General features: G+C 41.4%; 2 protein-coding genes and 1 pseudogene across 4 annotated transcripts; all 3 read left to right on the top strand.

Moving 5' to 3' along the window:
• Nucleotides 1-206,597: 206,597 nt before the first annotated feature.
• Nucleotides 206,598-207,875, top strand: LOC308267342 (eukaryotic translation initiation factor 5-like; the record flags this gene model as incomplete). The annotated part of the gene is given in 3 exon segments (XM_080702002.1): nucleotides 206,598-207,204; nucleotides 207,207-207,636; nucleotides 207,638-207,875. Coding segments are annotated over 3 exon segments (1,275 nt in total).
• Nucleotides 207,876-381,055: 173,180 nt separating this feature from the next.
• On the top strand, nucleotides 381,056-944,131 carry ELMO1 (engulfment and cell motility 1; the record flags this gene model as incomplete). Of its 2 annotated transcripts, XM_080701947.1 has the most annotated exons (22): nucleotides 381,056-381,148; nucleotides 403,357-403,397; nucleotides 404,993-405,065; nucleotides 442,749-442,799; nucleotides 453,356-453,525; nucleotides 466,029-466,064; nucleotides 477,055-477,154; nucleotides 485,282-485,433; nucleotides 488,430-488,508; nucleotides 493,774-493,818; nucleotides 494,818-494,868; nucleotides 500,213-500,335; nucleotides 502,113-502,244; nucleotides 579,787-579,891; nucleotides 612,810-612,918; nucleotides 714,808-714,944; nucleotides 880,446-880,609; nucleotides 889,054-889,166; nucleotides 899,767-899,874; nucleotides 915,784-915,866; nucleotides 935,124-935,201; nucleotides 943,931-944,131. In XM_080701947.1, 22 exons carry the CDS (start codon nucleotides 381,071-381,073, stop codon nucleotides 944,129-944,131), a joined length of 2,229 nt encoding a protein of 742 aa, XP_080558073.1. The 2 variants fall into 2 exon arrangements, with proteins under 2 accessions (XP_080558073.1, XP_080558074.1); XM_080701948.1 differs by lacking the exon at nucleotides 493,774-493,818 and having other exon boundaries at nucleotides 381,071-381,148.
• Nucleotides 944,132-949,888: 5,757 nt separating this feature from the next.
• LOC308266696 (large ribosomal subunit protein uL11-like) lies at nucleotides 949,889-950,561 on the top strand (annotated as a pseudogene). Its single transcript has one exon. The product of its transcript is annotated as a large ribosomal subunit protein uL11-like (transcript).
• Nucleotides 950,562-1,153,433: the final 202,872 nt, after the last annotated feature.

The following is a 1,153,433-nucleotide window of genomic DNA, read 5'->3' as shown; positions in this document are numbered from 1 at the left end:
GGGGCTATTTCTCCTTAGTATTGAGTACTGAAAATTATAATTAAGTCATGTAACTTGTAGTAGAATATAGTATGTGTAGATCTCAGCTCACAGTAGGAAGTACCTTAAAATATCAGTAAAATTTTTAAGTGTGTGTGTGTGTGTGTGTGTGTGTGTGTGTGTGTGTGTGTGTGTTTCTGGGATTGAACCAGAGCTTTGTGAATGCTAGGCAAGTCCTCTACCACTAATCAATATTCCTAGTCCATAAACATCCTTTTAAAATTCATGGATGAATTCTAATAAATAGAAAGCCTTAGTTTGATGAAATAATTTTATAAAGCATAAATCCAGAAAGGTGAGCTGGTAAGTACATACCAAAAGCAGTGGCTGCCTTGCAGTTCCTTATCAATCCTGGGAACCTCAAGCTTTCATGTAAATAGGCCAAGGCACACAGGACACAGCAGGCAAAGCCCGAGCTCCATACAAGCTGCAAATCAGATTGGACTCAACCACACAAAACTGTGACCTAAAAAAAATATCTTGGAAACAATCTCAGGCCCAAGTAAGACACAGTATACTTGCTTATCTCAGATTTGGCTTTTTGTGGCAGGGAAATAAATTCCCCCCAAAACAATTTGTAACTACAAGTCAATGCCCTCACAGTTTAAAAAAGGAATCTACTCCAGGCGTGGTAGCGCACGCTTGTAATCCCCGCGCTTGGGAGGAGGAGACAGGAGGATCGCGCAGGTTCTAAGCATGCGGGAGACCCTGTTTCCAAATAAAAAAGTATAAAAAATAGGTCTGGGAGTGTAGCCCGGAGGTAGAAGGGCTTTCCAGGAACCCCAGTACCACCATAAATAAATAAATAAATAAATAAATAAATAAATAAATAAATAAATAAATAAATAAGAAAGGAATCTACACTATTGTGGCCACTCAAATTCCATGTTGAAAATTTAGTTTGACATGACCCAGGACTTCTATACATTTGGCAGAAGTAAATGCTAATATAGATGCAAATACATAAAGAAGAGATTTTTTAATGACTAGGCATTTTGGAAAATAACCAAAAAGTTACTTTTGGAAAATTGCACTTTTGAAAATGAAAAATATACCATCAGAACTAGAATCTCAGCTGGCCATGGTGGCACATGCTTCTAATCCCAGTACCTCCCTGAGATAGGAGAATCGCAGGATCTTGGCCAGCCTCAGCTACTTAGTGAGGCCCTGTTTCAAAATAAAGAATAAAAATAGGGCTGGGGAGGTAGCTTAGAGGTATAATGTCCCTGGGTTCAATCCTGAGTACTGCAAAAAACAAAGTAATAAAATCTCAAAGGACATATTAGACAAAGAAAATAAAAATGAATGAACAATACAAAAGTTGAAAAAAATTCAGAATGGGGCACAGATGGAAAAGTAGAAACAAACATGTCGTTCAAGCTCCTTAGCACGGTTGATATGCTGCATCTTCTCTTTTAATTCCCATAATTCTCCTATAAAATAGACAACGTCCCTTTCCTGTCACAGATTTGAGGACACTCAGACACAGAGAGATTAAGTAACTTGCCCAAATTCATATACCTACTAAAAGATGAAGCCATTATTTCAAACCAGAGAGTTTGTCTTCTTAACAAATATGCCAACTTCCTGCCAAGAAAATAGAAATCACAAAAGGGCAGTCACATGGAGGTTAAACTTGTCTCAGAACAAATGATAGACAGAGCAAGATAAAAACAATTTTTTGAGAGATGATGGCTGAGAATTTCCTAGCATTGATGAAAAGCATCAATCATCAGATTCAATAAGGTCAAAACATCATAAGCAGATTGAATAAAAAGAAATCATACCCAGACAGAGAACAATGAAAACGCAGAATCCTGAAGAAAAGAAATGCTGATAGTAAAGACAGCCCATTAAAGGAGACACATCACTAAAAAGAAAATCCTTTACAGAGACAGGTGACTTCTTAAAAGCAGCTGTGGAGGCCAGGAGACAGAAGGCTATTAACTTAAAAATCATAAACCTAGAATGTGTACTGGCAGGATTATCTTTTAAGAATGTGGGCAAATAAAGGTATTTTACATAAACAAAAATCAAAGAATAATACCAATCAGCCCTTACTACAGGAACATATAAAGATACATTTAAAAATAAAGTTATACAAGAAGAAAAATCTAAATTATAAAGGGAAAATGTTAATCAAAAAAATTTAATATATAGATTTTGTATAAATCAACTTTAATACCATCTAACTTATAAGGTTAAAATATAAGACAATACTAAAATACTTGGCAACAATATCATATAATTTGAGAGGGGGGTTACCTGTCAATCAATATGTTATAAGATATGTGTCTTGTTGAGGAAAGTAAGATAATTCTTAACTTCAGTTTCTTTAAATTAATATGAAAATTTATATTTCTTTGGTAGCACTAAAGAAATTATATATATGTATATATATATATAATCTTCTTAGATAATAAGGACAAAAATAAAGAAAAATAAGGTCAATTAATTTAAAAGGAAGGAAAATGAAGAGAAGATAGAATAAGAAAGAGAGGTAAAAGAGGAGCAGAAAGGAAGGAAGAGAAGGAAAATGAACCCTGGAAAAATGTATAAAAATAGACAGAAAAAAATAAAAGATATTAATAAGTGCAAATTTTTATCAATAAATAATTTGTGGACCAAATCAATTTTTTGAATGATTTTCAGACTTTACATCTGAAACTCATTTAAAAGTCTATTGTTTGGGATTATCTTAAATACAAAGACCTAGAAAGTTTAAAAGAAATATAAACATATATTTCTTTTTTAAAAGAAATATATATAATTTTTAAAAGTGTATATACATTAAAAGATATGCCTGGCAAATACTAACAATAAGAAGTTTATATATTTATACTGTCATTATTACAAAACAGGCCTTAAACCACATATTATAATTTTAGTTATAAAAAAGAACAAAATTACATCGTTTACAGGAAAATGGATGGGGCTGGAGAACATTATACTAAATGAGATTAGTCACAAAAAGTAAGAAATTGGATGCTCTCCCTAATATTTGGAAGCTAGGGGGAAAATGGGTGATAGGATGAATTCTAGATGAAAAAGGAAAACCTATACATGAGCAAACAAGGTGACCTAACTGAGAGGGATGTGAGGGGGAAGAATGTACTTTCCTAAAGTACATTCACAAGCATATCAAAGTCAACACTAAGCCAAACATGAGAAGGAGGGAGGGGGGAGAGAATGGGGTGGGAATTGAGGAAGGAGTAATGTGCACATGTGTGCTTCTATTGTCTTGTACTCCATTAATATGTATGACTAAAATATACCAATAAAAATTTTTAAGAAAAGAAATAGGTACAGCTTGTTGTCAGGGAAACAGAAGCAACAATTAATTAATCTTGGAAAGGTCAGGAATGAATTGAAAGAAATTGCAGGAAGAAAATTTGGCCAATGTCTTCTTAGTATCTGTCTATTCCTGGCCCTAATCTAGGGGATTTATTTGCATTCTCTCCTTTTAATCCTTATGACAACTCTACAATATTAACTATTACCTCCAGGTTAAATAGTTTGTCTAAATCTTTAGATGCAGCTGCTCAGGAAACTGAGTGCGATTCTGTCAAACTAGAAAATACAATTCAAAAACTCAGAGCCTTAAAGGTCTGTCTGTAGGTTTGACAGAATGCAGGACACAAAATTGAATTTGAAATATAGATACAAAAATAATTATTTTATATAGGCATTTCGTGCCATGTTTGGAATATACTCATATTAAAATATAAATATTTACTTACCAATTATCTGAAATTCAAATTTTACTGAAGTCTTTTGGTTTTATTTTTCAAATTAGGTAACTCTAGGTAAGGAAAAGCAGATTTGAGCTGAGATATAATAGTACTTTTCAAAAATCTCCTGTTGACTCATGAAGTAAGTTTTCTCTCCATCCCTCTCTCAATGAAACAGATACACACACACACACACACACACACACACACACATATATATATAATACATATAAGTACCTACTTATGTGTAAAATTTATATACAGCCATTTTCCTCTTGTTATTTACATTAATTCGTACTATTATTTGATATTACCTTTATGTCATAAATTAACAAATAATAAGGTGTTAGAGAAGAAAAGAGAAAAACTTTCATACATTCTCTTTCTCCAAAATTCCAGTTGCAGAACTTTGAAGACTTTATTCTTTGCTAAATCATAATGAAGCATGATACTTATTGCCCCAAAGTTTGTAAATGGGAATTTTATGAGAATATTCACTATAACAATGTCCTACCACAATGACAGTTCCATGCACTATATTTGCTTTGCAACATAAGACAAAGACTCAAATCCTGCCTGGACTGGAAATATGAAACAGTCCTGGTTGAGAAAAATTAGAGATTTCCTGGAGAAATGAGTTTTATACTAGGCTTGGTGATAGGAGAAAAAGATAGATTCGTTTTTTAATTTTATTTATTTATTTATTTATTTATTTATTTATTTATTTATTTATTTTTGGTGGTACTGGGGTTCCTGGAAATCCTTCTACCTCAGGGATACACTCCCAGACCTATTTTATATTTTTATTTGGAAACAGGGTCTCTTAAGCTAGCAAGGCTGGCTTCGAACCATCGCGATCCTCCTGTCTCCTCCTCCCAAGCGCGGGGATTATAAGCATGTGCCACCACGCCCGGCCCAAGTTTTTAAAATAGAAAACAATGCTGATAATAATTTCAATATTAACTGGCTTCAAAACTCATCTTGTGTAGGTAAATATTTGTGGTATCATTGGAGTAGCTTCTTCATCTATGTGTAGAAACACATAGAATTTGGGCATATAGATAGTATAAGTTAATGCATAAATTATAAGACTGGGAGGGTTTTTAATTAACTTGCGTGAAAAATATCATTGTGCAATATTCAACTGTATATCATAAAAATACACACTACCAATACATGCTTGTATTTGTTTTCCACATCTTCAAAAAAGGAAATTCTGATAGAAAACTGCCTTTGGCTGAGAGCAGTGGTGTATGTAGCTCATGGTTAGAGAGGTTCAGAGACAACATCACCCATGGTATACCTCACCTGTTACTTATACCCTTGAGTTACTGGGTAGACAATCTAATATGGTCATGGTAAACAGTCGTTGATTTCATTTGGGACTTTTTTTTTTTTTTTTTTTTGGTGGTGGTAATGGGGTTCCTGGAAGCCCTTCCACCTCCGGGCTACACTCCCAGACTTATTTTATGCTTTTTATTTGGAAACAGGGTCTCTTAAGCCAGCACGGCTGGCTTCAAACCTGCGCGATCCTCCTGTCTCCACCTCCAAAGCGCGGGGATTACAAGCGTGCGCCACCGCGCCCGGCCATTTGGGACTTTATGTTATGCTTTGTGAAGAGAAACCTATAAAAATGGAGTTGGCTGGACATGGAATATGCCTCCAGTGCCAGGTTTTTGTTTTGTTTTGTTTTGTTTGGCGAGTCTGGGGATGGAACCCAGGGGCATTCAACCTCTGAGATACACCCCCTGCCCTATTTTTTTTATTCTTTATTTTAAAACAGGCTCTTACTAAGTTGCAGAGGGCCTCACTGTCTCAGATCCTCCTGTCTCGCGAACCTCCTGTCTCAGATCCTCACGGTCTCACAATCCTCCTGTCTCAGCCTCCTGAACGCTGGGATTACAATGTGTGCCATCACTCCCCGCAAATGCTATGTTTTTGAATGTTGACTTCTACATCCAACATCTTATTTTAGCGTTTTTCAAAAAGTTGAAATGTAATAAAATTCACTCTCTTCTAAATTTGTTATGATCATGTAATCTTACTTTGAGGGTTCAGAAGACAATTCAAAGATCTTCTTATACCCCTAGGCCATCCATCTGGTCAATAATCTACTAAAACTGAGGCCTAAGGAGTACTGGAAAGGATGTGGGGCCTAACTCACAGTATGGGAGGAGCTGAGGGCAAGTTGCTCAAGCTTGCAGAGCTTCAGTTTAGCTAATAAGGTTTGTCTTTTAAGGAATAGAAGAGGCAGAAAATCGTGCCTGACATGCAGAAACACAGAAGAACCATTACATAGTTACTCCGTCCTCCTCAGCTCCAGTCATCATCACTTAGAACTAGAGAAGCAAACGGCATGATTTTCTGCCATGCTTGGAAATAGGAAGTTTCTTTAAAATAAGTAGATCCCTGACCAAATAAAGGCATTTAAGATTCATATTTATACATCTGTTATTCATATTTATATTATACACATATTTAATTATTTGAAGCAACTTTGAATGTGTAAAATACATTTTTAAAATCCTTGTTGACTTGGGATTTCTGCTTACTTAAGATCTAGATCAAGAGTTTTCAAACTAAAGCCTAAGGCCTAATCCCTCTGCAACCTGATTTTATAAATACAATTTTTTTGGCACACAGCCACACTCATTTGTTTACATATAATATATGACTTCCTTATGCTGGCAGTTGAGTTGTTGAGACTGTATGCTCCAGAAAGCCAAATATCTTTTCAACCTGACTCTTTAAAGAAAAAAATAGTTAATAAATAATGTCCATCCTTGACCCTAGATAGATCTAAGTATTTTTTCCTGTTGTAAGGTGCAGTCCATTTCTCATGAGGTATAAGGACTTGTTCACACACTCCAATAGTGCCAAAGTCACAGCTCCATAAGTCAGCATCATGGCAGACTGGAAGCTTTTGTTAATGTTAGCAAGATCTGGTTTCAAGTCCCACCTATGTAGGTAATATGCTTGTGAGATTGTTGGATTAGAGTTTAGCTTGATATTGGACACAGTATGTGCTCAATAAATGTTCTGATTTTCCAATACATATAGCTTGATTTGGGGAGGATAAAAGGTTCTGAAAACAAATAGATGATAATGGTGGTTACACAGCAAAATGAATGCACTTAGGCATGCAAAAATGTTTAAAATGGTAAATTTTACACAATTTACAATAATAACAAAAGAAAAAAGGAGGGACAGAACCTTTATTTATTTATTTATTTATTTATTTATTTATTTATTTATTTACTTGGTGGTACTGGGGGTGGAACCCAGAGGCTTTCTACCTCCACGCTATACTCCCAGACCTTTTTTACATTTTATTTGGAAACAGGGTCTCACTAAGTTGCTGAAAGCCTCATTAAGTAGCTGAGGCTGACTTCGAACCCATATGATCCTCCTGTCTCAGCCTCCCAAGCGCGGGGATTACAAGCGTGTGCCACCACGCCCAGTGGAGAACCTCTCTTTAGAGAAGAAAGAATGATTGGGGTGAGCCTTTTGGTGAAGCAAATGAAAAGTAAGTGCTGCTTGTCTTATTGGAGCTGCTTTGGACCTCGAAAGCATGCAACTCTGTTCAGTGGGCAGCCTTCTTGCCAGACCTGGGTATGTACGAGTGTTTTTCAATATCCTCTGAGGCCTCACATGTGATGGGGGTTGGGAAACTAAATCTGTAGAAGTGAAGGAAAGGAGGAGTGAGAACTTCTGACAAGGAATGGTGAGTAGCTCCCAGCAGTGTGGCCTCAGGTCAGGGCCAAAAGGAGAGATGGGGACCTGAGGGAAAAGAAGTGTTGATGTCTTTAGAAAGCATTGTCTATTTTGTGCTTTATATTTTCTTCTACTACTTTGTATTTCTTCCCAGTTGTCATCAAGCCTTCACTATAGTTTAGGAGCCAGGAAACTCCAGTCCATGGGTGCCACTTGTTTTTGTAAATGAAGGTTTTAGCTGACTATAGCCATGGCTATTTATTTATATATTGTCTGGCTATTTTCCCACTGCCATTATGGAACTGTTTGCAAAAGAAATTGTGTTTCTAATAAAAACTAAAATATTTACTAATACCATCCTTTAGTAAAAAGTTTCCCCCCCCCAAAAAAGGATTCATCATAAATTTAAGTTGGTTGTGTTTGTGAGGACATGCAAGAGGCTTTGTCCATAGTTTAGAGAACTCACCTGTGGAGAGATGCAGTCACCTAGAGGGAGACAAGGCTCAGGGAAGAAGCCAAAGTGAGAGAGACACCTGTTACCCAGTTTGGATCTGTAGACGTAAACTCGCCTCCAGACCTCCTGCATCCTTGGGGAGGAGACTAACCTTTTGTCATCACCTAAATGAGACCCTGATCATAAGATATATTTGTGTTATATATTTGCAGTGCTGAAGATTGAACACAGAGGCATCTACCTGTGAGCTGCTCCCAGCCCTTTTCTTTTGTTTTTTATTTTTGAAACAGGATCTCACTAAGCTCTGGGCCTCACTATGAATTTTATAACTGGTTTCTGCTACTCTCACCCCAATGTTTTTGTTTTGAAACAGGATCTCACTAAGTTACAGAGGGCCTCACTATGAATTTTATAACTGGTTTCTCTAGGTCTATAAAAGTTATGATGGTATGATGGTATTTTGATAGAGATTATGTTGAATATGTAGAAATATGAATATTTAACTATATTTTTCTGCCTATCCTTTAGCCAACCTAACAAAAAGAAAGAACAGACCCAATCAAGGATAAGAGATAAAATGGAGATATCACCACAGATAATGTGGAAACCCCCAAAATTATTAGAAAGTGACTTAATCCCCAGGAATTGCAAATTTTGGTTAACCAAGTATTTTGAAATAATAGTTACATCCCAGTTTGAAGAGAGAAGCAATCTTTGGACTTAGCAACTATTATTTTTAAAGCATCAGAGGCTCCAAGCCTTCAGTATATACAACACATAATCTCAGTGATACTGTCTTTATCTTTTCATTCAATCATTTACATATCTATTTTAGAAATGTTGTGTATTTACTGTGTTCCATACACTGTTCTAGAATACAAAAGTAGGAAAGATATCATTACTGTTCTTCATCAAATCATATTTTTCTGAAACATAGTCTGCTTAAAGTTTAACTATGACTGTCAGGAATAATAACATTGACATGCCAAATAAGATGGGATGATAGGAAAATCAGAAATAATTTGGCATAACTTCTGAACTAGCTTTGAAGATACTTGGCAGAGTAACATTTTAGAAATGTTTGGCCAGTGGTCGAATTTTTCTTAAGGTTACTTGATGAATATCATTGATTTGCACATAGTCTGATAGTCTTCCAAGTATTTCTAACACATTAATCATAACATGCTATATTTATTGTAGTGGCACAGTACTTCCACATAGTAGATGCCAGTAAACATTCCATAGGTTCATTCAATTATAGATATGATAAGTCCTTGTAGACATCAACTAGTCTTGTAGTCTTTTGCCTTAATTGGATTTTTAAAATATGCTTTTATTGGTGCATTATAGTCTTACATCATAATGTAAATGTTTACAGTGACATACATAAACACAGCACTTTGAACCACTAAAATTTGTTTAAATATACATAATTTTCTTCCCATTTAAAAAACTCGCATATTTAAATACACACATTTTTGTGTACAATGTAAGGAGATCACTGGATCGCCTCAAAAGCATTCATAAACCCCATTAGCATCTTATAATCTCAAGTGGAGCTTTCATTTGGAATTCTTGGAAATCATTGTCTTGCATACAGGATTTAGAAAAAACAGTCCCCAAAAAAGTTTACCCCATTTCTCATTTTTGTACAATCTGTGAACCAAGAATGTTTTTTATGGTTTTAAATTTTTATATAAGTAAATTAATTTTTATCCCCAATTTACCTCTTGGCCTGAAAAGCCTAAAATACTTACTATCTAGCCCTTTATAGAAAAAAATTGCCCAACTAATGGTTAGATAACAATTCCAAGATTATTCAGTCAATTATAAGAAATCAATTAGAAGACAGAAGGCTCTAATTCATAACATCTGGTTCCCATGCATTTATCTTCCCGTTATGCCTGTTGATTCACTAAAATACTAATTGCTTGACTCAAACACAATGACAAGGAAAACTAGGAATTGTAAAGCTGAACTACGTAAGTAATGTCTCATAATTATGCAGTTCAATAAGAAGCTGAACTCCAGTGGCTTTAGTGAATCATCAAAAATAATAGTAGAAAGAAGCAAAACTAAACTATTATTTAAATTCAGTTCATGTGTTACTGACTTCATTTTTAAAACTTTGCATTATATTTTATCCATTCCACATATTTGAAAAACACCGCTTGCTGTGCATATGAAATAACAGCATAAAAGAAATTTTACTTTAAGTAAAATTATTTGAAGGATATTTTTCTTAATTTTATATTTATGTGATTTAAATATCGTTTTCAGATTCCTCCTACCATGTAGTATTTAAAATGGAATAAAAAGAATTACAATAACCATTAATTCATATGTTATTTTGAATATACTTCATATTCAAAATATTCCTAATAACTTAATTGCTATTATTTCTTTGTGTTGATTGGGATTGCAGAATAGTTTCAAACTATATATAATAATGTTGCCAGTATTAGAGTTAACATTTTGATAATGAAAAAATAACTAATAAACATCTGAATAACTATGTAAATATAATAATATGCCTCCTATGGTTTTTTTCACCATTTTTTGGTCAGATTCTGAAGTTATTTTGCCCATATTTAACCATTAATAAAAACTAGGTTGACTTCAGAGTTTGTGTCCCACAAGGAAAGAATAGATCCATTCTTTTTAAAATGGAGGAGCTGTTCTTACAGTCACTAAGGTCACTTTTCATGACAAGTGCTTCTGACGATTGTGAATTAGAACCACAATGACAAGTCCAGCGTACCTCCGTATGCATCATTGCCACTCATGTAGCTCTGCCCCAGGTCCCCTGCACGTACCTTGAAAAGCCAGATGTCTCAAAGTGAGGTGTTGAGATGGGCTACACATCTGGCTTGCCCATTTGTCTTTCTCTAAGAGAAGGGCTGCTGTGGCACCTCCATGCCCTGTCTGACTCACAGCCCTGGACTGCTCACTCACCAGAAGGAAGCTAAAGTGTTCTAAGTTCCTTAGGGTGTCAACAGACTTCAAAACCTCAAAACAGTTTTGAGCACACTAACAATGAAAAACCAAGCTCTGAAAGATGAACAACCCACACTGCAAAATGACAGAAAGGTCAACACTCCAGAAATATCTAATTTTTATTGTGTATTATATATGTAATATTTATGGAATTACTCTGTGCCCCTTGGGTACTTATAGTTTCTCCTCTTATAATTTTGGTGACTATCTCTTGTATTATTTTTTATTTAATATGAAACATTGGCTAAAATAAAATACTGTAATCATCTTAATTAGGATTAAGAGAGGACATCTATTATTATTATTTTATTTATTTTTTTTTTTTGGTGGTACTGGGGTTCCTAGAAGCCCTTCTACCTCTGGGCTACACTCCCAGACCTATTTTTATATTTTTATTTGGAAACAGGGTCTCTTAAGCCAGCGAGGCTGGCTCCGAACCAGCATGATTCTCCTGTCTCAGCCTCCCAGGCACGGGGAAAGCGTGCGCCACCACGACCAGCTAAGAGAGGACATTTTAGTCTTAAGATTTATATTTAGGTCTTTTATATATTTTGAGTTAATATTTGTATATGGGATTAGGTAAGGGTCCAATTTTATTCTTTTCCATGTAATTATTATTTTTCAACAATATTTAGTTAAAAGATTATTATTTCTACCACCAAATGTTTGAGGAAACCTTGTCAAAAATAACTTGACAATATAGGGAAGAATTAAGCTCTAGGCTTTTATTTAACTCCAATGGTTTATATATCTGCCTTTAGAACAGCACTACACTATTTCAATTATTGTAGTTTTATATGGTTTGAAATCAGAAAATATATATCTTCTAGCTTTGTTCTTTTTCAAGATTGTTTTGGGTATCTAGAGTCTATATTCCATATTAGGATAGATTTTTTCTGAAAAATAAATATATAAATATATGATAGTTCCACCTAAAAAAAATAGAAAAAAAATATTCTCTGGTAAGAAAGAAAGCAAAAAGAAATATTGAAATGTTATCTTTAAGTCATCAAAAGCTTGGTATCAGACAAATGAAACTGTTATGTGAAATTATCATTTTTAATTTTGGATAAATTGCTATAATACTAGATGTCAACCACTAAGCCAAGCATGGGAAGGAGGGATAGGGAGAGAATGGGGTGGGGATCGGGTGGGGGCTGACTGGGCGATGTGTGCATGTATGTCTACAAAAGTTTGTATCCCACTAAGATGTATGAATACAGTGCACCAATAAAAAAATAATAAGAAAAATAAATAAATAAAAATAAATAAAACTAATACATTAGAGTACCAGGGGAGGGAAGTACCTATGTCTACAGCTTCACTGTTCACATTCAACAAAATCTCTAAAAGAAGTTCTACACATAGCTATAAGAGACCCTGCAAGCATTAAAAATATATTGCTCAAATGGCCCTCACTTGCCTACCATGTTACATCAACAGTATAAATTGATATTTAATAAATATTTAATATTTTATAAATATGTTATCATTTAAAATATATTGTGAATTACATAATAATGTTGTATAGATAATTGAAGAAAATATTCAAACATAAAATATTAGCATTTTTGGACATACCCTCATTTTTTAAGTGTATTTGAATATTTCTGCATTTTTAGAAGGAAATTAAGGACACAAATATTGTCACTGGCCTTGAGTTCTTAATTATAATTACAATTATTATATTATGTAACTAGAATTACATTAAGGGCCTTAATTAGTATTATGTATTTGGTAACTTCTGATGATTTCTGATTTCACAGTGCTAGAACACTAATACTTTTTTTTTTATTGGTGCATTGTAGTCATACATCTTAATGGCATAAAAGACTTGTGTAGACATATGTGCACAAAATCTCATCTTAAACTGTGCTTTTTGACTCAAAACTCTGCTAATTTGTAACTGGACATTTGAGAGATAGAGAAATGAAACAGAAAGGGACAATGAAGCTGCTCAGAAGTGAATGATATCAGGCTCAATGGGCAGAATGAGAGATGTCCTAGGAAAATGGTGTCCTCAAGCTTTCAGTTGGAATTCTGAAAGAGATTCACCCTAGGTGAAGGCATGAACAAAAATATAATATCATAAAATTGAAGCCATTTGGGCACAGTGGTAAACCCAGCATTTGGAAGGTTGAGACAGGTGGATTGCAGGTTTGAGCAATCAAATAGCAACTTAACAAGACCCTCAGCCACATAAATGAGACCATTTCAAAATTAAAAATAAATTTAAAGGGCTCAGGGTATATAGTTCAGATGTAGAAGGCCCCTGGGTTTATTCCATAGTACCTCCTTCAACACACACACATTGAAGCCCTATTTCTAGTGAACAAAATGAGGTATTTAACTGAATAACCACTGAATAGATTAGGGAAATTGCCATCAATATAACAACCTCACCCACCTACTACATAAAAATCAATACTCTCTGGAGAATGACAACTCTATCCTGACCAGCATATTGGCTCTCAAACTTTTGGTACACAATGTCCAAATTTCACAGCTATTAAAAGTCATGATCAGAAGATGAGACTAGGACTTTGGGGAAGATGGCGACCGAGAAAAGCGGGGCTTAAGAGCCCCGCTAACAACCAATCTCTATTACAACAAAATCAGCACCTTTCATAGCCAGAAAACACCATCACCAGAGAAACAAAAAAAAATCACCAGCCCCAGAGAGGAGGGGGTCTCAGAATGGAGCTCAGAGCCACAGAGGAGATACGCCGACCTCACGGCCGAGGACGCAGCAGCAGCGTCTTACTGCCAGCGGCAGCGGCGAGTTCACCAGACGGCTACGGCTACAGACCAACACACTCAACAGCCCACCAGGCTCCAGAGAGGAGCGGCGAACAGCGAGCCGAGGTGAGCTGCTGCGGATCAGCCCGGCGGGATTCGGCAGATTTTTCGGCACAGGGAGCGTCTAAAGCTCCCAGTGGCTGGGCTCAGCACATGTTGCAGGGACTCAGAGCAGAGCTCAAAACCAGAGAAGAAATAAGACAGCCTCACGCCATATTGACACCAGCGGCAGCAGCAGTGAATTCACCGAGTCCACTACAGCTCCATCTGCGTACTCAACAACAGTGAGTCAAATTGCGGGCCCCAGAGGAGAAATCCCAGTACTGCACTCCCAGGGAAGTGGCGGTGGCAGAGATATTACACCATAGGAGAACGCGCAACCTGGCACCCCCCATGGTATAAGCAGCCTCTATTGACTCCCTGGGTCTGAGACTCTGCGATACAACCTAGTAAAGGAGTAGTGGGGTCTGAGATACCACAGACTCGAGATCCAGAGCACCTTAAGTAAAGTCGTAGTGACCCAAGGGAAGAACCCAGAGAAGGCACAAACTTCCAAAATCATGGGAAAGAGGAATAACAATGGAGCAATGAATGCCCACAACCCCACAACATCAGAACCCGATAAAACAGAAACAACTTCCAGCCAAAAATTTCCTACCCAGAAAAACTTTCTATCAAATTAGATGGAGAAATAAGAAGCTTCCATGACAAACAGAAACTGAAGGAATTGATGTCTTCAAAACCAGCACTAGAGAAAATACTCAAAGAGATTAACTACAAAGAAGAAATAGGTAACACACACCAGAACCAGAGAAACAAGATTTTCCATCCAACAGACAACTAAGATTAGTTATCTTTGGAGATTCATTATTTATGTTAATCTTATACCTATCTCTAAATTGTATTGTTTGCTTTTATTGTTGTTGATTTTTAGGATTTCTAGTTAGAATATTAATATACCTTCAGATATAGCATTTGGAAATATTTTATCCCATTCTATCAGTAACTTTTAACTCTGTTTACACTGTCTTTGGATATACAATATTTTATTTTTTAGGGAGTTTGTATACCCTTCTGTTGCCTGTGCCATTGAAATCATATCCAAGAAATCACTGCCAATTTCAATGTTGTGAGGTTTTATGACCCAGATTTTCTTCTAAAAGTTTATAGTCTTAAGATTTATATTTAGGTCTTTTATCTATTTTGAGTTAATATTTGTATATGGGATTAGGTAAGGATCCAATTTTATTCTTTTTCATGTAATTATTATTTTTTAACAATGTTTAGTTAAAAGATTATTATTTCCTCCACCAAATGTTCGTGGAAACCTTGTCAAAAATAACTTGACAATATATGGAAGAATGTATCTCTAGGCTTTTATTTAACTCCAATGGTTTATATATCTGCCTTTATAACAGTATCACACTGTTTCAATTATTGTAGCTTTATATGGTTTGAAATCAGAAAATATATATCTTCTAGCTTTGTTCCTTTTCAAGATCATTTTGGGTATCTAGAGTCCATATTCCATATTAGGATAGATTTTTTTCTGAAAAATAAATACATAAATATATGAAAGTTTCACCTAAAAAAAAAAGAAAAAAATATTCTCTGGTAAGAAAGAAAGCAAAAAGAAATATTGAAATGTTATCTTTAAGTTATCAAAAGCTTGGTATCAGACAAATGAAACTGTTATGTGAGATTATCATTTTTAATTTTGGATAAATTGCTATAATACTAGATGTCAACCACTAAGCCAAGCATGGGAAGGAGGGATTGGGAGGGAATGGGGTGGGGATCAGGTGGGGGCTGATTGGGTGATGTGTGCATGTATGTCTACAAAAGTTTTTTTGTATCCCACTATGATGCATGAATATAGTGCACCAATAAAAAAAAAGATGAGACTAACAAAACCATAAAAATAAATAGAAAAGAGAAACAAATCCACAAATAACTACAACTAATAGTTTGAAGAAAACAGATGAAATATAATTTTATAACAAATTATTTTTAAAAAACAAATGGAAATTCTAGAACTAAAAAATAAAGTAAAAAATTAAACACTTTATTAGGTGAACTAATAGAAGGTTAGATGCAGAATATGAGAGAACTAGAGTATAAATCAGTAGAAAATATATTGAAGAACAGAGACATAAAAGGGACAAAAATTATGCAAAATGATACAAAAGACATAAAAGACACAGGGAAAAGCCTACCATCACCACACCAAAGTTACTGGAAATCAAAAATGAAGAAAAAGATCTTACAATGAATCCAAAGGGAGAAAAAAATCTTTGTTTTCATGTGTGTGTGGTACTGGGGTTCCTGGAAGCCCTTCTACCTCTGGGCTACACTCCCAGACCTATTTTTTGTATTTTTCTTTGGAAACAGGGTCTCTTAAGCCAGCACGGCTGGCTTCAACCCTGGGCGATCCTCCTGTCTCAGCCTCCCAAGTGTGGTGATTACAAGCGTGCGCCACCACGCCCAGCAGAAAAAAATCTTTTAATCAGAACAGTGAGGGTCAAAATAATAACATTTTAACAAATTAAATAAATTAAATAAAAAATAAATTAAATAATTTTTTGCAGTATTGGGGCTTTTGCAGGCTGATAGGGTATAGCTGAAGAATGTGAGTTCCTGGAGGTGTGGCCTTGGGATTATATACGGTTTCTCTTCCCCCTGTGAATCTTTTTCTTGCTACTCCAGGGGCTTCTATCTTTGAGCTATATGCCCAGCTCTATTTAATCTATTCTATCTTTTATATTTTGAAACAAAGTCTAAGTTGGGGAAGGCCTCAATAATCTATCTGCTAACCTGAAATTCTAGTGTCTTGGCCTCCCAAGTACTGAGATTACAAACATGTGCCACTATGCCTGTCTTAAATAATTTAATTAATATTAAATTTTTAATTAATATTTAATTTTCAATTAAATACAAATTAAATAAATTTGTATCCTGCAGGCATGAAGTAAGGAGCATGCTAAAAACAACAATTTGGAGAAAAACAAAGGACAGAAATTCAAGGCAAAAGCCAAAAATACATGTAGAACTGAACAGCAATATGAAGAGGAAGTATGTGAGTAAACCTTTGTAATGGTTTGGATTTGAGGTGTCCCTCAGCCCTCACAGAAACAGGATCGCAATGTTGGAAGCAGGGCTTAGTTGTAATCTCAGCAGTGAATAAATTCATTGTAATGAATTTATTTGGGTATAGCCCAGGCAAGTAGGGTACGGCTGGAGAATGTGAGTCCCTGGGGGTGTGGCCTTGGGATTATATGTGGTTCCTTCTCCCCCTATGAATCTCTCTTGCTACTGGCCTCCACGATAGGAGAACACAGCCATGAGCTCTCCATTTCTATGCTTCCTGCTGCCATGCCTTGAGATCCAGGCACCACCTCACATGCCCCAAAACATGAGCAAATAAATCTTCCTTCCTCTAAGCTATATTGTCAAGTCTTTTTTTTTTTTATTATAGCTGTGAGAATGTTGACTGGAACAGTCTAAATGCATAAGATAATAATAAATATAATAATAATAATAATAGTAATAATTAATAATAATAATAATAATGCCTAAAGAAGTGGGTGTGGTGGTGCACTCTTATAATCCCAGTACTTGGGAGGCTGAGACAGGAGGATCACAAGTTCAAAGTCAGCCTTGGCAATGTAGTGAGGCTCTCAGAAAACAGTGAGACCCTGTTTCCAAATAAAGGAATAAAAATAGTGTCTAAGAGAGTTTTAAATCTAGGTATCAAAATACATAATACTAATAAGATAATGTATGGGACAGAGGTAAATTGAATTTAAGTGCCCTAAAGTTCCTGTATCTTCCCAGAGGTGTTTAAAGTACTAATTTATAATAAATAAGCAAGAATGCCAATTGTAATTACTGGGATAGTTATGGAAAAAAAATTGCGTATATTTAGCAAGAACAACAAAAAATAAGAATGTATTATTAATAAAAAACTGTCGCCGGGCTTGGTGGTGCAGGCTTTTAATCCCCGTGCTTGGGAGGCAGAGACAGAAGGATCGCGCAGGTTCAAAGCCAGCCACGCTGGCTTAAGAAACCCTGTTTCCAAATAAAAATATGAAAAAAAAAATAGGTATGGGAGTATAGCCCCGGGGTAGAAGGGTTTCCAGGAACCCCAGTACCACAAAAAAAAACTGTCAAAAGTAATCAAAAGATATGAGATTAAATAGACAAGTAGAAAGCAAACGAACACTAAAAAAACAATGAGAAATATATGTTATAAAAAACTGTTAGGCATACATGTGTATTTGTGTGTGCATGAGTGTGTGTGTGTGTGTGTGTGTGTGTGTGTGTGTGTGTGTGTATAGCAAACAAATTGAACTTTATAGCAAAAAGATATTGGTGACATACAGGCGATATACAGAAGAAAAAGAGAAAGAATAGAAAGAAAAGGGAAGGGAAGGAACAGAAAAGAACAAAGAAAAAGAAAATGATGACAGTCAGTAAATGGTGTTGAGTCAAATAGACATGTAGGTGTTACATACAACCTCATTATTAAAAAGAAATTTGAGAGATGATAGAGATGATTAAATTTGTTAACTTATAAAATTTTCAGGTTTTAGAACTAGTATATTACACTTATTTTATGAGTTTTATCATTTTCTATTAAATGAAATATAAAAGAAACTAATAAAATGTCCTTCTTTTGTGTATATAAAGTATATTTCTACTAAGTGCTTTTAAATGACCATAATATGTTTGTGTATAAAACATTTATTTTTATAGTTTTATTAGTGGGTTGTAATTATATAAGTTCAGAGTGGTACAAATGTTCATCTACATAGCACTTGATATGTTTCCCTCCTGATCCCAACCTGCTCTCCCCTTCTCCCCATAACATTATTTGAACAGTTTTTTCATCAATTCTTTTTCCTCTCCCCTCCTACATCCCCCAATCCACTTTGACTATTCTACTGATCTCTTTTCTCATTTATCTAAAGTTCCCTTTGTTTTCTGTTTTCTCTCTAGCTTCAACATATGGGAGCAAACATATGGTCCTTAACTTTCTGAGACTGGACAATCTCACTTAGCATAATATTCTCTATTTCTTCTATTTTTCTGCAAATGATCTAATTTTGTTTTTCTTAATGGCTAAGTTAAATATCTCTCACTTTGCACAAAATTCATCTCAAGGTAAATCAGACATAGATCACAAAGTTTACTAAAATATTCAAAGGACTGAATCTCCAAATTTAGGTGCTGGTGGATACTTCCTCAGTAAGACCCCCCCCAAAGCTCATGAAATAAAATCATGAATTAATAAGTGGGATGGGATCAAATTGAAAATCTGTACAACAAAGGAAACAAACCATCAAGAGTCTGAAGGGACCCTAAATACTGAGAGAAAATCTTTACCAGTTGCTCCTCTAATATAGGACTAATATCTAGAATAAATAAAGAACTTTAAAAACAACACTAATTAAACAAATAATCCAATCAAAATGGACAATTTAACTGAAAACTCTTAAAAGTAAATATTTAGATGAGTGAAGAGTGACATCCAGGAAGATGAGAACTAAGGGAAGCAGCACATCTGAATTGTGCTGACACCTGATCTCTCTCTACTTGAAAGTAGTCTCTTTACAAGAGAAAAAAAAAATAAGCAAAAAATAAAAAATCAACAAAAAACTGAAAGACAGCAGAAACAAAGCCAGAAGACAAACAGAGGACATCGAAGTACCCTGTGTGCCTCCCCTAGGGAATGGCTGTGGCCACAGGGGCTTCAGTGGCACCATCTTGCCTAACTGCACTGGGGCTGCTGGCATGAGCCCACCAGAGACTCCCAGCACAAAGCCAAGGACTTAATGCAAAGTAGGTGGCTCATCAGAATGTAAGTGATTGGAGAGGAGAAAATGGCAACTGTGGGACACAGCACATTTCAGTAGCTGTAGCAAATGAAAATCAACTACTGAAAAGACAGCTTCCTGTCAAGAAAAACAAAGCAGCAAAGATACATACAAACCAAAACACAAGAAAGAGAACCATGGCAGAATAAAATCTAATAGAAAGTGGGCTAGCAAAGAGCCCAAGTGCATGACCAACCTGGTGTGGAGGCCCATGCCATCTTGGGCCACCCAACTGAACCACTTCTGCTGGCTTTATAGCCCCAAGAAATCGCTGGCAAGAAAGTCAAGGACTTGAGGTGAAGTAAGGGGTGGCAGAACTCCAGTGTCTTAAGTGACCAGCATCATGCTTCAGGGACAGAGAAAATTTTTTTAAAAATCCAAAAGCCCATGTAGTGACCAGAATCTTGCACCTGCAGCAGCACACTGTGCCCTCCAGAGACTTGGGCCTTCAGGACAGTAAGGTAACTGTGTTTCTCAGTAGATGACCACCCAGAGCAGCCTCAGGGACCTTAGTGGGCTATTTGGCAGTCCACCCCTGAGGTGGTCAGGTTATAACCTACACAGACACAGGAAAGGCCCATAGTGCCCAGGGCACAGTATCCACACAGGGTCACAGGTGGTCACTCTGAAATTACACTGGACAACTTCCACCAGTGCGGGTAGGGAGGCGCAGGCCCAGGGCCAGAAAGAGCAGAACACTGCAATTACACAAAACCCATTTACAGTGACACCTACAACCCCAAGACCTGAGCACAGAGCAGTGAGAGGAAAGAGAGGGGTGCAGACACTTAAAAAGTGGGTCCAAAAACTGCAGTAGGTTACTGAGCAAATAAGAAACATTGGAACATGATCCAAAATCTAGTACAGTAAAAAGACATTAAATAGCTAAAAGTATCTCTGTAGAGGTCAAATGGACCCTTTATGTGTAAATTTGCAGAATTGTTTCTTTTTCACGGTCATTAGGGTTTATTGTGGGGGGAGGTGGTTTTGCCATTGATTTGCTGTTATTATTGTTATTTGGTTTGTAGTTTTATTATGTTATTTTCTGCATGATTGTTTGCTTCCTCCCCCATTCCTTTTACAAGCTTCCTCCCTCTATCCTATCTACTCTCTTCTCCCAAAACTTTTTTTCCTCTTTCTGTATCTCCTTGTTTTATATTCAAGCTGTTTCATATCTCCATACCTAAATACACTGACTACAAAATCATACTATATATTCACTCTTTCATCTCAACCAGATACTACCTTATCACACTTAAACTCTTACTCGACTTGATCATATCCTCTACTTTACCCTATTCCTGCACCCATACCCCAGCTCTTCTCCCCTCACAGAACTTTCACCATTGAATACAACACTATTTTCTCATGCATGAACCTGCTGTTGCCTTTAAATCCCTATGGCTAAGATTGGATCAGAGAGGTGATCCACAGAAAAGGACAACCAGATAATAAAGATAAACTAACCACAGCCAATAGAAGAAAATGCACATTAAAAATTATAAGTGGCTGGCACCTCACTCCACACTCCATAGAGATCCTACTGCCAAAACTCCCATCTAGACCTGGAGTAGCAATGGCTGATGCCACCTCATCCTCCAGAGATCTAGAGTGTTACTCAACAACACCCATAAGTAAACTAGTCATCCCCATGGAAAACTGAGTGTGCACTTGTTTGTTTGCTCTCTTCCCACCCCTTTAACAAGCTTCTTCCCTCAATATCTACTCTCTTCTCTTGTCCCTTTTTTCTTTTCTTTGCCTTGTATTAAATCCATTTAATATCTCTATATGTAAATACTCCACACTGGTTACTAGAATCTTCCTATATATTCACTATCTTTATTCTTCACTATATATTACCTTACCTTACTACATTCAAATTCCCATTCTATTTATCTTATCTGCTACTTAACCCTATTCTTGGATCCCATCCTCCAGCTCATTCCTCCTCATTCATTCTTTACCATTGAATAAAACATAATGTGCCCTTGTATATACCAGTTGACACCTACTGAGTGAGGAAAAGCTATCTAAAGCAACAAAGATATAAAGTTAATAAACATGAACTATTTGAATTTCTTTGATATTCTCTTGTCTTATTGCTCTGGCAAGAGTCTTGAGGACTATATTGAAAAGGAATGGTGACAGTGGGCATCCTTGTCTTGTTCCTGATTTTAGAGGGAATTCTTACAGTTTTTCTCCACTCAATACGATATTGGCTTTGGGTTTATTGCATATTGCCTCAGTGATGTTGAGATACATTCCTTCTATTCCAATTTTCTGCAGTGTTTTTAACATGAATGGATGTTGGATTTTGTCAAAGGCTTTTCCGAATCTATTGACATGATCGTGTAGTTTTTGTTCTCACTTCTATTTAAGGTGAATAACATACTTTGACTTGCTTATGCTGAACCAGCCTTGCTTTTCTGGGATGAATCCAACTTGGTCATGATGTACAATTCTCTTGATATGGTTTTGAATGTGCATAGATAGTATTTGTTTAGATTTTTGCATGTATGTTCATCAAGATATTGGTCTGCAATTTTCTTTTATTGAGATATCTTTATTTGGTTTTGCTATTAATGTGATACTGACCTGATAAAAAGAGGTTAGAAGAATTACATCTCTTTCATTTTTCCAGAACAAATTGTGGAGTACTGCGTTTAGTTCTTCTCTGAAAGTTTTGTAGAATTCAGCTGGAAGCTGGGCGTGGTGACACACACTTGTAATCCTTGCATTTGGGAGGCTGAGACAGGTGGATCATGGTTCTTGGACAGCCTCAGTTATTTAGTGAGGCCCTTTGCAACTCCATGAGACCCTGTTTCAAAATAAAAAATAAAAATAAAAAATAGAGCTGGAGGTGAAGCTTGGACGTGAAAGTAGAATGTAGAACTCCCCTGGATTTCATTTCAGTACCACAAGAAAAAAAAAGAAAGAATTCAGCTGGAAACCTGGAAAAACCTGGGCTTTTCTTTGATGGTAAGATTTTTATTGCTGTTTTTATTTCTTTGCTTGCTATTGGTTGGTTTGGCTATACCACTCCTGGGTATCTTTCCAAAGGGGATGAAATCAGAAAACTACAGTAACATATGCATACCCATGTTCATAGCAGCACAATTTGCAATAGCCAAAATATGGAACCAACCTAGGTGAATGGATTACAAAATTGTGGGAAATAATTTGTACAAAATAGAATTATACTCAGTAATAAAGAACAAATTATGTCATTTGTAAGAAGACAGAAAGGCCTGGATAATATTATGTTAAGTGAGATTAGCCAAGCACAGAAAGAGAAGGGAACATATATTTTCTCTACTATGCTCAAGCTAGGAAGTATTTGAGTGCAGAGGGACTCCAAATGATAGAGGAGAAACCTCATCAACGCCAGGAAGGAAGGGTAGGTGAGGAAGAAGCCTGAGATTCATTAATGGAAATGCTACATGCAACTATATGTATGCATGTGAATATAACATTGTTAATCTGGACACTCATATCAGAAGGGAGGAAAATGGGGAAGTGGAGGGGGGAGGGCACCCAGTACTGTCTGAATATATGCCATTGTCAACATGATCTACATTATGATATGAGACTATATTGCAGCAATAAATAAATATATATTTTTTTCTTTATATTCATACATGTAATATATAGAGAAAAAATGAAGTAAAATAAAAAAGGTTAAAAAAAACTAAGCAAAGAAGAACAAATACTACCTCAAGCAGATAAAAGTAATTAAAAGACATAAGATGGTAAAATGGATTCAAAACCAGAATCTATCTATATGCTGCCCACAAAAAAAAAAAAACATACCTTTCAAGTAAAGATACTCACAAACTAAAGGTGAAGGACAGGAGCAAGAAAATTCATGCTAATAGAAATAAAAAAACAAGCAGGAGTAGCAACTATAATATCAGACAAATTAGACTTCAAGCCTAGACCTATCAGAAGAGACAAATAGGTACATTTTTCTGCCTATATGATATACTTAAGTAACAAAAGTTTAGTTTTTAAAATGATCCACAATGAAATTTCAGTTCAATAAGTGATTTAACTTATAATATTCACAGTCCATTTCTCCTATATAATGGTTCAGCCAACATTCTCTTGAAGTTTCAGATTGATTGCCTTCCTTTCCCATGTTACATGCATGTTACTGTTCATTTTCCTGTGTATAATGCTAAAACATCCTTTTCCTCATTTTGAAATCTCCTTTGGTGATACTTCATATCCACTGAGATAAGTGCCAGAACAATTAGCTCCAAATCCATATTTAATTTTCACTTGGAATAAATTTGCATATGGCATTTGTGAGCTTCCAGATCTCACCTGTTAAGTCAGTATGAAAAATAAACTCAGGTTGAACTCTGCTGCAGATCATCAAAACCATTGGAATCACATAAAAGGGATAGTTTCCGAGAGTGAGACCCCATGTGAAAATGAGGGCAGTGTTGATGACATGCTGACTATTTAAAGAACAAGGGAGGGATTTGTGATGTGCAAAGTTGCAGTGTTGGAAGATACTCCCTGATACTGGAAACACCTTGCCAAATAATCATCCAGTTTCTACTTCCTCATCTTCTGACAGGCCTGGCATCTGAAGTCCTTCATTACATACAAGCTCCCTGTGCCATCTACTTTATTGTTAACTCTGTGTGTAGCCACATAAGAAAAATGAATCTCTTCTCTACATGACAGGTCTGTGATCCTGGTGACATTTGCCTGGCCTGGCCTGAGTCTTCTTTTATTCAAATCTGGACCTGTTGCACGCTTGTAATCTCTGCACTTGGGAGGCAGAGACAGGAGGATAGCGCAGGTTCAAAGCCAGCAGTGCTGGCTTAAGAGACCCTGTTTCCAAATAAAAAAGTATAAAAATAGGTCTGGGAGTGTAACCCGGAGGTAGAAGGGTTTCCAGGAACCCAAGTACCACCAAAACAAAAAACAAACAAACAAACAAATCTGGACCTGTAATCTGTTCAAACCAGTGTGAAATGGTCTTACGCTCCTCTATCCTCCCAGTCACTGTTTTCAGTATCTTTCAGTCTAAGTTTTTCTTTCTTAAAAGTTCACTCAGAACATCACCAAATGCCTTCAGGGTATTCTTGTCTGGGAAATGAAGTTTCTCTTGTGTGGTGCTCTCTTTGAGAACCACCTATGAGCACACCTTTTACCTTTCTGTGTTTGGAGACCTAAAATAAGGCCATTTCATTGATCTTTACTAAGTTTCATTTTGCTCTAGACCTTCTCAGAATTTTTGGATTGTAAATATGACCACTTTAGTTTCATTCAATGTGAAAAAATGTTCAATAGATCAGAACCCAGGTTTGAGTCTTTCACCAGCCCCCAAAACCTTTCAGTGGGCATCAGCCTGTTCATGAAGGTCCTTTCCCTGGAGCTATACTTCAAATATCATGAAGTCTTGTTTCCATAGGAGCAACATGGCCAGCAGTGACCCTGAAAAGCCCTGACATGCACACCATGTGACATATGACTAAAGAATATTACCATCTTTAATCTTGTAACCTGTCCAGATAACGTAGTTGCTAAATAACTTTCCAGACTTATGAATTAGAAGTGGGCTTTGCACACATGGAAGCATGAGGAGATTTGGAAGTTCATGTGCACTCAAGTTCTTTCCCACCCAGTAGCCTAGCTACACTTGATTTTGAGCTTCATTGTGCTAATTAAGAAAATAAGGTAATTGCCCAGGCCCCTATTGCGTGTGTGTGTGTGTGTGTGTGTGTGTGTGTGTGTGTGTGTGTGTTTTAATTCATCCATTTTACAATTTGTGTGACTTTTGTCTTGTCTAAAGCAACATTTTTCCTTTAAGATACTCTATGAATTTCAAAACCACATACATATGATCTTATCCCAACCAGTACAGAGACATAAGGGTTTTTACCATCTAATGTACTCAGACACTATTTTTATTTTTATTAATCTTTTATGGGTGCTTTGTAATTGTTTATCATAATGAGAGTCATAGTGATACATTCATATACGCTAACATTATTTGGTCAGACACTATATTTAAGGGTCTTTATTGCTTGTAAAGAAATTTTGCTTCTAGGGAATAAAAAAGGAGGAGGAGGTGAAAGAGGAGCAGGAGGTGGAAAAGGAGGAAGAGGAGGAGAAAAGGAGAAGCCACCCAGATATTCAAATGGAAGCTTCAAATTTGAATCTATATTCAGAATGCTTCTGCTATTAGACTAACTGATGTCCCCCACCTGGCTTCTTAGAGTATGCATTCTCTTTATATTCATGTTAGAATATTGTAAGGAGTTGTAGGGAAGTTGCTGGGTGACAATTTTTTTTTTGTTGGTGGTGGTACTGGGGTTCCTGGACGCCCTTCTACCTCCGGGCTCCACTCCCAGAGCTATTTTTTATATTTTTGAAACAGGGTCTCTTATGCCAGTGCGGCTGGTTTCGAACCTGCACGATCCTCCTGTCTCAGCCTCCCATGCGCGGGGATTACAAGCATGCGCCACCATGCCCGGCTGCTGGGTGACAATTTTATGGGTGGGATGAAGGCAACTCAAATCTAAACTCTCAGCAAAGGAAGGACTACATTCAAGAACTATTGTAATTCTCAGGAAACAAATTTTCATGGTGCCATTTTTTTAAAGAACATGTTTTTCTTGAAGCATAGCAGCAGCTCTTGCACTGTGGGAAACTACAGTCCTCTGTGTTTAGAGAAGAAATCTACTGATACGTTGACTTGGGCAGAAGTCAATATGAAGACAGAATTATAATTGTTATGCATTTCCTCATCAATAAGATTCGAACACACACACACACACACACACACACACACACAAAACGTGGTCACAAAATCATCAAATAAAAACCTTTATTCTAGGCTAAGCCAGGTCAGAGCCCAGTCATAAACTTCAGACATCTGATTATTGAAGTAGACTTAGATCTTTTCTTTCTTTACCTTCACCTTAACTTCCTGCCTTACTCCCAATTCTACATCCTTCCTGCTCTTGACCATTTGGCTGTGTCTCCCTTTAGTGGCCCTGTGTTTGCTACTGAAACCTGAAGGTAGATTTGGTTTCTTCAATCCCAGGCAGCCTCCCCACCTGATCTCCCCCCACCACCTCCGGCTGCCTGGAACTCAGGATCATTCATGATTCCTCTGGGTACCTAACATACTTCCAAATGAGAGGTTCAGAGAGCTCCACAGAGAACTGTCAGCTCTTGTTAAGAAAAATAAGACACAGTTACAAAAGGCCTTTTCTTTAGTAACCCCCAACAAAGTTTTATTCTCTCTTTTTTTAATTCCTTAGTTTCCGATTTACTCAAACTTCTATTTTGATGGCTGAATTTCCAGAGTGCATTTCTCTCAAGAATAAATTTATTATTCATTCAATGGATGCTTTTTGCACTAGACATGTGTTTTACAGCCTAGGTCTAAAGCTCCCTGTGAGTTTGGTTCTGTCATTGCTGGGGAACTTGCCATCTCCTTGTGCAACATCTTTCCTAGGCCTCATTGTGCAGGCCCACTGCTAGCCAGAGTCCCTTTGTCTTTGAATTACCTAACCTTTGTATACTAGTCTTCCTACTCACACACTCTGTCATTTTCTATCATTTCAAACTTGAACACAAAATTGTAATTTATGTACCATAACAAATTCATTTGTTTATATTCAATAACCATATTTTATATATGATTCAACAGAAAGGGTCTATGGAATTAAAGACTGTCATTCATATACAACTGATTCACTAATACTTAGCACAATAGCACACAAACACATATCATATGCTCAATAAATGTTTGTTTAGTGGGTAGATGCAAAGTTTGTGCTAGGGAGACATGAAAAATTTCATATTTTTATATTATCCACACAATAATTTTATTCTTGGTTTATAGATGGGGAAGAAAACTAGAAGTATTGTGATACTTTTCTCATGATATTGTTAGAAAATACTATTTTTACTTTGTATTATATTAGTGAGAGTTGCATTAATGATATTTATAATCTTATTATCTAGCATAACTTCATAAGTATTTTCTTCACATTGTCTAAATGGCACTTTTACTGTGTCCATTATATGTGTTCTTCAGTTTCACATTCAAAAGCATCATTTAAGAGCATGTCAAGGTAAATAAGAGATATTAAATGTTATCTTTTCATTTATTCACACTTCTGTCTCCATAGCCAACTGAGGAAGCAAAGTATACAAAGAAAGCTTTTGTTTTCCTGGAAACAGTATTACCAAAATATAATCTGCTTATATCTACATAGTCACAGTTGTTCCTCTATCTAGTTCCTCATTACCAGAAATAGAGTCCTATGAATCATTAAATTGTCATCATTAAGTCAATTAGAAACTTCACATCTCATTAGTAACAGGACCAGAATGGGACCATGAAGTGTTGATAACTATAATGGTTCTAAATACATATGCTATTTTCATTTCTCTTACATGTCATCTTAGATAATTAAATAGCTAAAATGAATTGGTTTATAATAGAAGAACACAACTATGATTGGATTTATCAAACTTAGTCATTCCTGATTTAAGTGTACTTTACCACCCAAATCAGTATATTCATCAATGGTTTTCAGGGATTGAAATTTGGTATTTCATTTCTTCGTATTCATCTGCAGAAACTAAAAATATGTACCAAGAAATATGAACTGAAAGTAGTTGACACAAAGATGATATTTTCTGTGTATCAATATTTATGGCAAACACTGCTATCACCTAGCCAGGAATTTCTCTACTTCCTTTCAAAAGGTATGTCAATTTTGTTTGGTTGTCAAAGGACCCAGCTCTCTTGAGCACAATCTTAGTAAATTCTTAGCAAGTTTGATGACATATGTCCTCTTTGCTAGTGATTGATTGGTCTAAAGACAGAAAATGAGCCTGCCACAGCCATTGGAGATCCCTGAGAAAGACTTTCTTTTCTCTTTGAAATAAAAAGAAAGAAAAAAAGAAAGAAGAGAACTGTTCTTTTCTCTTGAAAACCAAGTAGAAAGAAAATGTTCTTTTCACTTGAAAACCAAGTTGAAAGAAAATAAGTATCATAACTTTAACCATGCAGAACCAACGCTCAGAACAAGTAGCCAACATGCTAAGGTTGGTACATCAGGTTATAAAGAGTTGATCTCAGATGTCAGTAACACAGGAGTGGCAACTGCACAAAACTCCTATTCCACCACAACGCCTGTCTCAAGAATTCTTCCAATCCTGGCCTCGCTGGCCCCAGCACAGGTCTAGCCACTCGCCAGCCTCGCAGCATGGCAGGCTTCAGTCCTTTCTGGCAGCCAGGATTGGAGTCTTCCCTGCAGTGAGGATGGATCAGGACCTGTTTCACAGCAAAGGGCCAGTGGGTCCATGCAACCTTGTGGTCAGGAAGTACTTGAAGTTGCCACTGCCTCGCCCCATCTCTCAGTAGATCTCCAGATCCAAGTGACCTCTATTAAAAAATTGGGTGTGAGTGGATCATCTCATCAAAGTCACTCACCTTCTGGTTGTCATGATTTCAGCAAATGGGAAATAGTGTGGAAAATAAAAGAAGGACTTCCGAGGAAGAGATAAACTGTAATTTATCAGATGTGGAGAAGTAGAAACTCTAATACATTATTGGTGGGATGGAAAATTAATGCAACCACTTTGAAAAACAGTATGGAAGATCCTCAGAAAAATGAAAACAAACTTACTATTTGACCCAGCAATACCACCTATGAGTATCTACCCAAAAAATTGAAAACCAAACTACCAAACCAATACACAAGTGTCTATATTTACAGATGCACAATTCATCATTCCCAAACTATGGAACCAGCCAAGATATCCATCAACAGATGAGTGGATTACAAAACTATGGGATATGTACACAATGGAATTTTACCCAGCCATAAAGGAGAACAAATTATGGCATCTACAGGGAAATGTCACAACAAATAAGAAATTAGATGCTTTCCATAATATGTGAAAACTAGGGAGAAATTGGTAATAGAAGAAACTCTAGTTGAAGAAAGGACCCTATAGAGTAGTAATTAAGGTGACCTATCTAAGGGGATAGGAGAAAGATGGGAACTCTTTAAAGTCAATCTCTAAATCAAGCATGGGAATGAGGGAGGGTGAGGGAATGGAATGGGGATTGGATAAAGGCTAATGGGGTGATGTATGCATGTATATCTCCACAAGTTTTTTATTCCATTAAGATGTTTTACTACAATGCACCAATAAAAATATATTAAAAAAAACTTCTTTCTGTGTGTGATAATTCAACTCCGTTTCTTTAAGTCCAAAATAACCCCTGATTTCATCAATGCAGCTGTCTAGGTGCAACTGAAGACAATTAGGTAGAGTTTGCATCCTTACCAGGCAGCTGAAATCAAGTCTCTGCCTACAAACAGGGCAACCCTCATCAAAGCTGACGTTTACCATCAGTCCACCCAGACCAGTTCCTAGGCCTCCCTGGCCTACAGGACTTTCTGTATAAAACAAGAATATAATTCTTACTTCACTTATCTTCACAAGATTATTGTGTAAATTAAATATACATAATATGCAGCTGATATATAACTGGTACTGGGTAACTGATAAAAGTTTCCTTAATTTCCTTAGAATTATCTTCCACAGAAGGTGTGTAAAGTATTTCCTGGTTAACTGGCTGTTCTTATTCCATTTAACTGAATTTTTGTGTATAACAAAGGCAATATGAAAGGCAGGAAAATTATATTTCTTCATGTTTCCAGAAACTTCTCAGAAGAACTTTTGTTATATTATACACAATGACTTTTCCACTTGCTATTACTACATTTATTGTCTTAATTCATTATCATTGTCTTACTACCTATGAAGAAAAGTAAAAACAAGTTTTCAAAACTTACATCATCAAGATATCAGGATAATTCTTTTTTTGTTGTTTTGTTTGTCTTTTTTTTTATAACTAAGGATTGAACCCAGGGGAATTCTACCTCCATGCTATAGCTCCAAGGCTTTGTGTGTGTGTGTGTGTGTGTGTGTGTGTGTGTGTGTGTGTGGTGGTACTGGGGTTCCTGGAAGCCCTTCTACCTCCGGGCTACATTTGCAGATCTATTTTTTATATTTTTTTGGAAACAGGGTTTCTTAAGCCAGGGCAGCTGGCTTCGAACCTGCACAATCCTCCTGTCTCAGCCTCCCAAGCACAGGGATTACAAGCGTGCGCCACCACACTGGGCTGCTCCAAGGCCTTTTTATTTTTATTTTAAAACAGGATCTTGCTACATTGTTAAGGCTGGACTGCAACTTGCAATCCTCCTTTCTTAGCCTCCCAAATACTGGAATTACAAGTGTGCACCAGCATGCCTGGCTTCTTCAGGCTAATTCTACTAGAAAAGTAAAATAAATCAACAGGAATGTAATGTAAGTGTTGGTGCCATTTCCTGTTTCTCATCTTTCTTTCCCTATTTCTTGGGATTTCAGAATTATCTACAGAACATTGGATCAAAAACATAAATTCATTTCTGATAATATTTTTTATTACCTTTATGTCTGTTCAATTTTCAATACAGATAAACAGTCACACCAGCACTGCAGAAACACATAACTAGCAACTATGTAAGTCAAATGTCCTCTTTCTTCTCCAGTACTTGGTCTGATGTTAGATAGGGTACTTTCTAGGCAAATATTTTCCCTAAGGTAAATTTGGGGATCCTAAGTGTCATTCATGTGAGGGGCAGTGTAGTGACTTAAAAAAAAATAAGGTACTCAATAACTTGGCATCAAACTAATAAGTTTGAAGTAACTCTATTCTTCAAGGTTCAAGACTACAAAAACAAAAAAGAAAACACAAGCAAGCAAACAAGCAAACAAATCCACCAATTGGTATCAAAAATCCAATACAACTGACATTGAATATATTGATAGCTGATAAGTCTGGAACTTTAGCTTCTTTTAACTTTTTCAGAGCCAAGTGAATTGAATTTCACTCTTTCATTTGATCTTTGTGTTTGGATATAATTTTCAAGGAAACTTAAATCTTTGAATTAATTTTTCTACCAGGGGATATCATAATAGAAAAGACATTCCAGCCAGAGGTGATGCTTATAATCCCAATACTTGGGATGCTGAGGCCAGAGGATCGCAGATTCACAGCCAGATTCAGCTACTTAGTGAGGCCCTTTACAACTTGATGAGACCCTGTTTCAAAATAAAGAATAAAAAATAGGGCTGAGGGTATGGCTTGTGGGTAGAATGCCCCTGGATTCAGGTTAAATCACCAGTACTGCAAAAGAAAGAGAAAGAAGAAAGAAAGAAAGAAAGAAAGAAAGAAAGAAAGAAAGAAAGAAAGAAAGAAAGAAAGAAAGAAAGAAAGAAGATTCCAAACTGGAACATCCTTCTAAATCTTAATATTATCATTTTATCTCAATTCAGAAATTTGCATTGAATAGTGTACCTATATAATATCAGTTTGGGAATAATATAAGATATGAAATGTAGGCTTTGGGAACAGATTGGCAATGGAGTAAAATTATTTAATATTTTGTTCTGAACATTTCCAGAACCTTCAGGAAGAAAATATTATAGTAACAGTCCTATAAGGATCTTCAAAGAAAGTGGTTGATATCAAAGGACCCAGCTCTTAGAAGTAGAGGCATGACTGTGCTAATAAACCTCTAATATCCTCTTCTGAAGGGGGAATACCATCCGTAGTTTAGGGCAAGTGTGATGGCTGGTCCCACCGAGTTAAGAAATGAAGCAGCAGCTGAGGAATCTTAGAGGGTTTCCAGTGGAGGAGTGTTATCTTATGTTCTTTTGTTCACCTCTTACTCCTTCCCACAGAGGTGAGGCCAATCACCTTGCTAGGGAGCAATAGCAGCTCCACATTTCCATATTGGGTGTAGCGAATATACCAAGATCCGTAGACACATAAGATTATGTTTTCCTTCTTGCTCTTCTACCCTGGCCCATGGAAACCTGTTCCTCAGAGTTTTCTTTGTATAGGCTGTGCCCAGTGGGCATAAAATTGGCAACCATTTGTCTCTCACAAAATATTCAGTATCAGCTTTATATTATTGATGATCTTTATTCTGTCTCCCTTGATCCTTTGTCTTACAGCTCTAGTCACGGGAGCCTAACATAAGGAAATGAGATCTATTAGCCGTCCCTTCAGTTCCAACATATGGCATGCCAGCCAGTTTCTCTTTTCTTTCTGTCTGTAGCTCTTAACATATCATCTTTCATTTTCTTGTCTGTTCTTGATAACATGCAGCTAACGCTTCCAAAGTCTTTGTTCTACCAGAAATCGTCAGCAGGAGGCTGCTCCTAGGCTGCTTGAATTTAGAACCTCCAGCCTTCCATATGTTTCATATATTTTCATGAACCTCATGATCCTGTTGATGCCTCTCTTACTCAAAAAAGATTGAAATACTCTGAGTGAGAGTGGAGCTGTCTTGATAAAATGACTGGGAAAAAGAAAATGAGAGAGGCAAGAAGAAAGAGGTGGAAGGGGGAAGAAGGCAGGGAATCCTGGCTGCTTCACAAAGGAGTCCAAACAGAAGTTGAAAGTTCCCTAGTTCTTCCAGTGGAATCTGCCAAAGATTGTTTTCTCTTATCTGGCTCTATAGTTCAGTTTCAAAATAATAATCAGTGGCAACCAGTAGTGAAAGCTCCAGATGAGACCACCCATGTTGTACACAGAGGTAATTCCTCATAGAGTTGACAAATCATTTAATATCTGAGGTTTTTTTAGATGTAATTTTTAAACAAAAATGCTCAAGAAAGGAAAAGTCCTATATAAATGGCATGATTCAGACCACAAATTAGAACACAAGAAATGTTCATCCTTACTCTATTTTAGTTATGGCCTTGCTCCAAGACCCCATTCCAACAGGCAGGCTGGTAAGAAAACAGTGCAGTTCTTTCTGGAAAACCCTTCTCTATCCTGTGTCTCATTTCCACAGTTTAAATGCTGCCAAGTCTCAGCATGGGAAGAGGAAGCAGTCATCAGACTTTGATTGCTTGTTTAGTTTCTCTACTAAATGGCTTTAGTAGGATATTCAGAGTTCTGCCACTCCAGCCTGACTTGGAACACACAATGTTAGCAGGGCACTGCGGTCCCATCTGCCTGGAATCACCAGGCAGTCTTCCTTTGTACCCTACACCTCTGTGGTGGTGCCACCATTGAAACACCATAGAATCCCTCTTCTCTCACACTTACCTACCCTCTCTTATCTACTCTTGCCCCCAGTCTGCAAAAACATAAGGTAAGAGAATCTTTACTCCTTGAGTTCTCTTGAAACCATTTTCTCTTCACACAGATAAATTCAGGACATGGGGACGTGAGGATAAACAAACCCCACATTTACTTTCTTATCCTGTGACAAATTCTTGCTGTGCATGCTTCAATACGAGGAACAAAAGAGGAACCAGCAAAAGAAAACATTACAAAATGTTACCCAGCCACCCACCGTCCTGACCACCACGGAAACTCTCCTTTTATCTTTGCCTGACCATCTGCCCAACCACTTTGTTGTTAATTTTATGCAAAATCAATTGCAAATCTCCACAATTGTTAATTTGTTAAAATGGATGGATAAATTAAGTGTAAACTTTTAAAATAATAATTGGGTTTTTTTCTAATAATGATACATATTCACTTGGGACACTTTGATAAAATATTTAAAATTATTCTGAAACAAACAGTGACCCAGAATGCCACCACCCAGAAATAAACAGCGGAGGTGTTGGCATGCATACTTTGGGTAATTTTAAGAGTTTCATGTGGCAGAAGAGCTGAGTTGGGAATTTGTTTTCTTCGGCTATAAGGAATAGTATAGTCAACATATATTTAATTATGCATCATATACTTCAATACTTAAATTGGAGCCTAATGTCTCATAAATCTATTTTTATTATGGAATGTTCAGTTCACTAATATAACATGATATAAAATTGTCTTCTTTATTCTTTTAATATTTGTCTTGAATATGCCTCTAAAATTACTATGTCTTCTTGGCTGTGTGTGTGTGGGGGGATGTTTCTAATATCATAACTTTACTTTAAAACTTAGTTCTGGAATATTTCATTGAAAATCTCCCTTAGTTTAAAAGTCTTTGTTTGAAGTAGATCACTTTTATACTTGATAGGTATTGTCACAATCTCATTTGGGTCTTCCACTAGTTCTAGGTTAGGTTCTGATAATATAATAAGAGAATAAAGTTCATGAACTCATAAAACATTCTAAATAAATAGTGCACAATGGAATAAAATATTTCAAAATATTCAATATTTTAGATTATGCTACTATAAAAATTACATAACTGACTTTAAATATAATTTGTAATTTTGTTTATTTCTGATATGATTTGTGTGAGAAGTCATTCCATTGGGATGCTATTAATTGCTATTTTTCCCTGGATTGAAATGACAATAATATTTTTCTGTATTAAAAAATACAACACTTTTTTTTTATTACAACATAATGAATCTGGAGTGATGAATTCCTCCATTATAGGATGCAGAAAGCAAACATGGAGACATCACTAAAACTTGAAACTCCCCTGGGTTCAGTAGGTGATCTTGACACAGAGAGCTCACTGAGTGTTAAATGAGGAGCGAGTGAATGTATTCATGGAACAATGCTAGTGAGACAGATATTGGGAAAGTGTAAGTAATAAGTATATTCTAGTTTTTGAAATATATATATGATTTCTACCTATATGATTTCTGAATACATGATTCTATATACATTATTTTTCAGATGTTTAAATTTTGTGTTTGTAACAAGATAGATCTACCTATTTGAAAAGATTATATTTCACGTGAAATAAAGGAATGAACTTATACCATTAGTTATATCAACTGCACATTAGTTTCTGAACATTGAAAAAGAGAGAAAACATTGAGTGTATTTGAAATAGAATGTAAAAGGTAAAAGAATGCAGTAGGAAGTTTTTGTTTTGTTTTGGTTTTTGAAACTGGGGATTAAACAGGACCTCATGCATGTTAGATAAGTGCGGTACGACTGAATACACCCTCAGCCCAGCAAGAAGTTTTAATACTGGGGTCTTACAAATTACACATGTCAAAAGAAGCCACTTAAAATTGCAGAGGTGATGTATTGCTTTAAAATGTGGACTGGTATGCTATATGTGGCATTGATGAGGTTCATCATGCAGTGAATTATCAGCCTGTCAAATTGAAGTGATTTTAGAAAATGGTATGAAAAAAAACTTCTGTTTTAATTTTGTAGCGCTTTTGTATTTTTGAAGATATATATTTTTTCTTCTTTTGGTATTAAAGAAGACACTTTAAATGGTTAAGACATTGTGTAACTCTTATTTTAAGAGCCCCTGTATTTAAAAACTTCTAGTTGTCACTTTTATAGCTGAATAGTTCAATAAATAAATAAATACACCTCTATATAAAAAACTATACTTTGTAGCTCTAAAGTTTCATTGTTAGGTAGTATGAACTCATAATTCAGAGCTCAAAACATAAAAGTAAGAGAAGCTGACAACTTCCCTCTCATCCCTCTCTTTTCTCTTCCCCAAAAGCCAACAATTATATCTGTTTCCTACTTGAGTATTTTTCTCTCCTCCTCCTCACTTTGTCCTCCTCTTCTTTCTCATTTTTCACCTTCTCCTCTCTCCTTCTTTGCCTCTCTCCCTCCTTTCCTTTCTTTCCACACTTGATATAGAAAAATCATACTATATGTAAGGTCTTGCACTTCCTTTTCCTCACTTAATCTTGGATATTGTTCACTACTAAGATATAAAATAGTTCTCACATCTTTTCTTATAGTTACATCATTTTGCATCATATTGGTGTGTCATGAATTATTAAAATAGACCATTAATAGGCACTTATGTTTCCAACCTATGCTTTTGCAAATTCTTATTAAAATTCTCCAATAAAAACTTTTCTATCATTTTGCCTGTATATTCATACATCTCTGGATATATTCCTGCAAGTGAGACAGTGTATGTCTTGGCTATTTGCTAAACATTGCCATCATCACTCTAGACAATTTCTATTTATCTCCTATCCACCATGTAAAAGAGAAGGCTGTTTATCCATACTTTTGTCAAAACAGATGCTATAATACTCATTGTTTTTTCCAGTATGATAGGAGAAAAATACTTCAATGAAGTGTTATTTTACATTTTATTACCATGAATGCTATTGAGCCTCCTTAATGTGTTTAAAAGCCATTTGTACTGTTTACTATGAACTATCATTTATTCCTAAACCTTCTTCTCTATTATATTGTTAGATTTCTCTTATTGATTTATTACATTTTTTCTACATTAAGGAAAATTACCTTTGTTTCCTGAGTTGAAAATAATTTTCTTATTTTGCTATATAACATTTGACTTTGTTTATAGTATTTTTTACTGTAGAGAAACTTTACGTTTTTTTCCTTTTCAGTGAATTCAGGGCCTTGCACTACAAGGCAAGAAATACACTACTGAGCTATAGTCCTGGCCTAGAAACTTTGATTTTTAGGCATTTACTTCATATATCTTTTACTCTAAGGTTTCATGGTTTTATGTCTTACCTTAAAAGACCATTTCTACTTCTCACATAGCCCTTTCTAAATCTTACAGGTTTGTTCAATTTCAAATATTGTAGTTTTAAAATGAAAGTACAAATTCAACAAAATTATTTATAGAAGTCTACCATTTATTCTCACATTGTGAATAATTTATATTTTCTCAATGGATTTGTTAACTCATTCTATTCATGTATCTATTTTATATATGTTTCATTCTATTTTGTTCTATTTATCTACCTATCCATGTTGACTATACATGACTATTTTAATCGGCCAATTAGTTATTATAGCTTTAATATATGTTTAGTTGTTTGATAAGTATAATTTGCCTTCATTTTACACTTTTTAAAATTTATTGGTGCATTGTAATCATACATCCTAATGAGGTAGAGGATGATAGAGATATACATGCATACATAACTCATTTAGCCCTTCTCCAATTCCCACCCTTCCCCCGCCTTTCCCTCCTTCTCATGTTTGGCTTAGTGACTGACTGATATGTCTGTGAATGTACACTATGCGCGTTAGGGTGCTTCCCTCTCCCCCATCTCCCTCAGTTAGCTCACCTTCTTTACTAATCTCAGGTTTCTGCTTTGTCTGGAGTCCTTTCTATACATTTTCTTCCTAGTTTCCCCATATTAGGGAGAGCATTCGACTTTTCACTGTTTGTGACTGGATAATCTCACTTAGTATAATGTCCTCTAGTTTCATACATTTCCCTGCAAATGACATACTTGTGTTCTTCTTATGGCTGAGGAAAATTCCATTGTGTCCATATCCCATAGTTTTGTGAACTATTCATATGTTGATCGACATCTTGGCTGGCTCCATAGTTTGGCAATTGTCAATTGTGCAGCTATGAACACATGCATTTTTCTGGTAGTTTAGTTTCCATTCTTTTGGGTAGATACCCAGAAGTGGTATTGCTGAGACATGTGATATCCTCTGAGGATGCTCCATAGAGTTTTCCAAAGTGGTTGCACTAATTTGCAATCCAACCAGCAATATATTAGAGTTTCTACCTCTTCTCACCCTCCTCAGCATTTGGTGATATTGTTTGTGTGGTTTTCTGTGTGTGTGTGTGTGTGTGTGTGTGTGTGTGTGTGTGTGTGTATGGTGCTGGAGATGGAACACAGATGCTTTCTACCTTTGGGCTACACTCCCAGACCGATTTTGTATTTTATTTGGAAACAGGGTCTCATTAAGTTCCTGAGAGCCTCACTAAGTAGCTGAGGATGACTTAGAACCTGTGTGATCCTCCTGTCTTAGCCTCCCAGGTACTGAGATTACAAGCACGTGCCACCACACCCAGCATTGTTTGTGTTTTGAATGACTGCCATTCTAGTTTGAGTTAGGTGAAATCTCAAGGTAGTTTTGATTTGCATCTCTCTGATTGCTAATGATGTTGAATATTTTTATACATTTATTGGCCATTTGTATATCTTCTTTTGTGAAGTGTCTATTTAATTCACTTGCCTATTTTTTGAATGGGTTATTTGTTTTCTTAGGAGTGAGTTTCTTGAGTTCTCTGTATATTCTAGATATGAGTCCTCTATTGGAGGAGTAGCTGGGAAAAATATTCTCCCATTCTGTCAATTCTATGTTGAAGTGCTTGATAGTTTCCTTTGCTGAATAGAAGCTCCTCAGTTTAATGCAATCCCAAGTATTGATCCTCCTTTTAATTTCTCTGGGGTCTTGTTGAGAAATTTTAATTTTCTTTTAATTTCTTGATGCCTCTGGGGTCTTGTTGAGAAAATTTTTATCTGTGCCTATGTGTTTCAGTGTTGAGTCTATGTTGTCTTTGAGTAGCTGCAAGCTCTCTGGTCTAATTTCCAGATTTATTTAAGATGCCCCCATAAAAACATATTTAGGAGTAGGGTGAGTTAACATTGGGCTTCCACCACAAAAATAGTGTGTCCCAACTGCATAACTCCTGCCTGGGGACTAGCTAAAATAGATTTCCTGATTTTTACAGAACTTCTAGAAAAAAATTGTGATTAATCTACCAAATATTCTATATTCTTCAGCAATAATCAGATTTTTAAAAAAATGTTTGCAGGCAACAGACCATCAAAAATTGGAATGTTGAATTAACTGACTTAGTTTTGTTCAAAGGGTTGGTATTAATGCCTACAACACAAAATTCCATTAACTAAAGTGATAAAATATTTTCTAAAGGATCATATTTGGGAAACAAATTGGCAACTTTTTGATAGACTTTCTCAAAATAACATTAGGTATATAAGGACAATGAATGAAATGCATCCTCAAAAGACACTGGAAGCTTTTTTTTTTTTTTTAAAAAAAAAAAAGGACTGCAAGTGTGTTAGGTTTTCATTGTTGTAATAAAAATACCTGACAACAACAGCTATGACAAAAAAAAATATTCTGGCTCATGGTTTCAGAGCATCCAGTCCATGGCTCGCCAACTCCCAAGCAGAAACATCACAGTGGCTGAGAAATGCTGCAAAGCTCATGGTAGCCAGGAAGCAGAGAAAGAGGAAGGGGTTGGGAAAAAGTTAAACTCTTCAAGGGCATTCCACTAGTGATCTACTTTTTTCAACTAGGTCCCATCTTCCAGTAGTTCATCTGGTAATGAGGTCGGAGCCTTAGGATCCAATCACTGGGGACACATGGGACTTTGGGGGAACCTTACAGATACAAACCATGTCACCATTTTTATATTTTGAGGTCAAGACATAATTAGATTTAACTCCTAACCATAAATTCCAAGTGATTAGGTAATTTTTTTAGAGTCATACTGGTATTATGCTGAGCCTGCCAAGCTGCATCCAACCACAAGAGAGAGCAATACCTACAAGACTGAATGCAAAGATGTCCTTAAGGTACACGTAAGTTGATTAAACAGGCAGAAAATAATTCTACTGTATCTATTCTTGCTGTACTGCCTCTTCAACCTCCAGCCATATCTAAAACCCCATAGTAAATTTATTAAAAATCTCTTGACTGAGGACAAGAAACTTAAATGCTACATATATGCTGCTCCCAGTGAGCTGCTGAAGAATTCTGAGGATCATCCTACAGGAGAGCTAGGCTAAGAAGCCTCACAATGACCAGACCTCCAAGTAGTTTATCTCCTAGAAGTCTTTCCATTCTTTGTCTCCTTCTCCAAGTGTACCATGGACCATGATGAGTTAAGGAAGAGATGGCTAGTGGTGGCAGAAAAGGATATTCCCTGTCAATTCACAGCACAGATTTCTCACAAAGCGGCCCAGTGGCCATCAGTGAAGACCAACACTAACTCTCAGATATAGCCTCCTAACCCAGGGAGAGAAAGTGCATTTAATAACAGAGCAGCTCATTTGGACACCTTTCCTTATGCAATGGGCAGCAACATATCACATTCAATTTAGATATATATGGAAGGCTGAAACAGGAGGTGGCAGATTTGTGGCCAGCCTCAGGTAATTAGTGAGGCCTTCCACAACTTAGTGAGACCCTGGTTCAAAATAAAGAATTAAAAATATAGGGCTGAGGGTGTAGCTCAGAGGTAGCATACCCCTTGGTTCAGTCCCCAGTACTAAAAAAAATTAGATATATAGAATATGGTCTTTTCTTCCTTTCTATATTCTAGATCATACCTGGGAAGATAACTGATCTCTGTGCACTAAATTTTGAAACCATCCAATTTATATATTTAACACATATTTTATAATACTTTTATAGTGGATCCTTGGAGATATAATCATATTACCTATACATGATAAAAATTTACAGATTCTTTTCAGTATTTAGGTTTCAGTAATACAGTACAATACATTAGATGAACAAAATATTTATTTATTTATTTATTTATTTATTTATTTATTTATTTATTTTGCAGGTCTTGGGATGGAACCCAGAGGCGTTTGACCTTCGAGCTACACTCGCTGCCCCATTTTTTATTCTTTATTTTGAAACAGGGTCTCACTAAGTTATGGAAGGCCTCACTAAGTAGCTGAGGCTGCCTGCAAACCATGATCCCCTTGTCTCAGCCTTCCAAATTCTCAGATTACAGGTGTGTGCCACCACACCTGGGAAAAACATTTTGTCTTTCATTGACAGTAGCTTTAACTTTTAATTTTTAAAATTTTATTAATATGTGGAATATATTGAAAATGGTATACATTTAGACTCTGCTTGGTGCCCTCTCCCCCACACTCCCTTTCCCCCTTCCCACCAATAAGTGTCCAGGTTAAGCATATTCATATTCATACTTTTACACATGTTCAGATATAGCTCCTCCATTAATTAACCTCAGCCTTCTTCCACTCCTATACTTTTATTCTAGCTTTGCTGAGATTTCCCCTCCATTATCTGGGGTCCTTTTGGTATTCCTAATGCTCCCTAGTTTGGGCATATTAGAGAAAACATATGTACCCTCTCTTTCTGTGCCTGGCTGATATCACTTAACATAATGTTCTCCAGATTTTCCATCTTCTTGCAAATGGCATGATTTTGTTCTTCTTTATAGCTGAATAGAATTCCATCATGTGTATTTCCCATAATTTGTAATCCATTCATCTGTTGATAGATACTTTAAGCATTTGGTTTTTTTTGAAATTTGGGAGGCTTGAAGTCCAGGATCGAGGTGTTGGCAAGCTAGATTTCTTCTGAGTTATTTCTCCTTACCTTATAGATGGCTACCTTCTCTGGACATCTTCATTTGTCTTCCTTCTGTGCCTCTCACTGTACTAATTTCTTCTAATAAGGACACAAGTCATATTAGATAAGGACCCCATCTCATTATCTAATTTTAACTTAATTATCTCTAAATACAAATCACTTTCTGAGGTCCTGCGGGTTAGGAGTTCAACACATAAGTTTTGGTAGGACCCCAAACCATCTAATACATAGCTCCTGTTTCATTTCTTTGGCAATGTACTTTGACAAAATAATAGAAGTGATTATTGATAATATTTACTTGTTCCTTATGTAAAAGGAAAGATCCCATTGTTTCTATGTCAAGCATGATTCAGGACTGTGGCGAAAAATCAGTATATTTTATCACATTAAGAAAGAACCCACCTGATCCAATAATTTCACTTGTGGGTATTTATCAGATTGAATTGAAATCAGGATCTCAAAAAGATGCCTATACTCCACATTTACTGCAGCATTGTTCACAATATCCAAGACATGGATGCACCCTAAGTCTCCATCCACAGGTAAATGGAACATGATACTATGGCATATACTTACAGCAGAATATTGTTCAGTATATGAAAAGAAAGATTTTCTGTCCTTTGTGACCACATGGATAAACCTGAAGGACACCATGCTGTGTGAATAAGCCATATACAGAAGGGGAAATACTTTATGATACCATTTATGTGAGTAATCTCAATTAGTTAAACTTAAATATAGAGAGTGAAATGGTTGCTCCTAGGGGTTGGGGGATTAAAAATGGAAGATTTTACTTAAAGGCCACAAAGTTTCAGTTATGGATAACAAATAAATCTTAGAGGTCTTCTCTGAATAGTAGTTTTCCTGGATGTAGTAGTTTTGGTTGGAAGTTATTTTCTTCCAGGGTCTGATTCACATCGTACCAGTCTCTCCTAGCATTTGTGACATGGGTTGTATAGTCTGGGGTGATTCTTATTGTTTTGCCTCTATATGTCACCCATCCTTTTGTTCTCACTGCTTTTAAAATTCCTTCCTTGTCCTCTGTGTTGGTCATTTTGACTATTATGTGGCATGGGGAGGTCCTTCTTTGATCTTGTCTCAATTGTGTTCTGTATGTCTCCTGGACATGAAGATCCAAGTCTCTTTGCATGTTTGGAAAATTCTCTGAAGAGATTATGGATGCCCTTGGTCTGTACCTCTATCCCTTCTTCAATGCCTTTTATCCCTAAGTTATCCCTATCACTTCATGTTGTCCCAAATTTATTGTATGTTTAAGTTTTGTTGCTGTAATGACTTCTGTATACTGTTGATTGTGTTTTCAGTTTTAGATGAACTGTCTTCTAACAGTAATATTCTACTTTCCATTTCATCTAATCTTCCAGAATTTCTTTCTATTGCTGTTTTCATTTCATTTATTGACTCTTTCATTTCATTCCAGACCTCTTTCTGATTCTTTCTTAGTGATTCTAATTCATCTTTCATCTCCTCTAGACTTGTTTTAAATCCTTTCATCATATTGTAGATCAAGATTCCGAACTTCCCTTCTTGCATTTCTTGTAGGTCAGTATTGTGACTTCTGTCACTTCTCCACTATTCCTGTTTCTAATATTTTCAAAGATCTCAGGCCTATTTTTCTGATGTCTTCTCACTGTTTGTGGGTATTATGTTTAGAAGAATCAACAGGTAAGCAGCACTTTTTCGAGTAGTGAGAGTTGGGTGATGGTGGAGTAGCTAGGGTGATGGGTGCAGGAGTCAGGTAAGGTAAATGATATAATTAGACTGTGGAAGAATTTAAGTATAATAAGGTTGAATCAGGTTGAGAATGGGAGAAAGTTAGATAGTAGGGCTCTTGCATTTATTAGAATATTTAAGTATGAGGATGTGAGAAACTTTGTGTATTAAACAAAGAGATACAGTTAGGGGACAAAGAGAAAGTTTTGAGGGAAGATAGTAGATAGTCTAAATTGCAGATTTTTTTAGAAGGAATGGGGGGAAAGGAGCAAACACAAATGGATAAAGTAACAAAATAAGGTAGAAAGACTACACATCAAACATACACAACTTCTACAAAACAAAAATAGGCCACCAAGAGAGAACAAAAAGGGTTAAAAGAATAAACAGGATAAACATAAAATAAAGTAAAACAAACTAACAATCATGTGATATGAAGTGAAAGATCCAAACAAACAAGAAACCAAATAAAAGTAATAAAAAGAAGAAAAAATCCCCCCAAAAAACCCAAAACCAAAAATACCTCAAAACCAAAAAAAAAAAAAAGAAACCCGCAAAAAAAGAAAAAAAAGAAAGAAAAAGAAAAAGAAACAGTCCTACTATTTTACTGATATAGGGTGTATATGCCAATGTCTTGTATTTGCTTGGAGCGACCCCTTCTGGCCCTGTGCAGGTATCAAGCCTTAAGCGCCCTTGCTGTGTCAATGGAGGTGCCCCCTGGGTGCACACTGGTGCCCTCAGTTATTGCCAAGTCTGTAAGCACTCACTGTGAGCCCACTGGCTCCCGTGGCTCATCTGAGCTCATGCTGTTACCTAACAGCCCAATCTGGAGCTCTGAAGGTCTAGCAGCTCTTCCATATAACGCTGGTTCTCAGGAGGCATGCAGGTCTGGTTCTGGTTCCCTGAAGGTCTCCCAGTGCCTTTTCAGGTTCCTACTCTGGTGCGCAAACTGTGCCGCTCAGGTGCTCAGGTGAACTCGCAGCTTAAGATGTTAGAGCTCTATGGCCTGCCAGGACTGCAGTGCCCAAAAAATCCTTCTTGGGCTGGTGATTAAATATGCTGCAGCTGGCCTGTGTTTCTTTTGTGTGTGTTGAGATGACTCTCGCAGGTCAGAGTTACTGGATTTCTTCCACCAAATTCCGGAGTCTATTTTGGCTCATAAGCTGGGCTGGGCCGCGCTCTCTCATGGCTGGGCCTCTGGCCGCCTGGGTTTCAGACTCGGGTTCGGGTGCAGGCTCGGGTCTGAGGTGGCAGCCAGGGTGGCCCCGGGCAGAGGGGAGCTGAAGCCTCCTCGGCCCAGGGGGCTGAGCAGTGGCGGGCAGCCTGGCGCCAGGGTGGCTCCTTCTAGTATAGTTTCTAATGTTGAACTCTTCTTGCATAATTGGAAGAATCCCATTTAGCCATTGTCTATTTTTCTTTATAATATGTTATTGAAATCTATATGCTAAATATTTTGTGTGCTTCTTTGGTATCAGCATTCCCAAGTAAGGTTCAATTTTAAGCAATTATTGTTAATATAGGTATTAATTATGCTCACTTCTTCAAAGAAATTTGGAAACTTGCCTTTCTTTTCTATGTTTAAAGAATCAAAATTATCTAATTATAAAGGATTGGTATTAATTGCCTCAGTTTACTTTGTTTTCTGTTTTTGCTTGTTTGTTTTTGCGGGGAGTTGGGCATTCTCAGACAATTTTTTCTGTTGAAGATAAGTAGTCTGTTTAGATTGTCATATTGTTAATTTTAATAGTATCATGTGGTGATACTATTGTTTAAGGCTTTTTGCCCTAAGGTCAATTTGATCATTAACATAATGATCCTTGCTGATTTTAGTTCTCATTTCACTAGCATATAACTTTTTATATTTTATTTTTAACTTTATGAATCACTTTATGTTGAAAAATCTCAAATATGTCATTAGAATTGACTTTTATTTGGTAATTCTATCAAAATGTCTTTTAAAGGATGAGTTTGGCTTACTTACATTCATTGGTATGATGGTTACGTTAGAAGTTAGTTCTCTTTTGTGAAATGCTTTCTACTTTGTGGCTTTTTTTAATTATAGACTATGGCTCTATTTAGTTTGAGAGTATATGCTTCTTGTGACACCTGGGAAGCCTTTATTTTTTTCCAATTGTTATTTTGTGACTTTTTATAATATTATGAACCTTCTATTTTATAGTAATAATATAATAATATCAGGAATATTATATTGGTTGGCTGATAATTCTCTGTTCTGATCAATAATGAATGCATATCTTTTTTCTCTTCACTTACCAAGTATTTTTGTTAACTATTCATATCTCGCTAGTACTTGATTTCTTAATCTTAAGTGATGCCTTGTGACTCCTGGTAATGAAATATAAGAGCATCAAGAAACTTAGAATACCATCTCCCCTTCCCAATTCTTATTAGTAATACCATATTAATATTTTCAAAATTTTTGACATTTACTTTCATTTTTTTAACCATACTGTTTTGTATATTATTTGCTCACAGTTAACCACAGTTATGTCTTTAAACAGGGTTTGTAAAAGGGCTGAGGGACTGTTCTATATATTGATTTTGTAAAATGGTTGAAGAGTTAGGAGTATTAGCTCAGTTGTACAGGCCCAAGGCCGAGGGTTTCCTCCCCAGCACTATGAAGGAAAAAAATAAAGAAGGTTTCATAGGGACAGTGTTCCCAGAAGACATATGTACTTAAGCACATATTTGTCTCAACTTTTATAGATATGGAAATTTGGCTTGGCTTTAAAAAGTCTTTTCAGCCAGGCGTGGTGGTGCATGCTTGTAATGCCAGCATTCAGGAGGCTGAGACAGGAAGACTGCTTTACGGACAACTTCAGCTACTTAGGCCCCCTGCAACTCAGTGAGACCCTGTTTCAAAATAAAGAATAAAAAATAAGGCAGGGGGTGTAGCTTGGAGGTTGAATGCCCCTGGGTTCCATCCCCAGACCCCCCCAAAAATAAATAAATAAATAAATAAATAAATAATAAAAAATGTTTTCATAAGAACTGTACACATTTTGCCTAATTTTGAACACTCTGGTGGAGATATCTGAGGCCAAACTGAAATTTAAATTGTAAATTAAATTATGAAACCTATATATGTACATATAATATAATTTATTCACACATTAAGAATAATGAAATTATATCATTTGCAGAAAAAACAGATGGAACTGAACAGTGTCATGTTCAAGCATCATGTGAGTTAAGCCAGACTCAGAAAGTCAAAGGTTATATGCTTCATCTCACATGCAGAAGACAGAAGAAAAGGGGATAACCTCATGAAAATGAAAGGGAGACCGGTAGGATAAATACAAGGTCAGAAGGAGAGAAAAGGAGTGATGGAGAATGGAACTAATCAAAGTACACCACATGCAGGTTAGAATATGCACAATAAAACCAACCATTTTGTATAATCATCATTGATCATTAAAAAATCATCCTTTAGTTTGGCTTTTCTAAAGATTCTTTTTCTTTGAAATCTTATAACTTTACTGAAATACTTCTTCATTTTGACACATCTCTATTTTTCCAAGGTTGTATTTAATATTTTTATTAAGCACAGATTCAAATTACATTTTACATTTTGCGATATTATCTTGCAACATATTTTAGAATATCTAAACACTTCTGTTCCTTCCCTCTGAAATTCTGGCCTTTTAAGTATTAAATTTCCTTTGCCATCCTCTATGTTAGGTGTTAATTCATTCTATCACCTATCTTTGTAAGTAGATTTTTATTGGAATATTAGGTATTTCCTATGCTAACTTTCATACTACAATGATTGTGACAGAATATATGGCCCTGAAATCTGAAGATATAGTCATGCCATTTGCAGGATAATTTTGTCATACCCTGCTTTATATTGATCATTTTTAATCCCTTTTAACTCATTTTCATCCTGTTGCTGGGGTTTCTTGTTATTGTCCTTTATGTCCTGTATTCTTTCATTTGACAATATATTTCTCCATAGACTCATTTCCAATTTTATTGCTTTATTCCCATATAGTTTTTATTCTAGTCCTCTACATATTTCTTATTTTTACCAGAAAATATTTTCTCTCTTTCAGTCTCTATTTTCCTTGGTTTCAACACCTCTAATCACTAACCATAGACTCTGTTTTATACAGGCCCTTTTTTAAATAATTATTTTAAATTCATGGCTACACAATAGGTTATAGTTTCAAATCTTCTCCATGGCAGAGGTTTTCAGGAAACTGTTTTCTATTTGGCACTTATCTTCCCCCCATACCCACACACACCCATACACACCCTATTTTTTTAATATTTTATTTTATTTTTTATTGGTGCAATGTATTCATACATCATAATGGTATAAATAAAATACTTTTGTAGACATACATGCACACATCTCCCAGTTAGCCCCTACCCGATCCCCACCCTATTCCCTCCCCATCCCTCCTTCCCATGCTTGGCTTAGTGGTTGACATCTAGTTTTATAGAAATTTATCCAATATTAATGATGATAATCTCACATAACAGTTTCATTTGTCTGATACCAAGCTTTTGATGACTAAAAGATAACAGTTCAATATTTCTTTTTGCTTTCTTTCTTACCAGAGAATATTTTTTTCATTTCTTTTTTTTTTAGGTGAAGCTATCATACATTTATTTATTTATTTTTCAGAAAAAAATTATCCTGATATGGAATATGGACTCTAGATACTCAAAACAATCTCGAAGAAGAACAAAGCTAGAAGATGTATATTTTCTGATTTCAAACCATATAAAGCTACAATAATTGAAACAGTGTAGTACTGTTCTAGAGGCAGATATATAAACCATTGGAGTTAAATTAAAGCCTAGAGATAAATTCTTCCATATATTGTCAAGTTATTTTTGACAAGGTTTCCACAAACATTTAGTGGAGGAAATAATAATCTTATAACTAAATATCGTTGAAAAATAATAATTACATGAAAAAGAATAAAATTGGACCCTTACCTAACACCATATACAAATATTAACTCTTAGCCGCGGGAGCCGCCGCCGCCGCCGCCGCCGCCGCTGCAAACCCCAGCGCTGCCGCCAAGAGCTCCCAGCCCCACTCGCGGGCTGCAGCGGCCTAGCGGGGTGGCCCGGCGCCCGCGCCCGCCCCCCCCCCTCCGCGTGCCAGCCCCGCTGCCACCGCTCACGTAGAGACAGGCCGCGGCCCGGCCCTGGCCCCGCGCTCCCCGGGCTGGAGACACGAACATGCGGCCCCAGAGGTTCTTCAGAAGACAATGAGGTCATTCAAGCAGGTTTCATCAGCCCCAGGCGGGGCAAGCAAAGGTGGTGGAGAAGAGCCTGGGAAGCTGCCAGACCAGGCAGAGGAGGAATCCCAGGTTTTGCACGGAACTGGCCACTGATAGTCTACAGTCCTGCTTACTCAAAACAAGCCAAATAACTTAGACCTTTATGTAAGTACATGTACTCGATCTTAGTAACTACCTCTGAGTTTGACATAGATCAAAATCCTAAATATCAGATACATTTTTTTTATTTCATGTGAAAAGTCCTCTAAAGCAGAATTCCCCAACTTCATACAGATGTGTATATCACCTATGTGAGTACATTGTTCATTTACATGAGCAAAATATTCTGTTTACAGCAAAAGGTGTAAGGTCTGAGTCGCCCCTGCCCCACAGGGGGCAGGGCCCGAAGCTAGGAGGTGGAGCTCTGCGATTCCGGGAGGGAACCAGGCCTCCCGGGTCCGGAAGAAGTGGGTGCAGAGTTCAGAGAGGAGCCTGAGAGAGAGGGACGCACTCTCTCCCCCGCCACCAGCCCCCCACGCAGGGGGCTGGAGGCCGATCTCCCACGAATAAAGGCATTCATATATCTGCTATGGATTCTCCGCGTGTCTCTATGCGACTGGGGGACACACACGCTCATCAATCATTCATTTGGTGCCGACCCGTGTCAAATTGGACCTTAATCCACTGAGCCCCAAGGACCCGCGGCCCCACAGAGCCCGGCCAGCGCTGCTGGACCCTCCATCGGCCGATAAACCCGTATCGGACTTAAGGGACTTGATTTGGATCTCAGCTTATTTAACTACATGCGCGGCCTCTGCGCGCCCACCCGCCCAGCCCGCGGTCTTCTGAAAGAAGACTGGACCTCACCGCCCCCGCCCTCTCCGCGCCCCAGCCTGAGCACCCACCGCCGCTGCCTAAAGGCACTGGACCGCGCCCCGCTGCCTGGACAAGACTGCGCCAGCCCGTGCCCCGCCGCTGCTCCAGCCACCTCTGCTAGAATGGGCACCCGCGGCGCCTCCAGGACGAGTCCGCGCCGCCCCACCTCTGCTGAAATGCGCCGCACCCGCCCACGCCACGCCTGCAGCCCGAGCTGCCCGCCGCCATCCAGGCCGATGCTTTCTCTGTACCTGGCACCGCGCCCGCGGACCGTGCCGTGCTGGACTGTGCCGTGCGCCTATGCTTTCTCTGCGCCTGCCGCTCCCATCACCGGGACAGGCCCACGGTCCCACGGACTGCCGCACCCACCCCGCGGACCCCGCGGCGCCAGATTGTGCTGCTTAGCGCCGCCGCCCGCCCGCCTGCCCCGGGCGGCTGCCTCTCTGCTAAACAGCCCCCGGCCTGCCAAGTCCAGCCTGCATTCCTGCTGATCCCTCCATCTGTACTCGCGCCATGGCGCCCTTCACCCTCTGCCTGCCCACCCCCGCTGCCCGGCCCGGCCATTCCGGTAAGCACCCACATGGGATCACTGTGGGGGGGAGGCCGCAAGCTTTGGCCCACCATCTTTGCCCACGTGTAATCACTGGTAATCCGTCATCTTTAACCCCTCCCAACTCATGGCCTCACTGGAGGCCTCGCCATCTTTAACCCCTCCCACTTTACACTCCTAACCAATCCTAGGAGTTGGCGGCCATTTTTAAAAAAACTTTTCGCAGCCATCTTCAGGCCAGATCTCCACAGCAGCCTCTCTCAGCGGTAAGCTTCCTCTTAAGGGAGTAAGTGGGTTTTGCCTTACTCGGAGGATTCTGACTGACTGACTGACTGACTGCTATTAAACCCGGTATACCAGTATCCTCCAGTTCTCCAATCGTTCAGGACGATTGCGAGGTGTGTACAGTGACAAGAGACGTCTTCTCTCTGGCACACCTAATCTGTATTACCGAACTAGGCAAGGCCCTGGGATGCTGGGGATACCTGCCTTTGTTCTTGCCCACTTACAAGTCATGGGGGGAAGTCAGCCATCAAAGATTGAGATTGATGCTCAATCTCCGCTGGGCCGTGTTTTATCTAATCTGCAGGATCTGGGATTCTCTGGGGAACTGTCCCCTCAAAAACTCGTATCTCTTTGCACTAAGGTCTGGCCGACATATGATTTAGCCAATAATAGTCGATGGCCTGCCATGGGCACGCTAGATCCTAGGACGCTGATGGCTCTCAGTGAATTTTGCACGCAGTCAGCAAAATGGTGTGACCTCGAGTATGTACAGCCCTTCTGGCGGCTGCATTTTCTGTTTTCTCCCTCTACTGGCTCTAGTGCTGCCCAGGGCATGCTGGCTGGAGTATCCCGTCAGCCACAGCCGCCATCTTGGACACCACGTGGCAACTCACAGGCGCCACCTGGTGGCCCTTCTGGGTCACAGGCTTACAATTCTGTGGACCCACAGCCGCCATCTTGCGATAAAACGTGGGGGCCGGGGTCTGACCCAGCTGGGTTACAAGCCCCATCTTCCTCTCTCCTGGCCCCACTTCGCGAAGTGGCTGGGGCAGAAGGGGTGGTCCGGGTCCATGTCCCCTTTTTCCTTCCTGACCTCACTCAACTGGAAAAGAGACTGGGGTCCTTTTCTGCCAATCCTTATGGTTTTATCAAGGAATTCCAACATATTGTGCAGGCATATGACTTAACGTGGTGAGATTTGCATGTCATTCTAACCTCTTCTCTAAATCCAGACGAACGTGATCGGATCCTGAAGGCAGCCAGAGAGAGGGCTGACCAGACTCATTTAACAGATCCAGGGCTTCCTATCGGTGCAGCTGCAGTTCCATCTGAGGAGCCCCACTGGAATTATAATGTAAAGGAGGGAATAGAAATGAGAAATTATATGATACAATGTCTTCTTGATGGTATGCGAGATGCTTCTCATAAGGCGGTTAATTATGATAAGCTTAGGGAAATCACCCAGGGTCCAAATGAAAACCCAGCAGTTTTTCTTAACCGGTTGCGAGAGGCCCTTACGTGCTATACCCGTCTAGATCCATCCTCTGAGGCAGGCTCGATCATATTGGCCACCTATTTCATTGGGCAAACGGCTCCTGATATAAGAAAAAAGCTAAAGAAAGCTGAGGATGGCCCGCAGACTCCTGTTCGAGATTTGATGAACATGGCATTTAAAGTCTTTAATTCCAGAGAGGAACAGGCCGAAGTGGAGCGTACTCTCCATCTTCGTCAGATGGCGGACTTACAGTCCCAGGCCCTGATAGCAGCCTTGAGGCCGGAGGAGGAAGGGCAGCTTTCCAGGTGGCAAGCGCCACCCAGGAGAGGACGACAGTAAAGACAACCACCTCCAGGAGCCTGTTTCAGGTGTGGAGTAAATGGCCATTGGAAAGGCGAATGTCCTTTAAAAAGCGGTGGACCTCAGGTACCTCACTACAGGGGGTCTATCCTTCTGGACAAGGACCCGCCGCTGGCCCTATTTGGTCTAACCAAGGACTGACAGCTCCTGGAATCCCTCTTCCTCCTTCCTCCATCTTCCTTGCTGGCCCAGGGTAACTGCAGATACAGGGTAAGCCAGTTACTTCTTTGGTGGCCTGCTTGATCTTTCAGGCCTTAGTCTCCTTCTCAAATCTCGGTTCAGGGTGATGACGGCAGGGACAAATTCTCTTGCACAGTGTTGGGACCCACTAAACTTTGTTTCTCTCGACACAACTCTCTTTCATGTTTATATTTTAGCAGGTCCACTTGTTTACATACTATGGTGCTCTCCCTCCTCGGATGCCAAATTGCCTAAGTATTAAACTTCTAAAATGGGTAACTGATATTCCTAATGCAGTAACAGGTGTTTGACCAGACAAATCCATACTCACTCAATGCTGAAAAAGAGTGGTGTGGGGTCAGCTTCGGGAGTTGCTGCTATTAATAACTCTGGTCTAATGAAAAACTGCTAAAGGGGCAGTAGACGTTCTCCTCAGGAAAATGTTGCTATTTAAGTTAGTAGATCTAGTGACTGCCTTGCGTCTAAAAGGGCTTCTGCCCAGCCTGGGTTCCGCTCTCATGATTTTCTTTTTCTTTAATAGCACCTTGCCTGTTAGTCTCCTCAAAACAAACCAGTCACCGAGCTCTCCAGGGTAACCTCCAACTCTCGCTGTGACCACAGCCACCGGCTCCCTCTTCCAGCGGCTCAGATCCCTGTTTCTCCCGACCTGGGGCCCTGACTGACTGACTGACTGATGGCGTCCCTTCCCAGCAGGAAGTCGCTAGATGAACAAAAACTCCGCCCTTCTGCACCCCTTAGTCAAAGAGGTCGGAATGTAAGGTCTGAGTCGCCCCTGCCCCACAGGGGGCAGGGCCGGAAGCTAGGAGGTGGAGCTCTGCGATTCCGGGAGGGAACCAGGCCTCCCGGGTCCGGAAGAAGTGGGTGCAGAGTTCAGAGAGGAGCCTGAGAGAGAGGGACGCACTCTCTCCCCCGCCACCAGCCCCCCACGCAGGGGGCTGGAGGCCGATCTCCCACGAATAAAGGCATTCATATATCTGCTATGGATTCTCTGCGTGTCTCTATGCGACTGGGGGACACACACGCTCATCAATCATTCAAAAGGCTACCTCATAGTTGATACATAGCACAACTTTATGCTGCTCCAGCCTTACAGGTGGCTGATAATTCTCTGGTACAGAATCGTTTTATCTATTTTATAGATAGCATTCACAGCTGCATGTTTCTGACAAACACTTGTGAATAACGAAGCATTTCATTTTAGTTAGCAAAGTTTCCAAGCATTTCCTTGAAGTTATCATGTATTTTAAAGAATGATGGGCACTCTTCAATTTAAACAAAACACAACACAGAAGCAATTTTGGAATTAGCTGCTTTGCCCAGAGGTGAAGGACAAGAAGGGGTAGCTCCTGGAGGAGTTGGTGTATGAGTGTATTCATGCTGGGCAGTTATCAAAGATGCTAATCTCCTTCACTTACATGTCTCTGCTGCCCTGAAGCCCCAAAGCATATTGCAGCCCCAGGCATGTAACTAACTAGCACTGGCTTGCCAAACAGTGAACTTGAAAGTGCAATGCCATTCCTAGCCACTGAGGGAAAAGGGTCTATGTGAAACATCACTTTGCAGGGGTTACTAATGGCGGAGCAGTAGGCTCATGAATTCAGCTATCTCTGGAACTCACCCTCATGTTGACGCAAATGTAATTCCTAAACAAGATGCAAAATAAGTCTCTAATCCCTGTGAGCTGTTCATTTGCTACATGTCAGATTATAATGGAAACATTTTTCTACTTACATTTCTAGTCTTTGAATGTATTTTTACAATTAAAAGATTTAGAAAGAATTTTACCTGCTTTTAACTTGGAAGTTTGGCGTGCAGTGTGAAGAAAAAAAAATCGAGAAATACCATGTTGTCAGCATCATTCCACCTCTAAATACAGGATGTTTTTATTGCCAATAATTGTTTGTATTCTGGCTTAGTTTTATTTTGCACCAGTGCAGCCCACATTACTGCTGGTTGTATTTAGTTTGTGAATAGGAGCCCGTAAGTGTTAATAGACTTTGTAACATTCACTGTAAGAATTATACAGGACATGGGAAATCTCATTAAGTCTTAAAGTTAATTTAAATTAATTTATCTGTTTTCTCTAAGAAATGTTTATCATAAAGTATATATGTGTATCCCCCTTTTGGTTATAAAATCTGGGAAAGTATGTACCAATACAGCCACACTAATTTTCTAAGATGTCTTAATGAGATTTATTTGTTTTAAGAAGGAACAGCTTGTTGAAAGCGTCAAATTCTGTCTTGTGTAACTGTCCACAGCCTCTTTAAGTGTGGTGATTGTGTGATCTGTGTTAGCTGTTGAATTCGAGTGAGAGGTTGACCTGTGATTGTTGTTAACTTTATGTTTGGAACAAGCTGCAAAGTCATGATAAAGTATTATACATCTGTGGCTTAACCCTTGAGTTACCAGCTTGAAAACAGCAGTGTTGACTACCTCTTCAGTCACTTACCTCTCCCAGCCACTGGCACCTACCCCCAAGCTGGCTTTAATCAGTATGTGTTGCTTTTTTTTTTTTTTTTTTTTGGTATTAACAACATACTAGAGACCAAAGTGAACCCTGATTTCTATATGTCTTTAATACAGTGTTTTATCTAGCATTTTAAAATTACCCTGTGTAGTATTTAGATTACTTCATGTCCATTTTGACTCGTGTTGTTTACAAGCGAAAAAATCCAAACACTTGGGACTATTTGTTTTTAAGGACAAAAAGGAGTCGGACTAAAGTGCTGTTTGTTTTTCTGTAGACATGGGTTTTTATATGCTCGTTTCATGCTTAATGTCTTATCCTGTCAATTATGGATATTTTGAGGCTTAAAAATACTTGATTAAAAATAAAACATATAACGTTGGCAAAAAAAACCAAATATTAACTCAAAATAGATAAAAGACCTAAATATAAATCTTAAGACTATAAACTTTTAGAAGAAAATCTGGGTCATAAAACTTCACAACATTGAAATTGGCAGTGATTTTTTGGATATGATTTCAATGGCACAGGCAACAAAAGGGTAAATAAACTCCCTAAAAAATAAAAAAAATTGTATATCCAAAGACAATGTAAACAGAGTTAAAAGTTACTGATAGAATGGGATAAAATATTTCCAAATGCTATATCTGAAGGTATATTAATATTCCAACTAGAAATCCTAAAAATTAGCAACAATAAAAGCAAACAATACAATTTAGAGATAGGTAAAAGACTAACATAAATAATGAATCTCCACAGATAACCAATCTTAGTTGTCTATTGGATGGAAACTCTTGTTTCTCTGGTTTTGGTGTGTGTTACCTATTTCTTCTTTGTAGTTAATCTCTTTGAGTTTTTTCTCTAGCGCTGGTTTTGAAGACATAAATTCCTTCAGTTTCTGTTTGTTGTGGAAGCTTCTTATTTCCCCATCTAATTTGATAGAAAGTTTTTCTGGGTAGGAAATTTTTGGCTGGAAGTTGTTTTCTTTCAGAGTTTGGAATATGTTACTCCAAGCCCTTCTGGCTCTCATGACTTGGTTTGGGAAGTCTGGAGTAATTCTAATTGGTTTGCCTCTGAATGTCACTTGGCCCTTTGTTTTTGTTGCCTTTAAGATTCTCTGCTTGGCTTCCACATTGGTCATTTTGACAATTATGTGGCGTGGGGATCCTCTTCTCTGATCCTCTCTAACGGGAGTTCTATAAGTTTCCTGGACCTGTGTATCGACCTCTTGCTCTATGTTTGGAAATTTTTCTGCTATTATTTCCTTGAAAAGATTGTTAATCCCTTTGGTTTCACCTTCTTTTCTCTCCTCTATTCCAATTATTCTTAGGTTAGCTCTCTTAAAATGGGCCCATATTTCTTCAATGTCAGATTCCTGCTGTCGGATATTTTTTTCTAGATTAGAAACTATGCGTTCATTTTTGGAATGATCATCTTCTAGGAGCGAGATTCTATTCTCCATGTGGTCTAATCAGTTGTTTGTACTTTGAACTGAGGCCTTTAGTTCATTAATTGCATCCTTTATTTCTCTTTGGCTCTCTCTGAATTCTTTTTGAAATACCTCTATTATTTCTACAGTTATTTTCCTGATTTGATCTTCTATAAATCTCTGAATTTCTGTTTTATCAGGTTCTGATGTTGTGGGGTTGTGGGCATTCATTGCTCCATTGTTATTCCTCTTTCCCATGATTTCAGAAGTTTGTGCCTTCTCTGGGTTCTTCTCTGGGTCACTACAACTTCACTTAAGGTGCTGTGGATCTCGAGTCTGTGGTATCTCAGTCACCACTACTCCTTTACTGGGTTGTATCACAGAGTCTCAGACCCTGGGAATCAGTCGAGGCTGCTTTCGACCATGGGGGTGCCAGGTTGGGTGTTCTCCTATGGTGTAATATCTCTGCCACCACCACTCCCCCACTGGGTCAAGTCCCTGGGAGTGCAGTACTGGGATTTCTCCTCTAGGGGCCCCAATTTGACTCACTGTTGAGTGCGCATATGGAGCTGTTGTGGACTCGGTGAATTCACTGCTGCTGCCGCCGGTAGCAATATGGCACTGCTGCCGCACCCTCGGCCGTGTGGCTGCCGTATTTCTTTTCTGTTTTTGAACTCCACTCTGAGTCCCTGCAGGTTGCACTGAGCCCAGCCCCTGAGAGCTTTAGCTGCTCTGCGCTGAGAAATCTGCCGAATCCTGCCTGGCTGTTCCACAGCGGCTCACCTCGGCTCGCTGTCCGCCGCTCCTCTCTGGACCTTGGTGGGCTGGCTGTTGAGTGCGTTGGTCTGGTGCCGTCTGGTGAACTCGCCGCTGCCTTCAGCAGTAAGGCGCTGCTGCTGCGTTCTCGGGAGTGAGGCCGGCCTCTCTCCTCTCTGGTTTCTGAGCTCTGTTATGAGTTACCTTCCTCTCTGGAGCCTGGTGCTGCAAGGCAAAATGGCGCCCGCCCCTTCACGCCGCGGCTCCGGCTGCAGCACTGCGGTCTGGTTTCTGGTGTCTCGTTTTTCCAGCCCTCTTTTTCTCTGTCCCTTAAAATTACATTCTTTGTTTCTCTGCTGATGGTGTTTTATGGCTATGAAAGGCGCTGATTTTGTGGTAATAGAGATTGGTTGTTAGCCGGGCTCGTAAGCCCTGTTTTGCTCCGTCGCCATCTTCCCGGAAGTCTCAATCCACACCCTAATTTTATGTAGTATCTTTTTTATTGATATGATTTGACATCTTTCCAAAACCAGCTGTTTTCAAAATGTAGGGAATGTGGAAAGTGCCAGCCCTTGTATTAGGAAATATTTCTCATGACTTGAGGATATTGTATTAAATCTTTTTCCTTTCTTCTCCCCAGAAAATGGAACTAGAAAACTGTGCAGTGGTCTCCAAAGCAGCCTTTCCATGTCCCCATCACATGCACACCATTGCTTCAGTGGCTATGGCCTGCTTCAGAGTTCCCACTCTGTCCTGACAACATCCTCATTTAAGCTTCAGAATATCTCCCTCCCCACTGTGGCTGCTGGAGCTGTTTTTCCCAATTCCTCCCCATCTTTATTCTTCTAGGACCTGTTAAACCTGTTTTGTGGTTTAGTATTTCATCTAGTTCTGTTTTTTTGTTATTGTGGTTTCTGATTTTTTTTAATATTTATGTTTCTTTTTGTTGGTTTTCTTGAAAGGATGGTTAAAATGTTGACTTAGTACTGATATATCACACTTTCTGTCCTGAAAAGATGGTTGTTGTGGTACTTGTTTTGTTTTGTTGTACTGAGGATTTTTTAATTCAGGTACATTCTATCCCTGAGCTATACCTCCAGTCCTATTTAATTTAATTTTTTTTATTTTTTATAGGTGCATTGTAATCATATATCACATTGGAATACAAGACTTGAGAAGATATACAAGCACACATCATCCAATTAGCCCTCATCCAGCCCCCATCCATTTCTTCCCCCTCCCTCGATCCCATGCTTGTTTGGTGATTAACTCTGATACATTTGTTTATGTACCTCCTGCCCTTTAAAGAGGCTCCATCCTCCCCTATTCCATATCCTCTGATTGGTCACCTTAGTTGCTTCACTATAGGGCCTTTTCTATAGCTCGACCTCTTCCTGTTGCCCCTTTCCTCCTAGTTTTTGCTGCTTAGGGGAAGCATCTGATTTTTATTTTCTACGATATTTCTCTGTGCATGCCACGTTGCAAGTACTGATCTCACTCTTGACAGCGCCAGTAGTGGCCTGGTACCCGGGGGACTGATCCAAACCTCACTGACTCAAGCAGCGGACTTGATTCATGGGAGGCCCCAATTCTGGTCTTGCTGGCCCCGACACCAGCCTAACCCCTCAGCAGGCTCTGATCCCAGCCTTGACGGCCTCAGTAGCAGCCTTGCCTCACGGAAGGCTCTGATGTCGGCCGCTGGCCCCTGCACCAGCCTAACCCCTCGGCAGGCTCTGATCCTGACCTCAGTGGCCCCAGCTCTGGCCTTGCCTCACGGCAGGCTCCAATGCCAGCCATTGGCCCCGGCACTGGCCTAAGCCCTCGGCAGGCTCCGATCCCGACCTCGGAGGCCCCAGCACCGACCTAGCCTCATGGTAGGCTCCAATCCCGGCCTTGCTGGCCCTGGTACCAGCCTAACCCCTCGGCAAGCACTGATCCTGGCCTCGGAGGCCCCAGCACTGGCCTTGCCTCACAGCAGGCTCCGATGCCGGCCTCACTGGCCTCAGCACCGGTCTAACCCCTTGGCAGGTTCTGATCTGGCCTCAGAGGCCTCAGTAGCGGCCTTGCCTCACGGAAGGCTCCGATGCCAGCCGCTGGCCCCGGCACCAGCCTAACCCCTCAGCAGGCTCCAATCCTGGCCTCAGAGGCCTCAATAGCGGCCTTACCTCACGGCAGGCTCCAATGCCGGCCAATGGCCCCGGCACCGGCCTAACCCCTTGGCAGGCTCTTATCCTGGCCTCGGAGGCCCCAGCACCGGCCTTGCCTCATGGCAGGCTCCAATGCCGGCCTCGCTGGCCCCAGCACTGGCCTAACCCCTCAGCAGACTCTTATCCCGGCCTCAGAGGCCCCAGCACTGGCCTTGCCTTACAGCAGGCTCCAATGCTGGCCACTGGCCCCGGCATTGGCCTAACCCCTTGGCAGGCTCCAATCCCAGCCTTGGAGGCCCCAGTAGCAGCCTTGCCTCATGGCAGGCTCTTTTCCTGGCCTTGGATGCCCCAGCACCGGCCTTGCCTCACGGCAGGCTCTGATGCTGGCCACTGGCCCCAGCATCGGCCTAACCCCTTGGCAGGCTCTTATCCTGGCCTCGGAGGCCCCAGCATCGGCCTTGCCTCACGGAAGACTCCGATGCCAGCCGCTGGCTCCAGCACTGGCCTAACCCCCGGCAGGCTCTTATCCCAGCCTCGGAGGCCCCAGCATTGGCCTTGCCTCACGGCAGGCTCCAATGCTGGCCTCACTTGCCCCAGCACCGGTCTAACCCCTCGGCAGGCTCCGATCCCGGCCTCGGAGGCTTTTTTTAAATTTTAAAACAGGATCTCACGGCCGGGCGTGGTGGCGCACGTTTGTAATCCTCGCGCTTGGAAGGCAGAGACAGGAGGATCGCGTAGGTTTGAAGCCAGCCACGCGTGCTGGCTTAGGAGACCTTGTTTCCAAGTAAAAATGTAAAAATAGGTCTGGGAGTGTAGCCTGGAGGTAGAAGGGCTTCCAGGAACCCCAGTACCACAAAAAAAAAAAAAAAAAACAGGTTCTCACTAAGTTTCTGAGGGCCTTTTTGAGTTGATGGGTCTGGCCGTGAACTTGTGATCCTTTTATCTCAAATCCCAGTACTGGGATTACAAATTTGTGCCACCTGGCTGTCCTTAATAATTTTTAAGTTTCAGTTTCTTAATGTGTTAAATGTGCTATCATCTGCTCTGAGGGGTAGCTAAAAATGTACTAAGCCATCAATGTAGATTTCTTAGCACACGTTTCTATCTTATCCTGAAGATTTTCTCTGAAAAGCATAAAAGGTTAATCCATTGATTTTTTGTCTTTTTTATTATGTTTGATTTGAAAATTGTGCTACAAATATAAAGTCATAATCATGTTTTCTGGTTATCCTGGGAACTTCACTTTTATTTAAATTACATTATATATGTCACATCTCGAGATCTGTCTTTGCCAAGAATGGTGGTGCATGCTTGTAATCCCAGCATTCGGGAAACTGAGACAGGAAGATCTCAGTTCACAGCTAGTCTCAGCTATTTAGTGAGGCCCTTTGCAACTCAGTGAGAATCTGTTTCAAAATATAAAGAATAAAAAATAGGGCTGGTGGTTTAGCTTGGTGGTAGAATGCCCCTGGGTTTCACCCGCAGTACCACACACAAAAAAGAATTATCTGCCGGGCGAGGTGGCGCACACTTGTAATCACTACATTTGGGAGGCAGAAACAGGAGGATCCCGCTGGCTCGAAGCCAGCCTCTCTGGCTTAAGAGACCCTGTTTCAAAATAAAAATATAAAATAGGTCTGGGAGTGTAGCCCTGGAGGTAGAAGGGTTTCCAGGAACCCCAGAACCACAAAAAAAAAAAAAAAGATTTATCCTCAAGGTATTAGATAATAGAGTAAAATAATTGGGCCACAATTTGAAGTTCAAAGTAGTTTTCCAGGTGAAAAGTATGCAGAAGAAATTGTTACAAGCAAGAGAACAGAATGTGTATAGATGAACTATTAGTGATAAGGGAAGGTTTGATATCATAGAAAAGTTTAGCAGTGGTGTAAGACTGGAGTCTGGAGAACATCATGCAGGGATAATTGTAAGTCCTGAGGGTGAGAGGTTGCTCTTCTGAATTCATAAATTATTCAGTCTCTTTTTGGATTTATCCAGGCTGACAGACTATAGCTAATGAATTAGATATACATCTTGGATATTTTCAACATCTCCTTGAGTGATCTAGCACCTGAATTTTAAATTATGATACCCTTATTTGAAGAAGAGGAAAAAAACTGCTTTACTTAATAGTTCACTGATGAAAAATATTTATTTTTCTGTTTAAAAATAGTGTTAAAATAATGTACATCATTTGTGTGTTAGTGTGTGTTTTTGTGTTTTCAGAAGTGATACTTGCAAACTCATAGTGGATGATCTGGGAGAGGGAGGAAAGAGACTAGAACTAGAAAAATTAATAGATATGACTCCAACTCCACCTAAAATCTTATGTATTTTAAAACATACTTAGAAAAAAAGAATTTTGAAAGAGTCTCAGTGAGACATAAGTGATTCTTTAAAAAAGAATTTTAAAATAAAATTCTTTTATTGTGCTCTGGATCTCTAGGGGGTGTGGTTATCTCCACTGCCACTGTTCCTTCTGAGGTCACTGGCCTGGGGGCTTTCCTTCAGGGAACTATGATTAGGGTGTAGTGATTTCTGCCATCCCTATTCCTGCACTGCCTTGAAACACAAGAACTCAGTCTTAGAGAATTTATCAAAGCTGGTTGAGTCCCTGCAGATCCAATGCTGGGATTTTTCCTGTAGGGGCTGCCATTTCACTTTTGATGTAGTGGTGCTCCACTAGCACTTTCGCTGGCACTTTTTTGGGTGTGGTTAACTCACCAGCTTGCTGGCAATATGGCGTCACTGCCACACCCTCGGCAGGAAGGCTGGAGTATATCCCTTCTGGTTTGAGCTCTGCTATAAATCCCTGGAGACAGTGGTGAGTTTGGCCACTGAAACTTTTAGCATCTTTGTGCTGAAAGAACTGCTGTATTACATCTGCCTGGACTGCATCTGGTCACTTCAGCTCCTTTTCTTATCCTCCCTGAAGTCGGATTCTGTGAGTCACAGTGGCGTTGGGCGGCCCTCGCCATAATGGGCCGCTTTCCTTTCTGCTTCTCAGGTTATTCTATTCTTCCTTTTATCTGTCTCTTGTATTTATAGCTTCTATTTCTCTGTTGATAATAGTTTCTGACCCTGCAAGTCATTATTTTTGCCACTATGGAGATCAAGTGAAGTCCTGGTAAACTGGAGAAGAAGCTGGAGAAAAACCCAGAGAAGGTGGGAATGGGATCTGCTGTTGATCATATCAGAAGCCCAGACTGACTCAGGCTCAGACCAGTGGAAAGTGTAGGGGGAATCTTATGCTTAACTCTAAACCCAATGATCAAGATTGCTGGGGACACCACAGACATTCCAATCGTGGGGAACAAGGAGAAGTCAGAATAGCCCAGCCCTAGCTGTGTAGAACTGAGACCCCTACATTGAGTTTGGTCTCAGTGGCATATACTTCCAACAGAAGAAGGGAAAGACCTAGGCTCCAAGTCTGTGAAAAGTGTAGAGGGTGACCTTCACTCATTATTAATTCCAACCCCATTGATATCATCCATCTAAATAGACTGAAAAGACTCAGAGAACCATACTCACAGAGGAAAAGGTCACTATAGCAATCAGTATCTACATAGAGAGAGACTGCTGAAATTGTAGTGTCGCATCAATTCATTAGTGGGATTGTTTGGGTTTTTTCAGTGTGTGTGTGTGTGTGTGTGTGTGTGTGTGTGTGTGTGTGTATGTGTGTGTGTGTGCCTGATTACTTTTTTGCTTTTTTTTTTGAAAGGGTTTGTGGGTCTTTTGTTCTGCTTTTTTTTTATGATTTTTGTTTTGCTTTGTTTGTTTTTGTTGTTTTTTAACCCTCATACCAAACCTCTCCCAAGCTTCTTCCCTTGTACAAATCTACTCTCTCCTCTCTCTCATCTATCTTTTCTCTTCTTTTTATCACTCCTTAGTCCTTTATTGAATCCAATTCATATCACTATACCAGAAACTATACATTGGTTACTAGAATTCTACTACATTCGTACTATCTCTAATCTCTAGTATATACTACTTTAACAAACTCATATACTATTTGGCCCTATCTTACCTTACCCTATTCTTCCATTTGCTCTGTCTCTTCCCTCCTTACTCAACCTTCACCATTGATCATAACTTGCACTTAAATATACCTGCTGACACCTAGAGACTGAAAGAAATCTACCAAAAACAACAGGTACAAACTTCTGAAATCATGGGAAAGAGAAACAACAACAGAGCAATGAGCTCCCACAACTCCACAATAACAGAATCTGATAACACAGAAACACAGAGATTTCCAGAAGATCAAACCAAGAATGTAACTGTAGAAATAATTCAAGATTTTAGAAAAGAATTTAGAGTGAGTCTGAAAGAAATAAAGGATGCAATCATTGAAGTAAAGGCATCAGTTCAAACTATAAAAAATTGATTAGGCCACATGGAGAATAGAATCTCGCTCCTAGAAGATAATCATTCAAAAAATGAACACATAGTTTATAACATAGAAAAAATAATTTGTCAACAGGAATTGGACATTAAAGAAATATGGGCCTATCTTAAGAGAGCTAACCTAAGAATTATTGGCACAGAGGAAGGAAAAGAAGGTGAAACCAAAGGAATCAACAATCTCTTTAAAGAAGTAATAGCAGAAAATTTTCCAAACATAGAGCATGACGTTGTTACACAGGTTCAGGAAATGTATAGAACTCCCTTTAGACAAGATCTGAGAAAAGGTTCCCCATGCCACATAATAGTCAAAATGACCAATATAGAAACCAAAGAGAGAATCTTAAAGGCAATAAAAAGAAAAGGCAAAGTGACATTCAGAGGCAAACCAATTAGAATTACTCCAGACTTCCCAAACCAAGTCATGAAAGCCAGAAGGGCCTGTAGCAACACATTCCAAACACTGAAAGAAAACAACTTCCAGCCAGAAATCTCCTACCCAGCAAAACTATCTTTCAAATTATATGGGGAAATAAGAAGCTTGCATGACAAACAGAAGCTGAAGGAATTTATGTCTTCAAAACCAGCACTAGAGAAAATACTCAAAGAGATTAATTACAAAGAAAAAATAAGTAATACATGCCAGAACCAGAGAAACAAGAACTTCCATCCAGCAGACAACTAAGCAAAAAAAGAACTAACAGTACTTCAAAAAGATATAAAATCTCAACATGTTAGGAATTAAAAATCATCTCTTAATAACCACACTGAATGTAAATGGCCTCAACTCCCCAATAAAAAGACATAAAGTGACAAAATGGATTAAAAAACAGACCCATCTATCTGATGCTTGTAAGAAATACACGTTACAAGTAAAAATAGAAACAAACTGAAGGTAAAGGGCTGGAGCAATGTAATCCATGCCAACGGAACTCGAAGACAAGCAGGAGTAGCAACTATAATATCAGACAAGTTAGACTTCAAGTCCAAGCTTATTAGAAGAGACAAAGAAGGTCATTTTTTACTAGTAAAAGGCACAATACAACAAGAAGAAATAACGATAATCAACATTTATGCCCCAAACATGGGCGCAGCTACTTTTATAAAACAAACTTTCTGTAACATGAAACCACACATAAATCCCAATACAATAATACTGGGAGACTTCAACACCCCTCTCACACCATTAGACAGATCATCTAGACAAAAGGTCAGTAAAGATGCCTCAGAACTAAAGAACACCATTAATCAAATGGACCTGTTGGACACATATAGAATATTTCACCCAACTACAGCAAAGTACATATTTTTCTCAGATGCTCACAGAACCTTCTCCAAAATCAATCACATCCTGGGACAGAAAATTAGCACTAGCAAATTCAAAAAATGTGACATACTTCCCTGTGTCTTTTCAGACCATAATGGAATGAAGTTAGAAATCAACTATAAAAAGACCCAAACTAACCATATGAACATGTGGAGGCTGAACACCACACTTCTGAATGGAGAATGGGTAATAGAAGATGTAAGAGGTAAAATCAAGACATTTCTAGAAACAAACAAAAATAAAGACACAACATATCAAAACCTCTGGGACACTTTGAAGGCAGCATTAAGAGGAAAATTTGTAGCACTGAGTGCTCAAATAAGAAAAACAGAAAATCATCAAATAAATATCCTAATGACACACCTCAGAGCCCTTGAGAAACAGGAACAATCTAATCCCAAAGCCAGTAGAAGACATAAAATTATTAAAATCACAACAGAAATTAACAAAGTAGAAAATAAAAAAACAATACAGAAAATCAACAAAACCAAAGCCTGGTTTCTCAAAAAAAATGAACAAGATCGATAAACCACTAGACAACATAACTAAAAAGAGAGAATCAGTCCAAATTATGAAGATAAGAGATGAAAAAGAGATATTACTACTGACAGTGTAGAAATCCAGAGGATTATCAGAAACTACTTTGAAAAACTATACTCCAACAAAATGGAAAATCTGGAGGAAACTGACAATTTTCTAGATAAATACAACCTTCCTAAACTGACTCAAGAAGATATATAACACTTAAAACAACCAATAACAATCAAAGAGATTGAAACAGCAATAAAGAGCCAACCATCAAAGAAAAGCCCAGGACCAGATGGTTTACCAAGTGAATTCTATAAAACCTTTATAGAAGAGCTAATACCAATACTCCTCAATCTATTTCATGAAATAGAAAAAAATGGAATTCTCTCAAATACATTCAATGAAGCCAACATCACATTAATACCAAAACAAAACAAAGACAGTTCAAGGAAGGAGAACTATAGGCCTATATCTTTGATGAATTTGGATGCAAAAGTGCTAAACAAAATATTAGCAACATATATTCAAAAACACATAAAGAAAAGCATACATCATGACCAGGTAGGGTTCATCCCAGGGATACAAGGCTGGCTCAACATATGAAAATCAATACATGTTATTCATCATATAAACAGAACCAAAGACAAAAATCACATGATCATTTCAATAGACACTGAAAAAGCATTTGACAAAATCCAACATCCACTTATGATAAAAGCTGCAGAGAATCAGAATAGAAGGAACATATCTCAACATCATAAAGGCAATCTACAATAAGCCCACTGCCAACATCATAATAAATGGGGGAAAACTTCATGAATTCCCCCTAAAAACAGGAACAAGACAAGGATGTCCATTATCACCACTTCTCTTCAATATAGTACATGAGACTCTAGCTCCAAGCAATAAGGCAAGAAAAGGAAATCAAAGGAGTACAAATAGGAAAAGAAGAACTCAAACTTTTTTGAGATCTTCTATTTGCAGATGACATGATACTTTTTTTTAGAAAACCCAATAAACACAACCAAAAGACTTATAGAACTGATCAACAAATTCAGCAAAGTGTCTGAATACAAAATCAATCTTAAAAAATCAGAAGCTTTTCTGTACACCAACCATAAATCCACTGAAAAAGAAATTTAGAAAACACTTCCACTCAAGATCACCCACAAAAAATAAGATACTTAAGAATAAACTTAACCAAGGAGGTGAAATATCTCTAAAAAGAAAATTATAAGACATTGAAAACAGAAATCAAAGATCTTAAAAGATGGAAAGATCTTCCATGTTCATAGATAGGCAGAATAAATATTATCAAAATGGCCATCATTCCAAAAGTGATCTACAGATTCAATGCAATGCCCATTAAACTACCAAGATCATTCCTAACAGACATAGAAAAATTAGTCCTTAAATTTATTTGGAATAACAAAAGCCCAGAATAGCCAAAGTAGTGCTCAGCAACAAAAACCATGCAGGAAGAATCACAATACCTGACTTTAAACTCTACTACAAAGCCATTGTAATAAAAACAGCATGGTACTGGCACAAACACAGATACATAGACCAATGGAGCAGAATAGAAGACCCAGAAACAAGTCCACACACTTTCAGGCAATTGATTTTTAACAAAGAGGCCAAAAACATATGCTGGAAAAAAGATAGCCTGTTCAACAATTGGTGTTGGCAAAACTGGTTAATGATATGCAGAAAATTGGAAATTGTACCCACTTTCTCACCCTTCACAAGAGTCAATTCAAGACGGATCAAAGACTTGGAAATTAGATCAGAGAGCTTAAGTCTCCTCGAAGAGGGCATAGGTCCAACACTGCAACACATAGGCACAGATAAACACTTTCTCAACAAGACCTCAAAGGCACAACAAACCAAAAGGCAAATCAATGCATGGGATTGCATGAAACTGAAGAACTTCTGTTCAGCAAAGGAAACTGTCAAGAACCTCAATTGAGAGCTAACAAAATGGGAGAAGATTTTTGCCACCTACCCCGCCAATAGAGGACTAATATCTAGAATATACAGAGAACACAAGAAACTCAACACTAAAAAAACAAATCATCCAACAACAAAATGGGCAAGTGAACTAAATAGACACTTCACAAAAGAAGAAATTTAAATGGCCAATAAATGCATGAAAAAATGCTCAACATCATTGGCATTCAGAGAGATGCAAATCAAAACTACCTTAAGATTTCACCCAACTCCAACTAGAATGGCAATCATTCAAAACATAAACAATAACAAATGCTAGCGAGGATGTAGAGAATTGAGAACTCTAAAACATTGTTCATGGGATTGCAAATTAGTGCAACCACTTTGGAAAACAGTATGGAGAATCCTCAGAAGAATGGGAACAAATCTACCATTTGATCCAGCAACACCACTTCTGGATATCTACCCAAAAGAAAGGAAACCAAACTACCAAACTAATGCGTGTGTATCTTTGTTCATAGCTGCACTATTCACCATAGCCAAACTATGGAACCAGCCAAGATGTCCATCAACAGATGAATGGATTACAAAACTGTGTGATATATACACAATGGAATTTTACTCAGCCATAAAAAAATAATATTGCAGTATTTTCAGGGAAATAGATGGATCTTGAGGACATTATGCTAAGTGAGATTAGTCAGTCACAAAAAGTAAGGAATCAGATGTTTTCCCTAATATGTGAAAGCTAGGGTGAATGGGGTCATAGGAAGAACTCCAGGTGAAAAAAGAGATCCTATAGAGGAGCAAATAAGGCAACATAACTGTGGGGATGGGAGGTGGGGAGAGTAAAACTCTTTAAAGTACATGATGTACTTATTCATATCAAAGTTAATCACTAAACCAAGCATGGGAGGGAGGGATGGGGAGGAAATGAGGTGGGGACTAGGTGGGGACTGGCTGGGTGATGTGTGTAAATGCACACATAAATATGCCTACACAAGTTTTTTACCCCATTATGATGTATAAATACAATGCACCAATAAAAAATTAAACCTAAAAAAATAAAATAAATAAAATTCTTTTATTTAAAAAAAACTTAGAAAATATTAACTATTAATTCTGTCAAGCAATCAAGTATCCAGATGGCCAATTTGGTCACAGGACAAACTAAGTTACAGTCTAGCCCTTATTTGCTTATTGACACAGTGCAAGAAAGAGACAATATGGAGTTTCAACTCCCAGGTGTTCCACTTTTTCCCATGGAGAGACTTAGGTGGGTGAGTTCAATTTTATAAAAGGATAATTATTGGGCATCTGAACCATCTCATAAATAGAAATCAACAAGTGTATTCAGTTTCCTTGCCATAAAGGCATGTTTAGCATGCACCCTAACTGGATTTAAATGAAGTTGTGTTTTAATATAAAAATATATTTTTTCTGATGAAGTGCTCTTATGAACAATGATAATGAAGAAAAGTGTGTTATTGAGAGCTTTTTTCCCCAATGTCCATGTATAGAATCGCATTATTTTTTCAAAGATGTCAGTGCTTTTAATATAATTAAGCAATTCTTTCAATTAGATATTGCATTGCTAATAAGCTGAAAATTTTAGAAGTAGCATTAAAAATTTAAGAAGCAATTATGATTTTTATGCTGCCATTGCTATTTTGACATTGTACTCACTGAAATAACACAATCATTGGTTTTCTCTTCTTAAGACCTTTGAACAACTTCAGGTTTTACCATATTGTTGAAATAGAACAATTCAGAATATTTTATTTTATGTTGCTTAATTATTTCTTAATAAATATATTTATCCATTACTATAATTATTTTAAAAATCCTTGGCCATATGATTTCCTTGTAATACAATATCTTAAATTCTATCTAGTTGGAATAAATTCATTCATTTTTCTAGCTAATTCAAATGAAGAAATACTTGGCAAAAATTGTTTTCAGAACATTATTTTTGTACTAAGAATTGTGATATAATGCCATCTACTTGCTACTTTGTAAAATTACTTGTTCAAAAAGTCACAAGTTTATTCATTTGTCTTAGTATTTTCCGTGCTGAAATTTAATTTTAACTCCTCCAAATTCCTTAGCCATGCTTGCATCCTTGAAAAGTATGGTACATGAATGATTTATTAAGCTAGTTTTGATAGTATAAATTTCTAATGGTATATAGTCTTGTGGGTTATATAAGAAATAGGCTTAACCCCTCAAATTTTATAATAAACACAAAAAGTATTTTCTTCCTTGTCTTTCAAAAAAAAATTAACTATGAAATAAATTTTTATTTATTTCTTCATCAAACTACATTACCTAGGAACATTTTAGCTGAGCTACAAGCTAGGTTTGCAGAGACAGATGAGGCATGATCTCTCCTAATAAAGTTGTATGTTTAATGTTTACTAATGAATTTGTAACATACAATTAACATACCATTTATAAATATTGAGTTAACCAATTGTGCAACTGGAACTCTGAATATACAATTCATATTAAAACATGTATTCTTTCTGGTTTGTCAGTACAAAAGTTTCCTTATTTATTTATATTTAATTTTTAACTGCAAGTGTGCCTCACTCATCTTCTCCTGTAAGGCCCATTGAATGACTGCTTGGGCACACCTGCTGCATTCATGTAGCTGTGGTGGTAGTGGCTAGTGTACATCATGCTTCCATGAGGGTTTGGCAGCATAGGCTACCTAATATAAGCCTGATTCCCCATCATCCCCATCTCTATCTGCATAGGATACTGCACTGTCTGGTTCATGTAGGCAGGGTTACTATAACTGCTGTGTATCATGGGCTATGTCACTTAATAGCTGTTCATGACATTTAAGGTTCATGGAGTTGACATTATAGGTGGGAGTTAGCATTAAGTTAACCTTCATGTTGATGCCATGAATACATATTCTTCTATATGTGCTTATTTCAGTTAGTCCAATGTCACTTTAAAAATAATTTAATAGTCTTCTACCCTACTTGTAAATATGTAAAGCATTTGCAAATAACTCATTTTCTAGTGTTTCAATTTTTCTTTTAAATAAAAAGTCATGATAAAACCAAAATAATACAAAATTGTTTTGTACATGATTAGAGATTAAGTTTTTAAATGCTATATATGTTATGTATGTAACTTATTCCAATAAAAATGCAACAGTGATTTGAAGTAATGAATGTTTTAACAAAATTAACTAAAGGTTTAAGAGAAAAACAGAATGCATCAATAATCATAGAGAAAATATAAAATATAGGCAGAATGTTTCCTCAAAATGAAAATAGGTTCAGATATGTTTGTAGCATGTTTATTAAGCCTTCAGCATACATATCTTATTACCTATCCTGTTCTTGAGCAAGGCAAAGAAGATAGAAAATTGACACTTCATTACTAGGAGGACAGCAAATCTATTATAATCCCAGCCCCCAAATAAGATGATAGCAGTTTTCACACCATTCCTGTCTAGCAGATACTCACAGCAATCTTATTAATAAGCTTAAATGCATTCTTTTTATGTTGAATATAGTAGTTTACTAAAAGAATAATACACATGACCAGTATGTTCTTATATAAGAAATCAAGGATATTTCAACATTTAGTATTGTATTTTTATAGTTGATATTTATAAATTACTAGATTAAGAAAAATATGATTGTATGGATAAATTCTGAAAAGAAATGTTCAACATATTCCTAGTGAAAATTCCTACTAAATAAGAGATTTAAATTTTTAACTTGAAAAAGAACTGGTGATTAGTCACAATGATGAAAAATTAGAAGTATCTGCAAAAACATCAGAAAATTTGAGGATACCTGTTATTGTGATGTTTGGCAGTAAAATAGGAAAAAATATTTACAAACAGAAATAAGTGGTATAAGAATTGAAAAATAACTTTTAAATGTTACTATTTTGGGGCCAGGTGTGGTAGCACAGGCTTGTAATCCCAGCATTTCAGAGACTGAGACCAGAGGATCACGGTTTGTGGACAGCCTCAGCTACTTAGTGAGGCCCTTTGCAACTCAGTGAAACCTTGTTTCAAAATAAAGTATTTAAAATAGATGGCTGAGGCTGTATCTTGGAGGTGGAATGCCCTTGGATTCCATTCACAGTACTGCAAAAAAAAAGGCTACTATTTTTGGGATCATATGGTAAGTTCCATACTGTTTTCCAAAGTAGTTGCACTAATTTTCAATCCCACCAACAATGTATTAGAGTTTCTACTTCTCCACATCCTTACTAGAATTTGATGTTGTTTGTGTTTTGAATGATTGTCATTCTAATTGGAGTTAGATGAACTTCAGGGTAATTTTGATTTGCATCTTTCTGATTGCTAATGATGTTGAGCATTTTTTATGCATTTATTGGCCATTTGAATTTCTTCTTTTGTGAAGTGTCTATTTAATTCACTTGCCCATTTTTGATTGGGTTATTTGTTTTCTTAGTGCTGAGTTTCTTGAGTTCTCTGTATATTCTAGACATTAGTCCTCTATTGGAGAGTAGGTGACAAAAATCTTCTCCCATTATGTTGGCTCTCGATTGAGGTTCTTGAAAGTTTCCTTTGTTGAACAGAAACTCTTCAGTATAATTGAATCCCACATATTGATCTGCCTTTTAGTTTCTTGTGTCCTTGGGGTCTTGGCGAGAAAGTTTTTACCTGTGACTATGTGTTGCAGTGTTGGAATTATGCCCTCTTCAAAGAGCTGCAAGGTCTCGGGTATAATTTCCAAGTCTTTGATCTGTCTTGAATTGACTCTCGTGCAGGGTGAGAAAGTGGGGTTTATTTCCATTTTTCTGCATATGGTTAACCAGTTTTGCTAACACCATTTGTTGAAGAGGCTATCTTTTTTCCAGTGTATGTTTTTGCTCCCTTTGTCAAAAATCAATTGGCTGTATGTGGATTTGTTTCTGAGTCCTACATTCTGCTCCATTAGTCTATGTATCTGTTTTTGTGCCAGTACCATGCTGTTTCTATTACTATGGCTTTGTAGTATAGTTTAAAGTCAGGTATTGTGATGCCTCCTGCATATTTTTTTTATTTGAAACAACCTTTTAAATAAATCTGAGGTAATGTGATTGTGCATGAAAAGACTGGATATTTTTTCCAAATAACTATAAATTTAAAGCAATTCTAATAAAATAGCCAAAGTTTTTCACTTGGAATTTGCCAGATGAATTAGAAATTCTACCTGGTAAAAATGTATTGCTGCACTATTAAAAGACTGTAGTGTGAGACAGTATAGCCTCACATCATAATGTGGATCAGGTTGACAATGGCATATATTCACACAGTAGTTGGTACCCTCCTCCCCTCCATTTTTCCTTTTTCCTCCCAATACTGAGTGTCCAGGTTAATGATGTTATTATCACATGTATGCATATAGTCAAATGTAGCTTTTCCATTAATAAATCTCAATCTTCTACCTCCCCTACCCTTCCTTCCTGGCTTTGCTGAGGTTTCCTCTCTATTATCTGGAGTCCTTCTGGTATCCCTAATACTCCCTAGCTTGAGAATATTAGAGAAAATATATGTCCCTTCTTCTTCTGTGCTCGGCTAATCTTAATTAGCATAATGTTTTCCAGGTCTTTTCATCTTCTTACGAATGACATGAATTTGGTCTTTTTTATTGCTAAGTAGAATTTCATTGTGTATATTTCCCATAATTTTGTAATCCATTCATCTGTTAATGGACACCTGGGTTGGTTCCATATTTTGGCTATTGTGAATTGTGCTGCTATGAACATGGGAAATGTTCTCACTGCCACTCTTGTGTGATAACTATGTTTATTATATTATACCATACCATATTATATTATGTTTTTCCATTATCATTACTTTCTTTTTCAAGGGTGAATTTGGACCATGAAAAATATGTGCATGTGTTTTAATATGGGTTCTCTGCAATTCAGTTTATTGTAAAAAAAAAAAAATAACAACAACTGCATTCTTCTTTGACATCTGCATAGCCACATCTATAATGTCATGGCCACAGTTGTCTATTATGTTAATACAAGAAAATCTATGATGAACATGCAGCACCAGAACTGGCCACCACTACGTGAAGTGCTAATGCCAAAAGCTTGTGTGTCCTTGGCATTTACATTGTTAAATGTGACATTAAGTATAAAGCATTATATTGCAATCTAAGTTGTATGATATAGAAAACAAAACTAAACCAAATAAAGCACACACCCTTAAATCACAGTAGGGTAACACTACAGATTTATGTCAGCTTTAAAGAATATAACTCTCAACTTACAGAATCAAAATAGAGGTGAAAAACTGATAGTATTCAAATTAGAGCAAGACTTTTAATGACAATGTGTTAGTATATACCCAGAAGGAGAAATATCAAGCCCTGCACAGGCTGTGGTCAAACTCCTATGACATCGGACATTCAACAACTGTAGGGAGGGAGGAGTTTTGATTTCCACCTCCAACCTCACCATTTCCAACCCTGAAATTCCACTTTAGGACTGAGAGAGACTACAGAACAAATGAATCACTGAGCCACCCTGTAGCTGGAGCACAGGCTTCTAATAGTCTCACTGTACACCAGCTCCCCAAAAAACAGTCCCTCAGAGCCTCCAAAAACAGAGAAAAGGGTTCTGAAGTCACTGAGAGAAGACAGATTATGATTAAGTAACAAAGGGGAGGTCAACCGTGAAAGAATACCAAGATATGTTAGACAGGTTGAAAATTTTGAATGTTGCAATAAATAAAGAGGTTTGCTTTATAAACTCACCCAGGATATTATCATTTCTAGTAGCCATAGAAGTGATTAAGTGGAGATTCATTTGAATTTCATGGGTAATATTTTGACAGATATGTCACTAAAAAAGTTTCTTTTTATTTTTTTGTAGTACTGGGGAGTGGAACCCAGGATCTTTCTGCCTCCGGGCCATACCTCCAGCTCTATTTTATAATTTATTTGGAAACAGGGTCTCATTAAGTTGCTGAGAGCTTCACTAAGTAGTTGAGGCTGGCTTTGAACCTGTGCAATCCTCCTGTCTCAGGCTCCCAAGCGCTCGAAACTAAAAAGTTTTTAAACAACCCTCCTTTTCTATATGACAAAGACTTGTGAGCTTTGGAATTTCTAGCCACTTTTGCTAATGTAATACAGAACAATATGGAATTTATTTGTGTTGAGTTCTTAACGTTAAAAGTGGCAACAGTTGGGGCTTTGTGGGGAGTGAAGGAAGAAAGTTTCATCTGAAGAGCCAGTGCCATTTTGTCAACTGGAATATCTAGATTGTAGCAACCAATAGTTTATCTGGATAATTCATATGCAGTATTAATTTTCTGAACTTCTGTAGTTTCACAGTATCCTTGTTAAAAGATAAAATGCAGTCAGAGTTAATTCCCCAAAGAGAAATGTTTTAAGAGGGCCTTTGGTTTTTCCATTTGGAAAATTATACAACTGAATACTGTCTGTATTTAAAGGCTATAATCACCTCATGTAATAAACATGGTGAGTGCTCTCATCTTTTTATATGCATTTCTCAGCTTACAAGGGGGCAAATGGTTTATGTGCTGTTATGCAGTATGGTTTTTTTTATGTGTTTATGTATGACCTTTAAGTGATGATTCCATCTGTGACCAGTGCTACAATATTTATGGACACATTCTCAAGAATTGCGCTTAGTCACTGCTAGGTGAAAATACAAAACCTATCACTGGCTGCTCCCAGTCTGAGACCTTACTTTTCTCCAAATGCTTAAAATGGCAGAAAGTGAAAGCTACCTGTATGGAAATAAAGAGAAGATTTTCCACTGTGTTTCAGGGTTTTCTATCCCCAGAGAAATTAAAGTGAAGCTTTTCATTTCTAAAGAATATGATTTAAAATGTGATAAATATCTATTTTCTAGAACCTGTGGGTTGGAAATTTTAATCTCCCCAAGGATTACAGTGTATGTGATATTGTCTGTATGCCAGACACCAAAACAGTCAAACTACACATACACTGCACACTTGTTCAAGACAAAATGCAAGTGGGAATTCGGGCCTGTAGGTTGTGTGTTGTGGGTTGTATGTGACTGCGACTTTCTGCTGCCTTCATTCATCACCCATTATTTAGTGACAGGTACTGGGTGATTGAAAAGATGCTCCCAAATCTTATGATCCATATCGGAAGCTTATATTCAGAGATTAAAATATTTGATATCATTCTTTATATTTTATGTAATTCTGATTTCTACCTTTGAAGCTAAGTAAAATTTTATAAGCCATAAAATTTCTTGGAAGGAAAAAATTCTCCATCTTTTAACATGAATTAAAATCAAATTGTGTGAATCTACTGTTGATTCTACAGAATATGACTGTCATCGTATGATACTATGAAGAGAGAAGAATGTACAAATGGCGAAAAAGAAAAAACAGCAAGTATTTAGTCTATGAAGAGTTATGGCATTCCCTTCGGGTAGGCAGTCAGGTATGAAAGAAAGTCTTAAAAAGCTTGTCAGCAGCCGGGCATGGTGGCCCACGCTTGTAATCCCCGCGCTTGGGAGGTGGCGACAAGAGGATCGCACAGGTTGAAAGCCAGCCGCGCTGGCTTAAGAGACCCTGTTTCCAAATTTTAAAAGTATAAATATAGGTCTGGGAGTGTATCCTGGAGGTAGATGGGTTTCCAGGAACCCCAGTACCACAAAAAAAAAAAAAAAAAAGCTTGTCAGTATGGCCTCAGTGCTAAGCTCTAAGCTCTAGGTATACAGGACAGGACATTGCCACTCCTTTCACAGCACACACACTGAGGCTGGTAACCCAATCATGGCATATGATTTAGTGCAATGGGAATCCATATATTATGATTTTACTTTATTTGAGAAGGTAGCAGTGCTTCAGGCTGTATTTCAAGAATGATTATGCTAATTTTGTGTGCGTGAGTGCGCGCGCGCGCGTGTGTGTGTGTGTGTGTGTGTGTGTGTGTGTGTGTGTGTGTGGTACTGGGGTTCCTGGAAGCCCTTCTACCTCCAGGCTACACTCCCAGTCCTATTTTTTTATATTTTTATTTGGAAACAGGGTCTCTTAAGACAGCGCGGCTGGCTTTCAACCTGCGCAATCCTCCTGTCGCCGCTTCCCAAGCACGGGATTACAAGTGTGCGCCACCACACCCCGCAATTATGTTAATTTTTTAAGTTTCAAGGATGTAATGTTTGAAGTTGTTGTCCATATGCTTTAATGATTTGATTCTCAGAGCTTCTACATTAAAGTGGGTGCTATCTGGAAGACCCACTCTTGCTTTTAGAGCCTACTTTTGGGTACTTTGAGGGGAGCAAACAATATCTGTTTATAATATGTTTAAAAATATGGGAATAAGTTATACTAGCTTGTCTTTTTGTACTTAAGCCCAAGAAATACCAGTAAGGCAGATACAAACAAATTCTGTTGATTTGTAAGATTTTCAGAAATCCCATTTGGGGGTTTGTTTAGTTGTGTTTTAGTTTTGTTTTTGTTTTTAATTTTCCATTGGTGCATTGTATTCACACATCATAATGGGATAAAAAAAAACTTTTGTAGACATATATACACATATCACCCAGTTAGCCCCTACCCAATCCCCACCCCATTCCCTCCCCAACCTTCCTTCCCATGCTTAGCTTAGTGGTTGACATCTATATTTTTGTTTAAGTACATCGTGTGCTTTAGAGTGTTTCCTTCTTCCCCCCTCCCATCCCTTCATTTAGGTTGCCTGATTTGCTCCTCTATAGGATCTCCTTTTTCACCTAGAGTTCCTCCTATGTCCTATTTCTTCTTAGCTTTCACATATTAGGGAAAGCATCCAATTTCTTATTTTTTGTGACTGACTAATCTCGCTTAGCATAATGTTGTCCAGTTCCATCCATTTCCCTGAAAATGATGTAACTTTGTTTTTCTTTATGGCTGAGTAAAGTTCCATATGATCCAGCAATAGTACTTCTGGGTATCTACCCAAAAGAAAGAAAACAAAACTACCAAATGAATGCATACATATTCATAGTGGCGGGCAGGGATTTTTCTCTCTGGTCAGTCTTCTAGTCTTTTTCTCTGTCCCTTGTGTTTATCTTTTTTCTTCCTCTACTGGTAGTATTATCTGGTTTTGTAGAACGCTGTTTTTGAGACAATGAAGATCGAGTGTTAGCAGGACTCTTACGCACTGCTAGTCTCGGTCAGCATCTTCCCCTTTCCTCTCCAAGAAAGACCCCATTTGGTGTTATTAAAGTGAAATTGTACCCTAGGTGTTATGGCTGTTGTTTTTTCCATCCTGCACTCCAGAGTAGGAGGAAATCATTCTTCCACTTTGCTGCACCTATGGTGAGGTCCTTAGCAGAACAAGTATAACTGTAAGAACAAGGAGCCCTGCTCAGGAGAACCCTGATGCTGAGCAGAACTGAATGTGGTGCTGAGATTTGGAAAGTTTGGCATTAAAAAAAAAAATCCGGAGAACTCTTTGGTGATCTTCATGACCATGCCTACCTAAGCCATACACAATAGGCTTCAGTTTCCCCAGATGTATGAAACTCTAAGCCAAAAGCACAAATATTCTGAGGATTGTCACTCTATAGGGAATTTGTTTTGAATCTCCAACAGATGGATAAGAAACCACATGAGGCTGTTTGCTAAGTTATTTCTTATTTCATTGGGTTGTAAATTTGCCTGACAGTTAAATCTTTCCATTATCTCTAGAGTGAGGATGTCTGCAGATCTTGACAACTTCCTGTTTTCTTTTTCTTATGTTGAGTCCTGGTGCCAATTCACCGATGACTGTACTATTATGATTTGTTAGGAGGGTAATTTTTATTTTAATTTCCAATGAAACAGAGAAGAGTGCTTCAACTGGCATTATTACTTGAATTCAGCACACATCTACAAAGAAGCATAACCTATTTGATTGCTTAAATTAATGTGCTCAATCATTAGTAAAAGATTTCATTGTTTTTAGCAGTGAAGAAAGAGACTGAACCCATTCTGGAGCTGATTAGCTGGGTGGACTGACTGATGGGCTGGTGCCAGGAGAACATTACAGAGACTGATTCAGGCGCCCTGATCCATCCAAGGTAAAATCCATCAAGGATAACATTCTGCCCAGGCTCTGAGCATTTCACAAATATGATGACAGCCCAAAATCAATGTTGATGGCAAAAAAAATCATGCTTGCTTACTTTCCCAAATGGTCAAATAAATCTAAAGATTTATGAAAAAGAGCAGACCACTGTTTGTGTTTAAATGCTATGACAAATTGAGACAAACCATACGGGAAAGAAATCAGTGAGTGAGTTGTCTGCTACAAATACAGTTTGTATTTGTAGCCAACATATCTACTGACAAGGAATTATAACCTGATTTCCTGGATGTATGCTTTCTGAGAGATCATCTTTTAGTACTTGATGATGAATCCCTGCCTGTTTGAGCAATGCACATTGTGATTCTCAATGTTCAAGTCAACAGAGTTCATGAAAACAATGAAATGTTTTAAAAAAAATCTCACCAATGATGTCATTCCTGAATTTTGGCCTTCTTTTCATTGCTCAAAATGTACTTTTCCAGAGTAAGGGAAACTCTTCTATCAATGAGAAGAAAAGTTCATGGTTCATTTTCAAAGTCCTTGGTACTGGTTAAGCGTGTACTGGCCCACAAATCCATAAGCCAAGCACTTTTCTTTTTGTAGCCCTCACATAATATCACCAGAGCCATCAAGGATACTCCTCAACAGATGTATTTGTTTCCTAATGATAACATGCCATAATAAATTGCTACCAACTGGATGCCTTAAAAGAGCAGAAACACATCATACTCTCTTATATTTCTAGAAGCCAGGAATCTAAATCCACAATATCAGAAGGACTGTCAGTCTCTGAAGTCTCTGGAGGCAAATTCTTCCTTGTCTTTTCCAGCTTTGAAGGGACTCAGGGATTCCCTGGAGTGTGGTGTCTTCATGTGGCCTTCTCTGTGTGTCTTCTCCTTTTGTCTCAAATAAGGATACTGTTATTGAATTTAAGAGGCATTCTAGTCCAGGATGGCCTTATTTTCAAAGTCCTTACCTTAAATACATCTGCATACACTTTCATTTCAAAACAGGTCACATTCTGAGGCTCTGGGAGAACATGTCTTTTGGTGGCTACCATTTGGCCCACTGGAATAGACCTAAACATAGTTCTATGAACACAAGCTATGCAGCAACTAAAAACTGACTTATTTTCACTTTCCCTTTGAGCCATGAATGTCTTCCTTTTGAGAAGATTTTAATAGAGTACACCCCCACAGGGACCCACTGCATCTTGCTACCTTGTGAAAATCCTGGAACATTTAAATTAATTCTGCAAACATCCAAAAGCAGAAAAAATAGCATACTGATTATCTATTTTTTATAACACTTGAGACTGCCCTCAACACTTTAAATGGAAACAATCCCTAAGCTTTACAATGGGCTCAGATTTCTAAACAAAGACAAGAATGATCAAAGAGTTGGGTGATATCAGGACCCCTTAAAACCAAAGGAATGTTAAGTCATATCTCTGGTGAGTTTCAGCCTAACTCAGTGTCTCTTCCAATTCCTGACCAGTGATAGTAGCATAGAACGCTGTTCTTAAGGAAAAACTGGAGAATACAACTACGAAGGAAAGTGGGGTACCACTGCTACGATATAAATATAAGCATACAATATACTCTGATTGTTTAAAAAAGAAAACTATTTTGGAAACACACAATGTCATGAAACTGCTTCACTGAGACTTTCTATCCAAATAAGATAAAGAAGAAAAGAGAAAATAAAAAAGAGAGAGATGTCTACACTTTTTAATTGAAAGGATAATCCTGTTTTAATTAATCTACCATAAATCAGCCATATGAAAATACAGAACTGATTATTGACAATATGGAGCAAGTGTAGAGGTAACTATAGGACTATAGGATTAGAAAATAGGACATCAAACTTCTATGCCTAACAACAGAAACTTAGTTTTTGTTTGGCAGGGTTGAGCACAGCTAAGTAACACCCTTAAGGGTAGGAAACGTTTATGAGAATCTTATCAGAACTCAACTTTCCATCTTTTATCTTCAGGAAACATATTTAGAGATAATTGGAGCAGATAGGATGTAAATCACCAGGCAACACTCTTCTTAATTGAAATTCCCAGTGTAGTAGTTTTGAAAACATTTGATTTAAGCCTCTTTAGAGGGAAAAATTACTGAGAGAGAGTTGTGGGGGAGGAGGAGAAAGAACCATTCACAAGCAGGACTAATGGATGATAGATGCAGGGGGTGATGTTAAGATAATCCTCAAAGTTAAGTGTTAATTGTATTCAGACAGAGGAAACTTGATCTGACCATGATGTTTAGAAGCAGGAACTTTGGCAAGTGTTTAGATTATCTTAGGTCATTAGGGTGGAGTCCCCAGGCTTGAATTCTAATGATTTTATGAAAAAGAGAAGATACCACACAGACACAAAGTTACACACATACTCCTGCCAGAATGTGAGACACACAAAGGAGACGTTTGCCAGAGCCTGTGTCTTGCTGTTCAGACTTCAGCCTCCAGCATTGTGAGCCAAAATAAATCTATTTTCTTTTTAAGACAGCCTGTCTCAGGTATTTTTTATAGCAATGAAAAATTACCTAATACAGGGTAATATTGGAAAATGATGTGGGGTTATGCTCATGGTAGGTATAGGAAAGGTATCATTCTTTTTTCCATTAAGAAACAGATAATAAATATTTTAGGCTTTGTAGGGCCAATTTATATTGCAGCTACTCAATAATATCATTGAATGTTGGAAGTAGTCAAAAGCAATATGTAAACATATGGATATGGCTGTGTTTCAACAAAATTTTATTTACACAAACATGATATGGCATTTTGAGGAAGGATAATAAAATTATTCACAGTTTAAAAGATGTAATTGGTAATTATAACATTAACAATTGAAATGTACATATTTATAGATGACCAAGCACTTCACTGGTCCATCTCTCAGTGTAAAGTGCATGGAGAAAATGCTTAAAATGTTGCCTCAGATGACTTTGGGCCCCAGGCGGGATCATGCGGAGAGCACCAGACCCCTGGAGAAACCGGGCCCAGTCGCAAGGCCCTGGGCCCCGGGTGGGGGTCAGGCGGGGCACACCGGACCCCCGAAGAGCCAGGAACTGGGTCGCAGGACTCTGGGCCCCGGGCAGGATTGCGCAGAGCATGCCAGACCCCTGGAGAAGCTGGGGCCCGGTCGCAAGGCCCTGGGCCCCGGGCAGGGTCAGGCAGGGCTCGCCAGACCTCTGGAAGAGCCAGGGCCGGGATTCAGGACTCTGGGCCCTGGGCAGAGTTCTGCGGAGCACACTGGACACCCAGGGAAACCAGGCCTGGGTCACAGTGCTACGGAGTGCCTGATCCCACAACCTCCTCAAACCACACATACTGTTTTCTCTTATTAAAAAAAAAAAAAAAAAGGAAAAGGAAAAGAAAAAAGAAAAATGTCAGAGAGGGGTCAAGAAGGCCATGGCGGATGCCAGGATACTAGAGATGCGGACAAAACTTATCCAAATGAACTGGAACTTTTGGAAAAATTCCCCGCGAAGAAGGACTGCTTCTTCTCTACATTCTTAAGAATCTTGGACATCACCTGTAAGGAGAGAGTTTAGCAGAGACCTAGGAGGAAGGCAGTGTTGGAAGCGGTCTCCGCAATGGTGGTGGAGACTTGTATTCAGGAGAGGCAGAAATCTGATCCTACCAACCTTATTTTTTGGAGAAATTACACCAAACGTCAAATGCTACCACCGCGCATGCTTAGGAACACTGGACAACATTCAGAGTGGAAAGAGCTTGGGAAAGATTTGAAATGGTGGAGGCAGTGGCAATGGCAGTGGCCAGTACTCAGGGGAGGCAGAGATCTGATGCATTACACCTGGTGCTTTTGAAGTAATAACCCCAGAGGCAGAATACTACCACCACGCACCCTCAAGAATGTGGGATAAATGGCTAGGCGAAGAGGGTGCTCCTACTGGAGCCTGCCGAGGGGTGAAGCCAGCGACAGAGACAGCAAAGCTGGGATTGGAGCCTGTCGTGAGGCAAGGCAGGTGCTGGGGCCTCCGAGGCCAGGATCGGAGCCTGTCGAGGGGTTAGGCTGGTGCCGGGGCCAGTGGCCGGCATCAGAGCCTGCCGTGAGGCAAGGCCAGTGCTGGGGCCTCTGAGGCCAGGATCGGAGCTTGCCATGAGGCAAGGCTGGGCTGGGACCTCCGAGGCCAGGATAGGAGCCTGCCGAGGGGTTAGGCTGGTACCGGGGCCAGCAGCCAGCATCAGAGCCTGCCGTGAGGCAAGGCCGGTGCTGGGGCCTCCGAGGACAGGATCAGAGCCTGCTGAGGGGTTAGGCCAGTGCCTGGGCCAGCAAGGCCGGGATCGGAGCCTGCTGTGAGGCACAGCTGGTGCTGGGGCCTCCGAGGCCGTGAACAGAGCCTGCCAAGGGGTTAGGCCAGTGCTGGGGCCAGCAGCCAACATCGGAGGCTGCCGTGAGGCAAGGCCAATGCTGGGGCCTCCGAGGCCAGGAACGGAGCCTGTCATAAGGCAAGGCTGGGCTGGGGCCTCTGAGACTGGGATCGGAGCCTGCCGAAGGGTTAGGCCGGTACCGGGGCCAGCGGCCAGTATCCAAACCTGCCGTGAGGCAAGGCCCGTGCTGGGGCCTCCGAGGACAGAATCGGAGCTTGCCGAGGGGTTAGGCCGGTGCTGGGACCAGCAAGGCCGGGATCAGAGCCTGCTGTGAGGCAAGGCCAGTGCTGGGGCCTCCAGGGCCGGGATCAGAGCTTGCCGAGGGGTTAGGCCGGTGCCAGGGCCAATGTCCAGCATTGGAGCCTGCCATGAGGCAAGGCCGGAGCTGGGGCGGCCAAGGTCGGGATCAGAGCCTGCCCAGGGGTTAGGCTGGTGCAGGGGCCAGCGGCCGACATCGGAGCCTTCTGTGAGGCAAGGCCGCTACTGAGGCCACCAAGGCCGGGATCGGAGCCTGCTGAGGGGTTAGGCCAGTGCTGGGGCTAGCGAGGCCAGAATCGGGGCCTCCCATGAGGCAAGGCCGCTGCTTGAGCCAGCGAGGTCTGGATCAGTCCTCCGGGTAGCCAGGCCACTACTGGGGCCATCAAGAGTGGGATCGGTACTTACAACGTGGCATGCACAGAGAAATATCGCAGAAAATAAAAACCAGATGCTTCCCCTAATCAGCAATAACTAGGAGGAAAGGGGCAACAGGAAAGTGGTCGAGCTATAGAAAGGGCCCTATAGTGAAGCAATTAAGGTGACCAATCAGAGGGTATGGAATAGGGGAGGATGGAGGCTCTTTGAAACGCAGGAGGTACATAAACAAATGTATCAAAATTAATAACCGAACAAGCATGGGATCGAGGGAGGGGGAGGGAATGGAATGGGGAGGGGATGAGGGCTAATTGGATGATGTGTGCTTGTATATCCTCTCAAGTCTTGTATTCCAATGTGACATATGATTACAATGCACCAATAAAAATAAATTTAAAAAATAAATAAAATACATTATGCTCACAAAAAACATGTTGCCTTAAGTCTGAGGGGTTTAAATTGCATTGTGCTGAAATGTAATTAATGAAATAATATATTTCATTTATGGGTGATATTTATGATAGCATCCAAAACACTATAGATGACCATTTAAACACTGTTAACAAAAGCTCTGGCAAACCATATCTCTGTCCTTAGATGTCCACTTTAAACCCAAGGTCATGTTCTGGACAGATGAGACAGTCCGATGGAAAAATAAACAGTCCGATGGCAAAAATATAGTCTTAGTTTTACAATTTATAATTCACAGAGAACACCTGTCTGTTCCTTTACAAGGAGTCCTACAACCTGCATGGGAGTCACCTGATTCAGTTCCTGGGTTCCCTACCTGCATCCAGAGCCTTAAAGTCAACATCATATGTTTAAAGTTAAGAAGATTTTTATAATAATCCCTACTAGTAGCATCATTATCCACAGAGCCCCACATAAATTCTATTAGCCACTGTTCCTGGAACAGATTTTCCTGTTTACATACTTAGCTCCCCCTGGGGTAAACTAAACACCTTCCTGCCTTTGAAGTTCACCAGGTGCACAGCACAGATGAGTAGAGAACTCTGGCAAGACTCAGCAGGTCCTCTTAACCGACAGAAAGTGAAAAAGGTGAGCAGTTTATAGAGATTTCTGATGGAACCTGGACTACTTAGCATGATTTTCAGTCAGTGCAGAAGGTCAAAAAAGGTCTAGCAGTCACATGTGAGCGCTTCTTTTCTATTCAAAAATGGTAATTTATTTTTCTTTAACATACAGTGGTAAGTATATTGGGAATCTTCAATTTTTAAAAATTTTTTGGGCCAAGCATGGCACCATATGCTTTTAATCTTGGTACTTGGGAGGTGGAGACAGGAGAATCACAGGTTCAAAGTCAGCCTTGGCAATGTAGCAAGGTTCTCAGAAACCTAGTAAGACCCTATTTCCAAATAAAGAAATAAAATCAAGCTGAGGGTGTAACTTGGAGATAGAATGCCTCTAGGTTCAATCCCCAATACCAAAAAGAAAACAGAAAAATTTCTGGGCTCCATATTACAATACTAATATACTAATATAAACTCTTAATTTCTTCAGTTTCAAATTAGGAAAAGAATACAATTGATACTTGCTAGCAGATTGGCTGAGAATGGACATAAAAATCCCATAATACGCTAAAAATATAAAGTTTTTATTCAAATGTATATAAAAGTTTTGGAAAAAATAACACTGCCTGTTCCAGAGGACAGACACTTTCAATTTTAAAAAAGCTCCAGACAAGGGATAGCATAACACTGAGTCACAATACTTTCAATAAAGCTTAACAGTATTTAATCAGACTTTGTGGTTGAGATTTTTTAAATCTCAAAAAAAAGATAAACCAGTAGCCAGGGAACTGCACAAGCAAGAAAAATTAAAATCATATAAAACATTCCACCACTATGTAAATTCCAAATTTAAACAACAGTAAAAGCAAACAAAACTAAGCAACATAGTATTACAATTTATTCTATTTAAAATAACAGCATTGTTGGTTCCTTTTTCCATGAATTTATATATAAACAAACTATATACTGGGCTTTCAGATAAATATTCATTTGGTCTATTATTCTGTTCAGGTTCATACTAATGCTCTCATTGTCTTTGGAGGATACACAGCTCCCTCCTGACATGATAGCAGTTGCCCTTTTGCTGCATAACAAACTTCTAAAAACTTGTTGGCTTTAAACAATCAATATTATTTGTCAGGACTAGGTCAGCCATTTAGGTGACTTAACTTGTTTGGACTAGCTTGGCTCATTATTGTAGTCAACTGGTAGCTCAGCTGGGACTGGATGGTCACAAATTGTCTTGCTCACATGCTGACAGTTGGCGTGCTGGTTGGTACAGAGGGCTCTCCTGGAATAAATGGAAGGGCAGTGTGATGGAGGGGTTTCTCCTTGTGGTCATCTGTGCTGTAAGAATCCAGGCTGGGCTTGTCCATGTTGCCCCAGTTTTTTATGAGTGGACAGCCAGAGCATTTTTCAACTTCAGATCATTTTCACCAATTTTTTTTTTGTTGTTGTTGTTTTTTTGTTTTTGTTTTGGTGGTACTGGGGTTCCTGGAAGCCCTTCTACATCCGGGCTACACTTCTAGACCTATTTTTTATATTTATTTATTTGGAAACAGGGTCTCTTAAGTCAGCGCGGCTGGCTTTGAACCTGCGCGATCCTCCTGTCTCTGCCTCCCAAGCACGGGGATTACAAGCATGCGCCACCATGCCTGGCTCATTTTCACCATTTTTAAAAACATAAAATTCACTGGGCATGGTGGCACATGCTTGTAATCCCCAGGCTTGGGAGGCGGAGGTAGGAGGATCACACTGTTTCAAAGCCAGCTTTGCTGCCTTAAGAGACCCTGTTTCCAAATAAAAATATAAAAATAGGTTTGGGAGTGTAGCCTGGAGGTAGAAGGGTTTCCAGGAACTCCAGTACCACCAAAAAAAAAAAAAACAAAAACAAAAACAAAACCATAAAATTCAAACTATTTCCAATCATGACCATATAAGTTGTATCTTTAAGAGGTTCAAACCCAACTTAGTTCTTTTTAATTTTTATGTTCGCATTTTAATTTATGTTATTAAAAATAAATGAGCTTGGCATGGTGGTGCACGCTTATAATCCCAGCATTTGGGAGGCTGAGACCAGAGGATCACGGTTCTCAGACAACCTCAGCTACTTAATGAGGCCCTTTGCAACTCAGTGAGACCCTGTTTCAAAATTTTAAAAAAAGTAGGCCTGAGAGTATAGCTTGGAGATAGAATGCCCCTGGGTTTCATCCCAGTACCACAGAAATAAATAAATAAATAAATAAATAAATAAATAAATAAATAAATATTTTTAAAAGAAAATAAATGAAACCTGTTGCTATGTGTCTCACCACACTGAAATTTATCTGTTGAAGCCTTAACCCTCAATGTGATGGTATTTGGAGGTAATTAGATGGCCACTCGAGCTCTGAGGAGTCCCAGGTCTAATGACCTCGTAGTGGGATGAGTGCCTTGAAAAGAAGAGACACCAGAGAGCTCAGTCTAGAGTACTTTTTATGACTGGCCAGTGTGAATAGAGCATCTCTCTGGAAACCGTCTTGGGGTCTTGTATCTCAGTCCTGATCAATCTTTAACCATGACAATAATTATGCAGAAAGAAGGGTTGCTTATCAGCTATATTCTGGGACTTATGAAAAGTGAGGCTGTCCCCATGTCATAGATCCACTAGCAAGTCACGACCTATCTCATCAGTGGCTCAGGATGGTCTCCATTTAGCTGACAATGCGCCATTACCATGTGGATATATGGAGGATTATACCTCCTTACCTATGGTGCCAATAGACTCAGTATTTATAGGGACATCCCATAGCTGGTCTTGAGTGTTCCAGGCGGTCATGATGGTGGTCCCAGCAGGCTTTAGGCTCTCCACTTGGTGGAATCACAACAAAATTTAACCTATTTGAGTTGAGTTGAGTTGTCTTAACCACGCTAATTCATATTCTGTACCAAATTGTTATTTGTCATTCCTGTACTCTACTTTGAAACAGTGTCTTTAAGGAGCATGTACCACATTCAGGATTGCCTAGGCAGGGGCCAGAAACTGTTTTTGTAAATAACCAGGTAGTTACTATGTTAGGCTTTACAGGCCAGCTGGGCTTGTCAACTCTGCCATTGTAAAGCAAAAGCAACCATAAACAATACAGAAATGAATGGGTATGGCTGTATTTTCATAAAACTTTATAGAATATGGGCTACTGCTAGATGTGGCTCTAGCAAAACAGTTGGTATTAGATGGTACCTAGAAAACAAGTATGAAGCATTTCTGGGGAGTGTAATACAAAATCCAGTCTTGTCCAAGTTCAGACATCTAAAACACTGGAGTGACTAAAATCTTAATCTAATTAATAAACTATTTGGGCCACCCCCAGCAATTCACTAAGACATTGCTATTCTACTTCTCATCCAGGAAATTGTGGGAGAGTGGGTAGAGATCTTCTAAACTTTGAGAGTACCCTCTGTACTTCTTTGTCAGAATTAGCCCCTTTTGAATGTTGCTCCTCGTACTTTTCAAAGGTCTCTTTTAAGCTAAAGATGTGCATTTGTTCTTTTAGTACATAATGGGCTTCATAATTGTTCTGCTGCTTGCTGCAATGCATGAAATCTATGATTCTTTTCCTGAGGACATCTTGGGGCCTTCTCCAGTGCCTAGGAGGATGAGTATCTGCAGGCAGTCATAAAATCTCAAAGGACACTCAAACAGACTCATTTTAAATTTCAGGGTCTTGTCTAACCTTTCAGCAATTCCAACCTGAACCAAATCATTATGAACACAAATGGTATCATTATAAAAATATTTTTTAAATCAACATTTTTTGAGGTTTTAAAACATTATCTGATCAATTTCCCATTCCTTTCCTCAAAATATCTCAAAATAAAAGTGAACCCCATCTTGGTTACCAGTGATTCTCCTAAAACAGTCTACTTTGTTTCAAAAATGTCTATGCCACAGTCATTTTAGAGAGCTTAATCATAAGAACAATCTCATTTATTCACATTTCCAATTTCTGGGAGTATGCACCTTTTTGTCGCATCAGAGGAAGTTCTTTGAAACAAGAACTATTTGGGGACAGGTCTGAGTAAACTTTAACACAGCTGTTTTTGGCAGGTGGCTTCCTGGGACATACACTTCCACCCAGCGCTGCTTCAACATTTTGCATAACATCTGCCAAAGCATCAAATTGAAGTGTGAAACTGTTGCAAGCTCTTCTATTAATTTTTAATCTTATAAACAGTCTAGAGTTGTTATCATAAAATTAAAAGTTTCTCTAGTAAGCACAAAATCTGCATTTTATATCCAAAATTATCCCCAGGAGATTAGGTACTTTTTGCTTTCCCCTCCTCAACTGGCACTAAGTAAAGGAAAACTAGTCTGTATCCCAGATTGTATGGGTTACAAACCATCTTCCAGAAGACTTAGAAATAACCCATCTCAGGAGGCCTTTTCCATCTATCTCATAAGTTGCCTAGCTGATCGGGGGAAAAACGGTGGGCAATAGTGAAGGCAGATGGTCAATTTATAATGGAAAATACCTCTATGCCCTCATTTTCTTGGTCAGCCATAAGACCTGAACATAGAAAAGGAGTAACATAAATTCAGATGAATTCCTGTGAAATACAAAGTTAAGCCAGACCTATTAATACATAAAATCCATCTCTGCTATAGTTCCTATTTCTCCTTCATTCACAGCTTCCTAAATATATAACACATACTAACTGTGCTGATGGTAGCAATGCCTTAGGAAATAAATATTTTGCTGCTATGGTTTTGATAAGTTCCCTCAAAGGCCCATGTGTTAAAGGCTTGGCCTCTAGGCCAAGGCACTACTAGGAGACCATAGAACCTTTAAGAGTGGGCCTGGTAGAAGAAAGTTAGGTCACATTGAGACTCAGCCCTCCTCTTTCTCTTTTCTTTGCTTCCTGGTTGTCATGAGAGAAGCATCTTCCTCTGTCATGTACTCTTGCCATGATGTTCTGCCTAGCCAGAGGCCCCAAAGTAATGGAACCAATGGACTAAAGCCACTGAAATTATGAATGAAATGAACCTTTTTTCTTATGAATTTATTATCTCAGTTATTTTGTTGCAGTAACAGAAAGCTGATCAACTCAAAAAGAAAACATGTATAAACAGCTTCAGCCTATTTTTCCTTCTATGGTAAATTCTGGGAGACTCTTCCTTTTGTTTTTTAAGAACTAAAACTTTATTTTCAGTAATGCTAATTTCACAATTGAATTCATGTATTATTTTCTTTTTAATACTTTTAGTTAGTGACTCGTATTTATAATCAGTTGATTTTTGATAAAACTGCCCAATGCATTTGCTGGAGAAGACAGCCTCTTCAAAGTGTGGTATTGGGAAAACTGGACATCCATGTGTACAAGAGTGGAATTAAACCCAACCTCTTACCCTGCACAAGAGTCAACTCAAGATGGATCAAAGACCTCCTATAAATTAGACCAGAAACTTTGAAACTGCTAGAAGAGGACATAAAACCAACACTCCAACATATAAGCACTGATAGAAACTTTGTAAACAAGACTCCAAAAGTTCAGAATATTAAAATAAGAATAAATAAATAGGATGGTATTAAATTAAAATGCTTCTGTTCCACAAAGTAAACCATCAAGAGTTTATAGAGAAAGCCTATTGCTTTCTTTTAATTTCCAAGAACTGTCTTGTTTTTATAAGAGTTATGAATTGTTTGGTGCATTGCAGTCATACATCTTCATGGAGTAAAATATGGTAGAGATATACATGCACACATCACTCATTTAGCCTTTCCCCAGTTCCTACCCCATTTTCTCCCCCTCCATTCTCCTCATATTTGACTTAGTGATTGACTTTGATATGTTTGTGAATGTACATTATAGACATGGAATTTCCCTTTTCCCCCTCCCATCCGTCTCACCTAACCTTAATTGTTCATATATGGTTTCTTCTTCCTCATTTAACGTTTTTTCTATGACCCTTTTCCTCCCTAGCTTCCACATCTTGGGGAAGCATTTGATATTTTTTACTTTTTGTGACTAACTAATCTCAGCATAATGTTCTCCAGTTCTATTCATTTCCTGCAAATGACGTAATTTTGTTCTTTATGGCTGAGTAAAATTTCAAATATGCCATGGTTTTGTAATCCATTCATTTGTTGTTGGACATATTTGCTGATTCCATAGATTTGCAATTGTGAATGTGGCTATGAACATAGATACACATGCATTATTTTGGTAGTTTTGTTTCCATTCTTTTGGGTAGATACCCAGAAGTAGTATTGCTGGATCATATGGTAGTTTATTTTCATTCTTCTGAGAATCCTCCATCAGCATCTATTGGTTCTGATTATGTAGTGAATTACATAGATTGTTTTTGTATGTTGAACCAGCCTGGCATTGCATCCCTAAGATAAAACCTACTTGTTCATGGTGTATGATTTTATTGATGTGGTTTTGAATGTGCATTCCTAGTATTTTGTTTAGCAGTTTTGTGTCTAAGTTCATCAACAATATAGGCCTGTAGTTTTCTTTTCTTGAGCTGTCTTTATTTTGGTATTAATGTGATGTTGGCTTTTTCTAACATTTTCCGTTGTGTTTCTATTAACATTGTTTCCTCACATAGTTCTTGTTTTATTGTAACATTGGTGCCTCTGTTTCACACTGGCAGTTTTTATAAGATTTTGAAAATTTAGAAATCCATGTTCCTATTTTAAGTCAATGGTTTAGATTAGAATGCTGTTGGTCACAAATCTATTTTTATTATCCAAAAAAGAATTAATTTCACCTCCTTGTAATTGGAAGTTTTGACAATGGACAGATGGTATTTTTTTTAGGGGGGGCAGGGATGAGCTGGGTAGAACAAGCAGATTGCTATATGCATAGTGCATGATTCTCCATTCTTGCTGACAACCAAACGCTTCTTGGGAGTCTCTGTATCAGAACTTTCTCTGCAGGAACTTACACAGTGGCTCTCATCTGGAGGCTAAGGCTGGCTGATATCTGTTGCTCCTCTTGCAATTCTAATTTCCAGCTTCCCCTGCAGGTTCAGGCTTGTCTGAATAACTTCTTCCCTGCTTCTTTGTGCAGGCTACACTCTCCCCAGGGCTTCCCCTGATGCACAGTGGACATGGCTGAACAGAAGTGCTGCCTAGATCAACTGTTTCCAAGGAAGCTCTTTAACTTATTACCCTGATGGCTTTTTTTTTATTTATTGACTAACTTTAAGATTTCTCTGGAGCTCTTTAGGAAAGAAAGTTTCCCATGTGAAATACATATTCTCCAACCTGTATTTTATGTTGTATTATTTTAGTTCAGATGCCTTCAGAATTGCAGTGTCTCAATATTTCTGCTCCAATGATTTCAGCAGCTCACATCTTTCCATAAGTGTTAGGATTGATTTCTTCTAAAATACATTTTTCAGATCTGTCATAAAGTTCCAACAGAAGGGAGAGAGATACAAATGCTTCATCCTCCAACTTAAAGTAGAAATTTTAAGAGATTACTTAATCTTGTTAACAGAAGACAGCTCTTGGTATAGACATGGTTTTGCTTCATTTTTGCTCTCTCTATATATAAAATATATGCATGCATATACATATACCTATTTAAACTTTGAAATAATCTTTTAACATATTATGATGGTCTATTTTATTTTATTTATTTTTTGAGGGTTTTTTTTATTGGTGCACTGTATTCATACATCATAGTAGGATACATACTTTTGTAGACATACATGCACTTTTCCCAGTCAGCCCCCACCCAATCCCCACCCCATTCTCTCCCCATCCCTCCCTCCCATGCTTGGCTTAGTGGTTGACATCTAGTATTATGGCAATTTATCTAAAATTAAAAATGATAATCTCATATAAGAGTTTCATTTGTCTGATACCAAGCTTTTGGTGACTTAAAGATAACATTTCAATATTTCTTTTTGCTTTCTTTCTTACCAGATAATATTTTTTTTCTATTTTTTAGGTGAAACTATCATATATTAATATATTTATTTTTCAGAAAAAAATCTATCCTAATATGGAATATGGACTCTAGGTACCCAAAACGATCTTGAAAAAGAACAAAGCTAGAAGATATATATTTTCTGATTTCAAACCATATAAAGCTACAATAATTGAAACAGTGTAGTACTATTCTAAAGGCAGATATATAAACCATTGGAGTTAAATGCAAGCCTAGAGCTAAATTCTTCCCTATATTGTCAAGTTATTTTCTACAAGGTTTCCACGAACATTTGGTGGTAGAAATAATAATCTTTTAACTAAATATTGTTAAAAAATAATAATTACATGGAAAAGAATAAAATTGGACCCTTACCTAATCCCATATACAGATATTAACTCAAAATAGATAATAGACCTAAATATAAATCTTAAGACTATAAACTTTTAGGAGAAAATCTGGGTCATAAAACCTCACAACATTGAAATTGGCAGTGATTTCTTGGTTATGATTTCAATGGCACAGGCAACAGAGGAGTATACAAACTCCCTAAAAAATAAAAAAATATATATTGTATATCCAAAGACAATGTAAACAGAGTTAAAAGTTACTAATAGAATGGGATAAAATATTTCCAAATGCTATATCTGAAGGTATATTAATATTCCAACTAGAAATCCTAGAAATTAACAACAATAAAGGCAAACAATACCCTTTAGAGATAGGTAAAAGACTAACATAAATAATGAATCTCCACAGATAACCAATCTTAGTTGTCTGTTGGATGGAAACTTGTTTCTCTAGTTCTGGAGTGTGTTACCTATTTCTTCTTTGTAGTTAATCTCTTTGAGTATTTTCAGTAGTGCTGGTTTTGAAGACATAAATTCCTTCAGTTTCTGTTTGTCATGGAAGCTTCTTATTTCTCCATCTATTTTAATAGAAAGTTTTGCTGGGTAGGAAATTTTTGGCTAGAAGTTGTTTTCTTTCAGAGATTGGAATATGTTACTCCAAGCCCTTCTGGCTCTCATGACTTGGTTTGGGAAGTCTGGAGTGATTCTAATTGGTTTGCCTCTGAATGTCACTTGGCCCTGTGTTTTCGTTGCCTTTAATATTCTCTGCTTGGCTTCCACATTGGTCATTTTGACAATTATGTGGCGTGGGGATCCTCTTCTCCGATCCTGTCTAAAGGGAGTTCTATAAGTTTCCTGGACCTGCGTATCAACCTCTTGCTCTATGTTTGGAAAATTTTCTGCTATTACTTCCTTGAAGAGATTGTTGATCCCTTTGGTTTCACTTTCTTTTCCCTCCTCTATTCCAATTATTCTTAGGTTAGCTCTCTTAAAATGGGCCCATATTTCTTCAATATCAGATTCCTGCTGTCGGATATTTTTTCCTAGATTAGAAACTATGCGTTTATTTTTGGTTTGCTCATCTTCTAAGAGTGAGATTCTGTTCTCCATGTGGTCTAATCGGTTGTTTGTGCTTTGAATTGAGGCCTTTACGTCATTAATTGCATCCTTTATCTCTTTTTGGCTCTCTCTGAGTTCTTTTTGAAGCACCTCTATTATTTCTACAGTTATTTTCCTGATTTGATCTTCTAGAAATCTCTGATTTTCTGTTTTATCGGGTTCTGATGTTGTGGAGTTGTGGGCATTTATTGCTCTGGTATTATTCCTCTTTCCCATGGTTTCGGAAGTTTGTGCCTTCTCTGGGTTCTTCCCTTGGGTCACTATGACTTCACTTAAGGTGTTCTGGATCTCGAGTCAGTAGTATCTCAGACCCCACTACTCCTTTACTGGGTTTTATCACAGAGTCTCTGACCCAGAGAGTTGATAGAGGCTGCTTTAGACTGTGGGGGGTGCCAGGTTGCACGTTCTCCTATGGTGTGATATCTTTGCCACCGCCCCTCCCCCTTGGGTCAAGTCCCAGGGAGTACAGTACTGGGATTTCTCCTCTGTGGCCCGCAATTTGACTCACTGTTCTTGAGTACGCAGATGTAGCTGTACTGGCCTCGCTGAATTCGGTGCTGCTGCCGCCAGTGGCAATATGGCGCCGCTGCTACGCCCTCGGCTGTGGGGCTGGTGTTTTTTTTATTTTGATTTCCACTCTGAATCCCTGCAGCGTGTGCTGAGCTCGGTCACTGGGAGCTTTAGATGCTCTCTGCGCAGAGAAATCCTGCCTGGCTGTTCCGCAGTGGCTCACCTCGGCTTGCTGTAGCCGTCCCGTGAATTCGCTGGTGCTGCCAGCAGTATGGCACTGCTGCCGTGTCTGCCGCGTCCTCAGGTGTGAGGCCGGTTATCTCCTCTGTGGCTCTGTTCTCAGTCTGCTTTCTCTCTGGAGCCTGGTGATTTTTTGTTTCACTGGTGATGGTGTTTTCTGGCTATGAAAGGTGCTGATTTTGTGGTAATGGAGATTTGTTGTTAGCGGGGCTCTTAAGCCCCGCTTTTCTCGGTCGCCATCTTCCCGGAAGTCTATTTTAGAAATAAAGAACATATATTGAGGTTTCAGGACTTTTAATTAACTTAATCTAGTTTCAAATGATTAGAAAACTTTGTACTATGCCTTTTCTAATGTTTGCCATTTGTGTACTTTAAAATTGTTTTAACTAGACTTGAAGTCTACTTTTTTGAGGAAATAGCTTATTCATCTCTATTATTGCTGCCTAACAATAGCTTGCTTACACAGTAGACACTCAATGTATTTGCTGAATTCAGTTGAAATGAGAGAAACAGGATTAGAAATCAAGTATGTCTGGCTTCAGACCTTGCAGCTTTCACCGCACTCTGCCATCAGAGTGACAGAGTATTTCTTTTTTTTCTTAGACTTAAAACCCCAAACTTTCCCAATGAAATGTAAGGAAACTACATTTCTTATTCAGTCCTCTTTCTATAGGCTGGAAATTTCCCCAGATGATAATTTGCACATTCTAAAATTGATGTAAACAACTATCTCCAACAGCAAGTTCTAGAGCCTAGAACCCTAGGGTCAGCAAGCAGTATGGCACAGGTTTGTTCTTTGCTTTTTCTAATTGACTCCCTACGTGCTCTGCAAACTTTATATATGAGTTTGAGATATTAACTAGATATGAGGATAGAATGTAATGTCAGGAGCAGCAGCTATGAAGACAAACAGCGGCAACTGGTTTTAGCTGAGTTTACACAAAAGCTGAAATACAACTGCTTTTCTTAAAAGGCACCAGTTTATATAAGTCAACATATTCTAAGATTTTTTTTCCTGGGCAAGAGGAGAAAGGAGACTGTATGTGCAGGTTTACATCAATTCATAAAGACCTAAAATGGACTAATAGAATATAGCTTCAAATACATTGTCAAGACAGAGTCTATGGGCCTAGTTCTAAATCCCATAGAGATGATAATCTTTTTGCAAAGAATACTCTAAGACCTGTGTATGAGCAGAGTAGCTTGGCTTCCCAGTGGTGGGTAAAGTGTAGCATAGAGTGAGTGTCATAATCATTGTTCATAGCATCAATTAATCACTGTGATTCTAGTGTGACAGGGGCTATGAAAGAGCGGAAGAGTTGGGCCTTGATGCCCAAAAAGTATGGCAGGAGCCCGATGGACCTTTGTGCAGAAAAAAGCAGAAATCAGTACACACTGAAGTCAAAGTAATTTAAGAATACTAATATAATCTTACTTTTAACCCCAGCTATTGGGGGTCTATTAAAATTCTAATTTTCTGTTAATTTTAAACCATTTCCTTTATTCCTAAAATAAAGTCTGTTTAGGCATAATGTCAAAGCTTACTTAAGGAGTAGGCTCTGAAATCTAACAGCTCAGCCTAGATGCACAATCTTGCCTTTTGCTAGTTCTGAGGCTGCCCTGAGTTTGCTTGTCTAGCCTTTCTGTATACACTAGAGCATTTTTAAAATCCTGCAGCAAAGGATTATACATCCAAAAATTCAAACAAAATACAAATAAAATTATTTTTAAAACCATATCTGTACTTTTTCCTTGTCATTATTATTCTCTACCATAGATTCCCAAACTTACTGGCTTATCACACTTGTTTCAGGAAAAAGAAAAAACTCAGCATTTCCTGGAGACTTCCACAACCTGCTTATTTGTATTTAATTGTTCAGTGCACCCTCAGTTGTATTGGAGACTGCTTCAATCCCCATCCCACCCCTGGATCTTTTCATTACCTTCCTTTTGCAGGGTAGTATCATTGACTTTGGAGATGTATTTGTATGGTATAATAACTAGTTATATAACATATACATTGCATAATGTATGTAATCTACAGATAATTTAAAGTTTGTGAAAGGATGAGTGTAGATGGTATGAAAATAGTATTCCATTTTACATAAGGGCTTTGAGCAGCTATGAATTTTGGTAAGCACAGAGGTTCTGGAAACAATCCCCCATGGGCACACAGGAACAACTGTACCTACCTGAAATCATCATTTTATTAAATTGAATAATGGATCCAAACATTGCCCAGAGCTCAGCCTACCATAAGCACTAAATTAATATTTACTGTTTTCATTACTAGTATCATCGTCATAATTATCATTGAGTTTATCTTCATTTTGGGTCGTATATTCACTCATTCGCTCATGTTTCATTTCCTCAACAATGTTATTTAGTGACTTATTTAGAAAAGTTTCTAGAAGAATCATGTGAATCCCAAGACTAGATTATAACTCTGATTTTTCTCTTTTTTATAGATGGTGGTATTCACTGTCAGATCAATGTAAGTGCTAGGATGGAAAATAAAGCTGAGCAAATGTAGAGTGACAAGAGATGTTTGTTTAAATAGAGAAATAAGAAACGGCACCTCTGTTTGTAATAGAGCTTAGGGACATTCAAGCCCAGGGCATTGAGGAAAGCAGTAGAATTTTTGGCAGTAAAAAAATTAAGAAAAGGCTCCTTGATAGTGTTAAGAAATATAGAAGAGTGACTAGAAGTTTAACTGAATGAACCAGGGAACAAGTTAACTAAGCAGAGCCCTCGTGGATCAAAGTAAAACAAAAAAATTACCACCAAAGAGAGACTCCATTGTAGTATTGTAGTTGAACCAGACTGTTAGCAATTGATAGCTTGAGGTACTGTCAAAGATAATAATGATCAGGCTTTGGAAAGGAGATAAGAGGGATTATGCACATGTCCAGTGCTACAGTTTCTAAGGATTAACATCAGAACATACACATTCAAGGGAAAATAGTCTTCACTGAAGTAGTATATGTCACTAAACAATCAAGCAAGCAAGCAAACAAACAAGAATCCTCCAGGATGTGGGGGAGGAAACATATCAATGTGATAGTATTCATAGCTGCTATAATAGATTATCAAAATATCCAATTTTAGCAAAAAAGAATAATTAGACATCGAAATGAACAGAAAAGTGTTGTCAATAAGCAGAGAAAAAGTAGGCAACAAAAACTCCCTTTGGATACACAGAAGTTGGGCATAATAAACAATGACTGCAAAGTAGCTACTATAATATAAAAAATCAATGTGAAAAACGTAAAGAAGTAAGGGAAGACTTGATGACAAGGCCTCACCAAAGAGAATGTCAATAGATAGAAATTACTAGAAAGAACCAAATAAAAATTCTGGAGTTGAGAATTGAAATAACTGAAATCAGAACTTTATTTAGAGGTTCAGTAGTGCAGTTGGACCTAGAAAAGAAAGAATTTGAAAACATAATGATAGTTCAGTAGAGAGTATGAGGGGGGGGGAAGCTACATGACCATCTCAAAAGACACTAGCAAAGAGTACTTAATAACTTCGTCATTCTTCTATTAAAAAATAAACACTCAACAAACTAGAAGAAAAAAAGAATTTCTTCTATCTGATAAGAGGCCACTACAAATAGAAATCCCAACCTAATATCCAATGAAATGGTTAATGGTCAAAAGCTTAAAGCTTTCCACTAAGATCAGGAACTAGCAAAGAACAACCTCCCTCATCACTTCCTTTTAAACACTCTTCTGGAGGTTCTGGCCATAAAGTTAGATAATAAAAATAAATGAGACATCCAGGCTTGTTGTGGTGGTATTTGTCTGTAATCCAGCACTTGAGAAACTGAGACAGGAAGATTGTGGGTCTGTTCAACAGCCTCTGCAAATTAGAAAGACCCTCAGCAACTTAGCTAGACACTAAGCAAGTTCCAAAATAAAAAATAAAATAGGATTGGGGTATAGCTCGTCCCTATGCTCAAGGTTCAATCGTGTGTGTGTGTGTGTGTGTGTGTGTGTGTGTGTGTGTGTGTGTGGAGAGAGAGAGAGAGAGAGAGAGAGAGAGAGAGAGAGAGAGAGAGAAGAGAGATCCCAATTACAAAAAAGAAGTAAAGGTATCCCTAGTTTCAAATTAAATGCTATTCTCTGTGGAAATTCGTAAGGAATCCAATGATAAATGAACAAACTGATATTGCAGGATATAAGATTAATCTACTAAAATTCATGATATTTATATACAGCAGCAATAAATATTTGAAAATGAAATTAAGACAATTCTGCTTACAGTGGCATTGAAATAAATAAAAATAAGGGCATTTAAAAAAATACAAAGCTCTTATTGCAAAGTTTAAAGAAGTGCCAAAAATGTCACTGAAAGCAACAAAATTATAAAACTATTAAGTATCTTTGAGAGAAATTAGAAAAGGCCTAAATCAGTGGGAAAACACCTAACTCAGGATGAGATACTTAATACTGTTAAGGTGCCAATATTCCTGAAATTGATAGACCAATTTGATGAAATCTTTTTATGAATCCCAGTTGGCCTCTTCAAAGAAGTTGCTAAGTTCATCTTAAAATTCATATGAGAAAAACAAGGATGTACATTATCACCACTTCTTTTCATTACAGTATTTGAGACTCTAGCCAAAGCAATTAGGCAAGAGAAGAAAGTCAAAGAAGTACAAATCAAAAAAGAATTGATCAACAAATTCAGCAAAGTGTCTGGATACAAAATCAATCTTAAAAAATTAAAAGCTTTCCTGTATGCCAAACATAAATCCACTGAAAAAGAAATCCAAAAAAAATTTTTCATTCACAATATCCCACAAAAATTAAATACCTAGGAATAAACATAACCAAGGAGGTAAAAGACCTCTACAGAAAAAATTATAAAACATTGAAAAAAGAAATTGAGTATCTTAGAAGATGGAAAGGTCTTCTATGCTCTTGGATAGGCAGAATAAATATCAATAAAATGGCCTTTCTTCCAAGAGTGATCTACAGATTCAATGCAATAACCAAGGTATTGCATTAAATTAAATTACCAAGATTATTCCTCACAGACATAGAAAGTCAGTTCTTAAATTCATTTGAAACAACAAAAAGCCCAGAATAGCCAAAATAGTTCTTGGCAACAAGAACCAGGCAAGAAAGTTTTTATCTGTGCCTATGTGTTGCAGTGTTGGATCTCTGCCCTCTTCAAGGAGCCTCAAGGTCTCTGGTCTAATTTCCAAGTCTGATCCATCTTTAATTGACTCTTGTGCAGAATGAGAAATTGGGAGTTATTTCCATTTTTCTGCATATAATTAACTAGTTTTGCCAACACCACTTTTTAACAGAATATCTTTTTTCCAGTGTATGTTTTTGGCCCCTTTTCAAAAATCAATTGGCTATAAGTGTGCAGATTTGCACACAAGAAACTAAAAGGCAAATCAATATGTGAGATTGTATGAAACTGAAGAGCTTCTGTACAGTAAACTGTCAAGAACCTCAATCAGGAGCCAACAGAATAGAAGATTTTTGCCACCTACTCCTCTGATAGAGGACTAGTATCTAGAATATACAAAGAACTCAAGAAACTCAGCACTAAGAAAGCAACCCAATCAAAAATGGGCAAATGAATTAAATATACACTTCATAAAGGAAGAAATTCAAATAACAAAAAAAATACATGAAAAAATCCTCAACATCACTGGCAATTAGAAAGATGCAAATCAAAACTACCCTGAGATTTTACCTTACCCCAACTAGATGGCAATCATTCAAAACACAAACAACAACAAATGCTGGTGAGGATGTGGAGAATTGAGAACTCTAAAACATTGTTGGTGGGATTGCATATTAGTGCAACCACTTTGGAAAACAGCATGGAGAATCCTCAGAAGAACAGGAACAAATTTACCATTTGATCCAGCAATACCACTTCTGGATATCTACCCAAAAGAAAGGAAACCAAACTACCAAACTAATGCATGTGTATCTATGTTCATAGCTGCACAATTTCACCATAGCCAAACTATGGAACCAGCCAAGATGTCTAGCAACAGACGAATAGATTACAAAACTGTGGTATATGTACACAATGGAAGTTTACTCATCCATAAAGAAAAACACAATTACATCATTTACAGGGAAATGGATGGAACTGGAGGACATTATACTAAGTGAGATTAGTTCTCACACACACACAAAAAAAGAAACCGGATGTGAAATATGCGAAAGTTAAGGAGAAATGGGTTACAGGAGGAATTCTAGATGAAGAAGGAGATCCTATAGAGGAGCAAATAAGGCAACCTAACTGAGAGGATGGTGGGGAGAGGGAAACTCTCTAAAGCACATGATGTACATTCACAAACATATAAAAGTCAATCACTAAGCCAAGCATGGGAAGGAAGGATGGGGAGGGAAAAGGGTGGGGACCGGGTAAAAGCTAATTGGGTGATGTGTGCATGTATGTCTCCACAAGTCTTTTATCCCATTAAGATGTATGACTACAATGCACCAATAAATTTTTTTAAAAAGAAATCAACAGTAAAAAAAAGCAAAATAAAGGTGACTTTTACTCTTTTCAAATTTTTTATTGGTGCATTTTATTTATACATATAAAATATTGGTGATTATTTATATCATAATGGGGTAAAAAACTTGTGAGGACATAAATGCACACATCACCCAGCCAGCCCCCACCCAGTCCCCACCTCACTCTCTCCCCATTCCTCCCTCCCTTGCTTGGCTTAGTGGTTGACTACAATATAAATAAGTACACCGTGTGCTTTAAAGAGTGTCCTTCTTCCCCCTCCCAACCCCAAAGTTAGGTTGCTTTATTTGCTCCTCTACAGGATCTCCTTTTTCACCTGGAGTTCCTCCTATGACTCATTTCACCTTAGCTTTCACATATTAGGGAATGCATCCGATTTCTTAATTTTAGTGACTGATTAATCTTGCTTAGCATAATGTCCTCCAGTTCCACCTATTTCCCTCTAAATGCAAAAGAACCATACAAGAGGCACCACATACCTGACTTCAAACTATACTACAAAGCCATAGTAATAAAAAAAAACAGCCATAGTATTAGCACAAAAAAAAAAAACACATACACCAGTGGAGCAGAATAGAAGACTCAGAAACAAATCTACACATTTACAGTGAATTGATTTTTGACCAAAAAAAAAAAATCCCAAAACATACACTAGAAAAAATATAACCTCTTCAATAATGGTGATGGCAAAACTGTTTAACCATATGCAGAAAAATGGAAACAAACCCTATTTTCTCACCCTGCACAAGAGTCAACTCAAGATGGATCAAAGACTTGGAAATCAAACCAGAGATTTTGCAGCTCTTTGTAGAGGCTCTAATGCTTCAACAAGTGAACACAAGTCAAAATATTCTCAACAAGAACACAAAGGCACAAAAAATTAAAAGGAGGATCAATACCTAGGATTCCATTAAACTGAAGAGCTTCTGTACAGCAAAAGAAACTATCAAGAACCTCAGAGACACCTGCCCACAGGCTGGTGAAAACGCCATCCCCGTGATTCCCGATGGCCTCACAACACAGATGTTCCCGTCTCTACCAGCTTGCACGCAGGAAGATTGCTTTGAGCATATTTTCAAGTGTTTATCTGTACTGGGGGTGGAACCCAGGGGCTTTCTACCAGACCTATTTATACTTTATTTGGAAACAAAGTCTCACTAAGTTGCTGAGAACCTTACTGGGTAGCTGAGGCTGGCTTCAAACCTGTGTGATCCTCCTGTCTCAGCCTCCCAAGTCTATCTGTAATTTTAAAAATCATTCCATGTTTAGCCTTCCAGAAAGCAGTGGTTTTCAAAATCAAGTTTTCTTTCTTATTTTTTCTTTTGTTTAATATTTTTGCTTCTGTCTAATAAAGCACCAGGCCCTCCTTTTCGGGGAAAAAAAAAAAAAAACCTCAACAGAGTGCTGACAGAATGGAGGAATTTTGTCAATTATTCCTCCAATAGAGGAGTTAAATCTAGAATATATGAGAACTCCAGAAACACACAGCCAAGGAAACAAATAACCTAATCAAAATGGGCATGTAAGCAAAATAGACACTTCACAAAAGAATAAATAAAAATAGCCATAAATGTATGGAAAAAAACATTCAACATCATTACATTTAGAGAGATGCAAATCAAAACTACCCTGCAATTTCACCTAACTCTGATTAGAAATGCAATAATTAAAAACACAAACAACAAATACTGGCAAGGGTGTGGAAAAGTGGGAACACTAATGCATTGTTGGTGGGATTGCAAATGAGTGCAACCATTTTGGAAAAAAGTATGGGATCCTCAGAAGAATGGGAATGAACCTACCATATGATTCAGCAATACCACTTCTGGGTATCTACCCAAAAGAATGGAAATATGTTCATAACCACACAATTTACAATTGCCAAACTATGGAACCAGCCAAGATGTTCATCAACAGATGAATGGATTACAAAACTTTGGTATATGTATACAATGGAATTTTATTTAGCCATTAAAAAAATAAAATTATGTCATTTGCAGGGAAATGGATGCTGGAAAACAATATGCTAAATGAGATTAGTCAGTCACAAGAAGTAAAAAAAAAAATCAGATGCTATCCCTAATATGTGGAAGCTAGGGAGGAAAAGAGTCCTAGGAGAAACTCTGGATGAGAAAGAAGTAAACCATAGATGAGCAAATAAGGTGACCAAATAAGGTGACTGAGGAGGGTGGGGGGGGGAGAAAATTCCCTGATGTACATCATGTACATTCACAAACATATCAAAGTTAATCAGTAAGCTAAATATAAGAAGAATGGAGGGAGGAAGGAATGGGATGGGAATTGGGGAAGGGCTAAATGAGTGATGTGTGCATGTATGATTCTACCATCCTGTTCTTCACTAAGATGTATGACTATAATGCACCAATTAAATTTTTAATATAGACATATAAATAATAAATAAAATATAGCCCAATCAGAGAAAACTAAATTAAGTTCATCAATAAAAAGGTGTGGTGGCAGAAGCTTGTAATCCCAGTACTTGGGAGACTGAAACAGGATGATCACAGGTTACTTAGTGAGTCCCTCTGCAACTTATTGCAGTGCACCAATAGAAATAAAATAAAATAAATATGGAAATGTAAGCAATCAATAATATTCAAAACAACACTGAAATAGAAAGCGTTGGATGACTTGTACTTCTCATTTTTAGAACTAACCATAAAGCTAGAATAATTAAGAAAGTATGGTACTTTCATAAGGACAGAAATATAGATCAGTTAAATAAAATTGAGAATTCAGAATTAAATTCTTATGTTTACAGTCAATTCATTTTTCAAAAGATACTGTGACACCCAATGGGGAAAGAATGTTGAGATGAGATCATTGGATATTTATGTACAGCAGAAGGAAGTTGGACCTCTACCCTCACACCATATACAAATAATTCAAAATGGATCTAAGACCAAAATGTACAAATTAAACCCTTAAAACTTATAGAAGGAAATATATGTGTAAATCTTTGTTACTGAATTAAGTAATGATATCTTAATGCACCAAAGCATAACAAACAAAATCTAAAATTATTAATTATGTTTTGCCAAAGTAAGCATTTTGCTTGTCAAAAGACACTATCATAGAAGTAAAAGGAAGAAATTAAAACTTTGGTATATTGCTGGTGGAAATATAAAATGGTATAACTCTGGAGAAAAGTTTAGTAGTTATTCAATATATCCGCATTGAGTTACTGTACAATCTAGCAATTCCTCTCCTAGTATATACCCAAGAGAACTAAAAACATGTTCACACGAAAATGTATTTATGAAAGCATGTATCAGTATTATTAATAATAGTGATAATGAGATTAGATAAAATATAATCTATCCATAAAACAGCATTATTTAACCATTAAAAGGAATTAAGTATTGATATAACAACATGGATGAGACTTCAAAATTTTATGTAAAATGAACTTAGACAAAAAGGTCACATATATTCCATGATTCCTTGTATGTGAGATGGGACAGAGGAAGCAAAAGATTAGTGGCTGCCAATGGTTGGAGGAAGATAGTAACTGAGATTGACTGCCAGCTGATAGGGCACTTCTTTTTGTATTGATGAAAGTGTTCTGGAAATAGGTAGTCGCAATAGTTTCACAACATTATGAATATGCTAAAAATCACTTGTAAAAGTTTTAAATGGTGAACTTTTAAGTTTTAAAAACTTGTTCAGAGCCAGGCTTGGTGGCACATGCTGGTAATCCCAGCATTAGAAAGGTTGAGAACGGAGGATCGCGGTTTCTGGACAGCCTCAGCTACTTAATGAGGCCCTCTGCAACTTACTGAGAACGTGTTTAAAAATAATAATAAAGAATAATAAATAGGGTAAGGGGTGGAGATCGGAGGTAGAATGTTCCTGGGTTCCATCCTCAGAACCGCAAAAAAACAAACAAACAAAAAAAAATGTTCAGCTGGATGTGGTGGTACACGCTTGTAATCCCAGTACTTGGGAAGCTGAGACAGGAGGATCATGGGTTCGAGGCCAGCTTCAGCTACTTAGTGAGACCCTCCACAACTTAGTGAGACCCTGTTTCAAAATAAGAATAAAAAGTAGTGCTGGGGTTGTGGCTTGGAAGTAGAATGTCCCCGGGTTCAATCCGCAGTCCTACAAAAAGAAAAACTTGTTCAGAGCTTTGGGTTAGAAAAATATTTCTTAGCTACAACACCAAAAGACAAGTGACACATACAAAAATAGAAGTAAATTGAAGATAATCAAAATTTTACTTGAAGGATTATAAAAATGTTCTAAACTTAGAGAGTGGTGATAGGTGGCTGTAAAATACAAGGAACTATTGAATTATTTGGTGTATTAATTATATCTCAATAAAGTTGCTAAAACAGAAAGCAGCATGGAGACTGTGGAACAGAGGACAGATACAGAAAGCAAGAGAGAAGGTGAGAAACCCAGTCCACAGGCAGCCCCAGCCCTTCATGGGACCACGCTGAGTTCCTGGGCAGGCAAGCAGATGCAATCACATGCAAAAGATGTGTAGGGAAAAATATCTGTAGAAATATTAAAATAAACACGGGGAAAATAACATGAATCTGTAAATGAACATGGAATTGGAGTAATTTACTCTAATGAGCTCTTCAGAGAATAACTGTCTAATAATATATATAATGAGAATCTGTTCTTTTGACTAAGATGCAAAGCTATTCAGTGAGCATTCTGCATAAAAACCTACATCTTTCCTGACTGCTCTTAGCAACTTTTCATAAATTATCAATTGTTTTATTAGAAAGTAGGAAGTTTTCCATATCTTCTAAAACTTCGAATTGGGGTTGGGGGGAGAATCAACACAGGTGCCTAGGATTCCTAATAACGAATTGAAAGCCATTTATTTCAGAATAGATGTTTAAGGCTATTACATTGTTCACTGAAATGATTTAATAAATGGAAATTTGAACTTTGAAGTAATTTTTTGCTCTCATTGTCTGTGTACTACAAATAGATGGCAAAAAGAAAAAGGATAAATCACTGAGTTTTGTTCTATAGTTATGAATTCATTCTTAGGTTGCTAAATCAAGTCTGCTGAAGTACATTTAAATACATAGGTAATTTTACTTTTATAAAATTTTACTTTTTAGTATATTTTACTTTTAACCTAATACTTCAAGTGTCAACTGTAATTCCACCAGCAAAATTTAGTCTTTTAACTTATGATTTTTTCTCCCAATTATTTATTTCTTTGCACAATGCTCTAAACTCCATTTCTATACCTGAGATTGTCTCATTTGAAATTCATTTTTATCAAATACCATTTTAACATTTTTGGTGTGTTTATAGAATTAGCTAGCCTAAAGCTAAAATGCTTTGCTGAGTTAACAATAAAAGCATTACTTTAAAAAATCCTATACTATCAAGTGCAGTTGATATAGGTTATTAAAGTTATTGTTGACTGGTTGTTCCTGGATTTCATATGCATTGAAGCCAAAGCCCATGTTCTATTTATTTTGTCACTACTAGGTAGTGCTTACTTTGTTTTGTTTTGTATTCACAAAATAAAATTGCTAAATTGGTCCTCCATTAAATGCTATTATCAAAACTAATGCATTTTTATAATTAACACTGATGCTATAGCAGCATTAGAATGTAAGAGGTTTTTAAATATAAGTTCTGCAAAGTGTTTATAGAAATCTTAGGATCTGAAAAATAAGATATGTTCAGGACAAATAGCTTTTTGTTCCAATAAGAATTTAATATAGCATATAAAAATACAATATAGCAGATTAAATTAAATTCTAGGTAGGTAAAAAAAAATCAGGGAGAGGGCTGACTAATAAGTTAAGAAAGAATTGGTCCTCACAAGAAACCTTATGTGGAAAAAATTTTAATCAAGTACACTTTACATCATTGCAGTACATATTCATTTAATTAGAATTCAAATATAACTGGGTATTATATTGACTGGAGGAAGACTCCACATATTTGGACAATAATACTTTGGAATAAGTCACTCTACATCTCTTCCCTTGGCATCAAATTTTAGTTAGAGGACAGAGAGCATTAGCATTACTTTATGCTTATGCTAGGGCTTGATCCCAGATTCATAATTTATTTCAGATGTTTAGGACACCAGAAAGTCCAAAGTGTTTTTTAAGTAGTCATGTCAGTAATATTAATAACATTAATATCAACACAGTTAACTTCACATGCCAAGTCATTACCACAAATAAAAAATAAAACATCCAGATATACAGTAAAGAGCTGAAACAGTACAAAAATAGAGGTGGAATTTTTTATAAATATGCACAAAATATTACTAATAACAAGCACTCCAGAAAACCATGTATGTACAAAACCTTTTATTTTTCAGTCTGGCAGTGTTTTAAGCAGGAGCAGAGGTGTTTTGTTGCATATTCTCATCTTAATATCTTTATTGGCAAAAGTATTAAACTCAGAATGCAGTTCTATGAATTCAGTAGGTTAATATTTCCAGTAATATAGTCTCAGAGAAGCAAGCATTAAAAGACATGATAAACTACAGGTTTATCCATGCATACAAATACATGATGCATGGGTAGGCAGATGGATATTTAAGTAGATTAAGTCCACTACTTCTTGGGTGTATACTTCAATTATATCAGACATTGAATCTGGTGCTTTGCATAATTTATTCCTCATAGTAGAACTATTTCTCCCATTCAATTTTTTTTCAAATAACAAGATTATTGTATCAAGGTCAAATGTTGCAGACTAGGAATTTGACTCAGGCTTGTCTATCTCTAAACCATGTACTTTTAAAGCATTATTACATCATGCTCCATTTATAATATTAACAACTATAAAGGAATAGTGTACTGGGTGCCAGTGTGTTTACTCTTTGATAACATCATATGAGATTCAAACACATAATCTTATTCAAGCTAAATATTATTTGATATATGAGGGCCTAAAAGGTCAAAATTAGTTTCACTACTGACAGGTCTTTTGGAGTTCCTAAGAACCTTCCAAATTCAATCATTGGAAAATAATGTCTTTACCCTTAAGAATTTTAATAATAATGCATAGAAAGGAAAAGGCAATTCTTTTTTTTTTAACTTCTAGGAATAAGCAACAGAATCACAAATAATTCAAAATAATTTAGTGATTTTGAAGGTCTCCTCAGGATCCAGTGGTAAAACCAAAACTGTAACTCTCTGGTCTTCTTCATACTATTTCTCTGGAATTCTCTTCACCTGAAGAAGCTACAACCAGTCTTTGTTATTCCACTGCCCATCAAACCTCCATGACAGATACCATATTTTCTGCTCCTGATAGTCTCCAAGGAGACCATGGGGATGCTGCTTGGTAGAAAAAGTGTCTCTCTTCTAATGTGGTAAGATAATGATTGCTCTGTCAGCAGTATGCATTTCGTGTGTGTGTGTGTGTGTGTGTGTGTGTGTGTGTGTGTGTGTGTGTGTGTGTAAAAACAAAATTTTAATAAGAGACACCTGTGGAGGGTAATATGCTGCTGCTTGGTCTCTGACTTAAAAATGGCATAGTTTAAGGCGATCCCCTCCCCACCCGGAAGGACCCTGTGGTCCGGGCCCCTGGCCCCAACCCTGGGCGGGAGGGCAGGCGCTGGCAGGGCACTCTTCGGTGACCCCCTCCCCACACAGAAGGACCCTGTGGTCTGGGCCCCTGGCCCCGACCCTGGGCGGGTGGGCAGGTGCTGGTGGGGCATCCTTTGGCGACTGCCTCCCCACCCGGAAGGACTCTGTGGTCTGGGCCCCTGGCCCCGACTCTGGGCGGGTGGGCAGGCGCTGGTGGGGCACCCTTAGGTGATCCTCTACCCACCTGGAAGGGCCCTGTGGTCTGGGCCCCTGGCCCCAACCCTGGGCGGGTGGGCAGGCACTGGCGGGGCACCCTTCAGCGACCCCCTCTCCACCCAGAAGGACCCTGTGGTCCAGGACCCTGGCCCCGACCCTGAGCAGGTGGGCAGGCATTGGTGGGGCACCCCTAGGCGAACCCCTTTCCACCGGGAATGACCCTGTAAAAAAGGAAAAGAAAAAAAAAAAGAAAAATATCAGAGAGGGGTCAAGGAGGTGGTGGATGCCAGGATACTGGAGATACAGACAAAACTTATCCAAATGAACTGGAATTATTGGAAAAATTCCCCACTAAGGAGGACTGCTTCTTCTCTACATTGTTAAGAATCTTGGAAATCACCTGTAAGGAGACTTTAGCGGAGACTAAGGAGAAAGGCGGTGCTGAAAGTGGTTTCCGTGTTGGCGGTGGAGACTTGTATTCAGGAGAAGCAGAAATCGGAGCCTACCAACCTTATTTTTTTGGGGGGGGAGAAATTATACCAAAGATTGAATGCTACCGCTGCGCATGCTTAGGAACACTGGACAACATTCAGAGTGGAAAAAGAGCTTGGGAAAGATTTGGAATGGTGGCAGCAGTGGCAATGGCAGTGGCCAGTACTCAGAGGAGGCAGAGATCTGATGCATTACACCTGGAACCTTTGAAGTAATGACCCCAGAGGCAGAATGCTACCACCACGCACCCTCAAGAACGTGGGACAAATGGTTGGGCAAAGAGGGTGCTCGGATTAGAGCCTGACGAGGGGTGAGGCCGGCGATGGACACAGCAAAGCTAGGATTGGAGCCTGTCGTGAGGCAAGGCTGGTGCTGGAGCCTCCGAGGCTGGGATCTGAGCTTGCCGAGTGGTTAGGCTGGTGCTGGGGCCAGTGAGGCCGGGATTGGAACCTGCCATGAGGCAAGGCCGGTGTTGGGGACTTTGAGGCCGGGATCGGAGCCTGCCAAGGGGTTAGGCCAGTGCCGGGGCCAACAGGGCCGGGATTGGAGCCTGCTGTGAGGCAAGACTGGTGCTGGGGCCTCCAAGGCTGGGATCGGAGCCTGCCGAGGAGTTAGGCCGGTACCAGGGCCAATGGCCACCATTGGAGCCAGCTGTGAGGCAAGGCTGCTACTCGGGCCTCCGAGGACAGAATCAGAGCCTGCCGAGGGGTTAGGCTGGGGCCGGGGCCAAAGGCCGGCATTGGAGCCTTCCATGAGGCAAGACCGCTATTGAGGCCTCTGAGGCCGGGATCAGAGCCTGCCGAGGGGTTAGGCCGGTGCCTGGGACAGTGAGGCCGGGATCGGAGCCTGCCGTGAAGTAAGGCCACTATTGAGGCCTCCGAGGCCGGGATCAGAGCCTGCCGAGAGGTTAGGCCGGTGCTGGGGCCAGCAAGGCTGGGATCGGAGCCTGCCACAAGGCAAGGCCAGTGCTGGGGCCTCCAAGGCCAGGATCAGAGCCTGCTGAGGGGTTAGGCCGGTGCCAGGGCCACTGGTTGGCATTGGAGTCTTCCGTGAGGCAAGGCCACTATTGAGGCCTCTGAGGCCGGGATCGGAGCCTGCCGAGGGGTTAGGCGAGTGCCAGGGCCATCGGCTAGCATCGGAGCCTGCCGTGAGGAAGGCCGGTGCTGGGGCCTCCAAGGCTGGGATCGGAGCCAGCTGAGGGGTTAGGCCAGTGTCGGGGCCAGCCGAGACCAGAATCGGGGCCTCCCACGAGGCAAGGCCGCTGCTTGAGCCAGCAAGGTCTGGATCAGTCCACCGGGTAGCCAGGCCACAACTGGGGCCATCAAGAGTGGGATCGGTATTTGCAACGCGGCATGCACAGCGAAATATCTCAGAAAATTAAAACCAGATGCTTCCCCTAATCAGCAATAAGTAGGAGGAAAGGGGCAACAGGAAGTGGTCGAGCTACAGAAAGGGCCTTATAGTGAAGCAATTAAGGTGACCAATCAGGGGGTGTGGAATAAGGGAGGATGAAACCTCTTTAAAAAGCAGAAGGCACATAAACATATGTATCAAAGTTAATCACCAAACAAGCATGGGATCAAGGGAGGGGGAGGGAATGGGATGGGGACTGGATGAGGGCTAATTGGATGATGTGTGCTTGTATATCCTCTCAAGTGTTGTATTCCAATGTGATGTATGATTACAATGCACCAATAAAAATAAATTTTAAAAATGGCTTAGTTTTTCAATTTGTAATTTAAACGACTCTTTAAAGATGTGGGAACCTGTTTAAAAGCCAGGACAAAGAATGCACAAACATAGCTGTGTTGCACATATATGTGAGTCCCCAAGAGGAAAACAGAAGTGCTCTGCAAAGCAGAATCTGTAGAAAATCCAGCCTTTTAATCTGAAAGCATATACATACCAGAACACAAAGCCTGGTAGCTTTGACTCTCATTACCCTGAGGGGGCTAACACCAGCTGTTAGAGGACAGCAAAAGAGGACCAGTCCCTCTGCTGAACCCACTGACAATACTGGACAGAATAACTGAGGACATTTACACAATCCATGTGCTATGTGGCTTAGCAAAAACAGAACACACTGAACCAGACAAACTGAATTAATTCTTGATTAGTAAAATAATATAAAAAACAATGACAAGTATTATCTTACAAACCTATCTGTAAGACTAAGAGAAGATATATGTGTATATGTACACTAAATTTATATACTATATATTATAAGCTTATATACTATGCATAGCATAAGTTAACATACCATATATAAGTTCATTTATTATATTCTATAAACTCATATGTACATGCTATTTATACAAATATAAACTATACAATATATATTATATCAGGTATCCTATACTATATCATATGTATTTTATAGTATATAACATATTTAGCATAAATTTATATACTATATAATATATGCTTATCACATATACTATGTTACATAATATATATGATGAATTAATTATATGTAGTGTGATTGTATGTATATATAGACATGTATTTATACATATTTATTTACTTTCTCTAATTTTGATCTTGAATGTCTACAAAGGCAAATGTGTTAAGAGTGTGGACTCTAGCCTGTGGCACTAGTCCGAGGTGGTGGAACCTTTCAGGAGGGGGGTGTTGGAACTGTGCTCCTGAAGGGAATATTGCAATCTCAGTTCTCCCTCTCCCCTCTCCCTCTCCCTCTCCCTCTCTCCCTCCCTCCCCCTCCCCCTTCTCTCTCTCTCTCTCTCTCTCTCTCTCTCTCTCTCTCTCTCTCTCTCTCTCTCTCTCTTCTCCACAGTCACAAAGCGAGCAGGTCTCCTCCATCATGTTCTCTCACCTTTATACAATCAACAGGGCAGGTGTGAAGACTTGAATTTTCAGTTACAGACTAAAAACTGAAAACTGGGATGGCAATCGAGAAAAGCGGGGCTTAAGAGCCCCGCTAACAACCAATCTCCATTACCACAAAATCAGCGCCTTTCATAGCTAGAAAACACCATCACCAGAAAAACAAAAAAATCACCAGGCTCCAGAGAGAAAGCGGATTGAGAACAGAGCTCAGAGCCACAGAGGAGATACACCGAGGATGCGGCAGCAGCGCCATACTGCCGGCGGCAGTGGAAAATTCACCAGACGGCTACAGCAAGCCGAGGTGAGCCGCTGCGGAACAGCCAGGCGGGATCTTTCGGCTCAGGGAGCATCTAAAGCTCCCAGTGGCTGAGCTCAGCACACGCTGCAGGGATTCAGAGTGGAAATCAAAACCAACAAGAAATACGCAAGCCTCACGGCCGAGGGCGTAGCAGCGGCGCCATATTGCCACCGGCGGCAGCAGCAGAAAATTCACCGAATCCAGTACAGCTACATCTGCGTACTCAAGAACAGTGAGTCAAATTGTGGGCCCCAGAGGAGAAATCCCAGTACTGTACTCCCTGGGACTTGACCCAGTGGGGGAGGGGCGGTGGCAGAGATATCACACCATAGGAGAATGTGCAACCTGGCACCCACCATAGACTCTGTGATACAACCCAGTAAAGGAGTAGTGGGGTCTGAGATACTACAGACTCGAGATCTAGAGCACCTTAAGTGAAGTCATAGTGACCCAAGGGAAGAACCCAGAGAAGGCACAAACATCCGAAATCATGGGAAAGAGGAATAACAATGGAGCAATGAATGCCCACAACCCCACAACATCAGAACCCAATAAAACAGAAAATCAGAGATTTCTAGAAGATCAAATCAGGAAAATAACTGTAGAAATAATAGAGGTGCTTCGAAAAGAACTCAGAGAGAGCAAAAAAGAGATAAAGGATGCAATTAATGAAGTAAAGGCCTCAATTCAAAGCACAAACAACCGATTAGACCACATGGAGAACAGAATCTCACTCTTAGAAGATGATCATTCCAAAAATGAACGCATAGTTTCTAATCTAGGAAAAAATATCCGACAGCAGGAATCTGACATTGAAGAAATATGGGCCCATTTTAAGAGAGCTAACCTAAGAATAATTGGAATAGAGGAGGGAAAAGAAAGTGAAACCAAAGGGATCAACAATCTCTTCAAGGAAGTAATAGCAGAAAATTTTCCAAACATAGAGCAAGAGGTTGATACGCAGGTCCTGGAAACTTATAGAACTCCCTTTAGACAGGATCGGAGAAGAGGATCCCCACGCCACATAATTGTCAAAATGACCAATGTGGAAGCCAAGCAGAGAATCTTAAAGGCAACAAAAACAAAGGGCCAAGTGACATTCAGAGGCAAACCAATTAGAATCACTCCAGACTTCCCAAACCAAGTCATGAGAGCCAGAAGGCCTTGGAGTAACATATTCCAAACTCTGAAAGAAAACAACTTCCAGCCAAAAATTTCCTACCCAGCAAAACTTTCTATCAAATTAGATGGAGAAATAAGAAGCTTCCATGACAAACAGAAACTGAAGGAATTTATGTCTTCAAAACCAGCACTAGAGAAAATACTCAAAGAGATTAACTACAAAGAAGAAATAGGTAACACACACCAAAACCAGAGAAACAAGAGTTTCCATCCAACAGTCAACTAAGATTGGTTATCTGTGGAGATTCATTACTTATGTTAGTCTTTTACCTATCTCTAAATGGTATTGTTTGCCTTTATTGTTGTTAATTTTTAGGATTTCTAGTTGGAGTATTAATATACCTTCAGATATAGCATTTGGAAATATTTTATCCCATTCTATTAGTAACTGTTAGCTCTGTTTACATTGTCTTTGGATATACAATATTTTTTTTTATTTTTTAGGGAGTTTTTATACTCTTCTGTTGCCTGTGCCATTGAAATCATATCCAAGAAATCATTGCCAATTTCAATGTTGTCTGGTTTTATGACCCAGATTTTCTCCTAAAAGTTTATAGTCTTAAGATTTATATTTAGGTCTTTTATCTATTTTGAGTTAATATTTGTATATGGGATTAGGTAAGGGTCCAATTTTATTCTTTTCCATGTAAGTATTATGTTTCAACAATATTTAGTTAAAAGATTATTATTTCCACCACCAAATGTTCGTGGAAACCTTGTCAAAAATAACTTGACATTATAGGGAAGAATTTAGCTCTAGGCTTTTATTTAACTCCAATGGTTTATATATCTGCCTTTAGAATAGTACTACACTGTTTCAATTATTGTAGCTTTATATGGTTTGAAATCAGAAAATATATATCTTCTAGCTTTGTTCTTTTTCAAGATCATTTTGGGTATCTATAGTCCATATTCCATATTAGGATAGATTTTTTTCTGAAAAATAAATATATAAATATATGATAGTTTCACCTAAAAAAATAGAAAAAAAAATTCTCTGGTAAGAAAGAAAGTAAAAAGAAATATTAAAATGTTATCTTTAAGTCATCAAAAGCTTGGTATCAGACAAATGAAATTGTTATGTGAGATTATCATTTTTAATTTTGGATAAATTGCTATAATACTAGATGTCAACCACTAAGCCAAGTATGGGAGGGAGGGATGGGGAGAGAATGGGGTGGGGATTGGGTGGGGGCTGACTGGGCGATGTGTGCATGTATGTCTACAAAAGTTTGTATCCCACTATGATGTATGAATACAGTGCACCAATAAAAAATATATATATATACAAAATAAAAAATAAAATAAAAAATAAAAACTGAAAACTGTGAGCCAAAAACAACCTTCCCTCCTTATAAGTTGTTTATCTTGGGTGTTTTGTCACAGTGGCAGAAAGCTAACAGATGTAGGATCTGTATTGTACAGATAGTCTCTAGTTTACATACATGCACTGTATACATCCTGTATCTATAAAAAGCACGGTATTTGTGCATGCACTCCCTTATTCAAACACTAAATGCTGTTTTTCTAGGTTTTATTTTGCTCTCCTCTCTCCTTTCCTAACTCAAATTGATCTTTGTCCAAATGCTTGGGATAGCTCTGAAATTCTTATATTCTGTTTTGATTTGGATTTAAAGCACATTTTGACAGTTTAAAGAAATCATCATCTCCTGTCTGCTGTGAGAGATGATGACTTAGATGCTTTGTGTCAACTCTGTACCCTGCATCTCAAACTTAAAACAGCTGGTATCAGAGGGTTGCACAGGTTCATTACCTTACCTGGTGAATCACAGACACAAAAGAAAAAAAAAAACACAAAATGAACAAGGCAACTTTCCCTGACTGCATGCTGTTTCTGAAAATTCAGTCTTTTCCTCCTGCAACTACATTTCATATCAGCCCATGACATTGCCTCATTCTAAGCATATTTACTAGCCAAGTTCAGCTATTGTTACCTTTGTGTTGGGATTGGATCATGTTTCATAGAAGATTAGTGTGTCTATAACTTGCTTCTCAAAATGCCTGAAACAGCCTCACCAGGCAGGCACTCTCCCCTTGTTCTCTGCCTCAATGTCTTTTCAGACTTTTTGGTATCCACTCTCAGGAGTGACACCCATCCTGGAGACCACAGCAATCCTGGTCAGCCTTCAATCTCAGACAGTTGCTTAGGGAAGTTGGGTCTCTTTGTTATACATTCTCAAAATACAATTTTTTCCTCAAAGCACTTGTTAAAGGTTGCAATTTTGTGTGTGCATGTGTGTGTGCACCAATAAATTTGAAGAAGAATGAGTGTTAATGATTAAGATATGTTTTTAGTTAGCTGCATAAAAGAAAGGTAACCAAACTTCAATGAGTCGACACGAAGGGGTATTTGTTATCTGGTGCCTCTCAAAACATCTCCTAGAGCCAGGCATGGTGATGCAGTTTATAATCCCAGCATCTGGGAAATTGAGACAGGAGGATTACGGTTCGAGGACAGCCTTAGCTGCTTAGTGAGGTCCTTTGTAATTCAGTGAGACCCTGTTTCAAAATAAAGAATAAAAAATAGGGTTGGGGTGTAGTTCGGAGATAGAATGCCCCTGGGTTCCATACCCAGTACTGGAAAAAAAAAATCTCTTAGGCAGTCTCCTTGGTTACAGCATAGGAAAGCTCCTAGATTCTGTTTTTGGTGACTATTTACACTGAAAAATTCCAAACAAGTACAAAAATATAAACAATGCAATGAATAGTGGATATCCATCACTCAAGTTTCAATGATTTTAAATATGAGGCACATTCTCTTATTTCTACCTTCATCATTTCTCCTTCTAAAATTAGATTATCTTTAAGAAAATCACAGATATTACAGCACTTCATTCATAAATGTGTCATTCCTAAAATATGTGAACTTTTTAACAAAAACATTACCATAATACCTGTATTCTACCAGAAATTATTATTTTTCTTAGTATCTTCAGTTTTCCCAAAATGTCACATAAATGTTTTTTCTTGTTATTAGTTGCTTGGTTGGTTAGTTTTGTTTATTTTTACAGTCTTTTTGTTTTGATCAACACCCAAACAAGGTCCATGTCTTACACTGACATATGTAATTATAACATAATATATATAATTAATCAATAGACTCCCATCTTGGTATTTTGATTTGCAATTTATCTTTTGAAAAAATGGATCATTTATTCTGTAGTGTCTTCTGCATACTGAATTTCAATTTTTTTGCATTAGAGGCTAGATAGGATTCAGATTTCATATTTGGTAAGAATAATTCATAGCTGGAATTTTTGCATCACACTAGAAGGCATATAATATCTATTTTCTACTTTATTATGATAAAATTGGTCAATAAATTTATCCAGGCCAGGCCATTTTCAACATTTGCTACCCATTATAAAGTTTATCATTTGCTTTTTACCAATGCTCTGAAGTCATGGATATTCAACACCTAGAGTACTTCTATAACGAACAATTTTCATCACCAGAATATGAAAATGTGTGTATACACATGTATGCCTATATATATGTATAGATGCAAAAATAAGTATTTGGTTACTGTTACTTAAAGTTTGTAGATGAATTGCAGAAAAAAAAATTTCTTTTGTATACCCATTGTTAGAATGATTGGTTCTCTAAGGATCTTACAATGGTATTCACTGAGTTTGGGGCTTCTTTTTTTTTCATAACATTGTTATGAAATTAAAATATTTGATATGTTTCAGTGCAATTATTATCCTTATTAACAGTTCAGCTATCCATTTTTAAGATAAGTGGAAGCCAATTCAGTTGCAGTTCTTTAGATATGACTTCAGTAATTTTCAAGACTTTCTTACTTCTAACTTTCAGGATTGAACCTGGAATCAGCAATTCCTCCAAAGAGCTCTGATTCCTTTTCTGAGAATTGGGATTTATGGAATATAGTCTGGATGCTTGAGATGATCATCTTCCCTGAGATAGAAATTTTACTAAACCTTTGAGAAAACATACAGAAAATATGTCACTTTTAAAAGAGAAAAATGCATCAATTATCGATAAGAGTTCACAGTGATAAAAGTGAAATTTGAGATTATGGAATATTATGCAATTTCTTCAACTTTATATTTTTATCTCATTACCTTATAATTAAAATACTTAATTCTAGTAGAACTAACATAATGGTATAATTTCCATTATTAGAATACAAATATGTGTGTAAGCATATACACCTAAATATACACATAATGGTTTAAAATAACAATCTCAACAATATTAACACTGTGATTAACAAAAACAGTTTAAAATTTCTCTATCAGTTTTTCACAATAAGTATGCTATCAAGTTATTATGTTTTAAAGTCGATTGAAATAATTTTCTCCTTGATAAAATCAACTCACTTCAGAGTTAGGTTCATACATGCCATTTTGCCTTTTATTACTTAGATTTTATCATGTTTATAATTATATAAAGAGTGCATATGATTCCAAAGTCAAATCTACTAAATAAAATACATGTTAAGAAGCCCCTTTCGATCAAAGACTTGGAAATTAAACCAGAGACCTTGAAGCCCCTTGAAGAGAGCATAGGTCCAAAACCGCAACACATAGGCACAGATAAACATTTCCTCAACAAGACCCCAAAGGCACAACAAATTAAAAGGAAAATCAATACATGGGATTGCATGAAACTGAAGAGCTTCTGTTCAGCAAAGGAAACTGTCAAGAACCTCAATCGAGAGCCAAAAGAATGGGAGATTTTTTCCACCTACACCACTGATAGAGGACTAATATCTAGAATATACAGAGAACACAAGAAACTCAACACTGAGAAAACAAAGCATCCAATAACAAAATGGGCAAACGAACTAAATAGACACTTCACAAAAGAAGAAATTCAAATAGCCAATAAATGCATGAAAAATGTTCAACATCACTGGCAATCAGAGAGATGCAAATCAAAACTACCCTGAGATTTCACCTAACTCCAACTAGAATGGCCATCATTCAAAACACAAACAACAACAGATGTTGGCGAGGATGTGGAGAAGTGGGAACTCTAAGACATTGTTGGTGGGATTGCAAATTAGTGCAACCACTTTGGAAAACAGTATGGAGAATCCTCAGAAGAATGGGAACAAACCTACCATTTGATCCAGCAATACCACTGTTGTGTATCTACCCAAAAGAAAAGAAACCAAACTACCAAACTAATGCATGTGTATCTATGTTCATAGCTGCACAATTCATCATAGCCAAACTATGGAACCAGCCAAGATGTCCATCAACAGATGAATGGATTACAAAACTGTGGGATATGTACACAATGGAATTTTACTCATCCATCAAAAAAAACCTCAATTACATCATTTTCAGGGAAATGGATGGAACTGGAGGACATTATGCTAAGTGAGATTAGTCAGTCACAAAAAATAAGAAATCAGATGCTTTCCCTAATATGTGAGAGTTAGGGAGAAATGGGTCATAGGAGGAATTCTTGAAAAAAGGAAATCCTATAGAGGTGCAAACAAGACAACCTAAAGGAGGAGAAAGGAGGGGGGAAGAGGAAAATCTCTAAAATACACAATGTACTTAATCATATCAAAGTCAATCACTAAGCCAAGCAAGGGAAGGAGGGACAGGGAGGGAATGGGGTGGGAATTGGGTAGGGGTTAAATCAGCGATATGTACATGTTTGTACACACAAGTTTTTTATGTCAGAATGTTTGAATATAATGCACCAATAAAAACTTTAAAAAAAGAAGCCTCTTTCATCTTTATGCCTTCTATTGTATCCCCCCAACTCCCTAGTGAAAACCATTCTTATTAGTGTTAGCTTTATCCCTCCATTGGTCCTTATATATAAACAAATATACATATATACATATATACATATACATATATATACATATATACATATATATACATATACATATATACATATGCATATATACACATATATATATATATATATATATACATGTTTATTTTTTTCTAGTCAAAATGTACCATAGTTTGTATATTTCAAAATTATTACTTTAGAGGGGTCTGGCGTGCTACGCATGGTTTAGCCCGGGGCCCAGAGTCTTGCATGGTTTAAATAGCAAAGAATAAAGATTGCTGAATCACCAGAAGGGTCTCTTAAGCCAGTGAGGGTGGCTTCAAACCTGCGTGATCCTCCTGTCTCTACCTCCCAAGCGCGGGGATTACAAGCATGCACCACTATGCCCGGTTTATCTTCTGAATCTTGCTCAGCTTAAGAACCATCAATTTATATCTTCTGAATCCAAGTTCTTCCTAGGTTTCTCAAAGTCTCAGTATGTTGCTAAGGATGTCCTTAAACCTAGGATCCTCAGCTTCCCAAGCACTAGGATTACAGGCACATGATGCAATGCTTGGTCATATATTTTAAAATGACTAGAAGAGGATTTTTCCAAGATGGCAACGGAGAGACACAGCATCCCTCACTAGCTGAAGCAAACTAAGTTCAACTACTGAGACAGAAGTGTCTTAATAAAGAAAAAATTATATGTACAATCCAAAACAGACTTGGGAAGTATGGCAGAAAAAAATCCAGCAACTGAACTGCAAGATTCACCACAACACACAAAGAAAGCAGATAGTGAGCCGAAGAATCAGAGGCCGGCGGAGTGCAGGTGCAGGCGCAGTGGCCTCAGGGCTGCTGGCCCAAACGGGACTTTTGGGTCTTTAACATTCCCAGAGAAGCTCTAAAGTCTGAAAGTGACCAGAGAGTTCCAATACCTGAAGTTGCTAGCTAACTGGAGATCCTGAGCGGCACCCAACAAAGGCAGCCCCGCAGACACGCCCGGAGATCGGCAGGGACCGAAAAGTGGACCTGCTCACCGCAGGAGCGAAAAATCAGCAGGATACGGGAGAGCTGCCAGAGCTTCAGAGCCACAGATTGGACTGCCAGCGTGAATTCAGAGGAGCCACGGACCTGGCAAGCACACAGTGACTACGATATATGTGAGTGCCAGTGTGCGCAAAGTGGGCCAATTCAACTCTGGGACCAAAGAAGAGCGCTTAAGGCGCGATACCTGCACGGGGCCACAAGGGGACATTCCAAGCAAATACAAGATTCACCATATATCAACAACATAGTAGGACTGTTATCTCTTTTATTTATTTATTTTTTTACTATTTTTTTATCCTTTTATATTTTATTTTTTACTATTGCGGTTTGGTATTGTTTGTTTTACTTTTTGGGTCTTTGGGTTTGTTTTGGTTTTTGGTTTTCTGGGGGCATAAGTTTTTTTTTTTTTTCTGGGGGGGGATAAGTCTTTTCTAAAGTCCTAATACAAAGACTGGATTAAAAATAATATCCACTAACGATGGGAAGACAGCAGAAAACCAGACCTGAGAACTCTGAAAATATGAGAACTAGGAACACTGGAGAAATGACAGAAATCACGAATACTGACCTACAAGAAATGCAGGAAGGGGAGTTCCGAATCTTGATCTACAATATGATGAAAGGATTTAAAACAAGTTTAGAGGAGTTGAAAGATGAGTTAGAAACACTAAAAAAGAATCAGAAAGAGGCTTGGAATGAAATGAAAGAGTCAATAAATGAAATGAAGTCAGCAATAGAAAGAAATTCTGGAAGATTAGAGGAAATGGAAAGCAGAATATCACTGTTAGAAGACAGTTCATCCAACACCAAAAACACAGTCAATAGTATGCAGAAGTCATTACAGCAACAAAACCTAAACATCCAACAAATTTGGGACAACATGAAACACCCTAACTTACGGATAAAAGGCATTGAAGAAGGGATAAAGGTACAGACCAGGGGCATCCGTAATCTCTTCACAGAAATAATTTTGGAGAACTTCCCAAACATGGAATGAGAGATAGATCTTCATGTTCAAGAGACATACAGAACACCATTAAGACAAGATCAAAAAAGAACCTCCCCACGCAACATAATAGTCAAAATGACTAACAGAGGCCAAGGAAAAGATCTTAAAAGCAGTGAGAACAAAAGGTCGGGTGACATACAGAGGCAAAATAATAAGAATCACCCCAGACTATACAACTCAGGTCATGAATGCCAGAAGAGACTGGTATGATGTGATCCAGACCTTGGAAGAAAATAACTTCCAACCAAAGCTGCTTTATCCAGCAAAACTACTATTCAAAGTCGACGGTGAAATAAAAGTATTTCAGGATAAACAAAATCTCAAAAAATTTACGAATTCAAAGCCAACACTAGAGAAAATACTTAAAGAAATAAACCATAAAGAAGAAAAAAGAAGCAGACTTCAGAACCAGAGAAGAGAGGAAAGTGATCAGAGGGGCTTCTAAGTAAGGAAGAAAGAAAAAGCTATCAAACAGATGACAGAACACAAAATGACAGAAAACAAAAATCATATTTCAATAATAACTCTTAACGTCAGAGGACTTAACTCACCAATCAAAAGACATAGATTGGAAATGTGGATGAAAAAACATAATCCAAATATATGCTGTTTGCAAGAAACTCACCTAACAGCCAAAGACACTCACAGACTAAAAGTGAAAGGATAGAAAAAGATATACCATGCTACTGGAGAACAAAAAAGAGCAGGGGTAGCAATCCTGATATCCAACAAAACAGACTTTAAGACACATCAGAAGAGATAAATCAGGGCACTTCCTTTTATTAAAAGGAACAATACACCAAGATGATATAATGATAGTAAACGTTTATGCTCCAAATGTGAATGCAACCACATTTGTAAAACAAACCCTTCAGGACATCAGATCTCAAATAGACCCAAATACAATAATTCTGGGAGACTTCAATATGCCTCTCACACCACTGGATTGATCTTCAAGGCAAAAGTTGACTAAAGACTCTTTAGAACTAAAGAAAACTATAAACCAAATGGACCTAATAGACATATACAGAACATTTCATCCAGAAACTACAGAATACACATTCTTCTCATCAGCCCACGGAACCTTCTCCAAAATAGATCACATCCTGGTACACAAAGAAAGCACCAGCAAATTCAAAAGATGTAATATAATTCCTTGCATCTTTTCAGATCATAATGGGATTAAAGTAGAAATCAACAACAGGAAACTCAAAAGAAACTATGCAAATACATGGAGACTGAATGATACACTATTGAATGATGAATGGGTAAGAGCAGAAATTAGGGAAGAAGTAAAGAAATTTTTGGAAATAAATGAAAACAGAGACACAACTTACCAAAATCTCTGGGACACTATGAAGGCAGTATTAAGAGGAAAGTTTATTGCATTGAGTGCTCACATAAGAAGGACTCAGAATCACCAGGTTCAGACTCTATTGGCACAACTCAAGGATCTAGAAAGACTGCAACAGTCCAACCCCAAAGCCAGCAAAGACAGGAAATTATTAAAATTCGAGCAGAAATAAATGAAATAGAGGACAAAATAACAATTCAAAGAATCAACAAAACAAAAAGCTGGTTCTTTGAAAAGGTTAATAGAATTGATAAACCCCTGGCCAATCTAACCAAAAAAAAAAAAAAAGGAGAATCAATGCAAATTACTAAAATCAGAAATGAAAAAGGAGACATCACCACAGATAGTGAAGAAATTCAAAGGATTATCAGAAACTACTTTAAAAATTTATACTCCAGTAGACAAGAAAACATGGAAGAAATTGATAGATTCCTAAACACAGTTAACCTACCTAAACTGAACCAAGAGGACATAGCAAGCCTAAACCAACCAATAGCAAACAATGAAATAGAAATGGCAATAAAAATTCTTCCATCAAAGAAAAGCCCAGGCCCAGATGGGTTTCCAGCTGAATTCTACAAAGCCTTCAATAAAGAACTAATACCAATACTTCATAACTTATTCCAGGAAATTGAAAGAGATGGGACTCTCCCAAATTCCTTCTACGAGGCCAGTATCACATTAATCCCCAAACCAAATAAAGATACCTCAAGAAAGGAAAAATACAGACCAATATCTTTAATTAACATAGATGCAAAAATTCTAAACAAAATACTAGCCATACGCATTCAAAAACATATCAAGAGAATAATACACCATGATCAAGTTGGTTTCATCCCGGAATAACAAGGTTGGTTCAACATACGCAAATCAATACATGTCATCCACCACATGAATAGAATCAAGAATAAAAACCACATCATCATAGCAATAGATGCTGAAAAAGCCTTCAACAAAATCCAACACCCATTCATGTTAAAAAAAAAAAACACTACAGAAAATTGGAATAAAAGGAACATACCTCAACATCATTAAGGCAATATACAACAAACCCAAAGCCAACATTATACTGAATGGGGAAAAACTGCAAGAATTCCCCCTAAAATCGGGAACAAGACAAGGATGTCCACTATCACCACTCCTCTTCAATATAGTCCTTGAGATACTTGCCACAGCAATAAGACAAGAGAAGGAAATCAAAGGAATTCAAATAGGAAGAGAGGAATTAAAATTATCCTTATTTGCAGATGACATGATCCTTTACCTAGAAGACCCTAAGAACTCAACCAAAAGACTTCTGGAGTTAATTAAGAAATTCAGCAAAGTTGCAGGATACAAAAGCAACCTAAAGAAATCAGAGGCTTTTCTTTATACCAACAATGAATCCACAATGAAAGAAATAAAACAATCAATTCTTTCACTATAACCTCAAAACTAATAAAATACCTAGGAATAAACCTAACCAAAGATGTAAAAGACCTCTACAACAAAAACTATAAAACATTAAAGAAAGAAATTGAAGAAGACCTTGGAAGATGGAAAGACCTCCCGTGCCTATGGATAGGCAGAATAAATATCATCAAAATGGCCATTCTGCCAAAAATGATTTATAGATTCAATGCAATTCCCATCAAAATACCAACTACATTCTTCACAGACCTAGAAAAAGCAATCATGAACTTTATATGGAGAAAGAAAAGACCCAGAATAGCCAAAGCAATTCTCAGCAACAAGAATCACGCAGGAGGCATCACAATCCCAGACTTCAAACTATACTATAGATCAATAGTAGTAAAAACAGCATGGTACTGGCACAATAACAGGTACACTGACCAGTGGAACAAAATAGAAGATACAGAAACAAATCCACACACCTACAGTCAATTAGTCTTTGACAAAGGGGCCAAACTCATACGCTGGAGAAAAGACAGCCTTTTCAACAAATGGTGCTGGGAGAACTGGCTATCCATTTGTAGAAAGATGGAACTAAACCCCTATATCTCACCATGCACAGGAATCAACTCAAGATGGATCAAAGACTTAGAAATCAGACCAGAGACTGTGAAGTTATTAGAGGAGAATATAGGCTCATCACTACAACATATAGGCACAGGCAGTAACTTTCTCAACAAAACCTCCAAAGCTCAGGAAATTAAAGCAAGAATCAACAAGTTGGATGTGGAATAGCATCAAACTAAAAAGTTTCTTCTCATCAAAGGAAACCATCAATAACCTAAAGAGGAAGCCTACAGAATGGGAGAAGATCTTTACCAGTCACCACTCCAATAGGGGCTAATATCGAGAATTTACACAGAGCTCAAAAGACTCTGCACTAGCAAAACAAACAACTCAATCAAGAAATGGGCAACTGAAATGAATAGACAGTTTACAAAAGAGGAGATACAAATGGCCAATAGATTCATGAAAAGATGTTCTTCATCATTAGCCATCAGGGAGATGCAAATCAAAACTACACTGAGATTCCATCTAACCCCAGTCATATTGGCAAGCATAAAGAAATCAAATAATAATAAATGCTGGCGAGAAAGTGGGGAAAGAGGAACTCTTTTACATTGTTGGTGGGAGTGCAAACTAGTTCAGCCACTATGGAGATCTGTGTGGAGATTCCTTAGAAAACTGGGAATAGATCCACCATACGATCCAGCTTTACCACTCCTGGGTATTTTTCCAAAGGGGTTGAAAACAGAGAACTACAGCAACATATGCATACCTATGTTCATAGCAGCACAATTTGTAATAGCCAAAATTTGGAAACAACCCAGATCTCCATCAACAGATGAATGGATAGCAAAACTTTGGGAAATACACACAATGGAATTCAGCTATAAAGAAGAACAAAATCACATCATTTGTAAGAAGATGGAAAGGGCTGGAAAGCATTATGTTAAGTGAGATCAGCCAAACACAGAAAGAGAAGGGACATATATCTCCTCTAATATGCCCAAATGAGTGAGCATTGGGGATACCAGAGGGACTCCAGATAATGGAAGGGAAATCTCAGCAAAGTTTGAATGGAAAACTAAAAGAGGAAGGAGGCTGAACTTGACTGATGAGCGGCTATTGCCAAATAGGTGTAAAAGTACGAATATAGCAAGGTTAGCCTGGGTATTAAGTATCGGGAGGTGGGAAGGGAAATGAGGGAGGGGGAGAGGGCACCAAATACAGATTAAATGTATAACATTTACTTTCAATAAAATAAATTTTAAAAAATTATCACTTTAGATTTTTTGTGTGTCTTGTGATTAAGTATCTATATTATCTTTTTATACAATTGGACATTCAATGTTTGTAATAATAAAAAGTCAATATAATATACAATTTTAATCATGAATAAAATACCACCAAAATAGCAGTGGTTACTTCTAGATGAAAGAGCCATGAAGATTTTAATTTACTTTCACAGGCTTCTCATCATCTCCCTATAATATAAAGGTAAAACTTTTTTTAAAAAGTTTTAAAATTCTGAATAAAACTGCTATTTTTAAAAACAGCATTGAGACTCTCTCTGTTACCGTCATAATAGAGTCCAATGTTTATTAGAAGATAATATAATTTTCTTCAGTGCTTTGCCCTTGCACACCACAAACCAATTTTCTTGGCATCCTCTCTTGTAGCCCAAACCTGGACAGAACCATTCTCTGTTCTCTGAAAAGAGTGAAGCTCCCTCTCTCTCCCCCTGGGAATCTGCTCCAGCCTCCTTGTACCTTTGCAACTTTTCCCCAGGCATTCTGGTGAACCAACCGTCTTCCCTTTTCTCCATGCAGCTCAGGGGGCCAGGTACCCTGAGTGTAGCCATGTCATTACATAAGTCACAACCTATTCTGTTTTCTGTTTGCTTGTATTTTTTCTTCCTGGACACTAGTTCCTACAGGGCAGCACCTAGGGAGTGTTCAAAAAAATGTATTATTATTATTAGTGAAGGTAACCAATGAATAAGACAAAATAGGACCATTTCTTTGTGGACCTTATATATCCCATTTACGTATCTCATTGAATCCTAACCAAGATTACTAATGTCTTTTCCAGATAAGAGCAACAAGATCCAAAGGGTTTAGGAATTTGAATCGCCCTCAACAGCCTCCAACACATAGTATGTATAATTATGGGTCAAAAGTGAACATATAGTCCATGGCCATTTCTCTAAAGAAAAAGCTAGGTTGAAGCCAAGTACAGTGGGGCATGCCAGTAATCCTAATATGTGAGAAGCTGAGACAGGAGTATCACAATTTGGATGCCAGTGTGGGCAATGTAGTGAGACCCTATCTCAAATATTTTTAAACATAAAAATAGAAAGGTCTGGGGGTGTAATTCCACTGAATTACTGAATTATATCACTGTATACCACTGTAGAGCACGCTAAGCTTCAATCCCCAGAAATACACACACACACACACACACACACACACACACACACACATAAAATCTAGGTGAATAACTGAGCTAAATATTTGGATGATTAAAACAAAAATTACCTGGCTAGGAGGATGGGATTTGGGAGTGGAAATGGGAATAGAATGTTTATTTTACCACTTTCATTGTGCCCTCAATTATTTCAGATGGCTACATACATTGATTTCATTCATCTACATTGAAACCCTTTGGGATTTTTTTATAGGTAGAACCAAAATAGAATAATGGAGTGAACCCTCCTAGGCAGGAAGGCAGAAGCCGACATCAAAGATGATTTTTCTGTGTTATGTGGCCTTTCTAGAATGAACCATGATGAGCTTCTAGAAAATGCATTATTGATATGATGTAATAAGGCGAGCTTTCTTTCCCTTTTCAAATGATGTTTTATTTCATATTGACTGTGCTATGGAACATTGCTACCTATGGCTGTTTTTCAGCAAGTAGATTTTATTCGATTCTATACCTGGCTTTTCCATCTCTTGAATAGCCTTCTTGTTCTGTCAACGAGGCTTTATTCTTGTCGATATTAGATTTCTCATTCAGCCTGGATTCAATGGATTCAAGATGTTTTTCTTTCCCCAGTCGAACTTTTGTTACCTACCTTTAGTTTTCTTTAATTTCCAAGTGACTTCTGGCAAATTCATGCTTGCCTTCATATTTTATTCATTTTCTTTTACAAAAACTAATAGCCATTAATTGTACTGCAGTTGAGAAAATAGAAATGTTTCATAATAATTGAATATTTTGTTTTTTAAAAAGGGCAGGATATACCTAGTGTCTTTAAGAATATTAAAATTTGCAGCCCTATTCTTTTATTGTGTATGCAAATTCCAATTACATGCCAGATTGTTACCAGAGTACCAGGACAAACAAACTCAAAATCCAAATGAAAGGGTTGCTTTTAGAATACCAATTAGATCAGAAAAGTTAATTAAGGTTTGATATAAAATTTATGTCTCCAAATTATACAATTATTAGTAATGTTTTCTCTAGCTATATTTGATAATGATTTTTTCTATTTAGCATTCAGATGGCACTCACTTATAAATATACACTGGTAAATGCATGTCGCTTTCCTTCCTTATTACAAGGAAAGTCTCTGTGTGCCAGGCAGTGTGTTAGACATGGTCCCTGATTTCACGGTGCTGTGGTGGAAGGAGGAAGAAGATGAAACCAAAGTCATGAATGTATAAATACCAACCAAACAAGCACAGGAGCTGCTCAGGGCCGGAACTGCCAGTGGAGGCATAAAGATGAAATGGATTTAGCAGGTCTTCCTTCCAGAATCTCACATAGAGGTTAACTCCCTAATCTCAGGCACATTTTCCTTTAAACCCTTAAACTGAGGTATCAAGCCAGTCTGTGGGATTACTGCCGTGCCTGCAATCATATCTAAGCATTTTCCCTATTAAATGCTTAATATAAAAACTTTACTCAACCTTACTTGGCCTGAATTTTAAAACGCAGCTCTATGTCCACTTAGAAAGTATTTATTCTCCCATTGACACCGCTGTACAGTGTCAAATATTTGCAAATTTGAAGATAAAATTTCATGCTGGAAGTGACTGCCTACCTAAAAATGTTTCATTTAAAATTTGTTGGGTAAGGACTAATTGGGTGATGTGTGCATGTATGCCTCCACCATCTTGTACTCCATTAAGATGTATGGCTACAATGTAACAATAATTAAAAAAAAAAGCCATGCCTGGTGGCACACTCTTGCAATCCCCACGCTTGGGAGACGGTGACAGGAGGATTGCGCAGGAGACCCTGTTTCCAAATTTAAAAAAAAGTATAAATAGGTCTTGGAGTATAGCCTGAAGGTAGAAAGGTTTCAGGAACCCCAGTACCACCAAAATAAATTTTTTAAATAAATTTAAAAAATAAAATTTGTTGTCCAATGTGTAAATGCATCCACAGGCTCGGAAGGGTGTGGGACAATACAAGTCAATATAAGTGTCAGAGGTTTACAAGCAATAGCAGGTGCTCCTGGAAAACTCCACCCTTTTCACACACACACACACACACACACACACACACACACACACACACCCCTCTGTCACAGACAGTACATATGCTTAATTAGAAGTATTAGAGAAAGTGATACAAAGTGAGGTCCCAGTATTTGCGAGGCTGAGACAGAAGATCACAGGTTTGCAGCCAGCCTCAGATACTCAGTGAGGCCGTCTGCAACTTAGTGAAATCCTATTTAACAATGAAAAATAAAAAATAGTTTCTCTATGTGGAAAGCTGAGACAGGAGTATCATAGGTTGATGACCATCCTCAGCTACTTAGTGAGGCCCTGTGCAACTCAGTGAGTTGCTATTTCAAAATAAAGAATAAAAAAATAGACTAGGGGTACAATTCAGAGGTAGAATACCCTGGGTTCAATCCCCAGTACCTGGAACATCATTTGTGGTGGACTTAAATAATTTGGCTTAAAAAAGTGTTTTCCCTAGAAGTTTCTCTCCTGGAAGACAAGAAAAATCATGATGTAATACCCTAACACTGAATTCAGATGCTGCAAATCTACATATATTTTAAATTTTTTATTGGTGTCATTTAGTCAGACATCTTAATAGAGTACAAGATGTTAGAGGCATATATACACATATCACTTTAGCTCTTACACATGTTTTCATATGTTTTAGCCTCTAGATATGTTTTAAATTTTTATTGCTAGGCCAGGTGTGGTGGCGCACGCTTGTAATCCCTGCGCTTGGGAGGCGGAGACAGGAGGATCGCGCTGGTTTGGAACCAGCCTCACTGGCTTAAGAGACCCTGTTTCCAAATAAAAAATATAAAATAGGTCTGGAAGTGTAGCCCAGAGGAGGTAGAAGGGCTTCCAGGAACCCCAGTACCACCAAAAAAATTTTTATTGCTTATTTTATTACATATTACATATTACATCATGGCTGTCGTATAAGTTGTTACTATAAATCCTATACCTGCCTAAGAGTGGCCTACCCAACCCAATATGTGTTTCTTTTAGACTCTAGAAGGAAATGATACATTAAAAGAAAGAAAAAGTCCCATTGGTCTTGCTGCGACCTTGTGATCTTCACACACCTCAGTTCATTTGTGGTGGCTTCCTGCCAGCCAGATACAAGAATCAGGCTCCTAAGGTTTGGAGAGGTTTTTTTTTTTATACTGGAAAGTTGAACCCAGGGGTATTCCACCTCTGAGCTATACCCCCAGACCTACTTTATTTTGAAACGGGGCCCCATTGAGTCTTGTCTAGAACCTATAACCTCCTGTCTCAGCTTCCCAAATACTGAGAAAACAGGGGTGTACTATCATGCCCAGAAAACTCCCAAGTGTTTAAGGTGAGGCCTGGGAGTGGATGGGCATATTACAGAAGGATTGATGATTGCTCTAAGAGATGTGCATGGATCATGGTACTGGAGTCTGTACTTTCTTGGCCAAAGTCCTTTTTGTACTGGAAGAAAACACAATCCCAACAGACAACAGGGCCCTCCAGTTCATGGATAACAAACCTGCTCAGCAGTACTCTAGAAGTAGCACCTGTCTCTCTTGATGCTTTATTTTTTTTTTAATTTTTTAATTATTTTATTGGTACATTATAATTATACATCATAAGATTCAAAGTGATACATTCATACATGCACATGCCGCTTGGTGTATTTCCTGCTTACTCCACACCTTCCCTGTACATTTTAGTGCAATTGGTACATATACCGTTATATATGAACATAATATTATTTGATCTGTTGTCATTCACAAGCCTCATTTTCCCCTTCTGACCTCCTTCCCTCAATCTTAATCTACTATTCTACTGTTTTTCATCTCATTTAACTGAAATACCTTATACTTCCTATTTTTTTATTAATTTATTTTTTAAATTGGTGCATTGTAGTCATATATCAATCACATTGGAGTACAAGACTTAAGAGGATATACAAGCACACATCATCCAATTAGCCCTCCTCCAGCCCCCATCCCATTCCCTCCCCCTCCCTCCATCCCACGCTTCTTTGGTGATTTACTTTGATACATTTGTTTATGTACCTCCTGAGTTTTAAAGAGGCTCCGTCCTCCAGTATTACATACCCTCTGATTGGTCACATTAGTTGCTTCACTATAGGGCCCTTTCTATAGCTCAACCTCTTCCTGTTGCCCTTTTCCTCCTAGTTATTGCTGATTAAGAGAAGCGTCTGATTTATATTTTCTGCGATATTTCTCTGTGCATGCTGCGTTGCAAGTACCGATCCCACTCTTGATGGTCCCAGTAGTGGCCTGGCTACTCAGTGGACTGATCCAGACCTCGCTGGCTCAAGCAGCAGCCTTGCCTCATGGGAGGCCCCAGTTCTGGTCTCGCTGGCCCCTGCACCGGTCTAACCCCTAAGCTGTCTTTGGTCCCGGCCTTGGAGGCCGCAGGAGTGAACTTGCCTCATGCCAGGCTCCGATGCTGGCCATTGGCCCCTGCACCGGCCTAACCCCTTGGCAGGATTCCAATCCCGGCCTCGGAGGCCCCAGCAATGGCCTAGCCTCACGGCAGGCTCCAATGCCAGCCTCGTTGGCCCCAGCACCGGCCTAACCCCTCAGCAGGTTCCGTTCCCTGGTTAGGAGGCCCCAGCACTGGCCATGTCTCACGGCAGGCTCTGATGCCGGCCTTGCTGGCCCCAGCACCGGTCTAGCCCTTCGGCAGGTTGTTATCCTGGCCTCACTGGCCCCAGCACCGGCCTAACCCCTCGACAGACTCTTATCCCAGCCTCGGAGGTCACAGTACCGGCCTTGCCTCACGGCAGGCTCCAATGCCTGCCTCGCTGGCCCCAGCATCGGCCTCACCCCTCGGCAGGCTCCAATCCCGGCCTCGGAGGCCCCAGTACTGGCCTTGCCTTATGGCAGGCTCCGGTGCCGGCCTCGCTGGCCCCAGCACCGGCCTAACCCCTCGGCCGGCTCCGATACTGGCCTCGGAGGTCCCAGCACCAGCCATGCCTCACAGCAGGCTATGATGCCGGCCTCACTGGCTCCAGCACCGGCCTAACCCCTCAGCAGGCTCTTATCCTGGCCTAGGAGGCCCCAGTACCGGCCTTGCCTCAAGGCCGGCTCCGATGCTGGCCTCACTGGCCCCAGCACCGGCCTAACCCCTTGGCAGGCTCCGATCCCAGCCTCGGTCTCTTGATGCTTTAATTGGTACAGAAAGGACTCTGTCCTCCTGAGAAGTCCACATGGAAATAGAGAAGTGAAATGGTAAGTAATGTGTCTTACCAATTTAAGTATCAACCTTTTATTTGGTGAAAACTTAGGCCCAAATGGAAGCATCCATAATATTGCAGAGTGGTTCATGTCCTCTTCCTTAATCATTATTGACAACATTCCTCAGAAACAAACACTGCCGTTTTTTTTAAAGGTCCCAAAGTGCGCATTATAGTTACTTGAACACAAACACTGCTAAGGAACAAGCAGATACTGCTGAGCGGTGGATCTTGCTCTTACTTTAACAGGCTTTGCAGAGGTCAGCATCATTTGAACTTGAGGAAGGAAAACTGTAAAGAAGAATGTAGGCTGGAAAGACAGAAAGAGAGGAAGAGATAAAGGGGACAGAGAGGGCCCAGAAGAAAGACAATGAAATAGATAGAAACAGAAAGGAAAAGAAATGAGAGTTGGAGACATAAATAGGGACAGAATGCTGTGCAGAACAAGCTGTCCAAAACAGCCCCCATCCAAGCCTGTCTTTGAAATACTCTGAGTTAAATGGCATCTAAGACCTTTCTTCCTCTAAATCAAGCCCCCTGGTGCCCTGATGCTCTTCCTTCCCTGATCCCTCTGGCGAAACACAGCAGCCCTTCAAGGAATGGTACCCAGCCTGTGATGAGAGGAGCAAGGAGATGCTTCTCAGAGTGACAGTAAGAACTAGACACTACAAAAGATAACACCAGGGAGAGCCTTGGGGAAAGATGGGGAATGGCTGTGGCAGGAAGGGCTATCTCTGAGAGGCCATTTTCACATTGCTGAGTAAACCTGGTGGGAGTGGGTATGGTTCTTGGCTTCTCATGCACAGCAGCCAGACCTCCTGAGAGGTGAGGTGGGAGCCTTTCCTACTCCTTTTGGTGGCTCTTTTGGTGCCAGCCAGACTGAGAGCTCTGATCCCTCAGGTTTCCAGCTGATATTTCCTTTTTTTTTTTTCTTGGTGGTCCTGGAGTTCCTGGAAACCCTTCTACCTCCGGGCTACACTCCCAGACCCATTTTTATATTTTTATTTGGAAACAGGGTCTCTTAAGCCAGCAAGGCTGGCTTCGAACCTGCAGGATCCTCCAGTCTCTTCCTCCCAAGCGCAGGGATTACAAGCATGTGCCACCACGCCCAGCTGATACTTCCTTTTAATATTCAAGGAATTTGGGCTTATAGTTAATAAATAGATGTTTAAATCAAGAAATTCTGCAATTACATTCATAGAGCTTCATGAAACAATATGTAATAAAATAAGTAATAAAATTTAAAACATATCTAGAGGCTAAAACATATGAAAACATATGTAAGAGCTAAAATGATGTGTGCATATATGCCTCTCTAACATCTTGTAGTCTATTAAGATGTCTGACTAAATGGCACCAATAAACAATTTAAAATATATGTAGAGAAATTGAAATCAAGCAAATATGACAACATACTAATCATTTATGACTATGTAGTGGGCATACAGGAAGTCAGAGAGATATTCTTTCAATATTTCAGAATGTTTAAGTTTTCAGTGATCACACAAAAGTTAGAATACAATGACCATATGATCCACTGATTCCACTTCCAGATATATATCCAAAGACAAGAAAATTGGTATGTCAAAAAGACATCTGCATGTCCATGTTCACCCCCATCACACTGCTCACTGGTTCTCTTTCATCCTCCACCCTTATCCACTCCTTCTGAATTCAACTCATTTTCTTATGCAGAGCCACTCAATTCTCTCTATACTCTGCCCTCTGCTTCCAAATCATGTGTGTGTGCATTAGAAGGGTGGGCAGCCCCTATAGAGCTACATATCTATTAATTCATTTGGTTAGGTGAAAATTCATTCACTCCCTGAGAGCAATTATACTAGCAGAGGTCAGAGCCTTGTTGGCGTGTTTGTTTTAAACAGCAATTTAAAAAAAAAAAAACCCATAAATTTATCTTGCTACTCAGACTGCAGCATCACCAAAGAATCCTATTTAAAATGTGGCAAACAGTCAGGAGCAATTTGATTGGAACTTTGTCTGGGAAGCCTGCCACAGGAAAGCTGTCCTCTATTTTATATGAGCTATAAGGATGCTACTGTCATTGTATTTTCCTGGGTCACTGACCCGAGAGAGGACAATTGATAAAATGTGAAGAAGTCTACCTCCGCCCCATTTCCCCAACCCAGTTATCTGCCCAATCATCATTTGTATTCTTGACTCATCCTCCTGCTGACAGCTGTATTCAGTCTCTTTGGACCTAAATCTCGCAGCCCCCACACATTTCTTGTTCTTTCTTTTGCCAGGATTCAGTACCTATTCTGGGTCTACACTGCACTGGAAATCTCTGCTTTCTGTGCATTATCCTCAGTGTTTGGTCTCCTTTGAATAGGACTTGGTGACCTCTGTCCCTCAAATAATTTTTACCATTCTAAACCTTCACAGCTACATGCAGGATCAGAGTCCTTTCCCTGTCATTTCTTCCTTCACCATCACAAATTCTCACTAATGTTTCTTGCCAGTCTAACTTCAATTCTTCGCTTTGGGGGAAATTTATGTCCTTTCTTCTATACTTGCTTCTCAAAATTTTGGCAACTACAAAGAACCACCAAAATGTAAATGGCTTAAAACCAACCAAAGGCCTCCTCATTCTGAGTAATAGTATCTTGCAGTCTTTCATTTACAATGAAATAGAAACTTCAGGACAATAGAAATAGAAATCTGGTCAAGGGTCTCACTTCATGCCCTGTTGATTTAAGCACTAGGCAGTGTCTACATAGCACCTGCATACATGCTCCCCTGGATAAAGACAGCATCTTTAGCCACAGAGCCATCTGACCCCATTGCTGCATGTAGCAATGATCAATGGGCAGAGCCACTAAGCCTCTATGAGCAGCCAGTGGACTCATACCAGAGCAAGACAGCTGTCTCCACCCCCTGATTGTTTCATCTCAGCCAAAAGTTACTATCATAAACTTAACCTAACCAAGTTTGGGATACTATGAAATGAATCTCAACCTAGTTTTGGTAGAAATGAGAAAGCAGGAACAAAGGCACCATCCTCTGAAGAAGCATCCTCCAGCTGGTGCTTTTACAATACACCCCTGTAGGTGGTCTCATGGCTGGTCCCAGGTTGGCAACTTCATCATAGAGCAGTTGGGACCTTGCCTTGGATTAGTATAAACATGAGCTCAGGAGAGAAAGATCTTTCCTTTCCGGAGATAAGATTTGAAAACTGCAGATACAATGCCACCAGCCACCCTGGGATCACTGCATGTCCCCAACCTACCTGCAGGAAGAGGGAGTTAACCCAACACAAACAAGAGATGCAGAGGAGAGTGATGCTGAGCTGCTGAGGTCCCTGCATCACAAGTCCTAAGAAAAATCCTGGTTATGGGCTTTCCTTCCAGATGTTCTGCTTCTGGGTTGTGTTTTCCTTTTCTGATATTGGTTGTGCTTTTCTTTTTATCCTTTGATAGAATCAAGCTGGTTTTCTATTGCCTGGACCTCAAAGAAGCCTAATAAACCAATGGTCTATCATTTCTTTATCTTGGTCATTTATATCATTACTAGGTTCCAGGAATTATGTCAACCTTTGAGGAAATGTGAATAATCAGGATGGTTTCCACCCTTAATGTGTTTAGAATCCTTGTGACTTCCTACCTGTATGCCAGAGACCTGTGCCCAGATGAGCCATTCCACTCTATCCTGTGGGGGACATACTTGCCTTGCCCTCTTCAAATCCCTACTTTCTAATATGATCATAAAAGCCCTATGGAATAAGTGACATGCAGTAATAACAAAATAGTACTACTTTAGACTGTCAAAATTCTATCAGATAAACTGTCTAAAATGTTGAGACTATCCAAAAAGGATCTTTCTTTCTTTCTTTCTTTCTTTTGGTGGTACTGGGGTTCCTGGAAACCCTTCTACCTCACGGATACACTCCCAGACCTATGTTTACACTTTTTTATTTGGAAACAGGGTCTCCTAAGCCAGCACACCTGGCTTTGAACCTGCGCGATCCTCCTGTCACCACCTCCCAAGCACGGGGATTACAAGCGTGCGCCACCACACCCAGCTCTCCAAGAAGGATCTTTATAATAGAAAGTTGATATTTATCAGGCATCACAACTAAGTAAAAATATCCTATGAAGCCCTCATTTTCCTTTGCTTTCATCTAATCTTAATTTGGCTTTATAAATAGGTTTCCTTACAAGGAAAAGAATGAGCTCTCTTGTGAGAACTAGAGAGGAAAACAGGTAGAAAAAGCACCTGGCTAAATTGGTTGTATTTCTTGAAAAACAAATTTATTTCTACTGAAGGAACATCTCAGGACCTCAGGTACCCAAGAACCTGATTCTCCGATAATGAGTTGACAATCAAAGTTCAGGATGTGCAAAGCTGAGGCCTCGTCTGTTCATTCTACTATCTCTATCACAGGCCAATGGTGTACCTTACAAGCATTGCTGTTAAGTCATGACTGACCCCACTCTCAGAGTTTTACAGCCTAGTATAGTCATTCTCAAATTGATTTATACCTTAAAATCACCCAAAGAACTTTAAAAATACTGGTTACTTGATACCAGTCCTAGGTCATTCTTGTGTACGGCCGAAGTTGAGAGCAACTGGTCCAGCTGAAGAGGAGAATGAATGAGCAGAGAATTACTAGGAAAGGTTTAAACACATGGTGGACTGTGGTCTCTCTGCCAGGCTTCAGAGACGCAAGAGGCTTCCCAGAGGAGGCACATATCAACTGAGACCTGATGTTAGATAATGTAGTAAAGATGGGAAAAGGCAAAATTCTGGCCAAAAATAACAGCAAGTAAATGCCACATGTAAGTGCTCTGAAAGGAGAGAGAGCCCAGTGTGAGGAGAACATAAAAAAAGACTTATAGCAAGGATGAGATTGGAGGTGATGAAAACTGAGCCTTGGAGAGGCAGGCAACAAAACATAAAAATTGAAAATTTGAGAAGCAATTCTGAAGGCAGTGGGGAGGCATTAGGAGGTCTACATCAGGAGAATGGAAATGGCCAGCTATGTTGTAGATAGATAAATCATTAGCACAATCACCCTCTTTCTACTCTCCATTACTGGAATGACTCTTAAGGCCAAGCCTATAAATAGCAATGGCTAGTAACAGCATGGTTAATGTGCTGATAATGATTTATCAGCTTACTTTTTAAAGTCTTATCTAGCTCCCGTCGTTGTGTTTGGTGCTTCTTTTTCTCCCCAGGAGATTGAAGCAACTGCATCATCTCATTAACCTTCATTCACCATTCCTGGAGGAGAGAGCAAGGTAAATTATATTAGAAAAATTTGAAACGCTTAAAATTTGAAAGACCTGCCAAAAACTCAGTGTGATAAGCTGAGAAAATGCCAAGTCTGGGGATGTTTCCACACCCCCTGATTCCTAAGCTTTGATCCATCTGGAGAATGACGTTGTCAAGCGGACCAGGTCAGCATGGAGCATCTCTGTAGAGCAGGGCAGCTCTGAGCTTCAAGCTGACCTGCACACAGAAAAAAAATCAGAGGAAAATGAAATTGCTTTTTCCCAGGGAAACTTTTCCAATTTCAGTTCCAGGAGAAGTAGCTAATTCATGAACTGAGCTGTGAGAGAAATGATTGCATTGGTCTCAAGGGGAAAAGCTCTGGCCAACTCTTCCCACTGCTAATAAAAATCTTAGATATTTTATATTTGTCCTCATGGAGAGCATCTAGATATTGCTTATCAAAATCTAAAACACTCTGAATTTGATTGACCTGGTAGATAGATTTTTGCCAACTCAGCAATTGTGCACTGAGTTTAGTTCATGTATTCAGTTTTGAATCAGTCAACTGTATTTCCCAACAAGCTGCCAACTCTTATCTGCCCAGATCTGATTTTCAGCTTCCCTTACCTAAAGTTACTTCTTACCTGCTCACTTATAAAAGAAAGTTCAGCCAGGTATATGTCTATAATCCTAGTACTCTGGAAGCTAAAACAGGAGGATCGTAGGTTTAAAGCCAGCCTCAGCAACTTAGCAAGGTACTCAGAAACATAGTGTGACCCTGTTTAAAAATAAAAATAAAAAATAGAGCTAGGCATGGTGGTTCAAGCTTTTAATCCCAGGATTTGAGAGGCTGAGACAGGAGGATTAAGATTTGCAGCCAACCTCAACAGCTTAGTAAGACCCTCTACAACTTAGTGAGACCCTGTTTCATAATAAAAACAAAATAAAATATGGCTGGGGATATAGCTCAGAGAAAAAATTCCCCTGAGTTAAATCCCAGTACTACAAAAATTAAAAAAAGTCAAGAAAGGGCAAGAGTGTAGCTTGAGCCCTTGGTTTCAATCCCCAGTACCAATGAAAAAGAAAACTAAAATGGAAATTCAAGTTCACCTTTCATTTCCATTAGTGAGCTCAACCCATTGCCTGAGTTTGGAAAAGGGAGTCTATGTGTGGGACAGTGGTGCATCCTTAAATCACCTGTGGATCTCAGCATCTAGACTCTGTGTCTGGGGGAATCCCTAAGTTCTGCATTCCCGACAAGTTCCCAGATGATACCAACCTTGCCAGACCATTAACCATCCTTTTTTTCTAACCTAACCTTAAGCTCTGAGATAATCCTTCCTCTCAAAACTATCTCCCATCACTGTGCTTCCAGTTCCATTATTAGAAAAGCAATCATCTAGGTCTGAAAGGCCTTGCCCTTTCAGAGTCTCCTTTAAAAATCACTTTGCATGGAGGGTCAATATGTGATACTTTCTCTCAAATAACAGTGCTGGGGATTAAGTCCCAAAAGTTAAAATCAAAATCAAAATGAAAAAAGTTAGCACTGTGAATACTAAAGAGAAAATGTCAACAGAGGACAGAGGGACCCATTGGTAACAGTATCCTCTCTGATGCAAGGGAGTAAACAAACAGATAGCAAACTCAAGATGTAAAGAGAAATTTCAAATCAGAGGATGCCACCCACAGCACACTGGAGAGCTACAGCTTTGGAGCTAAATCCCACTTCTGTCCCAACACTGGAGCCAAATTATGTAACCTTCTGCATCTGTTTCTCACCCTAAGTTATTATAAGGTTTCAAAATGAGACATAAAATCTTAGATATGGCCAAATACCTAGAATAATACTCTACTCATTACTCAAAATGTATTAAAAAAGTATTTAATGCTTGTAAAGTTATTCAGGTAAGCAAGAGTTTAAAGAGAAGATAATATGGTCTATCACACAATTTTCTAACTCTTTCACTGCTATTTGCTCTCTTATATCTCCTATATCTTGTGTTCCAGAATCATCTTTCTCTACTCCTTTCATGATGTTTGGTCCCATCAAATTTACTTGTAAGGTTTTCTCCAAGAGAAGAAAAAAAACACCAGCAATTATTATGGATCCTGTTGTGCAACTTGCCAAGGCTAGAAAGATGCATATTCCATCTGATCCATCTGAAGAAGCTAGGAGCCCAGGTGAGGTGAGACATGCATTTATTTCATTTGCATCAAGCTGAACAAAAGAGGCATCTGCCTCTATACTCAGTAGATGCAGACAGAGAACATGCAAACTCTGCATGGAGACTTCTGCATGGGGCTTCCACATAGAAGATCTGCTCACTGGATAGTCTCTATCCAGTTTATGTATAAAATCAGAACAATGGCTGGGCATATTGGTGCACACCTATAATCTCAGTAAATGAGAAGCTGAAACAGGAGGATCATAGATTTTCAAGGAGACTTACCAATTTAGGGAGGCTTTTGTCAACTTTATGATACCCTATTTCAAAACAAAACTACAACAAAAAACACATTAAAATAGGCTTGGGGGTGTAGCTCAGCAGTAGAATGTTATTGGGTTCAATCCCCAGTACCAAAACAAACAAACAAAAAAATCTGCACTAAGTTGGTAGCTAGCCAGGGCACAGTTACATAAGGCAATAAGGTACATTCAAGACATGCTTATTTGTTTTTCATACAGCAGTGGCCTTCACCAGAAGGAGGAAAGGAAACCTAACACACACCATGAGATTTTTTTTGCTCTGAAATATATATATATATTTTTGCAAATGGAGTTGCATTTTTTTTATTTTTTTTATTGGTGAATTATATTCATACAAATTATTGGGGTAAAAAACTTGTGTGTACAAACATAAACTCATCGCTGATTTAACCCCTACCCAAATCCCACCCCATTCTCTCCCCATCCCTCCCTCCCTTGCTTGGCTTAGTGATTGACTTCAATATGTTTAAGTACATTGTGTGCTTTACAGATTTTCCTCTTATCCCCTCCTTTCTCCTCCTTTAGGTTGTCTTGTTTGCTCCTCTTTTCTCCATAACTCTCACATATTAGGGAAAGCATCTGATTTCTTATTTTTTGTGACTGACTAATCTCACTTAGCATAATGTCCTCCAGTTCCATCCATTTCCCTGAAAATGATGTAATTGAGGTTTTTTTTTTGATGGATGAGTAAAATTCCATTGTGTACATATCCCACAGTTTTGTAATCCATTCATCTGTTGATGGACATCCTGGCTGGTTCCATAGTTTGGCTATGGTGAATTGTGCATCTATGAACATAGATACACATGCATTAGTTTGGTAGTTTGGTTTCTTTTCTTTTGGGTAGATACCCAACAGTGGTATTGCTGGATCAAATGGAAGATTTGTTCCCATTCTTCTGAGGATTCTCCATACTGTTTTCCAAAGTGGTTGCACTAATTTGCAATCCCACCAACAATGTCTTAGAGTTCCCACTTCTCCACATCCTCGCCAACATCTGTTGTTTGTGTTTTGAATGATGGCCATTCTAGTTGGAGTTAGGTGAAATCTCAGGGTAGTTTTGATTTGCATCTCTCTGATTGCCAGTGATGTTGAACATTTTTCATGCATTTATTGGCCATTTGAATTTCTTCTTTTGTGAAGTGTCTATTTAGTTTGTTTGCCCATTTTGTTATTGGATGCTTTGTTTTCTCAGTGTTGAGTTTCTTGTGTTCTCTGTATATTCTAGATATTAGTCCTCTATCAGTGGTGTAGGTGGAAAAAATCTTCTCCCATTCTGTTGGCTCTCGATTGAGGTTCTTGATAGTTTCCTTTGCTGAACAGAAGCTCTTCAGTTTCATGCAATCCCATGTATTGATTCTCCTTTTAATTTGTTGTGCCTTTGGGGTCTTGTTGAGGAAATGTTTGTCTGTACCTGTGTGTTGTAGTGTTGGACCTATGCCCTCTTCAAGGAGCTTCAAAGTCTCTGGTTTAATTTCCAAGTCTTTGATCCATCGTGAGTTGACTTTTGTACAGGGTGAAAAAGTGGGATTAACATCCAATTTTCTGCATATGGTTAACCAGTTTTGCCAACACCATTTTTTGAAGAGGCTATCTTTTTTCCAGTGTATGTTTTTGGCCCCTTTGTCAAAAATCAATTGGCTGAAAGTGTGTGGACTTGTTTCTGGATCTTCTATTCTGCTCCATTGGTCTATATATCTGTTCTTTTGCCAGTACCATGCTGTTTTTATTACAATGGCTTTGTAGTATAGTTTAAAGTCAGGTATTGTGATTCCTCCTGCGTGGTTTTTGTTGCTGAGAACTACCTTGGCTATTCTGGGCTTTTTGTTATTCCAGATAAATTTAAGGACTGATTTTTCTATGTCTGTGAGGAATGATCTTGGTAGTTTAATGGGCATTGCATTAAATCTGTAGATCACTTTTGGGAGGATGGCTATTTTAATGATATATATTCTGCCAATCCATGAACATGGAAGCTCTTTCCATCTTCCAAGATCTTCTTCTATTTCTTTTTTCAGTGTTTTATAATTTTCTTTGTGGAGATCTTTTACCTCCTTGGTCAAGTTTATTCCTAGGTATTTTATTTTTTGTGGGAGATCGTGAGGGGAAGTGTATTCTGAATTTCTTTTTCAGTGGATTTATGGTTGGTGTACAGGAAAGCTTCTGATTTTTTAAGATTGATTTTGTATCCAGATACTTTGCTGAATTTGTTGATCAGTTCTATAAGCCTTTTGGTTGAGTTTGTTGGGTTTTCTAAATATAGTATCATGTCATCTGCAAATAGTGAAAGCTTAAGTTCTTCTTTTCCTATTTGTACTCCTTTGATTTCCTTTTCTTGCCTTATTGCTCTGGCTAGAGTCTCTAGTACTATATTGAACAGAAGTGATGATAGTGGACATCCTTGTCTCGTTCCAGTTTTTAGGGGGGATTCTTGAAGTTTTTCCCCATTTAATATGATGTTGGCAGTGGGCTTATTGTAGATTGCCTTAATAATGTTGAGATATGTTCCTTCTATTCCAATTCTCTGCAGTGTTTTTTTCATAAATGGATGTTGAATTTTATCAAATGCTTTTTCAGCATCTATTGAGATGATCATGTGGTTTTTGTCTTTGATCCTGTTTATATGATGAATTACATGGATTGATTTTCATATATTGACCAGCCTTGCATCCCTGGGATGAACCCTACTTGGTCATGGTGAATGATTTTCTTGATGTGGTTTTGAATGCGTGTTGCTAGTATTTTGTTTAATAGTTTTGCATCCAGTTCATCAGAGATATAGGCCTGTAGTTTTCCTTCCTTGACCTGTCTTTATTCGGTTTGGGTATTAGTGTGATGTTGGCTTCATAGAATGTATTTGGGAGAGTCACGGTTTTTTCTATTTCCCGAAATACTTTGCGTAGTATTGGGATTAGCTCTTCTATAAAGGTTTTATAGAATTCACTTGGGAAACCATCTGGTCCTGGGCTTTTCTTTGATGGTAAGCTCTTTCTATGCTGTCAGTAGTAATTTCTATGCTGTCAGTAGTAATGTCTCCTTTTTCATCCCCTATCCTCATAATTTGGGTTGATTCTCTCTTTTTTTTTAGTTAGGTTGGCTAGTGGTTTATCAATCTTGTTAATTTTTTCAAGAAACCAGCTTTTGGTTTTGTTGATTTTCTGTATTGTTTTTTTATTCTCTATTTCATTAATTTCTGCTCTAATTTTAATAATTTCACGTCTTCTGCTGGCTTTGGGGTTCAATTGCTCCTGCTTTTCAAGGGCTTTGAGGTGTGTTGTAAGGCTATGTATTTGAAGATTTTCTGTTTTTCTTATGTGAGGACTCAGTGCTATAAATTTTCCTCTTAATACTGCCTTCATAGTGTCCCAGAGGTTTTGATATGTTGTTTCTTTATTTTCATTTGTTTCTAGAAATTTCTTGATTTCACCTCTTATATCTTCTATGACCCATTCTTCATTCAGAAGTGTGGTGTTCAGTCTCCACATGTTTATGTTGTTTCTCTGGGTCTTCTTATAGTTGATTTCTGGTTTATTCCATTATGGTCTGAATTGACACAGGGAAGTATGTAACATTTTTTAAATTTGCTAGTGCTCATTTTGTGTCCTAGGATGTGATCTATTTTGGAGAAGGTTCTGTGAGCAGCTGAGAAAAATGTAAACTCTGCTGTAGTTGGGTGAAATATTCTATATGTGTCCAACAGGTCCATTTGGTTAATGGTGTTCTTTAGTTCTGAGACATCTTTACTGACCCTTTGTCTGGAAGATTGGTCTAGTATTGTGAGAGGTGTGTTGAAGTCTCCCAATATTATTGTGTTGGGATTTATGTGTGACTTCATGTCACAAAGAGTTTGATTTATGAAAGTAGCTGCCCCTATGTTTGGGGCATAGATGTTGATTATTGTTATTTCCTCTTGCTGGACTATTCCTTTTACCAGTAAAATGCGACCTTCTTTGTCTCTTCTAATAAGTTTGGGTTTGAAGTCTAACTTGTCTGATATCATAGTTGCTACTCCTGCTTGTCTTCGAGTACCATTAGCATGGATTACCTTGCTCCAGCCCTTTACCTTGAGTTTGTTCCTATCTTTACTTGTAAGGTGTGTTTCTTGTAAGCAGCAGATGGATGGATTCTGGCTTTTAATCCATTTTGCCACTTTATGTCTTTTTATTGGGGAGTTGAGGCCGTTTACATTCAGTGTGATTATAGAGAGATAATTTTTAATTCCCAACATGTTAAGATCTTATTTCTGTTTGAGATACTGTTTATTCTTCTTTGCTTAGTTGTCTGCTGGATGGGAATTCTTGTTTCTTTGGTTCTGGCGTGTATTACCCATTTCCTCTTTGCAGTTAATCACCTTGAGTATTTTCTCTAGCGCTGGTTTTTTTTTTTTTCCTGAACATGCATATTTACATATTTATTTCCTTAGGATTCTAGCGCTGGTTTTGAAGACATAAATTCCTTCAGTTGCTGTTTGTCATGGAAGCTTATTTCCCCATCTAATTTGATGGATAGTTTTGCTGGGTAGGAAATTTTTGGCTGGAAGTTGTTTTCTTTCAGAGTTTGGAATATGTTACTCCATGTCCTTCTGGCTTTTATAACTTGATTTGGAAAGTCTGGGGTGATTGTAATTGGTTTGCCTCTGTATGTCACGTGGCCTTTTGTTTTTGTTGCCTTTAAGATTCTCTCCTTGGCGTCCACATTGGTCATTTTGACAATTAAGTGGAGTGGGGATCCTCTTCTCTGATCCTGTCTAAAGGGAGTTCTATAAGTTTCCTGGACCTGTGTATCGACCTCTTGCTCTATGTTTGGAAAATTTTCTGCTATTACTTCCTTGAAGAGATTGTTGATCCCTTTGGTTTCACTTTCTTTTCCCTCCTCTATTCCAATTATTCTTAGGTTAGCTCTCTTAAAATGGGCCCATATTTCTTCAATGTCAGATTCCTGCTGTCGGGTTTTTTTTTTTTTTCTAAATTAGAAACTGTGCGTTCATTTTTGGAGTGATCATCTTCAAGAAGCGAGATTCTGTTCTCCATGTGGTCTAATCTGTTGTTTATACTTTGAATTGAGGCCTTTACTTCATTAATTGCATCCTTTATCTCTTTTTGACTCTCTCTAAATTCTTTTCGAAAGTCCTCTATTATTTCTAAAGTTATTTTCCTAATTTGATCTTCTAGAGATCTTTGGATTTCTGTGTTATCAGATTCTGATGTTATGGGGTTGTGGGCATTCACTGCTCCATTGTGACTATGGTATGATATCTCTGCCACTGCCACTCCCCCACTGGGCTGCACTGCTAAAATCTCCTACCCAGGGAGACTATCTGCATAAGTCCCTGGGAGTGCAGTACTGGGATTTCTCCCCTAGGGGCCACAATTTGACTCACGGTTATTGAGTGCGCTGATGGAGCTGTAGTGAACTCGGTGGATTCACTGCTGCCATCACTGGAAATATGGCACCACTGCCACGCCCTCGGCCGTGATGTGGCGTATTTCTTCTCTGGTTTTGAGCTCCGCTCTGAGTCCCTGCCAGGTGTGCTGTGCCCGGCCCTTGGGAGCTTTAGATGTTCCCTGCACCAACAAAACTGTTGACTGCCGACCAGCTGTTCAGCACCTGTTCACCTCTGCTCGCTGTCCACCCCTCCTCTCTGGAGCCTGGTGGCTGGTTGAGTGAGTTGGTCTTCAGCCGTCCAGTGAACTCGCCGTTGCTGCTGGCAGTAAGATGCTGCTCTCACATCCTTGGCTGTGAGGTTGGTGTAGTTCTTCTCCGGTTTTGAGCTCCGCTGAGTCCCTGCGGGGTGTGCTGATCCCGGACCTTGGGAGCTTTAGACGCTCCTTGCACTGGAGAAACTACTGACTTCTGGCCGCTCTGCACTCGGCTCCGGCCGCTCTGCATCACGGCTCCGCACCGCGGGTCTGGCCACTCAGGCCGCTCCGGCCTTTCCGCGATGCGGCTCTGGCTGCTCCGGCTGTTCTGGCCACTCTGCTCCGGCTGCTCTGGCCACTCCGCTCGGCTGCTCTGGCTACTCCGCTCTGGCTGCTCTGGCCACTCCGCGCTGCGGCTCCGGCCAATCCATGCTGCGGCTCCGACTCTGAAATATTTTTAATATTATTTATTTTCTAGAAATTATCTCAACAAATTTCAGAGACCATTAGAAAAATTTTGTACAACAATCACATATATGTACCTGAAATATACAGAGAAATACTAAATATACAATGTTTTGATTGTCCCCAAAGATCCCATTTGTGATACCTTCCTTAGTCAGAAGGCAACATCAGAAATTGATCACTTCACTTGCCCTTTACCAGCTGACTTTGGGCAAGCTTCAATGGAATTTCACATATGCCCCCTCCCTCTGGAATCATGAGTCATGGTTTCTCTTTGCATCAAAATCCCTATCAATGTCCCTTTTCTAATTGACATGTTCCTAAGAAGCAAATATATCAAAACAAAAGTTGATTCTAGTCTTATTTTCTTATTCTTTCCCAAACTTGAAATGCTCACCCTTTCAATCTTTGTCCAGATTAATGTTGTCAATTGTTCCCAAACTGCAATAGTCCGAAAATGGGGGGGGGGGGGTTCTAATATTGAAGACACTGAGTTGACTAGGAAGTTTTAGAATTGTTCTTTTTAAACAGTAGATTTAAATAGAGTCAATTCACATCTCTAAGGATGCCAGCATTTCAACTACTCAGGCTCAAATGGGAGCTTTTCTCAAAAACACTCTGGCAAGAGTGTAATAAGATCTGAAGAGGGGCTTCCCCTTCCCCCAGAATTTTAATAGCCCCAAGTCAAAATAAAAATTGTAAACATATGCTTGTTTCCCACAAAACGATGTTCAATTTAGACCATAATGATGTTTCTAAAATTTCATTTAATATAAATTTTGTTTTATATGAGCTAACAGATGGGGACTGAATGCTACAGAGCAGAATGGTTGTACAGTATATTAAAAGTTACACCAGTAGGATGACAACTTCCATGTGTCTGTGTAGTTTGGGGAGCTATTAGAATATATAAAGAAATCCAGGTTAATACTTAGAAGGTGAATCCAACATTCATCCATATATTGTTTAAGGTGAAAAAAATCATAACTTGGAAATCTAGGATCTGTTAATCTGATGTTATTTTGAGTGGAAATAAAATGTTGAGATATCACTTGAATAGAGAACCCTATTTCAATTATCTCATTCTTAGAGCCCCAGTTTCCTTATTCATAAAATGGGGCTTATTTTCTGTAAAAGATGAAAAAAAAAGATTTCATTTCACGTGCTTTCTCAACTCATGGAAGTTCCTTCTGTGAGTACTAGACTAAATCCAAGGCTCCATCTTAGTCAGGTTTCTTCAGATAAATAGAACCAAAAAGCCAGGCATGGTGGCGCACGCTTGTAATCCCCGTGCTAGGGAGGCGGAGACAGGAGGATCGCGCAGGTTCAAAGTCAGCCACGCTGGCTTAAGAGACCCTGTTTCCAAATTTTTAAAAATATAAAAAATAGGTCTACGAGTGTAGCCCGGAGGTAGAAGGGCTTCCACAAACCCCAGTACTACCAAAAAAAAAAAAAAAAAGAAAAGAAAAAAAAGAAAAGAAAAGAAAAGAAAGAAAGAAAGAAAGAAGAAAAAAACCAAAAAGGTGTGTGTGCGTGCGTGTGTGTATGTGTGTGTGTATTATAAGGTATTGGTTCACATGATGATGGAGTCTGAGAAGTCCCATGATCTGTCATCTGAAAGACCTCCAGAAAAGCCAGCATTGTACTTTGAAGACCTGGGAGCTGGTGAGCTGATGGTGTAGATTCCACTGTGAGTCTGAGGTCTGAAACCCAGAATCTCCAAGGGCAAGAGATTCATGCACGACTTAAGTTGACAGATAGAGAGCAGGTGAATCCAACATTCATCCACATTTTGTTCTATTCAGACCCTCTGCAGATTAGATAAAACCCTACTCACATTGTGGGAAGACACCTGCTTTGTTTAGTTCACTGATTCAAATTATTTTATTACTTTTATTAGTACATTATAGTCTCACATCAAATTCTAATCTCTTCAGAAACATACCCCCAGAAAAACTAGAAATTATATTTAATCAGACATCTGAGCATCCTGTGACCTAGTCAAGTTGACACATAAAATTAAAGAGTATACTCCTGTATCTGAACTGATCCCACAATAGATAATTAATGTAGTCATATGTCAGTTAACAACATTGATATATCCTGAGATATATCCTGAGAAATGCACTACTGATTGTGCTATTGTGTGAATATCATAGTGTGTACTTATAAAACTAATATGGTCATAATGTCACTAGGCAGTGTAATAACTATAAGCCCACTGTCATATGATCTCCGCTGTTGACTGAAATTTTTTTTTTGTAGCACATGATTCTGTCATGAATCTAGGGTGGAGTCCACTAGAGTTGTAGTCAAATTCTTGCAACTAGTGTGAATTACATGGTCATTGCAATTCCTTGAGCCTTCTTTCTCTGGGTTCTTTTGTTTTTTCATACTGGGGATTAAACCCAGGGCCATTCTACCTCCGAGCTATACCACCAGCTGGCATTTTACTTTATTTTATTGTTTTGAAATTGGGTTTTGCTAGGCTGCTGAGTTACTGAGGCTGATCTCAAACCTATAATTAGCTTCCCAAGACCAAGATTATAGGCATGTGCCACTAGGCCTAGCCCCTCCACAAGATGATAGATAGAAGAACAGGTTGAGGGGAAGCCCAGGACAGAGCAGAGACATCTAGTATAGCTTTGGCTAATAGACTTCCTAAACCTTGGGTTGGCTTGCCACTAAATACCACATGTAAATTCAAGCCCATCCTATACATGTAACATACAGATAAGTTTTGGGGGGGTGCTGAGACAGGAGGATCACAGGTTCAAGATCACCTTCAGCAACTTAATAAGATCCTCTGCAACTTAGTGAGATTCTGTCTCAAAATAAAAAATAAAGGACAGGGGATGTATCTCAGAGGTAGAATGCCCCTGGGTTCAATCCTAGGAACAAAAAATTAAAAATTTAAAAAATTTAAAAAATTAAATAATACAAATATTTAGGTCCTCACAATTATCTGATTCCATCAGCAACTAAAATGAGCCAAACAGTCATTCTAAAGAAATAGCATTTCCATTCCCTAAGTCCCAGAACTTATGAATGTGATGTAATTTTTTTTTTAAATGTCTATGAGCTGGGCATGGTGGCGCACGCTTGTAATCCTAGCATTCGGGAAGTTGAGACCGAAGGATTGCGGTTCGTGGATAGCCTCAGCTACCTAAGTGAGGCCCTCTGCAACTTAGTGAGACCCAGTTTCAAAATAAATATAAAAAATAGAGCAGGAGGTGTAGCTTGGAGGTCTAATGTCCCTGGGTTCCATCCCCAAACCCATAAAAAAAAGATGTCTATGTCTCTACTATCTTGTACTCCATTAAGATGTATGACTACAGCTTCCAGCCAAGATGGCAGTGGCCATGGCTGCAGCAGCAATGGTTGGCAGTGGACGAATAGGACATGTATTCCTCTGTGAAACCGTGGACAACAGATTTTGGTTTAATACCTGATTGGGACAATACACAGAGACATTTCCAGTCAGTACTTCCATCTAAAATATAAGAGAGAGAGTGTAAAATGGAAGAATTAGAGGCAAGATGGCAGTGTGGTGCCCATCACCACAAGAAAAGTGATTTTTGGAAGAACATCCCAGAAGAGATCAGAAAGTAGACTGCTCCTGCCACACATGCTCAGGAATTCTTACCAACATACTCTGTAATAAAAGTGTTCAGGGTGTGTTGAAGGGAGCCCAGCAGGCTGGGCTGGGATGCCCAACCATGTATCCCGGGGAGCTCATCACTCCTGGCCCACTGTGCTCCTCTATGTCGCTCTGTGGGGAATGTTACGCTCGGAGCAACAGATCCTGCTCTCCATGGTGAAGCTGTGGGCCTCCACTCTTGGTGGAAAGATAAAAATCCATTCCTGCTAAGTACTCGGGCTCCCAACTTCTGCAAAAGACATGTACTGTTTTCATTTACTAAAAATTATTGAAGAAGAGAGACCAAGATGGTGGTGGCGGCAGCAGCCAGTATTCAGGAGAGGCAGACAGATCCAATCCAATTCACCTTGAATTTTTGAACAAAATCTCTCCGAAGGTAGACTGCTTCTGCTGCACATGCTCAGGAATTCTGGACAACATACTATGTAAGAAAAATGTTCGGGGCACGATGGGGGGAGCCCCGCATGGCCTGGCCGGACTTGCCATGCTGCATGTCCCAGGAGGCCTCAGATCTCATGGCTGCCACACTGGACATGCTGGACTTGGAGCAGCAGATCCCACTCTCTGGTGAAGCTGTAGGCCTCTGCTTTCAGTGGGGAGATAAAATCCATTGCTGCTAGGTATTCAGGCTCTCATCTTCTGCAAAAGACACGTACTATTTTCTCCTACTTAAAAAAAAAAAAGGAAGAAAAAATGGGAACCTCTGAAGTTGTCCTGCCCACGATGATAGGGACTGGAGCCTGCTGCACAACAAGCCTGACACCGGACCCAGCAAGGCCAGGACTGGAGCCTGCCATGAAGCAAGGGTGGGACCAGAGCCAGTGAGGACAGAACCAGAGCCTACCACACAGCGAGGCCTGGATCAGAGCCAGCAAGGCTGGGACCGAAGCCTGCCATGCAGTGAGGGTGGACCTGAGCCTGTCACTTGGTGAGGTCGGCACCAGAGCCAGCGAGGCCAGGACCCGGGCCCGCTCCACAGCAAAAGGCCAGCGGGTCCCTGCAACTACAGTCAGGAAACACTTGAAGCTGCTGCTGCTTCACCTCATCTCTCAGCAGATTCCCAGATCCAAGTGACCTCTATTAAAAAAAATTGGTGGTGAGTGGATCATCTCATCAAAGTTACTCACCTTCTGGCTTTCAGGATTTCAGTAAGTGGGAATCAGTGTGAAAAATAAAAGAAGGACTTCTAAGGAAGAAAGAAACTGTAATTGATCAGATGTAGAAAATTGGAATTCTAATATATTATTGGTAGGATTACAAATTAATGCAACCACTTTGGAAAACAGTATGGAAGATACTCAGAAGAATTAAAACAAACCATATGATCCAGCAATACTACTTCTGGGTATCTACCCAAAAGAATGAAAATCAAACTACCAAACTAATGTATGAGTATCTATGGTCATAGCTTCACAACTCATCATTGCCAAACTATGGAACCAGACAAGATGTCCTTCAACAGATGGGTGGATTACAAAACTATGGGATATGTACACAATGGAATTTTACCCAGCCATAAAGGAGAACAAAATTATGGCTTTTACAGGGAAATGTCACAAAAAATAAGAAATCAAATGCTTTCCCTAATATGCGAAAACTAGGGAGAAATGGGTAACAGGAGGAACTCTAGATGAAGAAGGGATTTTATAGAGGAGCAATTAAGGTGACCTATCTGAGGGGGTGGAAGGGAGGAAGAGGGAAACTCTTTGAAGCACATGATGTAAGCCAGGCGTGGTGGCGCACGCTTGTAATCCCAGCATTCAGGAGGCTGAGACTTGGAGGATCACGGTTCGCAGACAGCCTCAGCTATTTAGTGAGGCCCTCTGCAACTCAGTGAGATCCGGTTTCAAAATAAATAATAAAAAGTAGGGCAGGGGTTGGAGCTCGGAGGCCAAATACCCCTTGGTTCCATCCCCAGACCCGAAAAAAAAAAAAAAAGGGCATGATGTACTTAAACAAACATAGCAGAGTCAATCATGAAACCAAACATGGGAAGGAGGGAGGGGGAAGGAAGGGGATAGGGATTGGGTAAGGGCTAATTGGGTGATGTGTGCATGTATATCTCCACAAGTTTCTTATTGCATTAAGATGTATGACTACAATGCACCAATAAAAATTTATTTTAAAAAGATGTATGACTACAATGCATCAATAAAAACATAAATTTATTGTACCTAAATAATAGGGTTTGTATAAAAGACGAAATGGTACAAAATGAGTCAAAGATAGTAAAGCAGATTGGGATCTGGTTATAATGTGCTTTGTGTAGTGCCTTGTCTAAACTTGGGAGACATCCAGAAGAAGCTTCAGGGAGCCCCAAGAATGAGTTTATGGCTATATACTTCAATGAGTCCCACCTACCATGTTGCAACCCCAATGACATGTCCTGCAGGACCTGGATAATAATCAAAACACCCTGAATCATCTTGTGACTACTAAACTGATGTCCTCCTCACGCACCTCCTCCTATCCACTCCTCACAAAAGTCTCCTATGAAAGAGGAGTTATGAACTTCCAAACACGTACCTCACTCTGTGGCCTGCATTGTTCCTTGATTATGTATTTCCTGCTTACCTAAATAAAACTGTGTGTTGCTCTAAAAAAAAAAAAAAAGGTCTTTGCAGAAGTAGTTAGAGAGATTTGGTCACTCTGGGTTATCTAGGTGGTAGATAAATAAATCCAATAGCAAATGTTCTAATAAGAGACATAAAAGAAAACAGAAAGTGGAGGTGGGACAGGACCATGGAGGGAGATTGGAGTGATGATGCAGCCAGAAAGCCCATTATCATGACAGTCATGGGAGGCTGGGACAGGCAAGAAAGGATTCTCCTCTAGAGCAGTAGGAGGGAGTACAACCCTGCCAACAACTTTGACTTTGGACATCTGGCTTCCAAAACTGTGAGAAAATAAATTTCTATTGTTTTAAAACATCAGATCTTAGATGATTTTTATGACAACTACAGGAAACTAATCCAGCTACCTCCAGAGTAATGGTGCCAGAGTGGCTCAAGCTGGCCGCAGGAGGGATCAGGCTTTGTGAGGAGCTCACTGCCACAGATCCCCACCTTCCTTCCCTCTCCTTTGCCCTTCAGGCTCCCTCGTCACTCAGGGTCACTGCTGTAGTCCCCAGTAATGAACCCTGGCCGGAATCCCTCTGAACCTGGTCATCACCTGTGCCATCGTGGCCCCGTGGCTTCACCCACACGTGCCCCTAGAGCCTCCCTAATCATTCATTATAACTCTATTTGCACAAAATGGCCATGTCCATGTTGAATAACATACTGCCAAGCCAAATTTCCTCCCCTTTATCACCCAAATGACAACATAAACTACACACAAAAGTCTGCCAGCATTTGGCAGCTGAGCAATGGAGGCAGGGAGGAAGTGCAGCAGCATAAGAGCTCCCTATGAAGGGGTCTCATAAAGAATCTTTCCTCTTTAATTTGTAATAAAGAATGGGCAAAAGTATCAGTTCTGTAATTTCATCTTCATGGCCTCAGAATTTCAATCTCCAGGAACTTCAAGTCACAGTAAGAATAAGCAGTTCAAACTATTTTTGTTGTTGTTATTTCCCTTGCCCTCTCTTTTTCTAACGATAAGTATCACTAGCACAAACCAAGGAAATCTAAACATCACCACATAGCAACCCTCCCACCACTGGAAACCTGCCCATTCCACCTGCTCTTCTCATTTCTTTCCCTGGCCACTTATTTACAGAAGAGTACACTGGGGAAAAAAAAAAAAAAAAACAGAGAAAGCTGCCTTGTGAGCCCTGCCTCCCCAGGAGTCTACCTTCCCACACTGCCACAAAACTCATCAAGAGAGTAAGAAGCTATCTGGCTCAAACTTCTTGCTCTATGATGGGAAATTTGAGAGGGTAAAAATACTAAAAAAAAAAAAAAAAACCTAGGCCATGTATTCTAGTTTCTATATATTACTCTTTAATACCATACATTATTCTAGTCTACTCTTTGCCATCTATGTAATATAGACTTCCTACTTAAAATCTGGAAGATATTGACTTCTTATAAGAAAATAATAATTATAGCTTTATTTTACAACTATAGTTCAGGACTCACACATATAAAATCCTCAGTATTATCCTCTATAAGTATAGGTAAATATTAGTTACTTTGAAATATTAGCTATTATGGGTGTTGTTATAACCACCCTCCCCCAAAGGTATCTAAGAGTTTGTTTCCCTACTTTCCATGTCTCCCTTCACCATGTCTGCTTCCTTCCACGTTCACTCATATAATGACTGAGGGAGGAAGTAAGATGCTAAAGGAAATATAAGTAAAATTTTATTCCTCCTGGGTCAGAGGAAGGGCCTTAAGCAATTCATAGACTAAGAAGAGCATCTGTCTGTCAATTATATTACTTAACTCTGCTTCATATTTTGTACACAGGGTCACCATTAGACACTTTTGTTTCAGAAAAAAATTGCAGCCACCAGATATTTCAGCAGCCTAAGTGGTACTTGTTCTTATCTCTAAAACTGCCAATCTGATGCAAAATATGCCTCGTCATTGGAAGTCATCTTGCTTTATAAGTGATCAAACACATGACTCCAAAATTTCCCACTGCAGAAAGCTCACACTGCTAATTCCTCTCCTCTAAGTGGGGTGGCATGGCCAGTTTTTGGCCAACTGCAGAAGAAAGGTTTCTGTGCCTGCCTCCACCAGCCTCAGTGGTGTCCACTGAAAGCCCCAGCCTGGCTCCCCTTGGGATGCTGGCTCCAGGCAGTGCTTCAGACCCTAATACTTCTACTGAATGTCCTTCAGTCCTCAACTCTGATCTGCTCATCTTTACATTCAGCCCCCCTCCACCTGACCACTGCTGTCCTTGTCTTTCTATTTAGCCTTGTCCTCCTGTGTCTTCTAGACCTGGCTCACAGCAAAATGCAGGTGATTAGCTTTGCTCTCAAACCTCCTTAGACAACCTTCAGCCCTTCTCATTGTTCCCAAAAACTTACCCTTGCCTGACTCTAAGCAAGAGCCAGGTGCTGGGCAGTACGCCTGGTCATCAGGGCAATGCTCCAAGTTGTCTCTGCAATTTCATCAACCCAATCAAAGTCCTCACTCCCCAGCATCAAGGCAGCCAGGCTCTTAAAAATTCATCTGATGAACTAATAGCACTGCCATTGTAATGACTAATGAGAAAGCAAGATTTCCTCTCAGGACCAGTAACTAGAGGCATGAGTATTCCCTCCCCTAAAGAGGCATTCCTTGTTGTCTCCTATTGGCCAAAATCTTAATACCATCTCTGTATTCTCAAAAACAAGTTATTTCAAATTGGGTCAGTCACTTAGCATGTCAGATGGCTAGGACTGTCACAACAAAGTGTCAATCACTGGGTGGAATAAACAACAGAAATGTACTGTCCTACAGGCCTGAAAGCTAGAAGTCTGCAAACAAGATGCCAGTGGGTGGAGCTGGTTCCCTCAAGGGCACTGAGAGACCATCTCTCCCATGCCTCCCACCCAGCTCCCCGTAGCCTCAGGCAATCCCTGGCTTGTAGGTGACTCTCCTGTGTTCTCACACTGCTTTCCTCTGTATATATCTGCCTCTGTGTCCAAATTTCTTCTTTATATAAGGATATCAGTCATATCAGAATAGAGCCCATCTTAATGGCCTCATCTTGTATACTTTTTTTGGCGCATTATAATTATACATCACCGTAAGATTCAAAAAGATACAGTATTCACACAGATCTTGGTGTGTCTCCCTTCATCCCACTATTCACCCCTCCCCAGACATAATTGTTAGATTGGTAGTGATACCTTCCTACATGAGTGTGATGCAATTTGAAGTTATCTGAACTGTTTCTTTCAGTGGTTCTTCCTTTTCTCCTCCCCAGCTCTCTTTCCCTATCCCTCTCCAATAGTGTGTGTGTGTGTGTGTGTGTGTGTGTGTGTGTGTGTGTGTGTAAAGCACTGGGGATTGAACCCCAGGGCATCCTACCTCTGAGCAACATCCCCCCCCCAGATCTATTTTTTATTTTTTATTTTGAAACAGGGTGTCACTAAGTTGCAGAGGGCCTAAGTAGCTGAGGCTGGCCTCAAACCTGTGATCCTCTCGTCTCAGCCTCCCAAGTATTGGGATCACAAGCATGTGTCACCACACCCAGCTCCCTCTCCACTATTTAGCTGATCTTTCTCCTCATTTATCTAAGGTCCTATTTGTTTCCTATTTTCTCATCAAGTTTCCATATATGAGAGAAAAAAAATAGACCTTTGACTTTATGAAACTGGCTGATCTCACTTAGCATATTCTCTAGTTCCATCCATTTTCCTGCAGATGACACAATTTTATTCTTCTTTAGGACTGAATAGAATTCCACTGTTTCCACACTATCATGCCTTTTGTTCACTAGTCTGTTGATAGACAGACTATTGGTTCCATATTGGTTCCATAATTTGGCTATTGTGAATTGTGTTGTTATTAAACATGGATATGTATTTATGTCATAGTACTTTGACTAATTTTTGGAAAGATACCAAGGAGTGGCAAAGCTGGGTCATAGGTGGTACAACTCCTAGTCTTTTGAGGAACCTCTATACTGATCTTCAAAGTGGTTGTACTACTTTTCAGTCTCATCACCAGTATTATAAGAGTTCCTACTTCCCCACATCTATGCCAGCTTTTATGATTGTTTGTACCCTTGATGATTTCCATTCTAACTGGAGGTAGATTCAATCTCATTGTAGTTTTGATTTTTATTTCCCTGATTGCCCATGATGCTGAACTGTTTTATATATTTAATACATGATCATTTGCAAAGACTCTATTTCCAATATGTTACTTTCACAATTACTGGGGCAAGGATTGTAATACCTTTTGGGAGGATACAATTCCACCTCTAATACTTAGGTACAGCATATTCTTATTTGCATCAAAATACATTCCTGAAGACTGCATGTAATTTGACACACTTAATACAAAATAAATTTATCAAAAAGAAAAATAGTAGTTGATGGCAAGGTGGAAGGACTCTCAAAATATATTTATTCACAATCATGTTGCATTTTTTGTCTTTTAGTATTTTTTTCTTTTCTATTCTAGGTATTTTCTCTAAAATTTTCCTTAGGAATGCACTCAGATTTGCTACCTGGCATATCACAGTGGTGTTTTGGCTCATGCAATGGCTTTTTATGTAACTTCCATTATAAAGTTACTGTTAGTAAGTTTTTCAGACGTAATTTTCAGCACAAGCACAAGCAATCTGATCTAATGAAATCCTGAATTATACTATGTGATATAAAAAGTTTAAAATGTTTAAATACCAATGAATATTAAAGTAGCAGAAAAGTGATCAAAATCCCTTTCAGTGATTCTGATGCATGTCAGCATGAGGGTGGTCCACAAGCCACCAACAACTAGAGTGTTTTCATCCACCTACTAAAATGGTCACAGGCATCTGAGAAAAGTGTGAGCAGTCTATAATCACATGGGACCCGTACCTGGAAATTGGATCATTTGTTAATTTTTTTTAATTTGGAAGATTTATGTTTTTGTTCTAAATTTGAGCAACCAATTAAATGCTTGTTATGACCAGCTCATTGTTGGGGTGCTTGTCTATCATGCATGAAACCCTGGATTTTCTCCCCAGTACTGGAAAAATAAATTAATAGTTCGTTAATATTTTAGGCCATATTATTTCAAATCCACAAAGTTCAAATTGGCATTAAGTGCCACTGCACTGTATAACCTTCAGCAGGAAGAGCCATAGTTTTAACTACCCAAAGAAAACCAGGTAGAGTAGATAGCAGCTCTATGTGTATTTGCAGCTTTGTGTTGATTAGGATACAAATGGATTTTAGGCCTTTCCCTAGTTTTTGGTCTTTATGTTATTAATTACCTGGCCTCTCTCTGCCTATCTCTAAAGGCTATTAGCAAAAGAAATGTCATTTTGATTGGCTGTTCTTTTAGCCTTTTTTCCTTAATCCACCAAAATAGACCTTCCTCTGTGTAAGAGTTCTCAGCTCCCGAGACAAAGTGACAAAAGAGCAACACAGACAGCAAATACTGATCAGTGGAGGGTTGTGGGAAATCAGGGATGGGGAGTCCGGAGACCTGGCTTTTAGTCTTGGGTCTACCATGCATCAGGTATCTCAGGTATACTTCCCAGAATAATTTGTTTAACTTCTTGAGCTTCTATTTTCCCATAGTAAATGTTTCTGCACTTTTTTTCACTACATTGGATGAAATGCCTAAGGCAATACACTCAATGCTAACTAATCTTTTTTTTTTTTTTTTTTTTTTCAGGTCTAGGGATGGAACCCAGGGGCATTTGACCTCCAAGCTACATTCCCTGCCCTATTGTTTATTCTTGAAGACGGGAAGTTGGAGTTCTTCCAACAGGGCATTGCCTTTGTAAGGTACATCAGGGATGAGTATCTTTCCGAGAAATGAAAGAGATCTTGTAGGCATGACTGTCATTGTGCCCATTTTCTTATGGAAACACTGCTCAAAAGAAAGCTGGCAAAGAGGTCAGAATTCATGGTGATTTTTGAGCCATTTGGTAACATTTTCTGTACTCAACCAAAAAGGTCATTCAAATTGCAAATATCTGATATTGCTTGCCAACTTGTTTGCAGAAACCACTTATCAGAAAGTAATCCCTCTTGTCTCAGAGTAGTTTACTCACCTGCTTGCTTTTTGAAAACAGAAAGAAGCAGCACTTTTGGTGTTCTGACATCACCTTTCCTCCAATGGCCCCTCCCCTCCAGCAGCACAGATTTTCTAAACTAAAGTCAAACTGGCACCCAGGGGCCTTCTGGGACCTGATTCAGCCACTCCCTGCCTATCAAACCAAACCAATACTTAAGAGGAGTTAGATGTTGTCTATGTTGTTTCCTTTGTTTAAAACAGATAGTGCCTTTTGAAAATATCCTAGGGCCATAAGGCTAGGGCTCAAAGTGAACTTGGACTACCAAGCGATAGTTTTAGACTGTGACCTGCCAGCTTGAGTGACAATCTGCTTACAGTTATTAGGAGCTAGAGAATTGAAGTTTTTTTTTTTGATATTTAAAAATAGTCTGTCTTTTTTGTTTGTTTGTTTGTTTTATTGGTGCACTGTATTCATACATCATAGTGGGATACAAACTTTTGTAGACATACATGCACACATCGCCCAGTCAGCCCCCACCCAATCCCCACCCCATTCTCTCCCCATCCCTCCTTCCCATGCTTGGCTTAGTGGTTGACATCTAGTATTATAGCAATATATCCAAAATTAAAAATGTTAATCTCACATAACAGTTTCATTTGTCTGATACCAAGCTTTTGATGACTTAAAGATAACATTTCAATATTTCTTTTTGCTTTCTTTCCTACCAGAGGATTTTTTTTGTTTTTTTAGGTGAAACTATCATATATTTATATATTTATTTTTCAGAAAAAAAATCTATCCTAATATGGAATATGGATCTAGATACCCAAAACAATCTTGAAAAAGAACAAAGCTAGCAGATATATATTTTCTGATTTCAAACCATATAAAGCTACAATAATTGAAACAGTGTAGTACTGTTCTAAAGGCAGATATATAAACCATTGGAGTTAAATAAAAGCCTAGAGCTAAATTCTTCCCTATATTGCCAAGTTATTTTTGACAAGGTTTCCATGAACATTTGGTGGTGGAAATAATAATCTTTTAATTAAATATTGTTGAAATATAATAATTACATGGAAAAGAATAAAATTGGACCCTTACCTAATCCCACATACAAGTATTAACTCAAAATAGATAAAAGACCTAAATATATATCTTAAGACTATAAACTTTTAGAAGAAAATCTGGGTCATAAAACCTCACAACATTGAAATTGGCAGTGATTTCTTGGATATGATTTCAATGGCACAGGTAACAGAAGAATATACAAACTCTCTAAAAAATAATAAAAAAATATTGTATATCCAAAGACAATGTAAACAGAGTTAAAAGTTACTAATAGAATTGGATAAAATATTTCCAAATGCTATATCTGAAGGTATATTAATATTCCAACTAGAAATCCTAAAAATTAACAACAATAAAGGCAAACAATACAATTTAGAGATAGGTAAAAGACTAACATAAATAATGAATCTCCACAGATAACCAATCTTAGTTGTCTGTTGGATGTAAAGTCTTGTTTCTCTGGTTCTGGTGAGTGTTACCTATTTCTTCTTTGTAGTTAATCTCTTTGAGTATTTTCAGTAGTGCTGGTTTTGAAGACATAAATTCCTTCAGTTTCTGTTTGTCATGGAAGCTTCTTATTTCTCCATCTAATTTGATAGAAAGTTTTGCTGGGTAGGACATTTTTGGCTGGAAGTTGTTTTCTTTCAGAGTTTGGAATATGTTACTCCAAGCCCTTCTGGCTCTCATGATTTGGTTTGGGAAGTCTGGAGTGATTCTAATTTGTTTGCCTCTGAATATCACTTGGCCCTTTGTTTTTGTTGCCTTTAAGATTCTCTGCTTGGCTTCCACATTGGTCATTTTGACAATTATATGGCGTGGGGATCCTCTTCTCCGATCCTGTCTAAAGGGAGTTCTATAAGTTTCCTGGACCTGTGTATCGACCTCTTGCTCTAAGTTTGGAAAATTTTCTGCTATTACTTCCTTGAAGAGATTGTTGATCCCTTTGGTTTCACTTTCTTTTCCCTCCTCTATTCCAATTATTCTTAGGTTAGCTCTCTTAAGATGGGCCCATATTTCTTCAATGTCAGATTCCTGCTGTTGGATATTTTTTTCTAGATTAGAAACTATGCGTTCATTTTTGGATTGCTCATCTTCTAAGAGCGAGATTCTGTTCTCCATGTGGTCTAATCGGTTGTTTGTGCTTTGAATTGAGGCCTTTACTTCATTAATTGCATCCTTTATCTCTTTTTGGCTCTCTCTGAGTTCTTTTCGAAGCACCTCTATTATTTCTATAGTTATTTTCCTGATTTGATCTTCTAGAAATCTCTGATTTTCTGTTTTATCAGGTTCTGATGTTGTGGGGTTGTGGGCATTCATTGCCCCAGTGTTATTCCTCTTTCCCATGATTTCGGAGGTTTGTGCCTTCTCTGGGTTCTTCCCTTGGGTCACTATGACTTCACTTAAGGTGCTCTGGATCTCGAGTCTGTAGTATCTCAGACCCCACTACTCCTTTACTGGGTTGTATCACAGAGTCTCCGACCCAGGGAGTCGATAGAGGCTGCTTTAAACTATGGGGGGTGCCAGGTTGCACGTTCTCCTATGGTGTGATATCTCTGCCACCCCCACTCCCTCACTGGGTCAAGTCCCAGGGGGTACAGTACTGGGATTTCTCCTCTGTGGCCCACAATTTGACTCACTGTTCTTGAGTACGCAGATGTAGCTGTACTGGACTCGGTGAATTCACTGCTGCTGCCGCTGGTGGCAATATGGCGCCGCTGCCACGCCCTCGGCCGTGAGGCTGGCGTATTTTTTCTTCTCTGGTTTTGAGTTCCACTTTGAGTTCCTGCAGCGTGTGCTGAGCTCAGCCACTGGGAGCTCTAAATGCTCTTTGCGCCAAAAGATCCCGCCTGGCTGTTCCGCAGCGGCTCACCTTGACTTGCTGTAGCCGTCCGGTGAGTTTGCCGCTACCGCCGGCAGTATGGCGCTGCTGCCGCGTCCTCAGGCGCGTGTATCTCCTCTGTGGCTCTGAGCTTTGTTCTCAGTCCGCTTTCTCTCTGGAGCCTGGTGGTTTTTTTGTTTTTCTGGTGATGGTGTTTTCTGGCTATGAAAGGCGCTGGTTTTGTGGTAATGGAGATTGGTTGTTAGCGGGGCTCTTAAGCCCCGCTTTTCTCGGTCGCCATCTTCCCGGAAGTCAAAAATAGTCTGTCTTAAGGCATCATTCAGGAATCACTGAACTATCTTATGCCTCCTAATTTGTACACAGCAGGGCCCCCTTGCCCTGGATTCCAATCCATGATTTTAACCAACTATGGATTAAATTTGGAAAAAATTATTTGTATTGATCATGCTTTTTGGGTAATTATCCACTAAACAATATAGCATAATAACTATTTCTATTGCATCTGCATCATATTATGTATTATAAGTAATCTAGATATTATTTAAAATATATGGGAGGATGTGTGCAGGTGCAGGTATGATATCATGTGGTTTTGTATAAAAATCCTGAGCATTCGGCCGGGCGTGGTGGCGCATGCTTGTAATCCCCGCGCTTGGGAAGCAGAGACAGGAGGATCGCGCAGATTCGAAGCCAGCCGCGCGCTGGCTTAGGAGACCCTGTTTCCAAATAAAATAATATAAAATAGGTCTGGGAGTGTAGCCCAGAGGTAGAAGGGCTTCCAGGAACCCCAGTACCACCAAAAAAAAAATCCTGAGCATTCTTGGGGTTGGGTATCCACAAGGCAGGGTTGAGGATACAGGAAACAATCCCCACAAACACAGAAGAGCAACTCTATTTAATTTCTATGTAGTTTATCAATACAGCAGAGATACTACTAACAATTAATAGTGAGGAACCATAAAGATTCAGAACATGTAGTTATTTAGACTGTTAACTCAGCACAACTCTGGAACCAGCCTACCTATTTAGCCCTTACTGTGTAACCATGAACAAATGACTTAATCTCTCTGAGCCTCAGTTCCCCCAACCCCCACAAGAAAACTGGCAAAAGAAAAAGATTTCTCTGCTTGACTATAATGAGGACTGGGATAGTGCTATATAGATGAAAGGTCAGCATTTAGATTTTCTGAGGCACAAATTTAAATGATGTGTGCTATGAGACTGGTTTTCAATATCCCATCAGCTGACCATAGAGATGAACTATTACAGAGACTAAAAGGAAGGATGAATCGATTAATAATGGTTCTGGGATGGCTGTCATCCTTATGGAGAAAGAATGGAAATAGATGCTTACTTTAAGATACACAGAAAATCAACTATAAGTCCAGGGTGTCATTTAGCATGCTCAAGGACCTGAGTTCAATTCCCAGTATCTATATATATATCAACTATAGACAGAAATAAATCATAATATTATGGTCTCAGGATTGGAAAGAATAACTTTTTTGTGTGATAAGGACTGAAATTAGGGCCTTGTGCATGCTAGGCCAGTACTCTTGCTACTGAGCTACATCTCCAACCCTTTTCATTTTAATTATTTTAATTTATTTTGAAATGAGGTCTCACTAGGTGGCCCAGGCTGGCCTCAAACTTGATATTCTGCCTTAGCTTCCCAAGTAGCAGGGAATGCAGGCATGCATCACTGCCCCATCAAGAATTTTTATTTTAAAAAAGATAAAAATAGCCATACTATTTTAAAAGCTTTTAATAAAGACAACTATATTAATAGAACTTCCACTCATAAAAAATTAGAAAGATGCATAAGTTGGGTAAAGATATTTGTAACATGGTTTTTTTTGTTTTGTTTTGTTTTGCTTTTTTGTTTTGTTTTGTTTTGCTTTGTTTTGTTTGTGGTACTGGAGATGGAACCCAGAGGCATTCTATCTCCGAGCTGCACCTCCAGCCCTATTTTTTATTATTTTGAAATCATGTCTCACTGAGTTGCAAAGGGCCCCACTAAGTAGCTGAGGCTGTTCACGAACCACAATCCTCCAGTCTCAGCATCCCAAATGCTAGGATTACAAACACGCACCACCACGCCCGGCTGTAACATGTGTAAGTGGCAACAGATTAATAATCAGATTAAAGGGTGCCTATGAATTGATGAAGAAAGAAAGCAACCCCCAAAACCAAAGGAAAATGCCTGAATAAGTATTTCATAGATGTTTTTCAAGAAAAGATAGAAAAAGTTAATAAATATATAAAAATATGTTCAATGTCCTTATCACAGTGAGCTATCACCTCACAAACATCAAGTTGAAATAAGGAGCATACAAGGATGGAAATTGATGAAAAGGGACTCAGATGCACTACAGGTTCATAGATGCAATCACTTTGTAAAACAATTAGGTATCGCCATGCAGAGTTAACCCAGAAAGTCTTCTAAGCATGTATCCCAAGCTTTGCTATACATCACAATCACTGGGCATGTTTTTAGAAATCCTGATGTCCATTTTGCATCCAGACTAATAAAATAAGAATCTCTAGGTATCAGATCCAGGCATCAATATTTCTTAATACATCCAAAATAAATCTAATGTAAAGTCAAGCTTTTAGCCAATGACATGCCCTGGCAGTGAATGTTGCCTTAGTGAATGTTGAAGTGGAGGAGGCTCAGAGTTAATGGGACATCCAGAAAACCAGAAGCTTGTTGAACAAAATCCTGCACATACTTTTTGTTTATATCACACTGCATGCAGAAGAGAGGTCCTCTCTATTCTGGATGTCTACCATTTTTGACACATAAAAAAGAAAGTCTTCAAGCAGCTCCTTGGCCCATGGAAAATTCATGATCTTTTTTCAAGCACCAATTCGACATCCTGGCACAATAGTAAGAATCTGCCTTTCTGGACTCTAGGGCCAAGCACTAGGGAAGTCAGGCAGAACATCCTGGAGAGGCAACTTTAGTCAGAGATCTGAACTGAATACTTCCAGCACTTTGTAGCTGATGTTACTTTTATGACATCCATTTATCTGCAGGGTGACTGTTCCAGCTGTGTAAACCTACTCAGCAAATAAGAGCTTTCTTATTATTTTGAAATTCTTGATATAAAATTGTTGTAGACTTTGAAATAAAAACTGCATTATTAAGATATTTTCAACCTACCACTCATCAATGAAATGAAGAAAGAGAGCTATTTGCTTTTTAAGTATCATTTTTAAATTGCTATTAAATGGCTCTAAAATTTTTATTACCTATCTTGCCTTGGAGCAATGGTTTTCACCAGCAATGTCTATGAAGAATTGAAAGAGATCATCACTTAAAATCTTGTCCAGAAATGGCATCTAGTCATTTCATGCATAAAATCTGATTTTTCAAAAAGTATGTTCAAAAAAGAAAGCTCAAGTTACTTGTTTTGTTTTTTGATTTTGTTTTGGTTTGGTTTGGTTTGGGGGGGGGGGGGTTTGGTGGTAATGGAGTTCCTGGAAACCCTTCTACCTCCGGGCTACACTCCCAGACCGATTTTTATACTTTTTTTTTTTTTTTTTTTTTTTTTTTTGGAAACAGGGTCTCTTAAGCCAGCGCGGCTGGCTTCAAACCTGAGCAATCCTCCTGTCTCCGCCTCCCAAGTGCAGGGATTACAAGCATGCACCACCATGCCCAGCATCAAGTTACTTGTTTTAAAAACGTGAAAAGATTCTATATGGAAGTTGTATACAAATTCATTTGAGGGGGATACTGGGAATTGAAACCAGGAGTGTTCTACCTCCAAGGTATACTCCAACCCTTTTTACTTTTTATTTTGTAACAGAGACTGGTCTGCAACGTGCAATCCTCCTATCTCACCTTTCCAAGTACTGGGATTCATAGGTGTGTGCCTGCCTGTACAAATTCAATATTACGTTGTAACATTAAAGTATATTTTTATGAACTCTCATGGAAATACTCTCAAATCTCTTCCACCTTGCCCATATGTACTAATCAAGTGCCATGTGTGTACCATGACAAGTCAGGAAAATAACATTTAGAAGAATTTTGCATGAAAACATGTGCAAAATGTTTCAAGAAGCATTGTCCTTAATCGCGAACCACACTAAAAATCACCCAAAAGCCCATGGACAATGAATAAATGGCAGACTGTTCATTCAATGGAATAGCATGCATGAGGAGAAACCAATGAACTAGAGACATGTTAACATGAATGAAAGAGCTTCCTATAAAACAAGGAAAAAAGCAAGCCACTAAAAAGAAACATGCAAAACTCAAAAATGCAAAACTAATCAATAAATTTGGAGATTCATGATATATTTACAGTAAAATAAAAGCATTCAATCATTCATTCATTTGTTCTTTCATTCATTAATGCAAGTATGTTCAAGCCTCAGAGAGATTTTTGCATTTCTTTCTTTTTCCCTGCCTGGAATAATTTTTCCCCAGAGTCATTTGACTTTTCTTTTACAACAATTATGTCTCTTTCAAAATTCTGTTCTATTGAGGTTTTCTAGATCAACTAATGTTAAATCATACAAGAGAACATGCAATGTACACACACTTCACCGACACACACCATGTACATATTCCCTCATCCTCTTCATTAGACTTTCCTTCATGGAACTGAGAGAAATTATTTATACTCTTTCCCTCCCAGGCAAGAAGGCAGTAGCTTTTGTTCACTGATGTCTCTCTAGCACCGAGAACAATCGCTGTCATATACTAGCAGTTCAGTAAATGTTTATCAGCTCCAGATAGACATGTATTTAGCACTGTATTCTAGTCTACCAAATTCTAGTACAGTGGGGAAAAATGTAGTCATCAACGAGGATAAAATAAAATGTATAAAAATTAAACTTTGTTTTGATATTATTGTATTTTATTTTGTTTTCAAACTCCAATGTTCTCTGGTTGAGAAAATCTAAAATTTCTCATTTCTAACTACCTTATCAGAGTACATGATCCTGTACATTATCCTATCCAGGTTTTCCTCTGGCTCTCTTTTGAGTAAATGGTCAAGATGCCAGCCTACTCCACATTTGCCCCTTTTTTTACTCCTTTTGGAGGTAAGCATTGTTTCTGGGGCATGTGCTTCCTCTGTCTTTCTAAGGACGAGCTTGCAGTTCATTGTGAGGTCCCCCGTCTCCTCCTCCATCTGTGACAGTACCACTAACTCTGTCAGATCTTCCTTTACTAGCCTGTCCCTACTGCAGCCACTGCTGAAATATTCTAATTTCACATCCACCCTCTGTTCATTGGAGCCATCTACATAGCTGATTATTTTCATTTTTCCTGCAAAGCAAGTCTATCAGCCTTGAGTTCTTCATAGGGGTTTAAACAACTTTCAGATAACTACCTATACCACTCTAGGATCTCAAGAGACCCAGGAAGGGGTATGCAAAGCTTTTTGTTCTCTGCACAATGCCCCAAAACCCTCTGACTCTACTGCACATTCCCCATTTTGGTCTCTGCGTCTGCTGCCTCTTTAGACTATACCCAGAAGAAAGATACTTTCAGTGTCTCTAAATTCATCTGAAATTTCTTTCCATGAACCCAGGGCACAGTCTAGTGGTAATGAGAACCTGTTCCTTCCTTCCTTCCTCCTTTCTTTCTTTCTTTCTTGCTTGCTTTCTTTTATTTTTTAATTTTTTATTGGTGCATTGTAGTCGTATATTTTAATGAAGTACAAGATGGTGGAGACATACATGCACATATCACTCATTTATCCCTTCCTCATTTCCTCCCCAATCCCTCCCCCTCCCTCCTTTTCATGTTTGGCATAGTAATTGACTTTAATATGTTTGTGAATGCACATCATGTACATTAGGGAATTTCCTTCTTTTCCCCTTCCATCCCCCCACTTAGGTCATTTATTTGCTTATCTATGGTTTCTCCTTCTTTGTCTAGAGTTCTTCCTATGATCCTTTTTCTCCCTAGCTTCAGTATATTATGGAGAGCATCTGATTTCTGTTGCTTTCTGAAGTCTTCCCTGAGGTCTAAGCATACATGTACTTTCTGAGCATCCTCGTTCTAACCACTGAATTGAACTTAATCTAATATTTTATGAGCTCTTCCAGTTTGAATTTGTCCCCATTCTCTTAGTACTCAAAAAACTTTTTCTCAAAAATCCTGGCTCTGGCCCTATTGCCAGTGATTTTCAAAATAGTTGACTTTCTTCAGAATCTCCACTGTTTGTGAATGCACCAACTCTGAGAACAAGAGATAACTGAATGGGAGGAAAGTTGGGGCAATAAGCAAACTAGGGAACAGATAAACATCTGTTGTTTTCTTGGATAAGATTCCAAGCAGAATTTTCCACCATAGCACTGCAAAATCTTGTGAAATCATTTTGTAAGTTTATTTATTGCTTTATTTACTTAATCCTTTGAGACATAAACATAAAATTTTTTTTCTCTTTAACAGATGTTCATTACCTGAATCTCCCACTCTTTATTTTAACTTAACAACTCTTGATAGAAATATTTCTGCCCCATAAAACACATTTTCCTAACTTGTCCAACATAACAGACAGAACACAATGACCCTTCCCCAAATAAGGTGTCAGCTTTTCCCTGATGTAACCAAAACACCTGCCAAGCACAGCTCAGAGAAGAAAGATTTGCTTAGGGCTTATGGTTCTAGAGTTTTTGGAGATTTGGTCCATAGTTGGCCAGCTCCAAAGCAGACATGTGGAAACAGGGCATGTGGTAAAGAAAAGCTATTCTCAATCATGGCATCCAGAAGCCAAGAGAGTGAGAAGGAGGGCCAGGACATATATGGTCCCCCAGGCCCTTCCTTCAGGGACCCACCTCCCCCAGCCATGCCACAACCCAGAACCTTTCCACAATGGGTATCAAGCTTTCAACACATGAGCTTTGGGGGGAATTCTAGACCCAAACTATAACAGAAGGTTGCCTTACTTATTACCAGTTATTATCCCATGCCATCCAATCACTCTGGGAACAAGTTTGGCCTAGGGAAATGGGGCAGGAAAACTTGACTTTAACTCATTTCTATCCTTACATCAACTTCTCTCACAACTCCTTGCTCATTGGTCAGTGGTACTTGGCACCTCTTCTATCTGTATCAAGTTTTCCATACTTCTCTGGGTGTGTTCTGCGAATAGAGAGCATCAGCATCAGCTAGGAGCTTCCTGAAATGCAGAATCTTGGACCCCTCTTCAGACCCACTAGGTCTCTACTTTGTCACAATCCCAAGGTGATATTAAAGTTAGCAAAGCCCTTCTCAGAACTCTGTGATTCCCAAACCAGACTGAGCCTTATTCTAATCCCCCACAAAATATCTATTTGAACCAGACTGAGGCCTGAAAGCCTACCTATGTTACTCTGATTGGGATGGCCTATGGGGCCAGCATATGGGCAGACATTCCTCCATACAAAATAATTCCCATATATTTGGAAAACTGGGATAAGAAGATCACAGGTTCAAGACCAGCCTCCATAACTTAGCAAGACCCTCAGCAATTTAGTGAGATCCTTTTTCAAAATTAAAAACAAAAAGGGCTTGGAATGTGGCTCAAAGGTAGAATACCCTTGGGTCCAATCCACAGTACCGAAGTAAAGAAAATAAAAGAGAAGGAAAAGAAAAGAAAGAAAACCACTTGCCTTATAGTGGAGTGAGAAAATATAAAATAAGGAGACTTTAAGGGTACCTAGTTAGGTGCTTTATCTCATTTGCTTTAAAAATGAATAATCAATATTACCTAAGTAATATTTATTTTATTCCCACATTCAAGATGTGAGTCACCAATAATTTGTTGTTATTCTTCAGGATCCAGCTGAATGTCATTCCTCCTTCAGTATTGTCCCCCATTCTCCCTCTGGGCCCCCATAACTCTATTCTTAACCTCCTATTAAAGCACTTAGAGTTAGACATCATTTTATTTATATCTATGTTCCAGCATCCCATGCAGGGCCTGACACAGAGTATTGAGTTGCAGGATGAATGGGTGATTCAGTGAGTGGGTGGGGAAGGATGGGTGGGTGGGTGTCTCGGGAGCACCAGAGCCCTCTTGCTGTGGACCTGGAGATAGCTATTTCCCATTTAACCTCTATAATTTTACTGTTGTGTTGGATGACTTGAGCAGAACATTAATGGGGAAATGTTGCATTACTCTATTACATTGTGAATAATGAACCCTTTCCCTTTTGGTGCATGCACAGACAGAATATAGAAACAAGTGCCTAGAGCTTTATTCAACGTTTACCCAAAATCTCAGGATCATGTCCTAAGTCCTCTCTGATCTGGTCCCAGCCTCCATCCTCAATTTTACTTTTTCTCTACCAGAACTGAGCAGTCCAGGAACACTTTGCAGATTCCCCATTAAAGTCAATCACCTCCCTCCTTCACATCCTCAGATCACTGCTGTAATTTTGACTTTGCATTATTAGTTATCCATTCTGTAGATAAGAAAAATGGAGATTAGAGAGATGAAGTAATTTAAGTAATTTTCATAAACCCACATAGCTACTAAGTAGAAGAAGCACAAATTGAACCCCGTTTGACTCCAGAGAAAATGCTCGTGACTACTACACGCATAGAGACAACACTAACCTGTTGCAGCAGGCCTGTCAACATGTTCTGAAAGTATTGATGTATGAGACAAGCACAAACTATTAAAAACAAAAAGGAAGAGTGATTTCCACAAATTATTATTCTGTTATTTCAGTGACCAATTCTTTTTCAGATTATTGTCATGGGAGTATGATTTGTAAAATGCAAACACAATGATACAGACATAGATATTATTGGTTTCATATTTATAATCCATATTTCTTTTATTACTTCTTTTTCCCATTTGCTATTATAGAAATTACAACTCCCTGTCAAGTCTTTCCTCAATCTGCTTATTTTAGAGCATCCTTTGGAATATCATACGTGTTAAGACCATGTTGGACACTAGCACATGGTACTGATATTCTCTTTGCTCATGTTACTGTTGCATCAGATGAGGCCTGCTAAGCCTCCTCAGCTACTAACATGACAACACTGTATTCTATCAATTCACCAAAACCATCACACAGTCCAGATATAAGGCAAGAGAACACTTGTGTATTTTTATATTTCCCTTAGGATGTCATAAATTCCAACATAGTTTTATATTGTCCCAGTGGTACCAAAGTTTTAGCAAAACCAGCCCTTTCTTTTTTTTACCTAGAGACCACCGACAAGTCCCCAGTATGGACAGTTCACTCCTGCTCTCCAGAGCCCTGCCTTTTCCGGCACACCCTGTCCTTCTTATGCTTCAGGGACCAGACTCAAAATTTGTATTTGACCTTGAAATCCTCCTGAATTTTGGCATTTCTTATAAATTTCTTAAGGTAATATCACCACTCTTCAGTTGTATAGATCTTTTGCAAATAAAGTATCTCCTTGTATGTTTATGAAGAGTGAGTACCTAGAACTGTGCCGCTGATGAAAGGAAATCCTATCTAAGAAAAAGCATTTATTTACAGAGCTGTGTCACACCATCCTTTGGGCCCTCTGCTGAAAACATAGAATCAAGTCTTAAATAATGCCTTTTTAATTGTATCCTCTAGTATCCTAGCTGTAGGACAGTACTGTATCATACCTCTGTGAGCCTAAGCTATCTCTTACCGCTTTATGACACGTAGTAGCACCTGTGATTCCCAGAGCTGTCTGTAAGGATGTTACTCTAGAGTGTTTTCTTTCCAGATGATGATTGAGAGCTAATAAAACATGGTGCCAGGTCTCACAACATTAACAGAACTTTGCTGTTTTCTGGGGGTTTGCTTTTACCTTTTTTTGCTTTTTTTAATGGAGTGTGCTAGATTCTCTACAGTTTTGTTCAGATGACTGCAGAACCTGAAAAAGCTGTTGCTGCTATTGATGCATAACATACTGCCATTATTGGCCTTTTTATATAAATATAAATATATATACATATATATATATATATATATATATATATATATATATATATATATATAATTTGAGTTTTTAGAAACTTTAGCTGTGCCGTCAACTTTGAATGAAAAGGTATCCCAGTTTACCGTGTTGAGTTGGCGTTGTACAGACATTAACAGCCATATTGGTCTAGAAACGGTAAACTTACTTTTCTTTTCCATTTGTACAGGGGTAACACACTGTATTAAATATGTAAGGTCTTATCTACATGGGTTTGATTGCAGAAACTAATATTCTCTAAATAATAAAAAATAATAAAAATCTCCTTGCACACACTCTCATATTAACCTTTGTCAGAAACCTTGGAGATAGGCATGGCTGGTATTACTAACTACTCAAATCTGTAGATGAAGAAATATAAAAAGATATTAGGGGAAATATAAACAGAAATAAAAATTATCCATGAAGAAAGGCCTTGTTTAGCATAGGTGGAGAAACTGTGGTAGCCACTCACATAGTTTCCAACTTAAGATACATTAAAGTCTCTCAACCATTAGCTTGAGGGGGACCAAATATTTCTTTTCTAAATGTAGAACAAAACTAAAAGAAATGCTTTCAATGACTATGTTCCTGAGGACTTAGAGTCAATGTGCAGTAGAGGGTTCTGATGAAGACATGAAATCAGGATAAAGTGCAATTTCAGACAGCACTAAAAATAAGGCTAGGTGTTAATCTTCTGGGATTCCTTAAAGGCTTTCCTGGTGGGACACAGTCCAGAGGCATTGCCTCAAGATCTGTGACTTTATTTTTTTGTTTATTTTAAAATTCTCAGTAATTTCTAACATGATCAGATTGAGGACAAGAGCAAAATTTTCAAAAGAAGGTTTTACTTCTTAAAATTGGAGTGGCTTTAGGAAATCTTTAAATCAAGCAAAATTAATCAAGTTTTATTTTGTCTTTTTTTTGTAATATTTCTCAAAATTTTTGCTCTTAGGAAATATGAATCTTTATAAATAGCATTTTTTTCCATACTGGGGTTCCTGGAAAACCCTTCTACCTCCGGGCTACACTCCCAAACCTATTTTTATTTATTTATTTATTTATTTATTTATTTATTTATTTGCGGGTCTGGGGATGGAACCCAGGGGCATTTGACCTCCAAGCTACACCCCCTGCCCTATTTTTTTATTCTTTATTTTGAAACTGGGTCTCACTGAGTTGCAGAGGGCCTCACTAAGTAGCTGAGGCTGTCCGAGAACCGCAGTCCTCCAGGTCTCAGCCTCCCGAATGCTGGGATTACAAGCGTGCACCACCACGCCCGGCTCCTATTGTATATTTTATATGTTTATTTGGAAACAGGGCCTCTCAAGCCAGTGTGGCTGGCTTCAAACCTGCACGATCCTCCTGTCTCTGCCTCCCAAGCACGGGAATTATGAGCATGAGCCACTTTACCCGGCTAAAATAGTATTTTCTATTTTCTTAGTTAATGTCCCATGAAATACCTTTTTCCTCAATTTTTTTTTGAGGGTCTAGGGATGAAACCCAGGGGCATTAGACCTCCAAGCTACACCCCCTGCCCTATTTTGTATTCTTTATTTTGAAACAGGTTCCACTAAGTTGCAGAGAGCCTCACTAAGTAGCTGAGGTTGTCTGCAAACCATGATCCTCCAGTCTCAGCCACCCAAATGCTGGGATTACAAGCATGTGCCCCCACGCCCAGCTCCTCGATATGTTATAGAATTCACTTTCACAAAATACACTTTGGAAAACCTTGCCCTTGACTCAGTGTGTTAGTTTTCTATAGAAATGAAATGCATGTGCTCCCCTACCACCACAGCCAACAGAAAAAGAAAGAAGGAAGGAAGAAAAGAAGGACAGGAGGTAGGGAGGGAAAGAGGCCTTTTAATCAAAGGTTGAGAAGAACTCTATCAGGTATTTGAAATGTTTTAACATTTTCCTTGAAAATTTCACTGTATAACAAAATGCAAAAATCTCTCTACCCCATAAAGCAATGGAAAGCAGAAATGAAAGCAAGCCATCTCAGAAGGCCATTTATAGTTCATGGAAAAAGTTAAAAACCAAAGAGCAGGAGAAAGGTAAAGAGGTGAAGATAGCTGTGCTGAGCTGTAAGAGTGACAAGCTTTGCCCAAGCAGCCTCCATTTTCAAAATCCTAATTACAGAGCAGGGAATAATGACTCTTGTCTGTAATACCAATACTAGGAAAGCTGAGACAGGATTATAGGTTTGAGGCCAGCCCCAGAAATTAGCACGACCCAGTTTCAAATTAGAAAAGGCCTGGGGACCTAGCTCAAAGATAGAATGCCCTTGGTTCAATCCCCAGTAAACAAACAAACAAACAAACATTTCTATTTACTTTAGTGTGGAGTTCTTTGCTCAGGACACACACCTGTTTTGGGGGGATTTTTGTTTGTTTGTTTGTTTGTTTGGTTGGTTGGTTGGTTGGTTGGTTGGTTGGTTGGTTTTGGTTTTTTGCAGTACTGTGGATGGAACTCAGGGGCATTTTACTTCCAAGAGACAATCCCAGCACTATTTTTTATTCATTATTTTGAAACAGGGTCTCACTGAGTTGCAAAGGACCTCACTAGGTAGCTGAGGCTGTACAAAAATCACGATCCTCCTGTCTCAACCTCCCAAATGCTGGGATTACAAGTGTGTGCCACAATGCTCAGCCACAAACCTCTATTCTAAGCAATACTTCCTTTTAGCCCTGCCAAAAACTAACAGGTAATTCTCTCCTAGGCAAAAAAAAAAAAAAAAAAAAGTATATTCTGCCTTTGAGTCTGATGCAGCAGAATTCCCAAGAATCCAGTTACTCTAAAGTCAAAGCTCAAATTCCAAGTTCTTGACCTTCTTGACCTTCATACTCTTTTCATTTTCCTGATCAGGCCATTCTATGAACTAAATTATATCTCTACCCCTGCCCCCAAAAATGTATATGTTGGAGCTCTAAATCCTGATATGATTGTATTTGGAGATATATTCTTTAGGGAGATAATTTATATTAAGTGAAGGAATAGGGGTTCTCATTCAAGAAAAAAAAATGTTCTTATAAGAAGAGGAAAAGACACCAGAATGCTCTCTTCTCTTGCTCTCCCCTTCTCTCTCTCTCGCTCTCTCTCTGTCTCTTAGCATCACAAAAATAATAATTATCAACAAAATAAATATTTCTAAAATCAAAGACATAAGGATTCCTGAGGGGACAAAGGAATGCCAGCAGATAATTTCATTTTCCTGGTGTCTCTGCTTCTGGGCAAAGAGGGATTGATGGAGATAGGAGTCACCCAACCTGAAAAAATTGCCGTAACATAATTAAGGACTTTCCAATGGCTACTGTTCAATACACAGCACCTGCAGTGACCTGACATAGCACAAACCCTAACATTTTCACAGCAGTTACTTGTCTTATACAAATTATCCCATGTTCATAGGCAACTGGAGCTGCCAAAAGGCTCCATGAGCAGACAGCCTGGCAGGTGCTACAGGATAGGGCCCTGGAAAGCAAAATGACAGGCTCACACACCTCCAAGTCCCAGCAGGTAACAGACACAAACCAAGCTGCATGTTAATGCCTCCAAAGTGTGGTGAACAGAACATGGAAGACACCAGAGGAGAAAGACACCAGAGGAGAAAGTGCTTGACAGTGAAGCATAATATTTCTTACCATCAAGTAGATTTTCAGGTAGTTTGAAGGGAAAAAGTGGTCTTATAAACAAGATAGGACCAAAATAATAGGTTTGTAACTGTAAAAAAGCAATCCAAGGGTATTTTAAGTTCTTCATATAGTAAAACAATTTATTTTTATGGAGGAAGAAAAATAATTTTTGTACTGGAATAAACCCATGGACATTTTACATCTAAGCTATACCCCCAATTATTTATTTATTTATTTATATTTTATTTTTTGTGGTACTGGGGTTCCTGGAAGCCCTTCTACCTCCAGGCTACACTCCCAGACCTATTATTTTATATTTTTATTTGGAAACAGGGTCTCTTAAGCCAACGCGGCTGGCTTCAAACCTGCACAATCCTCCTGTCTCTGCCTCCCAAGCTCGGGGATTGCAAGGGTGTGCCACCATGCCCGGTGCCGCTATTTATTTATTTAGAAACAGAGTCTGGCTAAGTTTCTGAGGCTATCCTCAAATTTACAATCTTTCTGTCTTAGACTCTCAAGTACTGGAATTACAGTCATGCACCACAGTGCTTGGCTAATTGAATTATTTTAATAAAGGTCCTTTAAAGCATATTTTTACAATACAAACCTTTCAGACATTTGATGGTTCAACTTAAAATATTTAGACTTCATTACGATGCAAAACATACACAACAACTGTTTTTTATTTTCATTGGTAGGACCTACAAGCCTCTTCATGGTGATCTGCCTGCCTCTCTGTCTTCACCTCCTGGACCTTGTGTGTGATGACCAATCTAAATTGTCAACTTAATTTGACTTAGAGACTTCTTGGTATGCCTGTGAGAGTGTTTCCAGGGATGATTGTCATATGGGACAAAAAAACTGTGGGAGAAGTCCTCTCTTTAATGTGGGCAGTCCTATTCAATAAGCTGGGGACACTGAAGGAACCAGAGGTGATAGAAGGAAGAAGCTTAAAAAGGCAAACTTGATTCTTTTTGAGGGAGTCTATCTACTGCTGCTGCAATTGTTCAAAGACATGGGGCTCCAGTTCCTTCACTTTTCTAAAGTGGGCTGTCATCAATACTTCTTCAGGGAATGTCCAGGTCGTTCCGTCTTGGAATGAGCTATATCATTGGGCTCTCATGTTCTGAGGCTCCAGCTTCTTGAACTGAGCAGTTGCTGGCTCCTTTGGTTTTCCAGTATGCATACAGCCATCTAGCTTCTGATCATGTAACCAACCTAATAAATTCTCTTTTATAACCATACCTATATATAACCTGTTGGTTCCATTCCTATAGAAAAGTCTGACTAAAACACCAACCTACTCTCTCCCTAATCCTAACTGCTCACCCCGGGGCAATCTTTGTCTCCACAACTTTGTACATGCTGTTTCATTATCTACTCTATTGAGTGAATTATGATCCATTCTTCAAGATTCGAGTTGAATCTATCCTTCTCCCCAAGGTGTGTCTAATACCTCCATTTAGTGAATCCCCACTCATCTTCTAGGGTCTTATAATGTGAATCCCTCTCCCTTAAGGTTGGCATTTGGTACAGTGACTATTTGTCAGAATATCTTCTTAACATATGTGAAGATAGTAGGCTCAGGAGGAAAGTATCTTTGGGAGGGGGGGGGGTGCTGGGGCTTTCTACCTCTGAGCTACACCTCCAGCCCTATTTTTATTCTTTCTTTTGAAACAGGGTCTCACTGAGTTGCAAAAGGCCTCACTAAGTAGATGAGGCTGGCCTTGAACCGTGATCCTTCTGTCTCAATTTCCCAAATGCTAGGATTACAAGCATGCACCACCATGCCTGGCTCTTTCTTGTTTTTCTTTGAATCTCCTTGATACTTTTTAAGCCAGGGATATTATCTGTTGGTCTAGAAAGAGCTTTTCCTATTCAAGAATTGAGAAACAGACAAAGAAATGAAAAACATGAGGTGATTCAGAAAATATCCTAAAGCATATGGGAAAGATAGTGTTTCCTGAAAACTTAGAAAAGCATATATCTAGAAATGCTTTTCAACAACAGAGGAGAAGGAAGGAAGGAAGGAAGGAAGGAAGGAAGGAAGGAAGGAAGGAAAGCAAGCTTACTATGCATTTGTCAAAAAGGCATAGAATAGAGAACATGACCTCAAAAAAATAGGATGAGGAAACCACAAGGACAGAAAAGGTTGAGATGATCAAAGAGATGTGAAAGGAGCTTGTGGATTTTTAAACAATAATTAAAATGCAAGTGCAAAATCACAACTAAATCGGTGCCATAAAAGCTATTTCTCGAAGTTTGATCACCTTTCCACACCTTGTACAGCACGTCCTGGCTTCTCCTGTCCACTCAGTCTATGCTGTAGCTGACCCTAAAGGCCTTCAAACTCAGCTCTCTCTAGTTTTAACACCTCCAATTTTTAATTCTTTTTCTCTGGAAAACTCTCAGCTGAGGAAATTGGTGAGAAGATGGTGTGTAACTTGTTTTCCTGGGAAGATAATCTGCTATATCTTGGTGACTAGATGTCAAAAAAAGTTGAAGAAAATAAATCAGTAAATCATCAAAGTGAAAGAAAAGAAAACAAAAATAAAAAACAGTAGAGATAGGAACAGAGGCAAAAATTCATCTTCTTTATAAAATACACATTTTACTTTTCTAAGGCAGTAAAAGTTATGTGTTTGTGACAAATATTAAAACATTTAGAAAGTACCCAATTCCAGAAGTCAAGAGGCTGAGGCCAGAGGATCGCAGTTCATGAACAGCCTCAGCTACTTAGTGAGGCTTTCCGCAACTTAGCGAGGTTCACGGACAGCCTCAGCTACTTAGTGAGGCGCTCCACAACTTAGTGAGATCCTGTTTCAAAACAAAGAATAATAAAAAGGGCAAGGGGTATAACTTGGAGCCCCTGGGTTCTATCCGCAGGCCCACAAAAATATACCCCCAAACAAATATTTAAATGATTTTAACACTATCCCCAAATTGTCGCTGCTAACAATGTGATGTGTGTATTTCAAAATCTTTTACATGCTAACCCAAAAAAGTTGTATAGTTACCATATACTCACACACTTACCCTATGTCACTTCTTTAAGTCCTTGTTGGAAAAATTCTATTGGAATAAATAAATCTAAGTACTATAAAATATAAGTTCAGAAATTTTCATCTTAAAATGATGAGAGTGTGAGAGTTTCTCAGACCACAGAGCACTACCATCAACAAAGAGAATCCACTTGTCACTCCACAGCCTCTGCCAGTGTGTGATGCTAGGTGCTTGGAGGTAACATCTGCATCATGTTCCCAATGTCACCATGATACAAAAGGAAGAAAGGAAAGAAAAAAGAAAAAGGAAAGAAAGAGAAAGAAAGAAAGAAAGAAAGAAAGAAAGAAAGAAAGAAAGAAAGGAAGGAGGAAAGAAAGGAAGGAAGAGAAAGAGAGAGGTAAAGAAAGAAAAAGAGAAAGAAAGAGATGTCAACATGGGTTTTTTGTGGCCAGGCCTTTTGCATATGTTTAATTTACTCAGTTTAAATCACAACGTTCCATCTAATCAAAAAAGGCTAAGATATAAAAATAACTTTATTTAGCCCTGAGTAACAGAAAACAAATTGATATTGATAAACATTACCAGTCTTTGGTATGTGTGTTAGTTTTTAAAAAATATCTACAAATTATCTGATAGACTTTCCTTCAAAAAGTGGAGTCTAGCTGGGCATAGTGGCACACACTTGTAATCCCCGCACTTGGGAGACTGGGGCAGGAGGATCGCGCAGGTTCGAAGCCAGCCTCAGCTGGCTTAAGTGACCCTGTTTCCAAATAAAATATAAAATAGGTCTGGGAGTGTAGCCCAGAGGTAGAAGGCCCCTGAGTTCCATCCGCAGTACCACCAAAAAAAAAAAAAAAAAAAAAAGTGAAGTCTAATTCTCCTCTCACTGAGTGTGCGTTCAAATTCTAATGTGGCTCTATTTTAACTAATAGACTGCAATAGAAGTAATTATTTGTGATTTCTGAGGTTACATAATTCATTTAGTCTGTCTTCTGTTTCTATTGTGAAATATCTAAGGCTTAGTGACTTATAAGAAAAGAGGTTTATTTTGATTACAAGTTTAGAGGTTCAAGAGCATACTGGCAACATCTTCTTGGCTGTATTGTAACATGGCAGATAGCATCATGGATGAAGCATGTGTGAGAGGGAGTCAGGAACATGGGAGGGGCCAACTTTTCTCTTTTATCATAACTCACTCTCACAAAAACTAATTGGGTGCCACAAGAACTACAGTAATCCCTTCAAAGGACAGCTCCCACAATCTAAATACTTCCTACATGGCCCTACCTTTTAAAGGTTCCATCGCCTCTTAATACTTGAGACTAAGATACCAGCACAGAATCCTTGGGAGACATCCCATTCAAACCACAGCAGACAACATAGGTATTACAGCCTCTTCATTGCCCTCTCAGTTTTAACCTGGATCACTTATTCTGGGAGAATGCCAGCTGCCATATCATGAAGATATTCAGCCTTATAAAGAGACAAAGATGATGTGGAGTTTAAGACTTATTCCAATGTCCAGAAACACACTGACACAGAATTCCTGCTCATAGTCTTGTGAGAAGGCCAGCTTGGAAACATCTCCCAGCCCCAATTTAGCCTTCATATGACCAATGCCCCTAACAACATTATAATTGCAACCTTATGAGAGAGTCAGGCCAGAAATACCCAGATAAGCCACTCAGAGTCTGACATACAAACCCTGTGTAAAAGAATACTCAGCTGGCTGTCATTCCAGTACTCCAGAGGCTGAGAGGATGATAGCAGGTCCCAGGACAGCTCAAGAAACTTAGCAATAACCTCAGCAACCTATCAAGGCCCTGTCATAAAATTAAAAAAACAAAAGCTAAAAAGGGCAGGGTGTAGTTTAGGGGTAGAAGACTCCTGGATTCAATCTCCAGTATAAAAAAAAGACACTCATTTTGAGCCATTAATATGAGGTAAGGGGAATTTGTGATATACTAACAGATTATTAATACAACCTAAAACATATAGTATAAGACTAAGCTACTATTACCTAATCACAAAGTAGGACTTTGCATCCAGATCCCAAATGGAACCTTTAATGGAGGATCAATGACTCTCTTCCTTAAATGTGGCAGCTATGAAACTCAGAGGCAAAGCCAGCAGAGAGGCTTTCTTCAGTTCCAGACTCCTCTCCTAGCTCCTCTTACTGGCTTAAATGGCCAGGCAAAGCCAGACCACGAAAACAGGTCAAGGAAAAGCAAGCAAGAAAAAGAAAGCCTGAGTCTGACTAGGCCCCTGGGAGCAGGAGGAGGGAGAGAGAAAGCAGCCTGTAGGGGTCGTCCTCACTCCTGGAGAGGAAAAGTCCTGAGGCAAAGGAGAGCAAATTTGCAGAAAGGGAACCTAAAAGAAAAATACTTTTCCTACTGACCTAGAATTAGAACCTCTTGCTGGTTCCTCATAATTCTCACTTCATAAGTGTCCTTTCCCATGAGAGTTCCTCCGACCCAGGATGGGTGGGTTAAAGCAGAGGGGCTTGAGCTCCCCATGTTCCCTTCTTAGAGGCCAAGTGGTGTCATTTCCTAGCATCCCAGGATTGTCTTTCTCTGCTTTCTCATAAGGACTTAAATGTGCTTTATCATTTCTAATAATAGCCTATCTTTTAAAGTTCATTTGCACTTAATAATGCCATTCTTTATCCAAACACAGAGTGTTTCTCAAATGAATAACCAACAGTGTTTCCAAATTAAGATCCTCCTAAACTGGCATTAATAGAAATAATATTTAGTACATTAATTGTTCATGTACAGCAACAAACAGTAATTGTGTGAGCTCATCAGTATCTGAAGTCCTTAAATGATTTGGCTTTTTTAGTAAATTAAAACTGTCTTTTTATTGAATTCTCACTAATTATTTTTATCTCATTGATAGCTCATCTTATTCTCTGAATTTATCTAGCTCAAATTAAAAGAGAAAAAAACTGTTTCTAGCAAGGCCTGGTGGTGCACACTTGTAACTCCAGTTCTTGGGAGGCTGAGACAGGGGATTACAAGTTTACTGACAGCCTCTGCAACTTAGTGAAGACTGTTTCAAAAGAAAAAAGAAAAAGAAACAAGAAAAATAGACTGGGGATGTAGCTCAGAAGTAGAATTCCCCTGGAGTTAAATCTCCAGTACAAAAAAAAAAAAAAAAAAAAAAAAAAAAAAAAAAACACCTCTGTTTCACCAGTAATAGTTATTTGGCTATTTTTCAGCACTCAGCTTTTTCTTTGTTTAAAAGACTGATTTGGATGGTGGGCCTGTTCCTTCATGAATGCACAGATGATGGATCGATGATAGATGATAGATAGAGATAGAAAGATGTTACAAAGAACGGGAAGGAGAGAGAGGGGACGAAAGCTCTTTAGAGAAATGAAAATTCTGGGTTGAAACACACATGTGGCAAAAAGTCATCATAACTTGACAGAAAGAACAACTGACAGGATCTCGGCCTGGTTCTGAGTGCTGGTTTGGTCTTACAACTTCTCCATCAAATACCTAGAACCATTCTACAGGTCTACTTCTGTGCCTCTCTGCTGCTGCCCTAACAAAGGTGTTGAAATACTTAAATGCTGTAATATTTATAATGTATTTTATGTGTAATATATATTATATTTAGCTATAATAAAACTGTCTTAAACTGATTGCTTTAAAAAATTTATTTTTTATAGTTCTAAAGGCAGGAAGGCTGAGATGAAGGAACCAGCAGACCCAGTGTCTGGTGAGAATCTCCTGGTGTTGTTGACAGCTGACTTATTTCTGTTTCTTCACATGGCAAAGGGTGGAGATGGATTTCTTATGTCTTTTGTTTTTGTTGTTATTCCTTTTGTTTTGGGAGTTTTCTTGTTGTTTTGTTGGTACTAAGGATTGAACCCAGGGACATTTTGTCACTGAGTTACATCTCCATCTCTTTCAATTTTTATTTCAAAAAAGGGTCTCACTAAGTTCCTGCACGCTGGCCTCAAACCTGCAATCCTCCTGTCTCAGCCAAGTACTGAGATTACAGATGTGTATCACCACACCTGGCTCTCGTGCCTTTTATTATAAGAGCACTAATTCTGTCACAGAGGCTCCACCCTTATGATCTAATTATGGTCCAAAGTCCCCATTTCTGAATAGCATCACTTTGGGGATTAGGGTTTCAACATTTGAATTTGGGTCGAGGAGAAAACATTTGGTCCATAGCACTAAATCTCTATTAGCCAGGCTTCTCTAGAGAAATAGAACCAATAGGAGGAAGGTAAATGATAGATATATAGAAATAAAGATAAACAGATGCAAGAGGAGTTGGCTTACACAGTTACAGAGGCTGAAAAGTACCACAATTTGTCATCTGTAGGTTGGAGATGAAAGAAAACCAGTGGCAGAATTCAATCAGTCTGAAGTCAGAGAATCAGGGGAGCTGATGTCATAAATCTCAGTCACAGGACCAGAAAAGACTGATGTTCCAGCTCCCCTCTAGTCAGAGAGAATGGGTGCTGTCTCCCTTCCCTTACCTTGTCAGACCCTCAACAGTTGCACAACGTCCACCATGCTGAGGAAAGCATTCCATTTGAGTGCTGGTCTCATCCAGAAAAGATGCTACAGACACACCAGAAACCAAATATTTAGTCAAACCTCAAATCACCCTGCGCTCCAGTAGATCACAATAAAATCAACCACCTCAATAGGTGATGTAGATGAGCAATCAAGAGGGCAAGCGATGGGAGGAATGGCCTCACATGGCTGTCATCTTCAGTTCCTTCCTCTTCTTTCCAAAATTACTCTCGCTGTTGGGGGGGATGGTTGTATCCTTGAAGCCCTTTGTCAAAGATTATGAAGTGAATACCTAAAAGATAAGCCAAAAATATTGCATAAACTCCTCAGCCAGACGTGGTGGCGCATGCTTGTAATCTCAGCATTTGGGAGGCTGAGACAAGAAGATTTAGTTTCACAGCCAGCCTCAGCTACTACTTAGCCTTCTGCAACTCAGTGAGACCCTGTTTCAAAATAAAGGATAAAAATAGGTCTGGGGGTGTAACTCGAAGGTAAAATGCCCCTGGGTTCCACCCCCAGTATCACAAAACACACACACACACACACACACACACACACACACACACACACTTCTGTTTGTGTCTTACTCCAGACTTTCGTCCTTGCCTACCCCAAACCTACAATTCCAGAATGTGCCCAAATATCAGTTAAATAAAATAACAAAGAAAGTGACCTTAATGTTTCTGGAAACATGAATGATAGCCAAGACCCTAACTGTTACTAGTTACCCTATGATGCTTGGCTATGGACAAACAGAAACAGCACAAACGTGTTCACTTTCTCTTCTCCCTTCTCCTTTTTAGGGTAGTGAAGTAACCTTTACCTCTAGGGCCTGAGAATTTTAATTATGGCATCCTAAGCCCTTATTCAAGGCCAAAAATATCTCATCATTTTACGAATCCCACCATGAGCCATGAAGAATAACACATGTTCTTTCCTAGAATGCCCCACTCCCGCCTCTCCAAAGGCGTCACTGTTGACAGAGCACTCTCCTGCCTCTTCTCCCCATCTATCCTCCGCTCACCTGTGACATGGCATTTTGGTCAAAATATCATTGAATGAATCACAAACACGAAGAGAGTTTCTACTTCATAGTTGTCAGTGTGGGTGGTACCTTGGGTTAGTGGATTTGTCAACTGCTTTTTCAGGCTTGGGAATCACAGCAACTTTGCAGCATAAAGCTCCAGAACAATTAACCAAGAAACCCATTAATGTGCCTTAAAACTACAAATGTGCTCTGGGTAGACAAAAGAGGAGGCAGATGTATAATGCTGGAAAAGTGATTCATACTGGGAAAGCTTAAAAGCTCAAAACCCAGAATTCTTGAGGGTTTTTCCCACTTTTTGTAGCACTGGATACTGAACCATATTCTTGGAGGTAGAATGCCCCCTCTAAGCTATATCTCCAGTCTTTAAAAAAGAAAAATTGTCTCTTTTAATTTTTGCTTAGGCTGGCCTCAAACCTTCAATCCTCCTGTCTCGGCCTCACAAATACTGGGATTATGGGTACAAACCATCACACACAGCACAGATCCTTATTGCAACTGTTTGTATCAACAGAATTAATTTTTCATTGACCAACAATAAAATGTTCAAAACTGACTTATAAATTATATCATTCCAGTCTGGATTTGGGAGATCCAAAGAAGAATTTCAGGGGAATATAGGTTTCCATCTCTTCTATGTGACTGAATGAGCACAATACTTACTCTAAGATCCTTTTCCACGGCTCAGGAAGCATGGGCTTTGGTGTTATCTTCTTGGATGTCCAGTGCCATCAGAAAAATCTACCATCCATGCCAGCTTGTCCAAATGATCTTCACTTCTCTACCTCCCTCAGTGGCCACTAGAGAAGTATTTATTCAAAGTTATGGGAGTCTGATATTCTCTCATGGCTACCAGGACTTTCATGGATTTTACTGCAATTTCCACTACTGCCACCATAGATAATGATTAGGAAAGACCACATATGTCATCATCCTACCAAATGGAGGAACCAGTTAAGTCTAAGAGCTCTAGCAAGGTGAGTATACCCTGTTTTAGAGTTGAGATGTGAGTGGGTTTTAGACAAATTCTCAACTGCTGGGCTCCAGCTCAAATCAATGTTCAAAGACTTGGGCTTTGCCTCCTCACAGCCTTCTCCACCTCCACTCCTCTCTTCCAGGCCATGTTACATGGATGCTCATGTCTGCAGTGGATGCTATGATGTGGCCTGACTTCCCCTCAGGATTGAAGGACTCATTTCCCTAACTGCCCTGTGGACTATGCTATAACCCATTTATTGCATACCTCATACAGTATTTTTTTCTAATCTTTATAAGACTAGTATAGTTAACAATATTTCCCTTTTCTAGATGGCAATACTGAAGTTCAGAAAAGTCACTCAAGGTCACATAACTAGAACAGGGAAGTTTCAGAACTGAAACTCTGAATTGACCTCCATTACCTGGGGAAGAGAAAGTCTTAGGCCTTTCTTGATTCCCAGAAAGGAATCACTGTGTGCTCTGTGTGTCTTTAGCAAGAACTGCCCTGGGACAGCCTCTTGAGTGAGCTTGCTCCCTGGCAAAGACAAAGCAATCAGATGACCAGATGACTGAGCACCTGTCACATGAATCTTGGTGCCTAGAAAAAGCTCAGGCAGCAGCACATTCAGGTAGAATGAGGGTGTCTACAAAATAAGAGGCTGATCCTCACACTCTTACAAGACTTAAAGTCTAATGAATTTTCAAACATGAATATTTGATGATTTGATTACGCTGTCAGAAGAATCCAGGAGCAGAAGGACACAAGTCCTCCATACCTCTGTATGCTACACATTTTCTGTAGCTCACACTGATCTTTGGTTGAATATTAATCTGCTCCATGTTTTCCTTGCTTGCCTTTTGTGAGAATCCAACAATATAGTGCATATGAAGAACTCAGTCACCAGAAAAGAGCACCAGTGAGTGTTGCATGAATTCTAAGCAAGGCCACCCATTTGTCTGTTGAGTCCTCACAGGGTGAGAAGCTCATTTATAAACTATATTATCATCACCACCAGAAGCACAAACAGCCTGAAATATTTGTTGAACCTTATATCTTACCAATTACCATGACTAATACCCTCAAGTTGAATGCTATCTAATTTTCTAAACAAGCCTATTAAGTAGTATTATTATCTCCAGTTTATAGAAGACAATGTTAGGGATTTAGTGAATAAATAAGATACCTTAGATGAAGGAATTGTCATGGTCAGGTATCTAGAATTCAGTATCAGAAATGATCTGTCAAGCAATTCTTTCTTGGCCAAACTACATCCTTCAATGGATTAGAAGCAAAAGAGGGAGGAGAGGTGCTTCTTTTTTATTGGTGCATTATAGTCATACTCTTAATGGGGTACAACACTTAGCTTCTTAAGAGGTCAAGTGTCTAACAAGGGCCCCCTAGCTAAGTCTCCAGAAGCCATAAAACCTTCCGATATACCGTTATCATCATAATTTTAGAATGTTCCTAGAAGGGTTGTCTGAAAGGGCATGTACAGCCCATTCAGGCTTCAAAGTAGAAGAGAACCAGGCTGATATCTGAGTGTATTAGGTCCAGGCTGAGGACCACCAAGATAAAAACAACATATGTCACCCCCTAATGCACCAGAGTCTATTCAGTCCCTCCACAGAAACTAATGCATTTCTACTCCTTTCCCTGCCTTCTCTCCCTCAGTCCATTCTGCATCTCCCACATAACACACAAATCGCTCTAATACTGGAACTATGAACTAAGAAAGGGCATTGATAAGAGTAGTGTTCAATTACTAAGCTAGGTACTGTTCTAAGTAACACATTATACATTTGGTTGTTAAATTCTACACATATCTATGAAACCCATCTCTTAGTAGTAGTAGGTCCATTTCATAGAGAAGAAAGTTAAACATACTGAAGAGATTCTCCTGAGCTCACCCAGACATTGAAAGACAGAGCTAGGTGGGAATTCATACAGTCAAATTCTGCTGCTGAACAGAATATTTCAGTTATTTTGAAATATCACTGTGTTCTGGAAAACCTCAAGCATTCAAGAAGTTAATACCTGAAAATGTATTAATAAGCTAAAATGTCTCCACCAAGTCACATCATTGTTGAGCCTAGAATTGAATTACAAAGGAAAACAGTGGCAGGTTCTCATCATACACATGCTGCTTTAAAAAGAAAAGCAAAAACAAAAATTAAGAACAAAACCAAAGATCAGAACCCAACCTACACATCCAGATTCCCTTAATAGTATAAGGCCAGCTGGGCGTGGTGGTGCACACTTGTAATCCCAGCATTTGGGAGGCTGAGACTGGAGGATGGCAGTTCGCGGACAGCCTCAGCTACTTAGTGAGGCCCTCTGGTCTCAGGGAGACCCAATTTTAAAATAAAGAATAAAAACTAGGGCAGGGGGTGTAGCTCAAAGGTCAAATGCCCCTGGGTTCCATCCCCAAACCCACACACACACAAAAAAAAAACATAGTATAGGGCCACTCTGTATAAACTGAGAATTATTCATGAGATACTGAGACTTGTCTTTAGAGCATGCCTTTTTTGAGTGCTCCCAACACTTCTGAGTGGAGGGATATTACCAGTAATATTTTTGCCAATGAGAAAATATCATAGTTTGGATCTTGAATGTCCCCCAAAGGCCCATTTTAAGGCTTGGTACCTAGGCTGGCACTACTGGGATATGATGGAACCTTTAGGAGGTGGGTCTAGAAAGAGGTCCAAGGATATTGAGGGCTTGTTCTTGAAGGAAATATGGGACCCGGTTATTTCCTCTTCCTCTATTTTTTTTCCTAACCATGAAATAAGCAGTTTTCCCCTACCATACACTCCCACCATGGTGTACTTGCCTTGTCACAGGCCCAAGCAAATGGCCAAACCCATTATGTACTAGAAGCTCTAAACTGTGACCAAAATCAACCTCTTCTGTTTATAAGTTGATTACCTTAAGCATTTTTGCTATAGTACGCTAACATGGGAAATTAGAACCATGAAGTAGGGCCATTGCCTAGCTATACCTGAGCCGATGTGGAGAAGCTTTGAAATCGTTTATGTAAGGAGTTTTGGAAAAGTTCAGAGGAGCAGGCTACACAAAGTATATAATTCTGTAAGTGGAGCTAAATAGTGAGAGCTAAGAGGACCCAAATTCTATTTTTTTTTTTTTTGGTGCATTGTAGTCATACATCTTAATGCAGTACAAGATGGTAGAGGCAGACATGCACACATCACTCATTTAGCCCTTACCCAGTTCCCACCTCACTCCCTCCCTCCACCCTACTTCCCATGTTGGGCTTAGTGATTAACTTTGATATGCTTGTTAATGTACAGCATGTAGATTAGGGAACTTTCCTTTCCTCCCAACCCCCCTCAGTTAGGTCACCTTATTTGCTCATCTATAGTTTCTCCTTTTTCTCTAGAGTTCCTCCTATGACCCATTTTCTCCCTTGCTTCCACATAGTAGGAAGAGCATTCAATTTCTTTCTTTTTGTGACTAACTAATCTCACTTAGCATACTGTTTTCTAGTTCCATACATTTCCCTGTAAATGACATAATTTTGTTCTCCTTTATGGCTGAGTAAAATTCCATTGTGTACATATCCCATAGTTTTGTAATCCACTCATCTGTTGATGGACATCTTGGCTGGTTCTAAAGTTTGGCAGTGATGAATTGTGCAGCTATGAACATAGATATTCATGCATTAGTTTGGTAGTTTGGTTTTCATTCTTTTGGGTAGATGCTAAGAAGTAGTATTGCTAGATCATATGGTAAGTTTGTATTCATTCTTCTAAGAATCCTCCATACTGTTTTCCAAAGTAGTTGCACTAATTTGCAATCCTGCCAACAATGTAGTAGAGTTTCTACTTCACATTCGATCAATTATAATTTATTTATGTCTTAGAAGTCCTTCTTTTATTTTCAGCATTGATTCCCACTTACTGTAATCCTGAAAACCAGAAGATGAGTAACTTTGATTAGATGACCACTCACAACCAATTTTTTAAATAGAGGTCACTTGGATCTTGGAATCTGCTGAGAGATGAGGTGAAGCAGTGGCAGCTTCAAGTGCTTCCTGACCGCACGATTGCAGAGACCCGCTGGCCCTTTGCTGTGGAGCGGGCCCCAGTCCTGACCTCACTAGAATTCTAATAGGATTGTAGACAGTAAATGTGGCACTGATGATATTTAGGATGAAAATGAAGACTCTAGTGGGAATTACCTTCTTAGAACAGGGCAAATATTTGGCTGAATTTTTTCCATGCTCTGTGACTTTGTGGCACACTAAGCTTAAAAGTGATGAATTAGTATATCCAATAGAGAAAGTTTCAAGGTAACAAAGCAGTCAGGATGTAGCATGTGTATTACTAGCTGGTTTTAGGTAGTTTCACAGTGACAATTGGGAAAAAAGATGTAGGGGAAAAGATGAGAGCATAAAGGTTTGGAAAATCTGCATCTCGACCAGAAGAGGAGTTGGTGCAGTTTTAGCCTAGGAGAGTGCAGTCATTAGTGACAAGAAATGAAGTGCTTTTCACAGAGATAAAAGGAAGGATGCCACAAGGGCATCTTGGAAATCTGAAAGGTCATCCCACTTCTCCATAGCCTTCAAGGTTGTAGAATGCAAGATGAGGCCACATGGACTGCGTGGAGCAATGCTGAGGAGGTGGGTTTGCTGCTGTTTTGGGATCCCTCCTCCAGCCACAGTGTCCCTGGAGGCCAGGTGCTGAGATTCCAACTAACATTTGCATTCCTGAGTTCCTGATCAGTTCAGACTGATCCCACTTTGTTATTTGCCTAGTCCTTCCTTCTGGAATAGGAATGTTTCTTCTGCCCCAGCATTGTATCTTGGAAGTATGTACCTATCTTTCTTCCTTTCTCTCATTTTTCTTTCTTCCTTTCTTTATCTCTTTCCCATTTCTCCACCACCATGGTACTAGGGATTGAAGCCAGGGGAATTCTCCCTCTGAGAAGGATCCCCTGGCTCCTTAAGTTTTTGTTATTATTATTTTAAAATAGGATCTCCCTAAATGACCACATTCTAGCTTCAAACAGCATGTGCTACTGTGCTTGGTGAAGTACCTAATTTTTTTAAATAATGGTTTACAACTGAGTGTCCTTTGAGTTTCATAGAAAACTTTGGACTTGGGCTTTTGAGCAATTCAGGGATACTTAAAATTGGGGGGACTCTTGGACACATTTTACCTTGTGAAATGGACATGAACCTATGGGGACCCATATCAGAACACTATAATTTAGATCTTTCATGTTCTCCAAAGATTTTCACATTCCATGTATTAAAATTGTGGTCCCTAATAGTCACTACTGGGAAGTGGTAGACTTTTAGGAGGTGGAATGTTGTGAAAAGTTTTCAGATCATTGAATTCATGCCCTTGAAGGGGACTGTGGGATCCCAGTCTCTTCCTCCTACTCTTTTTGCCTTCTGACCATAAGATGACTAGTTTTGCTCTGTCACATTACTCACACCATGATATGCTGCCTCATCAAAGGCTTAAGCAACAGGGACAACTGGAAGCTCCAAAACTGTAAGGCAAAATAAACCTTTCTCTTTGTAAGTTTATTGTTTCAGGTATTTTGTTATAGAGATGAAAAGATTACTAACTCAAAAGGAAAACTGGGATATGAAGGCTTTTCTGTGGGAAGCCAGGACTTGAAATGCATTTTAGTTTGAGATGGAAAGTCGGTTGTAGCTGGGTAGAAGCCATACCAATGAAGCCAGGGTTGACAGCTAGGGATCATGCTAATGGAGCCCAGGATACAAGCTTCACTCCCTCCTCCCTCCTCACCCTCCCCAGAAAGTATAAACAAGTGAGGGCCAGCACTATAGGGACTAGTATAAACTTATCTCCATCCCAGGAAGACTACTGCAGGTGGAAATCTTACCAAGACCAAATAAACTCACATCTGGGTTTATATGAAGTAGTTCACTGTTGTAATTACAATAAATTATCTAGATTCAGTATATGAGAGAAATATTATGCATTAAGTGTTGTGCCTAAAAATCTATTTTAAAGAACAACGTCTGTTCTTACTTTAATTTCATTTTTTTTGTGTGTGTGTGTGGGGGGGGGGGGGGTCTAGGGATGGAACCCAGGGGCATTCAGCCTCCAAGCTACATCCCCTGTCCTACTTTTTTTATTCTTTATTTTGAAACATGGTCTCATTTAGTTGTGGAGAGCCTCACTGAGTAGCTGAAGCTGTCCGTGAACCATGATCCTCTGGTCTCAGCCTCCTGAATGCTGGGATTACAAGCATGTGCCACCATGCCCAGCTCACTTTGATTTCTATGAGCTAGCTCATTGTCATATAAAAAGATGAGAGTTGAGCTGGGCATGGTGGTGCACACTTGTAATCCCAGTACTTGGGAGGCTGAGACAGGAGGATCACAGGTTCGTGGCCAGCCTCAGCTACTTAGTGAGGTCCTCTGCAACTTAGTGAGACCCTGATTCAAAATAAAGGATACAAAATTGGCTTGGGTGTGTAGCTCAGAAGTAGAATGCCCCTGGATTCAATTCCAAGCACCACACACACACACAAAGATGAGACTTGTAGAGCATGGTAGTATATGCCTGTAATTCTAGAATTTGGAAAACCAAGATCAGCGAATCATGGGCTCAAGGCGAGCCTCAGCAACTTAGTGAGAACCTACTTCAAAATAAAAAATAAAATAGGGTTGTGGGCATACTTAAGAATGAGAATGCCCCTGGGCTTAATTCCCAGTACCAAAAAGAGAATGTGTGTGTGTGTGTGTGTGTGTGTGTGTGTGTGTGTGTGTGTACCATGTTTTAAGAAGTTTTGCCTTGAATTAATAAAACTAAAATCATCTTTTCTAGTTATTCAGCCACTAAGATTGATTAAGTAACTATAACTTAATCACAAATGCCATAATAAGACATTTTAATACTAAGGAGGCATAAAACTGTTAAATAGCAAAATAAAATCTCATAAAAGCAGCAAATGGACCCTCGTAAGCCTAGTTGCTTTGGGGTTGGGGGTGACAGTCTAGTTTAGGAAGCAACCCAAATAAGGACCCTCCAGGGAAAAGGACTGAGAAGTGAATTTTTCAGTCCAGAACTTTTTGTCTTCCCACTAAAGTGTGGTAGAACTCTAAAGCCCTAGCCCCCCCCCCACCATGCACACATACTGCCAGCATCAACAATAAGAAGGATATTCTGTTCCTTTGCACATTGTGAATAAGCAGCTGGTGATTTACAGATTATAGAGACTTGCCAAGAGTGAACGGGAGCAGCGAGAGCTATAGCATTAGAAACGCTGCACATAATTAAGGCTCTGTGACTTTAAGTGTGAACATGAAGCCCACTTAAGGAGGCAAATACTGTCCATCAGTCTCAACACCAGGAGTCCCACATGGCGGGCCCTGCTGTGTGGGGGACATCAGACCAGAATGAGGTGGCAGAATCCATAAGCACTTTTCACTGCTCAGTCGCTGGTGAGCTGCTCCCTGCAAAGCACACCAGAATTAATTTGTGTTCTTTTTGTTATAGACTATACCTATGCTTAGTAAAAGGAGCACAGTATGTTTTCAGTTTGTCTCAACTAATCCTTTTGCTGATTCTCTGAGTCTCCCCTGAGAAAGCTCCTGAGAAGTGCTTTTCAACAATCTTGCCTAAAAGAAGTAGAACTGAGTGACAATTACTGTCATAATCCCAGGGCTTCAAGTGGACCCACCTCTAGGAAAGCAGGAACTCAAGTTATACTGTTTCAGACAAAGCTTAGAAAAATGGCAGATAATGTGGGCTCAGGATTTGAAGGGTCAGCGTATTAAAATTAATTGGTAGATACTCACAATATGCATGAAATGGTAAGTGAGCTGGAAACATGATCTTTATCCCTGGAGAGTTCCTTAATGTAAAAAGTAGGTAACGGCACTGTAGGAAACTGATTAGTATGTAAGGATATAGGTGCACAAGAATTTTGGATCCAGGAAGAGTAGATTTACATAGAGTTCTACCATACAATAATAGATAATAACAACTGACTTATTTTGTTTTATTGGGACCATAGATTTTATCAGGCAAACACATCACCAATACTTCTCATACTGCTTCTCTTTCTCTTATACCTTATTTGTGTTAACTCTCTGCCTCCTTCATATGCTTGTCTCCAAGTTATTATATACTCCTTAAGTCTACCCCCCTTATTGTTGTCTATATATTCTTGTAATATTTCGTTATATTTTTTATTTTTTTATTGGTGCACTGTATTCATACATCATAGTGGGATACAAAAAAAACTTTGTAGACATACATGCACACATTCATTATATTTTTAAAAATGAATACTTGATCACAAAAGAAAAAAATACTGTACAATTCCTCCAATGCAATGTACTTAGAGTCCTTAATTTCAGAAAGACAGAAGATAAAATGGGTGGAGAAGGCAATGGGGAGTTATTGTTTAATGGGTACAGTTTCAGTTGTCAGATGAAAAATCTGGGCATGGATGCTGGTGGTGTGTGAGTGGACTTAACAGCACTAAACTGTGTACTTAATGATGGTTAAAATGGTAAATTCTGCATTATGTGTATTTAATCTCAAAAACTTGACTCACTCGTACCATATTTACCCACAAGAGTCACCATAATAAGATACCTAATCCACCAAGTGCTCTGAACATGTATGTTCCTATCATGCTGAACTTCATGATGGTGTGTGGTCACAACAATGCACTAATAAAAGTCTGTATTTTTACATGTAGGCAAATACACATTTTGTGTGGGACTTGAAGGATATTTAAACAAAATCCAGCAGAGGGCAGAAGAGAGTCAAGGTGGCATTTTCCTCTGAATCCAGTTTTAGGGTTCTTTTCTTTAATTTGCTATCTTAATTTACTGTTGTTGGACTTCAAAAATGTGGGTCTTTCCAAGACAGCCACTTAAGAAGACAGAAGATACATGTTTCTCATGGAGTATGTTGGTTAAATTATTGCATAATCCATTGCATAAAAGCTGTTTCCCAGTGGAAATGGGTTTCTGGTCATAATAGAGTTCCAACTTAGGTAGTCTTTTGTTTTGGATGTACATTGTTTACTCTGATAATTTTGAAAAGTATCCCAGAAATAACTTTACTGGTATTCCCACACAAATGGACACTAAGAACTGTGCTTTATATCAGTTGATAACCTATTGAAGTGCTATAGTAAAATTAATGGGATTGAGGTTTCTAGGTATTCTTTCTCCCAGAAGAGCAATGTTGCCATAACCAAACACCATAAAAATGCCATCATTCACATCAACATTAACTGAGGAAATGTCTTTTTCTTCCTGCTTTATCATGATTTCCTAAAACATATTTGTAAGTTAGTCTTGATGCATTATAGTTACCTCAAGCACATTGCTTCTTGACTTTAAAGAATATTGAAATTTTATTGTTTTAGGATGCCCAAATAGTCATACTCAAGGAAGAGAGCAGCATTTTAATAACAGGGGCTTTCTCTCTTGGAGGCAGCTCAGCCCTTTGCTGTCTCATTTAAGATTTGGAATTGTTTTCTGACTTCTCACTTCAAATAGCCTGTGAGTCATGCAGGTAGCATATGGACATATGTAGAAGATTTTGTTCAATGGAAATGAATATTAGGTCTCTTGACTGCCACTGAGCATCAAGTTTAGTGGCAGTGGTGGCAGCTGCAGCAGTGTCTGCCCAGGCAACTCTGCTTCTTCCATTTATTTCAGTAAATTGGATGCAAATAGCCTTTCTCTTTCACATGTCAAATATGATGCAAATTCCCAAAATCCATTACTATTTCTCCTGCTGGAAATGGGAAGCATAAGCACTGTGATAAATGATTGGAAAGACTGTCTCATATCTTTAAGTACCTCTATATGCTGTTAACATGCAATTTTATAACACTGAAAATGTTCTGAAGTCCCTCTGTGCAGGTTCTTGAGTGAGTGAGTTTATATTGATATGTCTCCTACATCAATATCAGAGAGAGAGAGAGGCCCCAGCACTGGTCATGCCTCACGGCAGGCTCCGATGCCGACCTCGCTGGCCCCAGCACCGGCCTAACCCCTTAACAGGCTCTTATCCTGGCCTCGAGGCCCCAGTACCGGCCTTGCCTCAAGGCAGGCTCCGATGCCGGCCTCGCTGGCCCCAGCATCGGCCTAACCCCTCGGCAGGCTCCGATCCCGGCCTCCGAGACCCCAGCACTGGTCATGCCTCACGGCAGGCTCCGATGCCGGCCTCACTGGCCCCAGCACCAGCCTAACCCCTCGGCAGGCTCCGATCCCGGCCTCCGAGACCCCAGCACTGGTCATGCCTCACGGCAGGCTCCGATGCCGGCCTCACTGGCCCCAGCACCGGCCTAACCCCTCGGCAGGCTCCGATCCCGGCCTCGGAGGCCCCAGCACTGGTCATGCCTCACGGCAGGCTCCGATGCCGGCCTCGCTGGCCCCAGTACCAGCCTAACCCTTCAGCAGGCTCTTATCCTGGCCTCGAGGCCCCAGTACTGGCCTTGCCTCAAGGCAGGCTCCAATGCTGGCCTCACTGGCCCCAGCACCGGCCTAACCCCTCGGCAGGCTCCGATCCCGGCCTCGGAGGCCCCAGCACTGGTCATGCCTCATGGCAGGCTCCGATGCCGGCCTCGCTGGCCCCAGCACCGGCCTAACCCCTCGGCAGGCTCTTATCCTGGCCACGGAGGCCTCAGTACCGGCCTTGCCTCAAGGCAGGCTCCGATGCCGGCCTCGCTGGCCCCAGCTCCGGCCTAACCCCTCGTCAGGCTCATATCCTGGCCTCGGAGGCCCCAGTACCAGCCTTGCCTCACAGCAGGCTCCGATGCCGGCCTTGCTGACCCCAGCACTGGCCTAACCCCTCAGCAAGTTCCGGACCCGACCTCGGAGGCCCTAGCACAAGCCTTGCCTCATGGCAGGCTCCAATGCTGGCCTCACTGGCCCCAGCATCGGTCTAACCCCTCTGCAGGTTCCAATCTCGGCCACGGAGGCCTCAGTAGTGGCCTTGCCTCACAGCAAGCTCCGATGTCGGCCACTGGCCCCGGTGCCCGCCTAACCCCTCAGCAGGTTCCGATCACTGTCTCTGTGGTTATTATTTCAAAGGTTCCAGGTGTAATGTATCAGATCTCTGCCTCCCCTGAGTATTGGCCACTGGCATTGCCACTGCCTCCACCGTTTCAAATCCTTCCCAGGCTCTTTTTCCACTCTGAATGTTGTCCAGTGTTCCTAAGCATGCGTGATGGTAGCATTCGCTATTTGGTGTAATTTCTCCAAAAAAATAAAGTTGGTAAGATCCGGTTTCTGCTTCTCCTGAATACAAGTCTCCACCACCATCGCGGAGAACTCTTTCAACACCGCATTTCTCCTTGGTCTCCGCTAAACTCTGTCCTTATATGTGATGTCTGAGATTCTTACCAATATAGAGAAATAGCAGTCCTCTTTCACGGCGAATTTTTCCATAAGTTCCAGTGCATTTAGATAAGTTTTGTCTGCATCTCCAGTGTCCTGGCATCCATAACGGCTTTCTTACCTCCTCTCCGATGTTTTTCTTTATCTTTTTCTGTTCTGGGCCCGGTTTCTCCAGGGGTCTGGCGTGCTACTCGCAGTTCGGCCCAGGGCCCAGAGTCCCGCGACCCGGGCCCCAGCTGGCGTGCCCCGCGCGCGACCCCCGCCCAGAACCCAGCATCTTACTGGGCCCGGTTTCTCCAGGGCTCTGGCGTGCTACTCGCAGTTTGGCCCGGGGCCCAGAGTCCCGCGACCCGGGCCCCAGCTGGCGTGCCCCGTGCGCGACCCCCGCCCAGAACCCAGCATCTTACTGGGCCTGGTTTCTCCAGGGCTCTGGCATGCTACGCGCAGTTTGGCCCGGGGCCCAGAGTCCCGCGACCCGGGCCCCAGCTGGCGTGCCCCGCGCGCGACCCCCGCCCAGAACCCAGCATCTTACTGGGCCCGGTTTCTCCAGGGCTCTGGCGTGCTACGCGCAGTTTGGCCCGGGGCCCAGAGTCCCGCGACCCGGGCCCCAGCTGGCGTGCCCGCGCGCGACCCCCGCCCAGAACCCAGCATCTTACTGGGCCTGGTTTCTCCAGGGGTCTCAAAAGGATTCAATTAATGAAGTAAAGGCCTCAATTCAAAGCATGAACAACCAAGTAGAAAACATGGAGAAGAGAAAATCGCTCTTAGAAGATGAGCAATCCAAAAATGAACGCATAGTTTCTAATCTAGAAAAAAATATCCGACAGCAGGAATCTGATATTGAAGAAATATGGGCCCATTTTAAGAGAGCTAACCTAAGAATAATTGGAATAGAGGAGGGAAAAGAAAGTGAAACCAAAGGGATCAACAATCTCTTCAAGGAAGTAATAGCAGAAAATTTTCCAGACATAGAGCAAGAGGTCGATACACAGGTCCAGGAAACTTATAGAACTCCCTTTAGACAGGATCGGAGAAGAGGATCCCCACGCCACATAATTGTCAAAATGACCAATGTAGAAGCCAAGCAGAGAATCTTAAAGGCAACAAAAGCAAAGGGCCAAGTGACATTCAGAGGCAAACCAATTAGAATCACTCCAGACTTCCCAAACCAAGTTATGAGAGCCAGAAGGGCTTGTAGTAACATATTCCAAACTCTGAAAGAAAACAACTTCCAGCCAAAAATGTCCTACCCAGCAAAACTTTCTATCAAATTAGATGGAGAAATAAGAAGCTTCCATGACAAACAGAAACTGAAGGAATTTATGTCTTCAAAACCAGCACTAGAGAAAATACTCAAAGAGATTAACTACAAAGAAGAAATAGGTAAAACACTCCAGAACTAGAGAAACAAGATTTTCCATCCAACAGACAACTAAGACTGGTTATCTGTGGAGATTCATTATTTATGTTAGCCTTTTACCTATCTCTAAAGGGTATTGTTTGCCTTTATTGTTGTTAATTTCTAGGATTTCTAGTTGGAATATTAATATACCTTCAGATATAGCATTTGGAAATATTTTATCCCATTCTATTAGTAACTGTTAATTCTGTTTACATTGTCTTTGGATATACAATATTTTTTTTATTTTTTAGGGAGTTTGTATACTCCTCTGTTGCCTGTGCCATTGAAATCATAACCAAGAAATCACTGCCAATTTCAATGTTGTGAGGTTTAATGACCCAGATTTTCTCCTAAAAGTTTATAGTCTTAAGATTTATGTTTAGGTCTATTATCTATTTTGAGTTAATATTTGTATATGGGATTAGGTAAGGGTCCAATTTTATTCTTTTCCATGTAAGTATTATCTTTCAACAATATTTAGTTAAAAGATTAATATTTCCACCACCAAATGTTCGTGGAAACCTTGTCAAAAATAACTTGACAATATAGGGAAGAATTTAGCTCTAGGCTTTTATTTAACTCCAATGGTTTATATATCTGCCTTTAGAATAGTACTACACTGTTTCAATTATTGTAGCTTTATATGGTTTGAAATCAGAAAATATACATCTTCTAGCTTTGTTCTTTTTCAAGATCGTTGTGGGTACCTAGAGTCCATATTCCATATTAGGATAGATTTTTTTCTGAAAAATAAATATATAAATATATGATAGTTTCACGTAAAAAATAGAAAAAAAATATTCTCTGGTAAGAAAGAAAGCAAAAAGAAATATTGAAATGTTATCTTTAAGTCATCAAAAGCTTGGTATCAGACAAATGAAACTGTTATGTGAGATTATCATTTTTAATTTTAGATAAATTGCCATAATACTAGATGTCAACTACTAAGCCAAGCATGGGAGGGAGGGATAGGGAGAGAATGGGGTGGGGATCGGGTGGGGGCTGACTGGGAAAAGTGTGCATGTATGTCTACAAAAGTATGTATCCTACTATGATGTATGAATACAGTGCACCAATAAAAAAATAATAATAAAAAATAAAAATAAAAATAAAAAATAAAATAAATTTTTCAGTTAAAAAAAAGAAAGATCAATATCTTGATGAATATATATGCAAAAATTTAAAAAATACTAGTTATATGCATTCAAAATCTTATCAAGAGAATTGTATACCATGACCAAGTTGATTTCATTCCAGGAAAGCAGGCTGGTTCAACATACGCAAATTAATACATGTTATTCTCCACATAAATGTAACTGAGAACAAACATCACATGATCATGTCAATAGATGCTGAAAAAGCATTTAACAAAATCCAACACCCATTCATGTTAAAAACACTGCAAAAAATTGGAATAGAAGGAATATATCTTAACATAATTAAGGCAATATACAATAAGTCCAAAGCCAATATATAATTTTTTTGTTTTTCTATTTAAAGGCACTTTATTTAATATATAACTGTTGCTTCATTAACACTTAACTCCTGATCAATAGCACTATAATTCATGCATTAATGAAGCTTTCCTAACACAGCATTTTCTGCATCAGGCATATCATAACCTTCTTTTTTATCTTTATTTTAATTATTTTAATTTTTTTATTGGTGCATTGTATTCATACATCTTAATGGGATGCAAGATAGTGGAGACATACATGCACACATCACCCAATTAGCCCTTTTTATGTTCCCACCCATTTTCTCCCCCTCCTTCCTTCTCATGTTTGGTTTAGTGATTGACATTGATATGTCTCTAATGCACATGATGTACTTTAACAAACAAAGCCAATATATTGAATAAGGAAAATTTACAAGAATTCCCTCTAAAATCAGGAACAAGACAAGGATTTCCCGCTATCACCACTCCTTTTCAATATAATCCTTGAGACTCTTGCCACAGCAATCAGAGAAGAGAAGAATACCAAAGGAATTCAAATAAGAAAAGAGGAATTTAAATTATCCTTGTTTTCTGGGCATTGTGGCGCATGCTTGTAATCCCAGCACTTGGGAGACTGAGACAGGAGGATCACTTAGGTTTAAAACCAGCCTCAGCTACTTAGTGAGGCTCTCAGCGACTTAGTGAGACCCTGTTTCCAAATAAAGTATAAAATGGGTCTGGGAGTATGGCCTGGAGGTAGAAAGCCCCTGGATTCCACCCTCAGTACCACCAAAAAAAAAAAAAAAAAAATTATCCTTGTTTGCATACAACATAATTCTATATCTGGAAGACCCAAAGAACTTAACCAAAAGACTACCGGAGCTGATAAACCAATTCAGCAAAGTAGGGGGATACAAAACCATCCTAAAGAAATCAGTTGCTTCTCTATATGCCAAGATGAATCCATGAAAAAAGAAATAAAGGAAACAATCCCATCCACAATATCCTCAAAACCAATAAAATACCTAGGAATAAACCTCACAAAGATGTAAAAGACTTCTACAATGAGAAATATAAAACATTAAAGAAAGAAATTGAAGACGACCTTGCTCATGGTAGGCAGAATAAATATCAGAATAAATGTTATCAAAATGGCCATACTGCCAAAAGTGGTCTACAGATTTAATGCAATTCCTATCAAGATACCAATGACATTTTTCATAGATATAGAAAAATCAGTCATGAATATAATATGGAGAAACAAAAAACCCAGAATAGCCAAAACAATTCTCAGCAATAAGAACCATGCAGGAAGCATACAGTCCTGACTTCAAATTATACTACAGAACAATAGTAGTTAAAGGAAGTCTTATCCAGTCCAAGAAGGAAAGTCCTAGCTCACTCTAAATTCAGAGACCATTGTTATGAAGAAAGCAGCCTCAAACAAGGAGCCCCAAGACACCTCTGATCACCTCACCATGGAAATGGTATTTGCATCCTGTGTTTCACTGCCCAAGGGCTGGGCCTCAGTTTCCTGACTAGTAAAATGAAGGTGCTAATAATGTCTAATTTACCGATTTCTTAAGAACTGAATAACATCCATGTAAGTTGCAAAATCATTTGGTTTATAAAGGTTTGTTTATGTTAGATAAAACCATTTTAAAACATTATGTTCTTATTAATAAGGGCATTTTATTCATTCAAATCAAGAGAAAAGAATGGTGATTAAACTTGAAAATTTGGAAAAAAAAAAAAAAAACACCCATGTACTCACCCCCAGGGAATGCTAAGCTGACATTCATCCACTGGCTACAGCTTACGTCAATACTGTCATTATAGAGGCAAACCTGTTTTTAAAACTGGAGTCAGGTAAAAGCCAAAAAGAAAACCTTACTGACATAAAACAACAGCTACTTAAGGATGCAGTTGAGCATGATGATCTTCACAAATGGAATGTTAGAACATTATGTGCTCAATATTTTGGCCAGGTTACTGTCATAGCTTAAACCAGAAATGCCAACTTCTCCAACTTAGAGCCCCATTTCAGGTATGAACAGAAATTAACAAACAATGGACTCATCTGGGGTCAGGTGATATTCAGTCAGATATGATTTTATCTGCTAATTTACCCAGGATTTCCTAAAATGCCTACCCACCATTTGTGCACTTGTATGTGGAAAAACACACCCATGTGTGTGCCTACATGCACACACACACACACACACACACACACACACACACACATTACTACCTTTTGTAGAGAATTATCTCCAATCTTCTTACCAAGGAGGGAAAAAATAAAGCAATTATCAATGTAGCTACTAACTTGAAAATTGTTGTAACAAGGTCCATGTGAATATAAACATTGGAATAAAGTATTCTATGCACAAAGATTCTTTTATAACATGCTTCTTGGTGGTACTTGGAGTGGAACCCAGAGGCTTTCTACCTCTGGGCTATACTCCCAGACCTTTTTTTTTTTTTTTAAATTTGGAAACAGTGTCTCGCTAAGTTGCTGAAAGCCTCACTAAGTAGCTGAGGCTGGCTTCGAACCCATGCGATCCTCCTGTCTCAGCCTCCCAAGCGCGGGGATTACAAGCGTGCGCCACCATGCCCGGCTATAACATGCTTCTAAAAATGAAGCATTTATGTGGAAATTGTCAAGCAACTAGCTGTGCTCGTTTATATGGAGTAAAATAGCTACGAAATTTCATTATATGTTACAAATTTTCTTCAAAAGAATTTGTGTAAAATCCCATCTGGCTATCAGTGCTTGATATTATTTCACACTAAAATATACATTTAGAAAAAAAAAGGTCTGGATTCAAAATGGTGACTGGGGGACATAGCACTTCTCAGTAGCTGAAACAAATAAAGTTCAACTACTTAGAAAGCAGTGTCTTAATCAACAAAATAAATACATCCCAGGAACCAAAACAGATCCAGGTACCTCAGCGGAAACCCTGAACTCGAAGAAGAAGAACAAAGATCAGTCACCAGACCTGCTGCAGATACAATTGGGATGTCCGCCGGTGGGCTGCTGGTGCGGGCTGCCTGCCCGCCCAATCTGCACTCCCAAGCCCTGACTGAAATCTCCTTGGCAAGATATTCCGAGACTGAAAACAGACATAGAGCCTCATCTTAAGCAGCGAGCAGCACCCACGTCAGAATTCTGTGTGCTCACCAGTGACTGGATCACAACAGCACAGGGACTCCCACGGACGGCTGGACCAAGGAAGCCAGGTACCTGAGTGCATCCAGGGAAAGTGTGGATCCTAGCATGCGCCCCAGACCCAGCACTGGCCCGGGGCATCTGTCCCACGCCTCAGAACCCAGCACTGTCCTCGCGCACCCTGTCTGCACCCTGGACCCTCGCTAGAAGTCATTGTCTGCGTCATCCCCACCCCTAAAATCGGAGCCTACCTTGTGTGCCTAGCCCCCATCCCCCAATGGAGCCCAGACACCCACCTTGCCGGAGGCCTGCTTTCCAGGCGGCAAAAGCTCTGTGCGCCGTGTGATTTCCTCGGGCCCCCAGCTTCTACGCCCTGCAGGAAGCAGAGATTACTTGTGCACATACCCCGCGCCCCTGGCCCACTGCTGGGAGTTCCCGCCCACCCAGCAGCCTGATACTCAGTTCTAGTCTAGAGCACAGTCCAATGCACCTTGGAGGAACATAGCAGCAGGCACTAGGCATCTGCACCCACTCACACCTGGGTCCAGTAATAGCAGTGCACCCAGCCTGCACTCTTGGAACTGGAAGAGCTCTGGCAGTAAGTGTGGGTATCCAGGAACCAGCAACCCTTTGCCCAGGGCACATCTTGGGACCACACCGGCTAGCCCAGTTAGAATTTCCAGAGACACAGGAAAATCCATCGACACACACTATCTACACAGGACCTCAGGGGGAGGTCCCAAGTCTACTTTGGACATCCTCCACTCCTTCTGTAGGGAAGTACAGGCTGGAGTCTAGGGTGGTGAGTGTAGAGGTGCTAACTACAGGTTGGAATTACACAGAACCTGGGAATTGTACAGAATCTAATAACAGTGACACCAGACATCCTGACACATAAACCCAAAGCAGTTAAAGGAAAGAAAGGTGTCTAAACACCCAGAGTGACCTAAGAAGATAAAAAGAGTACAAAGAAAACTAAGAGACATTGGATTATATTCTGAAAGCTACCAAAGCAATCAGATATGCAAATATTATATGGATCTGACCCCATATTCGTAAATAAGTAGGACTGTTGTTTTTTTTTTTTTTACTCTTATTGTGGATGTTTTGTTTTGTTTTGCTTTTACAATGTTTTTGTTTTGTTATGGTTATTGCTGTTTTATTTTTTTCCACATCCTTCTTTTACTTTAACTTGTTATATATATATATATATATATATATATATATATATATATATATATATTTGATAGTTTGCCTTATTTTCTGATTTCACACAGCTGATAGTTCCTTTTATTTTATTCTTGTCCTTTTTTCCTCTTTCTTCCTCTTTCCTTCCTTTTTTCGTTCTCCTTTGATTGGTTTTCCTTTCTTTTTCTTGAATTACATAATAGTCTTGGTATTTTGTGTGGATTTTTTTTATGCTTGTCTGCGCCTTCCATTACCCCTCTTACAAACATCCCCACACTAACCTATATAATCTTCTCCCCCCAAACTTTTCCCCATAATATACCTCCTTGATTAATACTCAAAGTATTTCATATTTCCTTACTTACTCTACTAATGACAAGAGTCCTACTAATTAACTCTCTCTCATTCTCAGCAAGATATTACCTTATCATACTTAAAGTCTTTCTCAACCTAAACATATCCTCTACCTAATCCGACTCCTTTACCCATCACCCCAGCTCCTCCCACATCACCCACCCTCAAAACTGGAAAAGCTCTGCTGACTTGCCAATACCCCTAAACTCCTAATATTAAGATTGGACTAAGCATAATACTCACAAACGATGTGTAGAAATCATAAAAACAGGACAGAGAACGCTATAAATATGAGAACCAGGAATAATGAAGAGACAGCAGAAATCACGAATACTGACCTACTAGAAATGCAAGAAGGGGAGTTCAGAATCTTGATGTACAATATGATGAAAGGATTTAAAACAAGTCTAGAGGAGATGAAAGGTGAGTTAGAAACACTAAGAAAGAATCAGAAAGAGGTCTGGAATGAAATTAAAGAAGCAATAAGTTAAATGAAGACAGCAATAGAAAGAATTTCCGCTAAAGTCAGGAACAAGATAAGGATGACGACTATCACCACTCCTTTTCAATATAGTCCTTGAGACTCTTGCTGCAGCAATCAGACAAGAGAAGGAAATCAAAGGAATTCACATAGGAAGAGAGGAATTAAAATTATTCTTATTCACAGATGACATGATCCTTTATCTGGAAGACCCAAAGAACTCAACCAAAAGACTTCTGGAGCTGATTGACAAATTCAGCAAAGTCGCAGGATACAAAATCAACCTAAAGAAATCAGTGGCTTTTCTTTATGCCAACAATGAATCCACAATGAAAGAAACAAAGAAAACAATTCCATTCACTATAACTTCAAAACCAATAAAATACCTAGGAATAAACCTAACCCAAGACGTAAAAGACCTCTACAACAAAAACTATAAAACATTAAAGAAAGAAATTGAAGAAGACCTTGGAAGATGGAAAGATCTCCCGTGCTCATGGATAGGCAGAATAAATATCAAAATGGCCATTCTGCTAAAACTGATCTATAGATTCAATGCAATTCCCATTAAAATACCAGGGACATTCTTCAGAGACCTAGAAAAATCAATCATGAACTTCATATGGAGAAAGAAAAGACGTCGAATAGCCAAAGCAATTCTCAACAATAAGAAACATGCAGGAGGCATTACAATCCCAGACTTCAAACTATACCATAGAGCAATAGTAGTAAAAACAGCATGGTACTGGCACAATAACAGATATACTGACCAGTGGATTAGAATAGAAGATACAGAAACAAACCCACACATCTTTAGTCAATTAATCTTTGACAAAGGGTCCAAACACATATGCTGGAGAAAAGACAGCCTTTTCAACAAGTGGTGCTGGAAGAACTGGCTAACCATTTGTAAAAAGATGAATCTAAACCCCTATATCTCACCAAACACAGGAATCAACTCAAGATAGATCAAAGACCTAGAAATTAGACCTGAGACTGTGAAGTTAGTAGAGGAGAGCATAGGTTCAACACTACAACATATTGGCACAGGCAGTAGCTTTCTCAACAAAACCTCCAAAGCTCAGGAAATTAAAGCAAGAATAAACAAGTGGGATAGCATCAAACTAAAAAGTTTCTTCCCATCAAAGGAAACTATCAATAACCTAAAGAGGAAGCCTACAGAATGGGAAAGGATCTTTACCAGCCACCATACTGATAGGGGGCTAATATCCAGAATATACAAAGAGTTCAAAAGACTCTACACTAGCAAAACAAACAACCCAATCAAGAAATGGGCAAGTGAACTAAATAGACACTTCACAAAAGAAGAGATACAAAGGGCCAATATATACATGAAAAGATGTTCTTCATCACTGGCCATCAGGGAGATGCAAATCAAAACTACACTGAGATTCCATCTAACCCCAGTCAGAGTGGCAAGCATAAAGAAATCAAACAACAACAAATGCTGGCGAGGATGTGGGAAAACAGGAACTCTTTTACACTGTTGGTGGGAATGTAAACTAGTTCAGCCATTATGGAGATCTGTGTTAAGATTCCTAAGAAAGGTGGGAATAGATCCACCATATGATCCAGCTATACCATTCCTGGGTATCTTTCCAAAGAGGTTGAATTCAGAGAAATACAGCAACCTATGCATACCTATGTTCATAGCAGCACAATTTGTAATAGCCAAAATATGGAACCAACCCAGATCCCCATCAACAGATGAATGGATAGCAAAACTTTGGGAAATACACACAATGGAATTCTATTCAGCCATAAAGAAGAACAAAATTACATCATTTGCAAGAAGATGGAAAGCCCTGGAGAACATTATGTTAATTGAGATCAGCCAAGCACAGAAGGAGAAGGTACATATGTTTCCTCTAATATGCCCAAAGTAGGAAACACAGAGGATACCAGTGGGACTCCAGATAATGGAGGGGAAATATCAGCAAAGTTTGAATGGAAAGATAGGAGAGGAGGAAGGCTGATCTTGATTAATGAGGGTCTACATCTGAATATGTTTAAATTATGAATATGACATGGTTAACCTGGACAACCATTGGTGGGAGGGGGAAGGGAAAACGGGGGCAGGGGGAGAGGGCACCCAATATAAATGTATACTATTTATGTTCAATAAAAAAATTGTTAAAAGAAAAAAAATTAAATATACATTTAAAAATGTTAATGAGAGCGAGAATATTCCAGAGGTCGCCAGGCTCGGCGCTGCCGGTGTGGACGCGGACGTCGCTGGGACAGCCCCTCCCGCTGCTCGGCGGCGGCACCTGCCCGGCCGCCCTCCGCTGGCCGCCCTCCCTGCCGCTCCGGATCCGGTTTGCAGCGCCTCTTCCTCCCAGTCCCGGGCGAGCCGCGTGGGGTTTATGTCTTTATTTGACGAAAACGAGCTGTTGCGCAGCCATTGGTACCTGTATTGGGGAAACATAGCGTACAAGCAAGAAGCTTACAGCCTCAGTGGTGAAAATTTTTTCATGTCAGAGACCGAGAACTCTTGCAGTCGTTTATGTCATCCCTTCTTCTCCAGACAGAAGATACCAAAAAGTTGCAATCAAAGATCTCTTCATCTTATTGATAAAGCCACTAATAAGCCAAAATGTTTGTCAACGTCAACCGCAGCGTGTCAGACCAGTTCTATCGCTACAAGATGCCCGGTCTGATTGCCAAGATTGAGGGCAAAGGAAATGGAATCAAGACAGTTATAGTCAACATGGTTGACGTTGCAAAGGCGCTTAATGGGCCTCCAACGTATCCCACCAAATATTTTGGTTGTGAGCTGGGAGCACAGACCCAGTTTGATGTTAAGAATGACCGTTACATTGTCAATGGATCTCATGAGGCGAATAAGCTGCAAGACATGTTGGATGGATTCATTAAAAAATGTGTTCTCTGTCCTGAGTGTGAGAATCCTGAAACAGATCTGCATGTCAATCCAAAGAAACAAACAATAGGTAATTCTTGTAAAGCCTGTGGCTATCGAGGCATGCTTGACACACATCATAAACTCTGCACATTCATTCTCAAAAACCCACCTGAGAATAGTGATAGTGGTACAGGAAAGAAAGAAAAGGAAAAGAAAAATAGAAAGGGCAAAGACAAGGAAAATGGTTCTGTATCCAGCGGAGAGACACCACCGCCACCACCACCAAATGAGATCAGTCCTCCTCCACATGCTGTGGAAGAAGAGGAGGATGATGATTGGGGGAGGACACCACGGAGGAAGCTCAGAGGCGCAGAATGGATGAAATCAGTGACCACGCAAAAGTCCTGATCCTCAGTGACAATTTGGAAAGAACTGTAGAGGAGCGTGTCAATATCCTATTTGATTTTGTTAAGAAAAAGAAGGAAGAGGGTATCATTGACTCATCTGACAAAGAAATTGTAGCAGAAGCAGAGAGACTGGATGTAAAAGCCATGGGTCCTCTTGTTCTGACTGAGGTTCTATTTAATGAGAAGATTAGGGAACAAATTAAGAAATACAGGCGCCATTTCTTAAGATTTTGTCACAATAATAAAAAAGCTCAGAGATACCTTCTTCATTGTTTGGAGTGTGTGGTGGCAATGCATCAAGCTCAGCTCATCTCCAAGATCCCGCATATCTTGAAGGAGATGTATGACGCAGACCTTTTAGAAGAGCTGGTCGGAAAAGGCGTCCAAGAAATATGCCTCAAAAGAACTTGCCAAAGAGATTCGTGTCAAAGCAGAACCGTTTATAAAATGGTTGAAGGAAGCAGAGGAAGAATCCTCAGGCGGTGAAGAAAAAGATGAAGATGAGAACATTGAGGTGGTGTATTCCAAGACTGCCAGTGTACCGAAAGTTGAAACTGTGAAGTCTGAAAACAAGGATGATGACATCGATATTGATGCTATTTAAAGAATGGATGCCACCTGGCTTAACAGTGCAATGCTGCAAATTTCTCTCCATTTTCAGCCAGAAGTGCAACATGTATGTGCAAAAGCTAAAACAGGCTTAGCATCATGCTACACTTTACACTAAAAATCTATTACTGTGATTGGTCTGTAATTAAGCCCAATGAAAAATCTAAGACGTCCATTCACACACATCAGTGAGCAGATGTAGTTTGCTTATTTAAAGCATGTTTCTTTCGGGAAAAATTAGTGGTGGACACATTTGGATTACTTTTATAGAATTATAAAAAATAAAAGATTTGGTTTTGGGCATTCTTCAGATTTTGGGCTCTGAGTGACTGATGTTGAAGTAATTGGCTCCTTTTTGAAATGTATCGTCTCTTGACCAGAGTCCTTGGAGCCTGTTAGAAATTGTTAGGTGCTGAGACTGTACACAGGGGTCCTCAGCAGATTGCAAAGGCACAATTATAATGAGTCAACCACTAAGGATCTAGTACCTTTAAAATTGTATCTCTAGACCCTCAATTTGGCATTTGATAATTCTTGTGCTGAGATACACTGATAAATTTTGCTGAGAAGTACAATTGGCCTGAGTGTCCTGTAAGTAATGTTAAGAACTAGTTTTGAAAACTTGAAATTGTGCTTTTTCAGTTTATGGACATTTACCCAAATTGTAGTCTTTGAGTCATGTGCATTGCACGTTGGATGAGCCAGGGAAATTATTACATTAACAAATGAGTATTTTATGTGTATGTAGTGGTTGCTTTGTACTGAGAGAAAACTCAAACTTTGAGGTGTGATTAATAAATAATGATTTTATTTGGGGGAAACAGGAGAAGGTGCACTTAATCTAGCAGAAACTGAGCATAGTTTTTTAGCATTTACCTTTAATGCTTAAATTATAATTTCAAAATGTTTAGACATGCTGTATCTTGTGTTCAGTGTGTTCCCCCCCCCATCCTGATAGTTTATTCTTTAATGCCTTTTACATTTGGGCACTTACGCTTTTAGATTTTGGTTGCTAGATTGCCAACTAAGTGTTAATATTTCAAGCTTGATTTTATTTCTCCTCTGCCCCCATGTCTTATTTAAAGAGAAATGAAGGCTTCTAAGTCAGCCTATATCTTGGTGTGAGACTTGGGGTACTTTTTGCTTCTCCTTGAGTATAGCTGGCCATCCAAGAAGTCTGAATGGTGGCTGATGGGTTCCGGTGACCAGGGCCCAGCCTGGCCTCTCTAGAACCTTGGGTTTGGACATACACAAGTGAATTCCTTACCCAGTCAACTGATAAAAACTCACTTGATAAGGGTTCGGACTATATTTGAGTTATCCACAAGGTAAAAACTTTGCATATATTCCTTTCCATAAAAAGTGCCCTCTCGGCATCAAAAGTCCATGTAGTTAATTTTGTGTGGAGCACTGGCTCACTCACATTCTTCGCCTCTTATTTGTGACCCATTTCACAGATACTGAGACTTTAATAACAAATGTATGTAAAGTTTTTCACATTGAAATTATACAAACATTTGATAAAATAAAACCTCGTTAGCTTGATATTTTGAGGAATTAAAATTTAGTGGTCTTTCCGGAGAGAGGATTCCATCTCCATCTGCCTTTTGATAGACTGGTGAACAAGGAAGCAGGAGCCATATAGAGGGGAAGTGTTGTGTCACACCAAAGGGAAGGGTTTTTTTTGCCAATTCACCAGTCAAATCTAGGTTTTGACATCTCTTGCCGGGCCCATGTGTTGTGGTAAACCAGGCTCTCCAGGTGCTGGTGACCACTGTCGACTCCACTTAGTACCCAGTAAGTCAAGCTGGTGAGGTTCTGTCCTAGAGGTACTGCTTTCTCTGATGGGAAACACATTCCAGGCTTTTAACACTAAGAAGAGTGTTTGGGCTTAGACTAGTGTTCAGTCTGGTGCCAAACTTGAGTGAATTAAAACTCACGATCTGGGACTTCCTCACAGAGGTGGTCATAATAGAGTGATCCTTCACTTTGCTCTGTTGAATTGTCTTAAATTTTCCTGTTTCAGAAAGCTACACTACTTGATTAAAACAATGTTAAAGTTAAAAAAAATAAAAATAAAAAATAAAAATGTTAATGAGCCGGGTGTGGTGGCACACGCTTGTAATCCCCATGTTTGGTAGGCGGAGAATGGAGGATCACGCAGGCTCGAAGCCAGCCTTGCTGGCTTCAGAGACCCTGTTTCCAAATAAAAAAATATATATAAAAAAATAGGTCTGGGAGTGTAGCCCGGAGGTTGAAGGGTTTCCAGGAACCCCAGTACCACCAAAAAAAAAATGTTAATGATAGAATACAAATTTTGTTTATTGAAAAGAAAAGATGTATGTCAGAACCTGGAAGAATTTCTTTTAACTCTTAACTCCAAAGTCAACCAGGTGACAAAAAAAGAAATGATTGACTAATTAATTTTTTGTGAAAGTGATGGAGGTATCTGTTTTAAAATATGGGTGAATGTCCTTCCTCTTCCAACCTCTACCTCCTAATCCAGGTACTTCAATTCTGCTACTCATCTGAGATAGAGGTTTTTAAGACACCAGAATTTTATTAGTCGCTTTCCAAGTTATCTCTTTTAGTTCAGCTAACCAGAAAGGGCAAAATCCAAGCAACTTGCTCTTTTACCCAAGTGTTACTGTTCACTGAAATACTTAGAGAGAGAAGAGTGCAGAGGACCCATGTTGATCACATGATCACAGGGATTCCTGCATTTGCTCAGAGTATCAGGGGATCGCAAAGTAGCAGAAATGCCCTAAACGAAGCCCATCTAAAGCCTAAGAAGTCTTCTATAAACCAGTATAAAATGTGAGGAAGAACCATATAGATACAGAACAGGAAAATGGGTGTTTTATATAGAGTATTGAATTTAAATAGTAATATTATGCATGTTTAATATTAAAAACTGTCAGGGCTCTCTGTATTTGATGATGAAAAAGTGAAAGAAAATGGGATGGGGCTCTTCTGAAAAACTAATACAGATAGAGAAAAGGAAATATCTTGAATGTGCAAAGAAATCACAAATTCCTAAAATGGTTTACTGAAAGAACCAGTAAAAATCATTTTAATACTCTGTTACTTTGTCATCTTCATTAAAATGCAAGAATTCCTGGGTACAAGTTCTGCTTACTGCATTACTGAGGGCAAATTTGTTTTCTTTCTTTCTGTTGTGTGTGCATCTGTTATCGGGGATTGAACCCAGGAGCATTCTACCTGTGAGCTACGCATACAGTCCTTTTATTTGCTTATTTCCTTATTCTATTTTGAAATAGCATGTCCCTAAGTTGCTGAGGTTCTCACTAAGTTGCTGAGGCTGACTTTGAACCTGCAATCCTCCTGTCTCAGCCTTCCAAATACTGGGATTACAGGCAGGTGCCACCACACCCAGATGAAAAGTTTCTCATTTAGACAGATCTTCATTCCTCTTCAGGTGAAAAATGTAGGGGGGAGGGGACCAATCTACTCTAACAGAATTGTATTAAGAATATACATGTATTAAAACCATCTAAAGAAATGCTGAGTATATACTATTCCTAGGAAATGGAAGAGTAGAAATGGTACTAAGAGGAATAGTGGAGTGTTGATGGTGAGGACATTTTCAGTGGAATGGATGGACAACCAGATGAACAACCTTTTATTGTTCCTTGTGCTGAGAAGTATACCCAAATAAGAAGACTGGATACTAACTCACTCTCCAAAACTATCATTCTTTTTTTTTTTTTTTTTTACCAACAGAAACAAGTAAGAGTCAACTTACCAACAACCAAACACCCTTAAGATATGGGGAAATAATACTTTTCATCTTTTGTAAACAAATATAGAATCCTGTTGTTTTAATCTGCATCATCTCTTTATCAGTACATGCTTACTAATGGTATTTTCCTTTATAAAATCTCTTTTCCCATTTTTAACCTATTTTTCTCCTGAACTCTTGCTCATTTCCATCATTAAGCATTCTAACATATTAAATATAGTATCTTTTTAGTAGAAGTTGAAAATGTTTCCTAAGTGTATCATTTGTTTTTACTTTCCTTTATTGTTCTTCTAAAAGTACACGTTTGCTAGGTGTGGTGGTGCGCATTTGTAACCCCCCATGCCTGGGAGGCAAAGACAGGAGGATTGGGCAGGTTCAAAGCCAGCCTTGCTGGCTTAAGAGACCAAATGAAATATAAAATAGGCCTGGGAGTGTAGCTTGGAGCCCAGAGTTAGAAGGGTTCCATCCCCAATACCACCCCCAAAAAGTACACATTTTTTAAAATGTTTTATATATACTATCCTTCAACCATAAATTTTATATGGAATGTATTTATTTGTTCACTTATTTATATATTATTTATTTTGAGGTGCTGGAAATTGAACCCTGAAGCATTCTACCTCCAAGCTACACTCCCAGTTCTATTTTACTTTTATTATTTTTAAACAGGGTCTCACTAAATTGCTGAGAGCCTCACTAAGTTGCTAAGACTAAGTTTCAATCCTTCTGCCTCAGCCTCCAATGTACTAAGTAGGACTTTAGAATGTGCCACCACATGCAGCTGGAAATTTTTATTTTTTATTTTATTTTTATTTTTTATTTTTTAGTACTGGGGGTGGAACCCAGGGGCTTTCTACCTCCAGGATATACTCTCAGACCTATTTTATACTTTATTTGAAAACAGGGTCTCACTAAGTTGCTGAGAGCCTCAGTAAGTAGCTGAGGCTGGCTTTGAATCTAAGCGATCCTCCTCCCATGCACGGGGATTGCAAGCATGCACCACCACGCCTGGCTGGAATTTATTTTTAAATAAGTTGTGTGCCACTTTTTGGGAAATAGCTATCAAATTTTCAACTCTACTCACTCACAGTTTGTTCTCTCCATCCTCTTTCCAATGTGAAATGCTTTTCTATCAAATGTATGCCTACAGATGCGCGCGCGTACACACACACACGCACACACACACACACACACACACACACACACACACACACACTTACTGATTCCAGTACTTGGGAGGCTGAGACAAGAGGATAGCAAATTTGAGCGAGATCCTGTTTAAAAATAAAAATTAAAATGGGCTAGGGGTATAGCTCAGAGGTAGAATGCCCTTGGGTTCAATCCCCAGTATCGCCAAAAATAAATAAATACATTAATTAATTAATTAATTAACAAGTTTAAAAAGAAAACTTTCTAGAAGACAACTTGGCAAAAAGCATCAAAATATTCTATGAGCATTTTTTTTTCTTGTAATACTGGGGATTGAACTCAGGGGCATTCTATGTTTGAGGTATACTCCCAGCCCTTTTTTTATTTATTATTTTGAAACAAGGTTTTGCTAAATTGCTGAGGGCCTTGCCAAATTGTTGAAGTTGGCCTTGAATGTGATAACCTCCTGTTTCAGCCTTCCAAGTACTGGGATTACCACCCTGCACCATCACACCCAGCTGAGCACTTTTGAGACATGTCAGTCAATTCAAGTTCTGAGACTATAAGATAAAAGAGCTTCATTGAGATCTTAAGAATAGCAATGCAGGAGACCCAGAGTCACATGGCACTGAAGGAATATCCAAAACAGATAGGAAAAGTGGTAGCTTTATAGGCAAAAATTTCTTAAGTCATCGAAAGTTAATTAAAACTATTTACAGAAAATGTCCTTTTGAAGTTGAAATTAGGATGGCTAGATGACTGTTAAAAGAGGAAATATGTTTATACATAGTAAAATTTCTGTAAAGCAAGAGTCAAATACATCTTGAGCTGCCCAAATGTCTGCAGTCCAAGGGTGAATGTCACCAACAGCTCCAGATGGGCCCAAGTGCTGCTTCCTGAACGGTCTCCGGACTCCATTTTATATAGGGCTTTCTTTGAGCAATATTATTCCTGGTGACAGTTTCTGTTACAGTTTGCATTTAAAATGTTCCTAAGATGAACCCTACCTGGTCATGGTATATGATTTTCTTGATGTGGTTTTGAATGAGTGTTGCTAGTATTTTGTTTAATAGTTTTGCATCCAAGTTCATCAGAAAAATAGGCCTGTAGTTTTCCTTCCTTGAACTGTCTTTATTTGGTTTGGGTATTAGTGTGATTTGGGCTTCACAGAATGTATTTGGGAGAGTCCTAGTTTTATCTATTTCATGAAATAGTTTGAGGAGTATTGGGGTTAGCTCTTCTATAAAGGTTTTATAGAATTCCCTTGGGAAACCATCTGGTCCTGGGCTTTTCTTTGATGATAAGCTCTTTATTGCTGTTTTAGTCTCTTTGATTGTTATTGGTTGGTTGGTGGGACTGCAAATTACTGAAACCACTTTGGAAAAGAGTATGGAAAATCCTCAGAAGAATGGGAACAAATCTACCATTTGATCCAGCAATATCACTTCTGGGTATCTACCTAAAAGAAAGGAAACCAAACTCCCAAACTAATGCATGTGTTTCTATGTCCATAGCTGCACAATTCACCATAGCCAAACTATGGAACCAGCCAAGATGTCCATCAACAAATGAATAAATTACAAAACTGTGGGATATGTACATAATGGAATGTTACTCAGCCATTAAAAAAAAAAAAACTCAATTCTCAATTACATCATTTTCAGGGAAATGGATGGAACTGGAGGACATTATGCTAAGTGAGATTAGTCAGTCACAAAAAAATAAGAGAAAAGGGTCATAGGAAGTACTCTAGATGAAAAAGAAAATCCTATAGAGGAGCAAACAAGACAACCTAAAGGAGGAGAAAGGAGGGGGGGAGGAAAATCTCTAAAACACACAATGTAGTTAAACATATCGAAGTCAACCACTAAACCAAGCAAGGAAGGGAGGGATGGGGAGGGAATGGGGTGGGAATGGGGTAGGGGTTAAATCAGTGATGTGTACATGTATGTACACACAAGGTTTTTACCCCAATATGATGTATGAATATAATGCACCAATAAAAAATTAAATAAATAAATAAAATAAAATGTTCCTAAGACCTCAGCTGTCGGGGCCCACTCGGCTGGACCGAGATGGCGCCTAGGCTTGTTGCCAGCGTTGCCTCAAGATGGCGCCTAGGCTTGCTGCCAAGTCATAAGACTCACAAGATTGACGTCTTCTTGAGCATGCGCAGAGTGTCATATTACGTGCCTGCAGGATGATCAGTGATGCAGCGCCTCGTGCTACCACCAGCCTGCCTATGAGAGGGTTAGAAATGTGCATGCCCTAGCTGTGAGAAGTTTGGGGTTGGTAGGGTAAAGAGGGAGGGGTTATGATGCTGATATATATTTGCTTGCTGTACTCATTAAAGGAAGCATTAAAGAAGAAGAAGCATCATCAACAGACTCGGCATTTGTGTGTTCTTTCCCAGGGCTCTGCAGGACGGAGCCTTAGGGATGCGACACTCAGCTGCTGGAGGCAGCCATGTTGGAGGCAGGACTTGGATGCTGGGAAAGAAGCTGGCTAGAGACCATATTTTCCCAAGCCAGGTACTACAGCTTCCTGCTCCTCTCTCCCCTCCCTCCATGAGGTGACACAAGTTCTCATCCCCTCTCCCTTTCTGCTCCCCACCATGATCCCCTGAGGATATGTATCCCTGGCAGAAGCCAGTGTAACATGCACCAAAGCCTCCAGAACCCTGAGTAAAGAACATTTACTACTGTGTTGTGTGTCATGTGTGTTGGGTCACAATGAACGCTGTCTGAAAAAGCCTCCCTTCACATACCTTCATAGGCCAAGTATGTGAGAATGCCCATCAAAGATGTGTGTTCCATTGGCAACAGTGAACAACAACCTCTTTACCTGGCAAGATGGACTTCCACCCAGAAGATGGTTCAACCACATGCAGGAGTTCTGTGCAACCATTAAGAATTATGAAGGCCTATGTTTAATATTAATAATGCCCATGATATACCGTTATCTTCTAAGCAAATTATTAAGCACAACTACATTACATTTGTTTCTTTACATGTCTTTAGATGTGTTTTTGTTTTTACAAATGGTAAGACAAAATCATTTGGATTATGTATGCCAATATTAACAGTAGTAGAATTGTGAACTGCAAATGGAAGAATAAGTTTCCTCACAATACTTCAAAAGGGGCCTGCTCCAGCTAGTCCAGAGCTCAGGATTCAGAATGGAGAAGTGGATGGGGGAGAAGAATGTACGGGGGTGGGGAGACACTGAACTAGTAATGGGCAAATTTCCTTAAAGGACAGTGGAAAATCACAAAGCAGACATTCAGAGGTTTCTCTTAGGCAAGAGCAGGGACTCTGTCAAAGCAGAAGGCAGTCAGGAGTGCAGGACCCCTTTAAGACCAAAAGGCCTGAGTGTTCATGTCCTAGGCTTGGAATATTCCCACTGTGTTGAAGTTTTAATTATTTACTTTATGTTTTACAACTCTCCCTAATCCCACTCACCCTTCATACAGTTTTATGAGAAGTCACTTCTCCCATTTTCTAAAACAACCTGTCTGTCTCCCATCAGATACTTAAGAAGAAGGGGCAATACACATGTGCCTTCCAGGCCAGGATGAACAATCCGTTGAAAGTTCACTCTCTATGGAAGGAAGAGGCACCACAGAGAATCAGGATCAAGTGGAAGACTCAGTAGTAGATTGGAGACAGTCCCTGCCACCTCCCCAAATATGAGATGGAGAGGATTTTAATGTCCTGGGAGACGGTTTCATGTGGAGATAGGAGTGATGCAGAGACTGGCTCCATGGTCTGTAGTCCTGGCTTTGCTACTTATCAGCTATATGATGTTGGACTTTTATTACTCTCTGCTGTCTCATCCAAAATTAAGGATAAAAATAACCTATTTTGTAGAGCTGTTATGAGGATGAAATATACTAATATTTGTAGAACCTCAGTAAAATATTTGGAGTCAAGTACATGTATTTACATACTTGCTTTCAATAATTTTGGGTTATATATATATATATATATATATATATATATATATATATGAGTAAAATTGATGTATTATATGATAGTCTATCTTTAATTTATCAAGGATGCAAAGTATATGTTAACCAAATAAATTAATTTCATACTAATATGAGAAGCAGTAGAAAGTAATAAAGGCAGATAGCAGGGATTTAAATCCTAGATTCACCACTTGCTAGTTATGAAACCTTAGGAAATTCACCACTCTATGCCACCATATCCCCATCTGTTCATTAAAAGTAACAATAAAAGCCGGGCGTGGTGGCGCACGCTTGTAATCTCTGCGCTTGGGAGGCGGAGACAGGAGGATCGCGCTGGTTCGGAGCCAGCCTCGTTGGCTTAAGAGACCCTGTTTCCAAATAAAAAAAAATAAAAATAGGTCTGGGAGTGTAGCCCAGAGGTAGAAGGGCTTCCAGGAACCCCAGTACCACCAAAAAAAAAAGTAACAATAAGCCACATATGGCAACCTATGCTTGCAGTCCCAGTACTTAGGAGGCTGAGACAGGAGGATCACAGGTTTGAAGCCAGCCTCAGAAAATAGTGAGACTCCAAGCAACCTACTGAGACCCTGTTTCAAAACAAAATATAAAAAGAGCTGAAGGTATAGTTCAGAGATAGAATGCCCCTGAGTTCGACCCTCAGTACCAACAAAAAAAGTAACAATAATCTTTATCAAATTGTCATGAAAATTAAGTAGCATAATTAGAACAGAACTAGGCACATGGTGGCTCCTAGTCTTATTTTGGCTTGGTTCCATTTGCATGCATGTATATAGATTATATACAAAATTGTTTGCAATCAAACAATGATCCAGTGATCCTGTAGCAATTGTTCTTAAAAGCCTTCGTGATGACTGGCCCTATCACATCACTTGAAGAGCAGTCTCCAAATACAGTTTCTCCTGAATTAAGCTGGCCCTATTGAAGCACAAGTCCTGGTTGGTTCTATTATGTCAAGATACTTGACAACAACTGTACCCAAACTTTTTCCATGACTTGACCTTGCTTCTCCCTATCTTGCATTTACATCTTCCTCTTCCTCCAAACAAAACGCATCTTTTCATCTATTACCTGATTTCCTCTTTAGTGCTGAAGGCTGTCTGTTCCTTTTCCTAGAACACCAGCCCCATCTAGATCTAGTGTATGATCACTAATGCCTGTTTCTTCTTCAAATCCTAACTCAAATACAGTTTCCTCCTAAATCTACTGTCTAACACATGAAGTATGTCCAACAGACAAACTATGTCAAATGTCTGTAAAGTAAATATCTCCTCTTTTGGTCTCCCAGATCATTATGTAGCAGTAGGTCAAAAATATCTTCTCCATATTCTATTGAAAGTATTTCTTCCCATTAATTAAGATTTCACCATGAAATAAACGTTTCAATTTTATAATGAGTATGTGTGTATATGTACATATATATGTAATTTTTCTCAAATTAACAGGAAAGTATGTAGTAAATTACAAAGCACAAAGAACACTGATTCGGTTTTTTCCAAATAGATGTTTATAGATGCATGCACATCTTATGTATACATGTATATAAAATTCTTCCAAGTTAAAATAACCCAGCCGGGCATGGTGGCAAATGTTTGTAATCCCAGTATTTTAGAGAGACAGAAAGATTACAGGTTGGGGACAGCCTTGGCAACCTAGTGAGGCCCTTCACTACTTAGTGAGATCCTGTTTTAAAATAAAAAATAAAAAATAGGACTGGTGTGTAAGTCAAAGGTAGAATGTCCCTGGATTCAACCCCAGTTCCATTAAGTAAGTAAGTAAATATGTAAGTAAGTAAGTAAGTAACCATGAAGCAAACATTCCCTGAAATGAGTGACCAGAAACCTCAGTGTCAGGAGCTGCTCATTGAGAAGGGGGATTTCAGTGGGGTGGCTCAGAAGCAGAATGTTTGCCTAGTATATGGAATGCCCTAGGTTCAAACCCCAGCATTAGAAACAAAGGAAAAAAGGTGCATTCCATGGATAATACAATTGAATACCCCGAGATATTCTTTTTCTAGGAGCATTGCTGATATTGTTGAACACAATGTTTCCAACAACAGGTATTTGACCATGACATGATTTTGTCATATTCACCTGTGAGCTTTCAGAGTAAGTAGAGATCTGAGGACACACATTTTGAGAAATGCTGAATAATATATTCCAACCTGACCCTTCCTAAGGTGGCAGACAAATCACCCTTAGATGCCATGACAAGATGAGAGATGCTTTCTATTGGAATGAATCACAACCTTGCTATGTCATGACCGGAAGTGACTGGCTTTCCAAGTGGTATTCTATCAGGGGATTATCCATCTTATCTTTTCCACCAGGAAGCCATATGCTTTTACAAGAATCCTTTTAATCCAATGAATAATGTTTTCTCCTTTGGGACATGAGTTAATTAATTGCTAGCTGTTTTGAATAGCACCCATCTGTGACAACAGTCAAATGTATGGGTGGCAGTTAATTAAGACAATTTGTAAGAGATGATGATGTCTCTGGAACAGGAGAAAAGAAAAGAGGGCTTCTTTTTCTTTATAGCATCAAATTAATTTATAATACCACACTGATCATGTGTATTTTTGCATAGTGTCATATTTACCACTTATTTCACTTAAGCTTTTTTAAAAAATTGAGCCATAGTTTTAAGAATGTATATCAAAATGCATTCCTAATTTAGAGTTTGGGGTGGAACAAAGACAGAATGTAGCTTCTATTTTATTCATAAAACAAACCTTAGCGAAGGAAATGCTACACTATCTATTTATACTTTTAGCTTCATATCCAGCATAAGATTAAGTTTTTACCTGGTGTCATTTGTCAAGTAAGCTTTAAAATCAGCCATTTCTCCGACGAGTCTCTTACAAAGGCAGTCTGTCCTTAAAATGACAGTGTGCTACATCACTATTCTAGTCATCACTAAAAAGAAGAGTATGATAGCCAAGACTTATAATATTGAGCAGGCACAGAGCAAACCATCTCATGGCTCAACATCTCATCACAAATACAAAAGACTCAGATGCAAATCATGCTGATAATTCAGAATATTAGCTCTCTGTTCTATCTCCCACAAAATAAGCACAACTTTATTGTACATAAAATTATGTATGTGTTAAACATATTAACTCTAAAAGGTGCCCAATGTACTATAAAATATATACATATCATATCTAAAGGGATTCCAGTCTAAGAAAATTCCCTAAATAAAATATTTATATATTTATTTATAAATATTTATTGTATATATTTTATTTATAATATTTATTTCATCTATTTTTTTGCTTATTAGTTCCAGAAACAAGTGATTTTAAGTATTTGATTAAATATATTTTTGCTAAATGTTTAGAATTTAAGGGGTCTTGAAGTTATAAGATAGTGTATATCTTTCCAAATGGTAAACAAAAAAAATCTGATTGCCAAATCTCCAAAGAACTGTAAAAGTATTCAATTATTTTAAACTTTCAAAGGAACCTGCAGTTATCTCTCTTTATGCTAGGTGGTATACTCAAGTTCAAGAAAGCTATCAAGTAGATGAATGCATGCATTTTCTCCAGGTCAAAAGAGCAAGAGAGCATAATTTTAAACTTGAAAATAAAATAGTGTTTTATACCGGGATTCCAATGTGGTTGATAAAGAAAATAGGCTGTGAGAGGTTGAGAGAAGGAAAAGCCTGACCAACTAGCCAGGGCTTCTTGAAGAGAGAGTCACCCACCACCAGGAGTGCCAATTAAAGCAAGGCCACACCCTGCAGCACTGGAGGTCAGAGCAGCAGGGTGGGGAGGAAGGCCAATCTGTCTCCCTAACATACACTCAACTTGATTTTTATGCCAAACTCAGAACTATATTCAGATTGCTCTAAATCTTACCATTGCTCCAAATCTATTAATAAGAAACTCCAGTTCATGGGTAAGTTCTTTATATTCAGAAGCTTTTTTCCCCCCAGCTTTCTATAGCCTGTATCTCGAAAGACAAGGGTCATAGGTTTCCTTGGGAAAGAAAAAATTCTCCTGACAAATATTTGCAAAGGTATTATCAGTCCAAGAAAATTCAGAGTAGCAGATTCAACCCTCTCTTTAATATAATATTTGGAAAGTGGTTCCAGCCTTGCAGAATGGAAAAAAATTATTTTATAGGATGTAATGAAAATTAATCTATTTTGGGAGGAATGGGTGGTATTTATGTTAGATATTTAAAAGTTAGCCACATCGATCTGTCTTTTGAAGCAATTACATTGATCTCTACAGTTTCGAGAAATGTATTGTTCATTCCCTATGGATGTTGTCAAGAATTTTTTTTAGAGTAAAGCAGCTTATTTTCATCTAGTTTGATTCACAAAATATAACCATCATTTTGAAGTGCAGCTAAGTACTGTATGGATGTGTATATGTGTGTGTGCACATGTGAATACTCTCTAAAATTCACATTTTTATGGCTTTTAACCAGATTTTCTTGTAGTCAAAACTTGCTTCTTCAAACTTACTAGTTTTAAAATATTTTAGTAGGCAGTGTTAGAGTTAAATGATGTTATGGTGAAAGACAAATGTTATCGTTTGGGGGTGACCATTACCGTTTAGGGGAACAGTCCCCGGGGACCTTTGTTAGATCCCTGGAAACAACTCCCCTCAAACACAAACCACAGGTGGTTGTCCTGAGCTAAGGATAAATATGTAATAGCCCGGATTCTGGCTGAAGATTTAAAGGAGTTTATTAAAAAGATAGAAATACAGAAGACAGTCACAGCCCCAAGCCATTCAGAAGTGACATGGGAGGGGTGGTTCAAACGAATTCACAAGAATTCACAAAAGATCCCTGGACACAGAGTATTCTTATAGCCAGCCTAACCAGATCTATGGCAGGTCGTTTGATATGTAAATGTCCTGCCCTATCTCTAATCCAGGTATCCTGCTCTGTCTTCAAACCAACCAGATCCACCCACTCTGAGGGGGGGTGTGGGGGGTGTAGCTCTGTCTCAGGCACAGACCCCCACACTTTTTGTTACACTCCAAAATGTGTTAAATTGCCTATTCCGAAATCTGGGATTTCATCACATCCTTGAGGAAGTTTGCCTCTCTTCAGAAATGTAAAAAGGCCCTAGGCTTCTTCTATTCCTTTGCTAATTAACCATGGTGAAATCTGCAGCCCTCTCCCCACAGCTCCTGGTTTTCTTCACTCCAAAGATATATTTAAAATTGGAAATCTTTCCCAATACCGGTACATTAATACATTTTGAAATCTCTTCCCAATACTGGTACAGGCAGTATCAAATGTACTAAATATTAAAATGTGTTTCCCATACTCTAATTACAACTGAATGGAGGAGAAATTTAACTATTTTATTTAGACTTGGCACAATCAGTGTGAAAATGTGTTCTCATCTATGGTCTGACCACAGTAGCTCTTTAGGGCCCACCAGGGAGCTACAGGACTCTTTGTGTCTACATAAACCCAGGAAACTTTGCTCTTTGAATTGTTCCACCTACATTTTATTGTTCTTTTGTTGTTTGTTTCCAACGGTTATTTCAGATTGCTTTCATTCACCAATGCAGTAGGGAAGGGCTTCTTCTATTTCTAATCTGCAGAGACCTTGGAAGGCCACTGACTTTTGCTAGAAATGAATGTAGAAGAAGGAGCACAGGGCCAGTGGATGGAGAGCTCATCTCTCAGTACAGTGGCACCTGATTTGCAATGTCCCAACTGGCTCTGCTTTTTAATTTTCTCACTCTTGATTGTTTTCTCAAAAGGTGAACTTGCATGTGGTTGGACTGTGGGTAGTTGAACTGTTGTTCAAAAAAAATTTCTAATCTATTTTGACTTGTGGCTATAATTGTAACATTTATAGAAAAGCTTTGTGGGCCCCTCAAGTTATATAAATCTTCTTAAGTATTTTACTTTTCATAAGTACTTTATTTCTCAGCATAGTGTATTTCTCTTCTTAACAAAAATTCCTCAATATGATTTATAAAATTGCATTATTGTATTATTGTATGCATGTACATTAACATCTTTTTTATTGTATGCATATATAGTAGTCCATCCTTATCCACAAAGATGCATTCCAAGACCCCCATATAAGCTATATTTTTTTGCTACACATACCCATGATAAATGTTATGGTTTAGACTGTTATGATTTGGGAAACTGACCCCAGGGACCTTTGTTAGACCCCTGGGAATAATTCCCCTCAAACACAAAAATCGCAGGTTCTTGTCCTGAGCTAAGGATAAATATTTAATAGCCCAGACTCTTGCTGAAGATTTAAAGAAGTTTATTAAAAAGATAGGCATACAGAAGATAGTTACAGGGTAACACGAGGGGGTGCTTCAAACGAAATCACAGAAGTACAAAACACAGAACAGACTTTTTATACATATGACATCCCCCATCTTGTTTCATGTAATTCTGACATAGTAAAAGTCCCTGTAAAGTTCCTCCCCTTACTTTTCCCACCAAAGTGTCTCCTTTCATTACCCCCTCCTCCCATCCTAGCTAGATTATCCAATTATTATGTAAACCTGCCTTTAGAATGAGAAAGTCATAGTTCTCCTCTCCTATAGACTTGTTAATTACCTTTAGCTAGGTTAATTTACATCGAAATAGTTGCCTGCTTCTTGACAGAAACCAAGTCCTTTTATAGATCTGCCCCTCACCCAATTTTTGAAATACATTTATTAATAATCAGAGCTTTCTCAAATCTTCTTAGGCCATTCCCAATACTGGTACAATAAAGTTCATTATAAATTAGGCACAGCAAGAGACTAACAATCATAACCAAAAATAAAGTAGAAAAAATATAGCGATATCCTGCAATAAAAGATACTTAAAACTTAAAATTGCTTATTTCTGGAATTTTTATTCAGATCACAGCAAGTAAAAGCTCAGAAAGTGAAACAGCAGATAATGGAGACCAGCGTGTACGTGTGTGTGTGTAAAAGTATACACATGAAAGTGTATTTGTTTGTGGAACAGAATGAGGAAAAGGCTCATCCTTCCAAAAAATCGTTACTATATTTGAATCTGTTGAGTTACTTTTATTCCTTAATTATCTTTATCAAGGTCATTAAATGATAGAACTGTTAAAACAAAATGATGCTACTTTACAAAGAAACAGCCCCCAGAACTGTAACTGTTTGTCTGCTCTCTGGGACAGGGTGGAGGAGTTGGTGAACAAAAGCAACAGTCTCTAAGAACAAACAATGGCCTTCTCTGTGACCTGCAGCACAGCTGGCCTCACTGGGTTACCAAACAGCACCCCCTGCTAAAGCCTGTGCCGAGTACCTCCTTCATCCACGTTTACAATGCCATCATCTCACACTCAGAAAGTCAGGGTTTTTGTTTTTTATTCTGGAAAACATTCCTTCCAATGAACACAAACCAAAATAATAGCATTTTATATTTTTAAAATTGAACAATGACTGCAGTAAATTTACAATTTCTTTTTTTTTCTTTTTTTTTCTTTTTTTTTTTTTTTGGTAGTGGTACTGGAGTTCCTGGAAACCCTTCTATCTCCAGGTTACACTCCCAGACCTATTTTATATTTTCATTTATAAACAGGGTCTCTTAAGCCAGCAAGGCTGGCTTTGAACCAGCGCGATCCTCCTATCTCTACCTCCCAAGCGGGGATTACAAGTGTGTGCCACCACGCCCGGTTTACAATTTCTAAATACAAGGAGACCCAAGTCAGTTTGTTGAAACTGCTTTTATCTGGAATTTACTAAATATTCTCCAGACTGTAAACTCCATGGGAATCTTTCTAACATGGCCTCCTGCCTAGCACAAAATAGACCTACCAACAATACACATTCCTGATGAACCAAGGAACTAGAATCACAAATAGAAACTCTCTTGTGGATGGGGATTAAGATAAGCACATAGAAGGATAAATCAGATTAAGATAGTTTTTTTTTCCACAGATAGTCTTCTGCAGATTTCTCCATTCCTGTGTCCTTCATGTATCTTTGAAAACATATTTTAAATTTTTATGAGGAGCAAACCAGTACATTATTCTTTCTCAAAATTTTTCACGAATTTGAATTCCATCTGAATTGTAGAAAAATACGACAGGTTCACTATTAAAAAACTAAACACAAAGAAGTATTTTTTTAATTCCCATAATCTCACTGCCTAGTATAAATAATAGCTACTAAAATATTAGTTGTTTTCTCATATTTTTCTATACTTATGCCCTTAATCTATATATATCTTCACATAATTGAGATATACATATACTTTTACATTCTGCTCTTTAAATTCAATGCTATTTAAGTGTATACTATGTCATTAAAAACTCTTTAAAAACATAATTTTAATAGCCATGTCACATTCTATCAGAGATAAGCCCCATAATCAATTAACTTAAATTCATGTAGTTATTGTTGGACATTTTTAAAGTTTGGAATAATTAATCTTCATGATCATCTTTACACATCATGTTTGTGAACATAATGTTTCTGACTCTTTTGGAATAATTTTATAGACTTCATTTTTAAGGCTTTGGATTAAATATTACTATATTGTCTTCTAGTTTTATCACAGTTTGTAGATTGTTTGTTCTACCAGAAGTATATGATGCTATAATAGTAGCAGCTACTTTTTTAAATGACCTAATATATGCCAGGCATTGTGCTAAATGTTTTATGTAAGCTATCTCATTTAACTAAATCTATAGTGATACAAAGTAGGTACGCTTTCACGTCCATCTTACAGAAACTTCAGCAGAATCAAGTCGCATAACTTTCACCCAAAGTCAGAGAACCAGGCCATGTCCCCAGACAACCTACCTCCAAGAACTAGGCCCTTGTCAGAATACCAAAGCCTTTGCCTGCTTCGAAAAGTAAACAGTATAGCCAGGCGTGGTGGCGCACACTTGTAATCTCAGCATTTAGGAGGCTGAGACAGGAGGATTATGGTTCATGGAAAGCCTCAGCTACTTAGTGAGGCCCTTCGCAACTCAGTGAGAACCTGTTTCAAAATAAAAAACAAAAAAATAGGGCTGGGGTGTAGCTTGGAAGTAGAATGCCCCTGGGTTCCATCACAAGTACAAAAAAGTAAGGAAGGAAGAAAGGAAGGAAGTGTTACAGTGAAATATGTTGTGGTGTGTGAGGGGAGAAATAATTCCCCCAATACAACCACACAAACAGAAAAACCGCAGGTTCTTGTCCTGAGCTAAGGATAAGTATACATAGCTCGGACACTTGCTAAAGATTTAAAGAAGTTTATTAAAAAGATAGAAATACAGAAGACAGTTAAAGCCCCATGCCACTCAGAATGGCACAGGGGCACAATTCGAAGGAATTCTCCAAAAGATCCCTGCATGCTGAGTGTTTTTATCCTGACCAAGTCTGTGGCAGATCCTTTGATATGTAGATATGCTGCACTAGCCCAGGTATCTGCTCTGAGGCAGGAGGGGCAGCTCTGTATCTGGCACAGACCTCACACCTTTTGTTATACTTCCAAAATGTGTTAAGTTGCTTATTCAGGATCTGAGATTTCCTCCCATCCTTGAGGAAGTTTGTCTCTGTAAAGAGGCCCTTTTCCCTGGCGCTCCCGGCTTTCTTTACTTCCAAAGATATATTTTTAAAATTTGAAATCCTTCCCAATACTGGAACATTAATACATTTTGAAACCTTTTCCCAATACTGGTACAGGAAGGAAGGAAGGAAGGAAGGAAGGAAGGAAGGAAGGAAGGAAGGAAGGAAGGAAGGAAGGAAGGAGAGAAATGTATACAGCTTACTCAGTATTTAAATTTTTGCTAATTTGATATAAGAAAAATGGTGCTTTGTTTTTACTTCATTATTTTTATATTAATTACTCTCTCGGTTTTCCTTATAGAGTTACTAGCCTACTGTATTTTTTCCAAAGTAAAACATCTATTCCCATCATTTGCTTTTTAGAGACTTAATTTGTTAACTACTAAAAACATTCATCCTTTGTACCTATTGATGGCTAAATACTGTTCCTGTTTGGCATTTAGCTGCATTTATGTTTTCAACATCATTCTTTATCCCTATGCAATAAAATATATTGATATTTCACTTTGGGATTCCCTTCCATTCTTTTCATGTTCACAAAGTTATTCCATATCTAAAGATCAAATAAATATTAACTTAAATAATTACCTCCTAAAACTTATGACCTTTTCCTTTATTGATCAGCCAATTCGCTTTCATCAGAAAGTCTGGCTGTCAGCCATAACTCTCTCTTATTTGTCTGACAATGTGTTATGATGATCAACAGAGAATCAAATATTTTCCGATGGTTCTGGTACTCTGAAAAACCCAACTCATAGAAATCTCAAATTAGCAACTTTGTCCTCCCCCAGCAATCCCCTAGCAAAAAAATGCCCAGATACATTGTCAATGACAAGTAGACCTAAGGTTTGGATCTGGACCCTGGGTCTTCATTGGTGTCACCAAGCCAAGTCCTTTAGGCATGTGATTCACTTGGTTGGATCTCAGTGTAAGAAACTAAGAGAGTTGTTCATGGGACGCTACCTTTCAAATTTCACCCCTTACAGAACATGTTTATGTTAGGTTCTGGTCCCCCCCCCCCACGGGGCAGGGGCGGGGCTGGAAGCCAGGAGGCAGGAAGACCCGCCTCCTTACCCTGCAAGGTCCAGGGTTTTTCCCACGGAAAGCCACTCCCCTTTGATAAAAAGGGGGACGGAGTGATCCAGAAGAAGAAGAAGCTTGCGAGACAGAGAGATTCCTACACTCCTGGAAGGCTCTCTTCCACACATCTCCCCCACCCCCACCCCGCACCCGCGGCACGGGGGTGGGGGAGGGAGCTGCCCGGGACAAGTGGGCTGAACTAATAAAGACTTATGGCACCTGCATGGATGATCTCGCGTGTCTGTGGGACTTGCAAACCTTATAGTTTCCAGTCAGAGACGTCTTTCTTATGTGCAAGGTCACAGCACAGTAGTCTGTTTGCAAAGCTCTAGCATTATCTGATTATTTGAAAACAAAACTCCTAAATGCCTCAGTTAGGGCTCCTTTCATTTTTTTCAATTCTATTTGCTGATAACTCTTCATATAAAAGCTTCAAGAAAAAACATTTTTATTCTAATAATTTTCATCATAATTGGGAGTATAATAAGCAAGAACATGTTTTAGAAAGACAGTTGCAAAGCTTCTCCATCTACTCTAAACTTTAGCCCGAAATTATTTAAATTCAGTGTCAGAGATTTGATAATTAATTATTAGCTCAAGTAGAACTGATGTTGAAAAGGGTTCATTTGACATTGGTTATTAAACCAGTCTTTAACTTCTGGGAAAAGACAACCTGCAATTATGAACAAGACACTAGCAACCATGGTAACAGATAGATGCACATTTTACAACAAACAAAATTTTCCAAAACCAATGAATGTCCTTTTACATTGTACGCTTGATTCTGTGTTTCAAGTTCTTCCAATGGTCTGTTACCATTTTGAAGACATTACTGTCCAGTTGACAAAGAAACTACCTATATTAACTTTGGACTAATTAGCCTGGGTCATATTAACATTATACTTTAAAATTCTGCCACAGTGTTTTATTCAATTTTATGCTGTTTTATGTTGCACAAGTAACTTCTCAGAAAACAGTTAATAATCTGAAAGTTACACAATGATTTAGAATGTATTATGGGATATTAAGCAATTTCTATTTAAAAATAATGACTATTGGCAACTCAAATAATTTTCCAAGTATAATGAGAGGTCACTGTGTTTCAACTCCGTTTTATACCATAAGAAAATATTTTTAAATTATATGGATCAGAATTAAAATATGTCTAAGAAACTTAATGGGATGACAATTATTTCCCAGAATACTTTAATCAGAGTTAATTGTTTATAACAATAGCTAACACTCATTGGGCACTTACTCTCTGCCTTGACATGCATTTCTAGATGCCATTGTCATTCCCATATCATAGATAAGAAATTATCCATACACTAGTCAAGTAACTTGATCAAGGTTAAAATTCTGATAAGTAACAAGGCTGAGACAAATTTGTCCTGTCTGAATTCAGCACCCATGCCATTAACTCTTACGGGATGAATAAAGGTTACCACATTTTGCTAACAAACTTAAGTATACAACTATTAGTATGGCTGGCTTTTCCATTCTTCCTCAACTTCATTCAGTCAATATAATGTTCAAAATATCTGGGGGGCTATATCCTGCAAAAAGATGAAAGCAATGTCCTCATTACAAGAGCATCTATTTTAGATAACTAAGATTATTTGAAGGTGACATATAATTTTAATTACTCAAATAAAATTTTAATGATTTCAATTCAATACACCTGAAAACGTAGTGTCATTAAACAGCATTTTCTGCTAAAGATGGTATATTTTTAAAGTCCTTCTTCCTGAATAACCCACCACCTTTTGTGCAGAAGCTTTTGTTATATGAGAATAGAGCTCATCACGATTTAGAAGGGCTATTACTGGAGCCCTTCCTTTTTGTGAAGCACAGAGGGTCTGTGCTTGCAAATAGCAGATCAAAATTCCAATTCCTAAGCACACATTTGACTTGTTGATACTATTTTTCCTGACATAAAATGTTACCAATTTCAAGCCAGGCACAGTGGTGCATGCCTGTAGTACCAGTGCTTGAGAGGCTCACAGGTTTTTTTGCCAGCTTCAGCAATTTAGAGAGGCTCTTTGCAACTTATTGAGACTGTGTTTAAAAAAATTAAAAATGGCTAGAGGTGTAGCTCAGAGGTAGAATGCCCCTGAGTTCAATCCCTAGTAACACACACACACACACACACACACACACACACATATGCATGTGTGTGTCCTTTGTTACTTGTGTCATAAGAATGTTCATCTCACATGAGCCCTTCTTCAAATTGATGGCAAATTCCCCAAAGGGAATTCGATAGATTAACTCAGAAGTCAATTTTATAATTTTATAATATATATGTGTCAATTTCCTGATCATGTTAATATACTATATTATATAAACTATTATCATTGGAGAAAGCTCAGTAATTTGAATATGTGATTTCTCTGTGCTGTTTTTACCATTTCTCATAAGTTTATAATTATTTAAAAATACAAAGTTTAAAACTATTTTCAAATTTCATCTTGTAAGGAAAATGAACTTCTGAGTTTTGCATTTGGTGGCTTACAATCGATGGAGTTTCCTTTTGGGGGATTTGCCATCAATTTGAAGAAGTGTTCATGTGAGACAAGCACTATTTGTGACGACACAAGGAAAATGGCCCCCCACACAAACCTGTGTCAGAGGTTCAGTCACCTGGCTCCCTCCAGGAATCTTGAGTCAGGCTGCCTCTGAAGAGTCTTACTAAGAATCAAAGTGGCACTAGATCTTCTGAACGAGACGAACTCTCCAGGTGACAAAGTGGGAGCTTCAACAGGTGGGAAGGAAGTATGTCAGTGGCAAACCCTGACAGGGACAAATTACAGCAACGTTGGGTTCCAGGAAGGATGCAGTGGAGGTTTTAAGCAAAGCAACCTTGCGCTGCTGAGCAAGGCCAGCCCAGAGCAGAGCCCCAAGAGTACACAGGTGCCACGTGATCAGGCAGAATGTTCACATGGTCACCAAAAAAATCTACTTTCTGTAAAACACCTTAGCAACTAGGGTCCATTCCTGAAATAAGACACTAATCTGAAACACTGGTAGTGGTACAAGGAAAACATTTAAAGATTAATTCTGAAGGCACCTACCTGAAATTCAGTCTTCACATTTGATTTCCACTGCAGAGTGGAGCAGAACTCAGTTACTTCTCCTCATTGATGAAGCTGATGCTGGAAGTTTCTAGAACTGAATCCAGTCCAAAGTGACCAGAAATGCTATGTGAAATAAAGGATGCTGATTCCTGGTCTCCATTAAGAGAAATCTATTAAAGTTAGTATTAGGAGAAAGAAAAAAAATAGAGCCACACACATAGCATGAATTCAGAGGTAGAAGATTTGTGAACAGAATTAATAAAGAAAAATAAAGGAACAGGGAATACAATAAACTATTGCACAAGTCATTTTATAGCCTGCCCTGAATCAACCTATTTGTCTTCAGCTGAAACCCTGGAAAAGGCCTGTTGGCAACATTGAAAATAGATGGCTAAGTAAGACTAAGCTTTCTTTGGTTTGTAGAATGGTGAATGAAAAGGGCAAAAGATTTATCTCATGCCTCTAAAGATTATTTACAACATGCTTAAGTGGCCTGAGATAAAACTACAATCAAGGTGATTCATGCAGGAAGCCCAGTCTGCAGAGATGGAGAGGAAAATGCACTGTTGAATCAGTCTGTTCCATGCTCCAGAGAACTGGAGGGAGCCAGACCTATGGATTCACAGGCGCGCTGAAGGCTGGATACAATTGTTCTTGGAAATGAGGAAATGAGACTCCTTCAAAGTGAATACGGGGGGTGGGGTGTTCAGAAAGCAGGGGCCCTGCTGAAAGGATGAGCAGCAGTGACTGGGTCCATATCCCCAGATGGCAGCCAGCCGGGGAATCTACTCAATTACTGTGAGTTTCTTGCCAGAAGGTTTTCACCAATTCCACTATTTATCAAGACAATTGGAGCTAGTACAAAAACCACCTTTTGCAAACTGCCGCTAGTGGAGCTGACTGAGCTGGGGATGTCTGCTGCCTGTTGGTATCTGAGCTCATCTGAACAGCTCTGCATTTTCTTCTGGCTGCATAAGGTGGAATATCTTCTCACTTGCCCAGAGAATGATGTAAAGACAGGAGCAAGCCCCTTGAACAATGGCTTATGAACCTATTGTTTTGCACAGGACCTAATTTTCCTGACATTAATGTGCTCTCAGATTATTTCTCTTCTTTCAGGTGGCACTTTTTTCTTCTTCTGATATTTATCAATCCCAACTCTATAAACCAAAGTTTGGACTCTGGATGTTGGTAATAACAAATGAAATGCTTTCAAAGACTAAATCTTCACATCTTATCACTTTTCAGTGATAGGTTAACTAATACTGTATCAAAAAAAGCATTTATTTATTTATTTATTTATTTTCACTGGGGATTGAAACCAGGTGGATTGGATTCTTGAGCCAAATCTCCAGCCCTATTTTATTTATTATTTTGAAACAGGGTCTAAGTTACCTCATTCTGGCCTCCAACCTATGATCATTCTGTCTTAGCCTCCCAAGTACTGGGATTACAGGCATGTGCCACCACACCCATCAGAATTTTTCAAATTTTATTGTAAATTAGCCCAAACTCAAGCTGGATCTTAAGTGGTGCATGCCTGTAACCTGTAATCCTGACACAGGAGGATCACAGAAACAAGAACAGTATTCTCAAGTAGCAATACTCTCAGGAACCTAGTGAGACCCTATTTCAAAACAAAACAAACAAACAAACAAAAAAAAAAACAAAATTTAAAAAGGGGATAGGGAAACCCTGTATGCTGGCACACACTTGTAATCCCAGTACTTGGGAGGGTGAGATAAGAGGATCTGGGTTCTTGGACAAACTCAGCTACTTAGTGAGGCCTTCTGCAACTCAGTGAGACCTTGTTTCAAAATAAATTAAAAAAAAAAATAGGGCTGGGAGTATAGCTTAGAGGTAGAATGCCCCTGGGCTCAATCTTCCATAACCCACTCCCTGACTCCACCCCCCAAATTAACCCAAACTGTAGAAATCCCGGATTTGGTTTTTCCCTCTCCATTGGTTCCTTCCTATGCATCAACTTTTATTCATATAGTAATATTGCAACCTAAAATACAGTTATTCAAGCATAGAGCAAAATCTCTAAAGCCGTTGGAGACAAGGTGGTTGGCAACCAGGAATTCTGAAATGAAGACAGCACATAACTATTTGCAGATCAGTGTGGTACTACCATGAATTGCATTGCTCATCTTGCAAGTTGACAGTGTCCAATGTGAGACATTCTAAAGTGTGGTCCAAGCAGCATGCCCAGAACTGTGCATGACAGGTCTAACTTAGAAAAAGCCTTCTTCCTTCCCTGAAAATAAGTAAACTCTAACCTATCAGAGAATTTAAGTCTTGGAGAGCAATGGCAAGCTCTCCTTTGCTATGTCACTTTTTTTCTACTGACACTGGAAAACTGAATTTATATAAAAATTGTTGGCTTTCTTTGAAAATAATTTGTGCATATTGCTATGCATACAAGGGATGCACTGTAAATATCAGCACTAAAAGGAGGCTTGTTTTATGGTTTAAAACAACCTAGAAGTCGGGCATGGTGGAGCATGCTTGTAATCCCAGCATTAGGGAGGCAGAGACCAGAGGATCTCGGTTCACGGACAACCTCAGCTACTTAGCGAGACCCTTTGCAACACAGTGAGATCCTATTTCAAAAGTAAAAAAGACTAAAAAATAGGGCTGGAGGTGTAGCTCAGAGGTAGAATTCCCCTGGGTTCCATCCCTGGTACCGCAAAAAAAAAAAAAAAAATCTAGAAAATTATAGTAAGAATTCTAAATTTGTGTGGCTCTACAAATCTTTGGTAAGCAAGACTTTTCAACACACCTATCACCAAGGTTATTATTGAATTGTTTTTACAAAAAATGCTTTTCATATCAAAACATTATTTCTTTTGGTTCCCCTTTTAAAGACTAGGGGAAAAGATGCATTCCTGGCAACTGGCTGCTCTTCATCAAACTATATTGGATGAATTAATTTAATGAGAAGTTTCTACTTAGAAAGGAGCTGTCTGAGAGGACAATTGGTGCCTCCACCAGGATGGCTGGTACTTTACATGTAGAGAAGCAGCTGGACTGTGGGTGACAGTTTTGGAATGTGGATGATAAAGTAAAGGGCAGTGAAGTTGAAATGGTGAGTGGGAATATGGAGCACAGCAGGATACTGTGACAAAACCGAATCATCTCATGGATATCAAAAATTTTAAGAAATTTTCTCTGTCCATTTCAAAGCAGTCCACTATTCTATCTGGTGACTAACTGTTCCCTGGACAGCATGGATGATTTGCCTTTTTACCTTCCACCCAAATCAATTCTAATGGCAATTTTTAACTTTCAGCTTCTATCATAAAGGACATTCTCATCAGACTTTAGTTAAATTGCAATTTTGTATTTTGCATCTCACAGCTCTGGGTTTTTTGTTGGCTTAGGGGGGGCTTTTTCATGAGTGCTTGTTCTCAAACCACCTTAAAACAATATATGAATTTATGAAACTAATAAACACTATGGCTTGGAAAATTTCTTTGACACACATGGGAATGTTCAGGAACAAATGCTCCCAACTTAAAATCTAAACCAAATAAAACTTGACAGCAAGGCAAAATATTGTCTAGGTGAAGTGACATTTTATAATAATGGAATAAGAAATACATGAAGGAAAATGAACTGAGGCTGTATACCATCTCATATCCCTTGGATGCAAAAGAAGGTGTATCTCAGCTACGTGTTTCCTATTTTTATTACACCAATAATTATATTTGTAACTGAAGCACTCTCAAACTTAGAGAACCCTAGTATTTCTAATCATATTGTCACAAACTCTAGTCATTTATCTGTTTGAGACCTAGATAATGCTTTGCTACCAGGGTGAAGTAGATGGATGCAGAAAGAAAGTGACAGAAAAATCACAGGACCTCTTTATCAGGCACTTCATTTTGGAACCAAATCAAGAAATGTTTTAAATTATTGTGTTGATTTAAATCAACACAATTCAATCCATCTAAGCAAGGCACTCTACAACTTAACATTAAATCAGATCACAGATAGAATTTATAAAGATGAAGGTGGTTTACCAGCCTACTGCCATCTCTCACCCCACTTCACTCAGCAACCAAAGGCCACATTTGAAAAATTCAGCAACCACCTCTCTATAGGAAAACTCATAAAAAAGATGAAAAGCACTGATATTTAACTCCAGGAAGAGAAAGAGCCAAGGCTGGTCTTAACAAAATGGCTTAGATTAGGATAGAAGAGAGCCAAGCTTGCCAGGAGTGGAATGTTGAGGTATGCCTTCTCCCTCAGTGCCAGGGGATGTAAGTTCACCTTTCCACAAGTTCCAGTCAAATGATCTTTGGGTTCACAGCAGCTTCCTAGCTGAAAAAGCCCCTGGGTCCTAATTTCTATCACTCAGAAACAAACATTTCCACAAAAGAATTGCTATGGTTTAATGGATAAGAAATAAATCAAGATAACAAGGAACTTATGATCACAAATCAGTAGGTTAAAAATTAATAAGTTAAGGTTTATTGTGCATTCATTTGGCAGGTATGTATTGATGCCACTTTACCCAAGGCAGTATGTGAAGTGCTGGAGGGAAATCAAAAGTGATCTCCATTTCCATCCATTTTTCTGAAAATAAACAACTTTTTATATTTTTATATCTGAGTAAAACTCTACTGTGTACATATTCCACGTTTTTCTTACATATTCATCTGCTGATTGACACCTTCGCTGGTTCCTTAACTTGGCTATTGTGAATCATGCTGCTATAAACATGGATATACATATATCACTATAGTGTTCTAAATTTAGTTCTTTGGGAAAGATACAGAAGAATGGTATACCTGGGTCATATGGTGATTTCTGTATTTCATGGTCATGAACAATTATAATGCACCAATAAAAATTATAAATAAATAAATAATATATTCCTGATATAAAGATATAAGCATCTCATCTCTAGACATTCAGTTCATTAGGTCTGATTTGGAGGCTAGAAACAGGTAGGGGGTTGTTGTTGTTGTTTAATGCATGAGGTGATTCTAAGGATCAACAAGTTTGGAATCCACTCATCTGATACAGTGATTCTTAATTCAGTGTTGCCTGGTAGGTCAGAGAGGGAGCAGGAAGGTGAGATTAGAGCTGATGCATAGAGAACTGATGATAACTCCAGTCTCTGCGCATATAGGACAGAATCTCTAAGGTATGTTGCTGGGGAAAACACTCAGGACTTTTGCTTTAAATACTGTATTACTTATTAGAAACTAGGAAAACAGGAGCAAGTCACAAAACTCCTCAAAGGGAAAATTACACTCAGCTTTCAGGATGGTAGAACACTCTAGCGATCACAAGGCCACTGTGTGGCCCACTGTAACTGCTATGTGAGGCTCAGATTCTGTCCCTCCTCCCTCTCACTTGGTGTACCCTCTCTTTTTTCCCTTTTAAAAATTGTTTTCATTCTCTGCAATCCAGTCCCGGCCCACATTCTGCATGAAGGTTTCTCAGTTCTCCACCCCACCAAACTCACTGACCTCCCTGCTCTCCACTCCTACTGCCCTTAAACTCAGGATCACAACATCTAATACCCTCTGATTTTATAGAAGTATGATTTTGGTTTTCAATATCAGATTCTCCCTGAGCTCTTGAATAATGTTTTCTTCTATAGAGCTACAAAAGAATGACCTGTTGATTAATCAAAAATACCCATTGGGTATTTTGGAGCTTCAAAAAAGGTATGTAAAGAGGGTGTAGAAATCTTCCTTTCAGCATAATGCAGAGGAGACTGATCATAGCAACATTTCCACCAGTTCTGGTTGGCATTAGTATTCTGAAATAATGGTCTAAATGGCAGTCTCCTTCCACACCCACTCACTTATTTTACTGGAGAAAAAATGCAAAACCTGCATTTTTAGAGTGAACCAGATCTCTCTCTGTGCAGAGTGAATGCAGCGTCTGTGTTTAGCCTCCCAATGTGATAATTATGCATTATGCTCACTCTGTGGCTAAATCTTACATTTTTATACTAAAACACAAAGGAATGACTAAATAGAGTGTTATTTTGCCCTTCCTTTCCATTCTAATGTTTTTTTTATCATCCAAAATGCCCTTACACTGAAATGTGCCTGTAAAAATAAATGAGGCACCTCGGATATAACTTGAAAGGTGGGTGACAATAAAAGGTGAATTGCATGGACTTCTGTGCCAACAAACACAGGACCATAGTGAGAAAGAGGTAGCAGTGTGTGTGTGTGTGTGTGTGTGTGTGTGTGTGTGTGTGTATAACTGTGCCTATGGAGGAAGCAGATTTTATTAAAAATGGGGAACAAAAGCAGAGTTATGTAAGCAACACTGAAGACTTGTAGAGCAAGAACTGAAACAAGTTCTGAATATTTATAAGTAAAATGGAAGAAGAGTTCATTCGCAAGGAGAAAGTAGAGATGAAATGCTGAATATTGTTTGACCACAATATTAACCAGGAGGCATTATGCAAATCACATAATATTTCATAAAAACACAAAATTAACTAATCTTATTGCCTCAATTTTCCTTCCTTAACACACCAGTAGCCATTCTTTAATATTTCTACGTTATTCAGCCAGTTTATCTAAACAAACTTGATTCTTTCATGTCTCACAATCTAAACATTAAAAAAATGAATAAAAGTAAGAATTACATACAATTAACTCCAAATGAATTAAAAGTCTAAATATAAGAGACAAAACTATAAATCTCTTTCCAGACAAATATTTATTACCTTAGATCTGACAATAAATGACACTAAAAGCATGAAAAACAAAATAAACATAAAATTAGCTCGACTTTTGTGTTGGAAAATATACTATCAAAAATGAGTCAGTAAAAAGTGAAAATGAGTCAGGTGTATTTCTGCATACTTGTAATTCCAGTACTTGGGAGGCTGAGACAGGAGAATCCTGGCATGAGGACAGCCTCAGCTACTTAGTGAGGCCCTTTGCAACTTAGTGAGAGCTTGTTTCAAAAATAAAACAGTAAAAAATAGGGTTGGGATATAGCTAAGGGGTAGAATGTCCCTGGGTTCCATCCCCAGTACCAGACACACACACATACACACACACACACACACACACACACACACACACACATACACACAGTGAAAACGGCTCACAGAATGGAAGAAAATATCTGTAAGTCATATATCTAATAGTGACATTGTATCTAGAATATTTTTAAAAAATACCTTAGAACTCAGTAATAAAAAGAGACAGCCAGCCTGGTGTGGTGGCACACGCTTGTAATCCCTGCACTTGGGGGCGGAGACAGGAGGATCGCGCAGGTTAGAAGCCAGCTTCACTGGCTTAAGAGACCCTGTTTCCAAATAAAATATAAAATAGGTCTGGGAGTGTAGCTCAGAGAAGGGTTCCATCCTGGTACCACCAAAACAGAGAGAGAGAGAGAGAGAGAGAGAGAGAGAGAGAGAGAGAGAGAGAGAGAGAGAAATGGAGAGAGAGAGACAGCTAAATTTTAAAAATGAGCAAAGGACCTGAATAGAAATTTTTCAAATAATAGATAAGTACATGCTCAATATCAGCAGTCATTAGAGAACTGCAAATCAGAACCACAGTGTGATACCTTTTCATACCCACAAGAAAACCCATAATAAAAATAATATCACTAATAATAATCATTTTAGTGAGGAGTAGAGGGATCAAAACCAACACATTTAACAGAGGGATGGAAAATAGTACAGCTACTTTGAAAAATGGACTGAAATTTCTGCAAATGGTTTAAAGTAAGGACCGATATTTAAACCAGAAATGTTCCTGCTAGGTATATAATCAATTGAAATAAAAACTATAGGCCATATCAAAACTTGTACACAAATACTCTAAGCAACATTAGTTAGTTACAAGAACCAAAAGTAGAAATAAAACAAATATCCAATATTCATCAGGATAAAAATATGTGCTATATTCATGCAATGGAATAACATTTGGCACTAAAAGGAAAGAAGCACTGACACATGCCACAGCATGGATAAACTTTGAAAACCTTGTGCAAAGTGAAAGAAGCCAGAAATGCACAATGCACGCACACATGTGCACACACATACACACACACCATATGATTCATTTTATATGGAATACTCAGAATAGGTAAATATGTAGTGATAGAAAGTGGATTAGTGTTTGTTTTGGAAGAAACCAATAAGTAAAGGGTATGGGGTTTCTTTGGAAATGATGAAAGTATTCTAAAATTGACTGGTGATGGTTGCTCAATTCTGTGAATGCATTAAAAACTATTGGCATGCATACAGTACTTTTATTTTTTATTTTTATGCAGATCATATTGAAAATGGCATACTGCTTGGTGCTCTCTACAGTACTTTAAAAGGGAAAATTGAATGTTATATTAATTATATCTCAATAAAGTGTCGCAAAAATCAGAAATGTAGGCCATTGAAACAGAAAATACAGAAATAAGCCCACACAGCTACAGTCAATCAGAATTCTTGACAAAGGTGCCAAAAACATATAGTGAAGAAAAGTCATACTCTTTAACAAATGGTGCTTGAAAAACTGGTTATCTGTATTTGGTAAAACTAGATCCTTGTGTCTCACCCTGTATAAAAGTCAATTCAAAATGGCTCAAAGACATAAGTATAAGACTAGAAATTATGCAACTGTTGGAAGAAAAAATAGGGGGATCACTTCAGCATAAAGATACAGGCAAAGACTTCCTCAACGTGATCCCTGTAGCTCAGGAAATAAGAGTAAGGATCTATCAATGGGATAGCATCAAATCAAAAGTCTATATAGCAAAAGAAATAACAGAGTGAAGAGATAGCCTACAAAGTAAGAGACAATCTTTGCCAGATACTCTTCCAGCAAATAAGTAATATTCATAATATTTTTAACAACAACATTAAAAACAAATAATCCAATCAATGAATGAATTAAACATATTTTCAAAGGAAGAAACACAAGTAGTCAACAACTATATGAGAAAAATATTTGACATCTTTAGCCTGCAGGGAAATGCAAGTCAAGATTCCATCTCACTTCAGTCATTAGGGCAATTACCAAGAATACAAATAACAATAAAGACTGGGGAGGGACTCCCGGGAAGATGGCGACCAAGAAAAGTGGGGCTTAAGAGCCCTGCTAACAACCAATCTCCATTACCACAAAATCAGCGCCTTTCATAGCCAGAAAACACCATCACCAGAGAAACAAAAAAATCACCAGACTCCAGAGAGAAAGCGGACTGAGAACAGAGCTCAGAGCCACAGAGGAGATACACCTAAGACGCAACAGCAGCGCCATACTGCCAATGGCAGTGGCGAGTTCACCCGGCAGCTACAGCAAGCCGAGGTGAGCAGCTGCGGAACAGACAGGCGAGATTTCTCGCCGCAGGTAAAATCTATAGCTCCCAGTGGCTGAGCTCAGCACACGCTGCAGGGATTAAGAGGAGAAATCAAAACCAACAAGAAATACGTCAGCCTCACGGCCGAGGGCGTAGCAGCGGCGCCATATTGCCACCGGCGGCAGCAGCAGAAAATTCACCAAATCCAATACAGCTACATCTGTATACTCAAGAACAGTGAGTCAAATTGCGGGCCACAGAGGAGAAATCCCAGTACTGTACTCCCTGGGACTTGACCCAGTGGGGGAGGAGCGGTGGCAGAGATATCACAACATAGGAGAACGTGCAACCTGGCACCCCCCATAGTCTAAAGCAGCCTCTATCAACTCTCTGGGTCAGAGACTCTGTGATACAACCCAGTAAAGGAGTAGTGGAGTCTGAGATACTACAGGCTCAAGATCCAGAGCACCTTAAGTAAAGTCATAGTGACCCAAGGGAAGAACCCAGAGAAGGCACAAACTTCCGAAATCATGGGAAAGAGGAATAATACTGGAGCAATGAATGCCCACAACCCCACAACATCAGAACCCGATAAAACAGAAAATCAGAGATTTCTAGAAGATCAAATCAGGAAAATAACTGTAGAAATAATAGAGGTGCTTCGAAAAGAACTCAGAGAGAGCCAAAAATAGATAAAGGATTCAATTAATGAAGTAAAGGCCTCAATTCAAAGCATGAACAACCGATTGACCACACGGAGAACAGAATCTCGCTCTTAGAAGATGATCATTCCAAAAATGAATGCATAGTTTCTAATCTAGGAAAAAATATCCGACAGCAGGAATCTGATATTGAAGAAATATGGGCCCATTTTAAGAGAGCTAACCTAAGAATAATTGGAATAGAGGAGGGAAAAGAAAGTGAAACCAAAGGGATCAACAATCTCTTCAAGGAAGTAATAGCAGAAAATTTTCAAAACATAGAGCAAGAGGTTGATACACAGGTCCAGGAAACTTATAGAACTCCCTTTAGACAGGATCGGAGAAGAGGATCCCCACGCCACATAATTGTCAAAATGACCAATGTGGAAGCCAAGCAGAGAATCTTAAAGGCAACCAAAACAAAGGACCAAGTGACATTCAGAGGCAAACCAATTAGAATCACTCCAGACTTCCCAAACCAAGTTATGAGAGCCAGAAGGGCTTGTAGTAACATATTCCAAACTCTGAAAGAAAACAACTTCCAGCCAAAAATTTCCTACCCAGCAAAGCTTTCTATCAAATTAGATGGAAAAATAAGAAGCTTCCATGACAAACAGCAACTGAAGGAATTTATGTCTTCAAAACCAGCGCTAGAGAAAATACTCAAAGAGATTAACTACAAAGAAGAAATAGGTAACACACACCAGAACTAGAGAAACAAGAGTTTCCATCCAACAGACAACTAAGATTGGTTATCTGTGGAGATTCATTATTTATGTTAGTCTTTTACCTATCTCTAAATTGTATTGTTTGCCTTTATTGTTGTTAATTTTTAGGATGTCTAGTTGGAATATTAATATACCTTCAGATATAGCATTTGGAAATATTTTATCCCATTCTATTAGTAACTTTTAACTCTGTTTACATTGTCTTTGGATATACAATATTTTTTTTTATTTTTTAGGGAGTTTGTATACTCTTCTGTTGCCTGTGCCATTGAAATCATATCCAAGAAATCACTGCCAATTTCAATGTTGTGAGGTTTTATGACCCAGATTTTCTTCTAAAAGTTTATAGTCTTAAGATTTATATCTAGGTCTTTTATCTATTTTGAGTTAATCCCATATTTGTATATGGGATTAGGTAAGGGTCCAATTTTATTCTTTTCCATGTAAGTATTATCTTTCAACAATATTTAGTTAAAAGATTATTATTTCCACCACCAAATGTTCGTGGAAACCTTGTCATTAATAACTTGACAATATAGGGAAGAATTTAGCTCTAGGCTTTTATTTAACTCCAATGGTTTATATATCTGCCTTTATAACAGTACTACACTATTTCAATTATTGTAGCTTTATATGGTTTGAAATCAGAAAATATATATCTTCTAGCTTTGTTCTTTTTCAAGATCGTTTTGGGTATCTAGAATCCATATTCCATATTAGGATAGATTTTTTTTAAAAAAAATAAGTATATAAATATATGATAGTTTCCCCTAAAAAAATAGAAAAAAAATATTCTCTGGTAAGAAAGAAAGAAAAAGAAATATAGAAATGTTTTCATGTAATTTTAATTTTTCACCATTATTTAGTTAAAAGATTATTATTTTCTCCACCAAATGTTCGTGGAAACCTTGTCAAATATAACTTGACAATATATGGAAGAATTTAGCTCTAGGCTTTTATTTAGCTCCAATAGTTTATATATCTGCCTTTAGAACAGTACTACACTGTTTCAATTATTGTAGCTTTATATGGTTTGAAATCAGAAAATATACATCTCCTAACTTTTTTCTTTTTTGAGATCGTTTTGGGTATCAAGAATCCATATTCCATATTAGGATAGATTTTTTCTGAAAATAAATATATAAATATATGATAGTTTCACCTAAAAAACAATGACAAAAATATTCTCTGGTAAGAAAGAAAGCAAAAAGAAATATTGAAATGTTATCTTTAAGTCATCAAAAGCTTGGTATCAGACAAATGAAACTGTTATGTCAGATTATTATTTTTAATTTTGGATAAATTGCTATAATACTAGATGTCAACCACTAAGCCAAGCATGGGAAGGAGGGATGGGGAGGGAATGGGGTGGGGATCGGGTGGGGGTTGACTGGCGATGTGTGCATGTATGTCTACAAAAGTTTTCTTTGTATCCCACTATGATGTATGAATACAGTGCACCAATAAAAAATTTTAAAAAATTTAAAAAAAAAGAAATTAAGAGAAAGAGAAGCAATTGCCAATATCTTGAAGTGTACTAGAAGTCTAACCTATTTATCAAATGTAACTCTATCAATAAAATCGTCAATAAAAGAATTGCCATAAGAGAATCTAAATGAAAATAATAAAATGAAACTCCTATCCCAATTTCTAATCATTTTGTAAGTCTCATTGTGCATGACATGACATTTTAATACTGTGTCTTACTTGAGTGGTAATGTTTTTCTCAGAGAGAACTTATTTTATTGTTATGCAAAATCTGTACATATTTAATGAGTTTGAAGATAAATATATGCCATCACTATGGTGAAATCAATAAATATATCCATTACCTTTCTTTCTGCCCTATTTATTTATTTATCTATATTGATAAGAAAATTTAGCATAAGATCTGCCATCTTAGCAAGTTGTTAAGTATTGCCATGCTAACTAGGATTCTTAGGACTTTCTTATCTCAAATAAAACTCAGTTCCCCCATACATTTGTCTTTAAATTCAAAGCCCCAAAGTTGGTGAAGCTGGTGGAAAATGGCAGAATATAAAGTGACATTTGTCACAGTGACCAATCCCTTCAGAGCTTAAATTGATAGTATGTTTTTCTCTTCTGCATAAAGCCAAAAACACAGGTCGAGAGATAGTCTAGAATTTGATTAGGTAAGAGCAGAGCACTAGAATGAGATCAGATGTGAATAGCAAGGCCCACTGCTGAAGCCTGTTTATGGTATCTAGATAAAATCCTTATACTAGTTCTTTTCAGACCACTCCCTGCAAGAACTGCTGGGAGTAGCAAGAGTTTGGCAACATACATCCATTTTCTCTATTTCTGCCCCTACCAGAAAAACTCAATTTCTACTTCTCTTATTTCATTTATTTATGGATTTCTTTGTTTGATTGACTGATTGTTTTGGTGCTGGGGGTTGAACCCAAAGGCATTCTCTCTCCAAGCCATACTTCCAGTCCTTTTTAAAAAAAAAAATTTAATTGGTGCCTTGTAGTCATACATCTTAACGGGGCACAAGATGGTAGAGGCATACATGCACACATCACTCATTTTTTAAATAGAGTCTTGTCAAGTTGCTGAGGCTGACCTGGAGCCTGCCACCCTTCTGTCTCAGCTTAGCCAAGTATTAGAGTTAGAGGTATGTACCACTATGTTTAGCTTCATTTCTACCTATTTTATTTTGTGGTACTGGGGATGGAACCCAAGGGCATTCTACCTCTGAGCTATACCCCCAGCCCTATTTTTTATTCTTTATTTTGAAACAAGGTCTCACTGAGTTGCAGAGGGCCTCACTAAGTACCTGAGGCTGGCCGCAAGCCAGGATCCTCCTGTCTCAGCCTCCCAAATGCTGGAATTACAGGCTTGCATCATCATGCCCGGTTTCATTTCTACCTATTTTAAACGTGCAGTTTATGCTTCCAAAAGGAATACTGTGGCTAAAAGTAATGTTAAAATCTATGCATCTACACAATTTTAATTCATAGAAACATCCTGAGTTGTTTTAGTTTCACAAGAATTTTGGAGAGAAAAAAAGGTTGTATTAAAGGCTGAATTACATTCACAGAGGAAAATTCACAGGCTCACTGAGAACTGCTTCCCATAAAGTCTCCTTCTTTATGGGAAGTAGTAACAGACATCTCCTGGAAGTCTGCTGAAGAGCTCTTTTGTACAGTGTCAAGGGCAAGTCATCGTTTATTCATTATATTCTTAGAATTTTAAGATTATCTAGGTCTGTGTGTGAACTATCAGTTCACTATCATTAGATAATAGGATTTTTGTGTGTGTGTGTGGTACTGGGGTTCCTGGAAATGCTTCTATCTCTGGGCTACACTCCCAGACCTATTTTATACTTTCTATTTGGAAACAGGGTCTCTTAAGCCAACGAGGCTGGCTTCGAACCTGCGCGATCCTCCTGTCTCCGCCTCCCAAGCATGGGGATTACAAATGTGTGCCACCACGCCTGGCAGATTATAGGATTTAAAGATTAATGGCATTTCACCTGTTTGCAGAATAAACCGAATTTTGAAAATCTGACCCTCTGAATGAGCCAATACTGGTTTCATGTGGAAACACTCGATTAATACTCAGCGTTTGAATCTTTGTATGTAATTTGTTTGTTTTTAAATATCAATAGGATCACAACTGGCTTCTAATCACACTTGCACTTTAATTTTGAAAAGAAATTTAGGCATTGAATTCTTTAACACATGCTATGTAAGTGACTTCTTACAAGATTTTATCATGAAATTTACCAAAACTTTAGAAGAATAAAAGAAAGATCTTCCTGGAAGAAAGAATAGTCACTTTAATAGCAAAGAAATGAAAGTAGCCTGTGATTAATGGTGACCTCCAGGATTCGACTCCTCATCCCCTCCCCACTAACTCCAGGGAATGCTTTCATTTGTCAGGTCAGAATGGGACTGCGATTCCAGCCAGTGACACTACAAGGATGACATAATTAGCTTTTAATGTCATGCATTAATTTGTATGCTTGGGAAAAATCATCTTGAAAAAGAAAGGAAAGGAAAGGAAGGAAAAGAGAAAAGAAGAAAAGAAAATGGGAACCAATCAATAGTGTTTAATATCAGGTTAAAGGTTCAGAGAGGAAAATTCGGCAAACAAAATGATGTATGTGGAAAGATGGCAAACTGAACTCAAGAGAGAGATCAACTGGACACTGCCACATGGCTAACTGTCCCTTGGAGTGAAGAGGCACCACACTCCACACACACCATACCACCTGTTTCCTCTGTCCAGCACTGTGGGGAGTGCTCACCAACCTCCAGATGCCGATTCTGAAAGTAAGAAGAGATGTTGAGGTCACGAGAGCAGACTGGGGCTTTTAATGCCCATGAATTCAAGGCAGCTCAGAGAAATTTCTCTTTTCTCCTTGGATGAGGCATGACTGTATTTTTCTCAACTCTTATATCTAAACTGCTTTACTTCATTTCCTCAACTCTGAAAGATAACCAAGAGGAAATAAACTAAAATGGTTTTAATTTCTTTACCTAGAAGCACTTGGGTAGGTTGGAATTGCCAAATTAGTAAAGCAAGCACTTCATTGAGTGAGTTCCATCACAGCATGGAGCTCCAGTTACTGGAAGGTGAGGCAACTTATAAACTCAAAATAAAAAAAGGGTTCCCAAACCAAACCCAATTGGCGTAAACTGCTTCGATGGCCTGAGAAACAGTCTTACCTTGTCTTTGGGATTTTGTCCTCTGAGACTGAGAAAAATACTTTGGGTGAAGCAGGCAATAAGCTTTCTTTCTGACCATTAAATTGTCACAACATGGCAGAAAAAGGTGGCTTAGAAGTCATCAGCAGCTCTATCAGATGATAGAACCAACCTGGTAAATGAGTCTGCAGAAAGCTGTTTTCATGGAGGAGAATGAAAAGGATATCAGGAGACTGGACCGAATACAGTTCTTCCTAACTTACAAAAGTAAAATACAGATGAAAATGTGACAGAAAGGGGGATGTTCAACCATATCAAAACCCAGAATTTTCTACTTCCCTATTATTGGAATCAAGACATAATCTTTTCTAACTGCAAAGGTGATGAATTGGATAGGAAAATATAATTATGTTTCACTCAGTAGATTCTAGTTTGCCAAGAGATTAGAAGAACTCACCTTTATCTTCATCTCTTTCTGCTCTGGTTGCCAAAACCCCACATCTGAGGACCATAAAGATCTTTCTTCCCCTGGGAGGGATAGGCAAACAACAGAAAATATGCCCAGGAAAACACATGACTAAAGTGAGTTGACAGCCAAGCGTAGCATTGCATGCCTGAAATCTCAGTACTTGGGAGTCTGAGATAGGATTCAGTCTCAGCAACTCACCAAGGCCCTCAGAAACTTAGCAAAACACTGTTTCAAAATTTTAAAAATTAAAAGATGTTTTAAGGGTGCAGCTCAGATGTAAATACCTGGGTTCAACCCCCACTATTACAAACAAAACTAAACAAAGGCAGGTGATGTTATAAACTACCAACTTCTCCTGAAAAAAAAAAAAAAAAGAAATGAAACAGGAAAAATAGAGAGCAGAAGAGCCTAAGATTTTCAGGGAAGTGGTTGAGAGAAGGGAGGCATTCAAGAACAAAAACAAAACATAATAGTAAAATCCAAAATCACAACAATTGATGGGGGGAAAAACCCACAATATTGACAATTCAGAAAATTGAAAAATTGAATCAGTGATCAGGAGAAAGAAAAAAAAAGAAAACCTTTCAGGAAACCAAAGAAAGAATATGAAGGAATGAAAAATTCTAAGATGGTGTATAGGACAGAGTAGAAAATCCATTGTGGATTTCCTTGGTGTACCTGATGCAGAAAATAGAATGATGTGGCGAGGGCAAGACGATGGAGACATAGAGAATTCTTTCCTAAACTGGAGAGATACTGGGAAATGCGACTTAGTGCGTTTCACCACATTCCTATAAAATTACATTACATTCTGACAAATACTTGATTTGCAAGATTTACAAAGAAAGAAAAAAACTAAAGCTAAAAAGTAGGTTATATGCAAATGATAAAAATCAGGCAGGCTTCAGTCCTTTCCTCAGTAACACTAAATGCTAAAAACAAAATATTGGTAAAGTTGTGAGGGAAAAAATTGTAACATAAGAATTTTATCATACCAAAGATCGTCTTCATGTAGTGTGCAATCAACATAAAAGTGGTCTCAGATTTGTAAGGATTTTGAAAATAGTTTAGCCCTTTACCATTTACTATTTATTTTCTTATTTAGTGTTCTTGGGGATTGAACGTGGGAGTTCAAACTCTGAGCTACACCACTAGTCTTATTTTTAATTTGCACACACACACACACTTTTATTGGGGCATTGCAGTGGTAGGAGCATACATGCACACAGCACTTGATGAGCTTTCTCCTGGCACCCTCCCTCCTCCCTCCCCTTCTCCATACATTATATTGATAAGTTCATACATGTATGTAACATTAATGAAGTGTTACCTTCATTCATTCTTTTCCCCCTTCAACACCACCTTCCCTCTTCCATCACTCCACCGGGGTTTTATCTCCATTATTTAAAGTCTCTTGGCACTCCCTACCTTCCATATAGAAAGAAAATATATGACCCTTTACTTTCTCACTTCACATAATGTTCCCCAGATCCATTCATTTTCCTGCAAATAACATAATTTTGTTCTTATTACTGAGTAGAATCCCACTGTGTGTCACATAATTTTATAGTCCATTCATCTGTTGATGGATACCTAAGCTGATTCCATGATTTGATTATTGTGAATTGTGCTGCTATAAACATAGATAATCTTATGTCACTATAATATTTTGATTTCAATTCCTTTTAAAAGATACACAAAAGTGGTTTCTTTTCTACCTCTGGTTTTAACTCTAAGTTAGAGTTCTAACTCTGATATATATATATATATATATATATATATATATATATATAATTTTTGTTTAAATTTTGTAATAGGGTCTTGCTAAGTTGCTGAGGCTGGCTCAAATCTACAATTTTCCTCTTTCAGCCTCCCAAATACTGGGATTAGGGGCATGTGCCTCTGTACCCAGTTCCTTTATCTTTATTTGAAAGGTATATTCCATATGAATGAGAAACCAAAATAAGAACATCGATTGTTTTTCTGTATACAGTCAGGCTATAAAAGTTGGCACCACTTAGTTCAAACAACTATTAAAAATTTATTTACAAAACCAAAAGCAAGTCTCAAACATTTTTTTTAAATGGAAGGCATATATTAGAAAAAGTAACCTATCAAATCTTAGTCAAAAACTTAGAATTATATTACAAAACTTAGGAATTAGGATGATTATTATAGAAAACCCTTTTTTATACCATATTTCATATAAGGAGCATTCTAACAATGATTTTTTATTATAGACATTAATGTAAGATTATTATAGTTTTACTTAGAAAAAACAAAGATAGCCAACAATAAATAAAATATGCAGTCTATAAGCTTCAAATCAATGAAGATAATGCCAAAACATCATAATATGTTTCTTTTTTATTTTTAAAATATATTTTACATGTCCACTAAAGGTCTATATGTAACACAAAGAATGTGTTTATTTTCTTTTAATTTGAAATGTCTCTAAAATAAATACATATTATTTTTTGTGGGTCTGGGAAGGAACCCAGGGGCATTCAACCTCTGAACTACACCCCCTGCCCTATTTTTTTATTTTGAAACAGACTCTCACTGAGTCGCCTCACTAAGAAGCTGAGGCTCTCTGCAAACCGTGATCCTCTGGTCTCAGACTCCTGAATGTTGGGATTACAAGCGTGCACCAACACGCCTGGCAATATATTTTAATTTTAAACACAAATAAAAAAAATTACAGACATGCCTACATAAATGAAAATACATGCATACAACCAGTTCTCCAACCAATTTCCAGTGACTGACATATGTTTGCTCTCTGAAATCTACCGTCAGAACTGTCCTTCTTATGTGCAAACTCAATTAAACATCCTATGAAAAAAAGGGCTTAGTGCAAACTTCCAGTTGGAGATTTTGAAAAAAGTAACATGAATTGCCTTAAACAACCATTTGCACATTTACTGAGACTAGAGAGGGGGTTATTTTTGTTAATCCCCAAATGGCAAATATTTATATATTTAATTATTTGTTTGGTGGTCTCTTGGACCATCAATTATTTGATAAATAAAACAATTATTTATTTGTTTTTCTCACTAATTTAGAGCCCAGGTATATATTTGTCAAATTGAATTGAAATAAATTGACATAAGTGAAATTATTCTACCAGATGGTTGATTATTGCCACTAGAAAGTCCATTGTCATTAGTGGTTAAAAAGCATTGAACTCACAGTCTGGGGTTTCTCTAGTTGTATGTTGAGCCATTTCAAACTATTCCTCCCTCTGTGTTTTTAAAGTTTATTCACACCTGCAAACCCCAGGTGGTGTTTGTTACTATATATGCTTTTAATTACCAGTAGCTTAAATGAGCCATAGTTGTGAAAATTTAAAACTTTTCATCACTTGGTTTTATTTAGGTCTTGACTTTTTCCCTCAAGTTTTATGGATCTGCATTAATTTTACTTTATTGGAAAATTTATTCAAGCTGACTATTTTTAACACTTTTATGGGTGCATTGTAATTATACATCACAGTGAGGTTCAAAGTCATATCAACAAGCATGCACACAGGTCTTGGTGTGTTTCCCTTCGGGTCCCACCTCACTACCCAGCCCTCTCATACTTAATAGTGAGACTGAGATTGGTAGTGATATAGTCATACCTGGGCATGGCCAATTGGAATTGTTTCTTTCATCAATTCTTCCTCTCCCCTCCTGCCTGCCTCCCCCTCCCTGCCCCCACACAGCATGCTTCTTCACACCTCCAGGCCTTTGTTTATGCTTCAGCTGGCCAGAGCATCCTTCCCTCCAAACATATTTACACTCATTCTAATGGGAATGTTACCTCATCTGGGTTTCTCCTTCGCTGTGATTTTCAGTTGTGCATTGTGCAGTTATTATGACAGTGCATATCAAGTAGAACAGGGCCTGTATTTCCTTGATTTTCAGCCTCCATGCTTGGAGCATTATAAAATGCATGCTTTCCATAAAGCAATATTTATTAAGAGCTGACTGGGTGCCAGGCCCTCTGCCAGACTCACAGAATATAGCAATGAATAGATGATAAACATGGTACTGTCCTCACAGAGTCCTTAAGTTTATCTAGAATAACAATTCATTTTGAAAGAGCTGTGACTAAAAGAAATGAAATAATATATATGGATTACAGGAGGGTCTGTTGGAAAACTTTTCCTATTTTCAAATAGGATGGTCAAGGCAGCCTACTGAGGGGAAACCAAGTATACAATGTGAAGTGTGAGAAGGAGCCAGTCACACAAATAGCCAGAGAAGCACATTCCAAGCAGAGAGAATGTGTGCAAAGGCCCTGAGGAAGGCCTGAGTTTACTCTGTTTGAAGAAAATAAGTAGCCAGTGTGGCTGTACCAGAGGGTGAGAATGGCCTGAGCTGGATCAGTCAGGCAGAAGAATGCAGATACTCATAGCGCTGATAGTGCTGAAGTTGGCAGGAAATTTGTAGTAGATGTGCAATCCATTTGCCAAGGATTCCCATTGGAATATTTTATTTTATTTATTTATTTTCTGGTCTGGGGATGGAACCCAGGGGCACTCTACCTCAGAGCTACATCCCCTGCCCCATTTTTTATTCTTTATTTTTAAACAGCATCTCACTAAGTTGCGGAGGGGCTGTCTGAGAACTGTGATCCTCTGGTCTTAGCCTCCTGAATGCTGGGATTACAAGCGTGCACCATCATGCTCGGCCACTGAAATATTTTAAACAAGGAAACTGTTACCTCATTTCCATTTTTAAGAGCTTAATGTGGAAATGGATTGGCATAAGGCATATTTTGATTGGACAGTGATGCCATTTACTAAGATGGGGGAAAATGGAGCATAAGGTGCCAGAAGGTTGATTGAGTGTATATCTGCTTACACTTCATGGGAAATATTTGACTCAGAGATTTAAATTTGTAGATATTCACATATACCTGGCATTTAAGGCTGTGGATAGAAACAGATCACTTTGAATGAACAGAAGAGAACCCAGGACAAGTGCTAAGGCATCCAAATAAATACAGATCAGACGGATGGAAGAGAAAAGAGAAATGAGTCCAAGAAGGAGCAATCAGTAAGGTGGGGGAGTAAAGCTTGAAGGGAAATGAGAGTATTTTAGAAGGAGCAATAGCACACACGTGAACTGCTGGGAAAGCGAGTAGAGGAGGATAGCAGTTGTCTTTCTGGGATGGAAAATGGGAAGCTGTCAGAGTAGTTGCAGTAGAGCAACAGGTGGATGTCAGACTCAAAGGGTTGTAGAAGAGACCAGAGGTAAGACAGGAAAGAAGATGAGGAAGGTGGCCCTAGACAAACATTTTGCTGGGAAGGAATGCAAAGTCATGTTCTATCCATTTCTACAATGCTTACAAGATGTGAGCTTTTGCACATGCTGAAATACTCCTTTTTAAAGCCCTCTCAACATATAAAAACAACCAACTGACCAAGTAGCAATATTTATAATAAATGTGATTGGTATGAGATAAACCTTCTATTAATTTTGCTCATTTCTGTACTATTCTATATAGCTAAATTAATACTAGATAACATTTTATGAGCAATTAAGATTTATTACTTTATTCAATATTTGAAACTACCCTGAGAGGCAAGTGTCTTGACCATCGCAGTCTACAATGAGAAAATCACACCCTGGAGAGGTAAGAGATAGCACCAGACCACACAGCTAGTACCAGTGGTAGAGGTAATATGGGACCCAAGTTCCAATTTCTGAGTTCACATTTCCATCCTTTCTGAAATAAGAGTTAAAGAGAGAATGTACCTGTAATATAGAATAAAAACTAGAATCTTAGCCATATGCATTTAAAGAAATATGGTCTTTCTCAGTTCACTAATAATTTTGGTAACAAGATGAATATCTTTGTTGAATAGCCTTTAGTGATAATTTAGATAATTTTGCTGGTAGCTGAGATTAAATGAGTGGAGGCCTTAGGTGTGATTTTTTTTATGAAAATGAGAAAGCGCCTTAGAAAATGCCATCAACCTCCACTAAATCTGGAATATTTAAGATTAAACGTTCTAAATAAGGTCTCCGACAATATGCTCAGGATATTCAAAAAGAAGTGTCTGTTCTGGTTTACTAGATTTATGAAAATGTGCTTACAGGAATAGCTTCTAGGCATGTTTAAAGAAAAAATAAGTAAGATCCCCAAACATTTGACTAACCAGAGCCCTGCTTTACATCAATGCTGAAGGCAAATTCCCATTATCAGAGCTGAGATTCATCCTTTGCATAAGAGACCAATAACTACATACTCATCAGGAAAAACAAAGAAAATAGAATGTGAGAATGGGTGCCCCCAACACGAAACCCATTCAGGTTTCCATACCAATAGCTGTTCTATTCTGACAACAAGGAAATAAAACTCAACTCGTTGAAACTTTTAAATCAGGCAGGCATGCAATCACCATGCACTTAGTCACTTTTTAAATGATTTTGAGTGGTGATTTTGGGAGAGGAAGGAGGGTCAGGGGATGGAACACAGGGGCATTCTACCTCTAGCCCTTTTTAGTTTGAAACAGTCTCGCTAAGTTGCTGAGGATCTTGATAAATTGCTTTCAGCTTCCCAAATACTGGGATTACAGGCACGCGCCACCACACCAGGCTGATTCTGAGTTTTAACAAAGCACACAGCTTTGTCAAAGAAGCAATCCAAGCTCCTGAAGAGTTGATGATCTTCCCAGGGGGATGATTTCCTTGGCATATTTGCCAAATGCCATAGGAGCAATAAACACCAAAATTGGGTAGTGAGAGGCGAGAAGAGAAAAGTGATGTGGCATGCAAGACTCATGGCAAAGGTGTAATTCATATACATCATTTGATATTTTTGCAATTTTGAAAAATGTGTGCCCATTGTTTAAATTACAAAGAAGAAAAGTAAAACACACAATTCACTTGGAGTACGCTGTTATCCCTGCTATATGTTTATACAGTTGAGATGTAATGTGCAGACACATTTCTCTTGTTTTCATTCAATAGTATGTTTCATACTACAGTATGTGATTTCCAACATCATTAAAAGATTGTTCATACATGTAGGCTATTTTTTATATTTTTATATTTTTTATTTTTTTTGGTACTGGGGTTCCTGGAAGCCCATCTACCTTCAGGCTACACTCCCAGACCTATTTTATATATATTTTTTTAAATTTGGAAACAGGGTCTCTTAAGCCAGTGTGGCTGGCTTCGAATCTGCACGATTCTCCTGTCTCCACCTCCCAAGCGCAGGTATTACAAGCGTGTACCATGTAGGCTATTTAATGACTGTTTCCATTATATGGACAAACTATAATTATTCAAACATAGCCTTACCCTTGGACATTTGGGTTCTATAAAACTTTTGATTGCTCATAAAATAAGCTGGGATAAGTACTTGTGTGCAAACAATCTTGGATTATTTCCTATTGTCAGGAGTTAGAAAAACTACTGGGTAAAGTATATGAACGTATTTTTCTTTTTTCTTCTTTTGCGGTGCTGGGGATTGAACTCAGGGACATTCTACCCCCAAGCTACATCCCTAGCCCTATTTTTCATTTTTTATTTTGAAACAGGGTCTCACTAAGTTGTGGAGGGCCTCACTAAGTATCTGAGGCTGACTGTAAACTTGTGATCCTCCTGTCTCAACCTCCCAAGCACTGGGATTACAAGCATGTACTACCACGCTTGGCTGGATATAAACATTTTTAAAGCTCCTGGAGAATAATTTTCCAGAAAGACTGCAGTAATTTCTACTACTAGGAAAGTATACCTGCCTCATACTTATATGACAATTAAATATGTGTGCATATGTATGTACATACACATAAATATATAGATATATGTATATATGAGAAAATCAGTATCTCATTGTTACTTAAATTCTTTGAGTTTTTTTATTTGAATTATTTCCATGTTCCATAATTCACCCACATTTCCTTCTTTATTATCTCTGATTACCCCTTGCTTATTTGATATTGTAAAGTTTTAGTTTTTTAATAATGGTTTCTAGTTCTTTGTATATGAAGAAGAGTAACCCATTATTTTATCTGTAGCAAATATTCCCAAATATCTCCTCTGGAAATCAGAGATGTAAGAAATGTAAATCGTTTACACCTTGAATTTTGTTAGTATTCAGTGGTGAATTATTGGGGGCTTAAAAAGTAAAGTGACATAATCATTCCATGTCTTGGAAATAGAGGTCTAGAGCTAAGGATATAGCTCAGTAGCAGAGCTTTTGCCTAGCATGTAAGACGTCTTGGGTTCAATCCGCAGCACTCAAAAAGAAAACAGAAGAGAGAGAGAGAGAGAGAGAGAGAGAGAGAGAGAGAGAGAGAGAGAGGATCACTTATATATTTATTATAAATTTATTGCTCTGGTTCCAGAAGATAATATGTGATATGTAATTGTAAATAGAACACATCTTTGGACCCAGCAGTTTCACTCTTAGGAGTGTGTGTGTGTGTGTGTGTGTGTGTGTGTGTGCGCACGCGCGCACGTGTGTATGCCCTCAAGGGTGCATACATACATTTGCTAGGAATTAAACCCAATGCCTCACTCATGTTAGGCAAGCACCTCCAGACTACTTCTAAGAATTTTAAAGAAATAATAGGAAACTGTTTAAAGATGTATGTTCAACAATGTTCATTTAATTTTCATTTATGTTAGTGAAAAAATTAAAAATTCAATATCTAAAAATAATTCTTTATATAAAATATTAGTAATTAAATATTATAAGGAAAATTTGTATTCATTCATCTTGAAATGTCTTATAAAATACCTAAATGAAACCAGAGGGTCTAAATACAGTATAGAGTGTCTTCGCCTTTATTAAGATCAGATGTGTTAGTCAGCTTTCTATCACTGAGACAAAATACCTGAAATAAACTAAGAACTTAAAAGGAGGAAATACTTGTTTTGACTCCTGGTTTCAGAAGTTTCAATCTAAGCTTGGCTGCTTCCGTTGCTGTGGGGCCTGTGGTGAGGCAGGACATCACAGTGGGGAGCAGGTAGAAGAGCAGAGCTGCTCCTAGGGTCCTGACGTCCCCTTAAAGGCAGGTTCCCAGTGAGCTAGCTTCCTACCAGTAGTCACCTCCTATAGGTCCCAACATCTCCCAGTAGCACTACAGGCTGGAAACCAAGCCTTCAATTCCTGTGTCTTTGAGGGACATTCCCAGTCAAAACTAGAGCATCATCTTATCTAAGTGACACCTGTAGGCCTGCCATCATAGTGGTGGTTTCTAAAGAACACTTATTTAAAGTGAGTTTCACTAAATAAAATTGTACAATTTCTCACTTACTTTCCTCTCTGGTATGTAGTAAAATAGAGCAGGGGCGGGGTCTTGTCTGCGTACAGTCTCCACTGTAGAATGGCACTCAATAAATATATACCTAATATTAAATAAGTCCATATCATGTGGCAATATGCTAATTCTATTTCACTTCCATGATTGCAAAAAAAAAGAACTTTTCCCAAAATCTAATTAATCACCTGATAGTAGTCTCTGACTATAAGTCCTCAACAATAGCCGTAAAATCAACTATTGAAATGCTATTTGGATTTCTCCTGTAGCAAAGTGATGATTGGTTTTGGATGGAGAAATCTGTTTTCAATCTCAATTTGCCACTTGATAACTGTGTGAATTAGGCAAGTACTTAACATCTTTGACTTTCTGTTTTAACTGTAAATGGGGATAATAAAGGATCTTTCCTTTGGTTGTGGCGAAATTTAATTTCTGTCTCTCCTGATTTGGAACCTCAGACAAAGAATATTAGAATCTAATGTAGATTATTTCTTATCTTAATCAACAAGTAACATCTCCACAAACTACAACCCAAATTGTTGAGATGCTTTTCCTTTATAATTATTCTCTTTGGAATAAACCACAGAATCATCTTTCCCAAATACTGTATAACTTTCCTACTTTCAGAAATTCATATGCAAATTAAAGAATCTCACCTCAATTATGAGTACATAAGATAACATAATTACATTATTTATGTAACCTACTTTAATCTTATATTCAAATCCATAGTGTTTTATCCTAAAAGGCCTTTATTCTGTAAGTTCATCAAAGTCATTTTGCTCATGGATACAAAATGCTATTTAAGATTTTTGCCGTTAGGCAAAGAAATAAGGGAAATCTACTTACCTTTTGTTTTCTCATTCATGCCCTAAATACTACACTCACTAGGGGAACAAATTCATATTTGTGGGAGCAAGTTATTACTGCACTTGGTCATAAAGGTGATATTAGCATGAGGTCTAATGTTGTTGCTCCAAATTTCATCTAAATATACAGCAAAACTTTCATTTTCTTTTTCTATGAGAATTAAGCACCATTTTAATATAAAGCCTCAAAACTGGCAATTGATAGTAAAATGATTGCACTGTCTTTAAATGTCCACATGTAATTTTTTCTCAATAATTTTTCTTTGAAAGTAAAGAAGAGATAATGTCATATTTGTGAACAAACAACACTGGGTAACAAAGAATTGCAAGGATTGGGACACTGATCTTAAAACTAGTGTCAAGGTGCATCTTAGAGACTTGAAAGTAACCTTTCATCAGTCTGATTCCCCAGTGCAAAACAAAAACCACAGTGAACTCAGTAAATAATAAATGTAAAGTTATAGTTGAGTTTCTCTAGGTGTCTATGTCTTTGGAGAGGTCCAGCAAGCATCCTGATCCCTGAATTGTGTGTGGTGACCCAGGGAGAAAAGCCAGACGATGTGGTATGATTCTTGGAGAGTATGCAACTAAGAGAAAAAGGTGGAAGAATAAAATGGCTCAGAGTAGCCGGGTGTGATGGTACACCCTTGTAATCCCTGCACTTGGGAGACTGAGACAGGAGGATAGCGCAGGTTTGAAGCCAGGCTCGCTGGCTTAAGAGACCCTGTTTCCAAATAAAAATCTAAAATAGGCCTGGGAGTGTAGCCTGCATACTTCCCTGGGTTCCATCCCCAGTACCACCAAAAAAAAAAAAAAAAAAAAGTCTCAGAGTGCCTGAGTTGTGTGCCCTATGCCCTGTGTCTAGATAAAGAGGGTACAGGGTTTCAGGAGATTTGTGAGAGGTCTCTGGAGGACACAGAGTCTGTGTCTGGAGGACACAGAGTCTGCAGACTGATGGAACTTCCTTTAAAAGAAACTTGAGGACTGAGGATGTAGCTTAGTAACAGTGTGCTTGCCTAGATGTGAGAGGCACTGGGATCAATTTCCAGTATTTAAAAAAATAAAAAATCCAGGTATGCTAGTACACACCTCTAGTCACAGCACTTGGGAGGCTAATATAGGGAAATTTCAAGTTCAAGGCCAAGGAGACTCTTTTCAAAATAAAAAATAAAATAGGGCTAGGGGTATAGCTCAAAGGTGGAATGGCCCTGGGTTCAATCTTTAGTAACAATAAATAAATAAACAAGCAACAAACAAAGATTTGTTTTATTTTTTTTATTTTTTTTTATTTTTCTTAGCCACTACCACTTCTTTTTTTTCTTTTTTTTAATTTTTAATTGGTGCACTGTATTCATACATCATAGTGGGATACATACTTTTGTAGACATACATGCACACATCGCCCAGTCAGCCCCCACCCGATCCCCACCCCATTCTCTCCCTATCCCTCCCTCCCATGCTTGGCTTAGTGATTGACATCTAGTATTATAGCAATTTATCAAAAATTAAAAATGATAATCTCACATAACAGTTTCATTTGTCTGATACCAAGCTTTTGATGACTTAAAGATAACATTTCAATATTTCTTTTTGCTTTCTTTCTTACCAGAGAATCTATTTTCTCTATTTTTTAGGTGAAACTATCATATATTTATATATTTATTTTTCAGAAAAAAAATATATCCTAATATGGAATATGGACTCTAGGTACCCACAATGATCTTGAAAAAGAACAAAGCTAGAAGATGTATATTTTCTGATTTCAAACCATATAAAGCTACAATAATTGAAACAGTGTAGTACTATTCTAAAGGCAGATATATAAACCACTGGAGTTAAATAAAAGCCTAGAGCTAAATTCTTCCCTATATTGTCAAGTTATTTTTGACAAGGTTTCCACGAACATTTGGTGGTGGGAATAATAATCTTTTAACTAAATATTGTTGAAAAATAATAATTACATGGAAAAGAATAAAATTGGACCCTTACCTAATCCCATATACAAATATTAACTCAAAATAGATAAAAGACCTAAATATAAATCTTAAGACTATAAACTTTTAGGAGAAAATCTGGGTCATAAAACCTCACAACATTGAAATTGGCAGTGATTTCTTGGTTATGATTTCAATGGCACAGGCAACAGAAGAGTATACAAACTCCCTAAAAAATAAAAAACATATTGTATATCCAAAGACAATGTAAACAGAGTTAACAGTTACTAATTGAATGGGATAAAATATTTCCAAATGCTATATCTGAAGGTATATTAATATTCCAACTAGAAATTCTAAAAATTAACAACAATAAAGGCAAACAATACCCTTTAGAGATAGGTAAAAGACTAACATAAATAATGAATCTCCACAGATAACCAATCTTAGTTGTCTGTTGGATGGAAAATCTTGTTTCTCTAGTTCTGATGTGTGTTACCTATTTCTTCTTTGTAGTTAATCTCTTTGAGTATTTTCTCTAGTGCTGGTTTTGAAGACATAAATTCCTTCAGTTTCTGTTTGTCATGGAAGCTTCTTATTTCTCCATCTAATTTGATAGAAAGTTTTGCTGGGTAGGAAATTTTTGGCTGGAAGTTGTTTTCTTTCAAAATTGGGAATATGTTACTCTAAGCCCTTCTGGCTCTCATAACTTGGTTTGGGAAGTCTGTAGTGATTCTAATTGGTTTGCCTCTGAATGTCACTTGGCCCTTTTCTTTTGTTGCCTTTAAGATTCTCTGCTTGGCTTCCACATTGGTCATTTTGACAATTATGTGGCGTGGGGATCCTCTTCTCCGATCCTGTCTAAAGGGAGTTCTATACGTTTCCTGGACCTGCGTATCGACCTCTTGCTCTATGTCTGGAAAATTTTCTGCTACTACTTCCTTGAAGAGATTGTTGATCCCTTTGGTTTCATTTTCTTTTCCCTCCTCTATTCCAATTATTCTTAGGTTAGCTCTCTTAAAATGGGCCCATATTTCTTCAATATCAGATTCCTGCTGTCGGATATAAGATTTGTTTTAAAAAGTTGTGGATCCAGATTTGTTACTGACATCCTTGAGACGTGGGCAGTAAGCTGAGGGAATAGGAAATGCTTGCCAGTTTTGTATATGTACACCCCAAAGAGAGGATTGTTCATATCCCTAAATACAGGGGTCCCAGGCAATCTTCACACTCTGAGGGGCTGCTGGGAAGAAGGTGTTTCAAAACAGCTAAAACCACCTACACATAACTAACTGTATGTTCACAGATTAAAAATAAATAAATATTAGGTAATATAAATTAATGATCTAGGATCACTGGACTATCAAAAAAAGCCATCAGTGCCAGAGGTAAGAATCAGGGCTAATAATTCAAAGAAAACACACCTTCTCTGAACCAAGGATTCAAAAAACAAAACAAGCTGGGTGTGGTGATGCATGCTTGTAATCCCAGCATTTGGGAGGCTGAGACAGAAGGATCTAGGTTTACAGACAGCCTCAGCTACTTAGTGAGGCTCTCTGCAACTCAGTGAGGACCTGTTTCAAAATAAAGAATAAAAAATAGGGCTAGGGGTGTAGCTCAGAGGTAGAATGCCCCTGGGTTCCATACCCAGTACTGAAACAAACAAACAAACAAACAAACAAACAAACAAAGCAGATTTAAAAAATAAAGCTGTGGGCTTATAGTCCTAGTACTTGGGAGGCTGAGACAGGAGGATCATAGGTTTGAAGCCAGTCTCAGCAACTTAGTGAGATTCTTAGCAACGTAGCAAGATCCTGACGCCAAACAAAATATAAAATCAGGTTAGGGGTGTAGCTTGGAGGTAGAATGCCCCTTGGTTCAAATTCCCAACACCACAAAATAAGTAAGTAAATAAATAAATAATAACTGAAAACAAATCTACCAAAGCTTTCAATTAAAATCTCCAAGGAAATTTGAGAAGATATGATTATATCTTTAAAAGAGGAATGAGCTGCTATGGAAAAGGGAACAATTAGAAATACTAAAAAATTCAAAACAATTCAAAAACAAAAAAATTCAAAAACAAAAAAAATTCAAAAACAAAAAAAATTCAAAACAAGAGTCAGAGGATAAAGCCAAAGACATCTTAGAGAGAAGAATACAGAGCATCAAAGGGAAAGAAAGTAGGTGACTGAGTGGCTTGATACAGAGGTCCAAGGTTGATTTAAATAGAACTTCTAGGGCTGGGCATGATGGCTTATGCTTGTAATCCTAGCTTTTGAGAGGCTGAGACAAGAGAATCACATTTCTCAGACAGCCTTAGCTACTACTTAGTGAGGACCTTTGCAATTCAGTGAGTCCCTGTTTCAAAATAAAAAAATTAAAAATTAAAAAATAGGCCTGGAGGTATAGCTCGGAGGTAGAATGCCCCTGGGTTTATCCCTAGTACCACAAGAAAATAAATAAATGAATGAATAAATAAATAAATAAATAAATAAATAAAACTTCCAGGAACAAGACTACAGCAGATGGAGTGAAATAAATACACAGAAAAATTGTGTTTAGGCTGAGGAAAGGCAAGTGTTTAGATCGAAAAGGCCTAAGTCTAGCCAAGTGGGGAACATGACAAAACACAGCCATTTCCATTCTGATAACAGTTTACAATGCCAAGGATGGAAGGTTTTAAATGCTTCTAGAAATAAAAACTGTCATTATACAAGCACATGCACGTGCACGCACATACATACGCACACACGATCACCTGAGAAGATCACGTTGGCCTTGGAGTTCTTTGATAAGAAGATAGAAGAGAGGAAGCAATGTTTTAGTAATTCTGATGACAATTTTAATATTTAAGATAGTTAAAAATTGTAACTAAATAAACTACCAATCAAATGTGCCCACAAAATGAAGATGTTTTTGTGGAGCTTGGGTGGCACATGCCTGTAATCCTATCTACTTGGAAAGCAGAGGCAGGAGTGTTGCAAATTCCAGGCCAGGCAAATGAAACTTTAGAATGACCCTGTCTCAAAATAAAAAATAAAGAGCTGCTTGTAGTTCAATGGTAGATGTTTTCATGCATGCAGTTTCTCTGGGAAGTTTATCTCCCATTTATATTTCTGATAAAACACCAACTTTGTGGTGATATACTTCAAGGGAGGAAGGATTCTTAGAAATCAGAATTCAAAAAACAAAGGTTGCCTGGCGTGGTGGTGCACGCTTGTAATCCCCGCACTTGGGAGGCGGAGACAGGAGGATCGCGCAGGTTCGAAGCCAGCCGTGCTGGCGTAAGAGACCCTGTTTCAAAAATATAAAATAGGTCTGGGAGTGTAGCCCGGAGGTAGAAGGGCTTCCAGGAACCCCAGTACCACCAAAAAAAAAAAAAAAAAAAAAAAAAACAAAGGTTATCCAGGTGCATGACTGTAATCCTAGCACTTGGGAGGCTGAGGTGGGAAGATAGTTCAAAGCCATCATCAGCAACTTAAGAAGACTCCCAGCAACTTAGCAAGACTCTGTTTCAAAATAATAAATAAAAGGTCTGGCGATGTAGTTCAGATGTAGAATGTTCCTGGGTTCAATCCCCAGAACCAAAAAACAAAACAAAAAATAAATAAGTAAAATTTTAATAAAAAATGAAAGAGAAAGAGAAAGGGGGGGAGAGAGCGAGAGAGAGGTTAATGAAAAGAAATCCTAAGCAAACAATGGAGAAACAAACCAAACAGAGGCAGAAATTCAGAAGGCTTCATGGGGCCCATAGCAAGAGTAGTATGAATTGCATTTTTAAGAACATGGAAGGTTTTTCATATGTTTCAGCAAAACTTCAAGGGGGACAAAACACAAAGAAAGTCACGGTGTGTTCACAAAGCACATTGGATAAAATGTTAGAAGAATTTGTTTGACCTTGGTTCTTGCTGCAGTCTTCTTCAAAGGTAGCAGATGTAATGAGATGGGGTGAGATCTTTCTTTCAGGTCTAACCATGTTCTTGGCTTTGCTACGATGGTGCACGCTTGTAATCCCAGTACTTGGGAGGCTGACACAGGAGGATCGCACAGGTTGGAAGTCAGCTGCAGCTACTTAGACTCTCAGCAACTTAATGAGACCATATTTCAAAATAAAGTATAAAATAGGTCTGGGAGTGTAGCTTGGTGGTAGAAAGCCCCTGGGTTCCATCTCCAGTACCACAGAAAAGATTACATAATTACAGTATGGTAAATTCTGTTTTTCAATTTTTAGAATCAACTTAAAGATAAACTGTAAAGGAACTTTAATTGCAGTGTCAAGACAGAAGGAAGCATAATACAAGTGTCATAAATTTTAAAACCTAAGAATAATGTTAAATAAAAATATATATAATGTCTTAGTTACACACATTTACATACCTTCTAGCCCCAAACACCTGAGATGAAAGAAACTATATAAGAAGAAGATTCCATGTGGGTGTGGTGGTGCACACCTGTGATCCCGGTACTTGTGAGGCTGAGACAGGAGAATCACAGGTTCAAGGACAGCATCAGCAAGTAGTGAGACTCTCATCAACCTAGCAAGAGCCTGTTTCAAAATAAAAATAAAATAAGGCTGAGGATATAGCTCAGAGGTAGAATGCCCCTGGATTCAATCCCCGGGACCAAATAAATAAATAAGAAAGAAAGTAAAAAAAAGAGAGAGAGAGAGAGAGAGAGAGAGAGAGAGAGAGAGAGAGAGAGATTTCATAGCCACACACCAAGAAAAAGAAAAGAGGGGGAGGAAAAAAGGGAGGGAAGGTCATTAGTTGCAAGCCACAGAAATAGAAGTGGCATAGGTGGTAGAAAGAGACTTACATAGGCAAAGCTAGGCACACAACCATGGTGACATTAGACTTAAAGTGAATGGCTATAACATAAGGAAATGGAGTTAACAGGGCAAACCAATTGTCTAAAAGTGATAGTTAGCCTTCTCAGTGCAATAAGAGAGGATATCGTATCCATAGAACAAAATCAGCCAAAGTCTTAAGTTACATTTTCTAGGACATAGACTCTAAAACTGAGATTCGCATGTTAGAGGTTGACTTCGGAGTGTCCTTGAGATTCTTACTTGAGAAAGAATGAGGGAAACAGGACTGGGCAGAGGAAGGAACTGAGCTGCAATGTATTTCAGACTCCTCAGATGACCTCTTGGGAACTTTGGCATACTCTTGGGCACGAGCCCTCAGCAGTCACCCTTCTGGACAGCCTGAGGTTGGGGATAGAGGACTAGGCCTCTTGGTCCTGAGGGGGCTGGGAGGTGCACACTGTACCCACTACAGGTAGTTATAAAAATGTGCTAATTAGAAAACTGAAAAGTTTAAAGCTGGGCTTGTAAATCCAGCATTTGGGAGACTGAGACAGGAGGATCTGGGTTCGCAGCCAGCCTCAACTACTTAGTAAGGCCCTCCTCAACTTAGTGAGACCATGTGTCAAAATAAAGAATTTAAAAAATAGGACTGGGGTGTAGCTCGGAGGCAGAATGCCCCCGGGTCCAGCCCCTAGTACCACAAAAATAAAAAAGGAAGAAAATTGAAAAGTTTAAATTATAATCATACAAATCTTTTAACCTATTAATGGACAACGCTGAAGACTAAATTAGTGAGCTGAAAGAATCAGAGAACTTTCAGAAGGCATTTAAATAAACTTATAGGGATAAAAAAAATGAGAGAAAAGTCATGAAAATGATAATATCCCAAGACTCATGTGACAGAAAATCTATTAATAAAAAGAGCCCGAAATATGGTGATATATCAAGAAAATAATAAAATTGAAAAAGAGGGGTCAGAAGCAAAAGTTTTAAGAGTGTTTCATAGGAGGGAGTTAATAGATGCCATGAGAAATTGTTAAAGCAAACAAAGACGTGTAAACAACTAGACCTTGCTCATGTGACCTTGTCCATGTCTGTGAGGAGCGAAGTTGGCATTTCCATATCTGTAAACTTTGATGCACAGACATTTAAATGTTCTGCAAACTTTGTTCTGTTGAGATTGGCAGGTCCCTTCTCTTGTCAGTGCTTATTGTAAGGTTGAAAGGATTCTCTGAATTACTAATCAGTGCTACGTTGGCTGTTGGTCTTCGTACAATGGATGGTACACAATAGATATATGGGTATATAGATGGAAAAAGGCTTGATGAATTTGTCAAACAAAACTCTAAACAGGTCAATCCATTTTCTTAACAGGTGGGTTGCCATAAGATCATCTTTAATTTAAAAATAGGGTGGAATGACTGGAACCAAAGGGATGGGGCTAGTACAAGGAATACATTTTATGTGTCTGGGTCCTTAGCCAATGGGTAGTAATATAATGACTAAGAAATGGGGACAGTCTATATATAAACTCAGGGTAATGGTGGGTAGAACAGAAGTGAAGAGAAGTCGAGTGAGAGTGGTGCCAGGCATTTCATTTCACATGCCTGTCCTTACCTTGGGCAGAGATTACAGGTGATATTCAGTTGCATTCTAGGCTTCAAGAAAGGAAACCAAGTTCAGTGTTTGTTGGGCCAATGCAAAAGACAAAAGAAAACTGCTGGTTTGTGAGCCACTCCAACCAGAAAGAACATCAGTTCTATGTGCCCTCTATCTCCTACACAGCGCTTGCATTTCTCTGTTTTTCCCCCACTCCTCAGTTGAATAATGACTTGAGCTTCTATTGATTGTGGACTGAATGTCCCCACTCAATTATATACTGAAGCTATAACTCCCAAAGTGATGGTGTAGTGGTATTTGGAGATTAAAGGACACAGAGGAGGTGGCAGGATGCAAGCTAGGAAGAGCACTCTCTAGAACTTAACCATGCTGGCTCCCTGATCTCAGTCTTCAGCTTCCTGAGCTGTGAAGAAGAAAGTTCTGTGATTTAAGTCACCCAGTCTATGAGATTTTATCATGACAGTCTGGATAGAATAAGACACGAATCTTCTCACATGCCTTTTTATTTCCCCTTAAGTCCAGTTTATATTCAGTAAGATGGCTTTGGAAATAAAACTGATCATGAGAATCTCTTTCTTAGAACACATCAGTGCAAAATAAAACAAAGTAAAACCGAAAACCATTTCAAGGCCTTTCCATTATCCTTAATATATCCAAATTCTATGGAATGACTCTCAGAGGCATCTACATTTGGCTTTTGCCCATTGTTCTTATTAGTCTCATTTTGACCCTCTCACACCTCAGCTGTATTGATTTTGACACTATGGTTTCTATAGACCTTTATACAAAGAGACTTTTTTGCTTGGCACCCTCCCCATTACTCACCCACTTCCCCTCTCCCATTGAGGCTCACACCCTCTCACCCACCCCTCAGTCTTAGCTCAATCCAGAGCCTCCCCAGGAGGCTGCTCCTGACTTACAGCTGAGGTAAACATCCCTGTACCCACGAGGCACTGCAACCCCCTGCCCTTCCTCAAGTACTATACTCCTCAGTTGTTACTCTGTTCATTTAAAATCTGTCTCCTCAGCTAGAATGGAAGTGCCAGGAGGGCGCAGGCCATGCTTCCCTTGCTCAGCACTGGAGTCTCCCTTCTTCTCTTTGAAGGCATCCAATGCACACTGAGTGATGGAATGCACTTTCACCATAGGCTGCCTGTGCTTGCTCCAGGGCTAGCCCTGGTGCCTCTAGATTGCAGGTGTCTGCCCACTGCCCCAAACTCATTATTCCTGGCTTCCTTGAGCTGCTCCACTGCTGTTGGATGTTGGAGGCAGACCAGTGTGAATCTCATTCTATCAGAGGAAATGGAATAAATTCATCAAACTATAGATCAAGTAACTTAGTTGCTGATTTGTGGTAGAATTCTGAAGCATATTACTAAATGTAGTATTAAATTCTCAGGGCTCATTTGAATTCCAATAAGTGTTTTCATTTAATGGGTTATAAATGAATATTTGTGAGCACTTAGAAAGAAATTAGTTGATCAACATTAGTCATCATTGATTAAAAATACAAGAGGACATTTTTGCACTTCAAAATTTCATGGTGACGTGTTGATAAGCTCCCACTCACCCCTTCTATCTTAGAGCTCTGAACATACCAGAGAGAAAAATATGCAAGACAAAGGATCAATGTATTTATATCTGAGAAACGTCCCCCAAACACCTCTCCATCCATCAGTAATGCAAAGCTCTACTGTAAAAGCATGGGTGGGAAATGAAGTTTCAAACTGATGTCAGTACGGTTCTTTCCCTGGCCATCTGTTCCTCCCCTGCTCTCGTCTCTCCTGCGTATGCTGAGCCTAAGATGGGTGGTCCTAAGAGGAGTTCCTGAGTCCACCTCCCTGACCACTGGAGACGTCAATGAGGCTGGCCCATTGGCGCAAAGAGTCTGAACCCTGCCCAGGCAACTTTATTGGAAGTGCACATGAAAGGCTGCACTTAGATTCTATTACCTATCATGGAATTAGCTTCCTCTTTACTAAAGTATGACCCGGTGACTGAAGAGGCCAAGCTCTGAACAGGAGCTGGCACTTTCCCTTCACCGTGAGCAAAGACTGATAGATGAAAAGAAGAAGCAGATGCTGCTTCTTTTGGAATCTGTTGACACGACTTGCCAATTATTGGACCGTTGTAGACACTAATAATCACAAAGTTAACATTTATTGAGTGTTTTCATGGGGTAGAACCTGTTCTAAGAACTTGAAATGAATTACCTCATTTAGCCCTTGCTCAATTCTACCAGATAAAAGTGGTTTTTAGTCAGGTACAGTGATGCACACCTGTAAACCCAGTACTTGGGAGGCTAAGACAGGAGAATAACAGGGTTGAGGCCAGTCTCAGAAATTTAGTGAGACTCTGTTTTAAAATAAAAAAAGTAGAATGCACCTGGGTTCAATACCCACTATGAAAAATGCTTTTTTCTAATCCCAGAAGCAGAATAATTTGCATAGGGTAACACAGTAAATGGTAATGGTGAGATAGGTAGGCTTTATACATAACTAGCACACTGTCCACTCTACTGTGCCACTGCTGGCCACCCATGGCTACAAGGTGGACTCCTCCAAGATTCTTGACGATGCTTCTAAGCTGCCATTATTAATACAATATAAAAATGAGATTTGGAGACCATACTGTTAAAGGGTTTGTTAATAATGAATGAACCAGAGAGCCAAAAAGTGCTGTTCTTCCCCATGGCAGAGGGAGCTTTTGGGCCCTTAGTTAGTTATCCAATGGCATCCTAGTATTCTTTTTTTTTTTTTAACCTATCTATGGATGTAGGAGACAGTGGATACCTGAATTGAATCCAGAGACCTAGAGAAGGTGGAGCAGGGGCTTTGGTCCCCCAAACCAAACCATACAAATGGATATGGCTTAACAGTAAAACGGCAAGGAAGTTCCAGTTTTCTTCTAGCATTTGGATCAACAATGAGATGTATTTGGAAGAAAAATTGACAAGAGTCTGGCAGTATTTTGCTTATCCAAGGGGAAGATGGATGAGAGGGATTTAAAATCATTTCACATGAAGGATACTCAGAAACTGACAATGTTTAATCCCTGGAAGAAAACAGGTAGGTTTTGGGGGCTGTCTTCAAAGATGTGATTTACTGCATTCTGACTGCAGAGGGCAGAGTTGGGACCACAGGTTACAAGGAATTGGATTTCTCTAGTTGCTGGGCAAGGAGGGGACAGTTGTGAAATCTCACATATATGGAGTGCTCTGGATATTGCCCTATAGCTAAGGTCTTTATACGTCTCTCTTAGAAAGTTGTAGACCAAATTCCTACTTATCACTACAAGCATCTAAATGAATTGTTAGTAAAGTCTTTACCTACCGGATGCTTATTAAAAGTGATCTCATTTAATAGTTGCCCTGTTGACAGTTATTATACCATATTGTTTTATAGACAAAGAAATAGAGAAATTCATTAGCTTTCCTGGAATAACCCTGCTTTAAGTGACCAGCTTATGAGTATCTGGACTCTGAAATCCAGCTATGAACACTGCCTCCAAGTTATGTCTATAATAAGGGGTTAGATCAGAGCTGTTCATTAGAAATATTACATATTACATGAGCCACTAATGAGAACCATATGTGGTGTATGATCTTGCACTTTTCTAGTAGCCACATTAAAACGTGAAATTAATTCAAAGTACCTATGAACTTCATCTTAACTGATACATGAACCCAATTGATATTATATCCAAACTATGATATGATCATTTATTGAGATGATGTAATTAATATTAAAATACTAAAGCTATTTTGGAATTTACTTTTCAGACTACACCCTGTACCTATTTTCACCTACAGAACATCTTGGAGCCCTTCACATTTCAAGTGCTCCAGCGGCTGTGTCTCTCCTGCTAATGGCCAGTCAGCACAGGAGCTTTGCCTTCAACCTTAGATTCCGATGCTGCCAATCTTCCAACTCGGGCAGTTAGTTAGAAGGAAATGCCTAACAACTGTCCCTACCTTTTCCAGTAGAGCCATGGAAGAGATTTCCGGATTTGGAGAGGACAGGTGTTTCTCAGGCAACCTCCCAACCACTTTGACCTCCCCCCTGCCTCCTAGTCTGGGTGTTAACATGTTTGATTTCTGCTTTGAAAATGCTTGAAATAGGTTGCATGAATGAAATAATTCATCCTAACTATAATTTCAGAGGTAAAATGTCTCGCTTTATGCAAAATTAGGGAATTCCTGAGTCAACTTGAAAGACTTGTAGTTTCACTTACAGGGTCTCTAAATACACAGGCGACCGTGGAGAAGGAGGGAAATGTTATTTTTGTTACGCTGCCCACGGACAACGACCCAGCAGCAAAACAAACACACCAACCTCTTAAAAATAGCTTCCAAACAGCGCAGTTTCCCTTAAAAACCCCGAACGAGTTGCCAAAAACGAAAGCATATAAAAAGATGCCACGAGCTCTGGGCCTCCCGGAGGTGGCGCTACGAGGGTGACGGAGTTAATGAGTGCAAAACATGATATATGAGCTCGTCAGAGAAGTCATGCTCTGCACACATCTTATTTATAGCAAATATGAGGTATGCACGGTGCTTGGCATTTCCCTCCTTTTAAGTAAGGGGACTTCAAAGCGTCGCGGGCTCCCCTTCCGGGCAGAGCGCGGCGGCCCGGGGCGCCGGCGGGAGGCGAGCGCGCCCACCCCGCGGCCGCGGCGCAGGTGCCGGCGGCCCCGCAGCGCCCGCCCGGGAGGAGTTGGCGGCCGCTCTCCGGACGCCCTGCAGATGCAAACCGAGTCTCCGGCCAGCAGGAGGAAGGAAGAGGAAGTGAGAGCCGCGGCCGCGGGCGGCGCGGCAGCCGGCAGCCCCGAGCCGAGTGCGTGCGTCCGAGGAGCGGCGCGGCGGGGATGGGCGCGCGGTAGAGGCAGAGCCGGCCGCCGCCGCGGGCGCTGGGCACGAGCGCGGGCTCCGGCCGGTGGGCGCGGGCCGCGGGTCCCGCAGCTGGGCGCGCTCGCCGCCGCCGCCGCCGGCAGGTTCGTAAAGTTTCCGGAGCTGCGCGGCGGGGAGGGGCGCCGGGCGGCGGGCCGGGGGCTGCGCGGGGCCGGCGGCGGGCGCGCGGGGCTGGGCTGGCGGCGGAGCCCGGCTTCTCCGGCCGGCGGGAGGGGGGAGTCGGGGCTGGGCGTCTGTGGGTGAGTGCCCGCCTCCCGGCCGGCTGGGGCTGGGACCCCGCGGGCGGCGGGGCTCGGACGGCGGTCCTGCGGAGGGAGGGGACGCGCCCGGGGCGCCCGGGGCGGGGGCCGCGGCGGAGGACCGGCCCGGGGCGCTGGGGCCGGGGTCCGAGCCCCGCCGCGGGCGCGCGTGAGTGTGAGCGCGCGCGTGTGTGCGCGCCTGTGTGTGGATGTGTGCATGTGTGTGCGCGCGCCTGGGTGTGAGTGTGTGTGTGTGTGTGTCCGTCCGTCCGTCCGCGGGGGGCTCCGCCATGGGCACTCCGCTCCCGCCGAGCCCCCGCCGCCCGGGGCGCTCGGGGTCGGCGGCCGGGTCCGGCGCCGCACCTGCTCTGACCCCCAGCTCCAGGGCTTGGCTCCGGCCCCCGGGACAGCTCCGAGGCTCCCCGAGGGTGTTCTGTGACGCGCGGCCCGGGACCAGGGGCCTCCCAGGGCTGGCCAGGGCCGCGGTGTACCTACTTCGTCGCGGTTAAGATTTTGGAGTAACTAAGTCGGGGTTGTGCCCCCAAGGCAGTGACTCCTGGCACTGCCAGCGACTTGAGAATAGAGTAGATATATGGGACTATGGAAGACTTTCGAAAATGAAAAACTTGTGTAAAATGACATTAATGAATGACCTGTGTTTAATTCCAAATCTTTGAGAGCGACTTGGGGAATATCCTACCTGCACCTATTATTAAGGGCCTCCTTGGTCACAGCTTTTTATATTGTCTCAGCTCCAGACCCGCTTTTCAAGGTTGTTTCAAGGATTGTTGTTCCTGGATTTGTTATTTATTTATTTATTTATTTATTTATTTATTTATTTATTTATTGGTGGTATTGGGGTTCCTGGAAGCCCTTCTACCGCCGGGCTACACTCCCAGACCTATTTTATAATTTGGAAACAGGGTCTCTTAAGCCAGCGAGGCTGGCTCGAACCAGGAACCAGAACGATCTTCCCGTCTCTGTCTCCGCCTCCCAAGCGCGGGGATTACAAGCGTGCGCCACCACGACCGGCATTAATTGTTCTTTTTAAAAAAATTTTATGGCTAACCTTTTTTATCCTCTGTTTCTTTAGTATGATGCATTTCCTATTAATTGAAAACTGTGGTTAAATATGCATGTGCTCTTCTTTTCTACTATGTTTATTCCTCACTGGGGTGTGTGTGTGTGTGTGTGTGTGTGTGTGTTACTGTTAAATTAGATGGACTGGTAAATTGTGAGGGAATGACCCTGAGTGCTGGGACTTTAGGTGGGTTTCTTAGTGTCAGGAGGGAAGGAAACTGTGGAATAAGAAGCTCTTTTAGGTGTCAGGGAGGGGCAGGCTGGGAGGCGAGATTAGATAAGACTCTAAGAAAATTCATTACTTGGAGTAGTCACTGGGCCATGGGATGAGGGGTCTTTACTGAAATATGGCCATGTCCCTGACATCAAGCGAGTGTCCTTGTTAACTGCAGCCATTCTGACGGCCTTATGTCCTGTTCACTGAGTTCTCTCCCCAAGCCCTTTACACACATTATTTCTTTTGCTCAAGGAAACTTCCCCCACATATCCAGATGGCTCGTTCCCTCTCTTCTTTCAAGTCTGTTTGCCCAGTGGTCAACTTACCAGGGACTTCCTTGGCTCTTCCATATAAGTCAGTAGACAAGCCGTCCCTGCTTGTCTTAAAATTACCCCATTTCTCTTATTATTCTTTTTTTTTTTTTTTTTTCAGTACTGGGGGTTGAACCTGGGGCATTCTATCTCCATGCTACACCCTCAGCCCTATTTTTTATTCTTTATTATGAAACAGGGTCTAAGTTGCAGAGGGCCTGTTTCAAAATAAGTAGCTGAAGCTGGCTGAGAACCTGTGATCCTCCTGTCTCAGCCTCCCAAATACTAAGATTAAGAGCGTGTGTGTACCACCATTCCTGGCTCTTGTTCTTTAACATTGTATAGTAATTTGTTTGTTTGGTTATTGTCTTTTCCTCATTAGAATTGAGTTCCAGGAAGTTATTGACCCGTTTACAGCTTCAGAATCTGGATTAATTACTAGCAAATAGTGGTGCTTAGTAAATATTCATTGACCAACTGAATGAAAGCTGTCCATGATGGGAGAGACCTGCCAAGGAACTATACCAAGAGAGCATTGCAGCATCAGCGGCAAGTGAAAAGCCTAGGGTCCTCTTTCTTCTCTACTGTCCCTGACTCCATGGCCCGACACTGCCTTGGGGAGACGCCTCCTTGAGAATTTCAGACTGCAGAAAAATGCAGAAATGTGATTCTTTGGAAGAGTAGAAAACCAGTATGCTTTATTCAAAGCACGTAACCACTCCTGAGCTGGCATTTCATCCCTCTCCTTGGAGAAAGTATTTGCAAAGTCTGTTGCTTTAACTAGAGAAAACCCCCTCTAAGAATGATGCTATTGTCGGTGGTGTGAAGTCAGAGGCATCTCCTGAGCCCCATTCCATTCTCCCGGAAGATGGAATTGAAGACTGAGGAGTAGAGGCAGAAGGAGAAGTTGGGCAGAAACAGGGGGGAAGAGGAAGGGAGAGAAATGCCCAGGAGAAGAAAATTGAAAGAGAGGAGGGTCTTATACAAATGCTGCTGAGTCCTAGGTATTTATGAAATTACAGTATTGAAGATAAGCCAGTGCTTGAGTGTGTTATATTTGCTTCCACCTGGGGCATGGTGGCATGTACCTAGAATCCCAATACTTGGAAGTCTAAATCAGGAGAACCACAGAATTGAGGCCAGCCTCAGCAACTTAGTGAGGGCCTCAAAAACGTGGCAAGAAAGAAAAAAATAAATAAGGAGGGTAGAGGAGGTCTCAGAGTATAGCTCAGAAGTAAAATACCCCTGGGTTCAATCTCAAGTGCCCAAAGAGAAAACAAGTAATTTATCCCCATTGGGGGTTGGTGTGGGTGGGTGGGGAGGGTTGGGGAGAGAAGGGGGGGGGGTCTTTGAAGCCTTTGCTCAGAGGATGTGGCCAGGGGTGTGGCAAGGACTCAGCTGAGCACACATTGGGCTTATTTCATCATCTTGCCTAAGGCTGAAGATTTAGAGGGGGTCATTCCTATGGGGGTAACATTTCCTGTCTAGATCTAAGACAGTGAGTACCATTAAGGTTTGGAACTGAAGCCTACAACCACTTTTTAATGCCTGCAGCCATCCAGCTAGATAGTTGGGTTTATAAGACATCCCACGGAATTTGAAAAGGTGGGGAATTACTAACCCTATCCATCACAAAACCTGAAGTGTTGCTGCTGATTGTTGCAATTAGAGTTCTGCTTCCTTCTGATCAACTAGACTAGTGCTTTTTGTGCTTAAGTTTGCAAGCCAGGAGATCATGATATAATCTGTAAAACATGAAATGGACGAGAGAAAAGAGAGTTTTGCAAAACAGACAGTGTATGACTTAATATGTAATTTCTAAAAGTCTGTTTAAATAATTATGGAACTTCTGTCAACTTACATTTTTGTTTTTGTAACTGTGTTTATTTGGGGGGGTGTGTTAGGGATTTAACCCAGGGGTATTCTATCTCTGAGCTATTCCCCCTGATCCTCCTGTCTCAGCCTCCCAAATAGCGGGAAAATAGGCCTCCCAAATAGTGGGAAAACAGGCCGGCACTACCACTACCAGCTGAATCTATGCTTTTAAGCAGCTTGCGAAGGATTCTGATGGAAGTAGTTTGGAGGGCCATACTTTAAGAAGTACTAAGGCCTAGCAAGGTGGCACATGCTTGTAATCCCAGCATTTGGGAGGCTGAGACAGGAGGATCGCAGTTTGCACACAGCCTCAGCTACTACTTATTGAGGTTCTTTGCAACTCAGTGAGACCCTGTGTCAAAAAATAAAGAATAAAAAATAGGGCTGGGGGTGTAGCTCGGAGATTGAATGTCCTTGGGTTCCATCTCCAGTAACACACACACACACACACACACACACACACACACACACACACACGAAGTACTTAGCTTCCCACCTTTTATAAAATGCTGTTGGTTTAATCCTCTGTAAAAGATGCCATTTCTAAATGTTGAACCAGATGAAGTAAAAATGTCAGCCCTTGACTGCTACTTAACTGTTTATAGAATTTGACAGCGTGCTAGGCCCATTTTAGAGGGACTGGGACCCAAGTGTCATGCTGATACAGAAGAACAGTGGTTTCATTTCAATAGCTCTTTCACCATACTTAGAAGGAAACTGATAGCACATATGCTTTTCTCACAAGTTAGAGCTTTTGAGGTCTTTGCATATTTACTCTGCTTCGTCTTGCCTTTTTATGTTTTATGTCTATAATTCCCTATTTTGTGACATTTTAATTACTTTTAGAGATTTGCAAAGACTGTAGTAATCTCTTCTGGTGGCAGCCACACTGCTGCGATCCTAATTTGATCAAGTATTTCAGCTAACTGGGCTTTAGACTATCTACCCAAAGATAAAGTCAAAGGCTGAGAACTTGTGCACTGTTTTCCATCTACACAGGGTGTGGCTATGATGTATGTGTGGGCTTCTAAAGCTTTCCAGTATGCAGGCACAGCGATTTTAAGTCCAGCAAAGCCAGCCTGCATGCACCATGCACACACTGCTTGCTATGCTCAGTTCCCCAGATAATTTAGGTTGAGTGTTAATAATTGCAACATACCTATAAAAGCTAGAACTGAATCCTGCAAAGCCATAGCATGATCTGTATTAAATTAACTGCTTGTCTCTTAGCACTATTTCTAACCTTTCACAAAGTTAAGTGCAGGAACAGTTGGAGCAGAATTCTGTCATTGGTCTAAAGTAAGGTGAACAGTTAAGTACCAGATAGGAATACATGTGGGTGAAGGAATGCTAGCTCATCAAACAGAATTAACCACACTAACAACCTGGCAGAGTGCTGAGTAGAGAACTTAGTCACATGTATAAATAGAATAAGATGCTTCTCAGTATTTTGGGCCCCCACAACCTCTGGTTTCTAGAATCTGAGCAAGATTATAATTGGAACCTCAATTTTAGGAATTGAGGGTATAGTTTTGACTAATTTAGTTCTAAAGAGAACAAAACTTTCCTCAGTAGAAAACACACTACTTGCTCTGCTCCAGGACCGCTATGTGTTGGGTGGATTGTATATCTGAATAAGGAGTGCTGGTTTGTTTAGGTCATCTGTTTCAGTTAGATTTGTTTTTTGTCACTGTGACCAAAATCCTGGAACAAATTGGAGGAGGAAAAGTTTACTTCAGTCTGCAATCTCAGGAGTTCAGTCCACAGCAGGTTTCAAGGCAGAAACATTACAGCAGCTGGAGCTGGGCATGGTGGAGGTAAAACTGCATAACTCACGACACCTGGAAGCAGAGAGGAGGAGAAAAGGATAGAGAGGGAAGGAGAGGGGGAAAGAGAGAGAAAACAAAGGAGCCAATGACAGATATCTTCCTGTAGGCTACTCCCTCAGTGACCCACCCCTCAGCCTTGCTGCATTGCAGGCAGTGAGCATCTCTGGAACATTCCAGATCCAGAGCATACTATAAGCCATTATTAAGCACCGCTCCAGTGGGCTTGGAGTCTTAAGATCAGTGTGATTTTCTCTATGTGTTGATACTCCCTCTCCCAGGATGTTGTTTTAGAAATGATGGGGAATAATATGAACAGTTTTATTATCCATTTTATAGATGTGGCTTAGAAGAATACAGTGTCACAGGAATATTTGGAGAGTGGATCTGAGCCTTAAACACAGTGTTTCCAAATCTTTTTCTTTTTTCTTTTTGGTGGTATTGGGGTTCCTGGAAGCCCTTCTACCTCTGAGCTACACTCCCAGACCTATTTTTACATTTTTATTTGGAAACAGGGTCTCCTAAGCCAGCGTGTGTGGCTGGCTTCGAACCTGTGCTATCCTCCTGTCTCTGCCTCCCAAGAGCAGGGATTACAAGCCATGCCCGGCTCCAACTCTTTTTTTTTTTACTGCTGTTCCCCCTGCATCATGACGCCAGTCAGTACTAGTTAATTCCTTCTCTTGTGTCTCCTGGGCTTGAACCTCTGAAGCCAGGACCCACATGTTAAGCTTTGCTGCAGCGGTATCCAGTGAGCCTCTTCACTCCTATAGGTTGCTAGAAACACCGCGCCACAGCTACTTAGGAGGCTAATGCAGGAAGTTTATGAGTTCAAGGACAATCTTTGCAATACATAGAGATTATATCTAAAAGAAAATGAAATATCCTTGGTTCAGCTGGGGTGTAGCTTACTGGTAGAGCATGTATTTAGTATGCAGGAGACCCTGGGTTTACCTGAGTTCAAGCCCCAGCCAAAACATTTAAAATAAAAATAAAAGAAAAGAGAAAAAGAGTGAAATGCCCTTGGTTTAGAGGGATGTACCCTGGGTTGCCATGACAACCAGAGATAGCTCTGCTACAGCTAAAGCCCAGCTCAGTTTTCCAGAGTTGATTCTTCCTTGGAAATCTCATTCTCAGCTTGAGCTTATCCTTAGTCAATGGACCCTTCTTTTGGCACAGGGTTCCATTAACTGAACTCATAGAAGCATGTGAGCCAGAATACAACTTATTAATTGAAAATGAGAGCAACATTTGCCGAGGAGAACATATACATGTTCTATAGCCAGCACACTTTATCTCGGCAGATGAGTCATGGTGAAGGCAAAAGCACAGAACCATTTGGGAGGGAATCAATTAGAAGAGGGGTACACTTCTGAGTGTTTTTCAACTTGTCATGACTTAAGGGACTTCTGCCCATAGATTAATACCAACTAAGGGAACCAGAGAACAGAGTCTGTTAACCAGGATGCTTTTCCTCTTGGGCCATGCTGAAGTTACTGGTATTGTTCTTTTTCACTTGAAGACTGTCACCATTTTATTCACCCTTTATTTCAGGCAGTCTCAGCTTCATGCCGTTGACATTTCAGGCTGGATGATCACTTGTTATGGGGGCTCTCCTGTGCGCTGTAAGATGTTTGCTTTCCTGGTTTCTATTCACTAGATGCCAATAGTTCTCAGTTGTAACAACTAAAAATGTCTCTATTTTGCAGATCGACCTATTTCTTGTGGGCTGACCCTCTCTCCCCTTTCTCCATTGAGAAACGCTGCTTTGTTTTCTTGAAGAAGTTAGACCAGTTATGTGTTATCAGATTACAAAGAGGCAACCATAGTTGTAAGCCCCCCCCCCCCCACACACACACCTGTTTTTCTATTTGCTGGTTATACCTTAGAGCCTGAGCTGGTCTACTCACAGATGGGTGGAGGACTTTTCCTTTATGTTCATTTATCTACTCTCCAAGTTTCCTTTCTAGCTTTCTTTTTTTAATTTATTATTTATTTATTGCAGTACTGGGGATGAAATCCAGGGGCATTCTACCTCTGAGCTACACCCCAGTCCCATTTTTATTTTTTACTTTGAAACAGAGTCTCACTGAGTTGAGAAGGGCCTCACTAAGTAACTGAGGCTGTCCAGGAACCACGATCTTCCTGTTTTAGCCTCCCAAATATTTGTTTCCTAACCCAAAATGTTTGAAAGTTTGATTTTCATCTGCATTTCTTCCTAGTCCCCTCTGGTGAATGCAATTGCTAATTAGTGAGTTTATGTCTCAGCTTCCTGGTTGCCACATTAAGGTCTCCCATTACAAAATTAGAATAATATAAACAAGTGGAAGAAGGTGAGCACCAAGCGCAGCTTGGCTCCTTCAGAGACTTGCATCACAATGTAAGGAGATATCCCTGTAGGAATGAGTTAACTGTGCCTCCTGTGCTTGTCAAATCCTCCTTGGCTATTTGGATAGTAATGGATATTGATACTTCATTATAGTCACCAGGACATTGTAGCAGGTCAGCAAGAAACATTAAAGGTACTGGTTTATGTGAAGTCCTTTCCCACTTTGTCCATTAGATCTCTGTCCTAATCTTACCACATTTATTTTCTTATGTAATTGCATGCCAACCTTTTGTTAATCTTCCCAGTTTGGCTGCTCTATCAGTCCAGAGCAGCACCTAGTGGCTTAAGCAGTGCAGACCATGGCTAGGCTGCAAAATAGCTCTGCTTCCCCAGAGCAGCAGCCTTCTCAAGTCACAGCCCTCTTGCAACTGTCCACCCTTTCTTCCGCTCTTTGTACCTTTTTATTTTCAGTTTAAAATTGCATTTGAGTATCAGTGCTTCATACTCTGGGGTTCAGTGGCTGAATAGTACTGGATGATCCATATTTTCCAGGCTGCTACACACAATTACCTTTAATTTTGAAGCCTAATGCATTGCAAAATAATTTTTTATTTTGTTTTGGAGCACTTTAACCCAGATGTGTAACCACAGCAAGCTTTGCCCTTGGCCTTCAAAAGGCATGTGGCTTGGGAAGTATAGCCAGTAGAAGGGTTTTGGTCAGAATGCACATTTTTGGCCGAATGAAATGTGAATTCCAGTAACACTCTGTAAAGCTAATTTTTACTTGACTACTGCCACACCAGGTCCCAGATTTTTAGGGTGAAATCATGCCCTAGTTATTCTACCTGTGGGCCACTCTGGAACTGACTACTACTTAGAAATTTTTGCTTAGGGAAATGGGATTCATTATTTCATGTTAAATAATAAGTGTGTGCTGTGGTGTATGTATATAAAAATGGAAACATACATGTGTGAGCACATACATAACCACACAGAAACAGCTCTCCTCATAATGAAAGGTCTTAAGGAACTGCCAAATCCTACTCTCTTTAGCATTTGTCACTTTTATAGCAGGTCAGCACAAATCACATTAAATCAAATTTTTTTTTAATCAAAGAATGAATGTGTTTCCATTATTTCTAGACTTACTCCACTGCCAGCAAGTGACTTTGACTCATTAGAACTATTTTCTTAAATACTAACCGTTCTTCAATTAAGGGCTGTAGAGAAACATTTGCCTGAATTTGTGTGAGAGAAACACAATAAATCACAATTTATCTATTAGTTGTAGTACATGTTAAAAAGCAAAAGGTAGGTAAGTGTTAGGGTATGTGTTTAGCATGTATAATGGCCTGGATTTGATCCCCAGCACAAAAAAAGAAATAAAAAGAAAGGAAAGAAAAAAGAAATGTGGCTCTTATACTTAAAATGTGTATAAATATTTTCAAGTTAAACAATTGCTGGGTCTATAGCATCATCAAAATACTTTGTCATTCTATCCAACCTTCCATCCATCCATCCATTCTCCTACCCACCAACCCACCACCCAGTCATGCAACAGCCACTTGATGGATTGTATTGTATATACAGTACAATACAAGCTCTCCATAGGTGAAGCAAGAGCAGGGAGGGCTGAACTGAGGAAGACCTTTAAGAGATAGTAGTAGCCGGGCGTGGTGGCGCACGCTTGTAATCCCAGCACTTGGGAGGCTGTGACAGGAGGATCACACATGTTCAGAGCCAGCCTTAGCTACTTAGTGAGGCTCTTAGCAATTTAGTGAGATCCTGTTTCCAAATACAAATATAAAATAGGTCTGGGAGTGTGGCCCAGAGGTAGAAAGCCCCTGGTTTCCACCCCTAGTACCAAAAAAACAACAACGATATAGTAGTACATAAATGAACCAAGTGTAGTAAAGGTATGTTTAGAGTGCTTGCAGATCGCAGGAGTTCACAAGTGATCTTTTGAGAAAGATTTTAGAAAGTACTAGAAGAAATAGCAGGGATGTAGCATCAGTGTGGTGGAAAAGGTCTGGAAGGGCCTCCAGTGGGTTCTTTCAGGAGCTGGACATTGGGACTGAATGGAAAGGGAAGCCTAGGGATCTTAGGCCAAGAACAGATGGAAGCAGACTTCATCAAGAGCTCCTAAGTCCCAAGGCAACCGGGAGGACAGATTAGATATCTAGTACAGGAGGAGGGAGGAGCCTCAAACTGTTGCCTTCAAGGCATCTGCTAATAAACACAAGATCTCCATCATGAGTAAATAAATAGAGGTAGACAGGTTGCCACACCCCACCCCTTCCTGCCTGAGACCCCACAGCTGGATGCCAGGGCCTGAGCAGAGGGAAAGGAGCCAGGCCCTGCACTCCTGTCGTCTGTATACAAACACTGATGAAACAAATAAATGATGTGGTGACTGACTGGCTAGGAGAAAAAGGAAGAGAAGGAGTCTTAGAAGTTTAAAACTAAAGGAATACAGACTTGTTAATGGAGAATCAGGGTCTGTTTTGGAGTGTGCCAGTTGAGTGACTTCAAGTTCTCAGCCTCAGTTTTCACGCCTTTCAAATGGAGGTAATATAAGCGCCTTTCTCTTGCAGCTACTGATTCAGTGTAGTAATGATTGTAAACCACGGTGCTGGAAATGAGTTGGATTTGACATTATTATTTTTTGACATTAATTTTGACATTATTACTAATTCAGTAGTTCCTACTCAGGCTTTGTTGCTCTTGTTGTTTTTATTGTTGCTACTGGGATTGAACTTGGGGATTCTGCCTCTAAACTATATCCCAGCCCTTTTTATTTTTTATTTTGAAAGAGAGTCTTGCTAAATTGATAAGACTGTCCTTAAACCTGGGATCCTCCTATTTCATTTTACCAAGGATTGGGATTACAGATCAACCTATTCAGGTTTTTAATTCATATATCTCGCTAAAATCATGTAAAGACACATGTTTATTGTTTCATTTTTTTTAAGTGGTCTAAATTATTTCTCCTAAAATCATAAGTAGACTGTCACTTTGCTTTGTACTTCTTCGAGAATATAGAAAAAGTAAACTGCTAAAATATAGGTCAGGCTAAATTATGATCAATTGTAAGTCTAAAGAATTGACATAATTATGTTAGCAATTTGGGGTCATCAAATATAAGTCCTTGTAAATTGATATTTATCCCCAGTTCAACCCAGAGGAACCTGGGATTTTGCTGTTTTATTTTATTATTATTTAACTCATGAGGAAAGAGAATGAAAATGGACAGTTTGGGCTCTTTGCTTTTTCACAATTCCAGCTTTTTGAATCTGTTTGCATTTGTCCAAGGAGCCTCCAGAGAAGCCCAAGTTAGCAGAATAACGGCAGTGGAGAAGTTGGCAGGAATTTGATTCAGTTGAACTGGGTTTTTTTTTTTTTTTTTTTTTTTTTTGGTGGTACTGGGGTTCCTGGAAGCCCATCTACCTCTGGGCTACACTCCCAGACCTATTTTTTTAAATATTTTGAAACAGGGTCTCGTAAGCCAGCGCGGCTGGCTTCGAACCGGCGCGATCCTCCTGTCTCCGCCTCCCAAGCGGGGATTACAAGCGTGCACCCACCACGCCCGGCTGGTTTTTATATGATTACTTAATATATAAGGAAGCTCAGTGGTTTCAGTAACACTTTGTAAACATCCCCTTTGAATTGTTCAGTACCTTCCAGTAAGTAGGAAGCTATTTAACTGTTCATTAGCATGTGAATGACTGTAGAGTGTTACTCTTTCTTGTTTAATAGGAGCTGGGTCATCAGATTGCCATCCAGCCAGGCTTGGTGGCAGCACACACTTGTATCCCCAGTACTTGGGAGGCTGAGACAGGAGGATTGCATAGGTTCAGAACCAGCCTTGGCTACTTACTGAGGCTCTCAGCAACTCAGTGAGACCCTGTTTCCAAATAAAGAATAAAAACTAGGACTGGGGGTCCCTCTTGGAGGTAGAATGCCCCTGGGTTCCATCCCTAGTACTGCAGAAAATACAAACACAAACAAATAAACAAACAACAACAATAAAAAAGACCAGATTGCCATCCAGATTAGAAATTACTCTGAGGACAAAAATAGAAAAATAAAAGGAGGATAAGTGTGGTGCCAAGTGCATAGATTCGATACAGCTCTATTTCCAGCATAATTAATTGCAACAATTTTCACTCTCAAGAGTGTTGGACAGTTCTTTTTGTGGTCACTCGAGTAGAAGCCACCTGTTTCCATTTCTATTCATATTTCTGGTGATTGGCAGTTTGTGTTGAGTGCTTTTTTGACTTTATGCTCCTCTAGGACAAAGCAATAGCTCGCAGGCTCTCCAGTGCCATAAGCAGTAGTTCATGAATCCATTAAGTACTCATTTAGTGGGCTGAAAAAAGATAAACCTCAATCTAGACACTAAAATGCCATGCATAAAAGTATGGGCGTGACAGAGAAATATGCCACATGGAAAGTACTTCCCCAACTTGTACTTTGTAAGTTGTCTTCTTTGGTTTCCACTCTCCACTCCCATTACTGTGGTTATGAAAAGTCACTTGTCCAAGCACTGAATGCAAATCTTGATTAGAAAAAATTACAGACTGTCTTTGGTGTATAAAATTTCCAGGGTCTTTCTTTTCTTTTACCAAGTAGGGTGGAGAGTATGGGTTGGTCAGCTGCTGGAGGGTCCATTGTGTGGCAGTGCCTTTTTATGTGTCAGGAGTGATGTGCAACTTTAAATAGAATCTGACATTAAATATGTTTAAAGAGTTATGTACTGAAACACAGATTCATAGTAAATCACTGAAGAATTGTACTTACACCAAAATAGTAAAGTGTAAAAGTCTTCAAGCATATGAACTCAATTTGTACCTATTTTATAGACGGGGAAATTGAGGTGTCCGAGAGACAGGCTGCCCAATATCACATACCTTCAAACCTGGATCCTCTCTTTTTACACCACACCAAGCTTCCAGTTTCCCATCAATTTGTGAGATTCATTTTTGCCTCAGTTGAATCTGTTGCATTGGAACATTGCTTGAGTGAGTCCTACTGCTTGTTGAAGGATGGGGTACAAGTCATAAGACCTTTGCCAACTCAGGAGCATGTAAGAGAGCATAGACAAGGCAGCAAACCATTACCCCAGCTATTACCAGCTGCCTGCATGAGGGAGTGCTGGTGTATTCCTTTATGCAGCCCAAGAGGTGTTGCCACTGTAGTCCATACTATTATAATTATTGGCAACTTGCATCCCTACATATTTTGAATCTTTTCCAATATTCTATTCTCAATTCTAGCTTATGAAAGTGGGAAATGAAACAGTTTGAGATAGGGCCTGGACCTGAGAATGAGAAGCTGTATGAGAGTGTGTGGAATATAGGAGTGAATTGCAAAAGTTTCTAGGTCTACTTTCATTACAGTATACATACATCTTTCCAATCATGAACATGTTGTCTTAAGGTAATTTTTCATAACCAGATCAGAGCAAGCCCCAAAGAAATGGCATAGTAGTTTAGTGTTGAATTTTCCCCTTCTTTCAAAATGCAGGTATTATTTTAGGAAGAGATGGGCCCAACCCTTTGAAGTGATAAGTGCAAAAGAAAGGGTGTCTAGGATCATGAACAGGAGAGATAGAAGGCCATTATTGCATGTTAGTCCTCAGCTACTAGAAAGATAACAGAGCATTTGACTTTTAGGAGAAGGACCCAAATGTACTTTCAATTCTTAATTGTTATGCTGGGTCTGAATGTGCCTCCAGTGTTTGACCTGGAGATTATTTTTAATTTACTTGTTCACTCACAGGTATTTATTGAGCATATTACAGATACAGGTGAGCCTTTTTCCAGAGAGCGGGGGATAGACCTATTGCTGATTTCCTAGTGGCTTATTAATTAGTGAAGGAAATATATTTTGATTAAATAATTACACACATGATGACATTTCAACTGTCCGAGAGGCGTTGGGGACATGTACTAATGTGAGGAGGGCCGGTAGTAGCGAGAATTAACATAGAATGTCTGGGCAAAATGATTTTACTGGGAACAGAGAGGCAGACAAATGGAAGGTAGTGGCCATTGGGAAGGTGGGTCTTGGCTTTTGCAGGGACAGAAAACCAGAATCCCTGGGGCATGGTCACATTTATGCTTTGAAAAAAGATCTTCCTGGGTTCAGTGTGTAAGTTTTACATCATTTTAAATTCATCAAAATGCCAAGGCACTATTACTACTTTTAGAATCTCACAATGTCTAAAAGAGTCAATTTAGCCACTAGGATCTCCTTCAGATTTTAAGCAGCAATTTAAAGGAGTGATTTAGCATGGGTATTGCAACCACTTAGGAATGATGAAGGACCTAGTTCTGTTGGTTCTCAGACTTCAGATTGCCCTAGGATTGCTGGGGACCCAGGAGAGTACATTTTAACCAGCCCCTCAAGTGGTTCTGATGCAGGGCGCCCCAGCCTCCACTTTGAGAAGCATCATCCCAGAAAGTGGTAAGGAATGAGAAGGAATTAAGGACCTCAAGGTAAGACTTCATCAAACAGGCAGAGAAGGATGGAACTTCTTTATTGGCTAGATTTGAACCTAGAACTGTGCTCCCAATTATGGAGGGATTTTCTTCCATTGTACTTGAAATAGATTCTAAACCCTTTGGGTTCCTTCTAATATCTTTTCTAATACTTTCCTAGGCATCTCCCTTCTCAGCTCTGTCACCCAACTCTCCGTGGCTTTGATTGATATTTTACTGTTTTTTGTTCTCAGTTAATGACACTCTTTTCTGTGAGTTCTGGATGAGGTTGGGAGGGTATAAGGTGAGGTCCTGCTGATGAGGGGAGAGGAGAGGCCCCTCAGTGGCTTTTGCTTGTTTTGCAGGTAGAGCAGGGGTCTAGATCAGTGTGCAAGAGAGAAACCTGTTCTTAATTACCACAATAAGGAGTTGTTCTCATAAACATAAAGGGCCAGAGGAGAATTTTTATTTTTCTTCCGGTACTGGGGATTGAATGCAGGGACATTCTACCTCTGAATTATTTTTCAACAGGCCTTGCTAAGTTGCTGAGGCTGTCCTAGAACCTGAGATCCTCCTATCTCAGACTACCAAGGACTTGGATTGTAGGCAGGTGTCACCATGCCTGGTTAGAATTAGGTTTGGGGCCTTGTCTTTAGCTTTTGTCCATGTGCTTGTCTCCAGAATCTGCTCAGAAGAGGTCTGTGGGGGAGAAGCAGGGCTCAGGCTGTTCCCAAGGAGTGGCTGTCACTCTGGTGAAATCTGGTTCAAGTGAATATTGAGGTTAATTGTCATGCAGAAAAGAAGCCACAGACAGTAAGAGCTGGGTGTGGCTGTACATGCCTGTAATCTCAGTACTTGAGGATTGTGGGTGTGAGGCCACCTGGGCAATTTAGGGAGAGTTTCAGCAACTTATCTTGATAAGTTGTTTCAAAAGGAATAAAAATTTAAAAAGGGCTGGAAGTGTATGCTGGAGGGTAAATGCTTCTGGGTTCAGTCCCAGTACCAATCAGTGATAGGTCACCAGGTCACCATGAGGTCATCTGGATGTGTCTGATGTGGGGAGGTACATGGTGTTGGCTGTGCAGGCAAGCCTTCATCCTGGGAAGGCTGGCTGATTCCCAAGTGTCACTTCACACTGTGCCCCATCTACACTAGATAGAGGGAACTTGCCATAAGGAGACCACTATTCTGTCATTATATCACTGCCTGCAGAGACATGCATTTTGTCTTAAAATTATCTCCTAGTCACAAAGACCTATGGGCCAGAAACATTAGAAGACCACAACTTAGAATGACATAGAAAGTGTTTCTTGGGCTAAACCCTAAGCTACTGTCCCCTTGTCCTTTATCCACAGTGGCCACTGCTGGATTTGGAGAGCATTTATTTTCCTTCCTCTCCAGCTCCTGTGGGTCACTAGGCATGCATGACACACACTGGGGGCTGGGATTTTTACCACACATGTGGCTACACACACTTCATTTATTACATTCCGAGAGCACCGTGGCCTTGGTAATTTATGGTTCTAGGCTATAATTGCATATTATTTTTCTAGCATCTATCAGGGGTTTCAGCTAGCAATTGAAACTTGATAGTGTCTTGGCTCTTCATTGCTTGAGTAATTTATCCTGATGTTCAAGTGCTGAGCTGAGCCCATTTCTTTTAAGCCAAATAGCACACACATAATAAACCCCAAACTTAAGTGTTCTGAGTTCATTCTGGAAGTAGAACAAACTTGGACTTCAGGCCTCCCCAGCCTCTTTCTCCCTGAAGAGAATAACCAAACAACTCCTTGCTTCTTTAATGTAGGGCTGCTGCCAGTTGCTGAGTATGTCTATTCCAGTTACTTATTTTGAAACTGAATAAATAATCATAGAGTAGGTTTCAGGAACCCACAGGACTCACTGTGAGATGGACCTGAGTTAAAAATCCACAAATCATGTGACCTCTACAAGTCCTTTTCTGACAAGGCCCACAGTATATTTTTGGTGGTATACTAGGTTTATTTTTCAGAGGAACCCATCCTCCCCTTCAGTCTGGGTGTGTAGACTGGTTTAAGTCTAGAATTATTTGAGAAGCTATGGCTCTCTGTTTTTATGATTCAGATTAGACTTTTGTTCCCTTGACCTAGAACTTTTAGGTTATATATATCAAGTGAGAACTTTGGAGCCTTCCATGTTAATCTGTTTTTTGTTATTATTACAAAATACCTAAGGCAAGGAACTTTATAAAGAAAATATCCATTTTGGTTCACAGTTATAGAGTATGAGGTTGAGGAACCTTACCAGGAAGCGCTCCTTTGGTCAGCAGCAGACAGGCCTCTTCTGTGTCCCTTTGCTGAGTTTCTGGCTGGGTTTCAACCCCAGTACACAGCTGCCCTCCCCATCCCAATAATTAGCATTAGTTCAAAGTTATTCAGTGTATCTGTTAAGGTCCTTCTTGCTGAGTCCTAAGATGGTTCAGGGTATCACATGGCAAAGAGGAAGAGTGATTTTAGTGTTCTTCTGACTTTCCCTTCTTACATAACCCTTAGTATTCAATCATGGAGGCTCTGCCCTGATGACTTTATGTGATCCTAATCACCTCCCAAAGGCCCCACCTCTAACTAAACACTATGTAAGAGGGGTTCCATTTCACTGCATGAGCCCTTGGGGGGCACTCTTAAACTATATTAAAACCATAGCAGCGTCACTTCTGCCAGTCAGACTCTTCTGGTCTCTATGCAGACTGCTGTTATGGAACTCTGCCAACTGGATAGTACTTAACCACAGTCTTGACCTGCTGCAAGGCCTGGCTCCTTTCTCCCTCAGACACTTCCTTAAGCAGCCTTTAGAATCAGATCTCCACTGGTCCAGGTTAAAATTATTCACTACCTACTTGCTACATGACTTGGAGAAAAATTACAAAGCTCTCATAACTTCTGTTTCTTCTTGTACAAGTGGAAATGATATTGTCAAGATAAATGAAAGAGTTCATCAGTGAACAGAAGAGTTCTTTGGCCTCAGCAAGGGTGTAACTGATATGAAAGAATATATACTTGTTGAACCTCTCCTCCAAGACTTGGGTTGGTTAGGAGTCAACAGTGAACTCACAGAATTTCTGACTGGCTTCTTGTACCCTTCAGGTTTGCTGGTCATATGCTATACATGCTTGATTTTAACTTAGGTCTTAAAAAAAACCCTGCCATTTCATTTACACAGGTTATTTAAACAGGTCTGAAAAAAAAATTATAACATTTTCTGTTCTTTGCATTATGTCTTAAATTTTGCTTGCTGTGTTTCCCAGGACCAGAGTTTGTTTCTGAGTCTTATTTTCTATATAGAGGAAATAAGGTCACCGGGGACAGGTGACCCTTTTTTAAAACTTCCCTGATACTTCAAGGAGTTGTGTTTGTGGCCCCATTTGTAAACTTCCTTCATCAGCACATTCTGTAAACACTGGGCTCCAGGGAAATGTGATAGAAAAAGGGTGAGTTCACCCTCCCCTGGGATGGGGAGGGCAGCTGAGTGCAGGGGTTGAAACCCAGGCAGAAACTCAGCAAAGGATCACAGAAGAGGCCTGTCTACTGCTGACCAAAGGACTGCTTCCTGGAAGATCCTGTCCTTCATGGAGCCCTGTGGTCTGGTGGTCCATCACTGAGTTTGAGATCAAGAAGCCAGGGGTGTAGTCTCAGAGCTGCCACTATCATCTGTGCCCCTTCTGACCTCAGTTTCCTTAGCTGTAAATGTTGAGGGAAGGGGCTAGACATGGTCAATCAATCCCAAGTAGAGATATGTGGCTCCATCAGCTGCCTCATAGAATTATCTCAGCAACTTGAAACAGAATCTGGGATATCAGTGCCAGAAGTCACAATTGTGGGGTGAGTCTCTAGATTCCCTAGTTATACAAAGACTACCCTGTGCAGGCAATTGCATGAGGAAATCCCCTTTGAGGCCACTGGATGATTTCTAGGTCCCCTTCCTTCTAAAGCTCCAGTCCTCACCATTTACAACCTACTGCCTTCTTAAACATCTCCTTCAGAAAGCTTGCTTGGCCTCTGTGTAGCCCTCTCTAGATGATTAGTTCATGTTTCTGTGCAGAAAACGGAAACAAAAGCCAGGCGTGGTGGCGCACACTTGTAATTCCAGCATTTGGGAGGCTGAGATCAGAGAATTGCGGTTCATGGACAGCCTTACTTATTGAGGCCCTTTGCAACTCAGTGAGACCCTGTTTCAAAATAAAGAATAAAAAAATAGGGCAGGAGATGTAGCTTGGAGCTTAAATGCCCCTGGGTTCCATCCCCAGACCCGAAAAAAAAAAAAAAAAAAAAAAAAAAGGGAAACAAAGACAAAGTTCATTGCCTTGTGCTTATTTACTCCATCTGTCCTGCTGACCTGGGAGCCCATCAGTGCAATGATGGCACCATAGTTTAGTCGTCTTTGCATCTGCTGTGTGCTGCTCACTGCCTGGCAAGGAGAATCTGCTCACCAGGTGATGATCATTGATGGCCAGATGGGAGAGTGGTAAAACTGAAAGATTAGCTCCTTTCTCCACCTCTTAACACCTGTCTTGGTCTGTTTTGTGTTACTCTGCAGGGTCCTTTATAAGGAAAGAGGTTTATTTTGCTCACTTTTCTGGAGGTTCAAGGGCATGGTGCTGGCCTAGGATCCGCTCTGGCAAAGGCCTCTTGGTAATTGGCATCACAGTGGTGGAAGTCTTTGCAGGGAAGGAGAGTTTAAATGGCTAGAAAGGAGATTAGAGCCTTGCTGGAGTCCCCTGAGGACATTATTAATTCTATCCAAGGTCAATCCCTCCACTACTTCCCTTAATGACCTTCTACTAGGCCCTACCTCTTAAAGATCTCAGTATCTCTTAACTTCTTAACTGGAGACCAAGCTCCCAACACATGAACCTTAGGGGACACACTTAGGCTATATCTAATCCTAGCAGGACCTCTAGGAAAAATTTAAGAAGTGTTTCCAATATGGCTGGAGGTATAGTTCAGTGACAGAGTGCTTGCCTAGCATGCATGAAGCCCTGGGTTCAATATCCAGCACTGAATAATAATAATAACAAGGAGAAATAAAAAAGAAATGTCATACACAAATCACTCCATTGTATTTGGACTTGCCTGCTGAGATGCTTCCTCTGTGCTGGCTCCCTTCCTTTCCAGTCTCTGACAGTTACAAAGGTACCCACCCCTTGGCCTGGAGCCCTCCAGAATGGATGTGGAATCACTAAAAGGAATGAGCAAGGAAGAAGTGAAGTTGAACGCCAACAGTTTAAACTCCAGTGTTTTGAAAATCTGTCCAAAAGATTGTTTGGCATTCCCTCTCTGCATCTTCTCCCTGCTCCATTGAAGAAGACAGCCCACGATGCCAGTGCCCAGGTCTTCTGGACTGAATGGAGACTCACTGGGAAAGGGGAAGCTGGTTTCCTGGTTGTCTACCCACGCGCAGAGTTCTGGGTGGCACCCTCCCACGCTGTTTGCATCACAGAGTGCCTGCCACACACTGCCAAGACTGCATCTTAAATTTAAACACGTTCCGCTGAGAATAGAGAAAGCCTGGGGAGAAAAGGTAACACTCCCGATAAGATGTGCACAAGCACTGTACGTCTTTTGTTTCACTTCTGCTTTGGATCAAGGACAGCGTGTTAATTAGAAGTAGAAAGCTCATCTTTTGAGCAGTGATTAATTTATATATTGCTTTTCTTTCGTCTGTTGAGTCTTTGAATTTTTGAAAAGATAGAGGGTGAAAAATATTTCCTAGGGGTGTTGTTAATGCGCCCTTTCACTTGATTGTTTTGATCTTTATGCTACACATTGACTTGAAACAGACTGGCTTTATGAAAAGGAATCTCATCACACAGTTCTGGTTCATGAGGATTACTCAGGCGCTATAGCAGAGACAGAGCTCTGAGCATCCACTCCACTGTGAGCTGGTTCTGCTTAGCCCCAGCAGAATGTTCCTTTTAGTCTAAACTGCTAAGCAGCAACATAACTGGACTTATTAACTTGAGTTCTGAAAAGTCCTCTTAAGAGTTATTTTTGTCTTCATACAATTTTAATACTTGGGGACAGACTGTACCATTTTTCAGGTGCCAAAAGTGATCACTCAGTTTTTTCTCTTATTAGGTTCTATTTTAGCTCCAAGATATTTTATTTTTTATGGACTGTTTTGTGTCTTTGACCCAGTTCTCTTTTCCCAGAGGTGTGTATCCACATAGCATGAAGTTTGTAATAATAATATGCAAAATATTAAAATATTAATTCCTTTCAATTGAAACTATGGTCACTGTTCTATTTGACACACACACACACACACACACACACCATCTCCGAAGATGCATACTTAATGTTGACAAATGTCTTTGGAGTATCTATAAGAAAACTTATTTTCCCCTTTGGGATCAGGAGAAAGAGACATAGAAGTCTTCTAGAGCACCCAGGGCCTCCACACTGACAGGCCTGGGAACTATTTTTGTGCTGGTGGTGGACCCACCATAAAGGGGAGAGGGCAGGCCTTGCATCATGGAAGAATGTGCCATTCACAGAAGAAAAGAGCTGTCAACTCCCTTCTCCTCTAACTATAATTTGCTACAGCCTGGAAATGAATAAGTGACAGCTATTAACAGGGCTTTAGAATAATTGCAGTTAAAAGCAAAGATAACTATTATCAACTACTACTTATTTCTTCTGTTGGAAGGAAATGCTGAGTTTTGGAGTCCATAAAATCTTTGAAAAATAGCATCCTGGTTCATCTTGTTTATGGGCAGTTTAAAATATTCTTTGTGTTTTAAAAATATTTTTTCCGTACCATAGTGTCTTTGGTTTTTCAGACACTGAAGAAAGGCCACAGTCTATTGGAGTGAGTTCTGAGACATTTTAAATCCTGGTTGCTGCCATTCCAGAGTGAATTGACTGGGGATTGTTTGAACTTTTCCTAGAGAGAAAGCCAGGACTCTTGTTCTTGGGCAGGTGCTATCATGCTTGTTACATACTTTTGAATTTTAGAACTTGAGTCTTAGCCCAAAGCGTATCTTAAAAAAAAAAAAAAAAGCCTCCCTATCTCTCAGTTAATGTAGCACATAATGGAGCTGTCATTTTTTTTTTTTTTCTGTGAATTAAACTGCAGGAAACTTGTCCATTTGGGCAAACTATTTTGTTCCAAATAAGTATCTATACTCATTTGCTTCCTTGAGAAACAGAATTGAAATATCTGAGCTTGAGAGAGAATTCTGGGTGCCAACTCCATGATTATGTTAGTAAGCTTTCCATCACTGACAAAATACCAGAGATCACCAACTTAGAAAGAGGAAAAGTTTATTATGGCTCATGGTTTCAGTTCATGGTGGCTCGGTCCTATTGCTCTTGGGCTTAATGGTGAATCCTTACATCATCGCTGGGAGTATGTGACTGGCAACCAAGAGGCAAAAAGAAACAATAAAGGACCAGGGTCCCAATATCATTTTCAAGGGCACAACCCCAGTGGCCTAAGTTTCATCAACTAGGCCCCACCTCCTAATGGTTATCAAGACCTCATCTTCAATGGTTAAAGGCTGGTAACCAGGCCTTTAACACACAGTCCTTTGGGAGTCATTTAAGATCCAATCTATAGCAATGCTCTTTGTTATCTCTGATGTTCAATGTTCAATGACTAGCATATAGTTTTGTTTTGTTTTGTTTTGGTGGTACTGGGGGTGGAACCCAGAGGCTTTCTACCTCCGGGCTATACTCCCAGATCCATTTTATATTTTATTTGGAAACAGGGTCTCACTAAGTAGCTGAGAGCCTCACTAAGTAGCTGAGGCTGGCTTTGAACCTGTGTGATCCTCCTGTCTCAGCCTCCCAAGTGCAGGGATTACAAGTGTGCGCCACCCGGCTAGCATATAGTTTTTAGAGGATCTCTTGGTGGTCTGAACTACCTATGGATTAGGTGAGTATCTGTAAAAATTAGTTTATGATTTTCCTGAAGAAAGGACGGGAACTCTTAGTGACAGGATCTTGGATAGAGATTCCCCAGTTAATGTTTCCCAGAATATTGAGAAAATGAGTTAAGCATTAAAACCATGCTGGCTTTTAAGAAATATTTAAATAATTCTTCATTTATTTTAATGTGCATTTAAAAAATCTAAAAAGCACATCAACCCTATGAGCTCACTGATTTTCTTGCTTTAGAGAAGATTAAGCTGCAATAATTTTAAAGAGAAATAAGTATAACAGGGCTAGGGAATGGTATCTGAAGAACTCAAGTGAGAAAGAGTACAGTGCAAAGCATGGATTTTTCCTGTCATGACACTGAGGCTAGAGAGGAACTGACTTGCCAGAGGCTTCTTAGTAGTGACGATAACACTGGAGTCAATCAAAGTGCTGGTATACTTGTGAATATCGGCAAGGATAGTTAATCTCTATGGAGTGTTTCTGGTGAAAGACGCAAAGTGATTTATATATATGATCTCATTTCTCATTACAATACTCCGGATTAACTATTATACTACTATTAGCATTTCTGATTTTAGTTTGTGTGTGTTTATGTGTGTGTGTGTGTGAATATATGTGTGTGTGCATGTATGTGTGTGTGTTACTGGGGAATGGATCCAGGGGCATTCTACTTCCATACTATATACCCAGACTGCAATCCTCCTGTCTCAGCCTCCCAAGTATTTGGATTAAAGGAATGTTCCACCACGCCCAGCACATTTATAGATAAGAAAGCTCAAAGTTTAAAGAAGGTTTAAAATTTGTCAAAGGTTATAAAGACAGAAAGAGAGCTGGGCTTGGTGGTGCACCCTTGTAGTCCTAGTGTTTGGGAGGCTGAGACAGGAGGATCGTTCGAGGCCAGCCTCAGCTACTTATTGAGGCTCTCTACAACTTAGTGAGCCCTGTTTCAAAAAAAAAAAAAAATAGGACTAGCAGTGTATCTCAGAGGTAGAATGCCCCTGGGTTCACAAAAAAAAAAAAACCAAAAACAAACAAAAACAAAAACAAAAACAAAAACAAAACAAAACAAAAAAGCCAGAAAAAAAAAAAAACAGAAAAAAGCAGAGCTGAGTCTAAAAGATGAACAGCATCTTAGTGGATCTTAACTTGGGGAGAATAGTTAAAATCAAATAAAACCTTGAGGAATGGGTTCTTTTGTTAGGAAATTAAAAGACTTTAGAAACAAATATTTACTGAGAACTTAACTGCTGCTGACACCAAGGATCTCAGACTTGTTCTGGGAACTCATGAGTGAAAGGGTTTGTCACCTCATAGCACTAGAGTACTTTGCACAAGACATCCTCAGGGAAAATACTTGTATATCACTATGCTACAGATTGGGAAGCCTGCAGTCAGAAATCTGTTTCCTTCTGCAATATTTATGGTTTTCAATTTTATTTAACCACTCTTTTAGCTAGAAATGCCTATTATATTTTGCAGAGTCAATATTCTTTGGAGCACTCAGTTGGTACCTGACAATCTTTTACACATGGACAATCTGAGGTCCATGAAAACATGACCAAAGTCAAAACTAGCTGTTGGTAGACTTTGTGTCACTCATTCATCATTCATCACTGAACAGAGTTCGCAGTGAAAAAGTTGGCCAAAGATGCAGGAAGACACATAAGTCATTTTAGAAAATGACTGCAATGGGCTAAATGTTTGTGCTTGCCCCCCCATAATTCATAAGTCAAAATCTTAACCCCCACCACATGATAGTATTAGAAGGTGGGGCCTTCAGAGGGTAATGAGGGCCTTATGAGTAGCATTAGTGCCATATACAAGAAGCACCATCTAGCATTCTTGCTCTTTTTCTGACGGGTGACTTTATAGAGAGTCTATATCCCAGAGGAGGGCTCCTACCAGAATTCCACCATGATCACAGACGCCCTGCCTCCAGAACTGAGAGGAATATGTTCCAGTTGTTGAAGGCTCCCAGGCTGTGGTGCTTGGCTGGAACAGCCTGAATTAACTTAAAAAAAGCAATGTGTCTATGAAGATCAGGAACCCTCATGTTTTCAGGTGTTCTGAAGGCAGGAGGTGTGTCTTTTATCTTTCATCTCTGTTTTCTGGGTTTCTAGCATGGGGCAGAAATAACATAGCTTAAATAAATATTTGCTGAATAAAAAAACAAGTTGTTGATTATTTTGAGTCTTTTCCATTCTGTGACAAAAGTCATTTAAAAAAGTAATACTATTGGCTTTGGTGTGTATTATGCTTTGGGAAATTGAAAACAAAATGTTCGAAGAGTCTCTAGATTAAAGGAGGTCTACTGGTCACACCTGTTAAGAAGCCCAACTCTGAATAACACTGGCCTTAGAGCTTCACTAGAGGACAAATTGTTTATTGAAACAAGTAGTGATTAAGAACCATTTCTTAGGTTTCTCAGCATTGCTAAAATTATACAACTGACTAGATTTTTTAGATTGTATCTTTTTTTTGATTCCCAGGACTTTTGGCCATATTACTAAATGTGCTAAAACGTCTAAAACCCTACCTAAATTGCTAATATCAACATAATCTTGGAGAGTATATCATTTGTTCTGATACAGTAGGAGTAGATGTCCAGTCCTACATGACCAGAGTTAGAGAATACTGGGCAGTATGTCCAGCTGACAATTTTCTGAACTATAAAGTGTATACTGTGACATTCAGGACTTCTGCCTATGAATTCTAAGAAACACTAATGAAAGGATACATAGCTTTCTGTGCATTATGATTCAAATATAAGAAAAATGGTTAATGTTATTGCAGTATAAGAAATCTGAGCCCAATGGACCAGAGGTTCCACACTGCCCACATGGTAGATGCCAGCTGAAGAGGTAGAGAAAGTCAACAAAGCAATGGGCTTTTCCACTTGCATACATTTTCCTCTAAGGAATTCATGTCCATCTTGCTATGGAAGAAATGATGATGATTGATGGCAGCACACTCAAGGTCCTCGACAGTTTGTTTCATGGTTGGAATGGGAAGGAGTGATGTGTCACATTGGGCTTGATCTACATCCCCCAGGGAACTCCCTGCTTCTTAGGAGCCCCTGTCCATGAGGTCCATGGATGCCCACCCAACAGAGCTTTCACCTCCCTTCACACTGCACGGAGAACAGATTGTTTAGCTCAGGGGAAAGGTATCATCAATTTTGGAGAGTGGTATTTTAGTGATTACAGATGCAGCCTCTCTGGTAGAGGGCACTTACCACTTAAAAGAAGAGACATGTAAATGAATCTGATGCCATCTATCAAAGAATTGTTTAACTTTACATGACTTTATGGATCACAGGAAAATCAGATATTTATATTTTGGGAAAAACGGCAAAGCAATACATATATAAAATGGTTAGACATAGGAATAGATGTTTGAAAAATAAAATGGGAAGTTTATGATGCATGCTGTCTGCATCCCTGCTTATTGGGAAAACATTCAGAAAAACCCATGTCAATCTCCAGTTTTGATAAATCCTTTAATTTTTCACCCCCTTCCTTTGAAGCTTCATCTTTTATATTTTATATTTAAACCCCACAGAAGCCAGGGTTAAATTGAGGTGCTAGCTTCAAAACAACCTGGAGTTCAATGGGAAGTTGTGTTTTCTTTAGTCTCAGAAGTAAAAGCAAACTTTTAGGGGTTAGGTAAAGAGGCACAGATTTAATCATAATTGTAATTTACTATAGGCTGTAAGAGGGATGTCTGGTGAAATGATAACATATGTTACTGAAGCAAAATAGTGCCATCTTTCTTATTTTTGTGAACTACCTTGTAATGGGAGAGACTTTGGTGCAGAAAAATATGAGATCTGGAGCTAGAAAGAGCCAGGCCTGAATCCTCTCAACTTATCAGATATGAGAGTTTAAGCATGCTGTGCAATGTGCTTGATTCTTACTTTCCTTGTATGTGAAATGGAATTGATAATTGATAATCAAAACAATTGCAGACTTTGCCTGCAGTGCTTAACAGGCTTGGTACATGAAGATGTCCGATAAATGGTAGCTTTTAGTATGAATTATAAGTTAAAAAAATCCAGTTGGTCCCCATCAATCCAGAAAGGAGTTCTAAATATTCTCTAGAGGTGCCTTTAGACTTCATAACTTTAGCTAATGTGACATCATTCTTGTATGTATTTTGATTTCCAAAGAGGCCTTGAGGTATGTCACTACTAGAACATGTTTGAAGTTTGTTTAATCATTTGATAGATTCTAAACCCCTTTTCCAAAATAGGAAGAAAGATGCTGCCTTCTCTTCTGCTTGTATACCTGTTTTAGAATTTTTAAACCACTCAAACACTTAAAATCATGAAGCCAATTGCTTCATGACTAAACAAAATTCCCTAAAAGCTGTTCTGCCAACAAATGAATTCTCTAAAAGAAGCAGGAAAGCCACATGAGCTTTTCTGTTAATGCCACTGATGTGTTGTGACTTGTACCAGGTCCCTTAGGCCAAAGCAAAGCAGATTTTTTGGAGAAAAAACCTGATGAATTAAGCCAATAACATCCAGCCTCTTGGCCAAAGAAATGTAAATATTTTATCTAAAGGCTCAGAACTAAAACTCTATCAGGGCTGGAAAAGCCTTTGATAAATTATGCAAACTAATTTCTTCAGGGCATTTATTTCTTTGGATGTTACGTATGGAATCAGTAATTGATAAATATTGCTAGCTAGCTTGCTTGCTTTGTGAGTCAAATTGGGATGAGGATGAGTCTGGTGTTAAAATACAAAAGAGCTCATTTTCTCCTGCTGGGATTGGCTTTAATTTTGTTAGCCAGATGTTTTAAGTATTAGGGCTCACCAGACACAATTGTCTCAGTTGCACAATGCAATTGGATTGTGGACTGCATTCTTTAAAGGTCATCATTTGTATGAGGACAGAAGCACCCCTTGCCTGCATTTTGGGAGGATAGGTTGTCTTCCTGGTCCCACTCAGGTCATGAACATCACCACCTATCACTTTTACCTCCAGTTCCTTGTGGATAAACCCTGGCGCATCGGTAAACAGCAAACACAGGGGCCAATTTTGGCCAATGAAAATGGTTAACCCTTCTGGCTAGCCCTCTCCTGTTGGAGTTTATGATGCATGCTGTCTTCATCTCTGCTTATTGGAAAAACATTTAGAAAAACCTATGTCAATCCCCAGTTTTGATAAATCCTTTAATTTTCCACCCCTTCCTTTGAAGCTTTATCCATTTATTTTATATTCAAACCCCATAGAAGCCAGGGTTGAGTCGAGGTACTAGCTTCAAAACAACCTGGAGTTCAAAAGTCTTGATTATATTTGAGAATCTCCAGGCTCAAGTGTTCTTAGCTTTGATATCTGGAAGACTGTGCTCACAAGAGAGATTCATAATATCTGGGGTGAGAACACACAGTGTCACCCAAATGAACTGTGATATTTTGGTAAGATTGTTGGATATAGAACAGAATCAGTTTCTAAAAGGTCCAAGCAGTTTTGAATCCTCCTGACTGATACTTGCAAAATGTGTGTATACTTGCAGATCAGAAAATGTGTAGGGCAAGGGAGAGAGAGTCAAATTGGATAGAATAAGGAAATAGGGGAAAAGTGATTTGAGAGAGAATTTGGCATATATTTTGTATTTGTGTCTGTTTTTCTTTTGAAATGGGCTGATGTGTTGGCAGAAGCTTCTGGCTGTTGTCAGAGATATGAACATCTGTGCTCCTTTACAGAAAACTCAGGATTCTGAAGTATTTGGTGGAAATTGTGTAACTCTGCCACTCATTCTGTCTCCTCATTAGAGATGTGAGCCCCTGCTGATCAGGGCCTGCTCATATAAGGAAGATGTGGGTTGGGTTCTGAGCTTGACTTTTACATACCACATAACATATGTTCATTTCTAGCAATGCAGTCTAATAGATCAGATACTAGTGTGCACACTTGGTTGCCTGGTCTGAAAGAATAATGAAAGATGACATGTTAGCAAGGTAGCTGTGACACAGGCATGCACCGAGCCATCATCATGGGGAGGACAAGAGTGGCAAATTCTTGGGTGCCTCTGCTTTCTTTAGCTACCTAGTTAATGCTAAATGTCATTATAGATGTTAAAAGGAAAAACTCTTGGGCCAATTAAAATTCAACAGTTTATTGGAGCAGAGTGATTACAAACAAAACAAACATATTCATGAAGTGATTAGCTCCCAGACTCAAAACATATGTGGAGAACTGAGGCCAACTCGATCAGGCAACATGTATAGATAGAAAGCAGAAGTGAGATGTAGAGATGATCTTATTGGTTACAGCTTGATTGGTTAATCAGTTATGGCTTAACATTTTACATTATTCAAATATAGCTGACTTCCACAATTAACTGAAGCTCAGTTTCCAAGAGTGACCAAACACTGCCTTTCACAAGAGTGTATTCCTAATTACTTAGCACGATTGACTTCGGTTTGATCTTTTGGGTCAGAATCAGGACCCGAGTTCCAATCTGTGGCCTTCTACACATTCAATATAAGTGATCCCAAAATATAAATGACTTAATACAATAAGAGTGTGGTGTTTTGATCACTTCAAAGTCCAGTACTGGTCGGGGAGGTTGCTGAGGTTGTTGCTTTCTAGGTAGTAAAGGAGCCCATCTTGATTTAGCCAGAACTCAGTCACAGTTATGGCAAGTGCCAAGGGTGCCTGGCAATGTAGTTTAGTGGTGTGCTTGAGGAAAATGCCATTTGCATACCGAACACATAACAACAGTGTCTGTCCCAGCCCTGAATGACCTTCCTAGATGATGGTGGACATGGGTTTTGTGAGGCTCTCTTTAAGAAAATAACACAAAATTAGGTGCAAAAGTAAATATGCATTGGCAGGGAGAGTGAGCTGAGTTCAATGATATGAAAGGTCTCTTTGCTGTATGGTGAATTCATCTTTACTCCTCGATGTCCAAATATAAAATGTGTTTGTCCTGAACTTGCAACCTAATAAAACTGTCCTTGCTCAGTGCCCCATGGAGCACTTAGTGCTGCTGGTGAGAGTATGCCAGGACAGCTACTCTCATTCTGCCCTTTAGAATAAAATTGCTCCAGCCTTTCTGGGAAGCAATTTGGCTGTGTGTGCGAGAGCACCTGATGGTGTGCTTGGACTCTGTGTCTCACCTCACCAAGGACTTGGGGGCTGAGGGTGCTGGTGTGGGGCAGATTTCTGGGAGATATGAACCCAGCCATGTTCACTCCACATTCCTTAACCTCTGATCAACCCCTGTTTATCCAATAGGCACAAACATCATGTACCTCAGTGTTGACATCAAGATTTTTGATGAGGCACAGGAAGTACTTTGCATAGTGCCTAGAGTTTAGTAAGAACCTAATTATGCTGTCTCTCTTCTGTTACCATGCATTTGTGTTTGAAGATATTCAGTCTGCATTAGCCATATGTAACAAAACAAAGGCATCCTAACTGTCCGGTAACAGGTAACAGACTGATTTATGTCTCCATAAAAAATTTGTCTCCATAAAATATCCCCCCAAAATTGGGATATTATCACAATTGCAAATAATAATTAGACATTTTGGTCAAGATAAAGTGCATATAAATGAACATGGCATTGCATGAAGCAATGTAATTATGCAAATGATGTAATTATGCAAATGATGACTGGATTTTAAAACATTGAGGTAGCCGGGCGTGGTGGCGCACCTTTGGAATTCCCGCACTTGGAAGGTAGAGACAGGAGGATCGGGTAGGTTTGAAGCCAGCCGTTCTGGCTTAAGAGACCCTGTTTCCAAATAAAAAAAAGTATAAAATAGGTCTGGGAGTGTAGCCCAGAGGTAGAAGGGCTGCCAGGAACCCCAGTACCACCACCACCAAAATAAATAAATAAATAAATACATAAATAAAACATTGAGGTAAATTAGGATTGGTCATCTCTGAATTCTAGACATGGAACCAGACTTTATGATTATTTTTGTACTGTTCTGCATTTAGAAAGTTGTATTCACTTATTTAAATAATGATGGCAATGATTTCTCCAAATAGTGATATTGCTGTTTTAATTTTGCCTAATATTTTATTGTGAAGAACTGTCACATGTTTTCTTTCTTTCTTTTTTTTTTTTTTTTATTTTGTGGTACTGGGGTTCTTGGAAACCCTTCTACCTCCGGGCTATACTCCAGACCTATTTTATATTTTTATTTGGAAACAGGGTCTCTTAAGCCAGAGAGGCTGGCTTTGAATCTCTTATCTCCGCCTCCCAAGCGTGGGGATTACAAGCGTGTGCCACCACACCCAGCCTAAGAACTGTCACATGTTTTCATAGCTCATATTTAAAGCCAACCAAAAAACAAAAAATCCACTTAAATTTTCAATAAAAAATAAATAAAACAAACCCATCCAACCATTAAATACTTGAATTTCTTGATGTTTCCAATAGAATGGTCACAGAAATATCCCTCTTCTTCCTTATCTTCGTTAATCATTCTGGTGCTTACCAAGTACCCTTACAAAGGTAAAAATGTCACCTTCTTAATATTAATAATTCTTCTATTTATATTTTAATTAAGTATTTATTAGCATTTATTGAGCTTATTTTTTTCATTAAAATTCTACAGTAGAACTTGAAATCTACTGTGATTCCTATATGGTCCCCACCCCAAACTCACATGGGAGTTTGATCCCCAAAGCCATATGTTAATAATATTAAGAGAATGGAAACTTAATTGGACTCTGATGTTTAGAAGTGAAGGCTTTTGGAAGTGATTAGACAAGGTCATTAGTCCCTTGTTTTTTTTTTTTTTTTTTTTTTTACTAGTCTTCTTCCCTGTCTTATTAGCTAGTTGCTTACAGCAGAAACTGAAGTTTGCCTACCATCTCTAGTATGGTGACTCCTAACAGCTGCACGTACACCTCCCTGATTCTGCCTGCCTGCCTGCCTATAACTAGGATATTGACTGTTTCTGGATTGGCCATCTCCACACTGGGCCCTGCCTGATGCTTCCTTTTCCAAGTCTGACCTGCAGATGCTGAACAGGTTACTTGAGCTTTTCTCTGATGCGTCCAAGATGTTGATATTCACCAGATAGAATTCCACTGGTGTAGCTCACTCCTTCCAGCTACCGAAGCTCCTTGTCCCTGCTAGAGACCTGGCTTACTCTGGGGACCTGGACAGATCCAATTTCAGTTTCTGGAATCTCCCCATGGCCCTTACCTCATTGAAATGAACTGGGCCAGGCCACCAGATACTGTGCTTTGAAAAGATGATCTGCAGGTTACAGGCAGGGAGAGCAGGGATGATGGAGCTGCTCCAGAAAACACTTAGGACAAAATACTTTTATTTCAACCTCAGTAAAAGAAATATAGTTGAAGACAGTCCAAAATGTGCTGCACTTGCTACATGAAATCTCAAGTCCAGGAAAGGAACAGGGAATGGAAATTTTAATATCTGACCTTTACCAGATAGTTGAGGTTAAGTAGAAATTGCAGACAACAAGAGCCTGGGATGTGGGATGAGTGTCCTGGGACTGCCTTAAATTGAGGCAAAACAAATGGCTTCAAAACACAAAAACAGGTATTCCCATGCCTCTAGAGGCTAGTAGTCCAAAATCAAGGTGTCCTCTGGGCAGTGTTCCTTCTGAAACCTCAGGGTATATTTCTTTCTGTCTTTTGCCGCTCCTGGTAGCTCCAAACGTGTATTGACTCATGCAGCAGCATCATTCCAATCTCTGTCTCCTCTTATATGGCTGTATTCTCCCTATGTGTCTTTCTGTCTTTGTATGGTGTTTTCCTTATTTTAAAAGGACACCTGTCATAATCAGAACCTACCCTAATGTCCACATTTTAATTTGATTATGTCTGCTAAGACCCTATTTTCAAGTACGGTCACAGTCACAGATAGTATCTTAGGATGCGAACAGATCCTTTGGTGAGACACAGCTCAACCCTTAACAGCTGCCTATGATCCAGTCTTCCTGTTCCCTTTCTAGTGGGGTGAACACCAGCAAGACTGCTTTATGTCTCCATTTCTCTGGCTGCAAAGTGGAAGTACTAATGGTGCCCTCTTATAGGATTGTCTTGAGAATTAAAATGAGATTGAGCTTGGTGCAGTGCCTCGCACATAGAAAGCTCTCAGGAGGGGTAATCTCAGAGGGTTAGTCACTTCTAGGCTCTTGGTTTCACACACTAGTTCATGGAGAAATTGAAAAAGTATATTGGATCACACACAAAAATTAATGCTGAGATAGATCAGAAGGTTAACTCTTCTGATGCTGTGATAGAAATTTTCTCTCATATGCATACAAATTCAGCTTACACGCTTGTTGCCAATACTAATTTTTTTTCAAGGATTTGCTTGGCTTGAATTTCTTATCTTGCTCTTTAAAGTGAATGCAAAGGCCAGGTGTGGTGGCGCACGCTTGTAATCCCTGCGCTTGGGAGGCAGAGACAGGAGGATCACGCAGGTTCGAAGCCAACTGCGCTGCCTTAAGAGACCCTGTTTCCAAATAAAAATATAAAATAGGTCTGAGAGTATAGCCCGTAGGTAGAAGGGCTGCCAGGAACCCCAGTACCACCAAAAAAATAAATAAATAAAGTGAATGCAAAGAAACCCTTTTGGAAAGTTCCAAGGAATCTAGGTATTGAGCTTGATGAGGCAAATGTGTCCCACTGTTAGGGTGGATCTCTAAGACATGTGACTGTACACTGCTCAGTTCTAGGGGAGCTGTTTACACCAAGGTCTGTGTGCATGAGCCCAGCCATACTGCTGGGGAAGAGGCTGTGGGTTCTTGGGGGTCCAGGGTAGTTGGGAAGTGGCATTATCACATGTGAAACTTGAACCATCTTCTACTGACTTTATTTTCCATTGGGAATGGGATCCCAAGATTCTGAAGCACATTCCAGAGCTGTGGAGAATATCTGTATATATCATGCCCACCTTGAGTCAAAATCTGAGTTACCTCAATCAAACTCATCTCCTTTCTGCTTCTTTTTGAAGTTCATATTGTTAGTTTTACTGACATGGCCAAAACTTCGTACTTTTTGCGGCCTATGTGATTTAAAAAGTAGGTACTACAAATTGAAGGCCTATATAAAACTTCTCTTTAGATTAAAGCCCAATGAAGGGATTGCCTATACTTAGTTCATTATTTCTGTTACAAGTGAATTGCAAATCTAAAAACAGTCTTGAATTTGCATGCTCTTTTAGTGGTATTGATAATGCGAAATACTACTTATTAAAAGGACTGTAGATTTTATTATGAAATATATTTTTAACTTAATTTATATGAGGACCTATTGATATTCTGGGAATTTTATTCTAAGACATATTGGAGAGGTGCTGCAGCTATTGGCTTATGAGTTGTTGAAATACTATTTATTTTTAATATACTCTGCTCTTTCTTCATCCCAAAGCAAATAATCAAGAATATTTACATTGAATCCATTTAATTTATGTTGAGAGTTACTATTACTTTAATTCTTACTTCTTTTCCCTGTATTCCTTATGTATCTTTTGGAAAATACAGTTTTTGTGTATATATCAATTATTTTCTTTTTCAGTATTATCGATTACAAGCACAACATTCAACATCCCAGGCACCATGTTAACTACTTTAGATGGATTATTACTACTCTTAATAATTTATATTCATATTAGATATTAAGTGTTGTTTGCTGTAGCTTATTTTTTCTACTTAAGACCTAAGGTCCCCAAGCTTCCATGGGGATAAGGGGTGGAGCTGGGATTTGAACCCAGGTGTATCTATGTTATGCTCTCCCAAACCTTTCACTTTTGATATTACCTGAACAGACACAGCTTTGAATTTCAGGAGAGACATTCAGATTTAATCCTGAACTTTTCAGTGATTCTGATAGTCTCTGTGTTTTTTGTAACATGAATTTGGGGGCAGCAGATTCACTTGGCCATTGTGTTTAGGAGACATCTATGCTAATTTGCCCGGGCAGAACCTGAATAGGAGACAGTCCACCAGGGCTCCAGTTTGCAAGAGAAATTAGAATGGAGGGAAAAGAGTCAGAGGCTTCATGCATGGAGAACTGAGAATTGACTCAGTTTCTATAGAGTTGAGTACTACAGCCTAGTGCATGTGTTTCAGAATGCTGGATGTTAGTTTTGTGTAGTAAGTAATACCAAGGTCAAATCAACATCACATAGGCTTTATAGCTTCAGGAATTTCTCAAGGTATGGGACATGCATTGCAGTTGCCAGGGGGAAACGAGACAAAGCAAAAGGAATTTTAAGGTTTTTTGAAATGCTCCTGACAAGTGCTTGCTTGTTTATTAGTTCTTGTTTTTTTCCAGGAGGGTGAGGTTCATCCCAATGTCGCCTGGGATATGTTGTCTTGGAAATTTCCAGTGTAGCAGTTAGAATGATGTTGATGTTATATGACAGGAAAACCCAATGCTGACTGGCTCAGACAATAAAAGCTTATATAACTGAAATGATTAAAGGTATGATGAACTATAAAATTAGTTTGTCTCAAACACTCTCTCCCCATTCAAGTTTGATTTCTTTTTGTCTTCTCATCTCTGACAATAGAGGTTGGACTTTGGGGCTACCCAGGGGGTTGCTTTTCCAAAAAACAAGCAGGGTAGTGACCAGAGAATGACAAAATTAAATTCTAATAATTTTAGGAAAATGGATTGCTACATGGATACTGGAAAGGCACCCAACCAGGTCCATCATGACTACCCACCTGGATACACATAATTTAGATTAAAGAAAGTATCAGTCCCCTTTCTTTTATATCTCATATGTGTTAACATTTTACATGAAAATGTAGCTCAGTGGTAAAGTGCTTCCTTAGCACATACTGGGCCCTAGATTTTTTTTTTTCGGTGGTACTGGGCATGTAACCCAGGGGCTTTCTACCTCCAGGATATATACTCCCAGACCTATTTTTTATATTTTATTTGGAAGCAGGGTCTCACTAAGTTGCTGAGAGCCTCACTACGTATCTGAGGCTGACTTCGAACCTGTGTGATCCTCCTGTCTCAGTCTCCCAAGTGTGGGGATTACAAGCGTGAGCCACCACACCCGGCTGGGCCCTAGATTTAACCCCAAATACAATTCTCCCACTTCCCTCCCCTCAAAAAAAATTCCACAAGTATTGTACAGAGGAACTTGCTTCCTCAGGTACTTTTGGTGAGTATTCCTATAGTTAGACCTAAACATATAAACATTTTCCAGTAAGACACTTTATTTGGATGGGCATGGTGGTGCACCATGTATTGAATTCCAGCATTTGGGAGACTGAGATAGGAGGATCCAGGTTTGTCGACAGCCTCAGCTACTTGGTGAGGCCCTTTGCAACTTACTGAGAGCCTATTTCAAAATAAATAATAAAAAACAGGGCTTGGGGTCTAGCTTGGAGGTACAGTTCCCCTTGCTCCCATCCCCAGTACCATGAAAAAAAGACACTTAGCATTCTACAAATTTTGGTTTTTCATCCCTAACCCCATAGACCTGATAAGATGTTAGCATTGGCTTCTAACATCAAAGTTGGCTTTCTTATTTTCTTCGCAAAATGAATGGTACAGTGGTTCTTTGCTATCTGATTTGTATTTACAGTTACTATTATTTTGGTGTTCAAGTATCTCAGCAGATATAAATTGACTTTTCTTCATTAGCTTTCAATTGAGTCTTTGTAGTTTCCCTCGCATCTCAGAAGAGTACTGGAAGGTGTTTGACTGCTGACAGGCTGAAATGCTAGGCAGCAAGAAATAGAGAACTAAGGGCCAGAGTTTGCATGTCACATGGACACTGGTTTTGGCCACGAGGATGGAAATGAAAGAAGTGAAAATATCTACAGACACTTGACTCATTTGGTGGTTGTCCTGTGTGTTATGTAGCACCAACTGATATTTTGGTGTTTTGATCAGTAAACTGAATACTATGTGCAAGATGTTCAAAGTTGAAGGTAACTTTTTTTTTTTTGGTACTAGAGAGTGAAACCAGAGGTGTTACACCTCTGAGCTACACACTGAGCTCTCTTTCTATTTTTGAAACAGCGTATTGTAAGTTGCTGAAGATCTCACTAAGTTGCTGAGGTTGACCTCTAACCTGTGATCCTCCTGTCTTAGACGCCAAGTACTGTGATTACAGGCAGGTACCACCATGCCTAGTGAAGGAGACTCTCTTTTTAAGAAATGCAGCTTTTCTGGTCTTTCAGTCTGGTAAGGTAAGGGTGATGAGATAGTGACACAAAAATTGTAGTAGAAAGGGTCAAATGTGAAGCAAGGCTTGGAGACAGGTCCATGGGGCTCAAGAAGGGACATGAGATCCCTTTGAGGAGAGAGCCATGTGTGATAGGGAAAGCAAGAAGAGGGAGTATTCAGAAAAGGACAGTCTTTTTTGTCTAGAGCCCAAATGTTGCAAAGCACTGAAAGTAGGAAAGAGATCAACCAAATTATTTTTTATTAGTGATCTATTTTTACATAACCAATTGCCCCCAGGACCTAGTAACTTGACCCAATCCTAAGCATTTATTCTCTTTCACAGCCCTAGTGGGTCGAGAATGTGGGTGGTGGAGTCTGTTGCTCCTGTCTGCAGGTTGCTGGTGAGGCTGCAGTCAGATGTCACTGGGACTGCAGTCGTCATGGCCAGGGTGCATGCTCACATCCTTGCAAGTTGGTGCTGGTGGGCTGTCTCTCAGAGCTGCTCCGTGCTCTAGATGTGGCAGCTGGGCTTCTCTGGAGGTGTGAGGTAGAGATGGTCAAGAGGTCATTGGATTTTTTTCTGAAGTGCCTTGGGAATTACAAGGGATCCCATTCCACATGTTTTATGTGCTATGAAAGTTCGTGTTTTCCATCACCTTGACTGCCTGAGATAATTGGCTTCAAAAGAAGAAATGTTTATTTCAGCTCATGTGTTCAGTCCATGGTTCATTGGAATCATTATTTTAGGGCCTATGGTGAAGCAGCATATGGGGAAGGTGTGAAAGAGCAAGGCTGCTCAGCTCCTGGTGACTAGCAAGCAAATAGAGAGAGGATGAGGATGTCCCAGATGAGCTAGTTTTTGAACACCCCTCTTAGGGGCATGCCCCCACTGTCTTGACTTTCTTTCCTTCGGCCTCACTTCCTAAAGGCTTCACTGCTCCCTATAGTGCTGCGGACTGGGGACAGGCCTTTCCTGCCTGGGACTTTGGGGGACATTCTAGCTCCAAATTGTAGCAGTCACTAAGGTAAGTCTAGGGGGAGAGGGGATTTAGACTCACCTTTTAAGCTGAGTAGTGTCAAAAATTGTGGATACAGACTTAAGAACCAATGCCACTCTTGAGACACTTGATGGAATGATAAAACAATGATTACAATGGTTCTTCTTTCTCACTTCTACATGTAGTTAGTATGCTGTGGCTGCATTGACTGGTAAAATATTAATAGCTTCATCAACTAAGCTAGTTATTTAAGATAAAACATAATTTATTCATATTTATCCTACAGAAGATGAGTAAGATAACAGAGGGAAGGGGGAAGGGCCAGGGCTCCCCTCAGCACCAAGAGGCCTCCACATACACTTCAGACCCTGAGAAGGGAGCTTTTTGGAAGACCTTCTATGGTCCGGAGCTGGGCATGGTAGTGCATACCTGTAATCTCAGTACCTGGGAGGATGAGACAGAAGGATTACAGGTTTAAGGCCAGCTTTAGCAACTCAGCAACTTAGCGAGACTCTATTTCCAAATAAAAAATAAAGTAGGGCTGTATCTTGGAGGTAGCACTCCCTGGATTCAGTTCCCAATACCACACACACACACAAATAAATGAGTGAAGAATTTATCCCTGTTCAACGTTTTCACATTGCTTCACAAAATGTATTCTCAAAAGAACTGCTTTCTGTACTTTAAGTATCTAGTTGAGTGATAGCCTCAAATGATAGTAGATATTGCTGCTTCTGAAATGCTTGTTTTGAGGGCAGAGGGAGTGGTAGCTGAGAGTAGTGCAGGGGACTTTGGTTTGAATTTTCTCCTTTGTGGAGTGCATAGGAAATGCATAATGGTGCTTCACTTAACAAAAGGGACAAGTTCTGAGGCATGAGTCCTCAGGTGACTTATTGTGGGAACGTCATAGCACGTACTCATATGAACGTCAGTGATCTAGGACAGTCTCTCCAAGTGGCCTCTTGATGCACTCAAGAGACGCTGGGAACACGAGATGTACGGGGCTGTTGCTAGTGTATCACATGGTGTTGTTTTACAGTAAACTATTCTTTTTTTTTAATAGTAGAAGGAATATCCTTTAAAATAAAGGCAAAGGTGTAGTATAGTAAATATATAAGCCAGTAATGTTTATTAACATTATGAAGTATTAAGTATTTAGGTGCAGAGACTGTGCTTTATGTATCCGGCAGCAGAGTGGGTTTATTTGCACCAGTGTCACCACAAACACGTGATTCAGGCATTGCTATGACTCCCGTGTTTGGATAGGTGATAGGAACTTTTAATCTCTGTTATAATCTTAAGAGTCCACTTTCCCTTACACAGTTGGTCATTGAATAAAACAACACTGTGCTGCTTACCACTGCTCTTGGGATTGAATCGTAAAGCAGTGGGTTACAGTAGAGAAAGACATGAGCCACCATTCTCTGTGAAAGTGAAGCTAAAGTCACCATTACTATCACCTTAGACTACCATAACACTGCTGCTGGAGTGGGGGGCAGTTTTCAGAGAAATGTAAAAAGTGTATGCTTTTGCCTGTGTCTCTGATGATTAGCACAAGTAACAGAAAATGTGAACCACATAAAGGAAAATATGCCCATTAATCAGATGAATATGAGTTTTCTCAACATAATATACTTCTGAAGTCCCCTGCCCCCACCCCTTCCCACCCCTTCAAATTGTTTCTTGTAGATTGTGAGCATGAAGAGATCTTTTAATATAACAGAGAAATTAAAAAGCCAGACAAATTAAATTTTATTGAAAGTATTTTAAGGATAAAACACACAAAGATGTTAATTTTTGTCTATTATCACCTTTCCACTTTAAGTTCTGCTACAATCCATTGTGGCCACTTTATCCTGGAAAAGGAAGAGCATATCGCCTGTGCAGTGATTTCTTTTTAAAGCAAAGTAGTGTTGTGGTATATGAAGAAAGCCTGGAAGAGACGAGGCTGGAAGGTAAATGAAAGAAAGGGAAGTTGATTTTCAAAGGTGTATGTGAGAAAGAAGAATATTGCTCTTTGAATCCATCCATTAACAATCCTGTGTGACTGTCGAATTCCCCATTTAGAATATTGGTAGTGCCAGGTGTGGTGGCACATGCTTGTAATCCCCGCGCTTGGGAGGCAGAGACAGGAGGATCCTGCAGTTTCGAAGCCAGCCTCGCTGGCTTAAGAGACCCTGTTTCCAAAAAAAAAAAAAAAAAAAAAAATACATAAAGCAATGGTGCGGGAGTGTAGCCCAGAGGTAGAAGGGTTTCCAGGAACTCCAGTACCACCAGAAAAAAAAAAAAAAAAGAATATTGGTAGCATAGAATTAGTTGTTTTGTCTCCATAATTATTTCTTAAAAGGATTTTCTAAAAGCCAGTGAAATGCCATGCTACTTCTTTTTCCTACTTCCTGCTTCAGCTGCTCCCGGTTTTATTATGAAAATGTCTAAATAGGAGTAAAAGCCCCAGCCCCTGCTGAGCAGAGCGCCTGGCAGGGAGCAGGCCTCAGTAACCATGAATTTCCTTATTTCTCTTATTTACCCTGTGCCTTCTGCACTTGAACCCAGGATCAAAGTAGGGAAGGTGATGAAGCTGTCAGAGTAAATGAGCAGACTTGTGTATGGCATCCTCCTTGTCATTCCACTGATAACTCTTCATATCTTTTTTGTTTTGCTTTTTTATCATTTTCCCTCCCGTGAGACCCAATATTTTTTATTTTCCTGCCACCTTTCTTTAGGGCTGGGCTGATAGGCCCAGTGATGGATCTTATTTCTCTCATTGTACTAGTTTTTGCTTATTTGATTGAAAAAAATGATTATAAACCTCGAATACTGTTCATCCCCTTTCACCCATGCATGTCATTCATTCATTCAACCATGCATGCATTCACTTTCTTTATGTAACGTTTGCTGAAGGCTCACATGGAGGGCAGTGTGTGTGTATTGAGAGATTGGTGGGTCCTGTGCAGGGAGGTTCCCAGAACCCAGACGGGTAGCCCTCTGTCCCTGCCTTTCAGTAGCTCGCACTCTGGTGTGGAGCTGGATATGCAGAATATAAACGAGCAGGTACATTTCAAACTGGCATTTATTGGATTCCTGCTGTGTTCAAGGAACAGGATCATATTTCCTGTGGCTTCCACCTCTTACTGAACTTGATCCTTGCTTTCAAGGAGTTCATACTTAAGTAGAGCAGAGAAGACATGTGTTTAATTGAGCACACATTTAGAGAGCTTTCTATGTGTCAGTCACTGAGTGGCTGAGGAGCTGGGAGGTTCAAGTTTATTTTCATGTCACTTACATGAAATAAGCCGTTCATAAGCAAAGAGAGTAGAGACCATCTGTGCTGGAGTAATCAGAGAGTGAAATGTAGAAGCAGCAGGGAAAGGAGCAACAGTCTAAATAGTATGGTTCTGACTCATGAGTCAGACATATCTGGGTTTGGATCTTGGTCCACTAACTGTATGACTCTGGAGGAGTTAATGTTTGCTCCCAAAACTCAGTTTCCCCGTTACAAAATGGGAATGATAGCAATAATCTTTACTGTGGCAGATTATATTTTCCAAAGACGGCCATGCCAGTATCTCTTATCCACATGCTCTTACAATATTCCCTTGACATCCCTCCCATCTAGTGACGGGTTTATGTCCTGTCCCTTTTATCTTGAGTGGAGCATGTGGCAGCCTTTACCAGTAGAATAGAGCAGAAGTAATGCCATATGATTTGCCAGTTTATGTCATAAAATGGCTCTGCACCCCCATCTTATTCTGCAGTCTTGCTCTTGGAATCCAACCTATGCTGTGTGGAAGTCCAAGAAGCCCATGGAGAGGCCCAAGTAGGAGGAAATGAGGCCCCTGGCCACAGACAGGTAGAGCTTCCATCTGGCAGCTAGCCCTATGAATGACCATTTGCAAAGAGGGCCCGCCAGCAGGCCTCTCAGTTCAGTTGTCTACTATCACTTTCCACTTTAATTTCCAGTGCGTGGACAAGATATCTCTGTCCAACTTTCCCAGAATTATAGTTTTGTGAGTAAAATCAAATGATTGCCATTGTTTGAGGCCATCAAGTTTTAAGATTGCTTTTACACACCAATAAATAACCAGGACACTTGCTGTAAAAAGTCACTGAGAAGAATTAATGAAATGATGCTTGATAAACCAGCACAAAACTTGCTTTCCACTAATAATGGCTCTCTCCATGATTGTTAGTAGTTACGAGAAGATATTTAACGGTGCTCAGCACTAGTTCTAAGGGAGGTCACAACCTAAAGCACTAGCTGTGAACTTTTGGTATGCAGTAGTATTGGGGAACTTACTTTACTTTTTGTTTTTCATTTGCAAAATCCCAGTTGTGTGTCAGCCTCCTAGAGTTGCTTTCTGCTGGTATTATGCTAAGTAGGCACTAGGCTCTGTCCTCTGTTGGAGCAGAATCTCTCTCAGGCTTTTGGAGTTGTAGCTAGATTCGTGAACAGTGTTTAAACTTCCTGGTTATGCTATGAAAATCATACTGCTGTCATTTTATTAAAACAAAATAAAATAATATTTTAACACACAACATAAAATTTATAACCTGACCATTTTAGGTGTACAATATAGTAATGTTAACTATATGCACATTAATGTGTACCAGATATCTGGAATGTTGTCAACTTGTGAAACTGAAACTCTGTCCCCTTTGAGCAACTCCAACTCCCTGTTATTCCCACTCCAAGCCCCTGTCTACCACCATTCTATTTTCTGTTTCCAGGAATTTGACTACTTAGATACCCTATGGGAATGTAATCAGGTAGCATTTGCCTTTTTATGGCTGCCTTATTTCACAAAATACATTGTCTTCCAGATTTGCCCATGTGCTACAGCACATGACAGAATCTCCTTCCCCTCCTCCTCTCCCCTTCTCCTTCTCCACCCCTCCCCTCCACCTCTCCCTTCTCTCTCCCACTCTCTCTCTAATAGGGATTGATCCAAGGGCCTTGCACTTATAATAGGCAAGTAGTTTACCACTGAGCCATATCCCCAGCCAAGAATCTCCTCCTTTTTTCAAGACTGAGTAATATTGCACAGTATATATCTACTATATGTCTATCAAAAGACTTTTAATGCTGCAGTAGACATGGGTGTGCAGATATTGCTTTGCTATCATTTTTCTCCTTTTACCTCTCACTATTACAGAATCTTCAAAATGCATCAGAGAGAGAGATGCAAAGAGCTTTTCTGGGTTTATTGCCATCGTTTATCCAACATATTTTAGATACATAATCAAGTAGTCAAGTTGCCTGGATTCTTCCTGGGTCTTTTCACTTCACTGTGAATATATATTTTGTAATACGGATGACGTTAGAATTTAAACTTTATTTGTAGGGCTTTAGAGAAGTTTCACATTCTGTTGTTTTATTGCTGCTTTATGACAATTGTTTTTTGTCATGGGGATATTAAGACATTAAGATGCATTTTATTGCATGGGTGTTAAACTTCAAGTCATCTATACTTAATGGGTATTCCCCATTCTTTACCAAAGTGGGCTTCACTTAATGCAATTTAAATTTTTTTAAATTAACATTTAATATTCTCAAATTAATTTTTATTATTATAATAGAGTAGTTTTAGGTTAAAGAAACTGGGGTTAGGATTCCCATATTTCCCCTTTCCACTACAGTTTTCTCTTTTTAATATCTTGCAATGCTTGTATTGCTGTGGTTTTCCTAAATGCTGTACTATTTTTTCTTTCCATCAGCAGTGGATAAGAATTCCTATTGCTCCATCCTCTTCAGTCTTTGTGTCATTAATGTTTTTAATTTTAGCTACTTTAATAGGTAAAGAGTGAACTCATTGTTATTTTAATTTTCAATTTCCTAATGATATGATGCTGAACATTTTCAGATAGGATGTGTTTATTTTCATTTCAAATTTTTTAAAAATTGAACGAATTAGACTTATGATACATTAAAAAAAATTACAGAGAAATCCCTTAACCCAAGTTTCCCGTGTTGATGTCTCACACAACTAGGATGTGATCAGAACCACAAAGCTAATGTTTCCACGATCCAGTGAACCAGACTATAGCCTGAGTGTCTCACCAGTTATGACCTATACTCATTCTATACTTGAATGTGTTTGTAGTTCTGTCAAGCTTATTGCATGCCTTGGTTCTTATACCTGTGCCCACAATCAGCTTCTTGGAACTGCCTCTTATAGTCCCATCCCTCCAGTCTAACCCTCACCACATCCCTAATCCCTAATCCTTAGTACCTGGTGACTACTGGCCTATTTATTATTTATTTTTGGTACTGGGAACTGAACCCATGGGCATTTTACCTCTGAGCTATACTCCCAGCCCTCTTTAATTCTATGTTTTTGAAACAGGGTCTCACTGAGTTACTGAGAGCCTTGCTAAGTTTCTGAGGCTGGTCACAAGCCTGTGTTCCTCCTGTTTCAGCCTTCCAAGTACTGGGATTACTAATTGATTACTAGTCTATTGTTTAAAAATATTATCCAGTGTTAATGATCCATTTTTCCTCTGCACCAGCGTGTCAGGGGATTACTAATTGATTGTTCTTCCCTTTGACTTTTGATATCTGCAGGTCTAATCTCAGGTTGGTCAGAATGATCATATGTATCTATGGAATGGGAAGCTTTTCTTCTTACAAGTTTGGAATAAAGAAATTTTAATATGTGTTTGTCTACTGCAGAACTGATGTATGGTCATTAGTGCTTAATGCAGCAGATAAATTAGGCTGAGATTATTATGTGATAGAAAACATCATATGAGGTTCATTAGCAAGATTCTTAAAGGAGTGACCTAGTTTAGTTCATTTAAAAATGGTTTAATTTACCAAAACATAATGTACAAATAATCTTTAAGAAGAAATACCAATTTTCATTCACTAATCAGCCAAGGACACCATGATTAGAAACTAGAAAAAAAATGATAGGGGCAAAGAGAACAAGGTTGAGGCAGGGAAGGTGTCCTGAGGCTGTGAAAGCATCACTGTGAGTTTTAGGAGTGGTGAAGGTTGTCTGACACTAGTGATATATGTAGCACAAAAGAAAAGATGTTTATTTAGGTTTTTATGTTGCTTTCATTGATTATCTTGCTTTGTTTTGGCACCAGAGATATAACACAGAGATTATGCCACAGATATACCCACAACCCCCCTACCCCCTTTTCTGAAACAGCATCTTACTAAATTGCTGAGACTGGCCTTGAACCTGTGGTCCTTCTGTCTCAGCCTCCCAAGTATTGAGATTACAAATGTGCACCACTGTGCCTGGCTAGATGTTGAGCACATTCTAATCTCAAACATCTCAAAAGGAAGTGTGCATCAGCAGCCGATATGACATTTTTTGAAATGAAAAGGAAGTGTGGCTTGTGTGTTTTGGGGCTGGGTTACCCTATCCTAGCCTGTGGCAGTGTAAGAGGTACATGCAGGCTGAGAAGGTGAAGTTTGTGTCAGGAGATCATTTAGTTAAATAAAATATAAAAACAACTTTACTCTGTAGTTCTCAAGCAGAATCTCTCAATCTCTGTGCCTTTGACACTTGAGACCAGATCATTCTTTGCTAGTGAGGGGTTTCTCTTTACATTTCAGGGTGCTTATCAAGATCTTTGGGCCATACCCACTTGTTACCACTATCATCCCCTGCCTGAGTTGTGCTGAAGAAAAAGTCTACAGATATCACCAGATGTGCTCTAAGAGGAGGGCTGATTCCCCTGTTTTGGAATTACTGTTTTTATAAATACACACACACACACACACGTTCACACATACATATCCATGAGTATGTGAACATAATTTTTTCTTCTTTAATTTATATAAATACTCTGGTATGTAGATATTGTTCTACATCTTGATTTGTTTATATATTATTAGGTTTTAGAGATTAAAATATGTTTGTAAGTACAGTTTATTTCTTTAACTGTTGTACATTAGATGCTATAATTTGGATCTGGCATGTCCCAAAAGTTCATCTATGTGTTGAATGCTTAGTCTATGGTCTGTGGCACTATTGGAAGGTGGCAGAACCTTTAGAAGACAGAGCCTAATGAAAGGCAGTTAGAACACTGGGAATGTGAGCCTGAAGGGTCCTAGGACCCCAGTCCTCCTCTCCCTCTCTTTGGCTTTATAGTAGTCATGAGGAGAGCAGCATCCTCTGCCACATGCTCCTGCTACAGTGTGCTGCCTTGTCACAGGCCCAGAGCAACGGGCCAGCCAGCCATGGACTGGAACTTCCATAACTGAGAATAAATAAAAATAAATTATTTTTGGGAAGCTGAGACCGGAGGATCACGGTTCAAGGACAGCCTCAGCTACTTAGGCTCTTTGCAATTCAGTGAGACCAGGTTTCAAAATAAAGAATAAAAAAATAGGACTAGGGGTGTAGCTTGGAGTATAATGCCTCTGAGTTCCATTCCTAGTACCACAAATAAATAAATAATAAATAAATAAATAATTTTCTTTATAGGTTGATTTATCGTGAATTTTTTTATAGTAACTGAAAGCTAACATATTGGGTCTTCTTAAGACTATATCAGTTTCTTATAAATGAAATAGGCATGCAAATTATTTCTAGTTTCATTAAAAATAAAATCTTCAGTGGATTTTTTTGCATGTAACCCTAAGCATGTATGTGATCATCCTAGAATTATAATCACATATATACCTGCATACACACACACATACTTACATGTAAATTTATTATATAAAATTTATTTAACATAAATTGCCAGATTAATTGGTCTCCATATAGGAAGTATTTTTTTGTGTGTGTATGTGGTACTGGGGATGGAACCTAGGGGCATTATACCTCCGAGCTACACCCCCAACCCTATTTTTTAGTCTTTTATTTTTGAAACAGAGTCTCACTGAGTTGTGGAGGGCCTCACTAAGTAGCCGAGGCTGTCCAAGATCTGCATTCTTCCAGTCTCAGCCTCTCCAATGCTGGGATTACAAGCTTGAGCCACCACGTCCTGCTCTCCATATAGGCAATATTAACCTATACTGTGCTCTGCAGCATGTATGATGATATTTACTCTGTATTATTATTAATTACTGCTATTGTTTAATTCTTTAATCTGCTCACCTGAAGGGTAAACATGGTATTTTATTGTTGTTTTAATTTTTAAGTACTACTGAGTCATCAAGTTTTCAACTTGGAAGGACCTTTGAAATCATCTAGTCAATAATATATTTTAAAGATGCAAAAGTCAAGTCTAAGAATATTTTCTTATTTCTTCTCTACTTACAAGTAGAGAAAAAATATGACTTTCAGAGCACAGATTTCTCCCCTTGCAATTGTTTTTCACTGTCTGCTTCACCCAGGAAGGTGGCTGTTTACCATGCTGTAGACTTGACCATATTGATACAGGGCCGGGACACTTAAGTGTTTGCAAATGATGGAATGAACCCTAACATGCAATGAGTATAAAAACGGTATCCTCAAAACACCTTGAGAATACCCCTAAAGCCAACTAGTATCTCATTCCTACAGCTTGAGCTTCATTTCTGTCTGCCTGTAGCTACAGTGAACTGGGAATTACTGATAACGGAAGGGAATGTTGACATTTGCCTTATTAGGATCGGTTCCCCAGTGAGTTTTGACTGATGCTCCTGAGGTCAGCTGTCTTGAGGCCAGCCTCCCAGAGGCCAGCTGTTGGGGCCAGCTGGCTTGGCCCTTTTGCGCAGGCAGCATGTGCTCTGTCCCCTGAGACTGGCAGGGCACTTGGTTTCCTTTGTGATGCTTTAGAATACTGGAAGAAGACTGGCCGGGATGCTAGGTAGCCAGTCTGCCTTTTAACTGCCCAGCACTAATGAGCCCATCTCCCTGGCTCCCTAATTCCTGACACCCTGGTCCCAGTAAGCCTGTTCCTTTGGATTTCAGTGCTCAGTGCACATGTCCACATTTAATTGCTTTGGCTGGGAAAGATGTGGAATGAAGGAACATATTTTCTGCAGGGCAGCATTTGAAATTCTCTGCATTTTCTCTTATCACAGGTATTTGTGCAGTCAAAGCAATCTGGGTATGTGTTTGTTTTACTTAAAAGACCCATATTTCTTTTGTATATTTTCTCTGTGATTGGGAAGAATAACTGCAGATAAGCAAGTGTTCCCCAAAGTTAAACTTTGTGGGCTTGTTTTGTATTAATGATGTACATGATGCATTTTACATTTTGTGAAGGTGAAAAATATTTCCTACCCAAAAAGACTTCCCTGCAAGGCTTTTTAAAGGGACCACATGAGGACTGGGTACTGAGTTCATTTGTGTGCTTTGTTCTTCTGTGATTCGTGTATTGAGAGACATCTGTTATGTCCTACTTCAGGCAGCAGACTGTCACAGAGAGGCCCTGTCCTCTGGAGCTCTTTGCAAACAGACAGCATAGTCACTGAGAGAAGATAGGTACCAGGCATCTGGGGCAGAGAGGAAGAATTGAATCAACAGTGTGGGGAATTTAGAAGCATTTCCAAATGACGAACTTTCCTGCTGTATCCTGAGTAATGCATGAGGGTGTGATGACAGAGATGGGACAGGGCCAGGCTGAGGCTGGTGGCTGTGTGGCCAGGAGAGGTGCTTATTCCAGGCACAGAGAACAGCATTTGCAAAGGCTGTGAGGTATGAGAAAGTGTGGCCTTGGGAGGAGTTGGGGGTACTAATCTTTTTATTGCTGTTTTGGACTTGGTATTAAAAACACCCCTGCCTCACTCTTGGGAATGATTCATTTAGATAAAATCTCATTGCTACAAATTATGCTGTCTCAAAACTATTTCAGTGGCCCAGCTGGTGGCTCCATTACCAGGGCCTCATTGATCTGGTCACCCGGACTTCTCTTCAGGGAATGTTTACTCAGCAAATGTCTTCTTCTAGCAATTTTTTTCAAGTCCACACTTTTAGTGAGGACTCCTGATCATATACCATTTGCATTTTATTCATAAAATGTAAAAAAGAAAATCTGGGTGTGGTGGCACTTGCCTTTAATCTTAGTTCTTAGCTGGGCATGGTGGCGCATGCTTGTAATCTCTGCACTTGGGAGGCTGAGACAGGAGGATCACACAGGTTTGAAGCAAGCCTCAGCTACTTAGCGAGGCTCTCAGCAACTTAGTGAGACCCTGTTTCCAAATAAAAAAATATAATCTGAGTTCTTGTGGGGCTGAGGCAGGAAGATCACAGTTTCCAGGTCTGCCTCGGCAACTTAGTGAGACTCTCAACAATTTAGTAAGACCCTGTTGCTGTTGCAAAATAAAAAAATAAAAAATAAAGAGAGCTCTAGGTGTAGTTTTGAAAAAATTTAAAAAGGAAGGAAGAGAGAGAATGAGGCAAGACCTGATAACCAACCGGTAACTGATTTTTAACTGGCTGCTTATGTATGTATGTATGTATGTATGTATGTATGTATGTATGTATGTATTGTGGTACTGAGGGTGACACCAAAGGATTTTCTACCTCTGCTACCTCTGGGCTATACTCCCAGACCTATTTTATACTTTATTTGGAAACAGGGTGTCACTAGGTTGCTGAGACCCTCACTAAGTAGCTGAGGCTGGCTTCAAACCTATGCGATCCTCTTATCTCAGCCTCCCAAGTGCAAGGATTACAAGCGTGCGCCACCACGCCCAGCTCTAGCTACTTTTTAAAATCAAGTAATAGTCAGTTATAATTTAAATCAAGTTAGAACTCAATTTTTAAGCCAGCCTTCCAAACTTCAAAGAAAATTAAAGAAACAAAGATCCAGGAGACCTCTGGGCCTGAGGCATGGTACCTTCTCCTTTTGACACTGAGGGTGAAAACCTTGCTACCATTCCAGGGGACAGGCTGAGTTCAGCACTGGCTCACAGCCGGCCTCATAGGCTGGTAGGGAGTGTGTTAACAATGCTGAAACAACTCCAAGGGAATTTATTCTTCACTAGGCTATTACTTCCAGAAATATATAGAAGCACCTGTAGGATGCTTCCCTGGCCAGAAATGTCATTGTCACAGGTAAAAATAACATGGAACTTTGGGATGTACTAGCGAGCTGAGTGGTGGCCAGGAGTGGGAATGAGGAGAAGAGGGTACATGGGTTGGGTGCAGCAGCTCACACCTATAATCCCAGTTCTTGGGAAGCTTAGACAGGGGACTGCAGGTTTGAGGCCAGCCTTGGTAACTCAGTGAGCCCCTGTTTCAAATGAAAAAAATAAAAATAAAAAGGCTGGAGGTATAGCTTGGAGGTAGAATACCTCTGAGTTCAATCCCCAATGCCAAAAATAAAAAAAACAAAAAACAGAAAGAAAAGACTGCATGAAAATGCTGGTGTGTAGGAGAGGCCTGCCACACAGGGAGTGATTGTGAAGGAGGAGCCACCACCTTGAAAGTCAGAAATGGATCTTGGTGGAGCCACGTGCACAGTGAGGATGGACAGTACTGACCCAGCCCTTCCCAGGAGCTCCCTAAATTGGACTACTTTGATTTGAGAAGGAAACTATTGCAATATAAAGATTTTTCCCCCTCTCCTGCCTATCTACTCTTACTTTTTTTTCTGTTAGTAGATTTTGTATTTTAGAAAAGTTTTAGATCAACTCTGCAATTGAGTGGTTAGTTCAGAGAGTTCAATATCTTATATGGTTTTTTCTGATTATCAATATCTTACATTAATGTGATATGGCTGTTATAATGAATAAACCAGCTTTGATATAGTATTATTGGTTGATGATCATTGTTTACATTAAGGTTCACTTGTGTGTTGTACTTTCCAGGGGCTTTGACAGTTATACTAACATCATATAAAGTAGTTTCCTTGCCTTAAATACCCTCTGTACCACACCTAACCATCCTTATCCTCCTTCTGGCCTCCAAACCTGTCTCCTGTCCTCCAATTATTATCTTTTTGCCTTTTGTAAAATGTCAAATAGTTGGAATCATACAGTATATAGTATATAGTACACGTTTAAGAAGTGGCTTACTTCACTTAAAATTTTGCACTTAATCCAAGTGTGGTGGTATACACCTGTAATTCCAGTATTCTGAAGGCTGAGACAGGAAGATCACAGGTTTGAAGCCAGCCTCAGCAATTTAGTGAGACTCTCAGAAACCTAATAAGACCCTGTTTCAAAAACAATTTTAAAAAGGCTGCAGGTATAGCTCACAGGTAGAATACCCAGTACCACAAACAACAACACAACAACAAACTTTGCCTTTAAGATCATCTATGACTTTTTGTGTCCTAATAGTTTATCTTTTATTGTTAATAGTCTGCCATGATTTTTTGCTACAGTTTATTTATTCTTGACTACTGAAGGATGTTTTACTTGTCTACAGTTTGGGGAAATTAAGCATAAGGGTGTTAGAAACATTAGGGTATAGTCTTGTGTGGAAATGTTTTCACCTCATTTGGGTAAACATGTAAGGAAACAAGTGCTGGATTATATAGTAAGTCTACATTTAGCTATAGATGAAGGGGACTGTCTTTTGAGGTGGCTATACTATTCCCCTTTAACTTTTTAATTTTCTTAGTGACTTTTCTTTGGGAACAAAACAGAGATAATTTGTGGGGGAAAAAAAAAGGTGCTACTTAAGGTGTAGTGTGATGATTCGGAAATACCCAGAGACACGTGTTATACTGGGTGAGGTACAGTAGCAGAGACCTGATAGTTTCTGTTAGTGTAAGGACATTTATGGTTGACTTAACCACAAACGTGGGCAGGTGGCTTAAGGCTCATTAACTAAAGAATCTCATCAAGCTGATGGAGCTCACACTCTCCCCATCCTGGACTCCGGTCTTTTGTCTTTTACTTGCACTTCATTGTCTCAAGATGGCTGCTGTAGCTCCAGGTGTCATTTCCTCACACAACTAGCAGGAAGAAAGAGGAGGCAGAAACACCAGCAGCTGTGTTCTCACTTTGTTTCTTATCAGAAAAGTAAAAGCCCTCCCAGCAAATATGCCCTGTTAGCATAGAGGCCAGGAAACAAATTGGTTGAGTCTCCCTAATGTCTGCTCATGATTTCTTCCAATATGGCTGTATTAGCGGTTTGTTACTATAACAAACTACTTGAGATAACAATCTTCAAAATATAAAGTGTTTATTGGCTCACAGCTTTGGATGTTTTGGTTCATGTTCTGCGGGAGCCAGCCGGCAAGAGTAGGGGTTCTGAAGTGAGGCGTGAGCATGAAGAGATTTTAACCCTAACGTGGGGGAGCCTCCAGCCAACTATCTCTTCTGGTCGACCCCTGTTTGTGGGTCAGTATTTTCTATGGGTGGACGACTATGCCTGGGTCAGTATTCTCTATCGCGCGGACACTCCTGGCCAACGCAGCTTCTGGGTCAATCTCGTCTTTATTGCGCCGACGCTGCCTAGCTACAGGTCAATCAACATTCTCATGCTACCACCACTGGAATACAATAAAGACCAATACAAAACACATCATTACAGATAGGTCTCGTGTCATCACCACCTGATCCTCTCTCAGACCTCTTTGAACTTTCCATAACCCCAAACTTTGTTGACTCTGGGCGAAGGACAGTCAGCTGAGTCAGAGACACCAATCTAGGGGAAGGCCTTAATGGCTCCCAACAATGTTCCTTGTCACCAATGCTTTTGGACCTGTGGTGAGGCAGGACATCATGGTGAGCTTGTGTGGAGCAAGCTGCTTATCTCATGGCAGCTAGGAAGCAGGGGAAAAGACAGAAGGAGGTGTGAACTGAGAACATTTGTGGAGAATCCTGACTGCATGTCAGGGTGCAACCTAATGATAAGAAACTGGGAAACTTAAGGAAGCCTGTCTGTGGGTTCTGGCCATGTCTGTGACAGGAATGGACCTCTCACGTGAGAGTCCTGGGGAAGGTCAGAAAAGCCTCCCTAGGATTTTAACCCATCTCAGGGGACAGAGGTGGAAGGAGTGAGGGGAAGGTGAGGAAGGGCAGCATGCCTGGATCCCCCCACCCATTACCTCAGTACTCTTATTTCATCTGTGAGATGTGGGCTGGGTTATTCAGTCATTTTCAATCCGTGTTCTGTGTTCTTCAGAGCCTCAGATTTCAGCATGAGCTTAGGGACCCCTGCAGGGAGTGTGAATAAGGATAGAGCTCTGGCCCCCATTTCTTTCTGGACAAGCACACCTTCACTTTCAGCTTCTTCACCCAGGAGGGCTCCTGGAGGGTTCCCTTCAAATGAGGTTGATGCAGCTCCACCTAAAGGCAAAGAATCCAGCCATCCAGGTGACTCTTTTAAGGCTAAGAGTCAAACCTGTGGAAAAAGTGATTCGAGCCTCCTAGGTTCTTCACAAAGTCCTTAGGAGTGTTGCTTTGGAAGCTTTGCCCATTTTGAGCCCCGTGTGGAGGAAATTCAGTTATATAAAGGAGGAATGTCCCTCACATTTAAAAGTGTTTTCTTCCTGGACAAGGAGTTGGTCTGGAAGGGGAGATAAGAGGATGGCCAGCAATGTGCGTGCTACTCCTAAAACATCAAAGGTTTGATTATTTTCAGTCTCTTCAAATATAAGTTATCAAATGCCCTTGAGTAGTTAGAAAGGGCCATCTGTGATTTCTTCTCTTTTCTAACTCCATTATGTGTTTATGTGAAATATGTGAACTTTTCAAATGGGTATTTTATATTTGATGCAGTATTTTCATTTGTGCTGGGAAATGTCATGGACTTTAAGAAATATATTTTATTTAAAATGCTTTGTAATTGGCATTTGTGCCCTGAAGTGATTTTATGAAATTTTAGGAATAAACACATGAAAACAAAATTAAGAATGAGTTCCCTGCTTTCTAAGGGGCAATCTGCTGCTGGGTGAAGTTGACTTAAAAAAAAAAAAACAATAACAATAACTCTTGTGATCAGAGCACATTGGCACATGCCTGTAATCGTGGTACTTGGGAGGATCACAGGTTCAAGGCCAGCCTATGCAAGTTAGTGAGACCCTGTTTCCAACTAAAACTGAAATGGAACTGGAGGTGTAGTAGTTCATAAGTAGATCATCCCTGTGTTCAATCCTTGATAGTCTTCCCCACCCAACAGGGTGGGGATGTAGCTTGCTTGGAGGTGTGATGCTGCTGGGTTTAAGTCCCAACACCAATAAAAGAAAGGAAGGACCCCAGTGGCTTTATTGTTTAAATAGACAACATACTGACACTGATTCTGACTCCCTGATTCTGGGAGGCATCTGGCTTTCTAGACGTATTGGTGCATTATTTAAATAAAGGAATTCTGCTGCATGCCAGCCAAATCCTCAGTACTAAGTGAACGGATGCTTTCTGCAGTTCTGTTTGCACACATCATCTTGTCAACACAGGCAACTCCCCCAGGTAAGCAGTATCCATTCTTCCTTTTCCTATGGAAGACTGATATACCAAACTTAGGCCATGTTAAATAGCGAGGAAGTGGCAGAACAGAACTAGCGTTTCCCCAGAAGCTGGCACATTTTGTCACTAAATCAATAGTTCTGCCTCTAAAATGAATTAGCATTCCTCCCACAAATGCAAGGGGAAGAGGATTAGCAATTTTGGGAATATATCTTCATGTCAAATAATTTGCAGATTTAGAATTGCTTAATCCCCACACAGGTGTGTGGAGAAGGGGCTTAGGGTGGTAATGGAGTGGGGGGATACAGTGTTAGCCTCATCTGATGTCACATCAAACTGAAGTTTGAGAATTGTAGAGATGGTGAGCTCTTTCAGGGCATCTGAATTTCTCTGAAGCTTGTTAGAGTAACATGCTACAGGTGACCTTAGGCCATAGAGCTCTGGCCTCTGCAAATTTGTAAAATTCCCACCCAGATAGAGCCACTCAACTTGCTTCTGTTACAGAGGGCACGGTATCCTGTGTTAAGCAAAAGAATGGTGAATGTTTGTCTCCTTTCCTACCCCACACACGTGTGTAGTAGCTGCCAGGCAAGCAAAGCCTTCTCTCAGAGGGTATCTCTGCGGGACTGGTTCTTGGAGGCCAGTTGGATAGCAAAACCCTGGTGTAGTGTTTGAATATAATCTATGCACATCCTGCTGGATACTTTAAATCATCTCTAGATGACTTAAAATGCCTCCAGCATATTTTATCCCATTAAGATGTATGACTACAATGCACCAATAAAAAATAAAAATGCAATATTGTTAATGGTTGTTATACTATATCATTTAGGGACTAGTGATAAGAAAAAATGACTGTGCATGTTCAGTGCAGATGCAGGGCTTTTTTCCCCTGAATATTTTCAGGCTGCAGTTGGTTCAATTCATAGATGTGGAGCCTGTCGATGGTTGCCTGCCTATACTTGGCTTGCTCTCTTTGCCTGCACTGGGCCAGCATTAGGCTGCCGTAGATGAATAACCTGTGCCTGCTGCAGGGCACCTCTGCACAGGGCTCTGGAGTGTGAGCTCAGGCTCTGCTGGAACAAATCAAAATCTTTGGCTTTTAGCCGGGCATGGTGGCACACCTGTAATCCTAGTACTTGAGAGGCTGAGACAGGAGGATTGCAGGTTTGAGGCCAACTTGACAAGATCCTCAGCAATTTAATGAGATATTTTTAAAGAAAAAATGAAATTGGGCTGGGGGTGTAGCTCAGAGGTAGAATCTGGGTTCAATCCCCAGTACCCACACCCATACCCACATGTACACACCCATGTGGTTTCTCCAGCAAGAACTTACGGACTGGAAATCTGTCTATAAAATATAGATAAATAGACAAGAAAACCCTCTCCCTTGCCTACCAGTCCCTGGAGAGCACTGCTGCCCTCCTCTCTTGTTTTCCTTAGAATTTTGTCGAGTGAGTTGAGCAAAGGGATGGAGCCGCTATCAGCTTCTGGCCCCTCTTGGTGGGTCATGACATCAAAGCATGGCAGGTCCAAGAGACTGAGAACCTGGAGCACTGTCCTGGTTCTTTTAGGGGGAAACACACTTAGGGGGAGACTGGGGTCTCACTCTAGCCAAGAGGCAGGGTGTGGTCTCAGGACTGAAGGCTCCCAGTGACAGGCTAGCAGGCAGGCATTTGGCTTGCTGGGTTGATGAGGTGCCTGAGGGCAGCGGTGGGTGCTGTTGTTCATCCCACTAGGCTCTCCTGTCTATAGAGCTGGATTTGGACTTCAGGACAGGTAGCTTTGAAGGAAGTGTTCTTGTGTTTCTCAGGAGTAGGATGAGACCTGTTCATCAAGGTCAAGGACCAGTCTAGAAGTACAGTGGTGGACACATAAGGACACTGTGACCATCAATGGCGCACTCTTGAACAGTGTTCCCATAAAATGATAATGGAGCTGAGAGGTTCTTGTTGCCTAATGACATCATAGCTATCGTAAGGTCACACCAAAATGCATTACTCACATGTAAACATACCTACTGTGCTGCCAGTTACATACAAGTATAGTACATAAAATTGTATATAGTAAACAATACTTAATAATAATAATAATAATAATAATGACTGTGTTACTGTTTTAAGTATTTACTATACTTTTTAAAAATCACTGTATTTCCACTACTGATGAAAAAATTATTATAAAACAGTACACTTTGGCAGGTACTATGACACATGTCTTGGGAGGCTGAGACAGGAGGATTACAGGTTCTAGGCCAGCCTGGGCAACTTAGCATGAGACCTAATTTCAAAATAAAAACCACAAAGGGCAGGGGGTGTGGTTCAGTGGTGAGCATTCCTGGCTCAATTTCTAGTACCATAAGATAAAATAACATAAAATATGGCAGCTGCCTGGTCCATCTCCTGTTTACTGAGTCTTTTGATTGCATCCTGAGGCCATATCAAGTGGTTCATATGTACCATCAAGGTTTGTGTAAGAACACTCTATGATGTTGGTGCAATGACAAAATGAAAAAGGGGCTGGGAGTGAAGCCCGGAGCTCACACATGCTAGGTAAGTGCTTTACCACTGAACTACATCCCCAGTCCCCTTTTTAATTTTATTTTAAGATAGGGTCTTACTAAATTGCCGAGGCTGAGCTAGATGTTGCCTTGGCCTCCTGAGTAGGAGTCACATGATGATGCATTCTCTCAGAATATACGCGTCTCTAAGCGACATGTGGCTGTGCCAGAGTGCTCCAGCTAAGGATGCCCTTCTTTCCCTTTTCCAAAAGGGATTAATGGGGTGACAGTGATGGTGGCAGTGGACACAGGAGCATGCGTGCACTCTGATATCTTTTCCTTGCCCTGAGAGGAAAATGGTAGTTCCTGGCCTTCCTTCCACGGAAAGATCTTCTTTTGTTTCAAGTGTCCAGGAGTCATTTGTCAGGGGGTAAATAAAATAGTGAAAACAAAGCAAAGTTGGTGAATTGTGCCCTCTTTAATTCCTTCCTGACTTTCTATATCTTGTTTCTGGCATAAAACATTGAAGAGAGCTACAAAAGAAAGAAAATGTAATGATTAATAGAATGTTTACATATGAATAATAAATGGACTGAATTTTCATTAGAGAGAAACTTTAGTGTTCCAGAGGATAGGAAGTGGAAAATGCTAACCTTTATAGGTGATGAAGGGTATAGTTCAAAAGCTTTTTACTGCTTTTTTCATGTATTTATACACTAATAAAAATAGCCCTGGGGGCTAAAAGGGTGGTACATATTTATTAGAGTCTATTATGTTGGCAGGCACTGTGCTAGAGACTGCAAATGGAGCTCATTTAATTCTTGCAAGAGTCCTAATGAGACATGCGTTATTGGCCATGTTCATGAGAAAATTGAGGCTCAGGGGGGCATTGTGGGTGGCATGAAGGGAAGTCACAGTAAGTGCAACTGATGGAGCCCAGCTGTCTTCACAAATATGCTGCCTGTATCACCTTTACTGCAGGGATGCCTTTATGACCATGCCTTTTACTGTACATGTTCCTTAAGTAGTTGATCCACAAAGATAAGCTCAAACCTTTATCACTCTTCTCTTAATCCTTTGATAACAGGACCTTCCAATTTTTTTTGAACATGGGATATTTCAGTGTTGTTATTCACAAGAGTAGAAGAAATAATAAATGGAATTAAGAAAATATAGAAGAGGCCAAATGAAAAGTATTTCAGATCTTATGTATCTTATGTTGTATAAGTAAATTAAATATGGTTCAGTTGACTACATATTCCACAGATATGCTACACTGCTTATTGACTTTAAGACTATGGCTGAATCTATATGCAGCCAACTTGTTTTTTCTGAGGATAATTTCTATCTTCAGTCTTCATTAGTCTATTTTTCATTGGGTTCAGCTATAAGATGTACACAAATATAAAATAAGCCTGTCTCTTTATCATATGATGATGCAGTCATATTTAATTTCTTCCTTTTTTGTTGCTCAGAAAAAATTTAATGCTGTGAACTTTTCTCTTGTTACTCCTTTGCCTAGGTCTTATGGAATTTCATGTGTAGTATTCTCTAGATTATTCATTTCTGCCTAACATTTATCATACAATTGTGATATTCTAATATAAAAAAGAAATTGTACAATCTAATACTTAGAAATAAGCATATAGACAAAAGGAATACTGCTGCATGTTCCTCAAAGTTATATTGGATTATTCCCCCAACCCACAATTAACTAATTCTTTCTTTTCTTCGTCTCATTTAATCATTCTTATTTAATCTTTCATTTTAACTTTTGAATATTACTCAAGGCAAAATGTGAGAGGCTTCCTCAAGCAGTCTGAATTAATCATCAGGCAAATCCTCTTAGGTGAGCGTATGATTGCCTCTTCTCTGCTTGGAAGAAAGAAAGCTCAGAGGTGACATGGAGTTTCCAAGTGAGCTCAAGTTAGCCAGGATGAAGGCCCACTGCTGACCACTCCTTGCCATCAGCAAGACTCTCACCAAGGACAGAAGTGGTCAAAAGCACAGCTGAGAGGGACTCAGGTACACAAAGAATGTAGGTTTATAATTAATAAAAGAAGGAGGTAAGTGAAGGAAAAGGAGGCTGATTTCTGACAAAAGAATTATAAAGCTGGTGCAAGTTTTTCTCCCAATAAGTAAAAAATAGGGTCTACGAAAGTCTGTGTAGTTGTTTTTACTTATTGTAACATTTACTGGGAAAGTAAAGTCTGTGTATCTTAGACCAGAATAGTTTATCATATAATATTCATATATAAAGAAGTAGTTTTAGTCAGGTATGGTGGCACATGACTATAATTCCAGTAGTTGGGAGGCTGAGCCAGGAAGATCACAGGTTCAAGGATAGCTTCAGCAATTAGTGAGATCTTGTTTCAAAATAAAATAAAAAAGGGCTGGGAGTTTAGCTAATAGGTAAAATGCCCCCAATTCAATCCCCATTACCAAAAAAAAAAAAAAAAAAAAAAAAAAAAAAAAAGAAGGAGAAGGAGAAGAAGAAAAGACAAAAATAAAAAGTAACAGAGATGCTTCCTTTACAAAACAAATTCAGTATTGGGAGAGGAAGAGAGCCATAATTGCTTCTAATATCTGACCAAACATTGGATTTAGGTTTTCATCTTCCAATATGTAAAAATAATGAAAATATGCACATTCTCCAAGTTTTGCTTTTTAACATAAGCCTTGAGTATTTTAGTTTTTTCCAAGGTTCTTGTGAAATTCTGAAGAAAAAGTTGGTTATAATTTACTTAGTAGCTATATGTGGTATATGCTATAAAACTAAGTCAACAATCAGCTATTCCAACTCCAACATTACTGAGAATGATTAGAAAAATATAAGTGATGGATAGTAGATAGAGGCATGGATGAACGAGACTTAAAACACAGTATGTGTTTTCTCTCTGTGTTGCAAAAAAAACTCCCAGCTATGCCCACAATAATTACTATAGTAGGTAATACTGGGAACCCAAATGTAATTAAAATTCTAGGGCTGAGAACCAGCATGCCATCGTATCTATCCAGAGCTGCAGACTTCGTCCTTGAGACATTCCTAGTAATCAGGATGACTTTAAATTCACTAGGTTCCCACATTTAAGAGACTGGAAATTGGTTTTAGATCTGAAAGTGCTACATTACCAACACCCACTCTCCTTGCCCTGATGAAAGGCCCCTGGGTCCTCCTGGTGCCTCTTTCCCCTCCACTCCCCACAGTTGTACAGGATTCCATGGACCCTGTGTTTCTCTGGAATCTGGCTCCCGTATCCTCCCTGTCCCTGCCTTTGATTCACCCTCATTGTCTCCTGTTCTGGGACACACTGCAGTATATCCTCATATCTCTCACTTTCTGATCGCTCTTCTTCCCCCACTGCAGTGGGTTCTTCAGATTGTTATAAACATGTCTGTATGATCTGGACACATGATTTTGAATCTTTCAGAGGTTCCCATGGCTTATGGTAACAAGGTACAGACTCTTGCAGGCATCCACTACTCAATCTCCGGTCTCCCCTCTCCTACAGCTCCCTCCACTTTGCTCACAGTCGGATCTGGGTTCTATTTTCATCTGCTTTCCAGCCTGGGTGGAGCTTCCTCTTGTGGTGGACTGCTGCCTCTGCCTAGCCGAGGTCAAGCATTCCCTTCTCAACACTGCTCCATCACAATTTAGGTAAAATATTTTTGTAAGAGATCATGTTCTCCTTTGGGGCTGGGCATTTTCCATATATTTTGGGATTCCTGTGCCTTGAAGGAAGAGGCTCCCCATAAACGTTTGTGGCATGAGTGAATAAATGAGTGAGGAGGGACCTTTTTGACATATAAGAGTGAATACAACTTAACCTCTACAATATCTGCAGACCATGTCTCTGTTTTCTTCCCACCACTTTTATCCCATCTCTATAAATGTGTCTGTAAATAATTGTCATTGCCATTATGCAGTTTCCTCCAAAGAAGAGACAGAGCATGGTTTACCAGAGAAGGTGCAGACCAAGATATTCCTGAGGCTGGTCTTTGTCAGCCTGAGCATGGTGTAGGCAGGACAATCTCTGTGGGCGTGTGGGGATCTGAGCATAAAATACTAGCTGGGAAATATATCAGAAGTGGGAAGAAAAATTGCTGGACATGGTGGCGCACGCTTGTAATCCCAAATTCAGGAGGCTGAGACCAGAGGATTGCGGTTCGAGGATAGCCTCAGTTACTTAGAAAGGCCCTCCACAACTTAGGCCCTGTTCAAAAATAAAGAATAAGCCGAGCGTTGTGGTGCATGCTTATAATCCCTGCGCTTGGGGGGCTGAGACAGGAGGATCGCGCAGGTTCAAAGCCAGCCTCAGCTGGCTTAAGAGACCCTGTTTCCAAATAAAATATAAGATAGGTCTGGGAGTAGCCCAGAGGTAGAAGGCCCCTGGGTTCCATCCCCAGCACCACCACCAAAAAAAAAAAAAAAAAAAAAAAAAAAAGGGCAGGGGATATAGCTCTGAGGTAGAATGCCCCTGGGTTCTATCTCCAGTACCGCAGATAAATAAATAAATAAATAAATAAATAAATAAATGAAAAAAATAAAAGAAATGGGAAAAATCAAAACCAGGCACCACTTGAAGATATGCAAGGAAAATTTGCAGCTTCACTTTTCTGTGATATTCTTGCCCAAAATGCATTCTCTGAATCAAATCAGAGAAAACATCCCACACACCCAAATCCAGGAACATTATGCAAAGTCACCAGCTTGTAATCTCCTGTGTGTCAAGGTCAGAAAAATCAAGGAAAGATCGAGGGAAGTATTTTAGAATGAAAGGAACTAAAGAGACAAAACAGCTGAAAAGAACTGTGTGATCTGGGTGTAGCGGTTCACAGCTATAATGCAGTGCTTGGGAGGTTGAGACAGAAGGATCACAGGTTTGAGGCCAGGTTCAGCAATTTAGCAAGATCCTCAGCAACATAACAAGAAACTGTTTGAAAATAAATAAATAAATAAATAAATAAATAAATAAATAAATAAATAAGGCTGGGGGTGGGAGCTTTCAGAGGTAGAATGCCTGTGAGTTTAATCTCCAGTACTGATATATAAATAAACTGATAAATAAAATAAATAAATAAATTACTGTGTGCATTGGAAAAGGATCCTTTGCAATAAAGTACATTATTAGAGCATCTGGTGAAATTTGAAGGGTTCTGAGGAGCAAATGGAGCATGCGCTAAATGTTCATTTTCTGCTCTTGATAATTGGGATGTAGTTTTGGAGGAAATGCTCATGAAAGTATTACTGGGTGAAAAGAGGTTCTTTAGATCATGGTTGTAGTGTTTTTTGTTTATTTTCTGTAAATTTGAGATTGCTTCAAGATAATTTTTAAAAAGCCAGTGAACAGGTGTGGACTGTCCCTCGTGGACTAATCCCCCAGCTATGATGTTCTTTATGTGTATGCTTATGGAATGTGCACGGGGGGCCTTGGTAGACTTTGGGATGAATGGTGCAGGGCTGGTGAAGCTGTGGGGTGTGAAGCAGAGAAAACCTGCATTGTCTTAGAAGTCCTCAGCAGGTGGCAACAAAAAGAACTGTTTTTCTGGGAGGTCTCAGACTCCTCCCAGGGGAGGTGCAATTAGTACCTAGTAAGCCAGATTCCAGGCTGATGTTTACTGTGGGAAATGTAATCAAAGCCACCGGTACTCTTCTTCCATGGAGGCAAACTTCAAAGGAGGCTGAGAGAGTGCTTGGTAAACATGAATAGAGAGGGGAGAGGAGCTGGCCAGTGTGATCAGAAAGCATCCAGCCTGACTCCTCCCCCCTGCATAGAGACCTTTTGACTGCAAAGGGATGTGCAGCCATGAGTTGGGCGGTAACCCTAACCCCCATACTTGGATAAAGCTGGGGTGGCCTAGAAGCCTCCTGTTTGCTTTCATGCTCGGCCACCTCTCTGTTTCTCACTGATGTGTCCTTTCTTTGTATATACAGACAGATTGTTACCAAGTTCTGGTGAATTTAGGGTCCCATCAACTCTTTGTAGCCTGTGACTCTACATTGGCTTTTTCTAGGTCAATTTTTTTTGGTAACTCTTAAAGGTGAATGGCATATTATCTGGGCTCTTTAGAGATTCTCCTTGCCACCCTGTATCACCTTGGAGAGAACTGGTCAAATAAGAACTTTCGTGAGAAAGGTGTTTGGCTCCAGAGTAACAACTTCCCTCTCTCTATTTTTATTTATTTATTTTTAACTCTGGGCCATGTAAAAGACTTAAAAATAAGAAAGAAAAAAAAAGATAAAGAAATAAATAACACTTACCAGCTTGGAATATTTTATTGTCTTTATAGAGTTCTTTAACTTCCCTGGGTTACAAGCTTTCTTATAGAGATTTAGCCAGAATAAGTATCTATTTCTTTTGAGAACAGTGTATCTGCTGTGAGAGCAAAGTTCTTCAGTACTTTGGTGCAAAGTCCACATAGGCCTTGTGTGTATAGGTGTGCCTGCGTGTGTAGATTATATTCTCTTCTCTCTCAGAGGTAAAATGCTCTCCTGACCTCACCTCACCCTTCATTGAAATTCTGCTTTTCTTGCACAGATGGTCACATCTCCTCCTTCAGGCCCCCTGGGTACTAAGCCCTGGAACTTGTGGCCCCAAATGGCTCCTTGTATAAAAGCCATTTGTTGCTTTGTAGGTTTTCCATCATCACTTGGGTGCTAGACCTTATTTTGAAGAGGTGTCTGAAATCAGCCCTCAAGTTCACCTACAGCTGAGGGCTCTGTATGCTCAGTGGTTAGAAATCAGCCAAGAGGGTCTGGATCTTGTGAATGAAAAAAGCTGTGTGCTTTATTTGGCACAAATACTGTATTCTCCTTCTGAGGATTTTTAGAAAGGAAGAACTAGATGTGGTGAAGCATGTTTGTAATCTTAGTGCTTGGGAGGATAAGACAGAAGGCTTACAGGTTGGAGGCTGGCCAACCTGTAAATTTAGCTAGACACTGTTTCAATATTTAAAAAACAATAGAAAGGACTAGGGGTGTAGCTCAAAGGTACAATGTCCCCGTGTTAATTACCACCAAAAAGAAAAAAATAAAAGAAGGAAGGAAGGAAAGAAGGAAGGAAAGACATATACAGATTGGCTTATACTAGTTCAATATAAGGGTCCTCAATTTAGTGTAACTTTATATTTAGTTTTATCCTTTGTAATACCATGATAAAGCTTTGTTTGTTTGTTTGTTTTGGTGGTACTGGGGATGGAACCCAGGGGCTTCTACCTCCGGGCTATACTCTCAGACCTATTTTATATTTTATTTGGAAACAGGGTCTTGTAAACCAGCTGAGGTTGGCTTCGATCCTGAACAATCCTCCTGTCTCAGCCTCCCAAGTGCAGGGATTATAAGCGTGCGCCACCACGCCCGGCTTTATGATAAGGTTTTTAATTTAAATTCCTTTATATATAACTACTCCTGTTCCACAATGTGCCTGACTTGGATTTTAATCAAAAGGGAAATCCACTTTGCTCTACCACAGATTCAGCTGGGGACCAAGAGGCATTGTGTTTGGGTTGACCAGTTCAGTTTCGTATTCTGGCTTGGCTACCTGGGCTTTGAGACCAATGTCTGCAACCAGATCACCTTCTTTTGAAAAAGTGCTTCCTCCTGAGGAGCTCATGGCCTTTAGCATCTGGGGACCTAAACAGTAGCTTGGTAGGTGGGGTGGTGAGCTCCCCAGTGGCTATAAGAACAGAGACTTGGTTTCATATGCAAATGAAACAAGACAGAAAGTCTCAAAGGGGCTTGGGCTAATCTTTGACATCTACTTGATCTTTTATGGACTGTGATAAGTCACAAGGCCTGTGGACCAGTGCAAAGGATAGAGAATAGAAACATCTGAAATGCCATGAAATTGGCCAAACTATATTTGTTATATGATTATATCAGAAATAATTCCACTATTTTGTATAATTATAATTCACTAAAAAAGTAGAATCATCTGAAACACATGCTTTCCAAAGCAGGTGGGGCCTGGGGTCTGTTTAGAAACTGGAAACCTTCACTTTCCTTTTTCTGGGCCCCTGTGCACCTGGGAGTCAGAAACAAAAGGCTGTAACAAGAGATGTGCTCCTGGAGCCACCCAGCTAAGCTGTCTTTTTTGAGTCCCATTTCCCATTTGACAGGAAGAGTCCTGCTGCCTTATCTCTGCTAGGCCTTCCTCTGCTGAGGGCCCATGGACGGGATGTGAAACCAATCACTGCATGCACACAAGTGGCATGAAGTTGACAGCTGTGTGAGAAGATGTTCCCTGCAAAGGGCTTCTGTCCTCACTCAGTCAAGAAACTGACTCTTGGCTCCCAGTGACAGCTGCAAGGTGGAGATTTATGGTGGTGGCACCAGCTCTGAATTCCAATTACCTTTTGAGTTTTTTAAAAGCTCTACATTTCCATGTCTATGATGCATTTGTCCAACTTGCTGCTGTAATGGCCTAGACACAGCTATCTCCTGTTGCTAAGATTTCTAACTAAATGATTTGCAAAATGAGAGCCAAGGTGATAGATACAGCTTAGCTTCTTGGAAGATAAAAGTGCTGGGGAATCTGCTCTGCATTTCAAGTGAAGAGAATGTCAGGTGGGATGGGACAGGCTGTGAGATTCTGGAAGTTGGGTGACACCTGCAAGACTGTTCACAATGATTGATTTTTTTTTTAATTTTTATTTAAAGAGCAACTCTTTCTAATGAGGGTAGCATGTGTCAGAATGTTGATAAATAATCCTGGGGAAGCCTGTGCCTCATGCTCCATACTCATTCACAGAGGTGGAACCATTTGATTCTGGTACAGTCTCGACAGCATATTTCTATAGTTGAAGGGTAGCTGGATTCTCTGTTGCAAAGACAGGGAATCTGGAATCTACCTGAGCCCAAGCTGTCACTACTGCCTGTTAGTACTCTACATAATGGCAAGATGGAACGTTTGTCTTCTACCTTGACAGTGCATGGCTTAAGAGGCTCCTGCATACTTGAGATGTGTTAGCGCTGCTTTAAACTGCAAGATTTCAAGTAACAATCACTTTGGTTCTGTTAGAGGAAATGTAAGTATGCACGTCAACACAACGGGGGAGAAAAACTCAATATTTAAAAATAGGCCTTTTAAAACATTATGAAGGCTGGTTAGTGCTTTAAAAAAAGAAATAAAAAACCCTGCTTTTGAACTTTGAAAGTATTTTTTCCAATACATAAAGGAAAGGTTTTCTGTGGCTGTTTTGCTTAATGTGGGCTGGTTTTATTTTGGACTCTTTGAAACCCAGTGTGATGGATAAAATTCTGCTATGTGGAGAGGTAAAAAAGAACGGAATTGCCGGGTTTTTGTTGTGCTAAATTAAAGCGACAAGGCACAGATAACAGGGCACAATTGTGCCCACAAATTATCCCTCTCTAATTTGCTGCTGTGGAAAGTAAGGCTTTGGGGTTGCATTGTAATTTCTTTTCTCGAATTAAAGTCTAAAAAGGAAAGTCTGGTTCATTCCAAAGAGAAAACCTAAAAAATGTAAGACCTTCAGTATTGAAATGGCCCTTGGTTCCCTGTATTCAGGGAATTGTTTGAGGAAGTCCTGCTTCAAAAACATGCAAATTATATGCTTTTATTTTTAGAAGCCACACTTCTAAAATGTGTGTTGGATTATTTTATGTACTACTCAAAGTATGCTTTCCCAAAGCCTTTGTTTGAAATTCCGAATGAATTTGTGTTGGACAGGTGCCTCAGTATGCTGGGTGGTCCCTTCTGTACATGATGTAACATGTCACATACCCAGTGAGTGTATTCCTGATGGGTGAGGGGGATGAAGGAGGCCAAGGTCACTTTCTCCAACTTCTGTTTAGTTTTAGGCAGTAGAGTGATACTGGTGAGGAGCCAGGATGACATTTGGTTTCCCCAGCTACAAAATGCCCTGCCCGAAATTATAATACTGCATTCCTTTTCCCCAGTAGCAACTTCCCAGAGGGCTGAAATGTCCTTTTTTTGTGTGATGTGGTGGCATATGAATTCTAACATTACAAAAAGTCAGCTCCATAAATTGTGTGTCACAAGTCAGGATTTGGGCTGGGGCTGTAGCTCATTGTGGTAAGGCACATGCTTACCATGCACTAGGCCCTGGGTTCAGTCCCCAGCAGCAAAAACCAACTAACCAAGAGCAACCTTACATCAGGATTGTCCATTACAACACTGTAAAAGATTGCTGGTTTTGGCCAGGATAAATTGTCTTTTGTTTTTAGTATCTATGAGTGTTTGTTCAAGGAGAGGCTCACTGCCTCTATGTCAGACTGCCAGTAGACAGCAGTGACTGCTGGCACTTCCATCCTCATGTGACACTTAATACATCTGTCCCCTTGATCATGCCTCATCTCACATTTTGACTTTTTGTTTTTATTTGTGGTGGTGAGAACTGAACCTACAAGTGCTCTACTGCTGAGCTGCATCTTGGGCCCTCCTACACTCTTAACTTTTAAGGAAGTGTTTCCAAAATTGTATTTTATACATTGCTGGTAGATTTAATGTTTAAAGGCTTCCAAGGTGAAGTGTGAGAGACAGTAGGACAAACCAGGCTGAAAAGAATACTTTTCTCAAGGACTTTTCCTATACTTTGCTATGCAAAAGAAGTGCATCCTGAATTATTAGGATGATGAGTGGAATAGACATCTCTCTTCCCATAGGAGTATGTTCCTAGGCACATGATTGGGGAACATGACCTCAAACTTCAGCTCTGCCTGGCTGTTCTGGTTTGAATTGTGTCCCCCCACAAGAAAGATTCACTTGAGTCCAAATCCCTTCCTGCCTTAGAATGTGACATTATTTGAAAATAGGGTCAGAGGACTTCCGGGAAGATGGCGACGGAGAAAAGCGGGGCTTAAGAGCCCCACTAACAACCAATCTCCATTACCACAAAATCAGCGCCTTTCATAGCCAGAAAACACCATCACCAGAGAAACGAAAAAATCACCAGGCTCCAGAGAGAAAGCGGACTGAGAACAGAGCTCAGAGCCACAGAGGAAATACACCGGCCTCACGCCCGAGGACGCGGCAGCAGCGCCATACTGCCGGTGGCAGTGACGAATTCACCGGACGGCTACAGCAAGCCGAGGTGAGCCGCTGCAGAACAGCCAGGTGGGATCTTTAGGCGCAAGGAGCATCTAAAGCTCCCAGTGGCTGAGCTCAGCACACGCTGCAGGGACTCAGAGTGGAACTCAAATCCAGAGAAGAAAAAATATACCAGTCTCACGGCCAAGGGCGTGGCAGTGGCGCCATATTGCCACCGGCGGCAGCAGCAGTGAATTCACCGAGTCCAGTACAGCTACATCTGCGTACTCAAGAACAGTGAGTCAAATTGCGGCCCACAGAGGAGAAATCCCAGTACTGTACTCCCTGGGACTTGACCCAGTGGGGGAGTGGCGGTGGCAGAGAGATCACACCATAAGAAAACGTGCAACCTGGCACCACCCATAGTCTAAAGCAGCCTCTATCGACTCCCTGGGTCGGAGACTCTGTGATACAACCCAGTAAAGGAGTAGTGGGGTAAGAGATACTACAGACTCGAGATCCAGAGCACCTTAAGCGAAGTCATAGTGACACAAGGGAAGAACCCAGAGAAGGCACAAACTTCCGAAATCATGGGAAAGAGGAATAACACTGGAGCAATGAATGCCCACAACTCACAACATCAGAACCCGATAAAACAGAAAATCAGAGATTTCTAGAAGATCAAATCAGGAAAATAACTGTAGAAATAATAGAGATACTTCGAAAAGAATTCAGAGAGAGCCAAAAAGAGATAAAGGATGCAATTAATGAAGTAAAGGCCTCAATTCAAAGCATGAACAACCGATTAGACCACATGGAGAACAGAATCTCGCTCTTAGAAGATGATCATTCAAAAAATGAATGCATAGTTTCTAATCTAGAAAAAAATATCCAACAGCAGGAATCTGATATTGAAGAAATATGGGCCCATTTTAAGAGAGCTAAGAATAATTGGAATAGAGGAGGGAAAAGAAAGTGAAACCAAAGGGATCAACAATCTCTTCAAGGAAGTAATAGCAGAAAATTTTCCAAACATAGAGCAAGAGTTCGATACACAGGTCCAGGAAACTTATAGAACTCCCTTTAGACAGGATCGGAGAAGAGGATCCCCACGCCACATAATTGTCAAAATGACCAATGTGGAAGCCAAGCAGAGAATCTTAAAGGCAACCAAAACAAAGGACCAAGTGACATTCAGAGGCAAACCAATTAGAATCACTCCAGACTTCCCAAACCAAGTCATGAGAGCCAGAAGGCCTTGGAGTAACATATTCCAAACTCTGAAAGAAAACAACTTCTAGCCAAAAATTTCCTACCCAGCAAAACTTTCTATCAATTTAAATGGAAAAATAAGAAGCTTCCATGACAAACAGAAACTGAAGGAATTTATGTCTTCAAAACCAGCGCTAGAGAAAATACTCAAAGAGATTAACTACAAAGAAGAAATAGGTAACACACACCAGAACCAGAGAAACAAGATTTTCCATCCAACAGACAACTAAGATTGGTTATCTGTGGAGATTCATTATTTATGTTAGTCTTTTACCTATCTCTAAATTGTATTGTTTGCCCTTATTGTTGTTAATTTTTAGGATGTCTAGTTGGAATAATAATATACCTTCAGATATAGCATTTGGAAATATTTTATCCCATTCTATCAGTAACTTTTAACTCTGTTTACATTGTCTTTGGATATACAATATATTTTTTTTTATTTTTTAGGGAGTTTGTATACTCTTCTGTTGCCTGTGCCATTGAAATCATATCCAAGAAATCCCTGCCAATTTCAATGTTGTGAGGTTTTATGACCCAGATTTTCTTCTAAAAGTTTATAGTCTTAAGATTTATATTTAGGTCTTTTATCTATTTCGAGTTAATATTTGTATATGGGATTAGGTAAGGGTCCAATTTTATTCTTTTCCATGTAAGTATTATTTTTCAACATTATTTAGTTAAAAGATTAGTATTTCCGCCACCAAATGTTCGTGGAAACCTTGTCAAAAATAACTTGACAATATAGGGAAGAATTTAGCTCTAGGCCTTTATTTAACTCCAATGGTTTATATATCTGCCTTTAGAATAGTACTACACTGTTTCAATTATTGTAGCTTTATATGGTTTGAAATCAGAAAATATATATCTTCTAGCTTTGTTCTTTTTCAGGATCGTTTTGGGTATCTAGAGTCCATATTCCATATTAGGATAGATTTTTTTCTGAAAAATAAATATATAAATATATGATAGTTTCACCTAAAAAAATAGAAAAAAAATATTCTCTGGTCAGAAAGAAAGCAAAAAAAATATTGAAATGTTTTCATGTAATTTTAATTTTTCAACATTATTTAGTTAAAAGATTATTATTTTCTCCACCAAATGTTCGTGGAAACCTTGTCAAATATAACTTGATAATATATGGAAGAATTTAGCTCTAGGCTTTTATTTAGCTCCAATAGTTTATATCTGCCTTTAGAACAGTACTACACTGTTTCAATTATTGTAGCTTTATATGGTTTGAAATCAGAAAATATACATCTCCTAACTTTGTTCTTTTTCGAGATCCTTTTGGGTATCTAGAATCCATATTCCATATTAGGATAGATTTTTTTCTGAAAAATAAATATATAAATATATGATAGTTTCACCTAAAAAAATAGAAAAAAAATATTCTCTGGTCAGAAAGAAAGCAAAAAGAAATATTGAAATGTTATCTTTATGTTATCAAAAGCCTGGTATCAGACAAATGAAACTGTTATGTGAGATTATCATTTTTAATTTTGGATAAATTGCTATAATACTAGATGTCAACCACTAAGTCAAGCATGGGAAGGAACGATGGGGAGGGAATTGGGTGGGGATCGGGTGGGGGTTGACTGGCGATGTGTGCATGTATGTCTACAAAAGTTTTCTTTGTATCCCATTATGATGTATGAATACAGTGCACCAATAAAAAATTTAAAAAAAAGAAAATAGGGTCATTGCAGATATAATTATTTAAGAAGACATTGTTTTGATTTGGATATAAATTATCCCCTAGAAAAACTTGTGTATTAGCAATGCAAAAACAATGTCCAGAGGTGAAATAATTGAAGCATGAGGCTTCTAATCTCATCAGCAGATAAATCTGTTGATGCAGTAATGGCTTTATTTGGTGGTGAGGTAGGCAGGGTGGCTAGTGGATGTAGGTCACTGGGAGTATGGCCCTGCAGAGTATATATGTGTCCCTCATCCCCTCCTATCACTCTCGACTTCACCTGTCATGCTCTGGTATGTCCTGGCCTAACATGGACTTAAAAGTCTGAAACCTCCAGAACTGTAAGCCACCAAACAAATCTTCCTTCCTCTAAGTTGTGGTATCAGCTATTTTTGGTCACAGCAGTGAGATTTGCTGACCAAAACAGACATTATAGTGGATTACAGTGAACCTCTAATCCAATGTGACTGGTATTCCTATAAAAGGGAGAAAATTAGAGACAGAAGCATACACTGGGAGACTACCATGTGAAGCCTGGGAATTGGGCTGTCATAAGCCAAGAAAAAGAGGGCCTGAATAGCCCTTTAGGAAGAAGCTTACCCCCACTGACCTCAGATTGCAACCCTCAGTACTGTGAAGCAATTAATTTATGCTCTCTGGTGTATGGCACTTTGTTAAGGAAGCTGTAGCAAACTAATACATTGCCTCTCTTAGTTTGAGCTAAAATTTCTTTTTTGGATGAGCTAGAACCACATCCTTAATTTAGATGCTTCATGGACAAACCTTTCTCTGATCTTTCAGTGAGTTCATTTTTATGAACTGTTAGTGGTGTTTCCACTGGAGTGTATACTTTCTTCCCATGAATCTGGAATAGTGATTTCTAATTCTAGCTGTGCACTAGAATCATTTAGGAAGCTTAAAAAAATGTGATTATCAGTTGGTCTCACCCCAAGCCAATTAATTTAGAATTCCTGGAAGTGGAGGTCAAGGATTTTCTTTAAAAGCTCTCCATTTGATTCTAAAGAAGCAGGGGCTAAGCTGTGTGTGCTCTGGAGGGGCTGCTGGTGGTAGTAGTGGTAGCAACACCAACCAGAGTTTAGCAGCAAAAAGGAAGTGCCTTGTGGCAGCCAAAGAATGCTCAACCTGTGCATCTCATAGGGCTGGATTTGAACCTGGATCTTCCACTAATCTGTGTACCTGGCTGCAAGTAATTTTGCTGCTTTCTGCTGTGGCTTCCTCATTTATACATCAGGGATAATAATGGCTACCCAGTAAAGGTGGGTTCCACGAGTGAGTGGCCCCGCAGGAAGGCATTGACTCCTGTGTTTCAGCATGAGCTTTGAGTGGAGGGATTCACATGGGGCACCTGAGCTCTGTCTCTCTAGCTCTCTCCTCCTTTTCACACTGAGAGAATAGTCTGCTCTGCCGCTTTGTGCCCAGATTCCAAACCAATCTTCTGATTTCTCATTCCTTACTCCCTTCTAGCCACCTTCTCATAACAACTGCAGCATTCAATACACTTCTCTTTGTGTTCTGTAACAGAATATCACAGCCTGGGCAATTTATCAAGCAAAGCCATAGCTTTGGAGGCTAGGAAATCCAAGGTCAGGCTATCGCATGGAGGAAGGCAGAAGGGCAAGGAAGCAGACGAGGGCGAGAGTGAGAGAGAGAGAGAGAGAGAGAGAGAGAGAGAGAGAGAGAGAGAGAGAGAGAGAGAGAGGGAGAGAGAGAGGCAGGCAGACATCTATGCATGAAGGCAGAGCCCTCTTGACAGTCATGGGAGGAATTAAGTTTCCAACACATGAACTTTGGGGAACACATTCAAACCAAAGCAGGTTCCCAAGCAAAGGAAACCTGCATTCTTACTCTAAATATTCTTCCTTCCCAGTAATACACACATTATTTAAGAAAGAATGCTATTTCTTCAGGAGGCAGGCTCCAGGGCATGAGGTCACACTGGTTCCTATGCCAAGGCTGCAAGTGCTTTCTTTATACATGAAATCATTTCTAGTGAAGAGCAGGAAGCTTAACAGAGCATCTGCAAGGGAACTGAGCAAGCCTGGGATTGAAGACAGACCTAGAACACAAGTAAATAGGTAGCTTGGCTCCTTTCATGAGGTTTCTCTTTTCTATGTAAATCACAATCAGCTATGAAGTATTCAATACTATGCCTGGGGTTATTGGCATCTTCAGGACATCGGTCATTTCTAAAGCTCTGAACACGCTTCTGTTGCAAGGGCAGAGTTGCCCAGCCCATATTCCGTGTGTGTGTGTACATATGTATGTGTTTTGCCATGTGGGCAGCTAAGCAGTTATTCAGTTGGGTTTATCTATTACCTCCTCTCTGTGAGATCCAGGCTGTGTGTTTTTGGCAGAAGTGTCACAGGAGTGATGCTGTGATTTGTCTCAGGAGGCACATGTCATTAGCTTGTTTCACTAATAGAAATGTTAACTTGAAGCACTTTGCTGAAGATTAAATCTGACTGGTGAGTTCATAAATTTGTACTTGTCATTTAAGTTACAAGGCATTTGAGACAAAAGTTTCAAAATACTTCACAAATGAGACCTCTTATATAGATTCCACTGCCTGCTTCTTATTATATTTCAAGAAATCATTTGGAGGTCATCTTTATTTTCTGCCTATGTAATTATTCTTTTTATTTTCAAGTATTATGTTTCTAGAACTTTCCCTTTTTACTTTATAATGTGTTACAACAAAGGAGTCTAATCAGAGTTCAGGCAACATTCAGGATAATGCAAGTTTCAAATAAATTTTAAGATATACAAGGTTTGTGTGTGTTGCTGGGTACAGAGCCCAGAGGCTTTCTACCTCTGAGCTATACTCCCAGACCTATTTTATATTTTATTTGAAAACAGTGTCTCATTAAGTTGCTGAGTGCCTCACTAAGCAGCTGAGGCTGGCTTCGACTCTTTTAGTCTGAGATAATTTTTCATCCTTTTCTTGCCTTCCATGACCTAGCAGTTTTTGAAGAGTACTGGAAAATCTGCAGAAGTTCCTCTGCAGAAGGCAAGTGTTGATTTTATTATTATATCAAGGAGTTGAATATGTTTCAAATATTTTCTTTTATCTATAGAAAAGTATAAGTCCAAGTTACTAAAAGTGGACCATACAAAGTATTTTTCTAATGTATAGTCTACTTAATTCTTATAGAAAGCTAATATAATTTAAAATATTTTATTCACACTGTTTATTAAAGCTTGCAGAGGGGTCCTAAAACTTGTTATTGAATGTATTTTAAAAGAAGAAATAAAAATTTACTGGGAAGTAAAAAATTTAGAGGGGATTTCCTAAATAATAAGACTAGTCAAGTACCGAAAATACTGATCAAAGATTCTGTCTACCCCTGTGGATTAGCAAGAGGCACGAGGATACTGAATTTTCACATTCTAGACATAATTTTACCCCCACAGTTGTTTGAGGATAGTTCAAGCTTTCACTCTAATTTTTTTTCTTATAAATTTATATTTGTGCTAATCTTAGGGCCTACTTCTCATTGTGTAACCACTAATTTTATTTATATGCAATTTGAAACTACCTTGTAAATTGTCACTAAAGAGATTTTCTTAGTTCATTTTTTACCTCTGTAGTGCAGTGCAATACACTGAGTAATTTATAATGAACACAAATGTTTTTATCTTGTGGTTCTGGGTCTGGGAAGTCAAAGAATGAGGAGCTGCATCTGATGAGGGCTTTCTTGCTATGTTATATCATGGAAAAAGGCATCTGTGGTCAAGAGGCAGCAAGAGACTGAACTCTAAGCCTCAAGAACTTTTGGAGAATTGACTGGGGATTGCGCACAGGGGCATTCTACATCCTGAGCTACACTCTCAGGCCTATTTTATTTTGACACAGAAGGTCTTGCTTGAGGGTCTTGCCTAACCTTGAACCTGCAATCCTCCTGTCTCAGTTTCCCAAATACTGGGGTTACAGGTATGTGCCACCACGACTGGCCCTCAAGCCCTTTTATAATTGCCAGTAATCTATTCATGAGGGTGGAGTCCTCATGACCTAAACACTTTTCATTAGGCTCTACCTCTCAACACTGATGTATTAGGGGATAAAGTTTTCAACATGTACATTTCAGAGGGAAACATTCAAATCATAGCGGAGGTGATAGGGTAGCTAGTTCCTGTAGCTTACCACTTCAGTAGTGCAGGTGAAAGATTCCTGACTACTTTTATATACATTTTTGTCCGTTTTATGAGGTTTTGCTTCTCAAACTCTACACTTTCTACTAGAACTTTGGAAAACTGGTCATTTGTGGGGTTTGATCATTAGGCCACTCTAACTAGAGTAATTATGCTGTTTTAGAAAGGAGGATTTCTTTCTTGCCCATACTTGTCTAACAAATGGACATAGTGAAGTCGGCTGTCATCTGGGGTCTGTTCTTATTCTTCAGTGGCTGTGGGACTTGAGACAGGCCACTGTCCTTATCTGAGAGTTCCAATTTACTAGCGCATGTATGTTTTATTGTTGTTGTTGTTTTGTGATACTAGGGATTGAGCCCAGGGGCATTCTATACCCCCAGCCCAGTTTTTTTATTATTTATTTTGTAACAGGGTCTCAGTAAGTTGCAGAGGCCTCACTAAGTAGCTGAGGCTGTTCTTGAACCTGTAATCCTCCTTTCTCATTCTTCTGAGTACTGGGATTACAAACTGCCACTGCCATGCCCGTTTTTTTTTTTTTTTTTTCAGTTTTTAAAACTGGAACTTTTTAACATTTGCATATTAAAGTGTTGTGCATTCCAGTAGGTGAAACCATTTGAAAAGATGGCTCCCTGATTAAACCTCAGGACACCTTAAATCTTCTTGGATTTCACAATTCTCCCACTCAGTTTCTTCCTTCATCAATCACAAGTTCTTCCCTATCCCCAACCCAGCTCTGTTTCAGACCATCAGGCAGGAGAGGCAGTTGTGACATTTGTTCTCAAGTAGATCTTGATTCTTTGATGTGAAAGGGACAGTGCGGTCATTTTGAGGTGATCCAGCCTCTTCCCATCTTGTAGAGTTAAATAGCTAAAAGAAGTACAATAAGAAGGCAGTGCTTGTAGAATGGACAGTGAGCATTGGTGACCAGCACCTCATTAGGTTTTGCCTGCTTGCTGCTTCTGTCCCATTGTTTCTTTTAAAGATAGTTTTGTTTTGTGGTACTGGGATTTAAACACAGGACCTCACACATGCTAAGCAGGTGCTGTACCACCACTGAAACATATCTGAAGCCTTTAAAAAAATTATTTTGAGACAGGATCTCACTGAATTGTCCAGGCTAAACTTGAACTTGGAATCTTTCTTCCTCAGCCTCCTGAATAGCTTTGGTTACTGGCATGCACCACCAAGCCAAATAACAGTGGATTTTTCTTTTACAATTCGATTTTTTTTTCAATTTCATCTGCTTGAATTTTTTGCTCCTCAGTTCCTTCCAGTTTGCCAGACATGAGGAAGTGGAGTGAGTGGGGAAAGGCTGGTCTGTGCTGAGGCTACCACCAAGTGCCAACTCATATTTATTTATTTACTGGTGCCAGTGATTGAATCCAGGGGCAATCTCACTTCAAGCTACATCCCAGACTTTTTTACTTTGTGTATTTCAACAGTGTCAGTTAGTTGCAGAAGCTGACTTTGAACCTATAAATTTCATGTCTCAGCCTCTCAAATACAGGGAGCACCTGGCTTTATTTTTAACTCTCAAACCAAAGCTTATGGTGCTTCTGTGCTCATTTGTGGATGAGCAGAGTGGGGAAATATGTGACTCTCCCAAAGGGTACCTTCCCAGCTGAGGTTGAACAAAGTGGCACTTTGCTTTCTTGTTTCAGCTGTCTTATGGCAAACAAGTGTTTTTTAATGCCACATTTTCCACATTGTACTCCCTTTTGTTAGTGATTTTAATCTTTAAAATAGCTACAAACATGGTTCTGGAGATCTGTCTGAAGTTCCCAAGTGCAAAAAGGCTGTGTGAAAAACTGTATGTGATACAAAGGTGTGAGTTACAGTGCCCCTGGAAATGGATTCAACAATATATAAAAAATACAATGCTTTTCAGTAGAAACAAAAAATAAGGCTGTGTTTTGACCCTGTGACAAAAATGCTGTGCCCTTACTCTCACAGGAACCTTACTCTAGAGCCAGGGTTCAGTATTGGTTAATTCAGTGTTTCTGATAGCTTTATAGATCACAGCACCCTTGACTGCTGAGAACAGATTGCATTCAACCTCTGTAACTCTTAGCTTCCTTATAGGTAAGTTTACTCTATTCTGTACCATATAGCCCAGGAGAGTAAAAGTGAGTTACTATCAATTGTTACTGTGTTGCATGGCCATCCTATTATAGCTTATAGGGAAATCAAAATACTTCCTTTAGTAGCATTCAGCAAATATTTGACCATCTAGTAGACATCAGTGGGAAATAAAGCCACCATATCCCTTGACTTCATGGATTTTATAGTCTACTGGAAATGAAGGACATGAAATAAATAATCACAGAAATACATCAATACACACACACACACACGTGTGTGTGTGTGTGTGTGTGTGTGTGTGTGTGTGTGTGTTTAATGTCAGATCTACCAAGAAAAAGAACAGAATGTTCTTATTCTGTAAGAATAAGTATCTGGAATTTGGAAGGTGAGGCAGTCAAGATGTCTCCTAAGAGATGACATTTAAATCAAGATTCTCAGAAGAAGAACTTCATTCTACCAGCAGAAACTCTCTCCAGAATGAGAGTGATGGAGGCTAGAATCTGACCTTTCAAGGAATATTAGTAGCTGAGAAGTAATGATCCAGGAGAACTCATTCAGGCCAAGGTCCTGCTGAGGATTCTATGAACAATGGAAATCGAGTGAGGGATTCTAAGCAGGGAAGGGGTACTTTACACTCTGAGGTGTGTGGAACTGGCCTGATAGAAGAATAAATAAAAGCAAGGGACAAGTTGGGAGCCACTGCAGTGTCTGTGCAGAAGTGATGGTGGCAGTGGAGCTGAAAAAAATAGGAGGCTTAGAAGAGATCCTTTGGAGGTTGTATCTGTTGCCTTAACAATGACTGTTCAGGGTAAAAATAAAAAAAAAAGCAAGAAAAAGAAAATAAGTTATCAGGAATTATTTTCAGATTATTTAAATAGCAATATCATTTTCTAAAAAGGAAAATTTGAAGAAGAAACAGATTGTAGGAACAGAGTTGGGAACTTAGCAATTAGATATAAACATAGAAGAACTGTAAATAGTACTTTATTTTTTCTTTTTGTCCTCACTAAAGAAATTTTTTTTGGTCAGTATTAGGGATGGAACCCAGGGGCATTCTACCTCCGAACTACACCCCAGCCATAGTTTTTCTTTATTTTGAAACAGGGTCTCACTGAGTTGCAAAGGCCTGCACTAAATAGTAGTTGAGGCTATCTGCAAACCATTAGCCTCCTGTCTCAGCCTCACAAATGTTGGGATTACAAGCATGTGACACCATGCCCAGATCTAAAGAGACTTTTTAAAAATGCTTTTGAACTCTTCCTCTCCCTCTCTTTCTCTTTGTTGTTCAGCATTTATTGGAGTCTGATTTTGGTCAGTCTTCTTTTATTTTTTCCATCAGTCTTCTGAACACTCCTTTGGACACATTTGTCAGAAAGTCAGCGCACATCTCCTCATTTCTTCCCTATCCACACTTTTATGGTTTGCCTGGTGCTCATTTCTCATTTGTTTCAGGATGTCATGAAAGAGAGAACTGGGGGCCTCACCTGTCCCAATCCTTGCACAGGCCATACAGTTCCCCAGAATTGGCTTTTTAAGGTTACAGCTCTTCAGGTATCCTCCTGAGGTTGGTACTTTTCCACAGCAGGGTTCCCCTGACAGCATGGCTGGGATTCTGGAAGCTTTGGGCCCCAGTCTTATCATTCTGCAGGGACCTCCAGGTTCTTTTTCTGGAGTTGGGTTGTAGTTTTTACTTCTCCTACCTTTGGGACATGCTGGGATGAAAGTTTTTCTCTACTAACTCAGGTTTGCATAGTTTTAGAAGCAAGGGGCTGTGAATTAAGTGACATGAAATATAGTAGCAGGAGAAAAGATGAGTTTTTTTTTTAATACACTTTTATGGTTTAGGTATAGAATGTCCCCTGAAAGAGCTGATGTAATGATGTTCAAGGTTGATATAGTGAAGGCTGTCATCTCATCAGTGGATAAATCAATTGTAATGGATTTACTGGGTGGTAACCTAGGCAGATGGGGTATCACTGCAGTAGTAGGTCACAAGGGGTGTGGCCTTGGGAACTGTGCTATGTTCTTGAATCTCCTTGTTTGTTCTCTCTCATGCTTCCTGCCTTCATGATATGAGAGCGGAGGACTTGTTCTTTCTCTTTCTGGCTCCTGCTGTCATGCTCTGAGCTCTGAGCAGATGTAACCCAACCTAACATGGACTGAACCTCTGAAATCTCCAGAACTATGAGCAGATAAATATTTCTTCCTCTAGGTTGTGTGGTCAGTTTTATTGGGTCATAGCAGTTAGATTGTTGATTGAAACACACACATACACACACACACACACGCACACACACACACACATATTAGAGTACTCAGAAAGGAGTAACTGAATAGCCAGAGGTAAAGATCTGTATGCCAATTTAACAACAACAACAACAACAATGACAACAACAACAATAACAACAACAAAGCATAGTCTAGGGCTCTGATAGGTAAGTATGTAAAGTTCTGTTGAGTTCTTTGACACTAATGGCAGGTGACTTGCACTTCTTGTGCTAAGGGTTAGTCTTCTAAGCAGGGAACTCCTTTGGAGGGAGCTGTATTTTTCAGGAGATCTGCTTAAATTCATAGAGATTTTTCTGTAGTTGCTGATTTTAGGATGTTTTAGTGCTCTATTGCTTTGGTGGGTGGGCTCTTTATTAATCCCTTGGAACCCTAGGTTTCCCTTCTTGCCAGAACAATCCTAACCAATTAGAGAAAGTGTAAGTTGTAAATCAAGAAAGAGCTCCTGAAAGTTCCTTCTGTCCTTATGCAAAAGCACTATTTCCTCTTTAATGACTTGCTCTGACTGCCAAAGAGCTATAGGAGAGATACCCTGAGGTCAGAACAGGCGCTATTGCCTTCCTCTACCTTCATTAGTGGCATTTGTTCACTTCATTTGTATAACCATGTGAGGCCACCTCACATAGTTAAATCTGCTTCAGTGAGAAATGACCTGATTTAGCCAAACTAAGGAACCAACTTAGGTGACCACCAACAGATGAATGAATTATAAAATTATGGGATATACACACAATGGAATTCTACTTAGCAATAAAGAAGAACAAAATTATATCATTTGCAGGAAAATGGGTAGACCTAGAAAAATTATGTTAAGTGAGATTATCCAGTTACAGAAAGTGAAGATGTATTTTCTCTCATATGTGGAAGCTCGGTAGTAATCGGGACACAAGAGGGACTTTAGATAATGGAGAAGAATCCCCAGTGGAATGAGGGAGCTAGTCTGGAGGAGGGTGGAGAGGGGGAGGGAGAATTAATGAAGAAAATACTGCTGTTGGTGTTATATACATATGTGAGAATACCAAAGCTAATCTCAATATTATGTTTGGGGAAAGGAAGGGAACAGAGAGGGAGCTGGGGAAAGCTCAGCAAGTGCTGAGGCATGTATGTCACTACCACTATGAACAGTGTGTGTGTGTGTGTGTGTGTGTGTGTGTAGATCTGCTTCAAATTGTTTCATTTTGGCAACCCAAGATGGAAACATGGCCTGGCATCTTTTCTTTCTTGATATCTGTGGGACCATCATATCTTGTGGATGCAGAGATTTTTAATTAGTGAATACTTAAGGGGTGCTGTGAGTTCCAGGGTCTCAGATTTTTTTTGTAGCTTTTGGTGTTGGGTAAACTAAAAAAATAAATAAATAAACCTCACTGATCACTAGGTGAGGACTGTAATCAAAGTTCTAATCCTAAACCTTGCATACTGAGTTGGTTCAGCCCTTCTCTCTTGAGCTTTTTGATTAGGAAACTTTAAAAAATTTATTTATCTTGGTATGGAGGACTACTCTCAGGGTCTCAGCCTGCTAGACCACTCAGGTACTGGTGAAGAAACATTTAATAATGATTTACTGGTTCATTTAAAAACAAAGAGCTTTTCATAGGGAGTTTCAACAGGACCCTCCCCCTCCCATTTGTTTCAGCTGTCAAATATTCGCAGAGGAATTGTAACCTGTTAGAGTGTGATTATGCTTGCTTTTGGACACTATTTTGCTTCCAAAGAGAAGAGATATTAGAAGAATCAGGAAGATGGGGAAAAAAGAACAAAAAGATACTACATAGAATTATAGTCTTTTCTTTTTCAGTACTAGGAATGGAACCTAGAGCCACATACATGCTAGCAAGTACTCTACCCCTGACTTGCATCTGCACCATTTATTTATTTATTTATTTATGCTACTGGGGGTGGAACCCAGAGGCTTTCTACCTCCGGGCTATACTCCCAAACGTATTTTTTTATATTTTGTTTGGAAACAGGGCCTCACTAATTTGCTGAGAGCCTCGCTAAGTAGCTGAGGCTGGCTTCCAACCTGTGTGATCCTCCTGTCTCAGCCTCCCAAGCACTGGGATTACAAGCGTGCATCACCACGCCCGGCCTTCTGCAACCTATATTTAAACAAAGACAAAACAAACAAAATGACAAACATAAGTTCTTTTTATCTGGGCAGTGATGGATAAAATTGCCATGGATATAGTTATGCTGAGCTTTTAGCTTCAAAAATGTATTAATATTTTCTTGGACAATATGGAGAAATGGAATCTGGATTCTGAGAGAGTTAGATATGAGCGATTGCATGACAACAACAAAGCCTCAGATGTGCCTCCTCCTCTTCCTGGGATAGCCACACAGCTGGAGTTCTGCCAGAACCCACTAGTGTACTGGTCCATAATGGCCATCATCCATTCTGATTGAATATTATCCACCCTAAACTGGCATTTGATAGTTTAAATATGATCCCAGAGTATAATAAACTAGAGCTCTTGAGAAAAGCAAACTGCAGTTGAGCCATTGCCAGACCAGCTTGCTGGCAACTTTATGCTTAGAGCTCACACTCCAGATATAATTAAAATGAAAAATCATAAAATAAGGGAAAGGAAGTCCAACACAGCATACATTTTCTCATGACGATGACTTCAGTATGTTTTTAGAAATATTAAATAACAAATTATGTTTTACTTGCTCATTGATTGGATATTCCTACTTCCTGGTGCCTTAAACATTAGCCTTTTTTGAGTTGAGTGTGGGCCTCCAAAGACAACCAAGAAAGTAGAGAGCTGGAAATTATGGATTGCTTCTATTTACAGTTTGAGCTTCCATTGGTTGTTGAATTGGCTCACAGCAAGTAAAAATTGTTTGCACAGCCATTAAGAGTTTATGATAATCTATTGAGCCTTTTAAAAGGAAAGCTCTGCTTAAGTTAAAATAGCACCATGAACAAATAGGCTCTGTTTTTCTTTTAATAGGAACAAAGCAAAATACACAATAGAAGAATTTACCACAAAGGTCTGAATTTATTACACTATCATTTTTGCCATCTGTATTAGTGAAATGATTTGCTTTTAGGTATACAAGTGCCTTTCTTGAAACAGATCTCCAGTATCACCATCTTGAGTGTTACACCTTTTTGCCTCCTGCTGCACTATGAATTGCAGATTGGCAAGGCACATGGTGTGGTGGGATTTCTGGAGGAACTATTTACCTGCCTTAGGTGATGTTTCCTTATAGGGATCACAGCACAGGTGCCACTATTCTCCAGTACTGCCAGTCTGGCTCATCCCTTTACAAGCCTCAGGATGCAAGGCTGGTTCTAGCTTCATTTGCCATCATTAAGAGCCTTTCTGCCTGGAAAAGATGTTGTCTCATGGTAATTGTTCCCTTCTGTTTCATGCCAAGTTGGAAAGAAAGATAATTATGAAAAAGAGTACTGAGGAGAAGCACCAACTGCCAGATTCCCTAATGATTAAGGGATTTATCTAGAAACACAATGGAAAATTCCCATTAAATGTTTAAAGTAGATGAAGTGGATCAGCAGAAAGTAAAGTGACAATTTTCCATTGAATTATTGTGTTTTTATTACTTTGAAATATACTTGCATATGTTTCTCTTTGCCTTGGGAATGAGAGAAGAGTTTATTAGTACAACTCTCAATTTAAAAAGGGCTAATTAGCCAGGCGTGGTGGCGCACGCTTGTAATCCCAGCATTCAGGAGGCTGAGACTGGAGGATCTCAGTTCATGGACAGCCTCAGCTACTTAATGAGGCCCTCTGCAACTTAGTGAGACCCTGCTTCAAATTAAAGAATAAAAAATAGTGCAAGGGGTATAGCTTGGAGGTCAAATGCTCCTGGGTTCCATCCTTAGACCCACATACACAAAAACTATATAGGGTTAGGACCAGTTTCTTCATAATAAATCAGAGATTTGGAATTAGAAATTCATTGCTTTTTTATATAACTGAAACTGAGCAGAGCCAATACTCATCACATACTTTGTGCAAAAGGTCATGAGAATGACTAAATGGTAATTACCAGTAGTATTTGTAGCAATTTAAGTCATTTCAAGATTTTGCCTTTGACAGTTATTTTTATTAGTTTTAGTAACAGGGACTTAGAGAGGTTTTTCTGGGCCTACATCTCAGTGGCTCTCTGAACCCACCCCCTCACTTTCTGCTTTCTCCCACTTCCAGTCTTCCCTCCCACAATCCCATCATCTCCCTGGAGCTACTAAATAATCTCACTGCAAGCCAAGGAAATGGCTGCACTGTGTGACTCATCAAGGGTGATGACTAAATGCAAAAGGTGAGTAAGAAAAAGGAATTTCAGGCAATGAATGAGAAACAAGCCACTGATTAGGAAAACCCAGGTAGACTGCTGTTACCCTGTGCCTTTCAATCTGGAGGCTATTAAACTCTACGTCAGTAGAATATATGCACCTTACTTCTTTGTTAATAAGACTCATTTATCATCACAGCATAGATTCCTCTGCATGGCTTGGAGTTTTCTAAGACATAGTTTACTTAAAGTTTTAAATATGTATAAGGACATTTATAATAGTGTAGGAACCAGCATTCTTTGTTGTCATGCTGAAATTTGATGTTTTATATAAATAAATTTTTAAGTAAATGATAAAATTCATGATGGAATTATAACTTTTTATTAAGTATGCTCATAGGAAAATGAATATATATATATATGTTTTGTTTCATGGAGAATAATAAAATGAAAACTCATGTATGCAGCAACACAGCCTGAGACAGAACATGACTAGTAACTTGCAAGTCCAGATCCAATTCCTTTCTCTCACTCAAGTAATGATTGCTTTGACATTTTTGTTGGTGATTTCTTTGTTTATCATAAGGGTTATATAAATATAAGTAGTATATTTTTTAGCTATATAAGCTGGAATTATCCTACCTGAAATTCGCAGAGGCTTCATCAACACTGGCATTATGTATCTGAGATTCACTCATGTCTGTGCATGTGCCTGTAGTTCATTTTTGCTTTTTTATAATGTATTCCATTTTATGAATATAGAATGGCTAAGAAGATTGCCCATGTTTTCTTCATCTCCTAGTGTAGATAAGAAAGAGTTTCCTGAGATATATACCTAGGAGAGGAGACGATGTACTATGGAGACTGTACATACCTTTGATTTTACTAGGTAATACCAACGTATTTCCAAAGTTGTTATGCCAATTTAAATTCTCACTAAGAGTATTTGAAAGTTCCTGTTGTTCCACATACTTGCCAACTCTTGCAATTATCAGATTGTGTTCATTTTCTATTCTCTGGATTACTTGTAATGCCTAAAAAATATAAATGCTATGCAAAGAGTTGTTATACTTTTTGTGTGTGTGTGGTACTGGGGGGTAGAACCCAGGGGCTTCTCTACCTCCAGTCTATACTCCCAGACCTATTTTTATATTTTATTTGGAAACAGGGTCTCACTAAGTTGCTGAGAGCCTCACTAAGTAGATGAGGCTGGCTTCGAACCTGCGCGATCCTCCTGTCTCAGCCTCCAAAGTTCTGGGATTACAAGCATGTGCCACCACGCCCGGCATTAGTTGTTATACTTTATTGTTTAGGGGATAAACAAAAGATAGACTGTACATATTTAATATAGGTACCAGCCCCTTAGGCCTTGCTACAAACTACACAAATGATATGTGAGATGAGCAGTATTCAGTGCTGGAGACTGAGGATTTGTGGAAAGGTAGGACTCTCCAGTCGAGTATGCCTGCACATCTCTTCATTCATGTAGATTTATCATAGTGTTCCTCATGTGGCAAATTCAAGTTTTTCTTTTTGAAACTTTCTGGAATGAAAGGGAAATTTTTTTTTCTTTGTATTTGGTGGATCTGAAGATGTGGAACCCACACATATGGAGAGCCAAATGTATTTCTAAGTATCTTATTTTTAATTGTGAATTACATATGTTAGATACTGTTATTTCCAATGCTTTGTTGCTGATATATAGAAATGTGAATCACCTTAATATGTTGATTTATATTTAGAAAACTTGATAGACTCCTAAAGTTTTTGGAAGGCAGTCATATCATCTCAATAAAGACAACTTCGCCTTTTCTATCCTTATAATGTTTTTTTTTTTTTTTGTCGTCTTATTATTTAGGCCAGGGGCCTCCAGTGTAATACTTAATAGGAGTATGGAGATTTAATTTTCTTGCCTTGTTTCCTGTTTTTAAAGGAGTCTTATGGTTTACAGTTGAGGAGGATGATAGGCTAGGTGGTGATAGACATCCTTTAAGAAGGAAGTTCTCTTATGTTCCTAGTTTGCCTACTCTAATAAGATGCTTAAAAATCATGATTGATGTTTGTTGGTGACTCTGACGTCCTCTTTGCACGAAAAAAGTTGCACACTTATTGAGTTAGGTCTCTCTGTAATTAGAAGGAAGCTAGAGAAAAAAAGGAAAAACAAGGGGGAGGGGACCTTATACAAATTGGGAGACACACCAGTAAAGTAGTAGAAGGGATTTGGAGACAGAGGAGGGGAGGAAAAGAGGAGGGGCTTGGGAAAGAAACAGACCAAATAATATTATGTGCATAAGTTAAATCACTATGAATCTCAACGTCATGTGCAATTACAATGCACCAATAATTTTTAAGAATGGTCTAAAGAAATAAGAGTTTTCCCTTAAGTCTGACCAGATCCTTTACTCACGTATTCATTTACTAAGTATTAGTTGAGTACATTCTATATGAGTAGAGATATAATGGTGAATAAGACAAGCACCTCTGCTCTCATACAGTTTACACTCTTAGTGTAGAATCCGTAAAATAAATCAGTGCAGATAGGTAAATGTTCAATGTGGTGCAAAGTAATAGTATGAGAGGAGGAGAGACAGAGAGGGAGTGGGTGACTAGCAATGTGCATGCACTGAGATGTGTTTCTAGTTTTGTTGGCATTAGGTTACATAGCAAAGGCTTCTCTGAGGACATGACATCTGGGCTGAGTTCGACATATAGTGAACAAGTCCACTGTAGGAAGTGCTGCTGATGGCAGGTGGAAAACAAAGAGAAGCATCTGAGAGGACAGAGAAAAAGGTGGAGACCAGAAAACATTGGAGTTGTAAAAATTTTTCATCCAAGAAGGTTTGTTTTTATTTTTTTGTTGATGTAATGAAACTATGCAAGTATGAAGTACTTTAGTAGCATGTGATATCTTTTTGTTCTTCTACTTTCTTGTGAATGGTCCATTGTCTTATTTTGAGATTAAGAAAGTAAACCTGGGTTTGATGGTGGATGCTTGTAATCTCAGCATTTGGGAGGCTGAGACAGGAGGATGGTGCTTCCCAGACAGCCTCAGTTACTTTAGTGAGACCCTGCTTCAAAATAAAGAATGGAAAATAGGACTCAGAGGTAGAATGTCCCTAGATTCTATCCGTAGTACCGCAAAAAAGAAAGAAAGAAAGAGAGGAAGTCCTACAAACCAGTAATCCTAATATTTGGGAAGTTCAAAAAAGGATCAGAGGTTCAAGGCTAGCCTCAGCAATTCAGTGAAATAATCCTGTTTTAAAATAAAAAAAATTAAAAAGGGCTGGAGGTGTACCTCAGAGGTAGAATGCTCCTGAGTGTCTGTCTGTCTTTCTCACCCCCCCCCACACACACATGTAAACATCTTAAGAACAGCAACCCAGGCTTACTCCATTCTTGTTTCACAGTTTCCAAACTCAGTGACTGATGCTGATGCTTGTGAAATAAGTAATCTCTCCTTCTCAGTTGGAGGACATTAGAGAATTCTGTCATTGAACTTGGCTTGGATGTTTGCATCATCTTGGCAGATAATGCTACCAGGGTTAGTCCAGAGGAAGAGAATTTAATGCATTCCCAGCCTGGAGTCACATCCACGACAAAGGCTCTTATGTGAAGAGGAATGATTCTCAGTTTAACTTTCTGTTTCAAATAGAAACTTTAGAATCAAGTAGGAATGGTTCCTGTGTAATCCCATCACTTTGTCTTGCTTTGCTAAATACTGTGAGCTGTGGGATGAATTACGTTTTCAATTGGGTCTTAGTGCCCTATTTGTAAAATGAGATTACCAAACAATATTTGCTGGCTGACCACACTGAGACTCTTTGTGTGATTAAATGAGCCAGGAAAGGTATCATACTTCCACCAGTGTCACTGGGGATACTCCTATGAGATACAGGTTAACAGAAACACATAACAAATATACTTAAAATATACTTAAAGTCATATACAGGAGCCTTCAGGAATGAATATTCAAAGACTCACAGAAAACTATTTTTTATGCTTAGATTCAATGAAGAATGGGTAGCCATATAGAAATGTGTTTGGGCAAAAAGGGTCTGGCTTATGGTAATTGTTGGAGAAAGGAAACCTAATAAGACTGATGAGCTGAGATTCTTGTTCTTCCTATGTAGCATTTTTTCCCTCCCATTTATAGGGCAAAACCCCTTCTACAATGAGAGTCTTATGACCACTATCAGATAAGATAGATCAGAGCATTTCTTTATGTCTAGCTCCAGAACAGAAGAGCAGGGAAAAGTTAGAGTAATATTTCTAGTCTTTCTTGCTCAGTTTGGGAGAGAAGGGTTCTAGTCTCTATGATCTGCTTTGGGGAAAAGTAATCCTAATTTCCATGACCTGCTTGGGAGTGGAGGAAGATAAGGAAGATCCCTAGAAGGTTAGAAAAACCTTGCTTCTGAGACAATTTCCTTCAGTTCAAAGTATTCAGCATGCAAAGAACCATACTTTGGGGTATCATTTTCTGAACTCTGACATTTTTTACCATATGGGAAATAATGCTAAAGTAAGATATCCAATTGTTTTGACTAATAATGTATATTTTTGTTGTATGCCATAAAATTTGACTCTGAAAGAAGATATAGTAAACTGTTTCTTCCTTTGTCTTACGAAAGAATAACAATTACAAGAACTTAAAGGGTAAAAGTAAGGATACTCATGGCAGGTACCATGGCTCACACCTATAGTCCCAATAGTTTGGAAGGCTGAAACAGGAGGATTGCAGCAGGTTAATGAGACTCTCAGCACTTTAGTGAGACATTGGTTCAAATGTCTTAGTTATACCCTCATCCCCCTTTATTTTTTCATTTTGAAACATAGTCTTGCTAAGTTGCTGAGTTTGGCTTCCAATTTGGATCCTCTTATCTCAGGCTCCCAAGAACTGGGATTACAGGTGTGGGCCACTATGCCCAGCTTCAGATGTTTTCTTATCAATGTAGTTGTTGTAATCTTTAGTAAGTTGTCCAATGGATGTTAGCTTTTCGACATTTTATTACTTGGAAGCTTAAACTCCTACACACAGTGGTATTAGAACAACACTGGAGGAAAAGTGATGCTCCTGGTGAAATTTTACTCTGTCTCTGTGTGCTAGGGAAGGGGTGATGAGCTGGGATAATTGCTTAAGTGGCTGAGAGAAGAGAGTGTACTATTGAGGAAAGGAGGACTTTTCAGATGGCCTGCACTGATTAATTCATTGGTTGGTTCTTTAGCTCTCAGCTCTTTTCCTGTGTTTTCTCCCTGGGTGTGAACTTTTATGATCACTGAGATCAAAGTTTTAGTCATAAAGAATGACTGAGATGAGAGGTCAGTATTTGAAGCAGGATGCTTTGACACTTCTGAACTGAACCACAGCCTATCTTTTGCTTTTGCTAATGGGAAGAGCTCTCAGGTACTGTGGTCACTGCTCTTTATCTCCTGTGGCTGCTTTGGTCTGGGCCAGCACTCCCCATAGGGAGGTTGGGTACCAGTCATCCCTGGGAGGCCCTGAAGCTCTTGGCCTCACTCTGGTCCCTGCCACACTTCAGCAGGATCTCCTGTAGCAAGCTTGGCAATTGATCAGTGCTCCCCCAAACAACTCCTTTTATTTTCAGGTGTTCTTTGGAAAGACCCTTAACTCTGTGAAGTTTCACAGCCTTTGATTACTGTAATAATTTAGGACCCCATCATAGAATTTAAGCACAGAGTGGGAATATTGCCTGCCATTAGAAGTTATTTCAGTAAGCCTGGATGTGTTTTCCAATTGATGGGAGCAAACAGGAAAACTTACTGCCTTTCTATTCCATGCAGGCTCAGATGTGAACCTGTGAGGGTGAAGACTTTTTGTTTTGATAAAAGCAACAACCACCCCCTGCATTTCTCACCTTTCAAGTTATGACAGTCATTCGCAACTGTCAAGTCTAAAGATATTTTGGACACTCATCCACAAATAGTCTTTAACAAGTTCCAAGTGCCTTGACACATGAGAGTAGTTTATAAAAACATCCTGAGCTTTGCTAAGATGCTTCGAACCCATCTTCAATAGGATTCACTTCTTGTGTTATTTTTACATCAGTGGTATTAAAAAAAAAAAAAGAACACAAACACCATGAATAGTTTGGCATCTGAAAACAGTATATAGCCACAAACATGGGTTGGTTTGCTCTCCTTCCTGAGCAAAACCTGTAAATATTAAGATGGTGAAATGACATGAAGAAGAAATCTGGTATGATTTGAATATTTTTCTTCTCTTGATTATCAAAGGTTATTATTCTAGAAAAAAATTAGACCAGAATTGAAGCATGCCTCATATAACCTATGAGTCATTTTTTCTTTCTATTAAAATTTTAAACAAAAACAAGTAAGCGAAAGATCGATCTGTCTCTCTCTATCTTTGTTTCTGTCTCTGTCTCTCTCCCCCTTTTTTTTCTCTCTGTCATACTAGTGATTTAACCCAGTGGCATTATACTTCAAAGTTACATATCCAGCTCTATTTTACTTATTATTATTATTTATTATTATTATTATTATTATTATTATTATTATTATTATTTGTGGGTCTGGGGATGGAACCCAGGGGCATTCTACCTCCAATCTACACCTCTTGTCCTATTTTTGATTCTTTATTTTGAAACGGGGTTTTACCAAGTTGCAGAGGGCCTCACTAAGTTGCTGAGGCTGTCTGTGAACCATGTCCTCTGGTCTCAGCCCCCCTCTAATGCTGGGATTAGAAGCATGCCACACCACTCCGGGTATTATTATTATTATTATTGTTGCTGTTGTTGTTGTTGTTGTTGTTGTTGTTATTGTTTTTTGTGGTACCTGAGATGGAGCCCAGGAGCATTCTACCTCTAAGCTATATCCCCAGCCCTATTTTTTATTCTTTATTTTGAAACAGTGTTTCACTGAGTTGCAAAAGACTTAAGTAGCTGAGGCTGTATGGCTTATTATTTATTTTGAAACAAGGTCTCTCTAAGTTTCTGAGGCTGGCCTCAAAATTATGATCATCCTGTTTCAGCCTCCCAAGAAATGGTATTACTGCCATGTGCTACAGTACCCAGCTTCCAAAGAAGTCTCTCCAATTGCATTAACATTGAGATGAAGGTAAAAATGGTCATCTATAAATCAGATTGTTTAGGAGACCCCTAATTTCAGAATACATATGCTTCCATATTCTAGCTTTTTATCTGGTTTGACTTGAATGTTGACTTTTAGTCATATATTCAATATTATATTGGGGGGAATACATATTCTATATGCAGTCATCTGAGAGTTTCCTGAATTTCTTTGAAGTCTCATTTTATATTACTAAAGGCATAGGTGAAAACTGTTTCTAGTCTTTGGTTGTAAGGGGAAAAATGTACTGAGGGTTCCACCTTGCCATGCTGGGAAGGTGCCCCTCTTGGGCCTTTGAGATGAAGAATGTTTGTATTCACTGGGCTTCTGTGAGGAGGGTATTTCTTTATGGCAGAGTCCTTGACCCAAGGCAGGGTCTTAGTTGGAATTAAATTGAGTGAGGGATTTCTGGGAGATTTGCATTTGTCAGGTCAGAAGTATGGGGGAGGGGTGGTGGCCCTGAGGGTCTGAGTCTTTCCAGGTTGTAATTTTCCATGGAAGATTTGCCTGGCAGCTTTTCATTCCTAGTCACTCCCATTTCACTTCTTCCACTGATCCCCAGGCCCTGGAGATGTCTTCCTTCTCTTTCTATTTCTACCAGTGATTAGATCTAATGATAGCAGGAATTTTAAGATTTTGCATTCATGACTTGCTCTTTTGTCTTCTAACCCAAAAGCAAAGAAGCTCTTCCAGAGTCATCTTCCCCCTTCTGTTAAGAAATTGAAAGGAGAGACTGGAAAGGATGCTTAGGTGTGTTTAGAGTAATTCTAAGAAAGAGCAAAGAGACCAAGTTTCATGTATCAGGTTGACATGAGTGATTCACTGAAATGGGATCAGGCTCAGGTAGAAGGAGAGGGAGAGTCTGGACAGGAGGCCCTAGCTGGATTTTGAAGGCCTTTGTGGACTACAGTAAAAACTTTGTATTTAAGCCTGAGAGCAATGAGGAGCCACTGAAGTAATGAAACAGAGGAGCTATTTGACAATGTTAGTGGTTTCCACTTTGGTGGCAGGGTGGGGGGGTAGGTCAAAGGGGAAAGGATTAGGATTATGAAGAAGGGCTCCCTCATTCTGGCATGAGCACTGGGGTGCTTGGATTACACAGAGGAGGCTGGATCATGCCATGGTAATGGCAGCCTCCAAATTCTAAGCCAACACAACAGAGAATTTGGTCATGAAGTTGGCTGCAGATCTCAGTGACTGTCCAGGGCAATGGTCCTCCAAACTCCATGGATCAGGCTGCCCATCATTTCAACATAGATTCTGCCAAGTTCACTGTGGTCCTCCTAGTCTGAAAGAGGAATAGAAGCACAGTCTCATCTTATGCCCAGAAGAGGAAAGACATAAAATGATCTTTCTGGTGTAAAGGCGACCAGAAACCCACTTCTCAGTGTGAGGAACTCTAAAGGAGGCATAGAATTTGGAGGAAAGAGTTTAGCTTGAGATATGTTTAATTTGAGATGCATGTGAGACATCTAAGTAGCTGTGTAAAGTGAGCAGTTGGTTCTTTATGGAAAGGAAGGAAAGAAGGTAGGTAGGTACGTTTGGGGCTTGGTTATATATTTAATGTTTATCTATGGAGTTGTATGAGATTGCCTAAAAGACCAGTCTAGAGAAACTATATTGATAGAAAGAATATCAGCTGCTTTAGTCAGATTTTCTCCTCCCAGTGACCAAAATACCAGACAATAACAACTTAAAGGAAGAAAGTTTTATCTGAGCTCACAGTTTCAGATGTTTATACCTTAGAAATGAACCCTGTATTAGTAGGCTAGGCTAAGCTCTGCTGTGAGTCTGAACAGTACCTATGCTGCCATGTGCTGTGGGGCAGTACGAGCCCCCATCATCCCATTTGGGGAGAAATATGATTGTTTTTATTCAACACCATGTTCCTAATACCTGAAGGAATATCTGGCAGGATTTAGTACTTGGTAATACTTGGAGGAAGGTTTGAACTAATAAAATATATATCACATATATCTAGAGTTCTTTTGCTTAGCTTTATTGAGGTATAATAAAATTAATTAATTTTTATTTAGTGAGTATCAAAAATTTTATATAATCATATAGCCATCATTGGTCAAGAAACAAATAATTTTTATCATCCCAGTAAGTTCTTTGGTGCCCCATACAATCTGACTCTACCTCATCCCCAACCCTCACCCCTGGCTACCACTGCTACTATGGTTAGGGTCTGGAATGTACCCCCCAAAGGCTTCTATGTTGAGAGCATGTCCCCTGTCTTTCTTTGTTCTGCAAAGTTCAGTAGTGTGCATAGCTGGAGGCGCTGGTCGCTGGGAGCAAGGCCTTGGTGAGTACCTGTGTCCCTGCCCCCTTCTCTATCTCCCTATGCTTCTGGCTGTCATGATGTCAGAGTGGTCTCCCCTTCTGTGCCTTGTTGCCATGGTTTCTGCCTTGGAGTTGGCTGACTATGAACTGAACCTCCAGAACTGTGAGCCCAGAGAAACCTTTCTTCTAAGTTGTTCTTTGTCAGGTATTTTGGTTACAGTGATAAGAGAAGATGAGTACAGCAGCTGATTTGCTTTCTATAAATATAATTTTGTCTTTTCTGGAATTTTCTATAAGTAGAATCATTAAATATGTGGTCTTTTTTATTTGGCTTCTTTTATTCAGCATAGGATTAGTAGAGTTTTTGTGCAGATTCAGGTAATAAATATTTTAGGCTTGCAGGATACACAGTCTTTGTTGGAGCTACTGAACTCTGTTATTTGTAGTAGAAGGGGCCTTAGACAATATTGGAGGTAGAAAGGTTTAATATCTTTTCTTACCCATCATTAGGGTCACAGCCAATTCTCCTATGAAACAAAAGACAGATTAACAAGAGGAAAGGATAACATCATCATTTAATCAAAGTTTTTTTTTCTCTCCGGGTCTGGAGATGGAACCCAGAGGCATTTGACCTCCGAGCTATACCCCCTGCCCTATTTTTTATTCTTTATTTTGAAACAGGGCTCACTGAGTTGTAGAGAGCCTCACTAAGTAGCTGAGGCTGTCTGCCAACCGCGGGGCTGTCCGCCAACCGTGATCCTCTGGTCTCAGCCTCCTGAATGCTGGGATTACAAGCATGCGCCACCACGCCCGGCTTTAATCAAAGTTTATGTGACACAGGAACCTTCATAAATGAAGACCCAAAGACCCAGGAAAAACTATTTTTACACTTAGATTTTATGAAGAATGGACAGCCGTTTAGAAATGGTATTAAACAGAAAGAATCTCACCCACTGGTAATGGCCTGAGGACATTGCTGTGAAATTCTTTCCTCTTGGGAATAGGGCAGGCCCACTTCTGGAATGAAGGTCTTCAAGGAAGAAGAGGGAAGGGAGAGTGACCTTTATAGATTTCTTGGCTTACTTAAGGAGAGAAGAATTCTAGTTTCTGTAACCAGCCTTAAGGAAGATGAATTGTGGCTTCTCTGACTTGCTTCAGGCAGGAGACAGTAGGATGGCAGAAAGTCAGAGACTTTGTTTCTGAAACCTCCCAGTCTCCTTTAGTTCCAAGTCCAAAGCTTGCAAAAGCATCACAGGTTTGGCTATCTATCATTTTTCTAAGCACAATAATATGGAACTGAATGGGTGTAGTTTTGTTCCATTGGAATTCTGATTCCAAAAGTTAGCAGAGGACTGAATATGGGTTACATGTGCCAGTGCGGATTCAGCGTAATTCACTTCTGTGCATCAGTAGTTCATTCGTTTTTGTATTGCTGTGTAGGCATCCACTGTATAGATGATATTCCATGATTTGCTTATCGATTTATCAATTGATAGATCTTTGAATTCTAGTTTTGCTTCTTTCTTTCTTTCTTTCTTTCTTTCTTTCTTTCTTTCTTTCTTTCTTCTTTTGGTGGTACTGGGGTTCCTGGAAGCCCTTCTACCTCCGGGCTACACTCCCAGACCTATTTTATACTTTTTTATTTTTGGAAACAGGGTCTCTTAAGCCAGAGAGGCTGGCTTCGAACCAGTGTGATCCTCCTGTCTCCGCCTCCCAAGCACAGGGATTACAAGCATGTGCCACCACACCCAACTGCTTTTCTTTTTGAACCCAGAGATATCTCTGAGCTACATTGTCAGGCCTTTTTCTTTTGCAACAGAGTCTCATTAGGGTACTGAGGCTGGCCTTGAACCTGTGATCCTTCTGTCTCAGCCTCCTAACTACTGGGATTACTAGTTTGTGCTTGCCATACCTGGCTAGATTTAGGTTTTTATAAATAAAAATAGGAGTATTCATATATAAGTTTTATGTGGACATATGTTTTCATTTGTGAATCTCTAATAGTTGAATTGCTGGATCATACAGTAAGTGTATTTTTGCTATATTAAAAATCAAGCAAGATATTTTTTTTAAGAAGTCCTTTTTACTGGAATTTTGGTTCTAAATTCTTGCTATTGAACTGAGTTCTTGCCATAGTATTGACAGCATACTGAATGTTTATCAGTAGATGCATGTTAATGGACATAAATGAGTCAATGAAAATGTGTGTATATATTGTTTAGTATGATTAGTTTCTTTAAATGTTGTTTTTTCAAAGAATTTCTTTTCTATCTTATTATTTTATTATACATTATTTTATTTTCCTATTCTTGAACCTTATTTTTGTTTACAAAATTTTCAAATTGAAGATAATACAGCTACATTTTTGTAGATGTCTTATGCCTGCTGATAAGGATATAGAATGTAACTACTCTTTATTCTTTGCAGGTACTTAAAACCAGATGGGCTTCACTAGTAGGCTGAGTTGAATATTGGTTGAAAATCTTAGGAACTCTGAGGAGCCTATTGGTCCCACTTAAGTGCCATTGAGTGCCCACACAGTTCTTGGATTTTTATTCAGAAAAGTTATTTGGGTCTCCTGGTCCCCTAGAGTTTTATACTTTATCTGTTTGGATGAATTAATCTTGGAAATTTTTTAAGTAAATGTGTAAAGTGTCAACCGCAGATTTTTTTTAAAATTTCCTGATTTTTAAAATTTCAGTCAAGTTTCATAAATTTTCACTTAAGCTGTGTAACTTCCCAGTGAACTCTCTTGTAACTGAGTGAATTGATTTGCTATTTAGGTTCTTTGCCATAATAAGCTCATTAAATGCTGGGACCTGCTACCAAAAAGTGATTATTTCAGTTTTGAGTCCTTGTTCTAAGGCTGTGCTCTGACAGAGCTAGATGTCAATTAAGATTGTTCCTTGTTAGTAGAAAAGAAATCATGTTATCGGCTTTTAAAAAGGCTTGCTCTGTTCTTTCTGTAGGATGTGGGAGAATATATTCAACTCACACCTAAGTTTACCCATTCATTAAGTGAAAAGGTACAGTGATAGAGGTCATGAAAAGATTTGTTTCACCTCACCAGAAATCATGATCTGAGCCTGGGGTATTTTCCTGCTGAGCTATCTCTCAGAGGTAGTATTAAGTTGCTGGTTCCATCACAACCTTGAGAATGGACTCTGTTGAGATTGAAAATCTTAAACCATAACCTGAGTCTTGTCCACAGAGTCAAAGTCAGAAGCAAGCTTGCAAGTCCTAGTATGCAAATACAAGGTGGGGAGGGGAGCAGTGACCAGTACTGGTTTAGCAGCCTCCCCTCTTCTTCCTCTGGAACTACACTGGTCCTGGATTTGCTCCAATTTGCATTGCCTGGATTTGCCAGTTTATAGTCAGGGTTGCTGGTGGCTGGCTCTTACTCTGTGCCACGCACTGTTCTAAGTACCGTATGTATTAAGGTAAAAAATTTAGTGATTGGTGAGCTTTCTAGCTCTCCAAGATCATAGCCAGTTTCCTTGACAACCCCATCTCCTCACTTTTAGTGTGAGGATTATGATAACATCAATGTCATTGGGCCTTGTGAGGAATGAAAAGTTAGTGTATACAAACTATTTAACAGGGCAGTCAGTATGTAAAACGTGTTAGAAGTTCTAACTATGATATCATCTTACTTTTTTTTTTTTCAATACTGAGGATTGAACCCAGGGGCATATTACCTCTCAGTTACATCCTCAGCCTAATTTTATTCTTTATTTTGAAAAAGGGTCTTATTAAGTTGCAGAGGGCCTCACTAAGTAGCTGCAGCTGGCTGCAGACCCAGATCCTCCTGTCTCAGCCTCCCAAGTACTGGGATTACAAGTGTGCGCCACCACACCCAGCACTAATATCATCTTAATATTCATCCTAAGGAGGCTATAAAGATGGTTCTGTGCTTCTCCTCAAATTGCAGTTGAGTAAACAGGTACAGAGAGCAGTTTTCTGAAAGCCACAAAGCTAGGATATAGTGAAAGTAGGTTTTAAAGACAGTCTGAGTACAGTCTGTGGCTGTAACTCTTGTATTCTGCTGCCTTCCCATTTATTGAGAAGGAAATGGCCATGTATCTTAGATAAAATCTGTAGTAGAGCAATCAGTTCTGCAAAGAAGAGGAGTGCCAAAGGGGTATAGCTGGTACTAACCGTGAGGACTTTCACACTGGTTCTTCCAGGGGAGTCTGCACACTCGTTGACTTGTACTGGTCAACAAATTAGAAGTCCAGCTTCTGTTTGGAATAGTCCTGAATAGTCCTATCAGCTGCTGTCTTACCATCTGTATTTGTCCAACGGACCCTGTTCTAGTCTGTTCTTTATATAGACAGAGGTAAAATGTAAACCTGCTCATCTTGTAGCCTGGCTTAAAACATTACCTGCTTTTGCATCCAATCCAAGTCTTTCTCGATTCAGAACTTAATTCGTTTTCTCCTGCCACCTTGGAATTGCCCTTATTTGAAAGGCTGAGAAAAGTAAGATTCTTCAGTATTCATGAAATCTGGTTTTCTTTGACCTCACTCATCAAACTCATGCCTCAGATAATTAGGTCCCTGAATCTGCCACCATTACCAGACGTGTTCTACACAGATTTATAATACCTGATCTATTTGTCTAGGCAAGGTGAAGTATACTGTAGTCATAAAATGATAAGATGCATGGTGGCCTTTACTAATTTTTTTCACAATTACCCTCATCAATCTAGTTGTTTGATTTTTCATGTTTTGTTGTAGTTTTTATAGTCATTGGTGTATTTTTTGCACACAGATTCCTTATAAAAAACAGATATTAACAGGCAGTCCCATGTTTACTAGAACTGACGACAGATTAAAAAGAAATTTCAAATTATTATTATTATTTTTTGGCAGTTCTAGGGATGGGACCCAGGAGTATTCAACCTCCAAGCTACAACCCCTGCCGTATTTTTTTATTCTTATATTGAGACAGGGTGTCACTAAGTTGCGAAGCTCCTCACTAAGCAGCTGAGGCTGTCTGCGAACCGCAAGCCTCCAGTCTCAGCCTCCCAAATGCTGGAATTACAACAGTGTGCCACCACACCCAGCTCCAGAAATTTTAAATTATTAACATCTTGTTAATGGAAGGTATTGGAGAGACCAGAGTAAGTTTTCAAAGGCACTAAATTAGCAAGCTGTCAACACTGAGTTGAGAATTCCTCTCTCTGTTTTCCTTTTATCAGCTTTTAATCTAACTACTTCCAAAGAGTACAAAGAAGTTGTGGGGAAGCTCAGGCTCCAGGAAGGGGGGAAGGGATATTCCAAGGAAATCCACCCACAATGCGATCCTCAGGGTGGTAGGAAGTAGATAGGCAGCCCAGGATGTAATCAATAATATTGGCATTTGGAATAGAACTGGACAGCTCATGTCCCCCAGATACATTCCTGGGGCTGTCTTTTACTATCTCCAGGCTTTATTTACAAGGTAATAAGCTAAGGAGACATTCAGACATTCACATTCATCTACATATCTATACTAGAGCAGTCTTTTTTTAAAAATATGACCCAAGGAATCCACTGTCATCTGGATGTTCCAGAAACTTCTCACAGTGTAGCCATGTGGCCATGCTGATAGCATGAGCCCGAACAGTACGTTGTCTTAAGAAAAATTGTACCAAACTGTGGAGAATTCAGATAAAAACAAAGGGAAGAGAACTGTTAGGAAATTGGGGGAGAGGAGGTTGACAGAATACCCGGTTGCCACCATACCCGACAACACATTTATTTAATTGAGGTTTTATGTGGCATAGGAAGGTTCAAGAAAGAAGACCCAAAGGCCCAGGTGAAACTATTTTTGCTGGGTTGGATGAAGAAAGGACAGCTGTGTGGAAATGGGACGTGGACGTGGTCTGATGGCATGACCGCAGGCTGCGGGAGCCCTACAAGGCCTGTCTGTTCAGATTCCTCTTGACCTGTCATTCTTTCCTCCTGGGGGTGGGGCAAGATCCCTTATGGAATGAAGGTCTTCAAGAAGAAGGGAGAAAGTGGCCCTTCTAGAATTTCCTTTCAGGGTTTTATGGCTGGCTTGGGTCAGAGGAGTTCTAGCTCCTCTGGTTGCTCATTGCCCTGGGGAAGAGGAATTTATGGCCTTCCTCAGGGGAGAAAAGGAAGCAAAAAAAAAAAAAAAAAGGCAGAGAAGGTCTGTGGGGAGAGATTTTGCTTCTGAAGCTGCTTCTGAGGCCCTTTGTTTAACCTTCAGTTCAAAGGCCCCAGCATGTCAAACCACCTTACTTCAGGGTGTCATTTTCTAAGCCCAACAATACTACTGTTATTCCAGCTTTACAAATGCAGACAGAAGGTCAGATCTACGATGTAACTTGTTCAGAGTTACAGAGCTTTGGTCTGAAGCTTTGTACTTATTTGGGGAATGAAACTCACAGGACCTGGGGGCAGGAGGACAAGATGGAGACTGAGGCCACCATGTGTAAGCAGGCCTCCCGGCTTGGCATTTCTTGTCGCCGGTCAGAGTGACTGTGTTCATGGCTGTCCTGTGGAAGCAGAGGGCGGCTCTCAGCCCCAGCACTGGCTGTTCTGCACAGGGCCTTCCTTTTAATCTGATGCAATAGTTTCCTGGGGTGGCCCTTCAAGTTCTGTGGTGACTGAGCGGAGCAGAGAGAGAAGTTTCGCGTGTTTTTTTTGATCAGCAGGTCTGGAAACTTGGAGTGCTTGGCAGCAGGATGGTGGAAAGGCTCCAGCATTTCCTGTGGCCATTGGTCTGGGTTCTGTGATAGGGAATGGGCCTGAGCTGGGCCTCCTCCCCTGGGGAAAGCTTGCACACACTGCTGAGTGACAGTGCTGGCTTGCAGCAGGAGGGGCCCAGCCACTGGCATTACAACAGCTGAAAAGGAATTTGAAAAGCAAATATCCAAAACACTAGAACAAGGGAGGAAGTGTGTGCATTCGTTTGCAAAATAATGAACTTTCCAGTTGAAATGCCGATTCCCAACTTGGGAGAAAGCTGTGTGGAAGGAAGAGGCCCAGCAGCTCAGCTCTAGTCTCATCCTGTTTTTGATATAATTAAAGGGATCTGGAATTGGCCCTGCTCTCACCTGGAGAGGCTCTGTTTCTATTTCTATCCAACTGAATAGCTGCTGCTTGAAGAAATGCCTGGAGGTTTTCTGTGCAAAGAATTCTGGATTTTAAAAATGCATCTCTGTCTTGAGTAATCCTTCACAATTTTTTTTTTTAAATCTGAGTTTGTTTTTAAGGAAAGAGTGATTCATTCATTCATTTGTCTAAAAAATATCGAACTGTTCTTTGACATACCAGCTGGAGTGGACTGGAACTCCAAAGATGAGTAAGATGTGATTCCTACCCTAGGGGAACTCATACAAAACAGTAGGGCAGGGGTGGGAAATAGCACTGGTAGGTCATTATAAGTGCCCCAAAAAGAAGACTGATTTAGGCAGTTACTTCTAGTAGGGAAGGCCAAGAGGTCAGGGAAATCTCGTGGAAGAACTGGTACATTGTACCAGTATTGGGAATTGCCTAGGAATATTTGAGAAAGCTCTGATTATTAATAAATAAAAATGGCAGACCTAGGGAAAGACTTGGTTTTGGTCAGGAAGCAAACAGCTATTGAAACTTAAATTGACTTAGCTAAAAGTAATTAGCAAGTCCATAGGAGAGGGGAGCTAGGACTTTCTCTGTCTAAAGACAGATCTACATAATAATTGGGTAATCTAGCTAGGATGGGAGGAGGGAGTTGACCTTCAACCTTCCCTTCCTGAAAGGAGACATCTTGGTGGGGGAGGAACCTTACAGGGCCTTTACTACATCAGAATTACGTGAACAAGATAGAGGTCATGTGAATAAAAGTCTGTTCCATATTTTGTACTTTGGTTATTTTGTTCAAAGCACCCCCTCATGGGTAACATGAGACTGTAACTATCTTCTGTATTTCTATCTTTTTAATAAACTCCTTTAAATTTTCAACAAGAGTCTGAGCTATTGCATATTTATCCTTAGCTCAGGACAAGAACATGTGGTTTTTGTGGTATTTTTGTGTTTTTGAGGGAAATTGTGTCCGGGAGCCTAACAGGGGTCCCCAGGGACAGTTTCCCCAACCGTAAAATTTTCTCCCCAAACCACAATATATATGAGATTGTCTTTAAAGTCTAGATGAGAATCTTTGAAGCCAACCTTCAAGAGAGGAAAGGACATTCGAGGCAGAAGGAACATTCTCAACAAAAGCAGGGCCATGCTTCAGAAATGGCAGCCTTGATGAGGAAAGGGTTTGCAAGGATTTGTCACCAAGCTCTTACTTTGCTCAGTGAGGCCATAACACACCTGGAGAATGGTCATGGCTGGACAGTCAGGGGAACCCCCTTTTTCACAGTGCTATCAGCAACCATCTCAAAGGGACTGTGGATGAGAGGAAACCAGACTGCCACTGTGACTTACTGTCACAGTGTGTGACAGTGTGGGGTTGGGGAGAGGGATATGCTTGGTGAGATGCACCCAGGGTGACTTGGAGGCAGGCGGTGACAGGCCTCAAGTTTTCATCCACAGAGTTAAAGCAAGAAATCCAAGTGCCTTATCTTTTGCTCATTTCCACAGTAGAAGCTACAGCTAACTGATTTTTTGCTATATGCATTGGAAAGAGTTACTTAAGATTTTTGGACAGCTTTCCTGGAGACAATCCCTAGATGGAGGTGATGATAATTCAATATGGGACCAAAGGAAAGAGTTTTCTCTGCCATGTTCCACTACATTTTTCACCAAAACTATTCAGCAGTTCTTTTTTTCTTGGGGTGCTGAGAAGGCAGTCTCAAATCATTACTTCCTAACATATATCCCATGAGAAGACAATGTCACAGGATGTTCTGTGTGAAAAAAATTTTTGAACAGATATATTTGGGGAATATTGTCGATCACATATGGAGATTTCACAGTACACACACATTGCATTAGAGGCCATAAGAAGTCCTGTATTAAAAGAGCCTTTTATCAAAATACTATAGTGACTATGAACATGAGCTGTTGGATCAGAAGGGTGTGGCTTGCAGTCTGGCTGGGCTTCCTTTGCAGGTATAAGACATATCTCAGTTTCCTTGCTTACAATGTAGGCTAGTAATGCAACCTATTTCATTAATTCTCATTGAAAAGCAGCTAGTATAATGTACTAGCTTAAGTAGCTACCATTCAGTGTTTTCCAAGACTTGACTTTTTTTTTTTTGCATTGCATTTATTAATATCTCAGAGAAGTAGTGTTGTGTGGGAAATACTGGAGCAATGCTGAAATCCATGCATGATTTCTGTTTGCAGTACCAGAGAGCAAAGACAGCTCCTAGTCCCCCAAGGCCTAGCAGGTGGATGAGCTCTGCAGTTTGGAGGATACCTGATCACTCCCACCTGGTTGCCAGGTTAGGCCTTATAACTCAAATGCATGTTGTACCAATCAGCTGAGGACAGAGTGTATAACTCAGGCCAGTAAATAAATAGGGCTGGGCTGATGTATTAGGGTTTTTCTGTCACAACTAGCAGAGTCCTAACTCCCACTCTCTTGCATAATGGGAAATACATTCATACCCACATCTAGGAAGACTATTAGGGTAGCTGAGAGAACTAAGGAAAGTGCTAGGGACCAGAAAATTGGTATCGTTAGGACTCATACTTTTCCCTCTGTGCCATCTCTTCTATTTTTTGGAGGGGAGGAGTGCTGGGGCGGGGGGACCCAGGGTCATTCTGCTTCCGAGCTACACCCCTAGCCCTATTTTATTATTTTATTTTGAAACATGGTTTCACTAAGTTAGAAGCTGGCCTCAAAACTGATCCTCCTGTCTCAGCCTCCCAAGTACTGGGATCACAAATGTGTGCCACCATGCCTGGTTCTCCTCTCTGTTTTTGCCTCTCCTACCACAGTGTCAGCTTCTCAGTTCCTGGCAGGGAGAGAAAGCTGGCCTGTCAGATCAGTCCCAGAAGACTCCTTGTTTGGGTCCTGTTCCTGTCCCTTGGACCAGTCACTAGTGCCAAGGAAGTTAGCAACGCCATTGGCCAGGTGAGGCCCGCTCTTGGCCAGCAGTTAGCGGGAAGGCATCTGCTACTCAAAGTAGAGCTGGGAAAGTTTGCTGGATGGACAAACACCCTCTCCCCAAATTACAATTGTTTCTAGAGCTGTGGGTAAGAGAAAAGTGCTGCAGCCAAAAGTTATAAAACCATCCCCACATGGTCCCTGGATAGCCATGTGTTCACAGTGAGCTCCCCTTTCTACTGGTTTTTAGTAACTTAAAAACAAAAGCTTGACTAGGTATTTGGGAGGCAGAGACAGGAGGATCTCAGGTTCAAAGCCAGCCTCAGCAAGTAGTGAGACTCTGTTTCAAAATAAAAACAAAATAGGGCTGGGCATGTAGCTTGGAGGTAGAATGTCCCTGGGCTCAATCCCCAGTACTTCCCCCCCCCCCCCAACACCAAAACAAAACCTTGAATTTCTTCAACCTATCCTTGTTTTGCATCTCATCTTCCTTGTAAGTACTTAAGATATTACAGTCTGAATGTATGCCATTTTCAATATGATCCACATAAAAATAAAAAATAAAAAAGATATTACATTTATGCCTATTTATGTCTATGTGTCAAATTGGTCAATAATGAATATTTTATTATTATTTTTTATTTTTTTGGTGGCACTGGGGTTCCTGGAAACCCTTCTACCTCTGGGCTACACTCCCAGACCTATTTTTATATTTTTATTTGGAAACAGGGTCTCTTAAGCCGGCGTGGCTGGCTTCAAACCTGCTCGAGCCTCCTGTCTCCACCTCCCAAGTGTGGATTACTCCCAAGGGATTACAATCGTGCACCACCATGCCCGGCAATAATGAATATTTTAAATGGAAAATTATAATTAGTCACCTTTAGTGCTCTAGTTTCTTAATCAGAGAGGGTTTTGACCTTGATGGGGGCAGTTACTCATGTCTGACAACATTTAATGAGTTGTGATTGGGGAGGGGCTACTGATACCTAGGAAGGGACAGGAGATGATGTTATTACTTTCCTATACAGTGTCCAGGACACCCCCCTCCATATAAGAAATTATTTGGTCCAAAATGCCAATAGTAGTGTGGTGCATTAGTGGTTTTATGAGAAATTCTAGTAATAAAATTAATCACTCCAAATTTTGTGAATTAAAAAACAAAAGCAATTTAGATTTTTAAAGAGCCTTTGCCTTTTATTTTTTTCTTTATTGATACTGGGATTTGAACCCAGAGGCATTCTACCTCCAAACTAGACCCCCAGGCCTTTAAAAATTTTGAAACAGGGTCTCTACTAAACAGGGCATCAGCTAAGTTGCTGAGGGTCTAAGTTGCTGGTAATAGCCTCAAGCCTAGGATTCCTCCTGTCTCAGCCTCCCAAGTACTGGGGTACGCCAGCACATGTGGCTTGTACTTTTTTTGTGTGATGGCAGTAGCATATGAGTATTATTTTTCCTTCATTAACACCAATCAATAAACATTTTTTCTTGTCAAGGAATGCTTTGTTATTCTTTTTTTTTTTTTTTTGATACTGGGGATTGAACCCAGGAGCATTCTACCTTTGAGACACACCCAGCCCATTTTTTTATTCTTTATTTTCAAACAAGTTCTCGCTAAGTAGCTGAGGCTGGTCTCGAGCTTATGATTCTTCTGTCTCAGCCTCCCAAACACGGGGATTACAAGAGGGTACCACCATACCCCTTTTTCGCTTGCATTGTTATTTTAATTGACATCCCTCTTATTACTTCTAGAGGGTGTTTATTAAACATTTTTTATCTATGCATTGCTTTGTCCATTTTATTTAGGTTGTACAATTTTTCTTTATAAGTTCATACGAGGTTATGATTAAGGATATTTATGCCAGGCTCGGGCCCATTTGGTGCACATATTTTCTCAGGCTTTGTCTATAGACTCCTGTGGTACTTTTTGGAATGCAGACTTTTTTAAGCTTTTTATCACACCATTACTCTTTTCCTGTGCTTTCTGTCCTTGGTATTGTAATTATTAGTTTGCTAGGACTACTGTAATGAAAAATCACATCCTGGGTAACTAGAAAAACGGAGGCCTATTTCTCCAGGAGGTCTCAAGATCCAGGTGTCTCAAAGTTGTCTCGTGCCGAGGTTGCTCTCTTTGCCTTAGAGATGGCCATTTCTCCCAGTGACTTCACAGGGTCTCCTTTTGTACCTATATTCATCTACATTTCCTCTTCCTATAAGATACCAGTTATTCTCCCTAAAGATTTCATTTAACTTAATTACCTCTTTAGAGTCTCTCTGTCCAAATGCAGTCAAATTCTGATGTCCTGGGGTTAGGACTTCAAAGTATGAAGAGTGGGGTACAATCCCATATTAGCAATCACCCTAATGAGTCTTCTCTCATCCTGGGAGTCTGAAAATATTTGGAGGAAATGGTTTAAACTCACTGAGATTTAATATTATCATTAATTGACTGCAAATAATAGTGCCTTCACTCCGGGCTGTGAAGAAGAGTAAATAGAGAAGTGTACTTAGCCCAGTATCTAGGAGCCAGTCCCTGCCCTCAGTTCCTGCCCACAGTCCCTCTGGCAACTATCCTGTAGTTTTCTTTCATGATGACATTTCAAGAGACTGTGAAATTAAAGATTTCTCTCTGCAAATTTCTGTCATAGTGAAAGCCAAAGAGAGCTAATAGCACCTTCCTCTTCCTGGCAAGTGATGGCCAAGGTATTTGTAAAATCACTGTGCACAACTTTTGTCAGTAGGCTATACATAAAGTGCAGTACTGAGCCTCCGCATTTGATTTAGTTTTCTCCTTGCTTTCTTCTGAATGCTTGTAAGTTATGCTCTGGAGGCTGTACAGCTTCTTCCTTGGCCCTCTGCTATCCTTAGAATTGCTCTCAGGTCCCTGATAGAGACAGAAGCAGGGATACCTTGGATACCATCTGCACCTTCCACACCTGTCCCCGTCCTGCCTCCTAGCCTTCCCTGGCAGGCATTGCTCATTGATAACTTGGCAAAAGGAACATCTGCCCGCCCTGAAACACATTTGTGAAGGGACACAACCAGAATTGTGTCTGCCTGATGGTTCCTGTCCTGGAAGGATGTTGAGATGGTGTCAGTCTGTTTGGAATAGAAGAATGTTGCACACACACACAAAAAAAAAAAAACCCAAAAAAAACCCTTATCTCCATGTCTTCCTTCCGTGAGCCTTCCTGAGGTACAGTGCACCATGCAAGGCAGTTTGCTCCTAAAAGTAGTGAGCTCCAGCAAGATGAGTAGGCCAGGGAGTGACTGGTGCGCTGCTTCCAGTAGCGGCCCTTCTCACCTCCCCTGAATCTAGTACAAGGGAAAATGGTGTCAGCTTCTTTTTTTATCAGGGACCCCTCAGTATTAAACAAAATGGAGCCAGCAGTCCCTTCCCCATCATCCTCATTATTATCAGCACCTTCTTTACCACTAGGTAATGTTAGTGGGGCCAAGGACCACTTCTTTACTAGCAAGTGGGGAGGGTCAGAGAAGTTGACGGGAATTGTTTCTCCAGCTGCGTGATGTTCTTTCCTATTGCCACTCCCATCTGGAAGGTCTTTTAAATTTCTGTAGGGTCAGGCACAGGGCTGGCCAATGTGTTTTCCTAGCACACAGCTTCTTCAGCAACAACCTTATAAGCCTGATTTATTTCCCCTACTATGGTTTGTATTGCAACAAAAAGACTAAGGGTAGGATGAAAGGGGTTAAAGCCATTGTTGGGTCCCCAAACTAAAAGTATGTGGAAAATTCAGAACAACCAAAATATTGATCAGATATTTGGGAAACTTGTAAACAACCTGCCTGGAAAGCTGTGTAGAGACGTGCAGCATCTCTAAGAGACCAGAGTTAGATGAACTTCAAATAGGAGCAAGCTTGGGGTCTTTGGATGCAGGGCAGTATAAAGAGAGAGGTAGATTTCTGGATGGGGTGCACAATTTCTCTAAGAAATGTGACCCAAAGCCAAGGACACATTCAGTGGAAGAACACACTCACTGAGGGGTTGTAGAGTCACGTGCAACTGAACCACAGGCCTTGGTCACTAATTCTCCAGTGATGAGGGACTCCTCTTTCTCATTTAGTTCCCTTAATGATGAACAAGCCATGGAACATGCATGCATATTAAGGTTACAGATTATTAACTAAACACACAGTGTAGTAAGTCCAGCAGGAAAGCAGGGGCATTTTAGGGTGCTCTTCCAATTGCATAGACCTTCCTTTAGTTTCCTTTCCTCTTCAGTGGTTCTTAAGTTTCAGTTTGTATAAGAATCATTATACCAGGCTGTCTGCACCGATTTCTACGGTTTATATTTACTGGGCAATTTAAGTAATACTGGGTATTGTCATGGGTGATTTTAAGAACATTGGACTCAGTTTTGCCACTGGTGGTTCTCATGAGTTGCTAGAGAATACATCAGTCGATAGCCATGTGTTAATGTGCCTTCTTGGCCCTCGATATATAACTGAATGGATGTGGATCTTGCTCCTTGAGTGTCCCCTGTGTGGTGGGGAGGAGTTGACAAGGATCCTCTGTAGGGGAAGCAAAGGACACAGAGACACTGAATTTGTTGGCTAAAGATCCCAGACATTCTTTTTTTTTTTTTTTTTTTTTTTGAAGCAGGCTCTCACTAAGTTGCTGAGGGCCTGGCTACATTTCTGAGGCTGGCCTCAAACCTGCAAACCTATCTCAGCTTCCCAAGTACTGGGATTATAGATGTGCACCACCATATCTGGCTTGGCTGAAGATTTTAAAATGTTTCCCTCCCTATTATGACTAAGAGTTTGAGCCTGTGCATTCAAATTTCCTGCAGAGCCTAAAGAGGCCATTGCCTTGTGTGAGTTCAAAGCTGGATTGCCCTGATCCTTGGTACTCTGCCTTGAGGATTTTCTGGTTCACAGACTCTCAACCAGGGTCAATGTCTGGAGACATGTTTGCTTGGGTGACTGAGGTAGCTGTGGCCGCCAGGGACACTGCCAACCCCCTGTATGTCACTGGAAGCAACAGGGACTGCACATAGAAGCCTTTACAACTATTTCCACATGGAATGTAGATTCAAGAGGATAGAATGTGTCCTTCTGAGAGTAAATTGTGGAGTGGATTCTCTGCCTGTGGGTGTCTGACTGTACCCCAGGGGAGCAGTGGCTGCCCCTGCTCTTTGTTAATGTGGGGGAAGCACAGGAGGTCTGACTGGTCTGGACAGGTGGATCCCAGAGGAAGCTCTTTGGCTTCCTTATTCTCTTAATGGCTGCTTTGTGTGCACTGGCTAATTCTCCATGGGAGATGCAGGGAAAGCCACCTTATTGTATTCTCACCTGCTCAGCAGGTTTTTCCCTGAACAGCCTTGGAGAAATAAATACCAGCTAAAGGGGTAGGAAAACAAGCCTGGCCTTTGATTCCTAGAAGGTTAGTTGAACCCCTGTGCTGTAATTTTAGAGTGTTTATGTAGAGGTGGGAGGAGAGAGATCAACTGCATTTATATTTCTGTTTTCTATTCTCTCAGCCTCCAGGATTGGCTGTTCTTTGTTTTGAGTAGTTTTACCTGATATTTACACAGAGTTTGCATTCACTAGAGCCTGCATTCTCAAACCTCACTCAAGGGTATGGAATTGAATTTGGATCCTGAATTGAAGTCTTGAGATACAGAGAGAATACATTGTCCTTGAGACTCTCAAGGACTGATGGTACAGACTATCAAGAAGAAGCTCAGTTGTTTGCTTGTGTTTCCACACATGAGAGACCATAATTATTTAACAATTTCCTATTGTTGAATATCCCATTGTTTTCAAGTTTGGCGAATTAGAAACAAAACGGCAGCTGGCATTGTTGTGGTTAAGTTAATAATTGTTTCTTGTGAATATCATCCTAGAAAGTGAAAATTACTCAAATGGAATGGAAAATTTTAAGCCTTTTGTTAAAGGCCCACAGAAAAGTTGTAGCAATTATGCTCTAAATAGACTTGCAGGGTCATGAAAGTCCCTGGTCTGAAGTCCCAAGCCACCTGATGTGGTAGAACATCTAGGAGGTCAAGGGCATGGGGATGAGCCCGCCTGGTTGGGACCTGACCACTCTGGGAACTCATTCTCCTGCTGTCCCACCTCACTGACTTGTCTTTAGCAACTTACATATTGCAGGGACATGTTCCCACCTCAGGGCCTTTGTACTAGCTTCTCCTTTACCCTGGGACATGATTTCTTCCCGGGGCCCACTTCCTCACCTTTCACAGCTGCCTTCTGGGTGAAGCTTTCCTTGAATTTCCTGTTTAAAAGTGTCCTTCCTCCTAGCCAGGCATGGTGGCACACACTAGTAATGCCAGTACTTGGGAGGCTGAAACAGGAGGATCGCACAGGTTTGAAGCCAGCCTCAGCTACTAAGTGAGGCTCTCAGCAACTTAGTGAGACCCTGTTTACAAATAAATTATAAAATAGGGCTGGGGTATAGCCCGGAGGTAGAAAGCCCCTGGATTCCACCCCCCAGTGCCACAAACAAACAAACAAACAAACAAACAAACAAACGTGTCCTCCTCTCCTCCTCCCCATCTCCACCCTGCAGCTGACATACACAACTCACTGTAGATTCTCCTCCCCTGCTCCACTTTTCTACTGTCCCCCTTTGCCATCTAACAGCTAGATTTGCTGCTGTATCTTCAGCAGGGACCTGAGGTGGGGAGGGCCTGGCTCTGGGATTACTCCCTGAATGAGTGTCTGGAGCATTGCTTTGTAGATTTGCCCTTGCTGGTTATCACTGATTAGCCTCACAGCAGGCTTCCCTAATCGTCTGTGGCCAAAGGAGCAGTGGTTTTGTTTTGGTTCATTTCCTCTACTTGTCAGCTCAGCTGAAGTTAGTTATTTATGTAAGTGCTGCTGTCACCATGGCTTTCACCATTAACTCTGCTATCTCTATCTCCTCAGCAATGTCCAGCTGCCATTGAGATTTGGGACAGAAACTGGCAAGACTTCCTGTGCTCTGATAAAGCACCAAGTGTACATACTTATTAAAATGCTCTTATAGAGATTGATTTATAAATAAAAGACCTAGGACTTAATAGGAAAGAGTAAAAGATTGGGACAGTTCATAGAAAAGTGACCCTGTGACTTTTCCTCTTTCTGTTCAGCCTCACTCGCAAGAAGAAAAATAACTTAAAAGGATACTGTAATATGTGTGTTCAAACTGTTAGGCTTGCAAAAACTCCATCTGTTGGCCAGGCTGTGTTTAAGTAGGAACCCTCACACATCGCGAGAGGGAGTGTAAGCTGGTAGAACCTTTATGGAGGGACATTTGGAAATGATTATCAGAATTTAAAACCTCGTATACTCTTTTTTGTTATTGTCTTGGGTCTGGGGATTGAACCCAGGGGCAGTCTACCACCAAGCTACACCACCAGCCCTTTTTATTTATTTTGAAACAGGGTCTCACAGAGAATATCATTAAATTGCTGAGGCTGGCCTAGAACCTACAATCCTCCTGTCCGAACCTCCTAAGTACTGAGATTACAGTCTTGTGCCACCACACCTGCCTCTTCAGATACTCTTTGACCCAGCAAATTTACTTCTGTGAGTCTATTGTAAGGATAGACTTTTAAATGTGCAAAAATATACATGAATTAATTTATGCCTCTCATTCTTATTTATAATAGTGAAAAGATAAGATAATCTCTCTTTTTTTTTTTTTTGGCTGGTCTGGGGATGGAACCCAGAGGCATCTGACCTCTGAGCTACACCCCCTGCCCTGTTTTTTATTCTTTATTTTGAAACAGGGCCTCACTAAGTAGCTGAGACTGTCTGCAAAAAAACGGGATCCTCCAGTGTCAGCCTTCCAAATACTGGGATTACAAGTGTGTGTCACCACACCCTGATGAAAAGATAAGATAACCTTAAACCAACCCACCAGAGCTCTGCTTCATCAAATGGGATGCAAGCATACTATGAAGCTGCAGAAGGGGCAAGGGTGATCTATTTGTAGTAACATACGGAGACTTAGGAGATACACTAAATTTAAGAAATATATAAAATAAGTTGCTATCTTTTATCTAAAGGAAGGGGAACATGTAATAAAATATTCTTTTGTATTTTCCTTCCATACATGACATTTTGAAAGGATGCATAAAAACTGATAACTTTGGGTATCTGGAGTGCTATTGTGTAAAAGTGGATATGGATAGGTGTATGACATTGTGGAATGGAGATAATACTGTACATTTTACACATGACTGTTTTTAAATCAAATAAAGAAATGGGGAGAGGGAGTAGAGGATAATCATTACTTCCTTTGTGTAAGCAGTACCATTTATTCAAAGGAGAGAATTCAAGGTCTCTTCCGAATGCCGTCCTATCCACGTGTATACATTTTCTTCCTTCTGGAAAACACATTGTGTGAACTGGCCATGGGGAGAGCATGTTTGTGCGTGTGTATAAACTCTTAGGGCATTTCTCCTTCTTCATGATATCCTGGTTGCTATAGTGCAGAGATCTATTTGTGACACAGAAAATGCTTTAAATAAAAGCTGCTTCCTGACCATGACTTCCTGGGCAATGTGTCCTTCCGGAGACTGTTGAGCACCAGGCGTTTGCATGCATGTCTGAACAGAGAGTCAGCTCTGCTCATTCAGACCTAGACTACAGCTGGGAGCTGAATCTGGTGGTGAGGGTCTGCTTGCTTTCCACTGAGAATATGCACAAGCTGACCCCCAGGGCAGCGTCTCCAGGAGGCTTTGACTCAGGCCGTGGCCACCCTCTCCCTCATCTTTCTTCTTTCCTTGGGGCTTGAGGGGCTATTGGCTGTGCCCCTGCGTCTTCAGCACCCGAGTGCCAAGGGGAGCCGTTTCTCATACCTAAACCACCAGTGAAAACAGGAAGTGATGAAGCAAAATTTGCCCTGCGTTTGCACTGAACTACTTCTCTTTCTCTTTCTGTCATTCCTCATTAGGTGTAGCCACGTGCGGCCCTCCACGCCATAGGATCTCCATTTCCAGTGGCTTTGGACTTCGTTGGGGGGTCACAATGCCGCCGCCTGCAGACATCGTCAAGGTGGCCATAGAGTGGCCAGGAGCCTACCCCAAACTCATGGAGATCGATCAGGTTAGTAATGCAGGAAGCATTGGAGGTTGTTTTCAGTTTCCTTTCTATACTGGAATGTCTATAGACTTTGGCAAGTCCTCTTTATCCCTTTGTGCCCTCTCTTGGCTGTGTTGGAAAATCTGTACAATGATACATTTCTGTACCACATACAGATGGGGTTTTTATATTCTTTCAGCACCTACTTGATGGTTCAAAACAGGGTCTTTGTGTGAAGCAGCTAGGGAGGCGGGAGGGGCAAATGGACTGGGCTCTGAGCAGTTGACACTGCTCAGAGACTGTCCCAGCCTTGCCTCGCACATGTAAGCAACATACGACTGAATTGTTTGCATTATTTTTCTCTCCCATTTTTTCAGAAGCAGTCAACATGCACATTAGTACTTTGTTATATTAACAGCTTTGTGATAAAATTAGGATAGAGGGGCTCAGTCTTGGATTCCAGCCAATTGTCATTTTATAATTAGTATAAATTCAAGATGTGTCTTGTGTATTGTCTGGCATGGAATATACGCTCAGTAAATATTTATTACGGGAAAAAATATCAAGAAGTTTTAAAAAATGATGTTACCTATAAAGTACCCTTTAGCTTGGATCTTGACAGACTTTTCCTATTTGATTACAGATTGTCTCAAGAAGATTACTTTTGTCCTCACTTTCTTGTAGTCATTCAGGAGCAGATAGATGATTGAAGGAAAATATACACTAATGGGTTTCAAAAAGCTTGTAATACAGAATTCTGAATGGCTTTCTACATTTTCAAAATTAGAATACCATAGAAACTCCAATCTTTATGTTCCCAATACTATTTTATAATTTTTATAAAATGTTAGCTTGGTTAGATTCTATCTGGTTGAAGGTTATTTGTTTGAATCCAAAGGATTCATTAAAATAGACTGTATGGGATAAGTCAGAATTAGTTGAACTTTAACGTGCATCTAAGAAAGGATATATTCTGAAGATTGTTTTTAAAAAATGTGTCATTTTAACTGATCTCTAAGGCAGTTGATGTGCTTGTGCATGTGCATGTATCATGTACATGCGTGTTCATGCGTGAGTGTTTATTACTCTGCAAGCAACCCATGCAGATAAAGTGGAGATACTGAGTACTTTCATACAAATTTGTCAGGCCAGACCCTTACCCTTTTTCATGTGTAGTGCGTTAAAGGATATGAGGTAAATTTTACCTTTAAACAAATATCTAGGGACACTTGGTGCGGACTAAATGTAATTAGGGTTAGTTTGGGCCGAAATCCAAGAGAACACTGACTTCCACAAGGCCTGAGGTCCTCTGAGGCGCTGCAGTGGCCTGGCCCGGCCCTTCTGAGCCTCAAGTCACTCTTCTTAGTATGTGGGGCTGAGGAACAGATACTGGAGCATCAACAGAAGCTCACTAGACATGCCGATTCCTGGGGCCTACTGAGGCCTTTTGACCCAGAATCTGCAGTTTAGCAAAAATTCTAGTGGATTCTTATTCATAAATAAGCCTAAGAGGTACTGGACTGGGTACCTGAAGCCCAACCCTGGTGAACATTGGAACACCTGGGACACTGTTCAAATAAATGTTTTTGGTGGCTTAATCTCAAGAGAGTTTAATTTAGTGGTTCTGATGAACAATTTAATTTTGACTCAACCATTGTTGGTGAAGTTTGCAAACCTCTGTTATAGCACAACTACTCTTTTTTTTTCGGGGGGGGTGGTGTCTGGGGATGGAACCCAGGGTCATTCAACCTCTGAGACACACCCCCCGCCCTATCTTTTATTCTTCCTTTTGAAACAGGGTCTCACTAAGTTGCGGAGGGCCTCACTAAGTAGCTGAGGTTGTCCGAGAACTGTGATCCTCCTGTCTCTGCCTCCTGAATGCTGGGATTACAAGCGTGCTCCACCTCGCTACACAGCAACTTTTGATGTATGTTCCTGTGCAACTGTTGAGTTAGTATAATAGTTTTGCTTTTGGAGTGGCCTTTGCTGTGTGTGTGTGTGTGGGGGGGTTAATAATAATTTTAAAGAATAAAATCATTTTAGAACCTTGATATTTATGACCTTCTCCGAGTTTCCTCTAATGTTAACATCTTAACATAGTCTTCCTACGTTTGATCAAACTAAGAAATGAAGCTAATATGCGCTTTGTGCTTCTTTTTAACCTAAATTGCGACCATTTAACTAACAGCTGTTTTCAGAGGTTGGGTTAGGCATTGTTGCTTTGTGTCATCATCTCTACCCAATGGTATTCAGCGCTGGGTTGAGACTCATTTTGGAGCTTGTATAAATGCACATTTCCAGCCCCTGCTGTAGAGATTCTGATTCTGTGGTCTAGGCCTGGGCCCTAACTTGGATCTGTGATGCAGAGTGATGCAGGAGCTACTAAAGTGTGGGAAACAGTCATTTTGCTGGGAGTTGCTTTGTCTTTGATGTTTCTACAGTGCCGGTTGGACAGTCCTTGCTTGATAGATGAACATATCATTAATGAATTAGAGGGAGGAGCTTCCTTGGTGGAGCTTATCTTCTGGGGGTTCAGTTACATTTAGCCATCTCCTGACAGGGCCTATTGTGTCCAAGGGAATGGCTGCCCAACCTGTGCTTATTTACCTTCTTTGTAAATTTTGGGGAGACTGCTGTGTTTCCTCAGCAGGAAAAGTCCCTAGGAGTCCTTTAGAGATGGGCTTTGCTGTTTCACAGTGTTCACAAAACAGTCACCAGCCCAGGCTTCTTCTCTGGCCTTTATGTCTCCTGTTGAGTCTCAGCCTCAGAGGGCCACCGAGGCTAGGGATGATAGTTGTCTGGACAAGCTGAAGTGAAGAGGCTCCCACACCCACTGTCCTCTTGACTTAGTGTCTACTGGACAACCAGGATAATTCAACTTTCTCAGGTAAGAGCACATAACTCCTGACACTTTGACAAAAGGTACATCTCAGTGTCTGGCCAGGACTCACAGATGGAAGGGGAAGACAGGTTCCCAGGAGCCTGGCTTTGATAAGACTCTCCCCTCATGACCTAATCACCTCCTGAAGGCTCTATCTCCTAATAAGGTCTCCACAGGGATAGTTTCTGTGCATGGATTTTGTGTGAGTTGGGGGTGGAGGAGAACAAACATTCAGACCACAAAAGTCTTAGAGCCCTGGTGTCTGTGAGATGCTCAGTTAGTCTCTTTGAACCCGTTTATTTGTTTTATAAAGGCAGGATAACAATTGGCTACTTTTTGGGATCTCATTAAGGTAAAGAAAATGTGGGAAAAGATGTCCTAGCATAGAGTAATTACTCAATAAGGCAGTCATTATTGCTGATTTTAATATTGCTAATTTAAATAAGTTTTCAAGAAATTGGACAACTAGATACTCTAGTTTTTATTTTTACTTACCTTTTCATGGTGATCAGTCTGCCCCACCCACTCTGTTCTTATTCTGCCTAACTTTGCAAATGTTTAGGGAGGAGAGAAAGTAAAGGACAAGTGGAAGACATCACCTGATAGTAAAACCGGCTCCCTAACACTCCTCCATGATTTAATTTTTCCCTTCCTATCTCTTGGCTGCCCACCAACATTTCTGGACAGTACAACCTATTCTCTTGCACACACTTTTTAAGTTTTAGTTTCTCCTGCTATGCCCTTTACACTCTGTTTTCTAGTGAGGACACTGAAGGCAGAAAGCCAGTATTGTGTCTTGTCTTTGCATGGTGGCACAGAGCTCCCCATGCTTTGTCTTTTGCTGTCTTGGCTTCCTTTTCTATGACAGACAGCTGAAGAAGGAAGAGGCGCACCCCCTTTCTTCCCAGGACTCTTGGCCTACCTGAGACCTCACCTCTTGTTAGACTTGTGTTTTAGCCTATCCTTTGCACCTTACCCAGGCTGTGTACCAGCCTTCTTCTTTTCACTTTAGTTTCTGTGTTTCTTTCTATCCAGAATGTACTTAAATACTACCAGCACATGCCTTCGGTAGTGTTCCGGTGTCTACTTATGCTTCAGATGAGCAGCAAGCAGTCTTCCTTTCTTTAGAGCTGTCCTCGTGTCATCGGGGTTAACTCATCATGTTTTGTGCTCAGTCTGACTTTCTTCACTCTCTTGGTCACACTGGGCAAAGCTGCTCATTCACACCTTTACATCCTCTCCTTTAGGCATCAGAGATTGCCTGGTCAGGCAATTCCCTGGTGAGGCTGTATAAGTTTCCTTCATATTCCTGTGTCTCTCTCTTTCCGTCTAAATCTATCCCAACTTTGGTACTTAGCCCTCTGGTGTGTGTGTTCAAGATGGATGCTCTTAGTCTCAGATTTTATGTTCTCTCATGATGATAAGTGTCACCACTGTCAAATGACCCTACCAGTGTAGCTGAAACCAACCACTGGTTTTGTTTCTCTGTGTGATGGGTGTGTCATTCTCCTGTTCAGTTTTTCAGTTGCCTTTAGAAAACAGGCAAATGGTTGATAGAACTGCCTACACATGACCCTGAAGAAAAGGAATCTCAGAGGTGTTGCCCACTATTTCACATGGAGGAGGGATCCTGAGATGTGTCATTTATGGTGCAGTGTGTGAGAGCCATGCTCTCTATACACAGAGATGATCTCACATTTGCTCAAGGAAAGCTCTGCTAAGATTTCCAGCCTTAGTTATGTAAATGTGTCTCACACAGTTCATGGGAAAGGGATGTGTTTGCTGGTTCTCCAGGCCTCCTTTGCTCATCTCTGGCAGAGCATCCTTCTGTATTTTCCCCAGGCATTCCCTGGGGTCCAGGATATCGCCATGCTCTGTCTGCAATTCTCAAGTACCCTCCTTTTTTATTTTGGAAGCTGCTCCTTGAGACGCATGTCCCTTCATGGTCATAGACTTTCTCATCTCTTATAGCTTTCTTCTAATAGGATGGCAGCCTTAATCCCTCCTGCCTTGCCCAGATCATCACCACTCAAAATTCTAGCTTTGCTCAGCCTTGTGGAAAGCTGCCTTTGTTCTCAAACTCTTTTTGATCACATTATAATGCAAAAAATTCTCCAGCCTTCTATTTTCTTTGCCCATAACTTTTATTTGTATATAGTATAGTCTATATACAGTGCAATTTACATTTCTCTTTAGGTGTGTATATCTCTTGAAATTGATTATAGGCTTCTGGTGGTCAGCCTGTGGTTTACAGACATTTGTATTTGGTGACCCATCACACTGATCTCTATTTTTGTGTATTTCCTATAGATTTGAACTATGAACAGTGAACATAAGAATCAAACAGTGATACTCTTCATTCTCCATTCTACAATCAGAAATATTGTAATAGCACCTCCTCCCCATATATTTGTGGGGCTTTTATTTCCCTAACAAAACCACAGATTCGTGTATTTTTAGGCAAGCACATACAAAATGATTGCCTGTGGTTTTTTTCAATTATTGTGTTTCTGCAGAATATTTAAGTTATAATTCAGTATGCATAAATTCAATTTATACAAGACCTTTTAAAAGCTCATTAATTGAGTAAAGCACTTTCAGGCTTTTGTACTTGACATTATGGAGTTGTGCTCATTCTGTGTGTAATAATAACAGTGGTAGTAATAATGATAGCAATTGCCATCTAAGGAGCACACGCCTGGAGCCAGGCAGTGTGAATGCTTTACAAGCAGTATTTCATCATCTTACTTGAAGGTGGGATTTAGATTTCCTGTCTCGTAATTATTCACAGGTTCATTAGTTGGCCCAGTACTACTCAGTGAGGAAGGTACTGATTTGAATCCAGTGCTGTTTGTTACCAAAGCCCAGGCAGTTTGTACTAAATTATACTGCTTTTCTCTTGTCAGTTCTTTTTAGTCTCTGTATATTATGTTCCTCCTTTCTACCAGCCTGTTTTGAATAGATGCATGTACCATTGCAAAGCTTGCCTGCTCCATCTACAGTGAGAATTCTAGGGATATGTCTTGTCACAAAAGCAAAGGCTCTATTTCCTTAAACATTCAGAGAAATCTGATGAGTGTTCAGGGTTATTACAGAGGGAGCCCATCCGAAGCCAGACTCTAGCCTGGAGAGGCTAGAGGGGCTGGTCTCGTGGATGGGCATTTTAGCTGGTGCTTAAGGGCTTGGACATAGGATAGACTGACAGGGACTCAAAATCAGGTTCTGCCACTTATCTGCTGTTTGATCAGAAGCAAGTCTACTGCTTTATGAGGAAGAATTGGCAATATTTATAAATGCTTTCTAGTGTTATGGGAATGCTGTGATATAATCACTTGATGTTTTGTTGAATAATGGTACCTACTAACAGCCAATGATAATGCTTCTATCTGGTACATGGAATAGAACACGTGCCTCATGTTTTAGGCAAGACTGGAACAAATAATATAAAGTTTCTCTTAAGTGCATTAAAGCCAGCTCTCTAGCCAGCTCACATGGCATTTCAGCCAGTTCTTGGGGAAAAAAACAAAAACAAAAATACAGCAGCATAATTCCCAAGACATTTAAATATTAACTACCTGGTAAAAGACAGTTGAACTTCAAATAAAAAGTTAATTCAGATAGTTGTTTTTTTTTTTGTTGTTTTGTTTTGTTTTGTTTTTTTTGTAGTCCTGGGATCAAACCTAGGGGCATTCTACTTCCAAGCTATACCCTCAGCTCTATTTCTTATTCTTTATTTTGAAACAAGGTCTCACTAACTTGCAGAGGGCCTCACTAAGTAGCTGAGGTTGTCCATGAACTGTGATCCTCTTGTCTCTGCCTCCTAAATACTGGGATTACAAGCTTGCGCCACCATGCCCGGTGGCTCAGATACATTTTTTTTCCCCAAAGGGCATTTTACCTTTAAGCTACAATCCCAGCCCTATTTTTTTTATTCTTTATTTTGAAACTGAGTCTTACTGAGTTGCAAAGGGCTTCACTAAGTAGTTGAGGCTGTCCACGAACCTGAATCCTCCTGTCTCAGCCTCCTAAGTACTGGTATTACAGGCATGTGCCTTTAGTCAGATAAGTTTTTTAAGATCACTTTTTAAGACCATGTTACCAGCCTTGTTGAGAACATATCTGGTTCTCAACATATGTGACCGTTCTCCTTCCTGCATGAACTGAAAACAAATCCATTCCCTCCTCAGAGTACTGAATAAAGAAAATGTGACAAATTCTAGAGAACTGGGTTCTAACCTTACACTGCAGAAACCATAAGTCATATAATTTCCCTTTACTCTTTTTCCCCCGAGTATTTGAACTAGATCAGAATGGCTTATCCTTGGCATTGTGACAAGTTGGGCCTAATAATTATTGTTGTGAGGGCCATCTTGTGCATCATAGCATTTTTTTTTTTTCTTTGTCAGTACTGGGGTTGGAACTCAGGGGCATTCTACCTCCGAGCAATGCCCCAGCCCTATTTTTATTTTTTATATTTATTTTTCATTTTGAAACAGGGTCTCACTGAATTGGAAAGGGACTTACTAAATAGCTGAGGCTGTTCATGAACCTGACAGAAGGATCCCATGTTGGAGACCAGCCTCAGCATCTTAAAGAAACCCTTAGCAACAACAACAAAAAAGGACCTAAGGGTATAGTTCTAAAGTAAGAGGCAGAATACCATTGGGTCAAACATCAATACAAGTAAACAAGCAAACAACCACTTGGACTATATCAGCAGCTTTTTTTTTTTTTTTTTTTTGGTGGTACTGGGGGTGAAACCCAGAGGCTTTCTTCCTCCAGATTAAACTCGTAGACCTATTTTATATTTTATTTGGAAATAGAGTCTCACTAATTTGCTGAGTGCCTCACTAAGAAGGTGAGGGTGACTTTGAACCTATGCGATCCTCTTGTCTCAGCCTCCCAAGGGCAGGGATTACAGGTGTGCGCCACCATGCCCGGCCTTATCAGCAGCTTTTAAACTTGTCTCTGCAGCAGAATCTCTCAGAAAACACTGAAAACACAGAATTGTTTCCAATCTGGGGTTCCTGTTTTTATCACGTTACCCTGGTGGAATGCTCATAGGTTGGGCTTATCTTTGGAAATTGCTATTGTGGGGCCTTGAAACTTCTCACTGCATCTACTGGTGGTGCCTCCGGCTTCCACAGTAACTTCCAGTGAGTCCCTTTAAAGGCAGAATCTCAACTTCTTCATCAGAAAAAAATGGTCCTAATAATTCTTAGAATCTCTTTACTTTATAGAGAACATAAATATAGCACCTTCTAAAGCTTACTTTATCCCAAGTAAGAAAGGTGAGATCAAATTTAATGTTGCAGGTATGATACTGTGAAATCACATGATTGCTTTTGCCATAAGAGGCAGAACAGCACTGGTGGAGGAATGGTCACCCCTTGTGATTTTTGCAACTGTTGGATTTGGTAAGGTATCAGCTATTTCTTAAGCTTCCTTTAAAATAGAGTCACTGGCGTACTTCCTTTTCTGGTTTTAGCTTTCTTTCTGTGGGATAGTCTAGCTTTCTGTATGATAGTCTGTTTAATTCTGTAAGATCTTAGAGCATGTCATGCTTTGGAAGAGAAAAATGGTAGATGTATTTCTCTCCTCAACTGAGAGCTGAGTTTGACTGAGCAAGAATAAACTCCAGCATTTGAATCACTTTTCCTTCTATAAAAGAAATGTGGAACTTAGTTTGCAGTTTGGGGTAGGTACAGGTGGCTATTCTCTTCCATTCTACTTCCTTCTGCACCACTGTCAGTGAGGGAAAGTTGGACAACTAAGGACAGAGTCTTTTATTAACAAAATGTTCTTGAGATCTGCTGACTAAGACCTCTTGCATATCACCCTTGTGCTTTATTTTTCAGTTAGGCCAACTGTTGGGATTATACATATGTACATTTCAGTATGAAGGACTCTGTGTTCTGGAGAAGGTAGCTTGTTCTAGAAGGGCAAATTTTGTTTATTCCAGTGGGTATGTGGACATACTGTGCAGTGCCCAGACTCTGGGAACAAAAGTTTCAGGGCAGTGGAATACATGCCTCCAATCTGCCTGCCTGCCTGCCTGCCTTCCTGTCTCCCCTTCTTTCCCTTATTTTCTATCTCCTTCCTTCCTTCCTTCCTCTCTCCCTCCCTCCCTTCCTTCCTTTCTTCCTTCCTTCCTTCCTCTCTGTCCCCCTTTCTTTCTTTACTCCCTCTCTTATTTTTCCCTTCTTTCCTCCCTGCCTCTCCCCTCCTCCTTCATGAGAAAAATTACATAAAGCAAAAAATATATATAAAAAGGTTCTCTAACAATTGCTTTGTACTTTTAGATGGTCTCAGTTTAGAATTGTTTTCAGAGAAGCAATTTGGAATAAGAGAGATTAGGTGGACTACTTTTACAGTAGCCCAATCAAGAAACAGTCATGCTGTAGCCAGGGTTGAGGACAGGGAAGAAGGAAAGAAGTGAGAGATATGTCTCGTGGAGACACAGGATATGTACTTTTACAGAAAATTGGTGAATGATTATACATGAGGGTTAGAATGAGGTGTTAAGGATGATTCCAAGATTTATTGTATGAATAAAACTGACCAAATGGTATTGATTTCTACCAAGATTGGAAATACCACTGGAGGAGTATTCAAGTGGATTCACATTCTTTATGGAAACTTACAAATGAGTACAGGAAAATGGGTCAGGTGTCACTATGATTGGCTCTTTCTTTCATATTTGCCAAAGGCTTGGTACATTGGCCAATTTGTCCATGTAACTAGTTTCTCTGCCTCCAGTGAAGTCCCCTACTGTTTGAGAATACACAACCTGTCTAAAAATCTATGGAGTCTATGGCCATACCACTCTGAATGCACCCGATCTTGTCTAAAAATCTATGGAGACTTAAAATCTTTAAGAGTTGTCTGTAAGACTTAGGTATCTTTTTACTTCTGCTCTACCTTTTTAACCTCTCTCTTTCTCTCAGTCGTTAATGTGTCATTGTCACCTTTTTTATGATACAACATGGGCATTCACTTAGAAATGCATTTGCATTTGCTGTGCTATCAATCAAAAATTCCTGAGGTGATCCAAAGAGGATCTACTTTAAATTGCTCCTCTGTACTCAGGCAGAACACAGAGGAATGTTTAGAGTTACTTCAGATTGATTTGTCTGGACTAGGAGCTAACACAGTCTGAAAGATAAGAAAGACACAAAGTCCTTTGCAGGGTTACACTCTGGCAAACTAGAAGATGAATACAAATTGAGGACCGAAAGTTTGGGGGGTTAAGATTTGAGTTTTTTTTTAAGATTTGAGTTTGAACTTATAGCTAGAAATTCACTCAATTTAAGTGGGCTGAGACAGAGGGGGCCACAGAGAAGTTGGGTTATGATTTTGGTTATGAAATTAAGAAGAGAGCTGGAGCAGAGAGATGGAGTCAAATGTTACAGTGTTAACATAAGATTTCATTGTAATTTATGTGGATAATACATGCAGAAGAATCATCTACTATTCTCTCAGTAATGATGAATGTGCCATAAATAGCATTTATCAAAATTTTTATGTATTAGGGACCAAGATATTCAGAATAACAGTGTCCTTTCCCTTAGGTATAGCTCTGAGCATTTGTTGTTTCTGTTGGCAAACACTCTAGATATGAGATGGAGCTGAAGAGCAAGGGTTCAGGAAATAAACAGCTCTGGGTTCAGATTCAGTCTCACCTGTACTATAAAGCTTGAGCATGTTATATAATGTCTCAGGAGCCTAACACAGGTTTCTTATTAGGAAGATAGATTTAGTAACATCATCTTGTAGGGACACTCAACAAGAAGTAGCCATTACTATTATTTTTATCAGAAGAGTTGGTGAAGGATAATAAAAGTCTGGGTAATGAACTTTTGAAAAAGAGTGTGAGTTGGCCATTGCTTGCTTATTTTAGATTTTACAAAACCTACTTTAGTGTTCTAAAATTCATTTAGTGTGGTTCTGTCTCAGGGTGTCACTGCTGACAGTTAATGGGACAATTGTTTGAGATTTGGAAGCCCACCCCCCTGTGCTATATGCTGCAAGACTTTTTAGCACATATTTCATCACTCAAAATGATTAATTGGTGCTGCCTCTCACAAACACGTAAGCCAACTATGTAGTAAATAGGGACCAGTAAACAAATTGGTGGGAAATGAAAAATGTGACCTCATTTTTTTAATACTTCTTTGCTCTCAGTACATTTAAGTATTCTCCTGACTGCTGTCTTACTTCCAATCTCAGTTGCTTTGCTCTCTGATGAACCTTTGTGGTCCTTTGTTTAAATTAAATCTAAACTCTACGTTGCTTTTAGAACTTATCTGGCTTCCTTATATCTAATCACCTGGTCTGATAATATCTTTTTCATCTGAGTGGACCATCATTTATATTTATCTTATTTTACCTGTCTGACAATTTTCAACCCATGCATGTAAATTCAGTTAGACTTCCATGTATGAATTTGACACAAATAAGTATATTATTTAACATGGATAAAGTAAGTAGATCAAAAGACCCGAAATGATTCACATTTATTTCTACATAAAAGAGAACATTTAATTGCAAGGGCCTGGTGAAGTAAATGGCCTGCCAGGGAGTCTAGAGTCATCTGAAAGTACTTCCTGGGAAAGACTGATATTAAGGAAAGGAGGGAGGGAGGGAGGGAGGGAGAGAGAGAGAGAGGAAATTGGTTGTTGTTGCTGCTAGAGACAATGAAATCTTAGGAAAAATGTCATTCTTAGTATTTACAGCAATATTGGTATGGAATAATATAAAATAGTCAAAGACTAGGAAGAAGAATCAAGAAAGACCATAGCTGCTGAGTATGGTAGCCCACGCTTGTAATCCCAGCATTCAGGAAGTGGAGACCAGAGGAAAATGGTTTGTGGATAGCCTCAGCTACTTAGCGAGGCACTTCATAAATCAGTGAGACCTGGTGTCAAAAATAAAAAAAGACTAAAATATAGGGCTGGGGGTGCGGCTTGGCTTGGAGGTACAATCCCCCTGGGTTCTATCTCTAGTACTGCAAAAAAAGACAACAACAAAACATAACTGATATAAGCAGTGCTTTACTCTTATGTTGCTCATCTTTATATTTTGTTTCCTTATAAAATTACACTTTTCAAGATGGAATCTCTTTATAACACATGATGTATGTAAACAAATATATCAGAGTTAATCACTAAATTAAGTATGGGATTGAGGGAGGGGGAGGAGTGGGATGGGGATTGGATAAGGGCCAATTGGATTATGTGTACTTGGAAATCCTCACAAGTCTTGTATTCCACTGTGATGTTTGACTACAAAGCACCAATAAAAATATATTAAAAAATAAAATTACAGTTTTCTTTCCAATTGAGGGTAAATAGAGTTTCTACTGAGGAGAAATATCTAAAAGAGAAAGTCCACTTGCTCGTCTTCACTAGTGCATTTGAGTGCTAATTATTTATGCCTTCACTTAGTTTCATAGTTCCATGATTTTTATGAGACAAAGATTATACTTTATCTCAGTAAAACTCATGTTAAATTAGTTTCATGAAGCTTGAAACAAGTCCTTTTTAGTAAACCATTTTTGAAAACCATCATTTGTCAAGAAAAAGCTGGCATAGCCTGTCATCTTTCAATTTCTGAGATTAATGTGATAATGTGGTTTTACTACATTGGAGAGGTTTCTGTGAGCCCCTGTCATTTTTGATAATTACTTGAGTCTTGCATTAGTGATTTACATTGCAACTGTTGTCAAAATACTTGCTTTCCAAGAACCAGCTGAGTTTTCCCAAGAAAATATGGTTTTGTCATTATCTTTTTAACTGGTTAGGTGGTTATTAGGAAAACAGTGCTCATACACCCCTCCTGGAGAACATCAGATTGCTCCACAGTAATAGTGTAGCTTAGAAGTATGCAGCTAGTCATGAGGGTCATTGGAGGAGAATAAAACTTTAATAAAGTGACTGGTGTCATTGACACAATGTCATGAGGCACCTCCTGGAACAAGGTAGGTTATTGTCCATTAGAGTTTCTCTAAGTCACATTGTACAAGTCACAGTCAACATGCATGTCCTTTCTCAGAGGTGTTCTGACATTTGAAAGCTCAGTTTCTTTTCTTCCTGGGGCCAACATTACTCATAACTGCTGTGCAGAATATGTTCAATGAATTTCCATGTGTAAAAGCAAAGGAACATCCCAAGTGCTGTGTTGTACCGCCTCAAAGTGTCAGAATAAAGCATCTGTCAGATTCTTTTAAAGCACTAGAGAAAGGTTTTTAATAGTCTAGAGCCAAAAACTTTTAGTCTTTGTGGAAAATAGCTTTGCAGTCAAAGGCCTGTGAGATGGTGGCTGTGTGACAAGGTGGAGGAGTGATAGGGATTGGGGGCTGCTTAGTACTCTTGCTGTGCTCCCTCCCAGCTATCTGCCTGAGCCTCAGTGACTGAAAGAAACCAAAGAGAGGGGAAATAGGCTAAAAAAGATGTGTTCCTTTTTTGTGTACTAAGGAATAAACCAAGGGACATTCTATCTACAAGCTACATTTTCAGCCCTATTTTATTTTTTTGTTTTCCAATAGGGTCTTGCTAAGTTACTGAGGGAGTTGCTGAGTTATTGAGACTGGCCTTGAAGCAGTGATCCTCATCTCAGCCCCAAATATTGGGGTTACTGGTGTGTTCCACCACACTTGGCAAGAAGATATGTTCTTAATCAATGTTCACTAATTGTACACCTTGCAGGGCCCAGCAGCCACACACCTGGAGGTGACAGAGTGTCTCAGAGGCAGCTTTGCCTTCAGTGCAAGTATAATCTAGTTGGCAAAACAAACAAAAACAAGTCTGTGGATAAAGAACAGGATGACCAAAGACAGCAGCAATGCCAGAGTCACTTTATGGAAAAAGGAAGATTTAAATATTCATTCTTTTATTCATTAATATATTTAATTTTTTAACCAGTACTAAACCTAGGAAGCATCTAAACAGAAAGTATAAGAAAGTGTAGGCAGCACTTAGATAATGTCCTACTGTGTGCCTGGGGCTACTTCTGTTATCTTAGATCAATTTCTCAATTAATCTCCATGATGGTACTGTTGGGGAAGGACTACTTTTACTCCCATTTCAGAAGAGAAAACAGAAGTTCTGCGAGGCAAAGTAATAAATTTAAGGTTACAAAGCAAGAGACTACATAAGCCAGGCTTCTACTCCAGGGTGTCTTTTTCTGAAGCCATTTAGGAGTTCATGGTTGAAGAGAAAGGAGAGAAAACCAAGAAGTTGACAAAGAAAAACAAGAAGTTGACAAAGAAGTCATTGCCCTAAATGCCTTCCCTGTGCCTAGTCACCCAGGGTCACCTCATGAGCATTTTCCCATTTGGTTGAAATAATTTGCTGTGCTTCTCAGGGACTCTTGTCAGGCAGGTGAGAGTCTGAAGTGTGGATGTCAGAGCAGAGAGCTGCAGCCCACGATGCATAGCTGTTAACAGATGTGGACCAGGGTGCTCCCAACCTCAGCAGGCAGGTGTCAAGGCAGACATGGGGACAGCAACAGACTGGAGGGCTCCAAGGTACACATGGGGAGTTGAGTAAAGTCCTCAGCCAGGTTCCACGGCCAACAGACAGGAGCAGGTGGCCCAGGACACAGGGGCTGCCATGGCTTGTCAAAGGCGTGCAGGGAGAGGCTCTGATACGGGGCAACAGCTGTAGGGTCTCCTGGGAGGGAGTTCTGGCAGGCTGGCTTGGCTAGCTCCTAATAAACAGACAGGGCTCCCTCAGGATCTCTAGTGCCTATGAGGGACATGTGCTCCGATGGGTGAGGTGAAAGGAGGCCCAAGGGGAATCTGGCTTAGTAAGGGAGTGGTGTTAACCTTGACAGAATGGCAGAATGGCCTGTTACAGGATGGATCCTTAGGAGGATCGGATTGGGAAAGGTGCATTCTGGAACTTGTGACACTGACATTTTACTACAGGCAAGAGAGAAAGAGTACAGAAAGGAAAGCAGAAGACCAAAACTCACTTTAAGGAATGTAGGGTATGCCCTGAGACATAGATGAGAAATGAACTGCAAGAAGATGTGACCATTTTCAGAAATCTAGCTTATTTTATAAAATGTATGCGACAATCTTTTTTGTGTACAAGATATTTGGTGTCTGAATCTACTGACTTCCATTGATGAAAGGAAGGAATGCTGTTGGAGAATAAGAGTGACAATAGAGTGGAATTAATTACTTTTAAAAAGGCCCAAACCTCAAGTATAACTGTTGATACATTGCCAATTAGATTTATATAGAAATACATACTTTAATAAATAAAATGTTTTTGGAAACATTAGAATTTTCTCAGAATAATATAAACTAGGAAAGATTTTAGTACGCTACAAGATGAGCTCACTGTAGCTACAGGGAAGGGGTAGAGTGTGGTTGGGGAACACTGCATATAGGAATCTGGCCACTGTACCTCTCCATATTGCCTTGAAAACTTCTTTACCTTCTGATCACGGCTCATGGTTGAGTCTGAGAAGGTAATTTTGACCTTTAAAACAAGATGATTAGGGAATTTGGTTATGGCTTTTACATAAGTTGTGAAAGCATACTCAAACAGTTAAAATATTTTGTCACAATATTATTTTAAATGCATTATTTTTTGAATAGAGTTCAGAAGTTAATTTTTGGTTCCTTTAAGGTGTGCATAGTCACAGGGAGAACCAGTTTCTTTGTTTTAGATCAAACATTTTTTTCTTCTGGGCCCTTTCAATGTTGTAAAAGGCAAATTACTCAAAAGTCTGGAAACACATGAAGTATCCTGAAAAGTAAAAAAAAAAAAAAAAATACATTACATTTTATATTTCAGGATAATACATGACAGTTACTCATGTATTACTGAAGTCTTCATACTCTGGGTCTTGGGGAAATGGATGAAAGATTATATTAAGGTGTAACTTAGGTAAAATGTTAATGAATAAGCCCACAGAAGAAACTGGTTTGGCTTGGAACTTACTGGTCAGGCAACCAACTCACATCAATTGTGGGGTTTAAACAAGTGGTAAGGAAAACAGTGTTGCCAGGCTGGTACTTTCTATTTGTGGTATCTTGGTCTGTCTTGCCTGTTTGAGAGCAGGATGGCTCACTTGCTTGGTCCTGCGTACTGATGACGACAGTCATTGGATTAATATCTGTTGCATTATGTTCTTCCCAAGCTGGCTGGCTAAATGCTTTTCCAACTCATGCATTGCAAAACTCCTAGGAGATGGATTCTGTACAGGAAGTAGTGACAGCTTTCATGTGTTTAACAGCTTATGGCCAACAGCTGTGGAGCCACCCCACAGTGCAGTAGGTGGTAGTGAGTGGGAAGCATGCTGTTCAGTCCAGGCTATCCTTTAAAATACTTCGCTTTCAGCCAGGCGTGGTGGCGCACGCTTGTAATCCCAGCTTTCAGGAGGCTGAGACCAGAGGATAGCAGTTAGTGGACAGCCTCAGCTACTTAGTGAGGCCCTCTGCAACTCAGTGAGACCTGGTTTCAAAATAAAGAATAAAAAATAGGGCAGGAGGTGTAGCTCGGAGGTTGAATGCCCCTGGGTTCCACCCCCAGACCCGCAAAAAAAAAAAAAAAAATAAATAAATAAAATAAATAAATAAATTAAATAAAACAATTTGCTTTCTATATATGCTTTCCTTGATTTTTATTTGTTTATTGGTATTATTATTATTGGTATTATTATCATTTTTTGCATGGAGGACTCTGACATTGAGTATGCCCAACAAGTACTCTTTCATTGAGCTATATCGCCAACTCCTATTTCTGTTTTTTTAAAGAAAATTTATTGAATGTATGATTTTTCACTTAAGAGGAATACAATGAATCATCTTTTAGATTCTATTAGCACCTTTATAAACTGACAAGTAATACTGAGGGGAGACAAATGGGAGAACTTAGAGAAATGAATTAAGATACCTTGTTATCATGGGATAAAGAGAAAATACAGATATACAAAGTCCACAGGAGTGGCTCATTTAATGTGCTAATTATAAAGTAAGTAATTACATCAGTCTTAGGAAATGAGGGATGTGTGCATAAGAGAAGGGGGCTTTGGCATGGATATTAAATGGTAGATAAGAGTTCATTGTTAGAAGAACAGAAAGGAGAAGGACATTTCAACAAGAGTGAATGGCATAAGTGAAAGTGTGGAGTGGACTGGAGAGAGAGAAAGACAGACACACTTTGTATCACTAACAAAATCCAGACACATGGGTGACATGTTCAGAATGGAGTTTCTTTAGACCATATTATAGAAGGCCTTGCATATAAAGCATAAGGATTTATACTGTTTAGGCAATGACCTTGGGAATCTGTGGAGGATATTCGAACAAAAGGGTGATGTGAGCAACATTTGTGGGGAAAGTCCAATTGTAGTTGATGTGGTAATGGGAAAGAATGAGACTGGAGATGTGGAGACTTATTTTCAGGCAGTGAGATCTGGTGATGGGATCTTGAGAATGAAGGTGGTAAAATGGTCTGGTAAGGACAAATGACAATAAGGTTGTGGAGGAAACAATGACAAAACTTGGTGTTTTGTAAATGTCTATGTCACAGATACTGGTGAAGAAAGAGATAAGGATGAGTTCTCCGGAAATGTGCCTGGAATAATTGCTGGAAGCAGGCAAGTGGAGTGTAGATATTCAGGGGAGATTAAGTGTGGGTTGATTTGTCAGTGGAACATGTAACTGGAAATGTATGGAACTCGTGACTAATGATGGGCTGGTATTCTGGAAGTGCTGGGATAGAGGAAGTAGAATAAAGGGGGAGGAGATGCGTGTGTGTGTTGAAGATGTGATGGCAGGAGATGGGATGAGGAGAGTTCAAAGGACTAGTTAGGAGGTGAAAGGCAGTGCCATGAACATCACAGAGGAGGTCCACATCACCTGGTGGCAAATTAGATTGAAGAGTGGAGAAATGGAGGTTAATGATATTCCTGAGTAATCGTAGTGCTGTAGTGAGAGCATATGAGTCATTGAGTTAATGGGGACAGGAAGGGAGTGATAAAGCTGGAGTGTCCAGGGTTAGGGGCTCCTGAGATGATGAATTTTTTCTTATACATTGAATAAGTTGCCTGAAGGAGAGTTGCAATCAGAGATTTAAAAGAGGGAGTTTGGGACCGAATTGAATGAGATCTATGAGGAACTGATTCGTTAAGTTAGAGCAGAGAACAGAAATTTGGAATTAGGAATCTAGAGGTAACTACGAAATATTCCTTGTGGTTTATTGAAAGGTTTTTATATCTTAGATATACTGGAAAGAATACCACAAAAGGAAGAAGTAGTAATAGTGTTGATAAGACTTTCTGGGAGAAGGAAGCTGAGAACTGCAAAAGGCTCTTGAATTAGGCTTTGTGGGAGTGGGTAGGGTGACAGTTGATTGGAGCAGATAGGAGGAGCGCCAAGAAGTGTGCCTTAAAGCCAGCCCTGTATTTACAGAACATTCCTTTACTTGGGATAAACATTCCTTTTGGCTGCATTATGAGTTTTCATTTACCATCATTCCTTTTTCTCTGAGGTTTAAAGTTTTTCTTTAATCCTTCTCTTGAGTCTCTAAGCTTTTTGCTTCTGTTGTCTTTAGTCTTTTCATATATCTAACTTCAGAATGTTCTAGATTCTAAAGTCTAGAGGCTTCTGTCATTTTAAAAGTTGGTTCTTTATCAATGAATGAAATCTGCATTACAAGCCAAGCATTGAATTCTGGGAATAATTACATTGGATGTCTCTATCTACCTCAACCAGCACCTTTTTGGATTGATCTATTACTGAATGTAATTTGAGACTGAAACTCCATCCTGTTCTTCACATCTTATTTTTTAGGGTACAAGAAGTAAAATAGGGACTAGGATGTGCTCTTTTAGGGCCCTACCACATATAGACAAGACATCCCAGAGGGGCCTTGGTAACTGAAAGAAGTTTTATTCCTAGAGTTCCTCTGCGTGCCCCTAAGCTCTCAGTTAGGCCATAAGCATTGACAGGTTCTGGCAAAAGTGTAGGGTTTGCGTAACATGTTACTTCACTGGAGACCACAATCAACCAATCATATACTAAAAGACACTGAAATCCTTAAATATTTCCACTGCTCAATAATTTTCCATTGCTCTGGAAGATATTATGTTAAATGAAGTAAGGCGAATCCAGAAAAAAAAAAAGCAATGCATGTTTTCACTTATATGTGGTAGCTAAGGTTGATCTCAAAGAAGTAGAGAAGAGAATTGTGATTACCAGAGCCTGCAAAGGGCGTGAGGGAGGCCTGGGATGTAGGCAGAATGGTTAATTGGGTACAGTTGGATAGAAAAAATAACTTTTTTTTTTCATTTTTTGGGTGCTGGGAATCAAACCAAGATGCTAAGCACATTATCTACCACTGAGCCCAGGAAAAATAATTTCCAGTGTTCTGTAGCACACTAAGATAACTATGGTCAACAACAATTAATTATTTCAAAATGGCAGATAGAGACTAAGATTTTGAATGTTTTCAACACCAAGAAATTATATATGTCTGAAGTGATGGATTTTGCCATGTGCTCTGATCAGCTCATTACACATGGTATATATATATATATATATATATATATATATATATATATATAGGAAAATCACATTGAACTCCATAAATATGTGCAGTTACTCTGTATCAACTAAATAAGATCTTCTTTTTGGTTTCTTGTGCCTTTGGGGTCTTGTTGAGAAAGTTTTTACCTGTGCCTATGTGTTGCAGTGTTGGACCTGTGCCCTCTCAAGGAGCCTCAGGGTCTCTGGTCTGATTTCCAAGTCTTTGATTCATCTTGATTTGACTCTTGTGCAGGGTGAAAAAGTAGGGTTTATTTCCATTTTTCTGCATATGGTTAACTAGCTTGCCAACTTCATTTGTTGAAGAGGCTATCTTTTTTTCAGTATATATTTTTGGCCCTCTGTCAAAAAAAAAATTGGCTGAAAGTGTGTGGATTTGTTTCTGGGTCTTCTATTCTGCTCCTTTGGTTTATGTGTCTGGGATGTGCGTGTGTGTGTGTGTGTGTGTGTGTGTGTGTGTGTGTGTGTGTGTGTGTGTGTGCCAATATATGGGATTGCATGGAACTGAAGAGCTTCTGTTTAGCCAAGGAAACTATCAAGAACCTCAATACAGAGCCAACAGAATAGGAAAACATTTTTGCCGGCTATTTCTCTGATAAAGGACTACTCTCTAGAAATACAGAGATATTAAAAATATTAAAAATGAAAGTGTCCTAGCCGGGTGTGGTGGCACATGCAAGCTTTTAATCCTAGTACTTGGGAAACTGAGATAGAAGGAGTGCAAGTTTGTGGCCAGCCTCAAATACTTAGGCTTTCTGCAACATAGTGAGAACCTGTTTTAAAAATAAAGAATAAAAAATAGGGCTGGGGATGGAGCTCAGAGATAGAATTCCCCAGGGTTCAATCCCCAGTGCCACACACATACAACAAAAGTATGCTAATAAAAGCTACAAAAAATGTTTTATTTCTTCTTTCCCTGTAACTGTGTTTATGGTTTTCTGCAGAGGCAGACACTGCTTTAACCATGTGGAAGTAGATGTAAGTGGAAGGTGCTCCGGACACTGGAGAACCATGTGCACTGAGCTTTCTTTCAGGGCTAGAGAGGAGCTCAGAGAGGACCATGCAGATGGTGTTGAGAATTATAAACCGGCAGACAGAACAACATCAGGTCCAAGGGCAGAGATGCCTGGTAGAACTGGAGCTCTTTCAGTGACATGGGAGGGCAGGGAGCTTGACCCTTTTAGGAGTCTTTTGCCTGTTTTATTTCTTATTTATTTATTTATTTATTTATTTATTTACTTTTATTTATTTTTAAGTACTAGAGATGGAGCCCAAGGGTATTCTACCTCTGAGCTACACACCCCAGCCCTATTTCTTTGTTTTTGAATCTGGGATGGAACTCAGGGGCATTCTACTTCCAAGCTACACCCCTAGCCCTATTTTTTTGTGTGTGTGTGATACTGGGGGTGGAACCTGGGGGCTTTTCTACCTCCCGGCTATACTACCAGACCTATTTTATACTTTGTTTGGGAACAGGGTCTCATTAAGTTGCTGAGTGCCTTACTAAGTACCTGAGGCTGGTTTCAAACCTGTGTGATCCTCCTGTCTCAGCCTCCCAAGCACTGGGATAATAATCCTGTGCCACCACACCTGGCCCCAGCCCTATTTTTTATTCTAGATTTTGAAACAGGGTCTCACTGAGTTGCAAAGGGCCTCACTAAGTAGCTGAGGCTAGCCTTGAACCATGATCCTCCTGTCTCAGTCTCCCAAATGCTGGGGTTACAAGTGTGCACCAAATGCCTGGCTCTTAAATTTCTACTTAATTTATTTTAATTTTCCTAACAGCCCTGGGTAGGAGCTGTTTCTACTTCACAGGGCTAGGTCCTATCCCTGTTTTATAGATAAGCTAATTGAACTTCACACGATGAAGGAAATGGTAGGTTATATTGTAGACATATTGACTAATAGGGTCTAAGCTGGCCTGCCTGATTCAGAATGTCTTTCCAGAACCACCATTGGCCTTCAGAGGGCCAGGAGTCGACCACACTTTTATATAGATAGCTTTTCAATGGGTGTACCTGAAAATCCAGGAACATGTACTGTACTTCTCTGATGTCTGTACCGCCTATCCCCATTCTTTCCTTGTCTGTGGTTTGTTCTCTTTTTCGACACACTACTGAGCCCTACCCTAGGAGACAGGCTGTGTCTGTCTGCATCCAAAGCAGGAAGAGTTTCCACATCCCCGGGCAAGCCGGCGTGTTACTTCCCTGCATTCCTTCTTTCTGGGGGGTAGGCAGAGCACAACTGTGGCTGACTGGTGGGAACACAGCTCAAGTCTCCAGTTGATGAGGTAGCACATGGTGTCTCATTACTCCAGCGTGTCAAGAGCCATGATTGGCATTTATTGGGGCCAAGTTGGGGGAAGAATTCTACATACTTTGTAGGAACAATTTCACGGTGTTTGCATAAAACCAAATGGCTGCTTGCCTAATTCATGGGCTACTTGAGGAATTCTGGTTATACCTTGATCTTATAGCCTTTCATTGTCTGTAAGATCATTGAACAAAGATATATTTCATCCTGATTATAATAAGGCAAATTAAATATTGTACATGTTTTGCTCAGCTAATAATGGAAGTATTAAAAAGGACCCAGAAAGTAATAAAACATTTATAAATTTGTTGATAATGATTGATTTTTACCTTGAGAAAAGTAAGGGATTCAGTGACAATAATTAAAAATAGTAAATGTAATTTCTCTTTGCTTAGATTTTTCTTATTAGGTGGCTTTAAATTTAAAATAATGAAATGAAACTAACATTTCCTTTTTTTGTTATTTTGCTTTTAGAAAAAGCCACTGTCTGCAATAATAAAGGAAGTTTGTGATGGGTAAGTGTTACCTTGTTTTCATCTAAAACAGTCCAGTTTGTAAGTTGATAGGCAAATAAAATATCTCCAGTGCAAGGGTAAAATATTATTTATAGCTCACCACTTCACCAGCCTAAAGTTGCTAGGAATGATCACATACAAGTTACAATTTTTCCACCAAAATTTTATCTTTTTTTTTTTTTTTTTTTTCGGTACTGGGGATGGAACCCAGGGGCATTCTACCTCCGAGCTGCAACTCCAGTCCTTTTTTTTTTTTAAAAAAAAAAAAAAACAGGGTCTCACTGAAGATTAGCCAGGCTCAGAAAGAGAAGGGACATACATATGTTTTCTCTAACATGCCCAAAGTATGGAGCATTGGGGATACCACAGGGACTCCAGGTAATGGAGGGGAAATCTCAGCAAAGCTAGAATGGAAGGATAGGAGAGGAGGAAAGCTGAGGAGGAGCTACATCTAAATATGTGTAAAAGTATGAGTATAGCATGGTTAAATCTGGACACTCATTGTTGGGAGGGAGGAAGGGGAACCAGGCAGGGGGTGAGAGGGCACCAAGCACAGTCTAAATGTATACTGTTTTCAATATGCTCCACTTATAAATAAAAGAAGAAAATAAAAATAAAAAAGACTCTTCAATTATATCTTGGGGTTGAATCTCTTACTGAGAGTATATTTAAACAAACAAACAAAACAGAGTCTTACTGAGTTGCAAAGGGCCTCACTAAGTAGCTGAGGTTGTCTGAGAACTGTGATCCTCTCATTTCAGCCTCCCAAATGCTGGGATTACAAGCTTGCGCCACCATGCCCGGCTCTCATTATTTCTCAGAACAAAAAGTGCAAAATGCCTGGATTTTGTGCAAAAGTAGGGTTGGTTTTATTTATTTTAAAAAGTTGTATTCCTTTTGTATTACTTGACAGGAAGCAGTCTGAAGATCCAGAGATTAAATACACACTGCTATGGTATAACCTGAAGGATCACTCAGGCCCCCTTAGCAGATGAATCAGTTGAAAGCCACGTCTGTGGGCAGTTGCACTGCCACATGGAATCACACAGTGATGTGGCTTTCCTAGTCTCTTTTGCTATTCTAACAGTCCAAAGGAAAACACATATGAAAGCTGCATCAGATTTTTAGACTTGCAAATAGAGTATAACTTGAAATTTATATAAGACTTGACTTCTTAATTGGAGTGTTCCAATTAGCATCAGATTAGGAACCATAGAATTCAAAAACAATTGAAATGTGCTAATTACCGAAAATTTAAATTGCACTCATTTCCTGTGTTTTCCTCTTCCTGCTTCAGTTCTTCAAAACAGGGAAGAATGTTGTAATTTATATTTAAATTCTTGACCTTAAGCATTGAAGACAAAATACTTAAAGTTGAACAGAAGGTTTGGAGTAGACCAGGACAACTCATTTGTGAAATGATTGGTCTCAGGGTAATGAAAAGTGGGTCAACACCATTTTATTTTAGGAACTTCATTGTGGTTTATGTTGGGACCAGCCCAGTTCTAATCACAGAGTGTTAAATTCACCTAGACAAATAGAAAAGAAAATGGCCATTTTTGTTTTTCTAATCTGTTTATGCTTCTATTTTTAAGGTGGTCTCTTGCCAACCATGAATATTTTGCACTGCAGCATGCTGATAGTTCAAACTTCTATATCACAGAAAAGGTGGGTCAACCACATTATTTCATTTGGGACACTTCTATTTAAGGGAAGTAAAACATGACTAATTTTTCCTCTGCTCAGGACTAGACATGCTAGTCTATATTTTACATCTCTGCCATTTATGATAGTACATTCTATCAAAGTAAACAACTGTTGCTTTAGTTATCAACAAGATGATATTTAGCCCATTAAAGAGTAAAGATCAGAGCCAGGTGTGGTGGCACATGCTTGTAATCCCAGCATTTGGGAGGCATGAGAGTAGAGGATCGTGGTTCGTGGACAGCCTCAGCTACTTAGTGAGGTCCTTTGCAACTCAATGAGAACCTGTTTCAAAATAAAGAAAAAAAAATAGGGCTGGCGGTGTTAGAATGCCCCTAGGTTTCATCCCCAGTACCCCCCCCCCACACACACACGAGTAAAGATCAAAGACATCTGCAGGTCCTTGCTTTCTAACAGAGAATATGCTGATTATTTCTCTTTATGTTTCTTATTGCTTGGTTAAAAAATTTGATACTTAATGACTCAGATCAGCTGTCTTTTATCCAGATTTTTTTCTTCTCATATATATGTATGAGAATACACACACACACACACACACACACACACACACACACACACGTATATGCATTTTTTTTCCTTGAAGTCCTTAAAAAGTGACAAGAAACCTTTTCCAATGTGACATTATGTAGGCACTGAAAGTGTTCCATGATTCATGGGAACTTGCTTTTATTCTTGGGTGATTTTATTTATCTTTAGTAAAATTAAATGGAACGGAAGGATTCATGAAAATAAAAGTGAGTAAAATTAATATTTAAGAGAGCTCTAGTAGGAGAAGAGAAAATTAGCATTTATTGAGCACCTACTATATGCCAGGAATTGAGCCCATCAAAGGCACATCCATTTGCTATTGTTTTTCTTAAGTCTAACCTGTGATAGAAATATCCAGGCTTGGGTTAACAGAGAAGAAACTGAATTATTGAAGACCAGTGTCACATACTTGACTTTATAGCCAAGAAGAAAGTTTAGGGCTTTGTGCTTCTATGATTTTTGTCTCTTGGAAATTTTTAGTACAGTAGAGCATTCAGCTCAATTTTTGGGAAAAAACTCACTGAAACACATAGGAGCCAGTACTGTCATCATGGAATGATAACCTCCTGGTCTTGATGGGTGAGAGGGAAGAGGCCAGAGAGTAACTGTCTCACAAGTGGGACAAGAGCTGGATCAGAGTGCAGAACACTCTGTGAGGAGGAAGAGTCAGTGACCTCAGGCTCCATTGTTCTGTCCCTAACATGATCACCCTGGCGAGGGCAGAAATGCTCCTCAGAGCTGTTCTTGCTCTTCCTAAATTAACACAGTTGGTCATATTTTCCTCTTCTTACTGGTCACTAGGAAACAGAGTTAAAGAATGGAATAAATTTCTTGTCTGCTATTGGTAGTGTATATTAAGTTTCTCTTTGGTTCCTTTGATTCTTTCCATGAACGTTTAGTTTCTTGTCTTCTCCTTTGCACCATTTTCTTAATGTTTTTCTTTTGTTTTATAATTTGACTTCTATTCTTCATGAGAGGAAAAAGATATTAATAAGTGAAAGTCAAATGTTAGGGGTTAAAAGTATCACCATAATTTCACTCATCCACCATGGGTAGTAAAATCAATTTATTGGTTGTAAGAGTATTAAAAATAAGCCCGGCATGGTGGTATACACTGGTAATCCCAGTACTTATGAGGCTGGACAGGAGGATCACAGATTTGAAGCCAACCTCAGTAACTCACTGAGGCTTTCAGCAACTTTGGGAGACTCTATTTCCAAATCAGAAATAAAATAGGGCTCGTGGTATAGCCCAGAGGTAGAAGGCCCCTGGATTGCATCTCTAGTACCCCCCACCACAAATTAGAGTAGTTTTAAGAGAATATGTGACCTATTTTGTTTGTGAAAACTTGTTTCCACACACTGACATATATAATACATGTAGGTTAAAGTAGTTTTTCACCCAGGGTTGTGGTTACAAACCTGCCGAGAGTCACAGGTAGCCCTGCCTTTGATCAATGTGTGTCCCCTAGTTGTTACCAAGTCTTCTATCATTGTGTGGAGACCTTAGTTTATTGAAGAGATCTCAGACTTCAATGAACATAGTATGGCAGGGAGAACTTTTTTTTTGTGGCACTAGGGTTCCCGGAAGCCCTTCTAATTCCAGGCTCACTCCCAGACTTATTTTATATTTTTATTTGGAGACAGGGTCTATTAAGCCAGCGCGGCTGGCTTCAAACCTGTGCGATCCTCCTGTCTCCATCTCCCAAGCGCAGAGATTACAGGTGTGTGCCACCACGCCCAGCAGGGAGAACCTTTTAAAAGTATAATTTTTCAAATCTCAACCCAAGGGATTCAGATTGCACAGGCCTTGGATATGTCCTAGGATTTTTTGTTTGTTTTAAGAAGCCTCCTAGGGAATTCTGATGTGGGGTACCCAAAGAAACTGCTCAGGGGTCTCTTTTTTAAAGAGTAGGACCCCCAGGTATAGGGCACAGTGTACTCTGACTGGACATTTTGATTAAGGAGTGCTATTGTGCACTGCCATTTATTGGAATAATTTAAAAATTAATAGCACCATATAATATAGTTTTTTCTACTTAAAATTCACATATACTCAGGAAATTCAAACTACTGAGATGGAGTAGATTTATTATTTTATGAGACACCATAGTTATTTTCTGGGAAATAATGTTTAGCCTAAGAAATTCTTAATGTAGACTTTCAAAGGGACTAACTGCCTTAATCTTCTTCAGTGGGCAGTACAGAAATTCTTTTTTTTTTTTTTTTTTGGTACTGGGAATGGAACTTAGGGTCATTCTACCTCTGAGCAACACCCCCAACCCTATTTTTTTATTCTTTATTTTGAAACAAGGTCTCACTAAATTGCAAAGGGCCTCACCAAGTTGCTGAGGCTGGCTTCGAACCTGCGCAATCTTCCTGTTTCAGCCTCCCAAATGCTGGGATTACAAACGTGCGTCACCACGCCCGGCAGAAATTCTTTTTTTTTAAAATCAAGAGTTTAGGGAGTTCGAAGACTCATCTTCCCAATCATAGCCTTTGTTAGTAAATAAACTGTCATTGCTCTTCTCCTGCAGCTGTTACTTGTGCAGCTGTGTGAGTGTGTGAGACACAGAGCTAGACACGCACAGGGCAGGAGACGATGGTGAATCTTGGCTCCACATCTGGGTTTCCTCAGTCTGCTGCTTAGGTTCATCTAGTTTCTTGCAAGTATTCCTAAAAATAGAGACCTTTTTCCATCCTTAAAATAATGCACTTAGCAATCCTCTTGGTTACTTACAGCCCAGTGAGATGTTATGTAATATTTGCATCACCATGGTAACCAGTGACTAATTTTTGAAACTTGTGCATGCTGTTAGTTACTGATTTTTACTTGCAAATGAGATGGTCTCCCTCTCTCTGCAAAAGATAAAAATCACCTGTCATTTCAAAGAGGAGAAATTCTCTAGCTCTGTCCTAAAAAACAACAGAAATGGTTGCTGAGGGATGATTATGATTCTCTTCTACGCTCCCCAGAAAGCTCCTCCCCTACTTTTCTCAAACTATCCTAACCCATTTTCTGCAGTGGTACTCATTTGCTTATTGGTGGTCCATTAACTTAGGTTTTTCAGTGCAGTAATGAAAATGTTACATTAAATAGCATTCTGTAGAAGCATGGTTTGTAGCCTTAAAGAAAGTTAAGATTCAGCTATTTGCAAGTTCAAATTCTGCCCCCTAAATTTATTTCTGGGTGATGTTCTAAAGACTGAGAGAGAATAAAAAGTGAAAGGCAAGTTGTATCTGTGGATTCTATCTTTTGAATAAAAATTGTAGCAGAGACTGTTTGGCATTGTAGTCATTACCTTTGACATAGCCTAATGTTGTAGGTATTGTCTTTATTTTAATTAGTGAGACTAAAACTTATGTAGGGAATAGACCAGAAGTGACCAATCCCCAGCTTGGACCCAGGTGGGTCTAACTCCAAGAAACCCTTCGTACTCCCTGTTAGCCCCCCTTTTGCTTGTGATGCCCATTCTTCACTGACAACGGGCCCTTGATCCTGGTAATAATTATATCAAGAAATGAAATGCAGGCTATTACATGCTGTGAGTATTGGTTGCCAGTTGGTGGCTTCCTTTTTAGAGTAAATTGGGTGAAATATCCCTTGGCTTCCTTCAGCTGAGAATGACTCCAGAATGTATGAAGTATAGTGATGTCTGCCATATCTTATTTCCATACATTTCTTATTTCATAATTGCTAAGCCTCATTCAGGTCCTTTCTGCAAAGTTGGTTCCAGGAGACCTTGGGAGAAAGTGTGGTCATTTGGGGGACACTTTTTTTTGTCATTTCTGTTTCCCAGGTGCTCTGGGTTCTCGAACAACCATGAGCATCCCAGAATCCCTGAGTCGACAGAACCCCCTGGGACATATACATCCCACCCTGGGAGGTTTGGTGCATAAATTAGTTCAACTGTCATTCATTGGAGGACCCAGCCATAAGTAAGCAAAAGTGAATCTGGTCTGCAGAAAGGATGGAGGCTTAGGTTTCTGGATTCTTCTGATAGTAGTCACTGTTGTTTCCCCGTGGTCCAGTGTGACCAGTGCAGGCTCCCATGATCACACTGGACAGCTGTTCCAGGACTGGCACTCAGCAGGCAGCAACTTGCATAGAAGAATGTTTCCTCTCCTCTCTGTGCCCCTGCCCTTCAGGTCTTCTGGGTTTTGATGCCCCAGCATGTATCTGGTGATCTCTCTTTCCCTTCTGACACCTCGATGGATGCCTGCTGCCTCCTCTGTGAAACATGTGCCTGGCTGCCAGAATGCTTCCCTTCTTGCCTTGTAGTCAAACATATTATTAAACTTCATGGACATCCTGTTGACTGCCTATGTGTATGACTCGGGCCTTTGTCAAACATGGGTCTGTCCAAGGTAGGCTGCTTGTCACCATTTAGCTAGATCATATCCTGGGCTGTCAGAAAGAAATGGCCATACTGGAGAGAAAAAGCTGTGCATGAATGCATTCAATAAAAGCAACTTGAATCAACTTCCCAGTATGTGCCAAGTACTTTGCTTAGCTCTGGGGATAGTTCCAACCTTTGTGATTCTCATAGCAAATATTTACCCTTTATCAACTGATTGCAATAACTGTGAGTGCCACAAAGGACAAATGGTGCATCCAGGCATGTTGAAGCCTGGAGGGAAGTGGCATTTAGGCAGAGATCTAAGAGGAAAGGATGAAGGATAGATGGAAACCTTTAAAATGGGGCAGATTAGTAGCCTACGAGATAAGATGAAAGAGCCAAGGGTGAGATGGACCACATGTGTCTGGAGAGTTTTGCATAAGCCTTGATTCTAAAAGGCTTCTAAAGCTGTATTAAAGATTTTGAACTTCATCCTTAGATCATTGGGAAGCCTTGAGATATTTTTAAACTGGATTTGACCACAAATGATTAGATTATGATTACTCTGACTATGCTATGTTGGAAGCTTAGTCCATCTATGGTAGAAACTGAAAAAAAATCTCACTGTAGAAAGGAAAATAATTTAAAGGTGTTTTGAAATATATATAAATATTAACAACAGCAGTGTGTGTGTGTGCGTGCGTGCGTGTGTGTGTGTGTGTGTGTGTGTGTGTGTGTGTGTTACTGGGAATTGAACTCAGGGGCATTCTACCTATAAGCTACATCCTCAGTTCTAGTTTTATTTTGAAACAGGGTTTCACGAAGTTACTGAGGGCTTCAATAAGTTGCTAAGGCTAGCCTCGAAACTGTGATCTTACTATCTTAGCCTCCTAAGTACTGGGATTATAATTATGTGCCAACATACCCAACTTGGGGAATTTTTTATTCCAGGAGAAAGGACCAGTTACCAGTCTTGAAATAGTAAGAAAGCCTCCAAAAAAGCTTACTATCTATTACCACTTTGACAGCTTGACTAAGGTATCATGATGATACTTTACAGTTGGATAAAATTGCTCATTTGTCCAAAGTGAGGTCTTCTTGAAAAGTTTTTAAGTTTTTATTTACAATATTCATATATTTATTTAGTTCTATGACTAACTTCAATTTTAAACTTCCCCTTTGGAAAAAATTCCTAATTTCAAATATGAATTATACTTATAGAAAAATAAGTGTATTGGAATTTAGGGGCTTAAGGGGTAGAAATTTATTTCTCTAGACTTGATAGTTCAGCATGGGTTGGGATGAGAAAGTTAATCAAGACACAGTCATTTGTCCTCAAAGAATTTTTAGCCTAAATTAATTGATCCCACCTAATATGATTGGAAGTTATCAGGTTTGAAAAGATTATTTGGAATATGATTTTTTAGTCATTTGTGTTTATAATTTAACCCACCAGATTCTGTTCACATTAAAAATATTTTGGATAAGATAAAAAATTTTTTTTAAAAAAAGCATTTTTTTTTTTGCCACGTGTGGTGGGGCACACTTGTAATCCCAGCATTCAGGAGGCAGAGACCCGAGAATCGTGGTTCTTGAACAGCCTCAGCTGCTTAGTGAGGCCCCTTGCAACACAGTAAGACCCTGTTTCAAAATAAAGAATAAAAAGTTAGGGCTGGGGGTGTCACTCAGAGCTAGAATGCCCCTGGTTTCCATCCTCAGTACCCCCCAAACATTGTTTTTGAGAGATAATGCACATACCATAATATCTAACCATGTAAAATATATAGTACAGTAGTTTTTTATATATTTACAGAATCTCAGCAGTGCTTTATCTTTTAGGTAGAAAGCTGTGATATTTTCACCCCAGGTTATATTCATCTTTCAAAGCAGTAGTCTCCATGCTGATTCAAGGCCGTAGTTTAGTTATTTAGGACCACACAGGTGGTCCTAGTACCCTGATCAACCCTCCCCTCTGGAAGTATGGCCAGCCACTGGATTTTTCCTCTTATCTGCACAAGATGGAAAGTGTTGTTGTGAGTTCTTATTGGCTCCTTGAGCTGGGGCATCATTCTGATTGGTTTCCACTGTTTTTAAGAGAGAATGAAGTCAAGCCTCCTTAATTAACCTGATGTTCAAAGTGTCTCAAAGTCTATCCCTGTCATTGCTTTCAGTTTTTTTTTTTCATTTGTTTCTGCAACTTCAGCCAAATTGTCTAAGTATTCTTCAAATATACCTGTTTTGAATCTCTTATGTAGCTTAACTAACTTGGAATTCATTTCTGCCCACTTATCTTTTTTTACTTTTATTATGTCTCGGGTACTAGATTAGGTACCAAGGTAGAAAACATAAAATGACACTCCCTCCTTGCTTTCAGGAGGCTGAGTCTGAGAGGTTAGTACATACCTGGTAGCTCTGTCATTAAAATAATTGCTTTCAGGCAGGACTGCCACCTTCCTCAACCTGTCTTAATTTTTTTTTTTTTTTTTCGCTGCTTAACAGAATCCTACAGACGGGGCAATTTATAATGAAGGGAGGCTTATTGCTTACAGTTCTGAGAGCTGCCAAGTCCAAGGTGGAGGGGCCACATCTTTCCAGGGCCTTCTTTCTCTATCATCCCATATCAAAAGACAGTAGGGAGAAGGGCATGGTGAAGCCCACTTGTAATCCCAGCATTGGGGAGGCTGAGATAGGAGGATCAGGGTTCCAGGATAGCATCAGCTACTTAGTGAGGCTTTTTGTAACTCAGTGAGACCCTATTTCACAATAAAGAATAAAAAATAGATTTGGGGTTGTATTTTGAAGGTAAAATGTCCCTGGCTTCCATCCCCAGTACCACAAAAATAAATAAATAAATGATAAAAAATGACTGTAGGGCAAGGGACCACATGCAAGAGACAGGAAGCAAAGGCCATACTGACTTATAGCGAGTCCACTGTCCAACTCATCCACCCACTTCTGTGATAATAACATTAATCCTTCTTGGCCTCAGCACATTTTATTGGAGCCCACTTCCCAACACAGTTGCTTTGGGGATTAAGCTTCCAGTACACAAACTCTTGGGGACACATTGGAATAAAAAAACAGTCCTAAATTATTTGAGCTACAAGAAACCTTAGCTTTTTGCCTTAATAATCTTTGCCCCAATTTTGGAGAATGGTTTCTGAATTCGGTCTTCCTCTAAATATCTACCATTCACTTCTCCCTGCTGCTGTAGGAATCACTGTCTTTTCAGTTCACTGTCTTCTAGTTTCCTCTGTTGGCCACTCAGGACCTATATCTCCTTATTGCTGCCTTACACAGTTGTTTAACTATTTGTGTGCTGATTTGCATTTTCTGCTCAGTAGTATCCCAAGTGCCTTATAATAGAAAACAAAAACAAGCAAAACAAACACCTTATGTTCCATCCTTTTCTCCTTTGATTATGCCTTACATGGTTCCTCAAACATAATATGGAGGTGTTCAAAGGTTATCTGCTGATTTTATGTGGTGTAGTTTCTTTGTAAGATGAAAAGTGCAATTAGTTGCTTAATAAATTATCTGTGGTGTTGGTTAATTCAATGACCAGAATATGCACTTACTGCTTTCAGATTACAGTGGAAGAATTGCAGAGTGAATAAATCAATCTTAATGATCTTCTTATAGTCTTAAAGCAGTGTTAGGATTTTGTTTAGCTTTTAGTTCCCCCATGCCTTATATCTTTTCCATATACATACAAATATGTATGGTGCTAGATGTTGGGTGAAAAGTCTTAGAAGATTCAGAAGATATGATAAAATATGTAAACTTTGCCTCATGGCTTTAAGTGCCCATTACTTAGTATAAACAACATATTTCAGGGAACCTGATGAACTATATAAAATTATCTGCAGTTAATAGCAGTAGTGATGGAGAAGTATTTAAATAAATAACAGAGATCCTCTGGTACCTTATAATATAAAAAGGAACCATCATTTTGTAGATGATCAAATGGTTACACAGTGTCAATGTTACTAGTGCCAATTTGGTTCTCACCATAACAAACAATTTTTCAGAACCAAATGAGTAGTTGTGGGAGATCATTTACCCCAAAATCTGTGATTGCTCATTTATGCAAAATGAGTTTTACTTTAGTTCATGCTGGACTAGAATCCATTAATATTTCTGTGGCTCACCCATGTCTAGTTCTTTATTTAAGGCAGTCAGCTCGATAAAGGCAGTGGTCATAGGAAACTAGAGAGACTTGTCAGCTTGCATGCACACTGAAGAATTTCCACAAAGGAAAACGTGACACTGACATAGAAACATTCTTGGCACTCTCCCCTCTCCCACACTCCCTTCTCCATTATTTGACAAGAATATTTAGGATAATATTGTGTGACACTTTCCCAATAACCAAGGTTCAAGTGGACACACCTGTTTGCAATCAAAATTCTATGGCTGTAGGTTGGAAGCAAGCAACTAAGAACAAAGGTTGGAGCAGCCGTTTTGGCAAACCAGGAAAACACTTTGCAAAGTACCATTGTTTGCTTATAACATGGGAATCCTGCACTAAGAGCATTTTACTGTCATTCCCTCTCCCCCAGAGTTTATGTTTTGTTTTTCTCTAATCATGATTTTAGGTTATTAATAGTATTAATGTTTACTTTAAGAACATATGGGGAACAGAGGGTGGTGGCACATACCTGTAATCCTAGTACTTGGGAGGCTGAAATAGAAATCGCAGGTTCACAGCAAGCCTAGACTCTGTGAGGGCCTCAGCAACTTATCGAGATGCAGTTTCAAAATAAAAACTAAAATAGAGCTCGATGATGCAGTTAAGAGGTGTAACACCCCTGCAGCACATAACACACACACACACACACACACACACACACACACACACACACACACACCCTTCAGATTGCCCTGACTTCACACATACACACACACACCCCTTCAGATTGCCCTGGCTTTCTGCAGGAGCACTCCAGCGCTGTCCCTGGGCTCACCAGCCATTTTCTTCTCAGTCACTGTCCACCCTTCCTTTGGTGCCTTTGCTCCTAGTGACTCAAACTAAATTGGCAGTAGACTTTCTGAAGTCTAAATACATTTTTGAGGTTGTTTTAGAATTTTCTAATTAGAGTTTGAGAAGTAGATAGAGCTATCATTTTAAAATTGTTTGGTGTTTTTCCTTTAGAGAGGACTTGGAAGCCTATGTATTTATTTCAGGATGAAGAAAGATAAAAAGACAGTATAAGTTGAGTCACTTAAATAAGAGGCAGTGGGAGAAAGAAGGTCAGTGACTACCATCAGTGTTACTCAGATGTCAGTGGGTCCTATGACATGTTATTTAATGTTTACCACTGGCTGTGGGATACAGGCTATAACAAGATGATTACACAGGCAGCTAACTTTTTTTTGTTTTGTTTTGTTTTTGCTTGGGCTCCATAGTTTGTATTTGTTAAGATATGACTCTTCTGGAATTGTAGGCAAAAATAAACGCCAAAGGTCATGTTAATTCAATGCTTTCCAGTTCAGGAATTAAACCAATGAATAGATTGACTCAAGTCCTTAGGCATTACAGAATGAGGGACACCTGGGCTTTATCTAGAGACAGGTGCTTCTTTATCATAGATGATTTTAGAAACACTGGAACTCCCTTTCCAAACAAAAGTAAGGGAGAGAGGGAGAGAGGGGGGGGGGAGGGATTCATGAAATAATAGACATTGTATTAACCTGGAATAACTTTTGTTGTTGATATTTTTAGTTTATTATGTTATGTTTTGCTTTCTGTTTTTAAAAAATGATTTTATGAACACTAATGGTTTTGTTCACAGTTTGAAGGACATTTCATTATACTCTTTGCTCCCCAAAGTAAAAAACAAAGGTAGATTTCTCACCCTTTATACTGCCAGTGTCTGGGACAGTGGTCAATAAATTTTCATTTAAAGGAATAATGAATATCCAAGACTGTAGAAAACCAGTCACCCAAGATCAGGCATAGGGATAAGCATGAAAAGAAATAAAAGACTAAAAGAAAAAGGAAAATTTTAAACAGAAAAAGATAAAAAGGAAGGCTGGGGAGGGAGTAGAAGAAGAAGGTCTTGCCTGGACCAGGAAAGGTAGTGTGCCTTGGTCTGCTCTGCTTTTTGGACGCTGTATTCAGTGATGCATTGGGATATTAGGTGATGCTTTCTCCCCACTGTAATCAGAGTTAAGATATAATAGTCCTAATTATATGAGTAGTGTCTTTTCATGTTTTCATTGTTCTTGATAACTATTGTCTTAGAAAAAACACCCCAGACCTGAGGAGACATACCCCAAGACCTGTGTGCATGTTTGTTCATATGCTTTTGAACCTCACTACGATGTATATTTCGATGCACCAATAAAAGCGTATATATATTTGTGTGTATTCATCCCAAAGGCAGTGACATAAAGCAAACTCACATTCTCAGTGAAGATAAGTAGTTACACTGATTGTTCCAGTCAGAAATGTGGATGTTGCAAGCAGAAATGGTGGCTTGTCACCGACTAATGTCGAGCCACAGTGGGAGGACACAAATGGCCTGGGCTGGCCTCCATTGGGATGGTCAACTGGAATACCCTCCAGTGGTCTTGCATGTGGCTTGGACTTCCTTCTAGCCTGGTAGCAATGTTCTGAGAAGGAGCTTCATGAGAAGTTACTTTCCAAGAGGGGCTGTTCCAAGAGAGCCAAGCAGATTCTGCCTGTCTGTGTGTGACATAGTCAGGGAGATCCTGGTACATCACCTCTGCTGAACTCTATTGCTCTGAGCTGTTATGCCTTGCCCTGGTTTAAAAGGAAGCACTCAGACTTCTCTGCATGGAAGGAATGGCAGAGATCTTGAGGGTTAAGGTTAGAAATATTTGGGGCTTTTTAGTGAAATCACCCATCATCTCTTTACTTTTTTCTTACAGGCAAAGTTGTCAGGTAGTTACAGTATTTTCTAGAGGTTATCTGATGATGAAACTGTGTCTTCTGCTAGATTTCAGTTTTAGAGCTAAGAGGAAGAAGAAAAGAGACAGCAAGAAAAATAGCAAAAGTTGCACATAGGCAGCAATTAGGCAGCAATGAGAAGACGAAGACAGGGCAGGAAAAGAGCTATTGCTTCTTCTTCTCAAGGGGAAGGGGGTCCAATGAGGTCCATGGGAATTTGTCAGGCACTTTAATATTTACATGCTCTTTGTACAATTCTTGAGGAGATTAGTTCACTTCCTTGAACACAACTGAGATTAAAAAATTAAAAGTGAGTGCCTGGTTGCCATCAACTGCACTTGCAAAGCATTAACTGCTCATTTTATAAGTGCTTGGTGCTATCTGGCTGAGGGAAAGAGCTGAGAAGGTCAGATAACGCTGTTTATCAAGCACAGTCAAAAAAGGTCTTCATTCATTTACCTACTCTTACTTGAGGACTGTAAAACAACTTTTAAAGTGTCTCATTGTAGCCGGGCGTGGTGGCGCACGCTTGTAATCCCTGCGCTTGGGAGGCAGAGACAGGAGGATCACGCAGGTTCGAAGCCAGCCGCGAGCGCTGGCTTAGGAGACCCTGTTTCCAAATAAAAATGTAAAAATAGGTCTGGGAGTGTAGCCCGGAGGTAGAAGGGCTTCCAGGAACCCCAGTACCACCCAAAAAATAAATAAATAGTGTCTCATTGTGATTCATGTTTGTGTGTGTGTGTGTGTGTGTGTGTGTGTGTTACTGGGGGTTGAACCCAGGGGCATTCTACCTCTGAGCTACCCCTCCAACCCTTTTTTATTTTTATTTTGAAGTGGTCTTGCTAGGTTGATGACTCTCACTCACTATTTGCTGAGGCTGTCCTCAAACCTGTAATCTTCCTGTCTCACCCTCCCAAGTACTGGGATTACAGTCCTGCACCACCACTCCCAGCTTCCCTTCCTTTCTTGATGCGCAGATGCCCTCTCTCAAAATGTTAGACTCACAAGCACTATAGTTGATTCAGATTCTTATATATTAAAAAAGCCCAAGGTGCCATTATGGTACTAATTTAATATGACTTACACAAAACATTCTTGTTCTTAGTATTTGCAGCTCTTAAGGAAACAGATATGAAATCTCAATGATTTTTTTTTTTTTTTGACGGTACTGGGGTTCCTGGAAGCCCTTCTATTTCTGGGCTACACTCCCAGACCTATTTTATATTTTTTTATTTGGAAACAGGGTCTCTTAAGTCAGTGAGGCTGGCTCCGAACCAGCGCGATCCTCCTGTCTTCGCCTCCCAAGCGCGGGGATTACAAGCGTGCGCCACCACGCCCAGCTCATTAAACTTTCTTAACGGCTGAAAAATACCCAACTCCATTTTTAAATCAGTTCTTTGTATTTGTACTTCCATGTACCTTTCTCTTTCTCTCTCTCCCTCTCTCCATTTTTTATTTTCAGTGCTGGGTATTGAACCCAGGGGGTTTCTACCTCTGAACTCCACCCCTTGCCCTATTTTTTTTTTTTAATTCTTGAAACAGGGTCTCACTGAGTTGCACAGGGCCTCACTAAATAGCTGAGACTGTCCATCAACCGTGATCCTCCTGTCTCAGCTTCCCAAAAGCTGGGATTACAAGTATGCATTACTACACCCAGCTTCCATTACAAACAAATGTTAAAGTGTTTGTTTTAAAAACTTATTTTTTAGTGTAATTCCTTAATTAAAATATTGGTAAAAGGTGGGCATGATGACACCCACCTGTAATCTCTGTACTTTGGGAATCTAGACAGGAAGATCACAGGTTCAAGGCCAGCCTCAGAAACTTAAAGAAATGCTTTTTTTTTTTTAAAAAAAAATAGAGAATAAAAAGATGAGGGATGGTAGGGGTGGTGTAGTTCAGAGGTGTAACAACCTTAAGTTCAATCTATACCCCAAACAAAACAAAACAAAACAAAAACCTATATGTAGAATTTTAATGATAAAATCAAGTTAATGTATTGGTAGACATTATAAAGTATTGATTGAAATTGAGTGATAAATTGAAGAAACTGTGTTACTCAGGCATGTCCATAGGCATCATTTATTGAGGAGTCCTTAGGTGCTGGGCACTCCTATACATTATTTCAGTTAAGCATTTAAAGTTTACAAAAGTTCTAGTAGTTTGGGGATTTTAAGCCATATACCTTTCTAGTGTCAAAATTAGAACTGAAGCCAGGATCTTTAATATTATTGCAAAATTCCATTTCAACAGCCTTCAAAGGTGGTTCCAGATGTGCAGAAGGCTTTGACTTTTACAATCATTTCAAGTATTGTTTTAAACTATTTCAGCATGAATGAAGCAGTCAACCTGAACTCTGATAATAGATCAACCTAAACTCTAAGAATCCCTAGTAACACAATGTAAACAAGCATGATTATCTTTAAGCTGCCAGGTTAAGTGGATTTTGAGCAGACCTCACATCATGGAAGCATTTCATTTTCTCCTCTCCTTGGGCATATATTTTCACTTCTTATAAATGTGTTATTGACTGGGGATATTGTACTACTTTTATTTTAAGCCAGGCATGAATTCACCCACTCAAGAGAAATCATCTAACCAAGTTAACTGCAGCTGCCCCATGTCTTTGGCTCATATGTGATCAGGAATAATTGTAATGTATTGGCTCGAGAGTATGTCAGGTGTCTAATCATAGTGAAAAGTCAGTTTTATTCCTTTCTGTAAGATGTGGCTATGTTTTGTTAGATTTCCAGTATTTACCATAGGGAATAAGAGTTTGAATTAGAAGTTAGTTATATAATTTTAAAGGAAAAATTTCCTATACATCTTGTTTTAAACATCAAAACTTCTGAAATTTCAGAGTAAGTTTTTAAAAATTGGTAACATGGCAGGAAATGATGGCATACACCTGTAATTCCAGCACTTTGAAGGCCAAGACAGAAAGATTGGAGGTTCAAGGACAGCCTCAGCAATTTAGCAAGCCTCTCAGCAATTTAGTGAGACCCTGTTTTTAAATAAAAATTTAAAAGGACTGGGTTGTAGCTTGGAGGTTAATGTCCCTGGGTTCAATCCCCAGTATCAACCAACCCACCAACCCACCCATCCCAAAACAAAACAAAAAAATTTCAGATACTATGGAAATCTACCTACCCATGCATAGTGGGCACAGTTCTAGAATGGCCCTAAGATTCCCATCCCATAGTGTTACAGGCCATGTATAACATTCTGCCTTTAAGTGTGGTCTGGGCTTGCAAATAAAAGGAGACATCTCTGCTCTGATTATGTCACATTATATGGCGTAAAGTATTTTGCAGATTTAATGAAGGTTTTTAATAATTTTTCCTCTGGAATCATCAAAAGGGAGATTATTCCGGTGGGCATGATATAATCATGTAGGCCTTTTTTAAAAAGGAGAGGCATTAAAGAGATATTTCTTTGCTGGCCCTGAGGAGGAACAGCTTGCTTTGTTGCAGAGAGTGCTATAGGGTAAGGCCCCTAGAGCAACGGTTCAGAGCTGAGCATGTCCCTGGCCAATAGCTCATTACAAAACCGGGGAAAAAGGGATCTTGATATTAGTCATGTAACCAGACAAAATGAATTCTGTAACAACCTGGCTGAGGTTGGATGAGGATTCAGAGTTCCCAGTGAGGAATAGGTAATCATACTTGATGTCAGCCCAAGAGACCCTGAGTAGAGGCTCCAGCTAAAACCAGGTAATCTTCTAACTCACAGAAACCTGAGATATATGGTTTATGGGAATTTGTTAGACAGCAATAGAAAACCGATAAGTACATTTTGTGAAAATACCCAAATTTCCTCCACATTGAGGAAAATAATAAAACATAAAAGCAAATTGAATGTGGAATCTTAGTACATTATAATGATATTTATAATACTGGTTATTGAATTTTTATGTTAATAAGAAATGCTAATTATTTCTCCTGACCATCTTAATGACAGACATTTGTAAACCTAAGCACATACAACATACTACACCAATGCAATACCTCTTTGTCTGTTTCAGATTCTGAGGTATCATCTGAGATTTTCTTTTTCTTTTCTTTTTTCATTCTAGAACAAATGAGCTCCATTACTTATAAATTATTGGTTTGACTAATAGGCATTTTTTAAGGATCACAGGTTTGGGGCCAGCCTCAGCTACTTAGTGAGGCCCTCTGCAGCTTATTGAGACCCTGTTTCAAAATAAAGAATAAAAAATCAGACTGGGGGTGTAGCTCAGAATGCCCCAGGGTTAAATCGCTAGGACCACACACACACACACACACACACACACACACACACAGACACAAAGTTACTGTTGGCAGGTGAAAGAAGAGCTGGATTGGACAAGGCTAATTTATGGTCAGTGCAGTGTATTTATTTATTTATTTATTTATTTATTTATTTATTTATGGTATTGGGGGTGGAATCCAGGGGCTTTCTACCTCTGGGCTACAGCCCCAGCCCTATTTTTTTAATAATTTATTTGGAAACAGGGTCTCACTAAGTTGCCGAGAGCCTTACCAAATAGCTGAGGCTGGCTTCGAACCTGTGATCTTCCTGTCTCAGCCTCCCAAGCGCTGGGATTACAAGCTTGTGTCACCATGCCTGGAGTGCTGTTTTTAAATGTATGTTTATCTTTTTTTTTTTTTTTTTTTTTTTGGTGGTACTGGGGTTCCTGGAAGCCCTTCTACCTCCGGGCTACACTCCCAGACCTATTTTTTACATTTTCATTTTGGAAACAGGGTCTCCTAAACCAGCGCGCGCGGCTGGCTTCGAACCTGCGCGATCCTCCTGTCTCTGCCTCCCAAGCGCGGGGATTACAAGCGTGCGCCACCACGCCCGGCTAAATGTATGTTTATCTTTAATTGTTCCTTGATTACAAAGTAATGCATAGATTTAAGGGATTCAACCACGTTTTTTGATTCAGATAAATAACTTTTGCTCTAGTAACACTATTTCTTAAAAAAAATTTATTTAATAGTAATTTAAAATGAGGCCATGTTTCAAGTGCATCAATAAAGTATAGAAAATATTATAATTGACACCCATACATCCCACCATCTAGGGGTTAATAGGCACTTAACATTTTTTCTATCATTTCATATTACCTTTCTTAAAAGTTACAAATACAGTCCTACTATATAATTTACCCTGCCTTTCCTTATATTTTTCCCTTCCCAGAGGTAAATACTAGCCTGAATTTGATGTGTATTATTTTCATGAATATTTGATAGGTTTTCTACATGTATATGTTCTCATAGTATATAGAATTGTTTTGCATTTTAAAATTTAAAGCAAGCCGAGCATGTTTGTGGACAGCTTCAGCTACTTAGTGAGGCCCTTTGCAACTCAGTGAGACACCATTTCAAAAATAAAAAAAAAATAATAAAAAATAGGGCTGGGGGTATAGCTTGGAGGTAGAATGCCCCTGGGTTCTATCCCCAGTACTGAAAAAAAAAAAATTAAAACAGTGGCCGGGCATGGTGGCACACAATTGTGATCCCAGCATTCAGGAGGCTGAGACCAGAGGATCACAGTTCACGGATAGCCTCAGCTACTTAGTGAGGCCCGCCGCCATTTAGTGAGACCCTGTTTCAAAACAAAAAATAAAAAATAGGGCAGGGGGTGTAGCTCAGAGGTCAAATGGCCCTGGTTTCCATCCCCAGACCCTTCAAAAAAATAAAAAAAAATAAAACAGTGATATCCTCTTAGATGTTACCTTTCAAAATTTAATTTTTCAGCCAAAATAATATTTTTGAGATGAATTGTATATGGTAGACCATGACTAAATAAAACAATTCATTTATCCATATTCTTACAGATAATCAGATATTTTCTCAATTTGGATATCACAAATAATACTATGCTATACATCATTTTTGTGGGATCGTTTAAAAGCTTTTTTTACAATAGAATGTAGAGAACGTTTTGGTAAGAAAGTCTACCCATCCTTATTTAGCAGGTGTTGCCACATGCCTTTCAAAGGGGTGCTGCTGATCCCAGTGCAACAACAAGGTGTCAGAGTTCCTACTCCCCTCTCATTGTCTTTCTAGTGCCAATTGGATGGGGCTCTGGTGGGGATTCTCCTCCTCCTCCTCCTCCTCCTCCTCCTCCTCCTCCTCCTCCTCCTCCTCCTCCTCTTCCTCCTCTTCGTCCTCCTTCTTCCTGGGGATAGAACCCAGGGGCATTCTACTTCTGAGCTATACCCCCAGCCCTATTTTTTATTCTTTATTTTGAAACAGGGTCTCATTAAGTTGCCGAGGGCCTCACTGAGTAGCTGAGACTGGCTGAGAACCTGTGATCCTCCAGTCTCAGCCTCCCAAGTAATGGGATTACAAGCTTGTGCCAAGATGCCTGTTTTGATGGGACTGCTTAGTTTGCATTTCTCCAGTTGCTGGAGCTGAGTGTATCTTCCTGTATGTATTACTTATTCAAATTCCACTTCTACAAACTGCCTGTTCAATCTCTGTTTAACGTGGGCAGGAATATTTTATTCTCATTGATTTATGGGAGTTCTTTTTTTAAATTTTTTTATTGGTGCATTATATTCATACAACATATTGGGGTAAAAAACTTGTGTGTACAAACATGTACTCATCGCTGATTTAACCCCTACCTAATTCCCACCCCATTCCCTCCCCGTCCCTCCCTCCCTTGCTTGGCTTAGTGATTGACTTCGATGTGTTTAAGTACATTGTGTGTTTTAGGGATTTTCCTCTTTCCCCCCTCCTTTCTTATAGGAGTTCTTTATAGGATGTAGGCACCACAACTCCTCCTCCTCCTCCTCCTCCTCCTCCTCCTCCTCCTCCTCCTCCTCCTTCCTTTATCTCCACATAGTCCATAATTTTTTTTTTAACCTATACCTTTTTCTTTGTAGTACTGGGAATGGAACCTAGGGACATTCTACCTCAGAGCTACACCCCCAGCCCTATTTTCCAATCTTTATTTTGAAACAAGGTCTCACTGAGTTGCAAAGGGCCCCACTAAGTAGTTGAGGCTGTCTGGGAACCACGATCCCCCCATCTAAACCTCCCAAGTGCTGGGATTACAAACCTGCACCACCAGGCCCGGCTTGCCTAGTCTTTTTTGCTAACATATGAATTTAACATCTGCTTGCAAAATCCCATTGCTATTTTGATTTAAACTGAAGTGTATGGGAAAATTGCTTTCTTTAGGATATTGACTGTCTCATCCATGAAAACAACATATTCTTCCATTTATTATAATGTTATTCAACACTTTTGAATATGTTTATTAGTAAGATGTATAGCTAGTTAGCTCATAATTTTGTATCCCTTATAAGTTGTATCTTTTCCTTAGTATGTCTATTGTCTGTAACTGTTTATGTACAGAACATTTTGTTGAGCTTAATTTCTGCAAATATACTGAGATGTCTTTATCGGTGTATGCTTCCACCTTTAGATTTATTTATTTATTTATTTATTTATCTGATAGGAGGTAGAACCCAAGGACTTCTACCTCTGAGCTATACTCTCAGCTTTAATTTTTTTTTTTTAATTTAGAAACAGAGTCTCTCTAAGTTGCTAAGGCACATATGAAGTTACTGAGGCTGACTCTGAACCTGCGATCCTCGATCCTCTTGTCTCAGTCTCCTGAGTACTGGGATTGCAGGAGTGCATCACCAAGTCCAGCCTCCCCCACTTTTAAAAAAGATTAACCAACTGACAGGCATGATGGCACACACCAGTACTTGGGAGACAGAGACAGGAACATTGCAGGTTCACCTCCAGCCTCAGCAGTTTAACAAGGCCCTCGGCAACTTAGTGAGACTGTTTCCAAATAAAAGATAAAATAGAGGTAGAACACCCCTAGGTTGAATTCTCAGCGACACACACACACACACACACACACACACACACACACAGAAAAAATAACAAAATTAATCCTCAGAGAGATAGACAGCTAGAATATGGCTGTACATAGGTATCTGTACAGCCTGGACTTGAACTGTTTTAATTAATTATTATTATTATTATTATTTTTGTGGTACTGGAGGTAGAAGCCAGAGGCTTTCTACCTCCAGGCTATACTCCCAGACCTATTTTATATTTTATTTGGAAACAGGGTCTCAGTAAGTTGCTGAGAGCCTCACTAAGTAGCTAAGGCTGGCTTCAAACCTGTATGATCCTCCTGTCTCAGCCTCCCAAGTGCAAGGATTACAAGTGTGAGCCACCACGCCTGGCCTGGATTTGAACTTTTCAATCTGAATCCATACCTTTTGTTTGAAACTCTTCCTTTTAAATCGCCTAATACATCTTTGATGCATTCTATTATGTTTAAGCAGGATATTTTTATAATAAAAAACCCCAAAGTCTCATTGTAGTGCTTCTATATGAAAATGACATTTAATTCACCATGTAGTTATCCCTTAAGACCAATTAGTGGATTCATTTGGATAGATTCATGCATGGCAAAGAATAAGTCAATAAAACAAATGCTTTCTCCAGCCATTATCTTTGGATCATCTCTTAAGGAAAATGCCAACCTAATTGAATTAGCCTTTTTTATTCTAATTGCTTGCTGCCTTCTAACGCTTAGGCAAATGTAAGGTTAATCTCCCACCTCATGATGAAAAGCTCCAGAGACAAGGCTGAGAGCACAGTGTGGAGGCTCCAGTGAAAGAGGAAGAGAAAAACTAACAGAGCTGACATGCACATGAGTTTTTACACTTTTTTTGCATTTTAATTGGCATGTCATAATTGCACTTATGTGGTAAAGTGTGCTATTTTGATACCTGTATGTATTGTATGATGATTAGACAGAACTTCAGTCTTACCAATAGCTGGGCATATTCCATTGTGCATGTATACCACATTTTGATTGTCCATTCACCCATTGTTGGACCCCTAGGTTGATTCTGTATCTTGGCTTTTTTGGATCCTGTGGCAATAAGCACTGTTGTTCATATTATCTCCTCAGCATCCTCATTGCATTGCCTGGATATACACTCAGTGGTGGGATAGTTAGATCATATAGTAGTGCTCTTTCTAACTTATTTTTTTCCATAGTAACTGTACTGATAATTACATTCTCATCCATAGTGTATGAGTTTTCCATTCTCTTGCATCTTTACCAGCATTTCTGATTGTCTTTTTGATGGTAGTCATTCTGACTGATCAGATAATGTCTCATTGTTGTTTTGCTTTGCATTTCAGTACTTCTGAAGTTTTGACTAAACTCTTTTTTTACATTTATTTATTTATTTCAGAAAAAATCTATCCTGATATGAAATATGAACTTTAAACATCCAAAACAATCTCGAAAAAGAACACAGCTAGAAGATGTACATTTTCTGATTTCAAACCTTATAAAGCTACTATAATCAAAATAGTGTACTGCTGCTATAAAGGCAGATATATAAACCAGTGGAGTAAAAAAAAAAAAAAGCCTAGAAATAAATTTTTCCGTAATGATCAAGTAATTTTTGACAAGGTTTCCAAGAACATTTGGTGAAGGTAATAATAATCTTTTCATTAAATATTGTTGAAAAATAATAATTACATGAAAAAGAATAAAATTGGATCCTTACCTATACATTTACAAATATTAACTCAAAATAGGTAAAAGACCTAAATGTAAATCTTAAGACTATAAACTTATTGAAGAAAACCTGTGTCATTGGGTGTATTCATTTCGAGTCACCCCCTCATGCCATTTTGGCATGGGGCTGTATTTCTATTCTCTGTATTTCTTTCTAATAAACTTCTTTAAATCTTAAAAAAAAAAAACCTGTGTCATAAAACTTCACAACATTGAAATTGACAGTGATTTCTTGGATATGATTCCAAAGGCACAGGCAACAAAAGAATAAACAAACAAACTTCATAAAAAATAAAAAAAAATTTTGTACATTCAAAGACAATGTAAACAGAATTAAAAATTACTGATAGAATGGGATAAAATATTTCCAAATGCTATATCTGAAGGTATATTAATATTTCAAATAGGAATCCTAAAAATTAGCAACAATAAAAGCAAACAATATGATTTAGAAATAGGTAAAAGATAATAAAATAATGAATCTTCAAAGATTTTTATATGACCAATAAACACATGAATATGACTCATCATTATCATAATATAACTAATCATTAAGGAAATACAAATAAAAACTACAGTGAAATACTACTTCATATTTGTTAGGATGGCTACTTAACATGAATTACCTTGCTCCAACCCTTTACCTTGAGTTTGTTACTAACTTGAGTTTGTGTAATTCTTGTAAGCAGCAGATGGATAGATTCTGGTTTTTAATCCATTTTACCACTTTATGTCTTTTTATTGGGAAATTGAGGCCATTTACATTCAGTGTTATTATTGAGAGATAACTTTTAATTCCTAACATGTTAAGATTTTATTTCTGTTTGAAATACTGTTTATTCTTCTTTGCTTAGTTGTCTGCTGGATGGAAAATCTTGTTTCTCTGGTTCTGGTGTGTATTACCTATTTCTTCTTTGTAGTTAATCTCTTTGAGTATTTTCTCTAGTGCTGGTTTTGAAGACATAAATTCCTTCAGATTCTGTTTGTCATGGAAGCTTCTTATTTCCCCATATAATTTGATAGATAGTTTTGTTGGGTAGGAAATTTTTGGCTGGAAGTTGTTTTCTTCAAGAGTTTGGAATATGTTACTCCAAGCCTATCCTCTTTCTTTTATAGGTCTCAGTGCTAAAGGTGTATGCCGTGTTCTCTTTCCACAGATGATTGTATTGATGGCTCCTTGATCAGGCTGTGGAGCTAGTGTTGTCCCAACTCGAGTAGCATCCTCATTGATCCTGCCAATGCCACAAGAAAAAGATTCTTAATTCTTAATTTTTTAAAAATGTTTAAAAATGTTTTTTGTACTGGCATGGGTACATGGCTATAGTCCCATTACATGAGAGGCTGAGACAGGAAGATTGCATGTTTGAAGCCAGAGTTAGCAATTTAGCAACACCCTCAGCAACTTGCTGATACTCTTTCAAGATTAAAAATAAAAAGGTTCAGGAGTGTAGCTCCGAGTTAGAATGCCCCTGCATTCAATCTCAAATGAATAAATAATAAAAACATCTTTTACAAGTATAAGTTTCTTTGCTGTAAGAGCAGCTCTTGTCTCCAGCACTCTTTTCCTTCTGAGGCTACCGGCCCTAACTTGCCCATCGCAATTTGGGTTTATACATTTGCACAAGTCCTTTGATTGGGGGTATGTTAAAGTCAGTGGCAGCCAGAGGGCTGGCCATCAGGTCTCCATCTGAAAGTACAAAATGAGGGTGCCCCCTGTGCTTGACTCAGTTGACTCAGATTGCATAGACCCTTTTACCCAAACCAGGAGGTTGCTTTCTCCCACAGAAACAGGCAACCTTCATTAGCTGGGTTGAGCAAATACTTAATTAACATTACTCAATTTTGTGGTGTTGGGAATTGAACATGATCTCATGTATCTCATGCATGCTCTATCACTGAACTACCTCCCTGACCCCAGTGGACATATTTTATTTATTTATTTTTTGTGGTCCACGCCTGGATCAGTGGACATATTTTATAAAACATTATCTGCATCTCTGATGTTTCTGTAAGATAAAAAATTAAATGAAAGGCCAGGTGTGGTGGCACACACTTGTAATCTCAGTGTTTGGGAGGCTGAGACAGGAGGATCTCACAGGTTTGAAGCCAGCCTTAGCTACTTAGTGAGGCTCTCAGCAACTTTGTGAGACCCTGTTTACAAATAAAGTATAAAATAGGTCTGGGAGTATAGCCTGGAGAAACAAAAGCCCCTGGGTTCCATCCCCAGTACCCCCTCCCCACACACAACTTAAATGAAATTTGAATTTGAACATCTTTAAGGACTTTGTGCCACATGGTAATCATTCATCAAAATTGTGACCCTATCTAATTCTCTTGATGCTATGGATACGAGGAATGATATCTATCTTTGCCTTGGAACTTGCTGCTCAGGCTGAAAGGTGCTAAGAGCAGTATCCCCCAGGTTGGAGCCTGCTCAGTCTGACTTACTGATTCGGAGTACTGCAGTGAGGGATGCATGTCTCTCTAGGCATGTTCTTCCAATCCTCCATCCCATTCTTCAACCTTCTGTATTTACTCCACTTTAATTTAAAAATGCAGAGGCTTAAATGTTCCCTATTTTCTATACTGAAAAAAAAAATGACTTGACCTCCATGGTGGTCCATTGTCTTCATTTTGTTGATGAAGAAACTCAAGCAAATTGACTTGCCCAAGGTCACATGGAAGCCAGTTTGCCCCAGCCCACCCTGGGCCTTGCTTTATTCAGTCCAGTATATTTCCTAGTCCACCATCAGTTCATGAGTCCAGCATCCTCCCTGCCTGATTGTAATCCAGCATAGCACCTGTGGTGGGAAAGATTCATTCTTGACATTGTGCTCCTGTGGCTCCCACTATTCCTTCGAAGGTGATACCCCACTGTCTAGAAGACAAAATATGTCCCCCTCAGCCTCTGTGCTGCACTGACATTAGGCCTAGTCCAAGAATCAACATCTAAATAGTTACCTCCCATTACTTTTCAACAAATCTAAGTCAATAACACAATTAAAGGGCATCACAGGGACATGGACAGAAATAGGTTCTAACCTGAGCTTTTGATCCTGAGCCTGGCTTCTTACTTGCTCCTCCCATCTGAAATTGGTTAAGGTTGCAAAGGTTGCAAGAAACTTCCCTGCCTTTTATTAGGGGGCTTTTTTTTTTTTTATAGCAATAGCGGACATTGAGTAGTGTGTGTTTCTTTAAGAGAAGCTTGTCTCCAGAAAAACACATTGTCCTTTATGTCTGTCTTCTATGGGTCCCTGATTAAAACACTGAAGGGGACAGGCAGTCTCTTTATGTCCTTTGCCCAGATTCACTGGATTTTAGTGGACTCCTGTGCTCCTGGGAGCTGTCTATCCCCCTCTGTCCAATCCTTCTGACCCAGTTCTTATTACATATGGAAATAATGCAAACCATTCACTGTGGAACAGGCCCTGTACCTTCAACTGTATAGACCACATAGGTGGTTAACAGTTATCTCTTAATACTTTATTGTTTGTTTATCTGTTTGTTTGTTTTTAGCTTTTGGAATTGGGCACAGACTATCTGACTGGTGTACAAAGTAAATTATTAAAAGAAAAGATGTCAACTGAGAATGGTCTCCAGTTCAGAGCATAAACAATGTATGGAAAAGAACTGAAACCACAAATCCTTTCATCAAGTGGTGGAGGCGAAATTCTACAGCTAGTGTGGGGTGGTGGGGCTAGCTTTCCTACTGTTGAACAACTCCAGGTAAAGACAGAGTATTAGTATATTATAAATTAGTATATTTATAAGAGTTGGCCAACTTTGCTATTTATCTTTCTTCTTCACCCTCATTTTCTCTCTCTTCCCCGTAGTCTTTGGGGGATCGGATTTTATTTTAGGGTGTTTTTAACATACCTCCTTAATGCCAGATCTCTAGTCCTGCATCTGGAGGCATTGCTCTGTAACCTAGCAACCAGCGTATCTTACACTGTCCTTGTTTCATTAGCCTCAAGATCAGAAGATAAAGCAAATAGACACACAAGGTTCAAAAGGGACCAGGTTTACATGCAAAAGCAGTCTTTGCGATGATTAAGTAATGTCCCTGAGAACAGCAATTATTTTGTAGCTAAGAGCCTCACATCTGGGAAGAGAGACAGAGCTAGACAAAGACAGAGAGGGGCAAGGAAACACTCAGCAAGGGAGAAGCCCTGTGAGCTCCTGGCCCCCGAAAGTTCAGGATCATAATGCCCTCTACTCTTCAGACCTTCTGCTGTCTTTGCTAAATAACAGAAAAGGGAGTATAATTTGATTTTTGACCAGGCAATACTTCTTAAATTGTCTGACTAAGTAGAAACTTGACATACTGAGAATAAAATTTAAAAGGAAAAATATGACAACACGACATTTTTCTACAATATTTTATTATGCAGTCCACACAGAGGCTGAGTGGATAAGCTCGTTCTATAAAGAAACACAAAGGCAGCCTATCGAGGTGGCTGTGAATGTCAGGGGCTAGTACGGTTTTGGACGGTTGGTGGGAGCAAATATGAAAGCAGGGCTGTAGCTGGCGTCCGCTGGGCCACTTGTCATTCTTCTCGTCTGCCATGTACAGGCAGGATGTGTCCCTGCAGAAATGTTTTTTCTGCTTTTTTCCCCTCCATTTTAGAGGAGCTGGCATGAGTTTTGTTTGCCTCAGACTTTATTCCCTTGAAATTCAGAACATTTAATTCCAAATGTGTTGGGTAAACTTATGAAGGGTCATCAATATTTTTTAAAAATTAAAATTAAATTTTATTGTAATTTAAATGATAAGTAAAAACAAATATTATATATAATATACATATTTGTATATGTGATGCTTTCATACAGGTATACATTGTATAAGGCTTAAATCAAAGTAATCATGTATCTCCTCTAATACTTATTATTTTTTCCATTGTAAACATTCTTCTAGCTTTTTGAAATATACATTTCAGAATTATTATCTATAGTCACCCTTCTATGCAATAAGACACCAGAACTTCTTACTCCTGTCTGACCTTAGCCTACAACACATTCATCTGCTCCTCTCCTTCTCCCTGTCTTGTGCTCTCCCCAGCCTCTGGTAACCACCATTCTACTCTCCACTTCTCTGGGATGAACTTCATAGAGTCCATAGAGTCCACATGTGAGAGAGCTCAGTGGTACTTCTCTTTTGGTGCCTGGATTATTTCATCTAACACAATGATCTCCAGTTCCATCCGCGTTGTTCTGAATGACAGGACTCCATTTCATGACTATGTACCATAATTTTGTACCACATGTCTATGTACCATAATTTTGCTTGGCTCTTGTCACTAGTGCAGTAAATATGGGAGTGCAGATGTCTCTTTGATATATTGATATCATTTTCTTTGGCTATATATATACTCAGAAGTAGGATGGCTGGACATATGGTAGTTGTATTTTTAACTTTTTGAGGAACCTCCATTCTGTTTACCATAATGGCTCTACTAATTTACATTCTCTCCAGCAGTATACAAGGGTTCCTTTTTCTCCACATCCTTGCCAGTACTTGCTATATTTAGTCCTTCTGATAGTAGTCCTTCTGATAGTAGTCATTCTTTTTTTTTTTTCTTTTTTTTTTTTTTTTCTGTACTGGGGATGAATCCCAGGGGTATTCTACCTCCAAGCTACACCCACAGCTCTATTTTTTTTAATTCTTTATTTTAAAACAAGGTCTCACTGAGTTTCAAAGAGCCTCACTAAGTAGCTGAGGCTGTCCGCAAACCATGATCTTCCTGTCTCATCCTCCTAAATGCTGAGATTACAAGCATGCAACACCATGCCCAGTTTAATATTCATTCTTTTTTTTTTTTTTTTTTTTACCACGATCCTCTGGTCTCAACCTCCAAAATGCTGGGATTACATGCATGTGCCACCACGCCCAGCTTCCAGCTTTTATTTCTTTTTATTTTTTATTTTTTTTTCTTTCCAGATTTTTAATAATATGTAAGGGCTTTTATTTTTAAACAAAGGTAAATGGAATGATATAAAAAATTTAAGTGCTCTCTTTTATTATGTTGTTATTTAGTATGTAAGCAATACATAATTATTTTTGAAAATTAATAGATACTGATAAACCAAGGGAGGACAGTTTTAAGCCATTTGGCATCACCTTCAGAATTAGCAACTATTAAGATTTTAATGTATAACATTTTCATATTTTATTTTTTTAATTGGTGCACCGTATTCATACATCATAGTGGGATACAAACTTTTGTAGACATACATGCACACATCGCCCAGTCAGCCCCCACCCGATCCCCACCCCACACTCTCCCCATCCCTCCCTCCCATACTTGGCTTAGTGGTTGACATCTAGTATTATAGCAATTTATCCAAAATTAAAAATGATACTCTCACATAACAGTTTCATTTGTCTGATACCAAGCTTTTGATGACTTAAAGATAACATTTCAATATTTCTTTTTACTTTCTTTCTTACCAGAGAATATTTTTTTCTATTTTTTTAGGTGAAACTATCATATATTTATTTTTCAGAAAAAAAATCTATCCTAATATGGAATATGGACTCTAGATACCCAAAATGATCTTGAAAAAGAACAAAGCTAGAAGATATTATTTTCTGATTTCAAACCATATAAAGCTACAATAATTGAAACAGTGTAGTACTATTCTAAAGGCAGATATATAAACCATTGGAGTTAAATAAAAGCCTAGAGCTAAATTCTTCCCTATATTGTCAAGTTATTTTTGACAAGGTTTCCACGAACATTTGGTGGTGGAAATAATAATCTTTTAACTAAATATTGTTGAAAAATAATAATTACATGGAAAAGAATAAAATTGGACCCTTACCTAATCCCATATACAAATATTAACTCAAAATAGATAAAAGACCTAGATATAAATCTTAAAACTATAAACTTTTAGAAGAAAATCTGGGTCATAAAACCTCACAACATTGAAATTGGCAGTGATTTCTTGGTTATGATTTCAATGGCACAGGCAACAGAAGAGTATACAAACTCCCTAAAAAATAAAAAAAAATATTGTATATCCAAAGACAATGTAAACAGAGTTAAACGTTACTGATAGAATGGGATAAAATATTTCCAAATGCTATATCTGAAGGTATATTAATATTCCAACTAGAAATCCTAAAAATTAACAACAATAAAAGCAAACAATACAATTTAGACACAGGTAAAAGACTAACATAAATAATGAATCTCCACAGATAACCAATCTTAGTTGTCTGTTGGATGGAAAATCTTGTTTCTCTGGTTCTGGTGTGTGTTACCTATTTCTTCTTTGTAGTTAATCTCTTTGAGTATTTTCTCTAGTGCTGGTTTTGAAGACATAAATTCCTTCAGTTTCTGTTTGTCATGGGAGCTTCTTATTTCTCCATCTAATTTGATAGAAAGTTTTGCTGGGTAGGAAATTTTTGGCTGGAAGCTGTTTTCTTTCAGAGCTTGGAATATGTTACTCCAAGGCCTTCTGGCTCTCATGACTTGGTTTGGGAAGTCTGGAGTGATTCTAATTGGTTTGCCTCTGAATGTCACTTGGCCCTTTGTTTTTGTTGCCTTTAAGATTCTCTGCTTGGCTTCCACATTGGTCATTTTGACAATTATGTGGCGTAGAGATTCTCTTCTCCGATCCTGTCTAAAGGGAGTTCTATAAGTTTCCTGGACCTGTGTATCGACCTCTTGCTCTATGTTTGGAAAATTTTCTGCTATTACTTCCTTGAAGAGATTGTTGATCCCTTTGGTTTCACTTTCTTTTCCCTCCTCTATTCCAATTATTCTTAGGTTAGCTCTCTTAACATGGGCCCATATTTCTTCAATGTCAGAATCCTGCTGTCAGATATTTTTTTCTAGATTAGAAACTATGAGTTCATTTTTTGAATGATCATCTTCTAAGAGCGAGATTCTGTTCTCCATGTGGTCTAATCGGTTGTTCATGCTTTGAATTGAGGCCTTTACTTCATTAATTGCATCCTTTATCTCTTTTTGGCTCTCTCTGAGTTCTTTTCGAAGCACCTCTATTATTTCTACAGTTATTTTCCTGATTTGATCTTCTAGAAATCTCTGAATTTCTGTTTTATCAGGTTCTGATGTTGTGGGGTTGTGAGCATTCATTGCTCCAGTATTATTCCTCTTTTCCATGATTTCGGATTTTTGTGCCTTCTCTGGGTTCTTCCCTTGGGTCACTATGACTTCACTTAAGGTGTTCTGGATCTCGAGTCTATAGTATCTCAGACCCCACTACTCCTTTACTGGGTTGTATCACAGAGTCTCCGACCCAGGGAGTCAATCGAGGCTGCTTTAGACTGTGGGGGGTGCCAGGTTGCACATTCTCCTATGGTGTGATATCTCTGCTACTGCCACTCCCCCACTGGGTCAAGTCCCAGGGAGTACAGTACTGGGATTTCTCCTCTGTGGCCCGCAATTTGACTCACTGTTCTTGAGTATGCAGATGTAGCTGTACTGGACTCGTTGAATTTGCTGCTGCTCTAGTATTCATTCTTAAAGGAGTAAGATGCTACCTTGTAGTTTTGATGTGTATTTCCTTGATGATTAGTGATGTTGAACATTTTTTTTATATATCTGTTGTCCATTTTATGTTGTTTTCTGATAAGTGTCTATTGAGGTCTATTGTCCATTTTTTAAGTGTCTTTTTAATTTTGCCACTCTTGGTTGTTTTCTTTACTGTGATTATTCTATTTTTTAACATTCTTCCATCTATAATTTTGATTTATTTGCAAAATGTTAATACTTTAAAATCATCAAGATAAATTCCTTCCCTTTAAAGACAATTTAAATATACATATAATAAAACAATATATAAGGCATATTATAAATTTGAGGTCATTTGACTGGCAGCTAGAATCCAAACTTTCCAAACCTCAATCCACCATTTTCCCCACTACTTCATAAACCTCACTCTTTCCATCTCTTCTCTATATTCAAATATATATTCAAAAAGAATGGCTGCCTGTTGTCATACATAAGATCTCATAAAAGGTGTTTTTTTGTTTTATTATTATTTTATTTATATTTGGAACATATTGAAAATGGTATACATTTCGACTGTGCTTGGTGCCCTCGGATTCCCCTCCTCCCCAACAATGAGTGTCCAGGTCAGTCATGTTATAGTCATACTTATACACATATTCAGATGTATTTCCCCCATTAATCAACCTCAGCCTTCTTCCTCTCTTATTCTTCCATTCTGGCTTTGCTGAGATTTCCCCTCCATTCTCTGGAGTCTGTCTGGTATCTTCAGTATTCCCTAGTTTGGGCATATTAGAGAATACATATATCCCTTCTCTTTCTGTGTGCTTGGCTGATCTCACTTAACATAATGTTCTCCAGATTTTTCCATCTTCTTGCGAGTGGCATGATTTTCTTCTTCTTTATAGCTGAGTAGAATTCCATTTTGTATTTCTCATAATTTTGCAATCTTTTCATCTGTTGATGGAGACCTAGGTTGGTTCCATATTTTGGCTATTACGAATTATGCTGCTATGAACGTGGGTATGCGTATGTTACTGTAGTTCTCTGATTTCAACCCCTTTGGAAAGATACCCAGGAGTGGTATAGCTGGATCATATGGTGGATACATTCCCAGTTTTCTAAGGAGAAAGCCTAGAGAATGGGAGAAAATCTTTACCAGCCACCACTTGGATAGAGGGCTAATATCCAGAATATACAAAGAGTTCAAAAGACTCTACACTAGCAAAACAAATAACCCAATCAAGAAATGGGCAACTGAACTGAATAGACACTTCACAAAAGAAGAGATACAAATGGCCAATAGATACATGAAAAGATGTTCAACATCATTAGCCATCAAGGAGACGGAAATCAAAACTACGCTGAGATTCTATCTAACCCCAATTAGAGTGGCGAGCATAAAGAAGTCAAATCACAAATTCTGGTGAGGATATGGGGAAAGAGGAACTCATTCACACTGTTGGTGGGAGTGCAAACTAGTTCAGCCACTATGGAGATCAGTGTGGAGATTCCTTAGAATACTGTGATTATTCTAAACTTTGTTGTATATCAGTAATACTTGGGACCACAAGGAAACTCAGTGTCCCAGGCCCTTGATTCAGTGGCTATGGAGTGTGAGCCCTAGAAATCTACTTTTTAGTACACATGCATGGTGATTCTAAAGCAGGGAGCCTGAAGATCATAACAGAAATGGAGGATGAAAGACTCATTTCTTTCTGCTGAGCATGTGGCAGTTTTTTGGCCTTGTGAGTTGATGGGTACACTCTTCATTTTTGCAGAATTCCCTCTGCGTCTGGGGGGATAGTGTTTGCTCATTTTCCTCCTTTCTTTTTCATACATACACTTATCAGTAACTTAATGACATTCCTTGTCCAGCCTGAGAAAGGTGGCTTTGTCTCCGCTGAGTGTTGCTTGAGTTAGTGCTGTGACATCTGGCTCCTAAAGTATGACCAGCACAGCCTGTTCATAAGACAGACCTGGCAAGTTTGTTGTTCCCCACAGGAGGGGAGATCACCTTCCTGAAAAGCTTTGGCAGTGTCATTGGGTGGGTGGGGTGGGGCTACATCAAAGTTCAACCACAGATGAAGAGCATGTGGAAGTTATATAGTTAGAGATTCATTGCAAGAAATTTGAAATTATCTTGTTTGATTGCCTATGAAATTTGGAAACCCAGAGGGCAGGCTGAAACTATGGAGTGCTGATTAAATCTGCTATCTATAGGAAGGATGTTTTCCTCTTCAAGAAACCCTCAACTCTGATTTTAAATCTTTTCAATTGTTGACTCAGGCCCACACAGATCATCTAGGATAATCTCCCATTCTTAAAGTCTATTAATTCTAGATTTTAATTACAATAGCAAAATACCTTCTTAGCAATACCTGGACTAGTGTTTTATTAAATAACTTGGGACTGTAGCCTAGTCAAGTTAACACATCAGGTAGAGTATAAAATAGAAGAAAGAAAAAAGATTATTATGGGAGAATAGAGTTTATTAAGAATTAGAAGTATGATTTAGGTGGGTCTTTCAAAACGTGTGGATGATGATACTGAAGTGTAGGATTAGTGGAAAGAACAGAGAATTTCTGGGTGAGTGATTAAAATAATCCTGGAGTTCATGAAAACAGTTGATGTTTTCATTTAAGAGTTTCGGGTCTTTCTGGCAGTTCTTGCAAGGAGCAGTTGTGCTACTTACTAAGTTATGCTTACGAGGTCAGAGGAAGGGAGAGTGCAAAGAGATGGTTTTGTAGATGTTACGTTCGGACCTTGTTGTTTATCTGCCTGTGAGGCTGTTCTCAGCCTTGATGCTTTGGACTTCTCAGTGAATACAGACATACCACTTTTGTTCCCAAAGTATGAGACTTCAGAATCTCTTATTACTGTGGACAAAGATGTCTACCATACTGCCACAGTGGGTCCTCCAGAGGAAAAAAAATTGCTAACAGTAAATCAGAGCTGGAATTTCTCATCCTTTACTTCTGTTCCTCCCTCTTTTTTATGACTAAACTGTTAAGTTTTGTGTCTTCCCATGTTTTACATTTGGGATTTAAAATAACCTCCAAAAGCTCATGGGTTAAGCCATGCAAACAGGTTCTGAGATAGGGCATCTTGGGTGGAGGTGGATCTCTAGGGCTTTGGTTTTGGTTATTTCATCAGTCCCTTGCCTCATCCCCTAGCTCTTGCTGCTTCTGGCTGCCATAACTGAGGGCAGCTTTTCTCTACCATGTGCCCTGCCACTGCGATTTCTGCCTTGAGCCTGCCGACCATGGACTGACTGTGAAATGTTGAGCCTGGATAAACTTTTCCTCTTCTAAGTTGTGCATGTCAAATATTTTGTTCACAATGTCAGAAAAAAAACAACTGAATAAACACTATGGTTTGCTCATCCCAGGCTCTAAATGACCACACAGGCCTTCCCTCTGTTCTGTGAGCATGTCTTACATGTCTTAGAGCTTTGAGTCATGTTCTTGTCTCTCCACTGGGAAACTCTCTGCTTGTGTTGAAAGGGTCCTCTTAAATGTTACCTATATTCAACACATTTCTTCCCCTTCACTCTCCCCATCACACATCTTTGCTAACATGTTACTGGTGACCCTCTAGGGTACTTTACCTCTGATCTTTTCATGGTACATATGTAATTATTACATGAAATTCTCTCTATTAAATTTCTAGAGGCCAAGAGTTAGCTCTATTTAGTTTTATATCTGCCCCAGTGCTTTACCTATATCCTAGCATATAGGAGATTTAGCCACTAGTTCAACAAATATGCTGAACATTGCCAGGCCATACACACTCATGGTTCTCAACAAAAGTAATATAGAAGTAACATATTGTCCATCTCTTGGAGATGACTTTGTGGGTGTTGAGGGACATGGCCAATAAATAATATAAGTAAAATCACATACACAAACCTGATATCCTTCTGTTTCAGTCTCCCAAGTACTGGGACCACAGGCATGTGCCACCATGCCTGACTGCTTGAACATTTTTAGTGTATACATTAGTTGTTCTTCTATGTTTGTCCTTTTATTCCAAAATACAAAGCACTGATAACAAAACATGGGAAATAGGGCAATGAAGTGCTGACTGAAAAGCCCTGGGTCAAGGGAAGGGGCCACTCTCTCCAGAACTGCAGGAGTCACTCTAAGTCAGCCCAGGACAGACCCAGCACACAACACCTTAAGCAATGAGTCATCTTCTCTGGTTTAGGGGGAAAAACATTAAGTAGCTTTCTTTGATTCTGCCCAGCTGCTTCCAGGTAGGAAGTTCTGCCTACCAGTGTTTTTAATATTGCTTTGGTCTTAAACACACAAATAAAGAGTTTTCCAGACTCTTTCTTCAATGTGATTTTTCTTGGGCTCCAGAAAGTAAGGAGTTCAAGTCACAGAAGCCATGTGGGAGCCAGAAGGCCACCTGCTGATATCCATCCAATACTTGGCTTATGACCTTGCATTTGGCAGGGAAGTCTTGAACATTGGTAGAGCATTTGGTAACTCCATTCTTACTTTTTTACTCTCAAAAATGTTGAACTGACTGTTGAATTACCCCTGGAAGGATTCAGACAGGGATGGAGTCTTTTTTTTCTTTTGCAGCCAGAGATAGAATACAGCTCCTGGCGACCTGTGTCAGTCCCCTCCTCGCATTGTCCATGATGTTGGACAAATAACTTATTCTTTCACCATCTTTGATTTCTAATCTTTAAAATTGGTCTAGAGTTATGGTTAAATTAGCATTTAAAACAAAAATGCTCAGCCCAAAGCTTTGCAAGATAGGATAAGCTTATTTCTAGTATAAATTGCTTCATTTCCTACTCCAGATATATTTAAACCCTCCTGGTCTCTTTCACTACCTGATTAGAACATTTGAGAAGAACACACTTCTAACTTTCCCTTTTTGGAAAGAACTTGAACAGGCATGCGTGGTCTGACATTTCATTTGGTAAGGGTGCATGTACCACTCATTTAGTTAATGTTCTCACTGCTGGAACCCAGAACATCTGAGCACACAACCTCAAGCAAGAAGGAGCTACTCACTCACAGCTCGGGAGATTCTATGGGTTCAGTCTGTGTTAGCCTTTATGGAATAGCAAATTTCATGGAACGGTGGCAGGAGGCAGAGAGAGGGAAATAAAGAAGGCACGGGGGCTCTTCCCACATCATGGAAGCCAGAAGGGAGGGGAAGCAAGCAGAGGGGTTCAGATACACAAGCAGTTCCCATGGCCACACCTCCAGTGACCCACCTTTTCCAGCCATACCCTACTTGTCTAGGTTACTATCTAATAAATTCCTTACAATGGATTTATACACAGATGAGATTATAACCCTCACGATGTGATTATAACTCTCATGATTTAATTATACCAATTCTCAACATCAATACATGAGCTCTTTCAGGGGCCATTCTTCATCTAAACCATAACACCCACTCTAAGCCTTATTCTCTATAATTATTAATGAAGAGGATGTTTCGGTTCTCTGTCTTCTGACTCCGTTTTTCTCAATTCCTTTAGAAGCTGATCAGGGAAGAGACAGTGCTGTTTTCAACTTCCTTAAGGCTCTATAATTAGTATTTGCTATTTTTTTCTCCTTATAAAATCATATAATTTTAGAGTTGAATTCATTTAACTATCCTGAACCCACCTGCCAAGTATCCATTCAGTACTTGCTTGCATATTTCTGATAACGAAGGCTCCAGCTCGCTCCAAAGGTGGTTCAGTGTGTCCAGAGACATTCTAGATTGCAGCCCACAGAATGTTGGGATCCAGCCCTGTTGAGTTTCAGGCTTACCCACACATAGTGTGACATCTCTAGATGGGTTTCTTTGGGAGGGACTATAGGCCTAAAGCCTGACTCCTTTCAGGTAGTTCTTTTTAGAAAATTCATTATCCATCTGGGCACAGTGACACATGTGTGCAATCCCAGCGACTTGGGAAAGCGAAGCAGGAGGATCACAAATTCAAGGCCAGTCTTGGCAACTTAATAAGCTCTTATTTCAAAATTTAAAAAAGGTAAATGGTAAAGTGCTCCTGGGTTCATTGTTGTATTACAACAACAACAATGGTAACAACAACCTCCTTGTCCAATAAGTAGTAAGAATTGACTGAGGGAACAATTGATCTTGAGACTTTGATGTCTCCAGTAATTTCTCACTACCTCATGGGTCTACTGCATCCTTAGCAAATTGTAGTTGTGACTTGTCTTAAAGGATGATGGGAAGCCATCCTCCTTTGTGACTCTTATGGCCACAGGGAGGCCTTCTCCCTGTGGGAAGACAGAGAAATGAAATGTTCTCTTGATTAGGAATTATGGAGAACAAAGCTCAGAGTGGATATTATAATTTAGATATAGAATGCCTCCTGAAAGAGCTCATGTCCTGATGTTGATTAATTGAGCTGGTATAATTAAATTACGAAGGTTACAATCTCATCATGAGGGCTCTTCCTGGAAGCTAAGCATGGTTAGTACTCTGGTGGAAGAAAATGAAAAGTGCTAGTTGTAATTCTCCCTTTTGTGATAAAGTTTCCACGCACTAGCTTCCACATGTTCACTGCAAATATTGCCAAGTGCAGGAAGACTGATTTTGGATCTGCACATTTATTCTGTTTGTCCTAAGTTCAAGGCAACATGCAGCAGGAACCAGCAAATGTTAAGAAACTAGGCTTCCAACCTTTCAAAAGCAGCAACTTTATTGAGATATACCTCCCATCCCAAAGCCTGACTTTTAAAGGTGTTTAGTCTGGTGGGGTTTTTGTTTGTATATTTATTTATTTGTTTTTATTCATTGAGTTGTATACTTATTACCACAATTAATATTAGAACATTTTTATTACCCCAGAAAGAAACTATACCCATTAGCAGTGACTCTCCATTCCCCCTGACACCAGCAACCACCAATCTGCTTTCTGTTTCTATAAAGTCACCTATTGTGAACATTTCCTATCAATGGAGTAATACAATATGTAGTCTTCTGTGTTTGGGTATTTATTTATTTAGTGTGTGTGATAGTATTGGGTATTGAACTCAGGGACATTTTAGCTTGGGGCTACACCCCAGCCTTATTTTATGTTTACATTGAAATAGGGTCTCGCTAGGTTGACAAGAGAGGCACTATTTGCCAAGGCTGTCCTCAAACCTGTTATCATCCTGTCTCAGCCTCCCAAGTGCTGGGATTACCGGTGTGGGCCACCAGGCCTGGCTTGTATTTGGCTATCTTTAAGCAGTTTAATGTTTTTAAGGTTCTTCTGGCTTACAGCATATATCAATACTTCCTTTTCATTACCTGATAATTTGCCATTGGATGTATATACTACATTTTTTTTATCTATTCACCAGTTGATGGATGTTTGGGTGTTTTCAATTATGAAACCATTTTTTATCCACTCACTAGTTGATGGACATGTGAATAATGAATAATGTTAGTATAAACTTTTGTGTGCAAGTTTTTGTATGCACATGTTTTCAATTCTTTTAGACACAGACATAGGTTTGGAATGCCTAGGTCACATTTGCTAAATAAACTTTTAAAATTACTTTTTTGGCTTATTTTTACTGGACCTCATATTTTTTCTCTTTGGGATTATATTCACTTTGTGTAGAATGTTGTCTGAGACTTGTTAGAAAGTTAGTACATCTGGGACCCAGGTTAAAATTCTTTGTAGAAATAATTAAAAATTACACGAGAGAATAAAGTGAAGCATAAGAATACTTATTACATAGTATCAATAATAAATTATATTTGCCTTTTTTCCCTTCTTTATCAGGCTTCTACCTGAAAATTGACTCTTTTTTTTTCTTTTTCAGAACCGCAATGAAATAAAAAATGGCACTATCCTTCGATTAACTACATCTCCAGTAAGTTGGTCTTAGCTTATCCCTTCTTAATAAACTCTTTGCCCTCTAGCTCTGCCACACTCCATTATGTGCTGATTTTTAAAGGTGATTTTAGTGGGAAACAAAAGGTCTCTGCAAGATTCCCACCTGTGGATTGGATTCTGGGTGAGCAGGAACACTCTTCTCATATTTCCCACCCCAGAAGAGGAAGACTTTGTTTCAAGTTAAGGGACACGTAAGCTGATTGTGAGGCCTTCCTAGCTTCCATCAGTTATTATAGCGATTCATAAAATTACAGTTCAAGACTGTCAGCCACTTATGCTATTCTGTGGACAGCTGATTCTAGATAAAATGCTTAAAAGTCTGAATAAAAGCTGCTAAGCAAGATGCCACAGTATATTTAGATGAAGGTAGCTGACTGTGTGTCACTCGTTCTGATCTTTCCTTACTTGCTTATAGATTCTCTGGGTAGTAATATCAACATACTTAAACAATATTATTTCACAGTCCATTTTATTGCTTTCCTAAAAAGCTAAGCTACCCAAAACACACCAAGTATTACTATTTTCACACTGCATATGTGATGAAAACTATGTCTAACTATCATTTTCAGTTTCCACTTAAGCTATGTGGTAGTGCTAAAAATAAATTTAAAAATTAGGAAAGCATCTGGCTAGAATTAAACTGTGGGTACTGTAACTACCACAAATTCTTCTTGTTGGAAATTACATTATAAAGGCTTAAAAACTCCTGAATATCTTACCTTGTAATATCTTGAACCTTAAACACAGCACTGAGCTCAATAGACTGGAGTTGGTAGAGCCACTTCTGATGCTTTCCCTGAAACTTAATGACAGTTATAGTTAGTACTTGTTTATTTTGCAGTGGCTACAAAATGAGCTGAGCCATTTTTGTCCAACTCCACATTGCTCTTCTTCCTTGAGTCAGCATAAATTAATGTTGACCCTTAGAGACAATTGCTTCTTTTTTATGAGGGGCGGGGGAGTTCCTTAAAGTACTCATCTGCTTGCCAGGCAGAAAGAACACACTTATCTTTTATTTCATCTTTAATCAGAAAAGCTCAGCTTTTCACGTTGGCCTTTTTTAAGCCAAAGAAAGAATAAGTTCTCTTTGTTATTGTCATGGGTTCATTAGCAAAATTTCTCTATTCTAAGTTACTCTTTGGAGGAAGGTTAGGTGTTGGGGAAAGGAGGGGTTTTAAGTATCCCTAAAGTGAATATATTAATACTATAACATGACTTGTCATCAGTAACGATAGAATTTATTTTCTTCAGAGAATGATCCTTGAATTTCCAGCTCGGTGACTGGACAGATATGCAAGCTTATGTACAAGGCACCATTACCAGATGGGAGTCCAATGACAAAAGACTGTCTCTTTTATAGAACAGTGGCCCCCGACCCGGATAAGTTGTGAAACTTGAAAATGGTCGTATCTGAGGCTTGGCAGGAGGCTGGGTCACAATATCTGAGCACTGGAGCCCAGGAACCTCTATTTAAACCAATTGCCTTGTGGTTTGGAAGCCACATGATTTAGAATTGGGAATTGATTATGTAGCAAAGTACTTGGCATTTGTTAATTTTATTTATTGCCAGTAGATTTTTAAATTATTTTTTTATAACTTTTGGGGGAAAATGGGTCTCACATGCCCTTTCAATTTTTACATACACAATAAAAAAAATGCCTTAAAAAGAATGACTCTACAAACTGGGCTTAGTGGAACATTCCCCCAATCCCAGTACTTGGGAGGCTAAGATAGGAGAAGCACAGGTTCAAGGTCAACCTCAGCAACTTAATGAGGCCCTCAACTTTGAAAGACCTCCTTTTAAATCAAAACAGGATTGGGGTGTGGCTTGCAGGTAGAATACCCCTGTATTCAATCCCCAGTACAAAACAAAACAAAACAAAAGCAAAATTCTGACTTCATCAAGTTTATTAGAGAGTATTATGAGTACCTACCATATGGAATCCAACAGATGGATACTAGCTTTTACTGTTCCTATATCCACTTCTATTAAACTTTTCCTGTATCCAGATAAGACACATAAGTACACACACACATGTATACATACTCCACTTAGTGTGTAACTGTGCTAAATTTGTTTGTTTTTTGCAGCAAGTACTGGATTGAATTCAGGGGACTTCTACCTTTGACCTATATCCTAGTTCTGTTTTAAATTTTTTATTTGGAAACAGGATCTCCCAAAGTTGCTGAGGCTGGCTTTTAACCTTTGATTCTCCTGTCTCAGCCTCCCAAATACTGGGATCACAGGTGTGCAGCACCATGCCTAGCTAGCTCTTCTGAGTTTTTCCTCCATGTTGGCAAAAGTGGCTTTTTGTTGATTTATGAATTTTTTTTTTATTATTGTAGAACAGTGTTTTCTGGATTGTTCTAACGAAGTAGAAGGTTAATACAAAAAGTTCTAGACAAACATCTTGTACTTTTTTTTTCTGTAAAGGCCTTGTTTATCTGATGGTCCTCTGCTCCATTGTATGTATGTATGTATATATATATATATATATATATATATATATATATATATATTTAGACAACCTCTTGAGTGAACATCTTAAGCATGTCTCTTTCCGGTTTCTTATCTTTATCTATCTCTATAGTATTATAAAAATACAGGCAGGAGAATGTACACAAAATGTGTGCACATGTGTGTGAGCAGTTTGGGGCTGGGGAGCTACCAACAAGGCAGCTGGGTAGCATTTCTTTCTGCCCTGATCATGACTATGAAAATCAAATCTGAGGCCATTTTATTATTTTTTAGTTTTGGTGGTACTGGGAGGTGGAACTCAGGGGCTTTCTACCTCTGGGCTATACCCCAAGTTCCTATTTTATAACTTATTTGGAAACAGGGTCTCACTAAGTTGCTGAGGGCCTCACTAAGTAGCTGAGGCTGTCCTTGAACCTGTGCAACCCTCCTGTCTCAGCCTCCCAAGTGCTGGAATTACAAATGTGCACCACCACATCCAGCTCTGAGGCTATTTTAAAATCAGTATTTTAAAATAAGTCCTGGCCAGTGCTCTTTTAAAATTAAGTTTGGATTGCCAGATCATTATTTTACCTTTCCTGCAATTTCTGTTTTAAAACAAATGCTCTCAATGAATCTGTTTGTAGTCATGGAGTGGGGAGAACCTCTCTAAATAGGACACAAAGGCCAGAAGTCAGAACGAAAAGGATAGATAATTTGGCTACCAAAATATAAAAACAACCCTTTCAAACCTTTATGTTTGGAAAGAATTCTAGAAACAGGTCAAATGTGGCACAATAGAAAAAAAATTGCCAATATGCATGATAGAGGGCTAATTTTTTATTTTGCTCAATTATGAATGGGTAAAGAGATTGTTCCAAAAGACAGGAGGCTAAAAGTCATAAGAAATTTGAAGGAAAACAACAAAAACAAAAAATATTTGTGTATAGTTATATATGTACATATATCAATGTATATATATTCTTCCATATATGGAAGAAGAGAAGCTCAACCTCTCTTTTTTAAAATTTATTTTTATTGGTGCATTGTAATCATATGTCACATTGGAATACAAGACTTGAGAGGATATATAAGCACACATCATCCAATTAGCCCTCATCCAGTCCCCATCCCATTCCCTCCCCCTCCCTCAATCCCATGCTTGTTTGGTGATTAATTTTGATATATTTGTTTATGTACCTCCTGTGTTTTAAAGAGGCTCCATCCTCCCCTATTCCATACCCTCTGATTGGTCACCTTAATTTCTTCACTATAGGGCCCTTTCTATAGCTTGACCTCTTCCTGTTTCCCCTTTCCTCCTAGTTATTGCTGATTAGGTGAAGCATCTGATTTTTATTTTCTGCAATATTTCTCTGTGCATGCCGCGTTGAAAGTACCAATCCCACTCTTGATGGCTCCAGTAGTGGCCTGGCTACCCGTTGGACTGATCCAGACCTTGCTGGCTCAAGAAGTGGCCTTGCCTCATGGGAGGCCCCGATTCTGGTTTCACTGGCCCCGACCCCGGCCTAACCCCTCGGCTGGCTTCGATCCTGGCCTCAGTGGCCCCAGCACCGGCCTAACCCCTCGGCAGGCTCCAATCCCGGCCTCGGAGGCCCCAGCATTGTCCTTGCCTCACAGCAGGCTCCGATCCCAACCTCACTGGCCCCAGCACCAGCCTAACCCCTCAGCAGGCTCCGATCCTGGCCTCGGAGGCCCCAGCACCGGCCTTGCCTCATGGCCAGCTTCGATCCTGGCCTCACTGGCCCCAGCACTGGCCTAACCCCTTGGCAGGCTCTGATCCCGGCCTCAGAGGCCCCAGTAGTGGCCTTGCCTCATGGCAGGCTCTAATCCCACGTTTGCTGTGTCTGATGCTGGCCTCACCCTTTGGCAGGCTCCAATCTGAGCACTCTCTTTGCCCAGCCATTTGCCCCACGTTTCCATTGGTGCGTGGTGGTAGCATTCTGCCTCTGGGGTTATTACTTCAAAGGTTCTAGGTGTAATGCATCAGATCTCTGCCTCCCCTGAGTACTGGCCACCGCCATTGCCACTGCTTCCACATTTCAAATCTTTCCCAAGCTCTTTTTCTACTCTGAATGTTGTCCAGTGTTCCTAAGCATGCACAATGGTAGCATTTGATATTTGGTGTAATTTCTCCTAAAAATAAGATTGGTAGGCTCCGATTTCTGCCTCTCCTGAACACAAGTCTCCACCACCATCACGGAGACCACTTTCAACACCGCCTTTCTCCTAGGTCTTCGCTAAACTTTCTCCTTACAGGTGATGTTCAAGATTCTTAAGAATGTAGAGAAGAAGCAGTCTTCCTTCGTGGGGAATTTTTCCAAAATTTCCAGTTCATTTGGATAAGTTTTGCCTGCATCTCCAGTATTCTGGCATCTGCCACGGCCTTCTTGACCCCTTTCCGATATTTTTCTTTTTTCTTTTTTTTTTCTTTTTCTTTTCTTTTCTTTTCTTTTTCTTTTTTCTTTTTTCTTTTTTTTAATAAGAGAAGACAGTATGTGTGGTTTGAGGAGGTTGTGGGATCAGGCAGTCAATAACACTGTGACCTGGGCCCGGTTTCCCCAGGGGTCCAGCGTGCTCCTCAGGACTCCGCCTGGGGCCCAGAGTCCTGCGACATGGGCACTGGCTCTTCCAGGGGTCTGGCGTGCCCTGCCTGACCCCTGCCCAGGGACCAGGGCCCTGCGACCGGGCCCTGGTTTCTCCAGGGGTCTGGCGTGCTCCGCAAGATCCCGCCTGGGGCCCAGGGTCTTGCGACCCGGCCCCAGTTTCTCAGGGGGTCCAGCATGCTCCGCCTGACCCCTGCCCGGGACTCAGGGCCTTGCGACCGGCCCCGGTTTCTCCAGGAGTCTGGCGTGCTCTGCGCTGTCCGGCCCAGGCCCAGCATCCTGCGACAACCTGGGCCCCTGCTCTTCTGGGGTCTGGCGTGCCCTGCCTGATCCCTGCCCGGGACCCAGGGTCTTCTCAACCTCTCTTAAAAGAGATGAAGATCTATATGCTTAGATAATCAAAGTTTAAGGAAAAGATGCTTGGAGGTTAGAGGTGTAAATTGGTATGATCATATTCAATATTTCAAATTATGATAGTTTTTAAAGCTCTTAAAATATATGAACTGATATTTTCTCACCTGTTATTTCTTATTTTGGGTCTTTTGAACATAGAAAGCAAAACTGCATGTTGAGTACTTTGTCAGTTTGGAGCATAAGCTTCCTTTTCTGCTCTCTCGTGTTCGGGGAAGCAGCATGAGAATTATTTAGGTCATAGGACCTGTCACAGAAAGGCCTATGACAGAGATTTTGGGGGCTAGTTCCTCTGGCAGTAAAAAAAAAAAAGGCATTATTTCAATCACTCTGGATTCAGGTTATCAGAGATTCTTAATAATCAGACCATTAACAATTTATTTATTTATTTATTTATTTATTTATTTATTTATTTATTTTTCAGTACTAGGGATGGAACTCAGGGCATCCTACCTCCGAGATATACCCCCAGTTCTATTTTTTAGTTTATCTATTTATTTATTTGTTTATTTATTTATTGCAGTACTGGGGATGGAACCCCGGGGCATTCTACCTCCGAGCTATACCCCCAGCCCTATTTTTTATTCCTTATTTTGAAACAGGTCTCACTGAGTTGCAAAGGGCCTCACCAAGTAGCTGAGGCTGTCCGAGAACCACTATCCTCTGGTCTTCACTTCTGAATGCTGAGAGTACAAACATGCGCACTATGTCTGGCTCTATCAACATTTTTTTTTTTTTTTTTTTTTTGCAGTATTGGGGCTGAAACCCAGGGGCATTCTACCTCTGAGTTACACCCCTTGCCCTATTTTTTATTCTTAATTTTAAAACAGTCTCACTGAGTTGCAAAGAGCCTCACTAAGTAGCTGAGGCTAGCTGCGAACCACTATCCTCCTGTCTTAGCCTCACAAATGCTGGGATTACAAGCGTGCGCTGCCACGCCTGGCTAACAGTTTATTTAAAAATTTTTTTTCTTTACTTTTTTTTTGTACTTGGGATTGAACCCAGGACCATTCTATCTCTGAGCTCTACTCTGCCTTTTTTTAAAACAGGGTCTTGCCAAGTTGCTAAAGCTCTTCTTAAATTGTTCAGGCTGGCCTGGAACATACAGTCGTCCTGTGTCAGCCTCCTAAGTACTGGTATTATAGGCATATGCTATCACACTCATCTTTCTCTACTGGTTTGAGGAACTAAAGGATCGTAAGATGCCTTATATTCTTTCTGGCCATTGCTGTGGGAGGCCTAACTTGGGAGAAGCAGCCATTGGAGGCTGATGCCTAAGAATGGATTGTCAGTGTGGACAGACTGGGGGTTTCTGACCATCACCCAGGTGGGAGTTGCAGTTGGCCTTGGCCTCCTGCCCTGCACGAAAGGCTAATATTGGAAGGAGGCTGAGGCACTTGGGCATTGTGATGTGGTCCTTGAGAGAGGATGCTGGGATGCTTCTGATATTTTGATAAACAGTGCACTCCTTTCTAGAATAAGTGGTTTGAGATGGAAGTGATGAAGACTTTAGATATGTGGGTGGTACTTAGGTGTGTTGAAGTCAACGGAGCCAATGAGGACGATTAGATGAAGGGAGAGACCCTGGCACCTGCCATCTCGAATGTTGATAACCTCATGAGACACTCTGCTTGTAGGACTGTGCCAGCCTCATTTCAGAGAGCACAATGTGAAATAATCAGAGGCAGCAAGTTCACAACACTCCTCACTCCACAACTTTTGCTGAGCAATGAAATGAGGGGCAGCTGGAGGGGAATTGGATCAGTGGATGCAGAATACATTTTTGTGTTTTGTAAGACTGGAACTCTTGTAGGCTTTTGCTACTAGAAATTGTTCACTGCACAGAAAGAACACAATAAGACAGAAGAAAGAGGGATTGTTTTTGAAGGAGAGTACTTGAGAAGTCAAGAAGAGGAGGGCCCTGGAGCCCAGGGGACAGGTTGATCTTAGGTAGGAAACTGGGCACTCAGTGCTTAGATTCGGAAGGAGGCAGAGCGTGAGGGCAGAGCCCAGGCAGGTGCTCTTAGAAACAGGAAGATGAAGGGATGCCTCGCCGATAGCTCTGATTTCCTCAATAAGACAAGAAGCAGAATCACCGCTGTGTGGAGGGTGGGGACAGGAGCCAGGGGAGGTTTAAGGCAAGAAGGACAGGCATGAAGGAACCATTTTGCAGGGAAAAAGCAAAAATTCTAGTAAAGTTCAGTTTACAGTTGGATTGCTGGGTATTATCAGGTGTATATTTAAAAATTCAGCAAAAGAGCCAGGTGTTGTGGCACACCCTTGTAATCTCAGTATTGGTGAAGCGGGACCGGAGGATTGCAGTTTGTGGACAGCCTCAGCTACTTAGCAAGGCATTTTACAACTCAGTGAGACCCTGTTTCAGAAATTTAAAAAAGACTAAAAAATAGGTCTGGGGGTGTAGTTCAGAGGTACAGGGTGCCTGGGTTCTATTCCTGGTACTGGAAAAAAAATTCAGCAAAACTATTGAGTTTTTGTAGTCACTTTTAATTGGTATCATGAACCCAGAATCATTCTGGAACTTTCTTGGGGATGACACTAGTACCCCTTCCTGAGGTCACCACTGATCCTGAGGACAGCTTCCCCTCATCTTGGCCCAGAGCCATTCCTTAGCCAGGACTGTAGGCAGCCACCTGGAGCTGCTGGAATGACCCAGAGTGAGGTTTGGTTTCTATCATCAGAACAATCCATTAAAGAAAACTACTATATCTTCTCTCTCTCTCTCTCTCTCTCTCTCTCTCTCTCTCTCTCTCTCTCTCTCACACACACACACACTCACACACACACACACCTGACAGACTTTTTTGCTGATTGTTTGAAAAAATTAGACTGAGGCCACCTTACTTTTAAATAATTTTGATTATTTCCTCACAAAATATAGAAATTGTGCAGAATCATTATAGGAAAATGTCTCAGTCAACATTCTCTCTGCTGTAATCCGAGACAACTGACCACACAATTTAAAGGAAGGAAGGCTTATTTGCTTAGTTTCTTGGGGATTCCGGGTTCAGTCCATGTGAAGCTGGAGTCATGTGGGAAGCAGAGAGGGGGAGAAAGCAAGGCCCTGCTCTCACATCAAGGAGGCCAGAGGCCAGAGAACCAGCGAGCGTGGGGAGGAAGAAGGATATAAATAATCCCAAGGCCGTACCCAAGGGTCTTAGCAACCAAGCTCCACTTCCTACATTGCTACCTTGCTTCCAGGAGGGTTGGGGGGACAGTGTAAATACAAACCATTACAGAAAAACAAAAAATTAGACTATCTGTAAAGAAAATTATGTAGGATAATAAAATTTATTAATAAACATAAGTCATTTTGTTTGGCCTTCTTTGATAATATGTATGCTTACTGTAGTAAGCAAGTCTAGTAAGTTTCTTCTTTTTCTGGAATTCAGGTGCTAATGGATCTACATACCCTTGCACACACATCCCCACCCTCATACACTATAAAATATATTTGCATCCTTGCCATTTCTCTTAATATTTTATCATGAGGATGTATGTATCCAGTCTATCTCACATTCTTTGAAAGCTTGATTTTCAATTTCATATAGAAGTTCCTTCTGTAACCTGAGAATTGCCCCATCGTGCTGCTTTTCAACAGGGTCTTCTAGTACTTGAATAGAAATGTGATTCTGGGTATTTCCACTTGTATACCCAGCATCTGCCAGATGTGAAGATGCATCCTTTCAGGGAAGCACATTTCCACCGGGGTTCCCCCAGCTCTGCGTATTCCCAAGCAGCATAGATCACCTGGTCTGTTGCTTCTCCACCCTCTCCTCTGTCCACCCTCCCTCTCGCCCCCAACTCCACACACTGGTCCTCCTCTGTCCTGTAAACAGGCAAGGCTTGTTAATCTAGAGAGCTGTGGCAGCAGCTCTTCCTATTGCCCAGTGTCGTCCACTCCCCAGTGTGCTCGGCTCTTTGATGAATGTCATTTCCTTAGATAGCTTTTCCCTTAAAGCCACCCTATTTAAACAGGCCACCAGACACTATCACATCCCTTCATTTGAGGTTTTGTCATAAAAGTATCAATACTATTTAATTTCTTATTCCTTGTTTTTTATTGTCTATCCCCCTCAGATGTGTCAGCCCCAGGAGGCCAGAACTCTGGTTGTCCTGTCTGTTGCTGCATCCCAGATGGACAGAACAATGCCTGGCTAGAAGCAAGCATTTGTTGAGTCAGGCAGTGGGGATTTTGAGAGTTGGCATGGCTTTCAAATGGATAATGTATATAAATATTTGTCTGAGTAGAGGCTAAGTAAAATTACATGCAGAGTGATCTGAAATGAGTGCTGCCTAGAATACAAAGTTTCCTTGCAAACCCAAATATTTTAATAACAAAAATCATTTCCATTTATCTTGCTAAGGGTCTTGCTAAATTGCCAAGGTTGGCCTTGAACCTGTGATCCTCTGCCTTAGCCTCCCAAGTACTAGAATCACAGATACCTGTCACCCGTGCCTTTCTAAACTTTTGAAAGATAAATGTAGTTCTCATTCAGCTTTCTACTCTCCCATTAAAAAGAGGGACATTTACCACCAAAAAAGAAAAAAAGAAAAAAAAAAAGAGGGACATTTGAGGGACTTGTCAATTATTTTGAATCAGTGAGGAGATTTCTCATTCTCCTTCTCCTTTTTCTTTTCTAATTTTGGATATAAAGTATCTGTCTTTGGTTACAATGAAATGGGAGACCTTAGTGCAGCTCTGAGCAAATGATGGGTAGGGGTTTGACCTTGACTTGCTTTCTGAAGAATCACCTCAGTTTCCAGATGGAATTTGCTTCTCTTCCTGGGGTCTGTTGCCTGGTTCAGTGAGGGGAAGCAGGCAGAGCAGAAGGGCTGTGTCTGTGGGGCTTTGGGGGTAGAAAACTTTTGCTGTCAGTACCTGCATGGGTTCACAGGATGTTCCTTATATATTTGCTCCTGTGCCTTTGGCCTTTGTATCCTTATTTATCACTGACACTTTCATTTTTGTGCTGTTGTAGTTTCCTTTTTGAACATTCTTTCCTCTCTCTTTGTCCCCGTGAGGCTCAAAACGCCCAGCAGCTCCACGAACGGATCCAGTCGTCGAGTATGGATGCCAAGCTGGAAGCCCTGAAGGACTTGGCCAGCCTCTCACGGGACATCACGTTCGCCCAGGAGTTTATAAACCTGGACGGCATCTCCCTCCTCACCCAGATGGTGGAAAGCGGCACTGAGTAAGCTTCCTATAGCTAGACTCCCACCCCGCCCTGTTGTCCAGTGTTTGGGGCGTTGTTACCTTCACTATGCTTGTGATTTCTAGTTTTAAAGACTAGAAACTTGTCCAGATTCAGGGTATGGCTTTTAAGATAATAGTTACAAGCCAGTCATGATGGTGCATACCTGTAATCTCAGTACTTGTGAGGCTGATAGAGGAGGATAGCAGGTTCAAGAATTTAGCAAGGCCCTTAGCAATGTAGCAAGATCCTGTTTCAAAAAAAAAAAAAATGGGGTGGGGGGCTGCAGTATAGCTTGGAGGTAGAACACTCCTATATTCAATCCCCAGTATCAATATATACATATACACCAAACTGGGTGTGGTTAAGTTGGTAATATCAATACTTACTTGGAAGGCCCAGACAGGAGGATCACAGGTTCAAGGTCCACCTCCAGAACTTAGTGAAACCCAGTTAAAAAAAAAAAAAGGCTGAGTGTGGTGGTGCACACTTGTACTTGGGAGGCTGAGACAGGAGGATCCAGGGTTTGCAGTCTCAGCTACTTAGGCCCTCTGCAGTTTAGTGAGACTCTGTTTCAAAATAAAGAATAAAAAATGGGTCTGGGGGTATACCTCAGAGGTAGAATGCTCCTGGGCTCAATCCCCAGCAACACACACACACACACGCATACACACACGCCTACACACACACACACACACACACACACACACACACACACATATATATATATATATATATATATATATATATATAATTTGAGTAGTTCAACATCCTCCACCCACCTATCTGGAACACAGTACAAATTCACAAATGTTTCATGTTTCACATTTTTAAGGAAAAAAAACAATTATCTCTAAGTGCCTTTTCAACACCGAAATTACAGTTCTACAGAATATTAATCACTCACTTTTCTTGCCTACTCCCAAAGAAACTTCTTTTCTCTAACTCTTAAAAAAATTGTAATGTCCACCTATGTTTAAAAGTGCTAAACCAGTTTAAGAAACCATGCTGAATAAGTTTTTCTAAAAAAGTAACTATTATTAATAAATTAGCTCTTGAATGAATCAATACATATCATTAGTTATTTAAAATGAAATGCAACACTATTTGTTGATTACTAATGATATGCCAGAGTAAGGAGAGGGAAAATTTTTAAAGATATGAATCTTGCCTTCCAAAAATTGGTAAAAACTATTAAATAGACAAGGATCAGTTGGATATAGTTCCTTCTGAGGAGTGGGAGGCTAGAGGCTAGACTACCTCACAGCGACTTACAGAGGACATGTCAGGGACTGGGCTTTGTAGGAGCTTAGGTTCCATCTTGATGAATTGGGGGACTGGTGATTCTGCCGGGGGGTGTACCTTCTCAGCCCAGATTCTGGCATGAGTTGGGTAGTAAGTAGCCAGGTGGGTCTATACTTTAGGCCAGTGGGAAGTAACTCCCCTGCCTACTGTAATGCTGGGGTGGAATGAACAGGGAGCTTCTAGGCTCCTGGGGTTGAGTACTATTGGCATGAACTACTAGAGCATGTGAAATGGCTGAATCAACAAATTGCATATTAATGGGATTAATTTATAATATGTAAAGTTAGGATATATATTTATTAGGAAAAATGAAATGTCAGAGAATTGTGGTTTAAAACTTTTTTTTTATGGTACTGGGGGTGGAACCCAGGGGCTTTTCTACCTCTAAGCCATACTCCCAGACCTATTTTATACTTTATTTGGAAACAGAGCCTCTTTAAGTAGCTGAGGCTGGTTTGAACCTGTGCGATCCTCCTGTCTCAGCCTCCCAAGTGCTGGGATTACAAGCATGCTCCACCACATCCCACGGGTTTAAAACTTTTAAGTCTCACTTTAGTACTTTCTGAAACAGGTACTAAAGAGTGAACAGGTGGCTGTACCCATTGGTCCCCTTTCTTCCCTGACCCCTTTCTCCTACTCCACTTGCTTTTTTTCCCCCTGGTACTTGGGATAGAATTCAGGGACATTCTAGAGACATTCCTTGAGCTATATCCCAGCCCTTTTTATTTTGAAACAGGGTCTTGCTAAATTGCTAATGTTGGTCTTGAGTCTGTAATTCTGCCTCAACCAAGTATTGGGATTACTGGTGTGCACCACCATGCACTTGGTGTGCCACTTGCACTTGGCATTATTTAGCTACCAGTGTTGGCATTAATGAAAGATTCCTTTCTTCTCAAAGACTATATAGTTTATATCTGCAGGAATATTTCCATATTAGAATGTTCTTTAGAGTTGGTAATTGAGGCTCTTATCTTGCAGATAAATAGATAAAATTTCTAGAAATCAATAGGTGGAAAATCAAGTCTAAGAACAATGACAAGCTTGGGTGATCTGGAACAGGTTGACTGTAGACAGGTACTCTTTCTTTGAAATGATTGAAACTTTGCTCATAAGAGTTTTGGAACTTGTGAGACAGAGAGACAAATTCTGAGTGTTAAAAGAATCCAAAAACTTGTTCTAAATTGGAGGTGGATCTTGGGATGGGCAAGAGAAAGTTCAGTAAAAATGAACTTAGTGACTCAAGGGAGTTGAGAAAGGAAAAGAAAACAGAGGTATTTATAGCAAAAGCTCTAGGGGACAGCCAGTGTGTCAGCCCTTTATCTTTGTTTCTACTGAGCTGTGGTTGTAATACCTTCTCTCGACTGTGGATTCCTGCATGTGGTCGACCTGTGCTGCATGCTCAGCATTGCTCCTGGTGGAACAGGGAGCCCTGGGGGCTTCTGTCTAAGTGACATTTACTCATGGGTTCAATTAAACTATAAAAATGTGAGTAGCTGGGCATGGTGCACATCTGTGATCCCAGGATTTGAGAAGCTTACATAGGTTGATTGCAGGTTCAAGGCCAGCCTCAGCAACTTAGCAAGACCTTATTTCAAAAAAAAGTAAAAAGAGCTAGGGAGTATAGCTCAGAGGGAGAATGCCCTTTGTTCAAGCCCCAGCACACACACACAAAAAGTGACCATGTTTATGAATTCACGTAAGTTCCTGCCATTGCTGTCTCAGTGGAAGGATGTCAGAACCAGTCTGAATGTCCACTGTTGACTGGGTATACACAAGCTTTAGCCCTTGAACATTCATAATGATATTGTGTAAATATTTGTGTAAATACCCAACTGTAGTCACTATTATAATTGTGGAGACACCAAAAGCAGGGCCACATGACACGCAGGTCATGACAGGTATACAGGGCTATGGCAGGGTCCTAGTGTCCCTTGAGGCTGGTGGTTATGTGCTTGGACAGTGGAGACTTGCATGCCAGGAGCTTTCGTTTTGGTTTCTCATTGTGTCAGTTTGCAGGCACTGCCCTAACACAGCTTAAGGACTGACACTCTTTCCTCAGTTCTGGAGGCTGGAAGTTCAAGATCAAGATGCCAGCTGGGGTGGCTTCTTCTGTAGCCTCTGTCCAGGCTGGAGTCAGCTGCCTTCTCTCTGTGTCCACACATTGTCTTTCCTGTGTGCATGTGTTTTAGGTATCTCTGTGTACCCAAATGTTCTCCTCCTGTAGAAATACCCACATAGGATTAGAGTACATACTAATGGCCTTCTTCTTTTATTTTTATTTTTGTACTGGGAATTGAGTCCAGTGATGTTAGAACTCTGAGCTCCACCTCCAGCCCTGTTGATTTTGAGTCTGTCCCAGAACCTGTGATTCTTCTATCTTAGCCTCTAAAGTACTGGGATTACAAATGTGTGCCACCATGCCCAGCTCTAGTAACATAACCACCAGCTCTTTTAACATAACCACCTCTTTACAGGCCCATTCTCCAAATGCAGTCCTATCCTGAAGTGCTAGAGCTAGGAATCATGTGAGGGGTGAGAGACACAATTCAGCTCCTTACAGGCATCAAAGAAACACTGCCACCTTTGTCTTGAAAGAAAAATAAATGTCAAAACCAATAGGATGTATTTGTCTTGTTGACATTCTTCAGTCCTATTGTCCTGCTTTATAATTCAGCTCAACTTCAAACACTATCACACACAAAAATCACCACCCAGAGCTTCCCAAACTGGCTTTTTCAGCAAATAAAATAAATAAATAAATAAATAAATAAATAAATAAATAAATCAGTGCCCGCTCTGGAGATCTATATTCTTTAAGGGACTAAACAGACAGACAGATGTGGTGACAAATTTGCTTTCTTTCATATATCTTCATGTTGTCAGTGCTCCCTCTGGGGGAGGCAGTTTCTCCTACTTTGGGAACCTGCAACCCAGGATTGAGGACCGGGTCTGCATCCTCTTGTCATGCAACATGAGAGGATGTAATTACTGACTATATATATCACCCATACTAATGGAATGCCTTTTAGTTTTAGAAGTATCAAGCTCACTAGCATTTTACCTTTAGTCAGTAAGCCATCACAATTTAGTATGTACAGCCATTTTTTCAGACAGGTAAACAGAACACAAGACCAGATCTTGGGCAAACTGTTTTGTATTTTTCTCTGACTCTTTCTCATTGTACTGTGTTCTGGGAAGAAATGGCCTCTCTCTTGATCCCCTTTGGTGTCCTATGAATATTTTACATAAATTCAAAGACCTGGTTCTTTAAGAGATGGAAGAGGGTGGGGTGGAGACAGGCCTCTTTTCTTTCCTGGTTAGTGCTGCAGCTCACTCTAAGAGGTGGCTCATTTGATCCAAAGCTATTTTTCCGATCTTTTGCTGAGACAAAAAAGAAAAAAGGAAAATACTTTTCTTTTACGGAAATTTGGATTCTCAATTTAACTTATAGTGAGACTTAAAATTAATTACCAGGAAACCTTTGGATAGAAATCACAAAGATTTAATAAATCCTGCAGTTGGGAAGGCAGTTAGTCATGACTCCTGGGCAGATGTCCAGCTGGTTTGGAAGGTGGAGGTTTCTAAACTGGACCTGTGGAAATTTTTAGGAAACTGAAGAAACATAGCTGGAATTTTTCTCCTTACTTTATATTAATAATGAGATTCAGAAATCCCTTTGCCTGTTCTCCTTACCCAAGTCTCTGCTTTTTTAAGGGGTCTCTTCAGCTGGTACCAGGAGGGGCCATGGGACAAAATCAGCCACAAAAGAGCAAGGGGAAGTGCCATTTTGGCAGAGCACAGTGTTTAAAACCGGAATTTAACTTTTCCATCATTGTGGAGTTTTGAAATTCCATTCTCAGTTTCCCAGTTCCCAGTTATGGGAAGTGAGTTGCTTCTACCTAAGCCAGGTGAAGACTATTAAGGAATGGATGGGGTTAAAAAAAAGATTGTTATTCAAAGATTTTTCATAAGTGATACATTTTATTTGATTACAAAAGAATATACCTGTGACTCCAAGTCCACTGCAGTGACTAGGGCTGTTCTTTGGGTTTTAACATCACATGGCATTCTTCGTACCTCCGAGCCCACAGGACTCTGTACTGGCTCTGTTGCATGGGCAGTCATCGCTGGGGGCAGAGGACAGTGGAAGGTTTTCAAGAACAAAAGGGCAGGACACTTGGAGCTTCCTTCCCACTGCCACGCCAGGGGAAAATGGCACTGCTGGGGAATGAGTCGCTGTGGCACCGCCCTGGGCAGCCGAGTCCAGAGAAGTGAAGCTCATGGATTTCCAAAGAACTCAATCTCTTTGAATTAGCTTCTATTCCTTAATAAAAAGTAATATGTTTTATTAAAAATAAGATGTAAACAGCAGAAGAAAAATTCTGTACTCTACTTTCACAGACAAGTACTTTTAATATCTTATTGTGTAATCTTTTAAATATATTTTTTTGGTATTGGTGATTTAACCCAGCGGCATTCTTCTTCTAAACTACACCTCCAGACTTTTAATTTTTTTAAATTTATGTTAAAACAGGGTCTTACTAGGTTGCTGAGGCTCTCTCTTAAGATGATGAGGCTGGCCACAAACTTGTAATCCTCCTATCCCAGCCTCCCAAGTACTGGGATTATTGTGCACCACAGCACCTGGCTTGTATATTCTTTTAAATACTCATACGAGCACAGTATTTATAAAAGTAGAGTTATATTATTTATACTGTTCATAATCCAACTACTTTTTGTGCCTAAGAATATTTTCATGTCACTAAATAGTATTCCTTTTATTGTTTTTATTGCCTATGCCTTATTTCATTTTTATAGATTTGCTGGGGTACAATTGATGCACAATATAATAATGTGAAATATGTATGTATCATTATCCATTCCCCTATTGTAGGATGTTTATACCATTGCAGTTTTTTGGAGCATTTTTCAATCAGCTTCCCTTTAAGTAAAATCTGTACAACTATTTAAATTATTTTGTTGGAATAATATTTCTGACTCAGAGGATATACATACTGTAAAGCTGTTTTAAAATAAAAGCAGCCCAACTGCTTGCTAAATTGTCCTAATTTATGCTTTACTATTTGTGTTGTAATATGTGATCTTCTAATACCCTGATCAATAGTAGGCTGATATTGCCATAATAGTTTTTCTAGGAAAAAATAGCAGTGAGGTATTTGAGACATTTATTTGCTTATTTATCTATTTGGTCGAGTTCATTTCTACAGAGTTTGGCTGTGTTAGGAACAGTGGAAAGGAGTCTTGCAATTATGTTAGTGATATTGAAAGTCCTTAAGTAATTGTCTTTAAAATAAACATTTATTGTATAAGGAAGTAATTTATATGTCATCCACTATGCCATCCAGATGAGGAAGCCTGGGTAATGCTATGTGGGATATTACGTATGTATATAAAATTGTCATGACAACTCATGAACAGTCTCAAATTAAATTTTTATTACTCAGACTAAGTTTTTGTTTTTACCTGAACTACAGCTGTTCTCATATTTTAGGTGTTGGAAAAATTGAGATAGGTCTTGAATTATGCATAATGAATGGCATGGTAGCTTTGATGTTGCTTAGGGCCCACAGGAGCATGGATTTGTAGATTTTATTCCTTTGGCAAAACTGTGTTGAATGCAGATCAGTGTCCCCCACCCTGCCCTGACACTGGGCTAGGCAGGAGGGGTGGGGGAAGATGGAGAAAATACAAAGATACATATGACCATTTTGACTATGTGCCACCTTTTCTGAAATTTTGTCTTCACATGAAAGATGAACTTCTTTTTTTGAAAATAAGTTAACCTCCACAGTCAGATTGTCAGTTTTAACTCGTATCATTGCTTCTGACAACTTGGTGTAAAATCAGCCCAGGCCGTTCTGAGAAGTCCAGGCCAGGTCCAGAGGATCGACCAATTGACTGCAGGTGGCTCAGCCTTGCTCCTGCTCTGAACCGTGGACGTTTTGCATTTCACCTCCTCAGAGGCCAAGAGAGGCAGCAAATAACTCTCAGAATGAGCCAGAAAGAAGCCTGCTCCTGTGGTCTGTGGTCAGCCTGGCCCTGAACACTGCCTGGCCCCAGCTCTCCCTGCCTGTTTTCCTGTAGCTTCTCTGCACAGCTCAGGGAGTCCCCACTGGAGCAGCTTTTCAGGGGGCTTGCCAGAGATTTGCATCACAAAGGCCAAAGAGGCCAACTTTCTCGGGCTTTGTCTGAAGTTGTGCAGCAGAAAATTCCTTAAACAGGATCTGCTCCCCCGCCCCTTACTTCTCTTAACTTTCTCTCTTTCTTTGTCTCTCTCACTGGTAATGGAAAAAAAGGGTCACAGCCAGTTTCAAGAAGAGATGGTACAAAGAATTCCTTAGGCTGGGGCTAGAGGTCTTGGGCTTCTGTGAAACCTTAGCCTTTCCAGGAACCATTTCTCTTCTCACATTTCTTCTTTTTTAAAAAATGGGTATATTGGAAGAAAGAGAGAGTAAGTATCCCACTTAGGACAACAGGCAAAATCCACACAAAACTTTCCCTTCTGCATGGTCGGAAGCCAGATTGAGGGTGCAGAACTTGAGAACTGCAAGATACTGACCAGCCCTGGTTTATTCCTGCACTCTGGTCAGGAGCCTCAGGCCCTGAGAAACCTAGATGCAGGGGCCCAGGCCAGGGAGTCATTTTAAATGCTGCAGTGACTGCTTAATAATGCACACCCCCACAAACACACCCACATGTATTCATACATTTTATTTCAAAATAGTTTCAAACTTACAGAAAAGTTGCAGAAAACTTACAGAAAAGTCAAAGATAGGAATACCGAGAGTTTTTCTGGTTGCCCTACTTGCACCTTGCTTAATGCCTTCTGCCCAGGTGTCCTGTCTCCTGCTAGGTTCCTTTTTTAGTCTTGTTAGAAACAGATTTTAGGGGAATATTAAGTAAATGCTCATGAACTCAAAAGTAACTCATCAAGGTACTTTACTTCTGCACAGGAGGGTGTATGCACACCTTAAGTTGGTGCTAGCACACTGTGTGGGCAGTCCAGGCTCCTCTATACCCTCCTGACCTGTAGCCCACTGTGTCACCCCCACTGGCTGCAGTGAGAACTCAGCACCTTATCCCGTTGGGGTTGGCTAGTTGCCCACTGTGCAAGTTCTTTTTCTTTAGAACAAAGGAGAAATAGGAAATCTGCTTTTCCCACAGACATGTGTAACAGAAGGCTACAAAATGGATTCCTAAGCTACTGTTACAAAATGAATACGTCAGTTTTTATATGATCTTATAACTTTGACAGAAAAGATAATTTTTCTTTCTTACAGTCTGGCTCTATTTCATAGTCATTCTTTACTTTTCTTACACAATTTGGAATTTTTTAAAGATTGTAGAGTAATGGCCAGGTGTGATGGTCCACACTTGCAGTCCCAGTACTTGGGAGGCTGAGATAGGAGGATCTCAGGTTTGAAGCCAGCCTTGGCAACTTAAGAGACCTTGTTTTAAAATAAAATAGAACTGGGAGTTTTGTTCAGAGATAGAGTGCTCCTGAATTCGATGCCCAGTACAGCCCCTCCCAAATACGCACAGGCACACTGATTATAGTAAGTGATTTGGTAGAGTATCCAGTTGAGTTTGTTAAAAGGTAATTTGATAAAGATCATTTTCAGGGAAAGATAAAACTCTGACTCTTGTACATATACACAAACGAATGTGTGTTAAAAGCATTTATTTTACTTATATGATATGAGGAAACCCAGCAGATGTTATAATCATTTCAAAGGAAAAGTCAAAAAAGCACAAATTTATATATAGCTTAGGAATGTTGTGGTGAATTGAAAGTAGATTCCAAATTGGTTTTCCACCAGCAGGGAGGAAGTCAATTAAACCACTACCAGACAGGATCAAAATATATCCAGGTTCGAAGCCAGCGTGCGCTGGCTTAGGAGACCCTGTTTCCAAATAAAAAACTATAAAAATAGGTCTGGGAGTGTAGCCCAGAGGTAGAAGGGCTTCCAGGAACCCCAGTACCACAAAAAAATTATATATATATATATATATATATATATATATATATATATATATAAATGTGTATATATATACATATTTATATATAAATATATATGTATACACACACACACACACACACATATATATATATATATATACATTAGTTACCTACAGATTGCAAAGAATTGTGAAATAGCTCAAAATTAACAGGGTTAGAATCTGATAACCCAGAAGATAGTTTACAGACATATTTTCCCCTTACAGGTTTTTCATGATTAGAACTATATTATATATTTTGACTAGAATATTATAGATGCCTGTGGATTGTGTGTGTGGGGTTGGGGTACTGGGAATGAAACCAAGGGATATTCTATGTCCAAGTGACACCCCAGCTTCTTTTTTATTTTGAAATGGGTCTCACTGAGCTGCTGAAGGCACCTCCAAGATGCTGAGGCTGGTCTTGAACTTGCATTTCTCATGTCTCAGCCTCCTAAGTACTGGGATTACAGGTGTGGACCATCACACCAGCTTTTTTTTTTTTTTTTTGTGGTACTGGGGTTCCTGGAAGTCCTTCTACCTCCGGGCTATGCTCCCAGACCTATTTTTATAGTTTTTTATTTGGAAACAGGGTCTCTTAAGCCAGCGTGCGCGGCTGGCTTTGAACCTGCGCAATCCTCCTGTCTCCGCCTCCCAAGTACGGGGATTACAAGAGCGCCACCACGCCTGGCCACACCAGCTTTGACTTTTTTTTTTTTTGGAATTAATTATAACTATGATAATTTCTAAAGGAAGATTTTTTCAGTGTTATTCTTTCTACGTATACCAGTTGTTTTTCCTCCATAGGAAGAGACTATGTTTATTTTATTGACTTCTTCATTTATATTGTTTCTGGTAGGGTGCTAGAACTGGTGTGTACCACTTCACAATCACCACTTTTGCACAACTCTTCCCAGCTTCATGCTCACTAGTATCACACTGGTACTTTAAGTCAACCATGGTAAAAGTAGTTACACCGTGGGAACTGGAAATGATGTCAATGAGACTCATTTGTCTTTTCCCAGGGTCTTTTTTCTTAGACTTTATCAACACATCACTCTTTATTACAAGCTGGATTCATTTGTTCCTGTTTTACTCAGTGGCTTTCACCTGTCACTACTAGGATTTATTGTGATGCTCATCTTGCCCATTTTGGCCCACGGGAAATCCCTCCAGCTGGTTTCCATGTCCTTTTGACCTGTCTTCCAGCATTTTTAGAACATTTCTTTACTTTTTGGTTCAACGAGATGTTCTTGGCTTAGCTAGAGCTTTCCTCGTCTCAGTCTGTGCAACGAGCCGCCTCTCCAAGGACCCCTGATTCCTTTTAGTGGAAGGTTGTGTAAACATCCCAGTGTCTTATGCTTAGGCCTGCAGAAGCTGAGGGTGCTTGTCGCATGTCCCTGGCCACCTGCTTCTTTTACCCTGCCAATGGGAATATTGGTGAAGGGGAAAAAGCAAACAATAAATATTTTTTAAAGTAAGAGAGATAAGGGAGAAGAAAAGAGAAGATGAATATCAGGAAAAACTCCTATATACACTTTCTATCTTAGACTTTTACCAAAGACTAGATTTTTGTCTTTACATGATTGTTGTCTGACGGGGTTACATTTTTTTGGTTCAGGATATGAAACTGAACTTCCTTCAAAGAGCAACATGAGTAGGGCATGATGTCTCAAGCCTGTAATCCTGGAATCTGGGAGGCTGAGACAGGAAGATTGCAAGTATAAGGCTAGTCTCAGCAACTTAGTGAGCCCTCAGCAATTTAGCAAGATCCTGTTTCAAAATTAAAAATAAAAGGGCAGGGGTGAAGTGTAGAGGTAGAATGGCCTTGTTTCAACAACAAACAAACAAAACACCAAACCAAATCAAAACAAAAAAAACAAAGCTCAATCAATTTCATTAATCAACCATACGTTGAGCACCTGCTATATGTGTACCCAATGTCAGTCATCCAAGGAACAAGACTGGCAGTAAGATACCCTGAGGCTTAGTGCTGATCTAGACTCAATGCAGACACACCTGCCTTATCCATCTGGTTGAGGAAGCAAAACCAGAGGTTCTCTAAGAATCCTAGGAGGAGGTGGATTTGGGAGTAGGAAATAACTACTTAGGAGGAAGGAAAGCATGTCTTACATAGACTTGATGCTGATTGATCAGACTGGAATTACTTGGTTTAAGCTTCCTGAACCAAGGGTTGGTAGGTTGGTTGGTTTATTTATTGCGGTCCTGCTCAGGATTGAACCCAGGAATATTCTACTGCTAACATATACCTCTCTTTCCTCTCTTTTCTTTTTTTCCTTCCTGTGCCACTGAGGATTGAACCCAGGGCTATTCTACCTCTGAACTATACCCTCAATTTTACTTTTATTTTTATTTTTGAAACAGGGTCTCACTAGATTGATGAGAGTCTCACTACTTGCTGAGGCTGTGTGATCCTCTTGTTTTAGGCTCCTAAGTACTGGGATTACATGCATGTACCACCATACCTGGCTTCATTTCTTATTTTGAAACAAAGTCTCACTAAGTTGCAGAGGGCCTCACTAAGGTGCTGAGGCTGGTACTAAACCTATCTCACATCTCATGCACTAAGATTCTAGTCTTGTGCCACCATGCCTGGCTTTGTTTTGTTTTTAATATAGCTGTTTTTTGCTGTGGCCAGTTTTGTCTTTTGTAGGCTCCATCCCAGATTCCAGTCCTGGTGTCCACCTCAGTGGCACTGGCTCAAGCTTGACAGTGTAGTGCTTTCCCTTAGAAGGAGCATTCTTTCTTTCAAGAGAAGACAAAGTACAGTTAGTAGACATTTTACCAACAATGATAACAAATTATTTCTTCCTAGTTCAGGACTTTAGGTCTCAGCTTCTTTCAGGCCAACTTCCTCTTTCTCATCACTAGGCAGTGCCCCCGTGGAGCTTAGGCTGCTTTTACTCAGAAGTAAGCAAAGACACACAAACAGCAGGGGGTGAACGTAGTTTAATCCTGATCTTTTGATTGTTTCTTAACATGAAAGAGTACCAATTTATTACTTTGATGTTTTAAGATGGATAAAGTACCTTTACTTGGTGGCAGTTATTTTGTTCTGTATTCAATCCTGAGTTTTAAGATATTGTTTTTTTGTGTGTGTGTATAAAAATCATTGCTTTCAAACCTGCTCCTCACATGGTTGTTTTTCAATTTTGCAGACGATACCAGAAATTGCAGAAGATTATGAAGCCTTGGTAAGACTATATGATCAACTGATATTGATGATCTAATACTTCTTTTTCCTCTGACCATCATCGTAACTATGCATCTAAATACTTTGAGTAAATGATTTTTTCTATTTGATGTTCATGTAAACAGGTTCTTTAAAATTTTGTTTTTCTTCTCTTTTAATATTGTGGTAGGAAGAGTGGTTTTTTTTTGTAACCACTACATTTTGTAACCACATTAGAATTGCTACCATTCTCCTGGAGCAATGCTAGGCAAAGTTTTATGTATTACTTTAAACAAAACTTTTTGTGTGGCCTGTGTGATATTCAGTTAAAAAAAAAAAACAAAAAAACAAAAAATGACAACTTGATTTTCTTCAGTGACTCAGAAGGAAAAAGATTCACATACAAATAATCAGGATTAGCCGGGTATGGTGGTGCACGCTTGTAATCCCATCATTTGGGAGGCTGAGACAGGAGGATCACGGTTCATGGCCAGCCTCAGCTACTCAGTGAGGCCCTTTGCAACTCAGTGAGACCCTGTTTCAAAATAAAGAATAAAAAGTAGGGCTGGGCATGTAGCTTGGAGGTAGAATGTCCCTGGGTTCAATCCTCAGTACAGCCAAAAAAAAAAAAAAAAAAAAAAAAAAAAAAAAAAAATTAGGATTGATATTGGAACGAAAATGATTTACTTTGAGTCTGAAAAGTACTAGATCACTTGCATGCTAATTGTGTCTGGAGATCTCAGAACAACTTTTAGAGTTTTCCTTTTGAGTATACTTCTTATTCACCAATCAGGGTGAGTGTATATATGGCCTAACACACTCTTTAAAGTAGGCTGAAGAAATTTTCATGGCACCAAAATGTTAAGCAGATAATTTTAGTTTAGAAGAATGAGCAGTGTCTCACAATGCAGACTTTATTTTTGAAACTCTTAGACAAAATCTTTATCACCATCAATGTACTGTAGTATGATACTGAGCTCAAATTATTCATCTTTCTGTACTCCTTCCGCATGGAAAGATTATCAGTAGGCCAAGACAGGAGTATCACAGGTATTAAAAGAAAAATGGAAAACATAAAAATATATAAATTACAAAACTAAAAATATAATTGTTAAAATGAAAAATGTGCTATTGAAGATGACAGAAGAGGAGTCAGGAACTTTAAAGATCGACCAATATAATTACTCATTCTGAAAGAAAAAAAAAGTGAATAGCAAGTACCTGACCTATAAGATTACAAAAGGTGACCTAAAATACATTTAACTTGAGCTCCAAAATGAGAGAGTAATGGGGAGGCAAAATATTTGAGGACATTAATACAGAAAAAAACAAATTTTTTAAAAGCATAAATATATTTGTTTGTTTATTTTTGTTTTTTTCTGTTTGAGCCCAGGCCTTGTGCATGCTAAGCAAGCATTCTGCTACTGAGCTACATCCCTAGCCCACAAATGCATACATTTGTAGATCTAAGGAACTCTGAAAACTCCCAATACAAAGTAAACTATCTTTAGGAAGATATTCAAACTTCTAAAATCCAAATATAAAAAGAAAATCCTGAAAGTATCTATAGAAAAATATCTTGCTATATTAAAGTAACAAGAACAAAAATGAAAGCTAAGTTTTCACTAGAAATAATGGAGACAAGAAGGCAACATCTTAAAAAATGCTGAAAGAAGAAAGGAGCTTGTCAACCCAGAATTCTATATTCAGAAAAACCACTCCTGAAAATGAAAGTGACTAAAAAGTGTGTGTGTGTGTGTGTGTGTGTGTGTGTGTGTGTGTGTGTGTGTTACTGGGGATGGAATCCAAGGGCTTCTATTTCCAAGCTATACCCCCAGCCCTACATTTTAATTTTTATTTTGAAACAGGGTCTCACTGAGTTGCAAAGCCTGTCCATTCACCTGCAATCCTCCTATCTCAGCCTTCCAAATGCTGGGATTACAAGCATGTGCCACCATGCCTAGCCTAAAAACACTTTTTAAAAAACAGATTTTATTGGTTCATTGTATTCATACATCTTGATGGGATAAAAAATTGGTGGAGAAATACATGCACACATTACGCAGTTTGCCCTACCCAATCCCCACCCCAGTTCCTCCTCATCCCTTATTCCCGTGTTTGGCTTAGTGATTGATATGTTTGTTTAGGTGCATCATGTGCTTTAGAGAGCTTCCCTATCCCCTCTCCCAACCCCTCAGTTAAGTCGCCTTATTTGTTCCTCTATAGTATCTCCTTCATCTAGAGTTCCTCCTGTTACCCATTTCTCCTTTAAAGAAAGGAAAACTATGACAGTTCGTTGTCAATAGATATAGGAGAAGAAGACATTTCATTGTCGGTAGATATTCAGTATGTTCTTGTATATCTTCTGACAATGAACTGTCTATGAAGCAAGTTCTTCAGACTTAAGGGACATTGACAATACATAGAAATTGGGTTTTATAACAGAGTATGAAGAAACCTGGGAACTTTAAACAAATGAATAACTAAAAAACACAAAATTCAATGTTCTTTCCTTTGTCCAAACTTCTTTAAAAGATAGAAAATACAGTTTTTCTTCTTTCTTACTTCTTTAAAGACTTCTTTAAATAGCTGTACAACTATATAAGTATAAAGGTACAGTGCTGTTTTATAGGGTTTTTGTAGACAAAAGTATATGACAACAGAAACATAAAGGATGGGGATATAAAACTACTACAGTAGCTGAAAAACATATTTAACCCCAAAGAAGGTAAGAAAAGAGAAATAGAGAACAAAACATGGTGGGGAAAAATTGAAAACAAGAAAATTCATTGACTTAAATCTAATTATATCAGTGCATTAAATGTAAATGAACTTAAAACTTAGCTAAGTGCTTGTCAGATCAAATTTTAAAAAGCATGTGACTTCAACTCTGTGCTATTTAAAAGAGATACATGGGCACATGTGGCTCGAAAGGATGGAAAAACCTATGCCATGCTAAAACTAGTAATAACAAAAATTGAGTAGTTTTATTAATACCAGACAAAACAGGACTTGAACGTAATATGTTATTAAAGAAAATAAGGTATAACCATTAATAAAAATGAAGTATGACTAATTAACAACACACAAAAAATGGTAAATATATATGTGCCTAAAAATCAGGATCAAAATACATAAAACAAAAACTGACAAAAAATACACACATTGTACTAGTTGAAGAGTTTAATAACACTATCTTCTAACCGTTAGAAAAACTAGACCAAATCAACAAGAAGCTAGAAGATCTGAATAACATTGTTCAAGATTGTAATGGTCTTAATAGAATATCATGCCCAACACAGCAGAGTGCTTACTCTTTTGAAGTGTATGTCTAATGTTCCCCAGGATAGAGCCTGTGCATGGCTTCAGCAGGTCTCAAGAATTTTCAAATGATTGGGATTAGAACTTTACAGATTATGTTCTTTGATCACAAGGAAATTAGATTAGAGATAAGTAATGACTAAGTAAATCAAAATCCCCAGCTGTTGGAAATGAGAAATTAGAAAACATCATTATTACCTAAGACTCAATAACCTGGTTGAAATTTTAACTGAATGGCACTGAAAATAAAACGTACCCCAATTCCTACCCCACTCCCTCTCTACTCCCTCTAATGGGGTGGAAACTGGGGAAGGGCTAATGAGTGGTGTGTGTATGTATGCCTCTACCATCTTGCACCCTGTTAAGATGTATGACAACAATGCAGCAATAAAAAAAAGAAAAAAAATTCTATAGGTACAATTAAAAGAAAAAAAGAAAATACAATATACCAAAATTTGTAGACTAAAGCAGTGCTTAGAGGGAAAATTTAGCTTCAAGTTCTCTTATTGGCAAACAAGAAATATTTTTTTAAAGATTGATCTACATTTTTACTTGGGAAGCTAGTAGGGAAATATGATCATGTAAGTTTCAAAAAGAATAAAAATAGGAACAATCAATGGAATAAAAAAGAGACAAATAATAGAGAAAATTAAAGTCTTAAGTTAGTTATTTTGGAATATTTTCAGGAAAAAATCAGAGAAATTAAAATGTCAGCACTGGAATAAAAGATATATATTGTTATAAATTCTTTTTGACATTAAAAGCAAAATAAAGAAATATTGGGAATAGCCTTATACCAGTAGATTTTAAATTTTAGATGAAAGACAAAGACCTTGGGAAACTGAAGTTTTCAAATATATCAACCATGGAAACACATGGATTTCATCTGTCTTCATAAAACAACTTGCTGCTCAGCCACATGGAATACAGTTAACTGATAGCTTCCAGCCCCATCGTATTCAGAATCCATGGCAGTTTTAATTCAAGGCTGTATTCTTCTCAGACAGCCCCTGGCTAGTAGGCATGGAGGGGCCCTAGGCCCTGGCCATTTCTACTACAGTGGAACTCCTCTAATAGGCTGTGTTTGTTCTGTAGTTTCCTGTTAGTTGATTGAAACTTTGTCAGATCTACATCTACTTCCTGTACCCTTCTTCTCACAGACATCAGATCTGCCTCTTGTCTGAAGGATTTCCATATTCAGTCCTACTTTCTGCTTCTTTATCTTTCACAGGTATTACCCAATCTCCCAATAAACATCTTTCTCTTATAACTGCATTACAGTCTCTGCTTCTCAGAGAACTAAACTGTGACATATCAAAACTGATTAATGGCCCAGCATGGTGATGCATGCCTTTAATTTCCAAATTTGAGAGACTGAGACAGGAGGGTTGTATTCCATGGCTAGACTCAGCAACTTAATGAGACCTTGTTCCAAAATAAATGAATGAATTAATGAATGAGTGAATAAATAAATAAATAAATAAATGAAGTGCTGGTTGTTTAACTAGGAGAGAGAATGCCTCTGTGTTCAATTCCCAGTATCAAACAAACGACAACAATAAAATGACTAATGATGAAATAGAAAATCTGCATACCCGTATCTATTAAAATATTGAATTTAGTATCTAAAGTCTCCCACAATAAAAACTGGTTACACGTTTGTGAATTCTATCATGTATTTGTAGAGGAAATATCAAATATTTACATATGCTTTCAGAAAAAGGAGGGGGACCAGTTTCCAATTATTTTATGTATCAGTATCACTGTGGTACCAAAAATTAACTACATCAGTATAAAAAATAAACATTTATAGATATCTGTCCCCAGTTAACAGAGATGCAAATATCCCCACCAGCATATTAACAAACATCATTGAACAATATATGACATAATAGTACATCGTGACCAGTAAGAATTTGTGCCAGATATTATTTAACATTAGAACAGCAACCAATAATGATTCAGCATCTAAAAAGATGAAAGAAAAAAATAGAGAAATCATCTTGACAGAGAAAAAGCATTACATAAAAACCAACTTTGACTCATAAGTTTTCAGCAAACTGGGAATAAAGGGAATTCCTCCATTCTTAACAGTGAAAGACTGATTTTTTTCCCACCTAAAGATTAGCAATAAGGTAAATATGTTTGCTTTCTGCACTTTTATTCAATATTGTGTGCTAGATAGAGGTTTTACCCATTGCTATAAGTCAAGAAAGAAATAAAAGGCATGGTAACAGAAGGGAAAATATAAAGGCATAAAATAAATTCATAAATACATAAATTCATAAAATACATAAAATACATAAATTCATAAAATTCATAAATTCATAAAATAAATTCATAAATACATAAATTCATAAAATACATGATTGTTTATTTAGAAAACCCTAAGGATTTCTTCAAAGAGATACTCAATTTGATAGTTCAATTCAGCAAGGTCTTAGTATACAGCATCACTGTATAACAATCCGCACATTTTCATATGTTAACAGGAAACAACTGCAAAATGTAATTTCCATTTATTAAGTGACAAAAATACTAACATTTTTAGGGATAAATCCAACAATAGACATACAGTATCCATTCACTGAAAAATAACTATACTGTGGTAAAAATTTTATAACCTAATAAATGGAGCACTATACCACATAATGGATTAGAATAAGATCTAAGATAGCAAATCTCAAGTGACTCTGTAGGTTCAATGCAAACAATCAAAAATTTAAAAGGAAATTTTAAGCCAGTCCTTTAATTTAAACAAATACATAGGGCCTAAAGTGGCTTAGTCAACAATAATGTTGGAGGATTTTATTAAATGATTTCAAGATTTACTGTATGTTTAGGTATCAAGACAATATGATATTGATATGATGGAAGAGAGATATAGATCAATGGAAAAGGAAAGAGTTCACTTGGATCTTAAAAAAGGAGCCAGGTGAATGTTGGCTGATTAAAGCTACACTGCGATTCTAAAGGCTAAAGGGAAGTATCTAAACGTGCTTTAGCAATCCAAACCTTTTAATATACATACACTTACAATATAATATGCATGGAGAAATTCAAAGGGCAGGGCCAAAACTATAGCCATTAATTTGGGCAATTAAGGATCTTTTCAGTATGATTTTTGGCAGCTTTAAAAGTTACTTTTACTTTCATCTTTTCTCCAATTCTGTATTGGGCATGTCATCTCACTGAAACATTTGGAAGCGCAATTGTCTTATAAAAGCAGCAGCATAAATTTACATGCTTGTTTTGAGATTCCCTGGATTTGTTGGAATAAAGATGATCTCTACTAAGTTGATGAGAAACATTTATTTGAATCATTCCAGCACACATGGTATATTGGCTGTGATAGTGGCTGTCAACCAGCATGGAAAGTTTGCAGACAGCTTAATATGTGGCAGTCAGTACTGCAAAATCCTTAGCTTAGCACTTTATTAAAAAAGGAAAAAACCAAATAAACCAAATAAATGAAAAGGTCCCTGAATTGCCACGTGGTGGCTTTATCATTGCTTTATAAATACAATAATTCCTTAAAGCTTGATATTCTACACTCAGCATTGATTTCAAAAGTAGAAGCTGCGTTTCTGCCTTCCCTCTTTGGAGTTCTAAATCACTCCTTCAGGAATGGGAATAAGCTCTGGTGTCAGGGTTTAATAACAGCTTTCACAGCCACTTCATTTTGAAAGTGGTCCTTTTATCTGAAATGCAATGAAATTTTAGCATGTCATCTTTTCTTTGCAACTAAAGGCTTGAAGTTAAAAAAGTTCTCCTTTGTGAAACATACTATGCCACTTAGATACTAGCCATAATGAATTATATATATGTTGAAATTTGTAACATATTATATAAGGTGCATATTATATCTGCATAATAAATATTTTACTTCATAATTTACATGATTATAATATATTAATTTAATATATAATAGGCTATATTATAAACTTATTCTACCTACCTACCTACCTACCTACCTACTTAACCTGTTATTAAGTGGACCAAGTTAACAATCCTGAAAGCACCTTCATTGTTGTGTGATTTAAAGGAGCCTTTCTTTCACATAGGTATCGTTTGCACTTATTGATTACTGAGAAGCACAAAGATCCCCATCTGTAGTCTCAGAAACAGTTGTGCCCCACCTTCTTGAGAGGGATAGAGATTGTGACCCTAGGCCCCAATCTAGCTTGGAGATGTGGAAGCCAAATGATATTCTTTCTTCTCACCACCATTTTTTCCTCAGGGTCCTTGCTGACTGTCTGAGGAATCTATAGACAGAGTTCTGGAGCTTTTCAGCAAAGATAATTATTATCTTTGTCCCCAGATGCTCCTAGTGCCTTTTGGATTCGGGTTCCATTGAGCAGGCAGTGAGGGAGAAGAGTCATTTTACCTGCAGATAATTAGAGGGAGGGAATATATATATCTATCTATCTTACCTTTTACTCCTAAAGCAGCTCACCAAGACTGATGTCATCTGTTTTTCAGGCTCAGGGAGCTGCCTGGGAGCGTGAAGAGGGGTTGCGTGCTTTCCTGCCAGCTCCTGCTTCACTGACATCCCTGAGCCAGGCAACTTTGCCCTGAGCCAGGGCCATGGATGCAGTCCTCCCATGGTGTGCTGTGACTCTAAACTTTTGCTATCTTTTAGCATCCCAGATATAAGCAAATGCCAAACTACTTACTTTTTATGGTGGCTGTTTTTCTTTTGTTAAGTAAATCAACAAAATAAATTACCTAATATTGCTACTGCTAATACTATGCATTATTGTGTAATAATGTTTTCATAGTAGTACTAACACTCAGTCTACTAATAAATCTTACTAATGCATTTGTTACCTGGCCTTTATTTTCCGGAAGCAATTCTATTCTTTTGCTTTCTGATATTTGGATCTTCTTGTGACTCATTGTCTGTAGAAAGAGTTATTCTGAAATTTATTTAACCTTTCCGCTACTCTTTTTTAACTCATTTTCGTAAGTTTTATTCTCCCAGTAACCTGCAAGTTTGCCTTTCTGGTGTGTAATTTCCTTTAGAGGCACGGTTCTCTGACGCCACCTAGAGGCAACTGCGGAATTGGGGCTGCCTGTGTGCAGCGTGGAAAGGCCAGTGTTAAGCTGCTCTGCCTGGCCTGAATGCTTTGTCCTGCCTTTAATTTTTTCTTTTGTTTCTAAGAACAGATACTCCTTTACATAATGAAGGCAAACACTTGAACATGATAGACTTTGTTCGCTTTTAAAATACTCCTTTTATATTGGTAATAGCTTGCAGTTACATGCTGTTAACCATTTGCCACACATTGTTAAAAGGGATTTAAGTATGCTAGCTTCTTTCCTTTCTAACCAACAATCTCTGAGTTAGGTACTACCACCACTACCATCATTATCTTCTTCCGTGTGTGTGTGTGTGTGTGTGTGTGTGTGTGTGTGTGTGTCTGTCTGTGTTATACTGGGTACTGGGTATTGAACCCATGTGTGTTCTACCTCTGAGCCACACCTCCATTTCTTTTTGTTTTTTATTTGAAACAGAGTCTCACTAAGTTGCTGAGGGCATTGCTAATTTTACAAGGCTGGCCTTGAACCTGCGATCCTCCTATCTCAGCTTCCCAAGTACTGGGTTTACAAGTATGCACCACCATTCCCAGTCTTCCATTTTTATTAAATGCAGAATCTGAAGCCTAGGATGGTGGATAATTTATCCTCTAGGAGCTGAAAGGAACCTGACATCTGACTCCAGACTTAATCATTCCTGTTTGGTGCTTCTCCTTCTTTCTGGATTCTAGCAGCTTAGGATCATTGTCCTGCCCTGTCCTTCCCCTCTTACGGGTTTCTTTCTGCATCACACAGAAGAGGTTGAGGCTGGACTGAGTTAAACAGTAGAAGGAGGGGAAACTGAGAAGCTGTTTTGGAAGAAATGTGAACTTGTTTTCTATTTTATTAATTGAAAATAGGAATATTTAATATAAGTTTGTTAGGATACTTTGTAATGTAAAAGAAATGTTATATATGAGATTAAAATATGAAGCCAGGCGTGGTGGCGCACGCTTGTAATCCCAGCATTCGGGAAGCTGAGACCTGGAGGATCGCGGTTCGCGGACAGCCTCAGCAACTTAGGCCCTCTGCAACTCAGTGAGACCCGGTTTCAAAATAAATAATAAAAAATAGAGCAGGGGTGTAGCTTGGAGGTTAAATGCCCCTGGGTTCCATCCCCAGACCCGCAAAAAAAAAAACAAACAAAAACTCCCCAAAATATGAATAAACAAATTTATCTTTTAAAATTAAAGCACAGGAATCTATATTTTTGTAATAATGCAGTATAGAGATCTTGATTGGCATAATTTTATGTAGTCAGTATCAATCTTTAAGGTTTGAGTTAGATGGTGATAATTTATGATGAAGATGATTATCTGTGAAAAAGTTTGGGTGCTTCAGTGTTTGTCAAAGTGTTCTTTGGAAAGCCTTAGAAATCAGGACATTGTCTGACAAGAGTCCCACATGGAATTATCATAGATAGATGGTACTTTTATGTGAGGTCCCTGTGTTCATTTTCTTCCACTACTATAACAAATTCCTGAGATAATCAACTTACGACTAGAGAAGGCTGATTTTGGCTCACAGTTTTGGAAGTTCTGGTCCGCCATGGGCCTCATGGCTTTCAGTGACATAACACATCATGGTGAGAACGCGTGGTAGAGCAAATCCCTTCACCTAGTAGCCAGAAAATGAAAGAGAAAGAGGAAGAGACCAGGGTTGCACTGTCCTCACCCAGGCCATGCCTCAGTCACCTGAAGACCTACCACTAGGCCTTCCCTCTTCCAGTGTCGACTGCCTCCAGTAATGCCACGCTGGGGACCAAGCCCCTAATACTTGCTCCTTTAGAGGACTAATTTAGAGGTCCTTTAGCTGAATTTAAAATGGAAACGTAGACTGTTTTCTTTAACACAATTTCAGTTGCTAGAGTTGGACTGATCCAAACTCTAGCAGTTCCTCATATTTCTTTGAATTTCTAAACCACATATTAGATTCTACTACAGTCTTCTCAATCACAGAAAGTCTTATGGTCCGTAAACCCACTATCTGCACCCTTATCTCCATAGTTTATACTGTAAAACCCTTCAGCTAAAGAGAGAATGCTGGCCAGTGTAACCTCAAAACGAGTAAACTTGCACATATGTCATTTGTGTATATATAAATATATATAACCATTTGGATCCTTTTCCAAGGGCTTATCCTGTTAGATTATTTTGAATCTTTCTTCTTGATACCTATGAATAATAAAGATGCACACTGCCTTCTCTTAACTGATCTTCCCTTTGCTGAGAACCATTTTTTAAGCTATCATTGACTAAATACTTAGACGCTACACACTTTACTAAGGACTCTGCAATCAGCCTTGTTGTAAATTGCTATTAGCTACTATCTATCTCTTCAGCTGAGAACACAGAGGCTCAGAGAGGTTAGCAAATGGCCCAGTATGACAGGGCTCTCCAGAGTGAGGCCAGGGCAGACCTCTTTTGGACTCTGAAGCCCTGGCTGACCCTGCATTTCTGCCCCTCCCCATCACCTGTGTGAGGAGGCTGTCTGAGTCCAGCTGCTCATCCCAATGGTCTTTAAATCCTGCTTTCCCAGAGCTTTCTCTCTTCTGCACCTTTCCTGGTGCTCAGTTTTGGGCTGTGACTCTTGTACCTTTTGCTATTCTGCAGCTTTGGAGACATGCTGTCCTTCACCCTGACGGCCTTTGTGGAGCTGATGGACCATGGCATTGTGTCCTGGGACACATTTTCAGTGGCATTCATTAAGAAGGTAAGGTGGACTGCACTGTCCTGGACCTACAGTACTTCCTTCTTTCACAGATGTCTTTCTCTGGAAGATATTTTATAGTTGTTCCCTTTTTGGTTCTGTATGTTAAAAGATGAGTGTGTTTTCATTTTTGTTTATGTTTTTCGGTAATAGGGATAAAACCTAGGGGCATTCTACCTCCCAGCTACAACCCCAGCCCTATTTTTTTTTATTCTTTATTATTATTATTATTATTTTTTGGTGGTACTGGGGTTCCTGGAAGCCCTTCTACCTCCGGGCTACACTCCCAGACCTATTTTATATTTTTGAAACAGGGTCTCTTATGCCAGCACTGCTGGCTTCGAACCTGCGCGATCCTCCTGTCTCCGCCTCCCAAGCGCGGGGATTACAAGCGTGCGCCACCACGCCCAGCTATTCTTTATTTTGAAACAGGGTCTCACTGAGTTGCAAAGGGCCTCACTAAGTAGTAGCTGAGGCTGTCCTTGAATCACAATCCTCTGTCTCAGCCTCCCAAATGCTGGGATTACAAGTGAACGCCATCATACCTGGCTTAATTTTTTTTATAATATTATATATGTGGGAATTGGAGCATCCAAATTTTATACAAAAATGATATTTGTCCCTGCAGATATTATAAGCAATTGCATGTGAGAATCTTGACAAGGGTAAATCAACATGCCACATTGTTAATAATCACACAAGGCTGGGCATGGTAGTGCAAGCCTGTAATCCCAGTTCTTATGGAGACAAGAGGATTGCAGGTTCAAGACTACCTCAGCAATTTAGCAAAATCCTCTGCAACTTAGTGAGACTCTGATTCCAAATAAAAAAATATAAAGAGCTAAGGATGTAGCTCAGAGGCAAAATGCCTCTGGGTTCAATCCTAAGTAAAAGAAAGAGAATAAGGAGAGGAGAGGAGAAGAGAGGAGAGGAGAGGAGAGGAGAGGAGAGGAGAGGAGAGGAGACAGAGAGAGAGAGAGAGAGAGAGAGAGAGAGAGAGAGAGAGAGAGAGAGAGAGAAGAAGAAGAAGGAGGAGAAGGAGGAGGAAGAGAAAAGAGAAGAGAGAGAAAAGGAAAGGAGAGGAGAGGAGAGGAGAGGAGAGGAGAGGAGAGGAGAGGAGAGGAGAGGAGAGGAGAGGAGGGAGAGACAGAGAGAGACAGAAACAGAAATGAATTACAAAAGTATCTGCTGATGCCCTGAGCAAGATTTGATAGGTCAGGTCTCATGACCTAATTCAAGTTCCTGCTGTCCCTGCTGAAGGGAGAGAGGGCTGAAGAGCCCCCTATACCATGGAGTTGACATGTAATTATATTGAATCCGTGTAAAAACCAAAGAATCAAAGTAAAGTCCTGTAAAGGTCACTTGTAGTTTCAAGTATCTAATCTGAAATAGTGATAAGTTTAGAGAAAGGCTAACAAAAATAGTATGCAATGTTTCTATATTCTCTTTATCTGGCTTCTCTTAATGGTAACATTTTCCATGATAGAACATTTATCAAAATTAGTAAGTTTACACTAGTGTGATGCTGATATTTGATTTCACCAGTTTTTCTTCCAATATCTTTTTCTATTTATGGATCCAGTAGTGGATCTGATATAAAATTTAGCTGTTGTGTCTCCAGTGTGTGACAGCCCCTTAGTTTTTCTCATCATTCGTGATACTGACAGTTGTGAAGAGCATGGATCAGTATTTAGTAGAATATTCCTCAGTTTGGACTTAGCAAGAATCCTACAGATGTAATAGCATGTCTTTCTCAATGGTAGGTGATATTAGCATGTCTTTTGAATACTCAAGTGAAATGGTGCCTACTTGAAGTTAATCAATATCCTGAGATGCAACATCTGGTTGAAGGGCAAAGAAAGCCCTATTCTCTGTTATGAACAGAGGCTCCACAGGTTGAATGTCTGGGTGATACTGCAGATTTATTTAAGACAAGAGCTATGCCAGAGGTATGTCAGAGCCTTTTTGACATACTCTGAATGTCAAAAATGTCAAAAGACCTCTGAACCTCTGAATCTTCTTTCCTTATATATGTGAACCCAAAGGAGAAGAGCAAAAGGAACCGGAAGGACGCATTCTCATGAAAAGCAGGCCTCCACTTACCTTTATTTGCCAGTGGCATGAACTGCTAGAAGGAAGAGAAAGAACTGGCTATGGAAAGCCAAAGAAATTCTAATGCATTACAAAAACATTCTGTCTTTCTAAGGTAACTTGTAGAGAAGGAAGCCTGAAGATCCTGGGTTTTGTGGACTTTTCAAACTTATGACAAAAATTTTAACACTTCCTGAGTTTGCAGCAGGCTTTATGTCTTGCATCCAGATGGCCTTGCTCATCTCCTCTAAAATGTAACTACAATGTCTGGAACATTTGTGCCTGGAGACCATGTTGTGCTATTGCTGACATTCACTCTTTGGGTTCCCCACAGCAAGGAAAGTCTTTCCTAAAGAGAGCCCCAAGTCTTGCTATTCCTGGTTAGGAGCCTGAGATACAGTGGCTCCTGGAGGTTGAATGAGGTCATCATGAGTGAGGCATCAGTGGTCACATAGCTCAGGGTCAGTTCTCCATCAATTTGCACCTGTGCTTTCCAAGTGGAGTGAAAAATCACATCAGGATCCTTGCTTGATTAGTATATCTCCTCTGGGGCCCTACCTGGTCTTATTGATAGACTCAAGTGATTTCTGCTGTACTCTGCTCCCCTCAGATCTTGTATAAACCTATAATAGCACCTCCCCCATTTCTGTGAACATTTTGTTCATTTGACTGCCTTTCCCAATAAAGCCTGAGCCCAGGAGGAAGGAACACTGCTTTCTTCATAATTTCATTCAGGATCTGGAGCAGTGAGGCCTTCATACCTTTCAGTGAAATGAATGAATGACATTTGCTTAGAAACATTAAAAAACATGAAAAAGAGAAGGAATAAAATGGTACTATATTTAGTACATTTTAAAAGTTAAGTTTTGGTTATGAGTGGAAAGGAGTCACAAAGCTGAGTTTGTTTGAATGATTTGAGTAGTGGTCAGCACAGAGACAATAATTTAGCTTTTTATCTACTTCAGAAAATTGTTTCACTCATTGAAATTAAATTACAAATCATATTAAATTTAAGGAAGCAAAGACTGACTTAGGTCTTGGCAGTTTTAACAAAAATAAGTTATTTTTAAAAGACAATACAGTTACTATATTCCTTGTCCTCATTCCCAATTATTACATTCTTTGCATTACTACTGAGATATCCCTTATATGAATTTAAAAATAGTCATCAGAAAATTACTTAATTTTTATAAGGTTAACATTCTTATTCATTAGCTGGACAGCACTCTGACAACCCCCGATTTGTATGCAGGCAACTGTCTTTTAAATGGAGCTTTATCTCCACAAAAATCAACTAGGAAATGTGCTGACAAAAGATGTCTATCTCTGTGGTCTAAAGTTGGCTTCCTATTAATGCCAAATTCATACCACTTTAGAGAAATATTTTTCCCTGCCAGCTCTTGTCTCTTTTTCTACTATTTTATCTGTTTTGTTAAATGTGGATCAAGATTCTAGTTTGCAAATTGTGGCTATAATAAATAACATCATTTCGTAACCACTTTGAAACTTGAAATCCCTTAACACCAATATATAATGTGGTTGCTTTTTAAAGACTTGGTGACTTAGGGAAAGGGTAGGAAGACATGGAAAAGAAGGAAAGGAAAAAACCAGAACTTTCTGTGTTATAAGTTAGTTTCCCTTTTGCCAAGTATAACATCAGTGCCTTTTCTTGGAAGGAGAGTTCCATATACATGTTCTGGAGACCATAGGTCTCAGGAGGACCTGGCTCACTCTGCTCGTGTTTTCAATGCCTAGACAAATATCCAGCCCCTTTGGATTTAAAGATCCAGTAATTTTTGTCTCCTAAAGTCTGGAGAGATTTATGAGCCTCTACCCAAGTTTGAGTTACTTTGAGAGTGGAACTTCATGCATTCCATGGTTCTTTTTGGTGTTGATAACATACAAGAGCCGGGCGTGGTGGCACACGTTGTAATCCCAGCATTTGGGAGGTTGAGACCAGAGGATCACGGTTCGTGGACAGCCTCAGCTACTTAGTGAGGCGTGGTTTCAAAATAGAGAATAAAAAATAGGGCAGGTAGTGTAGCGCGGAGGTCAAATGCCTCTGGGTTCCATCCCCAGACCTGCAAAAAAAAAAAAAGTAAATAAATAAAAAAGATAACATATAAGAATTTTGAGCTACAGCTCTCAGTGATATTAAGAAGTGCTTATTGTTTCACTGGTCCATGCACTGTGTTACCCCTTAACCTCTCAAAAGGTACTCAAATAGTCTTCTGATTCATGGGGGTAATTTAAATGAAAAAGCAGCATGATGTCATAATTATTTGCTGACTTTTCTGGTCTCTTCTTTATGACACTGGTCTGCTTTCAAGAAGCTGACATGATTCTAGACATTCAATGGTATAATCGTTGCCTCCGATGTGCAAGGCCCTGGGCTTGATCCCTAGCACAGAGGGAAAAGAGAAGAAAAGGAAAAGGCTGAACTGTACCTGGCTTAGGCTGGCTCACGGGTGTCAGCCAAGAGTCTGATCAGGGGAAAGGGAGAAGTTGAAAGGCAAAGAAAAATTATTAATCTTTTGAAGAATAAAGAAAATTAAAATTTAGCCACAGAATCCAAAACCTTCTATAACTACACTAAAATCTATAGTTGTTAAACTTGGCACAGACTTGGATGTTTGTACATTCATTAATAAGGAGTTGGTCTCAATTTTCTTGAGGCAGATAATCACTACATTCCCTAGGATCAGTCTGATATCTTGATCACTGCTACTCACTTAGTGAAAGTACTGGGCTATTTAAATATCTGTTTAAAACCACTTAGCAAAACAAAAACAAAAAAACAAAGAAGTTAGTTTTAAAAAAAATGACTGGTATTTACTCCAGAATTGCACACAGGACTAATACATTGAACATCCACTGTCCACACTATAGGTACTCAGCTCACCTGTTCATACAAAATGCTGATTAAATAACATGCTTGAAGATTGCTTAAATGACTGATACTATATATCAAGGAGAAGGTGAATAAATAGAAAATAATTTTAAAGAATACCTTCATGAAAGTAAAAGATTAGTTTCATGGGAGAGAAATATGTAGAAATAGAAAATGGAAATGAAATATGCAGGTGGGATATAAATATTCTTGAATTAAAACAATTATAATAAATTATTTTACCTCCATTGAATCAGCCCATTGGGAGCAGGACAGAGTTAATCATTTGTAGAGAATTTGAAGACCCGTTATAAGAATATACATTTCATATCAGAAAACATTGAGTACTGGTTGAATATTCAAAGAATGGAAATATTGTCAAAAGGATGTTTATGGGAGTATGGGGTAAGTTTTCTTTCAGTGGAAAACTTGAGTCAATGAAAGCTGGAGGAGATGGTGCTGAGTCACTTGTGAACGAGTGACATCAGTGGCCAGTGCAGTGTGTATACACTGCATGTGTATTTCACTTGTATTTCTAATGTATTCATAGGGAAGATAGTAATGGAAATTGGGGTGTTAATCACTAATGATTGTGGATACTTGGGAGAGAGTGATAATTGGGAAGGGAAAAAGCAAGAAGACAATAAGATTGCTATTCAAGCAACTTAATTTTAGGCTTTTTTGAAAATCTAAACAGAGGTTACCTTTTGAATGCCGGGAATGATTGCTTACTAGACTTTACAGTGTATGATTTTTACATATCTCTGCTAGAGGATAAGGTCTTTGAAATTAAAAACTGTCGGTGTTTCTTATCTTTGTATTTATAGATCTGTAGGGCTGTGCAAGTATGGCACACACATTATTTGAATAAATCAATTAATGAGCGACTAAATATTGAATGGTTTTTATTTAGAAATAGTTAGGACCAAGGCTAGGGATGGAGGAGTTTTGCCAGTTCTCAGGTGGAGGACTGCATAGAGTCCTAAGATTCATCCAAATGTCATAATTGGAGACAAGAAGGGGATCTGGCATGAGGAGAGAATTAGCATAGAGCAAATGAGAAGCACTGTTCATAAACTTTTAAATGAGTTTTTCAGTTTCTTAATAGCAATTTCAAGAATTATACTGGGTCATTAAAAACTAATGGAGGTTGATGGTGGGAAAGTAAAATAATTTGTCCTCTCCTTTTTATTTATTTTACTTCTTTATTTTGCAGTACTGGGATTGGAACCCAGTAGCATTCTACCTCCAAGTGACAACCCCAGCCCTATTTTGTATTTTTTTGAAACAGGGTCTCACTGAGTTGCAAAGGGCCTCACTAAGTAGCTGAGGCTGTCTACAAACCCGGATCCTCTTGTCTCAGCCTCCGGAATGCTGGGATCACAAGCATGCACCACCACTCCCGGCTTGTCCTCTCCTTCTAAGGGGCCTAGGTTAAATATAAAACACAGCATCAGGACAATTAGATCTTTTGTCACAAAAGGAAATTAGATCTTCTGTCACTTAAAGAAAGATGAGATGGCCGTCACATGGTAGGTTTGTTCAGTTGGAGCAGATGTGAGGATTAATGCAGCAGCTTGCCAGGGACAGTAGACACATTGGAGAAGTTTATTAGGCCTGAGAAGAGCAAGAGCAGTCTATTGAGGATCTTAAAATTCTCACACTCTTCTGGTAGTTTTTGTAAGATACTAGCTTTGTGGAACTTAAAATCATAATGTCACTGTGCTTCTTTCTTCCCTTCATTATGTCTCCCCTCTTTGAGATGAGATGTGTCTGGGTCTCATTATCTTCCCTCTACTTGCAATAGGGAATCTGGGGACTAGAAACAATGGTAATGGTAATTGGAGATTGCTGGGGGGGTATTTATATTTTATCTTGTGCAGGAATGGAAACTGGATGAGAAGGGGTCAATGGGACAACAGAAAGGGAGAAATTGGTGTTGACAGAGGGAAGCAGGAAGTGTTTACTTGTCATGAAACCAAGTTACTTAGCATTTAATCAGGCAGTCATTATGTTGATATAATAACGGGCTTTTGGTATGAGTTGTTAACAAACAGCAATAACTTTTAATGAGGTCTCTAAAATAAGAGCTTTATGGTACCCATGTGTTTAGATTGCTATGATCCATTATTATAACTCTACTTTTACTTCTCTCTTATATTGTGATTTATTATATTTAGTGATTAGTTCCTTAGGGATTATAATTTGGAGCTTAAACTATTATTTTCACTTTTAGTACTGCTAATTTAAATGTCTTCTTACTTGTTAACATTTCGGGGATGGGAAAAAAATAAAATTTAGCCATAAGAAATTGGATGATGGATGAATAGAAGAACGAGGATTTTACTTAGAAATAGTCAGAAGAGTGGCCAGGACTTGAAAGTTTGCCAGTTAAATTGTGTTGACATGTGTGATTTGTGTGAGTCCCTTAAGAACATAACAGGAACATAATAAGAACATAAAAGTCATGCATACTGTGGGTGAAGGAGTGGCCTGGGAATGGGGGACATGGCCATTAGTGTATATGTATATGTGTTCAAAATGTTTGCTCATGAAATCTGAAAGTTAGAAGAATAATCCTGAGAAAACCCAGGGAACAGTTCTTTCAAGATGACTCTTAAAAAGACATTCAATTGTCATTGGTTATAACATAGGATAAATTGTGTTTTGCAATGATGTCATGAACATTGTTGATATGTTGCATTTCTTGCTATTTTGCTGTATCTCTCTCTCTCTCTCTCTCTCTCTCTGTGTGTGTGTGTGTGTGTGTGTGTGTGTGTGTGTGTTACTAGGGATTGAATCCAGGGCCATTCTACTTCTGAGCTATACCCTTAGCCATATTTTATTTTTTTATTTTGAAACAGGGTCTCAATAAGTCTTGGCCTCACCAAGTTGCTGAAGCTGGCCTCACTAATTTGATAAGGGCTTTGGTAAGCTTCCCAGGCTGGCTTCAAACCTTTGATGTTTCAGTCTCAGCCTCCTAAGTACTGGGATTACAGGTGTGTGCCACTTCGCCTGGTTTAATTCGATGTACTTTACATCCACAGTTCTGATTTTTTTCACTGATTTCCTGCTTTACTTTGTTCTGTTCTCTGCCTCACTGCTTTGTGTAGCATGCACAGTTAATTGTGTTCCATTTGTATTTTCAGATTGCAAGTTTTGTGAACAAATCAGCCATAGACATCTCAATCCTGCAGCGGTCTTTGGCCATTTTGGAGTCCATGGTGCTTAATAGCCATGACCTGTACCAGAAGGTGGCCCAAGAGATCACCATCGGCCAACTCATTCCTCATCTTCAAGGGTAAGCATGCTAGGATACCCAGGGAGTGAGGGGATGCTTCAGGGAGGTCATCTCAATAATCCCTTGTGAGGTTTTATATATGTTTACAATTAAATGTACAAAATAATCCTGAATTGATATATATCCAACCACATACCATGTGCATCCTTCATTACACTGACAAGACACTGTTATTTACCCTGTTCTCCATCCCTGGTGAGTCCCATGTCATGGCACTGCTCTATCCTCATGCTGACCTTGAGGAGGCTATTTTGGTGAATCTTAGTAGATATTGGGAGAGGTCTCTTCCTCCTCCTCCTCCTCCTCCTCCTCCTCCTCCTCCTCCTCCTCTTCCTCCTCCTCCTCCTCCTCCTCCTCCTCCTCCTCCTCCTCCTTCTTCTTCTTCTTCTTCTTCTTCTGATATTTCCCACCCTTTTTATATTGAAACAGGGTTTAACTAAGTTTCTGAGGCTGGCCTAAAGCCTGAAATCCTCTTGTCTTAGCCTCCCAAGTACTTAGATTATAGGTGTGCAGCACCATGCCTATAATCTTGTTTTACTTTACTTTTATTTTATTTTACATTTATGATACTGGGAATTGAACCCAGGGGCATTCTACCTCTGTGCTATACTATAGACCTATTCTAAATTTTATTTTGAAATAGGGTCTCACTAAGTTTCAGAGGCTGGCTTTGAAACTGCAATCCTCCTGTCTCAGCTTCCCAAGTACTGGGATTACAAGTGTGTGTCACCATTTCTGGATAAGTTTTACTTTTAAATAAGCATAGTAGAACACTTTATTCTCTTAAGTTCTCAGTCTTTCTCTAACAATATATTATAGCATTTTCTGTGATATCATAAGTATTTTCATAATCAATTCAAAATTTTATGTTAGTTAGGCATTTTCAACTAGGAAGCTTTAAAGCCAGGATTTTTCCTTAGACTTAAGATGTTTATAAAGATCTTCATTTTTTATGTTTTATTAATAATTATGCATTTTTTGGTAGAGGATTGAGCTATAAGATGGAAATAGACAGCTGTCCTCAAAGCCAGCAATATTTGAGGAAAGGGAGTTTAGTGGAAAGACACTGGAAAGGGTGATTAGTAGAATCTAGACCTGACTTAAATAACTATTCTTTGGGAAGGAGAGAAACTATGGCCTCCACCGAGTGGTCAGCAGTAGGCCTTTTCTCTAGCATATTGGTTGGCCCCAGCAGGATAGGCTTCCAATGGCTTTGCCCCTGGTCTCAGTTCACATTTGCCCATTCTCAAGAGGAGACTTGATTGGTCCATTTGGGTTTATGGCCCAGAGTGGGAGAGAGAGGGAATATTAAGTAGTTATCTCAATAATATTGTGTTTATGCTATCAACTAACAAACCCATTCTACTGTTTTCACCTTTATTTGGAGTTGGAAGACCACGAGAATTTAAAATTTGAGTCAGAAAAGCTGTGGATTGTGGTCTTAGGAGATATTAGCTCATTTTCCACATCTTGATTTTGTATTGTAATCTAGAGAGATTAATTTTACCTGTCCCTGAAAATGAAATGTCTTAACTTTATAGGCTGCATCTTTCTTTTTCTCTTCTGAATATTGAGAGCACACATGATCATTAACAATGCATTATATTCATAAACTTAGTCAATCACTAAGTCAAACATGAGAAGGAGGGAGGAGAGAGGGAATGGGGTGGAAACTGGAGAAGGGCTAAATGAGTGATGTGTGCATGTATGCCTCTACCATCTTGTACCCTATTAAGATGTATGACTACAATATACCAATAAAAAATTTAAAAAAGAGAAGAGTTTATTACTTAACAAGCATTATCTTAAACATTATTCCTCACAAAATTGTTTGTTCTTACACAACTAGGTTATAGATAGGAAAACTGTGTCTTAGGTATACCCATGAACATGTCCAAGACCACACATACTGCCTACATTGAACTGGACTTTGAATTCCATCCTGCCAAAGGCTGTCTTTTCAACTTTCTCTCCCTAACCAGCCTGATAAATTATTCCTAGATGTAGGTCATAGGCTGTTCTTTCGTTTGCCTTGAGTCCTTCTCATTTACTACTTACCATATAGTTTACTTTAGATTTTTGCTTCATTTGGAATTTCTGATTCCTTTCCAGTGAAAAGAAAGTTTATAGACATAAATACATATTGATCTTGCTATTAAAAATTTCAGTTTGGGCCGGGCGTGGTGGCGCACGCTTATAATCCCCGCACTTGGGAGGCAGAGACAGGAGGATAGCGCAGGTTCGAAGTCAGCCGCGCGCGCTGGCTTAGGAGACCCTGTTTCCAAATTAAAAAAATGTAAAAATAGGTCTGGGAGTGTAGCCCGGAGGTAGAAGGGCTTCCAGGAACCCCAGTACCACCAAAAAAAAAAAAAAAAAAAAAATTCTGTTTGGAAAGAGACCTTTAGATTATATAATACCACTGCCATGATAACAAAATAGTCTTCTTTAAAAAAGACCACGAAGACTTCTACAAGTACTCTCTGATATGTATATAATGCACCAGACAAAAAAATCACATACACATACACATACACACAGGAATACACACACACACACACACACACACACACACACACACACAATTACTATGACTGACTACATCCCCTGCGTCCATGTTATTTATCTATCTATCTACTTATTTATTTTTTGAGGTGGTTTGGATTGAAATCAGGACAAAACATGTACTAGGAAAGTACTCTACCACTGAGTCACATCCTCAGACCCTGGGATCATCCCTTTAATCCTAATAGAGGAGAAGCAAGGGAAAGCCAACTAGCTGCCTACATTTCTGGATGATCTCCACTGTTTAGCTAGTAATAGCCATTGTGCACCTACTCTGTTTCCAGTTTTGTGATCATTAAAATATATTATCAGTGCTAAACATAATGTCTGGCTCTGCCTTTGTCTCTCAGCTTTGGTAGAAGAGCGTGCATGTTGATGTCTGACTTGTGGCCAGATTTTTCTGACTTGCCATGTTATGTTGTGTATCTTTACAGAACAGATCAGGAAATTCAAACCTATACTATCGCTGTTATTAATGCACTTTTCCTGAAGGCCCCTGATGAGCGAAGGCAGGTGAGTCGCATTTGTTTACTCTTAAGTCTGTGACAGGGCAGATGCCGTCTCCCTCCTGTCTCCCATGAGAGGATCCTTGGTCTGCTCTGCGCCTCCCCCTCTAGGTGGCTTGCTCTAGAGCAGCTGTGCCCTGCACCTTGGTGGAAGCTGGGGAGGAGATGGACACTGGAGCCCTGGACTGATGAAGAATGCTAGGAGTACTGTGCCTGGAGAACTCTTTCATGAGATGTAATTTAGTGCAGTGGCTCAAAGCATGCAGTGGTGGGATGGCGCCTTCTGCTGTTGTGCAGGCAGGTCAGACAGACCTGTTGTCCTCCGTCATGTTATCGCAAGCTCATTGGGGTGATGGAGGTGTTGTCTCCATTTTCTGGATGAGATAGCATGCTTTGCCCAGAGTGAAGGGAGACAGGAAGTGAGAGGACAGGAGGAATAATAGATTACTGCCTCTGGTTGAAATAATTGTTCAAATGCCATAGAGGTTCTTTTCCCCTCTGCCATGTGTGGATGTGGCTAAGAGGATGAGTGTTCCATTTCCCTCCTCTGTGTAGAAAGAGGAGGGCCTCCCCCTCTTAAATGTACCAACAGGAAACCTATCCTTTGATAGTCTCTTTGGTCTATATGTTCTTTAGTTCTCTTTCAACTAGGGGAAGGACTGCTATAGAGGGGAATGTGGAAGAATTGGAATTTTTCTGTCTCAGAATTTAGCTCATACTTCAAAATATGCTCATGTTTTTTCTATCAATATAAAATATAATATGCTACCCCAATCACAATTCACTTCCTTTAAAACCTGGGTAGAAATAGAGATCTTTCAACCATTAAAAAGCCTGCTGGGGAGCTCCGTGACAACTGTCAATGAACTGTTTTAGAAGAGTATAGGAAGTGAAATTGCTACTGAAAGATTTGTCAAGAATCTTATTGCAGTTTCATTATTGTTTGTTTACAAGGATTTTACTTTATTTTATTTTTGTGGTACTGCGGGTGGAACCCAGGGGCTTTTCTACCCCTGGGCTATACTCCCAGACCTATTTTATACTTTATTTAGAAATAGGGTCTCGTTAAGTTGCCAAGAGCCTCACTCAGTAGCTGAGGCTGGCTTCAAACTGTGGGATCCTCTTGTCTCAGCCTCCCAAGCACTGGGATTACAAGTGTGCACCACCACGCCTGGCACAGATTTTAAATTTAGTGGTTAGATGTGAGGGGCTCTGTTTTACTTTCTGTTTGGAATCGTTTGTACATTCTGGGGGACTATGTTTGCAGTGTGTGGAATCACTTTATAGTTTTCTGTGAGTTGGATTTCAGTTGGCTAGAACCGGGAAGAGATGCTTGGCCTTCCAGAGCCTATGCTGGAGGTACTCAACCCAGGCTAGATTTTTAAAAGTGGCTTTGCAGGTCATGGGGGAGCTCTTCCTTTGATATTTGTACATAAATATTGAGCTCATGATAGCTCCCAGGCACTCTGGAAAATTGGCTGGCAGCTCTCAGTGGGCATGGTAGAACATGATCCCTCCACCAAACAGATCAAGAACATCTGGTCAAACCACATGGTCACTAAGTGTAGAGTATGGGCGTGAGGAGGGCTGTATTCTGGTCTGAACTCACGGGAATTTCCTAGAAGAGTTTAGGTAACAGGAAATGAAAGTTTATGCCTGCCCAAGGGCTGTAGTATTACTTGGATCTCTGCATCTAGCAATAATTAAGATGCTTAAGCCTAGCATAATATACCAAACACAGCTGTTACTATGTTGAATTGGAGTCTCTTGGCTATGGACAAATAGGAAATCAGTTAAATATTTGTAACTGACTTTGGGATATTGATAACAATGGAAATATAATAAAATACTAATATATCATCAAACTTAGACTATATGATTAAAGTATTTTTATATTTTTTATTTAATTTTTGTGGTACTGGGAATTGAACTCAGGGGCATTCTACCTCCAAACTACACCCCCAGCCCCATTTTTTAAATTTTTTATTCTTTTATTTGAAACAGAGTCTCACTAAGTTGCAGAGGGCTTCACAAGTAGATGAAGCTGGCTGAGAACCTTTGATCCTCCTTGTCTCAGCCTCCCAAATACTGGGATTACAAGCATGTGCCACCATGGCCGGCTTCGAATGTTGATTTATTTATTAATCATAAATATGGATTGCTAGGACACAGTCTGGCCATTTATTGCCATAATAGTAATAAGTCCGCACAAAGAGTAGTCTAATACTCTGGATGTAGAACATTATCTCTTCCCCGCACGAATGAAGGGAAGAGGTACATCTAAGAAAACCACTTAAGAGAGCATATATAATTCATCAGAAATTTATACAGTATTATATGACTAATTAAGTCTTTGAAATAAAAGTCAAAGGTATTTGTTTGCCATGGAAAATTGATGTTAACATTATAAACCATTGAATTTAAGACTACTGTTCATCACAACAAAGGGAGTATTATAATTTTTAAATTAAAAAATTTAGTGAGTTATAAGAGCATTAAAATGGATCACAAGTTCATAATGAAGGGAAATATGTTTGCTTTTGCCTCCTGAATGTCAGCGGAGGTGTGTAAAACAAAAGATTAAGCTAATCTATAACACCTGGGTTACTATAGATTCTAATAATAGCTCCAAGTATATATCTTAGTCCAGACTCTATGTTATAAGTAAAATAAAGCTTCAGCTGGGCCAATTTTGACATTGACATTATTTATTGGCATATATTCTGAAAAAAAGTTCTAAAAATTTTTCGGTAATTAGGAAAATCTATCAAACTTTGCCATTGATAATAGTATTGTCAAGAATCTGCTATGTACCATGCATGGTGTTCAGTGTTTCATACTTTGTCATTTTATTTAATTCTCTTCTTAAGAGAAAGCTGCATTATTTCTGTTTTACAAATGAGTACATTAAGACTGCAAGGGAGTAAGGAACTTGACCAGATGATGGAGCTGGTAAGAACTAGAGTTAGAAACCCATGCTTCTCCTTGTTTTTACTTGCAAAGAATCCCATCAAATGCCAACCAGGCAGGTGTTACCCACAGAATTCTCTTGTATTTGCCAACTAAACACCTCCTAGGAGCCTATAGAACAGCAGGCTTCTTGTTCCTAGTAGATTAAACTGTATCCTAAATATATATTGGATTTATAGATCTCCTTGTTTCGTTGTTTGTTCTAAACCTACTTTAGTTAAATACTTTCAGTTATTTCAGTTTCTTTTTCTGACTTGTGAGCACTCACATTTATAGGATTTCATTATTTCCAAAATGTTTATAGTGAATTTGGAATAATTTAAAGCATTCATCTTATTTCTGCTTGGGCCTCCCTCAGGGTTATAGCTGTCCTTTCCTGTTACTGTGGTAGAATGTTCTCCCTTCCCCTGCGTGAATGAAGGGAAGAGCTACAGATTTGAAGGGGAAGGGGCTGCTCTTAGGAGGGCAAATGGATCGTTTTCCTTGCAATGACTTGCCACTATTCAGTTTGTTATTTTTATGGCAAATATGTTGGTAAGAGCCCTTCCAAATTTCTCTACAGATATAGATGATTTTTATCAGCACTGTTTGGGGGTATTTAGTTAAAAGACTGGTAGAGCTGTACATGGTGGCACATGCTTGTAATGAAACCCTGTTTCAAAGTAAAAAAAAAAAAATAGGGCTGAGGGTGTAGCTTGGAGGTAGAATGCCCTTGGGTTCAATCCCCAGTACTGTAAAAAAAAAATAAAAAATAAAAAAAATTTGATAAAAAAAATCACAAAAGGGAAAGAAGTCAGTAAGATTCCCTTAATTGCATTTTCAGAAAGCAACCCTTTCTGTTGCAGCCCTCTTGATTTTTCTGGGCTGCTTCATGCCTTGTTCTTAGCAGATACTTTTTTGTATGTATCACTTTCACCAAAGGGAAACATAGGATGTGAACTGTTTTTATTTTATTTATTTATTTATTTATTTATTTATTATTTTTGTAAATATTTAATTCCTTTATCAAAACATTATTATTAAGCAAATTAAATATTAAGCAGTAAAATGACTTTAGGGTATAGTCATGAACAATTAGATGAAACTCTAAACCTCCTCAGACTTTCAAGTATAAAGGTACAGACAACTGTTTTTAAGCCGAGTGTGGTGGCACATGCTTCTAATCCAGCACTTGGGAGGCTGAGACAGGAAGATCGCACAGGTTCAAAGCCAGCCTCAGCTACCTAGTGAGGCTCTCAGCAACTTAGTGAAACCCTGTTTCCAAATAAAGTATAAAATAGGTCAGGGAGTATAGTCCGGAGGTAGAGAAGCCCCTGGGTTTCATTCCCAGTACCACCCCCCCAAAAAAATTACTGCTTTTAAACCTAAAAAATGTGGATATCTTTCAATGTTGGTATATCTATATCCATATTTATAGCTATGTATACTTTTATATCTTTAATGTTATAAAACATCCCCCATGGATCCTCATTTTTATTTAAGCAATTCCCTAATATTAGACAAAAGTACTCATAATGTAGACAAGAATATTTCTTTTTTTTCTCTGATAAAATTTCTGTTTCTTAAGAGAATAGTATAAAATATTAATTTGTTCTTCTACCAAACTTTATTGTCGACTCTGTGTGGAATACAAAGAAGAACAAGACATTCTCTGTTCCCATGAGGAGCTTCCTGGCCTTACTTAGAAGTCTATTTAATATTGTAAACAGATAATTAATAATTACTCTGGTAGATATTAGAAATACACTGTCCCTTCCACCTTACTTTAAACGTTTATAAACTGACAAGCTAAAATGGCAAAGAGAAGAATATTTTGCCTCCTCTTTTTTCTGTTTGAGTGACCATCAAGCACTACTTTCATTTTATAAAAGAAATGTGTAAAACTTACAAAAAACTAATTAAGAGAGTTTTAGGATCCTGTGGGCCTTTTGTTTGTCATCTGTTCCAAGAAAATAAAAATAAAAAAACAAAATCAATGATCCATTCTACTTAAACTGGGAAGGAAGTGCTGCTTTCCTGGTAGTGTGGATGGGCAAGTTTCTTGTTCCCGTTCAGATTGCTTCTACATTTCCATTGCTCTTGCTTCCTGATTCTTGAGAGCATGGAAGAAGACCTGGCTTTGGATTTTGACTTGACTGCCATCAGCCCTTTCTAATCACCTGATAGGATTTCCTCACTTTTTAGTACAGTGGGTCAGCAGGATGTTATTTAAAGCTGCCAACCTCTAACAGAGTGCTCTGAATTTCCATCCTTTCTTCTCTCCTGCTCGCTTTCCTTTCTGTGGTGGCGATGACGCCGTTAGGTTGATGTAGAGAGCAATGTTGACATCCTTGATTGTCCTCTGACTGTAAGTCACCCATGTTCCCCTTGTTGGCCTAAGTAAAGGGGCCTGCCCCCACTCTGCTCCTGCGCACCCTGCCTGTGTGTCCCTTTGGAGTTCCTCCCCGTGCTCTTGGCTCTCCTGGCTTTATGCAAATTTATTTAACCTTGGTAGAATTCACATTTGTGTTTTTAAATTGTAGCTTAGTTTCTTCTCTACTCAGTAAGAGTAGCAACATCAAAAATATACTTCCCACTGAAAAACAACTTGTTTAAGTGTCTTCCTGAATATGAGCAGTATTTCTACTTTTCCAAAGTATACTCTGAAGCTGGGCTTGGCTAGATTTTTTTTTTATTATCTACTTGTTTATATTTATAAAGGGAGCCTGCAGATCATTTATTTAATTCACTCATGTCCAAGTCCTCTATACCAGTTATCAAATACCAGAGGAGAAATCATAGCCTGCAGGTATGATCCCTAGCAGAGCAGGAGCCAGGCATGAGCTCCAGAGCTCAACATCTGCACAGATGTTTGTCCTTTCCAGTCCTGGGATACTCATTCTTTAATTTTGCACCAATTGAAATGAATTGGTGCTTGGAAGATTTGGTCTTTAAAGAGATGGTACTCTAATGTTGGAATGTTTCTGCAGGAGGCATGTGCTACCTAGTCCAAACTCAGCACATCGGTATTCTAATAAACAATGAGCCTTTCTCATGGAGAACTATTACCATCATTTGGTTGGAGTGTTGGATTTTTTTTGGCACTCGCCTTTATCTAGAGGAAAGAAATTCCCAAAAAAACCACAGGTGCCAGACTTTCTCCCCTTTGTTTTTGGACCTGGCTTTTATAATCTGAATGGAACATCCTCCCCTAAATAATATTGCTGCCTGTTGAAGTTCACCATTTCTGAAGAAATACTGCTGATATACAGTTAATGAAGCACACCTCAGGATAAAGTCATTTTGGCCATGTCAAATTTTGTCTTTCTAACCTCAGCCTTTGTGCGGGTGTGTTTTTCATCCACAGGAGATGGCAAATATTTTGGCTCAGAAGCAGCTGCGTTCCATCATTTTAACTGTGAGTATCCATGTTCTATGGCCACTTTGTTGGGGGGGTTAGCCTGGTTCACTTACATGTGTCCTCTTTGGGCTTGCAGGTTGTGGTTTGTATTATAACTTGACATAATGGATAAACAGCAAGAACTATAAAGGAGGGGGAACGATCCCTTTGAAATTGGAAGACATAAGACTTTTCCACAAGAATTGCCTTGTGTGATAGAAGAGAGCAGTCTATGAACCTTCTGTGGGAAGTAAAAGAAGTAGTATCTCTATCAGTGCACCACATATATTATTTTTGTGGGACAAGTGATTGAACTCAGGATCACTCTACCATTGAAATGTATTCCTAGCCTTTTAATTTTTAATTTGAGACAGAGTCTTATTAAGTTGACCAGGATGGCCTCAAACTTGCAATACCCCTGCCTCAGCCTCCTTAGTTTCTGGGATAAACAATAGCTAATAACTTTTCAGTGAAAAAATATTAAGGGGCTACATGGCTTAAAATGTCCACCAATATTAACTTTTACTGATTTTACTGAGAAAAGTAGATGGAAAATATATCAGGGCCTGAGAGAAGTCCTGAAATTTTGGCCATCATTGTCTTAGCCTGCTTACAAGAAGAAGGAAGGAAGGTGCATATGACAGCCATCATTCAATGCAGTGCAAAAGTGACCTGAAACTTCAGGGGAAAAAGCCCTAAATATCACATAGTTCATGTTAATAGCTAAGCCAAAGAGCAAGATTTCCTGAGGCCATACCAAATACTAGGTAGTAACAGGCTTGCTACATAAAATGAGAGAGAGAGAGAGAGAGAGAGAGAGAGAGAGAGAGAGAGAGAGAGAAAGAAAGAAGAGAAGGGAAGGGAAGGGAAGGGAAGGGAAGGGAAGGGGAGGGGAGGGGAGGGGAGGGGAGAGGAGAGGAGAGGAGAGGAGAGGAGAGGAGAGGAGAGGAGGAGGAGGAGGAGGAGGAAGAAGAAGAAGAAGAAGAAGAAGAAGAAGAAGAAGAAGAAGAAGAAGAAGAGGGGGAGGAGGAGGAGGAGGAGGAGGAGGAGGAGGAGGAAGATGGAGAGAGAGATCAAGAAGAATAAGAATAGGAGGAGGAGAGGGAGGGAGAGAAAGAGGAAGAAGGAGGAGGAGAAGAAGGAAGGAAGGAAAGGAAGGAAGGGACAAAAGAAGGGAGGAAGGTATTTCTTACAATGTAATTCCAAGGAGAAGTTCAGCAGCTTAGAATTCTCTCTCTCTCTCTCTCTCTCACACACACACACACACACACACACACACACACACACACACACAGGTTTAAAATGTTTTACTATTTTTTACTTATGACAGAGGCAACAGATAACTCATTGCCATTGTCAAGAAGAGTTTGCCACCTATACTTCTCCAAAGCAGTAGGGACATGCCACATCATGGGTAGGTGGGGGGGGGGGGTTAATAATAGGAAGCCAGGCTGGTCAGGAGGCAGGGAGAGACAGAGGAAAACACAGTCAAGACCCTTTATTGTGGTTTTCTAAGAAAGGAATTTATGAGGTCATAGAGTTTGTTAAGCAAATTTTGGATTGGGTAGTCTGAATAATTTCACTGGACCATGGAGTTTATGGCTGTCTCAAGTTGTCTGGGATAAGCCCTAGGTGATTAGAAGGATGGTGGCCTGGATCTCAGCTTGTTCACCTATGAAAGGAGTCATTTGTTATCGCTAGAAATTGGCTAATTCTTGGAGCAGAAGTCTTCCTGGGGGTCAGCAAGTTTCCCTCTATCAAAATACCAGAAATTATGCATGGCTAACACACACACACACACACACACACACACACACACACACCTCTTCTCTCTTTCTCTCTCTCTCATATGCAAGGAAACTATTAAAAATTAGAACCTTTCTGAAGGAGGAGGAATTAAGTATTCTAAAATCTAAAGCCAATGGCAAGAACTTTTCTTTGTTCTTTTTTTACGTATGTGTGGTACTGAGGATTGAACCCAGGGGTATTCTACTTCTTAGCTACATCCCCAACCATATTTATTTTTATTTTTGTGGTACTAGAGGCTAAACCCAGGAGCATTCTACTTCTTAGCTATACCCCTAGGCCCTATGTTATTTCTATTTTAAAATACAGTTTCACTAGGTTGATGAGAGTCTTATTATTTTCTGAGGCTATTCTAGAACCTACAATACTCCTGTCTTAGCCTCCCAAGTATTGGGATTACAATCATGCACCACCATGCCTGTCTTTTAAAATATTTTTTTTACATTTGAAACAGGTTCTCACTAAGTTGCTGAGGCTGGTGGCCTTGAACCTGTAATCCTCCTGTTTCCGCCACACACGTACTAGAATTATAGGTATGTACCACCATGCCCAGTGGACTTTAATTTTTTATCAAGTTTGATTTTAAAGCATAAATAAATAAAATAGCAACAAATGCTGGCGAGGATGTGGGGAAAGTTGGTGGGAGTTCAAACTAGTTCAGCTGCTATGGAGATCAGTGTGGAGATTCCTTAGAAAACTGGGAATGGATCCACCATATGATCTGGCTATACCACTCCTTGGTACCTTTCCAATGTGGTTGAAATCAGAGAACTACAGTAACACATGCATACCCATGTTCATAGCAGCACAATTCATAATAGTCAAAATATGGAACCAACCTAGGTCTCCATCAACAGATCAATGGATTGCAAAATTATGAGAAATACACACAATGGAATACTAACTGAGCTATAAAGAAGGACAAAATCATGTCATTTGCAAGAAGATAGGAAGACCTGGAGCACATTATGTTAAGTGAGATCAGCTAAGCACAGAAAGAGAAGGGACATTATATTTTCTCTAATATGCCCAAACTAGGAACTCTTAGGAATACCAGAGATACTCCAGATAATGGAGGGGAAACCTTAGCCAAACTGAAATGGAAGGGTAGGAGATGAAGAAGGCTGAGGTTGATTAGAGGAGGAGCTATATTTGAATACGTGTAAAAGTATGAATGTAGCATGATTAACCTGGACACTCATTGTTGGGAGGGGAAGGGGAAGTGGGGGAAAGGGCACCAAGCACAATCTGAATGATGCCATTTTCAATATGATCCACATTAAAAAAAACTTTTCAGATATAGAACAACAGGAATCTAATTTTCATCATCAACTAGGATTCCTAGTTAAATAACTTTCCCTTACTCTGGAACTGAAATTAAAAAATATGTCTTGTAGAGCTCCTGCTAGATATTTTACATTGAATTATGATTTTGTAGAAAAAGCAGGATTCATAATATGTCATTTTTCCTATTGGCACTCAAAAATAGTAGAAGCTGTAATATTAAAATATAGTTCAGTAAAGGTATTGTGCCATAGGAAGCAAGTGAGGAGATGAAAAATTAGAAATGATGAATTAAGGTCTTAGCTTGTTTTCATATTACCTTGGTACATCAGTTAAGATTAGAATGTCCAGAGAAATAAGCAGTGGGAGTAATGGTAGCTACTCTGTCTCAAAGATCAATTTGTTTCAGTGCTACTTTTTTTTATGAGATATTGATGTCTGGAAGTTTAAGATTGCTCCTCTCCCTACCACTTGGAGTACAGATATTTTGGGGGGAGCTATTAATAAAATAGATTCCCAGGCACTCCAGGCAAGTTGTCCTGCAACTTAATACTCCTCTCTGAAGAGTGAATGCTGTGCAATGCTGTTTCCCCTACTTTCCATTGTCTAGTTTCCCTCTTCTCTGTTTTTGGTTCAGTAACTTTGAACTACTTATCTTCCTCTTCTTCTCTTCATTTCTTTATTCCCCCCCTCCTCTTCCTCCTCCTCCTTCTTTTAGTACTGGGAATTCAACCCAAGGATATTTTACACCCAGCCCTATTTTATTTTTTATTTTGAAACAGAGTCTCACTACATTGCAGAGGGCCTCACTGTGTCACTGAGGCTGGCCACAAACCTGCAGTCCATCTATCTCAGCCTTCCAGGTTCCACCACCAGGCCTGCCTGGATCCTTCCTTCTTTATCTGGCAGTTTCAGCATTGCGCTCACAGCCAGTGTGGAGACCCAGTGCACGCCAAAGTGTGGAGGTACCCAGGAAGCACCCAAGGACCCAGGCTGCCTTCGGTCCTGGCTATAAAATATTTTTTCCATATTGGGGAGATCTGGCATTAACAGAAGAATCACTTAGAAGTGAGTTTCTAAGCTGTCTACCCATAGCAACAAAGGAGTGTGAAGAGAAAGTACCCCTTCAGACAGCAAAACATGGCTGGGTGTAACACATTTGAAATCATGGGTTTCAACCACAGTGAACACTGGGTTGGCATTTTTATAGTACAAACAAGGACTCTGATGAGGATGTATATTGGGCCTGGGTAGTGGAAGGAGCATCAGCTGTTCTATTTCTGACCAAAACCCAGCTGTGGTAGTAGAGCCTCGTGTACCCAGCTCCCTGTCATCCCTATCATGCTCATTTTGCTTGTGGCCCTGTTTCTATGGGGAGAGGCCATTTTGGTTTTTGTTTACTTGTTACCCAATGAGCAAAGCAATTTAACAGCATTTGTTGATGGCACTGTGGTGGCAATGGGCCTGGTAGAATCCCCACAGTGAGTTCACTACAAATTAGATGAGTATTTTGCTGTTATGTGTTGCTTCTAAAACATTTAGAAGTGGGATCATCTGGCAGAGACAGTCCTGGGGTAAGATAATGGCAGAGTTGTTCATGAAAGGTAGGCACTGCTGGTCCCTCTGCTGCATACAAGAAATGTTTATGCTGTAGACATCCAGACATGTCTTTTAGACACTCTCATTTTGACTACAGCATCTCTGGAAGAGCCTTTACCCCTAAATTCCCTCCTGAACACAGTAGGCTATTTTCTGGATTCTAATAGGTTTTGACCTCAAGATCAGAAAATTTAGCTATATGTGGTGGCACACACCTGTAATCCCAGTACTTGGGAGGCTGAGTCAGGAGAATCACAGGTTCAAGGATAGCCTCAGCAACATAGGGAGATTCTTAGCAACCTAGTATGACTCTATTTCCAAACAAAACATAAGAAGGGCTGGGGGATGTAGCTCAGAGGTAGGCTGCCTCTGGATTCAATCCCCAGTAACACACACACACACACACACACACACACACACACACACACACACACACTCACTCACTGACACACTAATATTACTGGGTCCCGGAAAGTCAAGAAAAACTCTGAGGCCATGTGTACCCTGCTTTTTATTCTAAAGCGTGGTCCCCAATCTCCATCCCTATGTCTCCAAATGAAAACTGCAGAGGTTCTACTTGGCATAATGATGAGGGTTATCTTTTGTTGTTTATTTCTTCTTTCTTTCTTTGCTACTTTATTTTAAAAATATAATTTATAACCCATTTCTTTAGCATGTCATCAGAGCACAACGGGCCATTAACAATGAAATGGCCCACCAGCTGTATGTCCTCCAAGTGCTCACCTTTAACCTCCTGGAAGACAGGATGATGACCAAGATGGACCCTCAGGACCAGGTGGGTGCTCAGTGAACAGCCCTAAAAGCCATGGGAAGTCTTCTGAAGTGACCCTGAAGCTAGAAGTTTTAGATGATCACATGATTGCTTTATTGACATCTCAGAACTTATGTTCATAGATGTAAATTTTAGGTGAATCTATGATCAGAAGAAAAAAGTAAATTAATTTTTTATTAGGACATTTGCTTATTCTTTTGATGGACAAGAGAGTTTGATGTCCCATGGCCACAGACCTTGGCTCTTGGCTGCAGTGCTTTCAGTGGTCATAGCTTTGGGGTCAGATTCCCAGTCAACAAGGACTAAGGGTGGCTCTGTGTGGTATTGATTGTGCAGGTGAGAAGTGATTTCCATTCTTCACTGACCAGTGCCAAGGGTGGTTTCCTGTTAAACTTGATATCTGGGCTGGCAGTTTTGCTAGTTGGCTACTTGCTGTGATTCCCTGCTCGGTGGTTTCTGGTTGTTATTCATGAAAGGCTGTGTCTCCATCAAGAAGGATTTTGGAGAACTTTACTGTGTGAGGATAGAGTGAGAGGAAACATCTGGGAGCCTTGCCCCTGCCATAGCACATTTTAAACTTAAACAGCGCTGCAGCTTTGGAAAGGGAAACACTCATTAATGGCACGTGAGGGCTGATTTATTGCAGATGTGGAGTGTGTGCCTGCTGCAGTACTTTGTCCATGGCGCAGGGCCATGCTATTAACAGTGATGGAGAGACTTGGAGAGGCCTGATACTGTCTGTACATTTTTAGCTAGCCCAAGGGTGATCAGCTCAGGGAGATGCGACTGTCCTCTTACTACTGCTAGCGACAGGGAACAATGCGTCCTAATATGGGGCAACCCTCCTTGATTGTGAACTCTATTAAAATTTTTCATTGTGGTAAAATGTATAACACAAAAATTAGCATCTTACCCATTTATACATATATAGTTCACTAGTATTAAGTATATTTATACTGTTGCAGAAACATTACCACCATCCATATCCAGAACTCTTTTCCTCTTGCAAAACTGAATTTTTGTGTCCATTAAACAGTAGCTCCTCGTTTGCCCCTCTCCTCAGCCCCAGTGACTACCAGCCCCAGTGACCACCATTGCACTTTTTGTGACTATAAGTTTGAATATGTTAGGAAGCTCATATATGTGAAATAAGATAATATTTGACATTCTGTGTCTGCCTTATTTTACTCAGCAAAATATCTTTAAGGTAGGATGTAGCATCAGAGCATGTGCCTGAATTTTCTGCCTTTCTGTGCCTGAATAATAATCCATTATACACCCGTATCACATGTTTATCCACCCATCTGTGGATGGACACAGGGGCTAGACCTTCTTATGGCTTTTTATTGTATTTTCCTCCCATCTTAGTTTCCATGGAGTCATTCCAGAGTGACTTCCTTTGTAACTCAAATATTGCTTAGGAACCTTGTTGCCTCTTACTTTGTTTCTAACAGTACAGGATTCCCAGGGTCTCCAACTTAAGCATCTTCCCATCTTAGTCCTTCAGTCATGTAGAACTACCCTGGGCAATTGCCCTTAGCTCTCTGAATGAGTTGACTACAAGGATACTTATAGTAAAGCCACTGCTACTAACAGGGAGAGTGGCAGGAGGAGGGGGAGTCTGAGAAGCCCCAACCTAGAACATTGGTTGTCTTTTATGTGTTTTTCTTTTGCCTGAAAGCAGTCATTCATTAGATCCTGGGGAAAGAGGGAGTCTATGACATGTCATACAGTGAAAGCAGCTTTTTCTTCCTTCCCTTTCTCTTCCTAACTCCTCCAGGCTCAAAGAGACATCATATTTGAACTTCGAAGAATTGCTTTTGATGCAGAGTCTGAACCTAACAACAGCAGTGGCAGCATGGAGAAACGCAAATCCATGTACACCCGGGATTACAAAAAACTTGGCTTCATTGTGAGTACGCTGCCTCCAGTAATTCTCCTTCTGACCTTCCCGTGGATGACCTCAACTCCATCAAGCGTGTGGTCCTCTTGTACTTTACGAAATAGGTTCCATATTTCCAGATGTTTTGCTGGTTTAAACAGGATCACATGAAAATCTTTTTGGCTGCAGTGAAATGGAATAACTTGCTGAGTGTGACTAATACCACATTTTTTAAAAATTCAGTTCTGATTAAGTGTAACCAAGAGTAGTTAGCTGGGATACTGTAGATTTCCTTAAATCCCTTTCACAGGATGATTGAGGTCCCATCTAAATGGATGTTGGGGATGGGCCATATTATTGGGTCAATGATTGGATAAAGTACATGCATTGGCTTCATATTAAAAGCAAATTGAAAGTTTTCTGGAATTTAATCATGGTGAGATTTATGCAGTTTTTATTTTCCTATAATTTTTCTCTGGTTACCAATGCTAATAAGTAGTCTCTTAGATTTATTTTTAGTTCTCAAATCAGTAGAACTTGTCCTAAATGTAACCTCTACCCATTTTTTCTATTTTTATTCTATTCTTACGTATTACTTTCAGTTTTCAAATGACCTTTAAATATCCTTAAATTAGGCAGGTATAAACTTGAGTTTCCATTTACCCTCCATCATAATGGCATGCATAAGACTCTGGCTTCAGTGATTAGAAATCACTAGGTATTATTTTGTAACACTATTTTTTGAAAAATATATATACGTGTATATGTATGTACACACAGATACTCTCATGTTAATATATCCTAGTATGTGCACTATGTTTGCATGAGTGTATAAATGCTAATACTGCATCTAATTTGATAGAAGTTGCATAGTACATCATGTGTTATGTGAGAGGATTTGTCTTTTCTAGGAATTTTCTTTGGAATTGCCATTTTCTTTGAAAATTTTCTTTGAAAATGTTTCCACATCAATTAATAAGTATTGTTTTAATTACTTGGATGTGCTGTAGTTTATCTAACCAAGCCTTTTTACTAAATGGTTCAATGTTTTGAAAATACCAATAGCTCCATAATTAGTATCTTTATAAGCTAGTATTTATGCACATCCATGACCACATTATTAGGATAGATTTGTGGAACTATAATTTCTATGTATATATTTTTCAAGGTTTTTGAAATTGGTACACTGTTTCCATAAACATTCAGTAATTTGTACTTTAGCAGTGGGTCAAACTGACCTTTTTTATGCTTTTATTGGTGCATTATAGTTTCACATCATAATGTAAATCATGTTGACAATGGCATACATTTACATAGAACCTGATCCCCATCCCCCCCCACACCTGTCCATTTCCCTTCCTTTCAATACCAAGTACCCAGATGGACACTGGCATATTTACATGTATACACATAGTCCATGATAGTATTTCCATTAATGAACTTATCTTTTTCTACCCCTCTCCTACTTTCCTGGCTCCCTTGAGGTTTTTCCTCCATTTTCTGGAATCTCTGTGGTATCCCATTTACTACATAGCTTGCACATATTAGAGAAAATACATGACCCTTTACTTTCTGTGATTAGCTAATCTCATTTAACATAATATTCTCCAAGTCCTTCCATCTTCTTGCAAAGAGGTCATTTTTTTCTTTATTGCCGAATAGAATTCTATTGTGTGTATTTCCCATAAATTTGTAATCCATTCATCTGTTGATGCACTTCTAGGTTGGTTCCATAATTTGGCTATTGTAAATTGAGCTGCTATGAACAGGAGTATATTTATATTACTGTAATTCTTTGATTTCAACCCTTTTGGAAAGATACCCAGTAGTTGTATAGCTGGAGATAATATGGTGGATCTATTCTCAGTTTTCTAAGGAATCTCCACACTTATCTCCAAAAAGGCTGAACTAGTTTGTACTCCCACCAGCAGTGTAGAAGAGTTCTTATTTCCCCACATCCTCACCAACATTGTTACTTGGCTTGCCACTCTGACTGGGGTTAGATGGAATCTTACAGTAATTTTGATTTGCATCTCCCTGATTGCTAATGATATTGAACTTTTTTTTATGTCTCTTTGACCATTTGTCTCTCTTTTTTGGTGAAGTTTCTATTCAATTCAGTTGCCCATTTATTGATTGGGTTATTTGTTTTGTTAATATAAAGTCTTTTAAACTCTTTGTATATTCTAGATATTAGCCCTCTTATCAAAGGGATAGCTGGTAAGATCTTCTCCCATTCTGTAGACTTTCTCTTTAAACTCTTGATGATTTCCTTTGACTAGCAGGAACTTTTTAGTTTGATGCCATCTAACTTGTTAATTCTTGTTTTAATTTCCTGAGCTTTGGAGGTCTCATTGAGGAAGCTTCTACCTTTACCTATATGTTGGAGTGTTGAACCTATACCGTCCTATAATAGCTTGAGAGTCTCTGGTCTAACTTCAGGGTCTTTTATCCATCTTGAATTAATTCCTGTGCAGCATGAGTGGTAAGGATTTAATTCCATTTTTCTACAAATGGATTGCCAGTTTTCTCAGTACCATCGGGTGAAAAGGCTGTCTTTTCTCCAGTGTATATATTTGACCTCTTTGTCAAAGAACCATTAAATATAAGTGTGTGGGTTTGTTTCTTTATCTTATATCCTGTTTTATTGGTCTGTTTGCCTGTTTTTGTGGCAGTATAATTGTTTTTTAATTACTATAGCTCTGTAATATAATTTGAAGTCAGGAATTGCAATGCCTCCTGCATGGTTCTTATTGCTGAGATTTGTTTGGTTATCTTGAATCTTTTGTTCTTCCATATGAACTTTACAACTGATTTTTCTAGGTCTATGAAGAATGGCATTGGTATTTTGATAGGAATTGCATCGATTCTATTAGTCACTTCTTATAGAATGGCCATTTGATGATATTTATTCTGCCTATCTAAGAGCAAGGGAGATCTTCCATGGTTGTCTTCAATTTCTTTCTTTAGTGTTTAGCATTTTCATTGTAAAGGTGTTTTACCTCTTTGTTTAGGTTTATTCCTAGGCATTTTACTGGTTTTGAGGTTATTGTGAAAGGAATTTGTTTTCTGCATTTCTTTCTCCATGGATTCATGGTTGGCAAATATAAAAGTTACTGATTTCTTTTTTTAATAAATTTTTATTGGTGCATTGTAGTCATACTTCTTAATAGGATAAAAATCTTGAGATATACATGTACACATCACCCAATCAGCCCTTACCCAATTCCTAAACCCTACCCTCCCTCTCCCTCCCTCCCATTCTTGGTTTCCTGATTAACTTTGATATGTTTTAGTACATCATTTGCTTTAAAGAATTTCCCCCTCCCATCCCCTCAGATAGGGCACTTTAATTGCTCCTCTATAGGATCTCTTCTTCAACTAGAGTTCCTCCTGTTACCCATTTCTCCCTAGTTTTTGCACATTAGGAAAAGCATCTGATTTCTTATTTTTTGTGACATTTCACTGCAAATGCCATGATTTTTGTTCTCCTTTATGGCTGGTCAAATTCCATTTTGTACACATCCCAGAGCTTTGTAACCCACTCATTTGTTGAAGGACATCTTGGCTGGTTCCACAGTTTGGCAATGGTGAATTGTGTATCTATGAACATGGTTGCTCATGCATTAGTTTGGTATTTTGGTTTTTATTCTTTTTGGTAGATACCCAGAGGTGGTATTGCTGAGTCATATGGTAAGTTTGTTTTTCTTCTTCTGAGGATCTTCCATAGTGTTTTCAAAAGTGATTGCATTAATTTTTTTTTGTATTCAATTCCAACTTTCTTTTTTTTTACTTTACTTTATTTTATTTTGTATACATTTACTTATTTATTTATTTTCAGAAAAAAATCTATCCTAAGATGAAATATAAACTCTAAACACCCAAAATAATCTCAAAAAAGAACACAGCTAGAAGATATACAATTTCTGATTTCAAACCTTATAAAGCAACAATAATCGAAACAGTGTAGTACTACTATAAAGGCAGATATATAAACCAGTGGAGTAAAATAAAAAGCCTAGAAATAAATTATTCCATATATGGTCAAGTTATTTTTGACAAGGTTTCCAAGAACATTTTGTGAAGGAAATAATCTTTTCTCTAAATATTGTTGAAAAATAACAATTACATGAAAAGGCATAAAATTGGACCCTTGCTGGGCATGGTGGTGCATGCTTGTAATCACTGCACTTGGGAGGTGGAGACAGGAGGATTGCGCTGGTTCGGAGCCAGCCTTGCTGGCTTAAGAGACTCTGTTTCCAACATAAAAATGTTAAAAAATAGGTCTGGGAGTGTAGCCCGTGGGAGTGTATCCCAGAGGTAAAAGGGCTTCCAGGAACCCCTGTACCACCAATAAATAAATAAATAAATAAATAAATAAATAAATAAATATAATAAATAAATAAATAAAATTGGACCCTTACCTAACACCATATACAAATATTAACTCTAACTAGATAAAAGACCTAAATGTAAATCTTAAGACTATAAACTTTTAGAAGAAAACCTGGATCATAAAACTTCACAACATTGAAATTGGCAGTGATTTCTTAGATACGATTTCAAAGGCACAGGTACCAAAAGAATAAACAAACTTCATAAAAAATAAAAAATATTGTACATCCAAAGACAATGTATACAGAATTAAAAGTTACTGATAGAATGGGATAAAATATTTCCAAATGCTATATCTGAAGGTATATTAATATTCCAAATAGAAATCCTAAAAATTAGCAACAATAAAAACAAACAATACAATTTAGAAATAGGTAAAAGACTAAAATAGATAATGAATCTTCAAAGATTTTTATATGACCAATAAACACATGAATATGACTCATCATTATCATAATATAACTAATCATTAAGGAAATACAAATAAAAACTATAGTGAAATACTACTTCACATTTGTTAGGATGGCTACTTAACATGAATTACCTTGCTCCAGCCCTGAATTTGTTACTATCTTTACTTATAAAGTGTGTTTCTTATAAGTAGCAGATGGGTGGATTCTGGTTTTTAATCCATTTTGCCACTTTATGTCTTCATATTGTGGAATTGAGGCCATTTACATTCTGTGTCATTATTGAGAGATAACTTTTAATTCCTAACATGTTAAGATTTTAATTCTGTTTGAAATACTGTTTATTCTTCTTTGCTTAGTTGTCTGCTGGATGGAAAATCTTGTTTCTCTGGTTCTGGTGTGTATTACCTATTTCTTTGTAGTTAATCTCTGAGTATTTTCTCTAGTGCTGGTTTTGCAGACATAAATTCCTTCAGATTCTGTTTGTCATGGAAGCTTCTTATTTCCCCATCTAATTTGATAGATAGGGAATTTTCGGCTGGAAGCTGTTTTCTTTCAGAGTTTGGAATATGTTACTCCAAGCCCTTCTGGCTTTCATGACTTGGTTTGGGAAGTCTGGAGTGATTCTAATTGGTTTGCCTCTGAATGTCACTTGGCCTTTTGTTTTTGTTGCCTTTAAGATTCTCTGCTTGGCACAGAAGGAGAAGGTACATGTTTCCTCTAATATGCCCAAACTAGGGAACATAGAGAATACCAGAGGGATTCCAGATAATGGAGCTGAAATACCAGCAAAGTTTGAATGGAAAGATAGGAGAGGAGGAAGGCTGAACTTGATTAATGAAGGTCTATATCTGAATATGTGTAAAATTTTGAATACGGCATGGTTACCCTGGACAATCATTGGTGGGAGGGGGGAAGGGAAAACGGGGGTGGGGGGAGAGGGCACCAAGTATAGTTTAAATGTATACCATTTATGTTCAATTAAAAAACTTGTATTAAAAAATAAATAAAAACATAAAAGATTCTCTGCTTGGTTCTACATTGGTCATTTTAACAATTATGTGGCATGAGGAACCTTTTCTCTGATCCTCTCTAAAGGGAGTTCTATAAGTTTCCTGGACCTCTGTATCAACCTCTTGTTCTATGTTTGGAAAATTTTTTGCTATTATTTCTTTGAAGATATCATTGATCCCTTTGGTTTCACCTCCTCTATTCCAGTTATTCTTAGGTTAGATCTCTTAAAATGGGCCCATATTTCTTCAATGTTAGATTCCTGCTGTCTGATTTTTTTCTAAGTTAGCAATTATGCGTTCGTTTTTGGAGTGATCATCTTCTAGGAGCAAGATTCTATTCTCCACGTGGTCTAATCAATTGTTTATAGTTTGAATTGATGCCTTTATTTCAGTGATTGCATCCTTTATTTCTTTTAGACTCTCTCTAAATTATTTTCAAAAGTCCTGTATTATTTGTACAGTTATATTCCTGATTTGATCTTCTGGAGATCTCTGAATTTCTGTGTTATGAAGTTCTGATATTATGGGGTTGTGGGCATTCATTGCTCTATTGTTGTTCCTCTTTCCCATGATTTCAGAAGTTTGTGCCTTCTCTGGGTTCTTTCCCAGGTCACCATGACTTCATTTAGGGTACTCTGAATCTGGAGTTTGTGGTAATCTCAGCCGCCAGTACTACTTTACTGGGTTGTATCGTAAAGTCTCAGACCCAGGGATTTAATCGTGGCTGCAGGAGACCATGGGGGTGCTGGGCTGGGCGTTTTCCCACAGGGAGCTGCAACTAAGACGTGGTATCTCTGCCACTGCTACTCCTTCACTGGGTTTGTCTTTAAAATTTCAGACCCAGGGAGATTATCAAAGCTGTGCAAGTCCCTGGGCATGCAGTGCTGGGATTTCTCCTGTAGGGGCCGTAATTTCAGTTACGGTTATTATGCGTGCAGATCTGGAGCTTTTGCAGGCCTGGTGAACTCACTGCTGCTGCTGGCAATATGAAGCCGCTGCCACACCCTCGGCTGTGAGGCTGGCGTATTTCTTTTCTGGTTTTGAGCGCTGTTCTGAGTCCCTCGAAGGCGTGATTATCTTGTCCACTGGGAGTTTTAGACGTTCTTTGCGCTGAAAGAACTGCTGAATTACACCCGAATAATCCACAGCTGCTCACTTCAGCTCCTTGTTTACCTTTCTTCTCTGGAGCCTGGTCCTGTGAGGGAAGATGGTGTCGGTGCGGCTCTGCCACCATATTGCGGGCTGGTTTCTTTTCTGGTCTCTGGTTGTTCTTCTAGACTTCTTTTTCTCTGTCCCTTGTGTTTACATTTTTTATTTCTCTGCTGATAGTGTTTTCTGGCTATGAAAAGCGCTGATTTTGTGGCAACAGAGATCAAGTGTTAGCAGGACTTGTAAATGCTGCTTTTCTTGGTCACCATCTTCCCGGAAGTCCTACTGAATTATTTAGGTTGATTTTGAATCCTGCTACTTTGCTGAATTGTTTCATCAGCCTCAGTAGTCTTTTGGTTGAATTTTTTGGGTCTTCAAGATATAGGATCATCATCTGAAAACAAAGATAATTTTCATTCTTCTTTTCCTATTTGAGATCCTTTGACATGCTTCTCTTGTCTTACTGCTCTGGAAAGAGTCTTGAGGACTATATTGAAAAGGAGTGGTGATAGTGACCATCCTTGTCTTGTTTCTGATTTTAGAGGGTATTATTTTAGAATTTAGAAGCTTTGGGTTTATTGCATATTGACTTAATGATGTTGAATTACATTCCTTCTATTCCAGTTTTCTATAGTATTTTTAACATGAATGGTTGTTGAATTTTGTCAAATGCTTTTGAAGCTTTTGTTCTTAGTTCTACTGATTTTGTGAGTAATGTATTAATTTGTTTATGTTGAACCACCCTTGCTTTCTGGTATAAAACCAACTTGGTCATGGTGTACAATTTTCTTGATATGGTTTTGAATGCACATAGTATTTTGTTTAGAATTTTTGCATCTATGTTCATCAATGATATTGGTTTGTAATTTTCTTTTCTTAAGGAATCTCTATGTGGTTTTGGTATTAATGTAATACTGGCCTCATAGAAGGAGTTTGCTGTTTATATTTATTTGCTATTAGTAGGTTAAGGTGTTTTATATTTTCTTGGTTCAATTTAGGTATGTTATATGTGCTTAGAAATCTGTCAGTTTTTCCATGTTTTCAAGTTTTTTGGAATATAAATTTTTCAAAATTGTTTTTGATAATCCTCTGAATTTCCCCACTGTCTATGGTGATGTCTACTTTTCCATTTCTGATTTTAATAATTTAGGTTGATTCTCTCTTTTGGTTATGTTGGCTAGAGGTTTCTCAATATTGTTAATCTTTTCAAAGAACCAGCCTTTTGTTTTGTTAATCATAAGTATTTTTTTTATTCTCTCATTTATTTTTGCTCGGATTTTAACTATTTCCTGACTTCTGCTGGTTTTGGGATCGACACTTCCTGTTTTCCTAGGTCCTTGAGATGTATCATCGGGTTGTTTATTTGGTGACTTTCTGTTCTTCTTATGTGGGTGCTCAGTGCTATAAAATTTCCTCTTAACACCGCCTTCAAATTATCTCATAGATTGTGTTCTGTTGTGCCATTTTCATTTAATTCCAGGAATTTTTTACTTTTACCCTTATTTCTGTTCTCATCTACTCCTCATTCAAGAGTGTATCTTTATGCATTTATGTAATTATTTTGATCTTCCTGTTGATTTCTACTTTTATTCCATTGTGATCTTAAAAGATGCTGGGAATTATGTTACATCTTTTGAATTTGATAGTGCTTGCTTTGTGGCCCAGAATGTGTTCAGTTTTGGAGAAGGTCCCATGGGCAGCTGAAAAGAATAGGTACTGAGCTGTTACTAGTTGAAATACTCTGTATGTCTATTAGGTCCATTTGGTTCATAGTGTTCTTTAGGTCTGCAGAATAATTACTCATCTATTTCATTGAAGGTTGATCTAGTGGCATGAGTGGGGTGTTAAAGTCTTCTCCCAATAAAGAGGTTTTTTTTTTTTGTTTTTTTTTTTTAACAAATGTGGTTGCACCCACATTCGGGGCACAAATGTTTACTATTATTATATCTTCTAAATGAATTGTTCCTTTTTTTTTTTTTTTTGGGTGGTATTGCAGTGAAACCCAGGGGCTTTTCCACCTCTGGGCTATACTCCCAGACCTATTTTATAACTTATTTGGAAACAGGATTTCACTAAGTTGCCAAGAGCCTCACTAAGTAGCTGAGGCTGGCTTTGAACCTGTGTGATCCTCTTGTCTCAGCCTCCCAAGCTCTGGAATTACAAGCATGTGCCACCATGCTTGGCTCTGGATTGCTTCTTTTATTAATAAGAAGTGCCTTGCTTTGTCTCTTCTGATGTGTTTTAACTTAAAGTCTGTCTTATTAGATATCAGCGTTGCTACTACTGCTTGTATTTTCTCTAGTGTTGGTTTGGTAATCATGAATTTTTTTTGAAGTTTCTGCTTATTTTGAAATGTTTTTATTTCTCTGCTAATCTTGAATGATTTTTTTTTCTTAGATATAGCATTCTTAGTTAGAAGTTGTTTTCTTCCAGGGTTTTGAATACTTCATAGCAGTTCCTCAATTCATGACTTGGGTTGTGAAGTCTGGAGTGATATGGGTTTTTTTTTTTTTTTTTTTTGTGGGTCTGGGAATGGAACACAGGGGCATTCGACCTCCAAGCTATATCCCCTGCCCTATTTTTTATTCTTTATTTTGAAGCCGGGTCTCACTGAGTTGCAGAGAGCCTCACTAAGTAGCTGAGGCTGTCCACGAACTGCGATCCTCCGGTCTCAGCCTCCCGAATGCTGGGATTACAAGCGTGTGCCACCACACCCGGGTGATATGTATTGTTTTGCACCCCCCCTTTTTTGTTTCTACTGCTTTTAATCTTCTTTTCTTGGCTTCTGTTTTATTCGTTTTTATTATTACGTGGTGTAGGAGGTCCTTCTTTTCTTGTCTTTCTTTGGCCTCTATTTTATTTATTTTGATTATTATGTGTTATGGAGAGGTCTTTATTTGTTCTTGTCTTTATGGTATTCTGTATGTCTTCTGTATGTGGGTGTCTAAGTCTTTTTCTATATTTGGTGTTAGTAAATATCATATGTTGGTAAATATTGGGACAAGAAGTGCACAGCTTGACAGCGGGAACAGATTTATTTTGGGATAAATCTGGAAGGAGGCACCTGACCAGGAGAGAGAGTGCACGAGAGTCAGGTGCCCCTGTCTTACAGACTAGGGGCTTTTATGGGGCATTAGGAGAGAAGGATCACTAGGCAGTTTGGCTTTTTCCCATTTGTGGTCTTGACAGGGGGCCAGAGAGATAGGTTTATGGGCTGGGGGCAGGGTGTTGGTTAGGGCCATTTTCCTGCCATTGCTAGAGTTCTTTCTTCTCCACCTCCTCTGGCCAGGCCTCACAGCCAGACCTCATAGTGCCTACATTCCAGAGGTTTTATAATATTTATATTGGAAAATGGGCAGCTGGATTTTCTCTGGCTGCTTCCTGAATGACAATAGGACTAAGGTAGACTGAGGGCCAGGAGCTGTGTTACAGGCTCTGTGAGGGTCTTCAGAGGCCCTGTGCATTTGGGGGGAGGATGGTATTGACCTTGATCTGCAAGAGAAGAACTTTGTTAACAGAGCTTAAAAAAAGTTAGTAACTCTTTTGATTTGTGACTTAATCAGGTTGATTATGCATGGCCCAAAGAGTAGGATGAGTAAAGGAGTTAGAAAAAACCTTTTTTTGTAATTAGTGAAACTATTTTTTAGCCCTCTACAATAGTGTCTTTCTAACTTTTTTTCTATGTGTGTCTTTCAAACTAAAACAACCTAAGTTAGCATTTTATGGTGTTAGTCTCAATATGTCTTTTCCAGTAAGTATAATCATTGACAATGTTGATGACTTTGCAACTTGCTTTAAAAACATACTCTGACATCGGGTTTATCCCACCATATCTCATATTTTGACCGTAGCATTCCATTTGATCTTTTAGTTTAATTGTATTTTTAAAATTTTTAGCAAATAGTGTCATGACTACTAGACCAGTAAGAATTCCCTATACTTGGTGTGTGGGTCAGTATTCCAGGTTCAGTTTTTGTTCACCTGAGTGTCTGCAGAGGCTACCCCCCCCACACACACACACATGTGGGTAGATGGGACTCACCTTCTGCCTCATTTCCAGCTCCTTCTGAATTTTACTTCTGTGTGCTGAGCAAGGCCACTTGAAATGCTTTTCAAAATAACTATCTTAGCCGGGCGTGGTGGCACATGCTTGTAATCCCAGTACTTGGGAGACTGAGACAAGAGAATTGTGGTTTGTGGAAAGCCTCAGCTATTTAGTGAGGTCATTTGAGCTTAGTAAGATCTTGTTTCAAAATAAAGAATAAAAAAAAATAGGCCTGAGGGTGTAGTTCTGAGGTATATTTGCCCTTCGGTTCCATCCCTAGTAACACACAAACACACACACACACATACACACACACACACACACACAAACACACACACATACACACAGTTAGACCAGGTGTGATGGCTCACACTTGTAATCCCAGTACTAGGGGGGCTAAGACAGGAGAATCATGGTTCCTGGACAGCCTCTTCTACTTAGTGAAGCCCTCCGAAATGTAATGAGACCATATTTCAAAATAAAGAATAAAAATTAGGGCTAGGGGTGTAGCTTGGAAGTATAAGGCCTCTAGGTTTTACTCCCAGTATCAAATAAATAGATAAATAAATAGATAAATAAATAGATAAATGTAAAGGCATGTGCATTTCAGAAATGTTTCTGATTGATTCTGCTGCCTTGTCCTGATGCACACCTTGATTCCCCTGTTTATACAATCTCATCTTCCTTCTCTGTCACCACCTGGATTTCTTTGGAATTGAATAGACTATGCAGATGCTGAGCTCTTCCTGTGTGCGGCCTCCAGGATCTTTGTGTCTTGGTGGTTTCCAGTGGGAGCAGCTGGATTGTAAAGTGTACAGTATGGAGGGACCTAGGAGGAAGAACGTGGAGAAAGGACAATGAATAGGGTTGGGATTTTCCCATGCCAAGGTCTCTATGAAGGGTTCATAGAAAGGGGGCAGGAGGTATGAAGCATCTCCCTTTTTAATTTCAGGCTCTGTTCTTATGAAAAATCACCAGCATATTCCATAAGCCAAATTTTGAGTAATTTTTCTCAATGTAGCTCCATCTGTTTTTTTTTTTTCCCTCTGAAAGTCAACTTGATGTGATTTTAAGGCCTTTAGAATATATGAGGCTCCTCCCCAAGGACATGAAAAGTTATTTTAGAAAATAACAAAGACTTCAAACAAACCAGAGAATAACCAAAAGTACGTGTTGATTTATTTTTCCTCCCCCCGTGGCTTTTTCTTATTTTTCAATTTTAGATCTTCCCTGTAGCTTCTCTCAGGCCACAGTCTTGCATCAGAGGGCTGAGTAGTTGGAAAAGCTGTTGAGTAATGATTTCTATGCTGGAAAAAAGCCAACCATTTTGACAAGCTGATCTTTTCACTTTTGAATAACCAGCTGGCAGAAAAAGAGAAGCCTCAGTACTGCGACTCACATGATCATTGCACCACCTAGTGGCCTCTTTGCAAAAGGCACTCTTCCTGTTAAACTGCTGAACTTGAAGGAGCAATTTGAGGTCTGGCTAATTTTGGGGGTCTAGTTGAAGACAAGTTTCGTTCATATGATTAATTTCTCATCTCACCTCTGCCAAGTAGGCAATGTCCAGGAAGGGTTAAATGACAAGTCTTTGGAGTCCAGGAGGTCTAGATTTTAATTTCAGTTTTTCTATTTCTGAACACAGGCCAGCAGGTCAGTCATTTAACTGACGGTGCATCCTATTGGCTTCCACAGCTGTGGACCTGGGCAGCAACTTTGCCATCTGTAGGTTTCTGAAGGGCCCTGCAGTACTATCTGCCCCCAACAAGCTTAGTGCCTGCAGTACCCATGATTTTCCCATGGAACTTCTCTCCCTTCCTCCTTTTTAGGAAACTTGAGTTGTGGAAATCACAGGCAGGTTTCCAAAGTGGAAGGGGCCATTGCTCTTACAGGGCAAGAAGAAGAGTTTCATAAAGGATAATAAACCACACCACCTTTGAGCAAGTAGATGGGCCTCACGTTCCTTCTTAGCACAGAATTCCAACAGAGAAGAGTTTTCTGATAAAAATCATTCAAAAAATCTCAATCTGAAGTGGCTAAATGGTTTGTAGGGCTCACCAAAAACATAGAAAAGCATCTGCTTTTAAAATAAAGCTGCTTATGCCAAGATTGGTGGCACACACCTAAAATCCTAGTACTTGGGAGGCTCAGACAAGATCACAGGTTCATGGCTAGTATTAGCAACTTAGGAAGACACTTAGCAACTTAGTAAGGCCATGCTTCAAAATATGAAATAGAATAGGGCTGAGAGACTAGTTTAGAGGTAGAATACATCTAGATTCAACCTCCAGTACCAAAATGAAGAAAGAAAGGATTAGAGAAATAAAGAAAGGAAGAAAGGGAGGGAAGGAAGGAATTTGATTTTGTAAAATATTTTCATTATGGGTCCTCTAGATTCAACACAGACATGCCTTGTAGGCCTGCTGTGGAAGGAGAGGGAATGAGACTGTGTTATTCCTATTGGAATTTCTAAGAAAAAGTGCATATCCCTCCAGGTGATGGGAGGAGCAGTCTCATTTTTTGAATGGTTTGCTGTATGGAAATGCTACCCAATTGATTATAGTGACCATGAAGCGTTTGGTTATGTTGCATTATTTTGCATATGGTTTTCATGCTCTGTGAAAGTTGTGTTCCTGGCGAGGACACCTTTGGAATATGTTTCTGTCTCAGTTTTGAATTTATAACTTCTCCATTTGTAAATGTTATCTTATTCACTCTATTGTACAAGCATTAAAAAGAAGTTGTCTTTAGCTTGTCTTCCTGCTTCCCTTTGAATCAATATATATGCTAAATTTGGACAAGTCTACTTTTTTTCTAGTTGCCTTCTTCCCCCTCCTTTTAGCTTGGCTGAGGAGAAACTAAATTCTTTTGTTAAGAAAAGGAATTTTTCTAAATTATATAATGTACTTTAACCTGAAAATCTTCATAAACATTTTTCTTAGCTTTCTGTGGTGCATTCTTAAAAAAATAAAGGAAGAAATGACTAAGATATGGAGATGGAAAAGCTTAGAAGTCTTAGGAAAATATGTCACAATTAAGATTTATATTCATTTTTTAAGAGGATTTTTACCTTCTTGTGTGATAGAAGGTAATTATGCATACCTATGCAAAACAGTTTTACATAATTAAATATGTAATGCTTGCTATAATTTTGATAAAATTATTGCCAAATACAGATGACAAGAATGAAGTGTATATTTATACATTTCTCCCTCTACAACTATCCCAGTCCCCATATCACAGAAGGAAGAATCTTTTTCTACATGTTCCTAGTTTCAGCAATTATTAAGCCTGAACTCTGGATTCAGGCTGGGTTGCCCTTCTTGATTTCTGATGCTCCCACTCACAGACTGAATGGCTTGGACAAGCCCCTTCACATTTTCATCTCTGTTTTCTTAACTAATGGAGTATAATAATAGTCTCTGACAGTAGGTTGGGGAGATTAAATTTGTTGATACTTGTGAGCTATTCAGAGCACTGCTTAGCTTTTAGTAAGCAATCTATGAGTCTAGTTACTATTATTATGTTGTTATGATTATTATAAATATTCTCACTGGACCCACACACAATGCCCCATGACACTGTGACAGATAGTGATAGAAATGTAGGAGCTGTGAATTGTCTCAGGATAGTGAGAAAATTCATAGTGCAAAGTGGCAGATAAAGAAGAGAGAACACAGCCATGCATGGTGGCACAGCTTGTAATCCCAGTACTTGGGAGGCTGAGACAGGAGGATTACAGGTTCCAGAACAGCCTCAGCAACTTGTGAGGCCCTCTGCAACTTAGTGAGACCCTGATTCAAAATAAAGAATAAAATAGTACTGGGGGTATAGTTCGGAGGTGGAATGCCCCTGGGTTCAATCCTCAATACCACTTAAAAAAAAAAAAAAAAAAACAGAAGAGAAAACTTCTTGGGAAACCTGAGATTATTTATCATGCTAGTGTTTGCATTTCATAAAGAGAACTGAGTTGGCTTCAGGAATGAGGGAAAATTTTGAATTAAAATTCAAAAGAGTTTGAAATATACATTAGTCATCATTATTCATGGATTCCATATTTGCAAATTTTCATATTCACTATTGTTTATTTGTAGCAACCAGGTCGATATTAGAGGTCAGTCTTCGGCACATGCCTAAAGACAGTTTTATTGTTGTTTGTTTGTTTATGAAACTGGGGTTCGATTCAGGAACATTCTACCTCTGAGACATACACTCATCCCTTTCTATTTTTTATTTTGAAACAGTGTCTCACTAAGTTTCTGAGGTTACCCTTGAACCTATGATCCTCCTGTCTCAGCCTCCAAAGTACTGAAGTTACACGAGGGGGGACATTGTGCTTGGTGGAGCAAAAAAAATTTGAGTGTCCAACTCCTGTATTCCCAACTGTAGTTGAACAGTGCAAAAAGGCAACATTATAACTCTTACACTGAACACAGGGTCTTTTTCAAGTCTATTCAGGGCCACATGTCTCCCATTTTTTAATCTTTCTGTAGTGTTGCTGTTTAAAATGGCACAGTGTGTAAGTGCTGTTTAAGGCTCCCATGTTTAAGCAGGCTCTAAGGTGCCATACAGAGAAAATACAAAATACATGTCTTAGATAACCTTCATTTAGGCATGAGTTATAATTCTGTTGGCTAGAAGCTGAGTGTAGTGAATCAATAATATATATATTAAATAAGTTGCTTTCAAATAGAAACACACTTAAACCAAGGTTGTTTATGTTAATAGTCTGAATCTAGGATGTACCCCCAAACCTCATGGGTTGGAGGCTTCATCTCTGGCTAGTGGTACACTGGGGTGGCAGTTGGAAACTGTAGGAGGTGTGGCCTAATTGAAGGACAAAGGCCACTAGGGGCATATCCTTGAATAGTTTGTCTTGTCCTTGGGCTCTCTCCCTTCCTTTCCTCCTGGTCACACCATGAGATGTGCAGCTCTGCCCTGCCACATGCTCCCCACCATGATGGTTTATGTCACCACAGGCCCATAGCAAAGGGGCTGAGTGACCATGGACTGAAACCTCTAAAATAATGAGCCAAAATAAATTTTTTCACCTGTATGTTGTTTTTCTCAACTTGTTTGGTAACCACAGCAGAAAGCTAGCACAGGTACAATTGACTAGTAGACAAAAATGTTGTGACCAAAGACAAGAACCTAAATCTATATTGCTCCTCAGAAAAATGGTTCAGTAGTTGTGAGTTTAGGACTTTCAGTGTCTTTATGGAACATACGTACTGCAAATAGGAGAATCAACTATACTTGAAATTCCTTGAGGAGCTTCTGGATAGAAGTGAGCCATAGAGAGGAAAGTTCTAAAAAAATCCTCAATGAGGTAAGTGGACAGGAGGAAGCCTGTCCCTAAATGGCTTCCACTCATGTGGAATAACAGATTGAATATTTTCTACAAATAATTCAGTGCACTGCCCAGGACAGCGTAGGAATTAATAGAGAGGACATTGTAACTTACTGTGATGCTGTGATTTGATTCATTTATTTTAAAGCAATAAACTACCTTGAAACCTCTGTTATACTAAGATAGTCTGTCCCTGAAATCTGGCGAATTCTCAGTAGGATCATTCTGGGTAGAGAACTCAGTCTCTAGTGAGTTTGTCTTATATTAGAGCACAATTTGCAACAGATTTTTTTTATCATAAGGTTGGCCACTGAGAATGTGATTCAGCCCCTGCGAGTACAAAGAAAGTGCTAGTAAGAACCCAGAGCACTTGTGCATAGATCAGAGGAATGAAATTGTGACATTCACCTAATTTCTGTAGTATTTACCCCCCTCTCCTTTTACAAATCATCTCTGGAAAGCACAGAATAAAGCAGGTTTGGGTAAATTGAATTGCTATGCCCCATGTTAATTATTTGATAACCAGGATAGCAACAGTCATCCAACAATTGGATTTTAAGTAAGTTACAGATACAACTCATAAACAATAGGTCATGAAAACAAAATGACAGTACATATTTTTAATATTTACATTTACTGAACTGTTTCGTGGAATTCACGAGGTCCCCTGGGTGCTTTGTATGAAAGCTGTGTCTACTACAGGCCAGGGCCCCAGCCCCAGCAAGTACATTCCACCTGTTGGACCCATAGGGCCGTCATTAAAGGGGCTGCTTACGAAGAACCAAGCCCAGTATGGCCCATGATGGGTAAGCACACAGGCAGACAGTGTTGGCCTGCTCCTTGGGAACCAGATCTTACATGTGTTGCTCCTTGATGTTTCTCTCTGATCAGACACTATCTTTGCCCATCTGAAATGCTACAGATCCCAGTTCTAATATTTTCTAGGCACAGGCAGGATTTCTTCATTGGAGCAACACTGACTTGAATTAGCCAGTAAATATTTCTTGGTGAAGCTGGAGCAGAAATAACCACCCGGTGATGCAAAACCACATATATTGTCTCTCAGCTAGGGTCCAGAGCTTTGGTGGGGATTCCTGGCTTCATTGCCACCCTGCTTGTCAGCATGCAGGGTTTGAAGTTGTAAGAGCTAGTGAGGGACCCTCAGAGTCTCCTCAAAGTGTTCCAAAGCCTTTGTCAGGCCCTGCAAAGACTGGGAGCATTCTAAAATACCCAAGTAGCCCCCTTATTAATTGGAATTTTCTTTCTGTTTGTGGCAGATGGGCTTTTGATCCAGTACCTGCACCTCCTGAGTCTCATTTACAATTATTTTTCTGTTTACTGTCACAGAAGTCTTGTAAGTCATGCATAGAAAACTATACACCCAATATCTCTTTCTGTCTTAATATGAAAATTCAGGAAAGAATTCACTTGAAATGGAAAATCTAAGTGAATACTGACTGTAAAAGCAACAATTATAATAAGGAATAATAATAAGGCATCAGGGAAATTAAAATATACATAATAAATTGATGATGGCAGAAATAGCAATAGGGATAATAAATGGAGACCAAGTGTTGCTGGGATGTTGTACAGAACCATCTGGGAAAACTTGGAGCACTGTGGCTTGTCAGGGCAGAACTAACCTGTGTCTTCTGTCATGGTATGAAGTCAGGAGTCCCTTCTTTTTGTAGGGCATGTGCTATCATTGCTACTCTGTCTGTCTGGTGATTTTACATAAGTAAGATATCATTCTGTTCTTTCTATTCCAGCACTGGGAGGGAACTTGGGATATTTGTGAGAATAGAGAATAAATCTCTCTCAGAAGCACCCACCACTTCTGGGGGACACCTTCTTAAGAGGGGGACACATGAATAGTTACATTTCTGAACATTCTGATGTTCTTAAAGATGATATTTTAAAGACAATGTTTTGGGTACATTGTTATCATACATCTTGATGAAGTTCAGGGTGGTAGAGGTAAACATGCACACAGCATTCCCCAGTTCCCAGACTGATTGCTCCCTCTTCTGTTCTTTCTGTGCTCAGCGCAGTGATTGACTTTGATGTGTTTGTGTATGTACGGCATGTCCATCGAGGTGCTTCCATTTTCCCTTCTCCCATTTCCCTCAGCTAGGTTGCCTTCTTCACTCATCTAAGGTTTCTCCTCCTTTGTCTCCTCCTGTTGTATTTTTAATGATTGCCATTCTAGTTAGGGTTAGGTGAAATCTCTGGGTAGTTTTGGTTTGCATCTCCCTGATTGTTAATGATGTTTAACATTTTTCATACATTTATATTCTATTTGTATTTATTTTGTGAAGTACATATTTAGTTCACTTGCCCATTTTTTGTTTGAGTTATTTGCTTTCTTGGCAGTAAGCTTCTTGAGTGAGAAATTGGGATTTTCATTTTTCTGTATATGGTTAACCAGTTTTGCCAACATCATTTGTTGAGGATGATAATCTTTTTTCCAGTGTATGTTTTTGGCTCCTTTGTCACACTACAAGTGTATGGATTTCTTTCTAAGTCTTCTATTATGCTTCATTGGTCTATGTGTCTGTTTTTGTACCAATACCATGCTGGTTTTTTTTTTATTACTATGGCTTTTTAGTATAGTTTGAAGTCAGGTGTTATGATGCATCATACATTGTTCTTATTCCTGAGAAATACTTTGACTATTTTTTTGTTTCAAATGAAAATAAGAATTGATTATTTTTATGTCTGTGAAGAATGACCTTAGTTAATTTAATGGGTATTGCATTGAATTTGTAGATCACTTTTGGACAAATCGCCATTTTGATGATATTTATTGTGCCTATCCAAGATGAGAGGTCTTTCCATCTTCTAAGACCTTCAATTTCTTTTTTCAATGTTTTATAATTTTTTCTTGCAGAGATCTTTTAGCTCTTTGTTTAGGTTTATTCTTAAGTATTTTATTATTTTGGGGGATATTGTGAGTGGAAATGTTTTCTGAATTTATTTTTTAGTGGATTTATAGTTTGAAAACAGCAAAGCTTGTTATTTTTAAAGATTGATTTTATATCCAGAAACATTGCTGAATTTGTTAATCAGTTTTATGAGCCTTTTGGTTGAGTTTGCTGGGTCTTCTAAATATAATATCATTACATCTGCAAAATGACATAGTTTCAGTTCTTTTTTTTTTCTATTTGTACTCCTTAGATTTCTTTCTCTTGCCTTATTACTTTGCCTAGAGTCTCAAATATTATATTGGAAAAGAATGGTGATAGTGGACATTCTTCTTTGTTCCTGTTTTTAAGGGAAACTCTCATAGTTTTCCCCCATTCAATATGATGTTGGCTGTGGGCCTGTTGTATATTGCCTTTATGATGTTGAGGCACAATTCTCTGCAGTGTGTTTAGCATGAATGTGTATTGGATTCTGTTGAATGTTTTCTTTAGCATCTATTGGAATGATCATGTGATTTTTGTCTTTAGTTCTGTGTTTGTGGTGAATTAAATGGTTTGTTGTTCACCATGCTGAAAAAGGCTTGCATCCTGGGATGAACCTGACTTGGTCATGGTGTATAATTTTCTTGATGTGGTTTTGAATGCCTGTTGCTAGTATTTTGCTTAAAGTTTTGCATCTAAAACAATAATATTTGCCTGGAGTTTTTTTTTTTTTTTTTCTTGAGCTGTTTTTATTCTGTTTTGGTATTAATGTGATGTTGGCTTCACAATGTATTTGGGAGAGTCCCTTTTTTTCTACTTCATGAAATAGACTGAGAAGTACTGGTATTAGCTATTATTTAAAGATTTTATAAAATTTGCCTGGGAAACTATCTGGATCTGGGCCTTTCTTTGATGGTAGGCTCTTTATTGCTGCCTCAAATTCTTTGATTGCTATTGGTCAGTTTAAATTTCTATATCTCCTTGATTCAATTTAGGAAGGTTATATGTGTCTAGAAATTTGTCAGTTTCTTCTAGGTTTTTTTTTTTTTTTTTTTTTTCAGTACCTAGACCTAGGGGCAGTCTACCTCTGAGCTACACCCCCACCCTAGTTTTATTTTTTATTTTGAAACAGGATCTCATTGACTTACTAGGGACTCACAAAGTAGCTGAGGAACTAGCTACTGTCTGGGAAGTGTGATCCTTCTGTCTCAAGTCTCCCAAATGCAAAGATTACAAGTGTGTGCCACCATGCCCGGCTCATCTAGGTTTTTTATTTTATTGAAGGATAGTTTTTTTAAGTAGCTTCTTATAATCCTCTAGATTGTTGTGCTGTCTTAGGAAATTCCAGTTTTTTATCTCTTATTTTAGTAATTTGGGTTGAGTCTCTTGATTAGGTTTGATAGTGGTTTATCTATAGTGTTTATTTTTTCAAGAAACTAGATTTTAGTTTTGTTCATTTTTTGTATTTTATTGTTGTTCTCTATTGATTTCTGCTCTGATCTTAATTATTTCCTATCTTCTATTAGCTTTAAGATTACTTTTTGTCTTTCAAAGGCATTGAGGTATGTCATTAGGTTATACATTGTTGTTGTTATTATTATTATTATTATTATTATTATTATTATTATTATTATTGGTGGTACTGGGGGTCCTGGAAACCCTTCTACCTCCGGGCTATACTCCCAGACATCTAATTTTTATATTTTTATTTGGAAACAGGGTCTCTTAAGCCAGTGAGGCTGGCTTTGAGCCTGCGCGATCCTCCTCTCTCCGCCTCCCAAGCGTGGGGATTACAAGCATGCGCCACTACGCCCGGCTTCATTAGGTTATTTATGTGGTGATTTTCTGTTGTTCTTATGTGAGGACTCAGTACTATGAATTTTCCTCTTAATTCTGCCTTCAGAGTGTCCCAGAAGAGAGAATGGAAGGTGAGACCAAAAGGATCAACAATCTTCAAAAAAGTAATATCAGATAATTTTCCAAACATAAAACAAGAGGTAAATACACAAGTACAGGAAACTTATAGAACCTCCTTTAGACAAGATCAGAGAAAAGGTTCACCAGGCCATATAATAGTCAAACTGACCAATATAGAAGCCAAGGAAAGGATCTTAAAGGCAATAAAAACAAAAGACCAAGGGACATTTAGAGGCAAACTGATTGGAATCACCTCAGATGTTCTAAACCAAGTCATGAAAGCCAGAAGGTCCTGGAGTAATATATTCCAAACTCTGAAAGAAAACAACTTGCACCCCAAAATTTCCTCCCCAGCAAAACTGTCTCTCAGATTTATTCTATTCTAGAGGTAGATATTTACTTTGATGTATGCCTTAAAAGTGAATAGGGTCTATTGTATGGGCATTCTCAGCTTTCTGTTGTGTATTGATTACCCTTTAATATCGACTTTTAAGTCTGTGTCCCCTATCACCCTGCTGTGTCTTGGCCTGTAATTATTAATATTGGATGTTACTCCAGGGCTTGAGGTTTCAGGTGTTAAGATCTGGAGACCTGTCTGTCACCTCTGTAATAGAGATTATACTCAGATTTTATCAGCTTGTGCTCTGTGTGTTTTTAAACTTCAGTGTGTGAAGTGTTGGGCGGTTCTGTCAGCTGCAATTAGTTAAGTGTCCTTCAGTGTCTGGTAGTTCTTTTTGGCAGTTTAGCTATCTGGTCCAGCCTCAGTCGTAGGGATTTAGAGGAGTCATCTGGAATATACAAGGGCAAACTGTGTTGTATTCAGTGGTGAAGGGTGAGTGAGGAGTAAGGAGCGAGTAAAGTAGAAAATAGAATCAAATAGAATAAAAGTTTGAGTGTAGTTAGGTAATAGTAAAGATTAAAGACAATGAAAATCTAGAATTCTAGTAGCTGATTTGGAATATTTAGGCATAGTGATACTAAGTGAACTTAATACACAGCACTGGCAGGCAGGCTTACTTGAAGTCCAACAGACAAAACAGAACATAATTTCTTGCATGTATACACACAAGAGTAGAGGAAAAGAAAAAGTGAAAAAAAAAAAAAGGAAACCTTAAAATGCTCAATTGGGAGTGAGTAAAGTCTCATTGTTGGAATAAAACTGCTTTCCAGTGGTTTTGGAGGCTTCCTTGTTGCTGTCTTTTTTCCCCCTTGACTTGAGGCTTGCTTAGAAAAGATGTGAAGGTTGTTCAGAAGCTCTTGTTCCAGCTTGCTTCCCTGCATGCTCTGCCTCCTACTTTGCTAAGGAGGCAGATTAGGGAGGAGGTGCAGGTAGGGGCTTGTCCCTGCTGATTACTGAGAGGAAGAAGGCTCTACTAGACTGGGGCTGGGGGTATGGCTCAGGGCGCTAAGCCAGCATTTACTAGGATCCAGGTGCAATCCCCTTTCCAGAAAAGAGGAAAAAATATGAAAGAAGTGAGGAGGCAGGAAAGAGGGCAAACGCTCACAAAAGGGTATATATATATATATATATATATATATATATATATATATATATATATATCACTACAAATGTACAAGTACAAAGCAGCTGCAAAAAAAAAGAAATATACAGAACAAAAAAAGCAAAGAACAACGAAATAAAATCATCAATAAAAAAAGAAAAAGAAGAAAACCCTTGCACTTGGCCTCTGCTGCCCTCATGGTTCTGCTTTTAGCCATTTAATGTCCTTATCACAGTCGGTTCTGGAGCATGTTCCAAGCATTCTCACTTGCTTGTAGACTTGATAACAGTTTATAGCCCTGCTGTTTTGGTCTGCAGTGAGTGAGACCCTGGCCCTGTATCTCTCTCTGCCTGTGGTGGGGGCAGCAAGTGTTACTGGGGCCCATCCCAGTACAAGCGTGGGACTTCACATTCTCTACAGAGAAGGCTGGGTTGGTCTATAGCTTTCAGACCTCATGTAACCCTCAGAATTCAGTGCATAGCTGCAGCCACAGTCTGCTTGTGTCCTTGTCCCCTCTTTTTACTGGGGGCTCTTTTTTTTTCTTTCAAGTGAGGGTGTTGCATTCACCTCTATTGCAGGGAGCGCAGCAGATTGGCAGATCTGGGGTTGCAATGGGCAGGGTTTTGGATGTGATCCTCCTTCTCCATTCTTTCATTGTGGGGTTGTATGAGTCTGTGGCTGGTGATCTCGGTGTCTGTGAACTAGGTCTCCTGTTGCTGATTATAAGATTTTTGTTCTCCCATCTCTGGTGGGTTGCTTCCCCCCCCCCCCATTTTGGGTGTTTAAAGGTGGCCTTGTAAGTGTTATTGATTTTATTTGGGTTTTGTTTCCATCTCCCATTAGGGTAGTATGTGATGTGTAATGCTGCTCAGTTCAGAACCCCCAAGACTAGTTAAGAGACAGGCTTGTCTAGGACTCTTTACTCACTCGCCATCTTTCTTCAAAGAAAAAAACTTTAAAAATAAAACAAATGAATTATGATGCCTTGCTCTGATGATGCTTGAATTACATCCTCATGTTTTTCACTGTGATTCATTTAACTCTACTTTGTTGCTCGGGTGGTTATTGAAAGCTGTGTTTTCCTCTCTTGGTCCCACAGCTGCTTTCCAGTTTAGAGCCTACCAAGGGGCTTGATGAGGTAGATCTGCGTTCTGACCACTGGAGGGCGTAGCTAACTAAGGCTTGGATGTTGGAAAATCTGGCTGATGGTGCTTTTGTAAAGAGCCACTCTAGTGTGCTGGAGAAGGTGGAGGATTTATCCCTCTGTGGTGGTGATTTTAAAAGGTTCAGAAAACTTTTATCCAACTTAAAACTTCCTCCTTCCATTTTTAGCTTAAAATCCATAAAGAGTTTGTCTCTTTCATAACATGTCTGTGAATAAAGGCAGTGATTTATTAATAGGCCCTTTTTTCACATCAGCACAGCATGTGGGTCTTCTTGACATCTTTTCTTTGTGCCTGGGACTTTGGAGTAAGAGACTCCATCCAGAATGTGCAAGGCTAATGGGGGAGCAGGGCAAGGGCACCTGAGGCTCAGGTGAAGCTCCAGCGTGCCCACTCTACTTGGGACTAACAAGCCTCAGCTTTTATGACTATGGCATCCTCTGGCACTGATTCAGCCCCAAGTGCAATTGCTCATGAGCTGCGTGGCCTCGCACAATTTATTTGACCCTGCAATGTCTCACTCGCCCCACAGTAAGTGGGGTGCAGTGATCATTCCTATCTAGGCTTGTAATGGAGATTAATGGGCTACTAAGTGTCAGGTGTTTAGAAAGCTTCCCTGCACTAAGCACAGTTTCATACATTCTTAATGTTGATGTTGCCATTTATATTCAATGTTAAAATGAGTCAGGGTCTGCACTGTTCTCCCACTCTCTTCTTAAGACAGATGTTTGTTTGACCAGCTGTCCATAGCCAGCTGGGTCAGATGGTAGAAACATGGGGCTTCAATATCAGAACTAATCGCTGGGTATAATATATCCCCAAATGCATGAATTCTAGTGAATTTTCATAAGTGTGCTTATCAGGGTAGAACTTTCATACCCCTCAGAAAGCCTGTTTTTGAATAAGGAGGTGATTTGATTTTTTTTTCTCTGCATTTTCTACCCAGGAACTAGGATGTAGACGTGTCATGCATTGTGTCCTTATCCACCCAATCTATCAAATGTGCCTGCTATTGGGAGGATTTTCAAAAGCAGATAAGGCTTAGAACCACAGCTTACATTAAATTGATTTTGCTGACCTCATCTGGAAGCACTTTGTAATCAGATGGCTCCATCCATGATGCCCTTTGTCAAGCACCTTGGACCTAGACTGTATATGCTAGGAGCTGCATGTCTGAACACAGTCTAACCCAGGATGAGCATTAATAGCATTCCAGTACCTGGGATATATGTTGTAAACATCTAGCACCTCTTCCTGTTATGCTTTGTGATAGTTTCCTCAGCTAGTGATATTTCCTTGGGAGGAACAAACCAAAGCACCTCTGAATTCAGTGCTGGGTATTCTGGCCTGTTGCAAAAGGGTAAAAGAATGGTCAGATTAGAGACCCATGATATCATCACCAGCTTCCTGGTGGTCTTGAACTTAACAGCCTTGGTCAGTTAAATTCAAGTTGAATTTAATGTACCTAATATTTTTCTTCCTTTTTCTAAGATGTTCTACAGTTACAACACTGTGTGTGTGTGTGGGGGGGCATACATTAGGGATTGAACCCAGATGAACTCTTCCTTCAAGATATATCTTCAGCTATTTAAAAATTTTTGGTTTGTTGTTGTTTTTCTTTAGGTGTTTGCTAAATTGGGTTTATTTGAATCTAAAAAGTCATACAAGTATTTTTAAAAAAATTTTATTGGTGCATTATATTCATACATCATATTGGAGTAAAAAAACTTGTGTGTACATAAATGTAAAAATCACTGATTTAACCCCCACCCAATTCCCACCCCATTCCCTCCCCATCCCTTCCTCCCTTGCTTGGCTTAGTGGTTGACTTTGATATGTTTAAGTACATTGTGTGTTTTAGAGATTTTCCTTCTTCCTCCCCTCCTTTCTCCTCCTTTAGGTTGTCTTGTTTGCTCCTCTATAGGATTTCCTTTTTCATCTAGAGTTCCTCCTACACACAAGTATTTATAAGTACTGCATTCTGGAATTATTTTAAAAAAGTGTTTTAAGGATTTTTAAAATATTTTTAAAACTTTTTGTGGGTTTGGGGATGGAACCCAGGAACATTTGACCTCCAAACTACACCCCCTGCCCTATTTTTTATTATTTATTTTGAAATGGGGTCTCACTAAGTTGTGGAGGGCCTCTCTAAGTTGCTGAAGCTGTCTGCGAACCGCGATGCTCCGGTCTTAGCCTCCTGAATGCTGGGATTACAAGTGTGTGCCACCACACCTGGCTGTTTTAAGGTTTTTAATGCATCAGTTATTTCTTCTTAAATTTGTGTTTAATTAGTTACAGATTTATTTTCATGGTCTCACGAGGCTAATTGATATTCAGGATACAAGAATGAATTCCTTATTACATTTGTGGCACCTGCACAGACTCTATTTTGTAGTATATTTTGTTGGAAACCTCATGAAGTATAGTTAATTATGCTATTTAAACACATTTATGAAAGAATAATGCAGTTTTGTTGTCTGAAATTTAAACATTTTCTCATTTCTCTAGAATGATTCTAATTTTATTTTATTTATTTATTTTTTAATAATTTTTATTGGTGCATTGTAGTCATACATCTAAATGGGATAAAAAACTTGTGGAGATATACATGCACACATCAACCAATCAGCCCCTACCCAATCTCTAACCCATTCCCTCCCCCTCCCTCCTACCCATGCTTGGCTTCCTGATTGACTTTGATATGTTTAAGTACATCATGTGCTTTAAAGAGTTTCTCTTGCCGGGCGTGGTGGCGCACGCTTGTAATCCCCGTGCTTGGGAGGCAGAGACAGGAGGATTGCGCTGGTTTGGAGCCAGCCTTGCTGGCTTAAGAGACCCTGTTTCCAAATAAAAAAAATATAAAATAGGTCTGGGAGTGTAGCCCGGAGGTAGAAGGGCTTCCAGGAACCCCAGTACCACCAAAAAAAAAAAAGTTTCCCTTATGCTCCCTCTTATCCCCTCAGATATGTTACCTTCATTGTTCCTCTATAGGGTCCCTTCTTCATCTAGAGTTCCTCTTGTTACTTACTTCTCTCTAATATTTTGCACATTAAGAAAAGTAGCTGATTTCTTATTTTTTGTGTGACATTTTACTTTAAATGCCATAATTTTGTTCTCCCTTGTGGCTGGGCAAAGTTCCATTGTGTACATATCCCATAGTTTTGAAATCCACTCATTTGTTGAAGGACATCTTGGCTGGTTCCACAGCTTGGCAATGATGAACTGTGAAACTATGAATATGGTTGTTTATGCATTAGTTTGATATTTTGGGTCTCATTCTTTTTGGTAGATACTCATAGGTGGTATTGCTGGATCATATGGTAAGTTCATTCCTTTTTCTGAGGATCTTCTATACTGTTCTCCAAAGTGGTTGCACCAACTTGCAGTCCCACCAACAATGTATTAGAGCTTCTATTTCTCCACACTTATTCCCACTTACTGAAAACCTGAAACCTAGAAGGTGAATAACTTTGACAGGATGATCTACTCACAAAAAAAATTTTTTTTTACATAGAGGTCACTTGGATCTGGAAATCTGCTAAGAGATTAAGTGAGGCAGCGGCAGCTTCTATTGCTTCCTGGCCACACAGTTGAAGAAACCCGCTGGCCCTTGGCTGTGAAGCAGGCCCCGTTCCAGGCCTGCTGCACAACAGGCTCCGGGCCCGGCCTAACTGGCTCCAGACCCAGCCTTGCCGCGCGGCAGGCTCTGGTACCTGTCTCTTTGGGCATGACGTGTACAGAGGTTCCCATTTTCCCTTCCACATATATTTTAGTAGGAGAAAACAGCATGTGTCATTTGCAGAAGCTGAGAGCCCAATTCTCTAGCAGCAATGGATTTTATCTTCCCACTGAAAGTGGAGGCTCACAGCCTCACCATGGAGAGCGAAATCTGCTGCTCTAAGCACACCCTTTACAGTGCAGAGGAAGCTCAGCAGCCATGAGCTGAGATCTCCTGGGACACCCACTGCAGGGAATCAGTCCAGCAATATGGGAGGGGCTCCCACTGACTTGTCCTGGACATTTTTCTTACGTAGTGTGTTGTCTAGAATTCCTGCACATGTGCAGCAAGAGCAGTCTATGTTTGGGGAGATATTTTCAAAAATTCAAGGTGGATTGGATTGGATCTGTCTGCCTCTCCCGAGCACTGGCCGCCGCTTCTACCACCATTTTGGTTCATCTCTGCAAAACTTTTTCTTACATAGTATGTTGTTCAGAGTTTCTGAGCATGTGGGGCAGGAACAGTCTACTTTTGGAGAGATTTCTTCAAAAATTCAAGTTGGATTTGGTTGTATCTGTCTGCCTCTCCTGTATACTGGCCATTGCCACCACCTTCTTGGTCTCTCCTAGAGTATGTTGTTGTTAGGTATTCTTGTACATGAGTGGCAGGAACAGTCTGCTTTCTGATCTCTTCTGGGATATTCTTCCAAAATCACTTTTCTTGCAGTGGCAGGTGCCGTGCTCCAGTCTTACCTCTAATTCTGCCATTTTCCACTTGCTTTCTTATATTTCAGATAGGAAGTCATGACTGGAAATGTTTTTGTATGTTGTCCCAATCAGCTATTAAATCAAAATCTGTTGTCCAGGGTTTCTCAGGGGGATGCATATCCTATTTGGCCTCTGCCTAACCATCACCACTGTGGCCGTAGTTGCTGCTGTAGCTGCAACTGCAGCCACCGCCATCTTCCTCCCTCTTCAATATTTTTAAATAAAACAATATGTGTCTTTTGCTGGAGTTCGGGGACCAAGTACTCAGTAGCAATGTGTTTTATCTCTCTGCCAAGAGTGGAGGCCCACAGCTTCATCACAGAGAGTGGGTTCTGCTGCTTCAAGCGCATCCATCCCCAACGCTGCACAGAGGAGTGTGTTGGCCTGGAGCGTCTTTGGTTCCCAGGAAGCAAGGCGCTGGCCAGTCTGACTATGTGGGGCTCCATCTGATGCGCCCCGAACATTTTTCTTACAAAGTATGTTGGGGAGATTACCTCAAAAGTTCAAGGTAGATTAGAATGAATCTATCTGCCTCTCCCCGATACTGGCCATTGCTGCCACCACCATCTTGGCCCTCCTCATGAGCATTTTTCTTACATAGTATGTTGTCCAGAATTCCTGAGCATGTGGGGCAAGAGCAGTCTTCTTTTTGGGGGAGATTTCTCCAACAGTTCAAGGCAGGTTGGATTGGATTTATCTAGCTCTCCCAAATACTGGCTGCCGCTGCTGCCGCCATCTCTGCCATCTTGGTCTGTCTTTTTTCTTTTAGGTAGGAAGTGATGGCTATAAATGTATATGTTGTCCCAATCAGATATTAATCCAAAATATGATGTCCGGAACTTCTCAGAGGAATACATATCCTTTTGGACACTGCCAATTATTGTCCTGGTCACAGTGGTGACCACGGCCGCCGCTGTCATCTTGGCCCCTCCCTCAATAGTTTGTAATAAAAGAAAACAGTACATGTCTTTTGCAGGAGTTCGGGGCCCAAGTACTTACTAGAAATGTGTTTTATCTCCCCACCAAGAGCGGAGGCCCACAGCTTCACCACGGAGAGTGGGTTCTTATATTTTAGTTAGGAAGTCATGGCTACAAATGTCTCTATATATTGTCACGATCAGATATTAAACCAAAATCTGATGTCTGGGGTTTCTCAGAGGAACACCTGTCCTTTTTGGCCACTGCCAACTTTTGTTGCTGTGGCCGCTATTGTTGCTGTGGCTCAATGGCAACCGCGGCCACCGCCATCTTCCCAACACTCCTTGTTGTTGTTTTTGAAACAGGATCTTGGTTGGTTGCTGAGAGCCTCACTAAGTTGCTAAGGCTGAGCCTGATTCTGAAATCCCCCTGCTTCAGCCTCCCAAGTACTGGGATTACAGTGTGCTGCCATGTCCAGCTCAGCTGTAACATTTTTTACTTCACTTTCCATTTTCCCACGTAGTCACCATTTGTCACAGTGTCCTTCACAGCTCTGAATTCTACACAATGTGACCTTGGGAGGGGGTGTGAGCTCAGTGTCCAGACTCAGGCATGTCTGTTTCACATCTGCGAGGAAGCAGTTTATACACCGGGAACTGGCTTTGTGGTGTGAGATTCTAATTCTGGGCATGGCATTTTGTATGTGTAGGAAGACTGTCAAAACCTTTCCAATGGGAAGGGACAGAACAAATTTGAGAGTCTCATAGTTATATAAGAAGTGTCCCTATGCAGACATCTTGGTATATTCCCTGTTCTTATTCATTTTGAGGAGAGAGAGAGAGAGAGAGAGAGAGAGAGAGCGCGCGAGAGAGGTGTGCAAGAGGAATTTTCCGTGTAACCCTTCAGACCTACTAACTTTCCGATGGATCCATAAAATTTTCTACTGGAGGGGATGATTGAATTGATTTCAAAAAAGTGATAGTGTTTGGCTATGAGTAAGCTGTGGGAAAGGAACATATGTTGTACTACAAAGCTTAAATAATAAGAAATTTTCTTAATTTTCTGCTCCTTCAAGCCTGGGTGATGGGAGATTGTATATTGGCATCTTTGGATGATATTGGATACATTATAATTTGGAGATAATTCTACATTTTTATGGCAAAGGCTGAAGATTTCATGTTGGCAGTAGAAGAAAGAAGATGATAGAAAGTTGGGAAAGGCTGGGTATAATGTTGTCCAAAACTAGAAATAGGAAGCTTTGAAATAGAAGGGGAAAAATAGGTGTGAAAGAGAAGGTATGAAATATTGGGATTTGGTAACTAATTAGATGTGGGTAATGTAAGACAACTTACATGACTAGGAAGACTGGTTTGCTTTTTCTACATATGGGAGATATTGGAAGGAAATGTTTTTTTTTTCCTTTTTGGATATAGGATGCTATGCTCTGAATGTATTCCCTCAAATCCATATGTTGAAACCCATTCTTTGAGGTGGGGGTGTTAAGAATTGAAGTCCTGAGCTGGGTGTAGTGGAATACACCTGTAATCCCGGTACTTGGGAGGCTGAGACAGTAGGATTGCAGGTATAAGGTCAGTCTCAGCAATTTACTGAGACCCTCAACAATTTAATGAGGTTCTGTTTCAAAATAAAATAGGTCTGTAAGTGTGGCTTTGAGTTAGAATGCCCCTGGGTTTAATCTCCAGTACCCGCCCCCAATTACTCAGTCTATGGTATTTTGTTATACAATTACACACAGACCAAGACATAGGCCATTTGAATTACTAATAGAACTTTCACTTGAAGTTATACAAGATGACATTCAAACTAAAAATAATACTTAGAACTTAATATTTGCTTGAGACATATAGTAATCTGGCCACCTTTTATGATGTTATTTTAAAGAAAAAGGAAACTACAATCCTTTTCTGTAAAAGAAAAGGGACACATATCCAATATGTGAGATCCATAGACAATTTTTGGGACTCTTGTCTTTACCCTTTACATCCTACGTGTGTTTTGACAACTTCCTATGCAAAGCCAGGGCCTCCGGGAGCATTCTGGACAACCATGAACTTGTGGGCCATGTGATTAGATTCACACTGAGGGGCAGGTTACTGAGCTAGAGAGTGTATGGACACTAGCAAGGTAGGAGCTGCCTGTGTGGGGGATTGCAAACATCAGCAGTCAGGTGGGAGAAAAAAAAGCCATTGAAGTTAGTCATGCTAGAGTTTGGCCAAAATGGGGAGGATTGTTATAAAACCTGCTCAGGGTTTGTTGGATACTGCAGAGAGAGACAAGTGGGTGAAAACTGAAGAAAATCTGCCACATTTGGAAGAAGCTTCTCAAAGCTTTGATAACCTTTGCAAAAACAGTTTTTGGAATATAGATGGGGTCAGAGGTCAGATCCTGGTGAGGGCTGGGAGCATCTGGTATGACTCAATTACAAATTTGAAGAGTTTCTGGATGGATAAGCACTTTCATCTTAAATCACATCCTGTCTTTTTTTGTTTATTATGGGGCAGTATATTTCTTTTATGGAAACTTAGTAAATACTAGTAAGAAAATAAAAATCCCTATCCGTCCGCCATCCACAAAAAGATAATTGGTAACTTTTTGTGTATATCATTTCCACCTTTCTCTGTGCACACATTGGGGACATAGGACTTCACAATGGGATGCCCTGAGAGAACCATGTTGAGTGCCCAAGGTGGGTTCCCTGTTCCCTTGAATAGAGTATGTGAAACAGATTCACATGTCTGTGTGTGTGCACAAGGATGTGTGTGTATGTGTGTGCTCATCTACCAGCAGGGGAGAAAATGATGAAGAGAGGAAATTGGAAATGAGATGGCTTGCTAGCAGAGACTCTTGATTTGTTTTTAAGAGCTGGGAAACAAAATTGATATTCCTCCTAAAAAAGGCATCGGCACAGTCCTATTTTAGTTCCTCCTAGTGACTCAACACTGTATATTTGGCGCTGCTGTATTTTTAGTACCAAGTATGAGTAAGTATGCTGCATAGGATGCTGGCTTCAAAGGAGGCTTTGCCTCTAGCTCAAAGCCCACCAGGGAGTCGCCTGCGTGGGGACTCTGGCTCTTTGCCATTCCCTGATAACCCTGGCAGAGTACACCCTGGGCCTTAGTGGTCGGCTCTTCTCTCTCTTTCCTTCATCACTATTTATATAACAGCTTATATTTTTTCCTTCACTCATTTTACATGTTAGGAAAAATTACCTACATCTTCATAGAGATTTTTGTGTAAATATCAGCATGGCCCAGGCACCTTCAGCCTGGAGGCCTTGAATAGATAAACATCACTGCTGTGTTTGGCAGCTTAGCTGCTGGGGTATGGGAACTCTGAGTCCACTGAGCCTCCTCCAGAGCCTCCTTCACAGACTTTGTTTACCTCCTTCTTGGGCAGGCAAAACACACCTGAAATCCTCAGCAGTTTTTACAAGGTAATACAAATCTGGAGAGCAGATAATTGCCGGGTTGAGTTCTCTTAAGTTCCTCAATAAAATTCCCTCTTCGAGTCGGAGTATAGATCTGTATTTTTTTCCATGTACATTTAACTTATGAACTTTTCCTTCCCACTTTTTTTAAGCAATATTTCTTCCTGTTAATCAATGTGATACATCCCTAGGGAGGAAGCTTTAGAGAGGAAATTTATTTAAAAAGCAAACAGTGCATTGGGAGGTGGTCTGGGGAGGGCAGGAGAGGTGACATCAAGGAAGGGGTCACTTTCACAGACACTAAGTGAGAATGCCAATGTCATGTCATGTCTGAGGAAGTGGGGTGCAGGCTGGGAGCAGGGGGAATTCACCAGCTGCTGTGCATGTGTGTCCCTGATAATGTCTATACATCATGAGGTGAGACTCTTCAGACTCCAGTGCACACTAAAAGTATATTAAAAAAGCAAAACAAACATAAGAAAACACATGATCCCATTTTCTGCTGACAAATTTTGATCAGCATCTTTACTCAGCTCCTTTTTCTGTGAACTGTGAATGTTACATGGCTGTGATTAAACTCCTATGTTGGATTTTTCCAAATTTCCATAAGTCAACAATAAACTTTGATACAGGTATAGTGACTGGATAGCATTTCAAGTGATTGGATCATAATTTATTTAAATATTCTCCTATATATTTCGGGGATTTTTCATATTACAAAGAGAACTCCTATTAATCTAAGTGTTTAATTATTTGCGCACGCTTGTAATCCCTGCGCTTGGGAGGCAGAGACAGGAAGATCATACAGGTTCTAAGCCGTTGCGCTGGCTTAAGAGACCCTGTTTCCAAATAAAAAGTATAAAATAGGTTTGGGAGCATAGCCCAAAGGTAGAAGGGCTTCCAGGAACCCCAGTACCACCAAAAAAAAAAAAAAAAAAAAAAAAAAATTAGGACCTAGCAGGGTGTGGTAGTGTACACCTGTAACCCCAGTATTTGGTAGGCTGAGACAGGAAGCTCACAATTTGAGAACAATCTTAGAAGTGTATCAAAACTCTCAACAACCTCCTGAGAACCTGTTTCAAAATAAAAAAGGCTGCTGGAGGTGTAGATAAGAATTAGAATGCTTCTGAGTTCAATCCCCAGTACCATTAAAAAAAGAAAAAAGTAAGAACCTTTGGAAGGTATTAAGTTTGATTCTTCTTTGCCTTTTAATTTAACTCTTCTAGTTCTGAGAGCAAGATGTGCCTAATGAATAGGATTCAGAAATGTAGATAACTAAAACTATTTAGAGAAAATCAACCATTGTTTCTGTATATAAATAAAATATTTTATAGGTTTGAAATATGTTTCAAGATAGCTTATATGCTCATAGAAATTATTATAATAAAATGTGATAATTTAGGTTTTTAAAAAATTCAAATTAATTTTATACATAAGATTTCTCAATGACAAACTGCAATAGGACAGTTTATTATGCTATCTCACAATACATGTATCATTTCTCTTTATCATGCCTTGGGTACAAAACCATGATTAAAAGTAAACCCACCTTCTCCTATAGAAAGCATATTGAGACTTCTGTTTTCCACATTAATTATTAATATTATTAAATGTAGCTAATAATTTGAGCATATACCATTTAAATATATATTAAATAAAATATAAACATAATATAAATAAATATAAATATATTAAATATAATTATTGCTATTATGTAATGTCTACCAGAGACTATCATACATTACAAATAAAAGGTATTTTCCTTGAGAAAAGTAATTTTCATGATCAATAGTCTATCACTAGCATAATGTTTATTTTTATTCATCTGCAAACTTTTTGTTACTTGAACTGTGGTTTATAAATATTAACCTATTGATATTTTCTGCTCTTCTGCCTGCCACAAAAATTCCTATAAATATCATCATCCCTTTTATGTAAGCAAAGGACAAAACAAAAAAGTAAATCTCTAAGTGGCTGAAGTTGCATGGTTTTAAAAGATTCATAGTCCAAGATTGTCTAACCACAGCAAATCCTCAGGCTTTGCTAGAAGCTTACATTCTAGTTTATCCATGAAATCAAAACTGATATTATGCCCTTTTTCTAATAAAAATGCAGAATGAGAATAGTTCACCCAGCATTGTGACTTGTGTTTCCACATACTTTATGAATGATCAAATAACAAGCTGCAGAAAGTCTTCTGCCATTTATCTTATTTTGTTTTCTTTCTCAGTTTTTAGTGGATGTTTATTAGGCAAGATTTCATGAATTTTTCCCTGGAAATATGTCTTTTCATTATTTACAAAGTTCATTACTGAACTAGGTAGCACTCTGAATGATCACATCTGTATATTGATGCAGCCATCAAAAACAGCCTTACCTCCATGTACCTACTGAGCCCCACTTTCCATAGATATGTTTTGGAGACTGGAAGTTCAAAAGTTCATCATCTCTGGCTTGGATTACTGTGAACTCCTGTTGTTTCTTTCTTGAGTAATAGCATGTGAAAAGAAGACTAATTTTCCTTTGGGTTCAAGGTCCAGTTAAATGTTTCCTTTGTTGAATCATTTGTATTTTTTAGGAACATAGAAACTAGTGTTTCTCTAGAGAATTTGTTTCTTCCCTACTCTTGTTCATGTTAGAATCTACACCTGACTCCTCAAGGCAGTAAGTCTGATGCTCCCAGAGATGTATGTCCTGCCTTCATGTTTCCTGGCCCAGATGGCTGCTTAGCACTCCATCTTGAATTGGGGATTCTTCTTATCCCATAGTAACAACTTTTGAATCTCTTTCATTTAATTAAATATCCCATCAGCATTATTAAAACAGCTCCATGATGTACTAGATTCTTTTCACAATTCCTTGGTATAATGTTACCAGTTTAAAAACTATTTTCTATAGTGGCACAGTAAGAGTGTGTAGCTCAAAATCTAGATGTATAATTCTTTTGTTAATGATTAGGTATATTTTATGAAAAGTAGAAAATCTAAAACAATTTGTAATTGTTTTAGTCTGTTTTCCTTTACTGTAACAAAATATCTGTGACTGTAGCCGGGCGTGGTGGTGCGCGCTTGTAATCCCCGCGCTTGGGAGGCGGAGATAGGAGGATCGCACAGGTTCGAAGCCAGCCGTGCTGGCTTAAGAGACCCTGTTTCCAAATATAAAAAAGTATAAAATAAGTCTGGGAGTGTAGCCCGGAGGTGGAAGGGCTTCCAGGAACCTCAGTACCACCAAAAACAAACAAACGATCAAACAAAAAATATCTATGACTGTAAACCTGATGAAACAAAAATGATGTTCATTTAGCTTACAGTTTTAGAGACCAACAGTCTAAGATGGGGCAGCCTAGCCTCTGGTGAGGGTTCCTTTGGCTGTGGAAGTGTGTGTGATAGGGAGAGACCAGATGGCAAGATAGAAAGCTGGGAGGGATTAATGACAGACTCTCACTCAGCCCCAGCTCTTAAAGCTCCCAGCACCTCACACAGTTGCCACTCTGAAAACTAGCCTCAACCTTGGAAAGACACACTTAAAAGATAAGCCTTATAGCCAGACATGGTGGCACACACCTGATCACAACTGTGTATTGTGGTGGGAGGCTGAGACAAGAAGATCACACAGGATCAAAGCCAGCCTCAGCTACTCAGAAAGGCTCTCAGCAACTTAGTGAGACCCTGTTTCTAAACAAAATATAAAATAGGTCTGAGAGTGTAGCCTGGAGGTAGAAAGCCCCAGGGTTCCATCCCCAGTATCACACACACACACAAAAGATAAACCTTATTTAACTAAGGATAGTAGAGTATCCAGTTCTCTCTGAAAGTACTCCACCGATGTTGGGAACCAGGGGATCAGGTTCTGTTGTCTCTATCCCTTCTTGAATGGTTTTGGTCTGAACCTCAGCTCATGTTTTTGTAAACTGGCAATGGTGACTTTCTACATTCCCTTTCAAAGTTGTTAGAGATCAGAGGAGATAGCGTGCATATTTTGTTATTTCTGACTATAATATGACTATAATTGCCATGTACTATGTTAAAAGTCTAATATATTATTAGAAGAATGAGAGTAAATTGGGCAGTTTTATTTAATCAGTTTTGTTAATTTTATAAAAATGAGAACATAATTCTTATATTTCAGCAATTTTATTGTTAAAAATTTATACACCATAAAATTCACTAATTTAAGGTATATGGTTTAATGGCTTTGTTGATTCAGTGTTGGGCAACTGTCTCCAAAATAAATTTTAGAATATTATCATTATCCCAATAAGAAAATGTCACCCCCTATATGCTCAACTGATAGCCCCAGGTTGCCTCTTTCTGTTTCTATTGATTTGTTTATTAGTGATATTTCACATAAATGAAATCATATAAGTATGTTGTCTTTGGTTGCTTGGCTTCTTTTACTTAATGTGATGTTTTCAAGGCTCATTCACATTGTATCATGTGTCAGTGCTTAATTTCTTGTTATTGTCAAATTTCTATTATTTCATATATGTACTTTAGATGCCATATGTACAGCATAATTTTTGTATTTATTGATCATTCATACATATTTATGGAGAAATGTCTACTCAGATACCTTTTTCATTTTTTAATTGGGTTATTTATGTTTTTTTCAGTGAGGTGTAATAGTTGTATATGTATTGTAGATACTAGTCAGATAAATGACTTGCAAAATGTTTCCCACATTTTGTAGATTATCTTTCCCACTTTCTTAGTGGTGTCTTTTGGAGAATAAAAATTTTTATTTGAGTCTGGGAATGTAACTTTGAAGTAGAGAGCATTCATGAGGCCCTGGATTCAAACCCCAACATCAGAGCTCCTGTTGTAGAGCCTTTCCTGCCTGGGAGGTCATGGACTGAAATTATAAGCTCCAATTGTATCTCTCTTCCTCTAGATTATGTTGTTCAGGTATTTTGGTCTCAACATCAGAAAAGCTGACTAAAACATGTCCTGATGACTAAAACATGTCTATCCTGATGCCAGTACTACACTCTTTTCCTCAAAGTCTGTCACCCCTTTGATAAGGGTTAAATTTTATTGATGCTGGGTCTCTTGAATTTTTATAAGAATTTTAGGATTATTTTAATTTCTGAAGTCAGGTGAAATATTTATAAAAATTGTAATGAGTCTATGGGTCACTTTGGAGAGAGTATTGCCATCTTAACAATAATAAGCCTTTCCATTCTTTTTATGTTTCTTTCTACAGTGTTTGTACTTTTGAGAGCATAAGTTTTATACTTCTTTCTTTAAATTTATTATTTTGTATTATCATTAATGATATTAGGCAAACTATCTCTAAAAATATGCATAACATTTTCTAGTTGAAATTTTGTTTGGCTTGACTGGCCCAGTTAAACATGCCCAGGGTTATACAGTCTTTTCATGTTACATGAAGTACTATTTTCCCTACAAAAGGATGTACTATTTTCCCTACAAAAAGAGTGTATATGATTAGCATGCTCCGGACAGCACTCTACACAACAAGTTGGCCTTTGCTTGGGACTTGGATATTACATAAATATTTATTATTTTTCAGGACTATTCATTTATCTTGTGATAAAAAGAATTGTGTCATTTTAAAAAGTAGTAATAGAAAACTAGGTAATATTAAAGTCTTCATTTGTATCACCATATTAGTTGGACATCCATCTTAAGTATTCTTGGCTCAGTATTAAATTCTATAGTAGTATCTTTAAACAACATGAAAATGGTTCTATTTTAAAAATTTGAATTGGCTGCTATGTATTAAAGATAAAAGTTGCCCACAAATTAAATGTAAGTTATACCATCTTTGCCTTTAGATCGCCAGATTTGATTCAGAATAACTCCACTTTTTAGAAATTGTTTTTTTGTACTGGGGATAGAATCAGAGGCATTCTACCTCTGAGCTACATCCCCAGTCCTACTTTTTATTCCTGTTTTGAAGCAAAGTCTCACTAAGTTGTGGAGGGCCTCACTAAGTAGCTGAGGCTGGCAAGGAATCTGTGATCTGCCTGCCTCAGCTTCCTAAGTCCTGGGATTACAGGGGTGTGCCATCATACCCGGTAGAAAGTTTTTAATGACATGAGAGGAAAGGAAATTGAAAATTCCCCGCATTAGCACTGATTATGTTTGTCTACCTACTTTTTTGTTTGTTATTATTATTAGTATTAGTAGTAGTAGTAGTACTACTACTAACAGTAATAGTAGTAGTAACATTATACTGGGGATTAAACACATAGGCATTCTACCTCTGAGCTATACCTCCAGCCCTTTTTATTTTTATTTTGAAACTGAATTACTGTGTGCTGAGCTAGAACTTAGAGTCTTCTTGTCTCAGCTTTCCAGTTACTAGGATTACATGTGTGTACCACTGTGCCCAGCTGTCCACCTACTTTTAACAGAAGAACAATCCACACTCTTTATTTATTGTGACTTCTTACGTAAAAATTGTGGCAAGATTTCAAATATATGTAACGGGAGGGAAAAAATCACTATCTGACAGATCAGGAGTTTAAATCTACCATAACTATACCATTAGACCAAAAAAAAAAAACTGTCTTGAGGGAAAATTTTAACAGAGCAATTAGAAATTTCAGCTGAAAAATATGAATAGTGGGAAAGAAGCAAATGGAAATCTTAGAAATAAAAAATACAATTTCTTAAATTCATAGTACATAATAAGTAGTAAGTTATTATTATTCATAAGGATAAAGACAGGGTGTTTTGCTCTTGTTTTATACACTTTCGCTAGTGAAATAAAAGCAGATAAGGCAATTTTATTCATTTTTTTCGTCTTGTAAACTTTATTCTCTTTAGCCTTGAGGAAGAACACATTTTGAACCTAAGTAATGAAGGGACCACCCTGAGCGGTGGGGCCGATGGCACAGGACCAGGGCCCTTCCTCCTTCTGTGGTGTGCTCTACTCTGCACATCTGTGCAGGTGGCCTGTATAAGCACATCCTATTCACTCCCGAGGCATCTCTCTCTTCCGTCTTTTCACACGGAGAGGTAGGAGACCATCTCCTAGGACACCCTCACCCCAACAGCGATTCAGAGCGACTGAACAAATGAAGGATTTCCGCCTCTCGGTCCTTACTGTCAGCTTGTCTTTTTTCCCCTAATCATCAGTTAATTTGTTGTAAATGCTTTATGGGTGACTGACGAAGAACAATATTTTATGTAAGTATGTTGGTACAATGTTCCTTTCTGAAATAATATGATATGCTAGCTAAGTATGCTAGTAGAATGTATGCTATTTTTAATAATCAGGTTTTATTTTGTATATTATATTGAATCATTGAAAATGAATGTATTATTCACTACAAACAGACTCATCTTCTCCTCCTCCTGGCCCCTCCATATCTGTATCTTTTTCTTCAGCAACTTTAATTACATAATTATTCCTTCAGAGAAGTTTTAATGATACTCTTCCTAAAATATTCTCCTTTTAAATCATTGTATAATAGTGGTTTATAAACATTGGTTTCTCTTTCTATTCAAATCTTGGTCTTTGCATTTCAAATATAGCTTTTATGTGTTTATCCTTGTTAACATTGCTTGAAGGTTTCTGTGAAAGAGAGACAGAGAAGCAGAAAGAGAGACAGAGAAGCAGAAAGAGAGACAGAGAAGCAGAAAGAAGGGACAGAGAAGTGTCCCTTCTTTAGTGAGTTTCTTGTATACTTATTATCAGAGTCCAGGGGCTCTCCTGGGCTTCATTTACAATTAACTGGTGAAGACATGTATCATCCTTTGTCTTATATCTGCAAATACTGAGGTTCAGGAACCTGCCTAGATTCTCACAGATGGTCAGAAGGGAAACCAAAATTCAGTGATAATTTTGTCTCCTATGTGAGGCTCTGGATTTCTCTCTTTTTTTTTTTTCACTAAGCTGTACTACATTTTTTTTCTGTACTGAAGATGGAACCCAGGAGCATTCTGCCTCTGAGCAACATCCCCAGCCCTACTTTTTAGTTTTTTTTTTTTTCAAAACAGGGTCTCACAGAGTTGCGAAGCTAACTCAGCTAAGTAGCTGAGGCTGTCCACAAACTGCCATCCTCCAGTCTCTGCCTCTGGAATGCTGGGATTACTAGCGTGCACCACCACACCTGGAAATATTTTTTTAAATAAACAGTTACTAGAGCTCAAAAATACAAGTGAAGAAGTACTTGTGGGAGAGGGCCTGTCATGTTGTCCTTGTACGCCTGTTTCCTACCATGAGAACACCAAGGCGTGCCACTTACACCTGCCCCCACCTCTGGCCCTGGAGCAGTTCTTCTGCCCTTTCTCTGTCTCAAGAGCATATTTGAGGAACAGGTCCAGGATTGTTATAGTGAGCAGTGAGTCTACACTACTGCACTTGCCAGGCTGTGGACAACCCAGGTGCACTAGAAGCTTTGCCAAATTACCCCACTGCTGCAAACCTCTTCAGTGTGCTGATCTGACTTGCGTGACCACCAGGGGGCAGCATCCTCACGTGGTTCTGTGGCACTTGGCGGGTCTGAGGGCCTTGCTGTCCTGGAGCTTGCACCACCACACCTCTGAGCTGCTCATCTCCTGCCTTCCAAGCCTGGTGAGCCAGTCTGGGAAAACCAGACACAAAGCAGTTTCTAGTTTTTTGGGTTTTTTGTTGTTGTTGTTGTTTTTTTTTTTTTTTTTAGGGGAGTGTTTGGTTTGGTTTGCTTTTAAAAATTTTTTAAAGCAAGCTGAAGGAGAGGGAATATACCTTACACATTGGCATACATATTAAAACACGAAATATTTCTACTGAAATAATAACTATTCTTTTTTTGAGGGACTGTCATGTTCAGGGACACATGTCTCATAAGTTATTTTCTTAAAGAAACATGACAGGAGCCAGAGACCACTACCCATCTGTCTACTCACACACAAATATTGACTATGTCCCCAAACACTTGGAAGCACAGTAGAGGCTGTCTTCCCCTGTGTCATTGAATGCTTTAGCATATATAGAACTGAAGAGTCTGTAGGACAATTCTGAAAACCTGAAAATTTGATATAATACTATGATTTAATCCACAGTTTTTCCTCAGATTTCATGGAGTGTGCCATATCCCTGGCTCCAGTCCACAGTCATGGGCGCGCTGGTGCCACTCCCTTGCCCCTCAGTCTAGAATACTTCCTTGGTCTCTTCTTGGTGTTCTTTGAGCTTGACATTTCTTAAAGACTACAGGACAATTGTCTTGTGCATTGTCTCTCAGTTTCAATTTGGTTAATGTTTTTATTCTGATTAAATGTGAGTTCTTACTGTATTTTAGGACAATCCTCCCCCTGTAGAAACAAGAGTACTAATTTTCAAATGTTAATTTTGGGAATACTGGTTTTCATGTTGCCCTTTTGAAAAAATCAACATTTGGGTGACACTTTTTAGCATTCCCATTTAAAGCTGATTTTCTAATCCTGTGGGCTGTATTGACACTACATTTTGTTTCCCTAAGACCGCTAAAAATCTGGAGCTATTTCTTTAGATTCTAGAAGCATTTGATATTTTAAGATCCCAAGGCAGGGCTGGAGAGGTGTTGTGTAGCCCCTTGTGTGAAATGTTTGTTCTTGATATTGTGTAGCCAAATGGAGTTTGCTATGTGTTTACTCACTTGTCAGATGATGAGTAAGAAAATGACAATTTTCAATGTAAATTGTTAAGATAATTAAGCCAGTCTTCTAGGGCATGGTGAAGAATACTAGAGGCCGCCTAATGGCCAGAGGACTTCTTAGGTGAGATGGATCATCTCGCTTCCTCTGCCAAGCAAAAATAAAGTGATGATCTCATGTCAATATGTAGCTAACTTCTTGGGACTACTTGATAACCATTGTAGAGCAACTATTAGAAGTAGCTCCCCAGAAGAAATGCGTTGGCCTTTTTACTCTTTCCCAACTCCCTTTCCCTAGCCTCTCCCAAATCCTTGCTTCCTTCTGTCCTCATTCTAGTGTATTGAAGAACCCAGATTTCCTACCTGTTTCAGCTTTTGTTTTAAAAGTTGCAATGAAAAAGCTGTATGCAAATATGCATAGATTAAATGGGGATAATTTTTAAAGCCACAGGGACAAAATTTCCCTCTGCTTTCTGTTCCCAATAAGGAAATAAAATTAGTTGCCTTTAATTTTTTAAACTTTTAATTTCAAAGTAACTTTATTTTATTTTATTTTATTTTTGTGGTACTGGGGGTAGAACCCAGGGGCTATCTACCTCTGGGCTATACTCCTATACCTATTTTATATTTTATTTGGAAACAGGGTAAGTTGCTGAGAGCCTCCCTCAGTTGCTGAGGCAGGCTTCGAACCTGTGCAATCCTCCTGTCTCAGCCTCCCAAGTGTGAGGATTACAAGTGTGCATCACCATGCCCGGCTTTCAAAATAACTTTAGATGATTTGAAATGTTACAATGATAGTAGAGTTCTCCTATTGTTTTTACATAGTCTGGTACTGTTCATATCTTACCCAATCAGAATATACTTACCAAAGATTAATGCTCTGCAATACTGCAAATTACAGAGAGCGCTTGTTAGAATTTCACCAGGTTCCTGCTAATGATCTTTCTTTCCCAAGGTTTCTTTTGCACTTAGGTGCCATGACTGGCCTTGGTCTCTTCCATCCTCATCTTCGTTTGCTAGGTTTTTAGCTCTTTCTAATGTGTTTTGGTCACTAATCTTACAGAATTTTCTTCAATTGAGTTTCTTTTTTAGCATTTTTTCATATTATAAGCTTATAGTTTTTTGAAAAAAACACCATAGGAGTAAAGGGATCTTCTCATCTCATCAGATGAAGGGCAACACTTTCTTAATTTCTTCTTCTGCTTGTAGTCTAACACTGCTAATACTGTTTTATAAGGTAGGTTACTATGGATCAGTTACTTGATTTTTCATGCAAAGTTCTTAGAAACTCTTTAAGTTATGTGTAAAACATGTGTTATCTCTGAAATAAATTTAAACCAGAACATAGCTTTTTTCTTTCCAAATCCCTTTTCAGTGGTTTTTTTCTACCTGAAAGCCATGGAACATATCACTTTGTGGAATTTTCAGAGATTCCTAGACAAAAAATATTCAATCTTAGCTAGACATAGTTGTACATGGCTGTAATCCCAGTACTTGTGAGGCTGAGACAGGAACCTTGCAGGTACGAGAACAGCCTCAGCAACTAGTGAGACTCACATTAACCTAGCAAGAATCTGTTTCAGAATAAAAATAAAATAGAGCTGAGGTTGTAGCTTGGAGGTAGTATGCCCCTGGGTTCAATCCCCAATACCACAAAACATAACAAAATCACTAAATCTTATTAAAGCTTCTTAGAGCCAGCAGTTGTGGCTCTAATAATCCCAGCACTCGGGAAGCTGAGACAGGAGGATCACAGGCTGGAGGTCTCAACAACTTACCAAAATCTTGTTTAAAAAAGAAAAAAAACAATGTCGAGCGTGGTGGCGCACACTTGTAATCCCCGTGCTTGGGAGGCGGAGACAGAAGGATCGCGCAGGTTCGAAGCCAGCCTCTCTGGTTTAAGAGACTCTGTTTCCAAATAAAAATATAAAATATGTCTGGGAGTGTAGCCCAGAGGTAGAAGGGTTTCCAGAAACCCCAGTACAAAGAAAGAAAGAAAGAAAGAAAGAAAGAAAGAAAGAAAGAAAGAAAGAAAGAAAGAAAGAGCTAGAATTCTACCATAAGGCAGAATGCTCCTAGGTTCAATTTGTAGTAGCAAAAAAATAAATATTAAAAACTGAGAGAGAGAGGTTATTAAGCCATAAAGGCATAAAGGTACCATTATAGAGAGAATGGATTCATTATCATGACAGGGGCTCCTAATAAGTCTGATGTATTTTAGTCTATTTTTCTCTCACTGTCTCGCTATGACATAGTAAGAAGTCCCTCACCAGACATGACCCTTGAGTCTTGCACTTTTCAGCCTCCAGAATTGTGAGTCAAGTAAATTTTTATTGTTTATAATTTACCCAATCGGTGATATTCTATTATAGCAGCAGAAAACAGACTAAGACTTTAACCCAGTGAGTTCCCCTGTGCCTGCCTTTTTAGTAAAGTGTGCATTGAAGGGGATTTATTTCTAAAAAATTTGGATATTTCAGAAAACTGATTTTAATACATAATATAAAGTTCTCCTTCAAATATAAGAAGTAATATAAATTGAGATTTTTCTCTCATTTGCTTTACTTATGAACTATATAGATCTTAATATATACTGAGTATTAGCAGCTGAAATAATCTTAATAATGCACACCATGTACATTTTTTGTGGCACTGGGGATGGTACCTTGGGGGATTCTGCCTCAGAGCTACACCCGTAGCCCTATTTTTTATTCTTTATTTTAAAACAGGTCTCACCGAGTTGCAAAGAGCCTCACTAAGTAACTGAAGCTGCCGTGAACTGCAGTCCTCCTGTCTCAGCTTTCTAAATGCTGGGATTACAAGTGTGTGCCACCATACCTGGCCACCATATACATCTTTTTAGTAATTTCCCCTCAAACAATGAGTGGCAGAAAAAAAATTATTCACCTTTTTTCAAGTCAATATTTAGGAGATCACCTTTGTTTGTTCCTAAGATTTAATTTTTATTATTTTTCCCAGGATATATTCTAAATTATTGTGCTGTAAATTGAATATAATTAATTACCTATGCTTGCAATTGAAAAAAAGAGAGATTTAATTAGCTCTAAATCTTGAGAACTATCGAAATAAATACCAGCCCCTATTACTTTGTACTTTCTCGTACTTCTGATGTCTTTAATTGCTAGTGTTTCTTGCTTGATGTGTGAATGTGCTTGGCAGCACTGTCACAGAGTTGAGTATCAGGAGATTTCTCATAAGTCACATATGTGCAGAAGGTTTTTCAATAGGATAAAGAAAAGAAAATCAACTCTGCCCCAGCCCCTGGCCTTCTGAGGAGCATGCTGTGTCTGGAGAGTGTCTGATTGGAATTATAATTCACTGAGGCTCCTGGCTGCAATTCCACTGAAAACTCTCTCTTCCACCTTTGCCTTATTTTAAATATCCTGGACATGTCCATTTCTGTGGGGTCACTTTCCCCACTGAGAAATAAATCTATAGCTCTTCCTATACTTCTCTCTCTCTCTCTCTCTCTCTCTCTCTCTCTCTCTCTCTCTCTCTCTCTCTCTCTCTACTGGGGTACCATCTGGAAACTCTTCTACCTCTGGGCTAGATGCCCAGACCTATTTTTATACTTTTTATTTGGAAACAGGGTGGCTCGAACCTGCACGATCCTCCTATCTCTGCCTCCCAAGCTCGGGGATTACAAACGTGCGCCACCACATCCAGCTCTTTTTCTCTTTAGGTAGTGGTAATTGGACTCAGAGGCATTCTACCTCTAAGCTATACCCTTAGCCCTTTTTATTTTTTTATTTTGAAATAGAATCTCACTAAGTTGCTGAGGATCTTCAGCAAGTTGTTAACTTGCTGAAGTTGACCTCAAATCTGCAGCACTCCTGTCTCAGCCTCCCAAGTTCTGGGACTATAAGCATGTGCCACCACATCTGGCCTTCCTAACCATTTTAGTTGCTATAGCATCTCTGTACTTTCTCACTGAGCTGTAGACCCCATATTGACTTATGTCAGTATTGTCTGACATCAATTGTATATATTTCTAAAAGCTATGAATTATTTTCCATTTTTCTTCTTTGTTTTTATTTCAACTTTTGTTTACTGCACAAAAGTCAGCATAATAGTAATTAGGAATCAAAAGAAAAATTAGTGTTTGATCCTCATTACAATGGACCAGCTATTTTGGTTCTGTTTCTTTCTAGTGGTAGATCATTTTAAAAGTTATCAAATAGTTTTACTGTGAGATGAGAGATCATTCTTTCTTTCACATAAAGCATGTTGGTACATCATTGACGTATGGCTTCTTATTTCAATGAGTTGATGGATTATCATAGATCTTGGTATTTTTAATTACTAGATATTGAACATTCCAGTAATTTTCTATTTAAAAGCTTCATCTTATTGTGCATCTTTGTTCCTATAGATTTCTCTTTTGTTTTGGATTATTTCGTCTGGTAGATCAGGACGTTTGAGGATTTTCCTGCTAGTCTGCATGCTGTCTTTTGTTTCCTTATGTTTGTTTTTGGCGCCAGTGCCATTTTTTTTATAATTTATTTTTTTTATTGGTGCATTATATTCATACAACTTATTGGGGTAAAAAACTTGTGTGTATAAACATGTACTCATCGCTGATTTAACCCCTACCCAAATACCACCCCATTCCCTCCCCGTCCCTCCCTTCCTTGCTTGGCTTAGTGATTGACTTCAATATGTTTAAGTACATTGTGTGCTTTAGAGATTTTTCTCTTCCCCCTCCTTTCTCTTCCTTTAGGTTATCTTGTTTGCTCCTCTTTTCTCCCTACTCTCACATATTAGGGAAAGCATCTGATTTCTTATTTTTTGTGCCTGACTAATCTCACTTAGCATAATGTCCTCCAGTTCCATTCATTTCCCTGGAAATGACGTAATTGAGTTTTTTTTGATGGCTGAGTAAAATTCCATTGTGTACATATCCCACAGTTTTGTAATCCATTCATCTGTTGATGGACATCTTGGCTGGTTCCATAGTTTGGCTATGGTGAATTGTGCAGCTATGAACATAGATACACATGCATTAGTTTGGTAGTTTGGCTTCTTTTCTTTTGGGTAGATACCCAACAGTGGTATTGCTGGATCAAATGGTAGGTTTGTTCCCATTCTTCTGAGGATTCTCCATACTGTTTTCCAAAGTGGTTGCACTAATTTGCAATCCCACCAACCATGTCTTAGAGTTCCCCCTTCTCCACATCCTCGCCAGCATCTGTTGTGTTTTGAATGATTGCCATTCTAGTTGGAGTTAGGTGAAATCTCAGGGTAGTTTTGATTTGCATCTCTCTGATTGGCAGTGATGTTGAGCATTTTTTCATGCATTTATTGGCCATTTGAATTTCTTCTTTTGTGAAGTGTCTATTTAGTTCATTTGCCCATTTTGTTATTGGATGCTTTGTTTTCTTAGTGTTGAGTTTCTTGAGTTCTCTGTATATTCTAGATATTAGTCCTCTATCGGAGGGGTAGGTGGCAAAAATCTTCTCCCATTCTGTTGGCACTCGATTGAGGTTCTTGATAGTTTCCTTTGCTGAATTGCTCTTCAGTTTCATGCAATCCCATGTATTGATTCTCCTTTTAATTTGTTGTGCCTTTGGGGTCTTGTTGAGGAAATGTTTGTCTGTGCCTATGTGTTGTAGTGTTGGACCTATGCCCTCTTCAAGGAGCTTCAAGGTCTCTGGTTTAATTTCCAAGTCTTTGATCCAACGTGAGTTGACTTTTGTACAGGGTGAAAAAGTGGGATTAATATTCAACTTTCTGCATATGGTTAACCAGTTTTGCCAACACCATTTGTTGAAGAGGCTATCTTTTTTCCAGTGTATGTTTTTGGCCCCTTTGTCAAAAATCAATTGGCTGAAAGTGTGTGGGCTTGTTTCTGGGTCTTCTATTCTGCTCCATTGGTCTATATATCTGTTCTTTTGCCAGTACCATGCTGTTTTTATTACAATGGCTTTGTAGTATAGTTTAAAGTCAGGTATTGTGATTCCTCCTGCATGGTTTTTGTTACTGAGAACTACCTTGGCTATTCTGGGCTTTTTGTTATTCCAGATAAATTTAAGGACTGATTTTTCTATGTCTGTGAGGAATGATCTTGTTAGTTAAATGGGCATTGCATTAAATCTGTAGATCACTTTTGGGAGGATGGCCATTTTAATGATATTTATTCTGCCAATCCATGAACATGGAAGATCTTTCCATCTTCTAAGATCTTCTTCGATTTCTTTTTTCAGTGTTTTATAATTTTCTTTGTAGAGATCTTTTACCTCCTTGGTCAAATTTATTCCTAGGTATTTTATTTTTTTGTGGGAGATCCTGAGTGGAAGTGTTTTCTGAATTTCGTTTTCAGTGGATTTATGGTTGGTGTACAGGAAAGCTTCTGATTTTTTAAGATTGATTTTGTATCCAGATACTTTGCTGAATTTGTTGATCAGTTCTATAAGCCTTTTGGTTGAGTTTGTTGGGTTTTCTAAATATAGTATCATGTCATCAGCAAATAGTGAAAGCTTAAGTTCTTCTTTTCCTATTTGTACTCATTTGATTTCCTTTTCTTGCCTTATTGCTCTGGCTAGAGTCTCTAGTACTATATTGAAGAGAAGTGGTGATAGTGGACATCCTTGTCTTGTTCCAGTTTTTAGGGGGAATTATTGAAGTTTTTCCCCATTTAATATGATGCTGGCAGTGGGCTTGTTTTAGATTGCCTTAATAATGTTGAGATATGTTCCTTCTATTCCAATTCTCTGCAGTGTTTTTATCATAAATGGATGTTGAATTTTATCAAATGCTTTTTCAGCATCTATTGAGATGATCATGTGGTTTTTGTCTTTGATTCTGTTTATATGATGAATTACATGGATTGATTTTCATATATTGAACCAGCCTTGCATCCCTGGGATGAACCCTACCTGGTCGTGATGAATGATTTTCTTGATGTGGTTTTGAATACGTGTTGCTAGTATTTTGTTTAATAGTTTTGCATCCAAGTTCATCAGAGATATAGGTCTGTAGTTTTCCTTCCTTGAACTGTCTTTATTCGGTTTGGGTATTAGTGTGATGTTGGCTTCATAGAATGTATTTGGGAGAGTCCCAGTTTTTTCTATTTCCCAAAATAGTTTGAGTAGTATTGGGATTAGCTCTTCTGTAAAGGTTTTATAGAATTCACTTGAAAAACCATCTGGTCCTGGGCTTTTCTTTGATGGTAAGCTCTTTATTGCTGTTTCAATCTCTTTGATTGTTATTGGTTGGTTTAAGTGTTCTATATCTTCTTGACTCAGTTTAGGAAGGTTGTATTTATCTAGGAAGTTGTCGATTTCCTCCAGATTTTCCATTTTGTTGGAGTATAGTTCTTCAAAGTAGTTTCTGATAATCCTCTGGATTTCTACACTGTCAGTAGTAATGTCTCCTTTTTCATCCCTTATCCTCATAATTTGGGTTGATTCTCTCTTTTTTTTAGTTAGGTTGGCCAGTGGTTTATCAATCTTGTTAATCTTTTCAAAAAACCAGCTTTTGGTTTTGTTGATTTTCTGTATTGTTTTTTTATTCTCTATTTCATTAATTTCTGCTCTAATTTTAATAATTTCCCGTCTTCTGCTGGCTTTGGGGTTCAATTGTTCCTGCTTTTCAAGGGCTTTGAGGTGTGTCGTAAGGCTATTTATTTGAAGATTTTCTGTTTTTCTTATGTGAGCACTCAGTGCTATAAATTTTCCTCTTAATACTGCCTTCAAAGTGTCCCAGAGGTTTTGATACGTTGTTTCTTTATTTTCATTTGTTTCTAGAAATTTCTTGATTTCACCTCTTACATCTTCTATGACCCATTCTTCATTCAGAAGTGTGGTGTTCAGCCTCCACATGTTTATGTTGTTTCTTTGGGTCTTGTTTATGTTGTTTCTTTGGGTCTTCTTATAGTTGATTTCTAGTTTCATTCCATTATGGTCTGAAATGACACAGGGAAGTATGTAACATTTTTTAAATTTGCTAGTGCTCATTTTGTGTCCCTGGATGTGATCTATTTTGGAGAAGGTTCCGTGAGCAGCTGAGAAAAATGTGAACTCTGCTGTAGTTGGGTGAAATATTCTATATGTTTCCAACAGGTCCATTTGGTTAATGGTGTTCTTTAGTTCTGAGGCATCTTTACTGACCCTTTGTCTGGAAGATCGGTCTAGTATTGTGAGAGGTGTGTTGAAGTCTCCCAGTATTATTGTGTTGGGATTTATGTGTGACTTCATGTCATAAAGAGTTTGATTTATGAAAGTAGCTGCCCCTATGTTTGGGGCATAGATGTTGATTATTGTTATTTCCTCTTGCTGGACTATTCCTTTTACCAGTAAAATGTGACCTTCTTTGTCTCTTCTAATAAATTTCGGTTTGAAGTCTAACTTGTCTGATATCATAGTTGCTACTCCTGCTTGTCTTAGAGTACCATTAGCATGGATAACCTTGCTCCAGCCCTTTACCTTGAGTTTGTTCCTATCTTTACTTGTAAGGTGTGTTTCTTGTAAGCAGCAGATGGATGGATTCTGGCTTTTAATCCATTTTGCCACTTTATATCTTTTTATTGGGGAGTTGAGGCCGTTTACATTCAGTGTGATTATAGAGAGATAATTTTTAATTCCCAACATGTTAAGATCTTATTTCTGTTTGAGATACTGTTTATTCTTCTTTGCTTAGTTGTCTGCTGGATGGGAATTCTTGTTTCTTTGGTTCTGGCGTGTATTACCCATTTCCTCTTTGCAGTTAATCTCCTTGAGTACTTTCTCTAGCGCTGGTTTTGAAGACATAAATTCCTTCAGTTGCTGTTTGTCATGGAAGCTTCTTATTTCCCCATCTAATTCGATGGATAGTTTTGCTGGGTAGGAAATTTTTGGCTGGAAGTTGTTTTCTTTCAGAGTTTGGAATATGTTACTCCATGCCCTTCTGGCTTTTATAACTTGGTTTGGGAAGTCTGGAGTGATTCTAATTGGTTTGCCTCTGTATGTCACATGGCCTTTTGTTTTGTTGCCTTTAAGATTCTCTCCTTGGCTTCCACATTAGTCATTTTGACAATTATGTGGCGTGGGGATCCTCTTCTTTGATCCTGTAAAAGGGAGTTCTATAAGTTTCCTGGAACTGTGTATCAACCTCTTGCTCTAAGTTTGGAAAATTTTCTGCTATTACTTCCTTGAAGAGATTGTTGATCCCTTTGGTTTCACCTTTTTTTCCCTCCTCTATTCCAATTATTCTTAGTTTAGCTCTCTTGAAATGGGCCCATATTTCTTCAATGTCAGATTCCTGCTGTTGGGTTTTTTTTTCTAAATTAGAAACTATGCATTCATTTTTGGAATGGTCATCTTCAAGAAGCGAGATTCTATTCTCCATGTGGTCTAATCTGTTGTTTATACTTTGAATTGAAGCCTTCACTTCATTCATTGCATCCTTTATCTCTTTTTCACTCTCTCTAAATTCTTTTCGAAAGTCCTCTATTATTTCTAGAGTTATTATCCTAATTTGATCTCTAGAGATCTTTGGATTTCTGTGTTATCAGATTCTGATGTTGTGGGGTTGTGGGCATTCACTGCTCCATTGTTATTTCTTTTTCCCATGATTTTGGAAGTTTGTGCCTTCTCTGGGTTCTTCCCTGAGTCACTACGAGTTCACTTAAGATGTTCTGGATCTCGAGTCTGTGGTATCTCAGTCACCACTACTCCTTGACTGAGTTGTATCACAAAGTCTCAGACCCAGGGAGTCAATTGAGGCTGCTTAGACCGTGGGGGGTGCCAAGTTGGGTGTTCTCTAGTGGGGAGTTGTGACTATGGTATGATATCTCTGCCACTGCCACTCCCCCACTGGGCTGCACTGCTAAAATCTCCGACCCAGGGAGACTATCTGCGCAAGTCCCTGGGAGTGCAGTACTGGGATTTCTCCCCTTGGGGCCACAATTTGACTCACGTTTGTTGAGTGCGCTGATGGAGTTGTAGTGAACTCGGTGGATTCACTGCTGCCGCCACTGGCAATATGGCACCACTGCCACGCCCTCGGCCGTGATGTGGCCTATTTCTTCTCTGGTTTTGAGCTCCGCTGAGTCCCTGCCAGGTGTGCTGTGCCCGGCCCTTGGGAGCTTTAGACACTCCTTGCACCGGAGAAACTGGTGACTGCCGCCCGGCTGTTCAGCAGCGGTTTACCTTGGCTTGCTGTCCACCCCTCCTCTCAGGCTGGTTGTGTGGGTTGGTCTAGGGGCCGTCTGGTGAATTCGCCGCTGCCGCCAGCAGTAAGACGCTGCTTCTGCATCCTAGGCCGCGAGGCCAGAGTACCTCCTCTCTGGATTTGAGCTCTGTTTTGAGTCTCCCTCCTCTCTGGAGCCTGGTGCTGCTAGGGGAGATGTAAGCTGCGCCGCTCCGGCTGCTCTGCGCTGTGGCTCAGGCTGCTCCGCACCTCGGGTCTGGCCGCTCTGGCCTCTCTGGCTGCTCTGCACCGCGGATCCGGCTGCTCTGCACTGCGGGTCTGGCCACTCCGGCTGCTCCGGTGGTTCCGCGAAGCGGTTCTGGCTGCTCCGGCTGTTCTGGCCACTCCTCTCCGGCTGCTCTGGCCGCTCCTCTCTGGCTGGTCTGGCCGCTCCGCTCGGCTGCTCCGGCCGCCCCGCTTCGCTCCGCGGCTCTGACTTCTCTGCGCTGCGGCTCTGGCTGCTCGGGCTCCTCCGGCCGCTCCGCGCAGCGGCGGGTGTGGCCCTTCGGGCTGGTTTTTTTCTGGTGTCTTGTTTTTCCAGCCCTTTTTCTCTGTCCCTTGTATTTACCGTTTTTATTTCTTTGCTGGTGGTGTTTTCTGGCTTTGAAAGGCGCTGGTTTTGTGGTAATAGAGTTCGATTGTTAGCGGGACTTGTAAGTGCCGCTTTCCTCGGTCGCCATCTTACCGGAAGTCTAATCGCCATTGCCATTTTTAAGAAGGCGCTTTTTCAATGACTAGGGATGAGGTGGTAAGGAAGTCTCTCTGGAAGCTGCTCTCTTGTGGGAAATTACTTGGAGTATTCTGAGGAAGTTCTAGGACATAACAGTGAAGTTATCACAGTCAAAGATTCTTTGGAGATCATGTCAAATTGTAAGGCTGTAAAATGCCATCTTGAAATTAATTTATATAGCCTACTATAATCTACATTAGGGCTATCTAGTAAGTTCCAACACAGTTCAACCATATCCAAAGATGATTACAACTAGCCTGGTCTCCTCCATATCATGCCAGGCATTACTTAGAAGCCTTTTTTAGTGTCTAATCTGAATCTCACTGTACTATGAGAGGCCATCTTCAAGGATTTTTATGTAACTTGCAGTAAAAACACTTAGATATGTTCTTCTGCATTGAAAATAGAGACGCCACCTACTCTATTGTGATCATGGGTGATTTGTTGGGTTTGGGGTAGGGCTTAGGGGAGTGAAAACAAAGGTTTAGCAAATGTGTTTGAAGGTGACCCTTGGTGCGACTCCACTCTTTTTCTTTTTCTCCTTATTTTCTCTCTCTGTGTGTCTTTTTTCAGTGTTTCAGATGCTGTTTTCTTCTCCTCACTGCCATTCTTTTATTTTCCATTGCCTTTCTGTCTGTCCCTTCTATTCCATTTTTGAACCCATTTTCCCCCTTGGTTTTTGACATTCTTAACCTCCTTCCTTTTCTACTGGAAAAATAAGTTTTAAATTTGAATGTGCAACCTGGTGTGGTGATACAGACTGTAATCCCAGTACTTGGGAGGTTGAGACAGTAGGATGGGTTTGAGGTCAACCTCAGCAACTTAGGGAGCCCTCATCAACTGTAGCTTGGAAGTAGAATGCCCCAGGGTTTAATACCCAGTACGAAAAAATGCAGAATTTATAGACTGAATCTGTAGCCTATTGGTCAAGGAGAGGTTGTAGGGGCACTGGTGGCCATGAGAGGGATTTAAGGGTGACAGTGGGCATCTTGGGTGGACTTTATTGTGGGACTGCTGATTTCATTGTGGCTGGATTTGGACTCTTCTTACATAATTAACAGCATGCCAGCCACAGATCAGAAAGTTCAGTGACTACTGTCACACTTGCTTTACCCAAGATCTCTCACCAAGGGATATGCTGGCTATCTACCCAGGAGTGGCATTTAAACTCAGCCACCAATGCTGATTTATGAGGGCATTGAGGTATACCATTATATCTGCTCAATGAAGATGGCTGATGACTTGGGAAGCTTTAGGAAGATGGGTTCAGAAGCTCAGGGACAAACTTCTCCTGGTTTCTGTATTGTGTGCTGACAATAGGGACATTCACAAGGAGGGGGGAGTGGGGAAGATGATGAACCTGGGAGCAATAACTCACTTGCCTGAGATACATATGATAACCTAGGGAATGTTGGGGAGAGGTGTAAGACAGGAGAGTTAATCCCCGCAGTCATGATTTCATTCACTAAATTTAGTAATTCATTGAGGTGGTTCTGATAGATCCAGGATGCAGAGGGAGCAGAATTTAGGGTAAATCGTCTTCCAGTAATCACTCAGGTGTCATTCTCCACACAAGGCAGCTTGCTTGAGTTTCACAAGAAGATGGGCCGTTTTGGACTTGCCAGCAGTTGGGAAGCTGCTATCCCCACCTCATTAAAGCTAACTGAGCAGGCTCCATCTGTGCTGGGTTCCTAGGGACAGGGTGGTGGCTCTAAGTGGAACTCAGAGGGGAGAGAGAGGCCTTTTAATAAGCAAGCATCCCTCTTCTCTAAGTTTTAAGCTTAACAGGCTTAGATCAAGGGAGGATTTAACTTGAGTATGTGCTTTGAGCAAGATGGGCAGGGAAGAGGCGAGGCCTGGTCTGTCCTGAGCTCCCTTCAGATTCATTTTTTAGTCGTTCACACAAAAACATCAGATGGTCTAGGAGCTATTAGAGATTTTGCAACATTGCTTTATGATTTGACTTGAGATAATTCCCTGATAATTGGCCCCATATATAATTAAAGGCAGATTTTAAATAGCACATTCAAAGGCAAATTGAAAGCACTGTTTGGTCATCTCTTCCTTTGCTTCTTTCCCTCAAAGGGGAATGTTGTGACTTGGTCCATCCTCCCTCAATGGTCCTCCTTGGCCTTCCAGATGGTGAAGGAGCAGCAGGTGGTGTGGCACACACAAGTGGGGGTGGTTTGCAGGCCAGGCACCACTACTGGCCAGGTTGGAGAATAAGGAAAAGATACTGCAGTCACCAAATCTGATTTGAAAGAGTACATCTAGAGCTAAATGAGTTTCCCTTAAATTCTGTACTGTTTCAGATGATGTCATTCTTAGAGACATTTTATTAGGCAGATTAAATTAAAATAGGAGAAATGTTATTTCACATTTCACTGGAGAGGAGAGTCAAGTCTTATGAAAGTTGTTTATTGTAACAGAAGGTTGCTACGTGTCCATTTCCACTTCATTTTCTCATCACTTTAGGCTCCAAGTTCTCTGCTGCCCTCGCTCTTCCTAAAATAGAAAGTCAGTCTCTGGGAGCTTGCTGAGATGAATAAGAACCCCCCTACCTGTGATGTGGGATTTGGGTTCAGTGCACATAGTCAGTGGAAACCCCTTCTCTATCAAGCATGCAATGCTCCTGTGCATACTTGATATCTATGTGTTTAGTTCCAGTGTCATAATGCAGATGACAATTTTGCTTCTCAGTATAGCATGTAAGTCCATTGCTTGGTAATTAAGTAGTTGACTCAAGCCGGTTTTCTGATATTGTTGGTGATGTGCCCATCTGAGACAAGTCATTTGACCACTAGATAGAGACTCTAATATCCTAATCAATTCTTTAGCTCCTCAGTTTACATGAACCTTTTTCCAGAATTTACCTTTTCTGCATTTTTCTGATGATGTTTACAAGAAGAAAGGGAGAATAATATAACAAACCATTTGTTGTTGTTGTTGTTGTTGTTGTTGTTGTTGTTGTTGTTGTATTGAGGATTGTTGTTGTTGTATTGAGGATTGAACCCAGGGGCATTCCACCTCTGATCCAGACCCCATTTTGTTTTTATTTTTTATTTTGAAACATGGTCTTAGTGAGTTTCTGAGAGTCTTGCTAAATTGCTGGGGCTGGCCTCAAACCTGTGATACTCCTATCTCAGCTACCCAACTACTAGAATTCAGGCCTGTGCCACCTTGCCTGGCTTGAGGTGGTATTTTGAATAGTGATGGAAGAAGGAAGGGCAATCAGGTATGCTTTGAAATGTCTTATTTTTTCTTATATTAAAAGTAATATCAAGAAAGCAGTTCTCAGACTATTGTGAAGAAATTTCCATTCTGAAATATTTTAAGCGGCTAAGGAGAGGACTTCAGTTTGAAATGACCTTTTTCTTCTCTTTTAAATGAAAGCACAGGTGATTTTCTCTCCGCCCACAGTGTTTTACAGAATTTCTAAGAACCATGAGTTTCAAGGGAGAGAAGGAACAGAAATAAAGTCGACTAGAGATGCCATCTAAAATTAAAATGCTCCATATGGAATTGCCTTTTCCTTTCCTCTGACATTGTCCTCACTTTGTATCCTAGGGATTTGACTTTCAGAATTTTCTTACAGGATGGTCATTGGTGGCTCTTGTCACCCCCTGGCTCCTGTCATCATCCAGTGATCATCCAATGACTTGTGTCATCTACATAGTGAAAATGTGTTCTTCCCAATGACAACTTTTTATTTTAGGAATAAATTTTTTAACAACTTTACTTACATATTGGACCGATAATTAAAGTTCTAAAGGTACAAAACAGTGACAATATTTCTCTATCCCTTTCTTTCACATTCCTTTTCCCCTTTCACAAAAGCAACTATTATTAACAACGTTGTTGTTGTTATTGCTGTTGCTGTTGATTTTTAGTACTAGATTAGAATCTGATTGTATTCAGAAACAGATGTGATGTAAGTAAGCTCTTTAAGTTGGATATACTTTATTGCTTCCAATAAAGCTAAAATTTATTAGAAGAGAAAATAAGGCTTGGTTATTTTGCTACAGGTAAATTTGCTACGTGTACATTTATATGGCCATATTTCATTGTCCAAGATAACATTGATTGGTAGATACATATTTATGTACAACTAAGAAATTTTAAAAACTTGCTGCTTAAGCTATTACCTAATGCCTCCCATTATTTAGTATTTAAAAATATTTTATCTTGCCGGGCGTGGTGGCGCACGCTTGTAATCCCCGCGCTTGGGAGGCGGAGACAGGAGGATCGCGCAGGTTCGAAGCCAGCCGCGTGCGCTGGCTTAGGAGACCCTGTTTCTAAATAAAAATATAAAATAGGTCTGGGAGTGTAGCCCGGAGGTAGAAGGGCTTCCAGGAACCCCAGTACCACCAAAAAAAAATATATATTTTATCTTTTAAAGGAGCTTTGCTAGAATTATTGATACATAGATGTTTATTTTTAACATTCTTATAAACACATAGAAAGTATAAGGGAACTAGGTCAACATATATTTATTCCTAAGACATCTACACATGGGAGTTCAACTTTTCTGAATAGCTTTCAACTCATTGTCCATTTGTGCCATCAAGATCATTGATGAATAAATTTAAAAAGAATCTGAAAAACAATAGAAAAGTATTGGTGCTTAAACTCCTTACCTCTGTGATGTTGTAGAGCTAACATACTTTTGATAACTGGTGGGTTAGGAATGTGGAGAAATAGGCCTGGTTGATTCTAGTTTCTACTGCTCCCTGCAACCATTTAGAGTTTGGTTTAAAAAATTCTTTGGTACATCCCTGTCTAGACCTTGATACCCATTCTGCTAATCTGATGGTGATGCTTTTAGCATTCACACATGACCATGAAATGATGAATACTTTGTGACTACTAGAAAGCAAGTGAAATATGCCATTGATTCTCTCCAAATTTATTTTATTTTTATTTTTATTTTGGTGGTACTAGGGTTCCTGGAAGCCCTTCTACCTCTGGGCTACACTCCCAGACCTATTTTACATTTTTATTTGGAAACAGGGTCTCTTAACCCAGTGAGGCTGGCTTCGAACCTGTGCAATCCTCCTGTCTCTGTCTCCCAAGAGCAGGGATTACAAGCATGCGCCACCACATCCAGCCTTGATTTTCTCCAAATATAGAACTTAAACTTAATGAAAGATGATAATAATCATTCTGGGGTTTATTAATTGAAATGAAATTTCTAGAATTTTTAATGTTTAGATGTGAATTATCTTTTTTATTTTTATTGTTGCTAGATCCAGGTCATTCTACCTTTGTGTTATATCCTCCATCTTATTTTACTTTTTTATTTTGAAACAGGATCTCACTGAATTGCAGAAGGCCTAAGTTCTTGAGGCTGGCCACAAACCTTTAATCCTCTGTCTCAGCCTCCCAAGTACTGGAACAAGTATGTACCACCACACCTGGATAAGAATTATCTTTAAATTGTGGACTTTTATAGAACTCATAAATCAGAATTGTAAGGAAAAATCTTTTTTGAGATTTTGAGTTGCCTTAGTTTCCTAGGTATGTGAAATATGCCCCTGAACCCAGAATGCTCACAGTATATTTCTTATTCAAAACATAAAAAGTGACTCAGTTTAAATATTTAAGTGACAGGTTAAAAATTTATTTCTTAATGAATCAGCCACTTGTTTTACTAGAAGGAATTCAGAAATATATTTTATGTATATTCTTCTAATTAGCAAGGGGAAAAGCTACAGAAAAGCATCTGAATTTGCAGCTCAGTATGTTTCAAGTCATAGCTATTTTTTCTTTCTTTGAAATATTTAGCATTATAGCCATAGGTTAAGAAAAAATATTCAGAAATGGAACTAAGGCAAATAATAGAATGACATATCCTTTCATCGTATTAGAGCATTTTTCAAAATAAGGGCAAGCAAGAATTATTTAATTCTCCAGGAGAATATCCTTGTGTTTGACTTTATTAGCTTTTCACTAAAATCAAGCAGCAGAAGTTAAATATTAACATGTGGATTTTTGCTGGTGAAGCAATTTTCTAGTGTTATGGTTTGGGTCTGGAATGTCCCCAAAGTCCATTTGTTAAAAATTTTGTTGCAAATGTAGCAGTGTCCCGGAGTGATTGGATTATGAGTGCTATAACCTCTTCAGTGAATTAATCAATGTCATGGATTAATAATTTGAATAGACTGCTGGGAAGATGTACAAACTGTAGGCAGATGAGGGCATAACTGGAAGTCTCTTGGGTGTATTCCCTGGGGACTATATGTTGTCCCTAGCTTCTCCCTTGTTCAGATAGTCTTTTCTCCTCTCTCCTCTCTCCTCTCTCCTCTCTCCTCTCTCCTCTCTCCTCTCTCCTCTCTCCTCTCTCCTCTCTCCTCTCTCCTCTCTCCTCTCTCTCTCTCTCTCTCTCTCCCTCTCCCTCTCCCTCTCTCTCTCCCTCCCTCCCTCCCTTCCTCCCTCCCCTGCTTCCTGGCTGCCTTGAGTTGAGCCACTTTCATTTACCATGCCCTTCTGCCTTCTGCCTTTATGTTTCTGCCTTCAAGCCAGTGACCACGGACCAAACCTCTGAATCCATGAGCCAGATGAATCTCTCTTCCTCTAAGTTGTTCTTGTCAGGTATCTTGGTTATAGCAATGAAACTTTAACACAACTAGGAAAGCAAACCCCAAATGTTATAATGCTCCATAGAACATTTTATCTTCCTATGTAATCTAGAAATCCTGTACTAATGATTTTTAGGAAATACTATAAACCCTTTCTCCCTCAAATTTTATTTAACTACCTTTTAACCACCCTACTGTTCATCATTATTGAGTTGTATAAATCTCAACATGTCTATTCTGTATTTTCATAAGAGACCTGTATTTAAATTCAGGAAATCTCTACTTTGCCAAGCATTAAGTGGCACAGAATAATTTCCAGTCATTATGATCCATACTTATAGGTTGATAAATGTTCTTACTAATCTGTGTGTATGATAATGCATGTTTACCATATTCAGAAGTAGCTTGCTGAGGCTGTGCATGGCTTAGACTTCATCCAGGGATTTCAGTATGATTAGGAAACGATTTTCTTTGTGTGGATGTAGGAGTTTCAGGAGCAGGAACTGGGCTTGTGTATGTAATAGTGTACTGAATGCTGAGACCTATTTCATGAAAGCAGCCTGGGAGGCAGAGTTGTAACAGTGCTTCATGCAGGCAGCCATCTATAGTTGTCCCCTAATCATCTGTAGTTAGGTCTACACTATCATGTGTGTAGTGGTTCCCTGTAGTTACCACTTGTCCTTCAGGGAACTTGACATAACCCTTCTGTTTTTAGAGGAAACCACTGCTTGAGTCTTCAGAATGAGCCCTCAAGGGAAGTATTAAATGTCTGACATTATACTTAGTTCAGCCCACTCCAACACAAACACTTATTGTCTTCTTATATCCTCCCTCTCCCATTAATCTCATTTCTAACCCCCTCCCTGTTTCTGTTTTCTTCTTCCTTTTCTCCTGCCATTCATTCACAAAGCTTCCTCACTTGTAATGGTGTGGAAGATAACATCATATTTAACTGAGATACATACTTACCTGAAGTTTTTTTTTTTAGTACCTGAGTGAAATTCTTTATGGTAAATGGTGATCCATGAACACATAGACATCAGTGAAAATCAGTATCTTCTGTATTTGAACATTGAACTGGTCACATTGTCTGGTGCACTTCACCATTTTTCCTAGCACAGGGTGAGTATCCTGTAAATGAAAAATGTTTGACGCCGGGCGTGGTGGCGCACGCTTGTAATCCCCGCGCTTGGGAGGCGGAGACAGGAGGATCGCGCAGGTTCAAAGCCAGCCGTGCTGGTGTAAGAGACCCTGTTTCAAAAATATAAAATAGGTCTGGGAGTGTAGCCCGGAGGAAGAAGGGCTTCCAGGAACCCCGGTACCACCAAAAAAAAAAAAAAAAAAAAAAAAAAAAAAAAAAAAAAGCCAGGCGTGGTGGCGCACGCTTGTAATCCCCGCGCTTGGGAGGCAGAGACAGGAGGATCGCGCAGGTTCGAAGCCAGCCGCGCGCGCTGGCTTAGGAGACCCTGTTTCCAAATAAAAATGTAAAAATAGGTCTGGGAGTGTAGCCCGGAGGTAGAAGGGCTTCCAGGAACCCCAGTACCACCAAAAAAAAAAAAAAAAAAAAAAAAAAAGAAAAGAAAAAAAAAAGAAAAATGTTTGGGATCAGACGTGTTTTAGGCTTTGAAAGTGTTCAGGTTTTGAATATTTGCATAGACTGTATTGGTTGAGCATCCTTTATCTGAAACCCCAAATGCTCCAAATCCAAACATTTTTGAGTGTCATGTTGATATTCAAAAAGTTTCAAATTTCAGAGAATTTAAGATTTTGGATTTTCAGCTTAGGGATGCTTGACTTGTAATTAAAGTATTTCATACCCAAGTGGTTTAGGGTCGCTAATTTTGACTTGAAGAATACTCAAAGTACAGGGCTGCAGTATGTTATGTAACTCAGCACCTGGAAATCAGGAGCATTGTTGCTGAATGTATAAATGTATCAAAAAGGAGAAATGCTACTGAATTTTCTTTGCCAGGAATCTTTATAAATAGAACAAGTTACCATCAGGTGGGACAGTGGAAATTTCCATGCTTGAATGTAGGGAGGCAGAGATAACAGAATGTTTGCCACTATTATTGGGGGACTTTTGATTCTTTAGTGAGTTGTCTGATTCTTTTGCCAGAATGTTGGGGATGGGAAGATGGTTCAAGTGTTGGGAGGCCCCTTTGGTACAATTTCTGTGATATCCAGGAGTCATTTGGGGGCATGAAACATTCTCCAAAATCAGAACCCTGAGGTCAGTGAGAAAGCCAAACTTCAAATTGGCATTTGAAGGTTGAGTTTACTGTCAGTTGGGATCCTGATGGGTACTAAGTCTAGAAGAAGGGCCAGACTTAGCACAGGAGGGAGCTTCATCTGGGTTTTGTGGTTGAGGACCTTGAGGTTGAAGTAAACCATTAGCAGCTGCCATTTACCCAGGAGTCATCTTGTGCTCTAATTTTTTTTTGAACATTTTTAGTGCATCTCTTTATTTAAGCTTTATGCTAGGCCAGTGTGAGAGGTATACATCCATTGTGGGCCTAGGAGAAAAGTAGATTTAGAAATGTGAAATTTATTTTCTAAGAGCATCAAGTAATATTGAAGATTGCACTGGAACCCAGTTGGTCTCTCTTCTGAGGGTCTAAGCATTATACCCTGCTGCCTCCTAAGTATGCTTTTTTGGCCTGTGGAATGAAGCCTAATGAAGACCATTAGGCTTCAGTACCAGGGTCTTGAAGCCCCCTTGAGGTGGTGTTTCTAGAATCTCACAGACCCCAGGTGCCTGGCAGTCATAAGATTCGGTAAGGGATTCTCCCACACACCTGTACTCCCAAGGGTGGGTCTTTGGGGGCCAGCTGTGCTTCATTGGAGTTATTCCCAAAGTCACACACACATACACACACACACACACACACACACACACACACACACACATACACACACACCAAGTCTGCTCAGGAAAGATTCATTTGTGGAGGATTGAAATGTTACTATTAACATTCCTTATCTAAGAGGAACAGAGGCATACTGGATGTCATGAAATGCAATATGAAAAATGATCTCCAAAGGTCTTTTTTAATATTTTGCTTCTTCTTCATTGTTGAAAATACATTTTAGCTTTCCTTTACATACCAGTGTGCAACAGAGGGCAGGGAGGTATAATCAGCATGAAAATATCAAATGTAGGCAGCCACTTTTGATCTTAAATCATATCATTCAGTATAACTTAAATTGCAAAGTTCTGAAGTGATGAAAAGTGGTTGAGTTTCCTGTGGTTAGATTACTAGTTTAGTTTTGCTTTAAGTTAATAAAATGTGGATTTTCCATATTAAAATTTTTTACTAGGGAATATTTGGACCAGTGAAAATAACAGTGTAAATGGTATTCATGTATGTACCTGCCACTCAAACTAAACAGAGGCTAGAATTTTGCTATACTTTTTCCAAATGCGACTATTTCATGACACTTAAGAAACTGGGACACGACATAGATAATGCTCAGTACCTCTCATTCTCTTGTCTCCTGCCGTGGGGCTCATGTACATTATTCCCATGCCTGTTTTTATACTTTGAAAAATCATTGTGAAAATATTTTTAAGTTTTATTAGTGCATGGCAATTATACATGACAGTGAAGTTGATAGTGATGTGTTCACATATGCACATAAGAACAGTTGGTCTGTTTTCTATCCCATGCCTCCCTTTCTCCTTCCCTGAGGCTTTCCCACTACTCTGTGGGCCCCTCGCCTAATCTTTATAGAGTCTTGTTTCTTCCCTTTTTCCTGTCTGGCTTCCACATATGAGAGAAACATTCAGCCCTTTATTCTCTGAGTCTGGCTGATCCCACTTAGCACAATGCTCCCTAGTTCCATCCACTTCTCTGCAAATGACACACCTTTGTTCTTTATGGCTGAGCAAAACTCAACTATGCACACATGCCACATTGTCTTTATGCATTCATCTGTTAACAGACACCTAGGTGGATTCTATGACTTGTCTATTGTGAATTGTGATGCCACAAACATGGGTATGCATTCTGACTTTAATTCTTTTAGAAAGATACTGAGGAGTACTAGTGCTGAGTCATATGGTTCCATTACTAGTATTTTGAAGAAATTTCATTTTGATCTCCATAGTGGTTGAACTAATCAACAGTCCTATTAACAGTGTATAAGAGTTCCCTTTCACCAGTATCCTCACCAGCAGTCTTGATGATTGTTATTCTAACTGGAATTAAATGAAATCTCAGTGTAGTTTCATCTACAATTTCTTGACTTATAAGGATATTGAACAATTTTTATATATTTGTTAGTCATTTGTATTTCTTCCTTTGAGAAATTTCTATATTTCAACTGCCCATTTTTTATTAATGCATTGTAATTATGCATCATAAGGGGATTCAGAGTGAAAAAAATAGATAGATGCACCCAACAGTGGCCATTTTTAATTGGGTAATTTGTTTTTCTGATATTGACTTTTTGGGAGATTTTTAATATTCTGAATATGAATCCTTTGCTAGAAGATTAGCTGGCAAAGATTTTCTTCCATTCTGTAGATTCTTCCTATATGCTCTTGATTATTTTCTTTGCTGTGCATAAGCTTTTTAATTTTATGCCTTCTCATTTATTGTTTCTCAGTTTGATTTCCTGAGCTGTAAGGGATCTTACTGAGGAAGTTTCTTGAAATTTTCTAACTATGTTTTTTTTTTTTTGTAATATTATCAGTTTAGAGCCACAAGCTTTAAGCATATTTTTAAAGTTTTTTTTAGATAAAACTATCAAAACGACTACTTGTGAGAGAAGGTTGATTTTAGTAAGATAACTACCAAAAAATAAGTTGGACTTAAAAAGTTGGTTTTTGTGTCTCCTGCCTCTGTTCCCTGCTCTCACCTCTGAACAGCCTAGCGGATCCTTTCACACACCAGGCCCCATACAGCTTGCATTCCCACATAGATGGCCGGCATTTGTGTTTACACAAAAAATTTGTCTTAATTACTTCTCAGTATACAGTATATCATCAATAATATATCATGGACATGATCACACATAAGTGGAAAAAAATGTGGTGCTTTCTAGTATATGTAGAAAGGTTCAGTTTTCTTTTTCTTTCTTTTTTTTTTTTTTTTTTTTTTTGGTGGTACTGGGGTTTCTGGAAGCCCTTCTACCTCTGGGTTATACTTCCAGACCTAATTTTTATATTTTTATTTGGAAAAAGAGTCTCTTAAGCCAGCGAGGCTAGCTTCAAACCTGCACAATCCTCCTGTCTCTGCCTCCCAAGTACGGGGATTACAAGTGTGCACCACCATGCCCGGCCATCTTTTTTTTTTTTTTTTAACATAGCCTTTCCTCTTTCATGCCATCAAGTGAAACTCCTCTCTTCTTTATAGCCTACCTTTCTTTCAGTAATGTGTTAACCAGTGGGAGCTTATTATTCCTACCATGTCTAAATGCCCTTGTAATAGTATGTATATGTGGACACAAGAGCAAACACGAGCCTCCGTACACACACACACACACACACACACACACACACACACGCAGGCTCTGTGGTCATTGCCCTACACCAAGGGCATTTAGCATGTTCTATCTACTAACTACATACTAACACTGGGATTTGAAAAACATTGAAGAAAATATTTTACAAAGACAAATCTTGCTCAAGATACTGTAATAAACCTGGCAGAGCAAACTCTCATATCCAGGTGTTTTCCAACCAGGCCCCTCCCCCTGCACATCAGATTCCAAGGAATATCCCTCCTATAGCCATGATTTAGGGTTCATGGTAGCTCAGAGCTCAACATTACTGGCTCTTGTTGACCTTCTCTGACCTTATCTCTGGCTTTAAAGAGAATTCCTACCTTGTACTGGCCAGATTTCAGAGATAGTTCCTTCTGATGCCTGAGAGCATACTAGAGTAGTCGGCCAGGGCAGAGACCACATGAGGCCCACCAGGGCAACCATAGTTGTAGTTTTTTTTTTTTTTTTTTTTTTTTTTGTAAAACATAGCATTTTTTAATTCTAAATATGTTTGCTAATGTTAGGGCCAAACTTGGCATTCCCATACTTTTTACCTAACATTTCCTCTTTCAAGGTTTATTGCTATTCTTCATGGTACTTGTCTTGAATCCTTAATCTTAGGTCTGAGATATCACTGTAAACAGAGCAGATTTTTATGGGCTAAAACAAAATCACTAACTTTGAGCCGTGATACCAAAAGACAGTAGTTACTGACTGCTAGTTTTATAGTGAGTTGTCACAAGTTGCAATTTAGAAAATTCATTTTAAAAATTAAGCCGGGCGTAGTGGCACACGCTTGTAATCCCCGTGCTTGGGAGGCAGAGACAGGAGGATCGCGCAGGTTCGAAGCCAGCCGCATGCGCTAGCTTAGGAGACCCTGTTTCCAAATAAAAATGTAAAAATAGGTCTTGGAGTGTAGCCTGGAGGTAGAAGGGCTTCCAGGAACCCCAGTACCACCAAAAAAAAAAATTAATTAAAAGCTAGGGGTGGTGGCGCATGCTAGTAAGCATTTGGGAGGCTGAGACAGGGGACCGTGGTTCACGGCCAGCCTCAGCTACTTACTGAGGCCCTTTGCAACTCAGTGAGACCCTGTTTCAAAATAAAGAATTTTAAAAAAGGGCTGGGAGTGTAGCTCAGAGGTAGAATGCCACTAGGTTCCATCTCCAGTAGTGCAAAAAAAAAAAAAGAAAAAAAAAGATTAAATCCTGTTTTTTAAACCCCAAGCACGGTGACCTCTCTGGTTTTTCATTTTCATCTCTGACTGACATTGCAATTGCTTCCATTATTTCCTCATGCTCTCACTTGTCAACTTCAAAGCCACACATGGTGATTGCATATATTTAGCTGTTATTAAGCTGCACTTAACTCCATCAATTGTGAAATTTCATTTTTGTAGGTCAAAAATGGCTGGTCAGTAGTTCAACCTGGTGTATTTGGAGAATCCTGAATATTTACTGGTGACAAGGCTTTATAGCTGGTAAATTCTATCAGGATCATTTTGTCCAAGTTTCAGCATTCACAAGGATCACCTGGGGCTGGCCTGCGATTGGCCAGTGACATACCCAGGCTAAAGCCCTGACCACGTGTTCCCCTGAGAGAACATGAAGTCTAGAGTGAATGGTCCGCCTCCAGCAGATGCTGTCTTAAAATGTTAGGATAAAGGAATTGGCCTTTAAGGCTCACTGGACTATACTTTGGCAGGGCAGGAAAATTGAGCAAACAATACTGTGGCCCAAGCACAAAAGGGCCTGGAACTGCCCCCGATTCTGAGGATTTGGGTCAGACATGTCCTCTTTCTGTACCTTCTGTTGTCAGGACACTCTTCCATCCACATTGTCAACTGTTGCTTGCAGGAGCTGGGCTGTCCTGCTTGCAAAGGCCCTACCTGGCAGGTGGGTTTCAGCCTTTCTCACTGGAATATGTCCCTCTGATACTGTGGGATGCTGACCTACAGGGAATGCTGCAGTGAAGACTTGAGCAGGATCCAGAATGAGAATTTAAAGTGTTTCTCATGTTCCACAAAATAAATTCGTTTCCTTGTTAGAGAGCAGTGGCATACCCTTAATCAAATATAAGTAAAAATCAATGCATCTTTATTAGGAAAATATGGACAGATAGAAAAAGAATTGCCCATCTTCCCACTACTACAAATCTTTATTATTAATACTTTGGCAAATTCCCTTCCAGTTTTTTATAAAGCATTTAATATATATATATGTATATATATGTATATAATATATATAATATTATATATATATGTAATATATATATGTATATATGTATATATGTATGTATATATATATATATATATATATATATATATATATATATGTAAGCCGGGTGTGGTGGCACGTGCTTGTAATCCCAGCACTTGAGAGGCTGAGACAGGAGGATTGCACAGGTTTGAAGCCAGCCTCACCAACTGAGTGAGGCTCTCAGCAACTTAGTGAGACCCTGTTTCCAAATAAAATATAAAATAGGCCTGGGAGTATAGCCCGAAGGTAGAAAGCCCCTGAGTTCCACCCTCAGTACCCCCCCACAAATATATATATTATAATTCTTTGTCTTGATTTACATAAGAGTATAGAGAATATTCTATAAAATACACACCCACACGGAATATCTAGTACTGTGGGGAGTGTATGCAAAGTACAGGTAACATTATAAAAAAAATCAGTTCTTCTTAATCAAAAGTTAAAAATCTCAAATAACAACAAAAGTCTAATGTCTTCCTGCATGAGCAACACCATGATCCCTTTGAAAGTATTTAGTGTTTTATTCTATTTTATGAATATTATGACCTTATAAATTCCCAAATGTTTTACTGGACAAATCCTGTGTCCAGCAAATTTTGGTTTAAAAGAATGCTTTCAGTAGCCTTCACTAACCCTAGAACATGCTCTGACCCCTGCCAGCTACTATCACAGTGACTCAGTGCCGAGCCCAGTGTTTGGGGGCCCTTTCCCCTGTTATCCAGAGGCAAACCTTGGATGGGGCCTTTGATATATTTAGACATGAAAGACTACCTATGATTATAATGTGTTGGGATCTGGGCTGTGGCTGATAACCATTCTCCTTCTTCCCTTCGATGGCACCTCTTAAGAGAGGCAGTGTCTGGTATTTAAATTTGGACACTGTGGTCTCTTCCATAAAAGACTGAGTACAATTATCATGTCCATTTTAAATATTAGCAAACTCAGGTTAGCAAGGTTAAGCATCTTGAGACATTATAGTTTCATATCAAAGTGTAAATCATGCTGACAATGACATACATGCACACAGCACTTGGTAGCTCCTATCCTCAGCTCCCCCCTTTCCCTAAACAGTGTAATGAGTGTGATATTGGTATATTCACATATGTACACATAGTTGATGATAGTGTTTCCATTATTGAACCTCACTCTTCCTTCCCCCTTCCTTTAGATCACCTCCCTGGCTCCACTGAGATTTATCCTGCATTATCTGGAGTCTCTCTTGTATCCCTAGCTTGCACATATTATCCCTAGCTTGCACATATTACAGAAATACACTCAGTGGAATACTACTCAGCAATAAAGAAGAAGAACTTATTTTCTTCCCAACTTATAGAGTCATTGTGAGGACCACCTGCTTAGAAGAAAGGTTGGCAAATATCTCCAATAGAGCCAGGAAACAAATATTTTATGCTATGTGAGCCATCTGTAGGTTTATGTCACCACTTCTTATTCTGCTACATGGTGTGAAAGGAGCCATTAGACACTATGTAAATAAATGAGCATGACTGCCTTCCAATAAACTTTTATTTTGGACATTGGAATTTGAATTTTGTGTAATTTGCATGTCACAGATTATTCTTTCTTTGAAAAAAAAACAATTATAAGAAATGCAAAAGTAAAGAATATGAGACTCAAAACTTGAAAAACCAAGTGGTGAGTCTGGTTCTACTCCTGGGCTATAATTTGCCAACCTGTGGCTTGGAACAGCACTTGGCATCCAGTGCTATGAATGTATTAGCTTCTCCCAGGATTGGAATTATTACTGTTGCTACCCTCTAAGCCTTTTCGGTATATAAATAAAGCCCTGAAGGACATCTGCATATAGAAAGCTTTTTTTCTTTTTTCTTTTCTACTTTGGCAATTCTACTCCAACCTAAACTGCAGCCCTTTGCCAGAGTCAAACAGTGGGGATTCTGGAGGGCGCCAGGCTGCAGCTCCCAGTTCTGCATCTCTGGACCTCATGAGAGTCCATGTGCAGCACTTGCAGCTTGATGGGTTTCCAACTCCGCCGGGGCAAGGAGGTGTTGTCTCCTATGCTGGGGGTGGCTGGGGGTGGTTGCTTTCCAGAGGCTACGTGGAGCTCCAGGTTCCAAGGGAAGGGGTTTCATGATGGATAATGGGACCTGCCTTGGAGTGACGGCTACTCATGAGCTGTGTTCTCTGTTGGACTTCTTAATTTGTGCTATGCTGGAGATGGATGAAAATAGGGGAGAAGGACAGACTACTGTGCTTAACTGCTGTGACTTCCCACCCTGTTTTAAAGTGGTAAGAGGTGGGAGGAAAGGGATCCTAAAAGAAGTGCCACCGAAAGGAGCTGGAAGGTAAGGAAGAAAGGAGGACATTGTTACCCGGGTGTCAAGATCCTTGGCTTGTTTAGAATCCTGCATGTGCTTGGATGAGTAGAAAAATTACAGATATCTTTATAAACCTTGACACCACTACTTCATTATTCATAAAGACTTTTTAAAACCCTAAGCAGCTTTATTTTTAAGGAAATTTATTCCCAAGGCAGTTTTTAATTGAGTTTTTATGGTAATTTTGTGTATTGACTATTGAATCAGCACAGTGCATAAACTGTGTTCCAGTTTATAATTTTATTCAGTGAATCTCAACTCTGCTTCTTCAAGATAATGAAGTCAGAATAAACCCAGATTTTCACAAATTGTATTGTGTGGTTAGGCATGGCCTTTGTTTTTAAAATCACTTGTTTTTTTTTTTTTGTGTGTGTGTGTGTGGTACTGGGGTTCCTGGAAGCCCTTCTACCTCCTGGCTATACTCCCAGACCTATTTTACACTTTTTTGTTTGGAAACAGGGTCTCTTAAGCCAGCGCGGCTGGCTCCGAACCTGCATGATCCTCCTGTCTCCACCTCCCAAGCATGGGGATTACAAGCATGCGCCACCATGCCCGGCTTATTCTTTATTTTGAAACAGGGTCTCACTAAATTACTGAGGGCCTCACTAAGTAGCTGAGGCTGTCCATGAACAATCCTCTGGTCTCAGCCTCCCAAAGGCTGGGATTGCAAGTGTGTGCCACCACACCTGGCTTTCTTTTTTAAAAAAAAATTTTTTTTTGGGTGCATTGTAGTCACACATCTTAATGGAATACAAGATGGTGGAGACACACATGCTTACATCACCTAATTAGCCCTTACCCAATTCCCACCCCATTCCCTCCTCCTCCCTGTTTTAAATTTTCTAATGCTATATTTGTTCAGCAAATGTAGTCACTCATATTGTACAAATATTAACTCCTAAATCCTCAAAGGTTTTCTCCACGATATGCCATCTGGTAGGCAATATTGTAATCATCTCTTTATTATCCACACTAATGAAGGACGAGCATGCCATTGGTAATTGAAAGACAAGATCATTTAAAAATCATTCAGGCTAGTGCCAGCTCCTTTTTCTCAACCAGGAAGCACTCAAGTGTAGAAAATATTGACTGATTCCATTGTCTTGTATATTTTCTAACTAAAATATATGTATTTTAATTACAAAGTTTAGTAGTGGGATATGCAAGAAGCTTTTATATTATAATTCCCTTTTATTCTTCTCTTTTTTTTTTTGTGGTACTGGGGATCCTGGAAGCCCTTCTTCCTCCGGGCTACACTCCCAGACCTATTTTTATTTTTGGAAACAGGGTCTCTTATGCCAGCAGGGCTGGCTTCGAACCTGCGCGATCCTCCTGTCTCTGCCTCCCAAGCGCGAGGATTATAAGCGTGCGCCACCACGCCTGGCGTATGCTTTTTTATTTGGAAACAGGGTCTCTTAAGCGCGGCTGCCATTGAACCTGCGCAATCCTCCTGTCTTCACCTCCCAAGCGTGGGGATTACAAGCGTGCGCTACCACACCCGGCTTATGCCTATGACATCTTTGGGGATGGAACCCTTCTCTAGGCTGCACCCCCAGACCTATTTTTTATATACATACATATATACATACATACATACATACATACATACATACATACATAATTATTTGGAAACAGGGTCTCTTAAGCCAGCTGAGGCTGGCTTTGAACCTGTGCGATACTCCTGTCTCCACCTCCCAAGTGCGGAGATTACAAGCGTATGCTACCATACCCTGCTATAATTCCTCTCTCTCTCTCTTTCTTTCTTTCTTTCTTTCTTTCTTTCTTTCTTTCTTTCTTTCTTTCTTTTTGAGGGACTGGGGTTGGAACCCAGGGCATTGCACCTTTGAGCTACACACCAAGTCCTATTTTTTAGTCTTTTTAAATTTTTTGAAACATAGTCTCACTAAGTTGCAAAGGGCCTCGCTAAGTAGCTGATGCTGTCCGTGAACCCCGATCCTCTGGTCTCAGCCTCCCAAATGCTGGTATTACAAGTGTGTGCCACCATGCCCGTCTTATAATTTCCTTTTCTGAGTAAAAAAGTTTGCTTCATTAATAAGCAGTCTAAATACAAAGCAGATGAATAACACCAGTATTTAATATTTGGCCAGGGAGTTAAAGAATGATGTAACAGATAAAGAATAAGATTCAGGAAATTGCTGTGTCCCGGTTATTTGAGACGAGTTATTCTGTCCTTCAATGGCTCACAAATAGGGTCCCCAATCAGCAGCAAAAGCATTTCTTGGAAATTTCTTAGAGATGCAAATTCTTGAACTCAACTCTGGTCCTAGCAATTCAGCAGCTTGGGCAGTGGTGTCAGCAAGTGCTGTGAGCCCTCCATGAGATCTGGCTCCCAGCTCAAGTTGGAACACTGCTGTTCTCCACCACTGGTTTGATTTTCTCATCTATAAATAAGGGACCGGCCTAGGTTATATTTATGTTCTAACCCTCTCTCTAGTGATAGTGGTATGTGGGCCCAGAAGAAATTTAGTTTTTCTGTCTTCGAGCTTATAACCATACCTTTTGTATAGGTGAAATAATTCACTCGAAAAACTGGCATATGGGTAGCAGAAGAGAAATGGATTTCCAGAAACTAGATACCAAACCATACTTAGGGTTCTCAGTGTAAAATAACTCACAGTATTGTCAGCTGACGGGTGTCATGGTCCCAAAATGACAAATGCTGGTGCTTTGGAAAAGGGAAGCAGCCACTTCCCTTTTCTCTAGGCGACTGAGAGCTGTCCACTGAGTTTCACAGAGCAGTTTTTTTTTTATAGGAACTAACAAATGACATTTAAGAAGGATGAACAGAGGTGCATAGGTTTCACAGTAAAACAAGGAGAAATATAAAGCCATTCATTAAAGCTCTTGCAGCTTCCATTTTAAGACACATGAGAAAAAATAACATGGAACAAAAAAGAAAATAAATCTGTATCTAGAGTGTCTCATAAATAAGATAAGAGTGGGGGAGCTCCTGACCTCTGCCTGGTTCTCAGAGTATTTTTGTCACAATACAGAAAGCTTTCAAATATCTGGGCATGTAATTCTTTTCTCTTGCCATTAAAAAAAAAAATCTGTGGTTATAAAATTATTTCACTGGCTGATAAAAACCGAGAAAATAAAACAATCACTTCAAGGAGAGAGTAGCTAAGACAATACTACCTGGAATTAGAGAGAGGGAGAGAGAATAGTTTACCCCCAACTACAAAATAATATTTTAACCTAAAATGTAGTGCTACTTAATAATTTAGAGAGAATCATTGAAAATCAAAAGCAATTTTCTAATTGGCCTTTGTTCAGTAAGAGCCTATTTGTTGGAGACAATTAGGACATGGTTCATTGAACATGGTGGAGAAATTTAGCTTTTATAAAAAGGATGAATCACAGGCTCTTGTTGCCCAAGGGAATAATGTTGATCCCGGAGGACCACAGCAATTGGAATCTGCATTGGATGTCTTCGTGAAATCTGTAGTGGTGTCGGGTTGGTCAGTAGCCTAACACTACACAATTCTGCCTCAAAGTCTGTGCTCTGGGTTTACCTTCCAGCTCTGACACATACTCACTGAAACTCTGGACAAACTACCCAAGTATCAGTGTCCAGTTACCTTCTTGTCAGAGGAAGATAATGATAGCATCCACCTGGTGAGGATTTTGTGACAATTAAGAGCAAGCATGTGCAAGACACTGCATAGTGCCTGTGTTCTTTTGTTAGGGTGGTTTTCTAATTAGCTATATGGTTCCTTAAAGGAACTCTTAAAATCAATTATAGTCCATTTTCTATATCCTTGGGTTCCTCACCCACAAACTCAACTAACTTTTTTGAAAAAACGTTGCATTTGTACTCAATACATAGACCTTTTTCTTATCATCATTCCCTAAGAAATATGGTATAAAAACTACCTATGATACAGAGGTGATTTAAAGTATACACAGAATATGTGTACATTATATGCAAATATTAGATTATTTTATAGAAAGGATTTGAGGAGGATCCCAAGATTTTAATACCTATGGGGGATTCTGGAACTAATCTGCCATGGATACCAAGGGACTGTATATTGTTTTCTAACTGTAAGGATCTTTTGAAAACGTGCTCTATTTGATACCCACAGTGTACATCTTAGGAAAGATGTGTTTGATAGGAGGTTTCAAGGGAATCTTGGGTACAAAACTCAAAGGAGAGTGATAATTCTGGAGACATGAAGGTCTTTTTCCTGGCTATTCACTAACACATAATTTTAGGGGGAGTATTGAATTAGATTTAAGAAAACTAATTTTATAGCTTGATTTCCTTTTATGTATATATAGTTTTGGAATAGACTCAGATCAATAGTAGAACAAGTCTGAAACAAATATCATGGTTTTCTCTTTTACAGCTGGCTCAGTCTCCTCTGTTGGCCAGCCCCCACTGCATGCTGGCTGATGTGAATTAGTCCACATTGTTGTCAAGTAATCTTTGTTCAGTATATGTGAAGTCTAAATGCAAGCAGTACCAAGAGAAGTACATTTGGTTTCTAAAACTGGTGAGAAGGAAAATTTAGGAGCAAAAGATGGTTGAGGCATATTATCCAAAGAACACATTGCCTTCTCAGCCAAAGCCGGTTTTTTTTCTTTCTTTCTTTTTTTTTTTGTGGTACTAAGGATGGAACCCAGGGGCATTCTACCTCTGAGCTATACCCCCAGCCCTATTTTTTATTCTTTATTTGGAAACAGGGTCTCACTGAGTTACTGAGAGCTTCAGTAAGTAGCTGAGGCGCCGAGGCTGGTTTCGAACCTACACAATCCTCCTGTCTAAGCCTCCCAATACAAGCATGTGTCACCATGCCCGGCTATTATTTATTCCTAAATAAATAATATTTATTAGAAGCTGGGGCTGGCCTCAAAGATGTAATCCTTCCTGTCAAAGCTAAGTTTTGAGGCCCTATGCAGTCCTTAAAAAGTCATCTGCAACACTGTTTTCTCATGTAAAATGGGAATAACAATAGTACTTACTGGATGGAAGTGTTGGGAGACTTAATAAATGTAAAATTCAAGATAATGGTAGTACCCAGAAAGTATCAGTAAACGTCAGCTTTTTTATGTTACTTATGTTTATCAAAATCTAATGTGTCAACTAATCAATTTATGTGTAATGAGGAACATTTCACTGTTCTTTGCTAAATAACTAAAATATAAAATCTGTAAGTGCAAGTTAATTTTATCTGCGGTCATTAATTTCTAATATTTTATTTTGTTTCTTTTCCCCACTACTGAATATGAGTTAGGACCTCTTTTACTCCAATGAATATGAGAGGAAAACTGAACTGCACTCCATGTGGCATGCAAAATGACCATTTTTGTTACAATTGTAGTTATTTTATGAGAAGCATCTTTCTTATTGATAGCAGTACTCTGGCATTTTAAAAACTATCCATCAAGATAAAATGTTAAAGTAAAATATTCAAATCATTGCTCTGATAAAACCTACTTAGACAGGATATCCAGGGATGCTTTTGAAACTGGAACTATGGCTAGTAGACAACACCTCTCTTTGATGATTAGATGTAGTCTTAAAATATGGAAATGTGTGGATGGATTTATCTTTGAAAAAAATGAACAAAAAGGCCTCTCTGTACCAGAATTAGAAAAAATACTATTAACCATAATTTCCCCAGAAGAGCAGATTCAAGCTATTTATTAAAAAGTATTCAGAATCAAAATGTAAATATGTCATTTCATAAAGTTATCTGGATCATGAAATGAAAAGTTTTTTCTTTATTTCATTCTATTTATTTATTTATTTATTTATTTAATTTGTAATGGGGATTGAACCTACGGGCATTCTACATTCAAATTACACCCATAACCCTTTTATTTTGAAACAGAATCTTGCTAAGTTGCTGAGGTTGGCTTGAAACCTGTGAATCTCCTGTCTTAGCTTCCTAAGTGCTAGAATTACAGTGTGCATCAGTACACCCAACTTAAAAGCAGTTTTTTAAAAAATATTCCTTAGGTGTCTTGAAATTTTTCATTTTTATGGATAGCATTGCATGGTTTTATTGTGTACAATATGTTTTGAAGTTATATGCATTTTGGAATGACTAAATCTAGCAATAACAAATGTTTTATCCCACATAATTATCATTTTTGTGGTGGAACAAAATGATGCTCATTTTCATAGCTTCAACAAAATCATACTTGAAGAACTAGCCAGAGCAATTAGGTAAGAAAAAGAAATGAAAGTCAGACAAACTGTAAAGGAGGAAGTCAAATTTTATTTCCAGATGTCACATTCTTATATATAGAAAACCCTAATAATGCGAAGGAAGGAAGGAAGGAAGGGGAAAAGGAAGGAAGGGAGGAAGGAAGGAAGGATGGAAGGAAGACAAATTCAATGAAGTGATGAACACAAAATCAATAAAAAGCAGTACATTTTTATATATCAGAAGTGAATTGTCTCCAACGTTCTTTTCATTTGTTTAACATTAAAACAAAATGTCTTTTCTTAAATCATTCACCATTTAGATGTGCATTTTCAGGACAGTTCTTGGTGATTGTTTTTTGGTGGTTAATGGTGGGGAGTAACTTGCTTTCTGAATAAGAGTCCTTACCATGTTTGCTGGATGATCTCATGAATATGGAGATTTATAGCTGAGCGTGGAGGCACACATCTGTAATCCTAGTACTTGGGAGGTTGAGACAGGAAGATCTTGGGTTCAAGACCAGCTTTAGCAACTTAGTGATATTCCCAGCAACCTAACAAAATCCTTTTTCAAAACAAAAAATAGCTGAGTGTGGTGGCGCATGCTTGTAATCTCTATGCTTTGGAGGCGGAGACAGGAGGATCATGCAGGTTCGAAGCCAGCCTTGCTGGCTTAAGAGACCCTGTTTTTAAATAAAAAAAAAATAAAAATAGGTCTGGGAGTGTAGCCTGGAGGCAGAAGGGTTTCCAGGAACCCCAGTACCACCAAAAAAAACAAAATAAACAAACAAACAAACAAACAAACAAACAAATAAATAAATAAATAAATAAATGGCTGGGGCTGTAGCTCAGAGGTAGAATGCCCCTGGGTTTAATCCCCAGTACTCCAGTATACATACAAGTATATGGAGAATCCTGATCAGCCCAAATTAGTCATTTTTAACTCATGTCATTGTTTTGTGTATTGTGAATATAAGTCCAGACTTGTTCTATGAGAGCAGGCAGATGGACATGTGAATTGTGTCCAGTATCTGTGCTTACAAGCAGACTTGTGGACTGTGTAACTCTAGGCCATGCTTAAGCCCATGGACAGGCGTGGCCTTACTTAACCTCACATAGGAGGAGGCTGAAGTTAATGTACATATAGCAAATGGCTTCCTGGAGTCACCTTCTGAAACAAATGGCAGAGATGTGGCTTTATCCCAGGTCTTTTCCCCCACCAGAAACAGAACTTTTGTATTATTTTCTTTTTCTCACAATGTTAGTATCTAAGAGTAATTCTACATTTTGATCTTTAGCTGAATGTCTACCCAGAGTTCAAAGCAGGCTTTGCTGAATCTGCAGAGCTGGACAAAGTCTTTCCCTCAACCCTAGTAGGTTTACCAGAAGGTAGAAAATGGCAACCTATTTGAGATCATGGTTCTTCTATATTCAGGAGAAAAAAACAGTTCCATAGTGGTTGGTAAAGTTTGTTGAAGAATTAACCTTATGTAACATTTTGTTTTATTGCAGAATCATGTCAACCCAGCCATGGACTTTACCCAGACTCCTCCTGGGATGTTGGCTCTGGACAATATGCTCTACTTTGCTAAGCACCATCAGGATGCATACATCCGGGTAAGCATGCAGGACCTTTTCAGCTACTGTAAGTTTTCTATTGAACTTTCATTCCAAACACATAGGGATGACCTTTATAAGAGTGACCAGAGTTTCTACTTACCTATTTTTTTTTGTGGTACAGGGGATTGAACCCACGGGCATTCTACCTCTGAGCTATACCCCCCAGCCCTATTTTTTATTCTTTATTTTGAAACAAGGTCTCATTGAGTTACAAAGGGCCTCACTAAGTAGCTGAGGCTGTCTGAGAACTGCAATCCTCCTGTCTCTGCCTCCTAAGTATTTGATTACAAGCATGCACTATCACACCTGGTTTCAAAGTTTGGCTTTCATTAAACAGTAAACTAAAAAAAATTAAAACTAAATGAAACTGATTATGGGGACTGAATTGAGAATTTCTAACTTAAAATATTCTATATAATGATGTTTTAAAATAGTATAGATACAAGGAAGACATTTTGTATAGTCTAATATTGATTTATGACAAAGACTCTTAAGTAACAAGGAACAGTAATGAACTGTTTACTAAAAACCTACATGACCTTAAATTTAGTGGAGACTACATAGATTTATTCTTAAAGTAGGAAAGATATCCAAAATTATCACTGACTTACTACTTCTTTCCATTGTAATGCTAGAAATACAAAAACATTCAAAAGGAAGAAAAAGTGAGAGGAAAGAAAAAGAAATGCCTTTTCACATTTCATAGTCAACTACTTAGGCTTCAGTTTCTGAGTTAGATTAGTTGGAGGCCAGGCCAAAGGAAGTAGAGGCCTCTATTATGTGAAATAGAAGAAGTCACCTGCTGATTGGGGAGTGACCTGTAGAGAAGACAGAGCTTGAGTCAATGGCAGCATTAGGTGAAAGAGACATTGAAACCTTCTCCATCAGAGTTGTGCAGTTGTTGCCTGGACTTGTGATGACGTCTCTCACCTGTCCTCAGAAAGAAGAACCCAGATGCAGTCTAGATGGAGCAGATCCAAGATTGAGATCAGGGAGGGATATGAATGACAAAGACAGGGGATAAAATGATGATTTGATATTAGCTCAGAAAGTATTTGATGGACAAGTTACCTTCAGGAAGAGAAACAAGGCTGAGGTGAAGGTTAGGCTGGAGCACCTTTGACATTCTCTGCCAGATGCTCAGTGGCACTGTCTTCCCAGAAACCTGGGTTCCAGATACTGCTACTGTCATTATCTAGAAATATTTTTGTCTGGGCTAGTTTATTTTGTAAACAAATGAGACTGGGCAGCTCTCAGCAGGGACTGTATGCCCATGGAGGGCATTTGGAAACATGGGGTCATGTTTCTCTCATCGTCATCATATCTAGTGGAAAGCTACTGGACAAAACTTGTACAATTTGTACCACCCAGCAGTGGTCCTCTTGAGTAAAGTGCCAGGTCTCCATGCTCTATGTATATACACATGCATATATAATTTTTTCCAATATTGATTTTTTTTGGTACTGGGGATTGAACTAAGGTACATTCTACCTCCAAACTCACCTCCAGTCCTTTTAATTTTTTGTTTTAAAACAAGTTCTCACAGGTTACTGAAAGTCTTACTTTCAGTAGGACTAAAGGTTGTCCTTGAGCCTGCAATCCTCCTGTCTCAGTCTCCCAAATAATGGGATTGCAGGCATGTCCCACATGCTTGGCTATTACAATTATATTTTAAATTGATCTGATTTTCTATATATGCAATTTGACCTATCCTAGGATATTGCTTGTAATGTCATTCTTAGGAGGATTTTGTAGTCATTTCTTTTGAAGGTTTGGGATCAACTGCTATGTCAGAAACACAGTCCTCCCTAAGAAAAAATTTTTTTCATTCAACTTTGATTTGACTTATATGTGTATATATGTATTGCACAGACACTTTCTAGGAATATAATCACTTTAATAGTAAATAAATGAATGCTTTGAGATACCATGTTGTATATATCCTTGGAGAACTAAGCATAAAAGTAAAAGCCAAGTAGAAATTGAATTCACCTTCAACAAATTAATGTTTGCGTGTGTCTACAATTAGAGCTTATTGATGCTGAATGTATTGTTAATTGCATAAGGAGCATATGTCTCATGAAAAGTACTTTAACATCTTAAGCCTGTTTTCTTCAATGCATTTTCTAAACTATTGTAAGTGAATGGTAACTGAATGTTTTATCTGATAGAGATATTAAAAATATGTTTAAAGAAGAGTTTGGTCCACCTTGTTCAAATATACTTTTATGAGTTAGATGTTCCTTTTCTTCAGACATATTTATTTATTTTTCTCAAAAGAGTGATCCTTCCTTGATGTTTTCCTTGTCCCATCTGACTTTGGGGCATTAACTACCAGATAGAAAGCAGAAGCCTTTTACATGAACGGATGCCATTAGTGAATCATATATAACGTAAAAGGCTTTATGCAAGAAAGTTCCCTGGTGACTGTAAAGATAGACATCCCAGCTTCAGAGCACTGATAAAACAGAGATGGTGAAAACAATGGTCCCAGACACTCATTAGGCTTTGAGCCATGATCTTAACAGTCTCATCTGGAGCATAAAGAGGGACTTTTTTATGTTTGTATTTGATAAAATGAACTTTTTTGATAAGAAATGCAGTTATTCACTTATTATTTATACATTTAATCTGATAAATATTTAATTTATACCTAAATATAATTTTACCATTCACTTTATTTGCCAGTCAGATTTATGGTTGGGGTTTTAAAAATATTTTTATTAGTACATTGTAATTATGCATTCTACTGAGGTTCAAAGTGATACAAACATACATGCACACAGGACTCGGTGTGTTTCTCTTTATCTTCCATCTAGCTACATGCTCTTCCCAATCCATTTTGGTGAGGTTGGTTCTGATACCTCCATGTATGGAACTAGCATCAATTGAACTGCTTCCTTCATCAGTTCTTGTTATTCTCCTCCCCATAATCCCTTTCCAGTATTCTATTGCTCTCTGTCCTTAGTACCTAAAGTCCCTTTTGTCTTATTTTTCTCCCTCTCACTTACACATATGAAAGAAATCATTCAGCCCTTGACTTTCCGGCCTGGCTGATCACACTGTGCACACTATTCTCTAGGTCCATTCATTTTTCTGCATTTTTTCATTATGGCTGAGTAAAATCCCATGTGTACATACCACATTTTCTTTGTCCACTCATCTGTTGGGAGATACCTGGGCTAGTTTCATAATTTGGGTATTGTTAGTTTTTCTACTATGAACATGGATATGCATAATTTAAATTTAATTCTTTTGGAAAGATACTGTTGATATTTGAAAAAAAGGAACTATAACATACATTACACATAGCCATGTGTGCACAAATAGTTCCTTTGCTTTTGACACTCCTCTGCTCCCCAGGCATCCTGTTTCCTCAACCTGTCTTCACCCACTGGCTGTCCTCACCCTGTGTTCTATGCCTCTGTCACTCACTTGTCAAAGCCAGGCATCCACACCTCTGAATATCCTTTCCAGAAGCTGAGAGGTTCTGGTAGGTTCTCCTTATCCTTCAGTGCCTTGCCCTTCCATTGACACTTGACACTTTACGGTAACTCCTCTTCTCACCCCACAGATAGTACTGTCTGTCCTGGTTCTCAGCCTAGCTGTTACTTGGCCCCTCTGGCGGGTTTCTTTCTCTGCCTGCCCACCAACTGCACACGACCCCCAAATTCTGTGTAGAATTCTGTATATGGGACCTTTTCAGGCTACATGTTTCCTGAGTAGCTACCAAAGGCCCAGGCATGAGCTGGCTGATGGGGATTCTGGAGAGAACAGTTTACTCATGAGTCCTGACATTGAGGAGTTTACTGTCTAGAGATGGAAAGGACAAATCCACGTGGGTTGGGGATGAGAAGCCAAATACTAAGCACTGTCCAAGTCTCTTGCTGTATGTCACTTGCTGTATGAAGGGAATATTTTAGACAAAGAAGAATCACCAACACAGTCTGAGGTCAGGCCAGAAAAGCTTTCTGGAGGAAGTGGCATACAGTTTAAGAGCGATGTGATTGTTCTAGTTGACTAGGTGGAGGGAAGAGCTGGGGAGAGTGCTGCGTAGGCAGGGGACCATGTGAGTGAAGATGAGTAATCTGTGCTCAGTTCAGGTAGACAGCTGGCACGTATGATCCTGTCTTGTGAGGTGACTTGTTATGGACATTTTAAAACATATAAGGTGCTTGTTTGGACCTAAAGACAGTGAAGAATTTTTAAAGCATTTTAAGTAAAGTTGTTAAGTTAATTTTAGAAAAAATCTCTTCTCATCTTCTCTCTCTCACTCTCTCTTTCTCCCCTCCCCACTTCTCTCCCATCCCTTCCCTCCCTCCAAAACTAATGTGAGAAATCAAAACTATAGGCAAAAATAAAATTTTGGAAATTGTGAAGAAATGATGTTTACCTGAACTAGGGTTTTGGGTATGGAAATGGAGAGAAGCAGATGGGATTGAATAAAATAAACTGGACTCTGTCCAGGAAAGAAGAAGATTTCTGGCTTGCAGAAAGAGTGGTGTCACTAATGAGGGAGACCATGTGGTCTGTGAAGGGCAGTTGTCTGGAGCATCTGGAGTCTTATATGAATGACGTCACTCTGTCCAGTGTGCAGCAGGCAGATGATGCATTCATTACATTCCACTTCCTTAGACGTTCACATTCTCTTCCAATCTCCTCACCTTAAGACAAAGTGCTTGCATTTCATCTTAATGGCTTCCCTGCTTAAGTCTGGTGCTTGCAGATCCACCACCTTCCATGCCAGCTGTAGGATGATCTTTCTAAACATAATTCAGAATGCTTCAAGGAGCCCCTCTGTGTCACAGCCTATCTCTGATTTTTTTCTCACAGTCTACCTCTGCCCCTTCTCTGCCCTCTGCACTACCATGGATTCCTTTGTGCCTATAGACTGACGGCAGGCCTCAAGCTGGCCGGGCAAATACCCACTGTGGGGTCTTTGATGTCAGTCTTGTTGTACCCTAATGCCCCTCCCACACCATCTGCTTGTTGAACAGCCCCAAACAAACCTTATCTCTGCAGAGGTCTTCCTGGCCCTCTACTCAGATGACTTTATTGATTGTCTCTAGACCTGTACAGACATCAAATTTATCCCTGTAATCTTTTATTACCTTGAATGTATTTACCTTCTGTCTTTTCTAATTAATTATAGTCTCCTTGTGAGCAGGCACCAAAGTTCACTTCTATTCCTAGTACCTGGCACAGTGCCTACCTAACTCATAGTGCTTTTCAGTAACATCTTGTTAATTAGGCAAGTTAATAACTCCCATGGTTTTATGTCAGTAGTGTCTTGCCAATGATCTTTTCGATCTTCTGAGAATGTCTTTATGTCTTGCGACAGTTATAAAGGAATATTTTTGCCACATAAGTTTCTTGATGGGTGGCTTGGTTTCTTATGTAATATTTGAATAAAGTTTTGTAACTGTGCACTAATGAAAGCAGTGGATGTAATTGAGTTACCCCACATTTGGATGGGCACAGAACAAAGGAGGAATAGCAAATCCAGAGGCTTTGCATGGTTTTAGACTTATGAGCCTCATTTAATGTGGGCAGAATTGCTTTTACTTGTTCTAGAGATACTTCTCTCCCCAGCTCTGCCCACCAAGTGAAGAGTACTACACTCTCTGGAGATAAGCAGAGAGCAAGTGTGTGGCTTACTCCCATGATCCTGCTGTCAGTACTTCAGAGACAAGATAACAGGATGGAACTGAGCGTGCTACATATTTTGTTTTTCTTCTGCTTTTCTTCTCCCCTCTCCCTGGAATGGCAATTCTCATTGCCTTGTAAAGAAAGGCACTTTATGACTTCTTTGGGCATAGGACTTACGGTCTTTTGATAATTTACTGGCACTGAAAAACCCAAGAGGCATAGTTTCCTTTGGCTCAGGATTTATGCTGACCATCATGAGAACCAAGATTCAGCCACAAAGCAAAAAGTTATGGCAAGGAAACTTAAGGCTCCCAAATACAGGATAGCCAGGGCTCAGGTAGAACAGGGATAATAGGTATTAAGGTAGAACAGGTGGTTTCAAGATGAAGTCATTCTTCTTGCTGTTTGATTAGAGGGAATGAATACTCAGTTTGTTTTAAGTAACTTACAAGACAGGCTACAGAGTTTAGCTCAATCTTCTAGAAACCCCTAAGAGATAAGCACTGATATTATAATTATGTGCATTCAGTAACAGACTTAGAGAAGTGTAGATTTTCACTGTGTCAAACTGCCAAAAGACAAGAGGAATTTGAACTTACACTTTTGGATATAAATCTCAGGTTATTTTTAATTCTGTAGCCTCCTGTCTGTTTGCCTGGAGTGTTACAGACACAATAGTGCTATGCCTTCTGAATTGGAAGGAAAGAGGAGAGGTCAATAGGACAATTACAGGACATGAATAGTCCACAGGACCATGTGGTTGTACTCAGTTATGATCTTAAATCCAGCCTAGTCAGGAGTTGTTTCTAAGAAATGAGAAAGGCTACACCTTTCCTCTTTTTATTACAAACCTTATATACAATATTGGATTGTCTTTATTAGAATATAAATCCTTTGAAGACTGAGGCTGGCCCTTTCTTATATACTACTGTATTACCAAGTATTTGACTGACATCCAGCAATGCTATTTTAAGAATAAATGAGTTTGGTAAAGGGATCATTGAGGAGCATTCCAGATTTTAGATGTGGTCTTTAACTTCAGACTCATGACATGAGAAGTGACATGCAGAAGTATTTCAGACATTCAGAAATGATTGTCAGTCATCTGGCTCCCTCTTGGCATGATAAACACAGAAGTATTCTGTGTATTCATCTCAGGCCCTAAAAAAATAGATAAACTTTGAATGTGCATCAATACAAGCAAAATGCATGCAAATGAGGTGGTTCTATTATTACTTGTATCTTTCTTGTCAGATAAGAAGTAAACAGAAAGCAAAAACAGTCCATCTTCTGTGCTAAAAGTAGCCTCTAACTAAAGAAATAAAAAAATCCCTTTAGCATTCACAATCATTCATTCATGATCTCATTCATGAATTGTTATCAAACACCTGCCAAGCATTGGGGCCATGCACAGTGAATGCGGTAGGGAAGAAAAAATCAGGGTCTGGCTCTTCAGTTGCAGAAAGAAAAAGCAAGCAAGGGAAGAGAGTGGTAGGTTCTTGTTGGTTGTTGCTGTTGTTTGTGGGCATTCCTAGGTTCCTTTGGGATTTCTAAATGCGACTGATGCCGGACACCTCTAACAAGTCATAAAAACTTTGCTTGATGCTTTTTTGCAGTTTTCTACCATGTATAGAACAGGTAAATACTTTGCCATTTTATAAATTACCATACTGTTTAATCAGAATCATTCAGGATTTGCTTCCTTTCCCAGTTACTGATTTCAAGCCATGACACTACTTCTTAGAGTAATATTCTTCTGGTTAGTCCCTAAGGACCGTGGAGAACATGACCCTTTCCTCTGTTTATTTCAAGCGATGCTATGTCATAAATAAAAGTTTCCTTAATGAAGTAGATACTCAACTGATTTATAAACTCTTACCCAACAAAGCTGGCTTCTAGGAAAGAAATGAAAAGTAAATCCTTGAAAATGGCTTGTTCTTTACATACCCTGCAATTCTTCTTTTATTGTGATATAATTGCTATGCAAAAGCAGTTCACAGAATCAGTTTGTGCACTCTGGTGACACAGTCTGCAATTCTTGCTTCATCTTCTCTCATAAATTATGCTCAACATTTCATCCAGTTGTGTTATCATTGAATTCTTGGTGACTGTAATGGAAGATAATGAATTTCCTGAGAAGGGAACATAGAAATGCCTTTAAAAATAAAAATTAATTACAATAGTTGTGAGGCAGGGAAAATATATAATAGCATACCAAATCAGGACAGAAATATTTATAATATGTTAAAAATGGGGGAAAGGTGATATTTCTACCCAAGAATGGTTTTCTCAAGATTCCTGTTTTAAAGTCATTTTTTCCAAAAGATGAATATATTAAGCATATTAAAATTATTGCAAGCCCTTAAATATGTTCTTTTTTCTTCTCATGCATATTTAGTAAATAAAAGTTTTTTAAAAAAACAAGCTGAGAGAGAACTGGGCCTGGTAATGCATGCCTATAATCCCAGTAGTTGAGAAACTGAGACAGGTGGATCTAGGTTTGAGGCCTAAGTTTAACAAGGCTCTCAGCAACTAAGTGACACCCTGCTTAAAAATAAACAAAATAAGGCTGGGGGTGTTGTTCAGTAATAGCCGAGTTCAATCTCCTCCAGTACCACCACCAAAAAAAAAAAAAAAAAAAAAAAAAAAAGCTGAGAGGGACAGGAGAAGCCTGTTTTTTGAGGAAGAAACCACCAGAAATGTTATGAGGTGACCTAGTATGAGATTTACCATCTTCTGAGACTTTATTTTGAATTTTGCCTTTAGTACTCCCAAACATGGGAAGATAAAGTAAGCCTTGTGCCCTATTGTAGCCTATAGATCTATAGATCTCTTAGCCCTGTTCTTCCAGACCTGCCTCAAGCCCAAAGTCATTAGAGGAAACTCTTTGCAAGTTTTATCTCTCCCATGTCAAAAACATAAGCATAATTATAACAGCAAACAAATATTTGGAGCTTGCTATGAGGTAATTATGATAACCTTTTCATTAATTACTCACAGTACCCCCCTGAGGTTATCTTACAGTTGAGGAAACTGACACATGGAGAGCTTAGGTTGCTCCCTCCAAGACACACCACTAGGGATGTGCTGGAGGTGAATTTTATGTCCAGGTATCATGCCTTGTTTGTCCATGCCCTATAACCTTTAGGCACGTATAGATTCACGTGGAGATTGCAGCCACAGTTCAAGTGAATCTCCAGATATATTTTGCCTCATAATCTCAGTAGTTTTAAAAGGAAAAAGGATATGGTGGCGCACGCTTGTAATCCCCGCGCTTGGGAGGCAGAGACAGGAGGATCGCCCAGGTTCGAAGCCAGCCCCGCGCGCTGACTTAGGAGACCCTGTTTCCAAATAAAAATGTAAAAAAAATTAGGTCTGGGAGTGTAGCCCGGACCTAATTTCAAGGGAGAAATTGGCAGTTTCCCAAAAAAGAAAAAAGGATTTGAATTGTAGGCAGGGAATATGCACCCTCTTCAATTAACTAGAAGCCCCAGATTCCTTATTACACTGTCTGGGTGCTTCTTGACTTGTAGTTATATGCCTTATCCTTGGAGAGAACACTTGAGATAGCAGCCATCAATTCTGATGGTCTGTGGTCATCCCTGAGGTTCTCACCACCACAGCATCACATTGAGGGTCTGCAAACAATTCTGACCGTTTCCTTTGTCCATCTATCAAGTGGTACTAGATAGATGTATAATGTTCTGGAGTTTTATGTGTATGCGTGTTATCTTTCCATCTTGATTGTGACTCCTAGAGACCAGGCGCTTCATCTTGAATTGGATGTTTCTCCCCTTGCTGAGAAGGAAGGACTTTACTTCCAAACTCCTAAGATCAGAGAAAAGGAAAGGCATGCTTCTATCTCTCATTGCAAATTTCAAAGAAAAAATGAGTTTTTGTATCTTATTTTAAATTCAGGGGTCAGTGTTTTGGGGGCTATGAGCTGAGCACTAGCAGCCTTTTGCACTGCATGTCAAATCACCCATTGAATTCCTTGCTGTCCACCAGCCTGTGGTGTTAGAGGAAGGAACCACATAGACCATGTGCTCCAAGATGGGGTACTGGTAGGAGCAATATTAAATCTTCAAAGTAAATTAAGGAACTTTTAACATTTCAAGGGAGAAATTGGCAGTTTCCCAAGTGGCATAATTATAGGACAGTGTGTAATGTGTAATTAAACTTAACTATGAAGCAAATGACTGGAATACAGCTTGGTGGCACATCACTTTTCTGTTCCCATAGTGCTGACAGATCTTCTCCTCCCCTTGTCCCTGAAACAGCTTCAGTAGCAATTGCTACTAAATTTTTTTAAATGAAATTATATGTTGCCACTTAAACACAGAGATTGGTGTAAAAGAACCTTTTTTTAAAATTTGAATGACATTTTTCTTCTAGGTGATGTTGAGCAAAGATTCAGTTTAGAATAACAAGGACCCCTTAGCACAGCCTTGCTGGGACTTTTCAAATAATTCTTTGTCTAATAATTCATTTAAATAACCTATTGCTGGCTTTTATGTTTATTCTTTCTCTGATCAAGGTCCATGGCCTAGAGGATTGTTTTTATATACAGTCCTCTCTTTTCATATTTAAAAATAGTAGCATTAAATTTGTTGATTGTGAATAACCAAGCTGTTACTGCCAAACAATCAAAACTCCTTGAGAGTATGAAGGTATATGATTAGATTTACTAATTGAGTTAGAAGGCACAGTTTCTGACTTCCAAAGCCAGTGATTCAATGGACTGCTTCAGGCCTCAGCATGAGATCACTGTGAAATTTGGACTCTTTCATTTGAGAAGACTCATCACAGGGAGGAGAGGGAGAGGGTGGCCTCACTCCTACACTCCACCTACACCACAGACTGCTGGGGCCTGCTGGGATGTGCTGCCTGTTAGCCTCACCTGTATCCATTTGGTACTGGATTCAGTACATGAAATCTAAGCAGTTCTGAAACCTGATGGTTATCTGCTTTCATATTTCTTAATACCAGCCCCAGCTGGGCACAGATTTCAGAGTTTTCACTTAGCTTTATCTGAAGATTTATCACTTAGCTGTACCTTGTAATTTAAACCTCAAAACACAGTGGAAAGCCAGGCATTCTCAGTACTTGGGAGGCTGAAACAGGAAGATTACAGGTTTGAGGCTACCCTCAGCAAATTAGTGAGACCCCTAGCAACTTAATGAGATGGTATTTATTTATTTATTTATTTATTTATTTATTTTGGTGGTACTGGGGTTCCTGGAAACCCTTCGATCTCCGAGCTACACTTCCAGACCTATTTTATACGTTTTTACTTGGAAACAGGGTCTCTTAAGCCAGTACGGCTGGCTTCGAACCTGCATGATCCTCCTGTTTCCGCCTCCCAAGTGTGCGCCACCATGCTCGGCTGCTATTTCAAATTTAAAAAAAAAAAAGGCTGGGGGTATAATTCAGGGGTAGAATGCCCTTTGGTTCAATCCTCAATCTTAAAACAAAAACTAAGCACAGTGTAAGGATGGAGTGTAACTCAGTGGCAGAGTATTATTTGTTATGTGCAAGGCCTTGGCTGCCATCTCTTACCTCCCAAACCAACAACAAAGATGACACCAAGCCCAATAAAACAACGAGTCACTGTGAACTTCAAAACACTGATAGATTGAAAAAAAATTAATGAAACCCAGTTATATAATGAACTACATGTGGTTGACATACTATAAATCCAACTTCACTATGAAATTTAAGATTAGAATCTACACAAGGTTCAACTGTAGGTGACATCCTCACTAATATATCAGCCACATCCTCAGATAGCAGTGGCTGTGTAGTTTTCTGTCTTAGATCCAGTTAATATATTCCCCCGTGTTTTTCTAAACTGGTTCTCCAAGTTTAGTCCACATTGCCCATTTTAATGTCTAGCAATGCCTGCTAATTATTGAGTAGCTAATTTGTGGAAAGCTCTCCTTTCTTCTATGAGTGATCAAACTTCTACCTTCAGTGTCCTTTGTTTCCCACCTTCGCTGTGCCAAGCTCTGTGGCTATGGTGCTAGAGGATTTCTTGTTCTGCACTGGTAGCTGCATATGGTTGCAATGCAGTATTTCAAAGAGCAGCAGCTCACATCTGCCTATTTCTTTGAGAGGGAAAGGTTTCTGAGAATCCTTTCTTCTATGTTTGCCTAAGCTTAGATTCCAAAATTTTTTTTACTCACTGCCCCCTTTCTAGGTAAAACAAAAAAACTCAGTGTCTCCTGGGCACTTTCCAGTACCCCTTATTTTAATTCAATATTATTCAATTACACTACTGCCTCCTGGATTCTTTTCCTCACTGGGGTGGTATTTCAACTTTGTAAATCTATGGTGGACTTCAAAAGTTATAGGCATTCTTGCCTTTTTAGTATTTTAGAACAGTTTTAGGTTTACAGAAAAATTAAGCACAAAATACAGAGATTTTCCATATTTACCTTCTCCTCCTTACCCTATTATTAACTTCTTGCATCAGTGTGGTTTATGTATTATCAATGTTGAGCCAATACCCCTCAACTTTCCTATAACTGCTTATGAGTTCCAGAAGTCTTTGTGTTGGTTCTTTGGAATTTTCTACATAGAGAGTAATGTCATCTGTGAACAAAGAGAGGTTTATTTCTTTACAAACTGAACAGCTTTTATTTTATCTTCCATTACCAGTAAGATGTTGAACAGGAGCGGTAAAAAGGAACATCCAGCATTAATCCCAATCTTAGGGATGAAGTGTTGTGTTTCTCACCTTTAAGCACAGTGTAAGCTGTTGGTGTTTTGCAGATATCATTTACCAAGGAAGTTTTCTTCTATTCTTGGCTTTAGAAGAGTTTTATTGTGATTGAGTGTTGACTTTTATCAAATGTTTTCCCCATATCTATTGATACTATTGGATTTTGAACCCTTTCTGCTTAGTAATAGTTTGTGTGAATCGTTGCTTGTATGTTTAAAAGAAGTGTTGGTTTGTGGTTTCCTTTCTTATAATGTCTTTGTTTTTGGTATTAGTATAATGTTGTCCTCATAGAATGAGTTAGAAAGTATTTCTTCTGCTGCTATCCTCTGAAACAGGATGTAGAGAATTGGTATCATTTTATTACTTGAGTGTTCAGTAGAATTTACCAGTAAAATGATCTGGGTCTGATGCTTTCTGTTTGGGGATGTTATGAAGTATGGATTTAATTCAGACCTGTTCACATAATCTATTTCTTCTTGGCTAAGTTTTGCTACATTCTGTAATTCAAAAAAATTAGACCATTTCATCTGTTATTACTTTTGTGAGCATAGAGTTGTTCATGAAATTACTTTATCATATCCATAGGATCTGTAGTATTGGGTCCTCTTTCATTTTTGATGGTACCAATTTTTCTATTCTCCCCTTTTCCCTGGTTAGCCTGGCAAGAGATTTATCATTTTTTATCAATTGTTTTAAAGAATTGGCTTTTGATTTCATTGATTTTTCTCTGTTTTTTCATTTTAAATTTCATAGATTTCTATTTCTGTTTATTATTATTTTTATTTAGCTTTCTTTGGGTTTATTATTCTCTTTTTCTAGTTCCCTCAGGTGGAAGCTTAGGTTATTTATTTTTACATCTTTTTATCAGTATTCAAATGCTTCATTCAATAGTGAGTTTGCTACAATAAACTTCAAGAAAATACTTTATTTCTTGAAGGGATTAAGCATAGCTAAACCTACTTTAGGACCTTCTGCTTAGGTGTTTCCTGTCACTGAATTTGGTCACTTTAATAGATCCTCCCAATGATCCTAAAATCTGGCTCAGAATTGCTTTTCATTTAATTAAGAATTTGACTCTATCTTCAAAATATATCCATAATCCCACTCTTCCCTAATATGCCATCATTAAAGTAATACAGAGCATGAAATTAAAACAATAGAGCACATCAAATATTACCCCTACAATAACCTAATTGGTTCTACTGGCTTCCACCCTTCCTCCCCTTGCCTGTTCTTAACACAGTAGCCAAAATGTTAAGACATCAAAGTGAGTCTTCAAAAACTGGTCAGATCATGCCACTCCCCTGCTCACAGCCCTCCAACTGATGGCTCCCATCTAACTCAGAGTAAAAGCAGAGCCTTTGTCATGGCCCATAGTCTTCCTCTGTATCTTTTTGTTTTCTATTTCTCTCTCTCTTAGCTCCAACTACAGAGACCTCTTTGTATTAGTTAGCTAGGGCTGCTATAACAAACTAAACAAGAGAAGGCTGGAAGTTCAAGATCAAGGTGCTAGCAGGATTGGTTTGCTCTGCAGTCTACCTGTGGCTTACAAATGTCTACCCTCTCCATATGCCTCTGGGCACTCACACCCTAGATGTGTCTTATATGGACACCAGTCATATTGGATTAGCATCCCACCCCAAGAGTCTCATTTTATCTTAATTCTTTCTTAAAGATTTTTATCTCCAAATACAGTTACATGCTGAAATCCTGAGGATTAGGACTTAAACATAGAAGTAGTATGTATCAGGGGAAATTTAGTTTATTCTGTTCTTGTTGACTTGAACATATCAGGTGCACTGTGGCCTCTGGGCATTTTATTCACTTTCCCACCTGTAAATCTCTTCCTTAGGTAGTCAAGTGGCTCACACCCTCGCTTCTTTTATCCTCAGAGCAGCCTTTGTGCACCAGCAACTATGTAATAGTAATTTTACCCCTTTGTGTCTTTCCATTTTATTTTCTTTGGTTTTCTCCAACTTTACCATTTTTTACATGCTCTGCATTTACTGGTTTGCTTATTTCCTGGTTTCCTCACTGACCTTGAAAGCCTCATAATGGCACAGACCATCTGTTGTGTTACTGCTGCACCCTGGTGCCAAGATCAGTGGCTGGTACACAGAAGACCCTCAGGACATATTTATTAAAAAATGTCTGAATCAAGTGAGTGACAGGACTCTGCCAGAAGGTTCTGTTGTTCTGCCTCCTGGCAGGATTAATCCCAAGGAAGGAAGCCATATGTATTAGTTAGTTCTTTTTCACTGTGACTGAGGAGAACATAGAGGAGGGAAAGTTTATTTTAACTCAATTGTTTTAGAGATTCAGTCCATAGTGGGCTGGCTCCAAGACAGAAACATTGGAGCTGTGTAAGGCTGCTCAACTCATGGTGGCTGGAAGGAAAAAGAGAAAAGGGGGCTAGGGACAGATATAGTCCTCAAATCCACACCCCAGTGATCCACCTCCTCCAACCATGCCTCACATCTTCCCGTGCTTTGTTGTAAACGCCTGAGATTTTCTGGAGTTCATTCCATACTAATACATAAGAAGTGGTTTCCATACCCAATACTTGTGGAGATAGGTTTGAACGCACTAGAACTTCCCTGGCTGTAGCTGCCCTTCTGGCTTTGGCCACCCTCTAATGGAAACCATATTAGCAGTATATCCCAAAATGGCCTTGTCCCAGATATGCTGATGATTGAGTGAATCACTGCTGACTTTTCCTTTCTTTCATGTGACCAGAGGCCAGCCAGTATTAGCTACCTGCCTACCAACTCAGAAGTCATTTTGTATTGGTATTATACAATTTCGGTGATAATGTTCCCAAATGTCCCAGTTTATTTATTAAAAATAGCTTCCCCGTCAGGAAGTGTGTAGCTGGTATACCCAGGAGTGTTTGACATTGTCAGGTAATTTTATTTTTACTATGACCTTCGTTTATCAACTTTTTTTGCATAAGTAAAGTCTAAGATCCCAAAATTTGATATAAATAATAAATAATAGGCAATATTTTTCCATTTTATACAGAAACTGAAACAGTTTTTATAATAGATATACCAGCACTAACAGCTCACTTCTAATTAATTAGTTTATGTACTATTTTGTACCAACTGTCCTCATATTTGGAGGCCGGCAGAATCCAAGATGCTGGTATATGTCTTTACACCTATCTACAAACTACAGTTACCAGGATCAGGAAAGCTGGTGTGGCTGACCATTCAGACATTGATGCCAGTGCCACAGAACCTTTGTATGCGTGGTTTCCTGTGACTCAGCCTGTCATTTCTCCCTCCTTGTTCTTTTAAATCTCTTTCTTTATTATTTGCTCTCCTCTTTCATTGGTTTTGTTTCTGTGTTACTCACTTTTTTGTAATATGATTTTATTGGTATATTTTAATCTCAAATCATGTGTCGCTCTCTTCAGTAGTACTTAGTTTAGCACATGTAATCATGTGTTTTCTTATTATCCAATCATCATCTGTCTCAAGCATGGAATGTTTGAGCAGGGACCATGTCTCCTTGCCTTGTGCCCACACTATCATTGAAACACTTAAAATATTTATTAAATGAGCAATGAGAAATATGACATACTGAATTTCTGACTGGTATTACTTTCCTTTTTCCCCCCTGTGAAGTCTTTTTGATTATAAGTGACATATGACAAAAGTTCAGACTGAAACTTGGAAAGAATCTGCCCTTGATGAGGTAATCGGATCACCAAATGTCCAAACTTTGAGGTGTATGAAAGTAAACCAGATGTAAAATCTCATTTTTACATTGGCTTTTAAACTGTTTAGAAGGTAAACCACTGCTGGTGAGCCTCCAGCATTCCCCTTCCTCCACTGCTCTAGAGGCAACAACTTCAGGGGCTACGTCTTGCTTTTTTTTTTTTTTTCTACAGTGCAATGAACTTTGAAGAATTTGGAGAATCAGTGGGGTTAACTTCAGTGGCTTTATCTTTTCAGTGAGTGAGTAGTGTGTCCATCTCACATTGCCAAGCAGTCATGGAGTCAAGTGAGGAATAGTGTCTGTCTGTCTGTCTCTCTCTCTTCTTCTCTTTCTCTACTATGGGGCATAGAAATGTTCTACCACTGAGCTTCATAACCAACCTTATTTTGTTTTTATTTTGAAACAGGGTCTCACTAATTTTCTGAGGCTGGCCTCCAACCTATAATCCTTCTGTTTCAGTGTCCCAGGTACTGGGATTACAGGTGTGGACCACCACACCCAGCCACACTCTTACAGATTACCTCAGGGCCAGAACCCATGGATAATGCACAACTGCACCATGAGCCCCAGGCAACCTACAGTCAGAGGGCCAAGTCACTAACTCAGAGTGATCCTGGGTGACCAGAGAGAAGCCTCATGGAGTCCAGGCACATCTGGTTCTGGTGGCAAGTGTTGGTGTGGAGGGAAGGAGGTGGATGACTGACCTGGTTCTCTCAATTCTCCCTAGTTCTCTAAATTCATCAATCTGTACTCAATATAGAAATTTCTCCTCAAAGATCACACAAGAAATTCTCATCCTTAATACCACTATGGAAGGGTACAACTGGCTCAGAATGAAGGGATCTTGGTTTAGTTTAGGATTCGGGGGTGGATGCTACCAGTTCATGACAGAACAGGTGTGTGGTGATGGAGCTGATTGAAAGAGCCCAGTACTCATTCCTTCCTCCATCTAAGGACAATGGCAAAGACACAAAGATTTTCTTTATCTACCCTAAGTACAGATGAGCCAGTGAAATGATTTTACAGGAAACCCTCCTCCATTGCTTTTGAGAGTATCAAAGGACACACAGTTCTTAGATAATGGTTTATTAATATATTTCCAGTAGCAAAAATACTGAGATCTTTCAACTTAACCTTTCCAAGTTAAAAATACCTAAGGAAAAAACTTTGTAAATCAGCATAAAAATTGCTGTGGGAAGGATGTTTAGCATTGGGCTCCAGTAAGCTGAAGATGGGAAGAGCTCTGGGCAAGAGGTAGGGTCCTGGGCCAAGGCTATGAGGGAGGAGTTCAAACTGGCTCTTGTGCCAGGTGTAAAACATAGCCCCTTTGCCTGGCAGGCATCAGCATGTTGGATTCATGTTTCTTTTCTAAAAAATTTCTGAAGAAGTGTTGCTAAAAGTAACCTTTTGGTATATAAATCTGTGATATTAATATTGCTAATATTTAAACCTTTGTTCTCTTTCTTATGTGGACTGATGGGGAACCCTAGCTCTCTGTAGTACCAATGTGTCCCTCATGTGGCAGAAAGAAGGGGGCTGACTTCACTCCAAAGGGTGGTTTGGAACTGATCAGGTTGTTCCCTGGAAAGAACTCACTGTTGGCTTCTATCACTTTCCTCTTCCTCTCTCTATCCCTATCTTCAGAGATCTTTGTCTTTTATAGAGGAATTAAGAAAAATGTTCTCATTCGTCTTGCTTGAATGAAGTATTTTGAATCTCTTGTTTTCCAATTTTCACTTTTTACCTGAAAGCATCCTGGAGTTAAGTGAGGGGCAGGCCAGGCTTCAGGCATGGAAAAACAGTGGAAGTTTGGGGCTTCTTTCCAGCTGGAACAGGGAACAGGGAAGGGAGGGGAGACCTCATGGAGCATCACCACCTTGGAAACACAAGTAGGCTTCACTCTGCACTCCCTTGTAGAGTGCCTGGCTCTGAAGGGCTCTTTGAAGATCACCCCTCCCCCTAAACTCACCCACATGATTCCTTTTGGGTGATCATAGGGTAGAGTGGAGGCAGGATGTGGTGTGAGGTAGGGACATCCCTTTGTCAGGAAAGTTGGCTCCCTGTCATTCCATACATTTCCTGCTGGTTCTCACTCACAGCATCTACAGGAAGCATTTTTAGCATTTTTAGCAAATACTTGCCAAGTGTTTTCTATAAACACACAACTAAGGCCATTTTTCATTCATCCCAACTTCTGTAAATGTTTATTTATTCATAATACTGAAAAAGGTCGAGCACACAGTTTCCCTAAATAGGCCTTTGAAATGTGGACATGGCCCAACAAGAATCCACTTCTGAGTTTGTCATCCACAGGGGCACATCATCCCTCAGGGGACACGAAGAACAGGTGAGTATCTGGCTGTTTCCAAGTGTATTTTCCTCTACTGTGTGGTTTCTGGATATGAACAGTAGCCCCGACTGCCCAATGACTACTGGGTCCTGAGCCAAGCTCATTCCAAAGAGGGAGGGTTTGGAGGGTCTGGAGCCCCACCTAAGCCCTTGGTGTGGCAGAATCCACAGGTGAAAGAGGATGAGATCTGGGAGTGAGAGAGGACAGGAAGATGATTTTGCCTTATTGTGGTTAAGATGTAAATGAACGTAAATATTAGGTCATGGAAACTCTCCTGTGAGTACCAGGCAAGGTGCAGTTCTCCATAAAGGACAAAGATGCTGACTCTGGGCACAGCCAGCCCAGCCAGAACACACTCTGTGTGCTGCACTCTCACTCTTAAATATTTATTAAACATTAATAAACAAGCCTATTTTATTAATAAGCACCTAGTGTATGTGCCACTCTGCTGCAGTGAGATGTTCACAGGAGAAGAATTCCTAGCTTGACTCCATAAGGAAAGGAAGGTAAGGCACATATTCTGCACCACGGTTTGGGGAAGAAATTCAGAATTGCTGAGGATTGTCAGGTGTTATAGCATTTTAAAGGAAGGAGCTGCTTAAGGTTTTATGGAGAAAGTGGCAGTTGGGGTAGATCTGAAGAAAGAAAATTGGGACAGGTGCCAGAGCAGGTGAATGGGAGAGAGGTGTCACAGAGGCAGTTTCCAGAGAAGAGACCCACATCTGGGCCTGTTCCTGTAGGAGGACTGTTTCACACCAGAGTTCCCTCCTCTAGCGGAAGTAGCCAAGATTTGGGATTCTTATATATATGAGACTTAATGAGATGACTCCCATTTAATAAAAGCCATATTTAATAAAACAATGCAAAGTTATGTCTTTTTACATGCCTTTAACTTCAGGTAAAGCAATTAGTCTCTTAGTTGAGTTTTAGTCAATACTTATCCTATTGTAGCCAACTTAGTATGTGTATAAAAAGAGAAATAGCACTTTCCATTTGATAATATCATTCAGAAATGTCCAGTATATTACTCATCTAGAAGAAGAGGATGATGTGTAATAGTTCTCTCTTCACCTTTTCATCGTCTCAAGTCTGTTCTCAAAAACCAGAGTGAATTTCTGAATCTTTGAGCTAAGGGAGTAAGTTTGGGGCTGACTCAGAGGAATCCATTTTGCCACTAGGCCTCCTGGAAGGTGTTTGTTTAGTAAATCAAGTTATATTTTAGACAACTTATGTGAAAGGTAACTTGGCTTTAAGATTTTTGTAACTATGAACATCCCAGAGACAGTTTCTCAGTATGGAACCAGGCTTGAGAAATGTCAAGCTTAATTTTTCATCCAACAGGGACTGTCAGGCAAAACCAAGCATCTCAGTGTTTTTGCATTCTGGTGAAGGCGATGGGAGACATTTGTATTCAGTAATGAATGTTGAGCCCTGTGCTCTTGAGATTTATCGTTAATTTTGCCCAAGATGCAGAGGGGCTTCTTTGCCTTCATTCAGCATCCATTTCCCAGTTGTAATTAATCTTTATTGCATTCCATTGCTCACTCTGGTTTGAAATATTTAAAAGATACCCCGAGAGAGAGGCTGGCATGATTTCTTCTCCTTCAAGACCAGACTGAGGGCTTCACCTATCCACAAGACCCTCTTGCCTGCCCCTGTATCCCACATGGATCCTCACTTCAGAAAGGGATGCTTTCTTGTAAACAATGCAAAAACTCAAAAGAGGTCACTAGAATGAGAAAGTCCCTCTGCCTTACAAATCCCAGCTCCTTAATAGCTTTCATATAGATTGTAAACCCTTTACAATGTTATTTTCTTGACACATGCTTTTCTGTCATCTAGTGAGTCACTCTGCAATAACAAGAATATTGGATAAAGGAGTCAGTCAGTCAAAGAGTGATGCTTTGCAGGGTGTCAGGAGGCACAGCAGGAGGGATAGAGCTCAGGGGACAGATTTGGGGGAGTGGGGGTTTGCGTTTCAGAGCAGGGACCTTGAACTCACAGTGTCAGCTCATCTGAGTGTTTGGAATATGGGATTTCCAGCCCTGCCTGGCACCCACTGAGTCAGAATCTTTATTTTAACAAGATTTCCAAGTGTATGTGAATACTTTAAAGTTTGATGAGACTGGAATAGGAAATGTCTGTGAAATGATTAAAAATGTGAGTTTTCAGAAACAAAGGTAAGGAAGTATATGTGCGTTGCATTTAAGCAACATATAGTGGAGTTCTCCATGAGGGGATTCCTTGGGTGGTGTTAAGGCCTTTGCCTCTGTTCCCCTTACACACCTGGTACCCTGTCTCTGGGCCTCTGACAGTAGGACTGTCAACTTGGGCCATTTCTGAATCATCACCTGTAGTGATCATATCTGTTCATTCGTAAATAGCAGCCAGCTTACTGAGGCTCAGGTATCTCATTTCCTCATCTGTAAAATAATACTGCTTGAGTGGCTTGTGAGAACAAAAGCCAGACTCCAAGGTTTGCACATGGCAGTTATTTGATACATACTGTCTTGTTTCTTAATAGTTCAGAATTTTATTATCAAAATTGTTACATCTTTTGTGAAAGTCCAAATGCTACAGCAAAGTGTAAATATTCCACCACCACCCCTTCATAGATCTGGTCCTGACAGCACCCTGCCCACACATGTGGCTGGGGCCTCTGCTAGTGCCAGGCATGAGGGGTGCCTGCCTGCTGGCCTTTCCCTGAGGCTCTTCACCAAGGGGAGAATGCAAACCCCAGCCCAATTGGAGAGACATTTACATACATTTTATATAATATACAAATAAACTGGCATCCCATGCCACATGACTTACATGCCCAGTGCCGTCCCAGACTGATGTTTGTGGGAAAAACAACAAAAAAGAAAAATATTCTGCTGTTATTTCAGTAAGAAAATAATAATTTAAAAATATCTCCCCTCATTTGAGCAAACACCTGATTTCAATTTTGAAAAGTGAATTTTTTTAACAGTCATACACAAAGAGAGGAGTCTGCATATGAGAGTTGTAGGACAGGTAGAAAAGAAGGGGATGCAAGAGGCTGGTTAAAAAATAAAAAGGAGAAAACAATGTTAGTTTGTCCCAGTGAAACAGGTTAAATTATGGCACCAGCAAATTTGCTACTTTGTTTTTTTTTTAATAGTAGGATGTACACATTCAGTATAATAAATGTTTTCTGATTGTTTTGAAAAATGAAAACAAATTAGAGGAAAAGGAGAGTCTCAGTATTTTCTTGTTCAAAAGAAAAGAAATGAGGCCCATTGCAGCACCAGAGATTACACCTGTCATATATTCACTGCCCTACCATGCTTATGACTGAATCAAAATTAGATAAATAAAAAATGGCAGGTATTACAGTAAACATGTGAAAGAAAGCTAGCAACTGCATGGAAGTTAAAAGGATTGTGTACCCCACCTGCTCTGGCCTCAGGGCTCCTCCTGGGGGTACAGCAGGCACAGTGCACTGATGGGGAGAAGCCAGTCTGCTCTGGTCCCTCACCCAGAATAGTGTCAGGGTGTGGGTGGCTTGCTCTCACACAAGCATCCTCAAATAAACGCGGGGCAGCCCCCCGCCCACAATCACGGCCTGTCGGTGCCACGCCACAGACCTGTCTCCCCACTCTTACCCTGCAGTCACAAGTGCATGTTCCCCAACACGGGGGTGTCCTGCTTGTGGGACCCGCAGCTCCTCATTAGTTGGGAGTAGAAAAAAAGCTCAGAGAACTCCCAGACCACATGGTACCCTTCCTAATAAAATGTACCGCCAAAAGCTGGTACGTAGCAATGCAGCTGGCCACCTCCTCCTCACTTCACTTGACTACTCGCTTCAGGGGTTACTAAGCTGCACAACAGCTTATTTAAGAGGAACAGGAGGGAAAGTTCAGTGCTCAATCTGCTTGCATTGTCTGCTCCCAAATATCAAAGGCTGATCATAAACTCTTCTTCAGAGAGCCAGGCATCCCTTGATTGGAGCAAGCTCCATGTTCCACTACCTCTGCCTAGTTCCTGGTGATTCTAAGACAAAGGTAGGGAGTACTCTTGGTGCATATGCCTTGGCTGCATTTGCTTCAGGAATGGCTGTCTCAGGGTGAACATCTGAATACCTACCTTATTTCTTAAGTGCATGAGACTTTCATACTACTAAGATACCTTGGGGCTTTGAGATTGGCTCTTTTCACTTTTTTTTATTTTGAAACAAACACTTTTTTTTTTAAAGAAAAATGTCTCACTGCACAAGTGACTACAGGCTACAGGCAAGGACAGGAGACAGAAACTTCAACACAACTCATTACACTTAGAAACTGTTACTAACCGAAGCACCATTTGCTTGTCAACAACGTACCCTTAACAGTAGGGAGAAACTTCCTCATCACCTCTACTTCAGACAAGATTTATATCTTTCTCATAGTCCAGAGGCCAGCTGCAACCACAAGTCTTGTTTCTTGTAGACCAGACCCGATCCTCTGGCACCTCAAACCCCTTCCTCAGCAATATGCTCAGCCTACGTTCCAGAGGCAGCTGGAAGGAAGCAGCTATGGGCTTGTTCAGTTCTGTTTGCCCATATCCAAAAGCTGTAGGAAAGTCCTGTCTGAGTCTTGACTCTGGACCCTTGCAGTGGCTGGAGTTGCTGCTGGTACACATGCCTACGCCCACGCCCACGGTGTGGGCAGTGCTGTGAACTGGAAACCACAGACTCCTGGAGGCCTGCTGGGCAGTGACTGCCCAGCACTGGCAGACTTGAAGTCCAGTGGCAACAATGACCTAGAGTTCTGAGGAAAAGAGGTGGAACTCACCTGTGCTGGACTGAGAAGCCAGACTGCCTTAAAAAAAAAATTGAAGTGAAGTTGACATGCCATAAAAATCATCCATTTTAATGTAGTACTTAGCACATTCACAATGTTATGCAACCGCTACCTCTATCTAGTTCCAAGACACTTTCATTGTCTCCAAAAGAAATCCCATATGCAGTAAGCAATTGCTTCTTCTTCCTCCCTCTTTCTAGCCCTTAGAAACTACCAAACTATACTCTCTTTCTAGAGCTTTTTACCCAGTATTGATTTTTTTTTACTAGTCACAGATATAAACAACAGTATTTACTGCTTTATTTCATCTACTCTTCTTTCTTTGTCTTTAAAAACTGGAATTTTGCTAATGACGGAAAACAGGGGGAAGTAAATATGAAATGCATTTTTTTTGGTGGTACTGGGGTTCCTGGAAACCCTTCTACTTCTGGGCTACACTCCCAAACCTATTTTATACTTTTTTTTTTTAAATTTGGAAACAGGGTTTCTTAAGCCAGTGTGGCTGGCTTCGAACCTGCGCGATCTTCCTGTCTCTGCCTCCCAAGCATGGGGATTACAAGTGTGTGCCACCACGCCCAGCTATGGAATACATTTTAAAATTAATATTTTGCACTGTCAGAGATCATACCCAGGGCCTCATACATGCTTGCCAAGTGCTGTATCACTAAACCACATTCTAGCTCATTGTAAAATATCTTTAAATCAGTGGTTCACAAAATATGGTCCCAAACCATCTGCATTACTTGGACACTTGTTAGAAATGCATATTCTTGGGTTTACCCCAGAATGACTGAAGCCCAATTCTGGTGTTCAGGCCCAGCAGTCTGTTTAATAAGCTTCAGAAGATTCTAATGCATGTTCAACTTAGGGAAACACTGCTTTAAATAAACAAACCTGTAGTGATGCCTGCAAATGCACGCCACACCTGCAGCCTCCCTTGTGTCTAGGACAACCCAAGAGCACTGGTATTCTGTCCCACTTCTTTGTTGGTGGGGGATGCATTAGCTGTCCACTGGGCTTCAAATGGTTAACAGAGCTGATTCTTTGCTTCCCTAGTGAAGTTGGGAGTCATGGTGCAGGTACAAACACAAGTTGTCCTTATTCTTATTTAATCCTTTTAGTGTTACCCAACTTGAAGTTCACAGGGTGGGTTTTTCTGCAGAGTGTGGCTTTGACTTCCCTGTGTCCAGCATTTGTTGCTCTATATCAAAGGGTAGGGAGCATCCCTTTTTGGTTGATTAATGTTCAATTCAAGGTCTATTATGAACCTCTGGGCTTTAATTACTACACCATTACCCAGTCAATTCCTTGCCATTTTGTATTTATGGCCTTTATTATGCTTCTGAATATGCAATTGCCTAATTTTATTCTAGAAGCATTTTACCTCATTAGCTGAATTTTATTCCATTCCTCTCATTTGTCCAGATTGCTATTTATCTCAGTTCCCTGTGTGTATTTTCTATTTCATTTTGTCACCAATCTGACCACGTAAAAAATATTGTCCTCCTTTTCCTGGGGTCTGTTGTTCTTGGATCCTTGGAAATAGCCCCTGACGTTTTTTTACAAAATCTGCTTTGGGTGTCCTTTTTCTTAGCAGTCAATTACACTTACATTCTTTTTTTTTTTTTTTTTTTTTTTTTTTTTTGCGGGTCTGGGGATGGAACCCAGGGGCATTCGACCTCCGAGATACACCCCCTGCCCTATTTTTTATTCTTTATTTTGAAACCGAGTCTCACTGAGTTGCAGAGGACCTCACTAAGTAGCTGAGGCTGTCCGCGAACCGCAATCCTCCAGGTCTCAGCCTTCCGAATGCTGGGATTACAAGCATGCGCCACCACGCCCGGCTACACTCACATTCTTTTTTTTTTTTTTAACTTTAATCATTTCATTTTTATTTATTTATTTTTTTAACAATTTTTTTTATTGAACATAAATAGTATACATTTACACTATATTTGGTGCCCTCTCCCCCCCCGCCCCCGTTTTCCCTTCCCCCCTCCCACCAATGGTTGTCCAGGTTAACCATGTCTTATTCATAATTTTACACATGTTCAGGTGTAGACCCTCATTAATCAAGATCGGCCTTCCTCCTCTCCTATCTTACCATCCAAACTTAGCTAGTATTTCCCCTCTAATATCTGGAGTCCCACTGGTATCCTTTGTGTTTCCTAGTTTGGGCATATTAGAGGAAACATATGTATCTTCTCCTTCTGTGCTTGGCTGATCTCACTTAACATAATGTTCTCCAGGGCTTTCCATCTTCTTGCAAATGATATAAATTTGTTCTTCTTTATGGCTGAATAGAATTCCATTGTGTGTATTTCCCACAGTTTTGCTATCCATTCATCTGTTGATGGTGATCTGGGTTGGTTCCATATTTTGGCTATTACAAATTGTGCTGCTATGAACATAGGTATGCATATGTTGCTGTAGTTCTCTGAATTCAACCCCTCTGGAAAGATACCCAGGTACACTCACATTCTTAACTCGATCATTTTCAAACTTTTGAAAGCCCATCTCACCTTGTGGCCATCAAATGCCCTGTCTGAAGACCTTAAGAGTTTCTGACATATTAGAGGAACCTGACTTTCTCTCATTGGCAATTAAGGCTCAGGAAAGGTGAGGAATGTTTTTATTTTTAAATATTCACATACATGCTTTTGTAATATTCCGTCCTTCAGTCCCCTGAAATGTTTCAGAAAAATTTGAGGTTTGGCTTTCTGACTTGCTTATTTTCTTGGGTGTTCTCTTTGACCTACTGAATCAAACCTTAGGGAAACCTTGCCGTCTCTTTAATAAGCCCTTCAGGAAATAAGAGGATTGTGTAACACCCTACTTGAGAACTGCAGTCCTAAAGAGATGCTAAAAGAACTTCAGTAACTCATCTAAGTGAGAAATAATATTTTACTTGAGTCCTTACTATGCCAAAGAGTAATTGCTGATCTTTACAGAAATTGTGTTTTGCTATCTGTGTTTATTTATTTGTGTGTGTGTTTTATTGGGGATTAAACCTAGGGGAGTTCTACCTCTGAGATATGAACCCAGTCATTTCTATTTTTTTTGAAACAAAACGGGTCTCAGTAGGTTCCTGAGAGTCTCACTAAGTTGCTGAAGCTGGCCTTGAAGTGATCCTCATATCTCAGTCTCCCCAGCCCTGGGATTACAGTCATGTGCCTCTTTGCCCAGCCTATCTGTTGTGTTTTTGCCAAGAACTTTGTCCTGGCACTATAAGAATATTTCAGAAATTCAAGTAACACCCTAGAACAAAAGTTCATATAACTTGTTTAGTAATATTAGCATCAATCTTATATTAGCCTGTGTTTGTGGTATTTAGGGCATGTCAGAGATCACCTCCATTTTTTTTTCATTTAATCTTTCCAATCCTTTGTGGGATACATTCCTCCCCCCAATTTTACACAAGAAAACTGATGGTAAGGAATGGCAGAAGTAGATCCAAGAAGTGTGTCTCTGTCCAGAACCAGCATGCTGTCCACTCTGCTGTCACCATGCTGAGGTCTTTCCTACTAAAGCTTCATTACTATTTTAATTTTTCCTTTTTCCATATAAATCAATAACCAAGAATGTATGTTCTGGGTCAGGCCACCTAAGTTCCTGTGCCAGCTTTATTTATTTTTGTACTTTGTGACTTTAGACAGAGTATACCTCTCTTTGCCCACGTCCCCATCTACAAAGCGAGATGGTATAGTACTTTACCATGCATTTGTGTATGTGTGTGAAGTGAGCTAAGCAGCATCAAATCCATACAAAGGCCTGGGAGGTAAACACTGTTCATATATATCGGGAGTTACTTATATTTTGCTGCTATTTTTCTGCACATTTAAAGCTTTGTTAATTTAGGTTTGTATATATTAGAGACTACTAGAGTTTGTATTTAAAATGTCTGACAGACCTCATGCCCTGGAGGCTGCCATGTTTGGAGGTGGGATTCTAGGGGATTGGCCTGGTACTGTGTGTGTGTGTGTGTGTGTGTGTGTGTGTGTGTGTGTGTGTGTGTGTATTTCTCAGCTACAGCATCTGGCTCTGACCCTCTGTATCTAACCCTATTGCTTTCTCTGTACCCCATCATAATGCCCTAAGAACCTGTAGTGTTGGCCCTTGCTTAATAGCAGTTGCAAAGTGGAATATATATAATATATGTTATGCAAACACACACACACACACACACACACATATATATATATATATAAAGATTGTAAAGATTAAATCATTATATATTATATAAAGATGGTAAAGATTAATCTATTATATATACATATAAATATATACACATATATTACATATCTATCTCTCTCTAGATATAGATATACATACATATACATATACATATATATTTGCTTATGGATCTGAGATCTCCCTCTCTCCATATATATATATATATATATATATATATAGAGAGAGAGAGAGAGAGAGAGAGAAATAAAGATTATATTTAATGTTGATTATCTCATTTCACACCTTCACACACATATACAAATGCATATATATGTGTGTGTATATATATATATATATACACACACACACACACACACACAGAGGAGAGAGAGAGAGAGAGAGAGAGAGAGAGAGAGAGAGAGAGAGAGAGAGGTCGATCTCTGGATCTATAAGCAAATAAATCTTCCTCTAAGTTGTGTGTGTCTAGTGTTTGGATAACAGCAGTGAGACTCCTGATTGAAACAGGGCCTCTCTTTCCTTTTATCCTGATTTGGTGAACTAGCAGCTGATGGTTCTGATTTGCTCTGTTTTGTTTTTCTGCTTGGCATACTTTCTGTAATTGTACTGTTGTATCTTTGCCCATTTGAAATCATCATATTACTAGGGCTTTGACATGTTTGTTTAATTCCATGGACTTGTTTAAAATTCATGATCACAATTAACCTTGTGCAGCCCCCTTGAGGCTGCTTAGTGTTCTTTCTAGCTTGTCTCTGACTTTCTGGGGACCAATCATTGTTAGCATTGGTACCAAGGGAGAGTGGATCAGTGACTCCCTCATGGCTCTCAGATCTCTGTAAAAAGAAACAAAACTGGCATTTTCTTTGACCTTGGAAGAGGTCTGAGCCTGGGGATGTAACACTGTGTCTTGAAGCTCATTTTGGCTGTCTCCTGACTGTTACTAATGTAAAATGACTCCTTTGTGGGAGCTTGGGGGGTTATCTCTGCAAAAAATGTCTCTCAGTTTATTTCTTGGTTTACTATGGGACAACATGGGCATTTTCCTCTATTGGATTAGGAGATGGTTTTTATAAGCTTGTAGCATTGACGGGGGATGAGAACAGATGTTCCATGGTAGCGGGAACTACTTAATATTAAGACTTTGTAGCTAGCAATATCACACCATGAAGTAACCTGCCCTTTGTGGCTCTTGCTCATGCTCTGTTATTACCACCTTAAATGCCTGTGGAAGCTTTCCTTTTGAATATTAATGTATGGGTCTTCTGACCCAGAATTTCCAGTGTAAGCAGGAAAGGACACTACTTTAGATCTCTTGTGCTAAAACAATGAGAAGGTCTCTGGCTTTGATTTGTCCCCAGAGCCTTGTCATCAGAGAACCCATCTAGCAGTTTTGGTTTAGTTGCTGGCAAAAGTGTAGTGTAAAATGTCATCCAAGGTCCATGCAGAAATAGGAAGAGAGAGAGCTGTAAAGAAATAATCAATGGGAACTCCATTCAGTCTGTTCTGGATGCTTTGCTTTTGTTAGGTGGCTGGATGAGCACAGTGGTCCCATGAAGTGGTTGGTGTAGCACCTGTACGGCTCACAGAGCCTCAAGGCCTTGTGCAGCCTCCAGGAGTCAGAGAAGGCTTTGCCCGGGCTCTTCATGTTATCCACGCTTTGTCAGAATGGGGCGACACTGACAGTCCTTCTCTTTGGAGAGGACACATTACCACCTCTCACACTGTTCTCCATGGACTATTAGGAGAACAGTTCACCTTGTCTCTGAGGTTAGAGTCACAGCAACATGAAGAAGGCTCAGGGTGGAAAAGAAGCCTCCATAGATGACAGGGATGGAAGAAGCCCACAAGGCTCACTGAGCGTTGTCCAGGTGGGTTGCAGAGTGGCTTAGTCTAACTCTCAGTGGAGAGAGTTGCCCCAGGAATGGAAGGAGACATGCTAGGGACAGTCAGCCAAGAACATATCGACAATGTGATGCTGGGGGCAGGGAGGGGAGGCAAGCGTGGTCCTTGAAGCCAGAGCAGGGATGAATACTTGCGGGCAGAAGGCCTGGTAGTCAGTACTTTCTGGCCAAGCCTGAGCCAATGGATTCCTGATCTGCATTGTTTGGAAAAGGAGAAGAAATGCTGAGCATTCTGAAGGGAGCCTGGAATTTATGGAAATAAAGTTAGAGGGCATGGTTCAGCTTTGGCCATCCCCTTGAAGAAGTATTACTGATCTGTAGGGAACACAAGACATGAGAGAGCACTGTATACTTTTGCCTAGGAGTGGGTGGCATTTATAGACGCACTTCAACGAGATAGAGAAAATTAAGAAAAGTTTCCCCAGCCTCTTTGGGCATGAAATCCATGGTTTCATGAAACCTATGAGTTTCATGGCAATAAGCATGTGAAGTGAATTTATAAAGTATAAAAGAGCAGAAAGAAAATTTGATTGTAAAAAGCCAAAAGAAAATATGTAAATACTTTGTAAATTGTAAGGCCTCTTATAAAATACAATTAATATTCACACAGATATCCAGCATTTTTATTTTACATAACATGCAGATAGTTGCAACTTCTTTTGGTATATGAAGTAATCTAAGATGAATGATGATAGCAGGTTTTAGTGTTTCATCCATTGTGGGTTCTATTATGGTATTGAAGAAGAAAGTTAAATGAAGGGTAAAAGTATGTTTTGAAATTTCCAATTGAGCTTTTCGCACCATCCCAGGTGGTCATAGTAACTATCAGAAGATTGAAATTGAATAAAGATATGACAACATGTTTAAAAATTAGCAGTCACCTGTCTTGTTTAAAAATGTTTTCTCCCGCCAGGCGTGGTGGCGCATGCTTGTAATCCCCGTGCTTGGGAGGCAGAGACAGGAGGATCGCGCAGGTTCGAAGCCAGCTGCGCACGCTGGCTTAGGAGACCCTGTTTCCAAAATAAAACTTTAAAAATAGGTCTGGGAGTGTAGCCCGGAGGTAGAAGGGCTTCCAGGAACCCCAGTACCACCAAAAAAAAATGTTTTCTCCCTATAATAATATCTATTTAGTAGTATTCATAATAATAGTCTTTTCTAAGCTATCATAGGAATGTTCATCCTAAAACTTGCACAAGTAATTTTAAATATTTCTGCCTTCCTTGACTATGGAATTCAATCAGGAAGGAAGGTTTATTTTTCTTTGGGTAGATAAATATAAGAAGATGAATGGTGCATTAAAAAGTAAAGAGAAGGGTTTCTTCTAGAGATTTACATATTGATTACTTAAATTGCTACTTAATTTAGTGTCTGCTAATAAACTGTGCCTTGGAAATGTTTCCCGAACATTTATTGGCTGCAGTAATTCTACCTACAGTGTATGCGGATCACATCCTCATTAAATATTGATGCACTCATGAAATGTTAACAGAATGTTAATGTGAAATGTAGGGGAATGTGCCCTCTGGGAGCTGGGAGCCAGCAGCCAGCCCCAAACTACCTGTCTCCTGTTTTTAGTTTATGTCCTATCTTCTTGCTTTTTTTTTTTTCCAGTGTGTTTATTCATCCTCAGGAGATTCAGATTTGCTTGCTCATCTGGCTGTCTCAGAAACAAAAATTTCAAGAGAGAAATAAGATTTCCTGACATATGGGGATTTAGTTGTTCTCCACTTCACATATGAACTGAAATTCCTATTTAAAACCAGAAGGAGATCCCTTAAGAGGAAGATGATTAGAGCAGGGTCTAATGAGACACTTCATGGCAGACCATGAAGAGGAAAGAGGCTTTCAAGGACTATGATGATGGCTTTTCTGTGCTTGGCAGGACAGGGATTTAATTGGAATTTCCTGTCAGCTTTCTCAGAGGGGGGAAAAATAACCTATAACACATGTTACCTACAAAGATCATAAAGAGCATTTCTCTCATCAATCCCAAGGACAATAAAAGCTATATTCATGATGATATCTGATGCATAATAATTCATGTGAGCCTGTGCTGAAGTGATTGAAAAATCATAATATGGCATAGTTCACCAATTCCTTGGACTATTATGAAGGCTATGAAAACTGTCTGTGATGTGTCAAGTGAAGGGAAGATTGAGTATGTGCTATTTATGAGTGTGGCTGGGTAAAAATGTAACAATGGGCAGGAACATCCCCAAATGGAAGCAGTTTGTTTTTTTATTAGCATAACATTAATAAATATAATATGGTATATATATTTTATTGTTATGATATTTGTACAGAAAATAATCAGAGCTCAATTTTATTAAGCTTCTAGGTTTGTTAAGCTCCTTTGGTTTTCCATAACTCACCTGCATTGTGCTGTCCTCAGCACTCCACTTTTCATAATTCCCCATCTGCATCAATAAAACAACACTTACACTTATTTTCCCATCATCCTTTTCTTTGTTCTTCCCTTCTTCAAAATTTACCCCCTTTGATCTCTTTCTTAAATGCTTGCCCCTCTGTGACCTCTTTGGTCCCAGTAGGCCTTAGCTATCATTTGAGTTTCGCTGACTCACTCTGCTCAAGCCTAACTACTTTTAGGTCCTGACATCCAAATGGCTCCCTTGTGCCACTCATGGCCCTTCTGTCTTGAACATCCAGCAGCATACTGGTCTCCATCTTCCTAGTAGTATCAAGTCCTCAACTAATATTGTTGATTAGGGGCTGGGAATTAGCTCAGTGGTAGAGCAGTTTGCCTAGCATGCGTGAAGCCCTAAGTTCAGTTACCAATTGCAAACATTAAAATATATATATCATTGATTAAATAAATAAAACACTATCTCTGCCACTGAATAGTTCATAGCCTAGATGGTGTGTTTTGTGTTACTATATTAGAATCTCTGAGACTAGATAATTTAATACAGGAAAGAAATTTTGTTTGGCTCACAGTCCTGGATGCTCAAGGTCAAAGGCCCACATCTTGATAATGGCTGTCTTGCTGTCAAGGGCCCTAGGTGGTACAGGATATCAAATGGCAGGAGGCAATGAACACATATATATGTTTCCTCTGGTCTCTTTCTTTTCCTATAAAGCCACCGATATTTAATCATGGGGCTCCACCTTGATAACATGTTCCAATTCTAAACACCTCCCAAACACTTAATCTCTAAACACCAGTCAAATTAAGTTTCTACCATCATAATACCTTGTAGTTGGAATCAAATTTCAACACATGAAGCCTTGGGACACTGAAACACATATCTAAACTATAGAAGAGGGAAACACAGCAAGATATCACTGCACAGCCTCATTGTGGATGACAATGAGGCAAACAATAGATGTGGTACAGATATTGCAGATGTACCAGACAACTGGAACTTGAGAAGAGGTCAGGTACAGCTTCGAGCATGAGTAAATGGTTCTCTTGTGAAATAAGCAGGCTCCTCAGGTATTGTTTCTTTTGTTGACAATGAATTTGAATTTTAGGTCACTTTGCTTTTGTTGTGTTATGCTCTTGGTGTTTTGGGCCGTTAAATTTCTTTTCTGACCTATTCCCTTCTCCATTGCAGATTGTGCTGGAGAACAGTAGCCGAGAAGACAAGCATGAATGTCCCTTCGGCCGCAGTAGTATAGAGCTGACGAAGATGCTGTGTGAGATCTTGAAAGTGGGCGAGCTGCGTAAGTACATTTGTTTCCCATGTGAGTGTGGAGCATGGCAGATCCTCAGCCTCGGGCTTGAGACCCAGTCTATGTAGAGAATCCCCAGGGTGCTGTGGCATTACAGTCAGTACTGTGGATCAATTCTTCTCTGGCTGAGGTTGCCACTGTACACACTTCTGCGTGTCTACTCACTGCGTAAACATTATTAAATCTATCGGATCGGACAGTTTCACAGGTTTTGTGTCTGAGTTCCAAATATTTTGAAAATGAGTATATATTACAGCAGCCTTGTGGCAGGTTAAGAGTACAATCTGTGGGTTTCTTTTTAAAAATTCCAGTTGATATCCTACCAGTAGATCATTTTCTTTTCTTTCTTTCTGAACAATTTTTCTCTATTAAAGATAAATTGAATACCTTAATGAAATTCTCTTGTTCCTAGTGTTTCTGTTGCTGGGAATACATTCTTTAAGAAAGAAAGGATTAATGAAGAAAATGGGTAGCTGAAAATGAAAAATATGACCAGAGATATACTTATGGCTCTCTTTTTTATATGAATTACAAAATTTATGAGAGGATGTCTGGAAAGAGAGAAGATGATAATTTTCTTGTCTTTTGCTCATGGCATAATTTGGCTTTAACCTATGAAAGTGGGTATGATTTAACCTGCCCCTGTTCTCATTGTCAACACTGAACGACCTTAAAGCTTTTGGCTTCTGTTCCTTCCAACATCTGTGGAGGCGGCAAGCACATAAATCTTACCTCTTCGTAGGCTTAATGACATTAGTGCCATATAAGACTATTTGTATCAGGAAAATGTTGGGGTGTTTGGCATTATTGGAAAAGTAGAAATATGCAGTCGCCTGCCTGTGAACTTAATATAATGCTCTGGAATGATTAATGGGAAGGGATTTGATGATTAAATTGGAAAGGGTTATGTTTTATTTACATTGTGGAACTAACTACAGGTGCTACTGAGATAAACTAGACATTTTAGTCTTTAGTCAAGGAAAGACTAGGAATTTGAGCTTATATGACCAAGTCGGAGGCCTTATCATACTCCAACAAGGGTGGGCCTGAAGAAGAACCCAGCACTGACATGGAACCTCCAGAGAGGTTTGTTACTTTTATGAGCCCCAGTGAAGGCACTTTTGCATTAAGACAGTAAAAGCCTAACCTGGAGATTTTTGTGTTAATCTGCACTCATTTGCTGCTTGCCAGATGGTAAGGTTTCAGTTTATGTGGATCTCTGACATGAGTTATGCAGCCTACTTCTTAATTAGACTAGGTTGCTGCAATCTCAGTCTGTGGTATTGCTTGTTGTTTATTCATCTTAAAGGTGTTAAGTCGTAACTCAAACAAATCCTACTAAATCTCTCCATCTGAGAACTGAGTATTTCATGTTTATCTCAATTCCATAGGAGGAAATTTCTGAAAGTCACTTATTCAAAATGCATTTAAGGCGGTCTGAATGTTTCAGTAACTGGAGAACAGGCATGTTCTTCTAGGCTAGGGTTTCTGTGTCCATGTTGATGCCTGCACTGTCTCTTTCTTGCCCCACTTTTTCCATCCTCCATGATGACACATGTTAGCTCTTTGCTCCCATATTGGGAGTAGCAGGTGGTATACTTTTGTGCTGTGACATGCCATACCTCTTCTTTGTCCCATATGTCTATTATGCTGAAAGTTAATAGAAAAGTGATACAGCCTAGGAGAAGGAGAATGTTAGCAATAAAGGAAAGCTGGGTTGTATCTCTACTACTTAGGATTGCCATGTTCTGAGGTAAATTATTCACCGATTTCTCCATGCTCTTACCACCCCATGTTCTCCCCAGGGCAGAATATTCAGAAATAGATTGGTGGTATGATGCTTTCAATAGTTACCTTAATTTTATGCCTGAAATCACAAAGATAGCAGTGAGAGTAGCCCCTTGGGGACAGATAGTTATCAATATGGGGAACTGACTTGGAAAACATGGCTAAATTCCAGAATGTGCACGAGCAGGGTAAATGAAGGTTTCATTTGACTGAGCTCTCTGGTGGGTGGCAGAGAACCATGGTGGTAGGAATCTGAGCACTAAGTCCTTCTCAGGTGAGTACCTCCTCTGTGGTTGAGGGTAGGGTGAGTATAGACTAGAGAACAGAGTCTAACCCTGGCAGGTATAGAGTAGCTCTTTCAGCCCTTTAGAACTTGGTAGTCATTTTTGGAAGTAGAATAGAACTATTGCTATGAACTAACAGAGTAGAGACGGAGGCAAATTCCTCAGTGATTCCTGAAGGTGATGTATACTCTTCTTGCACAGTTTACTACTCTTCCACCTCCAGGGGAAGAGAAGGCCCCCAGCATTCTGACACAACTTGTGCAGCATCTGCTCAGAGATAGTCTTTTCAGTGAGACTGGGCTTGAAATAGCATTGTAAGGCCAGGTTCCTTTTATCTAAAATGACACACACACATCTATTCTTTTGTTCAGTAAAGATATACTGAACACTTACAATGTGCCAGGTGCTATAATGGTACTTTGGAACCAGGTACCATTCCTGTCTCCCAAGAGGTTCCAAAAGCTTCTTAGACTTCAGGAAGTGGAAAAATGAGCTGGGGCTGATACGTTTTCTGTAAGTTAAATCCAGTATATTGTGAAGTAAACACCCAATATCTATTCCAAAACACACCTTTTCCAGTGTTTTGATAGTTCCAGGTTTAGATTTCCAGTTTGATCTTTGGCTTACTGTCATGTGCAAAGGGTATTCTGGACATTTTTCAAGGCTTATGATAAACTTTTACATTTCTGAAGTCTGCATGCCCAAATGAGTTGTTTTCTGCTCATAAAATATTAAAAGATTGCTACAGAGCATCACCTTACTGCCGGCGGCAGCGGCGAGTTCACTGGACAGCTACAGCGAGCCGAGGTGAGCCACTGCGGAAAAGCCAGGCGGGATTTTTCGGCGCAGGGAGCATCTAAAGCTCCCAGTGGCTGAGCTCAGCACATGCTGCAGGGACTCAGAGTGGAGCTCAAAACCAGAGAAGAAATACGCCAGCCTCACGGCCGAGGGCGTGGCAGCAGCACCATATTGCCACCGGCGGCAGCAGCAGCGAATTCACTGAGTCCACTACAGCTCCATCTGCGTACTCAACAACAGTGAGTCAAATTGCGGGCCCCAGAGGAGAAATCCCAGTACTGCACTCCCAGGGACTTGACCCAGTGGGGAAGTGGTGGTGGCAGAGATATCACACCATAGGAGAACGCCCAACCTGGCACCCCACATAGTCTAAAGCAGCCTCTATCGACTCTCTGGGTCTGAGACTTTGTGATACAACCCAGTAAAGGAGTAGTGGGGTCTGAGATACCACAGACTCGAGATCCAGAGCACCTTAAGTGAAGTCATAGTGACCCAAGGGAAGAACCCAGGGAAGGCACAAACTTCCGAAATCATGGGAAAGAGGAATAACACTGGAGCAATGAATGCCCACAACCCCACAACATCAGAACCCAATAAAACAGAAATTCAGAGATTTCTAGAAGATCAAATCAGGAAAATAACTATAGAAATAATAGAGGTGTTTCAAAAAGAATTCAGAGAGAGCCAAAAAGAGATAAAGGATGCAATTAATGAAGTAAAGGCCTCAATTCAAAATACAAACAACTGATTAGACCACATGGAGAATAGAATCTCGCTCTTAGAAGATGATCAATCAAAAAATGAACGCATAGTTTCTAATCTAAAAAAAAATTTCAACAACAGGAATCTGACATTGAAGAAATATGGGCCCATTTTAAGAGAGCTAACCTAAGAATAATTGGAATAGAGGAGGGAAAAGAAGGTGAAACCAAAGGGATAAGTAATATCTTCAAAGAAATAATAGCAGAAAATTTTCCAAACATAGAGCAAGAGGTCGATACACAGGTCCAGGAAACTTATAAAACTCCCTTTAGACACGATCAGAGAAGAGGATCCCCACACCACATAATTGTCAAAATGACCACTGTGGAAGCCAAGCAGAGAATCTTAAAGGCAACCAAAACAAAGGGCCAAGTGACATTCAGAGGCAAACCAATTAGAATCACTCCAGACTTCCCAAACCAAGTAATGAGAGCCAGAAGGGCTTGGAGTAACATATTCCCTCTAAAAGAAAACAGCTTCCAGACAAAAATTTCCTACCCAGCAAATCTTTCTATCAAATTAGATGGAGAAATAAGAAGCTTCCACGACAAAGAGAAACTGAAAGAATTTATGTCTTCAAAAACAGCTCTAGAGAAAATACTCAAAGAGATTAACTACAAAGAAGAAATAGGTAACACACACCAGAACCAGAGAAACAAGATTTTCCATCTAACAGACAACTAAGATTGGTTATCTGTGGAGATTCATTATTTATGTTAGTCTTTTACCTATCTCTAAATTGTATTGTTTGCTTTTATTGTTGCTAATTTTTAGGATTTCTAGTTGGAATATTAATATATCTTCAGAAATAGCATTTGGAAATATTTTATCCCATTCTATCAATAACTTTTAACTGTTTACATTGTCTTTGGATATACAATTTTTTTTTATTTTTTAGGGAGTTTGTATACTCTTCTGTTGCCTGTGCCATTGAAATCATATCTAAGAAATCACTGCCAATTTCAATGTTGTGAGGTTTTATGACCCAGATTTTCTTCTAAAAGTTTATAATCTTAAGATTTATATTTAGGGATTTTTGTATCTATTTTGAGTTAATATTTGTATATGGGATTAGGTAAGGGTCCAATTTTATTCTTTTTCATGTAATTATTATTTTTCAACAATATTTAGTTAAAAGATTATTATTTCCCCCACCAAATGTTCGTGGAAACCTTGTCAAAAATAACTTGACAATATATGGAAGAATTTAGCTCTAGGCTTTTATTTAACTCCAATGGTTTATATATCTGCCTTTAGAACAGTACTACACTTTCAATTATTGTAGTTTTATATGGTTTGAAATCAGAAAATATATATCTTCTAGCTTTGTTCTTTTTCGAGATCGTTTTGGGTATCTAGAGTCCATATATCCATATTAGGATAGATTTTTTTCTGAAAAATAAATATATAAATATATCATAGTTTCACCTAAAAAAAATTCTCTGGTAAGAAAGAAAGCAAAAAGAAATATTTAAATGTTATCTTTAAGTTATAAAAAGCTTGGTATCAGACAAATGAAACTGTTATGTAAGGTTATCATTTTTAATTTTGGATAAATTGCTATAAAACTAGATGTCAACCACTAAGTCAAGCATGGGAAGGAGGGATGGGGAGGGAATGGGGTGGGGATCAGGTGGGGGCTGACTGGGCGATGTGTGCATGTATGTCTACAATAGTTTGTATCCCACTATGATGTATGAATACAGTGCACCAATAAAAAATTTTAAAAAAAGAATAAAGTTAGACAAAAAAAGATTGCTACATTCTGATTGAATGTTAGACATCAAATGATAAAAATCCCTGTTGTAAGAGGAAAATTGCTTTTTTAATGGATTACCTTTTGCCCATTTCCATATTAAATAAGTTACTAATATGAAAAACCAAACTGAATGTGCCCTTACGTTGAAGGAGATATTTATTTTTCTCCTGAGAAAAATTAGTTTCTCACACAGATCTAGCTTGCTGTGGTGTATATGCATGTATTTTTTCTCATTCCTAAGTTCATTGCTTCTGAGTACTTTTTAGATTTGCATTAATAATTGACATTGAAGAGCATGGTCAGTCTAATTCTATATGCAAGTGCTAAGACCAAAGAAGTATCCAATTAAAAACCCAACTGGCATTTGCAACAGTAGAAAGATTCAATTTTCTAGAAATGTTTTCTCCTTTGATTTTAATTTTGGGTCTGTTGAGGAAACTCACTTCTGAAATACTAATTATATTTTGGTACCCAAAGCAAACATATTAATGATAAATTGAATTACTTACTGATACTAAACGTAGTGTTGTTTTAGATTCGTTCTTTTAAAAATGGCACTATTATTCTTTCCAATTATTGACATTGTAAGAAGCAAATGTTATCTCTCATATTGTGGTCTAAAACAATGTCTATTTTTATTATCAAAGCACTTCATCAAGTTTATTTAATCAAAGTTTGTAGCCCTTCCCCAGAGTTAATCAAGATCAATTCCACTTATGTTTATAAAGGGAAGAGTCCCACTGACTATTATCTAAAGTTGATGCACTCAAATGGGTTTTGAGGGTTTCCAGGGAAGAACAATGTAGAGAGAAGTCAGGGAGTAGAGTGACAGTATTTGAGTATTCTGAGTGATAGATATATCTTTGAATCCCATCTTATAGTGGATGCCTTGAGAATGTTTCCTCTCTGTTCTTAGCTTCTGGTTCCTCATCTATAAAATAAAGATTATACCTGCTACACAAGTTGGTAAAAGGTTTAAATAAAATAATGGATGTTGCCTTAGTTGGAAGATGGGTGGTTTTTTGTTTGGTTTTGTTTGTGAGTATAGAATCCCACTCTTCTGAGCAAACTAAACCTTGAGTGAGGAAGGGAGGGTGTTCTCACTTAAGTGACACCTAGAACCAGGACATGGAACAATGTCCCTTGTTTCTTCAACTCTCTACATATTAGCTAAAATTTAGTATAGTCAGCTCTCTAAATCTATGGGTTCTGAGTCCACAAATGCAACCGATTACAGACTGGAAATATTTGGGAAAAAATATTGCATCTGTACTGAACACAAACAAACATATTTTAATCATAATTATCCAAGCAATATAGAATAAAAGATATTTGTATAATATTCACATTGTACTAGATATTTTAAGTAATCTAGAAGTTATTTAAAACATATGGGCAGCTGGGTGTGGTGGCACATGCTTGGAATACCAGCATTTGGGAGGTTGAGAGAGGAGGATTGCAGTTTGCAGATCACCTCAGCCACTTAGTGAGGCCCTTTGCAGCTTATTGAGACCCTGTTTCTAAATAAAGAATAAAAAATAGGACTGGAGGTGTAGCTTGGAGGTAGAATGTCCCTGGGTTTCATCCCAAGTACCACTAAATAAATAAATAAATAAATAAATAAATAAACAAACAGATTGTCTAGGTCTTTTTTTTTTAACCAATACTACACTATTTTTTTTAATGAAGGACTTAAGCAGACAGGGATTTTGGTAATCTCTGGGCATTCTGGAACCTATCCTCCATAATGCCAAAGGACAAATATATTTTATTAATCTGCTTTCTGCTTTTTCCACGAGTCTTTTTTGAGAGAAAGATATATATGCCTCCTTGTGCCTCCTTCCTTATCCCTCTGTTTCAATTTTTTAAATTGAGAAAAAAATCGATGATGAATACTTATTGATCTCGATATTGGCACATAGCGTCTAGCCTGGGTTATATAACTGGCAACCTAAGTTAAAAGAGCAATATTGAGTAGAAGGAAGAGCATGTCTTCAAAAGAAGAGCTGTTTTTAAACATGAGGTCAATGAGAGTGGAGGAGGCAGACTTATGCCTTTCTTTATAAGAGAGGAGAGCTGAGCATGGTGGCATACCCATGTAATTCTAGTACCTGGGAGACTGAGACAGAATGATTACAGGTTCTAAGCCAGCCTAATCTACTGAGTGAGGCTCTCAGCAACTTAGTGAGACCCTGTTTACAAATAAAAAAATACAAATAGGGCTAGAAGGTATAACTTGAAGATAGAGGGCCCTGAGTTCTGTACCCATCCCGAGTACCACAAAAGGAGAAAGAGAGTGAGAGCAAAGGAGGAAGAGGAGGAGGAGGAGGAGGAGGAGGAGGAGGAGGAGGAGGAGGAGGAGCAAGAGAAGAAGAAGAAGAAGAGGAGGAGGAGGAGGAGGAGGAGGAAGAGGAGGAGAAAGGATGAAAAGAGGAAGAAGGAAGAAGAGAAGAGAAACACAGAATAGACTAATAAGTGCACATTATGGATGTAAAGTGCTTAAGAAGATACTGACTCATCTCTGGGACAAAACAATAGTTACTTATTATTATTGTTGTTTTTATAGCGTTTGTCCCCAAAGACATAAATTGTTGATGAATGCCAGAAAAAATTCATTTCTGACACATATCTTCTGAATATGTAGCACCTTTACCCAATTTTATCCAATTATATTCCAGTGTCAGAGTAGTACTAAGATTCATATTCTCTCTCTTCCCCCCGCCCCCCTCTCTCTTCTATTCAATAACTGTAGAACTTCTCTATGAGCCAAAATTTTACTAACCATTGATGACATGGGCATTGATGACACGGGCTTAGGACACATTTTCTATCAAGTAGGCTGCATGATAATTAGATAATCCTTCACATAAATAAATGATTATGAAACATTTTGCCACTTGAAACATTACATAAAAGTCATGTTAAAGTCTCTGGGAGACAGTTTTCTTCCATCATAGGGCTGGGGAAGGGAGTTTCTTGGAAGGTTTGATAGTAAAGAGATAATTGCATGTTTATGACCAAAAAATGAAGAAAAGAATAACCAGGCAGGCATGGCTATATGAATGGTAGGGAAGTAGGTCTTGAAAATTAGAATTACATACAATGAGAAACTGTAGGTGGGAAAATCTAGAGGCTCAGAGAAGTCTTATTCTATGTTGTTAGGCAGAGTGCTTGAGAGAGCAGATGCTGGCTGAGGGAACAAGCATTGGGTCATAAGCATTGTGGGAACAAATAGAAGGATTTCTTGTAATGAGAAGGACTACCCTAGTCATGGCATAAAATTCTAGAATTTGATTATGCTTTTTTTTTTAATGTAACAGGATATAGGGCCAGGAATAGGGACAAACTGACATTGAATAAGCCCCAGTCCTGAAAACAGCAGTTAGGATAATTTTAGCTACAGTAATAAAAATCCCAGTGTTTTGCATAAGCCCAGAGGTGAGTAGGTTCTCAGCCAGTTAAGTGTTCAGTGATGTCATGAAAGATTCAGTTCTTTTCATTTCTGTTCTGCTGGTAGCACACTGGCAACTAGTACAGATGTTCCAGAGGACCAAGTGTCTGACTATGCATTGATAGGGGGAATGGGATCATCCAGGGGTCAGATCAGTTATTGCTTACTATCTGGATGAGGGATGAAAGCAACCTATCTTTAGTATAATATTTCAGGATGCTACAGTTAAAAAACTCGAAGTTCTGTTAGCCGGGTGTGGTGGTGCATGCTTGTAATCCTCGCGCTTGGGAGGCGGAGACAGGAAGATTGCTCAGGTTCGAAGCCAGATGCGCTGGCTTAAGGGACCCTGTTTCCAAAAATAAAAAAGTATAAAATAGGTCTGGGAGTGTAGCCTGGAAGTAGAAAGGCTTCCAGGAACCCCAGTACCACCAAACAACAACAACAACAACAACAAAAACCTTGAAGTTCTGTTAAAAGGGAAGAAATAATTATTTGTAGCCCTTAATTATTTCCCTATGTTTTAAAATTTTTTTCTACATTGTTCTTATGGATATAGAAAATTAAACTAAATTTAAATCAGATTATAGCCTTCTTATTTTGTCCTTACTAGGAGCTGAGGGGAAATGGGGAAATGCACCAGCATTTTTTAAAATTTGAAAATATCAAAGGTTGTAGAAAAATGAAAATTGAGGTTTGACTATAATGCATTTCTTCTTTCATCACTAAGATGCTAGGCCTCTGCCTCATTACTTTCCTTTTAGCAAATGACCATTTCTACTTCATCAATTACACTTTTATATGTGGGGTATTCTCAGGTGCATTTTGAAGGACAAATGGACATACCTTTGTGATTAATGCCTTCCTATTTTCTCTGAAACCATTTTATTATCTTTACCTACTTGACCATTTATAATTAGATTAAAATTGAATAACTGCCTCTATTTTAAAAAAAGTGAGAAAGAAACCTACATACCACACTCTGAAGATGTTCACCACTTCTTTGTCTTTTAGTGGCAATATTTATTATAACACAGAGGTGGTGCTGAGTGGGGCACCGTGTACAATTTATCACCGAGACACCTCTGCTTTAGTGAGTAAAAATAACACAGATGAGCAAGCTGAAGGACTGTTTGAGTCCGGCAGCAATTAGAATAGACATTTAACTCTGGGACATTAGTGTTTTTGAACATTGAGAAATACCATTCAAGTATTTTCACTGTCCATCATTTTCGCTGTCAGTCATTACATTCTGGCTAGAGAAAGCTCAAGAGAATTATCTTTTTAACAACTAAACTCCATAATGACCTTTTCCCCCTCTAATGCTAACTTGTACCCTGGCTTCTTGGAAAGAGTTAGATCCTAATTTTGCCTTGAATTTTCATATTGTACTTCTGCTTCCTTATTCCATTTCAACATTCAAAGTACAGACAAAAAACAAATGTTCTCGGACCTGAATTTGGCTTTAAAGAGTTATGTGCACATTTGGACCGAAATACATACATGCATACATACATACATGAAAAAATAAGTAAATATAAATAAATGTCCATTGTTAAGTGTAAACTGCTCTATTCATATGGGAAATAACCTTAACCTGAATGTGCACAGACTTAGAGATAGTGCCCAGTATCTCAGTTCCTTTGTGCTTGTAGTGGCCCTCTTAGGAATTTGAAATTCTACAACAGTTTGATCCTCTTTAATAGGGCAGTATTATAGGTATTTATAAAATTACAATAAAATATTTGCCTTCATAGGAAGTGATTGCTGAGAGAAATTAAAGTTGGCAGCTTAAAAGGAGACTTTATCTTACACACGTGCATGCACACACACACGAATGGAAATAATTTATATCTCTCCTACACATTTTTAAGACTTAATTTTTTATGTTATTTCTAAAAAGTTACATAGCTGGAACAAATCAGCATCCATTCCTGAAGACTCTTCGAAGGAATAGGTTACAGATGGAGAGATAAACTTGGGGGGTTTGGAACCAGCCAAGATGTACATCAACAGATGAATGGTTATGAAACAATGGGATATGTACACCATGGATTCTTACTCAGCCATAAAAAAAAAAGAAAATTACATCATTTACAGCGAAATGGATGAAACTGGAGGACATTAGTCAGACATAAGTGAGATTAGTCAGTCACAAAAAAGAAGAAATCATATGCTTTCCCTAATATGTGAAACCTAGGGAGAAAATGGGTCAAAGGAGGAACTCTAGACAAAGAACGAGATTTTATAGATGAGCAAAGAAGGTGAAGTAATTGAGGGGATAGGAGGGAGGAAGAGGGAAATATGCTAATGCACATGTGTACTTAAACATATCAAAGTCAACCACTAAGCCAAACATGAGAAGGAGGGAGAGGGAGGGAATGGGGTGGGACCTGGGAAAGGGCTAATTGGGTGATGTGTGCATGTATTCATTAAAATGTATGAATACAATGCACGAATAAAAAATTTCATTCTTGAAAACTTTTTTTTTCAAGAAATCCCAAGAAATTTCTTTTTATCTGTTTTGTGTGGCTATAACAGAATTCCTAAGATAAATCAATTCCTAAAGAACAAATTCATTTCTTAGATTTCTGCTATCTGGAAGCCCAAGAGCAAATGGCTGCATCTGGCAAGGGCCTCTTCTAGTATATAATTCTGTCAACCACTGCTTTCATTCTTTCTTTAACATCCTTCCTTTCTTAGAGACTCTATGTGCCTTGAGAACTAGATTTTTAGTGAATTTATCTTCCATCCTCATCTTAAGTATTTTTCATGTATTTAACAAGTATTTGTTACATGGCTAGAGTAGCTTTGTATTTACTTTAGTGTCATTTCCAAAAATAATCTTTAGCCATCACTAATTTTTTAATAAACTCTGTAGTTTACCTTGAAAACTCAAACAGCATTGTTTTTTTCTAAAACAAGTGAGAAAGAGCTATTCATAAGACCTCCTCTTCATCCCTTTTCCTCAGGGTGGTTAGGTTAAGAAGTGCCACTGAGTCTAAATTTGAATTAAAAAATATTGACACTACAGTGTGTTCCCCCCAAAGGAAAATCTAATCTGTTTCCACTCTTATGTTTCAAAACACACAGCTGTGTAACTTCCCAATTTATTATTTCCCCAGATAGACACTCTTGGCTTGCTTTTTTTCTCCCTACCTACCCCTTTGCTATGGGAAATGGGACCAACTTTAACCAGTGCAGAGCTTAGTTTGTGGTAGGAGTGGGACTCTTTTGAGGGCTCAGAGAGCCAGGTGAACCCCACTTCTCCAAAGAGATCTCCACCCCTAACAGGTGCACACATCCACCAGAGCTAGAAGGAAGTAATGTGCCCTGGGCAGGCTGCTGCAGGCTGGTAAGCCAAGCTATCAGTTCAGCACAGCAGGCTGCCTGTTGCTTTGCTTTGGCACATTCTCACTCCCAGCCTCCCAGGAAAGCTTTTCTGACCGGACTGAAGAAGTGGAACTGAGTTGTGGATCTCTAGCAAACAATCAAGGCCAAAGTGGCTTCCCTTTCTTTGGCTTTCCAAGGGTTTTGGCCACAAGAACAGGTTGCAGCTGTGGCCTGAGCATCTTTAGAAGTATGAATCATGTTTTTCTCCCTGAAGAAGTTATTTTGAGCTTTTATAATTCCATATCCCCATGCTGTTTTTCACAGAGTGAGTAAGGAGAATGACTTGCATTTAAAAAAATAATCAAATCTGCTGGCTTCTCTGACCTTCTGTCTTGTGTAACCTAGTACAATCATTCCTGACTTTGGCTCTGCATCACATTCACTTAGGGGAGTTTCTGTGAATTGCAAATTCCTGCAGAGTAATTCAGAAGCTGACTTTTTTTTTTTTTTTTTTTTTTTTTTGGTGGTACCGGGGTTCCTGGAAGCCATTCTACCTCTGGGCTACACTCCCAGACCTATTTTATACTTTTTTAAAATTTGGAAATAGAGTCTCCTAAGCCAGCGCGGCTGGCTTCAAACCTGCGCGATTCTCCTATCTCTGCCTCCCAAGCACAGGGATTACAAGCGTGCGCCACCACGCCCGGCAGAAACTTATTTTAAATAAAATTTCCAGCAGATTCCTGGGCAGCCCCTTGGCCCCCCTCAAATCTGGAGTAAGCCTCAAATGATCATTCCTGGTTAAATGAGTATCTTTATGGTGGTTGTAAGAGCTCCAGACTGGCCATTAGGAAACCTGGATTCTGTTTCTGGCTCCACTATTGACCAGCTTTAGACAAGTTTTTTTATGTGGACCTTAAGGTCATCTGGGGTTAAATGCTGTGATTGCCTAAGTGGCTGCCAGCTCTAAAGCTTCTGTGGAAGACACTCCTTTATATATGGGTAACACAATGATTCTAACCACTAAATTAGTTATACTAGAACTTTGCCATTGGATTTTATTTTTCTATGTTAGGGATTGAACCGAGGGCCTTGACCATAACTAAGCAAGAGCTCTATCACTGAGTTACACCCCCAGACCTGCCATCATTTGTTCACGAGTGGTGTTTGCATGACTTATATCGGTACTAGATTCTGTACAAGAGAATATGTAATGCCCTTGGGCCTTGTTAGGAGGACGCCCCGGGTTTAAGATCTGCAGCAAGGACTGACAGTCTTGTTTTCTCCTATTCAGGGCTCATTGGTCTCACTTTCTGAACACAGAATTCAGCAAAATGTATGCTTCTCACTCTGAATGCTTTCTTCCTTTGAAACAAAGACTAAGTATCTTTTATCCAAAATGCTTGGGAATAGACATATTTCAGATTTGGGATCTCTTTGGATCTTAGAATATTTATAAATACATGCCAGGTGGTGGTGCACGCTTGTAATCCCAGCATTCAGGAGGCTGAGACCAGAGGATCATGGTTCGTGGACAATGTCAGCTACTTAGTGAGGCCTTTTGCAACTCAGTGAGACCCTGTTTTAAAATAAAGAATAAAAAATTGGGCAGGAGGTGTAACTCGAAGGTCAAATGCTTCTGGATTCCATCCCCAGACCTGCAAAAAAAAAATATATATATATATATATCCACACATATACATACATACATACATACATACATACTGACATACTGACATATCTTATAAATGGGGCCCAAGTCCAAACATGAAATTTATTTCACATATCCTGTAGGTAATTTCATACAACATTCTTATTAATTATGTGCATGAAAATTTTGTAGTATGGATTATTACATTTGTGGCACCATATTATAGATGAACAAATGGCTTGGATTTGGAATTATTAAAAAGAGTCTTTTCGAAGAACTAAATCTTAATTTCACCAGAATAGATGCAGGAAATGGCAAAAACACATCTCTCTCCTCATTTTTTTCTTTTATTGTTGGAAGTAAACCCAGGGCTTAGTACATGCTAAGCACATGTTCTACCATTGAGCTACACATCTAGTCCCCCAAATTTTGTAGATTTATTATTATTATTATTGTTATTATTAATTTGTGATACTAGTAATTTAATGCAGGGGCATCATACCTCTGAGTACACCTCCAGGCCTTTTTGTTTATTCTTGTTGCTTTGTTTTGAAGCAGGTTATTGCTAGGTTGATGAGAGTATCACTATGTTATTAAGGCTGGTCTTGAACTTGAAATTCTCCTGTCTCAGCCTCCCAAGTACTGGGATTTCAGGTATCTGCCACATACTCAGCTTATCATCATCATCGTCGTTTTTAGCACTAGAATTAAACCCAGGGCCTCATGGATTCCAAGTGTGTGCTCTACCAATAAACTCCACATTTAGCTTATTCTCTTCATTCTTTCCTGCCCAGTTAATTTCTTCTCCTGTGTTTTCCTTCATTAACATCCTCTGAGCTGGGTATGGTGGATACAATTTCAGGATGGCAGCAGGGCTGTCCAGTGCTGTAGCAGCTGTCTGGCCCACTTTTATTTATAAACAGAAGTGTGTAAACAATACAGAATTTACAGGAAGAATTCAGCCTAAAACCAAATGCTATTAACACTTCTGCAAGTCATACCTATTCTTGAGAAGTACAGCACTAATTGTTCCTTGCTTTTATGGGCTATTTAATAGTTTGACAAATTGCTTTTTCATAAGAATCCTACCCAAATGCACAGACTTGTTTTTCCATCCTATTAGCAGATGCCAGTTGCTTTTCTCTGTGATGCATTCATTGCATTGGAGGAACTCTCAGATTTGAGGTCTCATGGTGAACATTTGTTTATTGTTGTTTTGTTTGTTTTAGATTAGGTGATCATTTTACTTTAGAAATGTTTCTATGAGATTTTAATTTAGATTAATTGACATCATAAACAACATTACTTTGTAACTTGATCCTTTTTCCTTGGTGCTACAACCCTCTTTTCACTAAATGTATTTATTTGTAATTTATTCAGAATTTTAGTAGTTGAATAATATTCCATAGATATGGTCATTTTGTGGATATGGATATAAATTGTATTTGATTTCATAAAAGTATGGATGTCCTGTTTATAGGTATTTACATTGCTTGCAAATTTTTCTCTCTCTTTTTTTTTTTTTTTTGGTGGTACTGGGATTCCTGGAAACCCTTCTACCTCTGGGCTACACTCCCAGACACCTATTTTTTATATTTCTATTTGGAAACAGGGTCTCTTAAGCCAGCGAGGCTGGCTTCGAACCTGCGTGATCCTCTTGTCTCTTCCTCCCAAGCGTGGGGATTACAAGCATGCACCACCACATCTGGCCAAATTTTTCTCTTAATGAAGGGCATCGAAATGAACATTTACTCATGAAATACTCTTAATATATTAGCACTGGGATTGTTATAGTGAAAATGCCAATGATAATTCCTTCCCTAAACAAATAAATATGCCCCATATGGAAACATATGTTTGAAAAAAAGCAGACAGAAAAGGGAGGATGCAGGAGATCAGTCCACGGAGGTGACATTGATCAGAACAATGAATGAAATGAGGATGTGGAACAAGCTAGTTCTGGACAAGAGTTTTCACAAAGAGAGAATAGCTAGTGTAAAGGACCTATGGCAGGAGTATCCACCATAGGGAAGATAGAACAGAGTGGAGAGAACCTGGAGAAGAGCCAGCCACCAGGGAAGCTGGCAGATGAGGTATCCTGTAGCCTTTGTAGGCCTTTGGAACAACTTGGCTTTTATTCAGAGTGGAAACAGAAGCCATTGGACAGCTAGAGACATGTGACATTGTATAACTTAAAATTTAAAAGAATTATTTGGTTGATTTGGAGTTTTCTTTAATGCACATACTTTTTCTATTTTATTTTTCAATTGGTGCACTGTAACTGTGCATTATAATGAGGTTCACAGTGATAGAAACATATATGCACGCAGCACTTTGTATCAGTTTTATTTTGTTTTTTAATTAATTTTAATTATTATTATTATTTTTTCTTTTCTTTTTTTATTGGTGCATTATATTTATACAAAATATTGGGGTAAAAAACTTATGTGTACAAACATGTACTCATCGCTTATTTAACCCCTACCCAATTCCCATCCCATTCCCTCACCATCCCTTCTTCCCTTGCTTGGCTTAGTGATTGACTTTGATATATTTAAGTACATTGTGTGTTTTAGAGATTTTCCTCTTCCCCCCTCCTTTCTCCTCCTTTTAGGTTGTCTTATTTGCTCCTCTATAGGATTTCCTCTTTCAAGAGTTCCTCCTATGACCCATTTCTCCCTAACTCTCAGATATTAAGGAAAGCATCTGATTTCTTATTTTGTGTGACTGACTAGTCTCACTTAGCATAATGGCCTCCAGTTCCATCTATTTCCTTGAAAATGATGTAATTGAGGTTTTTTTTGATGGCTGAGTAAAATTCCATTGTGTACATATCCCACAGTTTTGTAATCCATTAATCTGTTGATGGACATCCTGGCTGGTTCCATAGTTTGGCTATGGTGAATTGTGCAGCTATGAACATAGATACACATGCATTAGTTTGGTAGTTTGGTTTCTTTTCTTTTGGATAGATACCCAACAGTGGTATTGCTGGATCAAATGGTAGGTTTGTTCCCATTCTTCTGAGGATTCTCCATACTGTTTTCCAAAGTGGTTGTACTAATTTGCAATCCCACCAACAATGTCTTAGAGTTCCCACTTCTCCACATCCTCGCCAGCATCTGTTGTTGTTTGTGTTTTGAATGATGGCCATTCTAGTTGGAGTTAGGTGAAATCTCAGGGTAGTTTTGATTTGCATCTCTCTGATTGCCAGTGATGTTGAGCATTTTTTCATGCATCTATTGGGCATTTGAATTTCTTTTGTGAAGTGTCTATTTAGTTCATTTGCCCATTTTGTTATTGGATGCTTTATTTTCTTAGTGTTGAGTTTCTTGAGTTCTCTGTATATTCTAGATATTAGTCCTCTATCAGTGGTGTAGGTGGCAAAAATCTTCTCCCATTCTGTTGGCTCTCGATTGAGGTTCTTGATAGTTTCCTTTGCTGAATTGCTCTTCAGTTTCATGCAATCCCATGTATTGATTCTCCTTTTAGTTTGTTGTGCCTTTGGGGTCTTGTTGAGGAAATGTTTGTCTGTACCTATGTGTTGTAGTGTTGGACCTATGCCCACTTCAAGGAGCTTCAAGGTCTCTGGTTTAATTTCCAAGTCTTTGATCCATCATAATTTGACTTTTGTACAGGATGAAAAAGTGGGATTAATATCCAATTTTCTGCATATGGTTAACCAGTTTTGCCAACACCATTTGTTGAAGAGGCTATCTTTTTTCCAGTGTATGTTTTTGGCCCCTTTGTCAAAAATCAATTGGCTGAAAGTGTGTGGACTTGTTTCTGGGTCTTCTATTCTGCTCCATTGGTCTATATATCTGTTCTTTTGCCAGTACCATGCTGTTTTTATTACAATGGCTTTGTAGTATAGTTTAAAGTCAGGTGTTGTGATTCCTCCTGCGTGGTTTTTGTTGCTGAGGACTACCTTGGCTATTCTGGGCTTTTTGTTATTCCAGATAAATTTAAGGACTGATTTTTCTATGTCTGTGAGGAATGATCTTGTTAGTTAAATGGGCATTGCATTAAATCTGTAGATCACTTTTGGGAGGATGGCCATTTTAATGATATTTATTCTGCCAATCCATGAACATGGAAGGTCTTTTCATCTTCTAATATACTCTTCGGTTTCTTTTTTCAGTGTTTTATAATTTTTATTTGTAGAGATCTTTTACCTCCTTGGTCAAGTTTATTCCTAGGTTTTTTTTTTTTTTTTTTTTTTTTGGAGATCCTGAGTGGAAGTGTTTTCTGAATTTCTTTTTCAGTGGATTTATGGTTGGTGTATAGGAAAGCTTCTGATTTTTTTTTTTTTTTTTTTTTGGTGGTACTGGGGTTCCTGGAAGCCCTTCTACCTCTGGGCTACACTCCCAGACCTATTTTATATTTTTGAAACAGGGTCTCTTACGCCAGCGTGGCTGGCTTCGAACCTGCGTGATCCTCCTGTCTCCACCTCCCAAGCGCGGGGATTACAAGCGTGCACCACCACGCCCGGCGAAAGCTTCTGATTTTTTAAGATTCATTTTGTATCCATATACTTTGCTGAATTTGTTGATCAGTTCTATAAGCCTTTTGGTTGAGTTTGTTGGGTTTTCTAAATATAGTATCATGTCATCTGCAAATAGTGAAAGCTTAAGTTCTTCTTTTCCTATTTGTATTCCTTTGATTTCCTTTTTTGCCTTATTGCTCTGGCTAGAGTCACTAGTACTATATTGAAGAGAAGTGGTGATAGTGGACATCCTTTTCTCGTTCCAGTGTTTTGGGGGAATTATTGAAGTTTTTCCCCATTTAATATGATGTTGGCAGTGGGCTTATTGTAGATTGCCTTAATAATGTTGAGATATGTTCCTTCTATTCCAATTCTCTGCAGTGTTTTTATCATAAATGGATGTTGAATTTTATCAAATGCTTTTTCAACATCTATTGAGATGATCATGTGGTTTTTGTCTTTGATTCTGTTTATATGATGAATTACATGGATTGATTTTCATATATTGAACCAGCCTTGCATCCCTGGGATGAACCCTACCTGGTCATGGTGAATGATTTTCTTGATGTGGTTTTGAATGCATGTTGCTAGTATTTTGTTTAATAGCTTTGCATCCAAGTTCATCAGAGATATAGGTCTGTAGTTTTTCTTCCTTGAACTGTCTTTATTCGGTTTGGGTATTAGTGTGATGTTGGCTTCATAGAATGTATTTGGGAGAATCTCTTTTTTTCTATTTCCCGAAATAGTTTGAGTAGTATTTTGGTTAGCTCTTCTGTTAAGGTTTTATAGAATTCACTTGGGAAACCATCTGGTCCTGGGCTTTTCTTTGATTGTAAGCTCTTTATTGCTGTTTCAATCACTTTGTTTGTTATTGGTTGGTTTAAGTGTTCTATATCTTCTTGACTCAGTTTAGGAAGGTTGTATTTATCTAGGAAGTTGTCGATTTCCTCCAGATTTTCCATTTTGTTGGAGTATAGTTTTTCAAAGTAGTTTCTGATAATCCTCTGGATTTCTACGCTGTCAGTAGTGTCTCCTTTTTCATTCCTTATCTTCATAATTTGGGTTGATTCTCTCTCTTTTTTAGTTAGGTTGGCTAGTGGTTTATCTATCTTGTTAATTTTTTCAAGAAACCAGCTTTTGGTTTTGTTGATTTTCTGTATTGTTTTTTATTCTCTATTTCATTAATTTCTGCTCTAATTTTAATAATTTCCCATCTTCTGCTGGCTTTGGGGTTCAATTGTTCCTGCTTTTCAAGGGCTTTGAGGTGTGTCATTAGGCTATTTCTTTGAAAATTTTCTGTTTTTCTCATGTGAGCACTCAGTGCTATAAATTTTCCTCTTAATACTGCCTTCAAAGTGTCCCAGAGGTTTTGATATGTTGTATCTTTATTTTCATTTGTTTCTAGAAATTTCTTGATTTCACCTCTTACATCTTCTATGACCCATTCTTCATTGAGAAGTGTGGTGTTCAGTCTCCAAATGTTTATGTTGTTTCTCTGGGTCTTCTTATAGTTGATTTCTGATTTCATTTCATTATGGTCTGAAATGACACGGAGAAGTATGTAACATTTTTTAAATTTTCTAGTGCTCATTTTGTGTCCCAGGATGTGATCTGTTTTGGAGAAGGTTCTGTGAGCAGCTGAGAAAAATGTAAACTCCACTGTAGTTGGGTGAAATATTCTATATGTGTCCAACAGGTCCATTTGGTTAATGGTGTTCTTTAGTTCTGAGGCATCTTTACTGACCCTTTGTCTGGAAGATCGGTCTAGTATTGTGAGAGGTGTGTTGAAGTATCCCAGTATTATTGTGTTGGGATTTATGTGTGACTTCATGTCACAAAGAGTTTGATTTATGAAAGTAGCTGCCCCTATGTTTGGGGCATAGATGTTGATTTTTGTTATTTCCTCTTGCTGGACTATTCCTTTTGCCAGTAAAATGTGACCTTCTTTGTCTCTTCTAATAAGTCTAGATTTGAAGTCTAACTTGTCTAATATCATAGTTGCTACTCCTGCTTGTCTTCAAGTACCATTAGCATGGATTACCTTGCTCCAGCCCTTTACCTTGAGTTTGTTCCTATCTTTACTTGTAAGGTGTGTTTCTCTTAAGCAGCAGATGGATGGATTCTGGCTTTTAATCCATTTTGCCACTTTATGTCTTTTTATTGGGGAGTTGCGGCCATTTACATTCAGTGTGATTATAGAGAGATAATTTTTAATTCCCAACATGTTAAGATCTTATTTCTGTTTGAGATACTGTTTATTCTTCTTTGCTTACTCGTCTGCTGGATGGGAATTCTTGTTTCTTTGGTTCTGGCGTGTATTACCCATTTCCTCTTTGCAGTTAATCTTCTTGAGTATTTTCTCTAGAGCTGGTTTTGAAGACATAAATTCCTTCAGTTGCTGTTTGTCATGGAAGCTTTTTACTTCCCCATCTAATTTGATGGATAGTTTTGCTGGGTAGGAAACTTTTGACTGGAAGTTGTTTTCTTTCAGAGTTTGGAATATGTTACTCCATGCCCTTCTGGCTCTCATTACTTGGTTTGGGAAGTCTGGAGTGATTCTAATTGGTTTGCCTCTGAATGTCACGTGGCCTTTTGTTTTTGTTGCCTTTAAGATTCTCTCCTTGGCTTCCACATTAGTCATTTTGACAATTATGTGGTGTGGGGATCCTCTTCTCTGATCCTGTCTAAAGGGAGTTCTATAAGTTTCCTGGACCTGTGTATCAACCTCTTGCTCTAAGTTTGGAAAATTTTCTGCTATTACTTCCTTGAAGAGATTATTGATCCCTTTGGTTTCACCTTCTTTTCCCTCCTCTATTCCAATTATTTTTAGGTTAGCTCTCTTGAAATGGGCCCATATTTCTTCAATGTCAGATTCCTGCTGTCAGATTGTTTTTTCTCAATTAGAAACTATGCGTTCATTTTTGGAATGATCATCTTCAAGAAGCGAGATTCTATCTCTTTTTGACTGTCTCTGAATTCTTTTTGAAAATCGTCTATTATTTCTAAAATTATCTTTCTTATTTAATCTTCTAGAGATCTTTGGATTTCTGTGTTATCAGATTCTGATGTTGTGGGGTTGTGGGCATTCACTGCTCCATTATTATTTCTCTTTCCCATGATATTGGAAGTTTGTGCCTTCTCCTAGTTCTTCCCTGGGTCACTACGAGTTCACTTAAGATGCTCTGGATCTCAAGTCTGTGGTATCTCAGTCACCACTCCTCCTTTAGTGGGTTGTATCACAAAGTCTCAGACCCAGGGAGTCAATCGAGGCTGCTTAGATTGTCGGGGTGCCAAGTTGGGCATTTGCCAGTGGGGAGTTGTGACTGTGGTGTGATATCTCTGTCACTGCCACTCCCCCACTGGGTTGCACTGCTAAAATCTCGAACCCAGGGAGACTATTTGCACAAGTCCCTGGGAGTGCAGTACTGGGATTTCTCCCCTAGGGGCTGCAGTTTGACTCACAGTTGTTGAGTGCGCTGATGGAGCTGTAGTGAACTCGGTGGATTCGCTGCTGCCGCCACTGGCAATATGGCACCACTGCCATGCCCTCGGCCGTGAGGTTGGCATAGTTCTTCTCTGGTTTTGAGCTCCGCTGAGTCCCTGCGGGGTGTGCTGATCCCTGCCCTTGGGAGATTTAGATGCTCCTTGCGCCAAAAAAACTGCTGAGTGCCGCCCGGCTGTTCAGCACCTGCTCACCTTGGTTCGCTGTCCACTCCTCCTCTCTGGTGCCTGGTGGCTGGTTGAGGGCGTTGGTCTAGAGCCGTCCGGTGAACTCACCACTGCCGCCAGCAGTAAGGCACTGCTGCTGCATCCTAGGCCACTAGGCCAGCGTACCTCCTCTCTGGATTTGAGCTCCTTTCTGAGTTTCCCTCCTCTCTGGAACCTGGTGCTGCTAGGGAAGATGTAGGCCACGCCACTCCATGCCGCGGCTCTAGCCGCTTCGCTCCATGGCTCAGGCCGCTTCGTTCCACGACTCCAGATGCTCCGCGCTGCAGCTCTGGCTGCTCCAGCTCCTCCAGCCACTTCGTGCCACGGCTCTGGCTGCTTCGCTCCGTGGAGGGTGCGGCACTTCGGGCTGGTTTCTTTCTGGTGTCTTGTTTTTCCAGACCTCTTTTTCTCTGTCCCTTGTATTTACAGTTTTTATTTCTTTGCTGGTGGTGTTTTCTCGCTCTGAAAGGCGCTGGTTTTGTGGTAATAGAGTTTGATTGTTAGCGGGACTTGTAAGTGCCGCTTTCCTCCATCGCCATCTTCCCGGAAGTCTCTTATTATTATTATTATTTTTTTTTTTGCGGTACTGAGTATGAAACCCAAGGTCATTCTACTTCTGAGGTACACTCCCAATCCTATATTTTTTGAAACGGTCTCACTGAGTTGCGAGGGGCCTTGCTAAGTAGCTGAGGCTGTCCGTAAACCTCAATCCTCCAGTCTCCACCTCCCAAATGCTGGGATTACAAATGTGCGCCACCACACCTGGCTGGTTTTATTTTAAAATGAACAAATATCACATATACTTCTTTGTAACCTGATTTTCACATAATATACTGAAGACTTTTTTTTTTCTTTTCAAGTAATCAATTTAAGATACAGTAAAAGATTTATTTGACTGATGACTGAGCTTAGACTGTAGGAGGACAATAAGCAAGTTGAGAGATGATGGTGTCTTCAATCAAGGTATCAAGTTATATTGGAGATATATGTTAAAGAAAGAGCCAAAAAGATATTCCTAAAAGATTGGATGTAGGGTGGGAAATTAAGTGGAGTGAGGGATGGGCAACTAGAAGCATGGAGTTATCTTGGAGACAGATGATGGGACATCAATGATCAGCTACTCTGTTTTGATTGTGTTAATTCTGAGATGCCTTTTACACATTCAAGTGGAAATGCTGATTTTATAGTTCAACATATCTGCCTGGAGATCAGGGGATGATTGTGAGCTAGAGATTTAACTTTGAGCATCACCAGCGTATGGGTAATAATTAAAACTGTGAGGCTGAGTGAAAGGACAAAGAAATCTCAGGACTGACCTCTATAAGCACTCCAAAATTTTGAGGTTGGGAGAGGAAGGTCTAGGAAAGAAGCTGAGTGAATACCAGGGATTTAGGAAGGAAGATTACCTGTATCATGTGCTGCACATGGTAGGATTAAAAATCTACAAAGAATGTAGATTTTAGTCACATGGAGGCCAGGGGAAGCCTGAGCAAGAGCAATTTACATGGGGTGGTGCAGGCAAGAACCTCACTAGATAGCTGTAGAGCAATTGGAGTCAGGCAAGGGGGCAGCAGCAGTACTCATATGGTCTGAGGCTCTCCATGAGGAGAGCGTGCAGAGTGAGCTCCCAGAAACTTTTATACATTGACATTACCGGGCCATTGAAGCACATCATCATTTTCTAGTGATCAATTTTTGTTATATTTTTTTTCAAGTGTTCTATCTGTTTCTATTCAGCAGATTATAAAATTAAAACAAACCAATCTCTCACCACAGATAGTATGGAAGACTGTTTAAAGAAACAAACCTCACAGTGGAACAGAAAAATAAGGTGGAAGCTGAAGGGGAATTTGCAGTCTAGTGGGATTTTTCTTTTCTATAGATGGAGATATTATAACATGTTCATATTCTAGAACAGATTTGGTAGAAAAGGGGACATTGATGATGAAGAAGACCTCCATCTCTGTACTATATCTGTGCATACACCTTTCATAATTACTTTATCAAAATGTTGACCAATAGATCCTGCTTCCAATCACCATACTTCCCCTGTACTCATCACATACTTCCACCATACTCATCCAGCCCTACCTCATTCTTCAACCTTGTTAACTTCTAAGGTCTTCTTGAGTCCCCAACATGGGCTTTTGATTCCTCTTAGAATTAATTCTAAATTTTTTACCAACTCACATTTCAAACATTTCAGGGTGATGTACTTCCCCTTTACCCTGGAACTTTGCTCACTCTGACTCCTCATTCTAGGGTTCGCCTTCCTTTCTTTTGCAAGGCACAGCTTACAGTACAGTGAAAATGCATATTTGATTGTATATTTTTGCAAATTTCTCCCTCTAACCCCATCTGCCTCACAGTGTCAGTTCCATCCTGATTCTAGTACAAGATTGTCTGTAGGTCCAACAAGTATGAAAAGCTGAGATGAGCTCCTTGGGGCAAAGGGAATGGATGCCTCACTGGATGAGATTGTATACATTTGTGTTAAGTAGTCAAATCCCTTGTCTCTGGAGCTGTAATCTACAGCTAATAGTCAACAGTACTTCCAAGTGAGGCTAACGCAATGCCACCCTGGATGACAGAAGGCTGTGGAAGGGGCTTGGCCATAGTGGCTAACACAGCTTGTGCTCAGCAGATCTTGCTTTTCACTATTATCCTGACAGACCACTGTGCTAAGAATCTGGTTGGCCAGGGACTTGCCCTCTGCCCTCGGGGTGCTGTTTGCTTGGGACAAGGCAGCCTCAGGATGGTACACATCGCTTTCATGCAGAAAGGCCAGAATCCAGGGGGCAAGTCTCATTCCTGGGAGTCAAGATCTGTCATCTTTTTATGTGAGATTAGAGCCCAAACTTCCTGCTTGTTCCTGGTCCTAAATAAAAGTTAGAATCACAGCCAGTTACACTCACTGAACTATTTTGTCTGGCTGGAGGGTTATGTATTTAGGTGATGAGGAATCAAATTTTAAAAGTACAACAAAATAATCTAGCTCTCAGACTATTGATGAGTTTTGCTTCTTAGAACACTGGTCATGGTTGCTGGTGACATAATAGGAGACCTTTTCTGTTTTACCAGCATGTGGTTGTCTGTCTTTAGACTTAAAAAATCCTGTAATTTCAGTCATTTTTTAATATTTCTCTTCATTCATGACCTGAATCATTTGATTTCTGACTTTGAATAGTTGATGAGATGTACTTGTAGACATTTTATCTCAAGAAAGCAGAAAAAATATCTGGAAAGAGGCAGTCAAATGGATTGCTCTCTTGAAGTAATTGTGAATAGTGACTCATCAGGGGTAACAAAATCACTTCAGTGAATTTTGAAATAGTGTTTTTAAAAATGGAATGAAATATTTTTAAAGTGCTTTCCAAGTATCAAAAGCAAGTGTTTCATTAAATCCATCTTACATTCATCTGCATGTGTACAGGGATGCAGTACAAAATGTGTTTTGTACTGTGGGTCATGGTTGAAAAGGTTTAAAAGTTTCTGCAGCCCTCACTCCCATCACAGGGCAATTCACCTTGAAATTACTTACTCAATAGAGCATTGTCTGCTTTCACATTAATGCATGCATCGCACATTTCTGCATTCAAATGTGTTATTTTCCATCGGGGGATGGGCTGCCTGCCTCACAATGATACAGTGAGGTTGGTCCTCATCTGCAGCTGTCTGCATGACTCCTGCTCATAGTCTCTGTATTTCTTAATGATAACCCTCATTCACAGGATTTTTTTTCTCTTAGAAGAGCTCTTTTCTAGATTAGAAAATGAAACTTGCATATGTGACACTTCCTATGTGTATATCAGAGTGAACCACAAGGTGTGTCTTTACATAAAAGGGGAGTATCCAGTATCCATCCTTTTACCTGCCAGCTAGGACTTTGGACTCATCCCTCCTGAAGCTAGACCTTAAAGCAGCTTTTATGTTTCATCAGATTTCAGTGTTTTGTCTGAAAGAGAATATTCTTGTTCAAATATTTCCAAATTAAAAGCCATCAACAAGCCCTATATCTAAAATCCAGGCAGAAATGGCTGTTTAAATGATAAATGTCTTTCCTTCCTCTTGAATTATTCACATGCAGTCTAGGGAATGGGAATAGTGGGGCAGAAGAGAACAATTTCCAGGTCATGACTAGTGAGAAAATCATTGAATAGGCATTCACTCCTGCTCAGCCAGATCCATGGAGAACTCCCCTTCCCCACAGCTCTGTGCCTTGGGAAGCTCTATAATCTGGCCTCTATCTGATTGTCTGACTTAACTTTGTAATACAACTAAATAATACTAAAGTAACCACCAAAACCAGCTTGCATTTTACTTAGTTATAGCCTTATCACAACTTCCTACACAAGTCAGACTACTGCATGTTTTTGCTTTGGCACCTTCTCTCCTCTGCCTTTATGCACAGGTAAGTGCCCACTCATGCCACAAGACCTTCAGGCTCCTCCAGACAAACTTTAATTCTACTAAATGTCTGCTCTGCCCCCAACACAGTGCTCGGTGGTTCAATGAAGATGTGACCTTTAACTTTGTCTTCTCTGTCTCCTGAGAGCCCACCTTACATAATTATTAAGCAGTTATCTACTGCATATCGACTTGTCCCAGAACTTAATTTTAGGTTCTGAGATATTCCTGATCTGGGGAAGATAATCCAACAGTGTACTATGGAATAATCTTTATGCTCCTTATTAATTTATATTCTAATATAATTTTAAACTATTCAGCACAGATGAGTTCTAAAGAAATAAAAGAGTAATAATAAAGTTTTTCTCCATAGTAATCCTTTGAATTCTACCAATTTACACAGTGCACATTTTATTACTAAATATGCTTTATTATATTTATAATATATTTATAGTATAAGTAAAATTATATATAAGTAATATAGCAATATATGACATATAAAAATATATGTGACTTATATAAACATATAAATTACATTTATGTATAAATATATATATAAACATGAAAGTTTACATAATTTTTTATATTAACATGTATGTGTATAGTATATGTATTTGTACTATATATATATTAGAAGTTTTATAGGGATTAGTATTTTTAGTTTTTTAAATAAATGATAAAATAATGATTGTTCTTGGTTTTTCTTCATAACTTCTCAACCCAAAAACAAAACAAATAAAAAATCACATAAAAATGTACTATTAAATATATAAATATATTTTAAATATTATAAAATCAGTGCATAAAACCCAAAATTTGTAAAAATCAAATGTTTATTCAGTTTAGAAAATTAAGAAGTTACAGAAAATGGGAAAATGTTTGAAGAAGAAAATTAAAGCTACCCACAACTCTACCACACTGAGATAACAGAGTTAGCATAGTGATGTGCTCCCACTGGCCTCTGCTATATCTATATTTGTATCCTCATTTTATCTGAATTTATACATATATTTGCATGTACATGCATATATAAATTTATGATATCATATTGCCTCTCTAGTTCAGAATCACTTTTTCCTCTCACTCAATGCTATCATATTAATAACTTATTTATAGATCTTAAAATATTCTTTAAGCACATAATCTTTAATGAATAGATCACATTCCATTGTATATATGTATTGTAACTGATGTTTAACAGATATCTATTCTTATATGTTGAGATTGTTTCCAACTTTTATAGTTACAGACACATATCATATCTACCACCAGAATGAGTCCAGTGGTTTTATCTTTAATCTCTTACTTAGGATAAATTTTTAGAATTGAAATTGTAGATACACCCTTAAGTTATTAGATAAATATTGCCAAACTACCCTCAGAAAAGTTTCTTCCATGTTTGAGCACATTAAGGCCTGTTGTAAAAAGGACAATAGACACAAAAGTAAGAAACCTCTTTGTCAACCTGAGAGTTCAAAATGTAGTCTTATCCTTGTCTATTTTTGCTCATTTGTTTTTGTTTATCTGTTACTAAGGGTTCCTCAATCCAACCTCTGAGCTACACACCAACCCTATTTTATTTTATTTATTTAAAATTTGAAGCAAAGTTTCACTAAGTTGCAGAGGGCCTCACTAAGTTGCTGAGGCTGGCTATAAACCTGTGATCTCCTGTCTCAGCCTCCCAAGTACTGGGATTACAGGCATACGATACCACGCCCAATTTATCTTCACCTATTTTGATAAAAAATGTTAATCTTTTTTTTTGTGTGTGTGGTACTGGGGATGGAACTCAGGGATATTCTACCTCTGATCTACACCTCCAGACCTATTTTTTATTTTTTTTTTATTATGAAACAGGGTCTCACTGAGTTGTGAAGGGCCTCACTAAGTAGTAGCTGAGGCTGTCTGTGAACCATGATCTTCCTGTCTCAGCCTTCTAAATGCTGGGATTACAAGTGTGTGCCACCACACCCAGCTAAATGAAACATTTTTGATATATGCACTAGCCATTTTTATTTTCTGTATCAAAATGGTTGGTTCTGTTCTAATTTCATGAGTGGCACATGCCTTATATTTTATAAATAGCAAGCCAATGACAGCCCCTCTCTATGGGCTCTGCTTAGCTAAAAAAAAAAAAAAAAAAAAAAAAGACACATGCCATTGATATAGGAACTAAGAAGGCTGATTCTTTAAAATAATTTATAAGGAGGATGGGTGACTCTTGTTTAGGGCATATACTGATTGATGGTCTTACATATATATTTAAGACTGTTGTGAAGATATTAAAATAGATTAGGTATGTTGATTTGAATTCAGAGGTAATAAGAAATTAAGTTCAGGGAGCCTAAACCCTACTTTTAGAGACAGCCAGTGCTGGAGGTAGGAAGTCCAAGATTGAGAAGCTGCATCTGGTAAGGGTCTTCTGCTGCACTGTGAAATGGTGAACAGCATTACATAGCAAATAGAACAAGGCATCAGCCCAGGTCCCTCTTCCTCTCCTCATAGAACCATTAGTGCCATCTTGGGCACTGCCTTCATGATCTCTCACTCGGCCTACCTCCCACAGACTATACTGTCAAAGACCATCAGCACATGACTTTGGGATTACGTTTCCATGACATGAACTTTGAAGGTCATGTTTAAAACACAGCAGGACTTTTTTTTTTTTTTAAGAAACTCTATATTTAGGCATTTTGGCTACTTTAACACTCTTCCCTTGATTGACTTGCCAAAAACCTATTGAGTAGTTTTGTTAGCAAGTTTTAGATTAATTTTTAATTTAAAATTTTCATTAAAAGAAGTAGCAATTGATACTATAAAGCACTTAAATTATAAAGGAGATTTAAAATAGAGATGCCTTTTCTTTTTACTTATAAAATTATATAGAATATGTCTGTAGTACATGTGTGAGAAATTATAAAGTGCACATGTGCTTTTTTGTGACTGATATCACTTACTTAGCTTAATGGTTTCCAGTTCCATTCATTTCCCTGTAAATGACATAATTTTGTTCTTAATGGCTGAGTAAAGTTCCATTGTGTACATATCACATAGCTTTGTAATCCATTCATTGATGAACATCTTGGCTGGTTTTATAGTTTGTCAATTGTGAATTGTGCAGCTATAAACATAGATATGCATGCATTAGTTTGATAGTTTGGTTTCCAGTATTTTGGGTAGGTAACCAGAAGTGGTACTGCTGGATCATAGGTTAGGTTTGTTCCTTATTTTTCTGAGGATCTTCCATATTGTTTTCAAAGTGGTTGCACTAATTTGCAATCCCACCAACAATGTAGTAGAATTCCCACTTCTCCACATCCTCACTAGTATTTGTTGTTGTTTGTTTTTTTTTAATTTATTTTTATTGGTGCATTATAATCATATATCACATTGTAATACAAGACTTGAGAAGATATACAAGCACACATCATCCAATTAGCCCTCATCCAGTCCCCATCCCATTTTCTCCCCCTCCCTCGATCCCATGCTTGTTTGGTGATTAACTTTGATGCAGATGTTTATGTACCTCCTGCGTTTTAAAGAGGCTCCATCCTCCCCTATTCCATACCCTCTGATTGGTAGCCTTAATTGCTTCACTATAGGGCCCTTTCTATAGCTCGACCACTTCCTGTTGCCCCTTTCCTCCTAGTTATTGCTGATTAGGTGAAGCATCTGGTTTTTATTTTCTGTGATATTTCTCTGTGCATGCCGTGCTGCAAGTACTGATCCCACTCTTGACGGCCCCAGTAGTGCCCTGGCTACCCGGTGGACTGATCCAGACCTCGCTGGCTCAAGCAGCAGCCTTGCCTCATGGGAAGCCCCGATTCTGGTCTCCTTGGCCCCGACACTGTCCTAACCCCTCAGCTGGCCCTGATCCCGGCCTCGGAGGCCCCAGCACCAGCCTTCCTCACAGCAGGCTCCGATGCTAGCCAATAGCCCTGGCATGGGCCTAACCCCTCGGCAGGTTCCGATCCAGGCCTCAGAGGCCTCAGTAGTGGCTGTTGTTTGTGTTTTGAAAGATTGCCATTCTAATTGGAGTTAGGTGAAATCTCAGGGTTGTTTTGATTTGCTAATGATGTTGAACATTTTTTTCATACATTTATTGACCATTTGAATTTTTTCTTTTTAAAGTGTTTATTTACTTCAATTGCCCATTTTTTTTTAAATTGGGTTATTGTTTCCTTAGCTGTAAATTTCTGGAGTTCTTTATATATTCTATATTTTAGTCTTCTGTCTGAGGCGTAGTTGACAAAACCGCCTATTCTGTTGGCTCTCTGTTGAGGTTCTTGACACTTTCCTTTGCTGTATAGAAGCTATTCAGTTTAATGCCATCCCACATATTGATCCTTCTTTTAACTTCTTGTGCCTTTGGGGTCTTGTTGAGAAAGTTTTTACCTCTGCCTATGTGTTGCAGTGTTGGACTGGTGCCCTTTTCAAGGAGCTTCAAGGTTCCAGAGGTTTTGATACATTGTGTTTGTGTTTTAATTTGTTTCTAGGATTTTTTTTTAATATCACCCCTTACTTATTCTATGACCCATTTCTAGTTCAGCATTGTGGTGTTCAGTCTCCACATGTGTATGTGGTTATTCTGGGTCTTCTTAGAGTTCATTTCTAGTTTAATTTTATTGTGGTCTGAGAAGACGCAGGGATGAGTATGTCATTCATTTATTTATTTTTTTTTAATTTGCTAGTGCTCACTCTGTGGCCCAGGATGTTGACTATTTGGAGAAGGTTACATGAGCAGCTGAAAAAAAATGTGAAATCTGCTGTAATTGAGTGGAATACTTTGTATGTATCTAATAGTTCCACTTGGTTTATGCTTTTTAGGCCTGATGCATCTTTACTAAAGTTTTATCTAGAAGATTGATCTAGCTATGTGAGATGAGTGTTGAAGTCACTCGGTATTATTGTATTGGGATCTATGTGTGACTTAATGTCACAAGGAGTTTGTTTTATTAAAGTGGCTGCATCTATGTTTAGGGTATAAATGTTGACTATTATTTTCTTTTGCTGGATTATTTCTTTTACCAGTTTAAAAAAAAAAAAAGACCTGCTTTGTTTCTTTAGATAAGCTTGGGCCTGAAGCCTAAATTGTCTGATATCATAGTTGCTATTCCTGCTTGTCTTGGAGTTTCTTTGGCACAAATTACCATGCTCTAGCCCTTCACTTTTAGTTTGTGAGTATCTTTACTTCTAGTATATCTTTACTTGTAATGTTTATTTTTTGAAGGCAGCATATAAATGGGTTCTGGTTTTTAATTCATTTTACTACTTTATGTCTTTTTATTGGGGAGTTGAGGCCACTTATGGTTAATGTGATTTTTTTGTTTGTTTTTTTTTGGGGGGGGGTTTGGTGGTTTTTTGTTTTTTTTTTTTTGTTTTTTTTTTTTTGGTGGGTTCCTGGAAGCCCTTCTACCTCTGGGCTATACTCCCAGAGCTATTTGATTTGATTTGGAAACAGGGTCTCTTAAGCAAGCAAGGCTGGCTTCAAACCTGCGCGATCCTCCTGTCTCCGCCTCTCAAGCACGGGGATTACAAGCGTGCGCCACCACGCCTGGCAATTAACGTGATTTTTGAGAGACAACTTTTTTTTGGTACTGATGATTGAACCCAGGGGTATTCTACCTCTGAACTCTACCTCCAGCCCTATTTTTTATTCTTTTATTTTGAAACAAGGTCTCAATTAGTTGCAGAGGGCTTCAAAGGGAAGGAAAAAAATTAAAATTTACCTGCCATTAGTCCAGAAAAGAACAACCTGAATGACCCTCAAAAACATGACTACATTGAGTGAAAGAAGACAGACCAAAAAAATAAAAATAAAGCCAGACAGTCTACAATACCATTTATGTGAATAGTAGAAGAGGAAGGATGAATTATTCATTCCTCCCTACCTCAATACAGATACAACTTCATGCTCCTTACCATACCAATAATCCCAAGGATAAAATAGTATTTTTCTCAAACCTGGCCTCATGTCCTCAAGAAAAAACGAGGAAAATGTTTCACAGATCTTTTTTGGAGTAATAAATGTGACTGTCCAAGAATAAAATCAATTTTGGATGTTTTGATTTAAATTGTCTATGGAATCCCAGAAACAACTCCATGGTGATTCATGCTCAGTTAATATCACTCCCTCAAAAACATTCAATGAGGCCCCCACTTTAAGTAAATTCAGGAACTAAAAAGAACAATTAAATTTGATAACATCTTTTAGTTGAGGTAATTTAAAAAACAAACATTGAAAATAAAAACTAGGTCACTCCAGCATATCTTCTCTACAATATTAGCTAAAAAGATCATATGCCAGGCCCTTCACTCTCTCCATCAGATTAAAATAAACAAAATAATAAAACAAACTTTTCTGTAGCCAAATCTATTTGTGCTCACATTTTGAATATTATCTTAGATATAAATAGGACAAAAATCAATAGTAATATTTAGTCTTTAAAAGTAAAAATCTTTATAGCATATATGTATGTGTGTGATGTTAATATATATATATATATATATATATATATATATATATATATAGTGATTTCTGGGAACATTGCAACCCAGGGAAGCATCACATATCAGTTCTGACACTCTTTTGTCTTGACAAAAGAAAGAAACCAGAATAAATTTGAACAGAGCACCAAAGATTGAAAGGCAGCAAAAAAAAAAAAAAAAAAAAATGCTAGAAGGCAGAACAGAGAGCAGTAAAGTACCCTACCCACTTCCAATAAATGAGGCCATGGGCACCACCGTGGCACCATCTTGCCTCACCATGCTGGGACTGCTGGAGACCCCCAGCAAAAAAGCCAATGACTTAAGGTGAAGTAAGCAGCTGCAGCTCATCAGAATTGTAGGCAGTTGACTTCTCCTGCGCAGACCCTGGCTATAACCTGCAGCAGTGGCGGAGGTTGCCACATCCTGCAGAGATCCACAGCACCACTCAAACACCAAAACTAATTCCTATGGGAGACCTCCCAGTGTGGCTGTAGGGACTGGCAAAGCAAGCTATAGACTCACAGAATCTGAGACTTTATCATTCACCATGGTGAAGGCCGGGATAGAGTCTGCTGTCAGACACAGCAAGACTCACTCAGATTAGCAAACAGCTCTCAGGGCCAATCAGGCAAAAAAGCCTATAGTCCCATGGGCTCTTCTGCTCTCCAAAGGGGTCTACAAGGCAGGGTGGTGAAGATAGGAAATGATGTACTTGTAGTTTCCTTTTCTTTATCTTGCTGCATCGCCATTTCCTCACCCCTAGAGGAATATCTTCCATGTCGGATAAGATGAGGTAAGGAAAAGAAAATTGCATTTATTTTAAGCAAAAACTTTAACCAGATGGGAGCCAGCTTAAGTTTTAGAATAGAATTTGATTTTCTTTCCCTCGCCATTCCCATGTTGAGTTGCTTCTGACAACTGATAAAATTCACATTTTCAAGCAAATCTAAGATTGAGATATAAATATGCAGAGTGAGCACACAAATTAACTTATGTTCTCCAAGTTAAAAAGGGTGAAATTGGAGTAACTTTACATGAGAAAAAATTTCAACTTGCTCTAGTACTAGGGAGCAAAATAGAATATAGCACATAATTAGATTCTAAAATTTTTCCAATTCACAATTTTTAACAAGAGTAGGAACATTCTAGCAAAGCTGATTACTAAGTCTAAGACTCATCTTCTCATTAGCTTGTAGCATAAAATTGGAGATGGGTTCCATTTAAAATAATTCCCCCAAACATCCAGCTAAAACTACTTGTTATGAAATAAATTAAAAATTTGGGGTATATTATGAGATGTGAAACATCAAAAATTTTAGTGCCTATTAGTTATTCACTTTTGGTACAATTTGGGAAGGTTCTTTTACTTTTTTTTTTTTTTTTTACCCCTAAGAGATTTCTTCATTTCATGTTTATAGCTGCTAGAGCTTATTTTTATTTTTTATTTTTTATTTTATTTCTGCATTATACTTGTATATAATAATAATATTCATAGTGATGCACAATTACATCTACACATAATTATTTGATCTTCTTTCACCATACCTCTTTTTAATCTCCCTGCATTCCTCCCTGTACATTATAGTGTTACATACAGACCCATGTTTATTAGCAGCACAATTTACAATAGCCAAGTTATGGAATCATTTTAGATGACAATCAACAGTGTAAAGAAAAATGTGATATATACACAAAATGAAGTTTTACTCAGCCATGAAAGAACAAACTTACGTTATTTGCAAGAAAATGAGTGGAACTGGAGAATATTACAAGTGAGTACAGCCAGACTCAGAAAGTCAAGGTCCATATGTTTTCTCTGATATATGGAAGATAGCAAGAAAAATGGAAAGGAAAGGAACCTCATAAAAATCAGGACAGAGACCATTATAATAATGGAAAGGAATCACAGAGGGGGAGGAAGAAGGAAACACACCAGATAATATTATGCACCTATACGAATGTATCACTATAAATTTCACTAATCATTTTATTTATTTTTATTTACTTATTTTTTGGTGGTACTGGGGTTCCTAGAAGCCCTTCTACCTCCGGGCTATACTCCCAGACCTATTTTTATACTTTTTTATTTGGAAACAGGGTCTTTTAAGCCAGCAAGGCTGGCTTCGAACATGCGCGATCCTCCTGTCTCCACCTCCCAAGCACGAGGATTACAAGCGTGTGCCATCACCCCTGGCTCACTAATCATTTTAAAGTGAGATCCTTAAGACTTTTATATTTCAGCCTTATAATTATCACTTAGATTCAAACTGCCATCTTATAATCAATTTCTGTCAGTTACCTTGATATATAAGATCAGTGGCCTTAAAATACTTTGGGACACTATGTGATGATGGAGTCATACATGATTATTAGTATGCTTGGCTTTTGGGGCCAAGCCTCCTTTAAAAAGGTTTTTCTAGGGGCCCCTTGAATGAGCATTACCAACTCCCCTTTTATAGGACCACCTGAAGTGGTTTCATTCCATCAGGTAAAAAACCAAAATAGTACTCGACATTATCAGGTCTGTACCTTTGAAATATTGTGTTATTCTGATTTCTGAGTCCCCTGTATCTTGAATGTTTTGTCCTTTCAGGAAACCAACTTTCTCATCTATATTAAGATTCATCTGCCTTAACGGACTGGGACTTGCTGGTATACTGGCACCTACATTAGGAGGAAAGAGTGGGTACATCTTGGAAATTAATGTTGACACTAATAATATATACATTAGCTACTCTCAATTATTATTCTCATATATTAGTGGACCTATTTTTGTTGTTGCTACTATTAGTAGGTGAAGTACCACATCTTTTGGTGATTTTCTAGAGCAAGTTAAAGACTGCCTCCTCAAGAAATAACTCTTATGGCTGACACACTTTTCTGAGATGAAGAGAATGGAGTAGAGTCTTACTTGGACAATATGGGAGCCACAGGAGAGCACAGCCCGTCTTATGCCATCACAGGCACAGTTCAAGCCTGTTGGGGTAGAGATGAGGCATGTGAAATTTCACATGTGTCAGAGTGGTAGAGGAGACCCCCATTCATTCCCTCTCTAGTGGAGCTGACAGGTGCCAAGGCAATCTGTGACCTGTTGGTCTTCTCTATCCTTTTTGCCCAGTACTTGTCTATAATAGTCAAATGTATATGTCCTGGATGTCTTCATAATGTTGAATTTAGGATTCTCATACCATCATGTAGAAAAACTGTTTTATTTATGAGTGGGAATAACCTGCCTGGAGTTTATATTTCCTCATCCTCCTGAGATTTGTGAATGAATCCAGTACAAGGAGAATGTACAAGAACACATTTATCAACTATATAACCTTCAATTCCAGGAAACTTTTAACCTTCACAGTACTTCACAGGAAAAGTGCCATTTTAAAAATTAGGCGAGTTTTCAATTTGTCCCAGACTATTTCAGGCTTGTTAATTTGTGATTTTAAAGTTAATAAGAGATATTAGAGAGAAGTAAAAATAATGTTGAAACAGTCTGAAGCCATTTTCTGAAATTACCTCCTTTTTTTTTTGGTGGTACTGGGGTTCCTGGAAACCCTTCTCCCTCCAGGTTACACTCCCAGAGCTATTTTATATTTTTATTTGGAAACAAGGTCTCTTAAGCTTGCAATGAAGAGAAAGCATGGTGATCATGGCTCTAGAATATTTTTATAAACTGACATGTCACTGCACTTGTTTACATATTGTTAATACTATAGACAACTTTTGCACTTTACTCACTATACTAATTGTTGTAGTCATTAGTGAGTAAAAGCATATACATGTCTTTTTAATTTTTTATTGGTTTATTGTAGTCATACATCGTAATGTGATGAAGGATTTGTGTAGACATACATGCACACGTCACCTCAGTGGTCCTTACCCAATCCCCACCACATTCCCTTCCCAACCCTCCTTCCCATGCTTGGCTTAGTGATTGACTTTGATATGTTTGTTTAAGTACATCACTGCTTTACTGGTATTGAACTCAGGGGCTTTCTACCTCTGAGCTACACCCCTAGCCCTTTTTCTCTTTCTCTTTCTTTTTCTTTTTTTGAAACAGGGTTCTACTAAGTTGCTGAGGGTCTCACCAAGTTTCTGAGGCTGATCTCAGACATGTGATCCTCTTCTCTTGGCCTCCCACTTGCAGGGATTATAGGCATGCAGTACCATACCTGAATCACATGTCATATTTTTTATAACTTTGTTTTCTATTAGGTTTAAGGACCTTTTATCAGTTATTTTGCAGGCTTAGACTCCTTGTTGAATCTTGACTCTTTGTCAAGAGTCACTTGAAAGTGAGCCCTGCCATAATAAAGAAATGCTAGTGAACCTAATAACATCAAGGTTTAGCTATTTACCAAAAGCTACCTACTGTCTTAGAATATAATTACAGTCATCAGCTAATATAGTCATACTTTTTCAGGTATGAACATCAGCAATTAGAATGACAATCACATATGATATGAAACTTTGGCCCTCACATAGGTTTTACATCTCTGCTCTTTTATCTCCCGATCTTTTCTGACCTATGGGAATTGGCATTCATAAGTAGTAGTAAGTCACATCATGTGTATTGCAGTTTCTTTTCTTACTGAAGGGCCTTTTGGGTTAGATATCTATATACACATAGTGTGTGATTGTCAGAGAAGTACTTCATTGCCACATAATCTTTAGCCTAACATTTGCATGTTAATGAATAATTATAAAAGATTATGTAAATTATAGATAAAGGTGAATATATTATCAAATCAAATTGTTTTGGGGGGTAATTACAGGATGCCACTCTGTGAACTAAGATGCTGCAGGTTGTATGCTGAACATTTCCCATAAAATGAAATATAAGCCAGCCAGGGTTTATTTTTATCCATAGTCATGTGTAACCTTTTAGTGTCATTCTCCATTTTTTTCTTTGGTGGTATTGGGATTCCTGGAAACCCTTCTACCTCTGGGCTACACTCCCAGGCCAATTTTATTATATTTTTACTTGGAAACAGGGTCTCTTAAGCCAGCAGAGCTGGCTTCGAACCTGCGCAATCCTCCTGTCTCCGGCTCCCAAGTGCAGGGATTACAAGCGTGTGCCAAAACACCTGGCTATCATTCTCCATTTTGTTAAATGAAATAAATTTAGGGTTATGTCATGTAATAGAATATCAAGGATTAATTCTGAATGGAAAATATTAAAACATAAAATGTTTTAGGATGGTATTTAATCTGTATGTTCAAGAGCCATTGAGTATTGATGTCTTTCAATATAATGATTTGAATGTAATTTATTTTCCTTTTTATTTAAAAATAATTATCATTGTGAAATGCAGTAAGAATTTAAGATACCCTACTTTAGTCCACTTTCTGCTTCTATGACAGAACATTTCAGATCAGATAATTGTTAAAGAATTGAGATTTATTTAGCTCATGGTTCTATAAGTTTGGAAGGCCAAGAGTGTGCCATTGTGCTTCTTCATTCCCTGGTGGAGGATGGAGGGCCAGGGGAGGGCAAGAGCATAAGAGAAGAAAGGGGTTGAGCTTGTTCTTTTATCAGACCCCACTCCTGCAATAATCAACCCACTCTCACCATACAAATGCACTCATTCTGAAATAAAGACATTAACCACCAAATAACCTCTTAAAAGTTCCACTCTTCAACACTATTTTATAGAGATAGATTTGTACACAAGAATTTGGAGAGTACATTTAAACCATGACATTCCCCATTGATAGGTGAGTTCATTCTTTTTAAACTATATCTCTCTTTGAATACCACTGACTATTTTATCAATCTGTTCTTCATTAGTCTAACTCAAAAACTATTCCCTATATGGTTGATAAGAAACTATTATGTAAGGCAAGCAAAAAGCAGGGAGCAAGGGGTTTGGGCAGCCCTGGTCAATTTCTTTACCATTTGTTTTAAAAAGGGAGAGTTGATTCTCTTTAGAACCAATGTTTTGTTGTTGTTGTTGTTTTCCCCATAGAGTAGATCTCTAAACTTTGGCTGTAACCAGTATTTTGAAGAAGGACTACCTTATGTAAATATCTCCTGGTATAAAGCAGGTGACAAACCAATTGGTTTCTGTTACCATTTAAGTTCATTCCTTTGTAATTCCTTGTACTTTAAGAAAACAAGCACATGACTCTCTTCTACCTTATTTCCATGTGAAAAAACTCTGTCTTCCCATTAATCTGAGTACAGGGGTCTGTTAGTTAATGATAGTTAAAGATAAGTAAACATTTTATGCTAAAACAAAATTGATGTTATGGCAGGTATCCCCTTAACAACCATATTATATAAACAATAACAAATATGGAAAATCAAAATTACTCATTTACAAAATAATTATTTTTTATGAACGTAGAAACATGAATCTTAGTTTGAAGAGTGCCTTTGATCAGAAACCTGCTGTCCTCCTTCCACTTCTAGGCTTCCCTCCTGCCCTGGCCACCATTGATTAGGATGAAGTGACTTGAGGCCTGTTTGGTTTTGTTATACAATAAATAAATAAATAAATCCAATAAACCAAAGTTGTGTAGTCAGCAAACCTCCAAAGAATTTCCCACTGAAGCTTTTATGATTTGTTCCATTTTTCTAGAATTTTGTAGGCCAATTTTCCACTACAAAGAAAAGAGAATTTTGTTTCTTTCTCAGCAACAGGGTTGAAGTTAGATAGTTAAATCCTTGTTTTTGCCTCTTTCTAGTTCTGTAACACCTGACAAGTTAATGGATTTAAGCCCCCCACTGACATTTAGAAGCATGAGTAATAATTCTTCCCCACCACAGGTCTGTTGCAAAGGTTAAAAGAAATTGCAGATAGGAAGAATCCAAGGCAGGTACTGAGTACATGTCTTTCCTGGTGGGTGTCTGTCTTTGTTTCCAACCCCTTCCTGCAAAGGCATGACAGAAACCTTTCTAAGTGATGACTGTCAGAACCGAGATGTGAACAGGTGGCCAGTGTGTTGGTCTGTATTTCCCCTGGGCAAGTTATTTATTATTCCTGTCTCTGTTCTCCATTTCCAGTTCAGATGGGTAATTTTGAGCCACTAGGAACTAATGAGAAAATGGACAGCATTGTTTCCATTATTGCTCTGCTGCCATGAGGTTTCTGGTGGGAAGATCTGAGAGAGCAAAAGGATAATAAATAAAAAGAAAGGAGCCTGTTCAATTTAAACTGTGCTGTCTAGGGCCTCCTGCTCAAGACTTCAAAGCCACATTTCCTTAAGTGGAAGTTAAAGGCTTAATCTTCTTTCCAGTTAGAAATAATTCCTAATGACTAACATAATCATGAATCATTTGGGGCTCTGTGAGATACTATTGATGGCAGTCCCTACTGAAAAGCAGTGAAACATAGAAATGGTTTCTGCCATACAATGAAAGGAAATATAACAGTTAAATAGGCCTGAAAATAGTGTCTATTACTATATACTAGAAGTTTGACACATATATCATTAGTTTTCCACAAGGTGAAATTATCTAATATTTATGGTATCCCATATACAATAGCTAAGACTTTGGTCCTAGTCTTGAGTTCTTGATTTGAAATAATTTTACCCCACCACTTTTGAAAAGTGCTACACAATATTGTGTCTTATTAGCACCCACAATCTGGGATCCCCACCAGACATATCAGGGTGCCGATTAATATAACAATATAACAATGCTGCTCATTTTTTCATTAGCTCTAGGCAGCTCCAAATGATCCATTTGAGCTGGAAATGGAGAATGTGACAGGAGTGATAAGGGAGAGGATGGAAACAAAGAAAGATACCAAGAAGGAAAGACACAGATTCAGCACTTGCTGTGGATTAGGAGGAGATTACGGCTTGCTGTACTTTTTGCCCCCTGATGTGGCAGTTGCTATAGGTGGACCAAAACTGGTACCCTTGGGTTCATTGAGAAAACTAATCAACAAGGAAAATGTAGAGGAAGAAAGGTAAAGGAGCTGTCTTCAGGGCATCAGAGAAGATTCTTCACCCAGCACTCACCATGAGATAACCATGGGGAGACCGTGGATTTCACCACGTTCCACATTCCTGATGGGGAATCTTGAGCAAGTGGGAAGCCCTATGACTATCAGTATTGTGAGGGGCACAGGCCCCTCTTCACATTCCTTCTTGATTCTTTCTTGCATCCTCTTTAAATGAAGTAATCATGAGTCTCAGGAATCTGAGAAATCTTTCTTGGGTTTGGATTAAATCAAACTGCTGACTCAAGACTTTCAAAAATAGTTTATAAAACCAGAAGTGGTTCTGGTTCTAGGGAACCCTATACAAGGGTCCCTGAATAGGGAGTTTCTGGAACAGAAGTCACATTATGCTTCAATAAAAAAAATAAAATGTTTTGTTCTTTTATTAATGTTGGTAGCAGTGGTAGAAGAATTTTTACTTGGTGTTACTGGATACAATAGGAAGTTGATAACCTTATGTCTATATCCAAAATTGAAAGAAAATATTTTCTTGTCTAGAAATGCCCCAAGTAGAAAACATGAAGTAGTCAAACTGCCACAACCCATTCCCTCCATTAATTTTTAGATTAAGCTTGGAAAAATAAAAAAAAATTCTTACTAATAAACATATATAAAAAGTTTAGACTTGCCTCTCAGTTTTAGGCTGAAGTGGTGTTATTGAGTGACTTCGTTATGTCTGTAAGATAGAATGATGAAGTTTTCATAAACAAAAAGGTAACAGAAGAATTTATTTTGTAGAGAATTTCATAAGTGCCTCATGCTCTGGTAAACTTGGTTTCAACCTCCAAATAACTTTGGTTTGAGTTTGCAGGGGATCTCAAATACAAAGAACAAGCCCTGCATATGGAGATCACTAAGAGAATCAGTCTCCCAACACTTTATTCTTTGTAATATGATAAAGTTAGACATGTGGCAAAAAGTTAACATTGTTTTTTTAATCACAAAATATAAAAATTATGTAGCATGTAGCATGACATCATTGATTTTAACCTCTTAAATCACAGTCAGGATGCAAAAACCACCAAAGAAAGTATAAATGAAAAAACATCATGTTAAATTCTATTGGTAATGCAATTTTCTTCAAAGATTATAATTAATGTAATTAATGTCTGTCTTGTCACATGTTTACCACTTTTAATCACCCCTCTTTTTCTCTTGTGTTATGCCTAACATACTAAAAGCAAAGCATGCATATTTAGAGTACCTCCCATGTACTGGAAAGTTTGCTAAGAATTATGTTTATTATCTTATTTATTACTTAATCTATCCTCTAAGACAGATTGCAGTAGTTTGGATCTACATGCTAATGGTCCATATGTTATAAGTTTGGTCTTCAGCCTTTGGTGCTATTAGGATCTGCTGTAGCCTTTAGGACGCTGGGCCTAATGAGAGGAAGTTAGACCATTGGGGTATGCCTTGGAAATGGGTCCTTGGCTGGGTGCAGTGGTTGGGTATAACACAGCCTGTAGATAACAGTATAGAGGTGGAGAGCATGCACATTCCGCAGACATCCTCTCAACCCAGAACACCAGGAGACAGACCAATAAGAGACTCCACCTGCTGGACAGTTGGAGCAAACCTTCTTGAACATTGACACAAGCTGGTCAGATGACTAGAGACCACATTCCCTTGGTTCTTAAAAGACTATCTGGGCAGTGGGCTGCAGGGAGGTAGGGATCTTCGCTGCTGAAGCTTTGATTCTAGAATCACAGGCATACCTAAAATTCTGAAATCTGATTATGATATGGGCCCAGGTGTCTTTGTTTGCCTCCTGCTGTAGTATTGATTGCCCAAAGTTGAAGAAATTAAGGTTTCAAGAGGGAACTCAGCTTTCTCAACATCACATAGTTACTAAGTTGTAGAGATGGAATCTTTAAAGTCTGGGCCCTTTATAGTACACTCTGCTCCTTCTTGTTTGGACAGTTTTAATAGACACTCCTAACTTTTCATTTTTTTGTTATTATTCTGTATTTGCTCATTCACTTCACTGTTAAGTGAGTATGTTGTGGAATGGATTGCAACTGCATTAAAGCTTTTTTTTTTTTTTAAGTGAAAATGTGATAGCACTGTCCTAGTACTACAAGAAATACTTTTTGATCTGGTCTCTGGGTTGACCTGGAGTGGGGGGCATAATTAAATTCAGCTCTACAGGATGTGGTTGGAAACCAGACACAATTTATAAGTAAGTCCTTCAAAATAAGATATCATAGTTCTATACCTTCATCATTTTCACCCCTGGTTTCCTCTAGAAGGGGAAGACAACAGGAAGTTGCCCCTTTCTACACCTGACCCCGTGCCAACTTTGTTCTAGTCCAGGGTAGTAAAGTAGTTACTTAACATTTATCCCTTAATGAGGCAAACATGGTGGTCTCTATCTTAAAACCTGACAGTCCAGTGGAAAGACAAAGACCAATTTAAAAATTTAAGTAATTAAAAATTATAACAAGTTGTGAATAACAAAAACACCACTAACAACAAAAAAATGACAAGCAAGTGCTTGCTTTCCTAGTAGGTCTGGTCAACCATATCACTCTCCCTGGGCTCAATAATAACAGCCCTTCATCTCATCCACATAGCTGTGAAATACATAAAAAGCTGTTCACATTAAGAAATGTATGTAATCCAAGCCTGTTCAGCCAATACAAGATATTTTGGGTCAACTGATGCTCATCCAAATGGAATATTACAGTTTTCCCTCCATATCTATGCAGGAATGGTTCCTGGACCCCCTCCAGATAACAAATCCAAGGATTCTCAAGTCCCAACTGGCATAGTATTTGCAACTAGGCACATCCTCCCATATACTTTAAATCATCTCTAGATTACTTCTAATATCTAATACAATATAAATGATATATAAACACTTGGTCTACTGTATTGTTTATTTAATGATGACAAGAAAAAAAAACCTGTGCATGTTCAGTAAGATACAGGATTTTTATTAATATTTTCCATCTGTGGTTAATCAAATCTGAGGTGTTAAACTCAAGGATCTGTAGAACCAGCTGTATATAGGCCCTGCTTTTAAAAATCTTACCAAAGATGATGGCTACATGACTCCAAAGTGAGATAATGCACAAAGACCTTGAGAATGTAAAAGGACTTGGGTAGGGATAGCTCAAACACTTATCTTACAAGATGTTTTCAAAGGTGAGCAGGCATGACCATTTTCAAACATGCATGCTTTTACTTCTTCATTTATTTATGTATTCATTTATTTATTCTTACATGAATAAAGTAAATGATGCATTTTCTACTTTAGCTTTAGAATTGTCTTGTGATCTACATGGTAAGGAAGTTTCAGGACAGAGGCATCCACTCCCTGCATCCACTTAATGCTAATCAGATGGGAGTGTTTCAACATTCCAAGTAACAGAATAGATTTGTTTTGCTGATTTAATAAAGAATCAAAACCAGTTACTGTAATACAAGGAAATGAATTGATTTTTATATAATAAGGATATTTATTTTGTAAATGTATAATTAACAAAATAGGTGTTTGGCTAGGTTTTACTGCATAATTCAAGCCAGGTGAGGTGGTGAACACCTGTAATCCCAGTACTTGGGAGGCTGAAACAGGAGGATTGCAGGCTTGAGGCCAGCCTCAGCAACTAGTGAGACCTTCAGCAACTTAGCAAGACCCTGCTTCAAAATAAAAAAATAATAAGGCTTAGAAGTAGAATGTCTCTGGGTTCAGTTCCCAGTACCAAAAAAATAATAATTTTAAATCAGTTATTCTCAGGCAGTATTCAGTTTGTACTAGAGGACACATTTGGTGATATTTGGAGATTTTGGGGGCTGTCAAAACTGGTGTAGCATCCGGTAAGTAAAGGCCATGGAGGTTGCCACACATCCTTCAATGAAGTACTGTTAGTAGTACTGAGATTTAGGAACCCTGGCCTAATTCACTAAAAACAATCTGTCACAAACTTAAGATGTGAAGACTTAGACCTGCAAGGAAAAACCAATGAAGTAGAAGGATTATTCAAGTCAACTGTCATAGTAAATATTTAAGATGGATCAGAATCAAGTATGATCAGAATCACATTTTTTTTTTTTTTGGTGGTACTCAGGCTCCTGGAAACCCTTCTACCTCAGGGCTACACTCCCAGACACCTATTTTTTTATATTTTTATTTGGAAACAGGGTCTCTTAACCAGCGAGGCTGGCTTCAAACCTGCATGATTCTCCTTTCTCTGCCTCCCAAGTGCGGTGATTACAAGCGTGCACCACCACTCCCGGCAGAATCACATCACTTAAATCGCAATTTCTTGTACTAAGAAGAAGACAGGCAAAGGAAAAACTATAATATAAATTATTTTCCTGAGGACAATCATCCACTCGCTTTAAGTAAGTACACAAAAATGTTTTGCTGACAAATAGGTGACTTCAAGTTTATGTACTGAAGTTCATATACTTTATTTAGGAAGTGCCCTCAAACTGATGTATGGAGTGGATTTGTATTTAGTTGAGGCATAATTCAGACATGGTTTTGGTTGCACACCATGGTCATACTTATTTGTCTTAACTAGAATAGGCCTGATGAGTCTGTCAGGGATAGTTTACAGTTATAATGCAGCAAGAATTTTCTTACTGGGGAAGATCCTGGAATTTTGATTTATTAGTCCAATGGAGAAAAGTGACACTTGAATAACTAGCTATAGCCATTCCTGAGATTTTGTTCTTCTTGGCTCTATCTCGAGTGCTCCTAATCCAAAGGCTACCCCATGGCCAGCCTGCCATTCTTGTTCACTTTTAAACTTGAACCCATATGGTGTGGTCAGTCCTCCTCTCTTGGCTGTGTGTTTTAAAGCATGTACACACTAGCAAACACCATGTATATAGAGGGAAGGAAAGATTGCAACAGGAAGGTAATGTTGATTAATGAGCCATTTCTGTATTTAACATGCTATTTTGTTAAATTGGCTCATAAAATGAAATGTCAGGTCATTTGTATTCTTCAAACATATACTGCAGACAAAATGTGGAGCTGAGGACAGGAAGGAGAGCAAGAAAGATTCCTGCCCTTATAGACATTAATTTATATGGCTCAACTCTATTTTTTTAATAAGTTAAGTAAGCAACAAGAGAAAATGCCTAGATAATCTTTTTATAAAGCATAGTATTTGATCCTTAGTCATAGTTTTGTTATGCAGAAATCTGTGGCTTTTGCAAACATAGGAGAACTTGTTTCAGTATTAGAGAACTTGTTTCCAGTATCTCCCTGTCTCCTCCTTGAGCTTGAAAGGATCTTGGAAATCCCTGTGTGTTTTGTACTGGAATTGCTTAGAGTTCACAGGTTTCCTTTAAAAAAAAATCAGAAGTGAATTTATGTCAGCTGTTATTTTTTCTCCAGAAACTCTCTTGGTCTTTCAAAAATGTCTTTCTGCTCTAACAAAATCTGATGTGAGAGCCATATTGCTGCCTTCCCCCTGATCCCTCCATGAGATCCCAAGCATCTGAGTGACCTGCTGAGGTTGGATTTATTCTTTGGTTCTTCAGAATTTGGTTCTTCAGAATTTGATTACATAGGCTGGCTTCAAATTTGAAATCCTCCTGTTTAAGCCACCTAAGTACTGGCCTCATAGGCATCTGCCACCATGCCCAACCTAGTCTCTACAATTTTAGAAGGAGAAAGGGAAATATATATGTTATAGGTGACTGAGAAAGAGCAGCTGGTTCTTAGTTTATTTACATTCAGGATCCAGGAAGGCCTTTGCAGGTAAAAGTAGACATGTGACAAGATGTTTCTGTGGGCATAATCTACTCATGGCTGCCTGGGACCAGGAGTGGAGGGGATATTGGGTAGAGGGGAGTTCATGAGATTTACAAGAGGCAGATAGACCTGTAGACTGGGAAAGCTGTGCTCCAACCCTCTAATCCCATAAGATAAGGATAATTCTAAACCTCATAGTCCTTATTAGATAACTTAAAGAATGTATAGGGAAATGCTTTGTTGACTCTGAAGTATTGCATACATGACACTTATTATCATGCAAATAAAGGCTGTTTTTAGGGTATCTGGGGAGATATTCTAAAATACTGGTTTTCTCTTGTTCTTTTGTGAAATACGGCAGTGCATAAATATATAAATACATAAGTCTCCCTCCTTTTGAGTTCAAATGAGTGGTATTTTTACCTCTTCTATGATAAAGTTTAGTGAGATGAAAGGAAAGAGAAATTGCAGCTGAGCAAAAGCAGTGAGCAAAGGGGAAAAAGAATTTTTAACAGAGCTTTTGAACTATTATGATTGGAAAGTAAAGGAAAATTTTTAAAATAATGACATGTCATATATTTTGGATAGCAAATAGATAATTCAAGTACTTATATATGTTTTTGTACCATCAATTTGTGTGTATGTGTGTGAAAATTTGTTTTCTTTTTAACCACAGTTTATATTTAAGGAAAAATGAAGGTCTTCATTTAAAGAGGTCTCATATTCTATACTCCATATTTTCCATTCCTAGCATATCAGTATATTTCTTACCACTACTAATAGTAATATTAAAGTCCATACTCTATTCAAATATTGTTAATTTTTATCTAATGCCCGTTTTTTCTGTTCTTGGATCTCATCCACAATTCTACATTACATTTAGTTGCTGATTTATGTATAGGTGGTCTAGAGTTCAGTCTCAGGTTGTAGTGTGTATGTTTGTGTAGTAAACAAGTTACTCTTTCTACTCATGCTAGTGAAACCTCATACTGGGATAGTAATACCACCCCTATTCCATATCTTAACTGTAGAGCCACTTTATCTAAAGTAAGACATAGGCAACATTTAGCATTAAAATTCTAAAATTAGCTCAGAGCAGCTGTAGCAAATGACAGAGGGTTATGGCAGAGGGTTAACCATATTAGTGAATAGTACTTCTGTTTTACTTGCTCAATTCACACTTAATGGATTTTTTACACACATTTCTAGCCATTTTATTACTGTAGAATATTTTGAAGACCCAGCTATCAAAATAAGTTCATATCCATAAGCAGTTGACACTTAATTGAAATTCTAGAATAAATCTTGAAGCCAGAAGACAGTGTATATAAAAGTATTATCAGTTTATTAATTTTAGTAGCTTTTGAATTCAGCGTAATGATAAAAGTAAAGGTGGCTATGGTAAGGATAATAACAATGTGCAGGAACTAAAGGGAATTGTGAAAAGCAATGTCTAAATCTAGGTTCTGCCTGCTTCACAGAAAGTGTAGAACTTGGGGAGAAGCTTGTGACCAATTTTTTAATGCCCAAAGTCCTCAAAAAACTCAGTAATTGTGATTTGTTGCACGTGAGAGGCAGTGGTGCCTTGGGAATAAGACCACAGTCCCCCGGGTCAGCAGACTTTAGGGCAAAATTGTTCTTCCGTCACTTCATCCACCGTGTGACCCATGTGGGACGTCTGCCACCATGAATCCATTTATTCCCTCTACTGAAGTTCATGTGGCAAACACAAGGGACAAAATGAATATATCCCAAGCCTACATTCTGTTCTCTAGTGGAATCTATATTTGTGTAAGTATGTAGTGTCAGGTGGCAATTCAGGTCAAAAAAGCAAAGGATCAAGGTGAGGAATATTTTTGCAGTGGGTATGTCAAGGGAGCCTCTGAGAGACAGTGAGACCTAGGAGAGGACAGCAACAATGAGAGTCTCTAGGAGACCAGAGATTTGAGACCTTGAGCCAGGAGTCTTTTATTAGTTTGTGGAAAACAGATCCAGGAGGATGGCCAAAGTCAAAAGTAAGGAGTTGAAGGATCAAAGATTTTATCTGAGGACAAGATAAGAACTAGGAATTTCCCTAAGACTGAATCATTTGTGAGGCAGAGTGACAGAGTTGTCATTTTATTAACGTTATAAAAGGATCATTCTGGATTCTTCATGGAAGGAGGGGTGGAACAAAAGTGACAAGGCCATACCCAGTAGGAGGTGATGTGATCTGAACCATGTGATTTCAGAATTTATTTAAAAAATAAAGTCAGTGGGATCTGCTGGTAGATTGGATGTAAGATTTGAGAAAGAGGAATAAAAAATGTTTCAAGGTGTTTGGTCACTTTGACAAGGGGACTGGAGACTTGAGGGTAGAAATCAAGTATCTATTTATGTGGAGAAAGGATTGAAGACACAGTGTGCTGAACTTTCTGGCCATTCAAGTCAGGTAGGCCCAAAGTATGTTGCTTACTTTAGGGATCCAGCTAGAGTAGTAATCATCATGTGTCTTACCTTTCTATGACCTTTGAGCAGAGTGCTCATGAGAACTCTGGAAAGGTGGAAGCGGTGTGGCTTTTACTGGGGAAAGAATATCAGTATTCTGAAACAAATCAAACCAGTTCACCACAGACCATGGTATGTCATGATATGTGTATCCTTTCCCTTGATAAGTACATGATGTAAAGAATGTAAAGTATGAGATGTCAATGAGACATCTAAATGGAGATGTTGGCAGGTGGTTGAAAACCTAGCTGCAGAACAAGACTCTAGTTTTTTGGTGGTACTGGGGATTGAACCCAGGGACATTATACCTCACAGCTACACCCCCAACCCTATTTTTTATTCTTTATTTTGAAACAGGGTTGCGCTGAGTTGAAAGAGTCTCACTAAGTAGCTGAGGCTTGCCCCAAATGCTGGGATTACAAGAGTGCACCACCGTTTGAGGCTAGACTCTTGAGCTGTGATACTGAGTGAAATTTTATCACCCAGGGAATGAGTACAGGTGGAGAAGCAAATACCAGTACAACTGAACTCCAGGTTTGGAGGTTAACAATTGCAGGAAGGGACAGAATAGCAGGCCATCAATGTTCTGAAGGGGGAGTGACATGGTAACTTGCCTATTGAGGGAAGGGTAATCAACCTCATAGACCCTTGTTTAGGTGGAGGAAGATGGGATTATCATGAACCTTTAAATTTGGTGGTGTGTAGGTGGTTGGAAACAGTTGCCCTACTTTAACTGAAATAAATAATAAATAGTGCACACCTACAGTGTTACAGGGTGTAATGTGCAGTGCACATAAGATGCTTAGACAGCAAACACTCAGTTCATGTTAGCTTACCTTAATGGGATAAAGTTTATGGGTCACATCCTTGTAGATTGCCTGATCTTAGCTTCCTTCATGAGTTGAAATCCAGGAATGGCTGTTGCAATCTTTGTCCTGACTTATAATGAGTCCACTTTTCCTTCTAGAGGATTCTATCTCTAGAACCACAAAAAAAAAAACCCAATAAACACAAGCTGCTTGTTATTCCAGACATCTCACTGAGTAACAGAGGTGGCCTCACTGCAATGAAGAAACTGAGAATCTAAGCCTGAAAACCAAAGACCCCTGGATTTCATATCTAGAGAAGGCAGCACAGTTGGTCTTAGGCCCCAGCCCTTCCTTCTGTGCTCCTCTCCTCCATTTGGTGTAACTGTCCTGTTGCCCCAAGTTTTGGATTCACATCCTTCACATTCCTAACTGCATACTGAGATCAGTGGGTAACTTTAAATTATTGCCTATATTCTGACTCATCCTAATTTTCTGACTTAACTCATCCAGAAGTAGAACCAGACATTTGTAAGTTTTGGTAACTACTTATAGTGAGATGCAACTTACACACAGTAGAATTGACCCTTTTTAATGTACAGTTCTTTGCATTCTGACCTGTATACACAGCCATCGGACAAGATGAAGCCCATTTGTATTACTCCACACAAGTCCCCTGTATCCTTTCCAGTCTATTCTCATAACCCCCCACCACTCATCTTTCTATTCTCCGTGGCAACCACATTTTTAAAAGATGGGTGGTTCTAGTAGGCAGTTGAGGTTGAATATAGCTGATAAGCAGACTTTAATAGAATGCCGAGGCACAAGGGAGGGAAACTGGATTCTGCTAACACAGCATAGAATCTGCAAGGTGATCTCAGACTTGGGCTTTCTTTATGCCTGTCAGCAGAGAAAAGGCAGCTTGACTGTTTATTGTTGCTGCTTTTTTATTTTTGTTTTTCTTTTTTTTGGTCTTGGTCATGATTCAAAGAGAGAAAGGAATGGAGTGAGGGGAGACCTCAGAGGCTTTGGGGAGGGTCAACATCCAGTCCCCATCTTGGTGGGTGCTGTGGGAGCACCAGTACACATGCATCCCTTATAAGTGTTGAGTACTGTTCTCAGCACCTTGGACCCAGTGGCAAACCATGTATACAAAGTCTTAGTTCAGTGGAGTTTGTTTCAAGTCAGTGAAAATAGACAGTCAAAATAAACAAAGAGTCAGCCATAGTGGTGCACACCTATAGTCCCAGTACTTGGGAGATTGAGACAGAAGGAACACAGGTTTAATTTAAGGACTGCTTCCACATCTTAGTGAGACCATCAGCATCTTAGTGAGACCTTATTTAAAAAAAATAAATAGGGCTAGGAATGTAGCTCATAGGTAGATTTTCAACCTCTATTTAAAAAGTAAAGGGAAAGGAAAGAAAAGAAAAGGAAAAGGAAAAGGAGGCTGGGCTTGTTGATGCACACTTGTAATCCCAGTACTTGGGAGGCTGAGATAAGAGGATTACAGGATCACTTCCATCCTCAGCTACTCTAGTGAGGCCCTTGCAAAATTAGTGAGACCCTGTTTCAAAATAAACAATAAGAAATAGGGCTGGGGTGTAGCTTAGAGACAGGGAAGTGTGGAGGGATGAGTGAGAGGCAAGCTGGGTTCACATCTCCCTTGACTTTTTTTTAATACTTTAATTGGTGCATTGCAATTATACATCATAGATCCACCATTCCAGTTTGTATTATCAATATGCCCAACAATGGGAAACTGAAATGCTTAGAGGGCAATTTTGACTTTTTTAGTTATCTCAACATAAGCAAACATTATAGGAGTGCTCAAGACTATCAAAATCATTGTTACAGAAATAAGAAAGAAGAAATGCAATGTAAGACCTACACATTCTCTTTTTGGAAAAATTCCTCTAACTTGAGCCCAGTTAACTCTATTATAGCCCAATTCCTCTTCCTATATTGACAGCAAAACTTATAATCCACATGGCTTATCAGATACATTAAATATTGGGTTTTACTTATTTGTTGATATAAATTTCAATCCTCTCTAGATATGATCATCAACATGTTGATTTAACTTAGAATATATGCCCCAATCTAGGATAAATAAAAACTGCAAACATTTGAATTTTTTATTTACTCAGGAACGGTGTTACATTGCAGTGCTATCCAGTGGAACTTCTATGTTAATGAAAATATCTGTGCTTATGTGTGTGGATTGATCCCTTGTGACAGGGCTAGTGCAATTAAGTAACTGAATTTCAAAATTTTACTCCTACTTAATTCAAATTAGAATAGCATCTTATGGCTAGTGGCCATTGTATTGGCAGTAGAGTTTTAAAAAGATGGAGGTTTATTTTAGATACCCACTACCCAATAATATACTTCTCAAAACATGAAAGCCAAACAGAAATAGTTAGGGATCATTTTTCTCGTCATGGATCATGGTTGTATAGGTGACTTTGGGACAGAGGTAGCTGTAATGCTTACAAATAGTTCTCACAGATTAGGTCTTTCAATGCAAATGAAAAGAAGAGAATTCAAATGTAAAGAGCTTAATAATATTTTGATAAAAGCATTAACTGACATAAGAATGTCAGGAATGTAAACACTAGTAAACATGGCTGCTATTTTTATGGGCCTGATGTGATATGCAGAAGTCCATGACGCCAAATTCCTACTCCCCAAGATATGATATTGTTCATAATAAGCCCTGGAACAAAAACAGCCAGCCCAAAAGGGGAACTTCAGCAAAGCTAGAATGGAAGGGTAGGAGAGGAAGAAGGCTGAGGTTGATTAATCGAGGAGGTATATCTAAATATGTATAAAAGTATGAATATACCATGGTCAAGCTGGATACTCATTGTTGGGAGGAGGAGAAGGGGAAGCAGGGTAGGGGGTTGAGGGGAGGGCACCAAGCACAGTCTGAATGTATGTCATTTTTTATATGTTCCATATAAAAATAAAAAAAATAAAAATAAAAATTGGTTTAGACTGTTAAAAAATAAAGGTTATTTTTCAAACCTGAAAAACTAAATATCTATTTGCCTCTAAAAACACTTGAAGTAGTACATATTTCCCATAGCATGTTACTTAATGCTTGTTAGTGTGTTTCTCCAACACTGAAGAACAGGATTTTCTGTTGTTTCATCAGCAAACATGCTGGTTATAAGAAGTACCCCTTCCTTATTCTTGTATTATTAGGATTCTATGGGAATTAAGACATTAGGGAGATCATAGAAAAATGTAATTTATGTAACAGTCAATGCTGATGTTCTGCATAGGAAAGAAAAGAAAAAAAAAACTATACTCGAGTCATACTGTTGTACTGACCTTTGCTACCCCTCTAATGCCCATAGAGGAAAGAAAAACTCAAAAATTAATGTTATCATTTATCATTTTATAGCCACAAGCCTGAACAACATGAAGGCCTTATTCATCACACACAGACTGTAGGTCTCTGAAAAACACAAGGTCTATTTTGAAAAGGAAGGTCTTTTCCTGCCTGGTGGAACTGTGACTATATCATTGTTCTCTGTGGGGCAAAAGAAGGCAGGGAGGGCAAAAAGGCTTCTGTGGCAGGCCTGTTCACATGGCCACAGTCTACCATACCACTTGCATTTAGTGTTTCTACATTTTCTGGCATATGACCATTTCTTCTTTGCATATGTTTATTGTTCATTGCCTCTCTCTACTCCGAGACCACTTGAGTGCTTTACTCTCACACATTTCTCCCAGAAATTCATAGCCAGAGTCAGGGAGTGAGAAGCAGGGCAGAATCACTGTTTGAAAAGCATGGACAATGACACAAAGCTAGTGCATTTGCAGTGTGAGTCTAATATAAATGAAGTCTCAGCCCTTACTATGATGGTGTAAGCAAGCAGAGGGACACATGCAGATGAAGCCAGGCCTGGAAGGAACTTGACAGGCAGGAACACAAGTCAACACAGTGGAGCAGCGACCCTACCCAAAAACGCACTGCACCCAAGAGGTGTCCACTAAGCTATGCTGGAATGGACACAGCATTCCCATATTTTCTATCCAGAGGAAACACACATAGTTATATTCTTAAATCTAGAGACTCGTGATTTCTGTTTCATAACATTTGTAATTGTTCTCACAGATTCTTTTTGTGTGAGTGTGGGTTATCTTCTTTTTTTAATTTATTTTATTGGTGCATTGTATTCATACATCATAATGGGATAAAAATAATACTTTTGTAGACATACATGCACATATTGCCCAGTTATCCCCTACCCGATCCCCACCCCGTTATTTACCCATTCCTCCATCTCATGCTTGGCTTAGTGTTTGACATCTAGTATTATAGCAATTTATCCAATATTAACATTGATAATCTCACATAACAGTTTCATTTGTCTGATACCAAGCTTTTGATGACTTAAGGATAACATTTCAATATTTCCTTTTGCTTTCTTACCAGAGAATATTTCTTTCTTTTTCTTTTTTAAGGTGAAACTATCATATATTTATTTAATTATTTTTCACAAAAATATCTATCCTAATATGAAATATGGACTCTAAATACCCAAAACGATCTCGAAAAAGAACAAAGCTAGAAGATGTATATTTTCTGATTTCAAACCATATAAAGCTACAATAATTGAAACAGTGTAGTACTGTTCTAAAGGCAGATATATAAACCATTGGAGTTAAATAAAAGCCTAGAGCTAAATTCTTCCATATATTGTCAAGTTATTTTTGACAAGATTTCCATGAACATTTGGTGAAGGAAATAATTATCTTTTAACTTAATATTGTTGAAAAATAATAATTACATGGAAAAGAATAAAATCAGACCCTTACCTAACACTATATACAAATATTAACTCAAAAATATAAAAGACCTAATTATAAATCTTAAGACTATAAACTTTTAGAAGAAAATCTAGGTCATATAATCTCACAAAATTGAAATTGGCAGTGATTTCTTGAATATGATTTCAATGGCACAGGCAAAAAAAAAGGGTAAACAAACTCCCTAAAAAATAAAAGCATATTGTATATCCAAAGACATTGTAAACAGAGTTAAAAGTTACTGATAGAATGGGATAAAATATTTCCAAATGCTATATCTGAAGATATATTAGTATTCCAACAAGAAATCCTAAAAATTAGGAACAATAAAAGCAAACAAAACAATTTAAGAGATAGGTAAAAGACTAACATAAATAATGAATCTCCACAGATAACCAATCTTAGTTGTCTGTTGGATGGAAAAACTTGTTTCTCTGGTTCTGGTGTGAGTTACCTATTTCTTCTTTGTAGTTAATCTCTTTGAGTATTTTCTCTAGCGCTGGTTTTGAAGACATAAATTCCCTCAGTTTCTGTTTGTTGTGGAAGTTTCTTCTTTCCCCATCTAATTTGATAGAATGTTTTGCTGGGTAGGAAATTTTTGGCTGGAAGTTGTTTTCTTTCAGAGTTTGGAATATGTTACTCCAAGCCCTTCTGGCTCTCATGACTTGGTTTGGGAAGTCTGGAGTGATTCTAATTGGTTTGCCTCTGAATGTCACTTGGCCCTTTGTTTTTGTTGCCTTTAAGATTCTCTGCTTGGCTTCCACATTGGTCATTTTGACAATTATGTGGCGTGGGGATCCTCTTCTCTGATCCTGTCTAAAGGGAGTTCTATAAGTTTCCTGGACCTGTGTATTGACCTCTTGCTCTATGCTTGGAAAATTTTCTGCTATTATTTCTTTGAAGATATTACTTATCCCTTTGGTTTCACCTTCTTTTCCCTCCTCTATTCCAATTATTCTTAGGTTAGCTCTCTTAAAATGGGCCCATATTTCTTCAATGTCAGATTCCTGCTGTCGGATTTTTTTTTCTAAATTAGAAACTATGTGTTCATTTTTTGAATGATCTTCTTCTAAGATCAAGATTCTATTCTCCATGTGGTCTAGTCAGTTGTTTGTACTTTGAATTGAGGCCTTTACTTCATTAATTGCATCCTTTATCTCTTTTTGACTCTCTGAATTTTTTTTCGAAATACCTCTATTATTTCTACAGTTATTTTCCTGATTTGATCTTCTAGAAATCTCTGAATTTCTGTTTTATCAGGTTCTGATGTTGTGGGGTTGTGGGCATTCATTGCTCCATTGTTATTTCTCTTTCCCATGATTTCGGAAGTTTGTGCCTTCTCTGTGTTCTTCCCTTGGGTCACTATGACTTCACTTAAGGTGCTCTGGATCTCGAGTCTATGGTATCTCTGTCCCCACTACTCCTTTACTGGGTTGTATGGCAGAGTCTCAGACCCAGGGAGTCAATCGAGGCTGCTTTAGACCATGGGGGGTGCCAGGTTGGGCGTTCTCCTATGGTGTCATATCTCTGCCACTGCCACTCCCCCACTTGGTCAAGTCCCTGAAAGTCAGTACTGGGATTTCTCCTCCAGGGCCCGCAATTTGACTCACTGTTGTTGAGTGCGCAGATGTAACTGTAGTGGACTCGGTGAATTCGCTGCTACTGCCACCAGTGGCAATATGGCGCTGTTGCCATGCCCTCGGCCATGAGGCTGGCGTACTTCTTTTCCGTTTTTGAGCTCCACTCTGAGTCTCTGCAAGGTGTGCTAGCCCAGCCCCTGGGAGCTTTAGATGCTCCCTGCGCCGAGAAATCTGCCAAATCCTGCCCGGCTGACCCGCAGCAGCTCACCTCGGCTTGCTGTCTGCCGCTCCTCTCTGGAGCCTGGTGGGCTGTAGAGTGCATAGTTGGTGCTGTCTGGTGAATTTGCCGCTGCCGCCGGTAGTAAGGTGCTGCTTTGGCATCCTCGTTCGTGAGGCCAGCGTATCTATCTCCTCTCTGGCTCTGAGCTCCGTTATGAGTTCCCTTCCTCTCTGAAGCCTGGTGCTGCCTCACAGATTCTTGATAGCTCTGTTTTGTTCAAGAGAGGTACACATTCAGTGGGACTTTGAATTTCAGACTGTACTTTGTGTGGCACAGTAGAGGCATATTCAGAGCCATATTTGTAAAAACCTATTGTTTGGGTCACATTGTTGTAATTAATTGGATAATTTCACATTTAATTGTGCTGCTGTTGCTATGTGCTGATTTTTCTCAATCACAGTCTGATTTTCTTCCTCCATTAATCTGCAAGAGCATCAGAGTCCAAAGCAGAGCATCTCAACTGCCGTGGGAGCAAGATCATCCCTGTGGCTTCATGTTTTGAGGCCTAGTAAGTTGGAATTTCAGGCCGCAGCTGGGGATCTATATCAAAACAGGTTCTATGGCGTGAGAACAGTGGAAATTTATCACAAGTGATCTGAAATATGCAAAATCAGAGACAACTTAATATTCCATTCTTGATCTCATGCCCCACACTTAAGCATCATCAATCCTAAAGGACACTCCTCTAAAACATTCCTTTAAAGCATCAGTCCATCTGAGTGGGCCACCACCATCTCACTGAACCTAGACCAATCACCCAGCCAGCATCTTAACTAGTCTTCCAGATCCCATCTGGGTCCTAGTAGATACAGTATGACCCATTCAGCCCCCAAAGGAGCATTTAAAAACACATTTTTAAACTTTCCTATAAAACATTGGGAAAAAAATCAAAGATGATCTTAGAAGATGGAAAGATCTTCCATGTTCATGGATAGTCAGAATAAATATCACCAAAATGGCCATACTTCCAAAAGTGATCTACAGATTCAATGCAGTGCCCATTAAATTGCCAAGATCATTCCTCACAGACATAGAAAAATCAGTAAAACTTCTCTGCATTAAAGGACATACCTATCACACTTGGAATAAAAAATATATCACAAAAGATTCAAGAAACAAAAAAGAATTTAGACAAATGAGGAAAATACCAATATAATAGTGTAAAGGTTTTGGGGAAGGGAGAAAGAAAGGGAAAAAGAAGGACTGAGAAGGAGAGGAGTTCAAATAATGCTTTGAATGCGTAGGCTTCAGATTGCATTTCGTCTTTCTTATTTCTGTAAGAATGATATTGATAGTCTTGTGCACTCCTATAATGCTTGCTTATGTTTAGATAACTAAAAAAGTCAAAAATGCCCTCTAAGCATTTCAGTTCCCCATTGTTGGGCCAGTATAATACAAACTGGAATGGTGGATTTATTTTCCATTTATATGGGGAAAGGATTGAAGACACAGTGTGCTGAACTTTCTGGCCATTCAAGTCAGGTAGGCCCAGAGTATGTTGCTTACTTTAGGGAGCCAGCTAGAGTAGTAACCACCATGGCACTTACCTTTCCATGACCTTTGAGCAGAGTGCTCATGAGAACTCTGGAAAGGTGGAAGCAGTGTGGCTTTTACCGGGGAAAGAATATCAGTATTCTGAAACAAATCAAACCAGTTCACCACAGACCATGGTATGTCATGATATGTGTATCCTTTCCCTTGATAAGTACATGATGTAAAGAATCATCACCATCAGTTTTGTGAACCAGTGTCTGTCCACATGACTGCCATTGAAAACTAAATCATATTTATTTAAACAGTAGTGACTTGTTTTTCTAATTCTTTGAAGAAAAATTATGAATCCAGTTCCTAAGTACTATGGACTTAAGTATCTCCCCCTTAAGCTGGCATATAGAAGCCCATACTCACAATGTGAGGGCATTTGGAGATGGGGCACATAGTTAGGTTTAGATGAGTTAATAAGGGTAAGTCCTCATAATTGGATAAATGCCTCAATACTTACATGGATGGAACACACCAAGTGCTGGTGTATGTTTCTATTACTCTGAACCTCATTCTGACCTATAATTATAGTGTGCCAATAAAAATATATTTAAAATCCAGGTGTAGTGGCACATGCTTGTAATCCCAGCATTTGGGAGGCTGAGACAGGAGAATCACAGTTTGAGGACAGCCTCAGCTATGTACTGATGCCCTTTGCAACTCAGTGAGACCTTGTTTCAAAATAAAGAACAAAAAATAGGGCTGAAGATATAGCTTGGAGGTAGAATGCCCTTGGGTTCTATCCCCAGGATTGCAAAAATAATTATATAATTTTATTTTAAAAAGAAAGAGGTACTAGAGAGCCTGCACATTTTTTTCTTCCCCACCATATGAGGAAACAGAGAGAAGGCTGCTGTTTGTGAATAAGTAGAGTCCTCACAGAATCAGCCAGGCTGGCACCACAACCAAGGACTTACAAGTCTCCAGAACTGTAAGAAAGTAAATTTCTGCTGTTGAAGCCATCCAGTTGATGATATTTTGTTATGGCACTCCAAAGAAATTTAGACAGATACACTACATTTAGACACATAATATTAGAAGGAAAACCTCAAAGCGAGGAAGAAGTTTGTAAAGTCTTTCCATTTATTGCCTCTGCTGCTGAACATTCAATATGTGAATTATGCTTAGAATATTCAGAAAAGCAACAACTTTTTAGTGGTTTAATTTTTTATTATTTTGTAAATTTTTTATTGGTATATTGTAGTCATACATCTTAATGGAGTGCAAGATGTTAGAGGCATAAATGCACACATCATTCATTTAGCCCTTCCCCAGTCCCACTCCATTTCCTCCCCTCTTCCCTCCTTCTCATGTTTGGCTTAGTGATTGACATTGATACGTTTGTGAATGTACATCATGTACATTAGGGCATTTCCCTCTTACCCCCTTCCCATTCCCCTTAGTTAGTTCACCTTGTTTGCTCATCATAGGTTTCTTTTTCTTTGTCTGGAGTTCCTCATATGACCCTTTTTCTCTCTAGCTTCCACATATTAAAGAGAGCATCCAATTTTTTACTTTTTGTGGCTAACTAATTTCACTTAGCATAATGTTCTTCAGTTCCTTTCATTTCCCTATAAATAACATAATTTTGTCCTTTATGGTTGAGTAAAATTCCATTGATGAACATCTTGGGTGGTTCCATAGTTTGGCAATGGTGAATTGTGCAGCTTTGAACATAGATACACATGCATTAGTTTGGTAGTTTGGTTTCTATTCTTTTGGGTAGATACCCAGAAGTGGTATTGCTGGATCATTTGGTAAGTTCATTCCCATTCTTCTGAGAATCCTTCATAATGTTTTCCAAAGTATTTGCATTAATTTGCAATCCCACCCACAATATACTGGACTTCTCACTTCTCCACATCCCCACCAGCATTTTTTGTTGTTTGTGGTTTTTTCTAAAATTTTTTGTGTGCTTTTATTGGTGCATTATAGTCTCACATCATAATGTAAATTATGTTGACAGTGATATACATGCACTCTTTGTGCCCCCCACCTCCCATTTTCCTTCCTCCCAGTATGGAGTACCCAGATTGACATTGGCATATATTCAATGTATGCATATAATCTATAGCAGTATTTCTATTAATGAATCTAAGTCTTCCTCCCCCTACCCTTATATCTTCTTCCTGGCTCTCTTGAGGTTTCGCTCCATCATCTGTAGTCTCTCTTGTATCCAAATTACTCCCTATCCTGCATATATTAAAGAAAACATGTGACCCTTACTCTCTGTGATTGGCTAATCTCACTTAACATAATGTTTTCTAGGTCCTTCCACTTTTTTCAAATGTTGTAAATTTATTTTTTATTGCTGAGTAGAATTCCATTGTGTGTATTTTCAGTAATTTTTTGTTGCCGGCGGGTTCAGTCCTGTGGGGGGCAAGTCCACTAGCGGTCGGGGGCCTCAGAAAGATGGGACAAAAGGCAGGCGACGTTCTGCAGATTCTTATCTGCAGCGGTTCTTTTCCCTCTATGAATTCCTTAAGTTTTTAGTTATGACGCTTTGGAAAAGAACCTGAGATGGACAAAGGCTTCTTGAGCCAATGACACTTTATTACAAAAACCCCAAGAAATTTATACACTTCACCAGTAAAGTTAAGAGAAAGGGGGGCGGGTGTCTTTCAGCTGGCTGTTGGCCTTTGAAGAATTAACTTCTGTTCCTCTCCAAGGTCCCAAGGTCTTGTAGATAAGCAGTTCCAGGTGGCAGCCTCCCAGAATAGTCAAGGCTTGGGAGCTTCTCGGGAACTTTTCCTGGAACTTTCCATCTTTTGGGCTCAGTTCATATAGCAAGTGTAGGGAGATGTGGTGATTCAGGTGGATGTGATGGAGTTTCTTCAGGTGTTGGCATCTTATCTTCTAAATCTGAAAGCTTAAGCATACTCACAACACAGTTTGGCAGACAAAATACCACAAACAACACCACAAGGTTCTTAGTTCTAATTGTCAGATGTATTTCCTTAACTGCTGAGCACTCTTCTTTAGACAACAAGCCTATTAAAAGTCTACTTATCTTTAATAATCCACTTCCCTGTCACAAACTCTCTGCAGCCTGCTTCTAACTTTCTAATTCCTTTCTTTCCCAGTTGGGACTTTCTTATGATAAGCTCTTTTTCATGCAAAAATGCTTTTCTTATTCTTACGGTATTTCTTTTCCTTCATACATATATATTTAAAATGTCTGTCCTTTATTTTGTAATATTTATTTCTAATTATGCGGCCAGTTTTTCTATCTCCTGGAATGCTCACACTGAGGTAAAAGTTAACAGTCTTTTTCTTTGGGTCTATTGTATTTGGGCAGCTAAGTTGTTTCTTTAAGGTTACACACAAGGTTTCTCTCTGTCTCTAGGCAGGATTTCAAGGGTGAATAATTATTTTGAACTGAGCTACTTTTGCCGGAGTTGATAGATAGTGATGAAGGTCGGAGGCCATTTGTGATTGCTGCAGCTGGGGTGCTTATCACAGTACCTGAATTCTGGCCAGTTTCTCATTATTGTTGAGCAGAGCCAAGGACGTTTAGACAAATTATTAGAGAGTTTATTTCCATGGACTCAGTTTCTTTTTATAGTCCTAATTTCACATCACTGGAGCAATTCGTGTAGAAAGTTAAAAGGAATAATAGTGAAGGGTATCTAAAAGTGGGGGGTACTTTGGCCAGAGACGACACCTCCTTCTCGGGGCGTTTTTGCCGATTTAACTATGTGGAGTGGGGGTCTCAACACATAGATGCCGAGGCAGCAGGATGTCTTGGCAATTTTTAGTTCATTCATCTGTTGATGGACACCTAGGTTGGTTCTGTATTTTGACTACTATAAATTGTACTGCTTTGAACATGGATATGCACATATTACTGTAGTTCTCTGGTTTCAGTCCTTTTCTAAAGATATCCAGTAGTGGTATGGCCAGATCATATGGTGGATCCATTCCGAGGTCTCTAAGAACTCTTCACATTGATCTCCACAGTGGCTGGACTAGTTTAAAATCCCACTAACAATGTAGAAGAGTGCCTATTTGCCCACAGCCAAGCCAATTGGCTTCTTTATGATTGTCATTCTCATTGGGGTTATATAGAGTCTTGGTGTAGTTTTGATTTGCCTCTCCCTGGTTGATAATGATGTTGAACATTTTTTCATATATCGATTAGCCATTTGAATCTCCTCTTTTGTGAAATGTCTATTCAATTCAGTTGCCCATCTCTTGATTGTGTTGTTTTTTTTCTAGTGTAATGTTTTTTAAGTTCTTTGTATATTCTAGATATTAGACCTCTGTAAGAGGGAGAGTGATAAAAGATTTCCCATTCTGTAGGCTTTCCCTTTAGACTCTAGATATCCTTTGTTAAGCAGAAACCTTTTAGTTTGATGCCATCTAACTTATTAAACCTTGTTTTAATTTTCTGAGCTTTGAGAGCCTTGTTGAGGAAGTTTCTACCTGTGCCTATGTGTTGGAGTGTTGAACCTATGTCATCCTCTAACAGCTTCATAGACTCTTCTATTCTGTTGTTGCTTGGAGCTGGTGGCTGGCATTCACTTTCTTTGTCTTCCAGTGAGTAATCTGTTCCTGGGTCTTCGGTAGAGAAGCACAGAGCCATGGAGGGTAGTTATGGAGCAAAGCTCCCTGAGCCATGGACGATTATGGCAAGAGCAACTCTTCCTTTCAAACATGAGATTTATGTTATACCAGGCATGTTCTGTGCTCTCCATTTTAGTCTTCAGACACTGCCATTTAAATGGATTGCCTTATCCATAACTTCCATAGTTCCTTTATTCAGTATTAATATGTTCCCTATCACAAAGCCGTACATTAATGGAGCTGTGTATCTCAGTATTCTTCATTCAGGCAACACAGGATGCGATCTTGAAACTAAAAACCCAACCTGCATTTTGGATTGCTGAGGGGTTTGACTATTGAGAGATTCTGTATGTTCTGATGCAGAACTCTTATTTCCTTAAGCTCACTTTCCACTAGCCCCTGGTGCTTATTGCTAGGTCCTTGCCACAGGAAGAGGTTGTGGCTTCCAGGTAGCAGTTTAATTATTGTCCAATTTTCTCTTTCATAGGTGCTAGTGGACACAGTTGTCCAGAACCCATTGAAAGCCTGGCTCATCAGATCCTGGTTGAAGGGACAAAGGAAATGCAAACATAAATGTCAACCTGGAATAAACAACAGCTTTTAAGGTTATTAAGAAAGCCAGAAAAACATGTATGAGTGTGACTCTCACACATCATGCATAAGAACCGTTGGCACTGAACATATTCTCTTAAGAAGTCTCTTTATTGAAATTTTCTTTCCTTAAAACAATGAAGGGCATATTCTACTCTTGTTCACAGGAGAGTTTTCATTCATTTTTTTTCTGAATTTAACTAATAGATACAGAAAATTTTCACCTACTGACTTTCAATACCTTCTTTTATAATTTCATTAAGAGCATGTCTTTTATTCTGTAATAGCCCCATTGGTATTTGTCACCAGCAAAATCCTTACTCCTCACCATTTTATGACAATTTCCCTCTACCTGGCTCCTATTCATATCAACCACTTTCTTCTCTGGTCTAAAATAAGGTTGCAAAGTGACCTTTATTTCTTTTGTCTTGTCTTTCATGTAAATTTTTTGAAAATTTGATTTGAAAATTTGCTTAAGCTTCCTGCTATGGGAGTTCAAACTCTGGTATTGTCACTTCTTGGTCACTAGATTCTTGACATAATCCTCCTCCTAACTCCAATTTCTTGCATATATTTTAAAAAGAAAAGAAAACTTTCCAAAAAAATGTTTGGTTTCTGTTTATAGAGTTTTTTCCTGATTTTTCATCATTTTCTAGAACTAAATGTAACTCAGATAATCCTTACCTCTTTATGACATCAGACATCTTTGAAGTTACTTTTTGTACATGTTAGTTTGCTAGGGCTTCCATAATAAAGTACCAAAGACTGAGAGATTAATATATAAGGAATATTTTTTTGTGATTATGGATGCAAGAAGTCCAGTCAAGACCTCTCTCTTTGTCTTGTGAACTCTGTTTTGCATCTTCACAAGGCTGTCCCTCTATGTGAGCCTGTGTCCTAACCTCCTTTTTTTAAGAAGGATTCCAGTTATATTGGATGAAGGCCTTGTTCATTTTAGTTACCTCTCCTAAAGCCGCATTTTCAAACTCAGTCACCTTCTAAAATATTGGGAGTTAGGACTTCAGCATCTGAATTTTGAGACACAAAATTTAGTTTATGTTATCAAATATTTTCTTTTGACTCTCATCTGTGTGAAGTTTGAGGAAATTAACTCATTCATTCCCCAACATACATTTATTTTGTACTAGAGAGGAACTATAACTTAACCCATCTAAATTTCAATCTAGATTTTTCTACACAGCACTACCTGTCTTATCTCAAATCTAGTTTACAGTTACTCACAAACTGTTCATCTCTTTCTTCCATTTCTTTTGTCTTTATTCCACATCACTGACTATTGTAGACTACCCTTTCCTTTCTGCCTCAAGCATTGTTTTGCTTTCTTTTGTTTTATTTTTAATATTCTCAATATGTTCTATTCTTGGCTCTCAAAGAATCATTTCCATTTACTTTGACTTTTAATATTTCTGTTCCTAATAACACATCATGGGAAATTTGCCCTGCAATTTCTCTTCCAAATTCTAAATTCTGGATTTTTTTTTTTTTTGTACTGAGTGGTTGAACCCAGGCACGTTCTACCTCTCAGATATATCCCCAGTCATTTTTATTTTTTAGTTTAAAATAGGGTGTTGCTTAGTTGATGAGGCAGATCTCAAACCTGCTATTCTCTTGTCTCAACCCTCCAAGTACTGAGATTACAGGTATGTACCACTATACCTGGCTCCAGATTCTATATTCTTATCAAAATCTCCTGTCATCAAAGACATCACATTTGCCTTATTTCTTCATATGTCCATAGCATCCTGGACCATTATGCCCCTATTTCCTGGAGTAAACATTTAGACTTTCACGAATTGCTTGAGAGTTCTAATCCTGTGCCGGTTTGGTGTTTTTTCTCCTAAGCATGTGTCCTAGTCTTGCTTCATTTTTACCCAACATTCCTGATAACAAAGCTTTGTTTTCATGAAGTACCTTTCTCCTAAAATGTCAGAGAGCTGTGAACATGATCCACCCTTGCAATGTGACTCTGAAGTAAGTAGGTAGGTGGCAAGTATTTTTATCTCCTTTTATTAAAGCAGAGACAGAATTCACTGCACAAGGATCCCCTGGAAAGCAGAGCAATTTGGATTGAGCTAGACTCTATGCTTCACTTACTGGCCAAGATAAGCCCAGTCCTAACAGAGCTATGCACAGGAGTGTGTCCAAAGTAGGCAGACTTATATGTGTGTATTTCAAAAGTTCCAAGTGACAGTGATTATGGAATTTGGAGTTCAAATGTAAACTGAATTACAGATGAGCCTGACCGGAAAATTGTTCTGAAAGGAAAACACATCCAGAACTATGAATTAGATTCTACATAATCCAAATGCCAGTTCCTTTAATAACTGACTTTTCCCTGGATACTCTGAATTCTTTAGCTGTTTTTTCTTTGTAGTTTTTCCTTCTTACCATGGTCCAAAAATATTATGTATAAAATTGCAAAGGTAAATTACTCAGAAGGTTTAAGGCGCAAACAGTCCTGGTTAGTACACCATCTCCCAGTTCTACCCGGGATGTAAAATATCCCTTTGTGCAGCATATCCTTGCTGTATGTGCTACCCATCTACCAGCCACTTAGCAGCTATCTTGGCCTAATAGAAGCCATAAAATGCTTTTTCTTCAAGTAAAAGAAAGTTCTTTACTTTACTATAGGTATGTATTTATAGGAAAAATATTAACTATATGGTTTGGTGCTATTTTGTATCCCCAGCAAATCAACAGGGGGTTCTAGTGTATATAGCTCACTGTACTTTATTCTGTTGTTTTCCCATGCAGTGTCCTTATACTTTTTTCACTCTGTGAATAAGTACTCAAAAGTGTTTCCTGGATGTCATGCATGTCTGTAATCCCAGTTCTTAGAAGGCCAAGACAGTTGGGTCACAAGTTTAAGATCAGCTTCAGGAACTTAGGGAGACTCTCAGCAACTTAGTGAGACACTGTTTCAAAACAAAAATTTATTTACTGTTTGCCATTTGCATCTTTTTATTTTTTATTTTTTTATTTTTATGTGGATCATATTGAAAATGGCATATATTCATACAGTGCTTGGTGCCCTCTCCCCACCCCTGCTTTCCTTCTTTCCCTCCCAACAATGAGTGTCCAGGTTAACCATGATACATTCACACTTATACACATATTCAAATGTAGTTACTCCAGTCAATCAACCTCAGCCTTCCTTCTCTCCTACCCTTCCTTTCTAGCTTTGCTGAGGTTTCCCCTCCATTATCTGGAGTCCCTCTGGTAGGGCCAGAGAGCATGGAGAACAAAACAAATTTAAAAAGGAGCTGAAAGTAGAACATAGAGGTAGAATACCTCTGGATTCAATCCATAGTAACACACACACACACACACACACACACACACATTGCCTGGAATAGAATGAAAGGAATGAACTTCAATTGTTTTATTCCAGAACCTAAAGCTTGGGTACCTTAAAAGGCATGCAGAAGATTGACTTAGTTTGATTGTCCTCTCACCTTGGTTCATGTCCACTGTCTGATTGTGTTGGAGATTCTCCTTGGCCAAGCCTTTAGGTATGATAGCTAAGAGAGCATGATGCACTTAACCATTCTATCACCGGCTGCCCGAGAGGCCCACAGTATGTGTCAACCTGCAGAGCAACACTGAACAGCATCTTTACTTCCTCTAGGCTTTCCCTCTCCCCCATTGATTGACAAAGCAGAACAATACTGGCCAGTTGCTGACCTCCCAGGAGCAATGTGAGCCTTAGATGTGTTAGTCCTCCAAAGTGTATCTGTGTTGTTCTGATGAAAAGTACTATACGTAGAGCTGCTTGTTAAAAATAAGCAATGCCAGTTCTCTAGATGCCTCCTGCAATTCCTTTTCCCTTGATCCCTTAGATGTTTTTAAAGGCACCAATAAAGCCAAGGTAGTGGGAAGGAAGGGAGAACAGGCTCTTTCTGTCATAAGCGTGAACTGTGAATCATCTTTTGTGACTCATCACAATTATACAAAGGAAGCCTATTATACAAAGGGTGTGCTCTAATAGGATGTTTCTCCAGTGACTCACAGGGGCTGGAATGGGGAGCCTGAATATAGCCAAACAAGTCTATTTTTAAATAAGGTAGGGCACGTTTCCTGGTAAAATATGATGATTCTTACAGATTTGTGGGCTTATTTTAGCTTAGACCCTAAAATGTGTGGGCACGGTCTCCAAGGAGCTTTCTCTTTGGCCATGTTTTGTTTTTCCATCTTTGGGAGGAATGTCTAATGATTAGCAGGTGCTAACAAGAATACAATATCTCAGTGCAATATTTCAATGTAGGGAGATGAAGAATATTCAGATTCATTTTATGAGGACCATTTTACCTCTAATTATGCATTCCACAAATAATAAGGCCGTAAGTACTGGTACAAAAAAAGAGAAAGCAGAGTCTTGAGCTTCAAGGGTCTTAGAATTTCCTAGAGAGAGAGAGAAAAAAACAAAGAGTTGGAAACTTGGTAAAGATGGAGACACTCAGAATGGTCAGCCTGTAGATAATGTGAGTAAATAATCCCTTGGAGGTGTTCATAATAGCACCAGATCTCAAAAGATCTGCAGGAATTGTTGCTGAGGAAGAAAAGGGAGGGTGGTGACAGTAGAGGGAAATGCACCTACTAAAGTCTAAAAGCTATGTGGACAGTTCTCTATGGTTTTGGTTATTCTATTTCTAAAATTTTTCAATCATATTCTGTCTTGCCTGGCAGATGCATTCTGGAAATTTTTTCTTTTAGAAACAGGCCCCGAAGTGGGCTCATTCAGGGTAGGTAAGGTCCACATTGTGAAGAGATATTAAAGAAGTGGGTGTGGCTGCCATGGGCATGGAAGCCACAGGACTCAGTGGGTATGCTCAAGCTTAAATGAGCTTCTCATGGGGGACAGGAAGACAGACACCTCATGAGCCCAGTGTCTTGATCTGGAGGGTAGCATTGAGCTGGACCAAGGTCAGAGGCAGTGGGAAAGGAGGAGGGGAAGCATGTGTATATGCTGAGAGGGCTGAAAGGAATGGTCCGAGCCAGTGGCTGAGTGGATGGGAGCTAAGTCTGGGATGCAGAGGCCTGTTGATTTTGAATTTGAAGTGACTCAGAGAGTCCCAGATGGACACATACAGCTAGGAGATGGCAGTCTGGGATTCGTAGAAATATCTGGGCTCAAAATATAGGTTTGGCAGCCATCAGCATGGAAGCTGCAGGACTCAGGAGTTTCCCCAAGGCAAAAGCAGACTGTGAGAAAACAAGAAAAGTAAGAACAGAACTTTGGGCAAAGAAAACAAAGCAAAGACAAAAATGTAAAAACACACAAAGCTATGAAGGAGGGAAGAGCAGTGAGACTGGGAAGAACAAAAATTATCGAAGTATTTCTTTTAGTGGACTGTTAACCATTTTCCCTCTGAGGCCTTTTGTGCAGTCAAATAATTTTGAAGTCATTCTTAGGAATCCACATGAGCATACACACCCTATACACATGAGTATACACACCCCTTTCTTACTGAGAAATGTGATGTTATATTGGTTATTTATTTATTTTTCTTTAGCACTGGACGTTGAACCCAGGGACATTCTACATCCTAACTACACTAGCAGCTCTCTTTCTTTCTTTCTTTCTTTCTTTCTTTCTTTCTTTCTTTCTTTCTTTCTTTCTTTTTTTTTGAAACAGGGTCTCTCTGAGTTGCTAAGTATCTCACAAAATTGTTAATGTTGGCCTTAAACCTTTGACCCTCCTGACCCAGCCTCCCAAGTACTGGGATTACAGGCATGTGCAACAACACTCAGCTATTGGGTATCTTATGGTACATTCCAATGACCATATAAAATGTTCTAGTTCACTTATGTGTGAAAGATACTAGTGTCTTTTTGTTGAAAGGGAATTGGGAAGTTTTTTATAAAATAAAAGTTCTAGGATATATTTATCAGAGGAAGAGAGAAAACATTTTCAAAATATTAATCATAAAAATGAATAAAATATCAAATAAAATAGAATCAGTCTTCAAGTATAGGGAATGAAAGTTTCCAAGAAAATTAACTTTTATTTCTTTTTATTTCATAGAGAATGAAGTTCTAAAAATGTCATCACCATCTTTCTTCTGAGGTTCAAATATTTAGTCTAATCCTAATTTTTTTCCATTAAGATATGGACTTTCTTATCTGCCCGGTGTGGTGGCTCACTCTTATAATCCCAGTGCTTGTGAGGCTGAGACAGGAGGATCGCACAGGTTCGAAGCCAGCCTCAGCTACTTAGTGAGGCTCTCAGCAACTTAGTGAGACCCCATTTCCAAATAAAATATAAAATAGGTCTGGGAATATAGCCCAGAGGTAGAAAAGCCCCTGGGTTCCACCCCCAGTACCCACCCCCCCACACACACACACAGATATGGTCTTAAATAAAATGATCTCTTCTTGGTGAGAGTTTAAAAAGAAAGACAGAAAGAAAAGTGGAAGAAGCTGAAGGTTGGAATTTCTCATGCTGCATTTGTTTTAAGCCCAATTCAACTGGAGGCCATCTACAATGGGGTAGCACCCACCTGAAAAAGACTTCTAAAGATGCTATTGAAATCTCAGAGGTTTGTCATCATGATAAGTTAGCAAGACAAGGGGAGGGAAGTAGACAGTCAGTATTAGGAAATAAGTTAACAACAGCAACAAAAATCTTCAGCAACAATTTTAAGTCTGAATTTCTCACCAACACAGCTGAATCTGCACAAGTATCCATCCCAGTAGTCAAGAACAAGAAACTAACATTATATTTGTTGGATCACCAAAGCTTACAATGCTGTGGAGAATGAAAAATCATCTCATAACACAGCCAGAACAAGAGTTTAAGCCTGATGTTTTTAATGAATTTTTTTGTAGTTCAAATAATTTTTATCAACTCTAAAACTAGATTTACTTCCAGGATATGTGCATGTTCAGGACAATTTAATGCATTCTGGAGTACACCCTAGTGATTATACCCTTGTCTACTCGAATATATTTCTTGAAGCACCACCAAAACAACAAAACCAGGATTGCACTTTGCTTCATTTTCTTTTTGATTGGTGCACTGTAATCGTACATCTTAATGGGGTACAAGATGATAGAAGCATACATGCACACATCACTCATTTAGCCCTTTCTCACTTCTCTACCCCATTTTCTACTCCAGATCCTTCTCATGTTTGGCTTAGTGATTGGCTTTGATATGTTTGTGAATGTATGTCATACATTAGAAAGGTTCCTCCTCCCCTTTGCATCTCCCTCAGTTATGTCACCTTATGTGCTCAACTGTGACTTCTCCTTCTTTCTCAAGATTCTTCCTATGACCCTTTTATCTCCCTAGCTTTCACATTTTTTAAAAAGCATCTTTTTTTTTTTACTTTTTTACACTAACTAATCTCACTTAGCATAATGTTCTCTAGTTCATTGTGTACATATCTCATAGTTTTGTAAATCCACTCATCTGTTGATGGACATCTTGGCTGGTTCCATAGTTTGGCAATTGTGAATTTTACAGCTATGAGCATAGATAGATACTCATGCATTAGTTTATTTTGGTAGTTTGGTTTTCATTCTTTTGAATAGACATCCAGAAGTGGTATTGATGGATCATATAGTAGGTTTTTCTCATTCTTCTGAGGACCCTCCATACTGTTTTACAAAGTGGTTGCACTAATTTGCAATACCACCGACAATGTATTAGTTTCCACTTCTCTGCATCATTGCCAGAATTTGCTGTTGTTTATGTTTTTAAGAATTGCCATTCTAATTGGGGTTAAGTGAAATCTCAAGGTAGTTTTGATTTACATCTCTCTGATTGCTAATGATGCTCAACATTTTTATATATTTATTGGCAATTTAAATTTATTATTTTATGAAGTGTCTTATTTGGTTCGCTTGCACATTTTTTTTGTGTGTGTGGTACTGGGGTTCCTGGAAGCCCTTCTACCTCCAGGCTACACTCCCAGACAGATTTTTTTGTATATATATTTTTATTTGGTAACAGGGTCTCTTAAGCCAGTGAGGCTGGCTTCGAACCTCCTTGATCCTCCTGTCTCTACCTCCCAAGCGCGGGGATTACAACCGTGCGCCACCACCCCCGGCTCACTTGCACAGTTTTTGATTGAGCTATTATTATCTTTTTGGTGGTGAGTTTCTTTAGAATATATATTTTAGATATTAGTTCTCTATAGAAGGAGTAGTTGCCAAAAGTTTTCTCCTATTCTCTTGGCTTTCTGTTGAGGCTCTTGATAGTTTCTTTTGCTGTAAAGAAGCTCTTCAGTTTAATGCAATCCCATGTATTGATCTTCCTTTTAATTCCATGTGCGTTTGGGGTCTTGTTGAGAATGTTTTTACCTGTGCCTATTTGGTGAAGTGTTAGACCTATGCCCTTTTCAAGAAGCTGCAAAAGCTCTGGTCTGATTACCAAGTATTTGATCTACCTTGAATTGACTCTTGTGTATGGTGAGAAAGTGGAGTTTATTTCCATTTCTTGGCATATGGTTAACCAGATTATCAAATACCTATTTTTTCTTCCAATGTATGTTTTGCTCCCTTTGCTAAAAATTGTAAGTATATGAATTTGTTTTTGAGTTTTCTGTTCTACTCCATTGGTCTATATGTCTGTTTTTGTGCCAATACCATGCTATTTTTATTACTATGGCTTTTTAGTGTAGTTTGAAATCAGGTATTATGATGCTTCTTGCATGGTTCTTGTTGCTGAGAACTATTTTGGCTATTCTGAGTTTTTTTCTTATTCCAAATGAATTTAAAGATTGATTTTTCTATTTCTGTGAGGAATGACCTTCGTTGCTAATTTAATGAGTATTTAGTATTTACCTTTGGAAGAATGGCAGTTTGAGGATATTTATTCTACTATTTCAGAGCATGGGTGATATTTCCATCTTCTAAAGTTTTCACTGATTTATTTTTTCAATGTTTTATATTTTTTCTTGTAAAAATCTATTACTTCCTTGGTTAGAATCACTCTATGTACTTATTTTTTGTGGGATATCATGAGTGGAAGTGTTTTCTTGATTTCTTTTTCAGTGGATTTTTGTTGCTATATAGGAAAGCTTCTGATTTTTTAAGATTAATTTTGTTTTTTAAAATTTTTATTGGTGCACTGTATTCATACATCATAATGGGATAAAAATAATACTTTTGTAGACATACATGCACACATCGCCCAGTTAGCTCCTACTCGATCCCCACCCAGTTCCCTCCCCATCCCTCCTTCCCATGCTTGGCTTAGTGTTTGACATCTAGTTTTATAGCAATTTATCCAATATTAACGATGATAATCTCACAAAACAGTTTCATTTGTCTGATACCAAGTTTTGATGAGTTAAAGATAACATTTCAATATTTCTTTTTGCTTTCTTTCTTACCAGAAAATATTTCTTTCTTTTTTTTTTAAGGTGAAACTATCATATATTTATTTAATTATTTTTCACAAAAAATCTATCCTAATATGGAATATGGACTCTAGATACCCAAAACGATCTCGAAAAAGACAAAGCTAGAAGATGTATATTTTCTGATTTCAAACCATATAAAGCTACAATAATTGAAACAGTGTAGTACTGTTATAAAGACAGATATATAAATTAGTGGAGTAAAATAAAAAGCCTAGAGATAAATTCTTCCATATATTGTCAAGTTATCTTTGGAAAGGTTTCCACGAACATTTGGTGGAGGAAATAATTATCTTTTAACTTAATATTGTTGAAAAATAATAATTACATGGAAAAGAATAAAATCAGACCCTTACCTAACACCATATACAAATATTAACTCAAAAATATAAAAGACCTAAATATAAATCTTAAGATTATAAACTTTTAGAAGAAAATCTAGGTCATATAACCTCACAAAATTGAAATTGACAGTGATTTCTTGGATATGATTTCAATGGCACAGGCAACAAAAGGGTAAACAAACTCCCTAAAAATAAAAACATATTGTATATCCAAAGACATTGTAAACAGAGTTAAAAGTTACTGATAGAATGGGATAAAATATTTCAAAATGCTATATTAATATTTCAACTAGAAATCCTAAAAATTAGCAACAATAAAAACAAACAAAACAATTTAAGAGATAGGTAAAAGACTAACATAAATAGTGAATCTCCACAGATAACCAATCTTAGTTGTCTGTTGGATAGAAAATCTTGTTTCTCTGGTTCTGATGTGTGTTACCTATTTCTTCTTTGTAGTTAATCTCTTTGAGTATTTTCTCTAGCGCTGGTTTTGAAGACATAAATTCTTTCAGTTTCTGTTTGTCGTGGAAGTTTCTTCTTTCCCCATCTAATTTGATAGAAAGTTTTGCTGGGTAGGAAATTTTTGGCTGGAAGTTGTTTTCTTTCAGAGTTTGGAATATGTTACTCCAAGCCCTTCTGGCTCTCATGACTTGGTTTGGGAAGTCTGGAGTGATTCTAATTGGTTTGCCTCTGAATGTCACTTGGCCCTTTGTTTTTGTTGCCTTTAAGATTCTCTGCTTGGCTTCCACATTGGTCATTTTGACAATTATGTGGCGTGGGGATCCTCTTCTCCGATCCTGTCTAAAAGGGAGTTCTATAAGTTTCCTGGACCTGTGTATTGACCTCTTGCTCTATGCTTGGAAAATTTTCTGCTATTATTTCTTTGAAGATATTACTTATCCCTTTGGTTTCACCTTCTTTTCCCTCCTCTATTCCAATTATTCTTAGGTTAGCTCTCTTAAAATGGGCCCATATTTCTTCAATGTCAGATTCCTGCTGTCGGATTTTTTTTTCTAAATTAGAAACTATGTGTTCATTTTTTGAATGATCTTCTTCTAAGATCAAGATTCTATTCTCCATGTGGTCTAGTCGGTTGTTTGTACTTTGAATTGAGGCCTTTACTTCATTAATTGCATCCTTTATCTCTTTTTGACTCTCTCTGAATTTTTTTTCGAAATACCTCTATTATTTCTACAGTTATTTTCCTGATTTGATCTTCTAGAAATCTCTGAATTTCTGTTTTATCAGGTTCTGATGTTGTGGGGTTGTGTGCATTCATTGCTCCATTGTTATTTCTCTTTCCCATGATTTCGGAAGTTTGTGCCTTCTCTGTGTTCTTCCCTTGGGTCACTATGACTTCACTTAAGGTGCTGTGGATCTCTAGTCTGTGGTATCTCGGTCCCCACTATTCCTGTACTGGGTTGTATGGCAGAGTCTCAGACCCAGGGAGTCAATCGAGGCTGCTTTAGACCATAAGGGGTGCCAGGTTGGGCATTCTCCTATGGTGTCATATCTCTGCCACCGCCACTCCCCCACTGGGTCAAGTCCCTGGGAGTGCAGTACTGGGATTTCTCCTCCAGGGCCCTCAATTTGACTCACTGTTGTTGAGTGCGCAGATGGAGCTGTAGTGGAATTGGTGAATTTGCTGCTGCTGCCGCCAGTGACAATATGGCGCTGCTGCCACACCCTCAGCCATGAGGCTGGCGTGTATTTCTTTTCTGTTTTTGAACTCCGCTCTTAGTCCCTGCAAGGTGTGCTGAGCCCAGCCCCTGGGAGCTTTAGATGCTCCCTGCGCCGAGAAATCTGCCGAATTCCTCCTGGCTGCTCCGCAGCAGTTCACCTCGGCTTGCTGTCCACTGCTCCTCTCTTAAGATTAATTTTGTATCTAGAAAATTTGCTGAATTTGTTAATCAGTTTTATAAGCCTTTTGGTTGAGTTTGTTTGGCCTTCTTAGTATCATAACATAAGTTTTAGTTCTTCTCTTCCTATTTGTACTCCTGTGATTTCTTTCTCTTGCCTTATTGCTCTGGCTAGATTCTCCAGTATTATATTGAAAGGAAGTGGTGATAATGAACATTCTTGTCTTCTTTCTGTTTTGGTGGGGAACTCTCACAGTTTTTCCTCATTTAACATCCTACTGGCTGTGGGCGTATTGTATATTTTTGGTATGATATTGAGTTATGTACCCTCTATTCTGATTCTTTGTAGTGCTTTTAGCATAAACAGATGTTGGATTTTTATCAAATGCTTTTTCAGGGTCTATTGAAATGATCATGTGATTTTTGTCTTTGGTTCTTTTTATGTGATGAATTACATGAATTGTAATCTCTGTTGCTAGAATTTTGTTTAGCAAGAACCATTACATCTAAACTCATTGATGATATAGGCCTATAGTTTTGTTTTCTTGAGCTGTCTTTGATTTTGGTATTAATGTGATATTGGCTTCATAAAATGTATTTGGAAGAGTCCCATTTCTATGTCAGTAAATAGATTGTGAAGTAGTGGGGTTAGCTCTTCTATAAAGATTGTATAAAATTCACTTGTTAAACCATCTGTTCTTGGACTTTTGTTTGATAGGCTCTTTATTATTGCCTCAAACTCATATTGCTATTTCTCATTTTAAATTTTCTATATCTTCTTGACTCATATTAGTATGTTTGTAAGTATTTAGAAATTTGTCAGTTTCTTCTAGATTGACCTTTTTTGTAGTATAGTTTTTCAAAGTAGTTTCTGATAATTCTATGAATTTCCATACTGGGCTGGTGTCTCTGTCTGTGCAGATGCATAGTACCAATCATGCCTGTCTTGCTGCAAGCCTGGGTCTCTGCGCTCTCCACAAGGTCTTTCCCTAAGTTTCTTTGTCTACACTGGCAGCAAGAATCACTAAAGCCAGATCTAGTATATTTATAGGTCTCTGTGCTTTTCACAGACACTGATTCTGTGTCTCTCCCTGTCTATATAGGTAGTGGGTACTATTGGGACCAGATCTAGTGTATATGTAGTGTCCACATTCCCCACAGATAGAGGTGGGTTGTTCTGACTTCTACCCTGTCACCACAATTGGGTGGTCCATGTTGATCTCTGGAGGCCCTATTAGGGTGTTGACATCTGCAGACCGTAGACTTCTTTGCTGGATTGACCCTGGGTGAGGGTTATCTGCTAATTCATGCCTTTTTTGTGTCTGACAGAAGAGTCTACCCCCATCTTCCCCAGGGTGAACCACAAAATCTCAGACCCCTGAGTGTATTGTTTGCTACACCAATCCCTCCGACCATGCTGGGTGGTCTCCCATGGCCACAGCTATTTTACTTATGATGTTGCTGAGGCTACTCTGGATCTCTAGAGGAGGAGGTGGGCTCAGCCACTGCTGCCACATGTTCTAGCCAGGTGTCTGAGCAGTCAGATCTCTGTGGAGCAAGGTTCCCACCACTTATAATTCCAGTGAGCTGCAGCTGCTTACTTTGCATCAAGTCATTGGGTTTTTTGCTAGGGGTCTCTAATGGCTACAGTGCCAGCAATCCAGCACATTTAGGCAAGATGGCGCCACTGTGGACCTCATGACCATAGCTGTTCCCCAGGGGAGGTGTGCAGGTTACTTTTCTGTTCTCTGTTCTGTCTTCTGGCTTTCTTTCCTTTGCCTTTCAATTTTTCAATGTTTTTTGCTTTTTTTGTTGTTTTTTTTGTCAAGACACTTTTCATGGCGATAGATGTCAAATGTTAGCATGACTGAAATATGCTGTTTCTGTGTCATCTTCCCAGAAGTCCTCATTTTGTTTTTGAGGCTTTTTTAGTGAACTAAGAGATCTGGCCTTTTCATATTTTTTTAAGAAATCAGAGTACATGGAAATGTTGTTAATGGATGGAAGTGATATACTTTGGCTACTTTTTTGTATCTTTATTACTAATTGGTGCATGTAATTGTATGTATTTATGAAGTACAAATGACATTTCAATACATCTATATACTGTGTACTAATAAGCTCATGGGATAGGCACATTAATTTGTCCACTTATTGAGGAGAGATCACAAAGTCTGAGAAATGGTTGTGTATGGGATCAGTCAGCATTAAAGAAGCTATGGCTATGTTATGTGAACTCTGGACAAGTTAATGTGATTTACTGCATAATGGATAGAAGCAGTGGCTGCAATCAGATAATTAGAAAGCTTCTGGGCCCAGAAGCTCTCCAAGTACACTGAGTACTTACAATTTGTTTAAAATACAGCCTCTGCAAGCTGATTGCCTCCTGCACTTCCACCTTGACTCTACCTGTCTGGCTGTGTGATCTAGAAAATTACTCAGCATCTCTGTCCCTTGGATTTCTCACTTGAATTAAACCTGACCTATAGGGGATCATATGTGAATTAAATAATTTAATAATGATAAAGTATTAACAACAGAGAGGAATTTATGTGCAACTTGGTATATAATTACAAAACAAAAGCTCAACTTGTCTGATTAGCTTTATTTCCTTAAACTTTCTGGATATTAGTCTTGCAGTAAAAGAGACACATTTTGTGTCTTCTTTATTAAGGTAAGGAGAACAAATAAAAGTTCTCTGAAATTAAGAGTATACTAATGGTTGATATTCTCAGGCATGTAATCAGCACTATCTCTGTGATAATGCATATCTGTCACAGATAAGTTAGAAAACACAGTGTTGTCTTATCAAGGGTAGAAATTGCACATTCAAAGATTACTTTAGCTGGGAAAATCAAGTTTTCATAGAAATAGTAGATCAGGGAATAAAGCTGTAGGATTAATTTTTTAAAATCACAGCAAATAAGCATTGTTGTAAGCACTACTCTCTTCCATGGAAGTACATCCTTTTTGGGTGAGTGGCAGGATAGTAGATACTCTCTGCCTTAACTGATGTTGAGTCCCAGCTCGGCCTTCTCTTAGTTCGGGGAGCCTGGGCAAGCGACAGTTTTGCTGTGGTTTTTCATCTTACAATGAGGGCGATGACACTGCACCGAACTCATGGAATTGTTACTAAGAATAAAGATGTTGAACATTTTTTTTACTTACATTTGTTTGCCATGGCAATCATCAAGAATACAAACGATAAAAAAATATTGGCAAGGATGAGAAAAAATAAGTTTTATACACTGTTGGTGGGATTGTTAATTAATACAATCACTATGGAGATCAGTATGGAGATTCCTGAAAAGTCTGTTAGCAGTATGATCAGTACTGATTAAAGACAAAATAGTGTGATAAGGATATGCGCAAAGCACTAAATGCATATTCATATTTATAGCAATATAATTCACAATAGCCAAATCATGGAACTAACACAGATGTCCATCAACAGACGAATGGATAAAGAAAACGTGGTATATACACACAATAGGATTCAACTCAGCCATAAAGAAAAACAAAATTATATTGTTTGTAGGAAAATGGATGATACTAGAGAATTATGTTAAGTGAGATAAGCCAGTCTCGTAAAGTCAAATGTCAAATGCTTTCTTTCATATGTGGAAGCTAAAATGAAAATAGGAAACAAAAGGGACTTTAGATAACCTAAGAGAGAGAGACCAATATAAGAGTGGAATGGGATTGGAGAAGGGATGTGGACTTAAGTAAAGGTGATGAAGGAAACAGTTCAAATCATTTTGTGTCCATATGTGAAGGTATCACTTCCAGTCTCACCAACACATAAGATAGGAGGAAATGAGAGTGGGTAGGATATAGAGGGAAAGACACTAAGTTCTGTGTGCTTGTATTTATGTATCACTCTGAATTTCACTATCATGTATAATACAATGCACCAATAAAATCATTTTTAAATAAAGATTAAAGGAAATACTTGAAAGAAAGCAATTGCTGGTCTACAGCCATTTCATGGTTCTAAAATAAATAACTCATCTTCCTAGGCTACATTTCGACTTTGATGAGGCAGATCTCCCAAGTGTCATGTTATTCAGATTATGTCCTTTTCAGGTTCTCCAACCGTTACTGGTTTGATATTTAATGTTTTACCCTTTCTCCCTACTTTTTTTTTTTTTCTTTTTTGGTAAATCTAAGTCAAGTACCTGTGTGAAGCTTGACCTTTTCCTAAGTTATTATCATGTTGCTGGAGGAGGATATGCTTCTTGAGGACTGATGTTATGTCCACATGCTAAGGCAGTCTCTCTGTACCCTCCTCACACAGTCCCCACATTGTCCTTGGCAGCAGAGAAAGTCTTTATGCTTTCTTGTCTAAGATACTAAACATAATAGTACAAATGCAAAAATGTTAGGGATTTGACTTTTTCTGTTTGTTTGTTTGTTTGTTTGTTTGTTGAATATATATATATCCTTCTCAAATCCTACCCTGGCAAAGACATGATTGTCAATAGATTACTCCCTTAATGTTTCCCATATCTCCCTTAATTGTTAAGACTGTTAACTAAAACTTGAGGCCATGTGTTCATCCTGAGGGAGTCTGAGAAGGGCCAAGGAGGATGACACTGAGCCCCATGCTTCTGCTCAGTGCAGGTTCTTGGTGAAGGAGGCAGGTGGCAAATGCCAAAGGGAAGCCTTTGTAAAGGACTAGCTATCAGCAGTCTTCTGCACAAGAGAGTCTGATTGTATTTTAGGAGCATAATCAGACTTGATATTCTTTCATGTAATAAATTTACTTCCTTTATCATGTTCCTACACTTGATTCCAGAAACTTGGGGGAAAGAGGGAGAAAGACTGGGTTATTTAAAAAGATGGAGTTTAGGGCAACAGGGAAAGGCATATGTGGACCCTCCTGAGCGAGGGCCCATCTATCTGTGCTGGTTCCACCACAGAGGTGTTTGATGAAGCTGTATAAAATTGGAAGCCACTCTTCATCCTGTTCATGCCATGGGGGAATAATAAAAAACCATACAGCAGGAAAGGAAGGAGCTGGAAGCACAGAAGGAAAGAAACCAAGGAAGTAAGTGTGGTCATGTGCTCACAGAAGGCTGGCCAAGTGAGAACCATGGAGGGCACAGAAACGACTGCGTCACTTTCCTTATTTCTCATGGGCTCATAATCAGAAGGGAGAATCTTAACATTGAGGAGACAAAATGTCTATGGAAAAACAAAGGAAGGAGAAGCCTGGCAAAGCTGTAGACGGAAAGCACCTCCAGCAGAAGGCTATATTTTGGAAGACAGCTCAGTGGATTCCATGTACAGGGAAAACTACAAGCTAAGCATGTGGAAATATGGTCACAGGTAGTTTGCTTTGATAGAGGTAGAAATTAAGATTGACTTTAGGGTTTACTCATAGGTCAAAGAAAAGTTAGAAGGGTGTGGGACAGTGTTGACTCTTGAGAAATATTTGCATTTTTTTTTTTGTTGAAACCTACAGGTGGTCACTATAAAGTAATGAATTTTAAGGGGAGACATTTATTGAACACTCAAGACAAGAACAACATGAACTATTAGCAGGCCTTGGCACATGTCATCTTTCCCTAAATTCACATCTATCCGATTCAGAATTTCTTATTCTTAGCCTGTTTTGGTCAGCTTCCCAGAAATGGCGCCTGCCTGAGCCCCAGCCATGAAAAAGAGACAATTCATGCCAGGTCTCCTATGAAGCTCCAGGTCTCCAATTCATGCCAGGTCTCCCAGCTGCTCATTATTTTGCTTCTATCCCAACATGACCCTTGAGCACTCATCTCACATGGTTGGACAAGCAATTATTCATGTTCATTCTAAATTTGCTATCTGCCAGTCTGCTAATCTTCCACCTCTCATAATAATTTTTCTAATAAAAAAGTTATAACAAGGGCATAATAAAATCACTTCTTGAATATGCTGTTCTTTGCCCTGCCTTGGACTATGTACCACACACAGCTAGACATTTCCTTTCTTAATCTTCCATGATTCCTCTCTATATTGTTTCTCCCAAGAAACTAAATCAATAGGATATATATTTTTTCCTTACAATAAATCTCATAAATATGTGTTTATTCACAAATATACATGAAATATATTTTGAGAAATTGTGTTACACAAAGATGGAGTCTGAGGAATCCCAGCAACTGCCACCTGCAAGCTGGAGACCCATGGAAGCTGTTGGTGTCATTCACTCTACATCCTGAAGGCTCAAGAACCAGGTTTGCTGACATTCAGTCCCAGTAGTAAAGTAGAACAAAGGAGATTGCATGTCTAGGCTCAAGCAGTGAGGCAGAAAAAGGGACACACTTCTGCCTCCTACTAATATTCTATTTGAGCTCTTGGTAGGCTGGATGATTACCCACCATGTTGGGGAGGGAAGTCTGTACATTCTGCTCCCTCATGTGCTGAGCCTCCCTCAGAGCCACCCTCCCAGGTCAGCCTAGATGTCTGAGCCCACCTGACACACACAACTGACCATCATTGCTCCCTGTACTCAAGAGCACAACCCCCAAAAGGTAGGTAATATGTATATGACAAGATAAGTGCACCACTCTCAGTTCTGCTTTACTGACTCATACCACACACTTGATACTTCTTTCCAATACATTTCTTTTTACTGCCTTTTTTCTTTAAACCAAGTAAGAGCAACTTCTTAGACATTTCGTCTTTTTGCTCCCAAAATTGTTGCTATCAAAATAATTATTATAGCAACAGACGAGATGTTGAGGATCCAAGTTTCTGTTTTCTGCATGTCTGATTGTTTGAATTAAAGGACAAAGGAAAAGAGCAAGTGCATATCAGCAAGAGTATTTTTTCCATTATAAGCAAACTCCCAAGGTGTCACTTTCCTCCTCTTATCAGAAATTTTAATTTATTAGAATTTCTGCATATTTTGTCTTTTTGCTTAAACTTCTCTTAAGGTGACCTTGGAGCGCTGCTCTCTAACTCCTCGAGAACTGGATACCTTTATGACAGGAAGTTAAATAAATAAGATTTTATCACAAATTAAACCTTAAACCAAATCATTTTTTGGAAAAAATCAAATTTATTATCTACAAACATCTTTATGACCAACATTTATTTAGTGCATAGTACATGCCAGGCACTGAACTGTTTTGTGAGGATCCTTTTACTATATCTTTACTCAGTTCTACTAGATATAAGTTATTGTTATTCTCATCACAGAAGTAGAGGCTCAGAGACATTCAAGGACCTGGTTCAGATTATACAATTAGGAGAATTGTAATAATTGTAATAGAGGGAGAATTCTAGCCACAATATTCCTAACTCCAGAATGGATACTCCTAAATACTTTTTACCTGTTTTGCTGTTCTTCCTTGATACACTAAAATATTCACTAGTTCAATTCAAGATTAACAAGACTCTTCAAATCACCTGAATTTTATAATACTGGGGATCCAACCCAGGTACATTATACCTCTTAGCTACACCTCAGCTCAATTTTTATTATTATTCTTTATTTTGAAACAGGATCGCATTAAGTTGCAGAGGGCCTCACTAAGTGGCTGAGGCTGGTCTTGAACCTGTGATCCTCCTGTTTCAGCCTCCCAAGTATTAGTATTAAAAGTGTGTGCCAACACACCCAGCTTACCTGAATTTTAATTCCATCAACAAGAAACAAAAAAATAAGAACAAGAAAAAAGAAAAAAGATGGGAAATTTTCACCTTCTCACAGCCCTGTTGAAACCCCTTTAATGACCTCGCATTGCAAGGGGGATGAAATCCATAAATACTCCATAATTTGCCCTATAAAACATTGTATGATTTGATACCTGCCCACTTCTTCAGCCTCATCTTTAACCTACTTCTTGTTTATGAGTTCAAAGTCATACAGATCATAAGTGGCAGAGCCAGTATACAAACTCAAAAAGACTGGCTCCAGAGCCATACTCAGCCACCCATTTTGCTACCCAGATGGATGGATGGATGGATGGATGGATGGATGGATGGATGGATGGAGAGTTGGATGCATATTGCTCATAGGAGAAAAATGGAAGAAGGGAAGTAAAGAAGGGAGGAGTGTTAGATAAATGAATGGAAGAAAGGAAGGGGGAAAAAAGGGAGGAAGATCATTTAACTGAAACTTGCTTCACTTCTTCGAGTTGATACACAGCCAATCAAATATATTATAGCTTTTAAATCACAGTGTGCAGTATTTTTCTATAAAATCAGGAACCCTGTACACAAAAGAAAATGCACAATACACTCATCCATCCCAACAGATGAAATCAAACTGAAGTTGAGGTATGAAATACCCTCTCTCCAACTTCAGATGACACCAGTTAGGTGTGCTAGTTTGCTTGCATAGGCAGATTTTATGACTTTTTTTGTGTGTTTGGGATTGAATCCAGGAGCATTCTATCCCCAACCTATACCCTTAGCTCTACTTTTTATTCTTTATTTAGAAACAGAATCTCACTAAGTTGTAGAAGGCCTCACTAAGTAGCTGAGGCTGTCTGCAAACCTACAATCTTCCTGTCTCAGTCTCCCAAGTACCAAAATTATATGTGTGTGCCACCAAGCCTGATAAGTGACTTTTTCTGTAGCAGATAATCTTGGCTACATCAAATGCTGTCTCTGTTTTCAGAGATGGTGTGCAAGTACTATTCCTGAAAATCCCACTGAAATCATACATATCATACGAAATAGTTTTACCCTGTCTGCAATGTCACTGTCTCATCTCATTCATCTGGAAACTGATATACTACTTTTATAAGTTAGTATTTATAAAAAAATTTTACTTACATAAATAGAAGTTGTCATTCTAAGAGCACAAGAAGTTTAATGAATTTTCGAATCACCAACCATCCATTCAGTTACTACCTATCAATAAAGAGTATTACTATTACGAGAATATTGTACAGAGGCCTGCTGTAATGACCTATATCTGTAATCCCAGTACTTGGGAGGCTTAGACAGGAGAATCACAGGTTTGAGGCCAACTTCAACAACTTAGACCCTTGGCAATGTATGAGACCTTGTTTCAAAATAAAAAATAAAAAAGGGCATAGTTCAGAGGTAGAACACCCCAGGAATCAATTTCTAGCAACAATCAGGAAAAAAAAGGAGATAGAGATGCTGAGCATGGTGGCACACGCTTGTAATCCCTGCACTTGGGAGGCAGAGACAGGAGGATCACACAGGTTCGAAGCCAGCCGTGCTGGCTTAAGAGACCCTGTTTCCAACTATCAATAACCTAAAGAGGAAGCCGACAGAATGGGAAAGTATCTTTACCAGCCACCATTCTGATAGGGGACTAATATCCAGAATATACAAAGAGCTCAAAAAATTCTACACTAGCAAAACAAACAACCCAATCAAGAAATGGGCAAATGAACTAAATAGACACTTCACAAAAGAAGAGATACAAAGGGCCAATAGATACATGAAAAGATGCTCTTCATCACTGGCCATCAGGGAGATGCAAATCAAAACTACACTGAGATTCCATCTAACCCCAGTCAGAGTGGCAAGCATAAAGAAATCAAACAACAACAAATGCTGGCGAGGATGTGGGGAAAGAGGAACTCTTTTACACTGTTGGTGGGAATGCAAACTAGTTCAACCACTATGGAGATCTGTGTGGAGATTTCTAAGAAAGGTGGGAATAGATCCACCATATGATCCAGCTATACCACTCCTGGGTATCTTTCCAAAGGGGTTGAATTCAGAGAAATACAGCAACCTATGCATACCTATGTTCATAGCAGCACAATTTGTAATAGCCAAAATATGGAACCAACCCAGGTCTCCATCAACAGATGAATGGATAGCAAAACTCTGGGAAATACACACAATGGAATTCTATTCAGCCATAAAGAAGAACAAAATTATATCATTTGCAAGAAGATGGAAATCCCTGGAGAACATTATGTTAGTGAGATCAGCCAAGCACAGAAGGAGAAGGTACATATGTTTCCTCTAATATGCCCAAACTGGGAAATACAGAGGATACTACTGGGACTCCAGATAATGGAGGGGAAATACCAGCAAAGTTTGAATGGAAAGATAGGAGAGGAGGAAGGCTGATCTTGATTAATGAGGGTCTACATCTGAACATGTGTAAAATTATGAATAAGACATGGTTAACCTAGACAACCATTGGTGGGAGGGGGAAGGGAAAATGGGGGCAGGGGGAGAGGGCACAAAATATAGTTTAAATGTATACTATTTATGTTCAATAAAAATTGTTAAAAAATAAAATAAAATAAAGAATAAAGAAAAGGTAAAATAAAAAAAAGAAACCCTGTTTCCAAATAATAAAAAGTATAAAATAGGTCTGGAAGTGTAGCCTGGAGGTAGAAGGGATTCCAGGAACCCCAGTACCACCAAAAAAAAAAGGAGATAGAGAAAAAAGGTTGTATAACCCCTTGGGACTCCCCCACCCCCTCCAAGTCTCTTTCTCCTTCCAACAGAACACTTCCCTTATTTCTTTTATTTGAGCCTTAGATAAATGGGATCTTATGGTTTACTTTAAAATGGGGGAGGCTGGGGCTTCTATGACCAACATTATATTTGCTTCAATTCACTCATGTTATTGTGAGTTATCACAATATATTAATATTGTGTGTAGCATTTTAAAATAATTTGCTATAAGTATGCTAATATGTGAATAAACCATAATTTATTTATATAATCTATTGGGTGCATATTTGATTGTCCCAAGTTTGGGGCTATAGTAAATAGTGAACACTTGTGAACATTTCTTTTAAAACAAATTTGTATGCATTTCTGTTGCATTTATATATTTGGCTAGAATTTCTATATCATAGAGTAAGACTATTTTCTCTTTAGGAAATACTGCCAAGCTATATTTCCAAGTAGTTGAGCCGCTCTGCATGCCCATCATCAGTGCATGATAGTTTCATTTGTTCTAAAGTATTACCAGCAAAAACTATTTTTCTTTTTTATGTTTTAGTCATTCTAGTAAATGATTGAAAGTATCTCATTATTGTTTAAAGTTGCATTTCCTTGTAATTAAGAAAACGGAGCCCATATTATGGTTAGACATAGAATGTTACCTGAGGAGCTTGTCTTAATGTTCAGAGTTGATGTAATTAAGTCATGAGGGTTGTTATCTCATTAGAGGATAAATTCATTGTCATGGATTTGCTGGGTGGTAACCTGGGCAGGTGGAGTGTGGCTCAAGAAGGTAGATCCCTGAGGTGTGGGATTAGGGACTGTTCTTTTGTCTTCCTTGATCTCTTGCTTTGGGCTTCCATAATGTGAAAGCAGAGCCTTGCACATGCTTTCTCTCTTTGCTTCACACCACCATCCCCTGAGATCCTCAAACCCAGCCTCACAGTGGTTTAATTACAGGACTGAACCTGTAATTACAAAAAAAGAAAGAAAGAAAGAAAAAACAACTGTGAGCAAATAAATCTTCATTCTCTAAGTTGTATTGTAAGTCATTTTGGATTACAACAGTGAGCAGACTGACTGAGAAGCCCCTTTTCAATGTGTTATTGGTCACTTAGATGATCTATTTTGTGAAACATTACAGTTTGTTAATTTTTCTACTGGGCTGAATATAATTTCTTATGGATTTATAGAAGTATACATATATGTCCTACACACCTGTTCTGTTAGATAGTGTTACAATTCTTTTCCTATTCTGAGGTCACCATTTTTAATGCACTTTTGATAAACAGAAGTTATTTTATGTGATATAATCCAAGCCATTCTTTTCCTGTGATTATTGATTTTTCTTTTCTGCTTAAGAAATGTTTTTCTATCTTGAAGTCATGAACATATCTTGTATATTCCAAGAAAGTTCTGTTGTCTTCCCTTTCACATTGAGATCGCTCCAGATGGAATTCTTTTTTTTTTTTTTTTTTTTTTGGTGGTACTGGGGTTCCTGGAAGCCCTTCTACCTCCAGGCTACACTCCCAGACCTATTTTTACATTTTTATTTGGAAACAGGGTCTCCTAAGCCAGTGCGCGCGGCTGGCTTCGAACCTGCGCGATCCTCCTGTCTCTGCCTCCCAAGCGCGGGGATTACAAGCGTGCGCCACCACGCCCGGCAAGATGGAATTCATTTTTTGAAGATGGTATGAGGTAGGAAGTCATAGTCACTTCTATCAAGTGCATATTAGTTGGCCCAACACACATTTGGGGAACCTCCCTGTGGTGCAACTTTGTCATAAATCTGGAGACTGTGGATGAAGGTGGGGATTCAGGTCTCTTTCTGGACTCCCTATTCTATGCCACTATTCTTTTTTTCTATCCATGTACCAACACCATACTGTTATAATTGCTGAAGTTTTATGATAAGTCTTTATATTTGGTAGTGATAAGTCCTCCAAATCTGCCATTTTAACTAAGGATAATAATTACTTTGCTATTAAAACTCATAGCAACTTACATTAATTGATTACTAATTTTATTTTAGATTATATATGAATTACATTATATTTAATCCTAACAGCAATTTAATGTCTTTTTTATAGGGGGGAGAACTGGGGAATTTACCTAGAGAAATTCTACCTCTGAGCTACACCACCAGATCTTTTTTAGTATTAGTATTAGTATTTTGGTACTCTAAATTGAACCCAGGGCCATTCCACCTCCAATCTACACCCCCAGCCCAGCCCTTTGTGTGTGTGTGTGTGTGTGTGTGTGTGTGTGTGTGTGTGTGTGTGTGGTACTGGGGGTGGAACCCAGGAGCTTTTCTACCTCTGGGCTATACTCCAAGACCTATTTTATACTCTATTTGGAAACAAGGTCTCACTAAGTTGCTGAAAGCCTCACTACGTAGATGAGGCTGGCCTCAAACCTGTGAGATCCTCCTGTCTCAGCCTCCCAAGTGCTGGGATTACAAGTGTGCGCCACCACGCCCCCCTGCAGCCCTTTTTAAACTTTATTTATTTATTTTGAAATAGGGTCTCATGAAGTTGCTGAGAGTCTTACAAAGTTCTTGCAGCTGGCCTCTAACCTGTGGTCCTCTTGCTTTAGCCTTCCAAATGCTAGGATTACAAGCATATACCACTTTACCCAGGTTCTTTGTGTGTGTGTGTGTGTGTGTGTGTGGTACTGGGGATGGAACCCAGGGGCATTCTACCTCTGAAGTATACTTCCAGCCCAATTTTTTATTCTTTATTTTGAATCAGGGTCTCACCAAGTTGCAAAGGGCCTCACTAATTAGCCAAGATTGGCCACAAACCGTGATCCTCCTGTCTCAACCTCACAAATGCTGGGATTACAAGCATGTGCCACTATGCCTGGCTTTTGTCTTTTTTTAATGAAGAAATTGAGGTCCAGAAGGACTATCAAGTGGTCAAGGTCATATTGCAATTGAGTAAGGATACCAAGGTTTTTGCCCAGGCTAAACCAGCTGCAGAGCATGTTCTTTTGTTAGCACATGTTAGATGCCTGGGATGTGGCCTCAGTCATTTTCACAAAATTATTGTCTGTCTTGTGGTGCTGTGTGTTTGGTTTTTAGCCCTAATACTAGTCAGTTATTCTCTTCTTCCTTCTTTCCATGTCCTCATTAAAAAGGCCCACAGGGAAAGCTAACAATGAAGCATTAGGTTAGCTGTTAATGTCTCTGCAGTATAGATTTTCTACTATTTTTAACCATGATAAATGAAAAAAAAGATCATGGAGAGCTCTATCAAAGCAGACTTCAGAAGCTGGGAAGAGCAGAGAAGGTGTGAAGCCACTGATCTTGGGTCCTGAAGTGGGGGTGGTGGCTTCTAGATGGGCTGACTTCTGGCAGTGAGGTAACCTCAAGCTCTCTTCCCTTATTTTCCTCTTCTCACCTATTCTGCATACAAAAGGTTTTGAACTTTTAGCATCTTCCTACGCAGCACCACCCTCTAATATCAAACTATTAAAGAATACTAGGTCTCAAAATAGAAAGCTCAAGGCTTTTCAGATAGAGGAAGAGGATTTTGCTGCATAAGCATAAAGATACATTTGTGTTTGAAAATTCTTAAGTGTGTGTATATGTGTGTGTATGTGTGTGTGTGTGTGTGTGTGTGTGTGTGTGTGTGTATTAATTTACATGTAAGCCACCTGTAGTGCAGGGACTTGAAATGAACTTCTTAATGTCACAGGGCAGCTCTAGAACCCATTCTTTCTACTTATCTTTTAATGGTATTTATTATATTTACAACAGCCATTGTTTTCTGAGATCTTCATAATGGTACCTGCTTTACTTTACATTGCTCAGTGTAAGAGGAACAAATTTACTTTGATAAGTATCCTGGTTTGTATGTGGCTTGTATCCCACTTGTTCTTACACTGGTGGCTTGGGTCCCTATATAGTTATATTAAGATATGGTGGAGATCTGTGTGTGGTGGCAGATGCCTGTAATCTCAATACTTAGGAGGTTGAGACAAGAAGATAACAAATTCAAGGCCAGTCTCAGCATCTTCACAAGACCCTCTGCAACTTAGCAAGTCTCTGTTTCAAAATAAAACATAAAATAGGGCTAGGGATGTAGCTCGCAGGTAGAATATCTCTGAGTTCAATCCCTATTACCAAAAAACCCCAAACAAAACAAAAGCCAGAAAGAATTAATAAACAAAAATATGGCAATGTCTTTATATAGAGCCTAATAGGAAGTTGTTAGGTCATTGAAAGGCCTTGGGAGGGATTCATTCTGGGTTAAGTTAATTTGCTCTCTCATAAAATCTAGTGATAAGAGAAAAACTGGCCTCTGAATTTTCATCTGGCTTCTTTTCTCATCATGTGATCTCTTCCTGCAGTGTACTTTCTCAGTTATTCCATCTGCAATCTTGCATTGTAAGCCACAAGGCCCTCACCAGAGCCAGCAGGTGCTGGTGCCATGCTCTTGGACCTCCAAAACTGTGAACTGGATAAGCCTTTTTCCTTTGTAAAGCACTGGCCCAGGCATTGTGTTATAGAACTAGAAAATAATAAAGCTAAATGTTCCATAAACCACATTCATATTTTTATTTTTAAAGCCAACATGTGTATCAGGCATGGTGACACACATTTGTAATCCTAGTTCTTGGGAGGCTGAGACAGGAGTATCACAGGTTTGGAACCAGCCTCAGCTACTTAGTGAGGCCCTCAACAAGTTAGGGAGACCCTGTTTTACAATAAAGAATAAAAAATAGGACCGGACATATAGCTCAGAAGTGGGATGCCCATGGATTCAATCCCCAGTACCAGAAAAAAAAATGTGTCTAGGTTATAGTTGCCTTTAATGGTGGCCTACTTATAAGTGAATCACATGTCAGCAAATGAATAGAATCCATTCTAGCCTCAACCTAAAAATATCTTAATATTCTAGACTTAAAAGACCAGCGAGTTGACTTTTTTTATGAAGCAGAATCTCATTGTGTTAAAAATAGTGTGCTTAAAAACAATCTGGTTTTTAAAATGCTTTACTATTTTTGTCTCACTGAAAGCTTCTCTCTAAATTTCATTTATAAAATCACTGCCTGCTAATTCCTTTCTCTCCTCAATAAGCAGTTGTTTTCCTTTAAATGCACAATAAAGTTCACTCTCTTTGTTTTTCTTTGTTTGCTCTTAAAACTTCTGATTTAAGGGCCCTACTCTTGAGATTTGGTCTGTCCCTGAAATCTGACACAAGCTCTGGAACAGAGTCTACCTGATAATTAGCAAACATGATAATCTTCTTGGCCCAAATTTGCATTGAGCTCACCTCATAGATACTATGCCATCTTACAAGGCCTAATAAAGTTTGCACTAACACTGTCCTCATTTGGCAGAGGAGACTGAAGCACCAAGAGGTGAAATTGCTTGCCCAGGTAATCCAGCTAGGAGGTAGAAGAGCTGTGATTTTAACTTCTGCATTCTAGCTTCCAGCATTTTCCATCATGAACTCTTGGGTGGGTTGTTTTGCCTTTCTGATAGATCTTAACTACAAATGGACCATATTATCTGGATGGACCCTTCCCACAGAATTGCCTCCAATCCAATCTTAAATATCCTCATTCTGAAAATATTAGAGGAAAAATAATAGAACTTATTATTTTATTCTTACCTCTAATATGATGTGGGGAACTTTTTATATTATTATTGATGCATATTAGTTATATATCATACTGAGGCATAGAGTGATAAGAATATATGTGCACACACATTTGGTATGTTTCCCTTTAGACCCCACCCTCTCCCTCCCATTGCCCATATATGTCATTGAGATTGGTATTGATAATTTTATATATGTGCATAGCATTGTTTAAACTGTTACCTTCTTTACATCGCTATCCTTCCTCCTCTAAATTTCTCTTATCACTCCATGGGAATTCCTGCTCCTCTATCTGAGGTCTTTTTTTTTTTTTTCTTTTTGGTACTGGGGGTGGAACCCAGGGGCTTTCTACCTCCAGGCTATAATCCCAGACCTATTTTATATTTTTATTTGGAAACAATGTTTCACTAAGTTGTGGAGGGCCTCACTAAGGAGCTGAGGCTGGCTTCATACCTGTGCTATCCTCTTGTCTCAGCCTCCCAAGTACTGGTATTACAAGTTTGTGCCATCACACCGAGCATGAGGTCTCTTATGTTTCTCAATTTCTATCTAGCTTCCACAAATAAATGGAAACTATTCACTTTCTGAGACTGGCTAGTCTTGCTTAGCATTATATTCCAAAGTCCCATCCATTTTCTTGCAAAGGACATCATTTTATTCTTCTTTATGACTGAGTAAAATTCCATTGTGTGTATTTACCATAGTTTTGTAGATATAGATCTCTTAATCTATTGAGGGGCACCAAGGCTGATTCTATAATTTGGAAGCATTTTTTAAACAAGAAATCATAAGTCTCAAATATATACAGTCATTTTCATTGACTTTTATGCAGCATGCCAGGTCTAAATTGTCCCTGATTTGCTCTTTACCCAGGTCTAACCACAGAGGAGGGGTCCTAAAGAAGCAAAGAGGGGGACAAGCAGGTACCTTCCTGGGAAGGTAGAAGATACTGGTTCTGGAGAGAGGACAAAAGGTTTCATTAATGGCCTTGTCACTGCAAGCTTCTTCTCTTCACAATTTTCTGGTTTTCTCATCTGTGAAATAGGGATAATAATATTATCATTATTAGTGTAAATTTGGAGACTTCAGACACATAAAGCTCTTTGAGAGCATACCCTCAGCATATGAAATTTCAGCTTTGGCATCTGAGTACATCCATAGATTTGTTGATACAATAATAAGAATAATTGGTTGACTCCACACACATCACACCTACAGGACCCCAAAATTTATTTACCTGATTCTTCTTTTTTTCTTATCTTCTAAAATTGTTGGAACCCTAAGAAAGCTATATAGTGTGCTGGTAACAATTATAAAAATAGTAACTGATAACCACTATATTTTTTTCTTTTGTGGTACTGGGGATGGAACCCAGGGGCATTTTACCTCTGAGCTACATTCCAGTCCTATTTTTTATTCTTTATTTTGAAACAGGGTCTCACTGAGTTGCAAAGGGCTTCACTATGATAACCACTATTTACTAAGTCCATGGTATGTGCTAGATGTTTTTACCATGTACTTTATCTAAATTATATAATTTTATGCTTATAAATTTTATGTAGTTATTTCTTTCACAGATGATAAAGCACATTCAGAGAGTTTAACTCTCTAAAAAATATACCATTCTCAAGAGAATGTAACTTGATATTTGAATATAAGTGTGTCTGCATTATCCTTAATCATTCTTTTTTTTTTTTTTACTTTTTAAAAAATTTTTATTGGTGCACTGTATTCATACATCATAATAGGATAAACATAATACTTTTGTAGACATACATGCACACATCGCCCAGTTAGCCCCTACCCGAACCCCACCCCGTTCCCTCCCTATCCTTCCTTCCCATGCTTGGCTTAGTGTTTGGCATCTAGTATTATAGCAATTTATCCAATATTAATGTTGATAATCTCACATAACAGTTTCATTTGTCTAATACCAAGCTTTTGATGAGTTAAAGATAACATTTCAATATTTCTTTTTGTTTTCTTTCTTACCAGAGAATATTTCTTTCTTTTTCTTTTTTAAGGTGAAACTATCATATATTTATTTTTTTATTTTTCACAAAAAATCTATCCTAATATGGAATATGGACTCTAGATACCCAAAATGATCTCGAAAAAGAACAAAGCTAGAAAATGTATATTTTCTGATTTCCAACCATATAAAGTTACAATAATTGAAACAGAGTAGTACGGCTATAGTGGAGTAAAATAAAATTAGTGGAGTACAATAAAAAGCCGAGAAATAAATTCTTCCATATATGGTCAAGTTATTTTTGACAAGGTTTCCACGAACATTTGGTGGAGGAAATAATTATCTTTTAACCTAATATTGTTGAAAAATAATAATTACATGAAAGAGAATAAAATCAGACTCTTACCTAACACCATATAAAAATATTAACTCAAAATAGATAAAAGACCTAAATATAAATCTTAAGACTATAAACTTTTAGAAGAAAATCTGGGTCATAAAACCTCACAACAATGAAATTGGCAGTGATTTCTTGGATATGATTTCAATGGCACAGGCAACAAAAGGGTAAACAAACTCCCTAAAAAATAAAAGCATATTGTATATCCAAAGACAATGTAAACAGAGTTAAAAGTTACTGGTAGAATGGGATAAAATATTACCAAATGCTATATCTGAAGGTATATTAATATTCCAACTAGAAATCCTAAAAATTAGCAACAATAAAAACAAACAAAACAATTTAAGAGATAGGTAAAAGACTAACATAAATAATGAAACTCCACAGATAACCAATCTTAGATGTCTGTTGGATAGAAAATCTTGTTTCTCTGGTTCTGGTGTGAGTTACCTATTTCTTCTTTGTAGTTAATCTCTTTGAGTATTTTCTCTAGCGCTGGTTTTGAAGACATAAATTCTTTCAGTTTCTGTTTGTTGTGGAAGTTTCTTCTTTCCCCATCTAATTTGATAGAAAGTTTTGCTGGGTAGGAAATTTTTGGCTGGAAGTTGTTTTCTTTCAGAGTTTGGAATATGTTACTCCAAGCCCTTCTGGCTCTCATGACTTGGTTTGGGAAGTCTGGAGTGATTCTAATTGGTTTGCCTCTGAATGTCACTTGGCCCTTTGTTTTTGTTGCCTTTAAGATTCTCTGCTTGGCTTCCACATTGGTCATTTTGACAATTATGTGGCGTGGGGATCCTCTTCTCCGATCCTGTCTAAAGGGAGTTCTATAAGTTTCCTGGACCTGTGTATTGACCTCTTGCTCTATGCTTGGAAATTTTTCTGCTATTATTTCTTTGAAGATATTACTTATCCCTTTGGTTTCACCTTCTTTTCCCTCCTCTATTCCAATTATTCTTAGGTTAGCTCTCTTAAAATGGGCCCATATTTCTTCAATGTCAGATTCCTGCTGTCGGATTTTTTTTTCTAAATTAGAAACTATGTGTTCATTTTTTGAATGATCTTCTTCTAAGATCAAGATTCTATTCTCCATGTGGTCTAGTCGGTTGTTTGTACTTTGAATTGAGGCCTTTACTTCATTAATTGCATCCTTTATCTCTTTTTGACTCTCTCTGAATTTTTTTTGAAACACCTCTATTATTTCTACAGTTATTTTCCTGATTTGATCTTCTAGAAATCTCTGAATTTCTGTTTTATCAGGTTCTGATGTTGTGGGGTTGTGTGCATTCATTGCTCCATTGTTATTTCTCTTTCCCATGATTTCAGAAGTTTGTGCCTTCTCTGGGTTCTTCCCTTGGGTCACTATGACTTCACTTTAGGTGCTCTGGATCTCTAGTCTGTGGTATCTCGGTCCCCACTATTCCTGTACTGGGTTGTATCGCAGAGTCTCAGACCCAGGGAGTCAATCGAGGCTGCTTTAGACCATGGGGGGGGGGTGCCAGGTTGGGCGTTCTCCTATGGTGTCATATCTCTGCCACCGCCACTCCCCCACTGGGTCAAGTCCCTGGGAGTACAGTACTGGGATTTCTCTTCTAGGGGCCGCAATTTGACTCACTATTGTTGAGTACGCAGATGGAGATATAGTGGACTCGGTGAATTTGCTGCTTCTGCCACCGGTGGCACTATGGCACCACTGCTATGCCCTCGGCCGTGAGGCTGGCGTATTTCTTCTCTGCTTTTGAACTCCGCTCTGAGTCCCTGCAAGGTGTGCTGAGCCCAGCCCCTGTGAGCTTTAGACACTCCCTGCGCCGAGAAATCTACCGAATTCCTCTCATCTGATCCGCAGCCGCTCACCTTCGATCGCTGTCCGCCGCTCCTCTCTGGAGCTTGGTGGGCTGTTGAGTGCGTTGGTTTGGTGCCGTCCGGTGAACTTGCCGCTGCCGCCGGTAGTATGGCACTGCCACTGCCTCCTAGGGCGTGAGGCCAGCGTATCTCCTCTCTGGCTCTGGGCTCCGTTCTGAGTTCCCCTCCTCTCTGGGGCCTGGTGCTGCAAGAAAAGATGGCGCCCGCGCCGTTACGCACCGTGGCTCTGGCTGCAGCACTGCGGTCTGGTTTCTTTCTGGTGCCTCGTTTTTCCAGCCCTTTTTTTCTCTGTCCCTTGTAATTACATTTTTTGTTTCTTTGCTGATGGTGTTTTCTGGCTATGAAAGGCATTGATTTTGTAATAGAGATTGGTTGTTAGCGGGGCTCGTAAGCCCTGCTTTCCTCCGTCGCCATCTTCCCGGAAGTCCCTCCTTAATCATTCTTACTTCTTCAGTGACCTCCAGTAATCATACACATGGGTTTTCTTAAACCAATGTCTGTGTGCTTGCTTGAGTTTAGTCTTCATAGCAATATGTGCAGGTGTCTAAGAGTAATACAGCAGAACTCTGAAAAGAATGATTTAAGCAATGCATATACAAATAATCCCACAGAAGGGCATCAGGAACTTCTTTTGTCTATCTAGGTTTAACCCTCATTGTATGCTGACAAAATAGCTGCAGGGACTTCACTCATCACTCCTAGGTTCCAAACACAAAGAAGTTGAAGCAGGAATGCAAAAGCAACAAGCCTTCCTCCCTTTTTTTTTTCTGTTTCTACTTTTATTTTTTTATTTATGTGTGGAACATATTAAAAATGGTACACATTTATTTATTCATTTATTTTTATTTATTTTTTTTTTTTGGTGGTACTGGGGTTCCTGGAAGCCCTTCTACCTCCGGGCTACACTCCTAGACCTATTTTATATTTTTGAAACAGGGTCTCTTACGCCAGCGCGGCTGGCTTCGAACCTGCGCGATCCTCCTGTCTCCGCCTCCCAAGCGCGGGCATTACAAGCGTGTGCCACCACTCCCGGCAGAAAATGGTACACATTTAGACTGTGCTTGGTGCCCTCTCCTCCACTTCCCTTCTCTCCTCCCAACTATGAGTGTCCAGGTTAACCATGCTATATTCATACTTTTTACACATATTCGGATGTAGCTCCTCCATTAATCTACCTCAGGCTTCTTCCTCTCCTATCCTTCCATTCTAGCTTTGCTGAGATTTCCCCTCCATTATCTGGAGTCCCTCTGGTATTCCCAATACTTCCTAGTTTGGGCATATTAAAGAAAACATATGGAACTAAATCCTTACCTCTCACTGTGCACAGAAATCAACTCAAGATGGATCAAAGTCTTAGAAATTAGACCAGAGACTGTGAAGTTATTAGAGGAGGGCATAGGCTCAACACTCCCCCATATAGGCACAGACAGTAATTTTCTCAAAAAGACCCCCAAAGCACAAGAAATTAAAGCAAGAATTAACAAGTGGGATGGCATAAAACTAAAAAGTTTCTTCTCATCAAAGGAAACCACCAAGAACCTAAACAGAAAGGCCACAAAATGGGAGAAGATCTTTACCAGCCACCATTCTGATAGAGGGCTAATATCTAGAATATACAAAGAGCTCAAAAGACCACACTAGCACAACAAATAACCCAATCAAGAAATGGGCAACTGAAATGAATAGACACTTCACAAAACAAAAGATATAAATAGCCAATAGATATATGAAAAGATGTTCTACATCATTAGCCATCAGGGAGATGCAAATCAAAACTACACTGAGATTCCATCTAACCCCAGTCAGAGTGGCAAGCATAAAGAAATCAAACAACAACAAATGCTGGTGATGATGTGGGGACAGAGGAACTCTTTTACACTGTTGGTGGGTGTGCAAAATAGTTCAGCTAGTATTGAGATCAATGTGGAGATTCCTTAGAAAACTGGAATAGATCCACCATATGATCCAGCTCTACCACTCCTGGGTATTTGTCCAAAGGGGTTGAAATCAGAGAACTACAGTATCATATGCATACCCATGTTCATAGCAGCACAATTCATAATAGCTAAAATATGGAACCAACCTAAGTCTCCATTGACAGATGAATGGATTGCAAAATTATGGGAAATACACACAATGGAATTCTATTCAGCTATAAATAAGAACAAAATAATGTCATTCACAAGAAGATGGAAAGATCTGGAGAACATTATGTTAAATGAGACCAGCCTTTCTCCTTTTAAAAGGTCTACTCAGTGATTTCCACTTTTTTTCATTGGTTGAGATTGGTTCACATGGCTATTCCCAGTTACAAGGGAGTCTGCAAATTATATTTTTAGCTGGACCCATTATTGTCATGAAAAAAAGCAGGGTCCTATTAACAAGTAGTCCAACCTGGAGTTTATTGAAATAGATCAATCAAATGACTTCATCCTCTGGGGATTTTTCCAGTGACCAACTCTCTGGGGGAAAATTGGAGAGTTACAGAAGCCAAGAGTATCTTGAGAAAAACAAAAGAGTGCTGTAGAAACTCTGAGCCACATACACTGTTCTTGGGTACGCAGGAGAATTGTCAGGAGTACAGCTTGGCCCAGACTCAGGGGGAGTAGTGGTAGGTTCTGAAGAGGAGAGTAGTTCTATCCTGGTGATTTGAATCTAATCCCACCTGTGCCTTGAATAGTAAGATGCAAGCAGAAGAATCTCAGACCCTAGTACCTCCTTCAAGCATTAGTAGTTATTTTGTGCTCATTGCAAGATTTTAACTTTATAAATCTCTTTGATGGGTGGAAAAGCTTTTATTTTAGATATTTGCTGGGCATATGCAGTGGAGACAGAGTCATCAACAGAATGAGAGAGAAACAGAGAAACACGCAGAGGTAGAATGCAACCCAAGAATAATGGGCTTTGATGCCAGGTTGCCCTGAGTTCTTGTTCTGGTACCATGGCTCTGGGCCCCTGCCACCTCAAACGTCACCTCGCCTTTTTAAATCTCCCATTTCTTAAGGGCGAAAACATTAATAGCAGCTCACTGCTGTGCTTGTTGCAATAAGTAACTGTATGTTACACAGAACCTCTGTCCTCCACCTGGATCCTGGTGACTGTCATTGCTGGCACAGGTGCTGCCAACCTGGCCAGGTGTCCTGTCAGCATGTCCTGACTCTGCACTTGATGGAAGCCATGTTTGACCACAGGTCTCGATGTGGGTTTCTGTTGAAGGAAGATATGGGAGATCCAGGAAAGTGGGTGGATACATTTATTTTCAAAGTTGCCACCAAAGAAAAACACCCTGGGCTCTTGATGTCAATGAAGGCAGGAGGCCAGCTGCTGGACAGCTACACCCTGGGTTTCATATGCTCACTTGAAGCCATCTAAAAACAGCTTGTGATGGAAGGTCTCATTTTTCCAGCATGAAGAAGGGTGAAGTAAGGGTTCCCACCTCCCCAGCAGTGCAAGACTTGCCCAGTGAGCTCACTGAGAAGGTGGCTTCTCAGTGAGGCAGCTCCTTCCCTCTCTTATTTTCCAAGCAAAAATGAGTCTTGGGCTCAGATTTGTCTGTCAATCTCAGCTCCAGTAATCCCATAAACATTTTACCTAGAATATAAAGGACACATATCATCACACCTAGTCTAAAAATGAAACTGCACTAATCTGATTAATAACAACTTCCCAGGTGGCAGTAGTGTCTTAGGTGTCCATTTCATCAGCAGCACTGCTTGTGAAAGTCAGACTGACAGCTCCCTCGCCCAGGGCTGTGGCAGCACAGTTGGTCTGCTTTTATGTTCCAAGTTCCCTAAATAGCTCTGTTTCTCTGGTCAAAGTTTATATTTGTCAGTGTCTCTTTCTCCGAGGCTGTGTGCGTAGGGTGGGTTTGGGGGAGACTTGTGTTTTCTGGTTTATAGTTGATGAGATGCGAACAGGCTCCGCTGGGAATGAGGGGAAATGTCACATGATGACCTGTGACCCTGGAAACAGGTGCTGGTGCTTCTTTTCATGTTGTTACCACCTCCCTGTGTATTTGTGTTGATCATTATCCCTTCTGGAGAACTGTGTCATTTGACCCTCTCAGAAGCCTGGGGAGGCAGGGGAGAGTTTCTTTCTGTTGTTATATTATCATTATTTTTAAAAATCCAGGCCCAGGAAGGTGAAGTGACCTGTTCCTGATTGGCAGAGGCTGTACCTGAACCCAGGTGTTAGGGCCTCAGACCCTTTCTACAAGGCTGCATGCAGCAGCCAGCCTGTTGCCTTCAGCTGTCTGGGAGGAACAGTGCCGCCTGGTGTCCAGATCTACCTGTGCCTTTTGGAAGGGTGAGCTGTACAGGCACACTACTGTTTTAGACTGCTCAAAGCTCTGGAATTCACTATATTCATAAAGGTTGAGTGAAGACAGAAGAGGTAGGAGTTCAATAAATTGTGACCCTGCCAGAGCAGGCATGTTCCCTGTAGGTTTGATTGGGGTTCTGTGGCTGGGGCCCGAACCAGAATATTCTCTGTAAACAGAATGCTGCTTACCACATGGCAGGCTTTAGGCCTCTCCTCAAGAGCAAAAATTCTCTGCTGGAGACTGTTTCTGCACTCCCCTGCTCTTGGAATTCACCAGCCCCAGAGGGTCCGAGGATTAATTAGCCTTTAAAGCGATTCCATCTAAAATACAAGCACTTTTACTCTATTAACATATTTACATACAGTATTTAACTTGTATGTATTTTTGTTGACCTGAATAAATCTCATAAGAGGAATATTTTCTAATCTTTATTCATGGAATGTATATGATTTGTTATTTTTTAATTGACAAGTAGAGACTGTGTACTTATGTTATACAAAATTATATTTTGAATTAAGTGTATATACATTGTAGAATGGCTAAGCCAAGTTGATTAATGTTTTACTGCACATATTTATTTATTATATTGTATATGTACATATTTATTATATTTGTGCTGTACCTTAGCACTAGTTTTCTTTTTTCTTTTTCATTTTTTATTAGTTTTCTGCTAAAACTTTGGAACATACAATATTTTTCCCTGAGCATTCAGCCATCAATTACAGATTTAATTATTTGTGTTCAAAACTACAATTACAGTTTAGTATGACAATGTCACTTTTAAAAATATACTTTTATAAGCCGGGCGTGGTAGCACACGCTTGTAATCCCCGCGCTTGGGAGGCAGAGACAGGAGGATCACGCAGGTTCGAAGCCAGCCACGCGCGCTGGCTTAGGAGACCCTGTTTCCAAATAAAAATGTAAAAATAGGTCTGGGAGTGTAGCCCGGAGGTAGAGGGCTTCCAGGAACCCCAGTACCACCACCAAAAAAAAAAATTATATATATATACTCTTATAAAGCCAGGCATGGTGGCACATACTTGTAATCCCAGTACTTGGGAGGCTGAGACAAGAGGATCTTGTTGCGTGGACAGCCTCAGGTACTTTGTGAGGCCCTATACAACTTAGTGAGACCCTATTTCAACCTAAAGAATAAAGAATAGTGCTGGGGGTATAGCTCAGAGGTAGAGTGCCCCTCGGTTTCATCCCCAGTACTGAAAAAAAAGTACTCTTATTTTTAAAAAAATTTTATTGATGCATTATATTTATACGTCATAATGGGGTAAAAATCTTGTGTGGACATACATGTACATATCACTCATTTAGCCCCTACCCAATTCTCACCCCATTTCCTCTCTATTTCTCCTTCCCATGCTTGGCTTAGTGGTTGTCTTCAATATGTTTAAATACATTTTGTGTTTTAGAGAATTTCCTTCTTTCCCCCCCTCCCATCCCCTCATTTAGGTTGTCTTGTTTGATCCTCTATAGTATTTCCTTTTTCATCTAGAGTTCCTCCTATGACCCATTTCTCCTTAGCTTTCACATATTAGGGAAAGCATCAGATTTCTTATTTTTTGAGGACATTATGCTAAGTGAGATAAGTCAGTCACAAAAGTACTCTTATTGATGTGTTGACCTTTTGGCTAAGATCAACTGCAGTATCAGTTTTTATCAGTTTAATAGATTTGGCTTTAAAAAACCCTTAGAGTACTGTTATGGGGGTTCATAGATTCTAGTTCCTGGGGTTTCACATTGCTCCCATCCAGTGTTTGCCTAGCAGGTATCTGGGATGCAAGGAGGGGCCAGAGCCTGAGTCTGAGAAGGAGGAGTGATGGCCAGAGCCTGGCACTGGATCTGACCCATAGAAGCCCATGATGGGCGGACTCAAAAGTAATCCTGGCTAATTTTATGATTTTGTGCAAGTATTGAACCCTATCCAGCCCTCAGAGCCACCGGTTGTTTTGACCTCCAGCCATCTGTGCCTGGGAATAAAAAACATGGTTAATGGCATCAGATGGTTAATTATCACAAATGTCCCCTGTTCACTGTCACAGAACCCTCTGGAGAAATTTCATGGATATTGTTTCCAAAGTTGGACTTAATTGTATATTCAGGAATGTTCTCTGCCAGTCATTCTGTAGGGAAAGGGAAAATTAAAGGTGATAGAAGAGCTGTACCAGGAGGGCCATTGGAATAGTCTTCCTCAGATCAAGCAGGCAGATACAGGGCCCATATTCAACACCAGGGCTTGTGGGGCAAGCCAGAAGGTTCATGTCCTGCAGAGACCTTATGTGTAGGTCTAACCATCTGACCTCACACTTCTGAGTTGTATGGCACTGTGTTTCAGTTGCTTTTTCAAATTTCTTTTCTCCACATTGCTGAAGCAAAGCTGCCTCCCATGTCACTCTTTTGGGCACCTGCTGGTGACTGTGTCCTCCCAGTTCATTGTTTTAAAATGTCTCCCTTTATTTCCCATTTTCTTCCTTTAGCTAGTGAGACCTGCAACGACTTCCACCCCATGTTCTTCACCCATGACAGATCCTTCGAGGAGTTTTTCTGCATTTGCATCCAGCTCTTGAACAAGACATGGAAGGAAATGAGGGCAACCTCTGAGGATTTCAACAAGGTAAAGGGGATCTGGGGTGGAGGCAGTTCCTCGAGTCACCAGAGGGGACATCCTCCTCAGGCCTGTTTTGTTGTCCCTCAGCTTTCTGCGGAAGTGGTTGTCAAGGTGAGGAAAAGAGGAAGGCTCCAATTTTAGGTGGCTTTACAAATGGGAGCAATCCCTAGGGAGAAGCTTGGAACAGATGTGCTCCTTTTGTCTAAGCCAGAGCTATCAATAGAGAGCCTTTCTTAGAAAACTTTGTCAAGGTGATCTTTTCCTTTCCTAGAGTTAATTTGGTTTGCCTTGTCAACACTGCAAGATTATTGGGAAGGTGTCTCTCTACACCTGTGCAGGAGACAAACACAAACCCAATCAGCCCTGTATCTGGACCTTTGTTTTTTTGTGAATTATAGATGCAATGATAACATCTGCCCTATGCTATGTCAAAGCGAATTTTTATTAATGTGAAAGATAATCTTTCAGCGAATTTTATAAATTCATATGTAGCATTTCTTGACCTGTGATAGCATGGAACCCATTGAATTGATACATCCTTTGGTTTTCTTTTTTCAATTATTTATTTATTTTAATTTTTATTGGTGCATTATATTCATACATCATATAGGGGTAAAAATTTTGTGTGAACATACATGTACACATCACTGATTTAACCCCTAACCAATTCCCACCCCATTACCTCCCCGTCCCTCCTTCTCTTGCTTGGCTTAGTGGTTGACTTTGATATGTTTAAGTACATTGTGTGTTTTAGAGATTTTCTTCTTCCCCCCTCCTTTCTCCTCCTTTAAGTTGCCTTGTTTGCTCTTCTATAGGATTTCCTTTTTCATCTAGAGTTCCTCCTATGACCCATTTCTCCCTAACTCTCACATATTAGGGAAAGCATCTGATTTCTTATTTTTTTGTGGCTGACTAATCTCACTTAGCATAATGTCCTCCAGTTCCATCCATTTCCCTGAAAATGATGTAATTGAGTTTTTGTTTTTTTGATGGCTGAGTAAAATTCCATTGTGTACATATCCCACAGTTTTGTAATCCATTCATGTGTTGATGGACATCTTGGCTGGTTCCATAGTTTGGCTATGGTGAATTGTGCAGCTAGGAACATAGATACACATGCATTAGTTTGGTAGTTTGGTTTCCTAACTTTTGGGTAGATACCCAGAAGTTGTATTGTTGGATCAAATGGTAGATTTGTTCCCATTCTTCTGAGAATTCTCCATACTGTTTTCCAAAGTGGTTGCACTAATTTGCAATCCCACCAACAATGTCTTAGAGTTCCCACTTCTCCACATCCTCGCCAGCATCTGTTGTTGTGTTTTGAACGATTGCCATTCTAGTTGGAGTTAGGTGAAATCTCAGGGTAGTTTTGATTTGCATCTCTCTGATTGCCAGTGATGTTGAGCATTTTTTCATGCATTTATTGGCCATTTGAATTTCTTCTTTTGTGAAGTGTTATCCTTTGATTTTCTATGTTGTAATTTCACACAGGGAGTGACTTTTCCATGGGAATGTTGGGTAAAAAGAAAGGTGTTGACTGACAGAAAGGAAAGAAAAGGGAAGCACAGTTCAGACTTTTAGAAATAAACACAATATTTATCCTGTAGTAAAGGCCTGATTCATAAAATGCCACAAGTTGGGTTTGGATTAGGCATAGTTTGCCCTTTAATATTTCTAATGTGCTACTATATTTGGCTTTGGGTAGGGATGGCTTGTACTTAAAGAGACATAATCGGAAGAGTCTAAAGAACCTGTTTCTATAGATGGCGATGTGTTTATGGGCTCTGAATTCCAATGCTCTTAATTTTCTTGTTGGTCTTTGCTTCCCTGTCACCATCTCTTCAAATTTACATCTTGTTCTTCTTTTCTCCCATATTTCTTGTGTGTGTGTTGCATCCTGAATTAGATGTTAAACAGACAGAAAAATGGGATAAGGACTCCAGTCTCAGGCTCTTACTAGCCTTTCTCCCTGGGCCTGGTGATTATACCTTCCCTGATGGCAGAGAAACACTGTCCCATTTTAGCCAGATAAACCATCTTTCTTTTGCATCCTGGGCCTACTGAATTCACTGAATTAGGCCCCAGGGATGCCCCTCTATGAGAACTCTGGTCTGCAAGCTACAGTCTAGAGCTGATAGGCAAGGTTTGAGGAGGACAAAGGAGGAAAAAAGCCATTAATTCTTTCTTACTTAAGAGCACAGTCTCCTTGGTATATTTCACTTGATTATGAGAGACCCAGAAATCCAGGTGCAAATCATCTCTGTAAAAGAGGAAATCTTCCTATAATCAAGCCAAAAGAGAGGCAAATTAAATCAATAGTCATTGACAGTGGCTATGGCCAGTTTGCCCTAGATCAGTCTGACCCACGTGCACCAGGGTGTGAGAGCACCCAATCCACGGCTTTACGTGCAGGGATACCTCCTCCTCCAGGGGAGAGGACTTCACCAGCCAGCATGGGCTGGCACTGGTCAAGAGCGCATTTCAAGGGAAGTTCAGGGATGGGAAAGATAAGATATCTCATTTTCTACATTAAATAGTTTTGCTGTATGCTTTTTTATCCTGGTTACTTTTATGACTAAAAAAGTATATCCATTATATGTGACATAAATATGTGTGTGTATACACACACACACACACACACACACACACACACACACACAACACACATATGTATATATATCACATTGATTTTCTATTGCGTATAACAAATTGCTATAAATTTAGCAGTTTGAACAATAAAAAATTATTTTATAGTTCAGAAGCCAACAGTGGGTTTCAGTGGACTAAAATTAAAGTGTCAGAAGAGCTGTATCTCACTCTGGAGGTTCTTGGAAAAGATGTATCCTTGATTTTCCAGCTCCTGGAGTATGTCTGCATTCTTGGTTTGCCCCTGTTTCTCCATTATCAAAGGCAGCAAATGCAGGCCCAACCCTCTCCATCACTCTGATCTCTCCTCTCTTTTTCCTCCACTTTTAGGGGACCTTGTGATTACATTGAATTTGGACAAACTGGAATAATTTCTCCATATTAAGGCCCAGAGATAGAAACCTAAATTCTACCTGTAACCTACAGTTCCCTTTTGTCATAATATGTGACGTATTCACACAACATGAGTAAGGACAGTGGCATTCTTGGGGGCCATCTGCCCATCACAGTAGGCAGACACATATAGCTTCCTCTGAAGCTGGGCCTGATTTTTAGGCGTGTTTATCAATTTTAATTAATGAAATGTATACAGATGAGGTTTTTGCGTTTTTTTAAAATTTTTCCTGGATACAGAGTTCTACTCGAAGCTATATTTATGTCCCTTTTGTTATGTTTCTATTCCACCTCCACTAGCCTTTTTCAAAAAGAAAGGCCTTGTGTAAGAGCCATTGGTTTACTCTGAAAGCTTTTTTTTCCCCCGATTTCTTCCTATTGCCTCCCTATCAGCCACTGTTGGGTTTTACCAGATAATAAATTGAAGAAGAGAAAAAGTGCTGAAATTGAAATCAGTTCACTTTTTTTTCTTGTTATTAACTTAGTAGCAGGGGAGATTAAATTTAGGAAATGTGGGTTTGGGATTACTGGTAGATTTAATGTTTTTCTTATTTGTGAACACTGTCCAAATTCAAATTCATAAATATCTTAAAAGAGCCCAACATGAAACAATGTATTTGAATTTTCTCAGACATTATCACAGGTTCTTGCTGCTTTGAACAAAGTATGGAAGGCAGGTTTCATTGCCACCCTGAGGCCCAGAACTCTGAGAAGGCTTGGCTACTGTTTTTCTTCTCACTGATGAAGCTGTGCCTCTCAATTCAAATTTTTAATTTATTCAACACTCTACAGCAAAGTTTATCAGAAGGAATCACACCTGCAACCGCCTTGCTTGGATTCAGTTAACTACCATCTAGTGCTTGGTAGTTAACACTGCTGCTGAAAAAGCGTGCTTGGAAAGGCAGCTGTCTCCCGCTCTTCCGGGCCTGCGAAGCAGCAGATGGGATGCTTTTTATTTATGTAAGAAAAGTAGAATTGGAGAGTGATTAAAATATTTATGCTTTGAAAAGTACTTTCTTTCAGTTTTTCAATATAGCATTCTGCAGGATAATCCAGTGATTTAGACCATTGAGTTTGTATTCTACATTTTTGCCTTTTATTACCAATATTTTAGAGCATGCATTATTCATCTTTATGTGAGGATCAGAGAAGAGCTGAACTGCAATCTGGTTACCTCCTCACAAGCGGCCCCATAATCATTTCATTGAAATCTTTATTTTTGAGCAGGGTGGAAATAGAGCACAGATAATTTGGATATTTCAGGTACAGTATTCTCATTTAAAGCTTGAGTGGATGACTACTTTTCTTTTAAAATTTTAGCAGGATGTACACATCAAAAATATTCAGCTGGGCATAATGGGCACACCTGTAATCCTAGTACTTGGGAGGCTGAGACAAGAGGATTGCAGGTTTGTGGATAGCCTCAGCAAGTAGTGAGACTCATCAACCTAGCAAGACCCTGTTTCAGAAATAAAAATAGGGCTGGGGATTTAGCTCAAAGGTAGAATGACCCTGGGTTTAATCCCCAGTAACATACATACACACACACACACACACACACACACACTTGTGTAGTGGTGTTTTGCAGCCTTGGCTATGCATTAGAATCACGTGTGGGGGCTGTTATTCTAGCATCCAACTGCACCAGATACCAATTAAATCATGGGTGGAGGCAAAGCTATCAATGAGTATTTTCATTAATATAGATTTGATCAGTAAAGGTGATTTGTGTCCATTGAATTCCCATGAGCTAATGTTTGGTGAGGCATATCACCAACTGGTACAAGACTATGCTTTGATCGAGTGGGATGTCTATTGGTCTATATAAAGCAAGCTCTAATTCTCATTCTGCTAGTTAAGAGCTCTACACTAAAAAATTAATTAAAAATAAAAATAAATGGAGAAAAGTATCTCATCGCCCTCTCCTTCGTGATGTGATATTAAATTGAAATAATAAGTGTAGCAATACTTTGAGGAAGTTAAAAGTCATGTGCACTTGTAAAATACTTTTTTCGTAATCATAGGATCAATCCTGTCCATGAAGTATTAGCAAATTGCCCTTTTCAAAAGAAGACTTATTTTGTCCCTTATGTTAAGAAGAAAAAGATAAGTGAAACTGTCTATGAATATCTCATTAAGGTCTGTGCTGAATTAATTACCTATTTAACTTTGGCAAAAATAGGCCTTAAACTGAAAATCTTATAGATTTTGGCACTGCATTCTTTCAAACAACTTCATTAGGTACCTTAGTTTTCCATGGGTGGAATTCTAAAAATCAGTAGATCCCATAATTGTCTTATACTTAATAACTGACCAGAATTAAGGCCTCTTCAATAATTACCTACTTGCATAGATCTGATTATAATTAAATATCTTTAGAGACCATCAAAATATTTGTTCATAGCATTTGTCTTTTTTTAGGCTTAGTCAAAATCAACATTATAAACCAAGATCACATGATTTCACCACTTTCAACTTACCCAAATGAAAGAACCTAACGACTTGAAAAATGTAGTCACTTTAGTGTAAAAAGACCATTTTGAACCCTTTTCTGGCAGCATAATAAACTAAGCACACATGATAGAGGTTAGAAGCTCAGGCTTGCAGATGAGAAACCATCTCTGCTTAAAATAGCAGAGACTGTGTACTGGGAGAACCCAGACTCAACAAAGACACAGCTGCCCCTGGCCAGGCTGTGAGCTTCATCTGCCTCAATGGGAGAAAATCTCAATTAGGAAGAATTGGCGATGAGACCAGAAGGAAACATGCTGAGAACTCCCATGGAAGAGCATCCATAGAAAATAACCACCAACTAGTCACATCTAATGCTTTATGGTGAGATATAGAAAACAAGTGATTGCATTTATGAACTTAAAGGCAGCAAATACATGAAGAAAAGAGGGGAATATGCTCATGCTTCAAACTCTTCTCAGCTTACTGTTTTACTGTGCATGCTTTTCAGGGGACAATTATATATTCAGGAGTCTCTTTCCTAGGCCAGCTCAACATCACAGAGGCGCAGACAGTGCTCTGTTGGTTAGCTGAGCTTGTCCAGGGAATGAAAGGTGGTCTGTAACTCTCACTATGAATAAACATGAATCTCCTCATTTGCATGAGGCAGGTGACTGTAAAATATCTTGGAGCATATTATGAAAGGAAGCTTTGTGTGTCTGTGCACAGGGGAAGCTGGGAGGACTCTGCATTGTTTGTCTTCATTAGAATTCCATCTAGTGCTGCTGTTATTGATCTGAACTGGGCCTGGTGTGGGTAATAAAGTAGGTGTACATTTTAATTGAAACATGAATATTTAAGTAGAGGAGAAGTTTTTTAAAGAATCCTAATAGCACATGGCGAAGTTACCCATTTTTCTTCTGTCTAGGCTATTAACTAGTATTCATTCAAAAGGCTTTTCCTATTCCACACAGGTCTTTGGGTTGCCACACACAATCAAACCTCTAGAAGTAAATGCATTACATGAATAGATTTAGATTTTCATTTGATGTTTCCCATTGACTAGGTAGCAAATGGTTTTGTGCATGTCTGCACTTGAACTATTTATTTCAGGTGGTTTCAGCCTTTTATGTAGACTCAGCTGCTTTCTCTTAGTAAGCAATCAAGATAGGTCCTCTGTATTATACTATTTAGTATTATTATACTAATTATATTATCTAAAGACAGCACAAAGACTGAGAATGACTTTACTAACATATTCTTTTGAAGAGGTATTTGTTTAAATAGAGCTTAGTGTATATGCTTTATAAAAAGAAATGTATTAATAATAGTCACATGTCCCAGGCCAACTCAGGCTATTATAGAGCACAATTTCTCAATCTCTTTTGTATTACTATACCCCAGAGAAGCCATTTTAGACTTTTTATCCTTACTTTAAGTTTTAATTACATATATATTACATATTTAGAATTTAGATATTAAAATGAGTACTATTTCTCCCTCACAAGACATTTTTTGCCCAAATGGGGATGAGATGCCCCCCCTCACTGAAAAGTAGGGCTAAGAGCAGGCAGAAGCACTGATAGCAGTGCCAGCCTGGCCTCTCACCAGAAGCACAGCCTTGAGCTCCAGTGTCTTTTACTACCAAGGCCATTCTTTGTACACTATTAGTGACAAGAACAACAATAGTATTCCCCAGAATCACTGTGAGGATTAGGCCCCCTAAGATTTTCTTTGCAAATGGTCCTATGCAAATGAGAGGTGCTAATCTCAACAGACAAAACCATAGTCGATAGTAATTTGTATTTGATGCTTTGAGTTCTCAAGATAGATCAACTAACTGCAAATACATATTTCCTCATGCCTTTGTACAGAGATGTATCAATATTCAGTTTGGTGGCAGAAAGGGATGTTGATCACGGTAGGAACAAAATCCTAAGTGAGAGAGCCCTCTTGTTTGGTTCTCAATGCCCAGGGTCACTTGTCCCCAGCTTACTCACAAACAATATGCTGCAAGTGACTTGTGGCTGGGCACCATGTGACTAAGGTCCCAGGGCCTGTCTTCTACCTGGATGAACTTGTGCTAGAGACTCACAACTCACAACTTTGATGATTCCTCATCTGTGAGCTGGGAATAGGCATGTTACCAGACCAGGCTGGCTCTGCACTCTCATGGTGTTAGGTAGGCACACTGCTTGGTTCAGTCCAAGTCTGCAGCCAGCACCACTCAATGATAATGTCAAACTGGGAGAAAACCAGGTAACAGAATTCTAATTGCCTCTGATAAAGAAAAGGAACCTCCTAACAATGCTAATGGTAATCATTTTCAGGAAAGGTAGACAAACTACTTTTTTGGGTTTAGTGACTAACTTAACAGAGCTACTGTCATTGTGACTCTGGCTGCACAACATCCATAAAACATTTTTTGGGAAGGTAGACATGACTATACAGAAGAGGTTCATTTTCAGGTGTTTTGCACCTCCCCCTCTTCCTGCCCCTGCATTTACAAAGGGGGATGTACAAAGACCTCAAGTAATGGGAATTAAGTTAGATCTTGTTGACCCTGTTCATAAAGTTGCCATAAAAACATCTTAAAATCTGTTAAAGGTTAACTGGGACTATCAGCAAACTGAAGTAATTGCAAATATGTTTTTTATCTGATCATTCTCTATAACTGGAGCATTAATACAAATTGCATGTGCTATGAGTGGGTTTCCTAAACAATTTTAGATAAGCCTGACAAGAATAAATATATTTGGGGTTTTCTTTGCGACTGAGGTTTGGCAGAGTTCTTACTTCTTTTTTACTTTATTTTTTGTTTTTAATTTATTTCTTGAATATGTGTGAAAGTATGAATGTAGAATGGTTAACCTGGACACTCACTGTTGGGAGGAGGAGGGAGAAGTGCGGGGTGGGAGAGGGCACCAAGCATAGTCTGAGTTCTTCTGAAATCTTTCTAGAACACGTTTATTTGCATGTATAGCATGAGCTAAAATGAGACTTACCAGCTATAACTGACAGCTATTTTTCTAAAGAACAAGGCAAAATGCCAGTGACTTGGTTCAATTTTGGACCATCCATGAATATGAGAAAAAATGACCACTCTCCAAGTGAACTGCTTTACATAGTTTTATTCAGTGGCTTCTGAAACTTCTTTCCCTTTTATTAAATATAGGTTGGGGCTCTTTGCAAGTTGTTAACAAGTTCCTATGACCTGAACTCCAAATTCCATTGTGGATTATATGAGGGATTTGATAATGACCCCAAAACCTTTTCAATTAAAATAAAATTACCAACTTTTAAACTATGGCATAATGATATTTAGGCTTTTTAAATTAAAGGACAGATGGAATTGAATTGCTTAGCTAAAATGGGTACCATTAAGTGGGAATCTCTCATGAAATATGAGTCCTCCTTGATTTAAAAGAAAATATTTATTCCTCAGTTGGAAAGTAAGTTGTGATAGGTGGGAGGTTGAAAATATATTTCTAGAAAGGGATTTGTCTCCTAAGGTAGATCAGAATAAAGAGTATATAGATGCTGTTAATAAGTTCTTCCCTTCGCCATCTGGGGATACAGACAAGGCTAAATTTGACATCATTTTCTCCAACCCCTTTGCAGCCATTGTTAAAGAAAAATGGACATTAAAACTTGAATTTAGAGATGAGAAATTGCTAGTTTCTTTATCTGCCCTCCTTCTCTGTCTTTTTCTGTTCCTATATCTTTGTGTCTTTGCCTGCTTTTCTGATAAAATTTTAATAGTAGGTGCTCAGTGAATCTCTGATGGAGGTAGTCAACTCAGATGTCACTCCTCCAACTGGGATAACACCTTTTAAAAAGTTCTCAACTTGCAGCTATCACTTTGGGCTGCAGCTCACTCAGATGCCCTAGAGGATGCCCTAGAGATGCTACCCTTTCTATTTCCCTGTGAATACCCAGACCCTAGAACATATCACAGTGAGCTGCAGTTCTCAGGCTTCCTGAGAGCAGAGCCTTGTACTTTCTGTATTCTTAGAATCTAGCACCATACCTGGAATGCAGTTACCATCCCACAGGCATCATACCAACAGGTTGGCCACAGGAGTGCCCATATCTTGGTTAACAGTCACTATCTAAGCTGTACTTTCAGTGATATCTGGTCTTTCCACAGTGTTTACTTTTATCTACATATGATGGGCACTGTGGTAGCATGGGAATATAGAGGCCATAAGACAAGATCCTTTCTATCTCCTGAAGTTGGCAACCTAGTAAATTTGTGTTTGGAAGGTTAAGGGCAAGGCTTTCTTTGTGACACCAATCACTGGCCAAATCTAATACAATCACCGTATGTTCTTTTCATTTCTCATCATTGCCCTGATTCAGACCTGCTTCTCTCACCTCAGATATGGCCCATTGAGTGGTTGGTCACAGTTCTTCATTGCTCCATGGTGGTAGCCTACTTCCATATTCTTGCCATGGCTTATGGAAGATGAAGTATATTTCCCCTAGCCTTTAACTTGTGGGTTGGCCAAATAACTTTCATGGATTTTATTGCTTGTGTGGTTGTTTTGGGCTCTTGCACTTCTACCATCATCATGAGAAGGACATACCCTGAATATGCACTGTGCTCTAAGTGTAGGTCCCAGAATGAGACATGTAAGGTACCGTTTCTCCAATCAGCCTCAGGGTTACAGCTTAAAACAGCCATTTCAGCAGACCTATAGAGCTGTAAGTATAAGAATAACTACTTCTTAACTGTCAGGGTTATTTGTTACACAGTATTATTATGGAATGACTGTTGAAAGTACCAAATATTGCACTTGACTTATCTTCCAGTTTTGAAACCTTTATACTTTTCAAATCTCCTACAATATCCATCTGACCCTATCTTTCTTGGTTATAATCCTGTCTTTTTCTTGACTCAGAAAATATCATGGCTTTAACAAGATGTTCTGATCTCTGCTTAGTTAGCTAATATACTTCCCCTGCCTACACACCCATGTCTTTACTTTGCACCTGCCCTAGGATATTTAGATACATCCTGAGTGCCCACCATTTCTTGATGTGCTCTAACACTTTCCTATTGCAGGCATTAGCTCATCCCCATTCACTCTGCCAGGAATGCCTTCCCCCATCTGCCTGTTGAATTTCTACTTATCCTTTAGCATTTGCACATGTGGCACCATAGTGAGATAGTTACCATCTCCCTTTCATTCAGTATGAAATTTTGCACCTCTGCCTCCACAGCATGGAATTCAAAATTTCTTTTGGAAATATTCTGGAGCTCTTTACTGGTTGTTTTATTTTAATAAATCTATATTTTCATATTAAATCAATGTATCATTGAAAACAAGAATATTTCAATATCATTCAGATGCTTTTTAAGTAGTACCTGTTCAATTACTTTGGATTGAATATTGAACAAATGGCTAGAAATGTCTAATCCACTCATCATTGAAACTGATCCACCTGTCCAATTATCTGAAATCATTTGTAACATTTTAATATGAGATGATCATTGTTGTTCAGTTTCCAAGGCCCCTATTTATTTCATTCTACAAAAAAACCCCAATAAGTTGGATTGAGAAACACTTCTAAACCCACCCATTAAATTTTTTTTCAGATGTCAATACTTGAGAAAGTTATTAAATGATTCTACCACTTGTTTCTTAATGAAATTGACAGTAGAAATTATTTTAATCTATATATTTATATAAGGTTAAATCCTCAGAGATTGAATCATTGGAAAAAAAAAAACCTGAATTTCCTGAATTTCGGTTTTCCAAGGACTTTGCTGCAGCTCCCTGTTAAAGACAAATCCCAATATTTCTTTTCTCCCCTTCTTAGGCATGCTAAACCCACACACCCTGGCAATCCAGGGAGCCCTGCTTCCTCACTTGTCTTGTTTACAGGCCAGTGGGGAAGATGCTGTCAATAATGGCACCTATCCCAGCATAGTTGACAAGAGACCTTCCAGTGCAGAGGACAAGCACAGCTTTACCCATTCATCCCATTTAGGTTACTGGTCCCTATGCAAGCTGACCTAAGAAATGCATCCTGTGTAGCAAGCATATTGAATCACAACCATGAGTACATCAGGCCATTCAAAAAAATTATTAGTGTTTTACCTTTACCTCTGAAAATTTCCCTTAAATTAAGGGGGAAAAAAAGCAGCACTATAAGCAGTCAGCAGACTTCCCTGGGTCCCGTCTTCCTTATTTCTCTCTCACATATCCATTTGCGTGGCTTGGCTGGATCTGAAATATATGGCATATGGCTTTTTCCTGCTTGAGCTGCCACAGAAGTAAATGTCATTGGCATAGAATGCCAGATTTCCATTTTGTGAATCACAGAGCATGGAATTCCATCTAAAAACTCCATGGCCACTCTGTTTTCTTAAAACAGAAGTAGAAAAGGGTAAGAAGCCTGCATCTCAAGAAGACGCTGCTCCTATTCAGATGCATCTGTTTTGATAGAGTATACATGAGCTGGACATGCTGATGCCCATGAGTTTCAGGAAAAGCTGCCTCACTTCTTTATTGTAGTTGGAATATACGTTCGTTCAGCCAAGCAGATCAGTCAGGAACTGATGCAGAGGTATATGTGAATTTTTCAGAGAGATAAGAATGTATTTAGGCATATACCAGAAAAATAGGACTCTCAGCAAAAGATATCAATGTTTATTGGGTGCATCTTACCAGAATTTTGTATTCATTAAATTCTCAGATTATAGAACATTTTAGGACAGAGTTGGCTGGTAAAGGAGACCCGAGACTGTCACAATTGTAGTCTCCTCCCTGGTCCTCCCCACCAGGAACCAAGAGGTGGGATTTGCAGATTCACAAAAAGGGTTAGATGAAACCATATGAAGTTGCTAATATTTGACAGGTTTTGTTTGAAAAACAGCAATTTCAAATGGTTCAACTTACTAAGTGTTGTATGTCATGTAGAATCTGAGGTAGTTACCTATAAACACTTCACCACTGATTTCTGACTCAGTTTCTTTGTATATTAGATATAGTGCTTATTTATATACCTTTTTTAAATCTACCCTTGCTTATCAAATAAATTGCAATAATGTCTAACTGTTAAAAGCATTGATCCTGGACCCAAGAAGTGGGATTTCCACTTTCATCATTTCCTTGCTGGAGAATCATCCTTTTTCCTCAACCTCTTCCTCTGTAAAATATTAATCTTAATATAGTTCCTTTGAGGTTTAACTGTGCCAGTATGAAGCAGAATCATATGAAATGATCAATAATCAACCAGTTCTGATTTTGTAGAATTAGAAGTTATATATCATAATGTGTGGGAAGTGCGTGGGCCATTTCTGAAAGAGAAACAGGAGGAAGAATCACACAGTCACCAGATTAGGTATGGGGATGCATGGCTTCTATTCCAGCTCTTCCATAACTCACTGCAGAACCCTAAGCATTTGTCCTGTATCTGCACTCACCTCCCCTCTTCCTAGAAAAAGGCTGTACCACTTAGACCTCCCAGGCCAGCTCTCCTGCTGCACTTGGATTTTTATCTCTCCTCACCTGCTCTGAGACTCTGCCCCATCAGTTACCACTTCTAGTCCTTACATCATCCACCTCTCTCTTTCTCTCTCGCTCTCTCACTGCTGTCCTCTCAGTGGCATGTAAATGCAATTGAATCACCCAGATTTTAAGGAACAATCTTCTTAACCTCCTGTTCATCCCTGGCCCCTCCTTGCCACTTATTAATCCCCTGAAACCTGCCTTCTGCCCTCACTAAAAATATAACTAAGCCGAATAAAAAACATATAACATTAAAAAGCACTAAGACACATTGCTGATCTGTGGACAAAAAACTCTTCAGCTACAGAAATCACTGGCTTGACTAAGTCTAGGATGACCTCTCATGGCCATGTAGACAGTTTCTAATCTCAGTCTTTGCAGGACTTGGATCTTGTTGGCTGCTCTGTCCTTGAAAACTGTCTTGATGCTTTAAAAATACATATACACAAAAGATATTTGCATAATGCACACAAGATACACCTTCAAATGACACATCTTGTGTGTACATATATACATATATACACACACATAAAATATATATACATACATATAAAGACCTCAAAAATTATCATTTATGTTACCAGTGTTATTTTTAGAAAAAAATATAACTAAAGTCAAAAACAGAAGACTCTAAAATACACTGATACATATGGAATATATACACTTGGAACCTCTTTAGCTACAGAAGACATGATTTCTTATTTTTGTAGTGGGTGGACCAAGCTCAAGCCTCATGCATGCCAGGCAAGCACTCTACCACTGAGCTACATCCTGGGTCCCTAGAAAGTATGACTTCTTAGAGACACATAGGGATTAAGAAGATCCATTTAGTTATTCTAAATTTAAGATTGGAAAAAAGCCATGTTCTTATGAATCCCTGTTCAGATGAAGAAGAGAGACATAAAAATGATATAAAAATCTTTTATCTCTTTACACCTTCATGCTTACTTGCATCTCTTTCCACTCCCACATCTTCTCTTCAGCCTAAAATTATATCAAATCACTTTTATTCTTAAACAATATTTTTCAGTCTTTTTCTTCTTGTAAGTCTTATCCAATATCCATCCTTCCCTATGCTGCCAGGAGAGACTGGCATCTCTCCCTCCCTTGCCTCTCCCCTTGCTGTGATTCCACACCCACCTGCTCCAGGGCCCTATGTAGGTCAAGGGTCAGCTCCTATTTGTCAGTTCTAAAGGTCTCCCACCAGAGCTCATCCCATCCTACTGCCCTAAAGTTACCTGAGATCCTCTTATCCCATAGACTCCAGCAACTCTGTCACTGCCCCCTCACTGCCCCTGTAAGCCTAAGCATTCTTCAAGGCCTTTTATTTCTCTGCTAACACTCTTCCTTCTGCAACCACAATTTCTAACCTTCTACTAGCACTTAAAGCAGACAGAAGCTCATGCTCATCATCTCAGCTCCTGAACTCGATCCTTGTGGATGGCCTGCAGAACACTCAAACTTGGTAGGACCCAAACTAAACTTTTCATGCTCATTGTTCTCTAACCTCGCTGATTTTTCTGTGCTCTGTAACTCTAGGAGTGACATGCCAGTCTGCCTATCCCCTGGACTAAATTCTAGAGTAATCTCTGGCTTTCTTACAATTTCTCCCTAATGGATTTCTGGATCTTCACAATCCACCAGAGTATGGGAAGAGGCCATCTGCCTTTTAGTGTTGTGATCCTGCTTCCTTCCCTTATATATAATAAAGAATATATTCTTGTCTTTTTTTCCTTAATCTGGACTTGGCCCAACCATAAGCTCTTTTATACCTGCCTTTCAGAAATGCCCCTATAGAACACAATTTTTATCATGACATGTCTCCAGTGAAAGAAAGAAAGAAGGAAAGAAAGAAAGAGTAAAAACCTTTGTTCTTTTTCTTACAGCATAACAAAGCTCCACATTCTGTCTCACACCACTTTTCCAAACAACATGCCTATGATTCCCAGCAGCATAGCTCACTCTGTGTACATGACTCTCACTGCCAAATTGTTGTCTTTGACTATAGCCTTCAGCAAGGAAAGCCCTTTATCTTTTCTGTTGCAAACTTGCATGCCCTTCAAAACTCAGCTCATGGGCCTTGCAAAAGCGATTGTTTCTTGAGCACACTTTCTTTTTTTTGTGTGTGTTGTAGCACTGAACACACTTAGCCGTATGCTGACCTTGAAAATGTTCTAGCCAATTATCTTAGCACCAGATGGTCCTAACCCTCCCTCTCCACCTCATGGCTGCCTTGAGGCATTATTGCAGAATTATGAAAGGCTCAGAAAAATCACAATGTCAGATTACCAGGAGTTACCTTCTCTTTCTCCTTCTGAACCATGTTCTCAAAATCTGGGACTGACTAATTCTTACTTTCTGAACCCCGTAAACCTACAAAACAAAACATAAAAGTAATACAGATACTCAACAAATGTTACTTGATTTGAATTTTTAGCCTTCCACTGAGAGAAAGATGCTGAAAATAATATTTACTTTTCTAATAAGATGATGTCTCAGTCACTCAAAATACCTGCTGGGTGTGGTGACACACACTTGTAATCCCAGTACTTCGGAGGCTGAGACAGGAGAATCACACAGTTTCAAAGCCAGCCTCAGCTACTTAATGAGGCTCTCAGCAACTTGGTGAGAACCTGTTTCCAAATAAAATATAAAATAGGTCTGGGAGTATAGCCCAGAGGTAAAAAGCCTCTGGTTTCCACCCCGAGTACCACACACACACACACACAAAAAAAAAAAAAAACCCTGCAAACCACAACTTAGAGGAAGGAAGATTTATTTGCTCACATTTCTAGAGATTTCAGAAGATTTATTCCATGTTAGACCAGGTGAGGTCTGCAAAATCTGAGACATGGAGGCAGAGTGCAGAGAAAAAAAGAGAACCAGGGAGTGATCTAAAGGGCTCTGCTCTCATATCATATTCAACTCTCATTCTGTAAGTTCCCTCTCACAGAATCAGAGGGAACTATTGAAGGTTATCCACAGACACATCTATAGACCCCAAGGCCACACCCTCAGTGACCTATTCCCTCCAGTCACATTCTACCTGCCTAGGTTACTACTACCCAATAGATCTATTATTATGGATTAATTCACTGATGAGATTAGAACCTTCATGATTCAATTATATCACCTTTGAACATCCATGCATGAGCTCTTCAGGGGACATTCTATATCCAAATCGTAACAGCTAATAATATTTTAAAAGCAAAAAGCACATTCTGGAACAAATTTTGCTGAGTTACAACAAATCAAGTCTGTAAGTAAAAGGCATTGTTGGCTAATTTATGACAGAATGAATTATTCTTTATAGTGGCAATTTATTTTAAGATTAGAAAAATGAGGTACTTCTAGAAAATAAGAAAAGGCATTTTTCCCCTGCCTTAACAAAGACCTTTAGATGTTGCTTTGGTTGTATTTATTGGCAGACAAAAGACAATTGAGTTTTCATGCTGGCATGTGCCCCTGTACACTATGCACACAATCTCATCCCAAAACACAATGTAGGAGAGGCTGTGAAGACCTAGCCTCCAGCTGTGTAAGAGGCTGATTAACCACCTCTCCATGAAGCAGGCCTGTATCTCCTTTCACAAAAAGGAAAAGAATAATTGGCATCCATGTTAACATCCAGGCCCCCTTGGCACTTTACTGGCAAAACCTTGACATTTCAAGAAGAATTTTGATAAATAAATTTTAATAAATTAAATAAACTTGTTGGGGCACAGTTTCTATTGGGAAAGCCGCCCATAGGCCATAATCTCAGTAATAAAACTATTCAGTACAATGTAGCTGTTGAGAATCATAGACACTGAAGGGGAAAAGACAAAAGTGGACATATAGATGCTTATTTCATTGTTATTTAAAGAGTGAAAAATGGAAATTGACCTAACTGTTTGGCAGTGGAAATGTGGTGAATTAATGTGTTGTTACATTTATTTATATGCTAGATTTTATTTTATTCAGAATATTGGTGCATAGTCTCTAAATATCAGAAAACACTTTTTATATTATGTTAAATGTTGGGGGAATGGGACACAAAATTATATGACAGGTAAAACGCAATTTAAAAGACTTGAATAATTTTAACAATGCTTTCTTCTGTGTTGTATGATCAGTTATACTTTTTCTTTAAGATTTCACATTTTTTCCACTGAACATGCTCTTAGAATCCATATTAAAAAAATACTTTGAACTATGTGGAAGCAGAACTGGTCATCAGCCTCTGGTGTGGTCCAGTCTGGTCTGGGGGAATTCTGTAGTCTTAACACCCCATGTTATAAATTCAGGCTGTCTGTTGATTCTTCTTTGAAGTAATGTGTTTGGGCCAGCTGTGCAAGCACAGCAAGAACACAGAGTCTCAGCCTGAGTTGATTGGTACTAAGGTCAAAAGCTCTCTGAGGCTCCAGTTGAGGAATACTCATTAACTAGAAGGAACTTCTGAGATGATGTGATATCATTGGGAAAATAATATCTGTCTGCCATACCGCAGACAGAGCTGGGCCCAGGACCAGTACCACTTGTGAAATGGGTTTCAAAGGTGGAATTATGTGCAGGACTGCTTTCCAGATCACCATCCTCCCTCTCAGGCTGAGATTGCATGAGTTGGAGAAGGAAGGCATGGGAGACAACAGAGAATGAGTCACTGAGATGTTTTCAGATACCTTCATATCATGACTATTCATGATGTTGGGTAGAACTACAGAAAAGTACTCAGAAAGCTTTCATAATGATCTGAAGTATAAAGGTTTGAAATAAGATTTTGTCTTCTGAACTAAGGTCTCAAAGACATGTAGAAATGGTTATTCCTGATGTTTTGCTAAATCTATGTTTCGGATTTCCAGTACTGGGGATAGCTCTGGAAAGAGATAACTTTGCAATCACAGGATATGTGCAATAACAAAGCACATTCATTAGAAAAAAACCCAAAGGGGAGAGTTTACTTAGTTTACTTAGAGAAGCTTCAACATATAAGTAGAAGCAGAACAGAGTCTGCTGGGCAAGGCTTGAAACATAATGGAACACATGAAGAGAAAATTTAGTAAGTAGAACTCTATTACTTTCCATGCATTAAAGCTATGTTCTTGGGTTTTCAAGACTTAAAGGAAACAAGGCAATATGCGCTAACATATTGTAAGCACTTTTAAAAATATTTTTTGAATGAAGCAACATTAGTTTCTTACTCCTGAACTGGAATTTTTTGAGAAATTAAGTTTTTCAGTGTATGTTCAGAATGGTTGAGATGTCTAATACACAGTAGACACCCCCCAGAAAAACACAAGCAAGGGAACTTATTCATTATTCAGTTTATGTGACTGAAATATTTGCTTCATGATTCTTTTGTCACTGTGCTGATAGAATTGTGGACACTGTATTTTGTAAATTATGTTTCATGTTTGCCTTGGGATGATCTGGAATACTTTACATTTCATATTCCTGGATTAGTTATGTCCCTTAGAGCCAGTTTTACTCCTCCCTGAAATTAGTGACTTAAAAATGAAGGCAAGTACTGAGCAATAGTATTTTTGTTCCAATTTAATTTCTGTGGAATTAGTTTGTAGAGCTTCTTCTCTATGAGGGTTGGGGATAACCTATTAATATTTTTTGCCTAGAGATCACAGTTCACATTTCAGTTTCCTCTGTCTGAAGTAGATAGAGAGCTGTGTGAAGTGATCTGGCTTATGTGAGCTATTGGTGTGAAAGGACTAGGATGAAGAACTGGTTCACTATGGCAGGCACTTTGGGGTTGGTATTCATGAGGAGGGGAGAGATCTATTGCTGATATCCACTGAAACTCTGGACACATGGTTGCAATGTTTCCTTACCAAGAAACAAAATAAAAATAACTAGGTTTAAATAAGACTCATGCCTGTAGTGGTGGTGTAGGTTTGTAATCCCCTTCTTTTCCCTCCTCTATTCCAATTATTCTTAGGTTAGCTCTCTTAAAATGGGCCCATATTTCTTCAATGTCAGATTCCTGCTGTTGGATTTTTTTTTCTAAATTAGAAACTATGCATTCATTTTTGGAATGATCATCTTCTAAGAGCGAGATTCTGTTCTTCATGTGATCTAATCGGTTGTTTGTACTTTGAATTGAGGCCTTTAGTTCATTAATTGCATCCTTTATCTCTCTTTGCCTCTCTCTGAATTCTTTTCAAAACACTTCTATTATTTCTACAGTTATTTTCCTGATTTGATCTTCAATAAATCTCTGAATTTCTGTTTTATCAGGTTCTGATGTTGTGGGGTTGTGGGCATTCATTGTTCCATTGTTATTCCTCTTTCCCATGATTTTGGAAGTTTGTGCCTTCTTTGGGTTCTTCCCTGGGTCACTACGACTTCACTTAAGGTGCTCTGGTTCTCGAGTCTGCGGTATCTCAGTTCCCACTACTCCTTAACTGGGTTGTATCGCAGAGTCTCAGACCCTGGAAGTCAATTGAGGCTGCTTTAGACCATGGGGTGTGCCAAGTTGGGTGTTCTCCTATGGTGTAATATCTCTGCCACCACCACTCCCCCACTGGGTCAAGTCCCTGGGAGTACAGTACTGGGATTTCTCCTCTAGGGGCCCCAATTTGACTCACTGTTGAGTGCGCAGATGGAGCTGTCATGGACTCAGTGAATTCGCTGCTGCTGCCGCCAGTAGCAATATGGCACCGCTGCCACACCCTCGGCCGTGAGGCTGGCGTATTTCTTTTCTTGGCTCGCTGTCCGCTGCTCCTCTCTCGAGCTTGGTGGGCTGTTGAGTGAGTTGGTTTGGTGCCGTCCGGTGAACTCGCCGCTACTGCCAGCAGTAAGGCGCTGCTGCTGCGTTCTAGGGCGTGAGGCCGGCTTATCTCCTCTCTGGTTTCTGAGCTCCAGTATGAGTTCCCTTCCTCTCTGGAGCCTGGTGCTGCAATGTAAAATGCCGCCCGCCGCTTCACGCCGCGGCTCCGGATGCAGCACTGCCGTCTGGTTTCTGGTGTCTTGTTTTTCCAGCCCTCTTTTTCTCTGACACTTAAAATTACATTTTTTGTTTCTCTGCTGATGGTGTTTTCTGGCTATGAAAGGCGCTGATTTTGTGGTAATAGAGATTGGTTGTTAGCGAGGCTTGTAAGCCCTGTTTTGCTCCGTCGCCATCTTCCCGGAAGTCTCCTTCTTGTATTTTTTATCTTCTTGGTTTCTTTCTTGCTCTTCAGACTCTTCCTCTTCCTTTCACCCTTGGCTTACCTTGATCTCTTGCAGGAGACCAGTATGCATAGATTATCAGTGGGACCTTTAATCTGCTGAAGTACCTGGGACTCTGTGAGTAGAAAGAGCATAGAAAGTAGTTGCATCTGATATTTAACTTCTCTAAGTCTCAATGAAATTTGGGAATGTCAGAAATGAATTTTTTTCCTGGAAGCGATTTACTTCCATGTTAAATTGATGGGTTTCAGAATTAAGGGAGGTAGACTTGAGAATATGAATGCCAATCTCAATATGATGTATCGGGAAAGGGGGAGTGAGAGTGAGCCTGGGAAAGCTCACCAAGTGCTATGGTCATATATGTCACTATCTCTATGAACTTCATTGTGATGTCAGGCTCTAATGCACCAATAAAAGGGTTTTTTGTTTTTTTTTTTTTTTTTTTGCTTTCTTTGTTTGTTTGTTGCTGTATTGGGGATGGAATCCAGGGAGGCTCCTCAGAGCTATACCACCAGCCCTATTTTTTAGTCTTTCTATCTTTGAAACAGGGTCTCACTGAGTTGTAAAGGGCTTTGCTAAGTAACTGAGGCTGTCCATGAACCCAGAAACTCCAGTCTCTGCCTCCCGAATGCGGAATTAAAAGTGTGCACCACCACACCTGGCTCAATAAAAGTATTCTAAAAAAGAAAAATAAAGTGAGATAGAACACATATGAGAGAAAGAAAGAGAGAGAGAGAGAGAGAGAGAGAGAGAGAGAAATAGAGACTGACTGAGTTATTCATTAGGTATAAAACTCAAGAAAAGATGGATGTAATAACAGCCTAGAAGCTTCCCTTTTCCTAATGGTAAAGAAGCAATTAAAAGAATGCCACCATATTGCCTGTGGACATGCTTGGGAAGACTGAGTTGAAAATTTTGGCCATTTTTGTTTTTTCTTTTGGCATGATATTTTATCAGCCTGCAATTCTGTATTGTATTTCTCTGGTATATGTGGGAAATATAACTAGCAAGATGATAAGCTTTAGAATTTCACTAGCTATTCCTTCAAAGGTACTTGGAATTATTAGAGATGGGTTATATCAGACTTTCCCTTCTGGCCCCCATATGTTTCTCAGGTCAGCCCATTCCATCTCGTCAACTCAGTCATACCCCAGTAATTCCAAACCTTGACTCTTCGTTTGCCTAAGAATGCAAATTATGGTCACCTGTTGGGAGTTGGTGATCTGGATGAGAGAGAAAAAAAGGTATTGTCTAGAAAATTGCTTACAGATAGGTGTTTGTGTTTGATAGATTTGGCCTTATTTCACATTATTTGTAGGATATATTTATATTTTAGGTATTTTGTGAACACACAAATATAGCAAACTCTAGTGAAATAAACATTATCACATTAATACCTCATAGTTCAAATCTCCGTCTTCCATGCTATGGGAATGAGCCTATTTTCCAGCTAGTCACTTGGGTACCTCTGACACTGTCATCTAATCTGTTGTTTCTGTGCTCCACAGATCAGCTCCTGAGTTTTGGTCCCAGTAGTTCCCAACTTACTCAAAGGTTACTATAGACACATTACTTAAACATGTGGGGCCTTAGTATCTCCATGTAGAAATGGAGGCATTGGCTCCTGGAAATCCCTGTGTTACTTCTGTACTCCCATGAATATCCAAACCTGCCACATAAAGACTAGAATCTTGAAATGTAAAGGGACAAAGTAGCAGGTTTTGTATATTCTACTTAGGATTATCTTTCTATGAAAGTAAGAAAAAAGCAGCTGCCTACTTATTGTAATATCTTCATATGACATTATAAACTATCTCCTCTTGGGGATCAAATAAACAAGTAAAACTTATCCTGACTGTGTTTAGTTCAGGTTTTGCATATTTTGGTTTTTCTAATGCACCATATAAAACAGAGGTAAACATATATTGGCCAACCCAAATGACTAGGCAACTATATCTCCAGTGTCTCTGGAACAAAATTAAGCAGGTGAATGGAGCCAATATTGACTATATCTTTGACCCATTAGGGCAGAGTCTACATTTATGATGTTAGATATTGGAGAAATATGGTCAGGTCCAAAATGTACTTAGCCTGGTTCAATTATAGAAGTGAAATCAAAGGGTGTATAGGAGTGTGTGTGAGTGTGTGCGTGCATGTACACAGGTGCATAAGTGTAACATACAAATGTGTGGGCATGGGTGAGGTGCCTTAGGAAGACCAGAGTGGAGTTAGAGATGAGCCTGCTGCAATATATTTTCTACTTATTTGGAACTTCTTTGAAGCTCACTTTGACCCACATGACTTCATGGTAAGAATAAATTAACTGAACAAAAGTGGGGTACAGTGTAGCTCTGTTATGAACTTTAAGGATTATTATAATACCATTTATCACTTGTGATTAAGATGCAAACTGATTAAATGGGCACGCACTCTAACTGTGGGAGCAAAGCATTTGGGACCAATATTTGGAAAATGGAAGTACTGGATATTAGCATGACTTCTTTGTGGAAAAGTAAGTGAATTCTCTCTGCTTCTCCTCTAAATGCATAATATAAAAGTTGTTTATTTCAGTGAAGAGCAGTTGTGGGCTAAGAAAAAACTGGACAGCTAGTTCAGAAATCATTATGTAGTAGTCTCTATATTTTCTGATCTAAAGAATATATGGCATATCTGACATATCACCTAATATAACCTTTTTGATATGTTAATTTAGTTGAAAAGTATTATAAAGTTATATGAATCACACAAGATTTAGTAATAGTATATCTAATAAATCACATTTATGAAAGGGAATAAAATTTTCTTAGATTGAATCTGTCTAAGAAAACACAGGATAAATGATACTGGCAGTACCTAGCCAAAGAAGATTTTAAAAATGCAAGTTTTAATATGTGGGTGAACTGGGAAGAGATTTCTTCTGACCTTTATTTATTTTATTCATGAGATTTATTATTTTAACCCTGAGTTTCCCAGGTATCTGATGTGTGATTTCTTTCTCTATCTGGAAACAGCAAAAAATCTAGGTATGTTTAGAAGCTTGATGCCATGCTACTTATCATGCAGTCCTAGCCACTAGCTTCAAGTTCATTAGTACCTTGCCACGAGCTCTTGAGACTCTGGCAAGCAGTAGTTATAATATCAAACTGAAGAAAACAACCTTTCCCCCATTTATGTGGATTAGTAGCAGCCATTTAATCTTGAATATGTTCTTTTCATTTCTTAGTCTAGAAAGGGAAGAACAATCAATAAGGCCAAGTCAACTTAACAGAATACCCAGTCTGGAATATCAAGATAAAACTTTTGGGCAAAATTCCACAGAAACATTCTTTGCAACTTTCTTTAAAGATACTTTGGTTATTTTGTATGAAGTGATTCCTGTGGAATTGTCAATGAAGTTGGTTATTTTTCTTAACTAAACCCATGAATGACTAGGTGAAATAAAGATCTTACTTGCTAGCCTTTGAATAGACAGGGGAATGTCAATCAAACTAAAAGTTAAAAATATTATCTTTCTGCCCTGTAATATTGTCTTATAAAAATGAGTTTTCTATCTAAGCATGGTGGCCCATACTTGTAATCCTACTTCTTGGTAGGCTGAGACAGGAAGGTTACAGGTTTTAAGCTAGCCTCCATAACTTAGCACTGTCCTCAGCAATAGTGAAACCCTGTTTCAAAATAGAAAACAAAACATGGTTGGAAGTTCAGTTCAGAGGTAGAACGCTCCTGGATCCAATCCTCAGTTACCAAAAAAAAAAAAGTTTTCTAGGAAAATTTACCTGAAGCAAATTTATGATATGGCATCTGTAACTTCTTTTTTTTCCCCAGTACTGGGGATTGAACAACCCAGCGGCATTCTACATCCAAGCTACATGCCCCAGCCCTATTTTTTTTTTTTTTATTCTTTATTCTGAAACAGGATCTCACTAAGTTGCAGCGGGCCTTACTAAGTAGCTGAAGCTGGCTGTGAACCTGCAATCCTCATGTCTCAGCCTCCCACATACTGGGATTACAAGCATGTGCCACAGCTGACTTCATCTCTAATGTCTTTGTAAATGTGGTTTTTAGGAACAGTACTTCTTTATAAATCTTTTCACTAGAATAGCTTCTGAGCCCCACACTTTGCTAGATACCCATCCTAAACTTTAACCTTAGCTTGCAACAGGATCTGCATGTTAGATTAAAAAAAAGTTGGCTTTGTTCTGATGTGGATGGGTTTTTTGTGAGATTACTTGATATATTGAGATTTCCCCATCTTCAAAAGCAAAGCCCTTTTCCATTATTCACATTGAAGATTAATTTAGGGTTAGTCTTCTTCTTTATGCAAATAAATCTTAGCAATGATCCTCAAACTGAGCTTGATATAAGAATCTTCTGAAGTGTTTGGAAAAGTGTTTCTAGACTCTACCCCTGAGATGCTGGTTTAGTAGAGATATAATAGGGTACTGGATGTCTGCATTTCAGTGAGAATTTTATTTTATTTTATTTTTTTTTCTGCTAAATAGTAAATATTTCTAACTTTTATTAGTAGCTATGTACAATTAAGGTATTTACTTTTTTATTTTTTTATTTTTTTTCTCTTTTTTTTATTGGTGCACTGTATTCATACATCATAGTAGGATACATACTTTTGTAGACATACATGCACACTTTTCCCAGTCAGCCCCCACCCAATCCCCACCCCATTCTCTCCCTATCCCTCCCTCCCATGCTTGGCTTAGTAGTTGACATCTAGTATTATGGCAATTTATCTAAAATTAAAAATGATAATCTCACATAACAGTTTCATTTGTCTGATACCAAGCTTTTGATGACTTAAAGATAACATTTCAATATTTCTTTTTGCTTTCTTTCTTACCAGAGAATATTTTTTTCTATTTTTTAGGTGAAACTATCATATATTTATATATTTATTTTTCAGAAAAAAATCTATCCTAATATGGAATATGGAGTCTAGGTACCCAAAACGATCTTGAAAAAGAACAAAGCTAGAAGATATATATTTTCTGATTTCAAAGCATATAAAGCTACAATAATTGAAACAGTGTAGTACTATTCTAAAGGCAGATATATAAACCATTGGAGTTAAATAAAAGCCTAGAGCTAAATTCTTCCCTATATTGTCAAGTTATTTTTGACAAGGTTTCCACGAACATTTGGTGGTGGAAATAAAAATCTTTTAACTAAATATTGTTAAAAAATAATAATTACATGGAAAAGAATAAAATTGGACCCTTACCTAATCCCATATACAAATATTAACTCAAAATAGATAATAGACCTAAATATAAATCTTAAGACTATAAACTTTTAGGAGAAAATCTGGGTCATAAAACCTCACAACATTGAAATTGGCAGTGATTTCTTGGTTATGATTTCAATGGCACAGGCAACAGAGGAGTATACAGACTCCCTAAAAAATTAAAAAAAAATTGTATATCCAAAGACAATGTAAACAGAGTTAACAGTTACTAATAGAATGGGATAAAATATTTCCAATTGCTATATCTGAAGGTATATTAATATTCCAACTAGAAATCCTAAAAATTAACAACAATAAAGGCAAACAATACCATTTAGAGATAGGTAAAAGACTAACATAAATAATGAATCTCCACAGATAACCAATCTTAATTGTCTGTTGGATGGAAACTTTTGTTTCTCTGGTTCTGGTGTGTGTTACCTATTTCTTCTTTGTAGTTAATCTCTGAGTATTTTCTCTAGTGCTGGTTTTGAAGACATAAATTCCTTCAGTTTCTGTTTGTCATGGAAGCTTCTTATTTCTCCATCTAATTTGATAGAAAGTTTTGCTGGGTAGGAAATTTTTGGCTGGAAGTTGTTTTCATTCAGAGTTTGGAATATGTTACTCCAAGCCCTTCTGGCTCTCATGACTTGGTTTGGGAAGTCTGGAGTGATTCTAATTGGTTTGCCTCTGAATGTCACTTGGCCCTTTGTTTTTGTTGCCTTTAAGATTCTCTGCTTGGCTTCCACATTGGTCATTTTGACAATTATGTGGCGTGGGGATCCTCTTCTCCGATCCTGTCTAAAGGGAGTTCTATAAGTTTCCTGGACCTGTGTATCAACCTCTTGCTCTATGTTTGGAAAATTTTCTGCTATTACTTCTTTGAAGAGATTGTTGATCCCTTTGGTTTCACTTTCTTTTCCCTCCTCTATTCCAATTATTCTTAGGTTAGCTCTCTTAAAATGGGCCCATATTTCTTCAATATCAGATTCCTGTTGTCGGATATTTTTTTCTAGATTAGAAACTATGAGTTCATTTTTGGATTGCTCATCTTCTAAGAGCGAGATTCTGTTCTCCATGTGTTCTAATCGGTTGTTTGTGCTTTGAATTGAGGCCTTTACTTCATTAATTGCATCCTTTATCTCTTTTTGGCTCTCTCTGAGTTCTTTTCGAAGCACCTCTATTATTTCTACAGTTATTTTCCTGATCTGATCTTCTAGAAATCTCTGATTTTCTGTTTTATCAGGTTCTGATGTTGTGGGGTTGTGGACATTAATTGCTCCAGTATTATTCCTCTTTCCCATGATTTCCAATGTTTGTGCCTTCTCTGGGTTCTTCCCTTGGGTCACTATGACTTACCTTAAGGTGTTCTGGATCTCGAGTCAGTAGTATCTCAGACCCCACTACTCCTTTACTGGGTTTTATCACAGAGTCTCCGACCCAGAGAGTCGATAGAGGCTGCTTTAGACTGTGGGGGGTGCCAGGTTGCACGTTCTCCTATGGTGTGATATCTCTGCCACTGCCCCTCCCCCACTGGGTCAAGTCCCAGGGAGTACAGTACTGGGATTTCTCCTCTGTGGCCCGCAATTTGATTCACTGTTCTTGAGTACGCAGATGTAGCTGTACTGGCCTCGCTGAATTCGCTGCTGTTGCCGCCGGTGGCAATATGGCGCCGCTGCTACGCCCTCGGCTATGGGGCTGGCGTTTTTCTTCTTGATTTTGATTTCTACTCTGAATCCCTGCAGCGTGTGCTGAGCTCGGCCACTGGGAGCTTTAGATGCTCTCTGTGTGGAGAAATCCCGCCTGGCTGTTCTGCAGTGGCTCACCACGGCTTGCTGTAGCCATCCCGTGAATTCGCTGCTGCCGCTGGCAGTATGGCGCTGCTGCCGCATCTGCCGCGTCCTCGGGCGCAAGGCCGGTTATCTCCTCTGTGGCTCTGTTCTCAGTCCGCTTTCTCTCTGGAGCCTGGTGATTTTTTGTTTCACTGGTGATGGTGTTTTCTGGCTATGAAAGGCGCTGATTTTGTGGTAATGGAGATTTGTTGTTAGCGGGGCTCTTAAGCCCCGCTTTTCTCGGTTTCCATCTTCCCGGAAGTCGGTATTTCAGTGAGAATTTTAAATGATGCTGATAAAAATGGTCCCATGGATCAGATGTACAGAAATGAGCTAAGATCCCTTTGTCAAATCTCATTTTTTCCATTCAGTCTCTATAAATTTGGTTAAGTTACTGAACTCCTTCATACATTAATTTACTCATCTGTATATTGGGAATAATAATGATATTTCACCAACTGTAGTGAGGATATCATTGTTTAACCCAGAGAAAGGACTTAGAATGCTACCTGGGCTTTTAATTGCTCAGTGTTCACTAGATCAGTCCAATAAATTATGAATGCTTTAAAATATATTTTTTCAGTCAACTAATTTTCTGTTAATATATGGTTGGGATCAACTGAAGCAAATAGGAGTTGGGTGTTAGGGGCAAGGAGTCCTTTAGTGGAGTGCTGCAATGGAAATTCTCTATGGGCTCCAGGACCCTGCTGGTCTGAGCTCACATCATCCTCCCAATCCTTCTCACTGCAGTCACCCACGTTTGGCATCTTTTAGATTTTCCAAGATGCCACACTCCCTCCCAGCACAAGTTCTTTGCATGCATCATTTCTTATGTCTGAGATACTCTTCTTTCACTTTCAACTCATTAACTTTCATTTTCACTTTTGATATTGGCTGAAATATCACTTCCTCCAAGACACTTTTCCTATTCTTATTGACTATTTTTGCTAGTGTTATGTACAGCTCATAGCTCTCTCTGATACTCCATCTCACAGACACACTTTAATATTGTTTGCCTCCTGTACAAGAGTCTATGGCTACAAGGCAGAAACCATGTCCATCTGTCCTATCACTAACACAGCTTTCTAACAACACATAGGCACTAAATATGAAAGAAGATCTAGTTGGAATGACATATTTCTGCAATAAAAACTGGTGGTTCTTTGAATGGTTTCAAGAGTGTGAGAGGGCAGAGGGTGGGTGGGTGTCCCTAGGGCAGAGGAGAATCAACAGGACAGGTTAGAGGAGATGTTACAGAAAGGTGATAGCAAAACCCTGAGATAGTTGCACCCATGGAAATATGGAAAGAGCTGAGAAAATTTGCTAGTGTTGGAGTTGGGTGCCTGGGAGACAGAAATTGTGTTAGAATTCCTTGTTAAGTTCCTGGAATAAAGAGAGAAAAGGAATATCAAGATTCAGATTCTCAACAGAGCAGATCCATTATCAGAACCAATGGGGCAGACCCAAGCGTGGGAGAATGGATGGATACGGGATTTGGATAAAGCATTACAAAGGAATAAAGGAACTCAGGGCTACCACTACTTCGGAGACAGAGAATGTGTGGTAAGCAGGTCATTTACCTTGGCTTCAAGATATTCATTGCACATCTTGCCAGAAACAAGCAATAGGCTGTCTCATTGCAAGGTTCTCCTTGAAGTTGTGATGCTTAGATACAACTTTACCCAAATCTTAGTTTTCTTTCACACCTACCTTTTTCCATCAATCTCTGCACAACTGAGAATTTCCACAGGTGTGCCTGTGAGCGATTGCCGCCATGGAATTGATTCTCCTGTTTCTGACCAAACGATTCATGCACTCATTGCTCAGTGGCGGCCCCTGCTGCTAAGGAGAAAGATGGCAGTTCAAGCAGAGCTGGTGACTAATTCTGATCAGGTAACCAGTAGAATTTGTAGCAAAGTGGGGTGGAGGGCGGGGGAAGAGGAATAAAAATGGGCTGAAGAAATCCAGGGAGATCCCTAGTGTTGGGGCGCCTTGACGAGGTGTTAACTCAGGACATAACTAAGCCTAGCGACTTTGCACTTACAGTCTTCCACAAGCCCCCTAATTTAATCACTTATTTCAAAGGATTTCTAGGAACCACTGCAGTGCCCTCTGAGAAAAAACATTACTCAGGAGCTTTTAGAACTGTTACAAAAATACTGTAAAAGATGCCCCCACTAATTTGTTAGTTTAGGAGTTACTGTAAATTTTAATTAGTGGTGGAGGCTATTTATGTTTGTTTATACATGCTGAATAGAATCAGAGTATATATCCTCCCCTGGGGTCCCTGCTGGGATGTCCTCCTGGGTCTGTGAGCATTCCTGGTGTACATGCCTGATGTGTGCACAGGGAGGCAGTTTTATGACATTCCTGGACAAAAACTGTGTGTGGTGAAGGTGTAAGTAAGCAAACTCATAATCAAATAAAAGTAGATAGAGGGGAAGAGATAAGATTGCAGTTGATTATGGGTCTGGCATCAGATGTTCTACACAAATCCAACTCTCTGCAGCCAGTCTGTTTCCATGGCAACAGAATCAGTAATTATTGAGCCCAGGCACTCCCCCCAATTCTCTCTCCCAACAAGGTGGAGGCTGATGAATATGAACTATCTCCAGCCCATCGCCAGCTCTTTTCTCCTCTTTCTCTCTCTCTCTCTCTCTCTCTCTCTCTCTCTCTCTCTCTCTCTCTCGTGGGATGTTGAGTAGTAGCAAAAAGGTGAGCACAGGGTGTTAACACAAGAGTGAAATTATTAATTTTCCTTGTGATACTATAAAGGAAAAGCTCTTCCCAGAAAAAGCCAATGATCTCTGAGGATGCTAAATAAATGAGCAGGAATTTCCCTGAAATGGAGGCTCCCTTTGATTGGCTGATCTCCCCACAACTCCTGCCAATCGGAGCACCCCTGGGCTTCAGATCCATAAACATAAGCAAAGCTACATGCTTATTCTTCTGGACTTGGAGTGTATACCATTCAAAGGTGTGCAGCGGGTCTCTGTTCACATGGCTCGACTGGAAATCTGTTTAATGAACAAGCTCACTCAAGAACCATCTGGTATTCCAGCACATTGTTCTTCTGGGGGACGACTCTAAGTCCTTTTGTGGTGGCAGCAGCTTAGAAGCAGTGTTTGTAGTCGGCGAAGATGGACTTACGGGAGCTTGGTGAGTAAAGCTCTGTCCAATGTATTAGCAGCCGGAGCTCAAATGTAGCTTTGTCTTATTGTCTGCCGGGGAAGCCAAATTGGAACAAGCACATGAAAGAGCAGGCATTCAGGAGTTCCCGTGATGTGAGCAATTGTATTCAAAAGGCTGCATGCTTTGCTTGGGTCTGATTGGATTTGTAATTGACTGTACATTTATATTTGGAGCTTGGTGGTCTACTTAGGATTTGTGTGAGAAGCTAACTCTGCATTATTCTCTGGATGTTGATACAATTCAAATGAAAATTCTTTTAAAACTAAATTAATGAGAGTCAACCCTGTGTGTTTCTGGGAAGAGGGATAAAGGTACAGCATGGAGGCTGAAGCTGCTTGGTTGTATTGTTGGTGTTCGCATTATGAAGAACGATGCTTTTACAATGGTCTGTCAAACACTTCCAGCCCTGGCCAGGAAACGAAGTATTTCTTCTCTGTGTGCTGCTGCTCTCTGCTCAGAAATTGTGCAAATGAGCTAGCTCATGTCCCTTACTTTTTCCATAAAACCAGTTTCCAAACTGAAATATATTTTTTAAAATAATTTAAAACATGAAGTCAGATAGATTTTAGTAGTCAAAAAACATGCTTTGAAATGACTCCGTTTTGCATCCTTTCAATCCTTTGAAAACCAGAGAGGGACTGCAAAGTTATATTCCAGGACTGGCTCTTTGCCAGATAAAGGATGCTCTGAGCTATTGCTCTGCTCCCTGGGGTTTAATTTTCTGACACTGGTGATGAAATTTTCAATTTTGTTTGGTAGAAACAGAAAGAAAAATGAAACATTCCTATAAAAAGGCAATGGAGGGACAGCTCAGGGAAGGGGAGACTCTGCCTTTAGGGCCTTGCTAGCTGCAAACTTAAAAATATACGTGGCAAGACAGACCCTAAGTACAGCACAGGATTTCTGAGGAGCTATGATCCTCCCAAACATGAACGGAAAGGTATTGCCATTGGCTTGTGTACGGAGAGTGGGGGTGAATTTGGGTTTCCATCTCTGCCTCCAGTCTGTTCTCTTGTTGCTGATGATTTTGAGGCTTTGTCACTGTTGCTGTTTATAAAATGTGGTTTCTATCTTATGTGCAAGAAAGTGTCAAGCACACTTGGTGTCTTCTATTTACACTTGGGTTCAAATGATGGAGAGAGGGAAAAGAGAATAAGGCTTTATCACCGGGGTTTTAAAGAAATGCATGAAAGGTAGCTGCATATGGGAACTTTTGTTGATTTGTCCTTTAAAAAAAAGACCTTTTGATAGAGAGAGTGTTATAGGTCTTTCCTTGGCTATAGAAAGGAATTTTTAGTGTCCTAAATAAGGATCTGTGATAAACTGATGTAGAAACAAGTGAAGATAGGAAGATTTCCCCTTGTCCAAGACTCAAGCAAGGCAGGGCAAGGGCAGTTGGATGAGAGAGAGAGAGAGAGAGAGAGAGAGAGAGAGAGAGAGAGAGAGAGAGAGAGAGAGAGAAAGAGAAAGGGGGGAGGGAGGAAGGGAAGAGAGCATTTACTCTGCATCCATTAAAGAAGTGGGGCTGATTCTGCAAGAGAAGGAGTTTTCAATGGGAATGCTGGTCAGTTGATCAGTTTAGTGACCTATTGTGAGCTGATGGCCTTTCTGGAGATGTACTCTAGCCTCTAATTCTAAGAGGTTCCAGATGGCACATGCATAATGATTATTGCTCCTGATCAGAGGTGCCTGTGTGCATGTTAACTCTCACAGCAGCATCTCACTCTGCAATTCGTCCTAATGATTGCCCAAGTTTGAGGAATTCTGATTCCTAGTGGATGTGTATTAACTGGCAGTTCTCTCATTAAAGTGATTCCTTCCCCTCTTTGGTCCCTTCTTGCCCTCAGTAGTGTTACAGTACATGAGTGAAATATTGGCACCTGTTGGCAAGAATAAGAGAAGAAACCAACCTTTTATGGAAGCAGTAAAAAATGTTAAAAAAAAAAAGTACAACTGTAGTTCATAACCTATTTTTGGACCATGGAACTTTTTTTAAAAATGTGCAAGCTATGAACCTCTACTCTGTTCACACACACACACACACACACACACACACACACACACACAAACATTTTGCATAATCCTTTAACATTTGATTGCAAGTCATTCCAGGTGCAAAGTAAAATTCCTGTCCTGTGATAATAGCGTAGGTTCCCTTCCTGTGATAATAATCAAGTATTTCTTATACTCTTACATTTCATCATAAATATTTTCCTGCTGGGTGCACTAAATACAGCTGGAATTAGGAGTGATGCTGATACCAGAATGAGGTCCTGGGCATTCTCGACTACTTTCTAAGAAGTCCTAGGTTGGGGGTGTAACTCAGTGGTATACTTGACTAGCATCCATAAGAACTCTAGATTTGAACCCCAGCATTAAAGTCCTGGAAATTATTGTAAGATATGGGGTTTTTTTGACTGCTGAGCTTTAGGGGTGATGAACTAGGATTATGGGAATTGAGCTGAAAGTGCTCTTTTATGAGAAATGCACCCTTGTAAATATTTTGTTCCTTTATGAAAGAAAGCTTCTTCCTATGGTCTCCTCCTGGGATTTGTAGGTTGGGGACATATTGGAAATACAAATGTAAAAATAAAGGAAAACAAATATCCTTAGGTATTTAAGTGCATGTCAGAGTTACCCTATATAAGTAAAAAATATATAAATTTGTTGAATACATTCCTTGAAATTAAGTGTTGAAAGTGTGAATTATAGAATTCATCAGTTCTTTAGCAATTGTAGTTAAATCAATCACAGTAATAATAGCTAATCTGCCTTGAGTGTTCTTTATGTGCCAGGCACAGTTCAACACATTTTATATGTAGAGATAATAACACATTGAATCTCCATTGAAGCCCTCATAGGACTATTTTATGCCTATTTTACAGATGAGAAAATTGAGTCACCAAAATACTAAGGAATTTGCCCATTTTTATCCAGGTAGGAACTGGCAGGTACCTGGTATTTCACACATGCAGATTTATTTGTTGCATATCTGTAGATGAGAGGAAAGTGAGTAGAGAGGGAAAGAATTTCTCATATGCACTTACCGGTCTGTCTAGTGTAGTCAGGCCATGGTTAGTTGAATTCAACAATCATCATTATAATTAAAATCAAATAAAAATGGCATTCTGGAGTGGTTATGTGAATTATTAATAATACCACTAAGAAAAATGGACTTGATCTCAGCAAGAACTCTCACCAAAGATGTAGCATTGGTTACCCCCTTTTTTATAGTGTGACACGAAACTTTATTCTACAATGTTTATATGGCTGGTATGATTTGGATCGTGTTATGTAGAGAAACAGTTCCCAGTGGACCATGTGAGACAGGTGGCAGGGACTCAGTGTTCCACATCTGCCCTTTGCTTGCATTTTCTGAGAATGATTTGCAATGGCCAGAGCAGTGGCAAAGATTTGAAGATTCAAGAACAACAGGGCAGCTGATCTGAAGTGCGCATGCATGACCCCCAGTGCTTCAGGAATCACCTAAGTTCCTCCATTCTTCTGAAGACCATGTGAGCAGGAGTGATGGGCATAGGTTAGAATCAGTTCCATGAAGTGACCAGAGGCACACATTGATGACACAACCAGAGGCTCATAGAAGATGAGTCTTAGAAATCATTCAATGAAATGGTGTTCAAAGCTACTCTCCAGAGTTTTAGGGAGACCTTATGACTGCTAGTGAACTATGAATGTGCTTCCTTCATCCCACTAATCTTCAGCATCTCCACTTCTCTCTGGTTCCTAAACATATATTTACAGTGAAGATGAATGAGTAAAAATGCATCAACACTCTCATCAATACTTCCCATTCAAAGGATAAAGAAATAGAAGACCTGAGCACATAAAAAAAAATCACATTGCAAAATGGAAAAGGAGTCTGTAGGAATCTTAGTAGTAGATTTTAAAAACCTGGATTATTTTTATGCATGTCTCATATTCTGCTCATACTAAGTGTGCATATATGTAGGAGACAATTTTAATAACTACACAAAGATATATTGGAGGGACCAGTATTGTCCAATGGAAATATGGCCTTTTTATATGTGTAATTTAAATTTCTTGGGAGGCTAAAACAGGAGGATCATAGGTTCTAAGCAGGAGCACAGTAACTTATTGAGACACTGTTTCAAAGTAAAAAAATAAAATAGGGTTGAGATGTAACTCAGAGGTAGAGCATCCTTGGGTTTAATCCCTAGTACCACAAATTAACTAATTAAGCTAAAAAGAAACAGGTCTTTTAATAACACATATTGTTTAATCTATTTTGTCTGAAATGTTATTTCAACATGTAACTAGAAAATTATTAGCATTTACTTTGAATTTTTAATATTGTCTTTGAAATATGAAATGTCATGCTTACAATCCAACTCAATTTGTATACTGGATAATTTATAAAGAAAATAGATTCATTTCTCACAGTTCTGGAGACTGAGAGGTCCCAGGTCAAGGGGGCAGCATTTGGTGAGGGCCTGCTTGCTGTGTTATAATGTAGGACAGGGCAGCACATACCAGGAATGAGAGAAGTGTATGAACTCAGCTCTTCTCATAATGCCACTACTCCCATCACGGAGCCTCACCTTCATGTCCTCATCTAACCTTAATTATATCCCAAAGAATCACCTCCAAGTACTAGTAATTTATGAGCTTGGAGATTGTTTCCAACACATGAACTTTTAGGGAACATGTTCAAGCCAGAACATCCCTCAACTCATTATGGAACATGGATTTAATTTTAACAATAAGCAAGCCATGATTGAGAAGCCAACTTAACTGCAAACATATATAAATATAAATTAAGGCTAAGGGGCAATTTTAGTATTGTCATTTTATTCAAGCCTATAAATTTATCCACCTAGGAAATTACTAAGTATTCTTTCAGTTAATTTGGTCTCAGAATTCTTACCTTAAACATCAGATAATATTTTATTTATCCCCAAAGGATTTTTAATATAAAATCAATCTTCAAAATTATCAGCCTCATCTGGGCATGGTGGGAGGCACATGCTTGTAATCCCAGTACTTTGGAGGTTGAGACAGGAGGATCACATGTTTGCAGCCAGCCTCAGCAACTTAGTGAGACCCTTTTTCAAAATAAAGAATAAAAAATAGAGCTGGGGATATAACTCAGAGGTGGAATGCCCCTGGGTTCTATCCCTGGTACTGCAAAAAAAAAATCATCAATCTCTTTTTATATATTTATCCATATACTTTTATTGGTACAGTGCAATTATATATCATGGTGAGGTTCAATGTGATACAGACATATATGCATACTTCCCTTCTGCATCCCACCTTAGGCCTCCCTCTTCACTCCCCATACATATTAGTGAAACTGGTGGTAATAGCTTCATATATTGCTGTAGTACTATTTGAACTGTTTCCTCCTTGGTCCTCTTTTTCCCCCTACTCAGGGGTACCTTCTGGTTCAACACACTTTATTTTCTGCATGTTAGATAGAATACCCAAGGAGAATGCCTGTGTATTTAAACACTGAACAGGTATTTGTTGTAGTAAATTGTGTGAGTTCTTTACAACGTTTAAATTTTTCATGGCATTACTTAACCTTCTTTATTGAAGCAATCCTGGCAGACCAAGTGGATTAAACCATGGGTAGGATTGAATCTAACTGCTAGATATTTTGCTTTGCATATGTGCTAATATTTGGCCAAGCCAAGGACTAATACCCTCAATCTTAAATAGTAAGAGTTGCTTTGGAAATTCAGTGAGAGCTGAGATGCTAAGAGATAGCTGTACATTATATAAGCAAAATTGTCATTACAATATCTATCTTTGAATTTTCACAGGATTTTAAGCCTACTAATTTGCTAGCTTATTTTATGCAATCTGTGATATTCTAGAAATCTAGGACTAGAAATGAATTTCTATAGAAGACAGAGCAGTAATCTAGACTCTAAGTTTGGGGGCTGTTGTTTATATTTTAGCAACTAAATTTTGTAAGTAATTTAATTTTTGTGCTTCTCCCCTCACATGGATAAAGAACAATTTAGACTTGGTGACTTTCTATGTGATGTGGATGGCAAACTTCTGAACAATCAAGACATCTCTAAGGCCCATGTTCAATTGATCCTAACCTGCTTTTTCAGTGTGCCCAAGATAGAGCCTCAGCATCCTCCTTAACATAGCACTAAGTCAACCACTACTGAGATAGCAGAATTGGCTTATAGCTGAAACAGATTTTTAATTTCTCTCCTATGCCCTTTCCTCAGTTCTGGGCCTTGGAAAAGACCTTAAAAAGGAACCTGCAGGTAGTTACCATTAGTGTGCAGGGTTTCAGTGATAAGGCAGTTATAGCTCCTTACCCTTCCTCTTGCTCAGCTGTTCTGTGGAGGTGTTGCCATCTGACAGGGAGGGTTGCTGCCTGGCACTTTGAAAGCTCACTTTTTTTTTTTTCCTTTGAGCTGTAAGTGATGAGAGACCTGTCAAGGAGAGCTGCTTACTGGCATCATTCCCAGACCTGGAAGCATAATGAAATTGAAATAAAGTTTCATCCCAACTCGCTTGGAGCTCTTGCAGCTGAACATTTAAGATGGTATCTGGATGCTGGGCATGGTGGCACAGGTTTGTAATGCCCGCGCTTGGGAGGTGGAGACAGGAGGATCATGCAGGTTCGAAGCCAGCCGCATTGGCGTAAGAGACCCTGTTTCCAAATAAAATATAAAATAGGTCTGGGAGTGTAGCCTGGAGGTAGAAGGGTTCCATCCTCAGTACCACCAATACATACACACATACATACATACATACATACATACATACATACATACATAAAAATAAGATGGTATCTGGGGCAGCTCTAACACCCCCTGGCCTGGTGGGAGAGCAGTACTCACCAGCAAATAGAACTTTGGCCCTCTTTCTAGCTGCTCCCCAGCTGAGACCCCTTGTAGAAACCCATGTCCAATAAGCATCAGCCAGGTCAAGGTCTCAGCAAGTGAAATGTAGCCCACTCCTGCCTAATGGGCCCACAATTTGAAATCTGCATTTCAGAAGCTTTATCATAATAGAAGAGGTATCAAGGCAAGAACTGGTTTGGAAACTGGCAACACTGGTGTTGCCCCTAGACCAAGACTACTTAGTGTTAAATTCTCCATCAATGCTTTTGTAGAACCCATGAAGGCAGAAGCAGGGATACCCTCCTTCTCTGTAGAGAATAATTGGATCAAGGCATAAAAGTACCATTATTGATTCTATGAGCCTGTCTCAAATGTCTCTGTAAAGTAGACATCAGAGTCTCTGCAAAGAACACCTTCTAGACCATCAATTCTCTCTAAAAATTCCCTTAAAATCAAGGTGGTAGACTGCTTAGTCTCTCTGAACCTTAGTTTTCTCATGTATAAAATGGGAAAAGGTGTGTTTTTTTTCCATTGGGCAGTGAAGAATAAAAATTAAATAAAATTGACATGTGTGAGTGATTAGTAAATAACAACAAATTATGTAAGAGAAGAACAGTGTGATTACCTCCTTGGTTAGAAGTCATTTGTTTTTTATAGCTTGCAGAATGGCTAGTTTTGTTCTTTTTCTATGGAAGTGTTTTTCTGATCCCAGATCATTCTTTTATATCCTCTGAGATGGCTCAAACTCTGCTAGCATTGGAAGTTACCCAAATAAAACTGATCCAAAACTTATAAACAAAAGTGTAGGGACACATCCCAGCTTATCCAAGAAAGATTTAGGTTTTGCCATGTTGCCTCTATAATCTTCGCTATTTTCTCATAGATGAAATATTGATAATATCTATTCTATCTGACACATAGAAATGGTTAGGGAACACATGTATTAATATATGCCATCAGGCATGGTAGCATAGGCTACCTTATATTTGAGAGAATAAGAAGAGAATATTGGAAGAGAATATTTTGGAAAATTCCAACACTGAGGCTAATGATTGCCAAAAAATAAATCTCCCTGTAGATTAACCCATTGATGCTCACAACCCAGGTTTCCAAGGCTTAGAACTGCATCTTAAATATGACAGGCATTTAGCAAATATTGGTAACACTGGTTGCTGAATAAATTAAGAGAGCAAGGAAATAGGGATGTTGTCCCTTGGTAAGAGTGGTATGTTAGCAAGTCAATCAATATCTCTGGGCTTTGCTTTCTTCTTCTGTAGTAAAATAACCACACTCTACTACCATCTTTTCTCTCTGTCTGTGAGCCCATTGAGCCCAGATATAGAACCTGGAGTGTAGCGCGCATATATATATATATTATATATGCCATATATATATATATGATATATATATATATATCATAAAGATATATCATATATCTTGGGTTCAATCCCCAGTGCCAAAAAGCAAAATAATAACAAAATTATTAATATATTCTTTGTGTTATAATTTATGCTCTCAAAGTATATTAATATATGCTTTGTGGGTTGTAATATAAGATATTATCATTCCAAATCTAGAACCCTAAACTACTTAATTTTATTCATTGAGAAGAAATCATTAGAAACTTTTTTCTGAAGCCAGGTGGTGATGTGTGCCTTTCTGATTTTGGAAGACAGTTGATATCAAAGGATGACATACTTGTAGGCAGATGCCTTGCACCATTCATAAAGGTTGTGACCTGCCGTAAATAATTGGTAGGATTTACATTTGTAAGAAAAGATGTTCTTGGTCTCTGCAGGGAGTACATAAATCTTTCTGGATAGCCAAGCTTTAGCCATCCTACCCCAGTTCTATCTTTCTTCTTCTTGAAGGCATAATAAAAGCTTTGAAAAACCTATACATTTTTAGTTCTTCTGTATGCAAGTTTCTAATAGCCACATAAATTTTACCTCTGAATTATAGATTCTTTTAAGAGAAGAAGCTTTTCCTTCCTTTGTTACATCCAGTTGTCTATTTACTATAAACCTATAGTACCCTAGATCGTGAAGAAACCTGAACCCTGGCATGCAGACTCCATTTGATAATAATATGGTTCTGCCAGTGGTGGCTGCCTAAGGTTCTATATCTGGGCTCAGTGGGCTCACAGACAGAGAGAAAAGATGGTAGTAGAGTGTGGTTATTTTACTACAGAAGAAGAAAGCAAAGCCCAGAGATATTGATTGACTTGCTAACATACCACTCTTACCAAGGGACAACATCCCTATTTCCTTGCTCTCTTAATTTATTCAGCAACCAGTGTTACCAATATTTGCTAAATGCCTGTCATATTTAAGATGCAGTTCTAAGCCTTGGAAACCTGGGTTGTGAGAATCAATGGGTTAATCTACAGGGAGATTTATTTTTTGGCAATCATTAGCCTCAGTGTTGGAATTTTCCAAAATATGGAGACGACAATAAGAAAGAGTTCCAAGAAGCCATTTTATTTATATATTCACTAAGTCATTTGTGTATGTATATATGCATTTATTTTCATGTCCCTTTAAATAAAGAAAATACCCATTGTAAAAAAAAAATAGAGTCTTTGTAAGGGTTGTTTGGAAACAACTTGAAAGTATTTGATGAAAACAAATTGGCTTTCTTTCTTTCTTCCCCTATGAATACCTGAGAGAAAGTGGACCATAAAGCAAACTCAAGATCTGTGCACTGGTAATAGTTTTACATAGCAACCTACAAGATGAAACCTGATGAAACAAAAGTGTTTCACTGTACCAAAAGTTTCTGAATGGTCAGATTTGTCAAGGAATAAATAATTTGCAATTATAATGATCTATAGCAGCTGTGATTCCATGTCTCCTGGGTAGAGATATAAATGATAATTCATATGAAAGTCTCTTGGTTCAAACTTTGAGCATTGAAACTAACTGTCCAATAATCCCATCAACTGTGTGGCACGCTGTCTCTCACTGACTTCCCATCTAGCTTAGACCAACATGAGAAACACATGAACTGAAACTTGTAAGAATTGTGCTCTCTGCCTGCTAGATACTTCACATATTCAGAGGAATTTCCCAAATGATTATTTTTTTCAATCTAAGTTACAACATAGGGTGTCCTATCAGGCACCGTGTGTGTGTGTGTGTGTGTGTGTGTGTGTGTGTGTGTGTGTGTGTTTATGAAAGAGTACATCTTCCCATATTCAAAGCATGAAAGGCTGGAGTTGAAGAGTCTCCAATTCTCAGTCTCCATCCTTTTCCTAACACCGTTTCTGTAGTGTTAGAAGTGATGTTAGGCAATATATTCCCCTTTGCAGATAAGGAAGCAAACACACAGAATGCTGGCTTATTATCTATCTAGTAAATGGTAGCATGAAGTTCAAATCCAATTGTTCTTCACTCCCAAGCCCATGTTTTTACTGCTGTCTAACACCTCCATTTCAACACCACCTGTATGTTAATTTGGTGCTAATTAACTAGAAAAGTAACATTCAAGCTGAGTGCTCATTTTCCTGAACGCTGTGAAGAAGATTCACAGGAAAGGAGATATGGATAGTTTTAAAGTAATCCATCTCTAGATTATCAGCTTCCACATCCACATTAAAACTGATGCTTTCCCACACTCTTTTCCAACACTCTTTTCTAGCCACCCTTCCCCATCATGACAATAGAAATGCCCTTTCTCACATCCACCAGACCGTACTAAGATGTGTCACCCAAAGTATACAAATCTTTTCTGAGAGCCAGACAGAAGGACTTGTGATAGTTTTTTTTTTTTTTTTTTTCCAGTACTGGAGATGGAACCCAGGGGCATTCTACCTCCAAGCCTATTTTTATTCTTAATTTTGAAACAATGTCTTACCCAGGTGGAAAGGACCTCACTAAGTAGCTGAGGCTGTCCAAGAACCATGATCCTCCTGTCTCAGCCTCCCAAATGCTGGGATTACAAACGTGCACCACCATGCTTCATGGTGGGTTTTTAAAATAAGAATTCACAAATGGGTCTCCATCTCATTAAAATATATGATATGGCCAGTGAAATTTTTCTTTGGGACTTAATAAATACTTAATCATAATGTAATGTTTTTCTATTTTAATTAGTGAATAGTGCTATTAATTTATTGTTAAATGAAATCAAGATGAAAATTTTTGTTAGAGCTTTCCATTCCTAGGAAATGTATTATGAATTAAGTTTCAATATGTACATATTTTTGTTTCAGACAAGTATTATAGAATGCTTAATAGATTTTTAAACATAAAATTGTATTATAATAAAATTCTATGTGAGTAGAATCAAGATAGGAGAGGAAAACTGAGAAATAGAATAGGAATTTGAGTTCTATGACAGGCATGATCAGACGGTTTCCTATAGGCCAAATCAGGCCCGCTGTCTGTTCTTGTAAATAAAGTTTTATTGGAACACAGATGTGCCCACCCACCTATGTATTATCTATGGCTATTCCCATTTTGCATTGACTGTGTATGTTTACATGCACCTGCCTGTGAATATTTCACTAAGATATGTATTAGTGAAGCTCTTATTTAGAAAGTTTACTGACCTCTATTCAAGGAGGAAATAGTTTCCAACTATTTAAGATCTTATTTGTATTTTCTTAAGTGTGCATTTCATATTACTACTGTATGAATATTCAAAGATAAAGTTAAGAATAGCATAACCATTTTCTTTATAAATTTCAATATTGTGATATACTGAAAAAAATGCATATTCTTTAAAATTAGTTCAACTTCCATAAAAAAAAAATTTACGTGTCAACTTAAAACTATGTGAGGGATACATTGGTTTTTAAAAAATTAGAGAACTAGGAAGTCAGTGCCCTAGAAGCAGGGTTATTGACATACTTCCAATAGTTCAAGACCATCCAGAGCTCAGGCAGGAGCTTACCTCCTTATCATGAAGCAAATCAAGAGTTGTTAGTCCTTTTCACTGCAGCTACTCCCTGCAGCCTGAGGGGTATCTGATGGAGAAAAGGTACTCTTAATAGGACATTGTCTAAGGGTAGTCTTGTAACTTCTAGGCTTAGTCACAGAGATGAGAAAAGTCAACAGTTCCTTCTTCGATCAGCCATCTAGTGAGGAGAAAGGACAGCAGTGTTCTAGGAGATAGAAGGCTGGCTTCATCCTGTAGATGAAGAGAGCCTACACTCTGCTTTGGTTATGTTGACTTTGGGCAGCACCTGCAAGTAGATGCTTAAGCCTGATGCTACTGTCAGTTTTTTCATCATTGTGAAGAGAATCCCTGTCAAGCACAACTTAACGGAAGAAAGGTTTATTTGGAGCTCAGAGTTTCAGAGATCAATCCATGCTCAGCAAGCTCCAAGGCAGGAACCTCAGCAGCAGTGTTCTAGGGCATGGAGGAGGAGGAAAGTGGCTCTCATCTCACCGTGGCCAGAAAGCTGTAGTTGGGAGAGGTAAGGGATAGATATAGTACCCAAGGCCATGCCCATGGTGACCCACCTCCTCTACCACATCCCAGCTTAAAACCTGGCTGAATTTCAAAAACATGAGTGTTTCTAGAGGACATGTAATATCCAAACTATAATAAACTCAGTTAGCAATCTTGATGCTTGTTATGGATTGAATTATGTCTTCTTCCCCCCAAAAAAGTAATATGCTAGAGGCCTAACATTAGAGTGTGGCCTTATTTGGAGATTAAGTTAAAAGGAGCTCATTAGATGGGCCCTATTCATTATGACTGATATTTTTGAAACACAGAAATTTTGTTTGTAGACATTCATAGGAGTAGGCCATGAAGAGATACAGGGAGAAGGCAGCCATCTATAAACCAGAGAAAGGCATGTAACAGGTTCTACCTCACAACCTTGATTTCAGACTCCCAGCCTCTAGAACTAGAAAAGTATGGATGTCTATTGTTTAAGCCATCCAGTATAAAGTCTTTGTTGTGGCTATCTTAGCAAAATAACTCAGAGCATTCAAAACTATAGGTTCTTTTAATGGACTTTCCAAAGCTCAGCCATCTTTATGTTTACTACTGCTGTCTTCTAAAATTACTGCGTGACATGGGCCATCAGGACAAGTTGTTCCAAACCCCTGGTTTCCTTCTTCCTCTGAGAGAAAGATTTGGCAGAGTATTTACAAACAAGATAGAAGACAGAGCAATTGGGATTACATCCCACTGATCATGTGACCTTGAGCCTACGTGGTCTCATTTGCAAAATCAAGTAATACCTGCCTCCTTAAATTACTGTGAGCACTGAGGGAGTTGATACTATGTGAAACACTTAGTAATAGTGAATTGTAATTGTTGGGAAACCAAAAAGCCACCTCTGCCTAAGGCCACCCCAAAGCCTTGAATGACCCAGCAAGGACAGTTTTTCTGATCCCCTGGAGTCAAAGAAATTTTATTTGCAAAATTGCTATGTAAATGCTATGTATGTGTGTTGGGGGAGGTTCTCTAGCTGTCTTTTGTTTTATCTTGACTTGTTCTTGGAAAGGCTAATATTTGAGAAGAGGTAGCATCCCTTTATTAATTCTTTTTTAAAGGGAAATCCAGGCACCAGTTGGCAGATTTCATCAGTCACTGAGATTATGTATTAACTCGCTCATCGTTCTACCTTTCAAGATAATTAGTCTTTGGACAAATACAGCTAGTCTCAGAGGCCCAACACAGCTGACCAAACACATTCAAAGAGCAAATTTGGTAGGTAAATGATTACAGACTTAGATCTCTTGGTAATAATGGTTTTTTTTATAATCATTGGAATCCCAGCAAGAGAGGGAAGTGTGATATTTTCAATTCTTCAAAACAACAGGAAAAATGTAGCTAATTAATCCAACTATCTCTACCCTTCCTAATTCCCTTCTCTTTTCCTCTTTTAAGTGCTTTCTTTTTTCTCTTTTTTTTCTTTTGTGTGTGTGGTGGGGGGGGGGTGATACTGGAGATTGAACTCATGGCCATTTTATCTCTGAGCATCTTATTTTAAAATGCAGTCTCACTAAGTGGCTGAGGTTGGCTCCAAACCTGTGACCCTCCTGTCTCAGCTTCCCAAGTCCTATTACAGACATGTGCTACCACACCTGGCCTATTTCTTATGTCCTCAAATAACCAGCCTAGTTTAATGGCTTAAGCGTACCCTTTGGGACCCTGATTTAATAGAGCTCTCTGAAAAGGAAGGCTTCCCTACATCCCCAGCCACAGTGTCATTTTTATCTATTTAATTTAATTACCACTACCTGCCAAGACTTCCTCACTCTTCCACAAAGCACCTTAAACAGTTCACGTCTCACCTTAATTCTGAGGCCTGCTAAGTACTTGTAGATAATTATCATGTCCTCATAGTGTCTGGTGAAATGCAATATTTTTAGACTTTATATTCTTTGCTGGGGAAAAAAAAATCCTCTCCAGGTCAACCTTTCAGACTCCTCTCAAGTTGAAAGGACTCATAGATGCAATGTCATCCAGTAGTCTGAATAGATAGACCACAGTTGGGGGGAGAGAATCTCCCCAGAATGGAGCCACCTCCTGGTAAGAGCAGTAGAAACGGTGTGTGCATTACCCACTGGAGCCTCTGGCCTCTCCCTAATGTCTCCTCACACAGGGAGCATTCACTGAGCACCTAGATCCTCCTGAAGGGCCACCATCTCTGCCTGATTCCACACAGCAGGAGTTCTGCAGGGCAGGATTCCAGATGGAAGGACAACTCTGACATTACACAACCACTTACCTAGGTAACTCAGGTTTGGATTTTTATTCTTACATTGAGAAGAAGAGAAAACAGGAAACCATTTAACTCTTATTTCGGAAGAGTAGTAGAAGGAGTCATTATGCATTGTCATCAGTATTCATTGTTTCAACAAAATAATCCATCCTGAATAATAAAAGCTTAGCTCAGGAAAGATGCAGCTTTGGCTATGAGGGATTTTAGAAAACAGTGGAAGCTTACAAGGTGGTAGCAATATTATATAGTTAAATCATAGGATTTTAAGGCAGAGCTTTCACATTTGAAAGCACCACACTCAACACTTGCACAGGCCCCCAAACCAGGTGATCATGTCTTCTTGCTGGTTACATCTGAAGAGATAAATTGTAATAATATGACTATATCTATATCTATCTGTCTATGTATATATACGCATATGTGTGTGTGCATGTGTGCATCTATATGTATTTGACATGGAAAGATTACCAAAAATATTTCATTTTTTAAATATTTTTATTGGTGCATTGTAGTCATACATCTTTTTTTGTGTGTGTGGTACTGGTGGGTGGAACCCAGGGGCTTTCTACCCCCAGGCTACACTCCCAGACTTAATTTATATTTTATTTGGAAACAGGGTCTCACTAAGTTGCTGTGAGCCTCACTAAGTAGCTGAGGCTGGCTTAGAACCTGTGCGATCCTCCTGTCTCAGGCTCCCAAGTACTGAGATTACAGGCATGCGCCACCATTTCCACCTGAGTCATATAGCTTAATGAGGTACAAGTGGTGGAGGCATACATACACACATCACCCTTACCCAATTCCCACCCCATTCCCTTTCCCTCCCTCCTTCTCATGTTTGGCTTAGTGATTGACATTGATATGTTTGTTAAAGTACAAACTTTAACAAAGTTTGTTATGGATTAGAGAATTTCCTTCTTCCCCCCTCCCATCCCCTCAGGTAGGTCACCTTATTTGCTCATCTATAGAATCTCCTTCATCTAGAGCTCCTCCTATGACCCATTTCTCCTTAGCTTCCTCATATTAGGGAGCGCATCTGATTTCTTATTTTTCGTGCCTGACTAATCTCACGTAGCATAATGTTTTCCAGTTCCATCCATTTCCCTATAAATGTTTCATTAAACAAAGAAAATTTTGGGACAGTATATAGTATGTGACCTGTGTGTGTGTGTGTCTGCATATATGTAGTGAAAGTCTGGAAAATGAATATAATGTTATTAAGAGAGTGGCTAGCTAGTTTTTATGTCATTGTGACCAAACTACCTGACAAGAACAACTTAGAGAAGGAAAGGTTTACTTAGGCTCAGAGTTCCAGGAGTTTAGTCCACGGTTAGCTGGCTCTAAGGCAGAAACAGCATGGCAGCAGAGCATGGTGGTAGAGAGTTTCTCAGCAGCTGGGAAGCAGAGAGAGCCAGAGGAAGGGACCAGGGCATATATAGTCCCCAAAGCCACACTCCCAGAAACCCACCTCCCACAGCCACACCCTACCTTTCCATGTTACTACTCACATTATATATTCATCAATGGAATTATCTACTGATAAGATTAGGGCCCTGATTTAATTATTTACCTGAAAATTTTTAAATTTTCAATATATGAGCTTTTTCTGGGGATATTCTATACCTAAACCATAACAGAGGAGATGCTGGAGAATCAGACTGGGAAATTCAAAGAAATATTTGATTTTTAGTATGATTTTTGTGTTAGTCAGCTTCTTCTATTATATATGCCAGAGATAATCCACTTATAAAAGGGAAAGACTTATTTTAGCTTAATACTTTTAGAGGTTTCAGTTCATGGTCAGGTAGTTCCTGTTGCTTTTTAAGAGGCAGCACATGATGTCAGGGAGCAAAGCTACTCACCTCATGGCCAAGAAGCAAAAATACAGAAAAAATAAGAGGCCAGGATCCCGCTATCCCCTACAAGTGCACAGTACAACAACAGAAGACTTCCTGCTAGGCTCCACCTTGTAAAGATTTCATTACTTCTAGAGAGCACATGACTGGAGAGTGAGCCTTTACTGTAGGGACCTTTGCCAGACACATAAGATCCAAACTATTACAATGTTCTTCTGTACCCACTTTTATATATCCTTCTGTATATACTTTTACTATCAATGTTTATTGACCTTTATAGCTAATTTAATCTAACTATCAAAGATAATTTTTGAGAAATAACAAAACAAAACCCTCTCAATATTATTGACAATGGGGAAGTGAATGAAGATGTTTGCAAAAGGAGTTTTACTGTTAACTTTATTAGAGAAATATAATCAAGAGTTTGTTTAGGAAATATTTAAATCAGTGCTTTTCATCCTTTCCTGCACATTATAGCCAACAGTTGAACCTTTTAACAATTGAGAGACCCGTGCCAGGATCACACCAGATTTTTCTAAATTAGAAATGCAAGCGAAGCTTAAAGATGCGTGTTTAAAAATAATACATACACACATATACACAGCATACTATAAAGATAAACCACGAGCAAAAACAACTTCCTCAGTCACTTCTTATGTGCACCAACTTACAGCTTAGAACTACAGAGGAAATGAGAACGAAAAAAAAAAGCAATATATTTTGATTACAATAAAACTTGAGTTAAACTTCTTACAAATGGTAGAGATCTTGAAATGGATTTAGAACAAGATACACATACCACTCACAAAAAAATACTTAAGTAGTAGAAGATGTTGAAACAAAGTTTTAGTATACAACAGAAAACACTAAAGGCAATATGGACATCATTAAACCAAAATGTCATAAATGTAACAGAAGTCATTTTATAGATTAGAACTTCAAGCTGTAAGAAGAAGAAAAATCATGAATCTTTATTCATAACACAGTATCATCAAACATGGGGGAAAGAAGCTAGAAATGCAAGAATAAATGGATAAAATATAGATAAGATATTATAGTATTATAGTATTATATTAAAGTATAAAATATGGAATATCTTAATAATGTAATTAGTAAGTGCCAATTGATAGGTACATATTGAATTGGTACCTAGACTGAGAGTATTCCTCTTATTCATACAACTTTTTCTTTCTTTTTTTTCTTTGCAGTATTGGGGATTGGACCCAGGGGCATTCTACTTCTTAGCTACACCCCCAACCTTATCTTTTATTCTTTGTTTTGAAACAGTCTCACTATGTAACTGAGGCTAGCCGCAAACCTTCTATCCTGTCTCAGCCTTCCAAGACTAGGATTACAGTCTTGCACAACCATATCTGGCTTCATACAACATTAAAAAAAAGAAAGTGTCACTTAGAATGCTTGTCTTGCATGGCCAAGTCCCTGGGTTCAGCTCCAGTACCACAGGGGAGAAAAAAAAGTATCACTTATATGGCTAAAGATCTTCAGTTAATACTGAAAATAAGGAGCTGGGCATGGTGGCGCACGCTTGTAATCCCAGCATTTGGGAGGCTGAGACCGGAGGATCGCGGTTCGCAGACAGCCTCAGCTACTTAGTGAGGCCCTCTCCTCTGCAACTCAGTGAGACCCGGTTTCAAAATAAAGAATAAAAAATAGGGCAGGAGGTATAGCTCAGAGGTCGAATGCCCCTGGGTTCCACCCCCAGACCCGCCAAAAAAAAAAAAAAAAAAAACTGAAAATAAGGGGCTTTTGAATATTAAATCAGAAAAATCAAACCATTACTAGTGACTATTTAGAAAATCATGACAGTGAGGACATGGCGTGCCAAAGCACAGTATGTGGACAAGGCTGCCCTCAAATGATATATTTACATCCCAAAAGTCATCATTTCAAAGTTATTCTTAGAATAAAAATAAATCAACTCAAGATTTAACACATTAGAAAAGAATAACAAAAGTTCCCAAAGACACCCAAAGAATACAAGAGGAAAGATAATGAAAAACAGTAAACTAGAAAATAAGGAAATAATAGAATCAATAAGTGAATCCAAAATAATAAGTGAATCTTATAAATAAACTATTATAAGTAGGCCATCGATACATTTCTCAAATCAAATATACAGGAAACTTGAGTTAACAAAATTATAATTTAAAAATCTGTGAAAATAGAGGTGATTAAAATATCACTAATGAATATAATGGTTATCAGTATGCTAAGGTGCTTGACAAAACTCAGTTAGCACATACACATACACAGACATGCACTAACAAAGGCTGCTTTTGAATATTCAGTGGTTGAGGCAAAATATATACACTGCTAATAAGGCAAAATCTCATAGTGTGCTATTTGAAATATAGATCAGTGCAATCTTCCTGAAAAGGGCAGTAGGTATGAGAAACTTAAAAATTTCTATGATGTTGAACACTTGATTTCCAAGTAGGAGGTTTTTGTGCTAAAAAAAATGAGCAAAATAAATATTATTTGATATTTTAAGAGAAAGAGATTTAGAAGACTAGTGTCATAGGAGTGTGCTAATGACAACAATGTGGTGGAAATAAAACAAAAAGAATGATTTTATCTAGGAATAAAAACCATGTAATCATAAACTTAGAAATAATTTCAGAAAATTCGACACTACAATGTTAACATTAACTGTAGGATTACAACTGATTTTAATTTCTTTGTATCTTTGCATATCTTCCAAATATTTTTCAGTTAGATTGTAATATTTTTGTAAGTAGACAATGAAATTATTAGCACAAAAGAGAAAATGAAATATAAAAATTATAAAAGGATTATAATAACAGGAAAAATACATACAAAAGGTATGTGTGCATATTGCATGATGGTAGAAGTTGCCAAAATCCCTGATGTTTCCGGGATAATTTACATCCTTTTCATTTTACTGGAAGTTTAGCTGAGAGGTACAGGGAGGGTATTAGCAAGGATAAGTCTCTTTCTGAACCTGAGGACTTTGGTAACCAACTGGTTCCATGATGAGTCTTTTTATCATTAGCCCAGAGGAAGTCAGCCATCTGTTCACCACCACATACCTGAACCTCTACCAGAAACACCTCTTGGTATTACCCACATAAGGGCAATGACCTTTCTTCCTCATTTAGTCTTTCTGTTTTTCCTTCCTGTGAGTTTGAGCCTCTGGAAGCAGAGAGCAGCACCCTCCCTTTCCCAGAAGCACAAAGTTTGGCCAAGACTCCCCCTAGTGGCCATTTAAGAAGCCTCTTTAATGGCCTACTCCAAAGTCAGGGATGAGAACTGATGCCCAGCTTGGTTAATTGAGGTGCTTGTTAATATGGCATAACAGTGGGACCCATTTCAGGATTATGGCTCAGAAGTATGTTTTGTTTTGAGTAAAAAGTCCAGATATGTAAATAATCAAGTTTTCTATTGGTCTAGATTACATATTGCTGTGTCTTAGAAAAGAAAGCTAATGCAATAAGGAAGCTCTTGTATTCTTAGTATCAATTCCCTACAATAAAACACTAGTTTTTATTGAAAAAGCACTAGTTTATTCTTCACAAACATTTATAAATACCATTTATACCTTGGATATTCTCTCCTGTTGCCAGCCAGCCAGCCCTTTTTGAAATAGATTGCTGATTTAATCAACATGCTGCTCGTCGTGTTTTCCAGATGGTTAATGGGTCTCTTAAATAAAACTGGCCCTAATTCTAACTGTTGTTTCTATTCTGGTCCTTTATATGGAGTAATTTTTTTATTGTCAAAGTTTCTCTTTCATTATTTCTTTGTAGTCTTCGGTAATCTCCTTTTACCACTCTGTTCAAAACTGTCAAATGGCACATTAATTCAATTAATTTAAGTTAATAATATATGCAGGGAAAAGAGACTGTTTATATTATATCAACACATTGCTCAATCATTTTTCATTTAAATGTAAAGTTTTAGCTATTTGGTTTTTCAGAATCAATGAATAAAAGAGAAAGGGCCTTTTCATTGTGGAATCACAGACTGGCAGTTTCTTCCCATTGCCAATTCTACCTCAGGAAGAAGTGTCCTTTGTCTTATAAAAAGTATTACTTGGGGATCAGTATATATAGATCAAATTTTCAGGAACTTCACAAACCATGGTCATAATGTTTGAAGCTATACAGAGGATTCCAAATATAGATAACCTTTGAGCTGACACATAGGAGTCAGGTCTTATTCCCATTTCACAAATGGTTTCCAAGGTATGCACTCAAGTCATATAAAAGTGACACTAAAACTTATGTTGGCAGAATGCCATGTTGGCATAGCTTCCTCAATACTGAGAATCTGAAAGGAGGCCAGATACTGTAAGATTTGAATGGGGCTGCATTCTGAAAGAAAGGCAACCAAAGGTCCTGAGAATTAATGAAGCAGCTACATAAAAAATACGACTCTATTACACGATGCAGTTTCCTCCTCTTTTTTCTATTGACTGCTTGAGATGATTTGGCAGAGTTTAAAAATAAATGAAATGTATTCATTTTTCTTTCAGAGTTTTTCTTTGAAGGCATTCTGTAAGAGAGGGAAAAAGTGGAATACTAATATAGACAGTATGGAGCAATCAAGACATCAAAATACATTACATCTACCATGTATATCCTTAAGTGAGGAGATAAGCTTGCCCCCAATTAAGGCCATATCACACAGGCAAATGTGCTGCTTCCATGCAGTGGTAATGAGCTTCTAGGTGATGGAGATGAAATGATGTGATACTTTGAATAGATTTCGGTTCCATTTGTACCTTGCCAGTGTCATCTTTATAGACTATAACATACAGTGATTGGGATTGAGTTTTTAATAGAAACTTGATTCCAATTTTCAGTTTTGACTAGAGACAGTATTCTTTTGCAGACATATTATTTATGTTGATCATTGCTTTTCACATTTCATTTCATTTTGTTTTATTTTAGCTTCCAAATCTTTAGTTCAAACAGAGTGGAATCAGATAAAAAAACACGTGAAAGTACAACTGGGATGGGAACCGTACTGTACACCTCAGCAATTCCCCTGCTAAATTCCCTCCCACCCCATGCATTCCTTACTGCCCCCATTAGCCACCTGAGAAAGAGCAGGTTTTTGTTACCTGGTGTGTGTGGAGTGAGCCTTAAGTAGTCATTCATTCTCTGGCAGAATAAATGTTTGTACAGTGTCTATTACAGCTCTGAAGAGGGAATGCAGGTGCTGGTCCTCAGGGAGGCAGTCAGGACGGGTAAGGCTTTGAAGAAAATGTAGAAACTTGGGACAAAAATTGGGACCCTGGGAAGGTTCATGTTGAGAGAGTGGGCATAAAGTTCTGGATAGGAAACCTGAATGTCAAGGCAGAGTGGCTCCAAGGCAGGGGTGTGTCAGGATCAGTCAAATAGCATGAGTTCATTCAAAGATGCTGTGCTGGGACTGGGACAGGCCAAGAGGTCAGAGGTGAGCACACCTTTTGATGAAGCATCCAATATGTCATGATAGCAAGTCAGCATTTCTCAATTTATTTTAAATTTACTTCTAATCTTGTTTTAACTATTAGATTATAGTAAGATATTTAAACTATTTATGACCACACTCTTTATATTTTTATTTTGTTGACTTCCAAAATGGCTTTGAGGTATCTCATATATAGGATGCCAGTTGCATAGGTTTGTACAAATAAAAGCTTAAAAACACATAGAGACAGAGAAGGAAACAAATCCTTTTTTAAAAGTGCAGAATGTGATAGTGGGATGGAGAATTTAAAATGTTGTTCTGCATTTACTCCAAGACCAAGGGAAAAAAGGGCAAAAAAAAAAAAAAAACCAATGACTTACATAATTCTGATTAATTTAAAAGAAAGGCTCTTCTTTTTCTTCTTCTTTTTTTTTTTTTTTTTGGTGGTACTAGGGTTCCTGGAAGCCCTTCTACCTCTGGGCTACACTCCCAGACCTATTTTTATATTTTTATTTGGAAACAGGGTCTCTTAAGCCAGCGAGGTTGGCTTTGAACCAGCACAATCCTCCCGTCTCCACCTCCCAAGCGTGGGGATTACAAGCGTGTGCCACCACCATGCCCGGCCCAAGGCTCTTCATTCTTAAAGGTAGAAATGTCTAGTGCTAAATTCTGAATATAATGTGTTTTTTCTACTTTTTTCCTATTAAAATATTGTTTTAAATTTTATGGTTGAAAATTAAAAGATCTAGGCATCAAAAAAGAAAAGATGTCTATAACCCACACATCCAAATGCTTAGAGTTCTTAAAGCTTTGGTTAAATGCTCTCAGATATTCATCCACATATGTGGAGGGTAGTATCATTTATCACAACTATTCTGTTGTCTCTTTTCTCACCTCTTTTCACACCTGATTTTTATACCTCTTTTACACCAGTTTGAAGGTATCACTACTATGATATAGTAGTGATAGTATCACATATGACACTCTAGTACATATGTGTATTGGCATCTATTTAATCAATCTTCTAGAGTGAATATTGTATATTGTTTGTTCTCAGTGTTTTACTGTTAGCTGCAATGATAGGAGAATCTTCTGTAAGGTCCATCTTGTCTTGCTTTTCTAGGCTCCTGTAGTACTTCTGTAAAAGAAGAGCAGTGTTTTTTTATCCCCCTCCTCCTCTCCCTCCTCCTCCTCCTCCTCCTCCTCCTCCTCCTCCTCCTCCTCCTTCTTTTTCTTCTTCTTCTTCGTGGGTCTGAGGATGGAACCCAGGGGCATTCAACCTCCGAGCTACACCCTCTGCCCTATTTTTTATTCTTTATTCTGAAACAGGGTCTCACTAAGTTACGGAGGGCCTCACTAAGTAGCTGAGGCTGGCTGCGAACCATGATCCTCTGATCTCAGCCTCCAGAATGTTGGGATTACAAGCATGCAGCACCACGGACTTATCCTACTTCTTGAGTCACATATGCCCAAAACTTTTATTTCAGACCTTTTGGCATTGAATCTAACTGCAGACTCACTAAGCTATCTTTCTGCAGAAGTAAAGAGCTTGTGAATTTTAAAGTCTCATTGGTTTTTCCTTTCTTGCTTTTCACCAGAACCCCATTAACCGCTTGAAGCAGGTCAGATATTGGAAGGTGTTTCAGCTCCTTTTGTTGACTGAACACCTACCATACTCAGTCAGTCACCAAGTTCTTAAAGTTCTGCCTTCTAAAAGATGCCCTGAATCTTCATAATTGCTTTCCTGGTCCCTGCCCTGGGGTATTGCAGAATTTCCTAAATGTTCTCTTCTGTTTGGACTTGGCTCTCACTCTAATCCATCTTCTATTCATTTTATTGTGTATCTGGTGATGTGAGGTCATGCCCCAGGGTTTTTCGTGGCTCTGCTTTGCTTTCTGGATAACCTTTCTATTCCCCAGCATGACATACCAGCCTTCATTCTTGGATCAGGTCATAGGGCCGAGGTCAGAAAATCTGTAATGTTTTAAAAACTTTCCCTGTGATTTGAGTGCAAGCAGCGTGGCTCTATGCAGGGTCCAAGATGGACACTGAGGGCACCTCAGTCTGTTTGGAACCCTCTTTAATGGCAGAAGGCCAGCTGAAGTTGGAAACTTCATCCATGGCTTAAAAGTATCTAGCATGATGTGGTTATTTCAGGAAGAATTTCAAAAGCATTCTGCCAAAGAGCAGCATGTTTTCAAGTATATATTAGAAGATCACTTATATTTAGGAATCCTAATTTAATTAAATGACACAATTTTTGAGGTTAGAAAAGCTTTTCCTGATAAGTCAGCATTTTTTCTGTTTTAGCTAAGGAAAGCAGGTAGATAAAATTAGAAAAGGGCTCCACGAGGATATTATATTCTCACCTTGCTGCCACAAAGACTGAAGCCAGAAGTATTGTTCTATGGGACAGAAGAGCAAGAGGGGATTTTGTTTAAATCCTATCAAAGCATAGTGTCAATATTTTTCATTTAAGACATTTAGATTTTAGGTTCTTTGGAAAGTAAACCTAAACAGCCAATTAATTCTCTGTATTTCTTATAAGATAGAACATTCATAAATATTGATAAACTATTAAAAATAAAACTTTGAGGCATTGTATATTTCCTTGGGATCAACAGCAAAGTTTTCAGAAAAAAAGGTATCTTTGTGATACTGAAAAGAATATTGCAATAACTTTTTTTTTTTTTTTGGTGGTACTGGGGGTAGAATCCAGAGGCTTACTACCTCCAAGTTATACTCCCAGACCTATTTTATATTTTATTTGGAAACAGGGTCTCACTAAGTTGCTAAGAGCCTCACTAAGTAGCTGAGGCTGGCTTTGAACCTGTGCGATCCTCCTGTCTCAGCCTCCCAAGCGCTGGGATTACAAGCGTGCGCCACCACACCCGGCTCTGCAATAACATTTTATTTTATATCATATATCTCACTAATATATATTGGTGCTGGGGATTGAACCTAGGGCCATTCTAACTTTGTGGTATATCCCAACTCTTATCTTTTTTTTTTTCTTGTGGAACAGGGTAACTAAGTTACCATGCATTGGCCTTGAAACTGAGATCCTTCTATCCCAGCCTCCCAAGTACTTGGATTATAGGCATGCACCACTGTGACACACTACCATATTTCTAATAATCTTGAAGTGGTTTGACGGGCCAAAATTTCTATTTTGTTAGTGTGTAGTATAAATACTCAGTATGGTCACTAATATTGTTAAATAACTTAAAAATAGAGATGATATATTAGGACCAGTTTGGTTGCTTTTCCTTATACAAGGATATAATTTCCACAAAAAGTCTCTATCATCTTCACACTGTGTCTGTCCCAAGTGTCTGATCCTTGAAAGGCAGAGGGTAAATATCTGCCAGGTGAGTGCTTGCATGATTAGGAATGATGCTTTATTAGCACGCTTCTACAAGGAATAATAAAGGGAGGGAGAAATTAAACTCTTGACTTGAAGGAAGCCTACAATAGAAAACATTTTTATTCTATCCTACCTGATTTATCAATTTATTATTATGCTGTGCAAATTGGAAAATAATTTTTCAATAGAAAAGATCTATTCATTTTTTTCATACCTACCTCTTCTTATCCACCCTTCATATATATCATATACAGATGCATTCTCAAGTTTTGTTGACACATATGTTTTATGTATATGTGTGTTTTATGGTCAGGAAAACATATATTTTCACACCTATCTCCAGGTATGTGAAGAAATTAAAAATAGTTTAAAAAACTATAGGTAATGTATTATAGGAAAAACTGAGCTAGATGGCCTACATCAATGTGATTCAAAATGCTGGTCAGCAAGCTCTTTGAAGCTGGTCTAAAATAGAACAAGAAGTTTGCACCAACGTGTGAATAAAATATGTCAATAGAAGAATGTTAGCTGGTTGTGGTAGAGCAAACTTATAATCCCAGTACTTGGGAGACTGAGACAGGAGGATCATAGATTTGAGGTCATCCTCAAAAACTTAGTGACCTTCTCAGCAACTTAGTGAGATCTTGTTTCAAAGTAAAGAATAAAATAGGTCTGAAGGTGTAGCTCAGAGGTAGAATACAGTACCAAAGAATCCATAGTACCAAGGGTGGGGGAAGAACACAGTGTTGAGTTCAGTTCATGTCTTTTTCTGGTAATATTTTCTCAATAAGAGAATCAGTGAACTGACTTACATTCTCACACAAGTTCTTCTTTTGTTGCAAAACTGTCTCAAACAGTTCATGAACAATCACTAAACTATACTAAGAGATTGGACTGGCACTGGTCTTCACTGAAGTCTTATCTAGTTCAAGGAATCCCCAAACTGCCTTTTTAAGGAGTCTATTTCAATTTGTTAAATAGTTATTTCTTAAATCTTAAGATGTAGAAAAACTTTTATACAGATGGATAAATAGATAATGTTTTCAGGGAAAAATAAAGATGTTTAAGGGGTTGGAGGAGAGTTAGGGCTGTTTTTTGAGTCAGAGGCTCATAGATGACTTCTCTGAGTAGGTGACACACTTGAACTGTAAAAAGAGAGCTAAGAAGTGTGTTCCCAAAAGAAAGATAGAAAAGAGTGCTCCATGCTTTAAAGGACTTGAAGTGGAATCAAGCTTAAGGTGTCTTTTTTAAAGCAAGGCAAAAATTTGAAAAATTTTAATTAAATTAATAAAAAAATTAAAAAACAAGGTGGTATTTATGCCTGGAGGAGGATGAACAAGGAGAAGTCTCAATAAGAAATTGGGTCAAAGAGCTATCCAGGGGACAGATATTATAGGACCTTATAAGCCATGATAAGGACTTTGGCTTTCATTTTGAGTGAGTCAGGGAATCATTAGAGTGTTTTGAGGAGAGAAGATACCATGATCTGACAGGTCTGAAGAGTTACTTTCACTACAGGAGAATGTGAAGTTGATGAGGATTTTGCTGCACATCAGGTAAGGAATTAATGATGGCCTAAACGACAGTAGAAGGATCAGATATGATGATAATTGTAATATTTTGAAGCTTCTTAAAGTACCACTAATATAATATTGCAACTGGGTATACTAGGCAGAGAGCAGGTGGGAGAAAATGAATGAAGACAGTATGACTCCAGGTTTTGGTGGGACCATTAATGGAGGTGAGGAACAATGGAGGAGGGGAGAGATTTAGGCAAGATAGAAGAAAGAAAGAAAGAAAGAAAGAAAGAAAGAAAGAAAGTAAGTAAGTTGAGTTGTTGGATATGAGATTTCTGATAGGCATCCATATGCAGGTGTGCAGAAGGCAGTAGAACAGATGAGTTCAAATAAAAGGTTGAGATTGTGTATATTATTTTGGAGGTGTCCATACATCGATAATACCAAATCAGATCACCTAGAGATTGAGAGAAGACAGGGAAAAGGCCCAAATCCAGAGCACATCAACAGATGCCAGAAGATGATAAAATCCTAGCAAAGGGGGTGTTTAAGGTAGGAAGTATGCAAACATTAATGGAAAGAAGGGAGGGAAGGAGGGAGGGAAGGAAGGATAGAGAGAGGGAGGAAGGAAGAGAGAGAGGGAGGGAGAGGAGGAGAGAAAATGTGGTTTTATGAATGCCAAGAGAAGAAAGACTTATTAGGAGGAAGCAGATTCAAGTACTATTGTAAAATGAAGACTGTAAATGATCACATTTGGCCTCATGGAAAAGATTGATGCCCACCATTAAAGCAACTTCGACTCTAATTCACTGCTTGATTACAGAAATTCCCTTATGATTGGTTTTAATTTCTTAGTGAAATAAAAATCAAAGTTACATGATGAAAAATGAGGGAATAGAAAGAGACCCTGGAGGTTTGTGAATATAGAAGTCAGGACATAATCACCTAAAGAGTGAATTGACCAGAAATATGCAGTGAATTTTTGAACAAAGATAAGAACCCACTTGGTTGTTACAGTCATAAATTTAAAATAAGACTAGATAGCACCATTTCTTACTTTTATCCACCAATTTTCAGAGAACAGGATTTCAATGGAAGAAGAGAACAGGATTTAAGCAGTGTCAGTTTTTTCTAGGCAAATATAGTGAAGGTGATAGGAATTTTGGAGTTAATGTAAGGGGAGTGATTATATTATAATGAAGTAGATGTTAGGTAACGAGGAAAGTGCAGCTATGAATGATGTGATTGACAAGGAAAAGGTGGTGATATCCAAAGCCATTTGGATCAAAGACTTTTTGAAATGGAAATACTAGAAATAGTAAATTTTTTATGAGATGGTGATGATAAACTTGAGCATTGGCAATAGTTCTATATTGGCAATAGCAAGGTTTAAAATATTTATAGCAAAGGGTGATAAAAGAGATTATAAAGGGGAAAATAATTAGATTGAGGAGACTTTGGAACTGAGAATCTAGACCTTGGAGGGGTCATCTGTGGTATTAAAATTACTAATATGATGGCAAAGAGAATGAAGGACAAGAACGTCTTTAACAAATCATGGCATGACCAAGAGAAGAGTTTATAACATCAGAAGAGATAATGGATAGTGAAGTCTGATAGCAGGGAACTGGAAAGGAGAGTAGAGAGTAGAAATGCCTGTGATCTTAAAGCAACAATGAGGGTCAAGGACACCCTTACCACTTCCAAAATCAGTAGTGTCCAAAGCATGGGAGGAAAACCTTGAGGTGGCTATTAGGGAATACATCACCTAGAGAGTCAGCTGGTTTTCTATCAGGACAAGAAAAGAGAAACTACTGCTTGAAGACCATGCAGGCGAATGTACTGATGACAGACCTTGAGTTCCAGAGGGCAACCTAGAAATGTTTGGTGATGATGGGGAGGAGAGAAGAGCTCATATTAGGGAGGGAGCAGAGCCTTTGGGAGTGTAAGTATGTGAGAGTCTGGGTGCTGTAGAGTATATTGGCTGGAGTCCTGACCTTTGCTTCTGACTGAGACACACAAGAATGAGAAGTGGAACGAACTGAGATGACCAGGAGGTGGCATCTTGGAGAGTAGGGATGCTTAGTACTAAATGGAGCCACTTGATGGTTCTGCAATGGTGTGGAAATTATTACAGGAGGGAAAGTAGGACTCACAGAAGCCGGGGCACAGAAAAGGCTCCCTGGAGGCCAGGATGAGGTTGTATAATAGAGCTCTTGATTTTCAGGGGCTGTAGAAATCGAGGAGTCTGTGCCTCAGTTTCCTCAAGGTCAACCTTAAGGTATACAGAAGCCATAACCCTTCCATTGCCCATTATCCTCTCTAGATTGGAAAATAACCATGAAGTGAATGAGGTCTCTCTTTGAATGTATTTCAGAATGATTGGGCTGGTTGAATGCTTCAACAAATACTGTTTTCATGAGCAACACTTTGCATTTATATTGGAAAAGAGCTGGTGCCTTCTCTCTGCAGAAACAAGGCTGACAGTACTTAAATAGCTTTGGCTATCTCTTGGGGAGATCACAGTTGGGAGGAAATCGCAACATTACCATAGAAGATAACTTGGAAATGATATTTTTCTTTGCTCACCACTGAACATTCTGGAATTGCAAAATTCAGACTGCCAGAGGAGTAGTTATTATTTAAGAGCAATACTATCTTGTGAAGCAACATTTATGAAAAGTATTTGTCTCCGATAATGATTTCTTGCCATTTCTCCCTGTGTTAAAATCAAATCCAGGAACCACTCATTGTTTACCTATTTATTATAAGTTCAGCTTTCTTGCTTTTTCCATTTTAAAGTAGTCTTTGAAAAATTGCCCAACTGATCATTTTTATGTAGGAAATTCATGTTTTTGGTGGCAGTCTTTCCAACAACTACAAAAAAGTGTTGTCACTACAGGATGTCATGAGATGGCCTCACTTTGTAGTCTTAAAGTTTTACTAGTTTTTTTTTATGCCTGGATGACTTTTTGAGCTGTAACGTAAAACTGGTTTAACAAAGTGACCTTTTTTCCCTTATGAAGTCTAGCTCATTTCAGAATTGTCCTTTACAAACATTGATTGATTTTATGGCATTTAGGTCTAAAATTACTTTTTGGATATGTAAGGAAACAATGTCTTACTTTGAAAGTTTCTGACTTAATGATTTTCTTTCAAACTAGAGAAAAAGGCAAATTCAGAATGTGAAAAGAAGTATAGATTTTGTCCCAGAGCTGTTCCTGAATAGAAATGTTTATGGCCTTAAGAACACCCTAGATAAAAAAAAGTCTTTAGAAAGAACAGATACTGAAATAAATTTGAACTGTGCAGCTTTGCTAAGAGATAGAAGTATAAAAATAAAAAGGAGATCTTGTCTAAGAGCAGTGGTCTAGCAGAGGAGAGAGACATGTTATCCATCAATCCTGTTGCGTTAGCATTACATTGAAATAGAAGATGAGGGAAAAGTTTGTTGCCTTGGAGAGGAAGGAAAATAGGTAGGGGGTAGGGGAGAGCTGGGAACCAGGGAAGAAATGAGATATTTGAATTGAACTTTTAGAGAGAATTAAGAATTTTTTAAACATTATGGATAGAAATAGGGTAGAGGGCCTTAAGGAGGTAATTCAAAGGAGGTCACAATCTGAGCATAGGGTTCTAGGCATGAATAAAATGGTTTTGGGGGGTCCTAGTAATGCAGCAAAGGACAGAAAGAAGTCCCCTGATGAATCAGTTCCTTACATCTGGAGAAGATTCTGATTCAGATTCCTGGATCCTGATTAGATCCTGATCTGATTCCGATCCTGATTAGATTCCTACTCTACCCACCTTTCATAGACTTAGGGAAATTTTTTAAATGTATAAGTGTTTTCAAGATATTATGGGGCACATATTTATACTTGTTACAATTACAGTCCTGGATATTCAGAAATCAGAACATTGTGTGAACTAGTATGAAAATGAACCATTTTTTCATAATGAAGTAATTCAACTGGTGAGTATTTTTTTTAAAGGAAGGCTGTGCACTTGCTCAGTGTGATGCTTTTCCAAGTACCTTTAATTTGGAATTTGTTCTCCAACTTTTGATGATTGGGGACCCAGGGATATAGTGGTAAAAAAAAAGGAAAAATAAAAGAGGATATAGAAAGAGGAGCAGAGGATGTAAGTAAGAAGATTAATTTTTATTGCCTAATTTGACCATAGACTAAGGTCTTTTGGCCTCCTAGAGTCCCATTCCATTGTCTGTGTGTGGGGGAGGGTGATAAATATTCTGGTTCTTATAAGATTATATGTGTGAGGTATGAGAAAAACCATTTATGTGCCATGAAACTCTATAGAAATGAAAGCCAACAATCATTCTAACTTATTAGTATATTTACTAATATAGTAAATATTAGTATTTACTAAGTATTTAAATTAATAAAATTTACTTAGTATATTTACTTTATAAATTATGCTTTATTATAGCCTCAGAGTAACTGGTTACAGCATGAATTTAAAAACAAGTCTCTTTGGATCCAGAAATATCTCTTACCTGTTAAGCTTGTAAAAATGTTTGATCTTGAGAATCACATCCAGGATTTCTGATTCAGTTAAGACTAGGGTAAGATTTAGGAATCTGTACTTTTAGCAAGCATCCCATGAGATTCCAAAATAGGTGGAATTTATTTTCTAAAGAAATTGTTCTACGAAACTCTAATAAAAGAAGAAACCACAAGTGAGCAAATGAGGCAACACAACTGAGGGGGATGGGAGGAGGAAGAGGGAAATTTTGTAATACACATGATGCACATTCATAAACATATCAAAGTCAATCACTAAGCCAAACATGAGAAGGAGAGGAGGAAGGAGTGTGGTGGGAAATGGGATGATGTGTGTTAATTTGAGTGATGTGTGTATGTATGTCTCTACCATCTTTTATTCCATTAAGATGTATGACTACAATTAATCAATAAAAAAAAGAAAAAAGCCTTCTCCAGGGTCTCTGAAAGGAGAAGAATGCCTAAGAACGCATGAGAGAAGTGACCTGGCACACACAATGGACAAGACATAGTTCCCTAACCTATTAAGAGAACAAGTCTATTGTAAGCAAGAGATAAATGTGACATAACTTTAAAAACTAAATGACTACATAATTTGAAGGTATTAATGTTTAAAAAATGAAATGTTTCAAGGCTTATTGTGGTTAAGCAAGAGAACTGCATATAGTCTATGTAAGGCATAAAATTGTATTTGTGACAATAGAGTAAATTCAGCCTTTATTGCTAATAAACAAAGGTATTATATTTTTCAGTGCAAGGAATAAAATCACATTTGTGGTAATAAATGTCTCTTCTCCTGGTGTCAAAGTAAAAAAAGAAAGAGGGAGGGAGGGAGGGAGGGAAGGAGGGAGAGAGAAAGAGAGAGAGAGAGGAGAGAGAGAGAGAGACAGAGAGGGGGGGAGAGAGAGAGAGAGAGAGAGAGAGAGAGAGAGGAGAGAGAGAGAGAGAGAGAGATATCAAGCAAGCAAGCAAGCAAAATTGTCCCTAGAGACCTTAAAGATACATGCATTCAGTAAAAGTAAAATCTGGCCAGGAATTGCTTATCCTAAAACCTGGGATTCTCACCTTCTCAAAATACTGGCACCCCTTTTTTTAGCTTCTGAGGGTATTCTTTGATGGACAAAGGCTGAGGTTAGCCTTGTTATCTTTCATAGAAAAATGAGAGCATGTGTATTTTTGGACACCTATGGTTGTATTTGACATGGAGGATTGAAGACACGATTCCTCCTGGCTTCTGAGCCCCTTCCAAGTGCAGCACAAGCTCAGACCCTGATCTCCCGCTGCTGACTCCCATCCAGTTGAGCCTTCATTTGGAAACAATGCCCCTTGGTGGAAACCTATGTCTTCTAAAGCCTCCACTCCTCCCCTCTTCCTACCTCCAGGTACCAGAAACCTAATTTTGATACAGTGGTTCTGTGACCTTAAGCAATAACCATTACTTTTCAGGGTTTTTTTTTTCCCAATTGTAAATGAGGATGACATCATCACTCACAGCATCACCATGAAAATGAAGGGTGCTGTGTGTGAGCCCACTGTGAGGAGACTGCTGTCCAAACTAGGATGGGCTCTGGCCTTCCAGGAACATGTGCATTAATAGACTTCTGAGCAATAATGATGTCTTTGGAAAACCTGGCTGGGAGTCAGAGGGAGAGGCCAATATTAGGCATGGAATTGACAGAAGAAAACAGCTTTTAAATTTTCACTGAAAAACAGTAGTCACTCTTTTTCCTTAGGGGATACATGCCCACCACAGTGAGTGCCTGAAATCCCAGATAGTTTCAAACTCTAGATATTTTATATTTTTTCCTCCACACACATACACCTAAGATAAAATCTAATTTATAAATTATATTAGGCACAATAAAAGATTAAAAAAGAATAGCTAATAATAAAATAGAATAATTCTAATGGTATACTTTAAGGGACTCTATTTAAAACTCATGAAATCTTTATTTCTGGATTTTTATATGTAATATTTTTGTACTGCAGTTGACTGCTGGTAACTAAAACAGAAAGTAAACCTATAAATATGTATTACGTTTAGAATAAAGGTAATAATTTGGATCCTAACATTTAATTATATTTCTTCCAAAATTCTCATTGAAGCCTGGAATGGTGATACATGCCTATAATCTTATTATCAACTTACTGAGACCTCCTCTCAAAATAGAAAATAAAAAAGGGTTGGGAGTGTGGCTCAGTAGTAGAATGCACCTAGGTTCAATCTCAGTACCACAAAAAATGTAATATTTTTATTGGTGCATTGTAGTCATACATCTTAATGGGGTACAAGATCTTAAAGGTGTACATTCACACATCACCCAATTAGCTTTCCCCAATTCCCGCCCCCTCCCCCCTTCTCACATTTGGCTAAGTGATTGACTTTGATTTGTGTGTAAATGTACATCATGTACATTGGAGAAATTCCCTCTTCCCCCTTCATCCCCTCAGTAAGGTCACCTTATTTACTCATCTATAGTATCCCCTTCTTTGTCTAGAGTTCCTCCTATGGCTCATTTTCTCCCTAGCTTCCTTATATTAGGGAGAGTATCTGATTTCTTATTTTTTGAGACTGACTAATCTCATAATGTTTTGCAGTTCTGTCCATTTCCCTGTAAAACAAAATTTGCATTGAAATGAGTAGTATGGGTGCACAGAAACACACACACATGCATACAACACACACACACACACACACACACACACACACACACACACCACATAACATTGTATGTAGCAGAGCTAGAAAAGGAAAGGGTCAACTCTGGTTATTCAGCAATACGCAAAACATGTACACCAATGAGATTCCAGTCTCATCTCACTGAGTTCATTTTATACAGGCTAAAATTGAAAGTAACCTACATGCTCAACATTAAAAGAACAGTTAAATTAATAGAAACCTGTGTTGTCCTAAAAGATAGTGATATAGATAATAATTATAATCATAATTTTATAGAGAAAAACATTGATATTGTTACATTAAAACATTGAAAACAATATGTACTTTATGATACTAAAACTGTGCTTAGAAAAACTTGTAGAAAGATAGGCAACAAAATTTTTAAAAATTTTTTATTGGTGAATTATATTCATACAACATATTGGGTTAAAAAACTTGTGTGTACATACATGTACACATCACCAATTGAACCCCTACCCAATTCCCATTCCATTCCCTCCCCATCCCTCCTTCCCATGCTTGGCTTAGTGGTTGACTTTGATATGTTTAAGTAAGTTGGGTATTTTAGAGAATTTCCTTCTTCCCCCCTCCCATCCCCTTACTTAGGTTGTCTTGTTTGCTCCTCAATGAAACTTTTAATAGTGGTCTTCTGCAGATGGTAGAATTAGAGATCATTTTTTATTATTTTTATTTATTTATTTTTGGTGGTACTGGGGTTCCTGGAAACCTCCAAGCTACACTCTCAGACCCACTTTATATTTTTTTAATTGGAAACAGGGTCTCTTAAGCCAGCAAGGCTGGCTTTGAACCAATGCGATCCTCCTGTCTCCACCTCCCAAGCGCAGGGATTACAAGTATGCTCCACCACGCCCAACGGAGATCATTTTTTTAGAAAATGCTTATCTAGTTGTTCTAATCACATGAAATTTAACATGCTTGTGTAGTTAACAAGTATATCTAATAGACCGTAATACTTGGGGCTTTTAGACATTGGCTGCAGGCCTAAAGCTATTTGCGTGGCTAATGGAGACTTTTATGTGGTGTGCTTCTCTGTGTCAAGAAGGTAGTGTGACATCATTATATTGAAATGTCTTCAAAGGTATTCACTTTTCTTTGGATCCTCTAAGAAGCACTTTGGGGGTAACAAGGGTATCTGTTCTAAGATTGGTAACTGCTGTGGCCCTCTTAAGTTGTGTGTGTGTGTGTGTGTGTGTGTGTGTGTGTGTGTGTGTGTTCTCCCTGGCAAGTCACACACCAGTAAAATTGATCTTAAGGTTTTTTTTTTCTTCCTTTCTTTAAAGTATCATTACAATTCCCACTTTCCATTAATTTTTATTTCTGAGTCTAAAGTGGTTTCTTTTATTTTTAAACCTTGCTTGAAAGTGTCCCTGTCTCTTTTATAAGAGCCCCCTTTTACCTGGGAGCCTTGGAAGGTTAGATTGATGATTGGAAGCGCTGCCTTATTAATCAAACATTTTCTCTGTGCTGGGCATTAATCACATAAACCTGCACAGCTGGGAGGGATTCACTAGCATTTTCTTTCATGATGCTCCTTTTCCTCTCCTTCTTGCTCTCTAACGTTCATTAAATGTCATCATTGCTTAGGTCACCAGACCTCTCACTCTTCTACCTCCCATTGTCAAGTGCTATGTTTGCCCCCCTGGGTGCAGGGGAACATCTCTCAGACATTACTAAGCAGAACATTTAATTAAAGGGCCTCTGATGGCCTCTTTATCTGATTTCCTTTCAAAACCTTGGATCCTCTAGAAGCTTCTTCTCAGGATTTGTGTTCCACACTGAGCCAAATGGCAGCCCCCAGGTGTGAGGATGGGCCTGAGCATCTGTGTAGAGTGGGTTTGCCAGTATGATAGCTCTTTGCATCAGTCACTACATCCCACCCACCTGGGGACATCATGCTGGTGACAGACCTTCCTTCCCAGATCCCAGCCAGCTCCCTCTCATGCAGCTCTTTATTTCTATACAGAGATCTTTGAGTCCAGTTCTTTGCTTTGACCTTTAACTCTCTCATTTAGTCATTCTTCAAATTGTATATATTGAGTTGCCATTATGTGGCAGTCTCTACACCAGTTACTGGGGACGTAATGCCAAGGCAAAGAGACATGGTTCTACCCTCATGGAATTTATAGTCTATCAGGAAAGATATGTAAGAGCAGAACAAAATGATATATAAGTCCTCAAGTATAAGAAGTTCAATAGGTAGATTTTTTAAAAGGAGGCAGAGATGGAATCTATTGGGGATAGATAGACCTGCTTTCAAGTAGAGAAGGGTAGTGGCTCTTGGACAGAACTAGTGACATACCTGAGGCTCATTAGAAATTCAGATGCAGATCCCGTTCCAGCCCTACTAGGTCTGTGATCCATCACAGATGCTGAAGTGGGACCCAGCAGCCTGTTTAATAAACCTTCCAGGAGAATCTGGTACCCATGCCAATTTGAAAACCATTGGCTTAGGCTGCAACTCTCTGATGAGAAGGAGGTAGCTATGTATGTGTCAAAATACATTCTAGACAGAGGATGCAGAAAATCAAAGACAGGGAAAGTTTGACTTACTCAGAGAATTAAAACTAAGACTGTACTAGGCAAGGAAAGTGTAGGTGGAATGTGGCAGAAGATGAGATTGCTGATGTGGTCAGGGATCAAATCATGCAGTGTATTAGTTTTGCATTGCTATAAGAAAATATCTGAGACACCAAATCTTATAAAAAGAAAAACATTTATTTTGCTAATGCTTTTGAAGGTTGAGAGTCAAATATGGATCCCACTGCCAAGTGTGGTACATGGTGGGAGCAAGTGTAGGAACCCATAGTCACACCATTAACCATTGCAGAGAGAGCATGGCCAGGGTCCCCCCACCATTAAGACAGATCCCAATGGCCAACCCATGAGGCCTCAACTCTTAATGGCCCTCCCAATACTACCACATCTTAGACCAAGACTATTTTATACAGACCATTGGGAAATATTCAGCATCTAAACCATGGCACCAAGGTCCTCATAGACCCAGTCCAGTTCAAGTGAGTAGCTCCTGAAGTCCTTTAGCAATGTTGTGAACTGGTTGAAATTAATTTTATATGTGCTGGTTCAATGTATATTTCCAGCCTTTTAAATTTTTTTTTTTAAATTTTGAAACAGGATCTCATTCACTCATTATGCATTGGTCTAGAACCTGTGATCATTCTATCTCAGCCTCACAGGCACCTGAATTACTTTTTTTTAGGGGAACAAAAGTACTGGAAGTTGAACCCAGAGGCATTCAACCTCTGAGGTACACCCCCAGTCCTATTTTATTTTTAATGGATATTGCTAAGTTGCTGATGATCTAAGTTGCTAAGGTTTACCTCAAGCCTATGATCCTCCTATCTCAGCTTCCCAGTCCTAAGATTATAGGTATGAACTACCACTGAATTATTTTTTGACATGATCTCCATTAATGATTCCAAAATAGATTGGAATGGCTTAAGAATAGAAGTGGGAGACTAGTTAGGAGACTGGTCCAACCAGTATACAATGGTGGCCTAGACTGAGAGGATATAGTGGAGAAAGAAGATAGTAATCCTAAGTAATTCTGAGGTAATTTTAGAAAGAAGCTCAAAACTCATTGGCTGATTGTGTATGGTTGGGGTGGTGGAGATAAAGATGTGATTAATTCCCTGTTGTCTGGTGTGAGTAACTGGGTAGAGGAAGATACCATATTCTGCTCCAGGTGTTTGAGTTAAAGTCCCACTGGAGGTAGCCTCATCAAGCTTCTTTTCAGATGTAATTCACAGGCTATATTCTCAGTCCAGCCCAAAATTGCTGGACCTATTCCCAAAAGGGCTTTGTCCCTGGAGCATAATGTCTTGTATACAATAAACATTTGAGGACTACCTAAATAACTGTGTGCATGGAGAACAGTATTTCTATTTAAAAAGAATGAGTCTATTCCCAGATACACTTGAGGAGCATATTTTTACCTTTATCACAGAAAGAAGGAAAGTGGAAAAGAGAGATAAAATTCCTAAATCTATAAAGCACAAACCAATCAAAAATCCAGTGGAGGCTGAACCAGAACACAAAAGTAGAAGATAAGAATGGCCAGGGACAAAGGAGGAAATTGGAGAAATCTATAGCTCTTTGCTGAGTGGCCCTTTGACCAATTGCCCACTGTGAAGAGTGAAATGCAGGAGGGAATAGGGAGAAAAGCAGACTTGTAAACTCTTCTTCTCCTTCAGTGATGGAGGCTCAGTTCTCAAGTCCTGCTTATGAGGCTGTAGGAAACACACCATGCCCATTTTCCAGAGGTGTCAGGAATAAGAAGGAGAAACTATAAATGAGCAAATAAGGCTACCTAACTGATGGGAATGAGAGGGGGGAAGAGATAAATTCCCAAATGTATGTGATGTACAAACATATCAGTCAATCACTAAGCCAAACATGAGAAGGAGGAAGGGGGAAGAGAATGGGTGGGAATTGGGTAAGGGCTAAATGGGTGATATGTGCATGTATGCCTCTATCATCTTGTACTCCACTAAGATGTACAACTACAATGCACCAATAAAAAATATTAAAAAAAACAAAAAGAATGAGCATGCCAGTTAATATATCCAGTCAGAAATCAGACATCTCTAATTGTCCATGGTGCTACATCAGTGTTTCCTCTTGAATATAGTCCTTTGTTTCTTTTTTTAAGTCACACCTGATGGGGATATACAGGAGGCTGCCTATCCTATATATAAACTCTGAAAAAAAGTGATAGGGGTTAGTTGGGGAATGTAAAAGAGATGTAATGAGCATGGGGAGAAGATAGAATGTGGAGACTTTGAACAAAAGAGCCATGAGCTAAATCTTAGAAGTCGATCCATTTTAGCCAGGGGATTTTGAGATTTTGCTTTGGAACGATGTCGACAGTGTCTTTGTGACTGGCATGAGACTGGACCAGCAGTTCTCAAATGAGAGGAGGGATTTGCTTAGGGTGGGAGGTTTTACTTTATCTGAAGGTAGTTTTGTTTGTCACAACTGGATGTGAAGAGAGGGCCACTGACGTCTAGGGAATGAAGGCCAGAGATGCTGTTAAACATTCTCCATTGCACAAGATGGCCTCACACCACAGAACTATTCAACCCAAGATTAATAGTTCCAAAGTTGAGGAACCTTGGGCTAGACCATTTGAAGAACATAGACCAAGAAAGCACAGTCTGGTGCTTTCAGATGCTGAGATGCTTTCTGATGCTTTCTGATACTGAGAGTATATGACCATGCATAAAGGGAAGGGGCTCTCTTAAGACAGACTGATATCAGAGGAACTAGATGAGGAGATAAGGTGAAATCCCACATGCAATTCCAATTCTTGCTTAACTCTCTCTCTCTGGAAATCAGCAAATGTTGCCCCCTTCCTCCATCCTTGCACAAAGCAGCAGGCAAAGTGGTATGGAAAACATAGATGAATAAGAAATGGTGTTTACCTCAAGAGCATGTGGTTTAATGGTGGAATCCTTCATCATGAAAGGTAGATTAAAATAGGTGCTTGTATGATAGGTGAAAATAGAGGTGCTCTGAGGGTTTTGAAGAGTCTATGAGCAGTGCTTTATAGGGAGCACATCCTAGAGACCAGAAAGTATGGTCAGAGACCTGTTTAAACCCTAAAGTTGTAATTTTTATCTTGATATAATGTCATGGTTAAGAACATGAATTTCTCTAGGTATTGTGGGGCATGCCTGTAATCCCAGTACTTGAGAGGCTGAGAGTGAGGCAGGAGGATCCCAGGTTCAAGGATAGCCTCAACAATGTAGTGAGACTCTCAGTAACCTAGAGAAACTCTGTTTCAAAAGAAAAGAAAAGAAGAAAAGAAAAGAAAAGAGGCTAGGTATATAGCTCTGGGGTAAAATGCCCCTGGGTTTGATTTCCAGTGAGAGAGGGAGAGGGAGAGGGAAAGGGAGAACTTTGCCATATTATGTAATTAAATATACCTAGGATACACTCTGAGAAGGATAGTCAGCCATAAGAAGAATCCCCAGGGGAGAGGGGAATTATAGACATTATGTCAAATACAGCACAGTGTCCTTATGTGTAAAATCCAAAGGAAAAGAGGACACTTCTAAGGCAATGATCAGAGAGTGACTGAGTTGTTGTGAGACAGTTCAGTTTGGGAAGAACTTGGTAAAAAATTCCATGGGGCCAGGAATGGCAGCATACCCTTTTACTCCCAGTGCTTGGGAGGCTGAGCCAAAAGGATTGTAAGTTTGAGACCAGCTTCACCTAGTTAGTGAGACCCTCTGCAACTTAGTGAGATCTGTTTCAAAAAATAAAGAATAAAATAGGGCTGGGGGTGTAGCTCAGAGGTAGAATGCCCCTGGGTTCAATCCCCAGTTCTGAACAAAAACAAACAAACAAGCAACAACAACAATAAAAAAATGTAATTCAGGCTTTGACCCAAGATTACTAAGGACTACAGAAACATATTAAACTGAGGAGAGACATGATCAAATTTTCACTTTAGAAAGAGAACGTTTTAGATTGAAAAGATACAGGTCACTGAAAGAAAGACCAATACAGGAAATAATAAAAACCTAAATCAAAATAGTGGCAAGAAATAGGAATGAGGTCAATAGATTGTTAGAAAGTAGAACCCACAGATTTGGGCAGTTGATTAAGCATGTGATTTAGATTGAGTGGAGAAAGAGAAACTGAGGTTGAATTCTTGGTGGATTTTTGTACAGGTTGAATATGTACAGTCTAAAACTCCAAAATCCAAAATGCTCCAAATTCAAAAACTTTCTCAGTGCCCATGCCACAAATGGAAAAACTTTACTGACCTCGTGTGTCATGTCACAGTCAAAATATAGTTGCATTAAACATATTATAAAAAATTATCTTCAACCTTTATGAATAAGGTATAAGTGAAACAAACTAATTCTCTCTTTAGCCATGGGTCTTATCCCCAAGATATCTCATTATATAAATGCAAGTATTTCAAAATCCAGATAATTTGAAATCTAATGTATTTCTGGTTGTAAGCATTTCAGATAACAGATATTCAACCTGTATCTCCAGTAAAGATAGATAATAGGGTAATAAGAGCAAACCAGGACTGAGGGAAGAGAAGATGAGTTCAGTGTATAAACCATAGGGAAGTGTTTGGGATACATTCAGATGGAGATATTGTCTTGATGAAAGCTAAAAATCCTGAAGAGGAAAGTTCAGTGGCACAGACTAAAGCCACACAATTGTAATCATAAACATTAGATAAAATGGTAAGTCATTTGAATAGATCACATTATTGAGGAAAAAGGCACAGACTGAGAAAAGAAGGAGTGCCTAGGACTGTGCGCCTGCATTTAAGGCATTTACAATAGAAAATGAACTCAGAGAAGATTCATGAAGATAATCAGAGAGATGACTAGATGGCTGATTGCAGTGAAAAATGGAATGTTCTGACAACTTCAAAAAAAGGTGGATCTTTATGGAGAGCCACCCAATTTTTCTTTTGGGAGCCACAAAGAAACACAACTCAGAGGTTGTTGCAGAGGTTCCTATTCAGGTTTTAGCCAGGGGTAGCTTTGAAGGCTCAACCACAAAGAAATGAAGGAAAGAATTCTGCTCTTTAATACTGACAACCCTTTATCTTCACAGCATAGTGGGAGTGTCTGGTGGCCACTTGGATAACACAGTTAGCCTGTAGTCATTAAAATCTCTCATTCTTTTACCTATTGGGAGGAGCATGTGGTTCCCCCTGCAAACCTCTCCTGGTGATGGAAATTTACATTATTGACAAGGAAACAGCAAACTAATGACATAGATGAATTGTAAATTTTGACAGCCCCAGCAGGTAAATATTGGCTTTGCACAAACAAGTTTCTATAAATAACCTGTCTGCTGTAGAAACTCCACAGATGGCAGCAAGGCTGCCCAGGCGTTCATTTTTCCCAGGGTGTGGGTGCAAAAAAGCACAGCTGTCAGCTTTGCTGTTTCTGTTCCAAACTCAGGATGCCTCTGCTATGCTGCAAACTGACCCTGCCCCATCTTCCTTTGGCAGGCACAGGCAGAGACAAGTGGAGACCAGTCATTTCAGTAATCTACCTCTCCTGATTTTCATTCCAGGATTCCAAAAGTGTTTCTTAGAAATGACATTTCTGGGTTTGTAGTCAAGGTGGGAATTTGTTTGGTCTAGGGATTTGTTGACCTCTTTAAAGTTGGTCCTATTAAAATAATACAAAGTGGAATGAGATATAGTCATTCTGGACTATGTGCCATATGGCTGCACTTCTAAAAAATAGAGATTTCCAGGGCTTTGGGAAGTATGTCAGTCTATTGTACATGGGCCTGGCATGGGCTTCAACCAAAGGGGGATGTGCACTGCATGGAGCACTTCTGGTCAGCAAGTCATCTTGGCCATCTTACCTCATTTAGAGAGCTGAAGGAAGTGTATTGAGTCATTGTTGGTAAACTACAGAGGCATTCTTATTTTTCAGATACTGAGTTTAAGAGCCCATACCTGGAATAAAACTGACTGAAGTGACGGCATTCCTAATGATCATTCTAGGGGTGCCTACAAAGGCTTAGTGTGAAATTAAATGCTCCATCATTGTGGCCAGGCTCTGACTTGGGTTATGTCTATGCCTCCCTCTCACTTTAATGTTTATTTTCTGCTTCTCCTTATCTCTTTGGGCTTGACTTAGTGCATTTTATTATAAGCCCCTTTCAGCTCCTTTTAGAAATAGACACGGTATGAATCATATAAAGTGGAGCCAAATGATTTCCAGAAGTGCCTAAGATAGGAATAGTAATAAAAAAGAATGTATTGTTTATTCTTCTACAAAGTCCTTGAGAAAAATGTATGATGATAATAGATATGATGCAGTTGGAATCTTATAATAGAAGATTAGAAGGAAAACATGCTGAGGACTGGAGTAGGAGAAAACATGTGAGCGATGTGAAAATGATGGGACCACACCCAGTGGTTTCTTTGGTCTTGTAGAAGAAGAGAGCAGAGCTGACATGAGTCAGCATTCACTTCAAGTATTGCAATGCATTTTCTCATACTCTGTGGACACCCAATGAATTCAGGGTTCTTAATTCCCACCCCTAGGTGACTAAACACCATTAGCACAGACCTCTTTGCTTTTTCTGGTAGAGTAACACTTTCCAGTTATAATTCAACATTCAGAGTACTTCTATTGTATCAGAGCTTTGGGCTTTTTCCTCCAAGTCTTATCTCCTTGGATGTGGGCCTGTGGTTTCAGTAAGGCTGTGAATATGTCATAGACAGGACTACATTTAGTCCGTTGTGCTTCACAAGTACTTTACACAATGCTCAGTATCCAGCAGGCAACAGATCAACGTTTATGGAGATGACTTCATGATTGGTTATCAGGGAATCCAACTTCTTTATTTGAGAAGAGGCCAGAGAAATTCTTCCTGGGTAAAATTACATTTGGTTATTTATTTAATAGTAGAACTGAGCAAAATGCTTAGCATAGAAAATGATAAGTATCTTCCACTGTGAAAAGGATAGAAAGGATTATGTAGGAGGCCTTCATAGCATGGTGAAAAGCACATGGGCTTTGAAACTGGACTTTCTTTTGAGTTGTGTACTTTACCATGTGAACTAATGAACTTTGGTCACATTTGAATCTCTGAAGCTCAGCTTCTTCATGTTTACACTATTGATAATAAGTGAACTCTCAGGATTATCATATCCAAGAGCCAGTTTAATGTTACAGTTGTAAGCAGGGACTGGAGATGCATTGCCAACTTCAAATCCCTATTCTGCCATGTATTAGCTGAGTGATCGGTGACTTAATTATTTAGCTTTTTGTGCTAAGGCTAAATTACTTATTTACTATTCTGTGCCCAGGTGTCCTCATGTTTAAAATTGGAACAGGGTTGGTGATGTAGCTCAGTGGTAGAGCATTGTAAGGCCCTGGGTTCAATCCCCAGTACCAAAAATAAAACAGAGCAAACATGTGAATCCATAAAAAGAACAAAATTATGTCATTTGTGGGGAAATGGGTGGAACTGGAGAACATTATGCTAAGTGAGATGAGTCAGTCACAAAATGTAAGAGATCATATGTGGAAACTAGGGAGAAAAAAGGTCATAGGAGGAACTCTAGCTAAAGAAGGAGAAACCATAGGTGAGCAAACAAGGCAACCTAAGGAGGATGGGAGGAGGGAAGAGGGAAATTCCCTAATATACATAATGTAAATTCATAAACATATCAAAGTAAATCACTAAGCCAAACATGAGAAGGACAGAGGAGGGAAGGAATGGGATGGGAATTGTGGAAGGGCTAAATGAGTAGTGTGTGTATGTACTTTACATCTTGTACTCTATTAAGATGTATGACTACAATGCAGTAATTAAAATGAAAGAAAAGGAAACTTTAAAAAAAAACAAATAGCGTGTGTGGCAAATAAGTATGCCATGTGTGCTTGTGACAATACTAGGTGGCACTGAGGAGAGACACCCTGCCCACTAGGCTTTTTTCTCTATCTCAGTCCAGAAATCTCCTTGTGTCTTCCTAATCATCTTCCAGATCATATTGTTAATTATGGAACCACCCATATTTTTTCATTTTTGTTAAGGACTATATAAGACATCATTTATTATACATTACCTCTCTAAAAGGAAACCTTACTCTAGCTCCACGCAAAGCTGAGCAAAAAAGCTCTTGAAGCCCCATGAGAGAAAAAGATGGAGTGTTGTTATGCAGAACAATAGATAAAAATTATATACATTTTTGTTGTTATGAAAATATCTTCTTCAAAAAATGAGTATTATGCTGGGCGTGGTGGTGCATGCCTGTAATCCCCACGCTTGGGAGGCTGAGACAATAGGATTGTATAGGTTCGAAGCCAGACTCAGCTACTTAGTGAGGCTTTCAGCAACTTAGTGAGACCCTGTTTCCAAATCAAATATAAAATAGGTCTGGGAGTATAGCCCAGAGGTTGAAAGCCCCAGTACCACAAAAAAAAAAAAATAGAAAAAACCCGAGTATTATTAAAATTAAAGTAATGGACATGCTTTTGGAGGAAGGAATGATTAAACTGTTTAGAGGTATTTAATACAATTCAGTTATTCAAGATGTTAGGTAAATATTCCAATTATTCATTTATTAAAAGTTACTTGCATAGCAATTGTGTATTTGGTTTTATGCTAGGATCTGAGGATAGAAATAGAAATAGGACCATCCTTGTCCCCAATATTTTAATCATGTTAGTAAAGTCAGTAAATGAGATTTGGTTATACAAACTTTTGAAAAAAGATCTCTTTATGAATGAAGATCTAAAACATCAATAAAGAGAGCACAGACAAGGGGAGGCATTTAGCCTTGTGTTAGGACTTTACTTGGGTAGAACTTACAAAGAAGTAGAAAAAGGAAGACAGAATTTATACAAATACCAATGTAACTCTGAATTTATTTATTTATTTTAAATAGAAGATAAGGTGTTATCTCAGAACTACATAGCCAAAGTAAGTTAGTGATAAACAATGTTTGCAATGAAAGTACTTAGTCCATTCCTGCTACTATAAGAAAATAACCATGGTCCACCTAATTTATAAACAATAGAAACTTATTTCGCATTGTTTTTGAGACGAGAAGTCCAAGGTCAAGGCACCAGCAGTTTTGGTTTCTGGTAAATGTTCACTCCTAGCTTTCATGTTGGTGCCTTTTGCTGCAGCAACAGAGAACATATGGCAGAAGGGTAAACATTGTGTCCTCACATTGCAGAAGGGATGGATGTGCAGAGGAATTGGATGTGTTCTTCACTATCTTTTGTAAGAGCAACAATCCTATTTGTTCATGTGGTTGAAGTGATCTTGACTTGTTTCCTGGAAACATCCCACCACCTCTTAATACTATCACATTTAGGTATTAGGTTCAAGCATATACATATGGAAGGACATGTACATTCAAATTATAGCAAAAACTTTAGTGAATTTGTCTTCTCATTTGCATATTTATCCTCCTGTAACCACTGCAGGTGATCAGGAGTAATTCACTTGTAGAGATGAAGAAACTGGAGCTCAAATACAGCATGGAAAGTACCTCTGACATGGGAATTAGGTTACTTGGTGGTTGTGGTCTGAGTAACAGTACACTGCCCCTGTACCAGGCTGCTGCTGTCATGTCTGGAAGGTTCATGAGAACTTATGAAGCTCTTATTTTTGTATTTTATTCATTTTTTCAGAATGGTTTTCCTTTTTAATTATTTTCTTAGTGTGTTGCAATTATCCATTGTAGTGAGGTTCAACATGATACAAACATGCATGTATACAACTCTTGGTGTGTTTTCCTCCATATCTCACTCTTCTGCCCACTCTATCTCCTCATACTTGTTGAAAATTGGTAGTAATACTTTCACATATTACAGTAGCATTTTTGAACTGTTTTCTTCCTCAGTCCTCTCTCTTCTCATTCTTAATTCTTTACCCAATTCCTTTCTACTACTCTACAGATCTCCCTCCACATTAAAGTCTCTTATGTTTTTTATTTTGTTCCTAGCTTCCACATGTGAGAGAAAACATATAACCTTGTCCTTCTGAGACTGACTGATCTTGCTTAGAATAATACTCTCTACTTTCATCTATTTTCCTGAAAATGAATTAATTCTGTTCTTCTGCATGGTTAAGTAAAATTCTATTGTGTATAGCCGGGCCTGGTTGTGCACACTTGTAATTCCAGCATTCGAGAGGCTGAAACAGGATTGTGGTTCACAGACAGCCTCAGTTACTTAGTGAGGTCCTTTGCAACTCAGTGAAACCCTGTTTCAAAATAAAGAATAACCATTATTATTTTCCAACAGTATTTAGTTAAAAGATTAGTATTTCCCCCACCAAATGTTCGTGGAAACCTTGTCAAAAATAACTTGACAGTATATGGAAGAATTTAGCTCTAGGCTTTTATTTAACTCCAATGGTTTATATATCTGCCTTTAGAACAGTACTACACTGTTTCAATTATTGTAGCTTTATATGGTTTGAAATCAGAAAATGTACATCTTCTAGCTTTGTTCTTCTTCGAGATTGTTTTGGGTATCTAGAGTCCATATTCCATATCAGGATAGATTTTTTCTGAAAAATAAAGAAATAAATGTATGATAGTTTCACCTAAAAAAAAAAGAAAAAATACTCTCTGGTAAGAAAGAAAGCCAAAAGAAATATTGAAATGTTATCTTTAAGTCATCAAAAGCTTGGTATCAGACAAATGAAACTGTTATGTGAGATTATCATCGTTAATATTGGATAAATTGCTATAAAACTAGATGTCAACCACTAAGCCAAGCATGGGAAGGAGGGATGGGGAGGGAACGGGGTGGGGATCGGGTAGGGGCTAACTGGGAGATGTGTGCATGTATGTCTACAAAAGTATTTTCCTTATACCATTATGATGTATGAATACAGTGCACCAATAAAAAAATAATTAAAAAAATAGGGCTTGGGGTGTAGCTTGGAGGTAGAATGCCCCCAGGTTCCATTTCCGGTACCATAAAAAATTTAGTGTGTGTGCGTGTGCGTGTGTGTGTGTGTGTGTGTGTGTGTTTAATCCATTCATCTGTTGATGGATACCTGGGTTGGTTCCATAATTCAGCTATTGTGAATTGTGTAGCTATATATATATACATACATTTATCACCAGTATTTTGACTTTAATTATTTTAAAAAGATAGCAAAGAGTGCTTTAGCTGGATCATATGGTGTTTCTAATTTTTTGAGGAACCTCCAAATTGATCTCCATAGTAATTGTATTTATTTTTATTACATGTTCACTTAATTAATTGTGGCAAGAACCACACTGAGCAAATTACTCATTAGTCTTTAATTGTAATTTAATACTAATTGTTCCAAAGTGTGACAGGTCAGCAGCATGATGTAAGAATACTTTTTTCTTTGGGCTCCTTAGACATCTTCTTTCCTCCTTTCTAAGAGCATCTTATAACTTACTTACTATAATGACTCAAGGCCTTCCTGTACTATGTATTTCTTTTCTCAGGTGTTAACAATTCACTATCTGTGTAGATATGTTTTCAAATAACTTAAATTTTTTTTCAGGCTGGGGCATTTATTCTCTTAATTAGCATGCAAAGCCATGTATGTTTGAAAGCTATAATTCCTCTAAACTAAAAAACAGGAGCCCAACACTAAAACAAGTGCTTCCTGGGGATGGGGGAGTAGGTCATGCCCCTTGCCTGGACTTCCTCCTATAGAGTAAGTCTATGGTTTTCCTGCAACTGGAATAATCTATTGTGTACACCAAAGGAAAACGTTCTCTTCACATTTCATCTGTAATCTCCAGCCTATGTTGTCAGCTTCCTCAGAGAGCAACGGCACCAACCTGTCTCCTGAGACAAGAAAGCGCTGCTTTTGAGCCTTTCCACAATTCAAGGTTGTCACTTGTAATTACTTCATATTTCTATTTTAAGAGTTGCTGACATGCTCTGGTAAAATTATTTTATTTTTTCCAGATATAGCTGTGGGGTCTTACAGTAACATACAGCTGCAGTTTCTGGTAGAGAAGAAGAGATTTTCTAGCTGTGGCCAAGATGAAGAGAACTGTTTCGAGAGTCAGGGTTGGATCCAGCTCAGTGACCTCTACAGTTCTTCGCTCAGTGCCCATCAAGTTGTAAATCAGAAATTTGGCCAAAAATTATTTGGGGAGTATTTTGGGAGCATATCATAGATTAGAGATGATGGCTGTTATATATCTGGATTTGGTATAAATTGCAAATTAAGATTTATCTTCACCCCAAACCCTTCCTCCTTAAAATTATACCAAGCTAAAGTGGCAGTAGTTTGCAAACACTATTGTGAATCCAAGGCAATGGCAGGCTTAAGAAGCAGTTCACTTTCCACCCTCTCCAGCTGAAGGCAAGTCAGTTCACCTCTCTAAACTCTGTAAAGCTCATTCTTACAGGGTATTACAACAAGATGCATAAGGGTGGATGCATCTTCCAAAAAGAAAGGGTAAGTTCAATCTTTTGGAGCTGCCAGGAATGGGGAAATGATTATTTACAAGGCAGAGGCAGACCTACCTTCCTAGGTTTCCAGATTGCCAGAAAGGCTTTACACATTTTATTCTAATCACACTGTGGAAATGTTCTGCCCATTACTCAAGGCAACGATTTCCAAAGTAAAGTGGACATGTAATAGTGTAACATCTATTAATTTACTAGGAGACATTCTCAAAGGACCAAACATGTTTGTGGGATGTTCAGTTTAAAGATTCGAATAGATTTAACTTGTATACATTAATGTCATAATGAGCCTTCAAAGAGAGGGTAGTATGAAACAACATCAAAAAATTCTACATCTCCCACTTCCTTTTTCTTACCCTACCCAGCATATCATGATTTTAATATAACCCTGATCTTCTCTAAAAAATACTGAAGAAGGAAATATAAAGTGAATATCAGCAGCTCTTGACACATATGCTAGGAGAAGGGCATTGTGTCAGACATTAAGCCAAATACCAAACACTGTATAGAAAGTAAATGGGTAACTTTTGGTATATACTACAGTACTGAAGGCAACTGGAACACTAGGCCTTTGGAACACATGGCCTTTGTTTAGCTGAAATTTCAATAATTGACTTACATTTTTCTAGAACAAGTATAGATAAGAAATAATGAAATTTATTCAAAGAATGTACTATATAATTGGAAACTACCTTGGAATTTAGGTCACACTGATTGAAATAATGAAATTTATTCAAAGAATGTACTATATAATTGGAAACTACCTTGGAATTTAGGTCACACTGATTAAGGATATTTTATAAGATACATAGTTGGTAGCTAGGGCCACCTCCATCAGAAAGCTGCCCTAAATTCCCTAGGTAGAAGTTGTGTTTTCTTTGTCCTAACCACTTATCACACTTCTTTTGTGTCTCTTGTGCATTTATAATTCCCCACCATGTAAGAGCCCATTATGTACATGGCTTTTCTCCGATACTGATGAAGAAACTACTGTTGTCAAGTTCCACAATGCCTAGCAGAGAATTTGCCCATGCTAGACACTTAAATAGCTGGCTGACTCAGTGAGAGTATCTCCTATTTCCTTACGTTTATTCATTTACCATTACTATTGCTATTATTCCTTGTGTTTATTAAGAATCTATGTGTTAGGCACTATAATAATTTGATTTAGTATTTACAACACAACTCTGAAATTCATACTTTTTCCCCTTTGGTTTACAAAAAAGGGAAACTGAGACATTAAGAAGTTTATAAAAAGAAATTATAAACTTTATCTTATCCAGTATTATAACCAGTATTCCAAGCTGTGGCTATACTCGCTGAGTTTGTGCTGCAAATCACTAAAATGCTCTCTTAGGGGCTAAAGAACACACAAATGCTCACAACCCAAGTGGGTGGCTTAGAGGACTCTGTGGTTCTTCATTCTTCATAAGTCCCACTGTAGAGATAATCACCCCCAAAAATCAAAGGCATTGTAGGCCACTAGCAATTGCCTTTTCTCACATAGTGTGAATATGGAAGACTCTCCTGGCCTATTCTGAGGTTTCTTTCACCAGATCTTCTCCACTGTGCCTAAAAACCCTTCTTAAGCTTGGGTTAATTGCCAATTTAGGCAGCATTCTTGTTTAGGAAATTCTTCCAGGGAGAACAACCTAAGAACTGGAAGATGGTTTGCTGTTTGCACTCTACTTACTAAGCTGCTAATGGGGTTAGGAGGATGCCCAAAACATATGCCACTCCAGACTCTTCTTATTTACAAAGTCTTGACGATCTCCCTACCCAATCTCCAGTCTATGGCTGTCTGTGGAGTCAGGAGGACAAACCAGTCAGGACTTTGAGGCACATGGCACCTGTGATGGGCATTGTGCCATTTCGGTTCTTCTTCCTGGTTTCCTTTTACTAGGAATAGAGCATGGTGAAGAATACTTGCTCTGGGTCAGCTGCCACTCTGGGTGTCATGGGCCAGCCACTTGGCCCCTCTGGGTCATGGTCCCACAGCAGTAAAAGTAGGAGAATGGGCTCCTGCATTCCCTGTTCTCTGTTTCTTGGCCCAGTTTTCTGAGAGCAGGAGCACCACGCCAGGAGAAAGGTTTCTCCATAACCTGAATGAGCACAGGGACCTTTGTCTGCACATAACACAGTCCAGGGCACTGGAATGCTGCTGTCATGCTTTCCTTACCACTTGAACTCAGAATGTTCAGGGAATTAAGCCCTTGGTATATGGGCAAAAGCAAAGCAGAAATACAGCTTGGAGTGAGGTCTATTCTCTGTAGACTTATATCAGCAGAAAATCAAACATGCAAGTCCTGAAGAAAGGGTACCCAGAGTTCTCCCCACCCCAACTAGGTTGGTTCTTGGAGCAGGAGCAGATCTCTGATTTCTGTCTCTAGTATGTGGCCAAGACTTTGGCATATATATGATGCATACAGGAAGTTGACATCCAAAGTTCTTTCTGAGATGTATTGAATGCACAATTATATATGTAAGAAGGTTATTTATGTAATATGTAATAATGTAATATTTATAAATATTTATATTTATATTTATATATGTAATATTTATATATACATCAGGCAGGTATAGGTATGTGAAGCAACTGCATAGGAGACCCTCTTCACCCACACAGCTGGAATTGGCAGATGAGTAGCCCATTAAAAAGATAATGAAGCCAGCAGTGGTATCACACACCTATAATTTCAGTACTTGAAAAGCTGAGATAAGAGGATTTCTGGTTTTAGACCCCCAACAACTTACTGAGATCCTGTTTCAAAATAAAAAATAAAATAGGTATGGGAATCTAGCTTAGAGGTAAAATGACCCTGAGTTCGAGCTCCAATAGACACACACACACACACACACACACACACACACACACACACACATAGTCTTAGTCTATTTCCATTTCTGTAACAGAATATTGAGATTTCATAAACTTATAAAGAAAAAAAGTTTATTTCAGGAGGGTGTGAAACTCAAGATCAGGCAGCTATGGTGAGAATCTTGTGGTGCTTCATAACATGGCAGAAGTCAGAAGGGAAGCAGGCAGATACAGAAGAACTGACTTTATAATATTCCACTCTCTACGTAGGTAATCCAGTCCCAGAGAGAACTCATTAATTGCCTTTTACAGGTCCCATCTCCCAACCACTGTGCTGACATTAAATCTCAACATGAGTTTTGGACAATATAAACCACAGTCAAACCACAGCAATGGTTATGGTTCATCATAATATATGCATCCCTTAAATATTTAAATTTAAAACACACAAAATCATATTCATTCACCAATTTTTTTCTCTTTGCAGTACTAGGGATGGAACGCAGAGGCATTCTACCTCTGAGCCACACCACCATTCCTATTGTTTTATTCTTTATTCTGAAACAGGGTCTCACTTAGTTGCAAAGGGCCTCACTATGTAGCTGAATCTGTCCTCGAACCGCAATCCTCTTGTCTCAGCCTCCCAAATGCTGGGATTACAAGTGTGCGCCACCACGCCCAGCTTCACCAACTTTTTGATAAGTGGGATGAAGGTATTTTTTAGGTTTGCTGATTAAAGTTTCTAATCACCATTCTTAGACAAACCATGTCTGAAAGACATCATCTCTCATTTCCAATTTGAGTTTTCCTAAACTAGTATGAGATCTTCAAGACACTTTGGAAGCAATCTATGTACAGAAGCTTCTAGTCTTGTGATTGACCCACCTATACCTAGTTTGACAGCATGTTTGGTCTGGTTTTAGCATCTTGTTTCTATTAATTTTCCAAAGCTTTTACTTACAGTTTTTTTTCTGCATTCATATTTCATTAATGTGTACCATATGGAACCAGATTACATAAGAACAATGGCAAGAGTAACTGGCAGAACATATTCAGAAGCAGGTACTCCTATATCTAACATCTCAGCTGGAATATGAGAAGTATGTGAACATTCTAGCAATTTGACTGTCAGCTTGTAGTGTCAGCTTGGCATCAACTAGAAAGTACAATTTATAGAAATCATTGGAGATGTTTCTTATTCTGGCAAGTTAGTTATGTGGCATTCAGTTAGGAGAGCTCCTTCTATACTCCTGAAGGTCGCCATAAACACACATTAATGGTAGCCCCTAAGACAGTGTTTTCCAGTCCGACTTCTGTCAATCTATAGGATAACTTCAGAGGTCACTAGAAATAATTAAAAGCAGGTATGAGTTCTCCATCTCCCTCAATTGTAGAGACTCCAGTAGCCACCCTCAGCTACTTATCTGTTTCTATATCTGACTACTGCATTTAATTCTATTTTTAATAAAAGACTTAGAAAATTATAGTATCTTTAAACAAGGGATATTGGTATGCGTTCAAGAAAAAAATCTCAGATTTTTGGCAGACTGTTATAAACATATGATAATGGTTTCAAACCTTTAAAAAATGAGTGATTAAATTGTCTGGCTTCTACCTAATCTCTCTCCATCACATGTCTCTGAGTAGGCAATAATACTGGAGTGACCAGCCATCTCCTAGGGTTTTTGGAGTATTTATGTTATCTTTTCTTATTAATAAAAGCCTGGTTTTCAAAACTCAAACTCTTGGCTGTGCACTTTTTAGTGAGAAGACAAAGATCCTCATCATATATTGTTGTGGCTTCATTAAATTTTGTGAGAGAATCCTGGGTTTGCTTTGGAGAGATCACCCCAGTAAATAGAAACCCTCAACAGAACCAGTGAATTAACAGTTTTCCTTTCATACTTCAATCCACTTTGATCAAGATTACCAGATAGTCTGGGTCACCAGGTCAAAAGAGAGAGGTGTTCTAACTTTCCAGTTAAGTCCACTGGGTCTTGAGAAGAGAAAATGCAATACCTGAACCCTGCTGCTAAAAAAAAAAAAAAAAAAAAAAAAAAAAAACTTCTGGAAAGAACCTGCACCAGTACCTACAATATTGCTGAGCAGTAATAGGAATTCTCTTAGAATGGAAGAAAACATTTTGTGCACCTGTCATTTCATTCAAGTGGGACCGTGGGAATGTCCTGGACTTTGGCTCTAACTCTGAACCAAACTCTTTCCAAATGTTGGCTGAGGTTGATTAATGGAGGAGCTATATTCGAATATGTGTAAAAGTATGAATATAGCATGGCTAACCTGGACACTCATTGTTGGGAGGGAGGGAAGGGGAGCTGGGAGAGGAGAGAGCACCAAGCACAGTTTAAATGTATACTATTTTCGATATATTTCACATATAAATAAAATAAAACAATAAAAATAAAAAATAAAAAATAGAATTTCTAAAGTCAGGCGTAGTGGTACATACCCAGTACTTGGAAGACTGAGACAGGAGGATTGCACAGGTCAAAGCCACCCTCAGCTACTTAGTGAGGCTCTCAGAAACTTAGTGAGACCCTGTTTCCAAATAAAATATAAAATAGGTCTGGGAGTGTAGCCCAGAGGTAGAAGGCCCCTGGGTTCCATCCTCAATACTACACACACACACACACACACACACACACACACACACACACAATTTCTAGCCTTTGGCTCTTTGAAACTTTTCTTAGTGGATGAACAGAGGAAAACTGTAAACTCCAAAAGTTTTCAAGGACATTTCCTTTTATAAGGATATTATGTTTTGTCACGGAGACTAAATAAATAAATAAAGAAATGAAAGAAAGGAAAACCAACCCTATTTTCCCCATTATTAACCTTCATGCTAATTATTTCTTTTTTCACCTCCTAATAATCAAAAAGCACATGTTTTCATTTCCATTTTAATCATTTCAACTATTTTCATCCAAAAGAAAAAACAACCCCAATGCTATTAATTTTTATGATGTTTAGTAAGCATGTCTGAGCCTTACCTCCCCATACCTGAAGGTTCTCACTAAATTGGAAAGGCACTCTGACAAGGTTTGTTGTCAGGTGTTCAACAGAGTGAAAACAAGTGTGGATAATACCAAATGTAAAAGAGTTCCTCTTTCTTCACATCCTCGCCAGCATTTGTTATTTGATTTCTTTATGTTTGCCACTCTGATTGGGGTTAGATGGAATATCAGTATAGTTTTGGTTTTTTTTTTTTTTTCAGGTCTGGGGATGGAACCCAGGGGCATTCCACCTCCATGCTACACTCCCAGACCTATTTTTTATTCTTTATTTTGAAACACGGTCTCACTGAGTTGCAGAGGGCCTCACTAAGTAACTGAGGCTGGTCAAGAACCAGGATCCTCCTGCCTCCACCTCCTGAATGCTGGGATTACAAGCATACGCCACCATACCCGGCCTCAGCATAGTTTTGATTTGAATATCCCTGATGTTGAACAGTTTTTCCTGGTACTATTGGCCATTTGTATTTCATCTTTTGTGAAGTGTCTATTCAATTGAGTTGCCCTCTATCAGAGTGGCCTGTTGGCAGAAAGGCCATTTTGATGATATTTATTCTGCCTATCCAGAATGGTGGCTTGTAAAGATCTTCTACCATTCTATAGGCTTTCTCTTTAGGATCTTGATGGTTTAACTTTGATGAGTAGAAATTTTTTAGTTTAATGTTATGCCACTTGTTATTTCTGCTTTAATTTCTGGCACTTTGGAGGACTTGTTGAGAAAGTTACTCCCTGTGCCTATATGTTGGTGTTGAGCTTATGCCCTCCTCTAATAGCTTCACAGTCTCTAATCTAATTTCCAAGTCTTTGATCCATCTCAAGTTGATTCCTATGCATGGTGAGAGGTAATGATTTAGTTCCATCTTTCCACAAATGGATAGCCAGTTTTCCCAGCACCATTTGTTGAAAAGGCGTATGAGTTTGTTTTATCTAGCATATGAGTTTGGACCCTTTGTAAAACATCAATTGACTATAAGTGTGTGGGTTTGATTCTGTATCTTCTATTCTGTTCCATTGGTCTATGTGCCTGTTGTTGTGCCGATACCATGCTGTTTTTACTACTATTGCTCTGTATTATAAGTTGAAGTCAGGGATTGTGATGCCACCTGCATGGTTCTTATTGCTGAGAATTGCTTTTCCTATTCTGGGTCTTTTCTTTCTCCATAAAAAATTCATGACTAATTTTTCTAGGTCTATGAATAATGTCATTGTTATTTTGATAAGAATTGCATTGACTCTGTAGATAACTTTTGGCAGAATGGCTATTTTGATGATATTTATTCTGCCTATCTAAGAGCAAGAAAGATCTTACCATTTTCCAATGTCTTCTTCAATTTTTTTCTTTAATGTTTTATAATTTTCATTGTAGAGGTCTTTTACATCTTTGGCTAGGTTTATTTCTAGGTATTTTATTGGTTTTGTGGTTATTGTGAATGTAATTGTTTATCCTGTTGTTAGAAGTGCAAACTAGTTTAGCCACTATCAACATTAGTGTGGAGATTCCTTAGAAAACTGGTAATGGATCCACCATATGATCCAGCTATACTACTCTTGGGTATCTTTCCAAAGAAGTTAAAATCAGAGAAATACAGTAACATATGCATACCCATGTTCATAGCAGCACAATTTGTAATAGTCAAAATATGGAACCAACCTAGATCTCCATCAACAGATGAATGGATTGCAGAATTATGGGAAATACACACAATGGAATTCTAGTCAGCAATAAAGAAGAACAAAATCATGTCATTCGCAAGAAGATGGAAAGACCTGGAGAACATTATGTTAAGTGAGATCAGCCAAACACAGAAAGAGAAGAGACATATGTTTTCTCTAATATGCCCAAACTAGGGAGTATTAGGGATACTAGAAGGACCCCAGGTAATGGAAGGTAAACCTCAGCAAAGCTAGAAAGGAAGAGTAGGAGAGGAAGAAGGCTGTTAGATTAACTGGAGGAGCTACTTTCAAATATGTATTTAAGTGTGAATGTAGCATGGTCATCCTGGGCACTCATTGTTGAGAGGGGGGAAAGAAGAAGCAGGGGAGGGGCACCAAGCACTGTGTGAATGTATGCCATTTTCAATATGATCCACATAAAAATAAAAAATGAAAACAAAACCACAAAATTGAGTGCTTAGGGAAGGAAAATTAGAGAAGGGCTAAATGTGTGATGAATGCCTCTACCTTATTGTACCCCATTAAGGTGTATGACTATAATGCACCAATAAGAAAAAGAAAAAAATTAATACCAAGCCCAACCCAATTCCTGACCTGTAGTCTCTAAAAGCAGGAGCAGATATTTTGGGCTTTCACCTAATTTCCCCATAGCTGTTCCTCATTCATGAAAGTGCGTCCTCCTACATCTGTCAGGAAAGCACTTAAGCAACCTTGCTCTCACTGTCTTGGTTATGGGAAGAGCTAAATCAAGTTTTCCAGGAATGAGACTTGTCATCTGTGTCTTCCTCAGTTTCTCCAAATTCTGCTCCTTGCCATGTTGGCCCAGTCTCTTCAAGACCTTTGTGTTAGCTTTATGTCACTGTGACAAAAATACCTGAAAATAATAACTTGGAAGAGAAATGACTGGTTTTGGCTCCTGGTTTCAGAGGTCAGTCCATGGTCAGCCGGCTCATTGCTCTTGTTCTGTGAGGCAAAAATTCATGGTGGAGGAGTGCTACTCTGCACATGGACCCTAGAAGCAGAGAGAGAAAAGAAGGGGCCTGGGACAGCTATAGTCCTCAAAGCCACACCCCAGTGACCAACTCCTCCAGTCATGGTCCCCCTGCCCACCACCCAGTAGTTCATTCAAATTATGAATCTATTAAATGGATTAACCCACTGATGAGGTTAGAGCCCTCATGATCTAGTCATTTTACTTCCTGAACATTGCTAACACATGAGCTTGGGTGGCATTCCATATCCAAACCATAACAACCTTCTTCTCCCTGTATGGGGCACCATATTTTTTCTAGACCAAGATTTGTTCTTATCCCAAGCCCATTGGCTTCATTTCCAAATGATTCTCTCCAAATATTGAAATACACCTAAAGTCATTGGTATCCTGCCAGCAAAACCTATATCAGCATATTTCAAATCTTTCCACAGTCATAAATAAATAAATAAATAAATAAATAAATAATAAATAAATGCAAACAAGCTTCGGAAAAACTTAGTTAAGTGATAGAGATCAAAGCAGCTCTCTGAGTTGCAAAGGGCCTCACTAAATAGTAGCTGAAGCTGTCCGTGAACTGTAATCCTCCTGTCTCAGCCTCCTAAATGCTTGGATTACAAGCATGAGCCACCACACTGGTCTTCTAAGATGAACCCTGGTTCAGGTAACCTCTTTGGAATCCCTCTACCTTTTTTTAAACACTATAAAACATCATATACCTCAAATCATAGGGTCGCTGCCCATCTGTCTGGGATGCACACCTGCCCATGGGTTCTGATTTCTAGCCCTTGCACTCTACAAAATACCCAAAACTTCCCCATTTTGCTTATGCCTAGGAGAGTCCCATTGGATTGCTCTTCTTCCCACTGAGGTGGAGTCCCTCACCAGGAGATTGGTGCTCTCACCTGATTGCCTTCGTCCTGGATTTCTGTCCTCCATGTGCTCCTATTGGTCACATACCTCTCATTTAAAATTCCAAACACAGAAAGTATTTTACACAGAGGTTGTGAAGTGTTTTCATACAATTATAATTTCACTGATTGTTTTCCACTTTGGAGGCTTCACAAGAGCTACACTGCTTCTTCCTACATCTAAGTGCCAAGAAAAGAGTGCAGACTTAGAGCCCTTGCAGATCTTTCACTAGAAAATGACCTGGACTTTCTAAAGGAAAGTAGCATGCCATTTCTATCTGGGGTTCCTTGAAGCAAATGGCTAAGTGTCCTTGTAAATATTATCATTGTACTCTGTAGAAAATGTGTGGTAGTATGAATAATCATGTCTACATGAGCTTAAAATAGTCATTTCTACCTTGCAACTTGGATTTCCAGTCTTCTCAAAAGTAGGGATAAGTGGCTTAGCAGGTATTTCCCAGCCCACATGCTCCAAGACACTTTGAGGCAGGAATTTTTTTTTTCCTTGAGAACTAGCATATTTTATTTTTATTTATTTTTTTAAATTTATTTTTATTGGTGCATTGTAATCATATATCACATTGTAATACAAGACTTGAGAGGATATACAAGCACACATCATCCAATTAGCCCTCATCCAGTCCCCATCCCATTCCCTCCCCCTCCCTCGATCCCATGCTTGTTTGGTGATTAACATTGATACATATGTTTATGTACCTCCTGTGTTTTAAAGAGGCTCCATCCTCCCCTATTCCATACCCTCTGATTGGTCACCTTAATTGCTTCACTATAGGGCCCTTTCTATAGCTCTACCACTTCCTGTTGCCCCTTTTCTCCTAGTTATTGCTGATTAGGGGAAGCATCTGGTTTTTATTTTCTGTGATATTTCTTTGTGCATGCCGCGCTGCAAGTACCGATCCCACTCTTGACGGCCCCAGTAGTGCCCTGGCTACCCGGTGGACTGATCCAGACCGCTGGCTCAAGCAGCAGCCTTGCCTCATGGGAGGCCCCGATTCTGGTCTTGCTGGCCCCGACAATGGCCCAACCCCTCGACTGGCTCCGATCCTGGCCTTGGTGGCCCCAGCACCAGCCTAGCCTCAAGGCAGGCTCGGATCCCGGTCTCGGAGGCCTCAGTAGTGGCCTTGCCTCACGCAGGCTCCGATGTTGGCCGCTGGCCCCAGCACCAGCCTAACCCCTCGGCAGTCTCCAATCACGGCCTTGGAGGCTGCAGCTCCAGCCTTGCCTCATGGCAGGCTCCAATCCCAGCCTCGCTGGCCCCAGCACTGGCCTAACCCCTCGGCAGGCTCTGATCCTGGCCTCGGAGGCCCCAGCATCAGCCTTACCTCACGGCAGGCTCCAATCCCGGCTTGAGGCAGGAATTAACTGAGCCAAAACAATACTTTGGTGTCTCTCTGTTATTGTAGTGCTTGTTTGCTCTAAGGATGTAGCAGAACTGATTTTTTTTTTGTGGTACTGGGGTTCCTGGAAGCCCTTCTACCTCGAGGCTACACTCCCAGACCTATTTTTACAGTTTTATTTGGAAACAGGGTCTCCTAAGCCAGCGCACGTGGCTGGCTTCAAACCTGCGCAATCTTCCTGTCTCTGCCTCCCAAGCGCGGGGATTACAAGTGTGTGCCACCCTGCCCAGCAGAACTGATTCTTAATGGTCCTTTCAAGGCCAGCACAAATAGAATCCTTGAGCTCTGGCTAGTTCGCCTACCCTGGGAAGACTTCTCTCCATCTACTTTCTCTGTGGTACCTGAAGGACTTTAGACATGGGAAAAGATACTTCCTATTCATCCATTGCCTCATCAAACATGTGTGGAGCCCTTTCTCTGCCAGACACTGAGGTTGGACACTTGGTGATGAATGTAATATACATAGAGTCTCACCAGCCTTACACAGGCCATCCAAAAAACTGAAATGCTATAGGCACAGAGAGAAGAATGAAGCTGATTTAATTGTGTCTCTTTTTGCCCTTTTTGTCACTTCCATCTAGTCTTCTCAGCTTGACTTTTCTCCAGTTAACAGCAACATGATAAGTTTTGTTTCACTTAGTATTTCCTTAGCCTTTATACCCCCAATGTGATATCTCAATGAAAAATAAGGAGCAGTCAGTCCTTTCATGAATTACAAGGACTTTTAATCAGTTGGGTCAGCAATCATGACTGTTTTTCTTTTGTTTTTGTTTGTTTTTCTTAACCAGGAAGTTCAAGGTTCCTAAATTTAAGTAGACACACTCCTCAATCCAAACCCATAGTTTTTCTCCATCCATGAAACTGAGAGTGACAGAGGGTATTTAGCACATGTCTTCCTTTTACCACCTATCACCCAGTTTTGATTTAATTGTCATTTACTAGTTAAGCAGGAAGCTCCTTGAGGAAGGAAAGCAGAAAACTAATACTTATCATGAAGGATAGTGAGCTAGGTACTGGGTGGGGATCTGCTCATATGTGTGGACAGTCTTCATTTATTATTAGACCATACCCAATGATGCCTGGGCTGCCTAAAACAAATGTTTTATGAATAAATGAATGAATAAGGCAAATCATGTAAGTGGCAAATTATCATATATCTCAGCATATGTCTGTTGCCCCCTGTGATCATGTAAATTCTTGTGGTTACCTAAAACAATACCTTATATGGAGAGACATTGCCCAGTCTTCATGTGTTTATGATTTAATCTTATAATGACTCTGCAGAGTCTATATTCATGTTGTGATTAAGGAGACTATGAAATTGAGTTCTGAAGATGGATGAATTTTTTTTTATTGGTGCACTGTATTCATACATCATAGTGGGATACAAACTTTTGTAGACCTACATGCACACATCGCCCAGTCAGCACCCACCCAATTCCCACCCCATTCTCTCCCCATCCCTCCTTCCCATGCTTGGCTTAGTGGTTGACATCTAGTATTATAGCAATTTATCCAAAATTAAAAATGATAATTTCACATAACAGTTTCATTTGTCTGATACCAAGCTTTTGATGACTTAAAGATAACATCTCAATATTTCTTTTTGCTTTCTTTCTTACGAGAGAATATTTTTTTTCTATTTTTTAGGTGAAGCTATCATATATTTATATATTTATTTTACAGAAAAAAAATCTAACCTAATATGGAATATGGACTCTAGATACCCAAAACGATTTTGAAAAAGAACAAAGCTAGAAGATATATATTTTCTGATTTCAAACCATATAAAGCTACAATAATTGAAACACTATAGTACTGTTCTAAAGGCAGATATATAAACCATTGGAGTTAAATACAAGCCTAGAGCTAAATTCTTCCCTATATTGTCAAGTTATTTTTGACAAGGTTTCCACGAACATTTGGTGGTGGAAATAATAATCTTTTAACTAAATATTGTTGAAAAATAATACTTACATGGAAAAGAATAAAATTGGACCCTTACCTAATCCCATATACAAATATTAACTCAAAATAGATAAAAGACCTATATATAAATCTTAAGACTAAACTTTTAGAAGAAAATCTGGGTCATAAAACCTCACAACATTGAAATTAGCAGTGATTTCTTGGATATGATTTCAATGACACAGGCAACAGAAGAGTATACAAACTCCCTAAAAAATAAAAAAAATATTGTATATCCAAAGACTATGTAAACAGAGTTAAAAGTTACTAATAGAATGGGATAAAATATTTCCAAATGCTATATCTGAAGGTATATTAATATTCCAACTAGACATCCTAAAAATTAACAACAATAAAGACAAACAATACAATTTAGAGATAGGTAAAAGACTAACATAAGTAATGAATCTCCACAGATAACCAATCTTAGTTGTCTGTTGGATGGAAACTCTTGTTTCTCTGGTTCTGGTGTGTGTTACCTATTTCTTCTTTGTAGTTAATCTCTTTGAGTATTTTCTCTAGTACTTGTTTTGAAGACATAAATTCCTTCAGTTTCTGTTTGTCATGGAAGCTTCTTATTTCTCCATCTAATTTGATAGAAAGTTTTGCTGGGTAGGAAATTTTTGGCTGGAAGTTGCTTTCTTTCAGAGTTTGGAATATGTTACTCCAAGCCCTTCTGGCTCTCATGACTTGGTTTGGAAGTCTGGAGTGATTCTAATTGGTTTGCCCCTAAATTTCACTTGGTCCTTTGTTTTTGTTGCCTTTAAGATTCTCTGCTTGGCTTCCACATTGGTCATTTTGACAATTATGTGGCGTGGGGATCCTCTTCTCCGATCCTGTCTAAAGGGAGTTCTATAAGTTTCCTGGACCTGTGTATCAACCTCTTGCTCTATGTTTTGAAAATTTTCTGCTATTACTTCCTTGAAGAGATTGTTGATCCCTTTGGTTTCACTTTCTTTTCCCTCCTCTATTCCAATTATTCTTAGGTTAGCTCTCTTAAAATGGGCCCATATTTCTTCAATGTCAGATTCCTGCTGTTGGATATTTTTTTCTAGATTAGAAATATGCATTCATTTTTGGAATGATCATCTTCTAAGAGCAAGATTCTGTTCTCCATGTGGTCTAATCGGTTGTTCATACTTTGAATTGATGCCTTTACTTCATTAATTGCATCCTTTATCTCTTTTTGTCTCTCTCTGAATTCTTTTCGAAGCACCTCTATTATTTCTACAGTTATTTTCCTGATTTGATCTTCTAGAAATCTCTGATTTTCTGTTTTATCGGGTTCTTATGTTGTGGGGTTGTGGGCATTCATTGCTCCAGTGTTATTCCTCTTTCCAATGATTTCGGAAGTTTGTGCCTTCTCTGGGTTCTTCCCTTGGGTCACTATGACTTCACTTAAGGTGCTCTGGATCTCCAGTCTGTAGTATCTCAGACCCCACTACTCCTTTACTGGGTTGTATCACAGAGTCTCCGACCCAGGGAGTCGATAGAGGAGGCTGCTTTAGACTATGGGGGGTGCCAGGTTGCACGTTCTCCTATGGTTTGATATCTCTGCCACCGCCCCTCCCCCACTGGGTCAAGTCCCTGGGAGTACAGTACTGGGATTTCTCCTCTGTGGCCCACAATTTGACTCACAGTTCTTGAGTACACAGATGTAGCTGTACTGGACTCGGTGAATTCGGTGCTGCTGTGGCCGGTGGCAATATGGCGCCGCTGCCACGCCAAGATGAATGAATTTTATTTAAGGCTCTGCATTTTTACATGACAGAACTTTTTCTGGTAGCATCCACTATAGCTCAAGCAGCTAGTACTGCACCTGGAAGACTGATTCTTTGGGATAAATCCCGAAAATATACCTAATAAACCTTATGAAGGAGTTATTTTTCTTTCCAATTTTCTCTATGTTGTAGTGCTCAATAATAGTGACTAAAGGTCCCAATGTATTAAATTCTAATTTATTAAATTCTGCATTAAGACTAAACTGTCAAATTGGCAGTAATAGATCAAGTGCAATAAGAAAGGCAGAAACTCTTATTCATTCTTAACCCTTTCAATGTCTGATGGGGGTGGAAATGGAAGGAAATATAACATGAATGTAATGACTATCTTTCTCAATAAGGGTTAAAAGCAAAGTCAAGTTTATTTTTTAAAAAAAGTGCCTGCCTGGCGTGGCGGCACACACTTGTAATCCCAGTACTTAGAAGGCTGCAACAGGAAGATTGCAAGTTCACAGGTAGCTCAACTACTTAGTGAGGCTCTCCTCAACTTAGTGTTACCCTGTTTCAGAATAAAGAATAAAAAATAAATCTTGAGGTTTGACTAGAAGATAGAATGCAGAATGTCCCTTGGTTCAATCCCCAGCACTGCAAAATAAATAAATAATAAATAGAAAACTAGTGTCTAGGTGACCATAAACAGATGAGTGGATCACAAAATTGTAGTATATTCACACAAAGGGATTTTACTCAGTTTACTCATCCATAAAGAAGGACAAAGTCATTATCATTTGCAGGAAAATGGGTGGAACTTGAGAATATAATTCTGAGATTATCCAGTCTCAAAAAAATTAATAATTGTGTTTCTCTCATGTGTGGAAGCTAGATAAAAATTGGAAAACAAGAATAACCTCAGAGAGACAAGGAGAGACTCCAGTGGAGTGATGGAGAGAGTTTAGGAAAGGGAGGAAGGGAGGGGGATAGAAACATAGAAGGTAACAGTTAAAATAATGCTATGTTAAACTACCAATAGCAACCTCAGAGTCATCTATGAGGAAGGGGGGAGGGGAACAGGACCCAGCAAGAGATGCTTTATGAGTTGTGTGCATGTATATCCTATCACTCTATGCCTCAGTATGATGTAAAATAACAATGCACCAATATAAAAATGTTTTATAAAATTAATATGATGTTTCTGAAAACACAATATTAAAAGATGATGTACTTGAGCATTCTCTGTGGAAGATGATTTTCCTTCTCTTGTGGGGGGATTTCCATTCCAGTACTTGTGTGAGGATGATGCCCCTAGAGCACAGGAGTGAGTACCAGAGCATAGCATATGGCTTGGGAGGCTCCTCAATAAATGCAACTCAGAAAAGTAAAGACTAAATAATTTTAATGACAGCCTAAGATAAATGAACCTTCAAAGGTTTGAAAATTTTAACTTGGGATAATTTGCATAGGCTAGGCTTTTACACTTTTCATCTTAAAAAGACACATCTCAAAATATATTTATGTGGAATAAAATTCACCGAATTTGTAATTTGGAAGCAAAATATAGCTTACAAATTAGTCTAATATCAGCCTACTATTGATATTATTTATATTATTGCCTTGGCCCCAAAAAGCCATCTTAGAATTTCTAGATACTTCCCAAGGGTAAAATTTCCCTGGATAATAATAGCTGATGAATGGGAGCTTGCACACCAGGACACTGAGTTCAGATTCATGAGAAGGAGAGAGCTCATGATTGCTCAGTTACTGGATCTGTGTTTCCCACCTCTTTTTGCTTTGGGTTGACCAGTTCTCGCAGAAGCGATGCTACATAATGAGCAAAATAATCTCTAAACATAATTTAGTCAAATTATGTTTTGACTAATTAATAATTTATAACTAATAATAATAATTTGTAACTAATTTAATAAATAATTTATAACTAATAATAATAATTTATAACTGATTTTTAATTAATAATTAATAACTAATTAATAATTTGACTATTTAGTCAAATTATTTGCAAAGAAGTAATTTTGCAATCATTTTAATTCCAATTTAGACTGAAAAGTATTATACTCAGTGTCTTTATATGTATTCACTTACCTTAAGACAGAAAACTCAAACTGGGGAGGCATGAGGAGTGACCCCAAGGAACAAGAGAAGATAGCATCACCACCTCTTTCATCTATATAAAATGGGGTGGAGATCTCAGCCCCACCTCTTTGTGGGTGAGAGTTGGTGCAAGCCTGGTGGTGTGGCCAGTCCATGGACATCAGGAAGTGAGCCTGCAAGAGTTCACACCCCAGTCTTCATCTGCCAACACTGAGGGCACCCATCAGAGGCAGCAGTAAATAAAATGGGCTTTGATATCTTATATATCATCCATTTATTTCTGTCTTATACCTACCTTTTAACCTCTCTTCACTATCCTTTCTTGGTAATTTTCACTAGGAGGGAAGATACAGCACTTAGCTCAAGTGGCTGACCAGAGAAAATGTCCTATAAATGATGGTGCAGTTACACTACTCTCAGTAACTCTAATCTTTCTGGTCCATCATGAACATCTATGTGTGTGCACAAGTTCATGTGGACACACCATGAGGCTTTGTGTGTATCACATACCTCACTCTGGAACATCCCTGCCAATCAGAAAAATTCTTCTACACACTCATCTAGTGTAGAAAGGCCCAGTTTTCTCACTAGGATTGCTTGATTGCCTATGGCTCTACAAACATATTTAATGGGTGGGCTGACTGACTGCATTTAAACATAGTTAATATTTATGGTCTTGTCTGGGAAAGGAGCTGGGGAGATGCTTGGTCAACTCCTTATTGTCAAGTGTTGTTCACCAGGCAGTGGAACAGCAGGGCCTGAAATAGACGTCCACCTTCACACGTTGTAGGGTGTTGCTTGCCCCTAGCTCTTCTTGTCAGAGCTTCCTGGATGGAGATTTTTTTTCATTTTATGAATACACTACAGTCTCACATCATAATGTGGATAATGTTGACAATGGCATATACTCACACAATACTTGGTGCCTCCCACTTCCCCTTTTCTACCCCTCCTAATACTGAGGGTCCAGGTTTACAGTATTATATTCACATATATACACATATTTGAATGTAGCTTTTCCATTCATTAACCTCAGCCTTTTTCCTCCCCCACCCCTCCTTTCTGTCTTTGCTGAGGTTTCCCCTCCATTATCTGGAGTCCCTCTGGTATCCCTAGTACTCCCTAGTTTCAGCATATTAGAGAAAACATATGTCCTTCTTTTTCTGTGCTTGGCTGATCTCACTTAACATAATGTTCCCCAGGTCTTTCCAAATTATGGGAACTACACACAATAGAGTTCTACTCAGTAATAAAGGAGAGCAAAATCATGTCATTTGTAAGAAGATGGAAAGACCTGATGATTTTTTTAAAGATGTAATATCATTTTATTCTTATAAGAAGCACCGCTTTTCAAATACAGAATGCCATTCTCATGTCACCTATGCTATTGTAATTGCATTCTGTATTTGGTTTCCAAATGGTCTCTTTTGACTTGTTACATTCAATGATTTGTTTAAGGTCTTATTGATTGGATGAGGAAGGGCAAGCATTCCTGTCAAAGCTCATTGACTCTGCAGGAAAGGAGGAGGAGGAAGATTCAGAAGGTCTTAAAATAGTCTATTTTTTTAATAGAAGTACAGGTGGCAGAGACAACCACTCTCTTGTTTGTGGAGGCAGAGGGAGGTGCATTTATGAATTATGAAATTAATACTGAATTTTAACTGGAATCAAAAGTTTATCTTCTTCATTAACAAGTGGGTAGAAAAACAAAGAATCTTTTAGACCTTTTCCCTCAGTTCTTTGAGAATTTCAGAGATTTACCAACACCCAAAGTAAATGATAAATAAGCACAAAGAAATAAAATTTGGATTTCTCTATCATCAGAAGTTGACTGGCATAGGTTATTAAAATTAAGAATAGTTAGCTGGGCATGGTGGTGCTCACTTGTAATTTCAGCATTTGGGAGGCTGAAACAGGAGGATCATGGTTTGTGGACAGCTTCAGCTATTTAGTGAGGACCTCCACAACTCAGTGAGACCCTGTTTCAAAATAAAGAATAAAAAATAGAGTTGGGGTGTCCCTGGGTTTCATCCCCAATTCCAAAAAAAAAAAGAATGGTTAAAATATGTGTCACCTGTTTTATATTATTTACTTCCAAAAAATACAGTTCACTTGAGCCTATTATAGTGGTTAAAATAACAATCCTGGCCCACTCCGGCTCCCACAGTGAGACACCACGCTCCAGAGTCTCGCAGACTTCCGGGAAGATAGCAACGGAGAAAAGCGGCATTTATGAATCCCGCTAACAATCGGTCTCTATTACCACAAAATCAGTGCTTTTCATAGCCATAAAACACCATCAGCAGTGAAACAAAAACTGTAAATACAAGGGACAGAGAAAAAGAGGGCTGAAAGAACAACCAGACACCAGAAAAGAAAACAACTTGCGTTGCCACGGCAGAGCCATGCCGGCACCATCTTCCCTCGCTGCACCAGGCTCCAGAGAGGAAGGGGACTCAGAACAGAGCTCAAAATCAAAGATGAGACATGCCAGCATCACGGCCGAGGGTGCAACAGCAGTGCCATTCTGCCAGCGGCAGGGGCGAATTCACCAGATGGCTCCAGATCAGCGCACTCAACAACCCACCAGACTCCAGAGAGGAGGTGTGGACAGGGAGCTGAGGTGAGCAGCTGCAGAACAGCTGAGTGTAAATCAGCAGTTTTTTTGGAGAAGGAGTGTCTAAAGCTCCCAGGGTCTGGGCTCAGCATGCCCTCCAGGGACTCAGAGCAGAGCTCAAAAGCAGAGAAGAAATATGCCAACCTCATGCCCAGGGGCATGGTATTGCCACCATATTGCCAGCAGCAGCAGCAGCAGCAGCAGCAGCAGCAAGTTCACGAGTCCTCAACAGCTACAGATCAGCGCGATCAACAACTGTGAGTCAAATTGCAGCCCCTAGAAGAGAAATCCCAGTACTGCACCCCCAGGTACGTACTCATCTTTGATAGTCTCTCTGGGTCTGAGATTTTGCAGTCTGACCCAATAGGGGTGTGGTGGTGGCAGAGATATCACACCCTTGTCTCAGCTCCCCATGGGAGAACGCTCAGCCTGGCACCCCCATGGTCTCAAGCAGCATCGATTGACTCACTGTGTCTGAGACTTTGTGATACAACCAAGTAAAGGAGTACTGGTGACTGAGATTACCACAAACTCGAGATCCAGAGAACCTTAAGTGAAGTCATAGTAACCCAGTGAAGAACCCAGAGAAAGCACAAACGAAATCATGGGAAAGAGGAATAACAATGGAGCAATGAATGCCCACAATCCCACAATATCAGAACCTGATAATACAGAATTTCAGAGACTCTAGAAGATGAAATCAGGAAAATAACTGTAGAAACAATAGAGGACCTTCAAGAAGAATTCAGAGAGAGTCTAAAAGAAATAAAGGATGTAATCATTGAAGGAAAGGTCTCAATTCAAAGTATAAACAATCGATTAGACCACATGGAAAATAGAATCTCACTTCTAGAAGATGATCACTCCAAAAATGAACTCATAGTTTCTAATTTAGAAAAATTTCGACAGCAGGAATTTGATATTGAAGAAATATGGGCCCATTTTAAGACAGCTAACCTAGGAATAATTGGAATAGAGGAGGGAAAAGAAGGTAAAACCAAAGGCATCAACAATCTCTTCAAGGAAGTAATAGCAGAAAATTTTCCAAACATAGAGCAAGAGGTCGATACACAGGTCCAGGAACCTTATAGAACTCCCTTTAGACAGGATCAGAGAAGAGGATCCCCACACCACATAATTGTCAAAATGACTAATGTGGAAGCCAAGGAGAGAATCTTAAAGGCAACAAAAACAAGGCCAAGTGACATTCAGAGGCAAACCAATTAGAATCACTCCAGACTTCCCAAACCAAGTCATGAAACTCAGAAGGGCTTGGAGTAACATATTCCAAACTCTGAAAGAAAACAACTTTCAGCCAAAAATTTCCTACCCAGCAAAAGTATCTATCAAATTAGATGGGGAAATAAGAAGCTTCTATGACAAAAAGAAACTGAAGGAATTTATGTCTTCAAAACCAGCGCTAGAAAAAATACTCAAAAAGATTAACTACAAAGAAGATATAGAAACGGCAATAAATATTCTTCCACCAAAGAAAAGCCCAGGCCCAGAAGGGTTCCCAGCTGAATTCTACAAAACCATCAGTGAGCAACTAATACCAATACTTCATAACTTGTTCCGGGAAATTGAAAGAGATGGAACTCTCCCAAATTTTTTCGATGAGGCCAGTATCACATTAATCTCCAAACCAAATAAAGCCAATTCAAGAAAGGAAAACTAGAGACCAATATCCTTAATGAACATAGATGCAAAAATTCTAAACAAAATACTAGCTATACGCATTCAAAAGTATATCAAGAGATTAATACATCATGACCAAGTCGGTTTCATCCCAGAAAAACAAGGCTGGTTCAACATACGCAAATCAATACATGTTATTCACCACATAAACAGAACCAAGAACAAAAACAACATCATCATAGCAATAGATGCTGAAAAAGCATTCGACAAAATCCAACATCCATTTATGTTAAAAACACTGCAAAAAATTGGAATAGAAGGAAAGTACTTCAACATCATTAAGGCAATATACTGCAAACCCAAAGCCAACATTATATTGAATGGGGAAAAACTGAAAGAATTTCCGCTAAAGTCGGGAACAAGACAAGGATGCCCACTATCACCACTCCTTTTCAATATAGTCCTTGAGACTCTTGCTGCAGCAATCAGACAAGAGAAGGAAATCAAAGGAATTCACATAGGAAGAGAGGAATTAAAATTATCCTTATTCGCAGATGACATGATCCTTTATCTGGAAGACCCAAAGAACTCAACCAAAAGACTTCTGGAGCTGATTGACAAATTCAGCAAAGTCGCAGGTTACAAAATCAACCTAAAGAAATCAGTGGCTTTTCTTTATGCCAACAATAAATCCACAATGAAAGAAACAAAGAAAACAATTCCATTCACTATAACCTCAAAACCAGTAAAATACCTAGGAATAAACCTAACCCAAGATGTAAAAGACCTCTACAACAAAAACTATAAAACATTAAAGAAAGAAATTGAAGACGACCTTGGAAGATGGAATGATCTCCCATGCTCATGGATAGGCAGAATAAATATCATCAAAATGGCCATTCTGCCAAAACTGATCTATAGGTTTAATGCAATTCCCATTAAAATACCAGTGACATTCTTCAGAGACCTAGAAAAATCAATCATGAACCTCATATGGAGAAAGAAAAGACCTAGAATAGCCAAAGCAATTCTCAGCAATAAGAAACATGCAGGAGGCATTACAATCCCAGACTTCAAACTATACTATAGAGCAATAGTAGTAAAAACAGCATGGTACTGGCACAAAAACAGATATACTGACCAGTGGATTAGAATAGAAGATACAGAAACAAACCCACATATCTTTAGTCAATTAATCTTTGACAAAGGGGCCAAACACATACGCTGGAGAAAAGACAGCCTTTTCAACAAGTGGTGCTGGGAGAACTAGCTAACCATTTGTAAAAAGATGAATCTAAACCCCTTTATCTCACCAAACACAGGAATCAACTCAAGATGGATCAAAGACTTAGAAATTAGACCTGAGACTGTGAAGTTAGTAGAGGAGAGCATAGGTTCAACACTACAAACATATTGGCACAGGCAGTAACTTTCTCAACAAAACCTCCAAAGCTCAGGAAATTAAAGCAAGAATAAACAAGTGGGATAACATCAAACTAAAAAGTTTCTTCTCATCAAAGGAAACTATCAATAACCTAAAGAGGAAGCCTACAGAATGGAAAAGGATCTTTACCAGCTGCCATTCTGATAGGGGGCTAATATCCAGAATATACAAAGAGCTCAAAAGACTCTACACTAGCAAAACAAACAACCCAATCAAGAAATGGGCAAATAAAGTAAATAGACATTTCACCAAAGAAGAGATACAAAGGGCCAATAGATACATGAATAGATGTTCTTCATCACTGGCCATCAGGGAGATGCAAATCAAAACTACACTGAGATTCCATCTAACCCCAGTCAGAGTGGCAAGCATAAAGAAATCAAACAACAACAAATGCTGGCGAGGATGTGGGGAAAGAGGAACTCTTTTACACTGTTGATGGGAATGCAAACTAGTTCAACCACTATGGAGATCTGTGTGGAGATTCCTAAGAAAGGTGGGAATAGATCCACCATATGATCCAGCTATACCACTCCTAGGTATCTTTCCAAAGGGGTTGAATTCAGAGAAATACAGCAATATATGCATACCTATGTTCATAGCAGCACAGTTTGTAATAGCCAAAATATGGAACCAACCCAGATCACCATCAACAGATGAATGGATAGCAAAACTGTGGGAAATACACACAATGGAATTCTATTCAGCCATAAAGAAGAACAAAATTATATCATTTGCAAGAAGATGGAAAGCCCTGGAGAACATTATGTTAAGTGAGATCAGTCAAGCACAGAAGGAGAAGATACATATGTTTCCTCTAATATGCCCAACTAGGAAACACAAAGGATACCAGTGGGACTCCACATATTAGAGGGGAAATACTAGCTAAGTTTGAATGGAAAGATAGGAGAGGAGGAAGGCCGATCTTGATTAATGAGGGTCTACACCTGAACATGTGTAAAATTATGAATAAGACATGGTTAAGCTGGACAACCATTGGTGGGAGGGGGGAAGGGAAAACAGGGCAGGGGGGAGAGGGCACCAAATATAGTTTAAATATATACTATGTATGTTCAATAAAAAATTGTTAAGAGAAAAAAAAAGAGGACAAAAAAATAAATATTTAAAAAAAACAAAACAAAACCAGAGCTAGAGAAAATACTCAAGGAGATTAACTACAAAGAAGAAATAGGTAATACACTCCAGAACCAAGGAAACAATATTTTCCATTCAGAAGAAAACTAAGCAGAGAAGAATAAACAGTATCTCAACAGAAATAAAATCTTAACATGTTAGGAATTAAAAAGTATCTCTCTATAATCACACTGAATGTAAATGGCCGCATTTCCCCAATAAAAAGAAATACAGTAGCAAAACAGATTAAAAACCAGAATCCATCCATCTGCTGCTTACAAGAAACACACCTTACAAGTAAAGATAGGAACAAACTCAAGGTAAAGGGATGGAGAAAGGTAATCCATGCTAATGGTACTCGAAGACAAGCAGGAGTAGCAACTATGATATCAGACAAGTTAGACTTCAAACCTAGACTTATTAGAAGAGACAAAGAAGGTCATATTTTACTGGTAAAAGGAATAATCCAGCAAGAGGAAATAACAATAATCAACATCTATGCCCCAAACATAGGTGCAGTTACTTTCATAAATCAAACTCTTTGTGACATGAAGTCACACATAAATCCCAACACAATAATACTGGGATACTTCAACACACCTCTCACAATACTAGACCGATCTTCCAGACAAAGGGTCAGTAAAGATGCCTCAGAACTAAAGAACACCATTAACCAAATGGACCTGTTGGACACATATAGAATATTTCACCCAACTACAGCGGAGTTTACATTTTTCTCAGCTGCTCACGGAACCTTCTCCAAAACAGATCACATCCTGGGACACAAAATGAGCACTAGCAAATTTAAAAAATGTTACATACTTCTCTGTGTCATTTCAGACCATAATGGAATGAAACCAGAAATCAACTATAAGAAGACCCAGAGAAACAACATAAACATTTGGAGACTGAACACCACACTTCTCAATGAAGAATGGGTCATAGAAGATGTAAGAGGTGAAATCAAGAAATTTCTAGAAACAAATGAAAATAAAGATATAATATATCAAAACCTCTGGGACACTTTGAAGGCAGTATTAAGAGGAAAATTTATAGCACTGAGTGCTCACATAAGAAAAACAGAAAATCTTCAAATAAATAACCTAACGACACACCTCAAAGCCCTTGAACAGCGGGAACAATTGAACCCCAAAGCCAGCAGAAGATGGGAAATTACTAAAATTAGAGCAGAAATTAATGAAATAGAGAATAAAAAACAATACAGAAAATCAAAAAACCAAAAGCTGGTTTCTTGAAAAAATTAACAAGATAGATAAACCACTAGCCCACCTAACTAAAAAAAAGAGAGAATCAACCCAAATTATGAAGATAAGAGATGAAAAAGGAAACATTACTACTGACAGCGTAGAAATCCAGAGGATTATCAGAAACTACTTTGTAAAACTATACTCCAACAAAATGGAAAATCTGGAGGAAATTGACAACTTCCTAGATAAATACAACTTTCCTAAACTGAGTCAAGAAGATATAGAACACTTAAACCAACCGACAACAATCAGTGATTGAAACAGCAATAAAGAGCTTACCATCAAAGAAAAGTCCAGGATCAGATGGTTTCCCAAGTGAATTCTATAAAACCTTTATCAAAGAGTTAACCACAATACTCCTCAAACTATTTTGTGAAATAGAAAAAACGAGGACTCTCCCAAATACATTCTATGAATCCAAAATCACACTAATACCCAAACAGAATAAAGACAGTTCAAGGAGGAAAACTACAGGCCTATATCTTTGATGAACTTGGATGCAAAACTATTAAACAAAACACTAGCAATACGCATTCAAAACCACATCAAGAAAATCATACAACATAACCATGTAGGGTTCATCCCAGGGATGCAAGGCTGGTTCAATATGTGAAAATCAATTCATGTAATTCACCATATAAACATAATCAAAGACAAAAATCACATGATCATTTCAATAGACCCTGAAAAAGCATTTGATAAAATTCAACATCTGTTTATGATAAAAACACTGCAGAGAATTGGAATAGAAGGAACATATCTCAACATCATTAAGGCGATCTACAATAAGCTCACCGCCAACATCATATTAAATGGTGAAAAACTTCATGAATCCCCCCTAGAATCAGGAATGAGACAAGAATGTTCATTATTACAACTTCTCTTCAATATAGTACTAGAGACTCAAACCAGAGCAATAAGGAAAGAAAAGGAAATCAACAGAGTACAAATTGGAAAAGAACTCAAACTTTCACTATTTGCAGATGACATAATACTATATTTAGAAAACCCAACAAACTCAATCAAAAGGCTTATAGAACTGATCAACAAATTCAGCCAAGTATCTGAATACAAAATCAATCTTAAAAAGTTAGAAGCTTTCTGTACACTAACCATAAATCCACTGAAAAAGAAATTCAGAAAACACTTTTGCTCAGGATTTTCCACAAGAAAATAAAATACTTAGGAATATACTTAACCAAGGATGTAAAAGACCTCTGCAAAGAAAATTATAAGTGCCAGGCATGGTGGTGCATGCTTGTAATCGCAGCATTTGGGAGGCTGAGATTGGAGGATTGCGGTTCACAGACAGCCTCAGCTACTTAGTGAGGCCCTTCACAACTCAGTGAGACCTTGTTTCAAAATAAAGAACAAAAACTTGGGTAGGTGTTGTAGCTTGGGGATCCATCCCCAGAACCACAAAAAGACAACAAGAATTATAAAACAATGAAAAAAAGAAATCGAAGAAGATCTTATGATTTCCATTCTAATTGGAGATAGATGGAATCTCAGTATAGTTTTGATTTACATTTCCATAAGTGCTAATGATGTTGAATATCTTTTCCTATATTTGTTGGCACTACCAATTTCACTAACACAAGGGAAAAGAGAGAGCCTGTTAGGATGGGGAGAGAGAATCATGCCAAGTGCTCTATGTATGTATGTTTGTATGATTTTGCATGTCACTATGATATATAAGTACAGTGCACCAATAATTTTTTTATAAAGGAAGTAATAAAACAAGCCCATATTTAAAAAAATACAAAAACTACACAGCCTTACTGTGAATTTGGAAGAGAAAGATGGGAGCCCTGTGACGCCTGGCCTTTGTCGCTCTCTGTGACCTTGAACAAGTTATTTCAGGCCCAAACCTGGGTCTTCATCTGTGAAATGAGAGAATAGTCTGCAATTATAATTAATAATGGTGAATTGTGCCGAGATTTACAAAGCAGCACAGAGCAGCACAGAGATAATGGACTCTCTAATCTGGCGCTCTTCCCACCCTCCACCTCTTTGCCTTGGGCAGCTAAGATCTTCCTTATGTAACAATCTCTGTAAAAGGAGGGCAGGGAGGTAAAAATATTACCCTGCTGTTGTAGCCAAGCTGGTTACTGTGCTGAGTTCTGGAGATGGAAGAATGAAGACGAAGGGGATGTGGAGGGAAGCAGGAAGGAACAGAGCTCACCTAAATGGATATTGATGCCTTGATCCCGGGTCTTCTTCTATACCCAGACAAGGGCTAGAAAAGAGGCTTCAGGGGTGAGACTGGAGGGGGCACATCCATCAGCATTGCTCAGAGTTTTAATTTCCTAGAGACTGTCATTAAACAGATTTTAGCTGCAGCCTGACAGCCCTCACAGACATTTGTTGGAAGAAAATTACATGTAGGTGATTTGTCTGAGGTATACCAGCCAGGGTTCTGAATTTTTAACTGCATTTAGATCTTGTGCCTTCTTAAAAAAATTGCTTGTTAGAAAATTTATTTTCTGCCCAATCTGTGCCATCACTTGGAAGGGTCAGATAAAATCAAATAAAATGGGACAAACAATGGGCTATCGAGCTCTACTCTGGTGCCCAGGGAAATTGAAATGAGTTGGGGGCAATCTTGGGATGAAATTCTGGGGATTAAATAATGGAAAGAGAAGTTCTGGTTGTAAGGAAAGAAGCTTTACTGGAAATTTCTGACCATTTCCTGCTGAGACTAGCATTCTTTTCTAAATTAAGGTTTTATCTTTTGTACAGCAGCTAGCCTGAGGGTTGGAGGGCAGAGACATGGCAGAGGAGGATCTGAGGCTGGGAGCTAAGTATAGACTGCTGAGCTGCTTTTTCCAGACTTGAGAAATCTTCAAGCACTCAGAGAGTGACAAAAAAAATGATCACTCTGTTCCTTGAAGTATAAAACTGGTTTTATTTTTAGACCTCATGGCGTGGAGGTATTGTTGGGTGTTTGTGTTTGTTTTTTAATCTACAGGCAGTTATCTTTAGAGACAGTGGTGGAAAGCAAAATCACACAAAGAGACACAGGCTAGGACTCGGGGAAGGGTCTGAGGTATGTCAGCCTCAGCACTTTTGATATCATAGTTCTGGGTGTAGCAGCCTCCCTGACCTCTGCCCTTTGGATACCAGCAGCTCCAGTTGGGATAACCACATGGCACTCCTTGGGAGTCAAGATTTCACCAAGTTGTAACCACTGATCTTTCTATCCTCAGTGGAATGCAAAAATATAGGAAACACGTTTCCTGCAACTCCTACACTCTTTTTCTCTAGTTGGTAATTTTGTTCCCAGACCTTTGGTCTCCCTTGTGTCTTCTCTCCTTCCAGATGCCATATGTGATCACCCAAGGGGTACTGTTCCCCCTCCATCCTCTGTTTGTTTCCATCAGATAAAATGCATTCTGCATTCCTCTCGCCATTCAGAAGATTCAGCAAGTGTGGATTCAGCCATTGTTCTTGCCAGGAAATGTTAGTTGTATTTACCAAATATGTTTTATTTAAGTAAAAGTTTGCCAAATGTGCTGCTTCAGCAGGAGAAAACACATTTCCACTCAGTGTTTCCATTTGGTCTTGTTTACGTGTTTTTTAAAGGCAGCACCAGGAGGACACATTCATCCTAAGGTCTCTGTGATTCTAGAGACCTTAGGGTGTTAGTTTTCTTTCACATCTTCCCAGAAGGAAATCAGGGAGACATGATTTACCAGAAAGAAGACAATGCGTTGAAGCACCTGCCAGAGACAGCCAACAAAAGTACAGGTTCCGAAGAGGAGTGAGGATTAAAAAATTCAAGCATGGGAGGGTTGCTAGTCACTACTAGCACCAAGTTTATTCTCTCATGGCCCTTTTATACAGTTTCTAGCTTCGGGTTACACAAGAATACAAGAAAGACAAGTCCAAAGTACATACATCACAGGCAAGTCAAACAATACCCTGGTGCAACACAAACCTAATCTTATCTAGCAGATAGAACAAAGCATCAATTGTTCTGAGAGATCTTAATTACTTTGAAACCCCCATGACCCCCAGGACAGTCAGAAGTACTCTTTTAGTAAAGATAAGAGAAAGACCTTAATGGTTACCCACAATGGACAAGGAAATGGGGAAGTAATTCATGCCTCCCCACAAGCACCTATACAGCCTATAAGCTAGGATAACTTGTATTGAATGGGCACAAAGTCCAACCTGTAGACATGCACGCCTCTTGCAGCCAGATGTGGTACATCCCATAGAAGGGAAAGGTGTTTTTTAAGGGAAAAGGGGAAAACAAAACCATGATATCAGGGCCAGGGCTGTTGGGCAGCATTCTAAGATTAAAATGTTTAATACAATCTAAGTTTAGAATTTGGAAATGAATCTGGGTGGAATCAGTGGTATTTAGAAGAGCAGTTGTTCTAGTTCACATCCTCAATGACCATATTGCTCTTCCTTTAGTGGCTCCTGTAGGTGAGTCCAGCCTCCTCAGCCTGGAACACAGGCTCCTATGGTTTGGCCTCATCACCAGTGTTCCCTCTGATTACATTTCCCCACTGTCTGGTTCCAGATGCTTCAGGCTATTTCTGTCATTGCCTGAAATGCCACCCCCCCTCTTCTGCCTGGCAATTTCCTACTTATTCTTCACCTAATTCAAACATTTCTTTAGTACTACCTCTTTGCCTATTACTATGATCTATCCCGATTCTTCTCATAATATATTGACACAATTGTTTATTTTTTCAGAATTTCCAATACTTAGTAAAAAGTAGACAATCCTTGGAGGGTATGGGAAAGAGGAGATCTGAGGAAGGAAACAGACCAAATAATGTTCTGTTCATGTATGAAGGTCAACTGCATGTATGGGGAGGGAGGATGGGAGCAGCAAGGTGGAATACAGTGGGAAATACACCAAGGAATGTTGTGTGTAAATGTGAATGTGTTACTTTTGATCTTAGTACAATGTGTAATTATAATTCATACATAATAGTCTAAAAGTAAAAAGAAAGAAAGGGAGAGAGGGAGGGAGGAAAGGAAGGAAGGCAGGCAGTCAGGCAGGCAGGAAAGCTATCATAGAAGAGAAATGTGAAATGGAGGTTTTTAAACCTTGATTAATTCCAGCAGCCAGGTGCAAGCATCTGCAATAGATGCTTGCTTACTATTGCCTGGAACTCAGCCAGTTTCCCTCAACATCTTATTCACTTAGAAGATGGAAGATTTTAGATTTTTTTTTAACTTTCTCTCACTTCTTTACCTCCCTTTCCCCTCTGTGTCAAGTCATTCGGGGGAAGTTTTCTTAATTTTCAGAGGGAAAAGATCCCACGATCCACGATTAAAACTAATTATAATGACAAATTGACCAAAATGAGAAAAATGAAAAATAATCTGTGGGCTGAAATTTTCCCAAAAGTCAGGAATAATAAAATGTCTCTTAAAGTGCCTGGTGGAGAAGGTTGATAAAAGAAACTCAATCATCTATTGAAGTCTTTTCTTTAAGTCTATGATATCTGACTTTAAAAGGAAAATGGAAAAAATTTAAGGATTTTTGTTGTTGTTGTTGTTTTTGTTTTTTTGTTTTGTTTTTTGTTTTGGTTTTGGTTTTGGTAGTACTGGGGTTCCTGGAAGCCATTCTACCTCCAAGCTACACTCCCAGACCTATTTTATTTTTTTTTGAAAACAGGGTCTCTTAAGCCAGCACGCTGGCTTCGAACCTATGCAATCCTTCTGTCTCCACCTCCCAAGCGCGGGGATTACAAGCGTGTGCCACCACGCCCAGCAAAAAAATTAAGGATTTTAAGTAAAACTATAATAGAAGTTCATAAACTTTTGTAGATTTGCAAGTTGAAAGAAAGCAGATTCATTGTAAAATAGATGGTGAATCTGCAGGGTTTTTATTCAAAACTAGTATCCCTCAACCAACCTCTTCTCCTTTATGTGATACTGCTTCAGCTGGACACCTGGACTGTTTCCTTGAAATTTGTCTCACTCCTATAAGGCAATTAAAAATCAAATTAGCCTGGGCCCCGGGCCGAACTGCACGTAGCACGCCAGACCCCTGGAGAAACCAGGCCCAGTAAGACGCTGGGTTCTGGGCGGGGGTCGCGGGCGGGGCACGCCAGATGGGGCCCGGGTCGCGGGACTCTGGGCCCCAGGCAGAACTGCGCATAGCACGCCAGACCCCTGGAGAAACCAGGCCCAGTAAGACGCTGGGTTCTGGGCGGGGGTCGCGGGCGGGGCACGCCAGATGGGGCCCGGGTCGCGGGACTCTGGGCCCCAGGCCGAACTGCGAGTAGCACGCCAGACCCCTGGAGAAACCAGACCCAGTAAGACGCTGGGTTCTGGGCGGGGGTCGCGGGCGGGGCATGCCAGATGGGGCCCTGGTCGCGGGACTCTGGGTCCCGGCTGAACTGCGAGTAGCACGCCAGACCCCTGGAGAAACCGGGCCCAGAACAGAAAAAGATAAAGAAAAATATCGGAGAGGTGGTAAGAAAGCCGTTATGGATGCCAGGACACTGGAGATGCAGACAAAACTTATCTAAATGCACTGGAACTTATGGAAAAATTCGCCGTGAAAGAGGACTGCTATTTCTCTATATTGTTAAGAATCTCAGACATCACATATAAGGAGAGAGTTTAGCAGAGACCAAGGAGAAATGCGGTGTTGAAAGAGTTCTTCACTATGGTGGTGGAGACTTGTATTCAGGAGAAGCAGAAACCGGATCTTACCAACTTTATTTTTTTGGAGAAATTACACCAAATGTCGAATGCTACCATCACGCATGCTTAGGAACACTGGACAACATTCAGAGTGGAAAAAGAGCCTGGGAAGGATTTGAAACGGTGGAGGCAGTGGCAATGCCAGTGGCCAATATTCGGGGGAGGCAGAGATCTGATACATTACAACTGGAACCTTTGAAATAATAACCACAGAGACAGTGATCGGAACCTGCTGAGGGGTTAGGCGGGCGCCGGGGCCAGTGGCCGACATCGGAGCTTGCTGTGAGGCAAGGCCACTACTGAGGCCTCCGTGGCCGGGATTGGAACCTGCAGAGGGGTTAGACCGATGCTGGGGCCAGCGAGGCCGGCATTGGAGCCTGCCATGATGCAAGGCTTGTGCTAGGGCCTCCGAGGTCGGGTCCGGAACTTGCTGAGAGGTTAGGCCGGTGCTGGGGTCAGCGAGGCCGGCATCGGAGCCTGCCGTGAGGCAAGGCCAGTGTTGGGGCCCCGAGGACGGGACCGGAGCCTGCTGAGGGGTTAGGCCGGTGCTGGGGCCAGCGAGGCTGGCATCAGAGCCTGCCATGAGGCAAGGCCGGTACTTGGGCCTCCGAGGCCAGGATAAGAGCCTGCCAAGGGGTTAGGCCGGTGCTGGGGCCAGCAAGGCCGGCATCGGAGCCTGCCTTGAGGCAAGGCCTGTACTGGGGCCTCGAGGCCGGCATCAGAGCCTGCCGTGAGGCAAGGCTGGTACTTGGGCCTCCGAGGACAGGATAAGAGCCTGCCAAGGGGTTAGGCCGGTGCTGGGGCCAGCAAGGCCGGCATCGGAGCCTGCCTTGAGGCAAGGCTGGTACTGGGGCCTCCGAGGCCAGGATAAGAGCCTGCCGAGGGGTTAGGCTGGTGCTGGGGCTAGCGAGGCCGGCATCGGAGCCTGCCATGAGGCAAGGCCGGTACTGGGACCTCCGAGGCCGGGATAAGAGCCTGCCAAGGGGTTAGGCCGGTGCTGGGGCCAGCGAGGCCGGCATCGGAGCCTGCTGAGGGGTTAGGCCAGTGCTGGGTCCAGCGAGGCCGGCATCGGAGCCTGCGGTGAGGCAAGGCCGGTACTGGGGCCTCCGAGGCCAGGATAAGAGCCTCCTGAGGGGTTAGGCCGGTGCTGGGGCCAGCGAGGCCGGCATCGGAGCCTGCCTTGATGCAAAGCCAGTGCTGGGGCCTCCAAATCCGGGATCGGAGCCTGCCAAGGGGTTAGGCCGGGGCTGGGGCCAGTGAGGCCAGCATCGGAGCCTGCCTTGAGGCAAGGCCGGTACTGGGGCCTCTGAGGCCGGGATCGGAGCCTGCCGAGGGGTTAGGCTGCTGCTGGGGCCAGTGAGGCTGGCATCGGAGCCTGCCGTGAGGCAAGGCCGGTACTGGGGCCTCCGAGGCCAGGATAAGAGCCTGCCGAGGGGTTAGGCCGGTGCTGGGGCCAGCGAGGCCGGCATCGGAGCCTGCCTTGAGGCAAGGCCGGTACTGGGGCCTCGAGGCCGGCATCGGAGCCTGCCGTGAGGCAAGGCTGGTACTGGGGCCTCCGAGGCCAGGATAAGAGCCTGCCGAGGGGTTAGGCCAGTGCTGGGGCCAGTGAGGCCGGCATCGGAGCCTGCCTTGAGGCAAGGCCGGTACTGGGGCCTCTAGGCCAGGATAAGAGCCTGCCGAGGGGTTAGGCCAGTGCTGGGGCCAGCGAGGCCGGCAGCGGAGCCTGCCGTGAGGCAAGGCCGGTACTGGGGCCTCCAAGGCCAGGATAAGAGCTTGCCGAGGGGTTAGGCCGGTGCTGGGACCAACGAGGCCGGCAGCGGAGCCTGCCGTGAGGCATGACCAGTGCTGGGGCCTCCGAGGCCGGGATCGGAGCCTGCCGAGGGGTTAGGCCGGTGCTGGGGCCAGCGAGGTCGGCATCGGAGCCTGCCGTGAGGCAAGGCCGGTACTGGGGCCTCCGAGGCCAGGATAAGAGCCTGCCGAAGGGTTAGGCCGGTGCTGGGGCCAGCGAGGCCGGCATCGGAGCCTGCCTTGAGGCATGACCAGTGCTGGGGCCTCCGAGGCCGGGATCGGAGCCTGCCGAGGGATTAGGCTGGTGCTGGGGCCAGCGAGGCCGGCATTGGAGCCTGCCTTGAGGCAAGGCCGGTACTGGGGCCTCTGAGGCCAGGATAAGAGCCTGCCAAGGGGTTAGGCCGGTGCTGGGGCCAGTGAGGCCGGCATCGGAGCCTGCCGTGAGGCATTACCAGTGTTGGGGCCTCCGAGGCCGGGATTGGAATCCTGCCAAGGGGTTAGACCAGTGCAGGGGCCAATGGCCAGCATCGGAGCCTGGCGTGAGGCAAGTTCACTCCTGCGGCCTCCAAGGTCGGGACCAAAGCCAGCTTAGGGGTTTGACCGGTTTAGGGGCCAGCGAGACCAGAACTGGGTCCTCCCATGAGGCAAGGCCGCTGCTTGAGCCAGCGAGGTCTGGATCAGTCCACTGAGTAGCCAGGCCACTACTGGGACCATCAAGAGTGGGATTGGTACTTGCAAAGCAGCATGCACAGAGAAATATCGCAGAAAATATAAATCAGACGCTTCTCTTAATCAGCAATAACTAGGAGGAAAAGGGCAACAGGAAGAGGTTGAGCTATAGAAAGGGCCCTATAGTGAAGCAACTAATGTGACCAATCAGAGGGTATGTAATACTGGAGGACGGAGCCTCTTTAAAACGCAGGAGGTACATAAACAAATGTATCAAAGTAAATCACCAAAGAAGTGTGGGATGGAGGGAGGGGGAGGGAATGGGACGGGGGCTGGAGGAGGGCTAATTGGATGATGTGTGCTTGTATATCCTCTCAAGTCTTGTACTCCAATGTGATTGATATATGAGTACAATGCACCAATTTAAAAAATAAATTAATTAAAAATATATTTAAAAAAATCAAATTAGCATGAAAAAATATTTAGAATTCCAAATGTTTAAAGGGGAATGGAGAATTTCTATGAGAAAAAGAGACATGGACAGTGCCAATTAGGCATATGCAGAGGGGTCCATTGCTCTTCAAAATCACTATGCTTTACCTGTGTACTTCTGATATAAAAAGCCCAGCAACTGATCCAGATGTGATCCTTTCTAACAGGACTCTTTCCAGGAGATGTGCAACTTAAAAAAAAAAAAAAAAGACTGCCAGATATGGTGCCACACACTTGTAATTCCAGTACTTGGAAGGCTAAGACAGGACAGTCTCAGCAAGCTAACTGCTTCCTGCTCTATAGATGGCTTCTTCTTTCTGCATCTTTACATGGCAGAAGAGATTAACAAACTCCCACCAACTTCTTTTATAACAGCAACAATCCCATCTCTGTCACTTCCCAAAGGCCTCACCTCTTCATATTATTGTATTGGAGATTAGGCTTCAGTGTATGAATTTGGGGAGGACACAAACATTCAGACCATGGCAGACCTTGACAATGATGATCTATAATGCGCTTATACAGTGCCTCATAAGAGATTCAGAAAGGTCTTCATGAATAAGATGGAATTTCAGGAGAGCCCAGATTACAGTTAAATAGCAGAAAGTTAAATTAGTAGAAACAATGTGAAAAAGTGGTATTCTTACCACTTAGGAGAATGATTTAATATGGATGTATTTTATGACAGATTTTTCATGCATAAAGCCATAGTGATTTATTGAGATTCACATATCTATAAATACATGCATACATACACATACATACACACATACATGGATTTCATTATGTTGATATGTAAGTTTTTATATCAGGTGAAAGATTATGTTTTAGAATATAAACTACAAAACATGCTATGATTAAATTTTGAAGAACCATATAATTTTTCACATTTTAACAGTTGTTTTCAATATCCACAAATTAGCTAAATGAAAAAGCATTAATTCTCTGGACCTGTATGAGGTCAGCCTTTCTCTCCAGAGATAGTGTCAGGTGATAGTTACCTGTGTTGGGCAATAGTCCAGCAGTCCAGTCAATCCAAGTCTCATTCAAAGATGAGGAGTGACTTCTTTTAATCTCCAATTCATTCATTTTCATGTATTTATTGATTCATTTATTCAGCAAGTATTTTTGAGTGGGTCCCAGGCCCAATAGGTTGGCTTTGGGTTGGCTTGGCCAAGAAACGTTTAGAGCAGAAAATGAAAGAATTGCTAGGATCTGCAGTCCAGGCTTCAGGAATGAAGTCTAAGTCTGGCCCTTAAAGGGAAAAACTATTAGACATCAGTATGGACTAAAATACCAAAGACAAGAAACATCTTGGGTCTAGGTCACTGTTGATATCAAATCAGATGGACTTCTTGAAACCCCACAGAGTGTTCCCATTAATGATACATTATAGTTCTGAATGGTCCACAGAGTTTAAGACAGTAAATTCCAACATTGGCTGAAGATATGTTAATGACAGAGACCAGGACTTCATAAACAGGGGCTGGAAAATTATTAGATAAGTTCTTTTTTATTTTTTATTGGTGCATTACATTCAAACATCATATTGGGGTAAAAAACTTGTGTGTACAAACATGTACACATCGCTTATTTAACCCCTACCCAATTTCCACACCATTCCCTCCCTGTCCCTCCTTCCCTTGCTTAGCTTACTGGTTGACTTTGATATATTTAAGTACATTGTGTGTTTTAGAGATTTTCTTCTTCCCCCCTCCTTTCTCCTCCTTTAAGTTGCCTTGTTTGCTCCTCTATAGGATTTCCTTTTTCATCTAGAGTTCCTACTATGACCCATTTCTCCCTAACTCTCACATATTAGGGAGAGCATCTGATTTCTTATTTTTTGTGACTGACTAATCTCACTTAGCATAATGTCCTCCAGTTCCATCCATTTCCCTGAAAATGATGTAAATGTGTTTTTTTCTGATGGCTGAGTAAAATTCCATTGTGTACATATCTCACAGTTTTGTAATCCATTCATCTGTTGATGGACATCTTGGCTGGTTCCATAATTTGGCTATGGTGAATTGTGCAGCTATGAACATAGATACGCATGCATTAGTTTGGTAGTTTGGCTTCCTATCTTTTGGGTAGATATCCAGAAGTGGTATTGGTGGATCAAATGGTAGATTTGTCCCCATTCTTCTGAGGATTCTCCATACTGTTTTCCAAAGTGGTTGCACTAATTTGCAATCCCACCAACTGTGCCTTAGAGTTCCCACTTCTCCACATCCTTGCCAGCATCTGTAGTTTGTGTTTTGAATGATTGCCATTCTAGTTGGAGTTAGGTGAAATCTCAGGGTAGTTTTGATTTGCATCTCTTTGATTGCCAGTGATGTTGAGCATTTTTTCATGCATTTATTGGCCATTTGAATTTCTTCTTTCGTGAAGTGTCTATTTAGTTCCTTTGCCCATTTTGTTATTGGATGCTTTATTTTGTTAGTGTTGCATTTCTTGAATTCTCTTTATATTCTAGATATTAGTCCTCTATCAGTGGTGTAGGTGGCAAAAAATCGTCTCCCATTCTGTTGGATCTCGATTGAGGTTCTTGACATTTTCCTTTGCTGAACAGAAGCTCTTCAGTTTCATGCAATCCCATGTATTGATTCTCCTTTTAATTTGTTGTGCCTTTGGGGTCTTGTTGAGAAAGTGTTTATATGTGCCTATGAGTTGCAGTGTTGGACCTATGCCCTCTTCAAGGAGCTTCAAGGTCTCTGGTTTGATTTCCAAGTCTTTGATCCATCTTGAGTTGACTTTTGTGCAGGGTGAAAAAGTGGGATTAGTTTCCAATTTTCTGCATATGGTTAACCAGTTTTGCCAACACCATTTGTTGAAGAGGCTCTTTTTTCCAGTGTATGTTTTTGGACCCTTCGTCAAAAATCAATTGGCTAAGTGTGTGGACTTGTTTCTGGGTCTTCTATTCTGCTCCATTGGTCTATATATCTGTTCTTTTTGCCAGTACCATGCTGTTTTTATTACAATGGCTTTGTAGTATAGTTTAAAATCAGGTATTGTGATTCCTCCTGCGTGGTTTTTGTTGCTGAGAACTACCTTGGCTATTCTGGGCTTTTTGTTATTCCAGATAAATTTAAGGACTGATTTTTCTATGTCTGTGAGGAATGATCTTGGTAGTTTAATGGGCATTGCATTAAATCTGTAGATCACTTTTGGAAGAATGGCCATTTTAATGATATATATTCTGCCAATCCATGAACATGGAAGATCCTTCCATCTTTTAAGATCTTCTTTGATTTCTTTTTTCAGTGTTTTATAATTTTCTTTATAGAGGTTTTTTACCTCCTTGGTCAAGTTTATTTCTAGGTATTTTATTTTTTGGTGGGAGATCCTGAGTGGAAGTGTTTTCTGAAGTTCATCAGCGATATAGGCCTATAGTTTTCCTTCCTTGAACTGTCTTTATTCTGTTTGGGTATTAGTGTGATTTTGGATTCATAAAATGTATTTGGGAGAGTCCTGTTTTTTTCTATTTCATGAAAGAGTTTGAGTAGTATTGCGGTTAGCTCTTCGATAAAGGTTTTATAGAATTCACTTTGGAAACCATCTGGTCCTGGACTTTTCTTTGATGGTAAGCTCTTTATTGCTGTTTCAATCACTGATTGTTGTCGGTTGGTTTAAGTGTTCTATATCTTCTTGACTCAGTTTAGGAAAGTTGTATTTATCTAGGAAGTTTTCAATTTCCTCCAGATTTTCCATTTTCTTGAAGTATAGTTTATCAAAGTAGTTTCTGATAATCCTCTGGATTTCTACACTGTCAGTAGTAATGTCTCCTTTTTCATCTCTTATCTTCATAATTTGGGTTGATTCTCTCTTTTTTTTTAGTTAGGTTGGCTAGTGGTTTATCTATCTTGTTAATTTTTTCAAGAAACCAGCTTTTGGTTTTTTTATTTTCTGTATTGTTTTTTATTCTCTATTTCGTTAATTTCTGCTCTAATTTTAATAATTTCCCATCTTCTGCTGGCTTTGGGGTTCAATTGTTCCCGCTGTTCAGGGCTTTGAGGTGTGTCGTTAGGTTATTTATTTGAAGATTTTCTGTTTTTCTTATGTGAGCACTCAGTGCTATAAATTTTCCTCTTAATACTGCCTTCAAAGTGTCCCAGAGGTTTTGATATATTATATCTTTATTTTCATTTGTTTCTAGAAATTTCTTGATTTCACCTCTTACATCTTCTATGACCCATTCTTCATTGAGAAGTGTGGTGTTCAGTCTCCAAATGTTTATGTTGTTTCTCTGGGTCTTCTTATAGTTGATTTCTGGTTTCATTCCATTATGGTCTGAAATGACACAGAGAAGTATGTAACATTTTTTAAATTTGCTAGTGCTCATTTTGTGTCCCAGGATGTGATCTGTTTTGGAGAAGGTTCCGTGAGCAGCTGAGAAAAATGTAAACTCCGCTGTAGTTGGGTGAAATATTCTATATGTGTTTAACAGGTCCATTTGGTTAATGGTGTTCTTTAGTTCTGAGGCATCTTTACTGACCCTTTGTCTGGAAGATCGGTCTAGTATTGTGAGAGGTGTGTTGAAGTATCCCAGTATTATTGTGTTGGGATTTATGTGTGACTTCATGTCACAAAGAGTTTGATTTATGAAAGTAACTGCACCTATGTTTGGGGCATAGATGTTGATTATTGTTATTTCCTCTTGCTGGATTATTCCTTTTACCAGTAAAATATGACCTTCTTTGTCTCTTCTAATAAGTCTAGGTTTGAAGTCTAACTTGTCTGATATCATAGTTGCTACTCCTGCTTGTCTTCGAGTACCATTAGCATGGATTACCTTTCTCCATCACTTTACTTTGTACCTTGAGTTTGTTCCTATCTTTACTTGTAAGGTGTGTTTCTTGTAAGCAGCAGATGGATGGATTCTGGTTTTTAATCTGTTTTGCTACTGTATTTCTTTTTATTGGGGAAATGCGGCCATTTACATTCAGTGTGATTATAGAGAGATACTTTTTAATTCCTAACATGTTAAGATTTTATTTCTGTTGAGATACTGTTTATTCTTCTCTGCTTAGTTTTCTTCTGAATGGAAAATATTGTTTCCTTGGTTCTGGAGTGTATTACCTATTTCTTCTTTGTAGTTAATCTCCTTGAGTATTTTCTCTAGCGCTTGTTTTGAAGACATAAATTCCTTCAGTTATTTTTTTGTCATAGAAGCTTCTTATTTCCCCATCTAATTTGATAGATAGTTTTGCTGGGTAGGAAATTTTTGGCTGAAAGTTGTTTTCTTTCAGATTTTGGAATATGTTACTCCAAGCCCTTCTGAGTTTCATGACTTGGTTTGGGAAGTCTGGAGTGATTCTAGTTGGTTTGCCTCTGAATGTCACGTGGCCTTTTTTTGTTGTTGCCTTTAGGATTCTCTCCTTGGCTTCCACATTGGTCACTTTAACAATTATGTGGTGTGGGGATCCTCTTCTCTGATCCTGTCTAAAGGGAGTTCTATAAGTTTCCTGGACCTGAGTATTGACCTCTTGCTCTATGTTTGGAAAATTTTCTGCTATTACTTCTTTGAAGAGACTGTTGATTCCTTTGGTTTTACCTTCTTTTCCCTCCTCTATTCCAATTATTCTTAGGTTAGCTCTCTTAAAATGGGCCCATATTTCTTCAATGTCAGATTCCTGCTGTCAGATTTTTTTTTGTAAATTAGAAACTATGCGTTCATTTTTGGAGTGATCATCTTCTAGAAGCGAGATTCTATTCTCCATGTGGTCTAATCTGTTTTTTATACTTTTAGTTGAGGCCTTTTTTTTCAATGATTGCATCCTTTATCTCTTTTTGACACTCTTAATTCTTTTTGAAAGTCCTCTATTATTTCTAAAGTTACTTTCCTGATTTGATCTTCTAGAAATCTCTGATTTTCTGTTATCAGGTTCTGATATTTTGGGTTTGTGGGCATTCATTGCTCCATTTTTATTTCTCTTTCCCATGATTTCGGAAATTTGTGCCTTCTCTGGGTTCTTCCCTGGGTTACTACGACTTCACTTAAGGTGCCATGGTTCTCAAGTTAGTAGTATCTCAGTCACCGCTACTCCTTTATTGGGTTGTATCGCAAAGTCTCAGATGCAGGGAGTGAATTGAGGCTGCTTTAGACCATGGGGGGTGCCAGGTTGGGTGTTCTCCCATGGGAACTTGTGACTAAGGTGTGATATCTCTGCCACCGCCACTCCCCCACTGGGTTGGATTGCAAAAATCTCCGACCCAGGGGGACTATCTGTGCAAGTTTCTGAGAGTGCAGCACTGGGTTTTCTCCTCTAGGGGCCGCAATTTGACTCACAGTTTTTGAATGCGCTAATGGAGCTGTAGTGGACTCAGTGAATTCACTGCTGCTGCCACTGGCAATATGGCACTGCTGCCATGCCCTCGGCCGTGAGGCTGGCGTATGTCTTCCCTGGTTTTGAGCTCCGCTCTGAGTCCCTGCAGGGTGTGCTGAGCCTGATCCTTGGGAGCTTTAGACATTCCTTGTGCCGAAAAAAACTGCTGACTGCCGCCCAGCTGTTTAGCAACTGCTCACCTTTACTTGCTGTCCATCCCTTCTCTCTGGAGCCTGATGGCTGGTTGAGTGCATTGGTCTGGAGCCATCCAGTGAATTCGCCGCTGCCGTGTCCTCGGCCATGAGGGTGGTGTATTCCTTCTCTGGTTTTGAGCTGTGCTCTGAGTCCCTGCAGGTTGTGCTGAGCCCAGCCCTTGGGAGATTTAGATGCTCCTCATGCAGAAAAAAATGCTGACTGCTACCCGGCTGTTCAGCAGCTGCTCACCTTGGCTGGCTGTCCGCCCCTCCTCCCTGGAGCCTGGTGGCTGGTTGAGTGCGTTGGTCTGGATCCATCCAGTGAACTTGCCGCTGCCGCCGACAGTAAGGCACTGCTGCTGCGTCCTCGTCCTTGAGGCCGGCGAGCCTCTCCTCTTCTCTGGCTCCAGCCGCGGCACTGCGGGCTGGTTTCTTTCTGGTATCTTTTTTTCCCAGCCCTCTTTTTCTCTGTCTCTTGTATTTACAGTTTTTATTTCTTTGCTGATGGTGTTTTCTGGCTCTGGAAGGCGCTGGTTTTGTGGTAATCAAGATTGATTGTTAGCAGGACTCGTAAGCACTTTTCTCCATCGCCATCTTCCTGGAAGTCCCCTAGATAGGTTCTCATTGTATCCAAGTTGGCCATGTAGTTCAGGAAAAGCCCCCGAATCTGATGAGAGTTTTGGATTATAGACACTCATTCATCCACATGAGCATGGAGATGTATTCTTGACCTCACTAAGCACCAGGGGACCAGAGCTTGCTATAGGAGGACTCCAGTGATACTAGGTTTGCACCGACACACTTGGGTAGCTTCATGTCCACAGTGTCTGGCCTCTCTGGTCTAGGCTGGTCCTACATTAACTGCAGCCCAGCAAGGTTGACATAATTATCCTATTTAACAGATGAAAAGACTGAGCCTTACCTAGTAAGTGATAGAGCCAGAGCTCTTTCACCCTCAGGTGTACAATTTTTCTATTTACTAGGCTGCTTCTCTTAAGCTAATGCAAGTTCCAGCTACAGGCCAGATTGGTTCCAGAAGGTGTCAGGAATGGCCTTCAATCTCAAGGGTTTCCAGCCTGCATCTGAGTAGCTGTAAAAAAAAAAAAAAGGCAGAGACTTGGATATGGTGCTAACTCCTGTAGTAAATGTAATAGAAGTGAATGATTGTCCCAGTTAATATAACTAATTCTAGTAAGTAGTCCATGGAGTAAGTAGTGACATCCAGCAGAGTTATATTATGTACTATATAGGATCTTCCAGCCAAACATGCACATTTACTTGTTTGAATATTAAGTCATGAGAAGGCAAATTGCTAGGTGTGTGCAAGTTGTCTTTATGTAGATTCTTGTAAGTTCCCTGAACCAATAACAGAAAAAAGTACTTAATGTTAGTGCAGGTGTTGTCTAAATGAAATGAATGAAGGCATGCATAGTCTCTCTTATAGATTAGATTTCCTGCTACAAGCAAACCAAAGGAAAAAAAATATTACCATTACCCCTTACAGCAAGTCTACTTTGTTTTGTGGGAGGTAGTCATTTATAGACTTATCTACACATTATTTTCTAAAACTCAAGTATTTTGGAGGAGCAGATGGAGTACTATACTGTATACACTAATCATATTTTGAAATTTCTTTTTGAGCAATTTGGTGCTTCTTTATTTAGCAAAATCCATTGGAAATTTTAAAAGCAACAATGCAAAGAACATAAGTGGCACAGATTCTACAGACTCTCAAGCAGAATACTAGAGCTTTTTGAATTCTTGTGTGAAGACCCTGGCCCTGGTACTCATGATCTTCCACTCCTAGAGACCATGATCCACTTTCTCATTGAGGACAGAGTGAGAGAACTGAGCCTCATTGTCTGTAATTTTTGTAAATACTTTGGGAAATCCTTTCATGCACCACTGAGGACTACTCTCTCAGTGCCACATTTTCTTCAGACTCATATTTTTATCTATAGAAGCCAGACATGGTGGTGCACTCCTGTAATCTCAGTACTTTGGAGGCTACAACAGGATGATCACAGGTTTGAGGTCAGTCTCAGCAGTTTAGAGAGGCATCAGCAACTCAGTAAAACCTGTTTCAAAATAAAATTTAAAAAATAGGTCTAGGGGTCTAGCTCATAGAATGCCCTTGGATTCAATCTCCAGAACCAAAATAATAACAATACATAAATAATAATAATTATTATTATTAGGAAAGCAGATTAAAGAAAATACCATCTCTTCCTATATTTTCCAAGAGTTGTGGGAAGCAATTGGTATTAAGAAGCTCTTATATTGCCAGGAAATTTGATGCATAGATCTCATTTAATCTTCACAAGAAGTCAACAATGTTTGAAGAATTATCTGGCCCTCAGTAAGGAGTTATATATACTTCTCAATTCAGAGTTTCTTATCATCATAATACCATACAAGAACCTACCTTTATCTTGTTATTGTTCCCCACAGTCATTCTCCTCCCTCCATAGAGCCCTACCTAAATATGCTGAAAATGAAACCATTATATGTCTTCATAAAATATATATGTGTGCTAGTTTGTGTAAATGATAAGTCTATAATAGAAAAGTAGGAATGTTTATAATTAAAAGTAGGAATGTTTCAGCAAGGCTTATTGGCACACACAACTGTATTCCCAGTACTTGGGAGGCTGAGACAGGAGGATCACGGGTTCAAGATCAGTCTCAGCAACTTAGTAAGACCATCAGCAACCTAATAAGATCCTGCTTTCAAAAAAAAAAAAGGCTGAGGGTATGGCTTGGAGGTAGAATGTTCCTGGGTTTAATCCCTAGTATCACACACACACAAAAAAAACAAAAAACAAAAAAAACAGTAGGAGTATTTCTTATTTTTTCTTTCAACATTATGCTTTTTCATGCATTGCTATTGCTGTGTAGACTTTCAACATTCACCTCATATTTAGTTGTCTGCATTCATTCCATTTTATTTTTATCTTGCTGGGGTTGGTAGATACTCATGATACCTCCAGCTCCCTGCCACCACAAAGAATCATTCAACTAACATTCTCCTTTATGAACCTTGAGGACTTGCATAGAATTATTTCTGGGATTTGTACCTAGTATATGGGTACTGGGGTCATATGATATACATATATTTAATATTCTATTGGTTTTCTGAATGGAAACAGTGCAGGAGATCTCCTATCTTCCCACACTCCACCAATATTTAGCCATCTGATCTGAGATGGCCATTTCATTGTTTTATTTTCATACCTTGAATATGGTGTACGTGAGCATGTCTTCACATGCTTTCTATCTTTTGGATTTCCCTTTCTGAAAGTGGCCTTTTCTATTTATTTACTTTTCTATTTTTTTTATATTCTAAGTGCTAATACCTTGTTAGTTTTAGACGATGCAATAATTAACTTCAAATTTGTAATTTGATAACATATTAATAATATCCTTTTAAAATAGATATCCTTAACTATTCCAAGCAGGTAAAATCAATATTTTTTTTACCTTAAGGTTAGTGATTTTAGGATGTTTTATTTTTATTCATTTATTTATTTTTTATTTTTTTACAGTACTGGGGATGAAACCCAGGGGAATTCTACCTCTGAGCTACACTCCCAGCCCTATTTTTAGTCTTTTTTATATTTATTTATTTATTTATTTATTTATTTATTTATTTATTTATTGGTGGTACTGGGGATGGAACCCAGGAGCCTTCTACCTCCGGGATATACTCTCAGACCTATTTTATATTTTTATTTGGAAACAGGGTCTCTTAAGCCAGCTGAGGCTGGCTTCGAACCTGCGCAATCCTCCTGTCTCAGCCTCCCAAGAGCGGGGATTACAAGCATGTGCCACCATGCCTAGCTTTTTTTATTTTTTGAAACAGGGCTCACTGAGTTTCGAAGGGCCTCGCTAATTAGCTGAGGCTGTAGGCAAACCGCGATCCTCCAGTCTCCACCTCCTGAATGCTGGGATTACAAGTGTGTGCCACCACGCCAGAGTAGGATCTTTTATAAATAAAATAATTTCTACCCCAAATAAAGGCTTTAATTCCTATTTTATGAATTGAGGAAATTCATAAAATTTATTGCCTAATGTCACTCTATTGACAACATGTTTTTAAACTATTAGTATTTAGTAATTAAATCTTGATATTCACATTTTAAAGCAATCAAATATTATCTGCACTAGAAAAAAAATTCTATGAGTTCTACTCAAAGATATCCCAAAAATTTTAACCTGTGGCTTGTATCAGTCATATTTCATTACATTTTCCTTTCTATCTCCAAATTCTTGAAAAGTGTCTCAAGTTACATTGCAACCAGGCTAGTTGAAATTATTGCTTTGGCTTTTATTGTTAATTACTACGAACAGGCAAATGGAGTCATTTCACTCAAATAATACTGTAACCCAGGGCTTTTTCTGCCATGTCTATGCCTTGTCTAGCAAGTAGAAAGCTGATATCAGAAATTTGTCTCTCTTTGGGTAGGGATATCAAGAGGTGTTTCTTTAAAGATCTCTGAGAAGAAGCTCCAGCACATGCAGGCAGGTGTGAAGGGGACTGGGAGATGAAACTGGGGACTGCAGAGAAGGCTGAACACAGCACCCTCCTACAGTTTAACCCATGTTAATGTTGCCTTTATTGGTTTTGTATATTAGGTATATGTAAGATGTATTTGAAAAAGGACTCTACTGCTGAGAAGGGAGTCTTAAGAATCACTGTCTTATAGAACTAGATTATTTAATATAAACTGATGTATTTTGATCTTTTGGCTTATGTCACATTTATAAGGTAGTTTAAACATTGAAAACCACATTATCTGAATTTATAAAACTTAGTAAGATTGGCATATTTTAAAAACTGTGGCAAAATTTTCTCACAGTTAAAGCTCTGAGCAGTAGGATTTGTTCCAGCAGGTGGCTGAAGGGCTAGATGTCAGGAGCATGGTAGAGATTGTCACCAGTTTGGGAAAAAGTCAGAACTAGGTAACCTCTAATCTCCCTTCTTACACAGAGACATTATGTCTAAAAATAATTAAATAGGAAAATAAAATCAAAAGAATTGCCTACACTACACTTTTGGGCTGATGGAGACGTGCTGGGTGCCTTGCTTCATCAGTACTTAGAGCTGCACTGAGAGACGGTGGTTGCTGTATCCCTTGTAAAGATGATAAAACTAAGCCCCATAAAGGTGAAATAGGAAAGTTTAGATTTTCTCCCTGTATCTTCCAATCTGAAACCTACTCAAGATGATGCTGGTTTCTTATAAATTAGTCTCTCAAGAACTTTTTTGAAGCAGTTGCTGGTTCATAAAGAAGTTCTTTATAATAGTTCTGGCTCATCCTGGGCATCATGTTGATACCTCAGACCTTTCCAAGCTGCTGGCCCTTACCCTCTTCTTGGGAGTCCAGGCACCTCATCTGTTTGTCACAGCTTCATTCATCCTCTTTATAGATGAAGTCATTTGCTAGGACTCAGCACATAGCACCTTTCCTGCTTTGGTTCTTTGGGTTGCCATCACAGAACCCATACTATTTTAGTTTACCTCAAATAGGAAGGTGTGAAGACAGCAGTGTGACCTCCTTGTTTACTGATTTGCTGTTTTTTCTTGACTTTATCTCTCCATCATGAATTCTATTTGTACTTCAAGCTGAAGAGGTTTGCAAGACCAAAAGCCTCTTTCCTGCTGGGATGTATATCTGAGATTCAAACATGGGCTCACTCTGGTCTCAGCTTTGGTTATCTTTGTTTTCTCTTTTCTCACTAGAATCCCTTATATGAAATTATATGGCTGTGAAGATTCTTTTTAAATTGTTATTAGTGTATTGTAGTCGTACATCTTAGTGGAGTACCAGATGGTACAGGCATACATGTACACATCACCCAATTATCCCTTACCCAATTCCCATCCTATTTTCTCCCCTCTCCCTCCTTATGTTTGGCTTAGTGACTGACTTTGATATGTTTGTTAATGTACATCATGTACATTAGAGAATTTCCCTCTTTCCCCTGCCATCCATTCAGTTAGGTCACCTTATTTGCTTATCTATAGTTTCTCCTTCTTTGTCTAGAGTTTTTTCTATGACCCATTTTCTCCCTAGCTTCTGCATATTAGAGTGAGTATCTGATTTCTTATATTTTGTGACTGACTCATCTCACTTAGCATAATGTTCCCCAGTTCCATCTATTCACTACAGATGACCTAATGTTCTCCTTTATGACTGAGTAAAATTCCATGTGTACATATCTCATGGTTTTGTAATCCATTCATCTGTTGATAGACGTCTTGGCAGGTTCCATAGTTTGGCAATGGTGAATTGTGCAGCTATGAACATAGATACACCTGCATTTGTTTGGCAGTTTGATTTGCATTCTTTTGGGTAGATACCCAGGAGTTGTATTGCTGGATCACATGGTAAGTTCTTTGGAAAACATTATGGAGGATCCTCAGAAGAATAGGCTCTGAAGTTTTGTTTCAAATATACATATGTTTTGACTCATATCCTGAACAATACAAAACAGTTATTAACCTTTTATCACTACAGCCAATTTTAAGAAAATGAACTGTAAAGTGGGCACAGTGGTGTATGTGTTTATAATCTCAGTTACTTTGAAGGTTGAGGCAGGAGGATTGCAAGTTTGAGACCAGCCTCAGCAATTAGGTGATACCCTGTTTCAAAATAAAAATAAAAAATGGCTAGGGATGCAGCTCACTGGTAGATCTGGGTTAAATCCTAGTATGACAAAAATACAAAATAAAGAAGGAAGGAAGGAAGGAAGGAAGGAAGGAAGGAAGGAAGGAAGGAAGGAAAGAAGGAAGGAAGGAAGGAAACTGTTAAGTGGAAGGTGTCTGCATTTCACAATTTAAATTGGGCAAATATTGTTTTTTATACCAGGAGTAGTTTACTTCAATGTTTCTGATCATTCTAAATCAATGGATAATAAAATGTACATTCATATCATATCTTATTATTTATAAAATGCTCTCCTTTTCATGGTCTGCTTTACTTTAATGACTCTGTGGGATAAATTTTATCATCCATACCTCACTAAGCAAATTCAGAAGCAAAGAACCTTACATTTTTTAATAGATTGTTAGTTCAGGAAAACAAATTCATGCATAAGAAGATTTAGCAAAGTCACTTAGTCCCAACACTTGCAAGGAAACCATTTTTTTTTTGCCACAAATAAACTGACTTATTCAACTGCCTGATGCTCATCTCAATGAAGAGGGGCAGGACTCATGAAATTAAGCAGGGTTTATATTCTCCAGGAAGAGTCAGTCCTTTAGTTGGGAACTGGTTCTTTTTGGTTTTTCTCTCTTTACCCTTTCTTTTCAAAACAGCTTTCTGTAATTAGCTACCTTTGATCAATTTTCCTCGAACCCCCAGAAACTCGCTGGTGATAGGAAAACACACATGTTCACACTCACATAATACAACAAAATTTCAGGTTGTTTGTAACACTTCAAGTTAATAATTCTTGCTTTCAATGGAGCATAGAATTCTAAAATTCCAGAAAACCTTTGAGCTGTGAAGCCATATATCCAAAGAATGTCAGTGATCCAACCCCACTGCTGTATGATTGGAGGAGTTTAGTTGCAAAGCCATGATATATTGTCAACATGAGTCAATAGGTGAGCAAGCAATTGTGATGCCCAGGAACTGCACCACACAGCATTATTTTAACCATCTATATGTTTCTCAAACCCTTCTCATCATAACCCTACTGTGCCTGATTCACAAACTCCTCCATGATTCTCCTACAAGGTGAGGTTAATAGAGCACATGAGCCGGGCGTGGTGGCGCATGCTTGTCCCGTGCTTGGGAGGCAGAGACAGGAGGGTCGCGCAGGTTTGAAGCTAGCCGCGCGCGCTGGCTTAGGAGACCCTGTTTCCAAATAAAAATGTAAAAATAGGTCTGGGAGTGTAGCCCGGAGATAGAAGGGCTTCCAGGAACCCCAGTACCACCAAAAAAAAAAAATAGAGCACATGATCTGGCTTGGTTATTTTTTATTTGCATGTATGTGGTCTTCTTGTCCATTATAGAAGGCAGGGGTTCTATTGTGAGGATAATAACAATGGTACACACATTCCTCTACTGAAGACTTTGCTTAAGTTAACCAAACTCTATGTAGAACTAAACTTATCATAAAAAATAAACATTTGTGTTTGTTTTGAATTATTTCTACAAGCTCTGTACAAGTCTCCTCAAAATAAACTTTTTTATATTCTCTTCCCCCAGAGATATTATTAAAATTCCTCTCCTCCAGTACAATAAATAATCCTTTAGATTAAGAGTCCCAAATCAGATACAAAGGTGTATTCTTCTGACATTTAACATTTGTTGAGTACTTTCTATATGCTAGGTGTCCCTCGAGGAATCCAATCTGATGGAGGAGGCAGATATACACATGATTTAATTATCATGGAAGGAGGCCTAGAATTTCTTAGTACACATAATATACTGTATTTTATTGATATATCGAGTTGTTTAGTCACATTTCAGTCCCCCACCCTCATGAACTGTATGCTCGGTGCTTCAGAGACAGATCATCAAATAATCCTGATATTCAGCTATAGTGGAAACTATAATGGAAGAACAAATGACACCTAGCATATATAGAAAAACAAGGAGGTAAATAATATTCATTGAACACATACAATGTATCATACTATGATGAGGCAGTCAAAGCTTAGAGGTAATAAGCAGTTGCTGAAGGCCTCTTTATTTCTAAGACTCATACTAATTCTACTCTAAATTGCTAAGATGCCTCAGAAAAGATATCAAAAGTTATCAAGTGAGAACGAATCTCACCCACTTAGTTGCAACACAGTGTTCCACCTTTCTCTCAACTTCATTTATCTATTTCTTCCTGAGTCTATACCCTGGAACATCCTTGGAATTTGTCCCTTAATAGCCCTAACTATTATGAATATTCTGGTAATTTAAAAAAACAAGTCCCTTTGGAATCAGCTTATAAAAGCTGATAACATGATGTAAAGACATCGAAGTGTCTCTAGGACAGTGGGCTGTCCTTAGAGTATAAATCTATGCTTGGTGGGAGCAGCCTGTCTGGTTGGAAGGAGTGCCTCAGAATGGAGGCACTCAAAACCAAGCATAAGTGACTGAGGTTGGCATTCTACAGCTAAGGAACAAACAACCTGGGTAGTCGCCTCTGCTTAACTCGGGGTACTTGTCTTCTGGTGACATTTATGTGTTCAAGTGTAATTTGCCTTTTCTCCCTCCCATACCTATAGTAGCTGTGGTGGTGTAAACAAGGAAGAGAGGTTGGAAGAAGTGGGAGATGTCATCCCTGGTGAAGGAAATAGTGTATTAGTTTGGAGAGAGTTTAAAAATAATAAAACCAAAGACAAGGCCTGTGGTTTGTTTAGTCACCAAGTCATGGCAATTCTAAACCGGGTCAGGGGGAAAATGCTCCTCTGCCGCTCTCTGAACTTTTGGTGTGCCAGTGGTTAGAAGAGATTCCTTGTACTAGATGGTGAGTTTACTAGATCGTGAATTGTGAATTCCCAGGATATATAGTGTCTTTGATATAATAGGTGCTCAATAAACATTAGGTTAAAACATTAAAAAAAAAGTCCCTTTGGGTGTGGCCAAGAAACTTTCTGTCTTTCTCCTATGATTTACACAATTTCTGGTAGTATTTATGTTAGAGATAAAATTAACAATGCCAAGGTGGGGAAATAGGAACACTTATACACTGTTGGTAGTATTGGAAATTAGTAAAACAACTATGGAGATCAATTAGTATGGAGGTTCCTCAAAAGACTAGGAATGGAACCACCATACGACCCAGCCATACATTCCTCCCCAGCATCTTTTCAAAAGGATTAAAATTAGAATAAAGTAATGATACATATATCCACATTTATAGCAGCACAATTCACAATAGCCATATTACGGAAACAACTTAGGTGTCCATTAAACATGAATGGATAACAAAAATGTGGCATACACACAATGGAAAGCACCTTTTCTTGTAATTCAGAGCCTCTCATGTCCTTTTTAAGAAAACTGATAACAAAGCTACTCTGGTGGTTTCCTTTCCTGGAAGGAGATAATACAGCTCCAATATCTATTCAGTTTCACAGAAGTTGCTGCATGTATTCTCTAAATGACCCAAATTTCATCCCTCTCACAATGTAATACTCTAAATAAATGCCACCAAGCTTCAATGCATTGGAAAATTACTATATGTCTAAAACCACTGTGAGATCAGTACTTGTCATACAGCCTTCCTCGGTATAACATAAAGCAGTGCTCATTTAGCTGACTCGCATTCTCTGGGAGGCATTTACCCAACAGACACTACTCGTGTTTACTCATGAGGTCTTGGGTTGATGAGCTGAGCTGTTGTATTCTCAGCTGTGCCTGGAACCTGCTTAGTTTGTCACTGATTGATTATATGTGGAGAAAGAGCAGTTTGCAGACCTACCTTAGAAACCCAGTTAGCCAAAAACAAATAGCTGAAAGTTAGCCAGTGGCAGAGATGGAGTGGGGTCTTGAAAAATGGGAGTCATTTAGAGACACAAGCATGATTTTTGGTCATCTAACTAGGAGAAAGGACAAGTTCTACAATAGCCTATGTTTGCAGGTCTGGTTTCTTGGCAGATGCCTGAGGATCAGATCTAAGTCATGTTACTGATTTACCGATGTTCCTTAACTTATGGTGTGATGACATCCCAACAAATCAAGGATAAGTTGAAAATATCACAATTCAGAAATGCATTTAGCTAGGTGAAGGGATGCACACCTAGAGTACCAGCTACTTAGGAGTCTGAAGCAAGAATATTACTTGATTCCAGGAGTTCAAGGTGAACTTGGGTAATACAGTGGAAGCCTATCTCAAATAAATGAATAAATAAATAAATAAAGATAGATAGATATATTGATTGATGGATATGCATATGCATATATGCATTAATACACTTAACCTGAGTATCATAGCTTAGCAACAATTCCTGTCAGTTTAAACAATCTTATTGATGCTTTATAACTATATATCTTCCTTATTGAGGTTCCAAGTCACACAAACCTGCATGCCAGTCTTGGTCTTCCCCTCAGGTCCGACCCCAGTAATCACGCTTTCCTGTAGGTACTAGTGAGGTTAGTAGTGATGCCATCTATGTGGGCAAAGCATAGTTTGAATTGTTTTTCATCAATTATTCCTTTTCCTTTCCCTACATCCCCCCACTCAAACTGCTTCCACTTTTCTATTGGTCACTCTCCTCAATTATCTAAAGTCCCTTTTGTTTTTTGTTTTCTCTCTAGCATCCACATATGAGAAAAAATATTCCAGCCTTGACTTTCGGAGATTTAGTGATATCTCTCAGTAGAATATTCTCTAGTTCCATCCATTTTCCCACAAATGGCATAACTTTGTTTTTTTATGGCTGAGTAAAATTCTATTTTGTTATATACCATGTTTCATTACCCATTTATTTGTTGATAGATACCTAAATTGGTTTCATAATTTGGCTATTATGGTTTTCACTCTATATTTGTTGAATACTCTATTATAATCTCAGGTCTACTTTGGCTCTGTGAAAAGTAAATATGATTCAATTTATCCCAACCTCCCAAGGTCATAGACTAATGTGACTAAATAAATCATGACCCTTATAAAAAGGATTGGTAAATGATTCAGACAATAAATGTGAGGAGGGAAAATTTGTTTCTAAAGAGTAGCATCTGAAATGAGCTCTGAAGAAATTATAAAGAGAAAAGGCTTTTATGCTGGCCTTTTCATATTCCTTAGTGAATCCCTTAAAAATTTAAATTTAAGCTGGGAGCAGTGATGCACACTTGTAATCCCAGTACTTGGGAGGCTGAGAGAGGAGGATCATAGCTCTTGGCCAGCCTCAGCTACTTAGTGAGGCATTCTGCAACATAGTGAGATCCTGTTTCAAAATAAAGAATAAAAATTAAGGCTGAAGGTGTAGCTCAGAGGTAGAATGCCCCTCAGTTTCATCCCCAATGCATTAAACTTATTTTTAACTGATATATTAAAAACTACATATTTATGAGCATAGTAGGTCTTTCAAAAATTGTTAAAAGAAAAATAAATAAATAAAATAAAATAATAATAATAATAATAATAATAATAATAATAATAATAATAATTTCCTTTCTTACAATCCCTGTTATCACTGACATTGATCTGACATTTGCCCTTCCAGTCCACCCTCTAATTTACTATTATATATTTTTCTAAAATAATATATATCACCATACTACTTTTTAAAATTTTTTTAACAATTTTATTACTGAACATAAATAGTATGCATTTAAACTATATTTGGTGCCCTCTCCCCCCGCCGCCCTTTTCCCTTCCCCCCTCCCACCAATGGTTGTCTAGGTTAACCATGTCTTATTCATTATTTTACACATGTTCAGCTGTAGACCCTCATTAATCAAAATCAGCCTTCCTCCTCTCCTATCTTTCCATTCAAACTTTGCTGGTATTTCCCCTCTAATATCTGGAGTCCCACTGGTATCCTTTGTGTTTCCTAGTTTGGGCATATTAGAGGAAACATATGTATCTTCTCCTTCTGTGCTTGACTGATCTCACTTAACATAATGTTCTCCAGGGCTTTCCATCTTCTTGCAAATGATATAATTTTGTTCTTCTTTATGGCTGAATAGAATTCCATTGTGTGTATTTCCCACAGTTTTGCTATCCATTCATCTGTTGATGGTGGTCTGGGTTGGTTCCATATTTTGGCTATTACAAACTGTGCTGCTATGAACATAGGTATGCATATATTGCTGTATTTCTCTGAATTCAACCCCTTTGGAAAGATACCTAGGAGTGGTATAGCTGGATCATATGGTGGATCTATTCCCACCTTTCTTAGGAATCTCCACACAGATCTCCATAGTGGTTGAACTAGTTTGCATTCCCACCAACAGTGTAAAAGAGTTCCTCTTTCCCCACATCCTCGCCAGCATTTGTTGTTGTTTGATTTCTTTATGCTTGCCGCTCTGACTGGGGTTAGATGGAATCTCAGTGTAGTTTTGATTTGCATCTCCCTGATGGCCAGTGATGAAGAACATCTATTCATGTATCTATTGGCCCTTTGTATCTCTTCTTTTGTGAAGTGTCTATTTAGTTCATTTGCCCATTTCTTGATTGGGTTGTTTGATTTGCTAGTGTAGAATCTTTTGAGCTCTTTGTATATTCTGGATATTAGCCCCCTATCAGAATGGCAGCTGGTAAAGATTCTTTCCCATTCTGTAGGCTTCCTCTTTAGGTTATTGATAGTTTCCTTTGATGAGAAGAAACTTTTTAGTTTGATGTTATCCCACTTGTTTATTCTTGCTTTAATTTCCTGAGCTTTGGAGGTTTTGTTGAGAAAGTTACTGCCTGTGCCAATATGTTTGTAGTGTTGAACCTATGCTCTCCTCTACTAACTTCACAGTCTCAGGTCTAATTTCTAAGTCTTTGATCCATCTTGAGTTGATTCCTGTGTTTGGTGAGATAAAGGGGTTTAGATTCATCTTTTTACAAATGGTTAGCTAGTTCTCCCAGCACCACTTGTTGAAAAGGCTGTCTTTTCTCCAGCGTATGTGTTTGGCCCCTTTGTCAAAGATTAATTGACTAAAGATATGTGGGTTTGTTTCTGTATCTTCTATTCTAATCCACTGGTCAGTATATCTGTTTTTGTGCCAGTACCATGCTGTTTTTACTACTATTGCTCTATAGTATAGTTTGAAGTCTGGGATTGTAATGCCTCCTGCATGTTTCTTATTGCTGAGAATTGCTTTGGCTATTCTAGGTCTTTTCTTTCTCCATATGAGGTCATGATTGATTTTTCTAGGTCTCTGAAGAATGTCACTGGTATTTTAATGGGAATTGCATTAAACCTATAGATCAGTTTTGGCAGAATGGCCATTTTGATGATATTTATTCTGCCTATCCATGAGCATGGGAGATCATTCCATCTTCCAAGGTCGTCTTCAATTTCTTTCTTTAATGTTTTATAGTTTTTGTTGTAGAGGTCTTTTACATCTTGGGTTAGGTTTATTCCTAGGTATTTTACTGGTTTTGAGGTTATAGTGAATGGAATTGTTTTCTTTGTTTCTTTCATTGTGGATTTATTGTTGGCATAAAGAAAAGCCACTGATTTCTTTAGGTTGATTTTGTAACCTGCGACTTTGCTGAATTTGTCAATCAGCTCCAGAAGTCTTTTGGTTGAGTTCTTTGGGTCTTCCAGATAAAGGATCATGTCATCTGCGAATAAGGATAATTTTAATTCCTCTCTTCCTATGTGAATTCCTTTGATTTCCTTCTCTTGTCTGATTGCTGCAGCAAGAGTCTCATGGACTATATTGAAAAGGAGTGGTGATAGTGGGCATCCTTGTCTTGTTCCCGACTTTAGCGGAAATTCTTTCAGTTTTTCCCCATTCAATATAATGTTGGCTTTGGGTTTGCAGTATATTGCCTTAATGATGTTGAAGTACTTTCCTTCTATTCCAATTTTTTACAGTGTTTTTAACATAAATGGATTTTGGATTTTGTCGAATGCTTTTTCAGCATCTATTGCTATGATGATGTTGTTTTTGTTCTTGGTTCTGTTTATGTGGTGAATAACATGTATTGATTTGCGTATGTTGAACCAGCCTTGTTTTTCTGGGATGAAACCGACTTGGTCATGATGTATTAATCTCTTGATATACTTTTGAATGTGTATAGCTAGTATTTTGTTTAGAATTTTTGCATCTATGTTCCTTAAGGATATTGGTCTGTAGTTTTCCTTTCTTGGGGTGTCTTTATTTGGTTTGGGGATTAATGTGATACTGGCCTCATAGAAGGAATTTGGGAGAGTTCCATCTCTTTCAATTTCCCGGAACATGTTATGAAGTATTGGTATTAGTTGTTCACTGAAGGTTTTGTAGAATTCAGCTGAAAACCCATCTGGGCCTGGGCTTTTCTTTGGTGGAAGAATTTTTATTGCCATTTCTATTTCTTTGGTTGTTATTGGTTGGTTTAGGCTTGCTATGTCCTCTTGGCTGAGTGTAGGAAGATTAACTTTGCTTAGAAATCTATCAATTTCTTCCAGGTTTTTAAGTCTATTGGAGTATAAATTTTTAAAGTAGTTTCTGATAATCTTTTCAATTTCTTCGCTATCTGTGGTGATATCTCCTTTTTCATTTCTAATTTAGACAATTTGAGTTGATTCTCTTTTTCTTTTGGTTAGGTTGGCCAGGGGTTTATCAATTCTATTAATCTTTTCAAAGAACCAACTTTTTGTTTTATTGATCCTTTGAATTTTTTTTATTCTCTATTTCATTTATTTCTGCTCTAATTTTAATGATTTCTTGCCTTCTGCTGGCTTTGGGAATAGACTGTTGCAGAATTTCTAGGTCCTTGAGTTGTGTCATTAGGTTCTTTACTTGGTGGTTCTCTGTCCTTCTTATGTGGGCACTCAATGCAATAAACTTTCCTCTTAATACTGCCTTCATGGTGTCTCATAGATTTTGGTAGGTTGTATCTCTGTTTTCGTTTGTTTCCATAAATTTCTTTATTTCTTCCCTAATTTCTGCTCTTACCCATTCATCATTCAGTAGTGTATCATTCATTCTCCATGAATTTGAATACTTCCTTTCGAGTTTCCTGTTGTTGATTTCTACTTTTATTCCATTGTGGTCTGAAAAGATGCAAGGAATTATATTACATTTTATGAATTTGCTGGTACTTTCTTTGTGTCCCAGGATGTGGTCTATTTTGGTTAAGGTTCCATGGGCTGCTGAGAAGAAAGTGTATTCTGTAGTTCCTGGTTGAAATACTCTGCAAATGTGAATTAGGTCCATTTGGTTTATGGTTTCCTTTAGTTCTAAAGCGTCTTTACTCATCTTTTGCCTTGAAGTTCGATCCAGTGGTGTTAGAGGCGTATTAAAGTCTCCCAGAATTATTGTATTTGGGTCTACTTGGGATCTTATGTCCAGAAGGGTTTGTTTTACAAATGTGGTTGCACCCACATTTGGGGCATAAATATTTACTATCATTATATCTTCTTGATGTATTTTTCCTTTTAATAAAAGGAAGTGTCCTGATTTGTCTCTTTTGATGTGTTTTAGTTTAAAGTCTGTTTTGTTGGATATCAGAGTTGGTACCCCTGCTCTTTTTTGTTCACCATTGGCATGGTATATTTTTTTCCCATCCTTTCATTTTCAGCCTGTGAATGTCTTTGGCTGTGAGGTGAGTTTCTTGCAGACAGCATATATTTGGATTATGTTTCCTAATCCACATTGCCAGTCTATGTCTTTTGATTGGTGAGTTAAGTCCTTTTACATTAAGAGATATTATTGAAATATGATTTTTGTTTTCTGCCATTTTGTGTTCTGTCTACCCTTGGGTGGTGTGATCTTTCTTCTTTACTTAAATGGCCCACTTATTAGCTTCCTCTCTTCTCTGATTCTGAAGTCGGCTTCTTTTTTCTTCCTTATGGTTTATTTCTTTAAGAATTTTCTCTAGTGTTGGCTTTGAATTCATGAATTTTTTTGAGATTCTGTTTATCCTGAAAGACTTTGGTTTCACCATTGATCTTGAATAGTAGTTTTGCTGGATAGATGAGCTTTGGTTGGAAGTTATTTTCTTTCAGGGTCGGAATCACGTTGTACCAGTTTCTCTTAGCCTTCATGACCTGGGTTGTATAGTCTGGGGTGGTTCTTATTGTTTTGCCTCTATATGTCACCCTTCCTTTTGCTCTCACTGCTTTTAAGATTCCTTCCTTGGCTTCTATGTTGGTCATTTTGGTTATTATGTGGCGTGGAGTGGTCTTTTTTTGCTCCTGTCTCAGTGGTGTTCTGTATGCCTCCTGGACATGAAGGTCCAAGTCTCTTTCCAGATTTGGAAAATTCTCTGAGATTATTTCCTTAAAGACATTACAGATGCCCTTGGTCTGTACCTCTATTCCCTCTTCAATGCCTATTATCCGTAAGTTAGGACGCTTCATATTATTCCATATTTGCTGGATGTTTAGGTTTTGTTGCTGTAGAGATTTCTGTATATCACTGACTGTTTTCGGTTTGGGATGTACTGACTTCTAATATTGATATTCTGTTTTTCATTTCATCTAATTTTCCAGAATTTCTTTCGAACTAAGCATCAGGCTACCGTGCGGGCAGGAACTCCCAGCGGTGGGCCAGGAGTGGAGGATAGGTGCGCAAGAGCCCAGGTGTACAGGCAGTGCGCGGTGACCAGCAGTGATCTCTGCCTCCCGCTGGACGTAGGAGCTGGGGGTGCCCCAAGGAGATTTCCGGGGCGCACCAAGCTTTCGCTGCCTAGAAGGCAGGCTCCGATTTAGGGGTGGCAGTGGCGCAGGCACTAACTACAAGCAGGGGTCCAGGGTGCAGACCGGGTGCGCGAGGACAGTGCTGAGTTCGGAGACGTGAGACAGATGCCCTAGGCCAGTGCTGGGGTTGGGGCTGGGGCGCACGCTAGGATCTGCACTTTCCCTGGATGCACTCAGGTACCTGGCTTCCTTGGTTCAGGCTTCCGTGGGAGTCCCTGTGCTGTTGTGATCCAGTCGCTGGTGAGCACACAGAATTCTGACGTGGGTGCTGCTCGCTGCTTAAGATGAGGTCCTATATCCATTTTCAGTCCTGGATTATCTTGCCGCAGTGACTTCAGTTGGGGGTCAGGAGTGCCAGCCCGTTTGGGGTGGCAGGCAGTAGTGCAGCCGGCCCGCCGGCCAGCGTCCCAATTGTATCTGCAGCAGGTCCGGGTTCCGCCGAGGTACCTGGATCTGTTTTGGTTCCTGGTATGTATTTATTTTGTTAATTAAGACACTGCTTTCTAAGTAGTTGAACTTTATTTGTTTCAGGTACTGAGAAGTGCTGTGTCCCTCATTCGCCATTTTGAATCTCTCACCATACTACTTAAAATTTTCTTACAAGCATTGATTTCCTTTTCATCTGCATATGTTTAAATTTTTTTTAATAAAACTGCAACTTAGTACAATGTATACTATGCCTCACTACAAAACACATTAAAAATAATTTGGTTATTATGAATTGTGCTGCTATAAAGATGGGTATACACATATCACTATAGTATTTTCATTTTCTTTTTGAAAGATGCAGAGGAATGGTATAACTGGGTCATATGGTAGTTTATTCCTAGTCTTTTGAAGAACCTCCATACTAATCTACTTAGTGTTTGTACTGTGTAGTCCCACCAACAGTGTATACCAGCAGCTCCTATTTCTCCACATCCTGACTAGCATTTACTATTTGTATTCTTGATGATGCCATTCTAGCTAGTTGTATGAAGTTCCAGTGTAGTTTTGGCTTGCATTTCCCTGATTGCTAAATCATATTGAACATTTTTTGTATATTTATTAACCATTTTATTTCTTTTTATTTCATTTATTATTTTTTGGAAAAGTGTCTATTCAGTTCATTTGCACATTTTTAACTTGGTTATTTGTTTTCTTTAGTGTTAAGTTATTTTAAGTTTCTTATATATTCTAGATATTAATCCTTCATAGAGGAGTAGGTGGCAAAGGTTTTCTCCCATTCTTGTAGACTGTCTTCAGATTCTTGATGGTTTTCTTTTCGCAGTTCCCTACTATCAAGAGAGTATTGTATAATGTTAGCCCATCCTCAAATCAAAATTCAAAGTGCAGTTTCTACTGAATGCATATGTTTTAAACATCTTGAAGTAAAAAATTACAGGGCAATCCATCACAAGTGAGAAGCCATCTATATTCGTTACACTGCATTATATCTCTACTTTGGGTCTTGCCACTTATATCTTTACTTTTGGAGCCTGCCTACTTCCTAGCCATGCCTTTAAACAAAATGCACTTGAATCATTAAAGTATTTTGAGACTTTGCTTTAGATGACATTATTCCAAAAGAGCCCTATTTTTCTTTACCAAAAGACTTTTACAATGAAAAATGTTTTAATGTGGTCCAATTTCATATGCATTTTGCTTTATATAGTTCTTTCATTTTCCCTCCTTGTTTTGTTCAAACATTGCACCATGTTGTTTTGATATTGATTTTTTTACTCACTTTTTTCTTAGTGCTTCTTTCTATAATTTAGTTGGGACAATGAGGAAATGAGGCATTGGTCATGGAATTGTAGAGAAAATGTCTCAGCTCTATTTGGGGTGCTTTATTTTTAATGGTTTGGCAACCCCTAGCCAGTGAAACAGAGAAACCTTCATAGTCCTGAGGGAAGGGTATGGAAATGTGAAAGTGCCAAAGGTTGATAAAGAGACAGTATAAGCAGAAAGATATGATGGCAGGCAGTCCCAGAGTATCATGACTTAGCTGGAAATTTTTATTTTGCTCACATTGTTCTTCTGCTAAAAAATCTTACATTTCTCCACTTGCTACACAAAGGGTTTCAAACTCTTCCATGTGGCAGTCGTGGGTGCCCTCAGTTTGATCTCAACCTGCCTCCTACCTTCTACCTCTCCTGAATGAATAATGATAGGCAACCACCATGATAACTCTTTAGCAAACATTCTCCCTTGTTACCCTACCCCACACTGCAAGTTCTGTATTGCACCCTAATGTTTACTGGGATCTGAGACCTAGGTTCAGACTTTGCCCAAGGACACACAAAGGTAAGTGAGGGAGCCAAGAGTAAAACCTAGTTCAATAACTACACTACTCACTTTTTTTCCTTCATCCTTTCTTTCAAGGATCTTAAACAGTTGCCTTTTTATTTACTTGGAAAGTTCTAACTCCCTCCCTTCCCTTTAGGACCCACCTAGAACCTGCCTTGATCATAGTGTTTCTAACCACCCCAACTGGACTTCCTCCTTGGAACCACATAGCACTTGAGACTTAATCTTTGACATCAGGGCCTGCAGAAGTGACAGTAGGAAGCTGGAAGGAGTATGAGCTTTAGATTCAAATCCATGTTCTATCACTAGTGGATGATTTTGAGTAAGTCATATAATTCTATCTTTGCATATGCAGCAGCCTGACCTCTAAAGTTTTACCCAGACAAAGTGCTATGATTCTGAAGTTTATAAACACACACACACACACACACACACACACACACACACACACACACGTATATATAAAATTCCACTGTGTTGTAGAATGCCCCATGCAGAAGAGGGGGCAACCAAGGATTGTAGAGAGATACATCTGCTCCTAACTCAATCTCATTTATATACTTATTTTGTCACTCCTTTTATTTATTGCTGGAATTGAACTTTTATATATTTCCCTAGATCCTTTGTGAAATATTAAGGAGATCTCACCTCAGATTTTGGAAAATACAGTTTTGGTTTGTATTAAATCATCAAGGATAAGGACTTTTAAAAATTTTTAATAACCAAAGCAGATAAAGCAAAGTTACTTCGACAATACAAGATCTCAGAAAAAGAAATTTGGACAGTTACTAAGAGGAACTTTGTAACATTTTCAGCATCCGTTTGTTTTAGCATTCCATCAGTCCTTAGGCACCTGCGTATACAAACCCAATCCTCATACCAATCTGCATAGAAAAACAGATGGTTCCCAAGTAATTGAAGTCACTAGGCTCCATTTTGATTACAAGAGAGTATCATCTTCTGCACCATCTTCACTGACATTTGTCCCCTTTGCTTCTGAAATGTTTGGTCACTTCTGGCCCCTGCAGGTGCTCAGGCATTCACTTCAGTTGATGGTGGTCCCATGGATTTCAAAGAAGAAATCATCTTCATGCCCCCTGCCACACAGAAAAATTGGGGGACTATAATTTTCACTTACTGGCTGTTCATGCTAATTTCCAGACTGTTTTATAAACCATAATAATAAAATCAAACATTTTACGTTGAGTGGACTTTATTTATAATAAACACTGTTCTTGTTTGATTTCTCTTCAAGTGCCTACTACTCATTGGGACCTACGTATTACTCACTAATCTTTAAACCTCTTTAGGATAGTAGCACTTGTGAAGTATAAATTAAAATGAAACACATTTTTCTTTCAGCTCTCACATTCTGTAATCAAATGTAGCCCAATATTCTATAATAATAGTTTAAAGCATATCCTTTCTCATTATAGAATTAGGATTCATCAATTTACCCTGTCATTTACCAGCATACATTCCCTGGGCATTTATTTCCAGAACAGAGAGAAATGGATAGTGTCTCTTTGGTAGGATTATGTGTTTAAAGGTAATCAAGATTAAAGCATTGTGACTCTACTTAGGAAGTACACAGTAAATGCAAACAGTCATGGTCTTCTTGCCTCTGACAGAAATGTGTTTTACATGAACTCGTCACTTTTGACTCTTGTGACTGTGCCTAATGGGGTGGGAGAGAGGGCAGATATTGAATTTTTTTCAGTTTAAAAGTTTATTTTCTTATTTGAATGAGATGCATAGAGAATCCCAACATAACTTGTTTACTTATATAAAAAATTGAGAACTGCCATAGTTCTCAAACTTATCATGACACTGATTCTCCTATACAGTTATGTATATGTAGCTTAACAACAGGAACATCTGAGAAATGTGGCATTTAGAAATGTGTTATGATTTCATGACTGTGAACATTGTAGAGTGAACTTATACAACTAAGATGGCTATTGTGTCATAAGGACACATAATCTTACAGGACCATTGTCATATATGTGATTTATCTTTGAGTGGGACATGACTTTATAACTGAACTTAAACACAAATTATACCTTTTTGAAAATCATTTTGCTTGTTTTTAATAAACAAGTAGCAACAGTATGTTTATTATATGAATAAATATTGCTTCTAAAGAAATCCTCAGCTAATTTTGTCCAAGTTATAATTCTCAGAAAGTTTCTTGGATATTGATTATAGTTAGTTTTCTAGCATCATAAAAATCATTGAAATAAAAGTTGGTTGTGCTATACCTCAGAAAGTTTACAATTTGATCTATGTCTGCCCACTGTTTCATTCATTCTGTATTTGAATGAGTGCTTCCTGAGAATTTGTACTGTTATAGGGCCCATAGCTATGTCCTTGGCACAAACACTACTCTTTCAGAGGTGTTTATATGGATTTCAGTGACCAAGATGATAAAAAGCTCTGTAGCATGTATTGGTCAACTTCCCCAAGGACATGGATTGAACACAAGTTCAGATCCTAAAACTACTTAGGCTGACCCTCAAGGAAATCTATCTGGAAACATTAGAACTTTTAACAAATCCAAGTCAGAATTATTAACCAGTTTTTTGTGTTAAGTAAGATTAACTAGTACTCACCAACATCAGAGATGGAGGATGAGTGCCATCTAAGTGTTGGTTACAGCATACAAAGTCCTGGTTTTGCAGAAAAAGTGCTGATATATTAGTATACTTTCCATTGACATGGGAGAGAGGAATGGTGATATAGGTACCACTTAATTGCCATCTATGCTATTTCCCGTGGTGGACACATCAGTATAAGAAGAGAATACATTCAGGTGAAAGCGTGGCCTACCTGGGGACTTTTAGAGACCACAAAGACGCTAGCTTCACAGCTGTGAGATGCATAACCTCTGAGCAGAAAAGAAAAGGTGTTGAGTAGAGAAACCCAAGAACCATCTCAGATCTCCCTTGGTCCAAGGGGCTCTAAACCACCCTGTGTCTGCCCAAGTTTGTGCTATTTTAATTATCTGAGCTTTGTGGCTCTGGTGGATGACACGTTCTACTTTAAAGATAATAAATGGCTCGCATTTACTTTACTTTGGAAAATGCTCTTCTGGCCTGAGACACTGTAATAACTGGTCACAGAGAAGAAAAAGCCTGGGGATTTATAAAGTGTACCAATTTTCAACTATCTGGGAAAAATACAGCAGGTCTGGTCATGTGTTAACCAGAGTTCATCTATCATGGCTCCTGCTATCAACTCTCTTTCTGCTTGAAACTATCACAGGGATTCATCCCTGACCTTCACAAAGATTGGCCAGAAATCATTTTTTTAAACATATAAGTCTAGAAACACACAATCTAGTTGACTTTCAGTTTGCCAAGCTGAGAGGGACATTTTCCAGGTATGAGACATTTTAAAATCCACTAGTGATAAAAAGACAAGCGAGGTGTGGTCTCTACTTGTAAAGGACTCAACAGGCACAAGGTTCTACTGGAGAGATTATTAAGGGATAAATCATTTCCATATGCCATGAGAAATTGAATTATTGAAACTACAAAATAATAATAGAAAAATTATTTATTTTCAATTGTCTGTTTGATATTGATACTGCAGGTTGAACTTAGAGGCAGTCTACCGCAGAGCCACACACCCAGTCCTATTTAATCGTTCATTTTTAAACAGGGTCTTACTAAATTGCTGAGGGTCTCACTAAGTTATTGAAACTGGCCTGAGGCCTGCAATTCTCCTATCTCAGCTTCCCAAGAACTGGTATTACAGGTGTGTGCCACATTGCCTAGCCAAGAAGAAAAATATATTTGCACAAGCAAAAATAGAGTTGTATGTTTAAATAACATTGTGTTATTTTTCTGCCTTTAAGCTGTGCTGATGGGCCACATCCTAGTGGCACTTGCTGAGGCCCAGGACTTGCATGCCAGCATTCTTTGGGTTCCTTGGGCAGCTCTGGCTCTTGCGCTTTGCATTGCTAGCCTCCCATAGTGAGTAGCCAAGGTGTTTGATAAACATTAGCTGAGCAAACACAGATGAATTATACTTCCAAAACTTTTAATTCAATCACAGACAAAAACTTCTTAAATAATTTTTTTGGTGTACTGTAATCATGCATCTTAATGGGGTACAAGATGGTAGAGGCATATATGCACACCACTCATTTAGCCCTTCCCCAATTCCCACCCCATTCCCTCCTACCTTCCTCCTTCTTATATTTGGCTTAGTGACTGACTTTGATATGTTTGTGAATGTACATCATGTACATTAGGGAATTTCCCTCTTCTCCCCTATCATCACCCCCAGTTAGGCCTTCTTATTTGCTCATCTATGTTTTCTCCTCCTTTATCTAGAGTTCTTCCTATGACCCTTTTTCTCCCTAGCTTCTGTATATTAGAGAGAGCATCTGATTTCTTACTATATATGTATTTATTTATTTATTTATTTATTTATTTATTTTTGTGCTGGGGATGGAACCCAGAGTCTTTGGACTACACTCTCAGACCTATTTTTTTTTATTTTATTTGGAAGCAGGGTCTCACCAAGTTGCTGAGAGCCTCACCAAGTAGCTGAGGCTGGCTTCGAACCTGCACAATCCTCCAGTCTCTGCCTCCCAAGTACTGGGATTACAAGTGTGCACCACCATGCCTGGCTTTCTTACTTTTTGTGACAGACTAATCTCACTTAGCATAATGTTCTCCAGTTCCATCCATTTACCTGTAAATAAGGTAATTTTGTTCTTTATGGCTGAGTAAATTCCAGTGTGCACATATCCCATAGTTTTGTAATCTATTTATCTGTTAGTGGACATCTTGGCTGGTTCCATAGTTTGGAAATTGTTAATCATGTGGCTGTAAACATAAGTGTCTATGTATGCATTAGCTTGGTAGTTTGGTTTGAATTCTTTTGGGTAGATACTCAGAAGTGGTATTGCTGGATCATATGTAGATTCTTTCAAATTCTTTTGAGGATCCTCCATACTGTTTTCCAAAGTGGTTGCTCTAATTTGCAATACCACCAACAATGTATTAAAATTTCCACTTCTCCACATTCTTGCCAGCATTTGTTGTTTGTGTTTTGAATGATTGCCATTCTGGTTTGAGTTAGATGAAATCTCAGGGTAGTTTTGATTTGCATCTCTCTATTGCTAATAATGTTGAACATTTTTTTCATACTGGCCATTTAAATTTCTTCTTTTGTTAAATGTCTATTTAGTTCAATTACCCATGTATTGATTGGGTTATTTGTTTTCTTCGTGTTGAGTTTCTTGTGTTCTCTGTATTTTCTAGATTTAGTCCTCTATCAAAAGAGTAGGTGGCAAAAATGTTTTCCCATTTTATTGGCTCTCAGTTGAGGTTCTTGATAGTTTCCTTTGCTTTACAGAAACTCTTCAGTTTAATGCAATCCCAAATACTAATTTGTCTTTTAGTTTCTTGTGCCTTTGGGGTCTTGTTGAGAAAGATTTTACATGTGCCTATGTGTTGCAATATTGGACCTATTCCCTCTTCAAAGAACTGCAGGGTCTCTGGTGTGATTTCCAAGTCTTTAATCCATCTTGAATTGACTTGTGCAGGGTGAGAAAGTGGGGCTTACTTCCACTTTTCTTCATATAGTTAACCAGTTTTGCAAACAACATCTGTTTAAAAGTGTATGTTTTGGCCCCTTTGGCAAAATCAATTGATCGTAAGTATGTGGATTTGTTTCTGAACCTTCTATTCTACTTGGTCTGTGTATCTGTTTTTGTGCCACTACCATGCTATTTCTATTGCTATGGCTTTGTAGTATAGTTTGAAGTCAGGTATTGTGATACCTCCTGCATGGTTTTTGTTGCTGAGAACTGCTTTGGCTGTTCTGAGTTTTTGTGTGTTTTTTTTTTTTTTTAGCATAAATGTGTGTTGGGTTTTGTCAAAATGCTTTTTCAGCATTTATTGAAATGCTTATGTGATATTTGAATATTGTTTTGATTATGTGATGAATTACATGAACATTTTTAGTATGTTGAACCAGCGTTGCATCTTTGGGATAAACCCTACTTGGTTATGGTATATGAATTTCTTGATGTGATTTTGAATGTCTGTTGCTAGTATTTTGTTTAACAGTTTTGTATCTAAGTTCTTCAGTGGTATAAGTTGGTAGTTTTCTTTCCTTGAGCTCTCTTTATTTGGTTTTGTTATTAATGTGATTTTGGCTTCACAGAATATATTTGGGAGAGTCCTGTTTCTTTCTATTTTATGTAAGAAGTATTGAGATTAGCTCTTCTATAAAGGTGTGATTAAATTCACTAGGGAAATTGTCTGGTCCTGGACTTTCATTTGATAGTAGGCTCTTTATTGCTGCCTCAATCTCTTATTGTTATTGGTTGGTTTAATTTTATATATCTTTTTTACTCAGTTTAGAAAAGTTGTATTTATCTAGAAAGTTGTCAATTTCTTTCACATTTTCCATTTCATTGGAGGATAGTTTTTTAAAGCAGTTTCTGATAATCCTCCGGATTTCTACACTCTCAGTGGTAATATCTTTTCATCTCTTATTTTTGTAATTTGGGTTGATTCTTTTATTTTTGGTTAAGTTGGCTAGTGGATTATCTTTATTTTTTAAAAATCAGCATTTAGTTTTGTAGGCTTTCTGTATTTTTTCTCAACTTTGTTGATTTCTGCTCTAATTTTAATAATTTTCTGTCTTCTACTAGCTTTGGACTTAGACTTTCTATTTTTCGAGGTCTTGAGGTATATCATTAGGTTACTTCTTTGGTAATTTTCTGTTCTTATGTGGGCATTCAGTGCTATGAATTTTCCTCTTAATACTGCCTTCAAAGTATCTCAGAGGTTTTGATATGTTGTATATCTATTTTAATTTGTATCTAGGAATTTCTTGATTTCACCCCTTTTTCTATGACCCATTCTTCATCAGCAGTGTGGTGTTCTTTCTCCACATGTTTATGTGATTACTCTGGGTCTTCTTATAGTTGATTACTAGTTTCATTCCTTTGTGGTTTGAAAAGATGCAGGGGTTTATTATTATTTATTATTATTATGCCTATTATTCTTAGGTTATTTTTTTTAAGATGGGCCTTTATCTCTTTGATGTCCAATTCATGCTGCTGAATTGTTTTTAATTATATATTTATGTGCTCATTTTTGAAGTGATGATCTTCTAAGAGCAAGATTTTATTTTTCATGTGCTCTAATCTATTGCTTATAGTTTGAATTAATGCCTTCACTTCAATGATTGCATTCTTTATTTCTTTCAGGATCTCTCTCAATTCTTTTTCAAAATCCTGTATCATTTCTACTGTTAAATGTTTGGATTATCTTTCTGGTGATCTCTGCAATTCTGTTTTGTCAGATACTGTTATTGTGAGGTTGTCTAAGCTCATTGCTTCCTTTCTATTCCTCTTTGCCATGATTTCAGAAGTTTGTATCTGTTGCTTTTGATAGATTTCTCTCAGTCTGTGGGTGTCAACTGATATATACATGACAAGTTGTGTTGTATTCAACAGTGAAGCATGAGTGAGGAGGAAAGTGAAGTAATAAATGCCAGACTAGGGTAAACCACAGATAGAATTTAATAGAATGAGAGTATGAGTTTGGCAAGGTAATATTTAGTAGATATTATAGATAGTGAATATGTAGTAAGATCCTAGTAACCAATATAGAGTATTTAGTATAGTGATATAAAGAGGATTTAATGCAAGACAAAGAAGACTAAGGAAAAGAAAGAAAAAAGAAAAAGAATGGAGAAAAGAGAGTATATATGTAGAAGGGAAGAGGCTTGTGAAAGGAGTGGGGAAGAGAGCAAATAAACAAGCATACAAACAAAAGGTAACATTCAAAAACAACAATTATAATGCAACTCTACAAATATATGAACACTCAAAAGACTTGGCCTCTGCAGTCCAGTTTCACTGGCACCTTTCCTGCTGCAAGCCAGGTTCTCTGAGTTTCCCTCAGCCTATTCAGATAGTTGGTATCAATGGGGCTGGATCTAGTGTTAAGCTCAGGTCTCCCTCCATGCTTTCCAACCATGCTGAGCCAGAGTCTCTTCATGCCTGCATAGGCAGCTTGTGCTGCTGTAATCACACTCATTGAAATATAGGAGTCCTTTTCTCCACAGCTAGGGCTGGGTTTTTCATGATTGGGTGGTCTGTGGCGATGTCAAAGGTCCTACTAAGGCTCTGAGCCCTGGGAACTGTAAGCTTTTTTGCCTGATTGTCCCTGGGGACTTTCTGCTATGTCTGACAGCAGACTCCACTCCTATCTTTACTGGGTTGAACCACAGAGTCTCAGACCCTGCAAGTTAATCACAGCTCTGCAAGTCCCTCCAGCCACACTGGGCAATCTCCTGCAGGGACATTGGGTTCACCTAAGGTATTGTTGAACATCACTCTGGATCAGTGTAGGGCCCAGTGAGCTTGCCTGCCACTGCTGCAAATTGTAGCCAGTGTTTGCACAAGAGGAACAGACCACTTACACTCCTATTGAGCTGCAGCTGCTTACCTTCTTTCAAGTCCTTGACTTTTTCCTGTGGGTCTCTGGCAGTCACAGTGCAGTGAAGCAAGATGGCAGTGCCCTCAGCCACAGCCATCGGAGGTGGATGGGGTCATTTTCTGCTCTCTGATCTGCCTTCTAGCTTTTTTCTGCCACCTTTCACTGTTGTGCTCTTCTTAAATTTATGCAGGTTTCTTTCTTTTATCAGAATGGCTGTTTAAAAGCAATAGAGACCAAGTATCAGCAGGACGGTAAGTGCTGCTTCCCTAGGTCACCATCTTCCCAGAAGTCTCTTTTTTTTATCTTATATTTTCTTTTTTTCTTTTTTTATGTTTAGAACTCTTTTTTTCATATTTATTTTTAATTGGTGCACTGTATTCATACATCATAGTGGGATACATACTTTTGTAGACATACATGCACACATTGCCCAGTCAGCCCCCACCCAATCCCCACCCCGTTCTCTCCCTATTCCCCCCTCCTATGCTTGGCTTAGTAGTTGACTTCTAGTATTAAAGCAATTTATCCAAAATTAAAAATGATAATCTCACATAACAGTTTCATTTGTCTGATACCAAGCTTTTGATGACTTAAAGATAACATTTCAATATTTCTTTTTGCTTTCTTTCTTACCAGAGAATCTATTTTTTTCTATTTTTTAGGTGAAACTATCATATATTTATATATTTATTTTTCAGAAAAAAAAATCTATCCTAATATGGAATATGGACTCTAGGTACCCACATCGATCTTGAAAAAGAACAAAGCTAGAAGATATATATTTTCTGATTTCAAAGCATATAAAGCTACAATAATTGAAACAGTGTAGTACTATTCTAAAGGCAGATATATAAACCATTGGAGTTAAATAAAAGCCTAGAGCTAAATTCTTCCCTATATTGTCGTTATTTTTGACAAGGTTTCCACGAACATTTGGTGGTAGAAATAATAATCTTTTAACTAAATATTGTTGAAAAATAATAATTACGTGGAAAAGAATAAAATTGGACCCTTACCTAATCCCATATACAAATATTAACTCAAAATAGATAAAAGACCTAAATATAAATCTTAAGACTATAAACTTTTAGGAGAAAATCTGGGTCATAAAACCTCACAACATTGAAATTAGCAGTGATTTCTTGGTTATGATTTCAATGGCACAGGCAACAGAAGAGTATACAAACTCCCTAAAAAATAAAAAACATATTGTATATCCAAAGACAATGTAAACAGAGTTAACAGTTACTAATAGAATGGGATAAAATATTTCCAAATGCTATATCTGAAGGTATATTAATATTCCAACTAGAAATCCTAAAAATTAACAACAATAAAGGCAAACAATACAATTTAGAGATAGGTAACAGACTAACATAAATAATGAATCTCCACAGATAACCAATCTTAGTTGTCTGTTGGATGGAAAATCTTATTTCTCTAGTTCTGATGTGTGTTACCTATTTCTTCTTTGTAGTTAATCTCTTTGAGTATTTTCTCAATTGCTGGTTTTGAAGACATAAATTCCTTCAGTTTCTGTTTGTCATGGAAGCTTCTTATTTCTCCATCTAATTTGATAGAAAGTTTTGCTGGGTAGGAAATTTTTGGCTGGAAGTTGTTTTCTTTCAAAATTGGGAATATGTTACTCCAAGCCCTTCTGGCTCTCATAACTTGGTTTGGGAAGTCTGGAGTGATTCTAATTGGTTTGCCTCTGAATGTCACTTGGCCCTTTGCTTTTGTTGCCTTTAAGATTCTCTGCTTGGCTTCCACATTGGTCATTTTGACAATTATGTGGCATGGGGATCCTCTTCTCCGATCCTGTCTAAAGGGAGTTCTATAAGTTTCCTGGACCTGCGTATCGACCTCTTGCTCTATGTCTGGAAAATTTTCTGCTATTACTTCCTTGAAGAGATTGTTGATCCCTTTGGTTTCACTTTCTTTTCCCTCCTCTATTCCAATTATTCTTAGGTTAGCTCTCTTAAAATGGGCCCATATTTCTTCAATATCAGATTCCTGCTGTCGGATATTTTTTCCTAGATTAGAAACTATGCGTTCATTTTTGGAATGATCATCTTCTAAGAGCGAGATTCTGTTCTCCATGTGTTCTAATCGGTTGTTTGTGCTTTGAATTGAGGCCTTTACTTCATTAATTGCATCCTTTATCTCTTTTTGGCTCTCTCTGAGTTCTTTTCGAAGCACCTCTATTATTTCTACAGTTATTTTCCTGATTTGATCTTCTAGAAATCTCTGATTTTCTGTTTTATCGGGTTCTGATGTTGTGGGGTTGTGAGCATTAATTGCTCCAGTATTATTCCTCTTTCCCATGATTTTGGAAGTTTGTGCCTTCTCTGGGTTCTTCCCTTGGGTCACTATGACTTCACTTAAGGTGCTCTGGATCTCGAGTCAGTAGTATCTCAGACCCCACTACTCCTTTACTGGGTTTTATCACAGAGTCTCCGACCCAGAGAGTCGATAGAGGCTGCTTTAGACCGTGGGGGGTGCCAGGTTGCACGTTCTCCTTTGGTGTGATATCACTGCCACCGCCCCTCTCCCACTGGGTCAAGTCCCAGTGAGTACAGTACTGGGATTTCTCCACTGTGGCCCGCAATTTGACTCACTGTTCTTGAGTACGCAGATGTAGCTGTAGTGAATTCATTGCTGCTGCCGCCGGTGGCAATATGGCGCCGCTGCTACGCCCTCGGCTGTTGGGCTGGCGTTTTTTTTTTTTTTCCTTGGTTTTGATTTCCACTCTGAATCCCTGCAGCGTGTGCTGAGCTCAGACACTGGGAGCTTTAGATGTCCTCTGCGCCAAGAAATCCCGCCTGGCTGTTCTGCAGCGGCTCCCCTCGGCTTGCTGTGGCCGTCCCGTGAATTCGCCAGCAGTATGGCGCTGCTGCCGCGTCTGCCGCGTCCTCGGGTGTGAGGATCTCCTCTGTGGCTCTGTTCTCAGTCTGCTTTCTCTCTGGAGCCTGGTGATTTTTTTTGTTTTTCTGGTGATGTTGTTTTCTGGCTTTGAATGGCGCTGATTTTGTGGTAATGGATATTTGTTGTTAGCGGGGCTCTTAAGCCCCGCTTTTCTCGGTCGCCATCTTCCCGGAAGTCCCCAGAAGTCTCTTATTAAGTAAATTTAGAAAATCAAACATTTATTCTTTGGACACTATGTTAGTAATTTACTTGAATTTACTTGGCAATGAAAATGCATACCATACAATGTGCCAACAAAGAATGGGTCACTTAATATATCGCATTATGAGAGTAGTGTTTGCTAAAAGGGAGAAAAAACTTAGAAAGTGGTGGCAGAGCAGCCTTTTATTGTCCAGTTAACCTCCATATCCTCTGGTTTCATCAGCCAGCTACAGATCAAAAGTATTTGGAGCTGAGTAAGGTGAGGCAAGCCTATAATTGCAGTACTCAGGAGGCTGAAACACGAAGATCACAGATTCAAGGCTAGTACAAGATCGCTTAAGGAGACCCCTTTTCAATATAAAAATAAAAAGTAGCTCAGTGATAGAGCACCCCTAAGTTCAATGCTCAGTACCACAAAAGAAATATTTGGGGGGGGATGCCTCTGTGCTGAACAGGTGCAGATTTTTTCTTGTTATAATTTCCTCAACTACGGCAACTATTACACAGCATGGACACTATTAAGTATTATAAGTAATCTGGAGATGATTTAAAGTGCTGGGAGGATATGGGTAATATACAATTTTATAAATACAAGTACAATTTTATAAAGACGTGAGACTGATCCTGGAACCTGTTCCTCATGGATACTAAGAGTTGACCCCATATATTACCAAATTCTGACCAGTGGGCTCTGAAGTTCAACTGCTCAGCTACCTCTACTACCCGGCTGCCTGATGAGGAGCACCAAGAACCTTCGTGGATGCTGCTCTCTCCTTGCAGAAAGCTTCCTGAGACAGGTACCCATATTCCCTCTGGGATCCACCGCCTCGTCTAATGGCAGAGCCAGTTCCTCGAAGCCTGATTTTGCTTTTCCCACTCCACTTCCCATGTGGTCTTGCCTGAGCACACTGCTTAAGAAGTTTATTAAATCTTGCTTCCAGAGGGGCAGGCTGTCCCATTTCATTTGTCACTATTTAACAGTGGATACAAAACAGGCTGAGTGAACTAAATGTGCAAGACTTCAGGTTTTAACCTCAAAATGAGACCTGAGACATTTCATTTATTTCTTAATAGTGACTAATCACAGGATCAGAGAGTGACTTATCTACACCCACAGATATTCCTTCTTAGCTCCTTCATTCATTCACTCCCACATGTCTATGAAACTGATGTTGGGTCCTGGAAACATAGAAATGAATTCAGTAAAGTCTCAGCCTTCACAGAAGTGTGGGGCCAACACAGTTACCATTTGCTCCTTTTCCAGGCTGTAATGATAACCAGAGTGAAGAGAAGGCAGTGATCAGATTCCATACAGGTTGGCAAGATGCCCCTGTGTTTAAAGGGGCACCTGAAAATACTACTTACTCTTTAGCATAGGAAACAGGGAGCCACTTATCATTTTTTAGCACTTTGGATTTTAGCAACATGATTGTATAATGTATTTATTATTTTTAGAAGAAAAAAAATTTCTTACTTTTTTGCATTGTAAATTTAACATCATGTTAGGGTATAGAGTGTTAGATAGATGCATGTACTTAGTTCTTGGTGCCTTTCCCACTGAGTCCTTCCTCCTTTCCATCCCTCACTCATGTATTTAATATGGAATTAATAGTTTTATACATATTCACAGAATTATTATTATTATTATTATTATTATTATTATTATTATTATTATTATTATTTGGTGGTACTGGGATTCCTGAAAACTCTTCTACCTCCGGGCTACACTTCCAGATACCTAGTTTTTATATTTTTATTTGGAATCAGGGTCTTTTAAGCCAGCAAGGCTGGCTTTGAACCTGCGTGATCCTCCTGTCTCTGCCTACCAAGGGCAGGGATTACAAGCGTGCACCACCACTCCTGGCCATAGCATTAATTTTATGATTATGCTTTTTATAACTTCATCTTTCTTCTCTAATCCCACTAGTCACTCCCATCAAATCCCTGTTGTTCTAGCTGATGTTATTTCCAAATATCTCTCTAGCTTCCACATGTAAGAGAAAACATATATCTACTCCATTTTTTGAGACTGGCTGTATTCACTTAGTAGGATATTCTCAAGTTCCACCCATTTTCCTGCAGAATCCAAGATTTTGTTCTTCTTTATGGCTGAGTAAATTTACACTGTGTGTATATGCAGTCTTGAGATCGATTCATCAGTTGATAGTACTTAGGTTGGTCCCACAGATTGGCTATTGTTAATTTTGCTGCTAGCAATGTGGAAATGCAAATATTCTGATTTTATTACCTTTGAGAAGATGCCCACTCTGGATCATATGGTAGTAACATTCCAAAACCTTCTGAGAAATCTCCTCAGTGATCTCTATAGCAGATTACTACACTACTTTACAGTCCCACTGACAGTTCTAGGGTTCCTAGTTCTACACAACTCGCCAACATTTATTTCTACTTGTGTTTTGATGATTTAATTCTCACTGGAATTAGGTGAAATATCAGTGTTTTAATATTATTGTTCTGATTGCTAAAGATGTTGGTTATTTTTTCCTACATTTGTTAGAAATTCCTTATTATTTTAAAATCTAATTCTTTAAAAAATCTGTTTAGTTGTGTTGTCCACTGTTTGATTGGACTTTGGGGTGTTTTTTGGGGGGTGCCAAACATTTAAGCTCTTTGTAACTGCTGGATTTTTATAGGTGAGAAAATAAGGCGACCTGAGAGGATGGGAGGGGGGAAGAGGGAAATTCTCTAATGCATATGATGTACTTTAACAAACATACCAAAGTCAATCACTAAGCCAAGCATAAGAAGGAGGGAGGGAAGGGAATGTGGCAGGAATTGGGGAATTGGGTAAGAGCTAATTGGGTGATGTGTGCATGTATGTCTCCACCATCTTGTATCCCATTAAGATGTATGATTACAATGCACCAATAAAAAATTTTAAAAAACAATAAAAAAGACTAGATTAAACAGGTACCTTCATGTCTTTCTGTACTTGCTTCCTTCCCTGATTTGCATCCCTTCTGGATGTCCTATAGTGTCTGCATGTTCTACAGTGTCATTTTCAAAGCACTTTTCAACTCTTGTATCTGAGTCTTTTATGAAAGCACCCAACTAACTAAGAGAACTGTGTTTATCTCAAAGTATGTGTCCTGCAGTACATTTCTCATATATTCTGGATAAAGGCCATGGCATTAATATCAATTCTTGTCTTTATTCTTTACTGATCTAGTAAATCTTTGGAACCTGATGCAGTTCTGTCCTCACAGTTACTGTACACCTTCTTTAGGCTAGTCATCTTGAATGCTTTTGTTTCTATATCACTGGAACTGGTAGGCATCAATACATGGATAATAATTATTTACATAAATGATGCAGAATTTAGGGTCCTTCCTGTCTAGGCTGTGTGTGGATACTGTGTGATGAGGTTTTACCTGTGATATGTATGTTAAGTGGGATTCACTAAAAGCAGAAACTTATCTAGGGTTCTTCCAAGGAAAGAATAATGAAATAACTCTCTTAGGGTAAATCTGGAATAATTAGAGGAAAGAAGTGTGGGTTGTAGAAGTAGCTAAGTCAATATTTGGTTTCATTGAATTCTGCCCTTATGGATTCCTAGGAATCCCTAGAGTATGAGTAGCACCCCAGCCCTATCTCTGTTAAAGGCAAAATAGCTAAGTATTTGTACTCCTACTTAGTTAGCAATGCTACAAGATCCTTGAGTGATTGGAAAAAGAGTCCAATATGACAAAAAAAACTCGAAGTGTAAGACATGGGTGAAAAAAATTCCCTCCTGAATAGTGCTGATGGGCAGTGTGAGCAACCTATATGGTGTACACACACCTACTTGAGGATGACTGACCTTTGGGACAATAGGTATGTGGGTACAGTATCATTTTACTGACCACAATACCAGACTTCAATACCAATACAGACCACAATACCAGACTTAGCACTACCACATTATACTACAATGTGGTAGTGCTAAAACACAATGGTATTGTACAAAACAGACGCATAGACCAATGGAACAGAAGACTCAGAAACAAAGCCACATTTAGATGACCAGTTGATCTTTGAAATATGTGCCAAAGACATGCATTGGAGAAAGGATAGCCTTTCCACCTAATGCTGCTGCGAAAAATGGCTATTTCTGTGGGAAACTTCTTCCTGAATTAGAATTTCCAGGGATGCACCAGGCAAAGTATATCATAAATTTTGTCATGCTGTGAGTATTGAGAGCTACTGATTTTAGAGGCTATTTCTTTATTTTGATTGACTGATGAGCCTGTCACTCACATATTAAAACAGATATTTTCCAAAATAGCTAATATATGATCAGACTGTGCAACTTACGGAGATAAATGAAATAATAAACAAGAAAGAAAGACAGGTCAATCACAATGTTGTTATTGGAGAATATTGACATTAGCCCAAATTTGTGATGAGGACAGCAGGTCAGGATTGTGGGATAAAGATTAACAAGGGTGGTAGCTTCTAAACCTAGGCATGATGAGTGAGTCACAAGTTGGGAGAAGAGCAGGCATAAAAGCACATGAGCTGAGTTCAAGAAGTTCTCTGTGTGATAAGATCATGGGTACAAGGACTAGGCCCAGTAAAGATGCATGTGGTAGAAGGGGAAGGTGGAAGGTGACACCTTAGCAAGGACGGTCTGCACCCTAGGAAGCAGTGCTGAGTCACTGTGGGATTTCAACACTTAGAAATAAGCTGACTAATGTGAGGAGAGTGGGGAGGGTCAAGGGTTATGGGCCAGTGGTCCCAAGAGGGGTCCATGTGAATAAAGGGGAGCAGACAGAAGAGACAGGTATTCATGAGGCAGAGGGAGCACCCCTGAACTGTACCTGACAACCATCAGCCTCAGAGCAAAGTTTTCCCAGATTTTGTGAATATGTGATTCCAGTATTTAATTGTTACTACAGAATACATTGCAATCAGCAAAGACACTCTTGTGGTTACTTAACAATAGCAGGGACAGGCAAGGTACATTGCATACAGAGATCAGGCCTTGACTGTCATCAGAAGTATAACCATTGTAATGTGCCACATGCCTAGCACATACTCTGCTGTGAAATGCCATCTTTCAGAATAAGAGTTGCAAAAACTTCACTGCCCACATCAAGAACAGCACCCTGGCTTTAGCTTTGAATCAGGCCTCATCACTCCTTCAGAAAGATGCCCACAGGAACTGAGGGCTCAAAGGGCCATTAGGTACACACTGGAGAAACAGGCAAGGAGAAATTAAATGACTTGCTAAGTTTTATTATTGGAAACTGAGAGGTCAGGTCCTTTGTGAAATTCAGACACTTTTTGCATTTATTAATGAATAGAATGTTTCAAATTCATTTGATATAATTGAAGACACATGGTGAAATGGAGAAAAGTTGGAGATATGATTTCTGAGCATTTTCTCTTCATTTGCATTAAGCCTAACCCATGGGGCACTGGGCAAGCTGGACCAGGGGACTGCAGTGGTCACAGCAAGGCAGAGTGTATGACAGAAGGAAGCAGGAATCTGCCACAGCCCTGAAACCACTTAGGGTGAGATATGAGAATACTGTTTAAAGAAAATACTATGTAAACTTTCGGCAGGACCAATTCTGTTCAATACAACCTGAATATAATCTTGAACTTCCCCATAATTGCTGTCAACACCTAGTGTTCTCATTGAGCATATGTAACTTCTTTGCAAGCTGCAAGAAGTTTATTGTCTTCTAGATGTCTTTAGGACTATGCTTCAGAGTGAACCTCACAGGGTATTGAATTGAGTGCTCTGTATCTCCTAAAACCTGACTAGAGGTAATTACTGTCACTTTATGGATCAGGAAACTGAGGTTCAGAGAAGATGAGCAGTTAGCCCAGCTGGTGAGGTGCAGAGCCAGGCTTGGATATGAATACTGCCCATCGGGAAAGCTTCCCATTTTCCCTCTCCATCAGGGGTTGGTAAACTGCTGGTGCAGTCCAATCCACCCTGTGTTTTGTAAATAAAGATTTATTGGAACACAGCCACCACACCCATTCATTCATGCAGTGCCTTCTGCTACTTTTGCTCTTACACATCAGTTTTTCAGCACTCTTCATGTGGCTCGCAAAGCCTAGAATGTTTGCTCTCAGCCCTTTAGCAGACGTTCTCTGCTTCCCTACATCAATATAAACATTGAGAAAACTCAAGTACCATTTCTTGAACAGAGAAAACACGTTCATTTCCTCTCCTCTTTTTTCAATACATTTTTTTTTTTTTGGTGGTACTGGGGTTCCTGGAAGCCCGTCTATCTCCGGGTTACACTCCCAGACCTATTTTTATTTTTGGAAACAGGGTCTCCTAAGCCAGCGTGGCTGGCTTCAAACCTGCGCGATCCTCCTGTCTCTGCCTCCCAAGCGTGGGGATTACAAGCGTGCGCCACCACGCCTGGCCTTTTTTTCAATACATTTAACATCACTCAGCAGAATGTGCTACACACATGGATTCTGGGCTCTGGCAAAGCCACAAAGTGAACCACCTTGAGTTTCTAGAATAATCCGTAATTTTAAAGACCTCGTTATGAAGAAATCAGTGGTCATCAGTCTCTGGTTCAGTAATTGTCCCTGCCAAGTGACTCATCAGTGTTCACCCTAACCTTTCTGTTTTCTCTGGATGAGACCATTTCTTTCCACATTCTACCCCCAGGTGAATTCTGGCCTCTAGGAGATTATCCTTTGAACATCTGAAAACTTGGGTCTTCTTAGCCCTTGAATCCTCTCCAGGTATAATCTTTCCAATTTTTTGGATGCTGAGAGTCTTCAGTCATTTTTTTTTTTTTTTTTTTTTGTGGAAGAAACATTTCTGGGAAGAAAAATGGTCCAGATTGCAAACCTCTCTCCCGCACGAGCCATTTTTAAGCTGGACCGTGTTGCTATCTGTCTTCACCAAAACAGCCTCTTCTTGTCCTCATAAAGATAAATCACTTCAATGGGCACCACTGAATGGGGTAAATTAAACTTTTTTTTGCAAGTGCTCACCGCCCATTAGTGTGCAGCATTATGGTTTTCCCAGAAGCCCTCTGCCACCTGAAAATCACCTTCTAGCTCAACCTTAGACAGAGCCCACAGTGACCTCTGGCACCCTAACCCACAGACTTTATTCTTTAGGCTCTATAGAAGTGTGATTTAAAACTTGCCAACAGTCTTATAATTTGGTTAAGGATTTGTTGTTTAATTCTATAGATGAGAGGTGGGAACCTAAGAGTCTTTGACATGGAACATATTATTCATTATTACAGTTCAAAACACTGTGTTAAGTACTGTGACCTGTAATACAAATAAGGAATAAACCCTGGTCTACAAGGTATTATAATCTAGATGGGACAAGGGGTACACCAATAACTAAGTTAATTAATTTAATTCCTGGCAAGAAAAATAACAAGAATCACTCTAGGACATGGATGGCACTTGGAAGGCTCAGAAGGGAGCTTGATGCTACTGAGATTCATGATCCTCACACATGTGCATTACCTGGAGGGCTGTAAAACCCTGATTTCTGGATACCACTCCTAGGGCTTCGGATTCAGTGGGTCTAGGGTGGGCCAGCCAAGTTTCAATTCTATCAAGTTTCCAGATGGTGTTATATAATCAAGGGATGCCTTGCCAAAGATATTTTCATAGGAAAAAACTGAGCAAATAAGATCACCTAATTAAGGGGATGGGAAAGGGGAGGAAGGAAATTCTCTAATGCACGTGATGTACTTTAACAAACATTCCATTGTCAATCACTAAGCCAAACATGAGAAGGAGGGAGAAGGAGGGAATGGGGTAGGAACTAGGAAAAGACTAATTGAGTGATGTGTGCATGTGTGTTTCCACCATCTTGCATCCCATTAAGATGTATGAATACAATGCACCAATAAAACATTTTTAAAAACCTCTGACATACGTAATTTCTTTCTGGGAGGGAAGGGGATAGATATTTGTTGGATATTTTGTATGCATGTCAGATACTTTGTATACAATACTTTATTTAGATTTCAAAACAATTTTTTGAGTTCTATATTATTACTACTACTTTAGAATGAATAAAATAAGACCAAGGAAGGGAAAATGGCTTTGCTAAATAGCCACCATGTACCATAAAGGGTTATCTAATTTACAACTTCATAAATTCCACCTTACTAGTATTCCTAGTTTACAGAAAGTAAAGATAAGTCTTGGAGAACCTGATTATCTTAAGAAAGATCATGGTTCCAAGAAAATATAGTCTGGATTCAAAATCTAGTGGCTGAACAGCTATACTGCAACTAGAACCCAGCATTTGTTGAAAGCTTCTTGTGTTGTTCCCTACCTCCCAAGAATTGTTGTTCCCTCTTCTCTCTCCATTTCTTGCTGGTCCCTTCAGCTCTTTTTCATGCAGGTAACTCCCATTCATCCTCCAAGTCTCAGCAAAAATGCAGATTTCTCTAACATAATTCTTCCTTACCTCAACTAGAGAAGGAGTAATGACTACTTTGTGGGTATCACAACATATTTTAATGAATTTCATTGCTTATTCCCAGATCCTCTTGTAACTCATCATTAGTTACAGGGAAAAAAATCAAAATTCTTATCTTTGCCACCCACCATCTGACCCAGCCTGACTTTCAACTATACCTTGAAGCCATACCACGTTTCTCTGACTGGAGGAGGCCACCACACTTCTACAACCACAGCTCTGCTCCCTCACTTGCTCACACTGTTTCTCCCAAAATGGCCTCTCTCCATGCAGGAGCCCAAGTCCTAGGACTCAGTATTTATGGAATGAACAGCTGGGCTTCTGCTCTACTACTGACATCCCTCATTCTCCTGGCTGATACCAATTTGTATCCCATCTGCTAACCTAGGTCAAGAGCTCACTTAGTCCTGGGCTCCCAGTGGCATCCAGTCCCTTGCCAAAAGTCCTCGCTTCAGAAACATTAGTTGAATGAATGGATGAATGATGGTGGATAAAGGTTGTGCATATAAAAGCAGGACCAGAGAAGTGATTAGACTAAAGACACATGGAGGCTCAGGAGGTCTTGGAATAAGATGCAGGAATACATTTCTTTTAATTTTTCATAATTCTATTGGTGCATTGCTTTGTGTGTTTCCCACCACACCCCACCTCACTGTCCCTTTTCTCCCTCCCATTCATCTTAGTGGGATCAGTGCTGATACTGTCATATATGAACATAACATTGAGTGCTGTTTCATTCCTTGATCCTCCTTTCTCACCTCCCCATATCCCTCCTCATTCCCTTTCACTAATATATCTTGGAATAAAATGCAAGAGTGCATTTAAATGAACAATGAAACCAGACATCACCAGCAGCATTCTTAAGTCTATTCTTTAACCCAGTCTTCTCAGTAACCTAAAGTGTTCTTTCCTATGTAGTACAAATATCATGTGGAAATCCCACATTATAGTAACATACATTATTACAAATAATAAATATGTGCTGAAAAAAATCCCTCCAGCACCATGCCACCAGCATATCCCGTACATTACTCGAGTAATAGGCCAATACCAATAGCAAGTTGAAGAGTCTAAGAGCTTTTTTTTCCCTTGATGGGTATGCAAAGTACAGGCTATACCTCAAAAGTTTACCTCTATTGATTTGTGCCAGCACATCTCTGAAATGCCTTCTACAGGTTTTTTTTTTTTTTAAAAAAAAAAAGGTAGCCAGGTGTGGTGGCATACACTTGTAATCTCCATGCTTGGGAGGTGGAGACAGGAGGATAGCACAGGTTCAAAGCCAGCCATGCTGGCTTAAGAGACCCTGTTTCCAAATAAAAAAGGGTCTGGGAGTGTAGCCCGGAGGAAGAAGGGCTTCCAGGAACCCCAGTACCACCAAAAAGAAAAATGGTAAAGCTCTGATATTTTCCAAAGAGGATAAGTTAATGATGACTGTGAATGCCTTGACTTAAATTGTACACAAGAAACATTAACACAAACTTAACACCATTAATTGTAAGAGTGATAGAAGCTACTTCGCAAAGACATAAGGAAAGTTTGTCTCTTATAACTATTTTGTCTTTACAAACAAAACAATGACATCTTTTACTGAGATCATTTTCCTTGACATCCAGACTAACAACCTGCCTTCTCATAGCCAGTGCCAAAGGAAACTTGGAAGTGAGGTAGACAAAGCTAGTCTTTGGCTCCACTAGCCTCTGTTTTGTGCTTCATTCCTGAGAGATGTTCTTTTATCCCTCCCCCAGGGCCAGATACCCACATAGTCTGTTAGTCTGTTCTCTCAACAAACCAACCTTAGAATGAAAGGTTCTGAGCAGGGGTTGGTGGCCCATACCTATAACCCCAGCATGTGGGAGTCTTGAAATAGGAGATTCACAAGCTCCAGGCTAGCTTCAACAACCTAGGCAGACTCTTAGCATCTTTGAAAGACCTGCTTGCAAAATAAAAAATAAAAAAGGCTGGGGATATAGCTCAGAGGGAAAATGTTCCTTGTTTCAATATCCAGTACCCCCCAAAATTATACTTTTTTTCAAATTAAAGTGCAAGATACTTAGAGGAACTCAAGGGATTTTTAACTATGTGTTCTTGTCTTAAGCTAGAGTAGTAATTTTTAAGCAAAAAAGGCATATCCCCCACATTCCATAAGAAATCATCATTTCCATACAAAGGTACTACTGTGCACTTAGAAGTGAAAGGTGAGTGTGTGTGTGTGTGTGTGTGTGTGTGTGTGTGTGTGTGTGTGTTTTACTGGGCATTCTACCTGGGGCATTCTACCCCCAAACTATATCCCCAGCCCTATATATTTTGAAACAGGGTCTCACTGAGTTATAAAGGGCCTCACTAAGTAGCTGAGGCTGTGCATGAATCTGGATCCTCCTGTTTTAGCCTCTCAAATGCTGAGATTACAAGCACAAGCCACCATGCCTGACTATGAAAGGTGATTCTTAAGTCATTACCTCCTTGATGTAGCTTTGTTGTTTCTATCCAGCTTCCCTCCTATTCTCCATCTCTGCAGACTCAGACCCATAAGCTTGTACTCCTCTTAGACTTCACTGTATATATTTGCTAGGCCTTTGGTTTTAAGCAACAAGCATCCTCTCCAAACCATCTTAATAAGAAAGGGATTCATGTAACCCAAACACCAAAGGTAAAGATTGAAAAGACCTTATGGTTGAGTAACACTTAAATATTATTAATAATCTCACCATCACATTTGTATCTTCTCCTATTAGCATTGGTCTTTATCTTCCATTCCTATGTTAAGGGACATAGTTTTATAGTTCTCAGTTTGAGGCTTCAGTTCTATTGCAAATCAGGTCAGAGCTGTCTGGCCAAAGGCATTGATCAGTCAGTGTAGATCACAGGCTCATTTATTTGGCCTGCCATTCTGTCTAAACATATGCAATTTGAAAATTGTCATCTCTGTGACCATCTCTTAAGAAACTCATGGACCTCTGAAATTCTGTTTCTTCACCTATTAAATGAGAGGAGGGTTCTAAAACTCTCTCAACTTTATTTAAACTGATTCTATTTTAAAATCACTACATTGTTTTTGGTATTTTAATCAATATTTCTCTTTCTCTTTTACATGTCCTACCTTCTACCAGAAGGTCAAATTACAGTGGGAGACAAGGCTGATTTCTTTGTCGTAACTCTTAGGCTCTCTAAATGGGAAAAAGGGGCCACAACTGTTTTGTTTTCTTAAAAGATTAACCTATCCATGACCAAATTTAACCACAATTTGTGCCACATGATGTAAGATGGCCACAATTTCAAAATTTGTCAAGCATCCCAAATTTAGCATTTTGCTTGAACAACAACAACAAAAAAGGCAGCAGACTAAAGGGAAAGTCAGCTGGAAATTTTCCTTTACCCTATTACCAAAGGCATGAAACAATGCTTGTGTAATTGATTCCAATTTAGCTGTAGTCCAGGTTTAAAGTAGTTCATGTGTGGTGATGTTCCAGTTTATTCATCTATTTCCCGAACACCCATTTTTCCTCTAACCCTTATCAAATATTATTTCAGTGAAATGCTTTCCCATCTGCCACCGAAATCCACCAGTCTGTCATTTCCACATTTCCATTGTTGTTACAGTTTGTAACTGTTACAGTTTGGGAAACTCTTCCCAGGGACCTATGTTAGGCTCCCGGAAACTGTTTCCTTAACCGTGGGTCCTTGTTCAGAATTAGGATAGATATATACTAGTCCAAACTCCTGATGAAGATTTAACTGAGTTTATTATTATAAAGATAGAAATACAGGTTGTAACTATTATGGCACCATTAGAAAGAGGGAAATCTAGAGCTTAGAGTAAAGCACTATGCCACAGAGTGACATAGTGGGATGATCCAAAACAAAGTCACCAGAGTTCAAAATATAAAACAGCTGTTTATAGATATAATGTCCCCCATCTTGCTCTACCATGTAATCCTATGACCTAGGTGTGAGTCTGCCCCTTAACTCCGTACAGACCTCATTTGTTATACTTAGGAGAATTTCTGGCCTGGCAAGAAACCTTCCTGCCTAACTGTAGGTTTAAGCCTAGGTTTCTTTATTATGACCAGAATGATTCACAAGGTCAAGGGCCACATGGTATCTGCTCCCTTTTCACAAAGGTCAATGCCCTCCTCCCATACTCTTGGGGAATTCTTATGCAAACCTGTTTTTAGAATGTGAAAGTCCTAGGTCCCAACTCCTCTATCCCTTACTAATTACTTTTAGTGAAGGTACTCTGCATTACAGCAGCTGCTTGTGTGCCTGGCAATAACCAGGCCCTAACTGCTTTTCTTTTTTACAGATCAGATCTGAACTACACTTTCTGTAAACCAGTTTTTGAAATATATATTAATGACCAAAACTTCTTTTTCAAATCTTTTTAGGCCATTTCCTAATACTGGTACATTGTCATGATCTTTGGCTATGCCCACATCTCTCATTAGACTATTAGTTCACAGAAGGCAAGGACCACACTTTACTCATATTCATTTAGTATCAAGTCTGTGGTATCCATGATACTGTGATACTTGGTCTTTTAGGATTCAACTAGTTATCTGTGATCTTGGGCAAGTTGTCAGTCTTTTCTCCATCTCTTTATCTTTAAAATGGCATCATATACTTACTCTATTAGGTTGGAGGAATGTCAAAGTGCTGGCACAGAATTCAACACATAGCAGATGTGCATATGTGGCTTTGTTTTATTTTGGAGTTCCCAAACAACACCAAGAATGGTGGAATAACTGGCAATATGGGAGATTATTTGCAATCCTAGGGTGAAATCCCAGCTCAGCCATATACCAACCACTTGAACTAATTTATTAATGTTTCAAAGCCCCAGTTTCTGTGTGTACAAAGTAGAGTTAACTATAGTATCTACCTTAAAGATTTGAGTGGATACAGACAGAAGACATATATAAAAGCATTTATCACTGTATTGGGCATGTGGTAGATACCTTATAAAGGGTAGCACTTGTTTTTCTCATCTGTAATGGAGAATGAAAAGATCAGCAGCAAGATTATAAGTCACTTGGATACCTCTGTGTGTTCCCTGGTCTTTTTTTGCTCTACATATTCTGTTGAAGATAAATCTACATTGATAGAGACAATAGTTAATTGTCTTCTTCTGAGCTAGATTTGTTCTGGGGCAGCAAATTACCATATTCTTTTTTTGAGGTTTCCAATGGGACATGTCTGTTCTAATTTAATAAATCTCTTTGTGAACACTCAGGCCCTAACAGCATGGGGAGAGAGGTCTGTGGAATATGGGTATCTATACACATTCATTTGAAATCTTGCCAACCAAACTTCCACAGTTAATCCTATCTTAGAGATTCTGTATGGGAAAAAATAATTAATATGCAGCCTCATAAATATTGTTTGACCTTTACTCGCTTCTGACTTTGTATTATTTACAGTGTTCTTTCAGCAGCTAACATATGGAGCAAATGGAGCCACTCCTTTTCCACATCTCCCTCCCTGCCATTCCCAGTTAATCAGTCCATTTCCTCCCTTGCGGTTCCAACTGAAGCAGGAAAATGGGACATTAACCTAATGGGAGTTAGTGCTTTAGAAGAATGCACTCCAGGCTTGGACTGAGAATATACGTAAAGGGGACAAGGAGAATTCTGTTTCTGAACAGGAAAACAATGGTCTTTCTCTCGCCCACAGGTAATGCAGGTGGTGAAGGAGCAGGTTATGAGAGCACTGACAACCAAGCCTAGCTCCCTGGACCAGTTCAAGAGCAAACTGCAGAACCTGAGCTACACTGAGATCCTGAAAATCCGCCAGTCTGAGAGGATGAACCAGGAAGATTTCCAGTCTCGCCCAATTCTGTAAGTTCCCCACTTTTGACCTTTTCCTCAAGGCTCTGGCACACCCTTTCTAGAATGAATGCCCATCACCCACCTGGGCTCATTTGGGAGGCCAACAGAAGAATGTCCACAAGATCTCCATTTCAACAGAGGGGTCTCAGAAACGCCTAGGGGAAGAGCTGGGGAGGCTAAGCCAAAATGCTGGGAGAACTGATCTACACCAGGAGCTACCCCAGTTACTAGCAGTCCTCCAGAGATTTATACCTAAAACATTCTGTACCTTTTCCAACATTTGGAACAAATATGTTTGCCTATAAGACTATATTTAACACAGGTGCCCTTTGAAGGGTAAGACCGATGCTCTGACCCAGCCAGACTATGGACCACTGATAATTCAAGCAACACGAACCCCAAAGTAGCAGGACTGTGAGCAAATGAAGTGAGAGCTTCCAAGGTGAAGAGACCCACCCTCGCCCTGCCAGGTGGCAAGGGTCGACATCAGGGCATCTTGTATCTCCCTGTGTTTGTAAGCCTGCAGGCTCACAGTGGGAGGCAATGGGCCCCTTTTTATAGGACATTGCAGCAACTTGCAACCTGTAAACATTTTTCATGTATCTCCATTTTTTAAATGTTCTGAACTTCTAACTTGAGAACTGCTTTGCTTGCTTCATTTCTTCTCAGACCTGGCCTTTTTATCTTGCCATGCCCCTTTCTAAGAGCTTAGTTAGTTTTGTTGCCCTCATGTTTCACTGAAAAAAAAAATAGAGGAAAGAGCAGGAAAAAGGAAATGTGCTTGACATTAATTTTCATTCTGTCCTAAGAAAACTAGCAGTTTCTTCTGAACTTTGTATGGAATCAACTCTTAACATGAGTGTAATTCTAAAGCCCATCTTTAGCCCACCCTTGCCCTCTCTGTTTCTAATTCTTCCTTTCTGCCCCACATACATTCTTTATCATTCTTTGACCTTTTTTAATGTGCAGCCATTTGCCGCTTCCTATGATATTCCCTATTTCCCATCTCTATGAGGTGGGCAGATTTGGCCCACACGCAAAGACTCAGGTTTGACCTGAGAAGTGAGGGCCCTGTTCACGGCAGAGGATCCAAGACATGCACTCAGGCCTGCTGATCCCTCGCTGCTATTTCACCTACCCCATTAAAGCCCCTCTGCCATGTGCCAGATGAAATGAGGTTAAGAAAGCACCATAAGGTAACATATAGTATATCTTTGTTTTCAGATCCTAAGATGCATAGTTAGAAACTGCAGCATAGAGCTACAGACTTGAGTGAGCATGAAGTCAGTCAGCAGGGGATGGAAAATGCTTCCAAGGGGCTTTAGGTGTCATCGTGGTAAATCCAAGTCACACTCATGCTGTGTACTAGCCACCTTTGACAGAGGCAAGGCTGCAGGGGTGCTGAAATACCAAGGAGAAAGCACTTGGGATGAGTGACTGGCTCCTTAAAGATGCAATTTGTCGACTGCAAGGAGGAATAATGGTACCTTGGCTCATCCAGTGCCTATACTCCTGAGGTACCACATTTCATAACCTCTGTTTCAGCATATGTGCAAACACAGGTACATTTTATTATGCTTTTGAAAATAATTACTAAAACCTAAATGGATACTTGGTGAGTCACTCCAGTGAGACCCAAGTGATTCTATATGAATATCACTGCAACTGAAGCCAAGTGAGTTCATGTTTGACCGTGACTCTGTTCCAAGGAAGAGCCTTAGCTGGATGTCCAGGAGGAGCACTTTGCTCCTGCTTTGCCTTCATACCTTCAGACTCCTAGGATCTGCCTGTTGCATTCCAAAAGTCTTTTTTCTTTTCCTTTTTATAAGAAGCTCTTATAAAAAAGCTCTTATATTTAAAAAAGCTCTTATATTTAAAAAAAGCTCTTATATTTACTATGTAAGGGAAAGCAGTACAAATAGAAAGAAAATCTGTCTGGTAGGATTGCAAGTGTAAGGTCAGCATGCAATAACTTAGCAAGACCCTATTTAAAAATAAACTATTTAAAAATAAATCTGGGTATATTTCACTGGTAGAGTTCCCCTGAAACTCTTTGAGTTCATTCCCACAGAGAGAGGAAGGAGGGAAAGAGATGAAGAAGGAAAAAGGGAAGGAAGGAAGGAAGAGAGGGAGGAGGGAGAGAGATAAATCTGTCTTCATGGAGTTTTTGCATCATCGCTTGGCTATAAAGCACCAGGATCCCACTGTAGTTCTTGGTATATATAGCTACAGCAAATTCAAAAAAAAACTTGTAAGAAGCTGTAGCACTGACGCAGAACGTCCAAGGACCAAGCCGGGCAGGGCAAGATGGTGCACAATTGTAATCCCAGCATTCAGGAGGCAGAGACCAGAGGATCGCAGTTCATGGACAGCCTCAGCTACTTAGCAAGGCACTTCACAACTCAGTGAGATCCTGTTTCAAAAATTTAAAAAAGACTTTAAAAATAGGAATGGGGGTATAACTCAGAAGGAGAATGCCCTGGATTCCATCCCTGGTACTGCAAAAAAAAAAGTCCAAGGGCCAGCCTGATCATTATCCCAGCCCTTGGAGTCAGCAAGAAGGATCCAGGATATATTTTGTCTATTCAAGTGATCTATTCTTTAGTGATTTCTTTTGTCTATTACAGAGATCTTACAGATAGAAATTCATTTTGGAGTTGGGTGAAGTCTAAATGCTGCCAAAATGGTTCATATAATAAACCCAACTGACCTAAGAGAAAGGGGTAGATTGTATATGTCTGTCTGTCTTTATTCCCTTAACAGATAAATATTGAGAAACTCCTCCATGTCAGGCCCCATCCAAGGTACTAGAGTCAGATAGAGACTCAGGCACTTGTCCTCTGCTGCCCTAAGCTTTAAAAGCTGAGGGTGGAGGTGGACAAGGGGAAGGTGATTACAGACTTCCCCGTGTTCAGTTACAGGAACCACAGGTGGGTTGCTGCAAAGTATAGTGTGGAAACCTGATGGCCATTAGGCTGGCTGTCCTGCCTCAGTAGGCCCCCACTCTACCTTCTACCCCCAGAACTCTCTTCTGTGCTTAGCTGCCTCTGTGTTGTCACACAGCACAATGGCAAACTTCAGCTCCATGCAAACCCCTTCAGCCTTATGCCCTATTGTTTCGAAAACAGTATGTCTCCTAAGAAGAAAAATGTAAACTTTTTGATAACAAATATTTGGGGGATGATATTGAGTGGATTGAAGAAGGTTTGTTTTTTAGTTCTTAGTTCTTGACTAATTGTTTCAAGTATGAGATATTTCTTTTTTCCTATTTAGTTTGACTTAACAAGAAAGATAAGTTCATTCACACAATTAACCCAACTTAGTGGATATAAAAAGCTTAAATGGTCTGAAAATAGACTGTTTAACACTATGCTGGAAAGAGGGGATGTACAAAGACAAATACCAGGAAAGCAGGGAAGTAAATGTGTTGAACTTGGACCAGGAGAGCTAATAGTCCTGAGGTCATATTTCAATATTATCATTTATAGTTGTATTTTAGGCAATTTAAATATTCTATTCTAAGCCAGTTTTTATCATTTCTCAAACTAAATGTAACAAAGTGTCCATATCATTGGATTTTTATGAGGATTCATCAGAGTGGTTTATGAAAAGCATTTAGCACATACCCAGCACATAATATCCACTCAAGGAAATAATTGCTCTTATTATTAAAAAACAACTCATAATTTAGCAAATAGTGATACTGTTGACATGCAAGTGGTAAAACTGACACTGTGTTTGCAAATGCCTCACATTGTCTCAGAAAGTACAGTAGAAATAGATGATAAAGAAATAGTAAAAACAGAGCCAGAAATAAGGCTGGTACTTATGTTCCCAATCTGTATCCTCCTAAAGACTGCCCATGTGTTTCACTTGAAGCTTTATCCTATCTAATGTCAGGAATAGAGTCTGGCCAGGTACACACTGTTCAGCGTTCAAACAGTAGCCTAACACATGCCACATACTGTTCTATGTGTTACAAGAGAAGACACCATCCTTGTCCCCATGGTGATTTCAATTAGGAGAAACAGACAATATGCATGTAAATCACATGATAGAATGTTAAGAGAGAATGCATGTAATGGGGATATAAAGCAGGATAAGGGGAATGGAATGGAGAATCTAGCTTTAAGGAGAGTTTAGATTTGATTAATTTGGTCATAAAGATAAATAAGGGATTCAGGAGCAGGCCATATGGGTAAATGGGAGAAGTCAATTCTAGGCAGAGACACCTATCAGTGCAAAGACTCTGCAATCAGATCAAATCTCTTTGGTGAATACAAAGAAAGTCAGTATAGATGAATCAGAATAAGTGAGGAGGGAAGCACAACAGGAGGTGAAGCCAGTAAGGCAGTTGGGGGCCTGATCACATATTATTGGAAGCTACTGAAAGAGTCCACCAGAAGACTGACATAATATCCTTCATTGGTTACAGACTGTAAGGGAGACTAATTTAAAAGCAGAAAAATCAGCCATTCATGGTGGCGCACGCTTGTAATCCCAGTACTTGGAAGATTGAGACAGGAGGATAGCACAGGTTCAAAACCATCCTCAGCTACTGATTGAGGCTCTCATCAACTTAGTGAGACCCTGTTTCCAAGTAAAGTCTAAAATAGGTCTGGGAGTATAGCCTGGAGGTAGAAAAGCCCCTGGTTTTCACCCTCATTACCACAAAAATAAATAAATAAATAAATAAATAAATAAATAAATAAATGCAGGAAAATCATTAAGGAGCTATTTCAGTTGGGCATGGTGGCACACACTTGTAACTCTGGTATTTGTGAGGCTGAAACAGGAGGATCACAGGTTTAAGACTACATCAGCAATTTAGTGAAACACTCCACAACTTAGTGAGAACCTGTTTTAAGATAAAAAGTAAGATAGGGCTGGGGGGGTATAGCTTAGAGGTAGAATGCCCATGGGTTCAAGGTTCAAACCCCAGTACCACAGAAAGAAGCACCATTACCACAGGAGGAAAATGAAGGAGAAGGAGAAGAAGCTATTTCAATGATCTAAGGAGAAGTTATTAGAATCGTTAGGAAAGATTAGATATATTTTGAAGATAAAGGCTATGTTATCTCCTGATTAATTAGATATAGGTATAAGAAAGAGTCAAAGATGAGCTCAAGATTTTGGACTGCACAAACTAAAGACATGAGTGGAGCAGATTTGGACAGAAGATAAGGAATTCAGTGCTGCATGTGTCCATCTATGAGATATCCAAATAGGCAGTCAGAAAATGAATTTCAAGTTCATCAGAAAGGTCTATATTGGAAATACAAACTTACAAGTTGCCGATGTAAAGTGGGTATTCAAAGCTATGAGTCTGTTACATAATGAACAAAAGAGACTCAAGTACTAAGCCCTGAGTCCTTCTAGTATCAAGATAAAACAGATCAACTTCTATGTAATTGATACCATCAATCAACTCAAAGTCTCCACAGAATGCTTCTAGATCCAGGATCCACAAACTATGGCTCTTGGGCCAAGCTTCCCCACTGCCTGTTTTTGTCAACAAAGTTTAATTACAATACAGCCATGCTTATTTCTTTATTGACCATATGGCCCATACATTTTAAAGGAATTACTGCTGGACCATTTCATCTAAAAGCTTGCCAACCTGTGTTCCAATTGAATGGTGAGTAGTAGTTCAGTAGGTGAGTCTTTGACTGAGGAAGGAATCTTACCAGTCCAATGGTGCTGTCTAACTCTGTGTATTGGTTTGGCCTTTTTAGTTCTGGACTTGGAATTGTAGTCCAGAAACAGTGCTACATTTTTAATTCTTCTTCATATACCCTTTTGTTCACTCCTTCCTATAACTTTTCTTCCCCTTTTAATTTATAAATCCTTTGGATAGAATTAGAGGAATATTTATCAAACAAAGCCACTGAACCCATAACCCCAGCCTCATTGACCCCACACCAAGAATTTTAAAGCCCAGCTGACCACAGTACGTGGATTACCTGGGAGGTCAGCTTTGTGTAAGTCACATAAGCTCATTACAGGGATTACTTACGTTTACTTACTCTGTGAGTTTTATAGTCACTGAATACATTTGCAAGAAAACAGAAAGAAATTTTATGAAAAAGAAAAGGTATCTCATTTTCCTCATTGTTCGATCATGTTTTGGAGGCTTTAGGGGGTTCTTAACAAAAAGAGATAACTCTTTTAGAAACAGATTCACTTCTCTACCCCCTGAAGATGGCCCCATCATGTTGAGCATATCTAGATCTTACACCAAAAGGCATAATACATCAGTTAAAATAACTTGGATTTCCTTCTCTTCTCTCTACATCTTCTTCCTTTCCTTCTCTTCTCTCTATATCTTCTTCCTCTCCATTTTAATAACAAAACCCTACCCTAGCAAAACTATTATTTAAAATCATATCTATAACCTTAGAATTGACGAAACTCAAAAATGTTTTCTTCTGTATTTTCTCCATCTTTGAGTCCCATCTCTTCCTGTCTACCTAATTGCCTGGACTTAGTCTGTAGCAGTAATTTATTGCTGTGTGTGACTGCCCGGACATTTCTTTACCTTCTTCTTCATTCAGTGCAGGTATCATCAAAGCTGCAATTTTCTGAGTCCATTTTACAAAAGCTTAGCATTGATGATAAATAGTTTTAGTAATCTGAAAGCCTGAGATGAAACACTAAAAGACCTTTGCTGGCTAGTCTGTATTATTAGGGCAGAATTTCCATATTATTTTTATAGATGTTCATTTGAAACACTATAAAATGACAGGAGGTTGGAGGCCATTAAATCAGCTCCCAAATATGTATTAGTGGAGTATTTGAATATCACATTAGATGCGTGAATCCTTTTTTTGTAACCCTTTTTTCTTTTTTGCTCATGTGTGCATAAAGTAGCTTGCATAAGAAAGACCTGGTTCTACACTCTATTCAACACTTAACCTCTAAGAACTATTTGCATACCTGTAAGATGGGGATGATAATATTAATACCTATCCTCAAGGTTTGTTTTACCCGGAGGTTTAGTGAAATTGCCTAGTATGTTACCAGACTCATAGCAAGTGTTTGCCAAGCATGAGTGCCTTTCCCACCTGGGAAACAGCACCAAGTAAGAACAGGTTGCCTGCAGTCTAGTGTCAGAGCAAGGGCCAAGTTAAGACAGAAAGTGAAGAATATTTAAACTTTGACTACAGAGTAATAAGGACACTGAAGTGACTAAGCTGAGGAAAGGAAAGAATATCACCAAAGCAAATTCAAGAACACCTTGCATTTCTGTACAGTATTTGTAGAATCTTAGATTATCACTCTCCCCTTTGGGAATCAGCAGTTTCCAAGAAAAATTTCTCATTCCCATTTTACAGATAAGGAAATGGAGACTTATATAAGCTACATAAAAATCTAATCACAGACAGACTCTAGATTAGAATTCTAGTCTTCTGACTTCTAGATTTATTTCTAGCCAATGGTTTCAACATTGTTCTGAGGGCGGGACTTTGTGTCTCCATATTCACCTTCATCTAGAATGTCTCTGGATTTATTAGACTCAAATGTCAGTGTACCATGTAAAATTTCCTATCTTAAGAATTTTTTTAAGCCAGGCATGGTGGTACACACTTGTAATCCCAATACTTCGGAAGCAGAGATAGGAGGATCATAGGTTTGCAGCCAGCCTCAGCTACTTACTGAGGTAGTCAGCAACTTAGTAAGACCTTGTTTCAAATAAAGAATAAGAAAATAGGGCTGAGGATTTGGCTCAGAAGTAGGATGCCCCTGGATTTAATTGCCAGTACCACAAAAAAAATCTTTCTAAAGAGTATTGGAAAACCACTGCATTTTACCGTGATATCTTTACTGCATGGTGTATCTGAAACCAAATTACATAATATTAGCCTGAGACAAGATACAAATAATTTTTAATTTATCCCATCATTATCTCAGTCTCTATGGGTTAGAATCTAGGACAGTTGTGGTTTCCATTTATAAGAGGTGAAATAGAATGCAAAAGCAGTCTCTAAAATTTGCCCAAGATAGCATTTTTCGTGGAATAGCAATCCCACAGATGTTCAATAATCCTATTTTGTCAGGCCATAAATGTAGTCTAGAATTCTATTTGGTTCAGGGCGAGGGGGGATTTTTTTACTTGATTTATTTTCTTGGAGTTTTGCATAAGTTATATCTGTATCTTTGTTTAATAAAAGAGGATTATTTATCAGGATACTTTACTCTGGAAAAAATTACATAAAGTGGCTGATGCTTTGTGGATAGTATATAAATGTCAGAGATAGTGTAGTGTTACTCCAACAGATAATCCTGACCATTAGTGGTTACTAAACAGTTCTCTAAAGCACCAATTTTGAAGGTCCTGGGGTATTCATGAAATCATGCAGCTCACATTTTCCTACCCTATCTTCCCATGATGTCTATCAAGTGAGCACTGTTTCTCAAGATGCATTGTGGAATATGTGTTTATCATTTGACAGGGAACTAAAGGAGAAGATCCAGCCAGAAATCTTAGAGCTGATCAAACAACAACGCCTGAACCGCCTTGTTGAAGGAACCTGCTTTAGGAAACTCAACGCCCGGCGGAGGCAAGGTATTATGTAGGGACATTCCACAAATGAGCTGGTTCAACAGTGGCCTGCTCCTGTGCAGAAGCAGAAGGGCATGATGTTGCTTTATGGTAGGTCATGCAGCACTGTGCTCAGGAGAAAAATAGCAACATTCTAGGGAAGTCCTTGCTTTATGCATACCTAAGGAGAACCAAAGTCCAAAATTGAAGAGCCATGGAACTGAAGGGTCATGGGAACTAAAGAGCTATTCTTTGTCACTTAATGACACAAGGCTTCTCATAATGGTGTCAACAACAGTTAATGTGTACCATGCACTTACCATGTCCAACTCTTCTCAAAACACATTTTTAGATATTTTGGTAAAGAATAGGCTGCATGTACAATGTTGATCCCATAAGATTATATTACCTAGAAGCATTAGAGCCGTCCTAGTTTGTTTCATGCTTACATAATGACCAAATCATCTATCAACACATTTATCAGAATATGTTCCCACTGCCAGGCGAGTCATGACCACATTTGGTTAATTCTCACAATGCTCCTGTGGAGTAGCTACTGTGATTATGTTGTGTTCACAGATAATGAAGTCAGTACCAAAGGGGTTAGTAACTTGTAAAAAGTCAAACAATAAGACTTAATTCTTCACAGCTTTCTGGCCATTTCCATTTAAAGACTTGCTGTACGATAGTCGTTAAGTGAGCTGGCACTTACTATTGTGGTGTCTTGGAGTTTAATTCTGAAAAACTACACACCAGTTATCTTCCAGGTCAGAGTTACTTTATATGGGGATATAAGTTACTGTGAATTAAGTTGAGATAGTATAAAGTTTTCTAATTTCCCAAGACAGATTCTGAATTGACTCTATAATTTCTAACCTGAAAATATCAAGTCAAAACAGTGCCAATAGACCAGATCCACAAAGTGAGAAGCATTTCCCGCTGTTTCTTCACCTTGAATGTTGTCTTGCTCTTGTGGCAAGCTGCTGATTATATTGTCAAGGTGTTCATATTATACTGTCCTAGAAACAAATGGCCAGAAAATAAAACTCAACAATAAGCTTTGGAGGGAGATGAAGAGACCCGGGAAGATTCATAAGTAAGCAAAGGGTTTACCAACTATACTAAGGACAGATGTCAATTTTGGCCCGGAAGAAACTCTGGCAGACATTTTTGGAGCCTGATAGATGTTTTGTTCGGACACAAAGCTCACCACTAATGACAGTAATCATTTTACATCTCTTTTAAGCCCATCTCCCTGGCCATTTACCTTAACTTTTCTGTATAGAATATTCAGTAAATTTGAAATATTTCAATGCCATCATTAAATATCACACTGAAAATTAAAGCCAGAATACTCTAGTGATACATGTATACCCATGTTTATAGCAGCACAATTCACAATAGCTGATTATGGAACCAAACTAGGTGCCTGTCAGCGTATGAATAGATAAAAAATGTGGTAAACATTATGGAATTTTAGTCAGCCATAAAGAAGAACAAAATTGTGTCATATAGGAAAATGGGTGGAACCAGAGAATTTTATGCCAAGTGAGATTAGCCATTCTCAGAAAGTCAAAAGGCAAATGTTTTCTCTCATATATATGTGGAAGCTAGAGAGAAAATAGGAAACGAATGGGACATAAGATAAGTGAGGAGAGATGAGTAGAAGGTAATGAGACAAAGAGATAGAAAGGGTAAAAGAAGACTTGATGAAGGAAACAGTTCAAATAATGCTCTGTGCATAAGTGAAGGTATCACTACCAATCTCTCTTTCTTGTACTGGAGCAGAGTCTAAAGGGAGAAATACGAAGTGCATATGTTTGTATCACTTTGAACCTCACTGTGCTATAAAATGACAATGTACTAATTAAAGTATATTGTAAAAACTCACATCGAGGAACTTCCAAAGACATATCTTCCTGAAAGAATGAAAATGTGGGTTATTTAAAGCAAATAGTCCTGACAGTTTCATGCTGGGCCTCAGGAAAGGCAACTGGGCAGGATAACAAACGGCTAAGTTAAAGCTAGAACCAAGAAAGGCTCACATTAGGAAAGTGGTGGAAGAGGACCTCGTCTCTCCCACACAGCCACTGTGGAATGAGTTCATTCTCTCCTCTTTTTTTTTTTTAATTCCTTGCATTATGTCAGAGTAGGTGGTACGAGGCACAGTGGCAAGGACGGGAGCCCTGAACCCAGGTAATGTGGCTCACCTCTACACATAACCATGTGTGTGGATCTGGGCTGTTTCCCCACCTGATAACAATACTTATCTCTTAAGGTTAGTGGAAAAAATAAAGGCAATCATGAATGCAGCTCTTAGAAAACATTACAAAAATTAGTTGCTGTGATCCTGATTGTGTAGGAAGAAAGCAATGAGATTTCTTGATTTGGCTCTAGGCCTCTCAGCTCTTTAATTAAGCACCTAGGTGTCTTTAAGGCAGGCCATAAGTTTCCATCTATAAAACAGGAGGGAGTACTAGAGCATCTGAGAACTTGGCCATGTAGTCATTTATTTGTATGTACTAATCTCTTAATTGCTTTGGAAAAAAAAATCAATATTCAGGGCATATAGCCCCCATAAAGGTGACTTGGAAAGCTTTTATTTACTTGACATTGGTCAAGGGCATGGAAATCTGGAGATGAGGGGTGGTGAAGAGACTAGTACCACAGTGCCTCCACAAATGGCCAGCTGAGGTCCTAATGCTTAAAACTAAATTTAGCCTTCTAGTCTGTTTCACTGTGAGACTTCCCTTTCTGGTCTGCAATGGGTAGTCTGCCAGAAAGCCATGTTTCTAGATGTAGTAATTATAGATTTTTTTTTTAAGAAAGAAAACATCCATCCTTTTTCTGTAGGTTTTTCAACTTTCTAAAAATGAACTACCTAATGAACAAAGAATTGGCATCTAGTTATAAATTTATTAGTTGAGCTTCCTAGGGAGCATGGCCATCTGTGTTTAATACAACATCGTCCTTCCTCATGCAGAAATAAAAGCTTTTTTGGTGTTTGGTAAGTGAATCTGAAATCTGGTCACTGCTCTGTGCTTAAAAATAAGGATTCAAAACAGACTGTGCTAAAATTTTTTCTCATCACCCATCAAAGCATGCCATATAGATTCACACAGATTAATGAAAATGTGACACAAAATCCATTTTAATCCTTTCAAGAAAGATACATTTCTCCAGAAGAGCTCAGACTGGGATGGTCATCTGCCATCCCAGTGCCACCACAAGCCATGGTCACCCTCTTTTTTACTTGACCACAGTAACAAGGACATAGGTGAATAGTTTTAAGTAGTTAACTCCATAAAGGAAAATGTGAGTGAGCTTCCAGTTCCATGGACTTGGAAAGGGGAGGAGTAAACACAAAGTCCCTCCTTCTGCTATTTGTTTAGATGCCCCTTGAGATGATTCTTATCCATCCTTCTACCCATCTCTGCTACTGGCTCTGGGTTTTCTGATTAGGCTACAGAACAATGTAAAGCACACAAGCCTTGTTGGCAAAAGTGAGTAAGCATGCTTATTTCTTGGGGGCACAGTGGGGGGGCAAGTTTTGTCCAAGATTAAATTCCAAGTCTGGTGGTCAGTCTGATGGACAGATATGGGTGTCTGGGAATTCTGTCCACATTAGGATCGAGGACAGTAAATCATGAGTGACACATTAAGGAAGTTTCAAGTCCCTGCTTCATCATTTGTGAGCTGGGCAGCCTTGGGCTCACTACTCACCTCTGTGCTTTTCTTCTGTGATAGCTATACACCAAAAAGTTGCAGGGGTTAAATAAAATTATACATCTTTAGAAATTAGTGTGGTGCTTGGCACATTAATCAAACATTCATTAATTATGATTATTTTTAGTTTTAGCTTAGAGTTCCTCAGAATATAGACTTTAAACACAGACTGGAGAGGCCTTAAATGTCTCATCCCTGCTTCACACACACACGCACGCACGCACGCACATACACACATACTGTCCTCACCAGAGTATATATAAATTTACTTCTGTGCTCTCTGGAATCCTGGAGGGGAGACTGGAAAAGAAATATCAGAAGCTGTCTGTGTTAAGACTATTATTTGCTCCATGAGAATCTGTAGTCTCAAGAACTGCCTTCTACTTTCCATGTTTCAAAAGTTGAGCTCTTCCAGAACTACTTACATTGAGCAGTCTTGATAAAATCCTAGGGCTATTCAAGAAATTATAATATGAGGAGTTAGGAATGCATGTAATTTATAGTAGAACACTTGGCTAGCATCACAAGGCCACGAGTTTATCCCCAGCACACCCCCCAAAAAAAAAGAAATAAATGGTATCATGAAAGTTTTATTCTTTTTGAAGACACTACATTTCAGTGAGCAGCATCTGTAAGTGCTAACATGACAAAAATATCTTGGAATTTAATCTTGGACAAAACTTACCCCCCCACACTGTACCTCCAAGAAATAAGCATGCTTCCACTTGTGCCAACAAGTCTTTTATGCTTTACATTGCTCTGTGGTCCATTCAGAAAATCCAGAGCCAAATGGGACATCCAGGCATAGTGACCATATAAACCCTTTTGAGCAGTGGGCTGTTTCTTCCTCTATCTTTGATTGAAGTTTTCTTTTAATATTCCATTAATCTAATCATAAGTCATTTTAGCAAAAATGTAGATATAAATAAATATGTATTTTTTGACCAGGCACCTGTAATCCCAGTATTTGGGAGGCTGAGACAGGAGAGTCACAGGTTCAAGGCTAGTGGTGTGCAGTAGCTTATTGAGAACCTACTTCAAAATAAATAATAAAATATGGCTGGGAATATAGCTCTGAGGTTGAATGCCCCTGGATTCCATCCCCAGTATGATAGATGATAGATGATAGATGCATAATTTTCAAGTTAAAATCTAGTTTATCTTGTTTTCAAAAACATCCAAGAAAGTAAGAAAGGCCTGAAAGGCAGAATGACTTTCATGTGTACCTATAGTTGTTTTTTTCCTTAACTGGGCCAACAGAGAAATTATGCACTTCATCATCTAGAAAGTAGCATTTCCCTTTAAAGATATCACAAGGTCCTTCCTGCTTTGTGACTTGGAAAGTTTGGATCTGAAACAGGAAATGGCCCTTCTCCTGAATACATTGAGGACTTGGCACATTTTAGGTCAACTAGGATGAATAGAAAATCCAAGTGGAAGTACTCTAAGAATATAACTTATATCAAGCAGCCATGCCTCCCTACCAGAGGGTTTTCTGGGCCCCTTGGGTCAACTATGAACTCTGAAACCAAAACAAGGCTGCTTCCTGCTTCTACAGTAGATTGGATCAAGACTTGATTCTTGCTGTGCCCTGTGCCTCAGAGAATGACCAGAATTTCACACTTACCAATAGTAGCTACTATTCAGCTATGACTCTCATGACAACACGGTGGCTGCTACCTGTTGCTGAGTTAATTAAAATGAAAAAAATTTAAAACTTGGTTTTTTTTTTACTATTGGAGAAAGCAGATATAGAGTATTTCCATCACTGTACAAAGCTTTATTGGATAGCTGCAAGAATTTCAGTCTTCAGTGGTCATTGGTTATTGCTTCCATCAGCCCTTTTTACCAAACAGGGGAGCTCTTAAACCAGTGTTTCCCTTTGATCTTATGTATACACACACACACACACACACACACACACACACACACACACACACAGAGGAAGTTTGAAGCACAAAATGGTCTCCATGGTTTTTTTTTTTTTTTTTTTTTTTTTTTTTTTTTTTTTTTTTGGTGGTGGTACTGGGGTTCCTGGAAGCCCTTCTACCTCCGGGCTACACTCCCAGACCTATTTTTAGGTTTTTTTTTTTTTTATTTGGAAATAGGGTCTCCTAAGCCAGCGCGCCCGGCTGGCTTCGAACCTGCATGATCCTCCTGTCTCTGCCTAAGCGCGGGGATTACAAGCGTGCACCACCACACCCGGCTCTCCATATTTTTTAGTTTGGGAATGAAGAAATGGCTCATTTGAAATTGACTAGAAGACCTTAATATTAACTTTCCTTAAATGCTAGTGAACAATGTTTTATAATGTTCTTGTTGCTTACTGCTAATTGTTTTTAGTGACAAATCTTGCTCTTCCATGGCCCAGAGGGATGGAGGAACTAATAACATCATGCTGGGTTTGAAAGGAAAATATACATTTTTCTTACTATAAAAGAAACTGCAAATCAAGCTGCTGCTGGTGGCTGACATTGAAATTGTCTCCACCAACATACCATTGTGATGTGCTGGTGGGAGCTGGCTGATGAAGTTTCCTTCTCAGCAGCCTCACTTCAGAGGCAAGTGTTAATGCCTCTGAATCCCTGGAAGCTAAGGACACCAGATTTTACCCTGAGTAAAACACTGGCTTGAGTTTCACTCCCATTTGATTATGAGTCAGGGCAATCTTCTCAGCCTTTTCAGACCCTCCTTCCAACATTCTGTAATCCAGCAAGACTTTCTGTTTCATAAAGAGGAGGAAAACACATCACTTAGAGTTGTGGCATACCAACCTATTTGCTTTTTACCACTTTGGTAGCAGACAGAGAAAGAGGAACTTGTATAAGATAAGAGTTAGCCATCGGTAGATCCAAACATGGTGGCACAGGCCTATAATAACAGTACTTGGGAGGCTGAAACAGGATTACTGGTTCAGAGCCAGCCATAGCAACTCAGCATGACCCTGTTTCAAAATAAATTTAAAAATAAAATAAAAAGGGGTGAAGTATAGTTCAAAGAAAAACACCCCCCGGGTTCAATTTTCATTACCAAAAAAAAAAAAAAAAGAGCCATAGGTAGAAGGGAAACCAGGGGAGGGTGATGACATATAAATCAAGAGAATTTAAGTGTCAAGAGGGAGGAAATTCTGTCAGCAGTACACCAGAGCACTGTGGCAGATTTCTTGGCAGACTTTTGTATTTCTCTTAAGTAAACATCCATCCATGGCAACTTTGCATGAAAGATGGTTTGCCACCTGGAACTCTAATCAATAGCCATTGTTCTCTACTTGCTTATGAACCGCAAAATAGCACAAAAGGCCTTTCCTACACTTGATCTTAGCCAAAAGGCTGATAAGTGATAAGAGGCCTGGCCTTCCCTATTCCTTTTTCCCAAGCTCCTAGTATGTCTTTTCCCTCATGACCTGGGAAAGGAGTATGTCTGTCACCTTTCTCTTAGATACCATTAAGAACTGAGAGTTCTTCTTTGCTCTGCTTTGTTTTATCCCTCATATCTGCCATTCACTGTAATGATTTCTTGTGGCACAGGGTAGAGCCTTACATATACACTGCAATTATCTGTTGGGTAAATAAATTTCCCCTGCAAGCATAAGCAGCAAAATATTTTGAAGTCTCTCAAGTGAATACATCTTACAAATGAATGTGCTATATGGCTTTCTCTCCAATGTATCTGTTTGTATTTTTAAATGTGTAACAGTTAAATTTATTAATGACTTCCTTCAAAATATACTGAGTAAACATAATCCTCTTTGATTGTGCCATATCAATTCCTTGTCTCTCAGAACCACCACTAATCCCTGGAGCTCACCCCAAATGAAGAAGAGAATTCCTGTTTAAAACAAAGCAAAACAAAAATCAGGCTAAAACCTTACTCAACATAAAATCCCCAAGTACAAGAGCCATATCTCACTGACTTCCAGGTTCCTGGCACCCTTTAGTCACTCAGCCCAAAATCCCATTTCAGAGGCAGCAGAAGAAGGAAAGCTTTAGAGCAAATTGTGGTCATCATAAGCTACATAGACCAGATGGAAGGTCCTTGTGGGGAAAGTGGACCTTGGAATCTACCACAGCGTGCTATGCTAGGCCCCCAGAAACACAGGCAACATGGCATCCTGTTTTGGAATCCACACTTCCTGTTGTGAATCTCAAGTCAAATTCCAAAATGTATTCTCCTCATGCAAAGCCAATAATCGCACATTTGCTTAATTAAGATGGCTGTGAAATACTCAGGGAATAACTTTCTTTTCTGCCTTTGAAGTGCTCTCCCAGAAAAATGACCCTGGGTTTGGTGTATGTATTATATAATTTTGAGTTTAGTGGTTCCATTTGCTTTCCTAGCTATTGCATGGTCCCCCACTTCTCCATTGTTTCCACCAAAAGTCAAATCCCTTTAAATATATGGATTGTAGTATCCTGACTGTGCTCATTAATTCTTAAACCCTGTTGATAGTCTAGGAAGATGGAAATTATTTTTATTCTGTGGATAAAGTTGGACATTTTCTTTGTTGATTGTATGATGTTTTTAACTTTCATTTTAAAATATTTTTCTCTATTAAAAGAATTATAGTTAAAACATTATTTTGCATTGAAAACACTTTTTTTGCGGTGCTGGGGATGTAACCCAGGGTCATTCTACCTCTGAGCTATACTCCCAGCCCTATTTTTTTTCTTTATTTTGAAACAGGGTCTCACTGAGTTGCAAAGGGCCTAAGTAGCTGAGGCTGGCCTCGAACCACGATCCTCCTGTTCTCAGCCTCCAGAATGCTGGGATTACAAGTATGCACCACCACTTCTGGTGGAAAAACACTTTTCTTAAAATATAATGAGGAGCTTTTTAAGTCAAAGTGGTTTCAGAAAAATTGGGGCTTATAGGCACAGTACTGAGGTGATTCAAGAAAGACCATAGAGTAAGCCAGCCGCAATAAAGATGCTGTGTTCCTGAGGCATTCGAACCAAGCACCCTTATAAGTCTTTATCAATTTAGCCATACCTAATGTGCAAATTCTGTGTGCTAGGCACCAGACCAATGGGTTAGGACACAGCAGTGGGGACAGTGGCTGTCAACAGGAAGTCTCTGACATCTTCATCCTGGCAGATTTGATGAGTGCCTTGGAGTCCTCTTTTCTCATCAGTAATTGTTCTCAAATACTGACTAGGGCAAGCTTCTTGGTAAGCAAACCTAGGGGCTATGGCAGTTGAAGGGGAATACTAAAGGAGAGCACCAAAATTGCTCATCTAAGATGATTTAATGGTACAGAGAAGATACCGGAACATCTCAGAGGATAAGACATGACTCTTGAACAGCTCTTCTGCTGAAGTGATCAGGGAGGGCTTCCTGGAAGAGGAACAGTAAGCTGAACATTTCTGCTACACAAACATTGTTGTCAAAGTCCAAGTTTCTTATCCATAAATCTGTTGATTGATACAACATGATCATGCTGCCTCCTCTCTGCACCCCAGATTTATTCAAAATCTCTTACTGGGATATGCTTGTCTACTTTTCTGTCACTGTGACTAAAACACCTGACACGGACAACATTGAAGAGGAAAAGTTTATTTGGCTCATACTTTTAGAGGTATAGTCCATAGTTGGCCAACTCCAAGGTAGATGTCATGGCAGCATAGCATGGTGGAGAAAAGCTGAGCTCAATTCAAAGGCAGAGAGAGCATGAGAAAGGGACCAAGGACATATACAGTCCCCAAGGTCCTGTCTCCAATGACCCTCTCCCTCCTCCCTCCAGCCATGCCTTACCTGTAAGCCTTTGTGCAGTAGGGATGTTTCAACACATGAACTTTGAGGGGTTTCCCAGATTCAAATCATAACAGGAAGAAAAGTTGAAGGAGTTAATCCTAAGTATAATTCTAAGGCTCTGATCATGCTCATTTAGAAAACTAAAGAAATTAGAGAGATATGAGCCAGGCATGGTTTGCAGACAGCCTTAGCTACTTAGTGAGACCTTCTGCAATGTAGTGAGATATTTTTCAAAATAAGGAATAAAAAAAGGCCTGGAGGTATGGCTAAGAAATAGAATGCCCCTGGGTTCCATCCCTAATCTCACACACACACACACACACACACACACACACACACACACACACACACTTAGAGAGATGATTGTGGATGGCTTTATATTTTTACTAAATTCCTGTATTATTCATATGACCCCTTCATAGCCCCATTCCATGTGTGTATCCAAACAACTCATCCATTGATCACTGTGTGCCTTTATTCCCTGAGGGAGGGGGTTGTTACGTCAGATAAAATATGGCCTTGGACACACACACCTATCCCAGCAGTCTTAAAATCTCAGAGAGGAATGTGAACACATATAAGTTGTAAGAAAGCTGTTTAACCTACTCCCCATTTTTTCTGTGATACTAGGGGTTGAACCAAGGGGCTCACACATACAAGGCAAGCACCCTACTACTGAACCTCATGCCAGACTCCCTTTTATTATTCTATTTTGATACAGAGTCTGCTAAGTTGCCAAAACTGGCCTTAAACTTAAGATCTTCCTGCCTTAGTCTCCTGAGTAAGTAGGATTAAAGATGTGCACCACTGCATCTGGCTCTATTCCTACTTTTTTCAGGACAAAATGAATAAAGAACAAACCGTGTGGTTACAGATACTGGTAAAATACCATCTGGAAACTTTCCTCTTATAAAATCCTTTGTCATTGAATTTGAAGGATTTGATGACTTTCCCAATAATTCTCAAAAGCATACCAAGCAAGACAGGTGACACCTCAATATAAAAATAAAAAAGAGAGCTTACTACCTAGGGCACTAGAATTTATTCTTTCTCAAGACTTAAAATCATGTGAGTTATTGTAGTAACCATGCCATTTTTTAAAAAACCAGAATCATTCACCATTTAAACTTGTGTTTTTTCTCCTCAGACAAATTTTGGTATTGTCGGCTTTCACCAAATCACAAGGTCCTGCATTATGGAGACTTGGAAGAAAGCCCTCAGGGAGAAGTACCCCATGATTCCTTACAGGACAAATGTAAGTGGCTTTCATGTAAGATGCCCGAGTTTTGGTTGACTGGTTGTTTCTTAGTCACAATATAGCCTGCAACAAAATTATCAGTCTAAATAAGCGCTTTATACTTGGCACATCTCATGTCTTGGTCTGAGCATTCTCAATACCCTGATGGATTTGAGATTTGTTACTGAACAGAGAGCACATATGAGATGCTCAGATGTCTTTCATTAAAGAGGTGAAATTGGGTTTCAGATATTTGCTTTTAACATTATTTGTCCAGATAATGTTAACATGTACCAAAATGATATAAACCTTATTTTGTCCATTGTCTTTTTTAAAATTTTTTTATTGGTGTACTGTATTCATACATCATAATGGGATAAAAATAATACTTTTGTAGACATACATGCACACATCGTCCAATTAGCCCCTATTCGATCCCCACCCCATTCCCTCCCCATCTCTCCTTCCCATGCTTGGCTTAGTGGTTGACATCTAGTATTATAGCAATTTATCCAATATTAATGATGATAATCAAACATATAACAGTTTCATTTGTCTAATACCAAGCTTTTGATGACTTAAAGATGACATTTGAATATTTCTTTTTGTTTTCTTTCTTACCAGAGAATATTTCTTTCTTTTTCTTTTTTAAGGTGAAACTATCATACATTTATTTATTTATTTTTCACAAAAAAATCTATCTTAATATGGAATATGGACTCTAGATACCTAAAGCTATCTCAAAAAGAACAAAGCTAGAAGATGTATATTTTCTGATTTCAAACCATATAAAGCTACAATAATTGAAATGGTGTAGCACTGTTATAAAGGCAGATATATAAACTATTAGAGTTAAATAAAAGCCTAGAGATAAATTCTTCCCTATATTGTCAAGTTATTTTTGACAAGGTTTCCACGAACATTTGGTGGAGGAAATAATATTTTAACTAAATATTGTTGAAAAATAATAATTACGTGGAAAAGAATAAAATTGGACCCTTATCTAACACCATATACAAATATTAACTCAAAATAGATAAAAGACTTAAATATAAATCTTAAGACTATAAACGTTTAGAAGAAAATCTGAGTCATAAAACCTCACAACATTGAAATTGGCAGTGATTTCTTGGATATGATTTCAATGGCACAGGCAACAAAAGGGTAAACAAACTACCTAAAAAATAAAAAAAATTGTATATCCAAAAACAATGTAAACAGAGTTGAAAGTTACTGATAGAATGGGATAAAATATTTCCAAATGCTATATCTGAAGGTATATTAATATTCCAACTAATAATCCTAAAAATTAGCAACAATAAAAGCAAACAATACAATTTAGAGATAGGTAAAAGACTAACATAAATAATGAATCTCCACAGATAACCAATCTTAGTTGTCTGTTGGATGGAAAATCTTGTTTCTCTGGTTCTGGTGTGTGTTACCTATTTCTTCTTTGTAGTTAATCTCTTTGAGTATTTTCTCTAGCGCTGGTTTTGAAGACATAAATTCCTTCAGTTTCTGTTTGTCATGGAAGCTTCTTCTTTCCCCATCTAATTTGATAGAAAGTTTTGCTGGGTAGGAAATTTTTGGCTGGAAGTTGTTTTCTTTCAGAGTTTGGAATATGTTACTCCAAGCCCTTCTGGCTCTCATGACTTGGTTTGGGAAGTCTGGAGTGATTCTAATTGGTTTGCCTCTGAATGTCACTTGGCCCTTTGTTTTTGTTGCCTTTAAGATTCTCTGCTTGGCTTCCACATTGGTCATTTTGACAATTATGTGGCGTGGGGATCCTCTTCTCTGATTCTCTCTAAAGGGAGTTCTATAAGTTTCCTGGACCTGTGTATCGACCTCTTGCTCTACGTTTGGAAAATTTTCTATTACTTCCTTGAAGAGATTGTTGATCCCTTTGGTTTCACCTTCTTTTCTCTCCTCTATTCCAATTATTCTTAGGTTAGCTCTCTTAAAATGGGCCCATATTTCTTCAATGTCAGATTCCTGCTGTTGGATTTTTTTTTCTAAATTAGAAACTATGCATTCATTTTTGGAATGATCATCTTCTAAGAGAGAGATTCTGTTCTCCATGTGGTCTAATCGGTTGTTTGTGCTTTGAATTGAGGCTTTTACTTCATTAATTGCATCCTTTATATTTTTTGGCTCTCTCTGAGTTCTTTTCGAAGCACCTCTATTATTTCTACAGTTATTTCCCTGATTTGATCTTCTAGAAATCTCTGAATCTCTGTTTTATCAGCTTCTGATGTTGTGGGGTTGTGGGCATTCATTGTTCCATTGTTATTCCTCTTTCCCATGATTTCAGAAGTTTGTGTCTTCTCTGGGTTCTTCCCTTGGGTCACTACGACTTCACTTAAGGTGCTCTGGATCTCGAGTCTGTGGTATCTCGGTCCCCACTACTCCTTTACTGGGTTGTATCGCAGAGTCTCAGACCCAGGGAGTCAATCGAGGCTGCTTTAGACCATGGGGTGTGCCAGGTTGGGCGTTCTCCTATGGTGTGATATCTCTGCCACCGCCACTCCCCCACTGGGTCAAGTCCCTGGGAGTGCTGTACTGGGATTTCTCCTCTAGGGGCTGCAATTTGACTCACTGTTGTTGAGTGTGCAGATTGAGCTCTAGTGGACGCGGTGAATTCACTGCTACTGCCGCCAGTGGCAATATAACGCCACGCTACACCCTTGGCCGTGAGGCTGGCGTATTTCTTCTCTTGTTTTGCGCTTCGCTCTGAATCCCTGCAGGGTGTGCTGAGCCCAGCCCCTGGGAGCTTTAGATGCTCCCTGCACCGAGAAATCTGCCGAATTCCTCCCGGCTGATCCACAGCGGCTCACCTCTGCTCGCTGTCCACCACTCCTCTCTGGAGCCTGGTGGGCTGTTGAGTGCGTTGGTCTGGAGCCATCCAGTGAACTCGCCACTGCTGCCGGCAGTAAGGCGCTGCTGCCGCATACTCGGGCGTGAGGCCGGCGTATCTCCTCTCTGGCTCTAAGCTCCGTTCTGAGTTCCCCTCCTCTCTGGGGCCTGGTGCTGCAAGGAAAGATGGTGTCCACTGCTCCGCGCCACGGCTCCTGCCGCAGCGGTCTCGTTTCTTTCTAGTGTTTCATTTTTCTAGCCCTCTTTTTCTCTGACCCTTGTAATTACATTTTTTGTTTCTCTGCTGATGGTGTTTTCTGGCTATGAAAGGCGCTGATTTTGTGGTAATAGAGATTGGTTGTTAGCGGGGCTCGTAAGCCCCGCTTTTCTCCGTTGCCATCTTCCCGGAAGTCCTCTCCCATTGTCTTTTTTTGATGACCCAAAATAACTTTGCATAACTTATATATTTGACCTCTACCATATTTTTATCATGGCTTAATGTATCCTGTAATCATAATATAGAGTTACTGGCAGATGCATATATAGTTAACTTGCTTCAGTGAAGTAATTCACTTTGAATATTTATGGTCAGTGATATTTTGTTTGCCAACTATCCTCTGTATGTTGTCTGTTTTGTTATATATGTGTTTGAAAAGGCAGTGATATGCAGGGTTTTCAGCCTAACATCAATCAAGGTGCTAGGTGCCAGTGTTAAGTGTTCAAGTTAAACAGTTATTATAGAAATATTGAAATACTTGAGTGATGATTTAATTTGAAAGAGAAATGAGATAAAAGGCTCATAACTTTGGAGAATATCTCAGGTCAAAAAAGGGAGTGGGAACAAATATTTGGGACACTTTTAAACAACCTTTGGAAGTTACATCGACTCTGTAATGTTCAGATAAGCCTGTTCCAGATAGTCTTTACACCCGCCCTGTCTCACTGCTTCCTGTCACCCCAGGGCCCATGTAAGTCAAATTTGAGCTGTCTTTTCACAGCCATTGAAGGCAAAAATAAATGAGTGTGAAACTTCTTGACACTTACAGACTCTATGCTGACATGCCAGGCACACAGCCTGGAACTTCCCTCTTCTTTTGGCTTAAAAATGGGACAATCTGGTTTTTGTAGTATCATGCATGTTTTTTCCATTCCCTAGGAGAACTACCTTCCTGGCCCACATTCTTAGCACCCTAATGCAAGGAGAAAGAAATATAAAACCCTCTGCTACAGAGTCTAGGGCAGTTCCTATGCATGCCACCTTGGGGTGGGGTAAGGGGAGAAGGTTTCTCTCTGTAGATGAGGACCCTTTGATCAAAGTTCAAAAATCCAGGCTGGTGGTTCTCTAAGTGTCATCCTGGGACCATTAGAAGCAGTGTCATGAAAATAATTTCAGATTGCTGGGAGAAAGATGGAGATGGAGAGTAGCAGCATGTAAGAATTCTGCTGACTCGATCCCCATTTTCCCCAAAACGGAATGCCACAAAGCGAGGTAAAAAAAAAAAAAAAGCAGCAGAGGGATAACCATATTAAATACAGGTGACAAAGAGGAAAAGACTGGAAGACCGTCCAGAGGGGGGGAAGCCCCGCCCCCAGTGGCAGGCACTGACTTGCAGGCTTCCTGCACAGTACCGCAGACCAGTGATGAGGAAGGAGAACAAAAGATCTGAAGGGAGAAGCAGAAGACGCCTGGTGTGTAAGTCAGCCTGACCTGAAGACCTGCTACAGCAAAAAGGAACTAACCACGCCACACCAGAATAGAGCACTCACCTGGTGCCTCTCTGACGTTATCAATGCAGCTATAGCCCCAAGTATGAGTAAAGCTGCAGCCCAAAGGGTTACCCAGGATAAACTTACTGGGTCTAACACCTAGTGGTCAAACTCAGTAAAAGCAGCGTGCTGACCGAGAACCATACTCTCTAGAGGCTCAGAGCTGGCCTCAATAAGACTACCTCCCATTAGTGGAGAAAGCAGGGAAATCAGACCTGGTGATCCCTAATTGTGGAGAATAAAGACTCCCACAAAATCATGGCAGAGAGAGACTGAGACTCCATACCGGCGGAAAGCGAGAGGGTAACTTGTACTTAATACCTAACACAGCCAGACCGGTGGTGGCCACTTACATAGAAAATCTCAGAGAACCAAACTCACAGCAGGAAGGGTGCCTCTGAGATTCGGTATATGCACAGAAAAAGACTGCTGCAGACCTATATGCTGGATCATCATTTAGTTGCAGAATTGCATTAATTTATGGTTGAGGTTGTTTTTGGTTTTATTTGTTCCCTTTTTTGTGTGTGAGTGTGTATACCTGGTTGGTTATCTTGTTGTCATTTGTTTTTTGTTTTTTTTATTTTTAACCTGTCCCCAAAGCCTCTCCCAAGCCTCTTCCACTTTCCCACTATTTCTTTATAATCTTTCTTCTGGTTTTTAGCTTTCTCCTTTGGCAAGTATCAAACCTACTTCATATAATTATACCAGAAATTCTACATTGTTTACTAGAACACTACATTAACCTTACTATCTCTAAACTCTAGTATATACTAATATATGCCAAACTCATACTTTCTCTCTATTCGACTCTGAGATTTTACCCTATTCTTTCATTTACTCCTGCACTTCCCTCCTTCTTCAACCTTCACTATTGAATACAATACAAGCTGTCCTTGTATTTACTAGCTGACACCTAGAAACTGAGAGAAATACATCAAAAGCAACAGAGGCAACGTCTAAAGCCATGAAAAGGAGAAATAACAAAGGAGCAATGAGCACCCACAACTTCACAAATACAGAATCTGATAACACAGAACTGCAGAGGTCTCCAGAAGGTCAAATCAGAAAAGTAACTGTAAAATTAATACAGGAATTCCGAAACGAATTTAGAGAGAGTCTGAAATAAATAAAGAATGCAATCACTGAGGTAAAGGCATCTATTCAAACTTTAAACAATAGCTTAGACCATATGGAGAGTAGAATCTCACTCCTAGAAGATGATCACTCCAAAAATGAACACATAGTTTATTACATAGAAAAAATTTGACAACAAGAACTAGACATTGAAGAAATTTGGGCCCATCACATATGAGCTAATTTAAGAATCATATGTATAGAGGATGAAAAATTAGGTGAAACCAAAGAGCTCAACAATCTCTTCAAAGAAGTAATAGCAGAAAACTTTTCAAGCATAGAGTACAGGAAACTTATAGAACCCCCTTTAGACAAGATCAGAGAAATGGTTCTCCATGCCACATAATAGTCGAAATGACCAATATGAAATGACCAATATGGAAGCCAAAGAGAGAATCTTAAAGACAATAAAAACAAAAGACAAAGTAACATTCAGAGGAAAACCAATTAGAATCACTCCAGATTTCCCAAACCAGGTCATGAAAGCCAGAAGGGCTTGGAGTAACATATTCCAAACTCTGAAAGAAAACAACTTGCAGCCAAAAATTTCCTACCCAGCAAAACTATCTCTCCAATTAGATGGGGAAATAAAATTTTTCCATAACAAGCAGAAGCTGAAGGAATTTATGTCTTCAAAACCAGCACTAGAGAAAATACTCAAAGAGATCAACTACAAAGAAGAAACAAGAAATTCACGCCAGAACCAGAGAAACAAGAATTTCCATCCAGCAGACAAGAAGAGAAGAACAAACAGTATTTCATACAGAAATAAAATCTCAACATGTTAGGAATTAAAAATCATTTCTCAATAATCACACTGAATATAAATGGCCTCATCTACCCAATTAAAAGACATAAAGTGGCAAAATGGATTAAAAACCAGAATCTGAAATACCAGCAAAGTTTGAATGGAAAGATAGGAGAGGAGGAAGGCTGAACTTGATTAATAAGGGTCTACATCCTAATATGTGTAAAATTATGAATATGGCATGGTTACCCTGGACAATCATTGGTGGGAGGGGGGAAGGGAATATGGGGGCAGAGGGAGAGGGCACCAAGTATAGTTTAAATGTATACCATTTATGTTCAATAAAAAAATTTGTATTTAAAACAAAAAAACAGAATCCATCTATATGCTGCTTGCAAGAAACACATCTTACAAGTAAAGATAGCAACAAACTCAAGAAAAAGGGTTGGAGCAAGGTAATCCATGCCAATGGAATACGAAGACAGGCAAGAATAGTAACTATGATTTCAGATAAGTTAGCCTTCAAACCCAAGCTTATTAGAAGGGACAAAGATGGTTATTTTTTACTGGTGAAAGGAAAAATCCACCATGAGGAAATAACAATAATCAACATGTATGCTCCACACTTAGGTGCAGCCACTTTCATAAAACACATTCTTTGTGATATTAAGTCATATATAAATCCCAATACAATAATACTGGGAGACTTCAACACACCTCTTACACCACTAGATTGATGTTCTACACAAAAGTTCAGTAAAGACACCTTGGACCTAAACAACACTATTAATCAAATGGACCTGTTAGACACATATAGAATTTTCCACCCATCTACAGCAGAGTTCCCATTTTTCTCAGCAGGTCACAGAACATTTTCCAAGATAGATCACATCCTGGGCCACAAAATGAGCACCAGCAAATTCAAAAAATGTGACATAATTCCCTGTCTCTTTTCAGACCATAATGGTATAAAACTAGAAATCAACTATAAAAGTACTCAGAGAAACCACATAAACATGTGAAGACTGAACACCACACTTCTAAATGAAGAATGAGTCATAGAAGAAATAAGAGGTGAAATCAAAAAATTTATAAAAACAAACAAAAATTGAGAAACAACATACCAAAACTTCTGGACACATTGAAGGCAGTATTAAGAGGAAAATTTATAGCACTGAGTGGCCACATAAGAAAAACAGAAAATCATCAACTAAGCAACTTAATGACACACCTCAAAGCCCTTGAAACACAGGAACAATCTGAACCCAAAGCCAGTAGAAGACAAAAAATTGTCAAAGTAAGAGCGGAAATAAATGAAGTAGAGAACAAAAAAAGAGTACAGAAAATCAACAAAAGCAAAAGCTTGTTCCTCGAAAAAATTAATAAGATAGATAAGCCACTAGCCAATTAAACTAAAAAAAAAGAGAGAGAATCAACCCAAATCCTGATGATAAGAGATGAAAAAGGAGATATCACAACTGACAGTGCAGAAATCCAGAAATTATTTGAAAAACTATACTCCAGTAAAATGGAAAATCTGGAAGAAATGGACAAGTTTCTGGATAAATACAACCTTCCTAAATTAAGTCAAGAAGACATAGAAAACTTAAACGAACCAATAGCAATCAAAGAGATTGAAACACCAATAAAGACATTACCATCAAAGAAAAGCCCAGGACCAGATGGCTTCCCAGGTGAATGTTATAAAACCTTTATAGAAGACCTGATCCCGATACTCCTCAATCTATTTCATGAAATAGAGAGAAATGGGTCTCTCCCAAATACATTCTATGAAGCCAACATCACATTAATACCAAAACCAAATAAAGACAGTTCAAGGAAGGAAAATTACAGGCCTATATCTTTGATGAACTTGAACTCAAAACCATTAAACAAAATGCTAGCAACACGCATTCAAAACCACATCAAGAAAATCATATACCATGATGAGGTAGGCTTCATCCCAGGGATGCAAGGCTGGTTCAACATACGAAAATCAATCCAAAGACAAAAATCACATGATCATTTTATTAGATGCTGAAAAAGCATTTATAAAGTCCAACATCCATTTATGATAAAAGCACTGCAGAGAATCAGAATAGAAGGAACATACCTCAACATCATAAAAGCAATCTACAATAAGCCCACAGCCAACATCATATTAAATGGGGAAAAACTTCAAGAATTCCCCCTAAAAACAGGTAAAAGACAAGGATGGCCATTATCACCACTTCTCTTCAATACAGTACTGAGACTCTAGCCAGAGCAATAAGAGAAGAAAAGGAAATCAAAGGAGTACAAATAGGAAAAGAAGAACTCAAACCTTCACTATCTGCAGATGACATGATACTATAACTAGAAGACCCAACAAACTCAACCAAAAGACTTATAGACCTGATCAACAATTTCAGCAAAGTATCTGGATACAAAATCAATCTCATCAAATCAGAAGCTTTTCTGTACACCAACCATAAACCCACTGAAAAAGAAACCAAGAAAATACATCCACTTATGATTTTCCACCAAAAAATAAAATACTTAGGAATAAACTTAACCAAGGAAGTAAAAGACCTCTACAAAGAAAACTATAAAACATTGAAAAAAGAAATCTAAGATTGTAGAAGATGGAAAGATCTTCCCTGTTCATGGATAGGTAGAATAAATATTATCAAAATGGCTATAATCCCCAAAGTGATTTACAGATTCAATGCAATACCCATTAAGTTACCAAGATCATTCCTTACAGACATAGAAAAAATAATTCCTTAAATTCATTTGGAAAAACAAAAATCCCAGAATATCCAAAGTAGTTCTCAGCAACAAATAACATGCAGGAGGAATCACAATACCTGACTTTAAACTATACTACAAAGCCATTGTAATAAAAGCAGCATGGTACTGGCACAAAAACAGACATATAGACCAATGGAACAAGATAGAAGACTCAGAAACAAATGCACACATTTTCAGCCATTTGATATTTGACAAAGGGGCCAAAAACATAAACTGGAAGAAAGATAGTCTGTTCAACAAATGGTGTTGGCAAAACTAGTTAACCATATGCAGAAAAATGGAAATTAATCCCACTTTCTCACCCTGTACAAGAGTGAATTCAAGATTGATCAAAGACTTGGAAATTAGACCAGAGACTTTGAGGCTCCTTGAAGAAGGCATAGGTCCAACACTTCAACACATAGGCACAGATAAAAACTTTCTCAACAAGACCCCCAAAGGCATAACAAACTAAAAGGCATATCAATATGTGGGACTGCATGAAACTGAAGAGCTTCTGTTCAGCAAAGGAAACTGTCAGGATTCTCAACTGAGAGCCAACAGAATGGGAGAAGATTTTTACCAGCTATGCCTCAGATGGAGGACTAATATCTAGAATATATAAAGAGCTTAATAAACTCAACACTAAAATAACAAATAATCCAATCAAACAATGGGCAAGTAAACTAAATAGACACTTCACAAAAGAAGAAATTCAAATGGCCAATAAATGCATGAAAAAATATTCAACATCATTGGCAATCAGAGATACAAATAAAAACTATCCTTAGATTTCACCTAACTCCAATGAGAATGGCAATCATTCAAAACACAAACAACAACAAATGCTGGTGAGGATGTGGAGAAGTGGGAACCCTAAAACATTGTTGGTGGGATTGTAAATTAGTACAATTACTATGGAAAACAGTATGGAGAATCATCAGAAAAATGGGAACTAATTTACCATTTGACCCAGCAATACCACTTGTGGGTTTCTATCCAAAAGAAAGCAAAACAAACTACCAAACTAATCCATGTATATGGGTGTTGATAGCTGCACAATTCACCATTGCCAAACTATGGAACCAGCCAAGGTGCCCATCAACAGATGAATGGGTTACAAAATTATGGGATATGTACACAATGGAATTTTACTCAGCCATAAAAAAATTCTATCATTTTCAAGGAAATGGATGAAACTGGAGGACATTATGCTAAGCGAGGTTAGTCAGTCACAAAAAGTAAGGAAGCAGTTGCTTTTACTAATATGTGAAAGCTAAGGTAAAATGAGTCATAGGAGGAACTCCAGGTGAAAAAGAAGATCCTATAGAGGAGCAAACAAGGCAACCTAACTGAGGGAATTGGAGGGGAGAGGAGGGAAACTCTGTAAACCACATGATGTACGTAAAAAAAAAAACACCATATCGATGTCAATCACTAAGCCAAGCATAGAGGGAGGGAAGGGAAGGGAATGGGATAGGGTGGGGGTAGGCTTTAATGGGGTGATATGAGCATATATATCTTCACAAGCTTTTTAATCCCATTAAGATGTATGAAATCAATGCACCAATAAAAAGAAAGCAGTGTCACCTGGGAACATTTTTTTAAATGAAAATTTTTAACCCCACTCCTACTTTTAAGACATGCTGAATCAGAAACTCTGGGTGTAGGGACTAGCAGACTCTCCTTCAATAGCTCCTCTAGCTGACACTGATGACTACTCGAGTTTGAGAAGTACTAAGCCTAATGTTTCTAACCAATCCATGTAGTGATTCCCCAAATCTGGCTTTCACCAATAAGTAAATTTTTAAGTGAATTTGTAAGGTGTTATCAACTTTGAATTTTAGCAAATAATATTAAAATTGAATCTAAAATGTAATATTACATTTTTTTTCATAAAAGAAAGGACCCTTGATAACAAAAAATAAGTAAAACAAACTTAATCTTGGAAAAAAAGGATGGTCCCTTTACTGAATTAAATTTACTTTATGAAAAACACATACCAGAGTCCTTATTTTACTCTACTTGGTACTGGTTAATGATTTCATTGGGAAAAACTCTCTCATGAACTAGGACTATTCCAGGGCCAGTGATTTGGAAGCCCTGCTCTACAGTACATAAATCAAGAGTTAGAGGTTACTATTGGTCAAAATAACCAGCAGCTCTCTAGATCATCTCCTCATCTCCATTCTTCACCTGACCAGGACACAGGGAAAATGATCTGGACAGAAGAATCAGAATTTGATTCACTCCTTCATCAGCTCTCCCACGCTCTGAACAGTTATTTATCCCTATAGGGATATAAATCACTTATCAACCAGGTTTTATATGCAACACAAACACACACATTCTAGCTTACCAGTTGCTTAGGAAATTGGTATCCCTTCTCCTAGAGACGGTTCTAGAGTATGGACAGCACTGGAACCATGTGTACAAATAGTTCCTCGGCTAGCCCACAAGCTGATGCCCCCATACACACCTCCAAGAACCCAGGATGGAAATGACTACCTGGCAGCTGGGAGTGCCCTTGGCAAGGAGGGCCACTCTCCAAGGCAGCTGCAGGAAAACAAGAACCAGTACAGATCACCCCATAGTTGGTAGTGACCAAGGCACATGACACAAGTGCTGGAGAGGGTTGCAACAGTCCCTCTAGACAGTGCCTCCAAATACATTTGTCTGTCCCTTCCCTCTGCTGCCTTTGAAATACAGTAGTGCAAAATAAAAAAGACAGCTCCAAAAACACTTTATCCAGTGAAGGACAGTCCAAGAAAGCATAGTTGTGAGGGGGAACATCGTGGGAAGCATGTATCTGTGTGCCAGAGAAGGCAGGTAGGTTACTCATGCAATGAAGTTGCAGTATCCCTACGAAGACCCTGGCCTAGGAAACTGAAGTTTGTTGCCTTTTTTATCTTCTTTTAGCCCTGGGATTTGAACCTAGGTCCTCATGCATGCTATGCCAGCACACTACCACTGAGCTACGGTCCCAGCCCCAAGTTTGCTAATTGCAGCTTACCAACTGGTTTGAAATTCACTCCAACTCTGCATTCTTCCTAAAGCAAAATAGCTACTTTCTTGGAGCCCTTAAAATCAGAAACCTTATTTCACTACAAAAATGAGATGTTCATCTAATTAATGTTAAGTGCTGTTAGTCTTGCCATGTATGACTGTACTCTCTTAAGACCAAGGGAGAAATTGCCTTCCACTCCTTGAGTTAGTCAGGGCCGAATATTGAGATATCAATGAATCAAACAGTGTACTTGAATCCTCTTAGTAAATCAGCACTCTTTTCTTCCTTCAAGGTTTGGGGAATCTCTCTTTTCACATTCTTTTTGTTTTCCAGGAAATAGGCCCATTGAAGATCCACATTTCCTAACATCCCCTCCCACCCCACTTCCTCACTGGATTGATGGGCTATTGTCACCACCACTAAACGCAGAATTCTACTGCTTCCCAGCCATGTCCCAGGCCCCTCAAAGCCTTCCTTTGAAAGAATCTAGGCCAGCACTCCTCACTGCCACATCAAAGGGGCAGGGAAGAAGGCAAGGCTGATGCTCTCCCAGAAGGAGATTAAACCTGTAATGGTAGATGAGAAGAGTGACTGACACAGCCAGGCAAATGAAAGATTTGGGTCATGAAAACACGGAGAAGGACTCAGGTTCCTACATCCACATAGAGAATTAACTTTGATTACTGATAATGAAATAATTGCAAGTAACCCTTATTAAGTTTATGATATCCCAGGCATTGTGATAAAAGCTTTACATAAATTATTTTCTATACAATTCCAAGCAGTACATATACCATCTGTATTTTACAGATAAGGAAATAGAAGTGCAGAAAAATTAAGTAACTTGTTCAAAGTCAAAAGATCAGTGATAGTAGGGCAAAGATCTGAATGCAGTCATCCAAATCTGTGGCCCAATTTTCCCCCACTCTCCCCTGCTGCCTGGGTTAAAAATCAGTGATGATCTCGGCTCCAATGTTAACAGTGAAACTCCTTAAGACAGATGACATAGTTACCTGGAAGATGAGGAAGCTGAAGTTCTGAGAAATTAAGCCCAGGACAGTATAAGAGTAGGGAGTTGGGGGACCTAGAACTTAAAACCTGAGTTTTTCTTTTCAAAAGCATAGCTCTTCTCCTCACATCATGCCACATGGCTGGTCTGCCAGGTCAGAGAGGCCAGCTGCACCGGGGTCAGTCTGTCTGTCCTCTATGTCTCTACCCAGTGAGTATGTGCAAGGCAGCTGTGCAAACAGCAAGTGCTCGAGGCATGCCATCTGCTTTCTGCAGACAGGTTCAGCTCCTAGCAGTGAAAATTGAAGTTATTTTAATCCTGGTAGCCATATTTACTTTTTCAGTGATTTTTTGGCTTTAAATCACAAAGTTTCTTCCACAGAATCCAGCAAAGATTTTTACTGCATATACCGGAAGTAAGAACTACACTTGGGACAGTACTCAGCATAATTTGGGGGTACTGGCACCTTCCAAATGGAAAAAGAAATCATGGCCTAGCCAGGGGGCATGGAACATGAAACCCAGCTCTGTCTCTATCCAGTGTGTGCCGTACTATGTAACCGAGGCCTCAGTCTTCCCATCTGGAGAATAGGGATGTTGAGTTAAGTTTGTCTCATTCTAACTTAAGTGAATAACTTTAAGAAATAAGGCCATGACGCCAGGTGTGGTGGCGCACACTTGTAATCCCCTCGCTTGGGAGGCAGAGACAGGAGGATCGCGGGGGTTTGAAGCCAGCCATGGTGGCTTAAGAGACCCTGTTTCCAAAAATTAAAAACAAGTATAAAGTAGGTCTGGGAGTGTAGCCCATAGGTAGAAGGGCTTCCAGGAACCTCAGTACCACAAAAAAAAAAGAAGGCCATGTCAAAAGAGTAGATTGGGCAGTACTTCTTTCAGTAGTGACCATTCTTGTTCTTCCATCTCAGGGCCCCACTTCTTTACTTTGCTCCGCATAAAAAAACATGATCAAAATCCTAACTTGGCTTTAACATCATCAGGAGCCTCTCACTGCCTTCTTACAGTGTATATTTTAAATCACAAATGCCTTAACACAACAAAAATTTATTTTTTACTCATGTAACCTAACTTATATGGATTGTTAGACGACAGTTCCACACAGTTTCTTGGAGACAAAAGCCAATAGCTGTTCTGCCATCTGTAGCTGCGTTGTCCAAGTGGAATATATGCACCATTAGTTTCTGTAGAGGGGAAAGAGAGAACATAATATGTGGACTTTTTCCTGCCTCAGTCTAGAAAAGAATCACTTCCTCTTACATCTCATTAGCCAGGGCTAGTCACATGGCCCCACCTAATTACAAAGGCTGTTGGGAAGTATAGTCTTTCATGTAGAATTCAGAAGATTAAAGTCATATATTCATGAATAAGTAATGTCTACCCAAAGAGTCTAGAATCAGGGCTGTGAGATGGAGGAGCAGATGTGGTGGAGCAGAGACTCCTATAGGGGGCACTGAAAACCCTCCTAGGGTTAGAGATTGCTCAGGGCTATCAATAGATTTGGACAAAGTTCTTATTAATTTACTTGGAAATGTTAGTTAATTTCCATGTACTTGGAAAAAGTAAGTTTCTTATTCTATAGTTTTATCATTCTATATATTTCTTAATTTTATCTGTAGCTACCAACCCTACAATACATTTCCTCAATGAAAGTATATAAGATTTAACTATGAAATCTCTTAATTATATTTATTATTGAAGAAGCAATAATGAAGCAATAACCAATTCTAAATTTCCACTTTTAGAAAAAACAATCCAGTTCACATATCCCTAGAATCATTATCCCTTGTGGGACTGAAGGACTAGGGAGAGGTTATGGAGGGATGGATGACTTTACATTTTTTTAAATTAAGGTTCCATACCAACCTGCTACCTTTTCTCTCAGTTGATCTTAGGAAAATAGTAAAAGCAGAAACTTCCATATCTTGCTTCAAGTACTAAATAAGACATGAGATCACATCATTTGTTCTAACTGCATTATGTTTGCAGTTCTCTATCATAAAAGATATGAATTTTAGCTCCATTGTCTGTAAAATACCAAAAATTAAACCTATCTTGCAGAATTGTGAGATTTGATAAGATGATTGAGGGGAAAACTTTGGGGAGTGAGAATTCAGAACTATTTAGAGTTAGGCAAGATTTTGAGATAGGGCTGCTTTCCTGCTTTATCCAGAATAGAAACTAAAGAGATAAAGATGCTTTAGCAAAAAAAAAAAAAAAAAAAAAAAAGACTGATACATACATGTAAAGCACTTGGTATTGTTTCTGGCACACAGAGGTCCTCTATATTATCAGTATTCATACCACCGTTACTATTACAAGCACTGTTATCTACTGCTGCTTCTAATGCTATCATTTCTATCCAACATTTCTATGGTTTTCTAATGTCTTTGTTTTAGTTACCCAAACTCTTCTTATTCTCTTTTTCTTCAGAGATGCTTTTACCCAGAGTATGATAGTATATATTAGTTTCTAATCCTGGGCCACTGCCTGGCTTCTATTCCTCTTTTCTTCTTTCACCTGTTACAGTAGTTTTCAGGAATACCAATGCTCAGTCCTGCCTCTTTTTGACATAAAAGCTTTCAACAGAGTCATTAATTTCATTTTCTTTTATGAATTGCAGTGCCAGTGGCAGATATCAAAGCTGTGGTGACAGGAAAAGACTGCCCTCATATGAAAGAGAAAGGTGCCCTTAAACAAAACAAGGTATGATTTCCAAATTATTGCAAATAGCTGTATCTGTACAATTCAGTCAGCAACTGTGATGGTCCCAGCTTTCCTTCATAGGTGTGTATGTGTGTGTGTGTGTGTGTGTGTGCGCGCGTGTGTGTGTGTGTGTGTGTGTGTGTGTGTTATGTATGTCACATCATATTTTTCCTTTTTTCTTTCTTGATTCATTTTCTATCCCCTACCCTGATCCCTTCTCTAATGCCCATGATTTCTCTCATTCTCTCACTTCTTAAATACTTGCAACCCTAGGAATTGCCCTGGTGATGCTCACCCTGTCCTCTCTTGAGCGTCCTCTGCTCATCCCCGTCCATTCTATATTCCTCTCTTAACCTCCTGTTTGTGTTCATTTCTCCCTTCCCCATCCACCTCTGCAGCAGTTTTGCTGGGGTTTCAATGAAGCCTGAAGCAGGTAGAGACCAGCTAACTCAAAGAATCATAGAAAATTTTAAGGGCCTGACATGGTTCAGCATAGTGGAAAGTAGTCTGTTGCCGGGCATGGTGCTGCACACTTATAATCCCAGCATTTGGGAGGCTGAGGCAGGAGGATCGCAGTTTGCAAATAGCCTCAGCTACTACTTAGTGAGGCTCTTTGCAACTCAGTAAGATCCTGTTTCAAAATAAATAATTAAAAAAAGGGCTGGAGGTATAGTTTGGAGGTAGAATGCCCTTGGGTTCCAAACCCAGAACTGCAAAAAAGAAAGAAAGAATGAAAGAAAGAAAGAAAGAAAGAAAGAAAGAAAGAAAGAAAGAAAGAAAGAAGAGAAAGGAAGGAAGGAAGGAAGGAAGGAAGGAAGGAAGGAAGGAAGGAAGTAAGTCTGTGAAGTATTTCAAACCCAGCATAGAGGAGGAATCTTTCCCAGTGGTATATAATATAAGCCCTCTTTCCATTGTGCTATTTATCACCATCCCCTCCCAGTTTTCCAACCAGCTGTCACCATGGTTGCCCACATTCCATTTTAGAGGGTATGAGAGAGGCATTATTGAAAATCAGACTTTCCTTTGTTCTCTATTTGGAGTATTTTCCCTCAGAGGGGCTATAAAGGAGCTAATTCTATGCCTTTCCCCCTTGGCATCTTACATCATATACATAACATACATGGATAAAAGTGTATATAATTATATGTTTGCTCCAGGCATCTTGGTGCCAAGAAAGTCACATGGATCAATAGGTTGCCTTTTTATTTCCAACCTCAGTATCTTAGGTAGAAATTCAAAAGGCATACATCCTATTTATCAATGATGATTAAAATAGATAGTTCTTTTTCTACAATTATAAACATTGTAAGATAAAGAGGAATCTAGGTCTTTGCAGGATGACCTTATCTATGTTTCTGGAAACATAGACTGAAATTATTATTCAGTATGGCAGAAGAGAGGGGATGCATCCAAAAAAAAAAAAAGGCTGATTTCAGGGTCTTCTTAAATAACATCAGTATAACTCATGTATAACTCATCTCAAGTCCATGTACATTTTTTTCTTTGTTAAGCCCATCATATAATGCACTTAAATGATAGGCATAATGATGTAAGGGCCTGCCCAAGAGACTAGAGTTTGTGGAGTATCTGTTATGTGGCACCTATGGGGGTCCCCATGCCTTTCTTTTTTGTGATGGCATGGAAAATCAGGAATTGTACAGCATGTCAGACTCCAAGGAGCATCCCTGTACTATCGCATCAAGTTTCCTAATTCCATAGTTTGTCTCCTGTGTAATTGACTTCCTTTAACACCAGCAGGATTACCATATGCTATGCACATCAGGTGTTTCTTCCACAATCTGAGAGAGCACTAGCTCTGCTCAGCCCCAGCCAAGGGGCCCCCTGTTATATAACACTTGAAGCTTAGCAGAAAACAATGTGGGGAAATTGGCAGCAACAAGAGTGTAACCCAGACAAGTCCAACACGGGTATAGCTGGCAGAGGAACAGCCTGCCAAGACTCATGTATGCTGAGTACAGACACATCTGTGGAAAATAGGTCAGAGACTTCCTGCTTCAGACCCAACATGTAAAGAATTCCCATTCTTACAATAAGAAAAAAGCTGAGCAAAGTGGAAATCAACAGCTTTTTTCAGACCTATCATTGAACTGAGAATATAGACAGTTCATCTCCCTGAAACATGGAGAGTCAGGGACATCAAGAGTGTCACAGCCAAGATCTGTATACCTGTAGCAGAATCTATTGCAGCCCCATACTGGAGGAACACTTTCGGGATTTTTGTGAATATCTACAGATTAAGTGTGGACTAGTATAAGAGCAAATAACTCCTGGAGGTTGTAGTCAGGGGCAGGAGTTGCGGGACACACATTCAGAGATTCCATAAATCTCAGCAGAGTCTCTGAGTGAAGATTTTCAGAAAATTCTTTATGGCTGTGGCAGGGGATAGGTAAGAGTAATTGTGAAATATTTCAAAACCTTCATCATGACAAAGCTCCATTCTGAAAGCCTTTATTTCAACTAGGAGAAAAGAATTCGCCTGATCTTAGGCCTTCTTTTACCAATCCTGTCTCTGCTGTGGGGTTGGAAGTGAGTGATAATTGTATTAGTGATCAGGGCCTTAAAAAATAAATGGAAAATTCTTCAGCTGGGGAAAGGGGAAGGCGAGAAAGGGAATCAGGGTATATACTGCTAGAGAAGTGAGAATCTTGGAAAGTCAGAAGAAACAGAATACCTCTAAAAGACTGAAATTTAATGGGAAGATTATAGAATACTATAACTCCCCCATGCTCTACCACCACATCAGCAAGACTCCAAAATAATAACAAGAGATTATAATTGAAATATCCGTAAGACACAGACTCTCTAAAGAGAAATACTTCTGGAAGCCAAAGTCAATAAAATACAGAAAAACAAGGACACTGGAAGAATTGGGAGCCTCTGGCTCTTACAGAAATAGCAAACAATAAACATAACCCAGTTATTTGCTGGATACATATGTATGATCACTCTAAAGTTTTCAGTATCTCCCTATTATTTGATAGAAGATGTCTAGATTTCAACAACAACAATGAAAAATAGAACCATTCTTAAAACAACAAAAAACATCTACAATTCTAAAACCAAAGCAATCATCACAACCAGACTCCAGTTTGACAAGTATATTGAATTATCTAATAGGGAAATTAAAATTACTTATTTAAAATGTCATTGGCTCTAGTGGAAAAAAGTAAACAACATGTGAGAACAGATAGACAATGTAAGCAGAGCGATGGAAAGTCTGTGAATCAGAAGATAAGCAATCATAAACATTGTAATAGAAATGAATACTTTCATTGGGTTCATTAGTAGACTTGATGTGTTTCAGGAAAGTGAATGAACTTGGAGATGGGTTGGTAGAAACTTACTAAGTCTAAATGCAAAGAGAAAATAAAAATCAGAACAAAACATCAAAGAACTGTGAGATAATTGCAAAAGAAAAAAATGTATAATTGGAAGACAAGAGGAAAAGAAAGAGAATGGAACTGAAGGTAAAATGAAGTAATAATGGCCAAGAATTTCTCAACATAATCACAAACATCAAACCACAGTCTAGATAATTTAGAGAACATCACGAGAGGACAATTTCTACACACACACACACACACACACACACACACACACACACACACTCTCTCTCTCTCTTAAGCATATCATATTCAAACGGCAGGAAACCAAAAACAAGGAAAAAAATCTTGAATGAAATCAGAAGGAGGAAAACACCTTACTCATAGACTAAAAATAAGAATTAAGTGATTAAGTGGATATTGAATGATAATATATTATTAGGCGAGTCCCACTGGCGCATAGAGACACGCGGAGATCCATAGTAAATATTATGGATATCTTTATTCGTGGGAGATTGGCCTCCAGCCCCCCGTATGGGGGGCTGGTGGCGGGGGAGAGAGTGCGTCCCTCCCTCTCGGGCTCCTCTCTGAACTCTGCACACTCTTCTTCCGGACCCGGGAGGCCTGGTTCCCTCCCGGAATTGCAGAGCTCCACCTTCTAGCTTCCGGCCCTGCCCCCTGTGGGGCAGGGGCGACTCAAACCTTACAGATATCCCATCAGAAACCATACAAGCCAGGCAAGAGACTAGAGTGAAGAGATTTGAAACCCAACAATAATTTCAGGATAAATCTGCTGAAATTATCCTTCAAACATGGCAGATAAAATTGCTGGCAAGAATTCATTGACAGAAGACCTGCTGTACAAGAAATGTTAAAAGAACTGATTTAATCTGAAGGAAAATTATATAGATTTGAAAACTAGATCTACATAAAGAAAGAATATCATAAAGAGTAAGTAAAGGTAAAGGAAAACTATTAATTTGCATTGGTATTACATCTAAAGATAAGATCAAATTGTTAGAAAATATAGTGATAAAGAAAAACACAGCGTTGCAGACCAGAACAGGCTCTTTAATTGGAATGAAACCTGGGAGAGGGACTGACAGGGAGAGAGAGAGTCCAAGAGAGTCAGAAGCCCCCTTCCTTACAGACTAGGGGCTTTTTATGGGGTGTTAGGGAGAGTACAGCAGTGGTGTATTCCTTCAGTTGGTAGGTTTAACAGCAGACCAGGACAGGTAAATTTATGGGCCTGGGCCAGGAAGATAGTTAGAGGCATTTTTCTGACTTCTTGAAGTCCTTTTGTTCTCAATCTCCTCCAGCCAGGCCTTTCAGTAAAGACCTCACAATGTCCACATTCCAGAGGTTTTATATTGAGAACTACGCAACTCTGAATATTTTCTGGATTTGCTCTGGATACTTTCTACATGACAGTGGGACAAAGGTAGACCTTGGGCAACAAGCTGTGTTGCAGGCACTGTGAAGATCTTTAGAGGTTCTCTGCATTTGGGAGGAGGATGTATTAGACCAAATTTGGTCTGCAAGAGAGAACATCATTAACAGAATGGTTAGCAATTTTTTGGATTTCGGACATGGCCCAAAGAGTAGAATGAGAAGGAAAGCAATAAAGGAGTTAGAAAGGACAGGAGCTATGGTATCCAAGAGGAAAGTATATCCAAATATTTCTTTTAATTGAAAAATATTGGTGAATAGTTGTTTTGCATATCAGCTATTAAATTAGTTGTCTTTTTGAATTATCAGTAATATTAAAACAATACATCTCAGAAATTTTCCAACATAACTTACAGAAATAGGAATCTCCATTTTTGTAGTGTCTGATGGGCCTATAAAACCTCGAGAACAAGTTTAACTTTACAGGATCTAATAAGAACTGAACTGGAGGGAGATTTGGGGTATTGGTGTCATATCTTATATATTTTATGGGTATAAGTATGTAAATACTATATAAATGGCTTTAGTACAGATTCTTTTTGTCACCCCTGAAATAGCTACATTTGACTCTGGTTATACTGTTTTTCTGGGAATTCAAGCCCAATGTTTGCCTATGCTGGGCAAACATGTTTTTCTAACAATTGTGCTATTAAGGTCATAAAGGCTCGTCAGTTGTGCCATCTGCCAGCACAGGACATGTCATGGTATTCCTGATCACTTGGCTTCACTTGAAGCACAGAGTACATCATTTTCCTCTGTGATAACCGATAACCTTTTTTTTTTCTTTTCTTTTCTTTTTTTTTTTTTTTCAGAGCAAATGTTGATAGCTCTGTCTCTGGGACTTTTTGTGATTTCCCTTTCATGAGAAGTTAGATGACTCAGCAGAGTTCCAGGCACATGTATCAAAGTTTTTACCTGTGTACTATTTTACTTTGGAGAACTAGGGCCAAATTTGTCCAATTTCTCTTGTCCATTATTTCCAGATTGTTCTCTAAGACTCAGTTGTCGAATTCACAGAAATTCAGTTTCACCAATCCTTTTAAGCTGTCTTGCAGGTGACAACTATTATCTCAAAGCACTCTGTAGGTGTTGTACTTTTGTTAAACACTAACATACAATAGTTACATAGCTTTCTAGGAAAAGCACAAAACAGAATTATCAGAAATAAACCAAGTCTCCTTTGTATTTTTGCATAAAGAAGATGGTCAGAATGTAATTAGGCCTGAAATTTTAGAAACACAAATATCTATAACATTATTGTCAATACACAGCAGGAGACACAGGTTTTTTAAAACTTAACCAAAGGTAAATCACTATCTTAAGAAGACCAAATTGTTTTAAGCATGGAATATATACAATCAACACATCTAAAGTGAACCAATCTTATTACACATTTATCTTTTTTAATATCTTATCCTTTACAAATGACTTGCAGCTTTTACCAACCCTCAGTGACTTGCTTAACTCTCTAATATTTGTTCTTGTCTTTCTTTTTCCTATGGGAAAACTCAGTCATTTAGAACAAAAAAAAACTTGACATACAAACTCTTTTCTACCTAAAACCATATTTCTCTTTATTTTAACTTTATTATAATATCTCCTCATGCCTACAATATTTTTTTATTTGTTTGGTTTTTGTTTGTCTTTTTGGGCTCTAATGGTATAAACAGTGTTTATCTGTCAGTGTGGTTGGAAGGGTCATATCTAATTTATCTTGCTGAAAAGGCTTGGGAATTTTTTTTAATACTCTAGTCACAGCAATGTTTATTTCCAGCAACCTTTGTTGTCTTTAAGTAAAGACCCAAAAATAAAGTCATTTTATAATATTGTTTTTCTAAATACTGGCAGTTTAGAAGCCCACTTATTTAACTGAATTGTTATTCTAAATCCTAAGAAGCCAAGGGCATTTTAGAAGATTAATTATATTTATCCAATTTAGTAACTAAATTATAGGTTACCCCTGAAAATAAAGATGTCAGGTGGATATCCTTAGTAGCATAAAACATTTTTCTTTTGCCAAAAAAATTGTATTTGGAAACCTTCTACAGAAACAAACATAATCTTGATTGCTTGCTTAGGGAAAAAGGCATGAGTTAATAATTGTTTTTTTTTTTTTTTTTTTTTTTTTTTTTTTGGTGGTGGTGGTACTGGGGGTGGAACCCAGAGGCTTTCTACCTCCGGGCTATACTCCCAGACTCATTTTATATTTTATTTGGAAACAGGGTCTCAGTAAGTTGCTGAGAGCCTCACTAAGTAGCTGAGGCTGGCTTCTAACCCGCACGATCCTTCTGTCTCAGCCTCCCAAGCACGGGGATTACAAGCATGCACCACCATGCCCGGCTCGTGAGTTAATAATTTTAAGGACATTTTTCTTTAATCTCATGAACAAACCTTAAATTTCTTTAGTTATTAGATTTACTTAAATCACATGAATTCAGAGGCATCTGGTTTTGTCTCCTTTAAATTTTATGATCTCTTATTTATTAATATGCCCACGTGTTGTATCACATATAACACAACAAGGAGTATCAACAGGTAGAAGACTAGAGAATACAGACCCAGATCTTAGACTCAGGCAGTAGAAAACCTATACAGTTGGCAATGCTCAGTTAGTCAGCCATGGGTGACACTAAATCAAATATCTTTAGGTAGCCAGTCTGTCTCCCTTTGTCAAACGTCCCAGTCACCACCACTGTTTATTTCCTCTTTCCTAGGAAACCAGAGAAGTAACCCTTGAATAGCTGCTAAGCAGAACAATAGAGGGGGAAAAAAAACCCACAAAGATAGGGGTTAAAATACAAGCAGGACTTTAGAATCCTAAACTTTGCTTTTTCCCCCAGTTCAGAGAACTGATGTCCTAAACAACCAGAAAATGTTTCCAGTGTGTGTGTGTGTGGGGTCCCTTTCTAAAGAGCTTCAGCCTGATAAGAGAGATAAGCCAACTTAAATACTTTTTTAACTTTACAGCACAGGCCTTCTAGGTGTAACCCCCCCCCCCCCTTTTAACGTTGGACTAGTGAGGGAGGTGGGATGCTGACAGCTCTTCTCCCTCAGGGCTGGAAGAAACTTCCCAGCGGCTGCCCCCGAGGCAGTTTTGTCATCTCCCCTCCAGCTCATTGTCCAAGGTCTAATTAGGAAGCACATTAAACACACAAAAATTGGGTGAGGGGCAAATCTGTGCAAGGACTTGGTTTCTTCCTAAAAGCAGTCAACTATTCCAATGTAAATTAACCTAGCTAAAAGCAATTAACAAGTCAATAGGAGAGGAGAACTAGGCCTGTCTCTATCTAAAGACAGATCTTAGGAGAGAAGAACTAGGCCTTTCTCTATTAAAGACAGATCTACATGATTGGATAAGCTAGCTAAGATGGTAGGAGGGGTCGACCTTCATTAAAGGAGACACCTCACCATACCTTGCTGGAGGAGGTACCTTACAGGGAGTCAGGATTACGTGAACAAGATGGAGGTCATGGGTATAAAAGTCCCATCCATGTTTGATCTCTTTGGTGTATTCATTTCGAGTCACCCCTCCATGCCACTCTGGCATGGGGCTGTATTTCTGTTTTCTGTATTTCTTTTAAATAAACTTCTTTAAATCTTCAGCAACTGTCCAAGCTATGCATATTTATTCTTAGCTTAGGACAAGAACCCACAGTAATTCTCTGTTTTTGGTCATTGTGAGTTTTGTTATGGGTTGGGGAAAGTGTGTCCGGGACCCTAGCAGGGGTTCCCTGGGAACAGTTTCCCCACAACCATACTCTCTCAATCCGTAACATTTTTTGGCAACCATATTTTTCCCAAATCCATAACACTGTCTCCTTGGCCAATTCCAGACAATATATTTAAGTCTTCTCTCTGAAATTTGGTAACCTATAGGTTGATAAGCCAGGATGGGCCACAGCTAAGTGCATGGGAGGGGCCCAAAGCTGAGCATTCTCAAACTTTTGTTCTGGTGGAAGGAGGGAGCCTGGATCCTAGAGCCCAAGGGCAGTGGGGAACTGGAAGTGCCAGGGTTGGTGGTGCAGGAACCAGCTGAAGTATCCCAAACCCCAGGGTGGAGCCCAGTGGGGGTCCTAAAGCCTTAGGGCCGTCAGGAAAGAGGCAGGCAAAGGCAAAAGTTACCAACAAGGAATCTGGCGGGTGTTGGGCAGTTGGATCTGGAGCAGGCAAAATGGCCTGGTCTTGAGCCCTGTGAGAAAAAGAAAGGAAGGGAGTGTGCTGGTCTACTGGGGGTGGTGGGCCAGAAATCTCTTTAGACAGGATACCTGGCCACCAGTTACTCTCCCTGGTCTTCAACTAAATGTTAGAAAACATAGGGATAAAGAAAAACACAAAACTACCAAACTAATTCATGAATATATTCATGGCTGCACAATTCACCATTGCCAAACTATGGAACCAGCCAAGATGTCCATCAACAGATGAATGGATTACAAAACTGTGGGATATGTACACAATGGCATTTTACTCAACTATAAAGAAAAACACAATTCCATCATTTACAGGGAAATGTATGGAACTGGAAGACATTATGCTAAGTGAGACTAGTCAGTCACAAAAAATAAGAAATTGGATGCTTTCCCTAATATGCGAAAGCTAGGGAAAAAAGGGTAATAGGAAGAACTCTAGATGAAAGAGATCCTATAGAAGAGCAAATAAGGCAACCTAACAGGAAATGGGAGAGGGAAGAGGGAAACTCTCTAAAGCACATGATGTACTTAAGCAAACATATCAAAGTCAATCACAAAGCCAAGCATGGGTAGGAGGGATGGGGAGGGAATAGGGTGGGGATTGGGTAAGGACTAATTGGGTGGTATGTGCATGTATGTCTCCACAAGTCTTTTATCCCGTTAAGATGTATGACTACAATGCACCAAAAAAAAATTTTTTTAAAAGAAATTAGCAACAAAAGAAAGAAAAAAGAAAGAAAGAAAAAGAAAGAAAGAAAGAAGGAAGGAAGGAAAGAAAGAAAGAAAGAAAGAAAGAAAGAAAGAAAGAAAGAAAGAAAGAAAGAAAAGCACAGCTCTACAGACCAGAACAGACTCTTTAATTGGAGTGGAAGCTGGGAGAGGGATTGACGGAATAGACAGTCCACAAAAGTCAGGTGCCCCTTTCCCTTTCCTTACAGACTAGGGGCTTCTATGGAGCTTTAGGAGGGAGAGAGGTATATAGTTCCAATTAGTGGATTTAACAGCAAGCCAGGACAGGTAAATGGGGCTGGGGGCAGGGAGATGGTTAGAGGCATTTTCCTGCCTTTCTGAATTCCTTTTTGTTATGGTGTGAGATGTTAATGTTCTTAGCAAGTTTAGAAAAAATAGCCAAAATAGCTCCTGCAAGCTCAAGCAAATTTTATTATTACAAAGGTAGAAAGAAGGGGAAGACCATCAAATCACTGAAGTTGGTTTGTTTGTTTTGGTGGTACTGGGGTTCGTGGAAACCTTTCTACCTTCAGCTACACTCCCAGACCTATTTCTTATATTTTTATTTGGGAACAGGGTCTCTTAAACCAGCACGGCTGGCTTCAAACCAGCGCGATCCTTCTGTCTCCGCCTCCCAAGTGCGGGGATTACAAGCGTGGGCCACCACGCCCGGCCTATCACTGAAGTTTTGAACATTAGAAGAGTTTTTATAAGGATTCATTATCTCACCAGGTGTGGTGGCACACGCTTGTAATCCCCGCGCTTGGGAGGCGGAGACAGGAGGATTGAGCATGTTCGAAGCCAGCCGCGCTGGCTTAAGAGACCCTGTTTCTAAATAAAAATATAAAATAGGTCTGGGAGTGTAACCCCAGAGGTAGAAGGGCTTCCAGGAACCCCAGTACCACTAAAAAAAAAAAAAAAAAAAAAAAATCATTATCTCCTTTTTCCCATCCTGCTTAGCCAATAGATTTTTTTTTTACCTCCCGCTGACCTAATGTAGGCACAGGTCCACCATTTATTTCCATGGTATTAGCCTTTCTTGTTAGATTTATGACCAAGATGTGTTACTTGGTTAACAAGGTCAGGGGTTACATGGTATGTGCCCACTTCAGATGAGGCCTGTACTGTCTTCTCGTGTCCTTGGGGAGATTTTAGCCATTTTTGTCTTTATCTGCTAGAAGTTATTTATTATTTAAAATTGTCTTTAAAATATGGAGGCTTTGGGCTATAACTCTTTTGTACTTGGTAATTAACATAGGGTTCTCTTTAAGTGCTATGCGAATTTAGTGTTTGTTTTAACATTCTGTGGTTAGCTGGGCTAACAGTTAACTTTTAGCAGACTGAGGTCAATATTAGCTGTACCTCTTGGCTGACAGCTTAGAGGCATAGAAAAGGATCTTATTGTTTTGCCTAAGTATGAAAGCTTATTCTTATTAGCCGTTAATACAGCTCTTATTAACAATCAATACAAACTCAATCCCTATCATTTTTATTCTCAACCCAGGCCTCACAGACCTTACAGTGCCCACAACAAATAGTAACCATGTATTGGGAAGTTAAAGTATATAGATAACTGAAATGAATGGAAATAGCATCACCAGAAACTGGAAAGGGAGCCAGGCTGTTGGGGCACACTTGTAATTCCAGCTTTCCAGAGGCTGAGATGGGAGGATTGCAGTTCATGGACAGCCTCATCTACTTAGTGAGGCCCTTCGCAACTCAGTGAGAACCTGTTTCAAAATAAAGAATAAAAAATAGTGCTGGGGGTGTAGCTCAGAGAAAGAATGTCCCTGGATTCCATCCCTATTACCGCAGTAAATAAATAAATAAATAAATAAATAAATAGTAGAAGGAGGAATTGTTAAAAAAAAAAGAAAGAAATAACAAAGGCAACACAGAAAAGTTTCCATGGTCATATTAATTTAACTGTATCAATAATCACTTTATTTATAGATGCATACTATACATATATATGTTTAATGTACTAAAGTTAGCAATTAAGAGATTATCAGATTTTTATAAAACAAGACCTATAAGAAACCTACTTTATATATAAGACTAAATTAGGGAAAAATAATGGAATGGAGAGAGACTTACCATGCTAACATTAATCCAAAGAAAACTGAATCAGCTTTATTAATTTCAGAGAGAACAGATTTAAGAACAGTGAAAATAGGGGTCAATTCCAAAAAGACAACAATTTTGCAATATATGAACTTGACAAGCTTCAAAATACACGTCATGAAACTTACAGAATTAAACAGACAAGTTCATTATTATATTGCATATTTCAGTATCCCTCTGTCAGTAATTAATAGATCAAGTAGACAGAAAATCCAGAAGGATATTGATGACTTGAACAACATAATCAACTTGATCTAATTGACATTAATAGAAAACCCAATGAATGCATATTTTTCCCAAGCTCACAGTCACCAAGATCAGCTACATTTTGGACCATAAGATATGTTTTAAATTCGAAAGAATAGCAATCCTACAAAGTATATTGTCTTATCAGTATTGAATTAAGCTAAAAATCAGTAACAGCTAAAAAATCTCCCAAATATTAAGAAACTTAACAACATGCTTCTAAATAATCCTAACTTCTAAATAAATAATTCAAAGAAAATTGTGAAGGAAAATTGCAGTATGTTTTAAACCGAAAGAAATAAAAATAAATTTCTCTAAATATGTGGGGTGCAATGAAAATGGTGCATATAGGGAAATTTATAACATTAATATGCAAGAAAATAAGAACAGTCTCAAATCATTAATATTTCTACATTAAGTCACTAGAGAAAGAGCAATTAAAGCTTTAAACTTAAAGCAAGCAAAAGAAGAGATAATAAAAATTAGTGTAGAAATCAATGAAACTGGGAACAGTGTAAGAGTAGAAAAAGGTCCGCAAAATCAAAAGCTGAGTCTTTGAAAAGATGAATAAAGTTTATTATTCTTTAGTCAAGGAAGGAATGAAGGAAAGAAGGAGAGGGTGGGTGGGAGGGACACAATTATCAGAACAGGTGTGAATATGATGATATTATCTGAACACATTACATATATGTGGATTTAGCCTTCTTATTTCAGATTCCTTTTCTCTTAAAGGAGTTTAACAAAGCAAATAAGTAAATGGTGTTTTCTAACCTTTTTTATTGTCATTATGCTTCTAAGAATTTAGATGGATGGATAGATGAGGCACACTTCAGCAAACAGATAACTGTTTCCTGAGATTCAGTGGTCTAGAAGTTTTAGCCACCCCCACTTCTTCCTTATCTGACTTGAGGAATGAGAGCAACAGTATGTCAATCAGTCTGGCTCTTTCATTTTCACACACATGAAAATTACTTGTCATGTAATATTTATAGTGTTCACATACCTACTTCTTGAGGGAAAATATCACAAGATGGAAAGAAAAGCCACCATCTATCTCAGCTCCCCCATACCCACACCCCTTTTTCCACAGCAAATTAAAAGAAGAGTTAGCCAAAAAGTGTCTTAGGACATTCTAGGAAGTTGATCATGTGTTGTGGACAACAACCAAGACATGTCAATGGAAATTCAGTTGTAAAACTTTACTTTTAAGGATTAAGGATTCAAAATTCAATTTCTGTCATTTATAAAATAAGTTGATTTGCTGCTATAAGTTTAAATTGAACATTTGTGGTGCTTGTCTCATGTGATTTGAGATTTATAGTTAGATAGTAACTGTTTATCACCAGAGGGCAAACCTCATCAGATCCCACTGATTCAGGTAGGAGTATATTTGGTGTAAGAGAAGCTGACATTTTCCAAATTCCAGAAGCCAGCTATTGTTTTTCTAGTGTGATTCTTGAACCTGAAATAAGCAGATTCTCCTAGAAGGTGATGTCTTATTATCAGCTTGAAACCCCTGATCTTCATAAAAAATTCCCTTTATTTAAATTTACATTATTCATTATTCAATAAATGCACTTAACATCTTCTTTGTGCAGGGTACTAGGAATATAAAGATAAATATGACCTGGTTTTTGGGCCTAGGTATCTTCAGATAAGATTTTGTGTAAACATATAATTATAGTTCTTTATCTATAAAATGTTAAACACAGAGTTAGTCTGAGAGAGCTGAGAACAGCTCATGAGGAAACAGCTCTTGAGCTATATTTTGAGAAAGAATTATTCAGCTGGAGAATCCAAAGCAGGACTTTCTAGGAAGAGGAAACAGTATATAAAAAAAGGCCCAGAGGCCTCTAGGCACATGAAAGGGCACCTTCTGATTGGGAAACAGTGAGTCCTGAGCCTACAATAGATAGTCATTGGGAGAAGAAAATTCACTGGAGACTTAAGAGTCAATGCTATTAAGATAGGTCAGCATCAGAAAGAAGAAGGCAATCTTTTCTACTATGTACTACATGATTTTTTGTATTTTAAAACAGAAACTCATTTTGTTAGCTATATAGATGAGCAGCAATGCACCAGAGCCATGAAATCTACTTTTATTTTTATGGCCATATTAAGCACCCACACACATGTCAAATTATATCTTGTGTCTTTCATCAACATACTTGTCCCTCAAGGTAACATGGATTGATGGACAACTAACATAATCAAGTGAGTGCTGGGCAGAATGGCCAGATATCCTAAGTTACCACCAAACTGTCAAGAAAAGCAGCCAGTGTTGTATACTGAAAATATTTTGTGACAGAATTATGTATGTTCGCTTACAAATACATAACAATAAATCTCACTATTGTGTGTAACCATAATACATCAATTTTAAAAGAAAAATATATATCCTTGAAGTGAAAAGAATTAAAAATAAATAAAACTTTTTTCTTGTATTGTCAGTCTACCATTTGACCCACAGAAAAACACATATGCAAACACGTTCCAAGCCAAGGTACTATTTTTCTAGTGTCCATGATCCAGTGTGCCTTTGTCACTGTCCTCAGGACTGAGTGTTGAGTAGGTTACAGGCCCCAGTAGGTTACAGGCCCCAGGATGTAGAATTGACACATCTAGAACCTTTCTCTGCCTGCAAGGATTATAGGTGTTCACCAGTGGAACAGGATAAATATAAGTAGCTTCTAGAGGTAATTTTTCACTGAATCAAACAGAGGGAATGAAGGGCTTCCAATATTGAGCAGCAAAGCCCAAGAGCATGAGCTATCTGAATGGGTGTTGTGGTGTGTGGTGAGAGGCCCCATGCGGTGGACACTGACCCAGGCCTGTGTCAGTCTTCCCAGCCACCACCTGGTGCCTCTCTTCCTCACAGACAGTTTGGACATGTGGCATCCTCCAGAGTGCTGGCACAAGAGTGGCTTCCTGCTGCAGGTGCTGAAGAATTGGCCTCCAGCAATACTTCAATTACAACCAGCCTGGGATGTCAATAAAACCCATTAGAAGTGATGGTACTGTTTCACACAGGCTTGCAATCTGGAGAATCAATTCCTCCCTGCTCTCAGGCAGCCTGGTGAAATTAAAACGGGGACTGACATGTTCATGAATTCCTCATTTACTGGCAGTATTTATTAGCAATCTAGGTCATAACAGATCTGATTGATCATTTTTGTCCTGAGCAGGATATGCCATAGAAGGTAAAGATTAGTGAGCTCTCTCCTTTCTCTTCTATCTCTGTCCCTCTGTAGAGGAGAAAGTGTCACAGTGTCACAGCATGAACCAGGCCGATACTCTGGTCTCATGAGACTTCAGCACCTAGTCTAGAGCACATGTCTTGGCTGTGGTGGTGTTCACAGGGATGACCACCATATGATTTCCTGAGCAAAGCAGCAGTTGTCATCCAGGCTCAGCCAGAAAGATCCAGATGAATCTCACTTTGTCCTGTTTACCACTGAATATCCCCTCATGCTGCTATAATATCCCAACTGCTTGTTCAAAAGTAAAGACTGAGCTGGGCCTGGTGGCACATGCCTGTAATCCCAGTACCTGGGAGGCTGAGACAAGAGTATTGCAGGTTCAAGGCCAGTATCAGCAACCTAGGAAGAAACTCAGCAATTTAGTGACACCTTGTTGCAATATAAAAACGTGGGCTGGGGGTGTAGCTCAGAGGTAGAATGCCTCTGGGTTTAGTCTTCAGTATGAAAAAAGAGAGGGAGAGGAAAAAAGAAGGAAAAAAGAAAGAAAAAAAGAAAGGAAGGAAGGATGGATGGATCCCACTCTCTTCTCTAATATGAGATTTCTCAAATGAATGAATCAGATTAATAAAGATATCAATTTATAGCTATATGAGATTAGAGCATAACATTTTACTGAAAAAATGATTTGATAAGAAATAATGACTTATGATTTCAGGACCTTAACACAATTTTCATTTTACATACCAGGTTTTGTTCATACTTGCTCATAATTATGATCAGTGCAAACATAGTATTCATTTCTCTTGCTCTTTTCACTTAACATCAGGTCTTCATAATTATCTTACTGAATGGCTGACCACACTTAATTTTCTTGCTTCTTAATTTGTGATTGCCAAAATACTCAAAGGTAGAAGAGATATTTTGTTTCCCATAATTTTCTTAGAGATAATAATATATAATTTTCGATTACTTTTGAAAAATTTTAAAGAATAACCCCAGGAAGGGATCCTTGGTTCTTGATATATATTGCTTTTGTTGATTTTTATAAAGGGTACTATCAGCTTATGGCACAACTAGTAGGGCCATGATGATTTTAATTACACATTAAAAGACTCAAGAGATGTTTTTGGAAACACATACCAAACTTAATGAAAATTTGTTTCTTTCTTTTTTGTGGTACTTTTTTGGTGGGGATTGAACCCAGGGACATTCCACCTCTGAGCTACACCTCTGCCCTAATTTTTAATTTATTTTGAAGTGGGGCCTCATTAAATGGCAGAGGGCCTTGCTAAACTGCCAAGGATGGCCTCAAACCTGTGATCTTTCTATCTCTGCCTCCCAAGTACAGGGATTACAGACGTGTGCCACAAGGCCTGGCTTTGATTTTCACCCGAGTAACTTCGTGCTTCCTCACACATTTGTCTGCACTTTTAGTGAGCTCCTTGATTACCCATCACCTTTACTAAACCGACCTGATAGAGGCTTATGGAAGAAAAGAAAGAATAGTGAAGAGAGATGTGCGTGCAGAACAGCTCTCATTCTGTGACCTCAGCATGCTTTCCTTCAAGTGTCACTGTTTCTGGTGGAGTGAGCATACCATTTGAGTGTAAGATCTTGAAAGCTCCAACCTCAGAACAAAAGTTGCTCCCTCTTGATGAGGAGACAGCTAGAAGTGAGCCAGACAGAGCCCCACAAGCTCCAGAAAGAGCTTGATAGCAGGCTGGGTTGGGAGAGGGCCCTGCTAACACTGGGTCTTCAGAGTTAGCTTTGGAGGAATCCTTCAATTCATCTGAAATACCTGGATGCATTGATCTCATCTCTCTGCTTCTGTCTCCTTTCAGTCCTTTGAGTCACTCTCCAAAGGTAAATCCTCTGACATGAATTGAGCTATAGAATGATGTGGAAGATCTGGCTTCCTAAGAAAGAGTGCTTTGTGGGCAGTTACTTAGTAGTACAGCTCCCAGATCACAATAGGGGAGAGAGGTGGCCTTCAGTGGTGCTTAATAAAGGCACAGAGAAAGAAGGTATGCTAGAACATGTGAGTTATAACATCTCAGGATGCTTGTGTGGATACACTTGATCTTTCCCCTCCAGATTAAGAATTTTTAAGGATTGAGATTGTTGATGAATCTATTCCAGAAGCTCCACTCTCCAGGCTGCTTAGACCAATAAAATGATCATGATCCCCAATATTGTTCTAGAGCATGTAATTTGAAAAGTGTTTTTTGTGTGCTTTTATTGGTGCATTTTAGTCTCACATCATAATGTAAATCATGTTGACAATGACATACATGCACACACTCTTGGTGTCCCCCCCCATTTCCCTCCCTTCCTCTCTCCCAATACAGAGTACCCAGATTGATGTTGGTATATATTCATACGTATACATATAGCCTGTGGTAGTATTTCCATGAATGAACCTCAATCTTCCTCCTCCCCTACTTTTATATCTCCTCCCTGGCTTCCCTGAGGTTTCCCCTTTATTATCTGGAGTTTCTCTTGTATCCCAAGTTACTCCCTATCCTGCACATATTCAAGAAAACATGATGCTTCACTCTCTGTGATTGGCTAATCTCACTTCACGTAATGTTCTCCGAGTCCTTCCATTTTCTTGCAAAAATATTTTCTTTACTGCTCAGTAGAATTACATTGTTTGTATTTCCCATAGTTTTTATAATCCATTCATCTGTTGATTCCACAGTTTGGCTATTGTGAACTGTGCTGCCATAAATATGGATGTGTATATGTTACTGTAGTTCTCTGATTTTAACCTCTTTAGAATGATATCCAGGAGTCATATGGCTGGATCATATGGTAGATACATTCCCAGTTTGAGAAATGTTCTTAACATACAATATTAGATTGACACTGAGGGCCTTGGCCAAAGTCATTTAGCTGCAATGAAATGAAAATGTCAGCCAAGCCAGGCCTGTAATCTCAGTACTTGGAAGACTTAGACAAGAGGATTGTAAATTTGAGGCCAGCCTCAGCAACTTAGTAAGACCCTTTTTATGTGGTACTAGGGGTTGAACCCAGGGGCTTTTCTACCTGAAGGCTATACTCCCAGACCTACTTTATACTTTAGTTGGAAACTGGGTCTCACTAAGTTGCTGAGAGCCTCACTAAGTAGCTGAGGCTGGCTTCAAACCTGTGCAATCCTGTCTCAGCCTCCCAAGCACTGGGATTACAAGCATGCGCCATCATGCCCGGCAGTAAGACCCTTTTTTTAAAAAAAAAATTATCTGGGTGTGTAACTCAGAGGTTAAAAAAAAATGCCCAATACAAAAGAGGGGAAAGGAGAGAGAGAAAGAGTCACTTAGTCCTTGGTACTGTGGGTTGCTCACCAGTAAATGAGTCCAGGTCTTCTGTTCCTGGAACCCATGCTTCTCTTTTATATCCTGCAGCCTCTAGTGGATAAAATCTGTGTGTCCTTTACTCTTCAGCAGTGAAAATATCAGGTAACAGAAATCAAGGTAATGAGTTCACCTAGAAGCCTCATTACCTCTGATATATAGTTTCTAGCTTGGAGTAGTTTATTATGTCTTTATGGGCCTCTGTTCATAGTTGATAGAAGTTAAAGCCTGTATGCTGCTGCCTGTGAGAGAGTTTACTGTCTTCCATGTCTCCCTGCAAAGGAGATTGCAAAGAAAGGAGAACAGTTCAGCTTTGGGGGTCTTATGACCTTGCCCTTTCTAAACGTAACTCATAAAAGGTCAATAATAACACTTGCTACCTAGACTGTCATGAGAGCTGAGATGGTTCCTGCAAGATCCTCAGGATCCTCACCCCCAGTAGAGAGAAGATTTTATTCTGTCAGCCCTGAGGACTATGCCCCCTCCTCCTACAGGCTTACTGCTGTACCACTTGTTTTGACATGAAGTAGAACTTATTCTCTGTTTAAACTGTAGCCATTTATAACTTTAAAAGAAATGTGCCAGTCGTCATTAATGTGCTGTTTCTTTGAATCTCTTGTAGGAGGTGCTTGAACTTGCTTTCTCTATCTTGTATGACTCAAACTGCCAACTGAACTTCATTGCTCCAGACAAGCATGAGGTAAGCTCTCGTTGGGGTCATTTATGAAAGAATATTACCTTCTCTCTAGAAAAGCAAGTAGAAGGAAAGATGTCTGAGAAGAAGACTTTTTAAGAGTCTACCTGAGAAAATGGGACCTCTTATTGACTTGGCATGAAATAGAATCTCTTGAAAAATTGCTAGTCACTGCCCTTAGCATGCCTAACTTCTCAGCAGCTGGATCCATAGTTCATGTGTGTTAGTCAACATTTCATTAATGTGACAAAGCAAGAAAATTTTATTTTGGCTCTAGGTTTCAAGGCTTGTGGCAAGGAAGAATATCTTGGCAAAAACACATGAAAGAGGAAGTTGCTCTCCTCATGGTATCAAGGGAAAAAGAAAAGGAGGAGTAAGGAGCCAATGTGCCCTTCAAGGGCACAACGCCAGTGACCTAACTTCCTCTCACTTGCAGTACTGCTCTAGGCTGATGACCAAGGCATTAACATATGAATGTTTGGGGGACATTCAAGGTCATTTGTCATGATATAGACAAATGTATGTACGTATGCTTCAGACTCAGCAACAACATAATTGTTAATCCAGATAAAGAAGCAGCCTAGATCAGAGGTTTAGTTTTCTTTGAATATTTAATTTGGGAATCTGTATTTTTCCAAATAAACTAGTCTCTATTCTTTAAAACATTTGATGAAGTAGAGGTTCCCCACCAAGTTTCTCTAAGCTACTTTAAAAGGGTTAGGTCTACCTCTGCTGTTGGAATGTTACTTTCAAGATGCTTTTATTCCTTTTGACATCTTGTTTTATGTATAATTTGTTTTTCTTCTTGAACACACTGTTAGCTATGTTTAAAATATTTAGTATAACTCTTGAAAAATGCATTTGTAAGACAAAGTTGCAGTTATGGTTGATTTAAATTTTTTTGTAAACCAAAATCCAATTTCGTGCTTGAAACTTTTATTTTTAGATGATACCATTCAAATTTTTGTTGTACATGTAGTTGCATAAACAGCTTTCAAAAAAGAAGGGAACGTTTTAATAGAATCTGATTTTTGTTCCTCATTTCTCCTGGGAGACTTTATTCTTTAGGAAGGTACTTAGTATCTGGTTTTCACTGGTTTGAACCTTTTGAATAAAATTGTACATACCAAAGAAGGAGGACAGATTAGACACAAATACTGCATTTAGAATGGTGCTTAAATATAATTCTGTGTCATCTGACATTTAGTTTGCAGAAGAGTAAGACATCTTCATCTTTCTGAAAATAGATACTGTGTCCTACTATTTCTGTTTTTAAGTGGAAGTGTGGTTATACATGGGCCATCATATTCAAGATGTTTAGGGTGATATAGAAAACTACTTAAAATAGTAGGACTTTGGCTGTTATTTAAATCAATGCAGGGCTGTTTTCCCCAGTGTGAAATCTTAATTCCAGATAAGGATAAATCCTCTGAGGCTGCCAAATTTTTGTTCAGATCTGCCACTTCTTATAGATGCAATGAGGAGAAAAAATGCCATACACTTATGAATACTTTTAATTTCTTCAAAACACTTGCATATTTTATTTTTCACAATCACTCTATAAAATAAAAAGTTCTATTATGGATAGATAGCATTTATCATATGAGGAGAGAAAGGCCTCCCCAAACTGAATACTTCCAACAGTAATTTTTTATCTCTCTGTATCTATAAATATCTATATCTATCTATCTATCTATCTATCTATCTATCTAATCACTTTAATCCTCATATATTTCTAAAGGAAACTAATATTATCTCATTTTGTAAACAGAGAAAATGAACCACAGAGAGATTAAGAACCTTCCCAAGTAGTAAGTGGTAGAACTGGGATTTGAACCCTGCAGCCTTGCTCCAGAAACCCCTTCTCATTATCTTCTACCCAGTGGAGACAGAGCAAGCACTGAGCTCAGGACTCCCTCCAGCCAAGTTACTGGGCTGCAGCAGTTGGCAGCTCTTGGCCAATCTATCTTCATCTATGCCTCCATCCAGATGCCCCCTCCATAAAAAACACACACCTGGTGCCAATCCTCAGATTATTTTGAAGCAAATCTAGATACAATATTTTAACTTATTAAAATAAAACAATATTTTTATTTTATTTATTTATAATTATCCCTTAATGTTATCTCTGGATAAAAAATAGTCCATTTCAAGATATAACTAAAATACTATTCTCACACCTCTGATAAGTTAATCATATCATGGATTTAATGCCATCATTTGCAGTCAATTCTCAGATTTCTCCAGCTGTCTACTGTGTGAGTGTGTGTGTATGTGTGTGTTCTTTTACACTTTGTACAAACCAGAATCCATGTTTCCTAGATTGTGCTGAATTTCTAGGTCCCTCTCTTTCTTCTCTTACAATCACATGCATATGCTTTTTTCCCTTGCAAGTTATATATTGAAGAAATCAGGTCATTACTCCTATAATAGTGTCCATAGTCTAGATTGTGCTGATTACAACTCTGAATACTGTTGCTACTGTGACAAACTACCACAGACTTGGTGTTAGTTTCAAAGAACACACACTTGTTTTCTTAGAATTCTGAAGGTCTACAGCCTGACACAGGTCTCCCTGAGCTGATGGCAGGATGGCACAGGCTGCATTCCTTTGCAGAGCTGGGGAAGAATTCATTTCCTTGCCTTTTTCACTCCTAGAAGCCATCCACACTCCTTGACTCCATTTGTCTACAGCAGTGGCAGCTCAAAGCCTCTCACCAAATCACATTCACCTCTTCCATATTCACATCTACTCCTGCATTTCACTTTTCTTTTTTTTTTAATTGGTGCACTGTATTCATACATCATAGTGAGATACAAACTTTTGTAGACATACATGCACACATAGCCCAGTCAGCCCCCACCCGATCCCCACCCCATTCCCTCCCCATCCCTCCTTCCCATGCTTGGCTTAGTGGTTGACATCTAGTATTAGAGCAAATTATCCAAAATTAAAAATGATAATCTCACATAAGTTTCATTTGTCTGATACCAAGCTTTTGATGACTTAAAGATAACATTTCAATATTTCTTTTTGCTTTCTTTCTTACCAGATAATATTTTTTTCTATTTTTAGGTGAAACTATCATATATTTATATATTTATTTTTCAGAAAAAAATCTATCCTAATATGGAATATGGATTCTAGATACCCAAAATGATCTTGATAAAGAACAGAGCTAGAAGATATATATTTTCTGATTTCAAACCATATAAAGCTACAATAGTTGAAACAGTGTAGTACTGTTCTAAAGGCAGATATATAAACCATTGGAGTTAAATACAAGCCTAGAGCTAAATTCTTCCCTATATTATCGAGTTATTTTTGACAAGGTTTCCACGAACATTTGGTGGAGGAAATAATATTTTAACTAACTATTGTTGAAAAATAATAATTACATGGAAAAGAATAAAATTGGACCCTTACCTAATCCCATATACAAGTATTAAATCAAAATAGATAAAAGACCTAAATATAAATCTTAAGACTATAAACTTTTAGAAGAAAATCTGGGTCATAAAACCTCACAACATTCAAATTGGCAGTGATTTCTTGGATATGATTTCAATGGCACAGGCAACAGAAGAGTATACAAACTCCCTAAAAAATAAAAAAAAATATTGTATATCTAAAGACAATGTAAACAGAGTTAAAAGTTACTAATAGAATTGGATAAAATATTTCCAAATGCTATATCTGAAGGTATATTAATATTCCAACTAGAAATCCTAAAAAATTAACAACAATAAAGGCAAACAATACAATTTAGAGATTGTAAAAGACTAACATAAATAATGAATCTCCACAGATAACCAATCTTAGTTGTCTGTTGGATGGAAAATCTTGTTTCTCTGGTTCTGGTGTGTGTTACCTATTTCTTCTTTGTAATTAATCTCTTTGAGTATTTTCTCTAGCGCTGGTTTTGAAGACATAAATTCCTTCAGTTGCTGTTTGTCATGGAAGCTTCTTATTTTTCCATCTAATTTGATAGAAAGTTTTGCTGGGTAGGAAATTTTTGGCTGGAAGTTGTTTTCATTCAGAGTTTGGAATATGTTACTCCAAGCCCTTCTGGCTCTCATGACTTGGTTTGGGAAGTCTGGAGTGATTCTAATTGGTTTGCCTCTGAATGTCACTTGGCCCTTTGTTTTTGTTGCCTTTAAGATTCTCTGCTTGGCTTCCACATTGGTCATTTTGACAATTATGTGGCGTGAGGATCCTCTTCTCCGATCCTGTCTAAAGGGAGTTCTATAAGTTTCCTGGATCTGTGTATCAACCTCTTGCTCTATGTTTGGAAAATTTTCTGCTATTACTTCCTTGAAGAGATTGTTGATCCCTTTGGTATCACTTTCTTTTCCCTCCTCTATTCCAATTATTCTTAGGTTAGTTCTCTTAAAATGGGCCCATATTTCTTCAATGTCAGATTCCTGCTGTTGGATATTTTTTTCTAGATTAGAAACTATGCGTTCATTTTTGGAATGATCATCTTCTAAGAGCAAGATTCTGTTCTCCATGTGGTCTAATCGGTTGTTCATACTTTGAATTGATGCCTTTACTTCATTAATTGCATCCTTTATCTCTTTTTGTCTCTCTCTGAATTCTTTTCGAAGCACCTCTATTATTTCTACAGTTATTTTCCTGATTTGATCTTCTAGAAATCTCTGATTTTCTGTTTTATCGGGTTCAGATGTTGTGGGGTTGTGGGCATTCATTGCTCTAGTGTTATTCCTCTTTCCCATGATTTTAGAAGTTTGTGCCTTCTCTGGGTTCTTCCCTTGGGTCACTATGACTTCACTTAAAGTGCTCTGGATCTCTAGTCTGTAGTATCTCAGACCCCACTACTCCTTTACTGGGTTGTATCACAGAGTCTCCGACCCAGGGAGTCGATAGAGGCTGCTTTAAACTATGGGGGGGTGCCAGGTTGCACGTTCTCATATGGTGTGATATTTCTGCCACCGCCACTCCCCCACTGGGTCAAGTCCCAGGAAGTACAGTACTGGGATTTCTCCTCTGTGGCCCGCAATTTGACTCACTGTTCTTGAGTTCGCAGATGTAGCTGTACTGGACTCGTTGAATTCGCTGCTGCTGCCGCTGGTGGCAATATGGCACTGCTGCTACGCCCTCGGCCGTGAGGCTGGCTTATTTCTTCTTGGTTTTGAATTCCACTCTGAGTTCTTGCAGCGTGTGCTGAGCTCAGCCACTGGGAGCTTTAGATGTTCCCTGCGCTGAAAAATCCCGCCTGGCTGTTCCACAGCGGCTCACCTTGGCTTGCTGTAGCCATCAGGTGAATTCGCCGCTGCTGCCAGCAGTATGGTGCTGCTGCCGTGTCCTCGGGCGTGAGGCCGGTGTATCTCCTCTGTGGCTCTGAGCTCTGTTCTCAGACCGCTTTCTCTCTGGAGCCTGGTGATTTTTTTGTTTCTCTGGTAATGGTGTTTTCTGGCTATGAAAGGCGCTGTTTTTGTGGTAATCGAGATTGGTTGTTAGTGAGGCTCTTAAGCCCCACTTTTCTCGGTCGCCATCTTCCCGGAAGTCCCCTGCATCTCACTTTTCTGACCTTTCCTTTCTCACTTTCAAAGATTACATGGGGCCCACCTGGACAGTCCAATAGCCTGTCTATTCTAAGATCAGCCAGTGACATCCTTAACTCTTTTTACCATAAAAACCTGACTTTTCACAGAATTCAGGGAGTAGGATGTGGATGTCACAGAAAGGTAGACATTGTTCTCCTGCCATAGCATTTAATTATATCCATCTGTCTCTAACATTTCTGATAACTTGATAAAAAACTAACTAAAGCCAGGCTTCTTGTTTGTTAAGGAACAGGAGTAGTGTTTTTTTCTCCTCCCTTCCTCCTCCTCCTCCTCCTCCTCCTCCTCCTCCTCCTCCTCCTTGTCCTCCTCCTCCTTCTTCTTCTTCTTCTTCTTCTTCTTCTTCTTCTTCTTCTTCTTCTTTTCTCTCTCTCTCTCTCTCTCTCTCTCTCTCTCTCTCTCTCTTTCTCTCTCTCTCTCTCTTCCTCTCCCTACTCCTCTCCCATCTCTCCTAGAATTGAACCCAGGGGCATTCTATCTGTGAGCTATACCTTTAACCATTTTAATTTATTTTTTATTTTTGTGCAGTACTGGGGATGGAACCCAGGGCATTCTACTTCTGAGCTACACTCCCAGCCCTATTTTTATTTTTTAATTTTGGAACAGGGTCTCACTTAGTTACAAAGTGCCTCACTAAATAACTGAGGCTGTCCAAAACCTGGATCCTCCTGTCTCAGCCCCCCAAATTCTGTGTTTACAAGTGTGCGCCACTACACCCGGCTTTATATTTTATTTTGAAAAAAAAAGTCTCACTAAGTTGCTGAGGATCTTGCTAAATTTCTAAAGTTGGCCTCAAACCTATAATCCTCCTGTCCCAGCCTCCCAAGTAATGGGATTACAGGGATACAACATGCACCAGGCTTGCCTCTTTTTTAAAACTGTTGGCAGCCACCAATATCACTGCTTAGATTCTTGGATCCATGAGAGGTTTCAAAAGGTTGATATCTCAGTTCCTTTATTCCTTCTTCACTTATTAGTGGTCTATATAAAGAGAAATGTTCTCATTGACTATTTGGCTACTCTGAGGTTATATAAAATAAATGACAGATGGGACAAATACTTGATTTTCATTTTCAGTTTTCAAAATAATATAAACATTCCTTTAAAAGACCAATGAGTATATATGATATCATTATGAAGATATGGATTTAACCATATCTCTATCTAAATATGTTGTTGTTGTTGTTGTTGTTGTTGTTGTTATTTGTGTCCAGATTATCCTATCTGGAAAAGGTAGGTATATCATCAAGTTGGCTTATGAATCCTAATGCCATGACCTCTATATCTTTGAGAACTTTCTGACATTCTGCTATGCAAGATACTCCAGGTTCATCTTGGGTGTTTCCTGCCTTTTCTGTATGAAACTTGGTTAGTGTTAGTAGGAAATAGCAGTTAGCAACCAGAATCTGGGAATTATGTATGGTGTACTTATTACCACTTGGTCAGAATGTTTAGGCCTTTTGGGAGTCAGAACTAGGACTGATGATTTTTTAAGAAAAAAAAAATGTCATGAGTTGACACTGATAGCTCCAACTCATATTAAGTACATTGATCAATTTTTTTAAACAAAATGTTTTGTGCTTGCTACTTCTCAAAATAAATGTTCTTATGGGTACCAGGAAACTGATCAGGGCTGAGATAGCTATGTACAAGGAGTAATTCCTAGGATTTAGGGATTTCCCATAAAATGGTGTCAGAGCTGGAAGTGACCTTTGAAAAAGCACAGCATTCAGGGGTACCCATACCTAGATGCTCATCAGAATCATCTGGGAAACTTTTTATAGATTATTTTTTCTCATCTCAGATCAACAAAATCAGTATCTCCAGGGTGGGAACTAAGTATCCATTTCTATCAATGTTATTTGTGAGGAAACAGATAGCTGTACATGCTAGCTGAGGACACTATTGCTTCAAGAAATCCCTTAGCACCAAAACTATGTTTAGATGGGTTAAATGCTTTGGCTGAGATCACATAACCACAGCCCTACAGTTCAATTCTACAACCCCTAGACATGAATCTCTTTATACTTCCATGGCTTACCACTTTGCCTTAAAAAATCATGCCATTGGCATGCATTGTGGCAGATTTCTATCACATTCCAGTGACTTAAGATTTATATAATGCTTTCAGTCTTAGAGCTATGTTAGGATCTGCTAACATAACACATATATTCTGGAGCCCAGCCCAGGTAGCCACAATGCAAAGGACAGGCTAAATAGGTTCTGAAATTGCAATTTGACCTAGCTAAACTAGGAAAATCTGAATCTAGAACATATGCTACAAGAAAGACCAGTCCAGCAGGAAGCAGAGCCATTGCCACCATCAAGTCTTGTACAGGACCAGGAATAATGTACCAGGGGAACAAGCACAGTACCCAAGTACAGGCAGTTTTCTGAGATACCAGAAAAAGGAGCTGGCTCTTCCTCCAGATCAGTCTTTATTAGAATTAGTTTTTTCATTACTTTGACCAAAATACCTAACAAAAACAATTTGGAGGAAGGTTTTATTTGAACGGTCATGATTTCAGAGTTTCAGTCAGTGGTTTTCCAGCACCAAGGTAGAAGCATTGTGGTGGCAGGATGTGGCAAAGGAAAACTCCTCCATTCATGTCAGCTGAAAGCAGAGAAAGAAAAAGTAGCAAGCCAAGGGCAGATATGGTCATTAAGGCCATGACCCCAGTGACCCCCCTTCCACAGCTATGCCCCACCTATCAGCCTTGCTGTGTTAGGGAGCATGCTTTCAACACGTTAACATTGCTGAGGACCTCACTAGTTGCCAGGGATATCCTTGAACTTGTGATCCTCTTGTCTCATCCTACCAAGTACTGAGATGACAGGCATGTGTCTGTCTAGAAAACATTCTTACATGAAGGAGGAAGACTCTAGAATCAGGTTACTTAAGATCAAATTCCATCCACTACATTTACTACTATATTACTTAATTTCACTATGGCTCAATTATCTAACTTAAAACAGAGATGATAACAAAAGCATCACATTTATCCAGAGATTGTGAATATTAAATGACAATATAGGCAAAGCACTTAGTGCAGAGCCTAGCAATGTTGGCTGTTCACTAAGCCTGAGTTAGTGTTACCACTACTGCAGTTGTCATTAGTAATTGTCACTATCATATCCTTTCCTGCCAGTACTGTATCTGGACAGATGGGCTGAATGCGCTGCTGGGGAAGGACATGATGAGCGACCTGACGCGGAATGACCTGGACACCCTGCTCAGCATGGAAATCAAGCTCCGCCTCCTGGACTTGGAGAACATCCAGATCCCTGACGCACCTCCACCGATCCCCAAGGAGCCAAGCAACTATGACTTTGTCTATGACTGTAACTGAAGTGGCCAGGCCCAGACCTGCCCCCAGCAAACTGGAAAATCTAGCTGACAGGAGAGCAGAGAGAGCACATGCTCATGTCTTGGAATCATCTTTGAGTAAAGGGAAGCTGCAGGTCACCCTTCCTTTGGCCAGCGTTTGTTGGCCTTTTTCCTGGCATTTTGCCCACCTCCTTTAATCTGTCTCTGCACTCAAGGCTTTAGATTACTTCACCTTGCTGCAGTTCACTGGTGGGACAAGAGCAAAAGCCACCATCAATAAGAGAGCCAAAGGGCCCTTTCATCCCAACCCCTGGCAGGAATGTCCTTCCTTCCTAGAGTAGGAAGTCCCAGACCACCCCCATATATATCCATGGACAAGGAATGCCCCAAAGCGTGTGTCTGAAAGAAATGGTCCCAATACTTGATGAGAAGACCAAACACCAAATATTGTTGTCTTTTTTCTTGATGGCTAGCTTACACCATCAGTATCACCTGAGCTGAGACCTGCTTTCTGATCTCTCTCTTCCTCCCCTGACTTGGCCTCATCCTGGTCCTCTCTGGTCCCAAGAGCAGTGGCAGCAGCCTCATCATAGTCCTGGCCAGCATCAGGTCTCCCAAACAGTCAACAGAGCCCGTGCCCATTACACATCTGCACTGTGACCCTGAACAACCTGCCTTCCTTGCTAGCTAGTCCTGGGCTTCCCTCACCTGCCCCAACCTAGACCTGCCTTCCTCATTTCCACACATGCTCCAGCCTCTTAGCCGAAAGCACAAATGAAATCACTAGTCACGCTCCATCTCTAATAGACTAAACCTAAATGCCTCTACAACAGGCTATTGCTATCCAATGGTTTGGTGTTACCTTCTCCTGGGGAGTCTTGCTGCAACACAGGCTCCACAGGATGGTCAAGCTGTCAGACATCCAAGTTTACATCATTGTAATTATTACAGGTATTTACGATTTGCAAAGGTTTTGGATTTTTTTTTTTGCTTTGTTTTTGTAAAAAAGAGTCTAACATTTTTTGCCAGACAGATATATATTTAATGAAAAGAAGAGATACATAAATGTGTGTACTTTCCAGTTCTTTTTTTTTCATTATTTTAACCCCAAACATCTTCCTGAGAATAACAGTTCCTTAAACATGCTGTGGAATAAAAGTAATTGTGATGACTTGGGAGCTGGTGTTTTGATTTGATAACTTATATTCTTGCTACTCAGTCATTAGAATCATCTGGAAGCTTATTAGAAATCGGAGACTTTATCCCTGATCCACTGGACTGAACAATTTATGTGCATACTACTTTGAGAAACACTGATCTAGAGTACTCTGGACCACTGTTAGGTCATGGCAGGCTCTGAATATCACCAAAGGATGTTACTTCTAGAAAGACCATCTCAGCTCAAGAAAAGAGGCTCATGAGTAAAAATATGCTTTACTCACTTTACATTTCTGTCTCCTGATCATCATTTTCTCTTTTATCTTTTTCTTTCTTATCATTATATAATATATTGTGGTATTAATGTAAAGCATTGCTGTACTTATATGGCTATCTCATCTCTCCTAAGGCTATCCAAGGCTCTTGTCTCATACAGTCACCCTGCCAACTCAAACTGAGCTCCTGTTGCCCATATTCTTTTAGACTAAGCAAATCAGCCACAAATGAAGCAAGGCCTCATTTATCATGAAATCTCAGTTGTGTTCTCTATTTCGGCTTTACTAAAATTAAATTGATCATTTAATTTGAATCTGCTGCCATTTAAATTTTTGTTATTTTTAATCAGAACCCATAGGAGGAAGGGTCCTCTAATTCTTTATAACTACTTTCAAGGGCAGGGAAAGCTAATAGTTACTGCAAAAGAAAAAAATTAAGGTTGAGTGTTTTGTCATATATGCAAGTCTATTCTAAACCATCTTTTAATTAGCAACTAGAGCATGTCCCCTTTATGTGCTCCTATAATGAATGAAGCACTTGGTGCCCCCCACAACATTTATAACTTTATTTTAGTTTTTAAACTATCTTAAAATTAATGTAAACTTTTAGCTTTTAGTCATAAGAAGGAAATAAAATAGCCAATGATCAAAAACATGTTAGAACTAGACACTAGGAATTTCACAAGTACAAAATTTGTAAAATCAATGGGATGACAAATAGTTTACTCAAATATAAAATCAAAATTTTGTAGCCATTGTGGTTAGTTGTATTATAAAAGTATGTTCAAAGTAAAACAGTGGAAAGGAGGTGGTGATCCTCATGTTGCAAAATGGAGCAAGGGAAAATGAGAGGAATAGAAAATTTAGTTAGATGGTGAAAGAGATATGTTCTCCTTGCAAGAGACTGATCTTCCAGGTTGAGCAAAGAGTCAAGTAGAGCTGAGAGAGGCGAAATCCTACAGGTACTCAGTAATCTTAAACCGTTCCATATGACTGGATAGGTGTGGAAGAACAGAGGGAGGAAGGCACAGATCTCAAAAACCCTGATATAGTTGACAACGGACTTTGACTTGAGGGCAAAAGAAAGTGCATTGGGAAGAATGATGTCAAATTTGCCATTCAGAAATGTCCTGAAATGGCTACATGGGAGTAATGATTAGAGTGGGAGAAAATTGGAAGCAAACCTATTAACTAAGGTATTCTTGAAATAGTTCAAAGCAAGATCCATTTGGGCCCAGGCTTGAGTATCAGTAATGGGAATGGGGAGGAGAGTAAAGTTATTTAAAAAGGGCAGAATAAACTGAAAGCAGAGAACTAATTAAGCAGGTGGTGGAGGAGCAATGAATATGGGTGATGCCTGATCTTTCAGAATGGATAAGTAAGCAGATAGAGCAGAGCTGTTACCTAAAATCAGGAACAGAGGAAGAACAGGAGGTTTTAGGAACTGATAATAAAATAAGATAATGAGATAACAATGCATTTGTTGGGCTTCCAAACAGAGAAATAAGATTTGGGTCCAGTCATTCAACTACTCTGAGCCTCTTATTTCATTTACAAAGTGGAAATCTCATTACATGAAAGGACTTTTGATGAGATAGCTGGAAACTATCAGTGCTCAAAAAGTATATACCTCTCTTCCTTTCATACCCCTTTCTTTCTTTTGTTAGTTTGAGCAGAAGATCTTTATTACAGCTGAACTAAATGACATATTTCAACCAATTCAATCTTTTTCATGAGAAAGAAAAATAAGAGAGGAAGAAGAATGGGAAATTTAAGAATTGTAACATGCTTCTTGCACTAAGGATTTAAGATAATGTAGTGAAACTATAATTGAAAGTAAACTCAGGGAGGAAAGAATATGTGACATAATCTCATATGAAAATATAATTATACCCTAAATCTTTTAATGTAATTACATTTTATAATACCATCTGTATGGTAAAATGAACACTTTGATTTACATGTTTTTAAAAAGATTCAGAAAAATAATCAGCATACAGATGAAGGAGAGAAATAATTCTAAGAAATATGTAAAGATTATGCTCCAGTTGAGCTTTAAAACTACATCTGGGTTTCCTAGAAGCCAATATAAATACGGAATCAAAATGGGATATATAACTCTCACATTGTTTTTGTAAAAATATTATTCCTTGCCTGGCGTGGTGGCACACGCTTGTAATCCCCGTACTTGGGAGGCAGAGACAGGAGGATCGCGCAAGTTCGTAGTCAGCCTCGCTGGCTTAAGAGACCCTGTTTCCAAATAAATAAAAAATATAAAATAGGTATGGGAGTATAGCCCGGAGGTAGAAAGGCTTCCAGGAACCCCAATACCACCAAAACAAACAAACAAACAAACAAACAAACAAACATATTATTCCTTCATAAAAAAATATTCTAGCTAGGCGTGGTGGCTCACACTTGTAATCCCAGCATTTGGGAGGCTGAGATAGGAGGACTGCAATTTGTGGACAGCCTCAGCTACTTAGGCCCTTGGCAACTCAGTAAGACACTTTCAAAATAAAAAGTAAAAAATAGGGCTGGGGTGTAGGTTAGAAGTAGAATGCCCCCTGGAGTCTATCCCTAGTATCGAAAAAAAAAAAAAACTATCATTTCCCAGGCACCAAATTATATAGAAGTAATTACCAGCTGGATGTGATGGTACACAGGAGGCTGAGACAGGAGGATTGCACTTCAAAGCCAGTCCTTAGTTACTGAGCAAAACCCTGTTTCAAACTAAAATAGGGCTGGGGGTGTAACTCAAAGGTAGAATGCCCCTGGGTTCAATCCTCAGTACACAAACACACAAAAGCACTTCCTTCAAAGGATTATTCATAGCAGGTACTATTTGTTAGTGTGTTTTAAGAATGGAAGATGTTGCCTCTCAATTTTTTGAGGAAAGAAAACAAATAAGCACATGATGGGGGGCCATTTGAGTCCTAGAGAAGTTTAGGGACAAATAAGAACCAGAAGAGAAGTCTGGCAATAGAGTCTCAATGGAAGGCTAGGCCAGAAAAAAGTTTCAAAAATGCACAGTACCTCCTGGGCTAGAAGAGAGGTACTGAGTAGAGAGGGAACAGGAGCCAGGAGAACCCAGAGAGTTAATGAAGCGTTCACTGGGCTCACTACATACTATATATGGTGCACAGAATGGAGAAATTATAGGAATCGGAATCTTCTCTTAATGTAAAAGAGACTAAATGCAATGCATGCCTAAAAGGACCACCGTGTACAAGTACTCAGCTAGCACACAGAGCAGAAGGTGACTTCCTCAGCCTGGATGCAGTGAGGCCTGATGGAGGTGGGCAGATGAATAGGAATTATCCAGCAGGTAACTAGGGAAGAAAGTCACCTGAAGGTCACCTGATTCTAATGCATCATGGCCAGGCTCACTCACCACTCATTTCTTGGGTCTCAGTTTGGTCATTACTTTTTCTGGAAGGTATTTTCTGGGCACTGAAGTCAAGTGAGGGACTTTATGTTCTCATAGCCACCTCAACCTACCATGTTGTAACTGACTATAAATATTTTGCTATCTTTCTTACTAGTCATTGTATCAATTAATCAATTGAACTACTGGGAGTGAGTCCAACATTAATTATACAGGTTGAGTATCTCATATCTTAAATGTATGGCACCAGAAATGTTTTGAATTTCAGATATTGGAATACTTGCATGTAAATAATAAGGTACTTGAAGGGTATGATTCAAGTCTAAACATGAAACGTATTTGTTTCATATACACCTTATACACATAGCCTGAAGGTACTTTTATATAATATTTTGGTCTAAATTTTTATCATGATCCATCATATGATATTGGTTATGGAATTTTTCACTTACAGCATCATGTCAATCTCAAGAAGTTCCAGGTTTTGGAGCATTTAGGACTTCAGATTTTTGGATTAGGGATATTTACCTATCAACATGGGAGATTTATCCTATCAATATGGATACTATAAAAGAAATAAAATTTGATCATTATTGTAAAATACAGAAAAATATAAAAATGAAAGGGTATATTTGCAAATTTAACATACATACAGAAGTAGACATAATAAAGAAGTAGATATGAATACAATAGTAGACATAAGACCAGCTCTTTCTCAGATGGATGAAAAAGCAAAATATGAACAAATGCTAATTATAAGATAAATGCCTAAAACAAAATGAGGCAGAATAATAGAAAATAATAGAGTCTGGCATGGTGATTCATACTTGTAATCCCAGTATTTAGGATGCTGAGACAGAAAGATCACAGGTTCAAGGACAGCCTCAGCAAGTAGTGAGACTCTCATCAACCAAATGATACATTATTTAATATTTGAAATAGCTTTCGGCTCGGAGGAGGTCACGGTGCAACTTTCTTCGGTCGTCCCGAATCCAGGTTCATCCGACACCAGCCGCCTCCGCCATGCCGCCCAAGTTCGACCCCAATGAAATCAAAGTCGTGTACCTGAGGTGCACCGGTGGCGAGGTCGGCGCCACGTCTGCCCTGGCCCCCAAGATCGACCCCCTGGGTCTGTCTCCAAAAAAGGTTGGTGATGACATTGCCAAAGCGACCGGTGATTGGAAGGGGCTGAGGGTCACAGTGAAGCTGACCATTTAGAACAGACAAGCCCAGATTGAAGTGGTGCCTTCTGCCTCTGCCCTGATCATCAAAGCCCTCAAGGAGCCACCCAGAGACAGGAAGAAGCAGAAAAACATTAAACACAGTGGAAATATAACTTTTGATGAGATCGTCAACATTGCCCGACAGATGCGACACCGCTCTTTAGCCAGAGAGCTTTCTGACACCATCAAAGAGATCCTGGGGACTGCCCAGTCGGTGGGCTGCAATGTTGACGGTCGCCACCCTCATGACATTATAGATGACATGAACAGCGGCGCAGTGGAGTGCCCAGCGAGTTAAGATACAAAGGAAAATCTATCAATAAAGGATCATCTGGAAACCAAAAAAAAAAAAATATTTGAAATAAAAATAGGCCTGAGGGTATAGCATGGCAGTGAAATTTCTCAGAGTTCAATCCCCAGTACCACAAGAAAAGACAGAAAGAAAATACAGAGAAACACAAGCTATACCAGCAAATATCAAGTCCAAGTGGAGTGGGTAAAGAGATGGCAGGATGAAGTAATCCAATGACAGGCAAGTGAACAAGATGAAAAGTCATGGAAAGGAAGGTTATTTTATATTTATTTGCATGGAGATAATTTACCATGGTTCTATGACTTAAAAGAGTATCTAGAGGCCAAATAATGCAAATCAAGGCAATTATATATACAGAACAACTGTTAGCCACTACTTAGGTAGACACTTTAAATATATAGGGTTTTCTTTTGTTTGGGGAGTTTTGTTTTTGTTTTTGTACTGGGAATTGAACCCATATTACCTCCCAATTAACCCCCAGTCTTTTCTCTCTTCATTACTTATTTATTTATTATTATTTATTTATTGAGACCGGCTCTAAGTTGCTGAAGCTATCAAATAAAAGCAAAAGTAGCAAGTTTTAAACTTTAAGCTGAATGTTACTGAAGAAAAGGAAATCCACAGATACCAGTGGTAAGGACAGAACTGAAATCCAGAGTCTTAAGCTTGTAGCTGAGACTGTGTCCTCCTCACACATTTGTGATCCTTGACAGGGTATGAACTCTCATGTCCCAGTGGGGATGGAGAGCAGGGCTCTGTGCATTCTAGATAAGTGTGACTGATTTTTTTCCAATAAAAGCTGGACTCTTTAAAAAACTGCATCCATAGTCAAAAATAAAATATGGGGAAAAGAAAAATCTATCCATTGGCACAGGGAGAAAACATAAAGTCTTATCTGTCTGATTAGGTTCTATGTAGAAAAAGACTTGCTTAAAATTTCAATACCTTGGGCCTGTAACTCAGATCACGGGGATTCAAATTTATACCACTTCCCTATGTCCTAGAATCCCACTTAAGAGACTAACACAGAGCTGAAACTTCTGGCAAAAATGAAAAAAAAAATATTCTGAGCATGACTCAATGGGCCAAGCTACAAGCAATCTCCACAGAAAAGCCAAACACCATTAAAGTGTGTCCTTACAGTCAAAAGTAACAATAGACTTCTGGGAAGATGGCGACGGAGAAAAGCAGGGCTTACAAGCCCCGCTAACAACCAATCTCTATTACCACAAAATCCGCGCCTTTCATAGCCAGAAAACACCATCAGCAGAGAAACAAAAAATGTAATTACAAGGAACAGAGAAAAAGATGGCTGGAAAAATGAGACACCAGAAAGAAACCAGACTGCAGTGCTGCGGCCGGAGCTGCGGTGCAGAACGGCGCAGGTGCCATCTTTCCGTGCAGAACCAGGCCCCAGAGAGGAGGGTACTCAGAACGGAGCTCAGAGCCACAGAGGAGATACACTGGCCTCAACCCGAGGACACGGCATCAGCACCTTATTGCTGGTGGCAGCGGCGAACTCACCAAACAGCTACAGACCAACGCACTCAACAGCCCACCAGGCTCCAGAGAAGAGCAGCAGACAGCAAGCTGAGGTGAGCCGCTGCAGAACAGCTGGGCAGAATTCGGCAGATTTCTCAGTGCAGGGAGCATCTAAAGGTCCTAGTGGCTGGGCTCAGCACACCCTGCAGGGACTCAGAGCGGAGCTCAAAACCAGAGAAAAAATATGCCAACCTCACAGCCGCGGGCGTGGCAGCAGCCCCATATTGCCACCGGTGGCAGCAGCAATGAATTCCTTGAGTCCACTACAGATCCATGAGTGCACTCAGAAACGTATGTGAAACTCTTGCAATACACTGAAATTGAACAATTTTGCACATATATATTACATGAAAAACACTTTTCCTAGCTTTTCCCCATACCTGCAACTAACGCATGAAAGAAGGTAAACTAAATGCTATACAAGTCCTAACACTATCTGCAATCCTAATTCTAAACTTATGTGAAACACTTACAATACACTGAAATTGAATGTCTTTGCAAATATATAAGACATGAAAACCAATTCCAAGCTGTTTCACAAAACTGTAACTAATGCATATAAGAAGTTCAACTAAATGATACAGAAGTCCTAACCCTACCTGCTATCCTAATTCTAAAATTATGTATGTGAAATTCTTGCAATACACTGAAATTGAACAACGTTGCACATATATATATGAAATGTAAAACTTTTCCGAGCTTTTGCGCATAGCTTTAACTAACTCATATAAAATGTTAAACTAAATGTTATGGATGACCTAACACTCCCATTCTGTTAGCTCTCAATTGAGGTTCTTGATAGTTTCCTTTGCTGAACAGAAGCTCTTCAGTTTCATGCAATCCCATGTATTGATTCTCCTTTTAATTTGTTGTGCCTTTGGGGTCTTGTTGAGGAAATGTTTGTCTGTGCCTATGTGTTGTAGTGTTGGACCTATGCCCTCTTCAAGGAGCTTCAAGGTCTCTGGTTTAATTTCCAAGTCTTTGATCCAACGTGAGTTGACTTTTGTACAGGGTGAAAAAGTGGGATTAATATTCAACTTTCTGCATATGGTTAACCAGTTTTGCCAACACCATTTGTTGAAGAGGCTATCTTTTTTCCAGTGTATGTTTTTGGCCCCTTTTTCAAAAATCAATTGGCTGAAAGTGTGTGGACTTGTTTCTGGGTCTTCTATTCTGCTCCATTGGTCTATATAGCTGTTCTTTTGCCAGTACCATGCTGTTTTTATTACAATGGCTTTGTAGTATAGTTTAAAATCAGGTATTGTGATTCCTCCTGCGTGGTTTTTGTTGCTGAGAACTACCTTGGCTTTTTGTTATTCCAGATAAATTTAAGGACTGATTTTTCTATGTCTGTGAGGAATGATCTTGGTAGTTTAATGGGCATTGCATTAAATCTGTAGATCACTTTTGGGAGGATGGCCATTTTAATGATATTTATTCTGCCAATCCATGAACATGGAAGATCTTTCTATCTTCTAAGATCTTCGATTTCTTTTTTCAGTGTTTTATAATTTTTTTTGTAGAGATCTTTTACCTCCTTGGTCAACTTTATTCCTAGGTATTTTATTTTTTTGTGGGAGATCCTGAGTGGAAGTGTTTTCTGAATTTCTTTTTCAGTGGATTTATGGTTGGTGTACAGGAAAGCTTCTGATTTTTTAAGATTGATTTTGTATCCAGATACTTTGCTGAATTTTTTTATTAGTTCTATAAGCCTTTTGGTTGAGTTTGTTGAGTTTTCTAAATATAGTATCATTTCATCTGCAAATAGTGAAAGCTTAAGTTCTTCTTTTCCTATTTGTACTCCTTTGATTTCCTTTTCTTGCCTTATTACTCTGGCTAGAGTCTCTAGTACTATATTGAAGAGAAGTGGTGATAGTGGACATCCTTATCTCGTTCCAGTTTTTTGGGGGAATTCTTGAAGTTTTTCCCCATTTAATATGATGTTGGCAGTGGGCTTATTATAGATTGCCTTAATAATGTTGAGATATGTTCCTTCTATTCCAATTCTCTGCAGTGTTTTTATCATAAATGGATGTTGAATTTTATCAAATGCTTTTTCAGCATCGATTGAGATGATCATGTGGTTTTTGTCTTTGATTCTGTTTATATGATGAATTACATGGATTGATTTTCATATATTGAACCAGCCTTGCATCCCTGGGATGAACCCTACCCGGTAATGGTGAATGATTTTCTTGATGTGGTTTTGAATGCGGGTTGCTAGTATTTTGTTTAATAGTTTTGCATCCAAGTTCATCAGAGATATAGGCCTGTAGTTTTCCTTCTTTGAACTGTCTTTATTCGGTTTGGGTATTAGTGTGATGTTGGCTTCATAGAATGTATTTGGGAGAGTCCTGGTTTTTTCTATTTCCCGAAATAGTTTTAGTAGTATTGGGATTAGCTCTTCTATAAAGGTTTTATAGAATTCACCATCTGGTCCTGGGCTTTTCTTTTATGGTAAGCTCTTTATTGCTGTTTCAATCACTTTGTTATTGGTTCGTTTAAGTGTTCTATATCTTCTTGACTCAGTTTAGGAAGGTTGTATTTATCTAGGAAGTTGTCGATTTCCTCCAGATTTTCCATTTTGTTGGAGTATAGTTTTTCAAAGTAGTTTCTGATAATCCTCTGGATTTCTACGCTGTCAGTAGTAATGTCTCCTTTTTCATCCCTTATCTTCATAATTTGGGTTGAATCTCTCTTTTTTTTAGTTAGGTTGGCTAGTGGTTTATCAATCTTGTTAATTTTTTCAAGAAACCAGCTTTTTTAAATTTTCTGTATTTTTTTATTCTCTATTTCGTTAATTTCTGCTCTAATTTTAGTAATTTCCCGTCTTCTGCTGGCTTTGGGGTTCAATTGTTCCTGCTGTTCAAAGGCTTTGAGGTGTGTCATTAGGTTATTTATTTGAAGATTTTCTGTTTTTCTTATGTGAGCACTCATTGCTATAAATTTTCCTAATACTGCCTTCAAAGTGTCCCAGAGGTTTTGATATGTTGTATCTTTATTTTCATTTGTTTCTAGAAATTTCTTGATTTCACCTCTTACATCTTCTATGACCCATTCTTCATTGAGAAGTGTGGTGTTCAGTCTCCAAATGTTTATGTTGTTTCTCTGGGTCTTCTTATATTCTTCTTATTTCTGGTTTCATTCCATTATGGTCTGAAATGACACAGGGAAGTATGTTGCCACAAACCGGCTCAGTCGAGATGGGCGTGATCCCACTCACGATCGAAAGTCTAAGAAAAGATGGAGGAGGATAGGCTGATGTACTGCAGCCTCTTATCTACAGCGATTCTTTCCCTTCTAGGAAATAAATTTCTTTAAGTTCCTATTCGTGGCGCTTCTTGGAAAGAACCTGACATGGACAAGAGGTTCTTGAGCTAATGACACTTTATTACAAGAACCCGGAAAAATTTATACCCTTCACCAGTAAAGTTAATAATAAGAGAAAAGGAGGTGAATGCAATCACTGTAAAACAATAGTGAATAACATGTAAACAAAGGTAAAAAAAAAAAAAAAAAAAAAACTAGTCTGGGCTTTTGGCTTTCAAGAGATTAACTCCAGATCTTCTCCTGGATTTTGCAGACAGGCAGTTCCAAAGGGCAATCTCCCAGAAGAAACGGGCATGCCCAAGGCTTGGAGGTCTCTCGGGGAATCTTCTTTAACTTTTTTGGAACTTTCCATCTTTAGGGCTCAGTCCATATGGCAGGCATGGGGAGATGTGGTGATTCAGGTGGATGTGATAAAGTTTTCTCAGGTGTTGCCGCCTTACCTTCTAAAATCTGAAAGCTTAAGCAAACTCACAACACAGTTTGGCAGACAAACACCAAAAATACCATGTAGTTTCTCTATTTAGTTGTCAGATATACTTCCTTAACTGTGAAACACTTTTCCTCAAACGATAGGCTTATTAGAAACCTACTCATCTTATAAATAATCCATATTCCTGTCCCAGACCCTTTGCAATATCCTTTCCTTGGCCACGTGGCGCCTCCCCCATCTCGGGCAGGGCTCATACTGGGTGTAAAGGTCAAGAATCTTCCTAGCCTTCAGCTCCATTGTATTGGGCAGTATTAGTTGCTCATAAACTGGGTTGCTTTGATGTTACACCCAACGTTTGTCTTCCCGTATCTGGGCAGGATCACAAAGAGAGGTAAATAGAGGCATCGGGTCGCCTCCCCCTCTAGGTTAGTGATTCAGTTGAAGGTCAGAGATTGAGGGGAAATCTGCATTTGTAATTGCTAACTGGAATGCTACCACTGCATCTAATTTCTAACTAGGTTTTATTACCATTTGAACAAAGCCGAGGACATTTAGAGGCTTGGACAAATTACCAGAAATTTTATTTTCCATGGACTCAGTTTCTCTCACAGTCCTGATCTTACCACCAGAGCAATTCATGTGGAGAGTTAAAATAATTATTACTAAAAGAATAATAGTTATGAAAGAATATCTAAAAGTGGAGAGTACTTTCGGCCAGTGACCACACCTTCTCTCGGGGCTTGTTTCTTGCATTGAGATTTTGCCTATGGACTGCACGAATAATTTTCATGCAGATGCTGAGATGGCGTAGCTGTAGCTGTAATCTGCAGTATGTAACATTTTTTAAATTTGCTAGTGCTCATTTTGTGTCCCAGAATGTGATCTATTTTTAAGAAGGTTCCGTGAGCAGCTGAGAAAAATGTAAACTCTGCTGTAGTTGGGTGAAATATTCTATATTTATTCAACAGGTCCATTTGGTTAATGGTGTTCTTTAGTTCTGAGACATCTTTACTAACTCTTTGTCTGGAAGATCGGTCTAGTATTGTGAGAGGTGTGTTGAAGTCTCCCAGTATTATTGTGTTGGGATTTATGTGTGACTTCATGTCACAAAGAGTTTGATTTATGAAAGTAGCTGCCCCTATGTTTGGGGCATAGATGTTGATTATTGTTATTTCCTCTTGCTGGACTATTCCTTTAACAGTAAAATGTGACTTTCTTTGTCTCTTCTAATAAGTTTGGGTTTGAAGTCTAACTTGTCTGATATCATAGTTGCTACTCCTGCTTGTCTTCAAGTACCATTAGCATGGATTACCTTGCTCCAGCCCTTCTTTACCTTGAGTATGTTCCTATTTTTACTTGTAAGGTGTGTTTCTTGTAAGCAGCAGATGGATGGATTCTGGCTTTTAATCCATTTTGCCACTTTATGTCTTTTTATTGCGGAGTTGAGGCCGTTTACATTCAATGTGATTATAGAGAGATAATTTTTAATTCCCAACATGTTAACATCTTATTTCTGTTTGAGATACTGTTTATTCTTCTTTACCTAGTTGTCTGCTGGATGGGAATTCTTGTTTCTTTGGTTCTGGCGTGTATTTCCCATTTCCTCTTTGCAGTTAATCTCCTTGAGTATTTTCTCTAGCACTGGTTTTGAAGACATAAATTCCTTCAGTTGCTTTTTGTCATGGAAGCTTTTTATTTCCCCATCTAATTTGATGGATAGTTTTGCTGGGTAGGAAAGTTTTGGCTGAAAGTTGTTTTCTTTCAGAGTTTGGAATATGTTACTCCATGCCCTTCTGGCTTTCATAACTTGGTTTTGGAAGTCTGGAGTGATTCTAATTGGTTTCCCTGTGAATGTCACGTGGCCTTTTGTTTTTGTTGCCTTTAAGATTCTCTCCTTGGCTTCCACATTAGTCATTTTGACAATTATGTTGCATGGGGATCCTCTTCTCTGATCCTGTCTAAAGGGAGTTCTATAAGTTTCCTGGACCTGTGTATTGACCTCTTGCTCTACGTTTGGAAAATTTTTTGCTATTACTTCCTTGAAGAGGTTGTTGATCCCTTCTTTTCCCTCCTCTATTCCAATTATTCTTAGGTTAGCTCTCTTGAAATGGGTCCATATTTCTTCAATGTCAGATCCCTGCTGTCGGGTTTTTTTTTCTAAATTAGAAACTATGCATTCATTTTTGGAATGATCATCTTCAAGAAGCGAGATTCTATTTTCCATGTGGTCTAATCTGTTGTTTATACTTTGAATTGAGGCCTTTATTTCAATGATTGCATCCTTTATCTCTTTTTTACTCTCTCTAAATTTTTTTCGAAAGTCCTCTATTATTTCTAAATTTATTTTCCTAATTTGATCTTCTAGAGATCTTTGGATTTCTGTGTTATCAGATTCTGATGTTGTGGGGTTGTGGGCATTCACTGCTCCATTGTTATTTCTCTTTCCCATGATTTTGGAAGTTTGTGTCTTCTCTGGGTTCTTCCCTGAGTACTACAAGTTCACTTAAGATGCTCTGGATCTCGAGTCTGTGGTATCTCAGTCACCACTACTCCTTGACTGGGTTGTATCACAAAGTCTCAGACCGTTCTCCAGCAGGGAGTTGTGACTATGGTATGATATTTCTGCCACTGCCACTCCCCCACTGGGCTGCACTGCTAAAATCTCCGACCCAGGGAGACTATCAGTGCAAGTCCCTGGGAGTACAGTACTGGGATTTTTCCCCTAGGGGCCACAATTTGACTCACTGTTGTTGAGTGTGCTGATGGAGTTGTAGTGAACTCGGTGGATTCGCTGCTGCTGCCACTGGCAATATGGCACCACTGCCACGCCCTCGGTCGTGATTCGGCGTATTTCTTCTCTGGTTTTGAGCTCCACTCTGAGTCCCTGCCAGGTGTGCTGTGCCCGGTCCTTGGGAGCTTTAGATGTCCCCTGCGCCAACAAAACTGCTGACTGCTGCTCGGCTGTTCAGCACCTGCTCACCTCGGCTCGTTGTCCACCCCTCCTCTCTGGAGTCTGGTGGCGCGTTGAGTGCGCTGGTCTTCAGCCGTCCGGTGAACTCGCCGCTGATGCTGGCAGTAGGACGCTGCTGTCGCATACTCGGCTGTGAGGTTGGTGTAGTTCTTCTCTGGTTTTGAGCTCCGCTGAGTCCCTGCGGGGTGTGCTGATCCCAGCCCTTGAGAGCTTTAGACGCTCCTTGTGCCAGAGAAACTGCTGACTGCCACCCAGCTGTTCAGCAGCGGCTCACCTCGGCTTGCTGTCCACCCCTCCTCTCAGGCGCCTGGTGGCTGGTTGAGTGCATTGGTCTAGGGCCGTCCGGTGAACTTGCCGATGCCGCCGGAGTACCTCCTCTCTGGATTTGAGCTCTGTTTTGAAACTCCCTCCACTCTAGAGCCTGGTGCTGCTAGGGAAGATGTAGGCCGCGCCAATCCGGCTGCTATGGTGGCCCTGCGCCGTGGCTCCGGCTGGTGCGCACCGCAACTCTGGCCACTCTGGCTGCTCCAGCCGCTCCGCGCCGCGGCTTTAGCCGCTCCGGCTGCTCTGGCCACTCCGCTCCTTGGCTCTGGCTGCTCCGAGCTGTGGCTCTGGCTGCTCCCATACACACACACACACACACACACACACACACACATATATATATATATATATATATATATATATATATATATAATGTAAAATTTTTCCGAGCTTTTGCGCATAGCTTTAACTAACGCATATAAGATGGTAAACTAACTGTTATGGATGAACTAACTCAATCTGCAATACTAATAATAAACTTATGTATGTGAAACTCTTGCAATACACGGATATGGAACAACTTTGCACACATATATGTCATGTAAAACACTTTTACAAGCTTTTCCACATAGCTGCAACTAACGCATATAAGAAGTTAAACTAAATGATTTAAAAGTCCCAATGTTACTTGTAATCCTAATCATCTAAATTTATGTAAAACTCTTAAAATACACTGAAATTGAAAATCTCTGCACAAATATATGGCTCATAAAACACTTCTGAGTTTTTACCCATAGGAGTAAGTAATGCATACGAAGTTAAACTAAATGATACGGAAACCCTAACCCTATCTGCAATTCTAATTCTAAACTTATGTATGTGAAACTCTTGCAATACACTGAAATTGAATACCTTCACACATATATATGTCATGTGAAACACTTTTCCGAGCTTTTCCCCATAGCTGCTACTAACGCATATAAGAAGGTAAAGTAAATGATATAGAAGTCCTAACGCTATCTGCAATCCTAATTCTAAACTTATCTGAAATTCCTACAATACCCTGAAATTGAATGTCTTTTCACATATATATATAACATGTAAACCAATTCCGAGGTTTTCTCATAACTGTAACTAACGCATATAAGAAGTGAAACTAAATGATATAGAAGTGCTAATGCTATCTGCATTCCTAATTCTAAACTTATGTGAAACTTTTGCAATACACTGAAATTGAACGACTTTACACAAATATATGACTAATAAAACACTTCCAAGTTTTTACCCATAGGTGTAAGCAATGCATATAAGAAGTTAAACTATATGATATGGAGGTTCCAATGCTATTTTCAATCCTAAATCTAAATTTAAGTGAAACTCTTGCAATACACTGAAAGATGTTAAACTAAATGTTATAGATGACCTAACTCTACCTGTAATCCTAATTCTAAACTTGTGTATCTGAAACTCTTGCAATACACTGAAATTGAACAACTTTGCAATATATATGAAATGTAAAACTTTTCTGAGCTTTTGCAAATAGCTTTAACACATATGAGATGTTAAACTAAATGTTATGAATGACCTAACTCTATCTGCAATACTAATTATAAACTTATGTATGTGAAACTCTTGCAATACACTGACATTGAACACCTTCACACATATATATGTCATGTAAAACACTTTTCCGTGCTTTTCCCCATAGCTGCTACTAACCCATATAAGAAGGTAAACTAAATGATATAGAAGTCCTAATGCTATCTGCAATCCTAATTCTAAACTTATGTGAAACTCCTACAATACACTGAAATTGAACGTCTTTGCACATATATATATAACATGTAAATCAATTCAGAGCTTTTTTCCATAACTGTAATTAACGCATATAAGAAGTGTAAACAAATGATATAGAAGTGCTAATGCTATCTGCATTCCGAATTCTAAACTTATGTGAAACTCTTTCAATACACTGAAATTGAATAATTTTGCACAAATATATGACTAATAAAACACTTCCGAGTTTTTACCCATAGGTGTAAGTAATGCATATAAGAAGTTAAACTGGACTTCTGGAAAGATGGCGATGGAGAAAAGCGGGGCTTACGAGCCCCGCTAACAACCAATCTCTATTACCACAAAATCAGCGCCTTTCATAGCCAGAAAACACCATCAGCAGAAAAACCAAAAATGTAATTTCAAGGTACAGAAAAAATGAGGGCTGGAAAAACAAGACACCTAACACCAGACCGCAGTGCTGCAGCTGGATCCACGGCACAAAGCGGCGGGCACCATTTTCCCTTGAAGCACCAGGCTCCAGAGAGGAAGGGAACTCATAACGGAGCTCAGAGCTACAGAGGAGATACGCTGGCCTCAAGTCCAAGGACACGGCAGCAGCGCCTTACTGCTGGCGGCAGCGGCGAGCTCATCAGACGGCACCAGACCAACGCACTCAACAGCCCACCAGGCTCCAGAGAGGAGCGGCAGACAGTGAGCCAAGGTTATCCCCTGCGGAACAGCCAGGAGGAATTCGGCAGATTTCTCGTTGCAGGGAGCATCTAAAGCTACCAGAGGCTGGGCTCAGAACACCCTGCAGGGACTCAGAGTGGAGCTCAAAAACAGAAAAGAAATACACAAGCCTCATGGCCGAGGGTGTGGCAGCAGCACCATATTGCTACCGGTGGCAGCAGCAGCGAATTCACCGAGTCCACAACAGCTCCATCTGCGTACTCAACAACAGTGAGTCAAATTGTGGCCCCTAGAGGAGAAATCCCAGTACTGTATTCCCAGGGACTTGACCCAGTTAGGGAGTGGTGGTGGCAGAGATATCACACCATAGGAGAACGCCCAATCTGGCACCTCCCGCCCCATGGTCTAAAGCAGCCTCGAGTGACTCCCAGGGTCTGAGACTCTGCGATACAACCCAGTAAAGGAGTAGTGGTGACTGAGATACCATAGACTCGAGATCCAGAGCACCTTAAGTGAAGTTGTAGTGAAGCAGGGAAGAACCCAGAGAAGACACAAACTTCTGAAATCATAGGAAAGAGGAATAACAATGGAGCAATGAATGTCCACAACCCCACAACATCAGAATCTGATAAAACAGAAATTCAGAGATTTCTAGAAGATCAAATCAGGAAAATAGCTATAGAAATAATAGAGGTGTTTCGAAAAGAATTCAGAGAGAGCCAAAAAAAATATAAAGGATGCAATTAATGAAGTAAAGGCCTCAGTTCAAAGTACAAACAACAGATTAGACCACATGGAGAATAGAATCTTGCTCTTAGAAGAAGATCATTCAAAAAATGAATGCATAGTTTCTAATTTAGAAAAAAAAATCCGACAGCAGGAATCTGACATTGAAGAAATATGGGGCCGTTTTAAGAGAGCTAACCTAAGAATAATTGGAATAGAGGAGAGAAAAGAAGGTGAAACCAAAGGGATCAACAATCTCTTCAAGGAAGTAATAGCAGAAAATTTTCCAAACGTAGAGCAAGAGGTCGATACACAGGTCCAGGAAACTTAGAGAACTCCCTTTAGAGAGGATCAGAGAAGAGGATCCCCATGCCACATAATTGTCAAAATGACCAATGTGGAAGCCAAGCAGAGAATCTTAAAGGCAACAAAAACAAAGGGCCAAGTGACATTCAGAGGCAAATCAATTAGAATCACTCCAGACTTCCCAAACCAAGTCATGAGAGCCAGAAGGCTTGGAGTAACATATTTCAAACTCTGAAAGAAAACAACTTCCAGCCAAAAATTTCCTACCCAGCAAAACTTTCTATCAAATTAGATGGGGAAAGAAGAAGCTTCCATGACAAACAGCAACTGAAGGAATTTATGTCTTCAAAACCAGCGCTAGAGAAAATACTCAAAGAGATTAACTACAAAGAAGAAATAGGTAACACACACCAGAACCAGAGAAACAAGATTTTCCATCCAACAGACAACTAAGATTGGTTATCTGTGGAGATTCATTATTTATATTAGTCTTTTACCTATCTCTAAATTGTATTGTTTGCTTTTATTGTTGCTAATTTTTAGGATTTCTAGTTGGAATATTAATATACCTTCAGATATAGCATTTGGAAATATTTTATCCCATTCTATCAGTAACTTTTAACTCTGTTTTCATTGTCTTTGGATATACAATATTTTTTTTTATTTTTTAGGGAGTTTATTTACCCTTTTGTTGCCTGTACCATTGAAATCATATCCCAGAAATCACTGCCAATTTCAATGTTTTGAGATTTTTTGACCCAGATTTTCTTCTAAAAGTTTATAGTGTATATATATATATATATATATATATATATATATATGTCTTTTATCTATTTTGAGTTAATATTTGTATATGTGTTAGGTAAGGGTTCAATTTTATTCTTTTTCATGTAATTATTATTTTTCAACAATTTTTAGTCAAAAGATTATTATTTCCTCCACCAAATGTTCGTGGAAACCTTGTCAAAAATAACTTGAAAATATATGGAAGAATTTATCTCTAGGCTTTTATTTAACTCAAATGGTTTATATATCTGCCTTTAGAATAGTACTACACTGTTTCAATTATTGTAGCTTTATATGGTTTGAAATCAGAAAATATACATCTTCTAGCTTTTTTCTTCTTTGAGATTGTTTTGGGTATCTAGAGTCCATATTTTTTTCTGAAAAATAAATAAATAAATGTATGATAGTTTCACCTAAAAAATAAAAAAGAAAAAAAATATTCTCTGGTAAAAAAGAAAGCAAAAAGAAATATGGAAATGTTATCTTTAAATCATCAAAAGCTTGGTATCAGACAAATGAAACTGTTATGTGAGATTATCATCGTTAATATTGGATAAATTGCTATAAAACTAGATGTCAACCACTAAGCCAAGCATGGGAAGGAGGGATGGGAAGGGAACGGGGTGGGGATCGGGTAGGGGCTAACTGGGAGATGTGTGCATGTATGTCTACAAAAGGATTTTCTTTATACCATTATGATGTATGAATACATTGCACCAATAAAAAATAAATTTTAAAAAATCTAAAAAAAGAAGTTAAACCAAATGATATGGAGGTTCCAATGCTATTTGCAATCCTAAATCTCAACTTAAGTGAAACTCTTGCAATACACTGAAATTGAACAACTTTGCACATATATTTGAAATGTAAAACACTTTTCCGAGCTTCTGTGCATAGCTAACACATATAAGATGTTAAACTAAATGTTATTGATGACCTAACTGTATCTGCAATTCTAATTCTAAACTTATATATGTGAAACTCGTGCAATACACTGAAATTGAACAACTTTGCCCACATATATGTCATGTAAAACACTTTTACTAGCTTTTCCCATAGCTGCAACTAACGCTTATAAGAAGTTAAACTGAATGATATAGAAGACCCAATGCTACTTGCAATCCTAATCATCAAAACTTATGTGAAATTCTTAAAATACACTGAAATTGAACACCTCTACACAAACATGACTCATAAAGGCTTTCGAGTTTTTACCCAAAGGTGTAAGTAATGCATAAGAAGTTAAACTAAATGATACAGAAATCCTAACCCTATCTGCAATCCTAATTCTAAACTTATGTATGTGAAACTCTTGCAATACACTGAAATTGAATGCCTTCGCACATATATATGTCATGTAAAAGACTTTTCCGAGCTTTTCCCCATAACTGTTACTAATGCATATAAGAAGGAAAACTAAATGAAATAGATGTCCAAACGCTATCTGCAATCCTAATTCTAAACTTGTTAAATTCCTACAATACACTGAAATTGAATGTCTTTGCAGATATACAGGACATGTAAACCAATTCTGAGCTTTTTCTCATAACTGTAACTAACGCATATAAGAAGTGAAACTAAATTATATAGAAGTGCTAATGCTATCTGCATTCCTAATTCTAAACTTATGTGAAACTCTTGCAATACACTGAAATTGAACAACTTTGAACAAATATATAACTAATAAAACACTCCCGAGTTTTTTCCCATAGGTGTAAGTAATGCATATAAGGAGTTAAGCTCAATGATATGGAGGTTCCAATGCTATTTTCAATCCTAAATCTAAATTTAAGTGAAACTCTTGCAATACACTGAAATTGAACAACTTTGCACATATATATAAAATGTAAAACACTTTTCCGAGCTTTTCCCCATAGCTTCTACTAACTCATATAAGGTAAACTAAATGATATAGAAGTCCTAACGCTATCTCCAATCTTAATTCTAAACTTATGTGAAATACCTACAATACACTGAAATTGAAAGTCTTTGCACATATTATTGACATGGTAAACCAATTTCGAGCTTTTTCCTATAATTGTAACTAACGCATATAAGAAGTGAAACTAAATGATATACAAGTGCTAATACTATCTGTATTCCTAATTCTAAACTTATGTGTAAGTCTTGCAATACTTTGAAATTGAACAACTTTGCACAAATATATGACTAATAAAACACTTGCGAGTTTTTACCCATAGGTGTAGGTAATGCATATAAGAAGTTAAACTAAATGATATGGAAGTTCCAATGCTATTTGCAATCCTAAATCTAAACGTAAGCGAAACTCTTGCAATACACTGAAATTGAACACCTTTGCACATATATATGAAATGTAAATCATTTTTCCCGAGCTTTTTTCCATAGCTGCTACTAACGCATATAAGAAGGTAAACTAAATGATATAGAAGTCCTAATGCTATCTGCAATCCTAATTCTAAACTTATGTGAAATTCCTACAATACACTGAAGTTGAACGTCTTTGCACATATATATGACATGTAAACCAATTCTGAGTGTTTTCCCATAACTGTAAGTAACGCATATAAGAAGTGAAACAAATGATATAGAAGTGCTAAAGGTATATGCATTCCTAACTCTAAACTTATGTGAAACTCTTACAATACTCTGAAATTGAACAACTTTGCACAAATATATGACTAATAAAACACTTGCGAGTTTTTACCCATAGGTGTAAGTATGCATATAAGAAGTTAAACTAAATGATATAGAATTGCTAAGGCTATCTGCAATCGTAATTCTAACCTTATGTGAAACTATTGCCATACATTGAAATTGAACAACATTGCGCATATATATGACATGTAAAACACTTTTCCGAGCTTTTGCGCCTAGGTTAAACTAAAGCATATAAGAAGTTAAACTATATGATATAGAATGGCTAAGGCTATCTGCAATCGTAATTCTAACCTTATGTGAATCTATTGCCATACATTGAAAGTGAACAACGTTGCGCATATATATGACATGTAAAACACTTTTCCGAGCTCTTGCGCCTAGGTTAAACTAAAGCATATAAGAAGTTAAACTAAATGATATAGAATTGCTAAGGCTATCTGCAATTCTAATTATAACATTATGTGAATCTATTGCCATACACTGAAATTGAACAACATTGCACATATATATGACATGTTAAACACTTTTCCGAGCCTTGGCGCCTAGGTTAAATTAAAACTAAAAGAAGTTGAACCAAATGATATAGAATTGCTAAGGCTATCTGCAATCCTAATTCTTACCTTATGTGAAACTATTGCCATACATTGAAATTGAACAACGTTGCACATATATATGACATGTAAAACAGTTTTCCGAGCTTTTGCGCCTAGGTTAAACTAACTCCTATTAGAAGTTAAACTAAATGATATAGAAGAGGTAACGCTAACTGCAATCCTAATTCTAAAGTTATGTGAAACTATTGCCGGACACTGAAATTGAACAACTTTACACATATATATGACATGTAAAACAGTTTTCCGAGCTTTTGCGCCTAGGTTAAACTAAAGCATATAAGAAGTTAAACTAAATGATATAGAATTGCTAAGGCTATCTGCAATCCTCATTATAATCTTATGTGAATCTATTGCCATACACTGAAATTGAGCAATATTGCACATATATATGACATGTAAAACACTTTTCCGAGCTTTTGCGCCTGGGTTAAACTAAAGCATATAAGAAGTTAAATTAAATGATATAGAATTGCTAAGGCTATCTGCAATCCTAATTCTAACCTTATGTGAAACTATTGCCATACACTGAAATTGAACAACATTGCACATATATATGACATGTAAAACAGTTTTCCGAGCTTTTTCGCCTAGGTTAAGCTAAAGCATATTAGAAGTTGAACTAAATAATATAGAATTGATAACGCTATCTGCAATCCTAATTCTAACCTTATGTGAAACTATTGCCATAAAACTGAAATTGAACAACATTGCACATATATATTACATGTAAAACAGTTTTCCAAGCTTTTGCTTCTAGCTTAAACTAAAGCATATAAGAAGTTAAACTAAATGATATTGAATTGCTAAGGCTATCTGCAATCCTCATTATTACCTTATGTGAAACTATTGCCATACACTGAAATTGAACAACATTGCACATATATATGACATGTAAAACACTTTTCCGAGCTTTTGCCCCTGTTAAACTAAAGCATATTAGAAGTCAAACTAAATGATATAGAATTGCTAAGGCTATCTGCAATTCTAATTAAAACCTTATGTGAATCTATCCCCATACACTGAAATTGAACAACATTGCCCTTATATATGACATGTAAAACAGTTTTCCGACCTTTTGCGCCTAGGTTAAACTAACGCCTATTAGAAGTTAAAATGATATAGAATTGCTAAGGCTATCAGCAATCGTAATTCTAACCTTATGTGAATCGATTGCGATACATTGAAATTGAACAACGTTGCGCACATATATGACATGTAAAACACTTTTCTGAGCTTTTGCGCCTAGGTTAAACTAAAGCATATAAGAAGTTAACCTAAATGATATAGAAGAGGTAACGCTAACTGCCATCCTAATTCTAATGTTATGTGAATCTATTGCCATATACTGAAATTGAACAACATTGCCCATATATATGATATGTAAAACACTTTTCCGAGCTTTTGGGCCTAGCTTAAAATAAAGCATATAAGAAGTTAAACTAAATGATATAGAATTGTTAAAACTATCTGCAATCCTCATTATAATCTTATGTGAATCTATTGCCATACACTGAAATTGAACAATATTGCACATATATATGACATTTAAAACACTTTTCCGAGCCTTTGCGCCAAGGTTAAACTAACACCTATGAGAAGTTAAACTAAATGATATAGAATTTCTAAAGCTATCTGCAATCCTAATTATTACCTTATGTGAAAATATTGCCATACACTGAAATTGAACAACATTGCACATATATAAGACATGTAAAACAGTTTTCTGAGCTTTTGCGCCTAGGTTAAACAAACGCCTATGAGAAGTTAAACTAAATGATATAGAATTGCTAAGGCTATCTGCAATCAGATTTCTAACCTTATGTGAAACGATTGCTATACACTGAAATTGAACAACATTGCACATATAAATGACATGTAAAACACTTTTCCGAGCCTTCGCGCCTAGGTTAAATTAAAACTAGAAGAAGTTGAAGCAAATGGTATAGAATTGCTAAGGCTATCTGCACTCCTAATTCTAACCTTATGTGAAATGATTGCCATACATTGAAATTGAACAACATTGCACATATGTATGATATGTAAAACACTTTTCCGAGCTTTTGCGCCTAGGTTAAACTAACGGCTATGAGAAGTTAAACTAAATGATATAAAATTGCTAAGGCTCTCTGCAATCCTAATTATTACCTTATGTGAAACTATTGCCATACACTGAAATTGAACAACATTGCACATATATAATACATGTAAAAGAGTTTTCCGAGCTTTTGCTCCTAGCTTAAACTAAAGCATATAAGAAGTTAAACTAAATGATATAGAATTGCTAAGGCTATCTGCAATCCTAATTCTAACCTTATGTGAATCTATTGCCATACACTGAAATTGAACAACGTTGCACATATATATGACATGTAAAACAGTTTTCGGAGGTTTTGCCCCTAAGTTAAACTAAAGCATGTAAGAAGTTAAACTAAATGATATAGAATTGTTAAGGCTATCTGCAATCCTCATTATAATCTTATGTGAATCTATTGCCATACACTGTAATTGAGCAATATTGCACATATATATGACATGTAAAACACTTTTCCAAGTCTTTGCGCCTAGGTTAAACTAAAGCATATTAGAAGTTAAACTAAATGATATAGAATTGCTAAGGCTATCAGCAATCCTAATTCTAACCTTATGTGAATCTATTGCCATACACTAAAATTGAACAACATTGCACATTTAAATGACATGTAAAACACTTTCCCGAGCCTTCGCGCCTAGGTTAAATTAAAACTAGAAGAAGTTGAAGCAAATGGTATAGAATTGCTAAGGCTATCTGCAATCCTAATTCTAACCTTATGTGAAATGATTGCAATACATTGAAATTGAACAACATTGCACATATGTATGATATGTAAAACACTTTTCCGAGCTTTTGCGCCTAGGTTAAACTAACGGCTATGAGAAGTTAAACTAACTGATATAGAATTGCTAAGGCTCTCTGCAATCCTAATTATTACCTTATGTGAAACTATTGCCATACACTGAAATTGAACAACATTGCACATATATAATACATGTAAAACAGTTTTCTGAGCTTTTGCTCCAAGCTTAAACTAAAGCATATAAGAAGTTAAACTAAATGATATAGAATTGCTAAGGCTATCTGCAATCCTAATTCTAACCTTATGTGAATCTATTGCCATACACTGAAATTGAACAAAATTGCACATATATATGACATGTAAAACAGTTTTCCGAGGTTTTGCCCCTAAGTTAAACTAAAGCATGTAAGAAGTTAAACTAAATGATATAGAATTGTTAAGGCTATCTGCAATCCTCATTATAATCTTATGTGAATCTATTGCCATACACTGTAATTGAGCAATATTGCACATATATATGACATGTAAAACACTTTTCCAAGTCTTTGCGCCTAGGTTAAACTAAAGCATATTAGAAGTTAAACTAAATGATATAGAATTGCTAAGGCTATCAGCAATCCTAATTCTAACCTTATGTGAATCTATTGCCATACACTGAAATTGAACAACATTGCACATATATATGACATGTAAAACACTTTTCCGAGCTTTTGGGCCTAGCTTAAACTAAAGCATATAAGAAGTTAAACTAAATGATATAGAATTGTTAAGGCTATCTGCAATCCTTATTATAATCTTATGTGAATCTATTGCCATACACTGAAATTGAGCAATATTGCACATATATATGACATGTAAAACACTTTTCCGAGCCTTTGCGCCTAGGTTAAATTAAAGCATATTAGAAGTTAAACTAAATGATATAGAATTGCCAAGGCGATCAGCAATCATAATTCTAACCTTATGTGATACTATTGCCATACATTGAAATTGAAGAACTTTGCACATATATATGACATGTAAAACACTTTTCCGAGCCTTGCGCCTAGGTTAAACTAACGCTTATTAGAAGTTAAACTAAATAATATAGAATTGCTAAGCCTATCTGCAATTCTAATTCTAACTTTTGTGAAACTATTGCCATACATTGAATTGAACAACATTGCACATATATATGACATGTAAAAACACTTTTCCGAGCTTTTGTGCCTAGGTTAAACTAAAGCATATTAGAAGTTAAACTAAATCATATAGAATTGCTAAGGCCCTCTGCAATCATAATTCAAGCCTTATGTGAAACTATTGCAATACATTGAAATTGAACAACGTTGCACATATACATGACATTTAAAACACTTTTCCGAGCTTTTGCGCCAAGGTTAAAATAACGCCTATGAGAAGTTAAACTAAACGATATAGAATTGCTATAGCTATCTGCAATCCTAATTATTACCTTATATGAAACTATTGCCATACACTGAAATTGAACAACATTGCACATATATAAGACATGTAAAACAGTTTTCCGAGCTTTTGCGCCTATGAGAAGTTAAACTAAATGATATAGAATTGCTAAGGCTATCTGCAATCAGATTTCTAACCTTATGTGAAACGATTGCTATACACTGAAATTGAACAACATTGCACATATAAATGACATGTAAAACACTTTTCCGAGCCTTCGCGCCTAGGTTAAATTAAAACTAGAAGTTGAAGCAAATGGTATAGAATTGCTAAGGCTATCTGCAATCCTAATTCTAACCTTATGTGAAATGATTGCCATACATTGAAATTGAACAACATTGCACATATGTATGACATGTAAAACACTTTTCCGAGCTTTTGCGCCTAGGTTAAACTAACGGCTATGAGAAGTTAAACTAACTGATATAGAATTGCTAAGGCTCTCTGCAATCCTAATTATTACCTTATGTGAAACTATTGCCATACACTGAAATTGAACAACATTGCACATATATATGACATGTAAAAGAGTTTTCCGAGCTTTTGCTCCTAGCTTAAACTAAAACATATAAGAAGTTAAACTAAATGATATAGAATTGCTAAGGCTATCTGCAATCATAATTCTAACCTTATGTGATACTATTGCCATACATTGAAATTGAAGAACGTTGCACCTATATATGACATGTAAAACAGTTTTCCGAGCTTTTGCGCCTAGGTTAAACTAACGCTTATTAGAAGTTAAACTAAATGATATAGAAGAGGTAACGCTAACTGCAATCCTAATTCTAATATTATGTGAATCTATTGCCATATACTGAAATTGAACAACAATGCACATATATATGACATGGAAAACACTTTTCTGAGCCTTCGCGCTTAGGTTAAATTAAAGCTAGAAGAAGCTGAACCAAATGATATAGAATTGCTAAGGCTATCTGCAATCCTAATTCTAACCTTATGTGAAACTATTGCCATACATTGAAATTGAACAACGTTGAACACATATATGACATTTAAAACACTTTTCCGAGCTTTTGGGCCTAGCTTAAACTAAAGCATATAAGAAGTTAAACTAAATGATATAGAATTGTTAAGGCTATCTGCAAACCTCATTATAATCTTATGTGAATCTATTGCCATAGACTGAAATTGAGCAATATTGCACATATATATGACATGTAAAACACTTTTCCGAGACTTTGCGCCTAGGCTAAACTAAAGCATATTAGAAGTTAAACTAAATGATATAGAATTGCTAAGGCTATCTGCAATCCTAATTCTAACCTTATGTGAATCTATTGCCATACACTGAAATTGAACAACATTGCACATATATATGACATGTAAAAACACTTTTCTGAGCTTTTGCGCTTAGGTTAAACTAAAGCATATAAGAAGTTAAACTAAATGATATAGAATTGCTAAGGCCCTCTGCATTCGTAATTCAAACCTTATGTGAAAGTATTGCAATACATTGAAATTGAACAACGTTGCACATATACATGACATTTAAAACCCTTTCCGAGCTTTTGCGCCAAGGTTAAACTAACGCCTATGAGAAGTTAAACTAAATGATATAGAAGAGGTAACGCTAACTCTAATCCTAATTCTAAAGTTATGTGAAAGTATTGCCATACACTGAAATTGAACAACATTGCTCATATATATTACATGTAAAACAGTTTTCGAATTTTGCGCCTAGGTTAAACTAAAGCATATTAGAAGTTAAACTAAATGATATAGAATTGCTAAGGCTATCTGCAATCATAATTCTAACCTTATGTGATACTATTGCCATACATTGAAATTGAACAACATTGCACATATATATGACATGCAAAACACTTTTTCGAGCCTTTGCGCCTAGGTTAAACTAAAGCATATTAGAAGTTAAACTAAATGATATAGAATTGCTATATATATGACATGTAAAACACTTTTTCGAGCCTTTGCGCCTAGGTTAAACTAAAGCATATTAGAAGTTAAACTAAATGATATAGAATTGCTAAGGCTATCTGCAATCATAATTCTAACCTTATGTGAAACTATTGCAATACATTGAAATTGAACAACGTTGCACATATACATGACATTTAAAACACTTTTCCGAGCTTTTGCGCCAAGGTTAAACTAACGCCTATGAGAAGTTAAACTAAATGATATAGAAGAGGTAAGGCTAACTCTAATCCTAATTCTAAAGTTATGTGAAAGTATTGCCATACACTGAAATTGAACAACATTAATCATATATATGACATGTAAAACAGTTTTCGAGCTTTTGCGCCTAGGTTAAACTAAAGCATATTAGAAGTTAAACTAAATGATATAGAATTGCTAAGGCTATCTGCAATCATAATTCTAAACTTATGTGATACTATTGCTATACATTGAAATTGAAAAACGTTGCACATATATATGACATGTAAAACAGTTTTCTGAGCTTTTGCGCCTAGGTTAAACTAACGCTTATTAGAAGTTAAACTAAATGATATAGAAGAGGTAACGCTAACTGCAATCCTAATTCTAATGTTATGTGAATCTATTACCCTATACTGAAATTCAACAACATTGCACATATATATGAAATGTAAAACAGTTTTCCGTGCTTTTGTGCCTAGGTAAACTAAAGCATATTAGAAGTTAAACTAAATGATATAGAATTGCTAAGGCCCTCTGCAATTGTAATTCAAACCTTACGTGAAACTATCGCAATACATTGAAATTGAACAACGTTGCACATCTACATGACATTTAAAACACTTTTCTGAGCTTTTGTGCCTAGGGTAAACTAACACCTATTAGAAGTTAAACTAAATGATATAGAATTGCTAAGGCTATCTGCAATCCTGATTCTAACCTTATGTGAAACGATTGCTATACACTGAAATTGAACAACATTGCACATATATATGACATGTAAAACAGTTTTCCGAGCTTTTGCGCCTAGGTTAAACTAAAGCATATTAGAAGTTAAACTAAATGATATAGAAGAAGTAACGCTAACTACAATCCCAATTCTAATGTTATGTGAGTCTATTGCCATATACTGAAATTGAACAACATTGCACATATATATGACATGTAAAACACTTTTCCGAGCCTTCGCGCATAGGTTAAATTAAAACTAAAAGAAGTTGAACCAAATGATATAGAATTGCTAAGGCTATCTGCAATCCTAATTCTAACCTTATGTGAAATGATTGCTATACATTGAAATTGAACAACATTGCACATATATATGACATGTAAATTATTTTTCCGAGCTTTTGCTCCTAGCTTAAACTAAAGCATACAAGAAGTTAAACTAAATGATATAGAATTGCTAAGGCTATCTGCAATCCTAATTCTAACCTTATGTGAATCTATTGCCATACATTGAAATTGAAAAACTTTGCACATATATATGACATGTAAAAACACTTTTCCGAGCTTTTGCGCCTAGGTTAAACTAAAGCATATTAGAAGTTAAACGAAATGATATAGAATTGCTAAGGCCCTCTACAATTGTAATTCAAACCTTACGTAAAACTATTGCAATACATTGAAATTGAACAACGTTGCACATATACATGACATTTGAAACAATTTTCCGAGCTTTTGCGCCTAGGTTAAACTAACGCCTATTAGAAGTTAAACTAAATAATATAGAATTGCTAAGGCTATCTGCAATCCTAATTTTAACCTTATGTGAAACTATTGCCATACATTGAAATTGAACAACGTTGAACATATATATGACATTTAAAACACTTTTCCGAGCTTTTGCGCCTAGTTTAAACTAAAGCATATAAGAAGTTAAACTAAATGATATAGAATTGTTAAGGCTATCTGCAATCCTCATTATACTCTTATGTGAATCTATTGCCATACCGTGAAATTGAGCAATATTGCACATATATATGACATGTAAAAACACTTTTCCGAGCTTTTGCGCCTAGGTTAAACTAACGCCTATTAGAAGTTAAACTAAATGATATAGAATTGCTAAGGCTATCTGCTATCCTTATTAATACTTTATGTGAAATTATTGCCATACACTGAAATTGAACAATGTTGCACATATACATGACATTTAAAAGAGTTTTCCGAGCTTTTGCTCCTAGGTTAAACTAAAGCATATAAGAAGTTAAACTAAATGATATAGAATTGCTAAGGCTATCTGCAATCGTAATTCTAACCTTATGTGATACTGTAAGACCCCCGCAGAGGGGAGACCCTCAATCAGCCTCGGGATAAGCGACGACAGCAAGAACACACGAGAAATTTTAACCCTTGATGCAAAAGCAAAAGGCAAGAGTTTATTAAGGAGCCAGTGCACTGGGGCCGACTCGTAAAGGAGTTCGACCCCGAGCACCTGAAAGTGTGGATATTTATAGGGAAAAGACCATCAGTTAGGGGGGTTTGGGCCGAGTTACATGCATTTACAAAATATTATTAAATCATTTGAAAAAGTACATTTTGTTGGATAAAACACTAGGTGTAGTGAGCAGGTTCCCGGCACAGAACGCGCGCTGACCCGGTCAGTATAGATAAGATGCTTGGTACGTTCCTGGAACAGGGCGGGCTTATTACATATTTCTCATTCTTAAGCTATGCTTCTTAAACTACAAGCTGCAGTAATATACACTTTTTCTTTTTAACTATTAGCTGGCTGTTAGGGCTTGTGATTTTTCTTCTAAATGGGGCCTTTCATTCCCCACTTCTCTTAGGAAATAGTTCTAATCATAGAACTAAGTTTCTGAGTCTATATACTTAAGAGCTTTCAGGTTTAACTTTCTGGTACTGCTGATGTAGCATTAAAATCTGAACAGCACTAACTCGTTCCTTAACAAAGGCAATTAATCTATTGATTATACAAGGTCCTATGGTGAGCAAAAGCAGTAATAACAAAAGTGGTCCCATAAGGGCAGATATTAATGTGGTCATCCAGGGAGATTTGTTAAACCATCCTTCAAACCATCCCAATGAAGCCTCTCTATTATGTTTATGCTCTTCTAGCCGTTTTCTAAGTTTAGCCATGGAGTCTTTTATAGCTCCAGAATGATCTACATAGAAACAACATTCCTCTTTTAGGGCAGCACAAAGCCCTCCTTCTTTTAAAAATAACAAATCCAATCCTCGTCTATTTTGTAACACCACCTCTGATAAAGATGTAAGGGATTCTTCTAATTGGCTAATTGAACTTTCTAAAGCCTTTAAGTCTGTTTCCATAGCGATTTGCAGACTTTTTAAACCCTGGTGCCCGGTAATCATTGCTGCAGTTCCTGTCCCGACCCCTGCTGCCACTCCTAATCCCAACATCACTGCTAAGGTGAGGGATACAGGTTCTCTTTTAAATCTAGTTGGTTTAAAATCATAAGCCTCTATAACAGTTTCATCAGGATGGTAGTAAACACGAGGAACCAGTCTGATCATAACACAAAAATCTCTGGATTGATTAAGAACCATGGTAGAGACACAGGGAGTGAGGCCGGTACTACAGGCCCACCAACCATTATTATTAGGTAGTAGATATTGATGTTTTCGAGAATTGGGAACTGTTATAGAAATATCAAGTGAGCTACAAAGATGTTGATGGGTTGAAGGCACTTTTCCTATGCACGTCCCATTTCCAGATATCACAGTAAGAGTGAATTTACTGTAAGATCCCCAGGGGCAAAGTTCCAGTTGGTCAGTAACTAAAAAAGTTCCATTTATGGCAGCTCCTTCATAATAAGGAGGACTGGCAGCTAAGCAGAGCCAACATGAAGCGGTGGCATTGGGGTTAGTGGCATTTAAAGCTTGAAATGCTCCTTGGATTAGGCTAAAAAATCTATCTTCTATAGCTGGGGACTGGCTGAGGAGTCTGCGGCCACTTTGCTCTTTATGTAAAGAGGAAAATTCTGTGGTAGTATTAACAAAAACCGCCAGCCCGGGGGTAGTCTCTATTAAAGGTGGAGCGGGGGTTATTAGAGGAAAGGTAGTAGGGGGAGAAGTAGTAGTAGGAGGAGTAGGAGGAGGGGTAGGAGGAGGGGTAATGGGAAGAGGGCGTGGTAGGGAAGGGAATTTAGGAGGAGCTGGTTTTGACAAGATATTTTCTATTTTAAGTCTTATTAGAAATGTAAGACCTTTATCCGGTCGTCCAGGTAGATAGAATTGGAGTCCCCACATGCGTCCCCTTAGCCAGGATTCATGATGTTTTTGTCCTGCAGGGGTGAATGTGATATTAAGGGGATCATTTCCTTTGTTTCTTCGGGTAACAGTAATTAGTTCTTTTGTAGAGGTGGGGCTCCAAGAGACAGTACCCGTAGTTTCGCATCCCCAATTTTTACAGAAAAAATGTTCTATTCCCCCACAGTTATAGACCTCAGCTCGAGTCCTACCATCCCGGGGACAAACATAAAAAGGAGTTTGTCGTAATTTTCTCCGGGCAGGAGCATCTTTACATCCTGGTCTATCGGCTATGTACTGGCCTCCCGAATGAAGGGAGCGTTTCATTATTGGGTGATTTTCCTGGGGAGCCTCTTCCAATGTTGGGATGTCCCAGGCGGGGGATCCCGCTACCAAGCCACAAATTTCAGGATATAAGGAGGGCCACCAAGTACCTGGGGGCGCATTCTGAGAAATAGCCCAGACTACATCTCCTGTTTGGGACAACACTTGCCAAGTTAGTTTCTTAGGGGCATGGGGATTGGGATCTGTCCAAACGAAGAAGGCGCAGCTTAAGAGGATTATCAGTCTTTTCCAGTTTCCAGGTGCCATCTGACTGTTGGGTTGAAGCTCTCTTCACGTGTGAAGCGTGGATCCAGGCTGGGATGCCCTCAACCTTGACTGCAGTTGGGCTGGTCAGGAGGACAGTGTAAGGTCCCTTCCACCGGGGCTCTAGGTTGCCAGACCGATGTCGCCGAACCAAGACCAAGTCTCCTATTTGGTATGGGTGAGGAACAGCCGTCGTCCCCGGCTTGTAGACCCCTTCGAGGTGTTTCCAGGCTTTGTTTCTGACCAACTCAAGAGCTTTTAATCGCACTAATAAAGATTGAGAAAGAGAAGCATCAGGGTCGAAAACTCCCCCCACCCTGGCCAATGGGGGAGGCGCCCCATATAGGATTTCAAAAGGTGTAAGCTTCAGTTCCCCGGGAGTGTTTCGCACTCGGAACAGGGCAAAAGGGAGGAGAGCTGTCCAGTCTTTCTCGCCGGTCTCTAAGGCTAATTTAGTTAAGGTCTCTTTTAAAGTTCTATTCATTCTCTCTACCTGTCCTGAACTTTGGGGTCTATATGCACAATGTAATTTCCAATTTATCCCCAGCTGAGTAGCCAGTCCCTGATTTACCTGGGCAACAAATGCTGGGCCGTTATCTGACCCGATTACCTTTGGAATGCCGAATCTCGGAAAGATTTCTTCCAATATCTTTTTGGCCACAACATTGGCAGTTTCATTCTTAGTTGGATATGCTTCTACCCATCCTGAAAAAGTATCTATGAAAACTAAGAGATATTTATTTTTATACTTTGCAGGTTTTATTTCAGTAAAGTCAATTTCCCAGTACGCACCTGGGCAGTTTCCTCTGAACCTTTTTCCTTGGGCTCTGACATAATGCCCAGCATTTGTCAGAGCACAAGCCTCACATCTTCGAGAGGTTTCTTGTGCTAGTTCAGACAAATTCATGATGTAAAAGTTAGATTGTCTTGCAATTTCTTTAAGTTTTTTTGCTCCCAAATGCGTAAGGTGATGTAAATTGGATATATACTGTTGTCCTTCCCTTAGGGGCAGAACTGCTTTACCATCCATAGTTTTGACTACCCCATGAGGGGAACACTCGGTTATTAATTTTAATTTTTTCATCAGTTGATAATCCTCAGGTGTATATTTGAAGCTAATGTCCTTAATTATTTCTGGCTGTCTTGTTGCGAGGATCATGGCCCCTTGAGCTGCCTGCTTGGCCGTTAAATCTGCCATTCGATTGCCTTTAGATATATCATCCTGACCTTTTTGGTGTCCTGGACAGTGTATTATAGCCAGTTTTTTTGGTAGATGTATGGCCTCAAGGAGGCTTAAGATTTCTTCTTTGTTTTTAATGTCCCTTCCTGCTGAAGTGAGTAGCCCCCGTTGTTTATAGATAGCCCCATGGATATGTGCAGTGGCAAAAGCATACCTGCTGTCTGTGTAGAGGTTGATAGATTTTCCTTCGGCTTGTCGCAAGGCCTGGATCAACGCAATTAATTCTGCCTTCTGGGCAGACGTTCCTTCCGGCAGGCTGCTAGCCCAGATGACTCGTTTTCCATCCACAACCGCTGCCCCGGCCTTTCGTTTTCCCTCTACCACAAAGCTGCTACCATCCGTGTACCAGTTTGGACATCCTGGCCAAGGCTGATCGGTGAGATCCTTGCGAGTCCCTGTTTCTTCAGCCAGAATATCAACACAATTATGAGCTGGCAGGGAATCATCCGCCTCTGGTAGCAAAGTGGCAGGATTGAGAATAGCCGGGGGGGCAAAAATCACTCGGTCAGTTAATAACAAGCTTTGATAGTGAGTCATTCGTGCATTTGTCATCCAGCAATCAGGGGGCTGTCTTATAATGCTTTCTAGTGCATGAGGGGCTACTATAAAGGTACGCTGTCCCAGAGTTAGTTTGTTTGCATCTTTAACAAGAAGTGCTACGGCTGCAATGGCTTTTAGGCAGGAAGGCCATCCTCTGGCTACCGGGTCTAATTGTTTTGACAGGTAGGCAACTGGTCTTTTCCATGGACCCAGAGCTTGGGTTAGCACCCCTCTTGCTATTCCTTTTCTCTCGTCTACATAGAGAGTGAAAGGCTTATTTAAGTCTGGTAGGGCTAAGGCCGGTGCTGTCAGCAAGGCTTTTTTTATTTCGTCAAAAGCCTGTTGATGTTCTAGGGTCCAGAGGAATGGTACCCCCTCTTTAGTGAGTGGATATAAGGGAGTTGCTAGTGTTGCAAAGCCCGGTATCCAAAGTCTGCAAAATCCTGCTGTGCCCAGGAACTCTCTAACCTGTTTGGGAGTAGTTGGGGTAGGAATCTGAAGCACAGTCTTTTTTCTGGCTTCTGTAAGCCATCGTTTTCCTGCTTTGAGGGTGTAGCCAAGATAGGTGACCTCAGTCTTACATATTTGAGCCTTTTTGGCTGATGCTCGATACCCCAACTTACCCAATTCCGTCAACAGGGCCTCTGTTCCCTTCAGGCAAGTGTGTTTATCTCCTGCAGCCAGAAGTAAATCATCTACATATTGAAGCAAAGTAAGTTGAGGGTTTTCTGACCTGAAAGGTGCCAAGTCTCGATGCAAGGCCTCATCAAATATTGTTGGAGAGTTTTTGAATCCTTGAGGCAGCCTTGTCCAAGTTAATTGTCCAGTTTGTCCAGTATCAGGATCTCTCCACTCAAAGGCGAATATCGGCTGGCTGGAGGGGTGGAGTTCCAGACAGAAAAACGCATCCTTGAGATCGAGGACAGTCATCCAAATTCTGTCAGGAGGTAGTGAACTAAGCAGGTTATAAGGATTAGGAACCGTTGGGTGTATATCCTGCACCCTCTTATTGACTTCTCTAAGATCCTGTACTGGCCGATAGTCATTGGTTCCTGGCTTCTTAACAGGTAGCAAGGGAGTATTCCATGGAGACTGGCAGGGTACTAAAATGCCCAGTTGGAGCAGTCTTTGTATATGGGGCCTGATGCCTTCCCTTGCCTCTCTGCTCATGGGGTATTGTTTAACCCCGATAGGCATAGCATTCGCCTTTAATTCTATGACGAGAGGGGGCACCTGTAAAGCTTTTCCTATACCCCCAGTTTCTGCCCAGGCTTCAGGAAAATTTTTTATCCACTTATTTTCTAAGCTAATAGCAACCTGAGAAGGGGCCTCATAAAGTTTGTATTCTTCTTCTAATTTCAGAGCCAGGATCAGGGATGTAGGAGGTTGCCAATTAACTGTTGCCCCTTCAGGAGTGAAGCTAATTTGAGCTTTAAGTTTTGTTAACAAGTCTCTTCCCAGGAGGGGCATGGGGCATTCAGGAATTACTAGAAAAGAATGAGTAACTTGTCCTCGCCCCAAGTCCACTTTCCTGTCAGTAGTCCATGAATGAAGTTTTTGTCCAGTGGCACCGATCACAACTGTTTTTTTATTTTTTATCTTACCTAGAGGTTGCTTGAGTACCGAAAATTCAGCTCCGGTGTCTACAAGAAAGTCCATAGGGGTCCCCTCCACCATTAGGGTTACCCTAGGCTCGGGGAGGGGATCCGAGCCCCGTACTCCCTATTCGTCCTTTTCCAAAGCCAGAACCTTTGGGCCAGTCTTTGCCCTCCTTTGTGGACACTCTCGGGCCCAATGGCCTCTTTCTTTACAATAAGCACATTGATTCTTTCCCAAGGGAGAGTGGCCAGTTTCCCCATCCTTTTGGGATCTTCCTGGCCCATTGTTGCCCAGGTTCCTCTTTTGTCTAAGTTCCTCACCTCTTTTTTGATTTTCTCCTATTACAGCGGCTAGAATTCTGGTTAAATTTCTTTCCTGTCTTCGGTCTCTCTTATTTTCCCTTTCTTCTATTTCCTTTCTTTCCCTTTCTCTCTTCTCTTCCTCTGTCTCCCTTTTATGATATATTTTCTCAGCTTCTCTGACCATCTCCTGGAGGGACAGTGTCTGGAGCCCCTCCAGTCTCTGTAACTTTCTTTTAATATCTGGAGCTGCCTGTCCTATGAAAGCCATGGCGATTGCGGCCTGATGGCCCTGGGACATAGGGTCAAAAGGAGTATAACGCCGATAAGCTTCCATAAGCCGTTCTAAAAACACAGAGGGAGGTTCCGTTGGTCCCTGAAGGACTTCCCTTACCTTAGCCAAATTAGTGGGGCGCCTTGCGGCCCCTTTGAGACCCGCCACTAGAGTCCGGCGATAGACCTCCAGCCGTCCCCTACCTTCTGGATCATTGTAGTCCCAATTAGGGCGAGTGAGAGGAAACCCATCATCGATTTCATTTTGTAATTGGGTAGGCTGTCCATTAATCCCAGGCACATTTTTTCGTGCTTCTAAGAGAATTCTTTCTCTTTCCTCTGTAGTAAAAAAGAACCTGTAACAATTGCTGACAATCATCCCAAGTGGGTTGGTGGGAGAACATGAGAGACTCCACCAACCCAGTAAGAGCAGAGGGATTTTCTGAAAAAGAAACATGATTAGTTTTCCAATTATAGAGATCTGCTGAAGAAAAAGGCCAATATTGGAGAGGTTGTAATTGATCAGGGTTATTGGGCGGGGGGCCGTAGGCACGCAAAGGCAAGGCAACAGTTGAGTCTGCTTCCTCAGGGCTCCGTGCCCGTGGACTCCTGGTCCCCGCAGCTGGCCCTGCAGCAGCAACTGCTGCTCCACCAGCGGCAGCCGGTGGAGCCGCAAGAGGGGGATAAGGGGGAGGGTTAGGCCACTCAGGAGGCTCCTCTATTTCTGGATAGATTTTTGGTGGAGCCGATGGCTGGGGTGAACCTGTTGGTTTAAGTTCAGGTTTTAGATTTGCATCCTGGAGGGTTAAAACCTGGGAATTGATTTGATTTCTTTGTGTCCAAGGTTTGAGCCATGTTGGAGGATTCCGGGCCAGGCTCTCCCAGATCAAAATGTATGCAATCTGATCTGGATGAGAGCCAGGACCCTTCTGGAAGACAATATCTTTAACACATGATATAATGGACAGATCAAGAGTGCCCTCTGGTGGCCAACCAACACCAAAAGTTGGCCATTCAGACAAACAGAATACTTTCCAAGGTCCTTTTTTAACTTCCAAAGACAAATTGCGAGCTCGCGTTTTAATTTCAGACCAATGTTCAAGAGTCAAACTTAAAGGGGTGCTGATAGTATGCCCCATTGTTAATATTAAACTCACAAAAGCAAGAAAACACAATAACCAAATCCACATACACCTTAACCTTTTAACCTTAAAATACAATAACCAAAACTCTTTACTAATTTCAGCCGAGCGGGGTGGGGGAGTTATGAGTCTAGGGAGATGGTGGTGGACTCCAGTTGGCCTGGAACGAAGGGGGGGTGGTACAAGCCCCCACCCAGGCTCCTTACCGTTGGAAGCTCCCCAAATCCTTACGGGTTACAGGTGGTAGGAGGCCACCCGAGCAGCTGGTAGCGAGGTGCCCCTTTTCTTGCCTGCCACTTCCCCCGATCCTTAAGGGTCACAGGTGGACGGAAAACCACCCAAGCAGCTGGCAAGAAGTCCGTATGCCTTAACTGGAGTCCGGGGTGGAGTTTCTAGTGTTTTGGGTCAAATGTGTGCTGCTTTAGGAGGGGACTTCATCGGGTTTTTGGCCGCGATGCCGTTTGCCTCCCACTGGGTCTCAGGTAAAGTCCTGACCCCTCTAGCAGAGGTAGGCTAGTCCGGAGTACTGGGCGACCACCCCTTATTTGCACTCCCCTGGCGGACTGTTATTTAATTTTAACAGATGTCGTTGCTCAACCCCACCCAGGCTCGGCTGTTTCCCTAGAATAAACTGTAATCTATTCCACTAAATTCAAATCACAACTAATACCTAGTTACCTAGCAAACTATTTACAATCCAGCTGGTACACGCATCCTGATAAGAGACACAAAGAATGACACTCTAATAAACTAGACAAAGAGTCACACCTGGCCCTTAAACAAACTCTGAGTGAGACTTCACCTCTCACCAAGAGACTTTCAATAACCAGCCAAAGAAACAGAAACACAGTTAGCACACAAAGTGGAGCTCCTCCTCTCTCCGAGAGACTCCTAGGACCAGACACAATTTGACCACCTCTGGCAAGTGGCCCCAGATGGCACCCAGATGGCTGAGAGTGGGACTCTAACCCACGATCCTCAGACTCAGATGGGACGTTTCCGAGCGTCCTCGGAGGTCCCCCAGACTTCCCGGGACGTCTCCCAGGGTAGCAGTCGGTTATCACGGACACGTCTGTCGTAACCCTCCTTGCATATAGAACTCAAACCCACAATCAATCAGACAAGGAGTTCCGCGCCAGCAGGCACTGCTGGTGCAGACGACTGCAAATACCAGAAAGCAGCTGCTTACCAGAAACCGAAAGTAAAAACCAAAAGTTACAGAGATTAACACAGCCGGCAACAGGAGACATACAAGACAAACAGAGACAGACAGGTAAAAATCCTACCTTCAAGGGGGTGTCTCGCGGAACTTGGGTGGTCGTGCTTTCCCGGCCAATGCACCAAATGTAAGACCCCCGCAGAGGGGAGACCCTCAATCAGCCTCGGGATAAGCGACGACAGCAAGAACACACGAGAAATTTTAACCCTTGATGCAAAAGCAAAAGGCAAGAGTTTATTAAGGAGCCAGTGCACTGGGGCCGACTCGTAAAGGAGTTCGACCCCGAGCACCTGAAAGTGTGGATATTTATAGGGAAAAGACCATCAGTTAGGGGGGTTTGGGCCGAGTTACATGCGTTTACAAAATATTATTAAATCATTTGAAAAAGTACATTTTGTTGGATAAAACACTAGGTGTAGTGAGCAGGTTCCCGGCACAGAACGCGCGCTGACCCGGTCAGTATAGATAAGATGCTTGGTACGTTCCTGGAACAGGGCGGGCTTATTACATATTTCTCATTCTTAAGCTATGCTTCTTAAAATACAAGCTGCAGTAATATACACTTTTTCTTTTTAACTATTAGCTGGCTGTTAGGGCTTGTGATTTTTCTTCTAAATGGGGCCTTTCATTACTATTGCCATACATTGAAATTGAACAACGTTGCACATATATATGACATGTAAAACAGTTTTCCGAGCTTATGCGCCTAGGTTAAACTAACGCTTATTAGAAGTTAAACTAAATGATATAGAAGAAGTAACGCTAACTGCAATCCCAATTCTAATGTTATGTGAATCTATTGCCATATACTAAATTGAACAACATTGCACATATATATGACATATAAAATATTTTTCCGAGCTTTTGCTCCTAGCTTAAACTAAAGCATACAAGAAGTTAAACTAAATGATATAGAATTGCTAAGGCTATCTGCAATCCTAATTCTAACCTTATGTGAAACTATTGCCATACATTGAAATTGAACAACGTTGCACATATACATGACATTTAAAACACTTTTCTGAGCTTTTGCGCCTAGGTTAAACTAAAGCATATTAGAAGATAAACTAAATGATATTGAATTGCTAAGGCTATCTGCAATCCTAATTCTAACCTTATGTGAAAAGATTGCTATACACTGAAATTGAACAACATTGCACATATATATGACATGTAAAAACACTTTTCCGAGCTTTTGCGCCTAGGTTAAACTAAAGCATATTAGAAGTTAAACTAAATGATATAGAATTGCTAAGGCCCTCTGCAATCGTAATTCAAACCTTATCTGAAACTATTGCCATACATTGAAATTGAACAACGTTGCACATATACATGATATTTAAAACACTTTTCCGATCTTTTGCGCCTAGGTTAAACTAACGCCTATTAGAAGTTAAACTAAATGATATAGAATTGCTAAGGCTATCAGCAATCCTAATTCTAACCTTATGTGAAACGATTGCTATACATTGAAATTGAAAAACATTGCACATATATATGACATATAAAATATTTTTCTGAGCTTTTGCTCCTAGCTTAAACTAAAGCATACAAGAAGTTAAACTAAATGATATAGAATTGCTAAGGCTATCTGCAATCCTAATTCTAACCTTATATGAAACGATTGCTATACATTGAAGTTGAACAACATTGCACATATATATGACATGTAAAACACTTTTCCAAGCTTTTGCATCTAGGTTAAACTAAAGCATATTAGAAGTTAAACTAAATAATATAGAATTGCTAAGGCTATCTGCAATCCTAATTATTACCTTATGTGAAACTATTACCATATACTGAAATTGAACAACATTGCACATATATATGACATGTAAAACAGTTTTCCGAGCTTTTGCGCCTAGGTAAACTAAAGCATATTAGAAGTTAAACTAAATGATATAGAATTGCTAAGGCTATCTGCAATCATAATTATAACCTTATGTGATACTATTGCCATACATTGAAATTGAACAACGTTGCACATATATATGACATGTAAAACAGTTTTCCGAGCTTTTGCGCCTAGGTTAAACTAACGCTTATTAGAAGTTAAACTAAATGATATAGAAGAGGTAACGCTAACTGCAATCCTAATTCTAATGTTATGTGAATCTATTGCCATATACTGAAATTGAACAACATTGCACATATATATGACATGTAAAACACTTTTACGAGCCTTCGCGCATAGGTTAAATTAAAACTAGAAGATTTTGAACCAAATGATATAGAATTGCTAAGGCTATCTGCAATCCTAATTCTAAGTTATGGGAAACAATTGCTATACATTGAAATTGAACAATATTGCACATATATATGACATGTAAAACACTTTTCCGAGCTTTTGCTCCTAGCTTAAACTAAAGCATATTAGAAGTTAAACTAAATAATATAGAATTGCTAAGGCTATCTGCAATCCTAATTCTAACCTTATGTGAAACTATTGCCATACATTGAAATTGAACAACGTTGAACATATATATGACATGTAAAAACACTTTTCCGAGCTTTTGCGCCTAGCTTAAACTAAAGCATATAAGAAGTTAACCTAAATGATATAGAATCGCTAAGGGTATCTGCAATCCTAATTCTAACTTTATGTGAAACTATTGCCATACATTGAAATTGAACAACATTGCACATATATATGACATGTAAAAACACTTTTCCGAGCTTTTGCGCCTAGGTTAAACTAAAGCATATTAGAAGTTAAACTAAAAGATATAGAATTGCTAAGGCCCTCTGCAAACGTAATTCAAACCTTATCTGAAACTATTGCAATACATTGAAATTGAACAACGTTGCACATATACATGATATTTAAAACACTTTTCCGAGCTTTTGCGCCTAGGTTAAAATAACGCCTATTAGAAGTTAAACTAAATGATAGAGAATTGCTAAGGCTATCTGCAATCCTAATTCTAACCTTATATGAAACGATTGCTATACATTGAAATTGAACAACATTGCACATATATATGACATATAAAATATTTTTCCGAGCTTTTGCTCCTAGCTTAAATTAAAGCATACAAGAAGTTAAACTAAATGATATAGAATTGCTAAGGCTATCTGCAATCCTAATTCTAACCTTATGTGAAACTATTGCCATACATTGAAATTGAACAACGTTGCACATATACATGACATTTAAAACACTTTTCTGAGCTTTTGCGCCTAGGTTAAACTAAAGCATATTAGAAGATAAACTAAATTATATTGAATTGCTAAGGCTATCTGCAATCCTAATTCTAACCTTATGTGAAACGATTGCTATACACTGAAATTGAACAACATTGCACATATATATGACATGTAAAAACACTTTTCCGAGCTTTTGCGCCTAGGTTAAACTAAAGCATATTAGAAGTTAAACTAAATGATATAGAATTGCTAAGGCCCTCTGCAATCGTAATTCAAACCTTGTCTGAAACTATTGCCATACATTGAAATTGAACAACGTTGCACATATACATGATATTTAAAACACTTTTCCGATCTTTTGCGCCTAGGTTAAACTAACGCCTATTAGAAGTTAAACTAAATGATATAGAATTGCTAAGGCTATCTGCAATCCTAATTCTTACCTTATGTGAAACTATTGCCATACACTGAAATTGAACAACATTGCACATATATATGACATGTAAAAGAGTTTTCCGAGCTTTTGTGCCTAGTTTAAACTAACACTTATTAGAAGTTAAACTGAATGATATAGAAGAGGTAACGCTACTGCCATCCTAATTCTAATGTTATGTGAATCTATTGCCATATACTGAAATCGAACAACATTGCACATATATATGACATGTAAAACACTTTTCCGAGCCTTCGCGCTTAGGTTAAATTAAACCTAGAAGAAGTTGAACCAAATGATATAGAATTGCTAAGGCTATCAGCAATCCTAATTCTAACCTTATGTGAATCTATTGCCATACACTGAAATTGAACAACATTGCACATATATATGACATGTAAAACACTTTTCCGAGCTTTTGCGCCTAGGTTAAACTAAAGCATATAAGAAGTTAAACTAAATGATATAAAATTGTTAAGGCTATCTGCAATCCTTATTATAATCTTATGTGAATCTATTGCCATACACTGAAATTGAGCAATATTGCACATATATATGACATGTAAAAAACTTTTCTGAGCCTTCTCGCTTAGGTTAAATTAAACTGAGAAGAAGTTGAACCAAATAATATAGAATTGCTAAGGCTATCTGCAATCCTAATTCTAAGTTATGGGAAATGATTGCTATACATTGAAATTGAACAATATTGCACATATGTATGACATGTAAAACACTTTTCCGAGCTTTTGCGCCTAGGTTAAAGTAAAGCATATTAGAATTTAAACTAAATCATATAGAATTGCTAAGGCTATCTGCAATCCTAATTCTAACCTTATGTGAAACTATTGCCATACATTGAAATTGAACAACGTTGAACATATATATGACATGTAAAAACACTTTTCCGAGCTTTTGCGCCTAGCTTAAACTAAAGCATATAAGAAGTTAACCTAAATAATATACAATCGCTAAGGGTATCTGCAATCCTAATTCTAACTTTATGTGTAACTATTGCCATACATTGAAATTGAAGAACTTTGCACATATATATGACATGTAAAAACACTTTTCCGATCTTTTGCGCCTAGCTTAAACTAAAGCATACAAGACATTAAACTAAATGATATAGAATTGCTAAGGCTATCTGCAATCGTAATTCTAACCTTATGTGAAACTATTGCCATACATTGAAATTGAAGAACGTTGCACATATATAATACATGTAAAACAGTTTTCCGAGCTTTTTCTCCTAGCTTAAACTAAAGCATATAAGAAGTTAAACTAAATGATATAGAATTTCTAAGGCTATCTGCAATCCTCATTATAATCTTATGTGAATCTATTGCCATACACTGAAAATGAGCAATATTGCACATATATATGACATGTAAAACACTTTTCCGAGTATTTGCGCCTAGGTTAAACTAACGCCTATTAGACGTTAAACTAAATGATATAGAAGAGGTAACGCTAACTCTAATCCTAATTTTAACTTTATGTGAAACTATTGCCATACATTGAAATTGAAGGACTTTGCACATATATATGACATGTAAAAACACTTTTCCAAGCTTTTGTGCCTAGCTTAAACTAAAGCATACAAGACATTAAACTAAATGATATAGAATTGCTAAGGCTATCTGCAATCGTAATTCTAACCTATGTGAAACTATTGCCATACATTGAAATTGAACAACGTTGCACATATACATGACATTTAAAACACTTTTCCGATCTTGTGCGCAAAGGTTAAACTAACTCCTATTAGAAGTTAAACTAAATGATATAGAATTGCTCAGGCTATCTGCAATCCTAATTATAATCTTATGTGAATCTATTGCCATACACTGAAATTGAACAACATTGCACATATATATGACATGTAAAACAGTTTTCCGAGCTTTTGTTCCTAGCTTAAACTAAAGCATATAAGAAGTTAAACTAAATGATATAGAATTGCTAAGGCTATCTGCAATCCTCATTATAGTCTTATGTGAATCTATTGCCATACACTGAAATTGAGCAATATTGCACATATATATGACATGTAAAACACTTTTCCGAGTTTTTTCGCCTAGGTTAAACTAACGCCTATTAGACATTAAACTAAATGATATAGAAGAGGTAACGCTAACTCTAATCCTAATTCTAAAGTTATGTGAAACTATTGCCATACACTGAAATTGAATAACTTTGCGCATATATATGACATGTAATACAGTTTTCCGAGCTTTTGCGCCTAGGTTAAACTAAAGCATATTAGAAGTTAAACTAAATGATGTAGAATTGCTAAGGCTATCTGCAATCCTAATTATTACCTTATGTGAAACTATTGTCATACACTGATATTGAACAACATTGCACATATATAATACATGTAAAACAGATTTCTGAGCTTTTGCTGCTAGCTTAAGCTAAAGCATATAAGAAGTTAAACTAAATGATATAGAATTGCTAAGGGTATCTGCAATCCTAATTATAATCTTATGTGAATCTATTGCCATACACTGAAATTGAACAACATTGCACATATATATGACATGTAAACCACTTTTCCGAGGTATTGCCCCTAAGTTAAACTAAAGCATATAAGAAGTTAAACTAAATGATATAGAATTGCTAAGGCTATCTGCAATCGTAATTCTAACCTATGTGAAACTATTGCCATACATTGAAATTGAACAACGTTGCACATATACATGACATTTAAAACACTTTTCCGATCTTGTGCGCCAAGGTTAAACTAACTCCTATTAGAAGTTAAACTAAATGATATAGAATTGCTAAAGCTATCTGCAATCCTAATTATTACCTTATGTGCAACTATTTCCATACACTGAAATTGAACAACATTTCACATATATATGACATGTAAAACACTTTTTGAGCTTTTGTGCCTAGGTTAAACTAAAGCATATTAGAAGTTAAACTAAGTGATATAGAATTGCTAAGGCTATCTGCAATCATAATTCTAACCTTATATGATACTATTGCCATACATTGAAATTGAACAACGTTGCACATATACATGACATGTAAAACAGTTTTCCGAGCTTTTGAGCCTAGGTTAAACTGAAGTATATTAGAAGTTAAACTAAATGATATAGAATTGCTAAGGCTATCTGCATTTGTAATTCTAATCTTATGTGAAACTATTGCCATACATTGAAATTGAACAACGTTGCACATAGACATGACATTTAAAACACTTTTCCGAGCTTTTGCACCTAGGTTAAACTAACGCCTATTAGAAGTTAAACTAAATGATATAGAATTGCTAAGGCTATCTCCAATTCTAATTATTACCTTATGTGAAACTATTGCCATACACTGAAATTGAACAACATTGCACATATATATATAACATGTAAAACAGTTTTCCAAGCTTTTGCTCCTAGGTTAAACTAAAGCATTTAAGAAGTTAAACTAAATGATATAGATTTGCTAAGGCTATCTGCAATCCTAAATATTACCTTATGTAAAACTAATGCCATACACTGTAATTGAACAACATTGCACATATAGAATTGCTTAAGGCTATCTGCAATCCTAATTCTAAACTTATATGAAACTCTTGCAATACACTGAAATGGAACAACTCTGCACAAATATATGACTAATAAAACACTTCCCAGTTTTTACCCATAGGTGTAAGTAATGCATATAAGAGGTTAAAGTAAATGATATGGAAGTTCCAATGCTATTTAGAATCCTAAATCTAAACTTAAGTTAAACTCTGTAGTTTCACTTTAGTAATACACTGAAATTGAATAACTTTGCACATATATATGAAATGTAAAACTTTTCCGAGCTTTTGCACATAGATTTAACTAACGCATATAAGATGTTAAACTAAATGTTATGGATGACCTAACTCTACCTGCAGTCCTAATTCTAAACTTATGTATGTAAAACTCTTGCAATACGCTGTGTTGAACAATTTGTACACATATATGTCATGTAAAACACTTTTGCTAGCTTTTCCCCATAGCTGCAACTAATGCATATAAGAAGTTAAACTAAATGATAAAGAAGTCCCAATGCTACTTGCAATTCTAATCATCTAAACTTATATAAAAATCTTAAAATACACTGAAATTGAACATCTCTACACAAATATATGGCTCATAAATCACTTCTGAGTTTTTACCCATAGGAGTAAATAATGCATAAGAAGTTAAAACTAAATGATACAGAAATCCTAACCCTTCCTGCTATCCTACTTGTAAATTTATGTATGTGAAACTCTTGCAATACACTGAAATTGAACAACTTTGCACATATATATGAAATCTAAAACACTCTTTCTAGCTTTTGCGCATTGCATTAACTAATGCACATAAGATGTTAAACTAAATGTTATGGACGACCTAACTCTACCTGCAATCCTAATTCAAACTTATGTATGTGAAACTCTTGCAATACACTGAAATTGAACAACTTTGCACATATATGTGAAATGTAAAACACTTCGAGCTTTTGCACATAACTTTAATGCATATAAGATGTTAAACTAAATGTTATGGATGACCTAACTGTACCTGCAATCCTAATTCTAAAATTATGTATGTGAAACTCTTGCAATACACTGAAATTGAACCACTTTGCACATATATATGAAATGTAAAACACTTTAACGAGCTTTTGTGCATCGCTTTAACAAATGCATATAAGATGTTAAACTAAATGTTATGGACGACCTAACTCTATCTGGAATTCTAACTCTAAACTTATATGATATTCCTATAATACACTGAAATTGAACGTCTTTGCACATATTATTGATATGTAAACCAATTCCGAGCTTTTTCCCATAACTGTAACTAACGCATATAAGAAGTGAAATTAAATGATATAGAAGGGCTAATGCTGTCTGCATTCCTAATTCTAAACTTATGTGAAACTCCTGCAATACACTGAAATTGAACATCTTTGCACAAATATATGAGCAATAAAACACTTTTGAGTTTTTAACCATAGGTGTAAATAATGCATATAAGAAGTTAAACTAAATGATATGGAGGTTCCAATGCTATTTGTAATCCCAAATCTAAACTTAAGTGAAACTCTTGCATTACACTTAATTTGAACTACTTTGCACATATATATGAAATGTAAAACACTTCAGTGTATTGTAAGAATTTCACATACAGTTAGTATTAGCATTACAGTTAGCGTTAGGACTTCCTTAAGAGTTAAAGTTCTTATATACGTTCGCTACCGCTCTGCATAAAAACTCGGAAAAGTGTTTTATGTGCCATATATATGTGCAAAGTTGTTCAATTTCAGTGTATTTCATGAGTTTCTCATGATTTTAGAATGAGAATTATAGTTTGCATTAGGACTTCTATAATATTTAATTTAACTTCTTATATGCGTTAGTTACAGTTATGGGTAAAAGCTCAGAAAAGTGTTTTACGTGCCATATATATGTGCAAAGTTGTTCAATTTCAGTGTATGGCAAGAGTTTCACATGAGTTTAGAATGAGGATTATAGTTTGCATTAGGAATTCTATAATATTTAGTTTTATTTCTAATATGCGTTAGTTACAGGTTTGGGTAAAAGCTTGGAAAAGTGGTTTATTAGTCATACCTATGTGCTGAGATGTTCAATTACAGTATATTCTAAGAGTTTCACATATAGTTAGTATTAGCATTACATTTAGCATTAGTTCTTCCATAAGAGTTCATGTTTCTATATTTCTTTGTTACCCGTATGCGCAAAAGCACGGAAAAGTGTTTTACGTGCCATATATATGTGCAAAGTGGTTCAATTTCAATGTATTTCATGAGGTTCACATAAGCTTAGAATGAGGATTGTAGATTGCTTTAGGCCTTCTATAATATTTAGTTTAACTTCTTATATGCTTTAGTTACAGCTATGGGTAAAAGCTTGGAAATATGTTTTATGTGTCATAAATGTGCAAAGTTGTTCAATTTCAGTGTATTGCAAGAGTGTCTCATAAGTTTAGAATGAGGATTGTAGATTGTATTAGGACTTCTATAATATTTAGTTTAACTTCTTATATGCATTATTTACAGCTATGTGCAAAAGCTGGGAACAGTGTCATATATATGTGCAAAGGCATTCAATTTGAGTGAATGCAAGAATTTTTCAAAAATTTAGAATTAGGTTTGCAGATAGCGTTAGTTTAACTTATGCGTCAGTCTCAGCTATGGGTAAAACCTGGTTAAAGTGTTCTACTAGTCATAACTTCAGTGTATTGTAAGAATTTCACATACAGTTAGTATTAGCATTACAGTTAGCGTTAGGACTTCTGTAAGAGTTAAAGTTCTTATATATGTTCGCTGCTGCTCTGCGTAAAAGCTCGCAAAAGTGTTTTATGTGCCATATATATGTGCAAAGTTGTTCAATTTCAGTGTATTTCATGAGTTTCACATGAGTTTAGAATGAGGATTATAGTTTGCATTAGGAATTCTATAATATTTAGTTTTACTTCTTATATGTGTTAGTTACAGGTATGGGTTAAAGCTTGGAAAAGTGGTTTACTAGTCATATCTATGTGCTGAGATGTTCAAGAGTTTCACATATATTTATTTATTTATTTATTATTTATTTTTTGGTGGTACTGGGGTTCCTGGAAGCCCTTCTTCCTCCGGGCTACACTCCCAGACCTATTTTATATTTTTGAAACAGGGTCTCTTACGCCAGCGCGGCTGGCTTCGAACCTGCGTGATCCTCCTGTCTCCGCCTCCCAAGCACGGGGATTACAAGTGTGCGCCACCACGCCCGGCTTCACATATATTTAGTATGAGCATAACATTTAGCACTAATTCTTCCATAAGAGTTCATGTTTCTATATTCCTTTACCAGTATGCGCCAAAGCACGGAAAAGTGTTTCACGTGTCATATAGATGGGCAAAGTTGTTTGCCAAGACATCCTGCTGCCTCGGCATCTATGTGTTGAAGACCCCACTCCACATAGTAAAAATCGGCAAAAAGCCCCGAGAAAGAGGTATCGTCTCTGGCAAAAAATATCCCCCACTTTAGATATCCTTCATAACTATTATTCTCTTGGTGTTTCTTTTAACTCTCTACACGAATTGCTCTGATGATGTGAGATCAAAAATTGAGTCCGTGGAAATAAACGTCCTTGGCTTTGCTCAATAGTAAGGAAAAAACTGGCCAGAATTCAGATGCTGTGATAAGCATTCCAGCTGCAGCAATCACAAAGGGTCTCCGGCCCCCACTCCTATCACTAGGGTAAGCCATTAACTCCGGTAACCGGTAGCTCAGTTTACGGAAACTTTGTTTACCCTTGAGATCCCGCCTAGAGACAGAGAAGATAAAATTTTGGGTGTGATTTCAAAGCAATTTAACTGATGAACAGCTTAGTTGCCAAAATACAATAGAGCCAAGGAAAAAGATTGTTGACCTTTACGCCCAGTAGGAGAGTTCCTGAGACAGGGAGAATGCCGCATGGCTAGAAATGAAAGTGACAAAATAAAGGACAGACGTTTTAAGTATATATGTATGAAGGAAAGGAAATACCGTAAGAGTAAGAAAGCACTGTTGCATGAAGAAGAGCTTATCATAAGAAAGTCCCAACTGGGAAAGAAAGGAATTAGAAAGTTAGAAGCAGGTTGCAGAAGGTTTGTGGTAGGGAAATGGACAATAGGCTTTTAATAGGCTTGTTGTCTAAAAAAGAGTGTTCAGCAGTCAAGGGAATACATCTGACAACTAAATCCAAGAACTTCATGGTGTTGTTTGTGGTGTCTTATTTGCAAAGCTGTGTTGTGAGTTTTTGTAAGCTTTCAGACTTCAGAAGGCAAGGCGGATGAGATCTGAGAGACGCCCATCGCATCTCCCTGGACCGCCATATCTCCCCATGCTTGTCACATGGATACAGATGGAAACTTCAAAAAAGAAAGCAAAAGAAGACTCCATGAGAAGGCGTATTCTCCAAGCCCTGGGCCTTGGGCGTGCCTGTATTGCCTTTGGAATTTACCCTCGGACCTGCCCTGCTGCGATATCGGAGGAGTTAATCTCCTAAATGCTGGACTAGTCATTTACTTTGTTTATATGTAATTCACTATTGTTTTGCTGTGATTGCCCCCCTTCCCTTTCTTTTTTTTTCTCCTATTATTAATCTCACTGGTGAAGGGTATAAATTTTCTCTGGGTTCTTGTAATAAATTGTCATTGGCTCAAGAAGCCTTTGTCCACCTCAGATTTCTTTCCCAAGCGTCGTACCCAAAAACTTAGGGAATTCATAGAGGGAAAGGAATCGCTGCAGATAGTTTCTGCAGGACATCACCTGCCTTTTGCCCCATCTTTCTGAGGCTCCCGGTCGCGAGTGGACTTGCCCCCCCCCACAAGAACTGAGCTAGTCGGTAACAGTTGTTCAATTTCAGTTTATTGCAAAAGTTTCACATAAGTTTAGAATTAGGATTGCAGATACCCTTAGGATTTCTATAAAATTTAGTTCAACTAATATGTGTTAGTTACATGTCACAAGCCAACTCAGTCCACTCGGGGCGCGAGTTTGCTCGCGGTCGAGAGTCTCCGTAAAGATGGGGAAAGATAGAGTGACGTACTACAGATTCTTATCTGTAGCGGTTCTTTCCTAGGAAAATAATCCTATGATCGGCGCTTTTGAAAAAGAACCTGACATGGATCAATACTTCTTGTGTAATCGAACACTTTATTTTGGACACAAGATTTTTTATATATTCCCCTCTCCCAGTGAGTTTCTAGTAAAAAAAAAGTGCAAAACACCCAAGGTACAAAAGAGAGATACACATGCAGATTACCAACCCTGAACGAGACAAAAGTAAGACCTGGGATATCCCAGGTCTTCGTGACTGAGATCAGTCCCATTATCTCAGGTGGGTCTTGTGCTCTGGAGCCCAGCCCCTTCTGACCTTGCAGCTGCAGAGGCTTTTATTTGGCTAAAAGTCACACCCAAAATCATTTGAAGGGTCCAGTTTGTTTTTTAAGAGTTTTCGTTAACCCTTTCGGAGCTCTCATTCCTAGGGGTTAGTCCAATGTCCTCCTTTATATATAATAAGGGACGAAGTCCAAGATTCCAGCTTTCATATAGTTATCATAAGAAAAATCCATGTTCCTTTATGATGATTTAGGGAATTTCGATGAATGTCTGCTGGATTTTGTCTGCAATACTATCCGCTGTCTGAAAACTTAAACAAACTCATGACACAGTTTAGCAGGTAAACACCAAGAAATAACACAAAGTCTCTAGATTTAGTTGTCAAGATATATTTCTCTAGCAGCTGAGCAATTTTCCTCAAACGATAGACTTATTAGAAGCCTATCCCTCTTTTAATAATCCATATTCCTATCACTAACCCTCTGCAACTTTCTTTTCTTTTCTGATTACCCTAATTCTCTCTTTCCCATTCGGGCCAATCTCAGGATAAGCTCTTCATACAAAATACTTTCTTATTCTCACCATATTTTCTTTCTTTCTTTCATCTTTACACATCTATTTTATCTGTCCTTTGTTTTGACATAGCTATTTTTAACCAGGTGGTGTCGCTGTAACTCCAGGCATCACTATTACTAGGTGGAAAAGCCAAGATTTATTGAAGATCAAAGATAAAGGTGGACTGGAATTCTGTCGCTGCTTCTAATTACCATTTGAACAAGGCTCATCTAATTACCATTTGAGCAAGGCTGAAAGTTTACTGGAAGGATTATTTTACATGGATTCAATTTCTCTCGCAGTCCTGATCTTTTTTCCACCGGAGCAATTCGTTTGGAGAGTTAAAAGAATCATTACCAAAAGGATAATAGTTATGAAAAAATATCTAAGAGTGGAGGAGTTTTTTGGCCAGAGACAATGCCCTCTCTTGGGGCTAATCGCCGATGACTACATGGATTCTCACACATGTAGATGCCGAGATGGAGTGGGCAGCAAAGTCTTGGCAGTTACAGCCTTAGGTCAAAGCTTGGAAAAATGGTTTATTAGTCATACTATGTGCAGTGATGTTCAATTTAGTGTATTTCAAGAGTTTCACATAAGTTTAGAATTAGGATCGCAGATAGCCTTAGGATTTCCATGAAATTTAGTTTAATACATATGTGTTAGTTACAGCAATGGGTAAAAGCTTGTAAAAGTGGTTTATTAGTCATACCAATGTGCAACGATGTTCAATTTCAGTGTTTCACATATAGTTAGTATTAGCATTACATTTAGCATTAGTTCTTCCATAAGAGTTCATGTTTCTATATTTCTTTGTTACCCGTATGCGTACAGCTCGGAAAAGTGTTTTATGTGCCATATATATGTGCAAAGTGGTTCAATTTCAATGTATTTCATGAGTTTCACATAAGTTTAAAATGAGGATTGTAGATTGCTTTAGGCCGTCTCTAATATTTAGTTTAACTTCTTATATGCGTTAGTTACCGCTATGGGTAAAAGCTCAGAAAAGTGTTTTATGTGTCATATATGTACAAAGTTGTTCAATTTCAGTGTATTGCAAAAGTTTCTCATAAGTTTAGAATGAGGATTGTAGATTGCATTAGGACTTCTATAATATTTAGTTTAACTTCTTATATGCGTTATTTACAGCTATGTGCAAAAGCTGGGAACAGTGTCATATATATGTGCAAAGGCATTCAATTTGAGTGAATGCAAGCATTTTTCATAAATTTAGAATTAGGTTTGCAGATAGCGTTAGTTTAACTTATATGCGTCAGTCTCAGCTATGGGTAAAACCTGGTTAAAGTGTTCTACTAGTCATAACTTCAGTGTATTGTAAGAATTTCACATACAGTTAGTATCTAGTTTTACTTCTTATATGCGTTAGTTACAGGTATGGGTAAAAGCTTTGAAAAGTGGTTTACTATTCATACCAATGTGCTGATATGTTCAATTTCGGTGCATTCTAAGAGTTTCACATATAGTTAATTCTTCCGTAAGAGTTAATTCATGTTTCTATATTCCTTTACCAGTATGCGCCAAAGCACGGAAAAGTGTTTCACATGTCATATAGACATGCACCGATGTTCAATTTCAGTGTATTGCAGGAGTTTCCATAAGTTTAGAATTAGGATTGCAGATAGCCTTAGGATTTCTATAGAATTTAGTTTAACTTATATGTGTTAGTTACAGCCTTGTTTCAAAGATTGGAAAAGTGTTTTTTTTTAGTCATACTATGTGCAAAGTTGTTCAATTTCAGTGTATTGCAAGAGTTTACATAAGTTTAGAATTACGATTGCAGATAGCCTTAGGATTTCCATAAAATTTAGTTTAACTTATATGAGTTAGTTACAGCAATAGGTAAAAGCTTGTAAAAGCTTAGAATGAGGATTGTAGATTGCTTTAGGCCTTCTATAATATTTAGTTTAACTTCTTATATGCGTTAGTTACAGCTATGGGTAAAAGCTTGGAAATATGTTTTATGTGTCATATATGTGCAAAGTTGTTCAATTTCAGTGTATTGCAAGAGTGTCTCATAAGTTTAGAATGAGGATTGTAGATTGTATTAGGACTTCTATAATATTTAGTTTAACTTCTTATATGCGTTATTTACAGCTATGTGCAAAAGCTGGGAACAGTGTCATATATATGTGCAAAGGCATTCAATTTGAGTGAATGCAAGAATTTTTCATAAATTTAGAATTAGGTTTGCAGATAGCGTTAGTTTAACTTATGCGTCAGTCTCAGCTATGGGTAAAACCTGGTTAATGTGTTCTACTAGTCATAACTTCAGTGTTGTAAGAATTTCACATACAGTTAGTATTAGCATTACAGTTAGCGTTAGGACTTCCGTATGAGTTAAATTTCTTATATATGTTCGCTACCGCTCTGCGTAAAAGCTCGCAAAAGTGTTTTACGTGCCATATATATGTGCAAAGTTGTTCAATTTCAGTGTATTTCATGAGTTTCACATGAGTTTAGAATGAGGATTATAGTTTGCATTAGGAATTCTATAATATTTAGTTTTACTTCTTATATGCGTTAGTTACAGGTATGGGTAAAAGCTTGGAAAAGTGGTTTTCTAGTCATACCTATGTGCTTAGATGTTCAATTTCAGTGTATTCTAAGAGTTTCACATATAGTTAGTATTAGCATTACATTTAGCATTAATTCTTCCATAAGAGTTAGTTCATGTTTCTATATTCCTTTACCAGTATGCGCCAAAGCACGGAAAAGTGTTTCACGTGTCATATAGACGTGCAAAGTGTTCAATTTCAGTGTATTGCAAGAGTTTCACATAAGTTTAGAATTAGGATTGCAGATAGCCTTAGGATTTCTATAGAATTTAGTTTAACTTATATGTGTTACAGCCTTGGGTCAAAGATTGGAAAAGTGGTTTTTTAGTCATACTATGTGCAAAGTTGTTCAATTTCAGCGTATTGCAAGAGTTTCACATAAGTTTAGAATTAGGATTGCAGATAGCCTTAGGATTTCCATGAAATTTAGTTTAATATATATGTGTTAGTTACAGCAATGGGTAAAAGCTTGGAAAAGTGGTTTATTAGTCATACCAATGTGCAATGATGTTCAATTTCAGAGTTTCACATATAGTTAGTATTAGCATTACATTTAGCATTAGTTCTTCCATAAGAGTTCATGTTTCTATATTTCTTTGTTACCCGTATGCATACAAGCTTGGAAAAGTGTTTTATGTGCCATATATATGTGCAAGTGGTTCAATTTCAATGTATTTCATGAGTTTCACTTAAGTTTAAAATGAGGATTGTAGATTGCATTAGGACTTCTATAATATTTAGTTTAACTTCTTATATGCGTTAATTACAGCTATGTGCAAAAGCTGGGAACAGTGTCATATATATGTGCAAAGGCATTCAATTTGAGTGAATGCAAGAGTTTTTCATAAATTTAGAATTAGGTTTGCAGATAGCGTTAGTTTATTTTATATGCATCAGTCTCAGCTATGGGTAAAACCTGGGAAAAGTGTTCTACTAGTCATAACTTCAGCGTATTGTAAGAATTTCACATACAGTTAGTATTAATAATACAGTTAGCGTTAGGACTTCCGTATGAGTTAAATTTTTTATATATGTTTGCTCCCGCTCTACATAAAAGCTCCGAAAAGTGTTTTATGTGCCATGTATATGTGCAAAGTTGTTCAATTTCAGTGTATTTCATGAGTTTCACATGAGTTTAGAATGAGGATTATAGTTTGCATTAGGAATTCTATAATATCTAGTTTTACTTCTTATATGCGTTAGTTACAGGTATGGGTAAAAGCTTGGAAAAGTGGTATACTAGTCATACCAATGTGCTGAGATGTTCAATTTCAGTGCATTCTAAGAGTTTCACATATAGTTAGTATTAGCATTACATTTAGCATTAATTCTTCCATAAGAGTTAGTTCATGTTTCAATATTTCTTTGTTTCTATGCGCAAAATCACGGAAAAGTGTTTCACGTGTCATATAGATGTGCAAAGTTGTTCAATTTCAGTGTATCACAAGAATTTCACATAAGTTTAGTTTACATTAGTTAGTTTAAGTTCTTATATATCGTCCCCTAAGACTCTGACCACACAGGGGCTTAGAGAACGACACAGACACCTCTTCAGCTGAAACATGAATTCTTCTTTAATGGATCCTTAATATGTCTCTTCTTCTCAATATGTCCCAATATGTCTGCTAATATGTCTCACAATGCGTACAACAAGCACAATATATATCAGCATCATAATCCCTCCCTCTATTCCCTACCAACCCCAAGCTTTCCACAGCTAGGGCATGCACATTTCTGACTCTCTCATAGGCAGGCTGGTGGTAGCACGAGGTGCTGCGTCACTGATCATTCTGCAGGCACGTAGCATGGCACACTGCGCATGCTCAAGGAGACGTCCATCTTGTGAGTCTCATGACTTGGCTGCAAGCCTAGGCGCCATCTTGAGTCCACGCTGGCGACAAGCCTGGGTGCCATCTCAGTCCAGTCAAGTAGGCCCCGACACTTATATGCGTTAGGTACCGCTATGCGTAAAAGCTCAGAAAAAAATTTCACATGTTATATGTATGTGCAGAGTTGTTCATATTCAGTGCATTTCAAGACTGTCACATAAATTTAGAATGAGGATTGCAGATTGCATTAGGACTTCTTTAACATTTAGTTTAACTTCCTATATACATTAGTTACAGCTATGTGCAAAAGCTGGGAATAGTGTTATACATATCATATATATGTGCAAGGGTATTCAATTCTAGTGAATGCAAGAGTTTCTCATAAATTTAGAATTAGGATTGCAGATAGCATTAGAATTTTTATAAAATTTAGTTTAACTTCTTATATGTGTTAGTTACAGCAATGGGTAAAAGCCTGGAAAAGTGGTTTACTAGTCATATCTATTTGCACCGATGTTCAATTTCAGTGTATTGTAAGATTTTCACATACAGTTAGCATTAGCATTACAGTTAGTGTCAGGACTTCCATAAGAGTTAGTTTAAGTTCTTATATGCCTCGCTGGTCCCGGCATCGACCTACCCCTTGGCAGGCTCTGATCCTGGCCTCTGAGGGCCAGCACCAGCCTAACTTCTCAGCATGCTTTGATCCCGGCCTTGGAGGCCTCAGTACTGGCCTTGCCTCAAGAAAGGCTCCAATGCTGGCCGCTGACCTCGGAACCATCCTAACCCCTCAGCAGGCTTCAATCCTGGCCTCAGAGGCCCCAGCAGCAGCCTTGCCTCATGCCAGGCTCCGATCCTGGCCTCGCTGGCCCCAGCACCAGCCTAACCCTTCGACAGGCTTCAATCCTTCCTGGGAGGCCCTAGCATGGGTCTTGCCTCATGGCAGGCTCCGTTCCAGGCCACGCTTGCCTTGGCACAGGCCTAACCCCTCGGCAGGCTCTGATCCTGGCCTCAGAGGCCCCAGCACCAGCCTTGCCTCATGGCAGGCTCTGATCCCGGCCTCTGAGGCCCCAGCACCGGCCTTGCCTCACAGCAGGCTCCGACTCTGGCCTCGCTGGCCCTAGCATGGGCCTAACCCCTCAGCAGGGTCTGATCCCGGCCTTGCTGGCCCCAATACCGGCCTAACACCTCAGGGGCCTCAGTATTGGCCTTGCCTCATGGAAGGCTCTGATGCTGGCCACTGGACCGGCACTGGCCTAACCCCTTGGCAGGCTCAAATATTTGCCTTGGAGGCCCCAGCACAAGCCTTGCCTCAATTCAGTCTCTGATCTTGGCCTCGCTGGCCCCGGCACAGGCCTATTCCCTTGCCAGGCATTGATCCCGGCTTTGGAGGCCCCAGCACTGGCCTTGCCTCATGGCAGGCTCTGATGTTGGCCGCTGGCCCCAGAACCGGCCTACCCCCTTGGCACGTTAGGATCCCTGCCTCGGAGGCCCCAGCACTGGCTTTGTCTCATGGCAGGCTCTGATAGCAGCCTCGCTGCTCCTGGCATTGGCCTAACCCCTGGAGAGGCTCCGATCCTGGCCCCGGAGGCCCCAGCACTGGCCTTGCCTCACGGCAGGCTCTGATGTTGGCCGCTGGCCCCAGCACCAGCCTACCCCTTTGGCATGTTCTGATCTTTGACTTGGAGGTCCAGCACTGGCCTTGCCTCACAGCAGGCTCCGATCCCGGTCTCGATGGCCCCAGCACCAGTCTAACCCTTTGGCAGGCCTCAGTAGTGGCCTTGCCTCATGGCTGGCTCCGATGCCGGCCATTGGCCCCAGCACTGGCCTTACTGCTCTGCAGTCTTTGATTCTGGCCTCAGAAGCCCCAGTACTGGCCTTGCCTCACAACAGGCTCTGATCCCGACCTCCATAGCCCAAGGACTGGCCTTGCCTCACGGCAGGCTCCGATCCCAGCCTCGCTGGCCCCAGCACTGGCCTAACATATCAGCAGGCTCTGATTCAGGCCTCTGAGGCCCTGTACCAGCATAACCCCTTGGCAGGCTCTGATACTGCCTAGGAGGCCCCAGCATCGGCCTTGCCTCACAGCAGGCTTCGATCCTGGCCTCTGAGTCCCCAGCACCAGCCTTGCCTCACGGCAGGCTCCAATCCTCGCCTCATTGGCCCCGGCACTGGCCTAACCCCTCAGCAGGCTATGATCACAGCCTCAGGGGCCTCAGTAGTGGCTTTACCTCACAGAAGGTTCCGATGTCAGCCGCTGACCCTGGCACTGGCCTAACCCTTCAGCAGGCTCTGATCCTGGTCTTAGAGTCCCCAGCACCATCCTTGCCTATGGCAGGCTCCGATGTTGGCTGCTGGCCCCAGCATTGGCCTAACCCCTCAGCAGACTCCGATGCTGGCCTCGGAGGCCCCAGCAATGGCCTTGTGTCACGGCAGTCTCAGATGCAGGACATTGGCCTCAGCACAGGCTTAACCCCTCGGTATGCTTTGATCCATGCCTTAGAGGCCCCAGTAGTGGCCTTGCCTCACGGCTGAGTGCGCTGTCGGCCTTTGGCCCCAGCATTGGCCTTACCCCTTGGCAGGCTCTGATCCCAGCCTCTGAGACCCCAGCACCAGCCTTGCCACACGGTAGGCTCCGATCCCGGCCTTGCTGATTCCAGCACGGGCCTAACTCCTCAGCAGGCTCTAATCCCGGCCTCGGAGGCCTGAGTAGTGGCCTTGCCTCACAGAAGGCTCCTCTCCCAGCCTTGCTGGCCCCAGCACTGGCCTAACCCCTCGGCAGGCTTCAATTCTGGCCTTGCTGGCCTCAGCACCAGTCTAAACCCTCGGCAGGCTCCAATCCTGGCCTCGGAGGCCTCAGTAGTGGCCTTACCTCACAAAACTGCTCCTATGCTGTCTGCTGTCTATGGCACTGGCCTAACCCTCGGCAGACTCTGATCCCGGCCTCAGAGGCCCCAGCACTGGCCTTGCCTCATGGCAGGCTCTGATGCTGGCTGCTGGTCCTGTCACTGGCCTAACCCCTCAGCAGGCTCCAATCCCTGCCTTTGAGGCCCCAGCACTGGCCTTGCCTCACGGCAGTCTCCCATCCTGGCCTCACTGGCCCCGGCACTGGACTAACCCCTCGGCAGGCTCTGATCCCGGCCTCGGAGGCCCCTGCACTGTCCTTGCCTCATGGCAGGATTTGATCATGAGCTCCCTGTTCCCAGCACCGGCCTAATCCCTTGGCTGGCTCCGATCCCGTCCTCAGAGGCCCCAGCACTGGACTTGCCTCACAGTAGGCTATGATCCCAGCCTTTCTGGCCCCGGCATTGACATAACCCCTCAGCAGGCTCTGATCCCTGTCTCGGAGGCACAAGCACTGGCCTTGCCTCATGGGAAGCTCTGATGCTGGCCGCTGGCACCAGCACTGGCCTTACCCCTTGACAGGCTCTGATCCCGGCCTCGGAGTCCTCAGCACCCTACTTGCCTCACGGCAGGCAGCAATGCTGGCTTCTAGCCCCAGCATCAGCCTAACTGCTCGGCAGGCTCTGATACCGGCATCGGAGTCCCCAGCCCCGGCCTTGCCTCACGGCAGGCTCAGATGCCGGGCATTGGCCCCGGCACTGGCCTAACCCCTCCACAGGCTTCAATCCTGGCCTCAGAGGCTCCAGCACTGGCCTTGCCTCATGGCAGGCTCTGTTCCCAGCCACCCTGGCTTCGGCATGGGCCTAAGCCCTTGGCAGTCTCTGTTCCCAGCCTCGGAGGCACCAGATTCGGCCTTGCCTCGTGGCAGGCTCCGGTCCCTGCCTTGCTGGCCCCAGCACCGGCCTAAGCCCTCAGCTGGCTATGACCCCTGCCTCACTGGCCCCAGCACTGGCCTAAACCTTCAGCAGGCTAAGATCCCAGCCTCGGGGGCCTCAGTAATGGCCTTGCCTCATAGAAGGCTCTAATGCTGGCCACTGGCCCCAGCACTGGCCTAAACCCTCAGCAGGCTCCAATATTGGCCTCGGAGGCCCCAGCACCAGCCTTGCCTCAAAGCAGTCTCCGATCCTGGCCTCGCTGGCCCTGGCACCAGGCTAACCCCTTGGCAGGCATTGATCCCGGCCTCGGAGGTCTCAGTAGTGGCCTTGGCTCATGGAAGGATCCAATGCCGGCCTTGCTGGCCCCAGCAGCAGCCTAACCTCTCAGTAGGCTCCGATCCCGGCCTCGGAGGCTTCAATAGTGGCCTTGCCTCATGGCTGGCTCCGCTGCCGGCCGTAGGCCCCAGCACCAGCCTTACCACTCTGCAGGCTCTGATCCCAGGCTTGGAAGCCCCAGTATTGGCCTTGCCTCTCGACAGGCTACAATCCCGACCTCGGGGGCCTCAGTAGTTGCCTTGCCTCACGGAAGGCTCTGATGCTGGCGACTGGCCCCAGAACTGGCCTGTTCCCTCAGCAGGCTCCAATCCCGGCCTTGGAGACCCCAGCACTGGCCTTGTCTCATGGCAGGCTCCGTTACCGGCCTCACTGGCCTTGGCACCGGCCTAACCATTGGGCAGGCTCTGATCCCAGCCCCAGAGGCCCCAGCACTGGCCTTGCCTCACAGCGGGCTCTGATGTTGGCTGCTGGCCCTGGCACTGGCCTTACCCCATGGCACGTTCTGATTCTGGCCTCGGAGGTCCCAGCACCAGCCTTGCCTCACAGTAGGCTCCGATCCTGGCCTTGCTGGCCCCGGCACCGACCTAACCCCTCAGCAGGTACGATACCAGCCTCGGGGGCCTCAGTAGTGGCCTTGCCTCACAGAAGGCTCCAATGCTGGCCACTGGACCCGGCACTAGCCTAACCCCTTGGCAGGCATTGATCCTGGCCTCAGAGGCCTCAGCAGTGGCCTTGGCTCACGGAAGGCTCCAATGCCAGCCTTGCTGGCCCCGGCAGCAGCCTAAGCTCTCGGCAGGCTCCAATCCCAGCCTCGGAGGCTTCAGTTGTGGCCTTGCCTCATGGCTGGCTCCAATGCTGGCCATTGGCCCCAGCACCGGCCTTACAGCTCTGCAGGCTACATTCCCAGGCTCGGAAGCCCCAGTACAAGCCTTGCCTCACAGCAGGCTCCGATCCCGACCTTGGTGGGTCAAGCACTGGCCTTGCCTCATGGCAGGCTCCCATCCCAGACTCGCTGGCCCCAGCACCGACCTAACCCCTCGGCAGGCTCTGATCCTGGCCTAGGGGGCCTCAGTAGTGGCCTTGCCTCACGGAAGGCTCCGATGCCAGCCGCTGACCTCAGCATCTGTCTAACTTCTCGGCAGGCTAGGATTACAGCATTGGAGGCCCCAGCACCAGCCTTGCCTCACAGCAGGCTCAGATGCCAGGAATTGGCCCTGGCACCAGCCTAAACCCTCGATAGGTTCCAATCCCGGCCTCAAAGGCACCAGCACTGGCCTTGCCTCACGGCAGGCTCTGATGTTGGCTGCTGGCCCTGGCACTTGCCTACCCCCCTTGGCAGGCTCCAATCCCAGCCTCGCTGGCCCCAGCACCAGCCTAACCCCTCAGCAGGCTTCAATACCGGCCTCGGAAGCCTCAGTACCGGCCTTGCCTCACAACAGGCTTCGATCCCGAACTCCATAGCCCAAGGACTGGCCTTGCCTCATGGCAGGCTCCGATCTCAGTCTCGGAATCCCCAGTATCAGCCTTGTCTCATAACGGCTCCGATCCTGACCTCCATAGCCCAAGGACTGGCCTTGCCTCATGGCAGGCTCCGATCCCAGCCTTGCTGGCCCTAGCACTGGCCTAAGACCTTGGCAGGCTCTGATCCTGGCCTTGGAGACCCCAGCACCGGCCTTGCCTCATGGAAGGCTCCGATCCTGGCCTCTGAGGCCACAGCACTGGCCTTGCCTCATGGCAGGCTCTGATCCCAGCCTCGCTGGCCCCGGCACCAGCTTAACCCTGCAGCAGGCTCCGATCCCCACCTCGCTGGCCCCAGCACCAACCTAACCTCTTGGCAGTTTACGATCTCGGCCTCAAGGGCCTCAGTAGTGGCCTTGTCTCACGGAAGGCTCTGATGCCGGCCGTTGGCTCCTGTACTGGCCTAAATCCTCGGAAGGCTCCAATATTGGCCTCAGAGGCCCCAGCATTGGCCTTGCCTCAAAGCAGTCTTTGATCCTGGCCTTGCTGGCCCCGGCACCAGCCTAACCTTTCGGCAGGCATTGATCCCAGCCTTGGAGGCCTCAGTAGTGGCCTTGCCACACAGAAGGCTCCGATGCCGGCCGTTGGCCCCTGCACCGGCCTAAACCCTCGGCAGGCTCTGATCCTGGCCTCAGAGGCCCCAGAATAGGCCTTGCCTAAATGTAGGCTCCGATTCTGGCCTCACTGGTTCTGGCAGTGGCCTAACCTTTCGGCAGACCCAATATTGGCCTCAGAGGCCCCAGCACCGGCCTTGTCTCATGGAAGGCTCTGATAGCAGCCTCCCTGGTCCTGGCATCAGCCTAACCCCTGAACAGGCTCCTTTCCTGGCCCCGGAGGCCCCAGCACTGGCTTCGCCTCACGGCATGCTTTGATGTTGGCCTCTGGCCCCGGCACCGGCCTAACCCCTTGGTGGGTTCCAATACCGGCCTCGGAGGCCTCAGTAGTGGCCTTGCCTCATGGCTGGCTCCGATGCTGGCCATTGGCCCTGGCACCGGCCTTACCACTCTGCAGTCTCCGATCCTGGCCTCGGAAGCCCCAGTACTGGCCTTGCCTCACAACAGGCTCTGATCCCAACCTCTATAGCCCAAGGACTGGCCTTTCTTCATGGCAGGCTCCGATCCCAGCCTCGCTGCCCTCGGCACCAGCCTAAACCCTCGGCAGGCTCCAATCCTGGCCTTGGAGGCCTCAGTAGTGGCCTTGCCTCACGAAAGGCTCCAATGCTGGCCACCGGCCGATCCCTGTCTTGGAGGCCCCAGCACCGTCCTTGCCTCATGGGAATCTCCAGCACTGGCCTAACCCCTTGGCAGGCTCTGATACTGGCCTTGGAGGCCTCAGTAGTGGCCTTGCTTCACGAAAGGCTCCAATGCTGGCTGTTGGCCCCAGCACCAGCCTTACCACTCTGCAGCCTCCAATCCCGGCCTCAGAAGCCTCAGTACAAGGCCTTGCCTCACAACAGGCTTGGATCCCAACCTCGGTGACCCATTGACTGGCCTTGCCTCATAGCAGGCTCCGATCCCAGCCTTGCTGGCCCCAGCACCGGCCTTGCCTCACAGCAGGCTCCGATCCTGGACTCGCTGGCCTCAGCAATGACCTAACTCCTTGGCAGGCTCTGATCCCGGTATCGGGTGCCTCAGTAGTGGCCTTGCCTCATGGAAGGCTCCGATGCCAGCCACTGGCCCCAGCACCATCCTAACCCCTTGACAGGCTCTGATCCCAGCCTCAGTTTCCCCAGCACCGTACTTGCCTCATGGCACGCTCCAATGTTGGCTGCTAGCCCCAGCATCAGCCTAACCACTCGGCAGGCTCTGATCCCGGCATTGGAGGCCCCAGCACTGGCCTTGCCTCACGGCATGCTCAGATGCCGGGCATTGGCCCTGTCACTGTCCTAAGCCCTCGACAGGCATCGATCCTGGCCTCAGAGGTGCCAGCACCAGCCTTGCCTCATGGCAGGCTCCATTCCTGGCCTTGATGGCCCCGGAAACGGCCTAACCACTCGACAGGCTCTCATACCAGCCTCGGAGGCCCAGTACCAGCCTTGCCTCATGGCAGGCTCCAATGCTGTCCACTGTCCCAGCATAGGCCTAGCCCCTCAGCAGGCTCCAATCCCAGCCTTAGAGGCTGCCACATCGGCCTTGACTCACGGCAGGTTCTGATGCTGTCTGCTGGCCCCGGCACCGGCCTACCCCCTTGGCAGGTTCCGATCCCTGTCTCGGAGGCTCCAGCACAGGCCTTTCCTCACAGCAGGCTCCGATTCTGGCCTCACTGGCCCCAGCACCGGCCTAACCCCTCGGCAGTCTCCAATAACGGCCTCAGAGGCCTCAGTAGTGGCCTTGCCTCATGGTTGGCTCTGATGCCGGCCATTGGACCCAGCACCAGCCTTAAAACTCTGCATTCTCTGATCCCAGCCTCCGAAGCCCAGTACTGGCCTTGCCTCACAAAGGCTCTGATCCCGACTTCCATAGCCCAAGGGCTGGCCTTGCCTCATGGCAGGCTCCGATCCCGGCCTCGGAAGCCCCAGTACTGGCCTTGCCTCACGAAAGGCTTCGATCCCGACCTCCATAGCCCAAGGACTGGCCTTGCCTCACAGCAGCCTCCGATCCCAGCCCCACTGGCCCCAGCATCGGCCTAACACCTCGGCAGGCTCCAATCCAGGCCTCTGAGGCCCAGCACCGGCCTATCCCCTCGGCATGTGTTGATCCTGGCCTCGGAGGCCTCAGTAGTGGCCTTGCCTCACAGAAGGCTCCAATGCTGGCTGCTGGCCTTGGCACCATCCTAACTCCTCGGCAGGCTCTGATCCTGGCCTCGGAGGCCCCAGCACCAGCCATGCCTCACGGCAGGCTCTGATCCTGGCCTCTGAGACCCCAGAACCGGCCTTGCCACATGGCAGGCTCTGATCCTGGCCTCGCTGGCCCCGGCACCAACCTAACCCCTCAGCAGGCTATGATCCCGGCCTCGGGGGCTTAAGGAGTGGCCTTGCTTCACAGAAGGATCCGATGCTGGCCTCTGGCCCCTGCACTGGCCTAAACCCTCGGCAGGCTCCAATATTGGCCTCAGCGGCCCCAGCACCGGCCTTGCCTCACAGCAGGTTCAGATGCAGGGCATTGGCCCCATTACTGGCCTAACCCCTAGACAGGTACAGATTCCGGCCTCGTAGGTGTGAGCACTGGCCTTGCCTCATGGCAGGCTCCGTTCCAGGCCTCACTGGCCCCGGCAACGACCTAACCACTTGGTAGGCTCTAATCCCGGCCTTGGAGGCCCCAGCACTGTCCTTGCCCTATGGCAGGGTCCAATGCTGGCTGCTGGCCCAGCATAGGCCTAGCCCCTTGGCAGGCTCCTATCCTGGCCTCAGAGGCCGCCATACTGGCCTTGACTCACGGCAGGCTCAGATGCCAGCCATTGGCCCCAGCACTGGCCTAACCCCTCGGCAGGTTCCAATCCCGGCCTCGGAGGCTCCAGCACTGGCCTTGCCTCACAGCAGGCTCCGATCCCGGCCTCGCTGGCCCTGGCACCGACGTAACCCCTCAACAAGCTTTGATTCCAGCCTCAGGGGCCTCAGTAGTGGCCTTGTCTCACGGAAGGCTCCGATGCTGGCCACTGGCCCCGGCACTGGCCTAACCCTCGGCAGGCTCCAATAGTGGCCTTGGAGGCCTCAATAGCAGCCTTGCCTCAAAGCAGTCTCAGATCCTGACCTTGCTGGCTCTGGCACCGGCCTAAGCCCTAGACACGTGTTGATCCCAGTCTTGGAGGCCTCAGTAGTGGTCTTGGCTCATGGAAGGCTCCAATGATGGCCGCTGGCTTCGGCACCATCCTAACCCCTTGGCTGGCTTTGATCCTGGCCTCGGAGGCCCCACACTAGCCTTGCCTTATGCCAGGCTCCGATTCCGGCCTCGCTGGCCCCAGCAGCAGCTTAACCCCTCAGCAGGCTCCAATCCCGGCCTCGGAAGCTTCAGTAGTGGCCTTGCCTCATGGCTGGCTCCAATGCTGGCCATTGGCTACAGCACCGGCCTTACCGCTCTGCAGGCTCCGATCCTGGGCTTGGAAGCCCCAGTACCGGCCTTGCCTCATAGCAGGCTCTGATCCCAACTTTGGTGGGCCAAGCACTGGCCTTGCCTCTTGGCAGGCTCCGATTCCAGACTTGCTGGCCCCAGCACTGACCTAACCCCTCGACAGGCTCCGATCTTGGCCTAGGGGGCCTCAGTAGAGGCCGTGCCTCATGGAAGGCTCTGATGCCAGCCGCTGGCCCAGCATCTGCCTAACTTCTCGGCAAACTCCGATCCCGGCATTGGAGGCCCCAGCACCAGCCTTGCCTCACAGCAGGCTCAGATGCCGGGCATTGGCACCGTCACCGACCTAACCCCTCGACAGTAACCGATCCCAGCCTCGGAGGAACCAGCACTGGCCTTGCCTCATGGCAGGCTCTGATTCTGGCTGCTGGCACCGCATGGGCTTAACCCCTCGGCAGGCTCCGATCTTGTACTCAGAGGCTGCTGCACCAGCCTTGACTCACAGCAGGCTCAGATGCTGGCCGTTGGCCCCGGCACTGGCCTAACCCCTCAGCAGGTTCCAATCCCAGCCTCGGAGGCCCCAGCCCTGGCCTTGTCTCATGGCAGGCTCTGTTACCGGCCTCTCTGTCCCAGGCTCTGATCCTGGCCCCTGAGGCCCCAGCACTGGCCTTGCATCACGGCAGGCTCTGATGCTGGCTGCTGGCCCCGGCACCGGCCTACCCCCTTGGCAGGTTCTGATCCCTGCCTCAGAGGCCCAGCACCGGCCTTGCCTCACAACAGGCTCCATTCCTGGCCTCAGAGGCCCCAGCACTGGCCTTGCCTCACAGCAGGCTCCGTTCCCAGCCACACTGGCCTTGGCACCGGCCTAACCCCTTGGCAGGCTCTGATTCTGGCCTCGGAGGGCCCGGCATCGGCCTTGCCTCATGGCAGGCTCTGATCTCGGCCTTTGAGGCCTCAGCACCAGCCTTGCCTCAGGGCAGGCTCCGATCCCGGCCTCGCTGGCCCTTGCACTGGCCTAAACCCTCAGCAGTGTCTGATCTCGGCCTCTCTGGCCCTCGCACTGACCTAACCCCTCAGCGGTTTATGATCCCGCCCTCAGGGGCCTCAGTAGTGGCTTGCCTCACAGAAAGCTCCGATGTTGGCCACTGGCCTCAGCACTGGCCTAACCCCTTGGCAGGCTCCAATATTGGTCTCGGAGGCCCCAGCACCAGCCTTGCCTCAAAGCAGTCTCCAATCCTGGCCTTGCTGGCCCCGGCACCAGCCTAACCCCTTGGCAGGCATAGATCCCGGCCTCAGAGGCCTCAGTAATGGCCTTGGCTAACAGAAGGCTCCAATGTGGTCCTTTGGCCCCTGCACCAGTCTAAACCCTCGGCAGGCTCTGATCCTGGCCTTGGAGGCCCCAGAACCGGCCTTGCCTCAAGGTAGGCTCTGATTCCGGCCTCACTGGCCCCGGTAGCGGCCTAACCACTCAGCAGGCTCTGATATTGGCCTAAAAGGCCCCAGCACTGGCCTTGTCTCATGGCAGGCTCCAATAGCAGCCTCGCTGGTCCCAGCATCGGCCTAACCCCTGGACAGGCTCCGATCCTGGCCCCGGAGTCCCCAGCACTGGCCTTGCCTCACGGCAGGATCTGATGTTGGCCGCTGGCCCCCGAACCCTACTACCCCCTTGGCAGGTTCCGATTTCTGCCTCGGAGGCCCCAGCACCGGCCTTGCCTCACAGTAGGCTCTGATCCCAAACTCGCTGGCCCCAGCACCCATGTAACCCCTCAGCAATTTATAATCCCTGCCTCGGGGGCCTCAGTAGTGGCTTGCCTCACGGAAGGCTCCGATGTTGGCTACTGGCCCCGGCATTGGCCTAACCCCTCGACAGGCTTTGATCCCGGCCTCGGAGGCTCCAGAATCGGCCTTGCCTCATGGCAGGCTCTGTTTCCAGCCACGCTGGTCTTGGCACAGGCCTCAGCCCTAGGCAGGCTCTGATCCTGGCCTCTGAGGCCCCAGCCCTGGCCTTGCCTCATGGCAGGCTCCGATCCCGGCCTCGATGGCCATGGCACCAGCCTAAATCCTCAGCAGGTTCTGATCCCAGCCTCGCTGGCCTCGGCACCATCTTAACCCCTCAGCAGGCTATGATCATGGCCTCGGGGGCCTCAGTAATGGCCTTACCTCATGGAAGGCTCTCATGCTGGCCACTGGACCTGGCACTGGCTTAACCCCTCCGCAGGCTCCAATATTGGCCTCGTAGGCCCCAGCATCGGCCTTGCTTCAAAGCAGTCTCCGATCCTGGCCTCGATTGCCCTGGCACCAGCCTAACCCCTTGGCAGGCATTGATCCCGGCCTGGGAGGCCTCGGCAGTGGCTTTGGCTCACAGAAGGCTCCAATGCCGGCCTTGCTGGCTGCAACAGCAGCCTAACCTCTCGGCAGGCTCCGATCCCGGCCTCCGAGGCTTCAGAATTGGCCTTGCCTCATGGCTGGCTCCGATGCCAGCCATTGGCCCTAGCACCGGCCTTACTGCTCTGCAGGCTTCGATCCCGGGCTCAGAAGCCTCAGTACCAGCCTTGCCTCATGGCAGGCTCTAATCCAGACCTTGGTTGGGCAAGCACTGACCTTGCCTTTCATCCCTGTCTTGGAGGCCCCAGCACCGGCCTTGCCTCACGGAAGGCTCCGATCCCGGCCTCGGAAGCCTCAGTACAAGGCCTTGCCTCACGACAGGTTTGGATCCCAACCTCGGTGGCCCAATGACTGGCCTTGCCTCATGGCAGGCTCCGATCCCAGCCTTGCTGGCCCCAGCACCGTCCTTGCCTCACAGCAGGCTCCGATACTGGACTCGCTGGCTCCAGCAACGACCTAACTCCTCGGCAGGATTCAATCCCGGCTTCGGGGGCCTCAGTAGTGGCTTTGCCTCACAGAAGGCTCTATGCTGGCCGCTGGCCCCAGCACCATCCTAACCCCTTGACAGGCTCTGATCCTGGCCTCAGAGTCCCCAGCACTGTCCTTGCATATGACAGGCTCCTATGCTGGCTGCTAGCCCCAGCATCAGCCTAACCACTCTGCAGTCTCAGATCCCGGCATCGGAGGCCCCAGCACCGGCCTTGCCTCATGGCAGGCTCCATTCATGGCCACACTGGCCCCGCCAATGGCCCAACCACTCGGCAGGCTCTGATCCCATCCTCGGAGGCCCCAGCACCAGCCTTGCCTCATGGCAGGCTCTGATGCTGGCTGCTGGCCCAGCATAGGCCTAGACCCTCGGCAGGCTCTGATCCCGGCATCAGGGGCCCCAGCACTGGCCATGTCTCACGGCAGGCTCAGAAGCCGGGCGTTAGCTCCTTCTCCAGCCTAACCTCTCAACAGGCACCGATCCCAGCCTCGGAGGCGCCAGCACCACCTTGCCTCATGGAAGGCTCTGTTCCCAGCCTTGATAACCCCAGGACCAGCCTAAGCCCTTGGCAGGCTCTGATCCCGGCCTCGGAGACCCCAGCACTGGCCTTGCCTCATGGCAGGCTCCAATGCTGGCCGCTGGCCCAGCATAAGCCTAACCCCACGACATGCTCCGATCCTGTCTTCAGAGGCCGCTGCACTGGCCTTGACTCATGGCAAGCTCAGATGCCAGCCATTGGCCTCGGTACTTGCCTAACACCTTGGCAGGTTACAATCCTGGCCTCAGAGGCCCCAGCACTGGCCTTTTCTCATAGCAGGCTCCGTTCCCAGCCTCGCTGTCCCAGGCTCCGATCCAGGCCCCGGAGACCCCAGCACCGGCCTTGCCTGATGGCAGGCTCTGATGCTGGCCACTGGCCCTGGCAACGGCCTACCCCCTTGGCAGGTTCCGATTCCTGCCTCGGAGGCCCCATCACCAGCCTTGCCTCATGGCAGGCTCCGTTCCCGGCCACGCTGGCCTCGGCACCAGCCTAACCCTTTGGCAGGCTCTGATCCTGGCCTCGGAGGCCCCAGCACTGGCTTGCCTCATGGCAGGCTCTGATCCCAGACTCTGAGGCCCCAGAACCGGCCTTGTCTCATGGCAGGCTTCGTTCCTGGCCTCGCTGTCCCAGGCTCCGATCCCAGCCCCAGAGGCCCCAGCACTGGCCTTGCCTCACGGCAGGCTCCGATCCCAGCCTTGCTGTCCATGGCACTGGCCTAAATCCTCAGCAGGTTCTGATCCCAGCCTTCCTGGCCCCGGCACCGTCTTAACCCCTCTACAGGCTACGATCCTGACCTCGGAGGCTTCAGTATTGGCCTCAGAGGCCCCCAAACCAGCCTTGTCTCATGGCAGGCTCTGATCAAGGCCTCTCTATCCCCGGCATTGGCCTAAGCCCTCGGCAGGCTCTGATCCTGGCCTCTGAGACCCCAGACCGGCCTTGCCACATGGCAGGCTTCAATCCAGGCCTCACTGGCCTCAGCACTGACCTAACCCTCGGCAGGCTCTGTTCCTGGCCTCAGAGTCTCCAGCACTGGCCTTTCCTCTTGACAGGCTTCGATGCTGGCCACTAGCCCCAGCCTAACCCCTCGGCAGACTTCGATGCCGGCCTTGGAGGCCTCAGCAACAACCTTGCATCCCAGCAGTCTCAGATGCTGGACATTGGCCTCGGCACAGGCTTAACCCCTCGGTAGGCTTCGACCCCTGCCTTAGAGGCCCCAGTAGCGGCCTTGCTTCACGGCTGGGTCTGATGCTGGCTGTTGGCCCCAGCATTGGCCTTACCCCTCGGCAGGCTCCAATCCAGGCCTCTGAGACCCCAGCACTGGCCTTGCCACACAGCAGGCTCCGATCCCGGCCTCCCTGACTCCAGCATCGACCTGACTCCTCGGCAGGCTCCGATCCCAGCCTCGGAGGCTCAGTAGTGGCCTTGCCTCACAGAAGGCTCCACTCCTGGCCTCACTGACCCCAGCACCAGCCTAACCCCTCAGCAGGCTCCTATTCCGGCCTTGCTGGACACAGCACCAGCCTAAACCCTCGGCAGGCTCCAATCCTGGCCTTGGAGGTCTCAGTAGTGTCCTTACATCATGAAATGCTCCTATGCTGTCTGCTGGCCCCGGCACCAGCCTAACCCCTTGGCAGACTATGATAAGAGGCCACAGCATCGGCCTTGCCTCACAGCAGGCTCTGATGCTTTCTGCTGGCCCCAGCACTGGCCTAAACCCTCGGCCGGCTCCAATCCCTGCCTTTGAGGCCCCAGCACCGGCCTTGCCTCACGGCAGTCTCCGATCCCAGCCACGCTGGCCCCATCACCAGCCTAACCCCTCGACAGGCACTGATCCCGGCCTTGGAGGCACCAGCACCGGCCTTGCCTTATGGCAGGCTCTGTTCTCGGTCTCACTGGCCCCGGCAATGGCCTAACCACTTGGCAGGCTCTGATCCCAGCCTCAGAGGCCCCAGTACCGGCCTTGCCTCATGGCAGGCTCCGATGCTGGTCACTGGCCCAGCATAGGCCTAGCCCCTCGTTAGGCTCTGATCACAGCCCTGGAGGCCCCACACGACTTGTCTCACGGCAGGCTCTGATGCTGGCCGCTGACCCCAGCACCAGCCTACCCCTTGGCAGGTTCCGATCCCTGCCTTGGAGGCCCCAGCACTGGCCTTGCTCACAGAAGGATCCGATCCTGGCCTCGCTGGCCCTGGCACTGACCTAACCCCTCAGCAGGCTACAATCCCAGCCTTGGGGTCTCAGTAGTGCCTTGCCTCACAAAAAGGCTCTAATGCTTGCCACTGGCCCCGGCACTGGCCTACCCTTTGGCAGGCTCCAATATTGGCCTCGGAGCACCCAGCACCAGCCATGCCTCAAAGCAGTCTCCGGTCCTGGCCTCACGGGTGCCGGCACTGGCCTAACCCCTCGGCAGGTTCCAATCCTGCCTCAGAGGCCCCAGCACTGGCCTTGCCTCATGGCAGGCTCCGATCAAGGCCTTGCTGTCCCTGGCACTGGCCTAACCCTTCGGCAGGCTCCGATCCTGGCCTCTGAGACCCCAGCACCGGCCTTACCTCATGGCAGGCTCCGATCCCAGCCTCACTGGCCCCAGCACCAGCCTAACCCCTCAGCAGGCTCCAATCCTGGCATCGGAGAATCCAGTATTGGTCTTGCCTCATAGCAGGCTTCGATGCTGGCCACTGGCCCCAGCATCGGCCTAACCCCTCGGCAGACTCCAATCCCGGCCTCGGAGGCCCCAGCAACGGCCTTGCATCATGGCAGGCTCAGATGCCGGCCATTGGCCTCAGCAGAGGCCTAACCCCTCGGGAGGCTTCAATCCGTGCCTTGAAAGCCCCAGTAGCAGCCTTGCCTCACAGCTGGGTCCGATGCCAGCCGTTGGCCCCAGCATTGGCTTTACCCCTCGGCAGGCTCAAATCCCGGCCTATGAGACCCCAGCAAATGTCTTGCCACATGGCAGGCTCCAATGCTGGCCACTGGCCCTGGCACTGGCCTAAACCCTTGGCAGGCTCCAATATTGGCCTCGGAGGCACCAGAGCCGGCCTGGCCCCAAAGCAGTCTCTGATCCTCGCCTTGCTGGCCCTGGCAGGGGCCTAAACCCTTGGCAGGCATTGATCCCAGCCTCGGAGACCTCAGTAGTGGCCTTGTCTCACAGAAGGCTCCAATGCTGGCCCTTGGCCCCTGCACCAGCCTAAACCCTAGGCAAGCTCCGATCCTTGCCTCAGAGGCCCCAGAACTGGCCTCGGAGGCCTCAGTAGTGGCCTTGTCTCACAGAAGGCTCTGATTCTGGCCTCACTGGCCCTGGCCTAACCCCTTGGCAGGCTCCGATATCGGCCTCAGAGGCCCCAGCACTGGCCTAGTCTCATGGCAGGCTCTGAAGGCAGACCCACTGGTCCCGGCATCGGCCTAACCCCTGGACAGGCTCTGATCCTGGCCCCGGAGGCCCCAGCACTGGCCTTGCCTCACAGCAGGCTCCAATCCCAAGCTTGCTGGCCCCAGCACTGGCCTAACCCCTTGGCAGGCTCCAATACCAGCCTCGGAGGCCTCAGTAGTGGCCTTGGCTCATGGGTGGCTCTGATGCTGGCTGTTGGCTCCAGCATCTGCCTTACCACTCTGCAGTCTCCGATCCCAACCTCGGAAGCCCCAGTAGTGGCCTTGACTCATGACAGGCTCCTATCCCAACCTTGATAGCCCAAGGACTGGCCTTGGCTCACAGCAGGCTCTGATCCCAGCCTCGCTGTCCCCAGCACCAGCCTAACAACTTAGCAGGCTCTGATCCAGGCCTCTGAAGCCCAGTACCGGCCTAACCCCTTGGCATGCATTGATCCCATCCTCAGAGGCCTCAGTAATGGCCTTGGCTCATGGAAGGCTCCAATGCCAGCCGCTGGCCTCGGCACAGTTCTAAGCCCTCGGCAGGCTTTGATCCTGACCTCGGAGGCCCCAGAACCAGCCTTGCCTCATGCTGGGCTCATGCTGGGCTCTGATCATACCCTCACTGGCACCAGCATCTCGGCAGGCTTCGATCCTAGCCTCGGAGACATCAGTACTCTGAAGCCTCAGTACAAGGCCTTGCCACATGACAGGCTTGAATCCCAAACTCGGTGGCCCAATGACTGGCCGTGCCTCATGGCAGGCTCTGATCCCAGTCTCACTGGCTCCAGCACTGGCCTAACACCTTGGCAGGCTTCGATCCCGGCCTTGAAGGCTCCAGTACTGGCCTTGCCTCACTACAGGTTCCAATCCTGGACTCGCTGGCCCCAGCAATGACCTAACTCCTCAGCAGGCTCTGATCCCGGGCTTGGGGGCATCAGTAGTGGCCTTGCCTCAGAAAAGGCTCCAATGCTGGCCGCTGGCCCCAGCACCATCCTAACCCCTTGACAGGCTCTGATCCTGGCCTCGGAGTCCTCAGCACCCTACTTGCCTCACAGCAGGCTCTAATGTTAGTTGCTAGCCCCAGCATCAGCCTAACCACTCAGCAGGCTGCGATCCCAGCATCGAAGGCTCCAGCTCTGGCCTTGCCTCACAGCAGGTCAGATGCCAGGCATTGGCACTGGCACCGGCCTAACCCCTCGACAGGCTTCAATCCTGGCCTTGGAGACCCCGGCACTGGCCTTGCCTCATGGCAGGCTTTGTTCCCAGCCATGCTGGCCTTGGCACTGGCCTAACCCCTCGACAGGCTTCGATCCTGACCTCGGAGACCCCAGCACCAGCCTTGCCTCACAGCAGGCTCCTATCCCGGCCTCGCTGGCCCAGCACCGGCCTAACCCCTCAGCAAGCTCCGATCCCGGCTTCGCTGTCCCCGGCACCAAACTAACCCCACAGCAGGCTATGATCCCAGCCTTGGGGGCCTCAGTAGTGGCCTTGCGTCACGGAAGGCTCCGATGCTGGCTACTGGCCCCGGCACTGGCCTAACCCCTTGGCAGGCTCTAATATTGGCCTCTGAGCCCCCAGCACCTGCCTTGCCTCAAAGCAGTCTCCGATCCTGGCCTCGCTGGCCCTGGCACCGACCTAACCCCTCAGCAGGTATTGATCCAGGCCTCGGAGGCCTCAGTAGTGGCCTTGTCTCACAAAATGCTACGATGCCGGCCCTTGGCTCCTGCACTGGCCTAAACCCTCGGCAGGCTCTGATCCTTGCCTCGGAGGCCCCAGAACTGGCCTTGCCTAAAGGTAGGCACTGATTCCGGCCTCACTGGCCCTGGTAGAGGCCTAACCCCTTAGCAGGCTCCTATATTAGCATTGGAGGCCCCAGCACAGGCCTTGTCTTATGGCAGGCTCCAATAGCAGCCTCGCTGGTCCCAGCATTGGCCTAACCCCTGGACAGGCTTCTAATCCGACCCCAGAGGCCCCAGTATCGGCCTTGCCTCATGACAGGCAATAATGCTGGCCACTGGCCCCAGCACTGGCCTACCCCCTTGGCAGTTTCTGATCACTGCCTCAGAGGCCCCAGCACCAGCCTTGCCTCACAGCAAGCTCCGATCCCAGCCTCGCTAGCCCCAGCACTGGCCTAAACCCTTGGCAGGCTCCGATACTGGCCTCAGAGTCCTCAGTAGTGGCCTTGGCTCATGGCTGGCTCCGATGCCGGCCTTTGGCCCCAGCACCGGCCTTACTGCTCTGCAGTCTCCAATCCTGGCCTCAGAAGCCCCAGTACCAGCCTTGCCTCATGACAGGCTCCTATCCTGACCTCGATAGCCCAAGGACTGGCCTTGGCTCACAGCAGGCTCCAATCCCAGCCTCGCTGGCCCCAGCACCAGCCTTACTGCTCTGCAGTCTCTTATCCCGGCCTCGGAAGCCCCAGTACCGGCCTTGCCTCATGACAGGCTACAATCCCGACCTTAATAGCTCAAGGACTGGCCTTTCCTCTCGGCAGGCTCCGATCCCAGACTCGCTGGCACAATCACCGTCCTAACCCCTCGGCAGGCTCTGATACCAGCTTGGGGGCCTCAGTAGTGTGGCCTTGCCTCACTGAAGGCTCTGATGCTAGCTGCTGGCCCTGGTACTGGCCTAACCCCTCGGCAGGCTCTGATCCCGGCCTCGATGTCCCCAGCACCATCCTTGCCTATGGTAGGCTCCAATGCTGGCTGCTGGCCCCAGCATCAGTCTAACTTCTCAGCAGCCTCCAATCCCAGCATCGGAAGCCCCAGCACTGGCCTTGCCTCACGGCAGGCTCAGAGGCTGGGCCTTTTCCCCGTCAACATCCTAACCCCTCGACAGGTTTCAATCCTGGCCTTGGAGGCCCCAGCAGTGGCCTTGTCTCTTGGAAGGCTACGATCAAGGCCTCGCTGTCCACAGCACCAGCCTAACCCCTTGGTAGGCTCCAATCCTGGCCTCGGAGTGTCCAGCACCGGCCTTGCCTCATGGTAGGCTTTGATGCTGGCCACTGGCCTGAGCACCTGCCTAACCCCTCGGCAGACTCCGATCCCGGTCTCGGAGGCCCCAGCAACAGCCTTGCATTACAGCAGGCTCAGATGCCAGTCATTGGCCCCGGCACAGGCCTAACCCTTGGTAGACTTTGATCCCTGCCTTGTAGGCCCCAGTACCGGCCTTGCCTCATGACAGGCTCCGATTTTGATCTCGATAGCCCAAGGACTGGCCTTGCATCACTGCAGGCTCTGATACCAGCCTCACTGGCCCCAGCACTGGCCTAACACCTCGGCAGGCTCCAATCCAGGCCTCTGAGGCCCAGCACTGGCCTAACCCCTCGGCATGAGTTGATCCCGGCCTCGGAGGCCTCATTAGTGGCCTTGCCTCATGGAAGGCTCCAATGCTGGCCGCTGGTCTTGGCACTGTCCTAAACCCTTGGCAGGCTTTGATCCTGGCCTCGGAGGCACAGTAGTGGCCTTGCCTCATGGCTGGCTCTGATACCGGTCGTTGGCCCCAGTACTGGCCTTACTGCTCTGCAGTCTCAATCCCGGCCTTGGAAGCCCCAATACCGGCTTGGCCTCATGAGAGACTCCGATCCTGACCCCATTAGCCCAAGGACTGGTTTTGCCCCATGGCAGGCTCCAATCCCAGCCACGCTGGCCCCAGCACCATCCTAACACCTAGGCACACTTCGATCCAGGCCTCTGAGGCCCCAGCACCAGCCTTGCCTCAAAGTAGGCTCCGATTCTGGCCTCACTGGCCCCAGCAGCAGCCTAACCCCTTGGCAGGCTCTGATATCGGTCTTGGAGGCCCCAGAACTGGCCTTGTGTCATGGCAGACTTCGATAGCAGCCTCCCTGGTCCCGACATCAGCCAATCCCCTGGACAGGCTCCAATCCCGGCCCCGGAAGCCCCAGCACCGGCCTTGCCTCACGGCAGGCTCTGATACTGGCCGCTGGCCCCAGCACCAACCTACCTCCTTGGCAGGTTTTGATCCCTGCCTCACAGCAGGCTCCTCTACCGGCCTTGCTGGCTGCAGCACTGGCCTTGCCTCATGGCAGGCTCAGATCCCAACCTCGGTGGCCCAATGACTGGCCTTGCCTTATGGCAGGCTTCAATCTCAGCCTTGCTGACCCCAACATTGGCCTAACACCTCAACAGGCTCCGATCCTGGCCTTGAAGGCCCCAGCACTGGCCTTGCCTCACAGCATGTCCGATCCTGGCCTCTAAGGCCCCAGCACTGGCCTTGCCTCACGGCAGGCTCCGATCCTGGCCTCACTGGCCCTGACACTGAACTAACCCCACAGTAGGCTACGATCTCTGCCTCGGGGGCCTCAGTAGTGGCCTTGCCTCAAAGAAGGCTCCGATGCTGGCCACTGGCCCCGGCACTGGCCTGACCCCTCAGAAGGCTCCAATATTGGCCTTGGAGGCCCCAGCACTGGTCTTGCCTCAAAGCATCTTCGATCCTGGCCTCACTGACCCCGGCACCAGCTTAACCCCTCGGCAGGTGTTGATCCCGGCATCAGAGGCCTCAGTTGTGGCCTTGCCTCATGGCTGGCTCCGATACCGGCCGTTGGCCCCAACACCGGCCTTACCACTCTGCAGTCTCAAATCCTGGCCTCGGAAGCCCAAGTACCGGCTTGGCCTCACGAGAGGCTCCGATCCCGACCTCGTTAGCCCAAGTACTGGCCTTGCCCCATGGCAGGCTCTGATCTCAGCCACACTGGCCCCAGCACTGTCCTAACACCTCGGCACACTTCGATCTAGGCCTCTGAGGCCCAGCATGGGCCTAATCCGTCAGCATGCGTTGATCCCGGCCTCAGAGGCCTCAGTAGTGGCCTTGGCTCACAGAAGGCTCCAATGTCAGCTGCTGGCCTTAGCAGCATCCTAACACCTTGACAGGCTTTGATCTTGGCCTTGGAGGCCCCAGCACCAGCCTTGCATCATGCCGCGCTCTGATCTTAGCCTTGCTGGCCCCAGCAGCGGCCTAACCTCTCAGCAGGCTCCGATCCTGGCCTCAGAGGCTTCAGTAGTGGCCTTGCCTCATGGCTGGCTCCGATGCCGGCCGTTGGTCCCAGCACCGGCCTTACCGTTCTGCAGGCTCCAATTCCGGGCTCAGATGCCCCAGTACTGGCCTTGCCTCATGGCAGGCTCTGATCCTGACCTTGGTGGGCCAAGCACTGTCCTTGCTCTTGGCAGGCTCTGATCGCAGACTCGCTGGCCCTGGCACCGGCCTAACCCCTTGGCAGGCTCTGATCCCAGCCTCAGAATCCCCAGCACTGTCCTTGCATATGACAGGCTCCTATGCTGGCTATTGGCCCCAGCATCAGCCTAACTTCTTGGCAGGCTCTGATCCCGGCATTGGAAGCCCCAGCACTGGCCTTGCCTCATGGCAGGCTCAGATTCCGAGCATTGGCCCCGTCACCAGCCTAACCCCTTGACAGGTGCCAATCCCAGCGTCGGAGGCCCCAGCACTGTCCTTGTCTCCTGGCAGGCTCTGATCAAGGCCTCGCTGTTTACGGCACTGGCCCAACCCCTCGACAGGCTCTGATCCTGGCCTCTGAGGCCCCAGCACTGGCCTTGACACACGGCAGGCTCCAATCCCGTCCTTATTTGCCCCAGCACCGGCCTAACCCCTCGGCAGGCTCTGATCTCAGCCTCGGAGTCTCCAGCACCGGCCTTGCCTCATGGCAGGCTTCGATGCTGGCCACTGGCCCCAGCATTGGCCTAACCCCTCGGCAGACTCTGATCCTGGCCTTGGAGGCCCCAGCAATGGCCTTGATTAATGGCATGCTCAGATGCTGGCCATTGGCCCCAGCACTGGCCTAACCCCTCAGTAGGCTTCGATCCCTGCCTTGGAAGCCCCAGTAGCGGCCTTGCCTCATGGCAAGGCCATGATGCTGGATGTTGGCCCGATCATCGGCCTTACCCCTCGGCAGGATCCGATCCTGGCCTCTGAGACCCCAGCACTGGCCTTGCCACACGGCAGGCTCCGATCCCAGTCTCGCTGACCCCAGCACTGGCCTGACCTCTTGGCAGGCTCCAATCCCAGCCTCGAAGGCCTCAGTAGTGGCCTTGCCTCACAGAAGGCTCCACTCCCGGCCTCGCTGGCCCCAGCACCACCCTAACCCCTCAGCAGGCTCCGATTCTGGCCTTGCTGGCCTCGGTACCAGCCTAAACCCTCGGCAGGTTCCAATCCTGGCCTTGGAGGCCTCAGTAGTGTCCTTGCCTCACGAAATGCTCCTATGCTGTCTGCTGGCCCCAAAACCGGCCTGACCACTCGGCAGACTTCAATCCCGGCCTCGGAGGCCCCAGCACCGGCCTTGCCTCACTGCAGGCTCCAATGCTGGCTGCTGGTCCCGGCACTGGCCTAATCCCTTGGCAGGCTCCAATCCCTGCCTTTGAGGTCCCAGCACTGGCCTTGCCTCACGGCAGGCTCTGATACTGGCCTCGCTGGCCCCGGCACCGGTCTAACCCCTCGGCATGCTCTGATCCCAGCCTCGGAGGCCCCTGCACCAGCCTTACCTCATGGCAGGATGTGATTATGAGCTCCCTGACCCTGGCACTGGCCTAATCCCTTGGCAGGCTCCAAATCCGGCCTCAGAAGCCCCTGCACCAGCCTTGACTCATGACAGGATCCGATCATGAGCTCCCTGGCCCCGGTACGGGCCTAATCCTTTAGCAGGCTGTGATCCCAGCCTCAGGTGTCTCAGCACTGGACTTGTCTCACCATAGGCTTAGATCCCAGCCTTGCTGGCCCCGGCATCGGCATAAGCCCTTGGCAGGCTCCGATTTCTGTCTCGGAGGCCCCAGCACTGGCTTTGCCTCATGGGAAACTTCGATGCTGACTGCTGGCGCCAGCACTGGCCTAACCCCTCGGCAGGCTCTGATACCAGCCTCGGAGGCCTCAGTAGTGGCCTTGCCTCACGGAAGGCTCCGATGCCAGCCGTTGGCCCCAGCACCAGCCTCACCACTCTGCAGGCTCTGATCCCGGCCTTGGAAGCCTCAGTAAAAGGACTTGCCTCACTACAGGCTCGGATCCTAACCTTGGTGGCTCAATGACTGTCCTTGCTTCAAGGCAGGCTCCGATCTCAGCCTCTCTGGCCCCAGCACCGGCCTTGACTCACAGCCGCTCCAATCCTGGACTTGCTGACCCCAGCAACGACCTAACTCCTCGGCAGGCTCCAATCCCAGCCTTGGGTGCCTCAGTAGTGGCCTTGCCTCACAGAAGGCTCCGATGCTGGCTGCTGGCCCCAGCACCAGCCTAACCACTTGACAGGCTCTGATCCTGGCCTCGTAGTCCCCAGCACTGTCCTTGCCTCACGGCAGGCTCCAATGCTGGCTGCTAGCCCCAGCATCAGCCTAACCACTCGGCAGGCTCCGATCCCGGCATCAGAGGCCCCATCACCGGCCTTGCCTCACGGCAGGCTCATATGCTGGGCATTGGCCCTGGCACCGACCTAACTGCTTGAAAGACTTCAATCCCAGCCTTGGAGGCCCCAGTACCGACCTTGCCTCACGGCAGGCTCCATTCCCAGCCATGCTGGCCTCGGCACCAGCCTAAGCTCCCGGCAGGCTCTGATCCTGGCCTCGGAGGCCCCAGAACCAGCCTTGCCTCACGGCAGGCTCCGATCCCAGCCTCTGAGGCCCCAGCCCCAGCCTTGCCTCACAGCTGGCTCTGATCCTGGCTTCGCTGGCCCCAGCACCAGCCTAAATCCACAGCAGGCTCCAATCCCGGCCTCGCTGGCCTCAGCACTGACCTAAGCCCTCAGCAGGCTATGATTCCAGCCTTGGGGGCCTCAGTAATGGCCTTGCTTCATGGAAGGCTCCGATGCTGGCCACTGGCCACGGCACTGGCCGAACTCCTTGGTAGGCTCCAATATTGGCCTTGGAGGCCCCAGCCTTGCCTGAAAGCATTCTCCGATCCTGACTTCGCTGGTCCCAGCACCGGACTAACCCCTCAGCAGGCTATGAACCAGGCCTCTGAGACCCAAGCAGTGGCCTTGACTCACAGCAGGCTCTGATCCCAGCCTCACTGACCCCGGCACCATCCTAACCCATCAGCAGGCTCCGATTTTGGGCTATGGGGCCTCAGTAGCAGCCTTGCCTCATGGAAGGCTCCGATGGCAGCTACTGACCCCGGCACCGGCCTAACTTCTCGGCAGGCTCCGATCCTGGCATCGGAGGCCCCAGCAATGGCCTTGCCTCACGGCAGGCTCAGATGTTGGGCATTGTCCCTGTCACTGGCCTAACCCTTCGACAGGCACCGATCCCAGTCTCGAAGTTGCCAGCACTGGCCTTGCCTCATGACAGGCTCCGTTCCCAGCCTCGCTGGCCCCGGTACCGGCCTAACCACTCAGCAGGCTCTGATCCCGGCCTCAGAGACCCCAGCACCTGCCTTGCCTCATGGCAGACTCCATTGCCAGCCGCTGGCCAAGCATAGGCCTAACACCTTGGCAGGCTCCGCTCCCAGCCTCAGAGGCCACCGCACTGGCCTTGACTCACAGCAGGCTCAGATGCCAGCCATTGGCCCCGACACTTGCCTAACCCCTTGGCAGGTTTCAATCTCGGCCTCGGAGACTCCAGCACTGGCCTTGTCTCATGGCAGCCTCTGATCAAGGCCTCACTGTCCCTGACACGGGCCTAACCCCTCGGCAGGCTCCAATCCTGCCCTCTGTGACCCAAGCACCGGCCTTGACACATAGCAGGCTCTGATCCCGGCCTCACTGACCCCAGCCCTGGCCAAACCCCTCAGCAGGCTCCGATCCCGGCCTCAGAGTCTCCAGCACCGGCCTTGACTTATGGCAGGCTTCGATGCTGGCCACTGGCCCCAGCATCGGCCTAACCCCTTGACAGACTCTGATCGTGACCACGGATGCCCCAGCAACTGCCTTGCATCACGGCAGTCTCAGATGCAGGCCATTGGCCTTGGCACAAACCTAACCCCTCAGTAGGCTTTGATCCCTGCCTTGGAGGCCCCAGTAGCGGCCTTGCCTCACGGCAGGCTCTGATGCTGGCCGCTGGCCCCAGAACTGGCCTACCCCCTTGGAAGTTTATGATCCCTGCCTCGGAGGCCCCAGCACCAGCCTTGCCTCATGCCAGGCTCCGATCTTGGCCTCTCTGGCCCCAGCACTGGCATAACACCTCGGAAACTCTGATCCAGGCCTCTGAAGCTCAATACTGGCCTAACCCCTCGGCATGGTTGATCCTGGCCTCGGAGGCCTCAGTAATGGCTTTGGCTCACAGAAGGCTCCAATGCTGGCTGCTGGCCTCGACACTGTACTAACCCCTTGGCAGGCTTCGATCCTGGCCTTGGAGGCCTGAGCACCAGCCTTGCCTCACTCCAGGCTCCAATCTTGGCATCGCTGGCCCTATCAGTGGCCTAACCTCTCGGCAGGCTTCGATCCAGGCCTCCACAGCTTCAGTAGTGGCCTTGTCTCATGGCTGGCTCGATGCTGGTCGTTGGCTGTAGCACCAGCCTTACCGCTCTGCAGGCTCTGATCCCGGGCTCGGAAGCCCCAGTACCGTCCTTGCATCATGGCAGGCTCCGATCCCGACTTTGGTGGGCCAATCACTGGCCTTGCCTCATGGCAGGCTCCAATCCTGGCCTTGCTGGCCCCGGCACCGGCCTAACCCCTCAGCAGGCTCCGATCCCAGCATAGGAGGCCCCAGCAATAGCTTTGCCTCACGCTAGGATCAGAATCCAGGCATTGGCCCTGTCACCCGCCTAACCCCTCGACATGCTTTGATCCTGGCATCAGAGGACCCAGCACTGGCCTTGCATCACGGCAGGCTCCATTCTCAGCCAAGCTGGCCTTGGCATCATCCTAACCCCTTGGCAGGCTCTGATCCTGACCTCAGAGGCCTCAGCACTGGCTGTGCCTCACAGCAGGCTCTGATCCTGGCCCCTGAGGCCCCAGCACAGGCCTTGCCTCACGGCAGGCTCCAATCCCAGCCTTGCTGGCCCCGGCTCCAGCCTAACCCCTCAGCAGGCTCCGATCCCGGCCTCTCTGGCCCCGGCACTGACCTAACCCCTCAGCAGGCTATGATCCTGGCCTCGGGGGCCTCAGTAGTGACCTTGCCACATGGAAGGCTCTGATGCTGGCCACTGGCCCAGGCACTGGCCTAATCCCTTGGCAGGCTCCAATATTCGCCTCGGAGACCCCAGAACCAGCCTTGCCTCAAAGCAGTTTCCGATACTGGCCTTGCTGGCCCTGGCACTGGCCTAACCCCTCGGCCGGCATTGATCCTGGCCTTGGAGGCCTCAGTAGTGGCCTTGCCTCACAGAAGGCTCCAGTGCTGGCTGTTGGCCCCTGCACTGGCCTACACCCACGGCAGGCTCCAATCCTGGCCTTGGAGGCCCCAGAACTGGCCTTGCCTCAAGGTAGGCTCCGATTCTGGCCTCACTGGCCCTGGAAGCGGCCTAACACCTTGGCAGCCTCCGATATTGGCCTCGGAGGCCCTAGCACCAGCCTTGTCTCATGGCAGGCTCCAATAGCAGCCTCGCTGGTCCCGGCATTGTCCTAACCCTTGGACAGGCTCTGATACTAGCCCCAGGAGCCCCAGCACCAGCCTTGCCTCATGGCAGGCTCTGATGATGGCCGCTGGCCCCGGCACCGGCCTACCCCCTCGGCAGGTTCCAATCCCTTCCTCGGAGGCCCCAGCACTGGCCTTGCCTCATGGCTGGCTGCGATGCCAGCCATTGGCCCCAGCACCAGCCTTACCACTCTGCAGTCTCAGATCCTGGCCTCAGAAGCCCCAGTACCAGCTTTGCCTCATGACAGGCTCCAATCCCGACCTCGATAGCCCAAGGACTGGCCTTGCCTCATGGTAGGCTCTGATCCCAGCCTTGCAGGCCCCAGTACTGGCCTAACACCTCAGCATGCTCTATTTAGGCCTCTGAGGCCCGGCACTAGCCTAACCCCTCGGCATGCATTGATCCCAGCCTCAAAGGCCTCAGTAGTGGCCTTGGCTCATGGAAGGCTCCAATGCCAGCCGCTGTCCTTGTCACTGTCTTAACCCCTTGGCAGGCTCCGATCCCTGCCTCACTGGCCCCAGCAGCAGCCTAACCTCTTGGCAGGCTCCGATCCCGGCCTCAGAGGCTTCAGTAGTGGCCTTGCCTCATGGCTGGCTCCAATGCCAGCCGTTGGCCCCAGCACCGGCCTTGCCTCATGGCAGGCTCTGATGCTGGTCGATGGCCCCGGCACCGGCCTACCCCCTTGGCTGTTTTTGATCCCTGCCTCGGAGGACCCAGCACCAGCCTTACCTCACTGCAGGCTCCGATCCAGGCCTCACTGGCCCTGGCACCGACCTAAACCCTCAGCAGGCTCCCATCATGGCCTCGGAGGCTTCAATAGTGGCCTTGCCTCATGGCTGGCTCTGATACCAGCTGTTGGCACCAGCACCGGCCTTATGGCTAGGCAGGCTCCGATCCCAAGCTAGGAAGCCCCAGTACTGGCCTCGCCTCATGTGAGTCTCTGATTCTGACCTTGGTGGGCCAAGCACTGGCCTTGCCTCACGGTTGGCTCCGATCCCAGACTCGCTGGCCATAGCACCCACCTAACTGCTTGGCAGGCCTCGATCCCAGCCTGGGGGCTTCAGTAGCAGCCTTGCCTCATGGAAGGCTCCAATGCCAGCCGCTGGCCCTGGCACCGGCCTAACCCCTCAGCAGGCTCTGATCCCGGCATCGAAGTCCCCAGCACCGTCCTTGCCTAAGGCAGGCTCCAATGCTGGCTGCTGGCCCCAGCATCAGCTTAACTTCTCAGCAGACTCCGATCCCATCATCAGAGGCCCCAGCACTGGCCTAATTCCTTGGCAGTCCTTGATCCCGGCCTCAGATGCTTCAGTAGTGGCCTTTCCTCACAAAAGGCTCCAATGCTGGCTGTTGGTCCCTGCACCAGCCTAAACCCTCGGCAGGCTCCGATCATGGCCGCGGAGACCCAGAACCAGCCTTGCCTCATGGTAGGCTCTGATTCTGGCCTTACTGGCCCCGGCAGCGGCCTAACCCATTGGCAAGCTCCGATATGGGCCTCGGAGGCCCCATCACCGGCCTAGTCTCATGGCAGGCTCCAATAGCAACCTTGCTGGTCCCAGAATTGGCCTAACCCCTAGACAGGGTCTAATCCCGGCCCTGGAGGCCCCAGCACCGGCCTTGCCTCATGGCAGGCTCTGATGCTGGCCCCTGTCCCCGGCACTGGCCTACCCCCTTGGCAGTTTCCGATCCCTGCCTCAGAGGCCCCAGCACAGGCCTTGCCTCACAGCAGACTCTGATCCTGGCCTCGCTAACCCCAGCACCGGCCTAACCCCTCGGCAGGCTCCGATACCAGCCTCGGAGGCCTCTGTAGTAGCTTTGCCTCATGGCTGGCTCCAATGCCAGCCACTGGCCCCAGCACCAGCCTTACTGCTCTGCAGTCTCAGATCCCGGCCTCAGAAGCCCCAGTACTGGCATTGCCTCACAGCAGGCTCCGATCCTGACCTTGGTGGGCCAAGCACTGGCCTTGCCTCATGGTAGGCTCTAATCCCAGACTCTCTGGCCCCAGCACTAACCTAATCCCTTGGCAGGCTCCGATCCTGGCCTAGGGGCCCTCAGTAGTGGCCTTGCCTCATGGAAGGCTCCAATGCCAGCCGCTGGCCATGGAACCGGCCTAACCCCTCGGCAGGCTGTGATCCCGGCCTCGGAGTCCCCAGGACCGTCCTTGCCTATGGCAGGCTCTGATGCTGGCTGCTGGCTCCAGCATCAGCCTAACTTCTCAGCAGGCTCTGATCCTGACATCGGAGGCCCCGGCACAGGCCTTGCCTCACGGCAGGCTCTGATGCCAGGCATTTGCCCTGTCACTGACCTAACCCCTCAACAGGCTTTGATCCCAGCCTTGGAGGCCTCAGCACCGGCCTTGCCTTACAGCAGGCTTCGTTCCTGGCCACGCCGGCCTTGGCAATGGCCTAACCCCTCAGCAGGCTCTGATCCTGGCCTCGGAGGCCCCAGCACTGGCCTTGCCTCACGGCAGGCTCTGATGCCAGGCATTTACCCCGTCACTGACCTAACCCCTCAACAGGCTTTGATCCCAGCCTTGGAGGCCCCAGCACCGGCCTTGCCTCATGGCAGGCTTTGTTCCTGGCCACGCTGGCCTTGACAATGGCCTAACCCTTCAGCAGGCTCTGATCCTGGCCTCGGAGGCCCCAGCACCGGCCTTGCCTCATGGCAGTCTCAAATCCCGGCCTCACTGGCCCCAGCACCAACCTAACCCCTCGGCAGGCTTTGATCCCGGCCTAGTGGGCCTCAGTAGCGGCCTTGCCTCATGAAAGGCTCTGATGCCAGCCACTGGTCCTGGCACTGGACCAAACCCTCGGCAGGCTCTGATCCCGGCCTCGGAGTTTGCACCACCTTCCTTGCCTACAGCAGGCTCCGATGCTGGCTGCTGGCTCCAGCATCAGCCTAACTTCTCTGCAGGCTCTGATCCCAGCATCAGAGGCCCCAGCACCGACCTTGCCTAATGGCTGGCTCAGATGGTGGACATTGGCCCTGTCACCGGCTTAATCCCTCGACAAGCTTCGATCCCGGCCTCGGAGGCCCCAGCACCAGCCTTGCCTCATGGCAGGCTCCATTCCCAGCCACACTGGCTTGGCACCGGCCTAACCCCTCGACAGGCTCTGATCCTGTCCTTGGAGGCCCCAGCACCGGCCTTGCCTCAGGGCAGGCTCCAATCCCGGCTGCTGAGACCCCAGCACCAGCCTTGCCTCACAGCAGGCTTCAATCCTGGCCTTGCTGGCCCTGGCACCGGCCTAACCCCTCAGCAGGCTCCAATCCCAGCCTCGCTGGCTTCAGCACTGACCTAACCCCTCCGCAGTTTACAATCCCGGCCTCGGGAGTCTCAGTAGTGGCGTTGCCTCACGGAAGGCTCCGAATCTGGCCACTGGCCCCAGCACTGGCCTAACCCCTCGGCAGGCTCCAATATTGGCCTCAGAGGCACCAGCACTGGCCTTTCCTCAAAGCAGTCTCTGATCCTGGCCTCGCTGGCCCTGGCACCAGCCTAATCCCTCGGCAGATGTTGATCCCGGGCTCGGAGGCCTCAGTAGTGGCCTTGGCTCACAGAAGGCTCCGATGCCAGCCGTTGGCCCCTGCACCAGCCTAAACCCTCAGAAGGCTCTGATCATGGCCTCGGAGGCCCCAGAACCAGCTTTGCCTGAAGGTAGGCTCCGATTCCGGCCTCACTAGTCCTGGCAGTGTCCTAATCCCTTGGCAGTCTCTGATATCGGCCTTGGAGGCCCCAGTACTGGCCTTGCCTCACAGAAGGCTCCTATCCCAAACTTGGTGGGCCAAGCACTGGCCTTGCCTGATGCTAGGCTCCGATCCCAGACTCGCTGGCCCCAGCACCAACCTAACCACTCTGCAGGCTCCAATCCCAGCCTAGAGGGCCTCAGTAGTGACCTTGCCTCACGGAAGGCTCCGATGCCAGCCACTGGCCCTGGCACCGGCCTAACCCCTCAGCAGGCTCTGATCCCAGCCTTGGAGTTCCCAGCACTGTCCTTGCCTACAGCAGGCTCCAATGCTGGCTGCTGGCTCCAGCATCAGCCTAACTTCAAGGCAGGCTTCGATCCCGTCATCAGAGGCCCCAGAATCAGCCTTGCCTCACGACGGGCTCAGATGCCAGACATTGGCCCTGTCACTGGCCTAACCCCTCAATAGGCACCGATCTTGGCCTATAAGGCCCCAGTACCGGCCTTGACTCATGGCAGGCTCAGAAGCCAGGCACTAGCCCTGTCTCTAGCCTAACCCCTTGACAGGCACCGATCCCAGCCGTGGAGTCGCCGGCACTGGCCTTGTCTCATGTGAGGCTTCGTTCCTGGCCTCGCTGGCCCTGGCACCGACCTAACCACTCGGTAGCCTCTGATCCTGGCCTCGGAGGCCCCAGCACCAGCCTCACCTCATGGCAGGCTCCAATGCTGACCGCTGGCCCAGCATAGGCCTAACCCCTCGGCAGGCTCCTATCATGGACTCAGAGGCAGCTGCAACAACCTTGACTCACGGCTGGCTCAGATGCTGGCCATTGGCCCTGGCACTGGCCTAACCTTTAAGCAGGTTCCAATCCCAGCCTCGGAGGCCCCAGCACTGGACTTGTCTCATGGCAGGCTCCGATCAAGGCCTCGCTCTCCCCGGCACTGGCCTAACTCCTCGGCAGGCTCCGATCCTGGCCTCTGAGACCCCAGCACTGACCTTGCCTCACAGCAGGCTCCAATCCTGGCCTCTGAGGTCCCAGCACTGGTCTTGCCTCATGGCAGGCTCCAATCCTGGCCTCGCAGGCCCCGGCACTGGCCTAACCCCTCGGCAGGCTATGATCCCAGCCTTGGGGGCCTCAGTAGTGGCCTTGCCTTACCGAAGGCTCTGATGCTGGCCACTGGCCCCGGCACTGGCCTACCCCCTGGCAGGCTCCAATATTGGCCTCAGATGCCCCAGCACCGGTCTTGCCTCAAAGCAGTCTCCGATCCTGGCCCCAGCAATGAACTAACTCTTCGGCAGGCTCCAATCCCAGCCTCGGGGGCCTCAGTAGCAGCCTTGACTCACGGAAGGCTCCGATGCCAGCCGCTGGCCCTGTCACCTGCCTAACCTTTCAGCAGGCTCTGATCCCAGCCTCGAAGTCCCCAGCACCATCCTTGCCTACAGCAGGCTCTGATGTGGGCTGCTGGCCCCAGCATCAGCCGAACCACTCGGCAGGCTCTGATCCCAGCATCAGAGGCCCCAGCAATGGCCTTGCCTCATGGTAGGCTCAGATGATGGGCATTAGCCCCGGCACTGACCTAACCCCTCGACAGGCTTTGATCCCAGCCTCGGAGGCCCAAGCACCAGCCTTGCCACATGGCAGGCTCTGTTCCTGGCCATGCTGGCCTTGGCACCAGCCTAAGCCCTCGGCAGGCTCTGATCCTGGCCTAGGAGGCCCCAGCACCAGCCTTTCCTCACAGCAGGCTCTGATCCTGGCCTCTGAGGCCCCAGCACCGGCCTTGCCTCATGACAGGCTCCAATCCCAGCTTTGCTGGCCCTGGCACTGGCCTAACTACCCTCAGCAGGCTCTGATCCCTGCCTCGCTGGCCCCAGCTCCATCCTAACCCCTCAGCAGGTTATGATCCCAGCCTCAGGGGCCTAGTAGTGGCCTTGACTCATGGCAGGCTCCTATCCCGGCCTCGATGGCCCTGGCACCATCCTAAACCCTCAGCAGGCTCCGATCCTGTCCTCAGAGGCCGTCGCACCAGCCTTAATTCACGGCAGGCTCAGATGCCGGCCATTGACCATGGCACAGGCCTAACCCCTCGGCAGGTTCCAATTTCGGCCTCGGAGGCCCCAACACTGGCCTTGTCTCATGGCAGGCTCCGGTCAAGGCCTCGCTGTCCCCGGCAATGGCCTAACCCCTCAACCGACTCTGATCCCGGCCTCGGAGGTCCCAGCAACAACCTTGCCTCACAGCAGGTTCCGATGCTTGCTGCTGGTCCCAGCACTGGCCTAACCCCTCGGCAGACTCCGATCCCAGCCTCGGAGGCCCCAGCACTGGCCTTGCTTCAGGGCAGGCTCCGATCAAGGCCTCCCTGTTCCCTGCCTTGGAGGCCCCAGTAGCGGCCTTGCCTCACGGCTGGCTCCAATGCTGGCCGTTGGCCCCATCATCAGCCTTACCCCTTGACAGTGTCCAATCCTGGTCTCTGAGACCTGAGCACCAGGCTTGCCACACGGCAGGCTCCGTTCCCGGCCATGCTGGCCTCAGCACCGGCCTAAGCCCTAGGCAGGTTCTGATCCTCGCCTCTGAGGCCCCAGCACTGGCCTTGCCTCACGGCAGGCTCCAATCCAGGCCTCGCTGGCCCTGGCACTGGCCTAACCCCTTCTGCAGGCTCCGAACCCAGCCTTGCTGGCCCCGGAATCATGCTAACTACTCAGCAGGCTACGATCCCTACCTTGGGGGCCTCAGTAGTGGCCTTGCCTCACAGATGGCTCCGATGCTGGCCACTGGCCCCTAGAACTGGCCTAACCCCTCAGCAGGCTCCAATATTAGCCTTGGAGGCCCTAGCACCAGCCTTACTCAAAGCATTCTCCGATCCTGGTCTCGTTGGCCCGGAACCAGCCTAACCCCTTGGCAGGCTCTGAACCTGGCCTCTGAGACCCCAGCACTGGCCTTGCCTCATGGCAGGCTCCGATCGCAACCTCACTGGCCCCAGAACTGGCCTAACCCCTTGGCAGGCTCCCATCTCAGCCTTGGAGTCTCCAGCACCAGCCTTGCCTCATGGCAGGCTTCAATGCTGGCCACTGGCCCCAGCATTGGCCTAACCCCTTGGCAGACTCCAATCACGGCCTCTGAGAACACAGCACCAGCCTTGACTCACGGCAGGCTCTGATCTTGGCCTCGCTGGCCCCGGCACCGGCCTAAACCCTCGGCAGGCTCCAATACCACCCTGGAGGTCTCAGTAGTGGCCTTGCTTCACAGAAGGCTCCGATGCCAGCTGTTGGCCCCAGCACCAGCCTTACCGCTCTGCAGCCTCCGATCCCAGCCTCGGAAGCCTCAGTACAAGGCCTTGCCTCACAATAGGCTCAGATCCCAACCTCGGTGGCCCAGTGACTGACCTTGCCACATGGCAGGCTCTGATCCCAGCCTCAGAGGCCTCAGTAGTGGCCTTGCCTCACACAAGTCTCCACTCCTGGCCTCGCTGGCCTCGGCACCAGCCTAACCCCTCAGCAGGCTCCTATTCCAGCCTCGCTGGCCTCGGCACCAGCCTAAACCCTCGGCAGGTTCCATTCCTGGCTTCGGAGGCCTCAGTAGAGGCCTTGCCTCACGACATACTTCTATGCTGTGTGCTGGCCCCGGCACCAGCCTAACCCCTCGGCAGGCTCCGATCCCGGCCTCAGAGGCCCCAGCAATGGCCTTGCATCACGGCAGGCCCAGATGCTAGCCATTGGCCCCGGCACAGACCTAACACCTCAGTAGGCTTTGATCCCTCCCTTGGAGGCGCCAGTAGCAGCCTTGCCTCACAGCTGGCTCCAATACCAGCCAATGGCCCCAGCATCAGCCTAACCCCTTGGCAGGCTTCGATCCCAGCCTCTGAGACCCCAGCACTGGCCTTGCCACATGGCAGGCTCCATTCCCGGCCACGATGGCCTTGGCACCAGCCTAAGCCCTAGGCAGGCTCTGATTCTGGCCTCGGAGGCCCCAGCACTGGCCTTGCCTCATGGCAGGCTCCGATCCCGGCCTCTGAGGCCCCAGCACCAGCCTTGCCTCACGGCAGGCTCCGATCCCGGCTTCGCTGGCCCCGGCACTGGCCTAACCCCTCAGCAGGCTCCGATCCCTGCCTTGCTGGCCCCGGCACTGTCCTAACCCCTCAGCAGGCTATGATCCCAGCCTCAGGGGCCTCAGTAGTGGCCTTGATTCATGGCAGGCTCCAATCCTGTCCTCGTTGGCCCTAGCATCGTCCTAACCCCTGAGCAGGCTCCAATCCTGGCCTCAGAGGCTGTCGCACTGGCCATAACTCATGGCAGGTTCAGATGCTGGCCACTGGCCCCAGCACCGGCCTTACTGCTCTGCAGTCTCCGGTCCCAGCCTCGGAAGCCCCAGTACTGTCCTTGCCTTAAACCAGGCTCAGATCCCAACCTTGATAGCCCAAGGACTGGCCTTGACTCACAGCAGGTTCCAATCCCAGCCTCGCTGGCCCCAGCACCAGCCTAAACACCTCAGCAGGCTCTTATCCAGGCCTCTGAGACCCAGCATTGGCCTAACTCCTTGGCATTCGTTGATCCTGCCCTTAGAGACCTCAGTAGTGGCCTTGCCTCAAAGAAGGCTCCAAGGCTGTCCACTGGCCTCAACACCATACTAATCCCTCAGCAGGCTTTGATCCTGGCCTCTGAGGACCCAGCACCAGCCTTTCCTCATGCCAGGTTTTGATCCTGGCCTCGCTGGCCCCAGCAGTGGCCTAAAACTCGGAAGACTCCGATTCCGGCCTCGGAGGCTTCAGTAGTGTCCTTGCCTCATGGCTGGCTCTGATTCTGGCCATTGGTCCCAGCACCGGCCTTACCACTCTGCAGGCTCCAATCCCAGGCTTGGAAGCCCCAGTACCAGCCTTGCCTCATGCCGGGCTCCGATCCTGACCTTGGTGGGCCAGGCACTGGCCTTACCTCATGGCAGGCTCTGATCCCAGAATCGCTGTCCCCAGCACCGTCGTAACCCCTCGGCAGGCTCCGATACCGGTATAGGGGGCCTCAGTAGCTGCCTTGCCTCACAGAAGGCTCTGATGCCAGCCACTGGCCTCGGCACCGGCCTAACCCCTCGGCAGGCTCAGAGTCCCCAGCACCTTCCTTGCCTACGGCAGGCTCCAATGCTGGCTGCTGGCCCAAGCATCAGCCTAACTTCTCAGCAGGCTCTGATCCCAGCATAGAGGCCCCAGCAACGGCCTTGTCTCACAGCAGGCTTAGATATCAGGCATTGGCCCTGTCACTGGCCAAACCCCTCGACAGGCTTCGATCCTGGCCTCGGAGGCCCCAGCACCGGCCTTGCCTCACGGCAGGCTCCGATCCTGACCTCGCTGGTTTTGCCACCAGCCTAAACCCTCGGCAGGCTCCAATTCCAGCCTCGCTGGCCTTGGCACCAGCCTAAACCCTCGGCAGGCTCCAATCCCGGCCTCGGAGGCCACCGCACAGGCCTTGTATCATGGCAGGCTCCGATTGCAGCCTCACAGGTTCTGGCATCGGCCTAACTTCTGGACAGGCTCCGATCCCGGTCCTGGAGGCCCCAGCACCGGCCTTGCCTCATTGCAGGCTCTGATGCTGGCCGCTGGCCCCGGCACCGGCCTACCCCCTTGGCAGTTTCCAATTGCTTCCTCAGAGGCCCCAGCACTGGCCTTGCCTCACAACAGGCTCCGATCCTGGACTTGCTGGCCCCAGCTATGATCTAATTCCTCAGCAGGCTCCAATTCCGGCCTTGGGGGCCTCAGTAGCGGCCTTGTCTCATGAAAGGCTCCGATGCCAGCTGCTGGCCCCGACACCGACCTAACCCCTCGGAAGGCCCTGAACCCAGCCTCGGATTCCCCAGCACCGTCCTTGATTACGGTAAGTTCCGATGCTGGCTGCTGGCCCCAGCATCAGCCTAACTTCTCGGCAGGCTTCAATCCCAGCATCAGAGGCCTCAGGACCGGCCTTGCCTCACAGCAGGCTCCGATCCTGGCCTCGCTGCCCTGGCACCGACCTAACCCCTCAGCAGGCTATGATCCCGGCCTCGGGGGCCTTAGTAGTGGCCTTTTCTCACAGAAGGCTCCAATGCTGGCCACTGGCCCTGGCACTGGCCTAACTCCTCGGCAGGCTCCGATCCTGGCCTCGGAGGCCCCAGAACTGGCCTTGCCTCAAGGTAGGCTCCGATTCCTGCCTCACTGGCCCCGGCAGTGGTCTAACCCTTCCGCAGGCTCCTATATCGGCCTCGGAGGCCCTGGCACAAGCCTACCCCCTTAGCAGGTTCCGATCCCTGCCTCAGAGGCCCCAGAACCGGTCTTGCCTAGCAGCAGGCTCCTGTCCCAGCCTTGCTGGCACTAGCAGCAGCCTAACCTCTCGACAGGCTCCAATATCGGCTCCGAGTCCCCAGCACTGTCCTTGCCTACGGCAGGCTCCAATGCTGGCTGCTGGCACCAGCATCAGCCTAAATTCTCGGCAGGCTCCAATCCCAGCATCAGAGGCCACAGTACCAGCCTTGCCTCACAGCAGGCTCAGATGCCGGACACTGGCCCCGTCACCGGCCTAACTTCTCAGCAAGCTCCGAACCCAGCCTCGCTGTCCCCGGCACCGAACTAACACCTCAGCAGGCTACGATCCCAGCCTCGGAGGCCTCAGTAGTGGCCTTGTCTCATGGAAGGCTCCAATGCTGGCCACTGGCCCCGGAACCGGCCTAACCTCTTGGCAGGCATTGATCCCGGCCTCGGAGGCCTCAGTAGTGGCCTTGCCTCACAGAAGGCTCCAATGCCGGCAGTTGTCCCTCACCGACCTAAACCTCGGCAGGCTCCAATCCTGGCCTTGGAGGCCCCAGAATGGGCCTTGCCTCAAGGTAAGCTCCGATTCCGGCTCACTGGCCTTGGCAGCGGCCTAACCCCTCTGCAGGCTCTGATATCAGTCTTGGAGGCCCCAGCACCGGCCTTGTCTCATGGCAGGCTCTAATAGTAGCCTTGCTGGTCCTGGCAGTCTAAAACCTGGAAAGTCTCCGATCCCGGCTCCGGAGACCCTAGCATCGGCCTTGCCTCACGGCAGGCTCTGATGCTGGCTGCTGGCCCCAACACTGGCCTATCCCCTTGGCAGGTTCCAATCTCTGTCTTGGAGGCCCCAGCACTGGCCTTGCCTCACAGCAGGCTCCATCCGAGCCTCGCTGGCTCCAGCATCGGCCTAACCCCTAGGGAGGCTCCAATACCGACCTCGGATTCCTTAATAGTGGCCTTGCCTCATGGCTGGCTCCGATGCTGGCCATTGGCCACAGCACCGGCCTTATAGCTCTGCAGTCTCTGATCCAGGTCTCGGAAGTCCATGTACCAGCCTTGCCTCATGACAGGCTACGATCCTGACCTCGATAGACCAAGGACTGGCCTTTCCTCACGGCAGGCTCCGATTCCAGCCTCGCTGGCCCCAGCACCAGCCTAATACCTCGGCAGGCTCCAATCCAGGCTTCTTAGGCTCAGCATCGGCCTAACTCCTCGGCATGCATTGATCCTGGCATCGGAGGCCTCAGTAGTGGCCTTGCCTAATGGAAGGCTCCAATGCCAGCCGCTGGCCTTGGCACCGTCCTAACCACTTAGCAGGCTTTGATCCTGGCATTGGTGTCCCCAGCACCAGCCTTGCCTCATGCCAGGCTCCTATCCCATCCTTGCTGGACCCAGCAGTGGCCTAACCTCTTGACAGGTTCCGATCCCGGCCTCGGAGGCTTCAATAGTGGCCTTGCCTCATGGCTGGCTCTGATGCCAGCCGTTGGCCCCAGCACCAGCCTTACTGCTCTGCAGGCTCTGATCCCAAACTCAGAAGCCCCAGTACCGGCCTTGCCTCACGGAAGTCTCCAATCCCTGCCATGCTGGCCTCGGCACTGGCCTAACCCCTCGGCAGGCTCCAATCCCTGCCTTTGATGCCCAGGCACCGGCCTTGACTCACGGCAGGCTCAGATGCTGGGCATTGGCCCCATCACTGGCCTAACCCCTCAAAAGTCACCAATCCCGGCCTCAGAGGCGCCAGCACTGGCTTGCCTCATGGCAGGCTCTGTACCTGGCCTTGCTGGCCCCGGCACCAGACTAAGCCCTCGACAGGCTCTGATTCCGGCCTCGGTGGCCCCAGCACCGGCTTTGCCTCATGGCAGGCTCCAATACTGGCTGCTGGCCCAGCATAGGCCTAACCCTTGGCTGGCTCCGATCCTGCCCTCAGAGGCCACCGCACCAGCCTTGACTCACGGGAGGCTCACATGCCGACCATTGGCCCCGGCACTGGCCTAACACCTCGGCAGGTTCCAATCCCATCCTTGGAGGCCCCAGCACTGGCCTTGTCTCATGGCAGGCCCCGATCAAGGCATGGCAGGCCCCGATCAAGGCATCGCTGTCCCCGACACGGGCCTAACCTCTCGGTAGGCTCCAATCCTGGCCTCTGCGACCCCAGCACTGGCCTTGACTCATGGTAGGCTCCTATCCCGGCCTCCTTGGCCCCAGCACCAGCCTAACCCCTTGGCAGGCTCCGATCCTGGCCTTGGAGTCTCCAGCACCGGCCTTGTCTAATGGAGGCTTCGATGCTTGCCACTGGCCCCAGCATCGACCTAATCCCTCAGGTGACTCCAATCCTGGCCTCTGAGGCCCCAGCAATGGCCTTGCATCATGTCAGGCTCAGATGCCGGCCATTGTCCCCAGCACAGGCCTAATCCCTCGATAGTCCTTGATCCTTGCCTTGGATGCCCCAGTAGCTGCTTTGCCTCACGGCTGGCTTTGATGCTGGCCGTTGGCCCCAGCATCGGCTTTACCCCTTGGGAGTCTCCGATTCTGGCCTCTGAGACCCTAGCACCGGCCTTGCCACATGGCAGGCTCCGATCCCAGCCTCGCTGGCCCCAGCACCGGCCTGATCCCTCGTAAGGCTCTGATCCCGGCCTCGGAGGCCTCAGTAGTGACCTTGCCTCAGAGAACGCTCCGATGCTGGCCATTGGCCCCTGCACCAGCCTAAACACTTGGCATGTACTGATCCTGGCCTCGGAGGCCCCAGAACCATCCTTGCCTCAAGGTAGGCTCTGATCCAGGCCTCCTGACCCCAGCAGCGGCCTAACCTCTTGACAGGCTCCAATCCCGGCCTCTAAGGCTTCAGTAGTGGCCTTGCCTCATGGCTGGCTCCAATGCCTTCCATTGGTCTGAGCACCAGCCTTACCGCTCTGCAGGCTCTGTTCCTGGGCTCAGAAGCCCCAGTACAGGCCTTGCCTCACAGCAGGCTCTGATCCCAGCCTAGGGAGTCTCAGTAGTGGCCTTGCCTCATGGCAGTCTCTGTTCCTGGCTATGCTGGCCTCGGCACCAGCCTAATCCATCGGCAGGCTCTGATCCCGGCCTCAGAGTCCCCAGCACTGTCCTTGCCTATGGCAGGCTCCGATGCTGGCTGCTGGCCCCAGCATCTGCCTAACTTCTCGGCAGGCCCCAAACTCGGCATCAGAGGCCCCAGCACCGGCCTTGCCTCATGGCAGTCTCCGTTCCCAGCCACGCTGGCCTCGGCACCGGCCTAACCCATCAGCAGGCTCTGATCCTGGCCTCGGAGGCCCCAGCACTTGCCTTGATTTATGGCATGCTCAGATGCCGGGCATTGGCCCTGTCACCAGCCTAACCCCTCTACAAGCACCGATTCTGTCCTCAGAGGGGTCAGCACATGCCTTGCCTCATGGCAGGCTCCGTTCCCGTCCTCGCTGGCCCCGGCACTGGCCTAAGCACTTGACAGGTTCTGATCCTGGCCTCGGAGTCCCCAGCACCGCCCTTGCCTCATGGCAGACTCCAATGCTGGCTGGTGGCCCAGCATAGGCCTAACCCCTCGGCAGGCTCCAATCCCAGCCTCAGAGGCCACCGCACTGGCCTTGTATCACGGCAGGCTCCGATAGCAGCCTTGCTGGTCCCGGCATCGGCCTAACCCCTGGACAGGCTCCAATCCCGGCCCTGGAGGCCCCAGGACCGGCCTTGCCTCACGACAGGCTCCAATTCCGACCTCGATAGCCCAAGGACTGGCCTTTCCTCACAGCAGGCTCCGATCCCAGCCTCGCTGGTCCTAGCACCGGCCTAACACCTTGGCAGGTTCCGATCCAGGCCTCTGAGGCACAGCACTGGCCTAACCCCTTAGCATGTGTTCATCCCGGCCTCTGAGGCCTCAGTAGTGGCCTTGCCTCACGGAAGGCTCCAATGCAGGCCGCTGGCCTCAGCACCATCCTAACCCCTCAGCAGGCTTCTATCCTGGCCTCGGAGGCCCCAGATCCAGCCTTGCTTCATGTCAGGCGCTGATCCCGGTCTCCATGGCCCCGGCACCAGCCTAACCCCTCGGCAGGCTCTGATCCTGGCCTCAGAGTCCCCAGCACCGTCCTTGCCTACGGCTGGCTCTGATGCTGGCTTCTGGCCCCAGCATCAGCCTAACCTCTCTGCAGGCTCCAATCCTGGCATTGGAGGCCCCAGCACAGGCCTTGCCTCATGGCAGGCTCAGATGCCAGGCATCGGCCAGTCACCAGCCTAACCCCTTGACAGGCACCAATCCTGGCATCGGAGGCGCCAGCACTGGCCTTGCCTCATGGCAGACTCTGATGCTGGCCGGTGGCCCAACATAGGCCTAACCCCTCGGCAGGCTCCAATCCTGGCCTCAGAGGCCACCGCACCGGCCTTGTATCATGGCAGGCTCTGATAGCAGCCTCGCTGGTCCCGGCATTGGCCTAACCCCTGGACAGGCTCCAATCCCGGCCCTGGAGGCCCCAGGACCAGCCTTGCCTCACGGCAGGCTCTGATGCTGGCCTCTGGCCCCAGCACTGGCCTACCCCTTGACAGGTTCCCATCCCTACCTCAGAGGCCCCAGCACGAGCCTTGCCTCACAGCAGGTTTCTATCCCTGCCTTGCTGGCCCCAGCACCGGCCTAACCCCTCGGCAGGTTCTGATACTAGTCTCAGAAGCCTCAGTAGTGGCCTTGCCTCATGGCTGGCTCTGATGCTGGCCATTGGCCCCAGCACCAGCCTTACCACTTTGCAGTCTCTGATCCTGGCCTCGGAAGCCCCAGTACCAGCCTTGCCTCACAACAGGCTGATTCTGACCTCGATACCCAAGGACTGGCTTTGCCTCACGGCAGGCTCCGATCCCAACATTGTTAGCCCCAGCACTGGCCTAATCCCTCGGCATGCATTGATCCCGGCCTTGGAGGCCTCAGGAGTGGCCTTGCCTCATGGAAGGCTCCAATGCTGGCTGCTGGCCTTGGCACCCTCCTAACCCCTTGGCAGCCTTCGATCCTAGCCTCGGAGGCCCCAGCACCAGCCTTGCCTCATGCCAGGCTTCGATTCTGGCCTCGTTGGCTCCAACAGCAGCCTAAATTCTCAGCAGGCTCCAATACCGGCCTCGGAGGATGCAGTAGTGGCCTTGCCTCATGGCTGACTCTGATGCCGGCCATTGGCCCCAGCAGCAGCCTTACTGCTCTGTAGGCTCCAATACCGGGCTTGGAAGCCCCAGTACCGGCCTTGCCTCAGAGGCACTGGCCTACCCCCTTGGCAGGTTCCGAATCCTGCCTCAGAGGCCATAGCACCGGCCTTGCCTCACAGCAGGCTCTGATTCCAGCCTCACTGGACACAGCACCAACCTATCCCCTCAGCAGGTTCGATATAAGCCTTGGAGGCCTCAGTAGTAGCCTTTCATCATGGCTGGCTCCAATGTTGGCCATTGGCCCCAGCACCGGCCTTGCCTCACAGCAGGCTCAGATGCTGGGCATTGGCCCTGGCACCGGCCTAACACCTCGACTGGCTTCAATCTTGGCCTCGAAGGCCCAGCACCGGCCTTGCCTCACAGCAGGCTCCGTTCCTGGCCACGCTAGCCTCAGCACCGGACTAAGCCCTCGACAGGTTCTGATCCTGGGCTGGGAGGCTTCAGCACTGGCCTTGCCTCCCAGTAGGCACTGATCCCGGCCTCACTGGATCCGGCAGCGACCTCTAACCCCTCAGCAGGCTACAATCCCAGACTCGGGGACCTTAGCAGTGGCCTTGCCTCACAGAAGGTTCCAATGCAGGCCGTTGGTCCCTGCACTGGCCGAATCCTCAGCAGGCTCTGATCCTGGCCTCGGAAGCCCCAAGAACCATCTTTGCCTCAAGGTAGGCTCCAATTCTGGCCTCACTGGCCCTGGCAGCGGCCTAACCCCTTGGCAGGCTCCGAATTCATCCTTGGAGGCCACAGCACCAGCCTTGTCTCATGGCAGACTCTGATAGCAGCCTCGCTGGTCTCGGCATCGACCTAACCCCTGGACAGGGTTCGATCCTGGCCCTGGAGGCCCCATAACTGGCCTTGCCTCACGGCAGGGTCTGATGCTGGCTGCTGGCCCCGGCACCAGCCTACACACTTGGTAGGTTCTGATCCCTGCCTAAGAGGCCCCAGTACCAGCCTAACTCCTTGGCAGGCTCTGATACCAGCCTCGGAGGCCTCAGTAGTGGCCTTGCCTCATGGCTGGCTCCAATGCTGGCCACTGGCCCCAGCACCGGCCTTACCGCTCTGCAGTCTCCATCCCGGCCTCAGAAGCCCTAGTTCTGGCCTTGCCTCACAAAAGGCTCCGATCCCGACCTCGATAGCCCAAGGACTGGCTTTGCCTCACAGCAGGCTCCGATCCCAGCCTCGCTAGCCCCAGCATTGGTCTAACCCCTTGACAGACTCCGATCCCGGCCTCAGAGGACCCAGCAATGGCCTTGCATCATGGTAGGCTCAGATGCTGGCCTTTGGGACTGGAACAGGCCTAACACCTCAGTAGGCTTTGATCCTGGCTTTGGAAGACCCAGTAGTGGCCTTGCCTCACGGCTGGATCCAATGCTGGTCATAGGCCCCAGCATCGGCCTTACCCCTCAGCAGGCTCCAATCCTGGCCTCTGAGACAATAGCATCATCCTTGCACAATGGCATGCTCCAATCCCAACCTCGCTGGCCCCAGCATGGGCCTGACCCCTTGGCAGGCTCTGATATCAGCCTCGGAGGCCTCAATAGTGGCCTTGCCTCACAGAAGCCTCCGATGCCAGCTGCTGGTCCCGGCATTGACCTAACCACTCGTCAGGCTCCAATCCCGGCCTCACAGGCCCCAGCACCAGCCTTGCCTCACAGCAGGCTCTGATGCTGGCCGTTAGCCCCAGCATTGGCCTTGCCTAATGGCAGGGTCCAATGCTGGTCACTGGCCCTGGCACCAGCCTAACCCCTCTGCAGGCTCCGATCCTGGCCTCAGAGGCCCCAGTAGTGTCTTTGACTCACGGGAGTCTCCAATGCCTTCCATGGGTCCCGGCACCGGCCTAACCCCTTGGCAGGCTCCAATTCAGGCCTCAGAGGCCCCAGCACCAGCCTTGCCTCATGGCAGGCTCCGATCCTGTCCTCACTGTTCCTAGCACTGGCTTAACCCCTCTACAGGCTCCAATCTCAGCCTTGGAGGCCTCAGTGGTGGACTTACATCACAGCAGTCTACGATCCCGGCTTCGCTGGCCCCAGCATTGGCCTATCCCCTCAGCAGGCTCCGATTCCAGACTCGCTGGCCTTGGCACCAGCCTAAACCCTTGGCAGGCTCCAATCGTGGCCTCTGAGGCTTCAGTAGTGGCTTTGCCTCACGAAATGCTCCTATGCTGTCTGCTGGCCCCGGCACCAGCCTCACCCATCGGCAGACTCCAATCCCGGCCTCGAAGGCCCCAGTAGTGGCCTTGACTCATGGCAGGCTTAGATTATGGCCACTGGCCCTGGGACCAGCCTAACCCCATGGCAGGACCAGGCTAATCCCACTACAGGCTCCAATCTTGGCCCTGGAGGCCTCAGTAGCGGCCTTGCCTCACAGAAGGCTCTGAAGCGGGCCGCTGGCCCTGGCATTGACCTAACCCCTTGGCAGGTTTCGATCTCAGCCTCAAAGGCCTCAGCACCGGCCTTGCCTCACAGCAGGCTCCGATGCTGTCTGCTAGCCCCGGCACTGGCCTAACCCCTCGGAAGGCTCCAATCCCTGCCTTGGAGGCCCCAGCACAGGCCTTGCCTCACGGCAGGATCCAATGCTGGCCATTTGCCCCGGGACTGGCCTAACCCCATGGCAGGCTCTGATCCCGGCCTCAGAGTCTCCAGCACCAGACTTGCCTCTGGCAGGCTTTGATGCTGGCCAATGGCCCCAGCATTGGCTTTACCCTTCAGCAGGCTCCGATCCCATGCTCGGAGGCCCCAGCAACAGCCTTGCCTCATGGCAGGCTCATATGCCGGCCATTGGCCCTGGCACCAGCCTAACCCCTCAGTAAGCTCTGTTCCTGGCCTTGGAGGCCCCAGTAGCAGCCTTGCCTCATGGCTGGCTCCGATGCCGGCCGTTGGCCCTAGCATTGGCCTTACCCCTTTGCAGGCTCCAATCCTGGCCTCTGAGACCCCAGCACAGGCCTTTCCTCATGGCAGGCTTCGATCCCAGCCTCACTGCCCCAGCACCGGCCTAACCCCTTGACAGGCTCCCATTCTAGCCTCGGAGACCCCAGTGCCGCAAACCGCTCAGTCGAAATTGCCGTGATTCCACTCACAATTGAAAAATCTCAGAAAAAATGGACAAAGAATTAGGGTGCCGTACTGCAGCCGCTTATCTGCAGCAATTCTTTCCCTTCTAGGAAAAAATTTCTTTAAGTTCCTATTTACGGCACTTCTGGAAAGAATCTGACATGGACAAAAGCTTCTTGAGCTAATGACACTTTATTACAAGAACCCAGAAAATTTATATCTTTCACCAGTGGGGTTAATAGTAAAAAAAGAGAAAGGAGTGTAATCACCATAAATCAATAATCAAGGTAAAAAAAAAACAAGTTAGTCCGGCTTTCAAGAGATTAGCTCAGAATCTTCTCCGGATCCTGCAGCAGATCCAGCTGTTCTTGTGAAGGGCAAATTCCAGAAGAAACGGCACACCCAGGGCTTGGAGAATAGGCTTTTCATGGGGTCTTCTTTAACTTTTTGGAACTTTCCATCTTTAGGGCTTAGTCCATATGTCAGGCATGGGGAGATGTGGCAATCCAGGTGGATGTAATGGAGTTCTCCCAGGTGTGTCTGCCTTGCCTTCTAAATTCTGAAAGCTTAAGCAAACTCACAACACAGTTTGGCAGATAAACATAAAAAAATACCATGAAGTTTTTAGATTTAGTTGTCAGATGTATTTCCTTAGCTGCTGAACGCTTTTCCTCAAATGATAGGCTTATTAGAAGCCTATTCCTCTTTTAAATAATCAATTTCTACATTCCAATCTTCTGCAACCTGTTTTTAATCTTTCCAATTCCTTTCTTTCCCATTTGGGACAATCTTATGATAAGCTCTTCTTCATAAAAGAATCCTTTCTTATTCTCACCATATTTCCTTTCTTTTACACATTTATTATATCTATCCTTGTTTCAGACATATTCATTTCTTAGCCACGTGGTGCCTCTTTGTGGCGCCTCTTTGTCTCGGGAAGTGTTCATACTGGGTGTAAAGGTTACGAATCTTCCTAGCCTTCAGCTCTATTGTATTGGGCAGTATTAGCTGCTCATAAAGTTTATCTTCTCTGTATCTAGGCAGGATCGCAAGGATAAACAGTTACCGGTTGCCACCCCTTTAGGGCTAATGGTTTCAGTTAACTTAATGCTTTTACTGTGTGTTAATGAAAGTCAGAGATAGAGGGGAAATCTGCATTTTGTAATTGCTGTTACAGGAATGCTGTCACTGCCTCTGAATTCTAACTAGATTTTATTACCACTTGAACAAAGCCGAGGACGTTTAGAGGCTTAGACAAATTACCAGGAAGTTTATTTTCCACAGACTCAGTTTTTCTCACAGTCCTGATCTTACACCACTGGAGCAATTCATGTGGAGAGTTAAAAGAATCATTACTAAAAGAATAATAGTTATGAAAGAATATCTAAAAGTGGGGAGTACTTTGGCCAGAGACGACACCCTCTTGGGGCTATATGCCGATTTGACTACGTGGGAGGTTGTCACACACGCAGATGCCAAGAGGAAGTAGGTGGTCTCGGCACCCCAGCACCGGCCTTTTCTCACAGTAGGCTCTGATCCCGGCCTCAGAGGCCTTAGTAGTGGCCTTGACTTATGGCCAGCTCTGGTGGTGGGCATTGGCCCTGGCACTGGCCTAACCCCTTGGCAGGCTCTGAGGGGTTAGGCTGGTGCCGGGGCCAATGCCTCACAGAAGGCTCCGATGCTGGCTGTTGGCCCCAGCACCGGCCTTGCCTCACGGCACATCCAATGCTGGCTGCTGGCCCCGGCACCAGCCTAACTTCTCGGCAGGTTCCGATCCCGGCCTCAGAGGCCCCAGCAGTGGCTTTGACTCACGGGAGGCTCCAATGCCTTCCATGTGCCCCAGCACCGGCCTAATCCCTCAGCAGGCTCTGATCCCGGCCTCAGAGGCCCCAGCAACAGCCTTGCGTCATGGCAGGCTCAGATGCTGGCCATTGGCCCCAGCACAGGCCTAACCCCTTGGTAGGCTTCATTCCTGGCCTTGGAGGTCCCAATAGCAGCCTTGCCTCACGGGTGGCTCTGATGCCAGCCGTTAGCCCCAGCATCGGCCTTACCCCTCGCCATGCTCCAATCCCAGCCTTGGAGGCCTCAGTAGTGGCCTTGACTCACGGCAGGCTCTGATCACGGCCATTGGCCCTGGCACCAGCCTTGCCACACAGCAGGCTATGATCCCAGCCTCGCTGGCCCCAGCACCAGCCTGAACTTTTGGCAGGCTCCGATCCTGGCCTTGGAGGCCTCAGTAGTGGCCTTGCATCATGGCAGGCTCCACTCCCGGCCTTGTTGGCCCCGGTACTGGCCTAACCCCACAGCAGGCTTCAGTACTGGCCTTGGAGGCCCCAGCACCAGCCTTGTTTCATGACAGGCTCTGATGCTGGCCTCTGGCTTTGGCTTCTGCCTCACCCCTTGGCAGTCTCCAATCCTGTTCTCAGAGGCCTCAGTAGTGGCCTTGTCTGACAGAAGGCTCTGATGCTGCCTGCTGGCTCAGGCACCAGCTTAACCCCTTGGCAGGGTCCAATCCTGGCCTCGTAGGCCCCCACACTAGTCTTGTTTCATGGAAGGCTCCGATTCTGGCCTTGCTGGCCCCAACACTGGTCTAACCCCTAAGCAGGGTTGGATCCCAGCCTCGGAGGCCCCAGCACCAGCCTTGCCTCATGGTAGGCTCCAATCCCGGCCTCACTGGCTCCCACACCAACCTGACCCCTTGGCAGGCTCCAATCCCACCCTTGGAGGCCTCAGTAGTGGCCTTGCCTCACAGAAGGCTCCGATGCTGGCCGCTGGCCCTGGCATTAACCTAACCACTCAGCAGTCTCCAATCCTGGCCTCGTAGGCCCCAGCACTGGCCTAGCCTCACGGCAGGGTCCAATGCGGGCCGCTGGCCCCGGCACTGGCCTTGCCACATGGAAGGCTCCGATTCAGGTCTCACTGGCCTCGGCCTCAGCCTAACCCTTTGGCAGTCTTCGATCTTGACCTTGGAGGCTTAAGTAGAGGCCTTGACTCACGGCAGGCTCCGATGCCGGCTATTGGCCCTGGAACCGGCCTAACCCCTCAGCAGACTCCAATCCTGGCCTTGGAGGCCCCAGCACCGACCTTGCCTCACAGCAGGCTCTGATGCTGGCCGTTTGCCCCAGCACCAACCTTGCATCATGGCAGGGTCCAATGCTGTCCACTTGGCCCGGCACTGGCCTAACCTCTTGGCAGGCTACAATCTTGGCCTCAGAGGCCCCAGTAGTGGCTTTGACTCACGGAAGGCTCCAATGCTGGCCATGCGCCCTGGCACTGGCCTAACCTCTTGGCAGGTTCCGATCCAGGCCTCGAAGACCCCAGCACCAGCCTTGCCACATGGCAAGCTCCGATCCTGGCCTCGCTGGTCCCAGCACCAGCCTAACGCCTCCACAGACTCCGATCTCTGCCTTGGAGGCCTCACTAGTGGCCTTGCTTCACGGAAGGCTCTGAAGCCGGCCGCTGGCCCTGGCACAGGCCTATTCCCTCAGCAGGCTCCAATATCGGCCTCGGAGGCCCCAGCAATGGCCTTGCCTCACAGCAATCACCGATCCCGGCTTCGGTGGCCCCAGCATCAGCCTAGCCCCTCGGCAGGCTTCGATCTCTGCCTTGGAGGACCCAGCACCTGCCTTGCCTCACGGCAGGCTCTGATCCCAGCCTCGGAGGCCCCAGCATCGGCCCTTTTCAATGTAGGCTCCTATCCCAGCCTTGCTTGCCCCGGCACTGGTTTAACCCTTCAGCAGGCTCTGATATCGGCCTCGGAGGCCCCATCACCAGCCTTGCCACATGCCAGGCTCTGATACTGGCCTTTCTGGCCCCAGCACCGGCCTGACATCTCAGCAGGCTCTGATCCCTGCCTCAGAGGCCTCGCCTCACAGAAGGCTGCGATGCCAACTGCTGGCCCTGGCATTTAGCTAACCACTTGGCAGGCTCCGAATCTGGCCTCGTAGCCTCCAGCACCGGCCTTGCCTCCAGCAGGGTCCAATGCCGGCCATTTCCTTGGCACCGAAGTAACCCCTTGGCAGGCTTTGATACCGGCCTCGGAGGCCCCAGCACCAGCCTTGTTTCACAACAGGCTCCGATGCCAGCCTCTGGCTCCGGATCTTGCCTAACCCATCGGCAGGCTCCAATCCCGTTTTTGGAGTCCTCAGTAGTGTCCTTGCCTCATAGAAGGCTCCGATGCTGTCCGCTGGCTTAGGTACCGGCCTACCCCTTGGCAGGCTCCGATCCTGGCCTCATAGGCCCCTGCACCAGCCTTGCTTCACAGAAGGCTTCGATCCCGGCCTTGCTAGGCCCAGCACTGGCCTAACCACTCGGCAGGCTCTGATCCCGGGTTCTGAGACCCCAGCTCCAGCCTTGCCACATGGCCGGCTCTGATCCCAGCCTCACTGGCCCCAGCACCGGAATGACATCTTGGCAGGCTCAGATCCCGGCCTTGGAGGCCCTAGCTCTGGCCTTGCCTCACGGCAGGCTCCAATGCCGGCCGTTGGCCCCAGCATTGACCTAACCACTTGGCAGGCTATGAATCTGGCCTCGTAGGCCCCAGCACCACATGGCTGGCTATGATCCCAGCCTCGCTGGCCCGAGCACCGGCCTGACATCTCGGCAGGCTCCGATCCCGGCCTCAGAGGCCTCAGTAGTGGCCTTGCCTCACAGAAGGCTCCGATGTTAGCCGCTGGCATTGACCTAACCACTCAGCAGGCTCTGAATCCGGCCTTGTAGGCCCCAGCACCGGCCTTGCCTCATGGCAGGGTCCAATGTGAACCGCTGGCCCCAGCACCAGCCTAACTCCTCAGCAGTCTTCAATCCCGGCCTTGGAGGCCTAAGTAGAGGCCTTGACTCATGGCAGGCTCCGATGCCAGCCTCGAGTCTCCAGCACCGGATTGCCTCACAGCAATCTCTGATGCTGGCCAATGGCCCCAGCATCAGCCTTACCACTCGGCAGGCTCCACTCCCGGCCTCGCTGGCCCCAGCCCTGGCTTAACCCCTCAGCAGGCTCAGATTCCGGCCTCACTGTCCACGGCACCGGCCTAAACCCTCGGCAGACTCCAATCTTGGCCTCGGAGTCCTCAGTAGTGGTCTTGCCTCACGAAATGCTCCTATGCTGTCTGCTGACCCAGGCATCAGCCTAACCCCTCGGTAGGCTGTGTTCCCAGCCTCGGAGGCCCCAGCAACGGCCTTGCCACACGGCAGGCACAGAGGCCGGCCATTGGTCCTGGCAGAGGCCTAAACCTTGGTAGGCTCCGATCCCGGCCTTGGAGGCTCCAGTAGTGGCCTTGCCTCGCAGCTGGCTCCTATGCCGGCCATTGGTCCCAGCATCAGCCTTACCCCTTGGCAGGCTCCGATCCTGGCCTCTGAGACCCCAGCACCAGCCTTTCCTCACGTCAGGCTCCGATCTTGGCCTCGCTGGCTCCAGCATTGGCCTAACCCCTTGGCAGGCTCTTATCCCGACCTCAGAGGCCTCAGTAGTGAGCTTGCCTCAAGGAAGGCTTCGATGCTGGCTGCTGGCCCTGGCATTGACCTAACCCCTCAGCAGGTTCCAATCCCGGCCTCAAAGGCCCTAGCACCAGCCTTGCCTCACTGCAGGTTCCGATGCTGGCTGCTGGCTCCGGCACCTGCCTAACCTCTTGGCAGGCTCTGATCCCGGTCTCGCTGGCCCTGGCACTGCCCTAACCTCTCGGCAGGCTCCAATACTAGCCTTGGAGGCCCCAGCACCAGCCTTGTTTGACGACAGGCTCCGATTCCGGCCTCTGGCCCCGCTCCTGCCTAACCCCTTGGCAGGCTCCAGTCTTGTTCTCGGAGGCCTCAGTAGTGCCCTTGCCTCACAGAAGGCTACGATGCTGTCCACTGGCTCAGGCACCAGCCTAACACCTTGGCAGGGTTTGATCCTGGCCTTGTAGGCCCCCACACCAGCCTTGTTTCATGGAAGGCTCCAACCCTGGCCTTGCTGGCCCCAGCACTGGTCTAACCCCTCAGCAGGTTCTGATCCCAGCCTCGGAGGCCCCAGCGCCAGCCTTGACTCATGGTAGGCTCTGATCCCGGCCTCGCTGGCCCTGGCACCAGCCTAACCCTCGGCAGGCTCCCATCACGGTCTCGGAGGCCCCAGTAGCAGCCTTTTTCACAGCAGGCTCCGATCCTTGCCTCACAGCAGGCTCCGATGCCGGCCTCTGGCCCCAGCATTGACCTAACCACTCGGCAGGCTCCGATACCGGCCTCAGAGGCCCCAGCACTAGCCTTGTTTGACAACAGGCTCCAATACTGGCTTCTAGTGCCGGCTCCTGCCTAACCCCTCGGCAGGCTCCAATCCCAGTCTTGGAGGCCCCAGTACCAGCTTTTTTCATGGCAGGCTCTGATCCTGGCCTCGCTGGCTTTGGCACTATCCTAACACCTCGGCAGGCTCCAATCCCTGCCTTGGAGGCCTCAGTAGTGGCCTTGCCTCATGGAAGGCTCCAATGCTGGCTGCTGGCCCTGGCACAGGTCTAATCCCTCAGTAGGCTCTAATCCTGGCCTCGGAGTCTCCAGTGCTGGCCTTGCCTCATGGCAGGCTTCGATGCTGGCCACTGGCCCCAGCATCGGCCTAACCCCTTGGCAGACTCCAATCCCAGCCTTGGAGGCCCCAGCAACGGCCTTGCATCACGGCAGGCTCAGATGCTGGCCATTGGCACCGGCACAGTCCTAACCCCTCGGTAGGCTTCGATCCCGTCCTTGGAGGCCCCAGGAGCAGCCTTGCCTCATGCCTGGCTCCGATGCCAGCCAGTTGCCCCAGCATTGAACTTACCCCTCGGCAGGCTCTGAACCTGGCCTCTGAGACCCCAGCACCAGCTTTGTCACATGCCAGTCTTTGATCCCAGCCTCGCTGGCCCCAGCACCAGCCTGACCCCTCGGCAGGCTCTGATCCCAGCCTCGGAGGCCTCAGTAGTGGCCTTGCCTCACAGAAGGGTCCAATGGCGGCCGCTGGCCCCAGCAGGTCTAATGCTGGCCACTGGCCCCAGCACTGGCCTAACACCTCGGTAGGCTCCAATCCCGGCCTCAGAGTCCCCAGTAGTGCCTCTGACTCACGGGAGGCTCCAATGCTTTCCATGGGCCCCGGCACCAGCTTAACTTTTCAGCAGGCTCTGATCTAGGCATCAGAGGCCCCAGCAGCAGCCTTGCCTCACAGCAGTCTCTGATCCTGGCCTCGCTGGTCCCAGCATCAGCCTAACCCCTCTACAGGCTCCGATCTCAGCGTTAGAGGCTTCAGTAGCGGCCTTGCTTCATGGAAGGCTCTGAAGCCGGCCGCTGGCCCTGGCACCGGCCTTACCCCTCGGCAGATTTCGATTCTGGCCTCAGAGACCCCAGTAGTGGCTTTGACTCATGGGAGGCTCCAATGCCTTCCATGGGCCCTGGCACCGGCCTAACTTTTTGGCAGGCTCCGATCCAGGAATCGGAGGCCCCAGCACCAACCTTGCCTCACAGCATGCTCCGATCCTGGTCTCTCTGGTCCCAGTACTGGCCTAACTCCTCTACAGGCTCTGATCTTGGCCTTAGAGGTTTCAGTAGTGGCTGTTCCTCACAGAAGGCTTTGAAGCCAGCCGCTGGCCCCGGCACCGGCCTTACCCCTCGGCAGGCTCCGATCCTGGCCTTGGAGGCCTCAGTAGTGGCCTTGCCTCAAGGAAGGCTTCAATGCTGGCTGCTGGCCCAGGCATTGACCTAACCCCTTGGCAGGCTCCGATCCCGGCTTCAGAGGCCCCAGCTCTGGCCTTGCCTCATGGCAGGCTTCGATGTGGGCTGCTGGTCTCGGCACTGGCCTAACCCCTCAGCAGGCTTCGATCCCAGCCTCTGAGACCCCAGCACTGGCCTTGCCACATGGCTGGCTTCGATCCCGGCCTCGCTGGCCCCAGCAAAGGCCTGACATCTCGGCAGGCTCCGATCCCGTCCTCGAAGGCCTCAGTAGTGGCCTTGCCTCACAGAAAGCTCCGATGCTGGCTGCTGGCCCTGGCATTGACCTAACCACTCGGCAGGCTCCAATTCCAGCCTCTGAGACCACAGCACTGGCCTTGCCACACAGCTGGCTCCGATCTCGGCCTTGCTCACCCCAGCACCGGCCTGACATCTTGGCAGGTTCTGATCCCGGCCTCAGAGGCCTCAGTAGTGGCCTTGCCACACAGAAGGCTCTGATGCCGGCTGGTGGCCCTGGCATTGACCTAACCACTCCGCAGGCTATGAATCTGGCCTCGTAGGACCCAGCACCAGCCTTGAAACAGGACCAGCTACAATCCTGGCCTTGCTGGCCCCAGCATTGGCCTGACATCTTGGCAGGCTCCGATCCTGGCCTCGGAGGCCTCGGTAGTGGCCTTACCTCACAGAAGCCTCCAATGCTGGCCACTGGCCCCGGCATTGACCTAACCACTTGGCAGGCTCCAAATCCATCCTCATAGGCCCCAGCACTGGCCTTGACTCATGGCAGGGTCCAATGCAAACCGCTGGCCCTGGCACCGTACTAACCCCTTGGCAGTCTTCGATGCCGGCCTTGGTGGCCTAAGTAGAGGCCTTGACTCACAGCAGGCTCTGATCCTGGCCTCGGAGTCTCCAGCACTGAACTTGCCTCACGGCAGGCTCCAATGCTGGCCGCTGGCCCCGGCACCAGCCTAACCCCTTGGCAGGCTCCGACCCCGGCCTCAGAGGCCCCAGTAGTGGCTTTGACTCATGGGAGGCTCCAATGCCAGCCATGGGCCCCAGCACTGGCCTAACCCCTTGGCAGGCTCCGATCCAGGCCTCAGAGGCCCCAGCACCAGCCTTGCCTCATGGCAGGCTCCGATCCTGGACTTGCTGTTCACAGCACCGGCCTAACCCCTCTACAGGCTCCGATTTCAGCCTTGGAGGCCTCAGTAGCAGCCTTGCCTCACGGAAGGTTCTGAAGTGGGCTGCTGGCCCCCGCACAGGCCTATCCCTACAGCAGGCTCTGATATTGGCCTCAGAGGCCCCACCAATGGCCTTGCATCACAGCAGTCTTCGATCCTGGCCTTGTTGGCCCCAGCACTGGCCTAACCTTTCAGAAGGCTCCAATTCTGGCCTCGCTGGCCTCAATACCAGCCTAAACCCTTGGCAGGCTCCAATCCTGGCCTCAGAGGCCTCAATAGTGGCTTTGCCTCACCAAATGCTCCTATGTTGTCTGCTGTCCCCGGCACTGGCCTAACCCCTTGGCAGACTCCGATCCCGGCCTTGGAGGCCCCAGCACTGGCCTTACCTCATGGCAGGCTCCTCTGCTGGATGCTGGCACCAGGAATGGCCCAACCCCTCGGCAGGCTCTGATCCTGGCCTTGACTCATGGCAGGCTTAGATGCCAGCCATTGGCTCCGGGACCGGCCTAACCCCATGGCAGGCTCCCATCCTGGCCTTGGAGACCCTAGCACCGGCCTTTTCTCACAGTAGGCTCTGATCCCGGCCTCGCTGGCCCCGGCACTGGCCTAACCACTCAGCAGGCTCCTATCCTGGCCTTGGAGACCCTAGCACCGGCCTTTTCTCACAGTAGATTCTGATCCTGGCCTCGCTGGCCCCGGCACCAGCCTAACCCCTTGGCAGGCTTCTATCCTGGTCTCGGAAGCCCCAGCACCAGCCTTTTTCAAGGCAGGCTCCGATCCTGGCCTCGCTCACCCTGGCACCAGTTTAAACTTTCAGCAGGCTCCAATATCGGCCTTGGAGGCACCAGCACCAGCTTTGACACACAGAAGGCTCTGATCCTGGCCTCGCTGGCCTCGGCCTCGCCCTCAGCCTAACCCCTAGGCAGTCTTAGATCCCGGCCTCAGAGTCCTCAGTAGTGGCATTGCCTCATGGAAGGCTCTGATCCTGGCCTCGGAGGCCCCAGCACCAGCCTTGCTTCACAGCAGGCTCTGATCTTGGCCTCGCTGGCTTTGGCATGGGCCTAAAGCCTCGGCAGGCTCCAATCCCTGCCTCAGAGGCCTAAGTAGTGGCTTTGCCTTACAGAAGGCTCCAATGCTGGCCACTGGCCCCTACATAGGCCTAATCCCTCGATAGGCTCCGATCCCAGCTTTGGGGTCTCCAGCACCAGCCTTGCCTCATGGCAGGCCGATGCTGGCCACTGGCTCCAGCATTGGCCTAACCCCTCGGCAGACTCCGATCCTGGCCTCAGAGGCCCCAGCAATGGCCTTGCATCAATGCAGGATCCGATGCCAGCCATTGGCCCCGGCACAGGCCTAACCCTTCAGTAAGCTTTGATCCCGGCCTTGGAAGCCCCAGTAGCAGCTTTGCCTCACAGCTAGCTCCTATGCCGGCTGTTGGCCCAGCATCGGCCTTACCCCTCGGCAGGGTCCTATCCCAGCCTCTGAGACCCCAGCACCAGCCTTGCCACACACCAGGCTCCGATCCCAGCCTCGCTGACCCCAGCACCGGCCTGACCCCTCGGCAGTCTCCGATCCCGGCCTCAGAGGCCTCAGTAGTGGCCTTGCTTCACAGAAGGCTCCGATGCTGGCCATTGGCCCTAGCACCAGCCTTGCCTCATGGCAGTGTCCAATGCTAGCTGCATGAACCGGCACCAGCCTAATCCCTTGGCAGGCTCCAATTTTGGCCTCAGAGGCCCCAGCACCGGTCTTGCCTCACGACAGGCTCTTATCTCGGCCTCGCTGGCTTTGGCAACAGCCTAAACCCTCGGAAGGCTCCAATCCTGGCCTCAGAGGCCTCAGTAGTGGCCTTACCTCACGAAATGCTCCTATGCTGTCTGATGGCCCCGGCATGGGCCTAACCCCGGGGCAGGATCAGATCCCGGCCTCTAGCCCCAGACTTGCCTCACGGCAGGCTCTGATGCTAGCCAAAGGCCCCAGCAATGGCCTAACCCCTCAGCAGGCTCCGATTTCAGCCTCGCAGGCTCCAATCCTGGTCTTGGAGACCTCAGTAGTGGCCTTGCCTCACGAAATGCTCCTATGCTGTCTCCTGACCCAGGCACCGGCCTAACCCCTCGGTAGGCTCCGTTCCCGGCCTTGGAGGCCCCAGTAGCAGCCTTGCCTCATGGCTGGCTCCTATTCCGGCCATTGGCCCCAGAATCGGTTTTACCCCTTGGCAGGCTATGATCCTGGCCTCTGAAACCACAGCACTCTCCTTGCCTCATGGCAGGCTCTGATCCCAGCTTCACTGGCCCAGAACTGGCCTAATTTCACAGCAGGCTCCATTCCCCGCCTTGGAGTCTCCAGCACTGGCCTTGCCACACAGCAAGCTCCAATCCTAACCACGCTGGCCCCGGCACTGGCCTAACCCCTTGGCAGACTCCGATACTGGCCTCTGAGGCCCCAGCACCAGCCTTGCCTCACATCAGGCTCCAATGCTGGCCATTTGCTCCAGCACCGGCCTTGCCTCATGGCAGGGTCCAATGCTGGCCGCTGGCCCCGGCACCAGCCTAACCCCTCGGCAGGCTCCGATCCTGGCCTTAGAAGCCCCAGTAGTGGCTTTGACTCATGGGAGGTTCCAATGCCGGACATAGGCCCCGGCACCGGCCTAACCACTCACAGGCTCTGATCCATGCCTTGGAGGGCTCAGCACCAGCCTTGCCTCATGGCAGGCTCTGATCCTGGCCTTGCTGGTCCCAGCACTGGCCTAACCCCTCTAAAGGCTCCGATCTCAGCCTTGGAGGCCTCAGTAGTGGCCTTGCCTCACAGAAGGCTCTGAAGCTGGCCTCTGGCCCCGGCAGAGGCCTATCCCCTTGGCAGGCTCTGATATTGACTTCGGAGGCTCCAGCACCGGCCTTGCCTCACAGCAGTCTCTGAGTCCGGCCTTGCTGGGCCAGGCACCGGCCTAACCCCTCGGCAGGCTCCCATCCCAGCTTTGGAGACCCCAGCACCAGCCTTTTCTCACATTAGGCTCCAATCCCAGCCTTGCTGGCCCTAGAACCAGCCTAACCCCTAGTCAGGCTCCTATCCTGGTCTTGGAGGCCCCAGCACCAGCCTTTTTCACAGCAGGCTCTGATCCCGTCCTCTCTCACCCCAGCACCGGGTTTAAACCTTCAGCAGGCTCCAATATCAGCCTCGGAGGCCCCAAAACTGGTCTTGACACATGGCAGGCTCTGATCCCAGCCTCACTGGCCTCAGCCTCAGCCTACCCCCTCGGCAGTCTTAGATCCTGGCCTCAGAGGCCTCAGTAGTGACATTGCCTCACGGAAGGCTTTGATGCTGGCCATTGGCCCTGAAACTGGCATAACTCCTTGGCAGTCTCTGATCCCAGACTCGGAGGCCCCAGCACCAGCCTTGCCTCATGGCAGGCTCTGATCACGGCCTCACTGGCTTTGGCACTGGCCTAACACCTTGGCATGTGCCAATCCCTGCCTTGAAGGCCTAAGTAGTGGCTTTGCCTAACGGAAGGCTCCAAAGCTGGCTGCTGGCCCTGGCACAGGCCTAATCCTTCGGTAGGCTCCAATCCAGGCCTTGGAGTCTCCAGCACTGGCCTTGCCTCATGGCAGGCTTCAATGCTGGCCACTGGCCCGAGCATCGGCCTAAACCCTCGGCAGACTCTGATCCCGGCCTTGGAAGCCCCAGCAATGGCCTTGCGTCACAGCAGGATCAGATGCTGTCCTCATCGTCCCCAGCACCAGCCTAACCCCTTGGAGGGCTCTGATCCCAGATTTGGAGGTCCCAGCACCGGCCTTTTCTGACGACAGGCTCCGATGCCGGCTGCTGGCCCCAGCATTGGCCTAACCCCTGGTCCGGCTCAGATCCGAGCCTCACTGGTTCCAGCACCGGCATAAAACTTCAGCAGGCTCCATTCCTGGCCTCATAGCCCTCAGTAACGGCCTTGCCATAACAAAGGCAATGATGCTGGCCACTGGTCCAAGGATCAGGCATAGGGCATGGAGTACCCAGCACTCTCCAGGCTCCCTCATTTTGGAGAACCTAGCTTCTCCATGAAAATGAGGTTCGTGCATGTGCAGTTTGGGCTGCCACATGGGGGCCTTTGTGAAGGCAGGCATGGGAAGCAGGCTTGGGATACAGTTCCACAGGTTCCCTCCCTTTCCACGGGGTTTCTCCAGGTTACCAAGGATGCCATTGCCCCTTTGTTTTGCCCTGTTATCTGCGGATTCCACACATGGCCTGTGGTGTGCCCAATACAAAAGCCGGGACTGGAAGCTCTGCATGGACTGCGTCATTCTCGCGAAAGATTTCTTGGTGGCTCCTGCACACTCACGAATGCACAACTGCGGAGGGTTAAACTCCAAGTGGAGCCAGGCGGGGTGGCACACACTTGTAATCCCTGCGCTTGGGAGCCTGAGACAGGAGGATCACACAGGTTCAAAGCCAGCCTCAGCTACTTAATGAGGCTTTCAGCAACTTAGTGAGTCCTGGGTTCCAAATAAAATATCAAATAGGTCTGGGGGTATATCCCAGAGGTAGAAAAGACCCTGGTTTCAACCCCAGTCCCACCAAAACAAAAAATAAAAGAAATATAATAAAAATAAACCCCCAAGTGGATATTGGGCACTTTAAACAGAATCAGAGATGGCTGGCCTCCTAGGCTATCACAGGAACATACAACATGGGCAGCAGCTGGGTTTCTTACTGGCGACAGGGACCCAAGCTGCATTCCTGAACGAAGGCCCTCAGGTCTCTGCTCTGAGCTCCGGGCTGCCCTCACCCCCACAATTTTTTATTCACCCCATGGGCCTCTCTTCCTTTTCTGTGCCCAGGTCCCAGAACTTGCTCAATTTAGAATGTCTGTGTTTTGCTCGAGAATCGAGCATGGAGTCCCCAGCACTCTCCAGGCTCCCTCCTTTTGGAGAACCTAGCTTCTCCGTGAGACTGCGGTTGGCACACATGCAGTAAGAGCTGCAGCACCAGGGCCTTTGTGAGGGCATGCATGGGGAGCAGGCTTGGGCTACAGTTCCATGGGTTCCCTCCCTTTCCACAGGGCTGCCCCAGGTTACCCAAAGATGCCAATGCCCTCTTTATTTTGCACTGTTTTCTGAGGACACCACACATGGCCTATGGAGTGCCCTATACAAAACCCGGGACGAAAAGCCCCACGTAGACTGCATCATGCTTGCGAGAGATCTCGAGATCACTCCTGCATGCTCACCCACGCACAGAGGTGGAGGGTTAAACCCCAAGTGGAGCCAGGCGGGTGGCACATGCTTGTAATCCCCGCATTTAGGAGGCTGAGACAGGAGGATCACACAGGTTCAAAGCCAGCCTCAGCTACTTAGTGAGGCTTTCAGCAATGTAGTGAGTCCCTGGTTCCAAATAAAATATCAAATAGGTCTGCGAGTATAGCCCAGACATAGAAAATACCTGGGGTTTAACCCCAGGTCCGCCAAAACAAAAAATAAAATAAAAATGATAAAAAATAAAACCCCAAGTGGATATTAGTCACTTTACACAGAATCAAAGATACCTGGCCTCCTAGGCTATCACAGGTATATATGCCCTGGGCAGCAGCTGGGTTACTTACTGGCAACATGGAACCGCTCTACACACCTGACTGATGGCCCTCAGGTCTCTGCTCTGAGCTCCGGGATGCCCTCACTGCTGGGGATCCCCAGGAACCCCGCAAATTTTTTCACCCTGTGGGCCTCCCTTCCTTCCTGTACACAGTTCCAGATCCTGCACAGCTTGGGAGGACTGGGTTTCGCTGGGAAGTTGGGCATGGAGTCCCCCAGCCCTCTCCAGGCTCCCTCCTTTTAAAGAACCCAGTTTCTCTAGTAGTCAGCGGTCCGCACATGCGAAGAGGCATTTCGGACTGCCTCCTTAGGGCGTATGCCAGGGGAGGCAGCGCTAAGTGAACAGGCTGGGGTGCGAGTTGCACGGGTTCCCTAGCTTTCCACGGAGTTGTCCCAGGTTACTCAGTGATGCCAGTGCACACATTGCCTTGTCCTGTGTACTGAGCGCACCACACATGGCCTGTGTTCTGCCCTATGTGGAAAATGGGACTGGAAGCTCCGCGGAAACTGTCATTCTCGCGAGAGGGCATGCGTGGCCTCCGAACGGCCAGGCATACACAGCTGAGGAGGCTTAAACCCCAAGTCGAGCCTGGCGGGGTGGCTGGCGCACGCTTGTAATCCCCACTGCTGGGGAGGCTGAGACATAGGATCGCACAGGTTGGAAGCCAGCCTCAACGAGACAGCGAAGCTTTCAGCCCCTTAGTGTTTCCAGGTTCAAAACAAAATATGAAAAATTTCTGGCAGTGTAGTCTGGAGTTCAAACAGACCCTGGGCTCAACCCAGCCCCAGCAAAACAGAAACGAAAGTAAAATGAAATGACAGAAAATAATAAACATAAAGCCCCATGTGGATATTAGGCCCTTTTCGTAGAACCACAGACTCCTGTTCCCCGAAGCAAAGTAAGAGTATACTTCTGGGGCCGCATCTGTGGTTCTTAGGGGTGACCAGGAATCGCCCTGCACACCTGGCCGAAAGCCTGCTGTTCTCTGCTCTGAGCCCTGATCCTGCTTCCACGCTGGAAAGCCCCTTTGGTCCTCATCCCGTGGGCCTCCCTCCCTTCCTGTACCCAGTTCCAGACCCTGAGCAACTTGGGAGGTCTAGATTTCGCTGGGAATTTGGGCATGGAGTCCCCCAGCCCTCTCCAGGCTCCCTCCTTTTAAAGAACCCAGTTTGTCTAGTAGTCCGCGGTCCGCGCATGCGAAGAGGCATTTCGGACTGCCTCCTTAGGGCGTATGCCATGGGAGGCAGCGCTCAGTGGGCAGGCTGGGGTGTGAGTTGCAGGGGTTCCCTACCTTTCCACGGAGTTGCCCCAGGTTACTCAGTGATGCCAGTGCACACTTTGACTTGCCTTGTGTACTGAGCACACCACACACGGCTTGTGTTCTGCCCTGTGTGGAAGCTGGGACTGGAAACTCCGCGGCAACTGTGTCATTCTTGCGAGAGGGCATGCGTGACCTCCGCACGGCCAGGCATACACAGCTGAGGAGGCTTAAACCCCAAGTGGATCCTGGCGGGGTGGTTGGGCACGCTTGTAATCCCCGCTGCTGGGGAGGCTGAGACATAGGGTCGCACAGGTTGAAGCCAGCCTCAACGAGTTAGCGAAGCTTTCAGCCCCTAAGTGTTTCCAGGTTCCAAACAAAATATGAAAAAGGTCTGGCAGTGTAGTCCGGAGGTCCAACAGACCCCGGGCTCAACAAAGCCCCAGCAAAACAGAAATGAAAGTAAAATGAAATGACAGAAAATAATAAACATAAAGCCCCAAGTGGATATTAGGCCATTTTCATAGAACCACAGACTCCTGTTCCCCGAGGCAAAGGTAAGAGTATACTCCCGGTGCCGCATCTGTGGTTTGTAGGGGTGACCAGGAATCGCCCTGCACACCTGGCCGAAAGCCTGCATTCTCTGCTCTGAGCCCTGATCCTGCTTCCACGCTGGATAGCCCCTTTGGTCCTCATCCCGTGGGCCTCCCTCCCTTCCTGTACCCAGTTCCAGACCCTGAGCAACTTGGGAGGTCTGGGTTTTGCTGGGAAGTTGGGCATGGAATCCCCCAGCCCTCTCCACGCTCTTTCCTTTTAAAGAACCCAGTTTCTCTGGGAGTCAGCGGTCCGCGCATGCGCAGTGGCATTTCGGACTGCCTCCCCAGGGCGTCTACCAGGGGAGGCAGCGCTCACTGAGCAGGCGGGGGTGCGAGTTGCACGGTTTCTCTCCCTTTACACGGAGCTGCCCCGGGTTACTCAGTGATGCCACTGCACACTTGCCTTGCCGTGTGTACTGAGCGCACCACACACAGCCTGTGTTCTGCCCCATTGTGGATTCTGGGACTGGAAGCTTTGCGGGGAATGTGTCTTTCTCGCGAGAGGGCAAGCGCAGCTTCCACACGGCCAGGCATACACAGCTGAGGAGGCTTAAACCCCAAGTGGAGCCTGGCGGGGTGGCTGGCGCACGCTTGTAATCCCCGCTGCTTGGGTGGCTGAGACATAGGATCGCACAGGTTGGAAGCCAGCCTCGGCGACTTACCGAAGCTTTCAGCCACTTAGTGTTTCCAGGTTCCAAACAAAATATGAAAAAGTTTTGGCAGTGTAGTCCGGAGGTCCAACAGACCCTGGGCTCAACCCAGCCCCAGCAAAACAGAAACGAAAGTAAAATGAAATGACAGAAAATAATAAACTTAAAGCCCCAAGTGGATATTAGGCCCTTTTCGTAAAACCACAGACTCCTGTTCCCCAAGGAAAAGGTAAGAGTACATACCCGGGGCCGCCTCTGTTATTAGGGTGACCAGGAATCGCCCTGCACACCTGGCCGAAACCCTGCTGTTCTCTGCTCTGAGCCCTGATCCTGCTTCCACGCTGGAAAGCCCCTTTGGTCCTCATCCCCTGGGCCTCCCTCCCTTACTGTACCCAGTTCCAGACCATGCCCAGCTTGGGAGGTCTATGTTTCGCTAGGAAGTTGGGCATGGAGTCCCCCAGCCCTCTCCAGGCTCCTTCCTTTTAAAGAACCCAGTTTTTTTGGGAGTCCGCGGTCCACGCATGCAAAGAGGCATTTCAGACTGCCTCCTTAGGGCGTATGCCAGGGAAGGCAGCGCTCAGTGAGCAGGCTGGGGTGCAAGTTGCATGGGTTCCCTACCTTTCCATGGAGCTGCCCCAGGATACTCAGGGATGCCAGTGCACACTTTGACTTGCGCTGTGTACTGAGCGCACCACACACGGACTTTGTTCTGCCCTATGTGGAAGCTGAGACTGGAAGCTCCGAGGCAACTGTGTCATTCTCGTAGAGGGCACACGCGGCCTCCACAGGGCCAGGCATACACAGCTGAGGAGGCTTAAACCCCAAATATAGCCTGGCGGGGTGGCTGGGCAACCTTGTAATCCCCGCTGCTGGGGAGGCTGAGATATAGGATCGCACAGGTTGGAAGCCAGCCTCAACGAGTTAGCGACACTTTCAGCCCCTTAGTGTTTCCAGGTTCCAAACAAAATTTGAAAAAGTTCTGGCCATGTAGTCTGGAGGTACAACAGACCCTGGGCTCAACCCAGCCCCAGCAAAACAGAAACGAAAGTAAAATGAAATGAGAGAAAATAATAAACATAAAGCCCCAAGTGGATATTAGGCCCTTTTTGTAGAACCACAGACTCCTGTTTCCCGAGGCAAAGGAAAGAGTATACTCCCGGAGCCGCATCTGTGGTTCTTAGGGGTGACCAGGATTCGCCCTGCACACCTGGCCGAAAGCCTGCTGTTCTCTGCTCAGAGCCCTGATCCTGCTTCCACGCTGGAAAGCCCTTTTGGTCCTCATCCCGTGGGCCTCCCTCCCTTCCTGTACCCAGTTCCAGACCCTGAGCAACTTGGGAGGACTGGGTTTCACTGGGAAGTTGGACATGGAGTCCCCCAGTCCTCTCCAGTCTCCCTACTTTAAAAGAACCCAGTTTCTCTGGGAGACCGCGGTCCATGCATGCGAAGAGGCATTTCGGACTGCCTCCTTAGGGCATACGCCAGGGGAGGCAGCGCTCAGTGAGCAGGCTGGGGTGCGAGTTGCACGGGTTCCCTACCTTTCCACGGAGCTACACCAGGATACTCAGTGATGCCAGTGAACACTTTACCTTGCCCTGTGTACTGAGTGCACCACACACGGCCTCTGTTCTTCCCTATGTAGAAGCTGGGACGGGAAGCTCCGCGGCAACTGTGTCATTTTCGACAGAGGGCATGTGTAGCTTCTGCACGGCCAGGCATACACAGCTGAGGAGGCTTAAACCCCAAGTGAAGCCTGGCGGGGTGGCTGGGCACGCTTGCAATCCCCACTGCTGGGGTGCTGAGACATAGGATCGCACAGGTTGGAAGCCAGCCTCGGCGAATTACCGAAGCGTTCAGCCACTTAGTGTTTACAGGTTCTTAAAAAATATGAAAAAGGTCTGGCAGTGTAGTCCGGAGGTCCAACAGACTCTTGGGCTCAACCCAGCCCCAGCAAAACAGAAACAAAAGTAAAATGAAATGAGAGAAAATAACAAACATAAAACCTCAAGTGGATATTAGGCCCTTTTCGTAGAACCACAGACTCCTGTTCCCCGAGGCAAATGTAAGAGTATACTCCTGGGGCCGCAGCTGTGGTTGTTAGGGGTGACCAGGAATCGCCCTGGACACCTGGCCGAAAGCCTGCTGTTCTCTGCTCTGAGCCCTGATCCTGCTTCCACGCTGGAAAGTCCCTTTGGTCCTCATATCGTGGGGATCCCTCCCTTCCTGTACCCAGTTCCAGATTCTGCACAGCTTGGGAGGACTGGGTTTCCCTGGGAAGTTGGGCATGGAGTCCCCCAGCCCTCTCCAGGCTCCCTCCTTTTAAAGAACCCAGTTTCTCTGGGATTCCGCGGTCCACGCATGCGAAGAGGCATTTCAGACTGCCTTCTTAGGGCGTATGCCATGGGAGGCAGTGCTCAGTGTGCAGGCTGGGGTGTGAGTTGCACGGGTTCCCTACCTTTCCATGCAGTTGCCTCAGGTAACTCAGTGATGCCAGTGCACACTTTGCCTTGCCCTGTGCACTGAGCGCACCACACACGGCCTGTGTTCTGCCCCATGTGGAAACTGGGACTGGAAGCTCCGCGGCAACTGTCATTCTCAAGAGATGGCACTCATGGCTTCTGCACGGCCAGGCATACACAGCTGAGGAGGCTTAAACCCCAAGTGGATCCTGGCGGGGTGGCTAGAGCACTCTCGCAATCCCCGCTGATGGGGGGGCTGAGACATAGGATCGCACAGGTTGGAAGCCAGCCTCGGCGACTTACCGATGCTTTCAGCCAATTAGCGTTTCCAGGTTCCAAACAAAACATGAAAAAGGTCTGGCAGTGTAGTCCAGAGGTCCAACAGACCCTGGGCTCAACCCAGCCTCAGCAAAACAGAAACGAAAGTAAAATGAAATGACATAAAATAATAAACTTAAAGCCCCAAGTGGATATTAGGCCCTCTTCGTAGAACCACAGACTCCTGTTCCCTGAGTAAAAGGTAAGAGAACACGCCCGGGGACGCCTCTGTTCTTAGGGTGATCAGGAATCGCCCTGCACACCTGGCCGAAAGCCTGCTGTTCTCTGCTCTGAGCCCTGATCCTGCTTCCATGCTGGAAAGCCCCTTTGGTCCTCATCCCGTTGGCCTCTCTCCCTTCCTGTACCCAGTTCCAGACCCTGAGCAGCTTGGGATGTCTGGGTTTTGCTGGGATATTGGGCTTGAGTCCCCCAGCCCTCTCCAGGCTCCCTCCTTTTAAAGAACCCAGTTTCTCTGTGAGTCCGCGGTCCGCGCATATGCAGTGGCATTTCGGACTGCCTCCCCATTGCGTCTGCCAGGGGAGGCAGTGCTCAGTGAGCATGCTGGGGTGCGAGTTGCACGGGTTCCCTCCCTTTCCACGGAGCTGACCGAGGTTACTCAGTGATGCCACTGCACACCTGCCTTGCCGTGTGTACTGAGCGCTCCACACACGTCCTGTGTTCTGCCCCATGTGGAAGCTGGACTGGAAGCTCCGTGGGGACTGTGTCTTTCTTGCGAGAGTGCACGCGCTGCTTCCGCACAGCCAGGCATACACAGCTGAGGAGGCTTAAACCCCAAGAGTAGCCTGTCGGGGTGGCTGGCGCACGCTTGTAATCCCCGCTCTTGGGGGGGCTGAGACATAGGATCGCACAGGTTGGAAGCCAGGCTCGACGACTTACCGAAGCTTTCAGCCACTTAGTGTTTCCAGGTTCTAAACAAAATATGAAAAAGTTCTGGCAGTGTAGTTCAGAGGTCCAACAGACATTGGGCTCATCCAGGGCCAGCAAAACAGAAATAAAAGTAAAATGAAATGACAGAAAATAATAAACTTAAAGCCCCAAGTTGATATTAGGCCCTTTTCGTAGAACCACAGACTCCTGTTCCCCGAGTAAAAGGTAAGAGTATACTCTAGGGACAGCATCGGTAATTCTTAGTGGAGACCAGGAATCTCGCTGCACACCTGGCCTAAAGCCTGCTGTTCTCTGCTCTGAGCCCTGATCCTGCTTCCCCATTGGAAAGCCCCTTTGGTCCTCATCCCGTGGGCCTCCATCCCTTCCTGTACCCAGTTCCAGAACCTGCACAGCTTGGGAGGTCTGGGTTTCACTAGGAAGTTGGGCATGGAGTCCCCCAGCCCTCTCCAGGCTCCCTCCTTTTAAAGAACCCAGTTTCTCTGGGAGTCCGCGGTCCGCGCATGCACAGTGGCCTTTAGCATTGCCTTTCCAGGGCATCTGCCAGGGGAGGCAGCGCTCAGTGAGCAGGCTGGGGTGCAAGTTGCACGGGTTCCCTTTCTTTCCACGGAGCTGACCCAGGTTACTCAGTAATGCCAGTGCACACTTTGCCTTGCCGTTTATACTGAGCGCACCACACATGGTCTGTGTTCTGCCCTATTTGGAAGCTGGGATTGGAAGCTCTGGGGGACTGTGTCATTCCCAAGAGAGGGCAAGTGTGGCTCCCGAACGGCCAGGCATACACAGCTCAGAAGGCTTAAACCCCAAGTGGAGCCTGGCAGGGTGGCTGGCGCACACTTGCAATCCCTGCTGCTGGGGAGTCTGAGACAGAGGATCGAAGAGGTTGGAAGCAAGCCTCGGCGACTTAGCGAAGCTTTCAGCCACTTAATGTTTCCAGGTTCAACACAAAATATGAAAATGGTTTGGCAGTTAGTCCAGAAGTCCAACAGACCCTGGGTTCAACCCTGCCTTAACAAAACAGAAACGAAAATAAAATGAAATGACAGAAAATAATAAACATAAAGCCCCAAGTGTGTATTAGGCCCTTTACGTAGAACCACAGACTCCTGTTCCCCAATGTAAAGGTAAGGGTACACGCCCGGGGCCGCATCAGTGGTTCTTAGGGGTGACCAGGAATCGAGATGCACACCTGGACGAAAGCCTGCTGTTCTCTGCTCTGAGCCCTGATCCTGCTTCCATGCTGGAAAGCCCCTTTGGTCCTCATCCCGTGGGCCTCCCTCCCTTCAAGTACCCATTTCCAGACCCTGCCCAGCTTGGGAGGTCTGGGTTTCGCTAAGAAGTTGGGCATGGAGTCCCCCAGCCCTCTCCAGCCTCCCTTCTTTTAAAGAACCCAGTTTCTCAGGGAGTCTGCGGTACGCGCATGCGCAGTGGCCTTTAGGACTGCCTCCCCAGGGCCTCTGCCAGGGGAGGCAGCGCTCAGTGAGCAGGCTGGGGTCCAATTTGCACGGGTTCCCTCCCTTTCCACGGAGCTGACCCAGGTTACTCAGTGATGCCAGTGCACACTTTGCCTTGCCGTTTATACTGAGCGCACCACACACGGTCTGTGTTCTGCCCTATTTGGAAGCTGGAACTGGAAGCTCTGGGGGACTGTGTCATTCCCGCGAGAGGGCAAGCGCGGCTTTCACACGGCCAGGCATACACAGCTCAGAAGGCTTAAACCCCAAGTGGAGCCTGGCGGGTTGGCTGGCGCACTCTTGCCATCCCCGCTGCTGGGGAGTCTGAGACAGAGGATCAAACAGTTTGGAAGCCAGGCTGGGCGACTTAGCGAAGCTTTCAGCCACTTAATGTTTCCAGGTTCAACACAAAATATGAAAATGGTTTGGCAGTGTTGTCCGGAGGTCCAACACACCCTGGCTTCAACCCAGCCCCAGGAAAAAAGAAACAAAAATAAAATGAAATGACAGAAAATAATAAACATAAAGCCCCAAGTGGATATTAGGCCCTTTACTTAGGACAACAGACTCCTGTTCCCCGAAGCAAAGGTTAGGGTACACGCCCGGGGCCGCATATGTGTTTCTTAGGGGTGACCAGGATTCGCGCTACACACCTGGCAGAAAGCCAGCTGTTCTCTGCACTGAGCAGATCCTGCTTCCACGCTGATCCTGCTTCCACGCTGGAAAGCCCCTTTGGTCCTCATCCGGTGGGCCTCCCTCCCTTCCTGTACCCAGTTCCAGACCCTGCCCAGCTTGGGAGGTCTGGGTTTCACTAGGAAGTTGGGCATGGAGTCCCCCAGGCCTCTCCAGGCTCCCTCCTTTTAAAGAACCCAGTTTCTCTGGGAGTCCGCTGTCCTCGCATGTGTAGTGGCCTCTAGGCCTGCCTCCCCAGGGCATCTCTTAGGGGAGGCAGCGCTCAGTGATCAGGCTGGGGTGCGAGTTGCACGGGTTCCCTCCCTTTCCACGGAGCTGACCCAGGTTACTCAGTGATGCCAGTGCACACTTTGCCTTGCCATTTATACTTAGCGCACCCCACAAGGTCTGAGTTCTGCCCTATTTGGAAGCTGGGACTGGAAACTCTGGGGGACTGTGTCATTCCCGGGGAGGGCAAGCGCAGCTCCTGCATGGCCAGGCATATACAACTGAGGAGGCTTAAACCCCAAGTGGAGCCTGGCGGGGTGGCTGGCACACTCTCACAATCCCCGATGCTGGGGAGTCTGAGACAAAGGATCGAACAGGTTTGACCAGCCTAGGCGACTTAGCGAAGCTTTCAGCCACTTAATGTTTCCAGGTTAAACACAAAATATGAAAATGGTTTTGCAGTTTAGTTCAGAAGTCCAACAGACCCTGGGTTCAACCCTGCCTTAACAAAACAGAAACGAAAATAAAATGAAATGACACAAAATATTAAACATAAAGACGCAAGTGGATATTAGGCTCTTTACGTAGAACCACAGACTCCTGTTCCCCAACACAAAGGTAAGGGTACACGCCCGGGGCCGCATCTGTGTTTTTTAGGGGTGACCAGGAATCGCGCTGCACACCTGGCCGAAAGCCTGCTGTTCTCTCCTCTGATCCCTGATCCTGCTTCCTCGCTGGAAAGCCCCTTTGGTCCTCATCCCGTGGGCCTCACTCCCTTCCGGTACCAGTTCCAGACCCTGCCCAGCTTGGGAACTCTGGGTTTCGCTATGCAGTTGGGCATGGACTTCCCCAGCCCTCTCCAGGCTCCCTCGTTTTAAAGAACCCAGTTTCTCTGGGAGTCTGCGGTATGCGCATGCGCAGTGGCCTTTAGGCCTGCCTCCCCAGGGCCTCTGCCAGGGGAGGCAGAGCTCAGTGAGCAGGCTGGGATTCGAGTTGCACGGGTTCCCTCCCTTTCCACAAAGCTGACCCAGGTTACTCAGTGATGCCAGTGCACACTTTGCCTTGCCGTTTTTACTGAGCGCACCACACAAGGTCTGAGTTCTGCCCTCTTTGGAAGCTGGGACTGGAAGCGCTGGGGGACTGTGTCATTCCCGCGAGAGGGCAAGCGCGGCTCCTGCATGGCCAGGCATACACAGGTGAGGAGGCTTAAACCCCAAGTGGAGCCTTGGGGGGTGGCTGGAGCACTCTCGCAATCCCCGCTGCTGGGGAGTCAGAGACAGAGGATCGAACAGGTTGGAAGACAGCCTAGGCGACTTAGCGAAGCTTTCAGCCACTAATGTTTCCAGGTTCAACACAAAATATGAAAATGGTTTGGCAGTTTAGTCCAGAAGTCCAACAGACCCTGGGTTCAACCCTGCCTTAACAAAAGAGAAACGAAAATAAAATGAAATGACAGAAAATAATAAACATAAAGCCCCAAGTGGATATTAGGCCCTTTACGTAGAACCACAGACTCCTGTTCCCCGATGCAAAGGTAAGGGTACACGCACGGGGCCGCATCTGTGGTTCTTAGGGGTGACCAGGAATCGCGATGCACACCTGGACGAAAGCCTGCTGTTCTCTGCTCTGAGCCCTGATACAGCTTCCACGCTGGAAAGCCCCTTTGGTCCTCATCCCGTGGGCCTCACTCCCTTCCGGTACCCAGTTCCAGACCCTGCCCAGCTTGGGAGTTCTGGGTTTCGCTAGGAAGTTAGGCATGGAGTTCCCCAGCCCTCTTCAGGATCCCTCCTTTTAAAGAACCCAGTTTCTCTGGGAGTCTGCGGTATGCGCATGCGCAGTGGCCTTTAGGCCTGCCTCCCCAGGGCCTCTGCCAGGGGAGGCAGCGCTCAGTGAGCAGGCTGGGATTCGAGTTGCACGGGTTCCCTCCCTTTCCACAAAGCTGACCCAGGTTACTCAGTGATGCCAGTGCACACTTTGCCTTGCCGTTTATACTGAGCGCACCACACAAGGTCTGAGTTCTGCCCTCTTTGGAAGCTGGGACTGGAAGCGCTGGGGGACTGTGTCATTACCGCGAGAGGGCAAGCGCGGCTCCTGCATGGCCAGGCATACACAGGTGAGGAGGCTTAAACCCCAAGTGAGCCTTGGGGGGTGGCTGGAGCACTCTCGCAATCCCCGCTGCTGGGGAGTCAGAGACAGAGGATCGAACAGGTTGGAAGACAGCCTAGGCGACTTAGCGAAGCTTTCAGCCACTAATGTTTCCAGGTTCAACACAAAATATGAAAATGGTTTGGCAGTTTAGTCCAGAAGTCCAACAGACCCTGGGTTCAACCCTGCCTTAACAAAAGAGAAACGAAAATAAAATGAAATGACAGAAAATAATAAACATAAAGCCCCAAGTGGATATTAGGCCCTTTACGTAGAACCACAGACTCCTGTTCCCCGATGCAAAGGTAAGGGTACACGCCCGGGCCGCATCTGTGGTTCTTAGGGGTGACTAGGTATCGCGATGCACACCTGGACGAAAGCCTGCTCTTCTCTCCTCTGATCCCTGATCCTGCTTCCACGCTGGAAAGCCCCTTTGGTCCTCATCCCGTGGGCCTCCCTCCCTTCCGGTACCCAGTTCCAGACCCTGCCCAGCTTGGGAGGTCTGGGTTTTGCTAGGAAGTTGGGCATGGACTCCCCCAGCCCTCTCCAGGCTCCCTACTTTTAAAGAACCCAGTTTCTCTGGGAGTCTGTGGTACGTGCATGCGCAGTGGCCTTTAGGACTGCCTCCCCAGCGCCTCTGCCAGGGGAGGCAGCACTCAGTGAGCAGGCTGGGGTCCGATTTGCACGGGTTCCCTCCCTTTCCACGGAGCTGACCCAGGTTACTCAGTGATGCCAGTGCACACTTTGCCTTGCCGTTTATACTGAGCGCACCACACACGGTCTGTGTTCTGCCCTATTTGGAAGCTGGGACTGGAAGATCTGGGGGACTGTCTCATTCCCACGAGAGGGCAAGCACGGCTTCTGCACGACCAGGCTTACACAGCTGAGGAGGCTTAAACCCCAAGTGGAGCCTTGCAGGATGGCTGGAGCACTCTCGTAATCCCCGCTGCTGGGGAGTCTGAGAGAGAGGATCGAACAGGTGGGAAGCCAGCCTCGGCGACTTAGCAAAGCTTTCAACCACTTAATGTTTCCAGGTTCAACACGAAATATGAAAATGGTTTGGCAGTGTAGTCCAGAAGTCTAACAGTCCCTGGCTTCAACCCTGCCTTAACAAAACAGAAACGAATATAAAATGAAATGACAGAAAATAATAAACATAAAGCCCCAAGTGTGTATTAGGCCCTTTACGTAGAACCACAGACTCCTTTTCCCATATGCAAAGGTAAGGGTACACGCCCGGGGCCGCATCTGTGGTTCTTAGGGGTGACCAGGAATCGCGATGCACACCTGGACGAAAGCCTGCTGTTCTCTGCTCTGAGCCCTGATCCTACTTCCACGCTGGAAAGCCCCTTTGGTCCTCATCCCGTGGGCCTCCCTCCCTTCAGGTACCCAGTTCCAGACCCTGCCCAGCTTGGGAGGTCTGGGTTTCGCTAGGAAGTTAGGCATGGAGTTCTCCAGGCCTCTCAAGGCTCCCTCCTTTTAAAGAACCCAGTTTCTCTGGGAGTCCGCGGTCCGCGCATGCGCAGTGGCCTTTAGCATTGCCTTTCCAGGGCATCTGCCAGGGGAGGCAGCGCTCAGTGAGCAGGCTGGGGTGCGAGTTGCACGGGATCCCTCCCTTTCCATGGAGCTGACCCAGGTTACTCAGTGATGCCAGTGCACACTTGCCTTGCCATTTATACTGAGCGCACCACACAAGGTCTGTGTTCTGCCCTATATTGAAGCTGGGACTGGAAGCTCTGGGGGACTGTGTCATTCCCGCGAGAGGGCAAGCATGGCTCCCGCACGGCCATGCATACACAGCTCAGAAGGCTTAAACCCCAAGTGGAGCCTGGCGGGGTGGCTGGCGCACTCTCGCAATCCCTGCTGCTGGTGAGTCTGAGACAGAGGATCGAACATGTTGGAAGCCAGCCTCGGCGACTTTAGCGAAGGTTTCAGCCACTTAATGTTTCCAGGTTCAACACAAAATATGAAAATGGTCCGGCAGTGTAGTCCGGAGGTCCAACAGACCCTGGCTTCAACCCAGCCCCAGGAAAAAAGAAACGAAAATAAAATGAATTGACAGAAAATAATAAACATAAAGCCGCAAGTGGATATTAGGCTCTTTATGTAGAACCACAGACTCCTGTTCCCTGACGCAAAGGTAAGGGAACACGCCCGGGGCCGCATCTGTGTTTCTTAGGGGTGACCAGAATTCGCGCTACACACCTGGACGAAAGCCTGCTGTTCCCTCCTCTGATCCCTGATCCTGCTATCACGCTGGAAAGCCCCTTTGGTCCTCATCCCGTGGGCCTCCCTCCCTTCAGGTACCCAGGGCCAGACCCTGCCCAGCTTGGGAGATCTGGGTTTCGCTAGGAAGTTGGCATGGATTCCCCCAGCCCTCTCCAGCCTCCCTCCTTTTAAAGAACCCAGGTTCTCTGGGAGTTCGAGATCCGCACATGCGCAGTGGCCTTTAGGACTGCATTTCCAGGGCATCTGCCAGGGGAGGCAGCGCTCAGAGAGCAGGCTGGGGTGCGAGTTGCACGGGTTCCCTCCCTTTTCCACGGAGCTGACCCAGGTTACTCAGTGATGCCAGTGCACACTTTGCCTTGCCGTTTATACTGAGCGCACCACACAAGGTCTGTGTTCTGCCCTATTTGGAAGCTGGGACTGGAAGCTCTGGGGGACTGTGTCATTCCCGCGAGAGGGCAAGCGCGGCTCCCGCCCAGCCAGGCACACACAGCTGAGGAGGCTTAAACACCACGTGGAGCCTGACGGGGTGGCTGGCGCACTCTCGCAATCCCCGCTGCTGGGGAGTCTGAGACAAAGGATCGAACAGGTTGGAAGCCAGCCTCGGCGACTTAGCATAGATTTCAGCCACTTAATGTTTTCGGGTTCAACATAAAATATGAAAAAGGTCCAGCAGTGTAGTCCGGAGGTCCAACAGACCCTGGGTTCAAGCCAGGCCCAGCAAACCAGAAACAAATATAAAATGAAATGACAGAAAATAATAAACTTAAAGCCGCAAGTGGATATTAGCACTTTACATAGAACCACAGACTCCTGTTCCCTGACGCAAAGATAAGGGTACACGCCCGGGGCCGCATCTGTGTTTCTTAGGGGTGACCAGAATTTGCGCTACACACCTGGACGAAAGCCTGCTGTTCTCTGCTCTGAGCCCTGATCCTGCTTCCACGCTGGAAAGCCCCTTTGGTCCTCATCCCGTGGGCCTCCCTCCCTTCCTGTACCCAGTTCCAGACCCTGCCCAGCTTGGGAGGTCTGGGTTTCACTAGGAAGTTGGGCATGGTGTCCCCCAGCCCTCTCCAGGCTCCCTCCTTTTAAAGAACCCAGGTTCTCTGGGAGTCCGCTGTCCTGGCATGTGTAGTGGCCTCTAGGCCTGCCTCCCCAGGGCATCTCTTAGGGGAGGCAGCGCTCAGTGATCAGGCTGGGGTGCGAGTTGCACGGGTTCCCTCCCTTTCCACGGAGCTGACCCAGGTTACTCAGTGATACCAGTGCACATTTTGCCTTGCCATTTATACTGAGCGCACCACACAAGGTCTGAGTTCTACCCTATTTGGAAGCTGTTACTGGAAGCTCTGGGGGACTGTGTCATTCCCGCAAGAAGGCAAGCGCGGCTCCTGCACGGCCAGGCATACACAGCTGAGGAGGCTTAAACCCCAAGTGGAGCCTGGTGGGGTGGCTGGCGAACTCTCGCAATCCCCGCTGCTGGGGAGTCTGAGACAGAGGATCGAACAGGTGGGAAGCCAGCCTCGGCGACTTAGCGAAGCTTTCAGCCACTTAATGTTTCCAGGTTCAACACGAAATATGAAAATGGTTTGGCAGTTTAGTCCAGAAGTCCAACAGACCCTGGGTTCAACCCTGCCTTAAAAAAACAGAAACGAAAATAAAATGAAATGACAGAAAATAATAAACATAAAATTGCAAGTGGATATTAGGCCCTTTACGTAGAACCACAGACTCCTGTTCCCCGCCGCAAAGGTAAGGGTACACGGCCGTGGCAGCATTTGAGTTTCTTAGGGGTGACCAGGAATCGCGCTGCACACCTGGCCGAAAGCCTGGTGTTCTCTGCTCTGAGCCCTAATCCTGCTTCCACGCTGGAAAGCCCCTTTAGTCCTCATCCCGTGGGCCTCCCTCCCTTCCGGTACCCAGTTCCAGATCCTGCCCAGCTTGGGAGGTCTGGGTTTTGCTAGGAAGTTGGGCATGGATTCCCCCAGCCCTCTCCAGGCTCCCTCCTTTTAAAGAACCCAGTTTCTCTGGGAGTTTGCGGTCCGCGCATGCGCAGTGGCCTTTAGGACTGCCTTTCCAGGGTGTCTGCCAGGGGAGGCAGCGCTCAGTGAGCAGGCTGGGGTGCGAGTTGAATGGGTTCCCTCTCTTTCTATGGAGCTGACCCAGGTTACTCAGTGATGCCAGTGCACACTTTGCCTTGCCGTTTAAACTGAGCGCACCACACACGGTCTGTGTTCTGCCCTATTTGGAAGCTAGGACTGGAAGATCTGGGGGACTGTGCCATTCCCGCGAGAGAGCAAGCGCGGCATCCGCACGGCCAGGCATACACAGCTGAGGAGACTTAAACCCCAAGTGGAGCCTGGCGGTGTGGCTGGCGTACTTTCGCAATCCCCGCTGCTGAGAAGTCTGATACAGAGGATCGAACAGGTTGGAAGCCAGCCTCGGTGACTTAGCGAAGCTTTCAGCCACTTAATGTTTCCAGGTTCAACACAAAATATGAAAATGGTTTGGGAGTTTAGTCCAGAGGTCCAACAGACCCTGGGTTCAATCTTGCCTTAACAAAACAGAAACGAAAATAAAATGAAATAACAGAAAATAATAAACATAAAGCTGCAAGTGGATATTAGGCCCTTTACGTAGAACCACAGACTCCTGTTCCCCGACGCAATGGTAAGGGTACACGCCAAGGTCCGCATCTATGGTTCTTAGGGGTGACCAGAAATCGCGCTGCACACCTGGCTGAAAGCCTACTGTTCCCTCCTCTGAGCCCTGATCCTGCTTCCATGCTGGAAAGCCCCTTTGGTCCTCATCCCGTGGGCCTCCCTCCCTTCCGGTACCCAGTTCCAGACCCTGCCCAGCTTGGGAGGTCTGGGTTTCGCTAGGAAGTTGGGCATGGAATCCCCCAGCCCTCTCCAGGCTCCCTCCTTTTAAAGAACCCAGTTTCTCTGGGAGTCCGCGGTCCGCGCATGCGCAGTGGCCTTTAGGACTGCCTTTCCAGGGTGTCTGCCAGGGGAGGCAGTGCTCAGTGAGCAGGCTGGGGTGCGAGTTGAACGGGTTCCCTCTCTTTCTATGGAGCTGACCCAGGTTACTCAGTGATGCCAGTGCACACTTTGCCTTAGCGTTTAAACTGAGCGCACCACACACGGTCTGTGTTCTGTCCTATTTGGAAGCTAGGACTGGAAGATCTGGGGGACTGTGCCATTCCTGCGATAGAGCATGCGCGGCTCCTGCACGGCCAGGCATAAACAGCTGAGGAGACTTAAACCCCAAGTGGAGCCTGGCGGTGTGGCTGGCGTACTTTCGCAATCTCCGCTGCTGGGGGGTCTGATACAGAGGATCGAACAGGTTGGAAGCCAGCCTCGGTGACTTAGCGAAGCTTTCAGCCACTTAATGTTTCCAGGTTCAACACAAAATATGAAAATGGTTTGGCAGTTTAGTCCAGATGTCCAACAGACCCTGGGTTCAATCTTGCCTTAACAAAACAGAAACGAAAATAAAATGAAATAACAGAAAATAATAAACATAAAGCTGCAAGTGGATATTAGGCCCTTTACATAGAACCACAGACTCCTGTTCCCCGACGCAATGGTAAGGGTACACGCCAAGGTCCGCATCTATGGTTCTTAGGGGTGACCAGAAATCGCGCTGCACACCTGGCTGAAAGCCTACTGTTCCCTCCTCTGAGCCCTGATCCTGCTTCGATGCTGGAAAGCCCCTTTGGTCCTCATCCCGTGGGACTCCCTCCCTTCCGGTACCCAGTTCCAGACCCTGCCCAGCTTGGGAGGTCTGGGTTTCGCTAGGAAGTTGGGCATGGAATCCCCCAGCCCTCTCCAGGCTCCCTCCTTTTAAAGAACCCAGTTTCTCTGGGAGTCCTGGGTCCGCGCATGCGCAGTGGCCTTTAGGACTGCCTTTCCAGGGCGTCTGCCAGGGGAGGCAGCGCTCAGTGAGCAGGCTGGGGTGCGAGTTTCACGGGTTCCTTCTCTTTCTATGGAGCTGACCCAGGTTACTCAGTGATGCCAGTGAACACTTTGCCTTGCTATTTAAACTGAGCGCACCACACACGGTCTGTGTTCTGCCCTATTTGGAAGCTAGGACTGGAAGATCTGGGGGACTGTGCCATTCCCGCGAGAGAGCAAGCGCAGCACCCGCAGGGCCAGGCATACACAGTTGAGGAGACTTAAACCCCAAGTGGAGCCTGGCGGTGTGGCTGGCGTACTTTCGCAATCCCCGCTGCTGGGGGGTCTGATACAGAGGATCGAACAGGTTGGAAGCCAGCCTCGGTGACTTAGCGAAGCTTTCAGCCACTTAATGTTTACAGGTTCAACACAAAATATGAAAATGATTTGGCAGTTTAGTCCAGAGGTCCAACAGACCCTGGGTTCAACCTTGTCTTAACAAAACAGAAACGAAAATAAAATGAAATGACAGAAAATAATAAACTTATTGCTGCAAGTGGATATTAGGCCCTTTACATAGAACCACAGACTCCTGTTCCCCGCCGCAAAGGTAAGGATACACGGCCGTGGCAGCATCTGTGTTTCTTAGGGGTGACCAGGAATCGCGCTGCACACCTGACCGAAAGCCTGGTGTTCTCTGCTCTGAGCCCTAATCCTGCTTCCACGCTGGAAAGCCCCTTTGGTCCTCATCCCGTGGGCCTCCCTCCCTTCCGGTACCCAGTTCCAGATCCTGCTCAGCTTGGGAGGTCTGGGTTTCGCTAGGAAGTTGGGCATGGAATCCCCCAGCCCCCTCCAGGCTCCCTCCTATTAAAAAACCCAGTTTCTCTGGGAGTCCCGGGTCCGCGCATCCGCAGTGGCCTTTAGGACTGCCTTTCCAGGGCGTCTGCCAGGGGAGGCAGAGCTCAGTGAGCAGGCTGGGGTGCGAGTTGCACGGGTTTCCTCTCTTTCTATGGAGCTGACCCAGGTTACTCAGTGATGCCAGTGCACACTTTGCCTTGCCGTTTAAACTGAGCGCCCCACACACGGTCTGTGTTCTGCCCTATTTGGAAGCTAGAACTGGAAGATCTGGGGGACTGTGCCATTCCCGCGATAGAGCATGCGCGGCTCCCGCACGGCCAGGCATAAACAGCTGAGGAGACTTAAACCCCAAGTGGAGCCTGGCGGTGTGGCTGGCGTACTTTCGCAATCCCCGCTGCTGGGGGGTCTGATACAGAGGATCGAACAGGTTGGAAGCCAGCCCTGGTGACTTAGCGAAGCTTTCAGCCACTTAATGTTTCCAGGTTCAACACAAAATATGAAAATGGTTTGGCAGTTTAGTCCAGAGGTCCAACAGACCCGGGGTTCAATCTTGCCATAACAAAACAGAAACGAAAATAAAATGAAATAACAGAAAATAATAAACATAAAGCTGCAAGTGGATATTAGGCCCTTTACGTAGAACCACAGACTCGTGTTCCCCGACGCAATGGTAAGGGTACACGCCAAGGTCTGCATCTATGGTTCTTAGGGGTGACCAGAAATCGCGCTGCACACCTGGCTGAAAGCCTACTGTTCCCTCCTCTGAGCCCTGATCCAGCTTCCATGCTGGAAAGCCCCTTTGGTCCTCATCCCGTGGGCCTCCCTCCTTTCCGGTACCCAGTTCCAGACCCTGCCCAGCTTGGGAGGTCTTGGTTTCGCTAGGAAGTTGGGCATGGAATTCCACAGCCCTCTCCAGGCTCCCTCCTTTTAAAGAACCCAGTTTCTCTGGGAGTCCCGGGTCCGCGCATCCGCAGTGGCCTTTAGGACTGCCTTTTCAGGGCGTCTGCCAGGGGAGGTAGTGCTCAGTGAGCAGGCTGGTGTGTGAGTTGCACGGGTTCCCTCTCTTTCTATGGAGCTGACCCAGGTTACTCAGCGATGCCAGTGCACACTTTGCCTTGCCGTTTAAACTGAGCGCACCACACACGGTCTGTGTTCTGCCCTATTTGGAAGCTAGGACTGGAAGATCTGGGGGACTGTGCCATTCCCGCGAGAGAGCATGCACGGCTCCCGCACGGCCAGGCATACACAGCTGAGGAGACTTAAACCCCAAGTGGAGCCTGGCGGTGTGGCTGGCGTAGTTTCGCAATCCCCGCTGCTGGGGAGTCTGATACAGAGGATCGAACAGGTTGGAAGCCAGCCCTGGTGACTTAGCGAAGCTTTCAGCCACTTAATGTTTCCAGGTTCAACACAAAATATGAAAATGGTTTGGCAGTTTATTGCAGAGGTCCAACAGACCCTGGGTTCAACCTTGCCTTAACAAAACAAAAACGAAAATAAAATGAAATGACAGAAAATAATAAAGATATAGCTGCAAGTGGATATTAGGCCCTTTACATAGAACCACAGACTCCTTTCCCCGCCACAAAGGTAAGGGTACACGGCCGTGGCAGCACCTGTGTTTCTTAGGGGTGACCAGGAATCGCGCTGCACACCTGGCCGAAAGCCTGGTGTTCTCTGCTCTGAGCTCTAATCCTGCTTCCATGCTGGAAAGCCCCTTTGGTCCTCATCCCGTGGGCCTCCCTCCCTTCCGGTACCCAGTTCCTGATCCTGCCCAGCTTGGGAGTTCTGGGTTTCGCTAGGAAGTTGGGCATGGAATCCCCCAGCCCTCTCCAGGCTCCCTCCTTTTAAAGAACCCAGTTTCTCTGGGAGTCCGCGGTTCGCGCATGAGCAGTGGCCTTTAGGACTGCCTTTCCAGGGTGTCTGCCAGGGGAGGCAGCGCTCAGTGAGCAGGCTGGGGTGTGAGTTGAACGGGTTCCCTCTCTTTCTATGGAGCTGACCCAGGTTACTCAGTGATGCCAGTGCACACTTTGCCTTGCCGTTTAAACTGAGCGCACCACACACGGTCTGTGTTCTGCCCTATTTGGAAGCTAGGACTGGAAGATCTGGGGGACTGTGCCATTCCCGCGAGAGAGCAAGCGCGGCACCCGCACGGCCAGGCATACACAGCTGAGGAGACTTAAACCCCAAGTGGAGCCTGGCGGTGTGGCTGGCGTAGTTTCGCAATCCCCGCTGCTGGGGAGTCTGATACAGAGGATCGAACAGGTTGGAAGCCAGCCCTGGTGACTTAGCGAAGCTTTCAGCCACTTAATGTTTCCAGGTTCAACACAAAATATGAAAATGGTTTGGCAGTTTAGTCCAGAGGTCCAACAGACCCTGGGTTCAACCTTGCCTTAACAAAACAGAAACGAAAATAAAATGAAATAACAGAAAATAATAAACATAAAGCTGCAAGTGGATATTAGGCCCTTTACATAGAAACACAGACTCCTGTTCCCGAACGCAATGGTAAGGGTACACGCCAAGGTCCGCATCTATGGTTCTTAGGGGTGACCAGGAATCTCGCTGCACACCTGGCTGAAAGCCTACTGTTCCCTGCTATGAGCCCTGATCCTGCTTCCATGCTGGAAAGCCCCTTTGGTCCTCATCCCGTGGGCCTCCCAAATTTCCTGTACCCAGTTCTAGACCCTGCCCAGCTTGGGAGGTCTTGGTTTCGCTAGGAAGTTGGGCATGGAATCCCCCAGCCCTCTCCAGGCTCCCTCCTTTTAAAGAACCCAGTTTCTCTGGGAGTCCGCGGTCCGCGCATGCGCAGTGGCCTTTAGGACTGCCTTTCCAGGGTGTCTGCCAGGGGAGGCAGTGCTCAGTGAGCAGGCTGGGGTGCGAGTTGAACGGGTTCCCTCTCTTTCTATGGAGCTGACCCAGGTTACTCAGTGATGCCAGTGCACACTTTGCCTTAGCGTTTAAACTGAGCGCACCACACACGGTCTGTGTTCTGCCCTATTTGGAAGCTAGGACTGGAAGATCTGGGGGACTGTGCCATTCCTGCGATAGAGCATGCGCGGCTCCTGCACGGCCAGGCATAAACAGCTGAGGAGACTTAAACACCAAGTGGAGCCTGGCGGTGTGGCTGGCGTACTTTCGCAATCTCCGCTGCTGGGGGGTCTGATACAGAGGATCGAACAGGTTGGAAGCCAGCCTCGGTGACTTAGCGAAGCTTTCAGCCACTTAATGTTTCCAGGTTCAACACAAAATATGAAAATGGTTTGGCAGTTTAGTCCAGAGGTCCAACAGACCCTGGGTTCAATCTTGCCTTAACAAAACAGAAACGAAAATAAAATGAAATAACAGAAAATAATAAACATAAAGCTGCAAGTGGATATTAGGCCCTTTACATAGAACCACAGACTCCTGTTCCCCGACGCAATGGTAAGGGTACACGCCAAGGTCCGCATCTATGGTTCTTAGGGGTGACCAGAAATCGCGCTGCACACCTGGCTGAAAGCCTACTGTTCCCTCCTCTGAGCCCTGATCCTGCTTCGATGCTGGAAAGCCCCTTTGGTCCTCATCCCGTGGGACTCCCTCCCTTCCGGTACCCAGTTCCAGACCCTGCCCAGCTTGGGAGGTCTGGGTTTCGCTAGGAAGTTGGGCATGGAATCCCCCAGCCCTCTCCAGGCTCCCTCCTTTTAAAGAACCCAGTTTCTCTGGGAGTCCTGGGTCCGCGCATGCGCAGTGGCCTTTAGGACTGCCTTTCCAGGGCGTCTGCCAGGGGAGGCAGCGCTCAGTGAGCAGGCTGGGGTGCGAGTTTCACGGGTTCCTTCTCTTTCTATGGAGCTGACCCAGGTTACTCAGTGATGCTAGTGAACACTTTGCCTTGCTATTTAAACTGAGCGCACCACACACGGTCTGTGTTCTGCCCTATTTGGAAGCTAGGACTGGAAGATCTGGGGGACTGTGCCATTCCCGCGAGAGAGCAAGCGCAGCACCCGCAGGGCCAGGCATACACAGTTGAGGAGACTTAAACCCCAAGTGGAGCCTGGCGGTGTGGCTGGCGTACTTTCGCAATCCCCGCTGCTGGGGGGTCTGATACAGAGGATCGAACAGGTTGGAAGCCAGCCTCGGTGACTTAGCGAAGCTTTCAGCCACTTAATGTTTACAGGTTCAACACAAAATATGAAAATGATTTGGCAGTTTAGTCCAGAGGTCCAACAGACCCTGGGTTCAACCTTGTCTTAACAAAACAGAAACGAAAATAAAATGAAATGACAGAAAATAATAAACTTATTGCTGCAAGTGGATATTAGGCCCTTTACATAGAACCACAGACTCCTGTTCCCCGCCGCAAAGGTAAGGATACACGGCCGTGGCAGCATCTGTGTTTCTTAGGGGTGACCAGGAATCGCGCTGCACACCTGACCGAAAGCCTGGTGTTCTCTGCTCTGAGCCCTAATCCTGCTTCCACGCTGGAAAGCCCCTTTGGTCCTCATCCCGTGGGCCTCCCTCCCTTCCGGTACCCAGTTCCAGATCCTGCTCAGCTTGGGAGGTCTGGGTTTCGCTAGGAAGTTGGGCATGGAATCCCCCAGCCCCCTCCAGGCTCCCTCCTATTAAAAAACCCAGTTTCTCTGGGAGTCCCGGGTCCGCGCATCCGCAGTGGCCTTTAGGACTGCCTTTTCAGGGCGTCTGCCAGGGGAGGCAGAGCTCAGTGAGCAGGCTGGGGTGCGAGTTGCACGGGTTTCCTCTCTTTCTATGGAGCTGACCCAGGTTACTCAGTGATGCCAGTGCACACTTTGCCTTGCCGTTTAAACTGAGCGCCCCACACACGGTCTGTGTTCTGCCCTATTTGGAAGCTAGAACTGGAAGATCTGGGGGACTGTGCCATTCCCGCGATAGAGCATGCGCGGCTCCCGCACGGCCAGGCATAAACAGCTGAGGAGACTTAAACCCCAAGTGGAGCCTGGCGGTGTGGCTGGCGTACTTTCGCAATCCCCGCTGCTGGGGGGTCTGATACAGAGGATCGAACAGGTTGGAAGCCAGCCCTGGTGACTTAGCGAAGCTTTCAGCCACTTAATGTTTCCAGGTTCAACACAAAATATGAAAATGGTTTGGCAGTTTAGTCCAGAGGTCCAACAGACCCGGGGTTCAATCTTGCCATAACAAAACAGAAACGAAAATAAAATGAAATAACAGAAAATAATAAACATAAAGCTGCAAGTGGATATTAGGCCCTTTACGTAGAACCACAGACTCGTGTTCCCCGACGCAATGGTAAGGGTACACGCCAAGGTCCGCATCTATGGTTCTTAGGGGTGACCAGAAATCGCGCTGCACACCTGGCTGAAAGCCTACTGTTCCCTCCTCTGAGCCCTGATCCAGCTTCCATGCTGGAAAGCCCCTTTGGTCCTCATCCCGTGGGCCTCCCTCCTTTCCGGTACCCAGTTCCAGACCCTGCCCAGCTTGGGAGGTCTTGGTTTCGCTAGGAAGTTGGGCATGGAATCCCCCAGCCCTCTCCAGGCTCCCTCCTTTTAAAGAACCCAGTTTCTCTGGGAGTCCCGGGTCCGCGCATCCGCAGTGGCCTTTAGGACTGCCTTTTCAGGGCGTCTGCCAGGGGAGGTAGTGCTCAGTGAGCAGGCTGGTGTGTGAGTTGCACGGGTTCCCTCTCTTTCTACGGAGCTGACCCAGGTTACTCAGCGATGCCAGTGCACACTTTGCCTTGCCGTTTAAACTGAGCGCACCACACACGGTCTGTGTTCTGCCCTATTTGGAAGCTAGGACTGGAAGATCTGGGGGACTGTGCCATTCCCGCGAGAGAGCATGCACGGCTCCCGCACGGCCAGGCATACACAGCTGAGGAGACTTAAACCCCAAGTGGAGCCTGGCGGTGTGGCTGGCGTAGTTTCGCAATCCCCGCTGCTGGGGAGTCTGATACAGAGGATCGAACAGGTTGGAAGCCAGCCCTGGTGACTTAGCGAAGCTTTCAGCCACTTAATGTTTCCAGGTTCAACACAAAATATGAAAATGGTTTGGCAGTTTAGTGCAGAGGTCCAACAGACCCTGGGTTCAACCTTGCCTTAACAAAACAAAAACGAAAATAAAATGAAATGACAGAAAATAATAAAGATATAGCTGCAAGTGGATATTAGGCCCTTTACATAGAACCACAGACTCCTTTCCCCGCCACAAAGGTAAGGGTACACGGCCGTGGCAGCACCTGTGTTTCTTAGGGGTGACCAGGAATCGCGCTGCACACCTGGCCGAAAGCCTGGTGTTCTCTGCTCTGAGCTCTAATCCTGCTTCCATGCTGGAAAGCCCCTTTGGTCCTCATCCCGTGGGCCTCCCTCCCTTCCGGTACCCAGTTCCTGATCCTGCCCAGCTTGGGAGTTCTGGGTTTCGCTAGGAAGTTGGGCATGGAATCCCCCAGCCCTCTCCAGGCTCCCTCCTTTTAAAGAACCCAGTTTCTCTGGGAGTCCGCGGTTCGCGCATGAGCAGTGGCCTTTAGGACTGCCTTTCCAGGGTGTCTGCCAGGGGAGGCAGCGCTCAGTGAGCAGGCTGGGGTGTGAGTTGAACGGGTTCCCTCTCTTTCTATGGAGCTGACCCAGGTTACTCAGTGATGCCAGTGCACACTTTGCCTTGCCGTTTAAACTGAGCGCACCACACACGGTCTGTGTTCTGCCCTATTTGGAAGCTAGGACTGGAAGATCTGGGGGACTGTGCCATTCCCGCGAGAGAGCAAGCGCGGCACCCGCACGGCCAGGCATACACAGCTGAGGAGACTTAAACCCCAAGTGGAGCCTGGCGGTGTGGCTGGCGTAGTTTCGCAATCCCCGCTGCTGGGGAGTCTGATACAGAGGATCGAACAGGTTGGAAGCCAGCCCTGGTGACTTAGCGAAGCTTTCAGCCACTTAATGTTTCCAGGTTCAACACAAAATATGAAAATGGTTTGGCAGTTTAGTCCAGAGGTCCAACAGACCCTGGGTTCAACCTTGCCTTAACAAAACAGAAACGAAAATAAAATGAAATAACAGAAAATAATAAACATAAAGCTGCAAGTGGATATTAGGCCCTTTACATAGAAACACAGACTCCTGTTCCCCAACGCAATGGTAAGGGTACACGCCAAGGTCCGCATCTATGGTTCTTAGGGGTGACCAGGAATCTCGCTGCACACCTGGCTGAAAGCCTACTGTTCCCTGCTATGAGCCCTGATCCTGCTTCCATGCTGGAAAGCCCCTTTGGTCCTCATCCCGTGGGCCTCCCAAATTTCCTGTACCCAGTTCTAGACCCTGCCCAGCTTGGGAGGTCTTGGTTTCGCTAGGAAGTTGGGCATGGAATCCCCCAGCCCTCTCCAGGCTCCCTCCTTTTAAAGAACCCAGTTTCTCTGGGAGTCCGCGGTCCGCGCATGCGCAGTGGCCTTTAGGACTGCCTTTCCAGGGCGTCTGCCAGGGGAGGCAGTGCTCAGTGAGCAGGCTGGGGTGCGAGTTGAACGAGTTCCCTCTCTTTCTACAAAGCTGACCCAGGTTACTCAGTGATGCCAGTGCACACTTTGCCTTGCCTTTTAAACTGAGCGCACCACACACGGTCTGTGTTCTGCCCTATTTGGAAGCTAGGACTGGAAGATCTGGGGGACTGTGCCATTCCCGCGAGAGAGCATGCGCGGCTCCTGCACGGCCAGGCATACACAGATGAGGAGACTTAAACCCCAAGTGGAGCCTCGCGGTGTGGCTGGCATACTTGTCGCAATCCCCGCTGCTGGGGAGTCTGAAACAAGGATCGAACAGGTTGGAAGCCAGCCTCGGTGACTTAGTGAAGCTTTCAGCCACTTAATGTTTCCAGGTTCAACACAAAATATGAAAATGGTTTGGCAGTTTAGTCCAGAGGTCCAAAAGACCCTGGGTTTAACCTTGCCTTAACAAAACAGAAACGAAAATAAAATGAAATAACAGAAAATAATAAACATAAAGCTGCAAGTGGATATTAGGCCCTTTACGTAGAACCAAAGACTCCTGTTCCCGGATGCAATGGTAAGGGTACACGCCAAGGTCCACATCTATGGTTCTAAGGGGTGACCAGGAATCGCGCTGCACACCTGGCCGAAAGACTGGTGTTCTCTGCTCTGAGCCCTGATCCTGCTTCCACGCTGGAAAGCCCCTTTGGTCCTCATCCCGTGGGCCTCCCTCTTTTCTTGTAATCAGTTTAAGATCCTGCCCAGCTTGGGAGGTCTGTGTTTCGCTAGGAAGTTGGGCATGGAATCCCCCAGCCCTCTCCAGGCTCCCTCCTTTTAAAGAACCCAGTTTCTCTGGGAGTCCGCGGTCCGCGCATGCGCAGTGGCCTTTAGGACTGCCTTTCCAGGGCGTCTGCCAGGGGAGGCAGTGCTCAGTGAGCAGGCTGGGGTGCGAGTAGAACGGGTTACCTCTCTTTCTACGGAGCGGACCCAGGTTACTCAGTGATGCCAGTGCACACTTTGCCTTGCGGTTTAAACTGAGCGCACCACACACGTTCTGTGTTCTGCCCTATTTGGAAGCTAGGACTGGAAGATCTGGGGGACTGTGCCATTCCCGCGAGAGAGCATGCGCGGCTCCCGCACGGCCAGGCATACACAGCTGAGGAGACTTAAACCCCAAGTGGAGCCTGGCGGTGTGGCTGGCGTACTTTCGCAATCCCCGCTGCTGGGTAGTCTGATATAGAGGATCGAACAGGTTGGAAGCCAGCCTCGGTGACTTAGCGAAGCTTTCAGCCACTTAATGTTTCCAGGTTCAACACAAAATATGAAAATGGTTTGGCAGTTTAGTCCAGAGGTCCAACAGACCCTGGGTTCAACCTTGCCTTAACAAAACAGAAACGAAAATAAAATGAAATGACAGAAAATAATAAACATATAGCTGCAAGTGGATATTAGGCCCTTTACATCGAACCACAGACTCCTGTTCCCCGCCGCAAAGGTAAGGGTACACGGCCGTGGCAGCATCTGTGTTTCTTAGGGGTGACCAGGAATCGCGCTGCACACCTGGCAGAAAGCCTGGTGTTCTCTGCTCTGAGCCCTGATCCTGCTTCCACGCTGGAAAGCCCCTTTGGTCCTCATCCCGTGGGCCTCCCTCCCTTCCGGTACCCAGTTCCAGATCCTGCCCAGCTTGGGAGGTCTGGTTTCGCTAGGAAGTTGGGCATGGAATCCCACAGCCCTCTCCAGGCTCCCTCCTTTTAAAGAACCCAGTTTCTCTGGGAGTCCTCGGTCCGCGCATGCGCAGTGGCCTTTAGGACTGCCTTTCCAGGGCGTCTGCCAGGGGAGGCAGTGCTCAGTGAGCAGGCTGGGGTGCGAGTTGAACGGGTTCCCTCTCTTTCTACAAAGCTGACCCAGGTTACTCAGTGATGCCAGTGCACACTTTGCCTTGCCGTTTAAACTGAGCGCACCACACACGGTCTGTGTTCTGCCCTATTTGGAAGCTAGGACTGGAAGATCTGGGGGACTGTGCCATTCCCGCGAGAGAGCATGCGCGGCTCCTGCACGGCCAGGCATACACAGGTGAGGAGACTTAAACCCCAAGTGGAGCCTGGCGGTGTGGCTGGCGTACTTTCGCAATCCCCGCTGCTGGGGAGTCTGAGACAGAGGATCGAACAGGTTGGAAGCCATCCTCGGTGACTTAGCGAAGCTTTCAGCCACTTAATGTTTCCAGGTTCAACACAAAATATGAAAATGGTTTGGCAGTTTAGTCCAGAGGTCCAACAGACCCTGGGTTCAACCTTGCCTTAACAAAACAGAAACGAAAATAAAATGAAATGACAGAAAATAATAAACATATAGCTGCAAGTGGATATTAGGCCCTTTACATCGAACCACAGACTCCTGTTCCCCGCCGCAAAGGTAAGGGTACACGGCCGTGGCAGCATCTGTGTTTCTTAGGGGTGACCAGGAATCGCGCTGCACACCTGGCCGAAAGACTGGTGTTCTCTGCTCTGAGCCCTGATCCAGCTTCCACGCTGGAAAGCCCCTTTGGTCCTCATCCCGTGGGCCTTCCTCCCTTCCGGTACCCAGTTCCAGATCCTGCCCAGCTTGGGAGGTCTGGTTTCGCTAGGAAGTTGGGCATGGAATCCCCCAGCCCTCTCCAGGCTCCCTCCTTTTAAAGAACCCAGTTTCTCTGGGAGTCCGCGGTCCGCGCATGCGCAGTGGCCTTTAGGACTGCCTTTCCAGGGCGTCTGCCAGGGGAGGCAGTGCTCAGTGAGCAGGCTGGGGTGCTTGTAGAATGGGTTCCCTCTCTTTCTACGGAGCTGACCCAGGTAACTCAGTGATGCCAGTGCACACTTTGCCTTGCCGTTTAAACTGAGTGCACCACACACGTTCTGTGTTCTGCCCTATTTGGAAGCTAGGACTGGAAGATCTGGGGGACTGTGCCATTCCCGCGAGAGAGCATGCGCGGCTCCCGCACGGCCAGGCATACACAGCTGAGGAGACTTAAACCCCATGTGGAGCCTGGCGGTGTGGCTGGCATACTTTCGCAATCCCCGCTGCTCGGTAGTCTGATATAGAGGATCGAACAAGTTGGAAGCCAGCCTCGCTGACTTAGCGAAGCTTTCAGCCACTTAATGTTTCCAGGTTCAACAAAAATATGAAAATGGTTTGGCAGTTTAGTCCAGAGGTCCAACAGACCCTGGGTTCAACCTTGCCTTAACAAAACAGAAACGAAAATAAAATGAAATGACAGAAAATAATAAACATATAGATGCAAGTGGATATTAGGCCCTTTACATCGAACCACAGCCTCCTGTTCCCCGCCGCAAAGGTAAGGGTACACGGCCGTGGCAGCATCTGTGTTTCTTAGGGGTGACCAGGAATCGCGCTGCACACCTGGCCGAAAGCCTGGTGTTCTCTGCTCTGAGCCCTGATCCTGCTTCCACGCTGGAAAGCCCCTTTGGTCCTCATCCCGTGGGCCTCCCTCCTTTCCGTTACCCAGTTCCAGATCCTGCCCAGCGTGGGAGGTCTGGGTTTCGCTAGGAAGTTGGGCATGGAATCCCCCAGCCCTCTCCAGGCTCCCTCCTTTTAAAGAACCCAGTTTCTCTGGGAGTCCGCGGTCCGCGCATGCGCAGTGGCCTTTAGGACTGCCTTTCCAGGGTGTCTGCCAGGGGAGGCAGCGCTCAGTGAGCAGGCTGGGGTGCGAGTTGAACGGGTTCCCCTCTTTCTACGGAGCTGACCCAGGTTACTCAGTGATGCCAGTGCACACTTTGCCTTGCCCTTTAAACTGAGCGCACCACACACGGTCTGTGTTCTGCCCTATTTGGAAGCTAGGATTGGAAGATCTGGGGGACTGTGCCATTCCCGCGAGAGAGCATGCGCGGCTCCCGCACGGCCAGGCATACACAGATGAGGAGACTTAAACCCCAAGTGGAGTCTCGCGGTGTGGCTGGCATACTTGTCGCAATCCCCGCTGCTGGGGAGTCTGAAACAAGGATCGAACAGTTTGGAAGCCAGCCTCGGTGACTTAGTGAAGCTTTCAGCCACTTAATGTTTCCAGGTTCAACACAAAATATGAAAATAGTTTGGCAGTTTAGTCCAGAGGTCCAAAAGACCCTGGGTTTAACCTTGCCTTAACAAAACAGAAACGAAAATAAAATGAAATAACAGAAAATAATAAACATAAAGCTGCAAGTGGATATTAGGCCCTTTACGTAGAACCAAAGACTCCTCTTCCCGGACGCAATGGTAAGGGTACACGCCAAGGTCCGCATCTATGGTTCTAAGGGGTGACCAGGAATCGCGCTGCACACCTGGCCGAAAGACTGGTGTTCGCTGCTCTGAGCCCTGATCCTGCTTCCACGCTGGAAAGCCCCTTTGGTCCTCATCCCGTGGGCCTCCCTCTCTTCCGGTACCCAGTTTCAGATCCTGCCCAGCTTGTGACGTCTGTGTTTCACTAGGAAGTTGGGCATGGAATCCCCCAGCCCTCTCCAGGCTCCCTCCTTTTAAAGAACCCAGTTTCTCTGGGAGTCCGCGGTCCGCGCATGCGCAGTGGCCTTTAGGACTGCCTTTCCAGGGTGTCTGCCAGGGGAGGCAGCGCTCAGTGAGCAGGCTGGGGTGCGAGTTGAACGGGTTCCCCTCTTTCTACGGAGCTGACCCAGGTTACTCAGTGATGCCAGTGCACACTTTGCCTTGCCCTTTAAACTGAGCGCACCACACACGGTCTGTGTTCTGCCCTATTTGGAAGCTAGGACTGGAAGATCTGGGGGACTGTGACATTCCTGCGAGAGAGCATGCGCGGTTCCCGCACGGCCAGGCATACACCTGAGGAGACTTAAACCCCAAGTGGAGCCTGGCGGTGTGGCTGGCGTACTTTCGCAATCCCCGCTGCTGGGGAGTCTGAGACAGAGGATCGAACAGGTTGGAAGCCAGCCTCGGTGACTTAGCGAAGCTTTCAGCCACTTAATGTTTCCAGGTTCAACAAAAATATGAAAATGGTTTGGCAGTTTAGTCCAGAGGTCCAACAGACCCTGGGATCAACCTTGCCTTAACAAAACAGAAACGAAAATAAAATGAAATGACAGAAAATAATAAACATATAGCTGCAAGTGGATATTAGGCCCTTTACATAGAACCACAGACTCCTGTTCCCGGCCGCAAAGGTAAAGGTACACGGCCATGGCAGCATCTGTGTTTCTTAGGGGTGACCAGGAATCGCGCTGCACACCTGGCCGTAAGCCTGCTGTTCGCTGCTCTGAGCCCTGATCCTGCTTCCACGCTGGAAAGCCCCTTTGGTCCTCATCCCGTGGGCCTCCTAAACTTCCTGTACCCAGTTCCAGACCCTGCCCAGCTTGGGAGGTCTGGGTTTCGCTAGGAAGTTGGGCATGGAATCCCCCAGCCCTCTCCAGGCTCCCTCCTTTTAAAGAACCCAGTTTCTCTGGGAGTCTGCGGTCCGCGCATGCGCAGTGGCCTTTAGGACTGCCTTTCCAGGGCGTCTGCCAGGGGAGGCAGTGCTCAGTGAGCAGGCTGGGGTGCGAGTTGAACGGGTTCCCTCTCTTTCTACAAAGCTGACCCAGGTTACTCAGTGATGCCAGTGCACACTTTGCCTTGCCTTTTAAACTGAGCGCACCACACACGGTCTGTGTTCTGCCCTATTTGGAAGCTAGGACTGGAAGATCTGGGGGACTGTGCCATTCCCGCGAGAGAGCATGCGCGGCTCCCGCACGGCCAGGCATACACAGATGAGGAGACTTAAACCACAAGTGGAGCCTCGCGGTGTGGCTGGCATACTTGTCGCAATCCCCGCTGCTGGGGAGTCTGAAACAAGGATCGAACAGGTTGGAAGCCAGCCTCGGTGACTAAGTGAAGCTTTCAGCCACTTAATGTTTCCAGGTTCAACACAAAATATGAAAATGGTTTGGCAGTTTAGTCCAGAGGTCCAAAAGACCCTGGGTTTAACCTTGCCTTAACAAAACAGAAACGAAAATAAAATGAAATAACAGAAAATAATAAACATAAAGCTGCAAGTGGATATTAGGCCCTTTACGTAGAACCAAAGACTCCTGTTCCCGGACGCAATGGTAAGAGTACACGCCAAGGTCCGCATCTATGGTTCTAAGGGGTGACCAGGAATCGCGCTGCACACCTGGCCGAAAGACTGGTGTTCTCTGCTCTGAGCCCTGATCCTGCTTCCACGCTGGAAAGCCCCTTTGGTCCTCATCCCGTGGGCCTCCCTCTTTTCTTGTAATCAGTTTAAGATCCTGCCCAGCTTGGGAGGTCTTTGTTTCGCTAGGAAGTTGGGCATGGAATCCCCCAGCTCTCTCCAGGCTCCCTCCTTTTAAAGAACCCAGTTTCTCTGGGAGTCCGCGGTCCGCGCATGCGCAGTGGCCTTTAGGACTGCCTTTCCAGGGCGTCTGCCAGGGGAGGCAGTGCTCAGTGAGCAGGCTGGGGTGCGAGTTGAACGGGTTCCCTCTCTTTCTACGGAGCGGACCCAGGTTACTCAGTGATGCCAGTGCACACTTTGCCTTGCGGTTTAAACTGAGTCAACCACACACGTTCTGTGTTCTGCCCTATTTGAAAGCTAGGACTGGAAGATCTGGGGGACTGTGCCATTCCCGCGAGAGAGCATGCGCGGCTCCCGCACGGCCAGGCATACACAGCTGAGGAGACTTAAACCCCAAGTGGTGCCTCGCGGTGTGGCTGGCATACTTGTCGCAATCCCCGCTGCTGGGGAGTCTGATACAGAGGATCGAACAGGTTGGAAGCCAGCCTCGGTGACTTAGCGAAGCTTTCAGCCACTTAATATTTCCAGGTTCAACACAAAATATGAAAATGGTTTGGCAGTTTAGTCCAGAGGTCCAACAGACCCTGGGTTTAACCTTGCCTTAACAAAACAGAAATGAAAATAAAATGAAATAACAGAAAATAATAAACATAAAGCTGCAAGTGGATATTAGGCCCTTTACGTAGAACCAAAGACTCCTGTTCCCGGACGCAATGGTAAGGGTACACGCCAAGGTCCGCATCTATGGTTCTAAGGGGTGACCAGGAATCGCGCTGCACACCTGGCCGAAAGACTGGTGTTCTCTGCTCTGAGCCCTGATCCTGCTTCCACGCTGGAAAGCCCCTTTGGTCCTCATCCCGTGGGCCTCCCTCTCTTCCGGTACCCAGTTTCAGATCCTGCCCAGCTTGTGAGGTCTGTGTTTCACTAGGAAGTTGGGCATGGAATCCCCCAGCCCTCTCCAGGCTCCCTCCTTTTAAAGAACCCAGTTTCTCTGGGAGTCCGCGGTCCGCGCATGCGCAGTGGCCTTTAGGACTGCCTTTCCAGGGTGTCTGCCAGGGGAGGCAGCGCTCAGTGAGCAGGCTGGGGTGCGAGTTGAACGGGTTCCCCTCTTTCTACGGAGCTGACCCAGGTTACTCAGTGATGCCAGTGCACACTTTGCCTTGCCCTTTAACCTGAGCGCACCACACACGGTCTGTGTTCTGCCCTATTTGGAAGCTAGGACTGGAAGATCTGGGGGACTGTGACATTCCTGCGAGAGAGCATGCGCGGTTCCCGCACGGCCAGGCATACACCTGAGGAGACTTAAACCCCAAGTGGAGCCTGGCGGTGTGGCTGGCGTACTTTCGCAATCCCCGCTGCTGGGTAGTATGATATAGAGGATCGAACAGGTTGGAAGCCAGCCTCGGTGACTTAGCGAAGCTTTCAGCCACTTAATGTTTCCAGGTTCAACAAAAATATGAAAATGGTTTGGCAGTTTAGTCCAGAGGTCCAACAGACCCTGGGATCAACCTTGCCTTAACAAAACAGAAACGAAAATAAAATGAAATAACAGAAAATAATAAACATAAAGCTGCAAGTGGATATTAGGCCCTTTACGTAGAACCAAAGACTCCTGTTCCCGGACGCAATGGTAAGTGTACACGCCAAGGTCCGCATCTATGGTTCTAAGGGGTGACCAGGAATCGCGCTGCACACCTGGCCGAAAGACTGGTGTTCTCTGCTCTGAGCCCTGATCCTGCTTCCACGCTGGAAAGCCCCTTTGGTCCTCATCCCGTGGGCCTCCCTCTTTTCTTGTAATCAGTTTAAGATCCTGCCCAGCTTGGGAGGTCTTTGTTTCGCTAGGAAGTTGGGCATGGAATCCCCCAGCTCTCTCCAGGCTCCCTCCTTTTAAAGAACCCAGTTTCTCTGGGAGTCCGCGGTCCGCGCATGCGCAGTGGCCTTTAGGACTGCCTTTCCAGGGCGTCTGCCAGGGGAGGCAGTGCTCAGTGAGCAGGCTGGGGTGCGAGTTGAACGGGTTCCCTCTCTTTCTACGGAGCGGACCCAGGTTACTCAGTGATGCCAGTGCACACTTTGCCTTGCGGTTTAAACTGAGTCATCCACACACGTTCTGTGTTCTGCCCTATTTGAAAGCTAGGACTGGAAGATCTGGGGGACTGTGCCATTCCCGCGAGAGAGCATGCGCGGCTCCCGCACGGCCAGGCATACACAGCTGAGGAGACTTAAACCCCAAGTGGAGCCTGGCGGTGTGGCTGGCGTACTTTCGCAATCCCCGCTGCTGGGGAGTCTGAGACAGAGGATCGAACAGGTTGGAAGCCAGCCTCGGTGACTTAGCGAAGCTTTCAGCCACTTAATGTTTCCAGGTTCAACACAAAATATGAAAATGGTTTGGCAGTTTATTCCAGAGGTCCAACAGACCCTGGGTTTAACCTTGCCTTAACAAAACAGAAATGAAAATAAAATGAAATAACAGAAAATAATAAACATAAAGCTGCAAGTGGATATTAGGCCCTTTATGTAGAACCAAAGACTCCTGTTCCTGGACGCAATGGTAAGGGTACACGCCAAGGTCCGCATCTATGGTTCTAAGGGGTGACCAGGAATCGCGCTGCACACCTGACCGAAAGACTGGTGTTCTCTGCTCTGAGCCCTGATCCTGCTTCCACGCTGGAAAGCCCCTTTGGTCCTCATCCCGTGGGCCTCCCTCTCTTCCGGTACCCAGTTTCAGATCCTGCCCAGCTTGTGAGGTCTGTGTTTCACTAGGAAGTTGGGCATGGAATCCCCCAGCCCTCTCCAGGCTCCCTCCTTTTAAAGAACCCAGTTTCTCTGGGAGTCCGCCGTCCGCGCATGCGCAGTGGCCTTTAGGACTGCCTTTCCAGGGTGTCTGCCAGGGGAGGCAGCGCTCAGTGAGCAGGCTGGGGTGCGAGTTGAACGGGTTCCCCTCTTTCTACGGAGCTGACCCAGGTTACTCAGTGATGCCAGTGCACACTTTGCCTTGCCGTTTAAATTGAGCGCACCACACACGTTCTGTGTTCTGCCCTATTTGGAAGCTAGGACTGGAAGATCTGGGGGACTGTGCTATTCCCGCGAGAGAGCATGCGTGGCTCCCGCATGGCCAGGCATACATAGCTGAGGAGACTTAAACCCCAAGTGGAGCCTGGCGGTTTGGCTGGCGTACTTTCGCAATCCCCGCTGCTGGGGAGTCTGAGACAGAGGATCGAACAGGTTGGAAGCCAGCCTCGGTGACTTAGCGAAGATTTCAGCCACTTAATGTTTCCAGGTTCAACACAAAATATGAAAATGGTTTGGCAGTTTAGTCCAGAGGCCAAACAGACCCTGGGTTCAACCTTGCCTTAACAAAACAGAAACAAAAATAAAATGAAATGACAGAAAATAATAAACATATAGCTGCAAGTGGATATTAGGACCTTTACATAGAACCACAGACTCCTGTTCCCCGCCGCAAAGGTAAGGGTACACGGCCGTGGCAGCATCTGTGTTTCTTAGGGGTGACCAGGAATCGCGCTGCACACCTGGCTGAAAGCCTGGTGTTTTCTGCTCTGAGCCCTAATCCTGCTTCCACGCTGGAAAGCCCCTTTGGTCCTCATCCCGTGGGCCTCCCTCCCTTCCGGTACCCATTTCCAGATCCTGCCCAGCTTGGGAGGTCTGGTTTCGCTAGGAAGTTGGGCATGGAATCCCCCAGCCCTCTCCAGGCTCCCTCCTTTTAAAGAACCCAGTTTCTCTGGGAGTCTGCGATCCGCGCATGCGCAGTGGCCTTTAGGACTGCCTTTCCAGGGTGTCTTCAGGGGAGGCAGCGCTCAGTGAGCAGGCTGGGGTGCGAGTTGAACGGGTTCCCTCTCTTTCCATGGAACTGACCCAGGTAACTCAGTGATGCCAGTGCACACTTTGCCTTGCCGTTTAAACTGAGCGCACCACACACGGTCTCTGTTCTGCCCTATTTGGAAGCTAGGACTGGAAGATCTGGGGGACTGTGCCATTCCTGCGAGAAAGCATGCTCGGCTCCCGCCCAGCTAGGCATACGCAGCTGAGGAGACTTAAACCCCAAGTGGAGCCTGGCAGTGTGGCAGGCGTACTTTCGCAATCCCCGCTGCTGTGGAGTCTGATACAGAGGATCGAACAGGTTGGAAGCCAGCCTCGCTGACTTAGCGAAGCTTTCAGCCACTTAATGTTTCCAGGTTCAACACAAAATATGAAAATGGTTTGGCAGTTTATTCCAGAGGTCCAAAAGACCCTGGGTTTAACCTTGCCTTAACAAAACAGAAAAGAAAATAAAATGAAATAACAGAAAATAATAAACATAAAGCTGCAAGTGGATATTAGGCCCTTTACGTAGAACCAAAGACTCCTGTTCCCGGACGCAATGGTAAGGGTACACGCCAAGGTCCGCATCTATGGTTCTAAGGGGTGACCAGGAATCGTGCTGCACACCTGGCCGAAAGACTGTTGTTCTCTGCTCTGAGCCCTGATCCTGCTTCCACGCTGGAAAGCCCCTTTGGTCCTCATCCCGTGGGCCTCCCTCTCTTCCGGTACCCAGTTTCAGATCCTGCCCAGCTTGGGAGGTCTGTGTTTCGCTAGGAAGTTGGGCATGGAATCCCCCAGCCCTCTCCAGGCTCCCTCCTTTTAAAGAACCCAGTTTCTCTGGGAGTCCGCGGTCCGCGCATGCGCAGTGGCCTTTAGGACTGCCTTTCCGGGCATCTGCCAGGGGAGGCAGTGCTCAGTGAGCAGCCTGGGGTGCGAGTAGAACGGGTTCCCTCTCTTTCTACGGAGCTGACCCAGGTTACTCAGTGATGCCAGTGCACACTTTGCCTTGCCGTTTAAATTGAGCGCACCACACACGTTCTGTGTTCTGCCCTATTTGGAAGCTAGGACTGGAAGATCTGGGGGACTGTGCCATTCCCGCGAGAGAGCATGCGTGGCTCCCGCATGGCCAGGCATACATAGCTGAGGAGACTTAAACCCCAAGTGGAGCCTGGCGGTTTGGCTGGCGTACTTTCGCAATCCCCGCTGCTGGGGAGTCTGAGACAGAGGATCGAACAGGTTGGAAGCCAGCCTCGGTGACTTAGCGAAGATTTCAGCCACTTAATGTTTCCAGGTTCAACACAAAATATGAAAATGGTTTGGCAGTTTAGTCCAGAGGCCAAACAGACCCTGGGTTCAACCTTGCCTTAACAAAACAGAGACAAAAATAAAATGAAATGACAGAAAATAATAAACATATAGCTGCAAGTGGATATTAGGCCCTTTACATAGAACCACAGACTCCTGTTCCCCGCCGCAAAGGTAAAGGTACACGGCCGTGGCAGCATCTGTGTTTCTTAGGGGTGACCAGGAATCGCGCTGCACACCTAGCCGAAAGCCTGCTGTTCGCTGCTCTGAGCCCTGTTCCTGCTTCCACGCTGGAAAGCCCCTTTGGTCCTCATCCCGTGGGCCTCCTAAACTTCCTGTACCCAGTTCCAGACCCTGCCCAGCTTGGGAGGTCTGGGTTTCGCTAGGAAGTTGGGCATGGAATCCCCCAGCCCTCTCCAGGCTCCCTCCTTTTAAAGAACCCAGTTTCTCTGGGAGTCCGCGGTCCGCGCATGCGCAGTGGCCTTTAGGACTGCCTTTCCAGGGTGTCTGCCAGGGGAGGCAGTGCTCAGTGAGCAGGCTGGGGTGCGAGTAGAACGGGTTCCCTCTCTTTCTACGGAGCTGACCCAGGTTACACAGTGATGCCAGTGCACACTTTGCCTTGCCGTTTAAACTGAGCGCACCACACACGTTCTGTGTTCTGCCCTATTTGGAAGCTAGGACTGGAAGATCTGGGGGACTTTGCCATTTCCGCGAGAGAGCATGCGCGGCTCCCGCACGGCCAGGCATACACAGCTGAGGAGACTTAAACCCCAAGTGGAGCCTGGCGGTGTGGCTGGCGTACTTTCGCAATCCCCGCTGCTGGGGAGTCTGAGACAGAGGATCGAACAGGTTGGAAGCCAGCCTGGGTGACTTAGCGAAGCTTTCAGCCACTTAATGTTTCCAGGTTCAACACAAAATATGAAAATGGTTTGGCAGTTTAGTCCAGAGGTCCAACAGATCCTGGGTTCAAACTTGCCTTAACAAAACAGAAACGAAAATAAAATGAAATGACAGAAAATAATAAACATAAAGCTGCAAGTGGATATTAGGCCCTTTACGTAGAACCAAAGAATCCTGTTCCCGGGCGCAATGGTAAGGGTACATGCCAAGGTCCGCATCTATGGTTCTAAGGGTGACCAGGAATCGCGCTGCACACCTGGCCGAAAGACTGGTGTTCTCTGCTCTGAGCCCTGATCCTGCTTCCACGCTGGAAAGCCCCTTTGGTTCTCATCCCGTGTTCCTCCCTCTTTTCTTGTAATCAGTTTAAGATCCTGCCCAGCTTGGGAGGTCTGTGTTTCGCTAGGAAGTTGGGCGTGGAATTCCACAGCCCTCTCCAGGCTCCCTCCTTTTAAAGAACCCAGTTTCTCTGGGAGTCCGCGGTCCATGCATGCGCAGTGGCCTTTAGGACTGCCTTTCCAGGGTGTCTGCAGGGGAGGCAGCGCTCAGTGAGCAGGCTGGGGTGCGAGTAGAACGGGTTCACTCTCTTTCTATGGAGCTGACCCAGGTTACTCAGTGATGCCAGTGCACACTTTGCCTTGCCGTTTAAACTGAGCGCACCACACACGGTCTGTGTTCTGCCCTATTTGGAAGCTAGGACTGGAAGATCTGGGGGACTGTGCCATTCCTGCGAGAGAGCATGCGCAGCTCCCGCACGGCCAGGCATACACAGCTGAGGAGACTTAAACCCCAAGTGGAGCCTGGCGGTGTGGCTGGCGTACTTTCGCAATCCCCGCTGCTGGGGAGTCTGATATAGAGGATCGAACAGGTTGGAAGCCAGCCTCGGTGACTTAGCGAAGCTTTCAGCCACTTAATGTTTCCAGGTTCAACAAAAATATGAAAATGGTTTGGCAGTTTAGTCCAGAGGTCCAACAGACCCTGGGATCAACCTTGCCTTAACAAAACAGAAACGAAAACAAAATGAAATGACAGAAAATAATAAACATAAAGCTGCAAGTGGATATTAGGCCCTTTACATAGAACCACAGACTCCTGTTCCCCGCCGCAAAGGTAAAGGTACACGGCCGTGGCAGCATCTGTGTTTCTTAGGGGTGACCAGGAATCGCGCTGCACACCTGGCCGAAAGCCTGCTGTTCGCTGCTCTGAGCCCTGATCCTGCTTCCACGCTGGAAAGCCCCTTTGGTCCTCATCCCGTGGGCCTCCTAAACTTCCTGTACCCAGTTCCAGACCCTGCCCAGCCTGGGAGGTCTGGGTTTCGCTAGGAAGTTGGGCATGGAATCCCCCAGCCCTCTCCAGGTTCCCTCCTTTTAAAGAACCCAGTTTCTCTGGGAGTCCGCGGTCCGCGCATGCGCAGTGGCCTTTAGGACTGCCTTTCCAGGGCATCTGCCAGGGGAGGCAGTGCTCAGTGAGCAGGCTGGGGTGCGAGTAGAACGGGTTCCCTCTCTTTCTACGGAGCTGACCCAGGTTACACAGTGATGCCAGTGCACACTTTGCCTTGCCGTTTAAACTGAGCGCACCACACACGTTCTGTGTTCTGCCCTATTTGGAAGCTAGGACTGGAAGATCTGGGGGACTGTGCCATTTCCGCGAGAGAGCATGCGCGGCTCCCGCACGGCCAGGCATACACAGCTGAGGAGACTTAAACCCCAAGTGGAGCCTGGCGGTGTGGCTGGCGTACTTTCGCAATCCCCGCTGCTGGGGAGTCTGAGACAGAGGATCGAACAGGTTGGAAGCCAGCCTCGGTGACTTAGCGAAGCTTTCAGCCACTTAATGTTTCCAGGTTCAACACAAAATATGAAAATGGTTTGGCAGTTTAGTCCAGAGGTCCAACAGACCCTGGGTTCAAACTTGCCTTAACAAAACAGAAACGAAAATAAAATGAAATGACAGAAAATAATAAACATAAAGCTGCAAGTGGATATTAGGCCCTTTACGTAGAACCAAAGAATCCTGTTCCCGGGCGCAATGGTAAGGGTACATGCCAAGTTCCGCATCTATGGTTCTAAGGGTGACCAGGAATCGCGCTGCACACCTGGCCGAAAGACTGGTGTTCTCTGCTCTGAGCCCTGATCCTGCTTCCACGCTGGAAAGCCCCATTGGTTCTCATCCCGTGTTCCTCCCTCTTTTCTTGTAATCAGTTTAAGATCCTGCCCAGCTTGGGAGGTCTGTGTTTCGCTAGGAAGTTGGGCATGGAATTCCACAGCCCTCTCCAGGCTCCCTCCTTTTAAAGAACCCAGTTTCTCTGGGAGTCCGCGGTCCGTGCATGCGCAGTGGCCTTTAGGACTGCCTTTCCAGGGTGTCTGCAGGGGAGGCAGCGCTCAGTGAGCAGGCTGGGGTGCGAGTTGAACGGGTTACTTCTCTTTCTATGGAGCTGACCCAGGTTACTCAGTGATGCCAGTGCACACTTTGCCTTGACGTTTAAACTGAGCGCACCACACACGGTCTGTGTTCTGCCCTATTTGGAAGCTAGGACTGGAAGGTCTGGGGGACTGTGCCATTCCTGCGAGAGAGCATGCTCGGCTCTCGCACGGCCAGGCATACGCAGCTGAGGAGACTTAAACCCCAAGTGGAGCCTGGCGGTGTGGCAGGCGTACTTTCGCAATCCCCGGTGCTGGGGAGTCTGATACAGAGGATCGAACAGGTTGGAAGCCAGCCTCGGTGACTTAGCGAAGCTTTCAGCCACTTAATGTTTCCAGGTTCAACACAAAATATGAAAATGGTTTGGCAGTTTAGTCCAGAGGTCCAAAAGACCCTGGGTTTAACCTTGCCTTAACAAAACAGAAACGAAAATAAAATGAAATAACAGAAAATAATAAACATAAAGCTGCAAGTGTATATTAGGCCCTTTACGTAGAACCAAAGACTCCTGTTCCCGGACGCAATGGTAAGGGTACACGCCAAGGTCCGCATCTATGGTTCTAAGGGGTGACCAGGAATCGCGCTGCACACCTGGCCGATAGCCTGGTGTTCTCTGCTCTGAGCCCTGAATCTGCTTCCACGCTGGAAAGCCCCTTTGGTCCTCATCCCGTGGGCCTCCCTCCCTTCCGGTACCCAGTTCCAGATCCTGCCCAGCTTGTTAGGTCTGGGTTTCGCTAGGAAGTTGGGCATGGAATCCCCCAGCCCTCTCCAGGCTCCCTCCTTTTAAAGAACCCAGTTTCTCTGGGAGTCCGCGGTCCGCGCATGCGCAGTGGCCTTTAGGACTGCCTTTCCAGGGTGTCTGCCAGGGGAGGCAGCGCTCAGTGAGCAGGCTGGGGTGCGAGTTGAATGGGTTCCCTCTCTTTCTATGGAGCTGACCCAGGTTACTCAGTGATGCCAGTGCACACTTTGCCTTGCCGTTTAAACTGAGCGCACCACACACGGTCTGTGTTCTGCCCTATTTGGAAGCTACGACTGGAAGATCTGGGGCACTGTGCCATTCCTGCGAGAGAGCATGCACAGCTCCCGCACGGCCAGGCATACACAGCTGAGGAGACTTAAACCCCAAGTGGAGCCTGGCGGTGTGGCTGGCGTACTTTCGCAATCCCCGCTGCTGGGGAGTCTGATACAGAGGATCGAACAGGTTGGAAGCCAGCCTCGGTGACTTAGCGAAGCTTTCAGCCACTTAATATTTCCAGGTTCAACAAAAATATGAAAATGGTTTGGCAGTTTAGTCCAGAGGTTCAACAGACCCTGGGTTCAACCTTGCCTTAACAAAACAGAAACGAAAACAAAATGAAATGACAGAAAATAATAAACATAAAGCTGCAAGTGGATATTAGGCCCTTTACATAGAACCACAGACTCCTGTTCCCCGCCGCAAAGGTAAAGGGACACGGCCGTGGCAGCATCTGTGTTTCTTAGGGGTGACCAGGAATCGCGCTGCACACCTGGCCGAAAGCCTGCTGTTCGCTGCTCTGAGCCCTGATCCTGCTTCCACGCTGGAATGCCCTTTTGGTCCTCATCCCGTGGGCCTCCTAAACTTCCTGTACCCAGTTCCAGACCCTGCCCAGCTTGGGAGGTCTGGGTTTCGCTAGGAAGTTGGGCATGGAATCCCCCAGCCCTCTCCAGGCTCCCTCCTTTTAAAGAACCCAGTTTCTCTGGGAGTCCGCGGTCCGCGCATGCGCAGTGGCCTTTAGGACTGCCTTTCCAGGGCGTCTCCCAGGGGAGGCAGCGCTCAATGAGCAGGCTGGGTTGCGAGTTGAACGGGTTCCCTCTCTTTCTACAAAGCTGACCCAGGTTACTCAGTGATGCCAGTGCACACTTTGCCTTGCCTTTTAAACTGAGCGCACCACACACGTTCTGTGTTCTGCCCTATTTGGAAGCTAGGACTGGAAGATCTGGGGGACTGTGCCATTCCCACGAGAGAGCATGCGCGGCTCCCGCAAGGCCAGGCATACACAGCTGAGGAGACTTAAACCCCAAGTGGAGCCTGGCGGTGTGGCAGGTGTACTTTCGCAATCCCCGCTGCTGGGGAGTCTGATACAGAGGATGGAACAGGTTGGAACCCAGCCTCGGTGACTTAGCGAAGCTTTCAGCCACTTAATGTTTCCAGGTTCAACACAAAATATGAAAATGGTTTGGCAGTTTAGTCCAGAGGTCCAAAAGACCCTGGGTTCAACCTTGCCTTAACAAAACAGAAACGAAAATAAAATGAAATGACAGAAAATAATAAACATATAGCTGCAAGTGGATATTAGGCCCTTTACATCGAACCACAGACTCCTGTTCCCCGCCGCAAAGGTAAGGGTACACGGCCGTGGCAGCATCTGTGTTTCTTAGGGGTGACCAGGAATCGCGCTGCACACCTGGCCGAAAGCCTGGTGTTCACTGCTCTGAGCCCTAATCCTGCTTCCACGCTGGAAAGCCCCTTTGGTCCTCATCCCGTGGGCCTCCCTCCCTTCCGGTACCCAGTTCCAGATCCTGCCCAGCTTGGGAGGTCTGGTTTCGCTAGGAAGTTGGGCATGGAATCCCCCAGCCCTCTCCAGGCTCCCTCCTTTTAAAGAACCCAGTTTCTCTGGGAGTCCGCGGTCCGCGCATGCGCAGTGGCCTTTAGGACTGCCTTTCCAGGGTGTCTGCAGGGGAGGCAGCGCTCAGTGAGCAGGCTGGGGTGCGAGTTGAACGGGTTCCCTCTCTTTCTATGGAGCTGACCCAGGTTACTCAGTGATGCCAGTGCACACTTTGCCTTGCCGTTTAAACTGAGCGCACCACACACGGTCTGTGTTCTGCCCTATTTGGAAGCTAAGACTGGAAGGTCTGGAGGACTGTGCCATTCCTGCGAGAGAGCATGCTCGGCTCCCGCACGCTCAGGCATACGCAGCTGAGGAGACTTAAACCCCAAGTGGAGCCTGGCGGTGTGGCAGGCGTACTTTCGCAATCCCCGGTGCTGGGGAGTCTGATACAGAGGATCGAAGAGGTTGGAAGCCAGCCTCGGTGACTTAGCGAAGCTTTCAGCCACTTAATGTTTCCAGGTTCAACACAAAATATGAAAATGGTTTGGCAGTTTAGTCCAGAGGTCCAAAAGACCCTGGGTTTAACCTTGCCTTAACAAAACAGAAACGAAAATAAAATGAAATAACAGAAAATAATAAACATAAAGCTACAAGTGGATATTAGGCCCTTTACGTAGATCCAAAGACTCCTGTTCCCGGACGCAATGGTAAGGGTACACGCCAAGGTCCGCATCTATGGTTCTAAGGGGTGACCAGGAATCGCGCTGCACACCTGGCCGAAAGCCTGGTGTTCTCTGCTCTGAGCCCTGATCCTGCTTCCACGCTGGAAAGCCCCTTTGGTCCTCATCCCGTGGGCCTCCCTCCCTTCCGGTACCCAGTTCCAGATCCTGCCCAGCTTGTTAGGTCTGGGTTTCGCTAGGAAGTTGGGCATGGAATCCCCCAGCCCTCTCCAGGCTCCCTCCTTTTAAAGAACCCAGTTTCTCTGGGAGTCCGCGGTCCGCGCATGCGCAGTGGCCTTTAGGACTGCCTTTCCAGGGTGTCTGCCAGGGGAGGCAGCGCTCAGTGAGCAGGCTGGGGTGCGAGTTGAATGGGTTCCCTCTCTTTCTATGGAGCTGACGCAGGTTACTCAGTGATGCCAATGCACACTTTGCCTTGCCGTTTAAACTGAGCGCACCACACACGGTCTGTGTTCTGCCCTATTTGGAAGCTACGACTGGAAGATCTGGGGCACTGTGCCATTCCTGCGAGAGAGCATGCGCAGCTCCCACACGGCCAGGCATACACAGCTGAGGAGACTTAAACCCCAAGTGGAGCCTGGCGGTGTGGCTGGCGTACTTTCGCAATCCCCGCTGCTGGGGAGTCTGATACAGAGGATCGAACAGGTTGGAAGCCAGCCTCGGTGACTTAGCGAAGCTTTCAGCCACTTAATATTTCCAGGTTCAACAAAAATATGAAAATGGTTTGGCAGTTTAGTCCAGAGGTTCAACAGACCCTGGGTTCAACCTTGCCTTAACAAAACAGAAACGAAAACAAAATGAAATGACAGAAAATAATAAACATAAAGCTGCAAGTGGATATTAGGCCCTTTACATAGAACCACAGACTCCTGTTCCCCGCCGCAAAGGTAAAGGGACACGGCCGTGGCAGCATCTGTGTTTCTTAGGGGTGACCAGGAATCGCGCTGCACACCTGGCCGAAAGCCTGCTGTTCGCTGCTCTGAGCCCTGATCCTGCTTCCACGCTGGAATGCCCTTTTGGTCCTCATCCCGTGGGCCTCCTAAACTTCCTGTACCCAGTTCCAGACCCTGCCCAGCTTGGGAGGTCTGGGTTTCGCTAGGAAGTTGGGCATGGAATCCCCCAGCCCTCTCCAGGCTCCCTCCTTTTAAAGAACCCAGTTTCTCTGGGAGTCCGCGGTCCGCGCATGCGCAGTGGCCTTTAGGACTGCCTTTCCAGGGCGTCTCCCAGGGGAGGCAGCGCTCAATGAGCAGGCTGGGTTGCGAGTTGAACGGGTTCCCTCTCTTTCTACAAAGCTGACCCAGGTTACTCAGTGATGCCAGTGCACACTTTGCCTTGCCTTTTAAACTGAGCGCACCACACACGTTCTGTGTTCTGCCCTATTTGGAAGCTAGGACTGGAAGATCTGGGGGACTGTGCCATTCCCACGAGAGAGCATGCGCGGCTCCCGCAAGGCCAGGCATACACAGCTGAGGAGACTTAAACCCCAAGTGGAGCCTGGCGGTGTGGCAGGTGTACTTTCGCAATCCCCGCTGCTGGGGAGTCTGATACAGAGGATGGAACAGGTTGGAAGCCAGCCTCGGTGACTTAGCGAAGCTTTCAGCCACTTAATGTTTCCAGGTTCAACACAAAATATGAAAATGGTTTGGCAGTTTAGTCCAGAGGTCCAAAAGACCCTGGGTTCAACCTTGCCTTAACAAAACAGAAACGAAAATAAAATGAAATGACAGAAAATAATAAACATATAGCTGCAAGTGGATATTAGGCCCTTTACATCGAACCACAGACTCCTGTTCCCCGCCGCAAAGGTAAGGGTACACGGCCGTGGCAGCATCTGTGTTTCTTAGGGGTGACCAGGAATCGCGCTGCACACCTGGCCGAAAGCCTGGTGTTCACTGCTCTGAGCCCTAATCCTGCTTCCACGCTGGAAAGCCCCTTTGATCCTCATTCCGTGGGCCTCCCTCCCTTCCGGTACCCAGTTCCAGATCCTGCCCAGCTTGGGAGGTCTGGTTTCGCTAGGAAGTTGGGCATGGAATCCCCCAGCCCTCTCCAGGCTCCCTCCTTTTAAAGAACCCAGTTTCTCTGGGAGTCCGCGGTCCGCGCATGCGCAGTGGCCTTTAGGACTGCCTTTCCAGGGTGTCTGCAGGGGAGGCAGCGCTCAGTGAGCAGGCTGGGGTGCGAGTTGAACGGGTTCCCTCTCTTTCTATGGAGCTGACCCAGGTTACTCAGTGATGCCAGTGCACACTTTGCCTTGCCGTTTAAACTGAGCGCACCACACACGGTCTGTGTTCTGCCCTATTTGGAAGCTAAGACTGGAAGGTCTGGAGGACTGTGCCATTCCTGCGAGAGAGCATGCTCGGCTCCCGCACGCTCAGGCATACGCAGCTGAGGAGACTTAAACCCCAAGTGGAGCCTGGCGGTGTGGCAGGCGTACTTTCGCAATCCCCGGTGCTGGGGAGTCTGATACAGAGGATCGAAGAGGTTGGAAGCCAGCCTCGGTGACTTAGCGAAGCTTTCAGCCACTTAATGTTTCCAGGTTCAACACAAAATATGAAAATGGTTTGGCAGTTTAGTCCAGAGGTCCAAAAGACCCTGGGTTTAACCTTGCCTTAACAAAACAGAAACGAAAATAAAATGAAATAACAGAAAATAATAAACATAAAGCTACAAGTGGATATTAGGCCCTTTACGTAGATCCAAAGACTCCTGTTCCCGGACGCAATGGTAAGGGTACACGCCAAGGTCCGCATCTATGGTTCTAAGGGGTGACCAGGAATCGCGCTGCACACCTGGCCGAAAGCCTGGTGTTCTCTGCTCTGAGCCCTGATCCTGCTTCCACGCTGGAAAGCCCCTTTGGTCCTCATCCCGTGGGCCTCCCTCCCTTCCGGTACCCAGTTCCAGATCCTGCCCAGCTTGGGAGGTCTGGGTTTCGCTAGGAAGTTGGGCATGGAATCCCCCAGCCCTCTCCAGGCTCCCTCCTTTTAAAGAACCCAGTTTCTCTGGGAGTCCGCGGTCCGCGCATGCGCAGTGGCCTTTAGGACTGCCTTTCCAGGGTGTCTGCCAGGGGAGGCAGCGCTCAGTGAGCAGGCTGGGGTGCGAGTTGAATGGGTTCCCTCTCTTTCTATGGAGCTGACCCAGGTTACTCAGTGATGCCAGTGCACACTTTGCCTTGCCGTTTAAACTGAGCGCACCACACACGGTCTGTGTTCTGCCCTATTTGGAAGCTACGACTGGAAGATCTGGGGGACTGTGCCATTCCTGCGAGAGAGCATGCGCAGCTCCCGCACGGCCAGGCATACACAGCTGAGGAGACTTAAACCCCAAGTGGAGCCTGGCGGTGTGGCTGGCGTACTTTCGCAATCCCCGCTGCTGGGGAGTCTGATACAGAGGATCGAACAGAATGGAAGCCAGCCTCGGTGACTTAGCGAAGCTTTCAGCCACTTAATGTTTCCAGGTTCAACAAAAATATGAAAATAGTTTGGCAGTTTAGTCCAGAGGTCCAACAGACCCTGGGTTCAACCTTGCCTTAACATAAAAGAAACGAAAACAAAATGAAATGACAGAAAATAATAAACATAAAGCTGCAAGTGGATATTAGGCCCTTTACATAGTACCACAGACTCCTGTTCCCCGCCGCAAAGGTAAAGGGACACGGCCGTGGCAGCATCTGTGTTTCTTAGGGGTGACCAGGAATCGCGCTGCACACCTGGCCGAAAGCCTGCTGTTCGCTGCTCTGAGCCCTGATCCTGCTTCCACGCTGGAATGCCCTTTTGGTCCTCATCCCGTGGGCCTCCTAAACTTCCTGTACCCAGTTCCAGACCCTGCCCAGCTTGGGAGGTCTGGGTTTCGCTAGGAAGTTGGGCATGGAATCCCCCAGCCCTCTCCAGGCTCCCTCCTTTTAAAGAACCCAGTTTCTCTGGGAGTCCGCGGTCCGCGCATGCGCAGTGGCCTTTAGGACTGCCTTTCCAGGGCGTCTCCCAGGGGAGGCAGCGCTCAATGAGCAGGCTGGGTTGCGAGTTGAACGGGTTCCCTCTCTTTCTACAAAGCTGACCCAGGTTACTCAGTGATGCCAGTGCACACTTTGCCTTGCCTTTTAAACTGAGCGCACCACACACGTTCTGTGTTCTGCCCTATTTGGAAGCTAGGACTGGAAGATCTGGGGGACTGTGCCATTCCCACGAGAGAGCATGCGCGGCTCCCGCAAGGCCAGGCATACACAGCTGAGGAGACTTAAACCCCAAGTGGAGCCTGGCGGTGTGGCAGGCGTACTTTCGCAATCCCCGCTGCTGGGGAGTCTGATACAGAGGATGGAACAGGTTGGAAGCCAGCCTCGGTGACTTAGCGAAGCTTTCAGCCACTTAATGTTTCTAGGTTCAACACAAAATATGAAAATGGTTTGGCAGTTTAGTCCAGAGGTCCAAAAGACCCTGGGTTCAACCTTGCCTTAACAAAACAGAAACGAAAATAAAATGACATGACAGAAAATAATAAACATATAGCTGCAAGTGGATATTAGGCCCTTTACATCGAACCACAGACTCCTGTTCCCCGCCGCAAAGGTAAGGGTACACGGCCGTGGCAGCATCTGTGTTTCTTAGGGGTGACCAGGAATCGCGCTGCACACCTGGCCGAAAGCCTGGTGTTCTCTGCTCTGAGCCCTAATCCTGCTTCCACGCTGGAAAGCCCCTTTGGTCCTCATCCCGTGGGCCTCCCTCCCTTCCGGTACCCAGTTCCAGATCCTGCCCAGCTTGGGAGGTCTGGTTTCGCTAGGAAGTTGGGCATGGAATCCCCCAGCCCTCTCCAGGCTCCCTCCTTTTAAAGAACCCAGTTTCTCTGGGAGTCCGCGGTCCGCGCATGCGCAGTGGCCTTTAGGACTGCCTTTCCAGGGTGTCTGCAGGGGAGGCAGCGCTCAGTGAGCAGGCTGGGGTGCGAGTTGAACGGGTTCCCTCTCTTTCTACGGAGCTGACCCAGGTTACTCAGTGATGTCAGTGCACACTTTGCCTTGCCGTTTAAACTGAGCGCACCACACACGGTCTGTGTTCTGCCCTATTTGGAAGCTAAGACTGGAAGGTCTGGGGGACTGTGCCATTCCTGCGAGAGAGCATGCTCGGCTCCCGCACGGCCAGTCATACGCAGCTGAGGAGACTTAAACCCCAAGTGGAGCCTGGCGGTGTGGCTGGCGTACTTTCGCAATCCCCGCTGCTGGGGAGTCTGATACAGAGGATCGAACAGGTTGGAAGCCAGCCTCGGTGACTTAGCGAAGCTTTCAGCCACTTAATGTTTCCAGGTTCAACACAAAATATGAAAATGGTTTGGCAGTTTAGTCCAGAGGTCCAAAAGACCCTGGGTTTAACCTTGCCTTAACAAAACAGAAACGAAAATAAAATGAAATAACAGAAAATAATAAACATAAAGCTACAAGTGGATATTAGGCCCTTTACGTAGATCCAAAGACTCCTGTTCCCGGACGCAATGGTAAGGGTACACGCCAAGGTCCGCATCTATGGTTCTAAGGGGTGACCAGGAATCGCGCTGCACACCTGGCCGAAAGCCTGGTGTTCTCTGCTCTGAGCCCTGATCCTGCTTCCACGCTGGAAAGCCCCTTTGGTCCTCATCCCGTGGGCCTCCCTCCCTTCCGGTACCCAGTTCCAGATCCTGCCCAGCTTGGGAGGTCTGGGTTTCGCTAGAAAGTTGGGCATGGAATCCCCCAGCCCTCTCCAGGCTCCCTCCTTTTAAAGAACCCAGTTTCTCTGGGAGTCCGCGGTCCGCGCATGCGCAGTGGCCTTTAGGACTGCCTTTCCAGGGTGTCTGCCAGGGGAGGCAGCGCTCAGTGAGCAGGCTGGGGTGCGAGTTGAATGGGTTCCCTCTCTTTCTATGGAGCTGACCCAGGTTACTCAGTGATGCCAGTGCACACTTTGCCTTGCCGTTTAAACTGAGCGCACCACACACGGTCTGTGTTCTGCCCTATTTGGAAGCTACGACTGGAAGATCTGGGGGACTGTGCCATTCCTGCGAGAGAGCATGCGCAGCTCCCGGACGGCCAGGCATACACAGCTGAGGAGACTTAAACCCCAAGTGGAGCCTGGCGGTGTGGCTGGCGTACTTTCGCAATCCCCGCTGCTGGGGAGTCTGATACAGAGGATCGAACAGAATGGAAGCCAGCCTCGGTGACTTAGCGAAGCTTTCAGCCACTTAATGTTTCCAGGTTCAACAAAAATATGAAAATAGTTTGGCAGTTTAGTCCAGAGGTCCAACAGACCCTGGGTTCAACCTTGCCTTAACAAAACAGAAACGAAAACAAAATGAAATGACAGAAAATAATAAACATAAAGCTGCAAGTGGATATTAGGCCCTTTACATAGAACCACAGACTCCTGTTCCCCGCCGCAAAGGTAAAGGGACACGGCCGTGGCAGCATCTGTGTTTCTTAGGGGTGACCAGGAATCGCGCTGCACACCTGGCCGAAAGCCTGCTGTTCGCTGCTCTGAGCCCTGATCCTGCTTCCACGCTGGAATGCCCTTTTGGTCCTCATCCCGTGGGCCTCCTAAACTTCCTGTACCCAGTTCCAGACCCTGCCCAGCTTGGGAGGTCTGGGTTTCGCTAGGAAGTTGGGCATGGAATCCCCCAGCCCTCTCCAGGCTCCCTCCTTTTAAAGAACCCAGTTTCTCTGGGAGTCCGCGGTCCGCGCATGCGCAGTGGCCTTTAGGACTGCCTTTCCAGGGCGTCTCCCAGGGGAGGCAGCGCTCAATGAGCAGGCTGGGTTGCGAGTTGAACGGGTTCCCTCTCTTTCTACAAAGCTGACCCAGGTTACTCAGTGATGCCAGTGCACACTTTGCCTTGCCTTTTAAACTGAGCGCACCACACACGTTCTGTGTTCTGCCCTATTTGGAAGCTAGGACTGGAAGATCTGGGGGACTGTGCCATTCCCACGAGAGAGCATGCGCGGCTCCCGCAAGGCCAGGCATACACAGCTGAGGAGACTTAAACCCCAAGTGGAGCCTGGCGGTGTGGCAGGCGTACTTTCGCAATCCCCGCTGCTGGGGAGTCTGATACAGAGGATGGAACAGGTTGGAAGCCAGCCTCGGTGACTTAGCGAAGCTTTCAGCCACTTAATGTTTCCAGGTTCAACACAAAATATGAAAATGGTTTGGCAGTTTAGTCCAGAGGTCCAAAAGACCCTGGGTTCAACCTTGCCTTAACAAAACAGAAACGAAAATAAAATGAAATGACAGAAAATAATAAACATATAGCTGCAAGTGGATATTAGGCCCTTTACATCGAACCACAGACTCCTGTTCCCCGCCGCAAAGGTAAGGGTACACGGCCGTGGCAGCATCTGTGTTTCTTAGGGGTGACCAGGAATCGCGCTGCACACCTGGCCGAAAGCCTGGTGTTCACTGCTCTGAGCCCTAATCCTGCTTCCACGCTGGAAAGCCCCTTTGGTCCTCATCCCGTGGGCCTCCCTCCCTTCCGGTACCCAGTTCCAGATCCTGCCCAGCTTGGGAGGTCTGGTTTCGCTAGGAAGTTGGGCATGGAATCCCCCATCCCTCTCCAGGCTCCCTCCTTTTAAAGAACCCAGTTTCTCTGGGAGTCCGCGGTCCGCGCATGCGCAGTGGCCTTTAGGACTGCCTTTCCAGGGTGTCTGCAGGGGAGGCAGCGCTCAGTGAGCAGGCTGGGGTGCGAGTTGAACGGGTTCCCTCTCTTTCTACGGAGCTGACCCAGGTTACTCAGTGATGTCAGTGCACACTTTGCCTTGCCGTTTAAACTGAGCGCACCACACACGGTCTGTGTTCTGCCCTATTTGGAAGCTAAGACTGGAAGGTCTGGGGGACTGTGCCATTCCTGCGAGAGAGCATGCTCGGCTCCCGCACGGCCAGGCATACGCAGCTGAGGAGACTTAAACCCCAAGTGGAGCCTGGCGGTGTGGCTGGCGTACTTTCGCAATCCCCGCTGCTGGGGAGTCTGATACAGAGGATCGAACAAGTTGGAAGCCAGCCTCGGTGACTTAGCGAAGCTTTCAGCCACTTAATGTTTCCAGGTTCAACACAAAATATGAAAATGGTTTGGCAGTTTAGTCCAGAGGTCCAAAAGACCCTGGGTTTAACCTTGCCTTAACAAAACAGAAACGAAAATAAAATGAAATAACAGAAAATAATAAACATAAAGCTACAAGTGGATATTAGGCCCTTTACGTAGAACCAAAGACTCCTGTTCCCGGACGCAATGGTAAGGGTACACGCCAAGGTCCGCATCTATGGTTCTAAGGGGTGACCAGGAATCGCGCTGCACACCTGGCCGAAAGCCTGGTGTTCTCTGCTCTGAGCCCTGATCCTGCTTCCACGCTGGAAAGCCTCTTTGGTCCTCATCCCGTGGGCCTCCCTCCTTTCCGGTACCCAGTTCCAGATCCTGCCCAGCTTGGGAGGTCTGGGTTTCGCTAGGAAGTTGGGCATGGAATCCCCCAGCCCTCTCCCGGCTCCCTCCTTTTAAAGAACCCAGTTTCTCTGGGAGTCCGCGGTCCGCGCATGCGCAGTGGCCTTTAGGACTGCCTTTCCAGGGTGTCTGCCAGGGGAGGCAGCGCTCAGTGAGCAGGCTGGGGTGCGAGTTGAATGGGTTCCCTCTCTTTCTATGGAGCTGACCCAGGTTACTCAGTGATGCCAGTGCACACTTTGCCTTGCCGTTTAAACTGAGCGCACCACACACGGTCTGTGTTCTGCCCTATTTGGAAGCTACGACTGGAAGATCTGGGGGACTGTGCCATTCCTGCGAGAGAGCATGCGCAGCTCCCGCACGGCCAGGCATACACAGCTGAGGAGACTTAAACCCCAAGTGGAGCCTGGCGGTGTGGCTGGCGTACTTTCGCAATCCCCGCTGCTGGGGAGTCTGATACAGAGGATCGAACAGGTTGGAAGCCAGCCTCGGTGACTTAGCGAAGCTTTCAGCCACTTAATGTTTCCAGGTTCAACAAAAATATGAAAATGGTTTGGCAGTTTAGTCCAGAGGTCCAACAGACCCTGGGTTCAACCTTGCCTTAACAAAACAGAAACGAAAACAAAATGAAATGACAGAAAATAATAAACATAAAGCTGCAAGTGGATATTAGGCCCTTTACATAGAACCACAGACTCCTGTTCCCCGCCGCAAAGGTAAAGGGACACGGCCGTGGCAGCATCTGTGTTTCTTAGGGGTGACCAGGAATCGCGCTGCACACCTGGCCGAAAGCCTGCTGTTCGCTGCTCTGAGCCCTGATCCTGCTTCCACGCTGGAATGCCCTTTTGGTCCTCATCCCGTGGGCCTCCTAAACTTCCTGTACCCAGTTCCAGACCCTGCCCAGCTTGGGAGGTCTGGGTTTCGCTAGGAAGTTGGGCATGGAATCCCCCAGCCCTCTCCAGGCTCCCTCCTTTTAAAGAACCCAGTTTCTCTGGGAGTCCGCGGTCCGCGCATGCGCAATGGCCTTTAGGACTGCCTTTCCAGGGCGTCTCCCAGGGGAGGCAGCGCTCAATGAGCAGGCTGGGTTGCGAGTTGAACGGGTTCCCTCTCTTTCTACAAAGCTGACCCAGGTTACTCAGTGATGCCAGTGCACACTTTGCCTTGCCTTTTAAACTGAGCGCACCACACACGTTCTGTGTTCTGCCCTATTTGGAAGCTAGGACTGGAAGATCTGGGGGACTGTGCCATTCCCACGAGAGAGCATGCGCGGCTCCCGCAAGGCCAGGCATACACAGCTGAGGAGACTTAAACCCCAAGTGGAGCCTGGCGGTGTGGCAGGCGTACTTTCGCAATCCCCGCTGCTGGGGAGTCTGATACAGAGGATGGAACAGGTTGGAAGCCAGCCTCGGTGACTTAGCGAAGCTTTCAGCCACTTAATGTTTCCAGGTTCAACACAAAATATAAAAATGGTTTGGCAGTTTAGTCCAGAGGTCCAAAAGACCCTGGGTTCAACCTTGCCTTAACAAAACAGAAACGAAAATAAAATGACATGACAGAAAATAATAAACATATAGCTGCAAGTGGATATTAGGCCCTTTACATCGAACCACAGACTCCTGTTCCCCGCCGCAAAGGTAAGGGTACACGGCCGTGGCAGCATCTGTGTTTCTTAGGGGTGACCAGGAATCGCGCTGCACACCTGGCCGAAAGCCTGGTGTTCTCTGCTCTGAGCCCTAATCCTGCTTCCACGCTGGAAAGCCCCTTTGGTCCTCATCCCGTGGGCCTCCCTCCCTTCCGGTACCCAGTTCCAGATCCTGCCCAGCTTGGGAGGTCTGGTTTCGCTAGGAAGTTGGGCATGGAATCCCCCAGCCCTCTCCAGGCTCCCTCCTTTTAAAGAACCCAGTTTCTCTGGGAGTCCGCGGTCCGCGCATGCGCAGTGGCCTTTAGGACTGCCTTTCCAGGGTGTCTGCAGGGGAGGCAGCGCTCAGTGAGCAGGCTGGGGTGCGAGTTGAACGGGTTCCCTCTCTTTCTACGGAGCTGACCCAGGTTACTCAGTGATGTCAGTGCACACTTTGCCTTGCCGTTTAAACTGAGCGCACCACACACGGTCTGTGTTCTGCCCTATTTGGAAGCTAAGACTGGAAGGTCTGGGGGACTGTGCCATTCCTGCGAGAGAGCATGCTCGGCTCCCGCACGGCCAGGCATACGCAGCTGAGGAGACTTAAACCCCAAGTGGAGCCTGGCGGTGTGGCTGGCGTACTTTCGCAATCCCCGCTGCTGGGGAGTCTGATACAGAGGATCGAACAGGTTGGAAGCCAGCCTCGGTGACTTAGCGAAGCTTTCAGCCACTTAATGTTTCCAGGTTCAACACAAAATATGAAAATGGTTTGGCAGTTTAGTCCAGAGGTCCAAAAGACCCTGGGTTTAACCTTGCCTTAACAAAACAGAAACGAAAATAAAATGAAATAACAGAAAATAATAAACATAAAGCTACAAGTGGATATTAGGCCCTTTACGTAGAACCAAAGACTCCTGTTCCCGGACGCAATGGTAAGGGTACACGCCAAGGTCCGCATCTATGGTTCTAAGGGGTGACCAGGAATCGCGCTGCACACCTGGCCGAAAGCCTGGTGTTCTCTGCTCTGAGCCCTGATCCTGCTTCCACGCTGGAAAGCCCCTTTGGTCCTCATCCCGTGGGCCTCCCTCCCTTCCGGTACCCAGTTCCAGATCCTGCCCAGCTTGGGAGGTCTGGGTTTCGCTAGGAAGTTGGGCATGGAATCCCCCAGCCCTCTCCAGGCTCCCTCCTTTTAAAGAACCCAGTTTCTCTGGGAGTCCGCGGTCCGCGCATGCGCAGTGGCCTTTAGGACTGCCTTTCCAGGGTGTCTGCCAGGGGAGGCAGCGCTCAGTGAGCAGGCTGGGGTGCGAGTTGAACGGGTTCCCTCTCTTTCTACAAAGCTGACCCAAATTACTCAGTGATGCCAGTGCACACTTTGCCTTGCCTTTTAAACTGAGCGCACCACACACGGTCTATGTTCTGTCCTATTTGGAAGCTAGGACTGGAAGATCTGGGGGACTGTGCCATTCCCGCGAGAGAGCATGCGCGGCTCCCGCACGGCCAGGCATACACAGCTGAGGAGACTTAAACCCCAAGTGGAGCCTCGCGGTGTGGCTGGCATACTTGTCGCAATCCCCGCTGCTGGGGAGTCTGATACAGAGGATCGAACAGGTTGGAAGCCAGCCTTGGTGACTTAGTGAAGCTTTCAGCCACTTAATGTTTCCAGGTTCAACACAAAATATGAAAATGGTTTGGCAGTTTAGTCCAGAGGTCCAACAGACCCTGGGTTTAACCTTGCCTTAACAAAACAGAAACGAAAATAAAATGAAATAACAGAAAATAATAAACATAAAGCTGCAAGTGGATATTAGGCCCTTTACGTAGAACCACAGACTCCTATTCCCGGACGCAATGGTAAGGATACATGCCAAGGTCCGCATCTATGGTTCTTAGGGGTGACCAGGAATCGCGCTGCACACCTGGCTGAAAGCCTGCTGTTCGCTGCTCTGAGCCCTGATCCTGCTTCCATGCTGGAAAGCCCCTTTGGTCCTAATCCCGTGGGCCTCCTAAACTTCCTGTACCCAGTTCCAGACCCTGCCCAGCTTGGGAGGTCTGGGTTTCGCTAGGAAGTTGGGCATGGAATCCCCCAGCCCTCTCCAGGCTCCCTCCTTTTAAAGAACCCAGTTTCTCTGGGAGTCCGCGGTCCGCGCATGCGCAGTGGCCTTTAGGACTGCCTTTCCAGGGTGTCTGCCAGGGGAGGCAGCGCTCAGTGAGCAGGCTGGGGTGCGAGTTGAACGGGTTCCCTCTCTTTCTATGGAGCTGACCCAGGTTACTCAGTGATGCCAGTGCACACTTTGCCTTGCCGTTTAAACTGAGCGCACCACACACGGTCTGTGTTCTGCCCTATTTGGAAGCTAGGACTGGAAGATCTGGGGGACTGTGCCATTCCCGCGACAGAGCATGCGCGGCTCCCGCACGGCCAGGCATACACAGCTGAGGAGACTTAACCCAAAGTGGAGCCTGGCGGTGTGGCTGGCGTACTTTCGCAATCCCCGCTGCTGGGGAGTCTGATACAGAGGATCGAACAGGTTGGAAGCCATCCTCGGTGACTTAGCGAAGCTTTCAGCCACTTAATGTTTCCAGGTTCAACAAAAATATGAAAATGGCTTGGCAGTTTAGTACAGAGGTCCAACAGACCCTGGGATCAACCTTGCCTTAACAAAACAGAAACGAAAATAAAATGAAATGACAGAAAATAATAAACATAAAGCTGCAAGTGGATATTAGGCCCTTTACATAGAACCACAGACTCCTGTTCCCCGCCGCAAAGGTAAAGGTACACGGCCGTGGCAGCATCTGTGTTTCTTAGGGGTGACCAGGAATCGCGCTGCACACCTGGCCGAAAGCCTGCTGTTCGCTGCTCTGAGCCCTGATCCTGCTTCCACGCTGGAAAGCCCCTTTGGTCCTCATCCCGTGGGACTCCTAAACTTCCTGTACCCAGTTCCAGACCCTGCCCAGCTTGGGAGGTCTGGGTTTCGCTAGGAAGTTGGGCATGGAATCCCCCAGCCCTCTCCAGGCTCCCTCCTTTTAAAGAACACAGTTTCTCTGGGAGTCCGCGGTCCGCGCATGCGCAGTGGCCTTTAGGACTGCCTTTCCAGGGTGTCTGCCAGGGGAGGCAGCGCTCAGTGAGCAGGCTGGGGTGCGAGTTGAACGGGTTCCCTCTCTTTCTACAAAGCTGACCCAAATTACTCAGTGATGCCAGTGCACACTTTGCCTTGCCTTTTAAACTGAGCGCACCACACACTGTCTATGTTCTGCCCTATTTGGAAGCTAGGACTGGAAGATCTGGGGGACTGTGCCATTCCCGCGAGAGAGCATGCGCGGCTCCCGCACGGCCAGGCATACACAGCTGAGGAGACTTAAACCCCAAGTGGAGCCTCGCGGTGTGGCTGGCATACTTGTCGCAATCCCCGCTGCTGGGGAGTCTGATACAGAGGATCGAACAGGTTGGAAGCCAGCCTCGGTGACTTAGTGAAGCTTTCAGCCACTTAATGTTTCCAGGTTCAACACAAAATATGAAAATGGTTTGGCAGTTTAGTCCAGAGGTCCAACAGACCCTGGGTTTAACCTTGCCTTAACAAAACAGAAACGAAAATAAAATGAAATAACAGAAAATAATAAACATAAAGCTGCAAGTGGATATTAGGCCCTTTACGTAGAACCACAGACTCCTATTCCCGGACGCAATGGTAAGGATACATGCCAAGGTCCGCATCTATGGTTCTTAGGGGTGACCAGGAATCGCGCTGCACACCTGGCTGAAAGCCTGCTGTTCGCTGCTCTGAGCCCTGATCCTGCTTCCATGCTGGAAAGCCCCTTTGGTCCTCATCCCGTGGGCCTCCTAAACTTCCTGTACCCAGTTCCAGACTCTGCCCAGCTTGGGAGGTCTGGGTTTCGCTAGGAAGTTGGGCATGGAATCCCCCAGCCCTCTCCAGGCTCCCTCCTTTTAAAGAACCCAGTTTCTCTGGGAGTCCGCGGTCCGCGCATGCGCAGTGGCCTTTAGGACTGCCTTTCCAGGGTGTCTGCCAGGGGAGGCAGCGCTCAGTGAGCAGGCTGGGGTGCGAGTTGAACGGGTTCCCTCTCTTTCTATGGAGCTGACCCAGGTTACTCAGTGATGCCAGTGCACACTTTGCCTTGCCGTTTAAACTGAGCGCACCACACACGGTCTGTGTTCTGCCCTATTTTGAAGCTAGGACTGGAAGATCTGGGGAACTGTGCCATTCCTGCAAGAGAGCATGCGCAGCTCCCGCACGGCCAGGCATACACAGCTGAGGAGACTTAAACCCCAAGTGGAGCCTGGCGGTGTGGCTGGCGTACTTTCGCAATCCCCGCTGCTGGGGAGTCTGATACAGAGGATCGAACAGGTTGGAAGCCAGCCTCGGTGACTTAGCGAAGCTTTCAGCCACTTAATGTTTCCAGGTTCAACAAAAATATGAAAATGGCTTGGCAGTTTAGTACAGAGGTCCAACAGACCCTGGGATCAACCTTGCCTTAACAAAACAGAAACGAAAATAAAATGAAATGACAGAAAATAATAAACATAAAGCTGCAAGTGGATATTAGGCCCTTTACATAGAACCACAGACTCCTGTTCCCCGCCGCAAAGGTAAAGGTACACGGCCGTGGCAGCATCTGTGTTTCTTAGGGGTGACCAGGAATCGCGCTGCACACCTGGCCGAAAGCCTGCTGTTCGCTGCTCTGAGCCCTGATCCTGCTTCCACGCTGGAAAGCCCCTTTGGTCCTCATCCCGTGGGACTCCTAAACTTCCTGTACCCAGTTCCAGACCCTGCCCAGCTTGGGAGGTCTGGGTTTCGCTAGGAAGTTGGGCATGGAATCCCCCAGCCCTCTCCAGGCTCCCTCCTTTTAAAGAACACAGTTTCTCTGGGAGTCCGCGGTCCGCGCATGCGCAGTGGCCTTTAGGACTGCCTTTCCAGGGTGTCTGCCAGGGGAGGCAGCGCTCAGTGAGCAGGCTGGGGTGCGAGTTGAACGGGTTCCCTCTCTTTCTACAAAGCTGACCCAAATTACTCAGTGATGCCAGTGCACACTTTGCCTTGCCTTTTAAACTGAGCGCACCACACACTGTCTATGTTCTGCCCTATTTGGAAGCTAGGACTGGAAGATCTGGGGGACTGTGCCATTCCCGCGAGAGAGCATGCGCGGCTCCCGCACGGCCAGGCATACACAGCTGAGGAGACTTAAACCCCAAGTGGAGCCTCGCGGTGTGGCTGGCATACTTGTCGCAATCCCCGCTGCTGGGGAGTCTGATACAGAGGATCGAACAGGTTGGAAGCCAGCCTCGGTGACTTAGTGAAGCTTTCAGCCACTTAATGTTTCCAGGTTCAACACAAAATATGAAAATGGTTTGGCAGTTTAGTCCAGAGGTCCAACAGACCCTGGGTTTAACCTTGCCTTAACAAAACAGAAACGAAAATAAAATGAAATAACAGAAAATAATAAACATAAAGCTGCAAGTGGATATTAGGCCCTTTACGTAGAACCACAGACTCCTATTCCCGGACGCAATGGTAAGGATACATGCCAAGGTCCGCATCTATGGTTCTTAGGGGTGACCAGGAATCGCGCTGCACACCTGGCTGAAAGCCTGCTGTTCGCTGCTCTGAGCCCTGATCCTGCTTCCATGCTGGAAAGCCCCTTTGGTCCTCATCCCGTGGGCCTCCTAAACTTCCTGTACCCAGTTCCAGACTCTGCCCAGCTTGGGAGGTCTGGGTTTCGCTAGGAAGTTGGGCATGGAATCCCCCAGCCCTCTCCAGGCTCCCTCCTTTTAAAGAACCCAGTTTCTCTGGGAGTCCGCGGTCCGCGCATGCGCAGTGGCCTTTAGGACTGCCTTTCCAGGGTGTCTGCCAGGGGAGGCAGCGCTCAGTGAGCAGGCTGGGGTGCGAGTTGAACGGGTTCCCTCTCTTTCTATGGAGCTGACCCAGGTTACTCAGTGATGCCAGTGCACACTTTGCCTTGCCGTTTAAACTGAGCGCACCACACACGGTCTGTGTTCTGCCCTATTTTGAAGCTAGGACTGGAAGATCTGGGGAACTGTGCCATTCCTGCAAGAGAGCATGCGCAGCTCCCGCACGGCCAGGCATACACAGCTGAGGAGACTTAAACCCCAAGTGGAGCCTGGCGGTGTGGCTGGCGTACTTTCGCAATCCCCGCTGCTGGGGAGTCTGATACAGAGGATCGAACAGGTTGGAAGCCAGCCTCGGTGACTTAGCGAAGCTTTCAGCCACTTAATGTTTCCAGGTTCAACAAAAATATGAAAATGGCTTGGCAGTTTAGTACAGAGGTCCAACAGACCCTGGGATCAACCTTGCCTTAACAAAACAGAAACGAAAATAAAATGAAATGACAGAAAATAATAAACATAAAGCTGCAAGTGGATATTAGGCCCTTTACATAGAACCACAGACTCCTGTTCCCCGCCGCAAAGGTAAAGGTACACGGCCGTGGCAGCATCTGTGTTTCTTAGGGGTGACCAGGAATCGCGCTGCACACCTGGCCGAAAGCCTGCTGTTCGCTGCTCTGAGCCCTGATCCTGCTTCCACGCTGGAATGCCCTTTTGGTCCTCATCCCGTGGGCCTCCTAAACTTCCTGTACCCAGTTCCAGACCCTGCCCAGCTTGGGAGGTCTGGGTTTCGCTAGGAAGTTGGGCATGGAATCCCCCAGCCCTCTCCAGGCTCCCTCCTTTTAAAGAACCCAGTTTCTCTGGGAGTCCGCGGTCCGCGCATGCGCAGTGGCCTTTAGGACTGCCTTTCCAGGGCGTCTCCCAGGGGAGGCAGCGCTCAATGAGCAGGCTGGGTTGCGAGTTGAACGGGTTCCCTCTCTTTCTACAAAGCTGACCCAGGTTACTCAGTGATGCCAGTGCACACTTTGCCTTGCCTTTTAAACTGAGCGCACCACACACGTTCTGTGTTCTGCCCTATTTGGAAGCTAGGACTGGAAGGTCTGGGGGACTGTGCCATTCCCACGAGAGAGCATGCGCGGCTCCCGCAAGGCCAGGCATACACAGCTGAGGAGACTTAAACCCCAAGTGGAGCCTGGCGGTGTGGCAGGCGTACTTTCGCAATCCCCGCTGCTGGGGAGTCTGATACAGAGGATGGAACAGGTTGGAAGCCAGCCTCGCTGACTTAGCGAAGCTTTCAGCCACTTAATGTTTCCAGGTTCAACACAAAATATAAAAATGGTTTGGCAGTTTAGTCCAGAGGTCCAAAAGACCCTGGGTTCAACCTTGCCTTAACAAAACAGAAACGAAAATAAAATGACATGACAGAAAATAATAAACATATAGCTGCAAGTGGATATTAGGCCCTTTACATCGAACCACAGACTCCTGTTCCCCGCCGCAAAGGTAAGGGTACACGGCCGTGGCAGCATCTGTGTTTCTTAGGGGTGACCAGGAATCGCGCTGCACACCTGGCCGAAAGCCTGGTGTTCTCTGCTCTGAGCCCTAATCCTGCTTCCACGCTGGAAAGCCCCTTTGGTCCTCATCCGGTGGGCCTCCCTCCCTTCCGGTACCCAGTTCCAGATCCTGCCCAGCTTGGGAGGTCTGGTTTCGCTAGGAAGTTGGGCATGGAATCCCCCAGCCCTCTCCAGGCTCCCTCCTTTTAAAGAACCCAGTTTCTCTGGGAGTCCGCGGTCCGCGCATGCGCAGTGGCCTTTAGGACTGCCTTTCCAGGGTGTCTGCAGGGGAGGCAGCGCTCAGTGAGCAGGCTGGGGTGCGAGTTGAACGGGTTCCCTCTCTTTCTACGGAGCTGACCCAGGTTACTCAGTGATGTCAGTGCACACTTTGCCTTGCCGTTTAAACTGAGCGCACCACACACGGTCTGTGTTCTGCCCTATTTGGAAGCTAAGACTGGAAGGTCTGGGGGACTGTGCCATTCCTGCGAGAGAGCAGGCTCGGCTCCCGCACGGCCAGGCATACGCAGCTGAGGAGACTTAAACCCCAAGTGGAGCCTGGCGGTGTGGCTGGCGTACTTTCGCAATCCCCGCTGCTGGGGAGTCTGATACAGAGGATCGAACAGGTTGGAAGCCAGCCTCGGTGACTTAGCGAAGCTTTCAGCCACTTAATGTTTCCAGGTTCAACACAAAATATGAAAATGGTTTGGCAGTTTAGTCCAGAGGTCCAAAAGACCCTGGGTTTAACCTTGCCTTAACAAAACAGAAACGAAAATAAAATGAAATAACAGAAAATAATAAACATAAAGCTACAAGTGGATATTAGGCCCTTTACGTAGAACCAAAGACTCCTGTTCCCGGACGCAATGGTAAGGGTACACGCCAAGGTCCGCATCTATGGTTCTAAGGGGTGACCAGGAATCGCGCTGCACACCTGGCCGAAAGCCTGGTGTTCTCTGCTCTGAGCCCTGATCCTGCTTCCACGCTGGAAAGCCCCTTTGGTCCTCATCCCGTGGGCCTCCCTCCCTTCCGGTACCCAGTTCCAGATCCTGCCCAGCTTGGGAGGTCTGGGTTTCGCTAGGAAGTTGGGCATGGAATCCGCCAGCCCTCTCCAGGCTCCCTCCTTTTAAAGAACCCAGTTTCTCTGGGAGTCCGCGGTCCGCGCATGCGCAGTGGCCTTTAGGACTGCCTTTCCAGGGTGTCTGCCAGGGGAGGCAGCGCTCAGTGAGCAGGCTGGGGTGCGAGTTGAATGGGTTCCCTCTCTTTCTATGGAGCTGACCCAGGTTACTCAGTGATGCCAGTGCACACTTTGCCTTGCCGTTTAAACTGAGCGCACCACACACGGTCTGTGTTCTGCCCTATTTGGAAGCTACGACTGGAAGATCTGGGGGACTGTGCCATTCCTGCGAGAGAGCATGCGCAGCTCCCGCACGGCCAGGCATACACAGCTGAGGAGACTTAAACCCCAAGTGGAGCCTGGCGGTGTGGCTGGCGTACTTTCGCAATCCCCGCTGCTGGGGAGTCTGATACAGAGGATCGAACAGGTTGGAAGCCAGCCTCGGTGACTTAGCGAAGCTTTCAGCCACTTAATGTTTCCAGGTTCAACAAAAATATGAAAATGGTTTGGCAGTTTAGTCCAGAGGTCCAACAGACCCTGGGTTCAACCTTGCCTTAACAAAACAGAAACGAAAACAAAATGAAATGACAGAAAATAATAAACATAAAGCTGCAAGTGGATATTAGGCCCTTTACATAGAACCACAGACTCCTGTTCCCCGCCGCAAAGGTAAAGGGACACGGCCGTGGCAGCATCTGTGTTTCTTAGGGGTGACCAGGAATCGCGCTGCACACCTGGCCGAAAGCCTGCTGTTCGCTGCTCTGAGCCCTGATCCTGCTTCCACGCTGGAATGCCCTTTTGGTCCTCATCCCGTGGGCCTCCTAAACTTCCTGTACCCAGTTCCAGACCCTGCCCAGCTTGGGAGGTCTGGGTTTCGCTAGGAAGTTGGGCATGGAATCCCCCAGCCCTCTCCAGGCTCCCTCCTTTTAAAGAACCCAGTTTCTCTGGGAGTCCGCGGTCCGCGCATGCGCAATGGCCTTTAGGACTGCCTTTCCAGGGCGTCTCCCAGGGGAGGCAGCGCTCAATGAGCAGGCTGGGTTGCGAGTTGAACGGGTTCCCTCTCTTTCTACAAAGCTGACCCAGGTTACTCAGTGATGCCAGTGCACACTTTGCCTTGCCTTTTAAACTGAGCGCACCACACACGTTCTGTGTTCTGCCCTATTTGGAAGCTAGGACTGGAAGATCTGGGGGACTGTGCCATTCCCACGAGAGAGCATGCGCGGCTCCCGCAAGGCCAGGCATACACAGCTGAGGAGACTTAAACCCCAAGTGGAGCCTGGCGGTGTGGCAGGCGTACTTTCGCAATCCCCGCTGCTGGGGAGTCTGATACAGAGGATGGAACAGGTTGGAAGCCAGCCTCGGTGACTTAGCGAAGCTTTCAGCCACTTAATGTTTCCAGGTTCAACACAAAATATAAAAATGGTTTGGCAGTTTAGTCCAGAGGTCCAAAAGACCCTGGGTTCAACCTTGCCTTAACAAAACAGAAACGAAAATAAAATGACATGACAGAAAATAATAAACATATAGCTGCAAGTGGATATTAGGCCCTTTACATCGAACCACAGACTCCTGTTCCCCGCCGCAAAGGTAAGGGTACACGGCCGTGGCAGCATCTGTGTTTCTTAGGGGTGACCAGGAATCGCGCTGCACACCTGGCCGAAAGCCTGGTGTTCTCTGCTCTGAGCCCTAATCCTGCTTCCACGCTGGAAAGCCCCTTTGGTCCTCATCCCGTGGGCCTCCCTCCCTTCCGGTACCCAGTTCCAGATCCTGCCCAGCTTGGGAGGTCTGGTTTCGCTAGGAAGTTGGGCATGGAATCCCCCAGCCCTCTCCAGGCTCCCTCCTTTTAAAGAACCCAGTTTCTCTGGGAGTCCGCGGTCCGCGCATGCGCAGTGGCCTTTAGGACTGCCTTTCCAGGGTGTCTGCAGGGGAGGCAGCGCTCAGTGAGCAGGCTGGGGTGCGAGTTGAACGGGTTCCCTCTCTTTCTACGGAGCTGACCCAGGTTACTCAGTGATGTCAGTGCACACTTTGCCTTGCCGTTTAAACTGAGCGCACCACACACGGTCTGTGTTCTGCCCTATTTGGAAGCTAAGACTGGAAGGTCTGGGGGACTGTGCCATTCCTGCGAGAGAGCATGCTCGGCTCCCGCACGGCCAGGCATACGCAGCTGAGGAGACTTAAACCCCAAGTGGAGCCTGGCGGTGTGGCTGGCGTACTTTCGCAATCCCCGCTGCTGGGGAGTCTGATACAGAGGATCGAACAGGTTGGAAGCCAGCCTCGGTGACTTAGCGAAGCTTTCAGCCACTTAATGTTTCCAGGTTCAACACAAAATATGAAAATGGTTTGGCAGTTTAGTCCAGAGGTCCAAAAGACCCTGGGTTTAACCTTGCCTTAACAAAACAGAAACGAAAATAAAATGAAATAACAGAAAATAATAAACATAAAGCTACAAGTGGATATTAGGCCCTTTACGTAGAACCAAAGACTCCTGTTCCCGGACGCAATGGTAAGGGTACACGCCAAGGTCCGCATCTATGGTTCTAAGGGGTGACCAGGAATCGCGCTGCACACCTGGCCGAAAGCCTGGTGTTCTCTGCTCTGAGCCCTGATCCTGCTTCCACGCTGGAAAGCCCCTTTGGTCCTCATCCCGTGGGCCTCCCTCCCTTCCGGTACCCAGTTCCAGATCCTGCCCAGCTTGGGAGGTCTGGGTTTCGCTAGGAAGTTGGGCATGGAATCCCCCAGCCCTCTCCAGGCTCCCTCCTTTTAAAGAACCCAGTTTCTCTGGGAGTCCGCGGTCCGCGCATGCGCAGTGGCCTTTAGGACTGCCTTTCCAGGGTGTCTGCCAGGGGAGGCAGCGCTCAGTGAGCAGGCTGGGGTGCGAGTTGAACGGGTTCCCTCTCTTTCTACAAAGCTGACCCAAATTACTCAGTGATGCCAGTGCACACTTTGCCTTGCCTTTTAAACTGAGCGCACCACACACGGTCTATGTTCTGTCCTATTTGGAAGCTAGGACTGGAAGATCTGGGGGACTGTGCCATTCCCGCGAGAGAGCATGCGCGGCTCCCGCACGGCCAGGCATACACAGCTGAGGAGACTTAAACCCCAAGTGGAGCCTCGCGGTGTGGCTGGCATACTTGTCGCAATCCCCGCTGCTGGGGAGTCTGATACAGAGGATCGAACAGGTTGGAAGCCAGCCTTGGTGACTTAGTGAAGCTTTCAGCCACTTAATGTTTCCAGGTTCAACACAAAATATGAAAATGGTTTGGCAGTTTAGTCCAGAGGTCCAACAGACCCTGGGTTTAACCTTGCCTTAACAAAACAGAAACGAAAATAAAATGAAATAACAGAAAATAATAAACATAAAGCTGCAAGTGGATATTAGGCCCTTTACGTAGAACCACAGACTCCTATTCCCGGACGCAATGGTAAGGATACATGCCAAGGTCCGCATCTATGGTTCTTAGGGGTGACCAGGAATCGCGCTGCACACCTGGCTGAAAGCCTGCTGTTCGCTGCTCTGAGCCCTGATCCTGCTTCCATGCTGGAAAGCCCCTTTGGTCCTAATCCCGTGGGCCTCCTAAACTTCCTGTACCCAGTTCCAGACCCTGCCCAGCTTGGGAGGTCTGGGTTTCGCTAGGAAGTTGGGCATGGAATCCCCCAGCCCTCTCCAGGCTCCCTCCTTTTAAAGAACCCAGTTTCTCTGGGAGTCCGCGGTCCGCGCATGCGCAGTGGCCTTTAGGACTGCCTTTCCAGGGTGTCTGCCAGGGGAGGCAGCGCTCAGTGAGCAGGCTGGGGTGCGAGTTGAACGGGTTCCCTCTCTTTCTATGGAGCTGACCCAGGTTACTCAGTGATGCCAGTGCACACTTTGCCTTGCCGTTTAAACTGAGCGCACCACACACGGTCTGTGTTCTGCCCTATTTGGAAGCTAGGACTGGAAGATCTGGGGGACTGTGCCATTCCCGCGACAGAGCATGCGCGGCTCCCGCACGGCCAGGCATACACAGCTGAGGAGACTTAACCCAAAGTGGAGCCTGGCGGTGTGGCTGGCGTACTTTCGCAATCCCCGCTGCTGGGGAGTCTGATACAGAGGATCGAACAGGTTGGAAGCCATCCTCGGTGACTTAGCGAAGCTTTCAGCCACTTAATGTTTCCAGGTTCAACAAAAATATGAAAATGGCTTGGCAGTTTAGTACAGAGGTCCAACAGACCCTGGGATCAACCTTGCCTTAACAAAACAGAAACGAAAATAAAATGAAATGACAGAAAATAATAAACATAAAGCTGCAAGTGGATATTAGGCCCTTTACATAGAACCACAGACTCCTGTTCCCCGCCGCAAAGGTAAAGGTACACGGCCGTGGCAGCATCTGTGTTTCTTAGGGGTGACCAGGAATCGCGCTGCACACCTGGCCGAAAGCCTGCTGTTCGCTGCTCTGAGCCCTGATCCTGCTTCCACGCTGGAAAGCCCCTTTGGTCCTCATCCCGTGGGACTCCTAAACTTCCTGTACCCAGTTCCAGACCCTGCCCAGCTTGGGAGGTCTGGGTTTCGCTAGGAAGTTGGGCATGGAATCCCCCAGCCCTCTCCAGGCTCCCTCCTTTTAAAGAACACAGTTTCTCTGGGAGTCCGCGGTCCGCGCATGCGCAGTGGCCTTTAGGACTGCCTTTCCAGGGTGTCTGCCAGGGGAGGCAGCGCTCAGTGAGCAGGCTGGGGTGCGAGTTGAACGGGTTCCCTCTCTTTCTACAAAGCTGACCCAAATTACTCAGTGATGCCAGTGCACACTTTGCCTTGCCTTTTAAACTGAGCGCACCACACACTGTCTATGTTCTGCCCTATTTGGAAGCTAGGACTGGAAGATCTGGGGGACTGTGCCATTCCCGCGAGAGAGCATGCGCGGCTCCCGCACGGCCAGGCATACACAGCTGAGGAGACTTAAACCCCAAGTGGAGCCTCGCGGTGTGGCTGGCATACTTGTCGCAATCCCCGCTGCTGGGGAGTCTGATACAGAGGATCGAACAGGTTGGAAGCCAGCCTCGGTGACTTAGTGAAGCTTTCAGCCACTTAATGTTTCCAGGTTCAACACAAAATATGAAAATGGTTTGGCAGTTTAGTCCAGAGGTCCAACAGACCCTGGGTTTAACCTTGCCTTAACAAAACAGAAACGAAAATAAAATGAAATAACAGAAAATAATAAACATAAAGCTGCAAGTGGATATTAGGCCCTTTACGTAGAACCACAGACTCCTATTCCCGGACGCAATGGTAAGGATACATGCCAAGGTCCGCATCTATGGTTCTTAGGGGTGACCAGGAATCGCGCTGCACACCTGGCTGAAAGCCTGCTGTTCGCTGCTCTGAGCCCTGATCCTGCTTCCATGCTGGAAAGCCCCTTTGGTCCTCATCCCGTGGGCCTCCTAAACTTCCTGTACCCAGTTCCAGACTCTGCCCAGCTTGGGAGGTCTGGGTTTCGCTAGGAAGTTGGGCATGGAATCCCCCAGCCCTCTCCAGGCTCCCTCCTTTTAAAGAACCCAGTTTCTCTGGGAGTCCGCGGTCCGCGCATGCGCAGTGGCCTTTAGGACTGCCTTTCCAGGGTGTCTGCCAGGGGAGGCAGCGCTCAGTGAGCAGGCTGGGGTGCGAGTTGAACGGGTTCCCTCTCTTTCTATGGAGCTGACCCAGGTTACTCAGTGATGCCAGTGCACACTTTGCCTTGCCGTTTAAACTGAGCGCACCACACACGGTCTGTGTTCTGCCCTATTTTGAAGCTAGGACTGGAAGATCTGGGGAACTGTGCCATTCCTGCAAGAGAGCATGCGCAGCTCCCGCACGGCCAGGCATACACAGCTGAGGAGATTTAAACCCCAAGTGGAGCCTGGCGGTGTGGCTGGCGTACTTTCGCAATCCCCGCTGCTGGGGAGTCTGATACAGAGGATCGAACAGGTTGGAAGCCAGCCTCGGTGACTTAGCGAAGCTTTCAGCCACTTAATGTTTCCAGGTTCAACAAAAATATGAAAATGGCTTGGCAGTTTAGTACAGAGGTCCAACAGACCCTGGGATCAACCTTGCCTTAACAAAACAGAAACGAAAATAAAATGAAATGACAGAAAATAATAAACATAAAGCTGCAAGTGGATATTAGGCCCTTTACATAGAACCACAGACTCCTGTTCCCCGCCGCAAAGGTAAAGGTACACGGCCGTGGCAGCATCTGTGTTTCTTAGGGGTGACCAGGAATCGCGCTGCACACCTGGCCGAAAGCCTGCTGTTCGCTGCTCTGAGCCCTGATCCTGCTTCCACGCTGGAAAGCCCCTTTGGTCCTCATCCCGTGGGACTCCTAAACTTCCTGTACCCAGTTCCAGACCCTGCCCAGCTTGGGAGGTCTGGGTTTCGCTAGGAAGTTGGGCATGGAATCCCCCAGCCCTCTCCAGGCTCCCTCCTTTTAAAGAACACAGTTTCTCTGGGAGTCCGCGGTCCGCGCATGCGCAGTGGCCTTTAGGACTGCCTTTCCAGGGTGTCTGCCAGGGGAGGCAGCGCTCAGTGAGCAGGCTGGGGTGCGAGTTGAACGGGTTCCCTCTCTTTCTACAAAGCTGACCCAAATTACTCAGTGATGCCAGTGCACACTTTGCCTTGCCTTTTAAACTGAGCGCACCACACACTGTCTATGTTCTGCCCTATTTGGAAGCTAGGACTGGAAGATCTGGGGGACTGTGCCATTCCCGCGAGAGAGCATGCGCGGCTCCCGCACGGCCAGGCATACACAGCTGAGGAGACTTAAACCCCAAGTGGAGCCTCGCGGTGTGGCTGGCATACTTGTCGCAATCCCCGCTGCTGGGGAGTCTGATACAGAGGATCGAACAGGTTGGAAGCCAGCCTCGGTGACTTAGTGAAGCTTTCAGCCACTTAATGTTTCCAGGTTCAACACAAAATATGAAAATGGTTTGGCAGTTTAGTCCAGAGGTCCAACAGACCCTGGGTTTAACCTTGCCTTAACAAAACAGAAACGAAAATAAAATGAAATAACAGAAAATAATAAACATAAAGCTGCAAGTGGATATTAGGCCCTTTACGTAGAACCACAGACTCCTATTCCCGGACGCAATGGTAAGGATACATGCCAAGGTCCGCATCTATGGTTCTTAGGGGTGACCAGGAATCGCGCTGCACACCTGGCTGAAAGCCTGCTGTTCGCTGCTCTGAGCCCTGATCCTGCTTCCATGCTGGAAAGCCCCTTTGGTCCTCATCCCGTGGGCCTCCTAAACTTCCTGTACCCAGTTCCAGACTCTGCCCAGCTTGGGAGGTCTGGGTTTCGCTAGGAAGTTGGGCATGGAATCCCCCAGCCCTCTCCAGGCTCCCTCCTTTTAAAGAACCCAGTTTCTCTGGGAGTCCGCGGTCCGCGCATGCGCAGTGGCCTTTAGGACTGCCTTTCCAGGGTGTCTGCCAGGGGAGGCAGCGCTCAGTGAGCAGGCTGGGGTGCGAGTTGAACGGGTTCCCTCTCTTTCTATGGAGCTGACCCAGGTTACTCAGTGATGCCAGTGCACACTTTGCCTTGCCGTTTAAACTGAGCGCACCACACACGGTCTGTGTTCTGCCCTATTTTGAAGCTAGGACTGGAAGATCTGGGGAACTGTGCCATTCCTGCAAGAGAGCATGCGCAGCTCCCGCACGGCCAGGCATACACAGCTGAGGAGACTTAAACCCCAAGTGGAGCCTGGCGGTGTGGCTGGCGTACTTTCGCAATCCCCGCTGCTGGGGAGTCTGATACAGAGGATCGAACAGGTTGGAAGCCAGCCTCGGTGACTTAGCGAAGCTTTCAGCCACTTAATGTTTCCAGGTTCAACAAAAATATGAAAATGGCTTGGCAGTTTAGTACAGAGGTCCAACAGACCCTGGGATCAACCTTGCCTTAACAAAACAGAAACGAAAATAAAATGAAATGACAGAAAATAATAAACATAAAGCTGCAAGTGGATATTAGGCCCTTTACATAGAACCACAGACTCCTGTTCCCCGCCGCAAAGGTAAAGGTACACGGCCGTGGCAGCATCTGTGTTTCTTAGGGGTGACCAGGAATCGCGCTGCACACCTGGCCGAAAGCCTGCTGTTCGCTGCTCTGAGCCCTGATCCTGCTTCCACGCTGGAATGCCCTTTTGGTCCTCATCCCGTGGGCCTCCTAAACTTCCTGTACCCAGTTCCAGACCCTGCCCAGCTTGGGAGGTCTGGGTTTCGCTAGGAAGTTGGGCATGGAATCCCCCAGCCCTCTCCAGGCTCCCTCCTTTTAAAGAACCCAGTTTCTCTGGGAGTCCGCGGTCCGCGCATGCGCAGTGGCCTTTAGGACTGCCTTTCCAGGGCGTCTCCCAGGGGAGGCAGCGCTCAATGAGCAGGCTGGGTTGCGAGTTGAACGGGTTCCCTCTCTTTCTACAAAGCTGACCCAGGTTACTCAGTGATGCCAGTGCACACTTTGCCTTGCCTTTTAAACTGAGCGCACCACACACGTTCTGTGTTCTGCCCTATTTGGAAGCTAGGACTGGAAGGTCTGGGGGACTGTGCCATTCCCACGAGAGAGCATGCGCGGCTCCCGCAAGGCCAGGCATACACAGCTGAGGAGACTTAAACCCCAAGTGGAGCCTGGCGGTGTGGCAGGCGTACTTTCGCAATCCCCGCTGCTGGGGAGTCTGATACAGAGGATGGAACAGGTTGGAAGCCAGCCTCGCTGACTTAGCGAAGCTTTCAGCCACTTAATGTTTCCAGGTTCAACACAAAATATAAAAATGGTTTGGCAGTTTAGTCCAGAGGTCCAAAAGACCCTGGGTTCAACCTTGCCTTAACAAAACAGAAACGAAAATAAAATGACATGACAGAAAATAATAAACATATAGCTGCAAGTGGATATTAGGCCCTTTACATCGAACCACAGACTCCTGTTCCCCGCCGCAAAGGTAAGGGTACACGGCCGTGGCAGCATCTGTGTTTCTTAGGGGTGACCAGGAATCGCGCTGCACACCTGGCCGAAAGCCTGGTGTTCTCTGCTCTGAGCCCTAATCCTGCTTCCACGCTGGAAAGCCCCTTTGGTCCTCATCCGGTGGGCCTCCCTCCCTTCCGGTACCCAGTTCCAGATCCTGCCCAGCTTGGGAGGTCTGGTTTCGCTAGGAAGTTGGGCATGGAATCCCCCAGCCCTCTCCAGGCTCCCTCCTTTTAAAGAACCCAGTTTCTCTGGGAGTCCGCGGTCCGCGCATGCGCAGTGGCCTTTAGGACTGCCTTTCCAGGGTGTCTGCAGGGGAGGCAGCGCTCAGTGAGCAGGCTGGGGTGCGAGTTGAACGGGTTCCCTCTCTTTCTACGGAGCTGACCCAGGTTACTCAGTGATGTCAGTGCACACTTTGCCTTGCCGTTTAAACTGAGCGCACCACACACGGTCTGTGTTCTGCCCTATTTGGAAGCTAAGACTGGAAGGTCTGGGGGACTGTGCCATTCCTGCGAGAGAGCATGCTCGGCTCCCGCACGGCCAGGCATACGCAGCTGAGGAGACTTAAACCCCAAGTGGAGCCTGGCGGTGTGGCTGGCGTACTTTCGCAATCCCCGCTGCTGGGGAGTCTGATACAGAGGATCGAACAGGTTGGAAGCCAGCCTCGGTGACTTAGCGAAGCTTTCAGCCACTTAATGTTTCCAGGTTCAACACAAAATATGAAAATGGTTTGGCAGTTTAGTCCAGAGGTCCAAAAGACCCTGGGTTTAACCTTGCCTTAACAAAACAGAAACGAAAATAAAATGAAATAACAGAAAATAATAAACATAAAGCTACAAGTGGATATTAGGCCCTTTACGTAGAACCAAAGACTCCTGTTCCCGGACGCAATGGTAAGGGTACACGCCAAGGTCCGCATCTATGGTTCTAAGGGGTGACCAGGAATCGCGCTGCACACCTGGCCGAAAGCCTGGTGTTCTCTGCTCTGAGCCCTGATCCTGCTTCCACGCTGGAAAGCCCCTTTGGTCCTCATCCCGTGGGCCTCCCTCCCTTCCGGTACCCAGTTCCAGATCCTGCCCAGCTTGGGAGGTCTGGGTTTCGCTAGGAAGTTGGGCATGGAATCCGCCAGCCCTCTCCAGGCTCCCTCCTTTTAAAGAACCCAGTTTCTCTGGGAGTCCGCAGTCCGCGCATGCGCAGTGGCCTTTAGGACTGCCTTTCCAGGGTGTCTGCCAGGGGAGGCAGCGCTCAGTGAGCAGGCTGGGGTGCGAGTTGAACGGGTTCCCTCTCTTTCTACAAAGCTGACCCAAATTACTCAGTGATGCCAGTGCACACTTTGCCTTGCCTTTTAAACTGAGCGCACCACACACGGTCTATGTTCTGTCCTATTTGGAAGCTAGGACTGGAAGATCTGGGGGACTGTGCCATTCCCGCGAGAGAGCATGCGCGGCTCCCGCACGGCCAGGCATACACAGCTGAGGAGACTTAAACCCCAAGTGGAGCCTCGCGGTGTGGCTGGCATACTTGTCGCAATCCCCGCTGCTGGGGAGTCTGATACAGAGGATCGAACAGGTTGGAAGCCAGCCTTGGTGACTTAGTGAAGCTTTCAGCCACTTAATGTTTCCAGGTTCAACACAAAATATGAAAATGGTTTGGCAGTTTAGTCCAGAGGTCCAACAGACCCTGGGTTTAACCTTGCCTTAACAAAACAGAAACGAAAATAAAATGAAATAACAGAAAATAATAAACATAAAGCTGCAAGTGGATATTAGGCCCTTTACGTAGAACCACAGACTCCTATTCCCGGACGCAATGGTAAGGATACATGCCAAGGTCCGCATCTATGGTTCTTAGGGGTGACCAGGAATCGCGCTGCACACCTGGCTGAAAGCCTGCTGTTCGCTGCTCTGAGCCCTGATCCTGCTTCCATGCTGGAAAGCCCCTTAGGTCCTAATCCCGTGGGCCTCCTAAACTTCCTGTACCCAGTTCCAGACCCTGCCCAGCTTGGGAGGTCTGGGTTTCGCTAGGAAGTTGGGCATGGAATCCCCCAGCCCTCTCCAGGCTCCCTCCTTTTAAAGAACCCAGTTTCTCTGGGAGTCCGCGGTCCGCGCATGCGCAGTGGCCTTTAGGACTGCCTTTCCAGGGTGTCTGCCAGGGGAGGCAGCGCTCAGTGAGCAGGCTGGGGTGCGAGTTGAACGGGTTCCCTCTCTTTCTATGGAGCTGACCCAGGTTACTCAGTGATGCCAGTGCACACTTTGCCTTGCCGTTTAAACTGAGCGCACCACACACGGTCTGTGTTCTGCCCTATTTGGAAGCTAGGACTGGAAGATCTGGGGGACTGTGCCATTCCCGCGACAGAGCATGCGCGGCTCCCGCACGGCCAGGCATACACAGCTGAGGAGACTTAACCCAAAGTGGAGCCTGGCGGTGTGGCTGGCGTACTTTCGCAATCCCCGCTGCTGGGGAGTCTGAGACAGAGGATCGAACAGGTTGGAAGCCAGCCTCGGTGACTTAGCGAAGCTTTCAGCCACTTAATGTTTCCAGGTTCAACAAAAATATGAAAATGGCTTGGCAGTTTAGTACAGAGGTCCAACAGACCCTGGGATCAACCTTGCCTTAACAAAACAGAAACGAAAATAAAATGAAATGACAGAAAATAATAAACATAAAGCTGCAAGTGGATATTAGGCCCTTTACATAGAACCACAGACTCCTGTTCCCCGCCGCAAAGGTAAAGGTACACGGCCGTGGCAGCATCTGTGTTTCTTAGGGGTGACCAGGAATCGCGCTGCACACCTGGCCGAAAGCCTGCTGTTCGCTGCTCTGAGCCCTGATCCTGCTTCCACGCTGGAAAGCCCCTTTGGTCCTCATCCCGTGGGACTCCTAAACTTCCTGTACCCAGTTCCAGACCCTGCCCAGCTTGGGAGGTCTGGGTTTCGCTAGGAAGTTGGGCATGGAATCCCCCAGCCCTCTCCAGGCTCCCTCCTTTTAAAGAACACAGTTTCTCTGGGAGTCCGCGGTCCGCGCATGCGCAGTGGCCTTTAGGACTGCCTTTCCAGGGTGTCTGCCAGGGGAGGCAGCGCTCAGTGAGCAGGCTGGGTTGCGAGTTGAACGGGTTCCCTCTCTTTCTACAAAGCTGACCCAAATTACTCAGTGATGCCAGTGCACACTTTGCCTTGCCTTTTAAACTGAGCGCACCACACACTGTCTATGTTCTGCCCTATTTGGAAGCTAGGACTGGAAGATCTGGGGGACTGTGCCATTCCCGCGAGAGAGCATGCGCGGCTCCCGCACGGCCAGGCATACACAGCTGAGGAGACTTAAACCCCAAGTGGAGCCTCGCGGTGTGGCTGGCATACTTGTCGCAATCCCCGCTGCTGGGGAGTCTGATACAGAGGATCGAACAGGTTGGAAGCCAGCCTCGGTGACTTAGTGAAGCTTTCAGCCACTTAATGTTTCCAGGTTCAACACAAAATATGAAAATGGTTTGGCAGTTTAGTCCAGAGGTCCAACAGACCCTGGGTTTAACCTTGCCTTAACAAAACAGAAACGAAAATAAAATGAAATAACAGAAAATAATAAACATAAAGCTGCAAGTGGATATTAGGCCCTTTACGTAGAACCACAGACTCCTATTCCCGGACGCAATGGTAAGGATACATGCCAAGGTCCGCATCTATGGTTCTTAGGGGTGACCAGGAATCGCGCTGCACACCTGGCTGAAAGCCTGCTGTTCGCTGCTCTGAGCCCTGATCCTGCTTCCATGCTGGAAAGCCCCTTTGGTCCTCATCCCGTGGGCCTCCTAAACTTCCTGTACCCAGTTCCAGACTCTGCCCAGCTTGGGAGGTCTGGGTTTCGCTAGGAAGTTGGGCATGGAATCCCCCAGCCCTCTCCAGGCTCCCTCCCTTTAAAGAACCCAGTTTCTCTGGGAGTCCGCGGTCCGCGCATGCGCAGTGGCCTTTAGGACTGCCTTTCCAGGGTGTCTGCCAGGGGAGGCAGCGCTCAGTGAGCAGGCTGGGGTGCGAGTTGAACGGGTTCCCTCTCTTTCTATGGAGCTGACCCAGGTTACTCAGTGATGCCAGTGCACACTTTGCCTTGCCGTTTAAACTGAGCGCACCACACACGGTCTGTGTTCTGCCCTATTTTGAAGCTAGGACTGGAAGATCTGGGGAACTGTGCCATTCCTGCAAGAGAGCATGCGCAGCTCCCGCACGGCCAGGCATACACAGCTGAGGAGACTTAAACCCCAAGTGGAGCCTGGCGGTGTGGCTGGCGTACTTTCGCAATCCCCGCTGCTGGGGAGTCTGATACAGAGGATCGAACAGGTTGGAAGCCAGCCTCGGTGACTTAGCGAAGCTTTCAGCCACTTAATGTTTCCAGGTTCAACAAAAATATGAAAATGGCTTGGCAGTTTAGTACAGAGGTCCAACAGACCCTGGGATCAACCTTGCCTTAACAAAACAGAAACGAAAATAAAATGAAATGACAGAAAATAATAAACATAAAGCTGCAAGTGGATATTAGGCCCTTTACATAGAACCACAGACTCCTGTTCCCCGCCGCAAAGGTAAAGGTACACGGCCGTGGCAGCATCTGTGTTTCTTAGGGGTGACCAGGAATCGCGCTGCACACCTGGCCGAAAGCCTGCTGTTCGCTGCTCTGAGCCCTGATCCTGCTTCCACGCTGGAATGCCCTTTTGGTCCTCATCCCGTGGGCCTCCTAAACTTCCTGTACCCAGTTCCAGACCCTGCCCAGCTTGGGAGGTCTGGGTTTCGCTAGGAAGTTGGGCATGGAATCCCCCAGCCCTCTCCAGGCTCCCTCCTTTTAAAGAACCCAGTTTCTCTGGGAGTCCGCGGTCCGCGCATGCGCAGTGGCCTTTAGGACTGCCTTTCCAGGGCGTCTCCCAGGGGAGGCAGCGCTCAATGAGCAGGCTGGGTTGCGAGTTGAACGGGTTCCCTCTCTTTCTACAAAGCTGACCCAGGTTACTCAGTGATGCCAGTGCACACTTTGCCTTGCCTTTTAAACTGAGCGCACCACACACGTTCTGTGTTCTGCCCTATTTGGAAGCTAGGACTGGAAGGTCTGGGGGACTGTGCCATTCCCACGAGAGAGCATGCGCGGCTCCCGCAAGGCCAGGCATACACAGCTGAGGAGACTTAAACCCCAAGTGGAGCCTGGCGGTGTGGCAGGCGTACTTTCGCAATCCCCGCTGCTGGGGAGTCTGATACAGAGGATGGAACAGGTTGGAAGCCAGCCTCGCTGACTTAGCGAAGCTTTCAGCCACTTAATGTTTCCAGGTTCAACACAAAATATAAAAATGGTTTGGCAGTTTAGTCCAGAGGTCCAAAAGACCCTGGGTTCAACCTTGCCTTAACAAAACAGAAACGAAAATAAAATGACATGACAGAAAATAATAAACATATAGCTGCAAGTGGATATTAGGCCCTTTACATCGAACCACAGACTCCTGTTCCCCGCCGCAAAGGTAAGGGTACACGGCCGTGGCAGCATCTGTGTTTCTTAGGGGTGACCAGGAATCGCGCTGCACACCTGGCCGAAAGCCTGGTGTTCTCTGCTCTGAGCCCTAATCCTGCTTCCACGCTGGAAAGCCCCTTTGGTCCTCATCCGGTGGGCCTCCCTCCCTTCCGGTACCCAGTTCCAGATCCTGCCCAGCTTGGGAGGTCTGGTTTCGCTAGGAAGTTGGGCATGGAATCCCCCAGCCCTCTCCAGGCTCCCTCCTTTTAAAGAACCCAGTTTCTCTGGGAGTCCGCGGTCCGCGCATGCGCAGTGGCCTTTAGGACTGCCTTTCCAGGGTGTCTGCAGGGGAGGCAGCGCTCAGTGAGCAGGCTGGGGTGCGAGTTGAACGGGTTCCCTCTCTTTCTACGGAGCTGACCCAGGTTACTCAGTGATGTCAGTGCACACTTTGCCTTGCCGTTTAAACTGAGCGCACCACACACGGTCTGTGTTCTGCCCTATTTGGAAGCTAAGACTGGAAGGTCTGGGGGACTGTGCCATTCCTGCGAGAGAGCATGCTCGGCTCCCGCACGGCCAGGCATACGCAGCTGAGGAGACTTAAACCCCAAGTGGAGCCTGGCGGTGTGGCTGGCGTACTTTCGCAATCCCCGCTGCTGGGGAGTCTGATACAGAGGATCGAACAGGTTGGAAGCCAGCCTCGGTGACTTAGCGAAGCTTTCAGCCACTTAATGTTTCCAGGTTCAACACAAAATATGAAAATGGTTTGGCAGTTTAGTCCAGAGGTCCAAAAGACCCTGGGTTTAACCTTGCCTTAACAAAACAGAAACGAAAATAAAATGAAATAACAGAAAATAATAAACATAAAGCTACAAGTGGATATTAGGCCCTTTACGTAGAACCAAAGACTCCTGTTCCCGGACGCAATGGTAAGGGTACACGCCAAGGTCCGCATCTATGGTTCTAAGGGGTGACCAGGAATCGCGCTGCACACCTGGCCGAAAGCCTGGTGTTCTCTGCTCTGAGCCCTGATCCTGCTTCCACGCTGGAAAGCCCCTTTGGTCCTCATCCCGTGGGCCTCCCTCCCTTCCGGTACCCAGTTCCAGATCCTGCCCAGCTTGGGAGGTCTGGGTTTCGCTAGGAAGTTGGGCATGGAATCCGCCAGCCCTCTCCAGGCTCCCTCCTTTTAAAGAACCCAGTTTCTCTGGGAGTCCGCAGTCCGCGCATGCGCAGTGGCCTTTAGGACTGCCTTTCCAGGGTGTCTGCCAGGGGAGGCAGCGCTCAGTGAGCAGGCTGGGGTGCGAGTTGAACGGGTTCCCTCTCTTTCTACAAAGCTGACCCAAATTACTCAGTGATGCCAGTGCACACTTTGCCTTGCCTTTTAAACTGAGCGCACCACACACGGTCTATGTTCTGTCCTATTTGGAAGCTAGGACTGGAAGATCTGGGGGACTGTGCCATTCCCGCGAGAGAGCATGCGCGGCTCCCGCACGGCCAGGCATACACAGCTGAGGAGACTTAAACCCCAAGTGGAGCCTCGCGGTGTGGCTGGCATACTTGTCGCAATCCCCGCTGCTGGGGAGTCTGATACAGAGGATCGAACAGGTTGGAAGCCAGCCTTGGTGACTTAGTGAAGCTTTCAGCCACTTAATGTTTCCAGGTTCAACACAAAATATGAAAATGGTTTGGCAGTTTAGTCCAGAGGTCCAACAGACCCTGGGTTTAACCTTGCCTTAACAAAACAGAAACGAAAATAAAATGAAATAACAGAAAATAATAAACATAAAGCTGCAAGTGGATATTAGGCCCTTTACGTAGAACCACAGACTCCTATTCCCGGACGCAATGGTAAGGATACATGCCAAGGTCCGCATCTATGGTTCTTAGGGGTGACCAGGAATCGCGCTGCACACCTGGCTGAAAGCCTGCTGTTCGCTGCTCTGAGCCCTGATCCTGCTTCCATGCTGGAAAGCCCCTTAGGTCCTAATCCCGTGGGCCTCCTAAACTTCCTGTACCCAGTTCCAGACCCTGCCCAGCTTGGGAGGTCTGGGTTTCGCTAGGAAGTTGGGCATGGAATCCCCCAGCCCTCTCCAGGCTCCCTCCTTTTAAAGAACCCAGTTTCTCTGGGAGTCCGCGGTCCGCGCATGCGCAGTGGCCTTTAGGACTGCCTTTCCAGGGTGTCTGCCAGGGGAGGCAGCGCTCAGTGAGCAGGCTGGGGTGCGAGTTGAACGGGTTCCCTCTCTTTCTATGGAGCTGACCCAGGTTACTCAGTGATGCCAGTGCACACTTTGCCTTGCCGTTTAAACTGAGCGCACCACACACGGTCTGTGTTCTGCCCTATTTGGAAGCTAGGACTGGAAGATCTGGGGGACTGTGCCATTCCCGCGACAGAGCATGCGCGGCTCCCGCACGGCCAGGCATACACAGCTGAGGAGACTTAACCCAAAGTGGAGCCTGGCGGTGTGGCTGGCGTACTTTCGCAATCCCCGCTGCTGGGGAGTCTGAGACAGAGGATCGAACAGGTTGGAAGCCAGCCTCGGTGACTTAGCGAAGCTTTCAGCCACTTAATGTTTCCAGGTTCAACAAAAATATGAAAATGGCTTGGCAGTTTAGTACAGAGGTCCAACAGACCCTGGGATCAACCTTGCCTTAACAAAACAGAAACGAAAATAAAATGAAATGACAGAAAATAATAAACATAAAGCTGCAAGTGGATATTAGGCCCTTTACATAGAACCACAGACTCCTGTTCCCCGCCGCAAAGGTAAAGGTACACGGCCGTGGCAGCATCTGTGTTTCTTAGGGGTGACCAGGAATCGCGCTGCACACCTGGCCGAAAGCCTGCTGTTCGCTGCTCTGAGCCCTGATCCTGCTTCCACGCTGGAAAGCCCCTTTGGTCCTCATCCCGTGGGACTCCTAAACTTCCTGTACCCAGTTCCAGACCCTGCCCAGCTTGGGAGGTCTGGGTTTCGCTAGGAAGTTGGGCATGGAATCCCCCAGCCCTCTCCAGGCTCCCTCCTTTTAAAGAACACAGTTTCTCTGGGAGTCCGCGGTCCGCGCATGCGCAGTGGCCTTTAGGACTGCCTTTCCAGGGTGTCTGCCAGGGGAGGCAGCGCTCAGTGAGCAGGCTGGGTTGCGAGTTGAACGGGTTCCCTCTCTTTCTACAAAGCTGACCCAAATTACTCAGTGATGCCAGTGCACACTTTGCCTTGCCTTTTAAACTGAGCGCACCACACACTGTCTATGTTCTGCCCTATTTGGAAGCTAGGACTGGAAGATCTGGGGGACTGTGCCATTCCCGCGAGAGAGCATGCGCGGCTCCCGCACGGCCAGGCATACACAGCTGAGGAGACTTAAACCCCAAGTGGAGCCTCGCGGTGTGGCTGGCATACTTGTCGCAATCCCCGCTGCTGGGGAGTCTGATACAGAGGATCGAACAGGTTGGAAGCCAGCCTCGGTGACTTAGTGAAGCTTTCAGCCACTTAATGTTTCCAGGTTCAACACAAAATATGAAAATGGTTTGGCAGTTTAGTCCAGAGGTCCAACAGACCCTGGGTTTAACCTTGCCTTAACAAAACAGAAACGAAAATAAAATGAAATAACAGAAAATAATAAACATAAAGCTGCAAGTGGATATTAGGCCCTTTACGTAGAACCACAGACTCCTATTCCCGGACGCAATGGTAAGGATACATGCCAAGGTCCGCATCTATGGTTCTTAGGGGTGACCAGGAATCGCGCTGCACACCTGGCTGAAAGCCTGCTGTTCGCTGCTCTGAGCCCTGATCCTGCTTCCATGCTGGAAAGCCCCTTTGGTCCTCATCCCGTGGGCCTCCTAAACTTCCTGTACCCAGTTCCAGACTCTGCCCAGCTTGGGAGGTCTGGGTTTCGCTAGGAAGTTGGGCATGGAATCCCCCAGCCCTCTCCAGGCTCCCTCCCTTTAAAGAACCCAGTTTCTCTGGGAGTCCGCGGTCCGCGCATGCGCAGTGGCCTTTAGGACTGCCTTTCCAGGGTGTCTGCCAGGGGAGGCAGCGCTCAGTGAGCAGGCTGGGGTGCGAGTTGAACGGGTTCCCTCTCTTTCTATGGAGCTGACCCAGGTTACTCAGTGATGCCAGTGCACACTTTGCCTTGCCGTTTAAACTGAGCGCACCACACACGGTCTGTGTTCTGCCCTATTTTGAAGCTAGGACTGGAAGATCTGGGGAACTGTGCCATTCCTGCAAGAGAGCATGCGCAGCTCCCGCACGGCCAGGCATACACAGCTGAGGAGACTTAAACCCCAAGTGGAGCCTGGCGGTGTGGCTGGCGTACTTTCGCAATCCCCGCTGCTGGGGAGTCTGATACAGAGGATCGAACAGGTTGGAAGCCAGCCTCGGTGACTTAGCGAAGCTTTCAGCCACTTAATGTTTCCAGGTTCAACAAAAATATGAAAATGGCTTGGCAGTTTAGTACAGAGGTCCAACAGACCCTGGGATCAACCTTGCCTTAACAAAACAGAAACGAAAATAAAATGAAATGACAGAAAATAATAAACATAAAGCTGCAAGTGGATATTAGGCCCTTTACATAGAACCACAGACTCCTGTTCCCCGCCGCAAAGGTAAAGGTACACGGCCGTGGCAGCATCTGTGTTTCTTAGGGGTGACCAGGAATCGCGCTGCACACCTGGCTGAAAGCCTGCTGTTCGCTGCTCTGAGCCCTGATCCTGCTTCCACGCTGGAATGCCCTTTTGGTCCTCATCCCGTGGGCCTCCTAAACTTCCTGTACCCAGTTCCAGACCCTGCCCAGCTTGGGAGGTCTGGGTTTCGCTAGGAAGTTGGGCATGGAATCCCCCAGCCCTCTCCAGGCTCCCTCCTTTTAAAGAACCCAGTTTCTCTGGGAGTCCGCGGTCCGCGCATGCGCAGTGGCCTTTAGGACTGCCTTTCCAGGGCGTCTCCCAGGGGAGGCAGCGCTCAATGAGCAGGCTGGGTTGCGAGTTGAACGGGTTCCCTCTCTTTCTACAAAGCTGACCCAGGTTACTCAGTGATGCCAGTGCACACTTTGCCTTGCCTTTTAAACTGAGCGCACCACACACGTTCTGTGTTCTGCCCTATTTGGAAGCTAGGACTGGAAGGTCTGGGGGACTGTGCCATTCCCACGAGAGAGCATGCGCGGCTCCCGCAAGGCCAGGCATACACAGCTGAGGAGACTTAAACCCCAAGTGGAGCCTGGCGGTGTGGCAGGCGTACTTTCGCAATCCCCGCTGCTGGGGAGTCTGATACAGAGGATGGAACAGGTTGGAAGCCAGCCTCGCTGACTTAGCGAAGCTTTCAGCCACTTAATGTTTCCAGGTTCAACACAAAATATAAAAATGGTTTGGCAGTTTAGTCCAGAGGTCCAAAAGACCCTGGGTTCAACCTTGCCTTAACAAAACAGAAACGAAAATAAAATGACATGACAGAAAATAATAAACATATAGCTGCAAGTGGATATTAGGCCCTTTACATCGAACCACAGACTCCTGTTCCCCGCCGCAAAGGTAAGGGTACACGGCCGTGGCAGCATCTGTGTTTCTTAGGGGTGACCAGGAATCGCGCTGCACACCTGGCCGAAAGCCTGGTGTTCTCTGCTCTGAGCCCTAATCCTGCTTCCACGCTGGAAAGCCCCTTTGGTCCTCATCCGGTGGGCCTCCCTCCCTTCCGGTACCCAGTTCCAGATCCTGCCCAGCTTGGGAGGTCTGGTTTCGCTAGGAAGTTGGGCATGGAATCCCCCAGCCCTCTCCAGGCTCCCTCCTTTTAAAGAACCCAGTTTCTCTGGGAGTCCGCGGTCCGCGCATGCGCAGTGGCCTTTAGGACTGCCTTTCCAGGGTGTCTGCAGGGGAGGCAGCGCTCAGTGAGCAGGCTGGGGTGCGAGTTGAACGGGTTCCCTCTCTTTCTACGGAGCTGACCCAGGTTACTCAGTGATGTCAGTGCACACTTTGCCTTGCCGTTTAAACTGAGCGCACCACACACGGTCTGTGTTCTGCCCTATTTGGAAGCTAAGACTGGAAGGTCTGGGGGACTGTGCCATTCCTGCGAGAGAGCATGCTCGGCTCCCGCACGGCCAGGCATACGCAGCTGAGGAGACTTAAACCCCAAGTGGAGCCTGGCGGTGTGGCTGGCGTACTTTCGCAATCCCCGCTGCTGGGGAGTCTGATACAGAGGATCGAACAGGTTGGAAGCCAGCCTCGGTGACTTAGCGAAGCTTTCAGCCACTTAATGTTTCCAGGTTCAACACAAAATATGAAAATGGTTTGGCAGTTTAGTCCAGAGGTCCAAAAGACCCTGGGTTTAACCTTGCCTTAACAAAACAGAAACGAAAATAAAATGAAATAACAGAAAATAATAAACATAAAGCTACAAGTGGATATTAGGCCCTTTACGTAGAACCAAAGACTCCTGTTCCCGGACGCAATGGTAAGGGTACACGCCAAGGTCCGCATCTATGGTTCTAAGGGGTGACCAGGAATCGCGCTGCACACCTGGCCGAAAGCCTGGTGTTCTCTGCTCTGAGCCCTGATCCTGCTTCCACGCTGGAAAGCCCCTTTGGTCCTCATCCCGTGGGCCTCCCTCCCTTCCGGTACCCAGTTCCAGATCCTGCCCAGCTTGGGAGGTCTGGGTTTCGCTAGGAAGTTGGGCATGGAATCCGCCAGCCCTCTCCAGGCTCCCTCCTTTTAAAGAACCCAGTTTCTCTGGGAGTCCGCGGTCCGCGCATGCGCAGTGGCCTTTAGGACTGCCTTTCCAGGGTGTCTGCCAGGGGAGGCAGCGCTCAGTGAGCAGGCTGGGGTGCGAGTTGAACGGGTTCCCTCTCTTTCTACAAAGCTGACCCAAATTACTCAGTGATGCCAGTGCACACTTTGCCTTGCCTTTTAAACTGAGCGCACCACACACGGTCTATGTTCTGTCCTATTTGGAAGCTAGGACTGGAAGATCTGGGGGACTGTGCCATTCCCGCGAGAGAGCATGCGCGGCTCCCGCACGGCCAGGCATACACAGCTGAGGAGACTTAAACCCCAAGTGGAGCCTCGCGGTGTGGCTGGCATACTTGTCGCAATCCCCGCTGCTGGGGAGTCTGATACAGAGGATCGAACAGGTTGGAAGCCAGCCTTGGTGACTTAGTGAAGCTTTCAGCCACTTAATGTTTCCAGGTTCAACACAAAATATGAAAATGGTTTGGCAGTTTAGTCCAGAGGTCCAACAGACCCTGGGTTTAACCTTGCCTTAACAAAACAGAAACGAAAATAAAATGAAATAACAGAAAATAATAAACATAAAGCTGCAAGTGGATATTAGGCCCTTTACGTAGAACCACAGACTCCTATTCCCGGACGCAATGGTAAGGATACATGCCAAGGTCCGCATCTATGGTTCTTAGGGGTGACCAGGAATCGCGCTGCACACCTGGCTGAAAGCCTGCTGTTCGCTGCTCTGAGCCCTGATCCTGCTTCCATGCTGGAAAGCCCCTTAGGTCCTAATCCCGTGGGCCTCCTAAACTTCCTGTACCCAGTTCCAGACCCTGCCCAGCTTGGGAGGTCTGGGTTTCGCTAGGAAGTTGGGCATGGAATCCCCCAGCCCTCTCCAGGCTCCCTCCTTTTAAAGAACCCAGTTTCTCTGGGAGTCCGCGGTCCGCGCATGCGCAGTGGCCTTTAGGACTGCCTTTCCAGGGTGTCTGCCAGGGGAGGCAGCGCTCAGTGAGCAGGCTGGGGTGCGAGTTGAACGGGTTCCCTCTCTTTCTATGGAGCTGACCCAGGTTACTCAGTGATGCCAGTGCACACTTTGCCTTGCCGTTTAAACTGAGCGCACCACACACGGTCTGTGTTCTGCCCTATTTGGAAGCTAGGACTGGAAGATCTGGGGGACTGTGCCATTCCCGCGACAGAGCATGCGCGGCTCCCGCACGGCCAGGCATACACAGCTGAGGAGACTTAACCCAAAGTGGAGCCTGGCGGTGTGGCTGGCGTACTTTCGCAATCCCCGCTGCTGGGGAGTCTGAGACAGAGGATCGAACAGGTTGGAAGCCAGCCTCGGTGACTTAGCGAAGCTTTCAGCCACTTAATGTTTCCAGGTTCAACAAAAATATGAAAATGGCTTGGCAGTTTAGTACAGAGGTCCAACAGACCCTGGGATCAACCTTGCCTTAACAAAACAGAAACGAAAATAAAATGAAATGACAGAAAATAATAAACATAAAGCTGCAAGTGGATATTAGGCCCTTTACATAGAACCACAGACTCCTGTTCCCCGCCGCAAAGGTAAAGGTACACGGCCGTGGCAGCATCTGTGTTTCTTAGGGGTGACCAGGAATCGCGCTGCACACCTGGCCGAAAGCCTGCTGTTCGCTGCTCTGAGCCCTGATCCTGCTTCCACGCTGGAAAGCCCCTTTGGTCCTCATCCCGTGGGCCTCCTAAACTTCCTGTACCCAGTTCCAGACCCTGCCCAGCTTGGGAGGTCTGGGTTTCGCTAGGAAGTTGGGCATGGAATCCCCCAGCCCTCTCCAGGCTCCCTCCTTTTAAAGAACCCAGTTTCTCTGGGAGTCCGCGGTCCGCGCATGCGCAGTGGCCTTTAGGACTGCCTTTCCAGGGTGTCTGCCAGGGGAGGCAGCGCTCAGTGAGCAGGCTGGGGTGCGAGTTGAACGGGTTCCCTCTCTTTCTACAAAGCTGACCCAAATTACTCAGTGATGCCAGTGCACACTTTGCCTTGCCTTTTAAACTGAGCGCACCACACACTGTCTATGTTCTGCCCTATTTGGAAGCTAGGACTGGAAGATCTGGGGGACTGTGCCATTCCCGCGAGAGAGCATGCGCGGCTCCCGCACGGCCAGGCATACACAGCTGAGGAGACTTAAACCCCAAGTGGAGCCTCGCGGTGTGGCTGGCATACTTGTCGCAATCCCCGCTGCTGGGGAGTCTGATACAGAGGATCGAACAGGTTGGAAGCCAGCCTCGGTGACTTAGTGAAGCTTTCAGCCACTTAATGTTTCCAGGTTCAACACAAAATATGAAAATGGTTTGGCAGTTTAGTCCAGAGGTCCAACAGACCCTGGGTTTAACCTTGCCTTAACAAAACAGAAACGAAAATAAAATGAAATAACAGAAAATAATAAACATAAAGCTGCAAGTGGATATTAGGCCCTTTACGTAGAACCACAGACTCCTATTCCCGGACGCAATGGTAAGGATACATGCCAAGGTCCGCATCTATGGTTCTTAGGGGTGACCAGGAATCGCGCTGCACACCTGGCTGAAAGCCTGCTGTTCGCTGCTCTGAGCCCTGATCCTGCTTCCATGCTGGAAAGCCCCTTTGGTCCTCATCCCGTGGGCCTCCTAAACTTCCTGTACCCAGTTCCAGACTCTGCCCAGCTTGGGAGGTCTGGGTTTCGCTAGGAAGTTGGGCATGGAATCCCCCAGCCCTCTCCAGGCTCCCTCCTTTTAAAGAACCCAGTTTCTCTGGGAGTCCGCGGTCCGCGCATGCGCAGTGGCCTTTAGGACTGCCTTTCCAGGGTGTCTGCCAGGGGAGGCAGCGCTCAGTGAGCAGGCTGGGGTGCGAGTTGAACGGGTTCCCTCTCTTTCTATGGAGCTGACCCAGGTTACTCAGTGATGCCAGTGCACACTTTGCCTTGCCGTTTAAACTGAGCGCACCACACACGGTCTGTGTTCTGCCCTATTTTGAAGCTAGGACTGGAAGATCTGGGGAACTGTGCCATTCCTGCAAGAGAGCATGCGCAGCTCCCGCACGGCCAGGCATACACAGCTGAGGAGACTTAAACCCCAAGTGGAGCCTGGCGGTGTGGCTGGCGTACTTTCGCAATCCCCGCTGCTGGGGAGTCTGATACAGAGGATCGAACAGGTTGGAAGCCAGCCTCGGTGACTTAGCGAAGCTTTCAGCCACTTAATGTTTCCAGGTTCAACAAAAATATGAAAATGGCTTGGCAGTTTAGTACAGAGGTCCAACAGACCCTGGGATCAACCTTGCCTTAACAAAACAGAAACGAAAATAAAATGAAATGACAGAAAATAATAAACATAAAGCTGCAAGTGGATATTAGGCCCTTTACATAGAGCCACAGACTCCTGTTCCCCGCCGCAAAGGTAAAGGTACACGGCCGTGGCAGCATCTGTGTTTCTTAGGGGTGACCAGGAATCGCGCTGCACACCTGGCCGAAAGCCTGCTGTTCGCTGCTCTGAGCCCTGATCCTGCTTCCACGCTGGAAAGCCCCTTTGGTCCTCATCCCGTGGGCCTCCTAAACTTCCTGTACCCAGTTCCAGACCCTGCCCAGCTTGGGAGGTCTGGGTTTCGCTAGGAAGTTGGGCATGGAATCCCCCAGCCCTCTCCAGGCTCCCTCCTTTTAAAGAACCCAGTTTCTCTGGGAGTCCGCGGTCCGCGCATGCGCAGTGGCCTTTAGGACTGCCTTTCCAGGGCGTCTGCCAGGGGAGGCAGCGCTCAGTGAGCAGGCTGGGGTGCGAGTTGAACGGGTTCCCTCTCTTTCTACAAAGCTGACCCAAATTACTCAGTGATGCCAGTGCACACTTTGCCTTGCCTTTTAAACTGAGCGCACCACACACGGTCTATGTTCTGCCCTATTTTGAAGCTAGGACTGGAAGATCTGGGGGACTGTGCCATTCCTGCAAGAGAGCATGCGCAGCTCCCGCACGGCCAGGCATACACAGCTAAGGAGACTTAAACCCCAAGTGGAGCCTGGCGGTGTGGCTGGCGTACTTTCGCAATCCCCGCTGCTGGGGAGTCTGATACAGAGGATGGAACAGGTTGGAAGCCAGCCTCGCTGACTTAGCGAAGCTTTCAGCCACTTAATGTTTCCAGGTTCAACACAAAATATAAAAATGGTTTGGCAGTTTAGTCCAGAGGTCCAAAAGACCCTGGGTTCAACCTTGCCTTAACAAAACAGAAACGAAAATAAAATGACATGACAGAAAATAATAAACATATAGCTGCAAGTGGATATTAGGCCCTTTACATCGAACCACAGACTCCTGTTCCCCGCCGCAAAGGTAAGGGTACACGGCCGTGGCAGCATCTGTGTTTCTTAGGGGTGACCAGGAATCGCGCTGCACACCTGGCCGAAAGCCTGGTGTTCTCTGCTCTGAGCCCTAATCCTGCTTCCACGCTGGAAAGCCCCTTTGGTCCTCATCCGGTGGGCCTCCCTCCCTTCTGGTACCCAGTTCCAGATCCTGCCCAGCTTGGGAGGTCTGGTTTCGCTAGGAAGTTGGGCATGGAATCCCCCAGCCCTCTCCAGGCTCCCTCCTTTTAAAGAACCCAGTTTCTCTGGGAGTCCGCGGTCCGCGCATGCGCAGTGGCCTTTAGGACTGCCTTTCCAGGGTGTCTGCAGGGGAGGCAGCGCTCAGTGAGCAGGCTGGGGTGCGAGTTGAACGGGTTCCCTCTCTTTCTACGGAGCTGACCCAGGTTACTCAGTGATGTCAGTGCACACTTTGCCTTGCCGTTTAAACTGAGCGCACCACACACGGTCTGTGTTCTGCCCTATTTGGAAGCTAAGACTGGAAGGTCTGGGGGACTGTGCCATTCCTGCGAGAGAGCATGCTCGGCTCCCGCACGGCCAGGCATACGCAGCTGAGGAGACTTAAACCCCAAGTGGAGCCTGGCGGTGTGGCTGGCGTACTTTCGCAATCCCCGCTGCTGGGGAGTCTGATACAGAGGATCGAACAGGTTGGAAGCCAGCCTCGGTGACTTAGCGAAGCTTTCAGCCACTTAATGTTTCCAGGTTCAACACAAAATATGAAAATGGTTTGGCAGTTTAGTCCAGAGGTCCAAAAGACCCTGGGTTTAACCTTGCCTTAACAAAACAGAAACGAAAATAAAATGAAATAACAGAAAATAATAAACATAAAGCTACAAGTGGATATTAGGCCCTTTACGTAGAACCAAAGACTCCTGTTCCCGGACGCAATGGTAAGGGTACACGCCAAGGTCCGCATCTATGGTTCTAAGGGGTGACCAGGAATCGCGCTGCACACCTGGCCGAAAGCCTGGTGTTCTCTGCTCTGAGCCCTGATCCTGCTTCCACGCTGGAAAGCCCCTTTGGTCCTCATCCCGTGGGCCTCCCTCCCTTCCGGTACCCAGTTCCAGATCCTGCCCAGCTTGGGAGGTCTGGGTTTCGCTAGGAAGTTGGGCATGGAATCCGCCAGCCCTCTCCAGGCTCCCTCCTTTTAAAGAACCCAGTTTCTCTGGGAGTCCGCGGTCCGCGCATGCGCAGTGGCCTTTAGGACTGCCTTTCCAGGGTGTCTGCCAGGGGAGGCAGCGCTCAGTGAGCAGGCTGGGGTGCGAGTTGAACGGGTTCCCTCTCTTTCTACAAAGCTGACCCAAATTACTCAGTGATGCCAGTGCACACTTTGCCTTGCCTTTTAAACTGAGCGCACCACACACGGTCTATGTTCTGTCCTATTTGGAAGCTAGGACTGGAAGATCTGGGGGACTGTGCCATTCCCGCGAGAGAGCATGCGCGGCTCCCGCACGGCCAGGCATACACAGCTGAGGAGACTTAAACCCCAAGTGGAGCCTCGCGGTGTGGCTGGCATACTTGTCGCAATCCCCGCTGCTGGGGAGTCTGATACAGAGGATCGAACAGGTTGGAAGCCAGCCTTGGTGACTTAGTGAAGCTTTCAGCCACTTAATGTTTCCAGGTTCAACACAAAATATGAAAATGGTTTGGCAGTTTAGTCCAGAGGTCCAACAGACCCTGGGTTTAACCTTGCCTTAACAAAACAGAAACGAAAATAAAATGAAATAACAGAAAATAATAAACATAAAGCTGCAAGTGGATATTAGGCCCTTTACGTAGAACCACAGACTCCTATTCCCGGACGCAATGGTAAGGATACATGCCAAGGTCCGCATCTATGGTTCTTAGGGGTGACCAGGAATCGCGCTGCACACCTGGCTGAAAGCCTGCTGTTCGCTGCTCTGAGCCCTGATCCTGCTTCCATGCTGGAAAGCCCCTTAGGTCCTAATCCCGTGGGCCTCCTAAACTTCCTGTACCCAGTTCCAGACCCTGCCCAGCTTGGGAGGTCTGGGTTTCGCTAGGAAGTTGGGCATGGAATCCCCCAGCCCTCTCCAGGCTCCCTCCTTTTAAAGAACCCAGTTTCTCTGGGAGTCCGCGGTCCGCGCATGCGCAGTGGCCTTTAGGACTGCCTTTCCAGGGTGTCTGCCAGGGGAGGCAGCGCTCAGTGAGCAGGCTGGGGTGCGAGTTGAACGGGTTCCCTCTCTTTCTATGGAGCTGACCCAGGTTACTCAGTGATGCCAGTGCACACTTTGCCTTGCCGTTTAAACTGAGCGCACCACACACGGTCTGTGTTCTGCCCTATTTGGAAGCTAGGACTGGAAGATCTGGGGGACTGTGCCATTCCCGCGACAGAGCATGCGCGGCTCCCGCACGGCCAGGCATACACAGCTGAGGAGACTTAACCCAAAGTGGAGCCTGGCGGTGTGGCTGGCGTACTTTCGCAATCCCCGCTGCTGGGGAGTCTGAGACAGAGGATCGAACAGGTTGGAAGCCAGCCTCGGTGACTTAGCGAAGCTTTCAGCCACTTAATGTTTCCAGGTTCAACAAAAATATGAAAATGGCTTGGCAGTTTAGTACAGAGGTCCAACAGACCCTGGGATCAACCTTGCCTTAACAAAACAGAAACGAAAATAAAATGAAATGACAGAAAATAATAAACATAAAGCTGCAAGTGGATATTAGGCCCTTTACATAGAACCACAGACTCCTGTTCCCCGCCGCAAAGGTAAAGGTACACGGCCGTGGCAGCATCTGTGTTTCTTAGGGGTGACCAGGAATCGCGCTGCACACCTGGCCGAAAGCCTGCTGTTCGCTGCTCTGAGCCCTGATCCTGCTTCCACGCTGGAAAGCCCCTTTGGTCCTCATCCCGTGGGCCTCCTAAACTTCCTGTACCCAGTTCCAGACCCTGCCCAGCTTGGGAGGTCTGGGTTTCGCTAGGAAGTTGGGCATGGAATCCCCCAGCCCTCTCCAGGCTCCCTCCTTTTAAAGAACCCAGTTTCTCTGGGAGTCCGCGGTCCGCGCATGCGCAGTGGCCTTTAGGACTGCCTTTCCAGGGTGTCTGCCAGGGGAGGCAGCGCTCAGTGAGCAGGCTGGGGTGCGAGTTGAACGGGTTCCCTCTCTTTCTACAAAGCTGACCCAAATTACTCAGTGATGCCAGTGCACACTTTGCCTTGCCTTTTAAACTGAGCGCACCACACACTGTCTATGTTCTGCCCTATTTGGAAGCTAGGACTGGAAGATCTGGGGGACTGTGCCATTCCCGCGAGAGAGCATGCGCGGCTCCCGCACGGCCAGGCATACACAGCTGAGGAGACTTAAACCCCAAGTGGAGCCTCGCGGTGTGGCTGGCATACTTGTCGCAATCCCCGCTGCTGGGGAGTCTGATACAGAGGATCGAACAGGTTGGAAGCCAGCCTCGGTGACTTAGTGAAGCTTTCAGCCCCTTAATGTTTCCAGGTTCAACACAAAATATGAAAATGGTTTGGCAGTTTAGTCCAGAGGTCCAACAGACCCTGGGTTTAACCTTGCCTTAACAAAACAGAAACGAAAATAAAATGAAATAACAGAAAATAATAAACATAAAGCTGCAAGTGGATATTAGGCCCTTTACGTAGAACCACAGACTCCTATTCCCGGACGCAATGGTAAGGATACATGCCAAGGTCCGCATCTATGGTTCTTAGGGGTGACCAGGAATCGCGCTGCACACCTGGCTGAAAGCCTGCTGTTCGCTGCTCTGAGCCCTGATCCTGCTTCCATGCTGGAAAGCCCCTTTGGTCCTCATCCCGTGGGCCTCCTAAACTTCCTGTACCCAGTTCCAGACTCTGCCCAGCTTGGGAGGTCTGGGTTTCGCTAGGAAGTTGGGCATGGAATCCCCCAGCCCTCTCCAGGCTCCCTCCTTTTAAAGAACCCAGTTTCTCTGGGAGTCCGCGGTCCGCGCATGCGCAGTGGCCTTTAGGACTGCCTTTCCAGGGTGTCTGCCAGGGGAGGCAGCGCTCAGTGAGCAGGCTGGGGTGCGAGTTGAACGGGTTCCCTCTCTTTCTATGGAGCTGACCCAGGTTACTCAGTGATGCCAGTGCACACTTTGCCTTGCCGTTTAAACTGAGCGCACCACACACGGTCTGTGTTCTGCCCTATTTTGAAGCTAGGACTGGAAGATCTGGGGAACTGTGCCATTCCTGCAAGAGAGCATGCGCAGCTCCCGCACGGCCAGGCATACACAGCTGAGGAGACTTAAACCCCAAGTGGAGCCTGGCGGTGTGGCTGGCGTACTTTCGCAATCCCCGCTGCTGGGGAGTCTGATACAGAGGATCGAACAGGTTGGAAGCCAGCCTCGGTGACTTAGCGAAGCTTTCAGCCACTTAATGTTTCCAGGTTCAACAAAAATATGAAAATGGCTTGGCAGTTTAGTACAGAGGTCCAACAGACCCTGGGATCAACCTTGCCTTAACAAAACAGAAACGAAAATAAAATGAAATGACAGAAAATAATAAACATAAAGCTGCAAGTGGATATTAGGCCCTTTACATAGAGCCACAGACTCCTGTTCCCCGCCGCAAAGGTAAAGGTACACGGCCGTGGCAGCATCTGTGTTTCTTAGGGGTGACCAGGAATCGCGCTGCACACCTGGCCGAAAGCCTGCTGTTCGCTGCTCTGAGCCCTGATCCTGCTTCCACGCTGGAAAGCCCCTTTGGTCCTCATCCCGTGGGCCTCCTAAACTTCCTGTACCCAGTTCCAGACCCTGCCCAGCTTGGGAGGTCTGGGTTTCGCTAGGAAGTTGGGCATGGAATCCCCCAGCCCTCTCCAGGCTCCCTCCTTTTAAAGAACCCAGTTTCTCTGGGAGTCCGCGGTCCGCGCATGCGCAGTGGCCTTTAGGACTGCCTTTCCAGGGCGTCTGCCAGGGGAGGCAGCGCTCAGTGAGCAGGCTGGGGTGCGAGTTGAACGGGTTCCCTCTCTTTCTACAAAGCTGACCCAAATTACTCAGTGATGCCAGTGCACACTTTGCCTTGCCTTTTAAACTGAGCGCACCACACACGGTCTATGTTCTGCCCTATTTTGAAGCTAGGACTGGAAGATCTGGGGGACTGTGCCATTCCTGCAAGAGAGCATGCGCAGCTCCCGCACGGCCAGGCATACACAGCTAAGGAGACTTAAACCCCAAGTGGAGCCTGGCGGTGTGGCTGGCGTACTTTCGCAATCCCCGCTGCTGGGGAGTCTGAGACAGAGGATCGAACAGGTTGGAAGCCAGCCTCGGTGACTTAGCGAAGCTTTCAGCCACTTAATGTTTCCAGGTTCAACAAAAATATGAAAATGGTTTGGCAGTTTAGTCCAGAGGTCCAACAGACACTGGGATCAACCTTGCCTTAACAAAACAGAAACAAAAACAAAATGAAATGACAGAAAATAATAAACATAAAGCTGCAAGTTGATATTAGGCCCTTTACATAGAACCACAGACTCCTGTTCCCCGCCGCAAAGGT

This window comes from Muscardinus avellanarius (assembly GCF_963383645.1).
Source record: "Muscardinus avellanarius genome assembly, chromosome: 9".
In the NCBI taxonomy this organism is placed as follows: Eukaryota; Metazoa; Chordata; class Mammalia; order Rodentia; family Gliridae; genus Muscardinus; species Muscardinus avellanarius.
This window is presented reverse-complemented; position numbering and strand designations above follow the sequence as displayed.